Genomic DNA, 1,153,433 nt, shown 5'->3' with positions numbered 1-1,153,433 from the left:
ACATAGAAAAGAATGTGGGCCGTGTCAATGTTACAAAGGTTTGCTACTTGCTGGGCAGCTTGAATTTTGCTTACATATGAAGCAATATTGCTGCACTACAAAGCAAGCCATTTCATCTTGGGTTGTCAACTGCAAAGTCCTAAGCAGTTCACAAAATGTATTGGGTATATCCTCTAATACTACTACAAGTGCAAAAGGAATTACAAAAACAAGATGTAATGCCATTAAAAAAAAATCACACAAAATTCAGATAATTTATTAAGGCTTCTTCATAAGTTGCTTTTGCAGTAAAATTCAAACAGTGAACAAATCAAAGACTATGACTATGTGGATGCATATTTGAAATAGAACAATTGACATGCAACAATGGGAGTATCAATGGGGAAAAATATCAAATTTACAGTTAATATTACAGTTCAAGAAAACTGGTAGTTGCTATTCTACAATGGCATGTTACCCCAGTATTGATTGCAAAATAATTGTGTCATCTTCTAAAAATTATTGGAAATATAACAACTGTTGTATCATTTTTCCATATTTGGTAGCAATGTATGAAAGATAAGCAATGTTGGAAAATGATTTATAATAGAATGAAACAGATTTTAAAGGTGGATTTTTCTTTTCAGTCTGCTATTTTCTTATTAAATATTACTAAATCTCATATTCTTGCAAAATATACAAAACTAGCTTTGTGTATGGTAACAGTTACTAGGATGCTTTATGCTTCTCACTGGAAATTACAAATTCCTTCCATAGAAGAAAGGCAAATTAAGTTATGGCAGTATGCATCAATGTCAAAACTAACTTCATACCTGAAAAATAAATCTGATAGAGACTCAATCTCTTTCCTGTCATTTAATGATCACCCAGATATGGTAGACCTGTCAATTGTTTCCTAGCCTGTATATTGCTGCAACCTCATTCCTGCACTGCAAATATCCTTGGTCTTATAAAAGAATAATGGGGGAGAGGGGGGAACAGGGATATTTCAAAGTAAAACAACAATTGGTTCTCAACTCCAAAATGTTGGGAGGAAAGGTAACATATTGGGGTTGTTCAGGTTGTTTCATTTTGGCATAATCCCAGCTTGGATAACCATGCTCCCAACCATACTCAGGATTTGAGACAGTTTAGAATCTGCACACAGAAATGGATGGTGAAGACAACCATGAAGTTTTCAGTGTTTTTGAAGGACCTTTTTAGCATTCCTGTTTTGAAATTATAAACAGTTGCACACGTAATGTTAAACAATCAGGAAAGCAACGTGCTCACTATTTATGTTTTCTCTACTCACAAGTTGTAAGAGGCTTTTTCAGCTCAAGTTGCCATGATGATCATACAGCACACTGATTTATTGACATTCATACTTCCCTTTTCTCAGCCACTAGATCATCTAACCTCTTAGCTTGCAAGTAGTTTTATTCTGCTGCAGGAAAAAAAAAAGAGTTTGTCCAGCAAACCTTTTTGGAGAAGTTTTTAGCTTTTTCCAACACATTTAACAAGGGAGAGGAGGGATGATGCTTGCATATATTTATTCAATAATGAAGACATGTTAATACACCTAAGATACAGTAAGTCTTTGAAGTTAATGGCAAAAATGGAGAGAAGCTATTCAGACTATTCTCCCACATTCTTCAGTTTAATGGAAATTGCTTTCAATTTTTATTTTTCTATAAAAAAAATTAAAAAAAAAATGTGAGAGCTAGCACTCCCTCCATAGCTTCAGTTAAATTCTCAGTAAGACATGATGGAATTCTATCCATGAGGCTTTTCAGAAGATATGGGCAGCCAGGGATGATACAAAGTGGTAAAAGATGTGTAATAAAGAAGAGGAAGAACACTCACTGCTACATCACAATAACAAAGTAAGCTATTAGTCATTCAAAAGAAAGAGAATGGAGCTAAAAGAACAGAAGCAAGAGAAGAAAACTCTTAGAATCTAGAAGGTAGAGTTCCATTCAAAAGAACAATTTTCAAAAGAGAAATGTGGCCATTTTGGAGGGAACCCAGTTTTGGAAGCCAGTTACAGAGCTGTAGCTGCATCAATTTTTTTTTTGAATTATACATTTGATTTTAATTTCATTTACACAGGGATAGGCATATGTTAGGAAATAGTTGTACTTCATGCTTCAGTACTGTATCTGTTTCTTTGAGATTGAATACAAATGGATGTAAACCTTTGTACCTTTCACTGAAAGATAATTCTAGATTTTTCAGAGGACCATTTCAGTAAGGAAGAGGCCTGTTTGTGTATTTTTTTTCTTTATTCCTTTAGATATCCAGGGCAGTTGTTATCACAACAGGGCTTGGGTTAATGGAGCATGTTATGCATTCAGATAAATACATGCTCACTTTAGTGTCTGTAGTTCAGAAATTCAGGAGTTTTAAAAAGAAGAAAATCTAAAAAGAAGATAATGATTTTATAAACTTATTAAGTGCTAGAAAGCTGCTTGTTTGCATTTTTGTCCTTTAATAACATTTTGCTTTTACGTTTGTCTTCTCCATTCACTATTCAGCTTCTTAAAATCCTATTTCAGTTAAAAGCTTCATGCTGGAAAAATTCATGCTAGTATTTTTTTTCCAAATGTCATTTTCCTCTTTGCTTAAGTACACAAAAAAGCAGAAAAGCTCTCAGGAATTCTATATCTTTCCAACTCTGAAATAATAGTGATTTAAAAGCATGGACTGAGGGGTGGAGAGAGGAAAAGATGATCTTCAGCAGACAAGTTTTATTCTTTCTTAGTGTATTATGGATCAGGTTCCTTTAAAGAAATAATCAAGTGCTCTTAAGAGAATTCCCCTTACATCATGAACACAGAAGTTATGAAAAGTTGTGAAGTTACAAAAGTCCATTATAATCTGGAGGCCATAATAGAAGAGTTCAGTGAAATCAAACTCCAAAATGAATGGGCCATGTCTTCGTAATTCAAATGCAGATCAAACCATGTCCTGTTTTGCAAAGTTACAAATTGTACAAGAAACAGTAAAAGCTGACTGAAAGGATTTGGCTTTTTAAAATCTATTTGTTTATTTAATCAATTTGTATAGCTGCCCATCTTAACAAATGACTCTGGGTGCTGAATGATATCAAATTAAAAATAAAAACAAGTACAAGTACAAAAATTAAAATATACATCAGCCAAAGAAATATCAGTCCTTAATTGCTAACACAGCTAGAGAAGGGTCCCTTCACATACTGAGGCCACAGGCCTGGGCACCAGACCAGATCTTTAGGACCTTATGAAAGACCAGCAGGGTTGGGACCATCTTAATTTCCAGTGGGAGAATGTTCCATAGGGCAGACCCTAAGGCAGCAAAGGCATGCTTTTTGTGCCCTGCCAACTGGTATTGGCTGACAGAACCTGAAGCATGCCCATCTTGCCAGACCAGATCAGACAGGTAGAACAACCAGAGACAATCTTCAAGTAACCTGGTCTCAAGTCATAAGTATGAAGTATTGGTATTGTATGCACCTTTGCCCAGCCACACTAAATACCAGTCTTAGGATACTTAATTCGTAAAATTTATATTATTGAATGCCCCAGAAAAGTATGCAAGAATTAGGTGTGGTGGATTTCGGGGATGCCACTGGTTCTCAGGAAGGAGGGAGCACATTCGAAGGAGGCACAGTATCGAAGGAGATAAGAGGAAGCAGAGTACAGGAGTCAATGGTGGGAAAACAAAGAGGTTCAGGATAGCCCTGCCCTAGAGTCTTCCAGGTTATTTCCTCTTAGGTTAGGTAGAGTAGCTTTAGTCTGGCAAGATTCTGTCTATACGGTGTGAACAAGTAAAGAACTGGAGTTTGAATGGACTGATTCTTCGTTGTTCTTGGGCTGGGCCTGACATTAGGGATCTCTTCCCCCAGGCAGTTCTATTACCTCTGAGTGACTGCAATTCACAAATCCAGGATGACAGGTTGGTAAATGAGTGGCCATGTGTTTAGACCTCCCCAGCTTCCACGGAAAGAGGCTGGGAGAGTATCACTTCCCTCACTACTTTCTTATTTAATATTTTTTTCCTGTCTGGGTGCCTTTTTAAAAATTGTGTTATTGTCAACATGGGTAGTGAAGAGTACCCCAGCTATTTTTGCCCCCTTCTCATTGATCATGAGATGGTTTATGGGAATGGGAGAACCAAAATATTCAGAGACAGAGTATCTAGAACAGGGTTTCTCAACCAGAGTTCTGTGGAAAACTAGGGTTCCATGAGAGGTCACTAGGGGTTCCCTATGAGATCATGATTTATTTAAAAAAAATATTTCAAATTTGGGCAACTTCCTATTAAAGAGGTAAGTTTTATTCTTTATTTTTAGTTTAAGAACACTGTAAATGCATGTATACAGGGCTACACATAAAACAAATATAATAATTTTGTAACTTTTGGCCTATACTTGAGCCTGAATGTGCAGGGGTTCCCCAAGGCCTGCAAAATATTTCAAGGGTTCCTCCAGGGTCAAAAGGTTGAGAAAGGCTGGTTTAGAAAGACATCATTTTCACAGGGCCTGTGTGGAATTTTTGCTTGCTCTTGGATATCAAAGGATACTTAATCTTTAGGTAAGGTATTTGCATGACAAAGAGAATTACCTGACTTGGAGAATGAATTTGACCTCAAATAAGACTGGGTCTTTTAGTGCTAAATCTACCTTAACCTTGGCTTCACTGTCACCATTTAGCTGGAGTTCACCCTAATACTTCCTTTGCATACCAGGAACCAATAAAGGAAGTCATGTGAACAGTTAGACTGTATGTGACAATTGCCTTAATCTAAATAAAACAACAACAAAACAACAAATAAATGGGTATGATCAAAAACAAAGATGGCAAGGACCTAACAGAAGAAGAAGAGATCAAGAAAAGGTGGCAAGAATATACAGAAGACCTGTATAGGAAGGATAACAATATCGGGGATAGCTTTGACGGTGTGGTCAGTGAGCTAGAGCCAGACATCCTGAAGAGTGAGGTTGAGTGGGCCTTAAGAAGCATTGCTAATAACAAGGCAGCAGGAGATGACCGCATCCCAGCTGAACTGTTCAAAATCTTGCAAGATGCTGCTGTCAAGGTAATGCATGCTATATGCCAGCAAATTTGGAAAACACAAGAATGGCCATCAGATTGGAAAAAATCAACTTATATCCCCATACCAAAAAAGGGAAACACTAAAGAATGTTCAAACTATCGAACAGTGGCACTCATTTCACATGCCAGTAAGGTAATGCTCAAGATCCTGCAAGGTAGACTTCAGCAATTCATGGAGCGCGAATTGCCAGATGTACAAGCTGGGTTTAGAAAAGGCAGAGGAACTAGAGACCAAATTGCCAATATCTGCTGGATAATGGAAAAAGCCAGGGAGTTTCAGAAAAACATCTATTTCTGTTTTCTTGACTATTCTAAAGCCTTTGACTGTGTGGACCATAACAAATTGTGGCAAGTTCTTAGCGGTATGGGGATACCAAGTCATCTTGTATGCCTCCTGAAGTATCTGTATAACGACCAAGTAGCAACAGTAAGAACAGACCATGGAACAATGGACTGGTTTAATATTGGGAAAGGAGTACGGCAGGGCTGTATACTCTCACCCTACCTATTCAACTTGTATGCAGAACACATCATGCGACAAGCTGGGCTTGAGGAATCCAAGGCTGGAGTTAAAATCTCTGGAAGAAACATTAACAATCTCAGATATGCAGATGATACCACTTTGATGGCTGAAAGTGAAGAGGAACTGAGGAGCCTTATGATGAAGGTGAAAGAAGAAAGTGCAAAAGCTGGCTTGCAGCTAACCCTCAAAAAAACCAAGATTATGGCAACCAGCTTGATTGATAACTGGCAAATAGAGGGAGAAAATGTAGAAGCAGTGAAAGACTTTGTATTCCTAGGTGCAAAGATTACTGCAGATGCTGACTGCAGTCAGGAAATCAGAAGACACTTAATCCTTGGGAGAAGAGCAATGACAAATCTCGATAAAATAGTTAAGAGCAGAGACATCACACTGACAACAAAGGCCCGCATAGTTAAAGCAATGGTGTTCCCCGTAGTAACATATGGCTGCGAGAGCTGGAACATAAGGAAGGCTGAGAGAAGGAAGATAGATGCTTTTGAACTGTGGTGTTGGAGGAAAATTCTGAGAGTGCCTTGGACTGCAAGAAGATCAAACCGGTCCATCCTCCAGGAAATAGAGCCAGACTGCTCACTTGAGGGAATGATATTAAAGGCAAAACTGAAATACTTTGGCCACATAATGAGAAGACAGGACACCCTGGAGAAGGTGCTGATGCTAGGGAGAGTGGAAGGCAAAAGAAAGAGGGGCCGACCAAGGGCAAGATGGATGGATGATATTCTAGAGGTGACGGACTCGTCCCTGGGGGAGCTGGGGGTGTTGACGACCGACAGGAAGCTCTGGCGTGGGCTGGTCCATGAAGTCACGAAGAGTCGGAAGTGACTAAATGAATAAACGACAGCAAAACAATAAATAAAACTTACAGACTCAGAATCTTGATTCAGGTTCTTGATTTATTTAGAAAAGAGTGCAAACATGTAAAAAGCTGAGAATGAGAAAAGCACGCCCAAACTCAAACTAAATAGCGTCTTTGCAAACATCACTCCACCCCCTCCCTCACAAGCAGCCCTCTCCACATTCCCAGGTGCTCCTAATGAGCACCGCTGATCAATGGGCTAAACGACCTTGACATTTAAGAGATAGCCAAAACACATTCCTCCCTGGCACCATCCAGCCTGTTTATTGTACAAGGTTCCCAGCAGCACCCTCCCAGCCAGTACACATGTCAGCACCATGGCAAGTGAACCGTTACAATGTAATCCCATCTGAATGGTGAACATGACATACCGCCCCCCCAAAACAAATTTTAAGCAGCGGGCTTGGAAGGATAAGCATCATGAAAATCCCTAAGCAAATTGGGAGCAAGAACATCGCATGCAGCAACCCATTCCAGATGAGGAAAATGCTTCCACCGGACGAAGTATTGAAGAGACCCCTGCAGCCGCCGGGAGTCGAGGACTTCTTTAACCTCGAAATGCTGTTGCCCATCAATCATGATCGGCGGTGGGGCCGGTGCGCGAGGATGCCAACAGGAAGAATCCTGAGCAGGTTTCAGCAAGCTGCAGTAAAAAACAGGGTGTAAAAGCTTCAAATTATGAGGCAAATCCAAATGAACAGTCACAGGATTAATTACAGCAGTGACAGGAAAGGGTCCAATAAACTTAGGAGCCAACTTTTTCGAAGGCTGAGGTGACTTCAGAAACTTCGTGGAGAGGTAGACTAGATCTCCAACTTGAAAAGCCGGCTGCTGACGCCGGTGGCAGTCAGTGTGTTTTTTATAGGCAGTTTGAGCGTCACGAAGAGCGGTTCGAATAACCGGCCATGAAGCAGAAAGCCTAGAGCCCCAATCGGAGGCGTCGACGGCGGGCGTGGGTGGTTGAGGAAATTCCGGGATGGGAACAAAATCTCGACCAGACACAATCCGAAATGGGGTCTGCCCAGTGCTTTGGTGAACCTCATTATTGTAAGCCACCTCAGCGAATGGAAGCAAGTCAACCCAGTCATCCTGATGATAATTTATGTAAGATCGAAGGAACTGCTCCAAAGTGGCATTGATGACCTCAGTGGATCCGTCAGTCTGGGGATGCCAAGCAGTAGACAGCGCTTGCTCCGTGCCAATGAGCATTAAAAAAGCCCGCCAAAATTTAGAGGTAAATTTTGTGCCCCTATCGGTCACCAAACGAGAGGGGCATCCGTGGGGTCTGTACATGTGTACCAGGAAAAGCTTTGCCAGCTGCTGTGCCGAAGGTATGGAAGTACAAGGCACAAAGTGAGCTTGCTTAGAGAAGTAGTCCTTGACCACCCAAATGACAGTTTTCTTCTGACTCGGAGGAAGGTCAACAATGAAATCCATGGAAATCACGTCCCATGGGTGTGCAGGGTCAGCCACTGGTTGTAGGAGCCCTTGTGGCTTACCCACCGCCCGCTTAGACATAGCACAAACAGGACAAGAAGCCACATATGCTTTGACATCCTTACACAGGGTGGGCCACCAGAATTGCTGACGAACCAAGTGGAGGGACTTCAGGAACCCAAAATGCCCCGCCTGCTTACTGTCATGGGAATGTGCCAGTATAGCAGAACGTTGAGAGTCTGGGACATATAGATGGCCCTTGACCCAAGCAAGACCATGCTCAAGGGACACTTGTTCAGGATTAGCCAGAAGCCAGGGATCGGACTTCAGCGCAGCCACAAAAGCAGCGCGGAGCGCCGATGGCAGCGGTGGCTGTTTGTGAACTGGCAGGGAGGGAGGCGATTGGCAGCTCCGAGCGCGGCTATGTGTAACAGCCACCAATACTAATTGGGGTCTGGACAAGACAGTGCCGACCACGTCAGGCACCGGACCCTCGTCCTGTGGCAATCTAGACAGGGCATCAGCCAAAACATTCTTTTTTCCAGGGATGAATTTAAGATGGAAATTGAAGCGACTGAAAAACTGAGCCCAGCGAATTTGCTTTGGACTGAGGCGCCTAGGAGTACGGAGCGCCTCGAGGTTGCGGTGATCCGTCCAAACCTCAAAAGGGGAAGAAGCCCCCTCCAATAAATGCCTCCAAGCCTCTAAGGCTGCTTTGACAGCAAAAGCCTCCTTCTCCCAAATGTGCCAGCATCTCTCCGATTCAGAGAACTTGCGAGAGAGATAGGCACAAGGCTTGAGAATCCCAGAGGGATCCTTTTGCAACAAAATAGCTCCAACAGAAAAATCCGAAGCATCCACCTGCACTACGAACGGAAGGTCCGGGTCAGGGTGAGCAAGGACCGGCTCTTCAGTAAAAAGAGCCTTGAGCCGATCAAAGGCAGTCTGACAATCAGGAGTCCAGTTAAGCACAGCCCCCGGGTTTTTTACTTTACAGGTATCCCCTGAGCCTTTAGTTTTTAACAAATCAGTGAGGGGGAGGGCAAGCTCCACAAACCCCTGGACAAAGGAGCGGTAAAAATTGGTGAAACCGAGGAAACTTTGAAGTTGCCGCCTGGTCCTGGGGCGTTCCCAATTACGCACTGCCTGAACCTTAACAGGATCCATCTCAATGCCTTTATCAGAGATCCAATAGCCAAGATAATCCAAGGAAGATTTGTGGAACTCACACTTAGAAAGCTTCGCATACAGTTTAGCATGCCGAAGCTTTGTGAGAACCTGCTTAAGAAGCTGCTCATGTTGCTCCAATGAGTCAGTATAAATGAGAACGTCATCCAAATAAGCCAAGAGCCCCTTAAATAAATGTTCATGTAAAACCTCATTAATCAGTTGCATGAAAACACCCGGAGCCCCTGCCAGACCAAACGGGAGAACCTTATATTGGAAAGAACCCAAAGGGCAATTAAAAGCTGTTTTCCATTCATCCCCCTCCCTAATGCGAATACGATAGTAGGCTTCGTGAAGATCCAATTTAGAAAATACTCTGCCTGTGGACAGATGAGCAAGCATGTCCTTGACGAGGGGCAGAGGGTATTTGATGGAAAGGGACGTGGAATTCAATCCGCGGTAATCCGTACAAAGTCTTAGGGTGCCATCCTTCTTTTCACGAAACAGTACGGGAGCCCCCACTGGCGAATTAGCCGGTTCAATGAAGCCCCGAGCCAAGTTTTTGTCAATGAAGTCTCGTAAAGCAGAAAGTTCCTTCTTAGTCATGGGATAAATCTTTGGTTTGGGTAAAGGGACGTCTGGGAGTAGTTCAATGGAACAATCAGTTTTCCGATGGGGGGGTAACTGGTCAGCCTCCTCCTCCCCAAACACATCTGCAAATTCAGAATATACAGCCGGAAGACCCTCCAAGATGGGTGAGGGCGTCACAGTGGGCACTAGCTCAGCCCGTCCAGTGGTTGGAGGCCCCGCACGACTCAGGAAAGGCACTTGATAGAAGCCATCCTAGAAAGTAATGGAGCGGGAGCGCCAGTTGATATAGGGATTATGAGCAGCAAACCAGGGAATACCCAAAACCACCAAAGGGTTACCAACCAAGGAAACGACGAACTGAATGAGTTCATAATGGGATCCCATTCGCAAAGCCACTTCACCCGTAAAATGGGTAGCCGGCCCTCCCCCCGCAGTGGAGCCATCCAGCTGCTGGAAAACCAGCGGCTTGGGGAGGGGAAAGCATGGTAAATCCAATTCCCTGACCACGTCAGGATGGATCAAGCACCTGGAACAACCAGAGTCCAGCAAAGCCCAGACTTCAATGGATTTGGATTGAAAGCCCAGGTCGATTTTGACAGCGAGGATGGGGCAATCAGCACTCACCATGTTAGAGACGCGCCCGGATTCTACCACCTGCCCTGCGGCGCCGCTTAAGACAGGTGGAAATCGTTTCCTGCCGGTTGTTCAAAATCTTCCAATATGTCACCCGGAGTGTAGATGTCCTCATCCTCTGCGGTCACCAGCGCTCCTGTCAGCCACCTTGGGGGGTTAGCTAGTTTCCTTGGTGGCTTTTGTGGTGCCTTGCTGGAGCATTCCGGAGGCGTGCTCTTAGTACAGTCGATGGCACGGTGACCAGGCTTCCCACAAATGATACACTGCCCCTGAGCAAAATGGCGGCGCCGCTCCGCATCCCATCGTGCTGATGGCAGTGGCCCTGGAGCACGGGCAGCTGCGGTGGGTCGGTCTTCCTTGGTGGCCATCATGAACGTGCGTTGGGCATGTTTGGCTTTTCCCGCAAGGCAAATCCAGTCATGTAAAAAGGTGGGATCATCACGTCCAAGTGCCCAGTGCAAGACTTCACGATTGAGGCCATCCTTAAAACAATCAATTAGGGTGGCCTCCGACCATTCGGGTACTTTACCCACCAAAACTTTAAACTCAAGAGCATAATCCGCAACAGTCTGCTGCCCTTGCACAAGTAATTTCAATGCATCCTTAGCCCTTTCTTTGGCCAAGGGGTCTTCAAAGTAGCGTTTAAGCGCAGACAAAAAAGTATCGAATGTGGCTAGCACTGGCTCCCCAATCTCCGAGAGCTGCACATACCAGTCTGCAGCTCTGTCCTTCAGCTTCGTCACCACAGCAGCTATTTTCTCCTCCTCCGACAGGAAAAGGTGCCCATGGCGTCTCATGAAACTGGTGGCATTAGTAAGAAAAAAGGACAGGTTAGCAGGGTCGCCGTCGAACTTGACTGGAAAGTCCCGGGGGGGACCCCCAGCCTGAGTAACTCCAAGGGACGGCCGGCTCAGTGTCACCCCTATAGGAGTGGATCCTCAGGGCCCTGAGTTCTGTGGTGGAGCGCGGCCATCACCTCCTGGTGATGGGGAAGGCGGGAGGCTAGGTTGCCTAATCGGCGTGGGACCACGGACGATTCTCACGCCGTCCCCCAAGGCAGTAGACATGTAATGAAGAACGTGTTCCATTGACTCTATCTTGGACTCCAGGACCCTGATCCTGTCCAGGGTAGCGGAATCCTCAAGCGCCATCCCCTCCGCCCGCGGGCTTCGTGTCACCTCGGGTTGCTCGGATGGAGTGTCTGGCCAGCAGAGCTTCCATGTGGTATGGGACGTGCCGGCTTGGGGGTCCATCAAGGCATCCCACAGGAATTTCTCCTGCCCCATTATGTTGTCATCTGGAGGCGGGGGAATTCGCATCTTAGATCCAGCAGTCGAAGAAGAATCGCCCGACGGAGGTGTAGTTTGGGCAGGAATGGGGCTTGGGTCCCGGCTCGGGAACGTTGACTCTGGGAGTTGTTCGATCTCCTCCTCAAACTCCACAGGATCCTTTCCACCTTCTGCCATCACTAAATCCTCTTTCACAAGAAAATTTTCGGGTAAAGAGTAGTGAAGTGGGTGGATACTATGATTCTCAGCTTTATGTGATGATTGCCTTAATCTAAATAAAACTTACAGACTCAGAATCTTGATTCAGGTTCTTGATTTATTTAGAAAAGAGTGCAAACATGTAAAAAGCTGAGAATGAGAAAAGCACGCCCAAACTCAAACTAAATAGCGTCTTTGCAAACATCACTCCACCCCCTCCCTCACAAGCAGCCCTCCCCACATTCCCAGGTGCTCCTAACGAGCACCGCTGATCAAAGGGCTAAACGACCTTGACATTTAAGAGATAGCCGAAACACATTCCTCCCTGGCACCATCCAGCCTGTTTATTGTACAAGGTTCCCAGCAGCACCCTCCCAGCCAGTACACGTGTCAGCACCATGGCAAGCGAACCGTTACGATGTAATCCCATCTGAACGGTGAACATGACACTGTAATGTATTCACAATCAAAATTTCAGCCATCCATGCCCTCCATTTGTTTCCCCTAGTGCTTACCAGTTAGAATAGGACTGTAGTTCCCAGCATCCATGGGATATTATTTTCTTTAATGCCCCATTGCTGTCCTCAGCTGTTGTATATCCCTTCCCCAACAGTAAAATAGCATACTGTGGCCAATGGAGCATGCTTAGTCCTCATATAGGATTTTTGGAAAAACTAATACTTAAAAAAACTATGACTCATCACTAAGGACAGATCAAGATATGTAGCTATCCATAGAGTTGCTAGAAGTTGAACCCACGCTGCGGGTTAAACCGCTGAGCTGCCAAGCTTGCCGATCGGAAGGTCGGCGGTTCGAATCCGCTTGACGGGGTGAGCTCCCATTGCTAGTCCCAGCTCCTGCCAACCTAGCAGTTCGAAAACAGGCAAATGTGAGTAGATTAATAGGTACCACTTGGGCGGGCAGGTAACGGCGTTCCGTTTAGTCCACATGACCACGGAAGTGTCTACAGACAAATGCCAGCTCTTCGGCTTTGAAATGGAGATGAGCACCGCCCCCTAGAGTTGGACACGACTGGACTTCATGTCAAGGAAAACCTTTACCTTTACCTTAATTATTCAGTACAAAATATCTTATATTCAGTATTTTACTTTGTTACCAGTAACTCAAAACTAAAAAAGCAAACTAAATATGTCTTCTAATGCAGCCAGCTAATTAAAACTGATCCCATCAATGAAGCATCTCTAGTCAATCAATGTAGTAATTAAAGTTTGTTCTCAGTTGTGTTCCAGTTTTTTTTAAAAAATAGCATATACACAAATGTTTATGAAAAGCAAACAATAATAAATGTATCACACATGTCATTAAATGGAACTTCAGAAAATAAAGAAAAAAAATCCAAACTGTTTATATAACTGTTGCTTGATTACTAAGTATTTTGAACGAAAGAGAAATTAGAAGAAACAGCTCTGTGGTTCTGATTCAGTAACCATGAAAAAAAGAAAACAAAGTCTTAATGAAAGAGAGGATTAAAAGTTGGATATGCAGTTCAAGCTGTACTTCACTCATTATGGAGAAAAGCCCACTATGCTCCATAGATGAACATGTTTAGGATTACACTAAAGAACAGATTTGACATTTTTCAGAGCTGACCCTGTGTAGCCATTTGAAAATGCCAAGCATGAGTGGACCTTCCTTAATCTTTACTTTACTTCCCACCCTTTACTTCCCACCCTCATGCATCTTATTAACAAAATCATCTCTATGAAACCAAAACTGCATTATAAATTTCAGTTCTGCTTTGATGTTAACTCCAGCAGCTTTGGGGTTTACCTGGGCTGGTTATTGAATATGCCTTTTCCATAAATTATTCTACTGCACTTCTGGGAATTTGATTAATGAATTGGGTTGCTAAATGGTTCAAAGAAGGATCTAAAAACACCTTGCACACTCACAGCAATATGGGACTGTCTCTGAGACTGATTTTACTTTGCATCATTTCCTAGACTGATTTCTGTGACCAAAGGAAACAAATGGATTAGCAGTTTTATTTCAGGATATTCCAATCAAAATCTGGAGATATATCTGTCAGAGCAGGGAGTTTTTTTCCTGCAAAAGGGACAGTAAAACAGAAGAGCTATATAGCAATCTGAGCATCTCTCTTCAACCCCAAATCTATGTACATCCATTGGCAATATGACCTATGATCCACTTACAGCTGAGCATACAGAAGCCTTTCTGCATCTGACTTAAAGGCAGTGGAACCTTATTCAGAAGTCCACCTTAGAAGTGCCACCACCCTGTCCCCAGAAAAGATGCATATATAATCACACTAACGAGGAAAGTGGACGCTGTTCCATTTGCAAAAATGAGAGAACATGTTAGAATAACTTCTGTGTTTTGGGTCTGATAGGAGCAGTGTGTGCTGTTTCCTAGGCAACATGAGAAACTGTTTTCTTTTTATCTGAGAAGGATAATTGTTTCAGAAAGTCAGAAAAAAAACTTCACTTGATTTGCCTTTTTGGCTTTTTTTTTTTTTTTGGAGTAAGAGTTACTCAGTAACTGGCATGACAAGACTGGCGAATAGCTATATCAATATCTTTGGAACCTCTTATGTGTATAAGCTTTTAAACACATGAAATAAATTGCAAAGATGGCAATCTTTTAAACTTTATCTTTGAACCTTTTTATCCTGTGCTCCAAAGGCTCCTGCTTCAGTGATTAACTTCAGGGACCAGGAATAGGAGATGTGAACACCTGTATTAAATATTTTGTTTTCAGAGAGACAATGCACTCATCATAGAACAATTCTGTAAACTTATTAAATTTATGTGCAAATGTTTAGAGGTGTGCATTGTAAGCAAGTGAAAACCTAATGGTTCTAAATGCCCACTCATACATTACAAAGACTAGGGAGTGAAGTGAAAGTAATCAGTCAGATAAAAAGATGTTTGCTTTCCTTATTCTTATGGAATGTGAGATGATCACTCAGCACTTATGTATTATAGCAAAAACCTTGACCCTAAGAACTTTTCTGGAGCCTATGGGTGTGTTTCATTTGCTAGAAGACAGTCTTCACCTTGCATTTAGCCTTTCCCTTTTTTTCCCCATGAGATCCTAAGAGATAAACAATATCTCAATAAGCAACATCTGTAGAAAAAAGCTATTCAGCTCTTCTCTCACAGAGAGTTTGAGTGGGTTCTGCTGCCACAATTTGTAACACTACATTTTGGAAAATCAGGGTAGGAGGAGGAAAAGTAAGACAAGAAAAAATAGGAAATGGAAATATGCAAAGTTATCAGGCAAGCTGTTCTGTCTTCCCTAATTTTAGGATTGCTCATTCTGATTGTGTGGTGTGTAACTTTGGTTAGATGTGCTAGACGTCTCTCTCTCGGCAAGAGAAGGGCAATCTAGGTGGACTCTTTAGACTGACTTAGAATATTTTATTTATTTATTTATAGCCACCCATCTGGATTCAATCATGGAGATTGTCAAAAAAATAAAACAATTAAAACAATACAAAATAAATATATATGGTTGCTGAGTAAACAATTGCCATAGATATTTGGAGGAGGGTATTTTCCCTCTCATAAAATTGGAAAAAAAATGCCAGAAAATTTATCTGTATGAAGTAGATAGGACATACTTTTCTATGTGAACGAGGGATTGTGTTTGTATATCCCCCCTTTTCTTTCTTGTCCTGCCCTTGTGTACACAATAAGAAAGAATAGATGTGTGAAAGAGATGAGCATTTTTTCTGATCCAGGATGGAACTGACACACATATTCTAGCTTTGCTATGACTCACTATGTATGTTTTCTTGCTTTGTACATTTAAAACACATCGATAGGCTGTGCAAAATGAAAGAAAGACCACCAAAGATCAATACGCCTCTCTTGAAATCATTTTTTGAAAGCATGTACTAGCGTTCAGGAATCCACTATAAGTCTTGTGGGAATTACAGAATATACAACTGTAATATTGGATATAACCTCTGTAGAAAGGCAAACTATGCTGTCAAAATTCATTTAGGATAATAAAAAGCTGAAAAAATGCTATGTGATAGCTTGGAAAATGGGGAATTCCAGAATGCCAACTATCCAATTGTATTATTGTGCATCTTCTTTTGAACTGTGATTATATTTGCTTGCTGACAACAATGATGTATTTTCAGTGTCAGGTGAACACTTATATAGAAGGTTTGCTATATCATTATTAAAGTGGATAAAGAAAAACAAATGACTTTTTTTAAAACAGTACACCTTTTGCCCATTGATTTATTATTAGCAGGTTGAGATATATAAATACTGATCCAAATTAATATCAGACACATCATTACTTGCATCTTTGTGATTTGACAAGCTGCCTTAAACCTTAATCAGCAGTAGGGGAAAAAAAAAACAGAATAAATTGGAAAGCAGAAAAAACATAGCTATATTGTTTGAAAAAAATAGTTGACAAGAAAAGTATGCAAAAAGTATTTAAGCAAAATTAATAAACATTTTTAAAGGTAGGGGAAAATCCTAAAAAAAAAAAAACTTGCAATTTTTCCATTTGACAACTTCCAGCTGGTCTAAAACAGTGTTTTCCATCCTGATGTTCTGCAGATGCATTGGACTATATAACTCCCAGCAAGCACACATGATGGATTTTTTTTTTCTTTTTCAACATGGTAATGCTGATGGAATTATCAGAGATTTTGCCTAATGCTGTGCGAGAACATGAAGTTAGCTATGAAAACTGTGCTAAAATGAAAGGAAACTTTGAATTACATATGATTAGATTAAATTTAAAAATCATTCTTTATAAAAGATTCCAAAAACCTTGTTGAAATTTGATAGAAATCATTTTTAAAGTGATGACACAAAGTTGAACTATAATAATGCTAAAGATATTTGTAGTCTTTTTGTAATGGAGTGCATTAAGGTATATGGGAGTGTGGTATCTATAATGATCAGTGAAATGTTAGAATTGCATTAACCTTCAAGTTCTTCAATTTACTGATTGAATTATATAAAATACAAAATAACGCAGGGAAATTATAAGTCTGTTTTATATTTATTGCCAGCTTCTAGACTGACATTTGTGAAAATATGCACAGAACCCACAAAAAAGAGTGGTTAATTAAGATCTAGGAGACAATCAAATTAGTAAAATTAGCAGTATTTAAAAGGTTGCCATTTAAATGACACTTTATGAATAAGATGTGGTTATGCAGTACAAAGGTCAGGAATACTAAGATTATATTTTCTTAAAATATAATAGAACAAGTAATCTGTGAAAATAAAGGGAGACAAATTAAAATACCACTCACCATTTCAAAAATTTATTTTATTTTTTCTTTAAAATATTAAAAGTAGGAAAAGAAAAAGCAAATAAGTAGGATATACCAAATCTAAGATCCCATCCTGTAATTTCCAGCAGTGCATGCATTTATTATCCTTTAAAGCACGAAAAAATAAAAACAAACCAACATTCTTTGTTAAATTTTTATTAAACTTTCCACAAGTTTCTCAAAGTGGCATGCTTAGGATTCCTTCCCTCAACCTTATCCCACAACAATGGGGTGAAGTGGACTGAAATAGTAATGTAATATAATACAATAAAATAATATACATTAAGCATAAACATACTGACTGGCCAATCTCACCCAACTTTCATGAATGAGCAGAGACCTGAACCTGAGTTGCTCAGCCCTAGTCCAGCACACCATCCACTATACCACGATTTTGTTACAGTTTGTTCAGTAATCTCTGGTGAAGTTGTACTTGACACTCATGGCTAAAAAAATGGAAATCTAGATTACATTGCACAGACAAATCTGTAGTTAATCAGATATTTATATTTATATAAATATCTGTATATATTTATGTATGTATGTATGTATGTATGTATGTTATAGTTTGCCAACTCTGATCTATACCCAGTAAAGCTAGGAGTAAACAAATTATTCATAGTGACTTTATTTGTCCTTGTTTATCTTACCGTACCAAGACATTTCTTATAATATATATTATTTTATCTATCCCATGCCATAAATTAGAGTCTGTTATTGTAAACAAAAGCCAAAAGGCAATTTTTAACATGCTCCATTTATTTTTTTAAAAAAATTATCTGTATAGATACATAAAAGTTTTCATATACATTCATTCACAAAAAGCCAGAAAATATTATCAATAATTTTATCAATTCCAAAATTGAAGCAGCCAACACCTGCCTAAAAAAACAAAATGAACATGTGGTTTGCATATTTATAGCAACAGCTTGATTTGTGCCTCAAGCTTTAATTATCCTCAAATATATAGCAAATATATCCTCACAGAATGTTGTATTTTCTATTTGGCAGATTGCTAATACTGCCAACCATTACAGTCTCTAAATTCTTCTCAGACTGAAGAATGTGAAGCTATTCTCCATTATTCTACTGTGAAAAAAATTATTGGGATAGTAGAAATATGCATTTTGACTTTGATCATCTAACTTTGGTATATAAAGCCCATTTCATATTCTGACTGGGAAGGTTACTCCACATAGTACTCCATGAGTAGCCATAGTCTGAATTATTTATTTTTCTCTATTTTTCTTCCAGACCCACCAACCTCTCTGTAACAAATACATGCATCAGAGAAAGATATATAAGGTCTCTCTGTAGGCTGGATTGGTGAGTTTAAATTGGGAAAATACTAATTAAATTATCCTTGAAGCCTTCCTAAATCAACCTAGTTGGATGTCCTCCCTCCAGCAGTATTTGACTATAATGTAACCATAGTCTCCATTGGTTACTTTTTTTAATCCACTTTTTTTTCTACTCCTTCTCCAACTTATTCAGGACATAAACATTAATGATGAGATTACCTGCTCAAATTGTAGAAAGCCACACATGCTCTGACTGGATAGCTGCAATTCTTATGGATACACCCATGTATGTATAAAGCATAAATTGGTATCATCTAGGTTGTTATGAGTGATTATGAAAGAGTAACCTAAGACTGATGATAGCTGGATGTTAAGCTCCAGTGAAGGGTGAGAATGGAAGAAGCAGACATTAGCTTTAGGGAAAATTGTGCAATGTTCTGAATGAATGTTATCTGGGGTGAAATATCCTTCTGGGTGACATGAATTGATAAATGAGATCAAGACAAGAGATAACAGGAGTGGTAACTGGACAATCTGGATCCTGAAGAACAAATGGGAATGTAACTGATGAAGATCTGCTTAGAAAAACCTGTTTCCTTCAGGTACATGGTTTAAACCTAAGTCTGTTCATACATACACATGGCAATAAAATGAATATAAATCTTATTTATTTTGCTTTCATTAAGTATAAAAATGAATAAAAACTAGCAGTCCACAAAATTATCAAAAAAGAAAGAAAAAGAAAAAGAAACTAGCATAAAGGGCACATATTTATGTATACACCTACACATATAACCACTTGACATAAGCTTTTCAGTGAGTGATAGCCATATTTAATTATAACCATCCATAGGTAATTTAGGTCAATAAGTGGTTTATTTTTAAGTTGCTAACATTAACACTCCTTTCCCACCTCCAAGTCTTCCTATGGTGCCTCATCAGGGTGGCTTCTGGGGGCGATGAGTGAAGAACACTGTGAATATAGAATCAGAGAAGAGGAAGAAAAGAACACGAACTGCTTCTACTGAAAAGGGCCTTCAGACGGTTTATCCAAAAGCATCATGAAATACTGTAGAACAGAAGGGAGCTTGATATTACTACTCCACAGTAATATAGGGATCTGTAATGGCGAACAGTTTTTTTTTTTTTTAAATTGCATACATTCTAAATCTTTGGAAAGTCATCTCTCTTTGAAAAGAGGATACTAATGCTCTTCAAAAGAGGGAAATCAGGTACATTAAGATCAAGGGAATGTGAGAGATGAATACAGATTCTTTCATTAGAGGAATATTCGTGCCATAGAAGAGTGCATGCTTGTAGACAGCCCCCTTCCTAGCAAGGAACTGAGCAATTATGAACAGTGTATCAAGAGCTTTGAGAGTGCCCTTTGCCATCAGCTTAATCAAAATGTTTTCATTTGCAATGCTGCTCTTCAGTGAAGATGGATCTTTTTATTTTTATTTTTTTATGTCAGATTCTCCAGAGGGAAATCACATCAGGTGCTGTTGCTGGAAGTCTTTGTCCCTTCTCTTGCCGTGCTTCTCACTTGCTTTGGAAAGGCCCATCATTTAAAATATAAAATATATTTACAAATTAATTATTTTGTTTTCCATTAAAATTTTGTTAACAGAATTTCTGTCCTGAGTGATAGATACACAGCATATGGAGTGGGGGGAATAAAATACTAGTTCTGTCATGAGTACTGATGGCGAGCAGGAGGGGGCCTCTATCCAGGGGGGAAAACGCATGCGTATTCCCCCCTGGATAGAGGCCCCCTCCTGCTCGCCATCAGTACTCATGACAAGTTCTTTTCAAATGAAATACTAATATTCAGCTTGTAATGATTTTCCCCCTTTTATATATCTTATTTTTGTCTTTTGTCCCTTCTTTTCTCAAAGCCGGTGCCATTTTCTCTATAGATGAGGACTCTTGTGTACTAAACATGTATTTCTTCAGCAGAGGAAAATGATCTATAAACATTTCAAAAGAAGAAGGCAGGAATGTGTTGTTAATGGCTACATTGTCATGTAAATAAGAGAAATGAGATATATTGAAATAATGAACCATTTCAGAAAATGATCAAGCATGGTTTGATTTAAAATTCAGATGACAAGATTTTGGTTCACAGTGCAGAAATGTCAGAAGGTTGTCAAATCTAGTTCTAGGGGATAATTGTGATACAATTTTGATATAATGAATTTTGATACAATTTCAGTATATTGAATTCAATATATTGAATACAATTTCAATATTTTACCTCACTATTGGGCCATCTTGGTTCCTTCACTCAAAGGCCCAGATTCTATCTAATTCTTTTGATCAAATGTTGGAGAATTTTTATCATGAATAAAATTGCTTTGGAGCAACTATCCATCCAACTTTGCTACCCACAGATTTAGGAGAGAATTTCAAAAGGATATTTGTGCTCAGCTAGAATGCAAATCTTCAGCAAAGGATCATTACCTTGTCATGTTGGTGGAGCTTGAGCACCTCAATGATGCCATGAGCTAAACCGTGAAGGGCCACCCAAGATGGGAAGGTCATGACAGAGAGGTCAGACTAAATGCGATCCCTGGGGAAGGTAATGGCAACCCACCCCAGTATTCTTGCTATGAAAACTAAATGGATCAGTACAACCAGACAAATGTCAGTATACCATCGGAAGATGAGACCCCCAGGTCGGAAGATGGTCAAAATGCTACTGGGGAGGAACACAGGATGAGTTCAACTAGCACCAGACGTGATGACGCAGCTAGCTCAAAGCCAAAAGGATGGCTAGCGGCCGACGGTGCTGGTGGTGAACGGCGAATCCGATGTTCTAAGGATCAACACACCATTGGAACCTGGAATGTAAGATCTATGAGCCAGGGCAAATTGGATGTGGATATTGGTGAGATGCAAAGATTAAAGATAGACATTTTGGGCGTCAGTGAACTGAAATGGACTGGAATGGGCCAAATGACCACCAGATCTACTACTGTGGACAAGAGGACCACATCAAATGACCACCAGATCTACTACTGTGGACAAGAGGACCACAGAAGAAATGGAGTAGCCTTCATAATTAATAGTAAAGTGGCTAAAGCAGTGCTTGGATACAATCCAAAAAACGATAGAATGATCTCAATTCGAATTCAGGGCAAGCTATCTAACATCACAGTGATCCAAATATGCGCCCCAACCACAGATGCTGAAGAAGCTGAGGTAGAGCAGTTCTATGAGGACCTGCAGCACCTACTGGACAACACACCTAAAAGAGATGTTATTTTCATCACGGGAGACTGGAATTCTAAGGTGGGCAGTCAAATGATACCTGGAATTACAGGTAAGCATGGCCTGGGAGAACAAAATGAAGCAGAACATAGGCTGATAGAATTTTGCCAAGACAACTCACTCTGCATAACAAACACTCTCTTCCAACAACCTAAGAGACGGCTTTATACATGGACTTCACCAGATGGACAACACTAAAATCAGATTGACTACATCCTTTGCAGCCAAAGGTGGCGGACATCTATACAGTCTGTAAAAACAAAACCTGGAGCTGGCTGTAGTTCAGATCACGAACGTCTTCTTGCACAATTTAGGATCAGACTAAAGAGATTAGGGAAGACTCACAGATCAGCTAGATATGAGTTCACTAATATTCCTAAGGAATATGCAGTGGAGGTGAAGAATCGATTTAAGGGACTGGACTTAGTAGATAGGGACCCGGAAGAACTATGGACAAAAGTTCGCAACATTGTTCAGGAGGCGGCAACAAAATACATCCCAAAGTGTCATGAGTAAGGATGGCGAGCAGGGGGCTCCCATCCAGACTGTCAAGCGCATGCGTAGCACTGAGTAATTGTTCAGCCATTCAAAGAGACACAGATTGGGACCGCCTTAACCCTTGGGGGTTATATGTCTGGGTTTTTCCCACGCTTCTTCAGTTTGTTAGGATTCCTGTTAAGTACTAGTAATAAATATTAGAGACCAGTTCCTTGTCTCAGTGTGTTTCCTGGTTGTTAGGACACAAAGAAAGAGAAAACCAAGAAGGCAAAATGGCTGTCTGCTGAGACACTAGAAGTAGCCCAAGAAAGAAGGAAAGCAAAAGGCAACAGTGATAGGGGGAGATATGCCCAATTAAATGCAAAATTCCAGAGGTTAGCCAGAAAAGATAAGGAATTTTTTTAAACAAGCAATGTGCGGAAGTGGAAGAAGACAATAGAATAGGAAGGACAAGAGACCTCTTCCAGAAAATTAGAAACATTGGAGGTAAATTCCAGGCCAAAATGGGTATGATCAAAAACAAAGATGGCAAGGACCTAACAGAAGAAGAAGAGATCAAGAAAAGGTGGCAAGAATATACAGAAGACCTGTATAGGAAGGATAACAATATTGGGGATAGCTTTGACGGTGTGGTCAGTGAGCTAGAGCCAGACATCCTAAAGAGTGAGGTTGAATGGGCCTTAAGAAGCATTGCTCATAATAATGATTGCTGTATGCCAGCAAATTTGGAAAACACAAGAATGGCCATCAGACTGCAAAAAATAAACTTATATCCCCATACCAAAAAAGGGAAACACTACAGAATGTTCAAACTATCGAACAGTGGCACTCATTTCACATGCCAGTAAGGTCATGCTCAAGATCCTGCAAGGTAGACTTCAGCAATTCATGGAGCGAGAATTGCCAGATGTACAAGCTGGGTTTAGAAAAGGCAGAGGAACTCGGGACCAAATTGCCAATATCCGCTGGATAATGGAAAAAGCCAGGGAGTTTCAGAAAAACATCTATTTCTGTTTTCTTGACTATTCTAAAGCCTTTGACTGCATGGACCATAACAAATTGTGGCAAGTTCTTAGTGGTATGGGGATACCAAGTCATCTTGTATGCCTCCTGAAGTATCTGTATAACGACCAAGTAGCAACAGTAAGAAGAGACCATGGAACAATGGACTGGTTTAAGATTGGGAAAGGAGTATGGCAGGGCTGTATACTCTCACCCTACCTATTCAACTTGTACACAGAACACATCATGCGACATGTTGGGCTTGAGGAATCCAAGGCTGGAATTAAAATCGCTGGAAGAAACATTAACAATCTCAGATATGCAGATGATACCACTTTGATGGCTGAAAGCGAAGAGGAACTGAGGAGTCTTATGACGAAGATGAAAGAAGAAAGTGCAAAAGCTGGCTTGCAGCTAACCCTCAAAAAAACCAAGATTATGGCAACCAGCTTGATTGATAACTGGCAAATAGAGGGAGAAAATGTAGAAGCAGTGAAAGACTTTGTATTCCTAGGTGCAAAGATTACTGCAGATGCTGACTGTAGTCAGGAAATCAGAAGACGCTTAATCCTTGGGAGAAGAGCAATGACAAATCTCGATAAAATAGTTAAGAGCAGAGACATCACACTGACAACAAAGGTCTGCATAGTTAAAGCAATGGTGTTCCCCGTAGTAACATATGGCTGCAAGAGCTGGACCATAAGGAAGGCTGAGAGAAGGAAAATAGATGCTTTTGAACTGTGGTGTTGGAGGAAAATTCTGAGAGTGCCTTGGACTGCAAGAAGATCAAACCAGTCCATCCTCCAGGAAATAAAGCCAGACTGCTCACTTGAGGGAATGATATTAAAGGCAAAACTGAAATACTTTGGCCACATAATGAGAAGAGAGGACACCCTGGAGAAGATGCTGATGCTAGGGAGAGCAGAGGGCAAAAGGAAGAGGGGCTGACCAAGGGCAAGGTGGATGGATGATATTCTAGAGGTGTCGGACTCGTCCCTGGGGGTGCTGGGGATGTTGACGACTGACAGGAAGCTCTGGCGTGGGCTGGTCCATGAAGTCATGAAGAGTCAGAAGCAACTAAATGAATAAACAACAGCAAGAATGCAAATACTATGTTCTGGCCTGATCATCATCACTGACAAATAGTAGCTTAACCTAAACAGCCTCCAAGCTCAACCCCATATGAAACAAGTACAGTGATGGTAGGGCTGTAATAGTTCTGCTGTTCCTTTGAGATTCATACGTTAAAGAGAATGCAAAGATTTACTAAGCTTTGCTGGACGGATTAAATGGCCAGCTCACAGTACTAGAATAAAACTCTTACAGGCAAAACACAAGAAATCCATAGGTATAAGGTCATTATTTTCACATTTGCATTAAGGCTTAGAGAGCCTTAAATAAATCTGAACAAACAAAATTATCTCCCACATGATTTTCTACACCGTTTGTGGGCAATGACTTTCCCCCTCAAAAGACCCCTCTTCTTTTTAAACTTGATTAATAGAATCTTGAAATACTTTGGCATACACAAGGCAAAATGGAATGACCTTTAAAATAAAATTATACAGTAGGCTAGATAAAGAAAAAAAAGAGTTTTGATTGTGGCAGAGGATTTTTGAAGCTTCCCACTCAAGCTATCACCACTGGAACCATGTAGGAAACAGCTGTATTCGAACAAATACTAGCAACAGTGTTTTGTTTTTTTATTATTATTATTATAGCAGTGTTTCTCAACCTTGACAGCTTTAAGATGTGTGGACTTCAACTCCCAGAATTCCCCAGCCAGAATGCTGGAAGTTGAAATCCACACATCTTAAAGTTGCCAAGGTTGAGAAACACTGTATTATAGCATAGCTTAATTAAATCTGGGTTTTTAAATTACCTTGGAGATACTATTTAAATCATCAAGTACAGCATAAATTCTAAAAAAGAAAATAAATACTTGCTGAAAATACTTACCTTCAACATTAATCTTAGTTTGCACTGCATATCTCATTTCCAAGCCACTATTTCTACTTCCAGCCCTGAAAGAGAGAGTTGTTCCTACATGTGTTTTTGAAAGAAGGGAGTTTAATGATCTGGCATAATTTAATATTATTCACTGAGTTTAATAAAACCAGGAATAAGCCAGAGTATTGGAGATGTAACATTGGAATTGGAACAAATTTACATTGAACATTTTTGGCAAAATGAGTTAATTGAAATAGGGATGATAAGTAACCAGTATATTGTGATAGCTTCTAAATTAGCCTTTTTATAAACATTCAGGTAAACAAATGTAAAATTGCTGTATAAAGAATAATATTTCAGTTAGTGACAAATTATAACTTTTTTTTTTATGGAAGATGGAGAATAAGCTTTCACATCAGCCTGATATCAACAGTGTTGGCTAATAACCCTAATAGAAAAACTGTTACAGAAGAGAGGGAGAAGAGCTTGGTATATACATGAGCTTGGACTCATGAGCAGGAATTCAAAGATATCTGATTTATTAAAGAATAGTATCCAGGATCACAAAGAAGGCTGAGAATGATAAAAGTGCGCCAAATGCAAACTAAAAACCCTCAGTGCAAATGAGATCCCTCCCCCTGTAGAATCTTCCCAAGTTCACAATCCCAGGTGCTCCTAACGGCTTCTGATGGTCTGTGGGAAAAGTCCTTGAACAGAGAACATAACCAAAACATTCCATTGTAATGAACACAGATACAAGGTTTCACAGCAGCTTCCTCCCAAACAGAAACGTGTGTCAGCGCCATGGCATGTGAAACATTACGGTGTACACTGCACATTGAAACAGTGAACATGACATACTGTCCCCCAAAAGAAAGAAAACACTAAGCAGCAGGCTTCAAAGGGTAAGCCAAGTGGAAACGGCAAACTAAATCAGGAGCATTAACGTGGCGAGCAGACACCCATTCAGGATGAGGAAAGTGTTTCCACCAAACCAGATACTGGTCTGGTGCCTCGAAGCTTGCAAGAATCAACGACCTCCTTGACCTCAAAGTGCTGTTGGCTGTCAATCATGATTGGAGCAGGAGGAGGAGGTTGGGGGTGCCAGCTGGAAGAGTGGTGGACAGGCTTGAGCAAGCTGCAATGGAAAACAGGGTGCAAGCATTTTAAATTATGAGGCAGGTCCAATTAACAGTAACTGGATTGATAAGACCAACAATAGAGAAAGGAGCAATGAACTTCAGAGCAAGCTTTTTAGAGGGTTGTGGTCACTTGATAAATTTGGTAGATAGATACACCCAATCCCCAATCTTGAAGTCATGTTGCAAGGAACGATGCTTATCGGCTTGAAACCTGTAAGCAGCCTGGGCATCAACCAAAGCCTATTGAATTACCGGCCAGGAATCAGCCAGCTTAACAGCCCAGTCAGAAGCAGAACATGTTTGGGAAGGTGGATGTGGCAGTTCAGGGATGGGAACAAAGTCGTGACCAGAAACCACACAAAAAGGGGTTTGCCCGGTACTCTGATGGACAGCATTGTTGTAAGCTACTTCAGCAAAAGGCAGTAACTCCACCCAATCGTCCTGATGGTAGTTAATGTATGCTCTAAAACATTGTTCAAGGGTGGAGTTTAAAATCTCAGTAGATCCGTCAGTCTCAGGATGGGATGAGGTGGACAGCGCTTGTTTGGTGCCAATCAATTTTAAAAATGATTTCCAAAACTGGAAAGTAAACTGTGTCCCACGGTCACTGACCAAACGGGAGGGGCTACCATGGAGATGGTAGATGTGGATGAGAAATAGGCGCACCAATTGCGGGGCTGATGGGATGGATGCACATGGAATGAAATGTGCCTGTTTGGAAAAAAAAATCTTTTACAACCCAAATGACAGTTTTCTTCTGACTGGGAGGAAGATCCACAATAAAATCCATAGAAATCTCATCCCAGGGATGGGATGGGCTGGCCACAGGCTGCAGAAGCCCCTGTGGTTTCCCCCACTTACGTTTTGACATAGCACAAACAAGACAGGAAGCCACATAGTCTTTTACATCGCATCTCAAGGTAGGCCACCAGAATTGACGACAAACCAAGTGTAATGTTTTAACAAAACCAAAATGCCCAGCAAGTTTATCATCATGGGAATGCTGTAAAATATCAGGTTTTAAAGTTTCAGGTACATAAAGGCGGTGTTGCACCCATGCCAGACCGTTTTCAAAAGAAACAGTGTCTTTATTAGCTAGCAACCAAGTGTCAGATTTCAGCGCCTGGAGAAAGTCTTCTGTAACTGGCAAGGAACTTGCACTTTCCGCTTCCCAGACGGGGCTGGGGGCGGGGTTGCCTGTGCACGGGTCTGGCTTTGAGTGACAGCAACTAAGCCCAGTTGTGGTTCAGGGAGAACAGTCCCAACCACATCCTCCACGTGGTCAAGGTCCTGAGGTAAACGTGACAAAGCATTGTCCAGAAAGTTTTTCTTTCCCGGAATAAATTTTAACTGGAAGTTAAAGCGACTGAAAAATTGAGCCCAGCGAATTTGTTTAGGACTGAGATGCTGGGGTGTGTGGAGGGCTTCCAAATTCCTGTGATCGGTCCAAACCTCGAAAGGGCATTTAGCGCCTTCCAGGAGGTGACGCCAGGCTTCCAAAGTGGCGTTTACAGCAAAAGCCTCCTTTTCTCAAACATGCCACCAGCATTCGGTTTCAGAAAAATTTCTGGACAGATAAGCACAGGGTTTTAAGTGATTTTCAGAATCTCTCTGTAACAATATAGCCCCAACTGAGGAGTCAGAAGCATCAGCTTGGACCACAAAGGGGCGTTCAGGATCGGGGTGCTGTAGAAAAGGCTCAGCAGTGAAGAGGGTTTTCAACTACTCAAATGCTGCCTGGCATTCAGGCGTCCAATTCAGCACTGCCCCAGGGTTTTTTACTTTGCATGTCTCCCCAAGCCCTTGGTATGGAGTAAATCAGTGAGGGGCAAAGCAATCTCAGTGAACCCCTGGATAAATTGGCGATAGTAATTACTAAACCCGAGGAAACTTTGCAATTGCCTCCAGGTGCGGGGACATTCCCAACTTAAAATCACCTGAATTTTTGCAGGGTCCATTTCAATGTCCTTGTCAGACACCCTATAGCCCAGATAGTCAAGTTGGGTTTTGTGAAACTCACATTTGGAAAGTTTGGCATAGAGTTTGGCATCTCTAAGCTTGCTTAACACCTGTTTGAGGAGGCTTTCGTGTTCCTCCTCAGTTTCAATGTAAAGGAGAACATCATCTAAATAAACCAGGACCCCTTTAAACAAATGATCATGTAATACTTCATTAATCAATTGCATGAAGACTCCGGGCACCCCTGCCAACCCAAAAGGGAGGACTTTGTACTGAAATGAACCCAGTGGGCAATTAAAAGTGGTTTTCCACTCATCTCCAGCTCATATGAGGATGTGGAAATAGGCTTCACAAAGATCGAGCTTGGAGAAAATCTTGCCCTTAGACAAGTGAGCTAACATGTCCTTCATGAGTGGAAGACAGTGCTTGTTGCAAATTGAGATGGAATTTAACCCCTAACAGTCCATACAGAGTCGAAGCGTGCCATCTTTCTTTTCCCGGAATAGCATAGGGGCCCCAACTGGGGAATTTGCAGGTTCAATAAACCCCCTTGACAGATTTTTGTCAATAAAGTCCCATAATGCCTCAAGCTCCTTCTGAGTCATTGGATAAATTTTTGGCTTGGGCAATTGAGCATTGGGAATCAACTCTATTGCACAGTCAGTTTTCTGATGTGGGGGGTAGCTGATCTGCTTCCATTTCTCCAAAAACATCTGCAAAATCTTGGTATCGATTGGGCAAGCCTTCTAAGTGTGCCAAGCTAGGACATGGTGTGGTGATTGCAGCCCTTCCAACCCCCGCACGTGAAGCTCTCTCTGCTGTAGGAGCTTGGTAAAACCCATCTTTAAAAGTCACAGTTCTGTGTTCCCAGTTTATATATGGGCTTCGATAGGTCAACCAGGGAATCCCCAGAATTACCAAGAGATTGCCAACAGGTGCTACTACAAATTTTAAAGTTTCACGGTGGCTGCCCATTTGCATTGCGACAGTTCCAGTGAAATGGGTTGCCACCCCACCCCCCCGCCGTTGAACCATCCAACTGTTTGAAGATCAAAGGCTGCTGGAGGCGGAAGCTTGGCAGGTCCAAAGCAGCAACCAGATCAGGGTGAATTAGACACCTGGAACACCCAGAGTCAACTAAAGCCCAGACCTCTGTAGACTTTGTGCGGGAGCCAATTTCACTTTTACTGCTAAAGTGGGACAGTCAGCACTCACCATAGCATCCTCACACCCATCCTCCTCCACCTGCCCGCATGCACTCTTCATGGCAGGTGGCTGTTTCCCGCCGGCTCCTTAGAGTCATCTTCATCCTCTCCTGGGAAGTAGAATACTTCCTCGGCATCAGCTGCACCCTTGGCTGCTGTCATCCGCTGCAAGCGGGGGGGGGCAATTTGGCTGGCAGTTTGCCCGCTCGATCTCCAGCCTTGGCTTTTGGGCAATCAGCTGCTCAATGCCCTTCCTTTCCTCATTAGAGACACTGACCCCTCGCATAGCACTGATCTCTCTCCTCTTCCCAGGCTCTATAGCCTGGCCGGGCAGCAGTTGCATCACTTCGGAGTCCCCTCATGGTGGCTGGTGGTTTTTCAGGTCTTCTGGTTTGCATGAAGGTAGGCTGGGCATGCTCAGCCTTGCTGGCCAGATAGATCCATTCATACAATGACTCTGGGTCGTCTCTACACAACGCCCACCGTAGGACGTCCCGGTTGAGTCCCTCTTTAAACCATTCTATTAAGGTTGACTGAGACCAGTCGGGGATTTTCCCAGCTAAAGCCTTAAACTCCAGGGTGTAATCAGCTACAGACAGTTGGCCCTGGGCAAGATCCTTCAGCACCTTCTTAGCTCTTGCCTTGGCCAGAGGATCCTCAAAATGCAGCTTTAACACCCACATGAAGTCCTTGAAATTCTCAAGTTCAGGGGAGTCAGCCTCACTTAATTGAATATACCAGTCAGCCGCTCGACCCTTCAACTTGGTGGCAATGGCAGTTATCTTAGCCTCTTTGGAAGGGAAGTATGCTCCAAACTGCCTCATGTAACTTTCAGCATTGGTTAGAAAGAAAGATAACTTGGTTGGATCCCCATCAAACTTGACAGAAAAGTCTCTCACCCCTACTCCTGTTGGAGTGGAATCGGCAGCTGCTTGAGTGGTTGGGCCCCAGGTTACAGTAGTTCTCCCTCCTCGGGGTGGGGACACTGGTGGTCGAGCTCTGCAGGGTGGAGATTCATCCCGGAGCCGTCTCCAGCCCTGCTCCACCAGCCAGCCGGGTGGGAGAGGGGGAATGGTTGCATGGAGCTGGGATCTCCTTCGCGCCTCCCCTGCCCCCCCCCCCCAATGATAGAGACAGGTTTCTTAATATGTACTCCATCGATTCTATTTTGGCCTCCACCACTCTTAGCTTTTCAGGAGTTTGAGATTCCTCCCTCCCTAGCGTGTTAGATTCCTCCCTCCCTAGCTGTCTCTCTGTTGATACCGTGGTAGATTCTACGTCTGGGGTCAGCGGGAACCGATACTCCAGGACGCCTGGGACGTCCCTGGCTGGGGTTGTCCCATTTCATCCCAGGTGATCAACTCTGCAGGTGATTTGCTGGGTGCCAGTTGCCCTGGTTCTCCCCCATCATCAGATTCCTCCACCTCAGGGCTGGAACTCGAATTCTGCCAGAAATCTGAAGGTTCTAGGGTGAGGCTCAGTTCTCTGCTCTTGACCATTGACTCAGGCATCAAGCTAGCTGGCTCCTCAAGTCCCCCGGTCATGAGCTTGGACTTGGCCATCGTTAACTATTTTCCCTCACACAAAACTAATCTTGGTAGGAGATAACGGTACAACTTTGGTGATTCTCAGCTTTATGTAATGAATGCCTACTCTAAAACACTATCAGACTCATGAGCAGGAATTCAAAGTTATCTGATTTATTAAAGAATAGTATGCAGGATCACAAAGAAAGCTGGGAATGATAAAAGCACACCAAATGCAAACTAAAAACCCTCGGTGCAAATGAGATCCCTTCCCCCATAGAATCTTCCCAAGTTCACAATCCCAGGTGCTCCTAACGGCTTCTGATGCTCTGCGGGAAAAGTCTTTGAACAGAAAACATAACCCAAACACATTCCATTGTAATGAACACAGATACAGAGCTTGGTACAATGTTTCACAGCATCTCCCTCCCAAACAGAAACGCACGTCAGTGCCATGGCATGTGAAATGTTATGATGTACAGTGCACATTGAAACAGTGAACATGACAACAGGGATGTTGTATCTGACAACCAATGTTCAATGTTGAGAGTAAGAGGAAATATCAAGTTTTATTCTGCATCTCACAGAATCATAGAAGGTACATTAGGGATTCATTTAGCTGAAATCCCTATTCATCCACTACAGCATCTCTGAAAGATGACCATCCAACCTCTGTTTGAAGACTTCCAACAATATGCATATCTTTTAACTGTTTCTCATAGTGACTGGTTTCTAGACCTTTCATCTTCTTGGTAGGTCTCCTTTAAATTCACTCCAATTTGTCATTCTCCTTTTTGGCCTATGGTAACTAGGAGTAGACATAGTATTCCAAGTGGGGACTGACTAGAGGAGAGCAGAGCAGAGCAATTACTTCTTGTGATCTGGACTCTATGCTTCCAGTATTTCCTGTTTTTAGGAGCTGCATTCATTCTCCTTAACAGTGAAAGAAAAAAATGAGAAGTTTTATGCAACGCTATTTGGTTTGAAGCTCAAATCTAAATGTAAACTGTAATATGCATATTGGGAAGAGGCAAAAACAAATTTATGATTGGAAAATAAGACTAATAAAAAAAGAAATAGGTTGATTGGTCCATCTCTATTTCTTCTTTTTAACAAGAGCAATAGTTACTCTTTTTAGACCTGTGGAGTTTTCAGCAAAATCTTAATTCAGTGCCAGTGTGGGTAATTTAGATTTTTTTTTTAACCTAATCAGGGTAAAAGAGTATCTCTACTTTGATCTGTCTCCTATTTAAACTTTTCTACTGAGATTCTTAAAGATTTAGGTTGAAGGCTGAGTTGAATGGAACATTATGAAAATACATTTGTTTGAAAAACTGTTTCCATTTAGCACTAAATGTTCCCATTTAGTGTTTTAAATTTCTAAAAAAATATTAAATGCAATGGCTCAGATATATCCTCAGATCAGAGACTTCTTTGAAATTGGAATGATTTGTGAGATCACACTTAACTTCTGTCCAATCATAGCCTCAAGATGCATCAAGTGATTCTTGCATATACCTAGACATTTTCCATGCTCACAGTAGCAACAATAATGCAATTCACCTTGTTGTAACCTTCTGAATATAATTAATATTTCTGGTAACCCTAAAGCCCTGTCACTGAAAACCGGTGGTGTGATTTCCCACCATTTTGAAATAGGAGACACAGAAATCTAAAATACATTTAATGTAATTTAAAACATTTTTAAAAATGCAGCACTCCTGTACATAACATGTTCTCAATCCCTTTCCATCATCACTCTACCTACTGCAGCCCTTAGCCCTTCTTAGTTGTTAATTGGCAGCAAAAGGCTGCCCAGATAGATGAAATAATCTATCAAATAATCTCTTTGAAACAATCAAAGAGAGAATTTAGTGACCTGTATGCTTTTCAGAAAGCTGTCAGACATTATTTCTTTTAGGAGGGCAGCACAAGGAAGTAAGATTTATTTATTGTTTTATATTGTAAACTACCCAGAGTTCCTCCACTCAGAGATGGGCAGTGACAAATTTGATAAATAAATAAATAATAAGATTTGACTTTTCGTTTCCTAATGCAAAGCAATATTTTTCAGTATTTGATGATCTTCTATGATTCTATCATTCCTCTAGTCACATTGTATTACCTACCTGATTGTCCTCTATAATTCTGTCCATAGTTTAATGAGATTTGATTAGCAAAATAAAAAGCAACATAGAATGTTATGTTTATTCAAAGGAAATGTGCAAATTTAAGTTTGTAACATGAGATGTGTTGAATTGGCTGTAAAAAAGCATAGGCATCTAGTACTGTTTGTAAGGACAAGAAAAAAAAATCTTTCCAATCAAGCAAAATGAATTTTGAGAAACAATTTCCATATTTCTGTCAGAAAGCCAGTATCTGAGCTCATGAGTAAAACTGTCGCAGAGATTATTGTTGTCTTTCACACAGATAAGAAGATAACAATTTCCTTAGAAGAACTATTTTTAAAGAGGACTACATTATAAGATAAAATGTATTACTTATGTATTTAAATTTTTTGAACCCATTACTGTGTTTAGAATATTTCTAGGCTGCAAGAAAGATAATATAGTGGCCTTGGGATTTTAGAATGAAAAAAAAAAAAAAATCATAATGCCATGTAGAACAAAATATATCTTTTCCAATGATATCAGAAGGGAATATTTTTGCTTGGAAAGAATTATAGTTTCTTAAGTATTTTGGTATTTGACCCTTGAAAATATTTTCATTCATGAATCAATGTCAAAATCTTTAAAAGTAGTTAACAATATTGTACTAAAATAATATATATGGATTATAAAACAACATCAAAGCTGCCTGGGGAAAGGCAATGAAATCTGCTTATATTTGCATTTTTAATATGACATGATTTCACTTGGGTGACAGTAAGCCATAATGAACCAACAAATATGTCATAAAAAATTAAAACAGGTTTTAAATCTTTTAACTCCAAAAGTATTATATTGTAAGTTTTGGAATGATGTCAATGAGCCTTGTAGCAAAAAATAAAATAAAAAAATGAATAGAATAAACATCTTTCTTCTCCTGTTGAATTACAAAGAAGTTGGAGACAGCTTCATTGCCAAGATCTTTATTGGGATTCTGTCTGCTTTTTAAAATCTCTAACATTTTAGCTAATAAATATTCCAAACAGTTGTTTTCTTTAGAAGATCTGAAAGGTTTTACAACCCTGTTATAAAGTTTTACCTTCCTTATGAAATAATCATTTATTTTAACTAGTCAGATTTACTATCTTAAATGAAAAGTGTTGTACCCTCTGAACTTTTCAAATATTCAACAGTTCTCTAGATGCCCTTCCAACATGTATGGGCCCAGGGCAATTGCTTCCAGTGCTTCCCACAAAATTATGCTTTGTTAAGACTGTTCATTGAATTGAGGATGGACATTTCAGTATGGAAATGAAAAGTATGGCTATCCTTAATACCACCCATGGAACAGAATGCTACATTTCCATTTCTGCTAGGGTGATCACATTTGGTGATCTGGAAGACCACTAGATGGCCTTAACTTGTTGTGCTTTTCCTTCCATTTTATTTTGTTTTTTTAAAATCTCAATTAAAATCTGACCTGAAAGGATAAAAACATCTTTATGGGTTGCTATTCAGCTCAGTATCTGCTGTCTTCTGTTAACTGTTTATTCCTTAACATTTGGTATGTTTTCTGCAACTCTAAAGAACACTTAGAGAGACAGTTCGGTATACTGGTTAAGGCTCCAGGTTAGAAACTGGGAGACCATGAGTTCTAGTCCCACCTTAAGCACGAACCCAGCTGTGTGACCTTGGGCAAGTCACTCTCTAGGAAAAAGGCAATAGCAAACCACTTCTGAAATCTTGCCAAGAAAACTGCAGGGACTCATCCAGGTAGTCGCTATGAGTCAACAGTGACTCAAGGGCATACACATGCACACAAAATAACACTTTAAAATGATATCCTGCAAGTTACTCTATGTAAAAGAACACAGATTACTTGGGTTTCATTATAGTTCACACACATTATTAATGACATTTGCATAGCAAACACAGCATCCAGCTGAGAAGAATGACAGAGGTTTTTGCACTTGAAAATGAATAGTATAAACTTACTAACAAATACTCTTGTTTTCCCCATGCTTAGTTATGATGTGGTGCAGGATACAGATTGCACCTTCTCAAGGCTGTCACAGTTAGGAAAGTGGCTATTTTGTCAGTTGTTATTTTCTGTAGCAGATGCAGATTGAATCTGTGCAGAATGCATGCCAGTTTTATTATTTCAATCCAACATTTACACCCCATGTGGTATTCAGTGTAGTTCAATCCGTGCTTAATAAATCACAGTGAATAACTCAGATTGAAATAATATCAGTGTTTTGTTTTTTTATTCGTTCAGTCGCTTCCGACTCTTTGTGACTTCATGGACCAGCCCACGCCAGAGCTTCCTGTCAGTCGTCAACACCCCCAGCTCCCCCAGGGATGAGCCCGTCACCTCTAGAATATCATCCATCCACCTTGCCCTTGGTCAGCCCTTCTTCCTTTTGCCCTCCGCTATCCCTAGCATCAGCATCTTCTCCAGGGTGTCCTGTCTTCTCATTATGTGGCCAAAGTATTTCAGTTCTGCCTTTAATATCATTCCCTCAAGTGAGCAGTCTGGCTTTATTTCCTGGAGGATGGACTGGTTTGATCTTCTTGCAGTCCAAGGCACTCTCAGAATTTTCCTCCAACACCACAGTTCAAAAGCATCTATTTTCCTTCTCTCAGCCTTCCTTATGGTCCAGCTCTCAATATCAGTGTTTAGTGGGCTAAAAATAAATAAATAACTGCCTAACCTTAAGAAGATGAAGTTGCAGTTAAGAGCATGTGTCATTATTGCAAGGTTGAAAATTCTTGGCAGAGAATTTTGATTAGCAAGTAATTAAATCATTAAAAAAACCCTAGGAAATGTAAGGAAGGTTAAAGACAACATTTAGGTTTTAAGAATAGCACTTTATAGCTAATACACAAATACACTTAACTCTTCCTCAAACCACCCATTTTCCATTCTTAATTGCATTTATTATTACAAAGTTTTGTAATATACATGATTTCTAGATGAAGGATTTTCTCTATGGAGGCAACAAAGGCTAAGCAATTTATCTTTGTAGAATCCTTGCTTTCATGTAAATATAAAGGAGGGTTGGACAAACCTTTGCTCAAAATAGTGCATTTTTATATTTATTTATTTGTTGCTTTGTTTTTTTCAGTGCCAGTCCAGTAACTGGACTGACCTTACTGAGTAGGACTTTCTAAGGGTATGAGATGACTGCTGTAACATTTTAGCTATGTGAACACTTAAAACAGTAAAATATCCCTTAAAAATCAAGAAACACACCATAAATTTGCCACCGAATTTTGACACTGTGGTCAGAGTGAATGTCAAGGGTTATAAAAAAGGAACTTGGGAGCCACAGGTGTCCTATGGATTATGTGTTGCCAAACACTGAAGTAAATTATTAAAATACATTACAGAACAGTGGAGTTTTAAGGAGACCAAACAGATACAGTAGATACAGTAGTTATATATCTCTATATCAGATATGCTAGATAAGTGTTTACATTTATAAAACCCTCATCTTCCATTCATTATTTCACAATGTCTTATGTGTGCTTGCTAAACTTAAGAAATTAAAAATAAACCTCATTATGTGTGTGCTTGATCCATGTTAAATACAGTATATGTGATTAGAATGTAGTAGGATTTTAACTCAAAGATAATTAAAAGTCATTGACAATTGTGTCTCTGTTTTTAGCATAAAAGGATTTGGAGCTAAGAACAGTCCTGAGCTATTCCTGGTAGACAAAAGAAACAGAAGTGTTGGAAGTACAATATATAATGTTAATTTAAGAACATGGTAATTTTTTTCTGTACTAACCAGAATTCAGAGAAAAAAGAACTAGGATCCAATGGCTTCTAAAAATTCGAACTATTTTTACTTGTCTCTAGATCCATCCCTGACATATTATGTAATACTATGGAAGTACTATGGCAAATGTTGCTTCCACAACAGTAAGGGATCCATGAACCATCAGGCTTCCACCTTTATCAAGAGTTACTTAGTGAAATCAAGGAGTGCCACAAAACTACTTCTCTTAGATTATTGTAGACCTCTGGCATAGTGAGTCCATAGTTAGTGCCTGGTCAGTTTTGGAATTAAGTCCAGGGTTTGTAATGTAATGTAATGTAATGTAATGTAATGTAATGTAATGTAATGTGTATGTATGTATGTATGTATGTGTATGTATGTGTGTATATATATATATATATATATATATATATATATATGTGTGTGTGTGTGTGTGTGTGTGTGTGTGTGTATTAATAGGAAGCAAATAATTCCACTACAGGTAAGCCTAGCCAAAAAGAAGCTAGAAACTAACATGGTCACACAGACACACATGTATATTACAGACAGCACTATTACTATAAATTGTTGGTGTGCAGGAACAGGGAAAATATAAGTATCTTCTTCTGAAAATTCAGCATGATGATAAGCTTTTTAGATCCAAATTAAGGTAATTTCCTTTAATATTTTGTCAAGGCACTGTTGCACTGGAAGAAAATGTGGTAAGATTCCTACTTAGGTTTGTATATCAAAATTCAAGAATTAGATGTTGCTTAAATAAAGTACCAGAAAATACAACAAAAACTGGCTTCTGCAAAATTTCTAGATAAAACTATTGGAGATTTGTGATTTTTTTTTAAAAAAAGTTCATGGATATTAGTTATTGCCAGTTGATGTTCTTACAAATACTTCACTTGCCTTTTTTTCACATATTTCAACAACATGAATATTTAAACAATTGCTTTATCTCTCACAGTCTATTCACCCACCATGTTTCTTACTGAAAGTCCTATTTTATTTTATTCAGAGATCCCTTTGTAGTTTGACTGCCCAGGCAATAAAATTCCCTGTGTAAGATGAGTTGACTGGCAAACCCATTGCTAGTGTTTTTCTATACTGAGAAAATATTTTAGTTTATCATTTTATTTTGAATTTTTTTCCTTCTTCCATTTTTTTTTTTTAAATCAGTATATAACTTCTTACTTATCAGGCTATTTGTGTAGCTCTTTTTTTCTGTATGGTTTTAGCTGGTATTCATAAGACACCTTGAGTAGAGTCATTGGAGCAAAAGGGCAGAATATAATCATTTAAAAATAATAAATATAAATAAATACACTTTGTTTAAAGTTGTCTGCCAGATTCATCTCTAGTGGCTTCCTTCAACTTGCACTGTCCAGGGGTGTTCAGCAATCATAATTCCCTACCTTCATGGCCTTTTGGAAGGCACTAGCCTGAAAAAAAAAAAGTTCTTTGAACAAGAAAGTTTTTATACTGAATGAGGCCTGAACTATATCTATTCAATTATTTGTTTATAAAAGTTTTAAAAAGGCTCTTAAAAAGAAAACTTATCTGAATAATCAGTAGCTGAAGTGAAGTTGATGCATTAATTATGTAAATTTTGCATACTTGAACAGAATTTTGATAGACAATCTTTTCTTTTGAGAGATTTAAGATATACATTTCCAAGATTAATAAATAAACAAAGAGTTTGTTTGCATTCACTTTATTATATGGAAGTGACAGCTGTGAATGTCAGGAGAAACATAAAAGTTAGCTGAATGCAGTGAGAATGAGCTACTTAAGCAGTGTATAGAATAAAACTGGAAAATGTCTAGTTAAAAAAAAAAAATGAATGAGTGATGTACGAATTCAGGTTGAATGCCAAAGTGAATGACCAGTATGAAATTACAATGAGGTGGTCTGGTCATATAAGGAGAATTAATGAGAACCAAATTACCCAAGAGAGATAGAGGGGGGGGGGATGTGTGGATGTGTTAAGGGGAAACAGAAGACCCAGACTGTTTGGCTGGATGAAATTGATGAGGTCTTGAAAAAGAGAGAGGTGAGAAGAACAAAAAGTAACATATGAATTGGTATAAACACATGGTAGAAGCAAATGTGATTTTCAGAGATATCAAAATATGGATAGAGATACAGTGAGTGGTGTTAGTGTAAACTTGATTTTGTTTGTTCTTCTTTTCTTTTATGTCTTACCTTTAATTGCTTACTCCTTATCATTTTTTTTCTGAATTTTGCATAGCATAATTAAAACCCTGAATGGGTATTATGTAAGTATGGAGTCATTGGTCCTCTCTGAACCTGGTTGTTTTCTTGCAGAGATTTCATTGCCTGATTAGGCAACATCTTCATCTGACTAGGTGAAGATGTTGCCTAGTCAGGCAATGTAACATATGCAAGAAGCAACCAGGCTCAGAGCAACAAGACTCCATAGTTCAACCCATGTGTCAGCTGATCTAAAAAAGCTAAACAGGGTTAGCTTAGTACAGATTGGGAGACAATGTCCAACAATTTCCATATTGTTTCTGAGAAAACAACATTAATGAAACTTAACTTGAAGGAGAGTTTACTTTCTTACAGGTTGTATTCAATTGTTGGACCTCAACTGACTGAAGATTCCCACAGAAGAATTTTAGTCAGGGGGAAAAAAAGAAGGTGATTTGTGCATTGGAGACAGCATAATATTCTCCGTTTTGACAATCCTTGAAGTAGATTTGAAGGGACAGAGAATGCTATAGCTGAATGAGGAATTTATTGAAAATTGTTGTCTTTACTGTGTTAGATCAAAGAGCTTTCTGTCAGTGGAAGGACATTAATTGGATATAGCCCTATGCTGTTTGTGTAAATTGAAACCAGTTCTACTTTGCTTTCCATCAAGAAAAGATGCTGAAATACATAATTATTAGGTCCATAGCAGGAACCTTTGCTGTTCATAATTTTCATATGTATGACAAGCCTACCTTTGATGCACCGATATTGAAATATGTTTGTAATTAAAACCAAGACTAATAGGGAGTTAATTTCTCTTTTTCTACAGCTGTGTAGCCTGTGTGGTTAGTATAACTAAACAGCCAAGATCTGCCACATCAAGTGGCCAAACTTTTCTTCCTTTAATATTCAAGAAAATGAAAATATCTGTCATCAGCCAATGCTCCAACTGATTTATCTTTTAATCTTTAGTTTCTATGATACAAATCAATCAACCAATCAGTATGTGTGTGTATATATGTATGTGTGTGTATATGTATATGTATATTCCAAAACAGTACAAAATGAATTTTATTAGAACAATTAGGGTTGACGCTCCATGGGCAAAATATCTTTGACAACCGTCTGCCAACCCACAGTCCTAGAGACTTGATTTCCCAGAGAGTCTCTACTGACTAAGAATGTTTCATTGGGCAAATTAAAATCTCAGACATGATTGTCCTTTCTTTTGCAGAGTTCCAACTTCTTCTAAAAATTAAAGAGAGATGGAATGGTTTTCTATTCTGAAAAAAATTGGGAGAGTGAGCATTAATTGGGAAATGGAATGATAGTAGAGAAGAGTTTAAGTTTAAGAAGTGTGAGTACAGTGAACCAGGAATCAATGGTATATGTGTGTGTTTGAAAGAGAGAGAGTAAAGATACACTGTGTTACTCACACTTGGGGCCTGTTGGGCTGTAGGGGTCAGATCTGGGCCCAGTGGTTTGGCCCTAGTTGCACTCTTATCCACCCCTTTACTTTGCTTATTAGCCAAAGAATGCTGTGCCACAGTATGACAATGGGGAAGAAGTATGTAAAAACATCATTACAATAATTAAGCCCTGTTTCTATGTGATGGCCTCATTGCTTAAAATTATGAATCTATTGAGGAACTAAGGCTGGTGAGAGAAAGCCCTCTTAAAGTTGTTCACATTTTCAGACGTACAGTATGTTTGTTGAACAATTAGTAGATGGTATTCTCCTATATTCCCTCATGATTTGTACTGAGTCCACACATTTCCCACCTTCAGGAAGAGTCAAGACCTTCTCCTACCTGTCTGTCATAAAGATTATCAGCCACTTGTGACTCTCTTTCACATGGGAAGCAGATCCAGTGGCTCATGCACAATTACCATACTGGAAAGTGAGGGGTGGAATTAATAGATATGGAATAGGGACATGAGACAGCTAAGGCAAAAGATAACCCCACAATAACCCAAACCAACCAAACCACCAAAGTTCACTTTTAAAAAGCTTATTACAAGCAAATTAGTCCTACAAAGAAGATGCTACACACACATTTATATTCCATTAGGATTGCATTTTCAATACTGTATTTTCAAAGAGAAGATGGTAGTGAATTTAGAAGCAAATTCTCTGGCAAACAAAACAGAACAAACCTGAAGATATTTGATCTGGCTTATATGGAAATATTCTGGGAAGAAAGTCCTTCACAAATTTGATTGTGTCCACAAAAACCCTCTAAACCCTTTCTTGTCAAGAAAGGAATCACTTTTTTCCTCATCATTTTTATTCATGGTATACTGTATGTAACAGCTTTGAAACAGCAACAGCTCAATGATACAAATCATCTTTTCAAGATAGAAAAAACAAAACAAAACACTGCAATCTAAATGGAAGAGACAAGTTCACATAATATATCATATTATATTAGAGGAATTTCAAACTGAACTGGAAATGTACTTGGAAGCTGTGAATTTATTTAGGTTTATGCTCAGATTGGACCAGGCCTGAATCAGGAGTATCTGGAATGTGGTTGGAAAAGCTTACATAGTTTTTTTCCCCAGTACTAAAATATTTCATTTTCTTCTTATAGAATGTGGATGAATAGGATGGTTCTAAGACTATATGTAATGTTTTGAAGACAATCTACTGAATATTAAAAAGAAAAGAACTCTTTGAAGCTTTTCAAATTGACAGCTTTCTACATTTGTAGAACACTGGCCATTTCAAATTGTGAAGGAGCTTTTTCAAAACTATTCCTGATTAAAAAAAATGTTCAGTATTGCAGTCAAAAATGTCCTGTTTTCTTTGTAAACTGGGTCCTTCTGAGAGAAATGTCACTTGAAAATCTCATATTTAATTTGCTACCAAGATTTAAGTTTTAAGTAACCTGAATAAAGCAAAATATATTAATATATTTGCTGGGATTTACATAATAGTCACACAACATTATACAAACTTTCCACTACTCTAGTTAAACAAAACTCTTCATCAGGCAACCAGAAAGAGAAGAGAGGGAAGAAAACAATGTAAGTTAGAGTCAATCTAAAACTATTTCTGTTGTTTCAATCTGTATCTGGCATGCTAAGACAGTAGCAGAAAAGAATATATTGTCATTATGTCTACCTGGAGATGATTATTGATAGTATATAGAATCCTATATTTAGCAAGTAAATGATTGGTATATCTCTGGCTTTCAGTTTTAAGGTATATGATTTATTACACTGTTATGTTAATTATGATGTTTTTGAGAAGACAATATGCACGTAAAGGTTTTTTTTTCCCCTTCAAATTTCATTGGTATAGATACAATGAAAAAAAAGTGGCAGGTAGGAACCTCAAAATAATTTTCTGTTCCATGAACCTTGTTTTCAAAGGAATATTACCTTTGTCTAGGCAGTCAGTAAATAGTTTTAAATTTTCTAGTTCAGAATGGAGGAAATTACAGATTTCATTTTTATTTTATTTAAATGAGCCTAAGTTTTTGTTAAATACTTGATGCTTTGTTTTTAGATCACTTTGTTGTTTTTGTTTTATCTTGTAGCTTTACAAAGGAAATACACTAATCCAGGGCAGAAGTTACCAAGTTTTTGAGAACTGCATTAGTGGTTAAAGAGTAAGAAAGATACAGCCAAATTGCATGTTGATTTTTTTATTATTACTTGCCATTGTAATGCCAAACCATTGTTTAATCATCTCCACCTGCCACTCATTTTTTAAAATGGTGAATTCCCTTCCCCGCTTAAAAAAACTCCTTAAACAATAAGGAGTTAGTGATATTGTATCATACATCACTATAACTTATAGTGATATAAAATTATACAATATAAGTGGTAATTGGAGTACAATGGAGCAAATGCGAAGGATCAGAAACCCACAAGTACCATCTTACAAAAATGGAAACTCTTCTACCTCTGGTGACTAGAAATCGATACCTATATTTTTATCTATATTGATATTTGTGTGTGTGTGCGCGTGCATGTGTGTTTTAACAAAGCATAGGAAATAATAGGAAGCTGAGGAAAAAACAAAAAGTAATTTAAAAAGACTGCTGAGTTTTGAACCAGAGATCAAACCTAATGGCAAACATTTCTTCCTCAGCTGGGGTTTGCCTGCAATAAATTGAAATATGCTATCCCAAACAAACAGGAGCCTTTAGGTGACCTAATATGGAAAGGTAAACTTCAAAAGAGGAGCTGAAAAATATCCCTTGAAGTTCTCAGCAGCTGCCCCTCACCATAGAGATGTCACTTCATCTCTCAGAGCTGCTCGGTAAGCAATGGCGCTCTACAAGATCTGCATGCACAGAGAGTCCACACAGGTGCAATTCAGCCCAGCATCCCCATCACCTTCTTATTCCAAGCAGCAATGAGCCAAACTGCATGCCAGAGCTTCAGGAAAAAACCAAATTCCCTCTGAAACTGCACTGGGTCCATCAGGTACCTGGGGCAGACCAATCTAATAGACCCCACCTCCCTGTGGTGAGGGAATTGAGTCTGAAAATGGACTGGAAGCCATATAGTTGATCAAACACATATAATCATATCAGCCAGTTGGTAACCCAGTAGCTGTATTTTCAGACTAACCTGGGTTTCTGAGTCTTCAAAGAAAAGGCTCCTTCACAAGGACTCTGTAGCCCCAACTCACACATTCCTTCCTTATAAAGAAACTTGCCTGTCTGCCTCTGAATATTTTGTTATTGTTCATTCCGTCTATTTGGAGGGAAGTAAGAGAAAGATTAGTCTTCCAACCTCACCTGTTACTTCAGGTATTATGGACTCATTAAAAATATCTGGCACTTGCTAATAAAATGCAAGCAGCATCTGAGCAGTATCAACTATTCAGGGAACTACCTGAAAAAAAGTAAATGTTTGAACAGAAAGCAACTTGCTCTCTACTATTAATATGCCCTTAGAACATGTCATTTGAAGTGGTTGTATTAAGTGAGTGCTTCTGTTCCAGTAGGAACTAAGAATACCTTCATCCTCCTTGGTATTATTGTCCTGGAAAATGCTATCCAATACTTTGTGGGGAACGAGACTGATAAATCTCCCTCTAAATGAAAACTATTCATCAGTTACCAGTATGTGGTACCAATTACATATCGTACAGGGATGACCTTTTCATCTGCTCATCTTCTCAGAGCCCAGGAGGCATGTTCTGTCCCATATTTCCTTTTGATTTCTGCTTTGGAATCCAAAATGCTGAATAAATTCAAATCCTATTTAAGAGGGTTTTTGTTTTTTTCACATAATAATCAGCTCCCACAGGAGAAGGTTTTCTAACTGTGCATGAGCTCTTCCAACACATTAACCAGAACAAGTGTTTCTTAATTTTCAAGTATTGAGCTAGTTATTAGCAGTATTTTATATTATTTAAAATGGAAATTATGTAACAGGATGCTCCAGGGGAGATTGAAAATATATATCTTTTTCCATTGAGTTTGGAAATGAATATTCAATGTGAACTTTGAATTTTTCATATTTGCCAGATTTTCATGTTTTAAAAGCAAATTCTGTTCTTCATTCATAAGCTGCATCTTAGAAGTATATAAGCTGGGATTTCAGTCTTAGGCTCTATTATTTAGCTAACTTCTTTATTAACATTTTATAGTGCCTTTCTTCAAGGCAATTGTGACTCAAAGTCACTTGTACTCAGCCAGAATACAGACAGAAAAGAAAACAGCATTATAGCAATCACATATTAAACAAGTTAGCACTGATTAGAAATGAATTAAAACTGACATATGCTCTGCCTTCCAAACTGAAAAGACAAAAGGTGTGCAATAAGGTTTCAGAAAAAAAAGTGTTTTTTTCTTCTGTGCCTACATAAAGTATAATTACTGGTGGACACACCTGTGCCTGCTTTGTTTCTTTAAATTATGAATGGAATGTGTGAGTGAGTGAGGCTGGAGGGAAAAGCTGTGTGCAGAGTTTACCTGCTAAAGCTCAAGACATATCTCCACAACAAGATGTCTCTAAGCATGAGAGCAGTACATGTTGCATGCAGTCAGTCCCTGGCATCTCTTGCTAAAAGGGGCAGTTAATAAACAATATGAATGATCACTAATTTAAACTTTGCAGAGTTGCTGTTAATCACAATGGGCACAGGACTAAATTGTTGTAGTTTCAGCTAATACCAGGATATTCCTAAAATTCCTGTGGAAAGAGAGGTTTTTCTCCATGGAAATCTGGACCGACACTTTTAGGACTATAATAGCATCTCAGATCATAGCCAATAAGTCAGAAGTCAATAAATGCGAGTGCTCTCCAAAGGTGGAATCGCCAAACTGGTCACCATCACTCTGGCAGGTGTTTATTTATTGCGCTATTATTGTGCCTTCCAACAGCTGAAGGAAGAATGCATGTAGATGATCTCTCTACATTTTTTTATCCACATTAATACCACTGTGAAGAATGCTGGGCTGAGAAAGACTAGTTCAGAGAACTGCTGTGACTTCTGTGGTTAGGAAGGGACAATGAGCTGTGCCTTTTTGGTCCCAAACCAATATCTTAGCCATCACACTATGCTTGGTCCCATGTAAACAACTGTGATGTGATTGTTTCTCTTCCTGGGGAGGGGGGCACCTTTTTTAGACCAAGTGCTTTCATGGTATTTGAGTATGTTTTGTGGAACTGTGCTCCGAAACAAGACTACAGCCCATTCAAAATCTTAATCTGATAGAACTGGAATTGAAATATAATTAAAGTTTAATTTATTGAGATGGCCATTTTATTTCAAGCCCATTTTCTCTTGTACTTTCTGTGTGTGCATACTGTCTCTAAAGTTTTCTTCAGTAAAATTACCTGCATGAACTAGGGCTCTATTGAGAAAAATGTATGCAAATTGCACTTGGCCTAATAGGCAAATTTAGTGTCCTATAATCTGCAAGTCCAGATCCTGCTACCCTTCTACTCTTCTGCTGTCTCCTTTAATTTCCATTATCATTTGAATTCTCATATCCTTCACTGACTGCCTCTTCAGTTCCTCTCTTCCTCCTTTCCTATATACCTTTCATTACCCTATTCTGCATGTTCCTTTGTCCCGCTCTGTTCTGGCTCTTATTCTTGTAGGCAGAATTCATTCTTGTTCACAAGTTTTTAAGTGTTCTTGAAAGAAAATTAAAGACCTTGCTAACTTTTGCCACTAGAAATGTAACCTCAGGTCTTAATTCATCTCCCTGGTAATGATGTGTCTTCCATCTCTTCTGTAAAAGAGCATGAACATTGTCTGTAATCACGGCTTCTGATCTTTGACTTTTCTCAGTGGTTTGCTTGCTGTCTTCACCCAAATCTTGCTAAACCTGCAGAATCCCTGTGGATTTATTCTCCTGCATTTTCTTTCCAGTCTTTATATAGAGGTCCTGTTTATATAACCCCTTAAATACCTCTTTTATGTTTAGATAGACACACAGGCCATTTTACAGGCTTTCTCAATGAGGATTTGGGGATGGTAGAGGAACTCACATGCATCCTAAAATTGTCAAGTTGACACAATAGCTCAGGAAACTGCACAATTCTCCATAGCAGTAGCAGTAGTTGTTGTTGTTGATAGTTGTGGTGGTTTAATTCATCAGTAATTTGTATCTGGAATTTGATGAATTTGATGAAAAATAGATGCAATGTTATGGGAAGTTTAAAACATCTCTAATGTGCAGAATCCATTTTACATTTTGAAACTGATAATAATTTACTGAGGAAATGGCATTCAAAATGCATTCAAGCATTATGAGTCAGACACATCTATATGAAAAATCAAGTAATTAAGATCTTTGGCACTATTCCTAATTCCAGGCAGCATGTACCCTGACTCATCTTCTATCTCCATAGCCATGTTACCCTCTTAACAATGCCATTCTATTTCTGCCTCTACCTGAAGGACATCCACAATTTTTCAAAAAAGAGATGACAGCTGAACACCTAATTGTTTTAACTCAGCTTTATCTCAACATGACTATGAAGAAGAGTAATTATTATTATTAAACCGTCTTACGGTGCTTGGCATAAGACTACTCTGATAATTACAAATTGGAAATTCTGAACTTTATTCCTTCTGATTTGTGTTATCTTTGCTCTGTTTCCAATTTCTTGGTAAATAACAAAAGGCCAAGGAAGGGGCAATTGAATCGGCAGTATGCTCTGTGTAAAAATTCTCAGCACAGCTGACTAGCCCATTCTTTGTCAAATTTCTCTGCCATCTAGCAGGAGAGCATAACCTGATCTTGACCTGTACACCTCCCTTCAGCCTTGCTTCAAGTATGGTTGCCTTCCGAAAATATGCACGTTCCAATACACAGCAGATCCTGCAGATATTCCCAGTGACAACCCGGGTGCATTGAGGAAACCCAAACCCAGACATTTCTTAACAAAATGACTTCACTTGCAGGCCTTTGGAACTAAAAGGTCTGACAACCTTGTACCATGGGACTCTTCTGGGGAAAGATGGTCTAGTTATTTTAGACTATCTTGTCTTGGTTTATCTGCCAGGTTGATTTTATTTAAACATACAGCAATCCTGAAAGGGAAGGGAATGTTTATATAACTTTTTTTTTTCATTTTTAATGAGAAAAGTAGAATTTGAGATGTCATTCTGAACTGGAAAAATGTAACAGAACAAAACAGAGTAGTTCCATAAGATTAGACCTGCTTCTTTGTTCTCTTCTCAGACTGGAGCAATATTGTCCTTAGTTTGTCTTATTCTCACTTTGCTATCCCATTGTTCTGGGTAAGTAATCTCATTTTCCATCCAGCCCTTTTGACATCCTATTATTCTTATGTCCCATTCATTTTTTGTCAAGCCAGTTCTGTCTCTTCCTCCAAATTCATTTAAACTTTTTTTTTTTTCCCCTGGGACTTTTTTTGAAGACAGGGACATGTGGGACACAAAGCCACTTGCCACAGCTTGTCTTTCTAACTCTTCCCCCCAAAGGGGCTAAGCTCCCACAGAGATATGAGTCTAAGTACTTTAAGTTTACTAAGTCTACTTTTAAAAAGCCTATCCATATCTCAGCTGTCACAACTTCATCACATCTTCCATCCTGAATCATAGAGGTGGAACGGATTAATCAAACATTTGGCTCAGTGCAGAATCTGCTATGCAGGGAACCACTATAGAAGCCCTGTCCAGCCACTGCTTAAACATCTCTAGCAAAGAACAGCCTGCCATTTCTCCTGTTCTATTTTACCCTTCATTAGAAATTGTACCCTGACTTCATGATAATGTTGTCAGTTGCTGGCTTTGGGGACATTCAGATGAAGTCTTTTCAGTGGCACTTCTACATTTCCTAGCAATCAAAACTTCATTGTGCCATAACAAAGAGTACCTGCATTTCTTCACGGTTCAGTTCTTTCCATTCATCTTTGTCTGTCTTCATATAAACTACTCATAAGCTAACATTATTTTCATGCAAATATAGATTAAATCCTGCAGAAAGCAAAAGCAATCTTGATGTATTTCTACATGTGGCCATTTAAATAACTGTTTTGATGGAATTCTACCCTTAAGTACGTAGCATATAGACTTCACAAAAGCATGTAGACACAGTATGAAAAACAAATAATGCAGTGATATACAAACACGTCAACCTTGTATGCATGTGTGTATGAATGTGTGTATAAACAATATATATGAGAGCCAGTGTGGTATGTTGGTTAAGGTGCTGGACTACAAGTGGGGAAACCCAGGTTCTAGTCTTCCCTTAGGCATGAAAACTGGGTGATTTTGATGATGATAGTGCTATCCATTCAATCGTGTCTGATTCTTGGTGATTCTATGGATCAGCTCTCTCCACATTTTCTGATCTTGAAAATCTTAGGTGACTTTAGGCAGTCCTAATTTGGAAAGTTGAAAAATATCTATCTACCAACCTTCATTGGACCAGCATGGTAGATAACAGTCTCTCATTTTCAATGAAAAGATTTTTATTCTGCAGTGGAGTGATTCGGATTCATAATAATAAATTTATCTCTCTATCTCTACCTCTACCTCTATCTCACTGGTAGTCCTCATTTAGTGACCACAATTGGGACCAGTAACTCAGTCACTAAGCAAAGCAGTTGCTAAGTGAAACCACAACTGTGTTTATGATTTTACTTCAACTTTCCTTTGCTTTAAGACCTGCAAAGGTCGTAAATGTGAGGATTGGTCATAAGTTACTTTTTCATGACCATTGTAATTGAAAATGGTCACTAAACAAGGCAGTTGCTAAACAAGGACTACCTGTAATGCATGTTTGTATGAAAATGTGGAAACATTACAAAGGAAAGGAACTGAAGATAACTAGTGGCATCTTAATTATGGAATTAATTCATGTTTTCCTTGGTTCAAGCACTGAGCAAATACTGTATAACTGAAGAAATTATTTTTATCCCTATCTGGTCCTATCCTTTACCACATTCATCTTATTCTACAATTTGTGCATTAAACTGGATCTGCAGCTTATACCCACCCTTACATCTCTACTTTGGGCCAAACAGGTGATACAACAGTACTCTTGTCCCAGTGCCGGGAGGCAGTTAGAGTTTGGATAGGGCAAAAGAAGCTCAGGCTCAACCTAAATCAGTAGAATGATTGTTAATTCAGAAACAGCTTATTTGAGACAGGATTCTGCTCCCCCTGAAAAAGCAGGTCCACACTAGAGGAGTGTTGCTGGATTCTCAGCTCCTGCTCAAAGAGCTGGTAGCGGCTCTGGCCAAGAAGGCCTTTGGTCAGCTTTTGCTGGTATGCCAGCTGCAGCTTGTACTGGAATAGAGAGTGCGGGCTGTAGTCCTTTACTGTATGCCTTTGTCAGATCTCACCAATAAACTTCTGCTATTTATCCTATAATGGGCTGCCTTCAGCGAGTGCAGAACACAGCCACCTTTTTATTAATGAGTCATACAGTATAATACCTATACAATGGAAGCTGCACTGGCTATTGGTCTGATTGACATATAATTCAGGTTGCTGGTCATTACCTAGAAACTCTGTATGGCTCAGGACCTGGAAATCTTCAAGATGGTTGATTCTCTGACCTAAAATGATCAAAGAAAAGCCTAGTGTGCTCATCAAATGAAAAGATTATCTTCACAATAAGATGCCTACTTTGATTCTGCCTTATCCCCCATCATGAGAGATACCATTGCTTTGCTCAGTTTCTGAGATACTACATCTTCTAAAAGGAATTTAAGAAGCCATATTTCTTACCAGGATTCTATAAATCATCCCTTAAATACCAACATTGTAATATGGTTGTTCTGTGTGAAAAAAATTGCATGTATGTCCACACCTATCTGTGTTGGGGGAGGAGGGAGGGACTTAGTTTCTGTAACACCAGAGAAGTTATTGAGGAAAAATTGCTTTTGGATTTTCAGACTCATGAGCTTTTCAGAGGTCCCTTTTGAGATAAACTTAATTAAGCAAGTCATTCTTTTAATCTGTTCTAGTTAATCATGCAAATCATAGGTACTTCAGCTTTGGTTAAGAGAAACTAGACTTGATCCCAAGTGTAGCTGAACTCTGTAATTTTAGTGAGTAGTCCATGAATGTGCAGCTGCTGATTTCACTGCTTCTGTCCAGATTCAGTCACCCTTTTGAGGACAGTGTTGTGAATTGATTAGTTGTCACGAGCACGGTACTCTTATTCTAGTCATTGGAAGTGGGCATAGGCTGAACTTTGAAATATGTGAGCTCTACATATAATATTACATAAGACACTAGAAATATCTAGCTGACATCCTAGGCATATTTACTAGGCATAACTGTTATGGAATTGAAGGAATCTGGCTTGTAAGTAAACTTGTTTAAAATTGAACTGCATAAATAAAATATTAAATGAAGTATTTGTCAGTCAACTGCTTGTTGATAGTTTAGGATAATGATGCATGCTTCTTTGAAAAGAGTTAATGATTGGGAAATATACAGAATCATCTCTAGAACATAACGTATTTTAAACATGAGTGAGAATGTGTCAACCTCCAGATGTTTCTGAACTACAGTATAACTGCAACAACCTTTCCACTACTGTTGATGCTAATTAGGACTGGAGGAAGTTCATCAACACCTGAGGGGCCAAATGCTTCTATTTCACCCACATGCACTAGGCAGAGAGTAAATTATCTCTTAAGCAACTACAAGAACAGTTTGGGGGAAGAAAATGAGATATAAACATAGCAGGGATAGCTGACCAGTTGCAGGAATGGTGGAACTTTTGGGGAACGTGGTATTTCTCTAGGAATTTGCTTTGTGGCTGTGCATGTACTGCAAATTTAGGACAACACATTCTTTGCCTCATTATGTTCACCCCATATAGTGGTAAAGAAAACTATTTTTTGAAAAAAATTATAAGCCTATTTCTTCTCAAAAGCATTAAAAAAACCAAGTATTATTACCCTTAGAAGATCTTAGCACTTAGAAAAAGAGGGAGTTTGTAATTATATTGCAAGTTAATCTACCCTGAATTCAGTGAGACATACTGGCAAGTAAACTCAATGGAGCTATATCTGTGGAGTTGCCTAAATCTAACCAATCATTCTGTCAAAGGGGTTTTAGGCTTTACTAGGAGATATGTATGTCCCCAATCTTAGTCTAAGGCTGAGAACAAATAGAACATAAACATATTTCCAAAAACAAATTTCATATTGCAAAATAATTGATTAGAATGTATATATAATCCTTCCCTTAAACTCAGCTAGCTAGCGATGATAGAGATCAGATCAGATCAGATCAGATCAGATCAGATCAGATCAGATCAGATTGATATCACATATCTCTCTTTCTCTCCTACATTATGTCATTCCCCTCCATGTACAATGTTTTATGTAATTTCCATCCTCCCTCTTGGGTGCCATAATGTAATATAATGTATGTGTCATTCTCTCTCTGAGACTTAAGCGAAGGTGATCTGTATGTAACATTCTGATAGATTCTATTTATCTCTTCCTGCAACATTGCTGAGTGCCAGGACCTGGAGATATCCTACAGCTAGTGTGTGTTATACAGTCATCTAAGTTCAGTGTTCCATAAATTAAATTCCTGACCCTCATAGAAAAAGATCTGGTGATATGAACTGTATCTGATGATTCCAAATATGGATTAAACCAGTCACATACCACCTCCTAGTGATCAGTGTAACTGAAAACACCACGTAGTGTAGGTGTTTTATTTATTTATTTATATTTGTTAGTTTATTTACTTCTTGCTTACTTATTATGCTGTCTGACTCCAAATGACTCTGGGCAGCTCACAATGCATTAAAACAATATAGTCTTTCTTTTTGGGAGAAGGTTGTTGAGAAGATGGTTGGTTGGCAGCTGATGAGAACTCTGGAGGAAACAAAGTACCTAGACCCATTTCAGCCAGGTATCAGGCTGGGATTTAATACCGAAACAGCTTTGATTGCATTTGTTCATCAACAGTACCTGTGGCACAGTACCTGCGGCAGAGCCTGGATGGTGGTAGTGCATCTATCCATGTGTTCCTTGATTTCTTGGAGGTTTTTGATACCATTGACTATGGTATCCTTCTGAGATGGTTCTATGGATTGGGGATTGGGGACACTGTATTACAGTGGTTCTCTTCCTTTCTCTGGGGCTGGTTCCAGTCAATATTGGTTGCAGGAGAAAGATCATCCCCGAGGCCCCCCTTTGTGGGGTACTGCAGGGTTCTATTCTCTCTCCCCTCCTTCTCAACATATACATGAAACTGCTGGGTGAGATTATCTGCCAATTTGGGATTTGATGATACCCAATTATATCTTTCAACTCCAGGTCAGCCTGGTGAGGCTGTTGAGATTCTATCCCAGTGCCTGGAGGCGTAGGTTTAGATGGGGAAAAACTTGTTCATCAACAGTACCTCTGACTCAGTCCTACTAAGTCCAAGTGGCCGTGGGTGTTTGGACTGCCCAGATCTGGGGATATTCCAACTTTGACCTTGTATGGGGTGGCACTCCCCCATTCAAAGGTGGTGCACAATTTGGGGTCTTCCTGGACTTACAGATCATAGCTGTGCCCTTTTCTAGATTGGGGGCCCTTCAGACAGTCACTCATGCTCTGGTCACCTCACGGCTTGACTACTGCAATGAGCTCTACATGGGGTTGCTCTTGAAGACCACCCAGAAGCTTCAGCTGGTCCAGAATGCAGCAGTGCAAGCAGTAATGGTATACCCTTGGTACGCTCATGAAAAACTTCTGCTTCTTAAGCTACGCTGGTTGCCAGTTTGATTCCAGGTACAATTCAAGATGCTGGTAACTACCTATAAAGCCCTACATGGCTTACAGCCTGTTTACTTGAGGGACTGCTTGTCTCCCATAGTATCTGCCTGGATGTTTCAATCTAACAGGGTTGGCACACTCCAGGTTCCATTGATTAAATGTTCCCATCTATTGGGACTCCAGAAGCACACCTTCTCTATAGGTGTGCCTGCCATCTGGAATGAGGTTCCCCCTGAGATTCAAATGGCCCCCACACTACTGGTATTTTGAAGGGCCTGATGATATGGCTCTTTGCCCAAGTCTTTGGTGAGTATGATTGACAGCCCTTTTCTCCCTTTCCCTTGTTCCCATCCAGGTTTGTTTCTCTGCTATCTGGTTTCTTTGTTTTGTGTTTCTTGTACTGTTACTTGTTTTTTAATGTTTTTTAAGAATTTGTAAACATCCCACAGTCACTGGGAATTGGTTGGCATATAAATTTAGTAAATTATTATTATAACAAAAAACATACAGCAGAACCAGATTTGTGCACAAAGATAAAAAGAGCAAGATGGTGAATCTGGCAAAATCCAAAACATTCCACTAACAGCTAACATCCAACAAGAGGAACACCAACCACCCTAGCCCAAGGCCTGGTAGAACAGCCAGGTCTTTTTGGAAAGCCAAATGGATGGGAGCCATCCAGATGTCAGGAGAACCTGATTCCAAACAGAGTACATGGGAAAATTGCCTAGATGCATATGTGGAATCATTGATTCTGTGCTACCAAATTATGTTAAAAGTTGCCTAAATTTCACAGGTTAACCACTATGTTTTCCATGGGGAGTGAGTAATCCCTAGTGATTAGCTACCACAAGCAAAGCCACAGAAGCCAGGAGAAAATGTAAGTTCTCTCTGAAACTGCTGCAAGTTGGTCCTGCAGATTTCTGTCTGGGTTCCTCCCCCCCACCATTACAAATCTATGTTCTGGCATAAAGCCAATCATTTACTCTTGGATACAACATGAAGCACCAACAGAGCACATACACATGAAAGCAGAGGAATCTTTCTTAAAGGAGAAACCACAGGAGAAAGCTTATAAATACTGGTGGAGATTATTTGAAATGAGATTGAAGAGAACATAAAAAAGCATAAAATCATCATAGCTTCACATTGTTGTCTATAGTAACATTTAGTTTAACCAAGGGAAATATAGATTTGCACATGTGCATGGATGTATGTGTGTGAATGAAGAGCAATTCACACAAAGTTTATTATCCAAAATATCATTTGAATAAAAATGCAGCCTTACCAATCCAGAAAACAAATGAACAAAACTCTACCTGTGTAGAGTTTTTATCATGGCTACACAAGGCTTTTTATTCAAAGGCCAAAGGATGTTTTGGAGGATGTGCAGATGTGAATGTAGCATTGTTTCAACCCAACATGCTTTTGCACACAGGTGCTTCATTCATCTGCTTGCATATTCTGAAGCACCTTTTTGCCTGTGAATCCAAAGCACTGCACAGCCCTAATTTACACTGTATGTCTCTCTTAGAGATTTAGCTCTCTAGATAAAAGCAGCATTCCCTAAAACCAGAATACTTGCTGAACTTCAAGGGGACCATTGAACCTCACACCTCACTTTTTAATAAATGCCCAAATTTCACAAGATCAGAAATGATATCCTATGAGGTTTGGGCACTTTTATACAAGATACAATGATGTATCACTGAAATCTCACAAAATCTTGCCACATTCTCAAAAGATTTTCATGGGGAGGGAGGGGATAAGACTTCTTCACTGCAGAAGATCAGAAATCTAGACCATGGCAGCACTAGTAGGAACCATAAGCACAGTCTTATATTGACATAAATACATTTTTACTATTAACAAGTATGAGACAACCTACAATAGGATGAATCATTATCCATAAACTGTGCAGAGAACTTTTGTGCATTAACGGGTTTATTCTCTCCTCCATTCTCAGATTTATGACTTGCACAAGACTCTGAGGAAGAAAGGAGAGTCACACTCGTGTTCTTAAAACATAAGAATTGCACTAGTCAGGCTAAAACTTCCTGTACATAATTGTCTTCCTTGGTGCCAGAAAGTGGCACACTCTTAAATACCTGAATATTAAGCTAGTAGGACACTGTCAAGAGAAGCAAATAGGTGAATGAGTGCAAAAGTCACCTTGAATGATCTGCATAATGCAGCCAATTGTTTAAAAGCTTATGAACATTATTTTTCCTCCTTCTCCTTCACATTTAAAATATCAGATAAATATTCATTAGAGGTAAAATTGTTGGTTAGAAGCAGTGTTCCAGCTGTGAAACCTTGCCCTCTGATTACACTGAACCTTGAAACCCCTGTTATTGTCTCATTTCCTTTCTTGGGTGCTGAGGATTCCCATCAACTAAAAGGCTCATCTCCTGTACTACAAGGAAGCAAAAAAAAAGAAAAAAGAGTCCCCCTTTTGGGGGAGATGGGCAGTAGCAAAATTTGAATAATAAAAAAATAAAATAAATAAATAAAATGTCCAAAGATATGAGTCTGTGTGTGTTGGATGGGGAGCATAGATGTATCGGTATACATTAGGACTGTGCAGCACTTTGGATTTGATTCCAAAGAATGTTCCGTAGTGTGTGGGGGGCACAAATGTAATATTTGCCTGAAACTCCTTCAGACAGATGCCTCTTTTCCTGGAATTGCCTAGCAGAGTTCTGGAAATTGAAATTTAGCAACAGGTATCCAATCTGTGTGATAACGGACAAGGACATGAATGTTCAGGAATGTTCCAGCTGGATGGCAAACATATAATTTTATATAGTATACAGTATGTTATACAGAATTATATAGAATTAGGTCACTGGCTGCTAAAGACTAAACCCTTCCTCTCCCCAATGGATGCCCTAACTAGGGTATTCCATTTATTTCAGCTTTTGAACAACCGGCTTGTATTGTATTTGTAGGGCATGTAACACCCATGTCACATAGGGTGTTTAAACTGCATACCCAGATCTAATCACTGTTTGCCTAAATTTCACTAAGTTCACAACTAGCTGAAAATGAAAATCTATGTAAATATTTCTGCATGGAGATAAACTTTTAGAGCAATCTTGACCTCAGTAGGGAAAGGACTATGCTGTATTTACAAATACAAATCTACAAATAATTCAATAGGGAAATGACTATACTGTATTAATCCAGTACATGCTGTTCATTGTTGCTTCTTGTTAATAGTGTAACTTCCTGGAATCTCCATGTAACCAGAGACACTATGTGGATTTTAGGGATTCCAGACAAGACATTTGGGGCTTTCAGTTTCTTACAGTGCATGAGCATAAAAAAATATAAAGGTTGAACTCTTGGTCTCCTTTATAAATGGCCTGAAACTCAGAGTTTGCAGTAATTGCTTTTCTTAATTATTAATGGTTTTGCTCATCTGCAATCAAGAGCTTCATCATTCTGTTTAAATTTTGATCTGGATGAAGCTTGACTAATACCAGGTACACATCATTTGATGCTACATTTGTCCTGATACAAGGTCTGTGGGAAGTAGAAACCCTAATTTTCCCCTTAGTATTCACAGCTGAATTCTTTGTGCATGCCATGAAAATGCATAACTGAAGAAGCACTTATGAAACACTTATGAAAAACACACCATTATCATGACCCATTGAAAGTATCATCATGATACATTAACATTCACTTATAGATGATGTAGAAAGAAGTCTGTGAATTCATTTATTCATTCATTCATTCATTCATTCATTCATCAATAAAATTTCATCACCACCCATCTCACTCAAGAGCAAATCTGGACAGTTTACAATAGAGCTGGAATAAAGATTAAAATACAATAAAATCAGTATTCTTAAATAAAAACATAAATATAAAATCCAAGATAGAGATGTTAAAAAGTTGTATTTAATCAATTAGAGCTAGAATTAAAGAAAAAGAAGGAAGAACACAAATGGAACGGTATTAGAAATGATAGGCCAAAAAGTGCAATTTCATATAGATGTATTTTTATACACACATGCACAATTTTACCTGCATTTCTTCATCTTCTGCTTTTGACAAAAATGAGCTATTAGCAGATTAAAAATAGAAGAGAATAAATTGATGTGTGTTCAGTTATCTGATTGAATATTGTTTTTCATCGCAATTGTTTTACTAGCTCGTTGAAATAGATTTTTCTGTTATGCCTGTTTTGGATTGTTTGCTTTTTCCTTTTTCCTTTGTTTGTTTTATGGAATCTTTATGTATATTCATCCTTTGTTTTCATTGTAATTTAGGCAACAGAAATACAAACAAATGTATATGTTTTTAATTAGAGTAGTAGTAGTGTAGCTTTATTGATTAGTCAATTGACCATATCAAGAGTTGTTAACAGTATATTTCATGCATCAGAAGTAAACTATTACTTCCTTAAAAGAATGCCTGTCTTAAAGGGAAAGTGGATAAATAATCTACCTTTTCAAGACCTAGCTCCATCAAAGCCATTAATCCTGGCTTTCCAGCCCCTTGTTCTATTCTAATACCTTTGTTTTTGTGCTCTTCCTTCTTTTTCTTTAATTCTAGTTCTCATTCAATTTGATTAAAAAAAAAATTGCTTGAGAAATTCTTCAAAGGTAGTTATTTCATTTACTTGCTAGATTTTTATCTCATATTTGTCCAGACACTAAAAAAAAATCCTCATCTATAGTCATTGCTGTAAGACATCTAAATAACAGAATATTAAGAATTTAAGTATATAAATATTGTTGCACTGAAATTAAAAAAAAACTGTATTAAAATTGATGGAGTTTAAAAACAAATCCCTCCATAGGACTTCCTCTTGCACTTTTTCCACATAACAGTCCTGTGAAATAGGTTGGACAAAGTCAGCAATGAGTTTTTATCACCAGGAATAGACTTAAATTCAGGTGTCCCCAGTCCTAGTTCATTACTTATCACCATGTCACACTGAATTTTGGAGAAAGTTTCCTGGCTGGAGTATACTGTTCTTATTAAACTTATGTAGTTAAAATGTGGTGAAGAGCTTCTTTTATTGAACAGTCTGCCATCCAGTAGCCTGAACTCTTACTGGTTTCCCATACTACAGTAACAGTTCTACTGTCACTGCTAAGATGGCATCCTTCTCTTCAGAAAATCAGCATCTGCCTTTGTACTTGCATTAAATTCTTTTAATATCTGCCAAGTATCTAAGGGGCTTTGAAATTAAGATTCTCCATGACTAGCCATTCAGCTGTATGGTTTTTCAACCAGTGAAGGTGCTTTTGTGATCTTCTCCTACTGAACCCAGTGGTGACTGTAGCCTTCTGGGAAGGATCATCTGATTTGTGGGAAGATATTTCTATAATATGTTTTCTTTTCTTTTTTTTTATACTGGCATATGCAGAGAGATCTGTTGTAAGGGATTGCTATAGAACTGTTCTGTTTTCTTTACTGCAGTGAAATGTTTAATTATCAATCTGTCATTTTCTTATGGTTGAATAACAAATATAATCTTCAGAGGCCACATACAGTATGGAACTTGGATGGTCTTGTGTAGTGTAAGGAATGCCTAAGACTAAATAAAAGACTCAGACTCTAAATCAAGTTTAAGCTCTGGCTTTTATTTAGAATAGAATGCACACCAGTAAAAAGCTGAGAGTGAGGGAAGCGTGCCAAAAGTTGAATTAAATAGTCTCGTGCCAAACAGCGCTCCACCCCCACACTCCCCGGGTGTGCCCCACGAGTTCCACGGAGTGACAGGCCATCAAGACTTAATAGGTGAGAGGTCGTCCAGTCCCATTCACCCCGGGCATCGCCCTGTTTATCTTCCTGCGAGGTAATGGTCCATTACCGGGCAATTAGACCTCAATGTTCCTCAAAAGCCCAGATGCGCCCTTCCGAACCTCGCCCTGATCATTTCTTTGACAATGGTGTCAATGGCCGATTACCGGGCGATGAGACCTTGTTGTTTAATATATCTCCCAAACCTATTACCTTCTTTGTCCTGTTTATCGCCCGCACCTCTCCAGTCATTGACACGCATCTGCCCTTTGTCATGCGAGCCGTTACGATGTCGCAAACATCGCAACGGCGATCATGACATGTAGTCTTTTTTTTTTTTTCAGTGCCAACATTTGCTAGTGTGGCTGCTACAAATGTAACACCTCTCTTTCTTTCTCTCTCCTTTAATGTAGTAGTTTTGAGTGTTGTTGTTTTACGATTGTAAAAACTATTTTTCATGAGTATAGCATCAAATATGGGTCCCAGTGCACCACTCAATAGAAAGTGTGAACCAGAAATGATTGCCTAATTCTACCTTAGGACATGAGCCATCCTCTTCCCAAGCTTGAAATTTAGGATCCTAGACCTAGAGATGGCAGAAGTTAATCTGGATCTTTATTGCAAAGTTTTGATCCCTTCTAGAATGTAACTAACCAATTTAAGTTCCCCCAAAGGCTGAACTCCACAGCTACATTTCAAAAATGGATAGTGCTAGGATCTGTGTTTTGGGAGGTTTCAGCTGCCTAAATCCTCTGGCAAACTTCATGTACCCATAATGTACCCATTGAAGACTTAAAGACTTACACACCCCATCTCCAAAAATTCAACCAAAAATGTACCAAAAAAGGGTAAGGCATATGGAAATACAAAAAGGTTGCTAGTAGATTAATGAAGCCCTTGTTCTTATACATCTGTTCTAGGATATGGAAGATGTAGGGTGTACTGTAGAATGTGGGTATTCATGACCATTTCCTTCCCCAGCCTCCAATTTTTATGGCCTTCACTGGTATCTTGCCACAATGGCAACAGAACCATTGATTCTGTTCTTTCTGTCCACACCACAGCTGCTGGTTTTGCTATTGCCACTGTCCTTATGTCATCAGCAGAACACCTTGAAAAATGACTGCTTTTGCCACTATTTTGTACCCAGTTAGAAGCTGGGTAGAATGGGAAAGCAAATGATATCATTTGTGTGAGGACATCTTCACACAAATGCTGCAACTTATATACTTTTTAAACACAAGTACATAATGACAGCATTTACATGTGATGTTGTTGTGCATGTGCCATTATCTTGGTGTTATTTGCCACTGAGGCAAGGAAGCTGATTTCTGAGTCTGCAAGCAAGGACTGTATTTACTTCTCTGCCATCTAATAAGACTGGACAGATTCAAGACAGATTCAAGACTACTAATTTTGACAGATGAAAACTTCCTTCAAGGCTACGAATTTTGATAGATGTAAAATTCTTGAATCATGGGGGAATACTGTGAAAGAGATTCTGGTCTGTACTTGTGAGCTTCCACATGTGTGATACAGAATGCTGAACTAAATGGTCTTGTGGGCTGATTTAGAAGGATTTTTCTTAAGTTATTTACCTTCAGTAACAGTACAATAGAGTTAAGTCTCCTTCTTTCCTCCTAATTATCTGGAATTCAACAGATGCCATTTGTCTAAAGTTTTAGCTGAGAGGCCACCAGCAAACCTAAGGTCAACAGTAAAAATTTAGTGATGACCATACAAATCACACTGGGATTACAGCATTTTATATGGAAGTGGGGATTAGTTTCAAATAGACATTGGCTATGCTGATATATGTACAGTATATATGTATACACACATACACAGACACACACAAACCATTTACTCCTTAGAAGTTGGAAAAGACAGCTGTACATGCAATTAATTTTTTATTTTAAGTTGCTTCAGTTTCTGAAGCTGTTATCAAACATGACTCTGACCTGCACAGGAAATACAATTTTTAAATTTAGAAAAAACTACAGAGGAACTACAGAGGAACATTTCTCTCACAATAATTCTGTGAAAAAGTATTTGTCTCCTACTGGATTTTCATAATTGTTGTCTATCTTTTCCACTGAATGTAGTGGGCGAAAGTGGTACCTAAGGGAAGTACAACTGAACAAGTAATGAAAGATAGAGAAAATTATACAAAAAGCTCCTCCTCCTCAAGTAAGGTGGAGACAAGAAGAAAGGAGAAGAAACATTTTCTCCAAAATTGGTACCACAACCCTCAGAATTTCCAACTGTCTTGGAGCAGATGTTATACGAAGAGGTGTGGCATCCAGCTGCCAACTAGCAGCAGAGCCTTAGAATTAGCTCTTAAAGGAATGCCAGAAATGATCACCAATAATTCTAAGTGAGACACAACAACGTGTGAGATCTAGTGCAAAAATGTGAGCTTTGCTTCACTGATTAACTGATTAAACATCAAATCAAGACGAGATAGAGAAGTACTGATTTTTTTATCCCTCCTTTCTACTTTAGGCAAAAAGCAGGAGCATCACCATGGGATTAATCAAGGAATGTCACAACAACTATAACAATTATTGCCTATAAAGTGACTGTGTGCTGTTCTAATGTGGCTTTGTTATTCAAGATAACTGAAGTACCAAGTGGAAGACAAAGATAATGAGAAACAAATGAATGGGCTAAAAACAACTTGCCCTGTTTCTAATAAAGAAACATAACTTCAGACTTTAAATTGAGGGAAATAAATGATGTGAAAGGAACCTTTTATAGAAATAAACCCATATAGTTACAATTTAGGATGGCAGAGAAATTAGTTCAGCTTTTTAGATTGCATTTTTAAGCAACTTTATCCAATTCCATACTTCCTGAATTTGTAGCTAAAGGAGAAATAGAATTAATGTTCATGTAGACAAACATAATTTGTATGCACTCAAAAATGTATATATTGGGGAAAAGTACACACAAAAATATTTTATAATAAGGAAAATAATATGCAAAATGTATTTTACAGAAATTAAGTATAAAAGTTCTCCATTCATTTGGAAATGGAATGAAATGAATGCAATGAAAGACAGGATAATAAGAAACTAAGGGAAAATAAACTTATCTGTTCATTTTTTTCTTGTGTGGGGGGAACCCTTTTCCTCAAAATGCAACAATTGGGAAGCTCAGCTACAGTACCATTCATTTCAATAGAACATATAGAGAAAAACTGCTAGCTAATTAGGTAAGAAGCATCTGCACACTATCTTCCAGTGCTATAAATAAACATGTTACTTAGTTATTATCAGATATCAAGTACCTTAATTGTTATGAAGGAAATATAATTTGAGTTGTGGGAGAATGTAATTTCACTAGAACAGGCAATATCAAAATCCCCTCTCCCTTTAATTTGTCATACAGCATGTCTGTGATCAACAAAGCAGTCTGGTATAGTATAGCAGCAATTATTAGATGGGGTATGTGGCGCAGAGTGGTAGGCGGCAGTATTGCAACTGAAACTCTCCCCATGACCTGAGTTTGATCCCAGGGGAAGTTGGTTTCTCAGATAGCTGGCTCATGTCGACTCAGCCTTCCATCCTTCTGAGTTGGTAAAATGAGTACCCAGCTTGCTGGTTGGTAAAATGAGTACCCAGCTTGCTGGGGGAAAGGTAATTATGACAGGGGAAGGCAATGGCAAACCACCCCGCTCTATAATCTGCCAAGAAAATATTGTGAAAGCGGCATCCCCAAGGAGTCAGAAAATGACTCGGAGACCTTCCTTCCTTCCTTCCTTCCTTCCTTCCTTCCTTCCTTCCTTCCTTCCTTCCTTCCTTCCTTCCTTCCTTCCTTCCTTCCTTCCTTCCTTCCTTCCTTCCTTCCTTCCTTCCTTCCTTCCTTCCTTCCTTCCTTCCTTCCTTCCTTCCTTCCTTCCTTCCTTCCTTCCTTCCTTCCTTCCTTCCTTCCTTCCTTCCTTCCTTCCTTCCTTCCTTCCTTCCTTCCTTCCTTCCTTCCTTCCTTCCTTCCTTCCTTCCTTCCTTCCTTCCTTCCTTCCTTCCTTCCTTCCTTCCTTCCTTCCTTCCTTCCTTCCTTCCTTCCTTCCTTCCTTCCTTCCTTCCTTCCTTCCTTCCTTCCTTCCTTCCTTCCTGATGGCTTACAATTGAAACATAAACAATACCAAAAAACTAAAGATAAAACAACCATACAAACAATACATAACACAAACAATTAAAAGCAATTAAAAACCATACAATGGGGTATGGATATAGGCTGTAGATTGTTTGTGGCCTTTCAGGAGAAACCAAAACATAACTTGTATATATTGGATGACACCAGAGCCATCTTTTATCTCTCCACCAACTTCTGAGATTGTCTGTTTTCAAGGTTCAGAACAACTAATCTCAAAATGTTTAGGACAATAGTTTCCAACCTGAGATCTGATATAATCTGTGAGGACACAGTAGGGGTGTCTGATGTGGGCACCAATATCTGTATCTGTATCTAATATATAACTATCACCTACATGGCCGAATAAGAACACCAAAGCTTGCAAGATTTTAGCATTCTACTTGAAATTTCATGAGCATTTGGGATCTTTGCATTCAAACTCATAAGAGTTGAAATGAAAGCATAAAAATCTTGACATTATAACTTGATGGCCATTTAATTTTGATGTTTTGGACACCATCTAGGGATAACTTGTGCCATTGTGTCCAAGCTACTGCATTTTTGACCCCTAGTTTAGAAACCTTCAGTGAGAATTAAATTATTCCCATAAACAAAAAGATTGGGAACCCCTGGCAAAAGAAACCTAAGTGTGTTTCATAGCTCTAGTGGGGAAATTTAGACCATATGTTCAGCTAGTATCAATCACTTCTTCAAACCAAAATGAATCTAAACTAGAAAGGCATAAATTAGCAAGGCCTTAGTTTAAGCATTGCTTATTAAGCAAAGAACCAAATTGTATACTGTAGCATAGCCAGAACATTACAGATAAGGATCAATACCTTCTGCTCCCTATCAACTTATTACAGGGAGTATGAAACAGTCTTTGTATGGATGAGGTGATATACTCCATTGCATATAACATCAAACTGGGCTTCACCTTGAGGAAAATGACTTCCATTTGAAGTGCACGTGCAGAAACCATTTTGTTCAGTCAAATAGAAGCACTGTGGCAGCTCCATTCTGTGACTTAGGAGGGGAAGGGACTATAAGTCATGTTTTTTCTTCAAGAGGGTGCTAATCTCAAAACAAAATGCTTCTTGGTAGTGCTGTATTCCCATATTTTTGTTCAAAATAATAATTTAGGCATCTTAAGCACTGTCTGCAGCGTGACTCCTCCATCACAGTAATCCTCTGCCATTTAAAAAAGTGAATCTTCAGTAACACAGAAACCACCACAGTTTTCATGTCAATTTTTCCACATTTGGGAATTGTGTTTGTGTTTTCTTCAGATAGAGTTCCTGGCTGAATATTTTCCCTTTTTGTGGATGGTTTGCATGCCTTCTCATAGACAGAAATACTCCTTTCCCCATAACCTTGCCCCACATACACAAACTTACATAGGTAATCTTTTCAGAGTGCCAGGTATGCTGAAAAGGCTCTATTTTTTTTTCTGTGCATGTGAAACAGAGCAAGAGAGAATAGGAAAAAAAATATGAGAATTTTGTTGTTGTTGTTGTTCCATTCCTAACCCTTCCCTTCCAACTACTTTGGGTAAACAGTAATTTACTGAAAATAGAAGAAAGAGAGGAAGTTGCAGAGTTAAATACACATAAATTGTTTGATATTTACAAATGAATTAAATTATTGGCAGTTGTCATATGCAGGATTTTTTTCTCCCTCTGCAAACTGCAAATTAATAAGGAAAAAAATATTTCTAACCTTTAAAAAAAAAAAAAAAACTTAAAGGCAAGTTTACTAGAGGCAATTTGTATGTAAATCAACATTTACCTGATGCGTGTAATTTCCATGGTTAGATAAACCATAACGTAACACAGATGAAAGACATGGGAACTGTATAAAAATTCTTTGAATGATAATAGGCAGCAGCCAGTGATAAATATTCATTAAGGAAGAAGATGCCTTGTACTTTCTTTGAGCAGATACTTTTATGGTTTATAGTTGCCTTTTTCTGGTTCCTTCATATACTTTGGTATCTTTGCTGCCATGTCTTTAATTTGACTGTCCCTCATTCTACAATGCACAAGCATGACTACAATGTTCTCCACTTCCAAATTTCTCAGTGGATTTTGCGACAGAGATTTCTTAAGTAATTCAGCCTTCAATTAATCAATTGTAGGTATTAATCAACATAAGCTGGAAATAGACAGATTTGCCTACCTCTGTATTTGAGTTGTACATTATTATGTCACATTACAAAAAAGCTTTCTTCTAGTCTGTTTTCCAATTCACTTCTCTTCCACCCTCTCCCTCCCTTCCCTTCTAGCTAGTAAAATAGTAAATAGCTAGTAAAATAGTACGGAAAGAAATCTTGACATGCCTGTATAATTTTTTAATCATGAGTTTATATGCTGGTTTGTTCATACTTTCTGTATTTCATTATGAAGTGTACACATTGGTAAGATTTCTTGGGGTGGGGAGGAAAGAATAAACAAACAAGGAAATGAAAATTGTAATAATTTTTGCATGCACCAGTACTTTTTTTTTTTTTAATCATGTTAAGTAGTATGAAGGTAGAGTAGAAGGTTGAAGTGAAACTCAGCTGGAACAAAACTAAAAGAGAGCCAAGAAAATCCACAAATCTTCAGGGGCTGTCTAACCTCAGTCTTGTGTTTATCTCATCCCATTATCCATGGTATACCAATATATTCCAAATTAGCAAGCCAGAATACATGTCTAAGATTCCTTAATAATTAATTTATGATGAATCTGTGTTAAGTGATTTGGTCTTTTGTTTAAGAAGGTATGTAATGACTGTCTGGGTAAATCAGATGAACATCCATCAAACACACCATTGTTTCTAACAACCAACTAGTACTAGAGTTGAAGCAGGCACCTCTGAATTTTGACACAATAAAATGAATTTATGGCTAGCAAATTCCACTCTTCATGGAAATTCTGCTAAGCTGCATGAAACTTCCTGTGTCAAGCCTGAATGCTTTAACAGAGGCTTCTTCATCTTAAAATGGTTATTAGGTTAGATTAGGATTAGACAATCATTTCCATATCACTTTTAAAAATGTGGACATGTGGGTTCATGAAAGAAAAAAAAATCAGCTTCCTTAGTACAACGCAAAAGTCTTCATCAAGCAAGACATTTAAAAAGCAGAAAACAACAAAGAAATATGAACATTCAAAATTTAGGCCAAAAGTTTCATTCATGAGGTCTGCAGTTTAAAGTCAATTGCAAAACTGAGACTGTAGATCAAATGTATTAATCAGAGATAGGAATTTGTGATGTCAAAGAAAAATAGCCTTAATCTGTTGTATGAATAAACATGGTAGTATCAGATTACTTGAGCTAGCTCCACTTTACAGGAAATTTAGCAGTCTCCTGGTTAGGACCATATTCTCTTACTTTTCTTCCAACATGGCCAAGATGCTATATGAATGAAGAATATGTCTGCAAATCATTTTTAAGGGTTCAGGATTCTGAAACATGCATCTCATATAAACATGTGGTTATATGTAATTTCACTGCTAAATGTTCTATTATTGCAAATGTATTGCATTTTGCATCCCTTAATTTGCAAAGCTTATTTTTTGCTTAGCATTTCCCATTCTTGGCCATTTTTTTCATTTTTTTTTTTATTCTTCCTTTTTCATTGAGAATATGGCTGCATAATACCATATCAAATTTTGGTCAGAATTGGTATGTGCTGGCATTTTCTGCTGTATTTATATTTTCTACCCCTCTGTCTGCTTGTATTAAAAGTATAATAAAGTTACCTATCAAAAATAAGAAAATCAACAACGCACTCAACTCTGATTGAATATACCTTACAATAAAATAATAAGGAAAAAACTTTCCTTATTGTTTTCTGTGAACTAATAAGGATATACAACAGAAATATGCCTATTTCAGATATTGTGTGGAAAAAAATTGCATGATGGTTTTGGGGTTTCATGTTTTTCCACTTCCAGCCTCCATATGAATATAGGAAAAAATGAAAAGAATTCATATTTGCATATTTGTATTGTATAAACCCCAATACATATCTGATGAATATGGTTCATGGAATAAATTAGGAACCTATTATGCAGGGCTCCCTGTCACACAAAGTCAAAAAGCACATTCGGCTGATTGTATTAGCACTGTGCAGGGAAAGTCTCTTTTTATTTATTTTTTTCTCTTTCCCTTTTCCTCCCCTTTGAAGAAAGGACCTCCTTTCAAAATTCATTCCAAGGAGAAGAGAATTTTAGTGATTTTTGGATGAGATAGTCTTACACTTATTTAGTTATGATATGACCAAATATTTGTATGACAATATCTTTCATTTTACAATAACCTCTCCAGTAGGTCAGGAGGAAACTTCTCCCAATGGGCTTTTTCAGTAGCGAAATTACTCTCACCTCAGCAGGAGAGTCCTGCCCTTGTGAAATTGCTGAAGAATTGCTTCTTTCCCTGAAGAAACTCACAGAATGTATCCACTCAATTTCTTAGTGCAGTAATTTGGTGAAGAGTTTCAAGAAGTTGCTTGTACCCAGCTTTAGTCTAGATCCATGTAAGATTTTTCTTCCATTTCATGCAGGGTAGGATAGGAGCTACAAGCACTCCAAGATCTCACACATGCATTCAATTTGTCATGTGGAAAAAGTGTGAATGGGAAAAGCAGATTCAGTCAGGCTTTTTAAGGAAGCTGTTAAATCCCTAAAAGTCAATGAATGCCAACATTCTTTCAATGTAGCTGTTTTGTTCTGTTAAGTTCTACAAGAATACTATCTCTGTCTGTAGCTGGCAAACGTACTATAGGTTCTGATTTTATTTTATTTTACTTTTCATTTCAGTGGACAATTATATCTTCCTTGAAATGTAGGGTGAGAAGGAGGAAGCTTTCATTCTGGTGTTTTGTCAGTAAGCTATAAATCAAAGTGCCTCTTAGACAAAGGGCAAACATTAATGTTGATTCCTTCTGAACCTACTGCAAAGCAAGCTATCATTAAAATTCAGCACAGCTCTATGTTTAAAAATACATGTTATGTTCTATTAAAGACTGAATCCCATTTCCTATATTCTCTGAAATGTTGTGAATTTAGCAGCTGGATTTTCTCAGGGATACAAAAAAAAAAAGGAAAGAAAACCCTAGATTCTTAAATAGATTGAATATTTTATCATTACTGACTAATATAAAATGGAAGGAAGGGGGATTGTCTGGTAGATGATTTGCTCCCCATGAAATGACCCACCAGTTTCTGAATAATTTGGGGGCTTGCAACCCTGGGAAAAATATCCTGTTGCCGTCAAAATGATATTGCTTCCTGATAATACATACATAATCATTGTGCTATTACTTTTGGGGTAAACAATATTTTACAGAGCATAGAAAAGGAGTAAGAAATACTAGGCCAAACAGATTAAAGCATGAGATGTTTTAATGATTTAGCTACTTTTAGATAGCTAAATTAGATTTAGACAACTAAATCTCATTTGCATCAATATTGTTCACTACATTTATCCCTGCCTTTCCATTCTTGCAGACCAACGTGCATTAACCACATGCATCCACCACTTTATACACTGCCTTTTCTTTTTAAACTTTTGATCTCTTTATTTTTGAGGATCGTATTCACTCCGTACAACCATGCCTTTGGACTTTCTTCTTGACCCATTCATTTTTCCTTCTACTAGATCATTCTGTAATTCAATCTATTTCATGATGTTGTCTCATAACTAGCTATGATTGGCTAGATGACATCTTTTAAACACCCACAAAGTCCTTGACTGGCAAGATCATGTAACGTTCTTAAAAAGTTCTTACTTTAAAACATGGTGTAGTGGGTTGAGTGGCCAGGCACTATTTGACAAAGTTGTGTGGGTATCCATTTTGCCTGACCACTCAACCCACTACAGCACAACCAACAGAAACTATAAAAAGAATAATACTACCATACTTCAAAAGCATCTCAGAAACAACTAACAGACTATTACAACCACACTACTGTAGTTGTAATAGTCTGTTAATCACCATAGCACACAAATCAACTATAGCCCTCTAAAACATTCTAAGTAAACCAAAAGACCAGTAGCCCATGAAGAAAAAAAGGTGTCATCCACAACGTACAGTGTAAGGACTGTAACAGCCTCTATGTAGGACAGACAGGCAGAAGACTAGCAGAGTGCATCCATGAACACCGACTAGCTGTTAGAAGACATGATGAAAACTCCTTAATCTCACAACACATGGACAGACTCAACTACAATTTCAACTGGGAAACCACAGTTTCAGCTGGGAAACTGTGAGCATCCTAGACAAATCCAAATACAAAAATGCTACAGAATTCCTGGAAGTTTGGCATTCAGACAAATCAGCCATCAGTAGACACATAGAAATAAACCATATTTACACACTATTCAAAAGAGACAACAAAAAGCCAAGAAGGAAACAAAAATACCAGAACACATCCTCTCTAGAAGCCTACACCCAGATAAGCTAGAATTAACACCAGAAAAACAATCAGACAGAAAACAATACCCTAATTAAGGAACCACCAAGGAGAAGACCAGACCCCCCACCAACACTGGCAGGGCAAGCTACCATATATAAACAGGGAGCAAACCCCATACTCACAAGCACTTACCTAGTTGAGTAATGAAATGTCTGCAAGCAAACAACCCAGCTCAGAGAGTACCAAGGACTCCACAATTGTTATTAACAATCCAGTATGATTCCATTTCTATGAATGTGGCCAAATGTAACATTATTTGTAAAATTTGATACACTTTGATCACATCAATGATCTAGTTATAAACTGTTTTAATTTTTTCCATCCAGTGTTGATTGTTGTATTCTGGTCAGTGACTGTTATAAAAGTGTGTGTGTGTGTGTATGTATGTGTTTGTGTATACACACACACACATACATATACATATACACACACACATATGCATGCATGCATGCATTACAGTTGTCTTTTATTGAAATCAACAGACCTTGGCATGCATACATTAGCTGGATGATGTGTTTTGTTTTTTAGTCAGTCTATTTAGAAGGCAGGCAAAAGTAAACTTTCAAAATAGATACATACAGTATTTTATAACAAAATTGATAGCGTAGGCCAAGCTAGTCTTTCAAAGTTTATCAACTAAAAAACACAAAGAATAACCTTAGCACTCCTAAAGTTGATTTAGTTTTTTTCCCCCCATAGTTTTCACTGGAAATGCTCCAGCTGATTAAAATCCATAATATTTTTCACTACAAAAGTTTTGACAGCATAAATTTTATTTTGCATTCTCTTAAATCATTAAACTGTTTTATCATGCTAATGCTTAACAAAGAGGTCTATTAGGAACTAGGATGAACCTTAAAAGATTTAGAGGCTTGATTTGTCTACAAAGCTCTGATAAATTTGGTTTAATTAGTTAAATATGACTAAAATTTGTTGGGTCAGCAAATTGAGCTGAAGACCTCAGGAGAACAGGAGGTTGCTTGCTTAGCTCTTCACATTTCTCCAAACTATGAAAATTTAGAAATCATAATACTATAATTTATGTTGTATGTTTCAGATTCAGACAGATTTCATTGGAGTAGTTTAAATTTTTTGATTTAGAAAGCTTTATGTCTGTTCAGTCATTTGACTCTAATAATTTGATTTTTTTGTATGATCTATTGCAATGTTATGTGAGCCAGTGTGGTGTAGTGGTAAAAGGTACTGGACCAGAAACCAGGAGAGTGAGAGTTCTAGTTCTGTCTTAGACAAAAAGCTGAGTAACTTTGGGCCAATCATTTTTCTCTTGGAAAATCATTATTTTCCAAAGGAGCAACTTACATCAGTATTCTTCCTTGTTTTATTTACTCTGTTGCTCTGTTCACTCAAGGCATAGCCTGTCTCCAACATCCAGCATTCTTTCAATATTCATATTGGTATCCATGTAATGTAGCACATTAGTTCTTTGGGTGTGCCTGACATTGGAGACAGAGCAAATAGCATGGACCGGCTTTGCTATCCAGTTATTGCATGGAATCTTTTCACATGGGTAACATCTAACTGTATGCATTAACATAACAATGAAGATTATTTGATAGAACCAAACCTTATGCAGGTTTTTGAACAATGTTTTGGGCTAATTCTAATACCAAGGAGAGTATAATGTGTATCAGTACAGATGTAATGGTTATGACAAGGCTAAAAGGCTAAAATTTGAAAATGTGTTATATAGTTTATATCTGCATTGATCCATTATTTCCATTATTGATCTATTATTTCAACTTTTGGACATATAGTCCCAGTTTAATGATGTAATATGCATTGGATTGCATCCATTTTCTCCAGTGCAATTCTTCATAGAATTATGCTCAAGAAAATATCTTGGCTTGTTTATTTCTTCTCTACCACTATTCCTACCTCTCCCTCCCTCCCTTTCTTCTAGCAGATTGAAAATGTAAAGCACATTTAATAAGCATATAATACTTTATGAACAGCTGGTTGTCACTGCAGACAGTAAGGAAGAAACAGCTGATGTTTGGATTTATGCAGTTATGTGTTATCCATGTGAAAAGGTTCCATGGATCTTGCAGATCTGTTGCAAGTGGTCAGCATGTGGCATATATGAGATAGCATACCATAACAAACTAACATATACAAAAAACAAGTAGAACTATATGTTCTTCCCAGATATATACCAACCTTCTTCCCAATATCTTCTGACATCAAGGTCAAAGATCTCCTGAGATATGCTTATGGAAATGTGGGGGAGGCAGTTAGAAAGATGTGTCATTATTCCACCAATCCCCAAATGACTGCACCAGAAGTGGGAGCCAGCAATCTCATCAGATGAGAGGACCTTCACACTCCAGAAGATCTGGCATTTTGTGTATGTCACAGTCTGAAAGAGTGCCAAGAACGAGGCAATTGAAATTTGAATTTAAATACCTATTATTATTTATAACCTGACAAATACTGAAGTCATTACACAGCCTTTTAGCCATCAATTTCCATAAGAACTACTGAAAGTCAGGCTGCACATGCAGGTGTTTTCCTGGGAAATTAAGGGAATAAAATTAAGGGGCAGATGAAACAAAACAAAATGGCACATATTCCTGATCCTGTGGAATACTACCACCATTTTTGTCACAATGAAGTCAGACTTTACGGTTGCTGAATAATAGCCAGTCTTACATTATTATTTTCTTTTTCTATAATCTGGTTTAAGATTACATATATACAAAGTCCTGATGAGGCAGTTGCTTCCTAACAGAATTTGGGGAAAGGGTGAATTGGGGAAGGCAAGTATTCAGTATTTTTGCAACTTGGGACAATAAAACTGAAGGAGTTTGAGTTTGTGAATGGGTAATTTCAGGACCTGTGTTACATATGAACTTACACAGTTACATTTCCTAATGTAAAAACAAGACATTCTTTAAAATCCAAGGTAGATTGAGGTCTCAAATACTTCAAATAATACTAATGACCTAAGGAGACCTGTTTCTTGAATAGGAGGCAATGTGGCATTGTTTCTCTGCAGCCTACAACATAACAGGCATTTCCTACAGGGATATAAAAGAAACCAAACATGGATTTCTATGGAACAAAATAGCACAATTCCTCAAGCCATCTTTGATGCAGTCTGAACTGTAGCAATGAATGGATTCTATCAACACCTGTCTTTTTTTTTAAATCAAAAATCTATTCAGTGTTTATTTACAAAAGTGTCCAAAAATAACATATATCTAGAGAAGGTACATATAAAGAAAATCAGTATTTGAAGCATAAGAAGTATTTGTGTTAGAAGGAATTAATGTGTGTGTGTGGGGGGGTGGGGGTGCATAGAGATATTTATTAAAAAGCAAGCATCAGGAAAAATATGTTTAAAAACACTGGAGGAATTTTATGTTTCAAGCAGCTACAATAGGGAAAATTCCATATAACATTACGTATAACAGTTTAAACAAATTTGTATATTACTAATGTAAGCAGATTTTTTTATGAATATATGAAATCTAGTAAAAGTTCTTATGGATCAGAATGCAACCCCCTTAACATGGACAGTTATGTGCAGCCAATTCATAGGAATCTGTCCATTCCTATTCATTACAGAAAAATGATGCAAGCTAAATCCAGTAGTACCATTCTGCAAATGGAAGTAGTCAATTTGAGGAAGCACCATTTCTTGTCAAAAGACAAGTTTTCTTTCAGCAAATGTTCCTACAAAGAGAAGGAGCAAGCGATTATTTGCAGCTGGATTCCTTTCCCCTACTTCTAGCTTGCTACGCTATCCTAGTTTGTGCCCCAGCAGATTTTCAGGGAAATGAAGAATGCTCTAAGGAGGAATATGAGGAAAAAATTCTTTGGGTGGCAAAAGCACCCAATTTACTGGAATTCCATTCAAAGAACTCAGGATCCAATTTTGAAACCATGGGCATCTGTTGCTAGTCATAAGGATACCAAAATGAAAAGGCATTTATCATGACATCATGAGGCAAGCCCCAGCCCTCTATTCTTGCATATCAACACTGCAGGGAAGTACACAAGGGACAGAGTTTGCATCAAAATGTCATGCTGCATATTTCACCACTTTATCTGAAACTTCAATCTATTACATATGAAATATTTTTATTACATTATCCAGCCTTCCCTACATCCAGTTCCACTTGTGTGCATCGCTGCCTAGTATTCTGTTCGCTAGAGCTTACTCTCAGGTAATATTCAATTGCTTATCAGATCCCGTGGCAGGTGGTTGCCAATAAAAACCCAGGCCACAGGATGATGTAGCTTTTTTAATACTGTTTTTCTGAAAGCAGAGATTAAAAGAAACTTCCTTATCTATCAGCAGCTACACAAGGACATAGGAGGGTTGATGCTTCTCAATCTCTGATTCTTATCTACAAAAAAGCTTGCTTATCAAATCAATGTTTAAAGTGCTTCAAAACTTTTTATATGATTCAATAGCAATTAATAACAGTGACCTTGGATAAGATGCTTTTAGTGTGTCTGTTTTGGTTTCTCTCTACCTCACCTGTACATTTATTTAATAGATCTCCAGTGAAAGGTTGTCATCTCATTTTGTACCTGCACAACCGAGTCAAGTATGCCTCAGAGCCTAGTCATTTAAACCCTATAATATGTTTGAAATATTTAATCATAATTTCTGAAAACACTGTTAATGGACACTGCATTTCACAGTGCTTTAATAACTTGAGGCTTGATCTGTTACAATTAGGCAGGCAGGCAGGCAGCCAGGCTATAATTCCTCTGGTATTTTCTTCAGTATTGCTATCTCCAATTATCTTGATCAGTCACTTCTTTCTACCCTTGTTCAGATTTGTTTCAAATTCCAAATCCTTTGGACAAGTGCTCTACTTGTTCCAGTCCTGGGTATGTAGGTTTCTTTGTTTACAGTCTATTGTATTCTTCAAATGGAAATCATTGGAGTTCGGTTTTTGCTTTTGTTTTTCTAGCTGACTTGTTCTGAAGTGTTATGATGGCCACGTAACAGCTGTCAGTCCACTCAATGGGCAAAGGAGCAAGCAAACAACATATGAAGGGGATTTCAACATGTATTCACAGAAACGTGATAATCAAAGGCAGGAGTGAAGGTCTCTCTGGAACTCATTACTGTAGTCAGTGTGAGGGATTGTACAGGGCTCCCAAGAGATAGAAGAAAGGCAACAGACTTCCTGTCCTTTTTCTGCTTGGGGAATCCACTGTAGCCTAAAGATAATTCTTAGTATGTAATTCCCTTTTCTAGATAAATACTTTCATTTTCTCAAATGAGTTTTGGAATAGTGCCAGCATCAGTCTCAGAGGGAAGAGCCTTATCATCATTGCGCACTAGAAGTGCACAGATCTAAGCTGCCCTCATGCTTTCCTCTGCTCTCATACATATGCAGGCAAAGGAATGCTCCTCTTCTGGAGTTTGATTCTCAAGATCCTTACTTTCCTAGGCCATTAAAAGGGAATACCACCAGTTCACCCAGAAGTATTTAAAAACCTGACAATTCAACCGGCATGATTGATGCACTGTTATTGTAATGACTGAGATGTCTGCCAATAGATTTTCTGTTTGGGTGCTCTTAACTGTGGAGTTGAGTTGGGTGACTACCAGAGATAGGACTCTCTTTGTGGTTATGTTCCTTATGGAGAATACTCTGCCTAAATAATGTACCAGTTGGCAGAAGTGCCTAGCAGCAATATTTCCATCATTTTTAGATACCAGGTAAAGCAATTCTTTTTGCCCTATTATTTAATGCTATTATCTAGAATGTATTTACTTGATTTATTTGCTTGCCTGTAAACAGATGTTCTCTGGGCAGCTCATAAAACAAAGAAAAAGGTGCAATATTAAAAGGCAATAATTAAAACAAAACAAAGATGAAGATTTAACATTTGCTTCTAGTGGAGAAAAAGTAACAACAGTTGGCTACTCAAATTATAGACTAGAATGAAATATAACTATTAAGAATAACGTTTCAATTTGCCTTTTCTAACTATACTTAAAACAAAAAGAATGTTCATGAATATAAATGTTTTCTCTTGGCATCAACAAATATCATAAAGAAAGCAGCCAGTGAATATTACCAGGGAAGCTATTCAGTTGCTCAAATGCCATCCTCTGGAAGGCCTTCTCTGTCATGCCAACTCCATTTGGCAAGGAACATGGAACAGGTCTTTTGAAGAATTCATCTATCAGGCCCCAAACTATTATGGCTGTAAAGATTAAAACTGGTCCCATAAAGACTCAGAATCACTGCAGATGATCAAGTGTATTAGGGAAACACAGTTAAATCACTGATTTCCAGGTAACCTTGTAGCTTAGTGTTAGACAAACTGTTGCTCCTGGACTTAAAAAAAAAAAAAAGTGCCAATACAACACTGTATTTTAAACTGGAAGGTATCAGAACATGGGTTACTGTGTCCAAGCTATCTGTAGCCGAGGCTTCCATTTCAACCATAGAATTCATTTGAACTGTAGCAATAACAGTGAGCCAATCTCACCTCCAGGGGCAGCATTCAGTCAATAAGAACCTCATCCTTTTGGAAAAATGCACCCATACACGTAGATTGCAAAACTACCAAGCCATATTTTAGGACTGGTTTATGGTGAAAAGTGAATTAAAATATATATTAGTAAAATTAAATTTTAAAAACAAACCATCTAGTGGCATCTCCATCTTCTCTAGACTGAATCACCATTTGTTAGTCCTAATTCACTCCAATACTACCACCAGGTGCTGATTCAAACAGTGCATAGCCTCTCTTGCTTGCATCTAATGGAAAGAGGTAAAATTGAGTGTTGTCCATATTTTGCAAATGGCATATAAGGGGTTTTTAAATGACTATAAAGAGTAAGAGAAACTTTCCCTGAATCTCACAGTATTTCATATTTTCCAACCAGTTTCTGATATGACATTTTTGATCATGTGTCATGCCGGTGTGAAAGAATGCTTATTGGAAGGTGCTGCAGTCTCAGAATTTTAAGAAGGATCTGGCTTCTTAGCATCCTGAACCTAAGCCTTGGAAGTTCAAAACTCTGAAAATATAGTTTGGGGCCAGGAGCCACTTGCTAGAATCAGAAAAAGAGGCTGAAACAATGCACAAACCCAGAAATAATAAGTGAATATGGATTTAGGTTGCGGACCTAGTTTTCTTCTAAGAAGCAGGCCACTTGTTAAAAGAATATTTAGAAGTCAGGTTCAGTTCATGAGAAGGGATTCTTTCTCTGGATGTGCGAATCAGCTCTGATCTAATTCAAAATGTTGGTGCAGATATAATTAAGGTTGTTGAGACAATACAAATCATATTGATTCAAATCAAATTGTTTGACTTGGTCAGATTCAATTCAAAATAATTAAGAGAATTAAAAATATCTAAAACTCATCCAAAGTGGTTAAATCAAATCAACTTGGATATGTCCAATTTAAAACTAGTAGATTGTTCAATCTGAAAAGTTGATTCAAAGCAACTGAAACTTGTTTAAATGCAATCACCAGATCAAATATTCACACTCATTACCAATGTTAGCAGCTGGGCGTTAGATGCTATTTGAAATCCAAATGGTTTCATAAGTTCATAAGCTGCTAGAGGCCAATTCTGGATTCTTCTGCATGACTCCTGATCCCGAGATTGTTTCCAAAACTGTTCTTGATACCTGACCTCCATGGAAAACCCATTTTATTTTTATTTTTTATTTATTTATCTATCCAATTTGTCCCTGCCCATCTCATCCCATTGGGGGACTCTGGGCAGTTTACAATAATCAGTTAAAACAACAACAATACAATGAATAAAATATACAATATAAAATTACAGCAATAAATAATATAAATAAGAGTAAAAGTAAAAAGTCCAAGTGGCAAAAGAATCTAAAACAGTCCAAGTGTGGGAGGAGTGGTCTATAGCAGCCATCCCCATGTAGATCTATTCCCCTCTCTGCCCCAAGTGAGGTGGCAGTACCAGGTCTTCAGACTCCTCTGAAAGGCCAGGAGCGATGGAGCCAATCTCACCTCCAGGGGCAGCATGTTCCACAGGGCAGGCACCACCGCAGAGAAGGCCCACTTCCTGGACCCCATCAACTAAAGTTGTCTTAGAGGCAGGGTCCGCAGCATGCCCTCTCTGCACGATTGGGTGGGATGGACTGATGTAATGGGGAAGAGGTGGTCCCTCAGCTAACCTGGCCCTATGCCATTTCAATTTCTTGCTGATATTTACGTTGCTTACAATTGACCTCAATTATAAATTGATTGTTTGCAATTGATTACAGGTTCTGTTGCCCTGTATCTCTAACACCTGAAGCAGGACATTCTGGAAATATGCATCTTTTGTTCTAAACTAGTATAAGCTATGCTGGTCTGAGCAGAGAGCATTTATCTCAGTGATTGTCCATGTTATTGACTATGATATTCTGTGGAATGGCTGACTGGCTAGTACTTGGAGTCATTGGTTTATGATGCTTCTGGAAATGTTCTCAGGGATATTTTGCTCCCCATGCTACTTCCTATATAGGAAACTAAGATAAATATCTAAGTTTTTAATGTTATTGTCAGCCTTTTGAGGTAGATCAGTTCAAGAAACAAATATGGCTGGGATTCCACCAGGAATGTTTTTTGCTGTAGTAATGCAGAATAACATAACCTTCAAAGCTGTCCAAGTTCCTTTCTAACCCATCTTACACTAAACAAAATCAAGGTGAAGCTACCGTTCACACTTCCTTCCACTGTAGGACTGTATACTCTCTTCTCCAAGTCCCTTCTACTTCCCTTAATGTCTCTTCCATCCCCACCTCCCTTAATGGGTCTCTCATACCTGTCCAAAGTTCAGCTCTAAATTCCTTGACAATGATGATGGAATCCAGTTTTATATTTCCTTTTCATTTTATTCTGGGGAAAAAAATGTAATGGATTAGATGAGTACAGCACACTGAAACTTAAACAAAGAAACAGAAATCTGACCTGTATTAGTTATTTCCCATGAACTTTCATATTGGCAGTGATCAGAAATGCATTTGCAGCTGACAAATTTATTTTCTGTTTCTCTATATAAACCAGTCACCAAGCAAAAGGATTCTGATTCGGAGACAGGGCATTGTGACTAAAGCTGAGGATATCTTCCTATCATAGTAAAAAATTTACATATTTACAAGTATGATAAACTCTCAACAAGTAGTGGATATTTTTTTTTTTAAATAGACACTTTTAAGCAGAGATAGATGATCACCTATCAGAAATATTATACCCACACATCTCTGTGTTGTTGACAGGTTGAACTAAATGAACTTTAAAATCCCTTCTAATTCCATGGTTCCAGAATTCTATGGCTTGACAAACATTAATCTTGTAGAATTCTTATTGCTTAAATATAATTATGAACATTGTGAAGGAGGTAAATGGACTGTATTTCCTGTCCTTTTCCTTGGTATCTCTCATATACACACATTTTCCAGACTGTGATAGAAGTCAAGGTCATACCATGATATTGATTGGCAGTAAGCTCAAAAAGATGAAAGGAAGCACCTCTTTCCATCTTCTTCACACAAGCATTATTAATGATTGAATTTATTATCATACTGCATTTTTTTTTACAACAGGTGGATTTCTGTTGGGTGAAATACTCAGTTCAATACCACCACCACCCAAAATATGAAGGGCAACAAGGAGTAGTACTAGTGGAAGTGGTCATAATTCAATAGGGGAAAAATGTGTTGCAGTGAATATTTGGAAAAATGAAGAAGCCAGTGGATTTACTATTCTGTCGTCCTATTAATTTGATTGGGGAATTTTGCACATTGTACATATATATTTAGTTTGATGATGGGGGTCAGTGTATGTTGGCAATAACTGATTATATGTTTGTTATATCAAACCTTTCTTCTGGGAGTTCAAGGTGGCACATGTAGTACTCCCTCCTTCTATTATTTCCTACAATATTAATCCTATCCCTCACCTTTGAGATAGGTTAGGCAGAGAAAAAGTGATTGATCCAAAATCATTCAGTGAGCTTTCCTGGCTGAGGGTGGATTGACCCTGTGTCCATAATCAGACACTGGAATTACTACACTGCCTTTCCTTAAATTAAATAAAGATATATAGAAAAAGATGGAATTGTGGTCCTTTTTGTCTTCCTAGAGCTCTAAAATCTTTTCAGACACTTATATGCTTACTACCAGATCTCTGCTTTGGTTATTATGGCATTCAATGTTCACTGAATTGTTTTTGACACAAAATACGAATCTGTTCCAAACTCTTAATCTCTTCCTGGCCCTTTAATTCTCTTCCCATGACTTTATACCATTTTCAATGTAGATTGATTAATCAGAATATTTACTAGGCTTGATGGCCTATTCACCATCAGCAACTTGGATTAAAATCATCCAGAGTCGCTTGGTGAGATGGGCGGTGAACAAATGTGAGAAATAAATAAATAAATAAATAAAATTTAAACATAGGAATACATTGAGTGTGTCAGTGGAGAAAGGGCATGGAAACAGTGTAACTATGCATATAAAATATATATTGTATCTTGACCTGAGTTAACATGTCCATATTTAGTAACATATTTATATTAGTAATATATAATATACTCATGTATATAATATACCAAATTTTCTTAAAGCTGAAGATCCCATTTACTGTCTTTTATTTATTTATTTATTTGAAGTTGGGCCAGGCCATATCATAAACAGAAAAATGTTTTTGCTAATTGGGTTGGGTCCTGTGAATATCTACTATAATCCTTCCTCCTGAAAGTTCATTTTCCTTAAAAAAAGGGGGGGGGGGAAGTTACTTGCATATTTACTGCTGAAGATATGAAGAAATTCAGATGGCACTTAATATACAACTGCAAACTCATTCTCCAAGTATGGATTCTTATAAAATCAAAATGGTAAAATAATTAAAACAGAAGTATCAGACTACTATTTGGAAAAACCTACATTTGTACAAGTACAGTGACTATAAGAAAAACAAAATTTTCAAAGTTAGAAAACTAAATGGATCAAAACATCCCAAAGAGGATTGAGCATACTCAGTAGTCATGGTCTGCTGCCTATAAGAGGGATGGAAAATGAACACATGGTAGAGCAATGGAGTTAATCCTGGAAAGAATTTAAGTAGGTGGACCCTTGAATATGAGGACTACATACAGTATCATTTTGTATCAGCCTCCATTTCTTTCATTCAATTCTTTATGGAAAATAAGAATGTGCAGTGCTATGAGAAGTTAATATGATTAATGCTGCATTATAGTACCTAGTGGTAAGTCCCAATACAGTGGTACTTTCTTCTGATTATAGATTTGTGCTGATCACAACTTCAAATAGGCTTCTTGTATTGACCACTTTATTGTTCTATAATGGTTCTCAATCCCTTTAGGGAAAACTAGTGAAAATAACCCTCCCTCCCTTCCCTCCAAAAGGTGGGCAGTTTAAGTTGGGGGTGCTGTTTCCTGGCTGCAAAAATTTGGATGTCCACTAAATGGAAAAAGAGAATACAGAAAACTCTTTGCAGCCATCCAGAAGTCATCTGAATTTTTGCAGCCTGGTTATTTTATTCATGATCTATGTGCTTTGTGCAGTAGGAACAGAGGTAAGGGAAGAAAATGATGTTTTATTGCCAATAGCAAAGAATATATGTAGCACAGGGTTGAACTGTTGGTTACCTTTGCTCTCTGAGCTTTGTTGTTTTCTTGCAGATGTTTAATTACCTGGCTAGGTAACTTCATCAGTACAAGGTGGAGTGGGGTTTGCTGGCTGTTTATATATAGTGGCTTGCCCTGCCAGTCTTGGTGCAGATGTGGCTTCCTTCTTGATGGTTTTGAACGCTAGGCTTCCAAGAAATCTCTAGTAGTTTTGGATTTGGCTTGATCTAAAATGATAAGAGTTTCCCAGATGAAACTATGGTTGAGCCTGTCCATGTGTTGCAAAATTAAGAAGTGTCATCATGTCTTCTGATTGCTAGTTGGTGTTCATGGATGTGGTCTGCCAGGCTTCTAGCCTCTCTTACATAGTGGCTGTTTACAATGAATGTTGTAGATGACTCCTGTAATTTCTTCTTTCTCCATCTTCAGTCTACCCCAGTGTTTTTCAAACTTAGTAACTTTAATATGTGTGGACTTCAACTCCCATAATTCCCCAGCCAGCAGGGAGTTGGTGTCCACACATATTAAATTTGCCAAGTTTGAAAAAACACTGGTTTATGTAAGTGCCCTCTGCATCCAAAATTTTTGAGGACCACACTTCTAATTGTTTGATCATCTCAGGTTCCAGACTTGGTTTCCTCCCTCCCTGTCAGCAATAATGAATACCTTATACATTTCCTTGATAAAAGCCCATAGCATTGTGTGATTCAGTTTGGAGGACAAAAGCAGGGGAATAACTAGATTTTGGCCAATCTGTGTATTTGACCAAAACAAAACTGCTTGGTTTAACTATGATTAATGATATTGGCTCTAAACTAAGGGTGGGAGATGGATACAGCAAAACTGTAAGTACTTGGTGGAGTAGGTAAGAGCTGGTTAAGTAATTCTGCCCTTTCTTTTAATATTATTGTTCTAATATTGCCTGGGTCTACACACTTGGCCAGCATATTCATCCTCTAAATTTCCCAGCAACAGCTTTGCACCAAAGGGTTAAAAATCCACTATTTTTATGTAGTGGACAAGGATCTTTATTTTCAGGACTCTCATTCCAACACTCTTCATTTTAATTCAATTCCTCAGCATCAGCATTCTTGGACTGTTCCTTTCATTCAAATATTTTAGTGGAGGTGAAGCGTCTATTAAAATACAGTACAGCAAAGCAGAAATCACTGTACTTAATATTGTTTCTACACAAAGATATGGCTTATTAAAGGAAGGGCTATAATACAGTTTGTTATATATTACTTCAATTCTGAAAGGGAGAAATGAAAGTGCTTTTCATTTCAGAGATGATCTGAAATGAATTTGAAAGGCTATATAGCTTGGGAAAACCCTATGTTCACCCTTTGCTTGACTATATTCTGCTATTGAAAATATTTTGGAAAGAAAACCTTCAGAGCGGACCAGTATGGAGGGATTTGGCCGATCATTGTGAGGATATCCAGTCACAAGATTTCACTAAATAGGGCATGGAGAAACCTTATGTTGGTACTGACGATTTATTCTGAACCGTTATTTTTCTTTTTTTTATATCAGTGCTGTGAATGATACACTTTCCTTTCTTATTTGTTTGCACTCTTAGACTAGAGAGCTAAGGTGTTAATGTGTCTTGGCCTCATTATAGTAGCCTCAAGACCTCCCCCATTTTTTTCTCAACATTTTTAGGGACATATTTTACATTTTTATGCAATTAATTCAGTATTTTTATCTGCGACTGGCCAAGTCAGGACCACAAATACAACTGTGGCCTGATTTTTATTAGGAAATGTCAGGAATTAAACTTGTGTAATTCTGTGTGCAAAGCACATATCCTACTATCATTACAGTATAGTCCTTCCCAAAGAAAAGCTTTGAAGAACTGCTCTTCAAAGGCAGCTCTACATAAACTGTGCAATACTAGGTGGTCTGAATATTAGCAGGTTTTCTCCCACAAATGATTGGCAATTGCTTCTAAGAGACACTGAAGATTTATTAGCTGCCCTACAACAGCCATTACAACTATTGCTGATCCCTCCCTTCGACATTTACTGTACATCAAGGGACAGTGTCTGTAGTAGGGAACCCTATAAATACACCTAGGCTATCCCCATTATTTAGAATACTGATTGTATAGGATTCCAAATCAAGGGCAGAACCCCAGACAACTAGCATCTTGTTTCCCAAAACTATACAGCACATAATGAAAATTGCATGTTTAATGTTGTCATTTTTTTTTAAAAAAAATTATCCCAATAGTCATAGTAATAGATACAAGTACATAGATACTGAAAAGAACTGGAACAGCAACCAGTCCATGTTTTCTCTAGTTGTCTCCAAGTTGTCCAATAGCTGAGCATCTTTTATTTATTTATTTTATTTATCAAATTTCATCACTGCCCATCTCCCCCCCACAAGGAGGGACTCTGGGTGGTTTACAATAAAAGCAAAATATAACATTCAGTACAATTATAAATACCATAAATATAAATAAATAGACAATAAAATATAAATTTCTTTGCAAATATCTTTGGAATCTAATTGTGGGTCCCAGCCTCTAAAGCCAGCAGGCTGTAACAAAACAAAACACCTTCATTCCCTTCCAACAAAAATAATCTTCTGTCCTGTGATTCTTGTATTTGTATACATGTATTTGTTACATTTTTCTAATGGTTTGCAAGAAAAAAAAAACTTTCTGTAAAGGTATAGCATAAGAAAAGCAGCAATTTAGAAAATGTAAATTGAAGTCTCTTGATGTAGCATGATATGGGGAGTTTTTGGTGCTCTCTGAGCATGATATACCCGCAAGCCTCTACACAGAAGCTCTATACGGTGCTTGTAGTTATGGTGGCATGCTACTCAATCTGTATATAGAAGCCTTTCTTGGCTGCTGCATACCTGATGATATCACACTAAGCTGGCATTACAGAAGCTCTTTTGAAGCAATGGGGAGAGTGAAGATGATCAGTTTTCTCCACAACCAGATACTAGAAACTGAACCATCCATGAAAAAGACACTAAATATTGATGTGGGGAAATAGAAGGTTGTGTTGTTCTGGTTCCATGGATATTAATATTAATAATAAACCACAGGCACAGAAAAGAGGTAGGGAAAACCCTTCAATGGAAAACAGATTTGGCTTTGAAACATAGCAGAGGTTCCTGATGTAACAAGACAGCTGACAACATTGAGAATTTCAAAGAAAATAAGAACGGGCTTATGTTATTGGAGGAAATGCCATGGAGGAAAGAAAGTATATGGGGTCACCAAATGCCAGGTGAGGCATTCTGCTGACAGACTGAAAAAAAAAAGACATTTGAAATATTTCTAAAGATGTTAGGTAGATACATACATACAAATACAAATACAAATACACACACACACACACACACACACTGTATATCAAACTTTTTCACCAATACCTGGACATAGGAATGCTCTAGGAAGACATATAACATGTATTATAATCTTAACTAGAAAATATATTTCTAACTGCTATTACTGCCTGAACATCCAAGAAAATTACTGCAAACTGGATTTAAAATCCATCTCAAAGTGTGAAATATCCATTGATGCAGGGCAATATATTTAAATTCTTTTTGCAATAATTACAAACAGTAGCAAGTCTATGAATCAGAAAACAATCACGACTCAATATATTTTGTGACTATATACACACATGTTGGAGAGAGATTGGGGCAAATACTTCAGCCTAAAAGGAACGAAATTATGTAATAACACCCATTCCCAAAGTGTGAAATATCAAATAGTCTGGGGCAATACATTTTTTCTCCTTTCTGCAATAATTACACGCAGTAGCAAATCTATGAATTAGAAAACAATCAAGGCTAAATATCTCATGCAAGTGTGCAGGCATTCAGAAGGGAGAATGGGGCAGATACTTCAAGATAAAAGAAAGGAAATTATGCAATAACAAGCACAAAGTGTTAACATTGACATCCTTTGTTCTCTAATACATTCTTGTTTTCTTTTGTTTCTTTTCTCCTAGGTAAGTGGCAACAGTACTTTTATACAATACTTGATGCGCAAAAGGAATCTCCTGCTTGTCTCCATGGAGAAAGAACATTCAAGCCTTTGAAATGGTAACAATGGATTGCACTGATGTAATAATGATAGGTCACACATCTGTATATACATTTGTTTTGTTACCTGTTTGCAATTAAAAAAAAAGACCATAACAGCTCAGTTCTCTAATACAGTAAATGGGGTGGAGGGCATCTGGTAACTCAGGGAAAATAGCAGTGATTTTTTTTTTTTAAGCATATGGTGGTCTTGACAGTGGCAGAATGGAAAAAAATAATAATAGTAGTATAACTCTAAGTTTGGGAAACAATATTGGAGAGGTCCCTTTGCAGATCAGTGGCTGCCATTGCATATGGAACTTTTGGAGAAATATTAGCAGCCACGAAGGGATTTTGACTAGGCATTGTTCAGAAATGCATAAAATGCTGTCCAGAATGAATAGAAAAGAACCCAGTTATGCTAAAGATCAAACTACACGTGAAGTTTAATTAACCTTAGGAACTGCATCTGTTTTATTTCTTTAAGCATAGGTTCAGCAAGCAACTTTCTTGAGGAAAACAGTGCAAGGGGAAGGATTAAAGCTTTCTGTGCTGTGGTACAATCCCATTTTAATAAAGCTCCACTTCTCAAGCGCTATGATCCTGATGATAAAGTTTGTTCCCCAAACTTTAGTTATTTTAAAAACAAACAATGTAAACATTACTAAAGGTATAGGTATCAATTCCTAACCACATACCACCAAAATGACAAAACATGCATTGTAACATTATGATGCATCTCTATGCATATTACAACTTTTTGTCACATGCAAGTACACAAGAATTGGTATTTGCATTATGACATACGTTTCTTCATATGCCCCTTCTTACTCCTCCTGCAGATGCCTATATCTAAAGGTTACCCTAACATTAGAGTCAGTGGTTTAGTTTTCAACAGTCATCAGTGGTCAGTCACTTACATTGTGCTAAGCACAGGGGCCACTGTTAAGGAGTGATTGGTTTAGAAGCCTTAACTGGCTTCTAACGACTGGAAGTTTAGCTTGCCCTGTGCCTTTGACGCTCATGCTTGGAAACTCCATGCATATTACAACTGTTGAAACCTTGCTCATTTATGTTATGAAAACAGATACAGGCTCCCTAGGATTCTAAAACATATCAATGCAAAAACATTTCAGAAGTGCGGGTAATTTTGAACTCTTCTTTTAAACAATTTACTAAGTTATTAATCTGTGTATATTTATGTTTTGTTCTGATGCTTAACTGCTTACTCCTGTGACCCAACACATGTGGGGAACTCTTTGAAGCATAAGGTAAAACTGTTTGCCAATTGAAAAAGCTTCCTTCCTGAGGATAATTGCAGAATAATATCCTAGTGTTCGATGGCCACTTCTCTCTCTTTCTCTGTCCCCAGACCAATCTATTGCCTAGCAACAGGAACAAAGTGCTCATTAAACATTTAACTAATGCAAAGTAATGTTTTGTAGCCAGTACTGCCTTTCTCTGTTTTTCTGTCTTTCAACTCATACCAACCTAGATGTTTGGATGTATTATCCTGATTTTCAGCAGGAATAAAGTAGAGTAGCAATGACTCTCTCTCTGTGTGTGTATGTAAATATATATAAAATATATCTCATTCTTATTACCAAGAAGAGTAGAGAGAAAAGTACCACAGTTGGGTAACGCAGAGAGCTATAATCAAAGCGGTCACGGGTTTCCATCAAATTATATTGAATGTATTTAAAAAGTAGGAAGGCACAGACTTGCTTCACAAGATATTGCACTTACAGATGTTCTGCAGCTGAATGGGGAAAGAACTCTTCTAACCTGTCACCAGTGGAACAGCAAGCTGACTAGTCAACATGCAAACTAGAGAATTATGATAAACAATAGGAGGCACCCTGTTAAACAGGGATGTGGTGAACTGCAACTTCAATCATCCCTCTTCATTATCTATGCTGACTATGACTGATAGGAGTTGGAGTTCAGCAACATCTGGAGAGCTACATTTTTTCCCCAGTCCTGTGGTAAAATAGCAAGCTGGTCTGTCAACACTTTAAGAAAAAAAATGATGATTGATCAGTTGGCAATTTTCCTAACAGCAAGTCAAGTGAACATTTTAAATAAGAAATAAGGATGAGAAGAAGACAAGGCTTAAGCCAAGGAAAAGAAAATGGGAGATATGGGAAAATGGACTATTTCCATCCAAAGATACATTATAAAGTTGTTGGTTTTTTCTCTATACATGTCCACTGAGTTTCTAAAAGGTAACTGTGTATCACCATCAAATGGTAAAAAAAACTATATAGAGTCTTTGGAAACTGCTTACTTCACCAGGATTTTAGAAATAACAAGCTTTCTGCCCCTCTTAATACTCACCTGTTACAAGGGGAAAAAGTTCTGTCGCACAATGTGCTTAAATACGCATATTTTAAAAAAGACCTAATGGCTGCATGCTAATTGGGTCAATGTTACCTTTTTTTTTTTTTTGCTTTACAATGTGCAAATTTGCTCTGTTTGTTAATTTATGGTTCAGTGTGTTATGTGAACCAAGAAACAGATTAATTCAATAACCAAGTTAAGCCTTTTATGTGAGTTTAATCATAGCACTATACTACTTGCAGATACTTAGCTCTGAAGATAAAATCAAGGTCTAACAATTCAGGCTCGTCTGTTGCAAAAAGCAATATTAAATTGTGATATTGATAAGGTGAACTGCCAAAGTCATAATAAACCGAACTTTGACGAGATGTCAGTAGTACCATGGTCACCTGGGAAACAATACATACGTATATGCAATTATTATTAAAAATAATAAAAAAAAATATAATTAAGCCATATCAGTCTGTGTTTAAATGAGTAAACATAAATAGTTATGCTGATATAGTTTAGTTATTGTGGAAACTAAAATTTAAAAAAATCAAAACCATGAAAAATTACATATCTGTTATTATGGGAGTGTGTGAAGCATGAAATAGCATAAATAGAAAAAAAGCTTTTCATACCAAAAAAAAAAAAAAAAATGCATAGCCCTGAACAGCTACAATGCCAACTGCTTTGTAAACATCTGGAGGTATATGGAGATTCCATCTCCAGTTCTATGAATATAAGTATCAACTAAACAAATCATACCAAACAAAATGATTTGAACATTACAGTGCTCTGATTTTTTTTTTTTAAATAGTGGAAGCACTATATTTGACAAAGAAAACTTGACCACAGAGAAGACTGCATCATGAATACATTAGAAATATTCCAGGAATTGTGTGAACTCTTGTTCCCTAGTGGGTCATCAAAAAGCCAAGAGGTGAATATATCCTATCAAGCATGAATAAAAAACACTTTATCCCACATTTGCTGCAGTTATCTAATGCTATTTTAAACCATTTTTCTGTCCCATTTAAACTCTTTCTTGTTCAAATCATTATTTACAACTACATATTATATGGGGAAAGGCAATCATATTTCCATACTGCTTTCACTCTAAATAGTATCAGATTATGAGAAGATGGTTTCCCAGAACTGGATTACAAGTATAGCAAGAAAGAAAACACAAGATCAGTAGAAATGGGAATACAGTTCCTTTTTCCAGCCTCATATAATGAAGAAAGCACTTAGTACAATCAGGCAATGATCTTTCTTTTCCCCAGCAAAAAATAAATACTCATATGAACACACGCAGTGATTGGGTGCAGGCCTAGCTGAAATGTTGCTTTCTAACTCTACAGCACTGAAATAGAAATGCTGAAAAACATTGTGAAGATTAGGCAGGTATGCACCTCGTTCATTTTGATGGAGTTTGATGCCAGGCTGATGAAGGTAGAAGACAATGTAGGGATAGCCACTGGAGCTTCCAGTACTGGAGAGTGTGCAGCAGTATCGTGTATGGAACTGCTTTAATGGTATCATTATGTTCAATTGATAATAGAGTCATTAGTTATACAACGCATCATCAAAATTCTGCCATGGCCTTGAGAACGTTATTTGGAGTCACAGCTTGCATTATTTTATTTGTTCCAATCATTACTATTAATGTGAAAGCTGAAGGTTTGATTTGATTGAAGGATCCTTTTTTCCCAGTGGGGGGAAAAATAAGGGACTGCCATCTTCTGTTCAGTTTTTCTCTCTTCACAAAGCATAAGCCTTCTTCATAAAGCAAACTGATTCCCAGATTTGGGAAGATGCTACTACACTTTAAATTCAATTATATGAAGATGAAATATGTATGTATATGCCAAAGTTGATAATTTGGGATGGAGGGAAGAGAAAGATAATTCCTAATGCTTAGACAGCCTAAGTTAAATTCTGAATAACAACAAAACTATGCAAATGTAAGGATGTGTCATACATTTAATAATGGTAGAACTTTGCTCGTAATTGTATATTTGGGGTTCTTAACCATTATAATATTCTCCAAGAATATGAAGCAGTCTGTCTATCTAAATATTAATTACTATTATCAGTCCAAATCAATCCACTGTAGGATGAATGGCTCTTCATTGAAGGTTATGGACCATAATTTACCATGCTGATCCAGTGAAGGTTGGTAGATGTTTTCTGACTTTCCAGTCTAAGGTTCAGGTACAGTGCTTGGCACAAAAATCACACAGCTGGTTTCCATGCCTATGAGAGAACTAGAATCTGATTCTCCCTGCTTATAGTCCAGCACCTTAACTGCTATATCACACTGGCTCTCATATATGCAAATACTTAAATACACAAACACGTTCTGTATTGTGTTGGCTAGCTTTGGGAAAAAGTGGTCTGCTCTTGTCAGTGAGATGTGTTAGACAATAATGTTTATCATGGGGCACCATGAAAACATTGTTGCTTGAGGCATTTAAAACTCTGAAGAAAACAACACAGACATGTACAACAGTAACAAACTTAATTGACTTCAGACAGATCAATTGAAATAAAAGTGGCTGGTTTGGCCTAACAATTGACAGATTGAAATTGAATACTGATAACCTTGTTGGTTATCAGTATTCAAGACATAAACATGCATACTTATTTAGGACTGTAAGAAGAAGAACTGGAACTTAGCAGCTTAGCAGTAAAGTATACATAATTTGCATGCAGAAATTTCTATGTTCTGTTTCTAGCATATCTATTTAAAAGGAACAAATTAAGGGGAAAATGTCAGCCTAAGTTTCTGACTAACTGGATCCTGTCACAAGGGGAGGGGCTGCTTAAAGCCTTTTTTGTGTGAGCCTTCCAGTCAGTGTTGACTCTTGGTGACTGCCTGGAGTGGTCCCTGCAGTTTCCTTGGCAACATTGTCAGAAGTGGTTTGCCATTGCCTCCTTCCTAGGGCTAAGAGTGACTGGCCCAAGGTCACCCATCTGGCATTATGCCTAAGGCAAGACTACAACTCAGAGTCTCCCAATTTCTAACCTAATGCCTTAACCACTACACCAAACGTGTTCTCCAATGGTTCACCATGGGTATCTATAATTCTCTCCCTTGCCCTCTCAGTTGCTGAACTTAAAATATGGTCATTAGCAGGGCTGCTCAGACTCTGAAAATATTAGCAGCCATCCTGGGAATCAGAGCGCCTTTCAGGGCAAATACAACAGCAGCTGTTATCGGAATATTGCTGAAATTATCAATATGTTTTCAAGGAAGACTCTGTGATTGCTCCTAAAGACTTCAGCAATATGGTAGATGGAAGTTCAAAACTGGGTGGTGGGGAGGTGTATAATGATGGAGTATAATGATGGAGTGACTGTTCTTTCTCCTTTCATATTAGTAGTGCAGATAGCAAAATCCGGATTTCTAAAGAAAGGGGATTAAAGTTTTATTCCCGCTGGATAAAATGTGGTATATGAAAAGAGGCTGTATACTGTGAATTGTGTAGGTGCATTTAAGAGTCAGTATATATGAATGAATGATTGCAGCTTCTCATCTACTACCTGGTTCCATATGTGGCCTAGGAGGACAAAAACATTCCCTGCCTCTAGCCTAGATGGGACAAATAGCATTCGCTGGCTGTTATAAGGTAGCTTTCTTTTAGTAATTTGTATTATTTGAATTTGTAAGGCGCAATTTAACAACCCTTGCTATGCCTAATTTCATACTTCTAGTCATTGCTAAAAGTGTTCCCACAATTTGGTTATAATCAGCTTTGAGTGGATGTTAGCTTCAGAGGTAGCAATTATTAAAATACCAAGTACAGTTTACTTTCCAGTTTTTTTTTCCCCTTCCTTTACTGATTTTCTCTTTTGTGACACCTCTACAACCTAAAGTGTTAAGTGGTTTCCTCATGTTCAATACATTTTTGTGTATTTGCCATTTTTCTTAATTTATTGTAATGCCACTGCCTGATTGTCTTTGAAAGTGGAGTCTGGCTGTGTTATTTATCGGCTATGTAGATTGCATTCCTTTAATCTAGTTAGTTCTTTGTATATAAAGATATATTGCAGGTAGTCAGTGGGTAATGCAGTTATAAACTACACAGGGTAGAATCTCTATTACTTGTCATTGGTGCTAGGAATTAATGAGCAGAATTTCATCGTGACTGCTGTGACTTAGTCTGTTTTGACTCTATTTGTGTTGTTACATTCTATAAGGCCCACATTCCACATGGATATTTGGTGCCTAGCATTTTTCTGCCTGATCTTGAGCTGGTAATCTATCAAATCAAAAGTAGAGACCACACAGTCTTTGGGAATGGCAGCACATGACTAATGATATCTAATGTTAAATATATGTAGAAAAAAAATTAAATTCTTCAACAGCTTTTTGCAGATTTCCAAATGTTTGAGAGCAGGGTAATAGTCTAATCAGAACCTCTTGAGATGATGATGATCAGAATACTTATATCACAATATACCCATCATATATTAGTACTGGTGAACTTCAATCTCCCTGTGGATGGGGCTGAGTCAAGTAAAGCTCAGGAATTCATGGCCTCCATGATGACCATGTGCTTGTCCCAGGTTATCTCAGTTCCTATTTATATAGATGGTCACATGTTAGACCTGGTCTTTACTTCCAAGCAGTTGTTTTGTGATCTAGATTTGGAGGACTACCATCTGCCCTTTGTCAAAGAAAGATCACTTTGTAGTTCAGAAACAAATGACTGTTACCCGTTTCCTCTGCCAGGCTGGGCTCATTTGGATAGCCTGCCTCAGAAGCCATATGAATCTGTTTGGCTTCCAGCAGGTATTGGGGACTTCTCCAATAATATTTCAGGCAAGTCAGATGAAGACCTGGTTTGCTGCTGGCATTAGTTGGCATCTCAGGCTGTTGATGAAGCTGCTCCTGAGTGGCTTCTGTTAGACAAACCTTGGATCTCTGAGGAACTTTGGGAGATGAAGTGGCAGAAGTGATGCACAGGGGAACAGTGACAAAGACTGAATTTGACCAAGCACAGATATGTGTCCATGTCTGGGCCTACTCAATAGTGATAAATGAGCTAAGAAATTAGTATTTCTCCTCTAATTGCATTGGCTGGTTGTTGCCAGGGGCCCTTTTCCAGGTGGCTAACTCTGTTTGGAAACACCATTCCACTGATTTACCATCTGGCCACTTTGCTAGTAAAACCACTTAAATTTGCTGTAGTCTGGACTCTACTTGATCAGGGTCTTGTGTAATGACCAGGGCATTGTCTTGCCAGGTTACCTGGGTTTCTTTTTTTGGGTTTTATCTCTGATGAAGTAGATAGAGTGCTTTTTAGGATGTCCTTAACCACATGTGGGCTGGACCCTTGCCCCTTCTAGCTTCTTAAGGTAGCTGGGGGATGGTAGTTGGAGATTGAACATTTTGTTTCAGGAGAGGCTGGTAAGGTCTGCTCTTGGTCCAGGGCCTCCTTAAAAGGCCTTTTTTCTGGATTTGGAGGTATTAGATAACTACTAACCTTCCTTTTGTGGTGAAGGTTGCTGAGATGATGATATAGGACCAACTAGATGAAGTAAATTATCTGAACTCATATTAGTCAAGGATTAGGCATTGGTCACTTCAGCTGATCACCTATGTCAAGACCAGGATGGAAATAAAGTTCCTGTCTTAGTCCTTTTGGACCTTTCGCTGGCCTTCAATACCATCAATCTTCTGGATCAATTGCAGGGATTGAGGATGGAGGCACTGTTCTGCAGTGTGTCTACTCCTTCCTCAACAGTTGGTTTCCCCAGTTTGGAAATCTGCCTGCTCATAGCTGATGACTGAATAGAGATAGCTTCAGTCATTCTATCTAGATATATAGCAGAGCAGATATATTGGTCCCGGTCATTGTTTCATTTTCCATCATGGATAAGGATTACCGTTCTGCACATTCTGAAGTTGTGGCTGGCAGTAAGTTACACAATGGGCTGCTTTTTACAAAATATGCTGCTTCTTCTCTCATTCTTAGCTATTGTCCCTAGGATGCTGCTACCTTTCTTCCATTAACATAATGTAATGTAGTTCCACCAGGTTTTCCAGCTATTCCAACATACTAACTTCTATATAATGTTGGATTTTAACCCTTTCTTGTGATTGTGTACCCAGAAGAAAGCATCACTGACTAATTTCCAAGTATGTGGGTAGAAGACTTCCATATTAGGTTAGAAAATAATTTTAAAAGTAGATTAAAGACACATTTGCCAAGATTGGGGTGTAGAGAATAATTCAAAGATAAGTTTCATATATTAGTATATCTTCCAAAAAAATCATATCTGTATCAGCTTGAATATACCAGCTAATAATGTGAGTTGAACAGAAACTTCCACCATTCTTCACAAATATATCTGGGGGGACAAAAATGCTAATTTGGTTACTTGCCTGAATGGTTTTTAAATATATTATTTATGCCATTGTCCATATTTTAATTGTTTATAACTTGCTCTTAGGAATATCATGATACATTTATTAACCCCACCTTCCCCCAAAAAATAAATAAAATGCTTAAGGTGACAAAGGACATTGAAGAAAACAAACAAATGGATCATCAAACAAATCAACCCAGAGTTCCCACTAGAGGCGCAAATGACCAGGCTCAAATTATCCTACTTCAGACATACTATGTGAAGACCCAACTCTCTGGAGAAGGCTCTAATGCTGGGAAAAATAGAAGGGAAGAGAACAAGAGGACGACCAGTAGAAATGTGGATAGATTCAGTTGGCAGGGGGTGCACTGTTGGAAGACCTGAAAGACCAGCTTAGGAACAGATTGTCATGGAGAAATCTATGCGTCAACACTGACTTGATGGCATGTAATCAATCAATGAACTATTAGAGAGTTTTACTTATTTAGAACAAATATCTGAAAAATATTGTAACATTCATGACCATATATGCCATTTTCCTCTTTCTGTGGACAGGAACCAAATCAGGAAGGAATCCTGAAAGTAGGCAACTTTGCAAGCATGTTCAATCAGATCTTTATGCTAACATGTAGCAGGTGCCTGGGGTTGTTCATCCACACCTTCTGAATGTTTATCCTATATACAGAACTATGTGTTGTTCCATTCAAGGAGCAAAAAAATAAATAAAAATGACCTAGCTAGCTGCAAATTTCCATCTGAAAATCATTGGAGAATATTCACAGCCCCACTGATAAACAACAGAACCAGAAAAGCATGTTTAACATGTAAACTGTAGGTTTAAAGCTTGTCACATTATCCTGAAGATTTAATGTATCATTCAGATGCTTATGACATTCTTCCGATATGAAATTCTTAAAAATTTTGGAGCTTGCAATTTTCTATTATTGTTTTTGTTTTGCTCTATGGAAATAGAAATATCTCATTCTGATTTCTTTTTTCCAGAGTTTGTTCAGAATGCTAGGTACCATAATTTGTTATATTTCTCAGTCTATGCATGTCTGTGTGTGTATATATACATACACATACATACAGTATATCTTTAAATTGATAGGCATTAATATATATGCACATATATTATATCAAAGAACAATTACATAAATATTCCTTTCTGCATCAACATTCTTTTTTCATTGATTTAATGTCAAATGCAGGGGTGTGTGTGTGGGTATACACAAACTGATTATCCCAGCATGAAATCCTGATGTGATCATGTAATTGCCTTAACATTTCTTTGTCCATATGTGCTGTTGCCCATCAATAAATTCTTAGAGGATGGGGGAGAGGAAATAATGGAAATGGAGAGTGTAGATTGATCAGTTCCAATATGTTACTTATTTCAGAAACTTAAAAACTGTTTCAAACTCATGGACTTTAGGCAGCATGCACAAGCAGTAGTAACAATGCCAATGCAGGAATAAAATAAAACAGAGGAGGAAGCAACAACAACATTATTCACATCTGGAGCCAATAAATGTAAACGTTAAATCCAAAGGATCATGTTTTGCCTTAAGGGGGCAAGCTGTTCCAAAAGAGGAAAGCTGCCACAAAGAAAGGAAAGCTTCCACAAAGCTGCCATTTTTGGATCTTCTGTCACCTTGCCTTTTGATAGGTGTGGCCTTGAACAGGCATTCTGTTTATTTGGCCCCGGTGGGCAGACTCTGCCTGGGACAGGTGGTTTCATAGATAGCCAGACCCCAAGCTATATAGATTTTATACAGTGGTGTTAATAGGAACTCACCTCTTTGTCATTCTGATGAAAGCAGCATTGTGATATGCCACAAGCATTGCCCCTTTGAGGTGAGTGAGAAGTGTCACGATGCATGGAAAAAGGGGCAAGGGCTTGCATCCCAATACTGTAGGATTTGTCTTGTGATGCCAATGCACTGTGACGTCTCTTATAATAATCTTTTTGATACAGGCAGTATAAGTGATCATTAATGCCTTCAACTGTACTTGGAAACTTACTGGTGCCCACTGCAGGACTCAAAGCAGAGATGCCCAGTAACATGTGGGCTGCTGAATTTGCATCAGCCAATTTTGGGGGTGGTTTTCAATGGCACTCAATTTTAGATATACTCTAAGGTCGTCACAGCACAATTATTATGAAATGGAACAGGGAACTTTTTTTTTTTACTTTATAAGGTTGTGACAAAAGAAAAGGAGAAACAGGAAAAAGGGTAGACTTTTAAACCTCAGACACTATTTCAGTCAGTGCTGTAATGTTACTAAAATAACAGTTTTAAGGACGTTAACAGTATAGGACATTTTAAAAATGCAGAAGTTGATTATACAGACAAGCCACGCAGTATTGGGATGCTTATTGACTGATGGAGAAACAGCTTGAGAAACAATATGGGACTTTGCTTTTATACATAATTACAGCAGCATGACTTTTACATGCACAAAGATGGAAAGATCCACAAATCCCTACAGTCGAAGAATGGATGATTAAATTGATGGAACTGGCCCAAATGTCCAAGTTAATAGCATTGATAAGAGAAAATACTGTGTCTGGATTTGTTTCTACCTGGCAACCACTTTTAGTCTATTTGCTTGTGTTGGAAAAAAAATGAAGCTTTGATTTTGGATTTTGACGATTAAATGGTTTGATTTTATAGAAATAATGTTGCTAAGGTTAACTAATGATAAGAGATTACATTTGTAAAGGCACTTATATCTGTATTAGAGAAGGTTGGAAGTCACCTTTTTCTGCCTTCTGTATAATTTTGCACTCTTATGGTTTTTCTTTTTTCTTTAGTTCTGTACTCTGCCCTTTCTTTACTCTCCTTTTTTGTATTTTAATTATAGTTTGAAAAATAAAAAAAAACTTAAATAAAAAAAGTATTGGGATGTTAAATGAAGATGTCCTGTAGTTATCTAACATTAGTAACCCTAAATTAAACATGCAGGATTTATCACAAGACTTACTATATTATTCTAATATAATAATAATAATAATAATAATAATAATGACATTGTACATTTGTTTTTATTCACATTTTCTAATATATGTAGTTTTATATGTATGCTTTTTTTAAATATGATTTTACTTAGTATACATTTTTCTGAATGGACAATTGCTACCATTAATGGATTCCATTTTTCCATTTAGAAGTCAATTTTGGCAAATCACATTACTACATTCCCACTGAAACCATTGGTAGGTTTATTTTACACCCTTAATTTAAAGCATCTGTCAAGCATTCATGTCTAGTGGATTCACTGGTGTTAGCAGATTATAAGAAAGTTTAGGTCTAGGAATCAATTCCAGAAATCATAAAAACAATATCACATTCAAGAACTGCTGATAGAATTAACAAGATATTTGCCTCTAACTAAATCAGCAGTTCAGTCTCACTTGAATCCTGTGCTTAGACAGCAGTTGATGGATGTTACACCTGACTCTTTAGGTTCCAAGCTTACTGGGAGGCTCAGAGGGTATATTTTAAAGGTACCATAATGTCAGACAGCCAGTGTGACCTGGAGTGGGAAGGCCTAATTTCTAGTCCTTCTTTAGGCACAAAAGCAGTCACTTTCTCTCAGCTCATGCTGGGACAGTCACTTTATCTCAGCTGATGCTGGGACAGTCACTTTCTCTCAACTCATGCTGAAGAAACATTTATCCTGCAGTAGATTCACTTGGACTGATAACAACTACTGTTGTTTTTGCTTTGATTTTTTTTTAAATGCTATTTCTGCATTTTCCTACATCCACTTATGATGCATTTTTTATCCCTAAATATATCCTAGAAAATTGACTCAAATTATCATTTGTTTATTAGTCATTTTTAATAGCTTTGTCGATTGAAAACAAGGTCTTCCTACAGGAGTTCATGAAGATTAACCCTTATACTTTGGGCATTAGATTTTATGTGTAGCCCTTCCTGTTGGGCTGCTGGATAGAGAGAAAACATCTTGGGTCATAACGTATCATCAGCAAGTTATTGTTTGCCAGTGTTACTCCATGCTTGCGCTATTCTCATAAGAGATCTTTGTGCAAGTGCAGTTAATTACACTAACAGCCATGGAAATTATATTGGCTTGCCACTAACCCAGAGAGATGAATATCTCCATTTCTTAGTCACAAGAGATGTTAATCCTATTTTTATTAACTGGTGACCTGTTGACTGCTATTATAATATAGATTGCATGAATAAACCAGGTTGGGGTACTGGAGATATGATTAAGGAGCAATTACTATGTCAGCCAAGAAGGCTTTAATTAGGCCAGGCAAAGAATGTTTGGAAGATTAGAAACCATATTTTAGAGTCCAATAAGAAGACATAGCTTTGTATTAGTCTGCATTTGACTTTCATCCAGAATTAAAGTGTCTGATTCTTCTGATTTGGAGAAAAGAGTTAAAAGGGCTTGCATTTAGAATAATCTGGAATATTAAGTGGGATTCACAGTTTGCAAAGTCTTTCTGTAAGAACTCATTAAAATGTTTCTTTGTTGGCAAACAATAGTAAAGCTTATCTTATCCCTGATAAAAACAGGAAGGTCATTCGAATGAACATGGTCAATAGATACTTTTTTACATGTAATGCATAATTTGGGTTTTTATGAGCAGTAGAAGTAGGGCATGCAATACAGTGATCTGGATCATATATAACTATAAAACAATATGATTTTAGTGTGCTAGGTAAACCCATTCATTATTAGAGTTATGTAAGACTAAGTCATTATGTCTTACTCAACGTATGCTTTAAAGAATCCTGACTTAATATTATTGTGAACATGACCAATATATGCCCACACAGCTCTTTGCAGACATATACAATATACAGATGATTATGAGGAGCTGGAATAGAAGAGGCATGGAATTGAGGATCAGGATGGTGGGATCACCCTTAACTAATTAAAATGTTCCTACATCTGTGTAATGCATTGAAGAAGTTCAGATACCAGCATAAGACACAACCTATCTTCCTGATATGACTTTTGATCAAATTTAGCTTTCAGTTAAATTATATATTATGAGGAAGAGGGGGAGGACAGGAATTCTTAGTTCTGAACAGCAGAATAATAAGAGCCCCGGTTGGCACTGTTGGTTTAAAAATACTGAATATCCATTTTTGATGAATGAATGGCTTCAAGAAGCATCTAAGATGCTGACATATAAAAGTGAAGAAATGGTCATTTGGGCTGTCTGGTTAAGACGTTGGCTTAGAAACCAAGAAAGCATGAGTTCTAGTCCTGCTTTAGGCACAGCTGTCTAGAGTGACTTTGAGTTACTGACTCTGTCTCAGCCTTAGGAAAAAGGTATTGGCAAGCCACTTCTAAAAATGTTTGTGAAGAAAACTGCAGGAACATGTTCCTGTAGTCACCAAGAATTAAAACTGACTGAATGAACCATAACAACATAACATGTAAAAGCAAACAAACAAACAAACAACAACCCCCAACCCATCATTTTTCAGAATTCACTGATACTCTTTATATTCTCCCTGCGCATGCATAGTTTGTAAATATCATGGGAATGACAAAAAACGTCTGCCTAATGGACATTTTGCTTCCAGGCACTGCATTAATTGACATAGAGGTCCATAGCCTGTGTCAGATTTAACACAATACAAGCACAGATCCATTTACATAACATCCTAATTGTCATATTCTAAAACTTTATTATTCTGAACTGTGCCAATGGGAAGCATTACATGTACATTTTAGGGTACAATTTTAAGCTTAAAATTGTCAAGAGAAAAAGTGCAGATAGAAAAGGAGAGATAGATATGCATGAAATCAGTGGAACAATAAAATGAGGAAGTCATGAGGCATCACAGAGTGAATAAATCCCATTCACTACTTTTTTTCCTCAAAAACATTAAACTAGGATCCTGAGACTAATTGTACAGGGCTCATATCAGTTGGGGACAACTATTTTGTCACATTTATTTTAGAATCAGTTATTTTAAAAGCATTTTGGGATTTTGCTGTTCCTAACTTACATGTTTCTGTCCATCAGCTAGGCACAAAGGAACATATTATTCCTTTGTCTTTTATGTCCACACTATACTGAAAGTCCAGCCATTCTTCAGGTAGAGAGATTCAAATTCTAATAAGCTGGACATCTGTCCTTTATCAGTTAAAATAATAGTCTCCTCACCTGTTCACAAGGGTTCCATGAGTATGAGACTGAAAAAGTCTCCACCTTAAAAACCAGGAGGATAAACTGAACTCTAGCACAGTAAAGCAACCCAGTTGCTGAGATTTTTGTAACCTTGTCCTAACTTTTGATAAATATTGGCAAAGAATCTCTGAAAGAATCTTGCAGAGGTAGGGCAGCCAAGAGCTAAATGCCCTAAGGCTACCATATGTGGGTTGCAAAAATCCAGATGACTACTAGATAATAGCAAAGTTGAGGTTTCCTGTATCTCTTTTCTACCACCTACCAGTCACATGGATTTTCTGCAGTTCAGGTAACATAGCCCTACATTGCTACATAGGGAAAAAATTCCCAATCATAGCTGAGGAGTAAAAGACAGATCAGAGAAACTTGTCTGCTTAAGACATACAGTTCCCAAACAACACATGCATGGACCAATTCTCCTTCCGACTCCAAATAGCTGTAACTACCAGAAATAGGATTATGGATGTCATTATTTCATGTAGTTGACTATTAAATTGTACTTTAGTTTCCTGTAAGTCAATTCAGAAGCTAATTTAAGAACATACATGCATACATACATAAAACTGGGCACATTTCAAATTTTAAGAGCATGTTGTGGGCAGAGGAAAGTTGACCTAATTGCTAAAAGTCTCCTATATCATTTACAAAACCCGTATAATAGAAGTATAAACTCTGTTAGGGCTGTGTATGCTTCAAAAATTATTCAGAAGTTCTTCAGGCTTCATGTGAGCACAGCACTTCTTCTTATTAATTAAAGCAGTCGCTCTTGTTACAGTTTCTTTAAAAGCCTAGAAAAAAGGTGTAACTGTTTTAAGATTAACTTTAATGACTTAACTCCTTAAAGCAGCCTAAAACACATAATTTCAGGCTTGCACACAGTTTGGTGCATTTCTTCCTAATCATTTTTGAACTATGCACAGCTAGTTCACTTACACCCACCCCCATTTTTATTTTATTTTCTGAAAATACATTTACAAAATGCTATCTACTGTACTCATTCATTTTTTCAGATGGATAAAAGATTGTTTAAAAGTTAAATCTGGTGTGGAAGGAAGCTTGGCTGGATCAAAGGAGGCATCCAGATGTGTTGCCAGATAAACAGGAAATGGAGAAGCAAATCCCCAAGACAAATAGTCACAGGTCACAAAATGTGGAGCTGTATTCACTGAAGAATAATAGATTAATACACGTTATTCTGAATTAATGAAACAGCTTCAATCCTGAAACCTAAAAAGTATAATAGATAAATTAAACAAATGCCCTTCAGAGTCATTGTCTGCAGTGCCCTTTGGTGAATTAGGTAGAACTCTATCAGTTTCATTCCAGGTAAGAACCATGAATTCTGTGCTGACTTCTTAAGGTTTGTTAAACTGGGCAAAAGCTTTGCTAAATAGTTTATGAATCGGAGAAATTATTTACAGAATGATTTAGGCAAAGTGGTTTTCATATTTATAAACAAGGTAACAGATTTAAACCTTCTCCATCTCACACCCTCTGAAACTGTTGGACTAACTCTCGCAATCTTCACCCAACATGGCCTTTGGCCAATACATTTGGAAGGCACCTGGCTGGGAAGTCTGGACTATTTCATCAACAAAAGCTATTTTTTTTCTTATTCCACTATCAGTGGCATTAAAAGACTTAGTATTATGTGAAAGTAGTATTTTCTTACTAGTATTTATATGGTTGCTTATCTTAGGATAAGAACTCTGAAGTTTTTAAAGATACCTGATATGGTTGTGCATTGAAGAATAAAATTAGATGTTATAGTGGCATCCTAACCCCCCCTTTCCATGAATCCATTGTACTGAATTGCTGCCATGTGAGAATGGCCAATTACTTGTGTAACAAAATGGTCACAGAACCATCTAAAGACATGGAAAAACAGCTCCCATAGTAATATTATAACCAATGTAGTAGTGATGATTTCTCTGTGAACACAGGGTTATCTGTATATATTGTGCTTTACATAGAGATGGGCACAAATGGCTTTTCAATATTGTCAACCAATTTGTGGGCAAAGATACCAGGGAAGGAGAAATCAGCAGCAGCTTCTCAAGAGCTGAATCTATAGTTCCTCCTAAGTAGTGAACAGGCCTAACAGACAGTGTTCCCTTATGATCCCTTGGGATTAAACTGAAGCATGAAAGCTAGGGAAGTGCAATGAAGGCAAGAATTCACCCTCTTCCCTTCTCCACCTTGAAACTAAATCAGTGCAAGCATAATGCAATGAATAAAAGTTTTCTGAAATTCTTTTATTTTGAATTGAAGAAGTATTCTGCCTAGTAATAGCTATATACAATTCATGCATCTTCTCTTAGCCTTCTGAAGAGTAAAAAATTAGCTCAGGGCCTACAACAGAGAGAATAGTGCCAAGAAGAGAATATAAATGGGGAATAGCGTGCTTTCATATGAGGCAAACTTATTTTCATTCTGGGACAAGGAAAGGTATGTCACACCAAAAGCTTTTAAAAGAAGTGAAAGAAAAACCAAACGCTTTTCTTTAGAACTGCAAGAAGTAAAAGATAAGAAAGCTGCAATTTAAAGAGCAGGAAACTTTTGGACAACTGTGGAGGTAAAAAAAAATGCATCAATGTCAAAGGAATCTCAGCGATGTATAAGGAACTTATTCTTGGGTTCATGGCAAGAAAATTAGGGAAGAGCAAAAGAGCTCTGACTATATGACAAAATAAACAGTAGGTATGATAACTCTGGATGAAAGTGAAAAGGCCAACATAAAACAGTACAGGCAGAGCCAAAAGTACTGGTACCCTCCACTTTTCCCAAAGAATCCCAATCTGTAATGAAATCTGTTGAAACTGACACAAGTGGCATCATTATTTCATAGTCCATAGAGAAGACACATTGCTTTTGATGAATGACTTAATATATTCTTGTAAAGAATAAAACAAATGAAAATGCCATGGACATAATTACTTGTACCCCTTAGAAGAAGAAAGTCATGATTGGGTTTTAGTAATCTCTTAAACTATTTACTGGGACTATTTATGGATACTCCCCCAACTTTATCAAAAAGTGCCTGACTGCTCAACCCACTACAAACCAACTAACAGAAGCTATGAAAAGGATAACACTGCCATACACCAGAAGCTTCTCAGAAACTATCAACTGTCAGAACCAAGCTTGCCTCCAACTCAAAAGGTGAAACTAGTTCTGAGTCAGAGGAGGAATTGGAAACTTACTGGGCTGGAATCGGAGTAACAAAACTCCAGCATGACTCAGCAGAGCGGGAAGAATCTACAACACTGATTGGTGTATTCAAATCCTCCTCCAGATCTCACCCAATCAGCATGTGCCAGATATCAAGGACTTAATTATTGTAAATAGTTATATAATAAAGAATATTCTTTGAGAAACTGTCTGGTGCTTAGTCTGAACAGGACATCAACAGACTGTCACAACCACATGGCATCACCGTAGCACATAAACTGACTAAAACTCTTCAAAGCATCCTAAGTAACCCAGTAGCCCAAGAAGAAAAAACAGGAGTTGTTTACAACATACAGCGCAAGGACTGTAACAGCTACTATGTAGGATAGACAGAAGACTAGCAGAGCACATCCACAAACACCAGCTAGCAGTCAGAAGACATGATGAGAACTCCTTAATCTCACAACACATGGACAGACTCAACCATAGTTTCAACTGGGAAACTCTGAGCATCCTAGACCAAGCCAAATCCAAAAACCTCAGAGAATTCCTGGAAGTCTGGAACACATAGAGGTAAACAACATTTACATACCATTCAAAAGAGACAGTAGAAAAGCCAAAGGACCAGAACACCTCCTCGCCAGCAATCAGCACCCAGATATGCAAAAATCAACACTAGGATTAACACCACAGGAACAATGCACCCTAATCAAGGAACTATTAACTCAGTCAACCAAGCAGCAAACAACAGCCCAATCAAGGAACTCCCAAGGAGAGAACAACACCCCTACCAACACAAGCAGGGCAAGTCACAGTATATAAACAGAGAGCAAGACCCTCTCCCTGTTCACAATGAAGATGTTGCCTAGTCTGGCAATGAAATGTCTGCAAGAAAACAACCAAGGTCAGAGAGCACCAAGGACTTCACTGTTCAACCTTGAGCTACAAATATTCGCTTCGATCAGACTATTTACTTTAATAGTATCACAGGTGAGTTCAGTCTCATAATCAGTTACTCAGCCTATCCCTGCAAAACATTAGTCTGCTCACTTCACTTCGCTCTGCCAGCCAGCGTCTGATTTTTTTTCCTGAATTTTTTTTTGGGGTGGGGGGACTAAAGTAAGGGATTCCTGGAGGAAATTAATATTGTAATGTATATTATAATGCCTCCCAAATTAATCCATTGATCTAAATGGCATTGGGAAATGGCCTGTATTTCTGATGTTGAATATTCCCAAAGATACTCAGGAAAATCTATTGTCTAAAACATGAGGCAAATAAGGAACATCAAATCTTTAAAGCTTGTTCCCTGCAGTCCTCCTTGAAAGCCTTTGTTGCTATTTGCACAAAAATCACAAGGGCATTTTTTTCCAGCCTTACATTATGAGCAAGAAAATCCAGATTTTTTCCAGATGTTCTCCAAGAAACCTTGAAAACACTGAGCTGATTTTTAAATGGAGGCCTGTTATTCATCATTCATTATTTTATCTTACAACCTCAAGTTGTCATCTGTTCTAAAGATGCTCTTTATTTTGCATCCCATATTGATCTACCTTACAAACATTGGTAAGAGTGCCATCATTCAGTCTGTGAGATCAGTGCTGCAGTTTTTCATCTGTAAATATAGTCTCCTCCTTGCCAAATCCTGCCTCCACCAAAACCACATCAGTCCATTACACCATTTGTCAGAAACCTCCCATTACTGCTGTGGTTCTGTATCCATCAAAGTTTCAGCTGCACTCTGAAATTCTACTTATGAATTACCTACTGGGATAATTGGGTCTGCCCAGCTCATTAAAAATAAAATATTGATGTTGTCTTAAGATGGATCTAATTATTTGAGCCTGGGAAGAAGGGAGGTAATGGAAAGAGGCACAGCACAGGTACTGTACAAGTACATTCCTATTCTCTGGTCCACAGCAGGAAGAACTTTCAAGCTATAGGAATTCCTACAACAGTTAAAATAAGTATGGCTTTAGAGGTGAAAGCAGGTAGCTTCATTTCAAGGCAAATAACAGCATCTACCTTGACTTTGAGACTAAAAGCCTTACAAGCAGTTGCCTACATACACACATACAGAGAAAGAGAAATGTCTATCCAGCTCTCTTCAAAAGCCTCTCTGAGATAGGTTTGGTTTTAGAAATGAAAATATGTGCTTTTATATTTTTAGGCATTGTTTCTTTAATTGTTATTTCTACATACTTTCATGTAATAGACATGACTGCATATTTTGCACATATTTAAACATTGAACAAAAGTGGAGTTTGTTTATTTAAAGTAAATAATTAAAAAAAAAACCTGGAATTAAGTAAGACTTCAAGGATCCTACCTGCCAGCTTTTACACCAAGTACAGAAAAGCAGGATGCTGGTGGCTGGCCTTCAGAAGCAGTATTTTTTGTAGGGATGGATTTGTTCTTAGAAAATGTGAAATGTTTCACTGCTAAATTGTTCAGAGTCTGGTTTTAATATTCAGGAATAAACTTGACTTATTCTTTTAGTCTCTTAAAAGGATTGCTAATGGGAATTTACTAGGGGTAAAAGGGAAGCTCTTAAGTTGTCATTGCCACAACTGATGTATATTGCTCAACAAAATATCTTTTAAAAATCCCACATTTTAATTTGAAAATAACTTTGTTGCTTCCAAAAAACTGTGTTCAATCACAATCAACAGTCTTTTATTCTGGCATTAATGTGGAAATTACCATCTGAAAAAGAAATAAGTGCCAAAATAGAAGAACTTAAATGAATGGTGTAATACTGTTTGCTTTCACTCGGAAGTAAGTCTTACAGAGTTCATTGGGGCTTGATCCTTGGTAAGTGTGTATAAATGATTCATTTTGCATTACATACAGAAGCACAATTTAAAAATAGGAATGAAGATGCTGCCATGATGGTACTACTTTCACAGCCATTCTTCTAATGGCAGCAAGATGAAACACGCACAAAGATGTTTTGGTGGTCATTAACTGGCCACTGCCATCCTTCTTGCCCCAGAGATCATGATGAAATTGTATTGTTCAAAGGAAACGTTTGGGAGGGGTAAATGTACCATAGGTGCAAACCAACATTGAATAAGACAATCGTTCTTTTCCCTTCCATTTTTAAGAAAAAAAATGGTATGGTCCTTTCTGCTGTCTTTCAAACTGACAGACAGAATCAGAGTCAAAAGAGAATATTTAGGATGAGTCCAGTTTCATGCTCAGTGCAGGAATCAGAGTTAAAGCATCTGAACAGATGGCTATATAGCCTTTTCTTGAACACATTCAATGAAAGAGAACCTACTACTTCCCTTGGTAATTAGTTCCACTGCTGAACTGCTCAAAGGCTTAGGAATGATTTCCTTCCTTCCTAGAAACGTTATTCCATCTCTTACACTCTAGTTCTGCTAATCTTACAAGATTACTTTGGGTGTAAAAAAAAGCTATTTAAAAAAAAGTATTAATAGCAGCAGCCCATTTGTGTCTCCTACATTGTCCTCATACAAAATGAAGACTGTTTTCCAAAAATCATAAACCAGATAGATGCTAGTTTCATTATACTTTTACCTATTCTTAGTGCTATTATTGGATGTATGTATGTATTTTTATGGTTTCATAAAGGTTTGGTGTAATTGCACGTTCAGTTGATTTCTACACTGCCAGGAACTGAAATAGTTAAGTCATTTAGAAATGAAGTAAAAAAAAAAGAATTTTAAAAAATTAACAGTCAAGTGACAGACTTCTTGGAGTTTTCTTACTGTTTTTTTTTTTTATTTACACCACTACTTTCTACTCTGGTGAGTACTCAAGGCATTTAAGAGAATTTGAAACAGCAAAACCTGAATATAAACAAGTTTTAAAGTAATTAATTTTAGTATCGCAATATTAACTTTAAGTAACAATTTACAGACTTTCTAAATATGACAGTGAGGGCCAAACACAGCTCCCAAGGAGGGCATTCCAAAACCTAGGATTAGTAAGTATAAACTGCCTCTCCCATATGGCTCTCTGAAAGCAGGAGTATAAGGTCTTCAGGAAAGGCATCTCCTGAAGACCTTAACAACCAAGTAGCTTGTAACAGGAGAGGCAATCCTTTAGATCTTTGACTGTTCTCACTTTTTAACATTTTGGAATCATTTCTTTCAGTTTTTTTAAAAAATATTTCCCACTAGTCATACCTACCTTGCTCATTGGCATACTGGCCCTATCCATGATGCTATAAAACTGGAGCTAGTATGACTTTGCACACTAAAATGTTAATTATTCTGCTCTATAGCACTAAACCTGACACTAATTTAAGCCCAAGATATACAACAGGAAGCAGAATAGGAAAGGCTTATTAGGACATCAACAACAATAAGAACCAATTCCTATTTTGAGGGTACCTGGGCAAGATAGATCAGTGAGGAAAGTGACCTGTTTCAGGTTTCAAACACACACAGTTGCTAAATAATGGTAAGCAATTTACTCAAGGGTGAGCAGACAAGCAAAGGAACATAAATCAGTCTTTCTGAAGATAAGACTTGCCTGAGTAGTATCAATTTTCACAGGAACATGCAAAAGAGTAGTCAAGATTCAATCCAAAGTTTGGAGAACCAAGCAAGGTTCATCAGCTAGTCCAAGGATTGGAGTTTCAGGTTTCTCACACAAGAAATCAGACAGTTGTTTCAAACAAGGAAACATACCTGAGAGCTGCCTCTTAAATCAGACTGAAGCCAGCTGTTTTTAGTTAAGGCAAGCATATCTTGTTTGGCAGGGACCCTCCTTGAGTGTCTTTGCCCTACTCTCGCTCTACTCACTGAGTTTGAGGGCTTGGAGGCTGTACATCATCATCTGACTGCTTCAGCTGTTCTGATGCTGCCTGTGTTTGATCAGCCTCAGGTAATTCCTGGTTTGGTATCTCCTGAAACTGGCATTCCACTAGTTTAGCCCGAGTGATTTCTTCAGACTCAGAGTTGTCTTCAGACTCAGAATCCTAGCCCATGACATAATGGGCCACCATTTTCAATTTTCCACAATGACATGGGATGATGCTTGGTTGAATGTTGAGGCTTGTTATAAATTTAAAATGGAAGATATCTCTTAGACCTACTGATCAACAGCACACCTAACTGGACACTTACATCTAAACGTTCTCCTGAGGGTGTGAATGGTTGATGTTGGCTTATTCTGACAGCAATGCTGGGAAGCAACTTTGTTTTGATCTTAGAAACTGAAAATGCTAACAAAATAATCCGATCTGAGTATGATTAAAAGGAGAATTTGCATGCATCCCCACTTCTTCCTGGGTACAATTAAGATTGGTAATTTCTAATTTTATTTTATACAGTCAATGGTTTATGAAAGTTAGTTTGGTTTTTACACTGCTGCTTCTTAGATCTGTTAATACTAATAAGAAGGAAGGAAAGAGAGAGATTTGAAATCATCAGTTATACATCTGCTCAATCCACCAGCTGGAATTCAAACAGATGGTGTTTTAGTGGCATTGTGGCCATGCTCTTTAACAGATATTTATATTATAACTAGGGCTCTTTTCCCCATGTCATTTAAAATACAAAATGGTTCCAATAGAAGAGAATATATGTAGCTCAGGGTTGAACTGTGGAGTCCTTGGTGCTCTCTGAAATTGGTTGTTTACTTGCAGATGTTTCATCAAGGTCATTTAAGGTCATTTGAGTAAATTTAAGGTCATTTGAATAAACAAGACAATGAGTATTTGCAAATGTTAAATACATTAATTAAATAAAACATTTCTCCAGACCTGGATTTCTGCAACAAGTACCACAATTTAATGTAAAATTGATTTTATTAGAGAGGTGTTGAATCTTGATTATTTTCAGGGAACATCAATGGATTCTCTTAGTAATTTCACATCATAGTTGGAGTTTTGCATAGGAAAAGAAAATAGTTGTTAACTGCTGTTTGTTTATGTAGCGAATAATACTATTTAGCTAGATATTCATGGGTGTTCCTGAAAGTTTACTTTTCAGTGGGACAGAAATAGTGATGGGAAGACTAACCATATCATATTAATTCATTGTTTGCATTTGGAGTTTCAAATCTCAGTCTTAGAAACTTGAGAGAAAAGCTTTATTATTTTGACATTTTAAAGTATTATGAAGTGTCATACTAGTGCATACCAAGTGCATTATAGGAGTAACACAATATTATTTTCAATCATGGGCATCACAAAACATCTTTATCTGATTTGCTGTGACCATATGTGTTTTGTTTCCAATTGAAATAAAAATGATTGGGGTAAATTCTTTTAAAATACACAGATATTTACTGTAGTGGTTAAGGTACTAGACTGGAAACTGAGACACTGTGAGTTCTAATTCTCCAACAGGCATGGAAACCAGCTGGGTGAATATGTTGTGCCAGTCAGTCTTTCTCAACTCAACTGACCTCACAGGGTTGTTGTGGGGAAAATAGGAAGAGGAAGCATTATGTATGTTACCTTGACTTGTAGAAATAAAGATGGGAAATAAATCTAACTCTCATATAGACTATTGCAATGTGCTCTACATGGGGCTACCCTTGAAAAGTATCCAGAAGCTTCAGCTGGTCCAGAATGCAGCTGCATGGGCTGTTTTTGGTGCCCTTAGAAGAGTACATTTAACACTGCTGCTGTGGGAGCTGCATTGGGTACCAGTCTGTTTCTGGGTCCAATTCAAGGTGTTGGTTATCACTTTAAAGCTCTACATGGCATGGGGCAAGGTTACCTGAGGGACCGCCTCTTCCCCATTATCCCAGCCCACCCAATCATGCAGGGAGGGCATGCTGCAGACCCCATCTGTAAGAGAATTTCATTTGGCGGGGTCCAGAAAGTGGGCCTTCTCTGCAGTAGCTCCCGCCCTGTGGAACATGCTGCCCCTGGAGGTGAGACCGGCCCCATCGCTACTGGCCTTCTGGAGGAGTCTGAAGACCTGGCTCTGCCGCCTCACTTAGGACAGAGAGGGGAATAGATCTACGTGGGGATGGCTGCTATAGACCACTCCTCCCACATATAGACTGTTTTAGATTCTCCTACCACTTGGACTTTTTTTACTTTTTTTACTCTTATTTATATTTATTAGAGTAATTTTATATTTGTATATTTTTATTGTATGGTTGTTGTTTTAATCAATTATTGTAACCCCCCCTGCCAGACTCCTTGACCAAATGTCAATACAACATCTGATCTGAACTCACTTCCATTTTGAAGAAATCCAGAAACCCATGTCAGCAGACTGCGAGTTGCCAACAAGGAGGGGGAGTGAGATTGGAGTGTGAATTATATTGTTCAGGTTAGATGCTCCTTGCCAAGGTCAACGGGCAGAAACCATACAAGCCATCTGCTGGCACCAGGGAGGGGGTGCATGCCTAGGTGGGGAGTGAGTGAGGGAATGAGAGGTTTGCGATTTTAAATTGTAAAATGCGCGGGAAACGGCCATTTGCAACTTTTTTCCTTGTATCAGACACTACACTTCATTAAACAGTTAATTGAGCCCAAGTCTCTAGACTGTCTTTGAGTGAATGCTCGAGCATGCTGGTCATTACACGCCCAGAGTCTCCCACTGGGAGGACATGGGCAGGAACAAAATAAATAAATAGTATCGAAAAAGCCAAAACTATTCTTGGCTTGTCATTTCTTCCATGCACTTCATCCATACTTTAAAAAAGTTAACTATCAGCACATGAATACTTGCCCAGAAAAGAAAGAATCCCATCTAGCTGCAAGACACTTGTTATACCTACTTGTTCGATAAAGGGGTCATGCATCCATATGAGAGGCACAATTCAGAATAAAGGGGAAAAAATCAGAGTACACCAGAAAATATAATGGGCAACATATCTCCATCCACCCAAATGCAACTCTACTGAGTGAAGCAATTCACTCCTAAGTTTGATATGCAATTTTAGCAAATGACTGAGCACATAGAACACTTTCTACATACCAGAAAATAAGAAGCAACTATTTAAATTTGTTTTCTCTGTGATGGCTTTTGGACTTTACTGTCATGTTTCATAATGGAAGATAGAGAAATGCCATGGAATGGAAGTGGCGTCTTTCTGTGCACCTTGCTTCTTTCTGGTGCACTGTATCTTCAAGGTGAGGGATCACAGCTCAGGGGTAATGCATATTCTTCATGTTCCAAATGGTCGTGTTTCAGTCTCTGACATCTTGACTAAAAATAAAAAAGAACCATTGACCTGGAAAGCCACAGCACACAATAGTGGATTAGATGGGTCAATAATCTGAGGGCTTCTTGTATTTCTCAATGACCCCAAAAGGAACATGAAAGGAAAAATTCCTAGAACTTTTGCTGATTCTCATCTCAGTTTCCAAGGACTGACTCAGAAATGTTCTCTACCTCAAGATCAAGAAGTTTTCTAGCTGAGCAAGAAAATACAAGGACCAGATAACCTGACTTGAGGACTGCTCTCAAGTGCATTTCAAGGCTTGAAGAATTTGATTGAAAGTGGCAGAGCAAAACAGCATTCCAGATTAACCCCCCTCCCCACTCCCTTTTATCCAACCTACTCATAGAACATAGCAAAAGCAGTTTCATTTCTTCAGCCTCAAGCTTTCAAGCAAGATTTACTGCTCTGAGTTTCTCTGCATACGAAAGCAACCAGTTTACATCCCCTCCAGAAGGGCAGTGTTTTGAATGTGCAAGTGAGAGCACTTTTTTTTTCTGAACTCCATCTCTCTGATCTAATCAACTTTAAGCATGTAAATGTATCCATATTATGATCTAAGCTGTGTGCATTTGTACACTATTCTCATTCTACCCTTACATACTGTTTCTAGTTCAAGAGTGTTAAAAGCTGTTACCTGTCAAAGGAGCTAGCTAGTGATCCTTGGACAAATGAAATATTTGATCTTCAACCCCACCAAAAGTCCTCTGTAATGAGTGATGATAACATCCTATGTGTGATGGATCTCGGAGCTGAGGGAGGAGAGAGTGCATTCCAGGGAGATAAACATTCTCACAGTGTTGAGAGCATTGGGAGGCTGGCCAACAAAGTTAGGCTGGCCCCACCTTAGAGTCCAGGGACTATTTTTCTTTTAGAGCAGCTAGGATACCTTTAGTCCAGCAAGATTCTGTATAGGGTAGGAATAATAAAGAAACTAGAGTACGACTGCAACTCAGTGTGGTTCTTGCCCCTTTTCCTGACATGCCAGTTCAATTCTCCTTAACACTCTTTCATAAGCCTCAGGCCACATACAATATACTAATGAGCCTTCAATAGCACAAATACTGCCCAATCTATGTTAAGATCACCAGCTACTCTTTCCTTGATAGAAACCAACATTCTATCTTTAACAGCTAGTAAAGCTGTCTAAGTCTATGTTAGTTTCAATTCCCAAGTTTCTGTTTTTCAAAGCTTTTCCTTTCTAAAATCTTCTCTGATGGTGTTCAAAACTCAGTCTCTAACGCCAGCATAGAATCTGATACTAATACCAGCCCCCCTGCAGCCCCTCCTTTCCAATTACAGCTATCCTATGAGACTTAAGATTACTATCAGCTGCTTCAGTAGAAATTGTTTAGGTATCTGCATGGATTCATGGATATGCAAAGAGCCAGGAGGAAGCTATGGCAAGCTCCCATAAATCCTCTCCTACAGAAATCCAAGATGGATTTCTTTTATTTCCTTAACTTTAACTATGGCAGAAGGATAGGACTGGATCTCAAAATGACTGACTTGATATTTAAAAGAACGTAAGATTAAAAAATAATGCCAACAGTTACAAAGTACAAAAAGATAACTATGAAGCTTAGTAAGCCATTCTTGTGCACTAAATAGCCTGATCATGAGAAATATACTCACATCATGCATAACCACTTTAGAATCCATGGATGCTTATTAATATGCCTCTCATTTAAATTGAACGTAATGACAACATTATACTAGTCTACAGAGCAATTGGCCTTTCTTTTCTTAGATCATGAAAACCAATCCATCTGATTTGATATTTTATTATTTATTAGCAATGGGAGAGACAATACAGCTTCTATACATTCATTATCTTGCTTTCTATATGCATCATTCACTGTTTCTAGTGGTCTTTTAATTTTTTAACTCTGAATTATGAAGCACCACTTCCAATATCTACTGGTAGACATTAAGAGCATTAATACTGATGTTGGAAAGGACTGCACTCTGGCAGCAGGGTGATTTAAAAGAAAGAACTATCACAGACAGCACTGGTGTTGACAAATTCCAAGGTCCACTTATTGCTCCTTTTTCATTTCACTTTTTAAATAAAACAGAACTGTTATTTTAAAAAGCACAAATCAACAAAAGCTAAACTCCTGACTCAGCTTTAAACATTTCTCCCTGATGGCTTTCTGTTTGCTTTTAACCTTTTATACCTCAGCACCATGAAGGACAGAGAAACCTACAGTTTTAGGGAAATGGATTATTTGTGGGCATGATGTTATATACTCACAGAAGCTGGGTGAACTCTGCCAAGGCAGGACAAGATAGTGTCCTTTTCATTCCATCTATAGAAACTGACCACATGGAGTGGGTAAGGTAGGATTCTCCATCTCATCCCGAAGAAACAGATTCATTTAAGCCCTGAGCATTAAGAGAAACAGGACAACCTCTGTGGGGGAAAAAAAATCCACAATCTCTATAGTAAAATATTTCTGTCCTCTTGGCACTGCATATCATCATCTTCCTTCTGTCATTCCCTACTAAAGGCAGGGCTGGCCCTAGAAAACCAGAAGGTTTCAAAGAGAAAGCAATCAGTTCTGCAGCAACGGCACTTTAGGCTTAAGAGCAAATGAGTATGTACTAAAACAAATTTAAAAATTGGGTATATTTGGGTGCATTTGTACAGTCAAATCAATTTTAAAATACACCTCATCAGAAATGTGTCTATTCAGCACAAATCTCACTATTCATATTATTTTATTCATTTATATCCTACCTTTCTGTTCAAAGAGGATTACATAATAAAATAAGGCAGTGTTTCTCCACCTTGGCAACTTTAAGATGTCTGGATTTCCCCAAGGAAGAAAGCAGAGCTGATGACTGCAGTGGAATGAAGAGCCAATGAGTAGACTGGCCCTTTGTAATTCCTTTCTGGACAAGGAGAGGACTTGAGATCCCCCACAAGTGCTCCAGACAGTTCCTCCTTGTGAGGAGACTGCAAGAAAGTGGTCTCCAGCAGGTTTAGAGACAGGGGAATAGCCATCTTGCTCAAACAGCAGTTGGCGCCTTTAGAAGGACACTAAGTCCGCATACTTCCTTTTCTAATCACCTTTGGAAATTGCTTGTAAACTGCTTTTCAACTATTAGGGACCTTTGGGCTGACAAGTTTTATAGCACCAGGTGAGTTTCCTTCAATCCTAAGTGAAAGAAGTTTTAAATACAAGTTTAGGGACTTTTTTTTTTCTTTTAGAATAAACAGCAAAAGGATGATTAGAACTTTGATTTTGGAAAGTTACAAACAGACTACAGGTCCAGAAGGATTTGAAATAAGAAATTGGAATTAATATAAGAATCCTTCCTGTGGGAAAACACTTTTGTTTTGATTAAAAAACCAATGAACAAAACATAATAAGACTTTAATACACTAGAGGGCACTAGAGGAACTAAAGATTACAATTAAAGGAAAAGAACACTTAAATTTGAATTACAAATACAGAATGAAGCAAAACGTTTTAACAATGGACATGTTGAACAATATTTTTGAACAGTGGCTGTAGAAGTTAATTTTAAGAGTGTCTGCCTCTATAGATAGACTGTGTTTAAAACATGCTATGGAAGAAGAACAAGTTTTAGCTACAAGACTGAGACTGATCAGAAAGTAGATTTAAAAATGACAGGCTACAAGAATGACATAGAAAAAGATGTTACACTGAACATACAAATGAAACTGGCTGATGTCTTAATAATTATTAAAAGGGATATACAAATAACAAAGGAAGAGAGTGATCTGGATAATTTTCCTATACTGGAATTACAAAAGAGGCTTCTTAAAGCTTTGAAGAATTTTATGAGAAAGGACAAATTAAAAATGAAAAGAAATCAAGTTCTAGGACATGATTTGAAGGGACTAAAGATCAAGATTGTTAGGAGTAAAAGGAAGGAATATAAAGTTGGTTTATTTGATCAAGGTTAAAATAGATATGTTGTTATGTCTGATAACCCTTAGTGGACTTTTGCTGACATCAAGTCTGAAATGATGAGGCTTTAAGGATTTGTTTATAGATAAGAAATGGGATATGGGAAGAAGACACCATTTGTTGTATTTTAAGACAAGGTGTTAAGTTACTAAAATTATTTATACTTGTGATAAGGGAGAAGTCATTTCTTTATATATATATATATATATATATATATATATATATATATATATATATATATATATATATCCCTTTTCTTTACTATATTATTTTTTCCTTTTCTACTTTCTATTTTTTCTTCTCTGAAACTTCTATTCTTTTTATCCTTTTATTTTTTTTGTTTGTATTAGTTTTTATTGTTGCAGTTGTAAATTTTAATAACCCCCCCCCCCCAAAAAAATGTGTGGACTTTAACTCCCAGAATTCCCATCCTGGTAATTTTGGAAGCTGAAATCCACACATCTTAAATTTGCCAAGATTGAAAAACACTTAAATAAGGGAACCAAATAATCCCTCAGTCCAAAGTACAAATGTAAACACAATGGTATATTTAATAACAATTAAAGGCCTGGCAAAGAGGTCTTTAAAAGCTATTATGATAATTTATTTTCTAAAGGAACAGAAAGTGGTGCCCCAATAGATCTCATAAGACATTTTATTCCCTAGCTTAGGAGCAACGTTAAGAAAGACATTTCTTGGACATTCAGATGTTCAAAATATGGGTCTTGGGAAGCAGGACCCTTCTTAAACTGAGCTGCACAAATAGGATGACCACTAGATGGAAACAAAGTGATAAAGGATCTCTCTTAGCTAGCATCTAATGGTTACAGTACAATTAAGGATTCTTCACTGGAGACAGTTCCTAAGTCAGACAGACCCTAAATGACTTAGTGCTTTAATGGTTCATTTCAGCATGTTAAATTGACCTCAAAAGCTATTGATGACCAGTCCAGATCTTTCAACTCTGGCATCATACGATCTTAAACACATGTCTCCCCATGGACATTACCCTTTCCTTCAGTGAATGGTATACCTGTCTGCTGCATCAGATTTCTTTTTGCAGATTTTGCCACTGGATTTGGAAACAAATTCTGATGGATTTCTTCTGCAATCCTAGTGGAAGCATGCCCTAATTTCTAATGAAATCAATAGGTCTTCCTGTAACAGTGCTAAAAAAATATGGCCATATATTATTGATATAAGTATGCGTTGCAAAACTTTACTCTTGAGGACTGACACTTTTTTCAAGTATATTGAAGAAGAAAAATTGAGGACCTCTTCACTCTTTTCTTTTAGAATCCTGAAAAATAAGTATTTGTTCATTTTCAAAACTGGACTGAGATCCTGAGAAGATCTAGTCTTTAAACTCTCTAATGCAGGAACAACTATTGTCCACTGATTTGTTACATCTGAACTCAAGAAAAGACTAGAAACCTGTTGAAACTTTTTAAATTGATTTTAGCTTTTCACCTATATGTGTTGAGAAGCTAGCATATTTATATTTTTCTGCAATGTATGCCCACTTCTGATAATTCCCATGCTATTCTCTCCCTTTTAATCCCCTTTCTCTAGATAACTTCTCTCCAGTAAAGTTTTCCCCCCTTATCCATCTTGATTTCTTTTAAACCTATTCTGCTTCCCTAACAAGGCCATGCTAATTCATGCCACAAACTTATGAGTTTGCTATAAAAACAGGAAGAGGTAAGGGGGAAATTGGCTAATGGTATTTCTCTTTTTCCCCTGTTGCTACTCAGAATATCTGATTAATCTGCTTTCCTATTGCTATCTTGCAATCTTTTTTTTAGTTAAATTAACAGCAGTAACTTGGTTGGAACTTGCAAGGAAAGAGCTGCTGAAGTGATGGGGAAGGTCAGAGTGAAGGAAAGGAGAAAGAAAAAGGAGTTCCAGTAAATGTCTGTTGACACAAATGGCACATCTCTGTTGCAGCATGGTAGAGTCAACAATATGTGCACTGTGATTGGTAAGGGGAAGGCACATTAAGCAGTTATTTAAAAGAGGCAACCATTTGGTACCTTTCTATGTATCTCAGTGGAACTGTAATTTTCCTTTATTAATTGAAGAAATTGCTTTCAAGAGATCCTTTAAAATGTTCGTTAAGTTAGACAAATGTCTTTGTCCTTTTGCAAGACCCCTATGGAGGAGGAGGAGGAGGAGGAGGAGGAGGAGGAGGAGGAGGAATATTCTTTCCTTTTAGATAATAATACTTAGAGGTACTGGTTGTTGTTTTTCAGCAGTAATGGTAATAATAATTATTATTTTTATTGTGAACAATGCATCCCTTTGAGGCTGGACTCTAATTATAATCTTTATAACAGCTACATATTCTAATATTAAGGGACATGTCTGGAAGAATTTTGTTCTTCCATTGTTTGTAGGCTCATTTTATCCCTGTGATTGTCATTGGCAGGAGCAATGTGGAAGTAGGTTGTATTACTAACCTTTTTTCTATCCTGTAGGAGTAGGAATTGCAGTAACGCCAGTGGTTTTCATAGATAACTGAATCAACTAATGTGGCTTTCCAACTCCTATTGGGCAACTACTCTCATTATCTCTAAGCATCCTATTCCAATTTCCAGTCTTTCAGGCTGGCAAGCACAAATGAAATATCAAGAAACAATCCATGAATCATTTCACAGAGGCAATAATTATTTATTGCACTATATGCCATCTTTTCTGTTGAGAGCTCAAGACATCATACTTGTGAGTCTCCATTTTGTCCTCTCAACAGTTCTGGGCTTAGAGATAACAGCGAGCCCAACGTCATTTAGTTAGCTCTGTAGTCTGGAGAAGTGAACCTTGGTATCCTTAGTCCAAGTCCAATCCCTTAACACCTGTACTACATGAACAGAAAGCACAGTTAGTTGGTATAAAGGACAGCAACCAAAACCCCCAGAAGCAACAACAAAAGACAGACCAACAATTAGCAACCAAAGGAAGATAGAAGCTATGCAAACTGTACAAAGAATTGTCCAAGGACCAATAGATAGCTAAAGCTCTCTGGTCAGTTTACAGGAAAACACACTAAAAAATACAAACTTGCTAAAAAAAGGTTACATGATAAAATTTTAAAAATGCAAAATAAAAGACCATATAAGCTGGGCAACAGCACAGCAGGTCATTCAAAAACTAAGAATTAAAATACCATTCAAATTCAATTAAAAAGCCTGGGAATGTTTTTAAAAAAGGTCTTCCAATGGTGCCAAAACGCAGCTAATGTGAGTGCCAGTCAAGTCTCTTTGGGGATCAAATTCCATAAATGGGGTATCACCATAGAAAAAAGTCTCCTCCACCTCACCTTCTTTGGTGAGGGAACCTGCAGGAGGGCCTCATTAGAAGTTCTTAAGTCTCAGGTAAGTACATATCCTTCAGGTAACCTGGCCTAAGCTGTTTAAGGCTTTATCGATAAAAAACAGCATTTTGACTTGCATCTGGAAGGGGACTGGTGGCCAGTACAGATGGCAATTGAAATGGATTTAGGTAGTTTTATCCAAGAGAGCCTGGAGTTGATCAGCCTCTGCCCACTCATGTACCTTGCCTAGGAAGGGAATGTTGGCCAATGGCCTATAATTGTTTTTATCCTATGAGTCTAGATTTGGCTTTTTAAGGACAGGCCTGACCACTGTTTCTTTCAAAGATAAAGTTAATATGTTAATATGTGATATATTGTCTGTATTACTTTTAGTCCCACACTGTCAGGGCAGCCACACTCTGAATAAGACAGACACTCACTTAGAAGGTCTAAGGATTTCTGGTTTTATTAGAATGGAGTGCGTGCAAAGAGAAAGACGGGAATCCTTATGGGATGACAGGCGGACGTTGTGCTTCTCCACCCTCGGGCCAGGACCGGATGGGCACTTGAGACTGCAATGCGTCAGCTGATGGGCGATCCCGGCGATCTCCTTTGTCTCCCTGTCTTTGTCCGGACCGGGTGCGTCCCCTGGGGAAAATGGGAAGGTGTTTTCCCGATCTTCCGATGGGTGTTAAGTCCTGTCTGATGGGCACTCTCATTATGTTGGATATTCCTCTGTGGGCATGCGTGCCTGAGGGAGGTGTGAATGCATCCCCGGGGGAAATGGGAAGGCGTTCCCCTTATCTCTTTATGGGTGCCGAGTCTGGTCTGAAGGGCTTATCTATTGTGTTGGGGGTTCCCTTCTGGATATGGGTGCTTGAGTGATTTAGAGATTATGTTTATCCCTTCCTCTTACCTAATGTGCATGTTCCCCGTTGTGATGCACATATGCCTTGCAACGGGGAACATGACACACACTTTGAGGGACTTTGCAATACAGCTGTGTTTTGTGGCTTAGATTGTTGGATGAAGATGACAGGCAGGATTTTTTCCTCTAGTGTTCAAATAATAGTGGATAGTCATTCCTCATTTAGAAGAATACAACTTCTACAGATTAGGGGATTATTATTGAGAAGAATCAGGCCTGCTCCTTGAAGTAAGCAAAAGTATTTCATCCAGAGTACAGTAACAGCAGCACTGTCTGCATATTTCCCTGCAAGGCAATTCAGAGATTACTTATTCACTAAAGATTACACAAAATGGAGCCTCCTCACATCTTAAAGTATTTGTATTCATTGCAGTCATTGATTCCCACCTCAGTCCAAGCATCCTAAAAAATAGTGGTTACATTATCACTTTCCAGCATATAACTGCTATATAGATCATTATCATGTGAGTAACATATGAGAGGGGGGAGTTGGGGAAGAATTGAAAGGTTTGAGAGACTGCATCATGCATTTTTCCAGGCAAGACTGAAAACTCTGCTACCCTAGCAGAGGATGTGTTGGTAGTCCAAATGCATATCACTCCTATGCAGATAAAAACACAGAAACACAAAGATACACTAAAAGTGGAGAACCAGCACTAGCACATAAAAGAACCTCTACACAAAAGCTAATTGGTTCAGGAAGCTTTACATTTCTTTCAAAGTTTCAAAGTTACTCTTCCAAGAATGATTCATTGTGTGAACTTTTACAGACGCCAAAATAATTAGGAAAATAAAAGTAGCCCATCCATTAATCCAGAGACCTACTCAAAAGGTAGTAGGTCCAAATCTGGGGTTGCAGCAGATGAGGATGGGCAGCAGAAGCCTGAAGGTGAAATTAGGAGGCAAGATCTGAAAGTATAGATGCAGAAATGTGGTATGCCAAACAAGTAAGTCATGTCAGAGCCAAGCATGGGGCTGAAAAGAATAGCTAGATGTAAGGGTTCCAGGAATATAATCTAAAACTGAAGCTTCAGAAGTAAACTTTTTGGTGAGCTGGGATAACAACTGTTCATTTATTTAAACATGAATACGCATTTTTTTCCCAGAAAAGATGTCAAAGACAATTAAAGATTAAATGATAAAAAATTGTAAGCCACATAAACTGGCACATTAAAATTAAAATCCAAAGAACAAAGCATTAGGTGAATGCTTTGAAAATCAGATTTTTACCAGAAAATCAAATTGGTTAGCAAAAAGGTGGAAGCCAAAAAAGCAGCAGAGAATACAAGATGCAGCCAGAGTTGCTAGCAGGAAATCAAAAATCAAAAGGAATCCATAATATTAGGGACTGTAAGATTAGTAGGAAAGGGTCAAAACCTAGAAAGTGGTCCCTTAATGCAATGGAAGAACTGTACCTTAAAAGTCCTGTGCCTTTGGAGGAGATGTATATCTAGACTTTTAGTAATGAGGGTTTCAGGCAAGCACTTGCTGATCTCCATATCATCATTAGTGTTTTTAGATCTAAAGGACCCACTGTCAGGATCTGTTATCAGTTCATTTACTTTTCCCTTTAAAAGCTTGGTCTTAATTTCTTATCAGAAGAAGAAAATACAGGAAGAATGAACACTTAATTGTCCATTCTTAATCCACAATGACACCAAAATGACAAAAGAGTGGTGTGTTGTCACGATGCAAACTTTCATCATTTCCTCTTCCTTGTAATCAATTCCCCCAAAACACATCTAAGGCCACACATTCAGATATTTCACAATCGTGGATATTTTCCCCCATGGAACATGATGGCTAGGATTACTTCTCAGCTCTAGAAATGAAATTCCAAATTCTGGATGTAAACACTGATATGATTTCATCCCTAACCTCTTTGCTAGAGATAGGATTTGGAACTATGGGGAAAAGAATAATGCCAACAGCTTTGGAACTTTGAACTTATTAAAGTTAGTGTGACTTTTAAAACAGCTTGACTTCTTTCAGGCTCATGCTGAAGTCTGGGGGAAAAAATTGGTGAGGCTGCTTTAAAGAATAAGAGGAGGGTTCTCTACTTGCACGTAGTATGAAGCCTTAGTTGGTATCACATCCAACAACTCTTTCATAAATAGCAACTATCTAAAGGTAATTAGTGCTTTCTTCTAGTTCTACGTTTTATTTCCATCTGAACTCTCTTTTGATTGTTCCCCATCTTTGCAGCCATGTGTGTACCTATTTGTGTATATGTACACATCTACACACACATATATACACTTGTTCTATCTATGAATCCAATGAAGTAAAGAATAGTCCGTGAATGCTCAATCCATATTAAATGTATTAGCATTTAAGATCCCCCCAAATTTATGTTTCATACATTGTTTTGTTTTTTTAATAGGATAATTTGATTCCGTAGGAAGAAGTGTGAAATATTTAAGTGTGAGATAACTAAATAATCATGACAGTGATTATTATCAGGCAATGGAAGTTCTGGAGATTATTCTAAATATATATACCTTTCAGCTGGAGAGGTGCTATCATCTGGTTTGTGCTATTCATGGGCAGAAGCATCAATATGTCCACAAAATATGCCCAATATGCCCACACAGAGATCACAGAAACTTTACAATTACATACTCACACAAATTACCATATATCAAATTGTATATGAACAACCTTTTCTTTCCCTCTCATTATTTTTCTAAAGATTTTTTTCCCCCACTGATTTCCAGTTCTCTTGTACACATTTTAGAGTAATAGCAAGCTCTCCTCCTGGATGACAAATAACTAATTGTGACTTCTTTGCAGTAAAGGACTAGATCCTGGCATCGGCGGTGCCTGTAAACTTTGTGGCTTCTGAGTAATGATAAGAGGCAATGAATCAAGGTAATGGAGAGCTGGAGTGGCCACTTTGCATGGTTCTTGAGATGGATAAAGTCTTAATTGTGCAGCAAACAGAACCCACACAGGGTTAATAGCCATGTGTCTGTGTTTATGCACACGTAAAGGCAAATCTGTGCTAGCAATCACTGTTTACACATTTGGAAGTTAAGTATCTAGAGGCAGTTTAATTCCTTCTGCTGTTCTTACATTATAACACAAGAGAGTAGCAATGAAGCCAGTTATGAGCCTACTGGAAGTTGGCCTTTGTGCCATGCTTATTTTTCTCTCTCTCTCTCTTCTGTTAATATTTTTGAAGAGCAAAGTAAAGCTAGTTACTAAGAGAGAATTGTCTTGAGCTTTTAAGCTTCCAGGTTACCACAGAAGAAAGATTTCAAGGACATTGTTTATATGGCCATGGGCAAGATCTGGATGTAATGATTTAGCCATTAGTGGGGATCTCTAGCACTCCCTAGAGATCTTTAACTGCTGGATGTGCTGGTTGCATTGACTGGGATTGAGGTTGGAATCTGGAGGGCCAAGGTTCCCCTTCCTGTTGTATAAAACATAACCATAGATTCAATGGGCACTGCAGATTAAAATACAGAAAATAATCTTATATTCCCAAAACAAACTGTGTTTCTCATCTTAATACTATTCTGAATAGTATTATTGTTTGGTATGCTAGCAAATAAGATCCTCCTACATTTACTGCTTGACTAATTTCTAGACTGTACAATCTATATTTCTTGCTCTGGGAAGCTAAAACCAAGTATTAAGATAGGAGTTCATATAAGCATTTCATTAAAAAGAAAATAATGTAAAATGCAACAAAACAACAAAACATAAATTCTAAGGCAATAAAGAGCTATTTATACATATATTTAATATGTACATTAAACATACTTTTAATGCTGAGCTCTGGATAGAATCTATTACAAGTTGCACAGTAGAGATGCTACCACTGAAAAGACCTGCATTTCATCTTCATTATTTTCATCTCTTACAGAAATTAGTTATAAATCTTAAACAGGGAAGTAAATTGGAGAAGGTTTCCACTAAGGTGATGCCCTAGCTAGATTTACTATTGTTAGATATTTTCCATAACTTTTAGTGACAGTTGGTAAAAACATGAGAGGGTAACAGGAAGTATTTTATTTTATTTTATTATTTTGCGTTATTCAGATTTTATTAATTCTGGAATATGACCACAGTCTCTAATCTTATTTGTGATGGAATTAAGTTCTAATTTGGTTCATGAGACAATCAACTAACTTTGTCTAGAGATTCAGTGGAGGGAAAATGAAAGGCAGAAGATGCAATGTGACTAAACAAAAAGTTTAGTAAATATCTGAAAGCAAAAAAGGACAAATATAGAAAATGGAAAGAGGGCTAGGTTATCAAAAAAGAGCACAGGAATCCCTGGAATTGTAGAGACAATGTCAGGAATGTGAAATCCCATAAATCAACTATCATGCTAAGAATGAGAAAAGTAACTTATGGAGAGGAGAGGAAAGGAAAGGAAAGGAACCATATATGAGTTGATTAGTAAGGATGGTAAAAAAGTAATAAGGAAAAGGCAGAGCCATTCAACTCCTATTTTAACTCAGAATATATACCATTTTGTTGGAGAACACTAACAGAAAATGTGAAGAGTAGGATGAAGGGGCAGGATGATAATAAAATACCTCTTTACTTTGAATGAGCTTAAATTTCCAGAATCATATGAATTGCATTCTAGAGTACCAAAGGAACCTACTGATGTTCTGACCAAAGCATTATGAATTATTTTTTAAAAATCCAGGAGAACTGGTGAAGTATCAGAAGACTGAAAGGAAAATGCTTTTTTTCTTCAAAAAGGGGGAAAATGACTATCAATTAACTAGGACCAATAAGTATGATATTAAAGATTGTGTAGTAATTTTCAGAACCCAACATGGATTTCTCAAGAGGTAATCTTTGCCAGGCTAACCTTACAGCATCTCCTTAATAGAGGGTTGCAATGCTGTAAATGGAATATCTTTCGATTTCATCAAAACATTTCAAAAAGTATTTTGATTAGCAAACTAGTTAAGCATGGAGTGGATGACACTACATAAATGGCTTTAAAATCATACTCAAAGAGTGGTCTTCAATGATTCCTCATCAGATTGGACAGAGGTATTAAGAATATACCACAAGAATCAGCTCTTTAGCCTTTACTCCTCAGAATGTTCATTAATAATTTGGATGAAAAGATAGAAAGAATGCTTATAAAGGTTTGTGGATGACACAAAATTGGTGGATAGCTGAAAGAGAAAAATGCAAACATCCTCACTTTGGAAACAAAAAATCATATGCACAGGCATAGGACAGGAATGACTGTCTTGATAATGGTACTTGTGAAAACGATAATGAAATGGAAATTCATTATAAAACTGAATATAAGTTGCAGTATGATATAACTGTGAAAAAAACAAATAGAGTTTTAGGGTGCATCAACAGAAGTATAGATTCCTAATCTTGAAAATAATAATTCCGCTTTATTGTGCAATAGCCAGATTTCACCTCAAGTACTTAGTCCAGTTCTGTATATCACATTTTGAGAATAATTCAGCAAAAAAATGGAACAACTTCAGGAAGGGCAATGAGGATGACCTGGGACTAGAAAGTTCTATGAAGAGAGACTAAATAAACAGAGTATGTTTAGCACTGAGAAAAAGTAATTGAAGGAGGATGTAATAGTACTGTTCATACACTTGAAGGAATATTCCACAGAAGAAGGTCAAGACTTATTCCTTATTATTCCAGAGTCCAGAATATAGAATAAAGTATTTAACTTACAGAGAGGCATATTTTGACTGAAATATTTTGGGAAAAAGAAATCTAACAGTAAGAGCAATTTGACAGTAGAACCAGTTACTCTGAGATGTAGTTGGCCCACCTTCACTGAAGGGGTTCATGTGGAAGCTAGACAGCCATTATGTCAAGGGTGCTATAATTTGATTTTTTACACTGAACATAAAGTTGGGGTAAATGTTTCCTTCCAACTCTAATTCTTTAGCTGATCCATTTGACTGCAGAAACTGGAAACAATTACAGCCAATATAAACTTCTACAGACATTCAATACTAGATCAGATACTTAAGTTTAAGATTAGAGAATTAGATTATTCACATTTTAGAAAAGGGAAAGCATCTAGGAAAGATAAACTGTCACAATGATAATGGACAATTGCTTGCTCCAAACTTTTTGAATCAAGATGATTGCTTAGAGCTATGTTAGGCCATGCATTTTGAACTTGATCTTCCCCAGCAACTGAGAAGGACAGAGAGTACTGGGAATAAAATTGATATAATAAATAAGGTATTTCCAAATTCCACAGAACTCTGAGAAAGCCTGAGACTAAAATATTTCAGAGAATAGTTGGCCATCCTGAACCCATTCTGAGCTGTATTTGAGTCTGCTAATATTCAACAAATCCTGGAAGCTCTGAGTTAGAAATGCAGTCTAAGAAAATGGTCTCCAGGAAGAATACTTTCAGTCTTAGCTGTCAGTGGATTGGGGCAGATGTACCCAAAGAGGTTTAAAAGCAGATGATGATTATAGTACGGTAGCCAGTGATTCAGAAAGAAAGAAAAAAGTTAGCTGATCGGGCCAGGTGCCTAAAATCTTGCCATATTACCAGGCTTATTTAAACAACTTCATAGATAAAGCCCTAGCAAAACTTGCATGTGTCTGCTCCAAAATTAATAAAACATGCTATATCTTATCTTTGGATCCATGAGATCCCATTGACGTGAGAAATGTGTCTGCTGGTTCATTGTGCTGGCTCTGTTACTGGGGTTTTTTTGTCCTTTGTTCCCTGACCAAATATCACCATTTGATTGAGGGATGGACATAATTAACTGCTCTTTCAAGAAAAAAAAAAAAACAGAAAAACATGCTAAGCTACAAATATTCATGAAAGGCCTGACAAATCTTGAGGCTTCATTATAGTCTGTCAACTTCAGAAGCTAGTGCTGCATATTTTCCTCTTTCTATGCCTGAATGGGGTTCTTTGGACCAAACGTTCATGTTCCTATGTAAACTATTTCAAGCCTCAGAATGGAAAATTCCAACAATAATACTCATTTTCTATTGAATGAGAAGTGGCTGGAAGAAATGTTCCTTTACTGAAACATATCAAGGCACTTGTAGGAAGTGAATGTATTTGCATCAATTCATGTCTACAGTTATGAAGGAAACACTTCTTCTATTCATCATCATGATAATTCAGGTAGAGGGAGGAGGGATTAATGTGTGCCACCAAGTTACTGACTTGAATGATTTCAGAGCAGCAGGAGGTTGCAAGAAAAGAAATTAACAGAAGGTAGTGATTTTCAGTGAAACACAGCAGGAGTTCTCTTTGCTCCAAAGCTCTGAAGAAGGATTGATAGTAAAGAAACAAGGGAGGGTTAAGAATTAAAATGGAACAAAGGAAGCACTGGAGCATCATCTGTTGGAAGACTATGTTTCTTACTCAGCCATTATTTTCCTTTCCTTTGCCTTCTCGATCAGATGCTTTCTCTTTCACAGTGTTCACAAACTGATGACATTAGGAGGTTGAATTAACCCCAGTTCCTGTAATGAATGGGTAGCTGAGTTCAGTTTTCATAAAACCATAATGTTGGTTGGGTAGCAGTTTTTAACTTCAGAAAGAGGAAGTGCTTACATATGTTTCTGAGAGGAAGTAAGTGAATGTTCAGTGCTGTATGGAATGAGAAGAAAACACAGAAATGGGGAGGAGGAGGAGATAGGTGACCTTTTCAGATGGCAAAAGTTAAAGTCTTTGCTCCACTACTTACTTTGCATTGCCCTTTTTTAATGTCAGGAATGGCATTTGCCGTGAAAGGAAATGGGAACTCATGAGAGAAATGCCCTTGTGTTGCCATACATCCATCTTGTTGGCATATCTCTACTGTTTTTGAAGACTCTATGAAATGCATCATGGAATTGGAGGACCACACTTGGATGGGGGAAAATATATATGGGTAGGTTCATCTCACTGCCAATGGAAAGTATAATTCATCTACTGTGGGGAAAATCTAGAATGAAATCACAGGACACTCACAGTGACCACAACTAGGCTTTGTTCATAGTCCATTGCACTGACAAATCATATGAGTTAAAAATAAGAATTGCAACTAGTCTAGAACCAGAATTCTAGATCTCAGTTAATCTGATGGATCTAACAATGGTATATGAAACATCAAGCTGATAGTATCAACTAAGGGAGGGAGCAAAAGTATAGAAAGACAGACTAACCCTATTTATGAAAAGCCTGACTGATTTTGAGGCTTAATCATTGTCTGCCACTTACAGAGGTGGGTGTTGTACATCTTTCTCCTTTTCTATGCCTGAGAAGCACTTTGAGGACCAAATACTTATGTTCATATGTAGTTATATCTCACTGGCCACTACAGTATGAGAAACAAGAGTCTGATTATGTTTTCACTGAGCATTGGGCTGATCAGCAGGAATGCAGGCTAAAAAAATAAGACTAAGTACACTGTTAAACTATTGCGAAACTTTTTAATGAACTGACCCAGCCTATCCCTTCCACAGGTTTCATGTGTAAGATAGTGTGCCACTGAACACTTCTTGGTGTCCATAGTGTGGGACCAAGCTATCAAACCATAACAGTGAACTTCCCAGAAGCATTTGAGTGAATAGTGTCAGAAATATAATTCTGGACTAGATCACAACTAGACTAGATCTCTGAGTCTGATTTAGAGATATCTTGCATGATTTGAATAAATTATTGGGATCTCTTCTATAGTCTCTGAGCATACACCTTTCATGGGGTTTTGGATAACAACAGCTAATGAGTCAGACCACTAATGCATCTAGCCAAGTATTTTCAGCAGTGCCTGGCAGTGGCATTCAAGTTTTTACATGAGAGTTTTATCAGCCTTACCTTTAGATACCAGGGACTGAATTTATATGTAACATAAGAGACCTATGACTGAGCAAGTTTCATTTTCAGGAAGTTGTACAGTATGTTAGAAACTAAATTTGTTTAGTCTGAGCTGCTGATGAGCTGCTTGACTCCTTATAACTATGCAAAGTTGAAGAATCTCTGTTGTACTCTAGATTTTGTAGGCAGGTGGATTCCAGCTGCCAGTAGAAGAAACTTGTTTTTAGCTGCAAACATTTATCTTGTACAGAATTGGAAAATGGTTTTGGATCCTTTGAGATAAAGACAGGATTATAAATGGGAAATTATATTAAGATCTGAAAACATTGTCATTCTATACTTAGTGGCTGGTTGAATGATTTAGGGAATAATTATCTGATAGGAAGCTACTGTAACATACCCCAGGGCCAAACATTAACAATGTTGACAAAGAGAAACTGCTGCTAAGTACCCTTTATCAGGACACATGAACCATGGGAGCTGAAGTCCACACATCTTAAAGTTACCATTCAGAATAAAAGTACCTGGTGAAACAAAACTTGCAAAATGACACTTTTTTTCATTCTAGTTCTAGCACTGTACCCAATATTACTGTTAATGTTGTACTGGTGTGTGGGAAAAACCTTGGGAAATGGGGTGAAGAAATGCTGCCTAGGGAATGGTCAGATAAGAGACAGCATAGCCTGTAGCTGCATAGTGGGTGGAGCAAGAGGCTCAGAAGGTACCCTTCCTAGTTTTTTGGGCTGTAAAGGAGACAGCGGAAGAATTGTACTTTCAGACTTGCAATATTCTGTTAATTTAGCTTTACAATAAAGTAGAATATCTGATCTCGTTTCCTGTCTGGTCAACCAGGTAAGGCTGACAATATTTATCAAGAAAGGTAAAATTTTAATTAGATCATGAGCATGAACAAAACTTGTAAATTACATCAATGTCTTCCCAAACTTTAACTTTTGAATAGAACCAGTTGTGTTGCTGTTATTTCAAGACTGTTAGCTATATGTTTCTCTTTAAGCCCTGAGTATTTATACATGCATGTGTTTTCTATAGTTGCAGCCTGTATCGATCCATTAGTGAGTACCAAAATATTGTAATTTCTATGTGTGGATGTATGTGAACGTTTTGATTGTATGCCATCAAGTTGGTGTCAACTTTTAGCAACCACATAGATTTTTTCCATGAAGATCTGTCCCTAGCCTGAAATTTCAGGTCTTCCAATGGTGCATTCATCACCACTGTAACAGAGTCTACCTGCTTTGTTTTTGGTCATTTACTTCTTCTCTTTCCCTCTACCTTTTCCAGCATTACAGCCTTCTCCAGTGAGCTAGGTCTTCACATAATGTATCCAAAGTAGGATAATTTGAGCCTGGTCATTTTTGCCTTGAGTGATTTGTTCAAGTTGTTTGTTTTCTTGTCTGTGCACAGTATTCTAAGGAGTCTTCTCCTATACCAAAGTTCAAAAGTGTAAATGCTCTTTCTATTCTGCTTCTTTAAAGTCCTACTTTCACTTTCATAGAATGTCACAGGGAATATCATTTGTTAGCACTATTCTGAACTTTGTAGGTATAGACACATCGCAGCATCTGAATATCTTTTCCAAGGCCTCCCTGTTCTGTCAAGTCCTATGCTGTGGTCTATTTCTTGACTGCTTCTATCTTTACTGTTGATGGTTGATTCTAAAAGGCAGCAGCTGTCTACCACATCTACCACCAGATCATCCAAATACATTGTACGTGGAGTAGAGCAGGTAACAGGTTCCTTCTCCTAAGTGGCAATATTGCATATATTTTCTGTTGCCATAGTTTAGTGTTTTACTCTAGCTTCTACTAAAGAATGAAGCAGTTCCCACAAGTCTCATAAAAAAGAGACCCAGAAGCAGAACCAACTTCATCACTTTGCATTTTTTAATCATTAAGAAGGATCCAAATCAGCATCCTCTTGCTTCTTAGAACTCTACCACTGTTCCTTTTGCTGCCAGGCCAGTTTATCTGGATGTCCTAAAAAAGGAAAGACACACCAGAGCATGTATGTCCTCCAAAGCTAGAAGAATCAGGCAACAAGAACACATAGATGACTATATCAAGTACGCTTAGAGAAGTGCATGAGATGCAGATAACCATCTATTAGGATTTAGGAATGGGTTCAGTGAAAGAAAAGCTATTTCATTCATGTATGAAGCATCTCTAATAAGAAAAATGTATAAAGGAAGTCTGTCTAATGCGAAGAATTATGATATGGTATGATATTTTAATATTTCATCATATCACCTCAAAGGACAATCTTATATATAGTCTAGTGGAAGAAACAGTAGTGTTGATAAGAAAAGGACTGTTCATCTCCCTCATCCCCCACCCGCCCCCACCATTGTGGACTGTGTTAGTTCTTGAAGATTAGAAGAGCCGGACACGGGCATTCACAATTCCTATCAAACTTGAAAAATCAGGTGGACGGTTTATCTGATTTTCTTCTGCAGGGAATTCCCCGTCTTCACAAGCATAGGATTTCCCATAATTATGACTGGAGTTGCTACTGAAAGATACTGATGGGAGAAATGTTCTCATGATGTCTTTGCTTAGGTTTTAACTGAAGCACAGATAGCCAGAGATTCTGCAGACTCCTGGAGCAATGCATGTGCCATTAAATAGATAATATTTATACTATCCTTATCTACCTTATACCTTAGTAGATCTGAAAACATCATATTCCACCTATGAGAATTTCTCTGGAATTCTCTTGTCCTTTGAAATAATTTTAAAAGCAATTTCATTTTAATCAGGTTTAATGAAAACTGGTAGGAAAAAAATGCAGTTTTGCTGCCTAGCAATAATAATTACTGCTTTACCTCCATCCAGCAGTAATATCATGAGATATTTTTCAGGGATAGACAGATAATGCATAGAAACAAAGAAGTAGTCATTTAAAGAACCACAACATGGGTTCAATTTATTCAGAACTATCCCAGATGCTGGCAGTAGTTCTTGAGGGTTTTAGTCAGGAATCTTCCCTTTGTTCAGAGGTACTAGGATGGAGCCTAGTATCTTACTGATGCAAAATAGAAACTATCACTATGATATGCCACTTCCCATGAAGTGAAAACATTAAATTCCAGCATTTGGGGACTGGAATTCTACAAGTGATCTGGGCGATGATAGGAAAAGCAAGGATATATGAGCAGGTTTCATATTTTGAAATGAGAGACAAACATTCCAACAGCAGCCATATATAATGTTTAGGATGTTCTCCTTTTCAGAGGCGAAGTCCCTACAGAATGGCTACTGAAAACTTTTTTAACATTTGTGCCTTTCATATTTATTCCTTTTTGTTTGGCCATTATGTTGGCCTTGAAATTTTTATTTGAAGGTCACTCTTCTCATGTTTTTAGAAGTCAATCTACTCCTCAGTGACCTTAGTGGTAAAGTGATGGTACTCCAAGACCAACTTTGCTGATTGTTGCCATGGTAATTGTTTTGCTTTTACAGTGTCATAATGATTAGATTAACCTCAAAATACTCAGTAGTGGAAATCACACCCAGAATTAATCCTTATCCCGAAGGACTCATGAATCCTTATACTGCTTTTAAAGTCTTAATTGGTACGTATTTATTACAACCAAGTATAAATCTAAAGTCAGGGAACTATTTATATTAACCACATTTCTGTCTTAGCCAATGCATCTTAGATAAGTGTTTTACCATGCCCATATGTGGGAATTAATTTGTGAAATTCCCATAAAATTATGTTTTTTTATTTATTTATTTTTGCATCAGGTTGCCATTTTACATAGAGTATGTGTCCCATATATTCCTAGTAAGAGAGCAAGTTTGGTATAGCAGTTAGGCACCAGATCAGAAACCAGGAGCCTGTGAGTTCTAGTCCCACCTTAGGTACAAAGCCAGCTGGGTAACTTTGGGCCAGTCATTCAGCCCCAGGAAGAAGGCAGTAACAAACTACTTCTGAAAATCTTGCCAAAAAACTGCAGGACAAGTCCAGGCAGTCATCAGGAGTCAACACTGACTTGAACACACACACACACACGTTCCTATTAAATGTCTAGTTTTACCCAATCTCTTTCTTTGCCTAGAGTTTCAAAAGAATTGAAGGAAAAATAGTAATTTGCTGACGTTGTTCAGGCATGCATGTGTATCTGCACATGCACACATACAGAGAGAAAAAATATTTTATGTGAACAATGTCAGCAAATTTTATATATTTGCACAAATATTTACATTTTTATACAGTTTGTTGATTTGGGAACTACATAACAAACTTCAGAAAAGTACAAAAATCAACATTTCATTGTGCTTCACGTGATATACAGTTTTATGTTAAATATAACCTGAATTAATTTTTGTTCCATTTCTGATTTTGCCATGGAGGTACAAATTTTCCAGGTTAAGCCATTGCAGAAAAAATGCAAAACATGATTACCAAAAAGGAAGTAATAAATACCTTACTTTTGATTTATGCAGTTTCAGTCTTTTATCTGAGGAAAATTCTACTTCATTTAAACCCATAGAATAAACTGGTAGATCCCTCAGATAAAATCCAATAATCAGACCACAGAGTCAGAAATGGATGCCTCTAGATCATGGATGGGTATTCTGTGGGCATTCAGATGTTGAATTACAACTTCCTATAGCCCCGTTCAGCCTTCTCAATAGGTAGGAATGCCAATAACTGTACTTCAGCGACATCTGGATGACCAGTGTAAAAAAGACATACTGAAAAGGGAACATGAGAAATATAAACACTGCAACAAAATTGTCCATAACTTTAACACTCTTAAAGTCAAGGGGACCCAGAAAACAGTTCGTGCTCAAGACTGAATAAGCTGCTTCATTGGGCAGGCAATGGCTCTTTAGTTACTTTAATTTATGCCTTTTAGAGTGAAAACCAGCACTCGGAATATTACCAAAAACATTAAGATTTAAAATAAGGTGTCAAATGTTCATTGCAGCATGTTCTTGTTAACAGAGCTACATTTTGAATCAGTTGACAATTCTGGTTATCTTCAAACAGTGTAGCACTATATACAATAATTTTGTGTATATTGTCTCTTTGTGTTTGGGTGGGTGCTGGTGTGTACATGTTTGTTTCCTTAAGGCCTAAGCCTAAACTTGTTTTTCTGGTTTGGAAAAAGTTCAGCAAGATTTCACATCTTTGTTTCATCCTGTACCTATATTTTCAAGTGTTATTTATCCCTCCTTTCCCTTGAAAGATAGCATTTGGGGACACAAGGTCTAGCCAGAAAATAAATATCTTTGCTCTGAGCTCAGTTATTTGTGAAGCAGGATATTGTAGCCTTAGGATCACCAAATATCTTTAACAGATTGGCAGCCAGCTATTACAGCCCTCAGTTTACACAAACTGCTCTCATAAGCAGTCTGAAGGGACTCTGTCTCCATACATATTGATTAGTGAGCCACAGTATATACATTTTGATCAGTCTGTTTCTGGTGATATCCTTGGTTGACTGCTGTAAATGAAATGGCACAGTTGGAAAATCCCCCCCATCACCTTTGCTATGAAGAGTATCGGGTGCTTCAGCAAAATTCATTGCTGTTTACAGCCAAGAACAATTTATAGCCTGGTGTGCCACAATGATAGGCTAATCAGGTCAAAACAATTCCCTTCATTGGATCCTTTCCATGATCAAATTGTTCTTGTTCAGAAAAATAAATTGCATACCATAGAATTGCACTGGCATAGTCCACAACACACCATCTGCTTACTTCACTCCGTATGTTCTCCATATGAAAGCAATACTTTTCAGATGAATCTCTCAATTTGCAAAGTGGAGAATATTGCTAATCATACTATACATATGGAAAAGAAGGAAGAAGTACTGTAAGCTTAGAGTGGCATGTCTAATTGTGTGAGGGAATCATTGGCAGAGATGGGATTGAGAACCAATATCTAGTTCAAGCTTGTATTCCAAAAACCAGGAATTCTTTTGTCTGACCAGAAGTTATCACCAGGATAGCTAGATTCACATTTCTAAAGAGCACGGGGGCATAAAAAACCAAAGGGCATGGTGTTTCTGCCAATCCTGCATCTCTGAGAAGCATAATTGTATGATGTGTTTGAAGGCACATATAGACATAATTTATTTTTATGCTGCTTCAGTCATGTGATTCCAAGAGCATTCCCAAGCCCGATGAATGCTTAGGTCATTGCTTCAATATTTTTGAACTATATATTTGAAAGATGAAAAAGAGCATAACTGATATGTCATTGATTATATCTTAACTTTTCATGAGATGATGATGATGATGATGATGATGATGATGATGATGATGATGACATGATTTGAACCTGGAAGGCTTCATTTACTTTACTGTAAACTGCCCAGAGTCCCCCTTTTTGGGGAGATGGGCGGTAATAGAAATTTGAAAAACAAACAAACAAATCTGAAAGGCTTCTCATTGACCTTTGAAAGGGCTTCTCATTGCCTTTTCAAAGCCCTTCAAGCCCTTGAATTCTCCTTTTGATGAAGTTTCCCCATACATTTCTCTTTCCCTAAAGTTAGCTAGTAGCATCAACACCAACATGACGTACTGTATGAAGCGTCCTATTTTTCCTGACCTTTCAAGTTAGCTATCTACTGTCTATTTAATGGCATGGTATCACAGAAGCTATAATTTCCAATGATTTTTTAATCTTGGCACTTTCATAAGTGTTTTGAAAGAACTATCAGCCTGGAAGGATGAGCACAGCAAATTCCACAAAGAAGCAATGATGATCCCACAGTCACTGAGTCTCTTGATTTGCAACTGTGTTCTTTGTAGTATCCTGCAAAGAAGCAGAAGAAAAAGGAAGCAGGCTTTTTTCCTTGGGCATGATGAAAAGCTTTCTGATTGTCTTTGAAGATAGGGCAAAATACATGGATTTATGAAGCATGTTGGGTAGCATCTGAAATACTAGATGTGTTTCCTCTTGTGGGTAGCTTCTCTGGAGTCTAAATTTTAAACCAATATGTTAACACTAAGACAATATATTTGGGTGTCTCTGAATAGTATTTGCATTGGATGTTTGTCCTATTGCCATAGAAACTCTGACACTCTTTCTGCAAAAATGAGTGAATCAGAAAACTTTGGCAGAAGTAATAGGTAAAGTATTGATACTTTTCATGTCCCTCCTCAGTTCATCTTAGTAGCTTTTCTGTATTTGACATGAGGAGGTCTCATTACTGATAACCAAATACTGTGGCATTTTACAAGCTTGAGCCATCAATTTCTGCTCCAAAGTAACACTGAACAAGATTGTATTTCTGGAAAATGTCAAAGGAAATAGGTTGTGCCACCAATTCCACATAGAATTTTATGCACCTACCTGCACACACAAAAACATATGCCACTTGATTTTGCCCCAGTCCATTTAAAAAACTTAAACTATGTTTTATCTTGCCACAAGACAAACATTATTACTAATTCTAACTTTAGTTCACCGAATACAATTTTATTTACATGCATTAGCAGGTAAATCAATGGAAAACAATGGAAAGCTTTATTTAACCTGCATAATAGACTTACTATTAAAGTTGGTGGATATCTCCTTTTTGATTGACAGCACAAACACAGAGCAAGGGCATCTGCAGTGATACCCATTTTACATGTGCAATGCAATGGATATGGAAAAGGAACAGGGTTTTGATTGCCCTGTCATGTCTGTCATTTTGAAGCCAATGAGTATTGCTGCAAGTGCCCCTGCTTCAAAGAATGTAAGACATTTATACTGTACTCCTTTTACTTATTACATGTTGGTTCTTGAATACTTCAATTTTCCACTTGTTGAAGGAACTACTGCAACAGATCTGGGATGAGCATAACTCAAATCAAAATCAAATCAATGCAGGCATTTAAAAGTGGAGCATCCTTGGGGCATCCAAGTTGTCCATATTGCAGAACCCATTGCTTCTATGTCCATAAGGGGGGAAAAAAGCATAAGAAATACTATCCTTAATATACTTAAAATTAATAAAGCAGGATAGATTTTTGTTCTGTTTTTTTGTTTGTTTTATTTTGTTTTTGGTTTAGGCTGGCATGTATTATCAGAGACAGGATAATGGAATTTCCAAATCCATTGATTTTATGGCATTAAGAATCAGTCACTGCACATGGCTGATTGCTATCTCTAGCTGTATAAGCTGTACTGTCCCCATTTCATTTTCAGTAAGAAATTGAGGGAGGCTTTGCTTCAGAAAGATAAATGCCTAAGGGGGGGAGTGGGAATGTGCCAATCTCCCTTTGACAATGGACATTATATGCCTATGCATATTATACACATAACATGCTAATACTGTGTCACACATTACTTCTGTATTTTTCCTCATATGCTTTCAGTTCTCTAGAAACAACATTATTTTTAGTGTTTTTGTTTGTTTGTTTTCCCAAAGCAGAAGTAATTCCACTGAAATTCTGAAGGGTTTGGGAGATTCTTGCACCTACTTTAATTTTAAAGTTAGCAGCTGAGGAATATGCCTCAGTGCCCTGTTTTCTTCTCCAAAATTCTGCAACCACAATAGTTTCCCATATTCTAAGTAAATCTAATTAAATCCTTATAAATGAACATTTCCACGGAGCCTTTTTTGAGATCAGGAAGCAGGAGCAGACAGGTAGGCTGCAGAATGGTAACAGAATGTATAATAGAAGATAGAGGCAACAAGGCCAACTTCCATGCAGAAAGAAAGCTGAAATTCACCACTAAAACAGATTCTGCAGAATTTTTATCTAAGGGACTCTGAAAGTGAGACAGAGGAGGAGGAAGAAGACTGTTTAATAGGTGAAGAAAACTTTCAGGATGTGTAAATAAATTAAATATTGGCATACTTAATACAATCCTTGTCACATTGCAAGGACTGAATCATGTAACAAAATAATTATATCCAGCATTTATCTAAAATTTATGGAAACATGGCCAGAGCTTCCAGGATAGAATCGCGGAGTTGGTACAGATCCATCAAGTTTAATTCCTGTTCAGTATGAATCCAAATAATATCTCTAAATAAATGATTGTTTAGCCTCAGCTGAACATATCCAGTAAAAGAGAATTCACTACTTCTCTGGGCAATTGCTTCCACTGTCAAACTGCTCTTACTCTTAAAAGAAAAAGAAGAAAAAGAAAAAAAAAATCAGCACGAATAGGCATTTAGAGAAATCTGCATGCAAAGTAAAGCAATGCAATTGCTTGGAATGAGTTGTATATACAATATAGGTGTGTGCACACACACACACACACACACACAACCCATTATCTTGTGGAAGATAGTTCGGGCAAATTATGTTGGCACTGGGAACTTCCTGTTTTCTCCCTCTGTAGTCTTCACAGTGCTAATCGGCTTTGACCCAATGTGTCCTCAAGTCTGCCTCTGCTCCTGTGCCCCATCTTTAATGTTGACATTCATTAAATATCAAGAGCATCTGAAATGGTGGTCTCAGTGGCAATGCTTAAATAATCTGAACAATGCAGAATTATTTTTGGACAATATTTGACACTATTAATGGATTACTTTTTTTTTCCTCACACGCTTACATGATTCAGATCTGAAGATACAATTTTCTAATATCTTGAATCAAATGGGATAAACATGTATTAAGGGGATTAGATTTGACAAGCAACAAGCAAAGTAAAGCTAAAAGAACACAAAAAGCTCTGTTGGCCAGATGGAAAGAAATAGAAAAAAGGAGATGTATGAAAGTGTTAAGGAATGAAGGCTGATAGCAAATAAAGAGGAGAGAAGAAGAAATGACAAAGACAAAAAGAAGCCAAAGTGCATTGGAAGAAGAGATGTGTGTGTTTGTGTGGGTATGTATGTGTGTGTGTGTGTGTGTGTGTGTGTAATATAAATATAATACATTTAGCTATGTTATATCTGCATTTTAGAAATGGAAAAGAATTAGACATAGAAAGAAAAATGGAGATCCAGTTCCATTACCCTCAGAGCTAACCACACAGCTATGGACATTTTTTTCTAAGTCTAGGTTTGAGCATTGGTTTCCAAGTACACTATGGTATCTTTATTGGGACAAGAATGGGTGGTTTAAGGTGGCAGAAGACTGGAAGTTCACTGTGGTTTTTAACAGGACTGTAATATCAATATGAAGAAGGCTATAAATCAGAAGGAAGAAAGGATGTGTTGGCATGGGAATGTGTGTATGGATGCATATTTAAATGTGGAAAGGAAGACTCTTGGTGTTAATTGTTTTCTGGGACTAGTAACATTCCATCTTGGGTTATTTACTAAATTTCTCCTGTTAATTATTCCTTAGTTGTGATTTCTGATAGTGCAGCCAATTAAGTATTTCATTCTCCCTCAGAAGACATCACGTCTGATCTACAACTCTCCTCCAAATGTCTGCCTGTGTCCTTTGCAGAATTAATAATGAAAACAGAAAACATAGTGGACAATAACCTTCCTTGTCTTCCTACCACAAAAGAATAAGTCTGGCAAGAGAAGCTGTGATAGAAACAGCGAATACTGACGCTGGTCAAGGAAATGAAGCAGATATGGATAGTAACTTAATGAGCTGTAGCAGAAATGGATAGTAGCATCATGAGTTGTTAGGACCATTCTTCCTTACTCCACTTAATCACAGATTGCTTGCATAAATTTACCTCATCTGGTCTTAGCTACTGGTCCTTAAAGAAGCTCCAAAAGCTGGCAAGTTTGCTCATTTGCCAAGGCCTCAAGTCCAGTTGAAGGGCTATGATGCAACCAACATAAATTTCAGTTTCTATTTTCTGCCTCTTCTAGATTAATACTTGAGGATGCCATGCCTAGAAGCTTTGTTTAAAACATTTTTAATTGAGCATCCTTCATTCATTCATTCATTCATTCATTCATTCATATGGCCGCCCATTTCAAAATCATTACTCTGGAAAGCTAATAATATTTTAAAACAGTATAAAACATTAAAAGCAGAAAATGGCTGCACACCTGGCTGGTGTGTTGTAAAATAAAAATTATCAATGACAAATCAGCATAACCAATGTACAGGCTCAGTCACTCCTCCAGACCCCCAGGCCCAGTGATATACAGTATATGTACACAAAAAAGAAGAAACAGAAACAAATATAGAAATAGAATCAGATAAATAACAAGTTTACACATACGATTCAGTAATGGTTTTTCCATATACGTAAATGATTAAATATACCTGAATTTCCTTAATCCCAAAAATTGCTATTAAACTCGATGCAGCATACAAATAAAAGGAATAACAATACAGTATAGATCATATGGTAAAATTATGAAATTAGAAATTGCAATGAATTCTTTTAAAGAATAAAATTAAATTAGGAGAAAAAAATGATTACAAGAAAGAAAGACAACACATCACTAAAACTTTATTAAAAACTACTTGCTTAGAAATTATATCCTTCCCTCCCATTTTACCCTGGCTGTTGATTGCAACCAATATATCAGGAAATATTTCTGATTTCTGTTTCAATCCTTTCATCCATCTCCATTTTTCTTTTCCCTTAGAAACCATACTTTAAATGTCCAAATTTGCCTTGCTGATATATAAGCGAACCATACTTGATAGAATTTAGTTAAAATTCCATTGTGGATATATTCTCTTAATTTCTCCATTATGAGTATTTTGGTTTGGTTTTCTGGTCTGATAGTATCAGCAAAATACCTCTTTTCCAATGTTTGCCAGATATGTCCTTGCAGCTGAAGTAGGCACCATTTGAAATATCTATCATCTATCTGGCTGGCTGGCTGTCTTGGGTTATATATTCATTTTAAAAGTCACTGTTTATCCTACCAGGAGAGTTGCAAATTTTTCCACCTTTCAAGATCTTTTAACTCTTCTTGACTTAAATATCTTGTTATTAACATTGGGGCTGTCGTTTGGGTTTTTGCACTGATTTTATAACCAGATAATTTACAGTACCAAAACCTTTTGTGTTTTCTTCAAATGTCTTATTGCATTTTGTTGTTGCATAGTGGTTAAAACTATGTGCAAATTGGGTGCAGGGGCCACAGGGAGGTGGGAAAGAGGGCAGGGATACGCCCTTCCCATCTTCCCTTGCACCATGCAACCTATGGGTTTCTGGGAAGTGTAGTCTGAAATCATGTTCACGTGACCACAGCTAACCACGGTGACACTGGAGCAGCCACAACTTTGCAAATAGAACTTCGTGTAAAGATCCTTAAAATTTCAGTTCCATGTGAGTCATGGGTCCCAGATTTTGGATGCATTCTTTAAGTTAGCCCATTTTAGGTATCTTGCTTATAAAATTGTATGCACCATTTTGGCCAATTGAAGGTTACAGATAGACAGGAGAGTTTTAGTAGTATATAGATATATATTAAAGCCATGATTCATTACAGTCACCCATGGTTGATGTTCTTGAACCTTGATGCCTGATATTTGCTTATCTTTTCAAATCTTATCTGCAAATATCTCTACAACAATCACAAACAATAAGGGAGAGATCGGACATCCTTGTCTAGTACCTTTACTTATCGAAAAACTTGCAGAAAGTGTTCCATTAACTTTGCCATTTGCCACTGGATATGCTTTCTACCCAAATTTTGAATTCTTTGAACCCTGACTGAAGAGGGGACAGATAATCCATTTTCTCCAGTGTGCTCCAAAGTTGACTCCCCATCACAATCTTAATAAACTTCCCTAAAAAGGGAAGATTAGTTACCAGGAGGTAGTAGTAGTCTCTAACACCCCCACCCACCCCCAGGCGACACAAAGAAGACAAGAGGGCAAGAATCCAACCCACAGGTGGGAGAGGACAATCCTAGGCAATTTCAACAGAGGTAACACAGATTTCAGTAGAGGTCACAGACCAAAAAAGAATCCCAGATAATACGGCAACTGATCAATACTTTTAACTGAAATCTTTGGAAGCAAAATTAAATGAAATAATTTTATTTATTTATTTATTTATTGTTCAAATTTAGTCACCACCCATCTCAGAGAGTGACTCTGGGAGGTTTACAATAAAAACAATAAATAATCATTAAAATACAATAAAAACAATATTCTTAGATTAAAATATAATCCAAGACATAGATGTTAAAAGATCTTAATTTATGGGAGCAACTTCTAAAATTGTCTAAAACCTTAGCAAGCTGATGGAAATAAATATATGTATATACATATCACATATTATTAAGCTTCTTTTTTAAAGTAGCACTTTTACTAATTGCTTATCAAAATGATTATGTTTTAGGACACTGAATACTATTTGAAAATGATGGAAGTCTATACTTATTATTCTGTCACCAAAAATTATGTCCAATTTTTGCCTTCCTTTGTTTACTGAAGTTTGAGCTATCTTTCTGCTGTTGTGTCTGTTCTACTACACTTCTTCAGTAATGGGACTAATCATCAACAGGTAATTCCAGGATATCAAGCATAGGTTGCTGGGAGAAAATGAAGGATATTTGCAGACAATATTTTGTAAAATATCATGAAATAGATGTCACAGGTAAGACTGAGACATGAAATAGATATAGGTAAGACTGAGATAATGAAAAAAGAAAATGACAAAATCTTCCTTTTTGAGAAGATTTTTTGTTGAACTCTACTTTTCTTAATTTCTTCAAAACATCAAAGTATGGATAGTTTGGAAAGTGGTTGTTACTAGAAATTTCTATCCACTCTTAAAGCTGTGACTGGGCCATTCTATTTGTGAGAGCTAGGCACACACAAGCACATGTGTATACCATGTGCATACACATACATGTATTTTACCTTTGGTGTAACACTGAAATCTGCAAAACATACCATTAAAGAGAATAGTTATAGTTCTCAATAACACATATTGAATTCATGAGGTAGGAGTAAAATGATTCCAAAATTCCAAATTTCTAGAGCCTCAATTATATATACATAAAATATACATCATATATAATATACAACTCTCTCTCTCTCTCTCTCTTTGATTACACTGCAAACCAACATAATTCAGGAGTTAATGAGGGGGGAGCATAGTTCATAAATATGTTTTTGAAGTTACCTGGAGTACAGTAAAGACATGATAATGAAGAAGATGATATGGCAGACTATGTGTTATTCATAGTAGCTAAGAACAGAATTGTGCTACTCTCCAAGTAAATTTGGTTGGAAGATAAGGATGGGTCTAAAGAAACAAAACTTCATAGGTGTATCCATCAAATCTTGCAATGGGACCAATGATCCATGCAAGCTGTGAAGCATCCATAATAAGAACTAGAGAATGGAAAAGGCACAGCAGTAGGGGCTCAATAATTAATCAAATGCAGAACTTTCTGTAGAGAAGGTAGTAGCTCTGGTATAAAGAAACAAAATTAATGAGCAAGTACTATGAGGGAGGAAGGAAGTACTGAAAATGAAATTCAACAATAGTAGAATTTAATAGAGATCTGGGTACTGTTGCATACATTTTCACCTACCTCTATGGCCCTCAGACAGCAAAGAGGGTTCATCTAAGAAATCTCATGGGTTCCCCATAATTTATGTATTATTCCAAAAGTCACAGTTTCCAAAGTGTGTGTGTGTGTGTGTGTGTGTGTTTATGGAATGTATTTAGTATTACACTGGCATAGCAGACCACCTTGCCTCTGAAGATGCCAGCCACAGTTGCCAGTAAAACTGTTCTGTTGTTTAGACCATGGTCACTAAACCCTGAAGCCCAACACTGCCCAACTATTTATTGTTATATTGAAATACTACTAAAGCAATTAATACTGCTTACAGTGGTATTCATCATCTGCTACCCCCATTTCCTATTTTATCTTTGCAATAACTAGGTATGTAGGACTGAGAAAGATGCTGTGTGCCATTAGATTGTCACTAAACTGTGAAGTACATCATTCTGCATGTGCCCTGCACTTCATAGTACTTTGCCATATTCTGGGTAATGTGTAGTTCTGAATTCAACATAGTGGACATTAAATTTTCTTTTGAATTCATACATTGATGTGAGGTTTGTTTGTTGTTGGAGGGAGAGGAACACATAGCAATATAAAGAAGATTGGAAAGCAAATATTCCTCCAATATGTATTGTCATTTTAATGGCCACCAATGCGTATTTCATAAACCAGATGGGTAAACAGGCAAGCTGACAAGGACCAAATTAACTTACAAATGGATTTCAAAGAGAAAACCATTTTGACCCAATAATGAACTGACAGGAAAATAATCAAGATTGCCTAATTACCAGGCAACTTATTTTTGTATCTCTTTTTAAACCTTCCTTGGCTAATCTCTTCTCACACTTCTTTTTCAAAGTGAAAGAAGCTCTAATGGTTTTACTCAGTTATATCTCATAAAAACTGAATTCATGTTGAGGAAGGGAGATTTTTCAAGGGAAAAATCCATCTGTGAGAAAAGAGTGCCTTCCCCATACTATCCCTGTTGTGTAGTCCTGCTGTCTTCTGAGATTGCTGGGAACAAAAGGCAGCATGGTTCATGATGATGCCACTAAACTTCATCTCTTGGCTGTTTCCATTATCTAGCTTCACCCCACAAAATATCAAAACTATGAACTATGCCATTGAATTAAGTAAATATAAAAACTCCTGTCTTTTCATGAATGCCTGGTCACTGTGAAAATCCTTACATGCAAAAAGAAGTAATATGCACCCACAATGTTACAGAATAAACCAGTAAACCAAAATTGAAAATTTTGTCATGGAAATTGTTTTCATGCAATACAGAAAATATTAATGCAATTATTTTTTTTTAAGGTGACTAGTTTCTTACTGAATTGACATATATTTAAAACAGCTTTTTTATTTTTTTAAACTTACAGTTATAATTTTTATGATCAGTTACAGAATGCAGGGTGAGAAATTTCATTCTAGTGTAATTGTATGTTTAAGGCTAATTGTATCTCAAAGGCTATTGATACTGTATTTTAAAGTCTTCATTAGATTTTATTAGGCCCTTTTTCCTGTGTAGACAAAAACAATGGTAAAGAAGAATGTTAAATGTAATAGAATTCTGGTTAGAAAAGCATGCATCTTCCTGAACATTGAAAGTCTACATTCATAGCATCATTAGCTTAGAAGGGATCTTAGAAATCATATATACTAATCCCTGGCTCAGTGCAAATTTCCCATTGCAACAATAGTATCCTGACAGATGGCCATTCTATTTCTTATTTTTCCACTCAAACAGAGCTCTTTCAATCTGTTCTAATATCAGAATAATTCTTAACATTCAGAACATTTCTTACAAAAAGTTTAGTCAAAAGTCCTTTACTGCAACCTCCAGCCATTGGTTCTAGGACTACCTTCTTCTGGATGATGGCCTTTCAGATATATACTTTTTGTTTATTTATTTGTTTATTATGAATGGTTATATGCCACATCAATTCCCAGACTCCATCTGAAAGTTGTCCTTTCTCTAGGCCAAACACATTCATTTTTCCCCAACTTTTTTCTCATAGAAATTGGCTTTCTGACTTGTTACCATTGTGGTCACACTACCCTGACATGCTCCAGGTTACTAATGTTCTTAAAATATAATATTCAGGTTTGTGGTTCACCGGGAACAGGTGACAATAGAAAATAGATGTTAGTGTCACATGCAAACATCAATCTCTTAATATTTCACAACATGACAAACAATAATATAGTGAAAAAATGACCAGACTTTTCTATAGCTTTAATAAAATGTAACTTATTAAAATTTATAAGATCAAATTTGGTTTTAGTTAGATTAAGTAAGATGGTTACTGAACACAGATCTCACTAATTTTTCTGATACATTGTTTCTTTGAACACTGTATAGGTAAAGGTAAAGGTTTCCCTTGACATTAAGTCCAGTCATGTCCGACTCTAGGGGGCGGTGCTCATCTCCGTTTCAAAGCCGAAGAGCTGGCTTTTGTCCGTAGACACTTCTGTGGTCATGTGGCCAGCATGACCACAAGGAATGTCGTTACCTGCCCACTGAAGTGATACCTATTAATCTACTCACATTTGCATGTTTTCGAACTGCTAGGTTGGCAGGAGCTGGGACTAGCAACAGGAGCTCACCCCGTCATGCAGATTCAAACCGCTGACCTTCCGATCAGCAAGCTTAGCAGCTCAGCGGTTTAACCCACAGCGCCACCGCATCCCCAGATTCAAGTATTTTATAGTACACAGTATTCAAATTTTCAAGCTGAAATGCTGATAATATAATGTAGCTTTTTAATCTATATTTTCACCATCCAACTGAGATCTATTTTGATCTTAACCATTTGCACATACAGTAGTCAGTTAATTATGTACATGCATGCACATATGTATATGTTCAAATACGCATTAAAACGAAGGACAACTATTAGGTGAAATAGCATATCATTTAAACATTTTTACCAATTCAGTAAAATTTAAGAAAGGGAAATTGACACATTAATATATATCTAAATAACAAGAACCATGTTGAGACTTGTTAGATCTGCATTGTAAAAGTCATTTCCTTCAGTTATATATAACTTCATTTTTTTTTTCAAAATCATGGAACAGGCCAGACCTGATCTTAATAAGTCTATCAACATCATGCTGTAAATTCTACCATGTTCTGAAAAAAACATGAAAAAGCTCCTTAGAGTTCAAATAGGTAGGTAAATTGTTGGTTTCATAAAAGCTGCTTTTTTATAATATATGGGATGCTCTAATATATTCCCCCCTGCTCTTTTCTATTCCAGTTCTTTCTCTTCTCCTCTGCCACAGAACTGTTTGGTCCAGATTTTGCAAACCCCTCCCTATTCTTACTTCCTATATTTCAAGTGCCAAAATATTCACTTGCAGCTGCCGAATTGCTTTTTATTAGAAAATGTACATCCAAAGAAGTCATTGATTCTTAACAGTTTCTTTTCTTATGTGTCCTTCCTCTATGCCTGACAAATGCCTGCTTTTATATACTTTCTCCCTTCTATCTTCATCTGGAATCTAATCTTTGAGGAATCAATTGAACATGCATTCAATATCTTGTTGATGGAATTCCACATGAATTTCTCATTCTGTAGTCACTGAACATTGCCTAAGGGTAATTCTTCTGATTCCCAGTACAAGCTGGTATTGCTATTTCATGTAAAAGTTCTGTGTTGGGTTTTTAAGTATTTCATGCTATTTAGCTTTGTTGTGCTGCTTCTATTTCTGGCTGCCTAACTGATATTTATAAATATTGTTGGAACACAAAGGTGAGGGTCATTCAAGGTACAGAGTTAATTAACAGCTTTGATGTTTGTTACCTAACCACTGGGTAGAGCCAGGAAACTTTAGTCTTAGCCTGAGCTTCCTAGATACAAGGGGGCTGACATTTAGTGTATTCAGTGGTGTTTGCATTCTCTTAACACCTAGGCAGACATGCAGCCTAGCCAGAAGGCAATTGGCATGTGCTTTCTTTGACATCAGTCTTACTATTACAGTTTTCTTTAGCTTACTTATATGTGAATTCAGTAAAACTGTTGGGTACAAACTGTTTTATCCAGATGCTCATAGTTAATGGACAGGTTTGTATGTACAGTATGCACAACTAACATGAATAAGAAAGCTCTTCAGACATTTCCCCTTCTCTGGGATTAGCTTCAGGTTTTTGTTCTTCTAGGCATAATGGAAGCCAGAGACTCAACATCAATTCTGGCATGTGTTTTAATATTTGAAAATCCTATAACATGCACTAGCTCTCCCTGTCCTCGTATTTGCCTGAGATCTCATTGCCCCTGTTTTAATAATCAGTGAATAAATAATAATAATAATAATAATAATAATAATAATAATAATAATAATTCACTGAAATTGGCTGCTCTTCCTGTGTACAGGCCTATCAGCAGGCCTATCAGCAGGTTCTCTTAGTTTTGTAGGTCAAGAAAAAAACCTTATCAAGGGTAGCATACATTTTTTTCTCAAGGAATTTTCACACAGCAGAGTTTATCCCCCAATATTTTATAAATCTATTTGAAAATGATATTTGATCATTTCAACTTCTGCTAGCCTTCGACTCTGAAAAACAGAAGGAATATAATGAGCCAATCAGGTCTCCCTTCAGCTGACTACTAGGAGTTGTTGAGATAGATGGTAGATAGAGAGAGAGAGAGAGAGAGAGGTCTCATCAATGTTCTTCCTTCTGAGTTTCCACAGCCCTTAAAGCAACAAACTCCCATTGTCCCTACTCACTCTACTTAAAATCAAAGAAACTAAATTGCTAAGAAACTTTTCCCCAATCTTTTTTTTTTTTTTTTGCATTTGTCAGGAGAAGTCCCTGCTGTGAAAGCAAATTCCTTGAGCTTCTATTAAATGTTTTTTTCTGGCTGTGATTTTGGGAACCAGGAGCTTTTCACAATAGTCATTGGAACAGTTGTACATTGCATTATGCAGCTTGTATGTGCCAGCTGGGAGAGGGGAAGTAATGGCTCACTTGATGCAGGGGAAAATGGTAATTCAGTACAGGCTAATAATTTAAGTAGGCAAATTCAAGTCAGACAAAGTATTTAAAGGCAATATAAAGCCAACTAGAAGAATTAAAATCATGGTTACTGATAAACATTGAATTAACAGGAAAAACAAACGTGAAGGACTTTACTGGGATTGTGAACCAACTAGAAACTGCAAGAACAGTAAGACTTGTTTGCTGATAAGATTGCCTATTATTTCTATAACATGGTTAACTTGCAGCAGATATTAAGTAAGGCTTGCATGTGCCCAGGTTTGGGAGGTATGATGAAGGAAATCAGCAAAATAGCAAATTTCTGCAAGCTTCAATAACCTTAAAGGAAAAAAGGTCCTGTGTTGACCTGTGTTCAAATAATCTGCCATGGAACCAAACCACTGTGAACTCAGTCCTCCAAACAAGCTAATATTATAGGGATGGGGAAGCCTGGAACCAATCCAGAAGTGTCATGAAGACTGCTTGTAGAGAGGCCCTAAGACTATAAGTGTTTGTGTTTCCTGGATAGGGTAGAGCCAAATGTACTGAACAGCATCAGTACAGTAGACTCAGGAAACATTTTGTCCAATCACCAAGAGGGGTATTTACAGCCAGAATAGATGGCATTGATTAGTCTGAGTTAGTGATCATAGTCAGATGACAACCCAAGCCATGGGCATAAGTTATTGGCAAACTCTCCTGCTGGTGCCCTTGAACAGCAGAGCTAGAGAAACAACCACCCACTTTTTTATTATTATTATTTTATTTACCTTGTTATAGGCAGGATAATTCTGGGGCAACTGGTTAGAATATTCATGTAAACAAACCTACAACAAATCATGGGGTTGTTATTGGATTAGTTGTTGGAAGAGTTTGCTGGACAGGTCCCAGTTATTGCCTTGTACGGTATATTATCTGTATCTAGAATTGGGCTGTTTCCAGACTTTTTTTAAAGGAAACCCTAGGCTGGCAAATCATTCTTGCCCACTGTGTCCTAAATACTTCTTATGACTGGCTTCAGCAAAGCTTCCAATATCTGGAAATCCTGTTTAGATACTCTGAAATAAATTGCATAAGCATATTAAACTGATTTATGATTTACTTTCATTTTACTTTCCCTTACAGCTTAGGCTAACTCTTCCCATCTGGATCTCTGAACCCAAAGAAAGGAGATCTTTCCTACTTACTACATATAGATCCTGTCACTGAGTAAATTGAAAGAGTGTGACTCCTTAGGTCTTTATATATGTATTTTTGAATAGATCAGCTGCTCCTGCATGGGAGCCTCTTGATGGCTATATCTACTGCAGATATGGTATACACATGTAAACATCAAACAACATGTTTTCTGAATTTTATAAGCAATCATAATGTTGCCAACAAATTTAAACTAGGTTTGCCAAATTCCTAAAATCTTGTACTTTTGGTCATGGAGCAAATAAAGTATATGCATTTCCCAGTTCCACTTTTCTAAAATGTAACCTACAAAATGTATACTGTATGTGTGTGTATGTATAATCTAGAGATATCCAAACTGAATACAACTGAATATTACCTGATGTTCTTCTTTCCAATACAGCCCACCAGGGTCTTAATATGTTTTCCCTTTTGTTCAGTATTCCAGAACAGTTCTAAAATTGCATTCATGTTTACATACAAAAATACAAGCTTTATACATCTATCACTTGTTTCAGCTAGCTTGGAGAAAAAAAATAAAAGCAGTCCAGGGAAGAAGCATGCTCATAGTATAAGTCCCTTTACTGGAGAAGTTACTGGCCATTGCTTGGAAACATTTTGCTGAAGAAAACCTTCAGTGTCAATTATTCCCTCTTTACCCAAGAAGCAAATAAATATTATACTTCTTTTTTATCTTGTAAAGGAAAAAAAAAGAAAGAAAGAAATCAGATCTGGTGGGAAAGGGCACATCATCTATTAAATGACTTTGTAATTAATCTCTTTGCTAGTACAGTATAAATGAAGGTGCAGTACAAATGTGTCATTGGAAGCAGAGATAACCTCATTATAAGCAGGAAGTACATTGCCAAATTATTCTGATCAAATAGGGTACAGAAGTGAAGGCTTTAAATAAGTTAAAGTTAGCAGGAAAAAGGCTGGTTAAATAAATAAATAAATAACAAAGAACAAGCCATAATGCTAGAAAGATAGTGTATGATACCCAGGGAAATATAAGGTTACTGTAGAAAAGCTAGCAAAGAAATGAAGATATATACACACTGAAGAAACTCTGTTGCCTAGCAGTGACACACACTGTATATTTAAAAAGTAGGGGGAATATTGTTTGTTTGTTTGTTTGTTTCCTGATTCTACTGGAGTCTACTAAAAGAGTTAAATAGTATATTTAGGAAAAAGACAGAAATAATATCCCTAAAAATACTTACCAAGAAAAGGTGATAATGCTAAATATTCCAATCACAACTTGTAAATTCATAGATACAAATATTATTGCAGTGTTAAAACTGGAGAGGGTGTAACCATTCCTTCAATAGGCAGAAATATACACATCTGGAGATATACATTTCATAGTGTTTGGACAAGGAAATAAACCACTGTGGTATCATGTAGTTAACAATTCATTGAAAACAAACAAGAAAATGCTGACACTCCTTCTGTTCCTGGGAATCCCATACACCAGCAAACACCCTGCTGGAAGTGTTGAATGTCTGTGGAGTTCACTAAAGTCTTTGCTCATGGAAAAGTCCAAGCTGTATGTCTCTTTTCAGAATTTACAGGAGTAAAACAGCTTATTTTCTAATAGATATAGATGACATGAATAAACAAGCTTCACCTACCCACAACTAAAATAACATAAAAATAAAAATAAAATAAAAGTTACTCCTTAAATCAATTCTGGTATTATTCATGTAAGTGATATTTGGTCATTGGAGAGTTACAGTAACTCCTCCAGGTATCAGTGTCCTTTTTCATTTTCTGCACACGAGGCTAAGGAATGCTGATATGGGCGTTCAGGAGATGTGGGATTAACACAAGGATTCTGGAGAAATGAATGTTCAGCATCATCAAGAGAACTGGAAGCAGTGGCATATGAGTTTGGGATGGATGGGTGGATGGGAAGGAAGGAAGGAAGGAAGGAAGGAAGGAAGGAAGGAAGGAAGGAAGGAAGGAAGGAAGGAAAAAGAAAAGTAATGTAAAAGCAATTTTGTTTTCAGTTATGAAAACTTAATACATGTGTTTTGGGTCTTATTCAAACTATACACACATGGCTGTTTCTTAAAACACCTGTAAATGACAAATAGTCTTCTTTTCTGTGTATTTTAATGAGGTGGACATCAAAAGTTACTTGAATACACAGTTCAAATTACAGTAGACTTGCAGTTAACCAGAACTCAACTGGCACAAAAATCGAACCAGAAAAAAATGGCACTCTCAAGCAACCAGCAAAAAAATCTGTATCTCTCTGCTGCCATCTAGTGGGCACTAGGGTTTAATAGTAACTCTCAAGCAACCAGAAACTACATTTATCTGGCATCTACCAATCGCCATGGGTGCCAGTTAACTGAGAGTCTACTGTATTCTCATTTGAGGGGAGGAAGAAACTTTATTTTGATTCAAGTATTCATATAGATGTACAGATTGTACTACAATCTGTTGTAATGTTTAAAATGTTTAAAACTACAGTTGTAATGTTTAAAATGAATGGAACATATGATAATCATATTTAGAGATGCCAGTTTGTGAAAATAATAGCTGTGGATGGAATAAAACAAAACATTACAATACAAAATGAATGTTATTTGATTGCATGTGAAAAGGCTGATAAATAAATTACAATTCAAATTCAATCCTGTTCTCATATAATGTCCATGAATGTTTTCCAATTAAATCTCAAAGCAATAATCAAAAAGGCTCTATCCTTATTCATTTTCCTTTGGTTTAAAATTATAGATAGAGAAAATGTGCATGTGAGTATTTATGAATGTACACCCACATACACAATAACAGCTTCAGACTTAAATGAAACTGTTTATTTTTTCCATAACATTTCCTTGGGTTTTCTGCCTGAAATTTCCTTCAAAACTTGCTTTTAGGGACATATTTTCTCTACTCACATGTTATTCACATGAGCAAGATGAAAAGAATGCACATTCAGTTGCACTTCAAAAATCATCTATTTCTTCCCAGCCTATTGTCACTATCCCTACTTAAAAAGAAATCAGTCTCACTAGAAAAAGAAATTAAAAAGACTCTGAGGAGATATAGATAGAGAAGCAGACAGATAGACAGACAGACTAATCTAGACCTGGACCTAGACCTAGACCTCGACACAGACATAGACAAAAAAATGTGCCATCAAGTTGATGTCAACTCTTTGTGATCATATAGATGGGTTTACTCACAACCATCTGTCCCTAATCTGGTCCTTCATGTCTTCCAAAATGCACCCATTGCCACTGTAACTGAGTCCATTCATCTTGCTGCTAGTTGTCCTCTTTCCTTCCACCTTTCCCAGCATTACAGTCTTCTCTAGAGACCTAGGACTTTCATCTCCATGAAGTATAACAGGGAATACCATTGTTTAATCAGATTATTTTGATCTTTGTAGGTATAAACCCACCACCCGTCTGTCAGTTTGTCATACTGTGGTGGCTTGCATGTTGCTATGATGCTGGAAGCTATGTCACAAGTAATTCAACTACTAAAAGGGTTACCCATGGTGGGCAGGTTTCAGCAGAGCTTCCAGACAAAGAACAGACTAGGGAGCAAGGTCTGGCAATCTACTCCCAAAAACATGCCAATGAAAACCCTATGGTTTACAACAGGTTGGAAGGCACTCAATATGCTACTGGGGAAAAGCTGCTTTCTCAAAGTAGAGCCAACCTTTGTGACGCAGATGGAGTAAAGCCTCTGGGACCTTCATTTGCTGATGTGGCATGACTTAAAATGAGAAATAACAGCTACAAGCATCTATTAATAATTGGGACATGGAATGTATGAAGTATGAATCAAGGAAAATTGGAAGTTGTCAAGAATGAAATGGAATGCCTAAAGATCAACATCTTAGGTATTAGTGAGCTGCTGTGGACTGGCATTGGCCACTTTGAATCTGACACTCATTGGGTATACTATGCTGGGAATGAAAAATTGAAGAGGAACAGTGTGGCATTCATCATTAAGAAGAATATTTCAAGAACAATTCTCAACTGCAATGCCACCAGTGATAGACTAATATCTATACGCCTACAAGGAAGACCAGTTAATACTGCTATTATTCAAATTTATGCACCAACCAATGAATGCTGAAGATGAAGAAACTGAATTTTTTTTGAAATGCTGCAATTTGAAATTGATCAAACATGCAATCAAGATGCTTTGTTAATTATTGGTGACTGGAATGCAAAGGTTGTAAACAAAGAAGAAGGATCAGTAGTTGGAAAATATGGCCTTGGTGACAGAAACGATGCTGGAGATTGCATGATAGAATTCTGTAAGACCAACAACTTATTTATTTACAATACTTTTTTCCAACAACACAGTCAATGACTATATACATGGATCTCACCAGATGGATTACACAGAAATCAAATTGATTATGTTTGTGGAAGGAGACGATAGAGAAGCTAAATATTATCAGTTAAGACAAAGCCAAGAGCTGACTGCGGGACAGATCATCAATTGCTCATGTGCAAGTTCAAGCTGAAGCTGAAGAAAATTAAAGCAAGTCCAAGAGTGCCAAAGTATGATCTAGAAAACATTTATTTATGTGTTTGTTTGTTTGTTTATTCAATTTCTATAGCTGCCCATCTCAGCAAGTGACTCAGAGTGGCAAGTGATTCATCTCACCTGAATTTAGAGATCACCTCAAAAATAGATTCCATGCACTAAACACTGATCACCGAAGACCAGAAGAGTTGTAAGAAGAAATTAAGAACATAATATGTGAAGAAAGTGAAAGATCATTAAAAAGGCAGGAAAGAAAGAAAAGATCCAAATGGATGTCAGAGGAGACTCTGGAACTCGCTTTAAATGAGTAGCTAAAGCTAATGGAAGAAAGAATGACGTAAGAGAGCTAAATAGAAAATTTCAAAGGACAGCTCGAAAAGATAAGGAAAAACATTTATTTGTTTATTTGTTTATTTGTTTATTTGGCAAATCTGTCACCACCCATCTCCTCCCACCAGAGGGACTCTGGGTGGTTTACAATAAAATAATCAGTAAACACCAAACATACAATATGATTACAACATATAAGTACAATATATAAATAAACAATAAATATAGATAAAATGAAATCCAGGTGGAAAATGATCTAATTCAGCCCTTGTGTGTAATGAGCAGCTTAAGGCATTAGCCGTCCCAGGCATGACTATTCCCCTCCCCGGCCCAGGCCAAGCGGCAGAGCCAGGTCTTCAAATTCCTCCAGAAGGCCAGAAGCACAGGGGCCACCCTCATCTCCAGGGGTAGGATGTTCCAGAGGGTGGGAGCTACTGCAGAGAAGGCCTGCCTCCTGGACCCGCCAGATGGAATTCTCTTACCAACAGGGTGCACAACATGCCCGTTCTGCATGATCGGGTAGGACAAGTTGATATAAGGGGAAGAGGTGGTCCCTCAAGTAACCTGGCCCTATGCCATGTAGGGCTTTAAAGGTGATAACGAACACCTTGAATTGAACCCAGAAGCAGACTGGTACCCAATGCAGCTCAAGTAGTAGCAGTGTTACATGCGCCTTTTTGGGGGCACCAAAAATAGCCCACATTCTGGACCAGCTGTAGCTTCCAGATACTCTTTAAGGGTAGCCCCATGTAGAGTGCATTGTTGTTTATTCGTTCAGTCACTCTTTGGGACGTCATGGACCAGCCCATGCCAGAGCTTCCTGTCAGTCATCAACACCCCCAGATCCCCAGGGATGAGTCTGTCACCTCTAGAATATCATCTATCCATCTCGCCCTTGGTCAGCCCCTCTTCCTTTTGCCTTCCACTCTCCCTAGCATCAGCATCTTCTCCAGGGTGTCCTGTCTTCTCATTATGTGGCCAAAGTATTTTAGTTTTGCCTTTAATATCATTTCCTCAAGTGAGCAGTCTGGACTTATTTCCTGGAGTATGGACTGGTTTGATCTTCTTGCAGTCCAAGGCGCACTCAGAATTTTCCTCCAACACCACAGTTCAAAAGCATCTATCTTCCTTCTCTCAGCCTTCCTTATGGTCCAGCTCTTGCAGCCATATGTTACTACTGGGAATACCATTGCTTTAACTATGCTGACCCTTGTTGTCAGTGTGATATCTCTGCTCTTAAATATTTTATTGAGATTTGTCATTGCTCTTCTCCCAAGGATTAAGCGTCTTCTGATTTCCTGACTACAGTCAGCATCTGCAGTAATCTTTGCACCTAGAAATACAAAGTCTTTCACTGCCTCTATGTTTTCTCCCTCTATTTGCCAGTTCTCAATCAAGCTGGTTGCCATAAGCTTGGTTTTTTTGAGGTTTAGCTGCAAGCACTTTCTTTTGCACTTTCTTCTTTCACCTTCATCATAAGGCTCCTCAGTTCCTCTTTGCTTTCAGCCATCAAAGTCTGAGATTGTTAATGTTTCTTCCAGCGATTTTAACTCCAGCCTTGGATTTCTCAAGCCCAGCACGTCGCATGATGTGTTCTGCATACAAGTTGAATAGGTAGGGTGAGAGTACACAACCCTGCCATACTTCTTTCCCAATCTTAAACCAGTCCGTTGTTCCGTGGTCTGTTCTTACCATTGCTACTTGGTCATTATACAGATTCCTTAGGAGGCAGACAAGATGACTTGGTATCCGCATACCACTAAGAACTTGCCTCAATTTCTTGTTATGGTCCATACAGTCAAAGGCTTTAGAATAGTCAATAAAACAGAAATAGATCTTTTTTCTGAAACTCCCTGGCTTTTTCCATTATCCAGCAGATAATGGCCATTTGGTCCCTAGTTCCTCTGCCTTTTCTAAATCCAGCTTGTACATCTGGCAATTCTCGCTCCATGAATTGCTGAAGTCTACCTTGCAGGATCTTGAGCATTACCTTACTGGCATGTGAAATGAGTGCCACTGTTCAATAGTTTGAACATTCTTTAGTGTTTCCCTTTTTTGGTATGGGGATATAAGTTGATTTTTTCCAGTCTGATGGCCATTCTTGTGTTTTCCAAATTTCCTGGCATATGGCATGCATCACCTTGACAGCATCACCTTGCAAGATTTTAAACAGTTCAGCTGGGATACCATCGTCTCCTGCTGCCTTGTTATTAGCAATGTTTCTCAAAGCCCATTCAACTCACTCTTCAGGATGTCTGGCTCTAACTCACTGACCACACCGTCAAAGCTATCCCCGATATTGTTATCCTTCCTATACAGGTCTTCTGTGTATTCTTGCCACCTTTTCTTGATCTCTTCTTCTTTTGTTAGGTCCTTGCCATCTTTGTCTCTCAGCCTTCCTTATGGTCCAGCTCTCGCAGCCATATATTACTACTGGGAATACCATTGCTTTAACTATGCGGACCTTCATTGTCAGTGTGATGTCTCTGCTCTTGACTATTTTATTGAGATTTGTCATTGCTCTCCTCCCAAGAATTATTTCCTCACTGCAGTCAGCATCTGCAGTAATCTTTGCACCTAGAAATACAAAGTCTTTCACTGCCTCTATGTTTTCTCCCTCTATTTGCCAGTTATCAATCAAGCTGGTTGCCAGCTTTGTTTTTGGTCATACCCATTTTTGCCTGGAATTTACCTCTGATGTTTCTGATTTTCTGGAAGAGGTCTCTTGTCCTTCCTATTCTATTGTCTTCTTCCACTTCTGCACATTGCTTGTTTAAAAATAATTCCTTCCATCTTCTCTTAATACTACCTGCATCATTTAATGTATCGCCCATAGAATCTTTAAGGATAGCAACTCAGGGCTTGAATTTTCTCTTCAGCTCTTTCAGCTTGAGAAATGCTGATCATGTTCTTCCTCTTTGATTTTCTAACTCTAGGTCTTTATTTATTTCTTTATCCAATTTATCCCCACCCACCTCCTCCCTTCGGGGGACTCTGGGCAGTTCACAGTAATCAGTTAAAACAACAATTATAAAATCCACAATATAAAATTACAATAATAAATAATATAAATAAAAGTAAAACATAAAAAAGTCCAGGTAGCACAGGAATCTAAAGCAGTCCAAGTGTGGGAGGAGTGGTCTATAGCAGCCATCCTCATGTAGATCTATTCCCCTCTCCACCCCAAGCGAGGTGGCAGAAACAGGTCTTCAGACTCCTCCGAAAGGCCAGGAGCGATGGGGCCGATCTCCTTTTGCCCCATTTCTACATTTAAAAAATCCTCATGAAATTTCACAGAAGATTACATGTTTTGATTATATCACCTCTCTAAATACATTTTTTTAAAAAATACAAAAACACTTTTTTTATTTTGTATGCACTTTAATATATGCAATTTGAGAAGCATTTTTCACATTTCATGCATTTTGAAACTATTATTGGCCCAACCAAAGTGGAGTCATTTTCAGATTCTACCCAACTGCTTCAAAGGAAGCTGGGCAATTATCACAACTCTCCCTTCCCTTTTCCTTTTCTTTCTCCTCCTTTGTCAAGTGGAATAATTTTTTTAAAAAGTGTAATCCAGAATATCTTTAACAGGATCAGTGCAACCATGAATGGATAGAGGGCTTATACACATTCCATCTGTCTCTGAACAGTTTCCAAGCCACACTCCACTCCTATATGGCCATGGGGGTATAAAGTAAAAACAAAGAGGGCTACTTAGAAAAGTTGTATTTTTCTGTATAATTTCATCTCTGTGTTAGAAGCAAATAGCAATATAACTCTCCATTTATTTTACTTTCCATGTCCTCATCACATGGTTAACTGAATTAGGTTGCATTAGCCCCAAACAGTCTAAGGGTGTAACCCTCCTCTTGGCCTAGTTAAATATGATAAGTAAATGGGGCCAAGGTTGCTTTGAAACATTTCAAATCTTGAAATATGATTGTAGCTTATAAAAATACCCTTCTTAGCAACAACTGATGGCTCTTTTTCAAAATGCAAAATCTTTGTTAGAAGGACAGGCTCACTGATCATATTTTGGTATATTGCATTAGTGAAGCAAAACGTACAGTATGGAAGTGTTAAAACTCATGATGACCCAAATCCATTCCACTAGAATAAATGTGTCTACTATTCTGTGGAAGCTTGTGAATAAGCTACGTGGCCAGAGAAAAACAGGTCTCTTAAGTGGGGGCTTACAAAAATAATATTCATAAACAATTATTATAAAAACAGCTTGTTTTTGTTATTTTTTAGCCTTGTTGGGCAAAGAAGATGGGTGTAAAATGGGCAAGTTGAATAAGAATGCACAGGTCTAGAAGTGGTTCTTCTGATAAAGAACTGCTATGCAGTCTCCTATCACTTTAATAATGGATTTAATAGGTAGAATCAGCATTACACAAACCAAGATGATCTTGCAGCACAGAAGCAACCACTAAGGGATTGTTTACAAGGAATAGAGAGTTCTTGTTCTCAGTTTCTGTAGCCAGAATTTGTATATAGTTAGAAATGTTTTGCCTTGTGGGAAATTAAAAACTTGCAAGTACAGAATTGCTTATTTAAAAACAAACAAACAAACAACCCCCCCCAAAGCCTTGTTCACTCAATTAAAGGGTCAGTTTTGGGAAACTCAAACAGATTTTCTGTTCTCTATCAGAAACAAGGGACAAGAAAAAAGAGATGCATTTCTGTAGTAGGTAATTCCAATTAACTAGTGAGTGTAAAGGCACTTGTTCCACTTAAGCATGAAGTGAAAGGAAAACTGTGCTTGTTTTAAGAACAGACTCAGGAGTGCAAACTTTGGGGGGCTGAGGAAGAGCTTGGCCCATCTAGAAGCATGACTTTTCTCTTTATTGATGGCATGATTAAATAGCACGCCACCTAGGGTGGAAGGAGAGATGCTATTACAGAAAATTTTGGGTACTAAGAGTTCATTTTAGATTTGGAATGGGAGCTCATTTTATACTTGCTTCTAAGCTTTATGGGAAACAGTAGGAGGCCTTAGGACATTATTGTCTTTTCTTTTTTTCCTTTTCTTTTTTTCCTAGGAAAATACTTTACATTAAATAACTTCCTTCATTAATGTAACTCCTACTTACACCAACACTTCTTGCTTTGAGCATGCTTATGAATATAAATATCTTAATAAAGTCAAATGGTGAGATGGTACAGAGGCATCATTCTAGGCTGATATTGAATTCAAACAATCCCAAGTGTAGGCTATGGCGGTTGATATGCATTGAATTCCAGTGTGTTTTCTCAAGGAAAGCTTTATTGATCAATAGTGAAAAACATAATTTGCATGTAAAAAGGCTCAAATCCTAGTTAGTTAACTCTCCTAGTTAGTTCCAAATCCTAACTAGTTAATTCTCATAGTTAGTTCAATGTAGATTTGAAATAAACCAAATAATAACAAGAATAAATTAATCTCATTATTCTGTTTGTAGTCTGTGAAAGTAAGGGCATTTCCATGACTGAGGCAGGTCAATGTGTTGGCAACTGTGCTCCTAATCACTTTTGAGTGTTCTTTTTCCCAATAGGTAACTACACCTAGCCAGTCTTGTCTGATTGCTGTAGCAATCAGGATTTGACCCAGTTAGTACTTGGAATGGGAGACCACCTGGTCTTTCCAGGGCTGTTTGCTAAATTAAGTAGAGGAAAAAAAGAAGGTAACAGCAAACCTCTTCTACAGTGCTACAGAGACCTCTCATGGATGCAGGTACCAGGAATTGAACTCTACCCAAGTTCATTTAGGCAGGGTGGAGGAGTAGAGAGAATTTCTTCTTTAGTGAGGCTTCATGGCTAGGTAACAAACTGCATGATGTTGGCTTAAATTTAATTCAGAGTGAAGGTATTGTAAGTACATGAAGCAAAGTTTTCTGTTTGTTGTATAACAGATTCTTCTAGAACTGAAGAAGGAGAAATGAAGAGGGAATATAATAACTGTTTTTAGAACTATATGCAAGCTCATAGAAATGAGTAATGATCAAAACATTGATATGAAAAATATTTATTTAGAGATAAAATGCTTGAACTTCTGAATAAATGCACCATGTTCTTTGTATGGGTCTCATTTCACTAATGTATGTTCTGAGTTAGTAATGAGTAACTTTTGCTAGGTTATGTGACCCATGAATTAAGAACATCTGCATCTAAGGCAATCATAGACTGTACAATCTATTAAACAGGGGAATCTCTAGCAAAAGTCCACTATAATGAATGAACTAAAAAGCATAATGTAGTTTGAATAACAGAAAATTTGAACTGAAGAGTGCAGAATGTGAAAAAAATAATTAGAGGTGACAATGCAAAAGGAAATACTGAAAGTTTACATTTAAGATGCCTCTTTTTATTATTTACAGAAGTGACATGATCCAAGGATGTACTCAGGGACCAGACAGGTTCAAATTCTCCACCTGAACCACTCACCCTCATGCACTAGCTTTCATAAATATCACAAAAATCTCTTCTTTTTCTTGCCAGAACTGGCAATGGAAATTCATTTGTTCCTCTAAAGGGAATAAACCTTTAGACATTTGCTTTTATTATTCTTCAAAATACTTTTAGAATGGAATTTAAACAACTGTTCAGACATAGTTCTGCTATGTCTCTGAAGCCAACTTTAAGAGCTGAAGAAAAATAGTTACCGTACTGGCCATGAACAAAATGTTGGAAAATAGTTCCATGCTAAGATCTATGTCAGTGGCTTACTACAAGCTAAATTAACAGAATCTCCCTGATGTGGCTAATATCATTTCAAGCAGGATAACAGAGAGAAAGCCACTGCAGATGGACTTACATGATATCTGAATTGTGCACTAGAAAGTCCATTCAATTTTTGTCTTTTTCATTAGTTCACCTGGTTTTCTTAAGCAATGTATTATCTCTTAGCACCTTTCCTTGCCATTGGCAATGTGGAGATAATACCATATTTACCTAAAACAAAAATAATTTTCTCTCAAAAATAAACTAGGAAATAATAATAATAATAATAATAATAATAATAATTAAATAAAAAACCAAATATCTTGTGCAATACCCAACTTCCCCATGTTATCAACCAAAGGTTATCAGTTTTAGCTGAAACCAATGCTGCAAACGTGGGTGAGGAACATTGAGTAGAACAAATGAATCCATAGCTGTAAAGCAATTTGATCCTAGATCTCTCTAGTTCAAACCCAATATCTTAGCTACTATACAACATTGGCTTTCACCAATGATTTTTTCCAGCTTTGTTGGGGCTGCAACTCTCAGGATTCCTAGTAAGTCTTTGCCCATAGTGAGTAGATGGATACATTCTCCGAAACAAAATTCTACATGAGAGTTCTAATAATCTAGCCATATAGTGACTTGCTATGGAAGTATGGTGTGGTGTATATCCAGCTATTAAGAGTAAAATTCTTGTTTGTAGTTCCCACTTTTGATGCGGCAAATTTGTGATAAAGTTGAGAATGGGTGAGAGAAAAAAACCCACTTGCTTCAGATTTTAATAGAAACTGTTCACATTCACCCTTCCTGAACTAATACAAAAACTGGAAGACAGTTATAATTCAACTTTTACACTTCTATGAAGGCTGTGATGAAGTTACCTGATAAAAATTCATTCAAATATAAATACCTTAAGAAAATGATGTATAAAATGTATACATCAGAAAAAATTCAATCAAAGGCTTCGATTTGTGGAAGACAGTTGCAAAATTGTGTAAACTAGAGAAAACTGAAATGTGTACGTCCATGTGTATTTTCATAAGGGTGTTTTACGAGGAAATAACCTGCAGTCTAAAATAACACGCAGGTGAGACATGTGCTAAAAGAATTGAGAAAGTCATATAGAAAACAGATAGATGTGTCTATCCTCAACTGGAGCAATTTAGCCTGTAGCACTATAATCCTCTTGAATTTCTGAATAATTATGATGTAGTTCATCGACCCTTTGTTTCTTAGATTCATTTAATGTCTCCAAGAGGCAACAGGCAGCATTTTCTATTAGGAATGATAATCTATCTTTTGCATGAAAAACCATTAAAAATAACAAGGTCATAAAATATTTGGCAGCATGATGCAGGACTCTATAAAGATTGGGCTGAAATGAAATGACTTGGGCTTCAGCCCATAAGCCATTAAATGAGGAGTACTTCTGGAATAATCTAATATACTTAATTTTAAAATAAGCTTACCTCAAAGAACATGGCTCATGGATTCTAAGCACTGATGCCAGAATTCTTGAGGAATGTAAATATGTAAATATGTAAATATATATATTTATATAATTATATAATTATTTATATAATTATATAATTATATTTATATTTACATATATATTTATATATATATAGAAGAAGAGCCCAAAGAACAGGAGAAGAGAAGGAGGTAGTAACAGCAGATTGAGAAAATTGCAGATGTATCTTAAGTAGAATTATATTCTCGGATGGGTTCAGATCTCCTTAGAAACTAAGTCTGAGGTTACCATTGTCAGTAATGCACATTTCTGGAACATGTCATAATACCAAAGTCTCCTATTATCTCCTATTTTCAATGTCTGACAATTGATGGTGATGGATAATTTTAGATGCCACAGTCTCTACTTTAGAAAACGGCCTGGGTTTAGCTGCCAACTTGATGCATTTTACAGTAACTTCTTTTACCTTGTGTAAGCTGAGATCTTGATGCCAGAAAGTAATCATTAGAAGACAGATGCCTCCCTCCCTTACTTCTGCTGATTACAGAGAATTGTTCTGAGATTAGTTATCCCATCTCCAGATGTGAATTAGTAATTTAAGGAGACATAATATTTTTAACTCTTGTCTCAAGGTTAAAAAGCAGACTCTGCCTGAAATATTTTTTACATTGCAGTGGATGAGTCTATGCAATAAGAAATCATATACTGAGCATTTAAAAAGGTATATTTGTGGATAAAATAATTGTAAAATATGCAAACTAACAGACTTTCATAGTGAATTTTTAGATGGATTAAACATTAAAATTTAGCAGCTGTCTTATGGAAATTGGATAGAATGGATATTTGAGTCAAAATTTATGAAAATGACATGGAATGGAATTTGGTTCCAAGGTTTACTCATATGTAGTTTAGAAAAAGTTTTGAATTCTTCCTCAGAGATTACAATTACTAGCTGAAATAACAAGGATTTTAGTGACAGTGAAATTCCTTTAGCAATAAAAAGTCTGTCTTCTGAATAGTTATGCTTGAACTGCTAGTAATTTGCTCCCTGACTGATCCCATTCCTACCCTATCACTAAGACTCAAGGAATAATAGAAAACTAGCAATGGGTCTGCCATTGGGAATTAATTTATAGAACGTTATGATCTAGCATTTATCCCTGGAATTTAAGATTAAGTCCCAGCTTCTCCATTTGAGTGATCAGAACATGGATGGAAGGCAAATGTTCATTCAAATATTTTCATACATGTCTACCATCAGGTGATGGGGCTCAAGAAGACTTTGAGCATAGTAGCATACTTTCTATTAACTATTAAATAACATGGACCAAAAAAACCCCACTGAACTCAGAAATCTACAGTACAAGCCTTATCAGCTTTATAATATATTGCAAAGACAACTTCACAGAACATTGTGACATTCCTAGAAGTCATCACAGATATATTTGTGAGAAGGAGAACCAAAGACTGTGTGTTATTTATTTTTTTGTGATGTATAGGTAGCAGCAGCATAATTAAATCCTCAGACCAAGTAATTGAAAAGGACAGTGCAACAAGTTCATTTTTGCCCATTGTTGTTTATTCGTTTAGTCGCTTCCGACTCTTCGTGACTTCATGGACCAGCCCACGCCAGAGCTTCCTGTCGGTCGTCAACATCCCCAGCTCCCCCAGGGACGAGTCCGTCACCTCTAGAATATCATCTATCCATCTTGCCCTTGGTTGGCCCCTCTTCCTTTTGCCTTCCACTCTCCCTAGCATCAGCATCTTCTCCAGGGTGTCCTGTCTTCTCATTATGTGGCCAAAGTATTTCAGTTTTGCCTTTAATATCATTCCCTCAAGTGAGCAGTCTGGCTTTATTTCCTGGAGGATGGACTGGTTTGATCTTCTTGCAGTCCAAGGCACTCTCAGAATTTTCCTCCAACACCACAGTTCAAAAGCATCGATCTTCCTTCGCTCAGCCTTCCTTATGGTCCAGCTCTCGCAGCCATATGTTACTACAGGGAACACCATTGCTTTAACTATGCGGGCCTTTGTTGTCAGTGTGATGTCTCTGCTCTTAACTATTTTATCGAGATTGGTCATTGCTCTTCTCCCAAGGATTAAGCGTCTTCTGATTTCCTGACTGCAGTCAGCATCTGCAGTAATCTTTGCACCTAGGAATACAAAGTCTTTCACTGCTTCTACATTTTCTCCCTCTATTTGCCAGTTATCAATCAAGCTGGTTGCCATCATCTTGGTTTTTTTGAGGTTTAGCTGCAAGCCAGCTTTTGCACTTTCTTCTTTCACCATCATAAGGCTCCTCAGTTCCTCTTCACTTTCAGCCATCAAAGTGGTATCATCTGCATATCTGAGATTGTTAATGTTTCTTCCAGAGATTTTAACTCCAGCCTTGGATTCCTCAAGACCAGCTTGTTGCATGATGTGTTCTGCATACAAGTTGAATAGGTAGGGTGAGAGTATACAGCCCTGCCGTACTCCTTTCCCAATCTTAAACCAGTCCGTTGTTCCGTGGTCTGTTCTTACTGTTGCTACTTGGTCGTTATACAGATTCTTCAGGAGGCATACAAGATGACTTGGTATCCCCATACCACTAAGAACTTGCCACAATTTGTTATGGTCCACACAGTCAAAGGCTTTAGAATAGTCAATAAAACAGAAATAGATGTTTTTCTGAAACTCCCTGGCTTTTTCCATTATCCAGCGGATATTGGCAATTTGGTCTCTAGTTCCTCTGTCTTTTCTAAAGCCAGCCTGTACATCTGGCAATTCTCGCTCCATGAACTGCTGAAGTCTACCTTGCAGGATCTTGAGCATTACCTTACTGGCATGTGAAATGAGTGCCACTGTTCGATAGTTTGAACATTCTTTAGTGTTTCCCTTTTTTGGTATGGGGATATAAGTTGATTTTTTCCAATCTGATGGCCATTCTTGTGTTTTCCAAATTTGCTGGCATATAGCATGCATTACCTTGACAGCATCATCTTGCAAGATTTTGAACAGTTCAGCTGGGATGCCGTCTTCTCCTGCTGCCTTGTTATTAGCAATGCTTCTTAAGGCCCACTCAACCTCACTCTTCAGGATGTCTGGCTCTAGCTCACTGACCACACCGTCAAAGCTATCCCCGATATTGTTATCCTTCCTATACAGGTCTTCTGTATATTCTTGCCACCTTTTCTTGATCTCTTCTTCTTCTGTTAGGTCCTACTGTTTCTGCAAAGGGGTACCATTGAATCTGTGTTGTAATTGTGTTGATGGCAACAGATCATTTCTAGCCACAATGCAGGCTTAGCTGTATTTTGGATATAAGATGTTGATAAGATAGGAAGCCATCAAAAATGCATGCAAAACAGTAAAACAAGAGCTTAAATTTTTCTGCAGGTCTAAACAAAAAGATCTGCTATTTTACTTCCAGACAGGCTCTCTCAAAACCAACAAAACATTTGGTAGAGACAGCAAAGATTCTTCAATCCAAATTTATTCCCTTTAGCAGTGGGTATAAAAACTTATCAGAGAGGTCAACGTTTTCTCAAAATATATTAAACTGAAGTAGTATTTAAGTCAGCAAAGCTAATTTTTTGCCTTGATAGAAGTCAGGCAGGTCATTAGCATGAGTAGAAGATTAGAAACACAGCTGGGCAACCTTAGAAATTTGGATTGAACAGTTTCATAGAAGATTATAACGTACTGGAACCCCATAAATCAGGTAGCTCAGAAAAATTTGTACCATGTTGTGCTAGAACTTCCTTATTGCAATTCTTGTTCACAATAGTAACAGGGCATTTGCAAGAATTTGAACTTTTGAAGACACAGATACATTTATCTTTCTAAAATGTAGAAAGAGACCCCTTAAGAAATTTAAAGGATTTGACCTGACTAATACTATCTTTTGTCCATGAATATTGACGTATAACAAGACTTTTTGAGTACACAATACTTTTGTTTTATCATGATTGATGACAAGTCTGTTTTCTCTGCAGAAAACAGCAAGGGCCCTAAGATATCTTCTCAGATCTACTAAAGGTGTAGAGAAAATAACTACAGCATCTGCACAAAGTAAAACCAGAACAGATCTATTGGTTAGTGAAGGAGGGAAGAATAATATCTGGTCTGACAGAGCTTGTACTATTATATTTATAGTAATTTTAAAAAATAGAAGCTAAAACATAGCCCTGTTTTATCCCTTTTTGAATTGGATTTGGGGCAGGGGTGAATGAGGCATACCTTTGAGAGCCATAAGGAACTGTAGGGTATTGTTCTTATGAAGTTCCTTAATTAGAGCTAGTAGACACAGATCAGTGGAAGTTCAGTTTCTCCCATAACTTATTTCTGGGATTTGAGTCAAAAGAGTCATCACTTTGAAGGCAGCATATAATTTTCCCCATGGAGAGGGTGTATATTTCTCAGCTAAATTGTGAACAACTAAATGGTGATAGTGAGTCAATCTGCCTTCTCTAAAACCAGCTTGTTCTTCCACTAGGATGTTACCGCTGTCATCCAGCCTGCCAATTTAATATAGAGATATGTGGCATAAAACTTATTTGTAATGCTCACCAGACTAATTGGAATTTTATCACCTTTTAAAATAGCAGAACAGCTATGAAATTGTGCCAGTCATCTAAGATCTGAAGTGTGTGACTAATGCATGTCTGTGTATGTGCGTGTGAGAGAGAGGATAATTCAACCAATATTGGAGTCTATCAATTAATACTAGCCAGCAATAGTTTTGTTGGAATTAAATAGCTACCAGCAGCTTTACCCTTTTAAAGATAAGAAATAACTTTATTAGACTCAAAGGGAAACATAAGGGAGTGTCAGCCTTGCAAGGTAGACCAGATGGGAAACATGGCCAAATGAGCTAATTCTACTTTATTGTAATGTTACATTGACATAGTTTTGCAAGTCTGAAAGTACATTTCTCCCCCATCCCCTTTACAGCCCAAAAAACTAGGGAGGGTCCTGTCTCAGCCACTTGCCCCACCCACACTCCTGCTGTGGGCTAAGTTTGTTTGTTTGTTTGTTTGTTTACTTATTTATTTATTTGCCAAATTGAAAAGTTCGCTTTCATCTGACCATTCCCTTGGCTGCATCTCTTCACCCTGTCTCCCAAGGTCATTTCCATTACAGGGAGACACAGTGGTATCTTTCAGGAAGATATCTGATGCTGTCAAATAATTGGCATTATCACCAAATATTTAACCTGTATCTCCAAGTTTTGGGGTAGGGGGTGGCAGAGAGAAATGACATAAGATGTCCTAGAAGGTCCTTTAGGGAAAACAAGTAAAATAAAATGCCAAAATCCATACAGATAGTTTTTTTTCATAATTTAAGCAGACTTCTTACAATTTTCCTGCACAGCTTCTGTCTCTTACTTTAAAAAACAATACTTATAATTATTTTTAACTCTGAGGAACAAAACCATGACAGAAGCTAAAACAATATTCTATATACCCCATAGTTTTCCATTAGCTTTTTCATGATTATGGTACACTGTCAATCAAATTAGGGCTTTGGGCCCAAATTATTATTTGAGTTTTCAACCAAGATCTCCTAGATCCTCAATATTAATACCTACAAGTCACTGACTATTTTATTAGTGGACAATCCATTGCAAATGGAGTCTGTAATTCTGAGTAACAGAACTGAACTGATAAAGAAGGTAAAGGTGCTTGCAACCCTGTTTGATTATCTATACCTCCCATCCTTTCTTGTGAATGAGGATTAACTTAATTCAGGAGTGATTAGGGTCCTGGGCCTAATTTACTAATTTGGTGATTAGTAGAAAGTGGTCACTATCAGACAGCCACTATCTGAAAAAGGATGTTACATTAAGTGGCATATTGGATGAAATCATGAAAAACTCAATACTATAAATCCACCTGTCATGTTCCCCGTTGCAAGGCATCCATGCATCACAACGGGGAACATGCCTTTCAGGAAGGAGGAAGGGATAGCCCTAATCCTTTAAGCACTCAACCACCAAAAGCAACCAAGAGACAAAGGAGGCACACCTTTGCCAGAACCAGAAGGGCCATCAAACAATGGATAAGGAAGAAGAGACAGAAGAAACCAGCGGTGATCACCCTAATCACCCATCAGCAGACCGGTATCGCTTCCAGATCGCCCATCAGGGATCCGGATCCAACTCGTGGGACAATAGGGGGTGGAGGGAGACAAGGTCCGCCACGCGGGTATAAACAGGGTACCCCGCTGCCACGCCCGCATTCCCGGCTTTTTGGCGCATATGCACTCTGTATTCAATAAACAGAAATCCTTAGCCTGTCTAAGTGAGTCCATGCCTTATTGGGTAACGAGGCAACCGTTACACCACCACCCCACCTCATAGGTAACATCTCTGCATTGATCATCCATGACAAGGTGGATGCCATGTGTGTGTCAACACACAAAATTAAATTTAATTGACATTTGAAATAGCCCCCACTCTCCACAGTTCATTTCAGAATCTTTGGATCACCATTAAAGGAGGAAGACAGATGCTCCATGGCAATGAGGAATGCTATTAAAATGTGTAAGTAAAGAATCATTGTTTGCCCAAGTTTTATGTTAAAGTCCCATATTATGTCGACAGTCATATTTGGGAATTGCAGGGACAATTCTAGAATGTGCTCCTCTAGTGTGTTCTTATTGCCCTCAATGAAGGACTCAATAGATGTTAAATAATAGCAATTTCTAGTTCTCCATTTTTAGGCTCAAAGTTAAAGCAAATAGAGGACAAACAAGAAAGTAGAGCCAGTTGATTGAAACATGTCAGAAGTTGATAGACTTAGACTTGCAAGCACACCCACTGCAAAAAAACAAGGGGTTGCCAATTATGAAAAGGACTTAAATACTTCTAATTCCAAGGGCTTAAGTTTCCAGGTCTCTTGGAAAAAAATATTTCTTGATACCATTTATTTTAGGGGGGGGGGGTCACATATGTACATGGCTTACAAAGGAAATAAGGGCAACTTCACCCTGGGAAAGTGTTGGAGGTCCCAGCAAATCAGCATGCTTCATTAGCATGTTAATGAATTTGCTCTAGGATGCAAATTTTCTATGTGCTTCTGGAAAAGCTGTTTATTGCCCCTCCCACATTGCTCACTTCCTCCTCCTTCACCATCCTGGAAGAGAGCGTGTGGCTGCAGCTCCTTCCATCTCTCCTGGGCCTAGAATTCAGGAGGTTCCCCCCTTTCTCCATTCAGCCTTCAGCAGCAATGAGGGCTGAGGGTCAATTCAGTTTAGGGACAGAAGAAGAACAAGAATCATCATCTAAATGGATGTAACTGGACCAAATAAATCAGTAAGACTCTTTTTACGTACTTTTGAACCTGCTTTGTCGAAGTGTGTAATTCTTTATGCTTGGGTGGGCTAAGTGTGTAAGATCAATAACCTATATTCTCTAACGTGAAATAATGCTATTTAAGATAATACACTTTTTCTGTGTGCATCTTTCGCTATGTTAAGCTCTGCTCCATTCAGTGGTCCTAGAGGTCCACTAATGGCTTCAAAAAGCTCAAGAAAAACAGTTCTATTTGTGACTTATAAACATACAGTACTTTCAAACTAAAATGAATACCATGCATTTATTACTCCTGTGTGTGCTGTACAGTTTACTGTTTGTATAGAAGAAACCCTGCCTCAGGTTTTAGGATTTAATCTGATTGAGAAAGAAGCACATGATTCCAAAAGATCATGTTCAAAGCTTGAAAGTGCTTCTGATATCAAATCTCTTTGGAACTTTTATTGGTCCTGACATGAAAGTGTGCATTTGCACATACACTCTTGAAAAACATTTAGAATTTCAGGTTCTATGAATTGCAGCAGATGGACCTGGACCTCAGCAAAGCATTTGACAGAGTGCCTCATGATAATCTCCTCAATAAAATGGTAAAATAGGGTTTGTTGTTTATTCGTTCAGTCGCTTCCAACTCTTTGTGACTTCATGGACCAGCCCACGCCAGAGCTTCCTGTTGGTCGTCAACATCCCCAGCTCCCCCAGGGATGAGTCCATCACCTCTAGAATATCATCCATCCACCTTGCCCTTGGTCAGCCCCTCTTCCTTTTCCCTTCCACTCTCCCTAGCATCAGCATCTTCTCCAGGGTGTCCTGTCTTCTCATTAAGTGGCCAAAGTATTTCAGTTTTGCCTTTAATATCATTCCCTCAAGTGAGCAGTCTGGCTTTATTTCCTGGAGGATGGACTGGTTTGATCTTGCAGTCCAAGGCACTCTCAGAATTTTCCTCCAACACCACAGTTCCAAAGGATCTATCTTCCTTCTCTCAGCCTTCCTTATGGTCCAGCTCTCACAGTCATATGTTACTACTGGGAATATCATTGCTTTAACTATGCGGACCTTTGTTGTCAGTGTGATGTCTCTGCTCTTGACTATTTTATTGAGATTTGTCATTGCTCTTCTCCCAAGGATTTAACGTCTTCTGATTTCCTGACTGCAGTCAGCATCTGCGGTAATCTTTGCACCTAGAAATACAAATTCTTTCACTGCATCTACATTTTCTCCCTCTATTTGCCAGTTCTCAATCAAGCTGGTTGCCATCATCTTGGTTTTTTTGAGGTTTAGCTGCAAGCCAGCTTTTGCACTTTCTTCTTTCACCTTCATCATAAGGCTCCTCAGTTCCTCTTCACTTTCAGCCATCATCTGCATATCTGAGATTGTTAATGTTTCTTCCAGCGACTTTAACTCCAGCCTTGGATTCCTCAAACCCAGCTTGTCATATGATGTGTTCTATGTACAAGTTGAATAGGTAGGGTGAGAGTATACAGCCCTGCCATACTCCTTTCCCAATCTTAAACCAGTCCGTTGTTCCGTGGCCTGTTCTTACCGTTGCTACTTGGTCGTTATACGGATTCCTCAGGAGGTAAAATATGGACTAGATGATATTACTGTTAGAAAGACTCACAGCTGTTTTCAATGACTGCACCCAATGTGTGCTCATTAATGGCTCCACTTTAACTTCAAAGGAAGTAATGAGTGGAGTACCACATGAGTCTCTCATGGGTCCATTGTGGTGGTACATTTATCAGTGACTTGACTGAGGGGAATCTTACAAAGTTTGCAGATGACACAAAATTAGTGTCACAAAAAGTAATAGGGTTGGTTACTTTAGATGAGAATTGGAAGACTCACAGTCAAGAGAGGCTTGAGCAGTGGTATGAAATTAATAGGATGGACTTTATCAGGCCATAGTGTAAAGATCCAGATATGAGTAGAAAAGAATGTAAGGCATAAGTATAGGATGGGCAGACCTGATTTTACAGTTATACATGTGAAAGGGATCTTTCAACCAAACGTTAAACATGAACTGGCAATGTGATGCATCAGCTAAAAGGGCAAATACTGTCTTGAACAGATCATGGGAAGTAATCATTAACTGTACCCTGCCCTGGTCAGCTTCAGCAAAGGATCGTTACCTTGTCATGGTGCTGGAGCTTGAGTACCTCAATGATGCCATGAGCTAAACCATGAAGGGCCACCCAAGATGGGAATGTCATGTCAGATTAATGCGATCCCTGGGGAAGGTAATGGCAACCCACCCCAGTATTCTTGCCGTGAAAACTAAATGGATCAGTACAACCAGAGATATGTCAGTATACCATCGGAAGATGAGATCCCCAGGTCAGAAGATGGTCAAAATGCTACTGGGGAGGAACAGAGGATGTGTTCAACTAGCCCCAGACGTGATGACACAGCTAGCTCAAAGCCAAAAGGACAGCTAGCGGCCGACGGTGCTGGTGGTGAACGGCGAATCCAATGTTCTAAGGATCATCACACCATTGGAACCTGGAATGTAAGATCTATGAGCCAGGGCAAATTGGATGTGGTTATTGGTGAGATGTCAAGATTAAAGATAGACATTCTGGGCGTCAATGAACTGAAATGGACTGGAATGGGCCACTTCACATCAAATGACCACCAGATCTACTACTGTGGACAAGAGGACCACAGAAGAAATGGAGTAGCCTTCATAATTAATAGTGAAGTGGCTAAAGCAGTGCTTGGATACAATCCAAAAAATGATAGAATGATCTCAATTCGAATTCAGGGCAAGCCATCTAACACAGTGATCTAAATATACACCCCAACCACAGATGCTGAAGAAGCTGAAGTAGAGCAGTTCTATGAGGATCTGCAGCACCTACTGGACAACACGCCTAAAAGAGATGATATTTTCATCACAGGAGACTGGAATGCTAAGGTGGGCAGTCAAATGACACCTCGAATTACAGGTAAGTATGGCCTGGGAGAAAAAAATGAAGCAGGACATAGGCTGATAGAATTTTGCCAAGACAATTCACTCTGCATAACAAACACTCTCTTCCAACAACCTAAGAGACAGCTTTATACATGGACTTCACCAGACGGACAACACCGAAATCAGATTGACTACATCCTTTGCAGCCAAAGGTGGCGGACATCTGTACAGTCGGTAAAAACAAGGCCTGGAGCTGACTGTAGTTCAGATCACGAACTTCTTCTTGCACAATTTAGGATCAGACTAAAGAGATTAGGGAAGACCCAGAGAACAGCTAGATATGAGCTCACTAATATTCCTAAGGAATATGCAGTGGAGGTGAAGAATCGATTTAAGGGACTGGACTTAGTAGATAGGGACCCGGAAGAACTCTGGACAGAAGTTGGCAGCATTGTTCAGGAGGCAGCAACAAAATACATCCCAAAGAAAATGAAAACCAAGAAGGCAAAATGGCTGTCTGCTGAGACGCTAGAAGTAGCCCAAGAAAGAAGGAAAGCAAAAGGCAACAGTGATAGGGGGAGATATGCCCAATTAAATGCAAAATTCCAGAGGTTAGCCAGAAGAGATCAGGAATTTTTTTTAAACAAGCAATGCGCAGAAGTGGAAGAAGACAATAGAATAGGAAGGACAAGAGACCTCTTCCAGAAAATTAGAAACATTGGAGGTAAATTCCAGGCCAAGATGGGTATGATCCAAAACAAAGATGGCAAGGACATAACAGAAGAAGAAGAGCTCAAGAAAAGGTGGCAAGAATATACAGAAGACCTGTATAGGAATGATAACAATATCGGGGATAGCTTTGACGGTGTGGTCAGTGAGCTAGAGTCAGACATCCTGAAGAGTGAGGTTGAATGGGCCCTAAGAAGCATTGCTAATAACAAGGCAGCAGGAGACGACAGCATCCCAGCTGAACTGTTCAAAATCTTGCAAGATGATGCTGTCAAGGTAATGCATGCTATATGCCAGCAAATTTGGAAAACACAAGAATGGCCATCAGATTGGAAAAAATCAACTTATATCCCCATACCAAAAAGAATGTCCAAACTATCGAACAGTGGCACTCATTTCACATGCCAGTAAGGTAATGCTCAAGATCCTGCAAGGTAGACTTCAGCAATTCATGGAGCGAGAATTGCCAGATGTACAAGCTGGGTTTAGAAAAGGCAGAGGAACTAGGGACCAAATTGCCAATATCCGATGGATAATGGAAAAAGCCAGGGAGTTTCAGAAAAACATCTATTTCTGTTTTATTGACTATTCTAAAGCCTTTGACTGTGTGGACCATAACAAATTGTGGCAAGTTCTTCATGGTATGGGGATACCAAGTCATCTTGTATGCCTCCTGAAGACTCTGTATAACGACCAAGTAGCAACAGTAAGAACAGACCACAGAACAACGGACTGGTTTAAGATTGGGAAAGGAGTACGGCAGGGCTGTTGTAATGATTGCCTATTCCAATAAAAAGAGTCTCATCAGTAATGACAGCTGTATACTCTCACCCTACCTATTCAACTTGTATGCAGAACAGATCATGCGACATGCTGGGCTTGAGGAATCCAAGGCTGGAGTTAAAATCGCTGGAGGAAACATTAACAATCTCAGATATGCAGATGATACCACTTTGATGGCTGAAAGTGAAGAGGAACTGAGGAGCCTTATGATGAAGGTGAAAGAAGAAAGTGCGAAAGCTGGCTTGCAGCTAAACCTCAAAAAAACCAAGATGATGGCAACCAGCTTGATTGAGAACTGGCAAATAGAGGGAGAAAATGTAGAAGCAGTGAAAGACTTTGTATTTCTAGGTGCGAAGATTACTGCAGATGCTGACTGCAGTCAGGAAATCAGAAGACGCTTAATCCTTGGGAGAAGAGCAATGACAAATCTCGATAAAATAGTGAAGAGCAGAGACATCACACTGACAACAAAGGCCCGCATAGTTAAAGCAATGGTGTTCCCTGTAGTAACATATGGCTGCGAGAGCTGGACCATAAGGAAGGCTGAGAGAAGGAAGATAGATCCTTTGGAACTGTGGTGTTGGAGGAAAATTCTGAGAGTGCCTTGGACTGCAAGAAGATCAAACCAGTCCATCCTCCAGGAAATAAAGCCAGACTGCTCACTTGAGGGAATGATATTAAAGGCAAAACTGAAATACTTTGGCCCCATAATGAGAAGACAGGACACCCTGGAGAAGATGCTGATGCTAGGGAGAGTGGAGGGCAAAAGGAATCGGGGCCGACCAAGGGCAAGGTGGATGGATGATATTCTAGAGGTGACGGACTCGTCCCTGGGGGAGCTGGGGGTGTTGACGACCGACAGGAAGTTCTGGCGTGGGCTGGTCCATGAAGTCACAAAGAATCAGAAGCGACTAAATGAATAAAAAAAAAGCCCTGGTCAGACCCCGTTGGGAATACTGTGTATAGTTCTCTGCACCACAGTTCAAAAAGGACAGTAACACCTTCTGGTTAAACAGATACTTGTCCCATGGAACAGCTTCCCTCTGGAGTTCCAGATGGCCCATCCTGTTAACTTTTCATAAGATGTTAAGACCTGGCTGTTCCCCTAGGTGTTTGCGCTGGGTGGTTAGGAAAGCATTGGAGGACGAGGGGGAGGGGGGCGAGGGGGAGGGGTTGGGATGTGACATGACGTGACTCTGGGCATATGGCTGTTGTTAAATTGTTGTTTTTAACCTTGTTCATCTCCAAGAGTCACTTTTGAGAGATGGTGGCCATATAAATTGCTTAAATAAAACAATAAAATAAATACATTCTAGCAAGTTCAGAAGAGGGCTATCAAGTGAATAAAGGGTATGGAAACAAAGCCTTATGAAAAATGGTTACAGGATATAAATGGGTCCTTTAAATGGTTAAAGGATCTACATGGGGCTGCCCTTGAAGAGTATCTGGAAACTTCAGCTGGTGCAGAATGCGGCAGTGTGGGCAGTTATGTGTCTTTCTGGTAGAACACACATTACATCTCTGCTTTGCAAGCCTTACTGGTTACCAGTCTGTTTCCAGGTCCAATTCAAGGTGCTGGTGTTGACCTTTAAAGCCCTTCATGGCATGAGACCGGGTTATTTGAGACCACCTCAAATTTCATTTGCCTGTCCCACTAGACCCAGCAGCGCAGGTATGTTACCGGTTCTGTGGTCTAGGGAGCTACATTTGGCAGTCTCTAGACAGTGGGACTTTTCTGCTATGGCGCCTGCACTGTGGAAACGTCTCCTCCAGAGATGAGGTCAGCCTCATCACACCTGAGCTTTTGAAGGTCCCTCAAGACCTGATTATGCCAGCAGGTCTGGGGACCTCAGAGGATTAACATCCCTTCACATATTTTCTTTTTCTGTTTTAGTTCTGCTTTTATAGTGTTTAATGTTTTCTAATAATTTTTATATAATGGTTTTAGGTAATGATTGTTTATATATTTATTGTTTTATTGGATTGTTGTGCACTGCCCAGAGTCACTTTTTGTGAGATGGGTGGCTGTATAAATTAAATAAATAAATAAGGTATATTTAGCTTACAGAAAAGATGACTAAGGGGAAATATTATAATAGTCTTCAAATATCTAAAGCATTGTCACACAGAAGAACGAAAGGACTTTTCTTTATTGCCCCAGAGGATAGGACCAGAGCCCAGGAGTTAAAGGTAAAGGAAAGGAGGTTCAGGCTAGACACGAGGAGGAACTTCCTTATAGTGGAACAGGCTGCCACATGAAGTTCTCCATTGCTAGAGGTCTAGTGCATGGAGAGTCATCTGTAGGAAATACAGATACTATATTGATATCATTCTGACACTAAAAGATTTGCACTGGGGATTCATTTTCAAGCTGAGTTCAAAGTTTTAGTCTTAAGGGTTGAAAACAAGATGGGCAACAGATGTTTTGGTTGATAACTTCTAAGGCTTGTGAGAATTGTAGACCAGATGTCTGAAGAGTACCATGTAGCCTATCTCTCTTTTAAAGTTTTAAATAACAACCGAAGGACAGTCCCCAGACATTAGCATCTACATAAAATGCTTTTTTGTGGGCCAGCTTACTTACCTGGCTGTCAGGTACTGTATATGGACCACCCCAAAATTGTGAAATATTCTTCCTTCCAAAATTGGGCCCTATTAAAACAGCATTTTGGAAAAGAGTACTGGCACAGTTCTTTAACTCTTTCAAAATGAGAAGCTGATGCTTAATGCCATATAATATTATTTAAACATTGTGTTAACCTTTTTGTGTTTTTATTGTGACTTTATTATAGAATTCTTTTTCTTTTTCCTCATACAATGCCTTGATATTTTTATGGCATTTAACTTCCAATAAATGACTATTAAAAATAAATACAAATCCTGAGTATGGCAAATCTTGCAATATAATCCCTTGTTTTTGTCAGCTTCTTTCCTTCCTATACAAGAGAATGATTCCGGGAGAGCTGCTGAAATCCTGTGGGGATGGGGAATGAGTGAGATCACTATGCAGAGCACAGGAACCGTATAGGAAATAGTACATCAGTTAAATTAATGAAAAGAAGGGACATATAGATAAATCTAGTTTATGCAACACCAGTTACTAAGCTTCTATGTACCCATCTATCTTTAAAAACAGTCCTTGCTTCTTCCATATCCATATGCCATTTCATACTGTGGCTTTTGTTATTTGAACTACTCACCCCTGTCTTGCATTCTAAATTAGATGTACAGGGCACTTTTTTGTCTGAGGCCATTCATTGTTCTTTTTTAATTTATTTCAATGACCTAGGACACTTGTGGGTGGGACAATAATGTCACTGAATATAGGAAAAGGCAGTATTGAGGAGATTAGGATTTGAGAGGCTTAGTGAGGTTTTAAGTGTGTTAACCCTAATTAACTGTCTACACACTCTTTTTATGCTGCTTTTTGGTGGTGTGCTGCTGAAATTTGTTAGCACAATTTCTAGACTACTGAGGGCTACAATCTCCCCAACCTCTCAACTAAGATCAAAGGTCAAGATGTGAACAAATGCCTCTGTTTCTTCTTTGACAGTTCATCCTAGGCAAGCCTACTATGTCGACATGTTAGCATGAACATCTAAGTCTAGAAGATCTATGCACAGAGACCTCTTCACACATAGCCTCAGACAAGGACAAAGATCTAAACAAGGGAAGGTTTGCCTGTCTGTGTGGTGGGGGGGTGGGGTTGTTTTTTGTTTTGGTGACTTCAAGTCAGTTCTTGACTCCTGGCAACTGCCGGGACTAGTCCCTGCAGGTTTCTTGGCAAGATTTCAGAAGTGGTTTGCCATTGCCTCCTTCCAAGGGCTGAAAAAGAGGGACTGGCCCAAGGTCACCCAGCTGGCTTTGTGCCTAAGGTGGGGCTAGAACTCATGATCTCCAGGCTTCTGGCCTGAACCACTACCTCAAATTGTCTCTCGTGCCTGTGCTTAGCATAATTGATTTCTCCAGTAGTGGAATGCAACTACTCAGCCTCTTTCCATCCTACTTTCCTTTTGTACATAGATACAAAAGAGGACTAGAACCAGCTGGCTGATGACCATTGAGACAAAGTACTCAGATGTGCCTTGATAATTGATTTGATCTAGGAAGTGAACACATCTGTTCTGATGACTAATTATTTTTGTCAGTTTAGCTTAGTTTCTGATCTCTAAAGGTAAAGGTTTCCCTTGACATTAAGTCCAGTTGTGTCCAACGGCTAGGGGGCAGTGCTCATCTCCGTTTCAAAGCCGAAGAGCCAGCGTTTGTCCGTAGACACTTCTGTGGTCATGTGGCCAGCATGACTCTACCTGAACATATACTTAAGATGATGTGGTGGATTTTGGCAGTGCTGCTGGTTCTCAGGAAGGAGGGAGTGCATTCCAAGGAGGTGGAGGAGATAAGAGGAGGCACAGTCCAGGGAGCAATGGTGGGAAAATGAAGATGTCCAGGATAGTCCCCCGCTAGAGTCTCCCAGGTTATTTCCCCTTCAGTTAGGTAGAGTAGCTTTAGTCTGGCAAGATTCTGTCTGTACGGTGTGAGCAAATAAAGAACTGGAGTATGAATGCACTGACTCTTCCTTGTTCTTGGGCTGGGCCTGACAGATGAAAAGAATAGTATGTGCACATGCCCATGTAGGTGTATGCATCGACACATGCAAGGTACCCTAGAATTTATTGAGCTTTTTGATCATTTTATGTGGAAAAAAGGTGGTGTTTTGTTCTCCTGGATTTAGTGTTAATCATTTTAATCAGGTAATTTGGAATTCTAATATTAGAGGGAAAAAAAAGTTTTGTGTATGATGTATACATTTAGGGACCCCCAAATATGATAAAGCACATCACCATATGTGTCCTTTCCTTTTACTTGAAACTACAAGGAAAACAAAATGAATGGAATGTCATAATAAATAACAGAGGGAATTCTCAGCCACTTGTACGATTCATTAGGCCATAAAAACATCATTTTTAAATGTATTGGGACCAGCGCTTGACATTTCATTTTGTTGCACCAGAGGGTCACATGGCCTTGCAATGAATTTAGATCTGACTTGCCCTAAAGAAGAATCCGGCTGGCTAGCTACAGCAGCAAACCAGCAGCATTAAGAAAAGAAGGGTGTTATCAATTAATACTGGGAAAGCTTTTTTAAAGGCCAGACTCTTTTTCAACTGAATTAAGAGCTGTTACTTTTTCAGCAGGTGCTCACAAAGGATGAATTCAAGCTCATAAGTGAAAACAATGGGCTTTCCTCAGTTGGTCTGCATAAGATTTTGTAAGCAGTTGTGGTTCTGCTGCAAAGATTGGCTTCAGTGGTGCTTTTTTTCCCCTCTCCCCATATCTTCGGAATGTTCTCTTATGGACAGTGACAGCCACAATCCTGAGCAGTTTGTCTCTGGCTGAAGCCATCAGTTCAACACCAAGTATGTACATTGGCTTTCTCTCTCTCTCTCTCTCTGTCCCTCTCTTTCTTTCGAAGTTGCTCCCATGGAATTATTAGCACAGCCTTGTGCCGCCATCTAGTGGCCATGTTTCAGGCCTGCAGCTGGCCTTTAAATGACTTTCTCCTGCTCTCTCTTTTAGGTGCTATATTCCCCTATCTTGAAGCAAGTTTGTTTGCTATTAATTAGTTTTGCAGGTGATTATGAGAGGTTTTTTTCCCCTGTTCTTTACATTATTACAGCAGTTTGTGTTAAACATTCAGGGCATCTTTATCAAGCCCACAAGGGAAAGGATTGGCAAAAGAGTACATGCATCTGTACAACCTGGCGTATGGTTGCACCTGAGAAGGAGAGAAATCCCCTGCCTCTTTCAATAGAATAATAAAAGAAGCAGAAGGCAGAAGTAGGAGACAGATGCCAGTGTGTGACAAGGAGAGATGTTCAAGAACCTGAGCCAAAGCACTGAGCCTCCAAGAATAATTCAGGATTCTGGCACACATAATATAGTAAGGGACTGACATAAAGTGTTAATGAAAGTGTATATTGTTGTTGCTGCTAATTTAAGAATAGTTTAAGCTATCATTCTGAACCAATCAAGGTAACTTTGAAAACCCTCTTCTTTTTTACATGCATTGCTTGCATGGTAAGATTGTTAGTAAATATGATGTCAGTAGTAATGGTTTAGGCCCAGGCTAAAAACTGGGAGACTCTGAGTTCTAGTCCCACTTTAGGCACAAAGCCATCTGGGTGACAAAGTCCATAAAACCCCTTCCAAAATCTTGCCAAGAAAACTGCAGGGACTAGTCCAGGCAGTCATCAGGAGTCAACAATGACTCAAAGGCAAAAAATAAAATAATTTAGAGAGCCAGTTTGGTGTAGTGGTTAAGGCCTCAGGCTAGAAACCAGGAAACTGTGAGTTCTAGTTCTGCTTTAGGCACCAAGCTAGCTGGGTGACCTTGGGCCAGTCACTCTCACTCAGCCCTAGGAAGCATGCAATGGCAAACAACTTCTGAAATCTTGCCAAAAAAACTGCAGGAACTAGTTCAGGCAGTTGTCAGGAGTCAACACTGACTCAAAGGCACACACTAAAAAAAACCCTCTTTACTCCAGGGCAACTTGCTTTGATAAGAAAGTTTACATAAAATTAGCACATCCTCTTACTTCATATGTCATAAAAATAGGTGAGATCAATAGCATTAAACTGCAAAGGAAATCCATAAAACCATTTTAAAAGACTGGGGTAAGTAGAAAGATGTCAACCTGATATTGAAAAGGCGTAATATCACCACCAGTAGGAACATGCCTTCATAGGGAGGGTTCCACCCATATTCCTTAGGCAGGGTTCCACCAAAGAAAAGTTTCTGTTCTTTGTACAGACATAATTAGAGTATCAGATGTCCTCAGCTCCATGAGTGCTGTGGATAAGCCCTGTTGATGTCCTGTATATGGATACATGTGTGTGACTCTCTGCAGCAGCAAAGATTTTGTGCATATGCTTGAACATACACTGGCTTCCATGTACAAGCAAGGACCTTGATTCTGGATCCCCTGGAAATCAACAATTGTATCCACAGACTCTTTTTTTTCTGTCAGTGTTCACTCTGCTATATCATACACCCACACATCTCTCATGTATCAGTTGGGCATCCACATGCAGGATGTTTCAAATCAACTGGGCCAGAAATAGGCAACCATTGATGATGATGATGATGACGACCATGACCTTGACCATGATGATATGTTAGAAAAGGTTTCATTAATATGTGTTTGGAATATCAGAAAGGCTGTTGTGTCTCCCTATTGATGGAAGAATAATAATATGAATATAATATAAATATTAAGGATGTAATCCTTGACACACACATGTATCCAACTAAATACAAGTAAATCTCATTCCAAATGCTTAGAATTTTGTTTTGTTTTGTTTTCTTATTCTTCCCAATCAATACTGAATAAGGAATGACACAAACAATTGTAGTGAATGAGCCTGGACATGACTTCAGAACAGCATGTAGTTCTAGATAAAAATAATACTGGTTTTCTCTGTGTTGCCTTTATGGTTATATTTTATTTTTAGGTTGTGTTTACTTTGGAATCTAAAAAGCCCTTTAAATCCTTTTAACTGTCATTGCTCCTAATCTCCAGTACTTCTATCTCTGTTTACAAATTTATTGAACACAGTAGCAAGTTTATGCTAAAAACGTAAGTTACAAGGTGCACAACCTTGTAAAAAAAATTGCTAAACAAGTACATTTGACTCAAATGGAAAATGCAGTATAATTTTAAAACTAAGCATCCATACAATGTCCTAATCTATCTTGGGCACTGTTAATATAGAAAAAATGGAGGTACGTATGGGTAAAGAGGCTAGCAATGGCACAGTAAAATGTGAATCTGCATGTGTATCTCTCTAGCTATAAGTTTTAATATAGATTACCCAAAAAAAAAAAAAAAAACCCCTGCAAGAAAAATGTGGATCAATCATTTTAATGCTCCCAGCATATACTAAAACTAATTCTGCAAAACATATGTAAGCTGCAATTTATTTTCAATCTAGCTGGCAAACATGATAATCTTGAAATGTAATACTTATATAATAATAATACTACATAGATTTATCCTATGTAGATTAATCGTAAATGCAATTCGTGTAAAAACCTAATTCTTTCCTCTGCATTCTCTTCCAGCAGCAAGCACCACAGGTTAATTAGATGCTGATTGCTGGATCTTTTGTATCCATACAGAAAATATCATGTTAAATTCTTTAATATTATGTCTTACATTTTTTTCCAATTTGAGAATATAAATTCAGTGTTTCATTTTGTTTGGTTGGTTTTGGTTTTTTTGGGAAAGTGAAAAGAATATTGATCAGTGTACTCTGTGTGTGAGTGTATGTATTAAGGCTGCAATGCTGTATACTACTCTTTTCATAGTCCAACTTTTGAGGGGCTACTGGGTACAGCGAAGTGGCACCCCAGAATATGACAGAGCCAGGAAAAAAACTAAATTTGATTTAATGTACATTACAATTAATTAAAAATAAATAAATTAAACATACATAACATGAATATTCCCCCTGCATTTAATATTTTCCTCATTGTATCATTGCTAGAGAGACCCAATTTTTTGTAGTGGTTAGACCGCCAGGCTCTAAACCAGGAGACTGTGAGTTCTAGTTCTGCCTTAGTCATGAAGCCAGCTGGGTGACTTTGGGCCAGTCACTCTCTTTCAGCCTTAGGAAGGAAGCAATGGCAAACCACTTCCAAAAAATCTTGCCAAGAAAACTGCAGGCACTGGTCCAGGCAGTTGCCAAGACTCAACACTGACTAAAAGGCACATTCACAGACACACAAACCATAGTTTGAATTACAATTCTCTAGTAGCTTGGGAGGGGCTTGTTAGGATTGCATCCCAGACACATGTAACTCTGAGACATAAGGTAAAAGGTAAAGGTTTCCCTTGACATGAAGTCCAGTCGTGTCCGACTCTAGAGAGGGTGCTCATCTCCGTTTCAAAACCGAAGAGCCTGTGTTTGTCCGTAGACACTTCCACGGTCATGTGGCCAGCCTGACAACACAGAACACCATTACCTGCCCACTGAAGCTGTACCTATTAATCTACTCACATTTGCATGTTTTCGAACTGCTAGGTTGGTAGGAGCTGGGACTAGCAACAGGAGCTCACCCCGTCACGCGGATTTGAAGTGCCGACCTTCCGATCGGCAAGCTGAGCAGCTCAGTGGTTTAACCCGCAGCGCCACCGCGTCCCTCAACTCTGAGACATACCTGGGAGTAAATCTTACTGAGCTCAATGGGAATTAGATGTGCCTAATATATGCACATAGAGTTGTTGTGTGAAAATAGTAGTTGGAACTGTGCAATATTAGGAATAGAATCAGTTTTCTCTGTCAAAGGACAAATAGCAACACATAAGAAAAGGCCTCATTTATCCCGTAAGACCAGGATGAATTAAGATAATGAAGACAATGATCTAGTTCTTAAGTCTGCTATCATGTCCAGTGCAACCTTTCATGAAATATAAATAGGATTTCCAACATTCTCAGGCCATATTTGGAATGTTGAGGATCCATTATGGGCACTTTCACAAATTGGCTGCTTGAATGGTCAGGACTATCTCAAAATATGCATTTACCAGGACACAACAGGTCACATTAATCCCTTTCAGTCACTCTACTCCAGCCTATCTTGTCTTCTACCAACCCAGCTTTATTTTATTTTCTTCTCATTTCTTTTCTTGTTAGGTACTAGGCAGGTTGGCACAATTTCAAACAAAGCACTGGGCTGGAACTACCCACCGTTTTATTTTCTAAGATTGCCTCTGGCATTAATATGGGACTTGAGACATTTTGGGAAATACGGTTTTTGCTAGTGGTTTTCTCTGCAACATACTGATTTCACTTCATGTTCTTACTTTAAAACATATTTAAGAAAACAGAATCACAAAGGCAAGGAGTCTAGTGGGAATTGTCAGGAGACACAAACAGAACAGTTTTCAGTTTTGAACTCAGGAAAAAAGAATTACAAGACTGTAGCACCATATCCTTCAGAATATGCCCAAAACTTTGTGTGTGTGTGTGTGTGTCAAGCAAGGTTAAACATGAAATGAGAAACAATCCTTTGAACCAGTCCCTATCCCCTATTTTATAATCTGCAGGTGTTTTAGGATGGAAGTACATGTTCCCAACATTTGTGTCTCCTAAATTAGGTTGGCCAAGTTCTCTTGCACGTCGCTAGCAACAGAGGGTATTTTCAGGGCAATATTCAGGTAAGGGGAAGAGACCTGTGCTGTCTCCTGCACCTGCCAGTTCCCCTCTGCAAAATCCCACCCAATCTGACTTGATCAACTTAGTCTTTTTTTCCCCATGCCAATTAAACAACAACAATCAATCAGTTCAAAACAATATGGGGAATATTTGCTGGTACAAATTGACAGATGTCAGGGGATAATTAAGTACCTTCTTCAAAAAAAATCTTGGAAAACTGACTCGCCTTACAGTGAGTCAGAAACTGGTCTAGCTATCTCAGTAATTCTGGCCTGATTAGTAATTCCTTGCCAGACAGGGGTGGCTTCTCATCTAACCTGCAGATACTGTCCTGACTTAAGCAAAAAAACCACGCTGAGATAAGGAAGTGTTTATTAACTGCTATAGTAGACAGAAATCCTACCATACTGAAGGAGCATGGGAAACCCAGACAGATAAACCCCAAAACTCAAGGCATTTCTCTTCTGAGTTTCTTTGAAGGACAGTACAAAGCCTCTAGACTACGCATGCATTTTCCCCCCTGGATAGGGGCCTCCTCCTGCTCACCATCTGTACTCAGATACTGAGATTTGCACATAGACCCTTCTACATGCAAGGCATGTTTTTTATTACTAAACAAACAGAAAAAAATCTCTTGCTTTAAAGATGGATATATATTCAATATCAGGGTGGAGGGGCAAGGGAGGATATTACAAAACATACATCATTGTGCAAATTCTGTTCTTTTTTGTATTTGCGTCAAATTCTCCCAGGGTCTGAGCTAGGGTGGCTGGAACACCTTGGTGGATATGTGGTACAGAGTATGTTCTGTATTGTTGACTGGATTTGTGTCTTGTTTCCTGCTTTCTATTTAGATTTTTTTAAAATTTCTCATAGCTGTCCAGAGTCAGTTTGGAGTCAGGTGGTACCTAAACCAAATAAATGAACAAGGGAAGGAGCTTGCATCATCCTGTTCTGTCATTGGCAGATTGCTGTAGACCCCCATACCTTGCAAAGCAAATACTCTCAACCATTAACTATCATGCCAGTCTTTGCCATCTAATATACCAATGTGGCAGAACTTGCAAATCTAACTGCCCCCAAAATCTTTGAGATTCCCCTACACAAAGGATAACCTTATGCATTGAGATGGCTCATTATCATACCTGACCTCATATTTTGTTTGCGAAGAGAGTTGCTGTCATAACTGTTCTTGCACATAGCAATAGCTGCCATTTTGATGTGCACATCTGGGAATGTCTCCTACTATCTGATAGTTTGAAAGTAGGCTAAAAGTTACACAGACATTTTCCGTTGTAATTTTGCTGAGGTCAAATTGTATTTCTCCTAAACTATATAGCAAATTACCTAGAATACTGTTCTTTTCTGATTCGCATTTGGACTGAAAAGAGTTCTGTGGTATGTACTCTACTTGTTTGCTGAAAAGATACTTCCACTATATTTCTGACATGCTTTAATATTATGAAAAGAAAAATGGATCCTTTAACTTCCTGGAAATAACCACATAGTTGATCTCAGCCATAAGACATGGCATGGCTATAATCAATAGGCTGATGCCATGTGATATAATAGAGAGATTTATTATAAGGTGAAATTGCTGAGCCCAGAAGACATAGCATGCCATCACTCTTAATAGGTGGACATTCTGCTCATGCTTCAACTTTTTTCTAGGACAAATTCATCTTGACTATTTTGCAATAGGACATTACTTTGGATAGATGCAATTATGCTATGATAGATAACTATACAGAATCTATTCTTCATCTAATACTGTGATGAAATCTGTTTTCCAATTGCCCAAAAGATACTCTTGTTTTCCTACTTCAAATGCTTCAAATGACTTCTGCATTATTTTTAGGGTGCTTCTGAGATTTCTTTATTGTTGAGAGGAGTCCAAGGATGCTGGCATTACTTCTTTTTCTGGAATATATTTCCATCACTCTTCAGCTTCCTTGGCTTCCCCTACTTCTTGATCTGAAAAAGCCACATAGAAGCAATTCTTCCTGATAGCTTCCCTTTGACTTTAAGAAAAAGATAGGAAGCCAGTGAAGCTCTAGTCCACTGGACAAGTGGCACAGTCAACCAAAGACAGGATATGACCATACAGTACACCTCTTGGCCACCTTCTAACTGAGGTAAGTTTAAAAATACTGCATCCCACTCATGGAAATTTCATCATAATTTTCTTTTCTTTGGAAAAGAGAAAAAAAATAGTTTATTCTCTATTAAATGAAAATGGGCAGATAAAATGTAGGAGACATTTTTAAAAAGTATTTTATTTAGTCTATGAATTCCCTATAAACTTTGACATCAGAAATGCCTTATTGGCTGGTAATTCTGAAGTAGGGTACATTGTAATTCTAGTTGCAAGTATAGATTGTGTATCTCTGAAAACCAGTAGTAGCCCATATTGAATCATCTCTTTTTTAAACATCTAGCAGCATGAATATCATTTTCATCAGCTATGATTTGGATCTTTGGTTCCCAACATGAAATTTTAAGTATTTAAGTAGTTTTATCTAAAATAATTTATGTTACAGTCTTAAGCAAACTTGCCTGGATATAAATTCTACAGAAATCAATGGATTTCACTTCCAAATCAGTTTCTTTATGAAAAAAAAAGGGTAATAGGAAGGATAGGAACATTTTACTGAAGCCAGACATTTATGAACAAGCATAAACTACTCATGTATAGTGGGAGATTAGTTTGGTTGCATTAAAAACAGAGGGAGACTTCACTAACACCTGAATGTGATATAGATTATTCTCTGAGTTTTTAAAATATTTCCCTTTTCAGTGTCAACAACTGTTTACCTTTTCAAGCAAAGTTCCATGTCTATGACTCTGTACATTAAAAAAACAAAAAAAACACTGGTTTTCCCTGGATGAGATGGCTTATAATTACCATAACTCTAATCATTGACTTTAATGGTTGAAGATAATGCAGCTATAGGCAAACATATCTGAGAGACCAAGAAGCTAGAAAAGAGTGATAAATGCAACTGGAATCTTCATAAACCTGCCCTCAATATCATTATTGTTATATGTCTCCTGTATTTGTTTAGGGACAATTATTTGAAATTTTGCAGTGGTAGCTCAATAATATTATTAGATCAAATGTGGTCTTTTTATTAAAATAAATAATATTGGATGTTACTGATACCAATGATTCCTGACTCCAATCTGGATATGGATAATTTTCACCAAGACTTCAAGAGCAAACAAGAAATGGCAGGTTGAAAGGAATGCTAGACTTCAGGTATTTGGGTAGAGATTTAGAGCTTCTAGTTTGACACAGATATTTAAACACCTGCACCAGCCTAGTGACTCTCATATTTTGATTGTGGACTACACTATTGACTTCTTGGATAACTCAGTTTCCTTGTTGCATAGCAACTCCTTTTCTTTGCTGGATTATTCGGAATATAATCAACTTGCTCTCTATGTTACCTTTGTCATCTCTATTTATTCCATTTCTCTCCATGAGTAAAGTTCCTCAGCCTATATTTAGACTATATGTATAGCTTAAGGGCTATGGTGAATGGTGAACAGTGACTCCAAGCCAGGACACTTTGCTTTGCGAATACATCAAACAGCTGATGATGCAAAGCTGTCATTCTTATTAACAGTGACATTCCACATGACAGATAGAATTGGTTTTGACATTCCATGTTTGACATTCCACATTGGGTTTAATCAGATAAGAACAAAAAGGTTGCTGCCTTCTTAGGAACTAAACAAATGTTACATTTGTTGCATTAGAACAATAAGAGATCAACTCACCATTGTCATTAATTCCAATGTCACAGGGAAGATCTAATGAATTCCTTGAAGCCATCTGTATTGAGGGTCTAATAGAGCCCTCCTGGTGTCTGGTAATGACAGGTTTTAACAATTCATTTGCATGGAACATTCCAACTTGGAAGCCATGGTCGTGCAATGCTGGGATTCTCTAGACACATGCTGTTAGGCAGCATGGCCCAACAAAACACTCAAATGCAAACCCAACAGAGGAATGCTGAGAAACCTAATAAGGTCTTTACTCCCCAGAGCTTAAAAAATATTAACCACAGTGAGAAAAGTGTTCAGGAGAGATGGAGAGATTCCAGTGAGCATCTGTCCCAATGTCATTCCCAAGAACAGACATTTCACACATGGAAACATGTGAAGGATTGTCACCAGGGTGCTAAACTTCAATTACTTCCCTAAAAGCCCATCTCTGATATTCATTCTGCCTTGATACTATTTATGTTTCATTCCATGTTATTGGTCTCATTGTAGAGAAGTTGGTAGCATAATATCAAAGGCAGGGAAAACATCAAAACTTAGGCAAGACACGTTCTGTCTGAAGAGATAAAACTATAATATGGTCTATGCACTTCTCTCCTCTGCAATTACAGAGAGAATAAACACAAAAATATATCTATACCAAATATACACACACACACACATACACACACACACACACTAGCTTCAGAAACCCTGGTCATCTAGCCAAGGCACTAACTAGTTTTTCAAACCTTTTCTTGGAGTAACTATTCCTAATTAAACAGAAAACAAATCCTTTGCAGGCCCTACAGATACGTTCATGTGTGAAAAGTCTGCACTGGGTACTTTCCCCACTACTGTTAATATTTTTTAAAGCACTAGGGAGCAAAGGCTTTATTAGGCTTTTCAGCTTTTCTCTGTGGGGTTCTCATTTGCAAAGGTACCTGCCAAGATATTCTGCTTTGAAAGCAAAGGAAATGAGGGCAAACTGTGTTCACTGAACCAAACTTAGCCAAAGGAATAACAAGGGAGCTTACATTTGCTTAAGCAAGCCTTCTCCAACCAGATGTCCTCCAGATGTGTTGGACTTCAACTCCCAAGCTAACTGGGCAGTATGGCAATTAAAAATCCAATATAGCTGTTCAATACCAGGTTAGGGAAGGCTTTTTAAGCACTTCTCATAAAACAAAACAAAACAAAAACATTAAGGTTCAACTTTTCTTGAGCACTTGAGAAGCAGGAAAATAAGGAGACTAGGGGGAGAAAATAGATGTTGCTGCAGTATTTGTGTATGGCCCATAGTTCTATACAAGCAAAATGGCCGTTGAAATGATATAAGTCTATGGAGGTTTATGTTGTCTATTATTCTACAATTTATTCCATAAATTGTATGAGAACTGGAGGAAATAATATTTGGAGTATGGATCAGAAGCAGATCAGAAACTATCTCCAATTCTTGTACCATTTAAAATCCTTTAGGCTTTTTTTCACTAGCCCAAATATTTATGACTAATCCCGTGGGAAAGCTTATTAAGAGTCCATTCTCTGTCTGAAGTGAAGGGGCATGAACAAGACACAGGCCTCTCCTATGGTGGTTCCCATACTTGGCACTCTTTACCCCCAGAGTCCGCAAAAGTCGCTCCCTCGTTGCTTTTTATAATTTTGATTTATTTCTATTTGTGCTTCTATAGTTTTCATGTTTTGTAACCTTTTTGGGTCTTTTGAGTTGGGTGAGCTATAGAAACTGTAAAATAAATAAACAAATAAGCACATGCCTATTAATGAATCTAATTATTAATTAATCTAATTAATTTAATCCTATTAAATATAAGAGATTTCAGATGTTTTAGCCCTTATTCAATATTCAAGATGTTACACAAAACAAACGTTAAATGGGTAAGGGAGGTACTTTTTATGGCATGATAGGTATAGACCCATCTGTGGATTTTTTGTTTCTAGGTTGGAAGAGGGTCTTATCTTATTTTCATTGTTTTGTAGTGGAAAAATTCACCTAAAATACACACACACACACACAAAAAAAGGAGAAAATCATTTACCAGGGTACATTGGGTCATTGACTTTTTGGTGATAAGAGCAGAGAGCACCAGATAATGGTCCAAGTTCTTATATAGGTTGACAAACATTGAAGATGAGCATATGCATACATTTGACCTTTGACAAAAAATTGTTTCAGAAGTGCAGATAGGCTTCTGGGCATCCCTGGGTCCAGAAACAGAACATTTGTAAGGCAGGGTTTGAGAAGTGTGAATGTCAGTCCAGCTGACTACTATTCTAACAGTTTTTCCCACTTTGAATCCCACTTGAATTGGGAGAGTTGTGAATGCGCCCATTGTCGATATCCTTGAGAATGTGGCAGTTTATGGAGACATACAGACGCGGTGGCGCTGCGGGTTAAACCGCTGAGCTGTCAATAGGAAGGTCGGCGGTTCGAAACCGCGCGGCAGGGTGAGCTCCCATTGTTAATCCCAGCTCCTGCTCACCTAGCAGTTCGAAAACATGCAAATGTGAGTAGATCAATAGGTACCGCTTCAGCGGGAAGGTAACGGCGTTCCGAGTCGTCATGCCGGCCACATGACCTGGAAGTGTCTATGACAACGCCGGCTCCAAGGCTTAGAAACGGAGATGAGCACCGCCCCCTAGAGTCGGATTCGACTGGACTTTACGTCAAGGGAAACCTTTACCTTTACCTACAGTTTGTGCATCAAAGGCCATTCATTGATGTAACAAAAATTACATTTAAGAAGGATGTATATCATGAAGGAGCATGTATCCCGGGTAAGAAGGTTTAGCAATTAAGGCTTTTGTTGCTAATACATTGATTGTTAACATTAAACAGGCAAACAAGGGCAAAGATACTCAAGGACCATAAATGACCTAGGTATGAGGATGTAGCAGGCATATTGAACAGTAAAAATTCCCTCCACAGTTTCTAAACAAGTTCATTTTATTCTAAGGTTGACCAAACAGCTTGATTGGCCAATGCCCATAATAAAATATGCTGTTGTACAAAACAGCTTTACTGTATATCCCACTAAAACAGCTGGAAATCATATCATCTTTTTCAACAATTGCAGTTTGATGGTATATTTAAAAATGGCTCCAGGCATTGGAAAAAAAAAAAAAAACAACTTATGGGCCACATAGAAACCCAGCACTTGGATCTCCCACCCTGCCTCAGAAGGACATGATTAGACAAATACTGTTTCTGTGATATAAAATATATTTATGCAGATACACAATCTAAACATGAAAAGATTCCAAACAGTTGCTACCACTCCTGTTTCCCCTAGTCAAATTCTAAGCCTTGTAGCGAAAGAAACTGGTAAAAGCAGAGGAAGTTTACCTCATTATCATGAAGGCCTTGTGGAAAGGACTGTGATTTTACTGGAATGCTTTCAGCAGGCATAAATTGCAGGAATAATGTTCTGAGTACATGTTTAGTACCATTCAACTCCTTGTAGCAATTCCATTCTCAAATGTTTCATGCAAAAATGGAATGTGAGTTCTGATCATCAGATTCTAAAGAGATTTCCTGTCTACCATGATATTCAAAGATGGATGTACATTTGAAAAGACTCTAGTTTACTAGTGTTGGTGCTAGAGACATACACAGGTAGAGAGAACACACTAAAATAAGATTTTAAAAAATTGAATACTCCGCAAGAAATCAGATAAACATTAAGTCTGGTATAAGTAGAACACAGAAGGACTATCCCCTCCTAACTTCCATATGAATTTTTAACAAAATTGTTACAGTTCATTTTCAAGTCATCTTCTTAACAGAACTCCAATAGAAGACAGATACCGTATTTCAGCCAACACAGCAGAATTTGCACTAGGAAAAATAAAAGGTTAAATATGATAATCCAGATAAACTCCCTGGTTGACAAGGCCTAGAGAGTCCAGGTTTTGCTATTGTAAAAAAAAACCAAGAAGGATTTTGAAAATGAGACCATAACTTGGACCAATTAAGACTAAAAGCAGGAAACCATCCTTCATGCTACTACCTCTCTGGAAAGGATGCACTTTAACCTGGGAATATTAATGTCAGATCACACGAGTTTGATTGTGGATACTCAGTTATAGCAAAATAAAAGTATCCTTTATCGTGTCTTTTTATCTGACCATGGCTCTGAAAACAAAATCTGCTGCTAAATCCCAGTCTGAAACAAAGCTCACATACCTATTGTTTACAAGAATCTCCTTCCTAATTACTTCCATCTAAAGGTGGTTCAGTTGTTTTTGCTGATACCTGAATTATACCTCTCTGCATGATTTTGTGCTTTACTTGCCCTTTCCCCACCAGCAAATAGCCACTAATGCCTTTAGTAATGTAGTTAAAACTACACCACTATGCGCACATCATGAACACTTCCACATCTTTTTAACTCAGATATCCTCAGCTGATAGTTTGCTTTATAGGTCTGGAGACCTTGTATGCACAATTCCTCCATTTACTCAGCTCCTGGGTTTCTTGTTTATAAGTTTCTTGTCTGCTGCTCATTAGTGCCAAGGTTAAATTGAGCATAAAGTAAATAGTTTTTCTTTCCTCATGTTGATACTATATGAAACGCCATTTCTCTGTAAGAAGCCACCTCCTGACCCCTTTTAAAGATAAAGAAGTTTCTGATCATTGAGGCAGGAGCCCAGATGAAAAAAAAAGAAAGAAAAAGAACCAGTAAATGAACCATCTTTGGAGTGAAAAGCCATGTGTTTTCCTTATGCCCTTTCTAGAAAAAGAAGAGGGCCTCCTTTATAAATGAATTACCATTATTAATCTATTCTAACATATTATGAAATTACTCAAATAAAAAGTTTGTCTGATCTTCCCCTAAAATATTAGGCACTGTTAAAAAATATTATCCTGAACAGCAACAGCATAAATAATTTCAGGAGATGTAAGTTTTCAAACTCTCACTATCATATTTGACCTAAAGTTTTGTTTCCTGTAGATCTTCATGACATATTTCAATACATTTGAATGTTCCAAAATACTGAAGAATGAATTTGACCAGCCTTGAGAATTCCTGAACAATTAACTGCTTCTCCTTTGGTTTTCTTTTTATTATCACCCTTATTCTTTCCCATGGAGCTGGGGAAAATGTATTAAAGTTCAACCAAGATCACTCAAGAGGATCACAGGGGTGAGGCACATTCAAACAAGGATAAAACATTTTCCCCATTTTTTTAGGGGAAAAAATTAACTAAGCAAGACATACTAGATAATGAATTCCAAAAGTAGTAGAAGCAGGAGATAAAGAGCTGTATTCTTTGTCCAAAGCAATCTGAAATTTGGAATTTGCTGCTACAAGATATGGTATGGCAATTAGCCTAGATGATTGTAAAAGTAGAACAGACATTTTTATAAAAGAGTAACTAATACTTCCAATTAGGGAACAGAAGATCAACATAAATCTTTTATGTTACAATCAAATAAAAAAAAAAAAACACCAATAAATCATAGTTTTGTCATTTAGATTGTGGGCTCTTATTTTGCCAGTACATGTTATTTTATATATACACTTAAATGCAACGTGCATACCTAGCCATAATTTATGCTTTTCTTGTTTTTGATTATTTTCCTTAATATATCATTTGTTTACATGCAACTGGCAGTAATAAACATACTTTGTATGATGTTTCCCAAATAAAAACTGATTTTATACAGAAGCAATGCAAATATTTATTTATTTATTTATTTATTTATTTATTTTTATCCCGCCTTTATTATTTTTATAAATAATTCAAGGCGGCAAACATACTAATACTCCTTCCTCCTCCTATTTTCCCCTCAACAACAACCCAGTGAGGTGAGTTGGGCTGAGAGAGAGCGACTTGCGTGGGTCACCCAGCTGGCTTTCATGCCTAAGGCAGGACTAGAACTCACAGTCTCCTGGTTTCTAGCCCAGCACCTTAACCACTAGACCAAACTGGCATATATGGTGTTCTGTACATAGTTTAAACTTGAAACCACCATATAAGGATAATAAACATTTTCAGTTACGAACAGATAACAGCAAACTTAGCTTGCTATTGTCATTCATGCTTTGATGAAATCCAGTTACAGTGGGTACATGGAAATTCCAGACTTTATTCTGATTCACACAGGGCTCTTCTTATACGTGTAGATAAATGCCACCCTTGGCTTAGCCAGCTCTCATACCATTACTAGCAGATTGTTCTGCTGAACTTGCTTCACATACTAGGAGATGATTCAAAAACTAGAAACTCTAAGTACAGAGCACATTGAAAAATAACTGTAGCATGTATAGGTAAAGGTAAAGGTTTCCCTTGACATTAAGTCCAGTTGTGTCCAACTCTAGGGGGTGGTGCTCATCTCTGTTTCAAAGCCGAAGAGCCAGCGTTTGTTCATAGACACTTCCATGGTCATGTGGCCAGCCTGACAACACAGAACGCCATTACCTGCCTGCCAAAGTGGTACCTATTAATCTACTCACATTTGCATGTTTTCGAACTGCTAGGTTGGCAGGAGCTGGGAATAGCAACGGGAGCTCACCCCGTCACGCGGATTCGAACTGCCGACCTTCCAATCGGCAAGCTCAGCAGCTCAGTGGTTTAACCCGCAGTGCCACCGCGTTCCTGTAGCATGTATACTGAGGGTGAAATACATGTTTGGAAATAAGTTCCTAAGGTCCTCATTAGGGACAAACTAAGTAAGTTATAAAGAACCATTGCATAGTGGCAGACATTGGTCCTTTGCATCAGCTGGATGAATGGTTGAGGTAACAGCTCTGCTGCACATCTACAATGCTATAGTTGATACAGTTTGTACCTAATATGATGCTTAAAAGTAATAACATAATAAACTGACTGGTAGTTAGCATTTTCACCACAGAAAAGCAGGAAAGTTTTCTTTAAACTGGATCATAATTACTGGAGCAACAATTCCTTCAAACTTAAAATCATAGATATTGTTAGCTCAGTCTTTCCAACTGGCACCTTCCAACATGCTGGGAGGTGTAGTCTAAGTATATCTTGGTCAGGGAAGTTTTTATGGCACAAGCAGCATTCATACCACATTTTAAATTCATAAGGTGTGCTCTTTTCAGTTTGCAAGGGGTCCCTTTCAGCCTTCTCTCCATCATTCCTATTGCTTATTATTGTTTATAATATTAGCATCCATGACATTATTTGCATATTGTTAATTTAGATATTAAGGTAACATTTGAAACCATTAGCAGCCTATTTAAACATTAAATTTGATTAGATTAAACATCATATTTCCAGAACATGCAAACCAACCTCAATTAAAAAAAAATCAAATGCCAATAAATATCCTTTTGTTGTATACACTTAATTGTTTATCTTAGATCAGTTGGTTTTAATTACTTTTTAAAGATCTCTTATTCTTCTTTAGAGCTCAACTGTACATTGTATTTTTAAAAGGCTAACTTACCAAGGACACCTCAAGACTACAAAATCATTAGATTGCTGGACCAAGGACAGAAGGAATAAACTTTCATAAAAGATCAATAATATAAAGTTCATTTATTCCTACCAGGTAGTGTCTTCTTATGACATAGGAAATAATCCAGTTACGCGTATACTCATATTCATCAGGTCACTTCTTTGTATTATTATATCTTGGCATTTTGGCTGATGTTTCCCAACAAGCAAGACTTCCAACAACAATATTCTGTCCTGTTTTATAAAGTGGCACTTAACTGCAAGAGTAGACAATTTACATTCCCAGGGCTATAGGCCGACCCTGTGCTTCAACAGCCCCACCAGTGGAGCTGCCACATTTTAATGACATAAATGCCAAAAACCAGTGTGTATCTTTCTATATCCGAAAATGAGAAACACACAAAAGAATATAGAGTCAGTCCTACAATAGGCAGGACTCAGTTTTAAAAATAGAAAACACAAAACCCAGACTCCAACCAGAAAAAAATAATAGAATTTTATTCTTTTATCCCTGTCTTAAGGCTAAATCATTATTTAGTTATTATTATTATTATTATTATTATTATTATTATTAATAAATTATTAAATTTATAAGCTATCTGACTCCCAATGGCTCTGGGTGGTTTATTATTTAGCCAATAATAGCTTTTATTTGTTTGTTTGTTTGTCTTTGAGTCTGCCTAAAAATTGGAACTCATGGTAGATTGAAAAACAATGTTCTCCACAATAGCAACACTGCCTGGTTGTAAAGAGAAAGGAAGATGACCTTGATGGAAATATGCAAGAACCATTACCGAGGCAAAAGAGGCTGAGGCACTTTTTAAGTCCAGAGCAACAAGATAACATTTGGGAGTGATTCAGGCAGATGCTTTCCTGATTTCCTGGAATATAAGAACAGGGAGAATGTACACCCCAGTCAGACTTGTATGATCATGTTATTATAGCCAGTCTCAATAAAAGTAGTTTTAGCCTTCCTTTTTTAAAAAATAACTTTATTAAGAATTATAAATGATATATGAATATATCATTTATAATTATAATTATATATATAATTATAATATAATTATATAATATTATATAATTATAAATTATAAATGAAAAGAATAAAAGCCAATCATTGGTAGTCCTTCGGGTTCGAAGAAGACACACTGTTGTGCAGTTCATCTGTGGGCACAGAAGTGGCTCTGCAGTCCCAGTCTGAAAGCGCATAGTCTAGCACAATGGGGACACTGGAAGTCCATTCTTACAGTAACTGTGGGTGTTATTCTGTGATGCTGCTCATAGTTTTCTATCAGTTTTTGGTGGTGCCGGTCTTCAAAGCTGGTGGAGGCTTCATAGCACAGGGCTCGCCAGTGGATTATGTCAGCAGCGGCAGCTTCTAGTTCCCTTGGCTGGATGTCACAGTGACGTAGGGTTTCTTTCACAGCGTCTTTGCAGTGCTTGCGTGGTCAACCTTGAGGTCTCTCCCCAGGCTCCAATACACTATAGAGCAGCTGGCGAGGCATACGGTGGTCATCCATTCTGATGACGTGTCCCACCCACCACATCTGGGCATAAGGGAGCAGCCAATACAAACTGCAAAAAATATAAACAGAAAAATACAAAAGAAAAGAAACGTGAAAAAAGGAAAAGAGAAAAAGAAGTAACTTCCCCCTTCATCCCAGCAAGTAAACACAATTTTAATAGCTTATCACCATCTCTAAATACAACATAATCTCTTTTTACCACATAGCTCATCTCCTGAGTGAACAAAAACAAAATCCAAAAGCTTCATCAATTGTTATTCATCAGCAAAAATCCAATGAGGGCAATGAGATACAACTATTTTCCTCTTTTAGCCATGATGAATAAGCCACCTTGTATTCCTTCTCTGAGTTTTTAAAAATATTTTTAACTCTTTCAAAAAGAATTCCAGAGCCAGTTTCATTTGTGTTTCAAAGCAAAATCTTTCAGAACTTTGACAGATTTCTTTTGTATATCCAGTAAGTAAAATTTATCCTTTTCCTTGTCACCTCTAATAAAGTCCTTCAAAACCTTAACAGAACTCTTTTGCATATTCAGTAAGTGTGTGTGTGTGTGTGTGTGTGTGTGTGTGTGTGTGTGTGTCCAAATCAGTTTCCTGGGTCAATATTTGTACATCTCCTTTTGGGAATAAGTCATCTATCAGTTCCATTAGTGTTATATTTAAGTCCCCCCTTCAAGTAATTTCATAATCATCCATTGCAATTTGTTCTTGTTCTGTAACTTCATTACAACATGCTCTGTCCATCTTGTCAAGAAGTTTATCTGTCTTATCAAGAAGCTTGGTAGAGAAATACTCAAAAACTTGTGTTAGAGATTTCTGCTCCATTTTCTTTATCCTCTACCTCCCTCTAGTGTCCAATCTTCAAAGTCTCCTTATTGTAAAAAAGCCAAAACAGTTGCTGTTTCCTCATAAGAAAATATCTTCTAATTAATTTAATTATAATTCCAAATCCCTCTGGCTCCTTAATCCATTGTAACTTTCCAAAATCCATATTCTAAGCACCCCAAAAGTCATTTATTTGCAAAACTTTTAGAATCAAATTTACACAATCATCCTCTAAGGAGGAGGAAACTCACCTGATGAATTCAGTAAAACCTTGCCAGTCCAAAGGGTCTTAATCTCTCCAGTACACACACACACACACACACACACAAATCCAACAAGTGATTAAGAGATGAGGCTCAGTCAAGCTTAATGTCCATAAAAGGCTGCTTTGCAAGGGTGAGCTTGATGAAATCCTGACTCTCAGCCACTCCACTCATAAACCAGCCACCAGACAGCAGTTTCTGTGGTCTGCTCATGAGGAGTGGCTGTCCAGAGTCACACAGACAATCTCAACAATCTCTCCTTCTTTCAGAGAGATTTTGCCAGTATGGATCCAGTACCAGTCACAATTCTCCTCGCAACTGTTGCCCCGCTAACCAGCAGGACATCAGCTCGCCATGGCTCTCACAGGAAGTCTCCAAAAGTAGTTTTAGCCTTCCTGTGGAGCTGATTTCCTGGTCTGGTCTACCTAGCAGGGCTGATGCTGGCACTAAGAAAAAGTGAGTAGCCTAAAGGCACACTTCGAATTTAAGTAGAATTCATAACCAAATAAAATAGTAGCTTTATTGGGTACCCTAGTATAGAGCCAAAGTGACTGAAACAGGCTTGTTAAAATACAAAACTGATTTAGTACTGATTTACTGTACACAGCTGCACAGTATAGTCAGCAAAAGATATGGTCTCGTGTTTCTTAGTGCACTAACTTAAGTTTTGTTTTGTTTATCATTTCCCTGTGTCTTCTAGAGTCATCCAATCATTGTTATGTCAGAATAACAACAATGAGAACATGCTTTATATCACCAAGAAAGGCAGGGCAATGCTACGAAAATGCTGTAAATCACTAATCTAGATCTGTTTTGAATATTTATAAAGAGAGCCAAAATCTACTTCCTTTTCATTCCTGAAACAATAATTGGTTCTTCTGCTTATTGATTCTAACTCTTTGTGACCGGGGGTGTAAACAGACTGATTTTCCCACTCTCTCTTCCTCCTCTCCTTTCCTTTAAGAAACTTCTTTCAAAAGCTCCTTTGAAATCTGCACAGATGTAGCTTCTGAAATGCTTTGGTCAAAACAGAGATCATTTACATGTTAATGGCTACATCTCTATAGGGGGTTGTTAGCTGTTGCCAATTCTGCAAGCTTCAAAGAAAGAAAATCTGTTTCCAGCTCCACTTTTAAGTGGTTTTCCATAAACTCATGTTTGTCAATAATTCTAATTTGTATCAAAATACAATTTTTAACATATTTGACCCAATTCAATGCTAAGCTTTCAGATCCTTTTATGATGTACTTGTCAGCCTTAATAATTAAAGCCTAATTGTCATTTAAGCTGAAATTATTCCAAAGATTAATAAATACATTATTTTGGCTTACTTATTTTTACGAAGTATGGACTTTATCATTTTGAACTCAGCTTTTTGTCTGACACACACCTATTTATTTGCTAGTTCATCACCCAACAGAATTGATTGTCAGGTTGCATTCCTGATATCAGTATAATTATTTCTAGAGAAATAGCATCATTCTATGGAAGCATACGATGCAATGTACCCTTCAGTTTAGCATTATTGTGACTGAAAAAGGAAGACTTTGTACTTTTGAGAGCTCTCCAGCATTTGGCCTTTATAATCCTGTCCATTGTTAAATAAAATATGTTCAGTCTAACATTTCTATCTAACCGCTCTGTGAATTCAAATACTTCAGAGGGATTTCTATGCAAGCTTTAACAGAAGAGTCTAAAGGTCAGGTTATGGGTTACAGACACCTGAGGAGCAAGACGTTTGCCTACAATCTGAATCTGAAATACATTTTCTTCTTTGTGTTGAACTGTCAGATGCTATGCCAAATATATGTTGTAGCTTTCATGTTCTTTATATGCAGGAGGTCCTTTTAGTGTAATTTAGAAAACCGAGACGTGTGATATCCCAGGGTTGACTCTAAAAGGACTTAAATATAGGGTCAAGTGAAATGTGTGTTAAATTTCATTGGTAACCGTCTCCATCGTTCAACTATATATTTTGCCTGTTCCTGCCTGTAGGCCCCAAAATTTATCTTATAGCAGATGGAACAGAAAGTAGAGGCAATGATAGAAAAGTCCTAAAGTATCCATGGAAGTCCCTAGGAAGAAAGTTATTTTACTAGACCCTTGGAAATACTCCCTCCCTCTGCCCCAAAGTAAAGTTCCAAGCCAAGGGGTAAAAGGAAAGAGGATCTGGTTATCTAGTGGATCTCAATAAGAACTCAAATGTTCTATATAGAAATGATATCACGATGGGCAATTGACAACAATGGCTATTAGGGAAGAATAGCTATGGAACCATATAAATAACTGTATTGAAAACACAGTTGCAGGAAATTAAACTGACTCAGAAAAAAAGCCAGTCACATAAGATAAGGATGAAATCTGTGAAACAATAAAGTGCAATGTGGAGAAATATATTTCATTATAAAGGATCTCCAAATAAATGCTCAGTAGTCTAACACTCACTAGTAAATTGAACAATTAATTTTTGTGAGTGTCCCTTCTCCCTCCCTCCCTTTTCATTTTCAAATCTTGTGCCAGAGAGATAGATGTCTTCAGTTATCTTATCAAATTTGTGGAGGGGACAGTACTCCTTGAAAAACTTCAGCTTTAATAATACCAGTCATTCATTCATGGATGAAATAAAAGAATGATTATTTTTAATAAACTCAAAGATAAACTTCACTACAGGCTTTTCATCCCATGAGTATCTTGTCTTCAGCAGTGGGCAGAACACTGATTTGGCCTACCAGATGCAATGTTATTTTCTTCCATTAGTCCAAGATAATAGGTCCAAAGTGAATAGGCACAAAGTAAAACAATAAGCAACTAGAAAGCCTGCAGGAGCCAAATTATTTCAAAGGCATGAAAGTTAAGGAGCACAGTGAAAAAACAGAATTAAGATTAAATATAAAGAAGACAGAACTAATAACAACAGGTACAGCAACCAGCCTTAGATCTGGCAATAATGATATTGAAATGATAGATAGCTAGGATCAACGATCAACAGTAAAGGAACCAGCAGTCAAGAAACAGGTCACAGACTAGTACTTAGTAGAATAACAATAAAGGCCAGGAAAAAGATATTTACATGCTAGGATGTACCCAACACTCAGGCAGTGGTTTTCCCTGTAACACTCTATGGAAGCAAAAGTTGGACTTTGAAGAAGCAGGATAAAAAGAGTATTGACAGTTCTGAATTTTGTTATTATAGGAGACTCCTGATAATACCATGGATAACCAAGAAAACAAATAGATCTCAAACAAATCAATCCAAAGTTCTTACTCAAGGCACAAGTGATCTGACCAGGTCAAATTGTGGGCTTAACTCTCTGGAGAAGTCTATAACACTGGTAAAGGTAGAAGGTAAGGAAAAAAAGAGAATAGCCAGCAACAAAGTAGATGGTCACAGTTATATTGGCAATGGGTACACCATTGGAAGTTCTGAAGGGCCAGGTTGGAGACAGAGTGTCCTGGAAAAAAATCTATTGACTGTATGTGGTCACTAAGAATTTATACTGACTTGGTGACACATCGATCAATCAATAAATCAGACACATACACATACAACAATATTTAACTGTGTATAGAGTTAACTGACCTTTCTTGCATTAATTTTACAGTAGTTACATTCCATTTTATACCTAGAGAACTGAGACTAGAAAGAATGGTGCATACAAGTTAATGACTGACCTGTCATTTGAGACCAGTTCTAGGGCCAATCTTTTTATCTATTGAACACAATCCAAATATCAGTCCTTGGGAATGCCCATTGAGCAAAGGTGATTGAGCACTGAGCAAACAAATAGAGAAGGGCAATAATCTCAAAAAGAATCCATGTGAAAGAGATCAATAGCTAGAAAATTACTTTTGGTACACAACACAGAAGAACTGTTTAATTCGTTTCAGAAGACCCATTTTAAAATTGACTTAATCTGTTTTATTCATTAAAACAACAAAAAATATTGAAAAGCAATCCAACTCTTCCCAAAGCAGTCTCTCCTATTGAGACTCTAAGTTTATTAAACTTTCTCCAAAATCTATAAACATGAGATAGTGCTCAGCAATTACTTACTGATTTATAACATAAATTTTGACAAGATATATGTCAGATCTTATAAGACCATTGTTCACCCAGCTGGTGCTTCCTAGATATGATGCAGTTGTAACTTTTGAAATTTCTGGACAGTATAGTCTTTAAGGTGGCTGGACATTCTGGAAGTTGCTGTCCTAACACATCTGAACAGTTCAGGCTTCATGATGGTTGCATTACAGCAGTATTTCTCAACCTTGGCAATTTTAAGCTTTGTGAACTTCAACTTCCAGAATTCCCCAGCCAGCAGTTGAAGTCCACACAGCTTAAAGTTGCCAAGGTTGAGAAACACTGCATTAAAGAAAATCTGAAAAGTTTTACAAGGACATTCTGCTACTGAGAATTATATCCCATACAATTTACACCTAAGAAACTGGAGCAGTGACATCATGTAGTAGTATTGGCAAGATGAGCAACTTGCAACTCTTTGGCTTTATATGTTTTTTGGTTTAATCTAAAAAAGAAATCTTCATTTATTTTATTGACTCACTGGATGGGGAGGAAGAAAGTGAGTGGAAGACAGTGGGAAGAAAATTGATATCAGAAAATGAGAGAAAAATGAGGACCAAACCTACTTGGCTCAGATTGTTCCCACTTTTGTTTACAAATACTTCCACAGCAGGTATCTTAATCCTTACATACCTAAACTTGTGGTGACCCGCTTCCCCCAAAATAAAAAGTTTGCCAGCTTTTTGTTTCCATGAAGAAATGAAAAGCAAAACATAATTATACTTGAAGCTTTCCATACCTATTGATAAGTGAATTTGTTTCATGTTCCTTATAAGCAGCCACGTGTCTGTTCTGTCAATTTCTATACCTCTCTCCTATCTATCTATCTATCTATCTATCTACCTACCTACCTACCTACCTACCTACCTACCTACCTATCATCTATCTATCTATCTCGTATTAATGTTTTGTAACATTAAAAATCACTTTAATATGTCGCTTTAATTCCAATACATACATTTGGGTACATGATTTTTAACCCAGGGAATTCACCACAAAAGTTGAAAAACTGCAGTTCAGTGGCTAACTGGGTTGGGGGGCTGTATTTGGAAAATGTAAACTTTAAGTAAGTGAACTCAATGAAATGCCCCTCTACAGAGGGCATAGAGAATGGTCTTGAAGGACAGGAGGAAGAGCCACTACCAAGGCAGGGGTCAGATAAGCAGGACTTGGGTCCATTCCAAGAAACTAATTTGAGAAAATGTCTCAGACAGGCCCCTTCCTAATTTACATGAAGATAAAGTGAGGAAGGGGGAAGCACATTCAGACTTGCAAGATTTTGTTACTATAACCGTTACAAAAAAAGTAGCCCTAACATATATGACATTGGTTTCTTAGTCTGGTTTACCTTGAAGGGCTGACAACCTCCTTATCTAATATGAACACTACATTAGGATATTTGCTTCCCTGACATCTCCCAGGAAGTTGTCCATCTTAAAAATCTATACAAGTGAAGTGATTTATGATTGTGGGAAGTCAAGGGAATGGAGATTGAACAAGAGCCAGTGATTTCAATGTACCTTTGAATAATGAAATAGAATTAAGAAGAATTAAGGAAAAAATGCTTCAAGTAAACTGAGAAATGTGGAAGATGCTATGGTGCTCTTTGCTGTTGAAAAAAGAAACATATTAAAAGAGACCCATATATGAATTGCACAGGAAAACAAAAAGAAAAACTTACACTCCTGTTATGAGGGAGAGTGGCTGCAGCAAATCAATACAGAAATATCCTCAGTAACCTCAGAACATCTAAGCACACTTTATTCTACTGATGTAAATTCAATAAATAAGTTAAGTCAATGCATGATTCTCAATTTTAACATTCAGAATATAAATTGTTACAATGTGTCTGCCACCTTGCTCCCTGGGATTTCACAAGCTTGCCTACTCATCTGGAACATGTACTGCAGACTGGGTTTAGAAATAATAAATAATAATGAGAACAGGCCAGAACAGTAACAAATTGATATTGGAAGAAACACAGCACATCACTAAAATCAAGAACAGATACAGAGAATGTGTGACTGGGAATTTAAAGTCCTGAGAAAAGCTAGTTGGACCATGACTGAGGAAGGACTCTGTTGTTTAGGCTTTTATGTGCAGCACTAGGGCTACATATTTTAAAGTAAGAGCAACATGAAATATATTTGGATCAATTGAAATATAATCTGCATGCTTACTTAGAAGGAAGGTCCATTTTGTTCCATGAGTTTATTCTCACTGTAAGGGTCTTAACTAGATTGCATCTTCAGAGGCTTCTTTTGCATGCTTCCTGGAAAGGAAGAATAATTAAGGCATTGTGGACATTGAATTTCACCCTAAATAAAGCCATATACATATTTACTTTTTCTGTTTCTTCTGTGAGAAATTTCAAGCTTGAAATATGGTCAGAATCAATGCTCGTGTTAGTGCCATGCAGAAAAACCCTTTGTATGTTTTCTTAAGAGCTCTTATCCAATTTGCAGAAAGAAAATATTATGTCCTAAGTGTGTCAGCATCCTAAGCTTACCAGTACACTGCATGTACCTGTACCTTCAGGTGGTGGGTTACAGACAAACTCTAAACAGAGATCAGAGATCAGAGATCCAAGCTTGCATGAGTATGTTTGCCATAACATTGGGCTTTGGTTATACTTGTGGCATACTAACCCAAATATGCCAACACTGACTAGTACTGATATTACCATTATCAGGGAATGTTGTATTGTGGTACAAATAAGATTATAGCCATAAGTAAAATTTTAAAAAGAATGAGTAAACTGAGTTTTGTAAAAGTTTTGATTGATCCAAGCCACAATGGGTGGCAGAGATTAATGTCTATGGCCCATCTAGTGATAACTATGGCACATGCAAGATTGGGGCTTGGACTGTAAGAGAACAGCATGAATCAACACATAAAATTAATGAAAGAAAAATAAATACACTGAGTGTCTATGGAACTAAGAAAAAGGCAAAGCATACTATAGGTTCGGATGTAAATGGTCTGGTCTTGGAACAGAGTTAATTAACACAGGTTTGGAAGTAAGGTACAGATTTACTTATGCAAAAGAGGACTAAAATGTATGTCAGAGTATATGAATTGGTTTTACAGTAGAATCTTGGTTAACCGGAACTCAAGCAACCAGCACTCTCAAGCAACCGGCACAAAATTGAAAAAATAATACATTAAATAAAATTTTAAATAAAATCAATTTTTAGTGGAAAGATAAGTTTAAACTTGGCATGCCGTGCTGCGCCACACAAATCCAATCTGATCCCCCTCCAGCAGAAAGGCAAGCCCAAACCCAGTGCTCCTCTCTGCACTGCACTGACCTGACCCCCTCCAGCAGAAAGGCAAGTCCAAACCCACCTTTTTAAAGGTAAGCTCAAACCCACCCACTCCTGCCAGAAAGGGACCAGACCAGTGCGCCAAGCCCAAACCCATCCCTGTGCCAGAAAAGGATCTGCCAATCCCTCTCTAGCAGAAAAGTGAGTCCAAATTTGGCGCATCTATTTTTAATAGTAACCCTCAACCGGAAACTACATTAATCTGGCATCTACCAATCCCCATGGGTGCTGGTTAACTGAGATTCTACTGTATCTAGGTTATTGTAAGTGAATACAAAAATAGGAACTCATGGAATGGTGACAGCAGCATGTTATGCTCCAGTGAGTGATGGTACTGGAAGAAGCAAGGATTAATTGGGGAAACAATGTGCAACATTCTGAATGAACGTGGTCCAGGGGAAAACGTTATTCTGATGTATGACATGAATGGATGGGTGGAAATGAAATAAGAAGGGCACAGAAAAAGCAACAAGGATACTTGGAGTCTCGAGAATGAATGGAAAAGGTTCATTGTTTGAGTGTTTGTATACACTTAGAAATAAAACTTTTACAGAACAAGAAAACTTTTGAAATGTCCTATGTAACTTTGATATAGAATTAGGTCTACACTCTTTAGATCCTTGATGTGGTTTTGTTTGTGACTATTGTACAATGCTAAATTGTACAGACATAGAGGTACATTATGGATATAGTGATAAAATGGTTGAATTATCAAGAAGAAGCAAGTTTCAGGAAGAAAATGGTATTAGTCTTCAATTTTTGGCATAAAATTATTATATAATTCATACTGAATATTATCACATGATTCTGTAATATGTCAAAATGTTATGGCTCAGAATATACATCTATATAAATATAAATATCATGGTTGTAGTCCCCTAAAAAAAAAGTGATTCTAGAGCCTTGCAAGAAAACATATTAACCTTGATAGTCAGTACAATCCAGGATTTTTCATGGGTAGACTTAAAATTACTGATAATTCAAACAGGCTCCTTTACAATGGGTTAGTATTGTAATACTCTTATTATCAAGGTAAATTATGCTGCATAAAAAAACCCGACTATAGACTAAAATAAGGATTTGTGTGTGTGTGTGTCAGAAGCACCTACCAAGGTGTTTCTGTATTGAAAGGATTTGCCAGTGATGTCACCATTGCCTGGGGGATGCCTAGGGGGCTCCTTTCATGTCCCTGTTATTTTCCCACCAAAGTGGTACCTATTTATCTGCTTGCATTTGCATGCTTTCAAACTGCTAGGTTAGCAAGAGCTGGGACAAGTTGACAGGAGCTCACTCTGTCACATGCCTAGCACTCTCGGGTTTCGAACTGCCGAGCTGCTGACCTTAATGGTCCTCTGACTCTGTGTCTTAACCACTGAGCCATTGTGGCCCCACAAAATAGGAATAATAATAATAATAATAATAATAATAATAATAGTAGTAGTAGTAGTCCTGAAAGAAGGCAGTTATAACTACTTCATAAGTATCCACAAAGGGTGAGAGGGGAAAGGGGAAAATTGTTTATTTTTATTGTTATTATGTTGTGGCTTTTGTGTTGTCTTGAGTGTGTCTCTGTGTGCATGTGTGTGCATTTTAATCCTAATACATAAGCCACCTAGAGTTGCCTTTGTGATTAAGGCAGTCAGAGGTGTCTACAGATTATGGTCAAAGAAGTCACAATAGCATCCACAATGGCGTGATCAAAGCTCCATCTGTTTTTTATTTGTGCAAAGGCAGTACACAGGTTTATTATATAAATAAAATGCATGTCACATTATCATGCAAATCTTGTGACTTAGGTACATGTGTCTGCCATTAGAAAGCAAATAAAAAAGCTAAGGTTTGTGTTGTAATACCCAAGCATTTGTCTTCTCATTTTTTCCACCATTACAGTTTCTACCAGACACCTGTGAACCATTTTCATACTGTTGCAGAGAACTTAACACTAATGTGGCCATATAGTCACCAGCTTAACTCAATGGAGATTTTACTTTACCTTTGACTCTTATAGATCACTTACGTTTAATCCCTTATTGTTGGCAGTGTTGAAGTATTAAAATTTCCATGACGTATACTTTTCTTATGTAATAATAACTTTGCAGACAAGATTCTGATTGTTTCAATAAAAATGTTACATATTAGTTGCAGAGTGACAACACTTATGTTATTTATCTCTATTAGTAGCTTAAATTCAGAATGGAAGTCTAAGCAATGTCTTTAGCTTAATTTCAAAATACCTGGATTTATTTATTTATTTTTAATCAAAACCCCCTCATTTTTAGTATAGATTTAAAGTTATGGTGTGTAGGAAAATACAGTCCTGCCTCAAAATATTTAAGTTAGGGAAACATCAACAAAAAGAAATCATATAAATCCTCAAAGAAAAAATATAGATTCAATGAAATGGAGTTTAAAATTAGCCTAATCCTAGCCCTAGCCTACATTACTGCAAAACTTCTCTTTCTCCTTTTTTCCCTACCTATGTTGGAATGAAGCTACAAAGTGTCAGTGAATATTACTTTGCTTCTACAGGTAGTCATCACTTGCCAACTGCCTTGTTTAATGACTGTTTGAAGGTCACGTGATTGCCATTTGTGTGCTTCACAACTGGCTGGCTACAAGCAGAGTTAACAGAGAAGGCAGAAGTAAAATCATAAGTCACAGTCACATGATGTTTTGCTTAACAACCAAAGGGGAAGTGTAAATCCATTGCAGTCACGTAATGTTTCACTTAGTGGCAATAGCACTTAGCAATGGAGTTTCCGGTCGCAATTGTGGTTGCTGAGTGAGGACTACCTGTATGAAACTAAACAGATAGTTCTTCCATGCTACAAAGTGTCTATGTATCTACAGTGGAAAAGAGGAAGAAAAGAACTTAGCTTTGATTATTGTACCATTGAAGCAACAATGGTAGAATATCAGGAAAAAAAGAAAGGGTCAGTGTAACAACTGAGGGACTGTATCTGTGTTGAAAGAATACATATGAGCTGTGTGTCATCAGACTGATAATGATGTTAAAAAATCTTCCAGGAACCAATTTATATGTGATGATAATTGGCCAAAATCACTGGTATACATTGGGGCTGAGGCAAGGGCAAATAGATTTATAAAGCATTAAGACAACTTGCAGTGCTGTTTAATTCAGAGGATCCTTCTGAGGTTTGGGTGGATTTTCAACAGGTAGGAGTTCTGCTTGCCATATTGGATGGTGCTGTGATTTAAATGGATTCAAAATATACTGATGCTCTACAGTTCTGGAAATTTATCAAATGCAACAAAACATAAAATGTCTAACTTGAATCAGCTGAGTTATTGTTGCCACTGTGTCAAGTCTTAAGAATTCTTCAAAGCTTTTACTAACTCCATGATGGGAAAACATGCAGCATTGGGGATTTCAGTTTTCTGTACCAGGCATTCTCCAGAACACACAAGAATTGCAAATCCCAGAATTATCAGCCGGCAAGGCCATGCTTGCTATGAATTCCATATTCTAAATCATTTGAAGGATGCCAAGTTGGAGAAAGCTTCAGGAAATATCATTTAGAAAGAAACTGACATCTTCTTGCTGTGGTACAGGACCTGGCTTTATTAAATGAAATGTAACTAATGAATGTTCAGATTCCATCAAATCACAGCAGTCTAGCATTGGGCAATATTATTTTCTAACCATTTAAGCAAACTATATGAGTGTAATCGTTATTATTAAGACTTTCATGTAAGGTTGCCTAGAGCTGATTTGGAAACTCACATGGGCTTTCTTTGGATCAAACACTGTTCAATATTTTCATTAACAGCTTGGACGATGGAGTGGAGAACATGCTAATCAAATTCATGAGTAACGTATCACTCAGAACAAACACCAATACATTGGAGGATAGGTTCAGCCTAGAGTCCCCATTTGATAAATTGGAGAAGTGGGCTGAAAAGTCAGAAATCAATGCATGAAAATCCAATATACTGAGACAATTCACATAGGAGTAAATAATTAAATACACAAATAGAGAACATGATCAGCTTACAGCAGCAGATACATATGGCAAGAGACAAATATTTTTTTATACTTGCATAGTCTAGAGTTTAATATGCTCTTCTAAATAACCTACAGTACTACAGTTCCTTCTGTAGAATAAACATTAAATATTTTTTTAAAATATCACTACTTTTTTCTCTGAGCATAACATGGCTCAGTCATTATTGTTGGCATTTTTTTTAAAAAAGCCAAAGTTTCAGTTGTAAGGAAACATATTTTGCTTTTGTGCTGTACTATTTGTGAACTATGTCCAATTTTATGCCCATGGCAAGCAGTATGTCACAATTAGTTGTGTATGTATATCAGGGGTTGGCAATCTGTGCTGCAGGCCTGCATGCAGCCCCAAGTCCTTTCTTTGAGGTCTCCAGAGCTTTAATTTAATTAATTAATTAAATTATTATCGCGCCTTTATTATTTTTATAAATAACTCAAGGTGGCGAACATACCTAATACTCCTTCCTCCTCCTATTTTCCCAACAACAACCACCCTGTGAGGTGAGTTGGGCTGAGAGAGATTGACTGGCCCAAGGTCACCCAGCCAGCTTTTCATGCCTAAGGCAGGACTAGAACTCACAGCCTCCTGGTTTCTAGCCCACTAGACCAAACTGACTTTCCTTGACCACTTGCTGAAAATTGATAGCACAGTCTCTCAACATTTTGAGGCTGGAAACATAGGAAAATTATAATTCAAGTCCAAACATAGACTTTAAAAATTTAAAAATAAAGACCTCCTCACTTTTTTCCTAAAATAAGGAAAAACTAGCCCCATCCATTGTAGTCCTCAAGCTCCAAAATATTTGTGGGACCATATGTCTCTGTTACGTCTGCCTATCCCACAAGATCTGTCAGGGAGGGCTTGCTTTCTGTCTCTTCCATTAAGCAATATCATCTGATTAGAACTAGGAAACATGCCTCCTCTGTTGTAGTACCTGCCCTGTTGAATAGTCTAACCCAGGTTTTTCTCAACCAGGGTTCTGTGAGAGGTCACTAGGGGTTCCCTGGGAAATCATGATTTATTTAAAAAAATATTTCAAATTCAGGCAACTTCACATTAAAGAGGTAAATTTATTCTTTATTTTTTAGTTTAAGAACACTGTAAATGCATATATACAGGCCTACCCGTGAAAGGAATATAATAATTTTGTAACTTCTGGCCTGTATGTGCAGAGGTTCCCTGAGGCCTGAAAAATATTTCCAGGGTCAAATGGTTGAGAAAGGCTGGCCTTAACCTCTTTGAAGGTTGAAAACTTTTTTTTTTCCACTCAGTTAGGTGAGCCTCTCTTTGAGGGTCATTAGTTTGAATGAGATTGGCCCCAGACCCACTATGTTTTATTTTTATGAATGAACAAATGAATGAATGAATGCAGTGTTAAGTGTGGCCTCCAGCCACCAACTGTTTCTAATGCTTGGTCTTATAGAGCCATACCAGGGACAACTTTTGGTTGAGTAATAATCAGTTCTGGGACTGGAGCTCAACTACATAATATTACCTAAGCAGCAGTGAACATAGCACAAATGGCAGAGAGTTAGTTAGTTCTGCATAATGGCTTTGCAAGATTTTCCTCCATTCTTCACTGTAAGGGAGATGATGATAAATAAATGTGGTTTTGTGAGGCATTAATGTTCCTTTTTATTCTTTTAAACATTTTAAGGTGTCCAGTTTCTTTTTGGAAATTCAATAAATTGAAATCCAATAAATAAATAAAAAATCATGTCTTCCACTGCTGGTTTCTAATTCATTTATTTATCTATTTCTCACATTTCTTTACCACCCATCTTGCAAAGTGACTCTAATGGTTATAGGAATATGAAGAGGTAGGTTATAAATTTTTCAAAACAGCCAGTTTGATGTTATATTTTCCATCAATATAGGAAAAAGAATATTCTGTTTCCATTCCAGCTAATTTACACTACACAGAGAATTTTTGGGCTAGGTGAATTGAATCCCATATGACTAGTTTCAGTTCAGTACTTTTGTGAATGGAAACTTGATGCCAGAACTGGATTCAACAAACCCAGCAAGGAATTCTATATGAATGTACAAATGTAATATTGGAATTTCCCCTGCCCCCCCACCCCCAGTCTCTGGGCATAAACCAAACTTTGGATATAATCAAGTCAACTTTGTTCGTTCATTCATTCGTTCATTCGTTCATTCGTTCATTCGTTCAGTTTAGGTGCTGCCCGACTCCAAAGTAACTGAGTGTCTCACAATACAAGACAATATAGAAACAAAACAATTGTTATGCACACAATTCCACAATTTCATTGTTAAAGATAAACTTAACTATATTATTGAATCAAAAAGAATCTAAAATACTTAGTTTTAAATTCAGTGATTCAAGATACACTTACAGGAAAAGTTGTGCTTGTTTTTAAATGGTAATCTGCATATTTAAATTGGACAGCCCAGTGTCCTACCATTTTCAAATTCAAATTATTTAGCTGTAAATAGCTGGTCTCATGTAGTAGCATATAATTTGTAAGATCCTTTGAGGTCTCTGTGGCTAGAAAGTGTCACATAATGATATCTCATTAAATAAAATGTGCTATATTATAAATTAATTTCTATGGCACAGTTACATCATGTGGCATTATGAAAAGTAATGTGATATTTTCAACACTTTCTGGTTTTAGGTAAATAATTATTACAGTTAAAGTCATTTATTAAATTAATAGGTTTTTATTAGGCCTCATTGAGATGTCAAGCCATTTTATATTAGTGACTCTGCAGTAAAGTAATTATATGATAGCAATTCATTTGCCACCCCTATAAGTAATTATTTATTCACAGCAAATGTAAATGGATTAGGGCCTTTTAAATTGAGATACTAGGTCTTCTTGAGTAATAAGAATAATATATAATCCATACATTCCTTGTTATTATTATTGTTTTCACACAGAAAAATCAGAATCTAGTTTGATAGCTCAAATTTAGGCATCATCCAACTTTTGAAGTATTAAAGGCATCAACTGTAGAAAATAGGAAAAAAAAATATCCTTACTGAATATTACATTTTAATATTTACACATTAACAGAAATGTGTTAATTCAATTAATTTACAATGGAGATGGTATTCTGATGACATTTGATTAGTATATTATTACTATTAATAGTGTGTGTGTAGATCTTCCCAACCAACAACTATGTTCACCATTCTGGAATCTGGTTGCCATAAATGTCTGACAAAAAGCTCTTAAGTTTGAAATGTGCAGTAAAAATCCATCAACGAACATGCAAATTATATCAAGGATGGAAGGATTCTGTTTTCAATACCACTTTCAGAAGCTAATTACCAATTGCTCCTCATTACCTCTGGTAAATCTGACTGCTAAAAAAAACAGATGGTAGAACATATGCCTAACTCAACAAAGGTTCCACATTCATTCTATGTCAGATAAGTTATCCTGCTTAAAGACAGCTTTCAGTCTTCTAGAACCTTAAAACGGCTAGTAATTCCGAAGCTGAGTTTCTATCCTATCGAATATATTTTATAAAGAAGAAGCACTTTTGATTTCCTTCTATCCAGTGGGGCCACTGCCCCAAAGGAACCCCCTTGTGAAGTGAGACTGTGCTTAAAAGAAGAGAGGCACTCATTTACTCTTGGAATTCCCAAAAACACAAGAAGAACACTTTGTTTTAGCAGCTTAGATTTCCTTGTAAATAAATTACATTTATTATATTTGCTCTCTTTCCCTGCAGGCTTCCAAAGTGCTGAAAGCTCTAATTATAGCTTGTCCAAAACTTTCTTAACATTCTGTGGAATAGTTCCATTCAAAAATCATTCTGCTGCTTTTGCTCTCACCCTCTGCTTTCTTCATTTTTCATTAGAAGGACATCTGCACAAAAACACAGTATTTCTATCTTGGGAGTTCATCTGCCTCTGTTAATTATGGTTTTCCCTCCCTTAAAAAGTCATAATCCTGATTGCATTTCAATTGCAGCCAGACTATCAAAGCTCACTTGGGGGGGGGGGGGGAATCAAAAGGCACTTCATCAAATCAAAGTGGGTGTGGTCAGTAACCAGGCAGAAAATCTCCACAAAAGTTCAGGAATTAATGTTGATAGTTCAAAGCTTGATAGTTCAAAGCAAGTATCTTATGCTTAAGCAAGGCATTAATTTATTATGAAGATGATTGTGGCTTACCCCTGGCAGTGGTTTTAATCAGTTTTGTGACATAGAAACTTTGTGATGGATTGCTGCTAAGACCACTGCACTTGATATGTCCAAGAAGATTTTTTTTTTAATAGTGAAAGGATAATTGAGAGAGAACTAGTCTCACCTCTCTTGACAGGAAATCATAAAACCTGCCTTTGAAAATACGTTACAATCATCAAGAAAATCAAGACAGTCTTATTAGCCTTAAGATTTTCCAAAAAATGTTATAGGGAAGCTGTGTGTTCTGAGTGACCAAGTTTATTCCACCAAGGAGTTCTCTGGGAGGACCTAGGTAAGATAGGCACTTGCAGAGTGAGGGTGCTTTCCTGCTATGACTTGCCTCAATAGACAAGAGGCCAATGGGGTTCTGAGGTGTGTTCTCCCAATTCTTCAAATAAGAATGATCCTTAAAGTGTGACAGTGGGTCTGTAGCCTCATAAGGAAAGCTATGCCATCTATTTTTTTCACTGTGGTATTTAGGGCAATGGGAAAGGCAGAGAGAGTTCAGGCTTGCTAAATAGTTGTTTCAAGGCACACTTCTTCAGAATGAGGCACTGATCTCAACTTATAAGGATGGCTACCACATTGCGAGTCACAGATATCTACCAGTGGTATTCTTTCTCGGGATGGAGGGTATACTGGGAATATAGCTTGACACCTTTGACAATCCATGACCATAGTCATTGGAAAGCTCACCTCATGACCCTCAGTTGACTTATTGGTTCTCAAGTGGGAAATATGTTCTAGAAGAAGCAAAAAAAAAAAAAATAGGACTCTGCTTTTCTGACTAACACATTTTATTAAAAGGTATAAGCTGTCATGAGCTTTAGCTGACCATCAGATGCACAGAGTGGTTTCATGGTTCATCACAATATATGGCATTCTTCACCTATTAGAAGACAGCCCTCTTCATAAATCACTGTCTAAGCCCTCTAATTATAAACATATGCCTTCTAGCTGGGCCAAGTATGGTTTTAAAGGTAAAGAACTATAGGAAAAGAAAGTTGGAGATGTGAAGATACCATCAACAGCTGTCAGCTTGACAGCAGATGAAGCGCGCCCAAAATTACCTGCTCATAGCTTCACCAGTATAGTTACAAGGTTTGCATTTCCATTTAAACTATCAAAAGCATTACTTTTGCTCTTCCCTGGACTGCCCTTCTTCCTATTTTGTTTTCTTCTGCTTAGTTTTCTAACAAACAAGAATATAGCTAAGCTTCACATTTCCAACCTTATGTCAGATCTTTGTTGCATTGATTTCAACCAATGTTTTGAATAGAGAACAAATTCTGCTACTCTAAAATGCCAATACTCTCATAGATATTACATACTGTATACATTTGGGAGGAAAACTGAAAAAAGAAAGAACAGTTATTGATTCACAAATTAAAGTTTAAAAACATCTCAAATTCCTTTTCGTATAGAGACACTATGGAGAAAATTCTCATTACACCTCAAGACACATAATCATCTTCAATGTACCCTAGTTTTGTAAGCTGGCAAATACTTAATTTTCATCCAAAAAATATGATACTGCAGCACTTCAGTGTTACATTTTACTTTGTTCCTGTGGTCCTCGAAGCTGTTAGTACAAGATATGTTACTTGCATTAAAGTGAAAGTGATAGAAATCATTTTTTTATGAGACAAAGTTTTATTACCTGCAGTAAGAGAAATCAGGCACTGTTTCTGAGTGCTGGCCCAGCCTTGTGTGCTTTCAGAATTAATGCTTGCTTCATTTCTTCTAATGTCCCAGAAAATACATAAGACAAACTTTTCTAAAGATTGTTTGGTAAATAGTTTGCTATTGCCCTTTATGTATTTACTTAATTGATTTAAAATTTTATGTTATTTTATTTTGAGATTTTGTTCTGTTATAATTTTATTGTATTGGCTTTTCTTTATTGCTATTATTAGAATCTATTTTGTAATTTTGTAATTTTGATTAGTAATTAAAAAGCTTTTTTAAAAAATTCAACCCTACCCAAAGGAGGGGGGGGGGACCAGGGACGAAACTAAAAACCTCACCTTTACTGTACTCACATGATGTCACTGCCATGCTTTCTGTCACTCTCAAAGGCTGAACTTAAGAACAAACAAAAAACTGCTCACTAGAAAAGCATCCTATAACCTTAATCTTTTAGTCTTATCTAAAGCTCCCATCATTCTCTAACCAAAATGCCCAATAGCACAGGTTGTATGAAAAGCAGGCAACATAATCTAGAGGGACCCACTCTGAAGAAAGCTGGACTAGAAAAATATGTTATGACTCCCCCTAACCCGTCAACTCATAAGGTGGCCTTACTAAATTCTCTTTTTTCTTATCCTTCAACATCCCTCTGTCATAATGAAAGCATGCTTTACCAAGTTGTTGTTATAAAGATTACTGAGATAATGTATTTGAAGCTTAGCTACTTCATGAAAGGAGCTATATAAATACCAAGCATTATGATGATGGTTACAGTAAAGGCTGCTACTTAACTCAGCCTCCAAAGAATTCTAGATGCCTGGCAGACATCGTAAAACCAAGGCACAGTTGAAGGCTATGGGAAGATTTCCATAAAACAAGCAAGACATTAGAGCGGAGCAGAGAAGCTAAGAATGAAAATAATATGAAACAACAATGGCTTGGGAAAGGCTTTACAGAATTGGAGGGATGAAGCAGAATCTGAAGCATGGAATAATGGATCTGTGATGTCCTGGGTTGGAAAAGGTGTCACTGTAGACACACAGAAACAACAGAGCATGTATTACATTTGTATTAGCCTCATCGTACCATTATTGTATAAATACCCAGGGGGCACAGGACAATTTTACACCTCCTGCTGCTGTCAGATACCAACGCTGCTACAAGATGCAATTTTGCCAGGGTTAGGGCTGGCAGCACTTAAAATTTGTCAGATGATGACCAGTGCCATAAACTAATCTTAATTAGCATCTAATTCATCATACTAGAGTGCTCTGTAAATTGATAGATATAGTATGTCACAAACTAACCCCAAATCAGTTTTAGAAGAAATACAACCAGAATGTTCCCTAGAGGCGAAGATAACCAGGCTTAAACTCTCATACTTTGGGCACATCATCAGGAAAGACCAATTGCTTGAAAAGGACGTCACATCTGGCAAAGTCGAGGGCCAGCAGAAAAGAGGAAGACCTTCAGTGCAATGGGTTGATACAGTTACAGGATGCAAACATTGGAACAGTCAGGCATACGGCGCAAGACCGAACAGCATTTTGTTCTGTTATACATAGGGTCGCCATGAGTCATAAATGACTTGACGGCAACTAACAACAAAAACAACAACACCCATCTAATGCCCCTACTCCCCCTTTTAGATTTCTTTTAGACATTTGTGTTTTAATATTATTTTTAGAGTTTAATGTATTTTCTATGCTTTTAACTGACTGTACCCTACCCTCCTTATGCTGGTCTTTGATCGTAATAAAGATTTGATTGATTGATTGATTGATTGATTGATTGATTGATTGGAAAGGGTGTTTTACAAAGAGACAAGATAAAAACAGGAATGAAGAAAACAATGAGGGAGGGTTGCAGCAGGACTCTGCAGTCATGATCTGAATGCTTGTAGCATGTTTATATTCTTGCCTGAAACAACATATGTTTGCAGCAAATATAAGTTTATAGTGGTCCTTGACAATAGTAAAAATATAACAAATATATAACAAATAATAAAATAAAATAAAATGTCTGAGAATTGGAACACTTAGCTGATATGAGAGGAGGACGATTTATTGGTCAAAAGAAGGAAATTGCTTCTCTGTTTGATTCTGTTTCATAGGCAGGCTACCAGAACAACTGACAGAAGAAGCCTGCCTATGAAACAGAATCAAACAGAGAAGCAATCAGAAAGTAGGTGAAATATGTGTACTTCTGGAACCCAGGAACACCTGTGAGGCTCCCATAGAAGAAAGATGAAGGAGAAGAGATACTGCAGAAAAGGTGACAGGACATTGGAATCCTGTAGGACAGAGGAGATTCAACAGTGTACTACAATATAACAAAACGTTCACCCTCAAGACCCACTAACTACAAATATCCCCTAGTAACCTTTTTTAAAAAATCCCTGTTCTCATGACTTTACCTTCATCTCATCTCCAGGTCACATCTGAGACAGTTTAAAGCCATCTTCAGCTATTCCAGTTTCAATGTATAATACAACTTTGTCATGGATACTGTCTAGCATACTTCATTGACAGTGTGATTGCTGACATGGGATATGCATGGGATCTGCCAAAGCAGATCCTTTTGCCTACTTTAGGGCACACGTCTGTCCTCCAGCCACTGTGAACTACCTTTGTGGCCATTTTGTCTTGAGCTATAGGACAGACTAAACATCTGGAATCTGCAGGGCCATCTGCTTTAATAATGTCTGACTGGTGCTTTACAAAGTGCTTGTCACATCTGGATTACTCAACATGGGGCTTGAAAGCCACTTGGAAGCAATAGCTGGTCCAGAAAATGGCTGTGCAAGCAGTTACAGGTGCACATCAATAATCTGTGTCAGACTTCTGTTCTGAAAACTGTACTGATTACACTGGTCACAACAATTTAGTCACATGGATTGTAATGGTTGTTCTAAGCAGACATTTTTGTGCTGAATTCAAAAATAAAATCACACTTTTTTTTGCTATTGGGTTTAACTTTTTGTGATCCCATCTTCATTATTCTATTCTGTTAGTAACATTACAATACTATATATTAACTACAGTAGCATATTTGTAACAATTGTTGAGAAAAATCTAGTCATTATGGTTCTATAGCATAAATAAGCTCAAGACAAAGGTAGAAGGCATGACAACTAGCACCAGCACACTGCAGGTTGTGTCATGACTGCTCAATGTCTGCCTGGAGAGCAATTTCTTGTCAGTCTGGTACCACAGCTCACAGGATAAACAGTTTAAGTGTACATTCTCTGTATTCAAATTAAATATTAGATTGATTGTAATGGTGTTGTTTTTATCTAGATACAGTTATCATGCCATAAAAATGTGTAAATCATTCTGATACTTTCTGCTATATGTATGTGGTCAATTAATCATTATTTCAGAAATGAAACTTCACCACACTTGTCAAAAAATGCTATGAATTTTAATTTGATTGTAAAGTGGTTGACCAAGGTAAGAATTGACCCCCTCATATTTGCTGTATAACATGTGCTAACCTTCTAACAGGATGGTTAAAGGGTCCACATCATATGCCATTTGCCATTCCTATGGTTTGGAGGGAGCCAAAAGACCAAATATCAGATTGTTATTGTTATTTCTGCCTAATAAGGACAGTAATGATGAATTCAACTAATTCTTCTCCCAAGATGATGGACTAGTGTTTTGTTAAGAAGTTTGTTCAGTTATGGAGCTCTTGGCCATGAACAAGGTGTAAATGCAGCAGTGCTTTTTCATTGATTCCTTGAAAATTAGCTTGAAAATGGTCATTTTTATATAATGGATATGAGAATGTGAAACTACTATTGGGAAAGATCAAGTATGAAAAATATAAATGGAATATCTGTGGAGATATGAAGGTCATTGGACTTCTGCTCAGACTGCAACTTGGACACACAATTTTTTTGTTGTTGTTCTATGTGAAGGGCATTTTCCTGTGGGCTTAACATCTCTATTTTAATTTTGATGACTTTGTTTCATCTTGGGCCAGGACACTGCATGAGAACCGAAAAGCTAGGGTTTCTCACTTAATGCAGTCCTGATCCTGGGATATGAACATGCAGAGACAGCATGTTTAACAGTGTGGCAAGGATTTGGAAACCCCATTAAACCTGGCTGCAATACCTAGAGATGTGTTCTTGGGTGGTCATTCACCCTTTTTCAATCCAGTTAGATATCTAAACCAAATAACAGTTCCCAAATTCAAGATTTAATCCCTTCCCAACCATTGTTCTCAAGGGGAAACTATGGGATATTCAGTTTGAACAAAGACTTTGCCCCTATGATGAAGGAGTCTCTGAAACACTGACCGACACTCTGTTATATTGTTCCTATTACAAAGATGTCCAGTTTCAGTTAATAATACCCCATCTGCTCAGATTTCCAGACTTCCCTTTTATTTACAGTTGCTATTATATAATCAATATGATCTTATTTCTTTTAATGTGGCTAAGTTTTGTTTTATGTTTTGTAAAAAGTGTCACCTTGATCACACCAATGTTATAATTATTGGGTTTTACTGTGGTTTTTATTTGCTATCTCACACTTCCTTCTGATTTTGACCTAGTCTAGGACTGTATGATATCTTATTTTATCTCTGTGTCAGTGGGACAGTAGGAACAGGAAAAACGGTTACATTCAGAAAGAACAGCCAAGAGTGTGGCAAACTGTCCATTTGTTGACCTTGGAAAGGTTTTCTTTCCTCCTTTGCACATCAGACCTGGACTTACGAAAAACTTTGTTAAAGTTATAGATAAACCAGGAATTGGATTCATGTACTTGAAGAATATATTAGTGGTGGTTTAGTGATTAGTGATGCTAAGATCAAGACAGGTAGTTTTGTAGGTCATTAGATAAAAGATAACAAATTTGATGAACAGTTAAGTGAAGTTGAAAGAGCTTCAGAGCAATCATTCAAAAGTGTCTGCAAAACCTTTTTTGGGAAATCATAAAGCAGGCAACCATCACAAAATAGTGAGTGATCTCCTGAAGTCATACCACACTATGGGATATAACGTCATTGAAAGCTCATTTCTTGGATTCTCCCTTGCATTTTTTCCCTGACAATCTTGATGAAGCATGGTGAACAATTTCACCAGGGCATTTCAAACTTGGAAAAGCAGTTCCAAGGCAAGTGGGATTCCAGTATGCTGGCTATTGCTGGACCCCTAGGAGAGATGTTCCTGAAGTGAAATTCAGCAAAAAATCGAACACTGCTTCTTTTTAGGGATCACGATGGTGCTTTTAATTAACTTGTAAATGTAGCTATTATCAAAGTAAAGTTGTGTGTCACTCAAAAACCTTGCCTGATAGAGGAATTCTGAAAAAAAATATAAACAAATATAAAATATAGCAAGATTAACCTGCTTTTGTTTATGTGACACACAGACTTTGTTCCCCAATGTTAGCAAAGGGCTTTTGGTTGCAATTCAAGGTGCCAGTTCTTATTTATAAAGTTCAACATGGTGCAGGACCTGGTTATTTATGGGACCATTTATCTCTAATAGTTTCTGCCTGTGCTGTGCAATCAGAGTGAGCATACGAGTCCAACTGATTAAATGGTGTCATCTCATGGGATCTTGGAGCCACGACTTCTCTGTTGCTGTCCCTACCCTCTAGAACACTATTCCCTGGAGGTTTATCTGGCCTCCAGCTTTCCATCCTTTAGAAAAGCCCTAAAAATTGTTTTTCAAACAAGCCAGAGAGATTTGTAATCCTGACCAGTCGAGGATAGATGATTGGTACATAGGTGTAGCGTTCTCCTCAATGCACTATAATACCTAATGGCATTTTTATATCGTTTTTAATGCTGTTTTTATTCTGCATGCCACCTAGAGTGTTCAGATTTGACAGCCTATAAATCTAAATAAATAATACATAGTAATTACACTGGATCTTTATAAATATGGGCTTAGTGTTTTTTGAAAGAGAATAAAAAAAAACAGGACTAGTGCTGTCTTGAGAAAGTGCCTATCTTATGAAGACAGAAGGTAAATTTAAACTGGGAAAAAGAGCCAGATTCTGCCAGCTGCATATTATAGGTTCTGCCACCATTATCAATCACTTTTTCCTGCTTCATCCCATGTACTGTACCTCTTCCTTGCCTGTGAGCTGACTGCTTGACTATTTCTGAACATGAGTGTACTACTCAGAAGAGAGTAGCACTAGTAGTGCTAGCAACATGTTCAGAAATAGCTTGACTGAAGGGTCACAGTTATGGAGTGGCTCCATGCCTTCAATATGCCTGATAATTTAACAGATGGCTAAACAAGACCCACCTACACATGCCCAAACTTGCTCATCCTCACATTATGGAAAATGATTGGTGGCTCTTTTATCACCAGCAGCTGTTGCATGACAGGAGGAAAACAATGCCAGGGAACTCTACCATCACTTTCCTTAGCTTGTTCCTCATTAGCGCCAGTCATCATCTCATTACTATGGCAGAACAGGGTTTGGTAATTGGTGCAGCAAACTTTATGCTGGCATACTTTTCTGGCTCCTCAAGCATTGGTGTATAACACTTTCATGCAGCTATTTGGCTGTGCCCAGATATTAGGGCTACCATATCTGGGCCGAAAAAAATCAAAATGACTATTAGATGATAGAAAGGAGATACAGAAAATTCTAACACTTTGCTTTTGTCTAGGTCTTTACAGGGTTTTCAGGCCAGATATGGTAACCCTAATAATTTTGATAGCTGGAGACTCACTTCTACAACACACTGGAACAAACATGTGCCAGACTGACCATTGGCTCATAGAGGTGTGCTGTCTGCCAGAAGTAAGGACCAGAAATATAATCATTTTCAAGTTCATTGTGAATTATCCTTTCCTCCTAATCTACATGGAGAGAAATCATGCTGCAAAGAACAGCTACAGTATTATGGATAATTATAGGATTTTGGGAGGATGCTTAAGAAACTGAAAGTTTGGGTAACATTATTACCCCTCCTTTCAGTCCATGCAACAGCACAGGGGAAGTGGTTGAGCAGCTATGCAAATAGCGTTGACAGGAGAGATTTGATTCTGGGACCAAAGACTGAGATTTCTGGATGATGGACTCCTGGCACAAGATGAGTTGCATCTCACAAGGACTGATGAAAAATGTATTTCATTGAAACCTGGCAAGTTTGATTGGGTTGTCATTTACCTGAATCCTTTGGTGGTTGGAGACAAAAACTGATAGAAAGGAGTGGTGTAATGGTGCTTTACCATTGGCTCATATATTTCATTATTCACTAATGCTCTGAGTATAGAAAATAAACAAAATGAACTTGAATTCTTTGTCCACAAAAACAAAAACAGTTTAATAGGTATAACAGACACCAGATAAGATGACTCATATGACTGGGATATAAGGATAAAAAGATATAATTTGTTCAAAGACTCTCCCCTTTTCTAGGCTATGGCCTTTCTGTACTTGCTCCCAGATCCTAGACTCTCTTACCTGGTCCCACCAGCTTCCTGATCCTCTCCTTGTCACTGGCCAGTTTCTAAGTTTTTAGATGCTCTCTACATCATGACCAGCCTCTGGGTTCTTGGTAGCACTCTACCAAATGCCAGTCCTCTAGGGTCTCTGCAGTGGAATTCAAGAATTCCTCCTTGGCCTATGGAACATGAGAACTGCTGCCCTGATCCAGTTGCTAGCCAAATTGACCACAAGCTCACTTCTTGGTTTTTCCATCATAGTCTTTCTTGCTATGCTACTGTACTGCCTTTCAGACAGCTCCTAAGACCCAAGTTTATGCACTGAGATTGGCCTTCTTTCAGAGTACTTTGTGCTTCTTTTTCACTGCCAGTGCCTGGTCTTGTGGCAGAGAAAAAGGACCCACATCCATCCTGTTAAAGCTTAGCCAAAACTCTAAGCTATGGAGCAACCCTCCCAGGTATTGGCACTCAAAGTAAGCTCACCTAATGAAAGACAGCTGGTATTTCCTTGGGCACTGAAGACACTCACCAGTGCTGCTACCCTCATTAGGTTATTGCATAGCTCTGGCCTCTACTTGTTTGTCTACCCTTTCTCCTCACAGCATGTTCATCCTGAAGTTTCTGTCAATCTCTGGCATCTCCCAAGATGGTTCCTTCCTTCTTATGTGGCATTTTTTCCCCCTTGCCTCTTTTCTTCTACTGTAACAACCCTGGTGGCTGTGGTAGCAGATATGTTTTCAGTTGAGGAGGATGGAGTGGAACTGGAGCCAGAAACATCTGGGGATATCAGACTTGTCTGTTGGTATTCCAGCTGTACTGGAGCCACTCTGACATATCCAGCAAGTTCATAGGATCGTAGCCTGCACTCATTGACAATAACTCTGACTCAGGAGTTTAGCCACTTAGTCCAAGGCGATGGCACTTACGAAGATCCAGAACCAGAGAGTTGAACTTCACAGATCTGAGTGGCTAGGCAAAAGATATATCAGTGCTAACAGGAAAGCAGATCCTGCAGCTACTGTTTCAGGGATCTCAGCTGTGCACTGGTTGAAGGCTTAACATGGCTAATTTCTTGTGAGTTCTCAGCTTGGATGTTGCTGAGAACGACTTCTCAAAAACTCAGCTCTTGCCTGTGAAGATTCTGCATTGCTGTATTTTGGATCTTGGATTTCCTCTGGCCTTGTCTCTTGCTTCTCCTCTGGGTCCAGTGTCCAATTTACAGCGTACCACTTTAGATGCCTGCTTGCCTGTTTGACCACAAGAACAGTCTGACCGCAAAAGGACTTTTTCCAAAGGCTGTTTTATTCCAGCTAGCTGCTATAAAGCCTGAGTTTGCTTATCTCTGGCCTGTGGCAGATTTATGGCCTGCTAATATGCTTCCTGGCAGCCAGCCATGCTGGTACAGAAAATCCACTGTGGATGGCAATGCCTCCCCTTGCAACCACACTTCTGTTAATGGTATCAACCACTTTTCAGCTGCTTGGCTTTTTAGTTTCTGTACCTCTTGTCTGAGGCAGCCCAGCTCCTTCTTAAAGAGCAGATTCTCATTTCTACCAGAGCATAAGCACTAAAGAGGTACAGGTGCACCTGTTCTATCAAATAAGGAATTTTTTTCAGATCAACCCGTATATTGGGAATGTCAATAATCAGAGAGACTGCAAACCAACAGAGAAAGGCAAAACAGGAAGAACAGAATGCTGTCCCTCATCTCACAACACTAATATAACCGAAATATATATATACACACACAAGCATACTATAGAAAAGTAGAAGCTTTATTTTCACGGGAAGAAAGGTTTCCAGCAATTAGAGGACCTGTTTGGTTACTATATTATTCTAGATTGCTTTGCAGTTTTAGAACGTCAAATTTGAATATTTGCTATCTTTAGTTAGAGGTGCCAGGAATTGAACTAGGGACCTTTCACACAAAAGATGCATTCAACCTCTAAGCCAGCTTTCCGGATATTAGTTAATAATGGACAGCAATGCTGCTATCTCTGAGAGCTCTTTTTTTTTTTAAGCACATAAAATGGTTGGGTTAATTTCAGGCGTGCTCCCTGAAACAAAATAAGTGCAATGTCATCAGTATTATTGTATTGAATAATGTCTATCCTACTGAATATAATACAGCTTTTTTGTTTTCTTTTTGGAAGGAGGCATTATTTCCCTTTTTAAAAAGGCAGCAAAAGAATTCACATTGTTAAAGTTAATTGCTGGATTAAATTGCCGTTTGTCAATAGTGGTGTAATTTGTAATATAAATTACAGCAGTGTAGTTTCACGCACATTTTATCAATACATTTCAAATGATTTAATAACAATATTTCTACAAAATAAACAAGACCGCTTTTTCCTCCTTCTTTGGAGCTCATTAAAAAAAAAAAACTGAAGGCTTTCATCAGTGCCGTAGCCAACTCTGCAAAATTCCTAGTAAATAAATTATCACCAGGAGTCTCAAAATCCATTACCATAAAAAAGCCATTTTTCCCTCCCTAATCGATTGCCTGCTGTGCTGTTGCTAATGGGACTGTACACACATCTTGCATAGAGAGAATTCATTTGCAGGTTCCTCTTAGTTTCATTTTTCTACTTTTTTTTTTCATAGAGTTCCTCACTAAAATTCACAAATTAGTTGGTACATAAAATAAGCACCTTGTTGTGAACACATTGGGGGTCTGGAGGTGTTAGAAGAGAATTTCCTATTCTAATGACAGACAAAACAGAGGAAAAAGAGAGAGATGGAAGGCAAGGAAGTCCGTGGTTTCATCCTTTGTGGCCTGAAATCTGCTCAGTTACTAAAATATGTAATACAGAACCTTTGAGGACATTATCTTTCCCAGAGACATGCTTACTGGTCAAGTGGACATGAACATCTTCTTATGTCCTACCTAAGCTTTGGAGTGTCTTCCTTTCAGACTTGTTTCATACTCAGAGAATATATTTTTAACTTGAGCCTTTACATTACTTTCAATCTTGCAGTGTTTTGAGATGGGTTGATGGTGGTTTTTAATTTTGGTTCATTCTTTATCTCTTTTTAAAATTTATAATTACTACCTGTTGTTCACTACATTAGTGGCTTGCTAATGGGTTCCATCTATGTTGAACTGTACCTTCCATAATTCCCAGTTAGTGTGACAGTGTTCAGATGTGCTGTGAGAATCGTGATGTGATCTGGCACATCTGAGAACTGTCAGATTGAGGAGTACTGCTTTAGTGGAATACAAATACAAACACACACATATACAGGCATTTTATACGTATTTCAGGTATTATTATTAATCTTTCCACATTTTAAGTGGCAAGTTATATATGCACAGATTACATACTCATATAAATAAGGAAGTTTGCCATTACATTTTCCTCTCAATATAAGTTGTTTATACTATTGGTAGGTTCAGGAAATGCTAACTATATGTTTATAGGATTTTATTTGTTTAAGGGCAAGACATTCTGCCACACATACACAAATAATGTATGGCATGGATTTATTAATTTCTGCTACAATCCATTACCCAGAATGTTCATTGAATAAATGGAATCCAGGGTGCTTACTAGAATTTTAGGAATTTTAGGAATCCCTGTGCTTATCTATTATGGAGTACCCAGGTCTGAACCCAGCCTGTTCTTCCACTAATATATTCTTCTCAATCATCCAATCTTCTATTGTTCTCAAGAGATGTTTGGCATACATTGTCATACATTGGCTCCTCGGTATCTGGGAACTTAACATCTTTGGTTCTGGATGGGGTCACACTGCCCCAGACAGACCCAATGTGTAATCTGGGGGTTCTCCTGGACTCACGACTCCTGCTCAAAGAGCAGGTGGCAGTCATTGTGAGGTTTCAGCCTCATCTGACTCCAAAAATGAAACTTATCCAGAGTCAGAGAGGGAAACCGAAACTGCTCAGGAGAGGCTTGAAAAAGCAGAACCAGGAAGTGACTCAGCAGAGTGGGAGAACTGGCAACCGTGGATTGGACAAGCTCCAGTGGGGGATTTGAACTCTCCAATCAGCATGCGAGACAGGAGAGCTGAGAAGCACGCAAACCAGAAAGCAGCCCGATTGGTGGCTGGAGAGAAAAGGCGCAGCATAAAAGGAAGATGCACGAAGAGCAAGCTGCCAGAGACAACTGATCCTTCAAGCCCACAGCCTTTTGCAGAAGACTCCTTACCTGCATTGGAAGCCTCACCTGTAGCCAGATTGGAATCAACACCAACGTCTTCTACTTCCGAAAATTTGCCTTCTGCACAAGCAGCTACAGAGGATCTTCCTCCTGCCATCCTGGCTGAGCACAGTCTCACGTCCAACTTGGAACCTCACTGCTGCATTTCAGTGTGAATCAGGTGTGAACCCAGCCCTGCTCCTACCCCTCAGCTGTGCTTTGGATCTCCAGTTTGATCCAGTCCTGCTTCCAAGCTCCAGCCTTGCCAAGGATCTTCCCCTGGTCTCATTCCTTGCCCAGCCTTCCCCTGGTCTCATTCCAAGCCCACAGCCATGTCTAGAATCTTCAGTCCAGTCTAATCTGGCTCCAAGCTCTCAGCCTTGCCTAAGAACTCCAGTCCAGTCCAGCCTTGTTTCAAGCCTGCAGTCTTGTCTCGAGTCTCCAGTCCAGTCCAGTCCAGCCTTGCATACAGTTCTCAGCCTTGCCTAGAATATCCTGCCAAGACCAGCCTAGTCTCCAGAGTCAAGCCTTGTACAGTGGTTCCAGCTCAATCTTGCCTAGCTTGCACATGTCAGTCTAGCCCTATCTGTGTGCCAGTTCAGAGATCCTTGCCTCCAGCTTCTGCCTTGCCATGCACTCTAGCTTCACCAAGTCTGACAGCTTCAATCAGAGAGTTAGCTGAATTCTGCTTTGCTGTTCTGCCACAGTCTGATCCTGCAGCCGTGCCTGTTCATTAATCATTGCCTGGGTGGTCTTGATTAGAACTACCTTGCCTTATTATTCACCAGGACTCTAGTACTGTAAATAGTTGTTTTAAATAAAGAGTTTTGATAATAATTCCGCCTGGCCGCCTCATAGTCTGAACAGGACAGTTGTGGCCAGGAGGGCCTTTGAACATCTTCATGTTGTGCGCCAACCTTTCCTGGACCGGGAGGCCCTTTGCACGGTCACTCATGCCCTGATCATCTCCTATATAAACTACTGCAATGAACTCTACATGGGGCTACCCTCGAAGAGTATCCGGAAACTACAGCTGGTCCAAAATGCAGCTGCGCGGGCAATTCTTGGTGTCCCTAGATAAGCACATGTTACACCACTGCTTTGTGAGCTGCATTGGGTACCTGTCTGCTTATGGATGCAATTCAAGGTGTTGGTTATCACCTTTAAAGCCCTTCATGACTTGGGTCCAGGGTACCTGAGGGACTGTCTCATCCCCATTGCATCAACCTGTCCCACCCGATCATGCAGAAAGGGCCCGTTATGGACTCCGTCTGTAAGAGAATTCCATCTGGCTGGGTCCAGGAATCTGGCCTTCTCTGCAGTGGCACCCGCCTCTGGAACACTCTTCTTCCAGAGATAAGACAGATTCCATTTCTTGCAGCCTTCCGAAAGCAATTGAAGACTTGGTTCTGCCACCTCGCTTGGGGCAAGAAGGGAAGTAATAACACCTGGAAATGGTTAGCACCTTATGTGGCCCCTCTAGATAGATACACATGGATGATATTCCAACTGCTACCATCATCTGGATTTTATATTGTATTTATGTTTATGTCATATTTGTATTTATATTTATTAGAGTATTTTAATGTTTTTATCTTTGTTGCAAACTGACCAGAGTCCCCTCTTTTGGGGGAGATGGGCATGGCTAAATTTAATAAATAAATCCATAAATACATTTTAGCTTTTATACCAATAAGCCTTATGGGTCTGTAATTTTTGTGGTGTTTTTTGTCTCCTTTTTTTGTGTATGGGAACCCTTCCAGAAGTGGAACCCACCAGTCAATGTGTGTGCTGAAAAGTACTGGGGGTAGGAAGTCTTCATCAGGTGCCTTATTGGGTTTCAGTGACTGACTAATGCATTCAATTTCTGTCACTGACACTGGTGGCCAAGGAGGAAGATTATAAAGGTCCGGAAACCCAGTAGTCATCATTTCTGGATGATCCTACTTGGAGTTGGCAAATAAGTTAGTATAAAAATCCTCCCAAACTGTAGCTGAGATTGGGATATCAAGTAGAAGCTTATGCTCCTTCAGCATGCCAGATATGATATTCCAAAATATGAGTGAATTGGACCCTTTTGCTGACTTTTCTAGCTCAGACCAGACTGTAGCTGCGTTTTGAGCCTTCTTGGTGGCTATTAGTTTCTAATAGTTTCTATTAGTCTAAGCTTTAACATCTTGGCATGATTGTTTGGTGTGGGTTTTCTTTGATCCAAACCCATAGCTGCTTTTAGGATCTTTCTTGAGTGAGAACAATCAAGGTGAAACCAATTAGATCTTATGGGTTGTCAGTTCCTAGCTGGCAATGTTTCTATTAAAAGGTTTCTTAACATGTAACACAGATAAGCATATCTGGTAAATTTCCATTTAGTTCTTGAGTAGATGTAACAACTATTTTCACCCAGGACTGGGGCCTCTCAGAATTCATAAAGCTGGCAATTGCCTTGGTATCCACCTTAGACCATTTGAGCCTCCTAGCTTGCCTCACTTCAAGGTTAGCAAGTAGCCTCTTGTTGTGTGGTACAGTTAGTCTTAAATCAGAACTATCATAAACATAAACTGTGGTTGATTGATGGTCATTGTCCTCCCTCATATAAACTTCAATGTGTGAGAATAAGTTGATTTTGTCTGTTGAGACACATATGTAATTCAGGGCACTACTAGCATTCCCAGCATGGAAGGTAAAGGGATATATGAACCAACTGTCTTTGCCTCCTAGGATATGAAGATTGTATGTATAGGTCAAGGAGATCAGTTTAGATCCAACCATGATCCAACCATAGACTTCCTTTTAGAGTCTTTGGAGTGCAAGGGTGGGCCATTTGTTAACTAGTCCTCAGGTATGATACCAAAGTGGTCATAATATTACAAGGAAGCCCCTACCCTAGCATTAAAGTCTCCCAGTAGGATCACAATGGCTTTGAGATGTTTTATATTTATCTCTAAGACTGTCTTTTCTAATTGCATCCAGGTGTCAGAGGAGAAGCAGGGAGAGGAATATGGGGGTAGATACACATTTAGCAGCAAAACTTCAGATGATTTATATTAAAATTGCATAGCTAGAAGATAGAAAGGGTCTTTGAGGGCCAGTTCCTGCCCTTGCCAGCTCAACTCTGGACTGTACACAAACCGCCCAGAGTCCCTGTCATGTTCACTGTTTCAATGTGCACTGTACATCGTAATGTTTCACATGCCATGGTGCTGACACGCGTTTCTGTTGGGAGAGAGCTGCTGTGAAACCTTGTGCCAAGCTCTGTATCTATGTTCATTTCAATGGAATGTGTTTGGGTTATGTGCTCTGCTCAAGGACTTTTCCCACAGACCATCAGAAGCCATTAGGAGCGCCTGGGATTGTGAGCCTGGGCAGATTCTACGGGGGGGAGGGATCTCATTTGTACTGAGGGTTTTTTGGTTTGCATTTGGTGTGCTTTTTCCATTCTCAGCTTTCTTTGTGAACCTGCAGATTATTCTTTAATAAATCAGATACCTTTGTGATCCTGCTTATGAGTCTGATGGTGTTTAGAATAGGCAATCATTACAGTCCCCTTTTGGGGGAGATGGGTGGTGATAGAAATTTGAAAAATAAATAAATAAATAAATAAATAATCCCCCAGGAGGCCCGCCTTTTTATCTTGAATTTATGTGCCAGTGTAGAGCATGATCTGAAGCCTGGTAGGTGAGCATCTTCATCACCGGTGGTTAACCATGTCTCTTGGAGTGCTATGGTGTTGAACTTGGAGAGGAATTCCAACAGATCTCTATCTGGTATTCTGTTCTTACATCTGGCTATATTCCATGTCAATAGCCAAATAGAACTTCCTTGTTTATTATCAGAAGTGGTATCTGGTGATATGTTGAGGTCTGTGGTTGGATGGTGTGACTCATGCAGTCAATCTACAGGTGAGATGGGGTCCAAAATTCCTTCAGTATCTACAAAGGCACACTGGTTGTAACTTGGCCTACCTTCACTGCTCTCTTGCTGCTGTATGGAGTCAGGTAAATTCTGTAATTGTTCGCACATATAATAGTGAACATTAGCAAGTTGTTCTTTCATGTCTATATCATTGACCAGTAGGGTTGTCTTAGCCCTGGACAACAGTGTTCTTCCTGCCTCATGGGCTACCTTTGTCATAATTTCCTGTGGTTCCTGGAGCAGAAGTTTGCCTGGAGACCTGGAGGGAGTGCCAGTTATTGGATGTGTTAGGCTGCAAATATCCATCTCATGTTCCTGGTGTGGCACACCACTTAACTCTGGTTGTGGTTCTCTGGGTTTTAGGCAGTCAAGACCTTCCTCTTATTCATCAACAGCATCCAACTTTTTGTTCTTTGAAGTTCTTGAATGTTGTACTGTTTTAACAAGTGGCAAGGTGGAGGAGTTTGGATCTGCTCCAGGGGACTCTGTGTTGCTGTTTTGCATATCTAGATTCCACAAGTCAGAGGAGGGGGCTGAGATGCCAACAAGTCCTCTCTCAAACTAATTGCAGTTGCCTTGGGTAGTTGGTAATACCAAATTGATTATTGGTTTGGCTACTTTATGTGTTGCCACTAAAGTTTCTCTCAGATCATCTAGTCTTTTAATAATGTCAGCTTATTCCAAGTCAATCAGGTTGTCTTCCAGGGGTCATCTGTGCACTGTCTTGTGATAGGTCACACAGATTGTTTTCCTGTGCAGTCATCTCTCAGGGGCAGAGCTGGTAGAATGTCTTGAGGTTATCTGAAATTGAGTGGTCACATTTGTTCTTTAAAGTGACTGTACTCTCTGGGCCAGGCTGGTTTAGGAGTGGGCTGAGTTCCTCTGAACAAAACATACTGATTGGGAAAAAAATGGGGAAAAAATGCAGAAAGGGCCTCATTTTAAACAGCATGCTGAAGATTGTGGATTGCCTGAATGTAAGTAAAATTTGCTCATGGCCTCTGCTGGATGGGAGTCATTTGGCCTCCTGTAAATCAATCAGCTGCTTTTCACAGCATAGTAGCTGGCTTGAAGCTAAGATAATTGCTCTTTTTGATCCTCATCGTCCTCTATTGTTATTTGATATTTGTAGGGTGATTTGATTAGGCTGTAAGTAGTATTTGTGATTTAAATGTCTCTTTCCCTTAGTTACATGACCACCAGGCAGTTGTTTCTCACCCTTCTCCACATGAGTGGTCAGCTGTCTCTGATCCTGACTCTCCCTCTTCCTTGGTATAGGGTGAGGTTTCCCATGACTTCCCTGCTGACTGCTTTTATGGCACACTTTGGACAGGAGATCTGTGCTTTAGCAGTGTTGTCATTCCATTGATTTGTACATAAGCTTTACAAAGACCTCTGTTATAGAGTCCACTTTGGTCTTGACTGTGGGCAACAGCTCTAAGTAGAGAGAACAGTTTGCACTGTCAGCAGGCTTTGTCTAGTTAGAAAGTCAGTTATATTTTCATTCTTTGTTTAAGTTTATCAGGTTTGTATTCACACCCTTATCCTGCGAAAGCTGTGCAGCTGCTGAACAGATTGCTGCAGTGTGTTTGGAAGGGGGGCATTCTCTTCCATAGAAGATGAGAGATCTATAAGCTGTTGGCTTTTGTTCTCTGCTTGTAAATCCCACTTTAGAGTATCATATGCATTGGAGGAACTGGAGGGGATTGGATTACTTACAGGAGGTAGCTGCCTGCTTGTTAGGTAATTGTAGATTTTCAGCTGTTTTGTAGGCTTAGATGTAGCTCGTGTTGCAGAATGTGTACGGGGTCTCTTCCTTCAGTTTCCCATGGTGATTAGAGATGTCCCAGAATTTTCTGTACTCTTTCTATGCATTGAGGATTCCAGTAGGGCAGCACAGGGCTGTCACACTGAAAGCATGAGTAGAGGGATAAATGTAAAATAAAATGGGCTGGTATTTAAAACAATAGATTAATAAAAAATGATTTAAAAATAATATTTTGGAGGAGCTCTTTACAGCAGTTGCTATCTGATCACCATCTTGGCTCCTCCCTGGAACACTTTTAGAAGAGCATTCTCTCCAGGATTAAAGCAGCTCTAAAGTTTCCGGAATCGAGGAAGGCATTTATTTATTTGTTTGTTTGTTTATTTATTTTATATCACCGCCCATCTCCCCCAACAGGGAACTCATTGGCCTATCTCTACTAGAAACCTTTGGAGACTGAAGTGGATATGGCTCCTTGCTTGTAACTCACACCAAGGCACAAATAAAGAAGCAAGATTTACAGACTTTTATAAGCTGCTTTTAATGTCATGTTTAGGAGTAAAGTCCAGAATCTTGGATATTGTGATAGGTATTTGGTCTGCATGTATTTATGAGTTCATTAGGATGGAGTTGCTTTGAATAATTTCAATCCCTTCTTCCCAAGCATTTTGCATCTAGATTGAGCTGTTGTTTACTAACCAACTCATTCCTTGTCTCTTGGTTGCTTATATTACTTTTTCAGCCTTACTACAATCTGTCACATCTCCCTGAAGTCTGTGATTATCTATATTGGAGAATGGTTCCTCAGAGTAATAGGACTAATGATTATTAAGTATTACCAATGTATTGTTTTAACCTTGTTATGGATACAGTACATGTCGTTTAAAATTGGTTGTGACTGAAGCAGCTTATAAACCTGAGAGATCAATTAATTAATTAATTAATTAATAATATTCTCTATCCCTCCATTTCTTTCCCTCATTCCTTGGCCTCATATCTCTATTATGTCAAAAAATTATAAAGCCTTTGCCCAAATAAACTATATGAATTATAAATGACATTTGTTTTGAAAAGGGCCATATATACTTCCCCCAAAGTCTCAGATGCAACTTCAAGAGCATTTCCAAAATTAGTGGTTTGATTTAGCATTAATTTAAAAGTTCAGTTAAAATAAAATAAGACAGATTTGTATGTGTCCTGCCTCTAGCTACATCTTTGCCATAGGCCCATCTTTTCTTTAAGTACAGATCGAGAAGCCTGTTACTGAAAGGCCACGTAATGTCACATCCCTATAACTTTCTTTCCCTTGGTTAAGAGCAACACTGACATTTCTTTCTCTTTTGTTCTTTTTCTAGGTAAGTGTCTAGTTTGTTAATATAAAAATTGGAGAAAGAAGTGCATCAGAATACACATCTTTTCATGATAAATGTTCTTCTGATGGACACATGGCACAAATAAACATGTGGTAAGTTTTCATGCTATATTGATAATGTCAGAACATCTTGACAATCTAATCATATTTGCCTATGTAAGTACTCACCTGTCCTAGAAGGCTTGCACAAGACTTCCAAATTCTCTCAAACAACAAGATTCTACCATTTCATTGACAGAATATTTAAATAGTTTATCACCTTTGGCCATCTCAGTCACGGAACCAAAGATCTTACATGTCTTTTCAGTTAGTGGCTTGTTCCTAGAGATGTTTTAAGCAAATCTTGACAACTTTGCCATATCACGCAAAAACATGATTTAAATGCGTATAAATAGGTGCTGATCTCTTCATCCCCCTAGGAAATGACATTTGTTGAAAGCCTAAACTTGGTAGCCATGAATGTTTAGTAAGATTAATAAAAATCATTTCAGCATGGCATGCTATCTTACTGTAGCCTCTATGCATTGTATTTATAGGAATCGTTGTCTGAATTACCAAGAAACTCTATTACTTTGCTGACCATCCATACAGTGTTCTAACCTGCAAAATGATTCTGACTTAAAATTTAGCACTTCTTGGCAGTCAACAGAAGATTTTTTCCCTCAAGTGAACCATTCTCAAAAATTAATTCTCTTGACAGAGTTCTCTGTGATGCTTAGAGAATAAAGCCCTTAAAAGTGTTTTGTTGTGTTAATTAATAAGCCCTGTACTGAACTGTGCTCATAGGCTTTTCAAAATGCCTTTCTGTGGAATGTATAGCCTAGGAGACTTGATCTCATTATCAGTGTTAATTTCCTTTATTATGAACTTCCCATTCTTATTAAAGGGGCGTTGCTTTCAAAAATCAGGAACACTGCTTTTTTATGATCACTGTGTTTCTCTTATTAATTAAAACTCAAAACAAATCATTTTAAAAAGGTAATGTTTACCTGTATAATATAGCCAGTCAAATGTTGGATTGAGTCATTTTACCTTTTAGTTTCAAAAGTGGGTTTTATTGGTGGGTGGGTGGGGGGTGGGGGGTGGGTGTACTGGCTAGCTGTCTGGTTGCCAAGATGCGTTTCTCCTTCCATTAATCCAACTTGGTTAATGTTTGTACATGTCTGTCTGTGAATATGTGTGTGTGTGCACACACATATATACACACTCTCTCTCTCTGTGTATGTTTATATATATATTTATATACAGTGTATATGTATGTATGTATGTATGTATAGTCAGAAATGAAAACTATTTAATATGTGATGGTAAAAGCACCAGGTGAAAATGAACCCAATGGAAGTATTTGATCTCCAGATCCTGACTCACAGATCATAGAACCTTAGACATATTAAAATGATTAATTTAAAAGCTGTAGAAAGCTTATACATAAAGACACCTGTTTTTCCACTCTCATTCAATCACCGTCAAGAAGATACAGCTCATTTGCTTCCTGTTGTCTTTATTGGCAAACTTTCCCCAATGTTCTACATCTTCATTTGAGGGGATCTGGCCTGGATAATACAGCAGATGCTGAAGAAACTTCAGACTTAAAAATAGCATATTGGAGAAATGTCATATTATGAGCTGCCATCTATTTAATTCATTAAACTATGTGACTATTCTTTCACAATGGTCTTTGATGCAGACAGACATTTCTTTTTACCCCTTTTTTTCTTGTCCATCTAAGTGCAAATTTCCAAATATCCTTGTGGCTTCACAGACATATAGAATCATAGCATTAGAAGGGCTATATAGGTCATGAAATGCAATACCCACTTAGCGAACAAACCCAAATTAAGACAGGTCTAAATGCTAGCTGGCTTCTGTTTCAAGACACCCATTAAAGTAAAGCTCAACATCTTCCTAGCTCTTAGGTTTCATTGCTGAACTGCTCTTACTATTAGGAACTTTTTCCTATCATTCAGAATTATATTAGAATAACTTAACATCCCTGTTTCACAAGCTACAATCTGGAATGATAGAAAACAGATCATGGCCACTTTTCATGTGATGGCTATCAGATAAGTGCTAATTTATCTCTCCTTAGTATCCCCACCCCGCCACACCCCCCAGGGCTAAACTACTATAATTTACTCCATCTCTTTTATTTTATAACAGTCCAGGCCCTTGACTGTTCTCATTGCCCTCCTCTCAATTCATTCTCATTTGTTTCAATCCTTAAACAGAGCTATTTAGAACTGGACACAGTACTTGGCATGGAGTTTAACTAATGCTCAGAGATCTCTATATTGTGAAATTTCTTTCTTTGGCGAACAATGCTAATTTGGAAATACATTCTGGTATTGTGATTCTGCTTGCTTCCATTGCCATCTAATTTCTTGAATTGGGTAATAACCATAATCGCAACAGCCATTTCAGATAAGCAAATTATTACAAAGACATAAAGGAAAAGGGGGAGAAAATATTGAATGGGAGTAGCAACATTACAGAAAAAGGTAAATAACAACTTCATAGGATCAGCTTTCATATTGGGAAGAAGTGACAAGGGAACAAATATCTCAGTTTAATACATTAATCTCTATTCATGTGTTTGGTAGCAACAGTGCAAGAATGGTCATTATTACACAAGAGCAATGTGAGAGGATCCAGTAATGCACACAAATGACTGTGATACCCATTGAGAATTTTGTGAACAAGAGAAGATAAAAAGGAGCCATCTGTATGAGTCACAAAAGGCATTTTACTTGCTTATTGTGACAATTTTAATTTAGTTAATTATATATTATCTCAATGTTTTATGGCATAATAATTTTTAAAAGACACTTTGCCTCCAAACTAGCACTCTTCTAGGCAAAGCCACCTATATAACAATATTCAGATGAAAAGGAGATTTTGCATGTCCCAGATTTTTTTTTTAAAGGTGAGATATCCAAATGTTTTCCCAAGTGGACTTATTCTATTATCTATAACAAAATTCCAAGGCTGAACAAAGACTTTGTGCTGCTTAATACGAAGGACAAAATGCTGTGCCTATCAGAGACTGGTAGGTTGTCTGGCTTCTCTATATATGCAGCATTTATATAATATGGATGTCCTGAATGAAGCTACTTTCTATAAATGCTATGGGTTTAAAGTCTGGTGCATGGATCAAAATCTCTTTAATGTACTGTTGGACTCTGTAATTCTTCCATGAATAAGGGTTTTTCATATGCCCAGATTTCTATTTAAAATGGAACTGAACCCAAGGTCAAAATCAAGGCTTAATTGATGGAACTGATTTTGAGGATATCATCACAAAACTGTGGAATGCTGGATGAGAAGAAGGTTGAACTGAAAGAAATCCAGAAGAGCAGGCAGTGGGCAAGTAAAAAGATTGGTCTAAGTAGGAGACATGTGAAAAAAAGTAAATAATTTGCTGACAAAATTAGATGCCCATATTACATGAAAGCTTATATATAAATATATAACTAGAGCAAGGTATGTGTGTGTATGTGTAGGAATGAGTTGCTTTTGAATCAGGAGGCTTTTAGTTTTTTAATGTTATAACTTATCCTTTCCAAATGATCATGCTGGTAAATGTCACAGCAAACAGCTGGCCAATAGGTGATGTATTCAGTGATATTGGCATCATGGGGGAGTCAGTGTGGACAGCCAATAAATCTGCTCTGGCTTAATGATGAGTCAGAAGAAAAATGTTATTAATACTGAAAGTGCAAGCTGAATGTCAGCCCACTGTGATTAGTTACACATCATGTGGGGCAGTGAATTTCAGCTGCTAGTCAGTGCACGCTGTTACATCTTCCAATGTCCTCATTCTTCACACTTAATTTTTACTACATTTTTCCACTGATGGAGACAAATATTCTGTGTCAGAATGAGTCTTTTTATTTTTGTAGTAAATCAACACTCTTCTAAATGCAGCATATGGATTCAAGCAAATAGGGGGGTACATAGCTATCCCCTGTAAAGTGAAATTTTGTCTTTAGACCTTTTCAGAGGTAGTGTTAATATTGGGACAATGAGGAATGGTTTTCCTACAGAAGATCTAATGAATGTGAATGTGTCAGGTGGAGCCACACATTTAGCCTAAACTAATGTCTGAGCTTAGCAGCCATTTACCTGTCTTTGAACTTCTTTATACATTTAATCTAAAGGAGAAGTTCTGAATTCATTTGTGTGTGTGTTTATGTGTAGGTCTTTATATGTATACAGATCCAAATAAATAAACATTTGGAGCAACAACAGCACCTGTGGTTCTTTCTTTCACATCATAGTTCTAGTAGGAATCCAGTGGAACCAATAGATCTCTTAAAAAAAAAAAAAACTACTGTAGCTCTTTTTCCTCATCCTCTGTCTTCCAGTCTTAAAGTCTATAAAGAGCCATCAAAAGACGTTTGAATTATTTTCCCCTTCTCTATAACTATTTACATGCATAAATAGTAGAAGTCCCAGGTAGTCGTCTGATTTTCTTTCCTGGAATCATCTTTACTATGAAGAAATGGCCCTGCCTTGATATTTTGGTATAAGATGGATCAGAGAGACACTCCGACAGGCTTTTGAGAGTCAGTTTTTCTACCCCAGAACAATAAAGAACATTTATGGAACCCCTGCCATGCTTGTTTCTTAACCTTACCTACTTCAAAAGGCTGACATCAATCAGAGATTGTCAAGATTGATGTCAGCCCTATGCAGTAGGCAAGATCAAGGAACAGGCATGGCAGGGGTTCCAGTATTGTTTATTATTTTATTTTAGGTTCCTTTGTCATGCTTTCCTCTTTCTCAAGACTGAGTAATCTTAACAGTTCACTCTTAACAGTTCACTCATTCCCTCCCCATCCCCAAGGCCAGGTCTACATTCCTTCACATCTGTTCTCCTCCATCCCACTTCTCTTCTTTCATGCTTACAGTGTAAACTCAGACTACAGAGGTAGTGGCTGTGTCTGTAGAAACACAACAGCCAAATATTTACTGTAATTTTTTAGCATGACATGAAGATATTTGGAGCTTGTGGGCTGTTCCCCTCTGCTCTCATTTTTTAAAGTAGCCATGAAGGGAATAGTTTACATCTATTTTCTATCATGGTTTGTTTTATGTGTGATCAGGCTTAACTGTGTCTTGTAGCATATACACATGAAGGTCTGGGGAAAAGAATGGGTCTTCAACAGAAGTGTAAATGGTGCTACCTATATGATGCTGTATAAATGTTTGCATTACTGTAGAATAGATTCCCGATTATATGACATTGGACATTTTCTCCTCTCAGGCTTCTCTCCAGGCTTTGAAGCTTCTTCCTCCCTCCCTCCCTCCCTGTCTCTGTCTCTCTCTCTCTCTTTTTATCACTGGCTTCAACATAACAAATACCTAGCTGCATAGACTTCCCATTCTTCAAAAAGTTGGTCATGGTTACTCTACAAAGAAAGCGCTGTAACATATGAAGCCCAATGCATATATCTTTTTGAACATATTGCAGAAATATCAGTGTGCTATTATGATCTATTCATGATCCACAAAAGGATGAAAGATCAAGTAAAATGTTATATAGAATTCTCTTTCAGCTTCCTTTCCTATAAAATGAATTCTATAATCCTTCTTATGAGAAAATCAAAGTATGATTATACTTTGTTCTATTTACAGAGGACTAGTCCTTTGCTGGAAAGAATATTGGGCACAGTTCTCTATTGGGAGAAGTACAACTATAGTCTAGAAATAAAGCACCTTAATGTGGGGAAGCAGAGGTTATGAAGACATTCATCAACAGTCAATACTTCCTAGCCAAATCATAGTAATTATTTCTAAATTTTCACTTATATATAAATATTATAACATAGAAATAACTCTACCCTACATGCAATATGCTCTGAGTTTCCAATATAAAACCAGAGACTGCTTTTTAAAAGAATCAGCCTTCTGCATATAGAAAAATTTATTAATGTCTGTCAGTGACCAACAAGGGGAAAAAAAAGGTAAAGTAAGATCAAGTGTAAAATATGGCATTAGTAACAGAATAAAATACTGTAAGTGATACAACAGTGCACACTATTAGCACTATAAAATTATTGGGAAAAATGTATCTAAATCTAAAAAAGGAAGTAAATATTTAACTTATAATAAAATAATGTGACCATATAAACATTAATTGTTCTATAAAATTTAAAAACCTAGAGTATTAATCATAGATAAAAAATATTGAAATATAAATAGAAGAGTAATTACTAATGTAAGCCTAAGGCTAATTGTTTATGCACATTTACCGCTGTTATACAAAACTTGGCTAGAGTTATACTGTATACGCTAGGACTTTTTGTATGCGATAGAGGAAAGTCAGAATAAAAATGTGATGGCAGAGGAAAGATGAGCTTTCTTCAGCTATTGTTATAAAATGGGCAATGTAACAGCACATGATGGATTGATTCATTTGAATCCTCACCACAAGAGCAGGTTTGACTAGCTACAGGAACTTTATTAAACTACCCATACAGAAGTGCTGAGGGCAGGCTGCTGAATCTGGCCCTAGAAAGGAATCATAACTGTGATGCAGAAATTAAAGAATTTATATAATTAGCTGGTTTCCATCTAGGGTGCTTAAACCATGTTGAAATAGATTTGGGAATAAAACCTCTCTCGTTCTGATCATCAGTGTACAGGAGCTGTTCTCTAATGACTCTCTTAGCCTGTGAGAATTCAAGACTCAAAAGAAAGGCTGTAAAAAGAAAGATTTTTTTTAAAACTACTTGCAACCATGAAGACTGAAATTTATCAGATAGGGTAGATGGAATCAGTCTAGCTGGGAAATAGTGGCCCTTAAGCCAGTAATTAATGATTAATAGCCAAGCTCTTAACCCTGTTTTGGCCAATCTCAAGACTCAAGATCACATTGGATATGTATCTTGGGGCATAATGTACTACTCTGATAAACTTAGTTTCCACCATTTCTTGGATAGGGGCCATAGAGCAGCTGGGAACCATAGAGCAGCTGAACCAGAGATTTAGCTGAAAAGAGTTTTAAAGCTGTGGGGATACATTCTCCATTTTTATTGTGTAAAAACTTTAAATGGCAAAGCACTTATTTGAGCCTGCAAGACCACAGAGTAGGTATGTGCACTCTGTGACCCTGTGTCTTGAAAGTCAGCCTTCTGAATCTGTTAATGTGAAACTTCCTCTCTCCTGCCCAGCATCTGGAACCATAAAACTATAAAAGGAAATGGATCACTCAGTAATGCTTTGTAAAACATAAATCCGTTTTAAGCACTGGTATGTCTGATTTTATAATTTGAAATTAGGGATTAAAAAGGAAAGAAAGAAAGAAAGCACTCATTCAACGGAGAAAATGATAATCTGGATATGTCATTCAGAAATTTAAATCTTTATACTGATGATCTAATCAAATAACAGAGCAGTTTGGGGTTAATCTAAGTACAGACAAACGGATTTTCAAATAACTTGGACAAAAATATCTGAGCCTAATACTGATCTAATGGTCCAGTGCTTCTGCTCATCTTTCCTCTGTCACATCTGCAAGAGATGGCTGGAACTAAATAAATAAGCCAGCCAGGATTTGTTTAAACTTTGCTTGTTTTCCTAAACTCACTTTTTCAAGCTATGTTGCCACCAAATGATTTCTGTGGCATAATAATTAAAGGTGTTGGGGGAGACCCAGGTCTCAGGTTACCTTTAGCCATGGAGACTTCTTGGGTGACTTTGGGTGTCTCTTATCCTCACAAGAAAAAAATTGAGGAGGAGGAGGGACTAATGTGTATGTAGCTTTGAGCTCCTGAAGGAAATCTGGGATATGAATCTAAGCTATTGAGGCAATGGTCAGAGGTGATAGAAATCCATATGAAGGACTTCAAGTTGAGAAGGTTATCCTAAGCATGTACATCTGCAGAAACTGGTGTTTTTGTCAAACTGACAAAATATGTGTGGTGACACAAGGTCCACCCTTTCATACTTGTGTGTCAGGTCTTAAGACAAATACTGTACAAGAGGAGCAGAGCTTGTATAGTGACACTGGAGAAATAACATCTCATTTGTCGAATTTTTATTTCCTCTGGATGTCCATGGACATGGGTGTCCACACTAGGGCAGGTGAAGAAAGATGCAGATGTGTGGTTCAATTTGTTGTGATCTCACAATGCACATTTTGTCATTTTGACAAACTTGCTGTGGTCCCACAGATGCTTCATGAATGGTTTTAATTTTGTTTTGTGTGTCTTCCATGTTTTTGAATAAATGTTTTTACAGCTTTTTAGCTAACTGTTACAGTACTATATTTTAACTGTTCTATGGTAAACTGCTTCAAGATTTGCAGTAATGGGGGAAATATATTATTGTAACTGTGTATGTGTGCACAGGCCTACACATATTTGTGTGTGTGTAATTTCTCAGAAGTAAAAGATTACTCTGTGAAAAGTTTTGTATGAGTTCAGAACGTTACAAAATAACCCATTCAAGAGTTTCAGAGGTCCTTCTGAAGCCTACAATAGGAAGAATTTTCAGAATTCTCCTCCTACATCAGAGGCCCTGAGATCCCACCTTTTACTGTATAGCCAAAGTTTCCAGTAAAGAAAGTAGTATACGAAAAAATGTATATTTTCTGTATATACAGAAGACAACATGTGTTTCCATGATGTTATTCCAGATAGGCCTCAACCTCAGATAGTACTTAGATTGCCAAACTTAACTAAGGTATAATCAGCATAATACCCAATATAGAGAGATATTTTATAATCCTAGAAAATAATCTAATTTCTATGCCATCATAATGACTGAAGAAAATGATAAGATGACTGCTTCCTTTAGTATAGCAAAACTACATCAATATTACTAAACAATTCCCATGCTCAAGATTTATAATTTGTAATGAAAGTCAAGCAAATACACACCCTTCAGAAGTCTCTTATTAATTTTGTTTCCATTAAATATTAACTTACACTTGCAGGTCCGTATTATTCTTTGAACTCTGAACAATGAGAGATTAAGATATGATTTTGTTTATAAAGATCTCTTGTTCATATATCATCTAAAGATATTCTCCAAATAATTATTTTTAACACAAGTGTACATTATTTTTTCACTGCTTTCTGGGCCTATTCTTCTGATTATGAAAGAATGAAAAACATGCTATTTTGCACAAAAATTGCAAGTATTCTACATCACCCATGCATTAAAAGTCATGTAAAAATGTTCAAATCTTACATATTTTAATATTTTCTTGCAACATATGCATTCCTAAATGTAGGCTATAAAGTAGTGTTCATGTGCTATAATCTGCAAAAAACATCCTATCCCTTGATCATCCCAGAGAACAGGCTTTTTCTTCCTTCACCTCAGGGCCAGTTGAAATTTGCTTTCCAGCATATAGTTCCTATGCTTGTGGGCATTTGATCTGGGAGGCTGTTTGCCATGGCTTTCCTAACAGCCCTGAAGGTGTCGGAGAATAGTGCACAATAAATATAAAATGGGATAAGATTTATAGGCATTGCACCTTATTTGAAAACTGAATCAATGGTGATGTGACATATGTAATTGTGTTAAAGAACCATTGTTTAATGCATTCTGATTTTTCCTTACTAATTGTTTTAGCCAAAACATTGCATTATAATATTTGGGACCTTGCAAAGTCCCAAAAAGTCTGATCCACCCAGGATGCCTGAAATCAGGTCTATTTTCAATGGAATTCACAAAGATAATGGAGGTCTGTAAGCATTCCCATTGTGCATCCAACTTAAATCATGCTTTCTAAAGCAAATGTCCTCTACTACTCTCACTCATACCAGGTGAGAAAAGAAGGAGGGAAAGGACTTCAAAGCACAGCTGTTTAACAGCAGGAATGCAATTTCGGTGTAATGTACTAGAAACAAGTAAACAACATATTCTAACTGACTCCCTGCTTCTAGTCAGTAGGCAATGAATGAGTCAAAGTGGAAATGTTTTCATTATCTCTCCCCCCTCTATTTTTAACAAATTAAGCCATTATTTTCAAAACATAGCACAGATTGTGATGTGGTAGAACTAGGCCTGATGGCATTGATGGGAGTTGAAATAAGTATTTAAGTGTCACCTTTAACATTTTTAAGACTAAAACTGTTATCCAGATGCTGTAGGGTTCACAGATTTGTATACATGGAAATAACAATTCAGTTAAAATTGTTCAGAAGAGCTTTCTGTGTTCTTCATTACTTAAAAATGTATTGCTATAGTTAGAATCTGGAATACTTTTATTTGAAGTAAAAGCTAGGATTTATTGCAATGTGCTATGCATGGGACTGTCTTCGAAGGCCACCTAGAAGCTGCAGTACTTATAAAATCTAGCAGCCCACTTGTAGACAGCTGAGAGCTGCTACACACAGATTAATACCAGTGTTGCAGGCTCTGCACTGATTGCCAATTCAGAGTGCTCATTTTGCCTTATAAAGTCCTATATGGCCTGGCACTTATGAATCTGCAAGACTATCTGCTTCAAGTTGATTCTACCCATCTAGTACACGTCTCCCACATAAAAATAATGAGTGTTACCTCCCTCTATCCACAGGAGATCATGGAGGGGTAAGAAACTTGTGCTTTTCCAGTCCTCTGAAATAGTTTTCCACTGGAGATCCAGATGGTACCTTCACCTGTCACACTTAGGAAGGCTATACAGAAGGGGTTGGGATACATGATGATGATGATAGATTATTAGTATTTTATTATTATATATTTAATACTGATTGATGGTTATGATTTATTATGTTTTGAATTATGTTGTGGTAAATAAATTATTTAACCTGTGAGTCTTAGTGGAGTATGGCAATATAAAAACAGAGTAAATAAATAAACAAATCTTTGGTGTTTGATTTTCTGGTTTAAACATGTCCTTACTAATTGGTCCCTAGACTCTCTCGTTCTCAAGTTCAGGTTTTGCTTATTCCGAAGAAAAGCAAAAAAAGGGGGGGAAACCCATGGTATGTGCTATTCATCCTGGCATGATCATCTTGGGTCTAGAAAAATCAAGTGCTTTTGTATATTAAGGGTCAGAAGAACAATATGCTATCCCCTCCCCTACTTAGATGGGGGATTAATAAGAGAGCTTTATAGCCCCACAAACTACCTGACAAAAAGCATTTACAATAGATATGGGACAGCTTTTTCCATAGCCAGACTCAACCCATTGCCCTCCAAGTTATTTGATGGGAAATATAACATTCCAAGAACCAGGCAAATGGGCCCAGATTTATTGCTAGATTTATTTCAGATGAAGAAGGAATAAAGAAATCACTGTAACTTCTCCTCCCTACTTCCCCAAAACCTGGACCTGCTGGAAAGGATGAATAATGATGGAAGTATTGCACCAAATCTGACAGCAAAAACTCTCAGAGCTGCTATAATCAATTAAAGGCTTTACTATATACAAAGATTAATTATCTGGTATCTCTATGAATCAACCTGAAATGAAGCTTTCATCAAAAGCACATGTGAGCTATGGTGAAAGCTTCAGTGTATATAGATTGATGCACAGATTTTCCTGATGTGATCAGACAATTTCAGCTTGCTATAGCAAATGCTAGCTTGGTTTCTACAGTTTCAGCTGTTTCAACAATTCCTCTGAGATGGTGTTCTGAACCTAGATTAATTTCAGATGAAAAAAATTATATTACTGTGGATATATCTGCTGTCAGAGATACCAAGAAATGCTGCTGTTATTTTTGTTATTGCTGTTTTTACTCTTTGTGTTATTGTTTCCTATCCATTTAGTAAATATCTTACATTTTTATCAGTTACCATTTTTCTGCCTTGAATACTTTCCCTAATTAATCATCAACAATAAAAGGTGGAGGGTGCTTTACAGACTGAGATGTACAGTGATGAGAGCATATTGGCTGTACCAAGAGGATTACAAGAAAATTACCTTGAACCAAGAGGATTACAAGAAAATCAAACAAATTTTCTTTAAATACTACAGAATTTTTCTTGCACTGTTCATCTATCCTGATCATCCTCCTCTCTGGAGATTTGAAGCCTTGCTTATCTTTTTTTCTTGTCAGTTGTTTTCCTTCCATTCTTCAATATTTCTCAAACAAATCAAATACAGAATTAACCTTTCAATGTAAACCATCCCTTTTCTATGTTATCTGAATACTTAATTATTTTCCTGAGCAACAGGAAAATAGAATAAGCCATGTTGCAACCTCCCACTGAACCATATTCAAAGATCTGACAGCAAACTCTTAGCTCAGCTTTCTTACTTCTGTAAACTTCCTAATGCAGGGAGAGAATAACTCCCAGGATTCCTAACATAGGAATCCTGAATATTGCAGTCACAGCATTTCTAGAGCACCCAAAGTTGGAGAAGACTGTTTGAGTGTATATGTTGTCTTACCTGGTTCAGTCTCTTGCTTCGGCTCTTTGCTTATATATATAAGGATTTTATTAAGTTTCAAGCAAAGATAAAATCTACAGAAAACAAAAAATTACGAGAAAAAGAGGAAAAACTAAAAAAGTGTAGAAACACAAGAGAATTTTTTTTTTCAAAGTTACAAAAAGTGACTTCTGAGTTTTAACAAGAAGGATATACAAACATTTCCAGAATCAATTCCTTACTCTATATTAAACCAAAATCACATTATTTCTATAAATCATTCCAGTGGTACATTATAAAAATCACTAAATACAGTTATTCCATCCCCTTATAATAAATAATATGTATATGTATACCTGTCCCAATGAACTCCCCCCACAAGATAACATTTAATTATTTCCTTCCTACTATTCTATACATTTTTGTCTACTATAATAAAGATCAAACTAAAAAAACATATAAATTGTCTGCCATTGTACTTGATAATACAACAGTTTTAATAATCTTAATCATATTAGACCCAAAACCATCCAAATAGATATTTATTTTTTTATTATACCTTAATAATCTTAATCCAAATTGTTAAAGATAAATGAAATCAGCCAAACCCTAAAAGCAATCCAGATAAATATTCTTAACCCCTTATCCCACTTCAAAATAAACCAGAGAATTTACATATCCCCACAATGCACGCAGAGCATTTTTCTTAAAAAAAATAAAAAAAAATCAGCCCATTCCCCCCCTCAATACTCTGACTTCTCTTCAACATGCCTCCCATACATAACAACCTCTTCTTTTCCATGGCATTCCACCAGAAGATCAATTTCACTTGTGGCTTGCAACTCGCTCTCTCCCTTAAATTTCACCGACTTGACTATCCTATCTTCATCCAACAGTTCAACAGAAATACCAATCTCACTCTTAAAAGAAACATTGCTGTCACTGTTAAATTCTTCAGTTTCCTCCATGACATCCCCAAGCAGATGACACATTTTAGACCTCATATTTTCCACAATGTCCTAAATGCCTTGCATAAAAACTTGACAGGAATCAGAAATAATCTGTTTAAAATCTCAGTGAAAGATAGAGTCTGTTTAAAATCCTCCATGTCTCAAGCAGGAGATTATGGCACCCCCTAGGAGCTTAACCAGCAAAAGTTGAAGATATGAAAGAATTCCAGAATGTGTTTACACAAGCGAAAGTGAGATATGAAGACAGTTCCCCAAGGAAAGTAGAAGCAGAAAACTGAAAGTTCAAAACAGCTGATTCAACGTGTAGGAAAATGCTAACATCTTCAAATTTTGTACAAAAATAATAACAGAGACTATTATTTACTCTCAATACTCCTTAATATTTGGAGGGAAAATATTTTTTTTAAACAATAATCTCAAAAATAACGATAAGCACCAAGACAGCCTGTTTTTTCTTGCTGTAGAAAGCCTCTCTTAGGGTATGCATTCTTAAAAGAAATATAAATTGGGTGATTTAGAAATGGGGTGGCAGTCTTAGTGTCCCTTTAAGGCTACATTGTGGCTTGGAAAATGGTGACATCCCAGCTTCCCAGCTAGCCTTTACCAGTCGAATGTGAACACTGTTTGCAATCTTCTGGATGCAAGCAGCTGTCTGGAGGACAGATAGGGTAATTCCAGGTGTTTTCCCTTTTCCAGAAAAACATTCCTGGGCTTCAGGAAAAACCTGCCTAAGCCTGAAAAAACTGCTGTGTTGTCAGTTATGCCCACTGAGCCTGCAGGCACAGCTGTTCAGTCTGACATGTCCCCACCAGAAGTCCTGGCTCTTTGCTAGTATTGATTATGATTCTGAATGTGATTCTTGGCCAACTGAGTATAATTTCACTCTTCCATAGTCTTAAATTATTATAAAGATTAAACAGGCATAGGTTGAAAATTTACATTTATCATTCTTTAAACATTCTGATGTAATTGACAGAGGTTTTAGTATGATTATAGTACTTTCTGAAAAAAAAAATTCTTAAATTTGGTATATATTCTAGAATAAAGGGTCCAGTGTATTTTAATGAATACATTCATTACTGCATAAGCTTTCATAAATTAAAACCATTGAAAAGAAATGAAAACTGAAAAATCAAGTTAATGCCAGAGGACCATGCTACTTTTTTATACTAACTATCCTGTAGATTTTGCCCCCTCTCCAAAATTAGGTAAACTGTCTTTTTTTTTTTTCTTTTCTTGCCTTTGAGTCAGTGTTGATTCCTAGTAACTGCTTGGACTAGTCCCTTCAGTTTTCTTGGATAGATTTTCAGAAGTGGTTTGCCACTGCTTCCTTCATAAGACTGAGTGAGAGGGACTGAGCCAAGGTCACCCAGCTGGCTTCATGCCTAAGGCAGGACTAGAACTGTTCTGACCAACTAAACTGAACATGGAAGAGCTGCCAACGGGTTTTATTCATTAGGAATTAATGTACAACTACAATGGCTAATGTGGGTGAGCAGGATTCCAGTCAGTGTGGCTGGAGTCAAGGACTGGCATTGTTTGACACCAGACAGGGAGCTAGGCTGGGCTGACAGACTGAGTCACCCAGTGGCAGGATGATTGAAGCAGCTAGACTGGAACTGGCTTGCAGCAGCAGCAAGGCAATGGCAGGACTGGACTGGTTGGATGAAATCACCAACAGCAAGGCAGGAATATACTAGGCTGGAGGACTGAACTCACTCAACAGAGACCATCAACTCTATGGCAACAAGCAACTCTGGAGGAAGGAGCAGTGCAGCAGCAACAGCAGATGGAGTTGCTCTAATCAGCTGAGGAAAAACGGATCCAGGACTAGCGGCAGCACTGCAGCACAGCAGGAAGCAGGAGACTCAGCAGCATGATGTTCCAGGGCAAATGGTGGCTTGATGGCAAGGTAGGAAACAAGAGGTGTGGCAGACAAAGGTTCCAAGGCAAGCGGCAGCTCGGTAGTAAGGCAGGGAAGAGGAGGTGCAGCAAAGACAGGATCCTGAGGAGAAAAGTTGTTGGACAAGGTAGGGAGGTCGGCTGAGGCGGAGCCCATCTGGGAGTAGAGGACGGTTGTCACTGACAACCCGTTCTCGGTGTGGACACCTTGTAAGAGCTTGACTTTCCTGTTTGCAGCAGGGAGCCAATTGTCTTTCGAGCTCTTGAGCTCTTTGCTGCCCTCCACTGTCGAGCGCTGATTGGCTGCTGAGTCTCCTCATTGGAAACTCCACCAATCAGTGGCTCTGAAGGCTCTTTGGTTTTCGCCCTCTTACCGACTGTCATCCGGTTCTCCTCCTCCACTCCGTCTTCAGAGTCCTCAGGCTTTACAAGAACTCACGGTCTCCCCGTTTCCAGCCTGGTACCTTAACCACTACACAAAATGGGTTCTCTATGTTTCCTTAGAAAGTATTTAAATATTTTTAATTCAAGGAAAGGAGGAATCCCTCTATAGTGATAATGGGATGCACATTTTTGTTTCTTTGTTTTGTGACTAATCATCCTGATTCATACCTTTGTTTACCTGTCTCCAGTTTAGTCTGAAAGCTTTTTTTAAAAAAAGTAAAATCCTGGGACTGTTGTGAACACAATTTGCTATAGTTTTCATCTTGCATCCTAATATGAGTATTATTTAAAACTCCATGTTAGATGATGATGGTGATGGTTGTGTTGAATGCCCTAATAATTTCATGACTGGATGACTGTAATATGCTGGATATAGAGATAACCTGTAAAACAATCCAAAATCTGTTAAATGCAATTCATGTAGCAGTTGATTCTAGTCCATAAAGTCCTAAAATACATAGGATTTAAATATGCAAAAGAGTGTTGTTCTGTGCACTGAACAGCTAAGCAGGCCTTCCAGTGACTATAGCATTCATTGCTAGAATTCTCTGTCTGGTCCATTTCATCCAAATTTCTTTCTGAGTTTTAATTACTCAGGGTGTACAATCAGGGTAGTTCATAGGGGAAAAACTGTTTTACACTGTGTGCAACTGTTTGAGAAAAAAATGGGAAAATAGTGATTTACTAATGTAACAATGATAAGTAATCTAAAACTCATACCTAGGAATAAATGGAGATTGAAAACAATGCATTCTTCTTAAATTTATCCATGAAGAGTACAAGGAAGTCCTAGTTAATCTATGAAAAGTTGATGTTTGTAAAAGTGAGGAAGTCATAGTAATAAAGCAGCAAAAGAAAAGGATATGTTCCACACTGTGTGGCTATAAAACCTCTCCACGTTATTTGTGGTTTGCAAAGCTATTGCATGGAATCATTTTAATTCAAAGATTGCAAAAGTACATTTAATATCATTTATGACTACTATAACCACCATTGCATTTTACACCAATATATAACTGATATATTACTGAAATACATTTGGATTAACAATGAAATGGTGTCTCTGTAAATTTACTGTATTTCTTTTAGGGCAAGATTTATCAGCAACTCCCAAATGGTACAAATTCCAAAGAAATAGCTGCTTTAGAAGTTCTTGAACACACTACCATTTCTTGAAAAATAATTTAAATTGTGATTGTCTTGAATGGTAACCATTCTTAGTCTTACTGAACCAAAGCTATTTCATCATTATTCAGTTTCTCCTTACAGTTTGACTCAGTCTTACTGTTTTCAGTATCTTTTTTTATTATCTTTAGAGAACCTTGTGTACTTTGCTTTCTCTACCTGTTAATCATTTTTCAATTATACACTTTTTCTGATCACACTCAAATGCAACCAAGAAACAGAATGTAGGATATAGATATACAGAGTACATTTCATTCTTAATAATAATTGGTGGAGGATATGGGATAAGATTAAAATTCTGAATTCTAGATCCAATTATCAATATTTATTTAAAATGTGTGTCTTGTGAAAAATGTCAAGGAAGCATATGTGGGAAGGGAAAAGTAAGTATGGTATGGCCATATTAACAAAGAAGAAAACAAAATTCTTAAGCTTAATCTATATTTATTCATAAGTGATCTTCCTCATCCACTTTTAAATGCTATCTCTTAACTTAAACTTGGTTATTTTAAGTTTTGCTTTAACTTATTTGTCAACAATCTCAAACACACAATATATTAGGTGGCCTAAATGGCCTTAATGCTATAGATTGTGCACTTTGATTTCAGTCTGTCACAGGTTCGTTTGATACCCAAGGGTTGTTTACTCAGACTCATCAAGACGTTCCCAAATGAGACACTGCACAAAAAGACCTTTTGTTAACCCCTTTTATGGGGGGGGGGGGTTCTTTTACTTATAAAACCACTAGTTACAGTATAAAAGTGTTTTTTTTTCTTACCTAGGTGACCCACTAATACAATTATTTCCAACTAACCTATATGTCTATCACTATTAGTCCTCTAACTACACCTATTCTAACTAATACATGTAGGTCACTAAGCTATTCTATCACTATACTATTTCTATTACTATTAAACACTACTAACAATTCTACTACCACCTTTAGAACCCAGTTCTCCTTTAAGTAGACAAAGTCTCACTTACTCCTTCTCTACCTTTGCTGCAAACCTTTACTACTGCTCTCACCCGCACTTCCTTCTGTCTTCTGCTTCTCCTACACAACCACCCCCAGCTGTTCAAAACCCAGGGTTTTTAACCATCTCCCTGCCCTCCTTACACTGAGGTGTGTTAGGCTTATCGGGGAAGGAAAGTACTTAAAGGGTGCTTACAATTTTAGTACAGTCCAACCTGCCACACTTACGTTTCTATTAAATTTAGGCATTCCAGGTGACCAAACAAATGCTAAAGAGCAAGGATGATCACATCACAATGGAGCCTAAGAAAAGGGAAGCATGTGGACATAAACCATAAGCCCAGCCCTCCATAGATTTTTAGAATACTAAGCTAAATAGAGTATTTGTAACAACCTTGATTAAAGCTGTATATGTATTAATTCAGAGTGCCAAATTTCCATCTGCACTTTAGAAACTACCATGATTTCATGAGTATTTTAAGGTTATTCATTTTACTATGTGCTTTGGAATAATTTTGCAGATGGTTGAAATGGATAGGAAGTATACTGGAAAGGAAGAGCCTGGGGGAAGCTAGTTCTATAATATTAAATCCCAGCTGAGCAAGAAGTGTTCCTAATGAGTCCCATCTTGGTAACAAATTCAAACAAACAAACATGGTTCTTTGGATAGCTTTAATTTGTTACTATTACAAGTAATGTAGCCATTCACAGTAATTCTGAATAGGCTGCCATATAAGCCCAAAGAAACAAACAAACAAATAAGGGTTTTGTGCAATAGAATAAGCACTGAACCTTTATCCAGCAGAGATTCAAGGCACAGTTCAATGAATTAACCAGAGAAGCACTGGGCAACATTCTTCTAGCCTGGACCTGGAGTAAGAGAAAGAAACACAACAGATGGAGATTAAGAATCTAATTTGAATGGAAAAGTACAACTTTCTAGCTGCCCAGAGTTTGTTAAAATGAGTGGGATCTAAATGTTGTAAAACAAACAAATGGAGTCAGGGATCAATGGGGAGGGGCAATGAAGCAATTGAAGGAAACCAGACTAGATGAAATTTCACTAACATCAGCATTAGCTTTCACGATTTATGATTAGAGTTTGGTATAGCTAATTTCCCCTTATGTATATAATCCAATACTTTAACCTGCTATTTGACCTTCAGATAAAACATGTGAAAGGTGTGTCTGTTGGTAATGGGACAGTAAATTCCTAAATTGGCAGCTGCTTACCAAAACTAAGATGAAAATATGCCTATGAAATTATTCTGTGTGATCTCTCGTATCTCTGTTTTGGAGGAAATAGGGAGAAAGAGAGAGAGAAGAGAGATAACTTAATGTTTTCTTGGTTTTGATTCTAGAAATCTCAGTTTCAAAGCAACTTTGAAAACAAGCTGCTATGCTTTTCTACACATAGCAGTAAAATATTAAAGGACTGATTATCAGTTTTAGTCTCTGAACTTCAGTGAGTGTAATACGAAATTTGCTTTCAAATTAAATAGTATTTTAACAGAAAAAAACTCATTACTTAGAAAGGAATAAATTCTACTGATAATAGCTTAACTGATAAATATTCACTGCAAGATATTTCTGATTGTCTTATGGACACTTTTCCTAACAAATGAAGCAAGAGATAGAGACTGGACAATTTAATCAGGATTACTCTATGTCAGCTCTGGTAAGAAGGTAAATCATGACAATATAATTTCTGGAAAACAGAAAAAGAATGTTGTGAAATACTTTAAGCTTTGAAATGTAAAAAAGAAAAAAGGACCAATATATTATTTTTAAATGTAATTTTTTAAACTACATTTATTATATATATATATATAATTGCGATTTTTCTTCACGTGTAAAATTAGAGGGGTACATAGTGAAGTAGTAGAGCATATCTAGTTTACATAAGATTAGTGTTTTTCCACAACTCTACTCTGATTCTAAAGTGCAAACACCACTTGAAATATCATAAATTCAAATATTTGAGGCAAAAGTCCTAGAGATTTCTTGGATGCATTCATGTAGTTTCCCTGGCAATAATACTAAAGTAGCTTTTCACTGCCATCTTCTGTTTGTTTGTTTTTAACTTTTCAGTCTAACCTAGAACCAGGTTATTTCCTGGCGATCTTCCTTTTAAAAAAATTATATTGTGTTAAAATATAATAATAACAAACCCAAATGAAAAAGGGGAGTAAACCAAGAAAAAGAAAACCAAAGTTAAGAAACATACAGATGACTTTCAACTTTCTTTTCAAAAGATAACTAGACAACCCTGTGACCTGTTGGGTCATCCTTTGAGAGGAAGGTAGTACAGTCTGATGTGGCCAGAATAAACATTAAAATTTAGGCTGACCATATTTCTTTTTTACCCCAATGCTGGACAGTCCCATGATCATCTAAGAAGAGTATATACAGTATCCTAAATAGAAAAAAATATAATTGTAGTGGCAAATGAACTTCAATAATTACGGACCCCGTCTGTAAGAGAGTTCCATCTGGTGGGGTCCAGGAAGCGCACCTTCTCTGCAGTGGCTCCCACCCTTTGGAACATCCTCCCCCCAGAGATAAGGCATCTCTTGTGGCTTTTTGTAAACAACTAAAAACCTACTTTTGCCACCTTGCTTGGAGCAGGAGGGGGAATAATCACTCCTGGAGATGGTTAGTGCCCTAAATGGCTTCTTAGACATATGTGAGCAATTTTCCAACTAGCATCATCATCTGGATTTCATATTGTATTTATTTGAATATTATATTTGTATTTATATCTTTTATGGTATTTTAATGTTTTATCCTGGCTGTAAACAGCCCAGAGTCTCTCCTTTGGGGGGAGATGGGCAGTGGCAAAATCTATATTTACTTACCCAAGCAGATCAACAGAATGACCATGGGCAAGCAAAAAAGCAATGGAAGCAACTTCTGACTTCTTGCCAGCCTCCCCATTGGCTTTGCTTGTGGGAAGCTGGCAGAAAGCATTGGAACTCATGATCACATGATTGCGGGGATGCTGCAATGCCACAACCTTGCAAATAAAACTGGTGTGAACATCATGGGAATTTCAGTTCCACATGAGTAATGGGTCCCAGACTTTTTTATGCAATCTTTAAGTCACCAGATTTTAGGTACCTTGATTTAAAAACTGTTGGGGTATAATGCACCATTTGGGCTAACTTGAGGGTACAAACGAACAGATAAACACAATGAGAGTTTTAGTAGTATATAGTTCACATTATTGTCCCTTTTCCCTCTTAAGTATTTTAGAAGTCCCTTCACCTCTTCATTTAGTCCTCATTTTTTAGTCCTTGTCTTTTTAGACTTCAAATCCATAAATCATCAATTCATTTTGTCTTCTTTATTTCCTCATGATCTTCTATTGAAGTAGTAACCAAGTCTGATTATGATTAGTTTTTTGAAGTCAGACAGTACTGACTAGGTGTTAGCATGGTGTATGTTACCTTAAATGGGCTACAATCCCTTCCTGTGCTTTAGATTTCTTGCCTGCAGTAGGGACTTAGAATTACATGACCAGCTTACAATTGTCTGTCTGTTGATATGTAAAAATGAGTTGAGAGCAGGATCCGAACACAAGATCACAGCAGGTTGTTTCAGAGAAAATGTTAACAGCACCAAGCTGGCTAAAATATGGCAGCAGCTGTTTAAAAGTAGAACCTCCAGGTGAGGAACTTTAAGTAATACATCAAAGAAGTCTAAAGCATCTTACATGGAGATTCTTGTTTGTTTTTTTATAAAACGGACACTTTTTTTCCATTTGCAATTATATCTCACAATGATACTTGGCAATGGATGGTACAAATGTTATTTACTTCTGCCAGAATAAGAGGGAAAAAAAACATTTCAGATTCCACTGTTACATACAGAGGTTGCTGCTAAAATAAAGAAACACTTCACTTTTTGTTGGAGATCAGTGAGAACTACAACATGGAAGAGTCTTAACATGAAAATCAAACTAAAAGATGAAGTGCTGTTTTCAGATGGTATAGGAGAAAGTTTAATTTTTTTTAATTTTTTTTATTTTCTATCCCACCTTTATTATTTTTATGAATAACTCAAGGCAGCAAACATACCTAGTACTCCTTGCTCCTCCTATTTTCCCCACAACAACAACCCTGTGAGGTGGGTTGGGCTCAGAGAGAGTGACTGGCCCAAGATCACCCAGCCAGTTTTCATGCCTCAGGCAGGACTAGAACTCACAGATTCCTGGTTTCTAGCTTGTTGCCTTAACCACTAGACCAAACTGCCTCTATGTTCTGGTCAAAGTGATCTCTGTTCACCATCCCATTGGCATTTATGACCAGGGTCTTTATTGGTATAAATGATGATAAATTGCACTTTTTTCCATGAATTCAAGGCTGCAGTTTAAGTGCTAGAAAAGTATACTATATTCTCAGAAAACCAGTTGCTTGAAAGAATATGATGCAAATAATGAATAATCACTACTGCACATTTTCCCAGCAAAAAGCAAGAACAACAGAACTATAATTCTCTGTAAAACTCACAGTTGTAGAAAACCAGAAAGGATAAAAAAGGAGAAGGTGTACTTTCCATTTGTGTGATGTGAATTAAAACCTGTAACTAGCAACACAGTAAATGTTTCATTGGTAGTTCAAAAAGCCTCTTTGCATCTGTGAAATGTTTGCCACAGGCTATTTTCCTTTCATCTCAAAATGAAGGAAGTTAAGTTTAGCATCACATTCTGGAAAAGGTGTGTCCGTATCCTATTGGGTAAATCAGTCTTATCTAGAACTATTGATTACAGCAAGCCTACAGGCAAAAAACACAGGAAATTGTTTTGAGGCAATGTGTACAATGGAACTTTTTTCCTGTCAACATCACACATTTTTTCTACCTTACTTTCTTTGCTGGGGTTTACTGATGTAACCTTTCCAAACCAATGGATGAAGTCTCCCAGCAGTTTCTTCTAAATATTAAAAAGTATGGAAAAGAGGGTTGAGCCATGTGGTACTCCTCACTGCTCTTCCCCTATGCATGTTAACTAGTACCCTGATCATGGGCTCTTTCTGAAGAAATTATAGACCATAGATGCAGACAAATACTTGTATTCCTTATTCCAGGGCAGAATTTATTATACAAAAATAAAGGTGTATTTTAGCAATGGAATTGTGATTTTTGTGCTTGCTCTTCTTGCTATACCTATTATGCCTATTAAATTCAGAACCTTTTAGACTTATGCCTTATTTCTAGGCATCTGCTTCCTTTGCTTACATATTCCTTTGTCTTATTTCTTTTTTTCTATATTTCTTATTTGTACTCTTATAATTTTATATTGCCTATATTCTATATGTCTTCTATATTTCTTGTAACTATTTTTTCTAAGTACTCTTCTATATTTCTCTTGTACTTAATTTTTTAAACTATAGTTAGGTCTTTTTCATCTTCTGACTCTGTCCTTTCCTGCTAGCTCCAGCTAGTCTAAACCAGTTCCTTTGTTGGCAGTGAAGGCTGTCTTCTGAGAAGCCTTGCTGTTTCTTTTTATAGCTGTCACTGAGGAGCCTGTATCTGTGCTTTTCCATGGTTTGTGCTGTTGCTTACTGTGGCTGTCTCTGGCTGTGAAGCTGGCTGGATCTGGTAGTGACTTACATACAGACACACACTCACCAAGTCTTTTTCCCAGTGCACCTATCCTAACAGTATTCTCAAACCAACTCTGGTTTCTCCTTATTTGTGAAGGTGGAGCCTTTACTTCAGTAGTTGGCTAAACCAAAGGCCTGAAAATGAGGAGGCAAAGTATAGGCTTGTGTTGGCTGCTGTGAGGCTCATCTTACTCATCTACTCAGTAGGAGAACCATCACAAGGCAGAGCCTCCAACACCCAGGAAAATGAGTCTGGGAGAAGATTTAAAAGAATGTAGATGGACCAAAATAAGCCACTGGTTTGATTTGATTAGAGCATACATCTTAGTTATATTCAGAGAAACCTATCTGAGGGAATGACCTCAGACCTGAGGCAATACTGGCTTTGTGAGCATCATGAAAGAATTTTCCTTTTTTTATTCAAAATTGTATTAAATCAACAGGACTAAAATAACTCCATCAGGGGTGTACTCAGAAAATTTCTGTCTGTGTTAATATTACAGCTATAATTGCCAGTTTGGGGGATAAGTGCAGAGGGAGGATGTATGAATGCTGTAAAACTGCCACTGTGTTTCAGCAGCTCTTTCTATCTTCTCACCTACATATTTTATGTTAAAAATGCTTATCCACCAAAATGAGTATCAAGTTTTCAAACAGCAAATCTAAACAACTGTTGAGCATTTCATGCAGTTGATTATCAGTATTGTTGTTGTTAGTTAGTTGCCATCAAGTCGTTTACGACTCATGGCAATCCTACCTGTAATAGACCAAAATGCTGTTCGGTTTTGCACCATATGCCTGACTGTTCCAATATTTGCATCCACTGTTGCAGTAATTGTATCAATCCATTGCATTGAAGGTGTTCCTCTTTTCCCCTGGCCCTCGATTGACTTAATTGCAAATTACAACCCCTATTCAACAACACAGATATCTCTCTAAGAGATATAAGGCAAATTTCAGTAACTGTAATGCAAAATTTCTTTAGCTGAGCATCATCTTTTTTTTTTGTTTAGTTTAATTTAACATGGTTTGTTCAGTTCATTTTTTGGACTTATACCTAGCTGTCTCTGTGATTTGTTCAAGCCATGTCATAATGATTTTCTTAAATCTGCTATACAGTATGTTCCAGACACTTGCCAAAAACACTTGCTTTTTATTATAAACTGCTAAGAGAAGTGGATGGCATACCAAGCTAAATAAATATATTATACACACTCACACTTAATGTAACAAGCCAGATCATGAGTATAGGTAGAATATAACTGATGGAGTTTTAAAAGGTTAATAAAAGAACTCCAAGCAGCAAACAGCAATCTTGCAGAGTAGAAGCGTGAACCAAAAAAGGAACTTGCACATTGAGCTTAATTACGTTCAGAGATAAATTCAGTCTTCACACTGTAGTTGAAGAAAAAATAGAGATAGCTTGCTTTTATTCAGTAGATCTGGATACAGGTAGGTTCATAGTAGAAAGCACTTAATCATCACTGGTTCTTTGTAGACACTTTCTATGTGGAATAGAAAGTCTGGGTGCAATTGAGATGGCAGGGGGAGGGGTGCATTCCTGCAGCACCTCCTGCTTGCATGTGTGCAGGAGCGTAATGGAGATTGTTAATCCCCAAACCCAAGAAGAAGGAGGAAGTGGAAATCAGGTGACCCATGTGACATCCCACAAGGACAATAGAGTTGTGTTTGCTAGAGAGACCCCCTTATGCTTATGAGACAATGCTGAGTTGACCCCTGATAATTCCAACAGTTGTTGTTTATTCGTTTAGTCGCTTCCGACTCTTCGTGACTTCATGGACCAGCCCACGCCAGAGCTTCCTGTCGGTCGTCAACACCCCCAGCTCCCCCAGGGACGAGTCCGTCACCTCTAGAATATCATCCATCCATCTTGCCCTTGGTCGGCCCCTCTTCCTTTTGCCTTCCACTCTCCCTAGCATCAGCATCTTCTCCAGGGTGTCCTGTCTTCTCATTATGTGGCCAAAGTATTTCAGTTTTGCCTTTAATATCATTCCCTCAAGTGAGCAGTCTGGCTTTATTTCCTGGAGGATGGACTGGCTGGATCTTCTTGCAGTCCAAGGCACTCTCAGAATTTTCCTCCAACACCACAGTTCAAAAGCATCGATCTTCCTTCGCTCAGCCTTCCTTATGGTCCAGCTCTCGCAGCCATATGTTACTACAGGGAACACCATTGCTTTAACTATGCGGGCCTTTGTTGTCAGTGTGATGTCTCTGCTCTTAACTATTTTATCGAGATTGGTCATTGCTCTTCTCCCAAGGATTAAGCGTCTTCTGATTTCCTGACTGCAGTCAGCATCTGCAGTAATCTTTGCACCTAGGAATACAAAGTCTTTCACTGCTTCTACATTTTCTCCCTCTATTTGCCAGTTATCAATCAAGCTGGTTGCCATAATCTTGGTTTTTTTGAGGTTTAGCTGCAAACCAGCTTTTGCACTTTCTTCTTTCACCTTCATCATAAGGCTCCTCAGTTCCTCTTCACTTTCAGCCATCAAAGTGGTATCATCTGCATATCTGAAATTGTTAATGTTTCTTCCAGAGATTTTAACTCCAGCCTTGGATTCCTCAAGGCCAGCTTGTCGCATGATGTGTTCTGCATACAAGTTGAATAGGTAGGGTGAGAGTATACAGCCCTGCCGTACTCCTTTCCCAATCTTAAACCAGTCTGTTGTTCCGTGGTCTGTTCTTACTGTTGCTACTTGGTCGTTATACAGATTCTTCAGGAGGCATACAAGATGACTTGGTATCCCCATACCACTAAGAACTTGCCACAATTTGTTATGGTCCACACAGTCAAAGGCTTTAGAATAGTCAATAAAACAGAAATAGATGTTTTTCTGAAACTCCCTGGCTTTTTCCATTATCCAGCGGATATTGGCAATTTGGTCTCTAGTTCCTCTGCCTTTTCTAAACCCAGCTTGTACGTCTGGCAATTCTCGTTCCATGAACTGCTGAAGTCTACCTTGCAGGATCTTGAGCATTACCTTACTGGCATGTGAAATGAGTGCCACTGTTCGATAGTTTGAACATTCTTTAGTGTTTCCCTTTTTTGGTATGGGGATATAAGTTGATTTTTTCCAGTCTGATGGCCATTCTTGTGTTTTCCAAATTTGCTGGCATATAGCATGCATTACCTTGACAGCATCATCTTGCAAGATTTTGAACAGTTCAGCTGGGATGCCGTCATCTCCTGTTGCCTTGTTATTAGCAATGCTTCTTAAGGCCCATTCAACCTCACTCTTCAGGATGTCTGGCTCTAGCTCACCGACCACACTGTCAAAGCTATCCCCGATATTGTTATCCTTCCTATACAGGTTTTCTGTATATTCTTGCCACCTTTTCTTGATCTCTTCTTCTTCTGTTAGGTCCTTGCCATCTTTGTTTTTGATCATGCCCATTTTTGCCTGGAATTTACCTCCAATGTTTCTAATTTTCTGGAAGAGGTCTCTTGTCCTTCCTATTCTATTGTCTTCTTCCACTTCCGCGCATTGCTTGTTTAAAAATAATTCCTTATCTCTTCTGGCTAATCTCTGGAATTTTGCATTTAATTGGGCATATCTCCCCCTATCACTGTTGCCTTTTGCTTTCCTTCTTTCTTGGGCTACTTCTAGTGTCTCAGCAGACAGCCATTTTGCCTTCTTGGTTTTCTCTTTCTTTGGGATGTATTTTGTTGCCGCCTCCTGAACAATGCTGCCAACTTCTGTCCAGAGTTCTTCCGGGACCCTATCTACTAAGTCCAGTCCCTTAAATCTATTCTTCACCTCCACTGCATATTCCTTAGGAATATTAGTGAGCTCATATCTAGCTGATCTGTGGGTCTTCCCTAATCTCTTTAGTCTGATCCTAAATTGTGCAAGCAGAAGTTCGTGATCTGAACTACAGTCAGCTCCAGGTCTTGTTTTTACCAACTGTACAGATGTCCGCCACCCTTGGCTGCAAAGGATGTAATCAATCTGATTTCGGTGTTGTCCATCTGGTGAAGTCCATGTATAAAGCCGTCTCTTAGGTTGTTGGAAGAGAGTGTTTGTTATGCAGAGTGAATTGTCTTGGCAAAATTCTATCAGCCTGTGTCCTGCTTCGTTTTGTTCTCCCAGGCCATACTTACCTGTAATTCGAGGTGTCATTTGACTGCCCACCTTAGCATTCCAGTCTCCTGTGATGAAAATAACATCTCTTTTAGGCGTGTTGTCCAGTAGGTGCTGCAGATCCTCATAGAACTGCTCTACTTCAGCTTCTTCAGCATTTGTGGTTGGGGCGTATATTTGGATCACTGTGATGTTAGATGGCTTGCCCTGAATTCGAATTGAGATCATTCTGTCGTTTTTTGGGTTGTATCCAAGCACTGCTTTAGCCACTTTACTATTAATTATGAAGGCTACTCCATTTCTTCTGTGGTCCTCTTGTCCGCAGTAGTAGATCTGGTGGTCATTTGATGTGAAGTGGCCCAGTCCAGTCCATTTCAGTTCACTGATGCCCAGAATGTCTATCTTTAATCTTGACATCTCACCAATAACCACATCGAATTTGCCCTGGCTCATAGATCTTACATTCCAGGTTCCGATGGTGTGTTGATCCTTAGAACATCGGATTCGCCGTTCACCACCAGACCGTCGGCCGCTAGCCGTCCTTTCGGCTTTGAGCTAGCTGCGTCATCACGTCTGGGGCTAGTTGAGCTCATCCTCTGTTCCTCCCCAGTAGCATTTTGACCATCTTCCGACCTGGGGGTCTCATCTTCCGATGGTATACCGACATATCTCTGGTTGTACTGATCCATTTAGTTTTCACGGCAAGAATACTGAGGTGGGTTGCCATTACCTTCCCCAGGGATCGCATTTAGTCTGACCTCTCTGTCATGACCTTCCAGTCTTGGGTGGCCCTTCACGGTTTAGCTCATGGCATCATTGAGGTGCTCAAGCTCCAGCACCACGACAAGGTAACGATCCTTTGCTGAAGATTCCAACAGTAACAATATACTTATTCACCTTTGAATTTAATTTCTGAAATTTGTATTTTTTTCAATATGGGAAAATGTTGAACTGTTGTAGGGAATATCAGTGAGAAATCTTTCTGAATTTCCTCCCTTCTTCATTTTCCAAGATACCATAAAGCAGTGTAAAAGTCTTCTCACTTTTAAGAATTATGGACGACCCCAAAAGAACTTTTGTTTGTATGGGTTATATTTATTGATATTTACCGTACAGTATTAAAAATTAATATTGACTCATTCACTGCTGCTACTGCTACCTCTTCTCACAACTGTTTGATGGGATTTTAATATTGTAGTTTTTTTTAAGATGGGCTGGCAAATAATTTTGATTTTTCAGTCCCCTGAGATGGTCTTGGGGTGCCCCCAATGGTTCTAAGACCACACTTTAAGAAATACTGCCATAAAGCTATTCCAGGGGCTGAAAACTTTTATATATTTCTGATATTCTGCTTTTCCCTGTGGCTTTTGTCTGCTATTCTCTTTCCATTTTTCTTTTTCTATCCATCTTGCTCTTTGCTTGGGCAGGTCTGCAGGGGCCTGATATTCATAGAGAAGTACTATAAAATCATAATAACTCTGGGACTTTTGAAGGGCCTATTTTTTGGAGAAGACCTATTCCCAAGGTGCTAAGGAAAGTATGTTGTCAGCAAAGTGTGATGGAAGGATATATTTTGGAATCTATGTATGTATGTATGTATGTATGTATGTATGTATGTATGTATCTATTTATCTGTGTGTTTGTGTGTGTGTATTTTTCCTCATGTTCACTGTTTTCTTTAATCACCATAATGATATAGCTCCATACTCCTCTATTCTGCCCCCCCTCCAACACACACACATACACAAGGGACATTTCTTGTCAAAATCGTGTTTTCAGAGAAGCTGGAAACACATTCAGTGCTGTTTAGCAATGTGATATGACTTTTATCCTCACTAATGAGAGGTCACCTCTCTATGGAGTCACAGAAATAACAATCCTTTGCTATCCTAGAGTCTCTATTTCCATTTAATTCCGTAGGCCCTGAATATAAGACAGTAAGAATTGCTAGGTTAAAGCAGATTTTTTTTTTAAAAAGTATGGGTTTGATTTCAATACTGACCAGCCACATACTGCTAAGAAGCTAATTCTATCTATCTATCTATCTATCTATCTATCTATCTATCTATCTATCTATCTATCATATTTATATAGGTACCCATCTCATGTAAAAGTGACTCTGGAAAGCATACAACACTTAAAATTGATAAACTAATAGATAAAGCTTGATCATCCTTAGTGAATGGAAATCAAAGACACTTTTTATATGTATATTTTAGTATGGATGATTCATGCTTAGATGGCAGAGATCAGCCCTCTCCAACACAATAGCCCTTCAGATGTTTCCGAACAGCAACTCCCAGAATTCCCAATTAGAATGTTATTTCAATCATTTCAGACATTGCAGTCCCATCTCTTTTGGAGGACACCAAGTTGGGAGAAGGGTATCATTCATATCATAAGGACTAAAGTCCTTAATTTTTTTTGCCTAATACTTAAAACATACACACATACACATACATCCCTCATGGATATGTTTTCTGTAAATTAGCTGTGGATTGAATAATGAAGTATCTTGATCTGACTGCATTTATCCTGAATTTTCCATTGCTCTCTATACAATAACTTGGATATAATGTAATTCTGGGGGACACAATTCTGATTGTGTGCTGAGAGGGGCCTAATAATCATACAAGAGAAAAGTCTGTCCCAGAGATCAGTTGCTTCTGATCTTAATGATACCTTTTCACTTTGATCTCTTCATCATGTCATGCAGAAGAAACAACAGGCACACAAGGGCACACACAGATCTCACCATAGCCAGTTAATAGTGTCAGATGTGAATTCCTCAGCATGTGAATGGCCAGGCTCTTGAAGATATTGCAATAAGTTGAGAAAGGCTTTCAAGAACAAAAGTTGAGAGCTTGCACCATTAATTGCATCTATCTTGATGGCTTTTGTTTTACAGTCTAGTATCCTTCAGGATATGTTGGATTGCAATTCCAAGAATTTTTGGCCAACTCTGTAAATCTAATCCATCCTAAGAGCACCAGGTTGGGGAAGGTAGCTCTGATTCTGTGTATTATTAGCCAGCTCTGTTATTCAGCCAAACTCTGTACAAATGAGAAATGTTCTAATCTCCTAGCATGATAGATATGAACAAGTATCAACTGCCTGGAGGAGATTTAATAGTACAGAGCAGATGGTTATTACTCCAACCCACACACAAATCAAAGAGAAAATGAGAATATTGCTGTGTTTGCATGGCATTTTCAAAATCTTCTATTACTACACAAGCTTCACACAAGGTCATTGTTTTACCCAAGAGATGTCTTTTTCTCCCAAACCATTACAGCAGCAATGATGATGAAAGACATATGAAATGCACTTGTGTGACACCAAAAGCCTATAGTAGATCCTCAATCAACATTTAGTCATTCCTCACACAGAACTGCTTATCAAATACTGGTCCCATAAAGCTGGAAGCATTTGCTTTCTGGGGTTTCACTTTTGCAGCTTCAGTTGTGTGTGATCATGGACCATTATCCTTTTTGTCTTTCTTTTTAAAGGAGGGACTAAAAATGTGACTCCTCTGCCATCTGCTGGCCAAACAAACAATTACTGTGAGTCTTGAAAATAAGGATAAGGAAATCCACAGAACAGGAAAGTGGAAGTAAAACTGTAAATACAAAACATCCAGTGGCATTAGGGTACAATCAGTCATTTGCCTTGTAATTTCCTCTTTCAAGTTCAGAATGTCATTCTTCTGCTGGTTGCATCAAACAGGCACAGTTGGCATCATTCCAGCAATAATTAATGCTAGGAGAACTTGCCCATGACTATTTTCCCTTTAAATTTCCTTCAGCTTCAGAAGAGGTATAGCAGTGATAAAGCTTTTCTAGAACATTTCATAGAAGAAAGGTTTATGAAAAAATCTGGAATTTTCCTAATTGTGCCTGGATGTAAATGTAAAATATGGTCTCTCCTTTGTTTGGCATCTGTCATAAACCTTATTACAGTATTTGGACTGTATCACAACTATTCTGGCTCATAGTCAAGGACCGTAAACACCAGTGTGCTTATGCAATGGCCTGTAAGTTATTGCCTACATCTGTCCATTGGACATCTCTGTCAATATTCTCCATTTGCCTTCTTATCCTAGTTTCAGAAGTTAAATTGATGCAGGTACTTGCTTCCTGATACTGCTTTTTTGTACTGGTAAACAACCTCCTCCCGTGCAGTTGTTAGCAGAAAGGCATTTCAAGGACAGCAGTAGATCAATTCAGACAGCCATTTACCACATTACTATGTATGGCAGGCTACAGATCACTACTTGATGAAGTAGCCATCTGCATTTCCCTTTTACATGATGAAGAAAAAATATATTGCTGCACATCATCACCTGATCAGAAAGTTAGTGAAGCAGAAGATTGGTAGGATAATTTTCACCACTTAACAAGACAATGCAGACAACTGTTTTATCATGAGATTATATTGTATGTGCTCCATGTTAAGTTATCATATAGGATAGTCCTAAAGCAGACAGTAACTGTTTTAGGCCTCATCTGTAAAAATGCTTTGTTCATTGTTCCTTTGCATCTCTATCCTTATGACTATACTACACCAAATACACAACAGTTGGCAACTTTTCATAGATTGGTTGGTGTAGTATAATCTTTTCCAGATTCAAAAATAGATATTGCAAAAATGTAAAAATTCTTAACCCAATTTCAAAGTTCTCTCTTGACATTTCATAGAATTTCCAATGGGACAACTGAAATTTCACAGGATCTCATGAGATTACACCCCTCTGCATACTCTCTCATTCTCCATACAAAAACACACAACAAAGGTGGGATGGGGTATGGATGTCATCCCGTGGTTTACTCTGTGAATCATATTTTATGTTTCTGCTTTCTTTTTTGACACTGGGAGCTGTTATGATTAATTATCTTATTCACAGTTAACCTATATTCTTCACTTTATGGTCAGCAAGGCAAATTAGGAAAATTTGCCTTGCAAGTTCTATTCATAGAACTTGCTTTGTTTTTTCTACTATCTCAGCAAGATATATCGAATTGTTATTTAGGCCTTTAACTGTTAAAGCCTCCATCCATCAATGTACTCTTTTAAAGCCAGGAAGAGGAAGATTTTCTCAACATAGCAAAATGTTATGTTTCTTACCCCAACAAACATGGAAAATATAAATAAATACAAACCTAGTAAATTTAACAAAATACCAGATGCTGATAATCTCATGCTTAAACACCAACTCAATAACTCTCCAAAATAGGAGTATTTCTATAAGACAAAAGACCAAAAGAAGTCAGAACCATCCAGCTTTACCTTTTCTAAGTGTCTTCACAGTCTGTATAGTCCTTTCTGTAATTCCATTTGACTGCATAATACAGACTGGAAAATCCAAATCTCAAATTGTCTGAATTCCATTGAGATAAACTGGGTTCTATAATCAGTTTTGACCTTTTCATGGTTTCCATGTGTTGCAGAGACTTACAATGCAAAATCATACAGCTTTTCGGCTTACATACAATCATTCAGCGGCCATTCAAAGTTATGGCAGCACTGAAAAACTGGACTTATGACCAGTCCTCAAAGTTCTGGCTGTTGCAGCATCCCCGTGGTCACATGATCGCGATGCAGGCAATTGGGTACCTGGCTCATGATTATGACATTGCAGTGAGCCATGTCACATGATCACCATTTGTGACCTTCTCTGCCAGCTTTTCACAAGCAAAATCAATGGGGAAGCCAGCAGAGAAGGTCATGAGTTGTCCCAGTAAGTCATTCCTATCATTTTTTATTCCAAGGAGCCCACTATGGAGTATGAGACCCCAGGAATCTTGTACTCCATAGCAATCCCCATCTGCCCCCACTCCGAAGCATGTGCCTACCTGCAGCCCACCCCCTGCCCTCCTGTAGCCCCCACCAACCAACCCATGCTCCATAGCACCCACTTGCGGCAGCCCCCACCCTCCCTGCACTCCTTATCTGGGACTCCTGCCTCTTTCTGGTTAATGACCCACATGTCCTGGGGTTACAACAGCAACCAGGACTGTCAGATTTCCCTTGCTAAGCAATGTGGTCACATGACATCATGCTGTATAACTGTATAACTTAGCAACAACAAGTATACCTGGAGTATACCTGGAGAAAAGAAAAAAATCTTTGGCCATCTCTTACACAGTTCAGTATCTAGATGACCCTCATGTATTTTGGTCAAAATCTCACCTTTCAATCTTTCAGGTATTATCATTCTCTCATTTTCATGAGTACTCAAAGTAAATTTTCATGGCTATTCATGGCTATTCAACTCTTCTCTACAATCTATATTTTCTACATTTTTATATTATCTGGAACTTACTTTCTTTTCTGTCAAAATCATTTTCTTTAATGATTGTAAGGTCTTAGCATTTAATGTAGTATCTGTAAATTCTTAAGATTCTTACAGGCACAATATATAATGATTCCACACTATAAAATAGCTTCCCAAATTTTATTATCAGTCTCTACTAAATTTGTTTCCCACAAATGAACTAGTAAAATCTTGTATATCCAAAAATAATAGCTAACAATTCCTTTTCCTAAAGTAAGTACTGCATCACGAGTGACTGGGATAGCAACTTTCAGTGCATAGCAAAATGTGTATTGAAACTCATATTTGGAGAATAATTTCATATCTCTTTGTTTTTAAGTGCTTATTAATGAAAAAAAGTGTCATGGACCTGGAAGAGGTAGATTTTTACTTAAAATAGCATGTAATGTTGTTTATTTATTTATTTATTTTCTATCCTGCCTTTATTATTTTTATAAATACTTGAAGGTGACAAAAGTATTTAATACTCCTTGCTCCTCCTATTTTCCCCACAACAACAACCCTGTGAGGTAAGTTGGGCTGAGAGAGAGTGAGTGGCCCAAGGTCACCCACTGGCTTTCATGCCTACGGCAGGACTAGAACTCACAGCCTCCTGGTTTCTAGCCCATTGCCTTAACCACTAGACCAAACTGGCTCTCATGCATGTAACAAAAAGCATGTAGAACATATTGGCTGTAGGACTGCAGAAATAATTGGAGATAGGTGGTCCCTCAGATAACCAAGCTGTATGCCATGAAGGGCTTTATAGGTAACAACTAGCCCCTTGACTTGCACCTGGAAGTCAACTGGCAGCCAATGCAGCTTGCAAAGAAGTCAATGACATATGGGCATAATGAGAAGCGCCCATTACTACTTGCACTGCTTCATTTTGAACCAGCTGAAGCTTCAGAATGGTCTTCAAGGATGGTCCCATTTGCAGTACATTGTAGTAGTCCAGTTGTGACCAGGGTATGAATGACCATCTGAAGACTTCCCAGTCAAGGAAAAGGCACAACTGGGGCACAAGATGAACCTGTGTAAAGGCCCTCATGGCCACAGCTGGCACTGCTCATCAAACAGTACCTGCAAGTCCAAGAGGACCTTCAGTTTGCACACCAGTCTCAGATGGGGCAGTGCAACCCCACTGAAGACCAACAGTGAAAATGTCCCCAACCTGGAGGCAAAACAGTCACAGTCATTCAGTCTTGTAACGATTGAGCTGAAGTCTATTCCTCCCCATCCGAACAGCCTCCAGACCCTGGGTCAATACCTTAACAGCTTCATTGCACAGCCTGGGTTATGATGGGGTTGGTGCTAGATCAGTTCATAACTGTGAAAAAGATGGCCTCTGGGCTGTCTTGGCATGGTTGTCAATTATAGCTGTCCCAAAACAGAGTGTGGAATCAATCCTGAAAGACCACTGGCAACAATATGGGTGGAATTTCTTCACAAGATATGACTATAAAGAGATGGCTGCTGACACTGCTAACCAGATGATGAAAAATTTAGAGATACTGTTCAACCTCTCCTTTGTGGGAAAGCAGCTATCAGCTGGTGACAAACTGTGCATTGTGGAAAAAGCTGATAATTTTAAATACAGTGATCTTGTGCAGTGAAGCAAGTCGGGAATCATCTTTGCTGATGGTTCTTGCATCGTTTTCAGATTTAGTGGCACAGAAAGGGTTGGAGCAACTGTACACCTATATATTGATAGCTATGAAAAAGATGCAAAAAAACCATATGAGGATCCAAGGTCATGTTGGCTCCTCCTATCTCCATTGTACTGAGCCTTTCCCTGCTTCATGATAGAACTGGCTATACTGGCCCCACCCCACCATCATTACATAATGTAACACTTGAAGCCTTCTGAATAGAAACGGTTTGGGTATCTGGCTGTTCCCCATTGAAATTAGCTAGTCTTACCTATAGTGATCAATTATCTCTATCCCCTCCCCCAAATGTTAACACTGTATTCAAAAGCATCATAAAGTGATGAAAGGGTAGATATGATATTACACACAATTTGGGGTGTGCATGTTGGTGTGTATCTGTATATATTTGTGGGGGTGGGGGGTCGGTGGGCAATGTGTAGGTTTTCTTTTAAGCTTTGCCTCCAAAATTTTGATCACTGTAAATTATTCTCGGTCCCAATTAAATGAATGCCTATGATTTGCTGTACAAAGATTCCATTGGGATTCCTGCACAAAATTTATCATTAATATAAGCATTATAACATATTACAACGAAATAAAAGTGTAACTTGAGTGAGTTCATTTTCAAAACAAGAAGCTGGGTATCATCAGCATACTGATGGTATTGAACCCCTGACCAATGGATAAACTTATCTAGCAGTTTCATGTAGAAAGGGCTGGGCCCTTAGGCACCCTAGAAGTGATAGGCTGCAAGATGATCTCTTCCCTTCCGTCAATGCCTATTGGAAGTGGCCAATTGGACAGTGCCTCCCACTCTGAAACCCCACAACTGATCCAGAAGGATGCTGTGGTTGACTGTATCAATAGCCACTGGGAGATCACTGGGATGAATGCACCACCTCCAGCCTGGCTTCACCAAAGGTCATTGTCAAGTTTGACCAATGCTGTCTCCATAATATATCCCAGTATAAAACTCAACTGAAATAGGTCCAGATAATCCCTTTTCTCCAAGATCCTCTGTACCTTCCATCCACAAAGGGAAGACTGGAAACTGGATGATAACGGTCCAGAATTGAGGTCCACTGATGACTTCTTGAGAAAGGGGCATATCATTGCCTACCAGCTCCTCAAAGACAATGATACTACTGCATGGACCCATCCCTCAGTCACCTCTAAGGCCACCTTGACAACCCCAAAGGGACCAGAATCTAACAGAGAGGTGGCCAAACTAACAGATTGGAGAACCTTGTCCACTTCCTCAGGAGTCACAGAATCAAAGTCAGTCCACATAAACTGACTAGACTGTGCCCTGGACAAATCACTTGGACTTGCCCAGAGTCCAATTCCAAGCAAATCCAAGTAACTTTATCTGTCAAATACCACAGACCTGCAGATTGCCCTGTGACCCAGGCCTGCCTCCCTGCCAGCAGGGAATGGGTCACTCTAAACTGGGTCACTGGGTGGCTATCAGCAGATGCAATAAGGGCAGATAAATAACATTTTGCCACCCCTTATCACCCTTTTCTGGTAGAATTTGTGGTCTTGCTCCTTAAATTCTCTTGCTCTCTCCACTATCTATATTATGTTTGGTATCTCATTTCATATCCCCCTGCTTTCATTGTTTAATTATTTACTGTGAGACCTTAAGCAAAACCATTGTAAGGAATTAGTGCAATGATTCAATAATTTGCACATTGTCTTGCATCTCTCTTTTTGATAGAGAAAGAGTGTGCACTATATGTACCATTCTTTTCCACTCTCTAGGTCACATAGTTTTGTTCCATACTTCTTAACTTAACTTACAGCTGCTAGCATTTTAACTGTATCTTCTCCTGTAGTTTTAAATCAATGGATATTTCATCTGTACCTAGTGCTTTCCTATTTGACAGCTGTTCTGTTGCCCCTCTTCATTTTCTAGTATAGTCAGTTCCTAAATACATTATATCTCTACAAATATTTTTGTCATTCTCTAATCCCATTTGTAAAGTGTGTTGATATACTCTTTTCATTTTCTTTTTACTTCATTTGCCTCTACTAGATTTCTTCCAATATTACTCATGAATATTCCTACTTTAATTGTAAATTTTCCTATGAACTATCTAATCTTCTTAAACACACTTTTCATCTTCCTTTTCTTGTTATTTTCCACTATTTGTTGGCACTCTTGATTGATATATATTTCTCTGTCCTTTCTTGCTTGACACTGAAAGTCTGCATTTAGTCATTGTATATCCTTCTTATATCTCAAGGCTTTCATTCTTCATTTTTTCCCAGGTTATCATGATGGCTTGCTCTAAAAGCAACTTGAAAGCATTTCCCTTTGAAATTGTGGTTTTTTTTTTCCTGCTTCTGTTATCATAATATCTTTTCTCTTTTCCTATGGCTTCTCAGGTTCTGTCTGGGTAAATTAAATGTACTTAATGTGTTCCTTACAGTGATCTTATATTCTGATTCTATGTGAGGTGAAGGGTTCCCTGTGCAAGCACCGAGTCATGCCTGACCCTTTGGGGGGGACACCACTTTCATGACATTTTCTTGGCAGACTATAGCAGGGTGGTTTGCCATCGCCTTCCCCAGTTGTCTGATTCTATATATGTCCTAAATTCAAGTCTTGCTGGCAAACTATTCTCTTTAATTTTCTAAGCTTACCTAATTGTTTGATACCTTTAATTCATTATTTGTTCCACATCCTGAACCAAGAAGTGTCCTAGCCAATTAGACTGAAGTTCTCCATCTCCTTTTTAAAAAAATTGTAATTGTTTTTAGTGTTCTCCATCCAGTGATTTCCACATGTAGAATCTGCATTTATTGTTTGAAGCAGATATTGACTATAAACAAAGAATTCTATGTGCAAAATTGTATTTCCCTGTCTCCTGGATTATTGTGTGTAGGTACTAAGTTCAAATATTTCTGTAAATTCAGGTTCTTCCATTTCTTGAACCTGGGATTCCAATCACCCATTAGTAATGATACAGTAAGGGTACTTTCTTTCTATTGCCTTCATCACCTCTTGCAATTCAAAATGTCTTCTACTCTTGCATCTCTAGTTGGGACATAGACTTGTATAACATAAATGTTTCCTGGTATCTGCTATTTCATATGCTTCTGTCATTCATTGAACCATAGCACATACTTACAAATGCCTTTTATAAGTATTTATCCCTGAATAATATATTGCATAATCATATTATTATCATTATCATCATTATCATTATTATTATTTTTAAATTACCTACTGCAGGTAATTCACTTATTTAGTGTGCTTAATTTCTGCTTTGACAATTTCAAGTATTCCTAGGTTCATGCTTCTCAATATCAGTGTTACAACTGTGGTGTTGTTGTCTTCAAGTCAGTCTTGACTCCTGGTGACTGCCTGGACAAGTCCCTGCAATTTTCTTGGCAAGATTTCAGAAGTGATTGCCACTGCCTCCTTCCTAGGGCTGAGAGAGAATGACTGGCCCAAGGTCACTCAGCTGGCTTTGTGCCTGATGAAGGAATAGAACTCATGGTCTCCTGGTTTCTAGCCTGTTGCCTTAAACATTACACCAAACTGGCTGTTTGTAAAATGACAAACTTCTAAAACACTTCTGTGTGGTTTTCATCTAGCCATTCACAACTTCTTTGTCCACTAGTCAAATGTTGACATTTTTCTTTAGTAACTAGAGAAGTGCCCTCTGATCCAGGAGTTTCATCAACCAGCAATCAATTTTTTTCTCAGCATTTTAGCCACGGCTATTCAGTTGTCTTGGAAACACTAGAGAGGGGGTTTGTTATTTCCTTCTTCTGAAATTGATTTTGAACTTCCTTCTCTCAGAAGGGCCAGCTTCCCTTGGACCTGCAGAGTTCTAACTGCCACCATCTCCATTGTGGATTACCTTTTGCCTCCTTTTGACCATTCCAGTAGGGGTGATCCTAGCAGGAACATTGGCTCCTAACATTGCGCTCACAGTTACTGAAGATACTGAAACCTCCCACTCTGGCATGGTATGGTAATGCACATTTACCTGGATTTAAAACCTATCTAAGCAAACATACATAAGTTTGCACTTCACAGTTCTTCACAGAACTGCTTTGCTTTCCATGAACCTTCAGCCAGTTTCTCAATAGAGGCTTACATTAGTTTTTATATCTCCTGTGTTCATAATGAAAAAAAGCTGCATTGGCTAGAAAGTACATGTTGAGAATATTGATAAATTGAGAGCAAAAGTGGAAGAAAGCCACTTAAAAACTGAACAATAAAACGTATATTCAGTTTAGAAATGTGTTTCTTTCCTTCACATTTACAACATTTATAACTGACATGGGCAGGACAAATGTCATATTTAGCATATGGTCCTGCTTTGGCATCAACAGAAATTTTATTTTGGTGCCTGTAGAATTATTGCACAATATTTATTACAGTGAACCTGCTCTGAATCCTAAAGAAAAACAGCCTGGACTATGTTAGTATTGTTATTCCAAAGTACACTGTGCCCCTATCAGCCTCCATGCCACCTCTGCAGTTCCACATATATATATATATATATATATATATATATATATATATATACACACACACACACACACACACACACACACATATACATACATACACACACACACATACATACACACACACACATACACACATGCATACACACACACATACACACATGCATACATACCCACACACATACACAAACACATACACACACACATACACACACACACACATATACATATACATATACATATACATATATTAAAAAGATTTTTAAAAGACTAAAAACAATACAAATTTTGAAAGAGAAAAGTAAGGAAATAAAAGTAATAAGTAAGTTGGAAAAAAGTGCACAGAAAGAGAGAAGACAGGAAAGGAAAGGAAAGGAAAGGAAAGGAAAGGAAAGGAAAGGAAAGGAAAGGTTATAAAGAAGCAGCTTCTGATCTTCTTAAGAGCAGTTACAAGTACATTTATATTTTACTCTCTCTCTCTAAGGTTACAATGTAATTTCCTTCTTTCCATTGTCTACCCTTTCTAATCATCAAGCTCATAAACCACAAGTTTTTTTTTTTCCCCAGCAAAAAGTCTATAAGGGGTTTCCAGTCACTAATAAATGTAGTTATTGTCCTTTCCCTAATCAAACAGGCCAATTTTGCCATCTCTGCTAATTCTGTCATCTTGACCAGCCATTCCTCCATTGTGGGTATTTCAGAGTCTTTCCATTTTTCTGCATATAATAATCTTGCAGCACTTATATATAAAAACAATCTTCTATAACTCTTTCTAATTGTCTAACCATTAATCCTAACAAGAAGTATTGGAGAGACTAGTGATGGAGTGGATCAGCTGTCCCTGCTTCCTTCCCAGCTGATCTATCCCACCCTCTCACTTTAGAAGAATGAAAGGGAAAGATATCTCAACTCCCAGGGTTCCGTATGTAAAATAGATGGCCATATAAATTCTCTAAACAAACAAACTCATCTGTTGAAAAAAGGAAATTGGGGATAAAAATGATTGGAATATTTGCTCCTTACACATATGAAAACAATGGAAGTAGGAATGTCATAGAAAAAAGACAGGGAGGCAGAAAGCAGCTTCACATATACCCCATAGCCAAATTTTAAAATAAATGGAAGATTTATGTTGATACATCTTGATACATTGTACTGGTATACTTTGTTTTGCATGTTGTCATTTCCAGTCTTGGAAATTTTATCACAGTCATTTATTGGTTTCATTTAATTCTTGTCCGTTTTACTGGTGGACAAGCAAGCTGGACATCTAATTTGCATTAATGGAAATTCATGTCTGTTCAGTTGTTGATGAATACAAAGCCTTCTGCACTCCAGAATCTGTATTTCTTATAAAGGTCTCATTACTGATCTTCAGCTGAATTGCACTGCACATAAATACACAACCCAGCAGAGGGAGTGCAGATATCATGATTGGAATGAAAAGGAGTAGGGTTTTTGTTTTTTTGCTTTCCTTTAAAGAACTTGTTAACAGCTCAGTTTTCAGTCTGAAGAGGTAGGATCAACACATCTGGATTTTTAACTATAAGCAATAGTAAAGGTTCCTGAGAAATACAATCCATGCTGGGGAGTTTATTTCTATTGGTAAAATCAACTTTTGACAACCTTTTAAATTTCATTCATGTTGAGCATTAAAATATATGCTTCTTTTTTCCCTTCCTGAAGAATGTCAATTTTGAGAAAAAATTGTGGAATATCTGTGTCTTTAATTCTGCAAAACCATTTTGACTTTCAATCATATAACAAAAGATGGGAGGACGGTTGAAGAACAGTGCTATGAATATCGTTCTTTAGAGTGTTCAGAGTGTTTCATTTACAGAATATAGGTGGAATCCTCATAGCACCTTTCTAAAACAGACCAATGTTATTACTTTGCTTTCCTCAGAGATGGTAGGGCTAAAGGCCTGTGAAATGATGATGATGATGATGATGATGATGATGATGATATTTTGAGTATAATAGAGCCTCTCAATTGCAACACTACAGACAATGAGAAAATAAACAATTTCTTCCTCCAAATCATACTCTTAAACCTGATCCCAACCACAACTACCCAACACAGTAAGAATTCAAATCTGCCAAATACAGGTGGCATGGGTGGTCAATCTTTAGGGAGTTGGGGGGGTCATATTTAACATCTTTAGAGATACTAAGTGTCATGAGTACTGATGGTGAGCAGGAGGGACCCCTATCCAGGGGGAAAAATGCATGCATAGATTAGAGGCTTTGAACTTTCCTTCAAAGAAACTCAGAGCAGACCTGCCTTGAGTTTGGGGTTTATCTTTGTGGGTTTCCCATGGCCTTTCAGTTTGGCAGGATTTTCTGTCTACTAGAGAAGTTCAATAAACTCTAGAGACCAAGATACCATCTCAGCATGGTTCTTTGCTCTAAGATAGGACATCTGTCCTAACTGCCAGGAAACACGCTGAGACAAGGAACTGGTCTCTAATGTTTTATTGTTTGTACATAACAGGAATCCTAACAAACTGAAGAAGTGTGGGAAAAACCCAGCCATATAAACCCCAAAGGTTAAGGCGGTCCCGATCTGTGTCTCTTTGAATGGCTACCTAATTCCTCAGTGCTACGCATGTGCTTAACAGTCTGGATGGGAGCCCCCTGCTCGCCATCTTACTCATGACAACATCAATCCTGCCAAACTGAAAGACCGTGGGAAACCCACAAAGATAAACCCAAAACTCAAGGCAGGTCTGCTCTGAGTTTCTTTGAAGGAAAGTTCAAAGCCTCTAAACTACGCATGGTTTTTTTTCCGCCTGGATAGGGGCCCCCTCCTGCTTACCATCAGTACTCATGACACTAAGGTACCCTGTGAGCAGAACAATAACAGAAAGTGGGTGGGGTTAGGATTTCCTGTTTTTCCTGATTTGAGAAAGGTTTTGAAATGATTTGTTTTTTTTATTATTATTATAAACTTATATTACATTTTTCATGACTTTCCTGTCTCAAAGTGGGGAAATTGTGTTACTAGTTTTCAGCAGTAATGGTTGTAGGAAGCCACAGGAACCACAGGCAACCTAGCCTCAAGTTGTCAGTCCCTCATCTATACAAAAAAGCCTTAGAATTCCACGGGGGTGGGGTGGGGTGGGGAGATGGCTGAAATTAGTCAGCTGATGAAAAGCAATTGAGGTCTGGTTTAAAAAATAAATCCTGTCTTAGTTTTATTGAGTTAACTCTCCCATCATCCTATAATCAGTCTTTATCATGATTTTAAAAGGGTCTTTGTCTTTTCTTCTTTTATTTTATACAGTATAAGGTAAGTCAGAATTATTGTCCCCCATTTTAGGTTTGTCCAAAATTACAATGTAAGATTTCTGATACTCAACTAAATCTGTTAGTGCCATGCTACATCAGTTCTTAACAACGACTACAACTGTTTTAATACCAGTCATAATACTGGATGATAGTAAATCAATATTAATAAAAGTAACTTCCAGATAGACAGACAAGAAAACAAACCAATGGATCAATGAACAAATCAACCCAGAGTTCTCATGCAAAGCAGAAATGACCAGGCTCAAATTCTCCTACTTCAGACACATCATGCAAAGACCCAGCTCTCTGGAGAAGACTCTAATGCTGGAAAAGGTAGAAGCAAAGAGAAGAAGAGAATGACCAGCAGCAACATGGATGGACTCAGTTACAATGATAATGAGTGTACTGTTGGAAGACCTAAATTACAGATCATCATAGAGAAAATCTATGGTCACTAAGAGTCAAAATTGTCTTGTTGGCACGTAATCAAACTTCCAGATGTTTGCATCTAGGATGCATAGAGAACTTTCACTGAAATGCAGGGCCAGAATCATGGATCAGCATTATTGGGCAATGGCTAAGGTATATGTTGTGATAAGTTGTCCATCCACAACTTCTGAGGGTCATGGTCCTACTGTTTTTTCTCCTCTCCACTACTGTTCACTTCCCTTCTGAAATGAGTGAGAAGTGAATAGAAGACGTAGCTTCTTCTTATTTTGTCTTCTCTGTCTATACCATCATACAGGCTGTACCACACTGAAGACAATCAGTGTTGTATAGTGGTTACTGTAAATTGTTGGACTAGTAACAGAAGGCCTAGGTTCAAGTCTACCTTCAAACATGGAATCCTCCTGGATGACTTCAGGCTGGTCACTATCTCTCAGCTCAAGTTATAACAGGGTGGTTTTTATGGGGAAAATTGGTGGAGAGTATGCTAGGTATACTCCCTTGAGTTTCTGGACAAAAGGTAGGGTATAAATTTAACAACACAAACAGACAAACAAATAGATTGTAGAAAATGACAGAGAGAAATGTGGACCCATTTAAAGAAGGGTTCAGGGACTGAATGATTGATAAGTAATTTGATATGGAACAATGTTGTGAAAAATGAGCATTTGATTGATTTATGGAGAGAAAGAAAAATATTCTTAAAATAATTTAAAGAAGTTATTTAAATTAATAATTTAAATATAGTGCATATAGTGCATACTATTATATCTAACTGAATAGATTCTGAATTCTAAGTTTTACCATAGTGAAATGGATCCTAAGTATTAAATTCAATGGATTGACAAAACAGATTCTGAACTAACCAGTGGTCTTGATAGCTGGTCAAACCTGGGTCAAGTAATTGCAACTATCTGACTCCAGAATAAGGCACTGATTAAGAATGTATTCCTTTGTCTCAGGATCATTTATCAAAAAGATAGGCAAATCAGGGAAGAGGAGAAACATATGCTTCACTACAAATCTAATATGAAATACAGACTTTCTCAACGGCCTGCCTGGGATTTGTTGCATACAGACCCCAATGATTTGGAAAGGAGAATAAATTTAAGAAATTAATCTAATGAATGATTCATTATACACTATTTCCCCATCTTTTGGTTATAACTAAGAGTGAAATGATTAAATGAATGAGCAAATGGAGCTGAATCATTGCAATATTCTTCTTGACAAAGATACGTCTCTGGTAATCAAGTATTTTTCATCAAGGGACTCTAAAAGATTAAAATCAGTTTCCCACCATACATCAAATACATTCTAAGGAAGCTACAGGAATAGCCTGAAAACTTTTTCTTGCTCTGTTTTCCTATGAGGTCATCTTCTGTTGATTCTAGAAAAATATATATGATTAACCACAGTCCTGTTTCTGAAATATATATATGAGGGTTGAATGAAAAGTAATGCCTCCATTTCCATAGGTTTTGGGGCTATATTAATAAACAAAACAGGAAAATAATCCTTGAAACAAGTTCTTGTTACCTCTATTTACTTTTCCACTTAATCACCGCTTTTTGTTACACACTGACAATGATGGACAAACTTCTTAAAGCCATATGAAAGAACTCCACACTTTGTCTCTTCAACCAGATCCTATCATTCCTTTCCACCTCTTCATTTTGGGTCAAACAGATGTCCATGAAGGTATTCCTTCAATTTTGGGAAAGGTGGAAGTGTTATGGTGCCAATTTGGACTGAATGGAGGATGAGGCAAGACAGTGAGATCCAACTTCACAGTTGCCTCTTGGGTGGCTTGTAAAATGTGAGGTCTACCATTGTTATGTTGCAGCAAAATTTCTTTCTTTGATTCTGAACTCTGTCTAACCATTGTTTCAAAGTTTAATTGAAGTATAATACTCTGAATTGATAGTGATGCCAGGTTCAAAGTAATCTATATAAACAACACCATCTGTTTCCCCCCAAAAACTGTACCATGAGTTTTCTTGCCAAAGGCTGGGTTCATTGATGCTTTGTTTCTTGGTCATAAAGATGAGCCCCTGTTTTGTTGGCTGTCATGATGCTGTGAAGAAGTTCCTCACCTTCATTCCCATGTGACAACAATTGCTGGCAAATTTCAACTCTTGAAACTTTCATCTGTACCATCAGTATGTGAGAAACCCAACTTGTACAAAGTTGCTGATATTGAAGAACATCAGTAAAGTAACCCACATGTTCCTATGAAATAAGAGGCTTGACAGCAATTTCTGTGATCTGCCAAATGTCCTTAATCAGTTCATCAACCTTTCTTATGTAAAACTCATCAGTTGCTGTCATAAGTTGTCCTTGATCACACAAATGAGCCCTTCCCAATTCACAATTTTTACATTTTTCAGCTCAGTGATGCACAGTACTCACATCAACATAGTCATTACCATAAACAACCTCATTTGGAGTGACTCCTTTGGCAGTCAGAAATCCAGACATGGCATATTGCTTAAAGTGTATTGATGAGTACTCACTGCAGACTTCCATTTCATGAACAATAACCACACAGCCTTTTCTCACTGCAACTTCCCACCAACTGAAGTGAAAAAAATGATGCCAAAGGAAACATCAGATCTTGTAGCACATCAGTACTGCCATCTATGGAAGATTCATAATATCAGGGACATTACTTTTTATTCAGTCTTTGTATCGTAGCAGTCTGTAGCATAATTTATTCCCTATTTACTCAGAATAGATGTGCCTAAATGTAGATGAAAGATATTTGCTAACTGGATTAAAGTTCTCTTAACTGGTCCCAAAACTCTAGATTTTTTTTTTGTCTATTACCCTCTGATGTATGATAAGTGACTCCCTTACATTCAAAGCAGAGCCAAGGAAATGGTTCTTTGGCATGCTGGCACCCAGAAGATAATATTTGACATTGATATTTATGTCTGTTCTAAGTAAATGGTGTGTACATGGCAGATATAAATTAATTAATTTCTACTATAAACTCACTATTTAGATTGCTTTTAGTCTGGTAGAATGGCTTTGAAAAGAAACAAAAAGCTTTTCCCAAGGTTGTTGAAAATTCTTTTCTCCAATACAAAACTATGTTCTTTCTTTTAATAATTCTATTAAAGTTTTTAATAAACATAGTAAAAACTAATACAAACTAAACTAGAAGAAAAAAGAAAAAAAGTGCAGGAAAAAGAACAAAAAAGTATCATGCTTCCTGATCAAACATTCCCAGAACATCTGATTGGATTTGCATGCATGAATGGAGTTAACACATGTTGGGGGTCACTAGAATTGGGAGGGGGAACATTCCAGGAGTGTGAAAGCATCTTGTTTGGACTATCTCTGGTATCCAAGATCAAGCTGCCGAGCCATTGGGGATATCTGCATGGAACTGAACTGACTGGCACAAAGCAGGGGGCTGCATGCCTGACAAACGGAGGGGGGTTGAACTCATTGGGTTGTTTAACTTGAGAAAAATGCAGGAACTTTCATTCACAACTTTTTCACTGTTCTGTATACTACTCTCCATTAAAGGGATTTCTACTATAGTCATGTATGAATTGAATTTAATGGCAGGTTGAGTAATACTGTCATTACAAAAAGAAAAAGATAACAAAGACAATAATGAAGTAGCTTCCAACCTTCATCACACCAAGCATAAACTAATATACTAACTTTCACCCTCTTTTAAAGTTTAAAAAAAAAAAAGCCCTCTTCTCCCCATAACCTAACTTTTACCTATACGCAATCTGGAAATCATCTTCTTTTCAATCCTGGTTCAGCAAGAAGTCCATTAGGAGTTACCAGAAATATCAAGTAAATCGTTTATCCCTGGTCAAATAGTCCAACTTTATATTCCTTCCTTTTGCTCTGCACAGTCTTGATCTTTAAATCCTTTCTATGGCATCGCAGGATTTAATCTTTCATCATTCTTTCAAAGCTTCAAAGTCTTCAAAGCTTTCACCAGCCTACTTTGTAAATCCCATGAAGAGGCATCATCAGGGATTTCTTGTTGCAGCTGTTCCATGTCCAGATCTCTTTCTTGATTTGTCTTTTATATTCCCATTTTGGTAATCTCAAATGCTTTTTGAGTAATTTCTTCTATTAAATCAATAATGAAATCAATATACTTGCATCAGAAAAGGGTTTTAATATAAATTAAGGAATTTTATTGGTCATCGGTTTTGTTTGATCTTCTTTTATAAAAAAGCCCCAATATTTCATATATTGCATTGGTTTCTGTTCAGAGGGCCATGGAGATCAGAGTCAGCTTCTGTCATGTCACATTTCTGCTTTTGTCACTTTCAGAAGAAATAATAGCTAGGTAGGTTTAACAGTTTCTTCAAAATCAGCACTGACCTTTATGGAAATATAGGCTTAGAAAAAGGGGAAACAAGATTATGAAAAGGACACTTTAGCAAGGATTTAGAAGAGATAAAAAGGAGAAAGGATGTAAATGCCAGGATTCTCAAGAACAGTAACAAAACAGACACATTCATTTGTGGCTCTCTGGAGACACTATAATAAGGCATGACTGAATGAGGCATTCTGCATTCATACGAGTAAGATATTATATGGATGTTAGATAGTGATGGGTGAACTTCCTTTGACCCTGTTTGGGAAATGAACTTATCAAAGTAAGCTTTTTTAGCAGTATCTAATCCAATCTATCGTTATTTATTTAATTATTAAATTTGTATGCCAGCTAACTCCCAACAACTCTGGGTAGAATGTTTGTTTATTGCAATCTGTAGCTGTAAAATAGCTTGTTGGTCTTTTTTTCCCTAAAATCTAATTCTCAAATTCAGACCATGGTCAACAGTAGCACCACCACCAACAATGACATTTCTGTAGATATTCGCTTCCTCCCCCACTGTTTTCATGTATTTTGCAACCGTTCAATCTTAGATTTATGGGAAATACAAATACCCCATTTAAATTATGTTCTTAGATGCTAGAGAAATACATGTCTCTGAAGCCTTTAAGGGTAAGAAGAAGGGAAGGAGATAAAGGTTGTGAGTTTATAATTTGAGCTAAAAAAGAACTTGGAAGGAGGGAAGGTACTCAATCCAGCTGCTGGGCAAATTTGTAATCTCAGCTAGATGACTCACATCTGTTCTAAAAACAAAGTCTCCTGACATAGGTGAAGATGAAGAAATAGAGTCAGACATTCTAAACTTTGGGAGTTAACACTGCAGATTGTCTTATTCTGAATTCCCACCCCCACAGCATTTTAACAAGTACATTCAAATAAAGGCTTTCTTGACTCAGGTTCAATTCTATGGACATATCCATTTAGTTTTCTGGCAATAATACAGCCACTCTCTTGTTTCCTCTTTAACAAATGGCAAATTAAACTACTTTTAAGCAAATTTGTTTGTAAGGCTTTAAATAAACGAAGATATAAAGTGAACTGTAGCATGGTTGATCCCAGATGGCCAGCTGTTAGTACTGTGCAAGGCCTGAAAATAAGGAGTGTCCAAGAATCAGACATAATAGGATGCTATTGGGATGATGCATGTTAATGAGAGATGGCAGAAAGACACAGAGGACACCGTGCAGCTTTTGAGGAGCCATCCATCACTGGCTGCTTGTGCCTTCTACTCCCAGTGCCAAGAGCTGATGACGTCTCATCCATAAAACATTCCCAGGGTGTCACTGTCTGGAAGACACATTGGAGGGTTGTACTCTCCTTGCATGAGAAGTATATTTCAGGAGATGGAAAAGCACATCTGCCGTTTTCAAACACCTAGTGCAAGTACGCAGTACATTTCAATACTTTCAGGATTTGGAGTGTGCCATTGCACTGTTAGGTTGTCTTGACTGTTATTGGTTAGCTAGCCTGGCTAAAAGTGTTTGTGTACATGTGTTACTTTTAAAAGTTGGTTTTTCAAAAACAGATTACTTTCATAGCACATATAAAACCTGAATATGTCTCCCTTATTTCTTTTCTGGTATATATGTGATCCAGAATAGGGAGTGAAATTGAGAGGAGACCTTCCTGCTCTGTGTGCGGTCCCTTACTCTAATTACTTTTTCCTATTGATTTATAAACCAAGCTCACTATTCTGCTTTTGCTGCCATTGCTGTACTGATCAGTCGATATATTCTGGCACAGTGCATCTGTAGAGCATAGTAGGAATAGCATGGAAAGGATGATATTCTTGATTCAGAAAGAGATAAAGCTATCTTTCCAATCAGGTGCTTTTAGATATTGACTTCAGATGTTTTGCATCTAGATGTTATGACCACTATAAATGGTATCTAAGATGATGTGAGTTGTAGTGTGACACAGCTGGAAGAAATCAAGTTGGGATAGACTGGTTGACAATATATTGGTATGGGCATTGGCTCAGAGGAATCCACTTCAGTGCTTAAATATGCAGAACATTTTCTATTCCATTATTTCCAGGACACTTTTTATGAACTCTAAATATACGACTGCCCATGGGTGTATGGAGGGGAGTCAAAGGCGAATGGACAAAATATGTGACATATATGTATTACTGTTGTCTTTGTACTACTAGGCAGAGGCTCTCTCTGGTGTTTTCTGTCTTAGTTGTCAAAACTACTTAACCAGACTTAGGTGTGCACTTCTTGATTTGATGGGTAGAAGATTTGATGGAGTATAGAAGGCTTCTATACTCCCTCAGAAGTATATGTCTTCAGCTACTTATATGCATGTCAGCCATTTTTGAAACAATGAAAATCCAAGGGGAAAATACTCCCCACATCAAAGACTAAGTTCTACATCTTCTACACCTCACCAAGTTTTGGCCTGATTATCAGTGAGTTAGGAATTCAGGAAAATAAGATCTTTAGAAACTGCCTCCACTCTTTCCAGCTGTTCTCCATATCTCCACTGACTTTTCCCTAAGCATTTAACTCTGAAAAAAAATCATTTTTATTTGAGTTCAGAAAAAAAAGGAAGAAAAAGAATGGCAGAGGAAAAATGGTATCTTCACAGCTTTAATTGCTTGGTGATATATAGCTGAGAACAGAGTTGGGCTTATCATAGGTAGCACAGCTGAGTTGCTGCCTCTTGCTAACAAGAGCGATCATGTGAATAGCTGAGGATTCTCTGATGGACCAGATTGCACTTCAACCCATTCATTTACTCAACACTTTGCAAATTAATTTAAGAAATAAGCTTTACATTAGGTACAATGGAGCTAGTTTACAAGGACACAGGAGTAAATAGTATTTGTATTTGGAGAGGGATATAAATAGTGAAAATGTTATTTTGAAGGGAGTAATTTTGAAAAATATGGTTATTCTATAAAGCATAAGGAGAAAATATCCTCTTTTGCTACTGTCATGGTTATTGGTTATTATTGTGCTGATAGTCAAGTGGAATTAGAATAGAATTTAAAGTGCCTTTTCAGTCTCGATGAATGCAAATGTCCACTTCAAAGACTCAATTTAGAATAATGGAAAGGAATATTGGTGGTACTTCCTGCAGTGAGGGTCCCCAAAATTAAGTTGCCTAGAACAGAACACCTTCTAAAAGTCAAATGCATCTGTCTGAACAACAAATGAATATGCAGAGTATGAGTGGCAAAAGGGAGGCTGGGAGATGAAGGCTTGTTTCAGGGCCAAAGAATGCCTGTTGTGCCTGGGACCCCTTTCTTAGTAAGCTAGGTAAGAAAGTTAGAGTGACCTGCAGAACACGTATAAATTGCCAATAACATTCACAAAATGCCTCCAAGTGCTGAAATCCTTTGACATTCATTGTAGGGTGCCAGGAAAGAATAAAGTTCACTTAACATGATTCACCTAAATGTTATCGAAGAGATAGTATAGCCTCAATAATCAGTACAAATGTGTGCTGATAAAGACAATCTAGAGTAATCCAAACGTGTGCTATTTGATCCTTAGAATAAATCAGAATGTCATCTAAAGCAACCATGTAAGAGTCCAAAATACCATGCAGACCATCATTCATTAATCTCATAAATATCAAAGACATGTTTACCAAATAGAAGAGCATTACAGTATTATATACTCCAACTTTCCATAAAACATGTCAAAAGAAGTTTAAAATGTATGTCCCTATTTCATATGAATCAGAGTATAAACTCCCCTTAAATTCAAGTTAGTAAAAATACTTGCCTTTCATAACCATTCTAAAAGTTTACAAACTGTTGGTGGAGACGTGATCTCTTATGGTGACAGAATTCAGAACTCTGAAATCATAGACCACTCTCAGACAATCATCTTTTGACAAAACATGTTAGGGCAGAGGCTGGAAATGCAAAGTAATAAATCCCTTCTGCAAATAATCAAGAAATTCCTTAAATAAGGCATTTTTTGTGAAAATATAGGATATTGGCATTTAGCAGGAATCTGACCTCCATGAACCAAAGTTGTAACAGTGTCATGTAAGTGGTGGCAGCAATATGTTTCCCCCAAAAAATTCAATGAAGACTATATTGCATGTAACACAGGACAATGATTAAAGGTAGAGGATTAAAATCTGAAGATTTTGGCAATTCTGGGAATTAATATAATAATTCCTTGATCCCAGTGAATATATCGATTATGGAAGCCAAATCATCCCCCATGTAGGTATATGCAAACAAGTTAAATAGAATTGTAGTTTCTTCATGGTTGAAAATGGTAAGGTAAAAGGGAGCAGTACAGTATAGCAGTATGGTACAACTGGGCCAGAGTATACAACCATCCCTTTTTGTTTCCACTTATATTGGCAGGTCTATCATCTTGAATGGGCAAGTCATATCTGTAAGCAGTAGTCATGACTATGAAATTTCATTTTGCTAAATGTCAGGAAACTCCACAATACAAGCAGAAACCAATTGTATAGCTGCTCTGCTTTTCTTTAGCTGACAGGGGGCATCTACTGAGCTCTCCTAGTAAGATTTCTTAGTAACAGAGTTAAGGTGACAGCTCAAGAATTCCGATGAATGCTGTGTTTTCAGACATGAACCTTATATAAAGGCAGCTTGGGACAGTTGATCTCTTATTTTCTTTCCTCCGTGCTTTCAAAATAGATAAAAGTAAGTCTGTCTTTTGAGAAAGTGGGATGGCCTGCACCTGGACATTGTGTACATATTAGCTGCTAGCCTCTCGCACATGTCTGTCAAACTATCTCATCCCATAACTTATTAGATAGGCCCACTTTAAATTGGTCAACTAAAGCCAATTCATTCCAGTCCACTGTCAAGCTCTTGGCAGTTGCTTCTTATAGAGTGTTCAGTAATAAGGCTTACTGAAAAGAAGTCTACAGTGGAGTCCCTGATGCTCTCTGAGCTTGTAGACATATCATTACCTGACTAGGTAATATCAGTGCCATTACACCTAGTCGGATAATGAAACATCTGCAAGCAAGCTCAGAGAGCATCAAGGACTCCACAGTTCAGTCCTGAGCTATATACATAGTGTTCTCTTCTATTCTACGGTATTAACATTACATAAAATTCAGAGTCCATTTTTTGTTTCAGATCATTAAGGTAGAGTCCTTTCAGTTTCTCAATAATGGCTTTTCTGTGAAGCAATGATCTGGCTACTCTCCTCACAGGTAACTGAAGAATGTTAGGAAACTGTTGATTTCCAAACCATCTACTACATTTCTGTCAGGCTGTGAAGAGACCATCCACATATCTAGAGTAAATTGTTGTCCATCACTGGAATTGTGCAGCTCCATCTGTCAAGAGTCCAAGTGTAATTCTACTCAGGAATGATATGTGGGAAATTCAGTCAGCCCAGGAAGCAAGAGAGCAATACACACCAAATGATGAAAACTTTGAATTTTTCTGCACTTCTGTCATTTTTGTCAGTTAGAGAAGGTAGAGATAGAAATAATATAGTCAAAGTATGTGGTGCAGCAGGCAGTGGGAATTGGATCTGTTCCATCTGCATCATCCGGGTAATTGCTAGAGTCAGTTGGTTTCTCTAAGCATCCAGCTGGTTCTGGTGCAGGTGCACTTGATTTTTATGCTGAAGCGAGGTATTAGCAACCTGTTTAGCAATCAACAGTATACTAAGAGAAACAGTCACCACGTTCTGGGTGTCACACTGAAGCAGGGTTGACTCCCTTGTTCCTGGAGTAATGAGTTGTCTGAATTAATGTCAAACTTCTCTTGTAGTAACCTGATCTGGAAATTGTTAAGTCCAGCAACAAGTCTCTCAGAGCTGTAATTAGTAAGATTCTTTAAGGAAAATTAAAGTAACAGTGTAAGAATTCTGGCAAGTGCTCTACTTTCAGATGAGAAGTCTGTAGTTATTTATATTTATCTATTAAATTTGTCCCCGCCCATCTCCTCCCACTGGAGGGACTCTGGGCAGTTTCTGTATATAGGCAACTTAAGGCAGCAAGGTTTGGTTCTTTTTCTCATAGCTTTACAGTGTAGAGGGGAAGAAACGTGTCTCTTTTTGTGGAAGTAGGGCATCCTGTTTGTTTTGGAAATGTCTATGAGACCTCCTATCAATGTGAGAACCATCTTCCTTGGGAATTGGTACAATTCATTTTCCATAAGGATCAATAGAGAGAAATCGTGAGGAAAGGGGATACAGAACCATGCAGAATAACAAGAGTTGCATATTCTATCTCACCAGTATAAGCAGGGCTTTGAAATTACAGATATTCAACCGCTTCCACAGTTTCCCTAATCCCAATTTGGGGTGCATTGTAAATATTATCTCTAGATTTCTGGAATAAAAATTTGAAGAAAAATGAGGAAGGAAACAAAACTCATGTGCCTTGAATATTATGATTTTCAAGAGCCAGTATGAAATGAAGCAGCATAGAAATCTAAGTAATATATAAAGAAGGATGCATAGTCTGTCTGTCTTTCCTTCCTCTCCTCCTCCCTCTCTCTCTCTCCCAGCTTTCTATAAAAAAACCCAAAACTAAATTCATTATTCCATTAAATCCTACTCATTAAATTATCCTGCTCATATTTTCTCATGAAGAGTGCTGGCCCATGGCATTTTGATACTTCTCCCATCGCACACACTTACCCACACACTCATATACATACTTTCATGTACAGAAGCCAACCAGGGACTGTGCCAGGGACAAAATAATTGTTTGCTGCTTCAGATCTGAGGACAATGGCATTACTTATGAGACCTAGGGCAAGCGCTGCAACAAATTTACATCACTCCATATACAATAACTGACATCCCATTTAGCCTAATGTTAGGTCAACGAAGAACTGTTCCAGCCAAAGCTTCTAAATAATACTCCATGGCAGTCCATAGAAAAGATTGTATAGATCATACTTGCATAATTTTGTGCCTCCAGAGGTACTAAATGATAATAGTTCTATTAGGTTACATAAAATAATGCAATATGATTTCCCAAAGAACCTTAACAGAATAATTTCTGCTTTATCACTTACTGAATACTATTATTATAGTTAACAAGTATCTAGTATTTGCATATTTTGAAAGTACTATCTAAACTACACAAAATTAAACCAATAAAAAGTGTAAAATGATAAATATTATAGGTTCTGGTACTTCCTAAATGAACCTGCTCATAGATCACAAATACCATCCAGTACAATTTCAATAAGCTTATTATAGTTCACATAAAGAATGAAAGAAGGTTATTCTATCTGATAATTATTTGACTTTGTAGTATTACATTAAAAACAAAGTTGTGAGACAAGCTTTTCCTTTACTGTATTTCAATATACTTTTTTTCAACCGTTAATAGATGCCTGTCACTCCGCCAAGATTACCAAGATGCCTCCTCAATATTGAAAGATAAATAAAAAATGAAAATCTTCTAATTCCAACCCAGAATATCTGTTGTCCAAGCTGACCAGATATTCTGGTTCAAAACTTCTGGAGAGAAACAGATTGGGAAAGACTGGCTGATTTCCATAAATATGTACAGAGAGTAAGAGAAAGAACACACCTTATTAGATGTGTGCAGTGTTGATGAGTTAATGTTGCTGTGGGAACCATCAAGCTTAATATTTTCTGAGTTTATAGATATATATGTCTGTCCATGTGTGTGTGTGTGTGTGTATACATGCACATACACATATATACACATATATGCACATACATACATACACAGACACAAAGGCTTTCATAAAAACTGTGACAAGAGACTTGTCCTGATTTACATATGTTTAGACTACAGCAATGGCTCCAAAGAAGAGAGGAGAAAGGAAGGGCATTCATTATTCACCAAGAAGGCTTTCTTTTGCAGATATTATAGTCTTTTCCTCTTTCTTTTTTCATCTGTCATCTACTTTCATTTCAGTTCTTTAATCGTATCTGCTATTTCTGAGATGTTCTTAAACCGATGACTAAATTTCACCTGAGAATATTGCCATTTTTTCTGTGACAGAGAAGCAATGTCTATTCTCTAAAATAGCAAGTGTTAGTAAAATATGCTGGGAGAGTGAAAGAGGAGGGATAGAGTTATGCCCTAATATTAAAGCACTGGTTTAATAAGCATCTTGCTCTCTTGAAAGTAATGATAGGACAATATATTATTAAATGAAACAAATCAATATTAATGTAATGTGATGGGTGAGATTTGCTGAAGTTGTATTGTATATTCATGGGTATGCTGTTATTCTGCCTTATGTGCAATGTGGCTGAGTTAATGTTGCTGTGGGAACCATCAGGACTTAATTTTTTTCTGAGTTTATATGTGTAAAATCAACCCCAAGGTGTCTTATATAAACTTCATATGAGTCATGGACATTACTACATACATACATACATACATACATATATATATAGGAAAGGAACATTTGCTTGGCTGTAGGTATCCAATAATTTCACACTGTAATAAGCCTCTTCAGATCTGAGTGGTCCTTCTAAATGTGGAATTTATTATGAATATGATAATTGAATGATTTTGTGGTTGCCATCCTGCATAGTCAGACCAACAGTTCTATGTTGTTGACCTCAAAGTTTTAGGTGTGAAGTAATTATAAGATTAGGGTTAGGTTAGATTTGGAAAATAGCCCAGTTTCAGTCAAGCAAAGCCAATTAATCAAGTCCAGTTTGACTTGGCATTCAATTCCAAAGCAAAATTTAAACATTGAAGTTTCGTGTCTCTCACTGACTGCCATAAAAAATCCACAAATGATTCTGATTTTTATTTTTTAACAGAATGGAATTAATTCTGAAGGCATGCTAAATCCTGTTGAGTAAAATACAATCCATCAGCTTAAAAAATGCCTATGACTCTTCTGGGACAAAAACAGATGGCATTTGTAGGCACACTCCCTTCACTTTGGGGACCAACTGCCCCATTTTATAAAAATTGCCACAGCATATTTAAGGGTTTTTTACATTTCACAGGGGGAGTTCACTAATCACTCTTGTTTGTTTTGCAGTGTTCCTAAAAACTATAGTTTTTGCAACAACAAAAACCCTACTTTATTTACAATGAACATTTTGTTATACCCTTTAAATACCTCTAACTTTATTGTGCTAGAATTGGATAACATTTGAAGGCAAAGGATAATACTCAACATTGTTCCCCAAAATGTGTGAGTAGAGAGCCTCTGCTGAACCAGACTTTATGATTAAAATGACCATCTATAAGTTACACCTTTATATCATCTTTTATAGAAAAACATTAGTTAAAAGTAGTGTTATTAGAAGCATTGTAGCTTCTGTTTATGTTGCTCTGAAGCTCTGAACTGCAGATGAACCTGTATTTATGGTGATTAGGCTTCATCACATGGAAGGGATCCAAAAATACCTTTTTGAGTTACCGAATTTGTTCAAAGCTATCCCATCTGATCAGGGATACAACTAAGTTGAATAAGATGGCAAAGCTAATTCTTGATTTTGCTAGAGATGGCACATTCAGCATTAAAACTCTATCTACTGTAGCTCCTGCGTTTTCTGAACAATAATTTATAGCTGTTTGAAATATTGCTTTTTAATTTTAGTAGTTTACAAGTTCCAGCCAATCCACTATATATGAAGATGTAAGGAATTCAGCCAGCTACTTTCTGGAAGAAACATGATAATTCTCAGCTAGAGACTTCCTTCTCATTTTGTTGTGTGCCTTTCTGAATATGTGGCAGCTGCTCATTTCCATCTGATGTTATTCAGAAACACTTAACTCACCAGCTGTGCCCAATATTTATATGCTTGAAAAATGTTTCCCATTTGCAATCAGCAAATGGACTTGAGCATATATGGCCTGACAGTAAAGATGTAATCTCACATTTGAAGCATGCAATAGTAATAGGGGAACTATCACAACAGTACAGATTTAAAACTATGTTGGAAAGGGAAACTGACATCTTCTAAAACTAAAATTTCCTTTTACTTACCCAGCTGTTATAGGTAATGGCAAAATGAGTGCCATGGCTGTGCTTTATAACAAGCTCAATGTAAAGGAGAAGTTATTTTGCTATGGCTTTTTCCAATTTGGTCTTTTATTCACCCGTCAATTTCCACATCCTCTTGACAGCTTGGTATATATAGTAAGACTATTCAGTGCTACCTTTATTGTGTTTTATTATTATTCTTATTATTATAAAGCTTGGTTTCAAGGCAATTTGAGCAAGTATGCAGGGAAATTTTTATACACTTCCAAAGTTATTGAATGCCTTCCTTAGTTTAGCTTTTGCTTTCAGGAACTGTAGCAAATCAGATGAAATTATTTTTATTTTATTATTTTATTTTATTTGTACATTAGACTCCATACATCCAATAATTTAACTATTTTATATAAATTTAGATTATGCTGTAGTGTGTTTACACACACACACACAATGAATAAATTATTTCCTTTATAGGTATGATGAGTAGAATATAGTTTTAGGTTAGACAAAAATATTTGCATGCAATGCCTTAAAATCCAGACTTGCATTACACTTTATTTATTTCTGTTATCTTCTTCAGTTACCAAATAAGTTCATGATAAAGTTATCACCAGAAACAGAAGATGCTATTTCTGTCTGGATCTCCAGCAGTCAGGTGGTAGTGATCCTATCACTGTTCTAATTCCTTACTGTCTGCCTTTTTCTTCCATGCTGAACATTTGATGCCACTGATGTCCTTGAAGCAACACACATATGTGTTGTGTGTTGCAAAATAAAAGTTGCCTTATCATGGACAATGTCATCAACCTGTATCTGAAAGAGACAAGCATTTGGGCTGCTGTGTAGGTGGAAGGGGAGGCTAATCTTTGCTGAGCATCAGGAAGGCTTCTAGATCTGAAAGTTTGATTTGGATTTTGACAAGATGAGAAAGCCAAACAGAGATCAGATCTGAATTGAATTGTAAAGGTCAAATTGGATTTGATTATTTTAATGTAGACTTTTCTCTAACTGGGAACAGCGTAATAGTGAAAGATTTGCACACACTTCAGATAGGTGGAAAAATATTCAGTTTCTATTGTCAGGGCAAAGCACGCAGAACTGAACAAATTAAAATAAAACATAGCAAAGTTAGGCAGTGGTGGCCGCATACAAATAGACATAAACAGATTATAGAGAAACAAAGAACAGTACTATATTACAGTATATCTCCATATGAAATAACTGTAGATTGTTATTTTCTTTCTACTGGATTACTTAAATTGAGAAGGAAACCTCTGAATGTGTTTACACATGTGAAAATCACAGTATCTTTTAGTCAGAATGCAGCACCTGCCATATGGGCCTTTGCCCTAAAAAACAGAAATAAGAATGAATGAAATGACCCCTTTGATAAATTTGTTTCTAAAAACACAATAAAAGGGCACCAACCTATGAAGCAGGGAAGACAAAGAGACAAAATCAAAATGCAAGATGGAAGCATATTTATTTGTTTGTTCGTTTGATTTATATAGTTTTCTAAGCAAAACTCATGAAAATTCCCTTTCAGACATTAAAATGGGATTACACAGGAAGCAACAAGACCTCTGAACTTGCATTTAGCATCCATGCTTTCTTAAATTAAATATTCCTGAGGAAATCTAATAGTTTTGTCAGAAGAGTGAAACAAGAATTGCAATGTTATAATGCTTGTTTTGTCTTTTGCCTTTCTCCCACATGCTGCAGCACCACCTTTCTCTCTCCTTTTTTGCATTTAAATTATTAATAATTTAAGCATTGCCTATTTCTTTTAAATGGATTAAAAGTTCTTCCTTCTAAATTCTGCCCATGCGGACCCTGCTATCAAAAGTACAGGAGCAAGTAATAAGTTAGCAGATACGCAGTACATAAGCATAGTAATTGGAGTCCCATTATGAGACACAGCCATCTTTCTAGATTTGGATTTATTTACAGGCACTCCGATTTATAATATGAGGACAGCTCAAGATAGAAAATAATGAAAAGATACATTTCAGTGGTTTAAAGTATGTTCCTCCTGTTCGGTGTGAATACCACAGTAGCTATACTGTCTCTATTGGAAAAAATTGGTTCAGTAGGATATGGTACCTGGAGTTCTTTTCCAATTTACATTGCCCTTCAGTGTCTGTAACTGTAAATAGTCCCCTTTCTCAACAATGTTCATGGACAAGGGGTTCCATTTCATTTGTCATACATGTAGATGGTAGAGGAAAATATAATTTAGCTTCAAGATAGTCTAGTATGCAAGACTACCACTTCATAGATGGTTATGGTAGCAGGTATGTTAATAGCAATTTCACATTTTATCTTCCTTGTGGCCTAGAAATGCCTTAGGGAATAGCCTTGAGCATCTGTGTTAAGCCCTTGAACAAATCCCTTTCAACAGTTAGTAATTATCTGATTACTATTTCTTAACTCCAGCACACAGCCAATTACATGGCAAATTTCCTATAGCGACATGGGGATCATGCAGCTTTTCACAGTCTCTGATAATTCTATTCTAAAATATAAATATTGTTCATTTCTACAGGCTTCAGTCATTATTGGTCCATTCTTCTTTAAGTTTGGTCTTGCGGTTTGGTCTAGTGGTTAAGGTGCTAGGCTAGAAACCAGGAGACTGTGAGTTCTTTACCCGCCTTAGGCATGAAAGCTAGCTGGTGACCTTGGACCAGTCACTCTCTCTCTCAGCTGAACTCACAGGGTTGTTGTTGTGGGGAAAATAGGAGAAGGAAGGAATATTAGGTATGTTCACCATCTTGACAGGGACGCGGTGGCGCTGCGGGTTAAACCGCTGAGCCGTCGATCGGAAGGTCGGCGGTTCGAAACCGCGCGGTGGGGTGAGCTCCCGTTGCTCGTCCCAGCTTCTGCACACCAAGCAGTTCGAAAACATGCAAATGTGAGTAGATTAATTGGTACCGCTTCGGCGGGAAGGTAACGGCGTTCCGTGAGTCATGCTGGCCACATGACCCGGAAGTGTCTATGACAACGCCGGCTCCAAGGCTTAGAAACGGAGATGAGCACCGCCCCCTAGAGTCGGATTCGACTGGACTTTACGTCAAGGGAAACCTTTACCTTTACCTTTACCTCACCATCTTGAGTTATTTATAAAAATAATAAAGGTGAGATAGAAAATAAAATAAATAAATAAAATATGCATCTTCACATTTTATACTGCAGTTCAGCCTCTTGGCAATGTCCATACCAGTCTTCACATCATAAGGAGGTCATATAGCAGATCTAAGCACCTATTGATAATATGAACATACCAGCAATAAGTGTTATCCCCCTTTTAAAATAATATGTATATAAGCTACCATTTCTTTCTATATATGGAAACACACTGACATGGAAATTTTTTGCAAATTTATGGGCCAAACAGGTTTTATTAATGATTCACTGGGTTTATTTTGTCATTAATAAAACTTGAAACTTCATATGAGATAGTGTTCAACAAGATCAGTTTCCACATAATTGTCAGTGTAGGAAATGTATTAGCCTATCTTTGATAGGTGGCCATCTGCTTAAGAATTTACAATGAAGGAGAATGAAGCAAACAGGCCCACCATCACATAGCTCATACAATCAAACCTCCAGTTTGAACCCAAACTCTCCGAATAGAAAACAAAAGTACTGTATTTATTTCATCATCTATATAAATCTAAGTGACTCCTGAAATAATGCAGTAGTACCATCACATGTTCCTTTTTGTTGATATTACCAAGAATTATATTTGCTGCTGAATCATACTTAACTAGGTATCTACTAAAATCTTTATCATTTCCCTGTGTAATGTAGACAAACCATGTGTTACTCATTCACTTCCAGATAGCACATCTGTATTTTTCCAAATACAGTCCCATATTTAAAAAATAATACTTTGTTACTATTCTGTTGAACATTTATTCCAAATTTTCATGAATATATTTGTTCAGTTTGCCCAAAAATGGCTCCACCATCCAGTGAAATTTCAGTGAAATTCCCATGGTGAGTTTTAAGGGTTCCTGTACTTATCTACAGTATATGCTACTAAAACTCAATGTTTGTCTGTTTGTAACCTTCAATTGGGAGAAACAGCGCATCATAAGGTAACAATTTTTGAATCAGCATACCTCAAATGGGCTAACATGCATCCAAAGTCCAGGACCCATTACTCCTGTGGGATTGAAATTTGGCAAAGTTGTGGTTGCTTCAGCACCACCACACCTTCCAACTACACTTTTAAGAAACACATAGGTTATGTAGCACAAGGGAAGATGGGAGGGGTGTATCACTGCCCTCTTTCCTGCTTCCATGTGGCCCCTGTACCAAATCAACTGGCAGCAAGGCCCAACGGGTGAGCAGTGATTGGCTGCTTTGGAACCAAGGCCAAAATTTAAAATCTCTTAACAGCAATGGGTAGTGAGGGAAGGACAAGGGAGCAACTCATATGCCTGCTGGTGAGGTAGAGCTGGCTGTGGGGGGGCACCGGCAGTTGACAGGTGAGCCCTCTTCCTCCCTGGAGGAGGAGGCCCTTGGGGGCACACCAGCGGGGGTGCAGTTTTTGTCATGGTCCACAGCTCCCTTTGTTTCTCCTCACCCCAGAAAGGGGTAGTGTCATGAGTAAGGATGGCGAGCAGGGGGCTCCCATCCAGACTGTCAAGCGCATGCGTAGCACTGATGAATTGTTCAGCCATTCAAAGAGACACAGATCGGGACCGCCTTAACCCTTGGGGGTTATATGTCTGGGTTTTTCCCACGCTTCTTCAGTTTGTTAGGATTCCTGTTAAGTACTAGCAATAAATATTAGAGACCAGTTCATTGTCTCAGTGTGTTTCCTGTTGTTAGGACAGGTAGGCAGTTCCGTGGGTCAACCAAGGAAGAAAAGTGATTTCCAACACTCCCTACCAGCTTCCCACAAGCAAAGTCGATGGGGAAGCCAGCAGGAAATTGGAAGTCTTTCCTGCTCCCACTGCTTTTTTGCCTGCCCATAGTCATTATGTTTCACTCTTTAGGTAAGGAAATATCTCTGAAATGATGACCCAACTAGTCACAGATTATCCAGTATTAACTAAAAGTGACCAAGGAATTCAGGTTCCCTTGCTTTCTACTCTTCAGTTCAATGCCTTGGAAAGACAAGAGGTTTCACATGGGTATAATTTTTACTGTTTTTATTACTTGGGGCGGGGGGGCATTTTGTCTGTTCCATTTCAGCTCCCTGGTCATCCATGGCTACTTCCATGAAATGCAGGCCAAGGCCAGAACTGGATTAACTCCCAACATTGCTATTCCCTTATAGCTGAAAGATTTTGAGCAATAAGTTTAATGCTCTTTTAAAAGAGTGACCCTATTCAGAAACAGCCCAATTGATAAACATGGAACATTCTGTAACTGTAACTTGTTAATCAGACAAACTGACAGGTGACTAAAAATGCCATTCCAAGCACCTGCTTTTACACTCACCCATCCATGAGGGAAATTGGTTGGTGATTATTTTCCCACCAGAAGGTGACATGAGATGGAAGGGGAAATAAAACCCAGGGAATCTACCAAATGTATTTTTTAACTTAGCTTACTTAAAATAAGGGTAGCATCATTTGCAGTTGTTTTTGGTGTAACATAATAGAATTCAGCAATCAGGGCAGCAAATATTATGCCAGTATACTTTCTTGCTGGGTCAAGGACTAGTGAATAGCACTTTCAAGTGGCCATCTGACTCTGCCCATTGAGTGTCATTTAATTCAGAAATAAAATATTCATTTTCCTCTAGGTCTATAGGAAAGGAGTTGGTGGATGTCTCATAAAATAAATCAACATTAAAACAATGGTTCTAATCAGCTGTTGCATGCAAGCTAAACAAAAAAACCAAATACTGCAATGACACAGAAATTCATTCTCATCCATAGAAATGCATTTCTCTAAGATACTGGTTGATTTAAAATAAATAAATAAATAAATAAATAAAAGGTATAAGATGACGTGCGGTTAATCTGACACATCATTTATTTAGTTAAATGATTTATAGAGTTGCCCATCTCATAACAGTGACTCTGGGTGGCATACAAAGGTTAAAACCACCATCACATCATATAACCCATGACCTGTTTGTCAAAACAGCAACCCCAAAACCAAAAGCCACATAACCAGCAGAGGTCACCTGACTCCCTGGCCCAAACGCCCAGGGGAACAGCCTTCATGCATCAAGATTCTAGGTAGTGCAAAATGTAGTGCAGGCCAGGTATAACTCAGTGTATCAATTATACTGACCCTATGTATGATTTTGTCTCAATACTGATATTTTCATGTCACCATTGTGATTTCTCTTACATCAGCTTTCCTATCCTGAGCACCTCCATATGTGTTAGAATTGTACTTCAGAATTCGCAGCATGGTCTTATTTCGAAGTTATAGACTCCACAGATATAGAATGCATCAGGCTACAGAATGTTGCCTTATACAACTTTAATAAATGTACACATTACTAGTTAGGTTTATGCATGCTTCAGAAATTTTTCAGAAAATTAAAGCAACTTGTCATTTTCAAGCCTTCTGTACAAGCCTGAAAAAAGTTGCTTTTAATGAGTCAGCTCATTACAGTCTTTGCAATGTGAATTTCAGAGAAGCTGAAGCCAAAAACCACCACCACCACCACCATGGGATGCTTTAACAATTAGCAGAGAGGTGCTATGCTTCCAAAGCACTTGTTCTGAATTATTTTCAAGGCAGGCACAGTCCTGTTACCAGGATCTTGAAAATAATTCAGAATAATTCAGAATCACATGAGAGCCAGAACACAATCACTCCAATTTTCACTACACTGGAATTGGGTTTACAGTGTGACCCATTGTTCTGTTTCTCTTGTGTTTATACTCATTTTTATACAACTTGGCTTTTTTCTTTCTGTCTTACACTGAACCTAAACTGAGAGCTCTCCAGTCCTGTACCTCTGTTATTTTAAATGGCGTTGATACTCCAAAGTCATAAGAAGATACCTTCCTGAGGGCTGTACTAACCTTTAATTGGGGGCTCTGTATTAAACATAAGTACCAAGTAATTTGTGCAACAGTAAGGAAGCATACAGTAGTGTGACTGTATTTATCATTAATAAACAAAGATGTGAATAGGAGATTATTTAGCCATTGTTGTGTGGCCTTGTGCTAATTACATATGGATCCACAATATATGTACATTGGTAATAACAATTGAAACTTCTGCATTCTTCATTATTTTGTCCATGAATGTTAACTGCAAGGTTACCATGGAAAAAAAGTAGGAGTATCATGTACAATCAGCTTCAGTAAACTTCACAATGTACAATTGAAAAGAGTAGAAATGAATCTAATAGAGTCTGAATGGCAAGGAACTTGTTAGGATTTTCTGAGGTATCTCTTCTAAAACATTTTAAAACTGGGTTTAGCACTGGGAAGGAGTGAGAACAATGCATGACTTAAAGTTGCAGAGTTTCTATCCCGAAAAGTGGTATCTACACTAAATATTGGATATGCAAGACCTGGGTTCAAAACTTATCTTACCCATGCTCTCAGTGGTTGACATCAGGCTGAAGTTCTGATTACTTATTTGTAAAATGCAAATAAACATTGCTCTTTTACAGCTGTTGTTTTTGTTGCTACTGTTCCAGCAAATGAAAGTGAAAGACTGAACAGTACTTAGCATATAGAAAAATTCTACAAATGAAGCACTGTTTTAAAATAAATTGTTAATGAATTACACCATCCCTTCTGCTGTTGATATTAATGTAGGTTACAGTGCAACAACCTACAGGGACAGGACTTGCATAACATTTCATTGTATAGCCAGATATATTCAGTAAAAGCTCATTTTCTCCCTTGAAAACTGTTTGGACATCTGCCTTGGCTGCCTATAGACTTAAGAGGGCTTGGCCAGCAGCTATGAAAGAATTAAGTGAGCAGACATGTAAGTCATCCTCTAAATCCTGAGGCACTATCCTTTCCTTCTAACCTCAAGCCTCAAACATAAAGACACCATTGTGAAATTGCTTTGAGAGATATGATTGCAAATCATTTCCTTTGTCCTATAAATCTTGAAAGCACAGCATGCCGCCAATTACCTTTGCTTAAGGAAACCATGAATTCAAACTGGCACATGCTGATTTTCACATAAGCTTTCATTGTCCATTATTCATTCCTAGCTATAGTCATTGTATGTGCACATATACACACATATATGCTTTTACACAGATGCCTAGTATTACTTAGGAAGACTCAACAGCAACTTGATAAAGATAGTTCATACATTATACTAAGACATGGCTCATTTTAAATGTTGTTTACTATGAAACTACAGTGGGCTGTTACATACATACTGCTGTAATGGTTAAGGCCTCAGGCTAGAAACCAGGAGACTGTGAATTCTAATCCCACCTGAGGCACAAAGCTATCTGGGTGACCTTGGGCCAGTCACTCTCTCTCAGCCCTAGGAAGGAGGCAATGGCAAACCACTTCCGAAAAACTTTGCCAAGAAAACTGCAGGGACTTGTCCAGGCAGTCATCAGGAGTCCAAAAACTGACTCAAAAGCACACACAACCCTCCCCCGCCACATTGTACCAATCATAATATTTGAGTTCCTACATCCTGCTGGGCTAAGCAAAATAAACTATACTTTGACTTGGTATACTTGGGCTAGAGAGCCAGTTTGGTGTAATGGTTAAGGCATCAGTCTAGAAACAGGGAGACTGTGAGTTCTAGTCCCACCTTAGGCATAAAGCCAGCTGGGTGACCTTGGGCCAGTCACTCTCTCTCAGCCCTAGGAAGGAGGCAATGGCAAACCACTTCCAAAATCTTGCCAAGAAAACTGCAGTGACTAGTCCAAGCAATTTCCGGGAGTCAAGACTGACTTGAAGGCACCTGCCCACCTCCCAAAATACTTGGGCTACTCCATCCTGCAGCTGCCAGATACAATGGTTTCTGTCAAACATTTGAGACTTTGAAGGGTTTGGACAGGTTAAAAGGCAAAATAGTTTTCTTAACATTTGCAGACAAAGTCTGAATGGATCTCAAGTTGATGTGTGAGCCCAGATGGTAAAGATTAGTGACAAATTATGTTTGAAACAATCCTATCATCAGACTGGAAATGCAGAAGTGCATGAAAATATATTATTGGTGCTTTATCAGACCTAGCCAGGGGTGAAGTAGTGAACAGTAGTTAAAACCTGGGTTCATAGTATTTTAGATTTAACACAAGACAGAGATACTTGAAATAGATAATAATATTTACATGAATAAATATTTCTGATAACTTAACCAGCACAGAAGTTCTGCCTTTTATAAAGTTTCCATGGTTTAAACAACCATTAATGTGAATTATATTTTTCTCTGTCACAGTCATTTCATGCAGGCATTCAAAGCCATATGCAATTAAAATTGTGTGACAGAAGAATGGGAAGAAACAAGCTGGACTTGTTCCTTTACCCAATCCCTCCATCCTAACCTCATTTCCTTCTACCTGTTGGAAAACCAAAAAAGTATTTGAAATTAGTCATGGCCTTTACAACAAAATTGTGATGAGGATGGATGATTGGAATGCAGTGGTGAGAGCATAGACATCAAATCAGTCTCCAGTTTTTGATGAAGATGTTCACAAAATCCTTAATTCTTCCCTTAAAAGACCTTAGTGATTTACCACTGCATTTTCATGCCAGAACAACTTCCACCTGTTAAATATGTAGCAGATTGTGTAAAACTGCATTTTTCACCTTCATTTTTCACCTGCCTGCTTCTCATGAAGTGTCTCCTTATTTTTCAAAATGGGAGAAGTTGCCGTTTCTTCACATCATTGCAAATCTGATCATTTCGTATACCAAATGGCTCCTCTCTGTAACAGTGGAGGCAGAAACATCCACCTTCTAAGATGTTTAAGGTGATACAATAGAAAGTTTGTCTATTGGTACACATGTTCATCTTATCATTCCTAGTAGAATATCCAGTTACGTATTTCCCCAAAAAGAACAAAATAGTTCCCATTTGCATAAAATTTACATATCCTAATTTATAACATTAATAGAGATAACATTTATTCACCATATCTTTAACATGCTTAGCCTGTTGGTAGATATATTGTATTTCTATTTAACTTAGAGTAACTGTGTTTATGGGAGCTAGTTTAGTATGGTGGTTAAACGTACTACACTAGAAACTGGGAGACCATGAGTTCTAGTCCTGCCTTAGGCATGAGGCCAGCTGGGTGACTTTGGGCCAGTCATTCTTTCTTAATCCTAGGAAGAAGGCAATGACATGAAAATGGTACCTAGAAAACTGCATGGGACTGTCTCTGTAGTTGCCAGGGTTAAGACTGACTTGAAAGAAAAAAAAAACACCAATTGTATATTTGCCTCTACAGTATAGATTTATGTAGTAATGAACATTCTACAAATGGCAGTGATCCATTTTCCCCTTTTCAATGATGTGACAGTGACTAAACTAGGGGCCTTCTGAGCTTATCTGGACTGGCTATTGATCAAAACACCTCAATATGTTTTAAGATATCTTCTCAAACATATTTGAGAAGTATTGCTAGAGTTCATGAATTTCATGTTTCAGAATACTGCCTGATTTTTTTTTATGTTTATTCAGGCGTACATGCTTTTTTGCTCATATGTCCTTGCAGCTTTTCATCTTTCTGTTAACAATATTCTCTTATTATTTTAATTTTGTCATTGTTGTTATATAAACCATCTTGGGAGCCAATATTTGGTTGAACAGTGAGATATAAACTTTTAAAAACAAATTAATATCTCTATTCTAAAGGCAGTTGACTGTATAAAACTGTCTTGATATTTTCTTTATCTCAGAGAAACTGACGTTCTGAAGCAACATTATACCAAAGTAACTTTTAAAAATGGCATAAGATAGGAAATTGGATCACTTACTTTCTTTGGTATTAAGGATGTTGGATCTTACTTCTCTGAATCCCAGATTGTTTAGTGACTATTGCACTAAGCCGTAATAGTGAGAGGCATGCCCTCTCCCCACTCTCTTCCCATTTCCCAGTGGCTGTAGGGCATTTCTAATTCAATATTCCTTTTAGAGAAACCAAGGAGAATCAGTTTCCATGCCTATGAAGAGGCATTGGTGAAATGTGATGAGGAATACAGAAACTGGTCAATGCAACTTGGAAAAAATGGCATATCTGATCTTATTATGGAAGCAGGATAGGAGATGAAGAAACTTAAGTCATTATTTTTTCCCCAACCAGTATATTGGGAGTCTAAAATGTTTACGAATGTTATATAAATTCTTTCACCAACAGCAAGCATCAGTCCAACGGAGCTTTGCTGTCATAATGGCACCATGTTTGTCTTGATCCTTAATATTATTCCACCTTAATTGACATTGGAAGAGAGGCTTCTGAAACCACAGGTTAAGTAGGAATATGCCAATAATAGAACTACTGAGGCATTTTACGAATGAAGCTGTAAAAGTGTCTGTCTGTCTGTCTGTCTGTCTGTCTGTCTGTCTGTCTGTCTATCTATCTATCTATCTATCTATCTATCTATCTATCTATCTATCATCTTGTGTTTTCCCTATTGAACACAGTTTTATCTGGCTCTAACTCATCCCTTAAGATTCTTATAAAAATCTGGTTACGTAATTTCTCACATAAAACTGAGCAAGTGAACGTGCCAATTGTCCAGTACAGCCATATAGTGTCCTTAGGAGAGGTAGCTTTTTGCTATCCTTTCCATGATGTGTCTCACTGCAGTTACTTTTACAGCTCCATTATCCCCAGATCCTCCAAGGGGTCATAGTTAGTTCATGATTCTCCATTTATCCTTTGCAACAGAAAAGTAGTATCAGGAGACATCCCCAGTCTCTGAAAAATATGTCAGTGATCCTACTTGTTCTCACAATAGCATCAGGGCTTAATCAGTCTGTATCAATGATATATTTGTTCTCTTATCCAGCCTGCAAGAGACTCATGGGAGCTGGAATTGAATATTCATGCTCCATTCAACCTTTACATCTCCCAGTGGGCAACCTTTTGGTTTATGGCCAGGATGGGTGAAGCTTGTTCTTCCTTGATTACTCACCCCCTGCCCATTATATCACAGAGTTTCTAGGGACCTACAGAGGAAGGTAGAAAAAAAAAAACAGTTCTATATTGCTTTGATTATTGTAGCATTGGAGCTATGATACCATAATGGGGGGGGAAAAGTCAAACAAGAGAATGTGGGAAGGGGTGGGAAGGCATTCATATGTGCAAATATCTGAGAAAGCAAAGGAATGTCACGGGCTAGTGAGGAAGGAACAATCCCTAAAAAGAAATGGCAGACTGGTCCACATACAGTAGGAGCCAGCCATGAAGCTTGCCTTTCCTGCATGGATGGAAAGGGCAAGAAGCAAGGGGATCATCTATCAGGTATTATAGTGTCTATAATCTGAACTGAGCACCAGCTTGGCCTTGTTGCCAACCCACAGTAGTAGGGTCTAGAATATTTGAATCTGAAATGGACAGGAATAGCATAGGAGATGAGCAGTTTAGGCTGGAGTGCAGAACTGCCCTTACAAAAAAGACAAAGTATGCAAAGGAATATTTTAGGCAAATTGATTACAAGAAGTATGCCTATTAATGGAAGATGCATATACATTCCACGTGAATGGAAACAGACACAAAGAAATCATGCAAATGTCTGCCATTATGACCAAATAATTGGAGAAGGCATCAAAAGTCTGTAAATTTATATATTCATATATATTATGAATTTATATATTCATTCATGTTAACTTTGTCAAAGGAAATTTGTTTTATTATGTATAAGGTTACTATAAATACAGTTGGTCTCCTTTGAATAAAGACTGTTTGTGGGTAGTAGATTCTGTATAATTCCATTCTTGTTCAAGATTCAAAACAAATGGAAAATGTATAACAGCAGATACCCCATTCACTGCGTCTTCAGGTAAATTTAGCACATGTTATTTTCTTCCCCATAGAAACAGATTCATTCTATAATACATTACAAACAACAGTTAAGACCTCACCCTTCCCTCTCTTTTCAGTTCCCTTTCAAAGAGAAAATTAGATCAAAGTGTTTTTTTGTTTTTTTTCCCATTTTGTGTTTCAGGGTAAGACTTGCCAGGATTAATAGGCCTCAATTTTTCAGAAATATTAAAATTTGCAATCCATTGTCAGGGCAATAAATCTTTTCCCCTGGAAGATTGTTCTGCTCTGGGGATGACCAAGTGATTACTGACCACAATTATGCAATTATGCCTTTGAAATAATATTGTTTCATATAAAGGATTTTTTTTCTTACATAAAATATCAAAATGCTCTTGCAAGCCAAAAGATTAATAATACATCTACACAGGACTGTTTCAGTTAATAATTAAACTTTATTGAAGCTTAGTACTTTGTGAATTTTTATAATGCTGCTTGATGCTAATATATGCTAATAGTACAGCTGTTAACACATTTAGGATTTTTAATAAATTAATTGCTTTTCTCTTAACTAACTTTTGAAAATATGACATGCAATGGATGGTATAACATATTTAATGAATATAACAATATGTCTTAAATGGGAAGGCTGCAGGTGTAGACAGTGTAACTGGAGAAATGCTTAACAAATGTTTAACATGTTCAACATGACTTGTAAATGTTTGACGAATGAATGGGATTTATTTGCAAATAAGCTTGAGAAGATGTTTGACAGAACTCTGATTCAAAGTCAACAAGAGTTGACACTGAGCAAAATTTGGGTAATGTAAATTTAATCCCTATTAAAGCATTCCTGACACATGTCTTTCTAATCTCTGCTTGAATATATGCAATGAAAAGGAGTCTATTGTCTCCCTTGACAATTTGTCCTACTGCCAGACTGTTTTTACTGCTAAGAATATTAAAATCTAAGAATAACAGTTACTTTGATTAAACAAGGAAGGGGGGCTATGCCTTTGCTTCTAGCTAATGTGCTTTCTTGTGGGAGCTTGAAAACTTATGTTGGAAATAAGATGCTAGACTGGAGGCTTTATTTTGTTCTTGGGAATTGATTTTAAGGCAGTTACACCTAGAAAACAAATGATAACGTGCATAAAATTCCTTAGCAATGCAAATGTGTATGTGTTTATTTAGATGGGAGCCCCATTCAGGTACAGGTGTTTATGCAAAGGAGATACTTTAAATTTGCTATTTAGAATGTGATATACAAGTGAAGTGGAACAGTTGATAAAATATATATACAGTTTATTCATTACAGTGAGATTTATTAAAGAATTTGCCATGTTGTGGAAACAACATAGGGAACATTGTTTCCTATGACCAGAACAACAACAACAAAAATCCCCCATTGTTTCCTATGATCAGAACACTTCAAAAGTTTTCTGAGTTCTGCTAGAACATAGCCAACTGTAAATGTTTTCATGGAACATTTAGAGTGGGTCTAGGAAGGGACCTGATTTTTAAAAAAACGGATGGGGAGGAAGCAAAATTAGCATTACTCTGTACTTTCTGTGAGGTAACAACAACCTATAATTTTGATGAAGTGAATTGTCCATATGAAATCCCTTCTCCTTCCCAGTTCCACTCCAAAATATTTTTTTACCTCAAGGCATAATAGAAAATACAACACCTGTCACATAAAGAGAGGTGCAGTATGCCTTGAGAATGTATAATATTGTTCTAGCCCTGGTGCATGATGGGGGGTTTATATTCCTCGACAAAATATTGTATTGGGAGCTAATGAATGTCGTCCAGTAATGCTGGCAGGAGCGTAAGGATTGTAAAGAAATAACTTTAAAATAAGATTTTACAAAAGAATGCATCAGAAATCAGAAAAAAACAGTCTTCATTTAGGTAGGAAAAAGATTTGGAAAAGTAACAATGTCTGTCATTGCCTAAGTACACTAAGCATTAAAGCTCATCTCTCTGATTTCTTGGAGTCCATTAATATTGCATGTGCATACAAACAAACTATTAATAGTTAATATCAGCTAAGACATATACCCAAAGGATTTTAATAATTACATTTGCTTTTCATAACCCTCCAGGATGCTAGAAAGTATGAGCTTCCAAATGTGCACCTGATGAAAACAAAGGCATTCAGTTTATAGGATGTTAATCATACCTCTCAAGAACTTGGTAGGATATGATTAATTAGAGGTCAGAAATCACAGTAGAAAAACTTTTGCTTTTACAAAGTTTCTTTTGGTTTGATGCATTTATTTGCAATGTAAGTCCAGACCTCACCATTTAAACTTACTTTAAAAAAACTCTCAATCCAAGAATGCTTACAGTAACAATAACATTAAAATATGTATTTCAACGTGGAAACAATACAAATAATCAGTTTAAGGTGTTGTTTTAAATTCATCCATCTGCAATGGTAGCCAGGACTGTTGTTTTGTGTTAATGTGTAACACTGAAGTAAAAGTTGAACCTATAAAGTGAGTTCACATACTTTGTCAGCTGTCTATAGTCATATCTAAGGTAAAGTAAAGGTTTCCCTTGACGTAAAGTCCAGTCGTGTCCGACTCTAGGGGGCGGTGCTCATCTCCGTTTCTAAGCCTTAGAGCCGGCGTTGTCCGTAGACACTTCCGGGTCATGTGGCCAGCATGACGACACGGAACGCCGTTACCTTCCCGCCGAAGCGGTACCTATTGATCTACTCACATTTGCATGTTTTTGAACTGCTAGGTGAGCAGGAGCTGGGACTAGCAACGGGAGCTCACCCCGCCACGTGGTTTCGAACCACCGACCTTCCGATCGGCAGCTCAGCAGTTTAACCCGCAGCGCCACCGTGTCCCTAGTCATATCTAAACTGGCCTATTATATCCTCAGAATGAGTCTGCTTCTGATGTTGTCTAAAAGCTTCAGCTAGAGAACAATTTGGCTGCTAGATGCTTGTGGTGCTTGGCATTCACTCCAATATTAGAAGCATTGCACAGGGTACCTATTTGCCACAAACACAATAGAATGGTTCTACTAGGAACCTCATATGACAATGTGCTGGGGAAAAGATTCTTAAGAAATATATCACTGGACTCTTGCAATCTTCAATATTATTTGCTAAATATTTTCTCTCACATGTAAGGAAAAGTAAAATATTTTTCATGGGGTGTATGTGGCTCAGAACTTCCTTGTAACAATCATCATTTCGGGGAGGTCATCAATTACTTATATTCATCAGTCACATCTTTTGTATTGCACTTTCTGAGATCTGGATACTGGCAGAACCAGAAGAAGTCTTTCTATATCCAAGCCCATTGCATGTGTTTTTCAGAAATTTTGCAAGCTAAGGGTCATTTTTTGTGATCTTTTGTAACAACTGCATGCATTTAATCAGATAAGCATATTATTCTTATTCTTATTCTTCTATGTTTGTTGTGGTTATTTGCCAAACTGAGTATTTTGACCATTCTGCTGTAACACAAGCATGAACTTATCCAGTTCAGGCTTCTTGAATATGTTATGTGCAGTGGAAGATATTAGGCACTGTATACACCTTTCCAAATTTTGTGATGTTATTGGCAACTCAAAAATGAGTACAAAATATACATAATGTAGGAAAAGGTACATAAAAATTCATGCATTAGGATGAAGCTGTGTAAAAAAGATATAGTAGATATTTGAGGGTTTTGTAAACTATACATTAGAAACACACATACAAAATTAATTATATATGAGATTGATGAGTTTATATAAAAAGCTTGTGAATTTTCATATTGACCTTTTTAAAAAATGCAAACTAATGTGGAATTAGTATGGAATGATTTTTATATAAAATAAATAAAAAAACTAAGTTTTGTTTCCCTGTATTCACATCTCATAATGATAGAACAACAAAAGCATTTGGAGAAGTGTCAAATCCATGAAATTAATCACCATAAATTGGTCCCTAATCTGTTTAAATCCAGTTATTATACATAATCCCTCATCTATCCTTACATTTTACATCAGAGATGCACATTTCTTTCAGGCTGCACTTGGCTTTTGAATGACATGCCCAAGCTGCACTCCAAAAGACAGATGCAGTTATGTGTGGGAGATGAAGGCACAAAACAACTGCAATATCATTTAATTACATTAAATTAAGTAAATATAATCAGCTTATTTGTCATCTCTATTTAACAATTTCCTCCGTTTATCATGGTAACAATTACAATTTGACAGGTACTTTCAGAGGGCTGCTGGGTCCATATATGGACCCAGAATTGGTTTTTAATTGATGAGGTATATGGTACCACCTATGCACATTTTTGTTAACCGAGTAAGAAAAACAGTAATCTGATGTAGATTTTAATACAGGAAGCAAGAGAACAGCAAATGGAAAAAATAGGAAGGAGGGACACTAAGAAAACATAACAAATACATGCCCATAAGTCTTCCTCGTGACATTCCGCCTTGTTTTTCACAATGCTGGAACTGCCCTTCATCTTTCGACCTCCTCATGGCAGTAGCTGTTCTATCTGTCTAACCAGAATAAATAGAAATATGTATGACATGACTAGGAAGTAATCTATCTTCTGAGATGTGTTAGTAAGAAACTTCCAGAAAGAAATACTATTTAAACAGATAAATACTTTTGAAATAATCTGACTCCACTTGAGCAGAGCAAAGCAGAAGGCTACTTAAAGCCAAGCAAAATGTTTAGCTTGATGAGTAAAAGCTGGAAGACTATTAATAGAGGATGTGTTAATATTCTTTTATGCTTTATCCATGAGTTATGACTCTTGTGAGCAGGATCACATATAAACACTCATTCGCAGGATCAGCACATTTTATATCTGCTATAAGAATGATATTGTACTATTAAAAGATGCCTCATTTAATTCCCCTTTCATATATACAGTTACTTTGGATAAGCACTTCACAAACAAGGAGAAACAATCAAGATACCTCATACCCACTTCCCATAAACTTACACATGAGGCAATGAACAAGCTCAGCCCAAGAATTATTTACTGAGACGATTCTGCAAACACTTTCAAATGACAAATAAATTTCACAGACTCATGGTGGAGAATTTCTAACAAGGAGCAGCAGCAAAATTAATCAAATAAATTATTCAGAATGGATGAGTCTCTCAGCTCTAATTAAAACCCTATGAGATGTAAATAATAAATGCCCTCAAAAACCTTACAACCAAAAGCTTTTGCTGTGTCTGAACTATTTTTTTTCCTTACTGTGGGAAACAAAGAAGAATAGATAAAAGGTATTAATGGGCCTTTGAAAAATAGCAAAGTATCTGGCATTCAGATAATTTTAATATTATTTCAGCTATCATTTAGGAAAATGGTCAATTTATTTGATCAATTCAAGATGACTATGAGAATAAGGAAATGGACTGTGGGCTTTGGATGAAGTTATTGACTTGCTAATACAGAGTGTACCAAACTGGACTTTTATTTTTGCCAGAATTAACATGCATCATGAGTGGCTTATTGCCATGGTTTTATTATAGCACTTAAAATGTTTATTTGCTTGGCAAACAGCTCATAAATCCAGACCTCCCTTTGCATGTTACTTTTGACATTTGATGAGATGTAGTGCAACTCATTTGTGCTTTCTCTTCTGCTTTGTTTCAAAACAGACTTTGCTTGCTTTACATGGAATGCTGGAAATATTCAGGGCTCATTATTTTAATTATTTTAATTATTATTTCATTATTATCATTATTTTTGTTTCTACCCATCCAATCCAGTCCAGCAGGATGGGCATGACCCTGCATGGGATGTACCATCAACAGATAACTGAAGTGGCTGACCTTCGGGAATCCTACTAGTGGCTGGAAAGGGCTGGACTACAAGACAGCACTGAGGAACTGTGTCATACCAGTTCCTAGCAACACAAGAACAGGCACTAAGCACCAGATCCATAGAAGCAGGGGTCTACCACACTAGACAGGACCCAAGGTGCAGACTGTGCAGAGAGGCCTCAGAGAGAGTCCAACACATAGTGGCAGGGTGTAAGATGCAGGCACGAACAGCATACACTGAATGGCACAACCAAGTAGCTGGCATTGTGTACAGGAACATCTGCACAGCATATGGGCTAGACCCTCCCAAGTCCAGATAGGAGATTCCACATAAGGTTGTGGAGAATGGCAGGGCTAGGATCCTGTGGGACTTCCAGATCCAGACAGACAGGCAGGTACTGGCCAATCAACCATACATTGTGGTAGTAGACAAGGACCAGAAGACAGCAGTGGTAATAGATGTAGCGGTGCCAAGTGACAGCAACATCAGGAAGAAGGAGTATGAGAAGCTGGAGAAGTACCAGGGCCTGAAGGAGGAATTAGAAAGGATGTGGAAAGTGAAGGCCAAAGTGGTTCCAGTGGTGGTAGGGGCACTTGGGGCTGTGACTTCCAAGCTGGGACAGTGGCTCCAACAGATCCCAGGAACAACATCAGAGCTCTCTGTCCAGAAGAGGGCAGTGCTAGGAACAGCTAAGATACTGTGCAGAACCCTCAAACTTCCAGGCCTCTGGCAGAGGACCCGAGGTTGAGGAAGACACATACCACCCATATGGGTGAGAAGGATTTTTTTTTTCATATAAGCATTCATTGAATGCTTCAAAAATCATTTGGAATAAGTTTTTCAGAACTTGTACTGGCAATGCCCTTCTCTATTACTCATTAAAGCAGCCATATCTTTTTTGAGGCTTCAGCAGGAACCAGAAAGAAGTTGCAGCTGTTTTAAAATTTACAATAAATCTGAAGCTAGTTTAATGAATATGAAAAAAAAGGTTCAGCTGGCCATAATGAGTAGCAAAGAAGTGCTATACCAAGTCCCAAAGGACTTATTCTGAAACATTTTGTAAGCGTGCACAGTCCTAAAATCATTTGACCAAATATTAAGTTATTTAAATATAATACTATTTATTACATCTAATATTGTATGGATGTTTGCATTCCAGATTTGACATCCCTAGTGATATGGTAGCCCTACTATTAGTTAATCAAATACCTGAAGAGAATCTTGTGGTAAAGATAAAGAAATTGTCATTCTCATCTGGACTCCCAGCTTCTTCAGGGCTTGACAAATTTATACAGCAGAAGAGGGGAAAAAAGGATCTGCTCTGCCAGGCATACAGAGAAACCTATTCCATATCAATTAAACATACAACAGGTCACGTTTCTGTAATGGTATGTGGGAATGATCTTGGGAGACAGAGCTGGAGGGGAAGAGAGATGCTGCCTAGGGAATGATCAGATAAGAGAGTGGCATAGCCCCCAGCTGCATAAGTGGCAGAGAAAGAAACTCAGAAAGGAACTTCCCTAATTTATCAGGCTGTAAAAGAGACAGCAGGAGATTTGTACTTTCAGACTTGCAAGATTCTGTAATGTAGCCTTACAATAAAGTAGAATTAGCTCATCTGGTTGTGTTTCCTGTCTGGTCTACCTGGGAAGGCAGACAGTTTCTTTATATTGACCCAGACAAACAATTGTTCCATCTAACCCATTATTGTCTACTTTGTCTATCATTTGTTACCCCCAGAGGTGAGGCAGGCCCCCACTTTTCCGGCCTTCTGAAAGGGAGTGAAAACCTGGCTTTGCCTCCTCGCTTAGGGTGGGAGGGGGGGTAGCCAATCATGGGGGGTGGTTGGCACCGGGATGTGGTTCCAAAGAATTTATATTTTATATAAATTTTAAATCTTTTTCTATATTTTATATTTATAAGTTTATGATGTATTTGGTTTTATGTTTTTAATTTCTTGTTATTTTAACTGAATTGTAAACCACCCAGAGTTGCTTGCGAGATAGGCAGTGCAGAAATCTGAGAAATAAATAAATTAATAAATCATTCAGGCAACAAGTTAATGGAGGTCTTGCATTCAAATGGGAGAGTCTCTTGCAGCATCTTTTTAGCTGCTCATAATATACATGCAAAGGGTCCTATTAGCAAAGAGTAATGAGGTTGCTGTTTTCCATATAAAACAATTTGCAAGGTTCTTTCTGTGCATCTGCTTCTGTCTCTGACCCTCTCTCCTCCTCTAAGGAGCAAGGGGATTTGATGGAAAATGAATGAAGTAACAGAAGCAGTTTATAAATTTCATTTCTAATTATCTTGAAAATAAATGGACTAAACTTAAAATGGAGCCAGACTCAGAATGCTACCTCAGTTGTAAGTTCTTCTATTAGTATGGTTTGTACCAAGTGACATTCTGACTGGACATACTTGGAGAATCACACAAAAATGACCCTGCCAAAGATAATAAATGGAAGGGTCATCATTGTGGGTCAATGAAAGCATCATCTCATGCTTCTTTAGGATTGGGCACAATATGAAGAACTGAAATACAATATTATATCTATAGCATAGTTCTGTTTACCACCAACTCTTTTTCACACACACAAACACACACTAAAAACAAAAAAAATGTAATGGTTCCCCAGGCTACAACATCATTAAATGATTGATTTACATGCAAGATTTGTGACAACCTAATTGTGAGTGCATTTGTTTAAATATGGAAGACACTACTAATTTAAGAGAATGTAACTTGGGTTTATCCTGTTCTGGATAATATGATAGATCTTATGCTTTTCTCCTTGGTAAGGTCAGTTCAGGGATAGAGGAAGGTCTTTCTGAGGCTCCATATTCTGAGAAGTGCCACATTAGATCCAAAGGCCATCCATACTCCACCTCCAGGAACCAAGGCTCATGATCAGTCACCTTGAAGTTAGCTATAAATGTCACCTCAGTTCTTACTATAATTTCTACTTTCCTGGACAGTTTATGATCAAACAGGTTTATTTAACTGATTTTGCCTGGCTACTACTTGCTTATTAAATCCCTCCTGATCAGGAAACATAAGACTTGTAACAATTCCACTGTGCCAGTGAACACTCGCATCATTAAACCTTCTCTTTTGCAGGTAGAATTTCTGCCACCTCAAAGGAGGTAGTGGTTAGCCCCTTGCTTAAGAACAGAACACTGTACTTAACTTGATTTTAATAGCTATTGGCTGGTGCCACTATTCCATTAAAACAGAAAAACAGATTATGTCTGTTTTCCCTCTCTGAGCTTAGACATAGATTTGGCATGGAGACAGTGTTGGTTGCTCCAAGAAAGAGATGAAGGCATCATGATCCTATTGGTACTCTTGGACATATCACTGCTTGTATGGATCAGTGATACCATTAGCCATGTAAGAATACATGGGGAGGCCAGAATTGGATATTGCTTTTTGGAAGTTCCACTTATATCTCTCTGGCCATCAATAGAAAGTGGTATTAATAGACTTCTGATAAGCTTTTTGGAAACTGTCATACAACTGTGGGGGCATAATCCTGAGGATTGCCTTTTATCTTCCATGCCATTTAACAACTATATGAATCTGCTGGAAAGGAATATTTGCAGGTTTGCAGTTCTTATCAACATGCTAATCAGCTATAATTCTCATTTTTTGTGAGCTTGGGGTTGGAAGTCTCCAGAACCTTGATGGGTCTTCATGTATAAGAGATAGATGTAGAAGAAAAGATAAAGCTCTATTCAGAAAAGATGGAGTTGCTGGTGATTTTGGATGCTGAAGTATGTTTTTTTTTCCCATTTGTTGTTAAGATATAAATATTTGTACCACTAAAAAACATTGAATTTATTTACTTTCAGGTAAAATTTGTTAGAATACTAAACTACTGGTATGAATAGAGATTGTAACATATGATTATTTTTTAAAAAATTCCTTTATATTTGCATCTTTATTTTGAGCATGATTTTAAACCATATCTCAACATTGCTGATAACTCCCAAGAGGCATCCTGGCCCTCTCCTGTCATCTTTCTGCTTCATACAGATGGTACCAAGTCAGTTAGAAAATTGGTTATTATATTTTCTGTGTTCCCTTGAGAACATTTGGCTCTTTGTATTTCCATTCATAAGTTTTATTTCCCTTACTCTCGTCTCTTGCTGGTTTATCTGTCTAAAACCAATCTCTTACTTCTTTTTTTTCCTCTTGACAAAAGGAATCTGAATTCAATAAGAATGTCTTGCAGAATATTAGTGCTAATCCCCCTTGCCTTCCTTCTCTTGCCCTAGGGAAATGCTGCCAAGAATGCTGTGCTTATTTTTACTGGGGCAAAATCCTATCTGGCCCTCTGAAATCCCATCTCATCATATAACAGGTGCCTCCAGCTGACAAGATAAATATATTATCAATTATATGTTCCCACAAATTATGGAAGAACCTATCTCTCTTCTGCTCATTTCATTTCCTGACATGTGGACTGGGATGAAGATGACAATTCAATGCCACTTTGTTTTCTCCAAACACTGTCAAAAAAAAAGCCAAATGACAGATTTTTCACCTAAGTCATGAAATGCCATTTCTTGAAGCCACACATTAATACTTAAGCAAGTATGTTATTACAGAGCACTGGGAAGGAGTGAAATGGGTTGAAAAGTTGGGTAAACATTGCAAACTGAAAATGCATAGCTTCCCAGCTCATAATGGTGTCTTTTAAAAAAATGGAATAAAAATAAGGAAATGTAATGAGTATATATTAGTAAAAAGCACAAAGAATTAGCTAGAAAATTAGGAAACAGAGCATCCTACCAGACAGAATATCCTGGCATGCTTCAAAGACTGATGACAATAGACTGCCGGGGCAGAAGTAAGAGTGGAGAGATGCTTGCGTCTGCCTCTTGCCTGATTACATTATTGTTCGGTTTACATTTTTACCCATTGCAAGTGACAGAAATAATTTAGATTAGTACTGGGCAGAGAAATTTTCTTTGATTTTTTTTCCTATCCATTCTCATTCAATTTGATTAAAGATAATTTACTTCAATGATTATTTCAAAAGAGAATTTTGGAGATATTCTCATAGGTAAAGTGTGGTTTTCTTGCATGTATTAATGCACAGTCTTTCATTGTAATATCCCATTTCCAGAAGTCTTTTAGGGATATCCCAAGCTGATCAATTTAGAAATCAAATGTTCTGGAGAATTCTAGAATATTCCATTCCTTGTCTGGGTCATACCAAATCTCCAGATCATGCCATTGCAGGGGTGGTTTGGCAGTTTCTGGAAGTAAATCCACTGAACTGAAACTGAACTAGATGTATTTTGAAGTGTTTCACGCTAATTGTTCTAGAGCCAGATTTACTTCCAGGAAAATTTCAGACTGTTCCTGGTTTAGAGAATTCAAACAACTATGTATGTTTCCACAGAGGATTTTATGATAGGGTTGCATTAGTGTGCTCTCAAAGGATTGTTGTTTTTTTTATGTGAAATTTGCATCTGACTATAATGAACACTGCTTATTTGTTCATATATCAGCATCATTATTTATGTTCTCCATCCATACCATTCCGTCTTTGGTTCCAAGAAAAGAAGGACTAGTGAAATTGCTAGATTCAGTTTGAATGGTATTTTTTCCAAATCTACCAGTTCCTTAAAATTCAGGATCAGTATTCTTCTGCTACCAATAGCAAGCAAAGCCTATCATTCTTGGTAACACCTTCCTGGAGACTGATTGCTGGAATAGATAGATTTATCTAAACAGTCTTGATCTATTTATTTATTTATTTATTTATTCATTCATTCATTCATTCATTCTTCAAACTTCTATTACTGCCCATCTCCCCCAAGAAAGGGGGACTCTGGGTGGTTTACAATAAAACCAAGATTAAAATTGTAAAATATAAATTACAATATTTTTTTTAAGTTCTTCTAAAATGTCACTAGTATGTCTCTACTATTTCTGGGCTTGTTCCATGACATTCCTGGCCAGAGCTTTCCAAACTTTTCATGTTGGTGACACACTTTTTAAACATGCATCATTTTGCGACACAGTAATTCAGTTTTACTAGCAAAACGGAGGTTAAACTAACCCCTTATAAGAGATATGGACACATACATAAATTGTAATAGTGTGTGTGTGTGTGGTCAGCTGTATCCAAGAGCTGATCAACATCTCATTGAAGGAGGGGTTGTTTGCTGCAGCCTTGAAGGTGTTCTCTTTTTGGCTACCCTTAATATCATTTACCACTGTATCCTTCTGGACCACTTACAAAGCCTGCAGATTGGAGGTAATGTGCTCAGTGGTTCCAGTCAGTTTCTTAGGGAAGGAAAAGTTGATTCAGTGGGCCTCTTAGGTGAAGAGTTCTGTGAGTTCTGATGTTTCCTCTCAAAGGAATACCTTGCCCCTAAAAGACCACACCCATGACTGGGGGATTCTTCTCTGGATTCATGGCTACTGCTGGATGGACAGATAGAGGCCATGGCTAGAAGGTCCTCTGGTCAGCTCCTGCTGGTACACTGGTTGCAGCCTTACTTGGAGAAGGAGGTAATTCACGCTCCCATTACCACACAGCTGAACTACTACAATGCAATTTACATGCAACTGCCTTTAAAGGCCACTTGAAAACTTCAGTTAGTACAAAATGCAGCAGCACTCATCCTAACTAGCATCAAAAGCTATACATATATTATATCTGTGCTGCAGGGTCTGCATTGGTTGCTAACAGGTTTCCAGGTACAAAACCCTATTGACCTTCCAGAAGTCTATGAAGGTATTAGGGCCAGGATATTAGTGGAGCCTGATAGGTATGTTTGGTGCTGTAAATTGTTAGGAGATTCCTTGATTTTTACATTATGAACAATTTTATTAGTATTTTATTTTGGTTTATATTGGTTTATAAAATGTTTCTTCTGTTTGTTAGACACCCAGCGGTATCTAGGATGGGCGGCAATATACAGTACATATCCCTAAATGAATGAATGGATAAATTTAAATGCTGGTCTTAATCAATAAATCCCCATTTGGCTTGGCACCAAGGTGTCTTCAGTACAGTTCCTTCAACCATCCAATAAAAACAAATTGGGAAAAATTGCTGGTATCCCCCCCACTGCCATGAGATCAGAGGGAGCCAGGAGATGCTTCTATGGTATGGCCTCCATGTATGGTTTACACATGATGCTTAGGAAGCAGAATAAAATAAAGGCCTTTTTGATTAGTTAGATTAGTGTGATCTGAATTGGTCTTAAGACAATTATGAATACTTTTTTATAATTTTATTTGCTTATAATTTTATTTTATTTTATTTATCAAATTAGTTACCGTCCATCTCCCCCCACCAGAGGTACTCTGGGTGGTTTACAATAAAAGTAATCAATTAAAACAATAGCCCTAAAATATAAATACAATATATAAAAATGTAAGTACAATTAACAAATAAATATAAAATAAGAATAAAATAAGAATAAAATTCAAGTGGCAAAAAGGTCTAATTCAGTCCATGCAAGTTTTTATTATTTGTAAACTTCCAAAAAAACTGTGACTGTCATAAGGTAATTAATAAATAAATAAATAAATAGCTAGCTAGCTAGCTAGCTAGCTTAGGACTCTCAGCTTTCTTTCCACTTGGTTTCTTTGCTTTGTTTCATGAAAGTTCCTCATGAATAGAGATGCTTGAAGAATTTGATCTTTGTGAATTCTAGTACAAAGTGTCCAGATCTGAATCACTTTGAGTAATGGGTGGAAAGGCACTGAGGTCTTTTGAATTTTCCAAGTGTTTTAGAATTTCAGGACAATTGGATTTTTTTTTTTAAAAATGATTAGTCTGGTATTTTTATAGCCATATAAAACATCAGCATGCATTTTTAAATGCATCTTTTCAGAGAATATACATTTATAGCATACAACAGTATTTAGAAACACAGTTTTACATAAACACTTAAATATTTTTGTGGGGCTTGTACAGATTGATTTTTGAATATTGCAGATTTATGTAGATGTGACTGAATTCATTTGAGAAAGTGCCATGTAATGAACAAGATTTATTGAAATGTGCCATAATACTTTCCATTACCTCTAAGTTCTGTTCTCAGGATGGCATTTATAAATCGAAGCAAGTTTGCAGTAGCAAATATATGCACATTTGTCAAATCATATACAGTGTACCTTTACAGACTGGGACCCTGAAAGTAATGCAGGTCCCCAGCTTGTGCTGCAAGTAATTCATGTAAAATGTTATCTTCTGTAACAATCTGTATCCACACAAGCCATTACAGCTATGCAAGCAAATGAACATATGAATGACTTATTTGTACGTTCCTTTTATCTCCTATTCCAGATGCATTATGAAGATTGCCACTTATTTTTTATAGAGAGAGACAAGTGCTACTGTGGTCTTTTAAAAATGTACTATTTTGCTAGTTCCTCAAAGCAAGAAAACCAGATGCATCCTTATACATCTGCACCACAGATTTTTTTTTTCCTTCCTCAGTGTGAGTTTTTGCTGTTTCAAGACAGAGAGCTGCAGATACTTATGATGGAATGTTTTTGCATTAGCACAAGGGCTCTTTTAAATACTGTTTGTAGCTTTGAACAGCAAACTACTTTCTTGGTGTGAAGGTGCCTGGGGAATTGTTTCAAGAGAAAACACTTCTGAGCAGTTTGTTGTTTGGAAAATAATCTCAATAGGAACAGAGTTCCTTACGAAGGTCAAGTAAATTTATGACATCAATAAAAGCTGAATAAGTGCAAAATTGGCCATAATCTGCCCTCAGTTCTACCTGAGCTGTGCAAATCTATTGTTCTACAGTAGATGGGCTTTGAAGGTATCATTAAAGGCAGTAAATGACCTATTACTTATCTAGAGTATCAGATAGAAAAGGATGGTTAATAAGTGGGTTAAAATGACTATATCAGCAAGTACATACAGTATATGTAGTGCCTTATCTAACACATTAAGGGCATAGTTTCTGTCCTTTTTCTTTCAGGGATAACACTAATGACTGCAGAAGCAGGTACCCTAATGGTCCCCATATCCACCGTGCCTTCTTCTTCCTTATAGTGAACTCTTTCAAAAAGTAGAACCATCCAGGTCTGGTATAATTTGTTCCTCTGTCTTTCTTTTTTGCAGGGTTCATGCTTCCATTTAGCCCAAGGCAATGTATATAAGAAATATAGACTATAATGATTACAAGCTGAATATAAAAGCAATTCATCTTTTGATATAGAACATGTACACTTCTAAATGTGATGAGGATATATGTTTTGTTTAAGAAGGAAAGAAGTTGTGAGAATGGTTTGATTCAATTTAACAGTTCTCATACACTCAGTTTGCTTCTGTGGTATCAGTGCTTTTGGACAATTGGAACAGTGAATCAGAAGCTGGAATTTGTGGGAGAACAGTGTCTTGCACAACAACATATTTTGCATGAATCACTCAGGAAATCTGCCTGATATTCTTGTTGATGGCTCCACACTAAAATTTTTGATTGATTATCCTGACATCTACAACAAATCCCCTCAAGTCATTTTATTTACAAGAATAAAATGCTGTCAAGTTCAACTCTGGAAGACTACACAGAATCATAAACTGTATGAGTGGGAAGAAATCTTCCAAGTCATCTAGTCCATCTCACTTTTCAGTACAGAAGTCACTAAATTATTCTCATAAGGTGCCCTTTCACTAGTACTCCACGGATTAACTGCTCTTACCATTAGAAAATTCCTCCTAATATTCAGCATGATTCTCCATTATTTATAATTTCATAAGCATAGCGTTCCTGGGTCAAAACAAGCCCATTTTAGTCTACTATTTTTTTCCCCACAGTGACCCACTGGATGCCACTGGGGTGCTCACAAAGAGAAGATGGAGATATAAATCTCTCCTGCTGTTGTTTTCCTGCAACTGGTATTTGGAGACATGCCCATCCAAAGATAAGATTAACATTAAGAGTCCCTGAGAAATTTGTCCATCATGTATTCTATTGTCATTTAAAGCCATCTGTTAGTGGTTATCACCACCTCTTCTGGTAATGAATTCCACAGATTAATTAATATTCTCTGTGAAGAAGTGGGTTGTTGTTGTTGTTTTTTTGGCTCTATTTTAAATTTCCCTCCCCTCAACTTCATTGGATGATTTAGGGTTCCGGTATTTTGAAAAAGAGTCCTATCCACTTTTACTAGGCATCTTATATACATCAACCATGGCCATCTCTGTCACAATTTGTCCCAAGTTGAAGAGTCCCAAATGTTCTAGCCTTTTCTCATAAAGAACATTGTTGAGTACACTGATTGTATTGCCATTTTCTGTACTTTTTTCAGTAAAAGTGTATCTTTTTTTCAGATATAGTGGGCAAAACTATACACAGTGCGCCAGACATACCATAGATTTAAGGGCAACACAAGTAGGCAGTTTTATTTTCAATCCTTTTTTTAATGATCTCTAGCTTGTTGTCTTTTTCACAGATGCTACACATTGAGTTAACATCTTTACTGAGCCTAATATGACCCTAAGATTTTTTTCCTGGTTAGTTAGAGACAGTTTAGACCCTTACAGTGTATATGTGAAGTTAAAATTTTTGGCCCAATGCACATTATTTTTCACTTACATAACTTTCAACCCATGGATCATTGTCTTGCTCTTAGTTTAAACAGAGAACAGTTCTAAATCCTTTTGCATATGACAGTCTTTTAGATATTTATAGGTCATTATTAAGTCTCCCATTAGTTTTGCTTCACAAGTTATGCATGTGCATCTCCTTTAAGCATTCCCCATTCTACATAAGCTTATTTAAGCTAATTCTACATGAATGGGATGAAACCCAGCAAAATATTTATTGCAAGACTTGTTTTCTATACTGAGTTGTTGTTGTTTTAACTAGATGATCAGTGCTGAATGCCTGGGAGAGTTTCATGAGTCAACCCAAAGCACATTGGGTAGTCTGTGCAATTCTGCTGGATATTGTGGGATTCTACAAAGTTAAATTAATGTGTTCCTTTCTACTACTGCATTACTTGGCTTCTGAATTATCTCAGTCACAAATGAATTCTATAGTCCATTGGGAGCTGTCCAGACTAGTTAATGTGATATCTCCATCTCCAATGTGCTGTAATATTTCATTCACCATGCAATTATCCCTGCAAGGTACCTATCTCATACTGAAGGAAATCCTACATTTTGGAGACACTGTTGATGAGAGGTGCAAAAGCATGTGCAGATTTTCAAAGAAGAAAAACTATATGTGTCATAGATTTTTGTGGCTTATTGAATAGAATCTGAGAATAAGCGTCTTCCGTTTCATTCTCTGCAACCTTGTTTCATGGTCAAATTTTGTAGACAGAAACAGGAACAAGTAGACTGTAAGATTCAATTATTATAAGCTTCAACTAATGCTTTAAGATAAATGTCATCTTTTAATCAGTGGGGCTGACAACAAGCAAAATGAAGCAAAGACTTGAGATGCATCACTTAACACAGTTTCTAAAACAGTAAAACATTAATGATATTGAGGTTACTTCTCTTTTTGTATGCATTTCATATACAGTGCGTAGTTTATTGTGTACTAAAGTCTAGATTACAAGTCTGATCAGCTACAGAATATTTTGATGTAGATATCCATGCTGTAAAGATACAGAATTAATGATACTCAGCTGTCCTTTCTATTTATATTATATTTATATTTGCAGAATAAACTGTAATGAGCTGAATATTTGAAAATGGAGGATTAAAATATAAATCCTCAATTCAATTATTTAGTGGCTCCCCCTATAGTCTATACCAACAAATGATAGCACATATATAGTATTCTGGGGAAGAAAGGCACTATCCCAGAAAGCTTCTGCTATGGAAGTTTTTTTTATCTCTTACAATATCTACATCCTTCAATATCTTGTTGGGTAGATTTGCTGAATTATTTTCTGAAGACTTGGAAGTTAATTGGTGCCATTAACCTCTGCAAGGAGGTAAAACCTAGGTTTGGTCTTCCCCAAGTGTCTGGTAGATCCAGCTGTTTTCCAGGGGTTGCAGTGGGAGAGTTCCAGCAATTTGTAGTGAGGTTCTATTGGGAGACTACAAGGAATTCAAGGTGGTGAGGGACCTAGATTGGATAATTCCTGAGTGGCCTCTCCCTGTGGACTCTTGATTCTCTGAGAAGCTCTGAGAGATGTAAGGGCTGGAAGAACTGGTAGCAGGCCACTATGAGATGTTGGCAGAATACTTTTCAGAGAAAACTATGCTCAAAGTTAAAAAAAACCAACTGGACAGAATCCAAGAAGTGTTGAGGGTAACATTTTGTGATGTTATCTGAGAAGAGATTGAATTTGTAGAACCTGAGAAATTGGACAGAGCCCTTAGTGAGGTGACCTCTGCCACCTGTAGGCTTAATCCATGTCCCCCCTGGGTTGTTTGTTCTTCCATAAAAGGGGCAACTGTCCAGACTATTGTGAACACCTCATTGCACAAGAGGAAGATGCTGATATTCTTGAAGAGAACATTGGGTACCCTCCTTAAAAGGCTGGGCCTGGACTCAGTCGTTCTGGAGAACTATTGCACTTCACAGTGACTAACCTTCCCTTTTTATAGGGAAAATTGTTGAAAAGGTGGTAGAGCAGTACCTACAAAGAACTCTATAAGAAACAGATTATCTGCACCCTTTTCAGTCAGAGGTCAGAGGACACCCAGGCATTGGACATAAACTGAATTGGTAACTCTCGTCAGGGCTTAGACAGGGATTATCACTCTACTGGTTATGCCAGACCTCTTGCAGGTCTTTGATAGGCCATCAGTACTATTGAACATGATATCCTTCTGGACTGTCTGCATGAGTTGTACTGGTTTGGTTTATTCCTAAGTGAACAGTTCCAGTCAGTGCATGGAGGGGATGCAGGGAGAAGAGGTCAAGCCTTCAGGTACTTCAATATGGGGTGCTGCAGGCTTGACCCTCTCCCCTGTCTTATTTAATATATGAACCCACTGTTGAGGTCTCCAACAGTTTGGAGCATAGTACAATCAATATGCAATTTATTTATACCCAATTATAAATTTTTATCCCAAATCACCTGGACAAAGTGAAAGAAGCCTTAACTTGTGTCTGGAAGATTTTAAGGTCTGATGAAACATAGGTTGAGGCTTAACCCTAGCAAGATGGACTGGCTGTGGATTCAGAAGCCATCTGATTCTGGGGTAGTACAATTTTAATTCTTAACAGGGTTGTTGTAAGCAGCCAGGACTCATTTTTGTTTAAGCCAGTGATGTAAAGCACAATAAATAAAGTAAATAAACTTCAGGACCAGACCAACAGGAAACTGTAGCTAGAGGTGCCTTTATCCAGCTTTGGCTGTTACTTGGAACAGAAGATGCAGAGAACTGTCACTCACAACCTACTCACTTCATGGATGGGCTAATGTAATATGGTCTACATGGGACTGATGTTAAAGAACATCTGGAAACTACAACTAGTGCAAAATGCAATGACCCATGTACTAGTAGGAATTGTTGTTATTGCCACATAACACCAGTATCATGGAAGCTACATTGGTTGGCAGTTTATCCCTGGCTGTATTTTTCAAGATGCTGTTCCTAGCATTCAAAGTCCTATGTGGCTTCAAACTTTGTTATCTCAGGACTACTTTAAATAGAACCTGCCTACCCAAGGGGTAAGAACAGACCACGGAACAACGGACTGGTTTAAGATTGGGAAAGAAGTACAGCAGGGTTGTACCCTACATATTCAACTTGTAGGCAGAACACATCATGTGACATGCTGGGCTTGATGAATCCAAGGCTGGGGTTAAATTTGCTGGAAGAAACATTAATAATCTCAGATATGCAGATGATACCACTTTGATGGCTGAAAGCAAGGAAGAACTGAGGAGCCTTATGACAAAGGTGAAAGAAGAAAGTGCAAAAGCTGGGTTGCAGTTAAACCTCAAATATACCAAGATTATGGCAACCAGCTTGATTGATAACTGGCAAATAGAGGGAGAAAATGTAGAGGCAGTGAAAGACTTTGTATTTCTAGGTGCAAAGATTACTGCAGAGGCTGACTGCAGCCAGGAAATCAGAAGATGCTTAATCCTTGGTAGAAGAGCAATGACAAATCTTGATAAAATAATTAAGAGCAGAGACATCACACTGACAACAAAGGTCCACATAGTTAAAGCAATGGTGTTCCCTGTAGTAACATATGGCTGCGAGAGCTGGACCATAGGGAAGGCTGAGAGAAGGAAGATAGATGCTTTGGAACTGTGGTGTTGGAGGAAAATTCTGAGAGTGCCTTGGACTCCAAGAAGATCAAACCAGTCCATACTCCAGGAAATAAAGCCAGACTGCTCACTTGAGGGAATGATATTAAAGACAAAACTGAAATACTCTGGCCACATAATGAGAAGACAGGATACCCTTGAGAAGATGCTGATGCTAGGGAGAGTGGAAGGCAAAAGAAAGAAGGGCGGACCAAGGGCAAGATGGATGGATGATATTTTAGAGGTGACAGACTCGACCTTGGGGGAGCTGGGTGTGGCGACAACCAACAGGAAGTTCTGGTGTGGGCTGGTCCATGAAGTCACAAAGAGTCAGAAGCAACTGAATGAATAAACACACACCCAAGGGGTGCCTGCAGAGAGGGCATGTTGAGAATCTCCACCTTCACAAAATGTGATTGGGGGAGACTTGAATGCAAGCTGATGGTCCCTTATGGACTACAGTCCTACTGAACATAAGAACTGCCCCTTCACTCCAAATATTTGAAAAACCTATGAAAACCTGTTTTTTCTAGATACTAGGAGTCAAGGCATGAGTGACGTGAGGTACCTGAGATGATAAGATTCTGATGTTATATGTTTGATGATGATTATAGGATTAAGGATTGTTACAATTATAGTTGTAAATGTTTAATGATCATGGATATTTTTTAATGATTATTGTGCTGACATTTTATTTGGCTACTGTTCGCATAGAGATTTAAGAGGCAGAGAAGCATTTTAAACAAATGAACAAATAAAAATAAGTAAGAACAACACAAAATAAAAACATGGGTTTCTCTTGAGGTTTTTCACAGGCTATTCTTATCACAGACACCATGCTTTTTCACAGAGGGAAACTTTGGCTTTTTGTTGAGTCTCAACTAGATGTCAGCTGAGTAATAATAGCATAATAATAAGTCATAAGTCTCTCCCACAAAAATGAGGATATACAACTTTTGGGCAGATCTACAGTGCAAACCACAAATGATTGATTACACTTTCTTTCTCCCCAATAAACCTCTGAGGTCTGTAGATCTCTGGCAGGGAGAGGATCTCTACGTTTTTTCAACTGACATAAAACTACCATATATTTTAATAGAGATATTCCTTTCTCTGTTTTTCCTTTCTTACTAAATCACATGCTTCTTCTTTAGAATATGGGATATAAACTTTAACGTCTGCCTTTAGAAAATGTCATCATTTCCCCTTTAGGAGCAGTAAGATGGGAAGCATATTGCATCAAATTGTTGATTACATCCACATTTTAGTCATCTGTCAAGAAATCTTTATTTGCTTGTAACACAACCCTTAGTGCAATTGCTGCTATAGTCTGAAATGAAATTAAGAAGATTCACAGCCCTTCATCCTTCTCAATATTCCAAAGTAGATGTAAGTCCTGTTTATTTATTCATTCATTCAATTTGTATAGTTGCCCATCTCAGACCAGTGACCCTGGGTGGTGAACAATCATAAAAATAATTAAAGCACAATACAAAAAAGAAATTAAATAAAAAGGTAGCCAAGAGATATTATAATCCATCAATGTCCATATAGCCAGGAAACGGGGCCCCTCACACACTCAGGACCCCAGGCCTAGGCACATAACCAGGCCTTCAAGGCCTTCCAAAAGGCCAACAAGGTTGGGACCATCCTAACCTCAGAGGGCAGGCACTGCGGAAGAAAAGGCATGTCTCCTGGTCCCCACCAGCTGACATTCCTTGGTTCATGGGACTTGGAACATGCCCATCCTGCCGGACCGAATTGGACAGATAGAAACACCTGGGAGAAGACAGTCCCTCAGGTAACCTGGTCCCAAGCCATGAAGGCTTTAAAGGTGACAACCAGCACCCTGAATTGCACCCAGAAACACACTGGCAGCCAATGCAGCCCCCGAAGCAGTGGTGTTACATATGCTGAGTAGCTGACACCATTTACAACCCGTGGCGCTGCATTCTGTACCAGGTGAAGCTTCAGAATGTTTTTCAAGGGCAGCCCCATGTACAGCGTGTTGCGGTAGTCCAAACAGGAGGTTTATTTATTTATTTATCAAATTTATGCCCCACCCATCTCACTCAGATCCCTAAATCTTTACCGATGTTAATGCCTTTTTGTTGCAGTGGTTGTTGTGTTTTTACCATTGTAAAATAAATAAGAAAATGTTTAGATAAAGGTTTATATTTGTGTTGTATTTCACTGAACTTTAGAAATACAGTATAAGACTGTTTCCAATCAATAATATACACATTCCTATTGATGCATACCATTAGGTTGTCTACTAATATTAATAACTAATAGTAAGCTTCATTTGACTCAGTATAGCTTAAATCTGATTTGCCAAATATAGGATAGTATTATCAATTTTAGACATAAGGATATTCTGTCTCATCTGCATATTTGGAGATGTTTTGACAAAAAAGAATGGAAATTGAAATTGGATTTGAATATGTTCAAAGGTACATTTTTCCTCTCCAAACACACTTTTATAAACACACTAATACCAAAAGATATATATCCCCATCCCTATCACACACTTCCCTTAAGCAGTGTTATGCAAATAACAGAATGGGAGTACAAAGTAGTAAACCAAAGAAATTAAAGCATGATATAAGACAAACAAAATGAAATATAGATAAATCTAGTTTTTTTTCACAGACACCATTCATTACTCCACATCTTTCTAATCCTTGCAAGCAATCCTTGCTTCTACCATACCCATTTTCTCAACTCACATTTTGTGGGTCTCTTCAATGCTAACCAACCTCAACATCCTTGATTTTCTCATCCCTCTTGCATAGCCATGCTTCTTTCATATGTGGTACAATCTTATTCATTCTATAAGCAAACACCTCCACTTATTTGGTATTACTCACTTTTATATTCAGTGCACAATCATTCACCATCCACAGTCATGATCCTAATATGCTTCTGCATTTAACGTGTTTCTATGTTTTTCCTGACATAACTCTCTACTGTATAATAAGATGAGCAGAAGCATACTTTTATACACATTTTCATTTCTTTTGACAAGCATTCATTACCTACAATAAACCACAACCTATCTCATTACCTTTCTACCAGCATTTGCACATCTTAATTTTTTTCCATTTCCCTACCTATAGTAAACATCCTACCAGGCACAAATTGATCTCTTTACTCTAGGGTTGTTTGTTGTTGTTTACCATTTATGTAGTACTTGCAATTGTTCACTCTATTTTCCTAGTCAAACCCAACTACCTTAGTTTTATTATACATTACTTTTCAGATGCATGCTGTTTGTTGCATTATACAATCTATCTAATATTTGTTGCAAATCATTTTGGTCCTTAGCCAACAACATGGCATCATCCCACAAAATATACATTCATCCAAAATACATTTTAAAAAACCAGGAAACATAACACATCCTTATGTTATTTCCTTCTCAATGTTGAACCATTCTTTACGTATTCTATTTATTCTCACACATACTTTACTTCTACCACATATTTTTAATCACATTCACCAACCAGCCATGTTCATGCAAAACATTACATAATTCAGACCCTTTAAATAAATAAATAAAACATATAATGAACTTTATCAGAGTTATACATTTCTCAGTAACCTTCTGAAGAACAAAAATATGGGGCTCTTATTCTCTGCTCATTGTGAACCACAGGACATTTTCCAAATTTTGCTTATTGACACATCTGTATCCTTTCAGTCAGAATTCACATAGCTGGGATGTTCTAAACATATCTGTTATTTGAGAAATGTGAAAAATGGTGAATAATTAAATTCCATTCCACATGACATTCTGGAAGCTATAGACAGCCTGTAAAAGAATTCACCTTAATTGGATTTTTCAAGTACTTCTACTCTTTTACAGAGTATGCAGAAACTCCCCTTTGCCTTGAGTTTTATCTCCTTCTTTATTTACACTGTTCTTACTGCTGTATCTATATCCTACTGGGTCGGTGCATTGTGCCCATGCTGGCTTAAAGTACTGTTATTATCTCCTGTCTTTCTTTTTCTCCACTACTGATGAATGAGGCCTCTCAGGTGTTTCTGTAGCTTCTCCAGCTGTCAACATCACTAACTGGTTTGGAATTTAAAGTCCCAGTCTTGTAGTTGTTAGCTGGCAGGTGCCCTCCTCTGCCTCTCATGCTTTGTCATTGGCAGGTTCACGGCCAGAAAATTATGGCAGTCTTGTGAGCCATTTGAGAAGCTCTGTTATTATTTCTTCATTGGGGAAGGATTCCTGACACAGCAGTTTGACTGCAACTTGTTAACCCCTCAACATTTCTGCAGCTGTGCAGTGCTATCTTCATGGTCATATAGATGGTGAGTTTAAGATTTTTCATGCTGTATGCAAATAAAAACAAATTATAAATAAAAAGCCCAGGATTTTATATACTTCAAGAAATATAAAAAGATGGTTAAAGTGAGTTATCGTGTCCGTTTAACTAAATTTTCTGTATCTACTATGTATTCAATATTTCCTTATAACTCAGTCCCTCCAGACTCCTAGTCCTGAAATTAAAAATAAAATGAAAATGTTTGCAATGGGAATATATTTATGGCATCTTTGGGAGACAGAGAGAGACATAACACTGTAAGCAGGACAGTGAAAAGTAGCAAATACTACTCAGAATGTTTTACAGCCTGTAACATCATCTTAAAAGTGCTTTGCAAATATGAGTAAATGAAGGATCACATTCACCCTTTCAAGGATTAAGAATAGAAATAGCAAATGAAGAATGGGAATAACAAATTTGTGGCCATTATACAGTCATTATGTGGCACTTGCAGCAGCTCACTAAATATATTTCAAAGTACATTTGAAGTACAGACTTCTAATAGTATGGGAGCATCTAAGTTGCTGTACAGATAAAGCAGAACAGATGTTGACCAGATATATCTGGACATGCCATTTACAAAACTGAAAAAAATATGTCACCCCCTGAGGTTGGCACCAAGCAGGAACTGAATAAGTGTTATTGAATGTTAGGGATGGGAGACATTGTTTATTATGCTTTGGAGTTTGAACGGGGGGAGAAGACAGTCAATAATTGAAACGACTATCTGTAGTATCTTGGGAGGGATCCCTAACAGAGAGTGTTGGGTTACTACAAATCCAGAACAGAGGCTGGATTGGAGAAGCCTACTGTTTGGAGGCATTGAGAGGAAGATGTTGTCCTACTAGCTGCACTGAAGCAATCTCTTCAGTGGACTCTAGAGTGGGCTTGACTCTTTGATGCATGCTTTATGGTGTTGGAAGAGAGGAGGCTTGGTTAGAGGTAGGGGCAGGAACCTTGGCTTCTGAAGCATGCTGCCCTTCCAGTGAAGGACAATGACTCAAGATATGGTGGTGACCAGTCTGGGCAGCAGGAAGGCTGAGGAACACATATGTTATCAGCTCAAGCCCCTGCAGCTGCCTAAATCTTCTCTGCCCAAGCCTGTATCTTTGTCAACAAAATTCACTCCAGAAGATGTTTGTTAATATGTCAGCAACTGAGATTGCCTGTCTAGTTCTAAGAACTAGAACCAACCCTGTATTGGACTGGATTGAGGATTGAAAGGTATAAATATAGCTGTGCCATTGGGTGGCTCCAATAGTACAGGGCAAATAGTGGGGGAGTGATTATGTAAGAAGTGTGATTAGATAATGCACAGGCATCCTTAATGCTCCTGAGTACCTCAAAGCAGGAGAACCTTTGGTAATGCTGTTATCTGACACTGAGAATGAAATGCCTAGATCTATGTTCCTCCTTAGTTGGTAAATGATCCTGGGAGGTAACATGTGCTTGAGTCAATTCAATGGTAGCTTCCTCTCTTATGGTGGGGGTGATTCTATCTTCCTTGAAGGAAGTTGTGATGTGCCCCTCCCACAAGTGGACCAAAAAGTCCTGGACAACTTTTGCCCAGTCTCCAACCTCCCCATTCTGTGGAAGGTTGATGAGAAGGTGGTTGATCTTCAGCTTCAAAGGACCCTGGAAGAAATTTATTATCTCGATGCCTTCCAGTTGGGTTTCAGGCCATGGCATAGCAATGAGATGTCATTAGTCACACTTGTTTATGATCTGTGGCATAGCAGTGGTGGGGTGATCTCTCTGTTGCCTTTGATACCATTAATAATGGTATCCTTCTGTACTAAGAGTGGAAGGTATGGTGTTGCAGTCATTCTCCTCCTCTGTCCATGGCTGGTTCCAATTGGTGTTAATGGAGGAGGGAGGAAAGAGATCGAGTCCAAGGCTCCTGACCTGTGGAGTGCCTGAAGGCTCAGGGCTCTCACCCTTGCTGTTTATCACCTACATGAAGTTGTCAGGAGGTTACTCATTGGCATGGGCTCAGGTATCATTAGTATGCTGATAATACTCAGCTGTATATCTTGACCCCTGACTGACTCAGTGATGCTTTTAAGGTCTTTGCCAGTGCTTGGAATGGGGAGGAACAGACTTAAATTGAACTGTAGGAACAGAGTGCTGTGAGTACATGGCCATTCCAAATCCAAGAACTTTTCATCTCTAGTTCTAAACAGGGTTGCACTTTCCCAGACAGAATTGGTACTCAATGTCTGGGACTTCCTGGACTTTCAGCTCCTGAGCAAAGAGCAGGTGACAGCTACAGTCAGGAGGGCCTTTCCAGAGATTTGTCTTGTGCATTCCTGAACTGGAAACCCTTGGCACAGTCACTCATGCATTGGTTACTTCATTTATAGACTGTATACCATATATACAGATAAAGAGAGAGACAGAGTGTAAGCATAGGCCTTTAGATTTCTGGTTCCTGCTTGACTTGGATTATAGTTGCATTTATATTGTTTTGGTACCATATGTTTATTTATAATTTATATCATTAAGGCAGCTATAAACTCCCAAAGTATTTCAACCAGAAAAATGATATGGTGGAGTAAGTTATTTATAACCTTGACTTTTTATCATTTCTCTTGGTGGCATAATCATAATTCCTCCTCTAGCTGCTGCTTACCTTAAAAAGTGGGTGATTCCATTTCTAAATATCCTTCATACATTGGATGTAATTTTGTCCAAGAAAAGTTCCAAACAATTCCCTACTGTAAGCAGGTTTGAGATAACAGCCTACCGAAATCAATGGGACTGTCTTCATAGTAAAATATATGAATTGGGCTGTTCAGTCCATGATAAAGTACAACCCTGCCCATAATAGGGGAAATTAGATGAAGCTTTCCCTTATATCCCTGGCTTTGAGCATGATGTAGTGGTACATGGGAGGCTGGGCGAAGAGACGCTGCCAAGGGAATGAAGAGATGGTGCCAAGGGAATGATCAGATAAGAAGAGACAGCATAGCCCACAGATGGATAGTCGGTGGGGCAAGAGGCTTAGGAGACACCTTCCCTAGTTTTTTGGGCTGTAAAGGAGACAGGGGAGTGGAATTTACTTTCAGACTTGCAAGATTCTGTCAATGTAGCATTACAATAAAGTAGAATTAGCTCATCTGGCTGTATTTCCTATCCAGTTTACCCCACAAGGCTGACACATGATCAATAGAAATATCTGAATTCTTCAGATTTTGCAATTCAATTTGTTTTGCCTTCATTTTCTTTTTGTTCAGCCAACCCTGGTAATTATCATTTCATGTAACTTTCCCCTTACAGACTTTTCTTAATGGCACAGAAAGATTAAACATTCTTACTCTCTCTTTGATCTTTATTTTCCAAAAAAAAAAACCCTTCCCATTCTCTATTTTTTAAAATTATTTAGTCTGGTTTTTTTTTACTGTCTCTGTAAATAATACCCTCTCTTTCAACCTTATTCCTAGTTTTTCTCAGATTTTGGGGAGGACAGACTTTTAAAAGTGCATTTATGCTCTTAAAGTTACAGCACCAGTTGCTACCTGCTGCCTACAGATGATTGGGCAAGGGACTTTGTCTATTGTAAACAGCAAAACATACACAAATCGCTTAGTTTGTGTGAAGGAAATAGCAGCCAGAGAAGAATTTTCTCTCTCCTCTCTACATCTCTTTCCTCAGTTCTCTGAGAAAGACCCTAAATGTGAAGCTGAAAATAACTAGGAGCTAAGTTCACTGTGGTAATCTGTGCTGACAAGGGATCAGGTTTACCTAGTAAAATCACTGGCCAGGAACCAGTACAGCCTTCCAGCTATTACCTTTCAGTACAGCTTTGGGTGTTGTAGCAAGATCACTACGTGGACATAATTGCTGGTTGATGCTTGTCTCAGCATCGGGGACACAGCAATTTATTTGACAGTTGTTCACTTTCATTGTTCAGTGTGGCTCCCCAGTCCTTCAGTCCTACCAAGTGCTGACAGTGGTGGTGGGAAAGGATTTCCCCTCTCCTTCACCATAATGTGTTGCAATTGCCAATTTAATCTTGTGAGCTGCTTCACTGTACACCATTGTTTGTCTACAGAAGCATGCAGCTTTTTTATCCTTTTTTTTCTCTTTTAATAGCTTCTGTTGTGGTACAGAAGCTTTTGTTTGAATTCTGGAATAAGGACAGATGAGGAATGGCCTACATGACTCTTGAATAATCACTGCTTTAAAATAAGAAGTGAAGATGCCCTGGGTCATGCTCACAAAATCAGGTAAACATCTAATGGGCACTTTTAACTTGGCAGCTGTCATAATGTCAACAAAAGGTTGATATACTGTGAATTAACCATAATGTTCTTGGAATATCAAGACCTATACATGATCCCTACCATATCACAAATAGCCCTGCATACTCTTGCAAATAACTATTGGGAGAGAGATCCTGATATTTGTATCTGAGACACAACACTTGCTATATTCAAGAGGGATGGAAAACTACAATCAGGTTTCTCTGTAACACTGAGAACATAAAAATGATAATGGCTAAAATTGAGGTAAAGGTTCTTAGGAGAACACTTTGAGCTCAAAATAGAGGGAGGAAGTTAATAGTTTTGTCCTGTTTCCATCTGCTAATGTGATCTGGAGGCACCTATGAAAGCATTCCCTGCTATTGCTAGGTGCCATACTTTTGTTTAGGTGGGATTATCATTCAGTAATAGAGTACTGACTTTGCATGTAGAAGGTTCAAAATGTTCTGGCAGTGTGACAATGTGTGAAAAAGATTTCACTTGATACATTAGAGAGCCATTGCCAGTCAGAAAAAGCAATACTGGGACAGTTGGACAAACAATTTGGACCAGGTGAAGTTTTTAATTATGTAATTACCTTGCCTCAATCATGAAACTTCATGGAAAATTCAAACCATGTCATATTCAAGCATAACCCTCCACTGTCTTCCCACCATTTTTTCTAACTTCTTAAAAGAGTGAAAGGTGTGAAGATAGGAGATATCTTTTGATTGATAGTGCCAGGAATCTGCTGTTTGGAAGCATCCCTGTTAAAAGGTAGTTTCTCAAGTTCAAGAGATTCTTGACCATAAATTATTAGATAATCTCATTTTCTTTTGTGTCTTTTGCATAGCTACTCTTATCTCTTCTACAGAGAACTAAAACAAACAAAAAAGAACATCTTTGGAGATTAGCATTACAGAGCTTTTACTCTGGTTTGACCCTTTCAAAATCCTGACTACCTATATAATAGTTGGCAAACAAGGCAGACAAATTAGGGGATCATTGTGATTCACATATTCAGCCTAACCTCAAGTTTTTGTTATTTTTAAAATTAACATACATAATTATGTATGTTATGTAACTATGTAAACAGAATTGACTTAATTTAGTTTATTATTTCTCTTTATTAATGACATTCATTGCTTATTATCTTTATTAATAAAACAATAACTAGGATAAAGCATATACTGTACTTATAATTATCTTCATTATTAGAGGGTTTTTATGAAAACTTTGATTTTTGTAAATGCAGAGCACAGTGTAATTTATACTGCAACAAAAAAATTCTGTCAATAGGGGAGCAATATTTGTGCATGCATTTTCATGGGGAAATACCACTATTGTTTTACATATAGTAATCTAAGGATAGCAGGAAAGATACAGTGATCTGAGAGGATTTGGCTACTATGTCATCATGACACTAGGCTGTTGTGCAACATCATCAGTTGTGAAATCCTTTAGATACTTTTTATTGCCAGGACAGAAGCACTTTTTTTTTTTATCTTCTATGTATTCAAGCTCTGTGTGAATGTGGAATTTCTTCTAGGATTCCAAACACACCAAGCAGCTGATTATTATTATTATTATTATTATTATTATGGTTGGTTGCACAGTCAGCCAGATGTTTAGAATGGATTTGGCATTTTTGTCCACCGATCGAGTCCTTCCCAAGGACCTGGGATAGACAGATGTTGTTGTTTAATAATGTCAAAGGTGTTGTCGCAGGATGTAGGTTGTTCCAAGTAAAGCTGCCTTTTGCAATTGACTGATGGTGATTTTGTCAATGCCAGTGGTGTACAAATGGTGCTCCAGATGTTTTGGAATTGCACCCAGGGCACCTATTACTATTGGTACTACCTTTGCTTTCTTTTGCCATGGTCATTCTACTTCTATTTGTTTATTATTTATTGTGATTGATTTGGCTGTCCTGTCCCTTTCCATCTTGTGTCATATGAGTTAATAGAAGGCAAGAGGGATGGAACATCTCTGCACTCAAGGAAAAATTTGTGGCTGTTTGATATGGCATTTTCATTGACAATAATCTGGAATCAGCTGAATTGTCATGGATTTGCTTTCTTTGTACACAAAATTTCAACCAATTATACACATCAAAATCCATGCTGGATATATATGGTCAGCATCTGTCAAAGCTTGGTCCACTGATTCATGTCCAAAGACTGAAAGGAGAGGAAGATTCTCTGTTGATCTTTATACTCCCCAGGGACTTTGCAAATGTGAGTCCCTTCTAAAGGTACCATAATTGCTTTGCTGCTGCTGCTGCTGCTATTATTACTACTACTACTAATGCTATTACTCTGGGTGGCTCACAACAATCAAAGAAATTACAATAAAATCAGTGGATTTTAGTGGAAAAAATCCTGAGTATCAGTAAGAGAGTCATACTAGTGATTTGCAAAAACAAACTTAAGCTAATATAAATGTTTATTTAAGCCAATATAACTGTTTCACAGTCAGTTTGAGGGCTTATCCATATAGCCACTGTAATGTGCTTTCCACCTATTCTTGAATCAGGAGGAAAGCATATTAACATAAATTGCACTGTCCCCATAGCGTACCTTTTCCATGCATCAGCGACAAGACTGGACAATGTTATAGTCACGCAGTGTAATGTAGTTTCAAGGCAACAATTGGTAGACATCCTACTTCTCTTTCTCCTCTGCAACAGTACCACTTACCATGCCAGGCTGGCCTTTAGCTTGGGAGTGTGTGCTATGTAAACGAATAATCAAATCAAATCAAATGTGCTGTGCTACTACACTGGCTGTGATACCTTTGGAACAAAGAATGGGGCTCCACAGGCTTTTAATTCCTAGAATTCTGCCCAGAGAGTCATGCCGGTCTGTTCCCTCACTCTGCTTGGAAGGCTGTCCACTTGTTTGATTTCATATGGAAGGAGGAAAAAAGCAGCTCCATGTGTGGAGACTTCTACCACATCAGCCACCCCTCAACATGTCTCTGCTGCTAGAATGGCTGCTTATCTGCAACCTCCAGGTCCACAGTTGGGCCTCCCTGCCTGGCAACCTTCCAAAGGTTCTAATGGTCAGAAAGCTAAGCCTTCTTTGAGGAGCAGGTGGAGAGATTACCCAAGTAGAAAGGCACCTTATCTAGGGAATTTCCTCATGGGCTGGGGCTTTAGTGAAGAACTGGTATTTGTTTTGCAAGTCTCATTTAGGTGAGCGAAATTTTAATTACAAATAGGCATTAAATGGGGTGGAGCATTTGCATTTATGGTAGATGCTTCAGCTTGACTCAATTCCATTTTGCAGGAAAATGATATTCTGGGGGAAGCCCATGAATCTAGGTGTTGTGGGGTGGGGAGAGAGAAGTGATAAAACATATGTCACAAAAATCTCCATGCAAGCTCTACCCGTTATGTACTTGCATGTGATGTTGCAATGCACGTCTGAAAGGCCAGATTTTTATTTCTGATGCATTATTGTCATTCAGGCATCATTAACATTAACTGCCCAGAGTCACTCTTTGAGTGAGGTGGGCAGTGATGAAATTTTAAATATAAATAAATTAATTAAATTAAACTTAGCACTGGATAGCTAGGTCCATGACTATAAGTAGAGAAAGGCAGACTGTCAAAACTGTTCCTGTCTCTTCTTCTATTATTCTTCTCTGGAATATTTATTTCATGCTAGATGCAAGATAGAAATGAGGTTTTAAAGAGAAGACTGATTCATTTAAGAAGTGAACAGTCTTAGATCATCTAGGTTCATTTGTTCCTTTCCTTGCAAATCTAGAATTAGCATGAGACAAAAGGATTTGAATCTCCAGCATTTTCCAGGCAAGCAACCAAGTCCCACAAACTCTACCTACACCTGGGAGATAGAACTGGCAAAGAATGCTGAACAGTGGAACAATTCAGTGATGTGAGATTTTACTGTCCCTTAAACAATATGATTAGACAACTAATGAAACTGGAGTGTTAGTCGTTAGAGTATTATCCATTAAACTATAGTCACTTTTCTCCAGTCTCTTCTCCACATCCTGGAGGATTTTTAAAAAATGTATATGAATGTCTGGGGGAAGATTTATCAGTTCTTGTACAAACAGTATTGATGTTTAAGTTCTTTCAAATTACCAACAAAGTTCAGAAGAACCAGATAAATCCTCCTTCAGTCTGGATATTTCCCTATCTGATTTAGTTCAGAATATGACTAAATCCAAAACATACTGCCTCTTCAGATACCAAAGAATATGAATATAAAGTAAGTAACTGACAGTGAAATCCTTACATGTCTACACAGAAGTAGGTACCAATCTTCCCAATGGTGTTTGCTAGCAAATAAGTGGATATGGGATACAAAATGTGCAGGGCTTCAGGAAGGACTAAGTTGTTCAGGCCTGAGCCAAAGCCGAAATAAATTTCCACCCACAGTTCTCTTTAAAATTCTTAATTTTGATAGCAAACGTTCTGTAAAAAATTTCTGGATGTATGCATATTTGATATTCCACAGTGACATATTGGTTCACCATAATTTGATAGTATCTGACAGCCAGAATGCAATACTGTCAGTATTTGACAGTATCTCACACATTATGGTCAGCATTTGGCAGCATCTGACAGCTGAAGTAAAATCACCATTCCATAGTGTCATATTGTCAGATCTGGTTCTTATGCTGTTAAAAGCAGGATGATGCAAAAACATAGAGAAGGAAGACAAGTCTAAAATTCTGCATAGAATCAGATCAGCTGCTCTGATCAGTGAACAAATCTGAATCTAACTCAATGCAGTGGTCAGGGGGCTGGTTCCATGCTAAGACTGATTCATTTTGTTTCAGTGCAATTTTAAATCAGTTCATTTAACTTAGATTTGACCAAGAGAATGTATCAATCCTAGACAGGCCTGATGAAAAAGGAGGCTTCCTTGATAGGTGTGGCTGTTTTTTTCTGCACTTGTAATCTATAATTAAAGTTTGGTGCTGAGGTTGAAACTTGTTCTGCATCTCTAAAGTCATCAGTTTAAGATCTTTTATGGTTTCAATCCAGACACTTATGTTTACTGATCAATATTTGAGAGCACTTCACAGAATTTTATTTTATATGTCGTCTTCTTTTCTTTTTTTTTAGCAAAATTTAATAACTTGTAATTTAGGAAATATACTGAGTCCATATATATAATCAATTGGGAAACTTCACCTTAAATACAGAAGAGGGAAAAATATCACATATCAGCAACTTTTGACTTTTTGAATTAAGAAATTGAAAAAATCCTATTTTTCCAACTTTTGTTTCAACTGTACATTTAATGCTATGTCTCCAGTTTGAGACATAAAACAAGCAATGCGCGGAAGTGGAAGAAGACAATAGAATAGGAAGGACAAGAGACCTCTTCCAGAAAATTAGAAACATCGGAGGTAAATTCCAGGCAAACATGGGTATGATCAAAAAAAAGGTGGCAAGGACCTAACAGAAGAAGAAGAGATCAAGAAAAGGTGGCAAGAATATACAGAAGACCTGTATAGGAAGGATAACAATATCGGGGATAGCTTTGATGGTGTGGTCAGGGAGCTAGAGCCAGACATCCTGAAGAGTGAGGTTGAATGGGCCTTAAGAAGCATTGCTAATAACAAGGCAGCAGGAGACGACAGCATCCCAGCTGAACTGTTCAAAATCTTGCAAGATGATGCTGTCAAGGTAATGCATGCTATATGCCAGCAAATTTGGAAAACACAAGAATGGCCATCAGATTGGAAAAAATCAACTTATATCCCCATACCAAAAAAGGGAAACACTAAAGACTGTTCAAACTATCGAACAGTGGCACTCATTTCACAGTTCACCTGCAAGGTAGACTTCAGCAATTCATGGAATAAGAATTGCCAGATGTACAAGCTGGGTTTAGAAAAGGCAGAGGAACTCGGGACCAAATTGCCAATATCCGCTGTATAATGGAAAAAGCCAGGGAGTTTCAGAAAAACATCTATTTCTGTTTTATTGACTATTCTAAAGCCTTTGACTGTGTGGACCATAACAAATTGTGGCAAGTTCTTAGTGGTATGGGGATACCAAGTCATCTTGTTTGCCTCCTGAGGAATCTGTATAACAACCAAGTAGCAACAGTAAGAACAGACCACGGAACAACAAACTGGTTTAAGATTGGGAAAGTCGTATGGCAGGGCTGTATACTCTCACCCTACCTATTCAACTTGTACGCAGAACACATCATGAGACATGCTGGGCTTGAGGAATCCAAGGCTGGAGTTAAAATCACTGGAAGAAACATTAACAATCTCAGATATGCAGATGATACCACTTTGATGGCTGAAAGTGAAGAGGAACTGAGGAGCCTTATGATGAAGGTGAAAGAAGAAAGTGCAAAAGCTGGCTTGCAGCTAACCCTCAAAAAAACCAAGATTATGGCAACCAGCTTGATTGATAACTGGCAAATAGAGGGAAAAAATGTAGAAGCAGTGAAAGACTTTGTATTTCTAGTTGAGAAGATTACTGTGGATGCTGACTGCAGTCAGGAAATCAGGAGATGCTTAATCCTTGGTAGAAGAGCAATGACAAATCTCAATAAAATAGTTAAGAGCAGAGATATCACACTGACAACAAAGGTCCGCATAGTTAAAGCAATGGTATTCCCCGTAGTAACATATGGCTGCGAGAGCTGGACCATAAGGAAGGCTGAGAGAAGGAAGATAGATGCTTTTGAACTGTGGTGTTGGACGAAAATTCTGAGAGTGACTTGGACTGCAAGAAGATCAAACCAGTCCATACTCCAGGAAATAAAGCCAGACTGCTCACTTGAGGGAATGATATTAATGGCAAAACTGAAATACTTTGGCCACATAATGAGAAGACAGGACACCCTGGAGAAGATGCTGATGCTAGGGAGAGTGGAAGGCAAAAGGAAGAGGGGCCGACCAAGGGCAAGGTGGATGGATGATATTCTAGAGGTGACGGACTCGTCCCTGGGGGAGCTGGGGCTGTTGACGACCGACAGGAAGCTCTGGCGTGGGCTGGTCCATGAAGTCACGAAGAGTTGGTAGCGACTAAATGAATAAACAACAACTCCACTTTGAGAATTATTTTTGGATATAACTACAGTTAATCTTGTCACATAGATGTCATTGCCTTAGACTATAGTGTAGATAATATCTGCAGCCATCAAGAGAGATTGACTGGAGCCAATAGCTTTCCATCACAAAAGCTGTAATATGATTTTACTTGAATCTTTGAATTTAACATGCATGTTTTAGAAACAACATGTTGCATTATGCTGGGAGAATTTAAACTGTTTCTCTGCTACACTTATCCTATAGAAACTTTATTTTCAAAAGCTGGTATTTGTTTGGGAATGTTTATTATTTGTTACAGTGTAAATACCAGAGGACTGTAAGAAGAAAGTTTAGGGTTAAATTACTTTTCCATGCATACTCTATTCCTATTCATATCCTTTCCTTTTACCTGCTATAACTTTAATGAATGATTTATATGCCTTAGAATATATAGACATGCACACACATATAGGGTAATTACTTTGGCATTTGCACTGCCTGTTGCCAAGTGATGGTCTATTCCTTACCTGCAGAAAAAGCCCCCCCGCCAAATAATTGGTTTATTTGGAATACTTTCAAGAGGCCCCTATGACATGTTCTGATTAATTTCCATAATGCAGCTACACCTCAGTACCTGCAAACCTATTCATTCATATAGATGAATGGCATGATTTAACACTAAGTTTAGCTGAATTTAATAGATTAGCTTTTTTATAAGATGTCACTTTTTGAGGCATTGTATGACTTGCTTTCAGCTGGCATCTGGACTCTAACATTTAAAGTGACTCTTGCTTTGCTGACCACTCAAGTGTCAACTGAATATACCAAAGGACTATCTTATCACACAGAAACTTTTCTACCTGAATACTTATTTCTCTTCCCTACATTAATGTGGTGGTTTATTTTCCCAACAGTTTTGACATTTAGACAGTAGCCTAATTATCAGTATTAAACCCACTGGGAATATGTCAGAGTTCCCTGTCTGAGGTTAGAAGCAGCCTTCGTACCTTGAAGAAGGTATGCAGCTTTAGATTTATCCTTTTTCTATAGTTGGGAATCTCCAACCTTGAAAGCCTCTAAGGAGGAGTGGTACGAAGCAAGCCCAATGACCATGAGAAACATTGGTTCCTAATTGCCATCCTAGGCTCTCCACCATAATTCCAAACGACATAAAATTTAGAGTAGTTCAATTACTCTTCCTTCTACTTCTATCCTGGCCATTTATTCTTGGCGCAGCATATTGTCATATTATTTCTTTTGAATTCTGTGAGTGGAACTTCATTGTAATATTCTGTCCCAATCACCAGAATTATCTTGAATCAGAGGCTTACACATACTTAATGTTCCATAGGCTAAAAGTTCTAAAATTAATAAATTTCAGTAATAAACACATTATTCCTGAAGATGGGTAAGAATGTATGTGGGTGTGCCTCTAAGTCAGTATTGACTCCTGGCAACTGCCTGGACAAGTCCCTGCAATTTTCTTGGCAAGATTTCAGAAGTGGTTTGCAATTGCCTTCTTCCTAGGGCTGAGAGAGAATGACTGGAGAGTGACAAAGTCACCCACCTGGCTTTGTGCCTAAGGCAGGACTTCAACTCACAGTCTTCCAGTTTCTAGCCAGTGCCTTAACCACTACACCAAAGTGGCTCTCAAAACACTCTTAGTTGTCACCCAATTGGCTTTGTGACTGTATCTAGAAATCTGTAAGAAGAGATCCATGTCCTGGTATAACGGCTACCTAAGTCTAGATCTCAGGGTAAAAACCTATGGATCTACAATTCAGGGAGACTCCTAGTGATGAAGCCCTAGGTGAAAGGTGAATGGACATTAGCAAACAGATATTAGAGATTGAGTACTTATGGCCTCACTGGGATTCAGTGAGGCTCCTACACAATTACTTTTTCTTTAACATTAAGACACCAGCTTGGAATATGCATGGTCCAAGATGCTTACATTATATAGTCCTTTTCTACAACAAAATAATATTTATAATCAAATAAATGGGTGAGAGAAGCTGGGGCTATAATTTAAGTGAGTTTAGAATTGTTGTTGTTTATTCGTTCAGTCGCTTCCGACTCTTCGTGACTTCATGGACCAGCCCACGCCAGAGCTTCCTGTCGGTCGTCAACAGCCCCAGCTCCCCCAGGGACGAGTCCGTCACCTCTAGAATATAATCCATCTACCTTGCCCTTGGTCGGCCCCTCTTTCTTTTGCCTTCCACTCTCCCTAGCATCAGCATTTTCTCCAGGGTGTCCTGTCTTCCCATTATGTGGCCAAAGTATTTCAGTTTTGCCTTTAATATCATCCCCTCAAGTGAGCAGTCTGGCTTTATTTCCTGGAGGATGGACTGGTTTGATCTTCTTGCAGTCCAAGGCACTCTCAGAATTTTCCTCCAACACCACAGTTCAAAAGCATCGATCTTCCTTCTCTCAGTCTTCCTTATAGTCCAGCTCTCGCAGCCATATGTTACTACGGGGAATACCATTGCTTTAACTATGCGGACCTTTGTTGTCAGTGTGATATCTCTGCTCTTAACTATTTTATTGAGATTTGTCATTGCTCTTCTACCAAGGATTAAACGTCTTCTGATTTCCTGGCTGCAGTCAGCATCTGCAGTAATCTTTGCACCTAGAAATACAAAGTCTTTCACTGCCTCTACATTTTCTCCCTCTATTTGCCAGTTATCAATCAAGCTGGTTGCCATAATCTTGGTTTCTTTGAGGTTTAGCTGCAAGCCAGCTTTTGCACTTTCTTCTTTCACCTTCATCATAAGGCTCCTCAGTTCCTCTTCGCTTTCAGCCATCAAAGTGGTATCATCTGCATATCTGAGATTGTTAATGTTTCTTCCAGCGATTTTAACTCCAGCCTTGGATTCTTCAAGCCCAGCATGTCGCATGATGTGTTCTGCGTACAAGTTGAATAGGTAGGGTGAGAGTATACAGCCCTGCCGTACGACTTTCCCAATCTTAAACCAGTCCGTTGTTCCGTGGTCTGTTCTTACTGTTGCTACTTGGTTGTTATACAGATTCCTCAGGAGGCAGACAAGATGACTTGGTATCCCCATACCATGAAGAACTTGCCACAATTTGTTATGGTCCACACAGTCAAAGGCTTTAGAATAGTCAATAAAACAGAAATAGATGTTTTTCTGAAACTCCCTGGCTTTTTCCATTATCCAGCAAATATTGGCAATTTGGTCCCGAGTTCCTCTGCCTTTTCTAAACCCAGCTTGTACATCAGGCAATTCTCACTCCATGAATTGCTGAAGTCTACCTTGCAGGATCTTGAGCATTACCTTACTGGCATGTGAAATGAGTGCCACTGTTCGATAGTTTGAACATTCTTTAGTGTTTCCCTTTTTTGGTATGGGGATATAAGTTGATTTTTTCCAATCTGATGGCCATTCTTGTGTTTTCCAAATTTGCTGGCATATAGCATGCATTACCTTGACAGCATCATCTTGCAAGATTTTGAACAGTTCAGCTGGGATGCCGTCGTCTCCTGCTGCCTTGTTGTTAGCAATGCTTCTTAAGGCCCATTCAACCTCACTCTTCAGGATGTCTGGCTCTAGCTCACTGACCACACCGTCAAAGCTATCCCTGATATTGTTATCCTTCCTATACAGGTCTTCTGTCTATTCTTGCCACCTTTTCTTGATCTCTTCTTCTTCTGTTAGGTCCTTGCCACCTTTGTTTTTGATCATACCCATGTTTGTCTGGAATTTACCTCCGATGTTTCTAATTTTCTGGAAGAGGTCTCTTGTCCTTCCTATTCTATTGTCTTCTTCCACTTCCACTTCCGCGCATTGCTTGTTTAAAAATAATTCTTTGTCTCTTCTGGCTAACCTCTGGAATTTTGCATTTAATTGGGCATATCTCCCCCTACCGCTGTTGCCTTTTGCTTTCCTTCTTTCTTGGGCTACTTCTAGTGCCTCAGCCATTTTGCCTTCTTGGTTTCTCTTTCTTGGGATGTATTTTGTTGCCACCTCCTGAACAATGTTGCGAACTTCTGTTCAGAGTTCTTCTGGGACCCTATCTACTAAGTCCAGTCTCTGAAATCTATTCTTCACCTCCACTGCATATTCCTTAGGAATATGAGTGAGCTCATATCTATCTGATCTGTGAGTCTTCCCTAATCTCTTTAGTCTGATCCTAAATTGTGCAATAGGAAGTTCGTGATCTGAACTACAGTCAGCTCCAGGTCTTGTTGTTACCGACTGTATAGATGTCTGCCACCTTTCACTGCAAAGGATGTAGTCAATCTGATTTCAGTGTTGTCCATCTGGTGAAGTCCATGTTTAAAGCCGTGTCTTAGGTTGTTGGAAGAGAGTGTTTGTTATGCAGAGTGAGTTCTCTTGGCAACATTCTATCAGCCTATGTCCTGCTTCGTTTTGTTCTCCCAGGCCATGCTTACCTGTAATTCCAGGTGTCACTTGACTGCCCACCTTAGCATTCCAATCTCCTGTGATGAAAATAACATCTCTTTTAGGCCTGTTGTCCAGTAGGTGCTGCAGATCCTCATAGAACTGTTCTATTTCAGCTTCTTCAGCATGTGTGGTTGGGGCGTATATTTGCATCACTGTGATGTTAGATGGCTTGCCCTGAATTCAATTGAGATCATTCTATCGTTTTTTGGATTGTATCCAAGCACTGCTTTAGCCACTTTACTATTAATTATGAAGGCTATTCCATTTCTTCTGTGGTCTTCTTGTCCACAGTAGTATATCTGGTGGTCATTTGATGTGAAGTGGCCCATTCCAGTCCATTTCAGTTCACTGATGCCCAAAATGTCTATCTTGACATCTCACCAATAACCACATCGAATTTGCCCTGGCTCATAGATCTTACATTCCAGGTTCCAATGGTGTGTTGATCCTTAGAACATCAGATTCACTGTTCACCTCCAGCACTGTCAGCCGCTAGCTGTCCTTTCGGCTTTGAGCTAGCTGTGTCATCATATCTGTGGCTAGTTGAACTCATCCTCTGTTCCTCCCCAGTAGCATTTTGATCATCTTCCGACCTGGGGGTCTCATCTTCCAATTGTATACCGACATATCTCTTGTTGTACTGATCCATTTAGTTTTCATGGCAAGAATACTGGGGTGGGTTGCCATTACCTTCCCCAGGGATCACATTTAGTCTGACCTCTCTGTCATGACCTTCCCGTCTTGGGTGGCCCTTCACGGTTTAGCTCATGGTGTCACTGATGCGCTCAAGCTCCAGCACCACGACAAGGTAACAATCCTTTGCTGAAGGAGTTTAGAATACGTCTCTATATGTTTGGAATTTTTAACAAGGTTGGTTATCATTTTTGTTAGATGTTCTGGTTATTGGTTTGGCTTTAACATATAGAAGCATCTGGAGAACATGGAATGATCAGAGGGAAGCAGATTTAATTGTGTGTTTAACAATTTAAATAATACAAAATAGCTGTAAGAAGGAATCCCCAGTAAAGTTATTGCTTAAAAAGTTCCTGGCAACCCCACAATTTAAGTATTATGACAAAGTTTCCATCTGAACTTAAATGAGAGAATACACAAATAGTTGCACTATATCTTAATAATAACTCTTCCTGAAAAGAACCTACAATAATGAAAGACAATTGTGATAAAATATTCATTTTCATTACCTCTCAGTCATTCTTATGCTCTCTCACATTTATACCATCTTCCCTCTGTTCAGGAGAGAAAGAAGATTTCAAATACTTGCTTTTGTTGACATTTCTGGGCCATTAATGAATAAGGTCATTAATGAATCAAACTTTTGTGTACCTGTTTTTTATTTGAAGGAGAGAATAGTACAAATCTCTAGGGGGAAAAAAAACCCTGACCTGTATCTAATATTTCAGGTGAATTAGCAAATGATAATAATAGTAGATATTAAATGCTTTCTAGACACCAATCATACCTGACTGTAACTTAATTCTTCTCCATCTGTTTTCTTTGACACAATTATTCTGTCACTGGAGTTCAAGCTAGAACACTGTTACAGTCCTAGCTGATAATAAAGTTTATAATTTATTTCAAAATGATTCCAGTTGAATAGATTTTTTTAAAATTGTGGCTGCTTCTGTCAACTACAGTAGCAACGTCACCATTATGATCTTTAGGCTGAATGGGCCATCTTTAAGTACAAGGGAGGGCAATCTTGATGTTCCCAATAGCTCTGTCAATTGCTAGATTAGGAACTTGGGCTATACATATGTGTATGTGAAGCCTGACTGACATACACATTCATAATATTGATGAACATAACATGCATCATATTCCCATCTTCATTTTTCCCATCCATTCCTTCTCTCAAAGGAATTTTTCTTAAGATCACTGGTATTCTGCCCAAAGTGGCAGCTGGGGGCTAAAGCTTTTCCCTTCCTCTCCCAAAAATATACTGCATAAACTTGGAAGAAGAAGTAATGGTGCAGAATTAATGCATCAAATGGATGTTTCTATCTTCTTCTGTTTGATGAAGAAGCTGGTAAGAGCTGGTAAGCCTATGGTTCAATTTTCAGTTCAGACAAATATCTTTAGATGCTTTTAGACCTTAAAAAAATGCCACTTTTCTTTGTCTCAGATCCCACTGAAGCATGCAGGGGTAATGATACTGTTCTTTGCAGGATTGTTGTGAGGGATACTAAAAGAACTTTACAAATATACTTTGAACATATAAATATTTCTTACTGTTTCACTCATTATTTAATTTATTCCTTCCATTCCTGTGTTCTTTAACAGCCCATAAAGGGAATCAGTAAACTTTGGTTTAGCATAAATCAGAGCTCCTTTTATGTCCTATACTACAGATTACTTCACAAAAATGTAACTGATATATCTGCTAACCTAGAGTTTTACTTTAGCTGAAGGTTGTTAGCTCAAATTCTAATCTTAAAAAAAAAGTTTTGAACATTATATATAGAAATGTTTACCTCCAAGTGCACAGTAACACCTACTATATAGTTTGTAATAGAGTAATTCATACATATAAAAGCTGTGCCCATTTATTACAAATCCTTTTCATTGAGCATTTTATCCCAAGATTCAAGGTTATTATATGGTGCATTATAATATTCTAGTTTTTCCAGATCATTTATAAATATTTTGGATTGATATAAACAAGGACACAGGCTTCTTGTTGCTCCATGTCTTGGAAAAAGAATATCCTGATCTCATAACACTACCAAACCCTGCAAAATAACTATTCCATGTAAGTCCAATACCCAGAGATGTTCCATATGGCAGAAACATAGTTCAGCATTCCTTCCTACCATTAAAATAAATAGTGATTAAGTACACAATAAACACACAGAATCTTGCCCAGATGTGCAAGTTGAAAAATTAAGGGTTATAAATTATTCTTTTTGTTTCCCCGATCTCTGGGATGAAAGCAGTCAGTCAGAAAGGGACTAGACCTTCCAGGAATTCAGACTTGCTTTTATAAAGATAATTAAAGAACAGACTAACCATAACAGACAGAATCTTTCTTAAAGGTGTAAATGATGCATTCTGTATAGTAGGTATTGGAGTCAGCTTTTTTTCTTTTCAGATAATAGCAAATAATTACAAGAAAATGGGAAGACACAACACAGCAACTGTACTGCTGCTAGATAACATTGGACTTTTACTCTTCCACCTTTATCATAGGTGTGTCTTATCATGTCTGGAGTATTGTTGGAAATGAAAATTATACATACCTTATTTGCCCCACAAATAAAGTAGATCATATATTCACAACTCATTCAAACTCTCCAAGGAACAATCTTCTAATATAATAAGTCTCCCTAAGTTGAGCTCAGTACTGAGTGACTGCAGGGATATCTCCATATAGTTTTTTTTAAAAAACAATTCTAAAATTGTTTCTCTTTGCCTTTAGGATTTCACACTCACACACAATTCCAAATCTAGCTTATAGCACCTAGATTGTCTGGTGATTCCTATCCCATCCAAGTACTTGTAGGCCCAGCCATTCTTACCTCTTTTGAGATCAGTCAAGATTTGTTCAGTGCTGATACCTGCAGTGAAATGGCACCCCAGTCTCTCTCATTTTAAACGTATAGGTCTGAGACATGTATCATTTTGATGGCTTTTATGTTTTCTCGAAAACCCTCTCTTGTGGCTAGTCCCTGAAGCCTTGGTTATGTATTGTAAGTATCACATGTGGTACCACATCATAATGGTAGGAGAATATTATCATGAGACGTAATATGGCCCAAATATCCATACCTTATTAGTATCATATGCCAATAAGACAGGAAAACAGCTTCAGAGGTTCGTGTGAGTTGAGCATAGCAAAGGATGCATAAAAGCAGCTACTACGGGTGGATAAAATATACCTCAGGGAATATATTTTGATTATGCATAATGTATTTTTGCTCTTTCATCAGGTTGGTTATATGTGTAATCAATTAATGCCCTGAAAGTAGCTCTTTAAACAAATCCTCTGTATCTTAATGTCTGAAGCTTTGTCTGTATCTCGGTGACTGTATCTCAGTATTTTTGTAGCTTTACCAGTTTTTCCCCGGTAATCAGATGCATACTGAACACAGCAGCATTCACATACCTCTTCTATTTTTTGCCAGACATTGGCTGATGTGTTGACGTAGTTAGCTGAACTTAAATCTCCTTTGAAATTAATTTGGGTTTTATCCATAATTAAATTAAATCCCATTGATTTAAGTGGAACTATCTAAGTCTCAATCTAAGTCAGTGTTTCTAATAAATGTTATGCAACAAAAAAAGAAAAAGAAGAGAAAAACATTAAGTTTTATTTCAATTTTAGAACAGAACAATAAGCATTTAGGCTTTTGTGTGTGTGTGTGTGCCTTCGGGTCAGCGTTGACTCCTGGCAACTGCCTGGACAAATTCCTGAAGTTTTCTTGGCAAGATTTCAGTAGTTTGCCATTGCCTGCTTCCTAGGGCTGAGAGTATTATTTGCCCAAGGTCACCCAGCTAGATTTGGTCCTAAGGCAGGACTAAAACTCTCGGTCTCCCAGTTTCTACCCTGGTGTCTTAACCACTACACCAAACTGGCTCAGCAACGTGGCTTACAGGACAGTAAAGTGTCTTGTGGTTAATTATGAGGAATGATATCAAACATAATTTATCAATGGAACAAGTTGTCCAGGTGATTTTTTTTTTCTTGGAATAATTCCAAAGCCTGACTTTGGGGTTGGAAAGCTGAAGGACATTTTGGAGTCGCCTTGGACATAAGACAAAAAGCCATAGGAAGGCTTTATCCCTTGTTTTCTATAATAATGAGTCAGGAGTACCAATCTGATACCAGTGAGCAGCTACAGGGATATTGTTTCACCCTTCCTTTCCAGAAATTGACCTATCAGAACTGAGACCAACATAGCTCCATCTATCAGTTACAGAAGGAGCTGCTACTCCACTGTTGGCTTGTTTTTCATCTTTTCCAATTTTTCTTTTTAAATATCATGTATATTATGTTTCAGTATTTCTTTGTTCATTTATTTATTACGATCATTCATATACAACCTCCAGTCAAGGTTTGAGCAGGCTCACAGCCCCATAAGAACCAATAACATACAATTATCTAAAACATAATAGAATTGCAACATCATTAGAAGGCCTAGAATATAACCAGGATCCATGCCATAAGTGGCTTTATAGGCAATAACCAGTACTTTGACTTAGAAGCAAACTGGAAAACTGCAATATAACTGTTACTCTACAATAACATCTGTCACTGGTAAATAGGATGGCAAGCTAGAAGCTAAAATTAATATAGTATGTTAACAGTTTAGGGCATTTTCTTAACAGTATCAACCACAAATTTATATAATATAGTTATATGACTCACAGTTCATTTTTATTTAAAAACAGACGACATATTAGATCTCAGATCAAACCTACAATGTCCTCTTAAAGTATTTCATATGTCAGAATTAAGTGAGATTTCTGCTTCAAAGCTAGTACAAGTTAGGAATGATAGCAGTAAGCTAGGTACCCCTGGAGGATTGTGGAGATCCTCTGTGTATGGTACACAAGAACTACTCTTGTGGCAAATTAAATCAGATCACAATTATTAAGCAGCAATAGCAGCATGTTGGTGTATCTGAAAGCTCAGTAGAATATATCAGAGGGTGGGAAACAACATTCCAATATAAGGCTCTCATCCTGCCATGTTTTGTCTTACAGATTGTGAATAATATATTGACTTTGAAATCAATAGAAATGCTTATAACAGATGGAGGAAAAGATTTATTTATAGGCAGCTGGATCCAGACTATGCATTCAATTTTAACTATCATAGTGCAGTATTAACTATAAAATGTGTTCATCGGAGAGGCTTTTAAAATATATTAGGAATATTTGCTTACTTCATTGGCATAAAACTGTTCCCAAAGGGTCTGGTAAAAAAGAAATCCAATTGCTTTTTACTCTTGTTGCTCTCCTCTCTTTCTCTGCTGCATTGTATCATACAATAGCATGATCTTTTCAAGCAGACAGTGGCCTAAAGCATACACTGTAAGTTAAAAAAAACAACCTGTAGAAATTAAGCTGCACAGATCAGCAACATCCCTGCTGGAGGTCTCAGTGCTTGAGTCCCTTCTGAGCCTTCTTTCAGTTAATACAGTCATTGGCTGCCTTCTGAGCCAATAGGTTTGTTTGGCTTGGCTTTAGCATATTATTTGAACCTAACCACTGTAGTTTATTCAAGAAATCATAGCTTTAAAATGGCATAGCATGATATGGAAACCCAGACCCTGTGATGGTTTCCTCCTCTCTTCCTTCCTGAAGCCAGTTTATAACCATGTCATTGGCAGCTGTATTGTTCAGCCAATGGGAACTCCTAACTGTGGAAAGCAGATCATGAGACTTTGCCACCCTAGATATCAGTATTAGTATTATTTCTGCTGAATAAAGCAAATATCTTCGTATCATCAGATGTCAATCTTCTCCTCAGATACCTGCACTGATTCTGTCTGTGAATCAGTACACTCACAGGAATACTAGAATCCAATTTGACTGTAAAAATTATTTTATTGTAGTCCCAACCTAAATTAGATGAAGAACCGCTTCCTCCAAGCTAAAAGAGGCCAGTCATAATATATTATAAATGTTGCAAAGAACTGGTAATCAGCCTTTTCTGAGGCATATCTCTTATGGAAAAATGCAGTGTTTTCTTCTTCCAAGTCTTCCCTCTTATCATTGTGCTAACTTCAACCTTGACTTCAGAAGCACCAGGATGGCACAATCTGATTTCTCCTAAATAAAACAGATGTTTTCTTATTTGGGATGTTATCTCAGTTACAGAGAGAGAATGAGATATGAGCAAGGATTCAGTAAGGACCAAAATCTATGTCTGTGAAAACTCTGGTCTAATTTTACCACTAGATGTTGCAGGAAGAGAGATCTTGTGTGCCATCTACTGTACCTAAACAGGTATGCTGCTTCAATTTTAATGGAATCAACAAATAAGATTCAATTTGCAAACCAGTTCGTTTTAATATGTAGAACTCGGTGAGAGTGTCACGCTCCCCAATGAAATGTTCCCAGAACACCTTATTGGACTCACATCCATCTTCCAGTAACCCGTGTCAACCTGCGAGTTGCCAGCAGGGAGGGGGAGTCAGGCTGAAGTGTGAATCATTTTGTTTGGGCTAGATGCTCCTTGCCCCAAGGTCATCAAGAAAGAAACCGTTCCAGCCATCTGCCGACACCGGAAGGAGGGGCATATACCTAAGGAGGTAGTAGAGGGGAATTGAAGCCTCTGTGATTTTAAATGTAGAAATTTGTGGGAATTGGCATTTGCAACTTTTACCCTTTTAATTTTATGGCTGCAGTCACTGTCTTGCAGTGATCTTGGAGCCCAAGAAAATAAAATCTGTCACTATTTCCATTTCTTCCCCTTCTATTTGTCAGGAAGTGATGGGGCCAGATGCCATGATAATAGTTTTTTTAATGTTGAGTTTCAAGCCAGCTTTTGCACTCTCCTCTTTCACCCTCATCAAAAGGTTCTTTAGTTCCTCTTCACTTTCTGCCATTAGGGTGGTATCATCTGCATATCTCAGGTTGTTGATATTTCTCCCAGCAATATTAATTCTGGCTTGTGATTCATCCAATCCAGCATTTCTCATGATGCACTCTGCATATAAGTTAAACAAGCAGGGTGACAAAATACAGCCTTGTTGTACTCCTTTCCCAATTTTGAACCAATCAGTTGTTCCATGTCCAGTTCTAAACTGTTGCTTCCTGACCTGCATACAGGCTTCTCAGGAGACAGGTAAGGTGGTCCGGTACTCTGATCTCTTTAAGAATTTGCCACAGTTTCTTGTGGTCCACACAATCAAAGGCTTTAGCATAGTCAATGAAGCAGAAGTAGATGTTTTTTCTGGAACTCTCTTGGTTTCTCCATGATCCAGCGAATGTTGGCAATTTGATCTGTAGTTCCTCTGCCTCTTCAAAACCCAGCTCGTACTTCTGGTAGTTCTCGGTTCATATATTGCTGAAGCCTAGCTTGTAAGATTTTGAGCATAACCTTGCTAGCATGTGAAATGAGCGCAACTGTGCGGTACTTTGAACATTCTTTGGCATTGCCCTTCTTTGGAATTGGAACATAAACTGACCTTTTCCAATCCTGTGGCCACTGTTGAGTTTTCCAAATTTGTTGGCATATTGTTGGCATATTGAGTGCAGCACTTTAACAGCATCATCTTTTAGGATTTTAAATAGCTCAGCTGGAATATTGTCATCTCTGCTAGCTTTGTTGTTAGTAATGCTTCCTAAGGCCCACTTGACTTCACTCTTTAGGATGTCCAGCTCAAGGTCAGTGACCACACCATCATGGTTATCAGGGACATTAAGGTCTTTCTTGTATAGTTCATCTGTATATTCTTGCCACCTCTTCTTAATCTCTTCTGCTTCTGTTAGGTCTCTGCCTTTTTTGTCCTTTATCATGTCCATCTTTGCACAAAACATTCCCTTGATATCTCCAATTTTCTTGAAGAGATCTCTAGTTTCCCCATTCTATTGTTTTCCTTGATTTCTTTGCATTGTTCATCTAAGAAGGCCTTCTTACCTCTCCTTGCTATTCTCTGGAAATCTGCATTCAGTTGGTTATATCTTTCCCTTTCTCCCTTGCTTTTTGCTTTCCTTCTTTCCTCAGCTATTTGTAAAGCCTCATCAGACAGTCACTTTGCTTTCTTGCATTTCCTTTTCTTTGGGATGGTTTTAGTTGCTGCCTCCTGTACAATGTTACAAACCTCCGTCCATAGTTTTTCAGGCACTCTGTCTACCAGATCTAGTCCCTTAAATCTATTCATCACCTCCACTGTATATTCATAAGGGATATGATTTAGGTCATACCTGAATGGTCTAGTGGTTTTCCCTACGCTCTTCAATTTAAGCCTAAATTTTGCAATAAAAAACTCATGATCTGAGCCACAGTCAGCTCCAGATCTTGTTTTTACTGACTGTATAGAGCTTCTCCATCTTTGGCTGCAAAAATCAATCTGATTCCGGTATTGACCATATGGTGATGTCCATGTGTAGAGTTGTCTCTTGTGTTGTTGGAAAAGAGTGTTTGCTATGACCAGCATGTTCTCTTGACAAAACTCTGTTAGCCTTTCCCTGCTTCATTTTATACTCCAAGGCCAAACTTGCCCATTATTCCAGTTATTTCTTGACTTCCTACTTTAGCATTCCAATCCCCTATGATGAAAAGGACATTGTTTTTTGGTGTTAGTTCTAGAAGGTGTTGTAGGTCTTCATAGAACCAGTCAACCTCAGCTTCTTCGGCATCAGTGGTTGGGGCATAGGCTTGGATTACTGTGATGTTGAATGGTTTGCCTTGGATTCGAACTGAGATCATTCTGTCGTTTCTGAGGTTGTACCCCAGTACTGCTTTTCCCACTCTTTTATTGACTATGAGGGCTACTTCATTTCTTCTAATGGATTCTTGCCCACAGTAGTAGATATAATGGTCACCTGAATTAAATTCGCCCATTCCCATCCATTGTAGTTCACTGATTCCCAAGATGTTGATGTTCAATCTTGCCATCTCATGTTTGACCACATCCAGCTTACCTTGATTCATAGATCTTACATTCCAGGTTCCTATGCAATATTGTTCTTTACAGCATCGGACTTTCCTTTCACTTCCACTTCCAGACACATCCACAACTGAGCGTCCTTTCGGCTTTGGCCCAGCCACTTCACTCTTTCTGGAGCTACTCGTAATTGGCCTCCACTCTTCCCCAGTAGCATATTGGACACCTTCCGACCTGAGGGGCTCATCTTCCTGCGTCATATCTTTTAGCCTTTTCATACTGTCCGTGGGGTTTCTTGGCAAGGATACTGGAGTGGGTTGCCACTTCCTTCTCCAGTGGATCATGTTTTGTCAGAACTCTCCACCATGAGCTGTCTGTCTTGGGTGGCCCTGCACGGCATAGCTCATGGCTTCATTGAGTTATGCAAGCCCCTTCACCACAACAAGGCAGTGATCCAGGAGGGGGAATAACAACAGTAGTAATAATATAATCCAAGTTCTAAAGCACCATATACTGCTCCCCACACTCACTAGCACTGATAATGTTACCTAGTCAGGTAATAAAATGTCTGCAAGCAAACAACCAAGCTCAGAGAGCACCAAGAATTCCACAGTTCAACCCCGAGCGACATATATTCTCTTCTACTGGATACTCTGCCTTGTTAGCAGATGTCTTGCACCTCTGCTAAAAGGCAAAATTAGGGGAGAATAATGAGCTAAAATGCTATATAATCCAATACATGGAATTAGAAACTCTAGTTTCTGTGCTGCCTGCAGAAACATTATTGGTTGTTTGATTGTTTAGTTATTTAGTGTTCTTAGGAATTGAAATGTTTATTTTGTTATAACCCAAACTTGACTGGCAAAATTTTAGGGTATATAAACATATTCCTTATAATTGAAAATGATAAGGATTTTAAGCAAGTATTTTAAGCAAGATAAGATTGTAGTTTTTACTAAGTCACTCTCATAGTACAAACCAGTGAAAAGTGGCATCTTCAAGGCTGGTTTCTGCATATGCTATATTTTAATTATTTCAGGCATTTTTGTTCTACTGTTCACTTAAGATTCCCAGAAGGGCTTACAGAAATAAGCAGTAAGTCAGTCCCTAACCCTAAGTGTGTAATTAAAGTTCTGATAATAAAAGGAGAAGATATCTGGGGGGAAAGAAAGAGAAAGAGAAGCAAATGTGGGCATTAGTTATTAGATCTGTAGAAAGATTTATACAAAGCTCTTCTTCAAAACTCCTCAACAGAGCAATGTTCTACCTTACCCTTCACTTCTAAAAGGGAAAAAAGAAAAGCTGCTATACATGCAGAAAGCATATGCTAAAACTTCTTCCAGGTTTTAAACTATTAGAATTTCTAGACAAGGCCTTGTAGCAAACTGAAATGTCCATTGAGGAGATTTGTGTCACCTCTGTTCCTTAGTGAGGCAACTCAAGTGGTCTCCATAGTGGAAAATGCCTCCTCAAGGCAAAGTGTGGCTTTTTTGCACACAGCCACTACTTATTATATAAAATGGCATTCTTTCTTTTACAACATTGCAAAGCAAGCTCCTTGAAGATCTTTTTTCCCAGACCCCTATATAGGGCAGCTTCCCTTCTTAATTGTGATAATGTTCTTCCTAGTCAGTTGGTGGTACTGGCATCAGTGACCTTCCTTGTCACCTGGCAAGTGTGAGATACCAATACATTTTTCAACAGCTATGTAGTTCTATGGCAGTTGTCAATATGCTAGTGAAAGTACTTGTAATAACCTGTATAGCGGTTGCTAGACAGAGAAGCTGCTTCTAATCAGTTTCTTTCTTTTCACAAACAGCACCAGAATAGGGGGGCGGGGGGGAACGGTCTGTACCTGCTCCTAAAGCAAAATAGATAGACTTTGAGAGACTGCCATCATCATAAAATCGGTTGATGTTGCTACACCCACCTTCACACTCATATTCTTTTTTTCATATTCTTAGGAAAGAGGAGAAATGCAGTGGTCTGTCCAATGCTTTTATAAGCCTCAGAAAGCAGTCATAGGCACCATTCAACCAGGATTCAAAATCTCTATTGGCTCATTAAAAGTTGTGCAATTGCTTAGATCATTTGATGTCATGGCAAATGGAAGTGGGCAAGACTTTGAAGGAGTGTTTTGATTTGATGGAGCTTGTATACAACTACCACTTGAAGCAGATTCATAATTGAAGTGAAGGTCTGCTCTAAAGCAATACAGTTCAGTGGCTCCAAAGTTCTTGTACGCTCTCAAAACTCTTCACAGATTTGATAGCTTTTGCACAGTTTCTGGGGTTGTAACAGATGATATACAATGCTGCAATTTCAATTCCTTCTTTAGAGATTGAGAGTGTGATGGGCATGAGTAGCCAATCAGTTTAATGCTTCATTAAACTCTCTGCCTATCAGAGCTTTTTTGGGTAGCAAGGAAAATTACTTTCAACTTCATTCACTTTCTCAGCTCTCAATTTCTGCAAGCCTTAACTTGCACTTTCTTGTACTAATGGAATGTTCTATTTCTGTGCTGGTCTTGCCAATACAACTGAGAGCTCAAACTAGCTCTCAGCACTCCAAGTATGGCCTCAAGATTGACCTTACCACCCATTTAGGGCAAGTTTAAGTCTCTTGACAATAAGTAAATGAGTGTCAGGCCAAACTCCTTCTGGAATGAGGTGGCAAGGCTAGATATGAAACTTCTTCTGTGCTAGTCTCTTTTTCTGCAGCTTGCCTGTCTCTGTAATTCTGTATCTCATGATATCATCCTGCCATCCATATTTCAAGAATGCATAGTTGTAAAACCCTGCAAGCATCCAAACAAAGTTTGACATGGTTAGAGTCCAATAAGAGGCCTAGTATTCTTGCTATTTCTCCATTATAGTCTATGAACATTTTTCAGATCCAATCTTGGATTGAATCAATTGTTCTCAAATCACAAACTTGAACTGAATCATACTCTCTTCAAATGCCTCTATCTCTCCCTCTCCCTCTATTATATAAAAGATTTCATGAGAGGGTCAAGGGTATTCATACTATTCCCATGGTGATAGGCTTGTGATTTAAAAAAAAAAAAAAGTAATTTGAAGGCATACCAAAGCAAGCTCTCCCTTTCAGGTCATTTTTGCTGCAAAGGACTTAAACTTGTAGATGATGGGAAAAATAGGGAAAAGCGCCACAAGCACATGGTGCTGCTGTACCATCTGGGAGCCCAATGTGACACCTGTAAGTAAACAAATGTCAGCCATGATAATGCCATACAAATGGTGCCTGTCTTCTCTGGGAAAATGAGCAAGCTGAGATTTACTTCTGGCCTGACTGTGAGGCATCTAATTACTATAAATCAAGAGAGGAATCAGTCAGGCATGAGGTGGGGGCCTCTCACTGGAAGACAGCAGAGCAGGAGATGCCTAGTGAACAGCCAGTGTTTCCCAGCTCATCAGAAATGTAGCAAACAATTATTGTCAAAACAGCCTTTCCTCATTTTTCCTAGGAAAGGGAGAGAGAAAAAAATTCTGAGAGGAAAAGAAGTTCTATTTACCCTTTCTGGACTCCTCCCACAGAATCATATCCTAGTCTCAAGAAAAATAAAATGCTTTACTTTCCTCACTTTCTCTCTGTGTCCTTTTGGAATTTGGTCCCATAGAAGCTGGTAGCAGAGGTAAGTTACATGTCATAATGTATCAGTATGGAACTGGAGCACAAATGGAACTGATTAATTTGAGGTTGTACAGAAAACTCTAAAAGCAGAAAAAAAAATGGTACCAAGGTCACTTCAGTTTCCATAGTGTTGATGATTCCAAAGGTGACTATCATGGGATATGAAACTGATGAAAAAATGCATCTCAGTCTAATAATGTAATTTCATCATTCATTAGTTCATATCTCAGTTTAAGATTTTAGAAGAGATCAGCCTAAAATCAATTTCCTTCCTTCCCTTTAACCCACCTAACCCATCAGTCTTGAGAGTTGTTAGGACTATCATGCAAACTATTTGCAGGGGATAGTGCTGAAGTACTGTTGGATGACAATGAAAAGTAAATCATAAGAAAGAATGATTTGGGCCATGGCAGTGCCACCAGTAATTAGCCCCTTAACTGACACAAAGATCACTTGGATGTTAGCTACCTCACAGTGATAAAATGTATTATATTTCTATTGACATTATAGGAATTATTTCAAATCTGTACAGTTACATGTAAATTTTATACACACCTGTCTTCTGTCTTTTTCTCTTCCTCTACTTTGTAATGGTCTGTAAGTGTGTGAGTGTGTGTATCTGTGTGTGTGTGTGTGAGAGAGAGAGAGAGAAAGAGAGAGAGGAAGAGGAGCCACCACAGACTAGACAATGGTCAGATAAGAGGCAGCTTAGCCAGCAGAGGGAATGGAGATGTGGCAATCATTTCAGAAGAGATCCTCCCTAGTTTCTTGGACCATAAAGGTGAGGGGCGAGAGGTGTACTTTGAGACTTGCAAGAATCTGTTACTGTAACCTTACAGTAAAGGTAGTGGTAGTACTCATGCTTGGAGCTTCTTGTCTGGACTACCTCGAACGGCTGACACATTCACTGAGTGTAGCACCAAATCTTCTTCAAATGTGGTTGCCAAACTGTAAGTTTTTAATTTTTTAAAATTGGTAAATATGAAAAGTAATCATACTAACCATATTTCATTGAATTAAATTAACTTTTAAATCACATTTTGTTTTAGTCCTGGTCTCATCCACATTTTAGAGTGCAGGCTATGACATACTAAGAGAACAAGTGAGGTCTGCTGCCTGGAAAAGGTCATACGCTCTTCCTGAAGTAAGGAATAGGAATAGGAAGAAATATTCTCTTCAGGTTTCTGTGTTTAAAACAACAGATTAATGTTCTATTGATGGATAAGCAACTGCCCACTCTGTAATTCATGATCTTCAACATAAAATTAGCCTAAGAATGGGCACTGACCTAATGGCAAAAAGTGGGAGTATAGAGTAGTTAATTGTGTAAAATAAAATAAATTGAAATGAGCAAAGTATATTAATAATGTCACATTTGTTCAGTGGTATCTTGATAAATGTTATTCCCCCATTTCAGTAGCCTAAATGGAAGCAGTATAAAACAATTTCTAACAACCAAGAATGCCTTTACTTATTAATTAATCTGCAATTATCTTCTAAGTAATATTACTCATAGTGTTGTATGCAGGGGAAAAAAAACAATATTTAAATCATTTACTGCACTGTACAATGCAATAAATAAAATATAATGCAGTCTGCTCTGAATTCTCTTAAGACCCACAGTGCTAAAGAACGGGGTATTCAGAGAGGTAGTGGTCCAGACCAGGCAGAATGAATGGAAGATATTTTTAAAGTTATTCACACATTTGCTGTAAGTATTTAAAATTTGCAGTGGTTCAAAATGAGGCTAGTAGATGTTGCAAAGGATAAGCAAGAAATCTAAAAATGTAATTTTGAACATTGGCTGCCAGTAAATTTCCATGCTGTTTCCTGCAATTCAGCTAATTTAGGGTTTCTGCCTTCCCTAGTCCACTTTTCATTCCCTGTATTTGTGATCATTGTATGAAATGCAGCGTCTGTCTTTCACAGGAATATTTTCTCTTCCCTCCACTATACTCTGTATGCGTGCGTGTGTGTGTGTGTGTGTGTGTATGCAGGCAGGAACAGCATACACTGAATGGCACAACCAAGTAGCTGGCATTGTGTAAAGGAACATCTGCACGGTGTATAGGCTAGACCCTCCCAAGTTCACATGGGAGATTCCACAGAAGGTTGTGGAGAATGACAGGGCTAAGATTCTTTGGGACTTCCAGATCCAGACAGACAGGCAAGTACTGGCCAATCAACCAGACATTGTGGTAGTAGACAAGGACCAGAAGACAGTGGTGGTGATAGGTGTAGTGGTGCCAAGTGACAGCAACATCAGGAAGAAGGAGTATGAGAAGCTGGAGAAGTACCAGGGCCTGAAGGAGTAACTAGAGAGGATGTGGAAAGCGAAGACCAAAGTGGTCCCAGTGGTGGTAGGAGCACTCGGGGCTGTGACTCCTAAGTGGGGAGAGTGGCTCCAACAGATCCCAGGAACAACATCAGAGCTCTCTGTCCAGAAGAGGGCAGCACTAGGAACAGCAAAGATATTGTGTGAACCGTCAAACTCCCAGGCCTCTGGTAGAGGACCCGAGGTTGAGGAAGACACATACCACCTATATGGGTGAGAAGGATTTTTTTTTTTATATACATACTGTGTGTCTGTGTAGTGTGTGTGTAGTGTGTGTATGTATGTGTAGTGTGTGTGCATGTGTGTGTGTGTGTGTGTACACACACACACACACACTATACACACACACACACACACACACACAAACACATACATACATACATACATACACACACATAAACACACACACATACAAACTGTATATGAGAACCAATTTGGTCTAGTGGTTAAGGCAATGAGCTAGAAACCAGGAGACTGTGAGTTCTAGTCCCATTTTAGGCATGAAAGCCGGCTGGGTGACCTTGGGCCAGTCACTCTCTCTCAGCCCAACACACCTCACAGGGTTGTTGTTGTGGGGAAAATAGGAGGAGAAAGGAGTGTTAGGTATGTTAGCTGCTTTAAGGTATTTATAAAAATAATAAAGGCAGGATAGAAAATAAATAAATAAAATAAAAATAAATATATTGTGCTTTAGGTATACATGCCTCCACCCCACCTCTCATACTCAGCATGTAAGGGAAGAAATGTGAAGTGTCCATTTGAAATTCTGAATAAATAAACTTCATTTTCCTGTTTCATCAAAATAAGAGAAATAGTAATTTCATATCAAACCTCCTTCTGATGCCCTTGTTAACAAATTATGGCTTATACAAACACACTTCAGATCAAATTATAGTCATTCCAAGGTATGAATGTATCCTGGATATCTTATCACAATAGGCTATGCATTGTTCTAACAAGAACACTCAACGGGAATCTTCTGATTCCTAGCGTCCAAATTCCACATGTAATGAAAATCTGAAGATTCCTTTCATGGTTCAAAACAAAGAGATTGTGCATAGCTGTGTGAAATTTTACATGGGCAATTCTATTCTAGGAAGTTTCAGTCAAATCATTCAAGTGAAGCAGATTCACAAATCAAAATGGGGATCTGCTTTGACGGAATAATTGTATCAAGTGGCTTGGAACCGCTTCAGAGATTCAATGACTATTCCCTTGCTTTTTTGCAATATACAATATCATAACTTCAGTTTGAGATATGGAGAGCACAGGGTGTATGTGCAGTGACGTGAGCCAATCCCTAATTAAACTTTACACATTTTGGAACTCTTTGGGATGACAGGGCTAACATTATTTTGGGCATCAATCACTTTCTCAGCTCTCAACTACTTTAATATTGCTAGCTGAAAGCCTTAATTTTGCTTCCTCTGTTATATTAATTTTAGACCAGACTAAGAAATATAGATTAGAATTATTTATTTATTTATTTAACTAATCAAATGAAGGCTGATTTATGCAGGTCTAAAAGTACATCCTCCTGTTTCATCCAAATGCAAAACAAATAGCAGCAAATATGTATTAGTTTAATAAATCAGGAACATTAAGACACAATTCATTCTCCTGATTTGATAACTAACTATGGCTTGTATATTAGACATTCTCATTTTTGAATGAAAAGCTAACTCTGGTTTGAGGACAGACATATAAATCTGCAGGTCATTACAGCATATTCTTACTATAAATAACTATATTGTTGTTTATTCATTTAGTTGCTTCCGACTCTTCGTGACTTCATGGACCAGCCAACGCCAGAGCTTCCTATCGGTCATGAACACCCCCAGCTCCCCCAGGGATGAATCCATCACCTCTAGAAAATCATCTATCCATCTTGCCCTTGGTCGGCCCCTCTTGCTTTTGCCTTCCGCTCTCCCTAGCATCGGCATCTTCTCCTGGGTGTCCTGTCTTCTCATTATGTGGCCAAAGTATTTCAGTTTTGCCTTTAATATCATTCCCTCAAGTGAGCAGTCTGGCTTTATTTCCTGGAGGATGGACTGGTTGGATCTTCTTGCAGTCCAAGGCACTCTCAGAATTTTCCTCCAACACCACAGTTCAAAAGCATCGATCTTCCTTCGCTCAGCCTTCCTTATGGTCCAGCTCTCGCAGCCATATGTTACTACAGGGAACACCATTGCTTTAACTATGCGGGCCTTTGTTGTCAGTGTGATGTCTCTACTCTTAACTATTTTATTGAGATTTGTCATTGCTCTTCTCCCAAGGATTAAGCGTCTTCTGATTTCCTGACTGCAGTCAGCATCTGCAGTAATCTTTGCACCTAGGAATACAAAGTCTTTCACTGCTTCTACATTTTCTCCCTCTATTTGCCAGTTATCAATCAAGCCGGTTGCCATAATCTTGGTTTCTTTGAGGTTTAGCTGCAAGCCAGCTTTTGCACTTTCTTCTTTCACCTTCATCATAAGGCTCCTCAGTGGTTCTTCGCTTTCAGCCATCAAAGTGGTATCATCTGCATATCTGAGATTGTTAATGTTTCTTCCAGCGATTTTAACTCCAGCCTTGGATTCCTCAAGCCCAGCATGTCGCATGATATGTTCTGCGTACATGTTGAATAGGTAGGGTGAGAGTATACAGCCCTGCCGTACGACTTTCCCAATCTTAAACCAGTCCGTTGTTCCGTGGTCTGTTCCTACTGTTGCTACTTGGTCGTTATACAGATTCTTCAGGAGGCAGACAAGATGACTTGGTATCCCCATACCGCTAAGAACTTGCCACAATTTGTTATGGTCCACACAGTCAAAGGCTTTAGAATAGTCAATCAAACAGAAATAGATGTTTTTCTGAAACTCCCTGGCTTTTTCCATTATCCAGCAGATATTGGCAATTAGGTCCCGAGTTCCTCTGCCTTTTCTAAACCCAGCTTGTACATCTGGCAATTCTCGCTCCATGAATTGCTGAAGTCTACCTTGCAGGATGTTGAGCATCATCTTACTGGCATGTGAAATGAGTGCCACTGTTTGATACTTCAAACATTCTTTAGTGTTTCCCTTTTTTGGTATGGGGATATAAATTGATTTTTTCCAATCTGATGGCCATTCTTGTGTTTTCCAAATTTGCTGGCATATAGCATGCATTACCTTGACAGCATCATCTTGCAAGATTTTGAACAGTTCAGCTGGGATGCCATCGTCTCCTGCTGCCTTGTTATTAGCAATGCTTTTTAAGGCCCATTCAACCTCACTCTTCAGGATGTCTGGCTCTAGCTCACTGACCACACCGTCAAAGCTATCCCCGATATTGTTATCCTTCCTATACAGGTCTTCTGTCTATTCTAGCCACCTTTTCTTGATCTCTTCTTCTGTTAGGTCCTTGCCATCTTTGTTTTTGATCATACCCATTTTTGCCTGGAATTTACCTCCAATGTTTCTAATTTTCTGGAAGAGGCCTCTTGTCCTTCCTATTTTATTGTCTTCTTCCACTTCCGCGCATTGCTTGTTTAAAAATAATTCCTTTTCTCTTCTGGCTAACCTCTGGAATTTTGCATTTAATTGGGCATATCTCCCCCTACCGCTGTTGCCTTTTGCTTTCCTTCTTTCTTGGACTACTTCTAGTGCCTCAGCCGACAGCCATTTTGCCTTCTTGGTTTTCTCTTTCTTGGGATGTATTTTGTTGCCACCTCCTGAACAATGTTGTGAACTTCTGTCCAGAGTTCTTCCGGGACCCTATCTACTAAGTCCAGTCCCTGAAATCTATTCTTCACCTCCACTGCATATTCCTTAGGAATATGAGTGAGCTCATATCTATCTGATCTGTGGGTCTTCCCTAATCTATTTAGTCTGATCCTAAATTGTGCAATAGAAAGTTCGTGATCTGAACTACAGTCAGCTCCAGGTCTTGTTGTTACCGACTGTATAGATGTCTGCCACCTTTCACTGCAAAGGATGTAGTCAATCTGATTTCAGTGTTGTCCATCTGGTGAAGTCCATGTTTAAAGCCGTGTCTTAGGTTGTTGGAAGAGAGTGTTTGTTATGCAGAGTGAGTTCTCTTGGCAACATTCTATCAGCCTATGTCCTGCTTCGTTTTGTTCTCCCAGGCCATGCTTACCTGTAATTCCAGGTGTCACTTGACTGCCCACCTTAGCATTCCAATCTCCTGTGATGAAAATAACATCTCTTTTAGGCCTGTTGTCCAGTAGGTGCTGCAGATCCTCATAGAACTGTTCTATTTCAGCATCTTCAGCATGTGTGGTTGGAGCGTATATTTGCATCACTGTGATGTTAAATGGCTTGCCCTGAATTCGAATTGAGATCATTCTATCGTTTTTTGGATTGTATCCAAGCACTGCTTTAGCCACTTTACTATTAATTATGAAGGCTACTCCATTTCTTCTGTGGTCTTCTTGTCCACAGTAGTAGATCTGGTGGTCATTTGATGTGAAGTGGCCCATTCCAGTCCATTTCAGTTCACTGATGCCCAAAATGTCTATCTTTAATCTTGACAGCTCACCAAAACCACATCCAATTTGCCCTGGCTCATAGATCTTACATTCCAGGTTCCAATGGCGTGTTGATCCTTAGAACATCGGATTCGCCGTTCACCACCAGCACCGTCGGCCGCTAGCCGTCCTTTCGGCTTTGAGCTAGCTGCGTCATCAGGTCTGGGGCTAGTTGAGCTCATCCTCTGTTCCTCCCCAGTAGCATTTTGACCATCTTCTGACCTGGGGGTCTTATCTTCCGATGGTATACTGACATATCTCTGGTTGTACTGATCCATTTAGTTTTCACGGCAAGAATACTGGGTTGCCATTACCTTCCCCAGGGATCGCATTTAGTCTGACCTCTCTGTCATGACCTTCCCGTCTTGGGTGTCCCTTCACGGTTTAGCTCATGGTGTCACTGATGTGCTCAAGCTCCAGCACCATGACAAGGTAACGATCCTTTCCTGAAGATAAATAACTATAGTTTCTTATAATTTCAGAAAAAAGCATTGTGCATAGCTAAGTGAACAATCAGGTGGTGATATTAAATAAAATGGTCAGATCTCCATTAACAAACCTCTTGTAGGTTGAAAACGTAGAAGAAAAAATATTTGAAAAGATTGGAAGGAGTGTTTTATTGACATTTGGCCTCAATGGAATGAAATACCAATCACAAAACTCATTCTCACCAGAGAATTGTTAAGTACTAAAAATAAGTATATTGTGGTCCAGTTTAATTTTGATGGTTGTTGCTGGTTGTATGAACCAGTGTCTCTTCATAAGATGTTAAAGGGGTTTGAGTAATCAGTGGTTGCAGCTATGCACATTTATATAATCCCTGCAGAATGACAGAAAAAGGCACCAGTTTGGATAGAATTTCTGCTTATGAGTTATAAAAAGTATCCCTAAACATTCCAGTATTATTTTCACAGCTGAATAACCCTGGACCCTATTCTTCTCCTTAGCTTGACCATGAAATTGATTTCATTCAAAGCAAAAACATTAGCAAAAAGAACATCTGTAACTGTGTGTGTTACATCTAGTTTTGGCCCAATGTATATAACTGGGTATAGAAAAGAATGCTCCAAATCTATTGGCAGTTTTTTTCAGTGGACAGTCCCATCATAGAACTTCAAGTTGTTGGAAATGATCACTGTCTGTTCACATCATTCTTGTTTTATAAGCTTCTATTATGTCTTCTTTAACCACCCTTTTTTTTTCTGGAATAAAAGCACCCAACATTCTTGTACCAATATTAATATGTAAGAAAGATCCATTCTATATTCAAGATATTGTCATGAGTGAGGATGGCGAGCAGGGGGCTCCCATCCAGGCTGTCAAGCGCATGCGTAGCACTGAGAAATTGGTCAGCCATTCAAAGAGACACAGATCGGGACCGCCTTAACCTTTGGGGTTTATATGGCTGGGTTTTTCCCACGCTTCTTCAGTTTGTTAGGATTCCTGTTATGTACAAGCAATAAACATTAGAAACCAGTTCCTTGTCTCAGCGTGGTTCCTGGCTGTTAGGACAGATGTCCTATCTTAGAGCAAAGAACCATGCTGAGATGGTATCTTGGTCTCTAGAGTTTATTGAACTTTTCTAGTAGACAGAAAATCCTGCCAAACTGAAAGGCCATGGGAAACCCACAAAGATAAACCCCAAACTCAAGGCAGGTCTGCTCTGAGTTTCTTTGAAGTTCCTTGTCTCAGCGTGGTTCCTGGCTGTTAGGACAGATATATTGAAGATCGTTTTCTTTCGTATCTAATTTTCAGCAAGTAAAGGCACTGCTTGTGTTGTAATTCATTCTTCACTTTGTTTCCCTACCCTTGGAACATCCCTTGCCTTATCCCTACCTCCAATTCATGTTCTCTGTGGCCCTGGCATTGACAGGGATCTCAAATAAAAGGGATTCAGAGGTGGCACATCCATTGAGGCAAGTTTCTGAAATGTCTTTTCCCAATAGTCCAGCATTACTAAATAGGCTACAGCATAATTTTTGCCTTCGTATACTCCTCAGTTTGTAACCTGATGTAAAATGGATGAGCATTACCATGAATAATGAAATATGGTCTCTGAGATAGCAGCTTAGCTGAATTCTATCCACCCCCTTTTTTATTTTACTTTTTTTTATTTTTAAGAAGAAAACAAACATTGGTTTTGGCCCCAAAGACAAACCTACAGTATGTGATTTTTATCTTTTATCTTTTTTGTCATTTTGAAATGTTTATTTGAAATCAGTTTCCATGTTAAATTTTAGGTTATATTAAGCAAGTTATGTTTCCTGAATAATAGTTTAATAATTTCGGATCTAGATAATGTATGCCTTCATTGTTATGACCTAGTTTCACAACACCTGGATAAAGGAATCATGAAGTGATAAAAACATAAAAATGTAGGTCTCTGACATACTGTGAGCTGGGCAGGAGTGTTAAGTAGAGGATTTATTTATAGACGCACTTCTCTCCTGCTCTTCTTGGGCTTTCATAAGGTCTTAAAACAAATTCAAACCATGATGTCATAAATTACAATTGAAATGATGTAAAATACAATAATATTTTAAAATGTAATAACATACTGAGGTAAAATGTTTAAATGTAGCTTTAAATAAAGTAGCATTTTGTTAATAGGCAAAAGCATGTCAGAATAGAAATGTCTTTACCAACAATGGCCAGAGAGAAGGTATTTCAGGGAATGATTTTTTCCACCATATTGGTACAGACCTTTAGAAGACCAAATTCATCCTGACAATGCTCTGCCCACATCCAGGTCTTTTTTAGATCACATTATTCCTATGCTTCATCTTAATACTTTCATAAGATTCATAGAAGGTGAGTGTTTTCATTAAAATGCTAAATACAAGATATTAATGTGGAAAGTTTAAGATATGTACCTTAAGGGAAGTATCCCTTTTAGGGAAGGTGTAATATGAACATCTTGCAGTTCCATTCCCCTTTAAAAAAGATAATTAACAATATTTTACCTCCTAGAGCATTCCAGTTATAAATTCCTAACACATTTTGGAGCTGAATAACATTAACTATTATTTTTAAAAAGCAGATAAAACTAAGAACAAAAATGAAACAATATCATAAATATGTGGCTACCCACTCTCTTCTCCCACCCTTAATTTTGTCAAAAGAAATTCTCATTTCCAAGGACAACCATGATTGCATCTTTACAGAGAAACCAGAAAGGGGTATTCCTCTTCTTCTCAGCCCATTTGTCATTTCTGTGTCTGTGCCCATTTAGTCAATATCTACGTCTTGTTATGGAATGCTTTTACACTGGATTTGAGCTTCCTGATTCTCAGGTCATGGAGCTGCATATTTCACAGAGCTGTTTCTTCTCATTATCTACTCTAATTGGGAAGAAAATGGACTTATTGGGACAAAACCTGTCAAAGCTGTTTCTCTGATATGTGCATAAGAGGCAAATTGACAGCCTAGCCTGATTGCGGTGCCTAGGAAGGTTTACCAACTGCAGGTAATTGTCTGCACTATTTGGACCAAGTAAATGGCCACAATGCTACAAATAAGAAAGGGATGCTTTTGGCAGAGGGTATCTTTAGCAAGCATCTCCTTGTCAAATAGGCAGAGATTATCTACAAGCAATAAGATCCCTTTTAGTGCGAGCATAACTGACCTTTCCTTCCAAAAGAAAAGTTTGCCCTTGCCAAGCAGAAGCTTCTTGTTTCAGCAGCAGCTAGGCAGAAAACCATCCAGTCCAGAAATTAATTATTCTTTCTATTCATGACTTAGTAAATCATCCATTTCACATCTTTTCTTTGGATTTGTGAATTATCCACAAATTAAAGCTCTCTTCAAGGCATTCATTAAGTATTCTTCATCTGCAGCTCATTTTCATACAGGCTGCCTGAGTGTATATGATTGCAAATGAAGGTCATAACATATGGTTTAGTCCCTTTGGCTAAGCTGGTGTATACTGAAAGAAAACAGAGTTTTCAAACATCTACTTTTGGTACTTTTGAATTCAAGCTTTATACTTCTATGATTGTCCTTGGCTATATATGGCAAAGATAAGGATTTCTCTGAAGTTAGATTGATTCTTTGCATCAGTATGGAAGCAGTTTGTCACTGTCTTCTCCTGGATTTATTTTTAAGCAAAACACATGTGCACTCAGGCACACAACACAAGTATCCATTTATGAACTATGATGAGAACAAAGAAAAAAATGAAACATGTATTGCAATGTCATGTTGCAAACCCTAACCTTTCCTAATTGTTTCTCAGTGCTGAATGTAAATAGAAGGTCACAGAGTGCAATGTCACAGTGAACTTGCTCCAACCTCCCCCCACCTCGATGAGACAATACAAGTCAGTTGGACCAAAACATCACAATTAAAAGAAAGCCAAATATGACATCCAGATAGATAAAGCAGTTCCCTGATGACCATTAAGGAATAAATAAAGGAAGGAATATTAGGTATGTTCGCCGCCTTGACTTATTTATAAAAATAATAAAGGCAGGATAAAAATCAAATAAATAAATAAATAAATAAATAACAGGTGAGGAAACCTTGTAACACCCTAGAAGTAAGAAAAAACCAAAGCAAGATGTTGCCGAAAGTGATAGGACCCATGAAAAAAATGGTGCTTCTGCAATGTTCCTGACCTTGGATTCTAGGATTTATTTGGATTCTGGTCTCCCTTCTGCTCTCATTATATTTTAGGTATCATAACATTTGGGGGAAGAAGAAGGAAAGAAAGAAATATGCTGAGTAGTAAAAGGGATAAATTATTGATTTTTCAGTAAAAATACTTGGCTAAACTTAAAAACAAAACTCATTTTGTGAGCTTTGAATAGATGTTATGCATCAGACAATTGCTTTCTATGGAACACCAGCATGATGTATGATGACCCCTGTATTCTTTGAGAAAAGCAAATTATCAATAGAAATATTGATGAAATTCATTAATCCAATACTTGGATATCAGATTGGAAAGCTTGTAATTCTCTTATTTTTGAAGCCAAGTCATAGGATATGTTAGTCAAGGTGTGGGGGACAATCGGAAGGTTTCACATGCCTTCTCTGTTAATTGGTATGCAGAACAAAGTCCTCTGGTGGTCTTTAGAAGATGTCACTTTTAATAGCATGCTGTTTGTTGACATGGCAGAAATAACGTATGAAAAAAATAAAATGCCCCAGATGCTGGAGAAGGAAATAGACACCTCTGTCTTTTGCTTTCTTGCACACAAAGCACCCACTCATGTTGCTAAGTGAAAGTTGTTCTGTGCTGGAATTTGTTTTACAGTTTCTCAAAAGGCTTCTTCTAAGAAAGAGGCTTCAGTTTGTTTATCCTATTCTTAAAATGCTTAAGTAGTTATTTCAATGCCAATGCATTTTAGCCTACTTTAATGTTGGAAGTGATAGAAGTTGCCACAGCTCAAACTGTTCTCAACTGTTTTATATTTTCATATGTGCAAGAGATTCATATACAGTCTTTGGCCACAGACCATTAATAACAAAATAAATGTAAGAACATCAGACTCCATCAATTTTCACTAGAAGTTATATTCTTTTAGGTAAATATTAAAAGCAGATTGTTTTGCATCAAATTGAATGAAAACTGGTAGAAACCCATTTTTCTGCATAGCACTTGTCTAAGAGAAATGAGCTTGGGAGAATTAATTAGCTACTTGAGAGGAAAAGAGGCAGGGAAGGGATATGGGTCTCATTTCAGACTTGGGAGACAATGACTAGTCTTATATCCAAGGCAGTTACTTTAAAAGATCAGTGTCTCATATATTACTAATTGCAAATGAATGATGAACTAGTAATTATTTGTACTGGGATTATTATTTGGGCCAAATCCCTGTGTAGTTTTATTTTTGTTGCACAACAAAAATATTTTTGATTATAGCACAAATAACTAGGAAATAAAGCTTTCATAAACTGGAATAAATTGTTGGGGTTTGTAAAAAATGCAAAAAGCTTTATGCCCAATTATCTATAAAACAGGGCCTTCAGTTGCTGCAGCACACAATGGAATAAGGTAACAAAACCCATCAAAGAGTCTCAACATTCTCTTGCTCCAGTTTTCCTTGTCATCTAAGTGCTGTTCTTATATTAATCAGCCAGTTCACAGTGAAAGGCAATGTACTTAATGCAATAGCTGTATTGTGTAATTCCTGTGGGAAAAAGAGAGGGAAAGCTAGACCTTGTTGACTTTTTAATGGGTCTTGTCTAGGGAATTCACTGCTGATGAGGAAATGAGCCTCATTCACTTCAGCTCTGACTTTAACCTCCAATACCATAGTGAGTTGCATTAAGTGCACTTTATGGCTCTTTCTCTTCCTCACCAGCCATCCACTTAATGCAAAATGCCACTTCCATTGCTTTAACTTGGTGAAGCAAAGTGTAGGGCAACAAAAGCTCAGTTGGAAAGAAGTGAGTGAGGAGGACATGAACATGTTTATTTGCTTCTGTTACAGCTCCATAGTCATGAATACAGATCGAAAGCTTTCCTTCCAAAAGGTCCCTTGGCACGTGTTATATTTGCACATAAATGACCACAGGTGGTTTATTTTTGCCAAAGAGACCATGGGTTACATCTGAAAATGCAGTATAATGCTTCTTCCTGCAGTTTACAGAGAATCTGTGGCTATCACCCAGCCACAGGAGGTCAGACAATTAAATAGTATGGTTGGTTAGGTGATTGATTGATTGATTTTATAGCGCTTCACAAGCACTTGGGTTATGATTGCAAGTACAATACAAGTGATGGGATCTCACATTCTGGACAAGAGCGTGGCTATCAACAGAACCTGGAAGGATTTGCATAATAGTGTTGCATTTATGCAGTGTGATATTTGTGTTAAAACATGAAAGGGAAATAGTTTACTATTGGCAGGAAGAAGAGAAAAAAAAAATCAGATACTAGGTGGTGATGTGGACAAGTTAGCAAATGTGATTGTCTAATATATGATTCACTTTGATTATTCTGACCTCTCTGTGGTGAGGACCAATTCTAAATCAATGCTGGAATCAGACATTCTCAAACATATGGCTATTCTGGGTGCCAGTTCTAGCTCCTGTCAAGAAGTAATCTGTGTATTAAAGGCCATTTATTCTGATTTCATCACTTACTGATGATGTGAACGGTCAGTAGGCTAATTTTACATAAATCTGCCCTCTAACTGAGTTGCCACAAATCTTGTACAGTATTTCTTTACACTTTTTCATTCATCCTTATACATGTATGTGGTATATGTATGTGCATGTATAGTATGGCTGTATGCAATTTGTTAACTGTGTATATATCAGATAGTACTCCAAGGGGACAACATATTTATACATACATACATACATACATGTATGCATCTGAACAATGTGACATATGTCTCTTTTTTCCCTGGGATAGTGAGGATTAGCTAAACTCCCTTCAACCTGATTCATCAGGCCCACATCCCTTGCCTCCCATGTTTAAAGACATACATAAAAGTCATAACACTCTGCCTTTTACTATTTAGTAATACTCTGCCTTTTACTACATAATACTCCTTTTACTATTTAGTAATACAACACCGTAAGAGCAGATAAGTGAGAAAACAGGGAGACTGAAGCTTCATCAGGCTGCCATTCAAAGAATAAGTACTTATTTCATTATTTATTTATTATATTTCTAAGGTTGCCTGTCTCTATAACAACTCTGGGCAGTGTACAACACTTTTTATTTTATTTAAATATTTTATCTTAAGAAGTTCTACAGGCAGAAATAGCAATTACAAAATAACAAAACACCAGGAAAGAAATACATAAGAAACTGCAAAAAGAAAACAAAAAATAGAAGAGGGGAAACTGTGGATTTGGTGGCCTGGCCTGGCTGCTGTTTTGCTGGCATGAGCCAGGCCTGAAGTGAAGGAAAGGGAGAAAAAGCAGCTCCCTTTTGGCCTTGAAAGGCAGCTGCTTTATCACGACACTGGATGAGCTGACCTGCCTGCTAGCCAGGGCTGGCAGTGGTGAGATTTTGAGTGGTGTATTTCCTTCCAATACTTTTGGCTTTTAATATAATAGGTAGAATCTTTATTGTGGAGTCCTTGGATTCCACAGTCCAACCCTGAGCTACATATATTCTTTTCTATGAGAATTTTCCTTCTTTGCAAGTTCCTGGTCTTGTCCTCTCTCTCTCTCCCCCCCCCCCTCTCTCTTTCATGATGCATTCTATGGATGCAAACTGAACTCAAGAAGTATACAGTACGTAGTGAATAATGGACTAATTGTCCAGGTACCAGATTTCAATGGGATAAATGAATTACGATCCAATATTATATTTGTATGAAATAATGAGTAGCAATATTATTACTGGCATATTTTAGGACACACCAGTGGAAGCACTGTAGCCTTCAGAGCCATTTCCTCTTGATACCCGGAAGATCTTGAGATTGTTTGAGATTACTTCAAAAGTGCTTGCATAATTCTTTTAAGGCAAATATTTGGATGCATAAACTTCAAGAATCATAGGACTGACCTTCCTTCCTTCCGTCCTTCCTTCCATCCTTCCTTCCTTCCTGAATTATATCCTCTGTTATTTCCATGAAAATGTTCAAATAGGAAATGTGTTCCCTTGTATTATCTATTTGATTATACTCCAACCATATGAGCAAGTATATGCATATTTAAAATACAAAAAAAAACCTTATAAAAATATAGTCTCCAATGTTGCAACAGTTGTGTGTTCTTATACTAATTCTTTTATACTGCACTACTATATGGTATAGATGTATACCTTATCCTTCCTTATCCTTATTTATTTAATCAAATTTATTATAGCCACCCACTTCAGAAGACTGTAGGTGGCTTTCTCTCTCTCTCTCTCTCTCTCTCTACACACACACACACACAGAGAGAGAGAGAGACAGTGTGTGTGTTTCTGTGTGTCTGTGTGTGTTTGCAATTAAACACATGAAACAAGCATAGTGGCCTGGAGTAAAGCAACACCACCAATAAAAACATGATACAAAACATGATGGGGCTTCACAGACACACTACCCCTGGGTATGCATCATAATATTCATAGTGCTTTAAAAGGCAACCTAAAACGGTAGATCCTTGCCCCCTGTGACTTTGTAGGCTACATGTAGATGGAAGAAAAGATAGCAGACACAGAAGATAAGAATTCAGAGGCAACAGTATCAGTTGAAAGTTAACCTTTTCAAGTCCTTATTTTCTTCTTTACAAAAGCTTTAATTTCCATGCACAATTGTTTGTGCTGACCTTATTTAAACCTGGCTCTACATCATGCCTTGGACTAGAGCGGGTGGTGGACCCCTTGTGGGATGATTGGCTCATTAGCATTTATGTTATTCTTTTTCTGTGCATTTGCTTCTATTATTGTTTATATTGAATTGTTTTAAATTATATTATATGCTGCCCAGAGCCATGATTAAGTCAGAGGGCCTGTAAGTTCTATGAGGAAAGAGGAGGAGGAGGGTTTTTATTAGAGACAAGGACATATCTTTTCTCAATTACTGTTTTTCATAGGTCAGAATGAGAGTTATGCTATCCTCTTCAGCATAGATTCCAGGCATCTGAACAATACTCTCCCTTCCCTATATTTGGTATCTCCCTGCAAATATGAGCATTTCACCTCAACCAATATTCAGTCAGAGCCAGCAAAAATATAAATGTTAAGTGGATACCACAAATTAGCTTTTGAAGTATTGTATATTGAAAACAGGGAAGCTACAGGAAGATTGTGCATTTCTGAGAACATGATCCATTATTGCACTGTATATATTTATCTTCCCATTCTCAAACCTGCAGCACTTGCAAATGCACAATAAAAAGACTTGAGAAATATATGAATACAAATTGTCTAATTCAACAATTGACTGAAACATCTATGACGTTTTATCATGTCACATTCATTGTGGTTGCAGATGGCATGAACTAGTTTATATCATACATATAATAGTCCTGATTTGCTATACCTAATTAAATTTAACAGAAATCTATAAGCTCTTCCCACTCATATGGTTGACCCCCAACCGGAAGGCAAACAGCAGACATCAGAAGTTTGTGTACAGCCTATGAGAGTGTCCCCACTACCATTTCCCCCCCTCAATCCCCTCTACCACCTCAATTTCTCCATGCATTACTGCCATTATTATGCCAGAAAAAAGGCTGCACAAAAATGTTGCCTTTTTTGCATCCTCTACTCATACAACTCGATGCACAAGGAGTTATGCATGTGTCAACTGCAGATACTGAATTGTCCTAGACAGCCTTATGCTGCATTGCTAGGGTCATTGCCGCAACAGACTTCAATCTCCCATTACAGACTTTTTACTGCCCTTTTTCTGTCAATTGTTCTGCTTAAAATCATTTGAACACAGTTGTCCTTTGTAGAGAAGATTTATGCAAAGTAGGAGTTGAGCAGCAATGCCCTCTCCATGTCACCTGCTACTATCCATCATATTCTCCAAGCCCAAGGTGACATGGTTACATCCTCCCAAAGTTTGTATTACTATAATTTCTTTAGCCTGGTCTTCCTTTTTGGTTAACATCACATCAATATTTTGGAAAGCAAAACAGTAAGACCACTGAGGTCTTACCATCTTAGACAGCTGTAGTCTCCTATTATTACTATTCTCCTCCCTGAATTTTTTGTAAACTGCTCTGGGTGGGCCTTATCCAGATCCATTGCCGGCTTGGTAGTCTATAGTACACCATCTTAAAAAAATCTTCTGTTTTTTCCCTTTCCTTGTATTCTTAACCTGACACTCTCAACCTGGCTCTCATGTTCACACACCTGGATCTCAATATATGAGTACACTTACTTCTCATAAAAAGTCACTTGTCCACTCCTGCTGTCAGGTTTGAGCCTTTTGAATAATTTATATCTTCTCACCATGCATTCCATATATGAGTGTCATGCCACTAGATTTCAATAATACCCACTAAATCATATTCACCTTCCTGTATTAAGATATGCACTTCTTTCTGCTTATTCCTTCATAGCCTGTGTAATTGAATAGAGACACTGGAATCCTTGATGTATTCCTTCCTGTATTTGCATGCTCATTATGAGATACTTTCACATCCTGCATATGCCTCCTGGTTATTGTTGGAATACATTTCATCAAACTCTCTTCTCCTTCTCAGTATAATTCAGTTTAAAGTCCTCCAGTTCATGTTTGCAAGACATCTTCCAAAAACATTTTCAAGTTCTCATGGGGTTTACTCCATATCTTGCTAAGAGTCTCTCATTTGGAAATGTGAGTCATTTTTGGAGAAGCCAACCTATCAACTAGCATCTTCTGCATGGTGAATTGTTTGCTTCTACTGTTCTTTTCATTCTTTATGGACCTTATCCTTCAACAGGAATAAAAAATTACCTGTGCCCCCAGCATCTTACCTGTGCCCCCACCCAGCGTTCTGTATTGCCTAGCAGTGTCTTGCAGTTGTATTTGTCCTAACAGTCAGAAATCACGCTAAGACGAGGAGTAGGTCTCTAGTGTTTATTACTGCTACATAAAACAGAATCCTAACAAACTGAAGAAGCGTGGGAAAAACCCAGACAGATAAACCCCAAAAGCTAAGGCGGGCCTGATCTGTGTCTCTTTGAATGGCTGCTTAATTCCTCAGTACTACACATGCATTTTCCACCCTGGATAGAGGCCCCCTCCTGCTCACCATCAGTACTCATGACATCACCCTCCCCTCCAGATTCACATTCCATTTCAGACCCCTCTCTTCCAGATGTTTGATAAGAGTCCATGTCTGCTTCTAAGCTCCCATGGGAACTAGGCAAGCTCTTACCATGTGCCCCTGGACTCCGCAGTAGAAACAGAGGGCTCTCTCTCTCCTTCTCTGTCTCTCAGCCTCGGAAGTAAGCCTCCTCGCCCCGATCTGCATCGGCTCCTCTGGTCCTGAGTAGGGAGATGCTGCGGAGAGAGCTGGAAATCATGGAAGCATCCTGAGGCCCCTGCCTCTCCCTGGCTGCATCTGTCTGAGCTCTTCTAGCCTGGCATCTATGACCACAGACAAGTGATATAAATCTTCTAGGGTAGCTGGTGTTCCCTGGCGCACTAATTCATTCTTAATTTCTTCATCCAGCCCCTGTTTGAATTGGTCTTTCAAGGCACTCTCATTCCAGTCCAGATCTCCTGCTAACAACTTGAAATCAGCAATGTAGATTCCCACTCTCTTGTTGCCTTGCTTGAGCTTCCGGCTGGCAGTGACCTCTCTGATCGGGTCGTCAAAGTGTGCTCAGAACCCTGCCAAAAAATTCTGGTAGTCGTTGAGAATTGGGTCGTTGTTCTCCACCATGAGAATAGCCCATTTGGCTGCTGGTCCTTTTAGGAGACTTAGAATGAAGGTGACTCTGGTTCTGTCTGTGGGAAACTCTGCTGGTCTGCTGTCGAAAAACATTGTGCACTGTGTGAGAAAGGTTCTCAACTGTCATGTTTCTCCTCCAAACTTCTCTGGTAGACCGCCCTGGGATCTAAAGACTACTGGTGGAGCTGCTGCAGCTGCTGCTGGCACCGGTTGTGGGTTAATCAGAGCTGGTTGTTGTAACTGCTGTAGCATGGCAGCTTGTAATGTGTTGATCTGGAGATCTACCTGTTGTTGGTGTTGTTGCAGGGCTGCTGCCAATTGTTGGATGGCTTGCCGAATTTCCTGGTGTTCCGAAGACATTTCCCAAATGTCTCTCCTTTATTTTCTTTGTTCCTCCCTCTTTCGATGGGAGTAGGAGTTTGTTAGGATTGATGTCCTAACAGTCAGAAATCATGCTGAGATGAGGAGTAGGTCTCTAGTGTTTATTACTGCTACATAAAACAGAATCCTAACAAACTGAAGAAGCGTGGGAAAAACCCAGACAGATAAACCCCAAAAGCTAAGGCGGGCCTGATCTGTGTCTCTTTGAATGGCTGCTTAATTCCTCAGTACTACGCATGCATTTTCCACCCTGGATGGGGGCCCCCTCCTGCTCGCCGTCATTACTCATGACAGTATTAGTTCCCAGAAGCATCACAGAAAGAAATAATTCTCAATAGGCCTAAAGAATATCGCATTCCAACTGCTCGGGAAGGCAGGTTTTGGCCAACATTTTGCTGCTTCACTAGATCATCCCCTATCACCAACCCTATTATTTAGTCCTATTCAGGGAAAAGGGAGGAATCTTTCCCTTTGCAAAGCCTGGTATGTCCTCTTCCTCTGTCTGACTTGTGGAAACTGCATTTGTACAGGGGAACATAGCCATAATCAACAGGGAGGCCCTGGAATCTATTCTGTTGCTCTGGAGAATAGGAGTTTTTATTGACAGGCATGGACCTTTGTATCTTTGAGTGAGATGGGTGGTGACTAAATTTGAAATATAAAATAAATAAACAAATAAAAATCATATTCCTTTATTACTTTATGCACTTTATCTGGTTTTCTTCTATCTTCTTGGAGGCTTCTTGTGTTGTTGTCCTTCAAATGATTCCTCTGGCTGATGCAAGAGTTCCTCATCTTCCCTGATAAGCTATGGATGGACATGTTTGCCTCTAGCCCCTTCAGCTTTCCTTTAGGAGGGAAATCAGCCTGTGCTTATGTCCAGTGGATGAATGTTGTGAAGAAAGTATCTGTAAAGGAGTAAATTGGTTCACCGGAGAATGCTGCCTCCTTTAAGGCTTCCATTACCTTTTGTACTTTTATATAAACCTGAAGGCCTGCAAAGGTCAAGGCAGATTCTACTTTTTCTAGAATGACATTCGTTCCTTGCATCTTAGTTCCCTTCATGGTATGTTTCTTAAGACAGGTTATCAAAGAGCACAAGTCCAAGTTTTCTCCAAAACATTTCACTCAGACATGTATACTATCCATACAATACTCTGGCTCTGACAGCAAAATCAATTAATCATTCTCCTGGCATCTGTGCAAAATTTGTTTCACTGCATAGACCAAAAGGGGAAAAAAACAGGAGGGAAAGGAAAGGGAAATGAATAAAGCAAATATTTTTTTTTCACATTCTCTGATATCCTAAGAAACAACAGCAAAGGGCTGTCAGCTAGCTACTTCCCAGTCCAGTTAATAGCATAAATATAATTCTGCATAATAAAAGCCCATGACTTGCATTATATTGAGATATATTTTTATTTATATATTATATTTATATAATATATAATATATTTATATATTATAACCGCCCAGAGTCCCTCTTCTGGGGGAGATGGGCAGTGGCTAAATATGAGTAATAATAATATTATTTCAAATTACATTTACTCTGGACTTGTGGCATATTTCAAGGACTTTTTATTTGTTTGTTTGCATTAAAGTCTTGACTCCTGGTGACTGCTTGGACATGTTCATGCACTTTTCTTGGCAACATTTTCATAAGATATTTTCCATTGCCTTTTTTTTCCTGGGGCTAGGAGAAATTGACTGGCCCAAAGTCATGCACAAGGAAGGACTAGAATGAACGGTCTCTGGTTTCTAGCCTGGTGCCTTTAACCACTATACCAAACTTGCTCTCTTTTCCAGGACTACCTCATCATCACATTTAACAAAAATGAACCCATCTTTTTCTTTTATAAACTACATCCCCATGGCTTTCCTTATAAAAAACATATGTATAGCTGGGTTTTATTTAGTCTCCCAAATAAGCTTGCACAAAGATTTTTCAGCCTGCATTAGCTCCACACAGTTACTTTTGTCTAAATGAAAAATACTTTTGCCCTTCCAGGGTTGACTCAGAAGCTCCCAGTTCCAAAAGAAGGAATGCCTTCTCTATCATGTATTAAAAGTTGCTAGCTCATGGGGTGGGGAATATGACTTTGCTGCAGTGTAATAATGTACATAAACCTTATTCATTCACAGAATTCCCAGTGTAAGGGTGACTAGGTGCTATCCTTGGCACTGAAAGCTGAATAAATACAAAACAACAGCCATCCCTGAATAGCATCCTTAGCATGTGTTAAATTGCAAATTCCATAACCCCCAGGCCACAATAGTATGTTTTCTTAGAGAAGTATGATATTTGTAGTCAAGTATATCTAGAACATTCAAACGTAGAGAAGGCTCAGTAAGAGTTCATAGAATATTCAACATGGCAATGGTGTTTTATTGCTCAGTATTGTATCATGTAAAGCAAAAATGTAAAAAAAGCAAATACACAGATGCATTAGTTTGAACTGATCAAAGTTAACCTGTTTTTAACGTCTGGTTAGAGAGACATTTTGGTAAATGGGTGTGCATGTTCTTTGAATGCTTGTATTGCCTTCTGCTGCTTAGGCAATTCCTTCCATTTTATTTGTAAATGAAAAAAATATCTAGAAAGACAGCCTGCATAAGGCAGATGGCTTAAGGATTAACAAATGGATAAAAGAGACTGTTTCACTTCCTCTGTGTTAAGAGCACTGTTTATGTGTAACAGTTAACAATAAATAAATAAACAATCTTGAAAGTTATATTGTTCACTTGAATTAGCTAAATTCAAGATGGATCTGCCATTGTCAGCAATGTTGTTTATTCTGCAAGAAAACCAAGGTTCTGAGACACACTGACAGTAAAATATTAATGAAGGGAATAAAGGGTATGCAAACCGAGGGCTATCAACAACACTAACATTTGACTAACATGGAATTTGCATCAATTATATGGATTTATTTTGAGCAAAATATCTGAAGCATTCACATAGCACCTTTGATCAAAGCAATAACACTGCTTAGGAGACTCCATGTATCAGTATGTATTATGGGTCTGACTGAATGTTCCCCTGAATTCTGTAACTCCATTCGTAAAGGGCAAACTGGGGGCGGGGGGAGGGACATGCACAGGATTGTGCTGTCCATCCTCCAAACATGTGAAACTACCTCAAACTATATAATTATAAAATTTGGCTCTCATTTGCACTGACTGTGTCTTCTTAATACCTGAAGAATAAGAAATGCCTATACCTGAGCCTTTCAAATGACATCATCTTTACTTCATCATATACTTCTCTGTTTCCTTTGTTGATATATTGGTCAACCAACCAAAGACCAATCAGCTGCTCAGTTGTTCAAACATCCAGTTGAAACTGCAGCTGCATCTCAGATTTCCCTCCAGCTATCATACAGCCTGGTAGCTCTTTCTAATATTAATTTATACCACTGTGATTTTTATTTTCAACTTCTTTTATTATTTTACACTTTAAACAAACTTGGTTCTTAATTCAGCATTCATGAGAAATTGTTTTTCTTCAGATTTGCATGACCTGGTTGCCATTTACTGTATGTTCTTGGTGTCTAGGGAGTGGATGGTAAGACAATAATTCCTGACTTCAGCTTCACTCTGAGAAGGGCAGAACTGGTAAGAGCCAGGGATCATTCTGCTCTGCCATTTTTTAAAACTAAGAAACTGGGGAGGACAGATGATCCTTCTGATTTCTTTGTTTGTAGAATCAATGTGAGACACTATATTTTTAGTTTTATAATGAATCAGAGAAGAAACTGATATATCCTAGAGCACCTACTTTGCAAAAGATACTGAGTCAATCTTCATCTGAAACTGTGAAGAGCTATTGCCAATGGTGGGTTAGATGAAGCAATTATCTGACTCAGCATAAAGGAACTTTTTATCTTTCCATATGCTGCATGCAATTAGAATATTTTGCCCCATGATTTCACCAAAATCTGAATGTTCAGGAAGAAAAGTGCAGAGGACCAACAAAAATGGTGTGGGACTTGGGAACTAAATCCTATGAAGAATGGCTATTTTAGCTTAAAGAAGAAAATTCTATGCAGAGACATGATATCAGTCTTCCAATACATGAAGGGCCATCATAAGGAAGAAGATGTGGATTTATTCTCTGTAGTGCCCAATGGTAGGAAAGAACCAAAAGGTGGAAGCTTTATAAAGAGAACACTAAACTTGAGATAAGGATGAATTTCCTGACTGTGAGGGCTATTCAGCAGTGGAACAGCTTGCTTCCTGGAGGTGTAGGTACTCTATCACTGGAGATTTTCAAACAAAAGTTGGATAACCATTGTCTACAACAGTGTTTCTTATCTTTAGCAACTTTAAGGTGTGTGGACCAACTCCCAGTATTTTCTAGCCAGCTTTGCCACACACCTTAAAGTTGCTAAGGTAGAGAAACAGTGGTCTACAATGATCTGAGGATTCCTGTCCTGGGCAGGGGTTGACTAAAAGGTCTCTAAGATCTCTTCCAATACTATGATTCTTTGACCTTGCTAGAAGGGATGTCTTAATCAGTTTGTTTATGACACTTTCACCCACATATTTGTTCCACATTAATTTGTGGGTTTTTTTTTTCAAAGCTGTGTGAACATTTGCTTATAAATATATATTAACATGCATACTTTGAAAGCACACCTTCTCAGAATATTTGGGAAATCCATCACCTGACAGATAACACATTCAGAATTGCACTTTATTCATATAGGTGCAGAATGTCAGTTTGTATCAGTGTTTGCATCCTCAGGCATCCTTTTCTATCTCTCTCCTTATCATTCTCTAAACCAGCATAAATAGGTAAAAATTATACATTTATGTAAAGTAACACAGTTATTGCACAGAGAACTCAAAAGAAAGTACAGTGAGGGGAAAAAAAAGATGAATATATTCTTAGTACTTTCAGTGAATATTTGGTGCCAAATAAATGTTGATGAAGTAGGTAATGAATTATGATCCCCAACAACAATTATCTGGAAGAGATTTATTACTATTTGTTTTAAAGATTTATATCACCCCATTTCAATCAAATTATTTCCAAGATAGCTTGCAAGAAATTAAAAAGAATATAAGAATAAGACATGTAACAATTAAGGGAACTAACATTAGCAGCAAGACAACATGCACAGAGAAAATACATTTCATTAAACAGTTTAAAGATACAAAACATCTTTTGCCTTTTTTTAAAAAAAATGTTAAAGGGTTTATCAAGTATTATGTTACACAGTTGGGGTACCAATCATTACAACTATGCATATCTTCCAAATATGGAGAAGTTGGATAGAGCCTTAACCGTTCCTTGACATACTGTAAACCTTGAAATATCAGTCCTTGCTTATGGCTACATAAATAATTTTTTAAAACCTACTAATCAACTTCAGAAACTAACTGGAACAACACCAAATTATTTCTATTACATGCATTTTAAATAATTTATTTATTTATTTGTTTGTTTGTTTATTCATTTATTGGACTTGGCAACTCACAACCAAGAAAAACAAAATAAAAGCAGAACCACCTTTCCCACCAGGTGCCAGACAAATCGGCTATCATCTTTTTAAAACCAATGTTAAAAGTAAACCACCCTCCAAATGAAATATGTTCTGCATTATGTGCCTCTGTTAATAATCTTGCTGTTCTATTGCGAACTAAGGGGCTGCTTTGCATATTTTTTGTGGTGGTTCTGTGTAAAACACATTATACTAATCCAGCTTATGTCAGGTTTCTGGTTTTCTAGGAGGCATGGAACATAGCATATCAACTGAATGTTGGTCTACAAAGTTAGTTTGACCATCCCTATTCTAGATGGAGACATAGCAGAACTCTGGGGACTGCCCAGTATCTTGATTTAAAAAGCATATACAAAGAATTTGACAAAACAGATAAAATGAGTTAGCTAATAGTAGAACAATTGTCAGATTCATTTTAATTCTTTGTAAAATAACTAGGAAAAGAACAGGTATGTCAGGCCAAATATATATTTCCACTCTCATCAAGAAGCATTGTTTCATCTGTTTCTTCTCCAAGAAGGAGAAGGAGATTGTGACTTACAGTAAAGAGTGCTGCCATGGGCAATAGATGAATTGTCTTCTGCTGATACACAGAAGATATCATTTACCTTCCAGCAACAAAATCCCTTTGGGGACACTGTAATTGATTTGGCAGAAGTTATGTGTATCCTGTGGGGAAAGGCACAAATAATTTCAGGCAAGAGAAAACATTTAGGATACATTCAGACTGGAAATTCTGCTTCTGTAGAAATGCAGAGCACAGAGCAAAATTACCAATGCTTATGAGGTATCTGCTTGGCTCTCTTCTATTAAACATAATCAGACTGGTATGTGAGCATGTATCTCCTAAAGCCTAATAAACATCCAATTGTTATTGCCTGACTTGGTTTTTGTAATGATGTGATTGGCTTCAATAGTTCTAGCTTTGATCTTATGGAATGAAATCCAGATGACTGTGGGATTATAGCATGTGTGACAAACAGCTAACCTGCTGGCTGAATAAGGTCCATAGAAGAAGAGGCTTTTTCCAATTTATTTATTTTGTTTTTCTGTTTACCAATGTTTATAAACTACCCAGAAGGACTCTGAGTGAATGTACGTAAAAAGAGCCCAAGAGAAATACAATATAATAATATAAATAATTATCAATCTATAGTTCTTCTTATGCCTGCCATTTTTTTGTCTAGCTTTCTACTTGCTCAGTCCTGTCCTCTCCTAGCCCTACCATATTATTACCATGACCCAACTCTTCTACCCAAATGTTATCAAGTCATTAGATCTCTTCATATGACCTATACTTCTGAATGTGCCATCAGAGATCATATAGAATATTCATACCATTTCATGTCATCATATTAGGGATCCTAAAGTATCAGAAGGGAGAAAAAAGCATTTTCACATATATGGCAGATAAACCTCTGAAAAATGTACTATGATGTGCCACAGACAATGAATGGATGTACTGCATAAAAATGACCCTGGGAAGAAAAATTAAAATTAATAAATAGAAGTATCCATAACAATCTGGAATAGAATTTGATGCACATCCCAGCTTAGTTTTAAATTTGATTAATATGATCTAAATCTAAATTTGTTTCACTTGGAACAAATAGATTTGTCTGTAACTAAGTAGGAGAACACATATTTTATGTATATTTATTAACTGTTATTCCATTGAATTCAGAAATTTTCCTGTCCAGGATAAATTTCATAAATGCTACAAAGTCAGCATTCAACACAAGGCAGATTCTACAAAGTTTCTAAATAACTACTGCCACTACTAAGATAAAGGCCCTTGAGTTGAGCTTGACTTTTTGATTGCAGTTGACTATATAAACACAACCATTTGTTTTTTTGCAATAGTATGACATTTGTTAATCTTTGCCACTTTGTGATACACTTATGTAATTTCTTAGTCCAGCCTACAGCTCTGCTGTTGTCTGTCTGTCTTAAAGTTCTGATGATGCTGAACCATGCTTAGCTTCCAAACCCTGCCAAGGTCAGTCAGATGCTGCCACTTTCAGAGAACTCATCATCCAGAGAGTAAGGCAAAAGATAGGCATTCTCAAATCAAGTTCAATTCCTGCTAAATTTGTGAATATGTCCATGTAGTTTTCTTGCTAACAATGTAAAAGTCATTTGTTGTTACCTTATTCTTTTTTTTTTTTATCTTCCCAGTTTAAATTACAGTCATGGATTTTCTTAGTGACCTCCCAACCAAATCTAATCACAGTTTTTTGAAATCAGTCAAAGCTTTGAATCAGGAACAGATAAACCAGCATTCAAGAATACAACTGCTTCTAATTAAGTAGATTTATTGTAGAAAAACCAACTCAGCCAACATGGGAAATTCCAGTGATTGCTGCATCAAATGCAAGCCCTATTTATACTGAAATCAATGTTCATATCCCTGCCTCTTTTTCTTGCCTGTGTGGTATATCAGACTTAAAGCCAGTTTCCCCTGGGTGGAAAGGAAGATTGCCACCTGTCTCTGTTTTGATCATAGGATAGTCTGATTTCAGGCTGTTTCCCTGTGACCTTGTGAGAACAGACTCTCATACAGGTACTGTCATCGGCTGTGGTAGCCATCATGATAGAAAGATAGGAACATGGAAGTAATTGACCATAACCACATCTACAGTAGTTAAAATAGCGAAGACTACAGTAAGTATAGTAGCTAGCAAAGGACATTCAAGCTTGGGTATGCCTCACTCAACAAAAATGTATCCTGTCCTTATAGCTAATAGATCATGTCTTCTAAACTAATCGCACTGCACTGAACATTTAGAACACAGTAGGCTCTGCAAAAGTTAAACTGATTGGAATATTGAGAAAGCAATCAAAATGACACTATAATTAATAGAGCAATATGCCTTGTTGACAGATTCATATATGCAAATATATTTTGTTCCAAATCAGCCATAATGAAAATGTTTCTTTGGGCTTGGAGGGTTTATCTCCTTTCCATGTCCGTCTTTTCTGATAAGAAAATGTTTAGCACCCTACTGTCTCTTCTCCATATGTTAAATGAACTTTAAATCTTATTACTCTTTACTAATGTTCCTTTGAAATTAGGGGGAGAAATAAACTTTAAACTAAAATATTTGAAGAGTTCCATTAACCCCCCTGGCATTTAGCTACTGAACTCTAATTTAGTTTACTAACTACAGATTCTAAGTTATGAGTCAAAAAGTCCTTTAAATTTAATTCTGCTATAAACTCCTAGATGGCCTTAGCCATGTTTTTCTTTCTGAATGTGAAACTGTAACTTAGGAAATAATTATATTGACATACCTGATATATTTACTGTAAATATTAAAACCATACAAAAATACAAAGTGGTTTGAACTCCTGCAAATGCTATACAAATGTTAAGTACTGTTTATTTTTTTAGCATAGGAAGATGTAATCTACAGTAGCTCTGCATATTTGCATGTTTACACATAAGTCCTATTTTATTCAACAGAAATTTCTTAAAAGCATTTCTGCATTGCTGCAGCCTTGATCACACTCTTATCTTTCACTCTTTGAATTTCACTGTTATGATTGTAAGGATGTGATGCAAAATACACGTCATTGTGGCATATTTGTATTATTGCTACTAGGACCCTTATCGTATTCTCTTTGTTGGCAGTTCTCCCTGATTACAGAGCAAACAAAACCTTAGGTTCTGTTCAGTAATTTTATATTCTTCCTTAGCAATACCTTAAATTGCACACATTTACCCTCTCTGCTTCTTCGCGTCCCTCTGCCCACACTATGTTCTATTGAGCTATTGATCATAGGACATGAAGCAGAAAAACTGAATAGGCTGGCATCAGAGAAAAGCAAATCACTTTGATAAATTCTGTGGCTTTTTATTTGGGAAAAGGTGAAAAGAGAGATGTTCTGCACTGGATTGCTAGTAAGGAAAAAAGAAACGTAAAGATGAATAAAAAGTAAAGATAAATTATAAATTTTACAGGTAAAATCCAGATATCAGCCCAAACCAATCAGAACCATATGTGGATTTAGCAATATCACTCTAGTGTAGCTTTGCGTAAGAAATTCCACCTATTTTTAACTTTTAACCTAAGCTACCTGGACAACTGTGATAAGGTTCTAGAGAGAATATAGAAGCACACTGAAAAGAATCTTAGGTGGATTGATCAGGGATTATATACACACAACCCAAACAGATTAGATTAGATTGATATTTTTTGTGCTCCTTGTCCCTTGAAACCTTTAGCAGAAGCCTTACTTTATGTCTTCATCTTCAGAGTTGTGATTAGTTTGTCAGAGGGAAAGGCCTTTCCAGTGGAAATCCTTATATTGAACTGTGTTTCCTTAGAGACCAATATGGATATGCAACACTCTGCAGTCACATTGATGTCATTGGCTTTGTTGTTTTGAATGAGTTAATATTGGGCATTGTTTTGGTTGTGTAGCTGATTTTTAATTTTTGCCTTTATATTTATTTTGATATTTCAGTTGTGAATTTTATCTCTCCCTTTAATAAAATCTAATACTACAGGACATTTACAAGCTTTTAGAAAGAAAAACATCCCAAAAGTAAAAACATCAGTCATTCAGTCCATGTCACGAGAAGATGCTGTTCCATCTCTATGTGGCTCCTTTATATTAAGGATATAGTCTCCAAGATCCCTATAAGAATGCAAAGCATACTGAGATCCTGGATCATTTGATTGATCCTGTTTGTCAATTGGGAGAAGCTTACAAGAAGGAAGTGACCCTATTCTTTCTTATTCCTGAATTGTGTGAGAAAAATTCAGAAAGTGATCGCTCCCAACAAATGTAATGATGTGACAATGTAATAATGTAATAATCCTGCTACCTCCCATAAATATTAGGAGCAGCTTGCATAAAAAGTGTTTTATGATATATTCCACATTTGCTATAATACACTGGAGGGTTCAATTTAGCATCTAAATCTATGGCTAAGGTTCCCCTTTTCTGAGAACACTACTATCTGCATTCCATCTGCCTTTCCACACTGGTTTTTTAACAACACTATGCAATAACTTTCTGGAAAGTAGGTTTTTCCCAGTGGAATATTCTGGATGATCTTCCTCCTTCACATGTCAGGAAATAAAAAAATATATATTTTAATCTTTGACATGAGTTATGATTCCAAGGACTGGAGCCAGGCAGTGTGCAAAAGGAATCAAGGAAAAAAAAAAACCCTGGCAGAGAAATACCTTTAACTTAATCTCATATTTTAAGATACATCCTTCAAGCAGCAATATGCACCCTGAAGGGATCCAGTGAAGAACAAAAAAAACAAACTAGTTTTTCTTTCTCTCTAAAGGAGGCCCCAGTGGGAGTTTGTAGGGGAATAGTCCACTTGAGACAGCATGTCTATACAGTAAATTTGGAAGAGTGCTGCTAGCATTTCAATGGGTAATAGTAGCCATTCTTACCATATAATGAACAAATAGACTATGCTGAGATTAGGATTGAACTGCTCTCTTTCCACAATTGTGTCATTTGTATACTGTATGTCTGGTAAGTAATCAAACTATATGTGATGCTTCTTATATAGCATGCTACATCACCTATTTTCTGTAATTTATTCATGTACAGTGGGTAGCAGCTGGAAGAATCAGACACTGTTTCCCAATTCCATGTGGCTATCACCAATAGGGAAAAAAAAATCCCATCAGCACTAGCTGGAACTTTTTTCTACAGTTCATAGTCATGATGAAAGAAGGTCTCTTGAGAGACTTTAGTAGCAAAGTTAGGAATGAAGTTTCCCTGTCCACATACTGTTTTCATCCAAAACAACCATGCCTATTGAAATAAAAAGACTCAAAAGATGAACCTCCAATAAATATGAAATAGCTTGGTTCTAAGAATGCTGCTCTTCAATAACAAAGCAGAACTTCAGTCACATTTGAAGCTCATCTTACCAGGGACACTCTCAAGCTAGAAGGAAGCTTGTTTTCTATTAAAAAAAAACTCTCAAGTTTGCCAAATCTACCATACATCACCACCAGCAGTAAGATAAAAAAAAACGGGTAAAGACTTCCTTGAGTCAAGCTCAACTCCCGGTAAAGGTAACTATGAGATTTCTTGACAGCATTAAGGAAATGGTTTGACATTGCCTTCTTCCAAGATATACTATTTCCTGTCTAACAAAAAGGATAGATTCTCCTAATATTAAGACTTGCCTGCAAGCTCACTGTCTTCAGGAAAGAGCATTGTCACTCCTTACAAAAACTCCTTCCTTTTGTAGATCAAAATGGAACTGGCCAGTTCACAAAACTATCTGGGATTTCATAAGAATGTTCCCCATTGTTGCTGTATGTTACATCACATTTAGTCATCTGAGAATAACTAAGTCACAGAAATTTCAGATCTTGTTCTGTATTTTGTTGTGTATTCGTTTAGTCGCTTCCGACTCTTCGTGACTTCATGGACCAGCCTACGCCAGAGCTTCCTGTCAGTCGTCAACACCCCCAGCTCCCCCAGGGACGAGTCCGTCATCTCTAGAATATCATCCGTCCATCTTGCCCTTGGTCGGCCCCTCTTCCTTTTGCCTTCCACTCTCCCTAGCATCAGCATCTTCTCCAGGGTGTCCTGTCTTCTCATGATGTGGCCAAAGTTTTTCAGTTTTGCCTTTAATATCATTCCCTCAAGTGAGCAGTCTGGCTTTATTTCCTGGAGGATGGACTGGTTTGATCTTCTTGCAGTCCAAGGCACTCTCAGAATTTTCCTCCAACACCACAGTTCAAAAGCATCTATCTTCCTTCTCTCAGCCTTCCTTATGGTCCAGCTCTCGCAGCCATATGTTACTACGGGGAACACCATTGCTTTAACTATGCGGGCCTTTGTTGTCAGTGTGATGTCTCTCCTCTTAACTATTTTATCGAGATTTGTCATTGCTCTTCTCCCAAGGATTAAGCGTCTCCTGATTTCCTGACTGCAGTCAGCATCCACAGTAATCTTCGCAACTAGAAATACAAAGTCTTTCACTGCCTCTACATTTTCTCCCTCTATTTGCCAGTTATCAATCAAGCTGGTTGCCATAATCTTGGTTCTTTTGAGGTTTAGCTGCAAGCCAGCTTTTGCACTTTCTTCTTTCACCTTCATCATAAGGCTCCTCAGTTCCTCTTCGCTTACCAGCCATCAAAGTGGTATCATCTGCATATCTGAGATTGTTAAAGTTTCCTCCAGCGATTTTAACCCCAGCCTTGAATTCCTCAAGCCCAGCATGTCGCATGATGTGTTCTGCGTACAAGTTGAATAGGTAGGGTGAGAGTATACAGCCCTGCTGTACTCCTTTCCCAATCTTAAACCAGTCCGTTGTTCCATGGTCTGTTCTTACTGTCGCTACTTGGTCTTTATATAGATTCCTCAGGAGGCAGACAAGATGACTTGGTATCCCCATACCACTCAGAACTTGCCACAATTTGTTATGGTCCACACAGTCAAAGGCTTTAGAATAGTCAATAAAACAGAAATAGATGTTTTTCTGAAACTCCCTGGCTTTTTCCATTATCCAGCAGATATTGGCAATTTGGTCCCGAGTTCCTCTGCCTTTTCTAAACCCAGCTTGTACATCTGGCAATTCTCGCTCCATGAATTGCTGAAGTCTACCTTGCAGGATGTTGAGCATTACCTTACTGGTATGTGAAATGAGTGCCACTGTTTGATACTTCAAACATTCTTTAGTGTTTCCCTTTTTTGGTATGGGGATATAAGTTGATTTTTTCCAATCTGATGGCCATTCTTGTGTTTTCCAAATTTGCTGGCATATAGCATGCATTACCTTGACAGCATCATCTTGCAAGATTTTGAACAGTTCAGCTGGGATGCCGTCGTCTCCTGCTGCCTTGTTATTAGCACTGCTTCTTAAGGCCCACTCAACCTCACTCTTCAGGATGTCTGGCTCTAGCTCACTGACCACACCGTCAAAGCTATCCCTGATATTGTTATCCTTCCTATACAGGTCTTCTGTCTATTCTTGCCACCTTTTCTTGATCTCTTCTTCTTCTGTTAGGTCCTTGCCATCTTTGTTTTTGATCATACCCATGTTTGCCTGGAATTTACCTCCAATTTTTCTAATTTTCTGGAAGAGGTCTCTTGTCCTTCCTATTCTATTGTCTTCTTCCACTTCTGTGCATTGCTTGTTTAAAAATAATTCCTTATCTCTTCTGGCTAACCTCTGGAATTTTGCATTTAATTGGGCATATCTCCCCCTATCACTGTTGCCTTTTGCTTTCCTTCTTTCTTGGGCTACTTCTAGTGTCTCAGCAGACAGCCATTTTGCCTTCTTGGTTTTCTCTTTCTTTGGGATGTATTTTGTTGCTGCCTCCTGAACAATGCTGCCAACTTCTGTCCAGAGTTCTTCCGGGACCCTATCTACTAAGTCCAGTCCCATAAATCTATTCTTCACCTCCACTGCATATTCCTTAGGAATATTAGTGAGCTCGTATCTAGCTGATCTGTGGGTCTTCCCTAATCTATTTAGTCTGATCCTAAACTGTGCAATAAGAAGTTCATGATCGGAACTACAGTCAGCTCCAGGTCTTGTTTTTAGCGACTGTATAGATGTCCGCCACCTTTGGCTGCAAAGGATGTAGTCAATCTGATTTCGGTGTTGTCCATCTGGGGAAGTCCATGTATAAAGCCATCTCTTAGGTTGTTGGAAGAAAGTGTTTGTTATACAGAGTGAGTTGTCTTGGCAAAATTCTATCAGCCTAAGAGCATTGTCACTCCTTACAAAAACTCCTTCCTTTTGTAGATCAAAATGGAACTGGCCAGTTCACAAAACTATCTGGGATTTCATATGAATGTTCCCCATTGTTGCTGTATGTTACATCACATTTAGTCATCTGAGAACAACTAAGTCACAGAAATTTCAGATCTTGTTCTGTATACAAGCATCAATTCTGGACCATCTCTGGAGTGAGTAAGATACACTGAAAACTCCAGACTGAGTCCTTGAACTGGACTGGATGTTCTCTGTATGCCCTTAATACATAGCCATTGAAATAAGTAGTCATGAAGAACTCTGTCTATGACTAATTCTCTTTTATGGCAGCAAGATGCAAGTTTAACTATGCAGTTTTAAAATCTAGTCAATTTCCATAAATAGTTGATCAGTTCATGCTTCCCAAGTCTCCTGTTTCAAGAAGAGGCTCTGGTGACTGAAAATTGTTCAAAAAACCAGACACAAGGTGATGGTAGAACTTTCCCCACTACATTATAGAGAGGTCTCTGCCTCTCTTTACTATGTACAAACACCATTTATTTATTTAGATAGGTTTGTGAACTGGCCAGTTCCATTTTGATCTATGAATTAATTTGCTCTAATTCATTTTTGGTGGAAGAAGTTTTTAATCACTTGAAATAAAAATAGTATGTTATTCATCTGCTGGCATTTTGATTACATTTTTAGTTATATATTTTAAATTCAAGGTATTCCTTTTTGTTTGTTTGTTTGTTAGTTTAACAGTTCTTTTAACATGCTTATCATTCAAAATTTACAAAGGCAAACATTTTATTATAGGGATTTCTCTCTATTTCTGCCTCCTTTTTCCCACCATCGGAAGTGGGGGTTCTTTTTAAATAAGAAAAAAAGAAAGGCAAAGAAAGAGAATGGCTGAGTTGCTGATATTAGTGTCTTCTTAAAATTCATGTCACAGTTAGGATTTGTATAGTGATTTTCATGTTCAAAGCACTTCACAGATGTTATAATTTAATAAGCTCCAAGGCTATGAGGGAGGTGGAAAGTTATGATTTCAAATTATACTTTAAAGAAACAATTTATGAAAAGACAAAAGATTAAACATGAAATGGTTTCAGTTAATTGGCCTTTTCCTGCAGAGCTGGAGATTAAGTATAAATTAAACAATTACTGTCTGAGGTATTTGTTTATTTCATTCTTTATTTTTGAAGAGCCAAGAGGAACTTGTTGGTGAAATTGCCTGTTTGCAAACATATGATCTAAAGAGAACCTAAATAAATATACATCACCAAGGGGTTCTGAACATTCCGTATACTTGGTTAACAATCTCCCTCGGTGTTATTTTTATGGGTTGTGTGTTGAAAATAATGAAATTGTCAGCAATTTCACAATATGACCTAAAACAACCAACACTCACATAATATATATTTATGGCAGAAAAGGTCCGCTGCTCCCAAAGGAACTATTAAAGAGGCTGGACTACAGGTTTTGTCCACAGAAGCAGGTGAAATAAAGCTCTTGATAGTAACCATTAAATTCTATCTCACATGCACTTGCCTCCCCACTCCCCACATCTAATGCCAGATAGATATTTGTACAAATAGATGGAACTGAATTAATATTTAATCTTTAGGGCTCCAGTCCACTGCGGGTTGGGGGGAACACTGCTGTGTTTTTCCCATATTGTTTAGCTCCTTTTTAGGTGTCAGGTGTCAGCAGAATTACTACTGTGTAAGAAGTAATTTATTCATGCACTTACCGCCCTCTGTATGTTGGGGCAATTGTGTCTGTACTTTCCTATTCTTCTTTTACAGATTCCTCAAAATTTAGAACTTTCTTAGCTTTCTTAAGACTTTCTTGGCTTCAAATATACACAGAGCTTTTGTAAATGTAGTAGGGTTGCTGCTATAATAGTTATCCCTCAACATATGGAAATCACAACAGAAATCCCTATACATTTCACAATGGAAATGGGACATCTAGAACATCCCTGTCCTCTCCCTATAATATGAGGGACATAAACACCAGAAGGGGAATTTAAATTCTCAACAATTTTGGCAGAGACAATGGACTGTCACTGAACAAACTACAGAACTGTGAAATAACATCAACTGTAGTTGAAAATGATAGTATTTCATGTTTACATGGTTCTAGCAATAATTTTAAATTGGTTGTATTCACACACCATACTAAGTTGATTTGCTTTTGGCTTAATGTGATGCATGAATAACCATGTTGTGGCAAGAGTCGCCCTCTTTGGGGGGAGATGGGCAGTAATAGAAATTTGAATAATAAATAAATAAATAAATAAATAAGATGTGGCAAATTTCAAATCTCATTATCTGCAGAGCAATTTAGAGTATGTTTCAAAATGCTTCTTGTTAAATACATTTAAAAAAAATGATAGAAGAGGATGCTGATGGGACAAACGGCTAGTTCATTTTTTAAAAAATAAATTTGAATATATACTTAATAAATAGGATATATTTGGAAAATTCTCTTTTCTGACCCAGTACATAATCTGAGAAAAATAAGAAAAGGGACCATTTAGCCTGTACCTCAAACTCAAAAGAGGCTTCAAATTTGATAGTTATTGTTTTAAACTTAAAAATATTCAAATAATATTTTCCCTCAGGGTTTTATATATACACATTTATTTTACTTTTATTAAGGCTGGGAAAGCTAGAAGTGACCTAGGCCCCTCTGATTGGCTTGTATACTACTGCATGCAGTGGCAGCAGGAGAATCCAGATGTTGCCCAACTTCAGGTTGATTTGCAGTTTATGAAGAGTAATTTAGTGTGCCAACCTGATATTGATTTATTCTAAATTGTTTCTTCTTCTAAATCCAACTGCCTCTTCATCTTCAACTATACTGAGTTTCAATCCTTTCTGTATATATTTCTTCTGCCACAATGCCCAGTTTTACTATGTGACCAATGTCCTAATGGATGGAACCTTGGAGTTAACATTATCCTGAGAGACAATAGAATTCCTATTGTTTTTTTTTAGTTAGGAAACTTTTATTTAATTGTTCCACCCAACAGAACAGTTGGTTCTGTTCTTTTGAATTTTTTTGAAATGAAAGTTTACTTTTTATTTTGCAAATAATAATAATAATAATAATAATAAACTTCCTGAAAAGGGAAAAATAAAGTAGCTATTTGAAGGTAATTCAGGTTATATTATTAAGATACTGTGTAGAGAATAAATTGGGCACATGCTTAATAATATCAAATCATAGATTTGATCATTGCATAAAGATGAAATAATAATCCTGTAGTTTATTAATGAATGGCAATATTGAAATCATAGGCTAGGTTGGTTGCTCCCATCTTTTACTGAAATCATTTTCAGTGTTCCTTTCTACTTAATTATATTACATCTGGAAGAGTTAAGCAACCATTCTTCAAACATTTGGTTCATAGCACTATTTATTGAGCGAAAAAGGAGGGTAGGAAATTGATAATAGATATTCTAATGCACTATAAAAATATGTATAAAATTGGTCTAGAAAACTTCCAAAGATATAGGATAAGAAATTATGATAATGTCACTTTTCAGGTGCTAGCTTGATCCCCACAATGTTCTTCTTTATTAGAAATGTCTAGATATTTTCATTCACAAGGAATTAAAATTCCAAATATTTATGCCATTTTAAATTGTCCAGAAAATTTAGCTAATTCAAGGCCTGAGAACTGCATCTGGTTGTTATGAACATGCAGTGCCAATATTTCAGCAGCTAGAATATAACTGCTTTAGTCAAATTCAAAATGCTGTTTTGAATTTTAAATAACTTGGAGGACAGACTATCTAAAGGACCAGCTCCTTCCACAGGTGCATGGGTGGTCCATTAGAGATTATTTCTGTAGGGCCCTGAAATTTGGAGGAGAGGGAGGTGTGTTGCTGGCCTTATATATTGTCCTTCCTAAAGAAGGTTGCTAATGATTCAGGGGCAGGCAAAATAATTTCTCTTTATGCCGACAGTTTAGATTTTAGAAGAAAGCAACTGCCTTAGTTTGGTTTGCATGCCATCCAGTGCAAGCAAAAATGACTGGAAACAAGCGAGGGCATTTTAAATGGTGACATTTATGTTTGCAAAAGAGAGTGTAGGCTGATAAGTTGCTTTCCATGCTATAAGAGCCCTAAATATAGAGTTGGTTCTCGCTGGCATGTAGTTTTGATGAAAAAGGCAAATTCTATATAGGAGATCTTTCAAGAACTACAAATACAGTGTCTTAAAATGTTTCCACAAAATAGAATGAACCATTGTAAATACTCTGTATAGTTCTAATAATCATGTTTTAAGAAGAATATTAGTAGACCTGGAAAAAATGCAAAAAAAGCCTATAATATTTTTTATTTTATTTATTTATATTTCAAATTTAGTTACCGCCCATCTCACTCAAAGAGCGACTCTGGGCGATTACAATAAGACAAGAATAAATGCTAATTAAAATTATTAATAGGGCATGTAATGTGTACTGTAGAGAGAATGAAGGGCATTGGAAGAGGGGCTCAAAAAAATAAAGTAGCTGCAACTGCAAAACTGAAGTTCCACCCTTTCACATTCATTGGTTCATGTGAAAAGAAGAGGGGCTTCAATCACATGATCACAGCTGCCATCTTGACTTTTTTGATACACATGCGTGCACGCACACACACACACACACACTGTACTCAGAGTAGTTCTTGGGGACAAAGTCTTGGGGGAAAAAAAACAAGTTCCTTATCTCAAAATAAAGAGTTTCCTTTATTATTTCACTGAATTGTGGGAAAAGTAGGACAGATAAGAGAAAGTATTTCTTCACACAGTGCCTAATTAAGTTATGAATTTCACTAATACAAAATGCCACAAACTTGGATAACTTTTAAAAGAGAAGAGACAATGAAAGTGAAGGCTATCAGTCATGTTTGAGTGTTGTTTCTAGTATCAGAAGCCAGAATGTCTCTGAATACCAATTTCTAGAGTATACAGTCACATCCTGCTTGGATGCTTCCCATGGACCTCTGGTTGGCCACTACAGGATAACGAGCAAGAGAACAGAATTCTAGACCTGACAGGCCATTAGCCTGATTCAATACTTCTTTTCTCTGGTTTATATGTCACTTGCAGCACATGAGCAGCTCACCTAGGCCTCTACAAAAGTACATTTAAAGAGGCCACCCTGTATGAGTAGAATGTGTTCACATATCTATTTTTCAACCAGAGGTAAGATGTAAGATTCATTTTTTATACCATTTTTTTTCCCTTGAAAGGAAGGAGAAATCCAGAGTGAGACTGGAAGAAAGGAAGTGATAACCCACCGGAAAGTCAAACTATCTATTTATTTAGTTATGTGTTTTGGGTTTCATTTTGCATTAATCGCTGCCATGCACAGGAGCCCTGCAATTTATTATTGGTGATAAGTGTGGACAGCAGCTATTATTTTTGCTCCTGGTTCTCAGATGTGGTGAGGAGGAGATGCTTAGATTTATAAAACATGTATTATTCAAAGCTCCAGGCATGGACTGGCTCTGCAGGAATTGCCCCAGGTTTTTGTTTTTTTTTCCAGAATCTTTCATTCTTCTCCTTACTTAAAAAAAATGTTTTTTCTCTTAACTTTTTCTTTGTGATTTTAACCCATTCCCTATATGCAGTGATAAATTAGAAATATTTGGACATATTTGCAATCCAATGTAATAACTTCAGGACATATTTGCACTTAGTCCCACATTTAACTTTTTTAAAGTTTCCAGGATATTAAAGAACTCAGGTATGTATGTATGTATGTATATAATATATGTATGTATGTATTTACTCAATCTGTACAACCATCTACCTCATCATAGTGACTCTGGGTGGCTAACACCTAACTACCCCCCCCCTAAAAAACCATAAACTTCAAATAGCAATATACAACAATTTACTTAATGATATATCTATCATCTATATACCTCAATGGCTGTCACAAATAACATGCAAAACATAATAAAAATCACATATCACAGGCACTTCTCTCATATTATACCTTGCTCCATACCATCAGATGAATTTACCCAGGACTGAAACCCAACTGGAAGGGGGTTAATAATTCACTTTCTCCAGAGTTCTGTGAAGCTGAATACAACCACCTTTTCCACAATCTTCCCTAAACCAGAAAGTTTGGAGACAGGGCAAAAGTTGTCCAACACAGTCAGATATCAAACAGGCTTCTTGAGAAGAGGGTGAACTACCAATTCCTTAAGCATCTTCTCGTGGGATGGGCAGCTATATAAATCTGACAGAGAGACAGAGAGAGAGATAAGCAAGCAAGCAAGCAAGCATCAGTGGGATTACCTCCTCAGTGATGAATTAACTACTGCCAGGACCCAACCCCATGTCATATCCTAGGAAGCCTTAGCTAACTAGGAGCAGCATGAGTCCAAGATGAAGGTGGCCATGTTCACAGTTCCAAGAACCCTGTCCAATTCCTTGGGACCAACAGGCTCAAACTCATCCCAGATAACCAAGTCAGGGTGGGCCTCAGTTACTTCTGTGGGTCCTGCCTTAGCGCCAGAGTCTAAGCTGGACTCATAAAAGCCCTGCACAATGACCCTTTTAAAAATATCTCTTTAAAAAGGCCTACATACAAGAGCTCAGCCATCTTTGTAAGCAAACAGGGTTAAAATATGTGTGTTTAATTCAACTAATAGTAGTGAATACTTAGACTTAGAACAATTAAGCTGGCTGGTATCTTTTTGCATGGTTTTAAATCTATAAATGCACTCAGATTCCATGCCAAGGATGAATTCTGGTGCATTTCTATGGTCTTTTCACACATTCAGAGAAAAGGAATATAAAATTTCACTGGGAGTATAGGATCACGGTATGACCTATTCATTAGACCAATCCTCTGCTTAATGCAGAATCCAACAAACCAGCCCCAGCTGGTGATCTTCCTGCTCCTATCTTAAAGCCTGCAGCAAAGGAGAAACTACCATTCTTCTAAGCAGGCTACTCCTTTTTTGAGCGTTCCTGATCATCAAGCTAGTGCTCCTACTGAATCTTCTCCAGATATGGAAGTTTGCCCACTGAAGAATTCATGGCAGCAAAATATTAGCCACAAGCAAATCTGGCAGGAATTTGCCCTTTCTTCAAAGAAAAAAAAATGCCAAGGTACAGATACTTTTTAGAAGGTTCTAGGTAGCCAGGATGTATTTTCCAAGTCTGCTTATTCTTTTAACATCCTGACATTTTTATGGCAGGCGTTATGAGCAATGCTGCTGCCTTTTGAGAGCGGCTTTTCCCCTTCTTATGGGCTTTCTAGAGATACAAAATGACAAAGCAACATCATGTGTCACACAGGCATTCCAGAATGCACCAGTGCACAGAAGCAGCTTCTTTTTGAAGAATCTACTGCTGCTGTATGTGGGTGAGACTTCTTAAGATTAAGTAAAGCTAGAAAAGATTCCCTTGATATTTTTCTCCACACATTTTCAAAAAGACAGTGTAATCCTCATCCACCCCATCAGTCTGTCAAATATTTCTTTGGATTTTTAAAGAATTGTTAGGAAAAGATAACAGACACAAAAAAATAGGCAGTAAAACACACAAGGCTTTTGAAAAAAACTATATATCCATATCAGAGGGGTCTTTGATATGAAAGAATCTCTTGCAGGTGCTGGATCAAAATAGATCTCATGGCCTCCTCTAAGGCACATTATGACTGCCCTCCCCCTCACTGAAGCTAAGCTAGCATGATTTTCAGAATGAAAGGAACATGGTGTATGACTGCAGTAGATAAAATAAAACAACAATAAACTAATGCACATGGAGTAAAATGTATATGGGCACTCTGTTGCAAATGCAGAAGCAGTTGCCAGTGCTCCACATAATATATCCAGAGCACTTTGCTTGGAAATATTAAATTTGTGAAATTCTCCCATTTTTAAAAGACTAAGTAATGAAAAAGTAAAGTCTTCTTCAAGCCAAGTTCAGCTCCTGATGACTTCATGGACATGTCTCTTCATAATAGAACAGAAATAGTTTGACATTGTCTTCTTTTGGAATGTTTCTCAACTTCCTAAAAGTCTACAGACAGATTATTTCCTGGGTAATCCCATCTAAGTACTAGCCAGGTCTGCTTTTGCTTAGACAAATTTAGCAAGGTGCTGCTACCTGCTGAGATTCCAGAGCAGTTTATTCAAAAGCTACAAAACCATTAAAACTGTTACTATTGTATTAACATCCTTAGTATTGAAGATTTGTGTTGCCAAGTTAAAAACCTTGCATGCCCAAAAAGATTAATTGCCTAATTTCCAAATAGTTCAAATCAGACTTTGATCATGCTGGCTGGCCATATGTGAGTGGCAGTACAACACACTGGAGGATACTGGGTTGGGAACCTCTGATTTAAAGAAAAATATACAATGCAGAATGTTATTTCTTCCTCTGAATCATGACAAAGCCTATATGCCTTTTGTGAATTATGCAGAGACTGCTACACATTTATTTATCACTGACAACATGCTGTATAATTTTGCTTTATTTATGGACTGGACAAAGCCACTGCCTCTCAAATCAAATCAAAATATGAAGCCCCCAGGATGTGTTGCATTGGCCAGCTCTGCTGGTCGGAGATCCTGGGAGATTTCATCCAAATCCATCTAGATATGCTACACATAAGGTACTACACCTAGTTCTATCCTGTGAAGTTTTTGAACCGAATTCCCAAGATCCAGTGTAATATCCAGGATGTTGTCTTGGAAAAGTAATGTAACAAATTTTAGCACCACAAGCAATTGTAATTTAATGAGGCTTGTTTTTCACTCTGTGTTGTCACATCTAGAATGAATCTGTCTTTGCCAGGAACACATTGGATACCACATGAAGGTGAACTCAAACATCCAGATAAGCTGCCAAATTTAGAAAGGAGGTTGACACAAGCCAGAGCCCTGCATCTCCTACAAACATATGAACCAAGGTCCACAATCCTTAGCAACAATATATTATCCCAGAATAGTACTACCACCACCACTAAATAAGATGAAAGACTGGGGCAGCAGCAAAGCCAAAGGCCAAAGTATAAGCTGCCTTTACCTTTGCCAGCTGGACCAAGGAGGATCCAGCTATAGGGGCCTTGAAAAATAGCAATGGAGATAGAGTGTGTTAATTTGTACTCCTTTTGATTTTTCCAGTGATGCAGTTTGGCTAACCTGACCTATGGCTTTCTGTGTGGAATATATTTGAATCTTACTCTGTGGATCTTGGTATTGTGCTTTTGAGTTTTGATTTATGGAGTGATTGAACATTATCCCTGTGCTGTCAGATGTTCACTTGAACTACCATTTCTGGATTGCAAAGCTCCAGGTGATCATTATATGGCAGCAAAGAGATACCAAAAACTACTTTCTGTCATCTATTGGCAGAAGAGATGAGTTTTGCAGCCCAGAAGTGGTACCCCTATCTAGAATTTTATAATCCAGGGGAGAAGTGAGATGATTCTCTATGATACATATCCTCACCTTATTTCTATTAGTTATCCAACGATTTGTATCAATTGTATTAAAACATTGTAGAATAGTTGGTATTTTTGATGGAGCTTTTGTTGTTTATCAAACTCGGGTGAAAAGGTTGTTTTGTTAGTACTTTCTTAAGTTTCCATATCATTTGCTTTCTTTTAACCCTCTTACATTTCTTTGCAACCATTTGAATCCTTCCTTTGGATTTTCTTTGGAAAAGAAAGATTTGATCATGCATGCAGTTGAATTAGTAATATGTTGTCTTTGAATAATGCTCAGAAATTTCGGGTTGTGCAAATATTGTTATTCAAGGGCAGATAGTCTTTTCTCACCCAATGTATAATTTTGAGAAGATCCTCTGAGGAAAACATATCAAATTGATATATGTGTATGTAGAAGGTGTTTGAACTACCATGTTATTGCACTAGTTACTCACTTCTGCATTCAATCCCATTCACCATCCATGCATTCTTGACCCTGTCCTTGTTTTACATAATATGCACTTTTCAAAATAACCATTCCCACTGAATTCAGCCTACATTTAGGTTTCTCCTGAAAAGTCCATTCTCACTTTTATATAACAATGTGGACACAAACATGTTTATATGCAGCCATTTTAGCATTTTTCAATAAACATTAATTACTTGAAACAGCCCATGTATCACCCACTACTTTTATAACAGTATTGGATTGCCTTAAAACTTCTTCATCCATTTTCCCACCTTTAGTGAACATTCTACCAAGGTACATAAATTCATCTTCTTGCTCTAGTTTTACATCATTTATGTATAAGCTGCAATTACTCAGTCCCTTTTCCCTACCAATCACAACTGCTTTGGTCTTTGATACATTAATTTTCAGATCCATATACTTCATTGTATGATGCAATAAATCTAACATTTACTACAAATCATTTGAGCTGTCACCTAACAACTTAGCATCATCTGTGTGTAAAAGTATAGATTCATCGACATCTCTCATCAACCCATCTCTAATCGCCCACAAACATTTCATATACAGTTCTCCAAAGAAGTATTAAACAACTAAGAGGATATCTCAGATCCATGTCTTGTTCCCTACTTATTCTTGAACCATTTATTAAATATTCCATTTATTTTAGGGGTGCTTTACTTCCATCATATACCACTGTTATCACATTCAGTAATCAATGTTCAGTTTTATATTCATGCACAATTTCCCATAACTCCAATCAATATACTTTATGATGCATTTTCTGTAGAACAACAAACATACAGCAAACGTCTTTTCTCACATTCATGCATTTCTCCATGACCTCCTGAACAGTCTATCTTACGAGCCCAGCACTGCCTGCATAATGCTACACTGTACTTACCAAAATTTCTCATTCTTATCTTTCTATCCTTTTGGTCAGAATTATGTCAAACCCCTTCTCAAACATGTTGAACAAGCTAATCTTTCTGTAACTGTTGTATTCACTCTTGCTATTATTTTCCTTAGTATATTTCCTTAACAAATATATTTTTTCTCAGTGCAAGGAAAAAATAAGAGCATTCTTCCATTTGTTAGTCAGAGATGTTAAAAACTTGTTAAGCAAGTTACACAGCCACCACATCCATATTTTAACATTTCTCTCATTAACTCCATCTGCATTTACCAGCATTTTGTTCTGCTATACATAGGGTCTCCATGAGTCATAAACGACTCGACGGCAACTAGCAGCAGCAGCAGCAACAACAACATTTACCATTGTTCAACATTCTCACAGCATGTATGAGTTCCTTTTCATTCATTTTATCTTGCATTCTTACATTTATATTATTCATAGCAGGAAAGCCCACAGGGACTATGCTGCTGAAAATGCACAGAGGAATGCATCTGCCATCCTTAAATTCCTTAAGACAAGAAGTGGCCACTCTATACCTGTAGCACTCAAATTATTTGAAGCCAATGGCACCACTTCTTTTTGGTGCCCAGCTGGGCCCCTTCTTCAATTTTGCACCATTAGAACTTGTACAATCCAAATTTCTAAGATCAGCCCTTCAAGTCCCAAAATGTGTCTCTAATGCCACCCTGCAACTAGAGACAAACCTCATGAAAGTGGAGGCTACAGTGTGGGTGACCATACTCAGCTATTGGCTCAGACTATCCTTTTTTCCCCTTGGCCTTGCCCCACTAAGTATGAATGATGATTTTCAATCCACATGGAAACAGGCAGTGGCAGCTAAAATCTCATCCTTGGCCTACTCTCCAGGTCTTCCACTCAGCACAGGATATGATCAGGCCAAAGCACTCATTAAACAGTGTGTAGCAGACACAGAGCACCAACTGGATCTAGCCAGGACTCCATCCTTTATTGTCAGTGAATCTAACAGGTATTATGCCTCCCCTATGGCATACTGAACTAAACTCAAAGTCCCTAAACACCAGAGGACCTTTACTCTGGCATGATGTCATGATCTCCCCTCAGCTTGTTGTCCCTGAGATGGACTTGTTGACCCATCATATGAACAGCCAAGCAGCACACCAAGATCAGAGAGTGAATACAGTTTTGAAGGCTGAAACAAGAAGATTCCTTACCTGGAGAGACAATACTCCTGTGACTCTAGACACACAGAAACAACAGAGCATGTATTACAGAGATATTCATACTAACTTCATATCTCCATTACTGCATAAATACCCAGGGCCCACAGGACAATTCTATACCTCTCTGCTGCTTTCAGATATCAACTCTGTTATACCATACAATGTTGCCAGGTTCTGCACAGCAGTGCTTAAAATTCATTGGATGATGACCTGAGCCATAAACTAGACTTAATGAGCATCTAGTTTGCCATACTAGAGTGATCTGTAATTTGATATATGTAGTCTTCCACATACTAACCTTTATGCTCCCCTCACCCATCTAATACTCCTACCCCTTTTTTAGATTCTTTTAGACTCTTGTATGTATATATGTGTGTGTGTGTATGTATGTATGTATATGTGTGTATGTGTGTGTTTGTGTGTGTTTGTGTGTGTGTGTGTGTGTATACACACACACACACTTTCTGTTTTAGTACATACAGTATATTTTTATACCTTCTAGCTTTTCATAATTTTTTATGCATTTTCTATGTTTTTTAATTGGCTGTATCCTACCCACCTTATGCTGTTCTATGACCGTAATAAAGATTTGATTTGATATTATTCATCTCAGTTCAACTCTTTAGCATGTTACTGTGTTTCCCATAGGTAAAGGTAAAGGTTTCCCTTGACATAAAGTCCAGTCGTGTCCGACTCTAGGGGGCGGTGCTCATCTCCGTTTCTAAGCCTTGGAGCCGGCGTTGTCCGTAAGGACCCGTCCATGGTCATGTGGCCAGCATGACGACACGGAACACCGTTACCTTCCCGCCGAAGCGGTACCTATTGATCTACTCACATTTGCATGTTTTCGAACTGCTAGGTGAGCAGGAGCTGGGACTAGCAACGGGAGCTCACCCCGCTGCGCGGTTTCGAACCGCCGACCTTCCAATCGGCAGCTCAGCGGTTTAACCCGCAGCGCCACCGTGTCCCATACTAATTAGTAAAATATTTCTTCTAATATTCCCTCACCTCAATTTTATCCCAAATAATTTCAAAACTTATTTTTAATTCCACTATTTGTCTATCCATCTTCAGCCACTTTTAAAACAATGTATTTCCATCAAAATTACTCTGAATTTGCTTTCCCTTTTTTATCTTAACATCTCCTTGCTGCCTTTTCTCTCTAAGCGCATTATAAAATAGGTTTCCCACATCCTCATTTTGCAGCAATTATTCTTACATGCACTCTTCTTCATTTATATCTTCTTTCACTTCATCATTCTACCAAACATCTTCATATTTTCCATTAGTGAAAGTCCACACCCTTCTGTTATATAATTCTTTTCATTCTGTTCCAAGCATCTTTTACATCCTTTCCTTAATTCCACTTTCATTCAGAAGGCTCACAAATAAAGCTCAGCTAAATTAATTACTTTACTGCAGTCTTGAATGAAGCTGTATACACACAGTTTGCAGCATTCAAAGCATACACCTACCTACCTACCTATGCTTATGCCTTTTATTCCTGCTTTTCTGAACCAACAAATATTTTGCTGCTTTCTTCAAAGCCATGTGAGATAAACATCAAGGTTGTGTTAATATAATGGTTCTCTCAAGTTGCTTGTTTATTTCTATTCACCCATTTCATTCCTTGTACCACTTATCTGCCTGTTTACCTGTTCCCTTTCCCTTCTCAGTGTAGATGTGTCAAGTGCTTTCCCCTCCTGCTGGTCATAGGTCTAGAAGGCATCATACCACACCTTCCATTTTCATATCCTAATCAAATAAAAAGGATGGGATACTCCTCCACTCCATCAAGATCTCTTTATGATTCTGTCCTCCTGATGAGGACAATTGGGGGGGGGGTTATTTCTGTTTGTTTGGCTGAAGCTAGTGAGATCTTTCAATTCTCAAAATTCTCTTCCCCTCCTCCCTCCAGACACCAGACACATTTTGGTTGGGGATTTCCCAGATTCCAGAGCTCTCCCATTCATAGTCAGACTTTACAACAGGCAAAACAATAGGTCTTTTCACTCCAGATACTAAATCCCGTATTTATTCGCTTGCTTACAGCAGAAGATTGACAGATACAACATAGTTAGGTAAGTTGCTTTATTATAGAGAAAAAAGAAGTCATATATGAGACCACCACAGAACACAGAAATCAAGTTATTTCTGTACCTGCATTTATATCTATCTACTATATGTGATCCTTTGAGCCATTATTTTCCTGGTTTCAGAGTTGGAGTTATCTAATCAATGTATGACTGGCCTGAGAAATGTTGGTTCCTGTTTTTGCAGCTTTAGTCCTTGCATTTATTAAGATGGAACAGTCCTTCCCTCTCTCTCTCTCTCTCTCTCTCTGTCTCTGTCTCTTTCTCTTTCTCTCTCAGCATTTAATTAGTAGTGCAAATTTAAATAACACTAAATCCTAGCACCCCACCTCAGCACCAGAACAGTTGGTAGTTGTTGAAGCCAGGTTGCATCTCCACATCTGTGTCTTGCACTTGTGAAGGTATGTGCAAAGGAGACGTGTGTGAATGTCTTCTCCTACTTCCCATGAAGTGACCTTTCCTCAACCGGGAGGCCCTACAGGCAGTCACTTACACCCTGGTCATCTCACAAATTGGAGTAATGCAATGTGCTCTACGTGGGGCTGCCTTTGAAGACCATCTGGAAGCTACAGCTGGTTCAAAATGCAGGAGCACGAGCAGTAATGGACACTTCTCTTTGTGCTCATGTGTCACCACTGCTATGCAAGCTACATCAGCTGCCCATTGGACTCTGAGTACAATTCAAAGTGCTGGTTGTTACCTTTAAAGCCCTTTATAGCATAGGAGGGACCCTACCTAAGGGACTGTTTTTCTCCCATTGTTTCTGTCCACCCAGTATATTCAGGCAGAGTGGGTTCACTCCAGGTCCTTTCTACTAAACGTCATCTTACAGGACCTTAGAAGTATGCATTCTCTGTTGCACACCCACTCACTGGAATAGTATTCCCCGCCCCCAAATATGGACAGTGCCCTCTCTCCTATGGTTCTGAAAAGCTTTAAAACCTGGTTTTGGTCCTAGAGGTTAATGTGTTGTGGAAGTGACTCCTGTTCTTGGTTTTAATTGTTGTTTTAATCCAGGTTGTCTTGTTTCATTTTGTATATATTTTTAATTGTTTTAATTACTATATTTTGTAAGCTGCCCGGAGTCCACTGGAGTAGGTGACTACATTCAACCTCAAATTCATTCCACTTTCCACCAAGTTTCATAGGGGGCAAAAAGGGCATTCTAAGACCAGAAAGCAATAATGAAAAACTGAAACTAACATTCTTAGCTGGATTCCCATTATATTTGTTAGGAAAGGAGACAGGTATTCAGTTTTAAAAGAGCTACAGGGCTGCCACTATTCTACCATTACCTGCCAGGTCTTGGACAAGTTGTAGTAGTTTCTGTACCACTTGTTTGTCTAGCTGGTTAATCATCTGGATTAATCATCTGGATTAATCCATTTTAGTTCTGATATTGGAGGAAGGCACTAGCAACTTGATTAACTGTTAGTGGGATTGTAATAATTTACCTATTGGTGCATGCTCTCCTCTCATACTGATGGGAATAAAAATAAGCTAAACTGAATGTTAGGGTTCCCGCAGGCAAAGATGGAAATCTTAACTCTCTAAACACTGAGTCCTTATTCAGGAACTGAGTTACTCAGTGAAAGGCTCACAGACACAACTTGGCTTCTGTAGATTAGAATGAAGCTTTATATAAAAAAAGATCTGTCTACTGCAGTTCACAGCAAAGTATACAGAGAGAGAGAGAATCTTGCCAGAGTTGAGCTTGAGTCTGTTCTTTCCTATCCAGGGTCTCATAGTTTTCAGACACTGGGACAAAACTTCAGCAGCACTACTTTGTTGGCCCAAGATCAAGATGTACAACTGGGTATTATCAGCATACTTAATAATACCTGACACTGAACAATGAATGTCCTCACCCAGTGGTCTCATGCAGATGTTAAACAGAAAGGGTAAGTATGTCAAACCTTGAGGCATCCTCATAAGTTAGGGACTTCAGGTTGAATCTCTCCCTACCACACCAACTGGAATTGCCAACAGAAAAAGAGGAGAATAACTATAGCATAATGCTGCCCACTCCCAATCCTTGTAGGTGGTCCAGAAGAATACCATGATCAATGGTATCAAAAGCCACTGAGAGATGAAGGAGAACCAGGACCAGTAGTATCATGCCTGCCCTGGATCCAACAAAGGTCACTGACAGGTGCAATCAGTGCTGTCTCACTACTATAACTTTGTCTCAAACCTGACAGAAAAGGGTCCAGATAATCTGTTTCCTCCAAGGCTCTCTGAAGACACCGCTCTTACCATTTCTTAACAATATTCCCTAAAAGGGGAAGATTGGAGACTAGACATAAATTGTACATTATTGGTGGGCCTGATGATATCTTCTTGAAGAGCAGGTAGACCACATAACAATTATCACAAGATGGAACTACTGTTTCCTGTTTTACCAACTTTATTCCTGATACTAATCATTTTTCAAACAGGGCTTTTACTTTCCAACAGTCATTCTACTTTGGCTTTAGTTTTTATTATTATTATTATTATTATTATTATTATTTACTTCCATGTCTATTTTTCCCAACTTCCATTCTTAATACTGCCAAATAATAATCTGGCCTATATTCAGAATGTCTGCTCACCCTTGTATTCCTCACTAATTCTCTCAATCTTTCATCATAAACAATCAAATCAATCATGCTTCTGAGAGGGCAGCTGGGTGATGGAAATAATTTGGACTCTCACATGTTTTTCTTCTCTTGCACGTAGGCTTTCTTTAAAAGGGCATGCATGAGGGGAGAGTGGTTTTAAGAAGGCTGACTAGACAAAGTAACTGATCATAATGGCAGAAGTTATAGCTGAAATTTGTAGTAAAGTATAATGAAGACTGAAAAGTGCAGAAAATGTTGTCAAGGAGGGCTCCAGGAAGTCTAGAAGAAACCTGAAAACCCAGGAGGAGCAAGGGTTGGAAGTTCCTTTCTTGCATGGTCCTGGAAGGATCAGAGAGCTGAACCACAGCTGGGCATTAGGACAGCAGCTGGCCCAGTAAGACATATGACAACTGACTATTGAGACAGGACCTAGGCCAAGGAGAAGGAAGTCAGCAGATTAGGGACAAGACAGCAAAAGTATTCAACTGGTTATTTTGGCCAGTGCTGAAGGGAGTCAGTAAAATAATGCCCCAAATTCAAATAACTGTCGTCCTTTCAATAACAGGGAAGCTGTGCCAAGTAAAGAAGGTCAGAGACCAGTTGCTTTCTACTTGCTCAGTCTGAAGCAGAGTCAGTTCCTCCAATAAACTCCAAGCAAGGGGAGGAAGTCCAGAAGTCATTTGTGGAGAAGTTGCAGCAGCTACCAAGTCAGCCCAGCCAACTAGTGCCATCATAACTAGTGATAATGGAGGGTAATGGCAAGGGACAGATGAAGAACTTTCAACTGTCTGACTGAGATTCTGGCAGTATACACCGGTAGAGGCATTAACCTAGAAAGTTGTGCAAAGAGAGAAGTTGTAACGATTGCCTAAACCCAAATACTCAGTCTCACAAGCTCGGGCTTAAAGATAACTGATTTATTAAAGGAATAGTATGCAAATACAGAGAAAGCTGAGAATGAGCAAAAGCGCGCCAAATACAAACTTAAAAGCCTTGCTTGTAAGCAGGTCCCGCCCCATCGCCCGTCAGGACGCTCCCCTTCCCAGGTGCTGAAAGCCGTTAGACGCGCCTGGGAAAGTAACCTTGAACAGGAGCGCAAACCCAAACATGCATTCCAAGCCCTCAAAACAATGGAGGGCGAAAGAATGGAAAAACCCCGGGTGAAGGAACACGGAACAGAGAATGACATGTGAAACGTTACAATGTTAACCAGACATTAGAATGAGAACATGACATATTGCCCCCCCAAAAGAAACTAGGGAGCCGGTTTGTTAGGATAGGCAGAGTGAAATTGGGCTACGAGACGAGGAGAATGCACGTCTGGAGCAGCAACCCATTCAGGATGAGGGAAATGTTTCCAGCGGACGAGGTATTGTAAAGCGGAGCGCTGGCGTCTGGAGTCGAGGATAGATGCCACCTCGAAGTGTTGCTGGTTGTCAATCATGAGGGGAGGTGGAGGAATGGGTTGTGGATGCCAACGGTCTGACGACAGGCAGGGTTTGAGTAAGCTACAATGGAAAACAGGATGTAAACGTTTAAGGTTGTGAGGCAAATCAAGTTTAAACGTAACAGGGTTCAGCTGAGCAACAATTGGAAAAGGACCGACAAATTTAGGACCAAGTTTTTTAGAGGGTTGTGGGGACTTGATAAACTTAGTTGATAAGTAGACTTTATCCCCGACCGCAAAGGATGGTTCTGGGGAACGCTTTGCATCGGCATGGCGTTTATAGGTAGCTTGGGCATGGCGGAGAGCGAGTAGAATATTAGACCATGAGTCTTTGAGAGAGTCTGCCCAGTCAGCGAGGGTGGCTGGTAGCGGTTGAGGATGAGGAAGTTCAGGAATCGGAACAAATTCACGTCCAAAAACTGTTTTAAAGGGAACTTGACCAGTGGTTTGATGAATGGCATTGTTGTAAGCGACCTCAGCAAATGGGAGTAAATCGACCCAGTTGTCTTGTTGGTAGTTAACAAAAGCCCTGAGGTATTGTTCCAATGTAGAATTAACCGCCTCTGTAGATCCGTCCGTTTCCGGATGCCAGGCGGTAGAAAGCGACTGTTTCGTACCCAAAAGTTTCAAAAATGCCCGCCAAAATTGTGACGTAAATTGTGTGCCCCTGTCAGTCACCAAACGGGCGGGGATACCGTGGAGGCGGTACACGTGGATGAGGAAGAGGCGTGCCAGCTGTTGTGCGGTGGGGATAGAAGCGCATGGGATAAAGTGGGCTTGTTTGGAGAAAAAGTCTTTAACGACCCAAATGACAGTTTTGCGTTGACTAGGGGGTAGATCAACGATAAAGTCCATGGAGATATCCTGCCAAGGGACAGATGGAGTGGCAACGGGTTGAAGGAGACCTTGGGGCTTGCCTGGTTTGCGCTTTATCACCGCACATACAGGGCACGCAGTGACATATTGCTTCAAGTCTTTGAGTAAAGTTGGCCACCAGAATTGGCGGCGAACGAGGTGCAAAGTTTTTACGTAGCCAAAATGTCCAGCTAGCTTGTCATCGTGGCAGCGCTGGAGGATGGTTTTTCGCATTGCTTCGGGTACATAGAGACGATCGTTGCGCCAGGCAAGATCATCGGTGAAAGTTAAAATGTGTTTATTGGTTTGCAACCAAGTATCTGTTTTAAGGTGGGAGAGCAACTGTTGTTGCAAATCGGAGGGAATTGACAAGGGCGGCGGGCGGCTGGAAGGCAGAGCGGCTGGAGGCGGAGTTGATTGCGCTCGGGTCTGGCTGCGAGTCACTGCTGCCAAACTTGTTTGTCGGTCCAGACGGTGCCTTGGACCGTTGGCCCTGGGCCAGCATCTTGGGGTCTGCGCGAGAGTGCATCAGCTAAAAAGTTTTTCTTGCCTGGTATAAATTTAAGAGTGAAGTCAAAGCGGCTGAAAAACTCAGCCCAGCGCAGCTGTTTGGGACTGAGTTTCCGACTGGTGCTTAAAGCTTCCAGGTTTTTATGGTCAGTCCAGACTTCAAAAGGGTTTGAAGTGCCTTCCAATAGGTGTCGCCATGTCTCTAAAGCTGTTTTTACAGCAAAAGCCTCTTTTTCCCAAACATGCCATCTTCTCTCTGTTTCCGTGAATTTGCGAGAGAGGTAGGCACAGGGTTTTAAAGCGCCAGATTGGTCAGATTGTAAGAGAATTGCTCCTATGGAAAAATCAGAAGCATCGACTTGTACAACGAAGGGTTTAGAGGGGTTTGGATGCTGTAAAATTGGTTCTGTGGTAAAGATTTGTTTGAGCGCTTCGAACGCTTGCTGACAGGCTGGAGTCCATTTAAGGAGCGCGCCTGGGTTCTTTGAACGTCGCGTATCCCCCTGTCCTTTAGTTTTTAACAGTTCAGTAAGGGGGAGGGCGATTTCTGCAAAATTTTGGGCGAATGCCCGATAGAAATTAGAGAATCCAAGGAAACTCTGTAATTGTCTCCTGGTACGGGGAGGTTCCCATGCCACGATGGCTTCTACTTTTGCAGGGTCCATTTCGATGCCCTGAGCTGAAATCCGGTACCCCAGGTAATCAATTTGCGACTGGTGAAAAGCACATTTTGACAGTTTTGCGTACAACTCTGCTTTTTTCAATTTAGCCAGTACCTGACGCACCAAGTGGATATGTTCTGACATGGTTTCAGTATAAATCAATACATCATCCAAATATACCAGTACCCCCTTAAATAGGTGGTCATGCAAGACCTCATTGATCAGTTGCATAAAAACCCCAGGTGCCCCGGATAAACCGAATGGTAAGACTTTATATTGGAAAGCTCCAAGAGGACAGTTGAACGCTGTTTTCCACTCATCCCCTTCCCTTATGCGAATGCGAAAGTAGGCTTCTCTCAAATCCAGTTTTGAAAAAATTTTGCCTCTGGCCAGATGTGATAACATATCTTTGATCAGGGGCAAAGGATATTTATTTAATATTGAGACCGCATTGAGCCCGCGGAAATCGGTACAAAGCCTTAATGACCCATCCTTTTTTGGCCTGAATAGGACAGGAGCTCCTACCGGGGAATTTGCCGGCTCAATGAAACCCCTAGCCAAATTTTTGTCAATGAACTCCCTTAGCGTGGTAAGCTCTTTGGGAGACATGGGGTATATTTTTGGGTGAGGCAATTTTACATTTGGTAAAAACTCAATGGCACAGTCCGTTTTTCGGTGGGGTGGCAAGCGATCCGCTTCCTTTTCCCCAAATACTTCAGCAAAATCTTGGTATTGATTGGGTAGTCCCTCAAGAGGTTGAAGCGTTTGCACAGTGGTATACGCTACCCCTCCACCCTCCATGTCCTCCAGTAGGTCCTTTTCGGGTACTTTGTAAAATCCATCTGCAAACGTCACAGTTCTATGCAGCCAGTTGATAAAAGGGTTTTGTTGCACAAACCAAGGCATCCCCAAGATTACCAGAGGACCCCCCACTGGAGCTACCACAAATGGCAGCTTTTCCTGATGGGAGCCCATCTGCAAGGCGACCAGTCCCGTGGAAAGATTGACTGCTTTCCCTCCCGCCATAGTTCCATCCAATTGGGTGAAAATCATGGGTCTTGGCAAAGGGAACGTGGGCAGTTCCAGAGCCGCTACGACATCAGGGTGCATTAGGGAACGGGAGCAACCCGAGTCTAGCATGGCCCACACTTCCACCGTTTTGGTTTTTGAGCTCAGTTTAACTTTAACAGTCAGTGTGGGGAAGTTTCCACTCACCGAATCATGGTTACGCCCGGTTTCTTCCACCTGCCCTAGGGCGCCCTTCAGGGCAGGTGGTAGGCTTTTCCCGCCGGCTGCTCGAATTGCAACTCTTCCTCCTCTTCTCCGAAGGGAAGGTCTGGGGGGTCCAGTTCCGCGAGGGCTGCCTTCAGTTTTCGCGGTGGAGCAGGAGCAGGCGTCTTTACCGTGGGTTTCGTCTGTCGTTCCTCTGGACGGCGTCTTGGGCACGACGTGGCTCGATGTCCTTCTTTCCCACATCTGAGGCACTGACCCTTGGAGAACCGTTGCTCCCTCTCTTCTTCCCAGGTTTTTGGTTTGGGGCGGCTGGCAAGTCCAGATGTGCGCGCTCCTCTAGCGAGACGTGTTTGTCTAAGCTCTTTGGTATGGGCATAGGTTCGTAGGGCATTTTCTGCGCTTCCTGCCAACTGAATCCACCCATATAGCGTTTTAGGATCATCTCTGCCCAGAGCCCATCGAAGGATTTCGGGTTCAAGCCCCTGCTTGAACAATTCGATGATTGTTGGCTCAGACCAGTCTTCCACTTTTCCTGCCAAAGCTTTAAACTCCAACGCATATTTGGCAACTGAGAGGGACCCTTGGTAGAGTTTCCGCAGGTCATTTTTGGCCGTTTCTTGAGCTAGGGGGTCTTCGAAATGCTCTTTAAGTGCCCACAAAAAGTCATCGAAGTCCTCTAACTCAGTTGCCTCAGCTTGGCATAGTTGCACATACCAATCCGCTGCCTTTCCTCTCAGCTTGTTGGCAATGAAATTGACCTTGCCATGTTCAGACCGAAAGTTTCGACCCCAATCTTCTATATAGTGCTTGGCATTAGTAATAAAGAAGGAGAGCGTTGTGGGATCCCCATCGAACTTCACTCCAAATGGTGGGAAGGTTCTTGCCGGCTCAGCTGGCTGTGGCGGTGCCGCGAATGTCAGCGTGCGCCGAGCCCCCATGGGTGGTCGATCCCTAGGAGGTCTTGCCTCTCGCTCCCCCCCTTGACGGGCTGATCGAGTTTTGCTTCTCCCCCGGGTCGACATGGTACTATGCCTGGGGTACTGTGACGGCTCTTCCTCCCAATCCTCCGGGGTGGGCTCTGCCTCTGTGGGTAGATCCTCTTTGGGTAGATCCTTGAGGATCGTCACTATTAAATCCATTTTATCTTCTAATGCCCTCATACGGGCCGGAGTGACCGGCTCCTCCGAGGGTTGGTTGGTTACCACCACCCTCGGTGACAAGGGGACTTCGTGCTCCCAGGTCAATTGTGGAGACCCCCTCCCCTGTGCTCTTTCCATAACAGTTCTATGTTCACTCCTGAGACTCTCCTGCATGGATATCAGCAGCTCGTCCAATTGGATATCTCGCAACTCCCGACGTGCTGCTCTTTGCGCTCTCGTAGTTAGCACTGGCCGGCTTTTGGCCGCCTCCCGCTCTTCTTCGCTTCCCTCACTTGCGCGAAGTTGAGGTTCTGTCATCGCTAGCGTTCCCTCTTATCCAATGATTGGATGGGGCTAGCGGAAACTGGATAAAATGATTCTCAGCTTTATGTAACGATTGCCTAAACCCAAATACTCAGTCTCACAAGCTCGGGCTTAAAGATAACTGATTTATTAAAGGAATAGTATGCAAATACAGAGAAAGCTGAGAATGAGCAAAAGCGCGCCAAATACAAACTTAAAAGCCTTGCTTGTAAGCAGGTCCCGCCCCATCGCCCGTCAGGACGCTCCCCCTCCCAGGTGCTGAAAGCCATTAGACGCGCCTGGGAAAGTAACCTTGAACAGGAGCGCAAACCCAAACATGCATTCCAAGCCCTCAAAACAATGGAGGGCGAAAGAATGGAAAAACCCCGGGTGAAGGAACACGGAACAGAGAATGACATGTGAAACGTTACAATGTTAACCAGACATTAGAATGAGAACATGACAGAAGTCCAGCTTCCCACATAGGTCCAAGCCAATGGTGGAAAACAGGATACAGCAAGGGACAGGAATGGGAGTTGGGGGGATTAAAGCCTCTAGTTACTAAAGTGTAGTGGCAATGAATCCTAATACCTGGAACAGAAAAAAACCAAACTTAGCTTGTTACAAAAAACAGGAAAGGTCATGAAAATCAAATCCCTGCCAGCTTTGTCACCTAAGAAATAGCTGTTTCCATCCTCTGGGAAAGCATTCAAGGCTGCAGCAACTAGCCAGAGAGGTACCCAGGTGCTACACTGGCATGTTGCCGAGAAGCATTGAGAGAAAGCCAGATAAATATAGCTATAGAGAAATAGGTGGTAGTGATACACTTAACTATACAGTAAATGACTTGTTCATGATTTGCACTAATAAAAGCAACTTCATCAGAAAGAACTTTCTGTGTGATCTTAGACTTAAATCATCCAAACAAAAATACTTGGGGAACTCCCAACATATACTTTTCCCCCCATACTAATGCATGAATTTTTTCTAAGCAGATACTCGCCAGTCACCCTTCTCATCAATTCTTGGGTCTACAAATAACAAAATCACTTTGTCTGTACTCTCCCTTCTTCTTCTCACTCATCTATTCATGTCACCTGGATTGGTGACAATTCATTCAGACTGTTGCACAATTTTCTCCTAAACTTATTTCTGGTTTTCATAATTAAACTTAAACCTTCATTTCCCAGCATATATTCATCAACTCTCTGCTTTTTTATCTTCCATCCATCCATCCATCCTTTTACCAGTTACTAATCTTACATTTAAAATTACATAGATATTAACCTCTGCCATCCATCATGACTTTGTTCAATCAAGGCTTTCATTTAATGCTTTTTAGTAAGATAGAGAAGGCATAGGCCAGATCAGCAACCTTAATCATACCTGTGCTACATGCATCATTCCCTGTTAATTATAAGAACAGTGTCAATCAGTTTTGGCACATCCTTACAAGTGCAAACTAAACCAGGTTTAAGCTCCAACATGCTCACATTTTCTATGCAAGCTAAGATCTCTAATCTAGAGAGTAGAGATTATTTTATAAACCAGCATTGTGTGCCTACATCTCTCCATCTAGAAGGTACATGTAGTATTCTGACACACACTTGGAATCAGGTTGGCCTATGTCAGTATCATCCCAAATTGCACAAAAGGAACAGTTACTTGCAAATAACTCCATTTAAAAAAACTTTCAGATAGTTAAGCTTTGATACCTGAAGTAAAATAGAGAGCCAAAGTGATAAAGTGGTGAAGGTGTTGCTCAAGGACAGGGAATACATTCAATCCACCCTTAGTTATAGAAGATCACTGGAAGACTTTAGACCAGTCACATTTTCTCAGCCTATCAAACTTGTTGTTGTGATGGGGGGAAAAAAATGAGAAAAGAATGCTATGCAGGCTGCCTTGACTCTTGAGAAGAGGCAGGACATAAATCTAACAAAATAATAAAATGAGGAGCAAAAGTTATTTGCAAGATATTCCTTCTTAATGTCAAAGTGTTCATTTCTAAAATTATATATAGTCCCATAGTCCCATTGAGGGCTTATCTGCTACCCAGTTATACACATGAAAATTGCAGTAATTCTGCATCATTATCATTACTATCCACTTCTACTTCATCTGCTTGAAATAAACCAGTGAGTGAATGGTTTATGAATAGCGTATCCTAGATCTCAAAGTGGTATTGAAACTGTACTATTTCATGCTGCAAATTGTGGCTTACAGGGCTGATTCTTCTCATTAACATTGTGTGTGTGTGTGTGTGTGTGAAAGAGAGAGAGAGAGAGAGAGATTAGAGAAAACTAGATATTGGGAGAACAGTTCTAGCTGGTTTTAGCACTTTCTTTCCTATATGGAGGGACACATACACAGACATACAGCTGTATATCACTGCAAATTGGTAAAATTACAAACAGATGTACTGTCACAGAGAGGGCTCTATACTCTGATTGCAACCATTTGGAAAGGTGAGCCTCTGCTGTATCCTTTTTGTAGAGTAGAATAATATGTGGATATATCTGTGGCTTCTATATCCTGGAAATGTACATAGTTGTCTCATTCATGATTAAAGTATACAGTTTAATACAGCACTCAGTCTTTCCTGGTCAAATGTAATCTTAAATTCAAGATGGAGATGAGAATGTATAATTAGTTTTGTAGACAGCAATGTCATTGCTTTATAATCTCATATTTTGCTTCCCAGGGCAGGTAATAGGAATAATTTACCAATCTGATGCTCTATGAATATGTTGGATTACAACTTCAATTGTCTCAGTCAGCATGAGATAGCAAGTTATACTGTCTAGGGATGGTGGCAGTAAGTTTCAAGTTCAGGAAGACTAGTCTGGATCTTCTTAGTGCCAATATTCTTTTTGTCAGAGATCCAAGAAGAACCATACTGGATGGTGTTTGCAATGCAAAGCATACTGATCAACCTCATTTAATAGTCTATCATTAAATCAGTCAGAAAACACCTACAGCTTAATGAGAAATTAAGTCATTAGTCAGCAGGTAAATGGATATGTCCAAGTGCCTTCACTGTCATTCAGTCATGCCATGAGTGTCGTGCCATGCCATGCCATGCCTTATTTGAGAACTCATGGGGAGAGATGCTTTTTGCACTGCTATAAGAATCATTACATGCATAACTGAAATAAAAAGAAAATTGTGCATGCCTTTAAAGCAGTAGTGCAGTTAACCCTATTTTTCATTTAATAGATTATTTTCAATAAATTTCCCCTTCTCAGCCACTTGCTGTTAAATGGCACAGAATAATTTCTATTGCCTGTTGTATGATCAAATCTAGAAATCAAAGTCATCTCACATGTCCAACTGCTGCAGAATCAAAGTATTATAGAAAAACTGAGGAACACAGTTAAATTGGAATTAACTGCTAGCCATTAGGATAGTGGCAGTCAATTTGAATGGTTTTAAAAGAGGACTGGGCAGGTTCACAAAGATTCAGACTATCAATAGCTACTAATATTGATGGTAGCATATAATGTCCTGAATTATATACTAGTTATTGAAAAGTGCCAGTGGAAGGTAGTGCTCACCCTCTAGGTCAACTTTGTGAGCTTCCCAAGAACATCTAGTAAGCTACTGAGTGACACACAAGTCTTAAGTAAATGGCTCTATTCCTGATCCAGCAGGACTCTTCTTAAGTTCCAATAAGTCAGTAACATTCTACACAGTAGGAAATAATATTTGTTAAGGAGCATGTGCAGTTGGAAAGAGTGGGGAAAGAAAAGAGTGGACTGAGACATCTTCCACCTTCAGTATTAAGAATAAAAGGTGATATTAATCTTTTACCACATTTATTGTCCATCTTTATTGAGGAATGGGTTTCACAGAGTTATAACTATTACAAAAGCTGTGACAGAAATTTACGTGAGCTGTGTTCATTCACTCTACTTTTTCTTCTATAATAAGCAGTTTGCTGGCTGAATGCTCTGCCCTTTATCTATAGGAGGAAAAAAAAAACCTTCTTTAACACTGAATTCTTCCCAGCAAAATTTATTTTTGTTCTCATACAACAGGGATATTTGGTGTACAGCACACATTTTCAAGCAGAACTCATGTATAGGCTTTGTAGAAATAGCAAATAGTCTAGTAACAGGACTGTTGTTTAACTATATTGTGTTCAGATGAAAGTTTAGCCCACCTACTAATTCCCTTTCCAATTTCTTTGCTCACAATAATTGAGCTGTAGGTTTCTGAAGATCAACAACATTTTCTCCTTCTGGAATTACAAATTTGTCTGATTTTCAAATTTTAAAACCAAAAGTGTTCAAGATTTACATGTGGATGAAGGTAGATAGAATAATAAATGTTCAAATCACCTACAACAGAAGCAAAGGTTAGTTACAAAAAAGCAGTTTGGCTGCTAATAATTATATGGACAAATATGTTTTTAGTCTTAATATGTCTTTAGCATAATTCTTAGTTCCAGTAATTTCTTTGATCTTGTCCGTCTATTTTATTCATTGTCTTCTTCTCTTCTTTTTCCCTTAACCTTGCCAATCTCTTTTCTTTCTACTCCAGCATCCATTTTGATTAGATGCCCAAAATACAGTATGTGAAGTTCTGCCTGCTGATCATTCTCAAGGGATCAACCTCAAGGGATCATTCAGTCTTAGTTTGGTTTTGGACTGATTGTCTTTTCTTGCAGTCAATGCCATTTTTAGCAACCATAATTTGAAGGCATCTACTTCACTCTTTCTTAGTGTCCAGCTTTCATAAGCCTATATTACCACTGGAAAGATAATTGTTTTAACTATTCTAATATTTGTTTTTTATTAAAAAGTCATTTTCCTTCATGTCTTGTTATTGCTTTCCATCCTAGGAATTTTAGTTCTCCAGCATACTGTCCATCTTTATCTATTTTTGAACCCAAGAACACAAAACTATCCTCTTCTTCACAATCAGCTGTAAGTTCATTGAGCATACAGGTTTTCATTACCTTCATCTTTTAATATCTAACATTAATTAGGATTTTCTATTTTCCATTTTGATTTTCATAATAAACTGTTGAACCTTTTTTTACTTTTAGCTAACAAGACAGAGCCATCTATGTAGTCCAAAATGCTAGTGTTTCAAGCTCCAGATGTGTTTCCAACTGCAATCTCTTCCTATACTGCCTTCTCATAACTCATTCATTCTATAGATCAAGCAAACAGGTAGACAATATTCATCCTTGTTTCACTCCCTTACCTATTCTGAATCAGTCTGAGGGGCTTGTTTTTTTTTGTTTTTTTTCCCCCAAAATTCAATTCTTATACTAATTCCTATTCATATAAGCATTTTTCAGAAGAATGTTCAGGTATTTTGGCACATCAGTTATCCTTAGTTCCACATTCTGGCAATGATCTACACAGTCAAAAATGTTGTTGTACTAAATTAAGCAAATGTATGCCTTTTCAAAATTGTCTTGTTTTCTCCATCTTGTTCTCTCCATTTCTACATAATCTGATTTTGTGTCCCCTCTGCTTTTTCTGAAACCAGGAAGGAATTTGTCTGAAGAATTCAGCTCAAGAGTTAAAAAGGAGTATTTTTTTCCTTGAAGTCAAGAGTTTATACTAGGTGAGGGATTGGCAAACATTTTTGCCAATCCCTCGCCTACTATGAACTCTGCCCTCCATGGGCATGGCTGGCAGGTCTACAGGCCAAGGAGCATGGCAGCTATTGGACAGCACTGACCTGCTAGCAAGGAAGCCTCTGATAGAATGCTACTGCCCAGGACACTCTGCCTCCACCCCTCAGCCCTTCCGCTCATCCATCCATGCATTCTTAGCACACAGGCCACATAAAAACAGGGAGCGGGCCAGATTTGGCTCACAGGCCATAGTTTGCCAACCCCCATTCTAGAGTATTTGTTATCCCATTCAATTCTGTGTCCTCTGCAAATCTGATAAGCATTCCCTCCATCATTTAATCTAAATAATTATTGAACATATTAAAGAGTAAAGGAGCCAGTGCTGATTCGTGTGACACCCCACTTGATACCTGTTTTGCTAATTAGCATGTCCTGAGGGTATTTTGTCAAATAATGCATAAAAGTTTGGCCACACTATTAGTCAATTCCTCTGGTACACCAGGATACTTATAACATTATTTGCATGGCTGTAAAAAAGGCATTTGGGAACAAGTTAGGTCATGCTACCTTTGAACTGTGATGCATCGGACTGATTATTATATAGACTGATTTTTCCTTTTTAATCTTCATATATTAGCACTGTAAGCCCCTCAGAGTTTCTGGAAGTGGAGCTACATAGGAAGGAAGGAAGGAAGGAAGGAAGGAAGGAAGGAAGGAAGGAAGGAAGGAAGGAAGGAAGGAAGGAAGGAAGGAAGGAAGGAGGGAGGGAGGGAGGGAGGGAGGGAGGGAGGGAGGGAGGGAGTTACATTACGTTACATTATGTAATGTTATATTACAAAGTCACCCATTAAATACCTGAAAGAATATCACACAGAAAAAGATCAAGGGTGCATGACATGGAATAATGAATTTAAATTACAGGAAGACAGATTACAATTGAATGTTAGGGGGGAAAAAAGTCCTAATAATAAGAACACCTTAATAGCAAACCAATTGGGTGTGGGGGCAGGTCCACTTCATTAGATGTGTTCAAGCAGAAGCTAGGCAGCCATCTGTCAAGAATGCTTTAATTCTGGATTCCTATCTATCCTCAATGGGAGTTAGACTCTGGCCTAAATAGCCCCAACTCTTGTGATTATGCTTTATATATGTATGGTTCTAATCTTCTTTATAAGGTTTAAAGTTTAACTAATTGAGGAATCATTTCAGTAATTTATGCATTCCCCTACATCTCCCCTTTTCAATATAGCTATATACACTGATCTTTCCCAATCTCTAGGGGACAGAGTCTTATTCTGTTGACAAAGAGTGTTGGCACTTTAACTGCCTCTTGCCCTGCAACTTTAAACAGTTCAGTGAGCATTTCTTCTGTGCTTTCCTATTTGACAGCTGGTCTATTGCCTGTCATATCACTTTCTATTAGAGCTGATTCTTGAAAGTATTCTCTTTCTACAGATGTTTCAGTTATTCTGTAAGACCATTTGCAAAGGGTTTCAGTGTTTTCAATGTTCCTTTACCTTATTTTTGCTTAACAGATCTCTTCTATGACTCTTCTTGTGTATTCTTACTTCAGCTGTAAATTTTACCTTGATTTCTCTGAACTTCTTGAGAATATTTCTCATTTAACTATTCTTATCATATTCATCTATTTGTTGCTATTTTTGATTGAGATAGTTTTCCATGCCCTTTCTTGCTTGACACTCAAAGTCCGTGTTCAGTTCTTATACATCCTTCTTATTGCCCAAGGTTTTTATCCTCCATCTTTCCCTGGCTATCATAACAGCCAGTGCAGAAAGCCACTTGGATCCTTTCCTGCTTGAAAGGATTTCCTTATTCTGCTTTGTTTTTTCTAATATCTCTTATCTCTTCCAGTAACTCTTCAGGGTAATTCTGAGGTCCTAATTTATTTCTCACACTGATCTTGTATTTTGATTCGTATTCTCAGGGTACATGTTGCTGGCACACTTACTTTTAACTAATTTTAATCCATATATTTGACATCATTATTTCTATCTGGATGATTTTAAGTTTTCCTAGGTTAACACTTCTTACATGCCATGTCCTGATCCTTGTAAAGTGAGGATTTCCTTTATTATTACTTGCACCAATAGTGACCAGACTTCCTTGTGGCTTGGTCTAGCCATGTCTGACCTTCAGATCTATCCATGAAAGTTCTGTGCTCTTTCTTAATAATTAGAAGAATGCTTTCTGACCAGGAAGTCTTATCACCCAGTACCAAAACTCATCTAAATTTTTAGCCTGTCCATACAGGGGATGGTGTTTGTTTGCTTTGCTGTGGTTTTTTTGAGCAACAATATGGAAGTGGTTTGCCATCGCCTTCTTCTGTGTTCAGTTTTGGAGTCCTTTTTCCTATATGGCTTGGCTTCTTTTATGATGGCAGTATCTCTCACCTTCTGGGGTTTATTCTTAGTTTTCCCATATCCTTTCAACATTACCAGCAAGGATAACCATACCTGGCACTCACGGTCCCTCCTGCATGACTTTCAATCCCACTGAAGCTATAAGGCATTCCAACACATTAGCAGAAGAATGGGGAAGAAGAGACATTAAACTGGGGGGGGGGGAACACAATTGGATTCTATAATATTGCATCTGAGGTGTTCCCTATCCCTAGGACAGAAGCAGGCCTTCTAGATATCTTAGATAGTACCCTCCAGTTATTTTTTGACTACAAGTTGATGATCACATGTCACTCAGGCTGTGAGAGTGATGAAAGCTGAAGTTTAAAACATGGGAGACATCATGTTGCCCTAGAGGAAAATGATGGCACACAGTACCAAGCTGTCTCCTTTTGGCTGAGATCCCTAAACTCCTTATAAAATTTTACATAACGTAAAGGAAGCAAAGTATGATACTGCTTTCCTGTCCATTGATACAGAATATACTAGAAAATAGAAGGATTGTTACACACACCCATCAAATTGGTCAGATAAAACATCAATTTACATACAGATTTTGTTCTTCTATTTCTTAACTAAAAGGCCAGTGGCTTTAGGAGATACGTTAGCATTTTTCAGATCAAAAATAGCAACTACCTCAATATTGAGAAAGCATCACTGTATATTCACTGTGCATCCAGTGTTGCTTCGAGCACCCAAGAAGATCATGCAATGCTTTCCAGCTTTTCTAGTTAAAGAAATCCACTGAAGATATTGTTCCTTAAATAAAATCTGAAGCTGTCACTGTTCAACAGATCTCAGAAGGGTCACTCTAAAAAGCCTGCTATAAGTCTTATATTTTGCTCACCTTTGAAATATAATTCTGATTTATAGAAATGTATACTCTCTTATTTTTTTTCCTATGTTCTTCCATTGTTTCATCAGGGTCTTCAATTAACTGCTCTTCAACTTATTTCTATATTGACTTTTTATTATATACAATTGCCTCACAGCATTTCACAACATTAAATCTAGACCCCTTTCATCAAGGGAAAAGTCACATTTCAGTGATCAAATGCATTTCAGTACTCAGTGGATATCAGATTCCATCCCTGGCATTCCCAGACAGAATTGGGAAAGAGTCATTGAAGGCTACATGGAACAGTGTCCTGGCTCAGTTGAGGCAGTTGTTGTTGTTGTTGTTTTTTAATATATTCCACCATCTCCCAAACATGCTAACTACTTAATTCCATTCTTCAAGGGAGCTATTTTCTGTTTATATTCTTCCTTCTCTTTTTAAAAAGAGAGAATGGGACACTATCAGATCAGATTTGGAGAGGATTTATAGGCTTCTTCTTCAAAACTTTTCCTCTTAAAAAAAAAAAAAAAGAAAGGAAGGCATGACTAGGCAAAGAAAACAAAATGAACTTGGTCCATTTGACCTTGCTCAAAAGACCTCCCCTTGAAGATATCCCAAGACTTGCTTGAATAATGAGACCTGTCATGAGGGAGACTGATAAAGACTGAGTATTTGACACTACAACAATAACATTTCATCATTGCCAAAGGTGTTCCTGATAATGTACCCAGGGATCATGCATGACTTATTCACATAATGGCACTAGCCCTCATTCAGAATAGTTTCTGTGAATGCTGGAATACAGGCCAGTGAAGCATTTCTGATTCATCAGTGAAGACATTATAGATGGGTTACAACAGAGCACCAGCTACCTCTCGCCTCTGTGTGCAGCCATGAAGTTGGCAAACCAAAGAAAGGACTCAAAGAGTTTTAAAAGATCAGCCAAGAAAATTGTCACTGAATTGTTTCATAAGTAGAATATGTTCACTAAAATAGCCACACAAAACTGATTATATATAACTGACTATTGATAATAGTCAGTTCCCACTATGACCAAATTTCAGGGGACAAAAAATTTTTACATGATAAGCATGACATTCCAGGAAATTTGAATTCCTGATCATCTTATAATAAACATTAAGAGGAAGAAAATCAGCCAGATGAATATTCATTGGCAATTAATATTCAGGTTTGCTCCATTCTTTTCTCCATTATCATCCATCACAGGAGATGTTGATTTTTCAAGGCTGGGTATACCATTTAGATATAAGAAGCTCTTCAGAACCACACAGCATAGAAAAATGCAGGTCCCTTCTACTCATCACTTCCGGAGCTTAAGGGCAAAACCCTCAAACATCTTTCCTATAGCTATTAGAGTCCTCAATAGTACGCTCAGAGGCCCCAAATCAGATTGAAGATCCATGACACAGTGATGATCCTTTTTTCCCCTTGGGAGTTCTGCTGATTTCCAGTGCAGAGATCCCAGATATTTTTGTGCCATTAATTTGTTGCTTTGTTCTTTCCTCACTTTGTGCTTTCCTGTATCCTGATATATAGTACATGCACACATACAAATCCATGTTATCTATGGGGTATGCACATGTGCATGTATGTGAGTATGTATGCCACACACATAGCAGTATGTACAGTATGTGTCTATTTATGGATGCTTAAATGTTACACTGATTAAGTTAAGGCTGCAATTCAATGGACCATTTAATCCTGCAATCTGTCCTCTTACCTTTCCAGTGATGAAATCTGTAAATTGAAATTGTTATGCTTGTGTTCAAACCATAAGTGAATGTGGTTGAAAATTTTTTGAACTGAGGAACTGAGGGCTTCATTAATCCTCTGAAGAAGCTGATTTATATAAGAGACTTTCTTGATCAGGTATTCAATCAAGTGAACCCAACAGCCCTCCACCCCCAGTTATTTAGCAGTGTGTATGGATGACTTTCATACATAGTCAGACTATTGAAACTTTATATTAATATGTTTTAATACATAATGTGGCCTGAATGATTTCTAAAATTCAAGGATTAATCACACTCATCAAAGCCTGGGCAAAGAGACAGGTCTTAGGGTCCTTTGAAACATCAGTAGGGATTGTTCAAATCTCAGGGGGAATCTCATTCCATAGGGCAGGCACCACTACAGAGAAGGTGCACATCTATGATACTGATAGATAGCATTGTTTAATGCTGCCTGAAGTGTGCCAACCCTGCCTGATCAGATTGGCAGGACAGATTATTATGGGCAGCAGGTGGTCCCTCAATTAACCAAGCCCTTTGCCATCTAAGGCTTGATAGATAATGACCAGCATCTTGAATCACACCCAGAAGCAAACTAGCAACCAATGCAGCTTGTGAAGCAGATGTGTTACATGGGCATACTGCTCATGCTGCTGCATTCTGACACAATTGAAACTTCTGTGTGGTCTTCAAGGACAGCCCCAGGTAGAGCTCATTGCAGTAGTCAGGCCATAGGTGACCAAAGCAAGAGTGATTGTCTGATCTAGGAAAGGGTGCAACTGGCACAATAAATGAAACTGTGTAAATGAAGCTGTGCAAAGGTCTTCCTGGCCACAGCTCTCACCTATTCCTTAAGTAGGAGCTGTAAGTCAAGGAAGACCCCCACTTTGTATATCACCCTTGAATGGGGAAGTGCCACTCCATCCAAGATCAAAACTGGAATATCCCCTGATCTAGGTGGCCCAGACACCTACAGCCACGTGGTCTTGGTATGATTGAGTCAGAGACTTAAAAACCTTCAAAGGTTCCAAGCAGTTTACAATAATACAATTAAAACATTATTAAACAGATTTATCAAGAAAATTAAAACATCATTAAACAGATATATCAAGAAAATACCCTATTTCCAAGTAGCCATATATCAGCACAGTGAATGTTTCAGTCCAGTCACAAAAAAATTTAAAAAAACAAAAAACAATTGCCAAATGCTCATTCAAACAATACTGTCTTAATAGCCTTTCAAAAAAATCAATATGGAGGGGCAGAGTATTCATGGAGGCCATTACAGAGAAATATTGCTTTTATTATAACATGTAAAGTTATGCAGCATAAACCCTTCTTTATAAGATTGAAAAATCCTATGCTTGTATAGACAGTAGTCTGACCGTATGACCATTTATCAGGAACAAATAGCTCAAAATTACTGCATGTTCAAGTTTTTCCACATTTAACAACACATAAGAAATAATTGAGTAAAAGACATTCTTGCTGCTTCAAAATATTTTCAACTCTGTAATATATGATTTCAGTTGAAAATATTCAAATAAAAAAAAATCCATAATGTTTGATTAGAGGCAGTTCGGTCTAGTGGTTATACATCAGGCTAGAAAGTGGGAGACTGTGAGTTCTAGTCCTGCCTTAGGCATGAAAAGTTGGCTGGGTGACTTTGGGCAAGTCATTCTTTCTCAGCCTTAGGAAGGAGACAATGGCAGGCCATTTCTGAACTCTTGCCAAGAAAACTGCAGGGACTTGCCCAGGCAGTCACCAAGAATCAGACACGATTGAATGGATTAAAAAAAAAATGATTATATACTTTTTCTTCAGTGAAAATTAAAGACACAACTCTTACCTCTGCTTTCTTTAAGCAGAATGGGAACTAAATGTTCATGAAACATTGTTGCTGCAACCATATATCCAAAACTACTACCAATAATTATAAGATAAACATCTCTTTGTAAAGTGCCTATCCAGAAGTGAGACAGATTGTCAAGGATGGTCATGATTTTGGAAAAAGGGAAACAAATTACAATCTGAAATTTGAAAATTGTAGTAATCAATAGCCACAGCAGATAACAGGACCTAACTGAACTTGGCTGGTGTAAAAACTAAGTATGATCAGAACTGGTTAATACTTGAACAAGATACCAACAGGAAATATTGGGGCTGAAGGTATATTGGGAAGTAAAAGAAAAGTAAAGGAAGAAAGCAGCAATTGCAAAACATTTTGCCAAAAAAAAAAGCGGGGGGGCAGAGATGTTTAGTCATTAAGATTAAAGCATGGCTATTTACTATTGTAATAATCAGTACAATTTAATTCTAGGAAGAAGTTCACAACATTTCCACTTTTTAAAACCAAACAGTTGGGGATATATTTGCTAACTATATGTCAAACAGGTAAACAAAATTATTCAGTGGGCTGACGAGAAGGGCCTGCCTTCTTCTCATTGTTCTTGCTAGACAAGCAGAATGTAAATGGGCTAAAAGCTGTATCTTTCTCTTTAAGTAAATATGTGTATATGTCATGATTTATATTGTATAAATTGAATTTTCATTCACAAAAACCATAAGGAAATAAGTAATAGCTTGAGTCAAACTCGTGGTGACTTTGTGGACATGTCCATGCAAGTGAAGAAGTGGCTTTCCATTGCCTTATTTTAGGATGTTTTTCAACCTCTACAATAAATAAAACTCACTTTAAAAAAAGGAAAGAGTTTAGCCATTGAGTAATTTACAACTGTGTTACTAACTTTTCAACCTCAATATTGCATTAGCACTTTTAATACTGACAATAGAAGGCTAAATGAATCAATAGTCTGATTTGATCCAAGGCAGCTTTCTATGTTATCTCCTAATCCAGGGTCCTTCCTATTCTTTTCCCAGAGAAATGAAAGGTGACTACACTGCCTGGGGGTATCCTTAAACTGTTCTTTATGAACTGTTATCTATACTGGGATGTAGCTCTGCATCCTTTTAACCATGTGTCAACCTCTGTCTCAGATTGGTGAAGAACTGAGACTGTTTAAGCAATTCTAAGTCTACAGGTGATGAGTCATACATTTTCATCAAATATGCATGATGTTTTGTGTTTTGAACAGCTATCTAGAAAAGAAACAGCAGGAAAAAGCAGTTGACACATCTGAGGGTGAGAGCAGTATTTCTAAATCTGTTAGAATTGGGGAACAAGGGGGGCAAGGAAGACTTCTGATATAACCTGATATAATGTTTGGAATATAGTTTCCTATATTTCACACAAGTCCTAGATATGTATCTAGGTCTGTTAACATTTTAGTGACTCCACTATGATGAGATTAACAAAAATTGGCATTCAGAAATCTAGAAAATGCAATTTTTTAGCAGAAAGATTACCTGATGGGGAAAGCATTTTTTTCTGCTTACTTTGTGATGATAGCCTATCTTCAGAGAAAGCAGGGGGTGCAGGGGAGAGCCATAAAAATGAAGCACTGGCAACCCTAGGGAAAAGGGGAGGCAGATTAATGCTCTGAATGAGCTTAGAAGTTGTATGCACAAGATTTATAGACAGGCCGGTAAAAAATGTTGGGTGTTTCCATGCTACCATTGCTCATGTTCCCCTCCTATCCGTAAAGATGCATACAAGAGGCATAGACTTTCTTCTTAGTTGCAAAACAGTAGTGCAAAACACTGACACACAAGAGGTTTCAGCCTTTATGACTTTCAATGTCTTCAGCCTCAAACTGATATTTCAAAGAGTTTAAGAACTAAAGAGAACACATGATATCCATTTCAAGTTAAGACTTCAGATTTAATGAAGGATGCAGCAAAATGAGATATGATCCAGATCTCAAATTACATTTGTTTAGCCCATCAGAACTTAATAAATCACAGTAAACATTTAATAAATATTTATCTTCTTTTAATCGCCATTTAGTGCTTTCTCTTTGATCTTCCCATTCCCTTAATGGCTCACTCACATATTTATTAAATGTGATTTCAATTTCTTAAATAATCAATATATCTTTTTCATTTTTGTAATTCCAGCTCTACTGAACTTTTCCAAGATTTAATTAAGATTAAGTTTTAATCTTTAATTCCAATATAGAAATTGCTGCTTATTCACTATTAAGTCATTATTTTGTAACTTCATTTGGTATTAAATCTTGGTTGGCAACATAGAGAAGTTCAATAGCATTCGCAGAACAGATGTTAATGAACTTCAAGGGAATCACTGGGATGGAGGAGGAACTGGACTATAGTTACATCCACTCTGTGATGAAATTGTGCAATTAAAAATATAAAGAAGACATTAACAAAGGAATTGAAGGACTACTATCAAAATTGTCAACCATGCAATGATCCTGTATAACTATCCAGGTCAGCCAATTCCAGCACCAATCCCAATATATAGCAATAATAATACTGTGAAGTATCTCAGGTAAGTATCAGTGGGGCAAAGAAATGGAATACTACATGTTTGGGGCATGTATTTAATTAGAAAACAGTATGAATCTCTTGTTCATTTGCAAGATAAGCAAGATTATGTTTGCAATTGGAACTCCATCAGTACCTTAAAAGAGAGAATGGAGTGAGTATTCCTAAGTGTAATAAGCAGATTAAACTATGACTTGGTGTTCTGCCTGTGAGTATACATCCTGCTAAACCTAAATGAAGACAGTGAAGTTTAATCCTTCCACATTATTTATTTGATTAGGAAAAAGTAACTCCTGGCTGAATTGTTCTGATGTTTTAAATACCAAAACAAGTGCAGTAAAAACTGCTGGTGGCCCCCATCTGGTCCTCATGGCACAACCAATAGAAAACAGGGACTCAGAAAAGATGTCTGGTAATCTGTTGCCTAATGACTCCTAAACATAAATGTTGCAAAACAAACCAGAAATATTTAAGAAATTGAACCAGAAACTGATAAATAGTATTAAATCTTTTATATGTGGGCAGTCCAGGTAGACTACAGACCTAAAGATTGAGAAATTAATAATATTCTTGAGTCAGAGTTTGCCAGACCAGGAGGACTGATTCTGACAGAAGAGAAAGAAAAATATGAAGGTTTTTTTTTTCTTTTTTAGTTTAGTTTGTGAAGCCTGACCTTTTGTGGCAGAGGGAATAGCTAAAAGAAACCATACAGTTCATCCTTAAATGCTAATGATGTGCAAGTCTCTCAGAGACAATACACTTTCCCAATCTGCATCTCTCCTTATAGCAGCCAACAGGCATCTTTGGAGATAGCATTTTAAACTGATCACAAAAAAACATTGCAATCTTGCTGACAGTGTGATTCCCAGAAGGTATGTAAAAGGACTTCTTCTCTACCTCGGTACTGTCAGATTTATCACTGGTCTTATGAAATGGCTGCATTTCAAAGCATTGATTGTTTCTACTGTAATCAACAGTCTCTTCTTTGTCTTCTTGATTTAGGATGCTTTTTAGGCCTCTCCCCCAAAATGACATTGCCCTCAGTCATTTTTCTTTAAGCAGAAATTGGGCTTAGTTCTGAGTAGACAACTATATCATTGCACTACTAGTCATTTCCTTCAAATGTCTGCCCATACATTCATTTTGAAATTGAACTTTAAATATCTCTTTATAACTATACTCACAAAGCTACCTGATATTTATATGGTATCACACTGCTTTGTAAATACAAATACTAAACAATATACCATTACCAGGACTGATACCTAGATTACATCAAAGAAGACTTCTTAACTGAGAATCAATAGTGAAACTACTAGAATCCATGACTAGTTGACTAGCCATCAGATATGTTGGAACACAGCTTTCATCACTGATCAATTCATTACAATCATTCAAGTGAACACAGTATGAAGCCAACACTGATATAGTATTGGGACCAGCCATCTCATTAAGAAGAGTGAGCAATCAACTTAGTCACCAGTGATATGTTGAAAGTCAGAGCTGGATACTTTTATTTAGCCTGTCCCCAAGTAGTTGGGGACATGGTTCTATTTATTGGAGTTGAAATAAAATTCAGTTGCTAGTGTGCTTGGCTTCTGTATGCAGAATTCAGAGGTGGAAGGGCAAGTGGTATCTTGTCCTTTGCTTCAGGCAGTAATGTGCCTTCAGTTAGCCTGGATAGTATGCTTCTAAACTTGAACACTTAAAAATTTGGCACAGAAACTCTATTTATTTTTTTTTAGATTAGTTGCTCTTGAAACAGATACTTAAAGCACTGGAAGAATACTTTTACCTTATGAGGCAGCCTTATGAAAGCCACAGCCAGAATTATTCATAAAAACTCCAGCTTGATAAGCATTTCCTCCTACTCAGAAATTCTACAAACAGATAATATTCCTAATACCCATAGCTCTATGTTAATAAATTGGTTTACCAATTAATTAATAGCTTAATGAAGATCCTTTGGTCCATGTGACATTTTGTGTATGTCAGATAAGATAGCTTTCTTATATAGATTGGACATATAAAATGAGTGATAGTTATTTTTTTCTGTACATTTAGATGTTATTATTTCTCTGTACATTCAGGATGTCACGTAGAATGGGAATTCTTGGAGATGTAATCCATCACCAGGAGGACCCCGGGTAAAAGAAGGCTTGTCTAACTATACATGAGTTGTATTTATTACAATAGCTTCAAAACCTCATTTGATTACTTTGTGTCAAATATATATAAATAAATGATCACATTTAAATGAGATCTATATCTTCCCAGTGAGCTGGCAATAAATAAGTAGGTAGATACACATTTTTTTCTTCATAAAATGTAAAAGACCATAGTCTAAAATGTAGAGAGCATGGTATGCTATGCTGTTGGCTGGCAAACCACGACAGCTGTGCAAGATGCTTATTTACATTGAACCTTCCTTGAACTTCCATAGTGGATAAGGTTGTAGCAAAAACTTTCCTCACAAGACAACACGAGCTGTAGCCTGAGCTGTGCCAGGAGGCTATCAGGGGGGTTACATGAGGTATGCATTGCTATTTAGACCAATCAGCCTTCTGCTATGTGAATTACTGTTTTAGTGCACTTGCTTAGCTGGGGGAATAATAAAAGAGAGCTTACGGCTTGAATCGGGGCTCTCATCCCGAGGAAGTTGTGTCTGTGCATTCTTCCTACATTCTTCATGAGAGACCACAAGCTCTCATCCTGAGAAAACTTGCAGCCTGTGTATCCTTCATGAGAGACCACCACACTAAAACTGTATTCTTCTTCTCTGTCAATTAGCATGTGTTCTATCTATTAGCATGTGTTGGCTTCAAACCATCATTTCAGAATTGCAGAACTTCTCTTATGTTTTACCTTAATAAGAATGCCATTTGTGATTGTCTTTTGTGCAAGTTATTAGTATAGTCTGCATGCAAACAGTTCCCAGAAGAAGTCACCAAATGTTGTCCTTCACTTTTTAAATACAAAACACCCATAATGTTGTTGCTTTATAACTGGACAATTCAGTCTCATACCTCTTATCAAAAATTCTGTATGAGAATCTGTGAGTCTGTCTGCCTGTGCTTCCTTGGCTTCCAAAGTTATAAGATACCACCTAAGGAGTAAAGAACCAAAGACAAACCATCTGTCTAAATGATAAAGGTCATTTCAAATAATTAGCATACAAGTTGTTAATCAGAACTAAAAAAAGACCCTTCCAAAAGACTAGACAGGTGTCGGCATTTATCACCACTCTACTTCTGCAGATCTAACCCTTCATTTTGTGTTTCTTACATCTGTATAGATTCTGTGGATATGAAGACAGGCACGTAAAGACAGACTTTCAGGCACAGGGAAGCAAAGAAACGCTTGCTGTCCAGAAAACGTCAAACACAACGTTAGTTAGTTAGTTAGATTGAGTCAAATAAAGTAGAGAAGCAAAAAGTGTCATGTACTTAAAAAACAATGGAGATACAGAAATGCATCTTATGTACTGATCAATCAAGCATCTCATGCAAATGCAAATCTTGGGAAGAGTTGTTCAAGTGGTGGGGCACAGGCTTTGTATGCAAAAGATCTTAGGTTCAGCCTCTGGAGTCCCAAGGTTAGGGTGAGAAATATACCTCTCTGAAATTCTAGAAGGCTACTGCCAAATGATGAACCAATGGTTTTAATAGCTATAAAGCAGCTTCCTTTATTCCTATGATTTATACCTGTTCTTGCACAAGCCCATTACAGCTAATGTAAACCATAAAGGATTATACTGGGAAGAAGAGGCCCTTAAGATATGTTTTGAATGTTGAATTTCTGCAGCTTGATTTACAGCCCACATTAAGCTTGTTCCACTCATAACACTGCATTGCATGGGGGGGGGGGGAATCAAACCTGTTATTTGCAAGAATATATCATGATCCAGGACTGAAGTTCTACTATTACTGTGGTATTTTAGGAATCCCCTATAAAATTCTGGTCTCTAGACATTACTGAGGAAGTCACTAAACATTATTTATTTATTTATTTATTTATTCATTCATTCATTCATTCATTCATTTTTTGTTCAAATTTCTATCACCGCCCATTTCCCCACGAACTGGGCGACGTCCTCCTATATTCACTCTCTCTCTCTTCTGTGTAAGGGACAATATATCTCTTGACTGTTTATGGGAATAACCAATGAGTAGTTCAATTCCCTCAAATCCTGCTTGAGGACTTTTCATAGACATCCAGCTTTTCTGGGAACAGAATACTGATCAAAATAAGCTTTTAGTTTGAACTTACAAAGGCTTCTTATATTCTGATGTTCTTATGTTAATGAAATTTAACTGACATTTTCCACTTGATCCCTCCCTGACTTGGACGATCATTCCATTTAACTCAATTGCTTTACTCATTCAACTCAGTCTTCTGTTATGCTCAAGTTCTGTTTTCATGTAACTTGTGCCCTAAGCATAATATTGAAAGCCAGTTTGGCGTAGTGATTAAGGCATCAGGAGGCTGTGAGTTCTAGTCCTGCCTTATGCATGAGGCCAGCTGGGTGACCTTGGGCCTATCACTGTCTCTCAGCCCTAGGAAGAAGACAATGGCAAACCACTTCCAAAATTCTTGCCAGGAAAATTGCAGGGATTAGTCCAGGCAGTTGCCAGGAGTCAACACTGAATCAAACCCCCACCACCACCCAGGTGAATAATACTAAGATGGGTCTAGTTCCGAGGTTTTAAAGAGCATTATTGTTCTAGCCTGATTGTTTGGTTTGACTAACAGGTTCAGTCAATGTCAAACTAAAATGAGGGGCTGAGGGATGCTTGTTGAAGGGAAATGGTTTATTATAAGAATGAAGCCCAAAAGCTTTATGGGAAAGTTATGCATACAGCTGGAAATCAGGGTTGTACACTTAACCTTGGAGAGGGTGGAGCAATAAGTGGAGGTGGTGGGAGGAGGAGACAAGAAAGTTAAATTTGCTTATTTTAATTTAGTTTAAAAACACAGACAATTAAATATATTTAATTGATCTGCAAAGATGATTCAGGATTTGTGTTTGTGTGTGTGTGAGAGAGAGAGAGAGAATGAGAGAGAAGGGTTAAGAAGATTCATTCCAAAAACAGGATTACATATTTTTTTCTTGTACCAAAAAGTGCTTTTTATGTCAAGCAAACAATTTTAGATTAAGCTTTTATTAATCTGGGGACAGCACACTTTTCTTTCTTTCCTTTATCTTTACTCCCATAACTATATTTTCCCCCATTTTTTAATTTGTTTTTCAAGTTTTCTCTTTCAAAGCTTAACTCAAGCCCTACAATATAGATTCTCTCATGCAAAATCCACACAATACAACATAGGCTCAACATTAGCCTCAACAATATGAAGAAGCAGTAATGAATGAACTCTCATTGCTTCTTTACACATTGCTACTACCACCAGCTGGTTACGGTCCATCCAAAAACCATTGGAACCAATCACTTTGTGAGGAAGAGAAGCAGCAGCTGAAAGCATTTGTGTTGCTCACCTTTCATAGAAGTTATAAGAAACACATTGCTTCCAAACATCAGCTGTCCTTGGCACACACCTGGATCCCAGCATCATTTCATACCCCGCAAGAGTCCTAGTCCATAGCAACACCCCTTGTCAACAGCCATGCTATTTGTGATCCCCATGCTGAGATCTACCCTGACCTACTCTATGGGATCATCTATGCTCCTACTATAACCCTTGGAGTCATTCCACTGAAAAAAAGCAAACAGCAGAAAAGAAAGTGTATGAAAATTAAAAATCACAAGGTACTATAGTCCAGAAGTACAGCATTTGTATTAAAAGTTGTAAATGTACAAATACAATATTTTTTTTACATTTTGTACATTGTTAAGTATTAACAATCCTGATAATAGTCTTCATATTAATATTGGAAGGTTGGCAAACTTTCAATATTAATATGGAAAATATTTTTTAAAAATAAATGGAATCTTTAAAAATATGCATGTTAAAATCCAACCAATTGTGATAAGAAATATGGGGCTGTAATGCTATCAGCTGTTCTCTCTTTAAGTAGATTTAGCATTACTGTTCAGATGCAGAAATATTCTCAATTTTTATCATTTCTCATTCAATTTGATGAAAGAGAATTTGTTTCAGAACTTGATTTCAAAAGAAAAGAATTTCAGAGGGATTCTCATAACAGAGTGAGGTATTTTTTCACTTATTTATCTAGGAGGTAGATAAGAGATGGGTATCTTTTATTCTGCAATCTCCTCCCCAGTAGACTGCAACCTTCCTTCAATTAAATGCCAAGGAAAGGCACCATGAGAAAATCCTCCCATGGGCTTTTTCAATATCAGCTCCTAGCACCGCTATGGGGGAGATATGCCCTTGAAAAGTCTGCAATTTTTTTTTTCTTCTCCTAAAGAAATTTGAAGCAATTTTCCACCCAATTTCTCTGCCTATAACTTTAATGGTTATTGATGGTGAGGGGATATTTGAAACTCACTAAAAAAAATACCCTCAACATGGATAACTTGTTTTAGATCATGTGTGAGCAACTTTCCTAGTACAGTGGCCACAATGCACTCCCCTGACCAGCTGGAGCATGACAGATAATGTAATTGGAAGGATTGTCACATCACAGGATGTACTCACTGTGGGGTCCTTTTTTGGGTGCAGGGTTTTTAAGAGTGGGATTACAAGCAAGAATTCATATTTTTACCCTTTAAAGCCCCCAGTACTTCTCCCCCACAACCAATCCAAAATTTTACCATCAACATTCAGCATAATGGGACAAATTTCAGCAGTGTGATATCAGGCCACTCTGCAGGAAGTTGGGGCAATTTTAAGGTAGGAAATGGGAATGGTTTGTTTCTGGAAATCTCTCACTCCCATTTTCACCTTTATTTTTGAAGAAAATGTCAAAGGTCATGCCACTGAAATTGGCTTTTTTGTTACTAAAGTTATGAACTTGGAATACTGGGAATTGCATATGACCCACAGGCTGTGATTGCTTACATGTTGTAGACTTTATGGAGTGGAGAGGCAGAATTTGATGTATAGTTGGCACTTCCAACAGCATCTGCCTACTTATCATCACATCTACTATAGCACTGATATACAGAGGAGATGAGGCTTGAAATATATGATGGCAGAAAATCATTACATGAAACCAGGTTATTTGAAAACTGGTGGTATGAAAGAAAAGAGCTGTTGAGATGGGCAAATATAACAAGCAAGGGAATACCCAACCATTTGGAGAAATGAGTAAAGTTGCTCTGAGAAATTTACTAATGTTACAGAACTGCCCGTTGTAGTTTTCCTTTATTATTTAATCCCAGATCTTCTCTACTTGTAACACCCAGTATATATTAATGAAGAAGCTGCAATGTAAATTTTCATCTTCAGAAGGGGCATGTTACCAAGTAATTTCCATCTACTAAGGAGTTTAATCTGATGGGACCCACGAAGACAGTCTTTCTGTTGTGGCAGCTACCCTTTAAACATCATTCCCCCGTCCACCCACCGAAGTTAGATTGGCCCCAACCCTATTGGCCTTTTGGAAGTCCCTCTGGAGCCTGCGAGATGTCTGTATTGTTCGTTAAGTTGTAGGTTGGCAATCTCCCATATTTTATGTTTTGGATTAATTTTTTTAAAACTATTTTATCCTGTTTTTAATGGTTTTGTTATTGTTGTTATATAACACTTGGTTGGGAGTAGCTTTCTTCTACAACCCACTTAGGTAAATGGATATGTCTCTATCTGCTTGTGAACACTCTAGAGATTTCTGGATAACATCCTTGGGAAACAAAATGGGATTAAATGGGTCTTGGCCTGATTCTTGGCACATATATACTAATATGCTATATTAAAATCCCAATCACAGGAAACACAAGAAATATGCAAAACCGAATGCTTATGAGCAATTAATTATCATGTCCCTTGGCACATTATAAAAAAGGCAAGCAATGTTTTGCCAAGATAAAATGGCAGAGGTTGGAAAACTGTCAAACACAGGATTCAAAGATAACAGTGGAGAAACTAATTTCTAAATGAAGCATCAAGGAGTCATAAAGAGAGGGCTAACTTTGCTTCTCTTCTGTAGCCTCTCCCTTTTTGAAAGACTCACAAAACTCTTCTTTCATTGTTAAAATATCATCATTAATACAATATCAGCCATAACTAAAAGAAAGAGGCTCATCCTGATCCTAAACTTGGAGCTGTGCTTTTGAAACAGGATATGAAAACAGCAACGTAGCAAAATAGAAACCTGTATTCTTTTGACAATAAATATATATATGAATAAAAGGGTTGTAGGTCTGTGTTTTCTTAGAATCCAAAGCAGTCCTTTAACTGCTTCACATAAAATTGCTATTGATGGAAGTGGTCATTTAATGTTGGCCTATTTGTCTTTGGTAATGAATAAATGTTTAACTAATGTAAAATAACTTTGGCAATCAAATGTGTTATGTGTGGGGTTCTTTTTTATAATTAACAGGAAGGGGCAGCCTGAATATTAAGTTAAACTGCTAGAAGATTATAAGTATATTTATTAGGGTTAAACATGTGTACAATGCTTTTATATTCTTCACAGAGCTGTTAAATTACAGTAAATATATCTTTATCAATTGCCAATCAATTAATATCCAATGCTTTCCATTCTGTGCAACACAGCACCTCCTTTAACTTTACTTATTATTCTAGCAAAAGTTTGTAAAGCCTATATTTTCCCCACCTTGCAAAATTGGGAGTATAGAAAAGCTTTTCCCAAACTATTACTCTGCAGATGGGATCAACATATCTTGAAGATACTGGGTTGATAAACACTATTAAAATTTTGCCACAGTTCACTAAAACTGCACAACTATGGATGTATATAGTTCGTCACAGGTTTTTGTGGGTTCACAGAATTTGATACAGGACACAGTACATCAAACACCATTTGTGACATTTTTTTCCTGATCTATTAACACTGCAAAGCGAGGTGAGGCTTTAGTTTCAGTTTTCAGTATTTCCTTACAAGATTTACTTACCACTAGATGAGCTTAAAATCTTTTATCTATTCCAGCAGCATCAAAATGTTGGTTGTGACCACATGAACAATCCCCTAGTTCTTTATACATATGGCTGTGATTTCCATCTTGACTTCTTAAAATTTCCCTACAGGTGCCTCTCTTCCAATTTCCCTCCTCCCTCTGTTGTCTTAGTTGATAAGAACAGCTATACAGTAAAGCAAGGATGGCTTGAATCTTAACTCTTCAATTTAAATTGAATCATTATGCCTTATCTTTAAAAACTTGAAAAATCCTGTTGCCTTCAAATCTCAAATCATAAATTTGAATCAAAGCTTACCACTTTGAAACATCAAAGTCTTAAATTTGAATGAGATCTTGGCCAATTAGCACACTCCCACTCTCCAATATTATGTTGTAGTAGTACTAGTAATAATATTTATTGCCAACACTGCTTCACCCACCAATTATCCCGGCTTTAGTCTTCATATTTCATCTGGGATATTCACCTGGCTGGAGATTTTGGGAGCTGAAGTCCAATGTAAATGGAGGGTATCAAGGTGTGCCAAAGGCTATAAGAAACCTTATGATTACTGGTTTCTGTTTGAATTGTAAAATATTGTGTTCAGTTATGTTTATGATACTGCAAAGAAAAAAGATGCAATATATCTGATGACCATTTAAGATGCTGAAATGGTTGATTTTCTATAACATATACAGGAAAGTCTCCTCTTTTTGGACTTGTTTCAAGCAGCCACTAGGTGACAGTGTTCCAGCAAATTGCTAGCTTAAAAAAAAAATACAGGGGTTTCTGCCTGTTTTGGTATATTACATATAGACAGAACCAGCTGTTTTTTTTTATCAGTAACTGAAGGTCAGTAATAACTCATAGTCAGTAACAGAGTCACACTGTACAACACCATCATTCAATTTATACATTATAAAGAATTTCTTAAATCTGACATTGGCAGTCATCTGTCATATGGATGCTACTTTTTTCCCCAGAATAAGCAGAACCGAAATAAAACATATTATTGACCTAGGAGGGTATTCACTAAACACTTTGTAGAAATATAGATTTCTTCAGTCATTTAATTATGATCCCTGCATTCAAGTTCTAGCACTACAGTAAGCCTTTTTATTAGTATAAATGTGATACGTGTATGCTCATGTAGGTTGTACATATAAACAATAAGCATGAAAAGACAGTACAGTATAATAGAGAAACATTATCTGTATATACTGTATAGTTAAGCAGAAGTACAAACAAAAATCACACAAATGAAGAAACGCACAACCCAAAATACATGGGAGATTTTTTATGGGAAACTTTAAAACTTTGCTTAATTAATTAATTAATTAATTTTATATCACTTCCCATCTCACATATGTGATTCTGGGTAGCTTACAATCAAAATATATAAAAACTAAATAAAACACATCCAGTATAAAAAAATAAAACACACAGCAGATGGAATAATAAAACAACTTTTAACACAGCCAGTGGCCCAGGCTTAGGTGCAAAACCAAGTTTTCAAGGCCTTGTGGAAGGCCATCAGGGTCTGGGCAAATCTGACCTCTGGAGGGATGATATTCCAGAGGGTGGGTGCCGTTACAGAAAAGCAATCCTGGGCTCCACCAGCTGACACTCCTTAGCCAACATGACCTGCAACATACCCCTCCTGCTGGATTGGGTAGGATGGGAAAAACAACTGGGAAGAGACAGTCCCATAGGCAAAACAGTCCCAAGCCATGAAAGCCTTTAAACATGACTACCAGCATCTTGAATTGCACCTGGAAGCAAACTGGTGGCCAATGCACCTCCAACAGGAGCTACAAGTCCAGTAAGACTCCAGATTGTGCACTTGCTGTGCTTCAGGCAATACCACCCTATCCAGGACCAAAGAATTTTGTTTTTAAAAATCACGTTTGACAAAACTTGACATATGCACAAAAAAGGGAAACAGAATCTTGATGCACAAAATAAATAAATAACTGATATATATGCATTTGCTCCTGTTGAATACATAATGTAACTTTTAACATCTAGATATGTCCAAGGTTTTCCACTTTCGTCACACAGAGATCCAATATCTTTTGATGAGCAGAGAAGGAAACAGATACTTCAATCTGCCCCTGACCCATAGTAACAATATTTTAAGACAACCCTTTTATATTGCTCTTTAGCCTTAGCAATAAAGGCTTGTGAAACTACAGTGAATAAAAGTGTATGCCAAAGGTAATTTGGAGAGAAATAAACAGAGCGAAATGCAAGCTGTGGAGGGAAATTCTCTCTTAATAAACAACAACTTGACTCAGGGAAAGAAAATGAACAGCAGAAATTCTACCTTTAAGCAGAAAACAGCCTATTGAGGTCAGTTTTCAAAGGAAGTTTTATTTTCATCCTTTTTGGGCAGCTTATTTTTCCTATCAAATATTTGGAATTGCTATACAGAATGTAATCAGTCAGCACTGTTTTCCTAAGCAGGAATGTCTAGTATCTGACTTCATTATAATTAGTTTAGTGACCTAGTCCATAACCACTGTGCATCTTACCTGTTTGTTTTCACATGCTGACTGGTGCCCTCCAAATGTACTGGCTATAGGAGTTGTAATCTTATAATTTAGGAGAACAGAGTTGGGGGAAAGACAGACATGTGATTGCTACAAACTACTGTGAGTCTCTTCCTACTTCTTTGTGATGCTTCAATTTCTGTTCTCACTTGATTTCATATTGTGTGAAAATCCTATCCCTGGATCAAGCAAACACTATTTCCCAAAGCAGAATGTAGTGGAGGGATAACAGGGTACCTGGGCATTTGTTGGTTGTATTCAGTGACAAAATAAACAGTCCATTTCAAATTCAAAAATTGAACATTGGTATATGTGTGTTTAATAAATCTCTGAATTCAAATGAATGAACTTTGGAGAGTTTACAAAAGAAATTAGTCCTACCTCTCTTCAGGATTTGGAATTTCCACTGTTACTCTTCCTTCATCCTGTGATTTGAGTTCATCAATCAACCACTTACAAGGCTTGAAGAAAGAACATAAAAAAACCACCTAATGACAATGTGAGTGAGTCGTCAGTTTCTGCAACTCAAATGTCCATTTCCTCAGGAAACTTGACATTTGGGTTGGAGATAACAAATTCACTCTGCACTCAAAATTTCAACTATGCAAATTTTGGTCAATGCAACTTTACTTACATGCTGTCTTTAACACCAGTTGAGCTTTTTTGTAAGATACTGATATTGACATCATTGTTCAGAAAAGACATTATGTAAAACATAAAGTGTGGCAATGCAAGGTCATCTGTTTTGCTCCTGACCTGTTACAGTGATAACAGTAGGCAAGACACTAAAGCATTAAGACTGGCATGCAGAATAATTCATGTGGGAAAATTGTCCCTGGATGATATCACTTTATTTTGCAAGTGATGGGTCACATGCTTTCTCTGCAAAAAGAATTCTAGACCCTATGTCCAAAAAAAAGAAAAAACAACTTACCAGGAAAAAAATAGATTCACATATGTAGACATAATAATGTCTGCAGCTGAAGAAGTACATTTCAGGAATAGTTTTACCATGGATATTCAGTATATATAGATTAGTCTCACAGCATAAGAACAGCTCTACTGGATCAAGCTAAGACCCATCTTAGACCAACATTTTTATTCTGACAGTGGCCAACCAGATGCTCTGGGATGCTCACAAGCAGGATTGTCCAACCATTATCTCCTGCATGTGATATTTTACAGATAACACTTAGTCTTCAAGACCAATTGCTCTTGACAGTCTTGTCCTCCATGAATTTATAGATCCGTTTTTACAGCTATCCAAATGATGTAGCCATCGTCATGTTTTCTCATGGTGTGTAGAAGTACTTCCTTTGTCTGTTTTAAATTTTCTAGTCACCTAGTTCCCTAGGTGGCCTCTGCATCTAGCATTTTGAGAAAAACTTCTCCTTTTTCACTTTCTCCATGCCATTCATAATTTTATATATCTTGATCAATTGCATTTTTTTCAAAACTAAAGAAACCCAGATATTCTCTCTCTCTCTCTCTCTCTCTCTCTCTCTCTCTCTCTCTCTCTCTCTCTTTTTTCATAAGGAAGGTATCCAGTCTTTTCTGCTGTTTTTCCAGACCTGTATGTTTTTCAAGCGAAATGACAAGAACTTTATAAATATTGCAGATGTAGATGAACCATAGACTTATGGAAGGGGCATTACAATGTTGACAGTTATATTTTCCCTTTCCTAATGATCTCTTACATGGAATTTTGCTTTTCACAGCTGTCAAGCACTGATGTTTTTGTATAGCTATCTATTAGGACCCCAATATCTCTTTCCTTATCGGTCACAGACAGGTCAGACCCAAGCAATGTGTATGTAAAGTTAGGTGGGCTTGCATCAATGCACTTCCCATTATACTTACTTAAACTGATTTGCAATTGCCATTTGGCTGGCCATTCAGGCAGTTCAAAGACATTCTGGCCACCTCACTGCTTATCCCTAAGTCAAGATTGTTTTGAACAAGTGAGAAAGCTCTGGTCCAAGAGCATAGTGTTTAAGGAACACTACTTTTTAATTCTCTCTACTGAGAAAATTGCTGGTTCATTCTTATCTTTTGCTTTTGTTGTTTAATTAGCTAGCAAACTATAAAAAGACAGGTCATCTTATCCCATGGCCACTAAGTTTACTAAAAACTTTAAATGAGAAACATTGCCAATGGCTTTTTGAGAATTCGCATGTACCTTTGTTGCTCCCATCCACATGCCTGTTGACACTCTAAAAAAACACAAACATTGGTGAGCCAGGATTTACTTTTGAAGAATCTATGCTGATTGTTCCTGCAGCAAATGTTCTTGTTTTGTGTGTGTAGGATTGCGATGGTGGTGGTGGTTATATTTCTATCAAGGAATAGACTTTAAGCTGACTGGCCTCTACATTCCCAGATATCCCCTGGGTCACTTTATAAAAGTAGGTGACTTTTGGCTACCTTCCCCTCCTCTGGCATTGAGGATGATTTAAATGGCAATTTATGTATTTTTTCTAGACCAGCAATTCCTCATTTGGATTCTTTAAGAATTCTCAGTTTCTCAGGCAAATACCTGAGTATCCTCTGAATCCCTCCTAGGGGAACATCTCCCTTATTCTCTAAATGATTTCCTCCTTCTCCAAGGTACTTAATCTCTGACAGCAAAGGACTGCCTCCTAAGAGTGGATAAAACTGCCATGTCCTGAAAGGTCTTGTCCACATAGTTCTCTGTCTGTCTCTCTAGTTCAGTTATTTTGGGTTCAAGAAAATGGATTTGCTCTTTGAAAACCAGGAACTCATTTCAATGAATAAAAACCCATGACTTGTACCCAGCAGGCAGGCAGATAGGCAAACATTTGACATTGTATGCAATAAACTGAAAAGCCCCTCCACTCTTATGCTGGCTTTCTACCTTCATACCAATTATTGTTGATAACTTATTTTCTTCTTCAGGAACCATTTAGCCTAAAATGTATGTTGTACTTTTACACTGCTTTCAGTCCTGGCCTCCTCACCCAGATTATACTTAATCTGTGGTAATGGACAAAATCCTTTATAAAACTCACATATTCTTGTTTTGTACAGGAGTCTGCTAACCCTATATTTTTGCTGAGCTCGTAACTACTTGTCCTCTTTCTAAAGAATGTGGGCTGGGACTAAGCTGTTGGCTGAAGAAGCAGCCGCCTAAATAATCACCAGCTATATGCTTCTCTCGCTCAGGCTGTGGGCTTAGCAAGCAAACAAGCAGATACCCCACATCCAGAAGAAAAACACAATTAGCGTTAAATACGCCTAATCAGCTCCACAAACTCACCAGCTCCTTTGCAAAATTCCCATGTTCTGGTTTGCTGTCCTGTTCAATTGCTGTAATGACTAGCTTCCAACTTTTTTCCTTCATCTCCAAGTGTACTGGTTATCAGCCAATATGTTTTCCCAGGCATTCCAGTTGAGTGGAGTTTCCTTTTAGTCATTTAATTGTCCTGTTTGGTTCACAATTTGATATATTGGATTGTTTTAATGATATAGGGTTAGTTTTGTTGTATGCCACCCAGAGTCACATTGCTTGAATTGGGCAGCCTTACAAATGTTCGAAATAAATAAATGAAAAAAGTGCATGTTGTAAATATTGTGCTATACTGAGAATACCATTTTAAATAACAATTCTGATACCTAAAAAGCACTGCTTGTCTCCAGTCTGAATGGATTCATTCAAATCAGGACTAACTGCTCTGATTTCTGCTCCTGCCAACCATTTCAAGTTTTCAATTAGCAGGCATGTAAAATAGCTTAAAAGAACAAATTTTTAAGTGTATTCCTGCTCTGAAGTGCCTTTTTTTATACTGCCTTTTGTTTAACCTCTTCTCTCTCATTCATGCATTATATTTAGTAATATGGACTATTGCATCAGAGTCCATTAGCTCCAGGTCAACCTCCTTTTATCTGGAGGGCCAAGACAGTGGTCTTCAGATTCCTCATTCACACAGAACTGCTGCTATGACTGAAGAAATCCTGTGATGGATTTTCTTTTTTTTTAAAAAAAGCATAAAAAGAATGTAGATCATGTCTTCTGGAATAATTTTCAACCCTTTTACCAGCTGTGGACAACATAGAAGGCATCCATATTTTCATCTGCATAATTAATATGTTGTATCTTTGTATGTTTCTGCTTTATCATATGTGTGTGGTTGTACATATGGACTGGCAAGCATAGGGCAGATTTTATATGTTCTACTCTGGATCATGAGATCAGGAGGAGAAGGCAGGTAAGCTTAGGATGAGGCAATAAATATTACCTTCATCCAGCTTTAAACTACCTCTCCCATTTGAGGATTTTTTTTTTTTTCTGGAATATATTTCTCTTCAGTTCCTAGATAGTTTTTGAACTGTACATTTTCTTTTCCAGCTTTACCCAACAAATCAGCCTTGGTCCCATTCCATTTTATTTTCAGAGAGATAACCTGGTGACTGACTTATGGAGACTGGTGGATGGGCAGAGTACTGAGCTCCTTTATATAATTTATTTCCAGCTTTCCAGTGGGTTGGAAAGTGTAAAGGAGAGAGGTATTACAGAGCAGAAAACATTTTATTTTTTAAAAAAGAGACTAGTGGCATTGTAAGAAAATACTAATAATGAAGCATGTGTCACAGAGAACCTTTTATGATTAAAAAAAAAACCTCAGGCAGAAAACAGAAAATATAGATCATGATTTCTCTTGTTTGTTTCCTTGTTATGAACAGGAAGGAAATAAAGTAAGCATAGAAAAAGAAAATTGGGATTTGCTCTTGCTCATGTTTTCTCAAAATCCTCTATTTTGACCATTCAGTCAGTCATCTTAGAATCAACCACAGTGTGCAAGTTTTTCCCCATAAAATATTTTATCTCCAATCATCAGCATGGACAAAGAAATAGGCATTAACATGAAATGGAGTTGGCTCTCATTTTCTTCAGTCCCTATCATATCTTCTCATAAACCTGCCATGTGTTTGTACAGAGGTATGGAGAGATGGATGACTTTCAGAATACGTGAAGATAGATATCTTCATTGGAGAGATTACAATTATGAAGTTAATGAAGCTGTAAGAGCAAAACCAATCAGGAGGAGAATGCTCTACAGTTTTAGTAGATTTTTTTTTTTAATCAAGCTTGTAAGGATAGCCTGCCATTCATATGTTATGGCAATTGTCTTCAATTTTCCTTGGTAAAGTTGTGGATATCTCCAAAATGGGGCAAAGGAAAGCAAATTGTGAAATATGTGATGACATCATCATGTAAATGCTGTGACTTACATACTTGTGTCAGATAGTGGCATACAATTTCATAATCACAGCATTTATGTGATGATATCATTGTACACATGTCACTTCGGAGTCATTGGAGTTTAATATGGATCATTGCTCTACACAGTATCATCTGTAACCATAACAGGATAGAACACCTGCTTTGTAATAAATCTTTGATGCTATTCTTTTCTATGATCGCTTTTCTCCTTTAAGACTGCCATGGTTCACATAGCTACTACGTTTGTTTATATTAATTTATTTTTTTACCCTACTTTTATTCTGATTTGTGCTCAGAGGGGCTAACAATGCAGAGGTATAAATAAATCAATACAGTATTAAACAGTATTGATAAAATAGTTAACGATAAAATTATGAAACACAATAGCTCCTTCTACCCTTTCTTTAGAAGCTGCTGGGGTACTGACCACGATAAGACATGCAGGCTTCTCTAGGAAAATCATTCCATTATGTTGGTACCATAGCAGCAAATGTTTTGTTCCTAATGTCCATTCATGTATCCTTGGATGATACATGAAGCATATTAGAGGGCACTTACAAGGAAAATATGTTCTTTACAGTTCCCATGATTCTATTAGGATGAAGAGTTAGGTAAGGCAATGGAATTGCATATCACTTCTCATGACAGATCGGTAAGCTTATTCTTCTTCCTTCCTTTTTAAAAGAATTTTTTTTAAATGCTGATGGTATTGCTAGACAACTCACTTACATTTGGAGTAGGTGGTCATGACCTACCTTCCTGAACAGATCCAGGTTTATGTATTATAGTTAGGGGAAAAAATTCTCTTGATTAAAAGTTCAGCATTCTTGATTAGAAGATAAGAAGGTAATCTCGATAGGTTTTATTTGAGTGTACAAATGGTGTAGAAGACAGGTCTCAGATGGAACAATCCTATACAAGTTGTCTAAAAATTATGAGTCAGTGTGAAATTACTTCCACTATGATCAATAAGACTTATTTCCAGATTGTGTATAGACTATTGACAGCTTTCAGCTGATCTGAGCAATGAAATTGTCAGTTCTGCTTTTTACTGGATAAACTTTGAAGTCTCTGAAAACTGTGACTGTTATACAAAGGAAAGAGTTTAATGAAAAGGATGAATTGTATCCATATTGAATTTATTCATATATGCTGATATTTGCTCTCCTATCTTCACTAACAATGGTATCTTTGCAGGATTATTCAGTCCAAAGAAAATGAAATATATTCAGTGTTCAACTGCTAACTGCATAAGAATGTACTTATGCAAATGCAGGCTTTGCATTTTCTTGTCCAGATGTCATTGCCAATTAAGAAGAGTCTAAAATAGTGCAATTCAGTCATAACTATTGAAAAATCAATAATCATATCCATTGCCAGAATATTTCTATGTAATTTTAACCTAGAGTAAACTGTCAGAAGAGGCACCTGGATCTAGAAATGCCCATATGTACATTCTTTATATGGTGTTTGAAATCCTACAGAAAACAAGCATCCTAGCTGTATAGAAGGTCCTCAGTCTGCCAAATCTGTAAAGAAAGGGGACTCACACATTACAGCTCCCCACACATACAGATACTGTGTGAAAGGCTGTATGATTAGATGCAGATAGCTTGCCCACCTCGACTTCTGCTATCTGAGGTGTTCATTGAGTAATAACAGGTGAAAGAGCTTTTTTTACATTTATAGTGTAATAAGTTAGTGAAACTTTTTCTGATGTTTGAAATTGGTGACATTCTCAAGAGGTTCTTGTGCAATACAGCTTAGTCCTCATTACAGGATGGAAGCTGGGTATCTTTTTTTCTCTGACTAGTTACCATTTCTTCTCCATAGCATTTTGTTCCCTCTTGTGAATGTAAATATTAGCTTTATGGAGTTAATATTCCTCACCTCCACATCATTCCCTGTTTGTAAACAAAAATTGTTATTAAACTGAGCAAAATGGATCCCAGAAACAGTGACCTGGTATGTGTGCATTGGATGGGGGGGGGGGGGAGATAGGATGAGATTCATTCTTCATGAACAAATCATAATTTTCCAGTATTGGAAGAAAATATATTGTTTGAAACTGATAGACAAAGGGAATGTTGGATTAAATATTTGTATCCATTTTACCCAAGTATCATAAGCTGCTTCAGTACAAAAATATTTCCAATCAAACATTTTAGACAATGATGGAATAAAATGACAACAGCATTAAATGAAATCAATTGAACAATATCACTAATGTTCAGTCATTTAAAAAATATTCTTAAGACTTTTTAAAATCTAAAACTAAAAAAGTAGCACTGAACACAAAATAATTAGCATGCATAAGACAGTTAAAGTATTTTTTTTTAAAAAAGCTAAAAACCAGAGTATCTATACTTAAATAACCAAAGGTTTACTGAAATAATGTTGCTGATTGCTATATATATGGGAATTGCCTTGGAATTCCATGCATATAAGTTAAGTGCTAACTTTCCTCTAACTAAGTAACCATAGAGTTGTATCCACAGTTATGCTGAAATCTGCCTGTGCAAATAAACAGCATCTATTTCACATTAATTGGAAGGGGCAAATTACTCCAACATTTCAGAGAAGTTTGAAGAAAAAAAAGATATAATAAATCTCGATCATTGTTCTCCAAGAAGCCCATAATGGTTTACAAGGAAACAATGAAAAGCAATCTTAAATAAAACCATCACAACACCCCCAGCAATCTTAAAATAAATAAATTGAAACACCATAACCGCTATACTCCACTGGCTTTTAACACTATATGGAAACAATGAGAATTGTTTCCATATAGTGTTAAAAGCCAGTGGAGTATAGCGGTTATGGTGATGAGTAGGACTGGGGAGGCCCAGATACAAATCCACTTACTCTTCCGTGGAAGCTCATTGGGTGACTTTGGATCAATTATTTTCTCTCAGAGTTGGACTGAGATAAAATTTGAAGTGGGACTGCTATGTGGGCTTCCTTGAGGTCATAGAGAAAAGGCAGTATATAAATCTTACAAATCAATGATAAACCAGAACATTCAGTAACTAACAGATGTCAACACTGTTATTCTTCCTCCTTGTTCTAGGAAAGTTGTTGTTGCAGCCCACACTGTTCTGTACCCTTTTCCACTAAAAAGCTTTGCAGAATTCACAAAACTGCTCCTAGAAGCAAGTGCGCAAATGAAACCTTACAAGAAGAGTTTGTGAACAAATTTAGTTGCATTTGAATCTGTCTTTCCCAATATTTTCACTTCAGTACAGATTCTTTGACAAGCCTAAAATATAAAATAAGAGATGTGATTCAAAGTATTGGGAACAATGAGGGGAAAGAGACTCAAAGTGAGCAAACACACAAACCACAAGCAATAATTACTGTTTGGTTTCAGGAAAGAGAACCCAATACGTCTTCAGAATCTTGTTTGTTTGTTTGTTTGTTTGTTTATTTAAAACATTGTATATTCCACCTTTATGGGTACACCTATCAAGACTATTTCCAAGACCAAATCAAACATTCACAATACATTCCAAATAAAATAAACTACATCCAACCGTAGATTCAGGTAAAGAAAATAGCACAAGTAATACAATACAATACAATACAATGGGGAGGGAGAGGCAATCAGCTAAGATATATATCCTCCATCTTATGAGATATATAGCAGTAGTGGGCAGACTATAGACTTGTGAAATCTATTACATTTTTGTTCAATTTACAGAAGCCTTGGCATCCACCAACTAAAGCCTAGTGTAAAAGAATCACACTGAAAATAAATGAATTCTGACCCTGGAAATTTGTTTCTGTGTTCTATAATAGAATGCAACTCACAATCATTCCCCCAAAACTAATTCATGATTATTCCAAGTTTTCTTTATTACAGTAAATGGTAGTAGGAACTGAAGAGGAAGATAAAGTTTTCTGCTACAGTTATTGTTAAACAATTCAAAAGCAAAAACTTTTGCTGATTTGTTTCAAGTAAAACAGAAGTCCTGGTCATTGGAACAAGTAACCCAGAATTCCTAGTCATTCCTGGTCAATCTAGGATATATGGTCATGAGTTTTGTCATGATAGTTATCATCAAATTATACTGCATTTAAGGCTCCCCTCAAATCTTATTTCTTAATATAAATTTGTTTAATAAATAAATATTTGTTTAGTAAATAAGCTTTTTAGTGGAAAAGGGTACAGAACAGTGTGGGCTGCAACAACAAGAAATAAGACAAAAGCACTCCAGCTGCTGCAATGAGAGCTGAAGCAGGCATTTACTCCATCCACAGCTCTACAATAATTCGAGCTTTCAACTATTGGCAGAAAAGACTTTCAATGGACCATGATAGATTACCAAAAAACCTGTCTTGTTGAACAGTCTGGCATGTCCCACCCTATCTCATGGCTATATCAGTTTCTTAAAATGGCTGGCCCAGAAGAGAAAGACCTTTCAACTAGAAAAAATATCTAACTCTGGGCCTGATACATGTCCAAAGAACAGCCCTAACCACAGCAAGACTTTAGCTGCTGGACTCTGTGGTAAAACATGGGGCGATTTCATCAAGTACCTTATCCAGAGAGATATGTGGGGTGCCACAAATAGAGGACATCACTCATATCTTCTTGACTGCCCATTATATGCTTCAGCCAGGTCATAGCATTTAAAATTGCTAATTGACAGGACAGCCATTGGAACCCTATCAATAAGATATCCTACTTCCTCCAGGGTACAAACACATGGACAGTAAGAAAGACTGCTAAGTTTATAGCTAAAGCCATTCAACTGAGAGCTTTCTATCTAGATTAGATTGGGGTCAACTGCCAAAGGGATGATCTTACATGATTATTTCACTGAATATTTTTATATCCTAATACGTTGTATTATTTTATCCTATTTTATCTGATATGTCATTAGACTAATCAATAAACAACAAAGTAAACTAAAACTAAACAACTAAACTCTATTCTGAGGATTTCTTTCTTCTCTGGAATGTGGGAGGAAACAATAATAATTAAAATGGAGAGGAGGAGGAGGAGGTTTATCCATTTCTACAGAACCAAAAGCTATAGTTAGAGAACCATGCTGAAATCTTTCTTTAGGGTAAGTTCCTCCAATATTTTAAGCTTTGGCCAAATACATCTATTCTTCCATATTCCTGAGTTTCTGTGCAACTAGACAGAGTGGCTGGGGGTTAACAGCTCCTCTGTATCCAGGAAGTTGTCATCTCTAGTTCTGGATGGGGTTGCACTGCCCCAGACAGACCCCATGCAGAATCTGGGGGTCCTCCTGGACTCACAACTCCCACTCGAAGAGCAGGTGGCAGTCGTGGCCAGAAGGGCCTTTGCACAACTTTGTGTTGTGCATCAGTTATGCCGTTTCCTGGATTGAGAAGCCCTCCAAGCAGTTACTCATGCCCTGGTCATCTCCCATATAGACTACTGCAATGCATTCTACATGGGGCTACCCTTGAAGAGTATCTGGAAGCTTCAGCGGGTCCAGAATGTGGCTGCATGGGCAATTATTGGTGCCCCAAGACCGGCACATGTGATACCATTGCTACGTGAGCTACACTGGGTACCAGTTTGCTTCCGGGTCCAATTCAAGGTATTGGTTATGACCTTTAAAGCCCTACATGGCATGGGTCTAGGTTACCTGAGGGACCGTCTCATCCCCATGACATCAACCCATCCCACCTGATCATGCAGAGAGGGCATGTTGCAGACCCCATCTGTAAGAGAATTTCATTTGCTCCTGCCCTCTGAACACTCTGCCCCCAGAGATGAGACAAGCCCCTTCGCTCCTGACCTTCTGGAAGAACCTGAAGACTTGGCCCTGCCATCTTGCCTGGGGTGGGAAGGGGAGTAGTTATTCTTGGAGGTGGCCAGCGCCCTAGAGCTCTCCTCACTGAATTAGATCTTTTATGGCCACCTGGATTTTATATTTATATTTATTTTATATTTATTTTATATTTGGTAATTCCTATTTATATTTTTGTATACTTATTGTTTTAATGTTGGTTTTATTGTAAACTGCCCGGAGTCCCTCTTCTCAGGGGAGATGGGTGGTAGCAAAATTTGAAGAATAAATGAACGAACTACATATTTTTTTCTTTACATATGGTATAGTACTCCACCCTTTCTGTTTATTGTGTTCCTTTCAAATAAGTTGTAGCCTTCTAGTACTTTCAATCATGAGTATCATCATATTTGTCTTCCGAGTTAAGAACTTTAGTTCTGCCCATTTATTTATCTTCCTCTGTTCACTGGTTTGGAAACATTTGAGGTTTGGAATGGCACCATCCACAGGCTTCTCTGTTTCAGTTTCCTGTGAAAATCTGTATCCCCACCCTGACACTGCTTTTCCCTTTGCATTCTGTTTTTACAGCCCCCGTCTTTGGCTGCATATTTGATTCTGAACCTTTATCACCCTCTTCATTCTGTTCTAGTTTAATACCCTCCTGATGACACTGGTAAGGTACCTGCCAAACATCCTTCCTAGTCTTCTCAAGGTGCAACCTGTCCTTTACCAAGTTGTTTAGAGCCTCATCCCTTGACTCTCTCCTGAAACTCTCATCCAGAACTTCTCTGTTGGCTTGCTCTGGTTGTAGGATCCCAAAAGCTGCCTTCTTAAGTAAAGAAAATAAAAAGAAAGAAGGAAGGATCCAATCCCTTGACTTCCCCACCAGACTCTTCTTTGCTCTCCCTGTATGCTCTGTCAGTGTGCTTGTTCTCTGGAAAATGGGTTCCTTATATATCCTTTCAGGTACATTAGGTTAGCAAGTGCAATGCTCCAATCGGGCATGATGGGCAATCAGCAGCATGCCAGAAACCATCAGCAGTCAGTCAGCGGTTTTTAGAAAATAGCAGCAGCAGCAGCAGTTTATCTTCCTTCTTGGTTCTTCCTCTTCCTTCTTCCTCTTCCACTTCTCTTGCAAAATTGATTTAACATATTTTGTTTTTATCCTGGCTAAGCCCATTCCTCAGAACTTTTTCTAGCCTGTGGTGATCTGTTTGGACATTTGCTCAAAAGCAATTTGTGATGAAACCAACTGTGTGTGATTTTTAAATAAGGTCCATTTTTAACACTTCAAAAACTCTCTGTGCATGATAGGTGGAACTGATAGCACAAAACAGGATGAAAACAATTGTAAGAGGCCAAAATCAGTAGTGAGAGAAGAAACTGTAAAAATAGTGAAAATTCACAGAAGAACACGCTTTTCTTTTTCTCCATTTGCATCTTTAAAAAAAGAAAGTATCAGAAAACAAAAAATGTTTGTGTACATTCTCTAATTTTTTTCTTGAAAGATCAGTTTATCATATTCATTACATCTCTCTCTCTCTCTCTCTCTAACTTTTTCAAAACCTGAAACTGATCATTTTGGGGGACCTCTCCAGTGTTACATATTTATTTATTAGACTTCATACCTATGGTATTTTGACAATTCACTTTCTACTGATACCATTTTAAAATGTCAAGAGTAATTTTCTTGGCTCATGAAACACCATATAGAATGCTGTGGAACTACTATAAAGGGTATAGGGAAGTGCATAGTATTACAGATGTGTTACCATTTTCATTCAGAAATAAACATTTTACTCTGGTCAATGAATATGCACCCAGTTTTATTTCAGCAAAGCATTGCAACTTCTTCATCCGTTACTAATAGACAATATCAAAAGAGTCTTTGGGGAACTATTGGCACTTGTTAGAAAGAGTTTTGAATAGGCTGGGAAACAGAATTTTGCCCGTATTTGAAAACTAGTTTTTCTGAAGATTTGTAGGAAAAACAACAAAAAGAATATTTAAACACGAAGCTTGAAATTGTTCGTTGTGTATCAGATAGAAAAATGCAGGTCAGGGACAATCAATCAGTAATTATCTGCATCTAAAACACCCTTCTCTAACCTGATGTCCTTTAGATATGTTGGACTTTACTTTTCCAATTAATATGGCCAAAGGCTCTGAAGTCTTTTATGAAAGGACTTAATTTTAGAATAAACAATTACTTCAATTCTTTTGAAAATTTTGTAAGATTTCTTGCGGATCTACTGAAATGGCTTGTTGAAAATGTATCAATATATCTCACCATGCAGTTTGGGTACTACCCTCAGCAAGAGATGGTATAATATCCAAAATATTACTGTGCAGTCTTCAAGATCAATAATATCATTCTGCTTACCTGTTAGATCTTCTTTATACTGACTGGCATTTAAATGTCAAGATTAAGCCATTATTGGATGATCTGGCAGGAGCAGTCAAAGTCTCATTGGAATATTATTTCATGTTGTAAGTTTTCAGGGAATTCAAAACAGGGTGGGCTTAGAGAAATATAAACAAAACTCACTGCTTCTGAACAGAGGCCTAAACTTACAAGTGAAATATTATATGTGCTATGTTTCCTCAATAGATCTTTCACAGTATTCAAAAGGACAGAAATAGTTGAAAACTCAGGAATGTTGTCAATGGAGTATGTCATCACTCTAAAATTCCATGAATGGGGCAAGACAGTTGTAAAATGCTGTTCTGGACTAGGTGTGAAGATGCTGAATGGGACAGTCCCTGATTTAACAGGAATTCACTTGTTTTTCAAATTTTGTTTTATTTGTAGCTTGCTAACACAGGCCCTATCAACCTATTTTCAGATTTTTGCAACACAGCATGGAATCTTTGTGTATATGTGAAATAAAAACTATGTTTTTCAGAATCCTTCTCTAGCTAGAATTGCATATTAAAGGACATATGCTACATCATGTGATAGGATTACTGCCATTAGAATAATCAGAGACACTTATTTTATGCAATAATAAATGGGAATCATAGGAACAAGAGGTTTTAAAAAATAGTTCTGCAGTAATATTTTGCTTTAAGCAAGACTTGAAATATGAGAAGGGCCCAAATCATTTGAAGGAGGAGTGAACTCTTCAATGATGTGTGAGGGTAAAGAGCTTTATATTCTGTCAGTGAGAGTTAGCTGATGATAAAAAGAATGATGGTGAAAAGCCTTGAGCAGTTAAGGGCAAGAAACTTAGATATGAATGATAAACAATATCCAATGATCAGGCTTGCCTTGCCAGTGCAATGGGTAGAATAGATAATCAGAGCAGTGAAGATGAGCACTGGCAGAATCAACAAACAGGTCAGGAATTTGGCAGTACAGTATAAATGGAGAAAAAAGGTACAGAAGCAAAAGTGTTGGGGCACTGCAGGCACTGCAATAGAATAAAATAGGCAGGAAAAAAACTATAGGGGAAATGCAGAGAAGGCAAGAGAAATTAGAACTATGGAAGAAATTTCCTATAAGATTTTCTTTCGTTTGGGTATAACCCTAACTCAACTAGCACCAGATTCTGAAAAATAGCTTTATGTATGTATGATGTGGGTGTTAGTGTGCAAAACCTTGCCCTTAAGTGATCCTAATGTTGTTGCTTTTTTTTTTGTTTTGAGTCTCCTGTTTTGCGGTCCTCACTCCAGCTCTACATTTCTGTAATTTGGAACAGGGGAGTTGAAGACTATTTTGTGACCAAATCAGCAAGGTAGTTTTAGTCATCTGCCTTCTCTTGAGAGGAGACAAATTTTCTTGCCATTTGTATTTCCATCGGGCATTTAGTAGTTACTACAACCAGCAGAAATGCTTTCATTGCCTTATTTCATCCAGGGAAGACTTCTATTATTTTCCATATAAAACATATTGATGCCATTTTCCATGAAGTGAATCCTAAATATATTTAACTAGGCATTAAATTTAGATTTAACAGGGTAGTAACTGCTTCCTAAGTAAATATTCTAAGATAAAGATATATTTAGCCAGATTTAGCAGTTACGTGGCAGATGCAACTTGCATTGTGTGATTGTTAATCTCCAATAAATATGTTTTCTTTACTGCACTGGTATTTAATTAACATATAATAACTCTTATTAACTACAAATGAACAACTCATATGATTGCATGGAATTAAGCATGCACTACTGCCTACTAGAGTTGGAAGCTTTAGATTACACTCAATGTATCACAAGCTTTGAGTTATTTCACAATGATGTCCTTGTCAAAGTCATTTTGGACAAGGGAGGAAAAAGCTTCATTATTCAAAAGTGCAATGTAGTCTTAATATTAATAGCAAGTTAATATAAGCTTATACCCATAAATGCCAATTTCTAATACTAGAACATTGACATTTTCCAGATGTTTTGGATTTCAGTTCCCATAATTCCCAGCTAGCATGGCCTGGAAAGCACAAGATGAAGGAAGACTGATCTGGAATAACAATATCAAATTTAAATGTATTTTATAAAAATAAATCCCCCTGAGTGTAAGAGATGAGAAGGAAGTGGGCTAGATAGTAGGCCTTCTTTGTAGTGGCCCCTACACTCAGCTGGCTTGATATTCTGGAAGGCACTGAAAACCTTTCTTTTTAAATGGACATTTGACACTTAGTTGGTGAACATTTTTAGTCATTTTTGTTATATTTTTATTATGTTTTTTAGGTTGAGGTATTGATACTATGGGATGCTTGGTTGCTATGTTTATACACAACTATACACTACTCAGAATCTTTTGACTGGATAATATAAAAATTGTTATACATAAATAAAGATATGGTTATTAAAAAGTGGATATTGGATTGTATATTGAAGAAATCAATGTAAAAAGTCAATTAAAAAAACCTGGTACAATTGATAGTGCCAGGAATGGTTAGTGGACAATTTGGGGCATATATCTACATGTAAAACAATAATGTCAGGATAATTTTATTGTATTCCATACCATAAAAAAAGACTATAAAATGATGCCTGTGAGAAATTACCACTAAAATATTCTAGTTTAGAATTTGGTGGACATTTTCACTTCAGAATCCAGATCCAAAAATAAGAAGTCTTCCCTTCCTCCCCCCACTCACTCCTCTCTTAACTGAAAACGTAAATAAAACGTCATAGGGTGATGTAATTTTAAAACTACATGTAAAGATTCCTTCAAGAGGAGTTTGACTCTTTGTGATTCCATGGGTTTATGTAATTCATGTAATTTTCTTCCCAGCAAGAAATATCTTCTTGATGTTTTTTTTCGAAAACTTGAAAAAAACAAGTTCACAGTCTCATCTACAACCCTGGAATTTCCTGGCAATCTCCCATCCAAATATTAATCCTGTTTAGCTGGGGGTGGCTAGGTGTTGCCACCTGCCCTGGGCAACTATTTAACCAGCTGTATTAAAAATTATAAATAAGCCTACATATTGGTTCTTGTATTATCCCAAAACTTGATACTTATAAAACATGAAAACACTAGTTCTAGTAAAAAAATGCAGCAATTTAATAAAGGATATCTTCATGCAGGAATAGGATATAGTCTACCCAGCTAATGCGTATGCTTGCATGTGGCAGTGCTCCTCTGGGCCTCAGTAGTCTGAGTGTGCTTATTGATCTGGATGTGAATGTGCATCATCATCCAGCTCTAGCAACCACTGTGTGAGACCAAAGCTAAATCAATACTACTGCTTGGCCTGTTTCGTATCTCCTATAATCTGGAGTTAGCATGAAAACAGCCTTGCATATGAAGATCTTATTTTAAAATACACAGTCTTATTCTATAGCACACAGACACAATTTCCTTTGTTTCCCATTTATAATTTGCCAGTATTCACATGATATCCTTATTCTTCAAAGATCTCATCCTTGAACATTGCTGAATGATAGCAACCAAGCATCACAATACTAAAAAAAAATAAAAATGGTGTGCTGAATATTAATGCAGGTTTGCCCCACTGCAAAATTAGAAGTAAAATTCAGAGCCTGGTGAATATCTTCAGAATTTGGCAGCAGGAGTGAAGCAACAACAGTTCATATAGGCATTTTCCTACAAAACAATACTTTTCCAATTGATCCTTTTGTCCTTCTCATGCTCTCCTCCAAGCTGCAGTCAGATAGATAGTCAGCTGCATCTTCAACTTTATCACTAAGCATGCATTTCTCATACATATGAGGAATATAAAAAGCAGATGGCAGCACTGGTTAAGCTATCATCCAAGGTATCTCCCACTTGCTTGCTTGCCTGCTTATTTATCTATCTATCAAATTTATATGGGTGCCCATCTCATGAATGTGACTCTCTATGAAGCTCTTTTCTAATGCCGTGAGCCCAATGGTACATGAGCTGCTCTCTTAATGCTCTGTGGGTCAAGTTGGTGAAGCTGCTCAAATGAACTGGAACCCCAGCTGCCAGTGCTGGCATTTGGGGAGGACAGATGCAGCATTCACACTCCAGGCAACTCAATACCATCATTGTCTCTGCTCCAATTAGACCCTCACACACCAAGGGCCCAGAAGAGAGATGGGGGAGGAATTGCTGGTCTGAAGTTCTGGTAGGGAATGTTTTATCTGGAGAAGAAAAATAAAGGATAAAAGAGCAGTATCTGAGTCTGAAATGCCAATTTTCCAGAAGAATGTTCCATTTTGCATCAAAGCAAAAATGACTGTCCTACCAACTATGGGCGGGGAAGAAATATCTCCACATTTTCCTTTCTTACTCTTTCACTTCTGCATCATCCATTTCATTTTGTAGATCATATTGTGTTCATTAAAATATCCCAATAGGGAAAACTGTATATATATTTGTGATTGCATTTCAGAAATATTTTTTTATCAACCAGCCAATTTATTTCAGGCAACAGGCACATTCCCACTGGAAAAAACCTGGGGGGCCACATTGTCCATGGAGAGTGGAGCAGGAACCAAAACGAACTGGGAGCACAACATTCTTCCACACTCCTCCTCTTTTATCTTCTAATACTCTCCTTAGGCTCACTGTTTTTTAGACAGCAGACAGCCAAGGAAAGGATCAATCACCTCTGTCAGTGGCCTGTGCTGACTGTAACAGGCTTTTGAAATGAGGGTGATGGCCATATGAAATTAGGCTGAGGAATGCATGTAATCCCAGGCCAGAGATTTTCTGCTTCTGTTATAAAGCAACCTCTTCTTGACTAAGAAATATCAGAGCACAGTTGGTGGAGTCTGCAGAAAAAGGGGCAAGAGACAGCAAACCCTGTTTTGCATTCAATACAAGGTAAAAAAAAATCAGTTGGTGAAAAATGGAAGTTTAATGAGTGCAATGTTTAGATTTTGCATTCAGATATTACTTAGGGATGTTTTCAGAAGCTAATGAAAAAAAAACTCTTATGAAAATAGTTGGGCCTTATAGGTAATGGATAATATGAACTCTGATTTGTGCATGAAAATAAACTACTTTTGTGGATTAACAAAGTGGAGCCAAAAACTCATATGCCAAAAGCCTTGTTCATAAGCATGGAAGTAAATTGGAAACATGAGTTATACCTCTAAATCTATAGCTCTGACCTCACTATGTTCCAAGTCCTTTTGGCCGACAGTTGATCCCCAAATCTTTGTAAGCTCCCATGTGAGAGATTTAAACTGCAGATTTAGTGTCACACATACAGGACTCCACATACACACGGTCTGGGAGTTACACATGTCTGGGATCAGGCCAGCATGCCTGTGTCCTCTCCTTTCCCAGAATGAACATCTAGACCACACTTATACGAATATAACACACACACCCATCCCATCCTGTAGCAGCTCTTTCCCTCACTGTAAGCACTTGTCTCGAATCTGTTCATCAATGCAGAAGCAGCCAGCTTGGCAAGCCAGCCACTGGAAACCACACTTAACCTCCTGATGCTTGCCAAGCTGTAGCTACTCCTACCTCAGCCAATGCCTCACAGAAGTTCAGTTTGCTGAGCAAGGGAACAGCTCTAGGCTTGTAGAATTAAAAAAAAAAAAGGAAATCTAATAGCAGGAGAGATACTAACACTGGATGAAATTTGACTCAGTTTGCTTCTTTATTCTCACCTGCCCAATTTCCCCTTACTCTCTTTGTATACTCTCCTTTTCCCCTCCTGCTATTCCCAGTTCCCCCAGCCTTTGTTCTTCTCCCTTCCTTTCAGTCCCCGGCCCTTCCTCCTGCCACCCATCCCGTTTCCCTCCTTTTTCTAACGGCCCACCGCCCTATTTCTAGAAGGGGGCATGCCTCCAGTGAAGCCGTTGTCGCGACAACCCAAGAGAGCATCGGGGGCTTGGCCGGGACGCGCTGACCAGGCGGCGGCTCAAGGGGAGAAGGGGTGCGCGAGGGGCTTCCTGGGGTGGGGTGGGGTGGAGAGGGGGAAGGTCCGAGAGGGCGGCGGGGCGAGCGCGTGGAAACGAGTTTCCACCGAGTCAGGCGACGAGGAGACCCCCTTCCCCCCTCCACCGCCAAGCCGCTCGCCCGTTCCCTCCTCCCTTCGCTCCGCCTGGGAAAGTGGGTTAGGGAGAGAGCCGAGCGCAGAGACTGCTCCGCCGCTCGCTCTTGCGAAAGCATCCGCACGCCGGAGGAGCAGGAGGAGGGGGAGGCAGGCAGGCGAAGTCGCAGCTTCTTGCCTTAGGGGGCTCGCTTGCCCTTTCGGAGCTCTTTTGGACGCCTTGATTTGTTTGTTTTCGTCTCTCTCCCTCGCTCCCCTCCCGTCGTGGTCTGGCTTCTCTGCCCCTACCTTCCTCTGTTGTTATTGTGTGTGTGTGTGTGTGTGTCTGTGTGTAACCGCTTCCTCGCCCGCTTTCTTCGTCTCGATCTCTGTCCGGCTTGCATTTGGGGGACTTAAACAAGCAAAAAGAGCGCGCGCGAGGAACAACAAGACGTTCTCTCTTTCCCACCCCGAGGCAGCGAAAGAGAGAGGGTGGGGGGAGGAGAAGCGTAAAAGAGGAGCCAAGAGGCAGCGAGCGAGGACCGGGTCGGGAAGCGAGACCCCAAGAAGCCGCGAGGACCGATCAGCTGGGGAGGCAGAGTTGTGCGGTTTTCGATCGCTGGCCGGATATTACCTCCCTCGCCTGCTGCCCCCTCCCTCTTCCCTTTTCTGGGTTTAAATCCACCATCCTCCGAGCGCCGAGAGCGCGTGAGAGAGAGACGGAAAAGTCCATCCTTCGCAACTCCAGCCATGGTGGGAAGGGCTCAGCCCGATCGGAGACAATTCCCGTTGGTCCTACTGAGACTGCTTTGCCTTCTCCCTACAGGGCTGCCGGTCCGCAGCGTGGATTATAACCGAGGCACTGACAACATCACGGTGAGGCAGGGAGACACAGCTATCCTCAGGTAGGGGGCGATCGGCCAACTTTTCTTACCATCTTCTTGTCTCCCGCTTGATAGTCCTGACCGGGGCTGCGGGTGGAGGGAAAGACGCGTGTGTGCTGCTCTACGTGTGGATGTGACTAAGCTGTTTGTGTGCGACTGATTCTGATTCATCATGCCAAGTATAATTTCCCCACCCCGTTTGATGGGGCATTGTACCCGATTTAACCCCCCCATCCCTAGAATTGCCAGGAGATTGAAACGATTTGCTTTATCTGTTGTATATTAACCATGTGGCTGCTTTTTATGAAAAAGAAATAAGAAATTTCTGCTAATATATGATGTTTATCGTGGGGTAGATAGGATTTCCAGCCAGTCTACAGAATCTGTTCTTCTACAGCTCCTAAACAATTACATAAAATATATCTAAATGGACTTTGGATGGAGCTGTTTTTATTGGATCATTTCTGTTGCTGATTTTCCTTATTCCTCTAGTACTGGTTTGTTGTCCATACAAATGAAAAAGAAAATAAGTAGCCAGAAGGGAAATATGCAAGTTGCCCTTCCTTCCTGCCAACATTTAAATGGCAGAAGCAGGCCCTGAGCAACCCACATAATTTATTTATTTGAGTTATATCCTGCTTTTTATTTTGTACAGCTCAAGTCAGTGTACATAATGCAAAAGGGCAGAGAAAAGAGTCATTATGGAAGTAACCTGTTTTCTTCCCAGTCCATTATCACACTCTTCTAAAATTTAAGCACTACTTAAGTGAATTATTTGCCAGTTGTTCTGGCTCTTGTACAAATGGATAAAAACCCATTTAACAACATAATTCATTTATGATGTTAAAAAAAAAAATCTTTGGACAGCTGAAGTACAATGTTGTAATTTCAAATGTGCATGGTTTCTTGTCAGGTGCTTCTCTGAGTTGCCTGTGTGGCTTGCTCTGTTGGTTTCCTTGTTAAGCCTAGGAGAGCTAAGTTTAGTGCCTGCATGTGTGACTTGGCTGATTGGTGATGGGAAGCTGCATCTCAGTGTTTCTGCTGCCTATTCAAACTGAGGTTATATAAATCCTAGTCACTTTAATTCTTGAATTAAAACTCCCTCCCATTCATATAAATAAACAAATCCCTACACTACAATCAGCTCTACTGTATTTAAACTTCCATGTTATAGAAACCATGCATGCACCAGTGTGTGCATTCTGCATATTGTAGCAATAAAATTATTGGATGTGATTTAGAAGAGAGTAATTTATGCGAAGAACAGATATTGCACAGCTGTCAAATATCCAGGGAATAGTTCTTCAGCAAACATAGTGACAACACGAAGTTTTTACTCCATTCCTGTTCAATTAGGCTTGATAGCTAGCAGACACTGCCTTTTAAACCTCAGTACCCTTTCATCCACCTCTCTGTTTTGTGGCTGGGGGTGCATTTTTTCTTTCATGGTTGGTACAGGAAAATAGAGCATATTCCTGGTATTTTGAGCACATGATATTAGTGTGAGGGGTTTTAGAATGCAAAGCTGTATTAAATCTCATGAGCTGAGAGTGTTCTGATGTTGGAATATACTTTCAGCAGCACCCATTCCCCAGCATTTCAGCCTTGTTAACTTGCATGTAAGGTTTATCCACATGGAGTAATAGGATTTAGCAAGTAATTCATCTGACTTGCATTCTGTGATGGAAAGCCTCTGCTGAGCCAGAAACACCAAACATGAGCATTATCTCTGACTGTAGAGATCCCTCTCTTTCTCACTTTCTCTCCATGGTCCTGCCCTGTCGAGATTCATTAGTTTAACCCTTTTGGGTAAGGTTTTCCTGTTTTTCTAGCCTTTCATTTTAAAATGCATAGCACAGTAATTCTCCTGGTTTGATCTCCCCCTTTCCTATGTAGCACAGAAGGGAGTATGTTCAGCTTCACTGTGTACATATGGCACTAGCGAAATCGTTAAGCTCACTTACCCAGCTAGGGGTCATTGGATTTCTATTTCCCACTTAACCTTGCAGCTCTGAAGTTTATCTACAGATACAAGGTGCTCAGAATGCATTTGCTGCAAAGATGTATGCAGCTTACAGGGCAGCGATGAACAAGTAGGCATAGATTTCCTCCCTTTTTATAGTTTCTCAAATATATATAGGCAGTTAGGTTTTAGTAAGCCTTTAACTCTGTCAGCATCTGGGATTGGGGGTAGTGAGAAGGAGGGAGAGAAAGGGAGATGTAGTATATATTGGCATCCAGCAGAGAGAGACACACTATGGAAATTTAAAAAAAAAAGCAAGCACAATTCCTTCCTTTCATCAACTTATGTCAGGCAACAGTATGTCAACCTCCATGCATAATGATTTAACTAAGAAAGCCAACCAAAGACCTACCTATAGAAGTCAAAGTTTCACTGTTACAATTACAAAAAGGCTTACATACTTTATAAATTTTCCACAGGCAATATATTCAAATTTTATCTATCTTGGTTTGGAATTTTATGCATGTTGCACATAAATGTGCTTACTTAAAGCAATTACTTTAAGGGTGTGTTTAGTGAGTGCTATAGCCCACAAATGCTGACAAGTTCTGGCTGCACAAATTTTATGCTTTTCTGCACAGGTGATGAGGACTGGCATAGCCTATTCCTTTCTAGCCCTATCCAGATGTTCATTTGGGAATAAATGATCTAGCATCATACTTTCTGACCATAGTACAATGTGTTTGCATTCAAGGATCTTATTAGAATAAAATCATGGGTGATTTGTTCTCTGGAAAGTGATGGAGAATAATTATGAATATGAACTTGGGTTAACCAACCAAACCTTGATTAAGTGGAGGTAGTGAGTGGAATTTAATTGTTTATTTTATTTAATAATATGTGGCTGCTTTTGAAGGTTGAAATCTTATCAAGATGGCTTACTGTATGACAATTAAAAATCAGTAAGGTAATATAGTCATTCAACATGACACTCCTCTTTTTTTGCAAACACTTTTTTTAGATGTGAAAGTATGGACAGATTCCCCATAGAAGTATCCTTAGCTAAAATTCTGCCTTTAAGTAAGTTCCAGGTGGAGGGGGAAACTGAGAAGAAATTTTGGAAAACAATTTGTGGCCTTCCATCACATCTTGTCCCCTATTAGTCCTAAGTGAATTCCAGACTATTTTAAAAATCATATCTAAATCGTCCTGTTCTACAATCAAAATCCAGCTTTATATCTCTGAGGTTCTCCTTTTCATTTGAACCTGTACTCCTGTGATTCAGTAGCATCAGAGAATAACTATTGACTTTTTAATAAAAGGTCTGCATAGTCCAGCAACATTCATAGTCTTGAATATATACACTTCTATCTTGCTCCTCTTGAGTGTGTCTGCAAATAGATTGGATGCCTCTAAATCAGTGGAGGGCAACTATTGCTTTTTGAAGAACACACTTAAGGTATTTAGAGGGGGACAAGGACTGCAGCGAATGGAGGCCTAATGCAAAGTGAGGTGGTGAATATCACATGTATATCCTGGTTTGGGTTGTAATGTCAGTGCATATTAATTGCATTAAACCAAACTTATTATAGAGATTATTAAGCATTTTTCATGTTTTCCTATCTGAAAATAGGGAACATGTCCAGAGCAGGACATGTGGAGGTCATGTAACAGGAAGTTGACTGGGCTACATGAAATCTTGCAGTTCTAGGCTGCTTAGGACTGTCCTATTGTTTTACATTATATCTGAAAGTAAGGAACTGTAGTTTTGAACAAGCCGAAATTAATTGTCCATTTTTTCATAATAAAGAAAAGAGTTTAATACAGTGGTAATCTTTGTTAGTTAAAGAAAGAAGAAAAAAGTCTGATTGATTCATGACTATGGAAGTGCACTAAAGGGAAGCTCATGAACCGAAGACTTGTGCACTTCATTCATATAAGAGGAAATCGTGATTTCCTCTTATATGAATATAAGTATCAGGATACTTTACCATTTCTCAGTATTCAATTAGCATGAGATATAAAATCTGAATATTTTGCAGAATTACACTCTGCTAGCAAATATAGATGTTGTAAATAATCATGGGTTGGTGTTGTTGGGTTTTTTTCCCCAATTTACACAGTGGATTTTAAAATTCATTCCAGGCCTATATGTAGGTGTTTTTTTTTGTGTGTGTGTAAATATATATATAAATTAAGCATGAATATATGTCTTCCTTTTATTCACATCTAAGTGTGGATATTTAGATGTACAACTCAAATTATTTCCAAACACCTAAGTTCAAATATTGTATTAATATATTGCTTTTATTAAATAAGTTTTCCCACCAAGTAAAAACAAATTTTGAGTTAAAGATAAGAGAAATGGATAAAAGTAATAGAAAAGTGAAAAAGAAAAATAGAAAAAAGAAGTACAAAAGAAGGAAAAAGAAAAAAAAAAAGAATAATAAAGAAGTGGCTTCCGGTTTTCTTAACAGCAATTATAGGTACATTTCGCCCTCTCTCTCTAAGGTTACATCAAAGTTTCCTTCTTTCCGTAATCAGTCCTTTATGATCATCAAATCCATAAATCATCAGTTCATTTTTTTTCTTTTTTCAGCAAAAAGTCCATAAGGGGTTTCCAGCTGCTAATAAATGTAGTTGTTTATATTTCTCTAAGCAAACAAGTCAATGTTGCCATCTCTGCTATACCATTCATCTTCACCAACCTTTCCTCCATTGTGGGTATTTCAGAATTTTTCTACTTTTATGAATACAGTTGTCTTACAGCAGTGATCACATATAAAATCAATCTTCCATGGTTTTTTTCTAGTTGTCTGTCCATTATTCCCAACAAAAAAAGTTCTGGATTCAGTTGAATCTTAGTCTTTAAAATTATTTGTATCAGTATATGTATTTGAACCCAATATTTTCTGTCTTTTTTACAAGTCCACCAAACATGTTAAAATGACCCTTCGTGTTATCTACATTTCCAACATAAATTTGAAATACCTTAATACATTCTAGGTAATTTTTCTGGTGTTATATACCAACAGTACGTCATTTTATAAAAATTCTCTTTTGCATTATAATGTGAATTTCAGTCTTTCAACCACACGTTTTCCCACTGTTCCAACAATATGTTATGAATCTCATTAATTTTTAATAAATGAACTGGAGTTTATGTTTCACTTCAGAGTTTTGTGTATCAGGTTCATGAAGGCTCTTTCTCCAAATTGTTGTTATATTGAATTTTATGAATATGCAGTCTCATTATGTGACCTTATGCAAATAGAATTGAAGTAAATGAAATAAAACTTAACTGTTGTTTTTGTTTCTTGTGATGAATGGTGAAATATGAGCCCAATCCACATGGTTTATTAAAAATGCTTAACTTTAGGCTTCCCTCTCAAAAGGGATTCCAGAGTTTGAAGTTAGGGATTAGTAAAACTATGGTCTTTGTAAATATCTAATGAGGATATTCAATGGTATCATTTTTGCATTGTCTTTCCACATGGAGTGGTGTACCTCATGAAACATTGTACAGTTATATAATTTTGTATTGATGTAAGATATCTGGTTATAATGAGATTTATTTATTCTCATTATTATTTATTTTCTATCCTGCCTTTATTATTTTTATAAATAACTCAGGCAGTGAACATACCTAATATTCCTTCCTTCCACAACAACCCTGTGAGGTGAGTTGGGCTGAGAGAGAGTGACTGGTCCAAGGTCACCCAACTGGCTTTCATGCCTCAGAACTCTCAGTTTCCTGGTAGATATGATATACTGGGGCTTATATTTTTTAAAACACATATGAATTTTAGCCATGAATTGGAAGTGTGGAATTGTATTTTTTTCCTATGTATACCACTCTCCAGAATGTAATGCCTATATCAATTTATGTGCAAAACATTTACTTTGCACTGCATTTATATAGCTAAATTTTAATATCCATCTTCCTGTTAACATACCAGAAATGGTCTATGGAAGATATTGCTTTAAAGAAAACAAAATACAAACTATTATATTTAGAAACTGTAAAACATAAATTTAGCCAAGAAAGACTACAATTAGAGATTTAACCAATATATTTTATGGAAAATATTATTTATTTTTAGCCTAGATCAATCCACTGCAGGATGGATTGATCTCTGTATTGAATATACTTCTCTGGGCCAGTGTAGATTGGTAAGTAGTTTTTGTTTTTCAACATCTTAGCCAAGGGCCGAGAAAGAGAAACTGGCCCAACTGGCTCCTATGCCTAGGGAAGGACCAGAACGGAGCATCGTACTCCTAGTCTAGTACCTTGACCACTATACCACCCTCACTCACATTCACAACATTATTGATCATTATTATAGCAACAAACCAAAGCCTTTGCTTTGCTCAATAACACACTGGAGTATGTTGTAACTGGCTCAGCTCTATTCCAGAGCTCACTGGGCAGTAGTCTTTCAGTATATAAGGGTAGAACTATCAGATCTGTGGCAGCAACAGTTGAAAGATATACCACTGAAGGGAAAGATATATAAGGGTTTACTTGGAGACAGAAAGATTTCTATCCCATGTCTAGTAGATCTTGACATTTATGCAAGACTAAGCTTTTTGCCACTTCATCTTTGCTAGAACAAAAGCTATGGCTTTGTTTTATCCCTTTTCTCACTTATTACTCCTTGGCCTTGTCTTACTTGGCATCTTTTTGATTTCCTGCTGGTGTTCAGTATAATCTGACCCATTGTAGTTTTCTGCCTTTAAGTGTGTCCAAAAAGAGATAGATTTCCTTTCTTTTAGTCTTTACTCATGTCTACCATATCAACTATAGTTTCCATTTCGTAACTGAAGGCAAGTTGTGCTAAATCCCAATTCCTCTTACAATTAGCACAAGACAAGGGATGGAAAAAATACTTATCTAGCAGCAGATAGTGGGTTGCAATTAACTACTTTCGATTACTCCAAGAAAGTATTTAGTTATTAGAGAATAGAGTACCGTGTAATGATAATAATAGGGAGCAAGTTAATATACAACACTTCTGGAATTCAAGTAGTTATTTCTATCTTGAGGCAAGTGCTAAATTTGTTTGAATTTAAGGTTATGGGGAAGGGACTCATCAGAGTCTATTTTTGAATTCTGAATCCTTCACCTAGTACTGTATGGCACAGAGAGACTTAGTAACAAAATAAGATTGTCATCTGTCTGTCAACAAAAGAATGACTAGTGGTTATAGTCAACTTGTAAAGGAATAGTTTCAATTTCCTTTTGTAACTGCCACCTGTGGCAGTGGAAATCATCAGCCTGCCATTGCTATTTGCCAAGACAATAGTGGAGAGAGGAAATGGACTGATGAGCTGATGGACTCTTCTTTACTCCTTCACTGTTAAAGAACTTTCCAGTTTAGGTAGTACTGGATTATCAAGTATTTAGTATTTTCCAAATGACTTATTTTTTACAATATTTATACCCTGCCAAATGAATAGACTCTAGGTGGGTCACTAAATTCTATAAACAACAAGTAATTATTTAAAAACATATTAAAATTGTAATAATAATATAAGTATTAGTCATTAATTATAAGAATTGACCAATTTCATTAGGATGTATCATATTGATGAGGATCAAGTCCATATGCAACATTTTTGATTGGTAGCTTTTTGTTTCAATTATAAGGTTAACATTTTGTCATAACTTTTATTGGTATTTTTTTTAAAACAGTTAAAAGATAAACATAGAAAAATATAGAAAATGAAATTAAGAAAAATAGAAAAGATAAAGTACAGTAGATAAGAAAAGAAAAAGAAAAATATTTAAAGAAGTGACTTCCAATCTTCCTTACAACAGTTACAAATATACTTATTGTCACTCTTCCCCCATCAAGGTAACTTCTTCCTATATTCAACCCTTTTCAATCAGCAAATCCAAAAATCATCAAGTCATTCTTATCCATTTTCAGCAGAAAGTCCATAAATGTTTCCAGTCTTTTAAGAAAGTACTCATTATTTTATCCCTGATCAAAGAGGTCAATTTTGCCACTTGTGCTAATTCTGTCATCTTCACAGTCCAATCCTCCATGCTTTTATAGTTCAAACTCTTAGTAAGCTTCTTGCCTTCAATTCATTTTAAACCTTTATGATTACTTATTTCTTTACTTTTCTCTTTAATTATATCCTGGGTCAAAATGGCACTCATCAGGTGGTCTAATTGCTCTGCTGTTGGGAAGATCTCTATATTGTCAAAGTATTTATATCCAAACATGCTTTAGAAAATGGAGTTTGGGTCATGTCCAGAGTCCTTAATGCAGTCTCTGCATGAGGCTAAGAGCTTTATATTTCTTCCTCAGTTCCTGGCATTCTATCTGCAGTTCACCCATAGGTTCTCTGTGGATCCTATGGGTTTCCTCATGAAAAGCAGCCTTCTGGATTGCACGTAGTGATCTTTTGGGTTCTCCTTTACCTGAAGAAGTTCCACAGGTCTGGGCTCACTGTTGCATCACCAGTCTATACCTCAGCATCATCTCCAATCATTGGAGGTGTGTCAGTTCATCATTTCCCCCACCCAGAAGTCCATAAGGTTAACATTTTGGAGGCAGGGAAAGAATAGAGAGAAGAACTGGCTGTATATAAGAATGACTAGCCAAATTCTAATTAAAACAAAAATTGAGAAAAGATAAAATTTAGCAATTTCAACCTAAAGACATTCATTTTAGAAAGTTGAAATGATCCCTTCAAAGAAGGGCTGGGTGTGTGCCTTTCAGTCAGTTTTTGACTCCTGGCAACTGCCTGGACTAGTCCCTGCAGTCTTCTTGGCAATATTTTTGGAAGTGGTTTGCCATTGCCTCCTTCCTAAGGCTGAGACAGAGTGACTGGCCCAAGATCACCCAGCTGGCTTCATGCCTAAGGCAGGACTAGAACTCATGGTCTCCTTCTAGCCTGGTGCCTTTGACCACTACACCAAACTGGCGTACCAAGATTTCTTGGTAATAAACGCAAATGCAATGTTTGTTGGCCTTCATATATTCCTGATGTCTCTGCTCTTAACTATTTTATTGAGATTTGTCATTGCTCTTCTCCCAAGGATTAAGTGTCTTCTGATTTCCTGACTGCAGTCAGCATCCGCAGTAATCTTCACACCTAGAAATTCAAAGTCTTTCACTGCTTCTACATTTTCTCCCTCTGTTTGCCAGTTATCAATCAAGCTGGTTGCCATGATCTTGGTTTTTTTGAGGTTTAGCTGCAAGCCAGCTTTTGCACTTTCTTCTTTCACCTTCATCATAAGGCTCCTCAGTTCCTCTTTGCTTTCAGCCATCAAAGTGGTATCATCTGCATATCTGAGATTGTTAATGTTTCCTCCAGCGATTTTAACTCCAGCCTTGGATTCCTCAAGCCCAGCATGTCACATGATGTGTTCTGCATACAAGTTGAATAGGTAGGGTGAGAGTATACAGCCCTGCCGTACGACTTTCCCAATCTTAAACCAGTGGTCTGTTCTTACTGTTGCTACTTGGTGGTTATACAGATTCTTCAGGAGGCAGACAGGATGACTTGGTATCCCCATACCACTTCATTATGCAGGAAAAGCATATGGACAATTGTACCTGCATGCATACATTACTTAACGCTGTTGAACAGCATTTAAAAATGACAGTTCAGAGAATATGGACATTTAAGAGAAAAGGGTTTCCATTGTTTTATTACCAACAGAGTTGCAACTAATGAACCAGATTAGCTGTAACAGATATCTTTCTATTCAATTTGGAAGATTTCTGGGTATGTTAATCTACTCATTAGCCTCTTATATATCTACCTATTTTTTCCAATGTATTCCTTTGGGGAACTATTTTCCTCTTGATGGGTTTCAGATGAACAACAGGCAAGAAAGTCATATCTCAAGTCTCCCTCAGGAAAAGTCTTCTCATTTTAATAAATTTGTGAGAGGAAACAAAATGTGTGTTTTGAAATAGGAATGTTGTTTTACACAGTTTCTAAGTCAGCAACAATTGAAGGATATCCCATAGGATATCCCATTGAAGAGAGACCCATACCTCTGTTAATTGGCAGAACCAATCCAATGCATGAACATCTAATGCCATCATAGCTTACTTACCTATTCCTTTTGATACAGCGGAAACAGTATGTGTGAAGCCACCATACAGATATAGTGTTTGGAAGTGAACGATAAAATATATACTCATATAGAAGAATGTACAAAGAAGTATGTAATGTAAGGAATAATAAAAGAAAACAATTCTCTAAAGCATGTTATATTTTTATTGGTACCATATGTACTCCAAACACAACACCAAAACTTTAGATATACACCTAGCAGACAGATATATGCACCTAGTGCCCAGGCAGGAGAGAATCTTGTAAAATATATTTTATAACCCCAGACTTGCAAACAGAAACTGTCTGGAGTTTGGAATATATGCACATAATAATGTATACGTGAGCTCAGAAGTGTATTTTCAGGGACTTAAGGTATGCGGGTTAACAAATCAAAGATGACACTTACCTATGAAAACAACAACAAAATTAGTGATTGATATACATGTAGTGTTATCATACCTAATTTATAACTTACATTAAAGACAGTAGTGGAGGAGAAACTGTATTGGTTGTATTTTATTGGTTCAGAGCTGTTCCCCTGAGTTTGAACATGCCCTTCAATTTGCTGCAAAATGCCATGTTTCCTATCTAGTGATTAAAGCACCAGACTAGAAACCAGGAGACAGTGAGTTCTAGTCCTGCCTTAGGCCAGCTGGGTTAGACTTGGCCAGTCACTCTCTCTTAGCCCTAGAAGAAGTCAATGGCAAACCACTTCTAAAATCTTACCAAGAAAACTACAGAGACTAGTTGGGGCAGTCAACAGGAGTCAGCACTGACTCAAAGGAACCATAAGGAAGAAAGAATGAACCATACAAAGTATATCTTCGATGCTCCACAGATAGGTCCAAGGACAGAAACATCCATTTAGTTTAACATTGTACTGCAGTTCTCATTCAACCAGATCTAGGAATGATTGGCACATGGGCATACTAATTTTACACTGGTAATAATAGTAACAATAATATTCTGTATTATTCCTTTAGCTTGTGTTTTATATCATGCTTGGAGTGGGAGAGCCACTCTTGGGGCTGGTTGGTTCCCTAGTCCTGCCGAGGCTGGTCTTGTCCGCCTTTGGGTCGAATTAGATCTGCCATTACTTGGATCTCATTACATTTTATGTTTATATTTATTGATATTGATATTTATTGATGAATGATATTTTTTATGATTTTATTGAATTTTAAACTGTTTTATTGTGAACCACCCAGAGTCCCCCGAATGGTGGAGATGGGTGGTGATAAAAAATATGATAAATAAAATATCTGGTCCTCCTCCTCTTTTACTTTTAAACAGTTTGTTAATTGTTTTGTTCTGTACTGGTTTTTGACAGAAATAAACTTTGACTTGACTTGGACATACTAATTTTAATTGAATACCCAATATGTGAAGATGATATACCATCCTATGCATCTACCCATATATTATTCTATCAGTCATTTCTAATGGGTTTGGGGTTCAACTTTCACTATTATTCTGATGGATATATGTTAGAAAATCTTTGAAAATTTTATCTCCCTCCCCACCTTGAGCTTCAGATGTCAGAATATGTCTTTTTGATAAACCTTTCCCAGAAGTTTTTACAGAACTTCCTACATTCAGGTTCAGGTGATAGTAGCCTTACACTTGGTGACTATGGTAGCCTGAACACCTGGGAGTTGGAATGGTTTTGATTAGGTTGAACTATAACGGTTGACTTCAGAAGGTAGATAAATTCTATTTTTTACATGACCTGCTTTGGGTGGTATTTTTCCCCTGTCAATCTTATGCATAAGAACAGAGCAAAGAAGATAGCTCTATAGAACCTGATGTCCATTCCTACTCTGCTTAACTAGCAAAACAAAATCCATGTTGAAATCCACTGGCAGGAAGTATCTATGGCTTTGAATAGTAAGTGCAAATCTCCCTCTCCCTTATTAAGCTGACAGGCAGTTAGCCAATTATTCAGTCACAGTTTCAGCTGCATTTATGAAGAAAAAGGAAGCAGTGCAAACAGCCTGTGTCTTTGGGGTTTCAGTTGAGTCCTTGTAGTATTTTTACCTTCTGTGTTTGAAGCTTAAGGGAAGAAACAAATAGAAACTGTAGAGGAATGAGTGGACTGGTAAGAAAGTAAGAAAACCAAGTACCCTAAAGGATAGTATCTTGTAGAATATAGAAGTGGTAACTTATTTTAGAATATCTTAAACCCAAGGACTTTTCTGCATGTGTGCATATGCATGACCTTAACATCTTCTGCACTGAAAGAACTAAAAGGCTTTTAGTACAGTATGTGAAAATAAATTAACATGTCAAGGTTTATAAGCCTGCACAGTCGTGTATGATGCCCACAACAGGAAGTTGAGAATACAAAGTAATAGCAGAAGCAGCTAATAAACTATTTGTAATTTTGTGTCAATGTACTATTTATTCCAACTATAATACCATATTTTCTGTTTTTAAACCTGGCAGTCCACATCATTATATGAAAGTCAGCACAGTTTGGTGAGTACAGTCTCCACAGTAAAATGGGAAAGAACAATTGCTTATTGTGTTCCACACTTTTGGGGGTTAAGTGAGATATGGATTAGGCAGCCATTGGGACACAAGGAAATTTATTTACTTGAAAGCAAGGAGATTTTCTTAGTCCTATACTTCACATACATTATCTGCCTTGTAGGTTTGGATAATATTGTTATAGAGATTATGGTTAAAGCAAGTTCATGATTTTTTTACAGACTTGCATTTTCTCCTTTATTGAAAGAAAAAATGAAGTCCACATTCATAGAATCATAGAGTTGGAGAAGACCTTGGAGGTCTTTAATCCAACCCCCTGCCAATGCAGGAATCCTCATACTATCCCAGAGACTGTAAATGGCTGTTTAATCTTTTCTAGAAAACTTCCACTGATGGAGCACCCACATTTTAGGAGACAGGCTATTCTATTGCTTGATGGCTCTCATAGTCATTATTTCAAGTCTGGATCTCTCTCTGTTAAGCTTCCACCTTACCTTTTGATGTTGTGGAGAATAAATACACACCTTCTTCTCTGTAACATCCTTCCATGTATTGGAAGACTAATATCATGTCTCCGCTTAGCCTTCTCTTCTTTAGGCTAAGCACAAGTTCCTTTAACTACCCTACATAGAATTTAGCTTCCTAGCCCCTTACTACCTTTGTCACTATTCTCTGCTCTCTTTCTAATTTCTCAGTGTCCTTTGAGTATTATGCCAGAACTGGACATAGTATTCCAGATGTGGTCTGACCAGCCCAGCATGTAGCAATCCTATCACTTCCCTTGATCTTGACACTGTTCTTCTATTGATGCAACTAAAATCTGAATTGATTGTTTTGGCACATTGCTGGTTCATGCTTAAACTGTGATCTACTGAAGCCCTCAGATTCCTCTTACAAGTACTATGCTAAGCCAGGTACCAAATGCCTTGTACCTGTGCACCTGGTTTTTCCTGCCTAAGTGCAAACCTTACATTTCTCCCTATTAAGCAATGTTTTGTTGAACAGGGCCTATTACTACTAGGGCCCAATGTTCAAAGATATCATGGTCTTTTTAAATATTGATCCTGTCTTCTGGGGTGTTAGCAATCCTCCCCCCAGCTTTGTATCTTCCACAAATTTTACAAGCATCCCTTCAATTCCATCATCTAAGTCATTTAGGACGGTGTTGAAGAGTACTGGACCCAGGACAGAATCCTGTGGTACCACACTGCATATCCCTTTAATGATGAAAGAAAAGATTTTCTTGTATTTCAGCCAACAGATTCTGCTAACCTTACCAGTTTATATGAATTAATCTGCTATAATTATACAATAATGTATTTAATTTAAAATGTAATAGGGATCTCTGATGAGATAATCTATGATTCATTTATTTTTATTTAACTTGGACACAAAACTATTTGCAAAAGAGTTTATTTCTGTAGATAGTACCAGTATTAGCCCCAAACCTCAGAACCACTGTTCCTTTCCCAAGAATTAAAAACAAAAAAATCAAAGAGCAATCTTATGTGTGCTTGCAATCCTTCTGTTATATACAGTAGCTCATGTGAGTATTTGTTTTGGTTCAGCAATTTTGTGCACTATCTGGATACCAGAGAATATCATCAGAACCTATTATCAGCTTTAGTGAATGACGGAACAAGAAGAGGTAGGAGGTAGCACAATCCTTAACATATAAATCTATTTGTCCTCATCAACCTGTTAGATAAGTAAAGGCAAAGAGTTAGTGACAGAGAAACTTGAGAGAAGAGATTTTCATTGTGTTTTTCTACATCCATACTCAAAGTGTCAATGTGCTGCAAAGTGACAAATGCAACCTGTTCAGCCTCTTGTAATGTAGAAAGACTAAACCCAGATACCCTGCTCTGATTCCTTCTATATTACAAAGGCTGAACAAGTTGTGCTTGCCACTTTGTAGCATATTGACATTGACAGTTACCAGTATCAAGTACAAAATGTGTCCACACAGAGGCTTGGATGACAAGCAAGTAGAGAAATCGGGTTAACAATAGCTTTGGGAAAATTGTCTACCCAACACTGTTCTGTGATTATATGAAAGTTAAAGATAAATTCTACAATAGCTTTGTTGTAAGTAAATCTGTTTATCCCAAAGTCAGTTCTCAATATTTTTGCTATATTGTTTTATTAAAGAAAGTTATTTTCCTTAATACAGAACAGGGGTTCAAACACTTTTTTTTAAAAACCAACCCTTTAATATCCCATACTGTAAACTTCACCATACAAATTGTATTTATTTTAATTTGTTTGCTGCCTGAATCCCAACAACTCTTTATGGGAAAAAAATGAAGGGATAAGACAGACAGACACACACAGGTAGTCCTCGCTTACCAAACACTTATTCAGTTTGAAGTTACAATGGCACTGAAAAAGGAAACTTATGACTGGTCCTTGAAGTTGTGTCCATCGCAGTATCCCCACAGTCACATCATTGCGATTTGGGCCCTTGACAACTGGCGTGCATTTACCCAAAGACGGTGGGAAAGCTGGCAGGAAGTCACAAGTTGTGGTCACATAATGTTGTATATAATGACCTGTGGTGATTCAGTTAACTACAGCAGCAGGAACTGAAACTGATGTTGCACATCAGGCGTGATCACATGACTTTTCACTTTATGACTGTGTTGCTTAGCAACTGAGTTGCCGGTCCCAATTGTGGTTGATAAGTGAGGACTATCTCATAGATAGATTGAGCTTATGGAGAAAAGGTAGGATAGAACCTGATCTAAGCCAACTAGATTCTAAATGCCTTGAGCTACCAGCCAAAGAAACAGATTTAACTCTTAGTTTGGCTTGCTTTAGCTCTGTCCCCAAAGTGAAATGTTTAGCTCCTGTAGGGTATGTTAAACCAAAAACACTTATTCCATTCTCACATCACAGCCTATCCACCTTTGTTGGGAACACCATTTGGAATAATATTTCTTCTGCAGGCAGTTCCAGAATTGTGCGATGATGATTCAGCTTGTCAAACTTGATTATTCTTTAAATATTTAAAAACCTGGTTTACAGGAATGATCTATTGAGCTAGGGTTATGACAATAGGACTAGCTCACCTTTCAAACACTCCAGCTCAGGGGCAGGGAGGAAATGGGTTTCAGTCTGGAACAAATGAAAGGGGCAAAATCTGCTCTGCTCTCTAAACATTCAAATCTGAATAAACAGAGAGTAAATGTAGCTCTCAAGTTTTTTTTTCTTTTTATGTTTGTTCATGCTGCCCTACTGATGTTGATATTAAAGTCCATCATCCATACATGTCTCAGTTGTAATGACAGATATTTTACTTCAATAAATAAGAGTTTACTATATATCACATATATGCTGTAACGGTATGCTATGGAATAGTGCTGTTCAAAGTTACTGTTGTATTATTTGTCCACTGCTTGTTATTAGAACGAGACAAATTCCCCTCCAAAACATGTTCCATGAATATTTGTTCCAATACAAAAATGAAGTCGCTTCATTTGCAGCTGTGTTTCTTTTGTATGGCTTGGCTTGTTAAGGTTTTCTTTTTTGCATTGAATAATTGAGCAACTGAGTTTAACTTAGACTAATGTTCATGGAAATCACATTTCAAACTATCAATAGATGAGTAAACAATCTGACTGTGTCTCTGCAGCTGGCTGGTACCATACACAAATGCATACACACAAATGTAAATACTTTCTGTCAAAAACTGTCAGTGTCACAAGTATGTTTTTTATGGCATATGTATTTTTCTCAGTATTGCAATGGATAATAGTTTTGTTGCTGCAGTGTCCCTCAACTAAAGAAATTAAATGCAGACGTTGGTCTGATCACAACTTGGACTACATATGCAATTATTTTATGTGACTGTGACAAAAGAAAATTACCTTCCAGAAACTTCACCCAGCTAGTGTTCTGGTAGCCTGATTTTAATAGGAACAATGCCTCAAGCAATGTCTATGAGCCCCCAGAAACAGAAAGGTTAATAATTTGAAAACCCTTATTTGTTTCTGCTCTCTGATGGAGTCACAGCTCTGGGGACTCCCTTATCACCCTCTTCTTGATTATGTTTCTGAACTCTCTTCCAGCTGGTTCTAAGCAATCAGTGCATTTCCACTGGCATCAGTAGATTTCATAAGAGTCCTGATAAAAATTTATTACACTTGGTCAATCACAAAATAGAAGACTATGTTATACTATACAAGGTTGAACTTTTTTCTCTTTTTAAAAGAGAAAATATTACCTACTCCTATTTTTGTACATTTTTAATTGCTTGGTAGAATAGCTTTTACTCTGAGATTGTTGTATATATTTATATTTTAATAAAAATAAATATTAAGCCACTTTGAAAGACCATCAAATAGGTGACCCTAACTATTAGAGATGTAAATAATTGTTATTGTTTATTTTTATTAATGATTCTTATATTGGCTACTTTGGCTAATTGTTGGTCTGATTTCAGTAATAGTTACATCTACTTTACACAGTACGTAAATTCTCTTTATTTCTAGTTTTTTTTTTCTTTGTGGTTATGTTATTAAATACTAGTTAAAATGAACTCAGCTGGAATGTTAAACACAATCTACTGAATGATTGTTCAGCACAAAATTATTCATACATCTGTAATGTATGGAATATCTCAGCAGTAGATATCTAGATATACTTTCTGTGTCAATTTCAGGATTGCATTGGGTTGATAGATAGAAAAAGCAGGGATGCTATGTTTGGGTTTTTTTTTTTGCTATTTCTAGCTACAATTCTATTAGGCTCCATTGTTCATCTTAAGGGGAAATATGTCAATGAAGATTCTCAGTCATCCAGGTGGAATTGTCTGTAGCAATCCAGTCATGGCAACTGGATTTCTTTCTTTTTGGTAGAAACATTTTGCTGCTACAAGCAACAAAACGTTTCTACCAAAATCAAAGAAAGCCAGTTGCCATGACTCAACCTACAGACATCTTAAGGGGAATTGAGTCCTCTGTGGCATGCTGCTATTTATTCAGTTTCTGTCCCCCTCCCCCCTGGTTTGTATCCATTAATCTTGCAACTTCTTTCCAAAGATAACAAAGAACAACCAGGTATTTCCCCCATATCAGGTTACTATGACTCTAGAAGTCAATTCCATTTCCTGTGTCTGTTAAGTACATTGAGAATAATATGGTGGCTATCCCCATTGCCCATCATTGCATCTCATTTCAAAGGAACATGTTATATTGTATTTAAAAACTAATCTTTGAGATGGGTGGTGATGAAATTTGAAAGATAAATAAGTAAATAAATAATATTTAAAATTGAATCAGCTTCATACCTGTCATCAACAGAGAAGCACTGTCCCTCCATTTTAACATTTCTGTGGTTCAATATTATATTTATTTTGTTTGAGACCGAAGAGCACTCTTTCTTACCTGGTGCCTTCCAGATATGTTGGACAGGTCCCAGAATTCTCATTTGGCATGGTTAATAGGGAATTTTGTAATTTTTAATTACAAAAATTGTAATACAGCACATTGGTACTAGATATAAAAATGAGTATATAATCTGAATTATGTAGTATATTATTGTGTGGTGTTTATTTAAAATAAAAAGGAGTTCAGTAAGTTGCCAACTCATGATTAGCTTTTAGAAGAAATTGGAAAATCACTTTTTCATGCAGATTTATGATGGCTGGTCACCCCTTCCCCTATTGTGTATTCACAGTCTAAAGAAAGGTTATTACTGCCTAAAGAGAAATGCACAACCTAAAAAATGTACTGCAAGCAAAGAGTGGTTCAAGCAAACTGTGCTTGCTCTTTGTAAAAAGGAAAGAAAAAATATAGATGGCAGAAGCCTCTTTTTAGGTATTTTCACAGGATCTGATATAATATCATGGAGTCCATGTGAGATTTCCCAACTCCACTGTTAAATCTTTTTTAATGGGGAAAGGAAATCCACATGGATCAAGCATATGTACAATCAGATGAACATCTAGTTCTTGCTTGAGGCCATCTGCCTAGTTAAGGGAAGAATCTTATAACATGGGATTTAGAATTCTGTCCTGTAGGAAGCTAATTTGCTAGCAGCTTTAGGATTTTAGGAAGACAAGTGAGACCATTGATCTATTTAGCTCAGTACCATCCATTTAGACTGACAATAGCTGGCCACTTTTTTTCAGTAAAGAACATCTTCATTGGAGATGCCAGGAATAGAATCTGGCCCTTTTGTATGCAAATATTTGCTCTGCCATCATTTTGTCACTGTCATTTTTCCTCATCTTTTTAGGCATTGTAAAAAAAATGCATTATGCTTTGGTGTGTTATATTATAAACTGATGCCCTCCAGATTTTATGTACATCAACTCTCACAGAGCCAGCATAGTAGTTTTTAAAAAGTAAAAAAAAACCTAAAAAAGAAATATACATACTTTTTAAAGAGGTACTTAACAAAACATGGCATGAACAAAACATCCCTGCTGAGTATTAAAGCCACTGCCTCTTTTGGAAAGCTTGCACAGCTACTTCAAGGCCTGTCTCTGGTCTCTGTGCATATATGTGTATGCACAGAAAACACTTCTGTGTGGGACTGCTAGTGAAGTGAAGCCCTTGCATACATGTAGATAGCCTTCCAAGTAGCTGGATGAACCTTCCGAAATACACGACTGCTTTAACACTTTGAGAGAGGTGTTGTCTCATGCCAGTATGCTTTATGAAGCAATTTTCTGAATGCTTTCTACAGATATACTGTTTATTTAAATTAGGTCTGTGAAAGACTTTGCTTGATTAGCCATTTTTTCAGTGAACCAATCTTTACATTTACGAGACTAATACATGAATTGGATAGCTATTTTTTTCTGAAAGATATAAAATGTGTACAAAAATGATATTTTGTTTAGAGATATAAATTAGATTTGGACAAATCATAAGTCAGCCTAATTTTAGGCTGCTTCACCAAGAGTTCTTTTCTTTGGATAAAGTGGGATTTTCTCTGTTAAATCTGGAACTTTTAGAAATGCCAGAAGCACATTAAAGTCAACAAGAAGTAAACATATATGCTAAAAGTAAAAGTTAAGAGATGAAACCTTGCTTTTTATCTTTATATAAAATGCACTGGCTAGGAAGAAAGGCAAGGGGAGAAAGTGAATTCTGTGAGGTTGACCTATTAGTCATAAGGAATGATTTAGCAAACCTTTTCTAGTTTCTGTGATTTAGAAAGGGTGCCATATTCATTTGAGCAGAAATGTTTGAACATTGGAGTCAATGGAACAGAGGTTTTGCTGCTTTTGCCTTTCTTAATTTCTTATTCCCCCATATCCTTCTATTCATATATATTCCAGTATATATTCCAGTTTACCGATGCTTTTCTTAAAACTCTTTTTTGCCTATTCCAATCTATTGGGTCAGGCTCTGCTCCCTTTTTGAGAAGATGTTTCTTTTGCTACCTCCACCTCTACTGTTGTCAAAGTGTAGGAGAATTTGGATGTGTATACCATTCATTGCCCACACAATCACTTGAGTAGGAAAAGGGGTGAAGCGAAGCATTCTATTTTTAATCAAAAATCATTTGAAAGACCTACTGTTCCAGAAAATTTTATCAAATTTAAGAAGTAAAAAAAAAAGAGTATAGCTTTATCTCAATTTCCAATGATAGCAAGAGGCATGAAAGTTTGGAATTTATTAATCTTGCCTAGGGTTGGCTACTTTGAGACAAACTGGTGGTTTTATAAATAATAAAATCTGGTTAGAACCACAGCTTCTGATTGGTACATGCCCTATAACTAGAGAATGCATACTAACCCAATGCAATTTTAATGTGCATTGGGTTAGTAATTTTCTGTTCTGTTCTCCAGGATGAAAGAGGCAATGACATTTTTTGCTGAAGTAACATTTTATTTTTAGTGGTGGTGCAGTGGAAGGTCTTATCAGAGTACTAAAGGAATTTATTTCCTGTGATCGTGTTGAATGTCTGGTGCATGTTGCCTGCTTTACCATGCTTAAGGTATATTAGCAAAAGACAGACAGAAGTGTGGGCTGGGTTTTCAATGAAGTCCTGTTTGCCCTACAGTACCTTACCGACTGACCTTTCAAAATGTCATTTTTCATCTCTCACTTCAGCCACACTAAGTGAATAATTTGCTGATGTCTGGATACAATCCTACAAGATAGTATACCTCCCACCCCACCCAGTCCCCCCCCCCCTGCTTTGGGTAATTTTTATCTATAGATATTAGAAAAAACAGAGAAGTTATCCTTTCTATGGGTTCTCCTCCAAAAGTTTGGCATAACAACATCAGGTATCTCTCCAAATGGCTTCAGCAAACCTTTGTTGGGGGTGGATGATTCAGCCACTTTACTTTGCTTGTGGTGATTGCCAGGACATAGGTATGCTTTTGACAAAAGGAACTTGATAAGTCTAAGAAGTTTCAGGACTGCGGCAGCAAATCAGTCACATTAAGTCAATCCCTGAGGTATTTTGGTTCAAGGTTGTGTGGAGCTGTAATGAAAGCATCCTTTAAAAAGAAATAAGCTGAAAGAAATTGCTTACCAGCTTAATTAATATAATGACACCAAAGCAACACCTTCTGTAATCACCACTGGAACTGAAATAACTGCAAGAACATAAAATATAGTTATTTTGGATCACTGTATAGTTAAGTCATAACCTATGCCACCCTTGGTCTGTGCATTATAATGGTGGGAGCCGGGGGAGTCATCTCATTAGGAGTTAAGACATCAGTTTATAATTCCAGAAATTGGGCTTTAGCCTGTGCTACACAATAGTAAGATTCACCAGCATTTGCAGAAAAGGGTAGAGACAGTTCCATTCTCCATCAAAAAAGAATATTAAAATAAAGAAATGGATCTGTGCAGTGCCAGAAGCTTTTTCTGCGGGGCGGGGGGGGAAGTTTCTGTCATGCTGTCCTTAATATAAAGGAGCCAAGGCAAAACCTGCCTAGAACCTCAGTTATGTAAATGCTATTGGGATAAATGAGAGCTGTGCAAGAAAAAACAAATGAGTTCCCCATTCCCATTCATACTCATTTATCCTCTGATGGATAATACAATAGCAAATTTGATTCTAAAGATACCACATAAACTTAAATTGCTGCTGGTTTTGGCTTGCCTTATGACAACAGTAAAATCCAGTTTAAAAAACCACTGTCTTTGTATACTTTTCCAGACACTGTCTAAATGTCTATGATGTGTAATAATATGGCATTAATATATCCTTGCCATCTTTGAATTGTAGGCTATACAGAAACTCATTGTTTATAGTTCCCTGCTTTGATATGGCATTTCCTTCTGTATTTTCCCTTTCCATAGGCTGATCTGCTATTCCAGCATTAGGCAAAATAACACATACAAGGATTTCTCTTAGCTGCTCTTCCACTTGTGGCTATTGGTGTTGAATAATCTGTAGGACAGATGGTTTGAGAAAAACAAGTCTGATGATAAACATACGTGACTTGTACCTAGCATGTTTCACCCATGGTGTCCACAACATTCCACAAAAGTCACAACCGCACCCAGCTGCATAAAGTGAGGTCTTTATTTATAAGATCTTAACATGAGAATGTTTTCAGCAATTGCACTTGGATGGTGTATGGGCCTTACTTTGGGATTCAGCAGATGCCACATTGCCTCTAATATCTTTATTTATATTCCTAATGTCACATCAATTAGCAGGACCCAACCTCCCAAATTAGTAGAATGTGCCAGGTTGTAAGCTGGAACATTTGCTGGAACTATGTGCCTGAATTAAATAAAACTACGTTCTCTAGCCCTAGACCTTTGGATGCTAGAGTCAGCATTTTAACTCCTGTAATTCTTAACCAGTGATGTCAGTGGCAGTTATGGGAATTGATGCTTACATTTCAACTATTTAAGAATATATTAGAAGCTAGATATGCAAATAAAAGGAAAATGATTATAAGCTTGAAATGTAGCATCAAGATTACATCAAGAGGCATATCAGTAGGTGTGGGCTAATCAGTTATATGAGGAGGCTCTTGAAAGTATGCAACAAGGGTGGGTAACGTTTGTTTACCTGGCAAAATGTCTAGTCTTCTCAACTGTAATCTATTGATGGTTGTAAGATAGTTAAGGCTAAAGCTGACAGTGGGTGGAACCATCCATTCGCTTTCTTTCTGGCATTTTCCCTTTTCTACTCTATATCCCTCCTATTACTCCTAAGTAGGCTTCAGTGAAATAAAAATGGCTGTACCCAGATTTCTGAACCAAAGACTTACATAGGAGTTAGGCTGAGGCCCAGGTTCAGCTGTAAGGCCAAGGATTACTTATGCCTACTACAAATATATAGGTTTACAAAGTCTCTTTAGTGCCTGCTGAAAACTTTGGTTGAACATCAGAATATGGTATTAAAGCTTGGAGTCATTTGTCAAATACATAGTATCATTTGGCATAGCTAATGAAAGTAATTCAAATTGGTATCCATGTGTATCCAGATGAGACTTGTCTGGATGTCACTTCTCTGATTTCTGTTTTCCTGTCAGCGTCTTACTCTGGCAAGTCAATTCCCTTCTGGCTCATTCTAGAGTTTTTTTAAGCACAGAAAGAAACTTCATCTTGGCAAAGAGAGATAATCAAGCTGAATTCTACTCAGCTCTGAAGTGCATGGTCTGAGAGCCAAAGTCAATTTCTTGTCACATGTGACCTTATACTGATTTGTCTCTTTCCTTTCTGAAATGGGGTGGCCTATTGCATATTGGACAGCCCAGCCAAGATGCAAAGCATTTTTACGTAGCTGAGATTCACTGAGGAGACAGAGGGATAGTAAAGAAACTGCTGCTTAATCATAAATCTTCAAGCATTGCCTTTTTTACCCTGTGTTTTATTTTAGTTTGCTAACATCCTCTTTCTATAGGATGGTGGAAAATGAAACCTGTTGCTGTCACAGTTGTTCTAACGTGACATGCTTGAACCAACTGATGCTGCTTAGGCATAATGGATATAAGGAGTCCAGACTGACATAATATATTTTTATAAAAATTATAGATATGATATGGCTTGAGGAGTAATATATGAATATAGGGCATATATTAAAGGGAAATCATAGCAGGACTTTATAAATTAAAGGTTGGTAAACTTATTCTCAAGGAAGCACTGGAGCATAAACTCAATGAATTAAGCTTGGAAACTGGGAGCACTGTTAACATTTCCAGATCAATTTTGGATTGAGCCCAGGTATCCTGGTTTTTTTTTGATAACCTAAGGTCCAGCATTTGGTAATTATTCCCAGTTATAAAATTAAGAATACCGTTATCTGCCCACTAGCTCAAGGTGCAGTCCCTAAATTCCTCTAGGGGTTGCCACTGCATTCTAATCTTCAGTCTGACAAAATAGAACGTTATTAAATATATGGGGAGCAGTCATATTAACTTAATTATAATAATTGCATTGAAATCGATATTAAATCCATTTTCATTTTTGATCTGGCTTACTATTTGGAGAGACACCTAGCATAAAACTCAAAGGCCAAGTGTAGGTCTTGACTTGGGGAAAAAAATGGTTCAGGTGTGAATTGGCCATATTCAGACTGTCTGCTTCTGGGTAAAAATTAGCACAGGAGAAGAAAGAAAACATGGATTATGTGTTTGCTCCACATTCCATCCCCCATAATTCTTCAAACGTTGGAAGGATAATTTCTGAAAAGGGGAGCTTTCTTTGTTTGATAAGTTATCTCTCTCCCAGTCATAGAGAACAAGTATACTCACTGTGTCCTTCCTGCACATGGCTGGTCCTTCAGTGGGTTACCTAGTTCTTGGCTAATTAGTAACCATCAGGAAATCCCAAGGCTGTAGACTAGATTGTCAAACCAAATTCCTGGAAGAAGTCAAACCAAATTCAGTGGCAAGCTATTCCATACTGTTGCCAAGAAAAGAACATAAATGTGTCCAATAAGTCATCAGGAACTGAGATTGATATGAGGGAACTTTTACTTTTAATTAATGGTGCTCCTGATAGCAGTCCTTCTGCACAGGTGACACAGTCACTGTGTGAGGACAATGTGAGGTTTCACCTTGTGAGTATAATGGGAAAAAGGAACTCACTGTTATTTCTGGCAGGGTGCTCTTCATCCAGCTTGTATTACTGGCATATCCACAGAGCGGTATGTTGTTGTTGTTGTTGTTATTATTATTATTATTGGACAAAGAATGTTTGAGTGTAAAGAGAAACGAGTCTGACATCTGTCTCAGTTCTGTCTCAGTCCAAGGACTTAGCAAGAAAAAGAGAATGGAAAACCAGGCTCTCTATTTGACTGAGTGTGCCTACAGAGTGCAAGTATGCAAGCACCCAATATATTACCTGTATAGATTTACTGTTTCCAGCATATTAGTTCCTCTGTGTGAACCCAAGGAGGAATTCCCTGCTTCATTCCAAACATATGAGGTCCAGCTCTGAGTTTGACAGGAAGGGGCCTCCAGAGGAATATGCAGGGGATTTGCACATGCTTTATAGGCAAAAACAGAAATGAAAAGAAACCATATGTGCAATTGAAATGGTTTGTTCTTTTCTATTTTTTCCCAGAAATTCATTCTTCATTGCCTTATACCTCCCTTTCCACTCTGCTTCCAATTTCCCCGTCTTCTCTGATCCCCCTTGTGAAAGTCAGTTCTCACAAGGTCAGAAACAGGACTAGTCCATTATCAAAACAAGAGGCAGGTGGAAACTGTTCCTTCTGTTCAAAAGAGCGCTTGAGGGGGGAAAACGGTGGGCAAGATCTCACTATACTTGCATCCAGTGCATAGTGATTGTGGACATTCTATAGCAACAGCTTCATTAAGTGTTCTGCAATGAACCTACTTATCATAGCTCTTATGTCCTTGAGTACCTACTTACAGTCTAGTTTGTCAAGAAAAGCATGACACCATCTTTTGACTGTTTTGTGTGCATCATATCTGCTCACTTGCTGTGGCATTTTCTTTCCAATTCTTAAATGAGCTTCAAAAGATGCTTTAAGAATCAGTCTTAAATGAAACAAAATTCTAACATTGGGTTTCCTTCATGTAATTTACCACTCTTATTTTATTAACCCTTTTTAATTAATCTCCTTCCTCAGCGACTACAAACGTTAGAATAAAGTTCTGAATACAGCCATGTTAACTGCAATATTCTTATTGGTTCTATATCAAAGGACACAATTTCTCTGACATACTATTTTCTGTAACTCTGCAATAGTAACATATTATGTACACATATTTACAACCCAATCCTTTGAACTGAGTTCAGTTGAATTTACTATTCAGCAAGTGAGTTCAGAATTGTGCCCAATGGCACTTTTCCACTGTATCACACATAACGCTTTAGTGACACAAACACTGTCAGCATTGTACTTATATTAGACAAGTTATCAGTATATTCAATTTCGCTGCAGTTGGGAGTGTGGCCCTGGCCTTATATAATGGGCACATTTTTGAGGTGCAGTCTGTTGGAGAAGGCAACATGGTACCCTGCAGATATTTTTCCTTTGTGCCTTCAGGCTTCATTCACCCAATTGTATTTAAAGAAAAAAATAAAATAAATGGTATGGGTGACTGGTCATACCATTTACAACTGACTAGTATACTGTTAAACTGCCCCAGCATAACTGTATTTCCAGGAATGGTTTTGGACATTGTAGGCATTGTTAGAAGGTAAATATCTTGGATGCCTACAATCTTGAAGTCTACTGTTTTGCACACAGGGAAAAACGAATCTGTGATTGTAATCATAATCATTAATAATTGTTCACTGCATAAACTCCTCTAAACCAGGGTTTCTCAACCAGGGTTCTGTGGAACCCTAGCATTCCATGAGAGGTCACTAGGAGTTCCCTGGGAGATCATCATGTATTGAAAAAATTATTTCAAATTTGGGCAACTTCACATAAAAGAGGCAAGTTTCATTCTTTATTTTTAGTTTAAGAACACTGTTAATGCCTAAATACAGGCCTACACATGAAACAAATAAAATAATTTTGTAACCTCTGGCCTGTATTTGAGCCTGAATGTGCAGGGGTTCCCCGAGACCTGAAAAATATTTTTAAAAATATAAGGGTTCCTCCAGGATCAAAAGGCTGCTCTAAACTCTCACACTTGTACAACACATTCTTGTCAGAGGTTGGGTAAATCAGGATATCTCTGATTTATGAGAGAATAATAACTATTTTTAAGTGTGTTTGAGTTTGTCAATATAAGCATGATACCTTATATTGTACCAGTGCGAATCTGAATGTATATTTGGGCTCACTGCAGGACCACCATTATTTAAGTTGTCAGTCTGAGACATTATTGCATCATTTTCTGTCTTTAATGTCATTTGAGACTGTAGAGGAGAAATATGCAGACATTAATGCTGAGATGCACACCTAGCTTTGTTCTATATGGAAAACCATGAACAACATGCACATGTGGATATAGTGCATTCCCCCTTCATATGTTTTTAATAAAAATAATGAATTTATTTGTAAATCTCATTTATCTATCTGCTTCCTCATCATCAGAACAACATTTGAGTTGGCTTGATAAGAGTGGTAACTCTGGAGCTAAGTAGACCAAGGCGTACCAACTCTCATAACAATTTGCCTGTACTTTAAAGTCTTCTAATACACTTCTCCAAATGTCTCCTGCATGAGAAATAAACCATGTGTTGACCTGAAGGAGGACTAAATAAAGCTGTGGTACTCCAGGAATGTGCCATCATCTGACACAGATATATTTTAGATTCCAGGCAAATCCTTTTTCTCTCACCTAGCTGTTTGTAAATGTTTTTCTCTGAACTTTTTAACCAGCTGGTTTTATTGTTGCTTTCTTTTATTGAATTGTATTTAACTTTTTGATTACTTGTTCACTAGCTTTTTTAAAACAACAGCAGCAGCAGCAACATGAGAGATAATAACATTTTCAATTTGCTCAGTTGGCTTTCTGTTTTGAAGAAAGGTTGCCTTATGAGAAAAGTTAGGTATGCATCCCACAGTTCAAGGTTAATATCTGGAGTATAGGAAACAATTTTCATACACTCCCTTCTGAAAGCAGATATCCTATATCCACTTGATATATACCAAAAATGGGGATGATAGGACCTCAGTTATTAGTGAATGAAAAATACTTGTATTTTTTGGCAGAGTTATCCAGGAAGCACTTGGGACTCACTCAAAACTTCTGTGTGTATGTGTATACAAACAGTATCTTATATATACTCACTTTTTACTAGCCTCTCTCTGAAAACATCAATCTTAGCAGAGCCATAAAATTCATTTTAGAGAAAATAACTGTAACTCAGAATGAAATGAAAAAGCTAAGAATTTACCATAAAGAAAATAAATACACCTCAAAAATGCAAGTGCCTGCAATGGTTCAGCTACATAGGTTAAATTCATTCCTAAAAGAGACAAATGTTCTTGCATGGAACTGGATGTTCGTTTTCATGATAACCTTGATTTACTCCTGTGGGATTGAAAGATATATTGAAAGAAATGAGAGGTCTGTGGTAGAAATAATCCCTGCCTGGTTGAACTCTGTACTGTAATTACCATTTCAACACATTTGATATGTGATACTTCTATATGCCTAGTTCAGGGTAGATGTTATTTTGCTGTATTTTAGTCATGGTAAGTGCTACTATAGTGGTCCTACTATTGTGGCTATGCCATTACTATGTCTTCTTTGCATCAATACATATTTCCATGGTTCAGAGTACAGTAGTGCAAGGTGCTTGCTATCCAAAATTTCCAAAGTAGTACTTCTAGTGAAACATACATATATTTCAAATTGATCTGCCTGTGTGATTTATTTATGTTTGTATGGATTTATCAAGGGGCTGCATGTGTGTTATTTCAGTTATGGCTGCCAACAATAGTAGTTCAATGTAGTTATCTTGTCCTATGCCCTTCCAGGATGCCATATAGTATGTTGCCCATTTGTACATATGCTTTTGTGCTTGGATTTCTACTTGCTCTGAGGTTCTATGTGTGCTGTTATTTTTCTAATTTACAGTGTTTATGAGTGCCTTATTCCTGAGCCTTTCAGGGGATTTATAGATTATGTCTTCTGCTACAGTCTGTGTGTCTGCTACAGTCTGCTACAGTCTTGGTTTAATATAGTAGAATTTAAAATATGCTGCTAGAGAGCATGAAATATCAATTAACATATTGCAGACAATTAACTGGGCAGAAGTGGTGGTGGTGATGGTACACCTATTGGAGTATATTGACATGATTTTATTGAACCAATTTCTTAACAGCATACATTACAGATATTAGTGAACCAAACTTCACATATTATCTCATTTCGACTAAGCTGAGTTGTGATTATAAGAAATGACTCAATGTTGCTATAGAAAGAAGCAATTGGCTCAGATAGCTCACATAGTACATTCTTGATGATGTCACTAGCATCCTATTCATGATGTTTTTTAAAAAATCTCCATTAAACCACATGCAAAGCAATGTGATACCCATTGCATCATTTGCATGAACTAAAGATTTGGCAAGTGAATTGAAGCCACCTCTCACTCCATCAGATTCCCTGTGAGCTTGGTCATTACCCAAGGATCATCATGATTGGTCCTGCAATCATTTCTATACTTGCAAATGGCAGAGAAGAAAGAATTTCCTCACATCTGGTTTTTCCTATTGCAATACAAAAGATATCGGCAAAGGTCTTCTGTTGCAATCTTCCTATTTATGTTATTAGATAATAACAGTAGGTGTATAGTAATTTTATAGACTTAAAATTTATTTTAAAAATGTATTAAATTTAAATCAACATCCTGCCTTTCTATTCCTAACCCTTATCCCTGTTGCTTTCCATTCCATCCTCATGTTGAACATGTAAAATAATTCTGCAGTATTGAGATGCAAAATGTGTTTTAGTCTTCTGATTTTTTTTAAAATTCAAAAACGTAGATATTTAGATGTGTTGAAATTCCACTATACTGTTTTGAGATATAAATATCTTCAGTATGAAAACAGGGGAATGAGATATCTACAGCTAGCCCAGGAAGTTCTTGTCGACACTAGGCACTGTGAATTTTACTTAACTAAAAAAAAAAAAAAGGAAAAAAAACCCTGAAAAATGGAACATGAAGATTAGCGATGGAAAAGCAGTCACTGCACTGTCATTGCAAGTACTCCCAGGCTCTTAACTACTTAATGCTGAAGTCAGACATTGGCTAGGTCCATATATCAAAACCCAAACCATGTCATTGGCTTTCACAATGTGGAATCCGGTCAAAGCTCCATTGAGGTATTGGCCATAGCTCAGTTATATTGATAGAACTTGCTATAGATATAGTTGGTCCCATGTTCAGTCTCCAGGTGAGGCAGGAAGGCTGCAGTGAGAAGCCTTGGACGGCCATTGCTCATCTCTGTAGACAGTACTACTAGATGCAATAGACCCATGATCTGGTTTGTATGAGATAACACACCAAATGACTATACCTACAAACCAGAGAAGTACAAGCTTCAGCAAAGCCAAAACGTTGCTTGGGAAGGAGAGGAATAAGAAATGGACCACATGAAATTTGTATATTCAGTGGTTGCTGAATGTTAATCACCAAATAATAATTGAGGAAGAATGGAATATGGAATAGAATATTCTGGAAATGTACATGGTTGCCTTCTGCCTGGAAATCTGAACAAAAGGATTTCACAATGTAAAATTTTCTTGCCATTCCCACTTGTGTGGGGATCTAATCCTGACAATCTAGGATTGGTAAGGGGAGGAGGGCAGGGTATTAATTGCATTATATTATTTAATTCTATGTATATTGTTTTTCCCACTGACTTATAGACTATAATCTGTAGACTGGGCCAATATATTTAAACTTAAAATAAAGTGCTATAAATCCATAAGAAAAACTATTTTAAAATAATTAGATGGAATGGTAGATGAAAGGCATAAATGTTGGAGAGAATCAAGAAAAGTATTAAAGAGCAGGAATTATCTTACAGTTTGGAACTACAGTTTTCAATTCATATTAAGTATTCTAAAATGTTTTAATGTTTGTTAAATATCCTGGCAAGCTGGTTCAGTGCCTTTTTACAAACTTTGCCTTGATATAGCAACAATGCATTTTGGACTACATTTTGTAGAAGAGGGAAGGAACTCTCAGATTTCTTGCTTATTCTTTGGTTTATTTATTTATTTATCATGTTTTTATCACTGCCCATCTCCCTCATACGGGGGACTCTGGGCGGTTCACAATAAGTTTAAAATTCAATAAAATCATAAATAATATCATCAATCCATAAATATCAATATCAATAAATAAATATAAAATGTAACGAGATCCAAGTAATGGCAGATCTAATACCACCCAAAGGGGAACAAGACCGGCCTTGGCAGGACTAGGGAGTCAACCAACCCCAAGATTGGCTCTTCCTCTCCCCACTCCAGGCATGGTGACAAAGCCAGGTCTTCAATCGTTTCCTGAAGTCTGAAATAGAGGAGGCTAGCCTCACTTCTGGGGGAAGGGTGTTCCAAAGGGCAGGAGTTGCTGCAGAGAAGGCCCATCTCCTGGACCACGCCAGATGGAGTTCTCGTGCAGACGGGGTCTGCAGCATGCCCTCTCTGCATGACAGGGTGGGACAGGTTTCCTTCAGATGTATTCAGCATGCACTGCATTATACTTGAAATGGAAGAACAATTAGACATCTCCCCCTCCCCCCACTCAAAATACAGCTTGGGTCAGATGTGAGACCTGTTCACAGAATCACCTATCAGGAAAATGTTATGGATAGTCAAAGTTATTTTGAATGAAGGATGACAGAAGAAGATGGCAGAGACTATTGACTAAACAGTATGCTATAATGGGCTACAATCTAGGCATTTAAGGGAAAATGTCTTGTAATAGCACTTTGGACAGCTAATTCCAATTTGCATGTGGATGCATTTTCAGGTTTCTGTCAATCTGTACAATCTCAACACTTACCAAAGGTTTTTTTTTTCCTTCCATTAGAACATGGAGAGACAATTCAAAAGCATATTTGTAAGTCTTTACTTAGGTATCTAATTCCACCTTCCCTTGTAATCAGACTTTATTTTAGCTGATCCCAAAGCCAGCCTCCTCTGCTTTGACTAAGGTAAAATTGCCCTTGAGCCAAGCTCTACTCTTTGTGACTTCATGGACATGCTTTTTTCAATTTTCTTGGCAACCATATAGAAATAGGTTTGTGTGTGTGTGTGTACGTTCAAGTCAGTGTTGACTCCTGTCAACTGCCTGGACAAGTCCCTGCAAAATTGGCAAGAATTTTGGAAGTGGTTTGCCATTGCCTTCTTCCTAGGGCTGAGGGAGAGTGACTGGCTGAAAGTCAACCAGCTGGCTTCATGCTTAAGGAGGGACGAGAGCTCACTTCTCCTGGTTTCCAGCCTCGTGCCTTAACCACTTGATCAAATTGGCTCTTAATTGCCTTCTTTGGAATGTTTTTATTTTCCTTTTAATATTATGACATTGGTTTAAAAGAATTAAATGTTAAGTACAAACTCTACCAAAGGGAGTTTGGAATAATTTGTTATACCAAGAGACTACTGTTAATATTTCACAATAGAAAGAAATAAGTTTTCATGCTGAATATTAAATGAAGTTAAGCTCGTAGGACTTTGTGTTTGTATCCTGCTCCATCTTCTCTTCTGTCAAGTGTTGGCTTTGGTTCTCCCTTCCAAGAAGCTTATTTTATTTTTGGTGAGAGATTAAACTTATTGCATCTCACCTATGTTCAACTTTATTCATATCTTTATATGTCTTTTGCTTCATTTCTATGCTCCAGAGAGTTAATTCTCCTCTTAAGTACAATAGCAATATGCTACACTGATCTTATTTCTATTCCCACACACATAAAGAAACTTTTAAAAAAAAAGGTTCCAGTATCTGGGGTAGAAAAGACAGCATTAACTTTTTTCTTTCTTTCTCTTCTGAAGGTAGTTGGCCATGGAGGCACACAGCCTGTCCTCACTAGCTTCCTAAGCCTTTTCTATTTCATTGTGCTCTGAGACCAGGGAGATCTACATGTAAAGGGATTTCATGGATTGGTCATTGTAGACCAGGTCTGGACAGGTTATCCTAAACATTTATTTCTTAACCTCCTTCAGAGTGCTTAAAAGATATGGTAGCTGTTGCCATTAATCTGTGTGTCAATGCTTAATTTAGAATTTGCAGGAAAGAAACCAAAGAATGACAGTGCTAAGTGACTTGGACCTTACACCAGGATGGTAAATACATCCTGATGACAGCATCAGAAGGATATGACCCCAAGCAGCTGGGTGAGCCCAAACTGCAGAGAAGGCTTCTGGAACATGACTCACAAAGGAGTTGCTCTCATTGGGCCAGTTTTATAGCCCTGAAACCTCTCTTTCCCCCTCCACCCCCAAAGTTGCTCAGTTTAGGCATCAGCAAAGGAAGATTAGATATTAATGAGGATTAAGTGTCTAGCAGGAACTGGGCCCCTGCTACAACAAAAGACGGAAGTAATTATCTGATTGGGGTTATAGTGGAAGTTTGTTATAGGAAGAGCTAGCTTATCTAAGCAGCCTCTCTTCCAGGTGTTAATTGAAAGATGCAAGTCAGTCACAGTGAATGAAAAATACTTGTTGAAAACATTCAAATAGAAAGGCCTGATCTTTTAACAGATACCATTCTTCATGGTCTAGTCCTCAAGAAATAATGCAAAACCTAATTGTGGGATCAGATTGTTCATGTTTCAACTTTCTTTTTCTTCCTTTCTTTATTTCTGTATTCTCAGCACTCCAAAATATTTTACAGGACCCTTAATTAGACATCCTCACACAATTTATTGCCATTTTAAAGGGTAAGTGGTTAATGGCTTGCAATTTAAAACGTGAGGTAATTAATTATTAACTCAAATGGCTTGACTACATCTCTAACCTACCAGCAGCATCACACTGTATGTGTATGTTAATTATAGTCACTAGAGGATAGGGAAAAGGGAAGCAACTTGGAGACTGTTCCCCCAGTTAGAGCTTGATGTGCATCCCCTTGATGCATTTCAGTAATTATTCTAAGGTCCTGATGTTCCATCAGAGAACCAAATGTTTTAAAAATAAAATAAAAATTAAGTTTTGAAACCACAGTTGACAGTTCCCTAAGCCCAGTTTATGTGATACATTTGCACATAGAATACAGTATAATTCTGAAACTACAGGATACCAATTCATCTGACTCTTGAATATGCCAGCAGCCAGTCACATAGGATGCTTACCCTGAAAACAGCAAGAAAATCGAGCAGCAACACATGATGGTGGTGGTGGTGGTGGTGGTGGTGGTGGTGGTGGTGGTGGTGGTGATGATGATATGCCTGAATCAATCCGCTTGGGAATGAAAGCCACATCACTGAAATTTATGGACTGTAATCTACCATGCTGATCTAGTGTGGGAGGGTAGATAGCTGTGTTTGGAGTTCCCAGTCTAGGGTTGAAAGAAAGTGACTGGCTGAAAGTCACCCACTGCCTTCCATTGTCATGTTCACCATTTCAATGTGCACTGTACATCGTAACGTTTCACATGCCATGGTGCTGACGTGTGTTTCTGTTGGGAGGAAGCTGCTGTGAAACCTTGTGCCAAGCTCTGTATCTATGTTCATTTCAATGGAACGTATTTGGGTTATGTGCTCTGCTCAAGGACTTTTCCCGCGGACCATCAGAAGCCATTAAAAGCACCTGGGATCGTGAGCCTGGGAAGATTCTACGGGGGGAGGGATCTCATTTATACCGAGGGTTTTTTAGTTTGCATTTGGCACGTTTTTTCCATTCTCAGCTGTCTTTGTGAACCTGCATACTATTCTTTAATAAATCAGATATCTTTGTGATCCTGCTTATGAGTCTGATGGTGTTTAGAATAGGCAATCATTACATCCATGCCTAAAGGAGGACCAGAACCTGAGGCTTCTGCTCCTAGTCCAGAATGTTAACCACTACACCATATTGATCCATAAATAGATATGATTAAAGCTTCAGTTTTCCTACTGATAGATTTATTTCCATGCCTTACAGCAACCTGAAGAGGGAGGGAGGATTTAATTGCAAAATTATTTTTGATTTGATGATTATGCAGATTAATTTTCCTGAACTGTCCAAATGAGAAGCAACATAATATTTGAAATATATATCCTTTTCCATGTCCAACTGCACCATGTTAGCTGGGGTGCTACATATTTGGAGACTACCACATTGGGGTATCTTGCCAAACTATGTCAACTACATTTCCAGTATTTTCTCACATCTCTGCCTGCTATCATTAATGCTCATGGCAGGACTTCAGTCCTAATTCATAAAAACATAATATATCTAAACTTCCCAGCACTCTATCACTTCAATAATTTTGAAAAAGAGAAAAAAAAAAACACTGCTGTACTTCTAATGATTATAATTAATGTGTAGTAGATTGCTATAACCATTTCTGTCATTGCGTACAGGAATTCTTGTAGTCTTAAATTCATTTTTGCTTAAGTTGGACACTTCCAGTGTATATAAGTATATTCCCTAATTCAGACTAGCAGAAATTGATAATTTTAATACCTCAATGAACTTTTATTTAAATATGATTACTAGTTTTTGAAAAAAAAAGTGATATACCCCCATCCCTTTATAAGTCTTGCTGCATGAAGACAGCAAACCATTTTAACACTAAAGCTGTTTTCCCCTTTAATCACCCTTCCTTCCTGTTAATAACAGCACACCCTCTAATTTAGAAACTAGCTACAGAATTCAGCCCCTTCCAATGTGCTGGTATTATTAGAGAAAAAATAGCATCAAGATTTGCTTCACGTAGCTTTTAATAACTGAAGGATTAGATTCCAAATCACTGGACAGTCATAGGATTCCAAAATGTCAGTCATAGAAGACTTGCCTCTTCTCAAAATGGTGGCATTGTGGGTATGGTCAGTCACAAAGCACTCATTCATCAAAAGATAATGAAGTGGAGGAGATGGTTGATGATGATCAAGCAAGTTATATCTTGCTTTCCTGTTTATATAAGCAAGTCAAGGCACTTTACAACAATAAAACAAAATACAAAATATAAAACACAACAATAAAATCAATACAATTAAAAATGAATTAAAATCAATAAGAAAGAAGCCTGCCACAGAGATGACATAACCTCCTAGCCTTCATTTGTCTGATTTAGCTACTGCAGGACTATAGAAGTAGAACTGATAGGACTGCTGATCTGGTGAGAAGACTTCACGCTAGGTACAGTGGTTAGATTCTCTCACCATTCTGTATTCCAAACAGTTGAAATTTACTCCCCGATCCCCCAAAGAAGATAAATAGATGTATCTAACTGGTAAGCCTTACATTCAAGAAGATCTCCACATAACAATACACAAGAACTCTTCCCTTTTTATATGCCAGTTCCAAAGCTTAACTGTTGGGTCTCTTCTTCCTCCTGCCTTTTTGAATCGACAGCCATGAGACAAATCATTTCTCAGCCTTGAAAGTCTGTGCCAACTGTCTCTTGCTGGCCAGATAGCTTTCTCTAGTGTGAGAATCAGATTTTCACTTCACCGGGATCCACTGTTACTGAAGTCTCTGTGGGACTCAGAAGTGCTTATTAGTTCCTGATTTTCTATGCTTTTTGTGGGGGGTTGGGGGTGACACTTTGGGAGATGGATTTTTCAGGATGATTCAAGATTAAATTAAGTAGGAATTAAAATGTGTCAGGATAAACAACGGGAGTGTCAGCCTTCTGTTGTAGCAATCTTGATAGGAAACAGCTAATCCAGAGAACAACTCTGTCAGAGATCTGATTAGTAATTTTTATTAGAAAGAGATTAAGATTATTTTGTGAACTCTGCACTGGTTATCAGTATCATCACCAAGTGCTAGGTTTACCCAATATGCCTTATATACTTTGAGTCTAGGTTACCTATGGGACAATCTCCTATGAGTGGAAACTGTCCATCTGATTTCCTCCACTTGAGAAAGTGGATCACTTTTACTTGGGAAATTAGGAGTATGGGAATTGGGGTTTTTCAATGGCAACCCCATTGCTTTGTACATATTACACCACAAAATCCAGATGACCACCATACTCTTGATAGTTTAAAGAGCTGTAAAGATCTGGCTCCCACTAGGAGTATTTGGGAAGTTCAGAATATTTGGCACATGAAATGGGGCTCGTTTTAATTCTTTACTCTATGTATTAACTATTGTTGCTAGTTTGAAATGTAATTTTAATTCCAATTTAATGTGTTTAATTTCTGGATTTTAACCTTAATTTCTTAATCAACCGCAACCCTGACTTTTTTGACCACTTTTGCTGACACCCCTGTTTCTGTCTTTTCTGGCAACACTCATTACTTCTATTTTGTCTGTAGCATTTTGCAGCTTATCTTTTTGCTATTGGCTTGAGATCTCTTGGCTGCCCTCCTGCATGTAGGCAATCATTTATTGTTCTTTGTTTGCAATTCGCTTTCCTTCCTGCAAATGGTAATTATGAACTAGTGCTATGTGCTCCATACCAGTGTGATAGATGTATGGGCACCTGGCAGAAGACCTGGGAGAAGCCACCAAGTGAATCTCCCTTTGTGTGCACATGTGGCTGCGTACAAATCATTTTAGTCCTCAGTGCCTCAGTTGCTATGTTCCATTATGTGAAAGTAAAAAAAAACCCAAAACATTGTAAAGCCCCTGGGCTGCTAGAAAGTATTATTTTTTTTTTCAAAATGTTTTCTTTTCTTCTATTACTTTTTAATCATACTGTTTCCCCTCCTTTCAGTCCCACCCCATTGGGGATTAGAAAGCTTTGTTGCTTCTGAGAAGAGAGCATAGTGAAGTTTTCTTTCTTTTTTCTCTTTTTAATCCAAAGAGGAGCTTGAAGAAAAGAATGGTTGGAGTTCTGGCTGACTGTAATCTTTATGGAAATATTTGGGTGCCTATCTTTTTCCTGTTTCTTTTGCGTCAATCTTTGTGGCAGGAGAAAAACTTGTGTTACATCATGCTGGTTGGGGCAGGGGAGAGGGAAGAGGGAATAACAGTGAGGATTAGAAGGTTAAAATAGGACCTGGCCGAGGGTGGGGGGTGTCATGTTTAAAAAGAAGTTTAAAGGAAAGGGAAAAGAAAAGTGAGAAAATGAAGTGCAATGTTCATGTCACTACACTGGAAATGCCAGCACAGGGTGCTGAAATGCAATAAAAAAGAACTGCTTTTCCGGAGGTAAACTGGTGGCTTCTTAAAGGATAACCTATAAAGCTAACTCACCAATATTCTTGATATGTTAATAAAATAACATTTTCTTTCAGTTGCCTGTCGAAGGATATCTTCTCTTCCCTAAACTCATTTTCATATAAGGCCTTATGCATTTGAATGTGCTAATCTGTATGGAAGGCACAGTAAATTGGCAATAAAATATAGAAGATACACTATCAAATAAATCAGAGTAATGAGAGTATCATAATGAATGTGAAGAAGGGTGGCAAAAGTTGTTACTAAGTAGATGTTAGGGAAAGGAATTGAAATCAGAAGTGGCTGTTCATGTGACATACTGTAAGTAGTTCAAAACATAGAGCATAGAGAAGTAGGTGTTCATTTGCAGACGTGCAAAAGCCATGTGACTGATTTCAGGAAAGATCTACACATAGGTTGAAATTGCTTCCCAGAATCTATGCAGGTATTTTATTTCTGCATTGTGTGTGTGTGTTTAACACCATTTATCTATGAAGAAAACTTTGTGGCAACTGCTCCTCTACTAAGCTTTTGGAAAATATTTTTAATCAGAACCCCTTGAAATTATGGATTTATGATCATTTATGGCTTCCTAAACTTTATATTCCCTCTAATAATAAAGATCATAACAGTGTCTTATGGACTTTTCATAAATTTAGTCTCTACCGAGATAGCCAGATTTTATTTTTATTTTATTTGCATGTAATCATAAAGCTGCCTTTGCTCTGCTTTAAGACATGAATTATCAGACTATCAACCCCTTCCAGCAAGCCAAATATTTTTCCCCAGGCCTGTGAATCTGAACAGTTTCTGGGTGTACCAGTCTCAGGACAGAGTAAAGATAACTTAAATGTATATGTAGGTGGGAAACCTTTTGATGCATTTTATTAGGGCCGCAAAAGGCATTTATGTTATTATGTGGACGTTCAGATAATGACTAAGCTTCCTTAGCTATATTTTCATCTTAAATTATTAAATCAAGACAAATAATTCATAGCCCTTGAGGTCTTTGCTTTATAACAATAGAATTAGTGGATAAATAGCTAGGGTGAGAACATAGCTAGGGTAGAAGACAAAACAAGAAAGCAGTTTTGCAAGATAGAAAACTCAGTGAAGAAAGCATGGGTATCTACTCGGGTGGGCAACAGAATGATGATGACATAATGCAAATTTGCAATGTAGTATTTGCATCAATTATTGGGATGTGAACATGTCTTGGTTTCATTTGCATGACGACAGCATTGCCTGCACATTGCAATTTTCATGTCACTGCAATTTGCTGAGGATCCTGCTGGAAGGAAAGGATGCTATAAGAACAATACCTCAGAAAGTTGTTTATTCCTTGAACAAGAAAACAAAGCTCAAAGATAGTTTTTCTTCTACAACAGAATGTCCAGTATCTTTACAGATCTTTCAGACTTGTACTCTCTTATTTGAGAGTTCTTGTGATAATCTGGCTGAGGGGGTTCAAGCCCATGCAGAACCGCAGTGGGGACAGTGTATCACCTTGGTATATGCCGCACTTGATGGCCACTTGTGCAAGCTGCCTTGAGTTGACCTCCAGTGTTGTCTTCCACAGTCCCACTGAGTTCTTGAGGAAGGTCCTGAGTGTCCTGTTGACTTTCTATAGTGCCAGGCATTCACAGATCCATGTATATGGCATTGAGTCATAGGCTTTCCTGTAGTCAATCCAGGCTGTGCTCAGATTGGTCTGTCTAGACCTTGACTCTTGAGTGACTGCTCTATCTACGAGCAACTGGTGTTTGGAGCCTCTGGTGTTGTTCCCAATGCCCTTCTGATCTGTGCTCATGTACTGGCCTGTATGGTCCTGCAGCTTGATGGCTATGATGCCTGATAGAAAGTTCTGTGTTGTGGGGAGGTAGGTTATTGGCCAGTAGTCAGATGGTGTTGTTCCCTTGTTGGGATCTTTCATGATTAGCACTATCCTACCTTGTGTTAGCCAGTCTGGGTGGAAGCCTGCTAACAGCAGTTGGTTCATCTGTGCTGCTAGGTGTTCATGCACTGCTGTCGGTTTCTTCAACCAGTAGGTGTGGATCATGTCCAGGCCAGGTGCTGTCCAGCTCTTCATGGTCTTGACCTGCTGTTCGATATCTGCTACTGTGATGGTGATTGGTTCCTGCTCTGGAAGATTTCTGTGGTCTGTTCTCAGGTCCTGCAGCCACTTTGCACTGGTGTTATGTGTCTTCTCTTTTTCCCATATGTTCTTCCAGTACTGTTCAGTTTCTGCTGTTGGTGGCTATGCTGTTACTGTGTTGTTGGACCGCAGTTGGGAGTACACCTTGGATGGTTCTTTGACAAACAGAGCATTTATCTTCTTGGCCTCTGCTTTTCTAGTGTATCTCCTTAGCCTGGTAGCCAGTGCTGTGAGCCTTTGTTTAGCAGTCTCTAGGACTTCAGATGGAGTCAGGTCCTTGTATTTTTTCAGTAGCCGAGTCTTATCTTTAATCTCCACACCCTTCTGTAGTTCTACCAGCTGACTAACTTCTCTCTGAGTTGCCTTGATCTTAGCCTCCAACCTCATTTTCCAGGGGGGTTATGTATTCCTGTTCTTCTTGATCATGTAGCCAAGCATATCCAGGATTACAGCAGCTGTAGCGTATACTAGTTCATTGGTTTGAGTTATAGTGGTAGTAGGGATTGTCGCAAGGGCTCTGTTGGCATCTTCTAGCATACTATCTGATGGTAGTTCTCCACTGAACCTTGGTAATTGGTCTTGAGAGTTGACTGTAGCTAATTTATCCATGATCTTTTGCCTCATATCAGCTGCTGTGTTCTGTAATGGAGGGGGTGGCAGTGATGTTCCAGCTTCGGGTGTTGGCTGCACCTCCAGTTGTTCGTCCGGGTCCTCTTGAGTCTGGGATGTAATGTGTAGTTGGTCTATCTCAAGTTGTGAGAGCAGCTTCCCCTTCACTATGTTGAAGCGTTGGGTAACTAGCTGTTTCTCAGTTAGTGTGGATCCAGGTCTTCAGTCCGTCCATAGTTCCCTCATGCATTTCATATATCCCCTCTGATTAGGTCTGCTGTTGTAGTAGCATTCCATCAATTCCAGGTTCTCTTGTCTCGTCCATCTATGGTTTGTTCCAGTAGCCCACTTATCGTCAGATTGTACTGGTTCCCCAACACCTGACATGGACCTTGTTAATCTGGGCAATGTCCGAGCTGGCATGACTCTCTTAGTTTGTGTCACTCTCATATTTGAGGTAGGCAGGTGAAGCGTTAGGGGGTCTTGGCCCAAGGGCCCCTACTGGTAAGGTATGAACAGCCGGGATTTGAACTCCAGTCTCTAGAAAGGCAGCATTCTAACCACTACACTATCCAGCCACTTCCTATACATTTTATATATAGGAATTTTATATATAGATATTTATATATCCTATATAGTCTCAATATATTTTATTGAGAATTTTTACGTGAATAAAAGAAAAATAAGAAATATATACAAGAAGGAAAGAAGAAAAAAGAAAAAGTGCAAGAAGCAATATAGTTAAAAGAAAAGAAAGACAAAATAATTAAAGAAGTGACTTCCGACCTTCATTACAGCAGTTACAATCAAAATTATTATCCCTCCTCCCTCTTAAATATAACTATAATCCCTTCATCCCCTGATCCAATACTTTTTCAATTGTCCAGTCTACGAATCATCATTCTAGCTCTTTCCATTTTCAGCAAAAAGTCCGGAAAAGGTTCAGTATTCTGTGAAAGTATTTATTTTACCTTCCATTATGGGTACTTCAATATATCTCCATTTTATGAACATATAATAATCTTGCTGGCCGATGAAACAGTGTCCTCTTCTATGAATATATCATAAACAAACATATTCTTCTGAAGTGGTCCAACAATCATCTCCTCCTTCTATAACTTTTACCTTAGTAATAACCATTTTTCTTTATTTCAAATTTGTAATCCATAAAAGGGGAGTAAAAAATGAAAGAGTGGCTTCCCCCCCCCATGTCCATAGCACTTTAATGCCTTTCAGCACTCCATACTTCTGTAATCACATGATCGTCTCAGAATTTCAAGTTTCCCTTCTTTTTCCTACTTATCTCTTTGTTTAACACACTCAGACAATCAGTTTCCTTAACAAATTTAAACATTCTTCTTTCCCATGGAGATATATATTATCTGTTTATTTAACTCCAAAAATACTTTAAATGAGGCAGTATTACCAATTTAACTGTCCCTTTAGTCCATTTTTTAACTTTCTTATTCCAAAATTCCAGTAAGCTTTTTGCACTTAATTCTTAATAAATCTTTATAACTGGTTCCTTCCTTTTTACTTTAATGTTTCCCAGATCGAAGGTCCACTCACCCAAGTGGCTCTAGGGGCTCTGCTGCTCTGTATTTCAAATACTTCAAATTTGCTCCATTTAAGCATGTTTTAGAAAATAGATTGAGCCGACTCAGGGTTTCAGATGAGGCTGTGAGCATGGTGTCTTCTTCTGCGGCTCCCAGGACTCTACTTGCAGGTTACTACTACTTACTTCCTCACAAGGAGCTGTTCCCCGACTCATGTGGGTGATCTCATGGTTCCTCCCTGTCTGGAGAAGCGCCACTAGATTGGGAATATCACTGTCAGTCTTTGCCTCTACGTCATCCCCATTGTTTCATGGAGATGTGCTAGTCTGCCATGTTTCCACCTGGTATTTAGTCTATTTGAAGTGATATTTATGAAAAATATGGCAGTTGGTTCCAGCTCAAGAGAAACAGGCAATGAAAAAAATTAAACATATTTTTTTGTATTGATATTAATGAAATATTACAGTAGAGTAAAAAGAATATTTTACTCTATTTGATATTCTAGAGGTGATGGACTCGTCCCTGGGGGAGCTGGGGGTGTTGACGGCTGACAGGAAGCTCTGGCGTGGGCTGGTCCATGAAGTCATGAAGAGTCGGAAGCGACTAAATGAATAAACAACAACAAAAAAGAATATACTTATTTAAATTTATTGACAAAGTCACAGAGTAGTTACAGAAAGCAAAATAAATTTTTTAAAAAAGATTCTAAATATCATTTCTAAAGGAAGGCTTACAGTGACAAAACATCTTTATTGTCTTTCAAAATATCTTAGCGGCGTAGACTGAACTGTTTTCTCTTTGCATTTCTTCATACATACACAGAGTGCTTTATCCACTTCTCAGTGAATCTGCATCCTTCATTTGATATTAGGGTCAGCATCCATAATTTTTTGCTTCGCAATTTCTACAGCTTGAAAGATATCTTCAAATTCCTTGAGACCGAACTTTTTCACTTGCACATTACTGCTCTGACAGAATCTTCCTTTTCTCCATGTTGCACACACAAAGATTAGCAGCGTTTAAAACCCCAACAGCAACTATGCATGTGCTAGCATAACATTAACTGAATTTTGGTTTGCATTAAATGTGACCTGGTATCAATTTACAATTTCCACTAAATTGAATATTGCAGTATTCGAATTCTCACTAATCGCAACCTAACTGTATATGATTTCCATGTCTGATTTCTACTGAAGTAAAGCCCAGATGAAAATTTCTTTTGAAGCATGAATGCTGCATTTTAAAAAGGACCATTATTACTAAATGTAAAAATCTTAGCTTTGAAGCTCATATTTGTATGGTGAAAATCATCCTTGCATGTAACTGGCAATAAAATGAAGATAACAGTGGTTACCACATCATGTTGTGATTCTACTTGCTGTTTTAGCATACTTTACTCTGGACTATAGGACAAATTTGTTGGTTCTGGGCAGTAATGAACACATTCTTCTCTCCTTGATATGACAGATTTCACTGTGTGTGTTTGTGATTATCATTCAAAATACAAGTAAATGAAATCCTTTCCTCACAATTACATAGCAAAACTAAGTGGAGATTGCTAGAGCTTTGGTTTAAATTTTTTTGCCCTTTGTTTTCAGAAATCAAAACCATTTTTTCTGCCCTTATATCTATCAGAATATTCTAAGACCACAAGGGGAAGAATAATTTTAAAATCATCAAAGTGATTTTTAGGAAGATACACCTGCTCAGGAATTTCAACCTGGTCCTAAAGTCCTTGATAAATAGTCATACTACAGCTAGTTCAAATTTAAACTTATCCTAACCATTTTCTCTTATAATATGAAGAACACTGTGAGTAGTTCAACCCTGAACCTATTCCCTGTGCTTCATATTATTTGTTGGTATCTCTTCTTTTAGGGAAGGGACGCGGTGGCGCTGCGGGTTAAACCGCTGAGCTGCCGATCGGAAGGTTGGCGGTTCGAAACCGCGCGGCGGGGTGAGCTCCCGTTGCTCGTCCCAGCTCCTGCTCACCTAGCAGTTCGAAAACATGCAAATGTGAGTAGATCAATAGGTACCGCTTCGGCGGGAAGGTAACGGCGTTCCGAGTCATCATGCTGGCCACATGACCCGGAAGTGTCTATGGACAACGCCGGCTCTAAGGCTTAGAAACGGAGATGAGCACCGCCCCCTAGAGTCGGACACGACTGGACTTTACGTCAAGGGAAACCTTTACCTTTACCTTCTTTTAGGGAGTACAGAAAGGTATTTATTTTGGTACATTTCTGTACATACAAACTCTTATTCTCAGTTAGATGAATGTTTCTTAGATCATATTTTAAAAAATCTTTTATAAGAAATAGTAAGTGCGCACATTATCCCTAGGCTCTTATATAAAAAGTGAAACTAGATGGGTATGAGTTATAAAATTTACTCTCATACCTGATTAGAGAGACTGGAGTGAAGGTTTCTTGCACAAAAATGCGTCCAAATGGGTTTTGTTATCAAATCACAAATAGGTAAAGATAGATTTTTCTGTCAAGAACAGAAAACTTAGATTGTGGTATAAAAGAGAAAAAGAAATCAGCCATCACTGCCATGGTGGAACAGACCTTGTTTATGAGAAACATGATAGATTAAAACAAATAATAAAATTAAAAACAACAAAGTAGTAACTCAAAGGGATTGATATCCACATTCATATATACCAATATGGCCTAATTCTGGATTGACTTGAGTGATTTGAAAAGTTGCTGTTAGGCCGCACAAGCATACTTGCAACTGCAAACACTATGAAACTTTTAACACAGGAAAAAACAAGGTTTGAAACTAAGGAATTTTAATGTTCATATTTATGTTGCAAGTTTCAGTATTCTGCAAAGAAATGTAAGAAGAAATTTTGCTATTGTGACATAGGATAAAAGCTGTGAATAGAGAACACAAGAAATTTAAAGAAAAAAAAGCCAGTCAATGTATTGCAGACCTTGTATAAATGCTGGTCTGAAACGGATAGATTCCTCTTAGCCATGCTTACAGAAAATCCCATGATGATGATGATGATTTTAACTTGCATGCCACCTAATGAGATTTTGTGTCATGATTTTTAATGCTACTCTAAATATAGGTAAGTTTGGAACTAGCCCATAAATCTCCAGCACCTTCAGCTCTAAATTTAAGGTCAGTGGCACATGAAAGAATCAGAATCACTTATACAACTTCATATGCATCTGTTATACATGGTTAACCCAGTAGCCAAGAAGTATAACCAGCACTGGATACAAATGCAGAAGCTTGAGTTTGTGTGATAGGCTTTCACATTGTCTTGAAGCCAAAAGCCAAAAGCAATTTAATGGAATAGGAAAGCTTGCAACTGATTAGAAGTAGCATACAAGAACAGGGTTTAAAAGCACATACGCATATGCACATTTTACAATATGTTAGGCTACCTTTTCCAGAATTTTCTCTACCATCAGTCTGTGCAGAATGAAAATACTCAAGTTACTGCCTAAGAAGGCTCTTTGGCTCTACTTTAGAAATCCAAATGTTCCTGCAGCCCTAATCGACATGCTTCTGAACCTACAGACCTTAGCTATACTCTGCTTCCTTCAGTTTCCAGAGACAGCCCCACGTCTCTATAGTCTCATTATCCATATTTTGGTCTGAACAGACTAGAGTCTATTTAGTACTCTTCTGTTTTCTGAAAAATATGAACTATGAAATATTTGAAAATATGAGCACCTGAGTTAGAAAGCAGTTCCGGACACTGGAGGAACAACAAATATACAGTAGTCATGTGCCCTTATGTAAATGAACATATTCATCCCTGGTGCAGTGTCCTTTGCTGCTTCACCTAGCAATTTTCTAGTGAGACTAACCAAAACAATGTGTATGTCTGACCCTGTAATTTAAATGTATTTAAATTACAGCAGCCTTCACATTAATTTTAGAAGGAAACATTTGCTTTGGAAGGGTATTATTTTTCAGTGCCTGTCATTTTTAAACAAATGGTCAACAGAAAATGAAGAATTGCAGGCCAATATTTTTGAGTCTAAGGTAGACTACTGGAGGCTTTGATCAAAGGGTGATGGGTTAGTATTTAGAACAAAATTATCACAGGGTACTACAGGTAAGAGTAAAGGCAGAACTGTGAAACAATAGTATGTGCATAAAAAAGCTTATGAATTCGGAAAAGGAAGTGAACACAGAAGTATACTCTTGTGAATAGATTACATTAGTTCAGTGGATGAGGGGTAAGGAAGAGAGTTAACATGCCATATAGTACTCTTCTAATTACTCAACTATTGTAATTGGTGGTTTACTGCACAGGACATTGCTATCGGTCTTCCTCATCAGGACTAGACAGGCGGTGACAGTCGTTGGCCATAGGTACTGTAACCATTGCTTGCTCTCGTGTCTACCCCTGAATATCCTACTTTCCACTGTAAAGGATAGATCATCATTAATTGAACAATTTATTGATTGTAAGTACTGCCTCTACCTGTGTATAATAATGTGTTTGTTGTTTATTCATTTAGTCGCTTCCAATTTTTCATTACTTCATGGACCAGCCCACGCCAGAGCTTCCTGTCGGTTGTCAACACCCCCAGCTCCCCCAGGGACGAGTCCGTCACCTCTAGAATATCATCCATCCACCTTGCCCTTGGTCGGCCCCTCTTCCTTTTGCCTTCCACTCTCCCTAGCATCAGCATCTTCTCCAGGGTGTCCTGTCTTCTCATTATGTGGCCAAAGTATTTCAGTTTTGCCTTTAATATCATTCCCTCAAGTGAGCAGTCTGGCGTTATTTCCTGGAGTATGGACTGGTTTGATCTTCTGGCAGTCCAAGGCACTCTCAGAATTTTCCTCCAGCACCACAGTTTGAAAGCATCTATCTTCCTTCTCTCAGCCTTCTGTATGTTCCAGCTATCGCAGCCATATGTTACTATGGGGAACATCATTGCTTTAACTATGTGGACCTTTGTTGTCAGTGTGATGTCTCTGTTCTTAACTATTTTATCAAGATTTGTCATTGCTCTTCTCCCAAGGATTAAGTGTCTTCTGATTTCCTGACTGCAGTCAGCATCTGCAGTAATCTTCACACCTAGAAATACAAAGTCTTTCACTGCTTCTACATTTTCTCCCTCTATTTGCCAGTTATCAATCAAGCTGGTTGCCATAATCTTGGTTTCTTTGAGGTTTAGCTGCAAGCCAGCTTTTGCACTTTCTTCTTTCACCTTCACCATAAGGCTCCTCAGTTCCTCTTCGCTTTCAGCCATCAAAGTGGTATCATCTGCATATCTGAGATTGTTAATGTTTCCTCCAGAGATTTTAACTCCAGCCTTGGATTCCTCAAGCCCAGCATGTCGCATGATGTGTTCTGCGTACAAGTTGAATAGGTAGGGTGAGAGTATACAGCCTTGCCATATTCCTTTCCCAATCTTAAACCAGTCTGTTGTTCCATGGTCTGTTCTTACTGTTGCTACTTGGTCGTTATACAGATTCTTCAGGAGGCAGACAAGATGACTTGGTATCTCCATACCACTAAGAACTCACCACAATTTATTATGGTCCACACAGTCAAAGACTTTAGAATAGTCAATAAAACAGAAATAGATGTTTTTCTGAAACTTCCAGGCTTTTTCCATTATCGAACGGATATTGGCAATTTGGTCCCTAGTTTCTCTGCCTTTTCTAAACCCAGCTTGTAGTATAATAATGTACCATCTGGAAATTCATCTTCCACAAATAGCTGGCCAAAAATTATGTTCCTTCATAAAATCAGGACAACCTTAAATGTTGAAATTCTGCACATCCACCATATTATATCAAACTAGAAATAAGTATGTATTTGGCTGACATTCCTTCTACCTACAGTTGTTTTGGTGAAAGAGCTTTAATATCAGAAAAAAAATTGTTGCATACATGGTCTGTGCATTCATTTATTTGTGCGGTGATGGACAAGCAGATTCCTAATCCAGAGCCTTGGATATAGTATGTTTTCCTTTTCTTGCTTTTTTATTTAATCGCAAGTTTTTAAAAAAATATCAATTTAAAGTAAAGTACACAAAAAATGCCAAAAAAAAAACCCCATCTAATAATACCAAACAAAAAAGCAAAGAAGAAATGTTATATAATCCAAGTATATCACTTATATATCAAATAAGTGTATATACAAGTTTTAGACAAATTGTATAAAAATTTCTAATTTAAAAGGAAAAAATAAGACCATCTCCTGAATCCAATCCTTAATTGGATAATCTGGAATAATACTACTTTTCCAATTTCTCAAAATAATTCTCTTGGTGATTCCCCATGCCCAATAGAGTCAAAGTTCCTAAAACCTGTCAATTTTTTAAAAAATGCAGTTAATCTCTGGTTATACACTCTGTTAATTAAGATGCAGCTGTTTTAAAGAGTTGCAGAATGCCACATCTACACTACATTGCACTACAATGAGGTTCCCCCTGAGAATGGCCCCCACCCTACTAGTGTTTTGAAGGGCCCTGAAAATCTGCCTCTTCTCCCAGGCCTTTGGTGAGGATGATTGGAGCCCTCTTTTTTTCTTTTTCATTGTCTCCAACCAGTTTTTTTTTTTTTTCATTTCTGTCAACTTTATTGGGGTTTTTTTTTTTGGTCATCTCCATGTTTTTAAATATTTTTAACATTTTGGAAACTACCTAGAGTTGCTGGGAGTTGACCAACATGTTGTTGTTGTTGTTGTATTATAGAATTACATGCTGAAAGAAACTTTTGAAACTGAATCCAGAGCACTGCACAGCTATCTTAATTACATGAGCTCTCTCGAGTTTCTCAAGCATATTCCAATACACCAGACATTGGTGCTAATATACTTTGAAAATCAGGGAGAAATCAAGATATAGGGCTGTACCGGTTAGTGTACTAATCCATATTTATTCAGTGCAAAAGCTGTTGCATCATTACTAATGGGCTAGAAATCCAGGGTTCCTGTTCTAAAGCAAATCTTGGCAACCTCTTAAGCTGTACTTAAAAGTCTTGTTTTGTAAGTGTTGACTGTTAGGGAAGACTTCCTGGTAGTAAAACCAGTTCAGCAATGGAACCAAATATCCTGGGAGGCTTCCCTTCATTGAATGGACAGCCATGTGTTATGGATGCTTTAATTTGAATTCCTGCATTGAGGGGGTGGTGTGGGGGTGATGGATTCAATAGCCTAAATAGCACCTTCTACTCTGCTTCTATAATATATCAGTGTCCACTTTTCGGAGTCTTGTTGAATTTGTTGTTGTTTTTAAGAGAACTAGCAAAAAAGGAAATATTTTTCTTGACTCCTACATCCAACTCTTCTCTGCTGGAACTTTGATAATTTTTGGAGTGACTACTGGAGAGTGCTTATTTGTGGCTCTCTTCCCTGTACCATCTGTTCACATAGTAGATTATAGTGGTTGCCAGTTAAAACTCAGATCTCCTAAGATGAAGGCTGGCATAGTAGCTCTAATGTATTCGGTGGATTTATGATTGTGGTTAGAACTCACAGCCTTGTTGTTCCAGATTCCCACCAAATCTTTAGTCTGCCTCATTTTTAGGCTCCACTCCATCCATCTATAGGCTCATGTTCCATGCAACAGTTCATCTGTCTGTCATCTTCCTATGGATTCACTACATTGCTAAATTTCCTTTTTTAAGCTCACTGTCACTCTTCCTTCACCTTCAGATCACACACTGTGCTTGGAGAACAGCCATCCAAGGAACCTTATTTGTCTAAATACACCAGAAGTGACCCTTTGCCTCTTTGCTTTTGTTGTCAGGTGTATGTATGCAGAGAGAATAAAAGCTGAAAATTAAAATCTTCCTCTTCTCTGAATTCTGCTGGAGCAAGAAAATTGTCCTCATGCATTATTTCTGTGCATTTTTCCCCATGAAACAGGTTTTTGCTTTGGCAAGAAGCTAGTGCTTTTTCTTAGTTTAAAAGGGTGAAGTAAAAGTTCAGGGACACTTTCCCCACTACCAGATACAGGCAAATCAGTGTTATATGAAACGCACTTACAGTGGATAATTGGTGTTGGAAGGAGTTTCTGCCAGGCCAAGAAACAAAGTGCATATTCCTGTTCCCATGAATATACTCATGAGAGATGGCTACCTCTGATTACTCTGTTTAGAACTACCTGTGGTATTGTGTGAATTGCTGTAACCATCCTTGTCTAGTTATGCTATTTGAGGATGTTGGGAGTTGTAATTAGTACACTTTTTCCTTCAATTTTTCATTTAATTTGATTTGCTTTTCACAAACTTTCAAAGAATTTTGGAGTTAGAGTATGTTGTTATTGTGCTTACTTAGCAATGTGTTGGCCAAGGTGCCTTTGAAGGACCTGGCTTTCATTGTATCGCTATTTCTCTAGTGATCTGCAGCCTCCCTGGCTTTCCAACTTAATTAAATTTCAAGGGAGGGAAATTGCATCATGAGGTCCTCAAGGTGTTGTTTTTTTTTGGTAGTGGTGCTGCCAGCATTGCTAGTACATGACGTTATACTTGAGAAACATTGGAAAAATAATCTATCCCCTATTTGGGGAAAACATGTACCAAATTTCTTTGCTCGCACATTTGGTGGAGAAGCTATAGTGATCAAATGAATGAATAAATAAATAAATGTCCAAAAGCTAGTTGTGCTTGTCCCTAATTGCATCCCAGCATGTATGGGGGAGAAGAGTTGGGACAAACTACCTTAAAGGCATTGCCTGAACACAGTGAGATATGTATTTCTGTTGCGTAAGATGGCTAGTGGATATTTTTTTTAGGAAAACTAATAGTTCAAAGAGAACATAAATATCTCTTGTATAAAACTAAGGGAACCACAGTTTGTCATTGACTGAAGCAGGGTAACAAATGGTGAGGGAAATAATTAGGATCCTGGAAGATCTTTGCAGGCAGTTTGCCTTTCTCCAGCGAGCAGATGAGAGATAGTAGATTAGCTGCCTACCAGAAGTTTGCAGAATTTTGTCTCCACCAATGGTCTTCTTGTGCATTTATATTTCAAGTAAATGGCACATACATGTTTGGCATTTTCACTTTTTGCTCCTCTATGGAAAGCAAACACACACACACCCTCCCCGCACCCCGGAACATCTCACCTTCTCCCTGGGAAGAGGGGAGTGTACAACAATAGATTCATTGTCTTGTGATGACTGTATGTACAATTTTTAATGATCTATACTTGACAAGGATCTAAAAATGTGACTCACACTCTCCTTTATAGTAATTCACTTAATAGGGCTTTTACAATGGGAGCACCAACCCTATTCATTCCACTGGGTTAACAGGGAGCTCTGTCAACCCCTCCCGCTCCTTCTCACATATCAGTGTTTATCACTTTATCAAGGAACAGAGAAGGTTCTTAGAAAGAAATGAATCCCCACCCTTGTTCGCCTCTTCTCTCCTAGCTTCATTTTATCCATTTCAATTGTGGCCAAAGGCTATGTGCCTTTTGACCTGTTTCTTTTGCAGGACCTGCACCTTTGGTTGTCCTATAATCTCACCAACCCTGCTGAGTGCTCAGCCGGTGATGCCTCAATAATTCACTTCTTATATTCCATCCCACTTTGATGTACAGCTTTGAAATGAGAAAGAGGAAAGAACAGAACCTCCTGATCACAGTGACTGTGCAAGGCCTTGCTGGATTAGGAAGGCACAATTGGTTGCATAATAGGGTTAAGAGGATTGCTTTACCTTATCAAACATACAACCCAAATGAAATTCCTTGTCTGCATAAGGGGGACAGGTGGTGCTGATGTATAAGAAAAAGAAGGGGATGAAAATCCTCATTCATCAGACACCTTTTGTTCCTTAGCCTTGTCTTCTAACCATAGGCACAAAACAGTGATTGACTGTGGAAATAATCCTGCTGACCTGGGCTTTCCTATCTTCTTCTTGTGCTTGAAATATATAAATTTTAAATCCAATTGTGTGTCCTATTGAAAGCTATCAGTTTGACTGTGACAGGAGAAAATGAAATTGGAGTACTGCTGGAAAATAGGGTCCCTAACAACTAAGCAGGGAGCGATCTGAGAAATTGGCTGGCAGGGAAATGGGAGCAACAAGGAAGGGACATTTTATCATGTTTGGTGGATGTGTAAAAAAGCTAGAAAATTTTGGATTCAAATACACACACTGATTCGGAGGATTTTAAAGGTTAATATACAATTGAAACCAGAGCTTTTTCTTTTGGGATCGATGGACAAACAGTTGGAAAAAAGTCATGGAACTTTGTTTTTATACATGATACCTGCAGACGCGGTGGCACTGCGGGTTAAACTGCTGAGCTGCCGATCGGAAGGTCGGCGGTTCGAAACCGCGTGGCAGGGTGAGCTCCCGTTGCTAGTCCCAGCTCCTGCTCACCTAGCAGTTCGAAAACATGCAAATGTGAGTAGATCAATAGGTACCGCTTCGGTGGGAAGGTAACGGCGTTCCGTGTCATCATGCTGGCCACATGACCCGGAAGTGTCTACGGACAACGCCGGCTCTAAGGCTTAGAAACAGAGATGAGCACCGTCCCCTAGAGTCGGACACGACTGGACTTTACGTCAAGGGAAACCTTTACCTTTACCTTTACCTACCTGCAGCAAGATTATTGTATACACAATGATGGAAAGATTTGGCACTACCCACAACGGAGAAATGGTTGGTAAAGATGATGGAACTTGATGAGATGGCTAAATTGACTTCTTTGATTAGAGAAAAGACAACATCTATATTTATTGCTGACTGAAAACCCCTTACAGACTTTTTGCATGAAGCATAAAAAAATGAACTTATGATTTATGGTTTTGATGATTAGACAGAATAGATTATAAAAAGAAGAGAGTTGTGTTGTAACCATAGAGTAAGAAGTAAATTTATAATTGTACTTATAACTGCTGTAAAGAAGATTGGAAGCTACTACTTTGTATCTTTTTTTCCTTTCCTTTTCTATTTTTCTTTTTTTACTTTTTTGCACTTTTAGCATGCTCTTTGATTTCTTCTTCTTTTTCCCACACTTTATATTAGTTTGTATCTTCTTTTTAAAAAAAATCTTTAATAAAATATACAAGAGAAGGAAGGAAGGCTGGCTGGCAGGCCGGCCGGCAGGCAGGCAGGAAACTTTTCTGGTAGATCTCCTCCAGAGCACTTGGAAAAGACATGAGTTGAGTGAACACTTGTGAAAATAGAGGGAGACCTTCACAACCCCCCACCAACACAAGGCAAGCCACTATGTATAAACAGAGAGCAAGGCCCTCTCCCTCTTCGCACTGAAGATGTTGCCTAGTCTGGCAATGAAACATCTGCAAGAAAACAACAAGGCTCAGAGAGCACCAAGGACTCCACAGATGTGGTCTGTTATCTCTGATCAAAGACGGATAGATTGGTATATTACTTCATATCGTCATACATGTAGTATTTCTAAATGTAATTTGCTTCATGCTCAGAAGCGTAGGTACCAATATTGTTACAATAAGCTCTTTTCTGCCATGTGCCCCATAATACAGTGCAACTGGTTCTGGGCTCATCTATCAACCCAAAAACCAAGGGCTGCCCCTTGTTTCTGAAGAACATGTTAACAGCAACTGGAGAGACCACTGGAGAAATTGGAGGCCCCATATATTGATCAGAATTTGTTACACCCTAATAGAGAGAACTTACTGAGAGAACAACCAAATTCCATGCATCCACAGGAAAAGTACCTGTTATTCCTATGTTATTTTCCTCTTCCTCTTCCTCCTCTTTTTCTTTTGTATCATGCTTATTATACTGTGAAACTGCAGGGGTGGACTTTTATGTTTCATAATTCATAAAGCCAACAAAACATTTAGTTTATAAGTAACGCAACAGTGTGGCACTGGACTACCATACATTATGGCTAGTGGAAGCTTTCATCTCCCCTTAAGACAGTTCTTCCAGTAGAAGCCTGGAAACCAATGTTCAGATCCCACCCACCCATGGTGCCCCCCTTTTCTAAATACAATCTGAAATGCACAGTGCAAAATACATAATCACACCAGGAATTTTATCTGCCCAGTTTCTGTTAAGCAGCATTGCCTACCAAATTGCAATTGCCTTTTAATAACCTTACCACCTTTCCCCCCACACCCGATTTCCTTCTATTCTTATTAGATTGAAGGCAGTGATTCATGTCACCCCTCCCTCCCTCTCTCTCCCATCAGTGGCCTCTGCAATAATTTAATCATGGTTGCAGACTTTAGTGAGATGGGTAGATAGAGCAAACTCAGTGTGTAGTTAAATGGCTTGTGTTCAGGCAAAGGAGCTGAACTTGTAGCACATGTACATAGCCACTGCCTGCAGGCAATAGATTAATGAGGTCCTTTTTGAGAAAGGCAAATGCATTTAGACACTTTTTATTTTTGATTCAGGGAAGCCTGTTTTTGTAGCATGCTTTGAGTTAAGTGGGTTTTGAAGGTAGCTAAAGGAGGGAGCACTGGATAGAATGGGCTATTAAAAGCTGATAAGCTAATGAGCCAACAGTGGCATGTAATCAATGTGTGAAAAATGGGTAATTCTCTCTAATACTCTACTAATGTTCTCATAATGATCTGTCAGGGAAGTCCTGGTAATTATTGTCAGGGCAAATTGGCACAGGTATGTGTGGGATAACATAAACTTGGCAGGAGGTAGAGGTGACCACCTCTTGCAGTCATTCCATTCTTCATTTGCCTGCGTTGGATCTGGTCTATTTCCTCAGTTTTCATTCTTTTAAGTCATTTGATTTTGTTCTTGTGCACCTGGAAATTGCTAATTATTCCTCTTTCTATTACTTCTTTCTCATTTTGTCACAGAATTGGTTTGGGTTTATTTCTGAAATAGAAGTTGTGGAGGGGGAATACGCTCATTCCATATTTGGATATGGAAATGGAAAACTTCCTAAACAAAAGGTGGTGAATTGTTATTTGATTGATTGATTGATTGATTGATTGACTGATTGATATCACACTTTATAGCACTCTCTCCTCCAGTTTTTCCCAACAGCAATAATCATTTGAGGTCGGTTGGACTTAGATAAAGTGACCACTCAAAGTCACCCTGTGACCTTCCATTGCTGATGGCAGACTTGAACATATAAGGAAGCCACAGAAATCAAGAACATTGAGCAAGTGAATAGGAAGAGCAACAGGAATTTGGAAGGGGTGGACAAAGGGAAGTCTCTTTTGTTGTTGTTATTTATTGTTTACCAGACAAACATAGAAATGAAAGGAATGACTTGCTTTCCTCCTTAAGGCCAAAAAAAACCCTATTAATGAGCTGACTGCATAATGCAAAACTACCACCGCCCAGTTTATTAGGGAAGATGAGAAAGAATGTGTTTGGATTACATTGCAAACTTGGTCTTGAGGACTTTAAACTGAATCCTGTAGGGAGAAAAAAGAAAACAAAGAAAACAGTGTGATGCCAAGTATGGAGATGGGACTAGGTGGCATCTATAGGGGATAGAGGCACATAGACATCTTAATGGAGGAGGCATATATGATTTGATAAGCTTACTGAAACTTGGTTAATGAAAACCATAACTGTAATGTAAGGATTGGAGAGTATAACTTACTCAAAAGGAGATATTTGGCATTATTTGTGAAGGAAGGGCACATATGCATAGAGATCCAGGAATCTGAGCACAGGGTTCCAGTCAAGACCTTGTGGATAGGGATTCATGGAAGGGAAACCAACCAAAGATTTTTGTGGGGTGCATTATAGACTGCTGGCCAAGCAGAAGAACTGGATGATACCCTCATGGATAATACAGAATGTTCAGAGAAGAGAGACATAGTATTAATGGAACACTTTACCCAGATATTTTTTGGAAAACCAACTCAGCCAGGACTGGAAGGTCCAAAGTGTTCTTGCTGACTGTTGTATTTTCCAGAAGGCTGAAGAGGAGACAAGAAGATTGAATGTTCCAAATTTAATCCTAACCAATAGGGAAAAGGTGGCTGAATGAGTAAAATAGTAAAATAGTAGAAGGAAGTCACCATGTCATCTTAGGGTTCAGGATTCTACAGAAAGAGAAATTGAAGCACGGCTGTATATCCTCAGTAGATTTCAGGAGAGACAATTTCAATAAATTTTGAAAAGTACCAGACAGAATCTCATAGACAGAAATCCTCAGGTCAACGGGAATGTATGATGGTTAGGAACATCTGAAAATAAGGTATTGGATGTACACTTACTTGTCATTCCAAACTGGAAAAAAATATAAGCTTAAGAAATCATTGTGAGTAAATAGATAGCTTCTGACTGAACTGAAAATTCAAGAGGACATATATAGAAAATGAAGGTTGGCTGTAATATCAAGGAGGTGTACCAGTAATTAGCTAATATCTGTAGAAAGAAAGGTAAAAGATTAAAACACAAAATGAATTTAGGCTTATAAGGGAAATAAAAGCAACCAAAATGACTTTTTTCTTTGTTTCAGTAATAAAAGAAAGGGAAGGCCCTATATTAGAAGACAATAGTACAAAAAGAATGGGGGGGAAAGGGCTGATGTCCTCAACTTCTACTTTGCTTCAGCCTTTTCCCAAAAGGGGAATCATTTTAATTTAATTTAATTTTAATTCAATTTATAAGCTGCCCAACAATTATGACTCTATGTGATGTACAATATACAAATTGTAGAATGAAATAATGGACACAAATGAACATAAGCAGAGTCACTAATTCAAGCAGATAGTGGCAATCACTAATAAAAGCAGATAAATATGGAGATGATTAGGGAGCATTTGGGTATTATGTATTTATTTTATTTATTTTAAAATTTTATTAAATTTGTTATGACTGCCCACTCCAGTAGACTCTGGTAGCTTACAAAATCCAATGCACAATTAAAACAGTTAAAACCATAAAACAAAACAAAACAAAACAATGCAGACTAAAGACAACCACAACAATAAAAACATGACAGGGGTCCCACCAAAACATTAATTCCAGGCCTGGCAGCAGAGCTAGGTTTTAAGAGCTTTACAGAACCCCTGGAGAGTGGGCGCCATCTGCATTTCTCAATGGATGTTGTCCCAGAGGGCAGGGCCTGTGACAAAGAAGGCATGCTTCCTTGGTCCCACATGTAATAGAAGAAACCTACTCTGCCTGAATGTACCAGGCAGGCAGAAACAATTGAAGATGGGCAGTCCTTCAGATACCAGACTCAGGGTCAATACTTTGACAGTTTCACCTGCAAAGCCCAGAAAAGTAGAGCTGGATATAATCAGCATACTGGTGATACCAAACTCCAAACAGACATGAAACAGTAGTTTCATGTAAAACAGGAGAGGGGAGAGCATCAAGCTCTAAGGAACCCCACAAGTGAGGGGCCACAGCGCAATCTCTCCCCTCCCACCAACACTGACTGGAACCAGCCACTGAGGAATGAGGCAAACCACTGCAACACAGTGCCTCCCAATGCATTGCTTTCCAGGATACCTATACCACCAAACCAAACTGATATCCTTTTTTGAGAGAATGACCAGTTTAGTTGACATGGGATGTGATAGACAGAATGTAGCTTGATTTTATTAAAGCATTTGCCAGAGTCTTCCATGAGATTCAATAGAAAAGATGATAAAATGTGAACTTGATGAGGCTACCGTTATATGGATGCAAAGGTGGTTGAACAATCATATCCAACAATTGTATATCAAGGGCTCTGCATCAGGCTGGAGGAAAAAATGTTGACTGGTATACTCAGGGCTCCATTATAAGCCCTATGTTGGTAAACATATTTACTAATGATTTGAATTAGTAAATTGCAGTTTTGTTGTCATATTTGGAGATGTTAAGATGTAGCAAAAATTCTATAAGGTGCTATCAAGATTTGGTATGATTGTCCTGTTTCAGACTGATCAGGGTTGTAAACAGCTTGATTTTCAGTTTACTGAAAGGACACAGGAATGCAGATTAGCGGTTGGTAAAAGTTGTTCCAATTTCCACCAGCCTAGATGCTTGTATGGCTCAGTTACAGACTTTTGTACCTTTGCTTCTCTTCAAAGCTTTTGACTCTGCTGGCATCAGGCCCCTCATCACTTGACTCCTCCTGCACTTACTTTTGTTGATTGCTTGCTGAGTGAGCCTCAGGTGGTTGATTGCTTACCTATTCCTGAGGCTGACAACTAGTTGGATCAGGCCTCTTAGCCTCTGACTCCTCTTAGTCAGTAGAAACCATAAGACAGCCTCCTATGGCTGTAGGTGGTAACAAAGATGAAACTGCTGGGCCAAGCATGTGCCATGGTCCTGATCTGCATCCTCCCAGGAGCATTCCTCTGGATGTAACCCTTCCAATCAATTGGGTATTAGAGTTGTCCCCAGTGCTAACAGGAGTCTAGGACAGTATTTCTCAACCTTGGCAACTTGAAGAAGTTTGGACTTCAACTCCCAGAGCTCCCCAGCCAGCCATGAAGTCCACACATCTTCAAGTTGCCAAGGTTGAGAAACACTGGTCTAGGATATAGTCCTACTTCATATGTAAGTTCCCATTATACCAAGACTGAAGATGTGATAGTGAGGGCTTGCGGGAGTGCTGAAACCAGCAAGGATCAATGGAATATGGTATAGCTCTTAAAGGTCAGCATGAGCTTAACATGGAAGGGCCCAGAATTGATGGAAAGCCCATCAAGAGGAAAGCCCAATAAACTGATGGTGCAATTTCTTGGATGGCCTTTGGGTGGTCAGATGACACACTGAAACCTTCACCAAGTCACCCACTGATGAGGAAATACCTGGTAGCTGTTGATTGGCAGGTGTGGCTCAATTACAGGCATTTGCATGTTCTTTTTCTAAGTTCACAACATGTCCTCAGACAGGATTGGGCCCCTTTCACTTAATTAATCCCAAACCTGCTCCTAATATTGCTTGTTCAGTCAGCCTCAGATGGTTGATAGCTTATTGACTTCTGAGGCTGACAACCTGCTGGATCAGAGCCCTCAACCTCTTATTCCTCTGAATCAGAGAAGGCTATAACAATTACCTTGATGAGCTGGAATATTCAGCACAGTCCTATATTTGGGCTGGATAAAAGCATTAGTATAGGACTGGAGCCATATTAGGCAGCATACACAAAAAACAATCTAGGCATCTTGATGGATCATGAACTGAATAAGACCCCAGAGCATGGTGCAGCTGCAAAAAAAGCAAATCTTAGAGCATATCAGTGGAAGTGGTGGCAGACACTTCTTTGCTGGAGGTGTTTAAATAAAGGTTGGATGGGGATGCTGTAATAGTGGATTCCTGCACTGGGTAGTGTGTTGAACTACTAGATTTATCTCCCATGATCTTTTCAACCCTTATATTCTATTATCCTTTTTGAGAAAGACTAACTCTAGCCTTTTATTTCTAGAAAGTTAAATAAGACTGTTGTGTTATGTCAGTTTTGCTTCCTTGAATACCCTTAGACACCTGGCTATACAGAAAGTTGTAGAACAGTGTTAACTACCTTGAGTTGTGTTCTAGCATGGACAAATATTTCATCAGATTTAACCTATTTAAGTTAAAAGTAAAACTGAAGGAAACATCTGCTAGAGATCACTCTGAGCACTCTAGAGTTGTGATAGATAGTTGTTAAAATGCAGGCATATGCACACTGGAGGTTCTTTTCAGGTGTAGGGAAAAGCTATGACACAGTGGGAGCTTCTGTAGGGCATGTCTACAAAAGATGAATTTAGGAGAGGAGCCAAGCTATTGATGGAGCTCAACCACAAGGACTCTTTTCTCTGCTGCTTCCTGAGTGATTTTAGTGTACAATAACTCCTGTAGCTTGTTGCCATTTTGAGCACATAAATCTACAGTACCTTCTGCATTAAGACAAGATTTCTGGTGCATAATTTTTAAATTGCCACATGCAACAAGGGACTTTGCCTCTATTTCCATAAATTATATATGTGCCTATGCTCATCTTGAAATTCTCTCCAAAATTAATTGGTGTGCTGCAAGATCCCTGCAATTTTTTTTAATCTTATTGTATTGGGCTGCTTTTATTGGTTTGATTTAATTTTCTAGCACAGCTTTTGGGGAGTGTGGAGTGCAGAGAGAAAAAAGTAATATGCAGCACTGTTGCCAGTGCTGTGCCTTGGAAAGCTATTCCTTTCCCTGCCTGCATTAAATCAAAAGCAGTGGGGTTGGGTTGCATTTTTAACTCCTTGACAGAATTCCTTGAAGCCTAAAAACTGCTGCTTTGTTGGGGAGTCAGTATAGAGATGATAAATCTGGGAATAAATCATTCTTGAATGCCCAGCTGTGCCACAGAAGACTCTGTTTTTCACACAGGTTTATATAGTGTCCCAGCATTGATATATTCATTTGGAAAAACCCCAAGATGAAAACACAGATGTAGAGTTAGTTTGTTTAAAGGCCAAATATTAATAACAACTGATATTTATGTAGCATTCTCATGTAAGAGGATGCCAAACCACTTTATTCACTTTTGAAATACAGCCACTTTTGGTTAAGTATATGGCTGCCTTTCTGTCCCAGATAGGCAGTAATTTGGACATTAAATGATTAACAATTGTGGTGGGGAACTTAGGCAAAGCAAATTGCCAAGCTGTATATTAAATTACAGAGCTAAGATCACATTCCCATGGTATATTTTATTTTATCCAATATGCTCTGCAGTCTGTTTCTGGATGTATTCACACATTACACTGAACCACACGTTGTTTAGTTATTAATTAGTTTTTGTTCCTTCAAGTCAGTTTTTGATTCCTGGTGACTGCCTTGACTAGTCCCTGCAGTTTTCTTAGAAAGATTATTCAGAGGTGGTTTGCCATTGCCTCCTTCCTAGGGCTGAGAGAGAGTGACTGGCCCAGCTGGCTTCATCCCTAAGACAGGACTAGAACTTATGGTCTCCTGGTTTCCTAGCCTGATGCCTTTACCACTACACCAGACTGGCTTTCTTGTAGTTATGTTTTGATGAATAAACATGAACTGGGTTTATACAGCATGTTTGGTTAAAACCAAACCACATTATAGCTTAGCAAGATACATACACTCCAATTTTTACCTAAAATGAGTTTGTTCCCTTGTCATACATTACTGTATGCTGATGGAAACATTATATGATTCTCTTCTGTGAAATTCAAATAGTAGTCAGGATCATAGGGTCCCTCACTAAACAATCCCAAACAATTTCCAGAAGCACAATGATTTTCAGTAGTCAAATTATGGTTTGAAGCACACTTCAAAGCCATAATACATAGTTTGTAATCATTGAGAGAGAGCGGGGGGGGGATGTGAATTTCAACTGAGGTTAGGAAATGAACACATTGCAAGTGTTACACCTTTCTGCTATAGAAAATATTAATTAAAATAATAAAGTAAACTAGAACTCCTTTAGTAGATAATTAAATTAACAATAAAATGTCAAAAGAGAATAAATATTTTTTTAAATATTTTTTTAAAAAATAGGAAAGAGATAGCTTTACACTATTGAGAAGGAAGATCTAGAATTAAAGTGCCATCACTGAGGGCCAAAGTTTTTTTTTTTTTTTTAATACTGTTCTGACCTCTGTATGAAGAATACAAATAGGCTTAACCATTTTCGCCCTACAGTGTTGATATGACATGCCTGAAGTTTGCAATGAAAAAAAAAAAATCAATAAAATGGACTAAATTGTTTTGTAGTAACAAATATTGAAGGTATGGGCTTCTAAACTAGATAGAGGGAGATAGTCCTCTATCCACAGACTGAAGCCCTGAGCTTCATTAGGGAAGCCACACTGGCATTTTTTTTTTAAAGAAAGAAATTAAACTGCTGTACTCAAGACTAAAGGTATGGGGGAAGATGTATAGTTTGGCCCTAAGAACTTTGTGTCCTGCACATTGAGAAACTGCACAACTGTGAAAATAGACCAAAGCCTCCATAGCAAGACCTCATTGGGTAGATAGGACTATTTGGGAGCAGTTAGTCCTTAAAATATTCCAATCCTAAACTATTTCAGGGTCTTTTGCTTCAGCTCTGAAATCCACCAGGAACTGGTGCAAATTAAATAGCAACAGAGTCACATGCTCCAGATAATTAATTCTTGGCAACAACATTCTGCACCAGCTGCAGCTTCTGAATACTTTTCAAAGGCAACCACACATAGTGTGTACTATAGTCATTTCATTTGGCTGTAGCCGAGGCATGTATAACGAGACCCAGATCTGCTTTCTCCCATAAAGAGTGGGACTGCAGTCCAAGGTTTGCAAATGACTACAGTCATCACCTACACATTAAAGAAAAAGATGTGGATTACTTGCAGCTAGTTGAGTGCAGGAAGATCTTTGTTTTCTTAGGCTGACTGTGTTTAAGATTTATTACTCAGCAGAAATGGCACTGACCAGCTGAAGTCACCAAATGTTAGCTTTTCAGAAATAGCAGGCTAAGTACTAACTGCCTTCCCTATGCCCCCACATCTGTTTTATATACCAGTTCTTCACATGTAATATCTAAAGAAATAATAGGAACACATATTATCAACTGACCAATACATTTTGGTTTTTAAAAAAGCAGAACAAGGCGATTTGGGGCAATGTGAGGCTCCATAAGCATATGAAGTAAACTAAGGATGTGTCTGAATAAATATTAATATATTTTGAAAGAAAAAAATAGATGTAGCAGTGTGGGTCTGAACAGCAGCTGCTGTTATCCCCCCTGCCAAATAGCTATTAAAAATCTACCCTTAGAAAGCAAGACTAGAATTCCAGTTTTAGAAGGACAATTATAAATCTGGATTTAAAGATGTAGTAAGCATCCAATCCCAAGATCTGTATTAAAATGTATATATAGAGGGATTGTGACAAAATGTTTTCAGAACAAACAGCTCTTAGAACATACAACAGAAATTTGTGATGGGCAATGAGAAGCAAAGGTGTTAGAAGACTAGACTGCCAGCCAGATTCTGAAGTTGGCAACTCATATCCGAGCTATTTTTCTTGATGTCATAGTTTAGCTTGAGACACATTGTTGTTGTTGTTTATTCATTCAGTCGCTTCCGACTCTTCGTGACTTCATGGACCAGCCCACGCCAGAGCTTCCTGTTGGTCGTCAACACCCCCAGCTCCCCCAGGGACGAGTCCGTCACCTCTAGAATATCATCCATCCACCTTGCCCTTGGTCGGCCCCTCTTCCTTTTGCCCTCCACTCTTCCTAGCATCAGCATCTTCTCCAGGGTGTCCTGTCTTCTCATTGTGTGGCCAAAGTATTTCAGTTTTGCCTTTAATATCATTCCCTCAAGTGAGCAGTCTGGCTTTATTTCCTGGAGGATGGACTGGTTTGATCTTCTGGCAGTCCAAGGCACTCTCAGAATTTTCCTCCAACACCACAGTTCAAAAGCATCGATCTTCCTTCTCTCAGCCTTCCTTATGGTCCAGCTCTCACAGCCATATGTTACTACAGGGAACACCATTGCTTTAACTATGCGGGCCTTCGTTGTCAGTGTGATGTCTCTGCTCTTAACTATTTTATCGAGATTTGTCATTGCTCTTCTTCCAAGGATTAAGCGTCTTCTGATTTCCTGACTGCAGTCAGCATCTGCAGTAATCTTTGCACCTAGGAATACAAAGTCTTTCACTGCTTCTACATTTTCTCCTTCTATTTGCCAGTTATCAATCAAGCTGGTTGCCATAATCTTGGTTTTTTTGAGGTTTAGTTGCAAGCCAGCTTTTGCACTTTCTTCTGTCACCTTCATCATAAGGCTTCTCAGTTCCTCTTCGCTTTCAGCCATCAGAGTGGTATCATCTGCATATCTGAGATTGTTAATGTTTCTTCCAGCGATTTTAATTCCAGCCTTGGATTCCTCAAGCCCAGCATGTCGCATGATGTGTTCTGCATACAAGTTGAATAGGTAGGGTGAGAGTATACAGCCCTGCCGTACTCCTTTCCCAATCTTAAACCAGTCCGTTGTTCCGTGGTCTGTTCTTACTGTTGCTACTTGGTCGTTATACAGATTCTTCAGGAGCCATACAAGATGACTTGGTATCCCCATACTGCTAAGAACTTGCCACAATTTGTTATGGTCCACACAGTCAAAGGCTTTAGAATAGTCAATAAAACAGAAATAGATGTTTTTCTGAAACTCCCTGGCTTTTTCCATTATCCAGTGGATATTGGCAATGTGGTCCCTAGTTCCTCTGCCTTTTCTAAACCCAGCTTGTACATCTGGCAATTCTCGCTCTATGAATTGCTGAAGTCTACCTTGCAGGACCTTGAGCATTACCTTGCTGGCATGTGAAATGAGTGCCACTGTTTGATAGTTTGAACATTCTTTAGTGTTTCCCTTTTTTGGTATGGGGATGTAAGTTGATTTTTTCCAATCTGATGGCCATTCCTGTGTTTTCCAAATTTGCTGGCATATAGCATGCATTACCTTGACAGCATCATCTCGCAAGATTTTGAACAGTTCAGCTGGGATGCCGTCGTCTCCTGCTGCCTTGTTATTAGCAATGCTTCTTAAGGCCCATTCAACCTCACTCTTCAGGATGTCTGGCTCTAGCTCACTGACCACACCGTCAAAGCTATCCCTGATATTGTTATCCTCCCTATACAGATCTTCCATATATTCTTGCCACCTTTTCTTGATCTCTTCTTCTTCTGTTAGGTCCTTGCCATCTTTGTTTTTGATCATACCCATTTTTGCCTGGAATTTACCTCCAATGTTATTTTCTGGAAGAGGTCTCTTGTCCTTCCTATTCTATTGTCTTCTTCCACTTCTGCGCATTGCTTGTTTAAAAATAATTCCTTATCTCTTCTGGCTAACCTCTGGAATTTTGCATTTAATTGGGCATATCTCCCCCTATCACTGTTGCCTTTTGCTTCCCTTCTTTCTTGGGCTACTTCTAGTGTCTCAGCAGACAGCCACTTTGCCTTCTTGGTTTTCTCTTTCTTTGGGATGTATTTTGTTGCCGCCTCCTGAACAATGTTGCGAACTTCTGTCCAGAGTTCTTCCGGGATCCTATCTACTAAGTCCAGTCCCTTAAATCGATTCTTTACCTCCACTGCATATTCCTGAGGGATATTAGTGAGCTCATATCTAGCTGATCTGTGGGTCTTCCCTAATCTCTTTAGTCTGATCCTAAATTGTGCAAGAAGAAGTTCGTGATCAGAACTACAGTCAGCTCCAGGTCTTGTTTTTACCGACTGTATAGATGACTGCCACCTTTGGCTGCAAAGGATGTAGTCAATCTGATTTTGGTGTTGTCCATCTGGTGAAGTCCATGTATAAAGCCGTCTCTTAGGTTGTTGGAAGAGAGTGTTTGTTAGGCAGAGTGAGTTGTCTTGGCAAAATTCTATCAGCCTATGTCCTGCTTCATTTTGTTCTCCCAGGCCATGCTTACCTGTAATTCCAGGTGTCATTTGACTGCACACCTTAGCATTCCAGTCTCCTGTGATGAAAATAACATCTCTTTTAGGCGTGTTGTCCAGTAGGTGCTGCAGATCCTCATAGAACTGCTCTACTTCAGCTTCTTCAGCATCTGTGGTTGGGGCGTATATTTGGATCACTGTGATGTTAGATGGCTTGCCCTGAATTCGAATTGAGATCATTCTATCATTTTTTGGATTGTATCCAAGCACTGCTTTAGCCACTTGACTATTAATTATGAAGGCTACTCCATTTCTCCTGTGGTCCTCTTGTCCACAGTAGTAGATCTGGTGGTCATTTGATGTGAAGTGGCCCATTCCAGTCCATTTCAGTTCGCTGATGCCCAAAATGTCTATCTTTAATCTTGACATCTCACCAATAACCACATCCAATTTGCCCTGGCTCATAGATCTTACATTCCAGGTTCCAATGGCATGTTGATCCTTAGAACACCGGATTCGCCGTTCACCACCAGCACCGTCGGCCGCTAACCGTCCTTTCAGCTTTGAGCTAGCTGCGTCATCACGTCTGGGGCTAGTTGAACTCATCCTCTGTTCCTACCCAGTAGCATTTTGACCATCTTCCGACCTGGGGGTCTCATCTTCCGATGGTATACCGACATATCTCTGGTTGTACTGATCCATTTAGTTTTCATGGCAAGAATACTGGGGTGGGTTGCCATTACCTCCCCCAGGGATTGCATTTAGTCTGACCTCTCTGTCATGACCTTCCCGTCTTGGGTGGCCCTTCACGGTTTAGCTCATGGCATCATTGAGGTGCTCAAGCTCCAGCACCACGACAAGGTAACGATCCTTTGCTGAAGTGAGACACATTACAGTTCCTCTAAGACCCAATACCATCTAAAGGAAAAGGTTCCAACTTCCACAGGGATCCTAGATTTTAGAAATAGGCTAATCCAGTGTTTCTGAGCTGTGACAACTTTAAGATGGCTGGCTGGGGAATTCTGGGAGTTGAAGTTGCATCTTCAACTCCCACATCTTAAAGTTGCAAAGGCTGAGAAACACTGGGCTAATCTGTATAGTTATAATCTGTGCACTTATTTTCTGAGCACTGTTGTAAGTGCTCAGCTAGAATGTTACCCTTCTGAATTCTGAATAAGTAGGAGAGCAAGATATATTCCTGAGATCATATTCCTGAACAGAGGTAATGCAATAGTGTAATGATTTATTATTTGAATAATAAAAGTCAGAAAATCTAGGTAGCCCCCATGTCCATATTTCAGGCAGCTTATATTTGAGCAGTATTTGTTGTTTTAACTGTTGTAGGTATGTGAAATTTATTATTACATTTTACTAAAAAAAACTGTTAGGCTTGCTTTGTGGTATTGCTTTTAGTACATTTCTGGGGCACTTGGTCCCTACTACAACCCATCTACACATAACAAATATACACAATTTGCATTCACCACACTCCATATTGACAGACAGAGACATGATCATGGACAAAAGGGGAAAACATTAATCTCCTCTCTCATCAGTTCTATTCAAAATCTCTATTTTCCCAATGCAAATAAGAGGGCAAGAACAATCTTTACCTAGAATCACTGCTTGGGGCCCTAAGGAGAATTTAAATCACCTAAAGGAGAATTTAATCTTGCTTCCCTTCATACAAATTGGCTCTATTTCACTGCTTCCTACTGCTATTAGCTATGTTGGGGTAAAGCTTTTTCTCTCTGACCAACTAGATGCTGGGGAAAATTGGGTGGGGCTCCTGGGGCTCAGTGGCTATAGAAAGAGCCATTGAGAGCTGCACGTGGGTCACAAATTATAGTTTAACCAATCAATGGCTCTTTCTATAACCACTGAGCCCCAGAGGTCCAATCCAATTTTCCTCTATTATTTATTAATAGTTGTGGTTTCTACATGTTTTTCTAGATAGAATTTAGGCTGCAGAAACATAACTGGTATCAGCCACCTTGCACAGCTGCTTTCTTCATTCTCTTCACTGTAATCATAAATTTTAAATCACTATATGGTGCCTACCCACTGTCCTTTTAATCTTCCCCTCCTTGCATCAGCCAGGAGTTCCTCCAAACAGCCAATAGGGGAATCCTAAACACTGGAGGCCTCTGGCACCTAGTCTAGTTCTTATTCTTCACCTCACAATGTTTTGTTTTTTGTTTTTTGTTTTCCTTTGTGGCAAGATAAGAAAAAATAAGCTGGGTGGCCACTGCTATGGGAGCAGAAAAGTGGCTTCTTCAGTTGGCAGAAATTGGAAGAACCCAAGGCTTTAGGAGGGAGAGAAAATCCCATAAGCAGGAGTGAGCTCAGGTTGGGATTTTCTCTTAATGGAAAAGTGCTCTGCTCCACAACTCCATGGCAAGTACTATGAGACGGCTGCTGAAGTTTCTTCTGGAGCAGGAGTTGAGCTTCTTGACTATAGAGTTAATTACCCTACCCTTCCAAGATGCCTGGAGCTCCACAATATCATAAGAATATACAAAAGTGGTATTGATAATAGACTGATAAGTCTCTTCAATTGGACTGGGGCCAAGAAGATAGATTTATGTGTACGTGTGATACTTCTTTACTTTTCTCAAATTTCAGAAGGCAGCACCTAGTTGACTATAGCTGATCCTGAAGAGAAAAAAAAAGGCTAAGCATGATGAGACCTGGTTAAATACTTGGCAGGAGAGTAATCACGGTTATATAGACTAGACCAGGAAGAAAAACAAATGGAGGGGCAGGAGGCAGGGAAAAACCAATTTTATTGTCAAGAAAGCCATATGAATGTGCCTATACAGACACCAGGAGCTGTTTCATTCAAGAGATTATCATTTTTAATTAGGCATCACTTCATGATATAACTTGATCCTGAACAAAAATATTTATTGATGCAGATTCATCTTTTTATCTGTTGCAGACTGTTAATGAAAACCTGGTCTTTTCCCCATTGAAGTATTCTCTAAATGAAAGAATGGAAGGTGCTTCTCTTTTAATTTAGAGCTGCCTCCTTATTACCCTTCTGTAGAGGGAAGGTACCAATGAAATGATTATTAACAACTGTAATTATTTTCTCTGCTGACTCAGCGCAGCTCAAGAGAACAACCATCCTTCCTTCAGGCAGCAGTGCACTTTTTATTTGACATTGTGCAGCTTGCTTTGGTTTTGTTTTTTGTTTTTTGTTTTAAACTACAGACTGTTGGTATCACAGATGAAGTACCAATTTTTAAAATACTGCATGTGGGATAAAATCATCTTAAAATAGTCTTGCAATAACCAAATTCCTTGCTTAGTTGCTCTTTCTTCAGTGCATAATGCCGGGTAACAAAAATGCAAAGCCATACAGCTGTCCTCAGTTCAGTACATCTTTTCCCTGAACAATGTAAAAGTTGTTGGACTTTTGCCAGTGATCCACCAATCATTTTTTTTTTTTAATCAGGGAGATATTTTGGTCTTGAAAATGAAAATGCAACTTCAATTTTACTCTTCTAATGGCTTCCTTGGTGGGTTCTGAACCCTTTAGGCGTTACTTTACTCAGCTACGCTCACTTCCAAAGACAAATCTCTTTACAACTGGATTGAATGCTGAGACAGAGTTGAAATGGACCTCTTGAAAGTACCTGTCCTGAAAATAAACTTGCTGATTAGAAACCAAATCCCAAACCAGGCCACTTTGAACTGATTCAGGACTTGTCTACAATGAAAAAGATGTTCCCTAACCCAACAAAACCTCTCTTTACAAGAAACTTCAGGAGTGGTTCAGAGTGTGTTTGCAAAAAAATGATTCAATTTGCATCACCTCTCCATCATATACAGTAAATTAAGTGTGGGAAAACAGGGAAGGAGAAGATGGAATGTAAATGTATTAAAACCCTTTGTCTTGTGCACAATAATTTTATTGTGGTTCTCTTTTTATTTCTATTTTTTTGGTTTTGAAAGGGATGTAGAAGGAATTTATTAAAGTAGATTCTGCATTTTTCACTGTGTTTTGCAACTGTGTTTTCCAGTGCAGCAGTATCTGCTTTCATGAATGACTTGAGAACCAGGATTAACTGGAAAATGTCAATATTCAGTGCTGCCTATTCAGTAACTGGCTGCTGATGCTAGCTTTCAGCTAGGTATGTGGAGTTCCACCAAGTCCATACAGCTTTTTCTCCTTGGCTGACTAATAAGGCTGACAGCAGAGCACCGTTCTGTTAAATATGACATCTGTCAGCAGCTTGTAACCGGGAAGCTATTTGAGAGAAGCAGCCAAAGAAGCATAATTAGGGAAAAGAAAATAATTGGTTTATGATCAGTGAAGGATGTGGTGGTGGAAAACAATAATTCATGTAACTGACAATGTTGCTCTGGACATTAACAAAGAAATATACTCTAAATTTACAGGATACCAAATGAAGGCTCATGCAGTGCTAAACAACAGTTCTAAGTAACTAGTCATTTCTACCCATGCTCACTTAAAAATTTGAGGATCTCTGACTGGTGAGCATGAATTTATTAACAGGATTTTAAAGGAATAAATTGAAATGTGTACCATTTACAAACTTTATGTCCGCAATATTTATCCATTTCACAGGTCTTTTACTGACTATATGAAACAGCCCCTTTAGGTACTCAACTGTTAACATTTTGCTTCTTAAAAACTGGCACATTTTCAATTCTTTTCTGTACCAGTGAGGCAATATCAAATCCACAGCAGTACTTTTTATCTCACCACTCCCCAGAACTGTTTAGGTTCATTAATGTAGCGTTGCAATTGATTTTTTTTAGCGAGACATTTGGAAAAAGATAAAGTTCTCTTAAAAAACAGATATTTGCTGCTATGTTCTGTGAATCTGTTCCACAAATTAAAAGCAAGCGTGTTCTTTCTCCCTCACTTACATGCTAATATAAAAAGGACCATCATTCAACACATTGCGCTATCAGAGACTGGAATCCTTAAAAAAAAATCTAGGGGGCAAACTATCCAGTTTGCCATTAATTGCTTGTTCCATGTTTTCTCTTCAATGCTAACAGTAAAATAAGTTTAAAAATGCTACAGAATGCTGAGATGGATTTATATCTTTATCCAAATAAAAATGGGTGGTGGTGGTGATGATGAAGAAGATGATACAATTTTATGGCATAGCAAACAGCCTACTATAGTTTGCTTTTAACCTTGTTTCACTAAAAGGCATGATGGATTTGTAAAAAGGGTATGAGTAAACTGGATTCCGTTCTTTCATCATCTGCTCATTTTCCTTTACTGCTGGGGTAAAGATAATTGATAGTACTGCTTATATGTAAAGAGAGGGGGAAGGAGTAGAGGAATTGACCTGTCCTATAATGAGGCAAAGAAAAAATATCTCAAAGCAAACAGTACAAAGATGATATTTCTCAAGGACACCAGTTCACTCTGGAAAAAAAGCTGTGTGGGATGGTTTTGCTTCCATTCTATTTATTATTGTCCTTGAGAGTTCTACAAGAACAAGCTGTTTGCCAAAAGCACGTGTGAGGCTGAGTAACAGCTTTGAGAAGGATACTGCCAGATTCTGCTGCATTTGCTTCTCTCTGAAAATACCAAACACACAATTTAGAGCATTTGTTTTAGGGAATTCCTGTGTTATTTTTCATTTCTTTAACCTTTGTGTCTTCCCCAGAAGGGGCGTTTCTGTGCTTTACACCACAGATCCATTTAGCTTTTCCAGCTGAAGACTTTACAATATATGGGTTATGCAGTTTTGATTTGGGGATGAAATGCAATTGTATGTTTCCACGAATGGAAACCTAATAGAAGTAATTTCTAACTAATAGAGTCGGAGAGGCATTATGCTCTTCCTGTCTGGAGCTCTCCTCACCCTTCAAAAGCTACTCTGGAGTATGCCCTAAGATCATGTTGGATTTACTCTTTGTATATTTTCTCCTATATTAATTGAATATGCACTGTTCTTGATCTTCAAGTTGTATCATGCGTCTTCAAGGAAGAAATACGAATGTTTCAATAGGTAGTTCATAATAAACTAGAAATATCATTAGACTTGTAATAAAGTCGTAAGTATTGCAATAGGTATAGCCTGTGCCTGAAATCAGGCACAGTACAATAAACTAATGCCTAGATTGTTTTGTCCTTTAAAGTGGCATGTTCAGTTTATGGGCTACTCTAGGCTGTGAGAGTTTTCATGGAATCCTTAAACATCACCAAACTGCTGGCTTTCTTTCAACAGGCAAATGAGATGAGAGCTTCCTTATACTCCCTCTCACATCTTTATAATGCTATTCTGAGAAATTATACCAATGGAGTGCAAACGGGCCTCACTTTTGAACCAGCTGCATCTATACTACTTTGTGAATGGAAGTACAAACAGTGGAGGAAACAGAAGGAAATCTTCTCCTTCAATGAGTAGGCATGGCAAAGTTTCATGAACCATAATAGAAAAATGCATGTATAACTGAATTCTTATAGTAAAGTTGAGTCCAAGCTCTATCTTCCCATCACAAAAATAGGCCTATGTCTACTCTGAAGTAATTTACTTAACCACCATTGAATTTAATGGAATTCATTCCCAGTTAAATGTGTATAATGCTGCAGTCTAAATGTCAGATACCATTTTTTCCCAAAAATTAGTTTTCTATATGTGTTTTAGAGAGATTTAGTCCTACCATTTCTTACAGCATGAAGTGGCATCATTCAAACAAACCATAATAAACTGTCATCAGCACCATCCTTGTACAGGCTAGGAATGATCACTTTTTTTTTATGATGATGATATTTGTTCCTCGAGCCAGCATTCTTTCTGATGCAAAAATCAAATAAATGTAATTTGATTTATAATTTCCTCATTCTGAGTAAAAGATTAATAAATGACTATTTATTTTGTTTAGTGATGCTGTGGTCTTAGAATCATTTTCTTTCTAATTGGGAGGGATATTTGAATTGTGATTTGTGTAATTCAGCTTCTTGCCTGTGATCACAGCAGAAGAACTACATAACTAACAGACAAAGCAAATATTTGTAGCTCAGGGTTGAACTGTGGAGTCCTTGGTGCTCTCTGAGCCTTGTTTTCTTGCAGATGTTTCATTCCCAGACTAGGCAACATCTTCAGTGCAAAGAGAGAGGCCCACAAGGCCCACTCCCTCTTTGCGCTGAAGATGTTGCCTAGTCTTGTAATGAAACGTCTGCAAGAAAACAAGGGTCAGAGAGCACTAAGGACTGCCCATAACTAACAGATTTAGGAATGTGGGCAGGGATAGGGTTAGAGGTGATTGCTTTGTAGATTGTCATAACAAAGAATCATAGATTTTTTGGTAGAGGGCATTTAGGTCATTGATTCTAACTCATGCTTAATTACAAAATATTAAAAGAAGCATGTGTGTTAATTGCCCACCCATCCTTTGTGCACATTCAAGGAAGGGGAAGCCATTGCCTTGGTGCCAAACTGTCACATTCATTCATTCATTCATTCATTCATTCATTCATTACATTTATATCCCACCTTTTAAAGTGGCTTAAAATAATTAAAAGGTTGCTTCCAGGTAATAGCAAAGACAAAAATTATTATCCAGAATCAGATAAAATAGTTTTTATATATCTTGACAGTAAGAATGTGATCCAGTTTATGGGAACATTGCCATACAGTACTTTTTTTCTCTCCTGTAACAATTTCTCTTTAAGTCAGCTATTTTTCTTTGGGTCTTTTCTGAGAACAACAGAGAAAAAAATTGTCTGTGTGGAATACATTAAAACAACTGTGATTAAGTGTGAGAATGATGGAGAAAAGGCTGTCATGTTTTATAAAATCGAATCCCTCAATACCCCTCAGTGACATCTCTTTTGCCCACACTTACAGAAAATATGCCACACAGCTTCTTTTAAGCTGAAGCTACACAAATATAGGTGCTTGTAACCAGCAATAGAAAGTTAGTTTCTTTAAGTTATTATTTTTCTAGTCTGCTGGTGAATAAATATCAAACTCTCTCACTCTTTGGACTATAGTAGTAGAATACAAAAGGAACATTCACTGTCTTCCCTCAGAGTATTTTTTTTTTTAATTACATAAGTACTTGGATTAGTAATAGTGTTTTGGGTATCGGCATTGGTACTGTGCTTAGACCTCAAGCAAACCACTGTTCTCCCTTTTTCCTCGTTAGATGCCTGTTTGCATATGTTTAATTCCTAGATTAAATAGAATTTCTTCATTCTATTGCCATCTGGAATTTTTTTCCCTGAAGAAAATACTTCCAGGTGCATATAATCCATTTTGATTTTCAAGGAGATTACACATTTTGGAGGATAGTTGTGGGTAGGGAAGGAGAGGTCAGAATCCTCACAACTAGAAGGCTACTCTATCTATCTATCTATCTATCTATCTATCTATCTATCTATCTATCTATCTATCTATCAAGCAAATTTATATGGCTGCCCATCTCATGAAAAAGTTAACTCTGGGTGGCATACAATAAAACAGTTAACATATTAAAAAAAAATTATTATTCAGAAAAAAATAAAAATTGCAATTAAAGGCTAAGAGAGGGCAGCAAATGACAACAACAATGGAGTCACCTCAGTACCTCACCGATTCCCTGGAGCCTCAGGCCTGATGGCATAACCAGGTTTTGAGGGACTTCCAGAAAATCAACAGGGATGGAGCAAGCCTCAGTTCAGGAGAGAGGATGTTCAATAAGACGGGGGCCACAGCAGAGAAGGAAGCCGCAGGCTGTAGGTCAGTGCATGGCAGCACTGGGCTGGGGGGGGGGGACTTTGTCTATGGCCTCCACTAACACCTCAGACTATTGGCAGCCCTGACCCCTGGCTCTCCTGATGGATTCTGGAGCTGCCCAGTGAGGGGCTCTTCCCAGGGTCTTGGGGAATAGCATCTTTGCCTTTTTAGTCCTTTGGGATTGTGATCTTTCCCCCATTTGTACAGGGTTGGCAATGAGTGGGGCCTGGATGGTTATTTTCTCTGCAGAGCCTCCCCCACTCCAAGGCCACTGAGTGCTTAGGCATTTATGGCTGGGAGGTTGGGTCACTGTGAGGCAGCATGGATTGTTTGGGCATTGGATTGGGCACTTGTGGGTGAGTGTGAGTTTCAGTATGTGTCTTTGCCTTGGAGGAGGGAGCAAAGGGTGGCAGAAGCTGAGAGAGTTGGCAGGAACATCATGACAGCAACAGGCAGAGGAGACTATGGTGGGAATCTGGGGATAGCCCATAAGGGGACATCAGGTTCACAGTTTAAAAGCAGTCCTGTTTTCTGGCCTTTGGCTTCTACCCTTGATGCCTGGTCATCAGATCCTTGGTGGCTCTGGGCTCTGGCTGTGACTGTTGAACACCAGGTCAGTCTGTAACAAGGCTGTTCTCACTGATGATATTATCATGGATGAGAGTGCCAATCTGGCATGCTTAACCGAGACCTAATTGGACTTGGAGGGGGTATATCTTTTTCGGAATTATGCCCATCTGGGTTTTGGATCATGAGACTCTGCAGAAGGGGTTGTCTGTTGTCATCCTTGACTCTTTGAAGGCTTTCAGAGGCTCTGCTGTATAGATAACAGTGTGGGGTGCTCTGATTGAAGTTGGGCTCTAGAGAACAGTTGGGATTTCTGCTGGTTTATCACCCTTCCTGCAATCCAGCAGCTTCCCCACCTGAGCTGCTGGATTCCTCGTTGGGCAGAGTCCTGGAGGCTTCTGGTGCTTCAGGGATTGTTATCTGATAACTTTCTGTCCTGGACAATTTAGGAGATTATGGCCCCCATGGCATCCATGGACCTGTTTGAAGTCATCAAGGCCTGATGCATACCTATGGCTAAAAATTTTTGTCTCAGGGCAGTTGCAGCATGATCTGGTAGTGAAGGATATTGACATCCGTCCATTGCCATGGACAGATCACTCTTTGATTGCCTTCAGGCTTACTGGTGTCACCTTCCCTCACAGGGAGACAGGAACTATTTCATTGGCCTGAGAGATGCAGTGGGATCACAGAGGCCTTGAGGTTTTCCATGAGGATCGGGTGGGCAGTTTATCTGAAGCCTTAATCACTGCTTGGAGTGTGTGGGTGGCTGGTGCTCTGGACTGCATCACTCCTATACAGCCTCTCACTGTGCACCAATCTTGGGGTATATCTCAGTTTACTAGGAGCTCCGTGAAATGAAGTGGCAAAAGAAATGCCTAGAGTACCATTGGAGAAAGACTCAGAGCAAGTCTAACTAAACAGGGTTATGAGCCCATATTAGTGGCAGCAAGAGTGGAAAAACACCAGTATTTCTCTGCCTTTATTGCATTTGCCAGTAGCTGTTCAGCAACATTTTTATGGTGACCCAGTCCCTTCTGGGTGGGAATAGGTCACAGGAACATCTGCAGGGCTGCTGTGAGGAATATTCTGGCTATTGGGTGAATGTTTTTTCTTTATAATCCTATTTATCTTGTACTTTCTACCTGTTTGGTTTTATTGTGAGCTGTCCAGAGTCATTCTGGAGTCAGGCAGTACCTAAATTGAATAAACTATAATAAACTAATTAACTGGGTGCCATAGGAAGAGGGAGAAAGCAGTATCACAGCAAAAATTATAACATCATTAATGAAAAATAATTATGGTATTGACACAGTGTACCAGTGGCTCCAGAAAGCTATGGCCAAATAGTTATTTGTGTGTGAACATGTGTTGTCTTGTAAACCTCAACAGCAAAATATTCCTGGAGAGGAAATGTGGTACAGTGCATTTCTTTCCCTAAGTTTGGCTTCACTAGGAGGCAAAGTCAGTACAAACTGGATTCTCATGTTAGTGAAGTTGGAACAAGGTCAGAGTAGGCACTGGGATCTCCCTGTGTCATGTGGATAATTCTAGGATTGCAAAGTTTACAACCTTAACTATAATAAGGTCATACTATGATATAAAAGACCTGTGTAAAGTCATTTCTTGGAAATACACTTTGTAACTGCCCTCCCCCAAATAATAATAAAGGTGGGTATCAAACTATTTAAAAAAAAAAATCAGTCTATGTACTCTAAAATTTGGTGTATGAAAATGCTTCTGCCTATTCATGGATTTTCTAGTACCATGTTTAACATTAAAAACAGAAATAACGTGGTTATATTTTGAAATGGTTTGAGGCTGTGACATAGGGAGTTAACATTTTTCCTTACACTACTTCCTTATTTTAAATACCTTCCCAGTGGTACTCTTGGTGTTCACTGATCAATAATTGTTACAAGTTTAGAGTTTTCTTAACAATAAATTTGGGATGCCTACTTTAAAGCATATCATAATGTACCACACCATTTCAGAGAGAGGCATTTATTGCTACTTGGATCCAGCCAGGGATCTCCTGCTAGATGCTATAAGGTGTTGCAGTCTGAATATATCCAGAAATAGGAACAGGTTAGGGACAGAAAGAAAAGCAAGGGTTGAAACAGCCAGTGGCACATCAGACTCTTGCAAACTTATAGGCCAACAAATAAATTTTTGTTCATTAAAATTGTCACATCTGGAAGGCTGGGAAGATGATACTTCAGGAAAGTGGTGTCATAGTCCCAAATTTATATTCCACATTAAAAGAAGAAGAAGAATCAAGATCATTGTGGCTCTCCCATATCAAATTTAATGTGATTTTTAATTGAGTCCTGAATATTTAAGTATTGATATTCCCTGCTTAGTACTATGCAATATTTATTTACTTGTTTATTTAAATTTACTGATATAATCTACTAGCGATAAGGAAAGGGAAATATAGAAATCCAAGTTACAATTACAGACGCGCACGCACGCGCGCACACACACACACACACAGACACAGTATGTGTATAGTCAGAGCTGACTTTCCAGCTCATGAAAAAAGCCCTAAGGGATATTTAATGATAAGCTGACAAGTGGCTATGCTCATGCGTTTAGAATTCATCTGTAAGATGGATCACCATGTTTCCAGCTCTGTTAAGGAAGGTATTGATCTGGATAGATCCAAACCAAGGTTAATCCATCAGGTTCCCAGATAACAGTGTCAGGTAGACAAGTCCTAGATTCTTCAAATGCTAATTGAAAGCAGCAGATAGTTAGTGATTTGTCAGTGGCACCTCTGCAAAATTAGTGCTCTGAATACCTAGTTTATTACAAACTTTTGTATACATTCCATATCACAAGGATACTAGGTGATTTTAAACAGTAAAATAACATCACAATATAAAGACAAAGTAACTTCTACTCCACAATAAAATCACCATGAAAAGTAAAAGAATACCCCATCCAAAAGGCAGCCTCTGAACACTACTAGTAATCAAATGTCTGACAAAACAGGACAGTTCTTAAAATTTTTTGAAAAGATGGCAAGGTGAGAGTCAGGATTTCACCATGCCAGGCACACTGCAGTGTAAGTCTGTTTCTGTCCCCTCAGCCTCTTAACTTCTGTTAAGGTTAGGCTGGTCCTAGTCAGATGGTTTGAAAGTCCAGTAGGATGAGAAGGCATAAGGCCATTATTTCTAATTCATCTTATCATGGTGAGTGAGGTTCTCCAGCTTGCATTGCATCTCTTGCTAACCAGCCAATAAACAATGACAGTTGAAGAGAACTTAAGAAATTCATTACTCAGTTAGTAACAGCAGAAAATACCTGATATTCTGAAGAAATATTAGAATCAGTAAGCAATGAAAATTTGACTGCAACTTGTTTTCTTTGATTCAAATACCTGCACCCAGTTTGGAGATACCCTTATTATTAGAACACTGTGCCAATTATGCAAGGGAGATTCTTTCTCCACACTATAAAATATTAAATTGCCATAAAAAAATATTTGTGGTTCCATTTTCCCCCATGCAACCTCCATGAGAGTCAAATTCAATTCAGTTTAATTCAGTTCAATTAAAGAGCATAAAATCTCCTTCCTTTCACTTCAGTAGGTTGTCTCAGTTTAAAGTGTTGTTAGTTACATTATACATACCTTTTGTATTTAAAGGAAAATGGATCCTAAGTCTTTCAAAAGACTGATCTGTATTTCCAAAGCATTTCTCATTGCTGTGCTAATCAAATAAGTTTTGATCTGATTCAGCAATCATTTATGGCATCAAATTTATTTATTTATTTGCTGTTTACTATATTTTTATACTGTCATACTTCACAAGGGCTTATTTTAAAGTGCAAAAGAATTCTAACTTGTTTCTCAGAATAAAAGAGAAGTGTCTCTGCATGACTGCAAATCGGATTCAGCAACCCAGGTGTGCAATGAAAGCATATAATGGTTGTACTATTCATTGTTTTGATTTAAGAATCAGCGATATAGGTATAGGATCAGCCCATGTTATTAGCATTCCTGATTATTTATACAGTGTGTGTGTGTGTGTGTGTGTATACATACATACGCACACACACACACAGTATATATATATAAATTCTGCTACAGCAGTTCCCTATCTCTATTGCCTATATAAGGCAATAACGGAATTCACTTATGGAATTTATTATCACATATCATGGTGATTACTAACTTGAATGGATTTAAAAGGAGATTAGATAAATTCATGAAAAAAAATTTTTTTCAAGTCTCAATTTTACCTCTGGATTGGGGATAATATGCCTCCATATATCAGTTGTAGGGGAATAGTCATAGAAGAATTGTTTTGTATTGTATCGTATCATATCGTATTATTTCTTTAGACAATTTTATGGCCATCCAACTCACAAAAGGGGTATGGGAAGCCACCATGACAGAGAAATAAAGCTCCTGAGTCCAATCATATGGCACTGCATCACAGAGGGGACCTGAACCATGCCCACTCTGTTGGGGTGGACAGACATAACCATAAATAGGTAGTCCTGCAGATAACAGGGTCCTGTACCATGAAGGGCTTTATAGATGATAACCAGTACCTTATTGTATCTGGAAGCATATAAGAAGCCTGTTGTAATAGTATGTGAGAAAGACCTTGGGAGATGGGGGCAAATGCTGAACAGTCAGATAAGAGAGGGCATAGCCTGCAGTTGAATAGTGGGAAGAGCAAGAGGCTCAGAAGGCACCTCCCTAGCTTCTTGGGCCATAAAGGAGACGGCGGGAGATTTGTACTTTCAGACTTGCAACATTCTGTTAATGTCGCATTACAGTAAAGTAGAATTAGCTGATCCGTTCTGGTCTTCCAGGGAAGGATGACCGCTGTGCAGCTTGTGAAGTAGTGGTATTAAATGGGTATACCATGGTATGCTTATAACTATCTGCACTGCTGCATTCTGGATCAGTTATACTTCCAGGCAGTTCTCAAAGGCAGGCCTATGTAGAGTATTTTTCAGTAGTCCCTATGGGAGGTGTGAGTGACCCATAAGCAAGGCCTTCCAATCTTCAGACAGGAGCTGTGAGTCCAAGAGGATTCCCAAACTGTGCACCAGTTCTGCCTGGGGGAATAAAACCTCATCTAAAACTAAAGATGGAAAATCCCCATATTTGAGGTTCATTAAAACCTACAGCCTCTTGTTCTTGCTTGGGTTGAGCTGACACCTCTTGTTCCCCATCTGACCCCCATAGCCTCCACATACTGGGAAGGAACCCTGATTATATCACTAGGTTGGCCCAGTGATGATGATCTTAAGTCTACTGATGATACTTAAACTTTATGTATGTATGCACGTATGTATGTATGTGTGTATGTATTTATTTAACAGATTTATAAGGCTGCCCAACTCATACACAGTGACTCCAGGTGATTTACAGAATTAAAAACCATGAAAACACAATAAATACCCTCTCAGCGGCAGCAAACACATTCATACCAACCACTTGATTGGCTCCAAAGCAGCTTGGGGTCTCCAGGCCTGTTGACAGAACCACGTCTTCAGGGCCTTCTGGAACAGGAACAAGGAGAGGACCAATCTTATATCTGGGGGAATGATGTTCCAAAGGGAGGGAGCCACTACAGAGAAGGCCCTTTTCCTTGGTCCCACTAGATGTACCTCCCTAACTGAAGGGACCCGTGACATGCCCTGCCTCCCTGCTCTGGTGGGCCGGGTAGATGTGACTGGGGAAAGGCGGTCCTGCAAATACCCTGGCCCCAACCCATGTAGGGCTTTAAAGGTGATAACCAGCACCTTGAATTAGACCCAGAAGCAAATCGGCAACCAATGCAGCTCCTGCAAAAGAGGTGACACATGGGCAAGTCTAGGCTTGTGCAAAACTATGTGGGCCGCTGCACTTTGAACCAACTGAAGCTTCCAGATACTTTTCAAGGGCAGCCCCATGTAGAGCACATTACAATAGTCCAAATGGGAGGTGACTAGTGTGTGGGTGACCATGAGAAGAGACTGTTGGTCCAGGAATGGGCGTAGCTGGCACACAACACATAGTTGCTCAAAGGTTCTTCTTATAACTGAAGATCTGCTGCTTAGTCCTTCTTAACTACATGAAATTAATGCCCATGTCCATGTAGTTCTGCCTGTGCCCACAATGAAGAGTCAGTTATAAGGGAGAGAGGGAGGGAGGAAATTTTCTTTTTTTTTCCTGGAATGATTATCAATTTCCCAGCCCTGGAATTTTCTAGAGTCTCCCATAACCAGGCCCAACTGTGCTAAGCCCAAACAAAGGCAATTAGTTGTTGCTCCCATCTTTTGGGACTATTTGTGAAAACAAAATGCAAAATACTGACTTTAAAAAAGAGATATAATGATAACAAGTGAGAGAGATCTAGAACAGGGCAAGATAAATTAATAGCCATCAATCATTCATGCAGTGACAAAATGTATACAATGATAAACATTTTATATATTGGAACAGATCAACTGTATCTGCTATGACACAATAACTAAGTATAAAGAAAGTGCTGGACAATAAAATTCTGCTGACCCCACTGAATTCCTTGACTCTATCACAATGTGTAAAGCTGAAAAGGTGGAGAGAAGGACAATAAATAGGTTGCAGATCCTTGGTAATGAGAGTCCTTGCTAAAGTCAGCATGCTAAAAGCATCCCTTGATAACCTTCGGAGGAGAAAAGGTCCTTAATAAGGATCTAATTGAGTGTAAAATTGTAAATGGTATAGATAATGCCAAAGCATTTTACTACTCATGGGCCAGTTTAGAGGAGAGAACAGGATGACAGAGAGGAAGGAAATGAGTTCTTAGCTGTCAAAACTTGTTTACACTCAGAATGAAGACATGTAAAACAACTAGTTGGAAGAAAAAGAACTCAACAAAGCAAGAAAAGGTACATCAAGACTAGTGTTCTTGACAGTGAGGTTTCTAAAGGTTTAAATAAATACTCTGATAGTAGTACCAATGTGATAGCTGGACAGGTTGAGTTCCCTTGTAATATAATCAAGAACTATCTTAACCACTTCAGAAACAATAATCAGTTGTCACGATTCTACATCAAGAATTATTACATTATTTTAAATGTAATTTTCTTCTCTTATGTTAATCACTGAAGTATAGGACTACTAGCTAGATAGGGTTAGCTGAGATGATTATATTAAATGTGTTTAATGATTGCTTCTAGTATATGTAAATATTCCAGTACAAATTAAACATGTGGCAAAAATTAGGAACTGGGGAGATATTATAAAGCTGATCATACTCTATAAGCAAAATGGGTAATCTACCAGCTGAAGATTACACTTTGTTTTTTATATATTGTGTTACAGGTCATTCATTCCTGATTCTTACTGCTTACACTGTATATGTACAGTGACAAATACCATGAAATATGACAACACTGTTAATAAAGGTGCATGAAACCTGATATAAAGATTGAAAATAAACTCTTTGTATTTGCCACTTCAAATATGCTAAATATAATATGGCAAATAAGGTGATTCATTCTAGGGTTGGGTATATGAGAGCCAGTTTGATGAAGTGGTTAAGGCACCAGGTTGGAAACTGGGAGACCATGAGTTCTAGTCCCACCCTCAGCATGAAGCCAGCAGGTGATCCTGGCCAGTCACTCTTTCAGCCCTACAAAGCAGACAATGGCAAACCACTTCCAAAATCTTGCCAAGAAAACCACAGGAACTAGTCCGGGCAGCTGCCAGGAGCCAACACTGACTCAAAGGGACCCCAGAAAGAAAAAAAATGAAAGAATAAGTTTTCCTAATCGTAGCACTTAAAAGAATCAGAATAGAACTTCCTTCTGCCTGATGAATGAAACAGTATTGTCCTGGTGGTTTTTTGCATGGTTCTTTAATGGAAATCATAACTCAATTTTAAAACAAATGCTTTACATCCCATGGTCAAACTCCGGCATTTTTTAAGAATAATTTTAAAAAATTATTTCTGAAACTGCTGCCAGTCAATATAGACAATATCGAGCTAACAAGGTACAGCTTATTTATTTGATTATTTATTATTTAAAATATTTTTAATACAATCTTCAGACTATGATATGACACAACACTAGCCTCAACTTCATTCTGCTATACAATTAATTTCTGCCAGCTTTCCCCTCCATAAACTTCTTCAAAATGTATTAGACTACAACTCCCAAGATTCGCAGAGATCGTGCTGACTGGATATTCTGGTACGTGTTTAACTCTCCTGAGAATGGCAGGAGTGTGGAGGCTAAAACATGACTTATGCATTAAGCCATTTTGTTGTTGTTCAGTCGTTAAGTCATGTTTGACCCCTCATGACCCCATGGACCATAGCACGCCAGGCCTTCCTGTCCTCCACTGTCTCCCGGAGTTTACTCAAATTCATGTTCATTGCATCGGTGATGCTATCTGACCATCTCATCCTCTGCCATCCCCTTCTCCTTTTGCCTTCAGTCCTTCCTAGCATCAGGGTCTTCCAGTGAGTCCTCTCTTTGCATTAGGTGGCCAAAGGAAGCAATTTGATCTCTAGTTCTCCTGCCTCTTCGAAACCCAACTTGTACTTCTGGTAGTTCTTGGTTCATATATTGCTGAAGCCTAGCTTGTAGAATTTTGAGCATAACCTTGCTAGCATGTGAAATGAACACAATTGTGCAGTAGTTTGAACATTCTTTGGCATTGCCCTTCTTTGGAATTGGAACACAAACAGGCCTTTTCCAATCCTCTGGCCACTGTTGAGTTTTCCAAATTTGTTGGCATATTGAGTGCAGCACTTTAACAGCATCATCTTTTAGGATTTTAAATAGCTCAGCTGGAATACTGTCATCTCTGCTAGCTTTGTTGTTAGTAATGCTTCCTAAGGCCCACTTGACTTCACTCTTTAGGATGTCCAGCTCAAGGTCAGTGACCACACCATCGTGGTTATCAGGGACATTAAGGTCTTTCTTGTATAGTTTGTCTGTATATTCTTGCCACCTCTTCTTAATCTCTTCTGCTTCTGTTAGGTCTCTGCCTTTTTTGTCCTTTATCATGTCCCTCTTTGCACAAAACGTTCCCTTGATATCTCCATTTTTTCTTGAAGAGATCTCTAGTCTTCCCCATTCTATTGTTTTCCTCAATTTCTTTGCATTGTTAATCTAAGAAGGCCTTCTTATCTCTTCTTGCTATTCTCTGGAAATCTGCATTCAGTTGGTTATAGCCTTCCCTTTCTCCCTTGCTTTCCACTTTCCTTCTTTCCTCAGCTATTTGTAAAGCCTCATCAGACAGCCACTTTGCTTTCTTGCATTTCTTTTTCTTTGGGATGGTTTTAGTTGCTGCCTCCTGTACAGTGTTATGAACCTCCATCCATAGTTCTTCAGGCACTCTGTCTACCAGATCTAGTCCCTTAAATCTATTCATCACCTCCACTGTATATTCATAAGGGATATGATTTAGGTCATACCTGAATGGTCTAGTGGTTTTCCCTACGTTCTTCAATTTAAGCTTAAATTTTGCAGTAAGAAGCTCATGATCTGAGCCACAGTCAGCTCCTGGTCTTGTTTTTACTGACTGTATAGAGCTTCTCCATCTTTGGCTGCAAAGTACATAATCAATCTGATTTCGGTATTGACCATCTGGTGATGTCCATGTGTAGAGTTGTTTCTTGTGTTGTTGGAAAAGTGTTTGCTATGACCAGCGTGTTCTCTTGACAAAACTCTGTTAGCCTTTACCCTGCTTCATTTTGTACTCCAAGGTCAAGCTTGCCTGTTTCTGGTTATTTCTTGACTTCCTACTTTAGCATTCCAATCCCCTATGATGAAAAGGACATCTTTTTTTGGTGTTAGTTCTAGAAAGTGTTGTAGGTCTTCATAGAACCGGTCAACTTCAGCTTCTTCAGCATCAGTGGTTGGGGCATAGACTTGGATTACTGTGATCTTGAATGGTTTGCCTTGGGTTCGAACTGAGATCATTCTGTCGTTTCTGAGGTTGTACCCCAGTACTGCTTTTCCCACTCTTTTATTGACTGTGAGGGCTACTCCATTTCTTCTAAGGGATTCTTGCCCACAGTAGTAGATATAATGGTCACCTGAATTAAATTTGCCCATTCCCATCCATTGTAGTTCGCTGATTCCCAAGATGTCGATGTTCAATCTTGCCATTGCATATTTGACCACATCCAGCTTACCTTGATTCATAGATCTTACATTTCAGGTTCCTATACAATATTGTTCTTTAAAACATCAAACTTTCCTTTTATTTCCACTTCCAGACACATCCACAACTGAGTGGCCTTTTGGCTTTGGCCCAGCTGCTTCACTCTTTCTGGAGCTACTCGTAATTGCCCTCCATTCTTCCCCAGTAGCATATTGGACACCTTCCTACCTGAGGGGCTCATCTTCAGGCATCATATCTTTTAGCCTTTTAATACTGTCCGTGGGGTTTTCTTGGCAAGGATACTGGAGCGGGTTGCCATTTCCTTCTCCAGTGGACCACGTTTTGTCAGAACTTTCCGCCATGAGCTGTCTGTCTTGGGTGGCCCTGCATGGCATAGCATATGGCTTCATTGAGTTACGCAAGCCCCTTTGCCACAACAAGGCAGTGATCCAGGAAGGGAATTTACAATGGGATTTACTTCTGTGTAAACCTATTACATTAGAATATGGTTTGAAAATATCAAATTCCTTATGTAGTCAGAAATGTGTTTAGTGAGCCAGTTATGAGTTGTTGTTTTTCTTTTTCTTTTTTTGATGTCCAGTATGCAGAAAAGGAAAAATATTATTCATACCTTCTGTCCCCATTCGTTTGCCTTTGAGGCAGCACTGCACGTTGCAAATAAATATTTTTAACAGAATATGAAGTGGCTGCTTCTGTTAAAGAAAAGCAGAGGGGTTTGATTTGAATGGAGAAATAAAGTGTATTGAGTGCTCAATTTACCTTCTGTTCATCACTTTTCTGCAACAAGTCTCCTCACCCTAGTCCCCTCACCCCATGGATTGGAATACATCTAGAATTCTTTTGGGATAAAGAAACTTGTGTAAAAGGAGGGCATTTTCTGGGCTGTTGAATTGTAATAGCCAAAGTGGATGCCAGGATTCTGGTATACGTTGATACGTAATATAGCTTTTGATCTCAGTTTAAACTGAGGAAACACATTAATGCTATGTACTCTACTTACATAATGTTTTCCTAATCAGTGTAGTTATTTTAGTTGTTACTCTACTTCCATCCTGCTATGCTATATAAAACCTACATTGAGAATAATAAAATTAAAATAATTAGATTTGTTGTTTATTCGTTTAGTCGCTTCCGACTCTTCGTGACTTCATGGACCAGCCCACGCCAGAGCTTCCTGTCGGTCGTCAACACCCCCAGCTCCCCCAGGGACGAGTCCGTCACCTCTAGAATATCATCCATCCATCTTGCCCTTGGTCGGCCCCTCTTCCTTTTGCCTTCCACTCTCCCTAGCATCAGCATCTTCTCCAGGGTGTCCTGTCTTCTCATTATGTGGCCAAAGTATTTCAGTTTTGCCTTTAATATCATTCCCTCAAGTGAGCAGTCTGGCTTTATTTCCTGGAGGATGGACTGGTTGGATCTTCTTGCAGTCCAAGGCACTCTCAGAATTTTCCTCCAACACCACAGTTCAAAAGCATCGATCTTCCTTCGCTCAGCCTTCCTTATGGTCCAGCTCTCGCAGCCATATGTTACTACAGGGAACACCATTGCTTTAACTATGCGGGCCTTTGTTGTCAGTGTGATGTCTCTGCTCTTAACTATTTTATCGAGATTTGTCATTGCTCTTCTTCCAAGGATTAAGCGTCTTCTGATTTCCTGACTGCAGTCAGCATCTGCAGTAATCTTTGCACCTAGGAATACAAAGTCTTTCACTGCTTCTACATTTTCTCCCTCTATTTGCCAATTATCAATCAAGCTGGTTGCCATAATCTTGGTTTTTTTGAGGTTTAGCTGCAAACCAGCTTTTGCACTTTCTTCTTTCACCTTCATCATAAGGCTCCTCAGTTCCTCTTCACTTTCAGCCATCAAAGTGGTATCATCTGCATATCTGAGATTGTTAATGTTTCTTCCAGAGATTTTAACTCCAGCCTTGGATTCCTCAAGGCCAGCTTGTCGCATGATGTGTTCTGCGTACAAGTTGAATAGGTAGGGTGAGAGGATACAGCCCTGCCGTACTCCTTTCCCAATCTTAAACCAGTCTGTTGTTCCGTGGTCTGTTCTTACTGTTGCTACTTGGTCGTTATACAGATTCTTCAGGAGGCATACAAGATGACTTGGTATCCCCATACCACTAAGAACTTGCCACAATTTGTTATGGTCCACACAGTCAAAGGCTTTAGAATAGTCAATAAAACAGAAATAGATGTTTTTCTGAAACTCCCTGGCTTTTTCCATTATCCAGCGGATATTGGCAATTTGGTCTCTAGTTCCTCTGCCTTTTCTAAACCCAGCTTGTACATCTGGCAATTCTCGCTCCATGAACTGCTGAAGTCTACCTTGCAGGATCTTGAGCATTACCTTACTGGCATGTGAAATGAGTGCCACTGTTCGATAGTTTGAACATTCTTTAGTGTTTCCCTTTTTTGGTATGGGGATATAAGTTGATTTTTTCCAGTCTGATGGCCATTCTTGTGTTTTCCAAATTTGCTGGCATATAGCATGCATTACCTTGACAGCATCATCTTGCAAGATTTTGAACAGTTCAGCTGGGATGCCGTCGTCTCCTGTTGCCTTGTTATTAGCAATGCTTCTTAAGGCCCACTCAACCTCACTCTTCAGGATGTCTGGCTCTAGCTCACCGACCACACCGTCAAAGCTATCCCCGATATTGTTATCTTTCCTATACAGGTTTTCTGTATATTCTTGCCACCTTTTCTTGATCTCTTCTTCTTCTGTTAGGTCCTTGCCATCTTTGTTTTTGATCATACCCATTTTGGCCTGGAATTTACCTCCAATGTTTCTAATTTTCTGGAAGAGGTCTCTTGTCCTTCCTATTCTATTGTCTTCTTCCACTTCCGCGCATTGCTTGTTTAAAAATAATTCCTTATCTCTTCTGGCTAACCTCTGGAATTTTGCATTTAATTGGGCATATCTCCCCCTATCACTGTTGCCTTTTGCTTTCCTTCTTTCTTGGGCTACTTCTAGTGTCTCAGCAGACAGCCATTTTGCCTTCTTGGTTTTCTCTTTCTTTGGGATGTATTTTGTTGCCGCCTCCTGAACAATGCTGCCAACTTCTGTCCAGAGTTCTTCCGGGACCCTATCTACTAAGTCCAGTCCCTTAAATCTATTCTTCACCTCCACTGCATATTCTTTAGGAATATTAGTGAGCTCATATCTAGCTGATCTGTGGGTCTTCCCTAATCTCTTTAGTCTGATCCTAAATTGTGCAAGAAGAAGTTCGTGATCTGAACTACAGTCAGCTCCAGGCCTTGTTTTTACCGACTGTACAGATGTCCACCACCTTTGGCTGCAAAGGATGTAATCAATCTGATTTCGGTGTTGTCCATCTGGTGAAGTCCATGTATAAAGCCGTCTCTTAGGTTGTTGGAAGAGAGTGTTTGTTATGCAGAGTGAATTGTCTTGGCAAAATTCTATCAGCCTGTGTCCTGCTTCATTTTGTTCTCCCAGGCCATACTTACCTGTAATTCGAGGTGTCATTTGACTGCCCACCTTAGCATTCCAGTCTCCTGTGATGATAATAACATCTCTTTTAGGCGTGTTGTCCAGTAGGTGCTGCAGATCCTCATAGAACTGCTCTACTTCAGCTTCTTCAGCATCTGTGGTTGGGGCGTATATTTGGATCACTGTGATGTTAGATGGCTTGCCCTGAATTCGAATTGAGATCATTCTGTCGTTTTTTGGGTTGTATCCAAGCACTGCTTTAGCCACTTTACTATTAATTATGAAGGCTACTCCATTTCTTCTGTGGTCCTCTTGTCCACAGTAGTAGATCTGGTGGTCATTTGATGTGAAGTGGCCCATTCCAGTCCATTTCAGTTCGCTGATGCCCAAAATGTCTATCTTTAATCTTGACATCTCACCAATAACCACATCCAATTTGCCCTGGCTCATAGATCTTACATTCCAGGTTCCGATGGTGTGTTGATCCTTAGAACTACCATAATTAGATGGTACCTCATATTTAAGCATGGTTTATAAGACCATTTCAAGAGTTCGTTTCCGTATTCTCCTTTCATCTGAAGATATTTTCAAATCCTGGACATATGTCTGGATACATCAATAAAAATAATAGAAGGTTAAAAATGATATAAGAAGAAAAGTAGAAATCCCTAAGCCCACTTTAATATTTAGATCATGCCAATTTTATTTTATTTTTCTCATGACCCTAGAGTTTTAATGTTCCAGATCAGTGGTTCTCAGTGTGTAATGGTATGTGGGAAAGACTTTGGGAGATTGGGCAAAGAGGCACTGCCAAAGAAATGGTCAGATAAGAGACATCATAGCCTGCAGCTGGATACTGTGCAGGGCAAGAGGCTCAAAAGAGACCCTCCCTAGTTTCTTGGACTATAAAGGAGACAGGGAGGAGAATTGTACTTTCAGACTTGCAAAATTCTATCAAAAGTAGCTTCACAATAAAGTAGAGTTAGCTTATTTGGTCATGATTCCTATCTGGTTAACCCTACAAGGCCAACATCATTCTTGAATTGTTTTGTTAGCAACTACATTTTTTTTTCTTTATAATGTAAAGATACTTATATTGTACAGTTTACTAATAAAGTACACTAATAAACAGTGCAGATGGTATCTTTTTTCCAGCTAACAGACATGATGAAGGAGGGTCTGAGAGTTAATGAGTCTCAGAAGGGGGCCATGAGCAAAAGAAGGTTGAGACCTCCTGTTCTAGATTCCCAAGCACTGTTCCCAAGTATAGCATGAAACAAAATCCTCTGGTCACACCTTTATATTATACCAGCCAGCATGAAGAATGGAGAGAACTGCAGTTTAATAGCTAAAAGTTAGTGGTAATTTAACCAGAGAAAGGTAAGCGTTAGGATAAAGAATTACACATGGTTTTCAGGATTTCAGCTCCAGCAGTTTTTTTAAAAGGAAGAAAGGAAAGAATGATAAAAAAAAGTGTGTCTCTTGGCAGAATTAAGATCTTATATATTAAATGAGGCCCTGGTGTATGCCCCAGGTTCCACCTTCATTGCTTAAAACCTGGTTCCTCTTGAGCCCTTTGTGATCAGTCATCTGGAATTTCTGTTGGATAAAAGGAACTGGGTGAACACAGTGTACAGCAGTTAGTAGGATAGTTGCTCAGAGAGTCAGGCGTGATCAGTTAAACTGATGCTTGGACCAGTAAAGCCTGTCCTGTCCTGTCCTGTCCTGTCCTGTCCTGTCCTGTCCTGTCCTGTCCTGTCCTGTCCTGTCCTCTCCAATCACAAACTATTCCAAACAACATTCATCCCAATTTTATTTAGTCATTCAGTCATTTAGTCATTCAGTCACTCATCAAATATCTACACCCAACTCCAGAACAACTCTGGGTGTCTTCACAATTAAAAAGGGAGCAAATAAAAAAGAACATTCATCCCATCCCCCTGTTTAAAGGGACTGACCACACAGTAGCCCAAGGCCTGGGGAAAGAGCCAGGTTTTTAACGCTCATTTGGGGTGGGGTGTACATATCTCCAGCAATTTTAAGAAGATATTTGATAACGCTGAGGATATACACACAAACTAGGGTCATACATCACACTAAGCTAAATTTGTTTGTTTCACCATGAATAAGTCACAATGGCTGGGTTTATACATTGTGTTACGCCATACATAAAAACCACAGTGTGTCTTTGTGTGATAATAAATCCAGTCACAAACAAATATATTTCACGATAACAACATAAGATAGCAGCTAAAGAGATGGTCTGGCTTTGTAGGACACCTGTTCAATGAAACAGTTTGATCGTATTGCATTTTCTATTTTAGTTGGAATAAACCCCATTTAACCTAATGGACTTCCTTCTTAATAAAGATACATAAAAATAGCTTCATGGTACTTCTATACATTTTGCATTACATAATTATTTCAGTTGCTAGTGCTTTTATATCTTGCTCAGTTTCCATGTGCTCTGACATGGCCAACCTTTTCCCATCTGAACATGCTGCTCCAAACATCTGATTTAGCATTTTTATGGCTGTAACTCTCAGGAGATTTCTTTACACTTTTGAGCAGTCAGCAGCTTATTTTATTGATTTATCTGAGTAGTACAGAAGCTTTTTTAAAATTTATTTTCCTTACATGCAACACCGTGAGTTACAAGACAATTAACTGTAAATAAATTAATGGATGAAGGCACTCTTGGTTAATGAAAGTTCTTTTGGGTTTCCTCCATTTGATTTGTAACATTTTGGCAACTAGGAAGAACACTATCCATTCAGGGCCAAGCTATATTTTAAAACCAATCTTATCAAACTCTTTGTATATTCTCACTAAACCCTGAAAGGTGCAGTAGGAAAAGGAACATAGTATAAGCTTCACTCACTAGACAGACTCTTTACTTAACCTGCACTTATGTCTTCTGCTCCAGGAATCTGAGGTTGATTTTGCTCTAATTTTGGTAGGGTGCCCTAACTTTCCATTTATACTTTAAGTCAAAATTCAGGATGATTATAGGCACCTCTGCTTATGAGTCTTAATAAAAACCAACCACTTGCTTCTGCACAAGAACAGCAGAAAAAGAATTAAATGCAAAGAGAACTAACTTTGCTTTTCAAGGTATGGATCCAGAGGATTTTAAATCTTCAGAATTCCACAAATTTGTCCACAAGCTCTACAGTCACAAGAAAATGCCACTTTCAAGCATAACTTCAGTTTTAGACTTTTCTACAGAGGAATGAATAAAATAATTGCATAATTATTCTTAGATTATATTATAAAGATGCAGCACAATACTTGTTGCATCATGATTGCATTCAGAACAAGCTAAAGCACAGTGTTGTCAACAAATCTGAGTTTTTTGTTCTGTTGAGTCATTAAAGCAATACATTTTTAAGGTTTATATCTTCCAGTTCAGTACTTAGTTTTGTTCTAGAGAATATAGAAACACGTCATCTACTAATCTCATGTACTTCATACCTAAAGTATAGAACAATGTATAAACCAAGCCACTATGGCTTACTTAACTATAATGGTTAACATGTGCTTGATATCCTAACTAAAGTACAGATATTGTGCATCATACTCATATTCCAAAGTTTAAAACTGTCAAAATTCAAAAATTTGCTTATTTTTGCAAATAAATTCTGTTGAAGAACTTCATATTGGTCTCCACTTGTCTGTGACTGTGATCATTAAAACTTCAGATCATAAAAATATTTTGGGGACCCATAAGCTATTACTTAGACCTTACAATAGTATATACAAATATACATAATATAAACTAACTACAAGTTTACTTTCAAAATATTAGTGCTCTGTTACTTTGAATATACTTTATTTGTATGCAAGCCCAAATGCAAGTAAAGAGCCATTTCTCTTGTTAATAGAGCTTTTAGTCCCCAGTCTATTGTAATAATCATCATTTATCTATTGAAAAATTAGGACAATTTAGTTGGAAAGGTAAGTTTTATGTATATATGTAGTAATTAATTTGTATTATTGTAATGCAGTATTTATAGATTTTCCTTTCCATAACTTATTTATTTCCTATATATTGTTGGTGCTGCATGCATATACTGAAAAATATCATACACACAAAGATTTTAGCAGTCTCCTCTCCACCCTGTTTTTGGAGAGTTAATACATGTGAGCAGGAAAGACACTTCAAAACTGTAAAAGAATTACAGAATGGAATTAGAGTGTCAGATGTGTTAATGTATAAATTTGGACACTTCAGTATTAACTCCAGGAACATCCACATTGCATGCACATAAAAAAGGATGGGATTTTGATCACCAAGTCAACGCCAGTGACCACATTTCTAGATGCCCCTGGTTAATTCAGTGTTGTTGTTTTAAAAAAAAAAAACATCTTATGGAGAGAAGGGAGATCTACTGGTGGACAAGGTCATTGTTGTTATTAAAGGTTAGTAGAAATAAAGTATTAGAAGAAAATAATAAGGATTACCAAACAATGTATTCAGTTTCTTATAATTTTTCTGATGTAATTCAATATTTTGGTTTTGACTCTGAAAGTTGTAAGTAGTTGAAATCTACATACCCAGGAGTTTCCAAAGATTTCATGCTATCCTTGTGGTCATTCCAATTCTGCTGAAACACATGCTTGATCTAAATTTGTAGTAATGCTATTTTGTAAACATTGTTAGTCATATGACAGATACATATGAGCAACAATAGATTCTCATGCCACTGATTTCTGCATTTTAAAATATTCAGTGGAATACCAGGGTTAGACACTGGTATATGACCTATATTTCTCAAACAAACATGCCTGCATACTACTGAACCTAGATATTTTGGTTTGTTTCTCTTTTCCTGACTGCATGAATGGAACCAAAAATGTATTTTCATGTGCATTTGAACCACTGCAAATTTAACAACTTTGTGGAATTTTAGTTTATATTTTGTTTTATATAAGGTGTTTCTACTTATAACTGGTCATTGGATGTGGCATAAATGATATAAAGAAAATACAATTTATAATGAGCGAGTTCCATACTTGGTTGTTATACTTGTACATTCTTGGAGCCCATCACTGAATTGAATTTATTACAAATATTCATTTTTTTAAAATGTTTTCCCCCAAAGATTACGATATAAAAGTCAGACAAGTGTACACAAGCTTTGTTAGATGTACCAGCAAAAAAAAAAGAAAAAAAAGACAAAAACAAAAACAAAAACAAAAACAAAAGTATAATATGAAAAGGAGCATAATCTATGCTGGGGGCATACAGTTCTGAAAGCTTGTATGATTTAATTTACAGTAGCGTATTTGGAATCCATAGCAATGAACTGTTCCATGTTTGACAGAAGTGCTATTGTCTCTAGCTCTGCAGTGCTAGCTTCATGGAGAACTGAGCCATAGCTAAGCACACTGGCCATATGGAGCACTGGAGATATTATTATTTGGAGTGTACTTATTCAGACCTACTCCATTTAATTGGATCTAGTATCAGATCGTTTCAGCACAGCTTATGTAGGAGATGTCTGAAAAAGCAGAGAATATCTGCCTCCCCTGCACACATCAATTTTCTTTTCATATTTATTGACAGAGGAAAAGAGAGAGAAGAAATGAGTGTGGGTAATAAAATTAAGCATGTTCTGTAGATCTTGGCACAAATGAGGGAACAGGTTTGGGAACATTATAACACGTACATTATTTTTATAGAAATTATTTGTTTGCTCATAGAGCAGTCCAGAAACAGTATATTTCTTTTGCTTTTAGAGAATAACAACAGGGAGAACCAATGTGTGCAGCCAATATCATAGTGATAAATTCCAACAGTGAAGAACAAAACAGAAAGTATTAGCTTAGCGAACAGAATACTTTGCTTAGACTGCAGAGATGGGAAGTGAGTTCAGGCCCCAATGGAGGTTCTGTTTTTATTAGAAATACTTCATATCTTTAATGCACTGTGTCAAGATAGCTATGCTTTTAGTACTTAATTATCTGTATCATCCCCAAATAAACTGTAGTTAATGAAAATAGTTAAATAGCTCCCTTTATTCAAGGCAAAGTAATAATATAGTGCTCTCAAGAGCTGAAATGTCCTACATTTCTAATAAGAGATGTTTCAGAAGATGAATCATTGTAAATTCTAGGGTGTAATGACCTGACCACATCTGGCCCACCTTTCCTGGATTAATGTGAGAATCTGATGTAGGATTTTAAATGTCATACTTCCAAATTTTGTGATACAGTTATTTGAACAAAAGCTGAATCAAAATGCATTTTTAAATCTTGTCTAATTAATGAAACATAGTTACTTAGAGTCTTCTCCAGATATACCCATTCTGTTGGAGGGCTCTGATCTATACATGCAAAAGGAATATATAAGTGAATCATTTTATCCTGTACAAATGCAGTTCCCTTTTTTCCCCCACCCACAAATACCATTTCTTCAGGAAAATGGATATTTTAGTGGGTTCCTGCCAAAGATATATTTGTCTATGGCTTTGTTTTATAAAATTATAAAAGTGAGCCTCTGATTCAGTAAATTATTCACTTTCTATCCTCCTCCAAGAATCTGGTCTTTATATGTTATTTAATGGTGCAATATAACTGGCTTCATTTCTAATATGAAGGCCAAGATTAATGTGAAATTGTACATTAATCAGTGAGCATGTTTTCTTGAACATTCAAGTACTACACAGAAAATTTCATTATTTAGCAAAGTGGTTATGAGTGTAATAATACCTGAGAAATGAGACTGGGCAAATAATTAACATCAGAATTAGGCCTTCTTTGCATCATTTTAGAGTTCAAATTTTGTCCGGCAATTTTCAGTGTTTCTCTTGCAATGACAGAACGATGTGGGAATCGTCCTGTGACTAATTTAACACCTGTAATTTTTCTTAGACAAGAAGCAGATATTGCATAGTCTAATAGATGAAGTTGTATGGCCTAATTGGTGAACATGGTGAATTCAAATTCTGTTGGCAATCCTTGCTCTTTGTTGAATTTTCTGCTAATTTGTTTCCATCCGTGAGGTGATAAATTAATTTCTACCAATTTTCTACAGATAGATGAGGTAACAAAGCTCTATAACAGATTTCATGCTATCCCTAAACTATTGTAGTTCAAGGGGTTCTAGAAAATTATACAAGACTCATAGAGTCCAGAACTGATTAAAATGGCCCTGTGCTTATTTATCTTGTATGTATCATTAAAATTGCTGTCTATTAATTTTATTACTGTAGTGAAAAGACCTTGAGTTCTGACACTTGTTAATGACTAGCATTCATTCTGTTCTCTATAAAGGTAACTTAAACAGCCATACTGCAATTTAAAAAGTCCAGTGGCAATGAAATGCAAAAAGTACAGCCTGTGCAAATGTGATTACTTCCTAAATGCATTAAAATATGCACACTGACCATAAACAACAGGAGGAATAATTTGTGATAACACAATCATTCTAGCATTACTAAGTTAATTAATACTTGCAGTGGGACAGGAAACCATTGTTCTTTTTCATGCCCAAACTAGTAGAATCAAATGTGGCAATTGGTTCCAATTCAACTATTTCACACTGAACCCTCCTTTTTAATGTTCTGGTGAGGAGAATAGCAACTTTTGAGTGTACACCAGAGTTTCCAGGGAAACTGAAATGCAGAGAGAATGAAATGTTCTCATGCTGATTGCTGAATGTCACCATGTCTGATGTCAGATTTATGTCCATTTATTCTTGTGTGTCAAGTTTGACTTTTTGTACTATGCAGAGAGCAGAAGGTCATTTCCAGCAACAAGAACATACCTCATATGTGAAGATGAACAGGTCTAAGATCTCTGATGTTGTGACTGATGTTGCTGCCTCATGTATTAGTATTACCAGGGTAGATATAGGGATGGATTAGTTTTTGGGTTTATTCCCTATGTATGTTTGTGTGTCTGTTATGTGGCTATTGTAGAATGGAGACAATCTGTAAATAAGAACATCCTTATTAGCTTAAGGAAGATTTAATTATGATTGACTAGGATGTGCAAATATTACTTTATTGATGTCATGTTGAATAATTTCAGTTGACAACATAAGTCTGTATAGTGCCCTGTAACTTCTTGTTTTGTTTTGGCAGATCTTCACCTGCGATTATTTAGTATGACATCAGAACCCAGACTCCTGACTTCCAGTCAGAATAAGGCCATTGTACATTACCTTGTTTGCACAAATCCCAAATTCTGGTGTAGTGTGATGTCTCTGCCTCCTAGTAGTGGTGGGCTGCTTTGTTCTAAAGTTGGAAAATATTTAATCACATTCAACAATAACAGTGCATCCAATTGATATTGGTGCTATTCATCTGGATTCCCTGATTTTTTTCCCCTCTAAAACAAGAAATATCAAGGCCCAATTGTGCCTGGAATGTTCAGTTACTCCCAAATTCTATATGTGATTGCTTTTTCAATGAGGATTTTGTCATTTCCTTTTCTTGGGCACTCTATATACTATTGGCTATGAATCAATATTTGCATAAAATTGTTCTTTTTGAATCTTGTAACTGATAATGACAGAAGGAAAGAGAGGAAAAGAATGGTCAGCAGCAAGTTGGATGGACTCAGTTACAGCAGTGATAGGTACACTTTTTGAAGACCCGAGGAATCATATTGGTGAGAAATCATCATGGCAAAAATCTATCTATGTGGTCACTAAGAATCAGCAGTGACTTGATGGCAGATAATTAATCAATTGATAATCAGTAGAGTCAGAAAAGAGTCTGAAAAGAGTCTGACAGCAGGAACTTTGTTTGACAGAAAGAGAAAACCAGGAGACAAGAAGGAAAGATGGCTTATAAAAAACTATAGTCATTGTGGATTTTATAACTGTAACTCTTTTTTTATACTATCATTTCATATACTGAACCTGTAGGCACTTAAGGACCTCTCTATGAATAGTATACTTTATTAATTGGGTACCATACTTGATTTCACAAAACAGCAGGTGAAATGCAGTCCTTGCCATTATTGTGAACCTGTCTTTCTTGACCGAAAGAAAGGCCAAAAGCCATTCTCATTTGTTAAATGGAGTTTCTGCTGTGTCTTCATTTCTCCAGATAGATCAATCCACTCTGTCCTGACCAATTTGCTCTGCTGTCGGATTGCTGCCGCCCATGTCCTTGTTGATGCTTTGCTGGATTAAAAATTAAACTGTGTTAGATGAGAGCAGCCGAGATTCTTGCTTCGTTTATTGACAGTGTCTATTGACATCCCTCTTGTCCTGCTGCCTCTCTCTCTGAGCCAAGGACAGAATGTAAAACTAGGTTGGTTCAACAGGAATCCTGGCTTGTGTTGTCCTGCAGTGATGCAGAAGCTTTAGGAGGCTTGGTTTTCTCTTTCATAACTCATGCAGGTCATACATGTACATGCTTAACATTAGTGAACTCATGTTATTCCAAGCCCCGTGTGATTTTGTATTTGCAGTAACTGTCGATTTGTGCCTCAGCCCCATGAAAATATGTATTTTATTTGCCCATGAACAATTTGACACTGAACTAGATAAAAGAATATAAGCCTTTTCCCTTGCAAATAGAAAAAGACTGAATGCAAAGAGAACAGGTGTAGCTTAATCTGTTGCATAGTCATGGTGAATGCATAATTACCAAATGCATCTCCTAGATAAATTCCATACATCCAGATACATTGGAAAAAACAGTGATGGGATTTTTGGTCAGCATTTGAGAAAAAGCTGCTATTCTATGCATTTTGTTATTGAAACAAAACAAAACAAAACTATCATGATCAGTGTTACAGCAAGCTCAAAATATAACCAGTATTCTTACATTCATATAATTCTGAAGCCTTTTTAAAAAGAGATGTTAATCTCACATGTTTTTGGCAGATGTGAAAGTATTACAATTTCTGAAAGTACAATTATCTGCTAGACAGTTTATTTTATTTTTATTTTATTATTCAAATTTAATTACCGTCCATCTCCCCCAAAAGAGGGACTCTGGGCGGTTTACAGTAAAATCAATCTCCAATCATAAATGTTAAAATCTCATAAAACTAGACCCATTACAATTATTATAAAATGCAATAAATAAATATAAAATCCAAGAGGGTGGTGGGAGGGCCTCTAGGGTACGAGCCACCCCAAGAATGGTTACCCACTTTCCCGCCCCAGGTGAGATGGTAGAACCAAATCTTCAGGGCCTTCCAGAAGGTCAGGAGTGAAGGGGCCTGCCTCACCTCTGGGAGCAAGGTGTTCCAGACAGTTTCTGTCTGTCTGCCCAATATATTACATAAATATGTGAATATTATATCATAAAAGGGCTTGGGTATGTTAAGCCTTTAGAAAATCATGCCAGTTCATTACCAAAGGAAAAATGCAGAATTAACTCTTCTGCATAATGACATTTCATATCAGTCATCAGAAAACAAACAAACAAACAAACTGCAGAATGCAAAAACTGAAAATGGGTTCAAACACCTAAATTAAAAAATTGCAGCATGGTTGCCCAGTAGTGGAATAGCAAGGAGAGTAGTTAAATAGTGGGATAATAGCTAAAATTGTAATAATAACATATATCTTGGATTGCTAGAGAGTTTAGCACTATAACTTATGGATTCAAAGCCATGCTCATTATTGTGAAAAGTTATTGTCCATGTCTTCCACTTGTAATGTGGTTGTTATAAAGCTGAACCAATCAGTGAACTTCAAGTTTTAGGTGAATCCAGTCAATAGGCTGAAGTATGAAAATATGCTTATAGTCTCTAAGATTTATAAATCTATAGAAATAGAAAGATGAAGGTCATACACTGCCAATAATACAAGGGGTCATTGCTGTGCCCTTTTAGTGTAAATGAGATGTGGATATTACCTATAGCAATAGAGGCTTGAGTTCTGTCTCATAGTTTTCAATTCTGTAGCACTTTGTGCATATAAAAATGTCCCTTATCTCTTGACAAAGGAGTAGGATTGAAATTTGATGATTTCAAAAGTTCTTCCTGTCAGTGAATGTGTATGGGTAGGAATGAAAAGTAGAACAGCTTGGAGTATATCATGGTGCTTTACAAGATTTTTCACCAGACCTTAAGTTGTTCTTGGCTGGGTTCATCCAAAAGAAAGAAAAGCAGAAACTTTCAGATGCACTGATGCTTTTCTTTCTTATCAGAAGGGTTAAAATAAATGTTGTGCTCTTTCCACCATTTCTCACTCCACCCTCCAATTCTTTTGCTGATAAAAGGCACACACAAACATCTAGCAGATTTGCAATACATAACCCTGTAGAGAATAGATAGTCATGGCACATTACCTTGTAATAGGGAGGAGGGGAAAGAAACTCTGTGGGAAGAACACAAGAATAGGAATTAATAGGACTATTGCTAATTTGTAGTTCAAATTTAGCAACGTAATTATTTATAACTTTTATTACAGTAATTTTTATACTGCCTACTCATCATACTCTTAGGTGGCTTACAGTATTAAAACTTTAAAACAACATTTATAAATTAATATAAAACAAACTAAGGAAAGTCAAAGAAAACTCTTTTGTTGAGTGGCTTTTTTAGATAGTAATACTTGGGTCTAATAACCCTATAATGGGGACGTTCTCCTCCAGTTGCAACCAAAATGCTGAGATGGAGATTAGCAGTACAGGGAAACTAATGTAGTCACTTTGCATCATTAACAGAAGGGAGAGGACATGTTGCCTTGCAAAGCAGCTTTGCGAAGATGCTTTGCTCAAGCTTTTGTTGAAGCAAAACACCACCTTGAAGGTCTGCATAACTAGTATTGATTTTAGTATTTTTTTTAATCTGCTTGGTGTAAGCATTGAGGAGAGTAAGGCAGGAACCAGCAGTTTCCAGGATAGAGATGGCTGTTATGTAAACAATCAACAGCTGCTCAGCTTCAAAGCCACCAAGCACTCTGCTATGTATTTGTTCATTCAGAAGGATGTGAGCAAAAACCCCTGAGACTATAAATTTCTGTCACATCTTTGCACAAGTGGTGGGCATTCAACTACTATGTATATATGTATGGCTTCATCCTTGACTGTAATAAATATTATAATATAGCCAAGCCATGTCAGAGTTTTCAGCCAAGTCCAGTCAAGGAATCAAGCTAAGCCATGAAGCATCAGGTGATCTCTTGATTTATTGCCAAGCCTAGATTGGGAAGACTGACACCTTGAAAGATGGTTTATGAATGTTTAACATGAAAAATGAAATAAAATAAAAGAGAAGACCCTTCAGCAACCCTGCCAGATGTACCAAGATGTTTTAGGAGCCAAGCATGCTGCACATTTCCTCATATTCTTATTTCTGTTGCTATGTTCTGTTTCCCCCCTCTCCTACTTCCTCTTCTTCCCTCAGTGCCCCTTCTACTGATGCTATTGCCGCCTTCTCCGGCTGCTCCTCTGTTATGCTACCTCCTCTCCAGCTCCACCATTCCTGCTATCTTTGCCTTGGAGTCTGTGAATATTTTTACTAGGCAGCCTTTTGAAACTGCAGCCGTGTGTCATATTAAAGTACTGTATTTGTAGCTAGGATTCTCAGAAGAAATGTTTTCAGTTCTTTAAATAAATTCTGAGGCACTCAACCAAAATATTAACAAGGCATAAAGACTTAGTCTTTCATCAACATTTTTTTCAATTATGAATTAGCTGCATGTCCTGGAAAGATGAACAAGCCCAGCCAGGTAGGCACATTTTCCATTCCTATATGTTTTTTTTAATGTTTTCAAATAATTTCAAAAACAATTTGGAGCCAACTGCTCCTGTTCCTGTTTGAATAAATTTATTGTACATCAGTTTACAATACTATTACAGGTTCTTCAACCAACAAACACAATCTCACTGCATTCTGAAAAGCTAACCAACAACAGGGCAAAAAAGAGCAATCATGCATGCATGTTTGCTTGTATACACACATACATACAGTTGAGTCAGCAAAAGTTAATCAGAAGTTAAGCAGCAAGGACAAAAGAACAAAAGATCACCAACAGTCCCAAAGCATGGAGTCTTCAAACCTGGCATTTTAAACTGCACTTTGGAATCTCAACATCTGCAGCACAGGCAATAGTGTGAAGATGCAAACATCCACTTCTTATGTCTGAGCTGGAATCTGCTGCTGTCCAAACTATCACCTCAATTTTTGTTAATATAGTATACTCTGAAGTGTATGGTCCCAAAGTCAGCATGCCATGCCTGACAAGGCAAGTAATGCTATAAGTGACCTTGTCGGTGTGAAGGATGGGTCATGGGAATGCAATCAAGGGTGGATAAGGCAGCTGAAGAAAGATGAAATTAGCTAATTCTCACTTCAACTCATATGACACAATGATTAGAGAGACATGTAATTTATCTTGTGGGTGTGCATCACTCAGGTGCTATACTGAAGAGAGAAACACATGAGTGGTGATCCCTGGATTTCTATCTGGAGTGATTTGAACATCAAGTGATACAAACCAATGACTTATCCTAGTATAAGTTATTCAGATGAATCCGTGACTGGTTTTGAGTGTAATTCATGCCTATTGGTGTTAGGGGATAGCACTTACCATTTGCCAGTGGCCATAGCAAGGAAAGGTTCATCTTAGGAAAGATGAGTTGCTCTAGCTTATCACCCAAGGGCTTCAGCTAGTTCATAACTTTAATGTGAATTCGGTCTTCCAAGGATCTGCCAAACTCAGAGTGCGTCATCTAGAGTTCCAACAAAAGAATCAAAAGAAAAACCTGGTTCAATGTGGCTTTCTATACACTTAAGAGTTCATTATGAAGAATAATGACTCAAAGGCAAAGACTATCTGAGTCATGAGTCTTAATTCTGAATGCTTAAAGAGATATTTGGCCATGTCATGCATGGCCATTTGTTGCTCAGGCAGTTACTTGAACAGCAGGGAAAGTTGTGTTAGATGGGGACATCTTAGAAATCAAATAATCTAGCATTAACCTCACTTCCAATGGAAATAGTGGGCAATCTTGACTATAAAAATGCTGGTGGCAACCTTTGTGCCTGTTACTATCTTAGAGCTGGGCCTATAGGTTGCGAGCCACCCTGCATTATCTGGTTTGGTATACTGTCCATGGCTATGAAACTATATCTGAGGTTTGGCTTCCCAGAATGCTAGATTTCAGACATGCATGCCATTGCCCTACTAACCTCTTTGGTTAAGTCCAATAGCTTTCCATGAAGTACGATCCACCATACTCTGGTGATGTAATTTTAAGATGCATGCACTCACTCTTAAATTTCTCCAAACCAAATTTCTAAGGTGAAATGTATACATCTGTTAGGGTTTGCTGCTCACAGCAGACCAAACACTTCTTGCTGTATTGGTAATCCAGGGAAAACACTGTCTGCCTGCAGATAATGGTATACAAAGACATTGAGTAGTCAGGGGCAACTAGTTGAAATATTTGCTAGAATCCAGCATCTTCCACCATGATAGTTTGCATCATATCTGATGACTCAGATCAGATCTGATGACCCTTGCAATTTGTTCATCAACAACTGCTTTATATGAGAGCAGATCTCTTCCTGTTGATGACACAGTTTTCATATTGCTGTTAGCGGTGACTAGGTGACAATGATGCTTAATGTAATGGTATGTGGGAAAGACCATGGGAGACTGGGCAAAGGGATGCTGCCAAGGGGATGGTCAGATAAGAGACAGCATAGCCCGCAACTGGATAGTAGGTAGGGCAAGAGGCTCAGAAGAGACCCTCCCTACTTTCTCAAGCTATAAAGGAGATGTGGGGAGGGAGAATTGTACTTTCAGATTTGCAAGATTCTGTCAATGTAGCTTTACAGCAAAATAGAATTAGCTCATCTGGCTATGATTCCTATCTGTTTTACCCCACGAGGCCAACACTTAAATAGGTACTTGAGTATCACAAACATCAATAAGCACTTTTTGTCTTTGTCCTTATTGATCCTTGACTTATAGATGTACAGACAGCATATTATTGGTCTTCAAGCTGATACCTGAAGTACCCACATACTGTGTTGATCTTGGACCCACAGTGTGCCAGTTTTTGTAATGGTGGTTGATATACCTTTTTTCTGGTTTATCCTCTGCTATACATGAATTCAAGAGAGGCAGCTGTTCCCCTTTGGGACCACTGCCTTAGTTTACTAACAGAGGGATGGCACTGATTAAGGAAAAGTGAACACTGTTACCTCCACCCCTTGTAAAGGCAACATTCTTGCCCCCTACCAATGGGCCTGGCTATAGCGAAACCTTTGGTAGGGAAAGACAGAGATGACCTTGATGAAGGAAATGCAAGATCCCTTAAGAGAAAGTAAACAACAATTCAGTCCTGGGGGCTGAGAAACTCAGGAAAGTGTGAGAAAAAAAACTCAAATAATTATGTCTTTGTTCTGTTTGGTATAAAAGGACAAAGGGATACTCTGGCATGCTTTCAAGGTTCTGTTATTATCCTCTACAACAGTAAAGTAGCATTCCTTAAATTTTCACTCTGTTTCATGATCTGGACTAGCTTGAAGGACTGATGCTCCACACTATGAATTTTCTCCAGTGTTTTATGAACAACAAAAATAAGTGTGCATAAGTTATTGGGAAGCCATTGGTTTAATATTCTTAAATAATCTCCCTTGAAAAATATCAGCACCCAGAAAAACACATAAACCCATTATTAACCAGAACTCCCTAACCCATTTGCATAATACCATGATGTTATTTTCTCCCTCCAAAATGCAGTACCCCAATAGGCCAAAAATTGTTCACTCCTTCCATAAAACATTTTCAGTGATCTAGCTACAGTTGTGATATTGTATACAGTTTTGTCTTACTGTTTAAAAGGATATTGGGAAAATTCCAAAAAAATGGAAACTAAAATTATCAGAGATGGAGCAATTAATACATAAAGAAAAAAACACAACAATATATATTTTACCTACAATTATAACTAAAGAACTATACAGTTGGTAGAGCAGATACATGGCGCATATATATATATATATTTATATACATACATACATACATATATACATACATACACATACATACACACATACATACACACACACACATACATACACACACATACACACATACATACACATACATACATACACACACACACATACATGCATATACATACATACATACACATATATATATACATATACATATACACATTCATTCATTCATTCATTCATTCATATTCTTTTACATTCTGCACTAAACATCTCCACTACAGGATGGATAAGATGTATGGTCGTTTTTTTCTTTCTTAGTTGTGCATAAAAAAATTATTCTACTGTATTGTTCTCCAGGTCATGGACATTCTAGCTTTTGCTATTCCTTCTTTCTATATTTTTTAATGAAAACCTGACCCACCCAACTTCTGAAAAATTGTAGCCTGGCTAATCTCTATGTATTTATATATATATATATATATATATTTTTCTAACATGTGAAAGGTAAAGTAATAAAGGAAAGACAGAAGCAGAAATAACAAAAGAAACATGTCTAAAATGTAGGTGGTAAATATAGATATATAGATATGGATAAACAGGCAGAGATACATAGGCTTTAGATAAAGATTTCTGTGATGTTAGTTCTGAAATGGATATTCTTTAATTTGGCAATGTCTACCATGATATTGTGATACCGAAGATATTTGATCCGTTTATAACACAGCAGCTAGAGTTGCAAAACTATCCTGAAGTATGCAAAACTTACGTTAGATAAATCTGACAAGATCTTCTGATTTGTTTTGTATTTTTAACACACAGATCCAAAGATGCACAGAAGGTTTTAAATATGATCAAAACTATAAAGAGGTGTGAATAATTACTATCTATGTTGTTTTCCCAAAATAAATTTATGCAATTCTGTTACCATCACCTACCGTCTAAAAGGTGAAGTGACAGTGGTGCAACTCAAAGTGTAATTCAAAATTAACCCCCTTGAGCCTGATGCAAAAAAATATACAACATTGGGAGATCCAGTGACCAATTTTCTGCCTCACATACAAATCAACTCTAAGCATCAAGTGAGATTTCTTTTTTTTTTCATCATTTGTAAGCGCAATTTAATAAATAAAGTTTGTACTCTAAATTCCTTTCTAGAGCAGGGGTCAGCAAATATTTTCTGTAAAGGGCCAAATCCCATCCCTCCTCTGCAGCTATGACTGGCAAGTGTGCAGGCCAAGGAGCATAACAGTCACTGGATGATTCCAGCCCACCAGCAAGGAGGCCACTGATAGGCTTCCATCCAGGATGCCCTGCCCCCATCCCTTGGTCCTGCCCCTTGCTCCAGGAACTTGGCTGAGGCTTGGGTCTGGTGCCCGCCCCTTTGTCCATTCTTAGCTTGCAGGCCATACAAAACCAGTGGTATATACAGTGAGAACAGATTACATGAAGATTAAAGAATAACTGCCTGCACATTTTCAAAGAAGAAAAGGAGGAGGAAGGGAAGGGGAAAGAGGAGGAGAGGACCGCACCATAAAACTGCAGATCTCCATTATTGTGTTATGTATAGGAGGAATCAAGGTTATTTCTGCTGTTTGTGAAATAACTGCTAAACAGCTGCCTGGGTGTCAGGGGCACCTCTGAAACATTAAAACAATTTTGGGTACTGAGACCCAGATGGAGATACCACACTAAGAAAGAAGAGAGAAATGCCATCAGGTGCTTTATACAGAACAAACTGATATTGTCTCTGAGTTCTATTTCACACATTTATGCCTCACATTGTACTGAAAGCATTTTTTGAAGCATTTGCTTCTCTCTGAATTATTTAGGGAGATCCACCAGCATTTTGATCTTTTGTCTTTCCTACTGCAGTTGTATCCTCTGGGTTGATAACACATGGCCAGAGTTCTCCGTCTCTGTCTTTCCCTGTCACCAGAGAATTTCAAATGTTACCCTTGGGTTTGACACTGAGGAGAATGGGCAGACTTTAAAAATTCTCCACCTCCGCTCACTAGTGCAGCCGATAAGAGAGAATTTATCAGTCTGCAGTCTCCTTGGCTTAGTTCATTTTGATATGTGAGGTAAATTTTTTCCATCCTTCATGAGTGTTGGTTCAGTGCTTCCCTAGAGCACTGTGCCACACAACTTTATTTGACTTATAATCTTGGAAGCTGTATTTCAAATGCTCAAACAGTGCTTAATTCGATAGAGTTAGTAAGTGAATAGCTTCTCGTCATTTAACCGAAAGCAAAAATGAACCAAAGAGTATGATTATGAGATAAAAATGTGGGGTCATCAATGCTATTCCAAAACAAACAAACAAACAAAAAACTTGGACAATATCGCTTGTTTATTTAAAGCATATTTAGATGTACAAAGCAGTATATATGAGAGTAAAGTCAGTCAATAAATGCCTATTCTGCTTTGATTCACTGGCCAAGTACAAATTCAGCTGTAAACAATTATAAATAAAAAATACCATTATTGTTTCCCTAAACTGCTGGCACAGTAAGGTCATGTCAGTGGGAGGGATGTTCACAGTGATTGGGTCCATTGCCAAGAAAGCCTGTATCAAATACTTGCTAATCAAATCGATCCTAATGGTGGCCACTCAAGAAAGAGCCTTCAGTTATGACAGACATTCTAAAACATCCATTCTAACCTGGACGTTCTCCAGATCTACAAACCTCAACTACCATAATTTCCCAAGCCAGCATGGATGCTGATAGGACTCTAGAAGTTGGTCTATGCATCTGGGGAGACACCAAGGTTGAGGATGGTTGCCAGTAACCAAACTTGATAGTTCTTCCACAGCTGGCTGACTTTCCAGAGTCAATTTAAAGCACAGGTTTGATAATTATTTACTTAGCACCAGTGAATCTGAAAAGATTATCTCTCTCTATTTGTGCCTGTACTTATATTAAAATCCTCATTCAGTAACTTATTCTGGGTTACTTTATCATCTTAGCATATCAGGCAGTGCTGGCATTCCACTTGCAGGATGCTGTCCCCAGGGAGGTTAAGGCAGAGAGAAGAATGAAGTTGGGAGGTATGAATACCTATCTTCCTCTAATCATATGGAACCCTGTCAAGGAAATAACATGAGAAGAGGACAAATAGCATCTGTCTGAAAGTTGTAAATACAAACTTTTGGGGGGGAATTGTGCACTACCAGCCAATCAAATACACAGGATCATGGCTGTTTTAAGATCTAGGCAAGAACCATAGAATCCCATCTGTGTTACTTGGGAGATACTTAGTTCCTGCAAGAAACAGCAATAACAACATCATATAAACCAGGAGTTTATAAAACATAACATCCTTACCATGTTGCACAGTACTAAGCTATGATATAAATACCTGTCTTAAATAGGTCTTTCTAAATAAACTAGTTGTACTAGTCTGATGACCATTAAATCAATGAAAAGCCTGACCATCTTAAAAGAAATCAAACTTTTGGTTCTACTGTTGCCTTAAAAACTCAGGCACCCCAAGTGGTGTGGAGCTGAAGATCTATTCCCTGAATTTGGGAGAGAAAACAATTTTACCTTTCCAAAGGTGGCCCCTTCACCCACCCAAAAATAGGAATCATAAATTAATTCAGGCAAAGCAAAAGGCATTTATTAAAGGGTCAAGTCTTTTTATAGGGTACAGAAATAAATGATAAATACACTTGGTATACATGATACTTCAGAAAGCAACTAATCACACAATAAAAGACATTGATTACATGTGAGAATTGAACAATCAAAAACATTAGTTACAGATAACATGCCATAAGTGGCAAATTTATGGGTTATGTCAGTCCCTCTCCTAGCGGGGTTTGTATCCATCTTAAAACTTGCAAGTGTTTTCAGAATACACTCTCTATTGTTTAGTTGCTGAAAAGGCTTGGTTTTGCACATAAAAAAAAGAAATGGTTTTGGGTAAAAGGAAAATGTGTTTTCCTGAACTTCAAAAGAAATCATGGATGCCATGCTAAAATGCTAATACCACCTTAATTAATTAATTAATAGTTTGAGAGCCAAATGGACTCGTTACCTGGAATTTTAGGCTTCATTATTAGCTTTTTGATAAAGGTTATATTAGCATTTTAGCATGGCACTAGCATAACACTAGGGACGCGGTGGCGCTGCGGGTTAAACCGCTGAGCTGTCGATCGGAAGGTCGGCGGTTCGAAACCGCGCGGCGGGGTGAGCTCCCGTTGTTAATCCCAGCTCCTGCTCACCTAGCAGTTCGAAAACAAGCAAATGTGAGTAGATCAATAGGTACCGCTTCGGCGGGGAGGTAACAGCGTTCCGAGTCGTCATGCTGGCCACATGACCCGGAAGTGTCTATGACAACGCCGGCTCCAAGGCTTAGAAACGGAGATGAGCACCGCCCCCTAGAGTCGGACACGACTGGACTTTACGTCAAGGGAAACCTTTACCTTTACCTTTAGCATAACACTAGCACTGTTGGCACCTGCAAGAAGGCAAAAAGCTCTTCCTTTTATGATCTGGGCTTCAAAATCTACAGCCCCCAAACTGACTCCAGTGAAGCTCTCACACTGCTTGGTAGAAGTCATGCTACCATATTCATGTCAGACTGCGTTCAAGCATAGTTTCATATATAACTATAGTTCATCAGACTATTACTCAGATCTAGAGGAAGTTATGACAATCAAATAACTACTTTCCAGAAAGGGATGCAATTTCAATAATAGATGAAACTGTTAAAGGCACTTCTATCATACACATACATTGCACAGCTAACATACCATGGAACAAGGAGCATTCCAGCCTGACTATCCATTTCCATAAGTGTGTGTATGATAGAGAGAGAGAGAATCTCTCAGAATACACACAAGTATTCAGCTGTCATGCGCATTAGACCACTCTTCCTCTGTCCTGCTGGTTTGCTCAAAAAACACTGGGAATTCAGGTGTCTAAATAATAGTCTTATATTAACTATACAAAGCTCAGTAATATACACCAAGACTAACTGCTTCATTTTCCTCTACAGTATTCCCGCTGCATTAATGACTAGCTTGAGGGAGGAGAAAAGGAATGAAAGATAGCTGAACAGGGTCCAGTCGACATAGCTAATGAATTGCCTTATTAGAGACACTTTCCTAGGGCCTAAGTAGAGCCTTTCTGTCTGAGTCTGCAAGAAGTGAGTCATTTTGCTGGGCTGTCAGACATCACTGTACACTTGAGAAGTGAGTATAATATCCATAAGATGCCGATTTCTTCTTTGCATTTCTTTCAACAGAAAATTAGGCCCCAATAGAATTTAGGACACAACATATAAGGAAAAGAAGTAATATGAATCATGTCTGTCAAGAATGGGCTTGCCACTTAGCCATATCTATAAATATTGGGGATTTGTGATTAGAACTTAAATTGTTTGAAAGAACTCTTTCACAAATACAAGGTATTGGTGCATTTTATCACTGGTAAACCTGGGTCCTCCATGAGACAGATTGAAAGGTCTACCTCTGGCAGCAAATCAGGAGAGGTGGTAGATCCTTAAACCATCCATTTTTCTTCCAACTACCATTACATGTTACTGCTGATCTTTTTGCTCCATTTAATCTTTGCCTTATAGCATCCTCATGTTATAGCATCCTTATATCACTTATAAGAAATTGATCTCATTCGTATATTTCAGCATATATGTCCTGAACCTCCATATCATCCTGCCTGGGACATGAATACTCTACAGCAGGGATCTCAAACTCAATTCATCATGACAACTAGTCATTATCCCAAGGGCTGCAAGATGGAGGTCATGAAGAATATCATTGTATACACTATATATAAATATACTTAAAAAAAAATCTTTACAACAGAAGAGCTATTCACTTTGACAACTTAGCAATATTTTTTTATTAAAAAGAACAGTATTAATTAAAAATCCATGTTTTTTTTCAAGATTATATCTTGGATTATATAATCTAGGGAACTCAACCCATAAAGAAGTCTCCTTAATACTTCTTTCCCCTTTTCCTTTTCCTTGATGAACAGAGAGATTGTTCCTTCTTTGGTCTTTTTCTTGTTTGCTTTCCCTTCTCTAATCATTCCTTGCCTGGCAGAATTCTTCCTCCCTCCCTCCCTCCCTTCCTCCCTTCCTGGGAATTCTAGGAATTGAAGCCCACACATCTTAAAGTTGCCAAGGTCAAGAAACACTGTTCTAGAGGTTTAGATAGCCACCTCTCAAGGTAATTTAAGAGGTATGAGTTAGATTATCCAACCCATCCAACTCCCCAATTCTATGATTGTGTTATTTGTTCTGGGCGTGTGTGTGCATGCTGGGAAAACCATGATACACACATATACAAGTATGTATGTATGTATGTATGTAAAATGAGAGATGGGAGGGGGTAAAGGCTCTTTTTAGCCCCAAAATAATACACAGACAAAATTGCTTTCAGGAAGGAGAAAGAAAAGAAAGATTCAGAGGCACAATAGCACTGAAAGCTCTCTGGTTCATATTTCTCTGCTTTGTATTTCAGATCAGCTCTTCCAATTACTCAGGCAGACTTTTTTTTTTTTTTTTTTTGGTAGGGGGGTATTTGACATACGTATATTGATCTTCTCTTTCTCTGACAGGATTGTCACTCTTGCAGGAGGTCAGAAATCCTGTGAAACTATTTCATAGATGCTGCTATCTAGAGACTAACCTCTGTGAAATAGTTTCATACGACTATGGGAAATTGATAGTCTTGTCAGAAGAAGCATGCAGTAAATAGTAAAAAAATGAAGGCTAAATAAATATAAAAATTAAAGCTTGAACTTCCAATCCCATCCCACCACACATTCAGGAGAATATTTTGTCCTTTGCCTCAAATAGCAAACTACAGTATCTGTAAAGTACGAGACTATGCCTGGTTCAAGATCACCCAGGAATTTTCATCTCTGAGTGAAGATTTTAATCACTGTGGTTTTCCCATCACAAATGTACAAGGCATGTGATTTTTTTAAAAAAGGTTATTTTCCTCTTGTAATTTCTCTATTTGCCCAAAAAGGTTGTTCTAAACTGATCTCAAATTTTGCATCAAGCAATTACAATTGCTGTACTACACCAAAGAAAAGAGCAGCGGTTAAAATTGCTGATAATGTATGAAGCTGCACAAAACCTCCATGCTGATTACTTGCCTGCTTGATACGTAAAGAGAAAGTGATTGTTCACTGGGCTAGGAGGACATAAGTCCTACGTGGAAGTTGCAACAAGTTGAGGGTTTTACCATTACCTGTCAAGTACAGTGCTAGATATCTGAAGAGATAAAAGGAGACTGGGACCAAAGAGATGAACCAATCTTGGAGTTATATACCTCCCTATGACCCTCTTTAATTAGGCCCTTTCTATGCCCATTAATCCACTTTGATTTTGCATTATCCAAATGTCTCCACTTTGGCACTATTTTTGGATGTATGCATATTCTGAAAAGGAAAAGAGTTATTGAATTATGATGAAGTGACCTTAGAAAAATGCAGAAAGTGAGTTAAGATATGCATACCTGAATGAGCTGGTGTAGTAGGCTGCTTTACAATAATCAGAAGTTTGCCAGTAACATTCATGCCTGTGTCAAGGACTTTCATTTTTCCAAAAAGGTGTGGGGATAACACAACGGTGGAATTCCAACCTGCAGTGAGATGCATGTGTAGAACTGCTGTGTTCTGGGTTTGATGCCTGAAATCCTTGTGCTGTCTATGAAGGTCAATGATTGCATCCACAATTTTGAGCAGGTTAGGCATTGATACATCCCTTTCAATATTCTGTAAACACCTATGATTTGTGGACTGATCAGGAGCCATCTCCAAATTATTTATATCCTTATAAATGACTATAAGGGTTTAAAACTTCAGACATATCAGTTGTGTTAAACACTGTAGCTGAAAAGGATTCAGGTTCAAGCATTGGAACCTCTGTTTAAAAAATCACATGCTACAACTAAGAAAGACTTTTGCTTGAGGCCTTGGAAAGCTGATATTTGCCAGGGAAGATGGCACTAGACTATATGGTCCAGTGCTCTGATTCAGTTTAAGCACTGTTCATTATGCAATAGGCTTAATAAAACTGTCACTGCTTTTTATTGTATTGATTTATGACTGAGAATCCACAGAGGATTTTTACTGAAGAACTGTTTAAGTCAGTGGAGGGACTGAAAGACCATTCTGACAAATAATAATAATAATTTGGATAGTGTATTTTCACAAAATCGTATGTTGTAATTATAAAATTGCATTTAAGGATCAAGTTGATCAAATGAGAGATTACTATCAATTCATGCTGCAGTTTCCAATTTCTTCTCCCACTTGTCCTTGCACATATTACCACATGAGAGCAAATAACTGGTCAAATAATAATTTAAGGTGTTACAGCGACCTTTACCACAGCAGTGCTGACTGGGAGTTCTAAATAGTATGGTCCCAACATACTTGGAAAGCACTAGGTTGGGGAAGGCTGTTCTACAATTTCACACTCCAAATGGTAATTGAAAATGTTATGTATATAGTGAAATGTATGAACTGACCATTAATTTCCATATTATGATGAAATAAAACTGACCTAGACTATGAGAATTATAGCCATCATATATTTCAGATAGATTCACATGTTCACACATTCTCTTAAGCTGTAATATGGTTTATTTTGGTTGGTTTAGTATATTATGTTAACTGAGACATTGTGATTAAGACTTCTATTGCATCTCCTGCACAGCCTTGGGTAGAGATAAATAACTGGATTTATCAGCATATTAATAATAACTAATTATTGATGACTTCCTCCAGTGGCTTCATGTAGATGATAAAAAGAATGGGGGAGTGGGCTGAACCCTGAGCATGCCACATTGACATGCCCATGGTCTTGATCTCTTCTCCCCATTAATATTTATTGGGAGATTGGAACTACCTCTTCAGGAAGGAGTGTTTGTTGTTGTTCAGTCGTTAGGTCATGTCCGACCCTTCGTGACCCCATGGACCATAGCATGCCAGGCCTTTCTGTCCTCCACTGTCTCCCGGAGTTTACTCAAATTTATGTTCATTGCATTGGTGATGCTATCTAACCATCTCATCCTCTGCCATCCCCTTCTCCTTTTGCCTTCAGTCCTTCCTAGCATCAGGGTCTTCCAGTGAGTCCTCTCTTCGCATTAGGTGGCCAAAGGAAGGAAGGAGTGAAACCACTGCATAATAACACTCCCAATCCCCAAAACTTGCAGATGGTCCAAAACAGTATCATTATTGATGGTATTGCATACTGCTGAGAGGTGGAATTGGACCAGGAGAGGAGCATCATCCCTATCCAGGTCCCATCACAAGTCATCCATCAGTACAATGAATACAATTTCCATCCCATGCCCAAGTCTGAACCCCAATAGGAAGGGATACAGATTATTTATTTCATCCAGCACCCTCTGTAGTTGCTGCCCGTTCACCTTCTCTACAACCGTCTGTAAACAGTAAAGTGGGTGACTATTTGATAATTATTTAGGATGGTTGGTTGGAGTGAGAGTTTCTTAAGGAGGAAGTATGCTATTACTGCTCCTACAAGGGGGATGGCATGATTGCTCCTCCTTCAAGGATGCATTCAACATCTTCCCTACACAATAACTAGGCTGTTATTCCATCTCTGGCCAGAAGGCCCCAGATCCTAGTTACAGGTGACTGAGTACACCCTCCACACAGCACTCTATCCAGTCACCTACCAAACAATACATATGATCATCATCAACATCTCATGGAATATTATTGTCATCCCTCTTCCCCAGGCTTGGAATTAAGATTGGTGTATCACATGTAACCTGTTTGGGCAGTGCTGGATAGAACAACACTTATGTAGTCATCCTTAGTTATACATGGCATCCAAGGCTGGGCTGGAGATGCTGTTGCCTGGGCACTTGGAAGGTTGACACAAACAAGCTTAACCTGAATCCTAGCAAGACAGTAATGCTATTAAAAAACTGGCTCATTTCTGATGTCAAATTTAGCTCTTAATGGTGTTGTACTCTCCCAGATGGAGCAGATGGGTGACTTGGGATTCTTTCTGGACTCAGTGCTGCTGCTCAAGCAGCAGGTGGAAACTGTGGCCAGGAGGCTCTGGCTGTTGTGCCAAACATGGCCTATATGGATTGGGAAGCCTTTACAATACACAAGACATGCCTTCACCATCACACAACATGGGGCTGCTTTTGAAGACAATTGGAGTCCAAATGCAGTGGTCTAACTGCTAACAACCCAGAGTTCTCACTTGAGGCACAAATAACCAGGCTAAAATTATATTTTGGACACATTATGTGAAGATCTACCTCTCTTAAGATTGACCTCTATTAAGAAGTGTATAATGATGACAGGAAAGAGAAGGGGACAACCAATAACAAGGTACTGTAGATGGAATCAGTTGGATGACCTGAAGGACCAGGTTAGGGACAGATTATCCTAGAGAAAATCTATGTGGTTGCTACAAGCTGACACTGACTTGATGACACATAATTAATCAACTGCTACCATAGATGAGGAGGTTTAGCAGCATAAAACACCAGTGCTTTAGTTACTGCCCTGGCTGTCAATAGCTTTCTAGTCCAAATTAAAATGCTGACTTTAACCTACTGTATAAAGCTGTACATGGTTTGGTCCCTGTGCACTTCAGGAACATCTGTACTGATCAGACATAGCCTATCTATACATTCCATCACAAGAGTTGATACTGAACATCTTATATGAGAGGAAGGGGGTGCTACTTTTTGATAACCTCACCCTGTTTGGACTAAAGGCCATCTGTTAGCTTCTAGGGTTAATAGCATGGATGGGCTTGCTTTGTCATCACTGTCAATCATCATCACTGTTATTAGTAGTATTGAATATGAAATTTTATTATAAACATATGATCACTTTACATTCTTCAAGCTGATAGCAAATAATAGTATAGATACAGAAAAGTGAAATATTGAAGAAATGAAAAAAAAGTAAGACATGAAAGAAAAGTCTTAAAGGAAGAACTTTCTATAACTCACTTTTCCCTTCCCTTCCATTGTCCCTAGTTACTATCACTACTTAAATATTTATTCTTTCTTGAAATATTGGAATAATAATAAGTGAGTTTATTGGATGGTTTTGTTTGAGTGGTTTTTGTTGGGGAAGGGATTTATTTATTGGTTTGATAGTTACTGTAAACTACTGTATGTGGAATCTCGGGCAGTTTATTCAACTGTGTATCTAAATAAATAAACTTCCACTTTAAAAATGAAAAGAGAATTCATGAGTTCATAGTTTAAGGGCAAATCCAGGGCACATGCAAATTCAGGTGAGAGGGAGTTTTTGTTCTTCCCCTGGCTTGCCCTGCTTGTGTTGGTGGAGGTGTTGTTCTCTCCATGGTATATAAACAGAGAGCAAGGCCCTCTCCCTGTTCGCACTAAAGATGTTGCCTAGTCTGGCAATGAAATGTCTGCAAGAAAACAACAAGGCTCAGAGAGCACCAGGGACTCCATACCCAGATTACTTAGAGGAAGAGATTAGGGGAACTGGTATTCTGATATTAAGCTAATTCCATTTGGTTGCTACATGAATTTAAAAACATGCTTGCTACTTCTAATTCCATATCTTTCTGGTCCTCAAACTTGAAACATCCATCTTATATTTCCACTGATCTTTAAACAATTTCATTCCTTTCTTTAAAATATAGGAGGATAACACATTTCTAGCAGATAGCTGCTTCATATATCCTGTGTCACTGTTCTCCTTAAAGCAGCTGCTTGGATAAGCTACCTGGCCTTTTCCTTGTGTTTTTCCTTTAAAAAAAAACAACAACACCTCTTTATCCTGTTTCTGAGTGACCCTCATGTGTTAATTGCTTCATAATTAAATTAGTTATGCACTCTCTGGGCCTTTGGTCTAAGCACCTTGGGTAATTAGCATGTTAAGCCTAACATTTATTTCCTTTACTCTGTTCCCAAATCCATTTTAAGCTTTCCCTGATTTTGCCTATGGTGTATTTGTTGATCTTTTCAAGATGATGGGGAAGTCATTACTCAGCTCTTTGAGCTATTATTAGGAGCAGACTAAAATCCTTGTAAGGTCCATGTGGCTTTTTGTATTTGTTAATCTTGAGATCAATAGGCTGAATTGTCTCCAGGTGAACTATTCCTTTACTTCTTCTCTCATGGATATTCCAATATGCCTACCAAAAGGTACATTTACTTGCTTATATTTTTAAGCAAAACATGTTTGCACAGTTAACCCCAGAATTGTTTCTCTTCAGGAACTCTGATAAAATGTTGTACAGTTTTTCTAAGCTACTTTACTAAGTAGAGTCTACTTTGAGTTGGACTCAACTCCTAGTGATTTCAAGGATGTAGTCGTGGGCTTTGGGGAGGTGTGTGTGTGTGTGTTTGGCAACAATGGAGAACTTCCAGAAATTTTTTTAACTTTTCAATCAATCCTATATCCCTGGTAGTCTTTCATGCCAGTACCAACTCATCACAATCCTGCTTAACCTCTGACAGCTGCCCAGGTGCTGCCACACACTGAGAAGCTTTTTTGGTTGGGTAATGGATTTATTCTCTGAGTTTGGACACAGCCCTTAGGAACAAGATTTGCTCAATATTGACAATATTCTGTGAACCCATGCACTGCGCTCTGAATCCACAGCTTATGCATATTTTGAAACACATCTCAAGTAGCCTCTTCATGGATTAAATACAGCCCACAAACAGTGACCTGGTTCACCAATGTTTAATTGTGACTGGGGACTGAATCACAATTGACTAGTTTACATGTCATGCTAAGTCAAAAACCACGAAACTACAGTTGCTGGGTTTCCACAATTATATTAAGCTAAAGCCAATTAAAGCCTTAGCATGATATGGAAAACCATCCAGTATGTCCAGGTGTTTCAGTACATATAAGGTCATTTCATTAGATATCTGAGGACACATTTCTTTGTTAGGGAAATATGTTGAACAATGAAAGATAGCATAAAATCATACCAAAAAGAAGACTTTTGCTGTGTATCCAGCTCTGAAACTGATTTGGTCTTAGCCATTTCAACTTAAGCACCAGGAGTGACTCTTCCATTTATCTAGTTGGAAAGATTTGTCTGGCTGTACTCCCTAGGGTACACAACAGATTTCTTGACTAGGTACCTGCCTTTCTAAACCCCTTTGTCATTCTGTCGAGTGAGAGCAGCAAAATGTAGAGGAGAATGTAGGGTGTAGTTATTCTTTAACAGAGCATCTCATTACAGGTGCATTAAAGTTTAGTCTTGCACAAGCAGAACTTAATATTAAATCAGCATTTGGGGAAAGAAAATCTGGCTGAAACAAAACCTTGAATAAGTTATTGGCCAGTAACCCATGACAATCAGAAGGCTTCATCTACTGCTTTTGAAAGAAGTCCACCCACTGAACAGTATTTCAATATTCAGTATTCAACAGTATTCAATATAGCTGATAGTTGTACCAACATAGTAAGATGCTGATTCTGAAAAGAGTAGAAAGATTAACCCCTTATATTGTGAAAGTCAGAATGCAAGTAAATTTGTCTAGATATAAATAGAAGAAAGGAGAGGACTCAGCAGCCAACCTCATGTCAGCCATATCACTAGATAAAGGGAAATCCATGTGACAACTTGATTTCCTCTCTTATATTATTGTTGTTGTTGTTGTTGTTGTAATGGCAATATATCTGAATGGTACCAAATTGGGGAACTGTATATAGAATTCAAGCAAAAGAGACTAGACTGGTATATAGAATTCTCATCAAAGACTAGACCAGGAAACATACCTGGAGTTCTTAGTATAATCTCTAAAACTACAACTATTATTTAACCAGATACTTATATGCAGAGTAAACTGAGATGCATATTCTAATTCCAGAAAACAGCATTTTAATTTATGATAGGGAAGGTATCATGAGCAAAATTCTAAACAGGCCCATCTTCTATAAATAAATGCACAAGACTAGCATTTTCATCTCATGAATCAGTCTCTAGATTGATTATCCTCCCTAGCTCACTTTTCAATATATTGCTTTCTTTTAAGTATATTGCTACCTACAGCTGCACATCTATGATGGCTCCATCAAAAGTTTTATAATGGAAGCAGGTTTTTTTTTCAAACAATCATTTTTCCAAATAAAAAATTATGAAAGATATCCCATCCTGATAAAAATCTTCCCATTTTCAAAAAGAGAAAGGCATGTTTTGATAAATGAAACCAAGCTTTTTAATACAGGGATGTTTTTGTATTGTTTTGTATTCCTGCTGGGAATAAAACATTGTTGGTTATCAGTTTTTGTTAACTATACTTTTAAAAAGATGAAATATTGAGAGTACACATATATTTGAAAGTCACAAAAGAAAAATATTTATTGCATTTTTTAAAAATGTACTTTCAAAACTCAGTATGATTTTCATTTGACATTCTAGTTTAATTTTTAGAAGATCATACATTTGGGTATACCTTATCTGTGACAAGAGAGAAACTACATTGTAGGAGCTGAAATGTATGTTTCTTTGTGTGTGTACATCCATGGGAAAGGGTTATTTCCTAAAAACTATATTAAACTCATTCCAATCAGATGGATGGAATGTATTGAAATGTTTCCCACTGAAATCAATTAGACTTAAAAAATTCACTTTGACTAGTTGATGTCATTTCTCCTCACTCAGAGAAGCAGAGCAGATCCAAGAGGGTTTTTTGATAATTTAGAAGATTGATCACTCATCTCAGTATACCACAGTTCAATAGCGAAGAGTGAACTACCTTCATCTTGATGGGATTGGGTGAATACTTATCTTTTTCCATAGTTCTGAGGAAAACCTTAACTTTTAATGTTGAAGTATGTTCTTTATTACTCTGCCCTCTTGGAGTTCCAATTTTAAACCCTGAGATGATAGACTTCAGACACCAATCATATTCCAAAAATATTGGAAGAAAAATACATTTATTTATTTGCATATGAGGACAACAATATTTTGTAAAGGCCCAAGTAAGGGAAATGAAGGAAATATGAATGATGATCCATAGCAGTTTCTTAAAATTTCGTAGTCATAATAAAAAGGCTAGAACAGGTGTTTTCCTTGAAGAAAGTCCCTGGTTCAATCCCTGGTATCTCCAGGTAAGGCAGGAAAATCTCTTGCCAAAAATTCTGGTGTGGATGTTGCTAAATGGGCTCAGTATAAGGCTGTTTCTTATGGTACATGTTATTGATTTAATTATTTTCAGAAACATCTCCAGTTTTCAAAAAGTGTCCATGTTCATTCAGCATTCTATTTTTAATTTTAAGTTTTGCACACAGGTTATTAAAAAAAACTGCAATCTTGCTCGTAGTTTTGGCAGCATATTTCATTTTATGCAATTGAGTCAGACATGCATAAGTTTGTTCTTTCTGGCACCAAAGCTTGCTGCAGTGTTAACCTCTAGCTGTAAGACACTAAACCCTTTGCATTCAGATTAAGGGGAATGTGCAGTCTGCACCTGGGAAAAACTTCCTTCCATTTGCATTTTAGCCTAAATCCCTTTATAAAACCTTATCCTATCTAATGTGAAGATAAGAACTCTGTCCCTGTTCTAATTACATTCACAAGGACTACAGTAAAATTCCATATCATTAAAAATATTCTATGCATGATTTGTAATGCAACCAAAGATTATGAAATGGATTAATATTTTGAACTAATTACAATTTCAGTGACACCATTACATTCCAATATGATGAAGCACTGCTACCATATGTGGTGCAATATATATAGCCCTCTGTAGCCTTTAAACACTATTGCTTCAGGACTGTTGAGCTAAAATAGTTGTATGACGGTGTTTTTGGCTCTGTTCTGCAGCTTGTTCAAAACCAATATTTCTCTGGTTTTAGTTCATCGCAGCTCCTCAGTGACTGCTCCTGCTGCTTCCATTTCTACATATGCTCAACTGGGTGATCAGCTCTATTGTAATCAGTGAAGTCTCTTCCAGTTAAAAAGGCCTAGCCTATTTGAGAAGCCAATACTGTAGCATGGAGATACAAAGTGAAAAGGAGGCTCTGCTAAGATACAATGATGTTGTTTCCTAGGGACACTGCATACCTACTATGGCAATATAATTTCCAGCGAAATAGAAGTGACCTCTTACTTTATATCTCCAATGAATCCAAGTTCCCATCTTCCAAAATGCAGTCAGTCATACACCAGAATCACAAGAAGCATGCAGCTCAAGGACATATTCTATATGTCAATATTCTTTGGAAGGATTATTGCCCTGTCCCTATAATTATATGTGAATCTTTGTTTTTGTCATAAGGATGGAACCGTATGCAATTTTATTGGTTTCAGTTATTATATTTATACTCCACCTTTCTCCTTATTTAAGTACTCCAGGTGTCTTACAACAGTTAAAATGGAATACATTGATAAAACATCAGTTAACAATTACAAACTTGGCTAAAAATATCAATTGTGACTATTTTCCTAAATATTAGGAGAGCAAGGACCAAAGGCATAGCTTTGAGAAGAATATGCCATAGTCTGGAAACCACACAGGTTTGCAAATCGTGTTGCAAAGAACGACGTTTATCGGCTTAAAACTTGTAAGCAGCCTGGGCATCAGCCAAAGCCTGTTGAATCACCAGCCAGGAGGCAGAACAGGATTGGGGAGGGGGTTGTGGCAGCTCAGGGATGGGAACAAAGTCGTGACCAGAAACCACACGAAAAGGGGTTTGCCCGGTGCTCTGATGGACAGCATTGTTGTAAGCCACCTCAGCAAAGGGCAACAAGTCCACCCAATTGTCCTGATGGTAATTTATGTATGCTCTAAGGAATTGTTCAAGGGCAGAGTTCAAAACCTCAGTAGATCCGTCAGTCTCAGGATGTGACAATGTGGACAGCGCCTGTTTGGTGCCAATCAATTTTAAAAATGATTTCCAAAACTGGGAAGTGAACTGTGTCCCGCGGTTGGTGACCAAATGGGAGGGGCTACCATGAAGACAGTAGATGTGGATGAGAAATAGGTGGGGCAATTGTGGGGCCGATGGGATGGATGCACATGGAATGAAATGGGCTTGTTTGGAGAAAAAATATTTTACAACCCAAATGACAGTTTTCTTCTGACTAGGGGGTAAGTCCACAATAAAATCCATAGAAATCTCATCCCAGGGACGGGATGAGCTGGCCACTGGCTGTAGAAGCCCCTGTGGTTTACCTCCTTTACGCTTTGACATGGCACAAACAGGACAGGAAGCAACATAGTCTTTTACGTCACGCCTTAAGGTTGGCCACCAAAATTGACGGCGAACCAGATGCAAGGTTTTGACAAAACCAAAGTGTCCAGCAAGTTTGTCATCATGGGAACACTGCAAAACATCAGCCCTCAAAGTTTCAGGCACATAAAGGTGGTGCTTCACCCATGCCAGACCATTTTCAGAAGAAACATTGTCTCTATCAGCTAGCAACCAAGTGTCAGATTTCAGTGCCTGGAGAAAGTCCTTCTGTAACTGACAAGGAACTTGCAATTTCCGCTTCCCAGACTGGGCTGTGGGCCGGGTTGCCTGCGCATGGGTCTGGCTCCGAGTGACAGCAACCAAGCCCAGTTGTGGTTCAGTGAGAACAGTCCCAACTATATCTGCCACGTGGTCAGAGTCCTGAGGTAAACGTGACAAAGCATCGGCCAGAAAGTTTTTCTTTCCTGGAATAAATTTTAACTGGAAGTTAAAGTGACTGAAAAATTGAGCCCAGCGAATTTGTTTATGACTGAGACACCAGTGGGTGCGGAGGGCTTCCAAATTCCTGTGATCAGTCCAAACCTCAAAAGGGCATTTAGCGCCTTCCAGGAGGTGATGCCAGGCTTCCAAAGCAGCTTTTACAGCAAAAGCCTCCTTTTCCCAAACATGCCACTGGCACTCAGTTTCAGAAAATTTTCTGGACAAATAAGCGCAGGGTTTCAAGTGATTTTCAGAATCTCTCTGTAACAATATAGCCCCTACTGAGGAGTCAGAAGCATCAACTTGGACCACAAAGGGGCATTCAGGATCGGGGTGCTGCAAAATAGGCTCAGCAGTGAAGAGAGTTTTTAACTTCTCGAATGCTGCCTGGCATTCAGGTGTCCAATTCAGCACTGCCCCAGGGTGTTTTACCTTGCATGTCTCCCCCAAACCCTTGGTACGGAGCAAGTCAGTAAGGAGCAAAGCAATCTCAGCAAACCCCTGGATAAACTGCCAATAATAATTACTGAACCCTAGGAAACTTTGCAATTGCCTCCAGGTGCGGGGACGTTCCCAACTTAAAATCGCCTGCATTTTTTCAGGGTCCATTTCAATGCCCTTGTCGGATACCCTATAGCCTAGATAGTCAAGTTGGGTTTTGTGAACTCACATTTGGAAAGCTTGGCATAAAGCTTGGCATCTCTAAGCTTACTTAATACCTGTTTGAGAAGGCATTCGTGTTCCTCCTCAGATTCAGTGTAAATGAGCACATCGTCCAAATAAACCAGGACCCCTTTAAACAAATGATCATGTAATACTTCATTTATCAATTGCATGAAGACTCTGGGTGCCCCTGCTAACCCAAAAGGGAAGACTTTGTACTGAAATGAACCCAGTGGACAATTAAAAGCGGTTTTCCACTCATCTCCAGCTCGTATGCAGATGCAAAAATAGGCTTCACGAAGGTCGATCTTGGAAAAAATCTTCCCCTTTGACAAATGAGCTAACATGTCCTTCAAGAGTGGGAGAGGGTATCTGTTGCAGATTGAGGTGGAATTTAACCCCCGATAGTCCGTACAGAGTCTAAGCATGCCATCTTTCTTTTCCTGGAATAGCACAGGGGCCCCAACTGGGGAATTTGCAGGTTCAATAAACCCCCTTGACAGTTTTTTGTCGATAAAGTTCCGTAATGCCCCAAGCTCCTTCTGAGTCATTGGATAAATTTTTGGCTTGGGCAATTGAGCATTAGGAATCAACTCTATGGCACAATCAGTTTTCCGATGGCGGGGTAGCTGATCTGCTTCCATTTCTCCAAAAACATCTGCAAAATCTTGGTATCAATCGGGCAAGCCTTCTAAGCATGCCAAACTAGGGCGCGGTGTGGCAATTGCAGCCCTTCCAACCCCCGCGCTTGAAGCCCTCTCCTCAGTAGGGCCTTGGTAAAACCCATCCTTAAAAGTCAGAGTTCTGTGTTCCCAATTTATATGTGGGCTTCGATAGGTCAACCAGGGAATCCCCAGAATTACCAAGGGGTTGCCAACAGGTGCTACTATAAATTTTAAAGTCTCACGGTGGCTGCCCATTTGCATTGCGACAGTTCCAGTGAAATGGGTCGCCGCCCCCCCCCCCACCATTGAACCATCCAACTGTGTGAAGATCAAAGGCTGCTGGAGGGGAAATCTAGGCAGGTCCAAAGCAGCAAGCAGATCAGGGTGAATCAGACACCTGGAACACGCAGAGTCAACTAAAGCCCAGACCTCCGTAGTCTTTGTGCGGGAGCCCAATTTCACTTTCACTGCTAGAGTGGGACAGTCAGCACTCACCATAGCATCCTCGCGCCCATCCTCCTCCACCTGCCCGCAGGCACTCTTCATGGCAGGTGGCTGGCGTTTCCCGCCGGCTCTTTAGAGTCATCTTCAGCCTCTCCCGAGAAGTAGAGTACTTCTTCAGTATCGGCTGCCCCCTTAGCTGCTGTCATCCGCTGCGAGTGGGGCAGTGATTTGGCCGGCAGCTTGCCCGCTCAGTCTCCAGCCTTGGCTTTTGGGCAATCAACTGCTTGATGCCCTTCCTTTCCGCATCGGAGACACTGACCCCTCACATAGCGCCCATCTCTCTCCTCTTCCCAGGCTGTATAGCCTGGCCGGGTAGCAGTTGCGGCACTTCGGGGTCCCCTCATGGTGGCTGGTTGTTTTTCAGGTCGTTTGGTTTGCATGTAGGTATGCTGGGCGTGCTCAGCCTTGCCTGCCAGACAGATCCATTCATACAATGTCTCTGGGTCGTCTCTACACAACGCCCACCGCAGGACGTCCCTGTTGAGTCCCTCTTTAGACCATTCTATTAAGGTTGACTGAGACCAGTCAGGGATTCCCAGCTAAAGCCTTAAACTCCAGGGCGTAATCAGCTACAGACAGTTGGCCCTGGGTAAGATCCTTCAGTGCCCTTTTAGCCCTTGTCTTGGCTAGAGGATCCTCAAAATGCAGCTTTAACACCCACATGAATTCCTCAAAATCCTCAAGCTCAGGGGAGTCAGCCTCACTTAATTGAACATACCAGTCAGCCGCTCGTCCCTTCAGCTTGGTGGCAATGGCAGTTATTTTAGCCTCTTCAGAAGGGAAGTATGGTCCAAACTGCCTCATATAACTTTTAGCATTAGTGAGAAAGAAAGACAACTTAGTTGGATCCCCATCAAACTTGACAGAAAAGTCTTTCACCCCCACTCCTGTTGGAGCTGAATTAGTGGCTGCTTGAGTGGTTGGGCCCCAGGTTACAGTGGTTCTTCCTCCTCGGGGTGGGGACACTGATGGGGTGGGGTGGAGATTCATCCTGGCGCCGTCTCCGGCCCTGCTCCGCAAGCGGTCCAGTGAGGGGATGGAGGATGATTGCATGGAGCTGGAATCTCCTTTGCGCCTCAGCTGCCCCCCCCCCCATGACAGAGACAGGTTTTTTAGCAGGTACTCCATCGATTCTAATTTGCCCTCTACCACTCTTAGCCTTTCAGGGGTTTGAGATTCCTCCCTCCCTCATGTGTTAGGCTGTCTCCCTGCTGATATCGTGGTAGATTCTATGTTTGGGGTTGTGGGAACCGATACTTCCAGGATGCCTGGGATGTCCCTGGCTGGGGTTCTCCCATTTCGTCCCAGTTGATCAACTCTGCAGGCGATTCGCTGGGTGCCGGTTGCTCTGGTGCTCTCCCATCATCGGATTCCTCTACCTCAGGGCTGGAACTCGAATCCTGCCGGAAACCTGAAGGTTCTGGGGTGAGGCTCAGTTCTCCGCTCCTGACTGTTGACTCGGGCATCAAGCTAGTCGGCTCCTCAAGTCTCTTGGTTGTGAGCTTGGATTTGGCCATCATTAACTGTTTTCCCCCACAAGAAACTAATCTTGGTAGGAGCTAACGTACAACTTTGGTGATTCTCAGCTTTATGTAAGGATTGCCTATTCTAAAACACCATCAGACTCATAAGCAGGATCACAAAGATATCTGATTTATTAAAGAATAGTATGCAGAATCACAAAGAAAGCTGAGAATGGAAAAAGCATGCCAAATGCAAACTAAAAACCCTTGGTGCAAATGAAATCCCTCCCCACATAGAATCTTCCCAGGCTCACAATCCCAGGTGCTCCTAACGGCTTCTAATGGTCCGCGGGAAAAGTCCTTGAGCAGAGCACATAACCCAAACACATTCCATTGAAATGAACATAGATACAGAGCTTGGCACAAGGTTTCACAGCAGCTCCCTCCCAACAGAAACGTGCGTCAGCACCATGGCATGTGAAACGTTACGATGTACAGTGCACATTGAAACAGTGAACATGACAAGAAGGCTCTGTCCCACATATCAGTTCAACTGAGCTTCTGGCAGCAGACACATCTTTAAAAGGGATTCTAGAATCTTAGGCCATAAGACACAGTGTATTTTGTGGTAAATGTGAATTATTTTTTGTGTTTGAAACATGATAAACATTTCTTGATGTAAAAATAGGGGAGCCAGAGGTCACTCCTCCATACTTGAAGGCTGCCTGAATCCTTTATTTGAGAGAGGAGGATTGTCACTAAGCTTTTTCAGCACAGTTTTCTCTTAATGCATAAAATGCAACAATCTTCCAATACAAGCTATTATTGTCATTGCTAAATTTTCCTCATGTGCTTTCCTTCCAGTCATCTCTTAAGGTTGTTTTCCATTCTATTTCTGTTCATACTGACTTCCCACTTTGGCATGAGGGACATTTTCTCATGTCTCAGTGCTTGTATATCATGTGTTACTAGATTTGATTTTGATTATTTGGTTTACTTCATGACCTCTGTGTTTTCCATGAGTTCCTTGAAGTCCTGAATATACCAAACCAGGTATACACAAAGTGTGAAATAATTCCACTTCCTCCACATGCTTTGCATCCTTAGATCAAGGAAGCAGTGTTAAAAGAACACTGTGCTTATGGACAACTGTAGATGTGCTTTATCACTATGCAAGTGCAGCCAAGTTCCTGATGTGATGACACACATGTTTATTTCTCGCTCAGTGCCCCATCTGGCAGACTTTGAGGCTGTTCTTGAGCAAGCTAATTTACAGTTCCCATTAGCCATGCTTCAACTAAAACCAATTTATTTGTTTGAATAAATGCCTGGGATTTGAAAGTGCCTCCGATGATGAATTAGTATCTAGTCATCTTGGGAAATAAAAATAGTTAACCTTTGGATAGCCCTTTTTATTTATTTATATTTGGTTAGCTCATGGTAACATATAGTATAGACATTTTTAAGATTAAAAAATAGATAAGATATAATAGTCTGGCTCTGCTTTTATTCCCTTTTAAATGCTTGGAATTAGTCCCTTTTGCAGTTCCTTTCTGAACATCCCTTTAATCCTTAAAACAGTAAATGAAGGACTTACAGATTAGTTGGTTACTTTCATTTATGTCCACTGAAATTAGCATCCCATTGTATTTCCACACTAAACTGTGTTGTTCTCACCAAAAATATTGTAAATGCATTTTAAATACCTGTTTTTGAATATATATTTTACTAAGTAGTAGATCACAGTCTGAAGTAAAAATACCAATTGGACTTTATAGAATTCTAAATGCAGTTAATGAATCTTCAAAAGGCTATTAAAAAGAGTAGAAAACTTTTTATAAAGTTAGGGACATTTGAACTTTTTTTTTCCTTGTAAGACCTCAGGAAAGGTGTAGAGGGTAGGACTCATCTGGTTTATTTTAAGCAGACTTCAGTTAAAGATAAATATCACCAGTCAAATATTGTGAACACAGTATATACAGAACACTTTTCCATTTTTCTGCATAATTAATTAGCTAAAAGATGCCCTATGAAATCACCAACCACAGTATTGAAAGAGTCAGCATATAACATAGAATTATAGAAATCCTAGAGTTGTAAAATCCTTTAGAGGTCATATAATGCAATTCCCTTCTCAGTGAAGAATTTGTGAGAGCAACTCTGGCAGATTTCCTTAGCTGGTGGCCACCACTTCATGTACCTGTGGTACTCCCTCAATACTTCTCTCCATGCTGAAGTAGAGCCCTTAACTAGCACTTGGGGTGTGGTAATTCAGCTAACTGTTCAGTCCATCTAACAGTAGTTTCATCTACCTCAATTTCTCCATTTTATTACAAAGATTATTATGGGAATCTCTATCAAAGGTTTTGTTGTGGCCTAGGTAAACTACGTGGATAGCATTGCCTTGATATAAGCTACTACCTCCGCCAAAGAAGGAAGTAAGGTTAGTCTGGCATGATTTGTTTGTAACTCATGCTGGCTCTTAATTGTAGTAAGCCTATCCAAGTGTTCTTTGTTAATCTGTTAAGACCTTGTCTAGCATTGACACCAGACTGACAGATTTGCAGTTTCTCAGGTCCCTCTCCCCCTTTTTAAAGATGGGGACACTTGTTTTCCTCCAGTGTTCTGGGACCACAGCAAGTCCTCCAGGCATTTTCAAAAATTATTGTGAGTTCTGTAATATCCTCCATCAGTTCCTTCAGAACTACAGAATGTAATCCATCTGACACTGGAGACATGAATTAATATCAATTAGCTAAGCTTTCTATTACCCTCTGATTGTCTACCTTATGCTGCAGCATAAGACAATGACTAGCTAAAGCTCCATTTACCTTCTCAGAGAAGACAGGTGAAAATAGGAGTTAAGAAAGTCTGCCTTCTCAACATCAGCCATTACCAATTTCCTCCTTGCAATGGATCTACACCATCTTTGACTTTTCTTTTGATTCTAATGTGCACACAGAAACCTAATAGTGGAGAATATATCTAGCTCAGGGTTCAACTGTTGGGTTCTTGGTGTTTGCCTGCAGACATTTCATTACCAGGCTAGATAATATCAGTGCATGGGAGAGTAGAATTTGCTGGTTGGTTATATATGGTAGCACAAACTTGGTTGGGGTGTGGTTTCTTGATTAGGGACTTGTTTCTTCCCTGATTATTTACCCTGGAGCTATTTCCTGCTAATCTGAGTTTTGGTTGCTTGGGATGATGTGCTCTGGGCTTTCTTTCCTTGGTTTTTTGTTGTATCTTTTAAAGGTCTGTAGATGAAATTGTACATTCATTGTAATAAAAAGGTCCAAGGTGGATTGGACTGGATTCACTGGGACTTACTCCTAAGAAAGTAAGGGTGACAGCCTTCAGCTCACAGGATCTAAATATATACTTTAGATATTTTATCAGCCAATGGAATTCACATCTAATGCTATACTGGGTTGTTACACTAAAGTAGCAGAAATCTTTGGAGACAGAATGCCATTATACATATTACAACTGAGGCTGCAAGTTCATTATTTTTTGTGCAAATGTCTCAGGTGGACAAGGCACTGTGCAGAAATAAAATGAAACATTTTGCCTAAAGACTTACACTTCACTGGGCTCATACTGAAAACAATAGTGTGACAACCTATCACCGGTTGGTGCACTCTATATTTCCAAAATGAGTTTGACTGTACCATGGTGTCTTTCTGTTCTAAATATGGGATAAGCCCAAAAAGCAAGAATACATTATATTTAAATGTTGGGGTGTATTTTGTTATCACAAGTTCTTATAAGCTACTTTCATTAAGTAAATCTAAACTGCTTACAAAGCAATGGTCATATCATCCAATAACTGACAATGTGAATAATGCAAATGAATATAACAAAAATATGTGATAGCAACAAAAATCCTAATTATAATACTCCTAAAACAATAGTAAACAACCGCAACACAAGTCCTAGGTACATACTCCATTGCCTACTTAGTCCCTGAAAGCATGCTTAAACAGACAGGTCTTGAAAAGCTTTCTATATGTTAACAATGAGAATATTATTTTTATTTCTGAGCATAGGATTATGTGCTCAGACCTTTAAACTAGATTCTCTACAATTACAACTTCACCTGATTATTTTTACCCGTGATACGAGTGATTCAGTCTGGGAACTTCCACAAGCCAAGAGGCATGCAGCTCTGAGTTGGTGTGGTTTCCAAACGAGCATGGAATCTGAAGCTTTTTAATGCACTTTTTTTCAATGCAATCACATTTTTTTCAATAATCTGTCTTACCATATACATACAGTATTTCTTTATATTTTCTTAACTTTAATAGTCCTCCCACCCCTCCCTGTTCTTCTATATAGTATTAACAGCTTTTTAAAACATTTTATTTATTTTATTTATAATTTATAATAATAATGATAAAATATGATAAATAAATAAATAAATAATAAGATTAAACATCTATTTTATTATTTATTATTTAAAAGTATTTATCTTTTATTTATGATGGTTCTTTCCCTATTATTTTCTGTTTTTCCAAGTCCATTCTGATATAGCTTACCTAAACCTGATTTGGGTTCCTTGTAACTGCAGGCTAACCTCCTTTTCGACTTTGCAATTTTTTTGAACATTGGTAACCGGAAAGGAATCTGAAATTGGCCTTGAGTTCAGGCTTTCTGGATACTTTAAGACCAGAAAAGTTTATCCTGCTTTGGTTTTCATAAAGGGTAGAGAGATTTGCATTAAATATGGGATTTCTTTCATTGGCAATGGCTTTCAGCATCTTTCCTGTGTTGTAGCTTTTGCCACTCACCGTTTGCTGCAGGGGATAGAAAAAGTAGGGAACACACAGAAAATGTCACAGCTGAAAGGTTTTCTGTAATCCTGCAACATATGTTAAACATTAAAGCTCCTTCAGCAAGTGTGATATGCTCACTGTCATCATGGGACCAGCAGTTAAAGCGCCCCAGCGCTGCCAGGGAAACGTTATCCTGGCCCTAATTGAGAGTGACTTAACTAATGTTTCATTTCCTAATTAGTCCTTGTCAGCTGCTGGAAGGCCATGAATGTTGCTGGTGGCTTGGGGCCCATCCTTGCTGCAGCTGATGTTCCAATAGTCAGCAGCTTTGGGAAGATCTGCAAAGTAGGTCTGAAGTTTGGGGGACACACTATACTGTAAAAGAGAGGGCTGTAGTTCCTCCATGGACAGTTCAACTCTAAGGAGGATTGGTGACAGGGTTGGTACCCTCTGTGTTCCTTTGATCAAGCAATGCCATTTTGGGGGACCCAGGAAGCACACCTTCTCTGTCATCTCTTTGGAATAAGGTTTCCTCTAAGAACACCCTAACCCTGATGGTGTTCCAGAAGGCCTTAAAGGCCTGGCTGTTCTCCCAGGCAATGGCTAGAGTGATTGGAGCCTCTTATGGGTGTTTGACATGTTTGTGTTGTTGGCTGAATTTGCCATATTGTCTCTCTGTTTGTCTGTCTGTCTCTCTCTCTCTCTCTCTCTCTCACACACACATAAATTTTATGAAAAAAAATATTATATATATTAAATATCTATATTTAAATTGTGTATTTTTGTTTTATTTTTATGCTGTGAGATGCCCAAAGTCAATTGGATTTGGGTGCTGTAATGGTTGCCTAATCCCAAATACTCAGTCTCACAAGCTCGGGCTTAAAGATAACTGAGTTATTAAAGGAATAGTATGCAAAATACAGAGAAAGCTGAGAATGAGCAAAAGCGCGCCAAATACAAACTTAAAAGCTTTGCCTGCAAGCTAGTCCCGCCCCAATCACCCGTCAGTGCGCACCCCCTCCCAGGTGCTAGGAACCGTTACATACGCCTGGGAAAGTAACCTTGAACAGGATCGCAAACCCAAACACACATTCCAAAGCCCTAAAACAACGGAGGGCGGAGGAATGGAAAAACCCTGAACGAGCGAATGAACACGGGAAAGAACTTGACATGTGAAACATTACAATGTTAACATTGAAATGGGAAACATGACATATCGCCCCCCCCAAAAAACAATGCTATGGAGAGGGCTTGTCAGGGTAGGCAGAGTGAAAGCGTGCCAGTAGACGAGGTGAGCGAACATCAGGGGCAGCCACCCATTCAGGATAAGGGAAATGTTTCCAACGAACGAGGTACTGCAAAGTGGAACGCTGGCGGCGAGAGTCCAGGACTTCTGCTACCTCGAAGTGTTGTTGGTTATCAATCATGAGAGGAGGTGGTGGAACCGGTTGGGGATGCCAGCGGTCCGACGGCAGGTAGGGCTTGAGCAAACTGCAATGGAAAACAGGATGTAAACGTTTGAGGTTGTGGGGCAAATCGAGTTTGAAAGTAACAGGGTTAATTTGTGCCACAATAGGAAAAGGACCCACAAACTTAGGGCCAAGTTTCTTGGAAGGCTGTGGTGACTTGATAAACTTGGTTGATAAATAGACTTTATCCCCTACAGCAAAAGCAGGTTCAGGTGAGCGCTTTGCATCAGCATGGCGTTTGTAAGTGGTTTGGGAATGGAGCAGAGCTTGCTGAATGTTGAGCCATGAGTCTTTGAGAGAGTCAGCCCAGTCAGTGAGTGAGGCTGGTAGGGGTTGTGGGTGCGGGAGTTCAGGAATAGGAACGAAGTCCCGCCCGAAGACAGTCTTAAAGGGAACTTGGCCAGTGCTCTGATGTACGGCACTGTTATAAGCGACTTCTGCAAAAGGGAGTAAGTCGACCCAGTTGTCCTGTTGGTAATTGACAAAAGCTCGGAGATATTGTTCTAGAGTAGAGTTAACCGCCTCCGTAGAGCCGTCCGTCTCCGGATGCCACGCGGTGGAGAGGGCTTGCTTGGTGCCTAAAAGTTTTAAAAATGCCCGCCAAAATTGTGAGGTAAATTGTGTGCCTCTGTCACTCACCAAACGGGCGGGGATACCGTGAAGGCGGTACACGTGTACGAGGAAGAGGCGTGCCAGCTGTTGCGCGGTGGGGATAGAAGCGCATGGAATGAAATGGGCTTGTTTAGAAAAAAAATCTTTGACCACCCAAATGACGGTCTTTCGTTGACTGGGGGGTAGATCAACGATAAAGTCCATGGAGATGTCCTGCCAGGGGATGGATGGGGTGGCGACGGGTTGAAGGAGACCCTGAGGTTTGCCCGTTTTGCGTTTTGTAGCTGCACAAACAGGGCATGTTGTGACATAGGCTTTCAGGTCTTTAAGCAACGTTGGCCACCAGAATTGCCGCCGAACGAGGTGGAGTGTTTTTAAATACCCGAAATGTCCAGCCAGCTTGTAATCGTGGCAGCGCTGGAGGATTGTCTTTCGTAAAGCGTCAGGCACATAGAGATGATCGTTGCGCCAGGCAAAACCGTCGGTGAAAGTTACAATGTTTTGATTTGTTTGTAACCAAGTGTCATTTTTAAGGTGGAGGAGCAACTGTTGTTGCAAATCCGATGGAATTGGCAAGCGCAGCGAGCGGCTGGGAGGCGGGGCGGCTGGAGTTTGCGTTTGATGCACTCGCATCTGACTGCGCGTCACTGCTGCTAAACTCAATTGCTTTTCGGTCCAGACTGTACCTTGGACCGTTGGCCCTGGGCCAGCATCCTGGGGTCGGCGGGAGAGCGCATCAGCTAAAAAGTTTTTCTTGCCTGGTATGAATTTAAGGGTGAAGTCAAAACGGCTGAAAAACTCAGCCCAGCGAAGCTGTTTGGGGCTGAGTTTACGACTGGTGCTTAGTACCTCCAGGTTCTTATGGTCAGTCCAGACCTCAAAAGGGTTTGAAGTCCCTTCCAACAAGTGTCGCCAAGTCTCTAAAGCAGTTTTTACAGCAAAAGCCTCTTTTTCCCAAACATGCCATCGCCTCTCTGTTTCGGTGAATTTGCGTGAGAGGTAAGCACAGGGTTTTAAGGCGCCAGAGTGGTCTGATTGCAGCAATATTGCTCCGATTGAGAAATCAGAAGCATCCACTTGTACAACGAATGGTTTGGCAGGGTCTGGATGCTGTAAAATTGGTTCGGTAGTGAAGATGTGTTTGAGCGCTTCGAACGCCTGTTGACAGGTCGGAGTCCATTTAAGGAGCGCTCCTGGGTTTTTTGAATGCCGCGTATCCCCCTGCGCTTTAGTTTTCAACAGTTCAGTAAGGGGGAGGGCGATTTCAGCAAAATTTTGGGCAAATGCCCGATAGAAATTGGCGAATCCAAGGAAACTTTGTAATTGTCTCCTGGTACGGGGAGGCTCCCATGCCACAATAGCTTCCACTTTAGCAGGGTCCATTTCAATGCCCTTAGCGGAAATCCTATATCCTAGATAATCGATTTGTGATTGATGGAAGGCACATTTAGACAGTTTAGCATACAACTCTGCTTTTTTCAATTTAGCCAGCACCTGACGCACCAAGTGAATATGTTCTGACATGGTTTCAGTATAAATCAATACATCATCCAAATACACCAGTACTCCCTTAAATAGGTGGTCATATAAGTTGCATAAAAACCCCAGGCGCCCCCGACAAACCAAAGGGTAAGACTTTGTATTGAAAAGCCCCGAGAGGACAGTTAAACGCCGTTTTCCACTCGTCCCCTTCCCTTATGCGAATACGAAAATAGGCTTCTCTCAAATCCAGTTTTGAGAAGATTTTGCCTCTGGCCAGATGTGATAACATATCTTTGATCAGGGGCAAAGGATATTTATTTAATATTGAGACCGCATTGAGCCCGCGAAAATCTGTACAAAGCCTCAATGAGCCATCCTTTTTTGGTCTAAAGAGGACAGGAGCCCCTACCGGGGAGTTAGCAGGCTCAATGAAACCCCTAGCCAGGTTTTTGTCAATGAACTCCCTTAGCGTTGCCAGCTCTTTGGGAGACATGGGGTAGATTTTTGGGTGAGGTAACTTTACATTAGGTAAGAACTCAATGGCACAGTCTGTTTTTCGGTGAGGTGGCAAGCAATCTGCTTCCTTTTCCCCAAACACATCAGCTAGATCCTGATATTGACTGGGCAAGCCCTCTAGTGGTGAAAGAGTTCGTACTGTAGTGCTAGCCACCCGACCTCCCTCCATGTCCTCTAACAAGTCCTTTTCAGGTGCTTTATAAAATCCATCAGCAAACGTGACTGTTCTATGTAACCAGTTGATAAAAGGGTTTTGTTGCACAAACCAAGGCATTCCCAAAATCACCAAAGGGCCCCCCACTGGAGCTACGACAAATGGCAATTTTTCCCAATGGGTGCCCATTTGTAAAGCCACCAGTCCAGTAGAGTGTGTGACTGCCTCCCCCCCTGCCATGGTCCCATCCAATTGCGTGAAGATCATGGGCCGTGGCATAGGGAACGTGGGCAGCTCTAGGGCAGCTACGACATCAGGATGCATCAGCGAACGAGAACAACCCGAGTCCATCATGGCCCAGACTTCGACAGTCTTAGTTCTAGAGCCCAATTTCACTTTGACAGTCATGGTAGGAAAGTTCCCACTCACCGAATCGTGGTCGCGCCCGGTTTCCTCCACCTGTCCCAGGGCGCCCTTCAGGACAGGTGGAAGGCGTTTCCCGCCGGCTGGTCGAGTTGTAATTCCTCTTCCTCTTCCCCAAATGGTAGGTCTAGTGGGTCTAGCTCAACGATGGCTGCTTTCATTTTCCTTGGCAGGGCAGGCGATTTCGCTGAAGGTTTTGCTTGTCGTTCCTCTGGGCGGCGTCTAGGGCACGAAGTGGCGCGATGCCCTTCTTTTCCGCATCTCAGGCATTGACCTTTGGAAAACCGTCGTTCCTTTTCCTCTTCCCAGGTTTTTGGTTTGGGGCAGCTTGAAAACCCAGTTGTACGCGCTCCTCTTGCGATTCGGGATTGTCTCAGTTCTTTTGTATGGGCATAGGTTTGCAGGGCGTTTTCCGCACTGCCCGCCAATTGAATCCATCCGTATAGTGTTTTCGGATCGTCCCTTCCCAGCGCCCAACGGAGGATTTCTGGTTCTAGCCCTTGCTTGAACATTTCGATTAGAGTTGGCTCGGACCAATCTTCCACCTTCCCTGATAAGGCTTTAAATTCAAGTGCGTAGTTGGCAACGGAGAGGGACCCTTGGTAGAGTTTTCTCAGGGCGTTTTTTGCTGTCTCTTGAGCTAAAGGGTCTTCGAAATGTTGTTTGAGTGACCACAGGAAGTCATCGAAGTACTCTAACTCTGTTGCTTCGGTTTGGCACAGCTGCACATACCAATCAGCTGCCCTCCCTCTCAGTTTGTTGGCAATAAAATTGATTTTGCCATGTTCTGAACGAAAACTTCGGCCCCAATCTTCCATATAATGCTTAGCATTAGTAATAAAGAAAGAGAGTGTAGTGGGGTCCCCATCAAACTTCACCCCAAATGGTGGGAAGTTTCTTACCGGTTCGGCTGGCTGTGGCGGCTCCATGAACGTCAACGTACGTCGAGCCCCCAGGGGTGGCCGATCTCTGGGCAGTCTTTCTTCTCTTCCCCCCCACTGGCGGGACGCTCAAGTTCTGCTCCTTCCCCTGGGTGGCAGGGTGCTGTGTCTTGGGTAAGCCAGCTGTGACTGATATTCTTCCCAATCTTCCTGAGCTGGCCCTGGACCCTTGGGGAGATCCTTTAGGATTGTTACTATCAGATCCATTTTGTCCTCGATTGCTTTTATACGAGCAGGAGTGATCGCCTCTCCCACAGGTCGGTTGGTTACCACCATCCTCGGTGACAAAGGGATTTTGGGCTCCCACGATGGTTGTGGGGACCCCCCTCCCGGTGCCCTCTCCACTACGGATTGGTGTTCACTCCTGAGGCTCTCCTGCATGGATTGTAGTAAGTCATCTAATTGAACTTCCCGCAATTCCCGACGTGCTGCTCTTTGCGCTCTCGAAGTTAGAGCGGGTCGGATCCTTGTCGCATCCTGCTCTTCCTCGCTCCCTTCACTCACGCGAAGCTGTAGGTCGGCCATCGCTAGCGCTCCCGTTATCCAACGTTTGGATGGGGCTAGCGGGTGATGATTGAAATGATTCTCAGCTTTTTGTAATGGTTGCCTAATCCCAAATACTCAGTCTCACAAGCTCGGGCTTAAAGATAACTGATTTATTAAAGGAATAGTATGCAAAATACAGAGAAAGCTGAGAATGAGCAAAAGCGCGCCAAATACAAACTTAAAAGCTTTGCCTGCAAGCTAGTCCCGCCCCAATCACCCGTCAGTGTGCACCCCCTCCCAGGTGCTAGGAACCGTTACATACGCCTGGGAAAGTAACCTTGAACAGGATCGCAAACCCAAACACACATTCCAAAGCCCTAAAACAACGGAGGGCGGAGGAATGGAAAAACCCTGAACGAGCGAATGAACACGGGAAAGAACTTGACATGTGAAACGTTACAATGTTAACAGAACATTGAAATGGGAAACATGACAGGTGCTGCCTAAGTTGAATAAAATAAATAAATAATAAGCAAGTTAAACTAAACATACAAGTAGTTGCACATACATTACAATTCTGTTGGCATGTATATGATTAGGGAAGAGTATCAGATTTTTCCATTTGTTACTCTATTGCTCAATCTAGCTAGAAAGAAAGAAAAAAAGAAAATGGTGATAAGATCCATTCCAAGTTACCGCTAGGAATGCTTAAATAAAATTTGGTTACAATTAATTGAGTTCATATTCAGAGATGGATGAAATAACTTGAAATCCAGTTGTAGAATTCAGGAAACTGAAGTTTGCACATCAGTGGCTTACCTTTCCCCACTGTAAACTCTTCATGCCTTTCTTCAAATAAAGCTCAGTGTTATATGGGAATGCTATAATTGCAGAAAGCAGCAACTGGGGAAGAACTAAGAGGAATTATTTGGATCAGGGCCAAAGAAACAGGGAAACAAAATTACCTTCCCTCCCAGAACTGCTATGAGCAACAGAAGGGAAAACATACAGGCACAATATGAACAGCATCTGGACGTAATGGGGGAAAACATAATCTACAAATGATTATCCAAGCAAGGACAGGATTTGATACACACTTTACAACTGCAGTAAAAATAAAATAAGAACAACAACAAAACCATCACACCAATCTTTTGTTCCTGAACTTTTTACTTACTTGGGAATCCCAAGTATATGGCATATAAAATTGTCCCAACTTTATGTCTTTTAGAGGAATAAAACTGTCAAAAGTCTGTTTCCAAGCATGTTTTATGTCCAATCTGCAATTGCAAATCTTCTAAACTAGTTCCGATATCATTTTATCTGCTGTATTTGCCATTCTATGGGACTAATATAACTGCAAACTCTCTATATGTTTCCAACTTACAGAAATTGATAAAGTAAATCACTGCTACCCTTTGTTCATAGTTATTACCATGACTTCTATTATATGGCATATGTGTTAACATCACTAATGATCTTCATGCATTTTGGTACCCAGGCTTTTTAGTTCATCTCAGATCATCTCTCATCATGCTACCCCTATTCAGTGTTGCACTGCAATCACCCCCTATAAATGGTGCTGAAGTGCCCACATTCTTTATGTACTCCCTGTTCAAATGAGGAACATGACCTTGCACAGATGGGCTGAATATCTTAGATCCTTCTTGTGACCAAGCACAGCTAGTATTTGTTTTTATGTTCAGGTAGAATCCATTATTGGGGAGCTATCACTGCTGCCATCACTGTCATCCTCACCATTTCACATTTGTATCTCAATGGATTTCTGAATACAGCTACCTCCACATACCCGGATGGCAAGATTAATTACAGAAATGCCTCTACCTCTGGGGTGAATTCCTGTTTAATTAATACCTATGCAGTAGGACAAGAATATACATTTATCGATCTTAATTGCACAGCTAGCTACCCATGTCAGGTAGGTGCTAGAAATGCCACCCTGGCTGCTACCTAAATAGCAGGAATATTTTTTTCAAGTTCTCTATGCATTACACTGTGCTGCTATGCATGCCCTGAAACTGAAAAATAGAAAATGCTCATTCCAAGGATGTATCTTTTTTTTCACATAATGCATCCTTTTCTCCCCTCCCCACACACCAGAAGGTTTGCTGTTTAAACTCAAGTTTCTCATACAATATCTGATAACATTTGTGCCCACAGCAAGATGCAAAAATAAATCAGCTACCTAATTTTAGCAGGCTTCAAGGTGTACAGTCATCTCTAATGGTAGTAATATGCTCAAGTCCCCTGATGGTAGCTTACTTTGAAAGGATGTTTCCTACATCCCATTCTGGCACCCTCACCTTCAAGGGATGTGCTGATGAAAGCAATAATGAAGGTACATCCTGACTTGACTTAATGTAGCAGAGAGGGTGAAGGGAAAGAAAGCTAATAGGCTGTACACAGAGGCATAATGCAGGACCTGATAAGCAAAGTCATTTTGCCTGGGGATCCCCCAAATGGGAAAGGAACATCCAAAAATATAGACACATTAGCCTCTGGGTATATAACTGGCTGATGCTTTTACTCCCAGTGAAAAGGAATTATCCAAAGTGTGTCTTGGTGGGTGGGGGAAACTTTCTTACAAAGAGTGATTCCTTGACATCAGAGAAGGAAGGGCTTTTTATCAAATATATGCCAGAGATGAAAGTCAAAGAAGATGCAGCAAAGGAAAGCAAAGGGTAATGTGGTTTTCCTTTATAACAGTCCCCTATTTACAGCTACTACTAGAACCATTTTTGGCAGGCTGAACAGGGAAAAAAAATCTTTATCTTGGCCTGGTCTTACCCGTGTTTGAAAAAAAATCAATGGTGCCAGTTTGTTTTTGTTCTGGGTTAGCTTGTCATGATAATGTTTCTGTAGCTTGTCATTCTGATAATCCTCACTGAATTAAACTAAAGTATTCTCACCCAGAGGGTTCTGCTAAGCAAACATCAATCTGATTCAGAAGGATGTGCCTTATATAGGAACACAGACACTGGGAGTGACACAGTTCAAAGTGTTCCTCGATTCATATACATGCAAATGCACATACATGTACATGTATGTACACATAGTGACAAGAGGAGTAGTCTCTTATGTAATATGTGAAATGTAAACCTTTAGGAATAGAAAGGCTGAAATAGGATTGGCTGCCTAATAGCTGTTATATATTTCAATTTATTATACTAATTTTTGCTACTGTATTCACCAAAATCACTTTCAAGGTGAGAAATTGGATAGCATTCCAAAACATCTCCAATCTACATGGGTTAGACATAGGATTCTAACTTCTTATCTCTCTCATTATTAATTGTAAATCCAGCTAACACACCAAAATCCTTTAATTTTCCCATTAACATTTCTATTCCTTCCAAAGAATTTTCCAGAATTATCACCAAATCATTGGGAACACCCCTAATATATGCATTTCCCTTTTAATCCTCACACCAGCAATTATTTTGTCTTGTCTTATATCTCTATTCAGAACTTTCAGAGCTAACATGAATAACAATGGTGACAAGGGGCATCCTTGTCTTGTCCCTTCTGTATCTCACAAGGTTTTGTTAATTCTCCATTTACAGTTATCTGTACCTTTTGTAAGGTATAAATCGATTTTACCCATTTAATAAAATTCTCACCAAAGTCCATATATTCCACAATTTAAACAAGAAAGCCCAGTTCAAATTGTCAAAAGCCTTTTCTGCATCTAGAAAGATCAATGCAGCTTGTTTTTCATTACCTTGTACTAGGTATTCCAAAAGTTCAATACATTTCTAAAATTATCTCTCAACTGTCTTTTGTGTAAAAACCAACATTTATCTTCATGAATAAAGTCCTGTAAAACCATTTTCGTCCTCTCAGATAAAATCATCATAAATAACTTATAATCATTATTCAGTAGTTATATCGGGTGGTAATTTTTTGGTGAAGTCAAATCTTGACTTTCTTTAGGTATTAATGCTATATTAGCCTCTATCCAACTGTCTGGTATCTTTCCAGTCTGTAAAATAGAATTCATCATCTTTTGCAACAGCTGTAATATTTCATATTCAAAATGTTTATAATAAGAGGCTGGTAAACCATCTGGTCCAGGTGCTTTCCCTATTTTTGCCTTTTTTATTGCTTCACAAACTTCCCTTATTGTTATAGAGCCATTAATTATATGTTTCTGTTTTTTAATGATCTTCAATAAGTTTTGTTTCTTGAAATATTCATCAACCTTTGCCAGGGAAACTTGTTCTCCTTCATATAATTTAGAATAATATTGATGAAATATTTTTTGCATCTTTGAATTATCTGTTATTGTGGTGTTTCCATCTCGTAATTTTAATATCATTTTTTTCTCTTTTACTTTCCTCAATTTTTATGCCAACAATTTCACTGGCTTATTTGCAAATTCAGAATTATTTTGTTTTGCATTGTTGATTTTTACTTCCATTTCTCTTACTGTTAAATGGTCAATTGCCATTGTAAAAGTTAATTTGTTGTGAAATAGTTTTCATTTCTGGGGATTTCTTTAATTCTTCTTTCATTTTATCTCATCTAAAATCACTTTCATGTTGTATAAAATGTCCCTTCATAAAAGCTTTACTTGCATTCCAAACCATCCTTATGTCTGTACTTTTATTGAGATTATTGTCAAAAAATTATTTCAACTTCTTTTTGTAATCTTCCATTACTGTTTCTTTCTGCAACAATGTTCCATTTAACCTCCATCTAAAGGAACTGATTTTCCTTTAAATGCTAAAGTCACTGGGTTGTGGTCTGAAAAGGTCTTTGGCAATATTTCCCCTTTATGAACACTAGTAACCAAATTCTTAGATATCCAAAACATATCAATTCTTGAAAAAGATCTATGTGTTTCAGAAAAATAAGTATATTCTTTGAATTTTATGGTTGCTGCCAGGGGGGTGGGGGGGTGTAGTGGGTTTTGTATTTGGGGGTTTATGTTTGTCAGCAGCCCAGAATCACTGTGAGTGAATTGGGCAACCATATAAATCTCTTTAATAAATACATAAAATAAATAAATATTCTTTTGCATCACCATTTTTGTATTTCTATGCATCTTTTTTTGTTGTTGTTTATTCGTTCAGTCACTTCTGACTCTTCATGATTTCATGGACCAGCCCACACCAGAGCTTCCTGTCGGTCGTCAACACTCCCAGCTCCCACAGGGACGAGTCCGTCACCCCTAGAATATCATCCATCCGCCTTGCCCTTGGTCAGCCCCTTGTCATGAGTAAGGATGGTGAGCAGGGGGCTCCTTTCCAGACTGTTAAGCGCATGCGTAGCACTGAGGAATTGGTGAGCCATTCCAAGAGGCACAGATTGGGACCGCCTTAACCTGCGGGGTTTATATGGCTGGGTTTTTCCCACGCTTGTTCAGTTTGTTAGGATTACTGTTATGTATTAGCAATAAAACATTAGAGAACAGTTCCCTGTCTCAGAGTGTTTCCTGGGAGTCAGGACACCCCTCTTCCTTTTGCCTTCCACTCTCCCTAGCATCAGCATCTTCTCCAGGGTGTCCTGTCTTCTCATTATGTGGCCAAAGTACTTCAATTTTGCCTTTAATATCATCCCCTCAAGTGAGCAGTCTGGCTTTATTTCCTGGAGGATGGACTGGTTGGATCTTCTTGCAGTCCAAGGCACTCTCAGAATTTTCCTCCAACACCACAGTTCAAAAGCATTGATCTTCCTTCTCTCAGCCTTCCTTATGGTCCAGCTCTCGCAGCCCTATCTTACTACGGGGAACACCATTGCTTTAACTACATGGACCTTTGTTGTCAGTGTGATGTCTCTGCTCTTAACTATTTTATCAAGAGTTATCATTGCTCTCCTCCCAAGAATTAAATGTCTTCTGATTTCCATGCATCTACAGGCTCTAAATTGTCCATCATATCAAAAAAGGTAATTATTGGTAATTTATCTTGTGACTTTTTAATACCTTTCTCAGAAATTCTATCTTTTTGTGGACTAATTACTCCATTCCAATCTCTTATTAAACACCAATTTTCATATGGTAAGTCCATTAGTTTATCCATAAGTTCTTTGTAAAATGTTACTTTATCCTCATTTGGAGCATAAATTCCCATTATCAGAGTCTTGGTCCCTTGCAAAGTAGCTTCAACCCCCACGTATCTATCATAATCATCAGTCAATATTAGTTCAGGTTATAATCGGGAGTTTATATACAAAACAACTCCTTTTGTCTTTTTGCATCCGGCTGAAATAAATTCTTTACCCAAATTTTTGCAAATCAAATACTTTATATCCTTTTTTCTAACATGTGTTTCTTGTAAACAAACTAATCTTATATCAAATTTTTAAAGTAGTGAAATTATTTTCTTCTTTTTTGAGGAGCATTTGCTCCATTTATATTCCATGTTAGGCATTTAAAATCCCTATTTGTGCCAAAAATTTAGAAAAGTCAATACCTGTAGTGCCTGATGTAATGGTCTGTTCCTTCGTTTCTTGTTGTGGCTGCAGCTTAGGATAAACAGAAGAATTCTCCTTTAATTTTTTCTAGGAATTATCTTCCTTTTTGGACTGAATTCAGCCTAAACCTTTGTTCTTTAAAAGTGAAGATCATTCCTTCCAATTTGTCCCATTGTAATGGTATCTTTTTCTGGTTGAGCTTGTCAGTCACACAAAACAAAACAAAACAAAACTTTTTTTGTTTACACAATAGTCTGATCAGGATCTCTTTAAGTACAATCACACCTGCATTGTTAATCTTCAGTTTGGTAGTAAAATGCTGCTGCAAAACGTGGTCTCTAGGTTCTTCCTGAATAAGCAGACAAGAATATCCCTTGGTACATTTCTTAATTTTGCAAATTGTGTGTTGATTCTATAAACTTTGTCAATTTCTGTCTCCATATCATCTTGATCCCATTCCAAAAAGTTTGTTAAAGCTTGAACAAGCAAAATTCTTTTTTCTCAATTCCAATAATGCCAGATTGTCTAAGTCCTTTTCCATCTCTCTGTTTATTATTTCTGTTTTACTTTCCAAAATTTCCACTTTGTCATTAATTTGTTTAACTTCTCCTGTAAGTTGTCCTATAGATTCTTCAGTGTTTTTTGTAACTACTTCTTTCATCTCCTCTTTCATCTTTACAAACCTTTCTTCCATTCTCACTTCAAAAGCAACCAGCTCACTTTTAATAGGTTTGACAGATTCAGATACCTGCTTCCCCATCCTTTCAAACATCCTTTGTAATATTTCTGGAGTAATCCCCTTTTCTGTCCTTTGCCCCAATGACACATTCCTTCCCTCACTGAGCCTTGCAGCTTTTCTAGTAGTCACCATTCTTTTGTTTATAATGCAGAAGTAGAAGTAAATCAATTGTGCAGATGAAAGTAAAAAGAAAACTTCTCTTTTTTTTTCTCTTTTGCCTTTTCTATACTCTTAAAGCTTTAGTCCAATCTATCTATCTGTAGTTTTAATGACACAGTCAATCTCCTGTTACACTTATCTCCTTGTTTTGTAAATTCCACCAATTGTCTTTTCCTTTTGATGTCAAACAATGATGTCAAACAATCAACACTCCCATGAAGGTCTGGGATATTCATTTAATTCCAAATAGCACCAAAAGCACTTTTGCCATAATTTTAATCTTCAAATTTGTACAGTCCCTTTTATCCATTTATAATTTTCTTAGTCAAAATCTTGTTAAGCTCTTTGCTGTTGTTTTAAATTCTTTTTTAAAAGAATTATTATCCTCTTTGCTTTATTTTCTCCAATTTGGAAGGAAGGCTGACTCACCAGAGGTTTTCTTTGTCCTGCTGTTTTCAAAGACCTCTTTTCAACTGTAAATTGATTGTATCCAAAAGGGATTAAGAAAGTGAGGGTTTGGTCAAACTGGTGTCCTTTAAAAGGCTGCACTTCCATGTGCCAGCATGCTCTTTCTCCCCCTGCCTCTCTACTTATGAGAAAACCACAGGACTTCCATCCCCCCATCTCTTCACAAGAAGCAGCAGTCTGGGGCACAGGTGGGTGATCTCTTGTTCTCTCCTTTATCTGGAAAAACTTCACCAGCCAGAAATCACTGCTGGCCGCCATTCACTGCCACAGCACCCTCTCCAATCCTTCAGAGATGTCTAGTCTGCCATAGACCCTCACCCAGAAGCCACTGTTAATTTATAAATAAATACCATTTCTGTTTATCCTGGTTTCTCATTATGTCAACATGGAAAATACCTCTCAAGACACTGGGATCCATGAAGCCATGCTATGTTATTCCTAAATAAATAATAGTAGAGTTCTAGTAAGTATCAGTAATTTGCTAAATATTAATAAGCATCCTTCTTTAATTTTGTGCCTTCCTGAAGTGTTGGGACTATAACTCCCACATTCCTAAAATATTCGGCTAGTGAATTTTATTAAAGACTTGTTCATAAACAATAATTGGATGTTCTATAAAATGATTAATTCAAATGAATTTAGTATTAAATAGGAATACCTGGTGTCAGTGCCAGTTGTTAATAGATTCTCCTCTGCTCCAGCTATAACAGATAGAGGACTGTGTTTTACTAGGTGATCAGGATGGCTTATCTCTAATTTTAATTAGTATAACTTTTTATACTCTGTATTGACTTGTAAGTTTTGTTAGTTGCCTTAGAGCTTACTGAAGCAGAAATATGATCACACAAATAATCTCCACCAGATGTGCCTTTAGTGTAGAATGCATGAGTTCTGTTACCTTGAGGACTGCCCCAGTGACATGTCATTCTAGGAGCAGAAGCCAGGACAATTGCAAGGCATAAAGCATCCATTTCCCTTCTTTCATCTTCCCAAAACACACAAACACACACAAGTTCAAATTTTGAACCATGGGCGAGACTTTTTGCACCTGTGTAGCAGAATAAATGTATATGATACACTTAAAAAATTGAGCTTCTCTTGAGAAGGCCTTTCTAGTTTATTACATGTAATTCTGCTGATGTTTCTAAAAAATTGAGAAGGGCTTTCTTGATAAGACTTTCAGTGGTTGTGATGCTACTCTGGTTACTGGGCTTATGTTCTCATACCTTGATAGCTTTAGAAACATCATGTAGGAAAGACTATTCATTTGTCTTTTTCCCAGTGAAAGTGGACATTGACTACAAGTGCTGTAGCCCATCAAGATAGTGGGCAGTTTTAATATCCTCCTAAGCCATAGTGGACTTTGTTGTTGATTTACCTTGTTTTGTGAATCTAACAATGTGGTTTATTCATTCATTCAATTTTATTTATGATCAAAGATCAATAAATGATGGTTGAGCAAACCATTGGTTAAGTGCAATGTATGAACCTAGAATCAGGGTATACATACATACATAAAGTACCCACATACAGGGTATACCAAAAGTCAGGTCCCATAGACAAAGTCATATCTCATAGACACTTTTGTATATAAATTATATTAAATGTTTGAATTGGTTGCCATTATCTTCTAAACATTTCCTTGTTCGTTTGATGTATGACCTTTGAACGTTCCTAAGTGCAGGAATATTTTCTGTGGAAAAAAAATTAATAAAACCTATTGAGAGGAACGGAGGGAGGGGATGTGTATATATGCATGCACAGATGCACGCACACACATTCACAAAGTTAACTTTTTTTCATATTTGAAGTTGCTTTAAAAAAAAAAAGTAATGTGAGGCATATTTCCAAATCAAGAGATCAAAGTTCTTGCATATTGGAAAATAAATGTACTACACTAGACTACTTGCTGTCTGTGTACAAAAGAATTCTTCCAACTTGCCCAGTAGAACTCCAGCACAGATACAGGTCTCTTCCAAGGGCTTTTAGCAAAAATACCTATTCTCTTAAGTTACTATCACCTTTAATTTTATATAAATTCAACATAGCACTTTATATCACTTGCTACTGATTTTACAGCAATTGTATATCCCCTGGCTATACTCCCACAATTGCAGGACTGTGGGACAATGACCTAGAATTTTTCCTAAAAATGCAACAGCTAAAACAGTTTGGTAGAAGCAAATTTTGAGTAATTCATGTGAATGCTACTGCTAAAAGATATACACTGCTGCTGTACCATGTGTAGGATAAGAATATTCTTTGAATGCAAGCATATCAAAAATAGGAAAGAGCTAGTAAATCAACATACTTAATTTGAATCACTAAATGGTACATAATAGTCTATATATATAGGGCCAAACTTATCTAGTCATGGAATATTTGGGGGATTTAAATATATTGTTGGAATGCATGCTAATGCAGAGAAAGGGTTTTTTTATATAAAAAAAAATAACAGTTGAAATGTTGAATCAGTAAAAATAAAAAATGACAATTTGAAGCAGGCAGCCTCATATGAGCCACTTTAGTTCTATATGTAAAAGTGCTGTGTGTTGACTACCAATTTCTTCACACAAAATCTCTTTAATGTGTAAGCCTTTCCAATTCAATTGATCACAAATCCCTGATTATTACAAATATTAACATGGTGGCTATGTAATGCATAATTAGACAGGAAGCTAATATAGGACTGGTTGTCCCACCACAGAGAAATCAAAATGACTTGGAGTTTGCAGCTTGCTGTAGGCTGAAGAATACTTTTATGATAACAAAAAACACAAACCCTCTCACCCACCTAAAATACTCAATTGCCAGGCAACTAAGACTTTTTTTTTCACTAAACTGCTAATCAGCTTTTGGAAAACAATATTTCACAAAACACACCTTGGGAAACCCTGGTCTAGAAATCTATCAAAATCAATCTCTCCCAGCCTAGTGCTTATTAGATAGATTGGAGTACAACTCTCAGTAGGCCCCAGGTAGCATGCATTAGGTGAGTTAGAATTTTGTTTCTCATCCTGAATTAAATGACAACTCAATTCACTTCTGGAGTTAGGCAGAATGGTTTCCAAGTCAGAGGGAATGATCCCCAGGCAGGTCTGAGCTGAAAAATTCTTGATTGAATAATGAATAGTTTACCTTTCTTTGGAGTGGTTTGTATTTCCCATCAGATATTTCAAGAAGAAAAGAAGCTAATGTCCTGTATAGCCCATTAGAAAATTGCTGCTGCTTGTAACTTTCTACAATAAAACATTCATCCTCTTGATTCCTGCCCAGGTGTTTTCTTCTCCCGTTGTGTCAATGAAGTTGCTTGACCTCTTTGGCCTCTTGTAAAAGTTCTGAACAAAAATGCAGCATAATAAATCCCCATCTCATCATGGTTGCCTGTCAACTTGAAGCCCTACAGTGAGGTGAAGTGGAAAGGAGGGGGTTGTGTCTTCTTACCTAACCATGCTGGATCTCCAATGCCCCTTTAGCATACCACACACTAGTGTTCTGCTTTTAATTAGTTACGTGGTGTGATAATTAAGTAGTGTTTCTCTACAATTTTCCTCTTGCTGCTGAACTGAGAGGTGGGAATTGTTCATGAAGGGAAGATGTAAGTTATTTTAACATTCTAAGTAATTGTGACCCTGGAGAAAAAGAGTAAGTAAAATTCAAACTCTCTAAAGAAAGAGAAGGGAGTGTGTGTGTGTGTGTGTTAGGCACTTCCTCCCCCAGCATGTAACCGTATTTCAGATTTACTCCTTCTTGCAAATTCTCAAAGGGCAATAGATGTCTCCCTTGAAATGAAAGTTGTATACATTTTGAAATCCTGGAAAGCCAAGGGTGAGGTCAAATTTTGCTTAGATTGACAGCTGACTAGAATATTAGAAAGAAGGCGGCATCATATGAATAGCCATTCATTGTACAAAAGAACATAACATTACAATTCAAAAAGTAATGATAATGAATTAAAGAGAGCCACAGAAAAGGAAAGAGATGCTGATAGAGGTACCATTGAACAGAAGGACTGGATGCAGATAAAGCTTCTAGTATTAGAAGCTTGGACTGCCAGAAGTTCAGGATGAAGGTATATTGGTTGAGATGTCTTTTGAAAATGTAAAAAACAAAACAATAAGGCAATGATGTCCTGGCAGAAATGCCATGGCAATGTGAACTGCTATTTAGGATCCAGTGCAATTAACACAAAAAACAAGATGGTAAGATCAGCTAGAATTTGACAGAGCTACATATTTATTAAGACCCATTATTTCTGTAACTATCAAGAGCCTTCTGAGTCTTGCTGCTTCTCATACTTGCTCACTTGTCTGTCCTTTTCCTGTATCCCAAAGGAGCTAATGATGAAGAAAAGAGGGGAAAGTAGTACTTGGTATTGACTTTGATTGATTACGTGCCATCAAGTCATTGTTGACTTTTAGCAGCCATATAGATAGTGTCCATGATGATCTGTCCCTAAGCTGGTCATTTAGGTCTTCCTACAGTACAGTTATCACCGCTGTAACTGAATCCATTCACCTTGAAGGCCTTCATGGCTACTTTACCAAGTGCTAGTCTGTAGCATATTTCTTGAGTGCTTGTTCCCTTACTGTTGATCGTTGATCCTAAAAGGCAGAAGCTGTCCACCCCTTTGATATCTTCATCGTCAATTCTAAGGCTGGTTGTTGCATCTGTTGTCATTAGCTTGATGTTCTTTATATTTAATTTTAGTCCATTTTTCACTGTGCTCCTTGACTTTTGTTACTAGACCTTGCAGATTCTTTGCATTTTTGGCTATTAGAGTAGTATCATCACCATAGCACAGGTTATTGATGTTTCTTCCTCCAGTTTTAAAACCACATTCATCTTCCTCCAATCCAGTTTCCCTTAAAATATATTTAGCATATAGGTTGAATAAATAAAGGGAGAGTCAGGCTCCTTGCACTCCTTTGCCAAACTGGAGCCAGTCTGTTTCACCATGTACTGTGGCTTCCTGACCTGTATGTAGGTTTCTTATGAGAACAATAAGATGTCCTGGGATTCCCATTTTTCTAAGCTCATTCCACAGCTTGATGTGGTCAACACAGTTGAAGGCCTTTCTATAATCAATGAAGCACATGGTGAGTTCTTTTCAGTATTCTTTGGCTTTCTCAGTTATCCAGCATGCATCAGCAACAATGTGGTCCTTGGTCTTTTATAAAGCCAGCTTTTTTTTTTTTGTGAGGATCCCCTTATTCAATAAGTGCCATGGAAATTGAGGATATAGCACATATATTATTCGATTGTAATTTGTACAAGAAGTGAGAGATCTGCAACTTGGCCCATATATTAAATGAATGACCCACTGGGAATCACATATTAGAACAACATATTTTATGTGTGGCCAAGACCCAAAAATAACATATTATACAGCTATTTAAGCAAATCAATACGCTTGAGATCAACATAAGTGGGGTTGATTGGGGTAAACTGGAGGGGTGACACAGAAATATGATGTGTATTTTCACTTATAAGTACTACTGTATTTTTACTTACTCCTTACTTGTTTTTTTATATTAATTTTACATAGATTCTGATATGGCCTAAGGGCTAATCAATAAACTTTGATTGATTTATTGATTGAACAAATGCCATGGTGGGAAGTATAGTAGTCCTTTGCAAGAGTGATATAATTTTATTTTGCTGTTTTAAAGGTTTTGTTGTGATCTGCCTAGGATTATTATGTATAAGTGACCATATAAATCTATAAATAAATAATAAATAAGCAGACCCTGAAAACAGTGCTGGCTGATATATGATTTACAGAGAGAGACTAAGGATCCACCTACAACTTCAGTAAATACCATGGCAGAAGTTAAAAAGGCAAGCTACTGTATATATTGCACTATAAAGATATACAAATGAATAAATCTAAAACAGCTGAGACCATAGCACTTCAAAACATCATAAGAACTTCAAAACATTGTAAGAATTCATACTGAAATGTTTTCCCTATTTTAACTGCATGTAAAATATTTTTGCAAAATGTCAACAGATAAATACCTACCCAGTAGGTAGTCAGGCGAAGCAGTGATAATAATGAAGTACCAAATCATAGTGTTTCTACAATCTGCAGATCATTCCATATGAGAGACAGATGGTGATTCTGTGAGCCTTGCCTATCCTGCACACATATGGATCTGAACAGTGTTAGTACTGTGGAAGAGATACAGTAAATGCAAGTTTTTGTTAGGTTATAAAATTAAATGCAATTTGGTAATGAACTCTGCAACCACCACTTTCCTTAAATCTGTTCAAAATCATCTCCCTTTGGTAACTCCCCAATTATTGATACATTAGGCCAATAGGAGTCTTAACATGCTGTGGGCAAATAGTTGCTTTTAGAGATACTATATGGACACAGATGGTAGTCCTGGGAGAGTTTTTTTCAGAAAACACCCTACAATTCAGAAATAAATTGAAATAATTAAATGCACATTTCAAACATTTGTGGTGATATTAGAGGTGCACTAGCTGGGGACATAAATGTTTGTATACTTGTATGCAGATGATTCTGTGTTCTTTGTTGGGAACCCAAAACAATTTACAGTGAATGTTGACTAGATTGTAAGATGCAACAGGAGGTAACAGATCTGAAAATTAATTTATCAAAGGCCAAAGTTGTTGTTTTTGACAGGGAAGAAAGAGTAACCAATTGAAAGTGATAAAAAAATATGATTGAGTTCATGCACCTTAATAAAATGTACCTGAATGAACTTGGCATCTTTGTACCCTTCCAACAGGGAATGTCATCTACAGGGCCCATGAGTTGGGTCTTTGCTCAGTTGCTCAGTTCCCCATCTCTGAAACATCATTTCCTCAGAGATTAGATTGGCAATCACACTCCTCAGTTTTTGAAAAGCCATAAAAACCTTGCATTGGGATTTGATATATGCCTGTGTCTTTGGGATTTGATATATTGTCTGCTTCTGCTTTCTGGGGAACATTTAGGTATCAATTGTGCTATCAGTGCTAGGGGTATTTGGTATTATATATTTGTATGTATTTATTTTTACCTGATTGTTGTACTGGATCTGTATACTTCTCAAAGTCTATTATTATTGCAGTGGTCTATAGAACTCAAGAAATAAATAAAATAATAAAATAAAATAAAATAAAATAAAATTTTACTGAAGATGGGAAAGTGGAAGAAGAAAAATTAAGACATGAAAATACTGGAAGATAGCTAATAGGTACATGAAGTCTGTTGTATGGAATGCATTTCTGTCAAATGAAGAGAAAATGGCTGGATGTAAGAGTATGTTTCTATCTACTTTGTTATATATAAGTGAGAATTGAGTATATCAGGAGAAACCTAAAAGTTGAATTCAGAAGGAATGGAGTATTTAAGAAGTGTAAGTGGTAGAACAAGAGGGATAGGATCAAATATAATGGGTGATGAATGAATATGGACTGGACACAAAAGTGAATGACTAATATGAGCATAAATATATAAATGAAGAGCAGATGGGTCAAGAGGAAGGGGAAATTAATAAAATGTAGAAAGTCATGTTTGGACAGATTTAATTCCTTTTGTTTATTACTTCATATACTTTTCCTGCACTTTGTACAAAGTTTCTTATACTGAGAAGGGACTAGTGTGATTGGCATGAATATAAGTATTATATCTGTATCCCATGATTCCTCCAAGAAGCTCAGGAAGTATACATTATTCTTCCTTCTCCATCTTAATTTTATCCTTTGATTTTATTCCTATATGTTTGACTGCAAGTAGCCACCAAACAAAGTTCAATCAATAAAAGTTCTATGAGGAATAAATATTTGAAACTTGATTCTCCCACTTTCAGACTGACCTGGGATAGACAAACTGATATCCTCTCAATGATTTCAAGTTACTTTTACTGCCTAGGCTTATGAGATTTGTGTTACATAAACACATTTTAATGTGTCACATTTTAACATCAAACTTCATTCATTGGAGAAAATGGTCAAAATCCAGACTGGGAAGAAAAGTCTCTTAATTGAACTCTGAATGCCAAGATTTTCAAAGCATGATAATCACTGGGTAATTGCATGTGAAAGCATCAAGGTAATTGGAAGCAAGGTAATTATGAGTAGTTTGGTTCACAAAATGCCATGGCCCAGACTGTAGTTGCAACTGTATTTATGTCTATTCTATCTGCTGTTGTCTGTGTAGAAATGTGCCTATATATGTGGGCACCTCTATCTCAGTTTTGAGGGTGGTGATATAGCACTGCATTCAAAACTGCTTTTACCTTTCTTTTCTCAATTTCATGCAAAAGAATGACTTTCAACTCTGTTTTTTTTCCAAGGAGGACATTAAACAAAATCCCCATGGATGCAAAATTGGGCTTTGCAGTTATCTTAGTTAGGAAGTGGCTGGAGAATGTTTGCGTTCTGACTTTCACTCTCAGGTGGATTGTTACCCCCTGTGTTAATTCTGTAAATTCCTAATGAAGATATTTACAAAATAACATTTCCTTTGGGCCTTTTCGAGTGCCAGGACACAGTGGAGGGGCACCTAGGGAGACTCCCAGAATGCTGGAAGTATGAGTAACACAAACAGCAGCAACTTTTCTTCATTCTTCTACTTTGGAACCAAAAATAAACAGATGTACAGACAGATGGATATTCAGTATTTCTCAACCTTAGCAACTTTAAGATATGTGGACTTCAACTCCCAGAATTCTGGGAGTTGAAGTCAACATATTTTAGAGTTGACAAGGTTGAGAAACACTGCTGTGGATGGATGGATGGATGGATGGATGGATGGATGCATGGATGCATGGATGCATGGATGGATGCATGGTGCATGGATGCATGGATGCATGGATAATAGATATGTTGGCCCAGCCCAACATTGGGTTGTTTCACACAGCAAGATGAGCCAATGACTCATGCAGAGTCGAGGAAAGTGGATGACAACACTTTATTTCTGCGCAAAAGCAAAGAGGTACGCTCTGGACCAAAGTCCAAATCAAGTGCACTTGCTGAAATTCAGCAACCTCTTTTCTACCATAAGACCACATATACATGTCATACTTTCCTGCTTTTATACCATGTATTCCTGATTTATTGAAGGTATGCACAGTTTAGGCTAATATCCCATAGCATGAGATTAATTAGCTAAGTTCTTAGCTAATTAGTTAAGTTCTCTGCCTCTGGGTGTGTTTTTTAATATGCTAATAATAAACTTTCCTTTACCTCCAGCCTTTGCCTGGACATTTTTAACCACAGCTAAGCTAAATGTCACATAACAGGCCCACTTGCAAAGTTCCTTAGCAAGGTTACAAAGCCACAACCTGCCAGCTAGTCTGACATTTCTTGTGTATGAGGCCATTGGTGGCCAACCTCTTCCGCTCTTACTAGCAAGTGCTGAGCATAGACAGTGACTATAATAGAATAGCTCTGGCTGAAACTAATTCATAGCTTACAAAAGCCCTCATGGTTTGCTAATATGCATTAGGCCAGGCCCTCAGATCAAACACAAGCAAATTTGAAAACACCCAGAGAATGTCATAGAAAACCAGAAACTTCGTTCATTAGGAAAGAAACTTTTAGGAAATGGGAGGGCAAATTTTTAGCACAGAATTAGCATGTATTTCACTTTAAATCCAGAAATACATTTAATAGATTATTTTTAAAGTTCTTAGGCTGGCACCACAATTAGGCAGAATGAGGCAATTGCTTCAGAAGCTGAATGTGTCACAAAAGGTCAGCAAATGATTAATGAATTAATCTATTGTATTTTTACTGTTAAATAAGGAAGCAGGCCTATGTGGAATATTCTGCCTTAGGTGTTAAAATAATTTACCCAGACTTAAGAACTTTGTAACTTGGATTGTAGCAAGCATCATTTGATATCCACATTCAGATAGCAAAATAATATTGGCCTTTTTGTTGTTTATTTGTTTAGTCGCTTCCGACTCTTCGTGACTTCATGGACCAGCCCACACCAGAGCTTCCTGTCGGTCGTCAACACCCCCAGCTCCCCCAGGGATGAGTTCATCACCTCGAGAATATCATCTATCCATCTTGCCCTTGGTCGGCCCCTCTTCCTTTTGCCTTCCACTCTCCCTAGCATCAGCATCTTCTCCAGGGTGTCCTGTCTTCTCATTATGTGGCCAAAGTATTTCAGTTTTGCCTTTAATATCATTCCCTCAAGTGAGCAGTCTGGCTTTATTTCCTGGAGGATGGACTGGTTGGATCTTCTTGCAGTCCAAGGCACTCTCAGAATTCTCCTCCAACACCACAGTTCCAAAGGATCTATCTTCCTTCTCTCAGCCTTCCTTATGGTCCAGCTCTCACAGCCATATGTTACTATGGGGAACACCATTGCTTTAACTAGGCGGACCTTTGTTGTCGGTGTGATGTGTCTGCTCTTAACTATTTTATCAAGATTTGTCATTGCTCTTCTCCCAAGGATTAAGCGTCTTCTGATTTCCTGACTGCGGTCAGCATCTACAGTACTCTTCGCACCTAGAAATACAAAGTCTTTCACTGCTTCTACATTTTCTCCCTCTATTGCCAGTTATCCATCAAGCTGGTTGCCATAATCTTGCTTTTTTTGAGGTTTAGCTGCAAGCCAGCTTTTGCACTTTCTTCTTTCACCTTCATCATAAGGCTGCTCAGTTCCTCTTCACTTTCAGCCATCAAAGTGGTATCATCTGCATATCTGAGATTGCTAATGTTCCTTCCAGTGATTTTAACTCCAGCCTTGGATTCCTCAAGCCCAGCATGTCGCATGATGTGTTCTGCATACAAGTTGAATAGGTAGGGTGAGAGTATACAGCCCTGCCCTACTCCTTTCCCAATCTTAAACCAGCCAGTTGTTCCGTGGTCTGTTCTTACTGTTGCTACTTGGTCGTTATACAGATTCTTCAGGAGGCATACAAGATGACTTGGTATCCCCATACCACTAAGAACTTGCCACAATTTGTTATGGTCCACACAGTCAAAGGCTTTAGAATAGTCAATAAAACAGAAATTGATGTTTTTCTGAAACTCCCTGGCTTTTTCCATTATCCAGCAGATATTGGCAATTTGGTCCCTAGTTCCTCTGCCTTTTCTAAACCCAGCTTGTACATCTGGCAATTCTCGCTCCATGAATTGCTGAAGTCTACCTTGCAGGATCTTGAGCATTACCTTACTGGCATGTGAAATGAGTGCCACTGTTCGATAGTTCGAACATTCTTTAGTGTTTCCCTTTTTTGGTATGGGGATGTAAGCTGATTTTTTCCAGTCTGATGGCCATTCTTGTGTTTTCCAAATTTGCTGGCATATAGCATGCATTACCTTGACAGCATCACCTTGCAAGATTTTAAACAGTTCAGCTGGGATACCATCGACTCCTGCTGCCTTGTTATTAGCAATGCTTCTTAAGGCCCATTCAACCTCACTCTTCAGGATGTCTGGCTCTAGCTCACTGACCACACCGTCAAAGCTATCTCCGATATTGTTATCCTTCCTATACAGGTCTTCCATATATTCTTCCCACCTTTTCTTGATCTCTTCTTCTTCTGTTAGGTCCTTGCCATCTTTGTTTTTGATCATGCCCATTTTTGCCTGGAATTTACCTCCAATGTTTCTAATTTTCTGGAAGAGGTCTGTTGTCCTTCCTATTCTATTGTCTTCTTCCACTTCCACGCATTGCTTGTTTAAAAATAATTCCTTATCTCTTCTGGCTAACCTCTGGAATTTTGCATTTAATTGGGCATATCTCCCCCTATCACTGTTGCCTTTTGCTTCCCTTCTTTCTTGGGCTACTTCTAGTGTCTCAGCCGACAGCCATTTTGCCTTCTTGGTTTTCTCTTTCTTTGGGATGTATTCTGTTGCCGCCTCCTGAACAATGTTGCGAACTTCTGTCCATAGTTCTTCCGGGACCCTATCTACTAAGTCCAGTCCCTGAAATCTATTCTTCACTTCCACTGCATATTCCTTAGGAATATTAGTGAGCTCATATCTAACTGATCTGTGGGTCTTCCCTAATCTCTTTAGTCTGATCCTAAATTGTGCAAGAAGAAGTTCATGATCAGAACTACAGTCAGCTCCAGGTCTTGTTTTTACCGACTGTATAGATGTCCACCACCTTTGGCTGCCACGGATGTAGTCAATCTGATTTCAGTGTTGTCCATCTGGGGAAGTCCATGTATAAAGCTGTCTCTTAGGTTGTTGGAAGAGAGTGTTTGTTATGCAGAGTGAGTTGTCTTGGCAAAATTCTATCAGCCTATGTCCTGCTTCATTTTGTTCTCCCAAGCCATGCTTACCTGTAATTCCAGGTGTCATTTGACTGCCCACCTTAGCATTCCAGTCTCCCGTGATGAAAATAACATCTCTTTTAGGTTTATTGTCCAGTAGGTGCTGCAGATCCTCATAGAACTGCTCTACTTCAGCTTCTTCAGCATCTGTGGTTGGGGCGTATATTTGGATCACTGTGATGTTAGATGGCTTGCCCTGAATTCGAATTGAGATCATTCTATTGTTCTTTGGATTGTATCCAAGCACTGCTTTAGCCACTTTACTATTAATTATGAAGGCTACTCCATTTCTTCTGTGGTCCTCTTGTCCACAGTAGTAGATCTGGTGGTCATTTGATGTGAAGTGGCCCATTCCAGTCCATTTCTGTTCACTGACACCCAAAATGTCTATCTTTAATCTTGACATCTCACTAATAACCACATCCAATTTGCCTTGGCTCATAGATCTTACATTCCAGGTTCCAGTGGTGTGTTGATCCTTAGAACATCGGATTCGCCGTTCACCACCAGCACTGCCATCCTTTTGGCTTTGAGCTAGCTGCGTCATCACGTCTGGGGCTATTTGAACTCATCCTCTGTTCCTACCCAGTAGCATTTTGACCATCTTCCGACCTGGGGGTCTCATCTTCCGATGGTATACCGACATATCTCTGGTTGTACTGATCCATTTAGATTTCACGGCAAGAATACTGGGGTTGGTTGCCATTACCTTCCCCAGGGATCACATTTAGTCTGACCTCTCTGTCATGACCTTCCCGTCTTGGGTGGCCCTTCACAGTTTAGCTCATGGCATCATTGAGGTGCTCAAGATCCAGCACCACGACAAGGTAACGATCCTTTGCTGAAGAATATTGGCCTAGATCAGCCAAATCAAACCTGGCAATCACTGGGCTACCAGATGTTGCAGCCAGATTGCCCTTCAGTGCCTGGCTTTGTGTTGGTCTGAATTCATCTCCAGACCAACAGTCAAAATGTATGATGGCAGGTGTATAATCACCTTTTAATTTATGGTTGTATGCTATAGGTCTTTGACTATATGAACACTTGATGCTTGGTCCCCAACATTGAATTTATGGTCATGTATAACTTCAAGAGCAAATCCACTGAAGACAACCTGGCTACCATATGATAAAACATATGGGACTTAGATGATATAATATGAGAAAACATAAGAGAAAATGTGTGAGGAAAGATCACCAGAGGATTGCAGTTCCAAAGTTCTCAGATAAGTAACTCAGTAGAGCCTCATGATAGGAGGAACAAATATATCTCCATGAAGCTTTAGTGGAGCTCAGGTCATTCCTCCCTCCCCTCTGTCCCCACCCTCCACTGCTTCCTGTCAGTTTCACAGTAGACAGATGAATTGGAGGAAATAAATAACTTTTTCTCCTCCAGAATTATTAAATATTCTTCTGGCTTGTCTTCTTTCTCATGGACTTTACCTCCCATAATCTTCCAATCATACTGTGATTCACTATGACTGAAAGATCATGGGAGGGCACTGATCTTTCAGTGACGTTAACCAGCATCAGTGCAGTGAAAACTGCATCAACATCAACATCAACATGCAGTGGAATAAAGATGAAACTTTAGGAAAAAAGCTATTTAATCAGTACGTTTCAAATAGTAATACTTTCTGCTGCACAACTCTTCATAGAGTTAGTGCAGGGAAAAGGTTGAGGTACTCCTGGTTGAAATCCTGTTCATTCATTGTGGTCTATAAATAGAGCATACGAGTATAAGTAGAACCAAATTAATTAAGAGGATTCATCACCAAATGTTGATAGATACTTTGGGGCTTGAAAGGATAAATACGATTTATTTAGGAATTTACATGCTGTAATGCAAAGCTGGCATCTTGAAACTTTCTATTTTCATGATAGGAAAAAGAAAGAAATGGAATCAGGTTTCTAATCATGGACTTTGCTTTCTATTTTTACTCATAATATCCATAGGATGAACAATAGCACAAAAGATGCAAACATAAAGATGCAAACATATTTTTGGAGTTACTTCTCCAACAATCAGAAGATGCATAAGAGAAATGGATATTATAATTGGATGAGTAGAAGTGCCACATGGTATTGATTTTCCCACACACTGTTAGACTGAGGATTTTGGAGCTACCTACTTTGGCTATGTTGGACTGTGCTCTACATTTTTAAATCCCAAATTTGATTTTTTTTTTTAATGAAAGTGAAGTTCCCAAGTAGCCATAGTACTGTCATAATGCAATAATCAGAAAAATACAGATGAAAGGATGAAGTAAAATGTCTCAGTTATTCCTAAGTTAAACTTGTGTCATTTATATTACTGTCATTCGTGTAAAGAAATGTTCTGTTAACTTGCCTAACATTAAAAAAAAAAACTATGCTGGCTTGGTGTAATATTTTAATTTTAAGCACCCTTAGGCCATAAAGTTTCTAGTTGTATGATGAAGACTGTCAGAGTTTCTAACTAGCTGAAAAATTAATTGAGATTCCGATTAACCTGGCCAAGTTTAATTCTTTCTTTCTATGTCACTTCTGTTACGATACTTTCAAATGATCAGTTGATGGTTGCTTCAAAAGAGGCACCTCTTGAAAAATACTTTGAGTATAAATTTTATCTGATATGGAATCTGAAGTTCTCCTGCCTAATTTTGTTGAGTTTGATACACTTCAAATAAGGCCACAGAATAAAAATGAAACTCACTCAAAGCCTGTTGATTTACAGTTTATCCCCGGCCTCAAAATGTTTGCAATTATGTCTTTTCTTTTTTGTTCCTAATAATGCATCATCATTATACATAAGATAAACCCACTCTTAAGCAGTAGCACCTCATACTGTAAAACTTAATTCTGGGAAAGCTGCTGTTTCATCACTATGGATTGTGAAAGAAAGCTGAGTTCAATTTTAGTGCCAATTTGTACATGTGCTCAACTGCTCAAGCTAGCCCAAGTTCTTTTCTCTATGTAGAAATAGTTTTGTGAAATTATTGGAGTGCAGGTGGGAGAGGATTTTGCTAAATACTTTATAAAGTGCCAAGGAACCTTTATCAAGCATTTAATCCTAAAACTGGCTTTGAAGCAGGGAGGCATACAATTCTCTAATTAATTTTTTTTTACCTTCTTTTGCTAATCGCTGATAAAAAGCTTAATTCTATTAACAACTTGACAAATTGCACTGCTCAACAGAAGCATTTAGAAATTAATTACACTTTTATTGCATTAGATTGGATAAACAGGGGAGTGCCGAGTGAGCAGAGTGAATCAGGAAATGGTGCAGTGCAACCAGTTTTGGATTGTGACAATAAATAAATAAATAAATAAATAAAGCAAGCAAGCAAGCAAGCAAGCAAGCAAGCAAGCAAGCAAGCAAGCATATTCCATGTAGCAACTTGCACAGCGAAGAGAATTGCTAGCCCAGCTGGTCCATGCATTTTTGAGGGATGGGAAGGTGATTGGTTGGTTGGGTTCTATATATTGTTTGGAAATGCTTTTATAGCAAAGTTTTATTTTTTAAAAGTGAATTGAAAAGCTACAGTGAATACTCATCTAAGCCCAAAGTTGCATGCCAACAACTCCCAAAGCTGCTTGTTTTTGTATGTGTGAGTAGGTGAAACAACGAAAAATTAGATGTCAACTACATACAACACTTTTGAACTTGGTATCCTGTTCCTTAGAGCAAAATACACTTCAACGGCACAGCTATTGAGCTCATGAGTAAATTGTGTGTTTCCTCAGCAAAAATTCACAAGAATGGTAGATTACAACCAATTTTTCATGTTATAAATGTGTTCTGTCAGCAAAAGTATCATTTGCACGATCAGGTTAGAGAGTCTGATCAGTGAGGCTGTTAGTCTTTATTTTTCCTGTGCTTTTTAAAATTATTATTATTCTGTATCTGAATTGTAATGACTTTTATGGTCTATGTGAAAATTGCTCATTTTTATTTAGAGATCTATTTCCTAAAAAAGTGTATTTTATGTCTGGTGATTTTTTTTTTTTTATAGAATGGACTTCCTTTTATATTGTACAATACAGCTGGAGAGGTCCTCCACAACCTGGCAATTGTCCACATATGTGAGACTTCAGGTTCTCTCTCCATGGGCAAGCTTTACATACAAGCTGCTTCACTTGCACTTACAAATCTTCCCAATCCATGTGCCTAGGAAATGAGCTGAACAAGCCACAATTATTCATGTGATGCATTCATACACATAGATGTTTTCCTGTATTTTGTATTCTGGAATAGATTTCCAAGCACAAAATATAATGGATAATCAACCAGCTGTTGACATTCTTGTTATTAATACCCTAGTTTGCCAAGGGTTACTGTCTCAGTTACCATAGCAAATATATAAGGTTTATACTCTCTTTACTGTGATCTGTTGGCAGAAGAATTAAACATTCCAGAGAAATTAGTGTAAAGGCAACAGAGTAGCATTTCTTTTAAACCTGAATGATGATTTAATTTTTAGTTGCATTATTTTAATTTTGAAAATATTTGGTCTTATACTTCTATTTCATGTCTTGGAGTGCCTATCTCTAAGGATATGAATAGAATGGAAAAATCACTGGATTAAAAAAATACTTTTGTTTCAAGCAAGTATGGGATGATGGGGAAGATCATGGCAATATACAATGTACAGCTGGACAAAAGATTTATATGAACTGAAGAGAAACCAGCGTATAGGTTTCTACCCTATTACCTCAAACCACATCAACTAAAATGTTAAATGTAAAAAATGTTTGGCAAATATTTTCTCCACTTTTTGCTATCATTACCCTGAAATGTTTATAGCATGTAATCAACCATAGGAAACGCAAAATAAATACAGTATATCAGCCAAATATGAAGAAAAGAAAGCATCAAGGTCATAGGAATGAGGCAATTACAATAGAAGAGAAAACTGATACCAACTTATTGATCTTGCTTCTCCAGCAACAGCCAGACCAATGCCTACCATCATACCTTCTTTCAATATAGTGATCCTTCACCCACCCCCATAAAACTCTAATCTCATCCCTGTTCTCTCCCCTTACTTTTAAGCTCTGAGTCATCATCTCCAGCAAGACACTTGCTCCTTTCACTATCAACCCCCAACAAAACTGGACTATCTGCCGGCCATTGACCATCAACATTATTTATTTTATTTATTTGCTGATTTTTATTATCTTCCATCTCCCTCACAAAGGAGGGACTCTGGGCGGTTTACAGAAACAAAATTTAAAATTCGATATCAATATAAATTCAGTAATAAATAGACAATAAAAATATAAAATATAATAAAATCCAGATGGCTAAAAGTTGTGTTTCAGCCTGTGAGTATAAATGTTATTCTTATAGGTGGCATAATTCTATTCTTCAAAGCCATAATGCAAATAGAATTCTATCTTTATAGAGAAATAGAATGCTAACTAGTCTAGAATCTGGGATTCTTAGCAAATGAACAACAGGTATAACCAGTAAATGAAGGGTATTGAACAGATTCTGAAGTTTAAAATAAATTATTATTTTTCCCTATAATGTAGTTTGTTTACTTTTCTGTTTATATTGAGCACTTTAAGTTGCATTATGTAATTCATCTATCACAAATACATTACAGATCGATTATCATGTAATGTATTATTCTGTTTTATTCTTGAATTTATCCAATACTTTTATCATCAACAAATGCCAGAAATCTCCTGAACTAATTCTCCTCTTTTAGGGCCCTACTCTCACTAGGACGACACCAAATGAACTAACACATTCCATTTCCTTTCATTTCACTTTCATTTCTATACTTTTACTCCAAGAATAAAAGGATTTCCTTCCCCAAAGCATTCTTTGTCACTCACCCAAAAAGTAACGTGTCCCTTACTTGCTTGCACACTTTACAGGTAAATCCTTAAAATGAACCTGGCAAGTATGGGTGGCAATGACTGATCACCAGCCTTTTTCTTCTTCATTGAACCTTATATAATTCTGGTACACAGTCACAGTTTGAATAGCAACAGTAATAGTGACAGTAGAAGTAGCACCAGGATTCACTCATCCTTCCTAGTGGCCAAAAAGCACTTGCAAGATCTTCTTCCTCTGTGAAACAGTGCTGTCCTCAACAATAGTGGCAATGTCTGCACCAACAAACTCTACCTCTCTCTCTCTTGGTACCAGTTCAGCAAGTGCCATGCAGAACATTTCAATTCACTTTTAGCCCGTGAGCCAAGATACTCAAAAACTGAGCAATTTCTAAGCATCTCTCCTCCATCATCCTCCCTTCCCTTCTTTACATCTACAGTGACATTCAGAGTCAGTTGATTGGAGTTACCTTTAAGCCCTGTAAATAATTAATTAAATATGATGCTTTTTTATGTGGTTTAGCATTCCTGAACGTCTTGGCCTGCTGATATCGGGGAATTCTGAAATTTCCAGCAGCATGCAAATGGCTGACTAGAGTGGACCATTCAGAAGCAGTGATCTTTATATTATTTTTTGTGCTTACTATAGTCTTTCCATGTTCAACATATATAAGAAATGGGATGTTAACTGATGCTGGAAACTTTCAAACCTTGAAATATAGGAAGATAATGTTTCATCCACTGAACAGTGGATAAAACAAGAAAGAGTTATTTTTAATCTCCAGAGAAATCAAAACAAAGGAAGAGTATTTAAATGACTGAATCTGTCAATTTGGGTTTCTTGTTTTTTGAAATTTAAACTAAATTTGTCTTCATTCTGTATAAATTTGAGATTTTTTTTTTAAATGCATGAAAAGGTACATACATTTTTGTGAACATTTCTTCAAATTTATTTTCAGGAATGTAATCAATTTTGTGGGCCTATTTTCCAATACACACATTTTTTACAGGACCACTTACATTGCAAAATTTAGAGAAATATAAGTTTTGAAGGTTAATTTGGTTTTAGTTTATATATTGCTTTAAAGTCTGAAAATAGTAAATTGTGGGTGAAACAAATTTCTTTCCTGTATTTACTTGGGCTATCACAACATGGCAACAAAGAGATAAATAAAGCTCTATTTTCTTCCATCTAGTGATCATAGGATATTTGCAGCCCAGATGTAGTTGCCCTAATCTCTAGTAGCATAGGATCATGTGATGAAGTCAGATCAAATCATACATACCAGAATGCTGTGTCAAAAATCATCCCTTCTGTAGAATTCCCTGTGCAAGAAAAGGAATGTTCCAGCTGATCTGATTGATTATGGATATGGATATGGATGTATTTCAGAGTATTTCAGTGGTTTTAGACATTAAAAGTGACTTCTTAGCTACCACCCTGTCCACATAGCCTTCTTCCACACTTGCTGGATTTACTAAATAAATGGAGTTTGGATCAGTCATAGAATGAGCTGCTAAACCAAGAATGGGGTGGGGAAAAACAGACCTCTCACTCATAAATCAAGGTAAGTCCCCCTTTCCAAAACAATTGATGGAAAAAGCTGAACTGAAGGCTTTGACCCAGCTTTATTTTTTGGCTGGTTTCTAGGCAGATGGTTGGATTAGATTCTCTTTTGAGCCTATGATTCTATAATGAGGAAAGGGATTCAAGAGAAAATGTGCCACACAGGTGAAAATGAATGGGTAGTTATTATAGAAACTACTACTGGAATCATTTTAGAAGTCATTATAACACAAAAAAGAGTAAATGTGCCCTTTTAAATGTGGTTGAAAAAGACCACAAAGAATGGCCAGAAGAATACTGTGTAACTCTGACCCCCAATTCTAAACATATTGTGTAGAAATAAATCCCATTGATTTCTTACAGAGGCTTATCTCATTTTTGTGATTCTTAGAGTAATTTGCTTACAGCCTCAGTTTCTGCTGTCACTGGATTATTCATTACCACTATTTGTGGCGGGGGGAGCAGGAAGTCCATGTTTATTTCTTGTGTTCACAGAGAAAAGAATCACAGGACCATAACACTTCAGAGGGTCTTATAGAATATATGGATACAATACTGCATGAACCCCAAATCTCCAGTCATAGTTTTTCCAGCACTTAATGGGAGATTTGATAAGACCTCTAAACTGTAATCTTAAACCCATTATGACTCCTAATATCCAGTTCATTGGATATTAATAACAATACAATCATCTTCCCATTTGACAGGAGTCTGAGATTGTAAAATCAGATGAGGTCTTTTTGACAATTCCAGCAGCTCCTCCAAAAAGAAAAGAAAAAATGATCACAATATAGATCTTAGTTTAAGTATGTTATAGGGAACAACCTATTAACTTGATGAAGAGGTTATTTCTGTCAGTTCAAAGGCCACATCATGGTTTGTGCAGCATGATGAGGGCTGCACTCTAAAGATAGGTAAGTCCAGGTACCAATGTTGGGATGGAAATCAAGTTTATGAAATGGATGTTCTAATCATATGCAAGGTTTAAAGCAAGTATTTTGTCCCTTAACAAAGTGACAGGACATGCAAAGTGACAGGAGTCATTCTGCCCATTTGATTCCAGGTCTCATTAGGCATATTTCTGCTTACACTTTGCCTTTCCCCATTTGTTCTCTTTCTCTGAATGATCTTCCTTGATTGACTTCTGCCAGCCTCAAATAGCCTAAAATAGGACACAGATGGCTCTCCAGTCTCTGCTTGAAGATCCTCTTTGAAATCCTCAAGTAATGTTGGTAATTAATTCCAATATCAAAAGTGACTTTAGATGTTTCTTCCAATGCTCAAATGACCCTGAAAATCCTACCTTCCTATAAATTACATTAATTAAATCTGGTGTAGTCTTCAGAATAATATGGTCTTTGCCTATTCAGTGTAAAATATATGCAGTTCTTTCAACCCTTTCTCATTCATCTAGTTTTCCAAACAACTGATCTACTCATTACTGTTTCTGAACATCTTCATTTTGATCACCTATTCAGGTAAGGGATTGTCCCCAAATCAACTGCAGGGAATGAAAGGGTCAAATTTCTTTTTGTGATCTAATCAATTATGTTCTTCCAAGAGACAAAGGAAAATTTTGTTTCATATGTTAGTTAGTTAGTTAGTTAGTTAGTTATTTATTTATTTATTTATTTATTTATTTATTTATTTAAAAGTTAGTCACCACCCATCTCACTTAAAGAACAACTCTGGGCAGTTAATTTAGCTTTCCACATCATTGCTACACCAGGTCATTACTTCAAAATGTTTGCATTGCAAGCTTAATGAAGTCAGTCATACAATATGAGAAGCTTGGCTATTCCTAACCTGGTTAGTTTAAGTATAGTTTACTGTTTTGTGTTAACCCAGTTTATTTAGCTGCACATTCAACTCAGGGTGATGTAAAATTAAAGCAACAACTATTACTATAAAAACAAGATATAAAATATAAGAAGACATTAAACAAATTATGCTGGAGGTAATTCAAAAACCAAAAACCAAATGGATTCACAAGACCTTCTGATTGAGTCCCTGAAGGAAAACCAGGTATTCGGAACCTTTCAAGAGGCAAGCAGGATTGAAGCCATCCAGATGCAGGACTATTATTCCATAGGACAGGTGCAATGACAATAAATGCACATTTCTTGGGTCCTCCCAGATTGATATTGCTTAAGTGATGAGACCTGTGGTATGCCACCCATGTCAGATCGTATTGACTCTATTGGTTGGAGTCACACATCATGCTTGTCTTTCTTAAAATGGGCTTAAGTAGTCTGTGTTTTTGCATGTTTTGTGAAACATTCATCACACTAAGCTATAACAGGGTTTATTCATTTAGGCATTACATGTTATATGAACGCAGCAACTGTGTTTTGTTACCAAAATGTAGGGTTTAGCTTGTGTGAATCCAGCCAGGATATTGTGTAAACCCAGAAAAAGGGTTAATTCAGTATCTAGGTTAAGCAAATTGGCTGTTAAAAATGGAAAACTAAAAGCAAAACAAAATAGATAAAAGCTTGCAGAATCTAAAGAAAAAAGGAATTAAGGGTCTGTTTAGCTTGCCTCAGGAGTTTTAGTAGAACGAATCAGTAGCCATAAGAGATGCCCCAGCAATGCCACTGCAGGAGTCTGCAGAACCTCTGTCTTTTCTTTTCTCTACTCATTAGGATCCTTTGCTACCCTTTGATGTCACTTTCTTTCCTTGTCCTTGATCCTTCAGTGCTTACCAATAACCAGCAATCAAGAAATCTGTGCATTAAATGATCAAATTGTTTTGCATTTTCTTGGTATTTTAAAATTCATTACTGAATATGATCCAGATTGTCTGGATAATATTCCTGCCAGAAATTATACATTCAGAGTATATGACCATGTGACTTAAGTTCCCAGAGACAGACCTTTACAGAACGTTACAGGACTAGGAGAAGAAAAGGGCAGCCACACTTTTCAGCCCGAACGTACTTTATGTATGCATGTCTTTATATGGAATCATGAAAATCCTATCTCATAATCCCTCTGCTTATTACCAGTAGTATTTGTACCCCTGCTTATAGCAAAGCACATCACATTTATAGTTATGCACTGAATGGTTTCAGGGCACACTTAAATATCTAACAGTTTCCAGAAGGGTTTCAATGTTACTCAGTTGGAGTACAAAAAACAAATAGTTTTGTCATTTTCCATAGCTGTTTTGTGACCTATAGCTTAATATAAACCAAGGATGCACAGCTTTTTCCAGGTGGCAGTCTTTATCTGGCTATTGAATGACATGCTAAGGTAGCTGATATGGCTCTCCATCTGAACAAGGTTCTGCTCCCTTGCATTAGTGTTTCTACTCTATGCAGAATTTTTTGAAGGGGGGCAGTGAATGGGAGAGAATCTACATTTGGCCAAAGCACTTCCTTTTGCTACCACGTTTAAGTACTTCTCGCAGCAGGACAGTAATTTTACCTATTTGGCAGGTAACTTAGTTGGCCTTCATGCAAGTCTTGGTGTTAGTAGGAAGTAAGAAGAGCAGAGGCTTTTACTCTACTGTTACTACTGCAGATGTCTGTAAGAGATGCAAACAAAGAATCTTGTGCTATATTAAACATTAATATAATTATCTCTGTTGTTCCTAATTTTAGTATTAGTGCTGCCAAGTAGAGGACAATATTAATAAATTTATTATTTTGATATTTTTAGACATTGCCTTTATGGCCAAAATGTAAAAAGTACTGAATGTGCACTAAAAGTTAGCTATCAATGATATATTGTAACAAAATAGCTGGCTTTGTGTAATACTCTTTACTAGGACTTGGATAGCTTATGATTGTAGAAGCTCAGGAATTTAGCATGTTGTTTGGATCAGGTCATTAAGCCATAACAGTTAATTTGTGGGCAAGTCATGTTATGTGAATATATAAATTGTGTTTTATTAAATTTATTTATTTATTTATTCCATTCCTAGCCCACTGTAATGATTTAGGAAGTTATGTTTCTCATGGAATAAGAAACCTTGATCTGTTAATCCACAGGAAATTTTTCCATTTACTTTATTCACAATCTCATATCTTCATTCCTCGAAAGGAAATGGACTCATTTCAAATGCCCACCACCAATGAACACAATCTCTCTCTCTCCCTCTCTCTCTCTCTCTCACACACACACACACACACAGATGTACATATACACACATGCACACAAACATACTGATTTCATTATCCCAAAAGTCTTTGGTTGACTATATGGAGTTCTGTAATGATAATATAGCTTTAAAATAACTTTACATCTCATATTTGTTTTATTATTACTAGAGCATGTTACAGCAAATTTGTCCTTTCTAACTTTTATTATGTCTAACTTCTTAAAATATACCATAATTCTCTTATTTTGGCAGAATAAATTAAGTAGTGAAATTGATTAACAAATTTTACAGAGCTATCATAACAGAATGAACGTTACATTTGCATCTCCTTGGAATATCTACTTTTAAAAAGATATATACACCTCTGTGTATATATGTACATTTATGTATTTTCTTAATTACACTTTGCTGTTTCTAATTGTAATGAATTTGTTGTCTTATCTCAGCTCTCAGGCTTTAGAAATAGGTAAAACAAACTTTTGCAGCACACCTGTATCCAACATTTATGCTTATGCAGACATCAAACATATTCAAACACTAGATGGATTTCTTTTCTCCTTCCAACTTTGGCATTTAAGCTTCTAGGCTTGATGGAGCGTGGCACTGTCTGATGGCAAATATAAAAATAACAAGCAAAAAATTTCCATCCTTATAGTGCAAGGCTCAGCAAAAACAGCTCCAGTCTTTTGCCTCTCATGTGAGTTATTGAAAGAGGGTATTTATAGTTTTATATTGTATTCATGCTGAACTACACTATTCAGTTATATTCATTCAATTTTCTTTTCAAAAATACAACATGTTACAAAAATGCATACATATGCACAGATTAAAGTAATGCAGTGCAAAATATTGGCATCTAGAAATGTATGTTTCACTAATGATTGTGATGGAAAAATATGTTCAAGCAATGTGATTACAGCTGATCTAGGTTTAATAGTTATAAATCTTTTTTTCATTTTTAATCATTAGCTGTCCATAGCCTCTTGCTTTTCTATATAAGCTTGAATTTGAAGCAGAAATCTTCTATAATTTCTTTTTATATCTAGCAATTCTGTTTTGAAGCCTAAAAATAGACAATGGATTAAATTCTTAATCTATAAATCCTGAATTGCAAGGGATATAGAAACTTTTATCATTTTAGATAATAGTTCGCCTCAAATAAAGATAGAAGTTACATGGGGAACCCTAACGCTAATCTATGCATACCCAAAGCTTAAAGGAAAAAACACTCAGGACTTAGCTTGTTCCTGTTTATAAAATGGTGGGGTCCAGGAAACGGGCCTTCTCTTCAGTGGCTCCCGCCCTTTGGAACATCTTGCCCCCGGAGGTGAGGCAGGCCCCTTCACCCCTGACCTTCCGGAAGGCCCTGAAAACTTGGTTCTGCCGTCTTGCTTGGGGTGGGAAAGTGGGTAACCATTTTGGGGGGTGGCTCGCACCCTAGAGTCCCTCCCACCAGCTTGGAATTTTCTAGCCTCTTGGATTTTATATTTATTTATTGCATCTTATAATTGTAATGTGTTTGATTTTTATGAGATTTTAACGTTTATGGCTGTAGTTTGATTTTATTGTAAACTGCCCAGAGTCCCTCTTTTGAGGGAGATGGGTGGTAATTAAATTAAATTAAATTTGAAAAATAAATAAATAAATAAATAAAAATAGTCTTTGCTGAGGTAGCTCCATCATTATTAATATCTCTTGTGGAGTCCTTGGTGCTCTCTGAACCTTGTTGTTTTCTTGCAGACGTTTCATTGCCAGACTAGGCAACATCTTCAGTGAGAAGAGGGAGTGGGCCTTGCTCTCAGTGGCTTGCCCTGCTTGTGTTGGTGGGGGTGTTGTTCTCTCCTGGGAGTTCTTTGATTGGGTTGTTGTTTGCTGCTTGGTTGATTGACTGAGTTAATAGTTTCTTGATTAGGGTGTATTGTGCTGTTTGATGGTTCACCTGGTGTTACTCCTAGTGTTGATTTTTGCATATCTGGGTGTTGATTACTGGCAAGGGAATGTACTTTTGGCTTTTCTATTGTCTCTTTTGAATAGTATGTAAATGTTGTTTACATCTATGTGTCTGTTGATGGCTGCTTTGTCTGAGTGCCAGGTTTCCAGGAATTCTCTGGCGTTTTTGGATTTGGCTTGGTTTGGGATGCTCACAGTTTCCCAGTTGAAACTATGGTTGAGCCTGTCCATGTGTGGTGAGATTAAGATTTTTCATCATGTCTTCTGACTGCTAGTTGGTGTTCGTAGATGCGCTGTTGACCTCACCAGATGATAAAGTGCAATGGAACATGCTTCTCATTATCATATTATTAAACTGTATTTTAATACAAATATGAAAGCAGCCAGGGACGCGGTGGCGCTGCGGGTTAAACCGCTGAGCTGTCGATCGGAAGGTCGGCGGTTCGAAACCGCGCGGCGGGGTGAGCTCCCGTTGCTCGTCCCAGCTTCTGCACACCAAGCAGTTCGAAAACATGCAAATGTGAGTAGATTAATTGGTACCGCTTCGGCGGGAAGGTAACGGCGTTCCGTGAGTCATGCTGGCCACATGACCCGGAAGTGTCCTATGGACAACGCCGGCTCCAAGGCTTTGAAACGGAGATGAGCACCGCCCCCTAGAGTCGGACATGACTGGACTTTACGTCAAGGGAAACCTTTACCTTTACCTTTTTTTATGAAAGCAGCCATTCCTAAACATCATTCACTTATTATACCTACAACAGGGACTTTTATGGGGTAATGCACTCTTCCTAAAATACTTTTAATTTCTAAAAAATGTAATTTTATTAATTCCCTGAGTAATTTTGATTGCAGGTGCTACTTAAGGCTGTTAACAATCCATAATTTTGCAATGATTGAATTTCCTTTCCTACTTCCTTTCCTTTTTTTCCTTTCCTTTGTACAAAATTTGACTACAGCATTACATTGTAAAATCCACAGTTTGCTGCTTCTGTTTGTATGTATTCAAGGACCTTAACTCTCTGTCACGAAGTGGCTTTATGTCCATCTATCAGTAAAATGTCTACATTGCGGCAGTAACTGCAGCATATATAGCTACTGTTTTGTTGAACATTTAATGATGCAAATTATTACAGCTGTAGATATGCTGGAAGTGCTGCAATAAACGTTCAGCTGTAATATACGCTCATACAATAAAGGACAAAAAGTGTAAGGTGCCAAAATATACCAGTAACATACTTGCTTCCATTCCCTGTTAGCCAAACATCACTACATTTATTAGGCATGTACTGTACATGCTCTCCCATTTTAGTTCAGCTGCAGTTTCTTTTGGCTTTGAAGTATTAGCAGTTTATCAACTCAACTTACTGAATTCTCTGTGGTGTACATCCCACTCCAAAAAGAAGAAAAGTCTCAAGAAGTCTCTTTCTTCCAGGGAAGAAAAATTTCCAATTAAAGACTGATGGGAAGAAAAAGCGATTATCTTTTTTTTATGAAGAAATGCCAAGGGGGATCCCTTGCCATGTCACTTGGAGAATACTGTCTCTTTAAATTTCATGAACTCTGAAGGCTTGTGTAGTGGGGTGAATGTTTTCAATGTCCGAACCCTTTACTACATGGATAACTAACTTCATTCCATTAACTAATTGGTTTTCAAGTCTGCCGAGATGTGCTAGAAATTTCAGTTACAGCCTTGACTGCTGAGAATGAGAATCCTGCAAAGGCCCTTGTAACAGATGGTACACATGCATGCTGTATATTCAAATCTACTAAGCCTGTTCACTATCGTCACGTTTTCCTTGGAGAGTGATAGTAATTCAGAGACAAGAGCTTTCATATTAGTCAATGTACATACTGAGACTGTGATGTAATCTTGTGTTGAATTACACAGAATCCCCTGTTGTACTACAACACAATTATCATTGAACGTACAAATGTTCACTGGGGTAACCTTAGTCACTTTCACAAGTGATGATAATTTTTTTTTTTTGCTTCCCTTGATCCTAGGAATCCTAGTTCATGAGAAAGGATGGGAAAAAGACCTTGTTGTATTTATCTGATGATTGGTTCTAGAATGGTGGCTTTGAAATTTGAGTGCTGTATTTCCCTGTTCACTGCAAATATAGACAGTCTTCAAGGTGTCACGTTTAAATGACAGTTTCCAACATTACCATGGGAATGTGTGTGTGTGTGTGTGTCTGAATACATACGTAAGTATGTGCATATGTATAGTAATGCTTATAATCATGATTATGAATAATTTATACAAGGCCATCTATGTAGAAGGTACTGTGTGAATAAAATTGGGGATAGATTGTTACCCCCAAAGTTTTACCATGTGAAATATGTAGGAAGATGTAACAGATAAAAGGAGCTGGAGAGGACACTCAGTTAAAAAATGGGCTTTGCTCCTGAGATAACAGATACCTCAGCCCTCCCAGTAGGAATAATTCCATTATTAAATTAGGTTTCTATGTGGAATTTTGCCTTGGTTGGGTTTTCAGAGATAGGTATTGGTTGGCTTATGATTGCTTTGCCCAGGTTGGACCATTTGTGTGTGAGTGAGTATGCTTTGGTTGGATTGTGTTTTACCTTATTGAAATTATATTGGAAGTTATGGCATAGTATGGCATTTCTTAACCTGGTACTATCTATATCTCTTTGAATTAAGGGATTAGTGGAGTTAAAGAGCTCTGAAAGACACAAAGACACATATCTGACTCAATTATTTCATTACTGTTCTATTGCATTTAATAATAATAATTGTTTGATAATGTGCCATCAAGTTGGTGACAACTCTTAGTCACCACATATACAGATTTTCTCTATTACAGACTGTCACTAACCTGGTCTTTCAGGGGTGGACTCATTGCTACTGTAACTGAATCCACCCACCTTGCTGCTGGTTGTTCTCTCTTTCTCTTTCCTTCCACCTTTCCCAACTTTACAGCCTTCTCTAGAGAGTTGGATCTTTGCATAGTATGTCCAAAGTAGGATAATTTGAGCCTGGTCATTTGTGTCTCTAATGAGAACTCTGGGAATAACAACAACAACAACAACAACAACAACAACTTTGTAATTTGAATAAATATTCCATCACCCAAAATATAATTATGAGAATTATGTATAGTCATCAGCTCTGCAGTTAATTTCCTTTACATACTGCATGTTTGCAATAGTATATTCTTACCCATCTGCATGGTCTGCATTTGAGTAATTGTACCTTCTCCTTTGCTTATGCAAAAATCCTTTGCAGCACAATATATAGTACTTAAGCACAGGGTTTGTTAATCCTGTTTACTGTCAGCAGGAAGGGCAAGGTGGCACTTAACAAGAGCTGATATGTGGAGATATAAGACTTTTTTCAGAGTTGTACATTGAACAGTTCATAACGTTTGGGTTGTCTGTTTTGCACGTTAAGCACATAATAAAATTTGGGTTTGGGTAAAATGTTTAATAAACATTACCCTGTTTAAACTGCCTACAGCTAAGACCAGCTCCTTTAGAAGAATAAGAATAAGATGGGATTTTTAAGTTTGAATGGTGTTTTTTAGACAAATATACAAACTATATTTTTTTCTGGCTAAAAGGGAGAAGTTGATAGATAATGATGGCTATGCTGACTGAATTTCCACAACTGCCTCAAACAATGACAGGTTTGTAGATGAAGTGAGAGCCCAGCTGCAGAGCTCTATAGAGACTGTTTCCTCTCCATGCCCAAATTTATTATGACAGATAATATGAGTTGTTCCCTGTAGAGACAAAGGCCACTATACCTTTCAGGCAGTGAGTGAACCCCTTGTCTACAGCTCACACAAGTGCTTAGGAAACAGAATGGGAAACAAAGCAGAAAATAGTTGAAGAATAAAATTATGCTAGGAAATACTTTGAAACCATAAGTCTAAATAGAGTTCCAGTGGGGTGATCACCTGGAGTGTCCGTGCATGTCTAGGAGGAGAGAGAAAATTTGTTCTACCACCCTCCTGTCTTAGAGTTGGTCATAAAAAAAGCAGTGGACAATAAAGTGAAATATTAAACTTGTTCAAAAGTTTCCTTACCCTGAACAAAGAAGCTTATTTGACTGTCCTAAAATTATCTAGGCTATGCTAGGGTATACCACAATTTCTTAATTAAATCAGTACAAAATCCACATCAGCACTCAGATGTTTTTCTTTCCTTCCACAACTCAAGCCATTATTTTCAAAAATTATAGTGCTTTTACATGATATTAGATGCTCCTGCCAAAAGTTTTCTGCTTCTGTTTTTATGTTTTAATTTCAGTGTTCTGTTGAAATTCAGAGGATGATTTTAATTATTAAAATATTGACCCTATTGTAAGCCGACCTGAACTCCTTGGAAATGGCATATAGAATAAATATTTAATTTTTATTAAACACCTCTTCCTTACCTTTTGATTGCTACCCATTTGCTTGTCCCAGGCTTCTGGGACTAATCTCACAACCACCTACAAAGAAAATTAAGTGAAAGCTATGAACAGATAAAGAGGGCAGATGACAGGTATTGACAGTAAAGAGGATGATCAGTCATAGGGAGCAGGGCTCAGCAATGGGCCCTGGTAGTGGAGACTGTCAGGTGCCAGTGATGCTGGCTCTTGATTGGCATGTATGCCTTCTCCAACAGAGAATGAGGAGGACTAACAAGGTAGTACTAACCTCCCTAATTAGACTTATGCTGTTTCTTGCTCATCCTTTTCTATATTTCTTCTATGGGACCATTCTCAAATCCATTGCCCTTCCAAAGAATATCAGGTGTTTCTCTGTTCTGTCTGGAGTGTTGGATCTTAGTCTCCTTCTACCAAAAGAAGGCCAAAAGACCAGTATACCTCCTCACCAGCAATCAACACCCAGATATGCAAAAATCAGCACTAGGATTAACACCAGATGAACCATCAAACAGCACAATACACCCTAATCAAGGAACTACTAACTCAGTCAATCAACCAAGCAGCAAATAACAGCCCAATCAAAGAACTCCCAAGGAGAGAACAACACCCCCACCAACACAAGCAGGGCAAGCCACTGAGAGCAAGGCCCACTCCCTCTTCGCACTGAAGATGTTGCCTAGTCTGGCAATGAAATGTCTGCAAGAAAACAACAAAGTTCAGAGAGCACCAAGGACTCCACCCATTTTTCTGTATCACAGGAAAGCCCAATACCATCCATTGCATTGTATTTTCAGAGATTTGTGATGATCAACTATGTATGAGAAGTTTGTTCTTTTCAAAAATATAACCACAAGTATTTTTCATCCCATCTTACTACCATATTTGAATTATTGTATGTTTTAAGAGTTATGATTGCTGGGGCAAGAAAATGCTGGTTTATATGACATTTTTACTGGCTCGCTTGAAGGAGAAAATTTAAAATTTGGCTAAAGAATGAATAACAAAGCATATTCATTCCTTCAAAATACATAAGGATAAAAAAAGGACAAGCTTATGTCACCATTCAGATGCTTACACACCAACTATTATATCAGGTAATACAGATCCCTATATAATGTTTATTGGCATTAATATACCAACAACATCCTCCAACAACTGACATTCTAGAGATCCCATGAGCTTAGTTTTCTTCATGGAAACTCCTTTTCAGATAAAAGGGTAAATTCTCAGATTCCTTCTGAAAATCTGCTTTGAAGCTCTGAAGGAATTTCTAGAAAAATATGGGGAGAGTAGAATATAGGGACAGAAATGATAAGATGGTCTCTGTCTAGTAAGCAAGATTTTATTGGATTATCACCAGTACTTCAATTTAAAAAGGGTTATTCTGAATCCAAGATTTAGAATCTTCATCAGGCCTAAATGTGAAAAATGATTCATTCATTTATTGGGGCCTACCCATTACATTAACCTGTTTTCATTCTTGGACCCAGATATTTCTCTAATGTTCTGTTTATGTAAAGTTTCACATATATAATTATGTAATTGCTGCTTATGGGAAATTTTCAATTGTGTATCCTCATTAAGGCAACTTTTTGATAGATTTTGCTTGGGGAAAGGCAAGGCTGCCTAGGCTTTGTTTGATCCAAGTGTGCATACCATTGCAAAGTCTGATGAGAGTAGGATAATAAAGTTGGCTCCCAGAGGAATATGTGGCAAGATTTTTTTTCTCCCTAGTGTAACTACAACAGTTCTTAAACCAACAGAGATGGCATAAGATTTTAGATTATTTTAGCATCTAAACTAAAGGATGCCCAGCCATTCACTTCTTAGAGTGTCCACTGAACTTTCTCTTACTCTTTCCATACCTACTTCATAGCAACAATCAAGCAGTGCATTAAAAACATCTATACTCTTGTTTTTATCTTGTTGTTAAGAAGTGATATTTATCAGGGTTTTTTATTGTTGATGCCACCACCACCAAAAAAAAAAAAAAAGGATGGCAGCTCTTATAGGAACAGATGGCACTGTACGTTTGGCACAGGGTTGTGTTGTTGTTTTTCAGCAAATCAGGAACTGTGCAAACTGGCATTCACTACATTCAGTTATGTCAACACATGCCAGTGCTTTGAAATCCTATTTCCTTTTTAGGAATTGGCTCATGATAAAGGTAGAAAGATGGAGTGCTGATTATTGCATCCATGCAGAATGATGATGTCAAGGAGGTTAAACAACCCTTAGTTCACATCTCTTCAACCTATTCCCACTCCCCCCACCCCAGAATTCCACATTTTTTTCAAAGCTATCTTAGAAAATAAATACATGCATACATACATACATACATAATATGTTAAGCTTCCTTGATGTTTAAAGCATATAATTTTCCTTTTAAAATTCTCCCAAACCTAAAAAATAAAAATGGTCAAGAATCTTCTCTGGCAATGTCACCAAATGCACCCTTGTGTGGTTTTCATAAGGCACATATTTTAAATCTAAAAACTAAGTGCAGTCCTCAACAGGGAATAAATGCCTGCCCCAGCATAAATAAAATAAAATAAAATAAACATATAAATTCCTTTCGTTATACTTCACTTCCTTTCAATTTAATCCTGAAGACAGAAATTATCTAATTATTTTAAGCCATTTTGCTGAGTGGAGTAATCATGTTTTCAATAACAACGATAACAACAGTAACCAAGGATGTAAGCTACCAGAGTTCAACAATGGCTTCTCCAGGATCAATACTTGACAACCGTATTTTATTTATCCAACAGCCACACAACCCAAGCTTGTTTGAGTCCTGGATACAGCAGGCAGAGGTGGAAAGATGGAGACAAAGATAGAAAATCAAAGGAGCATTGATAATACGTAGGAAAAGTGAACTCTTATTGGCTATGCCTAGATGAACCTATCTTTCTTGCCTAGTAGCTGCTGAGTCCTGTATATGCTGCTGTCAAACAGGAATAGTCCTTAATTTCAGCACACAGAGGCACCCCCTCCCTGTTAACTCATTACTGATAATTACCATTTTCCAGACCTGTTTTGACTGTTACAAAATGCTGCTTTTTTCAAAATAAGCTGATTAAAATAGGCTCATTAGCATAAGCTCCTTGCAGTTCAGCCCTTTTCCTAATTAAAAGCACTCATCTGTGGAGGCCTCGATTCTCCCTGTCCTCCAGGCTGGTTTTTGTGGGGTGAGCAATTCACCTTTTACTTTGGTTATATTACTCTTTCTTGTAGTTCTCTGTCTCACTCCTGAGATCTGATGCCTGCATTCTTTATCTACTCTATCAGCAGCAATAACAGTGACGAAAGAAATACTCAGAATTGCACCAGGTCTTATTTGTATATCCACTTCTTCCTCTGGGCTCAAATATCGGAAGCTTGTAGGGACTTTTAACTTTACTTAAAATGTTTTAGCAAACACTAAAAGTCCAAAAACACTATGGACTATTGGGTCCTTTGCTTGGGGTGGGGCTGGGCTGACAGATCCAAAATAGGAAGAATTGGTTTATCCAAAACTGTACTAGATGTTTGTTTCTTACTTGTTTTAAAATGTATATGGCATTTTATTTTGTGATTGAAACACATTTCGCTGCCAATTTAATAAGCATCTCTTCCATTTCTTCCTCTAGATATGGAATAGCACAGGACCAAGGACAGAGCCCTAGGGATGCACTGGATGTACTGTATCAAGTTTCTGCATTTTTCTCAGTAAAAAGAAAAAAAGTTTGTCTTATCAAAGAAGCTTGGCCCCAAATAACTGTTTAAAATGGAATGAATAAAATACATTTTCCCATTCCACTCTGTTCCTATTTCCTTGCTTCCTCTTTTCCTTTCACACTACACTGTTTTCTAATTTTTGTATTTTTTTCAGCTTCCTCTCCACAAATAATTCTGTAGTTAATTCTTTTTTTTTTAATTGTAAATACTATAGGTATTACAGAACTGTGTATTTATTCCTGTTTTTTTAGCCTTGTAAACAAAATCCTTAACTCCACCCTCAGGGGCCATTTCATTTTGGTCTTCCTGGTACTGCATGTATGTCTCTCAGTGTTAGTATATTATTCAGTACCATCAAAAAGACAGAAAATGGGAGGACATAGGTGAAGCTTAGTCAATTTTGCTGGCAAACCATTAATGGGAGCTTTGGAAAAGTTGCAGAAGTTACCTGAGTTAGCAGCTGATGTGATCAAAAGACCGTGTACCTTAAAACTTCTGGCACTGATTTCCAGAAAACAGGCATGCTTCATACCCCTATAAGGATCTACCATTCTTTTAAGTTTCACTCTGTTTGGCAAAAAAAGTTATTCTAATAAACCATATTTTAAAGGAATGAAATCTGATTTATATGAATTTATACCATCATGCTTAATACCATCATAATGACCTGTCCTTCCTGAACATTTCATTTAATTCTGAGAAAAACAAAAAATGTATTGGATTTTTTCTCATTTTAGACAATAGGAAGATGGAGGTCTGTTTTTCACAATTAATGCTGAATTGGTAATGTATCAGGACTACCCACCCTGACCCTACACCAGTGTTTCTCAACCTTGGTAGTGTAATGATTGCCTATTCTAAACACCATCAGACTCATAAGCAGGATCACAAAGATATCTGATTTATTAAAGAATAGTATGCAGGTTCACAAAGAAAGCTGAGAATGGAAAAAGCATGCCAAATGCAAACTAAAAAACCCTCGGTACAAACGAGATCCCTCCCCCCATAGAATCTTCCCAGGCTCACAATCCCAGGTGCTCCTAATGTCTTCTGATGGTCCGCAGGAAAAGTCCTTGAGCAGAGCACATAACCCAAACACATTCCATAGAAACGAACATAGATACAGAGCTTGGCACAAGGTTTCACAGCAGCTCCCTCCCAACAGAAACACGCATCAGCAGCATGGCATGTGAAACGTTAAGATGTACAGTGCACATTGAAACAGTGAACATGACATACTGCCCCCCAAAAGAAAGAAAGCATTAAGCAGAAGGTTTCAATGGGTAAGCCAAATGGAAACGGTTAACTAAATCAGGAGCATTAACGTGGCGAGCAAGCACCCATTCAGGATGAGGAAAGTCCAGCGGATCAGGTACTGGAGGGTGCCCCGAAGCTTGCAAGAATCAACGACCTCCTTGACTTCAAAGTGCTGTTACCCGTCAATCATGATCAGAGCAGGAGGAGGAGGTTGGGGATGCCAGCGGGAAGAGTGGTGAACAGGCTTGAGCAGGCTGCAATGGAAAACAGGGTGCAAGCGTTTCAAATTGTGAGGCAGGTCCAACTTAACAGTAAGTGGATTGATAAGACCAACAATAGGGAAAGGGCCAATGAACATGGGAGCAAGCTTTTTCGAGGGCTGTGGGGACTTGATGAATTTGGTAGAAAGATAAACCTGATCCCCAATTTTGAAATCGTGTTGCAAAGAACAACGTTTATCAGCTTGACTTGTAAGCAGCCTGGGCATCAGCCAAAGCCTGTTGAATCACCGGCCAGGAAACAGCCAGGTTAACAGCCCAGTCAGAGACAGAACAGGACTGGGGAGGGGGTTGTGGCAGCTCAGGGATGGGAACAAAGTCGTGACCAGAAACCACACGAAAAGGGGTTTGCCTGGTGTTCTGATGGACAGCATTGTTGTAAGCCACCTCAGCAAAGGGCAACAAGTCCACCCAATTGTCCTGATGGTAATTTATGTTGTAAGCCACCTCAGCAAAGGGCAACAAGTCCACCCAATTGTCCTGATGGTAATTTATGTATGCTCTAAGGAATTGTTCAAGGGTAGAGTTCAAAACCTCCGTAGATCCGTCAGTTTCAGGATGTGATGATGTGGACAATGCCTGTTTGGTGCCAATCAATTTTAAAAATGATTTCCAGAACTGGGAAGTGAACTGTGTCCCGCGGTCAGTGACCAAATGGGAGGGGCTACCATGGAGATGGTAGATGTGGATGAGAAATAGGCGGGCCAATTGCGGGGCCGATGGGATGGATGCACATGGAATGAAATGGGCTTGTTTGTAGAAAAAATACTTTACAACCCAAATGACAGTTTTCTTCTGACTGGGGGGTAAGTCCACAATAAAGTCCATAGAAATCTTGTCCCAGGGACAGGATGGGCTGGCCACTGGCTGCAGAAGCCCCTGTGGTTTACCCCCTTTTCACTTTGACATGGTACAAACAGGACAGGAAGCAACATAGTCCTTTACATCACGCCTTAAGGTTGGCCACCAAAATTGACGGCGAACCAAATGCAAGCTTTTGACAAAACCAAAGTGTCCAGCAAGTTTATCATCATGGAATGCTGCAAAACATCAGCCCTTAAAGTTTCAGGCACATAAAGGCGGTGTTCCACCCAAGCTAGAACATCTTCAAAAGAAACATTGTCTCTATTAGCTAGCAACCAAGTGTCAGATTTCAGTGCCTGGAGAAAGTCCTTCTGTAACTGACAAGGAACTTGCATTTTTCACCTCCCAGAAGGGGCTGGGGGTGGGGTTGCCTGTGCACGGGTCTGGCTCCGGGTGACAGCAACCAAGCCCAGTTGTGATTCAGTAAGAACAGTCCCCACTATATCTGCCACGTGGTCAGAGTCCTGAGGTAAATGTGACAAAGCATCAGCCAGAAAGTTTTTCTTTCCTGGAATAAATTTTAACTGGAAGTTAAAATGACTGAAAAATTGAGCCCAGCGAATTTGTTTAGGACTGAGACGCCAGGGGGTGCAGAGGGCTTCCAAATTCCTGTGATCAGTCCAAACCTCAAAGGGGCATTTAGCGCCTTCCAGGAGGTGATGCCAGGCTTCCAAAGCGGCTTTTACAGCAAAAGCCTCTTTTTCCCAAACATGCCACTGGCATTCAGTTTCAGAAAATTTTCTAGACAAATAAGTGCAGGGTTTTAAGTGATTGTCAGAATCCCTCTGTAACAATATAGCCCCAGTTGAGGAGCTAGAAGCATCAACTTGGACCACAATGGAGCATTCAGGATTGGGGTGCTGTAAAATAGGCTCAGTAGTGAAGAGGGTTTTTAACTTCTCAAATGCTGCCTGGCATTCAGGTGTCCAATTCAGCACTGCCCCAGGGTTTTTCACCTTGCGTGTCTCTCCCAAACCCTTGGTACATAGCAAGTCAGTAAGGGGCAAATCAATCTCAGCAAATCCCTGGATAAACTGCCAATAATAATTACTGAACCCTAAGAAACTTTGTAGTTGCCTCCAGGTGCGGGGACATTCCCAACTTAAAATTGCCTGAATTTTTTCAGGGTCCATCTCAATGCCTTTGTCAGATACCCTATAGCCTAGATAGTCAAGTTGGGTTTTGTGAAATTCACATTTGGAAAGCTTGGCATAAAGCTTGGCATTTCTAAGCTTACTTAACACCTGTTTGAGAAGGCATTCATGTTCCTCCTCAGATTCAGTGTAAATGAGCACATCATCCAAATAAACCAGGACCCCTTTAAACAAATGATAATGTAATACTTCGTTAATCAATTGCATGAAGACTCTGGGCACCCCTGCTAACCCAAAAGGGAGGACTTTGTACTGAAATGAACCCAATGGGCAATTAAAAGCAGTTTTCTATTCGTCTCCCTCTCGTATGCGGATGCGAAAATAGGCTTCACGAAGGTCGAGCTTGGAGAAAATCTTGCCCTTTGACAAATGGGCTAACATGTCTTTCATTAGTGGTAGAGGATATTTGTTGCAGATCAAGATGGGAACCAACTCTATGGCACAATCAGTTTTCTGATGAGGGGGTAGCTGATCTGCTTCCATTTCTCCAAAAACATCTGCAAAATCTTGGTATCGATCGGGCAAGCCCTCTAAACATGCCAAACTAGGGCGCGGTGTGGAATTGCAGCCCTTCCAACCCCCGCTCTTGAAGCCCTCTCCGCGGTAGAGGCTTGGTAAGACCCATCCTTTAAAGTCAGAGTTCTGTGTTGCCAATTTATATGGGGGCTTCAATAAGTCAACCAGGGAATTCCCAGAATTACTAAGGGGTTGCCAATGGGTGCTACTATAAATTTTAAAGTCTCACGGTGGCTGCCCATTTGCATTGCGACAGTTCCAGTGAAATGGGTCGCCACCGCCCCCCCCTCCCCACTGTTGAACCATCCAACTGTGTGAAGATCAAAGGCTGCTGGAGGGGAAAGCTAGGCAGGTCCAAAGCAGCAACCAGATCAGGGTGAATCAGACACCTGGAACATCCAGAGTCAACTAAAGCCCAAACCTCTGTAGTCTTTGTGTGGGAGCCCAATTTCACTTTCACTGCTAGAGTTGGACAGTCAGCACTCACCATAGCATCTTCACGCCCATCCTCCTCCACCTGCCCACAGGCACTTTTCATGGCAGGTGGCTGGCATTTCCCACCGGCTCCTTAGAGTCGTCTTCAGCCTCTCCCAAGAAGTAGGGTACTTCTTCAGCATCGGCCGCCCCCTTGGCTGCCATCATCCGCCACGATGAGGGTGGCGATTTGGCTGGCAGTTTGCCCGTTCAGTCTCCAGCCTTGGCTTTTGGGCAATCAACTGCTCAGTGCCCTTCCTTTCTGCATTGGAGACACTGACCCCTCGCATAGCGCCGATCTCTCTCCTCTTCCCAGGCTCTATAGCCTGGCCGGGTAGCAGTTGCAGCACTTCGGGGTCCCCTCACGGTGGCTGGTTGCTTTTCAGGTCGTTTGGTTTGCATGTAGGTATGCTGGGCATGCTCAGCCTTGTCGGCCAGACAGATCCATTCGTACAATGTCTCTGGGTCGTCTCTACACAACGCCCACCGCAGGATGTCCCTGTTGAGTCCCTCTTTAGACCATTCTATTAAGGTTGACTGAGACCAGTTGGGGATTCCCAGCTAAAGCCTTAAACTCCAGGGTGTAATCAGCTACAGACAGTTGGCCCTGGGTAAGATCCTTCAGTGCCTTTTTAGCCCTTGTCTTGGCTAGAGGATCCTCAAAATGCAGCTTTAACACCCACATGAATTCCTCGAAATCCTCAAGCTCAGGGGAGTCAGCCTCACTTAATTGAACATACCAGTCAGCTGCTCGTCCCTTCAGCTTGGTGGCAATGGCAGTTATTTTAGCATCTTCAGAAGGGAAGCAGGGTCCAAACTGCCTCATATAACTTTTGGCATTAGTGAGGAACAAAGACAACTTAGTTGGATTCCCGTCAAACTTGACAGAAAAGTCTTTCACCCCTGCTCCTGTTGGAGTTGAATTAGCAGCTGCTTCAGTGGTTGGGCCCCAGGTTACAGTAGTTCTCCTGTCTCGGGGTGAGGACACTGATGGACAAGCTCTGCGGGGTGGAGATTCATCCCGGCTCCATCTCCGGCCCCGCTCCGCCAGTGGTTCAGGTGAGGGGATGGAGGATGATTTCATGGAGCTGGACTCTCCTTCACGCCTCGGCTGCCCCTCCCCCCCATGACAGAGACAGGGCTTTTAGCATGTACTGCATCGATTCTAATTTGGCCTCTACCACTCTTAGCCTTTCAGGGCTTTGAGATTCCTCCCTCCTCAGGCTGTCTCCCTTCTAATACCATGACGTTTGGGGTCAGCGGGACCCAATACTTCCAGGATGCCTGGGATGTCTCTGGCTGGGGTTCTCCCATTTCATCCCAGGTGATCAACTCTGCAGGCGATTCTCTGGGTGCCGGTTGCTCTGGTACTCTCCCATTTTCAGATTCCTCTCCCTCAGGGCTGGAACTTGAATCCATCTGTAAACCTGAAGGTTCTGGGGTGAGGCTCAGTTCTCTGCTCCTGACCATTGACTCAGGCATCAAGCCAGTCGGCTCCTCAAGTCTCTCAGTCGTGGATTTGGATTTGGCCATCGTTAACTGTTTTCCCTCACAAGAAACTAATCTTGGTAGGAGCTAACGTACAACTTTGGTGATTCTCAGCTTTATGTAATGATTGCCTATTCTAGAACACCATCAGAGTCATGAGCAGGATCACAAAGATATCTGATTTATTAAAGAATAGTATGCAGGATCACAAAGAAAGCTGAGAATGGAAAAAGTGCGCCAAATGCAAACTAAAAAACCCTCGGTACAAACGAGATCCCTCCCCCCGTAGAATCTTCCCTGGCTCACAATCCCAGGTGCTCCTAACGGCTTCTGATGGTCCGCGGGAAAAGTCCTTGAGCAGAGCACATAACCCAAACACATTCCATTGAAATGAACATAGATACAGAGCTTGGTACAAGGTTTCACAGCAGCTCCCTCCCAAACAGAAACGCGTGTCAGCACCATGGCATGTGAAATGTTATGATGTACAGTGCACATTGAAACAGTGAACATGACAGGTAGTTTGAAGTCCACATAACTTCAATATGCCAAGGTTGAGAAACACTTAGAGCCCCACACTAACAAGAGGCAGAGATGACAATCTTAGGAGCCATGGATTTGGCCACAAAATATATTAGGCAATTCTTGCCCAGCTCTAAAACGTAGTGCTTTATTCAGCAAACAGTGATTAATATAAACCATAGTTTATTACCCTATAACCTATTGACTCATCCTTCTGTAATATATAAAGACATAATGTAGGCTTTATCTGAAAACTATAGCTTTTGTATGGAATCTTTAAAAGTCTCAACATGCAATTGCAGCAGAACTTAGTAACACAAAATCACTCTGTAAGACTTCATAAGAACAGCACTGTTGGACCAGGCTAGTACCCATCTTAGTCCAACATTTTGTTCCTCGTATCGGTCCAATATGACAGTGACACTTACAAGCAGGCCATACAGACATGCTCCTCTATTGCTGCTGTTCCCTGCAACAGCTGTTCTGACGCATGCTGCCCTTACCTGTAGGTAACAGTCTCAAGATAAAAAAGTCCTATCTTTCATGAATTTAAACAATCACCTTCAATAAAGGTGTTTATGGAATTATTTAAGCTACGTGAATGCAAAGGCAGCAGAGTTGCCTTTTAATGAAAAGCACAATTAAAAAAAAAAAGATGCCAAATTAAAAGAAAAATTAAGTGAGTTTCACTAACTTTTAATGTAACTGTTGATGCTCCACACAAATCCTTGTGATGTTATTGTTGTTCTCAGTCCATGGCTGTTCTCACAGCCCATTTAAAAAAAAGGAGGCACAGATACTCTCTGTCTCTCTCTGGAGAAGTGACTGGGAATAATTAAAGAGAAAAAGGCTGCTTTTCCAGTAACATTGTAGTCAGTTCCTGATAATTACTTCCATGATGCATGCATATTAATAGACACCTGCTCTTACTTATTTACCTGGAAAAAACTCATGGCTCTTGGAAAAAATAGAACTGAATGAGGTGTGGAAAACTTTTAGCTCATGAAGGAATCTTGCTCTGCCAACAGTACCATTTTCTGGCACTTTACATGTTCCGATTGTTTATAGTTCCTGTCTAATGTTTTCTACCAACTATAGTTCAGTTAAGGCATTCATTTACAACTCAGTCTGTTATGAGGGTAACTACTGGATGACTTCTTCCAACTGTAATCCAATATGTCATTGCAGAGAAATATTATTCTTATTTCATTATCTCATTTTTCCATACTTAAGTGACAAGGATTAAGTGGACCTGATTGTAGCTTTGCCTGGGACTGGTCAGAAAGAAGCAATCTTCAGAAGTTCACCGGTGTTTTCTTGTTCAGGATACATCTTGTGATTGATTTTTCTCCTTGGAGGTCTTCTGAGCAGAAGCACCATGTGACTTGCCTTTAGAAGCACTGGAACCAGTTCAAGTTCAGTGCTTGTGCAGCTGCATCTGATATTCACAATAGATAATTTGTGTTATGTAGGCAAGCCCTTGTTTGCTAAGTAATGCCATTCATTATTCAAAGAGAAATGCTGTTTCTTGACAACTCTAACTAAAGTAAACAGAAGTTCTTGACATGTACTGTTGTTATGTGGGAACCAATGTTTTGTTGTTGTTGTTGTTGTTGTTAATATGTACCAAATGTCCAGTGGTTAAATGAGTACATATAGCACTTTATCCTTTTATAGTATATGACCATGTGAATATAAGAAGTAGAAAGAGTAGCACCACCCAGATTCATTACAGATATTTTTTTTTTACATATGTGTGTTTGTGTTTTCCTTAAACGGCATCTATCGGGTGGGGCTGTACTTTGCCCAGTGCCTTCCATCAGTAGTATCTGTCTTCTGCATAGAATGGGCTATACTCCAAGTGGAGCCAGGCTATAGCCAATGATAATAAAACAGGACATTACTCTCTCCCTCATTTCCCATTTTCAATTACCTATTCAAAGAGTATTCTGGATGCCAGGTGTTGAATCCAAAACCAGGTAGAATAAGTTCTGTCTTTGGTGCTTTTGCAGTACAAACTGATGTAACTTGGCTGCTTTGTTGACATTTAACTCCACTTTGTACATACTGCACTGAGTTTACCGATTGCCCTTAGCTATAATGTGGTTCGATTGGGTTTGGCCTGGCATGCCCTATAAAATCAGGCATTGCAGTTTGTAAACCTCAGATTATGGCTTAGCTGTTTTGCCAACCTATCCAATTTTAGTTTATTCAGTAAGCCATGATTAAACAAACATTAGACAACCAATATACTGGTTCTTTTAAATGAGATTCATTTAAGAGTTATTTAAACTTTCCTGTACTCATTTCAACATCATCCCTGTACTAAGGGCTGCAAGGGAATGGGGAGGTAAGGGAATGTCTTCAAGCTGATTGCAAATCGCAGGAATCATTAGTTGACTAGGCCATTTTATCAGGTAAGACAAGCAAAAGAAACTGAGTCAGGATTTGGACAAAGTATATGCTGCTTCAAGTCACAGTTCTGTACACTTAGCCCTGCAGGAGCTGACACAGCTAAGGAGAATGAGCCGAAGTCCGTTTTGCTTCATGCAACAGCAGCAAAACTGCCAGCTATGATCCATCTGCAGAATCTTTATTACTGAAGCCAATGTAAGAAGCAAAAAAAGAACCAGCTGGATTTTTCTGATCCCAATAGTTGTTTGTAATGCTGGTTGGTTTGAATCACTAATTCCTTCTCCGCTGTTACTGCAGTAAGTCCCACAGGTTGTTGAAGGGTTTAATGCAATTTGAAACCAAACTGTGGAGGGAGATAAGCAGTATTTTCAGCAATACGAATACTAAGGACTAACTCTAGTGTAACTATTTTGCTCCAGAGGGAAAAGTACATGGAGGAATCAGTGTTAAAGATGCTGTGTGGAGAAATGGAGAGTAGAGTGCACAGGAAAGCTTATGTGGAAATGCTTAATGGTGGATTAGTCATTTCATATGAAAAATCCCAGGCTCATTCTGACATGACAACCCCCCCCACCCCCCACCCCCCAAAAGCTGGAAAGCCGATTGGAATCAGAGAGTCCAGGGGTGCAAAACTGTTTTTGGTCAGAGAGATACCTGACCTTTGATAACATTGTAAGAGCCACACTCCAAAAACAGGAGGTGAGCAAAACAAAAACTTACCTTTGATTTGTACTTAACTGATGTTACTTATAATGAATATAATTACTCCCCATGGATATACTGAATAATTTCTTTCTTCTAAAACATTAAATGTTGTAACGTGGTAGTAAGTTCTGGGCAGTACACACAAGGCTTTGGGGATCTTCTGGGGCTTCAGATTATGTACCTCTGAATTAGATAATGGTGAACTAATTGAACCAGAAGCCTGACCCAGTCTTTGCCATATTGCTGAGAATGGGTCATGGATCTTAATTTTATCAAAGAACATTCTGACAAAATCCATAAGGAGTTTTTCTTCCTCCGTCTAGAAACACCGTCTAAATGTATTCCTTAGTGCTGCTGGTGGTGTTGCACTGGAATCACTCTCAGAATGATTTGGCGTAGCCTCATCACATTGCAGTGTCCTTTTCTTCTTTCCTATACAGATACTTGGTGAACATTATTCCCTTCTTTATCCTCTTTTCCAGACATTTTTCTTTGATCATCTCTGCTGTGCAAAGTCAGATTGTAGAATGATTTATGTGCCTCAGGCAAAAACCTGCTCCTCCTTTTCCTGACTTTATTGTAAATCAGGAGTATTACACATTTCAGTAGTGTTGCACCAATATAAAAAGGCAGGTGGTACCAGGCTCAGAATATGTGTTCAAATGCAATATTGATAGCAGATAGAATCTAAACAGTTAAGAACAATATGTTCAGCTCTTGTCTTTTTTCCGCCTTCCACTGCTTGCTTGTGTGGTCCCCCTCCCCACCCCCAATAGCTCTCAGGCAAGTCTTGTGTGGTTAAGATGCTTTCAAGATTTAATATTAATGCATTAAAGTTCTGTTGCTGAACAACCACTATGGATTGGCTCAGTGTTTACAGAGGAGCTTTCATTCAATCTTGGCCACCTATTTTCTGTCTCCTAATGGCCCTTGCATTTGTGGGAATTGGAATTCTGTGATCTATAGCCCTGCTAACTATTCTTTCTTTGAATCTGGGCACTTTAATAAGAATGATTTATTCCATCACTAATACATGGAAGTTATTGGAAAGCAAGAAAAATGGAAGGCCGCACAAAACATCAGAGAGGAAAATTGATGCGTGTGTGCGTGTATATATAGAGAAGAAATTTAACAGATACTGGCAAATGAAATGAAACATATTGTGCCTGAAAAACCATTTTTAACTTTCAAAAATAAAATAAATTTACTTCTTTCACAGTATCATATTAACTCCCAGACCCTGGTTGGACTCATTCCACAGTGCCTGCTGGAATTATTCATTTGGAATGATTGTTGCTGTAATTAGTAATAATAGAATCACATTCTAATCTTAACTGCAGTGAATGCTTAGCAGGTTCACTTCAAATTTCTACCACTTAGATAGAAGTCTTTATTTCTTAAAACCCAATCCTAAACTTCTTCCCAATTAAATTAAACTTATTTCTAGTATGCCTAGTAATAAGGTTTATCTGCAGCCAAATAGTATTGATGTTTATTTCACTCTTGATGAATAGGATTTACCTCAAGTTACTTCAAGGATTTGGTCTTGTTTTTCCAAACACTGGTAGAAGCATAGACAAGAATAAGCGTTTGGATCAATCTGGTATTATTGCTAAATCTGAGCTGTAAGAAGAGGGCATTCACAAATATCTTTATCAATATTACATTCCAGAAGCATGCAATTTGACAGCCGGTTGCGTTGGCAGTAGGAAGTAAGTACTTCAGGGTCTGTCAGCATTCAGGATGCAGCTAGGCTGCATAGCACTGTAACTCCTTGTGTCTTCCTTAAATAGATAGGACTGTGTGAAACCTTAATTGGGACTTTATAGTTCGATTCTTTTTTTATTTTTTTCTTTTGTGCCTCCAGTTTTTGATTCCTGGAGAATGCCTGGACTAGTCCCTGCAGTTTTCTTGGCAAGGTTTTTCAGAAACGTTTTGCCATTGCCTCCTTCCTAAGGCTGAGAGAGAATGGCTGCCCCAAAGTCACCCAGCTGGTTTCATGCCTAGGGTCAGGCTAGAATGCATGGTTTCCTGATTTCTAGCCTGATGCCTTAACAACTAGCTACAAAAGTGGTGATTAAATTCCAACTCTGTAGTTACCATTTGCTGTTTTGGAGTTGGCTGCCTGCAGGCCCACAACCAGGGTCTGTGTCACCCAGGGCAAACATGGATTCCACGCCCATTTTGGTGCCACCCTAGCACTCATTTTGGCACCCCCTCCCAGCATGGCACCCAGGACACATGCCCTACTTGCCCCCTGCCCCCCAGTTGTGACTCTGTCTGCCTGTTTCCACTGCTGTGCATTTTTCCCAGTATCAAACCTTTCCTCACAACTCAGTTTCAAGTGCAAAAAATGATTTGGATAAGTATGGTAATAAGTGTCATTTGAAACACTTGTTAAAGCCAAGTAGTGGCTCCTTGTGATCCTGCATAATGTATAAATGCTTTAGAGACCCTGCTTTCTTTTAAGCCCTTTTCCCCTTTTCCCATAGCTTCAGAAGAAATAAGTGTCCTAATATCAGACCCGGTTGATAATAAAATATCTCATTTCAAAGCCCATTAGTGTTCATGGTTAAAGAAAGGAAAACAAGATGGAGTAGCTTCACAAAACATAGGGGATTGTACTTATGCTCTGCCTGACCAAAGAGTAGCAACCTTCCATTCCTGCCCCCCTCTATCTCCCTTTCTCTCCAAGCCAAAACTTATACTCCAGTAATCCAGAACCCAACAAAAAAGAAGATACGCAAAGGAAGTATCTCTCCAAACAATATCATTTTGTTTCATTAGATAGCACCTAATCTCTCTCCCCTAATCTTCCCCATTTTTTTTTGCCTCCTTTCCATTTTACTCAGCTGAAGGCAATTCATCTCATTTTAATTAATTTTTACTTGCAGTGTTATCACCCTATGTATAAAGGCAAAAAGAAAAAAAAAGAAAAGAAACTCTTAGATTTTTTTTAATTACAAAACTAACAGCATTAATTACCAGAACAGTAAATGCACCAATGTATGAGAGCCAAGTGGTGTTTGTAGGCACTGAGGCAGAAAGCTACTATGACAGGCTGCAAAACTTGTTGCTTTTACTATGAAGGAGTGTTTATTTTGCCAAGAGAGCTGAGGATTCTAAAACTGAACAGTGGAAGATTACACAGCTCCAGAGACATCTGAAAGCAGAGTTGCAACTACAGTATGTAGGGTTACCAGTCATCCAGGAAAAGGAGAATATGTCCTCCATTTTGTCGTCATGTCCTCCATCTGACAGGAATAGGCTTAAAATCAAATATTCTCCAGCTTTTTGAGTATCTTGGGGGACTTTTTTGGACTGTTTTCTCATTCAGTTTTTCATTCAAACTTTTGTGCATTGTGACTTAGTAAACTGTTTGCTTCTTTTTCTCTCTCATCTGTCGACAGACTTGACAGCCTACATTTACATTATTTCATTTATTTCCTGATTCCAGCAGTCGGCTTCAATCCAGACACTTCAAATCTATGATCATTGGAGTCTGTCAATCACATGACTCATCATATGTTTCTATGGTAAAATTTGAAAAATATATTGTCATTGATTCTGTGTTATTGCTAGTATAAGTTCTTGAAAATAAAGATTTGTTGGAAAAATATGTGATTGAAAAACCAGTCTTTCTGATGCTGGAAAAAGTAATTTCATATACATGTAGGCCTAAGTACATTTTTTTTTCCTGCTTTTCACTGTAATTTTTGTTGTGGATGCCAAGAAAATTAAACAGTGTTTCTTCCTTTTCCCCCCATTAGTCCTCCTTTCCAATTGTCTGTGTCTTCGTTTTGATATCTGGTAACCCTACACCTATGTAAGATGGGCATTTTATTGTGTGTTCAGGACAGAGAGTCCAGTAGGTCAAATAATTCAGGTCAGTTTTCCTTAAGATGCACCATAGAAATAGGTCTCTCATCCTTTAGGGTTTGAGTGACAAAAAAGCTCAGAGATAAAATAAAAGGGTTTTTTTTTTTTCTAAAAGCCAATGTCAGATACTTGCTAAGTCTTACTCCTCAGTTTGGATTTTTTGTAAGAGTTTGGCTATTATTGGAGATAGATTATTAGACATTACCTAGATGTAAGAAGTGACTTTTTTTTTCATTCTCCACATTTCTACATTAGTAAGTTAGGTAGGTGAGAACCTGCAATTAAATCTATATATTCAAAAAGTTATGTTGGATTCAGTGCAGCCAAGATGAATCTGAACAATGCTTACAGCAGGAGGGATGAAAGGACAATGATCTATCATTTTCATTTACTAATAAATATCTCAAGGAAGAATAACATTTCAGTAGCAATGTTTTGCTCCATACTGAACAATTCCGTTTCTACAGTGCATACCCCGAGAATAATTTGTGCTCTAAGGGCAGTCTGTAATTATTACTTTCATTTATCTAATTCATCATCTAATTTTTTCCAAGATCTTGTTGAGATACAGCTTGTCCAAGTGCAGTAAACAATGGTGTGCCTTTATTTATTTATTTATATTTCGAATTTCATCACTGCCCACTCAAAGAGCAACTCTTGTGTGTCTTGTTGCTATGATTTTTGACATTGCTGTGATTTTTGCTTGTCTCCCTATTGTATATTGTAATTCTCTTTTTATTGTTGTACATTACGCAGAGTTGGTCATAGAAATCCTTGAAATAACACATGTTCTACTCTGCATAGTATAGCAACTCACATGATATCAAAGCTATCTGGACATTTTGGTACCACTGATGAATGAGCTAGTGTGGTGTATTGGGGCAATATAGCTTCATGTTCCTACTTCTTCAGAGAGATTACTGAGGGACTTTGGATCACTCACTCTTGCACATCCAGTTAACCTCACAAGGGTTATTCTTGAGATAATGAAATCACAAAAGATGCCTACATACGCTATCTTGAGCTCTCAGAACAAAAAAAAGTAAAGTTTTCTTCATGTGAGCTTGATAGATTTTATGTCATGAAACTAAGAAAAGAGAGGATGTAATATGTCTGAATGAAAGTGACCTGATATTGTGAAATGGCATTGATGAATACATGTATGAAAGTGAAGATGTAAGTTTACTTATGAATGAAGGGCTACAATATAAAGCAGGAAGGTATGAATTGGTGCCATGTAGGTTATGGATGGAAACGAAAGAATCCATAGATTAGTGATAGTTGTATATTAGGCTTCAATGAAAATATAAGATTTGGAAATTAGTTTTGAGGAAAATTGTGCAACATTCTGAGTACAGAAAAAGCGATGGGACCATTAAAAGCCCAAGAATGGATGAGAAGGATGATTGTTTAGTGAGATATGGTGAGGCAAAGGAATGAATATAAATCTAAAAGTATCAATGATTTGATTATATATGGTAAAAGAATGAGAAAAACAATGAAGGAGAGAAAGACAATGATAGTTTTTTGGGCAAATTGTTTTTGATTGCATATAGAGTGAATCTTGAAACTAAAATGACAGGGAGGTTGTAGAAGCAAGGATGGTTTGCAAAGGGAAAAGGTATGGAAAGGTGTAACAAATAGTATTGATGTAAATTAGCTTTGGATATGTTTATTTTTATTTTTCACATCTTGTTCCTTTAGTTTCTTTGCCTTACTATTAATAATTATTTTCTGTTTGACACAATGTTCCATAATCCAAAAAGGGACAGCATGATGTATATATGCTGCTAATTGTTGTAGCAGCTTGCAATTATGGATGGAGATATTAGAAAAATATCTGATTGAAAAAAAAACTGCTAATATAATATCACCACACCTTCTAGTGTGTTTCTGTGCAGTTCAGAGAGCAGAGAGTAAAAGAAGAGCTTCTGATTATGTTATCTTCATTCTTTTTAGGTTACATTTTGCTCCTCTGGCTTATTGGGATTATTCTCTTGCTAGCAAATATTTACTGTAGCTTTTGTAACTTGTTCCCCCCCTTAAAAAAAAACCCACAAAAACAAAACCCTCTACCAATTTCCTAACTGCTGCATTCAAATATTTGCTGCAAGTGGCACTCTGAAGCATAGGCCATGTGTTAAGGTAGTGTCCAGTTTCAGGTGGCTTCAGGAAAACTTGTATTCTGTGTTTCTTTTCAGCAGTTTTGTGAATCACGAAGAATATTTTTTCTAACTATAATTTCTTATGCAATGTATTGTTTGAAATATTTTATGATGTCAGTTTATCCTTATTAATTGTTATGAACTGATCATGGTCTGAATTAATATGGTGAGTGGTCTATTCAGATGGAGTATTCAAGTGTTGGTGAATGGTTGGTTGCATTGCATATAGTCCTGAGATACTTGCTTTAACTGGCTCATTTTTTAAATGAAAATTGCTATTTAGTCTGCTTATACGGCTGATTTAAAGGGTACAAGCAATCAAGAAATCACAGTTACATTTTTTTTTTTAATTTGCCTCCTGCTTTTAGCTAGCTATGGTTTCTCATGTCATTTGTTATGGCAGTCAACATTCATTGTGATTAGTTTCAGAAGCAATGATTTCAGAAAATGGCTTGTCTAGGTAGCTACAGTTAATGTACAAATGCCTAATATCTGTGTCTACTATAGTCTCATTCATGTATTGTGTTAAACCTTAGTTTAGACTCTATCTCCTAAGTGTGTTAACATGTACTGAATTCTGAAGTCCTGAGGCTTTAAATTTTCATAAGAAAAATATTAACAAAAATGAGTAAATCTGTGCCACTGAAACATGAAAATGTGCTATTTTCATGACAAGGGAATGTATAGCTTCACATTTATCTTTTAAAACAATGTCTTGTTGCAGACACATAAAAAAGAAAATGGAAATGATTTGCACATTTTGCCTATTTCCTTTCACCCTAAATTTTATGCATCCTTTTGCATTTTTGTAGGAAGCAAACAATGGTATTTCTTCTTAGAGGATAAGCATGGTAAATTTACAAAAATTTGAAAGGCTTTGATACAACTGAATAAGAAAGGAGGGCCCCAAATTAATTACATTTCCCCCATTTCCTCTCTCCCTCTCTCTCTCTCTGTATGTGTGTATATGTGCATGTGCATGTGTATGTGTGTGTGTGTGTGTGTGTATATATATATATATAGAGAGAGAGAGAGAGAATCTTTTATCTATATATGTGTGCATGTGTGTAATTTGTATCAAGGGCAGCACAAAATGTTTGATGGTGGGTAACAGTTTCAGAATCAAAATGCTTTTGAATGAATGCAATATGGCCATCAATAGTTGTCTTGCATTCATCATGCTTCTAGGAGAAAAAAGGATATGAAAATTATGTTAATTAAATACACCTAAAAGATGGAAATTAGCAGTGGTCCTTTGGCTCAGTGCATATTTCTAATGGGGCCCAGAGTGCTCAACTGGTTGCTTACCCCAGGTACTCATTTATATCCCTGACACCTTTTAAATTTTGTTCCACATCTCTCTCTTTATTTGTTTTTTTTCCAGAGAAGTACATATGCAAATGAAAAGGGGGAAAATGGAACAAAATTTAATTAAAATGTGTCTGTTTCTTTCCCTTTGAGTGCTTTAGGGTGGAATAGCAAATTGTTAAAAAAAAACACACACACAACACAAAAAAACAATACCAGAGAGCACTCAGAATAAGGTTAAAGAGCTGAAAACTGATTACACCCCATTGAAAATGAAAGCAGGAGAGGGGTTGGATGACAGGCTGCAAAATGAGGTGGGCAAGGATTCCAGAAGGCTCAAACTGGGGATATGGTGTTTTTCACTGCAAATTATTACAGCTCCACACATGCCAGGAGGTGTGTAAAGCATAATCAGCAGCTTTTCCTCAGGAAAGGGAGGGGAAGAAGGTTCAAGGAATGAGGGTGTCGTTCCAGGTGCAATTCATATGGAAGATAAGGCTAAATTAAAGCTTTGCAACTGGGCTGTCCTGTACTCTTCTTCCTTTCACCAATCCCCTTAGTTCCCCTCTGTAAGAAATCTGTGATTACCAGCAAAAGGCAGTCTATTAGACTGCTGCAGGATTATGTGCTAGGGAACAAATAAGATGATATACGAGATGAAAGGAGGTTCTCCCATTATAAGCAAAGTGTACAGATGCCGATGGCAGCAGATTTTTGAAAGAGTAATTTTTAATGCCATGCTTATTCTGAATGCAACACCGCAGAAATAAATCTTTGCATCAGCAACTATTGTGTCATTAGATGATGTTGCATAATGATATTCTGTTCACCTCTTCTAGGTGAACAGTTTCTGTTCAACCACTAAACAGGTATGTGAATAAAAGGGATGGAAGAACCTTCTCTTGGATTGGCTTATCAATAAGCTTAATTCATCTCCAGCCTAATGAGCCAAGGTCATTTGTCCTCTAATCAGATATAACTCTGGTTATATTCCAATTTGAAAATGAGAACATCCCATCCATTCCAGTCTTTCCACCTTCCAACTTTACCTAATAGCATTTTTATTCTTTCCAATATGCCCCTTAATAGCTTTTAATCTCCAAATTTTTTTATTCCTCCCTTAAAGATTTAACTAACTAGTGACAGTGAGAAGAACTGATGCCAGGAGATCTGTTTCTTGACTCCTTCCACTCTGTTGCCTTGGTGTACAGCATGTTTCATTTCAGATTAAAAACTTGGTGGTTATAGGACATACAATCCATTTCAGGTCCCAGGGCTACTGCTGTTAAAGCAGAACCTGATCTGGATTTGGCATAGACTGCAGAAAACAGTAATGCAGCATAAATATTGGAAATGGTGATAAGATGGTATGTCAGATCACTGAACTGAATATGATTTTAGTCATAATTTCTATATGTTTTCTTAATGTTAGGTTTTTGATAAAGATTAATTTGAGAAGTGTTGGCTTTCCTCCCAGTATACTTAGTCATCTTGCTATCACCATCAGAGAGTGAATCTGAATATAATATTCCTTGGCTTAACCTGACAGTAGCCCGGTGGTGAGTTGGAACTCAAAATAAATTGTACCATAATTTGCTGTGTTGTGACATTGTTTAAAAGTTTTTAGGTTTTAATTCTGCATCAGTTCTAAATTGGGAATTGCACTGGGTTTGCTTCAGGGTAAGGAGCAAAAACAGACTCAAAATTATTTTATATACACATATCTAAATATACACTGAATATACCTCAAAATGCTGATGACACTCAGTTATACATGACCACCTCAGACTAAGCTGAAGATGGTGTGGATATCAGTATCTGGAGTCTGTTATGGTCTGAATCAGGAAAAATAAACCCAGTTATCCTAGCAAGCTGGAACTGTTTTATGTCTGTAAACATCAGGGGTATCTGTTAACATGATCTCCAGGAATTGCTCTTGATAGGGTTGTACCGGCCTGACGCAGCTGGTCTGAGACCTGATCCTCCTATAGTCATGTTTTCTGCTTGATCAACAAGTGAAGGCTGTGCTTGGGCTATGCCCAGCTTTGGCTGGAGTACCAGTTATGGCTCTACCTGGACTGTGAGGCCTTGGTAACAATACCTGTACCCAACACTTTGTGAGATTACTGTTGCAATGTGTACAATATTGGGCTGACTTGAAGATGACTTGGAAGCCCCAGCTGGTGCGAAATGCAGGGAAGCATGTCATTGTAGAATTATACACATCTTGTTCCATTGGCTACCACCAGGCTTCTGGCTCCAATTCAAAGTGCCGATTATATAACCAGGTGCCAAGCTCTATATGGCATGGCACCAGTTTATTCCAGGGACAACTTTGCCAGGTATAAGTATACCCATCTAGTCTGAACATTGAGGAAGGCCTAATAAGAGTTCCACCCTCATTTGAAGTCAAGGGTCTGGATTAGGAAACCAGCCTACTCAGTATTAGCTCACATACTATGGAATATGCTCAGAACTGAGTTGTGATGGGTTCCTGTACTTGTTTCATTCAGGAAGACTATTAAAACCATTCTGTTTCAACAGGTCTTTGGATTCCAGGATGATTAATTATAAATCTATTATTTATTATCTGTAGATTTGGTTTTTAATAATGGTTTTAAAATTCCATTTTTCATTTCTTTTTGTATATCATCCAGAGTATCCCAAATTGGGGCAACCTGTATATGTCTAAATAAACTCTGGGTTGATCACAGGAAGGAGAAGGACAGGGTAATGTAAGCAATAGATTATGTAAGGATGGAGAACCCAGGGGCAATGGTTAATTGCACCTGGGTGCTCTAACCTTACACATAAAAGGGAAGGAAGGATAGAGGAGAGACTACATGCAATGAAGGGGCAAGGGATAAGAAGAGAGCAGATGGCAGCAACCCCATTCACAACTGAGAGACTGAGAAGCCACCATCACGCAAGCTGTCAATGCAGAGGAAGAGGTGGGACAAAGAAAAGGTGGGAAGACAAAGGAGGGAGGCAGGAGGAAGTGGAACCAGTTGTGGCTTTGACAGTCTGAGGTAAAGACCTAATAAAGAACTTCGCATATCCATCGTGGCTTGTGCTGTGAGTTTCTGAAATTAGGCCTTAAAATAAAAACCTCACAGAAAGCCACAACTGGAGGCCTTACCAGAGAGAATGGAATGCCCCAACGCTGACCCACATGAGGCAACGACATGGGGAGATACCGCGGATACCCAGAAGGCTGATCACCTCAAATGGGGGGAGAACGGACGAGTCCAAACTACAGAACCGCAGAGGCCTACCCAGAGCAAACCCCGAGACAATTAGAAGCTCCACACACCCCACTGAGTGAAATGTGGTTCCCAAGCAACCTGCATACCCCAGAAACTACATCGCGGGTGAGCATAGAGGAAGGAAGAGCAGAAAACCCTGGCCCCAAAATGAGAGGCTTACCAGTGGGATCGGAGAGCAGAGTGATGAGGTTGGAACAAGATATGGCGGCCCTATGCGGGGCAGTAGAATGCCTGCTCCAGACGTTTGAGGCCAGAACATGGAATCCAGTAGCAATGGGAGAGGGAGTGGCATGAGGAGTGATCACAGGCAAGATGTGGGGGCCTGTGGCTAGAGAGAGGGTGGCAATGAACCCCTGGGACCCATGGACCTCAAGCCCTGGATGGCAGAGTACATGAGAGTTGAGGGCCCCAAACCTCGCACAAGAGCAAAGGGAACACAGGAGAGGGCAGAGCTAACCGAAGGTGGGAGATTTGAATTAAGGAACGGAGCTGAAGCGAATAGCACGGCAGCAATAGGAAAAGGGGTGCGACCCAGCCAGGCATCTAGAGTAGAGACGCTTAGAAAAGGAGGATTACCCACCTGGGGGGAGATGGCCTGAGGCCCTGAAGAAGCAGTGAACCCTACCCCAAGGCAGGCACATGAAGTATACGAAGAGAGAGGGCCGGCTGCAGTCAGAACACCAGACATTCAAAATGGAACAGCAACAGCTGTCCCTGAGCTACAAGGGAGATGGGCGCCCTCTACAGGAGAAAATGGAATAAGCCCAGACACAGCAAGGAGGCCCACAGACTGGGGAGGAGTCACCCCAGGCACTTGGCAATTAGAACCACCAATCATGGGGGGGCTGAGCAGCCCAAGAATGAGGGAGGAGTTTTTTGGGGACAGAGGCCTCAATATCAAATTCACTGGAGACCCCAAGCAACTTGCATGTTTTCTAACACATGTCAGAGGGTTTATGAGTGAATTTGAAGGAACATTTCACTCAGAGGATGCCAAAGTGCGCTATGTATCAGGGTGCCTCAGGGCAGAGGCAGCTGAATGGCTGGAGGGACTACATGAGGCAGCAGCTCCTGAACTCCAAAACCTTCAGAATTTCATGAAGGCCCTAAAAGAATGTTTTGAGGACCCACTAGCTACAATGAGAGTCAGAGCCAGCATGCAAACCATAAGACAAGGGAACAAATCAGTTTCTGACTATGCTATACAGTTTAAAACTCTAGCAGGAAGGCTAACTGACTGGCCAGAGTCCCTAAAGATTGAGTATTTCAAGGGAGGCTTATGCCCCGAGGTCCTAGAGTGGTCCCTAGAGCAAGGAAACCCCAAATCGCTGAGAGACTGGATATGCCTAGCAGAAGAGGTAGAGGAAATGCAAGTCCAAGTGCAATGCCAACAATGATCATATGTCACGGGACGGCACTACAACACTACAAAAGACCCCGGTGGATGATGGGTGGCGGACTGGCCATGGGCTGAAGAAAAAGAATGAAGAGCATGTAGAGGCTTGTGCTTTCAATGTGGGAAGGAGGGACACCGAGCAGCCAACTGCCCAGGCCCCATGAAGCAGGGGCAGCCCAAGATCAATGCAAGCAACCTGAAGGTCCCAGATAAGAAACTCAAGACACCGGCAGTAGCAGCTGCTGAGAGGGGATGGTGTAAGTCATATCAGAACTCCGAAGCCTCTACCAAAGATGAACTCCCCATTGGGAAATGACGTGAGCATGCTCTAAACAGTGTCAAAGGGCAGGCGTGGAAAGATGGGCGCAAGGACCCCATGATAAGTGGGAAGTACCCAGTAGTACTGGTGCATGCATGATTGAAAACACTAAGAGGTGGGGACCCCATCGCAATAGCCAGACTACTAGACTCAGGGCGCACGTGCAACTTACTACACCCTACAATGGTAGCCAGACTAAAGCTACAGGTGGATAAGTTAAACAACCCCATCACCTTCACCCAGCTGGATGGGGGGGATATGAAAGGGGGCCCTGTCAAATATTGTACCGAGCCAATACTTATGCAGGTGGGGAAGCATAAAGAAGTGCTGAGATTCCTTATAACCCCAGTTGCCCACCACCCCATGATTCTAGGGCTCGCCTGGCTCTGAGAACGCAATCCAAGAATAGAGTGGAGGTCAGGATAAATCTATTTTGCCAATGGGTGCCACAACCAACTATCCATAGGGCCACTGAACACACAATCTGAGCTCATGGGAGCACTTGAGGAATCGGTTAAGAAGGAAACTGCAAATGAGGGACCCTGCATTCCCAGACAATACAGACGCTTGAAGGATGTCTTTGGCGAAACTGAGTCAGACCAGCTACCACCCCACCGAAAATCAGATTGTGCCATAGAACTTATCTTGGGGGCAGAACTACCCAAGGCAAAACTATACCCCATGACCACCAAAGAGCTTGAAGCCCTTCATGAGTTGATGGATAAAAACTTACGACGGGGCTTCATTCACCCTGCTACTTCATCTATGGCTGCACCCGTACTATTCAGGACTAAAAAGGGCGGGCCCTTATGGCTCTGCACAGACTATCGAGGCTTAAATGTAGTCTGCCCTGATGAGGGATATGTTGACCCACCTTTGAAAGGGCAAGATTTTCACCAAACTTGACCTACGGGAGGGATATTACCGGGTGCATATAAGAGAGGGTGATAAGTGGAAGACTGCCTTCAACTGCCAGCTAGGATCATTTGAATATCTCGTGATGTCGTTCAGACTACAGGGGTGCCAGGTGTCTTCATGCATCTCATAAACGAGATTCTACATGACTTTTTATACTGGGGCATCCTCGTTTATTTGGACAACATCCTCATCTATTCTGAAACAATGGAGGACCATGTGGCATTTGTCAATGAAGTCTTAACGCGACTGCTAAATAACCACTTATATGTGAAGTTATCGAAGTGCGAATTTCATAAGAAGCAGTTGGATTACTTGGGATACAGAATCTCCAGCAATGGAGTTGGGATGGACCCAGCTAAAGTCAGAGACGTTATCGCCTGGGAACCTCCTCAAACCAGGAGACAACTACAGAGCTTCTTCGGATTTGCAAACTTTTACCAACAATTCATCCTATGGTTTGCACAGGTGGCTTTACCACTCACCAACCTCCTGAAAACAAAGGAGCGAGGGAACTCAAAGGCAGCAAAGAGGCCTAGAGCTCCAATCCAATGGACTTCTGACTGTCAGAATGCATTTGACCAACTGAAAGTATTGTTCACATCAGAACCAATTCTACACCATCCTGACCCCACATGACCCCTAGTAGTCCAGGCGGATGCTTCAGATGTAGCAATTGGGGCCATTCTGCTACAGAAGGATGATGTTGGTGAATTGAGGCTGTGCGCTTACCTCTCATGAAAATTCTCAGACACCGAACAACACTGGCACATGTGGGAGAAGGAAGCATTCACAGTCCGGTGGGCACTGGTGACATGGCGGCACCTGTTCAAGGTTTGGATGGACCACAAGAACCTAGAAGCTCTAAAATCTCCGTGGAAATTGAACCCCAAGCAGATATGATGGGCACAATTTTTCCGATGCTTTAACTTCACACTGAAATACTTACCGGGAGGCAGGAACTTCTTGGCATATGCCCTCTCTTGCTTACCCCAACACAACAGCTTACAGAAGGAGGTAGTTGACTCCATCATGCCAAATACCCAATTTGGGCTGGCAGCTACTGCACAGAGCCAAACAGCAGCAGCAAAGGTAGACAAAGACTTGAGAGCCAAGATCCAACTCGACTCTCAACAAGATATCTGGCTGACTTCCAATAAAACTTTCCTCGTGGAAAGGATGGGACTGTGGTGGAAGGGTGAGAAATTGTACATCCCAGAGACCCTATGAAGGAACATCCTGGAGTGTTGCCATGATGCCAAAGTGGCGGGACATTTCAGATTTGTGAAAACCCTTCATTTAGTTAGACGACAATTTTGGTGGCCAACCTTGAGGAAAGATGTGGAGGAATACACAGAAGCTTGCCCCATCTGTGCCATAGCTAAACATATCGGACGCAAGCCTAGAGGCCTTTTACAAAACATGGTGAGTCTAAGCTGCCCATGGAAACAAATCACCATGGATTTCATTGTTGAACTAGCTGAGAGCAAACAGAAGACAGTCATATGGGTGGTCACCGACCTTTTTTCAAAACAGTCTCACTTCGTCTCATGTGCCACACTTCCCACAGCCAGTCAACTGGCCAGGATGTTCATTCACCACATCTATCGCCTTCACAGTACTCCCGAACATATCATAAGCGATAGAGCAACTCAATTTACTTCCAGATTCTGGAAGCAATTTCTCAAGTTAATTGGTGTCAACCAAGGCCTAAGCTCTGCCCACCACCTAGAAACTGATGGGGCAAGTGAACGGAGGAATCACATCCTTGAACAATACTTGCGCTGCTACGTCAGCCACAAGAAAGACAATTGGGTCAATTTACTCCCGTTCGCCAAGGTAGCATATAATAATGCAGTACACGTGAGCACAGGATTTACGCCATTTCAGGTCACCACCCTTCAGCAAAGGATCATTACCTTGTCGTGGTGCTGGAGCTTGAGCACCTCAATGATGCCATGAGCTAAACCGTGAAGGGCCACCCAAGACGGGAAGGTCATGACAGAGAGGTCAGACTAAATGCGATCCCTGGGGAAGGTAATGGCAACCCACCCCAGTATTCTTGCCATGAAAACTAAATAGATCAGTACAACCAGAGATATGTCGGTATACCATCGGAAGATGAGACCCCCAGGTCGGAAGATGGTCAAAATGCTACTGGGGAAGAACAGAGGATGAGTTCAACTAGCCCCAGACGTGATGACGCAGCTAGCTCAAAGCCGAAAGGACGGCTAGCAGCCGACGGTGCTGGTGGTGAACGGCGAATCCGATGTTCTAAGGATCAACACACCATTGGAACCTGGAATGTAAGATCTTTGAGCCAGGGCAAATTGGATGTGGTTATTGGTGAGATGTCAAGATTAAAGATAGACATTTTGGGTGTCAGTGAACTGAAATGGACTGGAATGGGCCACTTCACATCAAATGACCACCGGATCTACTACTGGGGACAGGAGGACCACAGAAGAAATGGAGTAGCCTTCATAATTAATAGTAAAGTGGCTAAAACAGTGCTTGGATACAATCCAAAAAACGACAGAATGATCTCAATTCGAATTCAGGGCAAGCCATCTAACCTCACAGTGATCCAAATATACGCCCCAACCACAAATGCTGAAGAAGCTGAAGTAGAGCAGTTCTATGAGGATCTGCAGCACCTACTGGACAACACACCTCAAAGAGATTTTATTTTCATCACAGGAGACTGGAATGCTAAGGTGGGCAGTCAAATGACACCTGGAATTACAGGTAAGTATGGCCTGGGAGAACAAAACGAAGCAGGACATAGGCTGATAGAATTTTGCCAAGACAACTCACTCTGCATAACAAACACTCTCTTCCAACAACCTAAGAGACGGCTTTATACATGGACTTCACCAGATGGACAACACCGAAATCAGATTGACTACATCCTTTGCAGCCAAAGGTGGCAGACATCTGTACAGTTGGTAAAAACAAGACCTGGAGCTGACTGTAGTTCAGATCATGAACTTCTTCTTGCACAATTTAGGATCAGACTAAAGAAATTAGGGAAGACCCACAGATCAGCTAGATATGAGCTCACTAATATTCCTAAGGAATATGCAGTGGAGGTGAAGAATAGATTTAAGGGACTGGACTTAGTAGATAGGGTCCCGGAAGAACTATGGACAGAAGTTCGCAGCATTGTTCAGGAGGCGGCAACAAAATACATCCCAAACAAAGAGAAAACCAAGAAGGCAAAATGGCTGTCTGCTGAGACGCTAGAAATAGCCCAAGAAAGAAGGAAAGCAAAAGGCAACAGTGATAGGGGGAGATATGCCCAATTAAATGCAAAATTCCAGAGGTTAGCCAGAAGAGATAAGGAATTATTTTTAAACAAGCAATGCGCGGAAGTGGAAGAAGACAATAGAATAGGAAGGACAAGAGAACTCTTCCAGAAAATTAGAAACATCGGAGGTAAATTCCAGGCCAAAATGGGAATGATCAAAAACAAAGATGGCAAGGACGTAACAGAGGAAGAAGAGATCAAGAAAAGGTGGCAAGAATATACAGAAGACCTGTATAGGAAGGATAACAATATCGGGGATAGCTTTGACAGTGTGGACAGTGAGCTAGAGCCAGACATCCTGAAGAGTGAGGTTGAGTGGGCCTTAAGAAGCATTGCTAATAACAAGGCAGCAGGAGATGATGGCATCCCAGCTGAACTGTTCAAAATCTTACAAGATGATGCTGTCACGGTAATGCATGCTATATGCCAGCAAATTTGGAAAACACAAGAATGGCCATCAGATTGGAAAAAATCAATTTATATCCCCATACCAAAAAAGGGAGACACTAAAGAATGTTCAAACTATCGAACAGTGGCACTCATTTCACATGCCAGTAAGGTAATGCTCAAGATCCTGCAAGGTAGACTTCAGCAGTTCATGGAGCGAGAATTGCCAGATGTACAAGCTGGCTTTAGAAAAGGCAGAGGAACTAGAGACCAAATTGCCAATATCCGCTGGATAATGGAAAAAGCCAGGGAGTTTCAGAAAAACATCTATTTCTGTTTGATTGACTATTCTAAAGCCTTTGACTGTGTGGATCATAACAAATTGTGGCAAGTTCTTAGTGGTATGGGGATACCAAGTCATCTTGTATGCCTCCTGAAGAATCTGTATAACGCCCAAATAGCAACAGTAAGAAGAGACCACGGAACAACGGACTGGTTTAAGATTGGGAAAGGAGTACGGCAGGGCTGTATACTCTCACCCTACCTATTCAACTTGTATGCAGAACACATCATGTGACATGCTGGGCTTGAGGAATCCAAGGCTGGAGTCAAAATCTCTGGAAGAAACATTAACAATCTCAGATATGCAGATGATACCACTTTGATGGCTGAAAGTGAAGAGGAACTGAGCAGCCTTATGATGAAGGTGAAAGAAGAAAGTGCAAAAGCTGGCTTGCAGCTAAACCTCAAAAAAACCAAGATTATGGCAACCAGCTTGATTGAGAACTGGCAAATAGAGGGAGAAAATGTAGAAGCAGTGAAAGACTTTGTGTTTCTAGGTGCAAAGATTACTGCAGATGCTGACTGTAGTCAGGAAATTAGAAGACGTTTAATCCTTGGGAGAAGAGCAATGACAAATCTCGATAAAATAGTTAAGAGCAGAGACATCACACTGACAACAAAGGCCCGCATAGTTAAAGCAATGGTGTTCCCTGTAGTAACATATGGCTGCGAGAGCTGGACCATAAGGAAGGCTGAGCGAAGGAAGATCGATGCTTTTGAACTGTGGTGTTGGAGGAAAATTCTGAGAGTGCCTTGGACTGCAAGAAGATCCAACCAGTCCATCCTCCAGGAAATAAAGCCAGACTGCTCACTTGAGGGAATGATAATAAAGGCAAAACTGAAATACTTTGGCCACATAATGAGAAGACAGGACACCCTGGAGAAGATGCTGATGCTAGGGAGAGTGGAAGGCAAAAGGAAGAGGGGCCGACCAAGGGCAAGATGGACGGATGATATTCTAGAGGTGATGGACTCGTCCCTGAGGGAGCTGGGGGTGTCGACGACCGACAGGAAGCTCTGGCATGGGCTGGTCCATGAAGTCACGAAGAGTCAGAAGCGACTAAACGAATAAACAACAACAACAAGGTCACCACCAGACAAGACTTCATGCCCATCCCAGAACTCCCACAACTCCACACAGAAATACTCTCCTTGGATGATTGGATTGCACAACTCAGGGACAGCTGGCCTACAATTGTCAAGGCGCTTGATGACACCAAGGCCGATTACATAAAATATGCTGATAGAAAGAGGTCCACCTAGTGGCCCCTAAAAGTGGGAGACATGGTTTATCTTTCTACTAAATACTTGAAATTGAATCAGCCATCGAAGAAACTCAGCCCAAAGTATGTTGGCCTGTTTCCAATCACATGACTTATCAACAATGTCACAGTGCAACTCCAACTTCCAAAAACATTGCACAATATTCACCCCCTCTTCTATTGCTGTCTTCTTAAACCAGTACGAATGTCGATGCGATGGCACCCTAAACCACCCCCACCCACCCCCACACTGATTGATGGTGAACAGCACTTCGAGATACAAGAAATTCTAGACTCCAGACTACGTCAGGGGGGCTTACAATACTTAGTATGCTGGAAACACCTACCAGACACAGAAAATGATTGGGTGGCAAACCAACATGTCTGAGTGCCCTGCCTAGTCAGGGCATTTCATAAGCAATATCCCACTAAACCTACATAGCTTAAACAGCTTTGTCATATGTACCTCCTAATTAGCTCTTTTTTTTTTTGCCAGGTGCCTCTGTATCCAGGGGATGAAATGGGGGGGAGGCCATATTTCTGCAGGGAGGTGGCATGTAAGGATGGAGAACTCAGGGGCAATGGTTAATTGCACCTGGGTGCTCTAACCTTACACATAAAAGGGAAGGAAGGATAGAGGAGAGACTACATGCAATGAAGGGGCAAGGGATAAGAAGAGAGCAGATGGCAGCAACCCCGTTCACAACTGAGAGACTGAGAGGCCACCATCACGCAAGCTGTCAACGCAGAGGAAGAGGTGGGACAAAGAAAAGGCAGGAAGACAAAGGAGGGAGGTGGGAGGAAGTAGACCCAGTTGTGGCTTTGACAGTCTGAGGTAAAGACCTAATAAAAAACTTCGCATATCCATTGTGGCTTGTGCTGTGAGTTTCTGAAATTAGGCCTTAAAATAAAAACCTCACAGATTACTTTTAAGGCATAATGCAGAGGACAAAGGCTGACTCCAACAAATGGGTCCTTTCCCTGTGAAATAGGAAGCAACAATATGAAGAGTAAAGCAAATACTTGGCCTGAACTCCAGAATGATTTCAATTTGCTTTGTGTTTGTTTTTTCAATTCTACCTAAAGTGATGATTCTAAGAGCATTGCTAGCATAGTGGAATCCTAACTTACACTGTTTCTGATTAATATCGAGGAAGTAGTCGGCAGGCTGGCTAATGCCGCATTATTGTTCAGTTTGCTTTGTATGACCTACCTACATTCTAAAAAGCATGTACTGGAAACTCCCATATATGTTTGTATAACATGTAATATGCAAGTTGAAGACAATAAAACAGTGCACCAAAGATGCTTCGCTGCTACCTGGTGAGAAAGCTGGTTATGGTTTCAGTGACAGAAACCAGGCACATCTTCTTTTCTACTTCTTTCTCTTATCAGGCAGAAGTTCCAAACAAAACACAGTTCGCTACCAGTCCTAATTATGGTTGTCTCATTCACACTAAATTTCCACAGATTTTTCTTACAGTTCCTATACCTATAATAGGAAAATTCTTCACTGTGATCTCATCTAATCTCTCTCTCTTTCTTTTGTTCTTTCCTCTGTTTTTCAGGAGCTGTCTGCAAACTCTTAAAAGCTTTCTGCTTCTGTTTTCTGTCTGTTTATCTATCAACCTATGTTCTTACTCACATCTGATTTCTGTGTCTTTCTTTTTTGGAGTGGTAGAATCTTATTTCCTTTCTAGTGCCTTTTCTGCTCTTCCTTACTCTAACACAAGATTCTGAGCCAGGTAGAGGATCATCATCATCATCATCATCATCATCATCCATCATTAATATTATTATTATTTAATCTATTTGTATTAATATATCTGAGGAAAATATATTTCTGATTTAGTTCGTTGTTGTTGTTTATTCGTTTAGTCGCTTCCGACTCTTCGTGACTTCATGGACCAGCCCACGCCAGAGCTTCCTGTCGGTCGTCAACATCCCCAGCTCCCCCAGGGACGAGTCCGTCACCTCTAGAATATCATCCATCCATCTTGCCCTTGGTCGGCCCCTCTTCCTTTTGCCTTCCACTCTCCCTAGCATCAGCATCTTCTCCAGGGTGTCCTGTCTTCTCATTATGTGGCCAAAGTATTTCAGTTTTGCCTTTAATATCATTCCCTCAAGTGAGCAGTCTGGCTTTATTTCCTGGAGGATGGACTGGTTTGATCTTCTTGCAGTCCAAGGCACTCTCAGAATTTTCCTCCAACACCACAGTTCAAAAGCATCGATCTTCCTTCTCTCAGCCTTCCTTATGGTCCAGCTCTCGCAGCCATATGTTACTACAGGGAACACCATTGCTTTAACTATGCGGGCCTTTGTTGTCAGTGTGATGTCTCTGCTCTTAACTATTTTATCGAGATTTGTCATTGCTCTTCTCCCAAGGATTAAGCGTCTTCTGATTTCCTGACTGCAGTCAGCATCTGCAGTAATCTTTGCACCTAGGAATACAAAGTCTTTCACTGCTTCTACATTTTCTCCCTCTATTTGCCAGTTATCAATCAAGCTGGTTGCCATAATCTTGGTTTTTTTGAGGTTTAGCTGCAAACCAGCTTTTGCACTTTCTTCTTTCACCTTCATCATAAGGCTCCTCAGTTCCTCTTCACTTTCAGCCATCAAAGTGGTATCATCTGCATATCTGAGATTGTTAATGTTTCTTCCAGAGATTTTAACTCCAGCCTTGGATTCCTCAAGACCAGCTTGTCGCATGATGTGTTCTGCATACAAGTTGAATAGGTAGGGTGAGAGTATACAGCCCTGCCGTACTCCTTTCCCAATCTTAAACCAGTCCGTTGTTCCGTGGTCTGTTCTTACTGTTGCTACTTGGTCGTTATACAGATTCTTCAGGAGGCATACAAGATGACTTGGTATCCCCATACCACTAAGAACTTGCCACAATTTGTTATGGTCCACACAGTCAAAGGCTTTAGAATAGTCAATAAAACAGAAATAGATGTTTTTCTGAAACTCCCTGGCTTTTTCCATTATCCAGCGGATATTGGCAATTTGGTCTCTAGTTCCTCTGCCTTTTCTAAACCCAGCCTGTACATCTGGCAATTCTCGCTCCATGAACTGCTGAAGTCTACCTTGCAGGATCTTGAGCATTACCTTACTGGCATGTGAAATGAGTGCCACTGTTCGATAGTTTGAACATTCTTTAGTGTTTCCCTTTTTTGGTATGGGGATATAAGTTGATTTTTTCCAATCTGATGGCCATTCTTGTGTTTTCCAAATTTGCTGGCATATAGCATGCATTACCTTGACAGCATCATCTTGCAAGATTTTGAACAGTTCAGCTGGGATGCCGTCTTCTCCTGCTGCCTTGTTATTAGCAATGCTTCTTAAGGCCCACTCAACCTCACTCTTCAGGATGTCTGGCTCTAGCTCACTGACCACACCGTCAAAGCTATCCCCGATATTGTTATCCTTCCTATACAGGTCTTCTGTATATTCTTGCCACCTTTTCTTGATCTCTTCTTCTTCTGTTAGGTCCTTGCCATCTTTGTTTTTGATCATACCCATTTTTGCCTGGAATTTACCTCCAATGTTTCTAATTTTCTGGAAGAGGTCTCTTGTCCTTCCTATTCTATTGTCTTCTTCCACTTCCACGCATTGCTTGTTTAAAAATAATTCCTTATCTCTTCTGGCTAACCTCTGGAATTTTGCATTTAATTGGGCATATCTCCCCCTATCGCTGTTGCCTTTTGCTTTCCTTCTTTCTTGGGCTACTTCTAGTGTCTCAGCAGACAGCCATTTTGCCTTCTTGGTTTTCTCTTTCTTTGGGATGTATTTTGTTGCCGCCTCCTGAACAATGCTGCCAACTTCTGTCCAGAGTTCTTCCGGGACCCTATCTACTAAGTCCAGTCCCTTAAATCTATTATTCACCTCCACTGCATATTCCTGAGGAATATTCGTGAGCTCATATCTAGCTGATCTGTGGGTCTTCCCTAATCTCTTTAGTCTGATCCTAAATTGTGCAAGAAGAAGTTCATGGTCTGAACTACAGTCAGCTCCAGGCCTAGTTTTTACCGACTGTACAGATGTCCGCCACCTTTGGCTGCAAAGGATGTAATCAATCTGATTTCGGTGTTGTCCATCTGGTGAAGTCCATGTGTAAAGCCGTCTCTTAGGTTGTTGGAAGAGAGTGTTTGTTATGCAGAGTGAATTGTCTTGGCAAAATTCTATCAGCCTATGTCCTGCTTCGTTTTGTTCTCCCAGGCCATACTTACCTGTAATTCGAGGTGTCATTTGACTGCCCACCTTAGCATTCCAGTCTCCTGTGATGAAAATAACATCTCTTTTAGGCGTGTTGTCCAGTAGGTGCTGCAGATCCTCATAGAACTGCTCTACTTCAGCTTCTTCAGCATTTGTGGTTGGGGCGTATATTTGGATCACTGTGATGTTAGATGGCTTGCCCTGAATTCGAATTGAGATCATTCTGTCGTTTTTGGGGTTGTATCCAAGCACTGCTTTAGCCACTTTACTATTAATTATGAAGGCTACTCCATTTCTTCTGTGGTCCTCTTGTCCACAGTAGTAGATCTGGTGGTCATTTGATGTGAAGTGGCCCATTCCAGTCCATTTCAGTTCACTGACGCCCAGAATGTCTATCTTTAATCTTGACATCTCACCAATAACTACATCCAATTTGCCCTGGCTCATAGATCTTACATTCCAGGTTCCAATGGTGTGTTGATCCTTAGAACATCGGATTCGCCGTTCACCACCAGCACCGTCGGCCGCTAACCGTCCTTTCGGCTTTGAGCTAGCTGCGTCATCACGACTGGGGCTAGTTGAGCTCATCCTCTGTTCCTCCCCAGTAGCATTTTGACCATCTTCCGACCTGGGGGTCTCATCTTCCGATGGTATACCGACATATCTCTGGTTGTACTGATCCATTTAGTTTTCACGGCAAGAATACTGGGGTGGGTTGCCATTACCTTCCCCAGGGATCGCATTTAGTCTGACCTCTCTGTCATGACCTTCCCGTCTTGGGTGGCCCTTCACGGTTTAGCTCATGGCATCATTGAGGTGCTCAAGCTCCAGCACCACGACAAGGTAACGATCCTTTGCGGAGCTGATTTAGTTCAAATAAGTTCAAAATGGTGAATACCTTAAAATGTCTATTTCCTTTTTAATAGTGATTTTAGATTTGTTCATAATTGTGTGTGTGTGTGTGTGCTAAATTTTGTGAGCCAGTGACCAAACAATTAAAAAAGGATATTGTCTGACTTAGCCCTAACTTGTAGGTCTTGCTGTATTTTTGCCACCTGTGATAGCTACCAGGGATATTTTGCATTTTTGAAATTTTCTTTTTTATCAGACGAACTACCCAATTCATTTCTTCCCAGAGATACCATATTGGAAATAGCCTCTGGCAGGATCACTGTTCTTCAACAGATGATGTCAAGAAAAATCCAGCCTCTGGGAATGTGTTCCCTTCCTTTATTTTATTCTGTTTAGTTATGATCCCAATCAGTTATTTCACAGCATCAGTCTAGTAACTCATATTTTCCTTCCACATCCTTGTTGCATGTCTATGAAGTATATTATTTTGTTTTCCATTTAATCCCTTTCCAGGGATTTCCTGAGCTTCTTCAGGAGCAGAGGTTGTAAGGTTGATGATGTATGGGTTCATGAGGGAGTTTCCAGGAACATGATCTGTTCTGGAAGTCAGGCTTGCATTGGAAGCAGCCTTTGCTCCCAACTCAGCAGATCAAGCAAAGAGGATCCATTGTGGAGGCTTATTCCCAAGCATTCTCTACTTGTCAGCCTTGTGAAGTAGACCAGACAAGAAGCACACCTAGAAGTACTAGCTCTAACTTTATTGTAAGGTTAGATTAACAGAATCTTAAGTGCATCTCTCCCCTGCTCGCCTTTATAGCCCAAGAAGCTAGGAAGGGTCCCTTCTCAGACGTTTGCCACAGTCCCATACCTTCTGTGGACTCAGCTGCCTCTTGTCTGACCATTGTCTACTCTGTGGCTTTCCACCTGTCTCCCAAGGTCATTCCCACACACCATTATACTATCCTTGTTTTTCTGAACATGGGCTGAGAACAAGAATTACTACCTGGAAGTTTGAGAGAAAGGATATTAACGAAAGCAAGTGAATGAGCTCAGGAGAATCCTACTATTTTGAGGGCTTATTTCTACACATTCCTCTGATTGGAAACTACTCTCCCCAAACTCTTCCTTTATACTTTTCCTTTTTTGCTGGTATAGAGAAATGCAAAGATAACTTAATGTGCCGTGTATATGGAAGGAGGAAAAAAACTCTTGTTTTTAAATTGGTGGCTAAAACATGTTTCATCTAATTTACTTTATTCATCCATATTTATTCATTATTTCCTGGTAGTACGGTTTTTAAATATGTATAGCTCCATCTTGCATTATTTGGAGCATTTTCCATCCGTTTCATAGAGTATCTGTACATGTAGAAGTGTGAACAAACATTACAGTATCACTGTCAGTCTAGGCTATAGAAGCTGCTTCCTAATTTGTAGCCCAGTGCTTCTATTTTTTCTACATTTTTTTTTTCTGGATGGATCCCATACAGACCTACTCATATCACTGATTTAATGAAACTGTGAAAACCTGTAGAGGTATGCTTCTGTATTGAAGGAATTATAATGTGCAGCACCACTAGAGGGCACTCAGAACACCATATACTCATATACATTCTCTTGGAAAGAAAAACATTGTAAATTACTATAAAGATAGGATATGGAAGACAGAGGAAGCCATTTCTGCTGCCCCAAATGCAAAAGCCTGGCAATTTGCACCTGAAACTTGTTAATCTTTTTTTTTTTCTTCATCCCAGTTTTGGAGACTGTCAGACTGGCATATTATGCAAATTGGAATTAAGCAATTAAGCCGATAATGTTTCCTTTGAAGAACTTGACAAAGCAGAGGGAATATGGAATATTTCACACACAAGACTTTGAATGCATATTAACTTAAAAGCAAGTACAAGTCAGGGAAAGAAAACAGGAGCCATCATTGTATGTAATAGATGTCCAGACAAGCCTCATTTTCCTGCTCATTTTTATCCACATTATATGTAAAAGGGCATTCCAGATCCTTCAAAAATGATGCTTGGCAGTGTGCAGTATTACGTTTTTGAATCATTAAAGCAGCTGCATCTTTTTCTGGGCTCACACACTATTTCATAAGCTACTTCCAACTTTGTCTACATGCATGTGCATGCTTAGCTATTTTCTTTTGCTTTTTCTGGAGTATCTGCATTCAGCTTGGATTAATGCAGAAGGAATCCCAAATGGGAAACCATATCAGTTCTGGCTACTTTATTTCATGGTTGATAATTCATGATCTATAAATCCAACAGGCGATCTCGGGTCCCTAACTCATGGTGCAACACATGTTTTTTTTATGAATTCCATGTATGATTCCTCAAATTTCTGGATAAAACGGGAAAATAAATTCCCCAGACCTGGTAACTGTTGCCTCTCTGTATACAGAATGGATCATTTCATTAGCTAAGTAGCCCTGCTTTTATTTCAAAGTAACCCTATGTCTTGCAAGATCATCCAATAAAATTTCAGACACTTCATGAAATTCGGTATTAATTTTTCTGAGAATTAATGCATGCTGGTATAATGCCTTTGCAAAATCACTCAAATCTCATGAGATTTGGCAATCTCATGGGAGGGGAGTCATTTAAACAAAATTGAGAGCCTGCTGATATCTAGGGGTGCTACAGGATTCCTGGCACCTGCAAGCCCTGCATTTGCATCTCTACCCCAAGGCAGTATACAAAGTTCTGACCCACATGAACGAATAATTTGAACTGATATAAGACAGCTTTCTTATAATGGCTCTTAACTGACAACTTATTTTAAAGGGACCATTTTGTATGGTTTTACTGAGCAAAATCAACCTCTGGGAGTCTGCACACAGGTCCATTCATCTCAGAGTCCAGGGCTAAAGACACTTGCTTTTGTACATTCATCTTCCAAGTAAGAACAAGAACAAAAGCTCTATCAGAGCCCTCTACCCTATCCTTCACTCCCCAGAGCAAGGTACCTGGAACAAAAGATCCTGTTACTTTTCATTCACAAATACAATATTAAAGAGTCTGCATTTTATGTCTCACTAGGAGTGGCTGAAATGACTAATAAGGAGAAGGCTTTGTCAAAACATCAATTGCAGTAGAACTTGGCAGCTGAAAAGATTAAATTTCCCATGTTTACATTATGCAAGAGTAAGATGGCCAGATTGAAGATCCTGCCACTGATGGATATATTAGACCTAGGCTATATCCATGGGTTGTTAGTTGCTTATCAGAAAGGTAAAGAAAATGGAGGAATTTTCCTGACGGGGAGTTAACATGAACCATGACTATTATTTATAATTGGTTGAATTTATATCCCAATGAAGTCCACATGACAACACATATTTCATGACAGCATTGTGCAAATGATGCATTTAAGTACATTGCATCAGTTGTATCCTGAGATATTATGCATGTACTAGGTACATTGCCCTGTCCCATGGATACCCATGGTTGGGCTCAAAAGAGATTGGACCAAAGTTACTCAGTAAGTTTCATGGTGGAAGGTGGACTCCTTAACTGCAAGAGCGCAATGGTTTTAATGTTTCATGGGAAAGTCGTCTCTGCAGAAAGAGCAGATGAGATGGCAAAACTGTTTCTGAGTCATATCTACCTAACTTAATATGGCTAGGGGACAGTGGCTTGTCATATGAGTTTAAAAAAAAAACTTCCTTGGTAGGTATGCAAAACTGAGTTCCAAAAATTGTAGTTTATCCTATAGTTTATTTTCTCTCATATGTTAATTAGTGTCTATGTATAGGGAAGTTTAACTTCCAAAGAGAAAAGCATAAAGTATTGCTGTCCATGAAGGAAAATCCATATCTGATAGGCAGAAAGATTCTATTAATTCAATGACTGCGGGAGTCACTGTACTATGGGTTAAGATGACAGTGACTTCTCACAGTTTCAACAAACTGTTTCAACTCAAAAAGCAGCATAAGTGTGCCAGTAAAAGTGTTACTTGTCAAGGACAGGGTTATCTGAAAAAGCAAGAAATGCTACCATCAGACCAGGAGTGAGAAGCAGAGATGGTACACGTCCACTAAGAATGACCCAGTTGTATGCTCATCCAACACTTAAACAGCTTAGTTATGAATCTAACAACCATTATTTACAATATGTAAAGTTTGGTTAGGTTGAACATTGATTAGGCATTTTGTTTGTTTTGTGACTTAATGTGCTTTGTTGGTTATGTGGTTTGGTTAGTTTGTCATTCATTGTCTTGTGTAAACCCAGAAAAAGTAGTTCAGTAGCCAAGGTAGCTATGGTACAAAAACACAGCAAATATGGAAAGACAACAGAGAAATAGAACGGAAGGCATCAAGATGCAGCCTATTTTCAGTTGTCAAATTGAAAGCCAGTGGCAAGAGCAGTTATTTTCATATTTCTTCGCCACCAGGAAAGATAATTTTCCTCTTCATCTTATTAAATTAAAAGCCACAAGGAAACCAACATTGCAAACTGTATTAGCAGCATCGGCAATCACTGATCTTTTGCTTTTTCTCTGCTCTGTTCTGCTCTTTCATTATTTTCCTGCTCATTTGCAGTAGTGAAGTCTAGAAATCAGAGCTTCTCCTTTCACACAATGTTAGGCAAATGGGGAAATATAGATTTAATATTTGCTGTGCTAGCATTTCTTCCTTGAACTGTTTCTTGGTTCACACTATTTCCTCCAAAATACCAAACCATACTTTGGTTTGATTTGGTAGCTGTTCCATATTGATTCATTACTGACATGACTTGACAAACGCTATTTTTGACTGGAGGCTCTTTCTTAAAAAAATAATAATAATCTGCTAACTGAGCAATAGTTTGAATCCCCAGTGCCATCTCTTAGTTGCTGTCTTCCCTATTTCCTGAGAGACATTTTGGACATTCCGACAGCACATTTAATGAACTTGTATTTTCAGAAAAGGCTATATATGTGACTTGAATGGCACCTGCCAACTAGGTGGAGACCTTTTTTAAAAAAAAGAGAGAAACACAGAATTCAGCAAGAATTTGCCTTTTCCATCCCACTGAAGATATTTGAGGCCTTATTCTTCCCTTGTTGCTGTATGTCATGTAAATTTGCAGGTGTACAAGTGTAAAAGTAGGAATAAAGATACATTTCTCAAAGGTGTAGCATGCACAGATTTATGTATTTTTCTTTTAATGAAGAAATCACCATGCCCACAGTAATAAAAGAGCAATTCAAATACTGTATGTGCATGTATGTATATGTATATACACTATGTATATATATGTACATGTATACACACACACACACACACTCTCTCAAAAGGGAAAACACTGCATGATTTACAGTCAGGCTTGTACATAGTAAAAGATTCCATTCAGATCGAATTTGGCAATTTGGAAAATAATCCAGTTCTAAATGGGGCCTAAACCAAAGGTCCCATTAATTAGTATTGGAAATATATATAACTGTATTACTTTCCTTTTTTACAGAATGAGATGAAATCTGCAGACACAAGTAATCCTTCTAAATGAATTGAATTAAATTAAAAAGTTTGAAAGATTTGAGAATTTCAGTAGCACCTTTAAAAAAATAAATAAGGAATCTATGGGATTGGTTGGAAGCAGGATTTTGATTATGTAAGTGCTTTCCAAAAAATAAACTTTTTCTCTGCGTACATGAGCTTCAGAATTGGGTCATTTTCCCCTCAAGATTCTGGACTAATTTACAGCTACTTGGTTAGCTGGTTGGGCAGTCAAGTACTCATTGGTATCAGCAGCTCCATGGGAACACTTCTCTTTTAAGTTGATCAATAGAGAAAGCACAAAAAGAATTAGTCTCTGACCCTTTGCAATCATCTGGGACATTTTTCTTGTTTCTGGCAGACTTCATATGTCTGGGCTCTGCTGCCTTTTTCTGACACACAATGGATTCACACTAATGTCAGCAATACAAAAAATGGCTACATAGATGTGGAAAGCCAGCTTGTCTGGACTTTTCTGTATTACCTTCAGTTCACTGAAAACTTTTAGAAATTCTCCTTTCTTTTCTGATATGCTCACTGTTCCTTGGGAGCATCTCCTCTGTGTATATATGTATATTTAAATTAACATCAGTGAGATTAGATTAACATATTGGGAAGAAAATAGCTCACATTTCAGTTCCTCACGGAGTTTGTGTCATGTTCATCGTTTCAATGTTCTGTATACATCGTAACGTTTCGCATGTGACTTTTCTAACCCGTGTTTGCGGGTTGGAAATTTCCAGCCGTGCCAGGCTGTAATCTTCTTACTGCAACTGTGGAATGTATGTTTGGGTTAGTGACTCTGTTCAAGGTTACTTTCTCAGGCCGATGTGGGTAACGGTTGCTAACACCTGGGAGGGGGTGGTTGCTAGGAGGGTGGAAGGGCGGGACTGGTTTGAAAGCAAGGGGTTTTAGTTTGTATTTCGCGCGCTTTTGCTCATCCTCAGCTTTCTCTGTATTTGCACACTATTCTTATAATAAATCAGTTATCTTGAAGCTCTGGCTTGTGAGACTGAGTATTTTGGAGTAGGCAACCATTACAGTTTGTTATTGTTTCTGCTGGATTGTTGGGTTTCTCCCTTCCTCCAGTTCTTTCTTAAGATATTATTTTATTTTATGAGAGTTACATTTTATATCTCATGGAAAGCATTTTCTCTTTTTTGTATGCCTGCCAGAACTTCCCCATGTTAATATGCACATGCCACTAGGGACTGTAAAAATTTGAAGAGTAAATATGAGAAGAGCTAAACATTATTTAAGGTGGTTCACAGAATACCATAATGAGAAGAAGTTGCATAGGGGAAAAAATGGGCAAAATCTGGATACACTTGTAGATTCATTAGGGCTTCTGTGATGAAATATTTCATTTAAACAACAACAAATAAATGAAGTTAATAAATCAAGCTTATAGGGCAGAGAGACACGATCCTTTTGGATGGCTTCATATGTGCAAAATCATGATATGATTTGTGAGATTTACTTTAGCATGATATATGATGATAGTTGGAGAGGACTATATTGAAAGGGTGGGAAAACTATTCCAGTGAAGTACTCCGCAACTCACTTTGTTTCCATGTTCTGTCCATGTTCAGTTGTTATTAAGGCGCAGATTTGCCTGGGGTGACTGCAGACAATTTGTAGCACACTGGAGACAATTTGGGTGACTCTTATTCATTATATGCATACCTGATCTCAGCCAAATGGGATTTCTACCTTCCTAAAATTTGAGTAACAGTTCTAGGATACCTTCAGTATCAAGAAGCAGTGATATTCTTCCTTACATTTGGGCAAAAAGTGGGATAAGAGGTACTTACCTGCATTTTTTTTTTTTAGTTATCATCACATTTGATGAAAGACATATTGTTGTAAACATTATTCCAAAGAGAAGTACCTTTCAGAAATGCTTATGGGCAGAGAATGCTGTTCTTGCATTGATTTAATAGTGAAGAGGTTAAGATGTGTATGTAGATTGTCTGGTCTTTCTTTGCACATTCATTTCTCCAACACTCTGAACACTCCTTACCTTCCTGCACTTCCCTTAAAATCCAAAGGAAGAACCACTCTTCCTACTGAGCTTTTCAGTTTCAGTAAGAGTTTTGGAGAACTTTTCCTTCTATTGAAGAAAGTCAGAGGAATTGTTCTCCCAATTTCTCTGCCCACAGATTTGGTGGAGAATGTTTAAGTGCATTTGTGCCCAGCAATTGTCATAAGTGGTGTTGACTAGTGATGGGCAGAATCCACTCATCCTGATTTAGAGTTTGGTCAGTAATTATGAATATCACTGCAATAATCAACAAGTTTACTTTTAATAAAATACTTGCACACTTTCAACCATTGAGAAATTTGAACTATTTGTAATATAAGAGGCCTTATGTTTGTTTTTCTTTAAAAAAATATTTTTTTCACAAGTTCACCTAAGTTAAGCAAATATCCCTTTAATTTTTATTTAGACCTTTAAAACTGTTGAGTAGGATAGCAGCAAGAATGTTCTCCAGTCTTAGAGAAAATGAAAGTTGAAAGTGCAGTAACATGTGCAACTATATTATCATGTAGGCAAATCTCTATTCTGAGCTGGGAAATTATGAATGTTAGTAACATTACCACTGAAAGCTTGGTTGTGAAATTCCTGAATTCAGCTATTACTGTGGTAATGAGAAAAATCCTCAGCAAAGCAGTTTCCCTGAAGTTGCTAATAATGTTCAAAATTTTGCCCTTTGATTAAAAATAAGGCTTCCACTTTGATTATGTCAGATATACATATACATATAATAACTTATATAAGCACTTAGGTGGTTTACAACATTCAAAATAAACATTAAAATCAGTAAAATTAAAATGAAGTAAAAATCATGAAAGAGATATATCTATTGTTTTTATAAATACTAGAAATGTTGGAGTTATATGTACACTTCCCTAAGGAGACCTAAACATATGTCACCACAGGATGAGATATCATAAATACGCTGATGATACTCAATTACAGTATATATCTCCAAGCCGGATGACTTAAGTGATGCTGTGACCACCCTCTCTCGGTGCCTGGAGGCTGTAGGAGTCTGGATGGGGAACAACAGACTTCAGCTGAACCGTAGTAAGATGGAATGACTGTGGGTTGGGGGGTCCTTGGTATCCAGGGACTTACTGTCTTTGGTTCTGGATGGCGTTGCACTGCCCCAGACAGATCCAGTACAGAACCTGGAGGTTCTCCTGGACTCACGACTCCTGCTTGAAGAGTAGGTGGCAGCCACGGCCAGGGGAGATTTTGCACAACTTTGTGTTGTGCGCTAGCTATGCTCCTTCCTTGATCGGGAGGCCCTCTGATCAGTCACTCATGCCCTAGTCATCTCCCGCATAGACTACTGCAATGCACTCTACATGGGGCTAACCTTGAAGAGTATCCAGAAGGTTGCAGCTGGTTCAGAATGTTGCTGCATGAACAGTTTTAGGAGCCCAAAAGTGGGCACATATAACACTTTGCTGCGCGAGCTGCATCGGGTGTCAGTTTGCTTCCAGGTCCAATTCAAGGTATTGGTTATCACCTTTAAAGCCCTACAAGGCATGGGGCCAGGTTACCTGAGGGACCGCCTCACCCCCATTGCATCGACCCATCCCACCCAGTCAGGCAGAGAGGGCATGTTACAGACCCCGTCCATGAGAGATTGTCAGTTGGCAGGGTCCAGGAAGAGGGCCTTCTCCGCCATGGCCCCCGCCCTCTGGAATAAGTTACACCCAGAGTTGAGGCAGGCCCCCACTCTCCTGGCCTTCCGAAAGGGGATTAAGACCTGGTTGTGTCACCTCGCTTATTGGGGCCATGATGAGACCATTATTCACCATCGTGGACTTTATAGTTTACTTTTTAAAATTCTTATATTTATGTATATTTACATTTTATGCTGTATTTGTTTTAATGATATTTTAATCATTTATTTTAATTCGCTTGTAAGCTGCCCAGAGTCATTGCAATATGAGATGGACGGCAAAGAAATATGATAAATAAATAAATAAGCACGTGTAGCATTGTTTTCTTGCTTTGCTTTATTGTCCTACCCACTGTGGCCTTCATCGACCTAAAAAAAAGGGAGGTATGGCCCCTAAGCCTCAAACAGTTTCCCACCACCCATGTAGTGCATAGATAAAGTATGTATTTTGCTACACATGATGACAACAAAGTTAAATGGCTTTAAAAGGAGATGAAACAAATTTGTGAATGTTGAAGCTATCAATAGTTATTGGTCAAGATCAGAAGCTATAGACTAGCAAATACGAACAAGAAGGTAGTTTTGCTCTCATGTCATAACTGATGATGAGGGAAAAGAAAGGGGGAATCCTGTGCTGGTTAAAATGGCTTTATTAGAGCCCAATGCATTTCAGGAGTATATTCCCTTCTCAAGGGCACTCTAAAAACAAAAACAATACGAAAGAAGGCACTAATGATTATGCACAAGTTACAATGCATACGTTATAATATATATTTATAAAAATGGACATTTATATGTTCTTAGCTTCTACTTTTTATTTATTTTAGAGGCTATCCATACAAAAAGTTTTTAAAATGTTCATATTCTTTGCAAATATTTATTTTTGTACTTATAGCAATATTCTTGTCTATGGCACTTTAACCTAAACCCAAAGATATATGGATGTTGTTTCTCATAAATACATTTGATTGTTTGCATTTAAAAGATGTAACGTTCTGTTATGGACACCAGTGAATTAAGGTATGGATAAAGAGAATTGTCCATTATTATAAATATTGTGACATGTCTATTGTAAGCTTTTGCATAATCATTAGTGCCTACTTTAGCATTGTTTCTCTTTTTAGAGTGCCCTTGAGAAAGAAATATTCTTCCAGCATGTGTCGGGTTCTAATAAAACCAATTTTACTTGCACTTGTGATTCCTCCCTCCTCCTTTTTCTACTCTATTTCCTGGCCTCCTCCTTCAAGTTTTATGAGAAGCATACCCTTTTAGTGTGATACGGTAGGGCTCTTCTTCACGTTGTTACGTTCTTATGTACAAGTGAAAATTCTAGTTTTATTCCAGATTTATCAGTTTTGGAAGATTGCTGACCACACTGCAAGGACTGTTATCTAGCCCATCTCACAGAGGTAGGCAGAGGAAAGTTATTTTATTTATTTATTTATTTTTCAAATTTTATCACCATCCGTCTCCCTGTGATGACTGAAATACTCAACTCCCATTAAATTCAACTCATAAACATTTACTTAGAATTCTCTTTAATGGTGCGAAGCATTCAGTACAAAGGAAAAAGTTGTGAATGAAAATCCTGTGCTTTTACCCCATTAAACAACTTCAGTGATTTCAAATCCCCCCCCCCTTTCCCTCTTTTCAAGCATGCACCCTTCCCTCTCGTGCCAGTTAGCATAAGACTCTGCAGCTGCATCCAACGGCTCTGCACACCTGACCTTGGTCCTGCGAGATAGTCCAAATGATATGATTTCACACTCCAATGATGTTCCCCCTCCTGTGCCTTTGACTCACAAGAGTGGTACACGTGTCAGCTGGAACATGCACACAAATCTAGTCGAATGTTCTATGAATGTTTGATTTGGGAGCATGACACTCCCCCGAAAAGATGGACCCTGGGCAGTTTACGATAAAACTAACATTAAAACCATGAACATACAAAAATACAAGTTATGGTATTAATATTTGTAAAATGCTTACAGGATGGTTATTAACTTGAGATCTATCATGGTTCTCTAAAGGAAAAGGAAGAAGGGAAGGGAAGGGAAGGGAAGGGAAGGGAAGGGAAGGGAAGGGAAGGGAAGGGAGAAATATGCTAAGTAGGAAATGCAAGTCAATGGTATTACTCAGGATCCAGGAAGCAAACGGTTGCATTTGGGGGAAGGGAGAATTTTATCTGCAATTCTGCAACAGCTAAATCAGCTAATGAAATTATACCTCATAAGGAAGAATTGCTTTGTTTTATTAAAATTACTCTGTTTTATTACTTTGTTTTATTAAAGTCAGGAGATCTTCTGTTTATGAGTAATTATGCCTACCTAGAAAAGTGATGGAAGACCAAGTGACATAGAATTTACTGGTCCAGAAGTGCTGTTGTTGTTGTTGTTATCATCCTGATCCTAATACTTTTTACAGCTTTATGCTATGGGACCAGGAAGAAGGAAATTAACTAATTATACCTGTATGTTGATAGGAATATATTATTTCATAATTTTGTAATCTGTGCTTTTCCATTTTTTTCATGATTATACATAATGAACAATAGGATGCAGTAGAAGATAAGTAATATCTAGAGGAAACTGTTGATGGGGGTCTTCATATTCTAACAAGATAGAGGAAGTTTTTTTTTTTTTCTAGGTGGATAAAAAAATCTTTTATCTTTTTTCCCCTTGTAAAAGGGAATGCCTTTATTTGGAGTCTGCCTACTTTCTTAGCTCTATTCCTTTCTGTGTCTAATTTCCAAAAAATCATCTGTGGTATTGCAGTTGAATGGCCATTGTATCCAGATTTGTTCTCTTAATGTAATTTGACATTTTTCATTGCTGTCTGATTTTGCAGAGCCTCCTGTTTTCTTTCCTTTGGTTGTATCAGCTCTTTCTATGTCACCTAGCTTTCTAGTCTGAAGTAGGCCAATTTCTAACTTCTGAGATTTAAAACAGTTTTTTCTAGTTTTTTGTTTTCATTACATGCCTTAAAGTCATTGTTGACTCTTAGTAATTACATAGAGAGATTTTCTCTTTTTTAATATAATTTTATTTTTTTAAAAAGAAGATAAAAACTAATACAAAGTAATGAGAAATGAGAAAGAAAAAATAAATCAAAGAAATCAAAGAGAAAGCTAAAAGTACCAGAAAGAAAGAAAAAGAAAAATAGAAATGAAAGAAAAAAGATACAAAGAAGTGGCTTCCAATCTTCTTTCCAGCAGTTATAAGTACAATTATAAATTTACCTATTTAGGAAGGGCAAGAGATAAGAGATTAAATTTTGCAGCAGCATTTTAATACAAGATTGAAGATTGATAATACAGATGCAATTGTTCTTAAAGCAATTCCTATTAAAATCTTGCATAAGAGACCAGAGTATTCTTTTTGGACTGATAGATTAAGAAAGAAAAAGATTCCATTTTTTTCTTTCATAGATTTTCTCCTTGATGATATGTCGCTAACTTGGTCTTTCAGGTCTTCCAACAGTGCGCCCATCACCACTGTAACTGAGTCCATCCACCTTGCTGCTGGTCGTCCTCTTCTATTTCTTTCCACCTTTCCCAGCATTAGAGCCTTCTCCAGAACTGTGCATTCTATTTGGGTGTCCTTTGTCTCTTGCTCTCTACCCACTTTAGTTTCTGTAGCATATGGTGACTTTTATTTAAAAGATCCAGACAGATTTATGCATATGTTGCCAAGTGCATGTAGGTAAAGACACATAGTGACAACAGTAGTTTAATAATAATATTCTGTCAAATAAGAGTCATAAATACTATTTCAAACTTTTCTTTGGCAGTTTTTTTAATGCATACTTAAAAGATGGCATATGACTCTAACAAGCATGCTATAAAAAACAACCATATACTTTTTACAGAATACGTATCAGCTGCAATTCCTTTCTTATACTGAATATTGATTGAAGGAATTGTGGGGAAAAAATTCCTGTGTTTTCAGTGGCACTCTTTCTGCATAGACAAGTAACCAGAAAATTGCATGCTTTGAATATTGTGGTTTCCTTGATAACAAGATCAGTTGGTTTCCTTGCAGGCTTTTTCTATGACTCCCCTTGATTAAAGTGACCCAGATCCCTAGATGGAAATTAACACAACTGGCTCATTTCATCCACTTAGGATCTCAGACTCTGAATGACCAGTGGCTTCTTCCCTGTCTGCTTCAGTAACAGAAAATAGGACTTAAAGTAATGCAGCTATAGAAATGGAACAAAATAGTTTAATTCGTAGCAGTTTAATGGAATTTGCTAACTTTGGATAATAGGCTGCCCAGCTATCTGTCTATGAGTTTATTTACTTCATAATACCTTTGGATCATATCTTTCACCTTGAATTTTTCTTTTGTTCTCATCATTTCATCTAGTGAATGCAAAGTAGATATAATGAGTGCAAACTGGATAAAGCTAATACAGCTAATTCCCACTGACATCTAAAGGACTTAAATACTTAACTGGGTGCACACGTTCCACCAGGAATTATACATATTTACCTTTCTCTGTACTGTGATTCAGAAGGCTATAAGTAAGCAGAATCCTCATAGTCATATGTGGAAAAGCAAAAATCAGCATGTCTGTTTTCAAATGTTTATAGAAGAGGATTCAAGATCTATGAATTTCCATAGGTTATTATGACAGCACTGTTTTTGGATTACTGTACAATAATTGTTGATGGGCACAGAGTTAAGATTTCATTGGGATGTTACAAGCAATATGAATAGGCTTTGGGGTATCTATGAATATTTGGCATCCTCAGTTCTTTTGGAAATAGACTCACGAATGCACGGTAGCTAACACATGTTCATGTCAATACATTCATGTCAATTAGGTCTTGGTCTCTGTCTCTGTCTATCTGTCTGTCTGTCTCTCTCACACACACATCTATATAGGTATATATACATATTGATAGTGATGCATATTCATACATATCTTTGTCCATAGACAAATTGGACATTCTATATAATGCAGAATTAAAAACAAAAAAATTATGAAGGGATCACTAGGCTCCAGAACAGGATAGGCTGAACACCAATCACATGAGCCAAAGGACAAAATAGGCGTAGAAAGTTTTAGCATCCTGCAATGATCTAACAGACATTTCCCCAGAATTGTTAGAGAGGCAGTAGATATTTATAATAATCCAAATAATTGTAACAGGGAGAAAGGTTATCAGCTGTCATCTACTTGATAGTCAGCAACTGATTGTGGGCATTCCACTCCATTGAACACAGACATTATATAAGGACATGACATCTGTTCCAAGCTCTGTTTCAGGTTTTTTCTAAAGAAGGTAGCATAATGGCTTGAGAAACGTTAGCACATATTCATTGTCTCCCAAGGCATTATCTGGAAGACATTTCAGATGATGCATATAATCCATATGATGCATTCTTATGCTATTAAATCAGATTTTTTTAAAAAAAAAACATGATTTAATTGTATTTATTTTCAGAATCTGTTAATTCTTAAACTTCCTTTGTAAGTCACAGAAATTCTGCAACCCAACTGAAACATCTTTTAGCAGAAGGAACAAAATGAGAATATATTTATTTGTATGTTCTAGAGGAGAACAGTCACAGTGAAAAAGGTATCCAATTAAGGAAAATAGGTAAAAGCTTAAAATAGCATGTAGAACTTCAATTGATCTTTAATTTAATTGAGAGCCAGTTTGGTATAATGATTAAAGCATCAGATTAGAAACTGGGAGACCGTGAGTTCTGCCTTAGGCACAAAGGCAGTTGGGTGACTTTTGGCCAGCCTCTCTCTCTCTCTCTCTCTCTCTCAGAATATATAAGAATTTATTATCTGATCTTCACCCTGGAACCTATTTATATGAACTCTGGCAGATGTACTTCCTTCAGAAAAGTCAAGTTTGCTGGATTAATTTCATCAAATTATACCAAAGGGAAAAATTACATCCTTTGTAATAACAGTATTTAAAACCATCCTACATAGATAACCCTCAACCTAGTTGTCCATTATTTAATACATATCCTCTGCTCTTATCCTTTATCATTTTATCTGTTAAGAACACAAAGATTTGGATTTCCAAAATGAGATTCACAATCAGTCTCTGAGCTGGAGTATGGATCTCAGATGAAGAAGGCTATTTTCTAAACAATCTAAACTACATAAATGGACACCTTTAATTTTGATATTGATGATACTGGTTTTAAATTTGTCTTGCTTTCATTGCCTTGTTTTAATTAGTTTTAGATAGAAAAATGGAGTATACAAAAATAAATAATTTACAGAGATGTTGCACCATTGAATGTTAACACTCTTCAAAACATGAAATTCTGATTGTCAAAATGCATACACAAAGGAAATTTGATGATAATTACTGATTTAAGAATATGGGAAACTGATTTATAACTTTTTTTTCTTCCTAAAAAAAAAGACACTGGCTATTTCAGGTTAACAAGCTGTGTAGCAAAGTATATTTATTATATTTGCAGTTATGGCTGTTCTTACAAAATATCTGAGAAAAAAGACATTGCTGCTGGGGGTTAGGTCTGAAGCAAACTGAGAACAGAACAAGGAAGCAAGTACACTGGCAGAAAAGTAAATAGGAGAACAATAGAAGCTTAAACTGTGAAGGACAAATGAAAACTGAAGAGTTAGCCCAGGATAAGCAGGTAGGCTGGCTAGCTAGCTAACTAGCTTGCTTATTTATTTGCTTATTTATTTATTTAAACATTTGTATGCTGTCTTCTCCCATTTTGTGGCTCTAGGGAGCTTACAAGCATGGTATACAGTAACACCTAAGTGATAAATCATTAAAACCTAATTAAGAATTTCTAAGCACTAAAAGGTCAAGATAAAAAAAAGCTGCTCCTCAAATCAAATGATGATTAAGGAAAAACAACTCAGCTCTAATTTCAAGCTGTTTCAATGTCTATGCCATGCCATATAAAAAGCAGAATTATCTGCTATTAAGTTTATCAGTAGTGGAAAATGTAAGACGGTGGAGACTGTAGAGCAAGGGGGAAACCATACTGTAGCTGGGAAAACCCTCTCTCTTGGCTCCTGCACTGTTGACATAAAAACACTAGAGAAGGCAAAAAATCAGAGCTGGCATCAGTGGCATAAGTAGGTCACCACATTTTGGTATGTATGTTGATAAATGATTTTTTCATACCTTTTTAAAAAAGTGATGCATAGGCAGAACACCTGGCGCATCATGGACTAACTATAGTAGACTTGGCCACTGTAAGTCAGAATCTTGAAACTTTGTACTACAGGGGGAAAAAATGAAAAGGTACAGTATATGCTAGCTGTACTTTTGTTTCCTCTAGAAAAAGAGGACATTACATTTTAATTTAATTTAATTTTTAATTTTCATTTATTTATTTTTAATGTGTATACTGTCACAATCAAAAGAATCTCACTGGAACACAACACAGTTCTAAAAATAAAATCAAACTTTCACAATAAAAGTATTAAAGCATATATGGTATAGAATGTCTGCATTATCACAAGGTCCATTCAGTGTGTGTGAAAAGGGAGTGCAAGGATGATGATGTTAATGAAGAGGCAATATTAATGAGATAATCTTAAAACACTCATGTTATAGCAGCTGCCCAAGCTCACTCCAAGACAAAGACCTCATGGGTTGCATTGCCACAATTAAAATGGGACCTGTCACAAGACACAACATGTGTGTGTTTATTTTCTACTTTTCTGGACCCTCAGCTTATGCAGTTGTTGCTTGAGCTACCAACAGAAATATAATTAGGTTAACATGACCTCCAAAAGTACAGCTTTTTAAGGGCAAGATTGTAACACAAAGCAATTCAAGTAAAGGTTGGCATGGCAGTCAATTGCTGAATTGCACACAAAGTATTTCCATTTTGGAACTCTGCATATTTTGCTTAATTATTTTCCTGATTCAGGAGGGAGTGCCCTTCAAGCATCATGAGTATCATACCTGCATGATTTTAACTGTATTTTTATTGCATGGGTTATCTCATTGATATGAAATACTGAAACACACATATGGATTCATAGATATGTCTACACTTACATGCATATTATGTGCTTAGGTAACATAGTTACCTACAATACATATCCCTCTTAGAAACCTTGGAAGATCTTTTGCAGTTTTGGAGATTTCAGTATGTTTTTAATGCCTTTATAGAGAGTCCATAGTTTGGAATAGAGCACATGTTATAAACACAAAAAATTCCAATCCTTGGCATATTAATTTTAAAATGAAGTCATGGCCAATACTTGGAGGGTCATTGCCAGAATTATCCTCACCAAAATTGCATAAAACTGATTTGATTTCTTATGTTGCTACATGAGTACCAAATGACAGTATTTGGATAGTTCTCTAAATTTGGGTTAATACCACAGCTAGAGCAAGCTGTCTGTTATACCTTCCTCTGTCTTCTTAAGAATGAATAATATTTACCACTTGCATTAGGGTTTGGTCAATTGTGGCCTTCTAAATGTTCCCTGGCCAGTCCATTATCCTTGGCTGAATTTGTGGAAATTGTAAGTCAGTGGTATTTGGCAGGCTTTATGTAGTATACAATGGTATACCTAATTCTCTAACTGATGAAAAAAGAGGATTATTTGGGAAAGCTGGATGGATATATAAATGTTTTTCCCCCTTTACCATTTAATTTTCCCTGTCTCTTTCATAATGCCATTTATGCATACATCTTTCTTCTCCGACACACAGATGAATTCACCTGTCTAGTACATGATGACTCTTCATAGCAGGGTCAATGTTGCATAATGGGTAGCTGTTGTATTTGGATGAGAAGATCCAACTTTGATTCCCAGCTCCACCCACTCTGAGCATTTTGAAATAATTTCTTCTCCCAGCCTAAAATATTTATTGTTAAAGAAAACTTGTGTAAGCACATTTGGAAATGTATATCATATTATAAATGTGATAAACTGAGATTGACAATTTGTGTTCTTTCCAACACCTTCCATCATCAGCATAGGCTATGCTGGTTGGGCTTGTTGTGGGCTGTGGTTTAGCAAATTCTCTGGACTACAAAAGTTCTCTACTCCTATATAATATTGATTTTTCTGATGGATGGACTGAAGTTTAGATCCCATTTCAACTACTGTTATTATTATGCAGCCTTGGAGAAATCAATAGCTTCCCACTAAAAAAAAAAGAATGGGCAATGGCTGTTAACAGCTTGCAGAAGTGAGCAGTATCTTTCAAGAGAAAAACAAAAGTGGGAAATCAATCCTTCATAGTCAAGGTTTGCCAAAACCCAATCCTAACCCAGCCTTTTGAACTTGCATACTGTCCAACTCCCAGAATTCTAAATAATGGTCCAAGGAATTCTGGAAGTTGAAATCCACAAAACTGGAGAGCACCCAGGTTGGTGAAGGTTGCTCTGATCAAAGCCATTCTGGGTGTCTGCTGGTAAAATGGAAAAGGTAATCAAGGTAATCATTATTCTGTTGGTCTACTCCTCACTTTTAATCCCACTGAGTTCCAGAGCTGATTTATTTTTCATACTGTTTGGAGAGAATATTTGGAAAATGAGGGACTCTGAACTACTGCTAGAACTCTTCAATGCAAGACCTCACAAATAGCGAAGAGAAAGGTTGTTGCTGTTGCTCCTTCATTAAGTACACGTTCAGGACACCATAGGATGGCCTTTGCATGTAGATTGTGAAACTTCAAAGATGCTTTATATGAGCAGTAATCCTTTATTATGATGTTCTGCCAGCATTCTGTATCTCATATAAGGCCCCTGCTCCCCTGTTTCTAGAAAAAAAAACAGCACCCAGACTATCAAAACTTCTAAAGCAGGACTGGACAATCTTGACCCAAATTAAGGTGGTGGTTGGTCAACTTTCAAAAGCTAGAGTGATCTGCTAACAGTGGTCAGTCCCTTTTTGGCAAACTACTGTGAGTGTAAAAGAAGGGGGAGAAATAATAACAGAACAAGAGAAAGTGGGGGAAAAGTTGTCTTGGAAACAAAGAACTGGTTGCCTCACTACATTTGTCTTTAACTCCATCATTGCCATGCAGACTCCAAAAGATTATCCCTGAAGTAATTAGGCTTTTGTAAAAAAAAAAATCAAGCTAAATTAAATTAAAATTTCATACTCCTGTTGGTAAGGATTCAACTGATATCTTCTCCAGCTGGGAAACACCATTGACAAACCTTCTGTGGAATGAGCTCCAATATACATAACAGTTAATTTAACAGTTAATAGAATGTAGTAGTCTACAACCATGTCAGCGATCTAACACATTGACCTGATTATAGAGAACCATCAATATACATTCTGTAATCAACATATTATTACTTCAAACATATACCAACCTCTGGATATTTTGGCACACACCAAAATATCATTACACTGTTCCCTTTTGGAGTAAACATAGTTATGCATAGTGCAGAAAAAGAATAAGAAATAGTAAGTGAAAGAAATTAAAGAAAATGAAATATAGCTAAATCTACTTTGCACTAACACTATTCACTATGCATTTCCCTATTGCAAATCACCCTTGTTTCCCCTACTGCCATACAGTTCATATATTGTGTTTTGCTCTTTTAACTTCTCACCTCTCTCTTTCTGAGGATATCATTAACTCCATCCATTGATGACTTTCTCAGTCATGTCCCTGTAGACCCACTCACTCTTCTTTATTTATTTTGCAATTTGATCCTGATTTATCCTCTCTATATGACCAAACTACATCAATATACTTCTTTCATACTGGACATTCATTGGAGAATTGATGTACACTGATTTATCACCCATTCATCTATGATCCTATCTTTGTTTTGGCATGCACACTTCTAATTCCCATTGCATACAATTTACTAATAGGTTTCCTCTGGTGGAGACACAAATCTCACTTCCACAGAGTAAAGAGGGCAGACACATGCTGTTATGATCAACCCATTTTTGCTTCTTTTGGCAAACATTCTTCACAACATAATTCATATTACCCATCCTTTTCTGTCAGCATTGGCACATCTTAAAATACAGTTTCTCATCTTAAATAAATGTTCTATACAGGTACACAAATTCACCATCCCATCATGCTAAAATTATAGCTTAACAGTGAGACTAAGAAACAGAATAAAAGATTCCCTCTAAACTTGGTGAACTCAAATGCTACCATCAGAATCTGCCCCATTCTAGAAAAGTACCAACATATAATGGAGGTCCTTTATAATTGCATTGTATTGTATGAAGAGCTCACTAATGATTTGGAACTACTTCATAAATCAATTCAAAGGAAAGTTCATACCTTTACTGATTATGCCACCAAACACCAACCATGGTTCAACCAGGAATGCAAACAATATAAAAGGGATGTTATGGAAGCTTACAAATTGTACAGACAATCCCCCTTGCTGGAACGGTTTCAACTTTTAGGCAACCTTAAAAAACAATATAAGGCCCTCTTGAAGAGCACAAATAATAAAGCCATGAGAGACTGCTGGCAATTCTTAATTTATTCAGTTAAGGCAAAGAATTCTTCACTTTTCTGGCAACTTACAGCTGGGGCCTTGGGAAGTCTCCTAGAAAATCTGCTAACCAAGTCAAATATGGGAGGGGCACTTCAGAGCTTTGGACTCAGACACTAGCCAAGCAAACATCACTGAACCCTCAAGGTTTGCCACACTACAGACTTGGTCACTGGTCTTTTCCTCTGAAGCTGACAAGCAGTTTAAACTAGACAACAGTTTACTAGACAAACTCAACCTGTTAACACAAAGTCCTTGGGACATTTTATTTTTATTTATTTATTTATCACATTTCTTCACTGCCCATCTCGGCAAGCTCTGTCCCTTCTCTTTCTCTCCTTCTGTTATATAACCCTAAATTATTATAATAATAAACAATTAAGTAGTTATTAAGTAAGCATCATCAATTATAATCAAAGTATTCTGGGTAGAATTTTATCATTTTAGTGTATACCTCTGCATTTGATCATCACATTTTTAATTATCTAAATGTTTTAATGTGTTAATATTTTAATACTTTACTAGACTGTCATTCAGCAATAAAGCTTTGTACTTATCTCATTGTTAAACATTTCTTGCAATTCCTACTTCCTTACATATTTTGAATAGAGAACTTTTCCTCCTCTTTCTCCTCTTTTTTGTGTAAATTGCTCACCTACCTCTATCCCACCCCCTTTCCCCTGTAATATTATTGCTGAATTGTACCTGCATCTGATTGTTGACCATAATAAAAGATCTGACTGATTTACTTGCAACAGTTTATTACCATTTATCTATAAGCTGCAATGAACACTCTATTTTCCCTGCCAAACAGAACTGTGTTGGTTTTTGATACATTAACTTTCAGATCTGTACTCCCCATTACACTCTCTATTAATATTTGTTGCAAATCCCTATTTACACACTCTCTATTAATATTTGTTGCAAATTCTTTGGGTTCTCAGCCAATATCATGGCCTCATCCATACAAAATACACACATATATATTCACATCCCCAATTAGCGTACCTCTAATCTCACTGTAAACATTCCATATACATTTATCCAGAAAGACATTGAACAATGAAGAGAAAAATCACTCTTTCCTATCCTTCTGCCTGCTCAGTGTTGAATGATTTGCTAAGAACTTAATCTATTCTCTCACATACTTTTCTTCCATCATATAACACTATTAATTCTTTCAGCAACCAACCTTAATCTCCATATTCATGGACAACTTTCTATAATTCAAGCCTATTTACTTTATCATACACTTCAAATGACCAATCAGTCTTCACACATATTAAACCAGTTGCACAGCCACTCCAGAAGTAAACCATGTACATATTTTAACATTTATCCAGTTATAGCAGCTACCCCCAAAGCCTCCATGTTTTAGCATTCTCGAGGCATTTATGGCTTGCTTTTTATCATTTTTTCTTAGATACTATTTTATAGCATCTATCAATTCTACCCTTCACTATAACCCTCATATTTCCCATTTAAATCTGTAAACTACTCTTCCTAACACTTGCTCACATATAATTTCATTACTATTATTCTGAACTTCTGTTCTGTGCTGCCATTTGCACACACAGAGAGAGAGAATCAGTTTCTGATACAAACTCAAGATATTTATTGCAGTTGTAAATGCTTTACTGTAATCACATAAACCCATTGCAAACTGCAAATGTCTTAGAGAATCAAAACACAAAAGCTTGCTTTTCAGATAGTCCAAAGCAGTGTTTCTCAACCTCAGCAACTTTAAGATGTCTGGACTTTCCATTCATTCTCCTTGTTTAGTGCTGTTCAGTCACTTCAAAAACATTTTTAAAAAAATTCCATCAAAATCACTTGGCATTTTATTTGTCTCTTTTAACCAAAATCTGTGCTATTTATGACTACATTCTTTTTCTCTTTATACACATCATAAACTGTCTTACTTTCACCTTCATTTTTGCAACAATAAATGCATCTTTTCTTATCCACAGCTGTTTCATCATTCCATCAAAGTTCATAGTTCCCATTAGTGTAACTTCTCACACTTCCATTGTAGTATAACCTAATTCTTTAGCTCTTTGCTTACATCCACTTTTCATTCAATCTTTTGGAAGATAAATCTATCTTGTAATATCTTTTCATACAGAACCTATAGGTTTTCTTCATTCAATCAATCATTCTGCTTTCACCTAATTCTTTAGTGCTTTCACATCCACTTTCCATTCATTTTGTTGGGATATTAGTGTATCTTATAATTCTTTTTCTATCAGCAATAATTTTACTTTCATTCTTATTTCACTTCTTTCCCATTCTTTCATGTCCGTTTTTCCCCATGACCCACTTTTACACTTATGAATAACAGTCCATCCATATCCAGAACTTCTTATTCCCCTTGTAACTTTCACTAAACAATCAAATCGGTCATGCTTTCAGAGTCCCCCGACGGGAGGAGATGGGCAGGGATAAATCAGATAAATAAATAAATAAATAAATAAATGGTTAAATAAATAAAAATAAATAAAGTATATTTATTCCTTTGTCCTGTGCTGCACCTGCCCTTTGGTTCAGCTTTCCTTCTGGAGATTCATTTAGCCCCCCACCCATCCAAGACCACTTTAAAAACCTGGCTGTTCCCCCAAGTTTTACATTATGATGGATGGATGGGCTCCTTGAAGCTAGAAGGCGATATGGAAGAGTGGTTTTGGCTTTATGGATGTTTGGATTTTATTATGGAATTGCTTTTTTTTTAACCTTATCTAGCCTCCCAGAGTTATTTGGAGTTGGTTGACCTAGAAATATGAAAATACCTTTGCTTAAATGTCTTATTTGAAATGAACAGACTTTTTTCTAAGGGATGCTCATCAACATTCACTATTGTCATTCATTCTTGGTCTCTGAATGGCCAGTCATTTTTTTGCTAATCTCTTTTTGATTTCCACATATACAGTACGTTTGTGTCACCTAACAGAAACAGGATCCTGACAGCACACCCAATCTTTAGAACAAAATATGTGTTAAAATATCTTTGACTTGTGATCAGATGAATTCATGTATTTGCAAGGGTCATGAAACAGCAATTTTCTTTGTAGAAATCTTGTGATTGGTTGTCCCTTTATTCATAGATGGAGTAAAGTTCAAGCATGTATAACATATGCCTATAATTTTGGTATATAATATGATGCCTATAATAGTCATACAAAACATTCATGAATCATGAGCAACTAAGTTGACTCACTTGAAAAAAAATAATCCAGAAGAGTTACACACCCCTCAGCCTGTAGGCATTATTTCTCAGTATGATTTCTGTGGATGCTTTATGTTGCACCGGCTGGAAAATTTATTAGTTTTGCTAATATAAATGCAACACGTTTTCTTCTTCTTCTTCATTCTTTATAACAGCTTGTTCTTTGAGACAACTTGTGTTCCATTTAGTGATTGAGATGCAACCAAGTAATTATTGGATTATGTACTTTCAATATTGAATTAAATGGACCAATATTGTAAGCTGTCCATGACACCAGCTGATATCTGGAACTTTAATAGAGACTAGCCTAGCCAACCTGCCTATCTCTACCTCTGCTTCATTTTAAAACAGTTAAGCAAGATTAGTCAAGCAAGACCATTGATGTATGACATAACTGCTTCAGGTAACAAATACTGGGGGAAGGGGATGGACCAAACTAGCAAGATTTAAGAGGACAGGATTGGGTGTGTCACATAGCCTGTCTTTAGCTGCAATGGAGAAAGCTATTTTATCACCAGTACTGAAATAAAGTCAGCTTCCTGTCTAATCAGCTTCTCTCTATAGAACTGGAAGCAGGATGCACCTTTTCTCCTAAAACTATAAGTCAGGTTATGTGATATTGCCTCATTCAATTTTATTTATACAACACTAGGATAGGTTGGTCTAGGACAGGCATCCCCAAACTCTTCAGCTCATCGACCTCTCTATAAAGTTTTAGATTATTCATTGACCCCAAACATTTATTTTATGAAAATGATTTAATAAATTCTACTACTACTACTGCTACTATTAATAATAACAACAATAATAATAATATCTGATATAACAGTTATTGAAAAGAAGGAAGTCTGGTTCATTGATGTTGCTATACCGGGTGATGCTAGGATTGAAGAAAAACAATTGGAAAAAATTTACAGAATACCAGGACTTGCAGATTGAAGTTGAACACCTATGGAAAAAGAAATCCATTGTTATACCAGTTGTGATTGGATTCCTTGGAGCAATACCTTGATATCTGGAAATATTGAATTATCAGACCTGAACACCCTAATTTTACAAAAAAACCCACCCTGCTTGGAACTGCTTATATAGATACTATCTTAATAATTCTTAGGTCCTTGGTTAGGAGTTGAATTATTAAGTTTCCACCAGTCTTAGACTATGAATCTAACTGTAGATGACCCACACATAATAATAATATTGACTCCTTCAATAGTCCCATCAACACTTGGAGTTCAATATTAACCACTTTGGAGAACCCTGGACTAGGAGCATGTGATTGGCTTGAAATGAAGTGAGCTTCGATGGTGAAGTATGGACTTAAATCTGGATCTCCCTTGTCCTACTGTGATACTCTAATCATGATACCAATCCTAGATCACATTCCTGGTGTTTCTTGTTTTGGCAATAAGCATGGCATCAAGGCTCATCAATGGTAACTTTTAGTATTTGTGGCCTATACAAATGCTCATAAGAAAGAGAGGAAGTATTAATATTCTCTTTGTTTCCTTTCAAATGTTTGTTAAAAAAGCAACCATCTTAAGAAGTTTGAGAGCAGCAAGTCATTTGCAGAGGTCATACTGCAGGGAACAATGAAACAGGATTGCTTCCAGAGAAGCTCTGTTATGAACTAGTAAAAAAGCTGGGTAGATTGCTCATTCTGTAGAGGCATCAAAGCACAGAGATTTTACACACAATGTAAAGAAATTAAAAACTGGTTTAATAAAATCCCAAGGCCTATGACGGCCAAAGGATGATGAAGGGGAGAGGAGCATAGCAAACTCTCTGATACTTCTTTCAAGTGTCTTATTATGAAAGAGCACACTGTTGTATCTGAAGGGCAAAATCTTTTTTCTTCTTTTATATCACCAATTTAAACTCAATCTATCATCCATATTGTGATGCCCAGTTATTTCATTCAAACCAATTATAAGAGGCAAAGTAGACCTTAGCACTATCAAGGCTTGAAGTACTTCTACTTTTTACAGACTCATGGAGGATTGTTATGTGCTTAGGGGGAATATGAAAGCTTGGATCTGGTGGGGGATCCATGTTAGAATTCAAGACTTTGTGATATTTATTAACTATATTGATCTATAGGCTTAATATAACTGACTTTAATGTCATCCTGTATGAGTGTGGGCATGTTTTGTGGTTCATAGCACTTATCCTGATCTGTTGCAGGGTCTACTTTTTTTGCATTGTGCTCACTGCAGTTCACATAGTGAAGCTATCAATGCATGATGCAGTGAAGGGTTCTGTTCATCATCCAGCTTGTCACAAATCTGATGCTGATTTGGGCTGACAGGGCATAATTGGTCCAAGGTCACCCAGTTAGCTTCTGCGTCCAAGGAAGGACTTGTCTAGTGCCTTAACCAATAAGCCATATGCACACACTTTGTACCATCCCCATTACTACTACTATCATTCCTTCCCCATGTTAAAATAAATATGTGCAATTTTTTCCTGAAGCCATTGTTTACATGAACTCCATAAATAGTTCTGCTTTAGCTAGAAATATGTGTCGTGCATATTGGTTGTTTTAGAAAACAACACCAGAAAGCTTCAGTCCAGGAAGGAAATAATCCATGAGATTCTTTTAGATCCAGGCCTTTGTAACTAGTGTATCTTCCACTAGCATTTGATCTCTCTCTTTTTCTCTGTGCCTTTCTATATGTACCTGCCTATCTATCTACTTTATTAACCTATCCATCTATCAACAATCTATCTATCCATCCATGTTTCATCCATCCATCCAATGAACTTCTAATTCATCTAATATCTGGAATTTCTAAACAGATAGTTACTTAAAACATTAAAAATGTACAATAAAACCCATAAACTACATTATTAAGGAGCCCAGGAAGAATAAAAATATATAAAAGCTACCATCCCAGTATATAGACACTTAAAATATTTTTGTTAAGAAACTGAGTATAAAAATACCTGGAAGAAGAGAAATGTCTTAGCTAGGCACAAAAAAGACATCAATATGGACATTAGTCATGCCTCCATAGGAAGGACCTGTCACAAGCAGTTTTTTTTTTCCAAAAAGTTTAAGGAGCAAATGGTTCATTGAAGCTCTGGCAAACTACAGTATATCAGGAAAACTACAGTATATTTTTTAGAAGGCTGCATAATGACTTATGGTAACATCAAGTACAGCTTTTTTTTTCTGCTTGAAAGCCTAATTGTTGTATTTGAAGATCTTTCAAACTACATCCTTCTATCCATTTTCTAAGTCATGACAGATTCTTAAAATCAGTAGATGGGTTCAACTTACAAAATCCACACGTATCTAGATGAGACTGCAGACATATTTCCTTGAGACATTTTGCCCTTGGGATTCTATTGTTAATATTAATTTATGCCGATATGCACTGTAGAACAGTATGCCTTTTTTTTCTTTCCCTCCTCCACATGCATATGTTATCTCAGTTCAAAAGACAATAGAAAGACCTTCTACACTAACATATACAGCAATGTAAAATACGGTAATGTGTTTCTACGTTGCTTTTTTAAAGAATAAGATATGGCTCCTTTATAGAGTAGCTTGCTGCAGAGGACCATGTCATGGGTACTGTGCCCAATTCTGCTCTCTCAATAATTTTCAAGGTGAACGATAGTATTTTAAGAGTGCAGCAGTTCTTTCCAATCAGTCCCTTTTTATAGTGCTCTTTTTCAATCCTTGTTTTCTTCCCTGCTACTAATGTCAGTTAAATTTTTGTCTGAGATTAGTTGAAATATCAGGAAAGAAGCAATCACGTACAGGAGCATGTTCCTATCATAGATTTGGCTATATGATTTACAGCATCTAAAATATGCAGAAAAGTCCTTCTCCCTCCATACCTTTTGATCCAGTTTTATACTTAAATGCAAATGTTGTCATGCAACTGGACCTGATGTGTACAATAATTCTGTTGCCAGTTGACAAATTGATTCAGATAAACACTTATCAAGTAGCTCCATGCACAGTGTACTAAGGTAGACTTGCTAAGTTATTGACACCAACAAATTAAAAAAAAACCCACAAACTAAAATGACATGATTGCAAAAGTGCATTATCTATCCAGAATATATCTTTGTTAGTATGTGATAGTTGTTTTTATCTTCAAGCTGTATATGTTCCTCTTATTTTAAGTGTAGCCTGTTTTATAGGCTGCCATCAAACCTGGGCCCCTTATCTTGTCACTGTGGACTCATTGGAGAGCAATATTACTGCTTTCCTTTAAATCTCTTCAGCTAGAATGTGGGGTGGTTTGAAAGTGTATTATTAGACTCTCCAAATTGGTTCTACAAATGTGCCCCAATATCAGGAATGATTTTCCCCCTCCTTTAACTTGAATACCAAGAAGAGCTAGAAAAAGTAAAATGGAATGGACAATCAGGATTCCTAGTTTTTGTTTCCTTTTATATTGATGATTAGTGAACCAGGAAAATAAAATGAGAGAGGCAAAGGGAAGGTAACATACTTTCCTGGACACTATTGTTGTTGTTTAACCATCACTTGCCAGAGAAGGGAAGGGAAGGATATTTGGAGGAACAGGGCTGTTGATATGGATCTCTGGAGACTGGCAGGGCAGATATAAGGTTCTTCTTTGGCTTAGAATTTTATATGAACCAGAGAAAACCAGGGGCTTTAACAGCTCACCTCTAATTTGAAGTGGATTTTTTTTCCTTTATGAGACTACAAAGTCCTTGTTTGGTATTGGAGAACTTTTTAAGCAATTCTGCTCACAGTGGGCAGTTCCACTCTATAAATTTAACACCAAGCTTTAGGCACAGGGCTCAGGACTCAGATAAAAAGACAGAAATAGATGCTAATTGGGAGGCACACATCATGTTTTTTGTCTATCTTAGTTGGAAATTCTAGGATCCAAGGTTTGCTGTCATGAAAATAGGTGCTCTCAAAAAATTGTTGCAACATCTACCAGGTATTCAGTGGCAAAAATATGCCTATGTTACAAACCAAACTAGTTGATTGCCAGTATGACTTCATGGCCCTTCCCCTCCATCCTCAATACTGAGAGTTGAAGCTCTTCATAGAACTATGTTTCATAGGGTGTTGATAGATAAGGGAATAACTATCCAATCAAATCAGATGCGACTTATGTATCAAAACTCTTTACCTATCTCAGGTGTATCAGTGGTGCTGCAAGCCCTGATGAACCATCTTTCATGTTCCTCTTTTATTCAATTAAATTACTACCCAGTTGTTCTTTACTAAAGTTTTCTGCTTCCCAGTCCTCTCAGCAGCAAAATTTGTTCCACCTCATTTGATTATGCATGCATTGTTTGAGTTCCCCAACTCCTTGTCTAACAGTGATGTCTCCTTATTTCATCAGGTTCTCTGGTTCTTTTTGAAATCTGTCGTTTATTGAATCCAATTCTAAATAGATAAGTAAAATTAAAATCAAACAAAGTACAACAGAATTAAAAAATATTTCCATGTGATAAAAGATCTTCAAGCTCCAAAAGCTAGTCAGAAAAGCCACGCTTTCATTACTCTCTGGAATATGACTAGTGTTGGGAACATCAGGATTTCAGCAGGAAATCTATTCCAGAGGGCAGATCTCCAAAGGAAAAAGTCTGCTTCATAATATATGTAGAAGTACCACTGCTGAAATTACTCTCACTCATCAGCACATGGGCTACCAAAATCTCTATCAATTGTAGTTCTCCAGGAGTCACCCCAGGTAGACTCAAGGTAATGAGATTATGAATTATTGTTTCTAAGGCATCACACTTCCAAAACAACCAACATTGATATAGCAACCACAGCTGGGTAAAGACATCCCCCCCCCCCCCGCTGCCACCAACTCTCCTGCTGATCTTAGCCAGGCCCAAAAATACATTAGCAATGTGAAGTCACAAACTGCTCCTTTGAGAGGAATGCAACTCCCATCAGAACCAGTGGAGAGGCTGATCAATCACCAAGTGGTTTCAAATGAACAGCAGTATATCTTGTTGGGATTTAATTTCAACTTGTTTTGTCCATCTAATTTGTTATGCTTTCCAAATATTGGATAAAGACACTACGTAAAAGGTGTTAATCTTACCAGGGTAGGCCCAAAATCCAGATCATGGGTGGCTGAACTCATGTTGCAAAAATCCCATCTAATTCCCCAGAATCTACCTAGTTGAAAGAATCACAGATCATCTCATAGGTCATTGCCTTGGTTAGCTTATTTGTCCCAAGTAAATGCAAGCAATTGTGAAGAAAAAAATTGAAGGAAGAGCAATCCATCTTTCTCAGTCAAGTGCAGGTTACCTGGGGGGGAGGGGGTTGGATAACATTCTGCTCATGCAGTAAAGACAGAGAAACGCTGGTGCATTATTGCCCTTATCAACACAGTGTTGGCCTGAATATGAGGGCACACTTGTTTTCAATTGTGTTTGTCCTATCTTCTACACTTCTACTTCTGCGGCTTCATTTCCTGGAAGCCATCAGTAAACAAGCTGAACCCCCCAGAATCTGACATGCATTTGTTTGACCAGATATAAACTAAGATAAGCCCATGGAGCCTATAAATTCCCAGGATATCCTAGATCCCAACCTGAACACTAACAGCCATGGGAAATCCAATCAGCCTGGGAACATTTGCCAGTCCCATAGTGAAATCTAGAAACTCAGGAAGAGATGGTGCTAGGCCACAGGGTAGATGGTATACCAGAAGAATATTTAGTTTCTCCTTACTGTCCAGCTTCAAGACACTTGCATCCAGTCATCTGTGGAGCAGTGCCCCTGGTAAAAGCCAAGTACCCACATAGGATCATTGTCAGTACTTCCTCCTGTTCTTGGAGCTGTAGCTGTTGAAATACTCAAAACCCCAATGGGAACACCCCCTCTCCATTCTTGGGCGACTAGGTCAAGGTGATACATACCAGGTCTGCTACTCCTCCCAAGTCATGAAAGAACATGGTCTCATTACATGCAGACCTGTAATTCACTAGCAGAAGCCAGGTGTCGAGAAATACAGCATTCAACTCTTAGAGAAGAAAATTGTGTGAAAAGAGGGATCAACACTAAATTGTCAATCTTCTTTCTGCTGGAATAGCCAGCCCAGTGTGTACCATCATATCTTCCTCTGCCAGTGTCTGTTTGAGCTGCTTTCCATATCAACCTTCTGTGGCCCATATTTTCTCCTAATAACTAAGCTTGGAAACAAGGATTGAAATCCCCTCCCTGCCATAAACTTCTAAAAGTTTGTATGGCTATTCAGCCAAACTGCTTTGCCCACCAACCCTATCCCCACACTATTCTCAAACTGTTAATTGTTAATTCCCCTCTTTGGAAATAGGTTGAAGTTAAATCTTGCTTGACTGTATGATGCACTATAGGTGTTGTCTCTCAGATCAGCACTGGAATTATGACAGAGTCATTGTCAGAGCTTACTGAATTCTAGTAAATGCACTGAGCATATTTTAGCTTTCTTCACAGAGCTACAGTTCCCAGAGGAGAAGAAAGTACTTTAAATTAATGATATGGTGAACAAATCTACAGTCTCAAAGCGTACTGACCTGTGACCTCAATGCTGCATAGGAATTCCATCCTAACTTTTAACAAGCTTTCAGTAAAAGCAGAGGAATGTCCATAGGACAAGCATCCGCAGTCTGATCCTCCAGATGTTGTAGACTTTAATGTCAATACTCCTGCCATGCACACTGAGATTACTGGGAATTACAGTTCAGCAATATCTGGAAGGGTTCCCATCCCTACATTAGGCAAAAGACAATCCTATTTTCTCTGCTTTTCACCCACAGATAGGCAAAGTGATCCATGAACAGACTGCAGGTTCACAGACTTGATGAAAGTGGAGTTTGGATGAGGATATGAGAGGCAAATATATATCAGTCTGCTATAATGAAACATATATTTATTTATGTCTTTTTCTCCAACTCTTTCTGATTAAGACTCAGGATTAGAAAAATGTAAATGTTAAAAATGTTGACCACTTTACTGGCTATATTAATAGGACAGTAATTTTCTATAGGTTTAAAATACAGTATAGAAAAATTCATAGCTATATAACATTTTGCAACACCCAGAAGCTTTCTGTGCATCTTTTCTGAATTTGAAAAGTATTTATCAACAGCTCCTCTTCAAACTGGAGTAAGTATCAAATGATATAATTCAGAATCTCAACATTTTTATTAACTATATAAATGAAGAAGCAAAGGGGCTACTTTTCAAATCTACAAATGACTAAAATCTAGGTTGGATTGTTAATTGTTTATAAAATTGAATCAATATTCAGAATATTCTTGATATGTTAGAGAAAGTGGGTTGAAAATAATAAAATGATATGTAATAAAAATAAATGAAAAATTCTTCACTTAGGAACAAGAAAAAATATCTATAGGATGGGGAATATCATGTATGAAAAGAGTCTTGGAATTGTGGCTGACCAGAAATTAAATATGAATCAACAGTGTAATCTCTTCTAAAAAGACACATACAATTTTAGGCTGATCAACAGAAGTGTGGCTTCCAGAGCATGGGAAGTAATAATTATACTGCATTCTGTATTAATCAGATCCCATCTGATGTACCTTGTCCAGTAGCAAACTTTAAGAAAAAGTCAGAGAAACTGAAACAGGTGTAAAGAAGGACAAGAATATCACCAGGGCATGAAAATATAGGTCCAACGAAGAAAGATTGAAGGATGTGGGCAAATTTACCTTAAAAAGAAAGGGGAGCATGAAAGCACTTTTAAAATATTTGTAGGAATGCCACACAAAACTAGATCAAGACATATTATCAATTACTCCTGAGCTTTTTGGGTACAGTTGTGTATAGATCTTTGATGTAAAAAAAAGATAAATACTAGCAGATTTTATTTGATACTACATTTTGCCCTGTGGTGATGACTGATGACAAAATGTGTTTCCACTGAAATCTGTGGTAAAATTACTTTAGTTTTCCACACTGCCTATTATAGTAAAAAAAAATCCCTTCTCACCCCTATGGGTGGTATGTATCTTCCTCAATCTCAGCTCCCAGAGGCCTGGGAGTTTGAGGGTTCTGCACAGTATCTTAGTTGTTCCTAGCACTGCATTCTTCTGGACAGAGAGCTCTGATGTTGTTCCTGGGATCTGTTGGAGCCACTCTCCCAGCTTAGGAGTCACAGTCCCAAGGGCTCTTACCACCACTCGAACCACTTTGGCCTTCACTTTCCACATCCTCTCTAGTTCCTCCTTCAGGCCCTGGTAGTTCTCCCACTTCTAATACTCCTTCTTCCTGATGTTGCTGTCACTTGGTACTGCTACACCTATCACCACCACTGTCTTCTGGTCCTTGTCTACTACCATGATGTCTGGTTGATTGGCCAGTACCTGCCTGTCTGTCTGGATCTGGAAGTCCCATAGGATCTTAGCCCTGTCATTCTCCACAGCCTTCTGTGGAATCTTTCATCTGGACTTGGGAGGATCTAGCCCATATGCTGTGCAGATGTTCCTGTACACAATGCCAGCTACTTGGTTGTGCCGTTCAGTGTATGCTGTTCCTGCCTGCATCTTACACTCTGCCACTATGTGTTGGACTGTCTCTGAGGACTCTCTGCACAGTCTGCACTTTGGGTCCTGTCTAGTGTGGTAGACGCCTAGTTCTACAGGGCTGGTGCTTAATGCCTGTTCTTGTGCCTCAGTGCCGTCTTTTAGTCCAGCCCTTTCCAGCCACTGGTAGGATTTCTCCTCCATGTGTATGTGTCTACATGGACAAGACACACAAACCAATGTATGTCTGTGTATCTGTCTGTGTGTACTCATGTATGCATTTGAGCTGAGAGTATATGTACATGTCTGTAGTCATGTGTGTGTGTTTGTGTGTATTTCTGTGACAGTGAACTAGATTAAATGGAGAAAGTAATAGTTCCAAAGTCATTCAGTAATCACATAAAGGGGTGGGGATTTAAACCTGAGTGACCCTCCCAGCTCCATTGCAGAAGTATACAGCATTTGCAGGAAATTGTTGACTGCCTCCAGACTTCAATACTTTGAAACCAGGTGTGTTTGAAAGAGAGTGCTGTGGGGTGAGGGCATTGTCAGATCTGTCTCACACAATCAGTTACGGTTATCACCTTTTTTGAGAAGAGAAAAAAGGCTATTGTGCTCACATTCTTTCCTTTAGTTTTGTTGTGTTCATAACCATCCCCCCCCCCCTCCTATTCTCCTCTCTTCCTGGCCAGTGCAGTGAGGCATATCTGACATGTAAAGTTGCTATTAGAACCAATTTACTGCCACAGGTAAAGATTACATTGTACCTACTTCAAAATATCTATCTGGAAAGGGTTCTTTGTAGATGTCGAATGCAAGGAAACTTCCTTTTTCCTTCTTTTATAAAGTTAGAAGGAGAAACAAAGGAAGTTATTTATCAGCACTCATGGGAATATCAGTTCTGAGAAAAATAAGAGGAGGAACCATTTGACTTATTAGATACCCTTGTATGCAGCCGGGGGGTGGGGGTGGGGAGAGGAAACTAATTTTTTGTTTGCCTTTTTCAATTTCTACATTCTTTTAGTCACGGCATTGGACAGACAGGACTACAGCATGCCCCATCCTAGCTGGGTCCCATTATTTTAAAATCACACTAATTTTCAAAGGTTTTTTTTTTAACTTAATGTTTTAATTATAATATTGCTGCAACAGCACATAAAAGCGCAGGGGGTATTCTCCTACTATTACAAATTTCAGGATAACATTATTGCACAGAAGCATCTATTCCAATGATACTGTATGCAGTTCTTCAGTTATGTTTTATATGTGGCTCAAAGGAGACAATCTCATGGAACTCTTTGAGTTTATTTATATTAACTTCAGTCAGTACAGATGCGCATAGCCTGTGGTACATACAGAATGCATTTTTTTTTAAGTGGAATTATTTGTGGGTAATTGTTAAATACAAATGGTTGCTCTGAGAACTTAACACAAATCAGATTTTAATCTGGTAATGTTCCCAGATCCATATTTTGAAGCAGGGAAATAACCTGAATAGACACCCTATCCCCTTGCAGGCATCCCTGTTGAATTACAATTGCCTTTTCAACTAGAAAAACTGACCCTAAAAATAATCACGGCACAACACAAAACAGATAGTTCAGCCTCAAGAATCTCCTGTGAGCTTACCTCTGCAGCACCAATACATTATTATGAGATATGGTCCTAAGATATAAAGCTGTGCTCACAATGCCTCTGAAAAGGTTAAATTGACCCAGAAAGGAGGAAAGCAGAACAGAGGACCTAAAGAGAGAGAGAGAGAGAATGAGAGAGAGAGAGAGAGGGAGGGAGGGAGGGAGGGAGGGAGGGAGGGAGAGAGACAAAAAATGAATCTAACCAAACTCTGGTGGTGTTGCTGATGCTAAAAAATGATGAGATGAATATATAGATTTCTCCATACACAACATTCGGTTATATCTTGAAATGAATATAGTCCTTTTTCCAATTTTAAGTATTTATTTGAGCATGTATGGCATCTAGGTAAGAAAAAATGCAGTAGCATCCTTGCACCTGTACTGAAAGAGGATTAATATTTTACAACCTCAGCATTTGAAATCAAACTGTGATTTGAGCAGAGGGGAGGTTTCACATCACTTCACTACCAAAATGCTAGTTTGCAGGGATATTGGCATGGCTTTATCATGTCAGAACAGAAGGTTTGTGAGTGTAAGCCCTTGGCTCTGAAGATGCAGTATTGTGCCAAAAGTAGGTGTCAAGTTGTAGTTTTTGGTCTGACTCATTATGGAGACAATTGCTACTAGAAACATAAGCAGCAGATGTGGCTTTCTCCAGTTTTGTGTTGTGATTTCCATTTCCAGATTTTTAGAAACGCTGGTTGGATGGCTTGCAGGCCTGTGCACTGTGGTGATCTTCATGGGAACATGTTAGGATTCTAGTTTTTTCCAGATGCTTTCTATCAGCCAGCATCTTATGTCAATAGAACAGAAAGCAGCAGTAACCTCCTTTATTAATCCCATGGGGACATTGTCCCTCTATCTCTGTCCTCTCAATGAAAACACAGGCTTACAATGGTAGTATGCTATATTTAACTGAGCATCTGATTTATCCAGGATTAGTCCATCTCCTTAATTGCACTTTGCTACTTTCCTTTTCTTTATTCTTCAGTTGCTCTACTGGGCAGGGGGTCTGGAGGGCAAATGTATTCATTATGTTCCCAGCAAATAAGATATGAATCACACTGCAGGGGATAAAATTAAATTTACAGTTTCCCCTTCTACATGTCATAAACTATTGATTTAAACAAGAGAGAAAGCCACAGTAAGAAGGAACATCACTGCAGTCTTTTGTTGTTTTCTCTGGTTTCTGGAAGGGCTCTCGGTCAGTAACAGGTGGAACACAGAGGGTGGGCAGTTGCTGAAGCTACAGCTTCTCCTGCCCCCTGAAGAACAAATTGGGAAAGTACAAATTAGGAAAAAGAGAAATGGGTGGGACAATCACACTTACTATTTATCTACCATGTTGCATGACATCTCTTTGTAATTCTTTGTATAAACAACATATGTGCTGATTTCAAAGATCAACTATTCCTAGTGAAATTTGCATTTTCTATATACCATATTACTGAACATCTGTAGTTCCTTAGGGCTCAAAAATAATTCTTAAAATGGAATTTAGTTGTCAAGTATGCTACTGATTTTTTTCTGTGAGCTTAGTGAAGTTCCCCATCACTCAAGATGAATGTTAAGGGAACATCTGAGCCACCATTTGTTTACAGCAGGGATACGCAAAATTTCTATACAGTAGGATTTAAGAATCATTTAAAATATATTAGAAAGCTTAAAATCCTAAACCTTTAATCCTCATAAAGTTGTACAGTGAATTTTACTTGGGCCAGGTTTCAACTCAGCTTTACTTTAAACAGCTCTTGGTGCATTAAGGTTTTTATCTGCTCAAATCTTCCATAAGAAAATTCTTGAGATGCTGGACCCCTGGAGATGGGCTCAGGGTTGGAGATTATGGCAAGTGTATTAATTGTGTGTTTATTTGTGACAATGGGTTGGGTGCAAGAAATACATGGAGAGTGGGCTGACCTCATTCACTCTGTATTATGAACTTTGGTTCCCCAAAGTAAAAAGTTGTCCACCATATTGGCTGGGTTTGGACACAGTGGATTAAGCTTAAATAGGGTTGGGCAGTTCATGAATTTAGCATTGTGTAGGAAACCAATAATTGTTTTTGCATATTATGTGAGCCAGGCCATCACATCAAGCAAAGTGTATTGGTTTGGTCAGTGCGTGTTATGTGAATGCAGCAGTTAGGATCTCTTAGCTTGGATTAGGTTTTCAGATATGTGTGAATCTAGTCAGTCAGTTTAAAATCAAAGAAAATAACCTTTATTGGTTCTTTTCATATCAATCAGCAGAGAAGTGAACTGACTAATCCTGACTCTACTGTAGAGAGCTCAGATGAACTGGCTTTTCCATTGTTGCCCTATTTTTTAAAATGTAATTTTCGGTAGAACAAAGTTTGCACAAAATAATTCCTGCAGCACATAGTGACTTTCCCTAGTTTGTAGGGTGTCCATCACAGTGCAGAAATCGCCACCTATTTCTGAAGCAGAAAAACAACAGGCCAGCATCTGTCAGAAGGACCTCTTCTCTTTCTGCATTTAATTGGTAGCCTAAAACCTGATATTATGAGGCTGCCTTCTCCATAAAAACTGGCAGCAAACACAGGAAAAAATGCAAACTGGCTACAATCAGCTGAAAGAAGAGAGGATGTTAAAATGAAACATTAAGATCCATTTATCCACTGATAAAAATACTGGCATTAAGAATAATTAACAAAGTACATTGCAGTTCTTGAAATGTTAATGTTAACTGCAATTTTTTTAAAAAAAATAAGAAGTGCATCCCACTGGAACAAATGAAATAAAATTAATTATAGCTACTCCTTATCTTAGCTAAACATTACATCTGGTTCCTAACTCTTAGATGCTTCCATGGGTTAAGGTGCATAATAACATACTTAAAATTTAGCCTCTTTCCTAGTTTCAGATGGTTTGAAAGATGAACCTACTTATGAAATGTCTATATCCTTGGTTTTATATGCCTTTCACATATGTCATAGTTGACATCATGAGGAACAAGTATTTCTGTTGGTAAACATGTAAGTATTTTTGTGAGTGTGTGTTTGTGTATATTATACTGCAGATGTGTGCATATGTTGCATTTCCAGCATTCATCATCATTATCACTACAAATCAATCCACTGCAGGATGGAGGCCTTTTCAGCTCCTTCCAACTGCTTCCACACTGTCATTGTTCATTGCCACCAGTTTGACCTTTGAGTTGAGTTACATCATATGTCCAGGTTACTTGGTGTGTGTTTTTGGTCCTTTAAAGTCATTTGGCATGCAGTTAAGGATTACTGTGGCCCACTATTGATATGTTCATTTTTATTTCCTTTATGGTCCTGACCAAACAAGACCTGTCCATTGGACAATACAGCCAGCCCACATCCATGGCTACCTGCTTCCTTATGTCACATGCTTCTGACTATAGCTAGAGAGAGAGAGAGAGAGAGAGAGAGAGAGAGAAAGATTAAATATACAGTATATACACACACACAAACACACACGCATACACATATTATTATTACACTGTGTTATGTGAAGCATTTGCCATTCCATACTCTTCATGTAACTTTAAACTTCTGTACTGCTTTTGCATTTAAAATTCAAGTTTCACAACCATTTGTCAGCAAAACTAATATACAGTGATTAAACAATTTCCTCTTTAAGCAGGTTGGTATCTTGCTTTTAAACACAGCATCATTTGTGTGTGTTTGTGTAAAAAAGTCCCCTCTCCGCCAATAAATCAAGGCAGAGGAGGCATATTTCACACACAAATCTAATTTGTGTAAAAATCTAATTTATTTGTGAAGAGGGGACTTTTTAGAGGGATGCACATATCCTTTTGTATTAAAATATACAGAAAGAAAAAAGAAAAATACAAAAACATGAAAAGAAAAACAAGAGGGATGAACATTAAAAAAGTACAAAAGCAAATTATCATACTTGTAACAGCTCTATTTTTAAATGTAGCGTTAAACCTTGAGTACACAGAATATTACTGAACAAGCTTTCTGTTTTGTTGACAGAGAGCCAGTTCAAAAACATAGAGTAATAACACAAGGCTGCAGTCTTTCCATGAGCACAGATTCACCTTTTGTGCTTTTATGTGTAATAAATACATAGCTCTTCATATACTGGTACATTCCAGTATTTGGTATATAATTTAAAATCACATTCATATCTTCAAAAACGTATTTACAGACATTGTTAAAGATTCACAAACATATTAAAGCAAGACAGGACCATAGAAGGGTAAGCTCCTATCATAGTTTACATTTCCAGCAGAAATAGGTTGACAACCAACCCTTTTAAAACATTCTCTGGGGTATCTCATAAACATGATTATTATTCTTGTTATGGACTTTTAAGATAAGAAGCATACTTAATATTCTTTTAGACTCTTAGTGTTTTTACAAATAACTGTTATCCCTTTTAAATATATTATTTGTCTATGAAAAAAAGCTCTGTAGGTTAAGCATGATTCAAAGTATTCAGGAGTTTTAGAAGCTGGTAATGACCAAAACATGAAGTAAAAGATATTTTCACTGGGTAAACCAACCATCCTGTATTGTAGACAATAAAAAATCATTTTGCAATACTGACATGATTTAAATATATAAATTACTTGACCTAAAGTTCTAATATACTACCCATGTGAGTTTAAGAAGGAAATATATGACAGTAATAAAACTGAAAATCAGGAAAATTAAACCCATCTTCCTATCTTCATGCAGTTGAGATAAAGACATTCAAAGACAGTTTCTTATAAGTTACTGCTCTGCTAACAGTACTTTCAATTAAACTGCCTTGAATCTTTTGAAGTAAAATAAATAAGCATCATTCTAAAAACATATATCAATGTTGAAGAAAAATTAATCATTACATTTATTTTTTGCTGTATACTCATGGGATTTTTTAACCATCTGTTTATATTAATATAAATATTAATAAGATAAACAATTTGAAATATTTACATTTTCAAATTAGATTTTCCTCGGAATGATTATTCTATGTTACTTAAAGGAATTCAAACACCGAGTAAAACTCTACTTCATACAAATATCCAGAGACATTTTAGAACCAAAAGGGAGTATGAGATGGATTCCAGTTAGTTGAATAACCTGGTGATTGACAAAATTTTGTATTATGCAAACACAGGTTGGTAATGAACATTCATAATGTCACAGAAACATAGCATATTTATTATTTATTTTATTTTATTTTATATTTTATTTTATTTATTTTCTATCCCGCCTTTATTATTTTTATAAATAACTCAAGGTGGCGAACATACCTAATACTCCTTCCTCCTCCTCTTTTCCCCACAACAACAGCCCTGTGAGATGAGTTAGGCTGAGATGAGGTGACTGGCCCGAGGTCACCCAGCCGGCTTTCATGCCTAAGGCGGGACTAGAACTCACAGTCATATAATCAGCATATAATGCTTCGTGTTTTATTCTAGCCATTTTTAAGCCCATTATGTCTTCAGAATGAAAAGGGAAGCCAATCATTCCAATATCAAATTAAGTATTAGAGGAGATGAAGGATATTCTTGACAAGTTCGATGCAACATTTTTATAGATAAAGAAATAATTCCATTTATAACAGCCTTGACTGAAGGATTAGAATATTGCATTTTGATCCAAATAACTACAAAAGGAGAAACTCATATTAAACAAAAGCCAACTTCATAACTCTTGGTGTGCCATACCCAAAGCCTTTTCAGCATCCAACAAAGCCAATACCACCAATTCCAATTTTTTTGAACATATATCTGAATTACCACCAGTAATTTAGTATTATCTGAGTGTTGCCTCCTTTTCATTAAGTGAGATTGTGCAGGATAGACTGTTAAAGGTAGTATGGTCAGCAATCTATATGCCAGAGTTGCTGTCCACATTTTAGCATCAACATTTAATTAACTGGATAATAACCTGCAGAATTAGTAGAAAGTCTACCAGTCTTCAAAATCACAGTTATGTAGTCTTTATTAATAAAAATTGGGAAAAACATTATTCACAAAAGCATCATCATAACCCACCAATAATATATAATCAAAATATTAATATATGTGTTATCATTCGGTAGGATAACGATCTTTTTCTTTATTTTTTCAATTTAACTGTGTCTATTATTTCCTAAAGAAATAAAGGTGCAGCAAAATTGTGTAATATTTCGAAGACCCTATAATATTTAAAATTTCTTCTTTGTAATTTTTGATTCCAAATTATAAAATCAAATATAAAAAAATGCTGATTTATTAAATCAAAGGCATTGTACATTTTGACTTCAGCATCCTTGTTAGTAGAAATCTTATTACCTTCTTGTTGATTTAGCTGAGAGGCCATTAATTTGCCATAAAAAATAATCTTCAAAATCTTGCTCCTATTTTTTAAAAAAACAAAAACCTGGGAATGTCTATATCCTTCAAATTCAGTTTTGGTCAATTTCTCTTTTTTTTCAATCTTATGTTTTGTTCTCTTCTCACATATGTTTGTCCTGTTCTCACATCAGTTCTGTACAAAAAGCTCTGCGCGTTTATGTATACAAACTTCACCCATACATGATAGGTAGTGGCTGATTAGGAAAAGGATTACAGTGGACATCTTGATAAAGGTGTTAGGACTGTGTGCAGCTGCCTGTAAAACAGGCAAAGTGTATGCTTGGAATAATTAGGAAGGAAACTGAAAATAGAAATGTCAGTATAATAATGCCCTTATACAATATATTTGGACTATACAACGCACTATACATGGGGCTGCCCTTGAAGAGCATTCAGAAGCTTCAGCTGGTACAAAATGCGGCTGCCTGGGTTGTAATTAGTGTCGGCTACTCGGCACATGTAACACCACTGCTTCGGGAACTGCATTGGTTGCCGGTGTATTTCCAGGTGCAATTCAAGGTGCTGGTTGTCACCTTTAAAGCCCTTCATGGCTTTGGGGCTGGGTTACTTTAGGGACCATCTTTTCCCAGTTGTTTCTACCCGTCCAATCCGGTCTGGCAGGATGGGCATGCTCCGGGTCCCATCAGCCAAGGAATGTCGGCTGGCAGGGACCAGGAGATGTGCCTTTTCTGCTGTGGCACCTGCCCTCTGGAACATCCTCCCTCCTGAGATTAGTGTGGCCCCAACCCTTTTGGCTTTTTGGAAGGCCTTGAAGACCTGGCTTTGTGCCCAGGCCTGGGGCCCCAATGTGTGAAGGGCCCCGTTTCATGGTTGTGCTGACACCAATGGTTTATAAGATCTCTTGGCTGTATTTATATTTATTTTTTGTATTGTTTTAATTGTTTTTATTATTGTTAGCCACCCAGAGTCACTGGTCTGAGATGGGCAGCTAAATAAATAAATATTGTGAGACTATACTTGATATGGAAGCCACTTTGGTGTAGTGGTTAAGGCATCAGGCTAGAAACTAGGAGACCATGAGTTCTAGTCCTGCCTTAGGCCCAAAGCCAGCTGGGTGACCTTGGGCCAGTCACTTTCTCTCAGCCCTAGGAAGGAAGCAGTGCCAAACCACTTCTGAAAAAGCTTGCCGAGGAGGGACTAGTCCAGGCAGCTGCCAGGAGTCACGTAAAGGATGTTATGGAGCTGGAAAAGTAAAAAAAAAAAAAGACAAATTAATCTAGTGAAAAGGAACTTAACATATCTTTGGATGCTTGGTTTCATGGTCAAACTATTCTTTAGAAAGGGTTTTGTTTTGTTTTGTTCTGTTGTTTTGTTTTGTTTTTTAAACATTCAATTGGAATCTGTCTTCCTGCAATTTAAACCCATTGTTCTATTATTTGGCACTCTGCAATGAGTGCAATCCTTTCAAGTACTTGAAGAGTACTGTCATATTTCCCATCAGACTAAAAGCTAAACATGCCTAGTTCCTTCAATCTCTCTTTACAAGATTTAAGCTTCTAGTTCCCTGATCATTCTCACTGCTATTCTAGGAACCTGTTCCAGTTTCTCAAAATGTCATGTCAAGAACTGGATACGATATTTAAGACAGCTCTTTTTCTCCACTAATTTCTATACGGAGAGGTCAATGTACTGCTAAAGCAGTCCAAGAATCCTTCTGCCTTTGTCACACTTCCTTGAGCCATCTAGACAGAATACCTTTATAAGTTAACAATTAGGTACATGTTCAAATAAAGTAAAATATAGCAATAATTTTTGTTCACAAAATTCTGCATTGTTTGCAATATTTCCTTGGGAAGATTTGCATGGTAGATGACAGACAGCAAGCAAAGAAATCAGCCTCAGATACTTTGGGATTTTGACCAACAGTATATCCACCATTGTCCTGTATTACAATCTGACAGCTGTCATTGAGCTGGGCTGTAAAGTTTTGAATCAGTCTATTCGTCTTGTCATATTACCACCTTTTCAGTCCTTAGGTGTACATTTTCTAGTCCCTTCAAACTTAATTTATTTATTCCCACACATGCCAGGCAAAGCAGGCCAATGGAGCTTAGCTAGGATGTTTTCACCATTTTGTCTATAGCTATCCTTCTGATATTTAAAATGCAACAGATATATAAGCAAAGCTTCATGCTCAGATAAACCATTCTAATCTTTGCTAATGACATGATTTATGAGATTACTTAAACATTATTCCCAGACTGTGTAAACTGTGAGGAGTTCCACAGCAAGAAGTTCCTGTATGGTGATACTTAGTACACACATATCCCTCCACCATGTATAGCACATTGCAAAGCAACATGGATGTTAGCAAGGTACCAAGATTATGGAACCAGTTTAATCTGACAATGCAATACTACTACTACTACTACTAACAACAAAAACAACTTTTAATGTACTTGAGTTCATTGTGTGAATAATGACTCAGGCATGCAGGGCGCATTACAGTTGAATATAAAAAAAATAATAATAAGGTGACTTGAGTTTTCAATTGCACATCTGGGCATGCTTTGGAGAGGCAATTTACTGACACCATAAATGACAGCTTTTTAGAGCAGCTTTTTTGGTGCCTATGGGGGAGGAAGTATCTCTTGATTTACAGCAGTATTGTACTTACTTTTCCTGCAGTGAAGTGTCCCTTAGGGTAGAGGAGAGATGGAATTCAGGATGCAATGAATAAATGGAAGTTTGGGCCTGTTAGAAAGCTTTTGCAGCTAACAAGGATGGATGAGGACTGATACCTAAATGGCACAGTATTTGTGTTTTGCACATTTTACAAACTTGGAACTGCTTTAATTGTTTGAAGTTAAAAGAAATGCACACAACCATGGAAGGCAATAAAGCTCGCAAAATCACAGATACTTGTATTAAAAGCTTTACTTCTATGATGATTCAGTCTTTTTTTTAAAAAAATGCAAATATCAAAATGGGATGAAAAAGACATACAGATTAAAACATTCAAGAGGGACATGGATTAAAAATAGATCAATGTGTCCTTCCTTATATAAATATTAACATAGCACTTTATTAGAAGGGGCACTGAAATCTGAATTTGTTATCAATTCATCACAGTCCTTCCCATTTTATCACTTGCTCCTGATGGAACTAAATGGTCTACTTTTGTGAATGTCTTAGAGTGTGCAGAATGTGAGTTTCCACTAATTTATAGAGATAATAACATCACTGTAAGTTACAGGATTGTCATAAGGATTATTTAGACTGTGAATGTTAAGCACTTGGATGCTCCTTAAGATCCATGGGGACCTTGTGAGGCTCAAAGACATTGATGTAAATCAATATAATTTACATATTTATAGGAAGTTTTAATGGTAACTGTCTTTAGCTCATTTGAAAGAAGATTATCTGTGAAATCACATTCCCTCAGGAAGTCAAGAAGTAAAAGTCACTGTAAATGTTTTATTTACATTTATTTATCCCAACTTTGCGTCTACAGTAAAGTAGCTGCCTAGTTAAATTTATTCTGACTGTGTTGATTTTTGCTTGAAAAAGAACAGGAAGTTTGGAGGGGGTGTAGAGGATAACTTAATTGGCAGGCTTAGTATAGTACACTTTAAAGTAACCTGCATTTTAGATGAAAATAAACATGAACATACATAAGGTCATTCTAATCTTGAATATGCTACCATCATCATCATCATTATCATTCCTCCTCCTCCTCCTCCTCCTCCTCCTCCTCCTCCTCCTCCTTCTTCTTCTTCTTCTTCTTCTTCTTCTTCTTCTTCTTCTTCTTCTTCTTCTTGTCTCAGTAACTGCTGAGAGTTCTCAGAATATCATCAAACAAGCAGATAAAGGTGACCGAAAGACATAGTTAATTGGATTTTAAGAAGGCTTTTGACAAAGTCTTAACCTCTTGAACAAACATCACACTAATGGGATAGTAAGACTGGTCCTCTTACTCACTAAATAACACAGTGCAAAAGAGGAATAAATGAACAGTTCCTGTAAAGGAAGGTACTAAAATGTGGATCTGTCATGACCTACATTGGGCCTGATACTTTTATTTTATTTATTTTATTTATTTTCTATCCTGCCTTTATTATTTTTATAAATAATTCAAGGCAGCAAACATACCTTCCTCATCCTCTTTTCCCCACAACAACAACCCTGTGAGGCGAGTTGGGCTGATTGAGAGTGACTGGCCCATGCCTCAGGCTGGACTAGAACTTACAGTCTCCTGGTTTCTAGCTCAGCACCTTAACCACTAGACCAAACAAACTTGTTTTCAATTTGTTCATGATGTAGGGATGAGTAATATAGTGGCTACTTGTACTTATAGCAGTACTTTCCTAGAGGTGTTAAAGAAAGAGAAAAGGGTTCCAAAAGGAACTAGGGGATGAGCACTGAAATGACAAATGGGGTTCAGTATAAGTAAGTGATGCACTTTGAGGGCCCAAAGTATCCTTACTTCTGATACATGATGGAAAGTCTAAGCTGGCAGTGATTGACCTGGAAAGAGTCATTTGGGTTATGCTTTATACTAGACAGCTAAGTTAAATACCATGTAAAATATTTGCACTGTTAGAAGAAAATCTTTCCAGGTTCGTTCCAAGCTGGGAATAAAAAATGCTCAGGCAATTGCTTGAACCAATTTTCTGAGAGCACAACACATGGAATCTGCTGTCAGAAGGCAGCCACAATTAAAAATTTCCTGGAAGCCCTTTATATAGAAAAGCTTTGCTATTGTAATGCAAAAGCATTTCCGTCCTCTAGGAATTTCTGAGAAAGCGTATTTAGCCGGTATCTTGGCAGGGGGCGCTCTCTAGGAATTCTAAGAAAGCGCAATGTACCAGAGTTCAGAGAGGAGGCACTCTGTGGTCAGGCCCCTTGCGTTTTCCTTTGTTTAGGGCAATTAGGCAGCCTACTGAGCTAAATGGCTGCTAGTTGGAATGTTAACTTTCTGGGGAAGGAATCTTTTTGTTATTTGATTATGGAAATCTTTTGGCTGAGTTCAGCCAGGGAAGGAATGTTTATCTGAATAGGTTCTGCTAATTTCTTTGGCAAAGATCTTTTGTTAAAAGATCTCCGGATAAGTACAGCCTGAAAGGAATATTTATTTGAATAGCCAGGTGCTTCTTGCTACATTTTAATCTCTTGTATCTCTTTTGTACCGAGCCCAGAGCCCATTCTGTTTGTAACTTTTAACCTTTTACCTTGGTAGAGAAGGAAGAACTGTATGGTGGGAAAAACAGTATTTGGGGAAGACAGAATGGAGGGAGAGAGAGAGATCTTGATTTCTTGTTACAACAGTAAAGGTGGGTGAAAGGCAAAAGCTATGTTGGGCAAGCAATCAAATAAAACTGCCAATATCATTATTTATTTATTTATTTTAATTTTTATCCCGCCTTTACTATTTTTAGAAATAACTCAAGGTGGCAAACATGCCTAATACTCCTTCCTCCTCCTCTTTTCCCCACAACAGCAACCCTGTGAGGCGAGTTGGGCTGAGCAAGAGTGACTGGCCCAAGGTCACCCAGCCAGCTTTCATGCCTAAGGCAAGACTACAACTCTCAGTCTCCTGGTGTCTAGCCTGGTGCCTTAACCACTAGACCAAAGTGGTGCTAAACTAAGCCTTGACCTCTGAATTGGAGCCTTGACCAAACTAGACCAAAATGTCTTCATATACAGCAATTCTGCAGCCACACTTGGAATCCTGTGTTTGGCTTGGGCCAGTGCTTTCCAGAGAATATATTGTACATTCTGGGCAATATCAGTGAAAGGCCAGCCAAAATGACCATGAATTTGGAGTAATTCTTTTGTGGGAAATATTATAAAATATTTCATTCAATTTTTAAAAAAAGGAAGGAATGGGAGAAGATAATAGACTATATATAAGTATGTTTGGCATAAAGGATGTAGATGGAGAGAGCATCTTTATCTCTCATAATAGTAGAATTGAGCTGAGCACAAATGCCTTTTGAAACACTTCACCAAATCTGTGGCAGGTAAATTGAGTGAGTAATTTATCCAATGGAAAAAGAAATTGTGCAGCAAATTTTCAAGGGCAGGATACCATTTTAGCCCCATGGGAGGATTTTATTCATTTATCATTATGTTGATAGGATTTAATTGAAGCACGGAAAGCCAAAGACTCCACAGTTCTCTACACTACCTATTGTACACATCCTTTTAGTTGCATCATGACTAAATCAGTGCTATGAGCATTTTTCTGAAATTCTCTTTTCTGAAATATTTTTTCCTTAAAATTTATCCTAAAATACCTTATTTATTCATATCAAAAACAAGTTCTCTTTCAGCAAGTGAATAAGAACTGCTTGTCTAGTAAAACTACGTGGTTGGAAATTCATGGAACTTTAGTTAAAATGAATTTTCTACTGCTGAATACAGTGATGGCAGCCAACTTGAGTGACATTTAAGAACAACTAATGGAGTATAAAGCTTTCAGGGATTGTAAGTTATCATAATTACAGTTTATCTAGAATAACAGGCAGTAGTCTTTGAATGATAGTTATGTGTTATATCTCATTTCCATTGGAATCTGTTGGCCATTGTGACCAAAAACACTGAAGTAAATAGATCAAATTTTACTTTCATTAAACAATTCCCCCTTTTTTTCTTAATAGAACACTGAACTAACTTGGTCCTGACTTTTAACTCTTCTTACATTAGATTATTCCACTTTGCTAATGTTTAAATTACTTATTTATTCTAGAAGAAGCCATGAATGAATGAATGAATGAATGAATGAATGAATGAATGAATGAATGAATGAATATGCACACACACAAACATAAACCACACACAGGTATGGAGAAAGAAGGAGGGAGAGGGAGAGGGAGAGGGAAAGAGAAAACACAAGAATAGTGATTGTATTAGCTGAAGCACCAAGGAAATGATCGATTTTGCTGGCTTTAAGCAGTGGATGAAGAGGATTACATTTTCTCATTTTAATGATTGTAACTACTTAGTTCAATGGAGCTTTCTAGATAACTGCTAGGTCTGTGCAAAGCTTTAGTGGGGTACTTAATTTTGTTGAAAGTTAGTGTGAAGCACTCTTATGAAGCTATTTCACAAGGGAATTCCCATCCCTATACCTTTAAAAGCTAAGTGAAGTGGCTGCATGGCTTTGATTTGTATTACTATGACCCCTTGTCCAGCACTTCAATGGTTTGAAGAAGCTTCTGTGCAATTTAAATGAGGCCAGACTGCTGGACAAGGTCTCAAAGCAACACTAAACCCAGCATTGAGAATAATCATGTCAGCTTGATGGGACAAAGCACTTCTTTGGTAAAGCACAGTCATCTCACACAGGTCCATATACTACTGTTGTTCTTGTATATACATTTTTTAGATCAGCTGCAAAACTTCAAACATTATCATTACACAAATCTCTGGTTATCTGGGATCAGTGATGGATAGCTAAACACCTCTCAGAAGTTCACAAGCAAAGCATTACACAACAGTTACCTCCTTTGCAAAGTACAGTATCTATTTTCTTTTGGGGATTATCTTTTGCCATTTTGGATTGATATTCTTGCTATGAGAAATTCTGCACAGGGATAACCTAGCACTGATGACTTTAAGATTGGATTATTTCAACATGCTGTGGATTGGCCTGGGAGCTGCAACTAATACAGTATGTCCCAGCTAGGTTGTTGGAGGGAGGGAGGGAGGGAGGGAGGGAGGGAGGGAGGGAGGGAGGGAGGGAGGGATAGATAGATAGATAGATAGATAGATAGATAGATAGATAGATAGATAGATATCCAGTGTGTATGTGTGTGTGTGTGTATAATTTACAAAGATTTTAAAAACTACAGAAACATAAAAGAAGAAGTAGAAAAAGAAATAAATTGTAAAAGGATAAAAGAAAAAGTGAAGGATAACAAAAAGGAAAGAAAAAGAAAGATATCAAAGAAGTGATTTCCGATCTTCTTTGCAGTAGTTACAAACATAGCAGTTACCATCTCCACCCTCCCATATTGCAAATCATGGTTCCCTTCTTCCCATAGACAAACCTTTTGAATCAATTTATCTCAAAATCACCCACTCATTTTTATCCATTTTTAACAAAAAGTCCATAAAGGGTTTCCAGTCTTTTATAAAAGTAGTTGTAGTTCCCTCCTTAATCAAAGAAGTCAATGTAGCCATTTCTGCAAACTCAGCCATCTTCACAATCTATTCCTCCATTATTGGTGTTTCTGTAGTCTTCTGTCTTGTGCATATAATAGTCTCACTGCAGTTACCATATATAAAACCAATCGTCCATGAGTCTTTTCTAGTTGACTGCCCATAGGTCCTAATAAGAAAAATCCCAGTTTCATCTGAAAGTTAATTGTTAGAACTCTCTGCATCACCATATATATGTATTTGTATCCAGTACCTTTTTGCTTTTTGCCCATTTTCCTGTTGGAAGGAATTCTTACCAGGGTTCGTCCCGAGCCGGGAATGAAGAAACATGGGCAGTTGCTGGAACAGAGGTTGAAGGTTTACTTCCCAAGAGCATGCACGGAGTATGCTGGTTGGAAGGTGGCCACACCTGTATTTCCCCCACAAGCCCTTTATATAGAAGAGCTTGGCTGTTTCTATGCAAAGGTGTTCCTGCCCGCTAGGAGCTTGAGAAAAGTGCAGTTTACCCAATTTCATAGAGGAGGCGCTCTGTGGTCAGGCCCCCTGCTGTTGGTGTTTCCTGTCCTGGTCGTCTGGGTTCCCTGTGGGGCTGTGGCTTTGTCCCCTAGCTTGGAATGTTCACCTTGGAAGGAATCTTTTATGATTGGATTATGGAGATCTGTTTGGCTGGGGAAGAACATTTACCTGAATGGGCTCTGCTAAAGTCTGTGAATGAGCGGCCTGTTGTGTTCCAAGGTTTCTGACTGAACTGGAAGTGAATTTAAACAGTTGGGCTTCCTTTTACATATTAATCACTGGCATCTCCTTTTTGCATCAAACTCATTCTATTTTGTAACCTTTTACCTTTTACCTGGCTCAAGAAGAAGGCAATATTGCAGGGAGAAGGTGTTCTGGGGGAAGACAACATGGAGGGCAGGGAGCAATCGTAATTTCTTCCAACATTACCATACACTCTTTAACTTGTTCTTCCTCCATTTCAAAACTCAGCAAACATGTCATTCCAGCAATCACATGTTCATCATTTGTACATAATTTATTTTCAAATTCCATTTTATCGTATTTTATTCCTGGTACTTTTTTATCTATATTAACCCTTTCTCTTAGTTGTGCATATGAGAACCATTGAAAACTACATTTTAAAATTCCCATTTTCCTGTACTAACAAATCTTTATATGTTAACCATTTGTCTTTGCCTCCTGTTTCTTTTCTGTACAATGCTTCTTGAGCTGAGGCCAAGATAGCTATTTTTGGGCATTCCTAATATAATGATTTTTAAAATCTACATTTACTTTAACTTTATCATACCATAAGTAACCATGCCACCCAAACTTCAGACCATGACCTGCTAAATCTGAGAGTTTCTTATTTCTTAGCCATTCCTTCATCCAAACCAAACAGCAAACAGCAAAATAAAATTAAAAATCAGGTACCATAGTCCCAGTCTTCATCTTTCCTTTGCATCATGGAGAAACTTATATTTAACCCTTGGTTTTTCCCCCCTGCCATGTAAACATTCCACCTGTTTTGAAGGAGCTGCAGTGGCTGTCAATTTGTTACCAAGTCAAATTCTGATATATAAAACCCTACATGGCTTAGGACTTGGATTCCCAAAGGACCACCTGTCACTTTATGTACCTGCTCATCCACTAAGATCACTAAGGATGCCCTATTGATGGTGCTGTATTTGTCAGCATTTTACTGTGGTTACCCAAGAAAGGGTACTGTCAATGTAGATGCCTTAGTTGTAGAATTCCCATCCCATTCTGATGTAGTTAGTGCCATGCCTTTTAAACTTTTGGTTACTCTTTAAGACATATCTGTTCAACATGTTGTTTTATTAAACTTACTGTGTAGTACTTTCTGATCTGGTTCATTTTTGTCCTATATCTTAGTTGATGCTTTTAAGCACTTTTTTTTCAAAAGCCTGAAATGAAATTGAGTAAAGTTATTTGTTGGATTGAAGTAGTATAGAAATCCTATACATGCATGCATGCATGCATTTGTACATATATAAATGCCTAAATGTTTCAACAACATAAGCTGGTGTCATAGTTATTGACATATAGTGGTTTGACTTTCAGATAATGTGCTTATCAATAACTATGACACTGGCTTATGTTAGTTGTTTCATTAGTTCTTTATTTTAGCCTTCCCATGTTTTCCCATTTTTCTTCTTGCTTAGGGGGCTCTTAATGTCATCTTTGTTGCTCAGCAGTTTCTGACTTACTGCTCCTTTCTTTGTGAAGCAAGCACAGCATTTTAATGGCCCTTCTTGTATGCATACGTTTTGGGACAGCTGGCTGCCATTTCGGTTCTGGCTACAGCTTGCTGTTTTGGTTTGTTTGTTTGTTTTTTAGGCAAGGAAGAATTGATTAAGGAAGGGGTTTTCCTTTTGAGCAGTCTGGTATGATTTGGCAGCAAGGTGGCAGCTCTGACAAATTCCACATTACCGTCTTCCTCATAACTGAGCTGAAATTGAGTTTCATCTTTCTGAAATATAGCTGACCCATTTTCAGTAATTGTTTTTACAATTCCAGCATCTGTAGGAATTCTTTCCAAATCAATTCATAGCTATATAAAAAAGGCCACAAAGGCCATAAATTGGTTGGCAACTTTTCATCCAAGTGATATCTGAACTGGTTTCCTAGGCTTATGCTGGTTCATGTCAGTTCTTACATATTGTACTTATACTTCAGGCTGACTAGACGATCAAAATTAAAATCATGCAAAGTTGGTGAAGCACTTACACTTTTCTACTGGTGCTTATCTGTTTTATTCTGCCATTGTGTAATTCCCCAAATCAATTCTCAGACTCAACAGAAAACCTTACTGAAGCATAACTCATTAAGCTGTAGTCTTATTTGAAATAAGGACCTTACATGCATGAAGCCATCAAGCTTTGATATTGCCTCGCCAGGACATTTTTAAGGCTATTTATATCACAATAAACTCTTTATTAGATTCATCAATCAAGAAAAGGCCAAGTTTGACCCTGGAAATAAGTTTGCCTTAGCCTCAACAGTGAGACAAGCATGGGAAACCATGGGACACATTATCTTCCATTTCATTTGAAATATCCTAATTGAAATTACAGTTAAGAACGTATGTCTGCTAGAACAAATGAAAGAGGTATTTCTAATGCATGGACTGAAAATGCAAACAATTTAAGTCAAAGAAGATAGTTCTGTTCCTCTAGAAAACCAGCATGAAGTGTTTGCTCAAATTACATAAGGAGACTGTAGGATTAAAAATATGGCTATTGATTAACCTGTTTAGATTAGTAGATATCACAACACCACAGTATTATTGTATAGATTATGTAAGGTAATGTGAGGTACTATCTTTTGGATCTTGAAAAAACAGAGAAATCTGATTCTTTAAGATGCATCTATATATAGACTTATTCTGGTGCCTTTCCAAATGGAAATGGTAATACCTTAATTTTGAATCAGAAAACCTGTCTTGCCCATTGTTGGGCTCAGCCAGGTCTGAAGACTTTATAGACTAAGGAATTATGGAAAATGAAATACACACACTTAGATGCACTAAGATGATACAGGCTGCAATAAGATATAATCATATAATTTCCATAATTAAAGAGAACCAAATAGATAAGAGTAATCTATTACAAGCAGTAACTGACTGATCAAGGTTAGGGGGAGTTTCTCATTGTTTTGGGAAGTGTGTATATGTTATGATATAGAAATAGATATGGCATTTGTTGTTGATAAATAGGGTATATGATGACTTGGTGTACTTTGCTGAAAACCATCTGTTTTTACATCATTTAGCAATTTTGTCTAATGCAAGTTTGTAGATGAATGTACTTAGTTTCTATATCTTGACTAACCAGTGGTATTGAGTTGTCATGGCCTATCAGTTCTTATCAAGGCCAAAAAATGTTTTTATCTATACTTTAGGCAACAGCATCAATTTTGTATGCTTCCTTTTCAGTTTTATTTCAGGTTTCACACCTTAAGTTCCTCTTACCTGGGAATAAACTAGTAACTATATCTGTTCAGTTAGAGACAGCAAGTTGGCCTAGATCACCAAAGCATCAGAGACTAAGGAATAATGCTACATCTTTCACTCAGTTACAGATATTTGATAACTAATTGGTTAGGAAATCAATTTATTTTAATTACATCAGTTAAATAAAGCAGAGAGATAAAAGGACTTTTAAGTCCTGTGGTGCTGAACCATTGTCAAAGGGAAAGTGAGTGAATGAGAAACCATTATCCTACTGCTTTTATGCCAACACTGGCTTTTAAATTGCTGAGAAAGCATCTTATGCATTTGGTTGATTTTTTTTAAATCTCCCCAAGGATGAAATTCAAATAAATTACTTCTCAAGGTAATAAACATCTGAAAGAAGATTTGAGAAGGTGAGAGGACTACAGCTTCTTGGTTTATCTGTTGTTAAGAAGTCTTATTCTGTATTCATTCTTTTCTTTTTCTCTCTCTTTTGACTTTTCCTCCTGATCTTTCTTTCTAATTTACATTATAATCCTGTTATTTCAGGAAAGCATCCCAAAAGCTATAGAAAATAGTGAACAACCTTCCTGTTGCTATACATGAAAGTCTATAGACAGAGAAGGCATTTCACCCCAACCAATCTTCTCTGCTATATCTGTAAACCTGCCTTAAACTCCTTCATAAATTGGAGCAGAAAGTTTCCAGTAGGCTGCTCTATCAGCTGTTTCCAACCTAATGCCTTCAACTTCCCTTATCTCCTTCTAGCATAGCCAAAGACTGAATGATTATGGGAGCTGAAGTCCAACATATCTAAAGGGCATCAAGTTAGGGAAGTCTGTGTGATACAATAAGGGTGTAACCAAAAAAAAAAGTTTTGTATTTTTAAGGTAAGAGTGGGACCTGCAATCAGGAATAGAATCTATCCATGTCAACTGTCAAAAAATCAGTTGATCCTCTCTGTCTTGCTTTTCCTTGTCCGCAACGTCTGTTATCAATCAGTGTCTATCTTTCATGACAACAAGGAAAAAGATAAGGGAGAAAAGACATGTCTTCCATCAAATAAATCCTGCCATTTCTTCTTCTTCCCCACACTACCACCTCTGCTTATTTATTTATAACTGCATCATCCTTTGGAAAAGCTCATTATGGGTGCAAGGATGAAGGTGAGTTCAGATCAAAGCTGCCTTGAGGTCTCATTCGCAGCATTCTTTCTTTCTTGCTTCAAGTTCTTTTCAAACAATTCCACAGCTGATAGTGACATATCCTTGACATCCTGAAAACTCGAACATTTGAAGGAGGGAAAAAAAAGTTTATTTGTTTCTCTCTTTTGGGGGAGCTGAGCGGTGATCAAATTTGATAGATAAATAAATAAATAAATAAATAAAATAGCAATTATATTACTTAAAAACATTTTTCATTTGTTTTAGTAGCTTACATCCTAAGAAATATTAATGAATAAATACTAATAGGAAAGCACTAAATCTCTCTTATATCAATCTGTACATTTATGATTTATGCATAGACACATATGTATGGAAAGAGATTTTTTTTAAAAAATGTATTTTTTTAAAAAAGGGAGTAGACACAAATTGAAAACATGTTATATGTTGTTCATACTGTATGAATGTATCCAAATAATTTTGCCAAGTCAGTGGGCATAGCCTCTAAGATATCAGACATATAGTCAATTATATAGTATACAGTATGCAATGGTTCTACTGCAGCCTTTACTGACCTCCTTAATTCCAGATGTGCTGAACTTTAAAACTCCCATAATCCCTATTCAGCTGGCAGTCCATTACATGTGTATAGAAATCTCTGGGGAAGGCCATATTCACTGTGCTTTCATGTGAATGCATATAACTGCTGTTTGTTTGTAACTGGACTAAAGTAAGTCATACATGTTGCATTCTATTCAAAACAGCCAAGAACAGGTTCTACCAAATACAATATCCTAAAAACTTAGTGTAACTTTGAAGAAGAAGCCTAAGATAAGAACAAGGGATAAAAACAGTATGAAGAGTCACTTGGCAGAAGGAGAAAGAAGGAAGTAGGTTGAGCAAAACTAGCAGAAACTATATTGGAAAACAAAAATACGTTGTTGGAGTATCTGGGGGATTATGGCCTAGCAAGTTAGAGAAATAAGGAGCACAAGAAAATGTAGGTGTGTGGAACAAATTTCACATGTCTTAATTAACTTTGTTTTTATTTTTGCTATGGATACTAATAATAGCAGTTTTTTTTTCTGAAAAGTTCCCCGTAACATCCAATACCTAATTTGGCCAACTGACCTATGTCACTTTCTTTCCCCTAGTAGTTTAATAAAAGCCCACCCAGGAGAAAATGGGTGACAGACAGACAGACAGACAGACAGACAGACAGATGATAGATTGATGATAGATGATAGATAGATGATAGATAGATATTGTAATACTTTCCAAGTGGAATAGATATGTGTTCATTCTGCTTGAGATTTGGATCATCCCTGAATCCATGACATGACCACTCAGAATTTCAATGGTTATGTACCACTATGTCCTTGCTCACAGAAAATAGTCTTTTTGAAAGTCTGTCCACCAACATACAATGTAGCAATGAAATATCCTATGAAGGGACAATTGGCTAACAGGCAGATCAACTGGTTACAATCTTCCTCTCTATGGTGAGATGCATGATATTTATATTTATATTATATTAATCATTCATAAAGTGGAAACTACACTTGTATCTTGATAATTCTAGCTTCAAAATCAAATAGTTCTCCTATCATCAGGTCTAAATCCAGGATTGTCCCAAAACCTTGCATTAAACCTGTGACTGAGCAAGATGACTTACAAAACAACTAACTCTATGATTCTAAGAGATTGTGCTGCCTGGGAGAGTAGTAACACTTCTCATCTCACACTAAGTATAGTAACTAAGACTGCTCAAATTGTTTTTTTTGTATCTAAATCAGCGAATCCCACAAATAATGTTCTCCAGGCCTGACAATAAGTTTGTTTTAGATATCAATTGTGTGAGATATCTCCTCATCCTGCCTCATGTTTTTCCCTTTTCTTTTTTTTAAAAAAACATTCTATTATTCTTAGGTTTATATCTTTCAGACTATTCTTCCTTCATAGCAACTTTGTTTTTATTAACTTGGTCTCCTCAAATTTTTGCTTTTCAAATCTAAACATACTTAATGATCTTAAACTTTTCTTTTTTACAGGCATCCCCTTGATGTTCCTTCCTGTTTCCTATTTTCCTTCCTCCATTCATCCCTTTGTTGGCTTGCTTTGTTTTCCCAAACCATTTCCAGTTCTGGAAACATGGCATCCTAAATTGTATAGAGGTTTGTGGATATTTTTGTGGCAATAATTACTCTTCCAATGACTAGCAGCAGAACAGCTGAAAAGTGAATCTGCCACCTTTTCTCTCTCAGAGCATCAATTGCTGTTGGTATTTCAGAATTCAGTTTTAGATATGGTAATGAGCGTGTTTGTGTTTCTCCCTCAGAAACTGTCTTGACAGAAAAATACAGGAGAAAGGAAAGGAGGGGGTTAAGCTCCTCAAAGAATTGTTGCTGCTAGACTTTTTCTTGTGTTTTGTTATTTTTATGCCACCAGTACAGTGTTAAGGCAAGTGATTGTGCTTTCAGGGCCGTGTCATCTGCAGAATTTCTTCCACATTTACTACTATCAGGAGTCCTGCAGCAATCAAAAGATGAAGTGGCCCTCTTTTTACCTAAGAAATAGACCTGTTGATGTGAAAGGACCACTTTATGGCATCTCTTATGAATTCATATTTGATTTTCCACCTTGTTTGTTGATGTCTTCCTTCATTGATCATTTTTATGTTTGTAGAATAGTATCCAACTGTGGGAGAGGCAAGACAGAGAGCTTCACAACTGTCTTTATATTTTCCCTCTTGTCTTTTTTCCTGTCTCTGACACTTTCTCATAAATTCATGTCTCTGCCCTGTCCTATTTCTTCCTTTATTTCTAATTTCTTTCAGAGTTTTTCCTTGCATTATAAATTTTTGCCTTTAGCTAATTCTTAGTAGCAGCACCTTGGTGTCTCTTGCCTCCCACTCATTCCCGCATTTTATTGCTATTTTTCTGCATATCCCTGGTTATCATCTTGCATTTTATTTGGATTTAAGGTCTCCAGATGCTGTTAGTCCCTGACACAGCACAGAATGTAACAAATTATTAGGCATGCAGGAGTTTCAACCAAACTTCATCCTATCCTTGCTAATTTCTTCAATAAAGGTACCACATAGAGCCTTCATTTCTAAATATTTAGAAATTCAGAACAGTCACCAATTTTTAAAAGTAAAAGCCCCTTTTCACTATTTTTTAATATGAGAGAATACATTACTTCCCAGTCCAGCTGATACATCTAAATGTGCATATCTAAATCACATCTCATGAAACACCGGTTATTTCTCATTAGGGTGGATTAAAAAACAAATAAATCTTCTTGGAATTTCCATATCTAGCCTACATATGTCAGTCATCACTGTGACTGATCATTCATTGGTTAAATCCACTGAAAAACAAGAATAAATCTTTCTGACAAAATAAAATGGGCAGAATAGTGACTATATATTTTGTCCCAAATAAGCTTTTCTCTTTTAAAATTTCAGTACAGTGGCTCACCAAAGAATGACAGAACATGGAGGAATTGCATTTTTGTTACAATTTTTTTCTCTCTCTCTTTTTAAAGCTCTGCTAAAATTCTACAGTACTCCTATACATCTTGCCAACTTACATGCAAGAATAAGGAGGGTCAGTGCTTAGTATTTTCTTGGCCTCTGCAGTATTTGGCTCTATTGAATGGTCATTTACTTTACTTAAGCTTCTGAGGGAGAAACACACACACTCATTTCCATAGCTAAAGACAAACTCTGAAATGCCAACATAATTACACTGTTTAGGAGCCCTTTGAGAGAGTTTAATTTTGTAAAATAGCTTCCTCTAAGCAAGATGTCTCAAAACTGAGCCCCTTGACACCTAGAATCTTTTTCCATTTCTGCAGAATTCAGACAAGAATCTTAAACAAATGCAGAATCGGAGTTGTCCAACTTATTAGAGCTGCTATTTAGATTTGGGATTTCTTTGCAGAGAAACAGAATCCTATTCTACAGTCATTCAAAATCAAAGCCCATCTTCTGGCTGGGAAGGTGAAGCTGTTCTAGGAATGTGTCCTAAACAGTGAAAGGAATCTATGCTTTATTTTCAGAAAGACTGTATTCCTGTCTACAGTATGAGGAACTACTTAACTGAAGCTTCTTTGCAGATCTTTAGCAAGGATATAAGTAATAGTAGTAGTATTTTAGTATGCACTTATATTTAAGTGCAGTACAAACAGACAACAATAAAATTTAAAAAACAACACTATGGAATAGTAGTATAAACAAGTATGTGTGTGTTTGTGTGTATGCAGATATTGTTTCATTCTCCAGGAAATATAACTTATCACATCAAGAAAAATATTTGTATAGGTCTTGCTGACAGAAATAAATTACTGTAAAATGACTAAAGACAGGCCAAAACTTGGAGTAAGTCACATTGAACTTTTGTGTTAGTGTCAAAAATCCCTGAGCACTGTAGGTTGAAAAGAAATGTCTTTTCAATACAAACACCTTGCCAACAGGGGTCAGTAGGATGAGACAGAGAGAAAAACATTTCCCCACAGCAGTAAAAAAAAAGAGTCCCACCCTTCAGAAAAACTGAAACAGAATCATCTATATCACCTCCAGAGCAGTTGTAGATCAACCACAGCAAATCCTTTCTTATCATATCACTCAAGAAAATTTCTCCATATTTCCCAATGTTAAAAGACAATAACTTTTTAGGAAAGAAGGATCTTTTCTTCTCAGAGCATAACTTTTAGAAATTTCTAAAAAGTACAGTATTTGGCTGTCTTTTTTCAAAATTATAGGAGGCTGCTGGGATGGGTTGACATAATAGTTTGGAAACTATTGGTCCCTGCTATTCCAACTTGATTCTTAACAATGAAGATGGTGTGATGATTGTTGTTATTGCATCTTTTTGCCCATAGGGGCTTCAAGGCAGATAACAAGACATGACTGAAAAAAATTGTACATTAATGTTTCCTATGTATTCCAAACAGGAAAATGTGTGAGCATACAGGTAGTCTTCACTTAAAGACTGCCCTGTTTAGTAACCGTTCAAAGTTACAATGGCACTGAAAAAGTAACTTTACATCCAGTCCTCACACTTATGAGCACTGCAGTGTCCCTGCGGTCATGTGATTGAGACTTGGGTGCTTCACAACCAACAGGCGTTTATGACCTTGCAGCATCCCACGGTCACATGATCACCATTTGCACACTTCACAGCCAGCTTCTGACAAATCAGAGTCAATGGAGAAGCTGGCAGTAAAATTGCAAGTAGCTGTCATGTGATGTCTCGCTTAACAATGGAGTTGCCAGTCCCAGTTGTGGTTGTTAAGCAAGGACTACATGTACATTCAACTAGTGATGTGAACTTTATATATTTTGTAGGTATAATCTAAATTATTTTGGTTTTAATTCCTCAGAAGTCTCTCAGTGTACCTTCTGGATCATAGGGTTTCTGCCAGTTCCTTTCCCTCTTTCAGAAGATGAGGGTTGTGATTTGTATTGGTTTTTTAAAATGCAGCATTTTACTCTTCCAAAGTAACCCCGGTAGGAACAAGCTTTATAGTGTTTTTATTATAGTTTCCTGGATCTCCACAGGATACAATAAAAAGAGGCTAAAAGGTGAATTCTACATTCTTGTTATTCTTTCCTTCTAACAACAGTATGCTACATTTGATCAGTTGGAATAAGAAAGCTGAATAGAATAAAAACATCTCTGTATCATTTGCTCTGATGTTGCATCTCACCTTTCCCTCCACTCTTGCCCCCAATCTGTATTGTATCTAACAAAAGAATTTGCTTTCCAGGATCATACTTTACAATACATTAGAGAATTTGCAAGGCTTGTTTATGCTTCCTGCTGGGAGTCAGCATTGTTTTGCATTGAACAAGCAGTGTTTGATCCTGTTTTCTCTTTTTACCATTTTGCTACTGGCACTGAAGGTGGCAAGAGGCTAGGATGGGTGGCAAGGGAAGTTGTTAGTTGAATCCTGCAAATGTTTGTGAAATAGCAAGATTACAGCCTGCTCATCAGCACTCATGGTTGTGTGATCCTCAAGGGAAGACAAGCTTTGTTTGGAGGCTTTAGCAGGTTTAGCATTCCTCTCAGACAGCCATCTCTTCACACTATTCCAAAATACATTTTACATTCCATTTTTTCTTTTGTTCCTTTTGCTAAGATAGAGTCTGCCTTCCTCTTTTAAGAAACATTATTAATGTTCCTTTTCAGGTATAGTATTTTATCTGATGTGGGTTGAAATTGCCCGTATGAGACTCATGATCAATTGCACCTAGAATTTTACCTAGATTTGACCATATGAGAAAACTGCACAATGTTATTTTCTCTAAGCTGAAGTGGACTTCACAACTTTTTCATGTACTTAATTTTGAAATTGTACAAATAATGATATTTTGAAAGAAAGCGGGTTTTAGCAAGAAAGATGCTAGTTTTTTTTTTTAATTACAAAAGAAGATAAAAATATATTTAAATTTTCCTGACCAAATTTATTAAAACCAGTTTTAAAAATATCGGAGTCACCACTCTTTTCTTTCTTATCCACATACCTTGCCATACTTTCTCATCCATTTTCATTCATTTGTTAGGCAGCTTCTTCTTCACCTCACTTAGCTGTTTCTTAGGCATCAGAGAAGATGGTAAGGGAAAGAGGTAAGAGGAGGGGGAAATTTATTCCTTGTCAACAAAAATGATTATGATGTAAATGTATGCAAAATTATATGCCAGATTATGAAGCTGATCATGCTGGGAAAGTTGTGTTTTATTCATTCCTTATCCATTAATTTTTCAAGATCTGATCAGATAGGACAGGATCTCCCATGACAACTAAGGGCAGCAGGCTAGCTCTGGGGATGTGGAGCCACAGTTCTCTCTCCCAATATTGCAATGTGGAGAAAAAGAAAGAAAGAAAGACAGACAGACAGACAGACAGACACAGACAGACAGACAGACTTTTGTAAATACCATTTTCTGCCTTTTCCAAATACATTGTCTGAAACAGCTTTTACATTTTGGAAAATAGGTGGGCTAGCCTTGATTTTTCATGTGAGGAAAAACACACGTACAGCCAGCCCAACCTACAGAGTTATATATGCCTCCTTCATGTGTTTGCATGGTACATGCATCTGACTGTCTGTGTGTCTGTCTATCTGAAGAGGGCCTGAGAGTTATGCTTATCACAAAGTTTGCTAGTGGTCCACATCAATAGAGGTAGGTTACCCCATTAAAAAATAGGTTTATTTGTTATCTGAGTGTAAATATGCACAATTTTGACCAGAAGTAGGCAATTATTTTTAGCTAAGCTGCCAGTTAAAAGCTTGATATCTATAATGGACAGTGTTCAGCAGCAATTATCATAATGTTCATTATTAATAAACATTTATAGCATTTTAGTATCTAATGGTTGCTGTATATTGGCTGTCTTGACTTCAGCTAAATTGCCACTTAATATTCTGTTCATACTGAATTAATGCTTGTTACTCTCTGTTTCAGAACCTTTACATAAATCATTATTAGTTTAGATCATAAGGCCAAGTGTTACATACAAAGTTTATGTTTTTGACCTTTCATGTCAGGCAACTGGTTTTTCTGCTATTTGGTTAATGAAAGTCCATTTTACTTACTGTACAGTCTATCCAAAATTTACTATGTACATTATCATGCATGAGTCCAAAAACTAAACAAAAAAAAATCCTTAAAAACATACCCCCTTTTCGTCCTCTTCATTCACAATTGTAAGAAGATGATTTATTTCATTGAAAAAAATCATATTGCATGGAAATAGACAATATTCAGATATCTAAAGTTGCTATTTGAAAATAGGTTAAAGGGTGAGGAGAAGGGGTAATGAAGCAATAGAAAAGGGTAGGACCTCCATTCTCTCTCTCTCTCTCTTTTTCTGGCAGCTCTTTTTTTCTGACCTCACATAAAACTACCTTGAGTACCACAAGTTGCTTATTCCTGATATTATTCCTAGTATCCTTCCATCATTCATTAGAATAGACACTTACAGTATATTTCATCCCCAAAAGGGGGAAAATGAACTAGCAAAGGGGGGATGGAAAATAAACTTTATATGCTAAATTATGCATATTAACATAGTTCACTATAGATGGAAAGACTGACCATGGAACTTGATCTGTGTGCCTGCTTATTCTTCAGTACAAGAGTTCTACCACTTAACTTGACAACATTTTGAGCTTTAACCTGGACTGAATGATTGCACAGTTCTTCAGATTGAGAATATATTCAAATAGATGGGCATACTTCAACAACTGTTAAAACAGAGGATTATCTTCTCTCAAGTAGGACGAACAGCCACCTTATATTCTTTTAAAACATACTGTCCATAAAGAACCACATTGGACAACAAAAGGAAGGAAATGCAAGCTTATTTGCCAAAAAAGACAACAGATTAAAGTTTGAGTATGGTTTAGCAAAGTAGAAATCTGTGATCTCAGCAGACAGATCACACCTACAGTCAGTCTAAGGAACACTGTAAATGTCTGACTTTTCCCCCCAAGAAACCATTTGCTGCCAAAGAGTTTTCTTATCTTTAGGTTCCAATCTTTATTCTTTCACTCTCAAAATTCACTTGTGTGAACAGAGATGACAAAAGGTGGGGGAGCAACAGCCTTGGGGATTACAGGTTTTTATTTAGTTATACAGGATGAGAAAGAGAGAGCAAGTGATATGTTGCTTCTTATTCTGAAACTCTTTACCAGGTATGGAGAGCAAAAAATAAAAAGTAGTAGGCATGGATATTAATGTCTCTTACTTTAATCTGCCTTTGGGAGTGGGGAGGACATAAAAGTGACCAAACTTCCCCTCTTCCAAATGATAAAGTCTCAGTTATAGAAATGGAAGCAAGAAGCATGTGAAGCAAGTGAAAATGCTAAAACGATTAGAAGATTTGTTTTATTTTCTCCAGCCTTTGAACAGCTCTCAAAGAACCCTAGTAAGACCAAGCGTTCTTAAGAGTTGACCTACTTATTTTATCCATCATATAGGAAGCAAAACTGTTGCAGGATCTGTGCTCTAAGGCTCTGATATGGTGTAGTTCTGGAATGCAGATCCACAAGGGTTCATTCCTAAGCATTGCAGAAACATCCACTGAGCCCTGCAGCATAGAGAACTATTCATCAAGCAAAGGGCAGGATTGGAATCTCACAAAAGGTATTTGCCAACACCAGCTATCATAATGGTCGCTGTCAATTTTTAAAAGGGTATTATGTAAACCAGACTTCCTCAACCTGATGCCTTCAGAAATGTTGGGACTGCAAGGTGCATTGTACTATCTAGGAATCTGGGGACAATTCTGTCAGAAGGTCATCACAGTGGGGAAGGATGAGATAAACTCATGTAGGATAAGGCAACTGAGGATTATTCGTCTAAATAGTTCTTTATTGCCTCTACCTTCAGAAATAATACTCTGACAAAACAAAAAGGGTGCTAATGAAACCATGACCTGTTTACAGGCTTTCTGGCTAGATGGTAACTGGGAAAAAAATATAATGGAGTAGATAGACTTTGGTCTGATCATGCACAACTCTTCATATGTTCTTATTTTCTGTTTTCTAGGAGCAATGAATGTTTACAGACCAAGAGTGTCCAAACTCCTTAAGTCTAAAGCCACCACTACTACCAATCATTGCTATTATTCCTACTAAAGAAACAGTAGAAAGCTAAATTCAAATGTATATTAGTCTCCATTTCATAACTGAAGCCCACAGATGAGCCTTTTATTATAGCAGGAAGGGCTGTTAGCTGTGGAAAACTAGTAACGGTAGCGAAATATAGGTTGAAAATTTGTCAGGAACACAAACAGCAGTAGTCAGAATCAATTATGGGAAATTATGGGAAATAGTGACAGTACTATGGGTAACCAGAGAGACTGGCTAGGGATCATGCAACCTGGAATTTTTCTATAGCAGTAAAGAAATATAGAGTGATTTCCAACTTTGTATGACTTGATTTTGTCTGTAAGAAACTGTATCTTTGAGTTGTGAGCTCATGTTTGTGTCATCAATAACAGAATCTAGCCATCATCTTCTGTCATGCTCTTTTTCTACTACCTTCATTTTTCAAAGCATCAGGGTCTTCTCAGATTTGCTCTTGCCTTCACAATATGTGTCCAAATGACTAAGCTTTAGCTTCATTATTAGTGCTTCCATTCCTGGGCAGGGGAAGGAGGGAGTAATCAGTTAAAAACAACCACAATAACCAGGCATGGTGCTTTCAAGTTACGTAATCTAATAACATTAATGTGGTTCCAGCTGGCTCAGAGAAATGTTCTCTGTATCCAAGACGGTTAGCAAAAATGAAAGATTCATAGAAATAAGACAGAGAGTTAGTACGGTCCCTCTTTTCTTCAGTTTAGGAATTCATTGCAAATGATATGCACATCACTTCCAGATTCTGGTGGTAATAATTTTAATATTTGTTCAAACCAGACTAAGCTCAAATATCACTCCAATCAAGGTCAGCGTTATTCACAGACCATTAGGGACATCACATGTTTTGTCACTTTTGCATGGAGTTCTTCCGTACAAGTGCAATGCAATGCTAAGACCTTTGCCTTTCATATTTTGTAGTGTGGATTGTTAGTCTTCTAGGAAGGATGCAGATTATTTCTGTTCCCTGCCTATACACAGCTGATGCCAAACAAAAGTTAGAAAGTTAAAGGAGTTGCCACAATGGCACTGTATTAATGGATAGGGCAGAAAACTGTAATTATCATTATTTCATGTTCTTTTATTTTTTAGTGTCTGCTTCACAACAAATAATTAAAATGTATATTGAAGAAGGGAAAACAACATTGAAATATACTTTACTTTGCTAGTAGAGAGAATTCCAAATGTCTGTATTTCCTCTAGCAGCTAATTTGGGCTGGAGTATCCATCAGGATTTTGTTGGTTTTATTGTAAGGAGGATAGTGCCAATTTTCTAATTAACGAACAGTGGAAAACTGCAACATGTACCAAAATACATCATTTTACTTATCTGTACTTAGGAGCACTCTAAATTGAATTGTGTGATTTGTACATAGAATGTTTTTCCATATAGACAGTAGCCAAAATGTATTTAACAGTTTGGAATCAAAATAAATCAAGTTCTTATTAAGTTCACCACTGTCAGCCAAAGAATTGTCCCTCTCATGCTGTCTCATGTAAACAATTATATATTCCTTCCAAATCCGATGAAGCCATGTTAATCCAGATTCCTTACTGGTTGGCTTTATCCATGAGAAACAGCTGGATCTCCCAAATTTGTAAGAGCTCCGTTATACTTTCATATATAAGGATTAAGTGAGTTATGGTGCTTGCACAGGCTCTCTGTTCATTTTTCTGCCTTTTAATATCCTCTTTATACTGACAATAACATGGCATATGAAAGTGGTAAATTGTACTGTATTTTTGTATAACCATCCTGTTTTTGTGTTACATGGTAGTATAAGAAGATTAAGAAAGCAGTAAGAATTTGTACACTCTGAACAGATTTGTACACTCTGAACAGATCAAGAAAGGCATGGGATACTGAACTGAGGTTGGCTAAGGGACAAGCAGTATCTACTTTTCAGAAGCTAAAAGCCATCTGATATAACAAGTTGGGGGTAAATAAGCAATAGCACTCCATTTTAATGCCAAAAGGTCTGGCACAAAACAGTGCTAGAAAGGCAGTGTGTAATATAACAGGGAATGCCTAACAAACTGAAAATACAGCTCATACCCTTAATCTCTCATTCCTCAAACTGGCATAGTATTTGGCATGTTTTGTGTTTGTTCTGTATTCTTTATTGGAGTACATTACAAGAGAAAACTTTAACAGCATTTCATTTTATATCTACAGTTTGGCAGTTTCAGAGACACATTTGCAGCCTGAATAGGAAACAAAGTTTTAAAATAAGGATCAAATTGTCTTCCCAAATAAGAAGAAGCTGGAAGAAAAGTTATCCACAGATTAGGAAGACAGATTTTTCAAACACTATATTACATAAAACTTACTAATGTTGAGTTTAATTCAGTATGAGAAATAAATATAAATCAGCAAATCTAAGCTTAAATAACTGTGCCACTTAATTAACAATGCAACCATAGGGCCCTTATGATAGCAGACTGAAAGGACAATTCAGTTGGATTCCAATAGAGCCTTGGTTTTTGCCTAACATGAAAAGTAATTTCCTTTTCGAGCATGATTCTCAAATTCTCTTCAGCAAGATTTTTAAAGAAAAAAATGAGTATGTTACAAGATTCTGGCAACTGAAGTATTGCTCAATAAGTAACCAGTACATCACCAACATATAATTGGGGTGGGAGGGCAAAGTCTTCCTCATTTCTTTCTTTCTGTGAAACCACAGACTGGTAGGCCTCTTCAGTGATAACAAAGGAGCTTGCCAGTGACTGCTTATAAAACCATCTTCTTAATTCTTATTAGTTTGGGAACTGACCATTACGAACAGGTTCAGCTGTGATTCCTAGGTCGATATTGCTCATCTGGCACATACTACAACTTTAATCCTAGTTCTATGGCTAGATGAGAATAGTTGGAATTTACTGATTGTGGACTATTAAAAGAGGGGAAATATAGGGATGGTTCGAAAGTACTCAGGAAAATTTAAATGTCCTCTAGAGATGTGCCATTATAATACATGCATTGTCAGTGTCATGGGACCATAGGAAAAGTTTCATGCTTGTTTTACATTCCAAATGCAAGGACTTCTTAGACACCAGCATTTAATTTTGTTATTTCATACAGGTGTTTTATAGAAGACAAAAGCTCCAAGGTGGCCTGGTTAAATCGTTCTGGCATCATTTTTGCTGGTCAGGACAAGTGGTCTCTGGACCCCCGAGTAGAGCTCCAACAGCTTTCCCTTCTGGAATACAGCCTCCGGATCCAGAAAGTGGATATCTATGATGAAGGGTCATATACATGCTCAGTGCAAACACTGCACCATCCCAAGACTTCTCAAGTTTATTTGATTGTTCAAGGTAAGAACTCATGTTTGGAAATGGGAGCAGAATTTTGGAAAACTACTAGCTGTTGTTATGAAGAATTCCATCTTATTTGTCATCTTTTCTTTTAAGTGAATTTTGATCATTTATAGCTATTGGTAACATATTTAACTTACAAACTTATTTTTAACCTATGGGTTCTTCCTCATAACATGATATGCTTTCCTCCAGTCTGCAAGCTGGTACTTTGCACTGCCGTTATTCCTGAGATCTATTTTGCCTCAGCAATAAGGCCAGTGCTAACATTGTCTTCACACTTTTAATGGAGGAAAGTTTAAAGAAAATGACTGGTAGATTTCCCTGGTACCACTTGCCAGTGAGAAAACAACTACCACTCTTTGTCCTGAAGGGAAGAGACAAACTTAGACAGACAGCTAGGCCATCTTCAAAACCTGACATGACCCAGCTGATGCACAGTGTGAGTATATAGTTCTGCCCAGTATTATTTCCACAGGAAGAACCCACTCCATCTCTTGTATTGATCAAGGGCTGCAACGTTAAAAGTGCCCACCCATTCCCTACAGCAGGGTTTCTCAACCAGGGTTCCGTGGAACCCTATAGTTCTGCGAGAGGTCACTAGGGGTTCCCTGGGAGATCACGATTTATTTAAAAAATTATTTCAAATTCGGGCAACTTCACATTAAAGAGGTAAGCTTAGTTCTTTATTTTTAGTTTAAGAACACTGTTAATGCATATATACAGGCCTACGCATGAAACAAATATAATAATTTTGCAACTTCTGACCTATATTTGAGCCTGAATGCAGGGGTTATTCAAGGCCTGAAAAATATTTCAAGGGTTCCTCCAGGGTCAAAAAGTTGAGAAAGGCTGCCCTACAAGATATTTATATTGCCTGCTTTACCAGGCAGAATGCTCGATCACCTTAATGAATCTGATGTGCCTAATCCTGCAGGGAGACAGGACTCTGCCTGGTAAAATAACCAACACACCCACCTCACCACTATTGCTTCTGTTAAAACTGGCCACCCATCTCCACAGATCAGATTATTATTTATTTTTAGCATCTTGGGAAGTTGGCTGACAAATGTATAATACAGGTAGTCTTCACTTAACAACTGTAATTGATCCTGGAATTTCCATCACTAAGCAATGTGGTTGTAAAGCCAGATGGCATTGCTTAGCAATGGAAATCCTGGCAACTCCCCTTGCCATTGTTAAGTGAATTTTACAGGTTGTTAGCCTGAGCACCCAGCCCAATCCAAGCCATTCCGGTCTTGGTCCCTCCCAGCCCCAAACACTGCCTTCAACTCCCCCCACCCGCCTATCTCCTCCCATCTCTGGCCTTTTGGAAGCCCTACACCCTGCCTTGTGGGGTGGCAAGCAGACCTGGAACCATGCAGTTCTGCGGTGCAGCCAGCTCCAGCCTTCCTAGCCCAGCTGCACAAAGATCCAGCCTAGCTCATCCCAGCTGACCCGCACAGTTCTGGATCTCCTTCTGCCCCACAAGGCAGGGTGCAGGGCTTCCAAAAGGGCAGAGATGGGGGAGGTAGGCGGGTGGGGGGAGTTGAAGCACCCCTGCAGTCGTAAGTGCGGGCGGACAGCCAAGCACCCGAATTTTGATCATGTGACTGCGGGGGCACTGCAACAGTCGTAATTTTGGGCACAGGTCATAACTCCATTTTTTCAGCACCATCGTAATTTTGAACAGTCGCTGAATGAATGGTTGTTAAGTGAAGACTACCTGTAAAGTGCTATTTGTTTTCCTTTTCCCTGCTAAGGAAATCCAATTTTGGGAAAGAATGTCTAGTTTTCATTCCCCCTCTCTCCTTCAGCTCTCTTATGTAGCTGTACATTAGCAAACCAGGATAGTACTCATCTTCTTCCAGTGTATATCTGCACTGTCTATGAGAACATTCTGAAGATTATATATGGGCAGAAGATTTTGGAGAGAAGGAGGGATTTCACATGTGATAGGCAGAGCAACTGAAAATCACAGGCCCAGCTTTGCACAAGTATCTTCCCAGAATAAGCCTTTATGAGAAATTGGGTCATTACAGAATTGAGTAATTCAAAGAGATTATGAATACTGACAGTGATGTTGCCTGCATCATCGGCAGCAAGTTTCTGCTTAATATTTGTTGCAAGGAAAACAAATGAGGAGAGTTAATGCGGTCATATTTCCCAAAGGTTCTCCCACAAACATTTAGTTGGCAATACATTTGTGACAATGATGCAAATATTTCTCTTTCTTTCACACTGTAATGCTATACTGATTAGTCTAATGTGACTGGCACAAATGATAGTAACTTCAGGATAATAATGGAAGTGAAGCGATTTGATTATACTTGCATAAGCCCATGACTTCATTAATTAATTAATGTATTTTGGTTTTAAACTTTCAAGTGCATTCTTGACCTTTACATGAAGGCATATAGATTATACTAAACCAAATAATGGCTTGTTTCTTGATTAACACATTTTGATAAGTAGAACCATTGTCTTTTGTAAATGATGGTTTATGGCTTAAGGCTTGTAGCTTTTTCAACAAACTGTGGCTTGGTGTAACATGTCATTCAGATCTGAGTATATTAAATTATCATATCTCTTTGGTTTTGTCTGACAGAATATATCAATCTAAGCATAGTTATATTAAATAATGATTTGCAGCTTAGCAATATATGTGAATAATGCCACTTGGGTTTGTTCAGCAAACCATATTCAGATAAATCAAGATTTATCATATGATGTAAATTTAGCTAAAAGTTTAATCTGCCTATGGAAGGAACCAAGTTTGTGTGCTGAAAACCCTGGGTTCAGTTCCTGATATTTCCAGTTAGAAGTTTTAAGCAACATTAAAAAATTCTACTTGAGTCCCCAAAGAGCCACTTCTGAATAGGTGCCAGAATAGGTGGCCCTTGGGCTACCTAAACGGTTAATCTGTCCTGGTCTAAAATAGCTTTGGATCCTCTAAACCAGGGTTCCTAAACCTTGGCAACTCTAAGCTGTGCGGACTTCAACTCCCAGAATTCCCCAGCCAGCAAAGCTGAAGTCCGCACAGCTTAGAGTTGCCAAGGTTGAGGAACCCTGCTCTAAACCATATGAGGAACTGAAAATAGATTCTGCAATTCTGTGGATATTTACTAAGTTCTGCTGTAGAGAATGGAATTTACTTCTGAGTAAACACAGAATTGGTTTGTTAATCTGCTGGCCTTTATCTGAAGCAATAAAGATAAATTATGATTTTGTGAAGGAATCCCTGTCCTTAATTTACACCTTCTAAAATAACCAATGGTAAGCTAGCATTAATCTGAAGGAAAGTAATTCAAAATGGACAAGATCTCTTATGCCTGCTAAGATGTGAATGATTGATTGCTGATTTCACACTATATATTCATCATGTGAAATGCTGATAGAGTAGGTGGAGATTTATCACAAGGACTAGAGATGTTAAGGCAGTCACATGATTAGATCTCTTCAAATGACATCCATATCATTTGTAAATTAATTAAAAGGCTGAACATTTATTAACTATTTAGGATTCAGGTTTACGCCTCATATTATTCATTTTCATCTTATAATGCTTTTTATTTTTTTTAATTAAAAATATTCCCAGTTCAATTTCTGAAAATTTTCATTTTTCAGTGACTTTAACAAGACAATTGGTGAGAGTTTCAGATGACATTGCCCCAAAACACTTCTCAAGAGTTTGATAAATGGATGTCAAGTGTACAGCTGGACACTTGAACAAATATACGTGTACTTAGCTTTTGTGGGCAGAGAAATAGGGTATCTACTATACTTTTTCTAAATGTATCCAAGGAAATAATTTGTATTAATTTCTCCAGGGTAGGTATCTCTTCAGTAGCACTGCAACTGAAAAAGCCCCATGGAAAGTATCTTCTCTTGGGATTTAACTGAAGCATGGGAAGCCAGGGAGTCTGGCCATCACTGGAGAGATGATTATAAAATGAAAAATATTATACACATAGCTTTCTGAAATGTGTCCAAAATCATTTCTTCTGCACTAATTTCTAAAGCAAATTAATTTCATCAAATATAAAGCAAGAAGGGCTTTTGGACGTCTCTGGGGATGTACAAGCATATGAGTAGAACATTTGCTACTGTTCTTAGTTCGTAAGGACTTAGATAAATACCATCACCTTGGTCTCAATCCAGAAATGAATCAGAAGCTAATGAAGGTCACAAGAAACTGACATTATATGGTCATAATGTTCAATTCCAGTCACTACCTTGCTGCCAAATTTTGCACAAACTGACATGTATGGAGTGTCTTCAAGGATAGTCTCACTTACTGTGATCTAGATGAGGCGTTACCAGGGAATGGATTGCACTGAGTAAACTGTAGCTGTATAGCAATCTAAACTGGCAAAAGGTACTTTTTTTCCCCATGGAGGGCCCACACTATCCTATGTACATGATCCCAGTATACTGAGATTTCACAGCCAAAGGTTGGCAGCAAAATGGCTGAATTTTGGTAGCCTAATTTATCAGGAATTTATTTATCTATTTACTTACTTACTTATTTACTTAAAAGGTTACATTGGGAGTAGGAGGCACAGTTTCTGGGAACTAAATTGTTCTTGTTCCCATTAGTAAAACCTCCCCATTCTTCCAAATCTATGCTTTCAAAATGCGGACATTTTTTTCCTACTTAATTTTGGTAGATGATTTCAGAGTGATCTTCAGGATTTGGGATTCTGGGTAGAAATGGGAGTAGTTTGCCTCCTGGAAATGTCCTACTCCCAGTCCCTTAAATGCCCTCCCCAAAACAAAGAAGCCCAAACTTCAGTAATAGTTCTTCCGGGATACCAGGAAGGTCTCACATGGCTGTAGCTTGTTAGAACAAGATTACTCCCAATTCAGGGAAATTGCCCGCTTCTCCTCTGTAGCTTTAGCTCCTTCTAAACAGCTTGAATGCCAGTCACCTGCACAGATGGGCAATTTAATTATAGCATCTCTATCTCATTTAAATTGTGTTTCCATTTCTTGGTCCTCGTCCAGTCCATTATCCATTTTACAATTTGTTTCATCTTATATTAAAATGTTTGTTTTCAAATGGTTTTTATCTCATTTATGAAAGAATTTCAATTTTTGAGACATTCTCAGAAAAAAAATAACCAGATGAATTTTTCACCCATCCTTATTGGACAAATCATGCTGAGGATGAACTTGCCTACTGGGAAAAAGGGTAGAGAGAACAGCTCTAGTTTAGTAATTGAAACATGTTGAATACACAGGATGAAATGTTAAATGTCTTTGCTGGGATGGACACATTTATTCATTTTGATTCCATTTCCATTTTCTTTTTTAAAAAGTTCAGGTTCTTTCCATCCATTTACAGTAACTGAAATTTGTGGAAGTTGTTATTCTTTTTAAAGGAAAATAAAATTTCACTCATATGAGATATAAATATTCCAAAGGAATAATGAAATATGTGCTGTTATTAAGGATTGGACAAAATTTATATAGATGTGATGCAAATCCGTAGCTAACGCTATGCAAATCCACAGTTAAGCATCTAGACATGCAAATCCATAGTTAAGCATATAGACATCAATTTAGAAGATGAGCTGTAGAGCTTTTAAATCTTGTCCTGGACATCTTTGCTACAATTCGCACTATTAAGAGAGTATTATCCTTGATTTATAATTTGCAGCAGCACTTCCTCACAGCCACACTAACATGTGATAGCTGTCATTAACATGGAATAAACAAATGAAGTTTAGCTGTTAGTCAAACTGAAAATCTGTGCAACTTCCTGCATTCTTATTGACTTCATTGAATCTCCATTCGTCTGCTTTTCCAGAGTTATTCACAATGCTATTAAAAGGAAATAGTAATTGGCACTACAAGATACACTAAGAGTGAAGTGCCATTAAAAAGGAGACAAATTTAAAACAAGATTTTTTTTTCAGCAGGCTTTCAGTTATACCTCAGCTGCAGCAGCTCTGGCCTATAGAAGCTTTTCACGATCAAAGTACCCTTTGAACACATATGAATAATGCTTTTTGTGCAGGCCTTACTAATTGCAGAGATAAAATTACCATCTGCAGAGAAGATGATACTTTTTTTTCCCTCCCATGCTAACCAGCCATTTAATTATGAAGACCTCATGCCCTAGACTTCCTGCATATCCAGCAGGATACTTCATGACTATAAAAAAGAAAGTCACAGAAGAAGCTGTGTTGTTCCATGAGAAATATTCCAAAACCATTCATGGCAGTGCCACTTTTAGGGCCAGCCACATGTCAGGAAAAAAATAATATAAATATCAGCAATTTGCATATTTTATCTGATTCTTAGAGTAGCATTCTAGCCACAAAATCTCAGATTTGTTATCCATGTGAATACATCAGTGGGAATAATCAGGGTTGTTATTCATGGAGGAATACAATGGGTAATAGTGTTAAAAAATTAAAAAGTCCAATAATTTGGATAATTACAATTCTCCCAGCAGTCTCTTATATATTAGTGGACTAGTAATGTGCTACATTAATGGTTCCCACCAATAAACTAACAGTAATTATGCTTTCTTAAATAAACATTATGCAATTGAAACTGAGTCACTTTTCTTCAGATTTAATGAGGAATCATTGTTTAATTGGTCTTTAAATTAATTTTTCATTGATCTTTCATTCTCTTGTACTTACACTTATCATCTAATATTAGTTTATAAGGAATATACTGTATATTTATTTTATATTCCCTGTATTCATCCATCCATAAACCCTTGTGTTCCTATAGGAAATGTTGTTTACAAAATACCCAAGGTTAACAAACATTGATTTCTAAGTCCATATCAGTGAGCCTCATACACATGGGCAGAAATTCCCAAAATGTTGCATAGAAATTGTTTTTATTCCTGTGTATTGTGTATCCAATTTTAGTTTTTTCATTACTAGAATGAAAACATATGCTTCATTTCACAGATGTCAAAAATGTAGAAATGAATAGACTTGTGAACTAAATATTTTAGCAAATTGACTGAGGTGTTCTACTATTTAAAATGCTTGTAGCTTCATCAAAATAAAATACGAATCACATAGCCTGGTAAGATTGAACTGTTTTAAGCATACTGGCTCACCTTTAACTTTCTTCCCAACCCTTTTTTTCTCACATGTATTCATTAATATTCCCGTACGGTGCAGTGGTTTCTGTGGCTGCTCTGTAACCATTCCATTTAGCTGAGAATATTTTTGTCATTCTAAGGGTGAAAATAAGATTTGCAACAAAATGCAATCTCATTTTGTATTTGCAATACCTTTTATAAATGCAGTCTTTTCAGGGAGACAGCTATGCCATCCACCAACCAGACCATTCTACCATCATCCATTTCCTTTTTCAAATGGATATTCATCATCCAAATGGGTGGGCAACTTTTGGTGGCTAGAATTCATATTAACATTGGCAGGAGGAATTATGAAGGAAACTGTGTGTTGCCTTAGACTGGGTGATGATGATTCAAGGCCAGTATTTTTTGTTTTTCCTGGTGGAATTTCGGAGGCAGGGATAGTGTTTTTCATTTTTGTTTTAAACTGTATTACAATTATTTGAGGACTTACTACTGTTTCAGAAACTACATTCATTTGTTTTCTGCTTTAAATGTTTGGAAGATGTATAGCTGATTTTGGAAACTGTGATTAAAGGGGGGCTTCAGAGCAAAAAAAAATCAAAGCTACATTTCTTGTTATTTCAGTAAACCTCAGATGCATCTTCTTCCTCAGTGTTTTTATTATTATTATTATTATTATTATTATTATTATTTTCATTTCTTATTAGTATGTTTGAAAGCCAGTTTGGGGTATTGTTATGGCATCAGGCTAGAAACCGGGAGACCAGGAGTTCTAGCCCTGCCTTAGGCACAAAGCCAGCTGGGTGACTTTGGGCCAGTCACTCTCTCTCAGCCCTAGGAAGGAGGCAATGACAAACCACTTCTGAAAAACCTTCCTAAAAAACTGCAGGGACTTGTCCAGGCACTCTCTGAGAACTGGACGCCATTGAACAGATTAAAAAAAATATATATAGTATGCTTATATCTCAATTTTTGTCTGGCCCTTTAGAGGAGATCGCTTCTCTAATTTTATCCTAACAATAATAAAACTGCAAAGAAGAATGGTCAGGCAAATAGATACTGGCCTAAATATATGAAGACTTGAACCTGTTTCTCTAAAGTCCCAGTCCAATAGCTTGACCACTACACCTTCCTGTATTTTGGCTCTATTTCATTCAACTCAACTACAGCATGAGAGGCCTTTCTGTCTCTCTTACATTCTGCAGCTAACATAACAGTAGTTCCTCATATATACTGGCAGTTCCAGATTGTCTTTCATAAACAGTTCACAAAATCTTAGGGCACAACACACTTGTTAGACCTTATGGAGTGATATAATTCTTTTTTCAACTTGGGGAGAAAGAGACAAAGGGGGAAAGATTTTTACATAGGAGGTTCAGGAAGATTTTCACTCAGTCCCTTCAAATTCTGTGATTCTGTGAGATAATGGTGGGATTGTCTTTCAAATACTTTTTTTTGAACAAATAAGTTCGTTCACCTCTAGTATGAAACATCTTTCCCGGTATCCCCAAATTCATTCTGAGCTAGTTTGACTCAGTCTGCAGAAGACACAGACAGAGAAAACAAAACACAAGAGATTAGACAGCTGGTGTTTTTTTCTGTGCTCTGCTTTATGCTCTACAACTTCTATATTTCTTTCCACTATAATTCTTGTGATACTATTGTAACTTGTTCCATACAGAAAGATAGATAAAAAAATAAAAACAGAAAAACTAGTTTTGGTAGTAAAATATCGTGTCTTCTTTCCTTCTTACTTATCTTCAGTTCTTGAGTACCTTTAGGCTGCTTTATGTGTACAGAAGCAGCTACACATTAATGCATACTTATTTCTATCCTTTCTGAAAAGTTTACTGTGCTGCTAGCTATCATTAACCATTTTCAAAAGCATAAATTGTTTAGTAACAAAGGTATATTTTAAAAAATAAAATCAAGCTGGATACAAATAAAAAAAGAAATATATAAGAATTTGGACCCAAGGCACTGAATGTCAGGAAAGGATGTTTGCAAAGGAATGTCCTATATTAGAACAAGAAAATGTCACAAGTCCTACAACTCTATAACTTTCAACACCATTGCCATAGGAGAACAATCTTGCAGGCAGAAAGGAAGGACTGACTGATTGACTGACTTAAAACATTTGAATGATTTCAGGTGTGGGACTTCACTATCACTTTCACAATCACCACCATTATATATCCATGTATACACACATCTCCTTCCTCCCTTTTCCAGCCTGGCAAAGTGCAGTCCAAAAAAAAAGAAAGAATGGACTTGAAAGGGAATTCAGTAGTGTATCAATGAGTCAAAAATAAATAGACTCAAAACTCTGGAACATATCCCTTTTGCTAGAAAGGCTGGAAATTCTAGAAATTACATTTCCAACTTATTTTATCTGAATGTAACCAGGTTAGAGAAACTGTGGAAACCTTGGTGCTTGGTTGCTTGCAGATGTTTCATTACTAAACTAGGTAACATAATCACTGCTATTGCGTGTGGGGTTTGCTCCCTGTTCATATACAGTAGTTTTCCCTGCCAGTGTTAATTCCTGATTATGTAGAGGATGCATTCTGGTCTTTTTGTTTCCTTCTTAGCTTTTTAATTGTCCAAAAATGCTAGGAATTCCTGGAAGCTTGACATTTAAATCAGCTATCAGTAGACACACAGAAATAAACCATATTTACACACCATTCAAAAGAGACAATAAAAAAATCTAAGAAGGAAACAAAAAGACTAGAACACATCCTCTCCAGCAGCCACCACCTAGATAAGCAGGGATTAATACCAGACAAACAATCAAGCAAGCAGAAAACCATACCCTGATCAAGGAACTAACAAGGAGAAAACCACTCCCCCACCAACACTGGCAGGGCAAGCTATTGTATATAAACAGGGAGCAAATCCCACACTAACTTGCACTGATAATATTACCTAGTTGGGTAATGAAATGTCTGCAAGCAAACAACCAAGCTCAGAGAGTGCCAAGGACTCCACAATTCAACCCTGAGCTACATGTATGTTCTTCTATTGGGGATTATAGAAAGCTGCTAAAGTTCCAAATGATATTGAAAGCCAGGCTATTATTTTTAAAACATACAAATTATGAAGTCCCAGGACTGAATCATTCTATTGCTGATTGATTTTTGAACAGTTTATAATTGATGAGTAAATGACACAACAGGTTATATCCCCAACTGATTCCAACTATGAAATATCTCTTGAGATTCTCACCTCCTTACTTCAAACTCATGCAGTCTTCTCACTTGAACAGATGTATTTACACTTCTGTAAGTGACAGAAAGTAATATTTGTAGGTTTCTAGTGTCAAAGCCATCATCTCTAATCAAAGCTTGTACAGCGTTGCTTTAATACAGCCTTCCTCAAACTGGTGCTCTCTGAATGTGTTAAATTCTTATATTTTTAACTAAGAATTGTGATATATGTAGTCCAACACAGCTGGAAGGCACCTGGTTAAGGAAAGTTGTTATAATCTTTCACTTGTTTTCCAAGCCAATGTCCAATATGACTGCTATGAAATGTCACAATATGATTTCCACTTATTTTCAACTGTTCATTCACACATTAAATTCAGGAGCAAGGTGCTTTACTTCTGCACTAATGGTCACCAAACCAATTAGGAAGGAATTATAAAGTTCTGCCTAGCTCTGTTTTGTCAACCTTTCAGAAGTTGATGCTTAAGCATATAAGGACTGATTTGGAACATATGAAACACTGAGCTGGTTCACACATTCAGTATATGCAATGGTTTGTAGCTGCAGTCCATTATAAATGAGCCATCACAGATCAAATTGCCCTGTGTCATCTCTAAACATAGTATCTTCTAGTTGAGTCAGGTTACATGTTCAAAAAACAATAATCACAGCAGTCATAAAGTCATCTGTATAAATGTAGGCTCATGTATGATTTATCAAACCACTGATGCAGAAGAAGAGAAGTTTTATGAGTTTTATGATGAAGTTCTATATGAAATTGACAGAACACACAAGCAAGATGTTCTGCTTGTGATTGGAGACTGGAATGCCAAAATTGGAAATATTAAAGGGGAAAATGTAGTACAACTGTATGGCTTAGGAAACTGAAATGAAGCAGGAGACCGACATCAATTTCTTCTATCCCAATTATTTCTTCATAGCTAACACTGTCTTCAAACAACCAAAATGATGTCTGAGTACATGGATATTACCAGATGGAGTACATGGAAACCAAATTGACTATATTGTTGATAAAAGGAGGAGGAGGAGGAACAAAATTATAGCACCAAAGACATAGCCAGGTACAGACTGTGAAACAGGCCATGAACTGCTCATGTGCAAGTTCCAAGTTAAGCTGAAGAAGGAGAAGAAAGCCAACCAATTTCCACAATATAAGCTTGAACATATACTCACAATTTTCAAGGAGAACATCAGGAATCACTTTGATGTCCTGAAACTCAATGATAGAGAACCAGAGGAATTATGGAATGAAATTAAATAAGTCATTAAGGATGAATATGAAAAGACAGAAAAAAGCAAACTAGATATCAGAACAAACCATGGAAATCACCAAGACAAGTACAAGTACTTTCTTGGCCAATGCCAAGAAAGACCAAAATCTCAGGAAGGAACTTAACAAAGAGTTCCAGAAAGCTGTTAGAGGAGACATGAAGTCATATAATAACATCTGTAAAGACACAGAAGATGGAAACAGACATGGAAAAACAAGGAAAGTCTTTCAAAAGATCTCTGAACTCAGAAGGAGGTTTCAACCATGAATTAGTATGCTAAAGGACACCAATAGACAGATAGTAACTGATTCAATGGAGATCAAACAAAGATGGAAAGAGTACTGTAACATTGAAATACTGTACAGTAGACATGTCAACATCCAAGATATCTTGCAAAATATTCCTTACTTACAGGAGCCTCTAGTACTAGAAGATAAAGTTAGATCAGCACTCCACTTATTACCAAGTCGGAAGACTACAGGAACTGATGGAATACCCACAGAAATATGGCAACAGAAGAAGAATAAGTTAAGATTCTAACCAAAGTATGCCAGCAAATCTGGAGAATGACACAATGACCAACAGATTGAGAGAGATCATTCTACATTCCAGGAGAGACAGAGGGAAAGGGAGAGAGAGAGAGATTGATTTAACAGAGTATGAAAACTATTGTATAATGTATTTAATTTCACATGCTAGCAAAATGATGCTTAGGATCATCCAACACAGATTAGAGCCCTACATGGAAAAAGAGATGCTAGATGTTCAAATTGACTTTAGAAAAGACCAAGGAACACAATACACTATTTCTGATGCACACTGGATAATAGAGAAAGCCAAAGAATACTAAAAAGAAGTCAGTATGTGCTTTATTGATTATAGAAAGACCTTCAATTGTGTCAATCATGTCAAGCTGTGGAATGTGTTTAGAAAAAAATGGGAATCCCAGAACATCTCATTGTCCTTATGAGAAACCTATATACGGGTCAGGAAGCCACAGTATAGTCAGAACATGGTGCAACAGACTGACTCCAGGAGTGGCAGAGGAGTGTGACAAGTCTGTATACTCTTCTCTTATTATTAAACCTGTATGTTGATTATATATTAAGGGAAGCAGGATTGGAAAAAGATGAGAGTGGTTTTAAAATTGGAGGATGGAACTTGCCCTATGCTGATGATACTACTCTGATACTTGTCCCAAATGCAAACAATTAATAAATGCAGGTTCAAATAATAAAAGTCAAGGAGCACAGTGAAAAAATGGTACTAAAATTAAATACAAAGAAGACCAAACTAATGACAACAGCTGGAACAATCAGCCTTAGAACTGACAATTAAGATATTGAAGTGGTGGATAACTTCTGTCTTTTAGGATCAACTATCAATAGCAAAGGAACAATCAGTTAAGAAATATGCCACAAGCTAGCACTTGGTAGAGCATCCATGAAGGCCTTGGAAAAAAATTTCAGATACCTTGATATATCAACAAAGATCAGAATCATGCAAGCAATGTTATTCCTTGTGGCACTGCATGGAAGCAAAAGTTGGACTTCGAAGAAGCAGGATACAAAGAACATTGACACTTTTGAACTTTGGTGTTGGAAAAGTCTTCTGAGAATGAACAGCCAAGAAAACAAACCAATGGATCATCAAACAAATTAACCTCATTTGGGGCACAAATGACCAGGCTCAAATTATCCACTTTGGATACATTATGCAAAGACCTAGCTCTCTGGAGAAGTCTCTAATGCCTAAAGGTAGAAGGAAAGAGAAGAAGAGTATGACCAGCAGCAAGATGAATAGACTGTTACAGTGGCAATGAGTGCACCATTAGAAGGCCTGAAGGACAGGTTAGGGACAGATTATCATGGAGAAAGTCTATCTATGAGGTTACTAAAAGTCAACACCAGCTACTTCAATTGAGATAATCAATCACTTGACATAATCAATCAATCATGGATGATTTCACAAATGGACAGGAATCTTTATTTAAACTTCCCTCTGAAATGGCCTATAACTTTTTTTTTTTCAAACATACCTTGGATACTGGAAAATTAAGCTTTATCACAATCAGGTAATAATAGTTCTGTGTGTCCATATATTATAAATAAGATGGTTAAAACATAAGGACACAATAACTCTCAGTGCTTTGGTTCAGCAATCTGGGGCAGCTATGAACACAAAAGCTGAGTCTGACTCTGCTAGAGATGAGTGTTTATGCCTGTGAGTTATTTGTAATAATGGGCAGTTAAATCCCATGAAGGGCAGTGAAATAATGACATCAGGAAAACACAAACAGGAAGAAAAAGCATGTAATCTACATTGCCTGTTACTGGAGCTATTTGTCCTGGCCAGTTAAAGGGGAAGGGAATATGGAATATTCTGAGAATTTTATCTGGCACAACTTGCATTGATTATGCTGCAACCTACACATAGTGCCTCTTAGCCTTCCCAGTAACCTTTCCAATTTTGGTATTTCTGTTCCTACTGTTCTTTTTCTTAAAGGTAATCGTGCTCATTTCTGTCAATGCTATCAGCAAATCCAGTATCATAGATCAATGATTATTACTACCTTCACACAATATCCATGATTATGTGGTTGAGCCCATAATTTTACTCTCCAATTACAAACTGAAAGGTCACAAAAACTATTCTGTCTTGATCAAGAACACGTAATCAGCTATAAAGACATTTCTAGTAATGTGAAACAGAAACAGATACTAAAGTTCTAAATTGGCAGGGAGGAAAGTAAACTATGGAAAGATACCTAGACACTATATAAACACTGTGAATGTCTAGGATAGAAATAAATCAACATATGTCCAGATGCTTTGGACATTGGCTTTCACAATCCCTTGGTGTTTGGTAATATTGCCAGGGGCTGACAAGAGTTTAAAGTTAATTTCTGCACTTTATTTCATTAAAAATGTGAAAACTCATATTGCACAAAATCTGTATTTTTGCTGCCACATTTTGCCCTTGAGGATGCAAAATGGCAGACAGCCACATGTATCCCTTAGGCTCAACAACCCCAGGAATATATGGTTTGATGCAGTTATTTCTTTGATTCCTACTTCCAGGATTTCCCAGTCAGCATTGTTCATAGATGATGGTCTGTTTTGGAATAACAAAAAGGCAACATAGCTCTTCATCATCTTTAGCTTTCTCTTATGAACAGGTGCCTACCTTTAAAAACAATCATCTCAGGATATTGAGGGAGAGAAAACAAGGAAACAGATATAAATCAGATCTTAGTCAGCTACTCAATGAGATGTGAAATAGGTTCCAGGACAGATTGTACTGTACAACCAACTTGTTAGCTATGAAAATATATAGAGTGATATCGTGCTTGTGTAACTGAGCCATGATGCCTTTCCATCTTGTGAAAATGTAGTTTTTTGCGTATTTAATAGAAGTTAAATGTTTCAGAGCTATCTTAACGAAAATTTTATCCTTCTAATACAGAGTTCCCTTATTGCCTATGAACAGACACATTCTTTGTTTCAGTCCTTGACAGTTGAAAACTAGCTGTTTCTCACTATCATTTTTCCCTGTCTTTCCAGAACTTTTATTACAGCATCCACTTCTTGCTGTACAATAAGAAATCCCCCTTTCACTTCTCTTGACTTTTTTCACAATCACTATTCGTCCTATTTACATTCAGTTAGTTTGTTCTCTTCTGCAACACACAGCCATCTTTCATCTTCCCTGGGAACAATGTGGCGAAATCATAATCCTCGTCATATAAAGCATTTTCTCCAGGTGAAATAGGACCAAAGTGGTATACAAGGATCACTGAAACAGTTCCTCTGTAGCATTATTTCTATGGAACATTCTGGCCCATCTTTCCAAGTGAATGGGCACTGGACTTCTCAGCTAGGAACATAGAATCAGAGGGTTGGAAGGGACCTTGGAGGTCTTCTAGTCTAACCTCCTGCTCAGAGCAGGAATTCTCAGACTATCTCAGACAAATAGCTGTCCAACCTTTGTTTGAAAATCTCCAGTGAAGTTCCTATAGTCTAAACTTTATATTTATGTTGATGCAAACCAAAAGGACATTGGCTCTTTTGGCAATTGGAGCACACTGCTGCTTTAATCTATGGTCTACCAGGACATCCAGATCCTTTTTACAAATGTTACTAAGCAAGGTACCACCTTTCTTGTATCTGTACATCTGATATTTCTGACTAAGTGCAGAACACTATATTCCTTGCCACTGAACTGAGTTTTGTTCAACAGGGCTCAATGTTCATATCTATGAAGATACTTTTGAATCTTGAGCCTGTCTTCTGAGGTGTTAGCAATCTCTCCACCCAGCTCTGTTTCATATGTAAATATGTTAAATATCATTTCTATACCTTATGTCATTTATAAAAATGTTGAAGAGCACTGGACTCAAGACAGAACTCTGAGGTATCCCACTGCATACTTATTTTCATGTAGGCATTATATCTATTAATGACTATGTGTTAAATAAGTCAATTCAACCATTTGGTTGTGAATCCACCTGGCAGTGGGACTATCCATCCCTCATTGCTCCATTTTATCAAGAAGGAAGCTATGGTCAACTTTATCAAGTACCTAACTAAAGTCTAGGTACATGATGACCTAGAACAGTCCCTTGGTCTATTAATTAGTCACTTTGTCAAAATAAGCAATAAAAGTTTGTTTTGATATGACCTCTTTTTAACAAATGGATACTAACCTCTCTTAATTACCTTGTTCCTTTCTGAGTGTTTGCAAACACACTGTTTGACTGTGTTTCCCAGATTTCCCTGATGCTGATGTCAAGCTAATTCATCTGTAGTTTTCGGGTCACTTTTCTCCCCTTTTTAAGGATTCAAACATTGTTAGCTCTGGCACTTTCCCTATACACCAGGAGTTCTCAAAGAATCCCAGAGTGATTCTGAGATCACATACACCAATTCCCTTAGCTCCTTGGATGTAAACAATACAGCCCTAGTAGCTTGAACTCATTCAAAGCACCTAGGTGTTCTCTCACCACTTTCTTCCTTATTTTTGACATGCATTTCATTTCATCCCTCCATTATGTAGCTTCTGATAGGTTGGACCACTTTTTGCAAAAAGGCAGATGTAAAATAAGAATTAAATAGTCCACTCTCCTTCTTATTGTTAATACCATCTTACCATCTTCTCCAATCGGTGGATTGACCATTTCTTTGACTTTCCTCTTGATCCGTACATACCCAAAGACTCTTTTTGTTATTTCTGACATTCATTGTAAGCCTTAGATCATTCTGAGCCTTAGCCTTACAGTTTAAGTCATTTCTTGATATTCTACTTTTGTTATATGCCTGTCTTTCCATTTTCTAAAACTTGTCCTCTTTGTTTCTCAGTTTATCAGAGCAATTTATACAACCACACTGGGCTCATCAGCTATATTTCCCTTTTTTTCTCTCTCTTGGGTAATGTTTATATTTGGGCCCCAATTATCTCATTTTTCATAATTTCCCAGACTCCCTGAACTGTTTTTTTTACTTCAGGATTTCCTACTTCTTCTGTTAGTATAATGAAGTCAGTTCTCTTGAAATACAGCACACTTTCTCCAGTTATAGTTCACTGTTTTCCTCTTTCAAACTCCTTGCTGACATTCATGTGCAGGTCACCTCCCTTGCAAACTACCTAATGCATCTGGGACTAGGTAGGGGCAGCTGAGGCTTGGTAGTGCATAGTCTTACTTAGGGGAAGGAGATATATTAGTGGATATCCTCACACATTTTCAATGGAGATAGAGTTCAGGATCATGTGCAAAAATGAAACACACAGCATACAGAGAGTCTCTGTTAACCAAACAGCTTTATTAATTACAATTACTTAAGTATTACATTGTTAGCCCCACTAGGTAGACTAGACCAGAAGATCAACTCCACAGAAAGGCTAAAACTACTTTTGCTGATATTGGCTATAATAACAGAATCTTGCAAGTCTGATTGGGCTGTACCTCCTCCCTCTTCTAATACACCAGTGAATCAGGACAGTATCTGCCCAAGTCACTTTTGAATGTTATCTCTGGACATATATACTTTCAGCCCATTTTGCCTAAGTAATGATTCTTGCCTGTTTCCATCAAGGTCATCTTCCTTACTCACTACATATATGCACATGCACCCATTCACACTCACTTATCCACTGGTCAGATAATGTACAAGTGTTGGGGAAGACAGGAATACACCATAGGTGACAGTTGTGTGCATGACTTAGGGGTTCTCTGACAGCTTGTCCTATTATCCTTTGTTAGTAGCATACATTATTTCTTTTCCTGTTATAGTCTGTTATGTGACTGGCTTCATGGCAGTTCTTATACTGAGTAACTGCCATTCTGGACCTTGTCTGATGCTGATGGATTGCTTTCCTGTGACTTGCTGCATGACAATTCTTATCTCTGGTGGCTGGTATCCAGACTTGATGTGATGGACTACAGTAATGCAACTGGTTCTCAGGAAGGAGGGACCACATTCCAAGGAGGGGAGTGAGATAAGAGACAACACATCTGGGAGCTGGAACATGGGAAGACAAAGAGAGTTTGCTTCCTTGTTGTTCTTGGGCTAGGCCTGACACTTGGTCTAATTGCTTCCTTTCTTTTCACCCTCCCCTACACATCTTCATTTTTTCCTGGGTTCAAATCCCATTTACATATTACTCCCAACATTTCCAACATTATGTTTCTTGTAACAGAACCATGGTTTCAGGAGCCAAATTATACACTGAGCAACCCAACTAAAAGGTACTGGCAAAGCAGTTATTGATTGGGATCCCTCTTTTCCTTCCCTTCAAAGTGTTGGAGCATCTATCTAACACAGATCTTCCAGGGCTAGAACTTTATGCACAAGCTGCTAAAGGAAGGTGTCCCTATCCCATACTTCCAGTTGGGCCTTTGAGATAGGCCAGGAGAGGAAACTGACACCAACTAGAATTCTATTAAGTCCTTGTTATATCAAAGAAAATTAAATTAGGGTAATATTTATTATTATTATTATCATTATTATTAGAATAATAAATGTATTAAATTTGTATGCCACCTGATTCCCAACAATTCCAGGTAGAAACATCATCATCATCTTGAGTTTTTTCTAATCTCCTCCTCTTTCTCATGACTCATCTTATGTTTTCTTAAACACTCTAGCATTTCTTCATCAAGGTTATCTCTATATTCCCGTATATTCCCCCAACACATAGAGTTTTCTCTTCAATCCAGAAACATTTATTTCTCCACTCCAGTGGGAAGTGGTACCTGTGAAAATGGTGCTCTCCTTTAGGACATGTGTGTAAATGCTGCATCTTGTAAATCTTTCTCCCTCTTTGCTATGACAAGAAACCTCCAAAATTCTAGTTTTGTCACCTCAGGTGTTTCATCCAACTGAAAAATAATCTCTTATTACTGCTCCTCAATTTATTGCTTTGAGATTAGTTTTAAACATTGTTTGTGCTATATTCCCATAAATAATAAACTGCTTATTATTAATAAATTGTTTGATTATTAATTTTAGGGTTTTTTTTTTAAAAAAATTATGGAACGCATAATCCTGTTTAATTATCTATAGTGTAAAGTTCCCAACAGAACTGTGGCAGGCTCAAATCATAACACTCTTCTGATCACTTAATGGTGATCAGGAGAGCTTCAGATGTCAATGACAGCATATACAGTGGTTCTTCTTTAGTGCATTATATGAAATGTAAGAATGGAATCAAATTGTGTATCTTTAATGGCACTGACATCAGTAATATTAAACTTTCCAATAAAGATGGGTCTTTTCAATACTTATAAAGTCCACATAAAATGTACCCACAATTTACAATACTACATACACTTGTCCTAAAAGAGCTGAATATTGATATCATGTAATGTATAACACCATAATATAATTCAATGGCCTCAGGTATCTGTTCCTTAGGAACATTAAGGAGAAGTTGATTTGTGCACTTCTTGTAGCAGATTCACAAAAACAGCTCTAGGATCTCCTGATTGATTAAGATCCCTTCCCAGCCATATATAAGAAGAGACATCTTCACAAGTAAATGCCTCATCAAGACAGAGAGGTAAAGATAACTAGTGATAAGAAATGTGGAGGCTCAAATCCCATTTTGCTATAAGGGAATTTACTGATTCTGTTTCCCATGTTTGAAATGAGAACAACAGTACTGACCTTTCTGTCTTAAAGCGAGATTAGCCCATTTGTTCTCAAAATTTCTAGAATGAATGGGCTAATCTCACTGTAAGACACTCCAAATTATTGAGATGAATTGCACAGAACTACTCTGTGGAATCATAAGAGGTGTGCTTATTCAGACCCTAAATTAGGTGCAACTTGAAATGTAGGTTTTCTTTAGGCTACTGCAAATAAGAGGCCTCACCCTAATCTCTAATGGCTGAATCAGCAAGCAAAGTACATAGACCAAATTCCACAATGCCTTTTGATATTTTAAAGCATGAAGATCATTGGTCCCCTAGATCTTACTTCTTATGTTCTACTAGAAAATCATATTTTGTCTGCTACTTCTTTTCCCAACTAACATGCTTATAAGCAGGATGTATAAATATAATAATGGTCACATTTGTTTCTCCTAATTTCTGCTGTAGTGGTCCCCTCATTTATTCATAACTCTTACCCAGCTGTCCTATAGAAGATCAAGAAATAGATATTTATGAAATTCATCAAGTTAATATTGATGGAGAAGAGCAAAATGGCAGATTTTCTGCCATTCAGCTTTTTCAATGAAGTGTTACAAATAAAGTAGCATTCCCTCTTTTCCTCAAAAGAATTGGCAGGCACACTATTAAACAAATACAAAAATTGCAATATAAGCAAGCAAAGCTTTACTTATAATGAATTCTTTTGGGACTATTATTTTCAAGGGAGATGGGAAGGATGAGGAAATGAATAAGAATAGCAGCTTTAAATAAAACACAATTTACATATTAAATATGGAAACAAAGTGCTTTTTGCTGGAAAAAAGTTGCAATTTTCCTATTTTATGTCTATAAACAAAAGGAAAGGAGAAGAACTGAAACCACTTTTGGCTCTCAGTTCCATTGATCTTGACTCTTGATTTGGGAATATATTCTATTTTGGTAGCAATGGGAAATGGAGTTCCATCTGCAGATCAATAAAAAAAATATTGATGTCCTTCTAGACTTTCCACAGCTATTACTACATTGAACATAAGATTTTACTGATCAACCTGTGGAATTGTTTTGAGTTTTCTCATTTGAACAGGAAAAGTGGATAGATGATAGATAGATAGATAGATAGATAGATAGATAGATAGATAGATAGATAGATAGATAGATAGATAGATATTGAACTGCATGTTTATTGTTCAGATAACAGCCTGAAAGCTTATTTAGGACTATAACTTAGTGTATGAGTTGTGACCTGAGAGGCTGTTAAAGTTCAAAGCTTACCTTAGTTTCACCTAAAAAATATTTGGAGGATTCCTCATGTTGGCCAGCAAGTCTGGGGCCAGGAATGGTCAAGTCAAAGGAAGGAATGGGCCTAGAAGTCCTGTCAGTTTCTCTGCCATTCCTCCTCCATGTGAGGATGACTGGAGTTGTTCTTCTTTTCTTGTTTTCACTTATGGGGGAAGGTTGTACTAGTCCACACATTCTAGGCACAACAGGGCTTGGTGTAATGATTGCCTATTCAAAATCACTTAGACAATAATGTGGTAATTATTAGAAGTCAGTGTATATTTCTTACATTCTGCCCTAGAATCTTCTGGGAATTAAGGTCAAATTGACTGCTATGCAGCTTGCTAGAGCTTCCTTTTTCCCTTTTTGAAGGTAGGGACAACATTTTCTCTTCAAGAATTATCTGATATTTCACCAGTTCTCCAGGATTTCTGAAACATAATATATAAGATCTGGCCAAACTGTCAGTTCCTTCAATACCCTAAGATGCAATTCATTGAGTCTTATAGATTCAAATTCATTTAGAATAGAGTGACATTCCCAGACCCTTTCTTTCAATCTTTCCTCTATGGGTTGCTCTTCACAATTTCCAATACCATTTTTGAAAAAATCTGAGACAAAATAGTAGCTTGGCTTTTTCTTGGTTAAGATCATATCTTCCATAGTATCAACATAAATTCTGTTTCTATTGCATTGACTAAGAGAAAAAGGAAAGGAAAAAATGAAAATAAGAAATGGAGCTTAATTTAGTTTTAAGTGAAGAAGAGACAATGACTCTTCTCAAGGTGGAACTCATATTTTGAATGTGTTTGTTGTTTATTTGTTCAATCGCTTCTGACTTTTCATGACTTCATGGACCAGCCCACGCCAGAGCTTCCTGTTGGTTGTCGCCACCCCCAGCTCCCCAAGGATGAGAATATCATCCATCCACCTTGCCCTTGGTCAGCCCCTCTTCCTTTTGCCTTCCACTTTCCCCAGCATCAGCATCTTCTCCAGGGTGTCCTGTCTTCTCATGATGTGGCCAAAGTATTTCAGTTTTGCCTTTAATATCATTCCCTCAAGCGATCAGTCTGGCTTGATTTCCTGGAGTATGGACTGGTTTGATCTTCTTGCAGTCCAAGGCACTCTCAGAATTTTCCTCCAACACCACAGTTCAAAAGCATCTACCTTCCTTCTCTCAGCCTTCCTTATGGTCCAGCTCTTGCAGCTATATGTTACTACTGGGAATACCATTGCTTTAACTATGCAGACCATTGTTGTCAGTGTGAGGTCTCTGCTCTTAACTATTTTATCGAGATTTGTCATTGCTCTTCTCCCAAAGATTAAGCGTCTTCTGATTTCCTGACTGCAGTCAGCATCTGCAGTAATCTTTGCACCTAGAAACACAAAGTCTGTCACTGCGTCTACATTTCCTCCCTCTATTTCCCAGTTATCAATCAAGCTGGTTGCCATAATCTTGGTTTTTTTGAGGTTTAGCTGCAAGCCAGCTTTTGCACTTTCTTCTTTCACCTTCATCATAAGGCTCCTCAGTTCCTCTTCGCTTTCAGCCATCGAAGTGGTATCATCTGCATATCTGAGATTGTTAATGTTTCTTCCAGTGATTTGAACTCCAGCCTTGGATTCCTCAAGCCCAGCATGTCGCATGATGTGTTCTGCATACAAGTTAAATAGGTAGGGTGAGAGTATACAGCCTTGCCGTACTCCTTTCCCAATCTTAAACCAGTCCGTTGTTCCATGGTCTGTTCCTACTGTTGCTACTTGGTTGTTATACAGATTCCTCAGGAGGCAGACAAGATGACTTGGTATCCCCATACCACTAAGAACTTGCCACAATTTGTTATGGTCCACACAGTCAAAGGCTTTAGAATAGTCAATAAAACAGAAATAGATGTTTTTTTCTGAAACTCCCTGTCTTTTTCCATTATCCAGCAGATATTGGCAATTTGGTCCCTAGTTCCTCTGCCTTTTCTAAACCCAGCTTGTACATCTGGCAATTCTCGCTCCATGAATTGCTGGAGTCTACCTTGCAGGATCTTGAGCATTACCTTACTGGCATGTGAAATGAGTGCCACTGTTCAATAGTTTGAAATTCTTTAGTGTTTCCCCTTTTTTTTGATATGGGATTATAAATTGATTTTTTTCCAATCTGATGGCCATTCTTGCAGTTTCCAAATTTGCTGGCATATGGCATGCATCACCGTGATGGCATCATCTTGCAAGATTTTGAACAGTTCAGCTGGGATACCATCATCTCCTGCTGCCTTGTTATTAGCAATGCTTCTTAAGGCCCAATCAACTTAACTCTTCAGGATATCTGGCTCTAACTCACTGACCACGCCATCAGATCTATCCCCAATATTGTTATCCTTCCTATACAGATCTCCCATATATCCTTGCCACCTTTTCTTGATCTCTTCTTCTTCTGTTAGGTCCTTGCCATCTTTGTTTTTGATCATACCCATTTTTGCCTTAAATTTACCTCCAATGTTTCTACTTTTCTGGAAGAGGTCTCTTGTCCTTCCTATTTTATTGTCTTCTTCCACTTCCACACATTGCTTGTTTAAAAATAATTCCTTCTCTCTTCTGGCTAACCTCTGGAATTTTGGGCATATCGCCCCCTATCACTGTTGCCTTTTGCTTCCCTTCTTTCTTGGGCTACTTCTAGTGTCTCAGCAGACAGCCATTTTGCCTTCTTGGTTTTCTTTTTATTTTGGATTTATTTTGTTGCCGCCTCCTGAACAATGTTGCAAACTTCTGTCCATAGTTCTTCCGGGACCCTATCTACTAAGTCCAGTCCCTTAAATTTATTCTTCATCTCCACTGCATATTCCTTCGGAATATGAGTGAGCTCATATCTAGCTGATCTGTGGGTCTTCCCTAACCTCTTTAGTCTGATCCTAAATTGTGCAATAAGAAGTTCGTGATCTGAGCTACAGTCAGCTCCAGGTCTTGTTTTTACCAACTGTATAGATGTCCGCCACCTTTGACTGTAAAGATGTAGTCAGTCTGATTTTGGTGTTGTCCATCTGGTGAAGTCCATGTATAAAGCCGTCTCTTAGGTTGTTGGAAGAGAGTGTTTGTTATGCAGAGTGAGTTCTCTTGGCAAAATTCTATCAGCCTCTGTCCTGCTTCGTTTTGTTCTCCCAGGCCATGCTTACCTGTAATTCCAGGTGTCATTTGACTGCCCACCTTAGCATTCCAGGCTCCCGTGATGAAAATAACATCTCTTTTAGGTTTATTGTCCAGTAGGTGCTGCAGATCCTCATAGAACTGCTCTACTTCAGCTTCTTCAGCATCTGTGGTTGGGGCGTATATTTGGATCACTGTGATGTTAGATGGCTTGCCCTGAATTCGAATTGAGATCATTTTATCGTTTTTTGGATTGTATCCAAGCACTGCTTTAGCCACTTTACTATTAATTATGAAGGCTACTCCATTTCTTCTGTGGTCCTCTTGTCCACAGTAGTAGATCTGGTGGTCGTCTGATGTGAAGTGGCCCATTCCAGTCCATTCCAGTTCACTGACGCCCAAAATGTCTATCTTTAATCTTGACATCTCACCAATAACCACATCCAATTTGCCCTGGCTCATAGATCTTACATTCCAGGTTCCAATGGTGTGTTGATCCTTAGTACATCAGATTCACCATTCATCACTAGCACCGTCGGCCGCTAGCCGTCCTTTCGGCTTTGAGCTAGCTGCGTCATCACGTCTGGGGCTAGTTGAACTCATCCTCTGTTCCTCCCCAATAGCATTTTGACCATCTTCCGACCTGGTAGTCTCATCTTCGAATGGTATACTGACATATATCTGGTTGTACTGATCCATTTAGTTTTCACGGCAAGAATACTGGGGTGAGTTGCCGTTACCTTCTCCAGGGCTTGTTTTTAGTCTGACCTCTCTGTCATGACCTTCCCATCTTGGGTGGCCCTTCATGGTTTAGCTCAGGGTGTAATTGAGGTGCTCAAGCTCCAGCACCACGACAAGGTAATCATCCTTTGCTGAAGATTTTGAATGTAGAAGATTCTATTTCACTTTCACAACGTATCTAGAAAAAAAAATGGAGGTAGCAGGAATTGTGGGATGGGAATGTAAAAGGAGAGCTACTAATATTCAGATTATATTGTACTGGGCTACACAGACAAGTAGTCTGATTTGATAAACAGTAGTATTTTGAGATTAATTGGTAACTGTTTTTTTTTTTTTTTTGGTAGTTTCTGAGATTCCCAGTCTCATGTATGCTGTAGTTCATTTGGTAACAGAATGACTTCAGGAGTACATTAGTGTAATAGATTAGTCTGCTAGTCATGGACATTTAACTCTGTCTAAGCCCCTCCTTTTTCACTACAGAATACAACACTTATGGACAAACATCTCCTGTCTGTTGTTATTCCTCCTGTCTCTTTCTGCATCTCTAAACACAGGGCCTTTGAGCTATGCCCTTTCCATATAAACTGTGTTTTCTTATTTAATGACATAAACTAATGTATGTTAACAGATGTCTGAGAGAAAATTAGCTGCAGTGTCCAGATCATTTAGAGTTGAGTCACTGTTCAGAAACACTTTCATAACAGGCTGTGGAGCATTTGGAAGTGTGTGTGCATTTTTTCCTTACAAAGGTGAAACTGCACTGACCCAGTTTGAGTCTGCTGCCTTCTGTGAATTCCTGTTCCAAACAATCCTGCTCTTGACTTTAATACATCCTGATTTCTCTACCAGATGGAGACAGCTCCAACAGTTGCTGGTGAACCTCAGCAACAGCCATGTCTTAGCAAAATAAGACAACCTTGCAGGTGCACATTTCCCCTTTTATGGGGGATCTCAGGCATAAAGTTTGTGGTATGTTGGCAGGGGTTGTCTTATTTTCTAAGTGCAGCCATGGTAGTTATGAATTTGATTACAGCAGTGGTATTGAGCGGGAGAGTATCTTTTCCATTCAAAAACAACCCCCTCTTTCCAGTTTCGGATATTCCTACAACAGTAAAGACATGGTTTCAAAGGAGCTTCTGGTAAGTTGCAAAACTATTTCCCTTTCTTTTCCAGAGTAACTTTTCCGATATTTTAAAACATTTTAAAATATTCTAATATTTTCTAATTATTGCATAGTATTTTTGTTCTTTTTTTTGTACATTGTAGTTTTTATGTTTATGTTGTTGAAATAAGTTTTGAACATGGAACAGCTGAGTACAAATGTATAGTTTGAGCCAAAGAAACATATTCCAAAGATCAGGAGCAAAGAAAAAAAAAACTTTTCCCAGGGATGATTTTCCTTTATTCTTTTTTTGAACGTAAACTTTTTTTTTTTACAAAAGTACTTTTTTCAGTGAAATCTAGAACTGGAGGCAAGATATACCTACATGCATATTTAATGAACAATGGCATTTTTTGATTATGGAAAGTGTATATTTTAAATATTAAATATTTAAATATTAAATATTTTTGTCTGTGCTGAGATGCAAATGGATGTTCCAGATCATGGCCATGTGTGTTAAAAGTACTATGAGAAGGAATGCTTTGCACTTCTGTTTTACAACTTTTTTCCAGTTGCAGCTTTAAAGCTACCTCCCATTTTAAAATTCCAAGCCAACATTCCTAATAATTCAGCCCCTTCAGTATAGCTCTTCAAATAGCTCTGGCTTAATACAAAGTCAGCCAGAATTATCCACCCCAGTGCCTCTGTCATCACCCTGAACTCCATGTTGTTTTTCAACCTTCATTTTGTACCCTCTAGCTTAAACTGAAATGAGCTGTAAATATGGATTTCTGCTAGACTGTTATCAAATCACCTTCTAAGTGACATCAAAATTATCCCATAATCCTTTAAAGAGGTGCATATTAATTGAGTTCATTTAAAATTAGGAATGTTACTAATGCTTTCTCCTGTGTGCTAAGTCAGAGGAAACAAGAAGGATCTCGAGAAATGCAACAAAGTAAACTATTGAGATTAGTCAATGAAACAATTATAATCGCAGGGTGGGTATCATTACTGAGTAGTTATAAATAGACTTGAGTACCATGAATGGCTTTTGGTCTTGAGTTCATACTAAGACTAGTTTGTCTGGAGTAGTCCAGAATTTTATTGCCACCATGACCTTTCCTCAACATATCTAACCCAATAAGTTGTACGGTACTTCTTGAATTAAACTTCTGTCCTATGGTATAGGAAACTATCATATTTACTTATTTATTTACTAACTCACTTGCCATATCTACATATCAGATGGGTAATCTGCATACTCCCAGCAAGCTAGCCCCAATGTTGTCTCCATATCCACGGTCAAATCTCAGTCTATTTTAGACTGCATTTAGCCTCTGAAAGAAAGAATAAAAAAATGATACTCCATTTTCTTGACAGATACAAGATGTCCCTGAGGTATTTGACTGAACATTTGGCTGACAAACCTGCTCCTGGAATAAGCTAAAGCCTAAGAATATAATTACTGCTAAAAAAAAAAAAAAAGTCTTCAGCCAAGACAAAAGTTGCTATACTGGGGAACTGAGGACACTGAAAAAATCACAATTATTAGCAAAAACAGTTCTGTCTGTTGTTCCCAACCCCTGCCTCTAACTCCAATTTAATGTGCTGGTCTTCACCTTTAGAGTACTAAATGGTGTGCTATTGTACAGCTTTATGATTGGTTACAAAGAACCTGTTTTCTGGTCTATAGATAAAATATGGAATAAGTACAGGTTTTTCTGTGGAAGCTTGAAATTTGTAGAACTCTTTATTCCAAGAACTAAAAGTGGCCACATTTTTAATATCTTTATTAAAAAAAAGTTTTTTAAATTATTTTGACCTCATAATTAATAATTAGGTTATTGTTCCCTTACATTTGCCACTTTTAACTGGATTTATGTTATATGTTTTAATAAAACTCTGAATATTGTTTTTTATAAATCAGCCAATCAGTGAAACATATTCAGAGAAATAGATAGCATATCTGGTTAGAGAAAAAAGAAATCACACATGATCCTTGTACCAAGAAATGTATGTTATCAGATTATTTGTAATTTCTTGCAATGGAGCCCTATAGATATAGCAATTTCATCATGAGGATAGAAAACTGTTGAAACAAGAGGGATTTTTTTTTTAATTTGATGATTTGTGCATAGAATGCACTAAAATTACTGGGAGATCTGTGTCAACAAACTAATTGCACTAGAATATATTTGTTTACCACCTTTACCAAGTGATTGCTTTTAACTGTTGAAAGTGGTCTTCCTTGCTATTTATGAATCCCTAAACCTTCATTTCTGATTAAATATCCAATTTTCTACCAACTGTACCTCTCTTACTTTACTTTCACTTACACTTCCTTTTGTAAAGTGCTTAATCTTGCAATCATATTAATGGCAAAGCTTTCAGCCTTATAAATCTAAATTGTATCTCATCTTCATTCATCAGATTTGGACTCTGCTTCATGGATTGTTAACTTGTAAGAAGGGCTTGTGTATCCCAATGTTGCTATGAGTTATAATGTTGGGAGTATGCATTCACAGTGACATGGAAATTCACTGAAGATGGGTCAGACTAAATATAATCAACTGGAGAAGGAAATGGTAACTTGCTCCAGTATTCTGCCAAGAAAATCAAATAAACATTCACAACCATGACAATGTCAACATGAAACTAGAGGGTCAGCTCCTCAGGTCAGAAGGTATCCAACAAGTTACTGGGGAAGAGTAAGGAGGAGTAGCTCTGGGGCTTATAATATGGTTGGATTAAAGATGAAAGAACATCTAACTTCTGGTGTGGCCAGAGGCAAAAGAAAAGTTCAGTGCTATAAAGATATGTATGCCAGTGGCATATACAATTGATTAATTGATTGATTGATTGATTTGATTTGATTTGGATTTATTTGATTTATAATCTACCACAATCGTAAGACTCATGGTGGTTTACAAAAATCAGAAGTCTAGTAGCATCTTTTCTGACCAACAAAATTTATTAAAAGGCATAAGATTTTGTGACCTGCAGCTCACTGCATCAGATGCACTGAGTAGCCAAACTGATTTAGGATTGAAATTGGAATGAGGTGGAGAGGAGAAGGGAGGAGAAGATAGGTTGGTGGTTTACAGTAATGAAAGACAAAAAATAAAACATTCACATAAAAAAAAAAATAACCATAAATCCTCTAGGTATCATACATCACTATAAGCCCTCCAGAACTGCTGATTTAAAACTGTTGAAATCAACCTTAGTTCAAGTCAGAAGTTATTCCAAAATATAGGTGCTGCCTCAGAAAAGCAGCATTCATGAACCTCCGTAGTATGTTCTATGTGGAAATGGGAAATCAGCAGTTTCTCCTAGGTCAAATGAGTTAGCCAGGTTGGTTCTGGTTTCTGGTTGGTGAAAATAGTCCTAAAGATACTTCAATGCTGAGCAACATAAAGCTTTTTAGGTAATGAGCAGCTCCTTGAATTGCACTATAAATATGTTGTGTGGCAAGTGTCAGCTAATAAATGGGTTGCTGCATTCTATATTAACCTGGTAATCTTCAAGGTAACCCCATGTAGAGTGCTTTGCAGTAGTCCAATTGCATGGTGAGAAGGCATAAGTTACTGCTGCAAGTAGGGTTGCAACAGGTGCACCAACTAAAGCTGATTGAAGGGCCCATAATTAATGGCTTCTATCTGCCCATAAAGCCATGAGTCCAGGAGGCTCCCAGATCATGGACTTGCTATCTCAAGGGCAGTGTTTTCATCCTTAAAGACAACACTGGAGCTGTCAGAGCATTTTTATGAACATACATGCATCCATCCATCTTGCTAAGATACAATATCAGCTTGATTCATCCCATCCAGACCCTAACAGCCTTCAAACACTGGAACAAGACATTGACAGCATTTCTGCCCATCCAGGGAAGGTAATATAAAGTTGGATGTCATCAAAGTACTACAAAACAGCAAATGAATTCCCCAGTGGCTTCATGTAGATATTAATACATGGGGGAGAGAAAACCAAACCCTGAAAAACCCCATTGAACAGTAACTAACTGGCTAATCTCTCTGTCCCAATAACCACCATTTAAAATAATCCACTAAGGAGCAGAACCTCTGTAAAACAGTGACTGTCTCCAATCCCCACCTTCAAAAATGGTCCAGAAGAATACCATGGTTACTTGTATTGAAAGCTGCTGAGGGGATTAAAAGAACTAGGAAGGGCACACTACCTCCATCTTGGTCCCCCAAAAGGTCATCAGCAAGAATGACCAACACTGTCTCTGCCCAATGACCAGGCTTAAACTCTAATTGAAAAGGGTCCAGATAATCCACATCTACTAGGATGCTCCACAGTTGTGCTATGAGCATGGTCACAAAAGCCTTCCCTAAAAAAATGGGAAGCTAGAGACAGGTTAATGACTGTCAAGGATGGCTAGGTCCAAGAAGGGCTTCTTAATGAGGGGGTTGCTCACTGCCTCCTTAATACCTTACTTCAAGGACTGCTTCCAGCTCAACATAATCCTTCTCACAAAGGATCCAGTAGGGATAGGGATCCAAAGCACTGGTGGCTGAGGTCATAGTAGAGAGCATCTTATCTATTTTCTGGCCTGGCTGTTAAGAAGTTATTGAAAACCAAATTATTTTGGAGGTCATATTCTTTTTATTGCACTGTTTTTATTCTTTTTATTTACCTTTATTTTTCTTGTTATTTATATTGGTGTTTTACCATGAATGTTTTATTTATCATTGTATTGTATACCTTGTAAGCCACTGAGAGTCACTTAATTGTGGCAGGGTGTAACTTCAATAAATAAGTAATAAATAGATGCTGCAGAAATGGCTCACAGGTGAGATATCTGCCTGATACCTTGACCCAAGAGGGAATTGGCTACCCTAAACAAAGCCATTGGTCTGCAGCCTACAGTATGAGAGAAGCAGTGACACTTCATTTTTCTTATTGCCACAGTAAAAGCTTGAACCTGATCTCTTATTCATGCTTGGCTAGTTTCCAGTCTTGTCTTTCTTCACCAGCACTCTAGGTGTTGTTTCTGTCTCTTCATCTTCAGGTACCCTCCAGGATAAGCATGCAGGGACCACTCAGGAACAGTCTAGTCAAGGGCCTGGGCTGAGAGTAAGGAAGATGATCTTGATGGAAATACACAGACTGTTGTCAAGGCAATGAGGGCTAAAGCATTTTTTAAATCCATAATATGCAGGTAATGTTCAGAAGTAGCTTAGACAAAACCTCCCTAATTCACTGAATGATAAGAAGGAAGAAGAGGAAAAGCAAAATCAAACTTGCAAGATTCTGTTGTTATAGCTAATCTCAATAAAACTTGTAAATATCCTGTGGCCTGGTCTAGCAGGGCCGACTTATTGCCAGTAGGCAATGAAGCATTCAACTGAAAAGCCCTTAAGGGTGTTGGAAAACTTTCCAAGTGCCACCAAAATCTATCTGGATCCATAAGAATCCTGGTGCAAACCATTGCAATTGGCCCATATGTCCCACCGAATTCTCAAATGGCAGTAAATCCCATGACTTTTTCAAATTTAATATTTATTTATTTATTTAATTGATTAATTTTTAACCCACCGTTATTATTTTTATAAATAACTCAAGGCGGTGAACATACCTAGTACTCCTTCCTCCTCCTATTTTCCCCACAACAGCAAGCCTGTGAGGTGAGTTGGGCTGAGAGAGAGTGACTGGCCCAAGGTCACCCAGCTGGCTTTTGTCCCTAAGACAGGACTAGAACTCACAGACTCCTGGTTTCTAGCCCAGCACTTTAACCACTAGACCAAACTGACTTGAACATGACAAAGAGTCCTCCACATGGAGATCATTACACAATTGCTCCAAAGTGAAGCAAAGTCTAATGTGTAACCATGTACATGGATCAGGCCCAATTACTTGGGAGAAGCTTATGAGCACCATGAAGGATAGCCATGAACTCCCTAGCACTTTCAACTTGGCCTCAGATGATCAAATTTAGAGTAATCCAAGACCAGAAGTCAGGGGAACTCAGAACCAGCCTAGAGACTAAGTGAAGCAATTTGGCAAGGGATTCCTTCAGGCAGAAAAGAGGTTGGATATTATCATGTCCCTCTGATCTAACCTAACCTATGGGCATTCACATTCAGCTATGTTAGGAGCAGGATCTGTGGTCAGGAGTACAATCTATGGTCAGAGGTTCTTTAAAGATCAACTTTGAGCCCTATCTCCATCCCTGACAGTGAGGCTGATAAAGGATCTAAAAAGGGAAAGCAGATCAAAGAGAGGATGAGAAAATAATCTTTGCCAATCCAGATCTTGGTAATACATGCTAGGCAGGTAAGCCAGATTTCTGACCAACAAGATTCAGGTATGAGTAAACTGAACCAGAAATGGAGACCAGCACAAATTTGCCAGTCACCCTTCCCTGTTAATGCCAAACTTGGTGCCTTCTGGCATAAGTTCCTCAACTCACCACAACTGGAATACTCCCACCAACTCCATCTGCAGTATCCAAATCCCCAGCTATTTTCACATGCATACATAGCTTGCAATATCACAATCATACAAACCCCCCACCCCAACAACGCAAACCAGGTTGTGGTAGACTTTCAAACATATGTACGCTCTTCCAATACCTGGAAGAAATAGAGTGTTAAAGACAGTTTCACACTAGTAGCAGTAACCATGGATCCTTTCCCCCTATCTGTCTCTTTGCTCCCCCTGTAGACAACTACTAGCTACCTCACCTCCCACCTGGACTAGTCACCCGATTTGATCTTAAAACTGATTCCAGCAAGACATTTACTATCTACTGGCACTACTGAAGCAAGAAAAAAACTACACCCCCGTTTTCTCTCTATCTTCCACAAGCTCATGTTTTTCATTAATTGTCCATGGATAGATACTGTACCTTGATCCCAGATTCTTTAAAAAGATTTTCATATTTTAAATTAGAAAAACGCATATATTTGTATAATTTTGCATATATTTAATGGCTTGTTTCAAATCCAGAAATTGAATTTATCAATTGTAGAATTTGTACTGATGCAGAAATCTAACTCATTTGATCATGGTCTATAGGATATTTGGATTTGTGCCTGAAGCAGTGAATTGGAAAAGGACCAGGGATTATTGTAGATAGCATCCTCCACAGGAACTCAAAGTTTAATGATGTGGCAAACAGGGCTAATATAAACACTGTGTGTATATAAAAAGGATATCAAGCAGAATTTATATTGCTGCAGTACATAGCAGTGTGAGCCCAGCGCTCAAAATTGTGTTCAGCCCCAGTAGTTATGCAGTTTAAAGGAGGACAAAAGCATATCCGAAAGAATACATGGCCAGATCAAAAAATTCTCAGGATGTAAAATTCAAGGGCAAGTTTCAAGCCACTCTATCACTATGCACATATACAGTACACAAAAAATGTACTAAAGAGCAGTGAATTGCAGATAAAGGGATCCCAGGAGATAGTGTGAGAAAGGTAGCACATTTCTCAGCAACAGTTACAGAACTAGAATAAAACACATCATTTCAAAAGCCTTCAAGCAGTGCTAAAAGATTAGTCAGTGTGAGCCAAACATAGCTCTCTGTAGCTAAGACCTATATAACTTACACAATCCATGCATGTGAAAAAATGAGGGCCAAAGCTTATTGCAATGCATATGCCGGGGGGAGGAAGGGGGGATGCCAGTAGATATAAGCAAGTGAGTTTTTCCATCAAAGGCAAAATTTATTTTGTTATTACCCACTCAGAGCTGGCATGTTTCTGAGCAACCTGGAAACAAAATTATTCCTTTTCAGTTGAGAAGAACTAAAATCGGTAGTTGATCACAAAAACTAAAACTAAAAAAAAGCTAACTCACTCTCACTTATTTGTCATTTGGAGGAGAAAGGAATTAGTTCACTATTCCCCATGCTACTCCAGATATCTAATACTTAAAGTCCCAACACAGTACAATACAATCCATCAGGAGTAACTAAGAATTTAACACCTGTCCCAGTTCACAGCGAAGCAGCAGGAATATCAGTCTTCTCTAGTGAAGGCCAACTTAAATAATTACTGTAGCTTCCGTACAATTTCTTTATCTCCTTGAAGTTCTCCTATAGTTCTCATCTTCCCTAGTCAATTTCTTACTACTGATGCATTTAAATAATGTTTTACTGCTTACCTTAATATATAAGTAATTCTCAAGATGCTCCTCACAATCTTTTTTTAATAAACATTGCATTTTTGTGCATGTGTGTCTTTTGGTTCTTCCACTTTCATGAAGGAAGGTTGTAAGTCATAAGACTAGAGCAACACACTTCATATTATTAACTTTCCCATGAAAGTAGAATTCAAGCTGTGTACTTTGTGGATTGTAGAGAAGGGGTGGGTCTCAGAATTACCTTGAAGCACTGAAAGCTTAGAATAAAGTGCCAAGGGACTCAGTTTCTCCGCCCCTCTGGAGTGTGTGTTGATATGCTGGGATCCCCTGTTCTGGGAACTGGAGGGCACAGAGTGGGGGATGTAGGGCCCTTAGAAGGAGTACTTGGAAGCTTACCTACAGTATAGGGCTGTGCGAAGGAATTTGCTGAGCATCTATCAGACAAAATCACTTTAAATCGTTTCCAGTTGGATGCCAGCTTTGATACAGGTCCAGTGGTGATACCCAGGCTACAGTCTTGCTCAGTTATCTGGGAATGGTTTGAATCTGTTCAGTCTGAGAAAGTGGACAGGGTTCTTATGATTGTAAGCTCAGCCACCTGCTCCTTAGATCCATGTCCCTCCTGGCTAGTTAAGGCTGCCCAGGGGGTGTTGTGTGGTTGAGTTCAAGTGGTGGTTAATTCATCTTTGAGAGAGGGGGTTGTTCTGCCATCCCATAAGGAGGCATTAGTTCATCCTCTCTTCAGGAAGCCACTGCTGGATCCCACCATACTGGACAATATTCATCCAGTGTCTAACCTCCCTTTTTGGGGGGAAGGTTGTGGAGAAGGTGGTTGCACAGCAGCTTCAGCGGGCCCTGGATGAAGTGGATTATCTGGACCCCTTCCAGTCAGGATTCAGGCCTGGGCATGGGATGGAGACAGCATTGGTTGTGCTTCTGGATGATCTCTGGCAGGATCAGGATAGGGATAGTTCATCTTTCCTTGATCTCTCAGCAGCCTTCAATACCATTGACCATGGTATCCTTCTGGATTGGCTCCATGGGTTGGGAGTGGCCAGCTATGGTCATTCTCTTCCTTCCTACAAGACCGGTACCAGTGGATGTTGACTGGGATTGAGAGGTCCCACCCTCACCCCTACTATGTGGGGTTCCGCAGGGTTTGGTACTCTCTCCACTCCTACATGAAGCTGCTGGGTGAGAGCATTCGTTGCCATGGGGTATTATCAGTATGCAGATGATGCTTAATTATATCTCTCCACCTCTGGATGGGGAATAACAGGCTTCAGCTGAACCCTGGAAAGACCGAGTGGCACTGGTTTTGGGCCTTCTGGATCTGGGACTTTACCATCTTTGGTACTGGATGGGGTTGCACTAACCCATACACATCCAGTGCACAATCTGGGGATCCTTCTCAAGGACCTGGTGGCAGTCATGGCTAGGAAGGCTTTTGCACATCTTCGTGTTGTGCACCAGTTGCGCACTTTCCTGGACCATGAGGCTCTTTTCACAGTTACTCATGCCCTGGGCATCACCAGAGTGGATTACTGTAGCGCACTCTACATGGGGCTGCCTTTGAAAATCCAGAAGCTTCAGCTGGTGCAGAGGTCAGTTGTGCAGACAGTTTTGTGTGCCCTAGGATGATGCACATTACACCTCTGCTCTGCAAGCTGCATTGGCTTCCAATCTGCTTCTGGGTGCAATTCAAGGTGCTGTTTTTGACTTTTAAAGCACTACGTGGCATGGGACCAGGTTATTTGAGGGACTGCCTCTTCCCAATTACATCTGCCCATCCCATTAGGTCCAGCAGGAGGGGTTTGCTACAAATCCCATCTGCTAAGGAATTCCATCTGGCACGACCCAGAAGACATGCCTTTTCTGCAGTGGCTCCCACTCTCTGGAAAATCATTCCCCCTCAGCTGAGGTTGGCCCCATCCCTGTTAGACTTCTGGAAAGCCCATAAAACATGGTTTTTCCAGCCACCTTGGGGATCTCATGGGGAGCCTACGAGGTGGTTGATTGATGTTAGGTGATTGTTATTCTCCCACGATCTTGGCTTTTTCATGTTTTTAGTTTGATTTATGTTCAGTGTTTTAAGATTGCTTGTGATGTGTTTGTATGCTGCCCAGAGTCATGTCATGTGAGATGGGAAGCCATATAAATTTGCTAAATAAATAAATATTTTTTTAAAACAATCAGTGCTATGAGTTTCAATATACTTTCTCCAAAAATCATCCTTACCACAACAGCATGGAAGAAACTGGAATATCATTATTCCTCCATATCTGGAATCAATATAAATATATTATTTATTTATGAAATCCAAATATTTAACTTTATAAACTCCCCATGGTGTTCACCACTTATATGTGTTATTATTTCAGCTGTTAAAAATTATTTTCCATCTTACTGATAATGTAAAATCTTAAGATTCAGACTACTGTTTTGGGAATGTAGTTGTCAATCTGGAACCTACAGAGCTGGTATTTTAAAAATAGTTTCCAATTTATAGTACTCTATATAAAAGTCAGCTAGAAATTTCTAGAGGCTATTTTGACCAACCAAACAGGCTGGAATAGATCAAGAAGCTCCCTACTGAACCATTTTTCAGGAGCAGAGAATTTAATTGGAAAGTGAATTGGGGAGATCAGAACGGCAGTGGCTGTGGGCAAAAAAGACAAGCATAGTAGTAATAAATGTCCTTTATCAGGGGAAAGAAAATAAACTACTCCGACTGAAGACAAACTGGGAGGCATGACACTAAAATGCAGCACCTTTCATTTGAACTAGTCATTTCACCTGGTTTTCATTTAACTGTCCTACTCAAAGCTTTAGGGTTAGCCAAGTTATGCCAGATATCTGGAACTGCTTGAGAACCAGGAAATTAGTTAACTGTTCAGAAACAGAAGTTCGTAAGAGTTCTATCTGCAGGATTTTGGACTGAGTCAAGATGGTTAAACTGAGAAAATTGTCACAGAAAAATACAAATTGGAACTGGGTGCATTGTAACATTTCCTAGAGAATAAAAATTCATTGAACTTTGTCAGTCATGCTTCCTGCAGAAGAATGCAAACATTTCAGGCAGTGCTATTCTACCAGGACAAGGACTTGAGAACTTGGAGAAGAATCAAGTTGAGGACTACCATTCTAATCCTTCTTTCCCTAGAGCCATTTTTATGCCTTTCTTAGAATTGAATCTAATATAATATACCAACATTTTTTCTTAAATTGTGTCTTCTGGAATGGATGTTTAAATCACAAAGTAGTCTTCTAAAAACAGAATCCAAAAATTCATTTAATGTCCTTCACTCCCTCCCTCTGACCTTGCACAATATACAGTGCTGTTATCTACAGTGACCAATGAGTCATAATCCCTTGAGCAGTTTTACATCCTTCCAAGCAACAGCCTCATCCAATTAAAAGTCAACCTGTACATATTTTCTTTTCTAGATAGGGGGGACTTTTCCAGATAGGAGTCACATTCAACGGTTTTTGGATGTTTGGTGGCTGCAATGCCTGGACCAATATTTCTTGGGGATTTTTCTTCCTGCGTGTTCTCAAGGATTTCTTTGTATAAGTAATGTTAAGCTTACTTGATGATCTACACTACTGATGATCTACACTACTTTTGAGTATTTTTATTTTATTTATTTATTTATCAGATTTTTATCACCACCCATCTCCCCCACATGGGGGACCCTGGGTGGTTCACAGTAAAAACAATTTAAAATTCAATAAAATTATAAATAATACTAATATTCCAATAAATATAAAATACAATATAAATTACAATAAAATCCAAATAGGGCAGATCAATTCAGCCCATAAGGGATAAGGCTGGTCCCTGCAGGGCTAGGGAACGGACCAGCCCCAGGAATGGCTCTTCCTCTCCTCACTCCAAGCATGATGACAGAACCAGGTTTTCAGCTGTTTTCTGAAGTCCAGAAGAGAGGGGACCAACCATATTTCCGGGGGAAGGATGTTCCAAAGGGTGCGAGCTACTGCAGAGAAGGCTCGCCTCCTGGACCCACCAGATGGAATTCTCTTGCAGACAGGGTCTGTAGCATGCCCTCTCTGCATGACTGGGTGGGACAGGTTGATGTGACAGGGGTGAGACGGTCCCTTAGGTAACCTGGACCCATGCCATGTAGGGCTGTAAAGGTGATAACCAACACCTTGAATTGGACCTGGAAGCAAACTGGCACCCAATGCAGCTTGCGGAGCAGCACAGTTATATGTGCTGATCTTGAAGCACCTAAAATCATCCGTGCAGCAGCATTTTGGACCAGCTGTAGCTTCCGGATACTCTTCAAGGGTAGTCCCATGTAGAGCTCATTACAGTAGTCTATATGGGAGATGACCAGGGCATGAGTGACCATTCGAAGGGCCTCTCGCTCCACGAACGGCCATAACTGGTGCACAACACGAAGTTGCGCAAAGGCCCTTCTGGCCACGACTGCCACCTGCTCTTCGAGCAGGAGTTGTGAGTCCACAAGGACCCCCAAGTTATTCACCATGTCTGTCTGGGGGAGTGCAACCCCATCCAGAACTAAAGATGTCATTTTCCTTATTAAATGGCAGAAAAAGATAGCACCAGTTTTCAGCAACTACATTTTCTATTTCAGGGTAAGCAGCTTAACACAAAATACATGAAAGAATAAGAAACAATAAACCAAAGAAATTATTAATATTAATAAATTAATTATTAAATATGTATACTACCCAACTCCCAGTGACTCTGCCATGAATAAGAATAATAAAAGGAAACATAACTAAAACTTATTTACACCATCATTCACTATATCTCTCCATATCTTTCTTTCGAGCCATCCTTGCTTCCACCTCATCCATATAGGGCTTCATAGCTTTCATGCACACCTCTCTGTTTTTCAAGCTTTCACCTGAACCCCATTCCTATAACCATTATTTCTTAATACTTTTGTTTTCAAGCTTGATCTTCATTCGTTCTATATGACCAAAGTGTGTGTCTTTTGTATTGTCACTCACTCTTCTATTCAGTTCATATTCATGATCCTAGTACTTGTTTTACCACCCATACTTCCAACTGTGTTCAGCCTTTTATTGCTCCAGACACAGCCAGCTCTCATTTCCATATAAAAAAAGTGGGTAGCCACACACTCTTATACACAGTCATATTAACTGTTTCAATGCATACTCATTCCTTATAACCAATCACATATTACCCATTATATCTCTACCAGCATTTGCACACCCATCCATTTTCCTATTTTTAGTAAGCATACTATCAGGATATGGGACGCGGTGGCGCTGCGGGTTAAACCGCTGAGCTGTCGATCGGAAGGTCGGTGGTTCGAAACCGCGCGGCGGGGTGAGCTCCCGTGGCTAGTCCCAGCTCCTGCACACCAAGCAGTTCGAAAACATGCAAATGTGAGTAGATTAATTGGTACCGCTTCGGCGGGAAGGTAACGGCGTTCCGTGTCGTCATGCTGGCCACATGACCCGGAAGTGTCCCTAGGGACAACGCCGGCTCTAAGGCTTAGAAACGGAGATGAGCACCGCCCCCTAGAGTCGGACACGACTGGACTTTACGTCAAGGGAAACCTTTACCTTTACCTTTACTATCAGGATACACAAAAATCATCTTACTGTAATTGTTCTCCATATATACGGGTAGTCCTTGACTAATGACCATCCATTCAGTGACTGTTCGAAGTTGCAACAGCACTGAACAAATGGTGGCTACAACCAGTTGTCAGAGTTCCAACCATCCTAGCACCCCCGCAGTCACGTGATTGAGACCTGCGTGCTTGGCAACTGGCTTGCACTTACGACCAGTTGCAGTGTTCCATGATCACATGATCACCATTTGCAACCTTCCCTGCCAGCTTCCCCAGACTTTCCAGGGAAGCTAGAAGGGAAGGTCACAAGTCGTTGAGGTGTCCTGTTCAGACAATGCAACCAGGCAGATTAATATCAAAAATACTCTTTATTAATTCACTATTTACAATAAATAAGTCCTTGATATATGAAGAATTGGATTCAACAAGCCCAGCTGGGCCACAACAAGGCAGCGGAACAGGACTTCTAACTGGAACTGAGATGCTGGAGGAGACTGGAACGTGAAGTGCTGCTACAGCTGAAAACACAGGACTTGAACTGGGAGCCGGTAACTGGAGTCTCGAAGCAAGGCTACGAACTGGAAACAAGGCTGGACTAGACTGGAAACTCTGGACTAGGTTGGAGGCTAGGAGCAGGACTGGAACTCAGAGCAAGGCTAGATTCAGCAGGATACCCAGGACTAGGCTGGGTCCTCTGGACTGAAGACTTGGAGCAAGGCTGGGAACTCTGATCAAGACTGGACTCAGCTGGAAGCCCTGGACTGGGCTGGATTCTCTGGACTAGAGACTTGGAACAAGTCTAGAAACTCAGAGCAAGGATAGACTTGGCAGGGAGCCCTGGACTAGGCTGGATTCTTGGACTGAGACTTGGAGCAAGGCTGGAAACTCAGAACAAGACTGAACTCAGCTGGAAGCCCCAGACTGGGCTGGATTCTCTGGACTGTAGGCTTGAAACAAGACTGGAAACTCAGAACAAGGCTAGACTTGGCTGGAAGCCCTGGACTGGGCTGGATTTTCTGAAGACTTGGAGCATGACTGGAAACTCAGAGCAAGACTAGACTCAGTTGGAAACCCTGGACTAGACTGGAACCTGGATCCAGAACAAGATAGATGTGAAGCACCTGAACCAGCTGAGCACACGAAGCACAGTTGAACAGAACCAAAGACTCATGGTGGTGCTGGAGTTTCAAGGCATGAAGAAGCTGCTTGGAAGATTGCAGAGTTTCAAGGTTGGAAGCTAGACTGAGATTGCTGGGCTTGGCAAGCAATGGATCCTTGATGGCAGCAGAAGCAGGATTCAAGTGCTCTCCAGAGCGGAGCAAAGGTGCTGATTCCTCTTCGGCAACACGCACTGTCTCCAGTGCAGGTAAGGACTCTTCCATAGAAGCTGGAGGCTTGGAGGATCAGTTGTCTCCAGCAGCTCACTCTTTGCGTGTCTGCCTTTTATCCTGATCCTTGGTTTGCTTGGACCCTTTGCATCCAATCGGGCTGCCTTCTCTTTCTCTCGCTTTTATGCTCATTGTTGGCTCATGCTGATTGGTGGATTAGAATCCTCCCCTGAATCCTGGCCAATCAGTGCCCTGGACTCTTCCCACGCCGCTGACTCTTCCTGGGGTTTCGTTTTTCCGGTTTCAGCCCAGTAAGTTTCTGTTTCCTCCTCTGACTCAGAAAGGGTTTTGCTTTCCGAGTCAGAGGCAGGCTTGACTCTGCCATGGGGTAAGTCTCCCCCATCCATGCACCCTCCTCCAGCCCCTCTGCGCTTGTGCTGTGCTGGCCACTCATGCATCCCCGCACACAATCCCCGAGCCTCTCACCTCCCTTCACCCTCTCGCACACCTGCACATCCTCCCTGACCCTTGCCATGCCTCCCTCGTGCACTCCCTTGCACCTTCATGCACCCTCCCCAACCCTCGCAGCACCTCCCTCTCACATTCATGCAATGCTGCACCCCACGCACCCTCATGCATTCTCCCCAAGCCTCCCTTGCAACCTCATGCAGCCCCTCATGCCCTCCCCACCCAGAAGCAGCCACTTACCTGTCTGCTGGCCTGCTTGCGAGCCACCTGGGACTTGTAACTTCCTGCTGGCTTCCCCACTGACTTGGTTGTGGGAAGCCAGCAGGAAGCTGCCTTGCCTAGAGATCATGGGATTCAGCTAACAATGGCAACCAGGACCACAGGGATTTCTGTCACTAAGTGATGCAGTCATGCTTTATGCTTAGGAATGGCAGTTCTGGTCCCAATTGCCATCATAAGTTGAGGACTATCTGTATATGACTTGCAATTGTTTATTCCATTTACTTGTTTGTTTGTTTGTTAAAAGTATTATCCAACTACCCCACTCAAAATGACTACGGGTGGTTTACAGGGAAGTTTAAAAATTAAAATAAACAAGTCATCAAAATCAGTACATTCAGAATACATGCAGCCACCTAATCATCCAGACAACCCATAATCAAATCCCAAATGTTCATTAAAACAAGACAATCCAAAGATCTCATATAGGAATAGTTTCTTATTTCATCCATTTTGAGTGGACTGATTTTTCATGTTGACTGTCCAGAAAGGTTCTTCTGTAGAGCAATAGTGGAAGATGAAACCAATGACTTTTGAGATCTGAAAACTAATCCCTATGGACGACACGGTGGGGAATGCCTTTCACACCCTATGTTCTAATTTTGTTTATTCACGGATGCTTGGAGGAGTTTTCTTTTCCCAAACCAAGCCTGTTACTAGTACATCTCTAATCTTTAGATATTTCTTCCAGGCTATTCCTTGGCTTGGAAGCTGGGATAGCAATTGCTGTAAGATTATTTTGCATGTAAAGTGTGAAATTCAGAGAATGGTTAAGTGTACTTAAGCTCCATTGAAATCAACAACAGCTATGTGCTTCATTGTGTATTTGATTCTGATAGAGCTTGAGCACAACTTTTTTTTTCTGAATTATGTCCAAAACTCTTCCCTTATTGATTATGTGGACAGGAACAATTGAACTGGACTAGGACTGATTTTTTTTTTTTAATCATTCAGAGAAAGACAGAGCTTCCAGCATTAATAGACAATGATGTTCTGCGGTGAATTATGAACTATTTTACATTTAATTTGTCATGGTGTTACAGATTAAATTTTTATGTATATTTTCTGCAATATATACTCTAAATTAATGGATATGGTCAGTTGTGATTGGAGAATGATAAAAGTCCACATCATTGGAACAACCAGTGAAGTTTAGCATACTAGATTGAAGTGGATGCCATTTTATCACCCCATTAACTTTTTTAAATAATAAAAAATCATTTAATGCTAAACCTTGTAGTCGTATTAAAAGATTTTTCACCTTTCTACTTGTTACAATTTTAGAAATATAATTTCAATAATATAACTCAAAAGTCTTGCTCTGTTTAGAGGATTAAAACATAGTGCTAAGGACATCTGCATTTTTCTGTCTAAATAAACCACTGTACAGTAAATGACAGTTTCTTGAGGCCATCCTCCATTCACCAAGTTAGAGAAAGGCCATCCTTATACAATCCTTTTCTCTAGATTAAGTATGTATATTTGTGTGTGTGTTTGTATGTGTGTGTATGTGTACCATATGTGTGTGCATAGGTGTGTGTGTGTGTCTATATAATCTTCTAAAATTAAAGATAGATTCATATTTTGGATGAATAATGAACTAAAGCAAAATAGATTAAGAATCTAGTAGTTGCTTCTTTTGTATACATTCAGGGAAATTTAGCCTCACAAATAATATTGTAATATATAGTTTTGTAAAATCCCTGCATTGTCTTTGTTTTGTTTTTGAAACTAACATTTTTTATGAAATGGATATTATCTCATAAAAATGTCAGAATGATCATGCCAAAACCTCATTTTACTGACAATAGAAATAAGTCTCTGTGTTGAAAAGAAAATATTGATTTGCTTATATGGATCTCTTCATTGCTTTTATACTAGATGCAGATGTTTCAAGCATCTGTCAGCATTGCCACCTGTCTCTTCTCTTGGTATATGCACAACAAATAGTTGCAATAGTAATATTTTCAATGATTTGACAGGAGGGCACTTTGGATTATAGATACTAGCACTAAATTGGTCAGTTGCCTGAGGTTGTCAGAGATCCCTGGGACCAAACCTTCAAAAAGTTGTAGAAGTCTGTGCTATTTACACAGCTTTCTGAACCAAATGTCATCAATTTGATGAGCTTCTGGGAGTTTGCAAACTCTATGGCAGGCTTTTTTCTAGAGAGAAACATCTCTGAAGGCATCTATTCCCTGTACACTCATATAGAAAGCTTGCAGGCATAGTTGAAAAGGGAGAGTCTCCATCCTCAGTTTTGTACATTCAGGTGGAATGAACTCACTCATGCAGAATGATGCTCTGCTTCTGTCTTGACTCACCTCTCATTTTTTGTTATCTTGTGGCATCATGATGTTTACAAGAAGCCAGGCATTTGCTTTGTTACTTTTCATAGTGAAAGAAGGAATATATGAAGTATGGAGCATAAGGCAGCTGTAGCCCAGAGCACAGCCTGCCTGTGAGGAGATGGTGTAGCATATACTAGAGATGAATGCTGAGAGCAAAAAAAAAAGGATTTGAAAAGTGAACTTTTTCTGAGAATAGACCGGTCACTCAAAACAAATTGCTAGCTTGCCTTCAGGTAAGAAAGCATACCTGCCAATCCCACTGTAGCCAATTTACTGCTGTTACTTTAATAAGTTCAATACTGTGGACTCAACATCTCTTGGCAGCCTGAAATCCACAGGTTTTTCAACTTCTGGCATAGAACGCTGGAGACGGCTGAGACTCATTACTGAAGTTGGAGAAGAGTCTGAAAGGAATGTCACTTGTCAGGTGCTGTCCATTCTCTTTGGGTTTTTATGCCCAGCACTAAATGGCTTGTTGCATTTCCTGTGCCTTTGACATACATGGAGAATTCAATGGGATACAATGTCATGTGATTTAAAGAAGCATCCCTTCCATTTCTTAAATCCATGTGCAAACCAAGAAGGGTAAAACCAAGTGCAAAAGAAAGAGGCAAACTCTCTTCAGGCTTTTATATCTTTGATGGTAGGAACTGTGTTGAAGCTACACCACTAGAGATATCAGAATGGGATTAATATGACAGAATTTCCTTCATAAAGGAAGATAAACACAACATAAAATAATATCACAGAAGGGGAAAATAAGGCCTTTTAGATTAATATTTGGAGCATTGGTGTTGTTGTTTTTTCCAATAAAGACATCCAGTGCTATATTTTACTCCATTTCCAATCAGATGAGGAACAAGGTACAGACTTGCTCCCATACTGAAAACTAGACAATAGTGCCATTTGCAAAACGCATTGTGAAGTAAGTAGAATATTAGGAACCAAACAACTAACTTTTAAATCTGAGTAAAATAGCAGAATGCTTAAATGAGAAGCTTTATTGAAGTGCTTTAAGAGTATACAACTTGAACAAGATATATACTTTTAAGAACTGTATTTTTAAGAACTGGAGCAACATAAATAAATTAGATGAAACTGGTGATCTCTGTGGAGGCTTATTGTCCCAAACTTCAGGATGGTAGAATAGCAAAAACAGAAATTATTGCTGTTGAATCTGCAAAAATCTGGGCAACTAATGGATGATAGCAAAGAGTTAGAGTTTGTTGCTATCTAGTGCTGGTCTGGTACCTCATCGGAAATTGACTTTAACATGAAAATTATAGCATTTATAGCATTCCCTGACCTTAGTATTTTATCTTAGCAACAACAGGATAATGATTCTTATTACAAAAGAATAATATTGGATATTTCTTTGTAACTGCTTTGAAGAGTAATGAAGTAAAAAAAATGATTTCTGTAAGCATAGTCAGAATGCAGATTGAGTTACTCAATTAATGCTATACATTAATAGCTCAAAATTAATAAATCCAAAAGATACAGTGATAACTGAGGATCTCTTAAATACATTTCCTAAAATCTTGGATCAGCAGTCTTTGGATCACAACTTTCATGTGCCTCACCATTTTTTTTCTTTTGTAAACCACAGAAGGCCTCAAATTTATATCCTACAGTAAGTTTAGGCTGTAATTCAACAGTAATCTGTTGAATACTGGGACAAATTTTTGTTTAAAAGCAATGAAATAAAATAAGACCTAGGCCTTCAACACTCCTATTGTACTTTTTTAAAAAATAAAAGAATATTCAGACTATGCCCTCTCCCCATAGAACTTACTATGTCAACCCAAGCCTTAGCAACTGGGAAGAAAAAAGTGTATGGTCCACAGATGTCAGGCCCAGCCCAAGAACTTCAGAGAATCAGCTCAGTCAAACTTCAGTTCTTTATTTGCTCACACCATATAGACAAAATCTTGCCAGGCTAAGGCTACCCTACCTAACCTAAGGGGAAATAACCTGGGAGAGCTCTAGGGCGGGGCTATTCTGAATCCTTGGTTTTCCCACCATCGCTTCCTGGACTGTGCCTCTGCTTATCTCCTCCATCTTCTTGGAATGTGCTTCCTCCTTCCTGAGAACCAGCAGAACTGCCAAAATCTGCCACAACAGCTACATAAAGATTTCCGTCTTAAAAAAATAAATGTTACACATTCCATGAAAACTTAAAATGAACACTAGAGAGTAGAAAGACTTTGAATTTTAGGTATCTCTTTGCTGCCATCCAGTAGTTGTCTAGGTTTTTACAGCCCAGATATGCTAGGTATAAACTCTAAATCTACCCCATAACTAATTATGTGATGCAAACAGACTTCTTCAAAAGGTTTTCAAGTCAGGATCTATTAAGCATATTGTCTTTATACTTATGAGTACTAAATTAGCCAAATTAATTTGGGGTTATATTGAAACCACAATTAAGCACTTTAAACTTCCATTAACATAAAACATAATATAAACAAATACATGGAAAGAAATTTATTTTAATGGGGAAAACCAGTACATTCACTTTAAAAATGCTTAAATGGAGTTCAATAAAGTTCCTAGAGCATACTATGAGGAAATTGTCAAATGGAGGTGAATAATTCTTTCCCCTTAAAAGCATACCCCAAAGTATTTGGGAGGGGGGAACCAGATGATTTGTTTTGAATTATCTAATTGAAGGGGTAGTGAAAGATGCAACACTTCTATTACTTTATTGTTTATTCTATAAAGATGCATGGTTACATTTTATAACCCCTTTATTACCTAAATTTCCAGGTTGCACAGATTTATTTTATGTACCATTGTCATTAGCTGAGCAGTATGATTCAGTTTCTTGGAATGTGGCCAATTATTGTTTGATTGTCTGTAAAATTCATCATCAATTGCACTGATCATTTAGACATGGCTGTTTATTTTATTATTACTTTATTTTTACCAAAATTTGTTTTATAATATTTTAGCTTTTTTAAAAAAAATCTGGTATGTTTTAATCTGTATCCATTTCTAAATTAAATACTAGTCACTGACTAGATTAATGGACTGACTGTTATCTGACTGATAATTCACAACTAAAGTTACTATTTTAGTCACACTTCCCTGGGAGTAAATTCCTTTAAACTACATGATACTTTCTCTAAGTAGAATTATATAGGATTATGCTGTAAAATACTTCCAGGAAGATTGATACATATGCATCTAAAATGACTGAAAAACCTGTTTACAAAATATACAACTTCCTGCAACTAAGCAAGGAAACTTTCAAAAGACACATACTAGAAATCTATAGATATTTTATTGTAATAAAATTCATCAGACAAGTTTTCACAGTATTAAAAAGAGGATAAGTAAACGTCAAGGTTCAAATCAAAAGTAGATATTTACATTGTTACAATTACAGTATATGCTAAGACTGCATTCATACAATCAATATTTTTCACCCTTACTAGTTGCTGCATAACAGATATTTACATTTTGTTCTTTGATACAGTGAAATGGCACTGGTTAGCTAAAAACGTGTTGTTTCAAGCTCAGAACAGAACAACCCTATTCAGAATGTTTCATTGGAAGAAAATTTGAAACATCCCGAGACTTCTGTTTCAACCTTAATATATATATATTTTGTTCTGAGATCAGAAATTCGAAGTAGCTTGTTTTGAACTACTATCACCAGAATATTTGGGATAATGCTGCATGAGACTGCTACATTTGATTTGGGGTTGAAATTGAAATTGCAAGTTTTATTCCATCTTCAAAACAAACTCTCAGAATACACAAAAGAGCAGTTCAAGATGTTTTACGCATCCTACTTGACTCCACTATCAATTCATGGGATCCAGAATAAGAATTCCAATGTTAAGGTAAAATATCTACTTTTTCTGAGGATCCAACACTACAGCTTATGCTATACAGCAGACTGCCTTTCCACTCCCTGAAGAATTGTAGAAGATTGGCACCTTAGTTATGTGATAGGATTGGAAGTCTCCATTTTAGATTTTAGTTCAGTCACAAGCTCAGTAAGGACCAAATGAAATGGCATGCTGAAGCATTTACAATGTAATGTATCATGGGCTGCCTTTGTTTAAGTGACTAGGTAACAAAATGAACTGACACTAGCATATCTGAGGAGCTGTTGTTAGGAAGAAGGCTATTCTCCTTGATAGAATCAAGTTGGGATGGGGAGAAAGCTCACACTCGCTGACAGTTGAAAGTAGGAATTAGACACTGTTGCATGGGTCTGCTTGAAGGAGGCAGCAGCTGGTGTGGCATAATACTTTAGGCTAAAATATGACTTGCTAATTTCCTGGTTCAGTATATTACTGAGGGTAGCTAGTCTGGTTTGGAGCGGTATAGTGAATTATGTTAGTATCAATGAATTTTAGCTATGTTTCTTTTTCTTTTTCTTATCTCATGCTTTTAATTTCTCCAGCTATTTCCTACTTGAGTTATGCATTCTACATAATGTTGCTTACCATGGTAGTGAACACTATGATGATCTGTATATATCTATGTATGCTATTAGTAAGTCATGCATTGAAGGTTATTTTGTTTATTGAGCATGTGTTTTGTATGTCCCCTATTTCAGCCTGAAACTATAACTTTTGTACAACTAAATGCTCCCCATTTTAAATAATGGTCTGTTCTTTGTCTTAATTTGTGTCACCTGGACTCTATCTTAACCCAATTAAGTCCCAAGGAGGTGATACATGTCACGTGCACACATATTTTCAGCAGCAACTCAAGGAACAGGTAAGTAACCTAAGCAAATCAAGTAACCCCAAGATAGGAAATGAGGAATGCATTAAGTAAAACCAACATAGTGTATATATCATTTCTCCTTATCCATTATCCTCTTCATAATGTGTCTTTTTTTTCCTCCTGTGTACTGTCTTTTATTTATTTTGCTTTCGTAAACCCAATAAATCTTTCTTAAACCCAATAAAAGACCTTGGAAGAAAGAAAGGATAAGCACTGTTGCTGCGGCTGATTACTTGTAATTACAAGCTGCAGGTTTGGGAGAGAGGTACAGAACATTGACAAATCACAAGAGGGGAATTAGCAACTGTAAAAATAAGTAACCCTCTCCAAACAAGGATACACTAATATGCCAAGATTACCACATTAAACTTTAGCAGAACCACACTGTTAAGAGATCCAAGCCATGACATGCAGTAATTATCCTAACAGGAAAAATATGGTGTACAAATCGTCAAACACTTCCAATTATCCAGCTACCCATTGTGCTCCACTATAAGGTGGGTAATTTGATTTGGACTTAGTACAGTAGGTGAATTCATGTTTTATGGCTTAATGTTATACATGAAGCAAGTCACTGTGATTTGCACAATGATACAGCAGTCTTCCAACTCAATCAGTTTTATCAGTAACTAATTATTCCTCTTTCATCTCAGTTCTTTGACTTTTGAAGATGCCATTTTAGAACAGTCAAAATTATTTGCCTCTCTATGCCAGATCTGTAGAAGTCAGTTGCCTGAGATGGAGAGGGACTATTGAAAAATTAAATATTACAGACAGAATCAGCCTTTGAGTGTATGTGATGAAAGGTTGAGGAGTTTGGAAATAGCCTGTTTTTTTGACAACAGAGAAAGTCAAAGTTCTATTTCCAGCTCTGAAAATGTTGAATTAGATAAAAAATATATACGAGAATGCTGCTAAGAGTGTGGCTTACTCTTATTAACAATCTAAGATTGTACAGCATGCTAAGCAAAAATCAAACAAACTACATTATGGCTAGTTACAAAATGTGAACTCAACTATTCTGTGTGCATAGGCATCCAGTACAAGCCCTAATATCATCAAATGCATCATTACGTAACACAAATGTCAAAAATTATGCAATATGCATCATTATACAACTTACATAATTCATGTAATTTTGTGATGACATCATGACACATTTGTCATCACTTGCCCCCTCTTGTCCTCATCCCACATATACCCATGTCTGTGTAGAAGAGTAATGTAATTATTATCTAGGAAGGTTTATATATTCCTTTAGCCAACATCCTTCAAATGGCCTTACCCAAACCAATGATCTCTAGCCTCAGACTTCCATTTGTTATATCAAATCTGACCCACAGTTATTGTAGATATATTAATACATTTTTAAAGTTTAGGCATTGAATGTATAGATTCCTATATACAATTATATAGATGTCCCATAATATAATCAGGTGTTTTTAAAACTTGTTCCAAATTAAAGTAAAATAACACATAAATAACATCTAGATAGTCAGATATATATATATATATATATATATATGCGCATGCATGCATGCATGCATGCATGCCTCTGGTGTATATATTGTTAAGGTGGATATGACTGGTGATAGAAATCCTGCATTCCACCCTGTCACTTAAAAGCCTTCTGTATTATAAGGGAAAGTCAAAGCTTAAACCATTCAGAAATAATGTAACAAAAACTCTTCCACTGTAGTTCTGTCATTGCTTTTTAATCCATGGGAGTGCTGACATCCTGGTGTTGGGCTGAATTAAATTTTCCAGGCAGGAGTTCATAGAAAGCAATATTTTGAATAACAAAGTGTTTTCCCTTTGATTATCATTTTTGTAATTCAGTTTAGAAAGAATACATGGTGATAAGCATTCAGCAGAGTGGATTTGCATTCTGAGAAGCCAGGATGTTAACTCTTAGCAGGATAAACTATCTCAAAGCAACTTGACTCATATGATAGTACTGTCATGTTCAATAATTGTGTGTGTGTGCATGTATGTGTGTGAACATGTGTGTGAATGCCACAATATCAAATAAAATCAGTTTATATCTGTAGAATTGTTTTGGTGTCTAAGAAAAGAAAAGTTAGGAGGCTGGAGTAAGGGAAAACTTTCTTGAATTACTCATAATATATTTCTTTTAAAAATACATGTATTAGATCTTTGTATGCTGCCCAGAATCACTGCTGTGAGATGGGCTACCATACAAAGAATTTAAATTAAAAAATAAATAAATCTATTAAAGTTATATGTGTAAAGATATTACAATTCCTGTACCTATAACCTTAGCAGCATTTCTTGAAAATTTCAATCTTCTGGTTCCTTTGTCCCACGTTTGACAGAAACAGCTGTTTCAGAATTAAAGTAGAATGATGGAATACCTAGATATACATTGCATTCTATAAACTCAACCTTCCCACACCCCAGAGACAGTATAAATCAGAACCTGAGGCAGAGCATGACTTCTTTAATCTAGTTATCCAAATGACCACCATCGCTTAGACTTTAATCTTCTGAATACTGCCCAGAATGAATTAGTTAACTAGTGTGGTGTTATTTAAACAAGATGGTGTAGGTATAAAGAGCAGTAGGTAACTCATCAATGAGGATCTGAAATCCTGAAACCTGGATTTACCTTAAAAAACACCAGGGCAGCTTTCCCCCTCCTGGGCTCCATCCAAAAGTGTGGACATCAGCTCCCAGAATTCTTAACTATGGCCATACTGGCTGAGGAATTCTGAAGCTGACCCATATATCCAAAGGCTGTCCAGGTTGGTGAAGGCTACCATAAGGCAAGGATAAGACCTTTATGACATAAATGAACCAAAATTAAAATGAGGGATAAAACCAACAATGAAAACCAGAAGAGTAAATTAGCCAGCATTATCTTTAAAAGATTTATGCAAGCTATCTTTTTGATGGAGGTGGCTGGGAAATACATCTGTATTTTAACCCATAATTTGTTCCTCTGACTAATGTTAATTGTAAAATACTTCCTTTTATGTTTTATGTTTATAGTACTGAAATCCTAAATAGATCTCTGATCGGAGGTCTGACCAGAACCAAATGACACCCTGCCTTACAGCTAAATCTGCTCAGTATGTGTGTTTATCTAAGACAAAAGAATCATATATTTAAAAGGCTAGGATAATTATCATTAGAATCTTATCTTTGTTTGTTAAAAAATTGTCAAAATTTGCAAACATCTTTACAAACTAGACATAAAGAGCTTGCGGATTTTTTTTTTTTTAATACTAAGTGTGGGAAAAGCAAAATTGAGAAAAGCTGTCTGGTCTTAAAAGTCCCTGCATGTTAAACCATGCTGGTAGTGCAGAAATAAGGTTACCATATTTTTTTAAAAAATCTCTTTTCAACAATTATATGGCAGATAGAATGGAGAGCTTTCTATGCTTGGGTTAGATGTGCCTAAACCATGGAGTGCAGAAATCCAAATTACAGCATCTGAGATATATAGCTTTCCAGCCTCTGATTGGACACATTCAGTGAAGGGGAGCTCACCATCTTGATTGGTAACTGGTTCCACTATCAAACCACTCTTACTGTTAAGAATTATTTTCCTAGCATTCAACCATAATCTATCTGTCTTGTAATTTAAGTCCGTTATTTCACGTCCTGCACTCTGGAATGATACAGAACAGAATCTTGACCTTCAGTAGGCTTTGCATATTTAACTTGACAGCAGAGATGGATGAACATTTCACTTCATAAGTATTAAGCAAACATAATAGAAATACTTTAATCTAAAAGGTTTGAATGGAGAAGCAGAACTGGGTGATGTGTCCATTTCTGAGACCAGCAATTCTGTCTTTCATACATACAAACAAACTTCTTACTCTCATTTTCTCTCTCAATGTATTTACTTCATTTTACTTCTTGAGCAATTGCTTTCAGGAAATGTTCTGCTTCCTTGGTTCATCCCTACATAGGAAAATGTATGCATGTTATCTTGCATGTTACCTTGCTTGAAAGCTGTTGTGAGCAGTTTTTCCATTGCATATATGAATGAGATAATAGTCATGCATAAAACATGACTAATGCAAGGTAAGAAAGTCAATTTTGTGTAGTGGTTGAAGGGACTGGCCTAGAAATCAGGACACTGTGAATTCTAGTCCTGCCTTAGTCATGAAGTTGGTGGGGTGACTCCCCTTCAGCCCTAGGAAGAAATCAGTGACAAACTACTTCTAAAAAATGTTGCCCAAGAAAACTGCAGGAACTTCTCCATGTAGTTGCCAAGAGTAAAGACTGATTCAAAGGCACAAGTATAATGCAAGATGAACAGAAGAAAAATTCATTACTCTGTACATGTACTATTTTTATTACTTATATAGAAATTATCTATTTGGTATGGAGTGTTCAGAACAGAAAAAAAGATAAATTAACATCTGTGCTAATTCTATAAAGTGAGAAGTGTATACACTTTATAGAAGCTGAGTAAAATTCTAGTGTCAGGTATCTGCTTCAGTTCCATATAGTGTTAACAGTATGTTTGATGTGTATGTGTACACAGTATGTGTATACACATACACAAACATATACTACCATCCATAATGGCTGAAAACTTTAATTGCCAAAACTATAACTAACAACATCTGTTTAGTTTCTTCATACATTAGATTGTGAAGTAGTGTTGGATGATGGTACAAACAAGTGATGACCACTGTGTATATTCTGAATTGACTCTTGGTTGCAAAAATAGCAGGACAGAAAGGGTGTATTACACAACCAAAATTGCTACAGGAATCAGAAAGTGATGGATTCCATCATATACTTTTGGTCATGGTCTTTATTGTCAGTTATCCAACATTCATCCATAGAAATCTTTTCTAGCTTAAACAGCTAAGTCAAATTATAAAGTATAATTCGGGGAAAAGAAGAAGCAGAAAATAATTAAAATGTAGAGGAAAAGGAACAACAACTTTACACACATACAGAGAAACATACAGAGTATATATTGGACACTTCAAAGGATGCATAAAGAGGCTGAGTGATGTTGAATTGTATTCCTAAAATTTGTAGCCTATCAAAGCCGAAATAAATTTTCATTTTTAATAAAAAACAAAAAGCTTCTAGAAAGATGGATTTACTCCAATGAAAAAAGTGCATACATACTGATTTTTTTTTTTTTACCATTGCCATGGTCAATACGACTCTGTGAGATCAACATTTAACTGTTGTTTAAGACTTGAGTACTGTCATACATTTAATTATGTATTCATAGAAATCAGCAGTGCTATGCTATCCAAAAGATAATATAGGCTGGTTATAGTAATATTGTCTCTCCCTAGCCAGCACACTTTGTTAAAAGAGAATGCATGCAACCCTATTCTACCCTGAACCATCATTGTCTCCACCTTAACTCTTTTTATCTGTACAGGCAATTATAGCTTGTTTGCTTACCATTTCCTTATGTATGAATCATGTGGAATTACATAGTTGATTTCTTGATTTAATTTTCATAATTTAATTAGGATGTATTTTTATGCCAGGAGACACGGAATTATGCATATCCGTGTTATAGATGGCTGGCTGGGGAATTCTGGGAGCTGAAGTCCACACATCTTAAAGTTGCCAAGGTTGAGAAACACTGTTATGGTGTCCTTGGTGCTCTCTGAGCCTTGTTGTTTTCTTGCAGACATTTCATTGCCAGACTAGGCAACATCTTCAGTGCAAAGAGGGAGCGGGCCTTGCTCTCAGTTTATATACCATGGCTTGTCCTGCTTGTGTTGGTAGGGGTGTTGTTCTCTCCTGGGGAGTTCTTTGATTGGGCTGTTGTTTGCTGTTTGGTTGATTGACTGAGTTAATAGTTCCTTGATTAAGGTGTATTGTGCTGTTTGATCGTTCATCTGGTGTTAATCCTAGTGTTGATTTTTCCATATGTGGGTATTGATTGCTGGCAAGGGAGTGTACTGGCCTTTTGGCTTTTCTATTGTCTCTTTTGAATGGTATGTAAATGTTGTTTACCTCTACGTGTCTGTTGATGGCTGCTTTGTCTGAGTGCCAGGCTTCCAGGAATTCTCTGGCGTTTTTGGAATTGGCTTGGTTTGGGATGCTCACAGTTTCCCAGTTGAAACTATGGTTGAGTCTGTCCATGTGTGGTGAGATTAAGGAGTTCTCATATTGTCTTCTGACTGCTAGTTGGTGTTCATGGATGTGCTCTGCTAGTCTTCTGCCTCTCTGTCCTACATAGTGGCTGTTACAGTCTTTGCACTGTATGTTGTAAATAACTCCTGTTTTTATTTCTTGGGCTATTGGGTCTTTTGGGTTACTCAATATGTTTTGAAGAGTTTTAGTTGGTTTATGTGCTACGGTGATGCCATGCAGTTGTAACAGTCTGTTGGTGGTTTCTGAGAAGTTCTGATGTATGGCAGTGTTATCCTTTTCATAGCTTCTATTGGTTGGGTTGTAGTGGGTTGGGTGGTGAGGCACTTTTTGATAAAGTTAAGCGGGTATCCATTTTGCTGGGAAATGCTGTACAGATGATCTGTTTCCTTTTTCTGGTGTTTAGGGTTGCTGCAGTGTGTAAGTGTTCGTCTGAATAATGTTCTTACACAGCTTCTCTTGTGGGACGTTGATTGTTACTTTGGTAATGGAGCACTTGGTTGGTGTGGGTAGCTTTCCTGTAGACTTGTGTTTCTAACTTGCCATCATTTCCTCTACTGATGAGGATGTCCAGGAATGGTAGTGTGTTGTTGTTTTCTTCCTCCCTTGTGAATTTTATTCCATTAAATATGTTGTTGATGGTTTCGTGAGCTTCTTCCAGTTGTTTCTTTTGTATTATGATGGAAGTGTCATCTATGTACTGGATCCATACTTTGGGTTGAATGTGTGGGAGTGCTATCCTTTCCAGACGCTGCATTACAATCTCTGCTATAAGTCCTGAAATCGATGATCCCATGGGTGTTCCTTTGAACTGTTGGTATATTTCTCCATCAAACTGAAAGTCGGTTGTAAGGAAGAGGTTGATGAGGTACATTATCCTGTGTATTTCTATTTTGGTGTATTTGGCTAGGTCAGGTGTGTTGTGCCGAACTGCAGCCATGGATTCTTCCACTAGTACAACCACATGGCATCACCGTAGCACATAAACCAAGTAAAACTCTTCAAAACATATTAAGTAACCTAAAAGACCCAATAGTCCAAGAAGAAAAAACAGGGCCCACTCCCTCTTCGCACTGAAGATGTTGCCTAGTCTGGCAATGAAACGTCTGCAAAAAAAACAAGGCTCAGATAGCACCAAGGACTCCACTGTTCAACCCTGAGCTGCAAATATTCGCTTCAACTGGTAAACACTGTTATAGATAAAAGCTATGCAGACAGTGCGCTGGGCAGGCAAAAAAGAACTATTCTATGTACAGTAAGAACCTTACATTTGACCTTACACATAAAACCTCAGGTAATCATTAAACAGTCCATAGCTATGAATCAGTCACAACAAAGTGAACCAGAGTTTGCACTTATTGAAGCCACACACACAGCTTTCTATCACATTTGCTTTTCCTCAGCCCTTCACTTCCTTCTCATTTCTCTCTAACTTGTCAGATATAATTAGCAGTTGTTGAATGAATTGATCAGCTAATTTCCTTCTCACCCTTGGATGCATTTAATCCATTAGCTGATGATTTGTAGAGACTTAAGCTTTTTTCCTCCTGGAAACGTTTCCTTGCCTGCACTACATCAATAATTATATTTACTAAATCACCATCATTTTGTGATTGCCCATCTCTCCATATTCATGGAATTTTTAACTAGCATTTTTTTTCTTGCATTTCAGTTGTTTAAAAGTAATCTTCAGTGACACCTCTCCTTTCATTTACTAATGGCCATTCCTGCTACCTAGTGATTTTCTTGTTCTTGATAAAAGTTCAACAGATAACATGAACCTCTTCTTATATTTTATGCAATTATTTATTTCTTGTCTGAAATTAATTTGAAATCCTTTTTTTTAATTAATAACAATTTCAGTGCTCTTATAAATTACCGTTGCTCCCTACTCATGCCATAAGGGGTTTTTTATTGTAATAATTGTAGAATAATCTCTACATTATAATGGCAGACCAAAACTCTTCTCTTTAGTATCTGGAAAAACAGTTTTTATTTTCCAGCAGTCACATCTTTAGATCCACACGTCCTTTTTTTTTTTTTTTTTGCCTTTTCCCAATGTTGGAACTCTGGCATCAGGGAGATAAGTATTCACATTTCTGGGGGCTCTGAGATCAGATCACCTCTAATGATGGATTTGTTTCCCAAGCCTCAGGAAAATGATGATAAAATCCTATGTGTCTAGATTCTCATGCTAAATTACAAAAGGCAATGTGCCTTGCGATACAAGTATTGTTTCACATTGGGAACCTATTCTAAGTAAACAGCTTGCCCCTTAAAACTTTAATCCCAACATTTTCATAGCCTTTTTTAAATTGCACCAGATGTGTTGTATCTCCAGGAGTCATCCTAGGTGGGGGAGACATTCCATGTACATTATTTGTACCATCACAACTCTAGATCTGCCCATTCCCATGTCAATGGCTCAGTCTGAAAACCGATTCAGTTTCTTTCAATCTACTTAGCAGTTTATGGGATACTGGAGCAAAGCTAGAGTTTAACTTTCCTAGTCATCTCTATAAAATAAAATGTCCCATTTTCCTTGCTTATATAAGAAGTGTACAACAAACTCCATCTCCTGCCTCTGAGTTCAATACTGTCTCTCTCTTTAAACACATACACACAAATATATAGAGCTTTGCATTGCAAACTACAACAAAAGTTAGTGCTGTTGTGAAAAGCATCTCTCGACTGTAGGAATAATATAATAATAATAATAATAGTAATAATAATAATAATAATGCTATTGATCAACATCATACTTATAGAACCTAAAGCAGAAACAAAATAAATGGTGCCTTTATAGCAGGATGGCTTCTTTTTTGGCTTTTTATTCTTCCAAATGTATGACAATTCAGAGGCAGGATACTGTTTGAGTCCTAATTTTTACTTCTTCTGTTGGTTACCTGGAGAATAAATTATTTGACATGTTATGTTCCCAGATTGTTCTCAGCAATTTGAAGCCAACAGAAGTAGAAGATGAACAAATCTTCTAAGTAATATGTAAAGTATTGAAGGGGAGGGGACAGAATAAAAACTATGCCATATGGAAGTGCCTGGAAGATCAGAATTACGTCCAACATGACAGAACCACATAAACTTGGGGAAAGCTATGCTACAGTTTAACTAAGCTACCTATAAAATCTTCCAAACAGGATGAGCATCCCCCATGTTTTTGAACCTGTTTTTCTAGAAACAGGAGACCACAGATCCCTAAGGGGCCTTTATGATCAACTACTGTTTCTCAAATAATGCTGTCCCATACTTGAGAGCAGAGTAAATAAGCTAGGGTTTACAATACAGTTCATTTTCAAGCCCCACTGATACAGTATGTAAGCTCATTTTTCTTCACAATAAATAAATTAATAAGTTAAATATTAAAATTAAATTAATTAAAAGTTGCACTTTGAAGTCCTTCATTTATTTATTCAGTACTTTCACAATCAGAAGAGTCTTGGTATACATTGTAGTCCAACACAAAACATCTATGGTACAAATAATAAAATGTCCACAATGCAATAATAAACTAAAATAAATAAAAATAGTTAATAGTCATGTTGTAAGTGGACAATGTCAGAAAACAAGATTCACAGATGTTAACATTTACATGATGGCATCATCCCATTAAATTAAATTAAAAGTCCTCTGGAAGAGCTCCATCTTAACCTATACCTGATGACCAGCAATGCTTGAGCAAATCTCATCTATAAGGGAAGACTGCTCCATAGCATCTCCTCCTGTACTTAGCCCTTCTGACTTCACAGAAATGAAGTACTGTCAGCAATTTTTCCTTGGACACATTTATCAGATGGGTTGATTCTGGTTGGGGAAAGCAGTCATGCAGGTCACTTAGCTATAGAATCAGCATCAGTATATGACACCAGAGAAATTGTCTAGAATGTATAAAGGCACTTCACATTTATGTTGGAAATGTGAACAGCAAGAAGGGTCATTTTATCATGCTTGGTGGACATGTAAAAACCCTATAAAATTGCAGATTCAAATACATACACTGATTCATAGAAATATAAAGATTAATATACAATTGAGACCAGAAGTCTTTCCCTTGGGACTGATGGACAAACAGTTGGAAAAAAGTCATGGAACTTTTTTTGTATATGATAACCACAGCAAGATTATTGTATGCACAAAGATAGGAAGATTTGGCAATACCTATGACAGAGGAATGGTTGGTGAAGATGATAGAACTTGCTGAGATTGCCAAATTGACTTGTTTGATCAGAGAAAAGGCAATATTTACATTTATTGCTGACTGGAAAACCCTTACGGACTTTTTGCATAAAACAAAAAAACTGAACTTATGATTTATGGTTTTGATGATTAGATAGGATAGATTATAGAGAGTCATGATGTAACTTTAGAGAAAGAGGTAAATTTATAATTCCAATAGAAGAGAATATATATAGCTCAGGGTTGAACTGTGGAGTTCCTGGTACTCTCTGAGCTTGGTTATTTGCTTGCAGATATTTCATTACCTAACTAGGTAACATGATCTGTGCTAGTAGGTATTTATAATTGTAGTTATAACTGCTGTAAAGAAGATTGGAAGCCACTTCTCTGTATCTTTTTTCTTTCTTTTCTATTTTTTTTTATTTTTTTCTTTCTTTCTTGCACTTTTAGCTCTCTCTTTGATTTCTGTCTTTTTTATTTTTTCTTCCTGATTCTATATTAGTTTGTATTAGTTTTTACCTTTGTTTTTAAAACTTTTATTAAAATTATACACAAAGGCATATAGAATCTGTGTCACACAGCCTTTTTGGCAAAATCTCTTACAAGAATAATTTCAAAGCTACAATAGAAAAATTGGTGGTGAAAGGTGAAAGGTCCCCTGTGCAAGCACCAAGTCATGTCTGACCCTTTTTGGGGACACCACTTTCACGATGTTTTCTTGGCAGACTATAGCGGGGTGGTTTACCATTGCCTTACCCAGTCGTCACCTTCCCCAGCAAGCTGGGTACTCATTTTACCGACCTCGGAGGATGGAAAGCTGAGTCGACCTGAGCCGGCTACTCAAGAATCAGCTTCTTCTGGGATCGGACTCGGGTCATGCGGAGAGTTTCTGTTGCAGTACAGCCGCCTACCACTCTGCACCACACGAGACTCAATAGAAAAATTAGATGAGTTTAATCAAGATATCTAGCTTAATCTTTCACAAATCCCACTGTCAGTTAAAATCTAAGTGTCAGAACTTTAATGCTATTTATTTATTTATTTATTTATTTATTTGTTTATTTATTACATTCATATAGCCACCCAACTCAAACAACATGACTCTGGGCAGTGTACAAGAAAAATCACCCACAAAAATGCAACACAAGAAAAACAACACAAAGAATTAAAACCAACCAACAACTAATTTCACCCTACCTGGCCCAAAATGTCCCAAATGGATTGACAGTGCCTTAAAGACTTCTTGTACACTGTCATTAGTACAACAAAATTGGAAGTTGAATGGACTTCTCTACCACATGAGACTTGGAATTACAAAAACATCCAATCTGACTTTATATCAACTTTATGAACACATGAATCTTTTGCAAGTAAACGTATAGAAGTGTGCGCTGCTGCTGCTGCTGCTGCTACTTTGGCAGCCTAGCCACTGTGGTCCCTATCCCTTGTTTTATTTGCCTTTTGTTCCTCTTCATCCAAGGAGATACAAGTTTTATATGCTACAGAATATAGCTATCTAACTAATGATATTGTACATATATTATACCTAACTAATGATACTTAACTAATGACCTCTTATATGCAGCTGGAATTATTTTGATCGTTATATGACAAGATGTGTCCATTCTGCATTCCAATCAACAGTGCCAATCTGCATCAATTTCAGATGGGTCCAAGAAATGGTATGCTTGGTGTGTTACCTCACATCTGGATGTGCCAGTAAATTTCAGCACTCCAGACACTTAGCACTTATTCAGGCATAGGCTTGATTCACCTGAAGTTGTTCAGATAAGATTCAGTTAAATTAGAAGTTTTATTGCAGACAAAATGATACTTTAAACATAATAGTGGATTTGCCTACTGCAGTACAAAGATATCAGATCCTTAATTTAGATTTTTGCTCTACAGTTTAAACTCTAGATTTTTCCTCCCATCTTTTCAAGTTAATGGGTACCTGGCTGGTCTTTTCACTCAGGTCCTCCTAATTTCTGTTCTTGCTTCTGTTTTAATAAAGTTTGCTCCATTTAAGAGCCAATCAAAAATGCAAGATGTTCTTTTCTGAAATTATTAAATCAAGAGAAAATTATAGTAATTAGACACTAAATCTATGGTTCATATCCTTTTTATGTTCCTGAATCAAGTAGGAATGACATTTACGCTGAAAAAAAAAAATCTGGTGATTTGAATTTGCAGGTTACTGAGAACTCTTCAGATTCATTGTTCATTCATGCAGACTAAATTCTGAGCATTCCATCTTGTTTTCCCATTCATGGATGTTACCCTTTTTACCCAAATACTAGGCTAGCCACTAAGAAGGCATAAAATGTCCTGAAATATTCTTGAGATGTGACACAGAGAAAGGTGTAAAACAGCCCAAATGCAGAAACATCTAATTATAGTTCAGGTCTTTTGAGGTCAATCAGCCAAGATAATTCTGATTTAAGGAACCTATATTCTTACTGTCATTTATCCAAAGGTGTGCAGTATTTACTGAAATTTCATTTTCATAGGGAAGGTGGTCTTTGGTGTTTTTCAATATTAAATCAATATTATTTTTATTTATTAATTTTATTTTAAAAGATATCTGTAGGAGCTCAGATACCTGTTACCCTAATATGATGCACAGTTCTAATTCAGCTTTTCATATCCCTCCAGTTAAAAAAAACCTGACCTTCTTCCAGGGTAGAGATAGAGAATCTGAAGAAATAATCGCTTCAGCTAGGAATGGATGAATCAATCTATTTTCATTTGTTTTCATTTATAGACTTTTTTCGAACCAAGTTCACTATAATCTGAATGCCGAAGTATGAAAATTCACATGTTTTGCCATATGCAGTTTTCCTTAACTAATCCTAAACTATATCCTAAACTAACTCTTCAGGGTTCTTCCACCTTTGTAAAAATATCTCTGCAGGCCACCTGTCTATTTCCAGACATTATTGAAATAAATGGCTATTAATATATATAATACAATTTATAAGCAAATTACTTAAAACAGTATTCTTTATTATGGCTAAGTTTTAATAACCTTGCCTTTCTTCTCCTTATACCACCATGGGAAGCATATTTGTTGGGGTTGCAAAAGAAGGTATTCTTGATAGTTGCTCTCAGACTTTGAAATTCTCTGTTCAATAAAATCAAGCTATGTTTATCTTGCTTGCCTTTCACCAGCAAGGCTTTAAATTCATTTGAATTATGTACATCTCTAAATTTTACAAGTCAGTTTTTGATTCTGAAGTTATTGACAAAAATGTGTATAGGTGGGGCATTTGTAAATAAAAGTGCTTATATTGAGGGAAATTGCCTAGAAGCCTGTATGTATGTATTTGTGTATTTATTATTTCATATTTCCACCTATGAAAGACCCAGAAGTAGTAAAATTTATAAAAATAAAAACATTTTTTAGAAAGATAAAACAACTGAAGACAGTAGTAAACACAGTAATAAAGCAGATATTTACATATCCAATTCAGCAGTGAAACCATATTCTAGAACCAAATCATGCCACAGCACTAATATTTAAACAGCCCTGCTGGTGAAAGGTAAACAAGATAAAAATAGCCCTACTTCCTTGAATAAAGAACTGCTGGAGCTAACCTGTAAGGAATTAAAGTGCTCCATCTCAGACAGACAAGGTAGCATAAGAGGAAGAAACTATGTTCAAATCACAGCAGGGAAGTGTACTGAGAAGTCACATTTGGAATGGCAGGCAGATGAGCTAAGGCAACATTGTCAGTTTATGCTCTCAAAAAATCAGAGCATTGTCTGTCTTGTTCTGGCAAGGGGCCAACCAGGGAGGCACATAAGACCTTAGACCTGCCTCATGAGAAGATGAGGAAATCCAAGTTATCCTCTTGTCAGATGATCATCTGGCCTGGTTAACTCTTACGGAGACACGTCATGCAATCACCATGGGCTGTCACCATTCCTTTGACAAGTTCAGATTTTAACTCAGAACAATCCACACTGACATTCTTATACAGAACCCTACTTAGATAAAAATGGTATGGAAAAAACTGACTTTACTTTCGTCCAAAACTTTTGAGGAAAAAGGGCCATTGCAGTAATAGAAGCTATGAGTGCACTATTATGCATTCAGACTGTTGGTGGATATTATTCTCTTCCCAGGAAAAGCTAAGCAACCTATCCTATTTCAAAATTTAAATTTTGTTTGCCATTGGCCAAATAAACATTATTATTACTATTACTACCTGTCTTATTTCAAAAATTCTTAAATGTGGTCTGGATGGGACTGCTTATTTTTGCAGAGAGTTTTGTTTAGCCATTAATTTTCTTCACTGACTGTAGAATCATGGATATATATTTATGCAGATGATAACGGAAAGTAAAAAGTGCAAAGAGAGCATTTGCTTGCAGTGCTCATTAGCATATAATGCTACATTTAAATAAGTCAGTGGAAGACGTGTAGAGTTTTTATGAGAGTGTGGAACCTAGAGCACCTAATGATCACAAGTCTGCAAGAATATGAATATGACACCAAGCTACTATATATATTAACAGAGCACTACTTGTGAAGATAATACTGTCCTGAAAATGGAAGATCTCTTTTATTCAAAATGATGCCAGGTTTATACTGGTATAAACCAGTTTTAAAATATCTCCCTCTTTGTATGATAGATCAGGGAGTTCAGAAACTTTGAGTCCCACAGATGTAAATCTGCCCCCAGTTAGTCCATTCATCACCCATCCCAACTTCTTTTGCTTCTAACCCTTGACAGAGCCTTAGGGTGGAAAAAGAAGAGTGTCCGAGGGTTCTGCAGGGGGTAGAAAGTAAGACCAGTGCTCAGGGTTATTTCTCCATGGCCCCTGAGACACCCTCAGCATGAACAGCTGTAACAATTTCAATTCTATTGTGGGAGACCTCATAAAATCTGTAGAAATGCTGTTTCTATAGTAATTAATCTGAATAAAAATCTCCTTATGATATATTTTATAGCAGAAAAACAATGTTAGTTGTTTTCCTGCTATTTTGATAATGCTCTTTTCTAAAAGCAGGGTCACATTTTGCCACTTAACCTAGCTCATTTGATGATGTTCTGTTTATTCTCAGTTCAGTATATTTATTATCAAACCTATTCCCAGCCTAATAAGTTTATACATTAAGTTTTATATCCTTCTGTCCTGAATTCATTCTCCATCTTCTAGTTTTTGCTTTTTCCTTTACCTCTTTTTGTTTTATTTCATTCTGTCCCTCTAATAGTCTCCCCAAGTGATAGCTAGCTATCTCAAATCCAAGACAAGCTGTCTCTGCTGACAAACACAGTTGCCAGTCATGCTGTTCACCAGAGGGAAAAAGACAGCCTGTACAGTGCATACCTACTGGCTCCATTCTTTTGGGGGGGGGGGCTGGATATGAATCTGCCTGCCTCAAACTTTCTTAGAACATTTGATTTACACTGTGACTTTAGGGGATGAGAACATAAAGTACGATGAGATACTCTATTACATTGGATACCATTAAACTAAAGTATGTATATGTATTTCCATGACCATTCATAAAGTTAAAACATCCTCAGTATGTCATACAGTCTATTTCTCTGTACATTATTTCCTTTCTCTCCAGCAGTACCTGTTAATTTGGTTTTCTTTCTTTCTGTTCTTGCAAGAAAGATTTGTCTTTTCTTATTAAATTCTGGTGCTCATTTTCTGTTTTATTCCTTGAATCTTCTTAGCAACAAATAATTGGTATGCACTGATGGAAAAAACCCACTGCCATTATTTTATTTATGGCCTTTTTGTTGTTAATCATTTACAAATTTGTATACCACTCAGTCCAATCAGACTCTTGTGGGTTTGTAGTACAGTTCGTAGACTATTTGGAGCCATGCTTTTATTAATCTTATAACTCACTAATGACTTTAAAAAATGAATTATGAATCTTAGCTTGCCAGGAGCAAAGAACATACATAATATAGTTCACTAACCCAGGATTTGGTTTAATGTGCAAAATGGCCCTTGAGATAATACAGAATTTGCTACTGAAAATCAAAGGTTGTTTCCTTAAACTTGATACAATAATTGAAAATATGTCACTATTACTGTATCTTACTGATAATCTGTTTAATTAAACTGTGTTTATTTTGTTTCTCTTTCTTTTTAGTTGCTTTTCATTTAAATGTATACTTTTTGTACTATTACCTTTTCATTTTTGTAGTTCTTTGTGAATTAAACAAAATAAAAAGAACTGCACATTTCACCCTACTTAAAGTTTTTAAAGAATTTTAGCAGGATGTGATAATACTAATTCATCTCATATTAAATGCCATAACTCACAGTTTGATTTAATTTTTGATAAACCTTGTTAAGCATTATTATACAGTACCTGTAGGTATTAAATCAAGCTTTGATTATCTCAAAGACTCTAATTTGGTATGCTGTCCAAGAAAAAAAAGTTAAAAATCTACAGCTAGCAGATTATCTGTACAGGGAGTCATTGTTAGTACAGTTGCCTTTTGTACTTTTGCAAAGCTTTAGCCACATGATTGATGCACTGGTTTTGGTCCATTTGGCTCAGCAATCTATGCAATTTTCTTATCTTCCTAATCAAATTTCTACCTTCTAACAGATGGCATTTCCCTTTTTAAACCGTCTCCTGAAATCTTCAGGTACAATGACACATAAGTCATTGGGAGCTACCCATGTGCATCTGAAGGTTTGATTTCTGCCTTGTGCCTTGAGGCAGATGATAATATTAAAATTTGCAGATATAATGGCCAGGGTTTTTCATATTCAAGTTCATAGCAAAGCTTCCTATTAACTGCATTGAAAGATGAACTGAGTCCTATAAAAAGGAACAGCACTGACTGGTCTTTGTGACTTTCTATTTTGCTTTTCCTATGTAAAACAGGAATATTTATATCTCAAGATATTGTGAGATGGATGGGCATTGTGACAGCAGGTAGATATGGATCCATGCAACAGACAGACTTCCAGTTTTTCTCTCATATTCCATATACAGTAGAAATATTTCTACATTTCCATACACAATAGAAAAAAATTCACTACTGTTGTCTCAAAATTTGATTTCAGCGGTAGGATATTATTCTTAGGAAACCAAATCAAGCATAGTTCAAGTTTTGCTCATATCACCCAATCAGCCGTCAGAGTAACTTGAAAATAGGACACAATTCAGATAAAATTAATGAATGAATATGAATAAATATATTTCTTAGCTCTCAGAGTTTTCCAAGGTATACTTTTCAGGATTGTGAAATTATATGCTATTGAAATCTAATTGCTTAAATGTCTGAATTCTACTCTCCTTGTTCATTTACTCCTCTTTTTGAGAATCTGTGTGTGTGTGTGCGTGTACACACATACACATATGTATCTATACCCTTTTAATGTAAAAAAGAGAACAATTAACAAGTACTCTAATAAATGGTAATTTAAAAAAGATAAACCAGAAAATAACTGAAGTCTAGAGAAAAATAAAAGAGTAAAAAAAGATAAAGTTAATACATATTATAACAACATCAAGTCTTAAACCACAAATTAAACCCTGACTACCCAGAATCATACTGATCAGATTTTCTATGACTTTGTTGGAAAGTCAGTTTGTATGCAGAAAGTTTAAGGATGTCTTCCATCCAGGATTTTAAATCTATTAAAGTATTTTCACTGGAGTAAAACAATCCTAGCTGCTGTCCACACATAATAAACTAAAGTCACTTTAATAGGTTCCAATCTTTGGGGTATATTTCAATATCACATTCACATCTTTGACCCTTATTTCTTTTTTGAGCACCCTATCTGCAGCCCCATCAATATTGAACCAAAGCAATGTCATTATGGTGCAAGTCCAAAACATATGAGTAAGAGCCCCTGTCTTCATATTGTACTTACACCATATAGAAGTTGAAACCCAGCCTTTACTATGCATCCTCTGAAGTGCCCAGTATACTGGAAAAAAAAATATTTTGTTGAATTAATCTCATTTTAAGATGATACAGTATTAATTTAATGTTCTTTATCCACTGATTAGGTAAATTAAGATTTTCCACATTATCTGAAATTTTCTCACATCTATCTTACTGCAACTTTTCAATTGTGAATTAAAATAACTGTAAATTTAGAAATTTCAAAACCTTTTTTCTGGTGATATTAGTGCTTAAGAAACTTCAGATTCAACTAAAACATCAAGTGTAAATTGTATAGTCAAGAGGTGTTTTAAATACATATAGTTTCATTCTTAACAAATTGTTCTTGCAAAACATGAAATGTTTTGAAAAATTGATTATCAATAATCAATTTAAAATATTAATATCTGTTTTGGCTATGAACTCCAGAAAAATGATTTGCTAGAATTATTAGGGGATTGTATCATAATGTCAACTTCTAATGGGAGTTTGAATAACATTTAACTCTACTCAACATATTAGAATGAGAATATAATAAGGTATTTTAGGTTAAAAATAAATATGTTCTAAAACAATTTTCTCCTAAAAGGGATCTTGGAGGAAAGTTAAATTTTATATATGTTTAGGCCATCTAATATGAGTTTTTATCAAAAGCAAAATGTTCTTGCAAGCAACTGGGTGGCATGTTTTTTCAAGTTTTTCATTATTCACCAAATATTCTTCTAGATTAAAGAAATATATATATTCTGTACACCCTTCCCACCCAAATAGATAAAAGTAAGAATCTAAAAAAAGTTAATGAAGCAGAAGGATTAACAATAGGCTGTTATTTATGTTCTCCTTGTTCCACATCTTACTCCATCTTACATTCCATTTTCAAGGTCCATTACTGTGTTATCAATTAGTAATGCTAATTGCTATGTTTATATTTCAAAAACTAAGATTATTTGTTTCCTATTCTACTGAATTTGCCCTTTAGTGAAAATAACTTTTTTTTTAAAAAATGTGCTGGTTACAGTCCTTAGTTCTAATTTGTTCCTTCTTAAGTAGACCTAAGAGATCAATTGTAACAATGGATCATATGTATTGTTTGAGTAAGAAGTTCCAAATATATTAATGTAGAACAGTTTCATAATCATGACTTAATATTACGCTGTGTGTTGCTACATCTTCATGATATGAGCAACCAAAATGCCCATGCAAATGGAGCAAGTTACATAATATGAATTTTATTATAAGCCCAGTGAGATGAGAAGGTGTGCATATGCCAAAATTAACTGAACTTGATTTGGTAACAGTTGTCATTTTACTTATTTTGTTTCAGGGAGCACTTATGAAATTTGCACATAAATACACATTTTTAAAGTCAGTCTCACAAAATTACAGTTCCTGCTTTGCAGGCACTAGTTTTGATGCTACAGAGCTACTTCTTGTAAAGAAGTTGCATGTATTTGAATTCTGTGTTGACTTTTGCTCTTTCTATCTGTTTTCAATGGTTTTGTGGGTCATTTCTGTTTACTAAAATATTCAAAACTTTGACATTTTATTTGTTATCTGGTGTTAAATCTTATCAGGGTGTAATTAGATGAAACAAGAATGAAGGATATGATAAGCACTCATTATGTTCCTAGACTGAAAAAAAGAATATTCTGAAACAGTTTTGCCCACAGTTATGATAATTATTGGTGCACATAACAATATCATTTGGAAACATTGTAGCTTGCAGATGAGGAATATACAGGGACCAAATCATTAAAAGATTTTATGAAGGGTTATTCCCTCCTTTAATGCCACATCTAATAAATGACTGCCTCTCCAATGTTCAGCTGCAGGAAATTGTGTAGAAAGCAGTTCATCTCTGACCAATTGTGTGTGTGTGTGTCTTTGTAGGTTTCCAAAATCAGAAATCCTTATCTTTGTTTTGTTTTTCTCATGCTGACAGTTCATTTGAACTTTGTGGCACTAAGCCATTTTGCTTCCTAAAGCAAAGGACACAGAAATACCCTCCATAGTCACTCTACCTAAGCACACATTTATGAGGTACAGGCCATGTTCTGTGATACACATACTTCTGTCCTACAACAGAGAGAAATGGCTATGGGAGATTCCAAAGGAATGCCAGAGGAGTGCTGCTATCCCCTATATACTGTATGAAACCTAAATAGGTACCTTAGTCCTTATCCCTGAGCACCAACTTTTACTTAGCTTTTTAAATGCATATTGTGTTTAAATCTGTCTTCTACTTTTGTTCTTTTTCACCAGAGAAATTCATCTGGTGTCTACAAGAAAACTTTTGATTACTTAAATGCTGGTGGAATTTATTGCTCCCATGTGTAAGAACATTTAACCTCCAGTAAGCCAAGCAGTTTTGAGATGTGTGTGTACGTTTCTTTCCTAGTCACCAAAAACTAAGAGATAACATGTTACATGGATTCACCCCTAGCTTTTCTACTACTTTCTACATGGATTCTCATGTCATATTGTAAGTCCCACATCCTCTGGCATGCATGTATGTTGACTGGTAGTATATTTTAGGCCCCCTGTTATACTACAAATCTTAAATCAACTCACTAGATTAAAATACACAAACACACACCAATATCATCATAATAAAACACAGTAAAATATATCCAATAAAATTATAGCAGACTATTGGTTTTAGTTTTAGGAATCTCAGTGAAACCTTTTTTAATTTAGTTAAAACAGATATCACCCTGGCAATTTTCTCACATTCTGTTAAGTCATAAAATTGGTTGGTTGGTTGGTTTATTTTGGTTTACTGCTTTTAGCCTTCCTTTAGCATAGTAGATGAGCACCTAGTTATGGGTTTGGGTTCAAAACCCTGATTAAAAAATGTGTGGCTGAGTTCTTTATATGAGCTCAGCCATTTGATGAATAAGCATCCTGCATAACCTTAATGTGAAATTCACATTTATTAACTTAGCTATCGTTGATAAGTTGAACACATTGGACAACTTTTCTTTCATGCATTATTCTCAGGTAAGAAATTGGTCTGCATTCTCAAACTGGAAGAGCTATAAAATATTCCTGTTTTTGTTTTGTTTTTTTAATGCCACAGTGGTAAAGAGAATTGATTTGCTTCTTTAGACTTCACAGGTTTTAACCCACATCAGAAGTATTTAATATGTGATGTTAGGGTCATATCCCCAGAAGCCTTGGGTATAGCCCTCAGATGCTTCTGGAGAGAGACTTCTGGAATACCAAATGCAGCCTTTGGATTAACGGAATAGCACAGCCCTGTTCTGCTCAATTCTTCCACAATCTATTTCTGTCTCAGAATCCTGGGAGAGAATTCCAGGTTAGGGCAGACTTTTCTAAAATGATTGACTATCTTTACTCACATCAGCACTTTAAACAAAAATCCTGAATCTACAATATACTTGGCCTTTTAAAAACTGTTTACTTTTTTGAGTTAGTATCACAGGGATTAATCATTTGGATTTATTAGAATCAATCTTCCTTAGTGTAATTCAAATATACAGTAACAATAATACCATGTTCTATTCACAGCATGCTTTCATAAGTACATTAATCTGAAAGCTGTAGCTGGTATGAAATTTCTAGGTCAAAAGCATCCAAAGACTTTTTTTCCTGGAAGTCTTGCTTGGCTTTCAACAAGTGAAAAACATTGTTGGATTCTGATATCTTATATCAGCAATTAGATTGACTTTAGCATATAATCTGCTTAAATTCAATTCTAACTTGATGAATCATATTTGCTATGATGAAAAGGATGTTCAGAAAAGACTTAGGGTTTGTAGCTCAATTCTGTCTTCATAGTAAGCAGGTCCATTTCTGTCCTCTATGTGTGTATATGGTACCAAAATTATTTTGCTGTGGTATGTGATACAGTTCAGTACTCTTTTTTCTCTTCTCATCGAGAAACTAAATGATGTCAGTTTAAAAGTGTTCTTTGAAGAATGGACTATTTGATTATTAATAAATTAGGGAGAGGGGGAAAGAACCAATGAAATATTTAAAGTGATAAGCCTAAACTCTGTGTATTATAAATATTTCAAAGGTTCAAAGTTATAAAGACTGAAAAGATAGGCTTTTGCACCAGTCCTGTAGACAAAAAGATGCAGTACAGTATATTTTCAAGTAATTTGAAAGCCCAATACCTTTATTATAAATACATTCTTTAAACAAACCTTTATCATATACTATTGTGAAATAATTGGCATTCAGCAGACAGACCATATGTGGCTGAATTGCAGCTCTCATCAACACTAGGGATAATGGATTTTGAATTCAGTGACATCTGGAAAGCCACATTTCAACAGTCCTGCTTAAGCTAGTGATACTGAGGTTATCCCTAACCCTAACCCATCTGTAGCCTTTGTTACTTGTTAGACCAAATGCCAATCCAAATAGTGACAGATTTCTTACTTCATGTTTAACTATAATGAATGTAAACCATTCTAATGATAAAATGGAAGAGGAGCGAGGTAGCCACCAACCTTGGCATACAGGTTTCAAAGGGCAACATATTGGCTTTTAAAATCCCAAACATGACAGTCTCTCTCCTTGTTCTGTGCCCACTGATGTGTTTGGCTACACAATCATCAGAAAACAAGGCATGAGACAGTGGGTCACATCTCTGCTCCCATGAAATCAGGAATTAAATACTGTTTGACTCATGCTGTTGCTTTTAGCGAACATAGCTGGGCTGGGATATAAGACCTAGCAGTGTTGCTGGATTATAGACATATGCAGGACTCTGGACAGCTCCAAGTAGAAGCCAGGCTACAGTCTCACCCACAGGCAAGGCGTCGATGTAACTTCAGTAGGGATGATGCCTACTTCACTAATGTTTTAAAAAGCTGCAGCTCAGTTGCTTTATACATCTGAAATATGTATTGCATTTGCAACATATGGAGCATATTCATATTCCCCAGTTATCTCAGATTCCATCAATAGTCTTTCCATTTAATTGCAACAGTAAGAAAAGTGAAACATAAAGCTTTGTCCATGATTTGGCAAAAGCTAAAAGCAGTTTGGCTCTTCATCTTCAGTATTGTGTTATTAGCCAAAAAAAGAGGCAGATATATACTGTATCTAGTTCCATCCTCTTGGGCTAACTGCCATACTATTGATAGCAATGCTACCTACTCATTCATTTCATTAGAGTAAAAACACAGTGTCCCACATTGGAAGCAGCTGCAGGAAATGAAAAGTGAGGTGTAGTTGACATTAATGATTATGCAACATTTCCAAAGAAGAATCTGATCAGATATGATGGAAAAATTATTAGGTCTTGGCATCTTCAGATGCTAATCCATGGCTATCAGGCATATGATCCACCTCCAGTGGTTCCAATCAGTGCCCTTTGCTGGACATAATGTCACTTGGGCCAATGGTATACATCTGAATTTACTGTATATGTAGTGGTGCCTGCCCTGTGGAACATTCTACCCCCCGAGGTGAGGCAGGCCCCTTCGTTCCCAACTTCCCAGAGGGGCTTGAAGACCTGGTTTTGCCACCTCGCCTGGGATGGGAAGGGCAATAGCTCTTCCTGGGGGTGGCTGATGAAGTAGAGTTCTCCCGAGGGAATGGAAATCTCCCACTTGGATTTTATATTTATATTTTTATTATTTTAATATTGGTGATTTTATGATGTTAGGTTTTAAGGTGAATTTTATTGTAAACCGCCCAGAGTCCCCCTTTTAGGGGGAGATGGGCAGTGATAGAAATGTGAATAATTAATTAATTAATATTATCAATAACATCTGTCTGAATCAGTCTTATTGCTTCTTTCTTGAGGAAATGGATTAAGTTTGCTCTACTATTAGCATGTGCAATTCCTTTCCATCATGGCATAGAGAGAAGGCAGTTACTTAGACCATTAAATCTTCTTGTTCTGTACAGGTTTGCTGTGCCTCTTTAGGAACAGAACTGCAATCTAGGGGTCCCCCTGGATCCATCTGGATATCCCCATAACTTCAGTAGCATGGAAGAGATAAATCTTGTGATAATTCTTTCCCTACTTGGAGAAGAAAGACCATTTCTTTATGGTTTATAAAGTGGTAATCTCAAATCTGGATTATTTCAACTCCTGTTAATGGGGCAGAACTTGAAGGCAGTCTATAAACTGCAACTGATTTAGAATGCGGCAGCATGCATGGTGAATGGTCTCACCAGAGAGTTCCACGTTTCCCTGTATTGTCAACAGGTTTACACATTATAAGTTGCTTTTTGAGCTTAGTTCAAGGATCTCACTTTGTTTTTGTTGTGAATACTAAGTCAGTATTCATAATACTGCAGCCTTCCTGCCAGTCTAAATGTCAGAGTCCATCTGAGTAACAATCAACATTCAGAGGGAGAGATGCTTTTTCTAACACATAGGCAAGGCAGATTTTTCCACACCCTTCCTCATTGCTGTATTTAAGCAATCTGAATCCTTTGAAGACAAAAGCAGAACTTCAGGGACATTGAGAAATAAATTGCAATGTCTGAGCTGGGGGGTACCATCACTCCACAGCTCTGATAAATGACCCCAGAAGCTGGAGGAGGTCCAGGAACAAAGAAATAGAGCCATTTGCTTTGGAATTTAGGTTATATCTAAGGAATAGCAAACCACTCCAGCTAGGTGTTGGGTTAAAATTTAATTTATTTAGTCTGTATGGGTGTTAGAAGTCTTATTTTTATTCCTCTTTCTCTGGGCATCTAGGGCATTCTGCATAATTTCAGATGGAATTCAAGAAGTTCAAAATTTCTCTTTAATTTCTTGGGAGCTGAAATATAATTGAAAGCTGTCCCTTTTTCCAAGATTACTCATTTTAAAGAACCTGCACTTCCAGCCTTTCACTATACGGCCCAACTATGCTGTTACAATAGTACAAACTGTTCCCTGCTTAAACCCAGGTTATTTACAGCTTCTACTATACAGGTAGTCCTCAACGATCACAATTGGGACCGGAATTTTGGTTGCTAAGTGAAGTGGTCATTAAGTGAATCTGACCCGATTTTACACAGTAGTCATTAAGCAAACCACATGGTCATTAAGTGAAACATGCAGTTCCCCATTGATTTTGCTTGCCGGAAGCTGGCTGGGAAGGTTGAAAATGGTGATCACATGATCACAGGATGCTGAGACAGGTGTAAATGAGAACCTGTTGCCAAGCACCCAAATCATAATCACATGACCATGGGGATGCTATGATGGTTGTAAGTGCAAGGACTGGTCATAAGTTAGTTTTTTTCAGCACCGCCATAAGTCTGAACCATCACTAAATGAATGGTCGTTAAGCGAGGACTACCTGTACAGCATACAGCACATTGTTAGGTCATCAATGGGGCATCTTTTATGGGCTTTGTCACAAATAGCATTTGACATCAACATCTATTCTTCTTTCTCCATGGTGTCCATATTATAGAGTAAATTGCCAATAATCTTAAAGCCAACTCCCAACTTATTACAGTTCAAGGTTTAAACAAATTTATTTAACTAGGTCTTTTAATGCTACTGATTTAGTTTCTTTTTCATACTTATATTTAATATTGCTCTATTAAATCTTGTAGGTTTCCCAGAACTGTTAGCAGTCTGTATGTCATATAAATCTTTTAGACAGAAAGACAGATAGATGAAGTACCAGATTATGCTTCTTTCCCCTTCTGCCTCTATTGCTTTCCCATATTGTATTACAGTATGTCTTTTTAACTGCAAAATGCCAACTATTCTGAATATTTTGCTAGAAGGTGGTTTATAAAATTTTCTTTAAATATATATATTTTAAAAAGTCTACCATATTGCCACAATTCTTTAAATCATGATGTAGTTAAGAAAATTTGGCATTGCTATACTATTGTTCCTATCTTGGCCATCTCCTAAGGTTTCTTTGATTGTTATGGTTGATTGCACAGTCAGCCAGATGTTTAGACTGGATTGGGCAGTTTTGTCCACCTATCGAGTCCTTCCCAAGGACCTGGGATAGACAGATGTTGTTGCTTGATAATATTAAAAGTATTGTTGCAGAATGTAAGCTGTTCCAAGTAAAGGTAAAGGTAAAGGTTTCCCTTGACGTAAAGTCCAGTCGAATCCGACTCTAGGGGGTGGTGCTCATCTCCGTTTCTAAGCCTTGGAGCCGGTGTTGTCATAGATACTTCCGGGTCATGTGGCCAGCATGACGACTCGGAACGCCGTTACCTTCCCGCCGAAGCGGTACCTATTGATCTACTCACATTTGCATGTTTTCGAACTGCTAGGTGAGCAAGTAAAGCTGCCTTTATATTGACAAAATCACTAATTGACTGGTGATGATTTTGTTAATGCTGATGGTGGTCAAGTGTCCTCCAGATGTTTTGGAATTGCACCCAAGGTGCCTATTACTATTGGTACTATCTTTGTTTTCTTTTGCCACAGTCATTCTACTTCTATTTGCAGGTCTTTGTATTTTGTGATTTTTTTTTCCAGTTATTTCTCTTCTGCTGTCTCCAGGTCCACCATCCAGACTTTTTTTTTTTTTTTTGTCTTTCTTATCAACAGTTGTTAACTCTGGGGTTTTATGTGGCTATTATTATTATTATTATTATTATTATTATTATTATTATTATTATTATATTTTAATCCTGACTTTAAACACAGACACACACACACACTTGGTCAACCAGTGAGGAATAACTTTCTGGTTTAATGGTAGAAATTTCTCCCTTATTTTTATGCTTATTTCATTCCTACTGAGACTTTCTTGTCTAGGAAAAAAAAGTCTACCTTTTGGTAAGTAACTGAATTGATCTGGAATAATTGCCATTCATGGATTCCTGTGAATTGATTTTCAGCAAAAAAAAATAAAAATAAAACAAAAATCAGGCAGCTGTTACTACTAATGGGGAAGTTTATGTCAGATACTGTACCTTCAAAATGATGGATAGGTATTAGCATGCATTGCCCCAAAGATCTTGGATATTTGCTTAGACAGTTACCCACTTGGATAAAAGTGGCAAAGTGTTTCTTCATATGGGTGTGATTAGCCCTAGGTATGTTGAGTAGGAGGAAATTGGCCATATAATCCTATTTACCAGTTCAGGCCCCTCTATAAATCCCCTTTCCTCTTTTATTTCACTTTAACTCAACAATTACTAATGAGTCCAATTTGCTGCCAATTAGTTGCCCTAGGAAAAGATCACTAATTGTAGCAAATAAATGTCAGCTCCAAAAAGCCCAAGGTGTCTGTGCATGTGATGGGCAGCAAAGCCTTTTCTCCCTTCTTTTCATTTTCACTAAGGGATAATTTAGTTTTTTTTGTATTTGATGAAAAACTTTGTTAATTAGGAGCCAGGGATGAGGAAATTACAATCCTTAAGGCTTAATTGGGGAGCGTCTATGGAGGCTTTTATGTCCATAACCTTTTTTTTCCCAGATGGAAGCTTAATAATGTCCTTATCTTCCCAAAGTTGAACATTATGAAGTATTAGCTTACTCACTTCCCTCATTCATACAGTGACATCCTGAGAATCTCAAAGGATTGGCAAATAACCAAAACCCCAATGTGTGTTTGAGGAGGGTAGGGCATCAGATCTTTGGTGAGGAGGAACGTTTGGGACAAAGGGGTGTTTTCTTTTGTTTGAGCTTAAAGGAGTCTTCATGGTAAGTCACAATGACACTAAGATTGAAATTAATTAATTGAAAATTATTGTCCCCGAGTAGTTCCAAAGGTTCTTCTTAGTGGGTTTTAATATTCAGTAGCTCATTCAGACAATCATGCAGTCACTAGATGCAGCAGTGATCCACTGATCAGCATGCAGCTGTAAAGAAGTCCCAAAGAATTCTGTTCTTTGTGGCTGTACTGAAAACATAAATTTAAGAAATATTAAAAGGAACTAAATTTATGACTCTAGCTCTCTTTCACCTCTATCCCTCCCTGCTTTCCTTTTTTTTTCCTTTGCAATTGTCAAGGTGCATGTTTAGATAAAGTCATAAAAGCAGAAGAGAAATGGAAGAACAGTGGCTTTGCATGGGTGATAAGACAAAAGGACCAGAAGGATGAAATACATGTGGAAGAGGAAAGAGACCATTGGAGGCACCAACATTTGGGTCCAAGTGACCTAATAAAGGATAGTTGGGAATACTTCAAAAGATATTTCGCATATATTAAATCAGGAAATGATATTACAGTCCTTGTTCAGAAAGGATATGTGGCCTTTATGTGTTTAAAGATGGTTTTCTTCACAGCTTTGTGAACCTGGTGTTTAAGATACACCCTAATGTTTTGTGAAAACAAATAACTTGCTTTCATATTGTGTGCATTCCTGATTGCACTAGGGTATTCCATGCCTTTTTCTTTCTTTCTTTATTCTTTACATCAGTGTGTATTGTTCATGTCAGAAATACCAGAGCTTGGAATATCACCTGGGCTAGGTATATATATGGAAAGTTGACAGTTTATACAGATCCCTGTTTTGAAAAGCTAGGTAGCAGCTTTTATTCCACATATGTACTCAGTTACTTAGTCACAAACAGTTGGTGATCTACTTTTTGCCTGTCTCCCATAAGCAAAATGACTGAGCTTCTGGCATGGAGAAATGAATGGATGGTATTGGGAAAGAGAGAGAGAGAGAGAGAGAGCACGCTGTAAATTCATTTCACCTTATGTGAATGCATTGTTTTATTCAGTTTTTCTTACACTGGATTTTCTCAAATTATTATAATTCTGTATTGAGGGATTTTTTTTTCTAGCTGATGGTACAGTGTTCTTAGGTTGTGTTGACACTGATAGAAACCCCGAGATCGCACTGAAACACAAACCATGCAGTTGTGTGCATTAGAGATGATTATTTCTGGCATATGCAAGATAGTATTTTGTAAAGTCATAGTGCTGAAAAGGATCAAGACTTTCTAGCCCAAACATCCCTGTCCTGCAAAACATTTGGTATAAAATGAAATGGTGTAAAATTGAAGTGGTTCAATAAAATAAAGTAGACCTTCCATTCACTTGGGGGCAGTTCAGCCCCCAATGAATTCCTTAGAATGTGAAGCCAGACAAGAGAGAACAGTGCAAAGCCAGAGACCAGGTGGACAAAGTTGACAATTCCCTACCAGATCCTGAGGGCTAGTCAAGACATGACTGCTGTGCTAAGGGGGAAGAGTTGATGGATCACTGCTTGATCATGGTTGTTCATAAGTTGGAATAATGAAGGAAGTTTCTAGGTCGTTGTCCTTCATGATGGTTTTGCTCTTAGAGCAGGGATTCATCAGCTTGAGGGCCGCACCAGACTCTATGTGGTATTTTATTAATCTTTAACTTACATTTTTGTTCTTTTTTATTCATGTGTGTGAGAAAGAGGGGGGTGGTAATAGAAAATTTCTCCTCCACCCTTAAAAATAGATGCATTTTTTTCCTTCATCAGCAGAGGGTGAAATGATTTTTTTTCCCAGTGTTTCAGCACCCTCTACTGCTAGAGGGTAAATACTGCACCAGTTTTTCTTTGTTTTAAGAGATGGAAAAGCACTGGAAAAGGGTAGACTTCAGGGTAGGTGTGTTTTAGAAACTTTGGGGTATTCTTAAGAGGCTAAATGGTCATCTTCAGCCATTTCACTCCTTGACTCGCAAACTCCCTCTCCCTTCCACAATGTTCAGTCCCACCAGTTCTGGGGGACTCTAAGGAACTGTAAAAAAAGAAAATAATTGGGTTACATGTGGAACCCATGCCTTTGAGTGTTCACTACCTACTGAAGGGATTCTGGTGATCTATTGTAAGTATGACTAAATAAGGATCACATCCAGCTTCAGAGCCCAGACTCTTTCATCTTTATTCAGAAGTAATGGTTCATTGGTTCAGATGAACTGAATTCCAAATGACAAAGAAGATTCATTTCAGAGATACTGCATACATTTACATTTCTCTGAGTTTCGAGGGACTGTGCTTATTCTCTGGTTTTCATAATCAGCCTTTCTCCATCCTTCCCTTCCTTTCCCTTCCTTCTGATGTCTTATTATTTGTTTTATTTCCATCCCATATCTAAATTAGAAATCTCAGAATTTGGGAGTTATGTACATATATTTATGTAATCATATTAAGATGTAATACAGTTTGCTAGTTGTAATATACAGAAAATGAAGCTAGTTCTGAACTTTAAAAAATCTTGTAGAATGTTTATTTAATGAAAAAAACTAGTACCTTAACCAAAAGAACAAATGCTGTCTTATTAAAAAAAAAAAAAAAAAGAGGGAGGAGCAAAGTTATTCAAGGCAAAATTAATATAACATATAGTAGATAAAAAAGAACAGTCAGCATAATAACATGCTGTGGTGATGGGTGCTTCAGACAACCCAAAGAAGGGAGACATTACTGAGAAAGAGGATAAAATATAAAGCAGAATTGCAGCATATTTTAATTTACTGATTATATTTATCAGAAATAATAATTATGCAATAATACTATTAATAATAGTATTAATAATAAACAGCAATAGAACATTTTCAGCATTGTGAGAAATGTACGCTTTCCAAAATACAGCATGACAAGGCCTTTGGTCTCTTCTGTTTATAGTTCTTGATCTTAAACTAGTTTCAGAGTGGGCCGTGGAGATGCACTCATATAGATTCATACATTAAAATAACCCATGACTTGAATTGATGATTTGTAAATCATGGATCTTGCTTTAAACATCTATAATTCAGTTCTCTGAATTCACTTTTAGAGGACTACATTCATTAAGTAGAACATAGTTACCTTGTTAATAAAACAAGGAGACTGCAGCATTAATCTTTAGAATAAGAATATATTGTTAGTTTCTATTTTAAGTGTTGGAGGTTACAATACACAAACTAAAACATGACTACACACTGTGACAGATATTTCACAGCAAATTCAGCTTCCTGAAGATAGCAAGAGGGAGGTGGTTAAATCTCTTCAAGCATAGATACTGTCACATTCATGTTTGCAGATACTTTCATTTCATTCCTGGAAAGAAAATTACTAGACATTAAAATGTGCAGACCCATGTATTAAGTTCATATACCTCACTCAGCTGTAACATGATTTGGTGTTGACTTAAAATCCTGTTTTGCAAATTATGGATTATGACTTACGGCATGTATGAACCCAGTCCATGTGTTGAAGTAAACTTAAAGCCAGCCCTATTTTTAGGTAGAATAGCATAGCTGCTTCAAATAATTATTTTGAGCTGACATATAAAAAAACAGCAAATTAAGTAAAACTTCTAAGCAGATCTGCAAGAGACCCAGATGTAGGACAACATGCTGTGATTTATTCAACTCTAAGGTATAATATGGTCTAACTAATTTTAATTTAATTGCCATAAAAACAAACAAACAATTATGATTCATTCAATAAGGTATGAATTAATTATGTTTTTATGTGATTTATAAATTTGATTCCTGTTTATTAATGATAGTAGGATTCAGAATTGTACCTTTAACACATTTGTATATCACTTTTGATCACCTTAAGGCAACTCTGACCAAACATTTTGGTTCCTGTAGTTCCACCAAAGATCTCCAACATCTCTTCAGATGTCACTGTGAATGAAGGAAGTAATGTGACCTTGGTGTGCATGGCGAATGGACGTCCTGAACCTGTCATCACCTGGAGGCACCTCACCCCAACAGGTAGGAAGCCATGGTTTGTACCTTTATGCTTCAAATGGCTCTTATTCTCCTACATGTCATTTATGGATAGTTAGAACATGAAGCTTTTTTTTAAAAAAAAGTTGGTTGGATCAACCATGTTGTGAAGGCATTTCTATATCTGACTAAGTATTCTCTGTGTCTGGACTTGTATGTTAGCAGCTGTTTTTGCCTAATAGCCTGTATCTTTTTTTCATTACAAAAACATTATAGCAATAAAGAAACCAACATTAGTGGCAGACAAAGGGGAAAGGCCTTGTCTTCTAATAATGTGCTTGAAATAAGCTTTTGAAAGCCACAACAATGGCTTTTAGCATTGTGCCAGTAGTTACTTCATGTTACCTGCAACATTAGTCTCTTTAGATGATTTCTGCTGTATTTTTACTAAGATGAGAAGTTGGTGTCTTGTTTTTCATTTGCCTTTTTTCTGTGTTTTGTATAAAAGAGAAAATATTAGTAGAAATTGAGTGCAAGTTCAGCCAGGTCAAGGACAGTTTAGTTGCTCTTTTGATACGTTAATGCTTGATTGCCTTCAAAAGGGCATTGTCATTAGCTGACCCACAGGATGATCACTTAAGAAAAGGAGCAAATTTAGATTGTTTATTTTTAGTGTATATCTGAAACAGACCAACCCTTCTAAGACATATAGGACTGTGTTGTATATCGATTTTTGGTCTGAAAAGTTTTTAACCAAAGATACTTTTTTTTCATAATGGTGAAACAATAGGAACAAAAATAGTAAGGATTTTTGCTACAGAATTTTGACCTTTGGATTTTTATGCTATAAAGTACTGTAAACATTACTGTATCATCCTCAGAAAAACTATCATGCAACTTGAAATGTGCCTTATAGACTCCAATAATTGAATAAGGAGAAAATGTTGGCATTTCTTAAATGCAAAACTGTAATTTCTGTGGAAGGGGGTGCCCCTCAATGTATAATTATATTGTTACAATTTACTCACTAGAGGGACAAAGTGATATTATGTATGTTATGTGATGTTTCTTAAGTGGCTGCCTGCACAGCCACATACTGGGAATTGCATTTGTTAGCAACAGAAACATTTGTCAGTATTCATAAACGTGAGGCCCCCTCTTCTTCCTGTTAGCTAACAAGTTCTTTAAAACATTTTTATTAATATGGTTGCTTAAAAGTGATGCTAAAATCCACTTGTAACACTTACAAGAGTCATTTACATAGTGAGATGGGCAATGTATAAATTCGATAAAATAAACAAACACTAAGAGTTTGTAGAATTGCATACTCAGGATAATTTCACATATTGTGCTAGTTTTATAGTCAAATCTAACTCCTGGATGAAGAAGGACAACCAGTATCTAATTACTATATTTGTATAATATTTTTGAACATTCGTGCTTCACATATTTCAAAATTATTTATTTATTTATCAAATTTGTCACCTTCCATCTCCTCCCACCAGGGGGACTTTATATATTCTTATGTGTATTCTTAAAAACCATATTATGTGGAATGGCCCAAAGATGCATAACCATAGTTTACAAGGGCTGGGGGAGATACTTAAAACAGGAATGGGCAATCCACAGGCTTCGTAGGGTCCCTATCCTTCAACTCTCTTTCTGTAGCTTCCCAAGCAATTGCAAATTGTTCCCCTAGAATTTGTGTATATATCATCCATACTTTGGGGATTTGACTTTCATCTATGGGTTTTGTTTTTTGTTTTTGAAATGGACATTTTGCCTCTAATTCTCCACAGATACCCAATTTGAATAAGAGGCAAAGGGGATGCCTTAAAATTCTGGGATTTTTACGAAGTATAATATTTTGATCCTGCTTATGTTGGCGATATCATCACATGATCATCCATCAGCCATGTGGCCCTGAGAGGCCAAAAAATATTGTAAAAAAAATAAAAGCATGGGTCCTGGCTTTTTTTTTTAACTGTTTTGGGAAAGAGAAACAATCCAGTGGAAATATGCCCTGAGATCTCTACCTGCCTATCTCACTCTCTCCCATGATGATAATTATCTTGCAATAAGATACTCAAAGCACTCTGTAACAACAGTCAGTTCATATGCACACTCATTATGAAAAATGCACACAACAGAAACTTCCATTTCACTTCATGGTAGATGTAAAAAACTTACTAAATGCTTTACTTATCTTCACTTACGAAGAAAGGACAAAAGGAAACAGACAGATGGCTATATTGTAAGAGTCCAAAAGCTCCTTTCACTTCTGTATCTGCATTAATGAAACCATATTCATGTTCCTTCTAAACAGTATTAAAGTAATGGCATCTAATTTTAATTAGTCTTCATTTATTACACTGTGTCTAACTTCAGTCAGGTTAACTGTGTCCCACAAAACTGCCTGAGTTTAAGATTATATATGGCATTATCACCTCTGGCTCATTTCAGTTTTGCCATAAAGTGGCAATATAGATTCTTACAGTGATCAATACAGTAAATACTGTATTTTAAATATTGCATCTAATTAAGGACATGCTATTCCCTAATTATACAGCTTCTCAGGAAACTTATCACCATACATAAGAGTGATCAACAGATCCTACCACTACTGTTTCTCTCTAGAAAAAGTAATATTAGGATAACACAACACCATTATGTAAGCAAGACTGCAATTTTAGACATATGTACTTCTTTTGAGTAGAGACACATATTATTGCTTTGTTGGTAACCTTTATACCAGTGGTAGATAATGTAAGATTATCTAGATTTTCCTTAAGCCATGATTGTTGGCTATGCTAATTGAATTGAAGCCCAAAACATTTAGAGTTGTTTGTTTTATGCTATATTTTTTCAGTACTTGTGCTGATTTGTAAAATAATTCTTTTCTAGTATTCAATGATGAATTTTCACTCAGTGAAAATTTGTTTTTGATTCCATTTGTTTTAAATTTTTGGCACACATTTGATTCCATTTGTTTTAAATTTTTAAAACAAATGGAATCAAATGTGTGCCAATTCAACTTCTGATGGTGTCTGATTTAGGTTCCAGACACTTCAGTGTTTATGATCGAGCTCTTTTTTCTGGTCAATAGTGACCCTGGACAAAACCAAGACCACTGAAACATGTCCACATTGATATTTTGTTTACATTATAGATGAATTATGGATTTATTCAGATTAATGAGGAAAATAGAATCAAGCCCAGACCATAAATTTCAACTGAGATATTATTGTTTTAAAAGAAGATATTTGATTATATAAATCCCAAGCATAAGTGTTAGACAAACTAGACAGAAATTTCCAGAGCATGACTTGTGAAATTATGTTAAAAAAAAAATCAGAGGGGTAGGAAAGAGGGGTGATAGGAATGGAAGATATGAAGATTACTTTCATACTGGTCAACTTAAATTAGGTCAACCTAAATTAGAGTGAAATTATCAAATGGTCAGTCAAACTTCCAGCTAAAACCTAGAGCTAAAGCCAGTATGGTTTCAGGGAGAATTTATTTGCTTTGATAAGATTTGCCTTAGCTTTCTCCAACCCTGCACTTGGGGTCAAGGAAACAGGGGAGTAATAGCTGCCCTAAAACGTAAAGTCTGAAACATCTTTGAAAGTCAGTATTTGAAATCATCCACTGAATTTCAAGTTCTGTGTTGTCACTGTACTGCTTCTCCTATTATATCTGTACTAGTACATTCATGAGTGCAAGAACTGCCACAGTAGTGGGGAAAGAAATCCAGAAATGTGTTTTGTGGCTTCAGCTCCTCCCCCAGTTAAAAAAGCTACATAATAAGTAAGGAATAGAAATTCTGCCAAAAAGAAATTGGTACAAAGAAGAAACTAGGCCAAAATAAGAACATTGAACAGAGCCAGTAAGACAGAATGTTTCCTCTATGGAATTTGGAAGGGCCTATAGCCTAGCTATTTCCTTCTGTTGTTGTCAGTATAGATGCAAATGTGCCAGCCAGCCAGGGAGATGTGCTAGGATGTGTGCTCTACTCTACTCTCCCGTCACTTGCAAAATATAGTCTTTCTGGGAAGTCATATCTTTTCAAGCATTTGTTCTTCTTTCATAGTAGAATTTCACTCACTCATTTTCTAGATTTTTTTCCCTGATATTTTAAGATATTTTCCTTGATATTTTATTGGAAGCATAAGAGTGTATCAAAGTAGATGTTGTAAGTATATTGCTTTCCTTCCATCAATGTGATCTTCCTATATGTATGACCTACAATAAAATAAGTTGCAAAGCTAGTGAGACAAAGAGGTACTTGATATGTAGATACACATATACGTTATATAGGTACACAGGCACAAAGATACACTATATGCTATTTCACTCTTTAATCAACATATTGATAAGAATACAATATAAAACAGAATATAGTTTTATTCCTGTCCCTGTAAATCATTACTACAGTTATGAAATTAATAACTAGTCTTCTATCAGAGAAATTTGAATAGGCAATGCAGGTCTCAGAGGACCAATAAATCCTATGAGAACTACTTTGGTGCTCACCAGGTTCCCTGTCCCACACTTTTTGTTTGCTTGTTTGGTTTGTTGGTTTGTTTTTTTTAAAAAAGATATTTTTTTTGGCATGCTACAAAACAAAGCATCAGCCTCTAGTATCTTATGTATCTGCAGGACTACCTTTGGACCCATAAAAGTCACATTGGATGCCAAATATTATCCTGGAGTGCAAATTAACATTCTAGTAAATGGGTGTTTTGTTATCATTCATACCTATTGGTTCAGTCAAAGTCAGTCTGTACTGGGATCTATATCTCCAATGAGAAGATTAGTTGAGAGATTTATGGGACGTGGTTAGCAACTCTTATACAGAGAGTGATTCCAGGTCACAATACTTAGCCCCTTTTGTGTACTTCTCGATTGTAGCATAAACTGCCTAGAACTATCCAGTCAGTCATGCTGCTTTTTCAATGGGGTAAGCAAAGAGACATGTGTCCTAATTAGGCGGAACTGCTAGGGATGTCTATTCAGATTAGTGTAATTAGTATCAGACTAATCACACTAAGGTAAGAGTAGGCACAAGTAGTTCACTCAGAGCAACAGAATTGTTCAGTGTTGTTCACCAATTGTCATCCATTTATACCTTTCCACCACATTGTGTTCCTGCAACTTGGGTGATAGTCATTTCTCACTTGGGTGGGAGGGGAGATCAAAAAGCTATTCCTGCTTTTGGAGTGTTACACCGCAAAGCCAGAGCATGCAAGCCATCACTGAAATCTTAGTAGAATTGCAGTAACTCATCTAACATGAAGCAAATCCTCTTGCCTGATTCCAGCTTATTGTGGTCACTCAGTAGTGGATTCCAAATATCTTAGCTTATACTGTAGATAAATCCAGCTTATAAACCCTTAGGAGGCCATGGTTCTCCTCTCTTGTTCCCAATTCTCATTCATGCATCACACGGAATGCCATAAGCAGCAAGACACATCTTTTTATAATATACCTTTAATTTACTTTTGTCTAGAGTTACACATATAGATAAATAATCACCTTTTTTTTTAACCCCGAAGCCCCTCTCTAATTGTTCTTACATTTTTGTTGTTGTTTATTCGTTTAGTCGCTTCCGACTCTTCGTGACTTCATGGACCAGCCCACGCCAGAGCTTCCTGTCGGTCGTCAACACCCCCAGCTCCCCCAGGGACGAGTCCGTCACCTCTAGAATATCATCCATCCATCTTGCCCTTGGTCGGCCCTTCTTCCTTTTGCCTTCCACTCTCCCTAGCATCAGCATCTTCTCCAGGGTGTCCTGTCTTCTCATTATGTGGCCAAAGTATTTCAGTTTTGCCTTTAATATCATTCCCTCAAGTGAGCAGTCTGGCTTTATTTCCTGGAGGATGGACTGGTTGGATCTTCTTGCAGTCCAAGGCACTCTCAGAATTTTCCTCCAACACCACAGTTCAAAAGCATCGATCTTCCTTCTCTCAGCCTTCCTTATGGTCCAGCTCTCACAGCCATATGTTACTACGGGGAACACCATTGCTTTAACTATGCGGGCCTTTGTTGTCAGTGTGATGTCTCTGCTCTTAACTATTTTATCGAGATTTGTCATTGCTCTTCTCCCAAGGATTAAGCGTCTCCTGATTTCCTGACTGCAGTCAGCATCTGCAGTAATCTTTGCACCTAGGAATACAAAGTCTTTCACTGCTTCTACATTTTCTCCCTCTATTTGCCAGTTATCAATCAAGCTGGTTGCCATAATCTTGGTTTTTTTGAGGTTTAGCTGCAAGCCAGCTTTTGCACTTTCTTCTTTCACCTTCATCATAAGGCTCCTCAGTTCCTCTTCACTTTCAGCCATCAAAGTGGTATCATCTGCATATCTGAGATTGTTAATATTTCTTCCAGCGATTTTAACTCCAGCCTTGGATTCCTCAAGCCCAGCTTGTCGCATGATGTGTTCTGCATACAAGTTGAATAGGTAGGGTGAGAGTATACAGCCCTGCCGTACTCCTTTCCCAATCTTAAACCAGTCTGTTGTTCCGTGGTCTGTTCTTACTGTTGCTACTTGGTCGTTATACAGATTCTTCAGGAGGCATACAAGATGACTTGGTATCCCCATACCACTAAGAACTTGCCACAATTTGTTATGGTCCACATAGTCAAAGGCTTTAGAATAGTCAATAAAACAGAAATAGATGTTTTTCTGAAACTCCCTGGCTTTTTCCATTATCCAGCGGATATTGGCAATTTGGTCTCTAGTTCCTCTGCCTTTTCTAAACCCAGCTTGTACATCTGGCAATTCTCGCTCCATGAACTGCTGAAGTCTACCTTGCAGGATCTTGAGCATTACCTTACTGGCATGTGAAATGAGTGCCACTGTTCGATAGTTTGAACATTCTTTAGTGTTTCCCTTTTTTGGTATGGGGATATAAGTTGATTTTTTCCAGTCTGATGGCCATTCTTGTCTTTTCCAAATTTGCTGGCATATAGCATGCATTACCTTGACAGCATCATCTTGCAAGAGTTCTTACATTAGAATGATTAAAATAGCAAAGACTATCCCAGATGAAAATGTAAGAAATGGTGATGGCCAGTCAGCTCCTCACTTTTGAAGGAGAGAGTTGAATGAAAGATGTTGAAAGTGAGTACGTTGTTTGAAAATATTGAAGTCCAAGAGACAAAATATGTGTCAGGATTCTACTCTCTTTGCTGGCAGATTTTCAGCATCTTTTATTTCCTCTAGGCTGCTTTCCATAGATTTCTCCTTTATGGATTCTGATTGGTTCTAGTCTTTCTCTGCTCTGCATGCTCTTTAAGGATTAAATATCTGAACTTTCAGTCCATTACGATTGTTTTGAAATAACCCTGTTTAATATTGATCAGTAATATTTTGCCTGAGAAACAGCTTTTGCCATCCTTTTTGACTATTACCTGTTTACATTCTCTGCATTATCTTGTCCCTTCTTTTCACCATATCAATATATCTGGCACAGGCTGTGAAAGTTCAGAAAGAATAGATTTGACCGGCCCAGAAAACCTAATGTGGTTACTTTTGAGAAAAAAAAAAAGCAGAGTATGGTATATGATATCAGGAGAAGGAAGGAAGGAAGGAAGGAAGGAAGGAAGGAAGGAAGGAAGGAAGGAAGGAAGGAAGGAAGGAAGGAAGTAAGTGCTGTATCAATAAGAATGTCTTATTTTTTTGCATTCAACTTTCATGAACTCAGTCTTATTTTTAGAATTACGGATCTCTTCTTAATACATGACAATTGGTAAATTCCCAGGGTTATATGTAAGCATTGATATTAAATGACGTTTTTATTCTACTATTCATCTGAAATGTAGATAGAAGAAAGTAAAAGCACATTTCTACCCAAAAGCAACCTTTTGCTTTCCTCTCTTGTCTTCTCTTCCATGATACATGGAAGAAAAAAAAAAGATATTTCTAGCTTTTCAGGCACTAACTACTTCCCAAATTCCTATCCTACTTTCAGCAAGCTTGTTTTTTTTCCCAGTGGTTAAATTATCACTGTCAGCTATGACACAAGAGCTTGAGGAAAGGGGTTTTGAGATGAGGTATGAGGAAATAAATCCTTTAATAATTCAGAAGGCAAATATCAGTGCAAATCACCTTTAATTCTTAGAGGTATTCTGGAATGAAAAAAGAAGTGTAATTTCTTAGAAACGACATCAGTCCCTAATTCATTCTCCACAACTGTTTCTGCCACTGATATATAGTTAACAGATGGGTTTGGGATGAGCAGTCAGAGAGATAAACAACCTTAACTTTTTGTGATTGTCTTTATACTCTGGACTAGTAGATGCAAAGCTACAGTGATTATCTTTTGTAGCATAGACACATCACTAAGCAAAGCTAACCATGCCATTTCTGTTTACTGAGCCCAGAGAGCAGCCACTAATTTAAAAAATCAGCACTATATAAAGCGAATAAGTTTTGACAAGGTACAGGGGACATGGGTCCCAGGCATATATGTTATTAGCAAATAATGTGTCCACTAAAACATTAGTGGAAAAAATTTTCAACACTCTTTCAACAGTGGGTGAGTGAGAAAGCTTTTAGGTCAATAGTAAAGAAGTGATTCTATGTTTTTCTCTTTAAATTCTCAGTGTGTGAATAATATTTTCCCACCAATATATGCCCTTCTGGCCCTGGCTGCTTTCAGCCCTATTAGGACTCAGTTGATTCTGAGTCCAAACAGACAGATGACTGGCTTCCTGAATGTTCTACCAGATATTTAAGCACAGAGTTCATTTTTCTTCATTTGCTGGCAGAATTAAACAGATGATCAAGCTCCACCAGAATGAGGACATTCACACTGACACAGTTCACCCAAATGTTAAACTAAAATGTGTTTGCTTTTGGCTTTAGCATATTGTATGAATCCAGGTACTGTAGAATGTTAACTCTGATGTATTATTTAGTGCAAAGGGATGCAATTTCCTTTGGCTTGAGAACCACACTCTGGTTCATATGACATGCCAAGAGCTGCACTACAAAAGTGAGTAGGATCACTTTTTATTTTGATTTATTTGGTTTTAACAATGTTATTTTATTTATTTACATTATTTATTAGTTTATCTTTTTTCAGGCTTTGGGGGAATAGCAAAATTGCCAGAAGGAAAAAACTCTCTCCTGCCCCTCCATAACTTGCATTCAGTGGCTTTCCTTTTCTATCTCTTTCTAACTTTGTACTTTTATAGTTTCTCTTTTTTCTTTAGGTCTAGGATTAGAAGTGGAGTAGTAGAGAGCCAGTTCGGTCTAGTGGTTAAGGTGCTGGGCTAGAAACTAGGAGACTGAGAGTTCTAGTCCCACGTTAGGCGTGAAAGCCGGCTGGGTGACCTTGGGCCAGTCACTCTCTCTCAGCCTAACTCACCTCACAGGGTTGCTGTTGTGGGGAAAATAGGAGGAGAAATTAGGTGTGTTCGCCACCTTAAGTTATTTATAAAAATAATAAAGGCAGGATAGAAAATAAATAAATAAAATAAAATGAATAAACTATGCTTTGAAAAATAATACAGTTTTTTTAAAAAAAAAAATTACGACAGTGCTGAAAAAATGGACTTATGACTGGTGCCCAAACATACAGCTATTGCAGCACCCCCTGGGCTAGTCTAATGTAAGAACCCAGCAATGATGACAGCTGGGTCATCCGTTGGAATGTATTGATCATGCTCCATTTTTATATATTTTCAGAATGCTGGAAATGAAAAGGGGCCAATATACTGTGCATAAGAAAATATGAGAGTAGAGCTGGATGCTCATTCTTGCATATTTCTGTGGAACTGAGTGGAGGGAATTTGATGCACCAAACCAAAAGTTTGAATGTAGAGACAACACTTGTGTATGTTCAGACAATGTGGAGAGGCCATCAAAGTGGCTGATCTGATAGGATGCAGCACCTCAGAAACTGCTTCAGAGCCTTCACAAAATGTTCTTCAAACATTTTGCAGGTGCCTAAGTGACAATTGAGTAAAAGGATGTTTAACGAATTCCTGAGCATTTGTGTGTGTGTGTGTAAGTTGGGTGAATTACCTCATTCTAAAAGGTCAGATGTGTTGCATAGGTTAGTAATATAACATTACTAATTACTGTTACTGCTGTTTAGACCCAGTTACTATATGAAGCAAAATAATTACTGGAGTTATACCCTTTTATGTGTATGGTTAACTATTCAGTTTACACTGACTATAAATAACTTTTATTGGATTTTTGGTTTTAATAGCCTGGGCAGCATTACTTTCAAACTGGAAATTTCTGCACATGCCTTTGTATAGATCTTTACAGAATCCCACATCAGCATTGTCCTTCCCTTCGGCCAATGGTGCAGGAATATAGACACAGGTTACTTTTTTTCTAGATGAATACAGTGTAATGCTTTTGGATATTACTACTGGAGATGGAACTATTCATCAGGGAACAGTATTTCCATTGCAATGGTTTGAATCAACCCGAGGATTAGAAGTGGAGTAGTAGAGAGCCAGTTTGGTCTAGTGGTTAAGGCAATGGGCTAGAAACCAGGAGACTGAGAGTTCTAGTCCCACCTTAGGCGTGAAAGCTGGCTGGGTGACCTTGGGCCAGTCACTCTATCTCAGCCCAAGTCACCTCACAGGGTTGTTGTTGTGGGGAAAATAGGAGGAGGAACAGGGCCGCAACTGGGGGGGCAAGTGGGGCATGTGCCCTGGGTGCCACAGTGAGGGAGGCACCAAAATGATAAAATAGTATTTGTATACTGAATGTCCCCCCCCCCAGGGGGGTTGCGGAATCCATGCTTGCCCCAGGTGACACAGACCCTAGTTGCCACACTGAGGAGGAAGGAGTATTACGTATGTTCACCACCTTGAGTTATTTATAAAAATAATAAAGGCAGGATAGAAAATAAATAAATAAAATAAAATAAAATAAAAATGTTACTTACATCACGCTGAATTATAAATGTCAGAGATTATACAACTCTACCTTAAAGGAGATTTTAAAGCCCCCAACTTTTTTTTCAGCTTAGATCATGCTCTGAGATAATAGAATTCCTTCCTTGTCTTTTGAAGGCCCTACGTAGCCCCATTACCTATTGGGTTCCAACTCCAATCAGGTTGATGACAGGTATTCTAGAACACCAGACATAGGTAGGAAAGGCATGGGAAAATTAAATTGCTGACTTTGTACATTTCCCCCCCACCCCGCCCAGGAGAATATCATTATTTATTTATATTTTTGTTGTGAAGAATTTGAAAACCTGCTTAATCCTAATGTCGATGTATATGGGTTAGAAGAATGTATGGACAATAAGGAACATGTACATCATTCTTCTTCAACATGCAATCTTTTGACTGTACTGGGAGTACACCTGTCAGAATTCCCAGCCAATATGGCACCAAGTTGAAGAAGATTGATATAGATAATTTAGGGGAAGGTGGAATAAAACTTAATAGAGATGAATGTCACTCCAAATTGGCATTAATGCAAATCTCAAGATAAAACTACATTTTAGTGCACAGTATTTGAAAGAAGTCAGCTATGAAATCTTTACGCTTTGTTTCTTTAGTATGCTGGATAAAGTAAAGTACAGCAAGGGACCAACATGTTCTAGAATAATGTCAAAATTATTCTTTTCTTCAGCATTTTTAAATATCCATTTTTAGTTACACAGAGGAGCAACAAACTATGCTATAATATGGCAAAATCATCTCATGTATTCTCTTGCAGTTCAGGCTACATTTCATTTTTGACCAGCCATGATTCACCTGTAAAAACAAAAGGAAGCTCGGTTCATTTTTGGTGAGAAAAGAAATTGCACCGTAAATCTAATTCAAAATTGCAGGGCCTGACCATGCAAAATGTTGTATGATATTTTGACTATGCAATTCACTGAGACAAAATTATCAAACAGTTTCATCTTAAGGTGGGAGAGTATTCATCCTCTTTATCAATTTGACAACTGTGTACAAATGATATATCAGAATTCTCCACAAGACAGAGAAATCAAATGTATGATTTATCCAGATTTCTGTAGGAGGAGAAATTCTCAAATGATTTTTCAAGGCAACATTCATTTTTAGCAGTGACACTTGCGCTGCTAATAAAACAGCTCATTGGGTGGAGTTTACTCTTCATGGTCTTGTCCTGGGATTGAATTGAAGCAGGGAAACACAAGAGGTGTAGGGAATATTGTATGATGAAAGAGATTATGGTATAGTAATATAATAATTATTAGAAATGAAATATATTATTATATAACAAAAAATAGAGATTATTATATAAGGAAGGATTGGACATTCTTGACTGAATAAGTCATCACTGAATGAGTGCAATACCACCACACTTTACCCATGAATATTTCCCTAAAAATAAAATCTAAAGTTTCTAAAGCAAATCCTCTTTTATCAAATTGATTAAAGGACTGGGAGAATAAAATTCTGGAAATGGAGGATTTAGTTACGATTCATTCATTTAGTTATAATGATAGTCAAGACGATGCTAAATGAAGCAATTACACAAGTATTAAGAGGGTAGAAAACAGACACTGCAAGCTAACAGTTCAACAAATACAAGTAAATAGAACGCTAATAATCCTTTTCAGGTTTTGCCTAAACTCATGATGCCTCAGATTGGCCATAAATATGTCTGTAGATTTTGGATAATTGCTTTAACAATAATTTTTTGTATACATAGGATAAGAAATCCTGAGCAAGCTTCTTCTCTTATGGCCAGGTTTGATAAAGTGCATACCTTTTAAAAATATTCTGCTATATAAAGAAGAAGGGGAGAAATTAAGAAATGAAAACACATTCTCTGAATTTAACAGCTCCAGTATGAGTACACTTCAGTAGCTTCGCATAAAATGAAATGGCAAAATTGTATTGTCCTTACTTATACTTAACACCTATCTTCTTTTATTGAACTTAGCACAGCAGCAGGGAGGGAGAAGCTGAACTTGAGTTGTAGTACAATGGAAAAGTTTAGGATAGCAGTTCTCAGTTATTTTTTCATTTAAATTTAATCCTTCTGTTTCTGATTAGTTCTTCTTTATCAAAGGAACTGATTTTTCTTTCTCCTTCCCAGACTACAAGGAAAGCCTTCATGAACACTTTCCAAAAGTAACCCACAGAGTTTCATAGGCAGCCCTAAAATCTAAAACCCTATCTTTCTTCTCCAGTTTCTCCCCATTACCACCAAAATCAGTACCCTGAATCATGAATGATTTGGCATTGCCTTACTAGGTTCGGTGTTGCTTAAAAAAACAAGCTGGCATGAGGTTTTTTTTTCAAAGTGCATGCTGGATTCAGAAATAATTGAGCTGGACTCTGAAGTCTCTGAGGTGCAGACAGAGAGGGAGAAAGACAGAAAGATTAATTTCCTTCTATTGGAGAACTAAAGCAGTGCTCTGATTTATGACTTGCAGGCTTTCCAATCCCTCTCTTAACCGTGGTCTTAAATATGCCCTCATTTCAGGATGCTACAGTCTGTTATATGAAACTAATGAGAAATAGAACTTTATTTGTCACATAGGGCAGCTTGTAGGAGCCAAGAGAGATGAACTACTCTTTCATTTCTGTTCCTGAGACCTTGATCAGAAAAATACTTCTATACTGATTTAATGTGATGCTCTTTCTAAGAACAATCTTTCAGAGTCCTAAGTGCACAGGGGTCACCCTGATATTTTAGGGGATATGGCTTTTTAAATAGTTCTCAAGACACATTACTGTGGACCCTGAATATACCAATCAGCAATTCCAGGGCGAATCCCCTAAAGCAGGTAACATAAACACATGACATACAGAGTTAAATTTGTGTTCCGAGGTATAGAGATCAGATACAGCTGTTTGCTTGAGCCACCCAGAGTTATTGAGGGCTGGGTGGCATACCAGTTTAATGTATTATTATTATTATCATTATTATTATTATTATTCCTATGTTTCTGTGATTTGAAATGAACATAGGAATAGATAAGAACTTACTTGGATTTCTTTTGTCTTCTGTCCCATTTTTTCATGCCTTTGTTTTCTGGATTTGTTATCAAAGCCATCATTAATTACCAGGAATTTGTGGTTGAGAGAAGATGTTAAAGGTCATCTATGTATTTGGGACATAGTCATTAACTACTTTCCCAGACAGAGGGAAAACATCCTAGTCCAGCATAATCCTTTGCTTTCAGCTAGAGCCTGTTCCTTAAATCTATCAAAGCAGATTTATTTATTTATTTGTTTGTTTATCCAATTTGTCCCCGCCCATCTCCTCCCATCCGGGCACTCTATGCGGGTTTCCCTGCACACTGCCAATATGTAGGTGGGATATAGGGAGAAGTTTTTCTATGGCTGCACTTATATTAACAGACTTCATCACTAATTAAATTTGCTTTGCAACCTATCTAATGGTTCTTCATTATTTGTTAATGGTAACTTTTCAGAGTTAAGACTAACAGAGTTAGGACTGGCCTGCTATCTTGGCTTTTCAAATAAAAGGTTTAAAAAGAGATGCATATTTTTGTTTGATTTTTCATATAGCAGTCCAGCATCAAGTCAAAATGCCTACACCATCTGGATTTATTTAGCTTATAAATAAGGCAGGTAATGAGGAGAGGGACATGGAGGCAAATCTATAAAATCATTGATGTCTTGGAAAATCTGAGAAGAGAAAGGTTTTTCTCCAGCTCTCACATTAGAATTCAAGTGAAAATGCTGCAGGGAGATTCAGAAGTAATATTTTTCAATAACGTATAGGGAAATTTCACTGTAATCACATATAATGATGAACATCAATTTAGAAGGTTTAAAAGAAGATGAGACAAAATAATGGAGGAGAAAGCCTGTCAATGGCTGTACACTAGTTGAAGATTCTAATTTTGATGGCTATACACTGCCTCGAGAATCAGAGGTAGAAAGCCTTATATAAAGCAGAAGAAGGCTGTTGCCCTCATATGCTGACCATATATGGTTGACCACTGTGTGTATGACAGAAAGGTAGACTACATAGATCTTAGGACTGATCCACTGCAGCTTTCTTCTGAGAAATACAAAAGCCATGCTTGATCTCTGTCCTTTTTCAGATAAACAGAGGACTGGATCCCAAGCATCTTTTGCACTATATCAGAACTGGCCACTTTGAAGATTTCTAAGGTTGGAATTTCCTAATGTTTTCTGAGTCAGCCACAGGGATCAGCACAGAGGCAGAATATAATGACAGATTTCACCCTCTAAACTCCCAAGATGTCAGCAAAACTCTCTACTTTTTATTTAATGGTGCAATATTGTTTTAATGTTTAATATATTACTGTTGTAGATTATTATAACTACCTAGTGACTTGTGGAAATGTTTTACAGAAATAAGAACTTCCATCTATATTCTAAAGTCAAGACAAATTTGTCATCTCTGTAAATGCTAGGCTAAAGCTACAAAGGCAGTGAAAAGAGGTTCACCCACAGTGTTCTTAGGAAACTGCTGTTAATGCAGGCAATTGAGACCTTGGAAAAGCTAATCAATTGATCATGAATGATTTTAATTATTCTGCTATTGATCAGATTCATGGGAGAGTGCTTGGGAAAGGCAAACAGATCCTGGAGCAAGATTTCTGGGTTGTTATTTTTTTTTCCAATATTTCTTTTTCTGGGCATTTAACAGATCAATTCCTTGTCCTGAGGTTCTTCCTGGACATGAGCCAAGGAGAGGTAAGATAGAAGTTTAGATAATAAAGAAGGGTATGCAGGCAGATGTATTAAATGATAAGGAAATTTTATTGAAGAACTTACAGTATATATGCATGTATGCAATACTTTGCAGTATGGTCCCTGTGTTTCATCCTATTACAGACTAGATAGGTCTTTGCTCTGGTCCAGCAGTGTCTTCTTATGCACTTAAAAGTATTATTTTTCACAGGTTAAGAATGCCAATCAAAATACGTTTCATTATACAATAGCTTCAATTTCAATGTGATTAAGTATGTACCAGCTGTATATTATACAAATTAGTGCTAATTATCTCCATAGTCCTTTATTCCCTCAAAATCCAGACATCCAGGAGCTAATTTATAGTAGTCATCTATGTATTTCTAGTAGTTATGATCATTAAGGAAATTGTCAAAATAAAATTGCACTATGGATATAGATAATTGCATCAAAGTCTGAAATTCTTCATGCAATAGTAACTACAATAGAAAACCAGTATTTTTTAAAATAAGTTTCAATTCTGTATTTATGTAAATTACTTAATTTTCCAAGATGTGCAGTGCCCAATATAACAGTCACAGAGAAATGGAAACCTTGACCTTGACCTTCATGTATCTTAACATTTCTTAATGTATAAAAAAGTCTTATACGGTATGTACAATAGAACCCAAATAAATCTACTCCAGTCTTTTTCTAATATAATAGTGAGTCAGATAGGCATATCAGAGATGAAAAAAAACTAGGAAAGCTAAACAGCTTGAAAAAGGCATCTAGTTCAATAGGGCAAATGTAATTAAGGGAAGGGGAGGGAGATTAGAAAGCATCAAAGGAGGTTTAATTATCACTTAAAAGAGGTTTTTCCCAATATAAATTAACTTGTTTAGGAAGTGAATAAAAATGACACAATTTCCTTCAGTTTTAAGATATGATTAGGGGAATTAAGTCAAATGTTTGCTGTATCAGTTTCTACACTTCATCCCAAGAAGTGACAGGAAACAAACACAGACCCACTGGGAAATTCTTGTTTTGTCTAGCTGACAACTTTCTTCTTCAGAAGTTATAGAATGGTAAAAGAGGATTAGGGAAGATTTAGTATCCAGAAGGGAAATGGTTGGGGAAAACTGACCATGTCATCCTGCAGTTCTTGAAATAGAAGTTATAGTTAAATTTCATAGCAAGATAAGCTAATAGAAAAAGTTGCTCAAGTTTTGCACACTTTTAGACTTCCTAAAAAGAGAGATACTAAAAGCACAATCATAAACAATTTCAATGAAGAAAAAATAGAAGATAGCAGAAAACACTAACGTGGCTTCTTAAAAAGCTAAAATTAAAAATTTACATAATGGATATAGAAAGAACAGGCTAACAAAGAAAAATACATACACGTAGCCTGAATTTGTAGAGATGGTGTCAGGGAACTCATAATTTAGAATGAACAGAAGTTAGCAAAAGATGCCAAGAGCTTTTGCAGATATGTAATTTTTAAAAATAATTTATTAATAGCATATACATTGGTTTACTCAATGGGTCCTTGGTCTTTGCCATGGTTGTCAGCTCTGCTTTCACAGAGCCGTCTTCAGTTCACCATACCTCCCCCGGAAGGCCAGCCTGCTAGAAAGAATTATCAATGAATAATATCAGAGTTTAGACATTAGGAAGACCTTGGTGTATTTTTTTTTTTTTTAAAGGAATGAATAAAGTTTTAAAAAAATCTTCCTGAGAGTATCTATAGAGGAAGTAAATTGTGATTCAAAACTATTAGAGAAATTCAGATACAAGTATGTTAACAGCTACCACATTCTGCTGATGACAGGAATGCATCATGGTCAGGTAATCAATTTCCTTGGAGATATCTCAGATCAATGAATAGAGTTTGTTTTAAAGGAAAGAGCTTTGTACCAGAGATTTTGTAGTCTGAGCTAATGAGAGGCTGCCTATCAAACTTAAGTAGCATCAAGTTGCTGAGAACAAGAGCTCTTGGGCATTAAATGGTTCCTACCAAATACCAAAGTCATTATCATGATTGGCTGTTATGGCCCTCTAAACAGCAAAAGTGATTAAGTTGGTCGTTATGAAACCCTGAAGATGCATAATTATGAAAAATATAGCTTGAGTGAAAGCATATTTTCATCTTTAGATTGCTTTCTATCTCAGAGAGGAAGATATGCTTGGATGTTTCAAAGGCATAATTGCGTTATTCAGACACTCAAGGATCAGAAAACCCTACAGCAATGGTGATTTACTGACATGAAGTAAATACATATATTTGATGTGCATTCACCACCATGGGTCTTATTCTGACATGAATATTGTCATTAATTCAAGTCTAACAGCAGAATCAGAACACACATACACATAAGCACACACACTTCTTTAAAATAATAGCACTTATCCCTTCTTTTAGGAATTGCACATAAATCCCCTTTGTTTTTCCCAGAAGCAACAACTTCTATTTTAATTTCTAAGATGTGTATTTGTTCCTATAAACCAGTGCTAGACACACTGCAGATCAAATTGAAGGTTCTGGCATCATCACAAACTTCTAAATTTAGACCATGTCATATTTCGAAGCTATCCCTCCACTTGGATTCTCTAATTGTTCTTTCTGAATTCACACTACAAATTGCCATTTCATTGCCTCCCACTTTCAAGACTCCACTAAATGTAATAGAATTCTCTGTGTGCACATTAATTGAACACAGTTTTCCAAAACCATTAGGAAACTGAGGAGAAACATATGCCTTTAGAGTTAGGATTGATCTATAACATCTAGGATACTGATATCTTTTACACTGTGCCTCTGAGGAATTTAATTGGGTCTTTTTCGTTATATACTTTTTTAGTTTGGCTCTCAACTTCTCTATCCTGATCTGGCTGCAGTGAAATATAAGTGTTCCTTTTCCTATTTGTCTCTTGCATGTGGTGCTATTGCCTTTTTTAAAACCTCATCATTATGAAGGGTTTTTGTTTTTTCCTTTTTTTTTCTAGAATGGATAATAACCACAATAAGCTGAGCTGCAAATAATGGTCTGAGATGGTGAAAGGAGCTAATGAGGAACTGGCTAGCTATGTGAATCAAAGACAGGAAAATTAAGTGGCAGCAAGATATTTTTTTAAAAGAATACACACACACACACACATGATAGATTAGATTAGGATGGATGGATGGATGGATGGATGGATAGATGATAGAGATAGTAGATAGGAATGAAGGAATGAATTACATAGGCAGGGAGCAACAACCCTGCATCACTTAAAAAACATAGTACAGAGACACAAAAATTAAGAAAAAATAGAGAGGCAAAACAAAGGAAAATAATTCAGGGACAGAATAAGGAAAAAGAGATACAAGAAATATGGATTGTGATGATATAGTAGGAAAGATAGGATTAATCCCAGAATAGTCAGAGATGGATCACCCAAAAGAAGGAATCCAATGAAGAACTCTATATTTTCTTTGAAACTATGACCTATATTTAGGTTAATCTGTGAGTCTGCAGTGGCTTAGGAACTTTTTCAAATCCAGGCATTATTTTCTGATTTCACATCTAGACACTTTTTTCTTTATTCCTCCCACCCCCAAAATAAAATTTTAGGAGATCAGGAAATGTGCTTTATTTCAAGCTAGACACAAATCAGTTCCATTTAAAATCTTTTATTAGAAAGTTCTGATTCAGCTGGGTCCCAACAGAATTTAAAACCTGTTAAGTTACATATTATAGGAACTCTGGGAATCCAGAAGTCCAGTTTTTTATCTCTGTGACAGAAAAAATAGGTATGCTGATATCCCAGACTGATATCTGCTCTCCAACCTGCAGAAATAATGTCCAAGAGTTGATTTTTTAAAAGTTTTTGAAAACATTGAAAGAAAAAAAAATGCTTCTAAGGTTTTAACTGTTAATTTTAACTATTCAAGCAACATTTATTTATATACTTTATTTGCAGTTTGCCTGCCTGACAAGTACAAAAGATTATTATTACATTTATTTATTTATTTATTTATTTATCAATCATATTTCTTCCCCGCCCATCTCGTATTACAACAACTCATATTACATTACTACTACTTTGTTATTTTTGAATATTTGTTCAAAAAAGTGATGCTGCTGCTCTTGCATAGATAACTTTATAGAAAAATAAATAAATACTACTGCATTTGCAACTGCCAGAATCTACAAACTATTAAAATCTACAAACCATTAAAACTTGAATTTGAATTTGAAGAAACTCATTAAAAACCAGCATGCAAATTTGAAGAAACTCATTAAACCAGCATGCAAGAACATATTCTTAGAAAGACACAAGAACATGCACAATGTTCACAATAGACACAAAAAGCAAACAAAACCAGTACTTAAGTTAAAAAGTCTGAGAAAGTAAACCTATCTAACCTTTTAATCATTTTATTTCTTTCCTGTAACTTTTCCATGCTCCCATTATTTCTACAGGCACAGCTGCCACTTTTCTGACAGTTGCCTAATCTGCAGCCCTTCTTCCTGTCTCCCAAGGTCATCCCCACATACCATTACAGCATTGAATTAGCAAATACCGAACCTCAACTGGGAACATATGCATTGGCTGATTCAAATTTTTTGCCGCTCTGCACATGTCCGCAAATGACCATAAGGGTTCTACAAGTTTTGATTTTGGGATTACAAATACATTTTAGTGAGTAGGAAAATTCACTAATATGGAAACTGTGAAAAATTAGGATTGACTGTATATGGAATAGCCTTCTGAGTTATATAAGTAAATGCAAAACCAGGATGCTCAAGGAGAAAGTAGAAACAAGATGAAATACTCTGAGGCCACCACCTTTCATTAAGCTCTTCAGAAGAGCATAAAGGAAGAGGCTTTGAAATATTGAGTTCTTGACAGCTCTTGGCCCTCTGCTGCTTCAGAATCCATCATCATCTGTACTGTGTATGTTGTATTGTTTGCAATTTTGATTTTATTGTTCTAAACAAAATGTTTAACTTATACTGAAACCTTACCATTTCATTATACTGGCATATGGTCTAAAGAAGAAAAAAAGACTGAAGGGGAATAGATATTTCAGTTCATCTTAATATGGAGTTTTACATTCTTTTTAACCAGATATTTTAATATCCTTCTTGTTCTTTTGTTGTTGTTGTTCTGTTTTGATTTTTGGTAATTACCTTTGTTTTCCTGGGTCTTGCTTGGAACAGTGCTTCACTGTGTTAGAAAAGTAGATCAGTGCTGACATTACTTGCTCTAAGAAAGTTTTTATCAGCAGAAACAGTCAGTATTGCCCTGGGCACTCATCAATAACCAATTATGAGATCATCTGGATGATTTTTCAGCTTTGTATTTTTACCCATTTTTACCTTGAAAAGGAGAGAGAAGAAATGAAATGATTGCATTTATTGCTACAGTTTGTTCCTTCCTAACTGAAGTAGAAAAAAGCTGAGCCAGATCTGGAACTACTTTAAAACAGAATGAATATATACTCTCTGCAAGAAGAATATGCCATTTGAAGTCTCTGTGATAACAGCCGAACCTGGAAAAGTCAAAAGAAGTATTTCAGCCTGATAACCTAGTTTTCAAGAAAATACTTTCTATTTTATACATTTCAAATATTTGCATCTCTTTTTCATTTGAGAATTACATATCTTTCCACAATGTGTTATTTTAAGTGTTATGCAAATAATTCTCTGACAATAACAAATGTGGGATTATTTTACTTCCTCTTGTTTAGCCAGTGAAGTTCATGTATTCACAAATTTGTACTTACTTCACTGATTACCACATTTCCCATTTCTATGTTTGTACCTGTATAATATTATAGCAGTTGTTAAAAATATATACCTCCCCACTAAGAAAGATCCAAGGAATTAAAATGAAAGATCTTAAAAAAGAAATTAAGTTTGCTCAAAACTTCAGAAACTGCTCTGTACTATTTGTCCAATTTTAATGATACTCAGTCCATTCATACGCTTTCCATATCCTTCTGTGTTTTCTTAATAAGACCTTATGGGCAGGAAGAAGATTGGGAATGATTATATAAATTCCAAAGAAATGAATGCTTGTAGTCATTGTGAGCTTGCTCATGGCTGGCATGCTGATACAAGGATTTGGTTTTCAATGAGATAAATCTTTCCAAAAACAAGACAGCAGAAACAATATTGACTAAATACAAAATTCAGTGCATGACTTTCATGCTCTTGAGCAAATGACCAATAAAAATTCACAGCATGTAGATGGCACCAAGTCAGTATTTGTTTTATGTTAACAGCTACCAATCAGTGTTATAAAACAAATGACATGCAGTGTATCCAATGATGGGGTAAGAAACGTTTATCAATCATGATGATTCCATAAAGCCAAAGGATCAACAAGGCTAGTTACATCAGTGAAAGTTGATTTTATTTATTTATTTATTTAATTTCTATAGCTGCCCATCTCAACAAGTGACTCTGGGTGGTTTACAATCATAAAAATGATAAAGCAATTAGAATAATTAAAACAATTAAAAGTACAACATAAATATATATGGTTGCCAAGTAAACAATGCATGGATGTTAATATAGCCAAGAAATGGGGCCATCAACACACTCAAGGCGCCAGGCCCAGGCACATAACCAGGTCTTCACGGCCTTATGAAAGGCCAACAGGGTCGGGAACATCCTGATCTCTGAAGGGTGAATATTCCAGAGGGCAGGGGCTATGGCAGAGAAGGCGCGCCTTCTAGTCCCTACCAACCGACATTTGGCTAATGGGACCCATAGCATACCCAACCTACCAGACCAAATTGGACGGGTAGAAACAACTGGGAGAAGTTTGTTGAAAATGATTGAAAATACTTTAAAAATTGCATACTATAGCCTCCATTTGCAACACATATGTACTTGGGGAACAAAATCCCTACATAAGCAAAATTATATTTAGAGAAGAAAATATTCAAATTCTAATGAATTTATTCATGTAGATTTTACAGTAGAGTTTTAAACAAGCATGATGCAGTAAACATGATGGTAGTTATTGTTTTAAGTGAAAATATTAACACCACTATTGAGCAAACATTAGCCTTGATTATCTCCCCAAAATCAAATTAGGAAGGGAAGAATAGAACGGACTGTTTTGTAAAATGCACGGGTAACCTGATTTTATAATTTGTAAAACAAATATAAATACAGATAAGTAGAGCACCATAAAAAGAAAGTGAACACCCATCTGTACAGCCTTTCTGTAATTTAAGCAACTGTGGGAAAGTGAGATAGACAGTCTGAGTAAACAAAGAAAGAAAGAGTTGGAAATCAGAGTGCAGTCTTCAGCCAGGCACGTATCTTGGCTCAAGCAGTGTTGGGGGGAAAATGAAATTCAGTTAATAGAGGAAAGCATAGTAATATATTAATAAATGTTCAGTAAAAATGGCAATATTGGGAATATGAAGGAAAAATTATAAATGAAACATCAAGGGTCATATGTGCTATCACATTTTCCAAATGTATAGCTAAGATTGGCATCAGGTTTGGTGCAGTATTCAGCATTCGCACTCCACTTTGGTGGGCCCTTTCACAGTGCTATACCTTCCATTATTAATAGCAGACAAGGTAAGCAGAAAAAAGAAAAAGGCATTCTAGTTGGAAAACATTGATGTAGCATTTCTTAATGCATTGAGCAACTTAAAATGGCAGAAACCAGCCTCAAGCACCCACCAGAAATTTCTTGCTTATTTCTGTATTGTGAAAAACTTGGCCACATCACACATGATTGCCCTGCTAAAAGTGCCTTCTTCAGAAGTACCCCAAAAGTGTTGCACTAGTGGGAGGCAGGGCATTTTGCAAACAGATTTCCTAAATGCTGCAAATTTTGCATGTCAAGAAATGTGGTGGCCTCATCTCCCAAGGGCTCAGAGACTGGGACAACCAAAAATTAAGTGGAGCCCAGACAAACAGAACTAGGCATTGCCCCTTAGTCATTCCTGTTACCTTAAAGACTGAAACAAGCAGTAATATGCAATTTGGTCAATTCATTTTAGGATTCTTCATTGACTCCTTCAATTTCCTACTAGGGTTGAGTCTCTCTTTTTTAATATACAGTATATAATTTTTGATTAAAGTTTTTTTAAAGGAAGATAAAAACTAATACAAACTAATACAAAGTAAGAAAAAGAAAAGAAAAAGAAAGGGGTGAGTCTATTGATGGTCAGTTGTTATGCTCACAACCATAACAGAGCACAAGAATTTCTACATCCAAACACTGGTAATCATCAGGAATTCCTGCAATTTTATTTAGTGTCCCCAAAGTCCTGGGAAAGAGCTAGCTATAGACTCACAAGCTGTATATTCATTGAGAGCAGGATGGCATCACTTTTAATTCTGGATGGAGCAGATGCCAAGAATTATGTTTCATCATACTATATCTCTTGCCATGCAAGCCACAGAAAAAAACTTGTAGACTATTATATCCTCTTCCCTACCAACAGGGGCTTTAGGATATACCGTAGTTTCCTTGGACTTTATAACTACCACATGTCAAAGGCCCAAATATCATTCTGGTGGTAGTTGATTGTTCCCTTTTGTGACTCCCCTTCCACATCAAGATAGTTTATCTGTTCATCCAACATGTTTGGAACTATATTTTGCCCAATCTTCTGATTTCTGACAAGACCCGCAATTCATAACACATGTTTAAAGATCTACATCAACTATTGGATTTCTAAGACTATTTCTATGAGGACCTGGACCAGATTATCTAAACAACCCCCACCAGTGACAAACTCATCATTCTGGGTAACTTCAAAGCTAGGGTGGAGACAGACAGAGACAACTAGGACATAGTTCTTGGGAGACATGGGGTGGGAAAACTAAACAGTAATGGCCTTCTGCTTCTGAGCAAGCGTGCCAAGCACAACTTGTGAATCACTAACACAATGTTCAGGCTTGCAAACAAGTACAAAATAACCTGGATGCATTCCAGGTCCAAACATTGGCACCTACTTGACTATGTCATAGTACATCAGTGTGACCTTAAAGACATCACCATCACCTGAGCCATGCGAGGTACTGAGTGCTGGACAGATCACAGGCTGGACCGGTCAGTTGTCAACCTGCACATAGCCCCTTTACATCATAAGCAACCAACATCGGCAGACTGCAAGACCCAGGCCAAGTCCAACACTTCCAAGATGTATTTAATGAAAAACTCTCCAACAATTTACTGCTTGTAAGAACACATTCTAAAAAGTGGACACAGTTTAAAGATGTCATCACACAGACTGCAACAGCTGTACTCAGACTGAAAACCTGGGTGCATCCAGACTGGTTTGATGAAAACCACTTCAGCAGCCCTCCAGGCCAAGAACAAAGCTCATACAGACTGGCAGAATAATCCATCATCTGTCTCAAAGAAAGACAGCATTAAGCACCTGCAGTTCAAAGTACAGGCAGAACTGTGAGTAATGTAGGGCGAGTGGTGGCAGAGAAAGACTAAGCAGGTGGAATGCTATGCAAACATGCATGCCACCAGGGAGTTCTTCAGTCCCATAAAGTCAGTTAATGGTCATTCTAAATCAGGATGCTCCCCCTTCCTGTCATCTGATGTGTCGAGCCTGATCAAAGATCAGGAAGAAAAACCACGGGGCTGAACACTTTTCCAACCTACTCAATAGGCCATGCACAATTAATCCTGATGTCTTACAGAAGATTCCTCGGCTGCCAGTCTTGGATGCCCTAGACTTGCCTCCCTTGACTGATGAGATCAAGAAAGTGATCTCACAGATGAACTCAAATAAAGCAACAGGGTAAGATGGCATTCCTGCTGAGATCTACAAATTACTAGACAAATACCTTACAGGCATTCCAAGACATCTTAGAAGACATTTGGTCCACAGAGGAGATGTGTGATGACTTCCAAGATGCCCTCATTGTGGCTCTCTATAAAAATAAGGGAAGCAAATCAGATTGCAGAAACTACAGGGATATTTCATTGCTGTCCATCACAGGCAAGATATTTGCCTGCATTCTCCTGAACAGAATTGTCACTGTCTCAGAAAGGAACCTCCCAGATGTGCAGTGTGGCTTTTGGCCAGAACAGAGTACAGCAGACAAGATATTTGCAGTGAGGCAAGTACAGGAGAAGCTCATCAAGCAGAACAAGCTTCTTCATTCATATAGAAAGGCATTTGACACTGTAAAGGGAGGCTGTCTGGATCATCCTGAGATGTATGGATGCCTGAGGAAATTCATGAAGTTGATTCAGCTGCTCCACAATGGAATGACAGGACAGCTCCTTTACATCATACATTGCCATTTCCATTGGGGTAAAGCAGGGTTGTCCTGTTCAATCTATTCTTCACTTGCATGTTGTCACGTGCTGTCCAGGGTCTAAAGGAAGGAGTGTACATCAGGTACTGTTTGGATAGCTCTCTCTTTGATCTTTGCCACTTGAACACATGGACAAAGTACCTCTGTACTGTCATTCAAGAAACTCTCTTTGCTGATGACTGTGCACTCCTGGCACACAAAGACAGTGATCTACAGTTGACGCTGAACAAATTCTCAGACGTTGCTATGCTCTTTGGCCTGACCATCAGCCTGAACAAGACTGAAGTACTTTACCAGCCTGTGCCAAATACCAACCCTGTAGAACCAAAAATCACTGTTGATGACACCCAGCTGACAAATGTAAACAGCTTCAAATACTTCGGAAACATCATCTTGAGTGATGGGTCTTTGGACAAAGAAATTGACTCCAGGATCAGCAAGGCTAGCTAGGCTTTGGGGCAGCTGTATACTAGAGTGCTCAACCAACACAATGTCTGTATCTCCACAAAGTTGAAAGTCTACAGAGCTGTAGTTATCTCTTTGCTCCTATATGGATATGAGTCCTGGACTCTGTACTGACGACACATCAAACAACTGGAGAAATTTCACATGCACTCTCTCTGCTCCATCCTTGGCATCTGTTGCCAAGACCACATCTCTAACCTGGAGGTCTTGGATCACATGGAGTCCACCAGCACTGAGCTCCAGATGTGGTGGGTGGGACACGTCATCAGAATGGATAACCACCGTATGCCTCATCAGTTGCTCTATAGTGTACTGAAGTCTGGGAAGAGACTCCGAGGTCATCCACACAAGTGCTACAAAGGAAAAAGAGAGAGTGGTATAAAGGCTGTAAATGGTAAGGCAGGAACAAGTAGCTCTTGCCCATAGATGGCTGTTATGTAAATATATCACAATTGTCCAGTATCAAGGCACCAAGAGCCATGATACGTATCTCTCCAATTGTAATTTGGAAAGCTCGGAGGAAAAAGCTTCAAGTTTCAACCACTGAGAATTAAGCCATATATAGAACAGTTGATTGCCCACAGCAGGGTAAAGATGCCAGGGGCTTCATTCTTATCTATGGTAAAGATCCTAATCTAGCCAAGCTAGGTCTGTGAGTCTTCTGCCAAGTCAAGCTGAAAAATTGATCCATGGCTGAAGTGTCAGGAAATGGTGTAAAACCTGACACAGGTAGCTATAACTGGTATTTTAGGTCAATAAGTAGTAGGTCCATGAGAGGGCTACAGAGACCAGCAATTGCTAATGCTGGACTTGTGTTGAACCTTCAAATTCACTTTGAGTTTTTTTCCCCCAGCAGTTCAATACAAAAATGTATACAAGGGGGAAAAAAGCCAAAGGGGCTCTTTCCACCCCAACCCAAGACCTGATAAACCAACCAGCTCTTTAAGGTCTTACAGAACACCAAGAGGGTGGGAGCCACATAGATTGTAAGTAGAATACTTCTTCAGTGAAACATATATATATATATATAGAGAGAGAGAGAGATTGTTTTCTAAATGTTACAGTGTTCTACTACAAGTACATTAATTTGTCTGTGAAGAGGTATGGCCCCTCACCCACTTTCAAGATTATTTGAAGACCTAGCTAAAGCTGATGTATATAGGTCACTTCACCTGGTAAGTGGGGTTCAATATATGATGTGCATTCAAATGCAACCTTTTCAAGAAATGAGAAATGGTCTACTTACACGATCAGAATAATGTGTAAAGTGAGAATGGAATGAAAGATATAGTCCAAAGTTTATAAGACAGAGGTGCAAATACAGAATCATAAAGTTGGAAGATGCCATACAGATTATCCAGTTCAACAGCCTGCTCAGTACAGGATACCCTAGAGCATCTCTGACAAATCATGATCCAGCTTCTGTTTGAAGACCTCTAACAAAGAAGAACTCATCACCTTCCTGGCTGACAGTTTTACAGTAAGAAACCTCTCTTCATATCTAGTCCAAACCTTAACTCACTGATTCTGGCCCTGCCCTCTTGTGCAACAGAAACTAAGTCCACTCCCTTGTCTGTGCAACAGCCCTTAGAATATTTGAAGACTGCTATCATATCTCTCTTCAGACTTCTTTTCTGTAGGCTAAACATTCTGTTCTGCATAGGAGTTGGTTTTTAGAACCTTCACCATCTTGGTAGTTGACCTTGCCCCAGTTTGCTCATGTTCCTTTTGAACTGTGGTGCCCAAATGGGGCTTGATCAAGTGACACTGATAATATAGTACATCAAGCCCCAATTTTGGACGATTGCTGGGCAAATTTCGAATGATCATAGAATGACTGATGGGAAGACTGTGCTTTCAAACTTCTCTGCCTCTGGAGACATAGCCAATAATAAAGCACCAATTAATCAAATTACACCCCCTCCCTTTGGCTCTTCCCAAATCCATTTATTTTCTAAATAATACATGGGCACCATTTGCTAGTGAATAAAGCTTTGCTTTGAGCATACCATTTTTAACAGAAAAGTATTTTTTAAAAAAGATTAAAAAGTCAGGTGCAAATACATTTTCATATTTAAATTTGTTCTCTAGAATCCCAGGCTCTTCATTAGATAGCGTAGTGAGCACAAATCTGAATAGCATAAAGTCAGGAGTGTATGATTAGATGGGGAATATAGCTAATGTTTATTGCGTTTTTTAACACCTAGCTTTGCTCTTTTCATCTCAGAGGACTTTCTAAAAAGGAAGATTATTCTTAGAACCTGAAATCAGGGTGGCCTTTGTCAAGACATATGAGTAATGACTCCTGGGTTCTCTTCTGCTGTCTAACTTTCACACATCAGATTCATCTGTAAAAATGGAAAGTGTATCCCACAGTATTCTGAAACAACACATAATGTTAATAATTCTTAACTTTAATTTGCTGATTGGTACTTGGCCATTTACCCACTTCCACCATTTGTAAGTGAAGCAACAGCCTTCCAATTACCCATTTTTAATCCCATCCTTTGGTAGCTTTGTATGGCTTAAAAATGACAAAATTAGTAGCAGGAGCAAAGACAGCAACAGTTCCATGCTTTGCTTTTGTCCTTAGAATATTCTCCTTTTAAACTCTGAACATTTTAGGTTTTGCCTTAATTTTTGTTTGTTAAGTTTCTTTAAAGAACAAAAAAATGTCACGTGGGATAAGAGGTCTTCTTGCTGGGTTGGATATCTAGCAGGAAAGTGCCACAGTCTTCTGCTTTTTCTAATCTACACTAAAACATAATGGAGTTTATGTAGAAGTAGTGGTGAGATGTCATCAATATGCTGATGATATCCAGTTGTATATCTCCACCCCAAGCTACTGTAGGGGAACACATTAAAACTGAATACTAGAAGGGCCCACCATAGGGCTCACTGGCTTGACACCATCAGAAGGGACACTGGAATGACTCTGATGGAACTAAAGGAAGCTGTAGGAGTTAGAAAGTCATGGAGAGCATCGATCCACAAAATGACCGAGAGTCGGACATGACTGAGCGGACAGACAAGAAACCACCTGCCTTTCTGTTGGCTCCAATGTTGACTTTAGATTTTACTCACAGCTTGAACAACAGGTAGAACCCCTGGTCAAGGGAGCCTTTGCCCAGCTTTAACCAGTTTATACCAGTTACAGCCCATTCTGGAACAGGAGGCCATGCGGACAGTAACTCGCACCCTCACCATTTAAGACTGGATTGCTTGATACACTTTACAGTATCCAGAAACTGCATGATGGAAAATCCAATGGCCTGTTAGCAAGTAAGAGATGCTTTAGCCCAATAAGGATGTTTTTGCGGGTGTTTCACTGATTTCAGTAGGATTTTGAGTAAAACAATGCTTTTTTTTAACTGGAGGAGGAGGAGGAGGAGGAGGAGGATTTAAATTTATTTAGCCACCTACTTCCATAGACTCTAGCTCCCAGGTAACTTTAAGACTATTTCATTCCAGTTAAATCTGCCCATTCTATGTGCTCAATGTGGGAAAAGATGCTTTAGGTTCCTCCTCCCACCCAAGAGATGGGAGAGGTCCTAGAGGTCATTATAGCCATCCCTATGTAATCGTCTCCCCCTCTAGGTTGCCCTTACTGTGTTGTCATTTAGGAAATCTGCAAAAAAAGTGTATTATGGTACAGGACCATTGGAATTTTGTATATGGTAGACACTGCTTAAATCACCCTTATGTGGGGAGCACTGGAGATATCATTTTTATCTTTTGGGGTTTTTAAACTTAGTTTATGGTATTTGGTTGTATGGAATTGTTTTAGATTATTTTTATAGTTATTGCTTGTTTATATTGTATGTTTTATGCTATCTATCACCTTAAATATTTGAGGATATAGGACAGAATATAATTGGTATAATTAATTAACAAACAAACAAACAATATATTTGAAAAACAGACTGAGAAAACATAAACCAGGGCCAACATGTAGCCTCCATGCTTCCTTTTTTGGACTTCGGAACAATCCATGATTGTTAAAAACTGACAACCCAGTTTTTTTTCCAGTTGGATAGCAATGGATCACAACTGTAGTGTAAGCCCTAAAATGATGTAGAGGAGAATGGAGACAGCCTTGAAGAAAGTATGCAGCAGCCGACACAAAAACAGCAGCTTACCCTGAACAGGATGAGGGTGTGAGAAACAAACTCAAAGTTGGCCTACCTTGATTCTCTTAGGTATAACAGGGAGGGGAAGGAAAACTCTGTCAGACTTTCAAAATTATTATACTATGTGACAATAAAGTACAATTATAGTAGGTCCTTACAGTCTGTTTCCTGACCTGGTCTTTTTCAAAGGGCTAACAAATGCTCATATCACAAACAAAACTTTCTAAACCCAGTCCCGCTCACATAGGTGATGTTGCCCCAGACTTTTAGTCCCCACTCCCCACCCCACATATATTAAGCACAATCCTTAGTCAGCAAATGAACTTATTGTGATCTAGGCCCAGTTCTCTTGCCTGTGAAAAATGCAAATCACATGTGGTTTTACTATTATTCACAGATACAAACACTTGGGGCTTTTAAATAAATCCTACCTAAGAATCCATGCATAGCCAAAATGGTCTTTGAATCCATAATTGGTCTGGAGGACTGAGATCAGCAAAAAGCATTACAATAGTTATGTAAAATATTCAAGACAGAAATATCTCATAAATTTTGGTATAATCATATTATGAAAATGGAAAGTACATATATAGTATTTTATTGGAATTGGCTCACCATATATCATTAGCAGTCCCTCAGTTTTAGGGATATTGTGATTTGTAAAAAGAACTCAATTTCATAGTTTGTGAAAAGAGTTGCTTTCCCAAATGAAGAAGGTAGGGAGAGAGAAAGAAATACTGAACCTTTTCATGAATCATGATTGGGTGAATCACAATATGAGAATGAGGAAAGCACTAAATCCAACTGTTACATCAAAAACAGCTGGAGAAACAATATACCAGAAGCAATTACATTCAGTATGCTGTATGCAGTTTGTATACTTTCTCCATGTGGTAACTGTCACCAGTAACTGTTGACACTAACTATTGGCACATCCATTTTTTCCCCATAGCATTTCAAATTCAGAGCAACTGGTAAGACATACATTATTTTTAATGATGAATAATGATGATTTTTTAAAAAATTAAAGTAGCAGTATTTTCTTTTCTCACTTAAAAGAATTTCTTGTCCTGCTGCACATCTCAGAAAGTGTCAATCCCTGATTTGGTAAATGGATGATGAATGGCAAGTATAAGACAAGAAATTACAGCAACCAGAGATGAAAAGAGAAGCTGAAATCTTAACTAACTCGTTCATTCCCCAAAAGGATAGAAAGGAAAGTCTACTTGTTTGCTTGCTCGTTGGTTTATTATTTCAATTTCTATAGCCATGCATCTCAGATGCGTGACTCTGGGTGGCTTGCAACAATTAAAAGCAATACAAAAAAAGAAAATACTATTAAAACATACAAAAAGCATATGAAACCATGTAACATAATCTGTAGCTGAGGTATAAAAAACAGTCAACACAACCACTGTACAGGCTCTACTGCACACCCAGGTTCCAAAGCCAATGCAAAGCCACGTCTTTAAGGCCTTATGAGCGGCCAGTAGGGTGCGAGCCGATCTGATCTCTGGCAAGATAATGTTCCAAATATTGAAGAAAGCAGTCTGTGATTTTTATTAATTTGAGACTAAATTAGGTAGCTGTTTTCATAATTTATTTCCAATTACTATTACATTCCAGATCTTGCTCAATGAAGACAAATGCACAGCTGTGTATATGTGTAAAGACAAACATACAAATGTATATGTGTGTGTTGTAAATTTGTCCTGGATCTTTCACCATGCTATTTTATTTCTGGGTTTTCTGGTATTTTAGCCACTACATTTTGCCATTCCATTAAAAAAAAGAATGTATTTTAAAAAGAAAAAGAAACTTCCACTCTACTATTGATCTGGAAAACGAATTACTGCACAACTTCAAAGCTCGGTAGGCAGAGAAGGCACTGCAACACACAACTAAACACAGACAAGTATAGTGAAAGTCTAGAGTTAGTGAAAGTAATGAAAGGATGCAAGAGTCATATATTCAATACCACAGTCTGCCTGATGGTTTACTATATCTTGGGCAAGTAACTCATTTTTTTTCTTGGCATTTTATTCCTCATCCATAATATTGTTAATAATTTACTGATTTTTGTACTTTGTACAGTACTGAGGCTCATAAAGATTAAGCTCACTGAATCTATAAATTACAAAGCAGTAGTCATCTGTGTGTCTTGATTCAATATTCATGTCATTATTGATTTCCTAACTTCTTTTGGATGTCAAAGCCAATCCTTTGAACTCAGAAGCAACAGGAAACTAGCTGCACACAATCTCAAGTACTGATATAATGTGTTCTTGATGGCACATTCCCATCAAGGGGGATTCTAGCATATTTCATGTCAGCAGGAGTCTCCAGCCTATATTCTATGGTTGGGAGGTGGCAATGGAATTAATTATTCAGGTCTGAATATTAATGAGTTTCTGCAAGTAAAAAATCATCTATCCATCAACTATCAAATTTGAATAGAGTAATAAACTCAGAAAAATCATAAAGACGTCTCGCCTTCATGATAGAAAATGGCCAAATGACTACAGCCATTCCCTCAAGGCTATAATACATGCTAACCAACATTAATCTACTTTTAACCACCTGCAGCATCAAGCAGCAATCCAAGCATATTTTAATACTGGTATTTGTAGAATCTCATAGTTCAGGTTAGTAACACAATTTTCAATATTACCTAGCTCATCTTTTGCCTAATTAACTAATAATAACATTAAACAGAAAAGGCCTTTGGAAGTCTCAAAAGGGTTTTATATAAATTTGGTAAAGCAGGATAGTGGTTTCTATTTTGAACAAAGGGTATGATATTTAAGCATTTGTTTATTCAAATTTTTAATTTATAGTTAACCTCGTCTTTTCATGTCTACCATTGCAGTCAAAAATAGGAGTGGCAGCACCTGAACTTCTCATTCCATAAACTGTATCACCAAAATTTGGCAGTAAAATGCCAAGTTAAACAGTATAATTTCATTTTGTTTTTGTGTTAATGATAAGAAGCAAATGAGGTATTAATCAACCAGTACGACTGACTTGTTTTGTTTACTTCCAAAGCTTCCAAGCATTTAAAAAAAAATGGGCCAAACATTTTAGTTCTGTCTCCTCCAGTGTTAATCTCCTCACCATCATAGGGCAACCTTCAGTGGTCTTTTTTGAAAAAGAGTCCATGTATGAAAAAGATTAATCCATTTACATTACAAGGGCACATTTTTATCTCCAGGAGTCTTTTGACATTTATTTTCACAAGAGTGTGTAAGTCTCAGTCTTTCTTTGCTGAGGGCAGGGAAGGACTTTGCTTAGGGTATGTTTCCTTTTGTTGAGTTTTTACTAAGAGTTTGGTAGATCTGTTCCTGTCTATAAATCTTCAAAGCATTGGGAGCAGAGAAGATAATAGTAACAGCATCCTTTTTTAATATTACTCTTTATATATGTAAAAAGCACTAAAAATAGCCATTGCATGTGTGTATGTGTGTGTTTTCTAAAGTAATCATATTTTTCAATGTGATACAGTGTAATGGTATGTGGGAATGACCTTGGGAGACAGGAGGAAGACCCGCAGCCTAGGCAATGGTCTGATAAGAGGCAGCTGAGTCTACAGGTGGGGGGCAGCTGAGTCTACAGGTGGGGGAAAAGCATGGGAAGCATTTCAGAAGAGACCCCCTCTCATTTTCCAGAGACTAAAAAGAGGATGGAAGAAATACTTTCAGTCTTTCAAGATTCTGTTAATGTAACCTTACAATAAAGTAGGATTAGTTCATCTGGGTGTGCTTCTTGTCTGGACTACCTCACAAGGCTAACATCAATCAATGCAGCACATTCAAGTGAAACAGTTCACTGTTCATTTAGGAGAATGCATAAGAATTGCAGGAATGTGCCAAGCATATAACTGATTCAGATCTTGTCACTTTCAAGCAGCAGGTAAGCTGGTGGTAGGGTACTAATCAACTAATTATGGTCACAAAGCAATGTTTGTTAACTTGTGGGTAGCACTTATTAGTGAGAAAATAAGTGTGTGCCATGGAGAAAAACTGCTCAGGAAGAGACAGCTTGTTAGACACTCAAAAAGTTGGACAATATTTGATTTTAAGGCTATGACTACAGGAAAGAGGACAGGAGGAGAAAAAGACATGTCCTCCTTTTGCTGTACATCTGGTAACCCTGCCCAGAACCTATGAACAGTCAAGGAGTATGTACACATTTTTTGTCTACGTGTAAAGTAAATAGACCTTCCCTGATATGGTATATTCTAAAAAGATAGGGATCTCAACACCCAGAATTTTCAGACAGCATAACTAGTACAAAGGGATTAGGAGAACTTTACTCCAAAATAAGTTCCGTATGGTCAGACAGGAATGAAGGCAGTTATAGCAATAGCCTCGCTATCTTTTGGGAAGCTGACCACACATTTATATTCCCATAGCTCAAACTTCTCTGATGTTTTCAAATTTTTGCCTGTATTTTCCATGACATCCAGTGTTGGCAAGTTTGGCATTAAGTTCTTTTGACAAACTGAAGGTCCTAAATATCCCATAATCCCTCTCTACCCTCCTTGGAAAGTGTTCCCAAGTATTGTCCCTACATAACACTAAAGGATGGGTTATACTAAGTCATAATGGGGTTGGGTTGGTTTTGGCTTAACTTGTGCAAATTCATGTGACTGTGGTTTAGTCAATAAACCATGGTTACACACAGTATGACTTAGCATGAAGTGTGAAAAGAGCAGACTTGCTTGCTTTTGGTACTTCAGACATGCCTTGAAAGTTTTTGTTCAAGCTGCTATCTTTATTCATTCTGCAGTAGAGCTCATCTGAAAAGCCAAGTTGTTTTGCTCTGCAGGAGGGTGCTTTGGTGGATTTATTTAGAGGAAATTGCCAGGTCTGATTGAGGTGGGCTTAGAAGGGGAGAGAAATTTAATGATGATGGATTGGGAAGGGGAAGGGGGAGATGTTTTAATGGCTCTAAAGATAAATACAGATTTAAAGAAAAAAAAAGTTTTTGCATGTGAAGATCCTAATTAACATCTTTTTATCAGGAGTCCATCCATTTTCATTTTATTGTCTTGTAAAAAAAGTTCTATAAAAACTTTTATTTCCAGCTGAAGTGATTTTAAACTCATAATGTAATTTATGAATGTCATCTTTTGTACACAGGGATGACAATATTGTACATATTTATTGTGTTTCACAAACTGGCTGCACCAACCAATCAGATGTTTGTTTTGTTTTGTTGCTGTTGTTGTTTAGTTGAAATAATGACCAGGGGTAGAAACTCACATATTTCAGATTATGAAGACATATCAGTGATGTCATTTAGGTAGTAGATACTGTTGTGTCTTTTCTACTGATCAAACAAAAGACATTAGGGTGAGGGACAGCTTTCTGTAAAGCTGATTGCTTTACTGAAACTTCTAGAACAACTAATTTCAGTGAGTCTGTATTTAACAGTAGATAAGAAGCTGTTAGAGAACCAGTTTGGTATAGTGGTTAAGGCACTAGTCTAGAAACTGGGAGACTGAATTTTAGTCCCACCTTAGGCATGAAGCCAGCTGGTGTCCTTGGGCCAATCCCTCTCTCTCAGTCCTAGGAAGAAGACAATGGCAAGCCACTTCTGAAAATCTTGCCAAGAAAACTGCATGGACTTGTCCAGGTAGTCACCAGGAGTCAATACTGACCTGGAAGACACCCCTCTCCCCACACCACCAAAAGAAAAGCTGTTAGTAAACTGTATTTACTAACTCTAGTGAGTCTGTATTTATAACAAATACTGATGAGCCAAGGAAATGGACAAGGTCACAGGCATACTTAGCCAATGAATAACAATAACACAAATGATATAGTTACACTTTATTAAAACATCACCTTTCTTAATATGATTTTGCAACCAGGAGGGAAAACAATAAAACTAGTAATAAATTGTATTATCAATAATAGTTAATAGTAAGAACTATTAGTTGTAACTAAAAGTCATATACAAGCATATATAGCTAATTTGTGGATCCATGGATGAATGGACACAGAATAGGGTTTTTTTATTGCTAGACTAGAAACAAAAAGAACCTAAAATGCTGCAGAGCAGTCCTGACTATGATAATCCTGAGCCTATTCATCAGATGCAAAATATGCTGCTATATGGTAGGTATCAATCTGCACTTCCCGTACAATTCCTATATATGAAATTCACAAATGTGTTTCATATATAAATAATAATATCATATTTTAAACCTCTGGATTGATCTCCACTGCTGGTTTGGAATTTGAAACTATACTGATTGACAGATATGTGGTAATATTTTGCCACCTTAAGAACATTTACAATTAATAATGGACTTTAAGATAGCTCTATATATGAATACACTAAATATCTGCTTTTCATATGGAGGAGTTCCTAAGAAATCAGATCCACAATTAAATCATGGCTGTTAATTAAATGTATCAAGTCATATTATTCAAATAATGTTGAACAACTTAGATCTGAGTATCGTTTTGCCATCCACTTTTTCACAAGCATTTATATATGAGATGGTGTTTTTATTGAATGCATGTTTTGCATTCACTTTTTATAACCAAATTGTTTTGGTTCTTGCAGGAATCTGGTTGGTTATTACAGTACAGTATAGTAATCTGTGTATTTGAACATAATAAATAAGATGCATATAAAAATAAACAATTTTACCTCATCATGCAACATTTTAAAATAATAGTTTTATTATAAATAAAACGCTTGCTATTGCCTGCTTCCTAGTGCTGAGAAAGAATGACTGGCCCAAGATCACCCAGCTGGCCTAGTGCCTAAGTCCTAGGCACTAGGAACCATGGTCTTCCAGTTTCGAGCCTGGTGTCTTAACCACTACATCAAACTGGCTCTCTATTTTAAGCACAGGAGTGCTTCAGAATGCACAAAAGTGGGGAAAAAAACTTCTGGCTGAGAGTCATGGTGAGCTAGATGTCCTTTTTTTTTGTCCCTTTTTTGTAATTGGACGGTGTTACGATGGAGTCGGCAGCTGGATGCAGGATCTGGGTTGCCAGTATCTCCCTGGAGTAAGGGGAGATCTTTAGATAGCCCACATGACTCCGCACAGCTGCTCCTCATGAGTAAACCACAGGAATTGTAGTTTTGCTTATGGGTTGAGTGGCTAGGAGTTGAGGGAGGAACCATCTTCACAGTCATCAATGCAGCCTTTCCAAAGGACATTAGGCTCAACTGAGCCTTACTTCTTAATCACTTTGGATTTGCATTTTTTTCTGTTGCTTTAGAAGGATTAAGACCTTTTGGAACAGTAAGTTATACTGCATGTGCTAGGCAAGTCACCTTCTCTTCAGAGAATTTTTAAATGCAATTTAAAAATTAATAGCTTTTGAAAAATATTAGTTTTGGATTAAACAGCAAAAGAGTGCTTTGAATATAGATTTTAGAAAGTTTAACAATGGATTAAGGACTCAGATGGACTTGGAATTACAATTTTAAACTTTTGGAAGAATTCCTCCTGTGGGAAATTATCATTGTTTGCCTTTTCTTCAGTCAAAACAAGATAATGGGACAATAAAAGTTGGACACTAGGGAGCTAGAGGATAACAAAAGAATGGAGGGAACTATTCTAACAGTGTGTTTTTTCATGGAAAATTATGAAATATTTATGAAAATTTATGACAAATGTTCTTTGAAATTATCAGAAATGATAGATAATAGACTGTTCAGGATGCAATGGAAAAAAGAGCAAGATACTCTGGATAAGTTTGAAATTCATTTGAATGTGGATATAAATTTGGAAAGTAATGAGAAGGATTCAGAAAAGGATGTACTGGACTTTCAAATGAAACAGGATGGGGGCTTCCGGTAGGAATGGCAGACTGAACGGCTGCATCCGCTGGTTCAGCAGGCGAAACTGACAGCGCAGTGGATTTTCCAGGCTCAGGCAGGTCTTCCTGAAGCCCAAAAACATTCTCTGGATCAAGGAGAATTCCAGGAATCACCCCACCTGTCCTCTGAAAGGCTGATTGTGTCCTGTTCAGACTAAAGGCAACCAGGCAAATTAAATATCAAAAATACCCTTTATTAAATAACTATTTACAATAAATAAGTCCTTTGAATCAGGAAAGAACTGGATTCAATTAAGACCAACTGGGCAGCGGCAAGGCAACTGGCAAGACTGCAGGAGGAAATGGTGACAAGGCAGTAGAACAGGACTCTCCGATGGAGACTGGAAGGCTGGAAGACTGGTGTACAAGATACTGTTGAAGCTGAAGACACCAGATCTCGAACTGGAACACTACTTGAATGAAGCTGACTGAAACACCGGATGGGGTGGAATGGAGCCCCCTGGACTCTTCTGAAGACTAAGGGCCAGGCTGGACTGGACACTGGAGACTCGAAGCAATGCTGAGAACTCGGAAAAAGGCTAGACTCGGCTGGAAGCTCTGGACTTGACTGGATACTCTCGACTAGGAACTCGGAGCAAGGCTAGACTCAGCTGGAAGCCCTGGACTCAGCTGGATTCTCTGGACTAGGAACTCGGAGCAAGGCTGGAGACTCGAGGCAAGACTGGATTCAACTGGAAGCACTGGACTAGGCAACGAACTGGGCTCACAAGCAGATAGGTGTGAAACTCTGGAACAAGGCTGAGTACCAAAACACGGCTGGGCTGAACCGAAGATTCACTGCCGGACTGGAGATTGAAGGCACACTGAAGCTGCACGGGAGACCTAAAGCTAACTGGCAATCTAGAAACGCTGCAAGGCTGCACCAAAGACTTGGGGTGAAACTGCAGACTGTAGGCATGACAAGGCTGGACTGGAGACACTGGACATGGCTGGGATCTCGAAACAAGGCATGAAGCGCACTTGGAATGTGCACCAGATGACCGCGGGGGACCAAGACTGGATGCAAGGCTGAGGTTGCTAGGCTCAGCAATAGGATGATCCTCGATGGCAGCAGAAACAGGATTCAAGTCCTCTTCAGTGGAGAGCAGTGGTACTGATTCCTCTTCGGTAACAGATGCTGTCTCTGAAGCTGGTAGGGACTCTTCTGCCAATGCTGCAGACTTGTAGGATCAGTTGTCTCCAGCAGCTTGCTCTTCATGAGCCTGTCTTTTATGTCGATACTTCATGAGCCTGGTCCCTTCTGCAGCCGATCAGGCTGCCTTCTCCTTTGCATGCTTTTCTGCCCATCATTGGCGCACACTGATTGGAGGATTCAAATCCTCCCCTGAATCTTGGCCAATCAGCGCCTTGGACTCTTTCTGCGCTGCTGACTCATCCTCAAGTTTCGCTTTCCCAGTTTCAGCCAGGTAAGTTTCTATTTCCTCCTCTGACTCAGAAAGAGTTTCAATTTCTGAGTCAGAGGCAGGCTTGATTCTCCCAGATTGTAGCCAGAAGATTGCAAACTGAGCTTCTCATTCACCTGGTAAGATCAGCTGGGAGGTGCGGGATTCCACCATTTTCTGAGCTGCACTGTAGCCTTAAAGGAACACTAAGTCCAGCCACCCCACTTCTTAACCACCAATTTGCAGGTTTTTTAAAGCATTTGTACCCCAAGAGAGGCTTTCTACAGTGAGGAGAAACTGGTTCTCTTGGTGCCTAAAGTTATTTTTGGGATGACTTTTTAATAAAAGAAAAAAAAAATTAAGTTTTGGAATTTGTTTTCCTTCTAAAGGAAATGAAGATTGAGACTAAACAATTGTTTTCCTGTTAGTACTTTTGTGTTGAATTTGAAGATATCAACTTTTTTCCACAAGTTGAATTGGCTAATGTTTCCTGTTCACTTTCCCTTGAGAACTGTCTGCTATCTCACTCCCACTTTACATAAACAAGCTGCTGACTTTTGCTTTTTGCTGATTAAGCTTCTTGGGGAATTTACTGCATGAGACATGGAGGATTTTACACAGAACTTTTCTGAACTTCACCAGGATTTCAAGCAGATTTCTTCTGATTTTTATTGACCTTTTATGCAAGACATACAGGACATTGTAAGATCTAAATGTTTCTTCAGGTTGGCTCTGTGGTGGATGAAATTGAAGAATTTAAGAGTGACAGAAATGACTTTTTCAAGACTGAGAGTGGAATTATTAGCAAGATGCTGGAGGAGAATTACACAAAGGACTTCGAGAAAACCAGGGGAGAGAGTGACCTGCAAGCAATTGATCTCCTGGTAGAATGTCAGGAAAAGAATCTGGAATCTCTGAGGGCTGAGGGGTAGTTAGACTGGCTGATTTTTCTAAAAGGGAAGTTCTGAGCATACTGTGGAGATATTTAGCTCCTTTGGTTTATTAGGGTTGAAATTTTTTTATCTGGTTTGCTTTAAGGATTTAACTGATGTTATTTGCCTTTAAAGATTTGGATTTAATGTCTTGAATTGGTTTTTAATGGGTTTATTAAGATTAAAGTTATTAAAATTATTGTATTAGGATTAAAGAATGTTGGTCAGCTTATTATCATTAAAATTGTTGTAGTATTAAGTATAATAGTAAACAACTTAAGCTATTTAATTTTATTTTATTATAGTAGTCAGAAACGTATAGAATAGTGGTAGGAATGGTTTAATTATATATGTTTTATTTTTTGGATGGGAGAAAAAGGGTTAAGGTATATTTGAAATTTTCTCTTTTTATTTTAATATAAAGGGGGGTAGTAACTGTACCTAGTGATTTTTATGAAGTGTTAAAGTGGATTGATTTATAGAAATAATGGTGTGTGTTTTTTGTTGTTGTTTTATTTAAAGTAAGAGATTGATAGTTGAAATTGCTTTATATCCTTGCTGTTTAAAGTTGGAAGCCTTTTTGTAAAATTGAAAAATATTCTTTTTGTGTTTTTGCCATTTTTGTAGGTTTTTTCTTTTTTGTACTTTGTTGTTTTCTCATAGTTTTTACTTTTCTTCTTAACCTTAATAAAATTTATTACAAAAAAAAAAATGAAACAGGATGATGCTTCAATGCCTAAAGGAGATATACTGTACAACTATCAAACCAGAAAAGAGATATGAATTTTGGGGGGAAGTTTTGAAGGATTTTTTGAGAACTGACTAAAAAAAAGGATGAATTTCTCTTACTGGATCAAGAGAGACTTGCTAAAGTTCTGAAAGATTTTTGGGGGAAGGCTAAAAAAAGATGACAAGAAATCAAGCTGCAGAATTTTATTTGCAGGGGTTAAGAATTAAGATCTTTAAAAATATAGGGAAGAAGGTCAGCTTATTTGATCAAGGTTAAGATAGGTAATTAGTTATATCTGACAACCCTTACTGGACTTTTGCTGATAAGGAATGAATGATGAGGATTTGGGATTTTGTTTTTAGCTAAGAGATGAGATATGGGGTGAAGAGAGTATATGTTGTAACTTAAGAGTTGGTGATTAAAATTTACTTAAAGTGTGTACTTGTTGGGATGAAGGGGGAAGTTACTTTGTTTTTCTTCTCTTTCCTTTCCTTTCCTTTCCTTTCCTTCTCTTTTCTTTTCTTTTATCTTTTTCACACTTTTTTCTTCTTTCTTTTCTTTTTATATTTTTGTAGTAATTTGTATAGTTTTTATTTTTTTAACTGTAATCTCTATTAAAATTATTTTTAAAAAAAATGTGCAGGAGTGAGTTCAAAGCAAATATTTTCAAAATAAAGCAGCCATAGCTTTTCAGGCTCTAGCATCTGCTCTGGAATCTGCTCCCAGTTGTCTCTGTGGCTTAATCAGATGGCTCTTCCTTCCATCTCTTTCTTCTCCATCCTGCCCACTTGCTCAACCACTTGTCTCCTTCACTGCTTCAGGCCTCTCAAAGTTCATTGCACAAAGTCATAGAGCTGTTGCATAACTCAAAGCACTGACCCATGATGATATTTGGAAAGAGGTCAAATATTCTGTTGTCCTTGGTTTTCTTATGCTGAACATTCACAAGGGAAAAAATGCCATTTCATACACAGTCATAGTGATTATTAATTTTGCAACATATTAACTGCTAGGGAAAATTTTTGTGCTACATTAAGATATGGAAATGTATATCCTCTATTAAACGGCATGACCCTTGTTTAGTTTTCACTACAAAGTAAGTTAAAGGAAAGTGAGCCAGTTTGGTGTATTGGTTAAGGCACCAGGCTAGAAACCAGGAGACTGTGAGTTCTAGTCCCACCTTAGGCATGAAGCCAGCTGTGTGACCTTGGGCCAGTCACTCACTCTCAGCCCTAGGAAGGAGGCAATGGCAAACCACTTCCAAAATCTTGCCAAGAAAATTGCAGGGACTTGTCCAGGCAGTCTCCAGGAGTGAACACAAAGGCAGGCAGGCAGGCAGGCAGGCAGGCAGGCAGGAGATATCTCTTGCAGTTGGTGCAGTTCATTTAGCTGTGCATTTAATCCAATTATTCAAAAATAATGACAGGAAAGACCTGATTTCTTCCCCACCCCCACCAGGATACATATCATTGGGATATTGGAACGTTCTACTGGAAGGGCAGTAATTAATGATAGAGCTCAGGCTTTGCCTACAAAAAAATTCTGCATCCAGCTCCCAGGATCATTACTTTGGGCTGGAAACATTCTCATTAGAGTGTTCAAGAGCTGTGCAACTCAGTGTAGATGATGTTAAATGGACTGACAACTTGACTTGGTATTAGAGAGCTGTGTATTAATAAGGGCTGGGAAAACATTTAAAAGCAAAAAAAGTTGACCTGCGACTCTCCAGATCTTGAAGTACAACTCCTAGGGCCCACATTATAGTTTAATGCCCACTAGTTGATTGGTCAACTGATGAAATTAAAGAGCCAGGAAGCCTTCATTATAGCAGAATAGAAAACAACTTTTCCATCTCATTCTAAAAGCTGCTTTTTCTGCAGTAAGAACTTGCAAAATATTCTGTTCACTGATGCATGAATAAAGGTCTTAATATCTTAATGCTATCTATTTATTTATGACATATATTTATGTACTGCCTCATCTATAGCTTCCTTAAAACACTATCTAGGGATCACTGAGAAAAGAAGCAGGTCTCTATCTCTCTGTAATTTATCACTGGACACTTCTACATTGCCATTAGACAGGATAGAAATTCACATTAGCACTCCAGAACATGTTGTAAGAAGAGTGATTGTGTAAACCACAACAAAAAACTGCGTTGGCAAAGCTTTTATTTTATTTATTTATTTTCCTACTATGCAGGTTGTTTAATTAGAAATATATTTCTGCTGTTGTATTTCTGCTTTTCAGGCTTCATTAAAAGATTCAGGGATAGTTTAAAAAAAAGATAAGATTTTCTAACAAAATCCTTTTCAGTGTAAGGTCTCTTCAATTTAGTGGGCTTGGTTTCATATAATCACAAACAATATATAATTAGCATGCAGTGAAACCACAGCCAATTGATGCATGAACCCAGATTAAAGCTAGCAGACCCTTCAAAATTGGCTTGAAGGACACTAGAAAAACTGCTCATAAATCTTGAAGGATTATGTTGTTCATATTTTGGCAAACAGCAACTAAAAAAAATAGTGAACTATTGCTGAACCTATTTCTACCTGCTACCCAGAATGATCCAGCCTCTTTGCAACTGCTTGTTTCACAGCAATATGTAATCTTCTAACCATATAATGGATTTTCTATCCTGCCATTATTACAGATTCAGCATCCTATAATGTTTCCATAAACCATATGCCCATGCACTCCGTCTGTATGCTACAGAGATATATCTGTTTATACAGAGATACAGAGACATACAAGGGTTATAGATGAGCCTTTTGAGATTTCAAAGAAAGCCTAATAAATTCAACCAAATCTTCAGCCAATGTAGATTGGTGCTATTCACTCTGCCTTTAGGCCAATCTTGCATCTGGCTACTTCTGTTTCCCTACAGTGCTCGATGTTATACTTAGCAGACAGACTTCCTTAGCCGTGGTAATTGCTAGAGAAATTTTAGAAGTCAGAATCTAATTACCGTTGATTTTGAATTGACATTGCTTTTACACCAAAATGCCCATATACTTGGTCATGCTTAATTACTACAGTGATAAATGCTAAAATTCATATATATCTGAAATCTTGCCATCTGTCAGAAACAGGGGCTCTTCCAACAATTTTGCAGTTTATTACTGGCATTCCAGAAACTCTACATGTCCCAAATCTTCTAAAGCATTTTCTGATCATAGCAAGTATATGATCGTAAGCATTAAAAGAAGTTCTGGGAATCTGGCTTAACTTTTATTTAAATTAAACTTTATTTCAGTGGATGTTGATTAATATACATGGATTCAAATTAGAGATATGCAAAGCTGTAAAATATAGGGGAAAGTTTTGATTCTGACCCTAGGCTAGGATAATACTTTGCTTAAATCTCTCTTGAAATTTCTCAAAAGAAGCTTCTTTTTTGTTTTTGTTTACTTTATTCTCCGAGTAGTTGAGAATTTATTTCAATTTTCTCCTGCTAGTGTTTTTGAGGACATTCTATTAAATACCTCATAAGATATTGCTGATATTTTTTTATTTTGAAAATTAATTGGCAGTAATGGGAGATGTTTGGAAAAGATATTCAAATGCCATATGTCTGTATATACAAAGATCAGAATCATGCAAGCCATGGTATTCCCTGTGACACTATTTGGAAGCAAAAGTTGGACTTTAAAGAAGCAGAATAGGAGGAGTATTGACTCCTTTGAACTTTGGTATTGGAGAAGACTCCTGAGAATACCATGGACCACCAAGAAAACAAACTGATGGATTATTGAACAAATTGTCAAGGCACTCAAGGCAGACATAAAGCACAAATGACCAGGCCCAAATTATCCTACTTCAGACACATTATACGAAGAAAGAAATAGAGAAAGCTCTAATGCTGGAGAGGTAGAAGGAAAGAGAAGAAGAGGATGACCAGCAGTAAGGTGGACGGACTCAGTTACAGTAATGATGAGTGAACCAATGGGAGACTTGAAAGAACAGGTTAGGGATACATCATTATGGAGAAAATCTATCTATGTGGTCACTAGGAATAAAAAATAACTTAATGGCACATAATCAATCAATCAATGGGAAATGTGGGCCACCCCTGCCATTTCCAAAGAGAAGTGTTAATGGAGTCACCTTTTTCAAAAGCCTCTAGAGCACAGAACTAGCACTGTAAGCATGTGTGTGATCTAAGTATTGCAAGCTCTTGTGCAACCTTATGAGTTGTATTTTCAGAGAACTGCAGTACTTCAGTTATGAAGCAGAAAAGCTAGTTCAGAGGGCTTGAATATGCCCACCTGTTAGAACCTCCTTTTAAAAGCTTTATTTCTTCCTGGGCTTCCATGGTAGCTGTTAAAATATTCATTTTTCCTGGGATCACACAATTACCATGCATCTTTCTTAAGGAAATGCCAATAGGTATGGTATGTCTGCCCATCTTTCCATATTGAGAAAGAGAACCTATAAATTAGTAGAATCCTAATAAAGCTCCATTTGTGTACTGGGGACCCCTGCAAGTTACCCATTTGGATAGAGACTACAATAACATTGAGGTGAACATGAGAAGTCTTCTGCAGACATCCTTAACAAAGAGAGATCTGAGACACCAAGGACCAAAGCTAGCACATACAAGGGCACAAGGTTTCAAAGTAGATACCTAGTCCCATGCTTTCTACACATTCCTATACTCTATTGGACATCACCCTTAATCTTACAGCTAAAGGGACTGGGCTTGTCAGAAATTTTACATATTAAAATCATTTTAACATTAGCTATAACAATGTTTTTTTAAATTAATACAAATGGGCAAAATCTCTAAATTTCTTGGGAACTCAGAACTGATTTTTTTATTTATACTTCTAAGCACACTTTGAAAAAATTTCCCAAGGATTTTCTGAAGCAAATTTAAATTGGCTTGCCTATATCAAGTTTCTAGCTTAAGCCTACTTTTGTACTTCTTACATTTGGCTTATATAGTGTTAATTCCTAGTAGATAAAAGTTTACAAGTTTGGCTAAAATAGCTACAATTTAATCCTTTTGAATGTCATTTACTTCCAAGATAAATTGCAATATAACTTGAAAACCTCTGTCTATGTCAACTTTTTTCCTTAAAATATATCTGTAGAAAAGTAACAAATACAGAATCTATATTGCCAACAGTTCATCCAGGCAGGGAATATGTCTTTCAATAATTAATAAACAGTAACCATGATATTGTTACAGATGGATTTAGTTTGGGTTGTATTTTTCAGTGAAGACTGGACATTCCTAACTAACCTAATGACCTTTCTCTCTTGAAGATAATATAAATGCAAGAGCTGTCTTTCACCACATGGTAGATCAAAGGAACAATATTGAAATAAAAACAGTCTTTACACTTAATTAAGTTTAATTAATACAGTTCAAAATATACTTGAGAAGAAGTCAAATATTTCTTTGTTTCTGATAATCCTTCTCTTCTCTTTTTTCTCATTTTCCCACTTCTTTCCTTTGTTTTCATTATTCTTGAGCTTCTTCCTTTTGCATCTTCTGACATGAAGAAATTTAGTAGTTGTAGATATTCTATCATAGAAATGAAATTACTGTGATGAGTGTTGCCCTGCATTATTACTTTCACCTCTTTAAATAGCAAAATAGTGCTATTCACTGTTGTAAAAAGAAAGGAACAAAAGGAGGAGACAGCAAAAAACTCAGTAATTATCTGTTCTTTCCTTTCCACTGTGTGACAAGCAGCAGGGGCAATTCACAGAAAAGCCACTCAAGGAGAATTTACTTGCTAATTCTCCAGCTGTCATGAGTAAGAAGCAACAGCAGTGGCTTAAACACCAAGAAAGACTCAGAAGCTACATCACCTTTCCTGTGCTGGGCAAACTGCAAAGGCAGTTATGTGTTATCTCAAAAATATTGCCACAGATCAAGAAATAGGGATGCCAAAAATACTAGCAGACAATGTGGTGGTGGTGGTGGTGGTGGTGGTTAGCTGGGGCCAGTGGCTGCTTTTTGTGATTGCTCCCAGCTTGGGGCCTTTGGGTGGTGAAATTTTTGGTCTGCTTTATCATACTTCGAGCATGACCAGAATTAGGACATTTTTCTTAAACCCTACCTACTCCATCCATTATGCTTACAAAATGTAAAACTGCTAAGTTTAATATGACCTATTTATAGAAAATAGTTCATTCCTAAAGGGAGAGATGAGGCCCACACCAAACCCTTCAGCAGTTGCATGTGCCCCCAAGGCTGAAAGTTATTCACCCCTGCCCAGTAACTTGATGATACAAGTTTTGAGGGAGGGCTTTATAAGATGACTTAATATAGAATAAAGAAAAATGTTACGGTATCAATGTTCAGTTTGCTTAAGCAAATGCTAAACCTAAATCAGTAGAAACAGTTCTAAAGTCAACAAACCCACTGAGAAAAATGTGTCCAGCCTTTTTCTTTATATTTATATTTATATTTGTATATATAAAATCCATCCCTGGAATGCTGCTTAGGTCATTGTTTTACAGCTTTACTACCTAAGGCAAAATTACACCAGGCACATATTTAGCACTATAATCTGCATCAGTACAACAGATTTACTGAAAGGTTTATGTTCCAATTGTACATCTTCAGTCAAAGATATTACAGGATTTGCAACTGGAGAGTATGTCCAGGGAGGATAGGGCCATCCACTTCCTTCATTTCTATTCTTCCCCAGCTTTACTCATCTCATTTATTCTCTTACTTAGTATTTTTAAATATTAAGGCATTTCTCCATATTTCATTTCTCAATGATTTTTAGATTTTAAATTTTAAATTACTGATTAAATTCCAGTCATAATAAATCTGTTGCTACAAAAATAGAAAGATAAAGGATCTTATAGCATCATATAACTGAGCCTAGATATAGTTACTCAGAAGTAAATCTCAGTCATATTTACTACTGAGCAACAGTACATAGAATTACAGCCTTGAATATTGATTTTTGTAAGCATAAATTGTTACAATAGGGTTTATAAGCATTTGTTCAGACCACTACCAAATTCCTCCTTTACTTATGTTGTTGGCTAGAGAGGGGAGGACAGTCTGGAAAATAACTACTGGTGGTAGATCTACAAGAGCTAGTTTGGTGCAGTGGTTAAGGCATCAGGCTAGAAACTGGGAGATGTGAGTTCTAGTCTTGCCTTAGGCACAAAACCAGCTGGGTGACCCTCTCTCAGCCCTAGGAAGGAGGCAATGGCAAACCACTTCCAAAATCTTGCAAAGAAAATTTCGGGAACTTGTCCAGGCAATTGCCAGGAGTTAAAAACTGACTCAAAAGCACAGAATAATAATAATACTAGTAGTAGATCTTCTACAAAAGGCTTTCAGTCTATCCATGGACAAGAACAAAATGTTCTGTATTCACTGTGATTGATTTCTGTCTTGTAGACATTAATACAGGCAAAAACTGGCAAAATGACTTTCATTCTTTTTATAAAGGACATTGCTTCCATGGTCAGGCATGTCAGTAAATAGTTGCTAATGTGTGGCATGATATTTTAAATGCCACACTAATGTTCTTACTCTTGCAAACACAGCCTTTCTGCCCCAAGACATTATTATTACTTTTCTAAACTAGAACAACCAATTCTTACTTTTTTCTGTACAGACATGACAATTAGCTTTTAACAAATGGATGTGGGAGTTAATTTTAATCATAATTTATCACTTCATACTCCACCGTCATAATTGCATGCAAAAAGTATTTTCACAAGACCCACCAATTCTCACTGGAAGTTAGGAAATATGAAGTGAAAATTGTGACAGTTTACAAAATAACAGAGGAGGGAACAATGTTGGTTAAATCTGGGTATATACCCCGCCCAGCCCGATATATATAGCTTAACTAACCATGTTATACAAGTGATTGAAAGTAGATGATATCTAAAAGTTAGAAGTTTTCTGATACATTTGTTGCTGTGTTACAAAAATAACTTCTTAACCCAATTTGTGCCCAGACACATTCTCTGTCCAACTAACTTTTTAATAACTTTTAATTTATCCTTTTTAAATAAATACATGGGAACATGCTGCAAAGCAAAATATTATATTTACAAAGACCCCATCAGGATGATCAACAGCATCTGGTAAATGGGTATTTTGTGACTGGCCATGTCCACTATGGTTGCTCTTTTGAGAACAGGTAAGTCAGTCATGGTAGCATTTTATAAATTCACTTGCCATATTATTTCAAAGTTCCAAATGTGTCCCTGGCTCAGAAAGGTTACCTACACATTTCTTAACCTAAAGCCTTTCCACCAGATCAGAATAAGCGATCTTATGTTCCCGAGATAGTTAGGACTATAATTCTTACAGTTCCTGACCAATGGACGTGCTGTTTGGGATGTGGTAGTTGTAATCCACAATATGGAAAACAGACCAGCCAGTTTTGTAAATGCATTAACCCTGGAGGGAATGGTGATAAAAACCGGAAAGTTTCTGGTTCAGGAAAGTTATTTCTAGGGAATGAAGCTGAAAATGTTTTTGACTATTCAACAGGATAGAACCAGGCCATAAGTGTACAATCAAATGTGCCACAGAAGAAAAGCATATGCAGATATATTTGGAGAGGCAGTGTTTCCATGCTAATGTTAGATATTAGAGACAAGATTATGGACTTTCTGTTTTAAAGAAGACCCTAAATGTAATAAGCATACCTGGTAGAATATTGATACCCAGCTGGATATGGTAATTAAGGGACTCTAAAGCTAAGGAACTAGGAAAGGTATTATGGAGCCTGTGTTATTCAGCATGTCAAATAGGGCATAGTGGAAACAAACTCCCCAAAGAAATTAAGCTATAACATCCTTCACCAAAATGATTAGGATAATAAGAAATGGATAATACAAGCAGAAGGACACAGGGCAAAAACGTTGTAGTATTTGGTGACTTCAGGTATTTTCATAAAGCATTGGTATGTTAACAAGATAAAATTTCTAGAGAGATGAAATTATGCCCAACAACAATTGATTTTGGCATTAATCAGAGGAGCAACTATTCTGAATTTAATCCTAGATGATGCCCTCAATATAGTACAAGATGAAAGCATGGTTAAACTGTCTGGAAAGAGAAATTTTTACAAAATGAATGGGGTCATGAAGGAAGAAGAATAAGAAGTAAAAGAAAGAGAAAGAAGAGGAGATTGAAGTTGAAAACCAAAGTTACAAAGCAAAAAATCTTGAAAATGCTTGGAGGTTACTCAAAATCACAATATCATATTCTCAGTTAGAATTAGTGCAACCATGGCAACTGTAGGTTAAGGTGAGCTCTTCTTGTGGATTAAAGAGTTACTGGTTAAAGAGCAGAAAGAAAGGAGTAGAAAGACATGGACAGTTCTGACAGTACCAAGGTGTAAACAGCAGCAACACCCCCCCCCCAAAGATTCATAATAGAGCCAGTGATTTTTAACTTGTTGCTGAATTAACAAGAGTCAGAGATCAGCAGAAATGTGTTCAGGTTTCTAATTATTTTTGGTGGTTAGTAAAAAAGGAAAGATAATAACATTATATAATTAATTAATTTCTTTGCTATCACCTGGATTGCTTTAAACAGGAATTATACCAATTCATGGAGGGTAAGAGAGGCATGTGGAAGTCATGTAATACCCTGTACTTGGATGTATGACATAATGTAACACCTGTATCTCTCTTCTCTGAAAGCTTAAGGAAAGGTGGACTGTATGTACCATTCTGACAGTGCTGGAAGAATGTTACTACCTCTCCCCTCAGTTGGCAGTTAAACAGGTTAGCTGCTGCAGAAGCCCAGTCTCATTGGAACACAGTGATGCAAATGCTGTGGGGGGGGGGTCCCTTATATATCTTAAATAATAAACTTTATGATATTTGCTCTAATATGTCTTTACTAGCGCAGGATCAGCTTTAGGCTAAGGCTGAGTAGGCACTGGCCTAAGGTGCCAAAGATTAGGAAGTGCCAACACCACCTCTCTTTCTGAATCATTCTAAAACTGTAAATCTTCACAATGGTCTGAGGTGGTGTCATCAGTCAGTGTGGCCGAGTGGTGCCATATGACCTTGAGCCAGAACTGCACTAGCCAAATCAGTGAGTGTCTCATTGATGTAAAATTGCTTGAATTTTATTTAAATGAAGAAGAAGCTTGATCAGAAATCATGCTAAGTTTTGTGAACAGTTGAAGTTAGAACAAGATTTGTAAGTAGATCTGAGATTTGCAAGAAAGCTTATATCTGCTATGAAGATTTCCATGTTTGTTGTTGTTCAGCCATGGTTATTAGAAATTGAGGTAGAAACCACCTTGCCTTTGTCTAACTGCATGAATTTTATAAATCCTACTTTCCTTGACAATTGGCAGCATATTGGTTCTGGACAATGCCAACTAATCACCTGCATACTTACTGGGATATGGTGCAGAATCTTTAGAAGTGAGACAAATAAAAAGCAATTTACTTGACTTTTCACTGAGCAGCAACAGCTGGAAGAGGGGAAGCAGCATATGTGAAAGTGTGAAAGAGAGAAAAGATTAATCATGTTAGTGAAACCTTTTTTCCAATATCTTTCATCTTTCCATTCTGGCTTCTCAATCTATTTTCTCAACTAGTTTTCATGGTTTTGTTGCCTAATTGCGGGCAATCAGGCAGAAGTAGACACTCATTCTTTGATTCTACAAATCTAGCATATGAATTTTAACTTCTAGGAAAAATAGTTTATATTACATTATACCTGATCTTGGTATATATCCTATGCTTTCCTCTGTGTGTGTGTGTCATGTATATATAACAAATGATGTAGTAGGAGGGAAATTCAGTGCTTGGTTAAAAGTATTATATTTGTATATTGTCCCAAATGTTGAGATGGGAACATAGTTTTTTATCTTCCTTCTTGTCTTTGCAATGGCTCTGGCTCCATCCATGCTTATTGATCCTTAAAATAACCATGGCTTACTCAGTTTTCCAGGAAGGAACATTCATACAACATATTGAACTATATACTAACCATGCTGGCTGAGTTTACACATTCTAGGCTAACATATAGTTGGCTACAGTAGTTTGTGGTTCAATGTGTCATGTGAATACAGCCTAAGTTGGTTTGCCTAAAAAGACCAGATTTGAGTCTAACTTTCTAAGACTGGGTCCCCCTCCCCCCATATTCTTTCTCCAAGAAATGGGAGCAATGGAGGAACTTAAGAAACAGGAGAGCACAAGGACCACCACATGTCAACATTGAGAGATAGGGCTATTATATAGTAAAAAGGCTGCCAAATCTGTCACTAGCTAACAGCAAAGAGTAGAATCCTCTAACTCTTTGCTGTGATATAGTAACTGTGCATTCTTTGCACCCCATATATTGTAGTTCTAATAATATCCTCATGCTATCTATACAGTTGACTGGGATAAAAAATATTCCAGATAAAGCCTTTATAAACTATGCTTGCTAGTTTATGAATGGGTGACAGGAAGAGGGTTGAAACAACATTGCTCTTTCTCTGCTCTCAGAGGCATTTTCTTTTTGTCTTCACAAGGCAGGTTAAAAGTACCTGGTGCCTGTCACACAGCTTTATTACAACTGTTCTGTTTCAAATATCCTAACAACAAAGGCAAGTTACCAAAGGACAAGAGTTTTGTATTCACAGTGCAGCAAGGAATATAGGGACAAGCAGAAAAGAAACACACAAGCTTACAGAAAAATATACATCTCAGTGTTAGCAAATACATACATTTGACAAACAGAAGTTCTAAGGTTCAAATGTGGGCATCTCAGTTTCAACATGGAAAGACCATTGCTTTCATGCTTGGAGAGCTACTGCTACTCATTCAGAAAACACTGAGCAAATTGACACAGTTGCCTGGTTCCTCCACAGTATAGCTAGGCAGCTATTTTCATCTAACAGTTTTCCTTTTCCATAATTTCTCCAGATTCTTCTCTCAGTCACAGCCTCTGTAGACAGACATAGGTAGGTTGGTTGGTAGGGTGAATAAAAGATAAGCAAAGCAATGGTTTGCCATAACAGCCGAGGCTGGATTCAACTTTCTGATCCACATAAAATGTGTGGATCAAGATCTTTGACTTTCTTCATCTAAGGACCTAATTCTACTCTGTTCTTAGTAACATGCAAGTGTATTAGCCAAGAAGTCTGTTTTAAAATATCTGCTCTAAGATTGTGATGGAATGATTAACAGATCTTGGGAGCAAAGAAGAGGCAGCAAGAGCGTTCAGAGAGAAAACAGGGTATTATAGAAAAGATTATTGAGTCCAGGGGAGGGGGAAAGCAATAACTCTGCCTTAATTACATTAGGTATAAGTTGAATTTTTAGAAAATGAACTGTCCATTTTAGTAATTAATACCTGAGCAATATACCATTGTAAACTATTATAAACCAGTTTTCTCTAAATATATTATTCCGTGTGACTATAAATGTTTTTCTTCCATTTAAATCCCCATTGTTGTATATGAATTTTTGCCTCCATTTTATATATTGTTTTGCCTCCATTTTATATACAGTCTTTGACTTGTCCAGCTTTTGAGTCACATTTCACCAACAATTTATACATGAGGCCTAGCAAATCCTGTGAAATTTGTGTTGTAAGATTTTTAAATTCAATCAAATCTCTAAGTGTTTCCCCATGTTTCTGCAATACATTTAAAGCTATATTGCTTATTTGTAGATATTGAAACTGGTCAGGTAGTCCTGGGCATTCTGAAGAGAATGTCTCAATCCAACCTGTGATCCAAGTTAGACAGCTAGCTTGATAATACAGTTTAGAGTTTGGGTGCCAGACCACTGAGTTCTCTTGAAACCTGTAGTACCTTAAATTTAACCCTGAGCTTTTATTAGAATATATAAAATGTGTTACTTATTGTAACGGTTGCCTAATCCCAAATACTCAGTCTCACAAGCTCGGGCTTAAAGATAACTGATTTATTAAAGGAATAGTATGCAAATACAGAGAAAGCTGAGAATGAGCAAAAGCGCGCCAAATACAAACTTAAAAGCCTTGCCTGTAAGCAAGTTCCGCCCCGTCCCTCGTCAGGGCACTCCCCCTCCCAGGTGCTAGGAGCCGTTAGACGCGCCTGGGAAAGTAACCTTGAGCAGGAGCGCAAACCCAAACATACATTCCAAGCCCTCAAAACAACGGAGGGCGAGGGAATGGAAAAATCCGGGTGAAGGAACACGGAACAGAAGATGACATGTGAAACGTTACAATGTTAACAGCACATTGGAATGGGTAACATGACATACTGCCCCCCCAAATGAAGGTTATGGAGCAGGTTTGTCAGGATAGGCAGAGTGAAATTGGGCTACCAAACGACGGGAAAGCACGTCTGGAGCAGCAACCCATTCAGGATGAGGGAAATGTTTCCAGCGGACGAGGTATTGCAAAGCGGAGCGCTGGCGTCGGGAGTCCAGGATGGATGTCACCTCGAAGTGTTGCTGGTTGTCAATCATGAGTGGAGGTGGCGGAATGGGTTGGGGATGCCAGCGGTCCGACGGCAGGTAGGGCTTGAGTAAACTACAATGGAAAACAGGATGTAAACGTTTAAGGTTGTGAGGTAAATCAAGTTTAAACGTAACAGGGTTAATTTGGGCGATAATTGGAAAGGGTCCCACGAACTTAGGGCCAAGTTTCTTGGAGGGCTGTGGGGATTTGAGAAACTTAGTTGATAAGTAGACTTTATCTCCGACAGTAAAAGATGGCTCTGGGGAACGCTTTGCATCGGCATGGCGTTTATAAGTAGCCTGGGCATGGAGGAGAGCTTGTTGAATATTAAGCCATGAGTGCTTGAGAGAGTCAGCCCAGTCGGTAAGGGAAGCTGGCAGCGGTTGTGGATGGGGAAGTTCAGGAATAGGAACAAAATCTCGCCCAAAAACTGTTTTAAAAGGAACTTGACCAGTGCTTTGATGAACAGCATTGTTGTAGGCGACCTCTGCAAATGGGAGTAGGTCGACCCAATTGTCCTGTTGGTAGTTAACAAAAGCCCTGAGATATTGTTCCAGTGTAGAGTTAACCGCCTCTGTAGATCCGTCCGTTTCCGGATGCCACGCGGTGGAAAGTGACTGTTTGGTGCCCAGAAGTTTCAAAAATGCCTGCCAGAATTGTGACGTAAATTGTGTGCCTCTGTCACTCACCAAACGGGCGGGGATACCGTGGAGGCGGTACACGTGGATGAGGAAGAGGCAGGCCAGCTGTTGTGCGGTGGGGATAGAAGCGCATGGGATGAAGTGAGCTTGCTTGGAGAAAAAGTCTTTGACCACCCAAATGACAGTTTTGCGTTGACTAGGGGGTAGATCAACGATAAAGTCCATGGAAATGTCCTGCCAGGGGACGGATGGGGTGGCGACGGGTTGAAGGAGACCTTGAGGTTTGCCTGTTTTGCGCTTTGTTGCTGCACACACAGGGCAAGCCGTAACATATGCCTTTAGGTCTTTGAGTAAGGTTGGCCACCAGAATTGTCTGCGAACAAGGTGAAGAGTTTTTAAATAGCCAAAATGTCCAGCCAGCTTGTCATCGTGGCAGCGCTGGAGTATGGTTTTTCGCATAGCATCGGGTACATAAAGGCGATCGTTGTGCCAGGCGAGATCGTCAGTGAAAGTTAGATTGTCTCTATTGGTTTGTAACCAAGTATCTGTTTTAAGGTGGAAAAGCAACTGTTATTGCAAATCAGATGGAATTGACAAGCGCGGCAAGTGGCTGGACGGCAGAGCGGCTGGGGGTTGCGTTGATTGCGCTCGGGTCTGGCTGCGAGTCACCGCTGCCAAACTTAATGGTTTATCGGTCCAGACGGTGCCTTGGACCGTTGGCCCTGGGCCAGCATCTTGGGGTCTGCGGGAGAGTGCATCAGCCAAAAAGTTTTTCTTGCCTGGTATGAATTTAAGGGTGAAGTCGAAGCGGCTGAAAACTCAGCCCAGCGCAGCTGTTTGGGACTGAGTTTTCGACTGGTGCTTAGAGCTTCCAGGTTTTTATGATCAGTCCAGACTTCAAAAGGGTTGGAAGTGCCCTCCAATAGGTGTCGCCACGTTTCCAAAGCCGTTTTTACAGCAAAAGCCTCTTTTTCCCAAACGTGCCATCTCCTCTCAGTTTCAGTGAATTTGCGAGAGAGGTAAGCACAGGGTTTTAAGGCGCCAGAGTGGTCAGATTGTAACAAGATTGCTCCTATGGAGAAATCAGAAGCATCTACTTGTACCACGAAGGGTTTAGAGGGGTCTGGATGCTGTAAAATTGGCTCTGTGGTAAAGATTTGTTTGAGCGCTTCGAACGCCTGCTGACAGGCTGGAGTCCATTTAAGGAGCGTGCCTGGGTTCTTTGAACGTCGCGTATCCCCCTGTCCTTTGGTTTTTAACAGTTCAGTAAGGGGGAGGGCAATTTCAGCAAAATTTTGGGCGAATGCCCGATAAAAGTTAGCGAACCCAAGGAAACTTTGTAATTGTCTCCTGGTACGGGGAGGCTCCCATGCCACAATAGCTTCTACTTTTGCAGGGTCCATTTCAATGCCCTTAGCTGAAATTCGATAGCCTAGGTAATCAATTTGTGACTGATGAAAGGTACATTTTGACAGTTTAGCGTACAACTCTGCTTTTTTCAATTTAGCCAGTACCTGACGCACCAAGTGGATATGTTCTGACATGGTTTCAGTATAAATCAACACATCATCCAAATATACCAGTACCCCCTTAAATAGGTGGTCATGCAAGACCTCATTGATTAGTTGCATAAAAACCCCAGGTGCTCCGGATAAACCAAATGGTAAGACTTTGTATTGGAAAGCCCCCAGAGGACAGTTAAATGCTGTTTTCCAGTCATCCCCTTCCCTTATGCGAATACGAAAATAAGCTTCTCTCAAATCCAGTTTTGAGAAGATTTTGCCTCTGGCCAGATGTGATAACATATCCTTGATCAGGGGCAAAGGATATTTATTTAATATTGAGACCGCACTGAGCCCGCGGAAATCGGTACAAAGCCATAATGACCCATCCTTTTTTGGCCTGAATAGGACAGGGGCTCCTACCGGGGAATTAGCAGGCTCAATGAAACCCCTAGCCAGGTTTTTGTCAATGAACTCCCTTAGCGTGGTGAGCTCTTTGGGAGACATGGGGTATATTTTTGGGTGAGGCAATTTTACGTTTGGTAAGAATTCAATGGCACAGTCCGTTTTTCGGTGGGGTGGCAAGCGATCTGCTTCCTTTTCCCCAAATACCTCAGCAAAATCCTGATACTGATTGGGTAATCCCTCAAGAGGTTGAAGCGTTTGCACAGTAGTATACGCTACCCCTCCACCCTCCATGTCTTCCAGTAGGTCCTTTTCGGGTACTTTGTAAAATCCATCCGCAAAAGTCACAGTTCTATGTAGCCAGTTGATAAAAGGTTTTTGTTGCACAAACCAGGGCATCCCCAAGATAACCAGAGGACCCCCCACTGGAGCTACAACAAATGGCAGATTTTCCTGATGGGAGCCCATCTGCAAGGCTACCAGTCCCGTGGAATGATTGACTGCTTTCCCTCCCGCCATAGTTCCATCCAATTGGGTGAAGATCATAGGTCTTGGCAAAGGAAACGTGGGCAGTTCCAGAGCCGCTACGACATCAGGGTGCATAAGGGAACGGGAGCAGCCCGAGTCTAGCATGGCCCAAACTTCCACAGTTTTGGTTTTTGAGCCCAGTTTAACTTTAACAGTCAGTGTGGGGAAATTTCCACTCACCGAATTGTGGTTACGCCCGGTTTCTTCCACCTGCCCTAGGGCGCCCTTCAGGGCAGGTGGTAGGCTTTTCCCGCCGGCTGCTCGAATTGCAACTCTTCTTCCTCTTCTCCGAAGGGTAGTTCTGGGGGGTCCAGTTCTGCGACGGCCGCTTTCAGTTTCCGCGGTAGAGTAGGCGCAGGCGACTTTATTGCAGGTTTCGTCTGTCATTCCTCTGGACGACGTCTGGGGCATGATGTGGCTCGATGCCCTTCTTTCCCACATCTCAGGCACTGACCTTTGGAGAATCGTCATTCCCTTTCTTCTTCCCAGGTTTTCGGTTTGGGGCGGCTGGCAAGCCCAGATGTGCGCGCTCCTCTAGCAAGACGAGATTGTCTAAGCTCTTTGGTATGGGCATAGGTTTGCAGGGCATTTTCTGCGCTGCCCGCCAATTGAATCCACCCGTACAGCGTTTTAGGATCATCTCTTCCTAGTGCCCAGCGAAGAATTTCTGGTTCTAGCCCCTGCTTAAACATTTCAATTAAAGTTGGCTCAGACCAGTCTTCTACTTTCCCTGACAAAGCTTTAAATTCCAGCGCATAATTGGCAACTGAGAGGGACCCTTGGTAGAGTTTCCTCAGGGCGTTTTTAGCTGTTTCTTGGGCTAGAGGGTCTTCGAAATGCTGTTTAAGTGCCCACAAAAAGTCATCGAAGTCCTCTAACTCAGTCGCCTCAGCCTGGCACAGTTGTACATACCAATCAGCTGCCCTTCCTCTCAGTTTGTTGGCAATGAAATTGATTTTGCCATGTTCTGACCGAAAGTTCCGGCCCCAATCTTCCATATAATGCTTGGCATTAGTGATAAAGAAGGAGAGCGTAGTGGGATCCCCATCGAACTTCACCCCAAATGGTGGGAAGTTTCTTGCCGGCTCAGCTGGCTGTGGCAGTTCCGCGAATGTCAGCGTACGCCGAGCCCCCATGGGTGGCCGATCCCTAGGAGGTCTTGCCTCTCGCCCCCCCGCCTGACAGGCTGATCGAGTCTTGCTTCTCCCCCTGGATGACAGGGTGCTATGCCTGGGGTACTGTGACGGCTCTTCCTCCCAATCCTCCGGGGTGGGCTCTGCATCTCTGGGGAGATCCTTCAGGATTGTCACTATTAGATCCATTTTGTCCTCCAACGCCCTCATACGAGCAGGAGTGACCGGTTCTTCCAGGGGTTGGTTGGTTACCACCACCCTCGGTGACAGGGGAATTTCGGGCTCCCAGGATAGTTGTGGAGACCCCCTCCCCGGTGCTCTTTCCATTACAATTTTATGTTCACTCCTGAGGCTTTCCTGCATGGATATCAGCAATTCATCTAATTGGGCATCCCGCAGCTCCCGACGTGCTGCTCTTTGCGCTCTCGAGGTTAGAGCTGGCCGGATCCTTGCCGCCTCCCGCTCTTCCTCACTCCCATCACTTGCGCGAAGCTGATGTTCGGTCATCGCTAGCGTTCCCTCTTATCCAGAGATTGGATGGGGCTAGCGGAAAATGGTTGAAATGATTTCTCAGCTTTATGTAACGGTTGCCTAATCCCAAATACTCAGTCTCACAAGCTCGGGCTTAAAGATAACTGATTTATTAAAGGAATAGTATGCAAATACAGAGAAAGCTGAGAATGAGCAAAAGCGCGCCAAATACAAACTTAAAAGCCTTGCCTGTAAGCAAGTTCCGCCCCGTCCCTCGTCAGGGCGCTCCCCCTCCCAGGTGCTAGGAGCCGTTAGACGCGCCTGGGAAAGTAACCTTGAGCAGGAGCGCAAACCCAAACATACATTCCAAGCCCTCAAAACAACGGAGGGCGAGGGAATGGAAAAATCCGGGTGAAGGAACATGGAACAGAAGATGACATGTGAAACGTTACAATGTTAACAGCACATTGGAATGGGTAACATGACACTTATCTCTGCCACTTATCTAATACTTTGTTTCCACATTTAATTGGAATCATTTGGAACAGAAAATTAAGCCTTGGTACAATGTTCCAATTCTTCCTAACCAAAAGAGTTTTAACTTTCTCCATCTTATAAAAAATGCCTTTATCTTACCAGATCTATGAATAATTATTTTTAAATCAGTCTTTATTGTTTTTTGTCACGTAAATTCCTAGGTATTTAATCTTTTTAGCAATGAAATTAAGACACAATCCCTCATTTGCTTTAGAGAACTTATCCATTTGAGCTCTCAATCAGTTTCTATTTGGAATGTGATATGATCCATCCACATTTTAGCTCTGCACTTTGATGAACAATCAGCAGTTACAAATTCCAAGAGAACTTTGCTTGATTCATTATGTTTTTCTCCTTTCTTTTGTTATCATCTGTGTCTAGTACATCAACATTTGGGACAACTGTTCAGATATTTTCTTAATTAAAAAACATATAAATCAACTTAGAGATAAACTTCTATTTTTATGTTAATATTTCCTATCCATTTTCACCACTCAGTCTGTCTGTCTTTGTTCTGTGAGAACAAAGATGTGCTTTCCTAACATATTTATTATCTGATATCTGGATGCTAGATATATCAGGAATTTCAAACTAAAATATTTTTATCAACATAAAACAATGCAGCTCCATTTTGTTGTGTTATCCCTTTCAGTGGCTAAGTAGCTCCTAGCATCAAGGTGTCATTCATTAGCTATGCAGTTGCAATATTAGAACAGGAGCACACAGCACAACTTTGAATAGTCAGCAACTACCCAGCCTACTCCCTAGAGATCTTTTCTGTGAGGAAATCTTAATTGTTGATTCACATGTTGAGAGCCACAGAGCTAGCAAATAAGTTTGCTTTTGCTAAATCAGTGGCATATGAAGAGCTTATTAAAAAAATACCATTAGTGATAATTATATAATTATCATTACATTGGTTATCTACTTGGTCCTATGTTGATTTCAGTCTGAACATGGGTATTTGCCTTCATGTTCAAGAGGAAAATGAAACAGCTGCAGTACTGGAGTAAAAGCACACTGTATAGCCTTCTGAAAATTCTGGATTTACAAGTTTCAGCAAAAGCTCCCACTGAGCTTTCACCTTTGCAAATGCTTAAGACTTGACCAGGAGTATGCATCATATTTGAAGCAATCTTGAATTCAGATGCAAAGCAGCATAATTTGGAGACATCTGTCAGGATCCTAAGTAAAGCAGGAGAAACCCAATTTACTTTTTATCTGTACCTGTCCAGTCCAAGTACTTAAGTTTCTCTGGAGCCCTGATGTCCCATAACAACAAACCTAGAAAAGCTACTGTCTCAAATAGCTAATGGATCAGGTAGAAACGGTAATGATGATGATGATGATGGAGTTAAATAGCTGGCAAGTTCTCTTCAAATCAGAAGCTAGCAATCAGACAAATGAGGTGATTTCACTCTTAGCATCTAGAAAGATTTTTGTGGAGAATAAGTCTCTACAGATTTTCTGGAGAAATCATTTAATTTATTTCTGATTTTGTTAATAGAAATTGGTTCATTTTGGGGTCAGTCCAGGAATAAAGAACATACTTTTATAAAAAAAAATTCTTACATACAACCTAGACAGTGAAGTGGATTTTATGACTGCATTTGGAAATGAAATTGGAACTCAAGATTGGCTTTACAGACATTATGTCTTTGTAATGTAATACATTATTTTAAGCACAAAACTTTCAGGCCAAAAGGGAAGCCAAGACAATTTAGCACAAACACATGGAAGTCTGAAATCCACTACAAATTAATGAATGGGATGGGGGTGGGGGGGTGGAAAGGTATGTGTATATACCAATATTTTTTTTAAAGAAACAGTTATTCAATACTCTAAATATATTGTTTCTGTTTACCTTACTCAAGAAAGGAGCAAATATTAAGGCCACAAGATGATAACTTGTTAGGCTGGACCACACTTTAAGCTGTCTACCATTTCAGTCATGCACTGATTAAATTTTTGTTAACCATCTTGCTAGATCTGGTCCTAAAGAAAAGGAAAGGTGGTGGCTATACTATCTGATATTGTCTTTTTAAAGGGCTTTAGATAATACAGATCAGGAAAATAATCTGCTTGAAAGCCTGGATAAAATCCATTGCCAACTTGTCTTTATTTTTTATGTAAATTGGCACTGTCTTCCTTTTCTTTTAAATTCATTATAATTGAATAGATTCTTGCCACATAAAAATTAACTAGCCAGAAAACATGGTCAAATCTGCTGTTTTTCTCAGATAACTTTTTTGTATCTATCATAATGAAAACTGCTTTATGAAAATGTAGTCCCTTAGCTATTTTAAATAAGAAACAAACTCTACAAATCGAATCCAGTTCCTTATCACAACTGGAGTATATCATTAGGAAGCCTCTCATTCAGACAAGGAGAGGTATAGAGAAGGAGGAGGTTGAGGAGAATTCCTGCCCTGGTTTCATCTAATGACTGCTGGCCAATTCCTTTGAAGGCACGCATTCATACACAGATTTCATTGGCTTTATATTGGATGTCACTCAGGATTTACAGAGTTGTTTTTCTCGTAAGAAAAAATATGAACGAAATTATTATCTCAAGGGAAGAAAATAAGTACTTAAGTATCCAATCAACAAACAATAAAAAGAAATGTGAAATGGTTTCCAAGGAGCTACTAGGTAACAAGAAAGATAAATAATGGCAGATACAGATAATGGGAGCCAGCAGCTCTGCAGCGATTTGAAATGGACTAAAGATACCATATTGCCCAATATCAGAAAATGGGTATTCTTGGAACACCCACATTCTTCAATTAAAGATCACTCTGAGAGCCTCATTCTCCCCCTACATTAAAAGAGGTTGTGTGCTATGTTCATTTATTCTGCAGTAATTGTATCTTCTACTATCTAAAAGCCAATGAGACTTTTTTTTTGCTTTAAAGTTATGTTGGGAAAACAACATTGCCTTTCAATATGTTATTAACAGTTTAAAATATAAACAGTGTGTGAAATGGCACAGTATGGTGTCCTTAGTTTTGGTGCACAGAGTGCAGCTTCTGTAATCCTTCTGGTGCTAAGGGAAAAGATCTGGAAATAACACAACCTGGAATGGATGATGGTTTTCCTCATGAAGCACATTATTTTGCATCAGATTGATCTCATCTCTTTCTCTTCCAGTTGCACAGAGTATAGCAGGAGTAGCTGTTGCCATTTCAACCACAGATCTGCATTCCCAGCCCTAAAGACTGGGTTACAACTAGAAGTATTTAAGGTAGCATGAGCATTTTTGCTCTCCTTGAATGGAGTTAAGCCTTTATGAATATACCAAGTGAAACTTGGCAAAGCATCCACCCCTGTCATCCTGTGGTCCACCAAAACATTTCTTATGATGTTTGATTTCAAGTCAGGAGGTTTGGGTGCTTCTTTTTAGCATCAAAGAATTCATATACTTCAACAGGAAAATAAAAATGTATTGGGAGACGCTTGAACAGCATTGTGGTGCTTCCACAGGTCCAGATGACTGTTCCTGCTCAGTACTAAGGCAGAATCAACTGGCAGAGGTTGGGTCCTGTGAGGGACTAAGGTGACTTTGGGTCTTGGGTAGTGTGATATAGGTTAGTGGATGAATAGGTGAATTTAATGGTGTGAGTACCTTGGCCTGAGAGATAGGAGCTGAGGATGGGAGGGAATTGGAAGGAGGAGTGAGGGCAGGCAGAAACATCAAGCTGTGATGAGCAGGGATAAATATGGCTGGAATCTGAAGACAAGCTATACATGGGTATGCCACGGATACTGCTTGAGAGCAATCCTGACATCCTGCCCACAGCATTCTCCCTGCTAGATTGGTGGATCTTCAGTGGCCTTGGGCTCTGGCTGCTGCTTTTGAATGCCAGGTCAGTTGGTAATAAATCTGTCTTTATTCACAATTGTGGATGAGGGTGCTGACCTGGCATGCATTAACAGAGACTTGGTTGGGCCTGGAGGGAGGACTATGAACTGTGCTCACCCATGTTTTGAGTTCTACATCAGCTGAGATCCCAGGGGAGGGGTGGGGTGGAGTAGCTATTGTCACCTGCAAGTTGTTGAGGTCTCTTACAAGTACTGTTCTGCAGATAATCAGATGTGAGATCTTCTGGTTGAAGCTGAGCTCTAGGGAACAGTCAGGATTGTTGCTGGTGTACTGTCCTCCCTGCTGTATTGTATGGCAATATTTGAACCAAGGCATAACCTACAGAATGCATCCAAAATCCAGGGTCCATGATTCCCATGGAATAGAAATTGAGCAATTTTTATAAAACATTTTATGACATAAAAATTATCATAAAACATTTTATAACGTAATGCAAAATGTCATAAAACGTTTCCTGTGGTCAACTCCTGATGTTTGACTGTGCTATACAGTTCAATATGAATGACATTGGCTATTTTCAAGGCAGATACATCTCTTAATATCTCCCTGAATTTTTAAGAACTTTTCCAGTGAAGGCAATGCATTAGAAGCTCTGCCATTGTTGAAGGCATTGAGAAATCTGGCAAGGAAATATCTCTGAAACAATGACCCAATGGGTCACAGGTTGTCTAGTTACCTATAAGCGTACATGGCATAGGGCCTGGTTATTTGAGGGACCATCTATTTCCAATCATTTCTGCCCTCCCAATGAAAATGAGCAGAGTAGTGCACTCCAGAACCCCTCAATCAAACAGTGTCTTCTATTGGAACCTAGATAGCGCACCTCCTCTGTTGTGGCACCTCCCCTCTGGAACAGTATTCCCCCAGAACTACCCCAGTACTTTGGGGGAGTACCAAATGCTCTTGATGCATCTATTTACAGGAATGCTACAGTCAAAATATATCCCTCTCCCCCGACGCAGAGACTTTGGTTGCAGGTTCGTGCGTATTGGTTTTGATTATGTTGGGACTCCTTTTTGAGTAAACATGAATAGGACCGTGCTCTTAACTTTTTGTCTAAATAAGTGTATGTGTGTGAGAGAGAATGAGAGAGAGAGAGAAGGAGGAGGAGGAGGAGAAAGAGGACTCTCTCAGTAAAGATTCTCATTGCTCCATAATCCTTTTCCAGTTAGTGCTGCACTGGCATATTTGAGAAACACCTTTCTCAGCCAACATTGTGGAGGCTTTTCTCTCTACCCCCTGCCCTATCCAGCCAGCAAACTCCTGTGTGCAATCAAGGCCTGACAGAACTGCAAGCAGTTGGGGCCTCACAAGGGAACCACATTAGCTAACATGTGAAACCAAAAGGAAACAGCAGGCTGGAGCATTTCATACTTTGATATAAAAAATTAATGATCTAATAATTTATTCATCAAATTATTTGCCTTTTTCCTTTTCCTCTCATTTCCCCCTTTCCTCCCAAGATCATACTGCCTATTCCTTTTCCCTTGTCCTTAATAACGGTATTATGCAGTTTTCTCTTAAAATGCCTTCTGGCCCTTCTGACTACTAAATGGAGCCCTAAAATCTTTAACTCCTTGTAGACATATTTCTAATCTCTGCTGATTCCAATTGCCTCACTTTCCTTTCACTGTGCAGGCCATATGCAGATATATTCTTATATGGAATTAGGAATATTTTAAAGATATAAATTCAGTGAATTTCACTGAATGGTCACTTATTCAACTATAGCAGCTGTGCTTCTGCTCTTTGGTGAACCAAAATGAATGCTTAGATATCAGAATGTGTGGGCATCTTTAAAAAATTCACAATGACATACAGAAATTAAAAGTATACATCCACTTGTAGCTATGCATATCAATAACTTAATATGGCTGCTAGAGTTCTAAAAGATAGAAAACAGATGGTGATCCAGCCACTATTTTAATAACTTAAGTGAAGGAAAAGCACCATTTGTCTCTGTGGATTTCTGCTGAATACCATATAGGGTAAAAATTCTGTTTCACATATAAATGCCCAGACCAAAATATATCTTATTCAACATTAATCTTGAGGTAATACATTGGTTGTACTTTTCCTTCCTTTGTGAAAGAAAGTGTTTCTGAAGTATATTTTTCCATGTTATGTTGCCCAACTGGTCCTGTCCACTTTGGATAGTGCGCTTCATCTTTTGCAGTCTAGCCCCTGCAGTGGTTGAGTCTGTCCATGTGTTGTGCAGCTAAGGAGTTTTTATCATGTCTTCTGTCTGCTACCTGGTGTTCATGGATGTGCTCTGCTAGTCTTCTTCCTGTCTGTAACCTACACAGTGGCTGTTACAGTCCTTACACTGTATATTGTAGATGACTTCTGGTTGTTGTTTTTTCCTTCAGCTACTGGGTCTTTTGGTTACTTAAGATTAAGTACAGATTTAAGTACAGACTGACAGACTTCTTGGATAGATTCAGCCATAGTTTCAATTGGGAAATTGCGAGCATCCTAGACCAAGCTAAATCCAAAAACACTAGGGAAGCTAGGGAATTTCTGGAAGCCTGGCATTCAGACAAATCAGCCATCAATAGACACATAGAGATAACACTATTCAAAAGAGACAATAACAAAGATAAGAAGAAAACAAAAAGACCAGAACACATCTTTGCCAACAGCCAGTTAAGCAAGGATGAACACCACACAAACAATCAGCAGAAAATAATACCCTAATCAAGGATAAAACCACGCCCCCACCAGCACTGGCAGGGCAAGTCACTGTATATAAACAGGGAGCAAATCCCAAACTCACTGGCAATGAAGATGTTACCTAATTGGGTAATGAAATGTCTGCAAGCAAACAACCCAGCTCAGAGAGCACCAAGGACTCCACAGTTGAGCTACGTATATTCTCTTCTATTGGAAAAAATTACACGGCAAGACACAATCTAATTCTGTGACTAGAAATACATGGAAGATACCTCTGGAATCTCCTCTTTCCCAGAAACAGTACCCTTGTGTCTATATACAGGCCTGGTTACCACTGTACAAAGTGTTCCAGTTTAGCAACAAACAGTTTATGCAATTACTCTTTCTGGATAAGGTTTTGGATGAAGATGCCCTTCCTTCCTTCCTTCCTTCCTTCCTTCCTTCCTTCCTTCCTTCCTTCCTACTGGATCAAATGCCTTTTCCTGTCACATGCAAACATACTTACTTTTTAGAGTAGTTCTAGTTCTCATTATTCTAGTTCTAGAGTACTTCTATTTTTTTTTTAAAAAAAGGTTAATGAATGCAGATAAATTCTTACTCTGAAAATTTGTCAAGGAAGCAATTTTTTTTTTCATATTAGCATATTTGCCAAGTTAATGTAGTGTACTTAATAAGATAAATAAAGCTTGTCATGGTATTTCAGAATTTTTTTAACAGGAGAATTCAAGACCATTTTCAAAGGCACATTTTTTATTTGCCTAGCTATGCTGAAACATTAACTCTTGAACACCCATTGGGAATTTAGCCATCATCATGATGGAAAATTAATGTGAAAGGAAGGAACTGCAAAACAGAAGTCAAATATGTTTTGAAGAGGGGTGATGGCATTTATCTAGAATAAAGTAGATAAATGGAAACTTTGTGAAATGAGCTGAAGTGGAAAGAGCTGTACTTTTTCCTCTATATATTTTTTGAAATATATTTAAATGCCATTTTTTATCTGAAAACTGTCAGAAATTCATTTCTAATGTGCATATGCTAGAGAGTTGTTAATTTCTGGTTTGTGCATTCTCTCAAAAGATGCAGATCAGGTCATCTCCTATTGGAATTTGTAAAAAAAAAGAGTGTGGTTGAAAAGACTGAATAATGCTTGGTGATAAAAAATAATCTATCTCTAAGAGAAATAATAGATTGGAGCAATGATTCTGTGACATTTATGTACCTGATGTGAAATAAAGGTTTCTATGCCACTTGGAAGAATGAAACAGAGGCTTCTTTTGTATGTGCACAGACACTCTCATGGGGGGTGATTGATTTGAATTTATACTCAACCTTTATTCACACCCATGGGGGAATGTGTGTGAATAAAGGTTGAGTATAAATTCAAATCTATCAGTCAATTAGTTAACTAAAGTATTCTATAGGTTCTGCCAAAGAAGAAAACAACTTGAGTTTCTCCTTTATTAGACTGCAATGTTTAGTGCATAAAAGAGACTGAATAATTTGCCTACAAAATGCTTAAACATGTTTCCTATTATCACCAGATGCATTGAGCTGCTGCAATCAACAACAGGGAATCTATAGATTGCCTTTATTTCTGGTGTCAATAGGTATAGGGCAGCAGATGGCAAATTAAAGATCAAATACATATCATCATCAGCCTTATCCAGTATGGTTTCTCAGTAGAATTCCTGGTTTCCATGTCTTCCAGAAACTGAGAAAAAGCAGGCTAATATAGCAAAAAAACTATCAGTTTGAGAGGTTGATGTGAGCTTGTGATGGGTGCTGAAGAATTTCAGTATCACATAGGTGCTGAATATAGTTCCCAAAACCCTCTTCTTTAAGAGATTGGCTCAATTTTTATGTTCCTGTAAAAGTCCAAGAGTAAGGAACATTTGAAAAATCTTCATGTAGAACATTGCAGCCTCAGGGAGGCAATGATAAACCTGCTTCTTTGCTGACAGCTATGAGTAAGCTTTGGGTAATCATTAGTGCAGAGTTCTTATGTCCCTAATGTTTTTTTTTTCCACTTTGGCTTTTGCAGGATGATTGGTTTCTCAGCTGTGTTAATATAATAAACTAAAGGCACCCACATCTATAGATAAATGATAGGAAGGCAGTGAGAAAGTTAGGAAGGTGCAAAGCAGCTCACTCATTCACAAGGTTTCCGAAGTACTCGGCCAGCTCATTATTGTACATATTGGTGTGGACAGGATTAGATAGGCAGTTGGCATAGATGGGCAGGTGAAATCAATATTCAGGAGAAAGGTGAAGGATTTCATGAGTAGTTACCTATTACTATAGAAAGATGGGGGACAGATCAATGCAAGAAATAGAGAAACAGATCAATACTGGAGGAGGAGAAGGCGGAGGAGGAGGAGGCAGCAAGTACAATTGAAAGATGGAGAGAAAGATACTGTAAAGGGTTGGAGGAAGAGATAAAGTCAAACAAACTCAGAATGAAGGAAGAGGCAGATCAGCAGAAAAAGACAGAGTGAAGGCACTAACAGGCTAGTGAGACAGACTATAGGTGGTGAGTGTAGGAATGACAGAATATATTGCTTCTGTTGGTAGATTGATTTTGTTCTGAGATATATTGCAGGTCAAATGCAGCCCTCACACTCTATTGCCTTTCATCTAGTTGCTTGTCAGTTCCCTACTGGGTCCCTCAATTTTTATTTCATTCAAGAGCCCCTTGAATTTTGGTACAGTAAGCTACCAGCCCAGGAGAAGTGAATGGAAAAGCAATAGATTAATTAGCTTTCATCCTTTTTATTCTGTTTTCTTGATGAGTCTTTACTAGATGAAGATTTAAAAAGCTTTTCTATCTACAGTTTACTCATTGTGGAATTAGCTCTTTAGGTGATGCAGGCTTGAAAAGATTGTATCCTCTCAGTTGGAGAAATTTTCAATTGGATCTAAATTGTTCACATTCTAGTCCATCCATTTTAAGCTGTAAAGCCTTAAATCAAAATTGTTTGGTATACTTATAATAGATGCAGAAAATATTGGTTCCCTGATCCTGCTTCCCAAACAAGGTGACAGTAAGTTGCTAAGAATGATTCACAATAATCCATATTTCTGTGAAGCTGAAAGTTACAGGACTGAGGAAGTATGCCTTCTCTGTCATGGCACTGCCCTTTGGAACAGCATCCCCCCAGAGATATGGACAGCACGGTCTCTCCTGGGGTTCTGAAAAACCCTCAAGACCTAGCTTTGGTCTCAAGCCTAGGGTTAATGTGTTGTGGGGCCCCTGTTGTGATTCTTTACAACATGTGATTCTTTTATTATGATGATTGTTTTAGTCTGGTCTGTGTTGTTGTTGTTTACTTTTTATTGATTTCATGAGCCACTATGAAGCTACCAAAGTGAGCCACTGTAAATAATAATAATAATAATAATAATAATAATAATAATAATAATAATAATAATAATACATGTATGGGCTACTTGAGACATAATGTAAAACTATGAGTAAGCTGGGATGACATTTATCCTATCTCCTTATAATGGATTCCTGCACTGAGCTGGTGATTGGGCTCAGTGGCCTAATTTGCCTCTTCCAACTCTATGATTTGATGGACACTTCTGCTTTTAAAAATAATACACAGAGAGAGAGAGTTTGGTCTAGTGGTTAAGGTAATGGGCTAGAAATCAGCAGACTGAGAGTTCTAGTCCCACCTTAGGCATGAAAGCCGGCTGGGTGACCTTGGGCCAGTCACCTCATCTCAGCCTAACTCACCTCACAGGGTTGTTGTTGTGGGGAAAATAGGAGGAGGAAGGAGTATTAGGTATGTTCACCACCTTGAGTTATAAAAATTTATAAAAATAATAAAGGCGGGATAGAAAATAAAATAAATAAATAATCACTCAGAGGAGGAACTTTGAAGCATCCAACCAGCCATAGAAACTAGAAGATATGCAAAAAAAGGACAATGAAGATTAACAGAGTACTGGAAACTAAGTCCTATGAGTAAATATTGAATGAATTAGCAATAACTAGCCTTGAGAAAAAAAAATGACAGTCTTCAAGTTCACAAAACATCTCTATCATTAAGTCATATATGGCAGGACCAGGTATTTGCAGGACCCTCTGTCCCTATTCAAATCTGCTTGTGCCACAAATTCAATCAGAGTAGGCATTTTTCAGGACCCTTCTTTGAAATAGTGCCATCTCATAGGACACATAAGGTGTCCCTTTTCTGTTGCAGTGCCTGCTTTTTAGAACAATCTCCCTCTGACATTCATTTGACCCTGACTTTGCTGGCCTTAAGAAAGGCTTTAAAACTCTTCTTTCTCAGCGTTGGGGCTGGGATAATGGGAGTCCCCATCTAAAGGGAGATAATAATTGTGAGTTCCTGATTGCCTATTGAGGGTTTGTCATTATTTTGAGGGAATTGTTGATCTATTTGTTTATTTTTGTTTTTTTGTAAGCTGCACAGATTCACAGTATATGAGTTGGGCAGCCGTATAAATTGTATAAACAAGCAAACAAGCAGAGCAGGACATAAGATTAAGTTACAGGAAATCAGATTCCTGTTGAATGTTAGCAAAACATTCCTAACAGTAAAAACAGTTAATAGGAAAATCATTTTCCCAGAGGATTGATGGGTTACCTTCACTGTGTACCAGCAGAAACTAGACACATCTGGCAGGAGTGCTTCAAGTTGGATTCCTGCACTGAGCTGGTGATTTTGGAAATCATAGAGTTGGTAGAGGCTAATTTGCTTCTTCCAACTCTATGATTTGATGGCCACTTCTGCTTTTAAAAATAATACACACACACACCAAAAACAATTGTGGCATTAATGAACAAGCCAGGATTACAATTTGATTCTGTCCTCTTTGAGTTAGCCATATTAAACTAAATCACAGTTCTTCAAATTCAGGGAGGGGGGGAGGAGTTGTTTTTAAAGCAGAGGTAAAAGCTTCCAAATTCCTCCTCTAGAGAACATAAATCTGAGTGTCAGTAGACTCTTTCACATTTCAAGAAAACGTGATTTCTGTTACATTTCAGTTGGCTTTCTCTCTTCATCTGCTGAGATATATGGCCACAGCTAAAAAAGCTGAAATGCATGTCATCCAGAGAAATGTGAAATTCATGGTAATGCTTACTTACAGTACCTGGACATATCAATTATTTATTCTCCATCTCATAAACTCTTGTACTGCTTCAAAATGAACAGTTAATTTAATTTATCACTCTTGCTTGTATAGTTACAGAGAAAATAATACATGGAGTTAGCTCAAGAGCTTTCTTTTGTAGTTTCAAAAAGGAGATATATCAAACTGAATTATTTTTTAATAGTAATTTTATTAAAAATTACAGTTAAAAAGATAAAAATTAATGCAAACTAAAGAAAAAATAGAAAGTGCAAAAAATAAAAAAAATAGGAAGACAAATAGAAAAGAAAGGAAAAAATAAGAATATAGTAAAGAAAAAGAAATGTATAAAGAAATTACTTCCCCCTTCATCGCAACAAGTTTTAGTAACTTATCACCTTCTCTTAAAATACAACAGATTATCTCTTCTTCCCATATCCCATTTATCCATAAACAAATCCTTAAAACCTCATTGTTCAGTCCTGTTCAGCAAAAGTCCATTAAGGGTTACCAGAAATAACAACAGATAAAAGCAGAGCCATATTCAGTTTGCCATTTCTTCCCTGGAAGTCCTATCAAACTGTGAATTATGCTTGCAGCTGGGCAGTCACACATCCATTAAAGCCACAAACCCAATAGAGTGATCCCAGTTTCATAGAACTGGACTCAGTTATGGTAACTGATCTTTGACCCCTTTGCAATCCCAACTTAGGATATAAAGTCCCAATGCCTTAAATTAAAGGCATTGCTGAAGGAATTTTTTCCTCTCCCTTGATCCTGCAACTCCTGAACAAATCTCTACAAAGTCAGAAAATCTTCTGAACTGTGGGCAGAAGTCTGATGGGTTGGAAGTGGGGGCAGAATTACTTGCTTCATAGGATGTATGACTTGGATCATAAGTTCTTAACGTAAGGAAGTTCGTGGGAATGAAGTTTCCTACTCTCCCCTTAGCAACTTCCCATATCACACTCCTTATTGTCCAGAGCCCTTCCTCCAACCTCAAGAAAGTATGTCCAAATTATTAGAGAAGGAACATTTTATTTAAATCTTTGAAATGGATTTAATTAGGTTTATAACATTTAAGCTACTTTAAGGGTATGACCTTATTTTAGGATCTGAAATGTTGATTTCAGCACAAACTAAGCAACAGTTATGGTCTAGAACTTATCCATGGGATTTAGACACAGAAGAGGTCATTTAATGCTATGGCAGAATAGTAGCATACAAATCAAAATAATAACAACTGCAACAACATCTGGGTTAATAAAAATGTTGAATAATACTGGCCCAGAGCTGATCTCTACAGAACCCCACTGGTTATTGCATACCTCAGTCATCTCAGCACAAGTTTAATGTATTAACAGTACATTCAGGAAGACCTCATCTTTGTCAGAAAAGTTCCTCACAGCGAAGATGTAGTTGTCAGCCTTCGATGCAATGAGAACTCCCGCATTAGCATGAGATTTTTCTACTGTTCTATTATTATTGTCCATTATTGCCTTATAGCATCCAGTTAAATAACTGAAACAAAACAGATCTTTCATTATCTTGAGCTGATTGTTCTGATGCCTCCTGGGGTGCTTGATACAAAGAGCATTTGCAAGCTGAAATGTTTGCTTTCTACCTGAAGACTCCACCTCCACCTTTCTACCCCCCATCCCTGACCCACCTCCTTTTCATCACTAATCAGCTTTTACAAGGGAAAGGAGGTTAGGAAAGTATTTCATTGCCAAATTGGGTGACAGCTAAACAAGAAAATGTTACTGGAAGCCCCAGCGCAATAGAGACAGGATTTTCTTTCCCTGGTGGCAAAGAAAAAATGCTTTGATGGGTGTCAGTCAGTCTATTTTCATGTGAGGAACCCTCTTTCTGCATTATATAGTTCTGGTTTTCCAAAACTTGTATGATGCTATTGTTATTTTGAAGTCTCCTTTTGGCTTTTCTTTTTTATTTCTTTTCTTTTTTTCTACCTTCTTTCTTGTTCTTTGCTTATTCATCTGTGATTGCTACAGTGTCCAAACACCCTGTATCATATGCTCACTATGGATTTGAAGGCCATAGCAAATGTCCCAAGCAATAAGCCAGAGATCTAAAGGATGTGGATAGGTCCAGGAAAGTACCATTACCAAAGCTAAATTCTAAGCACAGACATGTAAAAAAAATGAATGTTTTTATGTAGCATCTCAGTCAATTAGCCTTGTGAAGATGCAGAGGCAGCCAAGTAGTGGGACATGCTCCAACATAAGGTCAGCTGATTAAGTTCTTTGTGAGATGGTTGAAATAATCCAACTTTCACTATAAGTTCCTTGCTGGAGCAACACACCCTCACATCCCATTGATGGTAAGTCTGCCAACTGTATTTGTTCTAGTGGCTGATGAAATCTACTAGAGCTGAAAAGAATTATTTTATTTAAAATTTTCACTTCTTTTTTATTTTTTTTATTTTTTTATTTTTTTAAAATTGTATTTAAAAGTTTTACTTCTTCACATACTAAGCTTCCCTCCATTCCCTTTGTTGTAAAATTCTTTGCCAGTACTAAAATGCATTGGAGGACATTTTAGGAACTTTTTTTTATTATCCAGTAAAATTACTAGGATCCCAATCTAACAAAGAAAATAATTGATAATAAACCTTTTTTTTTTTTTCAAATATCAGGTAAATACTCCTGAAAAAGCATGTTTGGGAATGCAACCATGGTATTTTTCCACCTTGTTTCTGGAATCATAAACACTCAACTTACTGTGTCTATAGTTTTATTGACTCTGTGCTCATGGATATTAAGATAAATGTACCTCTAGAGGAGGATCAAAATTAAAGCATTTTTAATGATTTAATTGTCATTTGGGAATATTTCCCCATTTCACTTAATATACATAAATGCTGATCAAAAATTATATTAGCCTTTCAACTAAATGTCCTCCCAATGCAGCTTTCAAAATTTCCAGACAACATTGCAATCCTAATACATCTGGAAGTCACCAGATGGGGAAGCCGAATTGTATCATTACATTCCCCTCTCCCAGCAAGTTGAAAAGGATATATTTGCTGAGTTGCCACTTATGTGTCTACAATCCTATGATACACACAACAGGATCCTTCTAGAAGCTTTAGAATTTTAAAGTTTGTGTGATTTATTTATTTATTTATTTGACTAGTATAATGTGGTTCAGGGCAAAGAGGTCATATTTTCAGTTTCTCTCCCACATCCAGACATGTACATTATGCTTTAATATCTCTTTATGCTTGAGTTTGAGGGTGAGCACCTCTCTATGGCAGATTCTCCAACCACAACCCCTCTTGGAATACTAATGGCTCCTTAATTGGAAGGTGGTGGTCTTCATTTCTGAAAGTAGGCATCAAGGACCATGTGCTGAGCTTCAGAAGACCCAAACAAGTCTGATTCACTTTGGCTCCACATCACCTCTTTATCTTTGCAACACATAAGTCTTTGTTTTTAAAAGAGATTTTCTGTCCCTCATCAGCACTGCTGCCCTTAGCTGCTACCACCAGTGTAAAATATGGCTGGTAACAGGTCTATTAAGACAGGCAGTAGCAATCCAGTAAGAGATGGGTGCATGATAGCAATACCTAAAGCTATCTGAAAATACCCATATCCATAATTTATAACAACTCTATAGATGCCCATTGGCAAGGAATTATTCATGCTAAGAGCACTCATTTATTTTTGCTTTCCATGGCTTTCCAAATTTCCATGGCTGAGCATGGGAGTTCAATGAAATAAAATAGTCCTAGTTATGCAGCTTGCAGGCAGCATTACAGGAAGCATTACAGGAGTGTGATTTTTGTCTAATATTTTGCTATATATATATATATGGAGACTTCTGTATGTTTGGAGAACAAAGCCTATTGCAGCTTTTGTTCACAAGGAATGCATACCTGAACCTTGGAAAAACATGTTTTCATGCCAAAACCACAACAGTAATTCTAAACTCCTCAATAGCAACCACAAGTGATTCTTTAAGGACATGTTGTTCTTCCTTTTTTTTTGCTGGTATTACCTCTGAGGCAATTTGGGGCAATAGTTGAAAGTGTCTGTACACAGGCATCTGCAGGGATATAGGGGCAAGTCACATGCATATGGTGATGTCACAGTGCAAACCTCACAATTCATATACATCCAAATTTGGGACACATGCACAGAAAAGTTTGCACTGTGACCTGGATGCTTGTCCTCCTTTTTTCATCATCACATCTGGTAGCAGTTACTAGTGTGTGTGTGTGTGTGACCTTCAATGCGATGGACTGATAAAATTACAGCAACAATGGATGCAAACATTGGAACCATCAGGCATATGGCAGAAGAAGAGTGTTCTGCGCAGTATCTTAGCTGTTCCTAGCACTGCACACTTCTGGACACAGAGCTCTGATGTTGTTCCTGGGAACTGTTGGAGCCACTCTCCCAGCTTCGGAATCACAGCCCCAAGGGCTCCTACCACCACTGGGAGCATTTTGGTCTTCACTTTCCACATCCTCTCTAGTTCCTCCATCAGGCCCTGGTACTTCTCCCACTTCTAATACTCCTTCTTCCTGATGTTGCTGAAACTTGGCACTGCTACATCTATCACCACCGCTGTCTTCTGGTCCTTGTCTACTACCACGATGTCTGGTTGATTGGCCAGTACCTGCCTGTCTGTCTGGATCTGGAAGTCCCACAGGATCTTAGCCCTGTTATTCTACACAACCTTCTGTGGAATCTCCCATCTGGACTTGGGAGGGTCTAGCCCATATGCTGTGCAGATGTTCCTGTACACAAGAGCAGCTACTTCGATGTGCCGTTCAGTGTATGCTGTTGCTGCCTGCATCTTACACCCTGCCACTATGTGTTGGACTGTCTCTGAGGCCTCTTTGCACAGTCTGCACCTTGGGTCCTGCCTAGTGTGGTAGACCCCTGTTTCTATGGATCTGGTGCTTAGTGCCTGTTCTTGTGCTGCTGTGATCAATGCCTCAGTGCTGTCTTGTAGTCCAGCCCTTTCCAGCCGTTGGTATGATTTCCCAAGGTCAACCACCTCAGCTATCTGTTGATGGTACATCCCATGCAGGGTCTTGTCTTGCCATGGCACTTCCTCTGCTTGATCTTCCTCCCATGGCTGCTGCTGTCTCAGGTATTCTCTCAGCAGCCCATTTTTGGGTGCCATCTTACTGATGTACTCCTGGATGCTCTGGGTTTCTTTCAGGACAGTGGCTTTGACACCCACCAGTCCCAGACCACCCTCTTTTTGGATGATGTACAGTCTCTAGGTATTGGACTTGGGGTGACAACTTTCGTACATTGTGCAGAGCTTCCAGGTCTTCACATCAGCAGCCTCCATATCCAACTTTGGCCAGCTCGCTATACCAGCAGGATATCTGATGACTGGCAAGGCATACATGTTGATGGCATGGATCTTGTTCTTCCCATTGAGCTGGCTCTTCACAACCTGTCTTATCCTTTGGTGGTACTTGGATGTTGCTGTCTTCCTTGCCTCCTTATCATGGTTCCCATGTGACTATGGGATACCAAGGTACTTGAACTGGACTCTATGTCTGCTATGTGGCCTGCTGGTAGTTCCATCCCATCAGTCTTAACTACCTTTCCTCTCTTTACTACCATCCGGCCACACTTCTCCAGTCCGAATGACATCCCAATGTCCTCACTGTAGATCCGTGTCAAGTGGATCAGTGAGTCGATGTCTCATTCAGTCTTACATTACAGCTTGATGTCATCCACGTAGAGGAGGTGACTGATGGTAGTTCCAGTCTTGAACTTGCATCCATATCAGTCCTTGTGATTATCTGGCTGAGGGGGTTCAAGCCTATGCAGAACAGCAGCAGGGACAGTGCATTACCATGGTATATGCCACACATGATGGCCACTTGTGCGAGCTGTCTGGAGTTGACTTCCAGTGTTATCTTTTACAGTCCCATTGAGTTCTGGAGGAAGGTTCTTAGTGTCCTGTTGACTTTGTATCATGCCAGGCATTCACAGATCCATGTGTGTGGTGTTGAGTCATAGGCTTTCCTGTAATCAATCCAGGCTGTGCTCAGATTGGTCTGTCTGGACCTTGAGTCTTGGGCGACTGCTCTATCTATGAGCAACTGATGTTTTGAGCCTCTCATGTTGTTCTCAATTGTCAGACCCAGCCCAAGAATGACAAAGAATCAATCCAGTCAACCTTCAGTTCTTTATTTGCTTACACTGTATAGACAGAATCTTGCCAGACTAAAACTATTCTACCTAACCTAAGGGGAAATAACCTGGAAAGGCTCTAGGGTGGGGCTTGTCTGAACCTCTTAGTCTTCCTACATTCCAACCCTGGACTGTGTTTTCTCTTATCTTGCCCGCCTCCTTGGAATGTGCTCTCTCCTTCCTGAGAATCAGCAACATTACTGAAATCCACCACACCAATAACCTTCTGATCTGTGCTCATGTATGGGGCCCGTATGGTGCTGCAGCTTGGTGTCTGTGATGCTTGATAGGACTTCCCATGTTGTGGGGAGGTAGGTTATTGGCCAGTAGTTGGATGGTGCTGTTCCCTTGTTGGGGTCTTTCATGATCAGCACTGTCCTTCCTTGTATTAGCCAGTCTGGGTAGGAGCGTGCTGCTAGCAGTTGGTTCATCTGTGCTGCTAAGCATTCATGCACTGCTGTTAGTAGGTGTGGATCATGTCTGGACCAGGTGCTGTCTAGCTCTTTATGTTCTTGACCCGCTGTTGGATGTCTGCTACTGTGATGATGACTGGTTCCTGTTCTGGGAGATTGCTGTGGTCTGCTCTCAGGTCCTGCAGCCACTTTGCACTGGTGTTATCTCTCTTCTCTTTCTCTTATATGTTCTTCCAGTACTGTTAATTTTCTTCTGTTGGTGGCTCTGCTGTTACTTTGTTGATGCACTACAGTTGGAAGTACACCTTGAATGGTTCTTTGGAGATCAGGGCATTTATCTTCTTATACTCTGCTTCTCTAGTATATCTCCTTAGCCTGGTAGCCAGTGCTGTGAGCCTTTGTTTAGCAGTCTCTAGGGCTTTAGATGGAATCAGGCCCTTGCATTTTTTTCAGTAGCTGAGTCTTATCCTTAACCTCCACACCCTTCTGTAGTTCCATCAGCTGGCTAATTTGTCTCTGAGTTACCTTGATGTTAGCTTCCAACCTCATTTTCCAGGGGTGGGGTATGTACTGCTGTTCTTCTTGATTGTGTAGCCAAGCATCTCCAGGATTACAGCGGCTGTAGCATATACCAGTTCATTGGTCTGAGTTATGGTGGTAGTAGGGATTGTCATGTGGGTTCTATTGGAATCTTCTAGCATACTATCTGATGGTAGTTCTCCACTGAGCCTTGGTAATCAGTCTCAAGGGTTGACTGTAGCTAGTTTATTCATGATCTTTTGCCTCATACCAGCTGCTGTGCTCTGTAATGGAGGAGGTGAGAGCGACATTCCAGCTTCAGGTGTTGGCTGCACCTCCAATTGTTCTTCCAGGTCTTCTTGAGTCTGGGATATAATATGTAATTGTCCTATCTCAAGTTGTGAGAGCAGCTTCCCCTTCACTATCTTGAAGTGTTGGGTAACTAGCTGTTTCTCAGTTAGTGTGGATGCTGGTCTTCTGTTCATCCATAGTTCCCTCATATGTTTTATATATCCCCTCTCATTAGGGCTACTGTTGTAGTAGCATTCCATCAATTCCAGGTTCTCTTGTCTCATCCATGTATGGTTTGTTCCAGTAGCCCACTAATTGTCAGATTGTACTGGTTCCCCAGCATCTGGTATGGACCTTGTTAATTTGGGCGACGTCTGAGCCAGCATGACTCTCTTAGTTTGTGTTATTGTCATATTTGAGGTAGGCAGATGAAGCATTAGGGGGTCTTTGCCCAAGGAATCCCTACTGGTAAGGTAGCTACCAGTCAGAATTTGACCGAGTCTTCTGCATCAAAGGCAGTGCTCTAACCACTACACTATCCAGCCGTCTCATTATCCACACACACACACACACACACCCCAAGGCTATTTCCTATGGTAATCTTAAAACACATTCATAAACTTCTTTCTCAATTTACTCTAACAGCAAAATGTAAGAAAAAACACCTGGGAATTTTCTAGCTGTACTGTTGGTAATTAATGAATGGACTTAAAAGATGTTCCATATACAATAGCGTACCACTGGTCTGAGTGAAGAGCAGAACATTCAATAAAATTCATGAGCACTTTGGGATAAGCTTCCATTAGGGGATTGAAAGAATTCTGTTATTGGCAAAACATTGGCTTGATTATTGGACTACCACCTCTAAATTTAAAAATTGGGATATGTACTATGTTCTTATGATCCTTTTTAAAATTACTAGTGAGGACATTTGTATATAGATCTAAGGGTCATTTAATTCTCTGGAGAGATTTTGATCATGCCTATGTGTTTATTCTATTACCTCATTTTTGTCTTCTGGCTACCTGCCAGTTTTTGCAGTGATTTACAAAGTTCTTGTTTTGGGATGGGTTTTTTATTTGTTTGATTGGCATCACCCATATTATGTCTAGAGATAATAGTTAACTAGTTGCCTCTCCATATCTTTATTTATCTCTCAGCTATTTTCTTAATTACCCAATAGTTTAAGCATGTGAGTAGAGTGTAGTAAATAGTGTGTAAAGCACTAAAGTTGCCTTCCTCTGCGGTTGTGAAATGAAGGTTATATAATATGCATAACTAATATGCAACCTGGATGCAGTAAATTGGCACATCTATTATGTATAACCTTTTTCGGGTGCTCTATATCTATCCATTCCATTATGTCCTTGATTTTGATCATGACTGGCCATCCAAAATGAGCTATAAAATTAAAAAGTAAGAGGCACACTGTGAGAGCTATGTATATGAACAATACCGAAATACTTAGGAAAGAGCCCCTTTTTTTCCAAAGGTAAATAATTGGAAGTCTTTCCTGTTTAGTTAGCCAGTTGTGGACAATGAAGCTGCCTTCTCTATGAATACTCCTATGTTTATCTGCAGTTGAAGTAGAGAAATAGGAATCCAGGCAGTTCAGCTCAAGTTTTTTTTTTCTGTTGATGAATCAAAAGATTCAAAAATAGCATTACATTGTAAAAGAATCCCTGTATGGGGATATTGAATGGATGTCCAGTTAAGCAAATGAAATTACTAAGCACTAAAGCTTTAGTAGTGAGTGTGTTTATGGACATGGGTGTGTATGCTTACTGCGGTACTGTCCTGGGCTTTAGACCAAATAAAGCCTGAAATTATTTGACATTATAGAAATGGGATTAAAAGATGAAAATTTACCTGAGAATAAGCCTAGGGAATACAACAGCTGTTCTTCCCCATGCAAATTTTTAGCTGGTCAATTTCAATCCATTCTGAAAGGTTTTGACCATCATAGTCGTTTTTTGCTTTATAATTTAGCTTTTATGGTGAGCAACAAACAGATTTAAATGTGTCCATTAGATAATACAAGAATTAATACTCCAATGTGAACAACACCTAGGGAAACATTCCCCACCACCACCACCATCTTCTTTTGATCTTAAGAAATGGTATTTCAACAACACTTTCCTATCAGACACAAGAAGGAAGCCTGGTTTTTCTCAATGACAAAAGCCTATATTAATGTATAATTATCTTGGTGTTCAGGAATAATAATTTCAAAATATGGGAGTAGACTGATACATATAAAAATTCTGATATATTTATATAGGAAGCACTTTTTACATGGGTCTTCAGAATGTTAATTCTTTCTGGTTATGATTTCTTTTTTTCTTTCTTCCTGCTTAATCTTAATCTTAATCTTTATTACATCTTTACAGCCAGAAAATACAATATACATCAACTATGTATATCAGATATATACAGAAACAGATAACCTAAAATTTATAGATATAAATAAAAAGTAAGCATAAAATAAAATAACATAATCAAAGTCAGAACCAGTATCGGTATCATCCTAATAAAAATAATAGTGGCAATCACTAAGATTAATACTATTTTTCAGTCACATGTGACTGCTTTCATTGTGTTGCCTCAATTTATTTGACTCAAAAGTAATAACAAAAACTTGAAGAACTTTTGAGATTTGTGACAGCAAGAGGCAAATGGGATAATATAAATGATATAAACTGCTTTTCCTTTAAATATTTAAATATGATTGGTGGGTACTGTGCATAAGGAATGTTGGGTAGAACTCATTGCATAGGGGAAAAAATGCCATAAAATAGTCCTGCCAAAAGCCCAGAGCTCTGCGATCTAGGCCTCCATGTCTTCCTGTATTTCAAAGGAATGCTTCACTAATCCAAACATGTCATTTTATTTTTTTTTTAAGTGCTTGACTACATTAGTATAAGTGTGGTGTACACAGATCCTATTGTCAGCTCAGGCTTTGGGACCACCATGTCAAATTTCTCTCTCCATTTCTGGGAACCAGTCATTCCATACATGAATGTTTTGTTCATCTTGAAAGATCAAGTCTTCACAAGTGCAGGTATAAGGTGTACTGTTCTTTCCAGTTCTGCTGGGGTGAGCCAAAATGCCAGTGGGAACATGCTGCATATTAGCTGAAGATGGACATGGCGGAGATTTTTTTTCAAATGTAAAATAACAGATATAAGGTAAATGTTAGCCCAGCATCAGTCTGTGCTGTTGGTTTTGTGAGTGCACATCTTCACCTGCAAGCTATGAACTGATGCTGCAGTGACCCAGAAAGGAAAATCCAACCAACCGTTTATCACTGAAAACTGAACCCAGTGAGATTCCTGCACAGAATTTGTAGCGATGGGATAAGCTGATGTCTAGAATGTGGTTTTATGATTGCAGATGGAGGTTCTTGTATGTGAATGCCATCTCATATAAACAATTCTGTGTGCATATGATATCTGGATGTATTTGTTCAGGTACTGGGTGTGGGGAGAGAGAAAGAAGAATATTTGCTTATGTGCACAAGCCTTCTCCCCCAAAGTGTGAACTGGCATAAAATGTGTATTGCCTGCATACTGTCTGGATCTCTCAACCTCTTTAACAGCTGTAGCCTGATTACAGAGTACAGAATATGATTTTAATTTAAATTAAATTTAAATTAATTTAATTTAAATGATATGATTTTACCTGAAGTATTCTCAGGCTGAGCTATTTTAGAATGCTTTCCATTGAAATGTTTAACTACTAAGCACACCTTCTGATTAGAATTCAGCATTATAGGTGGAGTTGCATTGATACAATGAGACTTTTCCACACTTTTGCTAATTAAGTTTTTGTGCCCCATCCCCATCCCCACCCTCTACCCCCCACCCCACCCCACCCCCACGCCACTACAGGAGCTATAGTGGCCATTTAGAAATTCCATCACCAAAGAAAAATATAAAGGTCACAAGTTTGCACTGAATATGAAATGCTGGTTTATATGTAATATATACTACTGGTTTATATTTGATGTAAATATAGAGCTCATTTAAAAAAAAATAAGTTGAAATATATAAATGGTGGTACCAACATGTGAGTGCAGGATCTGCAACTAGCATCAGAGCCTTTTCAGAAAGAAACTGAGAGAAGGACAAAAAGCCAAGATTCTCCATCTATATCTTACTTAAGTAGTTATTACGCTCCCTGATTGCCTTATTTCCTCTCCCCTCTAACCGACCCCTCACCCCCAAACCCTGAATAATTATAGCATATAACATTTTGGTCACATTCAGAACTGCCTTATCAGCTACCCAGGCTTTTGTGATGGTGGTGGTGATGGGATATAAATTTGAATTACAACATAAGCAAATGCAATAACAATACCTAGCAGCGTCTTATAAATACAACTGAAAACCCCAAAACAATATAACATACGACATCAAATCTCCAAAGCCTCTGGAAAAGCTTTGACTTCCATTTTTTCCCGAAGACAAACCAACCTCCAATAGGAGGCCATTCCAAAAGGCTGACCCCATTGCTAAACAACTTTTACAGACTTCAGCCCTCCTCATGTCCCCAAAATAGGGGACAACCAGCTGTTTTCCCTGGCAAGATTGAAGTAATGGAGATTACTTTAGTGGGGGGAACTGGTCCTGCAGGTAACTCAGTGCTAAACCATAAAGTGCCTTATAAGTTAAAACCGTCACTTTAAATTACACCCAGAAGCTGATAGGAAGATAGTGCAAGGCCCACAGGGCAGGAGTAATATGTGCCCACTGGTAAACACCCCTGAATACCTGGGGTGCATTTTGCACCAACTGAACCTCCTGAGGAGTGTTAAAATGCAGTCCCATGTAGGCTGCATTACAGTAGTCTAACCGGGTGGAGATGAGGGCTTAGGCCAATGTAGTCAGGTCATTGCAATTGATCACATTTGTGCTTATGTGTGGCATGTACAGTACCTATAGAGTAAGTGTCCAACACCAACTTTCACAACCTCCCACTAATCATTCACAATGCATATACTGTATGAAAACTGTATGAACATATGCTGATGTGCTCTATTGCAATGAGTTTTGATATTATATTGGGTATGATTTTACTTTAGGTCTTCATGCTCATGTTAAAATACTTTCTTAACCTGAATCTTTCCAGACGTTTTGAATTACAGTTAATAATTTCCAGTTACAATGGTTATGAGTGATAGGAATTTTAGTCCATCCACAGAATGCCACCTTGGGGAGGACTGCTTTACAATTTAAAGGATGAATCCCTAGAACTGGGATGAGGTACCTATTATCCTGAAGATAGATTCTGTATTTGGGAAAACATGTCAGCAGTGCATTTAGGTCAAGGTTAATGGGAATCAGTACTAAGCTCATTCATATACTGGGCTCTTGCATATAACAGAAACATGTACATGCCTCTCTTTGCACACTTGGTTTTTTTTCCTGTGGACAGAGGCCTTGAGGCTGCAACTGTTTGATCATTCCTCATCCCTGCTCTAGAGAGTCAGCTTTTAAAAAGGCTTTAAATCCTTTTGATTTCAGACAGTATGTAGGAGGTAAACTATATTTCAGATTGCACTCATCCCACAGAAATAAACTTCATTTATCACCAGAGCATGAAAAAAGTCCACATATACCAGTAAAGATGAGATATGTATGCACTTTTTTCCCTACATTTCTTGTGTTTGGCCATTTGCTAGAATCACAGAACAGAGACAGATGTTGTTGCCAAGATTAAATGAAAAGATTGCCTAAACTCAAAATCAAAAGTGCTGCTCTTTGCAATGGAGTCATAGGTTGATGATGGATATATGAAGCAACAAGAATCCAGTGACTTTGCCGAGGGCTGCTTATGTTCCATCCAGGCTGAGGTTTACTCATTCTGTTGGCTACTTGTACAGAGTTAAGTAGTTATTGATGAGTTTCTGAAAAGTAATGAGTTAGAGCTGCAGTCAAAATATGCTGTTGATACCCAATTATAATTCTCAACCCTGGGCCAAGATGCTGCCTGGTGTCTAAAGACTGTGAGGGTCTGCATGGGGAAGAACAGATTCAGGCTCAGTCCTAGCAAAACAGTGAATATGGGTTCAGAGGCCCATAATAATCCATGTTTGATTCTGGATGGGGTTCCTGTTCTCCATGTTAGACTAGTGTGTAATCTGGTGGTCCTTCTGGAGTCATAGTCAATCAGCAGGTAGTAGCTATGGGCATGAGGCCATTTGCACAGCTCCTTCTAGTATGATCATGACCAGATCAAGGCCCCTTTTTTATAGTCACCCACTCTGTCCTAACAACCAGGAAACACACTGAGACAATGAACTGGTCTCTAATATTTATTGCTAGTACTTAACAGGAATCCTAACAAACTGAAGAAGCGTGGGAAAAACCCAGACATATAACCCCCAAGGGTTAAGGCGGTCCCGATCTGTGTCTCTTTGAATGGCTGAACAATTCATCAGTGCTACGCATGCACTTGACAGTCTGGATGGGAGCCCCCTGCTCACCATCCTTACTCATGACACACTCCTTGGTCACCTCTCAGTTGGACTATTGTAATGCATTCTACAGAATGTGGTGACCCCTGTAGTTAAAGATATGTCAAGTGACACCATGATGCAAGAGCTGCACTGATGTCAGTTGGCTTCTGGATGCAATTAAAAGTGCTGATTGTCCTCTTTAAAACTCTGCAGGGCTTAGGACATTAGTATCTTCAGAACCACATTCTCCCAGTGTTACTTGCTCATTCAATAAGATGCGGAATGGAGGACTCCTGGTACATAGAGTGTGTCAACAGGGCTGTCCCCCTTTTTTGGGAACACCATTCTTCCTGAGTGGGAACAATGTGACTAGACTGTCCTACAAGAGAAGTTTTTTTTTTTTTTTAACTATTTTATTGCTTGTAGTTTTTGTTTGGGTGGGGTTGTTTTATTGTTTTATAACTGTATTTATCTTTTATTTTGTTTTATACTTTACATAAGCCTCAAGATCTCTGGATTGTGCCAGGGTAAAAATGTGGTCAGTAAATAAACAAACAATGGTATAGATTGTTGGCTCATTGCTGTGACATGATATGTGAAACCTGTTGCTACTTTGCATTGTTTATTGTTGTAATCTTTTTTATTGTAACTGGGAATATAAACAGTTGGTTATATTGGTTCACAATTGAAGTAACCTATAAGCTTGAATAAAATATCTGAAACAATTATTTGGCCATTTAAAGATTAGAGATATATAATAGATACTACTCTAGATACTAGACTTCATCTGTACATGCATCATCCTGTATCCATTCATACAAATCAACAAAGTAGGAAATGTCAAACATATTTAGCCAAAGTGACAGAAGTTTCAAGAGATTACCTATGTTTCTTGTGCAACATAGAAATCGATCTTGCGGGCCATGTTAGCATTGCAGTATAAGAAGGAATGGATTTTAATCTAATAGGCATTAGTCCAGGATAGAATAACAGGCAAGCATAAGTGTTATACCAAAATGGCAGTGTTTTTAATGACCATATTATTTTCTGCTGTTTCAGTCATGCCAAAAAGGCACAGAACTGGGAAAAGATATCAAAAAGGGAAATTATAATTTTCCAAGGCTTACTTAAGAAAAAAATGAAGTAAACAGAAGTTTTTGAATTATGTGCCATCAAATCTGTGACACCTCTTAGTGACCACATAGATAGTTTTTATCCATGATCTGTCCTTATCCTGGTCTCTCAAGTCTTCCAACAGTGCCCTCACTGCTGCTGCAACTGTGTCTGTCCACCTTGGTGGTGGTGGTTCTCTTTTCTGTTTCCTCCCACCTTAGAAAAGCAATAGGGACTTCTCCAGAGAGCTAGGTCTTTGCCTAACATGTCCGAAGCTGGACAGTTTGAGCCTGGCCATTTATGCCTCAAGTGAGAACTCTTCTCCCTATTTCATGATACTAGAGTTTGGATTTTTTAAGAAACATATCCTAGTTTAAGATTTCCCCTAAATATAGCTTTTATATTGGTTTGATACTATAGGCAGAGAAAGATACAAAGGCAATAGGTTGGAGGTAGAGAGCACATGTTTTGTATGCAAAAGTTTCTATACTCAGTTCCTGCTTTCTCCAAAAACTGAAAGTGGTTTCAATGTGTAATTAAAACCACCAAGGACATCACTGGTGATTTGTTGATAGGAAATGGCATTGACAGCACCATTTGTTCTTAATCACCATGGCATGCTCCACCACAGGATTGGGTTGGGTGCTGGTGACCACAATAGCTTATTCTTCATTTTCTGACACTCTCCCCAGTCCACTTTTCCTGTGTAAAAGTAGAGATGTTCTGGCCATGGTTTTCAAAAGGGCAGATTTTTCAGTAAACTGAAACAACTTATCTCTGAGTATCAGATATTAGACATGTGAGCCTGATCCAGAGAGATGGTCATTGTATTCTTGTTTGCTATACCTTCATAGACAGAAGATGATATAAGAAAATAGCCTTTACTTGTAGCCCTTACTTGTGCAGCAAAGGAGTTTCTTTGCTGATGAATTCTACATCTATAGAATGCTTTTCATTACTTAGGATTAAATTACGTTGCTATTCCATTCACGTCCATCTATCCTGTTAATGTAAATGTTTATGAAAGAAATGGGGTGGAGTAGGAAGTCCAAGCTCTTCAACTTGAAGCATTCTGTCAGTATATAAAATATGCTGATGTATTTGAGAGTTATTTCTGACACTGAAACCATAAATCCAAGATAAATAATTTATCTTCTGTGAACACATTTCAGTGTTGTTGTTTTTTACAGATCCATTTGTTTCTGGAATGTAGTCAGGAGGGGTGGCACTCCCTGACAAGTCTCTGAAATGGTGTTTTTTCTAGCAGTAGTGTTGTCAGCATGATGCCAACTGGAGTAAGGATCTCTCTGTGTGTCTCTCTTCCCCCACATGCCATCCCTTGATACATGGTGCATTAGACCATAGGCAACTAAAACAAAGTATGTCTGATGTTTCTTCACCATTAATACACACAAAAAAGCAGATAAAAAAGTGAGCCCTCAATGCTTAATGAGAACTGTGTTAATAATAATGTGCTACTCAAACTATTCTTTAAAATGTACTATTTGAATTAGCCACTGGAAAGAAGAAATATAGTACATAGGAGTGAGTGGAAAGAAGAATTTCATTTTTTAAAATATTTTGTCAAAGAAAAGGGTTGGTAGAGAAATCTCCTTGAAAAACTGACATGCTGTTGTAGATAATTAATAATGGCTCCTTGAATACAGTAAGTGCCATGTAGGGAAGGAAAGAAGTCTAATCCTACAGTATATAGGATTGTAGAGCTGATTTTATGACTTTAATATGGGATCATTTTTACTGCTACTGCCTCTATATTTAGAAAGAAAGAAAGAAAGAAAGAAAGAAAGAAAGAAAGAAAGAAAGAAAGAAAGAAAGAAAGGGAGGGAGGGAATACAAGCAAGGACACAGGGATAAGTGACAAACATATCAAAGGTTTCATTCTAAAAAATTAGAAGAAACCTTGAGGAAGTTCCTGGCTGCTTAATTGAATTAAAATTTAATATATGAGTAATACAAATGCCTTAGTACAGAATACATACTGGCATGCAGAGATTTACTATCCTGTTTAATTTAAATGAAGGGAGAATTCACATAACTTTCTTCAGTTTAATCAGTGGAGGAAACACATAAATATTTAAGTTTTGCCCCCTCACTAATCCTTTGAGCATCATTCTAGTTCACAGCATTGTTGCAGTCTCCCAGGCCTCCAGCTCCAGAAGGGTTCCAGCCTCCAGCTCTGCTTCTTTTCACAGAACCAGTTAAATACAAAGCAGAACAGCCCAGAGAGAGCCAGTGTATTCGAGCCCCTCTGTAACAATCCTAGGCCACTACCTCCATAAAACAAGAATACCAGTCCAAATGATTTGCTAGTGAACATTCTCCCTGTCGAGAATATCTAATTTTCACAGGGAGGGCAGTAAGATGAAAGATGATCCACTCCCAGAACACTTCTGTATAAAATACAGATGGGCCTCCCAATATTGTTTGACAGCTTGTAATTTGGTTATTTTGATAGAGAGAAAGCAGACAACAGTAGCTTCCCAGCCCTGAAAAATTTATGTCTTATCATCATAGCTTTTTATGGACCACTATCAGATTTCCTATGCCTTCTTCTTACTTCCTTTTTCTAGTCTCCTACAGAGTAGAAGCTGGGGTTGAAATGACGTGGTGATGGTGGGCTGCCAAGAGGCTCAAGACCAATTGCATCAAAGAGGGTTCTTTCTATCTGCTTCTCTCTGGACTGCTTGCAGTTTCAGTGTATTCATTCACTAATCTGCTCTAATGGGTAAAGGCTAAAGTATAAATCCTACTTTGTCAAATTGTCACATAGTAGAGCAAGGCCAGCCAGTAAGTGAGAAGAAGTGACCCAGTGACCTCTGAGTTCATAGGAAGATGTAGAAGTGGGAATTGTTAACTAACTCCAGACTGCAGGGGGCCAAAGGCTAGTAATTAAAATGCGTAGACAGCACGGCTCCAATCCTGGGCTTTACAATTCCAGACATTATTCTGCTGCACACAGGATTTCTATAATTACTCTCCCATCTGCTGTACATGTTAAGAGTTAGACTGCCTGCATTTTGGAAAAATAAACTACTTTTGACATCCACATAGAAACCCATCTGTTTTATGTCTCAAATTTGCAAAACTGTGAGAAGAAGCACTGTTGCAAGGAAACCAGAAACTGTAATGGAATCAATAAACTATACATACATAAATATAATCCATCCAGTACCAAAACACTGAGTTGTGCAGTTGTTAAAAATATGTATATGCCCCAAACTGTGAAGCAAAAATCTTTGGACATGAGCAACTATTAAATAAGGTTAGCAGCCTTCATACTTCATATCTGCACTAAGTTAGGGGGTTGGGAGGTACTAAAATGCCTCTTCTCCCCATTTTTCATCCAGCCAGTTGACAAATATATGAACAAAAAAAGTCATCTTCTAAGTGAAAATATGTATAGAATATAAGCAAGGTATACTCTAACAATATTACTAGCAACAGCGATTTATAGATGCAACAAGCACTATACTAACATATTGGACATTTCCACACCATTATTTTTACTCCCTTATCCTCAGTAGCTAAAAGGATGTGGTCATCTTCACTTTTGCTGACCACAAGGAATGAAAATCATTCCCCATACTGTGGTGCTGCAGTTCTTGCAGCAACAAAATGTCTGTCATGTCCATTCAACACCAGAGAAAATGATAAAGAAAACAACAACAATCTAGTATTTTGCATGGAGGTTCATTCCCTGTTGAGGAGCAAAAAGGCCTGTTGCAACTCATGTCAGTTTGACCCCTGGTCTTTTTATCTGGGCCACTGAAGAAGAGTGGCAAAGCCTAAATTTTCCTTTATAGGATCAGAAGCTCAGGCTCCAGGAGAAAGGGTGAGGTAGTTCTCCTGAGGTTTCAGTGATACCACAGTTGAGCCATAAATAAATGAGCTCACCTCACAACACTGATGATGATGGCAAGGCAACATAGAAGTCTATGTTCAAACTGGGACTAAATGATCAGGTAGAAGTGCTCTTTGTGGGTATGTGTGTTACATTTATGTGTAAGTTTATAAGAGACACCCATATCACAAAGAATACAGCAATTTGGCCTGCAAAGAAGGAAGGAATTACTTTTTAAAAGCTATCCCAAACTTTAAAGGCTAGCCTTATATTTATAATATGCACAAAATCTAAAATGTACACTCCCCCCCTTTTTTTTTTCAACAAAATGGAATTGTTCCCCTCCATGATTGGCTACTCCGCCGACTTTGCACAAATGCACACAGACATAAATTAAGGCTGTGTGAAGTCTGGAAGGGACATGTCCATTCAAGTCTGGATCAAAATGCTCCTTCAAGATTGATGTGTGAAGTGAGACTCAATGCCTACCAGAGATTCAGTATAGATTAACTTAATCCATGCTGCTGCGCAACAGGACTTTGGTGGACTTTTGTGAAAAAGTATGTATGGGCAGAACATAACCGAAGCAAAGAGGCTGGCAGAAAAACATCTTCAAAATTTCACTTGGAGGCACCAAGTAAAGCAAGAAAAAACAAGGTGCTGCCTGTAAATCAATTAGATGTAGAAGACCTAGGGAATGGCCTTGAAGGACACAAGGAAGAGCTGCTACCAAGGCAACTATCAGTCAAGTGGGGGCCGTTCCAAGAAACTAATTTGAGTAAATATTTCAGACAGGCCCTTCTTTAGTTTACACAAAAATAAGGCAAGGAGGTGGGGACATACATTCAGACTTTGATGATTCTGTTACTATAGTAGTTATAACAAAAGTAGTTCCAACATCTATGGCATTCTTTTCTTAGTCTGGTGAGACATCATTCCACTAACTGGAATCCAGCCACTTTATACAGAATAAGTAAGAGAGACACTAAACAAACATGACAAACTGCCAAACACCCTTTCCAGGTGCCTGGGGGCTGTGGGGGCCTGGATGGAGAACAACAGGCTTCGTCTGAGCCCTGGTAAGACAGAGTGGCTATGGATTAATGGCTCCTCGGTATCTGGGAAATTGTCATCTTTAGCTCTGGATGGGGTTGCACTGCCCCAGACAGACCCAGTGTCAGGCTCTGCCTGAGACCCAATAAAAACACAGACGCTAGAGTAGACTTTAGGTTCTTTTTATTTGGGAATAGAATGCATGCCCTTAGAAAAGCTGAGAGTGAGTGAAGTGTGCCGGAACGGGATTTAAATAGCCCACGCTGGTCAGCGCTCCACCCCTTCTTACTTCGGGTGCGCCCCGAGCCCCATTGGTTCCGTTGCCGGTAGGTGAGGGGTCGTGGAGCCCCTTCTGTGCTCCGGGCGTTTCCTTGTTTGCTTCCCTGGCCGGTGATGGTTCATTGCCGGGCGATCAGGTTCGTAATCTCTTTGACAGCTCGGGCGCGCCTCGTGGTCTGGTCTTGTCGATTACCTTCTTTGCAACATTGTATCTCTCTCTTCCGTGCCTCCGGCTAGAGTTGATACTTTGTTGCCAGCACCTGTTGCTCTCTTTTGTTAGTTAGTTGCCTTTTCCCTTAATCCGCCCGGTACCCATTTCCCTGCATTGTCATGTGAGCCGTTGCGATGTCACAAGCATCGCAACGGTGATCATGACACACTGCTCCCCTTTGAGAAGGTTAAGCCGCGGGTTTGGAGGGGTAGGTGGTATGGAAGGTGCGGATCAGGTCGGGGGCCTGGATGTCACGGGCAGCGACCCACTCAGGGTGTGAAAAGTGTTTCCACTTTACGAGGTATTGGAGGGAGCCCCGCCGCTTATGGGAGTCAAGTACCTCCTTCACTTCGAAGTGTTGCTGCCCGTCTATCATCACTGGTGGAGGGGGGGGCGTGCGTGGGTGCCACCGGGAAGGATCACTTGCCAGCTTGAGTAAGCTGCAGTGAAATGCTGGGTGCAGTCTCTTTAAATTATGGGGTAGGTCCAAGCACACCGTGACTGGGTTCATGATTTGTGTCACCTGGAATGGTCCAATAAACTTGGGGGCCAGCTTCTTCGACGGTTGCAGCGATTTTATGAATCTGGTGGATAGATAGACCATGTCCCCCACCTGAAATGTTGGTTGCTGGCGCCGGTGTTTGTCCGCTTGTAATTTGTACGCCGTTTGTGCCTCTTTAAGTGCGTCCTTGATGACCGGCCAGGAATCTGCGAGTTTCTCACCCCAATCACAGGCGGCCACTGTTGGAGACGGAGGCTGAGGTAGTTCAGGGATGGGGACGAACTCCCGACCCGACACTACCCCAAAGGGGTTTTTTCCAGTGCTTTGGTGTATCGCATTGTTGTATGCGACCTCTGCAAACGGGAGGAGGTCCACCCAGTCTTCTTGGTGATAGTTTATGTAGGAGCGGAGGAATTGCTCCAGTGTGGCATTAAGGATCTCTGTGGATCCATCCGTCTGGGGATGCCAGGAGGTTGACAGGGCTTGCTGGGTACCTATCAGTTTCAAAAAAGCCCGCCAAAACCTCGAGGTAAATTGTGTGCCCCTATCGGTCACCAAGCGGGAGGGGCAGCTGTGTAGGCGGTACACATGGACTAGGAACAGTTTCGCCAGCTGTTGGGCTGACGAGATTGAGGCGCAGGGGATAAAATGCGCTTGTTTTGAAACGTAGTCTTTTACCACCCAAATGACCATTTTCTTTTGGCTGGGCGGTAAGTCAACTATGAAGTCCATTGAGATTTCATCCCAAGGGCAGGAGGGTTCAGCCACGGGTTGCAGCAGCCCCTGGGGTTTGCCAGCTGGTCGCTTGGCCATAGCGCACACTGGGCAGGATGCCACATACCTCTTGACGTCCTTCGTCAGCGAGTGCCACCAAAACTGTCTCTGAGTCAGGTGTAGGGTTTTCAAGAACCCGAAGTGACCAGCCTGTTTGCTGTCATGCGATCTGTTGAGGATCGCCTGCCGTTGTGAGTTGGGTACATATAACCTTCCCTCCGCCCATGCGAGGTCCTGGTCCATCGTGACCTTGTTGGGGTTGGCGAGGAGCCAGGGGTCAGATTTTAATGGCGTTATAAAATTTGCCCATAGCCCACCTGCCATTTGAGGTTGCCTGCGTCTAGGGGCGGGTTGCGTCGTAGTTGTTTGCGAGGGGGGGCAGGCTGTCCCCAAGCATGACCCCGGTGACCGCTGCCATACCCAGCTGGGAATCGGAAAGCACCGTGCCTACGTTGTCGGAGATAGGCTCCGCATCCTGAGGCAGTCGGGAGAGTGCGTCTGCCAGGAAGTTCTTTTTGCCTGGTATGAACTTCAGCTGGAAGTTGAACCGGCTGAAGAACTGAGCCCAGTGTATTTGCTTGGGACTGAGGCGCCGGGGCGTACGGAGCACCTCAAGGTTGCGGTGGTCTGTCCAGACCTCAAACGGGCAAGTCGTCCCTTCCAAAAGGTGACGCCAAGCCTCCAGTGCTGCTTTAACCGAAAATGCTTCCTTTTCCCACACGTGCCAGTGCCTCTCTGTCTCTGAGAATTTCCTCGAGAGCTGGTGCATGGCTTCAGGATTCCAGTGGAATCCTTTTGCAGCAGGATGGTGCCTATTGAGAAGTCAGAGGCATCCACCTGCACCACAAAAGGCTGTTCGGGGTCCAGGTGAGCTAGAATTGGCTCCGCTGTGAACAGCGCTTTTAGCCTGTCAAACGCGGTTTGACAGGCAGGAGTCCAATTAAGTACGCCCCCCGAGTTTTTTACCTTGCGCGTCTCCCCGACGCCTTTGGTCTTGAGCAAATCGGTTAAGGGTAGGGCGATTTCCGCGAACCCCTTCGCGAAGGACCTATAGAAATTCATGAACACAAGGAAGCTTTGAAGCTGGCGCTTGGTGCGTGGGCATTCCCAGCTCAAAACTGCCTGAACCTTCGCGGGGTCCATCTCTACGCCTTTGTCAGAGATTCTGTACCCTAGGTAGTCCAAGCACGACTTGTGGAATTCACACTTGGACAGCTTAGCATAGAGTTTGGCTTTCCGGAGCTTAGTGAGGACTTGCCTCACTAACCTCTCATGTTCCCTCTGTGTCCTCGTGTAGATGAGGACATCATCCAGGTAAACCAGTACGCCCTTGAATAGGTGTTCATGCAGTACCTCATTGATGAGTTGCATGAAGACCCCCGGGGCCCCCACAAGACCGAATGGCAGTACCTTGTATTGGAAGGAGCCCAAGGGGCAGTTGAATGCCATTTTCCACTCGTCCCCTCCCCTGATGTGGATTCTGTAATACGCCTCGCGGAGGTCGAGTTTGGAAAACACTCTTCCCTTTGACGGGTGTGCTAGCATGTCCTTTACGAGGGGTAGGGGGTATTTGTTGGATAGGGAAGCGGAATTTAATCTGCGGTAATCAGTGCATAGTCTCAGGGTGCCGTCCTTCTTTTCCCGAAATAGGACGGGTGCTCCAACCGGTGAGTTTGCTGGTTCTACAAAGCTCCTAGAGAAGTTTTTGTCCAAGAATTCCCACAGCGCCACTAATTCTCTCTGGGTCATGGGGTAGATCTTGGGCTTGGGTAATGGGACATCTGGGAGCAGTTCAATTGTGCAGTCCGTCTTGAGGTGGGGGGGTAATTGGTCCACCTTCTCTTCTCCGAAGACATCTGCAAAGTCTGCATATTGCTCCGGCAGTCCTTCGGGGGGGGGGGGGGTTGTGGGTATGGTCGACGACTTCTGCCTTCCCCACCGTCGGAGCAGATGGTTTGTCCAGTGTTGGTGCCTGGTAGACCCCGTCTTTGAACTTGATGGAGCGTGTCCTCCAGTCTATGTGTGGGTTGTGGCGTGCTAGCCAGGGGATCCCCAGCACTACTATGTGTTTCCCTATCTGGATTACCACAAAGTTTATGGATTCCTTGTGGGTACCCATTGTCAGGGTGACCTTTCCGGTCCTCTGGGTGGTCGGTCCCCCCCCCCCGCTGTAGAGCCGTCTAGTTGTTGGAACGCCAGCAGTTTAGGGAGGGGGGAACAGGGCAGTTTTAGTGCAGCGACAATGTCCGGGTGGATCAGATTTCTGGAGCACCCAGAATCCACCAGAGCTTCGACTGCAATGGCTCTAGGGCCATAAGAGAGTTTAATTGTCCCTGCCAGGATGGAGCAATCGTCACTCACCTTGGGGTTATTGCACCCCTTCTTCACCACCTGCCCAGCGGCGCTGCTTAGAGCAGGTGGGGAGCATTTCCCACCGGCTGTTCTTGGGCGTCGATTGCGTCCCCTGCGAGGTAGGCATCCGCGTCCTCGTCCGGGGTTGCTAACGCTCCTGTCAGGCGTCTGGGGGGGTTGGATGGCTTGTGCGGCGTCTTCGATGTGGGTCTGGGCGGGCGATCCGTTGTCCTGTTTTTGGAACAGTCTGCTGCTCAGTGGCCCATCTTCCCACACCTGGTACACTGCCCACGGGCAAGCCTCCATTGTTGGTCCGCGTGCCAGGTCGGGTCCGACTGTGGGACTGGTCCTCTGGTGCTGGGAGGGATTTTGTCATCTGCGGTTGCAAGCAGGAACATGCACTGAGCATGCTCCGCTTTTCCGGCTAGGCAAATCCACCCATGAAGGGAGGCTGGGTCGTCCCTGTAGAGTGCCCATTGTAGCACCTCCCGGTTGAGGCCACACTTGAACATGTTGATCAGGGTGGCCTCAGACCATTGCATGATTTTGCCTGCGAGGACCTTGAACTCCAGGGCATAGTCGGCACCATTTTTCTTCCCTGGCTCAGCGCTTGAAGTGTGCACTTGGCCCTTTCCTTCACCAGGGGGTCCTCAAAGTAATGCTTCAGCTCAGCTAGGAAGTCGTGGAAATTGGCCAAGGCTGGGGTTCCGGACTCAGACATCTGCACGTACCAGTCCGCAGCCCTGTCTTGGAGCTTGGTGGCCACTGCCGAGATTTTAGCGGCTTCTGTGCTGAAGCAATGGCCGTATTGGGCCATGTAGTCCCTCGCATTTGTTAGAAAGAAGGATAGTTTCATAGGGTTCCCGTCAAATTGTACAGGGAAGTCTTTGGTGAACCTCCCAATTTGCGGGACCCCTACCTGTGGGTGGTGAGGGATGGCTCCCACTGGCCTGGGGCCACGAAGCCCTGCGACAGAGTCTCGTGCTTGGCCCCTCCCGCTCGGGGTTGTTGGTGGGGTGGGTATGGTGCCTCGATCCCCTCTTGCCCCCTGTGCCGCCTCAGTCTTGGGGCACTCGCCTACGATCGTTGCCAGGGACTGGAGCATATGTTCCAGGTCTTGTACCTTGGCTTCCAGGGCCGTGTCCTTGTCTGGTGTGCCCCGGTCTGCTGATGTCGGGGACAGGAGCAGGTGTTCAAGGTATTGTACCCTGGCTTCCAGGGCCGTGACCCTGTCTGGCGTGCCCTGGTCATCCAACGTCAGTGCTGCCAGATGCTGTCCAGTCTGTAGTCTTGCGCCTTCCTGCTCGGGCATTTGGGGGTAGCGGAGCCTCCAGGTGGAGTACGGTGTTCCCGTCCAGGGTCCTGCTCCGCCGGCCCAAGTGAGGAGTTGCTGGTCCCCGACTTCATCTTCCGTCGGGGTTCTCCCGTCTGGGTTGGAGCTCCAGATCTGGAACTGGGGTGCAGTGTGGGCAGGGAGGGTGTCCGTGTCTCCTTTCGGGTGCGCCGCCTCCAGCAGCTGTCGGGTTGCCTCTGCCTCTTGCAGGCCGTCCTTCATGCCTCTGGTGCGAAGTGCTGGCTCCATCGCTGTCCCCGGTTCCGTTTTTTCGCCAGTTGGTCTCTCCCTCGGAAAAATTTTCGTCCGGTGGAGCTTGGCGACTTTGGTTTGGTGACTCTCAGCTTTATGTCAGGCTCTGCCTGAGACCCAATAAAAACACAGACGCTAGAGTAGACTTTAGGTTCTGGTTTTATTTGGGAATAGAATGCATGCCCTTAGAAAAGCTGAGAGTGAGTGGAGTGCACCGGAACGGGATTTAAATAGCCCGCGCTGGTCAGCGCTCCACCCCTTCTTACTTCGGGTGCGCCCCGAGCCCCGTTGGTTCCGTTGCCGGTAGGTGAGGGGTCGTGGAGCCCCTCCTGTGCTCCGGGCGTTTCCTTGATTGCTTCCCTGGCCGGTGATGGTTCATTGCCGGGCGATCAGGTTCGTAATCTCTTTGACAGCTCGGGCACGCCTCGTGGTCTGGTCTTGTCAATTACCTTCTTTGCAACATTGTATCTCTCTCTTCCGTGCCTCCGGCTAGAGTTGATACTTTGTTGCCAGCACCTGTTGCTCTCTTTTGTTAGCTAGTTGCCTTTTCCTTTAATCTGCCCGGTACCCATTTCCCTGCATTGTCATGCGAGCCGTTGCGATGTCACAAGCATCGCAACGGTGATCATGACACCCAGTGTGGAACTTGTGGGTCCTCTTGGACTCATGCCACCTGCTCTTTGAGCAGGTGGCAGTCATGGCCAGGAGGACCTTTGCTCAACTTCGGGTTGTGCTCCAGTTAAGCCTTTTCCTGGATCGAGAGGCCCTTCGAACAGTCACTCATGCCCTGGTCATCTCCCATATAGACTACTGTAATGCACTCTACACAGGGCTACCTTTGAAGAACATCCAGAAGCTACAACTGGTCCAGAATGCAGCCACACAGGCAATCTTAGGTGCCCCAAGGTTAGCACATGTAACACCTTTGCTGCCAGAGCTGCATTGGGTCCCAGTTTGCTTCCAGGTCCAGTTTCAAGGTGTTGATTATTACCTTTAAAGCCCTACATGGCATGGGGCCAGGTTACCTAAGAGACCATCTCATCCCCAATCTGTCCCACCTGGTCATACAGAGAGGGCATGTTATAGACCCCATTCATAAAAGAATTCCATCTGGCAGGTCTCGGAAGTATGCTTTCTCTGCAGTAGCTCCCACCCTCTGGAACATTCCTCCCCTGGAGGAGAGACAAGCCCCCTCGCTCCTGGACTTCCGTAAAAAACTAACGACCTGGTTTTGCCAGCGTGCCTGGAACAGGAAGGGGAATAGTCATTCCTGGGGATGGCTAGCACCCTAGAATGGCCCTTTTACTCACAGACTGATAGAGAACCTTTAGCCATCTGGATTTGATCATATTTTATATTTTTATTGTTTATTTATATTCATATTTATTGTATTTATAATTGCATTGAATTTTAAACTTTGCTTTTATTGTAAACCTCCCAGAGTCCCTCCTGGTGATGGATGGTGATAAAATTTGATAAAATTTGATAGATAGATAGATAGATAGATAGATAGATAGATAGATAGATAGATAGATAGATAGATAGATGATAGAGTAAACAGTTTGTGAAATAGCTGCAAAACCTTCAGAAATATTCATGAAAAGTGAACTGGCATTTTGAGATGTTCATGGAATCTCATAGTATGCAATCAAATAGCTTCCTGTCCAGCATTAACTAGATCTAGATATACAGATGATATATAGATATAGATACATATACAAAGAGGGAGAAAGAGGAGAGAAGATACGCTTTTGACCATGGAATACTTGAACACATGTTCTAAAAAAGAGGTGATATTTTTTTTATGTCAATCACCTGAACATTTTGGGAAGTGGTGAATATGACACAAAATCAAACTAACTACATTACTCATACAAAAATATAGGGACCAAGCCAAATGTATTATAATGAGTTGAATAATAATCACATAAAATGATTATGAAATCCCCTACAAAATTCATAAGAACGTAGTGGGCTACCTCTGCATCAGCTCAAATGTTAAAAGGATACAATTGTAGTACCTCTAAGAAACATGTTTTAAAAATGGGTTAAGGAAAACCATATGACTATACATTTTGAACGTACACCAAATAACATAGAATGTGAGATAATTATGGGGACATGTCTAAGGCTTCTGTATTTTGTTTTCAAGGTTGGATCTAGTTACTCTGACATTTTATTTAAAATGCAAAAAAAATAATTTAAGACTAACATTTGCAATAACCACTAAAAAGGTGAGGATGAATACTAAATAGTATTTGATTATAGCTATACGAATCACTTGCACTTTTATACTGTATATAGAAATGTCCAAGATCAAACCATCTGAAAACTTAAAACTACAAGTTTACCAAAGTATCATGAAGGAGTAGAATTTTTTAGATCTTATTTGCATTTACATGTAAACTGGGAAATCAAAAAGCATTCCAGAAAAAGACATGCAGCCTGTTTTATAAATTCCCTTTCTTAATTTGTTTCCTTCCTGATCCTACCCAAGCTCCTTAACATACAGTATATTCATCTCATCCTTTTTAATTTAGGTTCTTCATTTCCTTTTCTAACGTTTCTCTTCTTTTCTCTTTTGTTATATTTTCCCTTCTCTTCTTCCCATGTCCCTCGATTCACAGCATGAGCAAGGCTGCATTTACTAAATTGCCCAAGAAAATACTCTGTAGAGGAAAAAGATAAAATCTATTGGCAAATTTACCATTTATAATGTATATAATGCCTCTTGCTCCACCTCTCCTGAAAACTGCAGACTGCTGAGATTTATGGTATAAAAATCCCACCAGGATATTGGCATAACCTTTAAGCCAGAAAGTTGTTTTTAATCAAAACCAGCATCCTATTTAGATTTTGGACTCAGAAGCACAAGGCCAGCAGTTTTAAGAGCAAGTCAAGAAATAAGAAAATAAGTGATAAGGGAAGGATGTTTTAGTCAGTTTTGTACTTTAGATACAACTGTGTATAATCATCTCAACTATGCTCAACTTGGCCAAGAATTTTTTTTTTAAAAAACTTAGTTAACAGAAACAATCTTGAACTTTTGGATCAATTGCAAAGAACACCTCAGGTATTCTGACTTCTGCCACTTCATGGCAGCATTTATTCCCCACTAACAGGAAATATCTTGTGTAGTCATTATTCTGTCTTCCATACAGGAAATAATAACGCAGCTCAAAGAAATTTATGAGCACATTTTTTTGCCCCCTTTTAGCAGTAAACAGTCAAACTTGTTATACGACATCAGTTTGCAAAAATTCCAAGGGAAACGCTGTGACTCCAAGCCTCTTGAAATCAATGAATGTGAGTTGCACCAACAATTATCCATGTGGCCCAGTGTTCCAGCTGCTGCTAAGCAAGTTAGGAGAAATACAAGTGAGACTGAGGAATGAATATAAGAAATAAGATTTATTGTATGTTTGTTGATTTAGAGAAAGTATATGGCAACTTGAATAGGCTTGAATTATGGAACTGAATATTTGTTGCTGAAGGATATAAGCATGGTATATGATTTTGGTCAAGTCCTGCTGGTGGTGGTAGTGGGCTATTCCTGGAAAGGATGAGCAAATATTCCATACAAAGAGTAAACATCCCGCAGGGTCACCCAAGGAATGAATGTCATCCCAACAGTCCAATTAAAGCACGCAGGTACCTATATTGGCAAGCAGAGATGTAGGAAGATGCTGGAAGCATATGATCACTTTAGTGACAATAGCAAAGGCATGATTTCATACTGTGCAGGACAAGAACCACTTCTATATTTTACCAAGAAAACCACGTGAATAGACAATATAAAGAGGATGACTATTCAGTGCCAGATGATGGGACTCTCAGTTCATATGGCACTCAACCTGCTACTGTGGAAGAGCTGAGTCTTTCGGAGTACTAATGATATTTATGACATGACTAGATTAAAGACTTTGGGATGTCTAGTTGCTGGACTTGGGATGTTGCCATTCAGGAGAAGAAAATCTGAAACTGCAAAGATAGAATTACAGTGGGAACATGTAGTAGAAGAAGCATGTACATGGGAAAGCCCAACACAATGAAGATTAAATTATTTGACTACACATTGACATCTTAGGTGTCAGTGAATTGCAGTGAGCTGGAATTGGACACTTTCAGACAGAAATATAGCAAGGACAGTACTTTGGTACAATGCAATCAAGGACTTAATAATATCAATTAGACTTCACTGACATCAATATGATGATTATACAGTTTATGTTCCAGCCACTGATGCAGTCAAAGAGAAGATTCATGAATTTTACGGTGAAGTTCAGTCTCAAATCATCAAAACGTGCAAGCAAAATGGCTGCTTGTGGTTGGAGACTGAAATGCCAAAGTTGGAAATATTAAGGAGGAAAACATTGTTAGAGTGTATGGCCTAGGAAACTGAAATGAAGCAGGAGAACAACTTATCAATTTCTGTCAATCAAATAATTTCTTCATTGCTAACACAGTCTTCAAACAATGCCTATATATATGGACATTACTAAATGGAGTACACAGAAATCCAATTGACTACATTATTGCTACAAGGGGGTATAAGAGCACAGTTACAACAGCAAAGGCATGACCAGGGGCTGACTATGAAAGAGACCATGAATTAATGGGCAAGTTCCAAGTCAAGCAAAAGTGGAAGAAGGAAGCCAACCAATTTCCACAATATGATCAAGGAGAACATCAGGAATTACTTTGAAGTCCTGAATCTCATCGATAGGGAACTAGAGGAACTGTAAAATGAAATCAAGTTATTAGGCATGAATGTGAGAAGAGACTTCCAAAGAATGAGAAACAGAAGAAAGCAAACTGGACCTCAGAACAAACAGTGGAAATTGCCAAAAGGAGAAGAGAATCCATAGCCAAGCAAGACAAAAATATCAGAAAGAAATTTAACAAATAATTTCAGAGAGCTGGTACAATAGACAAGAACATCCAAGGTACCTTCAAAGATATTCCCTACTTACAAGAAGCTCTAGTACTAGAGGTTAGATCAGCACCAAGTTACAGGAAGTGATAGAATATATACAGAAATATGTCAGGAGAATTTGTAATGTTTCTAACCAACTATACCAGCAAATCTAGAGAAGGAGGTCAGTCTGCATACCAATGCCAGAGAAAGAAGACTTAAAAGACGATGCAAACTCTTGTATAATATCCTTATTTTCACATACTAGCAAAATACTTGGGATAATCTAATTCAGCTTAGAGCCCAACATGGAAGGGAGATGCCAGATGTTCAAGCTGCCTTTAGAAAAGGCTGAGGAACAAGGCACATTATTCCTGATGTAGGATAATTGAAAAAGCCAAAGAATACCAAAAGAAGTCAATGTGTGCTTCATTGATTATAGAAAGGCCTTGACTATGTCAACCATGTCAAAGTATAGAAAGTACTTAAGAATATTTGAATCACAGAATGTCTCATTGTCCTCATGCAAAACCTAAACACAGGTCAGGAAACTACAGTCTGGATAGAATAGACTGTCTCCAGGTCAGTATACATTCCCTTTATTTATTCAATCTATATGACAAATACTTATTGAATTTGAATAAAATTCAGCTGGATTTGAAGAAAAATAGTCTGGTTTGGAAGAACTAGAAGAAAAAACATCAATAACCTTCACTATGCTAATGACACTACTGTGATAACTGAAAATGCTAATTATTTGCAAGCTTCAGTAATAAAAGTCAAGGAGGACTGTGAAAAAATGGGACTAAAATTAAATTCAAAGAACCAGACTAATGACAACAGGTATAGCAAACAGCATTGGAGTTGCCAATGAAGATTTTGAAACAGTAGATAACTTCTGCCTTTTAGGATCAACTATGAACAGGAAAAGAACCAGCAATCAAGAAATATGCTCCAGTCTAGCACTTGGGACGCAGTGGCGCTGCGGGTTAAACCGCTGAGCTGTCGATCGGAAGGTCGGCGGTTCGAAACCGCGCGGCGGGGTGAGCTCCCGTTGCTCGTCCCAGCTTCTGCACACCAAGCAGTTCGAAAACATGCAAATGTGAGTAGATTAATTGGTACCGCTTCGGCGGGAAGGTAACGGCGTTCCGAGTCGTCATGCTGGCCACATGACCCGGAAGTGTCTATGACAACGCCGGCTCCAAGGCTTTGAAACGGAGATGAGCACCGCCCCCTAGAGTCGGACACGACTGGACTTTACGTCAAGGGAAACCTTTACCTTTACCTAGCACTTGGTAGAGTAGCAATGAAGGCCTTGGAATAGATATTCAAATGCTGCAATGTGTTTATGCCTCCAAAGATCATAACCACAGAGACTGATTTTACAGAGAAAATAAGGATTAAATCACAAAACAAATATAAAAATAAATGGGTTGAGAGGAAGTTGAGAAGAAGGAGCAAATGAGAAATTTGTGGTTGGATGGAGTGTTGATTTTAAAAAGAGGGGAGAGAAATTTAAAGACCAAAAGTTAATGTATGAACACAGTGGAAAGAAAAATATTTTCAAGAATAGAAAAGCATGGAGAGATGTAATGAATACTGTTAGAGAAAACTAGATTTAGATTTAGATTTAGCTATATATTCTTTTCTTTTATTTCATGCCTTTAATTTCTTTGCTTACTATTTCTTTTGTGCCTTTTGCATAATATTGCTTATGCAAAAAGGGAATAGTATGTGTGTATGTTTGTGTGTTCCTTTATTAGTCTGAGACTGTAAGTAAGTAAAGAAGCAGTATACTCCTTCACATGCATAACCTAATGTACAACATTATTGCTCCCATGTATACTTGTTGTATACTAGTATACTTGTTTTATGCTATGAATGCTACTATGGATTTGTGTACGGTACAAATATAATGCATACTTTTTTGTTTGTTTTAAAGGTGTCATCCCATACATTGCATCCGCTTGAATGTTTACATGCCCACATAATAATTTTATCTAAGTAGGTGGGTCTGGCAAAATTACATAGGACTGTATAATTGTCTAATATAATAAATATGAACTCTGTATATTTAGTTACAGTGTACTTGTTTTATGCTATGAATGCTACTATGGATTTTTGTATGGTACAAATATAATTGATATCTCTACCAAAGACACTGGACACATATCTTTTTAAAACTGTAATGAGACTGAAGGCATACCATTCTCCTTCTGACCCTCTAAAGTCCTTACTTGCTAACAGCATATGAAGAAGAAACTGGATAACATGATGAGCGAGCAAATAAACACACTTCATGGGGACTTTTAAGTTATTTTTCAATGCCTGGGTTGTAACATAAGAGGTGTAAATATCTAATTTGCAAACATGGCACACTTTTTTCCCATCTACAACTATGTATACAATCACAGCCACTCCTTTCCTTCTTCTGTGAGGCTGTACACCTGGATTTTTTCATTATTTTTATCCTTGATGTTGATCTGTTCTTACAATCACTCACTCCTACATGGCTCTCATTTGTGTTTAGCTCATCCAACAGGCAACTGCAAAGGAGGTTATGGAAAGCAATCAAAGGTCACACAGCTCCTAATGGACCATCCTTAGAAACTCACATTGAGATGAGGACATGTTTAAATGTATTTTGAAAAAGCCTTCCATCTCATCCCACCCCTCCTGCATGTTTGCTGTTTGTCTTTGAGAAACAGGCATGGGGAGGGAGGCCCGCAGACTTTAAACTAAGTGACTTGTCAAATGCATGGCTGTGGCTGAGATCTAGAAGGTAGTAAATTTTGCAGCTTTGTCTTCCACCGACAGCCTGTCATGTGCTTGAAACATAAATAGTGGTAGAGACAAATCGCTGTTGATTTCCTATTAAGCTTTGGCCCACTGGCCTCCTGCTCTACTTGCAGCATTTCTACCCACCCTCCTGGCATTTGACAGACTGAAGTACCTCCTTTCCCACAGGCTGGAGCATTAAGAGAATTATTGCGTTCTTTCCTCTGGCCTCTTTCCTTATTCACATAGTGGAAGAGTCTCCTGTTTTAGAGGCTTCAGTTTCATACTCTGGAGATCTTCTCAGGAAAGGATGCATCCATCTTTTTCTTTCCAGTCTTCTGCATAAGCCTCCCTCCATTCAGTTTCAGTTATCTAAATGATGTCTCTCCCCAGTTCCACAAGCTTGGCATTTTTGATTTCAGCACTGAAAAAAATGCTATTTGTTCCCCTTGTAGATGAAACATTGATTTTATTCTTAGCTTCTAAGATTAGAATATAATATTATGTTACATTTAGAATATAATAAAATAATGGCTTTTTTCTAGTTATTGTAATTATAGTATTCTAGATTCTCCTATCCTTCCTCTTCAGCAATGAGTTATTTCAGCCATGTTGTTTTCATCTTCTTTTTCCAGTGGAAAAATACAGTCTTGCAATGGTTCAGTCACAGGGACTTTGCAAAAAAAGACACAAATGAGACCCTCTCCTACAGATTTTGTAACAAATCCTGGAACTCTCACGGATGCATGCTGACAAAGCCCCTAAGAAATCCCAGCTCCTATAATTAAGAGAAGAACAGTAGCTAAGGCTAAAGTACTTAAGCAGTTCTTTAGGGATGCTGATATTTTGTATATTCAACAACACTGATAAGTAGTGCATGGCAGAATAAGGTGCTTATCTGCTCACAAGAGGCACATGGGTCTCTCTAGCAAAACATCTTTTCTGTGGATCTTTAGAATCACTTACTTGATTTATTTTCTCAGTTTTATCTCTCCCTGGATGTTTTTGGGGCCACTGTTTCATTTTATCTCTTTTTCTCTCTTTCTCCCATTTATTTCTCTTAATCAGCCTTCAAGCTTGCTCTGTGTCACCTTTCAGCTTATAATTTTTTGCTCTCAGCTTTCTACTTTCCTCTCTAATATTTTCTTTTCCAAGCATTTCTCCTGTCTTTTTTCACATCCTTCATTCTTCTCTTTCATCTTAGTTCTGTCATTTTTTAAAACAAAAACATGCATTCTTAGCTAGGATGAGAATTGAATGCTGTAATGCAACAGCATCCACATTTCCTTTACTTCTCTGATTCTTTGCAAAAGGTACAAGTTACATGGTGAAAGCAGGAAGGTGTTAGTTCCCAACTATGTCCTTTTGGGGACTCGGTTCAGAACCAGATTAGACCAAGGAAACAATGGAGTCAACTAAGTTAGGCTACTCTGATCTTTCTCTGGGGCCATTCTTATTAGCATGGGTAGAGAAAGGTCAAATACATATAATGCTTCTGCTCCAATGTTAGACTGCTCAGGCTGAAACATATCACATTTTAGCAGGTCAAGCAAGTGTCAAAGATTTGTCTACTGATGCAGCTTGGATTTTATTGAAACTAGCTTGGATATTGCAGAAGGATTTCCTTTTTGCAGTTGTACTTACTTCGGTGTATCCAAATTCCTCTGTATGCTAAAATATGGTGTGTGGTCACAAGATAAAGGACCTTGTTAGCAGCAGCTCATTGTTTATGAATACCCCAGCCTGAGACACTCATTTGATGCTACTTTAATACTGTAGCTTTTTGGTGTCAGATGAGCACTTATTCTGAAACGTTCTTGTCTACTTTATATTCTCTCTTAGTACGATTATTTTATTTCTGTAGTATACACATTGTTAAGGTGTCTTCTAGAGATGTGCAAAACACTAAAAACACTCCTGCTTTACTGTTTGCTTTGGCAGGACAGTTTTCCAATTTACCCAAGTTTTTAATAGATTTTTAATTTTTTAAAAAAGCCCCATTCAAGAATCTGCAAGGGGAAAGGGATTGTACTCACCTATTTTGTCATGTGTAAAAGGAACTGAGGGTTCTTATTATTTCTCTTTACATTAAAAATAGTTTGCAACTTATAACAGGCTAGGCTTCTTAGTAGACAAGCCTTTGTGTCCAGTGCCTCTTGATTATTTGGGAAGAGGAAGCTTTTATTGTTGCTGCAGCATGCATATTTCTCCAACATGAGCTGCTGCTTCTTCCTCCTGGATTGTCCACAGGATCATAACGTCGGTGGGCATACTAATAATATTAGTACTGTATAGGCATTCAAGATGTGCTGAGCTGTCTTCATGAAGAGCTCCTCACCACTCAAAGCATGACATTCTAAATAAATATAGAATAAAGACCCTTTGGCCACATGATTTAAGAAACATAAGAAATGCAAAATAACCCACCTCCAGCCCCCAACAAATGTTTGGATTTATTTTAGCAAAACAGAAATGTTAGCCAGACTTCATTCATGGCTGTCATTAATGCCATTCTGCGTAAGACACTTTGCACCACAGAAGCAACACTATTAGCAATGTTTCTAGTAACTCATTGGAAGCCAACTACTGGAAATGCTTAACAAGGCCCTAGAAGTACTATGAAATAAGCTATGGGGCAGTATCACTTTATGTTTTAAAAGCGAGGAGTTGCATTGCTTTGCGAAGCACATATGTAGGGATGTTCTTCCTGAAGTATTAGCCCTAATTCCTCCCAACCTGAGTTCCCGTAGGGAAAAAATGCACAGATTCATTCCTAATGGAATCCATAATGGAATTATTTTTCATTTGGAGCATTCTCTCCTTTAAAAAGGGTTCCTAATTTTTGTCTCTGTTCCTAATTTTTTGTTGTTATACTGTGTTACAGAATTGTATTTTTGTTTGGTTTTATACACTTAATAATTTTGTACATTACCCAGAAAACAGCAGTTATTAGGCAATTCATAAATAATAGTAAAATAAAATACTGTGGCTCTTTTTTTTCTTATGAATCTATTATGTGAAGTTAATTGATCTATGAACAAAAGTCTGGATTTGAAATGACTTTGGTTTGAATTGGTTCACTGCATTTGAAGTGAATTTATTTAGCTAAAATCTGCAAAGAACAATTCTAATTGTCAGGAAACCTATGCATTAGTTTACATCATCTGTCACTAGATCCTCAACCCGTTTTCTCTACCTTCTTCTTCCTATTACCTTTTCTAGGGCAGGTGAATATGACTTAGCAAGAGTGAATATTTTGTTTCCCAAGTCACTGGAGAATAGGGGGCTGGGTGGTTGTTCTGCTTTAATTGCCTTTCAAATACTTGCAAAACAAGCAATATAACCTTGTCCTCCAAGCAATTCTTAAGCTCCATTATATGTTTGAACTGAATGTAGTCAGTACCAAACAAAATTATTTCCTTTTCCTGTCTGCAAAAGAAAACCACTCCTCAACTTCCCAGCCTTTTCTTCCAAAAAGTAATTATGGAACTTTTGACCCAAACTGAAAGTCTCTGTGCCTCTGAGTACATACAAAAGCTTTGGCTTTGGTGAGAGCATTTGGAACTTTCATTGAATTATGTATTAGATTCTTCATTACTAAGGATTTCCCATGAATCAGAGGAAAGTCTAACTGTACCTCCTATTGTACTATTCTTTGGATTAAATTTAAAACTTAAGTACTAATGATAACATGTTTACTACTGTGGAATTAAATAGTAAGTGCACATAGAGTTGATCTATTCTGCAAATATTCTGGAAGATATATTTTAGCAGTCAAAAGTGGCATGGAGATTTGTTTACTTACTTACATTACTTACATCACCTAGTTCTTTCTTTTTTTGTAAACGCGATTAGATACAGTTGCTCTCTGATTTTCATTACTTTATGAAATAGAAATTGAAGTTCATTCTTTTCCTGAACAAGCTGAACAAGAAACTGTCATTTCAACTGAAATAGTATTCAGTCTGAGAGAGATTTTAGATTTAACAACCCCCATGGGCAGTTTCAACTTTGAATCCTTACATAAACAAAGTTTTATGTGACAAAAAGTTTGTAGCATTTCTCTCACACACACAATCTCTCTGTGTGTGTACATTAAGCCTCTTGTGTACTACCATGCCAGATCTCACTTAACCATTTTTAAAGCCTTTCTCAGATACTTGCATGTAATGTTTTCATTACCAGTTATTTAGAGCTGTGACTGAATAAACTGGTTATACAGTTAATATGTCTTTAACACAGTACCAAAATATTTAAAGCAACCTTCCTTAATTCGGCTATCTCTGGATATGTTGGGGCTATAACTTTCAAACTTCTCACCCAACCTCAACTTATCTGAAGGGTGTTAGGCTGGAAAGAAAGAGACAAGTAGTCATTCATCCACTTTTTTTCATTTATAGGCTCAAGATGGCTTAACTGTTGTGACAGGATAATATGTATGTGTCTTGGTTACATCATTTTTCTATGTGTTTTCATGTCTGTATTTAGACAGCAAGACCAAAAGCTTTGTTGTTGTCTGGTAACCAAAGGTGCGTCAAAAAAGAGGCAAAATGAATGAGCGGGGCAAGCAAATGGGATTACTAAGAGGTATTTGAGCAAGCAGACAATGGAGAATAATGTGTCAAATAAGTGTAGGCACTTGGGGAAATGTCCCAAACTTTGGATGGGAGATCCAGCTTCCCTGTCCTCTTGCTGGACTATATCTTTAAGCAGACACAGGCCAAAATGAGTCTATAAAGGCTGACTTGCCCTATGATTAAGCCCTGTGTTAAACATTACAGGAATCAACTGGAAGACACCAAATCATCCAAGGTATTAATTGGTCAGTTTGAATTTCCTTCTTGGAAACTACTCCTACATTCTTTAGCCTTTGGTGAAATAGGCTTTCTATTTAAGCAACTAGTGAAAAAAATTAACCATGCTGTGATGTTACAGAGTATCACAAAAGAAATCCTTAAATGTTAAAATTCTTGATAAGTTTATAAGGTTATATTAGCAAATTTGAAGCACTGTTTTATTTTAAATAGCTACTATTTCTGATGCCTTTAGTGATACTGAACTGGAAAGGAGCTGATTTAGTATTTTTTCACAGTCTATGGCAGTGTTTCTCAACCTTGGCAACTTTAAGACAGGTGGACTTCAACTCCCAGAATTCCCCAGCCAGCATGGGGAATTCTCCACCTGGCTGAGGAATTCTGGGAGTTGAAGTCCACCCATCTTAAAGTTGCCAAGGTTGAGAAACACTGATCTATGGAGTGTCAACCTATTCATGTACCAGATTGCAAGATGTAAACACCATGTGTGGTAATGAGTCGTCTTCTTGTATGCCATGGTGGAATGTCAAGTGACTAGGCAAAGACTGACTTTAAGGGAGGTTCTTCTTTCAATCTTGATTGGATGGAATTCTATAGAATAGTTACAACATTTTCAAAGTTTACTCCCTGCCTATCTCCTATCTCTGATAAACTACCTTTCAAATTTATTTTATTTTTTCTCTGCTCTGCTTCTGCCTTCTCTCCAAGAGTGCAACCATCTCTGGGCTAAAAAAAAACACACCTGGACAATCACCAGAGGGTCATAAAGGCATCTCTTTGCTGCCATCTTGTGGTTATCTGGATTTATGCTAGTTCCACTTTCCTGACATCAAGCGGGATTAGACTTGGAGGTATTAAGCACAGACATAAGTGAATGACTGTGAAGAGGTGGGTTTGACTCAGTGAGCCATTACAGAAAAGCTATCTGAGCTGAAGGAAATTAGAAAATATGAGAAGCAACTGAACTCTGCCTTGATTGCAGTAGGTATAACTTAAAATAGAGAGAGGCTTTGCCAGGCTTTCAAAATTCTTCACAATTTCCTCACCATATTGACTTTCCAAGATGCCTGTGATTCGTTTCCTCACCATGCCTGCCTCAAAGGGCTGACCAGGACTGACTTCATTGACCTCCAAGGAATCAGCATGGTGATGAGGCAAACTGGTCTGAGAAGTAAGGAAATGAACCAGAAAAAGCAAACAACTAAGCTCTGGGCAAGCATCAGAAGCTTTTCTTCTTTCTCTTGGGGTTTACCAGTGCAAATTTAAAACATTTATTCCCAAAACAGCTGACGCTGCTATAACCTGCTAGTCAAAAAGCAAAAAATCCCATGGGTTACTGGAAGAGAGGGAGAAAACAGAAAAGATTATTTATGTGTCAGAGATAAAAGTGTGTGTGTGTTTGGGTGTGTAGGAAAAGTCTGCATAGTTTTGTTAAGTTTGCCTATAACGTTGATGTTTATTGTTCTAAGGTTTTTTAGTTAGTTTATATACTTTTTGAATAACATTATCACTATCCTCCTTTGTTAAGATTACTGTTCTTTTATTTTAATGGCTACCCTAGGCTTGAATGCCGCTTAGTTTTTCATATACGTTTACAATAACTACATTTATTTAATGTAAAGAAAGAAAATAGCCCTGATTGCAATTACTGAAGAGTAAAGATACTACAAGTTAACAACAGTTAAGTAAAAAATAGTATGAAGAGAAGGGAAAGACTACTAGCAACTCTTCCTATGACATATTGTGGAATGTGTTATTATGAAATGTGTCATTGTTAGAGCATCAATCATACCATTGTGGCCACCATATTGATTTTTTTTTACCATACCCTGTGGATTCCTGTACACTTTTGTATTGCTGCCAAGAAACATATGTGCATGTGCTCTGATAGTCACCAAGAGATGAGTTCAGCTCAAGAGAAACTGTATTTTTATATCCCACAGTGACATAGAACTTCAGAATGTATAGGGAAGAATGTATCCTAAACTTAATGCTTATTTGATGCCCACATTTTTTTTCTTTTTAAAGTATAAAACAACAACATATGTAAATATATTTAACATGCTGTGTTGGTGGGCCTCTATCCAACAAGGACATTCTTCTGCATTTGTTTCTGCAAAATGATCCAGGCTGTCCACCACCATTATAATAGCACCTTGAATCTGTGAAATCCAAATTTGCCAAACTACCAGGAAGAATGAACATTTTACTAAGCTTCCACAGGAAATTTTACCTTGAACAAATGGCTAAAGTAAATGAGTAAGACCCATCTTGTGTCTAGTCAAATTTAAGGCATTAGATTTTAGTGTTCTTATTAAAAGAAATGATTCAAAATCTGAAAAAGGGGAGTCAAATGAAAAGACAATGCTGATATAGCCTTAACTCTCAAGTACCCTGTTCCAGCAATCTGTGTTAGTTGCCCTCTTTTTCATTTCATGTGCCCAATTTTTCTTGTGTTTCCTAACTTCTCAGTCTTTCTTGTTTTCAATTTTACATCTCCCTATTCCCTTTCAGGATGTTCTACTCATTTACCATATATTATTCTCTCCTGATCTTTCCTTCCTTCCTTCCTCCCTTCCTTCCTCCCTCCCTCCCTCCCTCCCTCCCTCCCTTCCTTCCTCCCTTCCTTCCTTCCTTCCTTCCTTCCTTTTGTAATTGAAAATGAAAGTCTTCAACTAAGGAACAGATAAAAATTCCAAGCTGTCACAGTGTGATGGGGTTCTTTTTGAACTGGACGTGTATTTTGTTCTGTAATGGTGGCAACTGACACAGAAAACTAGCATGGAGGCTTTTATGTTGTTGTTGTTTACTATTTACAGTGAGGCTGTTTACAGCAAATATTTACAACACAGTCCCAGAGTTCACCCAGTCCCAGATTTCCTCCTAAGTCTCCCTCCCAGAGACTCTCTCTCCCTCTAGCTCTCCTGCTAGCTGCTTTGTCTACCTCCTCCTTTCACTCCAACTCCCTCCCTCATTTCTGGGCTTAACAAGAAAGGAACAGGCTAGAATTTTACTGTTGTGTGCTCAACATAACTTGACCTTCTCCTGCTCAGCTGAATACCTACTGCTTCTCCATTGGGGAAGAACCTCTCTCAGGATCTTCTGCCCAGTCCTTCCCCAGAGACCAGGGCCTCACCCCCAACAGCTGATCTTCTTCTTCCCATCTTGAGTCTTCAGTGATGCTCTTGTTCCTCTGGGTCTTCACTTCCCTTCCTCCAGGGAAGCACCACTGGACCTTTTCCCTTCCCAACAATGAGCCACAACTATTCTGCACACTTAACTTCTCTCTCCAACTTTTCTGCCACCCACTTCGTTCACTCCATTTTGTAGAGACTTTCTGTCTCCTCTCCAGCATACCAGCAGTATGTTCCCCAGTGACTGAGGAGGTTGGTATCCCCTCAGGGCTCTTGTCCCCAACCCATATATACCAGCCTGGACCAATGGGACTGCTGTCTTGACATCTCACCACACCAGCCCTGACTAGCAACCAGGTCAGCTCATCAGCACAGCTGCCCTTCAAGGGCAGAACTGAGCTTCTTTTCCCCCTTTTACTCACTCCAATGTCTGGCTCACACCAGTAGAACAGCCATGCAAGGACACTAAAACCCATATGACACAGAAGCACCTAGGAATTGGGGTGGGGGGATGAAAAAGATAGAGGAACAAAGCCTCCAAAGTTGTGAATGAAAAAAATTCCCTGGCTGAAAGTAAAACAATTTACTTTAGCTATTTCTAGTTTTAAGTAGTGTCATGGAAAATGCAAGGTGATGGCCCAAGGAGAAGTGAAATGAGCAAACCATTGACTATATAGAAAAAGTGCATGAAGAGCAAAATAAAATAAATGTACCCTTCCAAACTGACCAGAAATTAACAAAGAAAACTTCAAATGGCATCTTTTGATTGGTAATATTTTCTTCCCTTTACATCTAGTTTTAAATACAGAATGTCTAGTATGGCTGTATAGCACCTTCTGGTCTTTGCTCAACACACATAAAAAATGGATTTGAAGAAAACCAACATAACACAAGATAATGTGCAGGCATACTCTGTTTATAAACATACACTTGAATAATTCTGAATTTCATCTTAGTGTAAATATGGGATAAAAACATCAGACAATGGGAAAAGCTGCAGAGATAGAGATAGACATTTGTCCACAAGAATGGGGAAGAAAATGAGTGAAAAAAAAACCACTCGTATAATGTGTTTGCAATTATATGCAGAATATTTTGTGAAAGCATCTATATGAAAGAAAATTGTTATTTGCTTTTAAACTTCTGCTTTTCATCATTAAAAACATCCACACTAGGGCATGTTGAAAGAAAACATTGTTATCTATATACAGTATAGTACTATATACAGTACTTCTGAATGAAGGATAGAGCAGAATATTTTGAAAATACTTTGCATGAGAGGGGGAGAGAGATTTAAAAAAACTTACTTTTAATCTTTTTAATAGGCACTGTGTTTGTTTATGAGAGAAAGGTCAAGGTCAGTGGATGTCTGAGATAAACAGAAACAGTATGATGTTTGTGCATGAGAGTAAGGGAAGAACTGAAATGAACATTAAGAGTCTCTTGTGAAATGGGAGGTGCAGAAATGTGAGAAATAAGTAAAATAAATAAATAAACATTAAATGGATGCTTCCATCTGCAGCTCTTCTCTTGATATCCCTTGATTGCTTTTCTGGCAAAATTTCCTTCCTTTAATTTATACTTACGATATTCCTTTGATGACACACAAAGGTATGAATGACCTTGAAAAATCAGAACCCCCAAAGACAGACATAGTTATGAAAAGTCACAGATGAATATCATCTCTGGAATCACGCTATACATACTCTGTGTGCATACATACATAATTAGTCACAACCACATTTCACACAGATTCACATGTTTCCAGTCACATCAACATAATCTGTAATGTCAAGGTTGCAGAACATTTGCATGGAAAGGTCTTGGCCAGTTATTCCATCCTGTGGGGTGATTATAATGCTTTTAAAAATATATTAAAATGTCTGCCAAACTTTATAGAAAGATCTATAGATGACCTATAGAGTAATTCATTATACAAAATGGCAGGGCACTGTGAATATACATAGAGCAGTAAGTTAGAATATATAAGGCAATACCACACAATGTGTGATGCTATGAATAATATAAACCTGCCATTGTATCTTGACAACTTACACCTTTAGACTGTGTTTGACAGTGATTTTGGATTTGTGATTGTCAGCACAAAATATTAAGCTATGTATATTGTCAGAAGTTGCAGAAAGAATTCCCAAAGTGTCCAGAAGCACATGTAAGAAAGTGATCTGTGTTTCATGCAATAGCAAATATTTTTAGTTTCAGAGATGTTAATGGACAATTTTAATGGGACAATTCTTAAAGTCCTTGACCAAACATTGTAATCCACATCCAAAAGCGCAAGCATACGATTTTGGGAAAAGCCAGAAGTTTTTATTTAGATAATATATACCGTTATTAACAGAACGGATATTGATAGAAAATCTATGGACAGTTCGGTATCCAAAGCATGCAAATTGAGACATACAAAATCAGTAAAACCATTCTCTAAAATTAAGTATTCCTCCACTTCTTAGAGTGGAGTTGTATTGTTTGAAAAGATACTCATCTGGCATGCTTTATACTGCTATCCATTTTAAAAGGTGCAGATAAAAAAATAAAACAACAGCCATAAGATGTGAAAACTAATTTAAAATATGAAATTTTTGTCCTTGTATCTGTGAAGTGGAACTTTTTATTTTTATTTTTTCCCCAGATTCTAAGAGATGTTGGGTTATACGCTAACATCACCAAACATAGCAGGATCAAAATATTTGGCCCACCTTTGATGCTAAGCTTTCTTAAAGTGCTGGTTTGTCAAATTTCAGTGTCATCATCACAGGACTCCATGGAAGATGAAATCTTATGATAAACAGGAAAATATATTTCCTACATTATGTTGGAAGTAAGATGAAGAACCTGCCAGTGACCACTGTACCTGTAGAGTAATTTAGTAAAGGACACATGGCAGGTTGCCTGAATTGATTATTAGTCAAAAGCTTTTTAGAATCAATCTGGTGCCTGATGAAATTAGTGCGAAGGGAGGTGTGATATGGCTATAGTATGGCATAAGGGAGGCTGTGATAACTAACAACCAAGGATTCTCTGAAGGGCATATTATTCCCTAAGGCAAAGAACACTAGGAAAGTGGTATATAACCAAGATTTATATGATGTCACTGAGAAAAGGTCAGTTTAGTAAAGGTCAACTGTATTTGCCTTAGAAAAGTGGCATAGAAGGCCTAAGCACTTGGAATATATTAAGCTAATCTACAAAGATCATTTAAAACATACCCAGTGGGGAACTATCTCAAGGTATCACAGCTGAAAATGTCAATAAACAGGTTATAATCCCCATTTAATTATAACACTTAAAATCCAAAGGATTTCTCCCAAAATCATCCTCTCCACCTTCCTCTATTTTCCTTTACTGTAATAAAGTGGATACCAACTAACCAGTCTCCTGTTGTTCATTTTTTATTGTTCAAGTCTGACAATTTAATGCCCCCCAGGAGATTTTGTTCTTCTTACTATTCATTTTATTCTGACTCAAAGCTAGCCTCAGACCACTCTTAGACATTTAAATTGGAACTAGCAAGACTAACATTGTCAGCTTTCTGAACTGAACTGGCAAATAGCATTGCATTTCTGGAAGAGATGCAACCTGAAACGCTCAGTTGTATTGAGATGGTGATGATAATTATTATTATTATTTTGTACCACAATAGTGATTTTTAAAATAAACGTGGATTGTGCTTTGGAACTCATGGATGAAGGAAATATGGGTAAGGATACCCTTATACAATGCTAGATTATGGGTCAATCTAGCCTAGTGCTGTCAACAATGACTTGCAATGGCTTCCCAGGATTTCAGATATTTTTTTAGTCTTATTTTAAGAATGCAGGGATTGAACCTGAAAACTTGTAAGAATGGAGCATTAAATTTAATGGAAATTTCTTATTTAACAGATATGTTTGGGATTACATTGTGAATATCTGTGGCATTCAGTTCAACATATGGACCAATGAATGGTTTTGTCTGTATTTTGCTTATCACTGAATTTGTAAGGATGCCTGAAGCTCAAATAACTGAAGGCAGTAATATAGGAAAAGTTAAAACCACACTACAGGTAGTCTTCATTTAATGCTTCATGACAGTAATTGGGATCGGGAACTCCATCGCTAAGCAACATGGTCATAAAGTGCAACTTCACATGACCGTGCTGTCATGTTCACTGTTTCAATGTGCACTGTACATCGTAACGTTTCACATGCCATGGTGCTGACACGCGTTTCTGTTGGGAGAGAGCTGCTCTGAAACCTTGTGCCAAGCTCTGTATCTATGTTCATTTCAATGGAATGTGTTTGGGTTATGTGCTCTGCTCAAGGACTTTTCCCGCGGACTATCAGAAGCCGTTAGGAGCACCTGGGATTGTGAGCCAGGGAAGATTCTACGGGGGAGGGATCTCGTTTGTACTGAGGGTTTTTTAGTTTGCATTTGGCACACTTTTTCCATTCTCAGCTTTCTTTGTGAACCTGCATACTATTCTTTAATAAATCAGATATCTTTGTGATCCTGCTTATGAGTCTGATGGTGTTTAGAATAGGCAATCATTACACATGCCAACTTATGACAGCAGTTCTAGCAGTTCTAGTTGTGGTCATTAAGTGAATCCTATGTGGTTGTTAAGTGCAACATCTTATGTGATCACCATTTGCAACCTCCTGCCGGTTTCCCCATTGACTTTGCTTGTCGGAAGCTGGCAGTGAATGTCGCAAATGGAGATCACATGACCGTGGGAGAGTGTGACCATTGCAGTTGTGAGCTGGTTGCCAAGGACCCAAATATCATGTGACTGAATGGACACTGCAATGGCCACAACTTTGAGGACTGGCCATAGGTTTCTTTGTTCAGTGCCATCGTAATTTCAGCAAACTTTGAATGAATGGTCATTAATTGAGAACTCCCTGTATAACAGCAGAAGAGAAAGGAGATAGAAATATATAACAGTTGACCAGGGAATACAAAAATTAAAACAGTCCTCGCATACTAGTGGGTTCACAAAACTCCACAGCCCAGGACCTGCTGGAATAGGATAGCAATGTCAGGGCAACATAGACCTCAAGGACAATGCTGTTACAGAGAACAGGAGTGGCAACAGAGAAAGCATGCTTCCAGGGTCCCATAAGATGACATTTCTTCAGTGCTGTAAAAGTAGATGAAGTAAAAATTTCAAAGACATTCTTGTTTCCTCTATTTCTATGGTGCACATACTGTATCTTCCAGTGATTATAGCCTAAGATTGTCTAAAGATGAAGAAATATGTCAAACATGCGGTCTGTATTGATCAATAAAGGGGTTTTTTTGTAACTTTAAGTTCTTCCACTTAAATTAACTTGCACATTTAATGCTTCTCAAATACCTGGATATTTTCTTTCATAAAAGGAAAATAAGGCATAAGCTAGGGCCTAAAAAACTGCACCACTTACTGGATGTGTTCCTTTCTAATTTAGAACAGAATAATTAAATGGAAGCAATGTTATGTCAAATATATAATTTACAGAGGCATGGGGTTGAGGGGGCTGGAATGACTGTCCATTGACCAGTAGGGAAGTGGTTTTCATGGAGTAAACAAGAAATCCTCTACTATCTTATGTTTCATATTAAGCTAGATATCCCTCTGAATTTGTTTCACAAGCTTATTCCAAACTTCAGTGATTATTTTTGTCCCACACTCCTGAGCTCATTAGGTAATTTAAATGCACATTAAATTACCAAGAACTCATCGTAATATTCAGAGAAGTATAAAATCCCATGGAGAAATAAGTTCATATCTGCTTAGTATTCTGAGAGAAATCGTTTAGATTGTTTCCTATCAGAATTCACAATTATCAAATTTCTCAAGCGTCTGTAAAGTTGGTGCCCCATACGATAGAATGTAATATACATACTTTGAAACCAAACATCATTAATAAATGTATTTATGATCAGAGACTAATGTTCCAAAAAACAAATGAGCTTAATAAAAGAAACATGAATGATGATGATGATGATTCTAAACCCATTACATCAATAGGAACTGTGGCAACTCTTTCTGAAATTTCAGCTGAAGAGTCTTCTAGGAGAAGTATTGTATTCTTCTTATCTGAACTACATGGAAGGTTAACTAGGAGAGGCATTAATAAGTCAAGGTATTGGGTTGGTAGGATCTTGGAAATTAATTCAGTTGCTTCTATGGAAATGGAGAGACATTATCTTTAAGGCAATGTTGTATCTCCCTTTTAGTAGTATGAAAGGTAGAGCATTTTGTCTAGCCAGAGAAGAGGCTCTTCTGTTCAGGATGGACAGTTTATTTGTAAGACAATTAGCATGAGTGAAGTGTCTTCTGAGCAAGCCACTTTTATAATAAGGAAAGAAAATACTCCAAGTTTTCTTAAGGTAGAGGTCAAGAATCTATTGTTTTAGTTCTAAACTGGTTCTCTCAAAGCCCAATGAAATTGAATAATGGGCAGAGAGACCATGACATTTGAAGTTTTCATCCATCACTAACTTCTAGGAGTATATAGAATTGCCCTCAAGGATTAAGGAGGCCAGAGATCATTCCATAAAGGCCAATTTTAGCCAAAGGTTTAGGTTGCAGAGTCTCAAGCAAGCCTTTGTAGAAACTAATGCAGATTCCATTGCAACAGAAGATGGGGGGGCAGCATATGGAGAAATACAAAAAATGAACTCTAATGAACTTAGGTTGGACAACTTCTAGAGAGCCTAAATCTTTATAACATTAGTTCTGCAAATCAGAGAGCAAATGGTTCAACACTAAATTACAGGGCGTAGTTACAACTGTTGGAGTTGGTGAATTGTAAAATTGCGTTGGCAGTGTTTTGGGCCAAGATAGTAAGATTTTTAATTTGTTTCTACCATGAGAAGGAAAACGCCTAAGTGACTCCCAAGGATTAAAATCTTTAGTTTTCTCTATAATGATATCATTTATCATCCAGTTGTGATGACATTAGTGAACAGCATTACTTTTGTTTTTGTTTGTTTTTGTTTGTTTTTGCTAGAATAAATCAAAGGCCTGAAGGCCTTACACCACTTTAAGCCAGTTGTGTAGTAGAAATGATCAGTACATCTTTGGTGAACAAAAGGATGGAAACATATTTATTTACCAGCATTAGAGGGAGGAACTAATTTTTAGATGAAGCCTGAAGTTCAGAGTTAATATAGAAATTGAGAACAAGGGGTGCTAAAATATAGGCTTGTTTAACACTTTTTGTATGGAAATTGGAACAGTAAGAGCTCCAATGATAGCACATTTAACTTTCATGAAAATATTTTATATAACCTCATAATTAGATGAAATAATATCTCTAGTAGATAATTTTGGAATAATAACCGTATGGATTATTGCTGAAGTGATATCTTTGTGGCCTGATTATCTTGTTTTCTTTTAAGTCACTATTTTATAAGAAGTTGTAAAATCAATGTATAATTAATAGTACCAATACTCCTGATGCTGTAGTAAGTTAGTTTTCCCTTAGGATGCCTCTATTGAGGGGCACATTTAAGCTAAAGAAATCAAATTTGGTTACCAATTGAGCCAACTACCATCCTCCAATATTTGTACCAATGTTCCTTGAATGATGAAGCCTAGGAAGAAACAGAATATTTGGCATATAGCATTCATAAGTAATGTGTGATTGCAGAGTTTTATCCTTGAGGCTCAGTCTGGCATTAAAATCTCCAGCAAGAATTCAATCAGAATTGTGTACAGTATCAGCAAATCTGATCAATAATCCTCATCCTTATTTTAACTATCACTAATTATATTCAATAAGCTATATGAAGAGAGGTAAACAGTAATTATTAGGAAACAACTACAGGTAGTCCTTGCCTTACAGGTAGTCAGCAGCCACAACTGGGACTAGCAACTCCATTGCTAATGACATAGTCGCTAAACAAAGCATCACATGACTGCAATGGACTTATGTCACTTCCCATTTGGTTCCCATGTGAGTCCCCATAGGTCATTATGTGAGATGTCGTGTACTGTGACTTGCAATTTTACTGCCAGTTTCTCCATTGACTCTGCTTGTTGGATGCTAGTTGTGAAGCGTACAAGTGGTGATCACGTGACCATGGGACACTGCAATGGTTGTAAATGTGAGGCCTGGTTGTAAAGTTACTTTTTCAGCACTATTGTAACTTTGAATGGTCACTTAACTGGGCAGTCATTAAGTGAGATCTACCTTTATTACCAACTTTCAGATTTATGACAATGCCAATTAATTACACATCTTATTTTTGGCTGAGAATAAGAAACTGTGCCACTTTGGGTTTGACTTCCCTTTTGATTCTACATGGCTTTAGATGTAAAACACACCTACCTAGTTGTAATGTGTTGAACAATGTCAAAATTATCAGTGAAAGAAAGGTTTTATCTCTCTGATCACCAGCTCAAAGAGTGTAAAGTGTTTCCAAATTGCCCATTGATGAGGAGGCAGTACAGAAACAAAAATGGCCCATTAGTTCATGCAGATCTAGACTGCAGCTTCAGGCTCTTAAACCTCTTTCTTATTCACAAAGTATGATTTGGGAGCATTTAGGTTTTTCTCATTGCCAAATGATCTTTTCCTTCCAGATTTGGTGCAAAGACTTACTCAGGCTCAGTGGTTGGATTCCCCATAGACCATCATTACGCTTGGACACAGGTTGCCTGCAGTTCTTCCTCTGATAGATGGAGAAAAGAAAAAGTTGGGACAAATTAATATAGTCCCAGGAAACTAAACATCATGTTTCATCATAGCATTTTAATAAATATTTTTCTCCAAAGCAACTATTGAGAACTTCATTTGAATTTACATGTCCCAACAAAAATCTGTCACTTGAAAAAAAAGAGAACATTACTCTCTTAAGTAAAATATTTGCCCTCTCTTCAAATGTCTTGTACTATTTGCAGTTTTACCTGATGGTGGTGGTGGTATAATACCTTAAACATTATAGGTGTGTAAAAAGGTAATATGCATATTAGCAGTTTCATGCTTATTTTCTAAATGCTGATAAGGAAGTGTTAAATTTTTCTGAGATGTTTGGATTCACTTAGAATTAGAAACACAAAGAAAGAAGAAATATTTTTGTCCCTTGAAGATGTAATAGTGTTTGCAGAAATCTAAATTTGGGTTTATGAAACATTCTGTCTTTCTTGATTGTAACGTAAGGTAAAATCCAAATGCAATAACAGCTGAGAACAACTTCTGAAACAGCTGCATGAGCCTGGAAAAAATCATGGCTGCTTTCACAATCTACAAAAAGGTGCTTTGTACACATGCCACATGTTCTAAAGCACCTCCAGAAATCCAATAAAATTTCATCATCTGTTGGCAGAATAAAAGAACTATAAAGTATTTTTCCAGTTTATGCAAAAGGAACTTTTGTTAATTTTGATGTAGCTTAATTGTTACTTTGTTGTCAGTGTGATGTCTCTGGTCTTAACTATTTTATTGAGATTTGTCATTGCTCTTCTCCCAAGGATTAAATGTCTTCTGATTTCCTGACTGCCGTCAGCATCTGCAGTAATCTTTGCACCTAGAAATACAAAGTCTTTCACTGCTTCTACATTTTCTCCCTCTATTTGCCAGTTACCAATCAAGATGGTTGCCATCATCTTGGTTTTTTTGAGGTTTAGCTGCAAGCCAGCTTTTGCACTTTCTTCTTTCACCTTCATCATAAGGATCCTCAGTTCCTCTTTGCTTTCAGCCATCAAAGTCTGAGATTGTTAATGTTTCTTCCAGCGATTTTAACTCCAGCCTTGGATTCCTCAAACCCAGCATGTTGCATGATGTGTTCTGCATACAAGTTGAATATGTGGGGTGAGAGTATACAACCCTGCCGTACTCCATTCCCAATCTTAAACCAGTCCGTTGTTCCGTGGTCTGTTCTTACTGTTGCTACTTAGTCGTTATACAGATTCCTCAGGAGGCAGACAAGATGAGTTGGTATCCCCATATCACTAAGAACTTGCCACAATTTGTTATGGTCCACACAGTCAAAGGCTTTAGAATAGTCAATAAAACAGAAATAGATGTTTTTTCTGAAACTCCCTGGTTTTTTCCATTATCCAGCGGATATTGGCCATTTGGTCCCTAGTTCCTCTGCCTTTTCTAAACCCAGCTTGTACATCTGGCAATTCTCGCTCCATGAATTGCTGAAGTCTACCTTGCAGGATCTTGAGCATTACCTTACTGGCATGTGAAATGAGTGCCACTGTTCGATAGTTTGAACATTCTTTAGTGTTCCCCTTTTTTGGTATGGGGAGATAAATTGATTTTTTCCAATCTGATGGCCATTCTTGTGTTATCCAAATTTGCTGGCATATAGCATGCATTACCTTGACAGCATCATCTTGCAAGATTTTGAACAGTTCAGCTGGGATGCTGTCGTCTCCTGCTGCCTTGTTATTAGCAATGCTTCTTAAGGCCCATTCAACCTCTCTCTTCAGGATGTCCGGCTCTAGCTCACTGACCACACCGTCAAAGCTATCCCCAATATTGTTATCCTTCCTATACAGGTCTACATTGTCTAATGAACTGTAATTCACATGTTTCTCAATTAAAGTAATTTATGTGATCCATTTCCTCAAAGATGACCAACTTCAGCTCAGTATTTTAGCCTGAGGTTGAAAAATTACCCTCATCCCCTTCATTGTGTAATTTCTGATTTGTACTCATTTGTTCTTTTGAATAGAAATGACTTCATCCATTTGTTCAATGGAAAATATTGTAAGGTATTGCAGATAAGCATATAGGAGGATAAGCATGTATATGTTCCACTAATGCTGTTGGTGACATTATTATTTATTTATTTATTTATTAATCAAATTTATCACCGCCCATCTCCCAAAAGGGACTCTGGGTGGTTTACAATAAAACATAGATAAAAATATAAAACTATAAAACCCTATAATACAAATACAATAAATATAATAAAAACCTCGATGGTTAAAAGTTCTTTATGATTTGCAGGCAGAACTGGGTCCTTCTAAGAAACTAACCGTCCCCAAGAATGGCTACTCTCCCTCCCGCCCCAGGCATAATTACAGAACCAGGTCTTTAGCTGTTTCCTAAAGTCCAGGAGGGAGGGAGCCAATCTCACTTCTGGGGGAAGGATATTCCAAAGGGCAGGTGCTATTGCAGAGAAGGCCTGCCTCCTGGACCCCACCAGATGGAATTCTCTTGCAGATGGGGTCCGTAGCATGCTCTCTCTACACAACCGGGTGGAACGGGCTGATGTGATGGGGAGGAGACGGTCCCTTAGGAAACCTGGACCCATGCGATGTAGGGCTTTAAAGGTGATAACCAACACCTTGAATTGGACCTGGAAGCATACTGGCAACCAATGCAGCTCACGGAGCAAAGGAGTGATATGTGCTGATCTTGGGAAACCCAAGATCACCCGCGCAGCTGCATTTTGCACCAGCTGTAGCTTCCAGATACTCTTCAAGGGTAGCCCCATGTAGAGAGCATTGCAGTAGTCTATATGGGAGATAACCAGATAACCAGACATAATAACCATTATGTCCTGCAATAATAATGTTGCTACATTAGATATGAAGGAAGGGCCAAGCTGGCATTGGGATATGCTGCATAATTTGGTTCCTCTGTCTGTAAGACAGAGTCGTCTGTTGTTGCTTGTTAGTACTTAAAGTTAGGTGGGAATTCCTAAGTATGTAGAAGGGCCAAAGGCCTGGGAAAGGAAATCTCAATGCACAGAATGGGATATGAAAACTGATAATAAGTTTGAGTGATTTTATCTGAGAACTTATTTTTTCTCAAATTATAATACCTACCAGTTAAGTTCAACAGATCAACAAGGCTACAGGAATAAACTATTACAAGACAGAGCAGGTAGAAAAAACAATTGGACATAATTTGTTTTCTGCATATTGGATTGGCTTTCACTGATCACATTTTGTAGCTCTTCGTCTTATACACTGAAGGCTATTAAGTTCAGTGCTTTTTTTTTTCTTCTCATAGGCAGGGAATTTGAAGGTGAAGAAGAGTTCCTGGAGATCCTGGGAATAACACGAGAGCAGTCAGGCAAATATGAGTGCAAAGCTGCAAATGAGGTTTCCACGGCTGATGTCAAGCAAGTCCGGGTCACTGTGAATTGTGAGTACTTTTATTTTTACCAGATCAGGTAAAAAAAAAGTGTGTTGTAGTAATGGCAATGAATGAAAATGTCTATGACAGAGGAAACACCACCTGCACAGTCCAGTTGAGAATATTACTGAACCAAATATGAGAAATCTCTAAGAAAAAGCATTTGGCCAATGGAACAAAAAGAATTCTGGAAAAAAGACCCTAAGGCTAATTTGAGAGAAAGCAATTCACATTTCCTCCCCTACTCAGTGGACACCATATGACTAGGACACAGAGTGAGGAAGGACCAAAAAACATGAGGGGTGCTAACAGTCATACCTTCCATGCTAACTCTTAGTTAGGCAGAGCTGTTAAAGTTATTCAACTCCCAAATCATTTTAAACTGGAAGCATCATGGGCAAATCTACCCCAGAAATATGTATATTGACAATGATGTTTGACATAGGAGTATTTTAAAATTTGGGAAAGGAGATAGTGTTGTCACAGGCTCTCTGCTTATAAATATCTATCAGAAATGGACTATTTTGTAAACATTAGATTAGAAAAAATATAAATGGGGATTCATAGTGAAACCTCTTTAGCTATCCAATACAGACAACTCCATTTCTCCTTGCCTGAACATGGCTTAGATAAATCTGTTCAACAATTACTTTACAATCCCTAATTTAGAAACATGTTAGTGAATTAACTGTGCATTTAAAATTTTTCAGCCTTATTTTTGTCTGTTTAAATTTGTAATAAATTGTATTTTCATAAAAAGAAATATATTATTTTTGACCTTGGATAATTATTTAAATATAAATGCTATGGGTTTAAGACCTTAGAGAGACATATGTCCTTAGGCACTTTTATCTGGTAAAAAGTTAAAGTAACAGTCACTACAGGGGACTTTCTCTCAATCTCTCTCTCTCTCTCTCTTTTTTTTTTTTTTTTTTACAAAACATTTGGTTACATTCTGTCATATCTGAGAGAAAAACATCCACATAGATTTGCTTTACCCAGGCAATATAGGGCTTTTTCAGAAGGTCATGTTAAAATGTTAACCATCAGTACTCAGGCCAGCAGAGTTCTGAAGCAATAGTAAGGCTGAAGAATACTATCCATACATACCAACTGCATACCAGGTTAAGGAAAGAGATTGGTAGATTGTCCTGTTTTTGTTCCCCTTCTCACCAAGTATCACATAGAAGCTGAAAAAAAATCCACCAACTACTCTCTCTAACAAGGGCTGGGACAAGATTAGGCAAATGTAGGAAGGTTCTTAGAATGCAGGTTTAGCCACTTGTTACGTTGCTGGGCTAACAGGTTGCTGGCACTGAAGTGCTCAGTGTTGTGACCTCTCGGGATGTCTCTAAATACAGGACTAGTGCTATTTGAAAGAGCATTAAATCCATGTGCCCAGCTGACAGGTAATAGGCTCAGAGGATTGTTGCCTGAAGTAGGGGCCTAAGGAGAATTGATCCTGCTTCACTCTTCACCCCTTCTCCGCACTTGTAATCTTTTGGCTGGACTATCATTGAATACAGGTTTAGTGCTTTTTCAAATGATCACTAAACCTGTTAATAAGGAATCTGTGCAAGACCTGACAGGTGCTATGGAAAGCTCTGGTCAGGGATTAAATTGGATAAATTATTCTGTAGAAACCAGCCATGTCCTCAAAGTATAGCCCCTGCTGCAGCCCAAGCCAAAATGGCCATGGAGGGTAGTTCCCAGTGACCAAAGGAAATGAGACCTGCCTATAGTGACTTAAACTTAAGTTTAAACAAAGAGGAGCCAGGCAGATTCCAATCCCTGACCATGTCAGCAAACACGTCATTGGTGGAGTATGCCAGATTGCCTCAGCTATACTCTGAGGACATGGCAGAAGAGAGGGGGTAGTGGGTCATGTTCATGACATATTGGAGGGACACGACACTGAGCCTGTATGCTTAGCAGAAGAACAGAGGTTGTTGTTTATTCATTTAGTCACTTCCGACTCTTCGTGACTTCATGGACCAGCCCACGCCAGACCTTTCTGTTGGTCATCAACACCCCCAGCTCCCCCAGGGACGAGTCCGTCACCTCTAGAATATCATCCATCCATCTTGCCCTTGGTCAGCCCCTCTTCCTTTTGCCTTCCACTCTCCCCAGCATCAGCATCTTCTCCAGGGTGTCCTGTCTTCTCATTATGTGGCCAAAGTATTTCAGTTTTGCCTTTAATATCATTCCCTCAAGTGAGCAGTCTGGCTTTATTTCCTGGAGTATGGACTGGTTTGATCTTCTTGCAGTCCAAAACACTCTCAGAATTTTCCTCCAACACCACAGTTCAAAAGCATCAATCTTCCTTCTCTCAGCCTTCCTTATGGTCCAGCTCTCGCAGCCATATGTTACTACGGGGAACACCATTGCTTTAACTATGCGGGCCTTTGTTGTCAGTGTGATGTCTCTGCTCTTAACTATTTTATCGAGATTTGTCATTGCTCTTCTCCCAAGGATTAAGCATCTTCTGATTTCCTGACTGCAGTCAGCATCTGCAGTATTCTTCACACCTAGAAATACAAAGTCTTTCACTGCTTCTACATTTCCTCCCTCTATTTCCCAGTTATCAATCAAGCTGGTTGCCATAATCTTGGTTTTTTTGAGGTTTAGCTGCAAACCAGCTTTTGCACTTTCTTCTTTCACCTTCATCATAAGGCTCCTCAGTTCCTCTTCACTTTCAGCCATCAAAGTGGTATCATCTGCATATCTGAGATTGTTAATGTTTCCTCCAGCGATTTTAACTCCAGCCTTGGATTCCTCAAGCCCAGCATGTCGCACGATGTGTTCTGCGTACACGTTGAATAGGTAGGGTGAGAGTATACAGCCCTGCCGTACTCCTTTTCCAATCTTAAACCAGTCCGTTGTTCCGTGGTCTGTTCTTACTGTTGCTACTTGGTCGTTATACAGATTCTTCAGGAGGCAGACAAGATGACTTGGTATCCCCATACCACTAAGAACTTGCCACAATTTGTTATGGTCCACACAGTCAAAGGCTTTAGAATAGTCAATAAAACAGAAATAGATGTTTTTCTGAAACTCCCTGGCTTTTTCCATTATCCAGCGGATATTGGCCATTTGGTCCCTAGTTCCTCTGCCTTTTCTAAACCCAGCTTGTACATCTGGCAATTCTCGCTCCATGAATTGCTGAAGTCTACCTTGCAGGATCTTGAGCATTACCTTACTGGCATGTGAAATGAGTGCCACTGTTCGATAGTTTGAACATTCTTTAGTGTTCCCCTTTTTTGGTATGGGGATATAAGTTGATTTTTTTCAGTCTGATGGCCATTCTTGTGTTTTCCAAATTTGCTGGCATATAGCATGCATTACCCTGACAGCATCATCTTGCAAGATTTTGAACAGTTCAGCTGGGATGCCGTCGTCTCCTGCTGCCTTGTTATTAGCAATGCTTCTTCAGGCCCATTCAACCTCACTCTTCAGGATGTCTGGCTCTAGCTCACTGACCACACCGTCAAAGCTATCCCCGATATTGTTATCCTTCCTATACAGGTCTTCTGTATATTCTTGCCACCTTTTCTTGATCTCTTCTTCCTCTGTTAGGTCCTTGCCATCTTGGTTTTTGATCTTACCCATTTTTGCCTGGAATTTACCTCCAATGTTTCTAATTTTCTGGAAGAGGTCTCTTGTCCTTCCTATTCTATTGTCTTCTTCCACTTCCGCGCATTGCTTGTTTAAAAATAATTCCTTATCTCTTCTGGCTAACCTCTGGAATTTTGCATTTAATTGGGCATATCTCCCCCTATCACTGTTGCCTTTTGCTTTCCTTCTTTCTTGGGCTACTTCTAGTGTCTCAGCAGACAGCCATTTTGCCTTCTTGGTTTTCTCTTTCTTTGGGATGTATTTTGTTGCCGCCTCCTGAACAATGTTGCGAACTTCTGTCCAGAGTTCTTCCGGGACCCTATCTACTAAGTCCAGTCCCTTAAATCGATTCTTCACCTCCACTGCATATTCCTTCAGAATATGAGTGAGCTCATATCTAGCTGATCTGTGAGTCTTCCCTAATCTCTTTAGTCTGATCCTAAATTGTGCAATAAGAAGTTCGTGATCTGAACTACAGTCAGCTCCAGGTCTTGTTTTTACCGACTGTATAGATGTCCACCACCTTTGGCTGCAAAGGATGTAGTCAATCTGATTTTGGTGTTGTCCATCTGGTGAAGTCCATGTATAAAGCCATCTCTTAGGTTGTTGGAAGAGAGTGTTTGTTACGCAGAGTGAATTGTCTTGGCAAAACTCTATCAGCCTATGTCCTGCTTCGTTTTGTTCTCCCAGGCCATGCTTACCTGTAATTCCAGGTGTCATTTGACCGCCCACCTTAGCATTCCAGTCTCCTGTGATGAAAATAACATCTCTTTTAGGTGTATTGTCCAGTAGGTGCTGCAGATCCTCATAGAACTGATCTACTTCAGCTTCTTCAGCATCTGTGGTTGGGGCATATATTTGGATCACTGTGATGTTAGATGGCTTGCCCTGAATTTGAATTGAGATCATTCTATCATTTTTTGGATTGTATCCAAGCACTGTTTTAGCCACCTTACTATTAATTATGAAGGCTAGTCCATTTCTTCTGTGGTCCTCTTGTCCACAGTAGTAGATCTGGTGGTCATTTGATGTGAAGTGGCCCATTCCAGTCCATTTCAGTTCACTGACGCCCAAAATGTCTATCTTTAATCTTGACATCTCACCAATAACCACATCCAATTTGCCCTGGCTCATAGATCTTACATTCCAGGTTCCAATGGTGTGTTGATCCTTAGAACATCGGATTCGCCGTTCACCACCAGCACCATCAGCTGCTAGCCATCCTTTCAGTTTGAGCTAGCTGCGTCATCACGTCTGTGGCTAGTTGAACTCATCCTCTGTTCCTCCCCAGTAGCATTTTGACCATCTTCCGACCTGGGGGTTGTTGAGGTTTTCCTACTAACAGATTAAGCTACTTTTATACCTAATCATTTGGCCAGGTGAAGGGGTTGCATTTGATTGTCTCCTCGCACGTGCTTCATGCAAAATAGCCTGGGGGGAGGACCTGCCCGGACTTGTTTTCTCACTTCTTCTTTCTCTCTCTGCTGGAAATGTAGCTCAGCAAGGCTTGCTCCAAAAAGGGAGCTAGGTCCTTTAAATGTTTTGCTTTTGTTTTTGTTTTCTGTAAATAAATTATTTTTATAGAAATGCTTGGTGTGTGACTTTTTTGACCTCTCCTGGGCTAAAGGCTTTCCCAGCATTCTGCAACAGGTTATGTGCCCAGTAAACAACGCACTAAAACCCAGAGAGAAAAGAGAGATCAACTCCACACCTCGTGCACAATTTAAAGGCAGGTAGCAAAGACCTGTGAAGATTTTCTTTGGAGCCACCTGGAGATTTTCCAGCAACTGCTGGTCTGCAGGACTTAGAAGCTAGCTGAGGTGACTTGCAAAAGAAGGAAGAAGCCATGGCTGCCTCCCAGCCCTCAGCGATGCCTCTGGAGCGCCTATCAGAGACCAACTATTTGAATTGGGCCCTGAAGATGGAAATGTATCTTCGCAGAGAGAATCTTTGGCTGCAAATTGGTGAGCAAAACCCCCAAAATCCCAGTGCTGAATGGCTGAGACAGGATGAGCGGGCTAGAGCCACCATTATCTTGGGAGTTGAGGACAATCAGCTAGTCCACGTGCGAGGCATGCAGTCTGCAAAGCAACTTTGGGACGCTTTGAGAGACTTATATGTAAAGGCAACAGCAGGGAGTAAAGTTACTCTGACGAAAAAGCTGTACAGAGCCTACCTTGCAGAAGGAGATAGCCTTCCTGAGCACCTGCATTATATTCAGCAGCTGTTTGTTGAGTTGCAGGAGAGAGGAATAGAATTTACACCTCTCACAAAATCCTATATCCTCCTGTCCTCACTAAATGCAACATGGGACACGCTGATTTGTACCCTGGAGGCTATGCCTGAAGCAGACCTCACCCCATCGTATGTTACACAGCGCTTACTCGCTGAATGGGAGAAGAGAGAGGAAAGATCCCCCCCCATCTCTTCTGGAAAGCTGCAAGACCAGAAAATGAGGGAAAAGAAGGGAAAGGAACCTGAGGCCACAGCGCTAGCAAGCCAGCGATGCTTCACTTGTGGTTCAGCTGGACATTTGCAAAGAGACTGTGCCATGAGACCCAAGAGTAGAAAGACAGAGCAGAAGAACACAAGGGCAACACAGAAGAAGGCTCTTCAGACAACCCAAATTGCACAGGTTGCTGAGAAGGGTAATTCTGATGTATGGGTGTTAGATTCTGGGGCCAGTTGTCATTTATGTAATTGTAAAAGCTCTTTTGTGTCACTGTCTAAAACTGAAAGACAAAGTGTATCTTTGGCTGATGGGTCTGTGACCAAAATTATGGGACAAGGTGACTTGTATTTATACTGCTTAGAAGAAACTGTAAAAGGTGTGTTGTATGTGCCAAATTTACAATCAAACCTTTTATCTGTGGCACAATTGGCTGCAACAGGGTATATCATAACATTTAAGAAAAATGGTTGTGAGATACGTAAAAATGGGAAATTGTGTGCTACTGGTATGTTAAAAGACTCCTTGTACATTGTGCAAAATGCAAGGAAGCCAAGCTGCAAGGCTGCAGTTGGCAACACACCCTATCATGACCAATGTGTACACCTGATGCACAGGAGACTTGGTCATGCTAATATCAAGTATATAGCACAAATGCCACAGCTGTGTGCTGACCTAAAGATAAAACCCTGTGATAAATACTTAGATTGTGTAGTTTGCAAAGATTGCAAAACACTAAAAGCTCCTGTGAGTAAGCACAGTGACAGAGTTACAACTAGACCTTTGGAAATTGTACACTCTGATATTATTGGTCCTTTTGCTCCAAGTCTTGGACAAGCAAGGTATGCAATGACCATCATTGATGATTTCTCAAGATACACATTTATCTACATCTTAAAACATAAAGATGAGGCATTTGAGAAATTTAAAAGTTTTGTGACATGGGCAAATGGAAAATTCCCTAGGCCTGTATCTGCACTCCAATGTGATAGAGGAGGAGAATACCTTTCTCACAAATTCAGAAGGTTCCTAGTGGAAAAAGGGATAGAACAAATTCTTTCTAACCCGTACACCCCTCAGCAAAATGGTGTTGCTGAAAGAAAGGGCAGAACCTTGCAAAATGCGATGGAATGCATGTTAAAAGATTCACGATTATGTTTTAAGTTCTGGGGAGAAGCTTTATCGACTGCTTGTTATGTTCAGAACAGGTTGTATAACTCTATGATTCAGGACACTCCATTCCATTTGTTTTATGGTGTGAAACCAAAGGTAAGCCATCTTAGAGTGTTTGGTAGCACTGCATGGGTTCACATTCCAAAACAGCAGAGAAGGAAAGGAGGCCCCACAACAAAGAAAGCCATCTTTGTTGGCTATGAACAAAGCCAGAGGAGCTACAGGTTCATAATGGGAGAGAAATTAATAATTAGCAAAAGTGCTTCTTTTGCTGAACAAAACTGGGGGAGATTAAATTCTAGCTCTCCAGTTGAACTGACCACCACAAGAGAACAGCAAGGACTTGCTGATGGTGATCTTTTGCCTGATGAGGACATTAAACCAGAAAAGCAAACTGAAGATCTGTCTGATGAGACAGATGCTTCTCAGGAAAGTGATAGGAGTCAAAATTTAAGCCCTGTATTACCTCGCAGATCTCAGAGGAGTAATAAAGGCGTTCCTCCATCACGTTTTCAGGCTGAAACAGTAAAGGCTTTTCACATATTCACAGAACCTGAGTCTTTAGAACAAGTGAATGCTTTACCACCTGAGATTGCACAAAATTGGCATTCTGCCATGCAACAGGAATTAGCATCCTTGAAAGAAAATAAAACATGGAAACTGGTAAATCTACCTCCCAATGAACGCTGTCTGGGTTGTAGGTGGGTTTTCAAACTGAAAAGGGATGCTGATGGCAAAATCCAAAAATATAAAGCAAGGTTGGTTGCAAAAGGGTTCACTCAAAGGAAAGATTTAGACTTTGACAAGACTTTTGCACCAGTTACTAAAGGTGAATCAATTAGATTACTGTTAAAAGTTGCTGCACTCAAGGGAATGTCAGTTAACCACTATGACATTCAAACTGCATTTCTCTATGGTGATTTAGACCACAGATTATACATGCAGCAACCCCCTGGCTATGAAAAAGGGGAGAATCTAGTCTGTGAACTGCAGAAGTCAATCTATGGGTTAAAACAAGCTGCTAGATCCTGGAACCAAAAAGTAGATGAAAAACTGCAGAATTTTGGTTTTGAAAAAGGAAAAGCAGATCCCTGTGTATATATGAAGAAGGACAAACAAGGCTGTATGTATCTGTACATTTATGTTGATGATTTGCTGCTATTCACATCAACAGAAAAACAAAGGCTTGATTTTGAAGCCTGCATGAAAAGCCATTTCATATTAAAAAAGCCTTGGAGTTGTGACCAATTACCTAGGTTTGGAAAAACACAGGAAGAAGAATGGTAGCTTTCTGTTAAACCAAAGGGGAGATAATGGTAATGTGAATGGAAAGACATATAAAGTCAGAGAAGATTGGTTTGCATCTTAATCTGTAGTGTAAAAAGGGGAGTGTTGAGGTTTTCCTACTAACAGATTAAGCTACTTTTATACCTAATCATTTGGCCAGGTGAAGGGGTTGCATTTGATTGTCTCCTCGCACGTGCTTCATGCAAAATAGCCTGGGGGGAGGACCTGCCCGGACTTGTTTTCTCACTTCTTCTTTCTCTCTCTGCTGGAAATGTAGCTCAGCAAGGCTTGCTCCAAAAAGGGAGCTAGGTCCTTTAAATGTTTTGCTTTTGTTTTTGTTTTCTGTAAATAAATTATTTTTATAGAAATGCTTGGTGTGTGACTTTTTTGACCTCTCCTGGGCTAAAGGCTTTCCCAGCATTCTGCAACAGGGGTCTCATCTTCCGATGGTATACCGACACATCTCTGGTTGTACTGATCCATTTAGTTTTCACAGCAAGAATACTGGGGTGGGTTGCCATTACCTTCCCCCGGGATCGCATTTAGTCTGACCTCTCTGTCATGACCCTCCCGTCTTGGGTGGCCCTTCACGGTTTAGCTCATGGCATCATTGAGGTGCTCAAGCTCCAGCACCACGACAAGGTAACCATCAAACCCTTGATAACCCATGAAATTGCTTAGTGTTCAATATATTATTCCAGCTTCTTTTCCAAGTATTTCCTTTTTTCCAAAATAGATTTGTATTTTAAATTTAAATTAAATTGTTGTTGTTTATTCGTTTAGTCGCTTCCGACTCTTCGTGACTTCATGGACCAGCCCACGCCAGAGCTTCCTGTCGGTCGTCAACACCCCCAGCTCCCCCAGGGACGAGTCCGTCACCTCTAGAATATCATCCATCCATCTTGCCCTTGGTCGGCCCCTCTTCCTTTTGCCTTCCACTCTCCCTAGCATCAGCATCTTCTCCAGGGTGTCCTGTCTTCTCATTATGTGGCCAAAGTATTTCAGTTTGGCCTTTAATATCATTCCCTCAAGTGAGCAGTCTGGCTTGATTTCCTGGAGGATGGACTGGTTGGATCTTCTTGCAGTCCAAGGCACTCTCAGAATTTTCCTCCAACACCACAGTTCAAAAGCATCGATCTTCCTTCGCTCAGCCTTCCTTATGGTCCAGCTCTCGCAGCCATATGTTACTACGGGGAACACCATTGCTTTAACTATGCGGGCCTTTGTTGTCAGTGTGATGTCTCTGCTCTTAACTATTTTATCGAGATTTGTCATTGCTCTTCTTCCAAGGATTAAGCGTCTTCTGATTTCCTGACTGCAGTCAGCATCTGCAGTAATCTTTGCACCTAGGAATACAAAGTCTTTCACTGCTTCTACATTTTCTCCCTCTATTTGCCAGTTATCAATCAAGCTGGTTGCCATAATCTTGGTTTTTTTGAGGTTTAGCTGCAAACCAGCTTTTGCACTTTCTTCTTTCACCTTCATCATAAGGCTCCTCAGTTCCTCTTCACTTTCAGCCATCAAAGTGGTATCATCTGCATATCTGAGATTGTTAATGTTTCTTCCAGAGATTTTAACTCCAGCCTTGGATTCCTCAAGGCCAGCTTGTCGCATGATGTGTTCTGCATACAAGTTGAATAGGTAGGGTGAGAGTATACAGCCCTGCCGTACTCCTTTCCCAATCTTAAACCAGTCTGTTGTTCCGTGGTCTGTTCTTACTGTTGCTACTTGGTCGTTATACAGATTCTTCAGGAGGCATACAAGATGACTTGGTATCCCCATACCACTAAGAACTTGCCACAATTTGTTATGGTCCACACAGTCAAAGGCTTTAGAATAGTCAATAAAACAGAAATAGATGTTTTTCTGAAACTCCCTGGCTTTTTCCATTATCCAGCGGATATTGGCAATTTGGTCTCTAGTTCCTCTGCCTTTTCTAAACCCAGCTTGTACATCTGGCAATTCTCGCTCCATGAACTGCTGAAGTCTACCTTGCAGGATCTTGAGCATTACCTTACTGGCATGTGAAATGAGTGCCACTGTTCGATAGTTTGAACATTCTTTAGTGTTTCCCTTTTTTGGTATGGGGATATAAGTTGATTTTTTCCAGTCTGATGGCCATTCTTGTGTTTTCCAAATTTGCTGGCATATAGCATGCATTACCTTGACAGCATCATCTTGCAAGATTTTGAACAGTTCAGCTGGGATGCCGTCGTCTCCTGTTGCCTTGTTATTAGCAATGCTTCTTAAGGCCCACTCAACCTCACTCTTCAGGATGTCTGGCTCTAGCTCACCGACCACACTGTCAAAGCTATCCCCGATATTGTTATCCTTCCTATACAGGTTTTCTGTATATTCTTGCCACCTTTTCTTGATCTCTTCTTCTTCTGTTAGGTCCTTGCCATCTTTGTTTTTGATCATACCCATTTTTGCCTGGAATTTACCTCCAATGTTTCTAATTTTCTGGAAGAGGTCTCTTGTCCTTCCTATTCTATTGTCTTCTTCCACTTCCACGCATTGCTTGTTTAAAAATAATTCCTTATCTCTTCTGGCTAACCTCTGGAATTTTGCATTTAATTGGGCATATCTCCCCCTATCACTGTTGCCTTTTGCTTTCCTTCTTTCTTGGGCTACTTCTAGTGTCTCAGCAGACAGCCATTTTGCCTTCTTGGTTTTCTCTTTCTTTGGGATGTATTTTGTTGCCGCCTCCTGAACAATGCTGCCAACTTCTGTCCAGAGTTCTTCCGGGACCCTATCTACTAAGTCCAGTCCCTTAAATCGATTCTTCACCTCCACTGCATATTCCTTAGGAATATTAGTGAGCTCATATCTAGCTGATCTGTGGGTCTTCCCTAATCTCTTTAGTCTGATCCTAAATTGTGCAAGAAGAAGTTCATGATCTGAACTACAGTCAGCTCCAGGCCTTGTTTTTACCGACTGTACAGATGTCCGCCACCTTTGGCTGCAAAGGATGTAATCAATCTGATTTCGGTGTTGTCCATCTGGTGAAGTCCATGTATAAAGCCGTCTCTTAGGTTGTTGGAAGAGAGTGTTTGTTATGCAGAGTGAATTGTCTTGGCAAAATTCTATCAGCCTGTGTCCTGCTTCGTTTTGTTCTCCCAGGCCATACTTACCTGTAATTCGAGGTGTCATTTGACTGCCCACCTTAGCATTCCAGTCTCCTGTGATGAAAATAACATCTCTTTTAGGCGTGTTGTCCAGTAGGTGCTGCAGATCCTCATAGAACTGCTCTACTTCAGCTTCTTCAGCATTTGTGGTTGGGGCGTATATTTGGATCACTGTGATGTTAGATGGCTTGCCCTGAATTCGAATTGAGATCATTCTGTCATTTTTTGGGTTGTATCCAAGCACTGCTTTAGCCACTTTACTATTAATTATGAAGGCTACTCCATTTCTTCTGTGGTCCTCTTGTCCGCAGTAGTAGATCTGGTGGTCATTTGATGTGAAGTGGCCCATTCCAGTCCATTTCAGTTCACTGACGCCCAGAATGTCTATCTTTAATCTTGACATCTCACCAATAACCACATCCAATTTGCCCTGGCTCATAGATCTTACATTCCAGGTTCCGATGGTGTGTTGATCCTTAGAACATCGGATTCGCCGTTCACCACCAGCACCGTCGGCCACTAGCCGTCCTTTCGGCTTTGAGCTAGCTGCGTCATCACGTCTGGGGCTAGTTGAGCTCATCCTCTGTTCCTCCCCAGTAGCATTTTGACCATCTTCCGACCTGGGGGTCTCATCTTCCGATGGTATACCGACATATCTCTGGTTGTACTGATCCATTTAGTTTTCACGGCAAGAATACTGAGGTGGGTTGCCATTACCTTCCCCAGGGATCGCATTTAGTCTGACCTCTCTGTCATGACCTTCCCGTCTTGGGTGGCCCTTCACGGTTTAGCTCATGGCATCACTGAGGTGCTCAAGCTCCAGCACCACGACAAGGTAACGATCCTTTGCTGAAGTAAATTAAATTACAACTTTAAAAAGAGACGTAATGTAGCAAATTCACTAGTTTAGCAAGATCACTTCTACTAGTAAAAGTATGACCACCAGCTGAGGGCACTTTTTACACAGCCATCGTTTACATTCATCCTAGCTCAGAATAATTTTCACCCTACTTTCAATTTCCCAACACTGTTGCCCCATGTTTATCATCCAACCTGCACGCCCTCCAGCAGACCAAGGAAATAGTGCAGACATCAACATCTAACAAATACCTCACCCCATCTTTGCCCTGTCATTCTCATGTTTGTTTTCACAGTAAGGAGAAAAAAATGAGCTGGTCACCGTATGGAGAGAGAAAAGTCCACCCCTCTGATTACCCAAAAAGATTGGTGCAATGGTGCAATTGGCTGAGAGGGAGGAAAACTGAGGAGCTGGCATGTGGGCTGAGATGGGAGTTCACACCAGTGGAAACCATCAACTCTGAACCTCAACCATACATGCTGCAGAAGGTGCTTTGTTTTGTTTTGTAGCTGAGCTGACACTTGAAAGTGTTGTGAGAACACAGAAGTATGATGCTGATGGAGGACTGGCCAAATGCCAAGTGCGGAGGGTGAAAGCATAAAAAGAAATCTACTATATAGTTCTTGGATGAGCTATGGGGCAATACAACAACCTAAAGCTTTTTTTTTTTAACTAACTACCAAGACAGTCTAGATGTAAAAGCGACACAGCTGAGTCATAGTCAACTATAATGTGCATATGTATGTATACAGCTGTCTGATTGGAATATATTATTCTTTTCATAAGGCTACAGCAGATGTAAATTGTTAAGCATTTTATGTTATATCCAGAGATCTGCCTGCACTGGGGGATAAGGCTGATAGAAGATGACCTTCCCATTCAGTGCTTTCTTCAAAAGCTCCCTGTAAAAAGTCTCCTACAGGATCAGGGGCCCTGCTGAATGGGGAAGAGGCAGCAGGTGGTGATCACAGATAATTAGGCAGAATAGCATCTGGTGGAAGTTATTTTCATACAAGCTGCTTCTCTCTTAGATTCAGTTAGGTTAAATCTCTTAATTTTACTCATTGTATATTAGAAAAGTGTAGTATCAGTAGCTCAATAAACTACATCTGATCCTTAACTACATCATACATATTTTTTGCTGAAGTCACAGAATCAGAGACTTCAAAAAGATTATTTAAGCCACCAAATTCAACCCTCTGCTTAGTGAATTACAAATTAAAGCATTCCAAGCAAAAATCTATCCACCAGCCTGTGCTTGAAGACATCTGGTAAAGGACAGCTCACTGTCATCTTAAGTAATTGATTCCATTGTCAAATTGCCTTTACTGTTAGAAAGTTTTTCATAACATTCAGCTGAAATTTGCATTTATGCCATTATCATATGTCGGGTATTCTGTGATGGCAAAAGATACAAGGCCTTCTTCTGTCTGAAGCCTTTCAGGTCCTTGAAGAACATTATCATAAACCGAATCAGGGTGTGTTTTTTTCCAAGTTACCATGATATCTTTTTGTAAGACTTAATTCCCAGTTCCCTGATCATTCTCACTGACATTCTCTGGATTTGTTCCAGTCTGAATCTTTCTGAAAGTTTGGTGCCTAAAACTAGATGAAGAATTCAAGATATGGTCTGGCCAATATAGTCCTGCTAGGCTTAGTAGAATTCACATTTTTTTTGGAAAACTGAGCCAAGCCAATGTCTTTATAGAAACTAAGCAGAATGAGAGAAAATAAAATTTGAGTAGGAATTATGATGTTGTTTATTCCAGACTGCTCCAGTCTGGTGCCTTCTTGATGCAGTGATCTTCAAATACCATAACCCACAGCATAGAAAATGCTTACTGATGGGGATTATGGAAATTATTGTCAACATAGAGCACATTTAGAGTGCATCAAACTAGATTGTAGCAGATTGCTGAGGCCCTCTGGTAATTCCAAAGCTCCTTTTCCAAAAGCCCTCTGTGTCTTCTGGTCCTAACTCCTGCTTTGGAGTAGCAGCTTGGTAGTTCTTGTTGCCACCAGTTATCTTCCAGGTAGCACTTTCAACTGACAACCCCCAGTCTTGGTGTATAAGGGAGATAGGGTTCATTTTGGGTAATTAAAAGATCAAAATACAAATGTAGAAATAATATCTATAATGCCACTTTCTGACTGTATAGAATATAAACATGGTGAACAGAAGATTCAACCCTTTCTTCCCCCTCCATGCCTTTGAGAGATCAAACCAATTACATAGGAAATAAGCAAACACTTAATTTTAAAAAGATAAACATTTTAAAGCCTCCTTTTAACTTTAAATATCAAAATGAAAACATTGAATGTGGAAAAAATAAATTTCATACAGATCCCAACGGGGTGCTACTCTGCTACAGATGGAGGTCTTTCTGCCAGAATCTCTGACAAAATACTGGAGAGGTTTGGATTTATAAGTACACATCACAAGAGATTCTAAAGAAAAACTTACAGCTTTTAAAAACAGCCTTAAGGATTAATGAAGGCTAAAATTACGCCCAATTCCCAAACTGGGCAGAGAAATAAAGAACATGTGGCTTAGCACAATACCAAAAATGGAAATAAAAAACCTAGCACAAATTCCTGGACAGACATTTTACCTATTTCCACAGAAACAGAAGTTTTCTGAAGAAAAGTTTTTCTTCAAGTTGGACTTTTCCTGCTTCCTAGTTGAATTCATCTTGCCGTCCAGACGCTGCAGGTTTCCAGTGCCAGAGGATACAAAGCAGCCCCAGAGCATCACCGAGCCATCACCATGCTTAACTGTAGGCAGAGTGTTCTTTTCAGCATATGCTTCATTCTTCTTCCTCCAGACATACCGCTGATCCATCAGGCCAAAAAGTTCCAGTTTTGTTTCATCACTCTACAGAACAGAATCCCAAAACTTCTGTGGCTTATTTATATGATTTTGAGCATATTGGAGCTGACTTTTCTTGTGCTTTTGGGTCAGTAGTGGTATACGTCTTGAAGCTCTAGCATAGAAACCTTCTGTGTTTAGTATGCTGAAAAGAACACTCTGCCTACAGTTAAGCATGGTGGTGGCTCGGTGATGCTTTTGGGCTGCTTTGCATCCTCTGGCACTGGAAACCCGCAGCATGTGGATGACAAGATGGATTCATTGAAGTATCAGGAAATCCTAGGAGAAAATGTCATGCCGTCTGTAAGGAAGCTGAAGCTTGGGTGTCATTGGACCTTCCAGCAGGACAATGATCCCAAGCATACCTCAAATTCCACTAAGGCTTGGATGCAGAAGAAGTCCTGGAAGATTCTACAGTGGCCATCACAGTTACCTGACTTGAACCCCATAGAAAATCTCTGGTGGGATTTCAAGAAGGCGGTTGCAACACACAAACCCAAGAATATTACTGAACTGGAGGCCATTGCTCATGAGGAATGGGCTACTATTCCTCAGGAACACTGCCAGAAGCTGGTGTCTGGCTATGGATCTCATTTTCAGCTGGTCCTAAGAGCAAAAGGGTGCTCTACTAAGCACTGAAGATGCTTGCCATAAGGGGCTGAATAATTTTGAGACTGGAGAAATCATTATAAGTTGCATTTTCAGTTACCTTTGGGGACACCACTTGAAGCATTCATTGTGTTGAGCTATTTCAATTGCTTTTGTTTGATTTGTTCATTGCAAACAGCTGAAAGTCTGTACATTTTGACAATCAACCAGATTTGCAATGGGGGTTGAATAATTTCGATTACAACTGTATATATGTGATTATGTATGTAATATAGATATTTTCTGCCTGAGAAATTGCACTTTTTTCCCAGTGCTATCATTTTAAACACACTTATTAAAAAATAAAACCAACAAAGGTGCAAGGATTGTAATCAGAAACAGTATTAAATGCTCATAAACATGTTGATTGAAACTATCAGCCAGGGTATAATGGGAGAGACTTTGAAATCAAGTAGTTTTCTAATAATGTTTTTATTGTTTTCTATTTTTTCTTTTTTTCTTTTTCCTTTATTTTTGATATGAGTATGTGCATTTCTTCTTAGAATAATAATAAATAGTGGTGATATTAATATTTTGTTCAGTTTTGTAAAGATATTTATTTTTCTTAAAGATGATATAATGTACTCAGTTCAATACAATCAATTAATACATTAATTAATGCAATATAGCAATTTAATTTTTATTACAGTTGTAACCTCTCTGTTTATTTACTGTTATCCTTTTGGATGCTTTTTTTACTCTTCTCCTTTTTGTAGTTATTATTTAAAATGTTTCAATAAATAAAGAGACAAGGGAAAGGAAAGAAACAGTATATTCTCAGGATTATTTTATTATCATTGGGAGTCTGGACCACATAACAAACTCCTAATCATAGCAGTCATAAAAAGAAGTCTACTCTCGTACAACCATACCTTGATTTTACTTGCACTGGATTTCAAATAGAAATTATTTATATTCCCACACACACACACAAAAGAATAAAGCCAACTGAAGGCAGAAACATCTGTGTAAACTTGAGTGGAATTGCAGTATATAATTTTGTAGCCCTCTTCCAATAACTCCTTCTATACCTGGATTAAGTTTATTATGTCAGTTGATTTTTCTTAACAAAAATACTAATTTTGTTTCATTAAAGGAGAAAAGACAAGGTACAAAAAGATGCTCAGTAATGTGATGTGAATGTTGAAATTGCTGTCTTCTGAGAGACCTCATGTGTATGTGTATGTCTACACAGTTTTCTTCCTTGCTCCTAATTACTCTTGTTTATGAACATTTTGGAGGTGTGGGGGTTCTTTTCCTTTTCTATTTACAGTAGTAAATAGCTTCCATCAGGCTATAGATTGTTATTTAAGAGCCCATCCTATATGGAGACATAGTTAGCCTTCCATTATAAGAGAGATGAAAGCAGCAAGGATCTTGTTTTAGGTTCACAATGACAGGGTTCCATAATATAGTCATAATAAAGAAGGAAGGATAACGCAACTCATAATTTTCTAACTTGATAGATATGACCTTGTTAGTCAGAAATCATGCCTTAAAACGATACATGAAAAGGAGTAAGAGGGATAAAGATGCATACCTGTCCATGATCTTTGTGTGTTGTACATAAAGGTAGCTCCTGTATATATTTACTGAAATCAAACAGAAATTTCAGTATAACCATGATTCCTACCTTAATGAGCATCATAATTATGAAAATACTTATCATGTTCAAGTAAGTACAACTACAAATGTATTCATTCAACACAGGAAGGCTGGGGTTGTTGGGGATGAGAGCAACACAAGCAAGAGCATTCAGATTATGGCTAAAATCCAGGAATCACTCAATTTCAAGGGGTATATTGGAGGTTGTTGTTTATTCATTTAGTCGCTTCCGACTCTTCGTGACTTCATGGACCAGCCCATGCCAGAGCTTCCTGTCGGTCGTCAACACCCCCAGCTCCCCCAGGGTCAAATCCATCACCTCTAGAATATCATCCATCCATCTTGCCCTTGGTCGGCCCCTCTTCCTTTTGCCTTCCACTCTCCCTAGCATCGGCATCTTCTCCAGGGTGTCCTGTCTTCTCATTATGTGGCCAAAGTATTTCAGTTTTGCCTTGAATATCATTCCCTCAAGTGAGCAGTCTGGCTTTATTTCCTGGAGTATGGACTGGTTTGATCTTCTTGCAGTCCAAGGCACTCTCAGAATTTTCCTCCAACACCACAGTTCAAAAGCATCGATCTTCCTTCGTTCAGCCTTCCTTATGGTCCAGCTCTCGCAGCCATATGTTACTACGGGGAACACCATTGCTTTAACTATGCGGGCCTTTGTTGTCAGTGTGATGTCTCTGCTCTTAACTATTTTATCGAGATTTGTCATTGCTCTTCTCCCAAGGATTAAGCGTCTTCTGATTTCCTGACTGCAGTCAGCATCTGCAGTAATCTTTGCACCTAGGAATACAAAGTCCTTCACTGCTTCTACATTTCCTCCCTCTATTTGCCAGTTATCAATCAAGCTGGTTACCATAATCTTGGTTTCTTTGAGGTTTAGCTGCAAGCCAGCTTTTGCACTTTCTTCTTTCACCTTCATCATAAGGATCCTCAGTTCCTCTTCACTTTCAGCCATCAAAGTGGTATCATCTGCATATCTGAGATTGTTAATGTTTCCTCCAGAGATTTTAACTCCAGCCTTGGATTCCTCAAGCCCAGCATGTCGCACGATGTATTCTGCATACAAGTTGAATAGGTAGGGTGAGAGTATACAGCCCTGCCATACTCCTTTCCCAATCTTAAACCAGTCCGTTGTTCCGTGGTCTGTTCTAACTGTTGCTACTTGGGTGTTATACCGATTCCTCAGGAGGCATACAAGATGACTTGGTATCCCCATACCGCTAAGAACTTGCCACAGTTTGTTATGGTCCACACAGTCAAAGGCTTTAGAATAGTCAATAAAACAGAAATAGATGTTTTTCTGAAACTCCCTGGCTTTTTCCATTATCCAGCAGATATTGGCCATTTGGTCCCTAGTTCCTCTGCCTTTTCTAAACCCAGCTTGTACATCTGGCAATTCTCGCTCCATGAATTGCTGAAGTCTACCTTGCAGGATCTTGAGCATTACCTTACTGGCATGTGAAATGAGTGCCACTGTTCGATAGTTTGAACATTCTTTAGTGTTCCCCTTTTTTGGTATGGGGATATAAGTTGATGTTTTCCAATCTGATGGCCATTCTTGTGTTTTCCAAATTTGCTGGCACATAGCATGCATTACCCTGACAGCATCATCTTGCAAGATTTTGAACAGTTCAGCTGGGATGCCGTCGTCTCCTGCTGCCTTGTTATTAGCAATGCTTCTTCAGGCCCATTCAACCTCACTCTTCAGGATGTCTGGCTCTAGCTCACTGACCACACCGTCAAAGCTATCCCTGATATTGTTATCCTTCCTATACAGGTCTTCTGTATATTCTTGCCACCTTTTCTTGATCTCTTCTTCCTCTGTTAGGTCCTTGCCATCTTGGTTTTTGATCATGCACATTTTTGCCTGGAATTTACCTCCAATGTTTCTAATTTTCTGGAAGAGGTCTCTTGTCCTTCCTATTCTATTGTCTTCTTCCACTTCCACGCATTGCTTGTTTAAAAATAATTCCTTATCTCTTCTGGCTAACCTCTGGAATTTTGCATTTATTTGGGCATATCTCCCCCTATCACTGTTGCCTTTTGCTTTCCTTCTTTCTTGGGCTACTTGTAGTGTCTCAGCAGACAGCCATTTTGCCTTCTTGGTTTTCTCTTTCTTTGGGATGTATTTTGTTGCCGCCTCGTGAACAATGTTGTGAACTTCTGTCCAGAGTTCTTCCGGGACCCTATCTACTAAGTCCAGTCCCTTAAATCTATTCTTCATCTCCACTGCATATTCATTCAGAATATTAGTGAGCTCATATCTAGCTGATCTGTGGGTCTTCCCTAATCTCTTTAGTCTGATCCTAAATTGTGCAATAAGAAGTTCGTGATCTGAACTACAGTCAGCTCCAGGTCTTGTTTTTACTGACTGTATAGATGTCCCCCACCTTTGGCTGCAAAGGATGTACTCAATCTGATTTTGGTGTTGTCCATCAGGTGAAGTCCATGTATAAAGCCGTCTCTTAGGTTGTTGGAAGAGAGTGTTTGTTATGCAGAGTGAGTTGTCTTGGCAAAATTCTATCAGCCTATGTCCTGCTTCATTTTGTTCTCACAGGCCATGCTTACCTGTAATTTCATGTGTCATTTGACTGCCCACCTTAGCATTCCAGTCTCCTGTGATGAAAATAACATCTCTTTTAGGTGTATTGTCCAGTAGGTGCTGCAGATCCTAATAGAACTGATCTACATCAGCATCTTCAGCATCTGTGGTTGGGGCGTATATTTGGATCACTATGATGCTAAATGGTTTGCCCTGAATTTGAATTGGGATCATTCTATCATTTTTTGGATTGTATCCAAGCACTGCTTTAACCACTTTACTATTAATTATGAAGGCTACTCCATTTCTTCTGTGGTCCTCTTGTCCACAGTAGTAGATCTGGTGGTCATTTGATGTGAAGTGGCCCATTCCAGTCCATTTCAGTTCACTGACGCCCAAAATGTCTATCTTTAATCTTGACATCTCACCAATAACCACATCCAATTTGCCCTGGCTCATAGATCTTACATTCCAGGTTCCAATGGTGTGTTGATCCTTAGAACATCGGATTCGCCGTTCACCACCAGCACCGTCGGCCGCTAGCCGTCCTTTTGGCTTTGAGCTAGCTGCGTCATCATATCTGGGGCTAGTTGAACTCATCCTCTGTTCCTCCCCAGTAGCATTTTGACCATCTTCCGACCTGGGGTTCTCATCTTCCGATGGTATACCGACGTATCTCTGGTTGTACTGATCCATTTAGTTTTCACAGCAAGAATACTGGGGTGGGTTGCCATTACCTTCCCCCGGGATCGCATTTAGTCTGACCTCTCTATCACGACCTTCCTGTCTTGGGTGGCCCTTCATGATTTAGCTCATGGCATCATTGAGGTGCTCAAGCTCCAGCACCATGACAAGGTAACAATCCTTTGCTGAAGATATTGAAGGTAGAAGGATATAAGTAAGAAAGTCTTCAGCAGTCCTATCTCATTTCTGAGTACCCCCCAACCTACCCTCTTTTGCTTTTATAGTGCTTTTTTTCACTTTTTATACACCTTGTTTAACTGTCTACTAATGTGATTTCAATAAATTCTATAGAGCATGGTTGCTTATTTTCAGGTTTTAGGAAAGATAATGAGGCCCAAAATATCCCAATTGGAAGTGTTGTCTTTATTATTTAGCTGAAGTTTATGCAACACTGGAAAAGGATACATTTGCATTAAAAATAGACTCAAATACACACATTTAAACTTACACTAAAGGCTTTTGTTTGTTTGAGCTGTCATTGCACATTTTATTTAACAGTGGCTAGAAATAAAAATGTGCAACTCTAAACATAACACTTCAGATTGCAAATCTAGCACTTAGTGATTTTGTATGAGGAAGATGAAGCAAAGTCTTAGATCCTAATAACCTGTGGAAAAAATTTGGAAATTAATTCTTATTCCCAAGTAGCCATCTTTGATTTAATTGAAAATACTTTCCCACTGCTTAAGATTACTCTAGCCAATTCTATCCAAGTCCATCCTATTATTCACCAGTGCAGGCCATGGTGTAATTTCAGAAATGTTGAAAGTATAATTTCAAAATTAAAATGGGAATGAATGTCTATGAAAATGAAGGGCTTAAGTTAACAATTTGCACTGGGCTCCAAATATGTGCCATTACAGAAGATATAGTTTGCTTTATCAATTGTGCATAATCCTTTGACTCTTACATTTTGATTTTGATGCCTTCATCCTTGTGATGTTGCTTAATACTTGTTGCTTCTTTTCATTTAAAAAATATAGTAGCAAAATTATGATATCTAATTATGTATTCAGCCGTTAGAGTAGCTGGTCCTACAAGTTTGCAGTGAGAAAAGCCATACTGTAGCTCAGGGAATAAGCATACACATTTTACACACATGGGATCACAGGTTCCATCCATACATCTACAGTTAAAAGGATCCAAATGCACATTGTTTAAGAACTGGAACTTATAAAGGACAGTACTAGGATAAGATGATATAAGACTGTTTCCTTTATCACAAAGAAAGCCAACAATACAATATAAAATGACTAACCACTAAATCTATGTGCTCGCACAATAAAAGCAGCATTTCACTGAAGACAAATCACCATGGGATTTGCTTTTTCTGACACATACTCACCTTTTTCATCTTAGCATTCTTTTCTATTACCTCAACCCACTGTATTTTCAATGAAATGCAGTACATCCCACAAGATTTTGTGGATTTCATTCACAAGTCAGCGTGTATAGGCTTGCAGTATGGGTACCATTTATTCATTCCCAAACTAAGATTGAGAGTTAAGGTGCTGGACTTGGAACTCATAAGAGAAGATATCTTTTACTTCATGTTCTTCCTACACACTAAATATTGGCCACTTTTAGACCGAGCCATTACAGTGGCCTCTCAGGAAAAGGAACCTGGTGATTTTGTCCGCTTTTGATTGTGTTGTCCTTGAATTCTGTAAATAGAGCAGTATCTGATCAGGAATAAAGCTGAAGCAACTGGTGGTTAGCCTTCCAGAAGGCCTGTTTTTAAGAGTCAGGAGTATGGCTAATATGAAGAATGCAGCTGAAAGTAAGGGGCTTGGCTCCTTGGCAGGAATCAGGAACACAAGCATGGCAGTTTAGCTTTGCTCATGTCGTGATGTATCTCCTAAGTTAGGTCCAGTGGAGCAGAAAAGATTTCTTTCAGTAAAGATAGTGAAGAGACTACTAGATGTAAGAAATATTCATACTCATTTCAAACATAAAACCTTCCTCTTATATTTTCCACAACAGCCTTAAGGGATAAGTTGCACTGAGAGATAATAACTGATCCAAAGTCACCCAGTGAGTTTCTGTGGCTCAGGGAGATTGACCCTGCATCTTCCAAGTCCTGGTTTAACACAAATGTTCCTATATAACCCAGTATAGGAATGCTTATGGAAGAAGAAGGACCTTTTCATTGTATGCCTCAGGACAGAACATGAAATAAGAGTTTTGGAGCAAATTGGTACAACCATGAAAATCTTTCCTGGCACAACATTTGGTGGATTGTCTCTTGTCTAAATTTGCTGGCCCTCTCAGTGATGAGCAGGACATATATCCTGTAATTGCTGCTTTCCTCTCTTCACCTTCACTACCTTTTGCCCATAGTAACGGCTTTCATTACCTTGGGTCTTTCCGATGCCTACGAAAGCATAGCTAAGCCTGAAATTATTCAAATGTGAATGGCTGAACTCCTTGCACTGTGGCTCCAAGTAGGCACACGTTGATGGCAGTGACATGAGCCAGTCTTTCTCTCCTGCAGACCCGCCAACTATCACGGAGTCCAAGAGCAATGTATCTGCTACAGGGCGGCCAGTTTCCCTTAAGTGTGCAGCCTCTGCTGTGCCTACGCCTGATTTTGAATGGTACAGAGATGACACTAGGTAATTATACTATTTCTCTTCTTCTTTCTGTTGTCTCTGATGTCTAGCTGAAAAAAACGTTGTTCTCTTTATACTCAATGCTCACTTTCCAAAAGTTCCATCACTCATCTTTTTTTCTTTCAACACTCCATCCGCTAGCTGTATGTCCACATGTTAGCAACGGACACAGGTATGGTACAGTATCTGTATATCCGTTGTGCTTTGAATTCAAGCTCCACGCATATTGAACAGGGAGTGCTAGGCTTCTAAATAAATGCTTGCAGTAGAGTTTCTGCAAGATTTAGAGGAGAAAGGAACTATTTGGATTGTGTCTAAGAGAGAGTGCACATGAAAACTCATCCTACAATAAAATGGTTAATCTTTGAAATGCCACAAGACTTTGTTGTGTTTGCTGCAAAAAACTGGGGGAGGGGTTGAAAGAGAAGAGGGATAAAACAAGGTAAAAGGCAAATCTTACCAAATTATTTATGAACTAATGCAAAAGACAATTTAAAAAGCAAAAGTAAACTTATAGATAAAAAACTGTAACTTGCATAGCTTTCTCCCTTCCATTCTCATATAATCTCCTGTCTGTATCAAAGTATCTTTCTCATTCCATATCAGTCCTCAGTCTGCATTCCAATTTTGAAATTCTCATGCTTACCATATACAAAGGATGCAAAGTGTTACTGTATTTACCATTCACTTTTCTTGATTCTCAGGATAAATAGTGCCAATGGTCTGGAGATCAGGAGCATAGGGAGCCAGTCCTTCCTGACAGTGACCAATGTCACTGAAGAACATTATGGCAACTATACCTGTGTCGCTACCAACAAACTGGGAATCACAAATGCTAGCCTATTTCTTTACAGTAAGTATGGAAGTGGAAAGAAAATGTCTGAGTGAGTTTCACTGTTGTAGTGAAAAGGATGCTCTATAGATAGGACAGTCTTGGGTCTTACAATTAATTAAGTAAAAGAAGTTCCAAGAGTAAATATCCTTCCCTTCTGCACCCCCATATCCAGAGAAAACTGAATACTTCCAAGTAGTATTGCCTAGGCTTTCACTATAAATTAACTTATCTTAACCTCCAAGACAATAAATTCAGATCCATAAGGAAATATTATTAAGAGGCATTATTCAGAATTATATCCTAGCCGTAAACTAAAATTAGTGTGATTGAAAGCCATCAGATAGATAGATAGATAGATAGATAGATAGATAGATAGATAGATAGATATTGTAGATAGACTGACTATTGATATTAGAAAGTACTACTGCAGTAAAAGCATTGTTTGAATTCCTGATGAAATATAATTTGACAACGTGGAGAAAGAAAGGCGAAATAATGACAGGAAAGAAAGCAGAAAAGAGGAATAGTAAGAAGTTGAAGTCATAGATCAAAACCTAATAAATGAGTAACAGTGTTGCTTGGGTTTAAAGGTTGTTTTCATGGACTATGAGAAAAGTTGAAAGGAATATAGTCTAAATGTAAAGAAAGAGAAAGCCAATCCCAACCACATGTTTCCATAAAACATACAAAATGTTTGACATGGTCCTGAGATGAACTTTCCATCACTCCCAAATACAAATCATTAATACAAATTTCTGTTTACATTACTGAACAAATGAAGGCAATAATGTAGTCTTAAATGTAAGCGTTAATTCATGTTTGAAAAGACTGCCCAAAAGAAGTGAAAATAAAGCAAATGCTGCTTTTTGATACAGGTTTACATGTCTCAACTTAACTTTTTTGTTAAGAAAATAATCAAGCTGAGAAACAGGTGCAAGTATATTTACTTAAGCACATATGCATGAATGCATTTTCTGAGTTCTAATTTATTTTTTCTTATCTTAATCTTTGATAAAAATAGAATGCAAAAAATCAACTTATTTCCTAACTCAGCAAGGTTTTTTTTAATAGTCTTTTCTTGGAAACATAATCAAGAAAGACAACTGTACCATCAGGCAACTAAGGGATAGTTAGCAGCTGGAGGACAGAGATATTAGGAGGAACAATTACCCTTTAATCTAACTTGCTAACCCTTAAGTGCAAGCAACACATTGTCCAAAATGATTTAATTTTGAGTTCAGACAATGTTTCATTGTTGAATGGGGTTCAACATGTTTTTGACCATAATGAGCTAGACCAACTTATCATCTCTTCAGGTCAGACTAAAATATATTATTTCACTCTGCGATTTCTCTTGGAGATTCTGTATGGATTATAGTTCCTTTTCTTTTTCTTTCAGCAGTTTTCAAGGTCTTTATTTATTTGGTTATCACAAACCATTTGAATGAGTCATCACCTATTACCTCCGATTTCAGAAATTACAGCTTTTGAAAAATATAAACCAATACATACCTAAGAAAGGATGAGTGCTGTTGATATTTTTATAAATAGCTATGTAAATTGAACTGTGAGGCACAGCCAGTCTCATGAGGCCCATTGATAAATTTGCCTCACAAAGCAGATTTGGAAGCAGGGTGGATAGGAGCAGAGGCCTTGATCACTTATGCTCCGTCACATCCACAACTGCCGTAATTGTTACTCTCCGGCTGCAGTTGTGACTCTCCAAGCTAAAGAAATAAACCAAAAGCAACTGCTGTTCAGATATTCCCTGGAAGTTGCTGCAGTTTCATCTGACTTTTCTTGTCCCAAATGCATCACAGAAAGAAGTAGATGAAAGGAAAATGAACAATAGAATAAACAGACATTGAAAAACATTGGGAAATTATTTTTATTGTGTACCATGTACATGATCAGGGATGCGGTGGCGCTGCGGGTTAAACCGCTGAGCTGTCGATCGGAAGGTCGGCGGTTCGAAACCGCGCGGCGGGGTGACCTCCCGTTGCTCATCCCAGCTCCTGCTCACCTAGCAGTTCGAAAACATGCAAATGTGAGTAGATCAATAGGTACCGCTTTGGCGGGAAGGTAACGGCGTTCCGTGAGTCATGCTGGCCACATGACCCGGAAGTGTCCTATGGACAACGCCGGCTCTAAAGGCTTAGAAACGGAGATGAGCACCGCCCCCTAGAGTCGGACACGACTGGACTTTACGTCAAGGGAAACCTTTACCTTTACCTACCATGTACATGTTTGTTTGTTTGTTTGTTTATTTATTTATATTTCGAATTTTCATCACTGCCCATCTCCCCCAAGAAGGGGACTTTGGGCAGTGGAAGCAATGCCCAAGCAATAAAGGGGAAAACCACACCAAAAGTGTGGACCTACAGATATAAACAATAAAGCTGCAACATCTTTGTCAGAAGTCACTCTTTGAGTGAGATGGGCAGTGACTAAATTTGAAAAATAAATAAATAAACAAACAAACAAACAAATAAAATCTTTAGCCTGGATGCTCAACAGCTACCAAGGCTATTCCTACGCTTACATCTTTTTTCATTCCCTTTACAAGTTTTCCCTTTATTTATTTATTTATTTAATTAATTGATTAATTTAATTAATTCATTTATTTATATGGCCACCCAACTCACACATGGCAACTCTGGGCAGCTTACAGAATTAAAATCCGCAATACAAAAACCCATCAACCCCCCACCACCTGCAGCAGCTACAAACACAATCAAATCAGCCACTTGATCGGCTCCGTATCAACTTGGGGTCCCCAGGCCCACTGACATAACCATGTCTTCAGGGTCTTCTGAAAAAGTATCATGGTGGGAGCCAAACTTATGTTCAGGGGATTGATATTCCAAATGGAGGGAGCCACCACAGAGAATGCCCGTGGTCCCATTAGATGTACTTCCCTCATAGAAGGGACCCGCAACATAACCCTGCCTCCCTGTTCTGGTGGGCCAAGTGGGGGAAATGCAGTCCTTCAAATAACCAGGCCACAAACCATGTAGGGCTTTATAGGTGATAACCAGCACCTTGGACTGGACCCAGAAGCAAATCAGCAGCAAATGCAGTTCCTGCAAAAGAGGTGACACTTGTGCAAATCTAGACTTGTGCAAAACTATGCAGGCCACTGCATTTTGAACCAGCTGAAGCTCCTGGATTTTGAACCAGCTGAAGCTTCAAAGACAGTCCCATGTAGAACGCATTACAATAGTCCAATGGGAGGTGACTAGGGCATGGGTGACTGAGAAGGGCACATTGGTCCAGGAACAGGCAAACTGGCACACAACTTGCAGTTGTGCAAAGGCCCTCCTGGCCACAACTGCCACCTGCTCCTCGAGCAGGAATCATGAATGCAGGATAACCCCCAGATTATGCACAGGGTCTGTCTGGGGCAGTGCAACCCCATCTATGACCAAAGATGGTAATTCTCCAAGAACCAAGGAGCCCCAAACCCAAAGCTACTCTGTCTTCCCAGGGTTCAGTTTCAGCCTGTTACTCTCCATCCAGACCTCAACAGCCTCCAGGCATCAAGAAAGGGCAGTTACAGCATCGCTTAAGTCACCATGGGTGGAAATGTACAACTGAGTATCATCAGCATACTGATGATATCTCACCCCATGGTGATGGATGATCTCACTCAGTGGCTTCACGTAGATGTTAAACAGGAGTGGAGAAAGCATGAACCCTGTGGAACCCTGCAAATCAGAGACTGCGGGGTGGACCTCTTGCTCCCAATCAACATCAACTGAAAATGGCCTCTGAGGAAGGAAGTGAACCAGGACAACACAGTACCCCCCACTCCCAACCCTCGGAGCCATTCCAGAAGTATATTATGGTTGATGGTATCAAAGGCCATGGAGAGGTCAAGTAGAGCAAGGATGGATGCGCTACCTCCATCCCGCTCCCATCAGGGATCATCAGAAAGTGTGACCAATGCTATTTCATTGCTCACTAATGAAAAATACTAATGGAAGACAAGCAGAGCTAAAAATAAAAGAGGAAAACAGAATGATGAGAATCAGTTTGCATGAATTTGTTTTTGTAGAAAGGAGAGAAAAAATAGAGGCCTACTGGAGTTTCTGTTTTGCAGAAGAAATTTCCTTTTCCCAGGATATATTTCTTTCTTTAAAAACCCTAGTCATTCTTTGCAGCAGGAAACTTGCAGTGGAGAAAGAAGAGGAAATTCTATTTAAGGAGAAAAGTATATTTTCTTTCTATCTTGCTGCTCTTCCATTGCACCCTTCTTTTGCAAGGGTAGATGCTAAAGGACATGGGGAACTTTTCCTATGTCTTCTGAAAAATCAACCTGATTAATTCAGTGGGCCTTATTCTCAGATTAGTATGCTTGGGTTAGCACTGTAAATAAATGAAAGCAAAAAGCTATATATTGTTTAACAATTCACTTTTTGTGCAGCCTTCTGAAAATAAGAATATTGATTAGTGGAGATTTGTGGATCACCTACTCTCTTCCTCAGTAAGATACTTCACCTTTTATATCAAAAGAAATCTGTAGTACTTTTTCAGAACAGATCCTGTTCTAAAAGTCTTATGCCTTTTAATAAGATTTGCTAGTTTGAAAAGGTGCTTCCATATTCCTTCTGATTTTTTGGGCTACTGTAGACTAACATGGCTCACTTCCTACAATGCCATCTCTTACATGTCATTCTGCTTTGATAAAGTGCCAGGATGGGGCCAAACACTTACTTCATTAATAGCAGCTGCTGCATATGAGTAGAAGCTGCTGTTATCAAGCCAAACAACACATTCAGCAGTTTTGCCTCCATAATGAGAAGCAAAGAAAGATTTCTTTCCCACCTCTGCTTCAAAGAGTTGTTTTAAATGGAGTACTTTTTGAAAATCTGCCCAGCCCTGTTGATTAGTTTTATATATAGTGCTTTGTGGGTTCTGATTGCTCCATTTTACACTGAATAGTACTGAGAAGGCTTCTAGCAGACAGACTCCACCACCGCAGTAGGCCCCTGAATATAATCTTCAAATAGTAGTAGTAACAGATTGGAAGAGGCATCTGGCCAGAATTCCATTAGTAACATACATACCAGCAAGAACAAAACTGTCTTAGTTTATTGTCTTGCCTGTTCCCTGTTTAGAAATTACTATTATACTCTTCCTGTCAGTGCTGTAAAGTCATGGTTGTTGTAAAAGTGGCTTGGGCTAATTTTTTCTTGGGAAAAATATTCTGAAGAATAAATTCTCTGGTTTGGCTATAGAGTAGCTTGGGCTTCTGAGAAGGTGCTATGAAGGCCAGTCAAAATCAGAACTTGAGTTATTGTCTCACTATTATCAAAGTTAGTAGAGGCTGAACAGGTCAGATGTTATGTTGATGGAAAGGCAGCAAGAATCAAAGTTCCTAGAATTTTACCCTGGTATAATGTTTCAAACATGTTTCACATCTCTGCAGCTTCCTACTGGGATATTATGAAATATATACAGTACAGGTATAGGCTGTGGGAATTCAGAATATCTCATTGTCCTCATGTGAAACCTATATACAGGTCAAGCCACAGTAGGGACAGAAAATAGCAAATCAAATTAGCTCCAGGTTAGCAAAGAAGTGAGACTAGGCTGTATATTCTCCCTTATTTATTCAACCTACAGGCTGAATAATTAAGGGAAGCTGGATTGGAAGAAGATGAACATGGTTTTAAAATTGGGATAAGAAATATCAGCGACCTATGCTACATTGATACTGCTAGTCTGATGGCTGAAAATACAAATAATCTGCAAGCTTTACTAATGAAAGTCAAGGATTTCTGTGAAAAAAATGGGACTACAGTTAAGTATAAAGAAGACCAAACTAACAACAACAGGTACAGCAATCTTCCTTAGAACTTACAATTAAGGTATTGAAGTAGTGGACAGCTTTTGCCTTTAGGATTGATCAGCAGCAGGAACCAGCAATGGAGTAACAATTAAGACCTTGGAAAATATATTCAGATGCTGTGATATGTCTATACATCTACAAAGATCAGAACAGTGCAGGCAATGGTTTTCCCTGTGACACACCATGGAAGTGGAAATTGAGCATGGAAGAAGCAGAATAGAAAGAATATTGACACTTTTGAACTTGAATACTAGAAAACAAACAAATGGATCTTCAATTCAGAGTTCTCAGTGAAGACACAAATGACCAGGGTCAAAATATCAGATTTGTATTTATTTTGTAAATACTTGGTTTTCTGGAAAAGTGTATAATGCTCGGAAAGGTGGAAGGAAAAATCTTTTTCAGTAGTTTCTATGAGAAGTGGAATGGAGGGAAAGTAGGAAACTTTTTATCCTAGGGAGTACTCTACATTTGAATAAATCTCCTACATTGCCCAGGGAGAATAGAGAAAGTTAGTATTCATGTGTTTGAAGACCCTCTAATTGAAAGCTGGATAGTCTGTAACTGGGTATTATTAAGCATCAGAAAGAAGCAAAAAAGAAGCATAAGCCCATTTCTAAACCCGCACCAAAAATACGTACAAGAACAAACTAGAGAAATAGATCGAGTCCTCTTTTTTTAATAGTTTCTTTTTCTAAAATTATCACATCAGAAGTATCTTCTCTAAATACAGGTCCAAAGATAACACTGCAGAGAGAGCTTTCTGTCTCCTTGAGAGACATTGACCACAAAGAGGTGCTATAATAATATATCATCCTAATTGTTCGATAATTTCTAAAAGATTGATTTATCAATTTTGCTTTTATTTAGTGACATTACTGGATTGCAAGTCTAAAAGTGCAGATGAAAAGCAGAACATTCTTATTTAATTCCAAAACAATTTAAACCATTGAGAATGAAAGGTTAAATGAAGGCAATGGCAAGAAATGGCAAGGGTAAATCCTAGCAAAAATACAGAATATTTCAGATCTCTGTCTTCATTTAAACTTTCATTCTCAATTCAAACCATCTGAAGAGCAAATAGAAATCAGCATGGTATTGGGGTCAGTCCTAGAATGAGTCCTATTTCCCATATGTTTTCAACATAATGTCTGCAAGAAGACTATATTTTATTCTATTGTGAGAGAAGGAACAGGACAAGTGGATATAATTCTGTCCCTCTGCGTACACTCATTCATTCAACATCACTTTAATACATGTACAGTCTCAAGGCCTTAGTATGACTTTTTAAAACTTGCTCTACGATGGGAAAAATATAGTGTTATTTTACAAAGAAATAGAGAAATTAAAAAGAGAGAGCCCAAGAAACTGGCCATCTGAAATGTGCAAACTGAGCAGACTTACAACTATCTCAGCATTTTGGAAAAATGAAAATGTGGCTTTCCTGTACATACACACATGTGCTAAAAGGAGCACAATTTATCACCCTCCAGCTTCATAGGAGCTTAGACTTCAGAATAAATCCCAGTGCATACTTTGCAGCCAGAAGGGACAAATGCATTACACAAAGCAGCTGTTACCAATTGGGGAACCATTTACTAAGTGAAACTCATACAGGAGGCTGAATTATTGTTTCAGAAGGGATGGAGGGATACGCTGCACTTCAGATCTAATTCAAAATCAGCTGCTGTACAATCCCATGAAAAGCTGTGGCTATTTTAAAAAATGGCAGGTGTTGCTATGTTTGTACTGTCACATGTTCCAAAGCATCTTTTCAGAACTAAATCTAGTATTAAGTCACAAAGAGAACATACGAACATATGTACCCATTCCATACATATCTGTCAACATTATTCCCTTTTCTGGTAAGCAACATTATGCAAAGCTCAGGAGAAGCATAAGAAGTTTTAAGCAAAAGAAATTGAAAACAGGAAGTAAGAGAAATGAAAAGGCAAGTAAATCTAGTTTACACTAAGTACATTCACTGTCCCTTTCCATACCTTTTGGTCTATTGTGAGAAATCTGCTCACCTAAAACAGAAACCAAAGCAACTGGAGATAGATGCAGCAAAGTAACCTATACAGGTCTTTGCAAATCATCCATACTTCCATCACATCCATTTACCACTTCATACATTTTTTTGTTGTTTATTCATTCAGTCGCTTCCGACTCTTTGTGACTTCATGGACCAGCCCACACCAGAGCTTCCTGTCAGTCATCAACACCCTCAGCTCCCCCAGGGACGAGTCCGTCACCTCTAGACTTCATATATTGCCTTTGGTTTTTAAGCTTCTCAGCTCCTGTTTTGAGGAACTCGTCAATGTCATCCATCCATGATTTTTTTGGTCTTCTTCCTCTCAAGCCATCACTCTTCCTTCTTGTATTTGCTTTCTGATTTGATACTCTGTATGACCAACCACCTCAACATACTTGTTTTTTATATACTTGTTTTGTACCATCCACTCAGTTTTGCATTTAGCCCTCACATTCATTCAGCACCCATTCATTCTTTTCTTAAAAAAATGATTTTATTAAATATTATAATTTCAATAGTAAAAACTAATAGAAAGAAAGCAAGCAAGAAAGAAAGAAATGTATAAAGAAGTGACTTCCAAACTTCATCACAAGTATAAACAATGTTTGTAACTTTTCACCTCTTCTTAATTTACAACCAATTATCTCTTCATCTTATATCCTATCTCTTATCTATAAACCATGATATTCTAGATGTAACGGACTCATCCCTGGGGGAGCTGGGGGTGTTGACGACTGACAGGAAGCTCTGGCGTGGGCTGGTCCATGAAGTCACGAAGAGTCGGAAGCGACTAAACGAATAAACAACAATCTATAAACCAATCCATAAAGCATCATTTCAATCCTGGTGTCAGCAAAAGTCCATTAGGGATTGCCAGAAATAACAACATATCTATTTTAACTTTGATCAAATAAACCAACTTTATATTCCTTCCTTTTACTTCTAACAATCTTGATCTTTAGTCCATTCAAGCAATGTCTTAGAACTTTTGTTCTTTTCATTTCTTTTTTACCCCTTCTCACAAAATTAATCCAAGCTATAACAAACCTCTTTTGTAAATCCAATATAAAAGAATTATCCAGGTCACTCTCTTGGCTTATTATTTGTAATGCCTTTTGATTTTTAAAGCATCAACGAATTTCTTTTGTATGCCCAATGAAACATCTTTTTCCATGCTATTCTTGTAGCCTGTCATTTGTAGATCCACTTTTGGTGCCAACTCAGTCTCTGTCTGGTCATATAAAATTTGTTCCTCTTCTGTCATTTCTTCCAAAACATCTATTGGACACAGTCTACCCATAGAAGCAAACATCGCTATTGACATTGTTGATATTAACTTCTGATTCCATTTTTCAAAAATATCCTTCAATATTTCCAATGTTATAATATTCTGCTTCATTTTATAGCTTTTAATCAGGTTCATGTATTCTTCTCCTTTAATTAAAACCTTTAGTTTTGTCTAGTGTCCAATTTTTAAAATTGTTTATTCCTTTTATTTCATAGAAAAAATTCAAAACAAGTCAACTTCCCCATGGGAAGGATTCTTTATAATTAATTCCAAAATTTTATTTCAAATTTATCTGGACCCTTAATCCATTTATAACTTTCTAAAATCAAAGTCTGAATTAGCTTTTTGCTATTTATTTCAATTTTTTTAAGTTCTTAAGCTTGTAGTTAAATTTTTCTTTCATTAAGGACTGAAGTCAGAGTCACCCAGTGTTTTCAGACTTGTTGATTCAAAGGTTTCTAAAAGCTGAAAAGTAGTTAATGAGGAATTTCCAAATGTGATTAGAAAAGCAAGTATGTGAACTTAGTGTCCTTTTAAAGATGCCAACTATGGTTTGAGCAAGATGGCTATTCCTTGTCTTCCAGTGCTCAAAACCTCTAGAGACTGCTGTCTTGCAGTATCCTTGCAAGGAGCAACTGTCTGGAGCGCTTGTGGGTGATCTCCCATCCTTTCTATGTCTAGAGAGGTTTGAAGAGCCAGTCTACTCACCAGCTCTTCATTCTTCAGTCCAGTCATCAACTCCGCTTTTCACAGAGCCATCTTCTGTCCACCATTTCTTCCTTCGGAAGTCAGCACCCATTTATTCTTGACCTTACTGCACACATTTCTAAGTTCTCTCTTTTCAATTTATTTTTTCTAGAAATACCCAATCCTCACTTTCATATAACAAATTAGGCAAAAGCATGCTCTTAAAACAGGTATTTTAAATTCTTTAATAACCAAAATTGACCTGTGGCTTCTCTTATTTTCATATCATGCTTGCCTTAAGCATTTTACTCACAGGTATAGTGTCACACAGAGTCACAAAATAAGTTAGAATCATTAGGGCAGTGCTAGAGTGTAATAAGAAAGGTGTCCCACAGCAGGCAGCAGAAATGAAATGCAGTTTTTCGCAAAGCAATGCAGTAATGAGGCCAGAATGCTTTAGAATAACCACTTGTGAAGAAGTGACTTGCCAACCGTGTGAGAAAAAGGTAAATAGACTTATGATATTTAAACACACTAAATAACAAGAAAATCCTATCACTGCAGCTGACTGTTTTCCCTTAACAATAAGCCCCCATGGCTCCATAAACACTGACTTTCAGTCTAGCTGTGTATTTTCCAGGCAAAAAGGCAATAGCTTCTTGGACCTGCTGAGATGTAAAACACTCATATCAAGGCAGTTAGCATAGGGAGATCTGTCATTATTCACAGGTATGTACTTGACCTTGTGTTTCCTGATTGGTTTATGGACTTTCCAGCAAGTCCAATTGTATTAATACAGAGTGCTCTACCTAAGGACTATTGAATTGCCATTGGGGGCTGAGCAAGATTAGAAGTAAATAATAACTGGCTGGCTCCTTAAAAGTCCTGAGGGAAGCTCTGGCATGTTTTTATCTTTACAAGCTATTCCTCTTCCTGGAGTTTACAAATTCCAGCTACAACTACATCCTACATATATTTGTACAAGTGCACAGTATGACTGGTAGGGGATAGAGGGGAACTTACTTAGTTTACAAAATTTTACCTTAAAATGAGTCAAGCTCAGATCTGTCCAAGTGCCTCTTTACCCTTGCTACTCCTCCACCCTATCCTTTCTCTTAATCAACACTTACCTCACAGAGGAACATAAAAACGACCTTGATGGACCAGACCACAATTAAGTTTAGTACAGCATCACATTTTCTGCAGGGGCAAAATATGCGTAATGGAAACCCCTATGAGGAAACAAGGATTGTAGCTCTCTTCCTTGCTGATCCCAGTGATTGGCAATCAAAGGTTTGCTGATTGTCATCCTGGACAATACATCTAATCACTAGGACAAGTATTTACCTATATATAAGCTATTGATAGTTTTATCAGTAGTTAAAGCTCGCAGCAGCAGTGCTTAAGCAGGAGCAAAATCTTTCTAGAGGGCTCTTTGTTATAAATACCCCTCTCTAGCACTCAGAACTATGTCACGACAATGGTCCAAGTGTCAGGGAATTGGATAATCATAGGTCTCCAGGCCACTGAAATTGTAGTATACACCCACATGCCTTGGAGAACTGTGTTTCACAGGCTTTCTCACACTGATGATACTACATTTGCAGTCCATCAGGGAAGGAGGCTGATGGAATTGTGCAAAAGCCACCATAAATATCTGGAGGAGACTTTGTTGCCACTAAACTTACATTGTGACAAGGAAAGTCAAAGTACTGGTCCCAATTTTGTTCTTTGTTCTGGTCCCAATAATGTTGAGTGAAGTAAGATAGTGCCTACATGCACATATAACTGATCTCCTTCAGGCTACCTTGTCTTTGCACTGAATTCTAGATGAAGCTTTTACCCTTTCCTAACATTTAGTTTCCTGGTTTTTAAGTACAAACCCTGAGCTCTACGTGATTCAGAATTATGAAGAAGAAAATCAAGCTGGCCTAATTGTGCATGAATTTGCTGTCTTCCCAAGAGTCATTCATGTAACTAACTCTCTAGTGGTGCTTTTATAAAATTCTTTCTTCATACAAAGAAACAAAGGCTGCTCCCAGACAGATGTTTCTTAGCTTCACAAGATACTATACAAAAGTTCCACCCTTTTGTCCTTCATAGAAAGTACATATTAAGAAGAAAGATGAAGAAATATTGGTAAAACTTGGGAGAATTACAGACGGATGGCTAAGTCATTCATAACATTCATGAGACAGAGCAATTAGTCAATAAAAGCCTCTTCTAGGAACTCTCAAAATGGTAACTTGGTCAAATAAACAGAAGCTGATTAGATAGTGTTGCAATATTGGTAATGAAGTTCAAAATGTTGTTGATTACAGCATTTTGAAAGAATCTGTTACATGAAAGACTTCTGGTGATAGAGAGACAAAAATGTAAAGGTGAAACAAACGGAAAAGTGTTCTCATAATTTCTTCAACCCTGACTGTATGTACAGAGTAGTAAGTATAAAGGATTTCTTTGCTCTTTCTGTTCAGCAATGTCACAATATACGTTAACACAAAACAGACAAAATCTACAATTACAAAATTAGGATGTTTATATAATGACTTAATGAGACTTAATCATGCAATCTTAATTCTCTTTACTTACTGTACATTGTATGTCCAGTTTTCTGTTGTCTTCAAATGATCCCCGTTCCAGTGTTTGGTGTTGCACATTTAGATCCTGAGGGTAGAGAAAGTATTCGTTTGAGTCAAAGCGATTTTGGGTTGGAAACTTTTCAGGTTTATAACTGCTGCTTGTTGCATGTGGAAAGTGTATATTGCTTATTGTTTTGCTTTGTTGTTTTCCCATCTCTTAGAGAAAATATTACCCATACTCCCCAATCTTTTTCCAGGTCAGTATATGTTTTATGTCACATAGCTTTTGAGCTGGGTCATTCTCCATCAATTAAACAAGTAAAATGTACTAAGGAAGATAAGACAGTTAAATACAGCTTAAAATTTCAGAATACAACAATTCATCCTGACTACATATCCAATTGTTTCCATCCTTATCTATTAACTGTGTTGCTAACAAACTAAGTCAGTTCTCAAGCCATGAGTAATTCAACTGTAAATCATCTTAAGCAATTCAGAATATTCACAATTCTTCATTAGCTTCTCTCTACCAGACAGTTAGAGCAGTATATAGCTATACTGTACAGCAGCTCATAGACAAGTATCAGCTCAGAGCACACATATGGGTGATAGACAGGATTGAGAATATTAACCTTGCATTATTAACCTATATTAAGGTTTATCATTATGGAAATAATGATGCCACAGAGAAGGTTACTAAACTAACTTTCTACCTAACACATAAAGGTGGTTTCTACCCAAAACCCTTTGTATGCCCCATTTTATTTCACAACTTGCTTCCCCCCCCCCCAAAAAAAGGTAGGAGGGAGGGACAATTCCTAGCTTTGAAAGTGCTGCTTCTTAAGAAACAGGATTTTAGCAAGCTATTTCTTCAACATAGTCTTTTTTTTAACTGAACACTGGGCTTCTGACAGTGATATCCAGGGCCAACAGTCGTTTTTCTCAGTTCTATGTAATTTATCATTTTCTCACTCTCCTATCATGAGCTAGTGGCTACTAGTGAGGACTGGATACCATGCAAGAAATGGGCCTTTGATGTAATCAAGTAGTCTTATAAGAATTTTACAAGTGACCCTTGGCACATTGCCCAGAAATAAGCTGTACTGAACACAATAGAATTTTAAACAAATATGCATGGTATTGCATCAGGAATGTTTTGGGCTTTTGTTTTATTTTCAGATTAAGCTCTTGTTGTATGTGTTCACTCTGGATCAAACACTGGGTCCATTTTTTTCAGTATTTGTTTCACAATTGCCCCACTGACTTCAAGGGCAACTCTTTCAAATGGCTGGAATGTTGATGCAGCTATTGGCTAAAACTGAGTAAGAAAAAAAGCAAAACTAAAAATACAAGTAAAAGGAACACAAAGCCAAAAGTAAGAGGCCATTAAATTAAATCTTCTATAGTTATATGCAACTAACATTGAGAAAAGTAATAACATAAGCCATTGGGACACCACCATTGGAAAAGTAAATCAATTAAATGTTGTTATCATGTGAAGCAAAAATGTAAATATACTCAGAAGCATTTTTTAAAAATTAAAAATTTATTTGGGCTTAGGTTTGGGTTCTCTACATTTACACTTGGCTTTATGGATGAAAAAAGTTTATACTTAAATTCATAGGTTCTATTACGTCTTTTATACAGCACCTACGCACCAATAAAGGAATATGGTTTTTATTGTTATTTGGATATTTGTTTATATCTATTTTCTGTATAAGTACATCCAAATGAGTTCAAGATTACAATATAAAAATATAATTAACAATGCAGTGAAACTATTCAGAGACTATCAAAAAGGCAATAAAATAGTGGATCCAATATATAAGATCCTCCTGTTAAATATAACGTTTAATGATACCTTGTTGAAATAATGCTCTCAGAACACATTGAAGAGGAAAATGGAGAGAGGAAGCAAACCAGTTTAGATTGTTTAGATTGGAACAGCATTCCTAAATTTAAGTGCCACCATTGAGGAAAGCTGAACCTCTAAAATTGACCTCAAAGTTCAGACCATTAATCCAAATTAGTTGAACTCTGGTGATTTTAAGAAGTAGAGAACACTAGAGCTTTATTAGTGGCATTTCAAGAAAACTTAGTTGTACTTAAGGTCTCTTTTAATGGAACTTGAGTATGACTAATTACATTGCAATCCTAAACATATTAATAAAAAAATAAAATTTATTGGGGTGTATGGAACCTTCTTCTGAATAAATATGTTCAGGAATGTACTATATCCTGTGCACAGTTCTAGTGTAAGCTGTATTGAATTGACTGGGACTTATTTTTATCCACAGGACAAGAACAGAACAGATTTTTTTTGCTGAGCATTCAGACTAGCTTTAAAGGAGAAAAATATGTTTTATTTATATTAAATTATACAAAGATTTTTGTCCTAGCCTTCTAGTGCATATGAATCAGTCAGAGTATATATTTTATCCCTTATGTTTAACAGTTTAAACCTTTTGCTGGGTGAGGTGTTTTGTTTTGTTTTTTGCTATTCTCTATTATATTTTTAATATGTCAGTATATATTCCATATTTGAATTAATGTTCAAATTCCCTTGATTTTAAATCGCATTAGCAACATCCCGATATGACTCCAGTGTATCCAGAATTACTATTATGATCGTCATTCAACAAATGTATAATTTTAATACATAGGTCTTATTTTTCTGCTAAATATTCTCAGCAGTTGCTTTGCCATGGGCAGTTAGCACAGGTATTGGTGCTTTACTGTTTGCTCTACCTCTGCAATTTACCCTTGATAGAACCTCAGGAAAAAATATGATTAAATCCCTTAGATATGTAGGCATGCTTCTTTTCTGAGACATATATAAGCTCCTCTGAAAGCCTGATCATATAAATGCTGCTCTAAATATGTTTTAAATACTTTTTAAATTTATAAATATAAATACTGTATATAGGTTTTCTTTGTTTTGTTTGAAATGAATTAACAGACTCTGATCATCTAGGCAAAGACAGAACCTTGATATTAAATGTACAACTAGTATATTTGTTAGGGATTTCAGCAATTAGCAGTAGCCATTCTCTGTTAGTATATTCCTATGACTGTTTTGAGCTGATAATTATTATTTTAGAAGTCATCAATGCCTGTGGTGACCACAAGTGCTGTTGAATATAGCAGCAACAATATATTCTCTGGCTCTCAGCCTTACCTATGGAAAGCTGGTTAACAATCTAACAAGGTGCCTGGGATTTTTGAAACTCTTCCATCCTTTTTTTATAAAAGACATCTAAGCGCAATGGTGTTTCTCTTAAGGAATTTCAATAATTCCCACTTCAGTTTTAAAAATGGAATCCTGAAGAAATATATTTATTGGATCTCTAAGACTGCCTAATCATTATGCTTGTTAAAGTGGTGTACAAAGTGGGTTAAAAACACAAAAGAAGAACAAAAATAATAAATTACCCAGGATATACATACATACATACATACATACATACATACAGTCATAATGTATCAGTGAGTTCACAAATCAGCCCAGCCCAGTGCCTACTGTAAGAGCCAGCTCCTTCAGACCTTTAAGGACAGCAGAGTCAGGACCACATAGACCTTAGGGGGAATGCTGTATCAGAGAGCAGGAGCATCATAAGAGAAAGCAAGTGTCTAAACTTCTTCATTTGGGGACCCTGAGTATGCTGTCCCTGTCTGATTTTATTGGATGGGCAAAGACAATTGGAGAAAGCCTGTCTTACAAATAATCAGGCCTGAAGCCATGAAGGGCTTTATAGATAACCATCAATACCTTAAATTGCACCTGGACGCCAATTGCTAACCAGTACAACTCTTAAAGTACAATGTTTACATGGGCATACTGAAGTGCACCCATAACTACTCACACCAGATTCTGGAGTGACATGAACAAAGCTCTCTGTTGTTGAAATCCATCATAATAAACACGACACTGTACAGTAGTGGCTTTAGCAAGCATTACATACCTCAGCTGTAACAGTGAGTTAAATACCATTTTGCTTATTAGATGTTCAATGAATAAAATCTTATGGCGTGCCTCGATGTTCCAATGTCCACATGGGAGTTTACCCACTCTGTAGACAAATGCAAAGCCTTCCAAGTACTTAATTGCTAGTGCTTTGCATCTTCTTCAATTTCAAGTTAAATATCTTTCAGCTTCTTATATCTACCAATATATTTCTCCTTACATTTTCTCTAAAGGCAGAGGCAGGAGAGCTATAGCACTAAACTGAAAAAAAGGCAATCATCCACCGTTTTTATGTTCTTGAATGAGACATATAAATGAAATGAGTGCATCTAAATAAATGAGATGGTGGTGGGGAGCATAACAGCAACCATTTTGTGAAGCAATCACTGATTGGAGAATGGCCCTGCACTGATGATAGATTGTAGCTAGTTACTTTTTAGATATAGTTGTTGTAGCCTATACTAATACTTTCATTCTGAAGATAGGATGGACTAAAGTTGACAATTTGAATCCAATAGAGCAAAATAAGACTTTGTCAGAGAAGTACAACTGATTTTCTTTATCATGATTTTGCATTCTCAAAGAGAATTCCTAGCGCTCAGGATGATCTTTGTAAGACTTTCTTTAGTGTTCTAACATGTTCTGTTTATGTTCATTCAAATGGACACCACCTAGTGGCTTTGCATCTTCAAAAAATGTCAGCAATAGCCATGGTGATTAGGGAATTCAAAGGGCTGATGTGTACAAACCTGGAGAACACAGAAATTGCAGAAATCTGATCAGAACCATTTAGTGTATTGTCTACACTAACTGGCCATTTGGCCATCCTTTCAACACTTTGCTAATTAAAATCCTTTACTACAAATATAGTTTTTGAACCTGGATTTCAATGACAGCAACAAGTTTGCTTGCGATAATGACTCTCCTCCTCTGCTTCAGATTTATTCTCTACAGTTGTGACAAATGGGGGTATCTGCATTGTTTAACACCAAGCAGAAAGCACCAATTGGTCAGCAATGTAAATAGCAAGTTAATGGCAAAACCTTTAAAAGTAAAGTCACCAGTGGCAAAAAGGAATAATGCTGTCATTTCTGTTTGGAGAAAAACAGAAGCAGGAGCAGGAAAGTTCCACAGAAAGGAAAAATGAGAATGTGTCAGAAAGTATCTATTTTAGCCATCAAATTTCAGCAGTGGATCAGCGGGCCACAAAAAAAGGCTGGAGCTGCATGAAGCTTCTCGAACCAATTGCCACTTTATTTCAGGAACGGCATCCTTCCCATGTCAAGAAAATAAAATAAATATATGTTGGTGAAAAGCAACAAAGAATTTTGTAGCACTAGGGAACCAATGAATTGTGTAAATTTTGGGGATCCCAGTTCACCTCACGCAGTACATAAAATGTGAACCTGGATATATATCCATAAATGTCTCTGACTGAACTTTCTGGATTCACTATCATCTGACCTAGCTACCTCAGGAGAACAGTTCATGCATCACATGAATTCAGGGTGTCCCTAATCAGCAACCTAAGTAATTAATGAATTGGCTGGTATCCAGAGACTGAAAGTCTATTTATGAGTCAATTGCTTTTGCTTTCTACTTTTCTACTTTTGACTTTCTCTTTGCATCACAGATCCAGTTCTGAATATTTTAATTTGAAATTTAAAGAGAGAGAAATAGGAGAATAAGGGGGGGGGGGACAGTTTTTCATTCTAATTCTTGATTTTAAAAAAAATCTCTCCAGGACAGTAGCAGCCAAAAGCAACTAACTTTCCTTGACACAATTTCCACACATCACAGACCGTCAAGGAATTTGCCTAACAAATTGGCTCCCCATTTCGTTATTCCCCCTGGCCATTCACCAACTCATGATATTAATGCCATTTGGAGAAGTACAGTACTGGTTTTATCTTTAGAACTCAGCCACTGGCTAAGCCTGTTGGTGAAATATTTGCCATTCAGCACCGGTTTTGCCAATGATAAATCACGTTGCACATGGCTGGGTTTGCATGATTAATACCATTGCCTGAGTGTGCTTCCTAACAACAAAAACAGCAAGAAAGAAAGTCCATTCTAAGCAAATTGGCCTTTTACAAAAGCAGAGGATGGGATCCGAGGGTATGGGAATGAAAAGTAGGAAAAACATTCAACTGTTATCCATCCTCCTCTATTTCTAGAAATATAAAAGTTATTTCCACAATTCTGAAGCTAAACCATAAGGACAGCTGCAAGATCAGGGCTGCAAAAATCTGGCTTACCACTATATGGCAGCCAACAATTAGAGATTTTTATATATATATATATATATATATATATATATATATATATATATATATATATATATATCCCTTTGCTGCTAGTGGTTATCTGAATTTTTAAAATTCAGTTCTGGTAGCCCTAATCATAAGGAGCAGGAGTGAATATCTATTGCATAAGGAATACAAGGTTTATGCCTAGAGCTATTGTTCAGCTATTGTTCCTCCTTTGCACTATGTGATCAAGGGTTCATCCTACGTATGCCTACATGGTAAGAATTTCTTTGTCCCTACCATTGGTAGCTAATGATGGATGGTGGTAACAGCATTCAAGGTAAGTTGTACTGTACATTATTAAGGACAAATGTGACACTATAATGTATAGTGCTACCTGTAGACTTATAGGTTGGTAAGTAGAGGATATCCTGTGATTTTATAGTGGCTGAAGCACACCCAATATGGGTTCTCTTTATCTAGTTTTAGGACCTTTGTGGAGAACAGATTGTGTTTTATGTCATATTTATGCAGAAGTTTAGTGGTCAAGGCAACAGGCTAGAAACCAGGAGATTGAGAGTTCTAGTTCTGCCTTAGGCATGAAAGCCAGCTGGGTGACCTTGGGCCAGTCACTCTCTCTCACCCTAGTTCACCTCACAGGGTTGTTGAGGGGAAAATAGGAGGAGGAAGGAATATTAGGTATGTTTGCCGCCTTGAGTTATTTATAAAAAATAATAATAAAGGCAGGATAGAAAACAAATAAATAAAAATTCAAAAGTGTTCACAAAGTTTTAAGCATCCTTGTATGATAGGATATTATGTAGCTGAGAATAACTGTGCCTATTCAATTACAATAACAGCAATAGCAACAAGTGCTATAAACTTAATTAGAATCTCTAGTCATTGACATTGGTTCAAAAATTACATTATATGTCATAAGAAATGTAAGAATGAAGATTATTGTGACTATTTATGAAACTATAGCAGTAAGTGAAGCTACAGTTGAAGCTGAATACCAGTGGTAAACGTGATTGCAGCTGGAATAATGAGAAAGGACTTCAATATGACTTTGCTTTTATAGGGTAACAGTTCAGCAAAACCAGCCAAGAATTTTGTGGCATCTTACGGGCAAACACATTTATTGTGACATAAGCTGTTGTAGTCTCTTGAGATTACTTACTCTGAAGTGGTACAGTCCATTGGTTTGCCCCTGGAAGAAGTTAAAATAGTTCCAACATTACTTAAAAATGTCCTTCTTATCAGGAAAAAGCTACAATGTAAGTTGTATTTGTAGAAGAAACATTTCATCGTTCTTATAGTTCTAATGGGTTCTTAATATAAGAGAAAAGCTGTGCCTAGAACAAAATTCTTCAGAAGAAAATTAAAGAATGCCACCAACAACCAGCTGGGCAAAAAAAACACTGTGTGACAGGGAGGTACAGGAGCAACCTCAAAAAGACTGCGGGGGGAGAGAGAGAGATTCTCTGCTCCCCCCCTCCCCAAATCATCAAGTAACTAATTTGCAGAAACATATTGTACTTTTTGAAAGACATAGTAAATACCAATGCTACTTTCCCCAACCTGGTGCCTTCTAGATGTGCTGGATCTGCTATTCCCAGAATTCCAAGCCAGCATGCTGGCTTGGAATTTAAGGAGTTACAGTAGTGTTTCTCAACCTTAGCAACTTTAAGATCTCTGGACTTCAACTCCCAGAATTCCCCAGCCAGCATGGGGAATGGCTGGATGGGGAATTCTAGGAGTTGAAGTCCAGACATCTTAAAGTTGCCAAGGTTAAGAAACACTGGTGTCAGTACATTAAAAGATGACAGGTTAGAAAAACTAAGAGTAACATAGTTTATCATAGAATCAGAGAGTTGGAAAGGGCCATTTAGGCCATTGATTCTAACCCCTTACTCTGAGCAGTATACTGAGAAGTATACTATACAGGCAGATAGTATACTTCTATATATAATTATCAAGATAATTATACTATGAAACTGAGAGCTACTCTGTGAAAATTACTGCCCCTGTGAAATATCTGTGTGCAACAAAGTGTGCATTCTGAAATCTGGTTAAAATATAATAGACCAAGGTGTTTTTAAAAAAAAAATCCAGAACAACGCAATTGTGCTATGGCATCAAAATGATGTGTTTGAACCCTTCCCTTCTTTTCTCTTGTTAGGAAAATATATAATTTTCTAAGCCCTAGTCGGATATTTATGTACCAGGATACTCCTGTATCTTCCAGATTCACTTTAGATTATTGCACATTCAGCACTAGATCTAAAGCGAGGTTTAAGTGTGTTTTGCCCCTGTAATTTAAAAAAAAAAGAAATCCAGTGATTCCCTGTTGAACATGCTTCTAATTTCTTTCAGATCTTTGCACTAAACATCTGAAGGGTTTGGAGTCTCACTTGAAAACCCTCAAATGGTTGTGCCTGTTTTTTTCAAATATTTCTTTCAGTGAAACAGTAGATGTTAGAATATGAAAAATATTATATTTGTATGGATTGACTTGCAGGGATCTAAGAGGACACTTTTGGGTCCTTCAGAGATGCCTTTCCCCAGCACTCCTTCAAATATACATTTGATGGATGGATGAACATGATACAACTTCTTGGCTGTTACTCCTAATCTTTGATACACTTTTTACCAGCAGAATCCTTACCCTGTTTCATCATGAAATTATTATTGTTGTTGTTGTTATTATTATTTTCTAGCCACCCACTGCCATAGACTGTGGGTGCAGCAGTAAAAATGATCATGTTCTATCCCAATTTTGACCATCACAGCAGAGGTTAATTGGTGGAATTTAAGTTTTTTATTTAATATTTATCTCTTGTTTCTCTACCAGGCAAGTACAGATGGGGTCTCCTTTTATTTTATCCTCAGGATAACAATTTTTGGAGATAGTTTGGAATGAATAATAGTGGCTGATCCAAAGTCACCTAGCAGTCGCTATATCTGAATGATCCTAAGACTTAGTGAAACGCACCACACTGCCCATGGGAAGTGATTACTTTCCGAAATGCATAATGCTGTCTAGTATTTAATACTTTGGGGAGCCATTGGAACAATCATTGCAAACATTTACACTGAGGTGTTTTCCTTTTTCGCCCCAATCTGTGTATCAAAATGTGTTTTTTTTAAAAAAAATCACATGACTATCGCTAGATCTTTAAATTCATGTATTTGGTGCAGTAGAAGGGTGAGGCTATTTTGCAGCACCTTTCAGCATCTGTAATGTGGCATGATATTGTTACGGCTCTTACCTGAAGACTGTAATTTCTTGTTGCTACAGAAGCTACCCCAATTTAAGAGTGCTGGCAGGGTTTTGTGAAAATTACTGCTCATGGAACAAAAATTATTGTTCCATTACCCAGTGAATGCAGTGCAAATGGCATGATATAAACCTGCCACCCCAAGCAACAGAATTAGGTTCCCTTCCATCATATAGCAAAGAGAGAGGGGCAAAAATCCTGAAGTACCAGCTGCAAATCCCTCAAGCCTTGGAACTGATCACAGAGCCTTGGAAGAAAGAAATTAAAATCTTTCAAAGTGTGACCTTGGAAATGGATTTAACAGTATTCCTCCTTTTAAGCCTCCCTGAAAATAAAGATTTCATCTTCAGAAACTCTGACAAAAAAAAGTTAACAGACTAGAAAAATACTTTTTGTTGAGGTGCTCTAGGTTCTCTAGATGAGAGAGTAGGGAACTAAATACATCCCTTCATTTTTGTATTTATTCAGGTTGGGCACTTTAATTTTCCTCCAATTATCTCGGTTCCCAGAACATACCAAGATTTACAGTTGCCATGTGCAACGTGAGAGTCTATATTCAGATCACCCAGGTATTTTCTCCCCACACCAGCAGCTGCAGGGAGGAGGGTGATAAATTTTCTCCTGCTAATTGGGGAGACACACATTCATATCAGTTCCATCCTCCTTCCTTTTTCTGGGTCATTGCAGGTAAATAACAATCACAAATCAGTTTGCAAGGGAAAAGAGTACCTGCCACAAGGAAAGGGAAGGGAAGGGAAGGGAAGGGAAGGGAAGGATTCTGGGAAATGGGTAAAAGGAAAATCTAAAAAATTTGTTTGAGAAAAATGTGGCTTAACTCCTCCCTCCGAGATTTCAAACTGGGACATACAAATATTCACAGACATATTAAATGTATAACTCACCTTTGCTGTAGGCGCTCAAGGAGGCATATATGATACTCTATTCTCTAATGTTTCACACAAGTTTAGGGGACTAAGAAAGAGAGTCTAGTTCAAACTCACCCAGGATCTCAGGTCCTAGTCCAACGCCTTAAATATCACACTACATTGGCTGTCCTAATTGTAATTTCCTTCATACTGAGGTATTTAAAGCTGCTGTCCAAACTATTGCTAAAGAATCTCTCTAGTCTTTCCTAGCCTGGCACCTTCCAGACATACTACAATACCCCAAACCAGACATAGCAAAATAATCTACATTGTTTTAACCACAGTTCAAAATATATTTTAGTGTCTGCAGAGAAAGAATTATATATTTATATAATTGTAATTATACTGTGTATATAATTATACTCTTCTGCCCATGAAATAGGATACAACCCTCTGAAATATTTAACAAATACGATGCAGAAGAAGCCAAATGCTGGAGTGTACCAGTATATAAGCAAAAATGCAGTAAGATGTCACCAAAAGGAAAATAAGCATTTTTACTATAATCAGCCCAGAGCAGCCTTTCTCAACCTTTTGACCCTGAAGGAACCCTTGAAATATTTTTCAGGCTTCAGGGAACCCCTGCACATTCAGGCTCAAATATAAGCCACAAGGTACAAAATTGTTATATTCATTTCATGTGTAGACCTGTATATATGCATTAACAGTGTTCTTAAACTAAAAATAAAGGATGAAGCTTACTTCTTTAATGTGAAGTTGCCTGAATATGAAATATTTTTTTAAATAAATCGTGATCTCCCAGGGAACCCCTAGTGACCTCTCGCAGAACCATAGGGTTCCATGGAACTCTGGTTGAGAAACCTTGGCCCAGAAATTGCTATTATTGATTTATTTTATTAGGTATTCTTTTCTGAAGAATGCTCAGCAAATGCTGGTGGTTTAGAATCAATTCAAGCTTTATCCAAAAGGCTGAGAATTGTCCAGTTATATCTGTAATTGTATGTAGTTCCAAGCAAGGCTGTGTTTCGTAAGCTGAATGTTGTGAGGTTGAATAATTCTGTTTCTTTCTAGGCTGTTTTGACAGTTTTACTGTTATAGCTTCTCATGCTCCAAATGCTACAGGGATAATATTTGCCAGTTTATTCCATGATATCTGTATTTCCAGTTCCTTTTTAAATATCTACTATCATTTGATATTGCTACATCTATAAATAAGATTTGCTGTCCTTCAACCAGGGCTGCAACTGGGAGGGGTGGGGGGAGCAACCAGGGCATGTGCCCCAGGCACTGCGCTGGGGGGGGCACCAAAATGAGCACCAGGGGGGTGCCAAAATGGGCATGGAATCCATGTTTGCCCTGGGTGACACAGACCCTAGTTGCAGCCCTGCCTTCAACTATTGAGATGTCTAGCATGTTGTGTTCTAAAAACTGGTCTGTCTGAATTCAGATGTCCCCTAGAATGTTTCCATGGTTATTCTGGAACACTTTTTCAACATGATCATACCAATACTTTTGGACACCCAATTATAAATTCCAATGTATCATTTTTGCCATGCAATCATGTCTTGTCTTATAAACTCTCTGGGCAATTTTGCTCCACCCACTTGTTAGATGGTCAAGTCTCATCTTTTTCTGTGAATCATCTACATTTGCAGTTGTTTTCAGATTTTTTTAAAATTTTGTTTTTATGACATTTATTACTTATGCTTGTTCTTGTGCGGAAAATATTAAACCTTCTTGGTGGATACATTCTTAAGCCATTGTGAAGTTTTGTTACTGCTCACCTTGCTTTCAATTTCTTTCTGGCATTGACCATGCCAAGGTTTCTTTCTAATTTATCATTCACTGTTGCAACTGTTCAATTTGGATTCTGTCTTTGATTCTGGCACTTTCAAAATGTTTTTCTTGCAGACATTTGTTAGCATTTTATATATTTCCATGCTTTATGTAATCTTTTTTAAGCCTCTGATTTCATCCTCTTCTGTCTGCTTCAAGTGAAACCAACCATTATATCTTTAGAATTTCAGGAATTAATTATTATACTTTTAGTTAGGAAATACTAATAAACCAGTGTCTTGAAGACTTACAGTAACTCTGGGATATGAAGTACCTGAAAGGATTCATACAGAAGGGATAGGACATTACACTGTTATCCTTCTCTTATCCATCATTCACTACAACAAAAATTTGCAGATTACATTTGCAGATTTCCAGGAAAAAAATCTGGAAAAAGCTTCAGCAAAACATGCTTTACAGTGTCTCTTCTCCTTTATTTCAGAATTAATTTTAGAGTTGGACACAAATGGCCTCCTGAAATTCTTTGTGAGCAGAGTTATTGGTGGATAACATCTATGAATTTCCTGAAGAGGAAGAGAATTTTTCCAAGTTTCTGAAGTGTAAAACCTGCCCTTAACCTAGGCAAAAGCCCAGTGAGATTTTTGTTGTTGTTTATTCGTTTAGTCGCTTCCGACTCTTCGTGACTTCATGGACCAGCCCACGCCAGAGCTTCCTGTCGGTTGTCAACACCCCCAGCTCCCCCAGGGACGGGTCCGTCACCTCTAGAATATCATCCATCCACCTTGCCCTTGGTCGGCCCCTCTTCCTTTTGCCCTCCACTCTCCCTAGCATCAGCATCTTCTCCAGGGTGTTCTGTCTTCTCATTATGTGGCCAAAGTATTTCTGTTTTGCCTTTAATATCATTCCCTCAAGTAAGCAGTCTGGCTTAATTTCCTGGAGAATGGACTGGTTTGATCTTCTTGCAGTCCAAGGCACTCTCATAATTTTCCTCCAACACCACAGTTCAAAAGCATCGATCTTCCTTCTCTCAGCCTTCCTTATGGTCCAGCTCTCGCAGCCCTATCTTACTACGGGGAACACCATTGCTTTAACTATGCAGACCTTTGTTGTCAGTGTGAGGTCTCTGCTCTTAACTATTTTATCGAGATTTGTCATTGCTCTTCTCCCAAGGATTATGCGTCTTCTGATTTCCTGACTGCAGTCAGCATCCGCAGTAATCTTCGCACCTAGAAATACAAAGTCCTTCACTGCTTCTACATTTTCTCCCTCTATTTGCCAGTTATCAATCAAGCTGGTTGCCATAATCTTGGTTTTTTTGAGGTTTAGCTGCAAGCCAGCTTTTGCACTTTCTTCTTTCACCTTCATCATAAGGATCCTCAGTTCCTCCTCGCTTTCAGCCATCAAAGTGGTATCATCTGCATATCTGAGATTGTTAATGTTTCCTCCAGCGATTTTAACTCCAGCCTTGGATTCCTCAAGCCCAGCATGTCGCATGATGTGTTCTGTGTACAAGTTGAATAGATAGGGTGAGAGGATACAGCCCTGCCGTACTCCTTTCCCAATCTTAAACCAGTCCGTTGTTCCGTGGTCTGTTCTTACTGTTGCTACTTGGTCGTAATACAGATTCTTCAGGAGGCAGACAAGATGACTTGGTATCCCCATACCACTAAGAACTTGCCACAATTTGTTATGGTCCACACAGTCAAAGGCTTTAGAATAGTCAATAAAACAGAAATAGATGTTTTTCTGAAACTCCCTGGCTTTTTCCATTATCCAGCGGATATTGGCCATTTGGTCCCTAGTTCCTCTGCCTTTTCTAAACCCAGCTTGTACATCTGGCAATTCTCGCTCCATGAATTGCTGAAGTCTACCTTGCAGGATCTTGAGCATTACCTTACTGGCATGTGAAATGAGTGCCACTGTTCGATAGTTTGAACATTCTTTAGTGTTTCCCTTTTTTGCTATGGGGATATAAGTTGATTTTTTCCAATCTGCTGGCCATTCTTGTGTTTTCCAAATTTGCTGGCATATAGCGTGCATTACCTTGACAGCATCATCTTGCAAGATTTTGAACAGTTCAGCTGGGATGCTGTCGTCTCCTGCTGCCTTGTTATTAGCAATGCTTCTTAAGGCCCATTCAACCTCACTCTTCAGGATGTCTGGCTCTAGCTCACTGACCACACCGTCAAAGCTATCCCCGATATCGTTATCCTTCCTATACAGGTCTTCCATATATTCTTGCCACCTTTTCTTGATCTCTTCTTCTTCTGTTAGGTCCTTGCCAGCTTTGTTTTTGATCATACCCATTATTGCCTGGAATTTACCTCCAATGTTTCTAATTTTCTGGAAGAGGTCCCTTGTCCTTTCTATTATATTGTCTTCTTCCACTTCCGTGCATTGCTTGTTTAAAAATAATTCCTTATCTCTTCTGGCTAACCTCTGGAATTTTGCATTTAATTGGGCATATCTCCCCCTATCACTGTTGCCTTTTGCTTTCCTTCTTTCTTGGGCTACTTCTAGTGTCTCAGCAGACAGCCATTTTGCCTTCTTGGTTTTCCCTTTCTTTGGGATGTATTTTGTTGCCACCTCCTGAACAATGTTGCAAACTTCTGTCCATAGTTCTTCTGGGACCCTATCTACTAAGTCCAGTCCCTTAAATCGATTCTTCACCTCCACTGCATATTCCTTCAGAATATTAGTGAGCTCATATCTAGCTGATCTGTGGGTCTTTCCTAATCTCTTTAGTCTGATCCTAAATTGTGCAATAAGAAGTTCGTGATCGGAACTACAGTCAGCTCCAGGTCTTGTTTTTACCGACTGTATAGATGTCTGCCACCATTGGCTGCAAAGGATGTAGTCAATCTGATTTTGGTGTTGTCGATCTGGTAAAGTCCATGTATAAAGCTGTCTCTTAGGTTGTTGGACCAGTGAGATTTACTGGGATTTAATTGAATGTTGAAAAACAGGCTGTCCAGGCTGCAGAGCACCAGACAGATTATTATTTTCATGATGAAAGGCAGGAAACTCATACTTCGAAAGTCAGAATATTAACACACAACTCATAAAAAAATAAAGAACATTCTATGCTTGAGAATTAATTTTTCTTTTCAGATAATTTTGAAAGAATATTTTCTTCCATCAAATTGAATGAAAATTACTACCAAAAATGCAGGAAAAATTATCTGTACTTATTTAGAGAAATTGGAATAATTTTCCATGATTCCTTCCTGGGGGTTTTATTTAAATTGAGCAAGAGCCATTTGGAAGTATCTGTATTTTCCTACCACCTTCCTACTTCTTTGCCAACCTTCCCACTGGCTTGCCTATTCCCAATCTTCCCAGCATCTTCAACTGTAAGTTTTACAGCAGCTGTAAAAAATGCCTGTTTTATTCAATTTAATGCAGATTTACAAAATATGAGGTGTATTTTAGAAAAAAATTAAGAACTGGTTTGGGAAAACCACACCAAACTGACCAGATAATATCTCTGTCCCTGTCTGAATATGTGTCTGATAAAGCTACTACCAAAATGAGAATCTCCAGATATTACATCTCATCTAGCCTACAATCACATCAGTTCCAGGCTGCAGGCCTTGTATATGATCCCTTCCCAAAAGCCTTTCCATCTCTTCATCATCAGTAGCTGAGTCATGTCTCTCACCATGTGGAAAGGTGAATGTGCCAAAAGCGAACGGCTTTTGTGTATGCTGCAGCTGATTTTATCATACGCTGCCAAAGTGCCTGTATGGTAAGAATAAGTGAAAATCTTTGCTTTTATTTTACAAACCTTATCAAAATGTGCATATTTCTTCATAAATAGGACAAAATAGGTTTTAAAATACTAAATGTGGAAGAAAGCAAGATGTGCAATATAAACAAAGTACATTTAAGTATGGGATATTTGATCTGAACACAAGGCTCTGGTGAGCAAATACTTCATTTTTTAAAAGTTAAGACTCAGTTTCAATCAGACCTGATGGAATGTACACACTGATGATTGTAGCTTCATGAACTTATCTAGGCTTTTGATGCTCTGTCCCTGTCTGAATTCATCCACCCAGGCAAAGGATTTTGCAAATTGTATTTCACACTGATTTTTTGTTGACAGATTCTATAACAGACAGATACAACAGCAGGCAGATACAACATAGTCTTCCTCATGCTGGGAGAAGCTGTTCTTATTGAATTTGGCTAGTGTGAATAAATGAAAATTTTGTCAGTTCATTGTATTTTTGTTCTTCTTTGTTTTAGGAACATAGCCAAGTTTGTGAAATTTGTTCATCAGCAGGATAGAAAGAAACTGATTTTAAAAAATAAAATGTGGGAAAACAGAAGGAACAGTTTCATCCTTCCCACTATCTGCTTCGTAGCATCAAAAGCCTAGATAAATTCATGAAGCTACAATCATCAGTGCATACATTCCATCAGGTCTGATTGAAACCTGAGTCTCAACTTTTAAAAAATGAAGTATTTGCTCACCAGAACCTTGTGTTCAGATCAAATATCCAATACTTAAATGTACTTTGTTTATATTGTACATTTACTTTTTTATTTATGATATTTCTTTATTAAATCATTGCAAGTGCTGATGATCCTAAGGCATGTAGATCAAATAAGCTGAAATTATGAATAGATCAGTGCTGTTATTGAGAGTCTTTATATGTACTGATATGCCACCTTGTGGCAAAAGAATATGCATTTTACCAAATACAAAGTATTCCTGTAGTATCTATACCACTAGATGGCAGAAATAAGATACTTACAGAGCAAGAACTCCAAAAGTGATTAGAGTAGATTTAATTTAGCATAGATTACAATTCATTTTTTAAAAAGGAACAAAGCTTTCCAAATATCATGTGAATGTATCCCATTCAAACTGCATATAGGATAGAAACATTATGTTTAAATGACTAGTGAAGTAAATTTAAGGGGGATTTATTTCCTTAAAAATACTCCCCATTTCCTTCTGGATAACACTGAACTCAATACTGTATCCACAGATAAACCCTTCCTTGCCTTAGCTTGTCTATTGAAGTTAGAAAAAAAGTTAATTTCCCAGTAAGAAATATTAGTATATCATGGCTGTTCTATTTAGATTATGACTGACAGAAGCCCTCCAGGGATTCAGTTAAAGTAGGAGGAATCTTCTATATGCTGTTACAACTCTGCAATTCTAGGTTTCCCTAAAATTCTGTAAGTGAAAAAACAAACAGAAAAACTCCTTTTTCACGATGATGAATCCAGATAGTCAGTTCTACATTCCAAAAGAGATAATGTACCCTTTATATAACTTTCCAAAAGAGATAATGTACCCTTTATATAACTTTGGTTGTCTTAACCACTGATAGTAGATACGAAGTTCATCTCCTGAGTAGATAAAGCAATGGTCTGTCTTCCGTATTAGACCAGTATGCATTCATTTCAGTTCCCATACATCTGTTAACATTTGTTTTCCTAATAATATCTACCAAGCAATCACACAATATTCTGGTCCCATTTTCACAATACAGTTAACTGAATCAATGGGAGAGAGTTTAATATGAGCTGAGAACATGAAAAAGGGGTCAAATGATCCAGCCAGCTAATCTTCAAGGAAGATACATTTAAACAAACCCAAGCATTCACATGGATAAGCTAATTCCACTCAGTTAGTCATATTGTAGGAACATGTAAGCAGTCACTTGCCCTGTTTTGCCCTAGAAAAAGAGCTGAAGAGAAAAAATGGCTGAAAATGCAGGCCTTTACATTACAAGGTTCATTGCCAAGGGCTGGCAACATGAAACACCCCTCTCAAATCCAAACTGGTAGAAGTGGCCAAACAGGCTAGCCAACTGGAAGGGGTCTAGCAAGGCCATTGAAGCCCTTCCAAAAATCTGGTGGTCCAAGGACTAACGGAATACTAAAACTGAGTTATCTAGTGGATCAGGATTCTGTATCAAAATGGCACTTTTGAACCTAGTTAGTGTGATTGTGTGCTGCCAGAGTCACTAGTAAGTGGAATTGCTCAGAGCTTTTGCTAAAGAACCCATCTTGGAAGTTGCATGGGAAGGAGGCTAAAAGTTGGGCACCATCAGTGCATATTTTGGGCAATTTCCCAGAGTGGAAGATCCTAAGACAGAAAGTCTTCGGCCCTTTTGCTCTGCTGGCAGCCTCTCAACAGGCACTTTCATGCCCCTGACCCCTCTCAACAACTTATCAACAGGCCATCAGCCAGGCGTCTGTGAGCTGGTGAAAAGTGGATCCAGTAGTGCAATTTCTGAAGCAACATAGACACTCACTTTTGTCTTAGAAACAGCTGTTCAAAAAGCATATTAGGGAGTTGTCTTTTATTTGATTCTTTGTTGAAGCAAGCTGTTCTTCAAAGCTTCACACACAGTCTTCATCTAAATAGTACCTAAAGCATCAGTAGTAGTCCATATTGGAGAAGGAAGGAAATACTGGAGGAGATATAGTAACTCCTCTTATTCTCTATTTTAAACACACACACACACACATACACACCCATCCTTTCAGCATTTTAATATTGCAATTGAGTTAGGAATTCCACATTCACATTTAAATGAATGAATCAATTTATGTTATATTTGGGCAACCAACTCTCCTATGTAACTATTGGACCATCATAGCTGATTTTTTTGTTCATTGATTACATTACATTTATTTATCTGAGCATCAGACCACATGTTTTATAGATCTAAAATTTAAGGTCTGTTTCCTAGTCTATTTGAAAATCTGCATACCTTTGCTATTCACTAAAGCTTTCTGGAAAATAAACTTTTGATTTCAGCTTTCAGCCCTTCCTACTAGGCTGTTCTTTATACTCTCATTAGAAACATCCCCATCGAATGAAATTGCAAATGCATCATTGAAAAGAATCAAGAATACAGTTCAATCTGTAATAGCAATTGAGTTGCTGCAAGCTTGAAATACAGTATGACAGAACAGATGTGGAAGGAAATAGAAAGGAGTTGCCAATGTTACATAGGAAAGTTGAGTGTGCTTTTAGTTCAGAATGGGTTGCACAAATTAATGTGAAGGTTTCTCAATGAGCATTAGCATTAGAAGAAAAGATGTATGAATCGAAGAAAGAATGATAGAATTAGTTTGGCATAAGCTAGTCTTTTCACAATTCTTGAATGAGCATAACCAGGATCAATTCAACAATTGCAATGTTGTTTAATGGGTTTTATTTTTCTCTGTACATTTATACCCATTGCAACAGGAGTTATCTTGCAGCAGAGGGCACCAAAGACTACAACATAGATGTATGCACACAGTGGTGTAAATCAAAGGTTGTAATGAAATGATAAAGAAATATTTTATAATCTTACCACCTCAGGAATTTCAGAATCCATCATATCTAAACAAAATAGTTAAAATTAATGATATTAAGAGAAAAATATTAAACATTCTCAAAATTTATTACAATAATAAGCTAATTTTCTGAAATAAGTAGTTTCTTTTAATAACTTTTCCTCTGCTTTTGTTTTGGTTATGTATTAATAAATTGTGAAAATACAATTTTCTAGCAAACATTCAACTTGGGTCAGCCTGCACTTCCCAACTCCGTAGTAGGATGCATTGCCAGACCCTTTCTCTGATGCATTTCTGAGGTAAATAAGCTGCCATCACTGTGTGATTCAGAGTCATAAACTTCTCCTTCGATAAATGAATCCAAGCTTTCCAGAGCTTTTCTTTTCTCTCCTTAAAAAGCAAGCAACCATGCACACCAAGCAGTCTGGCCCATAGGTTAACCACACCTTGGGGTAGGCAAAAAGACCAAATAAACTCCAATCCTGAATTCAGTACATTTATTTTTTTAAAAATCCAAGTTGGAAGAGACAGAAATTGTCAATTGTCATTTAACATGACATAACAGAACACAGAGAACTCAGAATTAGGCAAATTTAGTTAGCTGCTTAAACTTATCAGAAAAGCTATGGTTTGAGGGGATTTGCAAGACAATTCCCTAGGACTCCACAGCCAAGTTTGCCAGCCTCTTAAGATAAAATAGGTTCACCTAAAAATGTTGTTAGCTTAGGAATCGCATTAATTTAATGAATGGATTGTTTATAAAAAAGTAAGTGGATAAATATATAAAGTTTTAATCCATGCCTGATCTCTTCAACCTAAAACTCATGGATCCAGTATACTGTGGGTTTAATACACCACAGTTATATCCCAGTCTTACCAGCATATGAGTGTGTATGTGTACATGTGCATATCTGCTACTAAGAGATTATTGTTTTAGAATACATCTGCATGAATTATAGCACCAAACTTGAAATTGGAGCAGTATTCAAAACAAAGATTAGATTAGTGTTCTCACACACACACCCCACAAAAACTGGCCTTCCTCAGATTACAGTGCTTTGCATCCCCCTCCAAAAAAAAACATTGTGGATTTGTGCACACAATCTCTATTTTGCAGCCCTGTAGGCCTACAAAGTTTTGATCTGATATTTGTTATGGTATCGCTCATAATCTCATATACTGGCTATAATTTAACGGTGTCAAAATCATGACTGACTATGATAATCCATGGTCTGAATTTCAATCATTATGCTAAACTGGCAACAGAAAGTTGACTTTTATAGCACATTTCACAAAGTTATTAGCTGTGATTTCATGCTCAAATAAATTTATGAAGAGTTTTAGATTTTCTTAGCTCTGACTTTAAACCCCTAGATCCATGTTCTCCTAAAATTCTAGCCTGATGCCTTAACCACTACACCAAACTGGCTCAAATTTCTCCTAGTTCCTTGTTGTTGTTTTTAATTCACCTTCAAGAATTATGAGTCATGAATGCTAAACAAAATTTTAACAATGGAGGCTGCATTAGTGGGAACACTTGAAATGGTGACTTATACAAAGCCGCAAAAAATATGTTGATTATTTGAACAGCTCTTATTATTATAATGAAGTCTCCTTTAAAGTGAGCTTGACTCTTGGTAGGTTGCCCCATCATAAATATTAGCTACTAACAGGTTCTGAGATATAGGAATGGGTGTTGTCTTCTACTTTTCTCCAGCTCACCATTTATGCAACCATATTTTCATGCTCCAAGCTGAAAGTAATGTTTTTTGACTTCTGCTAGTTCAACTGCTGCCATCTGGTTTGTCAATTGTGTTTTAATTTGTTCTAGATAAATCCTTTGATTGGCTACTGCACAGAGGCAAGAGTGCCCTATGACCCCATTTTTTTCTCAAGAAAGTCTGCTGCAGATTCTGCTACAATCTTTATCAGGAGCATAATAATTATAACACTTGTTTAACATGCAGAACACCAGAGTTCAAAACGTTGCAGTAACAGTTTATATTAGTAGTATTTTTCTATCTATTTTAATGTAATTCCCCCCTCCCCTAAGTTATCTACTTTTCCACCGTGCTTTAAAAAAAGGCCCACTGGCATACTCTAATTGTTTTTCCAGTCACCTGAGGTTCAATAGTTTTACCTCCAGCTGAGCTGTTTGGAAGCTAGGGATGAAATGTTTTATGTGGAGTGACTGGAAAAATGATACAATAGTATACTAGTGATTTTTTTAAAGTGAAAAAGTAGATAGCTCAAGGGAAAAAATAATTTGTCTGTGTGTGTGTTTTAATGTTTCAGTTAAGACTTGAACCAGAAACATTCTGCATATCAAGCAAATGTTATAACCACTATGCCACTGAGAAATACCTATAACAGAAACTGCAGCAGACCTCTTAAAGAAACTCTGGGAAAATGCAAGAAAGAATTTTTAAAAATTTTTTAAAGCTTGCTGTTGTTCCTATATACTGTCTATTTTATTGCTTTAAATTTTTTATATATGATTTTAATTTCAATTATATTTAATAAAAGTATGTATGCTCACTAAGACTTGCTCACTTGTTCAGGTGCTTTCCTAAAATAGAAAGTTGTGAGGGCATAGCATCAGGAAATTGTCAAGTGGAGTGTTATGTTAGCCTATAGTCCAGACTGAATCCTTTGCAAGCTGCATAGGTTTCTCAGAGGATTTTTCTTAAGCTTTCTAACTTAAGATGGCAGAAGCACAGGGCAGGTACAGGTCAAGGATGCAGTGTGGATATGCTCATAGACAGATCCATGTAGGTTTGTTGACAAGAGGACAGAAGTGACTTGCTATTGTCTTCTTGGGACATTTTTTGGATGTCCTAATCAACCTAAAGCACTGATATTTCCTGGTGGTCTTCCATACAAGCACTAATCACTTCTGACCATTTTCAGTTTTTTGAAAACAGCAAGGATTGACTAGTTGTTGCCACCTAGCTGGGCCCTTTGGTTTATGCTACTGTCTTGCAACACCTCATTATGATACAATTAATGTTTTTTAAAGGATTCCCAAATATTTCTCAGACTGTTCTAAGTATTTGACATAGAAAAAGAAATCTAAAACTTATGCTTGAGTTATTAAAGTTGAGTTACATGTAATGATGTTTCATTTATTTTCTAGATAAAATAAAGATGTATTTACAAAAGTTTGTGTTTACAAGACAAATTTGCAGAGATGTTGTAAAACTAGGGTTTTGATCCATATGAGCACATAGCAGCCAAAACAGCACTTTCCCCATCAAATTGTCAGCAGTCACACTGCTTAACTGTTCAGTCAGTCCTCCGTTCCCCCACCCAAATAATTGATTTTATACTAGCAGCCATTTCCTTAGCATGGGATACAAACACAGAGAGAGAAACCTATTTCCACCTCACTTTCTCAGCAAGCATAGGGTTTTTGAGAATAATTCTGATTCAGGTTGAACAGTAGATTTCACATCACTTATATAATGCAAAATATAGACTTCATCACAGAATTACATTAAGTGCTATACAGAGTTACTGTGCCAGAGAACACTTTAAATAAAATTTAAGACATATTTCTAAGCAGGAGAGCAGTAACAGGTGTCTAAATGAAAGGATGTGCATCTTGTTAGCATTTAATAGTCCTGTTGTGATTCTGTATTATTTGTTGCTGCAGCAGCGGATGCCTTTCTTTCCCCACCCCTGTGAAAATCAAAGCTTTTCTGGCACTCCTGTTGCTCCACCCCATGGGCCTCACACTACAGGACCATAAATGTTATAGTGAAAATCATTCCCTTTTCCGATTACCAAATAAATAATTACGCAGCCTCCTCTGGGATTGAAGCCATTTGCTGATTGGTTCCATGTTTTATTGATTAGAGTGCTGTGATGAATTGGTCCCTGAGGAGCATATGTCTGGCTGCAAGCAGATGGTTGAGAATGTGCAGAATTATAATGATCCTTTGCATTCAAGGGCCACCACCTGGTGAAAAATGGTACAGGTTGGGCCATGCTGCTTCAACAGGGAGAGCAGACAGAAAGGAAATTCATAGAAAGCTCTTGCTCACATCATGTAAAGGAATTTAGAGTTGACCTTGGGGAAGGTATGAGAGAGCCATCAAGGGGGGAAAGAAGTAAGCTATTAAGGAGAGACTTGGAAAAGGGACTACACAGTCCAGAGATGGAAGGAAGTATGAGAAAGAAACTCAAAATTACTCCATCTTATTTTGTTTGATACAAGATGGGACTGAGAGAAGTTTGGACAGGGTTTCAAGATTCTGTTAATATATCCTAGGATAATAAAGTAACATTCCTGGAATCCCTGTGGTGTTTGTTTCTTGACCTGATCTACCTTGAAGAACTGACACATTAAGACTGTCTAGACAGGAATGAGCCATTAAGGGGAAATAGATTATTTTTCCAACTGTATATGGTCTGAATCTCATTTGAGTTTCTGAATTTCATTAAGAGAAAGAAGTATTGTGGATTGGGCACAGAGACAATCAACACCAATTGCATCTCTTTCAGTACGCCATAATATAAGATGCAGGATTCCCACTAATCTGTTAACAGGTAGCTTACTTGGTTGTTAGTTGTGCTTTCCAAGAATTAAATTAAAGCATCTTGCAGATTAGAACTGCATTCTAGCTGATATTTTTTATCCTTCCTCTTCAACACAAGTATAAGACATGCTCAGGAACCCTTCTATTTGATTGTATTTATATTTGGTGAAACTTGGAAAAAACTGTTGTGAAGAATTCCTTCAAAAGTTGCCACCAATTTCTAATTTTTAATGTGATGGAAAGGGAAAATTGCACAAGTATATTTAAGTAATTTAATTCTGTTTTAATTAAATATGATGATCCAGTACATTACATCCCCACCCAGTGCAGAATACTATCCAAAGACCATGTGCAGCCATCACCCTGAAAACCAATTCACTGTATATCTCTGTTGTCCAGCTGATTGGGCTGTAGGCTATTCTACGGTTGATTGAGTTGATTGTAGACTCTTCTAATATGGGATACAATGCAGTCACTATCATTAGATAAATACAGCAAGTGAATCCTCAAATATAAGTTTGGGCTACAAATGAAGTCTGTATCTGAAGACTAATGCAGTAACTGACCTTGTTTAGACTGAATGCTCAGAGTAGAAAATTTAGTTCAATTATATCAATTAGTAAGAAAAAAGCATACAGTATAATCCCATGCAGGTTTATCTAGAACTAATTTTCACTGACTTCTCTAGTACTTTCACTAGAGCACCTCATCTTAGGTTTACTAAAATATTAGATAAACTGTAATCAATGTTTCATGGAAATGGTTCCTTGTTCCCAAATGTTCTCTGTAACTACACCTTCCTTGGCTTTTCAGCCAACCTTTGATCTGTCCTGGTATCAATGAGCATATATCATGTTAGGTTTTGATATTATTTTAAGAAGCTTTTTTTTTAAATTGGAGTACTATGCTATCAAATTCAATGAGATCAATGTCAACCGACATTGATCTCATTGAAAAATTATGTAAGCATGGCTTAAGTTAATCAAAAGCGATTGGTGTTTCTTGGAAGAAATCCTTGTTTCAGGTAAATTGACAAAGTTTAGATGGGTTTACTATTGCAAAGAAATCATGGATTTTTTTGCATTGATGAAGAAGCAATGGAAGACCCAATATTACATAAGCAAGATAACATGTTTTCTGCTTCTTGATGAGTGCTCCATTTACTTTCCAGGAAACATTTGCAAATTGCATGCTCAGCTTTTCTTATCTATTAAAGTGGTGGTAGTATGAAAGCTGTTCCTTTGTTCACATTGGCTCAGCATCCTCTGGCTAAATAGGTGTCTTTCTTCATTCTCCCAGAGCAAGCAATACTCTTCTAATTTTCAAATATGGTCTTCACACAGCGGAATGAAGTGGTGAAATCATGCATAATAGAATGGATAGTACTACCAGACTGAAAGTGCAAATGTTACATTGTTTTCCATGCATGCTTCCTTATGTAACAAAAGGAAAGATCATTGACTCCACAAAATTGACCTCAAACAAGAATAGAATGTTAGGTGGGGCTACTTCTTTCTATGTACGAACCTTCTTTGACAATGGAAAGCCTTTACAAATGTCATCCTCCTAACTGTAATCTGAAATTATGAAGTCATTTGTGCCTCTGGATTTCTGTCACTTCATTCTCTTATATCACAACTTATCACACTGGTAGAAAAGCAAGGCTAAATAAAACTTAGTTTTCAGCTGAAAGGGTAACTTCAGGATTTATTCTCCTACCTCAGAATAGGCTTGGTAGCAACTGTTCCCCTGCCAAGAGTCAAGGAGAATTAACGTATCAGGTACAGTTGTAATTATTTCCATATCAAGTAGCTCCAGTCTTTTATGTAAGGTCAGGCTATGCATATCATTTGAAAGGGTTGCTTCAGAACATATGGGAACATGTAGGGAGTACCTCTTCTAAACTGTTAAAGCAGTGTTGTATTCTTCCAGGCTTGCATAGCTGCTGCTCCTAGCTGCCTCCATGTGTACGCAGCACAACCACTTCATTTGCCACCCCCACCCCTACAGATAAGCAAAATGTCTGATTATGCATAAACATGCAGAGACAGCCTGGAGCAACTTCTGAAGCAGCCGCACAAATCTGGAAAAGGATATGGCTGCTTTAATTATTTTTAAAAAGGCACTTCATATGTACTCCTGCATGTTCCAAAGCACCTCTTTTGAATGATTTGCACAGCCCTAAGATGGGGTCTCTCAATTGTGCTTTCAGTAGAAATATATTGTTATTTTAAATCCGTTATGGCCACCCACTCCAGCAGATTCTGGGTGGCTTATAAAATTTGTCCAAAACAAACAATAAGAACAATTTTAAAAAACTAAACCCAGATGGCCCGGACTAGAACAGCCATAACAATAACAATAAACCACAACAGTGGCTCCACAAACACATTAACCCCAGGCCTGGGACCAGAGCCAGGTGTTAAGGGCTTTCTGGAATCCAGGAGAGATGGCACCATCCATATCTTGGGGAGGGATGCTATTCCAAAGGGTAGGGACTGTGGCAGGGAAGGCACACTTCCTTATTCCCACAAGATAACAGCATTTAATAGTGATGACCTGGAGTACACCCACTCTTTCCCCATGTTCTAAAATAGTGACAGATGGAACATGTGTTTGTGACTGTTCTTCTTTTTTATTAAAACTAATAAAATCTTAATTTAAGAAAATGGTATGTAGGCTAAAAGGTGATAATACCGGGTTTTTCACTCATCCATGTTTTATATTATAGTCAGGCCCAAAGTAAACCAACATGACAGGAGCAAGAATTATCTAACTTTAAGAACTTCCACTGCCAATTTTCCTAACTGTAGGCATCTAAAACATAGGACTCCTCCACTGATATGGTCTTCTTCAATCTATCTTCCAAGAGCATTGGGGTCCAATCCCTGCAATCTTCAAGCAGCATGACCTTATCTTTGTGGGTTTATGGCAGTTGATTTCCAGTACATACTGTATAAGAGGGCATCAACAGATTGAGGAAAATGGAGGAATGAGAATGTTATTCCCTTATATACCCCATTTCATATATATTACTCTATATGTAATTTTTTGTTCTTTTTTTTTGTCTTCTCTTTCTCATCCCATAGGACCTGGTACAGGAATTGCAGGCAATGGATCAATGTGTCTGGCCGTACCACTGTGGCTGTTGGCAGCGTCTGTGTTCTGCCTACTCAGCAAATGTTAATAACAGCTGAAATAAAAACCCAGCAACATCAAGAACAACACACAAAGCAAAACAAAAATGTCATACAGGAGACAGAGCAACAAAGAGTGGGGGGAGGGAAAGGACAACTTCTTTCACAACTTTTGTGTGTGCCACAACAAAGGGGAGAAATTTCAATGAAAGAAGAATCAGCCACATTTATTCTAACAACTGTCAAGTCACTGACCATCTGGGAGTATGGGAGACAGATTATTACACTAAGGAGGCTGGATTCTTCTAAGGATGCTGAGATGCTGTAAAAAGAAACAATGAAATTTCACTTTATTATCTCCATTCCCTCATATCATTTTCTCCTCCCTCTTTCCTTTCCCTCCCTCCCTCCTTCAAGGAAAGAAATGGCCTTTGCTTTGATGTTGATAGCCATAATCTTTTAATTGGCTTGGTAATTTCTTAAAGTGATATTTAGCTTTTTCAGATACCTGTAAAGAATGATGCAGAGTTCTCTAGCATACTGGTGTCCCATGAAGAAACTCCGCACAGCCCTTACCTCACTGCCTCTCCCTTAGGCTGTCCCATATATTTCTGGGTGTCTTAGCCCATGATGCTTTGAGGATGATAAAACTTAAAAATTCTACTCATCTGCCCTTTTGTTCTTGCCAGTCTCCCTGTCTCCCTCTCTTTCTGTCATGTATGTATGCGTGCATGTTTCTGTGTATGTGTGCATCTCTCTCTTTCTCTCTCTCTTTCTCTCTCTCAAAAGCATGCAAAGAAAACAGTCCCTGTGTACATAAACTCATCCCTGTAGATAATGGCTTGCATTGCACATGAGGATGACTGTTTCGCTTGGATGTCAATTCTGCGAGATACACAATGGTTTTTCCAAAAGATTTTGCTTTGACTTCTTCCTGCAATCCCAGTTTTAGAATCTAAAATTTAGAGCACATCCTTATTCTCCTGTTAAATTTGGAGAGCAATCAAGTGTAACCTGTTTGTTACCCTCATTGCTCTTCAATTTTTCTCTGTCTACCTAGCCTTAGATAGGGCCAAAGATTCTGAGCCTCAAGGAGTCTGCAGATTCCATTACCCTTGAGCATGTTCACTCTTGACTGAATGAGGATCACATAGTAACAATTGTAGTTTTAATAGTTCATTTGTCCAAATCCCCATTCCATTCACTGCAGAGAGAGGGAGTTGAAAAATCAGCAAAAGTGGCTCAGTCTAGGCTATGCAGGGTATAACTGGATCCAGACTTAGAGAATTGAAGATAAATGTTTAATGGGCTCCAGATGTTCCAGGAAGCTAGAGAAACCTGGACAGGGTAGACAGCACATGTTAGCATACATGTTGCATAGTGGTAGAATGGCATATATAAGGCTCTGAGGTTTTGTCATGGGACGAAGAGGATGGTAGGTTACCATTATTGGTTGGAGAAGAGCAATAAAGTATATCACTTATAGCAGCGGTAGGCCATATACAATCCTCATCCCACACCATCAGCTATGCTGGTTATGTCTAATTGTACTTCAAGAACATATGAATGGCCATATTTTGTCTAGCCCCAACGTAAACCATTTGTAGTATGGCTGTGTGTTGTGTATGCCTGATACTGATCCTGCAATTATTTACTATCTTTTACTTGCATTAGTGGCCATCTTTCCTATGCTTGGACAGGGTCATGTCAGGCAGTCCCCCTCACTGTGGGTGGTTTGTGAGAACACTTGTCACAGAAAGCAGCTAGCATAAAAGGGGAATAAAAAGACAAATCTTTGAGTGAGAAGAATAGCTAATCTTTTGCCATAAGGATTTTTATCTTGCAGCTGTTCTAATGAATTAACCTGTGGCTACAATTATTCTAACTAAGGATGTATGAATCTCTAAAGTTCCTGCCTTCTTAAAATCCATATTTGTAAATTTATATTCTGGGCCAGCAGTCTTTTTTCTACAGATTAAAAAAAAATCATAGAAAATTTTGAATGCATACTTGCAACATGTCATAATATATAGAGGCCTTATATGGATTTCCCCAAATTTATGTAACTATTAACGTAAATTTTCGAAAACCTTTTTTAAAATGTGAATCACTGTGTTTCTTTCCTTGACAGTTAAATTCCCTAATGCAGAGTTTTAAACTACAGAGTTTTCTGAAGTAATCTCTTAAAAAACCCTACTGCTGTCTATATGTACTTTAAGTAATGTGCTTTTTTTGAGAATTTTTGTAGGAAGGCAAAAGCTAGCAGAATTTTGAGCCTAGTTTTAATCCTACTATAAAGTGTGATGGGAATGGAAAATTCAAATTCACTTTTGGAATTGGTGTTGTAATGTTTTTCTCTCCCTAACACTGACCCCTGTGCCTGGTCAATTTTCACAAGGAAGTTATTTTCTTCCTTTAATAAGGTAGTGGGAAAACCTGTCCCAACCTCAGGATGGTGAATTATACCCTACACGACATGCATAACCATCATACAGCAACAATACAAGCTTGCTTATAACTATGCTAAAGTAAATGTAATTTTGCAACAATAAAAAAATTAACGTGCCAACATTTTGATTTTACATCCTTTAAAAATCCAGAAAGATAAGATTTTAAAAGCCATCTCCTAAATCATGATAAGAAGATTAGTTGAAAAGGAAAACCACTGCTAGCTGAAATTAAGAATCTAGTGATATGCTATTTACCTATTTTATAGGAACAGCCTTTTTATACTGTGGTTTGCTTTGGGGGTTCCTATCTTTCTCAAGCCAAGTCAGTAAGGGTGGGGAATCTGCCCATTCCTGATATAAATTAGATACTTGTGTTTCAAAATTGGCTTACCCTGGTTTGCATCAGTAATTACCTCACACTGGCTTGTTACTGAAAATTGGGCACATATGGATCTAAACAGATCATTTACCTCTCTGCTTTACAGAAAGGGACAAACTGAATTAAAGTAACATACTCTTGTCCCAAATTGTTCTTTTTTTTCTTAAGAAAGCAGAGAGGCAACTATTTAAACCCTAACCCTTACCTAGTTCAGTGAGGAAGTTAATTATATGCCAAATATTTGAAGGTAAATAAGCATCCATCATGATATATTATCAAATCCAGAGTTAATGTATCACACTTAATGCTGACTACCCATTTGATTAGCTTCACAAGTGCAATTCATTACACTTGTTCATTAAAATGATCTAGATTTTATTTGGGCAACTGTTGGTTTCTTTCTAAGGGCTCATTCACATGTAGTGAGAAGACACCCCACTGTTTCTCATGGACAGGTTTTCACAACATAGTCTCCATCTCATTCCAAGACTGCTGCTGGGGCAGTTTGAAGCCAGTCTAAGCGGGTCTGGCATGAAAGATTCTAAGATTTTTGCTGGCATTACAGCACAAGGTCTTCTTTGCAGATATTCTAGGGTACACAGTGGAGGGCTAATCAGAGGTGGGTGGATCAGTTGGTCTGGCAAGTCTGCTGGGGGACTACCCAATCCATCTGGTTGCTGGGCTCTGTACCTCCATGGCCTTCCACCTGGAGATAGGACACCTCACTTGTGCAGCCTATTTCTTTTGGAAGCAGGTTCAGAGTTGGGAATATCAACCTCATGTAAGACTGAATGCAGATCTACCATGAGGCCAATATTCCCATTAATAAGCAGAAGGCAGAACTTTGCCCAGCAACTTTTTTTCCATGTTGGTGCATGTTGGAGAAAAGCAACTGCAACGTTTGTCTTCCAGGATATCAGAAGACTTCTGTGGCAAAGCTTGAAAGTGCAGTTTTTCATTGTAGCCATTGCTTTTTAATTGTAGACACAGGAATATTGGACTATTTTCCTTCATTTTCAGTCCTAGTAAGAAGAGAAGCACTCCACTTCCAATGTGAGCCACCTTTTGCAAGTAAAGTAAAATACCTCTGAAACAACGAAAATGACAGCCCAAACTCTGAACCCACGCCATCATACATTAAGGGCAGAAGTTGGATTTTCCTGCCACTGTGTAAGGTTGGATAGAAAGGGATCCAGGAACCCAGCTGCTGCCCTGAAACTACCCCACATTACATTCTGTGAGAGCAGCACCCTATTAACCTCATTGCTCAGTTGCAATCAAAGAGACGCTGTGGGGGAAGCCCTTTTTATATCAATATACATTCCTCCCATCCATGATATGGGAGAAAAGCACATTACAATGTGGATGAACCCATAGAAGATATAACAGCAGGAACTGTGAATGACTAGAAAATCCATATTTAAATTCCTGTGTGGGTGTGTATTTATTTATTTATTTGTATTTATCAAATTTGTCACTGTCCATCTCCTCCCACCAGAGGGACTGCACACTAGATCCTTCTTTTACTACAGGGTTCCTCAACCTTGGCAACTCTAAGCTGTGCGAACTTTAACTTCCAGAATTCCCCAGCCAGCAAAGCTGGCTGGGGAATTCTGGGAGTTGAAGTCTACACAGCTTAGAGTTGCCAAGGTTGAGGAACCCTGTTTTACTATAATGAACACCTGCCCTCAATAAGGATCTCCTTGTTCCATGCCACTATTGCAAGGCAGCTGTCCCTTGATGAACAGCACAGCAGCATCTCTTCCTTCTGCTTTAGCAATTTGTTTTTGCGGAGTTCTGCCATTTGGGGCCTACTCTGGCAGTCAGTTAAGCATCCAGACACTTCCTAGTGCCATCCTTTCAAAGCTTATAATTTACCATTGGACATTTAATATTCTATAAAGGCAGGAAGCAGAAAAGTGAATGGTGAAAGGTTTGGGCAAGAGAGAGATAAAAAGAAAGAGAAAAAGAGGGAGCACAACTTACAAACAGAAAAAAAAGCATTCCTTCCCAGAAGATTGCATAGTTTGATGATACATAAATGTACAAAAGGATCCTTCCCATGCCTGCTCCTGCAGAACATGTAAAGAGTCTTCAAACAGCAAATAAGGTGCTTCCTTGGGGCTTACAAGGATCTTGGTTTCTTGTTCAGTAATGCTGTTAATGTCCAAGAACTGTTCAAATATTTTGAATACCTTTGAAAAGCTTTTCTCAAATGGATGTCCTCCAGATCTTCAGGGAGTACATTTCCTAACATTCCTACTGTTCATTGGCTAGGCTGTCTAGAATTCTGCTAATTGTCCCAGTACGTCTAAGAGACCTATAGGGACCTATATGCTGGGTTTCAGGGAAGCATCAAAGTTTGTACAGCACTTTGTTTTCTGAACATTACCTGATCCATCAATTGTTAAGCTAGTTCAGCAGTACCACTAATGCTTTAGCCAACATTCTCAAAACATTGTAGAATGTACTGTACCTGTAGAAAGGTGATTGAGTAGAAAGGACTCTCAGTTTGGGTTAAGGGTAACCATGCCAGCAAGCATTCACTTTTCTGTGGTTTGCAAACTCTTAGAGTTTTTTCATTTGTGCCTTCTGGAAAATGCTATGATACTAGAATAAGTATTTTCAGTAACATAATTAATGGTAGCAAATAGAAATCTAGACCTAAAGGAGTTCTGACTGATTGATTATGAAAGGGTACACATTTCAGTTCATTCTCTTTTATAAGAACATATAAACATTTGCATTTCTTTTTTCCATCAACAGGATGAAAAGAATTTCAAGTCTGAAAATAAATTGAAGGTGGGGTAAAGAAATACTTCTTCCCAACAGCTTCTTTGTGAAATTAAATATGCATATAGACTCCACAGAGAGAAATTTGGAGACGTAATTTTCAATGGAAAAGTGGCAGACAGAGAAAACAATTGCTAAGCACCTTCTGTGTCTCTGCTACAAGCAGCTTCTTTTCCATACAATAAGAAACTATCAGAAGTGTTATACACATGTCTATTAAATGTATTTCCACTTCGAGCTTACTTCAGAAATTTGCCAATATGTTCTGCTTCCAGAATTTTTTTTATTTTTTTGGACATGAATCCCCATAATTTTGATAAAGTGTGCAGAAGGTTCTAGAAACAAGACAAAATTGGAAAAATTATTAGGCAGAATAGAATAGAATAGAATAGAATAGAATAGAATAGAATAGAATAGAATAGAATAGAATAGAATAGAATAGAATAGCTTTTATTGTCATTCCACTATACACCAAGGTGCACATTAAAATGAAATTTCGTTGCAGTTGGCTCACAAAAAATAATTACTATAATATATAATACATATTCTTTACCATTCCACTTCCGTTATCATTATCCCTAATAAATATCACAGTTCTACATGAAAAACTCATCCTACCTTTTTCTGATATATAATTTTTAATAGCTTCTTCACACCTTTCAGTGGATGCTTTTCAGCAGCAAGGTGACTGCATTTATATTGGGTTTAAAAAAAGGGGTATATATGGGAAAAAGGCAGTTGAAGTTAAGGTTAAAAGCCCATATCTCTGTTTCCCTTTTGTGACTTCTCCTTCTTCCGCATGGGTTTCTTCGAAGAGGAGCTTCCACTGGGAAAGGAGAAAAGAGGGTTTTGAACTTTTAAGACTGGGGAATTAATCAGTTTTCCATCCTACCATTCCAGTTAAGCTGTTCTAGTAGATGCCAGCTCTTTCACACACAGCCCCATTTTATAAAATAAAATTCTTATTGGAACTTCTATATCCATTTTTATTTTATATTTTTGGCTGTGATGATAATAATGGAGGGAACCTTCACAATAAGAGCTGAGGGAAAGAGAGGCTGTGTGTGTGTGTCTGTGGGTGTGGGTGCATGTGTGTGTGTGTGTGTGTGTGAGAGAGAGAGAGAGAGAGAGAGAATAAGTAAGTGTATTTGTGCATTTACCACCGAGGCTTGGCCTCTGTTAACTCTGTTGGTTACATGTTCTGTTCCTTTGTTACTGGTAAACAATTTGTGCCCATTTTTGAAGTTAAAAGATTGCCACAAGATCACTTTGCTCCTTCAAATGCCATAGACGTGGCCTTCTAGGAAGCCTTTATGTAATAAGGCCACAATTAATATTCATATTTTTCAGGGTATGGGACTTTGTAATTGTACTGTGAAATATATTTCTAAGAGGCCATTTTATTAGTTTTAAACTGAAGGTAAAATTCAGTTGTTGGATTTTTTCCAACTCAAAACAAAGTGTGTACATAGGCTTTCAGCTCTGTTTCCTAGGGCTTATGGCTATGAACCTATACTCTTACTAGGATGTAAATCCCATTTAATTCAATGTATCATATTTAAAAGCATAGATTGTATGTCCATAACTGGCACTGTATTTACTTGAAGGAGAAGTAGTTTCCTCCACCACCACCACCATCCAAATAATTTGTAATGACACAGCCATCTTAAATTGGCAGAGAAACTGAGACATATAAGTTTTCTTTCTAATTTCCTTGGAGGTGGGACATCATCTTTAATTCAGAACTGTCTTCCTTTGAGGTAAATAGAGTAGTTGCTTATAAGTCAGAGCTCCAGTAATAATCATTAGGACAATTACATGTTCTGCAGACAAGTGCAGGACCTTCACAGGAATCCCAGTCTCTGCTCTTAATAAACTCAATAATACAATACTAACCTATCCTGGCAGATAAACTGGTAGATTAAGGAAAGTACTGGGGTTCCCAGAGGAGAAGGAACCATTTATGAACAAAAGTTTTCTGCTAGGAAACAAAACAGAAAGGAAAGTTAGAATAAACAGAAATAAGTTGTGATAAACTTGTTGTTTCAAGATTGAGTAGTCATAATAAGAGGCAAAGCTAGACTGCAAGGATCACTGAATCATTTATGGTTCAATGAAAGCTGGATGGTATATCACAACCACCAGGGTATCTGCAGAAATGTCTAGATGTATTGATTGTAGACTGTTGTGACTTGTGCCCTTATATGATCAGGGGCTGACATTGGCTTCTACAATAAATTATGCTCCTGTGTTGAGTAGTGACACCTCCCATCATTTGGCAAGTACTTGTAGAATGTGAGCATACAATGCCAGCCATACATTTAACACATCTGGAAAGGAGCTAAGGTCCTCTCACTATATCTTCTCTGTTATTTGCCTTGTTCTTTGTCAGTGCCATATATGTCCCTTAGCTTTGCTGTGGTAGGTCCATTTGGAAATGTTGGTCTGAATGCACTGGTTTATTATTATTATTATTATTATTATTATTATTTAGGTTTCCTGATAAACACTGTGCTATTGGCTGCATTTTCTTTTTTCTTTTTCTTTTTTTAGGAAAAAGAAGACTAAACACTTATGCTTTTTAAAGTATACTTGTAAGATAACAAAACAGCAACAACAGGGTTTTCCTTAAACAGAATAAGATGGACTGAAGCAAGAAATAGGGCAAAAACTTCAGAATGGAGCAGAGAAACATGAATCATATTCCTAGATATTTTGTTGCTGACTCATGATGAGACTTTAGTCAATTCTTCTATTTTATGGCCAAGCTTCTCTCTGTGTAATGGGGATGTACACTGAGGCACTTTACAGAAAAAATGCATGCAAGTTACAGTTTTGTAAAGTTTTTAGCAATCTATTAATAAGACATCCATGGATGGTATTTTATTTGAAAGAATAATAATTATTCAGTTTTGGGCTATTCTTTAGAGAGTCAGATGCGGTCTTTGTGCTTCCTGAAAGATTCTGTACACTCTCAGTTCTTATTGGCTCTTGACTTCTTTTGCTTATTGTTGATGTCAAGAGGGATTGGGGGGAGTCAAAAAGAGTGAGTAAATGTATGATGACACATTTGTGTGAAGATGTTCATACTGTGTTTGCACACTTTCTCTTTATGCTGCCCCTGTCTCTCTTTTCCCTGCACTGCTCTAAAAAGCTACAGCTTCTCACCATGTCTGGATCGTGATTCAGAAGGGGATACCAGTTCCTTGAGACTGTAGGTGTAATTGTGTTTGATTGATGGAAGTGTAACATTTAGTGTCATATAAGCAAAAATAGAAAAAAATGTATTTCTTCTACAAGTTTGTAAATATACGAAAGTGACATGAAATGTCCACTGATGTCTGCACAGAAGAAGGAACACTTAGATACAAAGATGACACATTGCTTGCTAGCAGATGGTTAACATTTCCCCCTTCATCCCAAAAAAATAAAGAATACAGCCTTTGTGGCTTAAAGCATGAGAAGAAGCATCTCTTTCTTCTCAGAGTATGCAGAGGGTAGGAAGACAGCCATCTTGAAATACATGAACTACAACCATAATCAGAGTATATAAGTTTGTATGTGTCTTACAGTGGCAAAACTGCCTGTAAAATTCTAAGGCGGTAGATCTGAGAGTCATTGGCATTCTGGCAGATCAGTTATTTTCCAGCAGCAAACTCTGGGTTCTCAGATCTTAAATCAGAAAACTTTCCCCAACAAGATGAGGGCATATTTGTTCCAATTAAACAGTGAAGGATGCAACCCTGATTGTGGAAAAGCCAATGGGAATTTGGTCAATGGATCAGTGGAGTTAAGATTTTCTGCCTAATTACCCAAGCAAATGCAGTTATACTGACCATGCTTCCCATCACTTCAAAAGTCTATATATAAAATCTGAGGTCACATCTATTTTTACCTCCCAAAGGGTGAATGGACATTTAATAAAAAGGGCAGAGATAGACTTAGCTATCCTTACTTTTGGCCACTCCAAAAAAAGTTTCCATACATTGCATACTATAACTCCTTTAAACCTTTTTGGGAAAGACCCCAGGTGAATGGAAAGGAAGCTTCTCCTTCTATAGGTAAAATAATCTACTGCGTACATTTTAATCCCAATGAGGGACAATTTAGGTTATTGTTACATTTGAGTTTATAACAAAGAACAGCCAAATGTCCTGTGGACTGAAAATGCTGGAGTATTCACTACAGCATACAATAGAGAGATATTTTCAGTCTCTCTTTAGAGAGAGACATTTATTCATGAATCAGAAATAGACAAAATATGTAAAAGGGTACTGCACAGATTTTTTCCCAAAATATTCAGAAAAAAATCCAGTTTGAAAAGCATATCAGAAAATAAAATATCACTTCAGCTATTTTCATTAACCTGTGAAAGACTGTCTTACACACACACACACACACACATATATATATATATATAAATTTAAGTTGGTCAAAGAGGTAAGAGGAAAAGAGGTTCAAGTTGTTTACAGAATGTAGTCTCTTCGTGGGTATTTTTCATTCCTTCTTGCAAATGAGAACATTACATACTACAGAGAGGCTACCTTTTTCTGTTCTCTTAAGCCAAATCTACTAAGACATAAAGTAATCCTTTGTCCTGAAATGCTTAGTTATTGCTGTGGATGTTGATCTTAACAAATAAAACAGAATATCAAAAAAATAATCTTCCTCTCTTTCTCCAGTTTTGAGAAATATTATCCAGTGGTGGAACAGAAGATCTCACATTACAGTCAGAATAACTTAAGCCAGCCAAAAGCAAGGTTTTCCATCTATCAACTAAACCAGTTTATAATGACAACATTGAATATATTTTCTTAGTGTCATCAGCTAGTTGGTGTAATATGCTTCAACTATCATAAAGGGATTCTTCACGAATGAGCTTAAAAAAAAAGTGTTTCTCTCCATTTGTGAATTTGTGTGGCATGTCAGCTATTACTACCATGCAGTTTTGAATTCAAATTATAGCTCCTAGAAATGCAGCTATACAAATCTCTATGGAATTTTCAGCATCATACTATTGCAATTTGTATATTGACCTCACAATCCATGCCAGGAACTAGATGTGCTCTCCCAAATTCTGGAGAAAGGGATGGAATTTTTTAAAAAAATGTAATTTAGTAAAATATACGCTGAAGTTCAATTTGAAAACATCAAGTAGTTGCAAAAAAATGCAAAGGACTGTTTTGTTCAATATCCCTACTTAAAGTTACTTAGATGAGAATTAGTCAGTTTATATATAGAAGTATATGTTTATTTAATTCCTAGTATATCAATGGATTCTATTGATTGGAGCCAATCTAAGAAATTTACACTTAGTTCCTACTGAAATTGAAATTCATGGGGTTTATGGCTATGGAAAAAGATGAATATTCAGATAAATTAAATAATAAATGAAGAACCAGTCTCATTATTTCAGTGGGTGTAATGGCAACTAATTAAGCCAAGATTCAATCCTACATATAATATAACAATACTCAAGGAAGATAAAGATATATTTACCTTGCACTGAAAGGCCATCTAAAATAAAAAATATTTCCCTCATGTGGGTTTCTACCCATCTGAGATATACTCTCAAAAATAAGGTGCATGTAAACAGCACCGTGTAGAATTTTACATGCTTTCAAAACTTTTGACCACACCCCCAAACATATTCCCTTTCTCCGTCTTTCCCTAGGATACATGCAACCTAACATGCTTTAAAACAATTTTGTATAATAAAAACCATAAGGTTTGTGGTTTGTGATGAGGTTCTGCTGACAAGAAAAATGGTTATGTGGATGAAGATAGGAAAAGAATAGTGATGATGTCTATGGCAACTCTCAACCTTTCTATTTCTCCAACTGCAGCCATTTCTTTTTCCACCTGGCCTTTGGGAAGATGGTCCAGGCTCTTCTTGTTGTGCTGCTGGGTGGTTAGAATTCTCCTCATTAACAGTGTTATATACATATAAATAAATATATATCTATATATCTATATCTTTATATATAATTTTCCCCAGCACCGTGGACAAGATCTGAATTTCTCTTTAATAAAACAAGAACACAGTCATTCTATTTTTTTTTCCTGTTAATTTTTCAAAAACTAGCTCTGTGAAAGAAAAGTTTAAAAGCGCAAGTGTGTGTGTGTGTGTGTGTGTAAAAAAGATAAACCTTTTTTTCTTTTCATTTTCTTTTCACAGTGTATTTAACTTCCATATTTTTGTGTATTTACATCTATGAATGCTCTGCTCTTCTGTGATCTTAAAAGGAAAAAAAAAAACAAACGAAAAACCCACAAAAAACAAAAATGAAATAAACATGGAAAGGAGGAACTGAGTCTTCATTTCTTGTCTTGTCTACATCCTTGGATGGCATCACAAAATGTAATGACTGAGGCTATTGAGAAGGAGGAAGGAGGGAGAGTATTATCTTCCATGATTTCTTTAAGCTCCGTCTCTGAATCCTCTCCTGTTTGATAGAAGAAATATCACTACCTTGTTACCCTCTGATTATTGTGAAGTTACAAAAGAGAATAGGGTTTGCAGATCTTTGAGAGCATGCCTTGGTTTAATACAAGTTTGAGTGAACACTCAGCCACTTCATGAAGTACCTTGGCCTTCTCACTTGCAAAAGTGAAACAACAGCATTGCTTTCGTTGAGCTGCTCCAACTGCCTCAACTGCTACTTAAAATAATTTGAAGACAGTTCTGAGCACATTGAGAAATCTCTCCTGTTTTTTCCAAGTGATGTAACAGGAGTGATGTGTCAAGATGTTTTTATGACTTCTTCACCTCAGGAAAGACCAGTTGCCATACTGACATAAAACAGAATCACAATGTTGGGATTAAAAGTGAGTCAGCCACATGAGGCCAGTCTCCTCACAAACCAAGCTATACTACATAGGCCACAGTATGGCACAAGGAGTGAGAAAGACCTCTGCCTAAATGCATTTTCTACAAAACTATTTGGCCCAAATCACTTTAGCCATTATGCTCTGTACAGTAGCAGCAAAAAGCAGACATCTAGCTCATCCAGCGTTCAGGTATAAAGAGCTATGTGTCATTCATCTTCCTTGTTTGCTAATTTTATTTTCTTAATTGATGACACCATCTGAATTCAAACTACCATGTGCAGGGAAGGGAAAAAAAGCTATTATTCCTCCTCCTCCACCACCCCTTTGTTGTTGTTTTCTAAATCATAATTGGATAGAAGTTTCAAGAAAAAAGTTTGTTAAGTATTTAAATCCTATTTAAATATTACACTAATCAGATTCCTCAGGTCTCACTGCAGTAGAAAGTTTAGAACTCTACAACTCTAAGCACAAAAACTCTTTAAAAATCCTTTTGGAAAACAAGACAAGTAGGAATCCTTGACTTAGTGAGATATTATTTTTGTGGAACCACTAAAGATGAACTTCTACAATCCAGATGACCACTAGATGGCAGCAAAGAGTTCGTATTTTCTATATTTCTTTGCTGCCATTTTGTGGCTGTCTAAATCAGTGTTTCTGGACCTTGGAAACTTTAAGATACTGGGGAATTCTGGGAGTTGAAATCCACATATCTGAAAGTTGCCAAGGTCCAGAAACACTGGTCTAGATTTTTGCACCCTGGATATACAAGCACTAATGCAACAAAGGCTTAAGGTACTGAGTGCAGGAAAATAATCATTGGTTCTTCTGTCATCTTTTTAGCTGTCATAGATTAGATAATGAGCCAGAAATATTAAACTGGCATATTCCAATTTAAATGAGACTCAGCCAACCATGTGGGAGCCATTTTACCATACTACCATTGCTTACAGGGTTATTGAATATGGCACAGAGCTCTTTCTTGTTAAATAAGAATTTCTGAATGTTTTGCTTCCTAAGTCTGTAATACCCTAGAATTCCTCCATTCCTCTGATTTTGATTCTGCTTCAGAGTTCCTCTTCCTCCTTATACCTCTCTATAGAATGTGGAGTCTACCAGATATAATTGGGATTGTAACTCTTATCATTCTAAGCAGCATTTCCTAATACAGGAAATGATGTAGTACAAATATTTCTGAAGAGTTATAAGCTTGTTACCCTTGCCATACAGTACTACCTTTCAGTGTAATGCAGATGCAAAGAAGGCTAACAACATCTGAAGGGGCATCAAGAAGGGGCATTATTATAGAGGGTTTGGACTTATTCTCACTTGCTCCAGAGGGTAAGGCTGAAACTTCAAGAATGGAGATTCAGATTAGATATTAGGAAGAACTTCTTACCAGTAAGAGTTGTCAGTCGATGGAATAGGTTACTACATGGAGTCATTTCTTCCCCTTCACTGGAGGTTTTCAAACAAGGGCTGGATAGTCATCTACCGGGAATGGCATAATGAATCCTACAGTGTGCAGGGGGCTCGCTATACTGGTTGTCACATGCTTCTGGGCCAAAAGTTCAGAACACCTCCTCGCCAGCAATCAGCACCCAGATATGCAAAGATTAACACTAGGATTAACACCAGATTACCAATCAAACAGCACAATACACCCTAATCAAGGAACTATTAACTCAGGCAATCAACCAAGCAGCAAACAACAGCCCAATCAAAGAACTCCCAAGGAGAGAACAGCACCCCCATCAACACAAGCAGGGCAAGCCACTATATATAAATAGAGAGCAAGGCCCTCTCCCTGTTCGCACTGAAGATGTTGCCTAGTCTGGCAATGAAACGTCTGCAAGAAAACAACAAGGCTCAGAGAGCACCAAGGACTCCACATTTTGAGACCCAGCTTGGTCTAGTGGTTAAGGTTCTGGGCTAGAAACCAGGATTCTGTGAGTTCTAGTCCCGCCTTAGGCATGAAAGCCAGCTGGGTGACCCTGGGCCAGTCACTCTCTCTCAGCCCAACTTGGTGCAATGTAGACTAGCCTCCTCATGGTGCACCCTGGGCAATGTGACTTGTCATGGCTAAATAGTCTACACATCTGGCTGCTGGACCTCACAAGGATTTCCCAGCAAGAAAAAGCAGCATGAACACTGAACTGCTATGCCATATGATTAAAAAAAAAAACCCTCCACATTTTGATACGTTTTTGCAATAAAACCTATTTTGGGGCAAAACTCTGGTTTCTGTTGCTTGTACACTAGAGTTTTGCTGCCTAGAGTAAGGGGTCTGTATTTTCCTAATGCTATACTTGCTTCTGCTTTGGTTGATCTAAATGCCAGTTCGAATGGGTAAATTGCAGCTGGTTCTCTGACAGAACAGAACCAAAGTCACTATATGCATTCAGGGGAACTATATGCATGCAGGCAGAGAAATGAGGTGTTTGCCAAGGGCACCAATTTTAAGTAGATTTTAAGTAGATGCCAAATTCCAAGAAAAAAAATCAAATTAAAGAATGCATTTTTTGTTATGGGTGGGCTCTTATTTCATGGTTTGCCTAGGGCCCCAGTTACAGGAAGTAGTGCAGAGTCATCACCACTCTGTGCCAGTGATGGCTTTGTACTATTTCTTAGAAAATCCACTTGCAGTATAAAGGCTATATACAATCAATTTGAAAGGATAGTACCACAAGGCATTGATTAGATCAGGTAATCCAGTGACCTCAATAGTACCTTCAGTAGCTTAGTAATGGCACAAGAGCTTCCTCTTGTTTGAGGCTTGATGGGAAAGGTCTAAGCCTGGTATGGTCTAGAAGATCTAGATGTACTGTAGAATGCTTTTTGTGGCAGACCACAGCCTGTGATCCAAGGCAGACAGAAAAACAGAGACATAACTTTCATGTCCAGTGCATATGGAAGCAGACAAATTATCCTGACAAAAATAGATAATCAAAACCATGATTATCTATGAATGGGGGTGGGAGTAGAGTGTCATCTTACATTTTTCAAAACAAGAGTGAGAGGTACAAGTGGTTACAGGTATGATTGTTGTAAAGTGTGGCTTATTTTGAAGATTAGCTCTAATATGAGAGGGGGCCTGCCTGGTGAATGCTAATCCTTTTCATAATGCCTAAATAGGACTTTGCTTTCTTTTAGTTTGTTCCCTTCCCCTCACAAAATCTCTGTTCAGTCTTGTTTCCCACTTTCTTTTCCTTCCCTTCTCATTGCATCTGCCCATTCTTCTTTCATCTCTATCTTTTTTTCTGTGTTGCTGCAGCTAAAGCAAGAGTTTGTGGGTTAATGTGTGTGGGGATAGTTGTGTGTGAAAGAGTGGTTGGTATATATAAGATAAGGCATCCATTACTTTTATGAACCTTATGTAAACTTATTTCACAGGCAATTCATGTTAATAACTACTGTAAGTATATATGTACTTATAGGCATAAAAATAAGAAATATATCACATGCACTTATTTATGGACAGAAGGGAATCTCTGGAGCTGACAGTGCAAGAATGGAGAGAAGCACATTACACAGGGATTTTATCTGTGTTTATAATTAACTTCTGTCTCTCTTTTGGGAGGTGGTAACATTGCAGGATATGAAACCTATCCAATTAACACCTGAATTTTGACAAAATCATTGCCTAAACTGTAACAGGCATCACTATCTTGTGTTGCCTGAACAAAGCAACCAAGCACTACTTTGGTCTAGAGCAAGAGTGGGCTAGCTTCTTATAATCAAAAGCCATACTTCCTTTAATTTTCTTCATCATATTTAGTCTGGGGTTTTGTTGTTATTATTACCTTTCATTTCCGTTTGTTGTATTTTCATGGAACTGGGATGAAATAGCCTATTAAGCCTTGTGGAAGCCTAATCCCTTCTGTCCCCCATTGTTACAAAAAATGGAAAAATTGCATACCAATGAAAATCAGCAATTTTGCCATTTAATTTCAGTGATCAAATCTATAGTCTTTTCACTGTATAGTACTTACACTTAATTATTCTGTGAGAATACACATTTTATTTTATTTTATTTATTTATTATTTTATTTTATTTTATTTATTATTTTATTATTGTATTTATCAGATATAGCTGCTCATCTCACAAACATGACTCTGGGCAGTGTACAAGAAACAGTCAGTTAAAACAAATAAAACAACAGTTAAAAACGGTTAGACCTAAGTACAAATAAAAATAAAATTAAAAAATGGAAAGCATATGGAAAGCATCATGAGCCAGCTTTAGAACCCTCTGAAGAAGTAGGCCTTTTTTTCCACTGATAATTTGGAAGCCCAATGATAATTCAAGCGGTGGGCAATTTACTCATTCCTAATTGCTCTATGGCCCAGTTTGATGTCGTGGTTGAGGCATCAGGCTAGAAACCAAGAGACAGAGAGTTCTAGTCCCACCTTAAACACAAAGCCAGCTGGGTGACCTTGGGCCAGTCACTCTCTCTCAGACCTAGGAGGGAGGCAATGGCAAACCACTTCTGAAAAACCTTGCCAAGAAAACTGTGGGGACTTGTCCAGGCAGTCTCTGAGAATAGAACATGATTGAACGAATTAAAAAACAAAAATTGCTCTATGGGGGCATTTGCTCCAAGAGGGCACTTGAAGCCATAGTTCATGATCACACTCCTACGTACCTTTCTGCCTGCATTATAAATCTTCCTCTGCTTTTACAAGTCTGCTCTCTAGCCAAAATACTATAAGAGAGGTTTGAATGCTTGATGAGCTGAGCTGCATAGCAACAGGCTGAAAATGTGCTGACTCATTCCTTGACATACACTGTTGATCGGCACTGGAGAAGTGTGTGGGTGGCAATGAATACCTGGTGAGTAAGATGAATTTTATGAATATGCTGCAAATCTAGAGCAAACATGTCCATAAACATTCCCCTTCCAAAGTGGGTATGGGTAGTGGAAGCCTGATTAATACTGTCACTCAGGTATACATTTCAAGTAATACATGGCTTTTTATTACTTTCACTGTAGATTTAATATTAGAGAAAATAATCTTAGTGGCATGTGTGGTAAGAAAAGGACATATTTGAAGGCAACCAGTAGCATAAAGGGAGAGAGGATCATGCTCTCTCCACGCACCTTCATGGTCATCTTTCTTTCCCTGGATATAAATGCATCTGAAATAACATATCAGTACTAAACTTTACAGTACACAAAACAGTCCCAGCCTTGATTCTTACTTGCTTCTGAGAGTCCGGCACAGGTAGGTTCACCCAAGTTCACCTTCTACATAAGACGGGGGCTATCTCTCTTATCTACACTTATATGCAACATTACAGACAGAAGAAACAGGCAATAAATGAAGTGAAGTAAACAGGAGTGTGCAAATTAGCTTAATTTGTTCAGAATGTTCAAATAAATTCAGAAATTTGGCAAATTCTGTTTGGCCATCTGAATCAACTTGTATGTATTCAGGCATAGAAAACATCCATGCAGTTTAACCTGATTGAGATCAGGTTAAACCACATGGATTTCCAGCATTCTGAATTGATCTAAATCAGTCAAAATTGAGAGGCAATGTCAAATATTTGCAAAAGCTGAATAAGAAGCTGCATCATAACAAATCAGATAATTGGTCTTCTAACCCTGCATTGTCCAATTGGCAAATAGTTTCCAGAGTCTGAGAAAGAATGAATCGGACACTTATTAAAAGCAAAAGTTATAATGCTAGAGTTAGAAAGAGCCACACAGGCAACTGATTATATCATTCTATCCATTGCAGCAATCCAAATTAAAGCATCCATAAAAGATGCCTGTCCTCCTGTATATGAATACATCCAAGGAACATTAACATTAAATCTAACATTAAATCTAAATCTAACATTAAATCAGAATCTGCCTTCAGGTAACTTTAGAACATGCCTTGTATCCTGCAATGATAGGTCTTGATCTCCAGGTACTTAAAAATGGCACCATGTCCCCACTCTGGGATTGCAGCAGGTAGGGGCATGATGCGATGATATCATTGCAAGTGACCAGCAACAGCAAGAGTTTCATGTTTTGAAGCAAGTAGAGGTATTACACTTTTTTTGTATGTAAAGTCTATAAAAAGGCTCACAATAATCTCTCTATTTTACTTTTACAATCAACCAGAAATTGTACATCCGCAATGTGGTGGTTTCTCTCTGTCAGTAGCATATTCTTCACAGTTCAGAGATGCAAAAAAAGAAGGTTGGGATCTTCATGTAACCTGCGGACTGTAGGTTGCTCATCCCCCCTATAGGTTTTTTTCCACAGTGTTGCATTCTAAAGAATATCTGCAGATTTTTTTTTCAGGATTATTGGACACCCTAATGGATGTTCAGAAAGGTTTACTATCAGATTTTTTTTTATTGTGGAGATGTAATAAATTTGAAAGAACACATATAATTTGAAAGTGGCTTTGGTTGTCCCATTTTGGTTATATATATATAAAATTGAAAAGAGAATTAAGGTTTAAAGATGTTAATGTAAAGTTAAATTATGTACATTTGTAAATCTATGAAGAACTTGAGGTATATCAGGCTTAGACTGTAGTAAAGCCAGTAGTAATGTGCAGCTACAAAAAAATATACAACCCCAAATGTAAAATCTTGGATTGAAAAAATGTGTTCCTTTTCACCCTTTGAACTGGACTTCTATAGATATAATATAAAAAGAGAAATCAGTATGACTCATGTGGTAAAGGTTCAGTCTATTGTTCAAAAAGTGAGCTGCTTTATAATGTGATTGTATTTACTATACATGTTATGATGTATTTTGCTTTATTTTAGTGTTTGAGTTACTTCTTTCTATATTTTTTCTTTTTTTCTTCTTTTTGTCTGTACTTTAGCAAATCAAAATAAATTAATAAAAATCCAGTTTACCTATATGTTCCCCTTTTTTATTCCATTTAGCCATAGTGATGGAGCACCTAGTAAAGTACCGTGGGGCGGGGGGCAACAGTAGCTCTTCAACCTGGCCAATCAAACATCTGAAATAAACTTTCAGGTAGGTAGCTAACTGGTAAGTAGGTCACATGTTATGGGGGAGTTAATTGAGTAGGAGAAATCAGTCTAGCCCAGATAAATCCCAAACAACCAAGTCTGATTAAGACTAACCATTGTAGGGTTAATTGGCTGGGTCAGTTGTTCACAGATCAATTTTCTCTACCCATGATCCTGTCCAGGCATTAAAATTCAATACCAATTGGATTCTCATTTCAAGCCGCTCCCAGAGCTCATTTCTGAAAAGTCTTAGATCGCAGTTCAAAATATATTATGGAACTTCTCCCCTTTACAAGTCAGTAGTGCTCCAATTGTCACTTTCACAAAAGATTCACTTTCTCACAGAAGATCTTCTACCAGGTTTATATCAGTTCTCTTTACATACCATCAGTGAATTAGAATGATAGTGCTTTAAAACAACAATACAGGCACTGCTTACTAGACTCATACAGTATGTCTCAGAAGACATAGTTGCTTTTTTTAATGGGTCCAGAGGGACACAACTTCAAAAGATGCATAGCATGAAGTGACAGGCCAGAAAGCCTTATTAATGGCCTCTCTACCAACAAAACCCAGAAGCCAAAGACAGCAAATGAACCAGATTGCTACTGCTTAAAGACAGGATATGGACAGATGAATCACGGAGCTTCTAACCTTAGCAGCCAAGACTTCATTTTTACATACATACAAACGTATGCACTAATATGCTTACTAGTGCCATATAGTAACCCTTTCCATGTTTTTATTTGCATCCTGACATATTTCTTATTCTATCTCATTTCTTTTCTGCCAGAATATACAAAACACTTATTTTAAGAGAGAGGGCTATGGTGTCTGTCCAAGGATAGAATCAACATTTGACATCACTGGGCAACAGGGAGGATATCAACACACTGGCAAGGGCTTTGCTGACATATGTTTGGAGCAGTCTTTTTCCTTCCCTCACCAATAGTCATACCATGTCAGAGCTTCAAAGCCCCCTCTAGAAAATATCAATGTGATATAGAACTCTCTATCTCTTTGTTGCCATCTATTGATTGTAGCCCAGATGTCTCCTGGCCCTCCTTCCACCTCCACCCCAGCGAAGAGTTCCACCTGGAAGCTTGACTAACAGCCACTTTAATTCTTACAGTACCTCTGACCTAGGATCAAGCTAAAGCATTGTGGGGCATTAAAGTGCTGTTTTCCAGTCATTTCATCTTGCTCCCTTCAAAGGAAAGGTTATTTTGTGGAACACCTTGTCAAACTAGTGCTGACCTTGCCTCTCTGTTAATATGCTTTCTTAATTTACAGGCTTGAATGTGCAAGGCATAGGCAGGGAACCACAGCTCCCAAGGCAGAACAGAAACATGAACACACACAAACACACATTTTTTCAAATTCCTATCTAATTACCAGAAATCGGTGGATCATTTCTCAGAGGTTAGCACTCAAAAGCAGTCACATAAGCCCTAAGCTAGCCTTGGTGTAGTTAAAAAGAATAAAAACAAGAAAATTTCTCCCTACTAAACTGTTAATTGGGGGCGGGATGCTTCCCAGAAAACTCTTACCAACTGTCTCCTCAGTGTAGGATCTGAAATCAAAGCCTCTGGTTGAATATCAGTGAAAGGGAACTGACTGCTTCTCTGTGTAATTGATTTCACTGTTAAACTGCTCTTACTGTCAGGATGTTTTTTACAACATTCAGACAGAATTTGCTGCCTTCCTGTAACTTAAATCCATTAAATCCATTATTCTGGGATGAAAGGGAACAGGTCTTGACTTTCTTCTATGTGAAATACTTTCAGGTATTTGAAGAGTGCTATAAGAGCGCTATCGTTAATCTTTTCTCATGGCTAAACATACCTAGCATCTCCAGTCTCCCTTCACAGAGTTTAATTTCAAGTTTTCTGATTCTGTTTAATGTCTTTCTCTGAATCTTTCTTAGTGTGGTGCCCAGGACTGGACACAGTGCTCAGTGAAATCCACCCAAAGCAAAATAGAGTGAAATAATTAGCTCACATAATCTGGTATTAGCTATCCCACTCTGATTTGTGTCATCTGGAAATTTGCTAAGCATTCTCTCTTCTTGTGTCCAAATCAGAGTACCTAGCTTTGAACCCTGTGGCAACCCAGTTAATACTTCTTTCCAATATAATGAGGAACGAGAGTACTCTTGAGTACAATTTTCAAGCCAGCTATAGTATGTATCTAAAATGTTAGGCCATCCAGCCCACATTTATCTAGCTTGCTGATCATATAAAATGGCATACTTTGCCAAATGTTGCCAAACAATGTACATTTGGTCCATAACATTTCTACAATCTAGTAAGGAAGTTAAGGTAAAGGTAAAGGTTTCCCTTGACGTAAAGTCCAGTCATGTCCGACTCTAGGGGGCGGTGCTCATCTCCGTTTCTAAGCCTTGGAGCCGGCGTTGTCATAGACACTTCCGGGTCATGTGGCCAGCATGACGACACGGAACGCCGTTACCTTCCCGCCGAAGCGGTACCTATTGATCTACTCACATTTGCATGTTTTCGAACTGCTAGGTGAGCAGGAGCTGGGACGAGCAACGGGAGCTCACCCCGCCGCGCGGTTTCGAACCGCCGACCTTCCGATCGGCAGCTCAGCGGTTTAACCCGCAGCGCCACCGCGTCCCTAGTAAGGAAGTTACCAAATCTAAAAAGAGAAGGAGATAAGATTAATCTAGCAAAATTGTTTTTGACAAATCATTGTTGACTTCTGGTAATTATCATATAGTTTTTAAGTTGTTTATCTGTTTATGAGCTGCACTAGAATCTTCCCAGGAGTCAGTGTCAGACTGACTGCTCTGTCAGTTGCTGAATTTTCCTTTTTCTTCTTTTTGAAGATACAGATATACTTTCCTACAGGCATCTGCACTTCCTAGTTCTCCCAGATTTCTAAAATATAATACATAAGAATTCAGCCAGATCATCAGCTAGTTTCTTCAGCACCCTGGAATGACAATCATCTGGGTCTTCTGCATATTTAAACTAATTCTATACGTCTTTCAAGTTTTAATCCTGCCCCTGCAACCTGCCCTTCACATTTCCTAGTAGAACTCAGAATTTTCTGTTGGAGAAAGATTGAATCAAAACAGGAGAATGGGTACCTCTGGTCTTTCTTTTTTTCCTGCTAAATTTTGCCTTCTTCTGTGAGTAGCTGGCATATTCTTTTCCTTTTATTTTAACCATATCTAAAGTATCTCTTTTTGTTATTATTAACACCCTTCACTAACCTCAGTTTATTCTCAGCTTTCACTTTTGTGACAACAGCTCTACAGTTCCAGGCTGCCTGTACTCTTCCTTTGTGACTTGGCCCTCCTTACATCTTCTGTATGTGTCATTTTTTCCAAATCTTCATTAAGTGTGTGTGTGTGTGTGTGTGTGTGTAGCTACATTTTCTTCTTTAGTTAATCTCCTTTATAGACTGTGGAAGAAGCATTACTCTAGGTATGCCCTTTCTCTCACTCAAGTCCTATGTAAATGATATCGGTTATTATGCCAGCAACTGAGGCAGGAAAGGCAAGCAAAAAGCAAGCTATTTCCAAACAAATGGAGTTGGGCCCAGGACATATACCCCACATCACCATTGTTCAGTTGCAGTTACACACCTGCTGTACTACTGGGCAGTACTGGGACACAGTATTAAAAATCTGTGATTTTGAATAATAAATGACTGCTTTTGAATACTTTTCAGAGGACCTTTAGAAATGAAAATAACTTTTGAAAGTGGATGCCAGAGGAGATAAAAGAAATAACATCTTGAACAGCACAGAAAAAAAATTACCAAGGCCTGACATTTATTCCATTACAGTGGAAAGAAAGAGACCTGATACTCGGTTTTACCAATCAAGTTCACAACAACCACAAACATCCACTTCTCCTTATAGTAGAGATCATACAGGTGTAATTGTAACTTTTACACATGAGATGTAACATAGCCTGAAATACCATAAGAAAAAAACAAATGCACCAAGTCCATAAATGATGTTGATCTCTGGAGTATTTTGACTGAAGAAGCTATTTCCTTCTGAATACAAAAGGAGTGTCAGCTCAAAATTAAAGCAGGTATTCCAGTACCAAATTAGGTATTTAACTCAACAAGGTGGTAAAAAATAGAATAAGTAACTCATTTTGCTGGACTTTATTTTCTCAAATGCAACCACTGTATTTTTCTTACCCTACCTGTTTGAAATAGTAAATAGTAAAAACATATGTCCACATTTTGTATAATTATCAATTGTCTATATTGAGGTGTTCAACTGTTTTCAGTCTGTACACAGCCTTTAAGAAATGTGTTGGGAGGGGCATTTCCAAATACAGTCAGAACTAGGATAAAAAGATGGGCAGGGCAGGACGGGACAAAATTACATTTGTTTTCGTTTAGTTGAAATGTAATTAAATGTGAATTAATAAAATACAATTAATATAGTTACTCTCAGTGTAATCAATAGTTTTTCTCTTCTATCATATTAAGAAACTCAATTTAGCAGTGACTTTTGGAGAGGCTCTGAAAGGCACTATCCATGGCTGGGGTTGGGGGGCGGGGAGAGAATCCAATATAGTTCCGGACATCCCTAGTCCACACAATTGGATATCTTATATAATGTACATGTGACTGCTTAGAACATTGATCTTAGAACATAGGTATAATTGTCTTTCAAAATGTTTCACAAAATTTATGAGCAGAAAGTTTTGGTGGATATTTACCTCTAATTTCTCCAGAATTAGAGACTTTCTCCCCAGTTTCTCAAGGTCAGACTGCTACAGTAGTAACACTACTACTACTGAAAAAAAATAATAAATGTAGAAATCCCCTCACATTATTTTCATTTGGAATTGGATTGAAGTGTACAAAGCAAGGTGCAATATAAGGTAGGACATTCATGCATAATTTTGGTAACTCATTACTAAATAAGTGGCAGAATATCACCTTCTACTGGGTCTACCATGTCTGGGCTGCAAAAATCTGAATAACCACTAAACAGTGGCAAAGAAATGCAAAGAACTGTAACTCTTTGTTACTATCCAGAGGTCTTCCAGAAGTTTACACCCCAAATGTGGTAGCCTTACCCTCTACCCATAAGAATTTCACCAAAGTTCTCTTTTATTTCTAAAGAAATGTTGAAAGTAAATTTTTATTCATAAACTTGTATAAGGACTGACAGAAAGATGGAACTGATTTCTTTGAATAGTGATAGTTGTCCTAGGCAAGTTTAATTGTCAATTCTGTAGTAAAAAGTACTGAATGGAAAATATGGGCAACTGAACTTATATCTTTATGAATAAATATATGGGGGAATGGGAGATTATAGCATGACTGGCTTTGCAGGCCTCATCCCATGTCTTAATGCACATTTTGTATGGTTCTGTGCAGAGATTTGAGGTGAAAATTCATGTGATTTGAGGCATAATAATAAGAGGAGGAGGAGGAGGGGGAGGATCAGCCAAATTGTGACTTGAATCTGCTTTCTGACTACATCACTGCCTTCATAGAATTCTGAAATTGCCCATGGGTTGGAAATTAAATGGTATTTCAGTTTTCATCTTACAAGATAGTCCATGAGGAAGAAAGACAGTTACTTCATTACTTAAAAGATCCATATTGTCTAACTTCTTCCTCAAGTTGCTTTTGTAATTTTAGGCAAAGCTGAATGGAAATAAAATAGTAGGAAAGAAGAAATCCTTCTGCTTTAATAATTATAGAGTATTTGTGGTGAGGCATGTAAGGCATTTCCAATGGATAATGTGAGTTTCACCATCAAAGAACATTTTAATGTAGAACTTAAGTTTACTTAATTTACAGTTTATGGACTACCTGCAGCATCTCCTCCCACAAATTCATTTTTGTGGTTCCCAATGCTGCCCAAAATATTAATTAAGAGTTAACCAATTAATATTTGAAAGGAAACCTGGCTTACTCATTTTCATACCCACAGCCATTTTTATTTTTAAGCAAACTGCAAAATATGAAACATGGTATCATTTATTAGATCAAATATTAGGGAGAAGACGGCTTTCAGGGTAGCCAGTCTGAGTTAGTAAGAGATGAACACCAAAAACAGACATGTTCCTGTGTAAAAAATGGCCTCCAAATTCTCTGAATGCTTTGAATAACAGTTTAGTGTTATTAACCCACTGGATGGCATTACATTCTCCAAATTACTTTCGGAAGTACGTGTTAGATTGATATCCCACTTCCTTTTAGGAGCTTCAGGAGCATTCCCTTCACCATTTTCCCCCTTCTTTTCTGCGTGGTATGTGGTGCTGAGACAGAGTGACTGGTCCAAAGTCACAAGGTGAGTTTCCATAGCTGATGGTAGACTTGAATCTGGGTGTCCTCAATCCTAATCCAGCACATTAAACTTCATACCACATCAGCCTGTGTAGTACCTGTTCCAGACTAATTTCAACCATGTGAAAGGTGAAAGGTCCCCTGTGCAAGCACCGAGTCATGTCTGACCCTTTGGGGGGATGCCACTTTTGCAACATTTTCTTGGCAGACTATATTGGGGTGGTTTGCCATTGCCTTCCCCAGCCATCACCTTCCCCAGCAAGTTGGGTGCTCATTTTACTGACCACGGAAGGATGGAAGGCTGAGTCAACTTGAGCCAAGAATTCAACCACAATGCTTTCAAAATACTGGTATTGAGTAACATGAGGATTTCATTATGTGTTGTTTAACATCTGCGTGAAGCCACCAGAGAGATTATGCAAGGATTTCATATTCAGGATGTCATCTGAGTTAAGGGAAACCATATAGGTGCTAGATCAGTATCTGCAAGAGTATAATTTGGGTGAAGGTAAGACTGAAATTCTAGCAAGTCATTTGAATAGTAGAGCCTGGATCTGGCAGCTGAGTAAACAATCTGTTCAGGATGAGGTTGCTGAGCAAGTCTGCTGTGGAGGAATATTCCTTTATCCTACTTTGACACTGGAGAAACAGGCAAACTTAATCACATAGTGTTCTTGATGTAGATGTAGATCAATCTACAACAATTCTTAAACAGAAATGGACCAGCTATTGTGACTTATGCTTTAGCAATATCCAATTTGAATTGCTATAATGTGCTTTGTATGAGTCTGCCCTTGAAGAGAATCTAGAACTATAACCACAAGAAAATGCTGCCAGAAAACTGATAGGAACAACTTTCAATATAATAGTGATCTTGAATTAGTTGCATGCTCATTTCCAAGATGAATTCAATATGGTGGTATTAACCTGCAAAGCAAAGCTGTAAATAGTTTTGGACCTAGTACATGCATCCTATTTATCTGGGGGGTTTTGGCTGTGTGCCTTCAAATCAGTTTTTGACTCCTGGTGGCTTCCTGGACTAGTCCCTGCAGTTTTCTTGGCAAGATTTCAGAAGTGGTCTGCCATTGGCTCCTTACTACGGCAGAGGGAGAGTGACTGGCCCAAGGTCGCCTAGCTGGCTTCATGCCTAAGGCAGGACTAGAACTCACAGCCTCCCAGTTTCTAGCCTGATACTTTTACCACTACATCAAACTGGCTCTCATGCCTTAGAGTCAGTGTTGACTCTTGGTGGCTGCCTGGACTAGTCCCTGAAGTTTTCTTGGCAAAACCTTTTGGAAGTGATTTGCCATTGCCTCCTTCCCAGGGCTGAGAGAGTGACTGTCTCAAGGTCACCCAGCTGGCTTTGTGGCTAAGGTGGGAGCAGAACTCATGGTCTCCAGTCTCTAGGCTGATGCCTTAACCACTACACAAAACTGGCTCTCATTTATGTGTTAGACCAGGGTTATCTATAACTAGGAATTTTCAAACTAGAATCCAAGACAGATCCATCATAAATGAGTGAATGTCACTGATCAAAGTTCATCAGTTATATTAGGTACTGTAGCTGTAATATAAAGTCCCAATATTTCTAAGGCATATATATCTGCTACAGTATTCCTATTGTGATTTCCCATGCTGTGTTAAATATCTGCTTTCTTTAAGTTTAATTACAGATTCAAAGGTTGTAAAATGCTTGCAGTGAAAGATGTGAAACAAAAATGTACAATTATATTCCTTCAGAAAAGCTTTCAAGTCAGCAATGGTTACAAGACTAAGCTATCTTGTCCAAGTCCAACTTCTAGATTAAGATTTTGTCATTGAATTCTATATCCCTTATCCCTGCTAAACTAGATTACTTTCAGAATGGTCATTAAAATATTTCCAAATTTGAAGGAAGCTTTATTGCAGTTTGGCTACTGGTGAAAAATACTAACCTATTAGTATTTAATCTTTATGTCCATATAATTCTTGATTTTTTTCATTCTTTATTCTCAAAATCAGGAACTGAAGTTCAATTACAGCATAATATTATATATCTATTGAGAATTTGAGTTCAGTCAGACATACCTAAATGGAGGGTATAGGACAGCCTTTCTCCACCTTTTGACCCTGGAGGAACCCTTGAAATATTTTTCAGGCCTCGGGGAACCCTTGCACATTCAGGCTCAAATATAGACCAGAAGTAACAACATTCTTGTATTCGTTTCATGTGTAGGCCTGTATGTATGCATTAACAGTGTTCTTAAACTGAAAATAAAGAATGAAACTTACCTTTTTAATGTGAAGTTGCCAGAATTTGAAATGAAATAAATTGTGATCCCCCAAGGAACCCCTAGTGACCTCTTGCAGAACCCTAGGGTTCCGTGGAACCCTGGTTGAGAAACCCTGGTATAGGATATCAGTCTTTCTGTGTGTGTGTATACACACACACAAACACTCACACACACACTCAGAGAAGTATTAGCTTTCTTTTCTACAGAGAACAGTAACACTCTCTGAATTTTACTTACATTCAAAAGTATGTGGGAGCACACACACTTCATATTTTAGCAAGATTGGGAATGCAACAGGTAAGGCTGGCTTCCAGAGAGCTTTAGAGTAGGAAACAACACTCATTTGTGTCTCTTACACATGCTAATTCAGTTGGCTGAATGTGTAGTGCTTGAAGAAGGTCCTGGTGATAACCTTGATCAGGATTTGATCATGGAGAAACATGATAGCAGTTTTCAAAACTATCTGGAAGTCTGTCATGCAGAAGACAGACCAGAGCTATTAAGAGTTGTTCCAGAAGACAAGGTGAGAAATAATCAGCTACAAGCAGATAGATTCTAATGGACACCAGGAAATGTTCAACAGTGAAACAGAATGCCTTGAGAAGTGGTGGACTTTCCTTTGCTGGGGATACTAAAAAAAACAGCAACTGATGGTCCTTTTGTCAGGGTTGTGTAGTAGTAGATTACTGAACTGGGCAGAACTTTGGACTTTAAGATCCTTTCTAACTCTTATCTTCTATGATTGCATAATTCAATTTTTAATTTAACAAAGGTTCTTTCCTCTTGTCCCCTATCTGTATTTAGAAGAGAAAGGAATATTTTTATTTTTAATAATTTTCAAATAATTTCAAAAATAAAATTATTTTACATGACATCTATGATTTGCACTAACAAGTTTCCATGATATGGCTATTTTGGAGCTTCCATTTTAGATTTTATATATTTCCAAATTCAGGTGCCACGAATATGTGTAGACAGTTTTCAGTAGTCATAATAAGAGGGCCAGAATAAGACGACTAAAGGGCCACATATAGCCCTAACTACACTAGTGTTCCATTAAAAAAAAATGCTGTCAACAGTGCTTCAAATATTTCCTTACAAGGGACAAACGTTTGTTACCTGCCAGCCAATTTTTCTCTAGATACAACCTCCTTTTTGGTGTTCCAGCTGTGGAGCTGATCAGTTTATCTCCTATCCTATCATGTGCAGTGTTGTATAATACAATTACTTTGGATCAGAGAGGCTATTGTTTCCAGCATTACTGAGAATGAACCCTATTAAAAGGCTGGGAGACTATCTGGTCACGTTAATCAGGCCAGTAAAAGGGCACTACCTGCAAGATTTATGGTCATTTTAAGAACACTTTTACAGAAGGAACCTTAAAAATGGTTTCCCAGCAATACAATTAAATTGTTTGCTCTCCAGCTAATAAAGAGAATAGCAGACACCAGATAGCAAAACACGCCTGAGGCTGTTAGGTTTCATCAGATAAGGAAAGCTGGTCATGCTGCATGTTCAATAGTGAATTCTGACAAAAGTGATAGTCCTCATGTAGATAGCTGCCACTTGCAAGTAAGGTGTCGCCTTACAGATTTAAGGTCCCCAAATGAAAATATCTTATACCTAGGGTACATACTGTATAAAGAGAATTTTTTGAGAACTTACTAGCAAACCAGTTCATTTTCCTTTTTCTGAACTTTTCCTCAAAGCTTGATTTTGATTAATGCTGGTGACATTATATTTACAGTGAGGATATATGGCAAAGCATTACTAGAAGATATTCTACAATTGTGGTAAATGTTTTTATTTGCTGGAAATGTTTTAACAGCTAGACTATTTTAAACTATAGAGGCCAATGTGTTTGAAGCTGTGTTGATGTCTCAGTTCCTGATCAAAGCTTTCCTTTCTTCATTCTTGTAATGCAGCATCCTTCCAGTGGAGGGCAATGTACACCTTGAGGAACTTGAGGCAGAAGTTGCATATGTAAAGTTAGCTTCAATATGAGCTTAACTCCTGGTGATTTGCACAATACATCCAAGCAATTTTCAGAGCATCAGTGCAGAATGTCTGTTAGTGCTTTTTTTCCAGGACAGCTTTTTAAACTTTCCAAACAGCTTAGCTGTTTTTCTTCTCCCTTTTCTCCTCCTCCTCCTCCTCCAAATATATCAGGTAAATATAACTCACTTCTCTCTTTAACACATACTCATGCATAAATGTGCACCTCCTTTGATTATTGAAACTAAAATTTGCATAAAAGCATCAACCAAATGTTGCTTGATTGTAGGAAGTTGGAGTCATAGGTGGAAACCTTCTATATTGATACTTACAAGATGTCCTTACGTGAATCAGTGACCCTGTTTTCAGAGCATCTTTAACCCAATCAGCATTAAATCAAACTAACTGTACTACCATTTAGCGGTCATTTGGATATTTTGTAATAGCCATGTAGCATAATAAAAAGAAATCAGCATGAGTGACATTTGAAGATTATGGCTTGTACAGTATGTTCTTTAGATCTTGCTATAAGCTACTTGAACTGGTTCTAATTAGTTTCTTTTCAAGACTTGATTCAAAGAGATAGAAGTATTCACACAATCAGTTAATGGGTGAACAGAAGTCATTGATTCCCAGAGGAAGGGCTTGGATTGCCAGCCTTGAATTGTAAATGCAAAAAAGATTTCTTTCAACATAGCAGCACCAATAGCTGCCTTTATACCCAGCCATCATAATTAGGTCAAATGGAATTAGGAGATGGGGCTCCTTAAAGTGTTTTTATCTGTGTGAATATAATCAATACTTTCTGGAACTTGGTTTCCTAATCCCCTCTTCAGAACAGGAGAAAGGGAACTGTGGCTCCTCCTGATACTATGCTACAATTCCTATCTCCCCTGACCCCTGGCCACAGTGAGTGGAGCTGATGGGATTTGGAATCAAACAATATCTAGATGACTACCACAGTTTGATTCTCTAGACAGTTTGAAGAATGTATCCAATACACTGTAATTTACACTAAACCCCTGACAATCTGTAATGCAGAAGTTCACAGTAGATCAGAGGGCACTAAGTGGACTCTCCGTGGGCATTAAGGAGTCATCTTGATGCCAGAGCTAACAATTCAAAATAAGTTCATTGTAAAACATAGGCCATATGAAGTATCCTTGAGCTAACCAGCAGAAATGAAAATCTTTCAGGAATATAAATAATTATCACAAGTATTCTTCTATAGGAATATCTTGCCATGTCCCATAAATCCTGTATCTTTTAAGAGTCTTTCTTCCAATCCTTATCTGAAACTAGGGGGCAAAAATTAGACTGCACATAATCATGAAGTTGCAGTGTGATTTTAAATATACCTAACTAAAGTAAATGTAAAGTCTCTTTCAAGTCAAGCTTGACTCTTCAAAACTTCATAGACATGTCTTGGAAACAATATAGTAGTGGTTTGCCAGTCTTCTTTCACACAGTGGAAAGAAAGCTCTACCTCTATAGCGACACACACTGAAACATGTTATCCATCTTTTCAAATAAGGTTTGATGAACAAATCAAATTAACCCCGAGGAGCACTAAAGAAGGAAGATTGGTAACTTTTGCACAAACTCCTTTTTGATTAAGTAAAAGCTTCCTCTTGTCATGACACATTTTACACAAATAGTTCAGTATCTCAAAACACAAATATGTTCTGCCTGCACTAATGTATAATACTTATCCTACTAGAAACAGAAATCTGTATATATCTGATGGAGAGCTCTGCTGTAGCCTTTTCTATGTACACACTTCTACAAAAACAAACCTGTACCTCTGTTTATAAAAATGCTACAGGATAATTGGCTCCAGCTGTTGTTGGTCATTAAAAACTGCTGTAAAGCATTTTATCCATAAAACATACTAGAATGCATTGGAAAAAAACATGCTACAGAAATGCATCACAGTGACATCATTATCATTATTCTCCTTTATTATCATTTGTCAATTTGAAAAAGGAGCCGGGAGTCACAAGTTACGCTAATTGGCACATTTGCTTTATTTTATTAAACAAACTGGGCTTGTATTCTCATTCTGTGTTTTTCCTTTTTCTCTTTTTTGCTTTGTTTGTTGTGTCTCCTATAGTTCATTCCATCATCACATTGAAACGGGGAGAAAATAAAAGTGTTTTGTTCTTTTTTTTTTTCCTCTCTCTTAATTCACTCAATAGGTTTGGACTCCTCAGAGGAACATAACATTGCACACACACTTGGAACAGAGAAAAGGGGGGGGCAGGAGAGAGAGAAAGAGAGCACTCGTGGTGGGCAGACAAACACACACGCGCAGATCAAACAATTCTGATACAGTGCAAGAATTTTCCCAAAATGATTGAATCATCATTACCAAAAAACTCGCCATAACAACACCAAGAAACAAAATGTTTAAGCCACACTGTTTGACTGGGATTTTTCCTGCTTTTTTTTTCTTTAAATGTTTGCCACACAGAGAGAAAAGGGGTGGACGGGGCAGAAAGGGACAAGGAGGACAGACAGATTCACAGGGGAAAGTGGGAGGAGTAAGATTCGAACCAGGGAGGGAGGGAAGATACAGGAAAAAGGAGGGGGGAAGGGCCAGAGGAAGCCATTTCTTAATGTTCAGGCATTTTCTTGGTCCGCCTTGCTCTCGTCTTCTTTCATGTCTTCCTGCAGGGCACTTTCAGAAGGTTTGGTTTCTTCTACAGCATCTAAGAAGTACAAATATATAACCGTCAGGAAATGTATGAGTTGAATTTGGTAGTTTTGTCATTGAAAAAAGTGGAATGGCAGGGGTGCAAAAGAAACTCTGTCCAGGGGCTGCACATAGTCTACCAGCATCACTTTTGTGATCACAGCATCCCTAAAGTGGGTCTTTAGGCAGACTGTGGGTCTTTTTTTGCACGTTGGGTGAGTGAAGAGAGGGTTTGATGGACAAAATGGGTACATTTAAGCTTGGTCATGGTTAAGGTACCATTTCACAGCTTAGAAAGCTTAAAATCATTCTCAAAACGATCTCTACAGTACTTACTTTCAGAATGCAGTCCTTGACATCCCATGTAAAATGATACAACTCTGAAACTAATGGAATCTGTTGACCACCATTATTCTGTGGAATGCTGGAACCCTCAAATTTTCATCACTGGCATTTAAGTGCCATTTTACCTTGTTTGATTGGCTCTTTTTTCTGTACAAAGAGCCACATTTCTGTAGCAATTATTGCTTGCAGAGAAATTACCTTACATTTCTTTCTACCAGTTATCAATATGATGGAAGAGAACAAGTGTTTAGAAAAGGTGCAACTCCCAGATAGGATTGTACAGAATTCTACTCAGATCCCTGTACAGATGCTTCCAGTCAGTGTTGATAATGCTGGGCTAGATGGACCAATCGAGTATCTCAGATAAATTGAATTCTGATATTTTCTTTCATGTTTATGTATTTTGTAGAAGACAATGAAACCAGGATCATTTTTATATTAAATTAATTATACTGAGTAATATTAAAGTTTAAGGGAATGAGAGGCTAGCCTTTTCAGTTAACCAGAAAAATTAAGCAATTGGCATTTCAATTTTCTAGAGAAAATACTGTATAGGAAAAATAAGGGGAAAAATAACCTGGAAAATATATTCTGACTTAGAATAATCTAGTCTGAAGAGCTTGATAAAATGAAATTAAATTGGGAACAAATCTTTGAACTAAGGGACTATTTTGCATTTATTCCACTTAACTGTTCAGCTAAAATATCTTAAATTCTTTAGGAAGTCCATTTGGAGCACTTACTCAGTTTTGGAAGTTTTACTACAGTTTTACTAAATTTAGACTCCCTAAATGTTACTTCGGAAATAACAGAAAATGACACTGGCCTATAAAAACTATTGCAAATTATGACCCACCATAGACATCCCCCAAATATCTGTTCTGTCATTGCTGAATATAGAATTTTGGATCAATTTAGAACTGTGTCTGACCCTTCTGTGAATGCATTACAAGGAATTTTCTTGTTGTATTTTGTTTTTTACTAGTTTCCCCTCTAAATATCTCAGCAAACTACATTTATTTTTAATAATCATTTCTGCCTATTTGTTTCTAGTTGTAGAGACGTCTATACTTATAGCATTATCAAAACTGTATTAAGCACAGTATAAGTAAAGTTCCACACAGCTTTCATGCTTTCAAGTACATGAAATCTAAGGGTGACTTCCAAATGTTCATCATGTAATTCTCTGTATGGAGAGGAGCTTAGGTAGGTATAGACTAGCACAGCTTCTTGAGAATGTCTACTTCTTGAGCACTATATGGTTCTTTTGAAAGGCAAGGATATGGTAGACAAGCATTTATCAGTAAGTGAATCAGAGATAGAATATAGATTTGGGTGTTTGAAAACCAAGACGGGCAATTTTATTTCAAGAAAGGGCAGCAATCTCAACTGACTTCAACTGCATTACATGTTAATGGCTTGTAGGCTCTGCTCCAAGTGCTTCTACCACCTTACACTGCTGAAATTAGGTTGAATGGATTTCCGGGTAAAAGACAGTCTCTTGGGATCAGCCCAGCTCTTCCTGACTTGCTTGGATTAATTAAATTGGAGTAGACAACAACACACTGCCTTTGTTATATTTCCTTTCTTTCTTTTTGAAGGCTGGTGGCTTTTGGCTTTGGCTTTACAGTTGTGGCGTCTTTAGAATGATTAAACATAATGGCACTACATAAAAATAAATAAATATAATACAAAATCAATAGAAATAAATAAAAAAATCATTTGTAGCTCTGTGGATTATGTATAATAGGAAGGTTTGTCTTGGAAGATTTGTTCATAACAGTTTTCACATTTACAGCTGACATCATTCATTCAGAAGCGACTATGGCAATTCCTTTAACATTCAGCATCAACTAATTGATTGGTATGTGTCTCCCTTGACCTTTGTTCAGACTATCAAGAAAGCAGGCCATTGTCTCAAACTCACTTTCCTGTATCTGCACTTAGAATCCGCACTTATTTTCTAAAGAAAATCTGTTGATCAGCAGTTTACCAGGCAAGCATCCTTTAAAGATGGGTTGCATTTGGCTATTAGTAGTTAAAAAAGTGTTTTGCATTAGATAGATAGGCCTGTTAGTCCCATTGGAAAAAGAAAGCAGGCCTATTATTTATTCATTTAAATGTGTATTTCTCCCTCAGACAGAATACAGTACATGTTCTTGCAATGACTAATATATGTGAAACATTAATATCCGTATAACAACACTTTTTAAGTAGAACAATCATAATTTAATAATGTATTAAACCTTAATAAAATGTATTAAAATGTATTGAACTTGTATATGCCATTGCAATTTAGCCAAATCATTTCTTAGAGGGATGTTTTAAAAAAATTCCATAGCAAAACCTGCTTTGCACATTCTTATGGTTCTTCCTCTAAGAAAGAGGTGATTTTGGAGTGCCTGAATATTCTCTCAGCAATGTTTTTGTGCTTATTTTTTTAATGGGAGGAGGCAGAAGATGCTACCCTGGAGGTGTTTTCTGTTACCCATCCTTCCATTAATCTGAAGTCCTCCTGGCTTATTGCACTTTCCAATCAGAAAAATAACTCCTCCAGTAGGAGGAATTTCCCCATAATGTCTTATGGAAAAACACACTGTTTTCTTACTTGTTCGATATAATTAGGATTCCAGAATATCTTTGCACGTCCTGCATAATGGGAAACATGGCCTTTAAGCTGTACAACAAGAGTAATCATGGAATTGATAAAAGAAGAAAATGTGGTGTGAATGCATGGGAATAATGTTAGATTAATACTAATACAGATAATCTGGTGGAAAATGTGCAAACTGTTTTGTTGAAGTGAGAGAACATTTCAACATGTCATGATGGAAGTAGAACAAGTGTAATGGATGACAAACAGACCTGAAACTGTAGTAGATTTGTACAACTGACAAAACTGTTGGAAGAGAATTTTTCTGTTCACACAAAAGACCTGTGTAGACATCACTGGAAAACTAATTTTATTTATTTATGGCTTGTACCATTTTATTTGGAGCAACACTATTATTCGTCTTTGGAAGTCAGCATTGCAGAGGATGTTGGGGACATTTTCCCATTGGGAGAAACTGCTAACTCACCCTACCTTCTAAATTAAAGGGAACAATTATTCCCTCTCCTTTCTCCCAACTATTGGGAAAAGTTCCCACTTGTAAAAATGCTGACATGTTGTTCTTTCACCATCATAGCTTATAAGAGGTTTGTAATGCAACAGAGGAATGGTGGCTCTCCATTTGTGATGAACGCCATGCACTGTTTTTTGATTGCTGGATATTTGCTTTTGCATACCAGATTTGAAAAACAAAACAAAACCCACAATCAAATCTGTTTGATTTTTCATGATGATGCAGAAGGCAGTTATTGGCCACCAGGTGTTAACTTTTTTCTTTCCAAGTCTAAAGTTAAAACAAAAACCAGGGGGACAGTTTACACTAAGAAAAATATTTCTTATTATTCCATATCTTACAAAGAGCGCAACCAGAATTCAGTTATAGATTGCACACAGATGCGTTATCACTTTCCATTACAAAATTCCAAATAGCACAACAAAGTGAAAATACTTTAAAGGAGGTGCTTCAGAGGGTGAAGAAGTATGCAAGAAGCACTTTTTAAAAAAAATATTAAAACAGCAATGTCTTTTTTCCAAGGGCATGCAGATGTTTCAGAGGTCGTTCCTGCTATTTCTACATGTACATGATTTTCATTTCCAAAATACTGGCATAACCAGACCACACAGCTTTTAAAAGCAAGCCCTGGCCAGTCAGAAAACCCAGCTGACTTTTTCCATGAAAAGATGAGGAAACTTACATGGGTTAGCAATCTTTCCAACTTCATAGGCATGCCTCAAGTGTTAAGTCAGGCATATAAGCACATGTATGAATATTAGGGCTGTGCAAAGCATTTAAAGAGAGGTTTCACAAAGCATATTAGCATGAGTTAAGTATCTCTCCTTAAAGTGTTATGTCTGTAAATGCATGGACAACCAGGGACAGACAGCCTTTAAAGAATCTGTGCAAACATTCCATAGATGCTTTAATGTTAGGAGGAAAGAGGCTTTGCTTACACCAACATGCTTTGTCAAGCAGCTTGTCTTAATGCTTTGCATACTCCCTTAATGCACATACTCGCATACACACTGACAAACCTCTCAACCCCCGCTTTCCTGGTGAACGAATCTTCTGTCCCATACAGCTGACCTTTCTCACAATCACTGCATCCCTGCTCCATCAAGAGTGGAAAGTGTCATTCTTTCCCAATGTCTCAAACTAGTTATCCATTGTGACTACATTAGCAGTGAGAATGAAATAAACCTGGGTAGGGTCACAGGAAATAAGGAGGCTCCAACATTCCTGTTGAAGATTACTGCTTCCCCATTACATGCAATACTTTAGGAATAATCTGTTCTCCAGTACCCAGTTAATGACTATTGCCCAGCTGTTGACCAATTGTCCTCAGACCTTTACAGGCTGATGTAAGAACATTGAGGAGGATGTTGACTAGATGATCTCTAAACAATCTTCTGACTCCACCTGACAGAAAAGCAATATATACACAAATACAAGCTTAACAAAAGCAATTAGCTCAATAATATTGCTTGAAAATTGCAAAATAAATGCAAAGGTGTTGGAGTGCTTGTTTCTCAGATGCATAACACTTTATGACTGATCTTAATTGTAAGCATCAACATCGTTTTTTAGGGAAGATGCACACACCCCCAACTTAAAAATTGTTCTGTAGTAAACTTATTTTCTTCAATCTAATGAAAACACAAATGAGGACAGGGACCTTTTTTGTACTATCCTGATAGATGCTTGATGCTTTCTAACCCATTTACACCTTCTCCAAAACCCATCCAAGCAACCACGTCCCTGCTTCCTTAATGTGAACAGTTGAGTGGTTTGTCTGGGATTCTTTCCCTTTTCACTTTCCTCTTACAAAACCTGTGGAATGGAACTCCATACACGTACATGTGTAGTAAACAGAGAGGAGAGAGATGGCAATGCAGGACATGTGCTTTTGTATGTAAAGGGTCGTGAAGGGAAAGCACAATGAGAGCTACTTTGCCAGCCATTTTTGCCTGTGTCTAGACACCAGCTGCCTGGTTGCCATGGAAATCCTCCAACTTTGGCTGATGAGCAGAAGCAGTAATGCCTCTCCAGAGACATCACTCAAAGGGGGTGGGGGGTGGAAGAAGAAAGAGAGAGAGAGAAAGATGCTGTTTATGAATATAGTGCCTCACCCCTGTTATAACAACATTCAGTTTCTGGGAACATGGGAATGGTAGCCTCACCCATTTGCTTCCAAAGCCACTTGCACTACAGACAGAAGCCTGACAGTTGAACAAAATATTGGAGAAATGCTTCACTGCTCATTTCTGAATCTTTCCTGCCCCCTCCCATCTCTGAGTGCTCATTCACCAGTACCATCAAGCTTCTTCCATCAGCAGACACCTTAATTGTACTGAAAGAAACACCCACGGGAGATGGAAATGGCAGACTGTCAGGTGCATTTAGTGCTATTCGGAGGGAAGTCTCTCCCTGATGAATGCCAGTCTCTCCCTCTCCATTTGCTCACCAGTTCTGGAGAAAAATAACACCTCCCTCCCCACTCAGTAACTGTGGTGCTGTCATCTTGAAAGCAAATTTCATCAACACTCTTGTTTTAGTTCACTCAGCAGGTAGGTGAAAGCATGCAAATGCAATGGGATGGAGTGAGATGCGCAGCAGCATAAGAAGAGCAGTATTTCAGGTTAGATGCCAAAACACAATTTGTTATTCTCATAAATTAAGAATCAGGATATAAAAACCCTATAAGAATGTAAGAAGAGACTTGCTGGATTAAGCCAGTGGTCTGTCTAGCCCAGCATTCTGTGTCACAGTAGCCAACCAGTGCCAACATTGTAGAAGTTCACAAACATGGGCAGGAGAATGGTAGACTACTTTTACTATTGTCTGACAGCAGTCAGTATTTATGATATGCTGCATCTGGTTGAGAGGTAAGAAACAGCCACTGAAAACTTGATCCTGCATGACTTTGTCCAGTCCTCTCAAAGCAATACCAGATTATACCAAATTCCACATTTTAATTGTACTCTGTAGGAGGGACCATCCAGCCCATCCTTCTCCTCAGCCTAACCACATACCGGTATATTTCAAACCCACTAACACACTGAGACAGAGGCTTGTACACCCTAAAGATCCAACACCGAAACGTAAGAGGAGCAACATAGTATATGCAATCCAGTGCAGTGAGAGTGTTCTGAGCTCTACATTGGGGAAACCAAACAGCCTTTACACAAGAGGATGGCCCAACACAGGAGGAACACCACCACAGGACCAGAATCAGCAGTTTACCTTCATCTAAAAGAAAAAGGACACTCATCTGAGGACAACAATGTTCACATTTTGGACAGAGAAGAAAGGTGGTTTGAGAAAGGGGTTAAAGAATCCATTCATGCTAAAGTGGAAAATCCTTCCCTCAATAGAGGTGGAGGCCTCAGACACAACTTGTCCCCCATTTTTCATGCTACTCTTTCATCAGTCCCCAGGAAGATTAAGACCACCAGGAAGGCCACTTTTAACAATCCACTTGGGGATGAACAGATGTCTTAGGAGTAAGACATTCCAAAGACAATCCACACCTCCATGGCACAATTAACAGCCATTCAGGTGTAGGGACAATGCAGCCACCCTGGAAGACATATATGGGGTCCCCTCACCAACCTTTGCCCAGACTGAAGAAGCTGCTTGGACAAGCAGCGAAATGTTTCTACCAAAAAAGAAGGAAATCCAGTTGCCATGATTCAACCTACAGACAATCCCACCTGGATGACTGAGAATCTTCATTGACATATTCAGATTGAAACTGCTTTGTGAGCACTGGGGGGTGGAGATTCTGTGGGGGGTGGAAGTGAAGGACTGCTAGGAACAGCCATAGCTATACCCACAAATACTGCATTATTGCTGGCCCAGCATTTGCTGCCTGAGAGAGCCACAACATTTCGCCTAGTGGTAGGGCTGGCCCCATAATTGAGTCATTGATCAGTAGATGTAATTGTGGATGATGTCTCTAACATATTTATGTATCAGCATGGAAGAAAATGCAATTAAACTTGCACTCCAAGTACATATGTAGAAATAACTCCTCCCCAGAAGACAAACACATTTAATATCCATTTAAATATTCACTGAAACAGGTAACCAGAAAGAATAAATTCAAAATTGTAGTGTCACAGTCTGAAAAACAAATTACTTTTTGCCCATTATTGTAAATTACACTATTTTGGAAATGTATGATTTCATTCAAAACAAAACTCACAAATGGTCAGAATCATTTAAGGTTATGGTCAGACTGGGTTTTGAAATGCTGTATCTGACAGATATACCAAAGCATATATATGCTAGGTATATTAAAACATTTCCGTCATGTTCAAAGTTTCACTTTTAAAATTATTCAGAACAAAACTCTGGAACAAGGAGGAGGGGGAGGAGGAGGAGGAGGATTTGACAATAGCAGGAAGATTATTTTCTGGAAGTCCCAACACATTTTAATCACATCGCTTCTGCAGGAGAACAAATGTCAAAAGAGCAAGTTTTATTCTTCAAGCATGCAGATTCTAGTCAGAACAAGGTCATTCTTCAGAATTTGAAAGAATCACCTGAATAATGCCCTTTTGGGAGAGATATGTGGTATACCACCTAGAAGGAAAAATCACAAAGGAGATTAAAATTATGCCAAAATGGCTTCTGATTCAAAATAGCTTTTCCATCAGGCATGCCTTGATGCATAGAGATGTGATGGGTTATACACTCCTAATCATGCATTCTTCTAATAGAAGCACCTGCGGGATATTCCTACCAAGTCTGGTTCTGATTTTATCAAAACCACAGCTGTGAACTGTTTTTCACAGCATGACTATATAGGCCTAGATATGTTTCCAGCTGTGGGATGACATCTGGCAGCTGGCAAAATAATGCAGCTTGTATGAGTGCTTGAAAAGCTATTTCTACCACATGTGGTTGCTTCATAGAGATTTTTATTTTCTAGCCTTTTGGAGTGATTATTTTGAAATTCTTGATTGGTTTGAAAACTATAAGGACTTGAGATAACTTGGAGGCACTGAGATTCTTATTAATCAGATGCAGCACTGTTCTCTTTCCACACATTTGAATAAAACTTTAATTTGCCAATATGAATAATACTAGATACAGAATGAATAGGCATCCAAAGTTAGGTGTGGGGGAATTTTTCCTGCCCAGCTCTTCAATGAATGGGCCTTCTTCAGTGATGGTCCTCAGTTAACAAAAACCCTTTCTAGACAGCTCAGCCTATTTCCATTTTTCTTAAAGCACTAGACCTCACAGCCTTTTCAAGCCTTTGTACTATTGCCAGTTAATATCTTAAAGTGATCTTTACCTCCATTAAAGCTTTGAGATCTCTTGATAATAATTTATTGTTATCCCACTACTGGTTTCTAATGAATTTCTGGTGCTGTTTTCAGTGTTGATTTTATCAAAGTGGATTTTATAGAAATATTATATTTTATCTATATGTAAGCTATATAAGACAACTACATATAAGGCAACTAATGCTATATAAGGCAACTACATATAAAGCAACTAATGCATAATAAAAGAATAAATAATAAAATTTAACACTGTCTTATCAATAGTTTACTTAACGTATTTGTCAGATAACTTTTCTGGAATTTCTGTGACAGTGGAAAAAGCTGTTGGGGCTTCCAAATAATGCTTCCAATTGTAGTCTTTCATAATTCTATGTAGTCATCTGTGTGTTTGTGGACACACTTTTTATTAGAATTTAGAATCCTAACTGCAAGATATCTATCTATCTATCTATCTATCTATCTATCTATCTATCTATCTATCTATCTATCTATCTATCTATCTATCATATTTGTCACCACCTATCTCCTCCTGCCAGAGGGACAAAATAATAAATAAAACAATAAATATACAATACAATTACAATATATAAAAATACAGTAGCTACAGTAGCTACTGCAGAGAAGGCCTGCCTCCTGGACCCTGCCAGACGGAATTCTCTTACCAACAGGGCCCGCAACATGCCCTCTCTACATGATTGGGTAGGACAGGTTGATATAAGGAGAAGATGTGGTCCCTCAGGTAACCTGGCCTTATGCCATGTAGGGCTTTAAAGGTGGTAATGAACACCTTGAATTGGACCCAGAAGCAGACTGGTACCCAATGCAGCTTGAGTAGTAGCAGTGTTAGATGCGCCATTCTAGGGGCACCAAAAATAGCCCACGTGGCTGCATTGTGGACCAGCTGTAGCTTCCAGATACTCTTCAAGGGTAGCCCCATGTAGAGCGCACTGCAATAATCTATATGGGAGATAACATGGGCATGACTGGCTGTTCGAAGGGCTTCCTGATCCAGGAAAGGACATATCTGTTGCACAACATGAAGTTGTGCAAAGGGTCTCCTGGCCACGGCTGCCACCTGCTCTTCGAGCAGGAGCTGTGAGTGCAGGAGGACCTCCAGATTATGCACCAGTTCTGACTGGGGCAATGCAACCCCATCCAGAACCAAAGATGACAATGTCCCAGATACAGAAGAGCCATTAACCCATAGCCACTCCGTCTTACCAGGGTTCAGCTGAAGCCTGTTGTTCCCCATCCAGACCCCTACAGACCCCAGGCACCGAGAGAGGGCAGTCACAGCATCACTGTTTCTATATTGCTATAGAAACTGGAAGAGATAGGTTTCATCACAAGTCCAAAATAATATTGTTCCGTAACAAGGAAAAATGACATGCTGGGATAGATGATAAAATGATTTTTTTCCCTTTTTTTTCCTAATATTTTTACCAGACTGAGTAAGGGTCCTTTAATGATATTAAGGTATCATTTTGTCACTGTCTGTAATAAAGGGAGCAAAGGGAATGATGGCAACTAAAAATTTCAGTGTAATTGTTATAACAACCTCCTGATGCTCAAACCTAAGGCTAAAATCAATGGATTATTTCTGAGCTTCCCATCTGCCTTGCTGACAAATGACCTACTTGGAAACAAATTCAGCTGTGTTAAGAGCACAGAATAAAATATATCAATGATCAGAACAATATTTATACCCAAGCCATATGGGTGTAAACTACATAAACCTAATGGGACTGATTTCAAAGTAAACTGTTTTTAGCCTGCAATCCTATGTATGCCTAACTGCCAGCTCCATTCAACACAGGTATGCATAATTTTGCTCTATAAAATAAAATTATGAAATAAACAAACTAAAAAGAGCAATAAAAAGAAGGGAAAGGTATATATTGTAGCAGCAAAACAGCAATAAATATTTTTAAAACCATTGTTTCTTACAGTTTTTATAATGTAGGTTTTTGCGTGATGCCTGAAAGCCTTAGATGTTGAGACCGGAGTGAGATCCTTGAGAAGAGTATTACATAAGTAGCATCATTCTTGAAAAGGGCCTGCTCCTAGTGGTGGCTCAACTCAATAAACAGAACTGCATGTTACCCTGAATCACACATATAGTGCAGAACAGGTATGCACATACAGAAGATCTCCAGGTATTGAGACTTTAAAAGCTAAGAACTAGTACTTTAAATTGAAAATAAATAAATAGGTAACCAATGCAAGTGGATCAAAAGTTGGAGAAATGTGTCATATTGGATCAGTCCCTGCCAGCAAATTGGCAGTGGCATTTGGCACCAATTGATATGTGAGGTGAAGGGTCCCCTGTGCAAGCACTGAGTCATGTCTGACCCTTTGAGGAGATGCCACTTTCGCAACATTTTCTTGGCAGACTATAGCGAGGTGGTTTGCCATTGCCTTCCCCAGTTGTCACCAATTGATATGCCCAGTTGTTATTTCAATCATAAGATGTGATATGATGAAATAGGGTTAGATAAGAAATTTTACCACTCTATTTATAGACACTGTGACATACCTCTCACTAGCTTGAACAGTTCTATGGGTAAACACTGGTCTAATGAATTGGATATAGGAAACTATGATTATCATCATGGATATGTCCTAAGGTAGATTCTTGCCTATGCTTTATCACAACTTTTCTTCCATTGTTATTTTATTATTCCTCTTTCTTACAGCTCCCATCCCAATTGCTTAGGGATCTGACCTCCACTGAGTAAAAGAAAGTTCTTAGGAGACATGTCTTAATTATGCAAATCATCCTTGTATTCCAAGAATGAGTATTATATCATTGGAACTGCCAGTTATATCAGCATAATATGATATATGAAGGGAGATTAAAAAATGATCAGTTTTTCAGACAACAACATTCCTATAGATTCTCTACACATGACCCCCTTCTTCATCTATGTAGAATTGACCCCAAAATTAATGTAAATGTGTAAAACATATGAATATAATACAAGATGTAAATATTATGTATTTGACTTATATAATCTCAATAGAACTGTAGAATTATTGTAACCAAATTAGTGAATTGAAAAGAAATTATTTAGTTAAGGTATACAATTGTATTATTTAGAGAGTTGGAATTCCATTTCCTTTCTTTTAAACCTCTTCTTCTCTTTCTTCTTTCTCCTTTCCTTTTTTCTTTCTCTTGTTTTTGCATTTTATGTTTATTGTTGATTTGTCATTTTATGTTTGTATTATTTGTGTAAATAATAAAGACTATTTAAAATAAAAGATTCTCTACACATGCAGAATTATCCAAAATATCAAGAGGAATGTGTTATGGTTTCTAATATGCTATACAGGGGTAAGCTTTTCTAACTGATAGAGAACTCTGGTAAGACAGGCATTCTGATACCAGTATACATATGACTGTTTCCCCTTCAGACTTTAACTAAACTAAGGCTACAAAGCAGAACTATTTGGAAATTCATGTTAAGAGACAAGATTGAGGGAGGTGAAGTGGGGACTTCTAAAGAACACCACAGAAGCTATTGTTCTGAATTACAAATGCCACATAAACTGATTTTACAATATTACTTGGGGTTGGGGATATATGAAATGCAGTGTTGTGTAGTGATCCAGATTCAAGTCATAGAGGTCACTTTACGCATAGAGGTCAATGGGTAAATTTGAGGCAGCCATTTTCTCTTGGCCCAATCCATGTCACAGCAATATGATGAGAAAAAAATTACATACACCTTGTTGAGTTCTCAATAAAGGCAGGACACTGAGTATGCTGTAAAAATAAATAACATTTGTGTTCGCTTTGATTCCCTTACATTAAAAACATAAGGTTGAGAAAAACAAATGGAATAGATTTTATTTTTTGGGAACTCAATCCTTCTACATGCAGAACAATATTTTGCAATATTGTAAATGCTTACATTTAATAGATATAGAATGCATTTTCTTCTCATAATATGTACTATTTGCCCACCTAATCCTCTAAAGCCTGTACCTAACTTATTGACAGAATACCCGATTTTTGTTTTTGTAACAGATATGTACCCTAAAAGCCAAGAATGATGGGAACAATGACCCAGAATCCCAGAATAAATAAGTCTGTTTGTGTTTGTGAGAGTCTGGAAAATAAAGTAGTCTGTAATATCTAATGGGGCAATTGCATGGCTGAGGATTTTACCAATCACATACTGCAGGTATTCCTAATTTTTGTTGCTCTGAGATCTATCACTAAGGCCCAATTCAGAGCTTTCTTAGGGATACTACATATGACTACAAAGCATTAAGAATTCTCATTACAGGCAAGTTTTGGAGTTTTTTACATACATTCTCTTTAATGCCAGTGAAACCAAAGACCCAGCTGAGAATAGAGAGGGGCACTGAAATGGACATTCTAAGTCTCTCAGAGTCATAAAAAGGCTTTAAGATGTCTTGGAAAGTGTTTAGGCTGGCATGCATAAAGGAGAACCTTTTATTGAATGGTGACCTCACATTAAGGAACACTTGTCCGCCTGATATTCAGTAGGTTCCATCATTAGAAATAATTATTTCTGTTTTTTCATAATTTTATAACTATTCCTGGGCACTTATTATTCTTATGGGACTGTATTATGGGATGACTTGCTACGAACTGGATATTGTTTTAATGTTATCACTATTGTCATTAATCTCCTTTAAAATGGATCTAAGTCTATCATAATAAAGAAAACAAACACTTTTAGAATCTGAGTGACATTTCTTAGAAATCTATATCCTAGTTCGTGCAGACAAAAGAGAATTTCCATCCCTGTTCATGTTAGAATTGTTCGCCAACCACAAAGCAGTTTTCACCGCACAGTCTTCCACAATGTTTCAATTGTCTACTGAATGGGTGGGGCTTCAGTCACAATGTTGCAGCCACCAACCTGACTTTTTTGATAACAACTTGCAGGCATCTCTAACTGAATCCACACATTAAAAAAAGAAAAGAAAAAGTGCTATTGCTATCCTCTCATTATAAAAGCCTAGTCTTTTCATCTTAGGACCACATTAAAAGTTCTGTGTTTGTTTTTTTAAAATTCCTGATAACTCCTAATTCTGTCATTTTTCATCAGTTTTGGCTCTAACACTATCATTCTCCCACATAACAACACAGTCATTTTGGCAAACCACAATGCAATGGGTGTCTCTACTTAAGAAACTCAGTTTTCCAAAAGGTGAGCTTGGTAAAACATCATGTCACCTAAAATGTCAATCAAAAGCAATTTGACAAGAAATGACAGAGAAATATCTTCTGATTTTAAAAACAATATGAGGTGACAGTTCTCCCTAGTTAGTTCCTATCATAAAAAATGAGCAGGACAACCCAATTCAGTGATCCACATAACTCTATTCTTGTGAGAGGTAATAGCTTAATGAAAGGAGGAGCATAGGTCAATGACAGAACACACAGATGTTCCTAGATTCAATCTTCAACACCTCCAAGGAAAGTTTTCATTAAGTCAAATAACAACAACTACAAAATAATGAATGAAATATAGCACAAATTAATCTTTCAAGGTTATATAATTGTTGACAAACCACATAAAATTAATGAACAATTAACTATAGTGTCATGCGCTGCCTACCTCTGAATAATTCTCAGACACTGGTTCTGTGGAACAGGCTCTGATTTATTCACAGCGTAGATGCAGTTTGGAAAAAAAGCTGAGAGTGACAGGAGCGCGCCGGTGCGGGGTTTAAATACCCTGCGCCGGTCAGCGCCCCCTCACTCGCGGTTACGTCACCCCCCTTTGTCCATCAAGTTGTCCTGCCGGTAGGTGAGGGGTTGCGAGGCCCCGCTGGCGTTCCGGGATCGCCCATCATCGGTTTCTCTATTCCTCCGGTGATTGCTGTCAGCTGGGCGATCTCCGTTGCGTTAGCGCTAACAGCTTGGGTGTGCCTCGCGATCCGTTTAGCCATTGTTTCTTGACCTTCAGTCTTTGTGAGTTGATGGCTACTTATCTTGAGCCCCTTCCCCTGTTTCCTTTCTATTGTCATGTGTGCCATTGCGCTGATGTCTTCAGCTCAACGGCACTCATGACATATAGAAAAACATACAGCGTAAAATTTAAAGAAAAAGAAAACAAGAAAATGCCTAGAAATTTATATCATAAATGAAAATACTCAAAAAGATGGTTCTAAAGTCTAGTTCCTACCCCATTTATCAAGATCGTCTGTCTGCTACTGAAAATCAATTATACTTTTTAAAAAATGCCTAATTATGACCCTTTATACATAAGGAAAAAGAAAATTATTCATTTTATAAGCATTGATTGTTCTAAATTCATGTTGAAATCTTGTGAATTTAAGAACAAAATCTGAAAATAATAGAATAATCCCAGACATATGAGTTAATGTTTCAGTTCCTGAACTGAAGCATAACAATCATTATTTACATTTTCTAAGGCATCCAATATACCCAAAACAGTATTTTTCAATTGTATTAAGCCATACTTTAAGTTCAAAAAAGATTAGATTCATAGTATATATGTCATGTTCACTGTTTCAATGTGCACTGTACATCGTAACGTTTCACATGCCATAGCGCTGATGCGCGTTTCTGTTTGGGAGGGAGCTGCTGTGAAACCTTGTGCCAAGCTCTGTATCTATGTTCATTTCAATGGAATGTGTTTGGGTTATGTGCTCTGCTCAAGGACTTTTCCTGCGGACCATCAGAAGCTGTTAGGAGCACCTGGGATTGTGAGCCTGGGAAGATTTTACGGGGGGAGGGATCTCATTTGCACCGAGGGTTTTTAGTTTGCATTTGGTGCGCTTTTATCATTCTCAGCTTTCTTTGTGATCCTGCATACTATTCTTTAATAAATCAGATACCTTTATGAACCTGTTCATGAGTCTGATGGTGTTTTAGGATAGGCAATCATTACATAAAGCTGAGAATCAAAATAAAAGTTATACCGTTAGCTCCTACCAAGAAAAATTCTTGTGAGGAAAATAGTTAACAATGGCCGAGCCAACGGGTAAGAGCGAAGAACTGAACCTCACCCCGTAACCCTCGGGTTTCAGGCAGGATCCAAGTTCCAGCCCTGCGGTGGAGGAGTCTGACGATGGGAGAGAACCAGAGCCACCATCACTCAACAAATCACCCGCAGTTTTGATTGCCTGGGAGGCAGTGAGAGACTTGCATCGGTTCCCGCTGACCCCAGATGTAGAGTTTACCACGGTGTCAACGGGGAGACAGCCTAACACGCGGGGGGGGGGGAGGAATCTCAAACCCCTGAAAGGCTAAGAGTGGTAGAGGCAAAATTAGAATCGATGGAGTACATGCTAAGAACCTTGTATCTAGCATGGGGGGGGGGGGCAGCTGAGGCGCGAAGGAGATTCCAGCTCCACGCAATCATCCCCCATCCCCCCACCCGGACCGCCGGCGGAGCGGGGACGATAGCCCCGGGATGAATCCCAACCCCACAGAGTTCAACCACCAGTGCCCCCACCCCATGGAGGGAGAAATACGGTAACCGGGGCCACAACCACTCAAGCGGCAGATGATTCAGCTCCAACAGGAGTAGGGGTGAAAGACTTTTCCATCAAGTTTGATGGGGATCCAACCAGATTATCTTTCTTCCTCACTAACGCTAAAAGTTACATGAAGCAGTTTGGACCATGCTTCCCTTCTGAAGAGGCTAAAATAACCGCCATTGCCACCAAGTTGAAGGGACGAGCAGCTGACTGGTATGTGCAATTAAGTGAGGCTGACTCCCCTGAGCTTCAGCACTTTGAAGACTTCTTGGGGGCGTTAAAGCTGCATTTTGAGGATCCTCTAGCCAGGGCAAGAGCTAAAAAGGCGTTGAAGGATCTTACCCAGGGGCAACTGTCTGTAGCTGATTACGCCCTGGAATTTAGGGCTTTAGCTGGGAAAATTCCTGACTGGTCACAGTCAACCTTAATAGAACAGTTTAAAGAGGGGCTCAACCGGGATATCCTGCGGTGGGCATTGGGTAGAGACAACCCAGAAACATTGCACGAATGGGTCTGGCTGGCTGGCAAGGCTGAGCATGCCCAGCAGATCTTCATGCAAGCCACACGACCTGAAAAACAACCAGCCACCATGAGGGGACCCCGAAGTACTGTGACTGCTGCCCGGCCAGGCTATAGAGCCTGGGAAGAGGAGAGAGATCGGCGCTATGCGAGGGGTCAGTGCCTCCAATGCAGAAAGGAAGGGCATCGAGCAACTGATTGCCCAAAAGCCAAGACTACAGCGCAAGTGGGCAAGCTGCTGGCCAAATCGCCACCCCACTCGCGGAGGATGACAGCAGCCAAGGGGGCAGCCAATGCTGAGGAAGTATTCTACTTTTCGGGAGAGGCTGAAGGAGCCGGCGGGAAACACCAACCACCTGCCATGAAGGGCGCCTGCGGGCAGGTGGAGGGGGATGGGCGCGAGGATGCTATGGTGAGTGCTGACACTTCAGCAGTAAAAGTGAAATTGGGTTCCCGCACAAAGACTACAATAGTCTGGGCTTTGGCTGACTCTGGGTGCTCCAGGTGTGATTCACCCTGATCTGGTGGCTGCTTTGGACCTGCCTAGCTATCTCCTCCAGCAGCCTCTAATCTTTACACAGTTAGATGGTTCAACGGTGGGGGGGGGGGCAGCAACCCATTTCACTGGAACTGTCGCGATGCAAATGGGCAGCCACCGTGAGACTTTAAAATTTGTAGTGGCAGCTGTTGGCAATCCCCTGGTAATTCTGGGGATTCCCTGGTTGACCTATCGAAGCCCATATATAAACTGGGAACACAGAACTCTGACTTTTAAGGATGGGTTTTACCAAGCCCCTACAGCGGAGAGAGCTTCCTGTGTGGGGGGTTGGAAGGGCTGCAATTGCCATGCTGCACCTTAGTTTGGCACATTTAGAAGGCTTGCCCGATCGATACCAAGCCTTTGCAGATGTCTTTGGGGAAATGGAAGCAGATCAGCTACCCGCCCCCCCATTGGAAAACTGACTGTGCAATAGAGTTGGTTCCCAACGCTCAATTGCCCAAGCCGAAAATTTATCCAATGACTCAGAAAGAGCTTGAGGCATTGCGGGACTTTATTGACAAAAAATCTGTCAAGGGGGTTTATTGAACCTGCAAATTCCCCAGTTGGGGCCCCTGTGCTTTTCCAGGAAAAGAAGGATGGCACGCTTAGACTTTGTACGGACTATCAGGGGTTAAATTCTGTCTCGGTCTGCAACAAATATCCTCTGCCTCTAATGAAAGGCATGTTAGCCCATTTGTCCAAGGGCAAGATTTTTTCCAAGCTCGACCTTCGTGAAGCCTATTTTCGCATCCGCATACGAGAGGGAGACGAATAGAAAACTGCTTTCAATTGCCCATTGGGTTCATTTCAGTACAAAGTCCTCCCTTTTGGGTTAGCAGGGGCGCCCGGGGTCTTCATGCAATTGATTAATGAAGTGTTACATGATCATTTGTTTAAAGGGGTCCTGGTTTATTTAGACTATGTTCTCATTTACACTGAAACCAAGGAGGAACACGAACGCCTCCTCAAACAGATGTTAAGCAAGCTTAGAGATGCCAAACTGTATGCCAAGCTTTCCAAATGTGAATTTCACAAAACCCAACTTGACTATCTAGGCTATAGGGTATCTGACAAAGGCATTGAGATGGACCCTGAAAAAATTCAGGCGATTTTAAGTTGGGAACACCCCCACACCCGGAGGCAATTACAAAGTTTTTTAGGGTTCAGTAATTACTATCAGCAGTTTATCCAGGGATTTGCTGAGATTGCTTTGCCCCTTACTGACTTACTACGTACCAAGGGTCTGGGAGAGACACGCAAGGTGAAAAATCCTGGGGCAGTGCTGAATGCCAAGCAGCATTCCAAAAGTTAAAAACCCTTTTCACTGCTAAGCCAATTTTACAGCACCCCGATCCTGACTGCCCCTTTGTTGTCCAGGTGGATGCTTCTGACTTCTCAATTGGGGCTATATTGTTACAGAAAGCTTCAGAAAATCACTTAAAGCCCTGCGCTTATCTGTCCAGAAAGTTTTCTGAAACGGAACGCGGGTGGCATGTTTGGGAAAAAGAGCCTTTTGCTGTAAAAGCTGCTTTCGAAGCATGGCGTCACCTCCTAGAAGGTGCTAAATGCCCTTTCGAGGTTTGGACTGATCACAGGAATTTGGAAGCCCTCCGCACCCCCTGGCGTCTCAGTCCTAAACAAATTCGCTAGGCTCAATTTTTCAGTCGCTTTGATTTCCAGTTAAAATTTATTCCAGGAAAGAAAAACTTTCTAGCCGATGCTTTGTCACGTTTGCCTCAGGACTCTGACCACGTGACAGATATAGTTGGGACTGTTCTCACTGAACCACAACTGGGCTTGGTTGCCGTCACCCGGAGCCAGACCCATGCGCAGGCAACCCCGCCCCCAGCCCCGTCTGGGAGATGGAAAATGCAAGTTCCTTGTAAGTTACAAAAAGACTTTCTCCAGGCACTAAAATCTGACACTTGGTTGCTAGCTAATAGAGACAATGTTTCTTTTGAAAACGGTCTGGCATGGGCGGAGCACCACCTTTATGTGCCTGAAACTTTGAGGGCTGATGTTCTGCAGCATTCCCATGATGACAAACTTGCTGGACACTTTGGTTTTGTCAAAACCTTGCATCTGGTTCGCCGTCAATTTTGGTGGCCGACCTTAAGGCGTGACGTGAAAGACTACGTTGCTTCCTGTCCTGTTTGTGCCATGTCAAAGCGAAAAGGAGGGAAACCACAGGGGCTTCTGCAGCGAGTGGCCAGCCCATCCCTGGAAGGAGATTTCTATGGATTTTATTGTGGACCTGCCTCCCAGTCAGAAGAAAACTGTCATTTGGGTTGTAAAGGATTTTTTTTCCAAACAAGCCCATTTCATTCCATGTGCATCCATCCCACCGGCCCCTCAATTGGCTTGCCTCTTTCTAATCCACATCTACCGTCTTCACGGTAGCCCCAGCGACCGCGGGACAGAGTTTACTTCCCAGGTTTGGAAATCATTTTTAAAATTGATTGGCACCAAACAGGCGTTGTCCACATCGTCGCATCCTGAGACTGACGGATCTACGGAGGTTTTGAACTCTACCCTTGAACAATTCCTTAGAGCATACATAAATTACCATCAGGACAATTGGGTTGACTTGTTGCCCTTTGCTGAGGTGGCTTACAACAACGCTGTCCATCAGAGCACTGGGCAGACCCCTTTTCGTGTGGTTTCTGGGCACGACTTTGTTCCCATCCCTGAGCTGCCACAAACACCTCCCCAATCTTGTTCTGCCTCTGACTGGGCTGTTCAGCTGGCTGACTCCTGGCCAGTGATTCAGCAAGCTTTGGCTGATGCCCAGGCTGCTTACAAGTTCCAAGCCGATAAACGCCATTCTGTGCAACATGATTTCAAAATTGGGGATCAGGTTTATCTTTCTACCAAATTCATAAAGTCCCCACAGCCCTCGAAAAAGCTTGCTCCCAAGTTCATTGGTCCTTTCCCTATTGTTGGTCTTATCAATCCGGTTACTGTTAAGTTGGACTTGCCTCACAATTTGAAACGCTTGCACCCTGTTTTCTATTGCAGCCTACTCAAGCTTGTTCACCAATCTTCCCACTGGCATCCCCAACCTCCTCCTCCTGCTCCGATCATGATTGATGGGCAACAACACTTTGAAGTCAAGGAGGTTGTTGATTCTCGCAAGCTTCGAGGCACCCTCCAGTACCTGATCTGCTGGAAACACTTTCCTCATCCTGAATGGGTGCCTGCTTGCCACGTTAATGCTCCTGCTTTAGTTAACCATTTCCACTTAGCTAACCCTTTGAAGCCTTCAGCTTAGACTTTTCTTTCTTTTGGGGGGGCAGTATGTCATGTTTACTGTTTCAATGTGCACTGTACATCATAACGTTTCACATACCATGGCGCCGACGCGCGTTTCTGTTTGGGAGGGAGCTGCTGTGAAACCTTGGACCAAGTTCTCTATCTATGTTCATTACAATGGAATGTGTTTGGGTTATGTCAAGGACGTTTCCCGCGGACCATCAGAAGCCGTTAGGAGCACCTGGGATTGTGAGCCTGGGCAGATTCTACGGGGGGAGGGATCTCATTTGCAGCGAGGGTTTTTAGTTTGCATTTGGCGCGCTTTCTCCATTCTCAGCTTTCTTTGTGATTCTGCATACTATTCTTTAATAAATCAGATACCTTTATGAACCTGTTCATGAGTCTGATGGTGTTTTAGGATAGGCAATCATTACAATGTAAAACAACGTTATTGATTGGTTTAACCTGCATGCAACTCGTTAAACTATATTGAGTAGTGGATGGGGCCAGTAGAAGCCCAAATTGAATTGTTTTTTATTTTCATTTCATTAAAATAATTAATATGATTATTTATACATATTTCATAATTTTCCTTTTTGTCCCACTGAAAATTACAGTTCAGTAGCAACTTTTAGAAATCTCTTGGGGCCACTCTCAAGCTTTTTGCAATTACATGCAGCCCTGAGGTTTCAAGCTATGTACCTCTGGAGTAAATAATAACAATTCCATCTATTTTATTCAAGTTCATATATAGACAAGTCACTGCTTTAACAGCCTCAGCAAACTTTGCCAATAGTTTTAATAAAAATATAATTTCAGAGGCAACAATGGCATAAGGATTAAAGAGTATAAATACTGTGGAGTCCGTGGAGTATAAATCACCTTGGAGTCCTTGGAATATAAAGGTCCTTGGAGTATAAATAACATATGCTTAAATTGAATAAACTGACAGGAAGTACACTGAGATTAAATAACTCAGTTTTAAGTTCTACAACAGTTTTTAAAATGGTTAAAACATAGCAAACCTGTAGAAGAAAACTGGTAGTGAAAGGTCCCCTGTGCAAGCACCGAGTCATGTCTGACCCTTTGGGGGGACGCCGCTTTCACGACGTTTTCTTGGCAGACTATAGCAGGGTGGTTTTCCATTGCCTTCTACAGCTAAGAAAATTACAGCTCAAGAGCATCTGAGGTTGGTGACGGATGCCAGAAATAACAACAAAAGGCATTCAAAAGAAAAGAAAAGCATCAGTATCAATGAAGATGGCAAAATGCTAGCAGGTAACGAAGACAAGGAAGAGCCTGCTTAACTTCTGCTTTTTTTCCACCAGGGATTTGTGAAGAGCACAATGAAAGGGGAGGAATGAAGTTTCTGGCTGATTGAAATATGATCAAAACATATCTATTTACTCTGAATGAGTTTCCATGTCCAGGCCCACATGCAATGTATCTTGTAGCACTGAAGAAACTTGCTGTTGGTCTGACAGGTCCATCAACTTGCTGGGTCCTGCGTTCAACATTTGTATTAATGATCAGAATTAATAAGTAGTGAATGAGGAAAAACTTGAAGGTCTTGAAAGAATTAAGGGAAAAATTAAACTTGGTCTGATCAAATATAATCTAACTAGCCAATCTACACACCAAGCTGTCTTTGTTCTGCCTTCTCTCTCTTGGGAACAGCAGAGCATCTCTTCCTGGCTGCCTCAAAGCCAGGTAATCCTTGGGATCTGGAACTGGAGTTCTAGAAAATAGATTAGAATCTGGGAACTAGTAGAAACTAAATGCAAATTAGAATTTTGATTTGTCTGATCTGTTTTATGGAAAATGATTTCAGTTATGGAGCCTTTGCTATCCTATGTCCTTTTTCACTCTCACTTTGTTCTGTATATGCCTGTGTATGTATATTCCTAGATAGAAGAGCAGCCACTTAGTTAAATCTTCTTACAATCATTTATTACTTTCTTTTACTTGTCATTATCCCTTTGGTTTTCAATTCCCATTAGTAATTTTGATTTATGTAATGAAGACTTGCATTTCTTACTGAAATAATTTCTCTCATTCTGGAGGATTTTAACTTTAGCACACATTCCCCCATTCAGTTGGGCTGAAAAAAAAGAAAGGGAAGCCGATGGAGATTTGTCACTTCCCTCCTGCTCAGTAAACCAGTGCAAAGAGAGAATTTATCTGGAATAAAGTGGACTGTGACAGCTTTTCATAAATAGGATAGCCCTGGGGGTTGTGGGAGAGTGAGGAGCGTTGTGGGTGGAGTATCTAAACACAGCCTTGAGGAGACCAGAAGACAGTTTACCACACAGCCTTGTGCCTGTGTACTCAATCACAGAAGAAGTAGAGTGAATCCTATAAAATTGTTCATTGTAAAAAAAAAACTTAGCATAGTAAATTTATGGTAAACTGAACATAAGTCAGCCGTATGATGTTGCTAACCCACCCCCATCCCCCCAAAAAACGATTAATGAAATTGTACACTGAACCAACCAAGGTATGTTCTTGAAAACACAGGAAGTACCATTCCACTTCACTCTGCTCTGGTCAGATCTTATCTAGCACATTATCTAGCACAAACTTTAAGAATTAGAACAGATTCATAGAAAAACAAGGTTTTTGAAGGTACTGGAAATTAGGCATTATAAAAAGATTAGAAGGACATGGGAATGTTCTGCTTGAAAAGGAAAAAGGAAAGGACTTTCAAATGCATGAAGGATGTCACATGAAGACACAGTTATAGGAAAACAAATTTCCCTTTACTGGTATCTCTGGTGGAAGCTATTGCCAAAACGTTAATCAGATTTAGCAATAAATAAATAAATAATTGGGGATTATCTGATTTGTTGATTTGGGAGATGCAGTCTTCATTCTACCTCATGACTTAGTGCTGCTGAGCAAACATTCCATTAAAAAAGTAATCAAGCACGTTGGGTTATTTTCCATCCTGACATCATTAGCAGGCAAATCATGTAATATTCATGCACTATCAGATATTATAAATATACCTGTTTATATGGTAGTCAATGTTTATCACATTTGATCTGTGGGTTTTATTTCCTATATTACAATAAATCTATATTCACACATTTTATCAAAGATAATATCTTTTATCCAACTGTATCAAGTAAGAGGCATACAGTACCCACAAGTAACTTTAGTCTCTAAAAGTAAAGACAAGGGTTTATATAGATTTATTAGTATGGCTAAGATGGAATACTTTAATTAATATAACAGGCACAAGGCCCCGGTTCCCACGACATGCATAATCTAGTCAGCCAATCCAAACTTGATAGCAGTGATTCTGGCATCTTATAATCACGCTGGGAAGGGAAGGGAAGGGAAGGGTAGGGTAGGGTAGGGTAGGGTAGGGAAGGGAAGGGAAGGGAAGATCACTATTTTAGGAATACTGAATCTCTACCCATTTTCTCCAGAAAGTGCTCAGCATGAGCCCTTGCACCAGAAGAGAACTCACATGGTGTCATTACATTATTAGCTCCTTCCCACTGGTCAAGGAGAGAACAGTAGGTATGTTTAGTCCCAGCAGTTAATCTATGTTTGGGAGATCTGTTCTGTGCTGCTATATTTTTATTTTTATTTATTTTTTATTTATTTAAATTGATTGGCCACCTACCTCCAGTGGACTCTGGGCAGCACACAAAACTAAAAAAGACATAAAAACACCTAAAAATATTAAATCAAAAGGCAATCCAGACTAAAATGCCCTAATTGTAAAATCCACAAAACAAAACAGGGGCCATTAAACAAATAACAAACATCAACCCCAGGCCTGGGACCAAGCCAGGCTTTCAAAGCTTTCTGGAACACTAGCAGAGAGGGTGAAGTCCTTATCTCTGGAGGGATGCTGTTCCAGAGGGTAGGGGCCACAACAGAGAAGGCATGTGTCCTAGGTCACACATAATGGCAACATTTAATGGAGGGGACCTGAAGCACACCAACTGCTGGAATGTACTGGGCAGGCAGAAACTACTGAAGACCAGTGGTCTCTCAAGAGTATCCAGGCCAGGTTTCTCAACCTTGGCAGCTTTAAGATGTGTGGACTTCAACTCCCAGAATTCACCACACTGATCCAGGCCCTATGCCATACAGGGCTTTTATAGATAATAACCAGCACCTTGAATTGCACTCAGAAGCCAAGTGGCAACCAATGCAATTCGCATAGCAGTGGTGAGACGTGGGCACACCAAGAGGTGTCTGTTACTGCTCACACTGCTGCATTCTGAACCAGTTGTAGCTTCTGGGTGGTTTTCAAGGGCAGCCCCATGTAAAGCACATTGCAATAATCTAAGTGTGATGTGACCATGGCATGAGTGACTGTCTGAAGTGCTTCTCAATCAAGGAAAGGGCACAACAGGTGCACAAGATGAACCTTTAAAAGGGCCCTCCTGGCCACAGCTGCCACCTGCTCTTTGAGCAGTAGCTGCAAATCCAGAAGAACTCCCAAGCTGCACACCAGTCTTGACTGGGGAAGTACAGCCCCATCCAAGTCCAAAGATGGTAACATCTCCAACCCAGTGGCTCCAAACAACCACGGCTACTCAGTCCCGTTAGGACTGAGCCCAGTCTGTCCTGCCCCATCCAGATCTGAACAGCCTCCAGACACTGGGTCATTATATTGACAGCTTCACCTGTGCCACTCAGGGTGGAGATGTAGTACTCCCCCCAGGTATCATCAGCATACTGAAGATACCGCATCCTGAACTGGTGGATGATCTCACCAAGTAGTTTCATGTAAATGTTGAACAGGAGAGGGGAAAGCATTCAGCCCTTAGGCACCCTGCCATCTCTTCTCCCTCCCCCTGTCAACACTGACTGGAACTAACCATTGAGCAAGGAGGTGAACCACTGGAGCACAGTGCCTCCCACTCCTAACCCCCACAGCTGGTCAAGAAAGACATTGTTTTCGACAGTATTGAAAGGTGCTGAAAGATCAAGGAGCACTAGGATGGATGCACCACCCCCATCCCAGCTCCACCAAAGGTCATCAGCAACTTCAACCAATGCTGTCTCTGTACTGTACCCTGGCCTGAAGCTAGACTGAAATGAGTCCAGATAATCCATTTCTTCCAAGATCCTCTGTAGTTGTTATCTAACCACCTTTTCCACAACCTTTGCCAGAAAGGGAAGATTGGAAACTGGCCAATAATTCTACAACAGGGAAGGGTCCAGCAATGACCTCTTGAGGAGGAGGCATACCACTGCCACCTTCAAGGCCTGTGGGACCACCCCCTCTCTCAAAGAGGCTGAAACCACTGCATGAACCCATCCTGTGGTCATCTCCCCGGCTGCTTTAATAATCCAGGAGAGGCTAGGATCTAACAAAGAAGTATCTGGACTAACAGACAAAAGGATCTTGTCTACTTCCTTGGGCATAACAGTACAAACTGTTAATAATATCACAAGACTGTTCCTTGGGCAACTGATTAGGAATTGCCTAGTTGGAGTCCAACTCCAAGCAGATCTGAGCGACTTTGCCAGATAACATGAATATTCCTCACAATGGCCCTGGAGATATGCTGTGGCCCAAGCCCCCCCAATAGGGAGTGGGTCACCCTAAAGGCAATAAAGGTGGAGAAATAGCAATGTTTTGCCACCTTATCACCAACCATGATGTAGGCACAAATATGGGCTGTTACTTGTGTTCAGTCGGATTCGCTCTTTGACGTTCTAGGCATTGCTTTTGACATTTCATCTCTCAGAGGTCTTCAGAAAACCAAGGAGCACCCCCAGATTGGTGCACAAGGAGCAATCTGGTCCAGGGTGTCCATCAATGCCTATTCCAGCCTGCAACCAAGGCCTTGGCCAAAGTGCCTGACAGATCTTTTGGGAAAAAACCCAAGTTCCCTCTGGAACCCAACAGGGTCCATCTGTCGCCTGAGACAGGCCAGCCAAATAGGTCCTCTCTCCCTGCAGAGGTTGGTGGTCCCAGGGTGTTGGAAGGCAACCAAAGAGTGATCTGTCCATGGCAATCGACTGATGGTTATGTCCTCCAATACCACATTGCACTGCAACTGCCCCAAGATGAAAACCAGAACTAGTGTGCAACCTCTGGAATGCGTCAGGCCTTCTATCATTTGGGACAGGCTAATGGTCACCATGGAGGCCATGAACTCTTGAGCTGCCCTGGACTCAACATCACCAAGGATCATTAGCACCAGGGGCTCCACCACCAATCCAACAACGGAATCCAGCAGAGGATTGCTGGGTTGTATACCAGCAATAATCTCAACTGTTCCCGAAGGCCTAACCTAAGCCAGAGAGTCTCACATCTAGTTATCTGTGAAGCAAAGTCTCTAAGAGCCCTCAGTGATTCCAGATGACAATAGCCACCCTAACCCCCTTCCCCTCATCCAATTGGGTCATAGATGCGGACAGATTTATTACACACCAACCTGACATTAAAAAGCAGCAGCCAGAGCCCAGGACCACCAAGGATATGTCTACCTAGTCCCAAGGGTGAATGCTGAGGGCCAGACATCGGGATCACTTTCAAACAGTGTTCCTCGTGTCTCCAAGTGTGGCCCACCCACAGATTCCCGCTCATTTTGGCAATGAGTTCTGCCTTGGAAAGGCTTTCTATATAAAAGCATATCTTTTCATGTTCATAAAAAAAGAAAAGCAGTTGCTTCATTTCCAAATTATTTGCCTTTTGCTGTAAATGTGGGTTAAAATGAAAGCACTAATATGTTTTCTTTCACCAGTTAATCTTGTGTGGGAGTATCTTAACAGAAAATGCCATCCTTTAAGAGAGAAATATGTTGTTCATCTGACAACAGATGCCATCTCACAGTGATCCTGATATTAAATTTCTACAATTCCTTAAACAGTTTTAGGAGCAAGCAAACTAGCAGTTCGTGGTAATTCAAAGTGTTCTGTTGAGCCTGTTAGCTCACCTATGTAGCAGTAATGGCATATATTCTCATCAAAAGTAGATGAAAAACACTGATTAAGTTCAGATTATGCACTGTGCTATGGTATATCTAGTCATGATCTGTTGGAAAATCACAATTGGCTAGATTTGCACAACAAGCTAAAATCTAGTAAGACACAATACATTCAACAGAGCTTAATCCTTAAGACAGGAGTGGGCAACTTATTAGTAGTGCCAGCCATACTCCACACTGTGAGAGTCCAGAAGGCTTCAATAGATGAGGCAATTATGCAGCTTTCATATATTGGGGGTATCTTTTTTACACACTCTATGCCTATTTTAAGGTTCGTATCATTCATACCACGAGTTTTCAGCCAATAGGATTATGGGATTTTAAGAGTCATATAGGCCTGGTCCAAAGGCTGCCTATCTAATGTAGTTTTTAAACTTCTTGCTGATTTCATGCATTTTGAAATGTAATTGCTACATGATTTTAACTTGGTGGTAGATTGAGGTCATTCTTTATTTTTTTAACTGCCACATCAAGGGCCTCATAGAAGGTTACAGTCTCAACAATAAGCATTCACTGTATAAATAATTTTAAGTAACAATAAATAATAAACTACCAGTTAAAGTTTCCTTTGTCAGTAAGTGGTATAATAATACACAGAAGAACTGCTCTTTTGGTTGCTATAGCAAATGGTTGGAGAAAATTATATATACCAAACTCTTCCCACAACTGAATATAACACTTTCCAGATGTGCCAGGATTTATGGTTCTACCCAATTAATTGGGAATTCTCAGACTGGCAGTTCCATTATATCTGTGGGGTACCAGGTTGGGGGAGCCTGGCAGAGAAACATTTTTTTAGATCAAAAGCTCAAGTCAAACTCATATAGAGACTTCTGTTTTTGATCTGAAAAAATAATTCCATGCCAGGCTTCCCCAACCTGGTGTAGATATAATATATATGCAAATAACAGCAGGTTTTATGTACTCTCCCCCACAAATTTAGTAGTTTCTCCCATATCCATATTTCATCAAAATGGAAGTTTTCTTCCATCAGCACAAACCAAATAAACACCATCCTTTCCAGTAGATATTACTAGCCAAAAGAGTACATGTAGTGGTCACTGCTTCAAACAGAAGTGTTAAAGAACAAGTTTCTATGAGTCTGCTTAGAAGTTAATCCTATTAAATTCAATACAGCCTACTTTCTGTAAAGGGAAACAAGATTGCAGCTTTAATCACATTGCATGAGTCCTTTCCAATATATTTGCTGTTCTATTAATTCCCTTAAAAAAAGATACACACTGTAAGTAAACATAGTGAAAAGTACATAACTTAGCTTCAAATCACATACCCCAGAAAGCCCACCTCTGCTGTGAATTATTGCAGTAAGTACTATGGAAACACAGATGCAGATGCAGCTCAACGCTATTTCTCACCATGATAATTTTCTGCACCAAGTAATGTACAAAATAAAAAGGAAAAAAAAAAAAACAGGAAGAAAAGGTATAGGGATTTCAGACTGAAAGAACTTACATTATTTCTTGTTGCTTTTAATATGACAAAATGGAAGTGATATCCAGCTATACATTGTTATCACCAAAAGCAACCATCTGTGTTTCTTCTTTCCTCTCCGGCTTGAGACTTAACTAAGGTGAAACGTGTGGAATGACATCATTGCACTGCAAGTTGTCCAACCCCAGCAATCACCAGCCAACGAAGAAACACAAAGGTAGGGCATCATTTATTTTCCATTACTGAAATGTGGCCATACAGACAAGATGATGATTTGGCTACAACCTTTAGAGCCAACAATGATATGCAGTCTATAAAATATTGTATAGCAGGTTTGGGGGAGGTTCTATAAACTGTATGCAGCAGGAGAAACATCAATATGTTACGTTTTTAAACTTTAGAATTTCAAGTGAAGAATGCAATATATATAGTCTACAAGTTCTCTTTAAAAAAGTGGAAATAACGTGAACATTTCCAGAACAATTTTCCAGAATGTTCTAATGGCCTATACAATTGGTAACTGCTTTAGTACATTTGCTGGATTTATATTTAATAAACATGGTGAAAAAGAAGCCAAGATACCACATCAATTATATATATTTTCTTGCAATGGCTGAAAGCTTTAGTTCTCAATCTTTTATTATGAAAAGAAATGGCATAAAATATAGTGGAATCCTCAGCATGTTTCCTCATAAATAAGACAGAAATTACAGGTAAATATGTATCTGGTATTTACCAATTTTATTGCCTTGCATATTATATTTAAACTTCTTTTTTAAATTATCTATGTTAAAATATATGCATCTAAATTATGATATGATAGTTCAAATATAAATAATTGCTTTATGCTCTTCTAGCAGGTCCAAAGAATAATGTGTAGACACAGAGACAGTTGTCCAGAGTATTTAAGTAGTATATTGCAAGTGTGAAATGGTGCTGAATTTGTTGGGGGGGGGGAATATTATCCTGCATATTTTTTTTCTTACATTTCTATCCTGCCTTTCTACTAAACAAGGTGCTCAAAATGGCTAACAATAATATGTAAAAGTTATCATTTAAACAGCGATAATGATAAATTTTAAAAAATCAAAAGCATATGTTTATGGAACAAGTCTAAATACAAGCCTGCCTGAATAAAAATGTTTTGTCTGCTTATTAAAGGACAACAGACAAGGAACTAGCCTACATTCCATAGGCAAGCAGTCACACAATGGCTAGGCAACTTAAGTTCTGGTTTCCCATGTTCCTTCTAAATGGAAGGTCTTCTGGTTTCTCTAATCATGGCAAAACAGAGAAAGATGGGCTCTCATATCTCTTCAGGAACTTAAAATCTGACCAATATCAGGCTAATCTCAGGACACTGAGGATTGTATAGCTCATAATAGTACTATGGTCAGAAAAGCTATTTTAACAAAACCCTGATGAACATCAGGCTGCAACATTCCAGATGAGCAGGAACTTCCATTACTCTCAAAATTAGCTCCACAAGAGCACAGAACAAAATTTGAAATAGGATGCAACTTGTGACCAGCAGTAGTAGGCACAATACAGTAGCCTTAGACCAGCCTTTCTCAACCTCCTGGAGGAACCCTTGAAATATTTTTCAAGCCTTGGAGAACCTCTACACATTCAGGCTCAAATATAGGCCAGAAGTTACAAAATTATTATACTCACTTCATGTGTAGGCCTGTATGTATGCATTAACAGTTTCATTAATAATTAATAAAAGTTTCATTAATAATGAAACGTACCTCTTTAATGTGAAGTTGCCAGAATTTGAAATGAAATAAATTGTGATCTCCCAGGGAACTCCTAGTGACCTCTCATAGAACCCTAGGGTTCCACGGAACCCTGACTGAGAAACCCTGCCTCAGACTAACTTCTTTGCTGTACAAACACTATCTTCACCCCTTGAAAACCATCTTTCTTGGTTACCATCAAAATTTGGCATGTAGGTTTAGAAGTGAATCCAGGGAAAACTATTGATTTTTAGCCTTGTTGCTATCGTTGTTCCAATTAACATTGTCATTTTAAGTTGTCTTTAAAAAAAAAAACCTTCAGTAATTGCACCAACACCTCTGTGGCTCTGCAGGAAAACAGATAGTTTTGTGCTGGTAGTGGTGTTAGATCAGCTTCCACTAAAGTCCAGTGATTTAAATGTCTAAATTTCTTTTTCCCAGTGGAATCCAATATACTATATATACACTGTATATTCATAACAACTTGAATTCATACCAACTTGATTGCATGCCACACACACCATGAAAAATAGCAGAAGGAAGGAAGGAAGGAAGGAAGGAAGGAAGGAAGGAAGGAAGGAAGGAAGGAAGGAAGGAAGGAAGGAAGGAAGGAAGGAAGGAAGGAAGATTTCCTGATGGGAACCTATCTGTGGAGTCCTCATTGTCTTTTTAGAGATAGTAATAAAAAGAGAGAATTAAAAAAACTAAGAAAGAAACAAAAATACCATAACATCCTCTCCAGCAGCCAACACCCAGATAAGCAGGGATTAACACCAGGCAAACGATCAAGCAGAAAACAATACCTAATCAAGAAACTGCCAACAGAAAAACCACACCCCCACCAACACTGGCAGGGCAACTACTGTATATAAACAGGGAGCAAACCCCACACTCACTAGCACTGATGATGTTACCTAGTTGGGTAATGAAACATCTGCAAGCAAACAGCCAAGCTCAGAGAGCACAAAGGACTCCACAGTTCAACCCTGAGCTACATATATTCTCTTCTATGGGAACCTGTCTCTCTGAGATCAAAAGAAAATCAGAAAGAAAACTTGCAAATGTGTCTATAGTTTACAATCCCCTAAAAAAAAAAAGAGGTAAAAGTAGTTTTGGAAGAAATGAAATAGAGAGAGCACAATATTGTCAGGAAACAACTGCGGAGTTCAGTGTTTTCTGTACAAGTGAACCAGATGTCAAATACTTAAATAAATTGCTATTGTAATTGAGTTCTTAGATTATACCCTACCTATGAATTTTAGTTTTCAGTGGGAGTGTAATCCAATGAAACAAGACTGACGTAAGATTCCATAATTTGCTTTTTGATTGACTTGTGGATAATGTGGATTATCTCAATCCCTTCCAATCTGGCTTTAAGTTGTGGGATGGAAATGGCATTGGCATTGGTCTCTGTGGTAGATGACTTTCACTGATGATCAGTGTCTGCACCCATTCTGGTCCTATTGTACCTCTCAGCAGTGTTGATACTAATAACCATGATAGTAACCAGGGCATGAATGGCTGTGAGAAAGGCCTTGTGATCCCGGAGTGGGCACAATGGTGCACAAAATGAATCTGTGCAAAGTCCCCTAACTGCATTTGCTACCTGCTCAAGCAGGAGCCATGAGTCCAGGAGGACCCCCAAGTTGCACACCAGCTCTGTTGATGACATCTCACCAGACATAGGAGGGCCAACAATTCAGTTATTCCATCTTGCCAACATCATCAGGGTTGAGTCAAAGCCAATTCTTCCCCATCCAAACCCTTACAACCTCCAGGCAATGGACCAACACCAGGACAGCATCACTTTGCCAACTCAGGGTGGAAATCTGGATATACTGATGATATAGCACCCTGTGCTGCTGGATTACATATCCCAGCATTCTTGTTGGATATTAAAGAGGAGAGGCAAGAGACCCGACCCCTAAGGCACCCCACATTGCAGAGACCTAGAGTTCAACCTGTCCCCATGCCAACTCTTACTGGAACTGGTTACAGAGAAATAAGAATGACCATAAAATAGTACTCCCCTCTACCAACCTGTAGAGACAGTCCAGAAGGATACTATGTTTGATGATATCGAAAACTGCCAAGAAATTCTGGACAACAGGACAGATGCACCACCCCATTCCAACCCCTTCACAGGTCATCCACAAGAATGACTAGGCTGTAGCCCAGCCTGAAACCTGACTGAAAAGGGTCCAGATAGTCCGCTTTATCCAGGGCCCTCTGAAGCTGAGCGCCTACCATCCCCTCAACAACCTTTCTTAAAAAGGAAAAGTTACAGACTGTACTAAACTTATCTAACAGTCAGGATAGCCTCTTGGGAATGAGTACACCACTGCCTCCTTCAAGGCAGGTGACCACCTTATTCCACAATGAAGTATTAACCACTGCTTGGACCCAACCATGTGTCACCTCCCAGGAGATCTTAATCAACCAGGAGTGACACAGGTCCAAAACACAGGTGGCAGAACTCACAGCCCCAACAACCCTATCCAGTTCCTCAGAAGTAACCAGCTCAAACTCTTTCCAGATAACTGAGCTGAGTCATGCCCTGGTCACTTCCAAAGGTCCAAACCAGCTGGTGTCCAACTCCATGAAAAGCCAACTAACTTCATCCAACAGATGCTAACATTCCTCACAGCAGCCCTGCAAGGGCTCCTCCAGTTCCTCTTTGCCCAGAAGTGACCTGATCACCCTAAAGAGGGCTGCAAGCTAACTATCTATGGATGCAATAAGAACAGAGGAATAAGCTCACTTCACCATTCTTATTACCACAAAATAAGTCCTAAAAAAGGCTCTCATCTGTGCTCGGTCAGCCTCGCACGTTGTCTTTTGCCAGTGACATCCTAGGTATCTCTTGTGTCATTTTATCTTCTGCAACTCCTTGGTAAACCAGTTAACTCTATGGGAACCATGAACACAGAGAGTCTGCACAGGTGCTAACTAGTCCAAGGCCCTTGTTGCATCTCATTCCAAGCCACAATCAAAGCCTTAACCAAACTGTGCTCCACGGCTTCCAGAAAAGCTCCAAGTTCTTTCTGAAACCTGACTGGCCATTTCATTCACCTGACTGAATAGGCCCTATCTCCCTGTGGTGCAGGGTGGGCATGGAGAGCTCCAGAGGGTGCTATCTGTCCATGGCAAGAGATTGGTGTTAACATCCCACAGATCCAGATAACTACACCACTGTTCCAAGACAAAGACCAGTCTAGTTTGTAACCTCCGGTCTGGGTTTGGCCCTCATTAAGTTGAATCAGGTTCACGGTTGTCATGGTGGCCATGGCATAATATCCTTCTGAATTGTGCACAAAGGTTTGGAGTGGAAGGTGCTGTTTTATTATGGTTTTATTATGGTTTCAAAGGAGTTGGTTATCTCCCCCATGTTATTTAACATCTTTATAAAACATCTTCATGAAACCATTGGGAATGGACATCAGTCCGTTGGGGGTGAAGTATAATACAGAGGTAGATGATACCCAGTTTACATCTCTACACTTATCTTGTCTAAAGATACTAGATATGTGCTCCCCTGGCTGTCTAGGGGCTATTAGGGAATAGATGAGGATGAAAGAAGCTCAGATCAAGCCCAATGAGATAGAGTTGCTGTTTGTCCAGAAATAATTTGACTCATTAACAGCTTCAATGTTACCAGTAGATAGGGTTACACTCCCCCTAAATGAGAAGATTTAACTGGGACTTGAACTGGGATTCTTCTGGATTCATGCCTTCTGTTTCTTCAGCAGGAGAATCTCTGGCAAGGAAATTATTGCCTAGTTTCATCTGGGGCAATTGTAAAAATTTTTGGAGCAGAGAGAACAACCCATGCTTTCATTACTTACAGACTGGATCACTGCAAGATGTTCTACTTGGGGTTGCCTTTGAAGACAACTTGGAAACTTCAGCTAGTACTGAATGCAGCAGCATAGTTGCTAACAAGTGAGAGCCATTTTGGCAGTTACAACAGTGTTTAGATACTGTTTGCTGCCTATATGTTTCTGGTCCAACTCAAACAGCTGTTTTTAACTGACTAGGAACCAGACCACCTTCAGACCACCATCTGCTCCAAGAAGAATCTGCCTATCTTGTGTGGACAAATCAGGTAGGATGCTCCAATTTTGTCCCTCAAGAAGTTAAAGGGATGGGACTGTTGAAAAAAGTATTTTCTCTGGGTGCCTCAGTCTTATGAATCAGGTTTGGATGATCCCCCTCATTTCTAGCCTTTAGGAAAAGCAACAAAGACCATAGTCTTCATTTGAAAACCTTTCAAATTTAATGCTCCTTTACTTTCAGTTATTTTAATTAATAATATTATAATTTAAATTTATTCAATGATTCATTTTTGTTTGTTTTTATACTATTGTAAGCCACCTAGAGTCTATTGATTAGGCAGGGTAGAAATGATTTAATAAATAAAATAAATAAACCAGGATTAAGCCTCAATTTGTTAGTCCTTATCTAGTCAATACTGCTAGTTCATTATCAGTATCAACAGTGATTTATAAGTTGAAAAATGTCCTTAAATTTCAGTGGGATGGAGTGTTAGAATTGTGAGCTATTGGCATACTAGTAGTACCAAATCCCAAATCTTACAATTTATTTATTTATTTAATTAATTTTTCACTGCCCATCTCCCCCCACCAGAGGGACTTAAGTAGCAAGAAGACAAGATAGAAATCTGATGGATACCATTGGTTATGGTCAGCAACCATGTAAGTTTCTCATGATGTTAACAGGCACCAAAACAGGTCTTTATTTTTTTTTAAAAAATGACCAATTCTCATGTAAAATCAGAATCCCGCAACATTTAGCTATGAGACTTCCTGCAATCAAAAACAGCTTCTGATATATGCAGATTTAAGATTATCCGCTTACAATCTCAATTCTCCTCTGAATCTCCTGTTACTGTAACATGGATTTAACAGGAAATCAGCAAGGATGGTGCTAATCATGAGAATCGAAGGATGAGAAAATCTGTGGTTGCTGAAGTTGCCATTGGGTTATGAATTTTAAAATACATGACAGAAGGGTATTAATGGTTGTTACTTTGTTTACAGGTATTAATTATAATTAATAGATATTAAAATATTAATGTTGAGATTAATTTAACAATAGGTATCACAGTTGTTCTAAGAGTATTCCTCATGGTGTAGTCCTATTACTCATCTTAGAGAAGTAAGAAAGCCTTAGTAAGAGACTGGGTAATTACAAAGCGATTACAAAGGAGAAGCATTTTTCATGTACCTGGAGGGACTCACTGTTTTATTGTTGCATGTTGCACAGAGTGCCCTAGCATTAAAAAGAAAAGTTCTGGGACTGAACTAGGATATTAATTAAACTCTATGTACAACCTCACAGACAATGTGGCAGGGCAGCAATTCATCCCATGTTCTTGCTCTTACTCTGACTTCCTTCCCTTTGTTTTGTCATTTGCCCAGACACAAAGGCACAGCTATTAATGTAAGCCTCTAATGATTGCGTATACACCCATTCTGCTAAATCTAGTAATTGCTACCCCCCAAAGCCCAGAGAGGGAATATTGAGCTCTTGTGCTGAGTCATTGAAGCCCAGGTGTGAAAACATCATAGTAATTACTTCTGAGTCATGCTAACAGGCACATTTAATTAGTTCTGATCCAGGGAGAGGGAGGAGCGTCAAGAAGTTTATCAATAGAGAAATAAAGTACTGCATTTTAAAATATGTTGATTTTTTTATTTACTAACATCGTTGTCAAATTTTGTTTTGTTTTGTAGAGTTTCTCTGAGACCAGCAGGTACTCAGCAGGTGAAACTTTTTTTTTCACTACCTATTCCAGGTCTATCCATGGGTTTGATTCCTAGTACCTAAAAAAATGTAAATACTGCTCAGAGTCCCTCCTTGGGAGGAGATGGGCGGTAGTACAAGTTTGAGATATAAAATAAAAATAAATAAAATAGAACTTCAAGTAGAAAAATGTCTCTGATGTGGCAGAACTTGTTTACTCCTGTGTAAAACGTAAGTAAGTTTCCTTTGATCAGGTCTTTTTGTATACTTGTACTATTTCTTTATACTTAAAAAAAAAACTTATTCCTTTTTCCTTCTGAGCATGCCAGTGTCTTCCTTTAGAATACTGTACATGTAAATTCTGAAGCATCCATTTCTTTGTTTATTTATTGGTTTATTTATCAACTTGTATGCTGTTTCAGTCACAAAGTCACAAGTGATTCTAGGTGGTTTATACAACAGAACTGAAATAGCAAGTAAAAAATTATTAAAAATAACAAAAGAGAATCCAGAAAAAGATTACATGGCATGCATCAGGGAAGATAATTAGCACATAACTAGGTTGTTGTTGTTAGTTGCTTTCGAGTCATTTACTCATGGAGACCCTATGTATAACAGAACGAAATGCTGTTTCGTCTTGCGCCATATGCCTGACTGTTCCAATGTTTGCATCCATTGTTGCTGTAACTGTATCAATCCATCGCATTGAAGGTCTTCCTCTTTTCCGCTGGCCCTCGACTTTACCAAACATGATGTCCTTTTCTTCCAGCATCATAGCAACACGCAACATAACTAGGTATTCCCCTCCAATTTCCATCAGAGAACAGATCACTCTATCCTATCCCAGGGCCTACTGAAAGAGCCAGTTTTCACAAAAAAGCCCAACAGGATTGGGGCCTCTGAGGGCATACAGAGAATGAAATATCTAATGGAGCATAAGTAGTTCTGTACTACCTCTATCTCTCATACCATTCATGTACGTGATTTTGTTAACTCACTAAATACTGATGAAATAAATATTTATTTTAACAAAATTAAAGGATGTACATTTTCTACATACTGAGAGGGTCCTTTTTCTGTTTTGCCATCTTCCTGTGGTCTTTTTATGCAGATTCAGTTTTGACAGTGTACTTGGGATAGGGTCTTTTCAAAGAATACAAAGATACTACTTGACCTATGGAAGAACTACTAGGTTGACCAAGGGGGTCTAGGGATTGGCAAAATAATCAAGACAGTCTTTGACCATGCAACTGAAGCACTGCCTCTTTTCTCATTGCACAAGTGACACATTAAAAAGGGAGTGTCATGTTCACCGTTCCAATGTTGCCGGTACATCGTAACGTTTCGCATGTCATTTGGCTGATGCGTGTTTCGTCTGGGAGGGAAGGAGGATTCCATCTCGTGGGATTGTTATATGTTAGCAGCTGGACTGGAATGTGTTTGGGTTATCTCGTGTGTTCAAGGTTCCTTTCCCAGGACATCAGCAGAAATGGTTACCAGCACCTGGGGGGGGGGGGTTGCAACGGCAGGGCAAGGGGAGGGATTACGTTTGAGCCGAGGGTTTTTAGTTTGTATTTGGTGCGCTTTTGCTCATTCTCAGCTTTCTCTGTATTTGCATACTATTCTTTAATAAATCAGATATCATTAAGTTCCTGCTTGTGAGTCTGAGTCTATTAGAGTAGGCAATCATTACAGGGAGAGGGTTTCAATCATACAATCACAGTCACCATCTTTTTTACACACAACCCTGGGCTTACTCTACTCTGTGGTTGTTGCTTACTTGCTTGCTTTCTCATTCCTATCTTTACAATTTTTTCCATAAATACTTTCTAATTGCTAGCTAGACCTACTCTGCCTGGTTGAAGATACATACTGAACAGGTAATATTCTGTTCCTTTTTTTGCCATGTAATAAGTGCAACATTTTGCATAACCGTGATTTTTTTAAAATGGGTTTGAGCCTAAAACCTTAAAGGACATCCTAACAGCTTATAGTTCCATCTGCAAATATCAGACTATCAGACATTGGTATTAAGGATTGCTTGCTATCATCATATCCATGAAAAAATAGGCAGTCAGATCCATACTGCCCCTTTTTTATATCTGCTTCCATAGGTTTATGTCTGCACTTTTCAAAATTGCTTGAACCAGTGTAACTGCAAATTACAGATTTTGTGCATAGACTGGATCAAAAGTAAATTTAAAATCCAAGGATTATCAACCTTCTTAGAGAGAAAGAAGATTTAAATTCCAAATGAAAAATAATTCCAGTAAAAGGTTAACTATAAAGATGTTCTCTATGCAAAGTACCTATTCTTGACTTACCCCTGCCCATATATGACTTGAAGTTGTGCCCAGCCAGAATGTCTCATTCATATGCTAGCATATGATCCAAGCAACTGACTTGCATTTTGGAACTGTCTTAAAGATGAAATGTGTGATATGATAGTCTGTCTGGACTGTGGAATACAGACCAATGCTGAATTTTGATAATTGTATCCACATCTTCCAACATGGGGGTGGTTGGAATAAGAAAAATAATAGTAAGAGTAGCATGGAATATCTTTTAAACTTAAAATCACCTTATTGCAGCTCAGATCAGACCATTTTAGAAGGCTTCACTATTACTCTTTTTTTTTTAGATTTTATTCATCTGAGTTAAAGATCTCTTCACAAAACTGTTTACATTCTGAAGGCAGATCCATACAAATTTCCAGACTAAGACATATGAGTTAAACATACTATAATTATCTCAAAGGCATTGCAGTGGTTGGGGGTTGGGAAGGGCATCAAAATCAGCAAGCCTTGCTGAGTTTGTATTTATGTCAATGTCACAAGCACAGTCATAACACTCTGCCATCTTACTGATTTTGACACCCCCACCCATGGCCACATTCGAAGATTCCTGCATATTTAAAAATGTTCTTTAATAATATAAAAAGGTGAAGGTCAAAGGGATCATAAAGCTGCACTATCACACCCTATTGCAATGCTTATCAATTAATTTTTAAGACTCTTGAGAAGCTTGAGGCAAGAAGTTTATTTAAGGCCCCTCCCCACCATTTTATTTTCACTAGATGCTATGTTATTGGAGGATGGGGGGATACTAAACTTCATAATCTTGAAACCCCTGTACAGTTATATCAGAATTAGCAGAATGACACAGTCACAGCCAAATGGCCACATTAAAGTATTATTCACCAGTTCTTGATCCAAAAGGAAAGTTTACAAGCATAAAATTTGATGCCCCAGTTGTCACAGTAACAAAGCTGGTGATTAATGCTGCCCTTATGGTTTTAATGGAGGACAAGGATTGTTTAATTGCCCCAGTTTCATTTCCTCTCCACCAAGTGTAGCCTGTTTACTACCATTATCTGTAGCATTGCAAGAAGTAGAAATAGGTAAGTGTAGTCAGTTGTTTGGAATGGCATGTTTAACTATCTGTCAAACTGCCCAGGCACATAGGTACCCACCATCCCGTCCCATGATTTGTCAATTGCGCTATTTCTGAACAGAGGTCTAACATTCTTCAGAAAAAGTACTAAACCCATGCCCCAAAACAGCTTGGCAGACAGGTCAAAGGGACAGAAAAGAGGCACAAGATGCCTCGCAAGATGAGTCAGGAGGTAGAAAGTCACAATGAGCAAACTCCATCCTCCACTAGTGCTGCAATGGAATAACAGTGAATCCAGGTCTATCCTTCTGGCTCGCAGCACTGGGAAGTAGCACATGGATAGCCATGGAGCTAGAATGGAATAGGCAAAACAGCATCACCTTCCTCTGCTCAAGTAATAGAAACAGTAAAAAGTACTGCCAATCCTCTTGTTGGTATAAGCAACATTAATATACACACCCCAAAAATAAATGGTGACAGAACCAGTAACACAAAGCTAGCCAAACCCAGCCCTGTTTCCCAGTTTATAGCAACTTCATGTGCAGCACAGAACTATCATTTTCTCAAGACAGCTCTATGCCTGTAGGGTTTTGTTTTGTTTTTTACACAAAAGAGTGTTCAAATCATGTTTAAAGTACAGGTCTGATGCTCTTTCAAAAGAGTGCTAAATCCATGTTTATAAGGAACCCAAGTGAGACCTAACAAGCATTCCAGGAAGCACCAGTAAAGCGTTACATGGGTAGATGCCTCTGCAGAAGATAGGCGTATGTTCTCTCTGGTAGTACATACCAAAATGGTCCTGGAGAACAGTTCTTAGCAACTGGAAGAGAGGGGGCATGCCTGCAGCTTCCTAATATAGCAAATAGGAGTTGGCAGATCCCACCTCTGTCAACATCAGCGACCACATCATTGATGAAGCATGCTAAATTGTTGTCAGGCCTGGCGGTCTTTGGGAATGGGGGTTATTCTTAAATGGCTCTATTATGATTGACATTCTTACTCCCTCTGCGGGATTGGTATATTTAATTTTTTTTTGATAATATTCTTAATAATTAGTTTATCTTTTATGATTGCTTTTACTTATTTGCTGTTTTTATTTATTTGTTGTATGCTGCCCAAAGTCACCTGGTGAGAGATGGGTGGCCATATAAATGTGAGCAATAAATATGTAAATAAATTGGTCCATTGCAAGAATTATGGTAGGAGAAGAGGGAAAACAATACTTTAAAACCAGAACAGCTACAAAAAATTACATTGTCTCATATGATGGTGGGGGATAAGCCAAAGGCAAAATTTATAAGGATGTAGCATTAAAAAAAAAATAATGGCTATCCAGGCAGGTTTATGCCATGGTTAGAGAAATGAGGATGAGCCCTATGTCTAATTTTAAACTGTAAATTAAAAGACAAAGTTATACAATCGATTTAATTTACAAAATAGAGGGCCTCTGCAAATGGTTATCTTTTTTCATTTAAGAAACTAATATAAACAAAGCTTAACCAGTTTACTATTATGCCTAATGCAAACAGAAGTTGTTTCATGCTGAACCTACATTCTGTCATCTACTTCTACTTTCCTTTTAATTTACTGTCTGAGGAAGTTTTATAGAACTCTAGAACTGAAAAACCTCCATAGTGCTCTGCAACATTTTAGTGGGAGTCAGTAAATGTGTTGACCAAATTTTGTTTTTTGGGGGTTAAAAACGTATACCTTCTTGGATAGCAAATTCAAATATGATATTGTCAAATGACATTCTCTCTCTCTCCCTCCCTCCCTCTTTCTGTAGGATGATGACTACAGTAAACCATAAATTATTTTAATTAGGAATTCACATCCCTGCTGTATAACTTCTGGGCAATAAAGGTCCACCCACTGGCCATAGCAAAAAGACAACTAGAGAAGCCTGAGAGGTCAGAAAGGACAAATGAAAAGCAGTATCAATACTGTTCATTGTGCTGGAGCAGCTTGATTGCCTCTCAAGGTTTCCTGTTGCTGGCCAGTGAGATGCCAAACAAGATGTTCCAGACATAGCTGTTACTAGTAAGCAAAGCAAAGAATTTGACCTACGTAAAGAACTAATGGGCTTGCTGTGGCAGGAGTTTTCATAAACTAAAGGCCATTAGAACTGAATTCGTCAGAAGTAAATGGAAATACAGCTGATTGCAGAATTATAATTTCTCAGAATTCCTAGGCTACTTTAAAAAAAAACTTTTCACAGCAAAAGTGTGGAGTGAAATGCAATGAAAGGGCTAGTTGTTATTTTTGTTGCTAAGTTATTGGAATTATTGATTTCACAGTTGGAGTAGAAGTGGGTAATTATTTGCATTGTTCAATTATGGGAGTAGCTGACTTTCAAAACAGAAAGTCTAATTGGCTATCAGCCCCTGCCAGCACCTACAATTTGTGTTTCTAAGATGTATATAATAGCACTACTACTCCACAGCATGGACTTAGTGATTTATTCCTTTGTTACATAGCTTTCTTATTTTCATGAGATTTTAAAAAGAGAGGAAAATGATAACAATGGGCTGGCTAGTGAGGGATTGGATGGATCCATTTCAGCCCATATTCATTTTCTTAAGCTGTCAAATCAGAGTGATATGGATGTTACATATGTCGTGCTCCCATGTACAATGTCATGAGTAAGGATGGCGAGCAGGGGGCTCCCATCCAGACTGTCAAGCGCATGCGCAGCACTGATGAATTGTTCAGCCATTCAAAGAGACACAGATCGGGACCGCCTTAACCCTTGGGGGTTATATGTCTGGGTTTTCCCACGCTTCTTCAGTTTGTTAGGATTCCTGTTAAGTACTAGCAATAAATATTAGAGACCAGTTCCTTGTCTCAGTGTGTTTCCTGGTTGTTAGGACATCAATCCTAACAAACTGAAGAAGCGTGGGAAAACCCAGACATATAACCCCCAAGGGTTAAGGCGGTCCCGATCTGTGTCTCTTTGAATGGCTGAACAATTCATCAGTGCTACGCATGCGCTTGACAGTCTGGATGGGAGCCCCCTGCTCGCCATCCTTACTCATGACATACAAGGTTTTACATGTATAAGGTTTTCTGTGACCATCATCACCCCTTAGAGAGGAGGGAAAATTATTTTACTTATATTGACCATCAAGGGGTAGCACATGACAGTTTTTGTTCTGTTTTGGGCTCATCAGATGCACATAGCCACAGAACTAACCCCACAAAAAAAAATCTACAGCTAGGTACATCCAAAATAATGAAATAATTCTGGATCTCGGCTATATTTGAACTGGTTTGTTTGACTATGAATAAAAAGGTTTGTTTTGCCTTGAATAAAAGGATCAAATTTCAACATTTCAAAAACTGAATTATAGTTTAGATCAATGTTGCTATCAGTGATCAATAGTTTAGTTCAGTGTTGCTGGCTGGGGTATCCTGGGAGTTGAAGTCCACACATCTTAAAATGGCTAATGTTGAGAAACACTGGTTTAGATGGCGGTTCCTCCTCCTAGGGTAATTGCTAAGGCATTTGCTCCACTTGGCCCTCCCTAAATAAACTCCATGGAGAGATTATGTCTCCATGTGGTATTTAACCATTGTTCATGGGAATCATACGGCGTGACTATTTTTAAAAAAATTGTATGAAGTCCAAGAAGTTCTCATTTATTCTCATAGTAACATTGTTTTGCCTGTTTTGCCATTTTAATCATTAAAACTACAAAACATTTCCTCACATTTTGTAAAAAGGCAAGAAAACAGACTGATAATTACAGCAAGTCCCACTCTGCTTTGTTGGCCACACTCCAGAGTCCATAGATTAGGAAGCTATACGAAATAGGCTTACACATATGTATGGACATACATAGAGCACAAACCAGCTTCTAGGCCTGATACAACACAGATTCCCTTAAATCAAAGGATTTGAGTATCAGCACAAGGTACCTTTGCTCTTTTTAAAGTTACTTAATTTCAGTGACTCTGGCCAATCTTTAGGATCTGCTGAAAAGAGTTCTCCAATTCTTTAGCTCTTAAGGATTTTGATCAAGAGATAAGTGTGTTTGAAAATGGACCTTCACTGGTTAGCAATTTATATGAAGACTCCCAGGATGAAATTAGAAAATAATCTCTATTTAGCAGCCTAGCTCTTAGCCAGCAATGTGGAAGCAAGGAATTATTCACTGTTTTTTGTTTGGTTTAATTCATCTTTGTGCTCAGCCTGTTTGGTCACTTACAGCAGGCGTGATCTGGCTTTTAAGTAGCTATGAAGAAGTCCCTTGATGATAATTGTACAAATAGGGATCAAGCCATTTTAATAAGATGAATTAAATGAATTCCTTTTAACAATTAACACATCTGTAAGCACACTTACTAAGGAATCTCATTGATCTCATAGAATAAAATTACTGTTGAGTAAATATGATTAGAATCCCACTGGTAACCTGCTACAACTAGTACTATACTCTTAGCAATATTTATTCATTCAGACTGTCATTGTAAGGCTGAATATAAAATATTATTTATCACCATTTAAATGCTATTCAAATAAAGTATTTAATTAAAATAAATTAAAACAAAATAATATAAATAAAGATAAAACAGTAATGAAACTTCATATCCAGTGTCTAAAATACAGCATTCTTCCATTGTTTAAATATCCATAAAATGTTGACAAAATAAAGACAACTTAACCCTTATGCTTAAAAAGTAATATAATGGTAATTAAGCAACAACTCCATAAGAAACACCACCATTTTATCCCTTGGATGGGGTCAACTGATGGAAGTAAACATGCATGGGTGTCAACAAGAGGGCAAATCTGAAGGTGGTGGGCACGGCATCACAAACCAAGCATGGCCCATTTTGTATATGCGTGTGACACATCTAAAAGGGACACATCTAAAAGGGGCAGTTTTATCTCATGAAAACCAAAAAGTTTGCTCCATTGACTGACATGAGGCAGGAAAGAGTTTTCATTTATCTCATTTGCTGGTAGAGACAATAATTATACTGTTTCTCCTTAACAAGAAGTACAAATGGCTTATAAGGGGAAAATCATAGTGCAGGGGTGGACTTAGTGCTAATGAAGCTTATATATTAAGCATTCTAAACGTACATTCATTTATTTCTAATTAGCATACTTTTATTCCAGGAAACAAGGCATAGTGTGTCATCCACCAATTTATCTCCTGCAAAGGAGACTGGGTTGAGAAATAGTGATTGGTCCAAATGTAACAGTACTGTTTCAAGAGACAGATACTACTAGTTAAACATTCACAACAGTAAAACTAGTATGTATTTCTTAATAGGGACAACTAGAGAACAAGAAAAGTAAACATTAACATTCACACCCAACAAACTGAATAAAAATTAACATACAAAAGGAATGCATAAAAGGATTTAATTATAGATTCATGTGCAATCCAGAGCTGTGAAAAAGAAAATTATGCATAAACAGATTGCACATTATATTTAATCCTTGCAGTGCTGCCACAAGGGAGGCAGTGTTTGCTCACTTAAAAGTAATCTGCGCATAGATCTCTGGATTAAATCAAGTGAAATTGAAGAGAGTACTAAATTTGTTCAGTGTGATAGCAGTGCAATGATGTTTTTTTCAAACTCAGATATAAGGGTCACATTATCTAAATTTTGGGTATAGATTTTTTGCATACATTTTTACCTGGAAACCATTCTACATGTGCAAACAATACTCAAAACTTTTTTTTATTTTTTCCCCAATAAGCATTTTAGAAAGAACCTCTGGAAATTGGTTTCTCTATGGAACTGACAAGGGAATAGGATGTGATTCATAGACTCCTGGGATTGCAGAATAAAATATATGTGCATAGGTTTCTGTTATTACTGAAAGGGTGAGAAGATGAGCTTCCCACTCAAGAGAAATACTTTAAGTTTTTCTGAAGATAAGTACATGTCCTCTTATCTTCAAAAATATCAAACTCTTTAAAAAACAAAACAAAAATCCCAAAAGTCATTGCAAACTCACCACCACCACCACCATCCCCACCAAGAGCTGTCTTTCTTTGAGAATAGCCTGTTGGAACTAAGTCCCTGTAGGGAGTTAGGGGTAAGCTAAAAGTGGGCATGGTGACATCCTTCTAACATTTTCTTTCTTGGGTCCACTTTTTTTCTTTCTCTCTGGTGTCTCCTTCTTTCTCTTTCTATATGCCTCTTTCTCTTTGCTAGAAAAGGTAAAGTATGGATTGCTTGTAGAGAATTTCTGAAAGTAGTCGGAGCTCCAAATGAAATCAAGCCAAAGGCTACACACTGCCCAACCCTAACAGAATGTAACATGTTATTTTCCTTGCAATAGATCCTGTGCAAGATAATATTCCTGTTCTGTTATTCTAAAATGTTCTCAAGGAAGTATCCGAAAAGGTTTTGTTTTGAGAACATGTATCACAATTCCAGTCTTCCTTCTAGTCCCTCTTAGTGATTTATGATATTCCATTCTACAGTAAGACCCACCTTTTTCTTATATTAACTTTTTTCCCAATAAAAACTGAATATTCATATTCTGTGGCCAGTGTCTGAAAAAACATTAAGATTGCTTACTGTAAAAATACAGGGAATCCTTGAGAAAATTATCACTAAAAAGGGGGATACTGACAATAAGAGAGGGCGGAGAAACCAACCTAAATAATTTTGCTGGCATCTGATAGAATTGATACGTCCTTCATTCTATCCTTTTTCATAAAATATAATGTTCCTCAAACAAAGGCCAAATAAAAGGAGGGAGCTCATATGTTGTCAGTGTCGCTGATGAGATCATATTCTTGGATTAGAAAACTGAGGTAACTGTAGAAACACTGCAAAAAAAAAAAAAAAAAAGGGCTGAGCTGCATTTACTTTTTGTAATACTAATAGCCCAGTCTTAGTAGCCAGCCAATGATACTGGCTGGTAGCATTGAATTCATTTATTTATTGGCAGCTTTCCACTACCAATTACATTGCCAGCTTTTGCTCACTGACATGAGGCAATATTGTCTACCTTTTTAAAGCAAGAGTCAGAACCTTCTGAAGAACAGAAAATTTCCACAAAAGCTCATGTTCCATTTTTTTCCACTCCAAACTTTTGTACTTTTTATTTCTTTGTCCCTTTTAGATCAATGTATGATAAATTTTATAAAGTGCTCTCAAGTCATTCAGCTGAAGGAAAAGAACCCACATTATAGAAAATGAATAAACAGAAGGAATTGGATTGTGAAGGGAGTGAGACAAACTTAGAAATTTCTTTCTTCCTAAAGATGTCATCAGCATTCAAAAACAAGTTCTCCTATGTGCTCATCTTTGAATATTTACATGCATTTTCAAGGTTAACAAGATGCCATTCCTAGCTTGCTATTCTTGCCTTCTGGCCTATCTCTTCCTTCCTTGATCCTACACCAACTTTTTAATGTACCAGAAATATCTGGGACATGAAAGGGAAGCAACATCCTTTTGTACCAAATTAGAGACCTCAAGTAAAAGCACAGTATATCTGGCAGGAAAGCAACATGATTTCAATTTGCACTGATTTCAACAAGTAAAATTACAATTAAGTGTCATTTCCATTTAGCAGAAAGTCCTAGTTTTGTTTTTGGTAGAAGTAATTTGGAGATCATGGGGACTGTGTATTCACTCACATGGAGTGTGCATATACCAATGTGATACATACACTTTTTGGTGTGAGTCCAACAGCATTTATGTATCCCTACCTCTTTCAATCCTATCTCACATCCATAAACATATTGATGACCATTAGCTGCTAAGCTACCATCAAATTTTATCCTTTTGCAAGGGAAGAGATACTGCCCATAAGGCAAAGAACTAACAAAGAGCCAGGAGTGCAGAAAAAGGAGTGCCATGAGTTCTACAAAATTCAGAGGCATGGAAGAAAGAGCCTGACCATCTGTGTAGCGATGGGACAACTATACTGTGTTGGAGAGCATAGCAAGGAGAGCTTCAGTGACTCTCTCAATAAAGCTAATCTTCAAGAACCAGTATAAAAGATTTTAAAGACCACCTCTCTTCCATTCTTTCTGTTTGGCCTCCAGATTTAGCAAAAAGAGCATGTTCTGGGTCCCTTTTTTCAAACAGTACCATCTTGTTGGGCCCAGAAGTCATATCTTCTCTGTGGCAGCACTTGCCCTATGGAATAGCATCCATCTTGAAATCTGAATGACCCCATTAGCCTTTTGCAAGGCACTGAAGACCTGCCTGTTTCCCCAGGCATTTGTGCTAGGTGGTTAGGTGAGCTCTGATATTGGCTATTCTAACTGGGTTTTTTTAAAACCTTAGACATCATGGGTTATATACAGATGTGTATCTCTTCTTCTCTGTATAAAATAAAATAAAATTACTGAATGGTTTTTTGTTGTTTATTTGTTTAGTCACTTCCGACTCTTCGTGACTTCATGGACCAGCCCACGCCAGAGCTTCCTGTCGGTCATCAACACCCCCAGCTCCCCCAGGGACGAGTCCGTCACCTCTAGAATATCATCCATCCACCTTGCCCTTGGTCGGCCCCTCTTCCTTTTGGCCTCCACTCTCCCTAGCATCAGCATCTTCTCCAGGGTGTATTGAATGGTTAGGAGGAGATATATATATAAATAAAGTGATTGGACTTGAAAGGCTGAAAATATCAAAAATAGTATGTAAGAAAAAAAAGGAAAGGAAAGGAAATTAGTATTCATCCATATGAAGCTTGAAGATGCTGTTGAATGAAGAAATTCTGACAGCTTTCAAACTCCCCCAGGAAGTTTGCTCCATCCCTGGTTTAAAATCTGGTGCAGAGTTTGACCTCTAATCTGTAATTTGGGAGTTCAGAACATTAGATGCTGCCACTTACTGAAAATTAAGGAAATGATTTTTTTTTTAAATAAAGCAATTTTTTGCTGCTTGTTGGGAAAAGATGCCTTAGGAGGTGAAGAAAGAAGAGGGACAATAGTTCATGTATCCATAGAGGTTATGACAGGTGGCCAGGATGGAAAGATATGTATATATTTGTTTTCACTATAATTATACCTCATTGTTACCTGAAATCCCTTTTTGAATGGTTTCATGTGTGATACATTTTTTATGGCAACCAAATGATTAATTCTTCTAATTCGTTCTCCTCATTTCTTTCTTGTAGGACCCAATCTCACTTGATTCTCTTTTAGTTGGTTCATTTATCCAATATTTAGTCTCCCTTCCATACACAATATTTGTATTATATTCCATTCTTTTATTCTGTTTCAAGACAGTTTTCTCAACTGTATAATTTTTACAGCAGACAATTTATGTGCTTTTTAGTTTGAGTCTTTTTATAGTAGACAGAAATATATAGAATAGTAGTAGGAAGAGAATAATTAAATAAGTGTTATCTTTTGGGGGGAAAGTTGTTTGGGGGATATGAATTTTTTTCTTTTAATATAAGGGGGAGTAACTATACTTAGTAATTTTGATAATGTGCTAAAGTGGAATGATTTATAGAAATAATGTGGTTTTGGTTTAATCTAGAGTAAGAGATTATGGAAATTCTTGTATATCCTTGCTGTTAAGTCGGAAGTCACATCTTTCTGTAATTTTGAAAAAAAAAATTCTCTTGTGTTTTCACACTTTTTTAGTTTTTTATTTTGTAGTTTTTTGTTTTTTGTAGCTTTTATCCTTGTCTCAAAATTTAACAAAATTATTTTTAAAAATTGTATAATTTTTACATAGTTCTTTTTCTTCATTTGTTATTCCTCATGAAAGTTCATTAGCTTCTATTTTACTGTACAAAAATGTAAATAATACAGATTTACATATCTGTCTTCTTCCTGCCTTCTTCCTTCTTGGCAACATCCCCTCCCATTTTGATCCCACTGATCCATCTGTGTATGTTTCTATATTAAGCAGTACCACCAAAGAAACAGAAGATATGGTATAAAGCTTAATAAATCGTTCCTGTAATGACTGGAGTTTTGAGAAATTTGTGGAAACATATGTGTGTTATTCCCTCCATACTAATATAGTTTGCCTACAAATTTCATTCTACTCTGTGTTGGTTCTGTTGTTGGACCCAGGCAAGGAGGCCCAAGGTCAATCCCACCCCCAGACATGGAAACTCACTAGGTGACTTTTGGACAGTCACTCTGAGCCCAACCTACCTCATTGGCATGGGCAGCTGAAGGTTTCATCATGATGACATCATGGTGAAAGTGTAAAAGAAGTGGAGTTTGCATTGTAATGTCATCTTATATGTTTCATCACTTGCCACCCATTCCCTCCCCCCCCCTTTTCACACGTTGTTGTTTAGGAGGTAAAATGAAAGATGGCTGTTCATGTAAGCTACCTTGACTTCGGACAAAAGATGGGATATAATTTTAACAAATAATTAAATAATAACACATTATAGGCACCCTCAGTACTTATATTTTACTATATTTATGTTTAAACATATGCCCTGCCCAAATGACATAAATATGGTTGGGAATCAAAGATTTGGCTATGAAGCTGGCCAGGTCCTTCCAATGACCTAATTTTTATCTGACTTTTTATTCACATGAAGCCTACAAAATTACATTATCAGCGAATACAGAGCCAATTTTTGTTCCTGTCTCTATTTTATAATTCAATTAAACATTCAGACTATATTGGTTTAGAGCTTATTAAACTAGACAAATATCATTTTATTCAGCTTCATTCTGAACTACAAAAAATCTTTTAAAAATTTCAATCAGGTTAATCACTTTTCCACTAATCTTTTACCATGTGTTCGAATTGTATAAGTCCTATCACTTTTTATGTGGGCTTTCCACAGTTTGTTACCAGTAACCAGAAGATAAAGACATTTGTTCACTATTAAGTGAAAACATACATACAAACATACATACAAACAAATCCATCACTGTTTGTTTTTATTCTTTCCATGGTCTTAAATTTAATTTTGTCCCATTTCTACCTATTTCTGGATGCTTTAAAAGGGTTAAAGTTTGCTTAACTTTGCACATGTGATTTGCACATGTATTTCTTCTAACACAGTTTGGCCTAATATATGCCAACAAGTGTCCCTATAAAAATGAATTTATATGTCACTTCTATTAAATTGCACATTTTGTGAGCACCTCCCTATGAATTTATACACTTTGAATGTTTTAACAAAATTGTGCTGCAAATTTCATAGATTGCAAATATCAGACCATAACTGCATTTCAAATTAATGGTTCATGAAGTAGACATTCATTAGGTTCACATTAAAATAGGAATTGAATGATTTATACCCCATCCCTAATTCAATTACAAAATTCATAGTCTAGTGTTAATTGGCTGAATCAGCTGTGAAGATTGGTGTATGATCTCCACAATGATAGATAAAGGGCCAAAGGGTTGGAATGGGGCAGAAAGTAAAACTAGCCAAGGCCTCAAGCACAAAAGGTGCTTCAGATACAGATATTTGCGGGTGTATCTGTGCGTGTGTTTTAATCTTATAATTGTTCAAGTTATATCTCACTTATAGATTCTTTACAGGGGGAAAGGGGTATGCTTTTCAAAAAAAATTACTATTCACTATTAAGTGAAAACATACATCAAAACAAAATGGTTGTGTCCAGGGTCTGAAAACTTCAAGCAGCCAAGATTCTCTGAATTTCAGATGGCTTGGATATATGCATAGTTCAAACATTTACAAAACGGTTACCCACTTTCTAGCTATTCTTTAAATTAAATTCGTGCTTCCAAGTGATACAGACCAATTACATAGCTGTTGGATTTCAATGTGTTGTCATAGTTTTGTTGTTTTTATTTATTTAGGCTGTCACTTTTCTGTGGAATATTTCAATAATCTTCAAAAAAAAATCTTCCCTTAAGAAGTTCAATATCGACTTTAGAAGGATATCAGCTACCGTTGTAAAGCATATTAGTTGCCATATGAATAAAATTACTGTGATCTTCACAGATAATGCATATGTACACCATGGGCACTTTCACCATGCTATCTAAACTGGCATACAGCATACTAGAGCTATACGATGCCACTATAATCATACCTAAGACTAAAACCGTCAAGTTGCCAAGTCAAAACTACAGGAGGGAACAATAAAATCACAAACTAAGCAGGGTTGTGGGAGGGCTATCATAGTTCGGCAGCAACTTGTAGCAATGTCTCTTAATGGGCTATATTCCAGAGTCCATTTATTCTGTCACAGTGTCACTGAACTAAATGATATGTTATTGAAGAAAACAGTGTTTGCAAGTTTACTGATTCCAAATTCCTTAAGCATCTTTCCTGCCTTCATTTCATTCCAGTTTCTGCTCATAGTAAATTGCTCTTGGCAACTACAACTGCAAACCTTTATTATTCATTCAACCACTATGTCCTTGTATAGTCAGCCAGAGGAGACACTGATTTCTCATGAGATTTATGGCTAATTTGGCAGAAGCTGATTCAAAATCATCTGTGGCCCACCTCCACTGAAGTCATTTGGAATTAATCAAAAATGACTCAGTTTGGCTACCCATCCCACCTTATACTTCAGACTTTCACTGTTTATCAACCTTTAGATGAGTGCCCCCCTAAATTCAGTAGTGAGATGTATTTACACAGATCAAGCGTATGAGTCATGGAGACAGTGCATGTACTATACAGCTACCTTGGTGTTATACTTCCCTACTAAGAGAGAGAGAGAGACAGAGAGAAAGCGAGAACTCTACAGTTATCTATGGAGACTTGAAATAATAGTAAAGGTAAAGGTAAAGGTTTCCCTTGACGTAAAGTCCAGTCGTGTCCGACTCTAGGGGGCGGTGCTCATCTCCGTTTCAAAGCCTTGGAGCCGGCGTTGTCATAGACACTTCCGGGTCATGTGGCCAGCATGACTCACGGAACGCCGTTACCTTCCCGCCGAAGCGGTACCTATTAATCTACTCACATTTGCATGTTTTCGAACTGCTAGGTGAGCAGGAGCTGGGACGAGCAACGGGAGCTCACCCCGCCGCGCGGTTTCGAACTGCCGACCTTCCGATCGGCAGCTCAGCGGAATTTTATTTCTATCCCCAGATTACCAGCTGGTTTCAAATCATATTGTTCAGATAACTTTACTCATTAGTATTTCACTACAGATCTTCATTTGACCTTGATGTTACCATTCTGTCCATATGAAGGATTTTATCATTTGAAATCACATTGATCTCTTGGATAGAAGTTACCTATTTCTGCAGTATTCTTCATTCTCAGGAGCAGCTTTTCTCCATATGATGTCTTCAGCTTTTGATTTAAACTCTGATGTTCCCCTCTATTGAACTTACTCACCAAAGAATTAGGAGGTACCATGCTGAGGACAGTTACTGTTTGGAGGCCAAAAGTATAACCTGGCACCAAATCAAATGTTATCTTTGGGAAGTTAGATTTTGTACTAAAATCAGCTATCAGCCAACACATTACTTAAAAAAGAAGAAATTCTCCTTCAATGTTAGAAATTATTTCCTGCAACATTTGAAAAAAAAATGTTTATTTTCTTATGAATGAAACTTCCATACGAAGTTTCCAAGGTAATCCTTGTGGACCACATTTTACACAAGGATTCCCAATTGTATATTCTTACCATGAAGCTTTCTTGTTCTCAGGGAAAAAGTATCTCCAGCTTCCACTCTGGATATATGATTCCCTGTTTTACTTCTGCATTAATCTCCTAACCATCACTTATGGGTTAATTCCTCATTTCTTCACTACCCATCTGCATTATAAAACAGCTTACCCACATGCTACTGCAGCCTACCTGTTTTCTCTTCGGTTTGGCTACTCACTGCCGTATCTGTTTGGGGTTGCGCTGTTGCCTTGACAGTAGCATCTTCTGCAACACTAGGGGTAACGGCAGTGGTGGCAGTGGCAGGCACATCGGCTTGTTTGGGTTCCTCCTTGACTTGGGCCTCATCAGCCTTCAAGGATGGTGAATTATCAGTGGAAGCTTTAGTGGCATTTTCTGTTTCAGTGGCAGCAGGAGCAGGCTTTTCCTCCAATGGAGCAGCAGGAGTGGTGGCCTTTGGGACAGGTTGCTCTGAGCCACTGTCAGCAGTGCCATCTGCCTGCTTCTCATCTGCTGGAGTGCTTTCCCCTTTGCTTTCATCTCCAGGTAGGGCATTCTCAGCTGGAGCAACTTCTGTAATAGCAGTTTTGCCATCTGCCAGACCATTGGCAAGGACCTCTTCCTTCTTCTCACCACCTTCAACATCAGTAGCTTGGGCATCTCCCTTCTTCTCTCCCTTGAGCTTTTTCCTTGTTATGTGTCCACGGAAGCTAGCCTGAATTTTGATGGCTGCCTTATGAGCTTTATCTTCTGGTTTGATGCCATCTTGTTCAATCTTTTGGTCAGTGTCATCATTTTTTTCAACCTTTCAGGGGAAATAAAAGAAAGAGAAAATAGTTAATTCAAAATGTCTCCATCAAGCAGTAGAAAAAATAGTTATGACATTTGTATAACATGTTGCGAAGGATGCATTAGCATGACAGCATAAAAGGATGAGTTAGCTTTCTTTTTTCTTGCTTGTTACTTGATGCAACATACAAAGTTCATAAATGCACAAATGTTAAACTGCTAATGCTCAAATAATTAAAGTCCAAATGTCTCTTCCACCCCATATTTTATAAGCAAACAATATTCATACATAGTACCATTTAATCTGGGTTGCTATTATGGAATATAAATTAGTAACAGCCCCACAACAACCAATGTACACCTTAAATATTATTTCTATTTCAGCATTCTTTAAAAACTGTTGTGCAGACAGCACAATTTCTGTAGGTGTGCCATACAACATTTATAGTAACTTTTTTACCTTATTAAGCAGCTACAGACTTGTGGTTCTTTTTTTTTTTTCCTCCATGCCTAGCACAAACTAATAGGAATCATGGTGCAGCAACTTACTAGTTTATCTGTGCAGTCACATGCTTGAGACAGTCTTGTGCATCATATCTTATGCAATTATATCTCATTAGTTTCTTTTGCATATTAGCTAAACATATAAGCAGTGCTGGAACAACTTTGATCAATCTGAACAGCAATGGTAGGCTCTTTTCAACATTATTTCAAGATACAAAGCAACGTTTTCATAAATCTAAAACCTATTTGAGTATACAAGAACCCAACATCGGTTTGAACATTTTAAAAAAGTTTAAGATTCCCTCGAGTCAAGCTTGACTCCTGGTGATTTTATGGCTATGTCTGTGTAGTTTTGTTGGCAACAGTGTGGAAGTGGCTTGTCACTGCCTTCTTTTGGTAGTGCTAGGAATCCTCATTCAAAAAACATTAAGCAGCTATTTCGTATTTTTTACTTTAAAGATTTTCTTAGGGAAAAAATATGGAATAAGTTTCAGGGACAGAAGAGGCCTATTAAGAGAAGACAATATAGTCCTGAACATTATTTGAAAAGTTTGGATAAGGTAGGTCATTTGAGTAATCCAATCCTTTTTATTAATTACAGAATTTTAAAAATATATTTCTGTAAGACAGAGGGAGGGAGGGATTCCTTAATTCTCCAATTCCTTTAACAGCAGTTGCAACTAAACAGAAACACACTATCTAAATTACATTTTCAAATAAATGAATGAATGAATGAATGAATGAATGAATGAATGAATGAAAAGTATATCTTTAGCAGAAAACTTAATTATTCAAAATAAACAGCAATTGCCCACATAGTTGTACTTACACAACTGACGGTACAGTATATGTAACTGACAAGAAGAATGCTATTAGTCCCTGTGATCCTAGAGAGAAAACCAGGTAATTCTTAACCATCAGGCCAAGGTTGCACACTTTAGAGCTGCTTTTCTGCACATGGCTATTGTCCAAAAATATTAGAGCAAATAGGAAATGAATAAACTTCAGCAAAGTTTATTGCAAATAGGAAATGAATAAACTTCAGACTGAAAGATATAACCTTAATAAAAGTGATAACAGCCCATCATTATAATTAATCTGTCAAGCAGAATCTTTTTTTTTCTAGCTTTCTGCTGATTTAGTCCCATAGGGTGATGACTCCCACCCCCACATTAAAAATCTAACCACTCCATGAAGTTAATCAAGTTCAAGCATGTGGTACCTGTTAACCTGGTCATTTTTTTGTGCTCTGTGAGCAAGGATCACGTAACCATGACAAGCACTATTAGGTCTGAATGAGATTCATCTTATGGGATGGTGTAAACGAAGGATCATATCTATTGGAGTACAGAGCCTGAAGCTCTAGAAAGAATCTTTTAACCAAAGATTGTTTAAGTGGATTTGAATGTATTGGTTTGAGAAATTAGATCTAAGCCAATCAATTTTGGGCTTTTCTCTCCATTATAGACTTGCAAGAATAAAAGTTGGCACACAGTTTGAATGCATGGAAAGATTTGATGGCAATAGTCACAAAAATACAATATACTATTAAAAGGCACTTTGAAGTATGCAGGAGCAAAGATCATTTGCATTTATTTATGATTCATTTAACTGCTTCATTCTAAAGATCTGTAAGTGGTTTATATAAGGAACCTGCAGTTTCTCATAATTAAATGAGCAACTAAAACCCTGAAATTTATCATTGTTTTTAGCACCGTTCATCTAATAATGGACAAATACCAAACTTGTTGGCACTTTGTTGTTGTTGTTTATTCGTTTAGTCGCTTCTGACTCTTCGTGACTTCATGGACCAGCCCACGCCAGAGCTTCCTGTCAGTCGTCAACACCCCCAGCTCCCCCGGGGACGAGTCCGTCACCTCTAGAATATCATCCATCCATCTTGCCCTTGGTCGGCCCCTCTTCCTTTTGCCTTCCACTCTCCCTAGCATCAGCATCTTCTCCAGGGTGTCCTGTCTTCTCATTATGTGGCCAAAGTATTTCAGTTTTGCCTTTAATATCATTCCCTCAAGTGAGCAGTCTGGCTTTATTTCCTGGAGGATGGACTGGTTGGATCTTCTTGCAGTCCAAGGCACTCAGAATTTTCCTCCAACACCACAGTTCAAAAGCATCGATCTTCCTTCGCTCAGCCTTCCTTATGGTCCAGCTCTCGCAGCCATATGTTACTACAGGGAACACCATTGCTTTAACTATGCGGACCTTTGTTGTCAGTCTGATGTCTCTGCTCTTAACTATTTTATCGAGATTTGTCATTGCTCTTCTCCCAAGGATTAAGCGTCTTCTGATTTCCTGACTGCAGTCAGCATCTGCAGTAATCTTTGCACCTAGGAATACAAAGTCTTTCACTGCTTCTACATTTTCTCCCTCTATTTGCCAGTTATCAATCAAGCTGGTTGCCATAATCTTGGTTTTTTTGAGGTTTAGCTGCAAGCCAGCTTTTGCACTTTCTTCTTTCACCTTCATCATAAGGCTCCTCAGTTCCTCTTCGCTTTCAGCCATCAAAGTGGTATCATCTGCATATCTGAGATTGTTAATGTTTCTTCCAGAGATTTTAACTCCAGCCTTGGATTCCTCAAGGCCAGCTTGTCGCATGATGTGTTCTGCATACAAGTTGAATAGATCCATTTAGTTTTCACAGCAAGAATACTGAGGTGGGTTGCCATTACCTTCCCCAGGGATCGCATTTAGTCTGACCTCTCTGTCATGACCTTCCCGTCTTGGGTGGCCCTTCACGGTTTAGCTCATGGCATCATTGAGGTGCTCAAGCTCCAGCACCACGACAAGGTAACGATCCTTTGCTGAAGTGTTGGCACTTACGGGAACTTATAAAACTTTTAAGTTATAAAAGTATAATAGAAAAATATACATTATTGTTACTTAAATTTATTTAATACTGTGTTATTGTTGTTCTCACATAACTCTATTGTAATACTGTATATTATTCTGATGTAGAGAAATAGGGTTTATTTAATAGAACATAGAGATGCTACTATGATTTAATCTAACTCCATCATCTTAAAAATGTTGCATTAGTTTCAATTAGTCCGGGTGAAAACTACAATCTGACCTAGGCATGGTAAGAGGAGTATTAATGAAAAGAATATGTGGGAATAAACATGTGATTTGGTTACTGGCATGAATATCCAGATGCAAGAAATCCAATTAAGAAGCACAGAATTAAAGAATTAGTGATAAATATTTTGGCCACAGATTATGCTTTAATTAGTTTCTGATTTATAATTTATTATGACTTATTCTTTTCTGTCAATTATACTGCAAGTGCTTATTTATTATAAGTACAGTACTTTAAAAGTACAGATCATTTTATATCATATTCTCACTGCAGTTTTTTATAACTTCTCACCAGTGTTCCTATTAGTCCAATAAAATTGATTTTCCTTCTTGATGAAATCTTAATTCAGTGGTCAGAATCATCAACTCACTGAAGCAACCCAGAATAAAGAGATAAAATAACTCAGCTTTCAGCATCCTTCACAATTAACTTTGTATAATTCAGTAATTATTCATCCTTAGAGGACTTTTTTTTAACAGCATTGTTGGCTGAATGTTGCATTTAAAGCATTTCTTTCCCTATTATTCAGACCAAATGGCTAGCGTTCCTGAAGTTGGGAAGGCAATCTACCACTTGCCATCATTATCTTGTTCACCTTCACATACCAGTTATCCTCTCATTTTCAAATGAAGTTTGTAGATGAATTATTACTACTACATTTTTATCCCACCTTTTTTATATATAACCCAAGGTGGCAAACATACCTAATTTACTACTCACTTGAGTAGGCAGCAGTCACTGCATTCATAGCCTGAGATCCAAGGACTGCATTTGCTGTAGAAAGCCTTGGAAGCACTTTTCTGAGCCCCTACAAAATTGCTAATTAAATGCAAACTTAATTGTTTTAATAATTTTTATTATTATATACAATAACATGTATTTGGTCCTAGTCCCATGCAGTTATGGAAAGTCCTTAGCCTAAGAAAGATTATCACCACTCAAGTTTAAATTTGTCATTCCATGAAGCCCCAGATCCATTTTTTTCCAAATGGCCAGAAGTTCTAAGCTGTTGGGGTTTAGTGGTTTGTTCTTAACAGTGTCTTCCCACCCTAGAATTTCGCTGCAAGTATTTATTTCACTTACATACAAATTAACAAAGAAATGTACTGTAGTTAAGATGGTTTAATTGCATATTTTCCTTTACAGAGTAGTCTGACCATAATTATCCAATCATTAATGACATCTTTTGCTCAAAAACTATGTAGGCTTCTGGTTCATTTCCAGACATAATTCAAACTGCCAGTTCTGACCTGAAAAGTTCTAAGTTGCTTAGCACCAAGTTATTTGGGTGAACTCTTGTTCTCGCAAGAATCTGCCTGCATTTTAGATTAGCTGGTGATTCTTTCTCCAGTTCTCACCTCCTTCTTAGATGAAGTGGTGATGACAGGAGACAGAACCTCTTTGGTGGTAGCACTATGTCCTTCTAATTTCCTTTCCAAAGAGATGCACTTGGCATGATCTTTCTTTTTCAGCAATAGTTTTAAGGTTGTTGTTGTTTTTTTATTTGTCCAGGCTTCTAAAATATCAAATGAGATTTCATTCTGGCATTTTATCTTCTATTGTTATGTCAAACTTTTATTTTGATGTTATTGCTTCTTCATAGGGCATTCCAAGATCAAAGATGAAGAATACAGTTGCTATATTGTATTCCTCCTCCTCATCTGTTATTACCCTCAAACTTATTTCTTTAATAACCAAAAATTAACAGAGTATTTCTCTTAAGTATGGATGACACTGACAATTTATAATGATAGCATGATTTCTTATTTGTTAAATTTTGTATTCTGCTTTTCCTCTAGAAGCCCAAGGCAGCATATCCTCCAATTTATCCACCATTTTTTCTCACAAAAGCAACTCTGTGAGATAAATTAAGCTGAGAAATTGCAGTCATCTTCAAGCATTAATTTCATTTAAAGCATTTTTTGAACAGGACTTAAATGTGAGTTAAGCTCTGTCCTGACTCCTACACATACATGACATCTTTTGGATGTCTTTTGTTCAGGTATACATGTCACTGTTATCATAATTAGCAAAAAGATGCTAGAAAAATACCTTGAACTCCTACTGTGAAGGAGTCATAATTCAATACATGTTTTTCATGAATATGGAGTCTACTACTACAACTACTACTACTACTATTATAGGTATAATGGCAAAGGAAGACAAGTGCACAGTAGGATTTGAATTCTATCCTAGTATTTCTAATGTATCAAACTATCAAAAGCCTTCTCTAGTATCATGAATGGAGTATGATAATGATATTTTAGCAACTCATATGCTATTTAAGGACTGGTATAATATTGGCCTTCTGTAGATAAATCTTCCACAGCAGCTGGACCCTGTATTACTTAAAACGTTTAACACATTTTCAAGTGCAACCCTATGCATAATATATTATAGCAGGGTTTCTCAACCAGGGTTCCATGGAACCTTAGAGTTCCATGAGAGGTCACTAGGGGTTCCGCGAGAGGTCACTAGGGGTTCCCTGGGAGATCATGAGTTATTTAAAAACTTATTTCAAATTTGGGCAACTTCACATTAAAGAGGTAAGTTTCATTCTTTATGATTAGCTTAAGAACACTGTTAATGCATATATACAGGCCTATACATGAAACGAAGGTAATAATTTTGTAACTTCTGGCCTATATTCGAGCCTGAATGTGCAGAGGTTCCTCCAGGGTCAAAAGGTTGAGAAAGGCTGCATTATAGTAATTTAATCTGAAAATTATTTGACTAGATCACTTTGGCTAGGCCAGGAAGATCAACAATTGCCAATCTTATCAAAGCTGATTATAGGTTGTCTGAGCCGCTGAAGTCAGTTGTGTGCCAGGAAGCTTTAATGTACAGAACCTCCTTCACAAGACTGAAGTTTATTTTTTATAGCCCTTTACTAAATCCAATTTAGTAATTCCAGTAAGAGAGCCAGTTTAGTATAGTGGTTAAGGCAACAGGCTAGAAACCAGGAGACTGTAAGTTTTAGTCCTGCCTTAGGCACAAAACCAACTGGATGACCTTGGGCCAGTCACTGTCTCTCTGCCCTAGGAAGGAGGCAATGGCAAACCACTTCTGAAATCTTGCCAAGAAAACTGCAGGGACTTGTCCAGGCAGTCACCAGGAGTCAACACTGACTCAAAGGCACGAAAAACAAAAACACTAAATCCAATTAATTGCTTTAGTTACTTATATCTAGATAATATCTATTTAACCATAGGATTTTACCCTTTATTTCCTCCACAAACTCTGTAACTCTCTCACTTTCCCCCACAACCTCAACCCTATAAGGTGAGCTTGGATAAGAGTAAGAAACTTGGCTAAATCACCCCATGAGCTTCCATGACTGAGAATGGACAAAGGATGCAATCTTCATACTGAAGACCCTGTACTTCAAATGCTAAGAAAACCTTGCCTTACCCAGCAGCTCCACACAGATCATACACAATATGGAAAATGATGAAATCGTGTGGCTCAACTGCCATGAGGTATAACAAAATAAATCCTGCTTTTAGAAACTGGCCATGGTCCTTTCTGATCCCTCCCTTTTTGAGAAAGTGAGATGAGCCATTGCTCCCTTCATCATGATTCCATTCTAGCTTCAATCTAGTAAAATGAAATTATTGTTGTAAGTGATTTCCTTTCCTAGAAAGTCAAACTAGAGGAATTAAGCCGGTGAGTTAAGATTACAGACAAAGACTGCAAAAAGTAGTTTAGTGACCCATGACTTTTCACTCAAAAGGCAATCACTAAAAATGACATCTTTGCTACCTGGTACTTCATAATTTCTGCCACTAATCTCAGTATGTACTAGCAATTAAGGAAAAATTGATTCAGCCCGGCTGTGAAAAAAGAGGACCAATTCGGTACTCTGAAATGTGAAACAAAATGTGTAATATAGGTGAGGGGTGAGAAATGTAACTCTCCAGATAGTTCTGAAATATACTTCCCAGCATGCCTTATTAGATGTGACTGTTGGATGTTGGCATTTTGCAACATCTGAAAGGTTCTTCATCCCTGGATTGATGATCTATATATACTACATACTCTCTATAGCAGAAAATTGTCCCACACTTACTTACTTACTTACTTACTTACTTACTTACTTACTTACCTACCTACCTACCTACCTACCTACCTACCTACCTACCTACCTACCTATCTATCTATCTATCAAATTTTTATCTCCACCCATCTCCCCCAAAAGGGGGACTCTGGGCAGTTTACAATAAAATGAACAATTAAAACCATAAAACATATAAAATACAGTACAAACAGCCAAATATAAATATAAATAAAATAAGTATAAAATCCAAGTAGCAATAAAAGCTGGTTCAGTAGGGAGGGCTGTACGGCACCACCCCCAGGAAGAACTATTGCCCTTCCCATCCCAGGCGAGGCAGCAGAGACAGGTCTTCAAATTCTTCTGGAAGGCCAGGAACGAAGGGGCCTGCCTCACCTCCAGGGGCAGAATGTTCCACAGGGTGGGCACCACTGCAGGGAAGGCCCAACTCCTGGACCCTGCCAAGTGGAATTCCCTTACTGACGGGGTCCGTAGCATGCCGTCTCTGCATGACTGGGCGGGATGGGTCAATGTCATGGGGATGAGACGGTCCCTCAGGTAGCCTGGCCCCATGCCATGTAGGGCTTTAAAGACATAACCAACACCTTGAATTGGACCCAGAAGCAAACTGGCACCCAGTGCAGCTTGTGCAGCAGTGGTGTCACATGTGCCAATCTTGGGGCACCAATAACTGCCTGCGCAGCCGCATTCTGGAACAGCTGAAGCTTCCAGATACCCTTCAAGGGTAACCCCATGTAGGCCGTGTCGCAACAGTCTATATGGGAGATGACCAGGGCATGAGTGACTGTTCAGAGGGCATCTCGATCCAGGAAAGGGCATAACTGGTGCACAACATGAAGTTGCACAAAGGTCCTTCTGGCCATAACTGCCAACTGCTCTTTGAGCAGGAGTCGTGAGTCCAGAAGAACCCCAAATTCTGCACTGGGTCTGAGTGGGGCAGTGCAACCCCATCCAGAACTAAAGATGACAACTTCCCAGATGCAAAGCAGCTATCAACGCACAGCACTCCATCTTACCAGGGTTCAGCTGAAGCCTGTTGTTCCCCATCCAGACCCCCACAGCCCCCAGGCACTGAGAAAGGGCAGTCATCTCATCACTTACCTCACCCGGGATGGACATATATAATTGAGTATCAACAGCATATTGTTGATACCTCATCCCGTGGTGACAGATGATCTCACCCAGCGGTTTCATGTATATGTTAAATAGGAGAGGGGAGAGAACCGAGTCCTGTGGCACCCCACACATGAGGGGTCGAGGGTCAGATCTCTCATCTTCTATCACCACCAATTGGGACCGGTCCTGGAGGAAGGAGGTGAACCAGTGCAAAACCACGCCACCCACCCCCAACTCTCTGAGCCGCCCAAAAAGGATACCATGGTCAATGGTATCAAAAGCTGCTGAGAGGTCAAGAAGAGCCAGGATAGATGCACCCCCTCCATCCTGCTCCTGCCAGAGGTCATCCGTAAGTGCAACCAATGCAGTCTCTGTCCCATATCCTGGCCTGAAACCTGACTGGAAGGGGTCTAGATAATCCATTTCATCCAAAATCCTCTGGAGTTGCAACGCCACCACTTTCTCAACCACCTTCCCCAAAAAAGGGGAGGTGGGAGACACAGGATGAAAATTGTCCAGAACAGTAGGGTCCAGTGATGGTTTCTTGAGGAGGGGGTGTACCAGCACCTCCTTGAAGGCAGCCAGGAACACCCGTTCTCTCAAGGATGTATTAACCATTGCCTGGACCCAACCACATGTCACCTCCCAGGCTGCCTTCACCAGCCAGGAAGGCCACGGGTCTAGATGACACATGGTGGCATTTACAGTCCAGAGGATCCTGTCCATTTCCTTAGGTCCAACAGGATCAAACTGCTCCCAGATAACAGGGTAAGTACATTCTCTCGGCATCCCCTCAAACTGTGCCTCACACTCAGAGTCCAACTTGGAAGGGATCTGAGTGATTTTATACTGCAGATGCTCATAAAACTCTTCCACACGGCCCTGTAGGTGGGTTACTGAGCCCACCTTACCCAAAAGGGATCGAGTAATCTTAAACAAGGCCATCGGGCAGCATTCTGCAGATGCAATAAGAGCAGAGAAATATTGACATTTCGCCACTCTTATCATGACAAGGTAGGCCTTAATAGCGCCTCTAGCTTGGGTTCAGTCAGATTCGGTCTTTGTCTTCCTCTAGCGACACCCTAGACATCTCTTAACCCTCTTCAAAACCCTCAACTTCTCCGTAAACCACAGGGAATGTTGGGCTGAATGGGGCAAGAGAAGTTGCACAGGCACGATCCTGTCCAAGGCCCCGGCTGCTTCCCTATTCTAGGCTGCAGCCAGGACCTCTGCTGGACCGTGCAGTAGCTCCTCGGGTATAACCCCCAGCTCTCTCTGAAACTCCATCGGGTCCTTTAGTCACTGGGTGTGGACCTACCAAATGGATCCTGCCTCCCTGCAGAATGGGGCAGCATAAGAGAATCTCAGGGCCACCAGGGTGTGGTCTGAACATGACAATGGGGACAGCTGTTAACTCTCCCCTCAGGTCACATTGCCACTGCTCCAACAAGAAAACCAAGTCCGGAGTGAGGCCACTGTCATGAATCAGGTCCCAAATAATCTGGGGCAGGCCCATGGCTGCCATGGTAGCCATGAACTCCTGAACTGCCTCCAAGGCATGCCCCAGGGATGGCAGGTTGAAGTCCCCCAGAACTATAAGCCTGGGAAATATCACAAACCACACTGCAAATATCACATGCTTCTTTACAGAAAAATCATTCATTTGGGAACCTTTAAAAATAATACCATGTTTCACAGCCCTTTGAGATTGTGGCACATTTAAGGAACTTAAGTGCAAAAAAAAAAAGCTAAAAATAGCAAGATCTGCAGTTTCATCTACTGAGTGTTGGCAGCCCTAGGTGAGAAGGTTGCTGTTGATCTAACTTCTTTCAGGCAAATCCTCATTACATATGTTCTCTAAAGTACTTTATGCCCCATATTAGGAAGAAGCAGCAGTTTCTGTTATCTTCCCTATTTTTTAGTACACTCCCAGACATCTCTGCCAGTATGACTTATTCTACTTGCCCACATGCTGTTAACTCCATTCTCAGTTCATTCTAGCTAAGATATTCTATATGAATTTGTTTCCTTGCTCTTGCTCATGAAGTATATTCAGGATTAATTACTTAATTATCCAAGATTTCCCAGTTCAGGAAAGAACTCAGAGACTCTACTGGCATTATATCCTCTACATCATAATTTACTATGTGCATTTGTGTGGCACTATATACAGAAGTGAACAGCAATTATGAGTCTACTGCCAATGTTTTCATTGTCTTAAAAAGAGCATATAAGTCACTGGAGCACAGCATTGCTTCTGCCAGCTGTTAATTCAGGGTCAGTTAGGAAGGCAGCAATGTGTTTCCATATCAGGTATTACTGAAGGAAGAGAAAGATTATTGTCAGCAGCATCTCCTGAATTAGGAATAAAATACAGTTGTATATGTCAACTGTACATGTCAGGGCCCAAATTGAAAACATTTGTTCATACCCCTGTTGAAAAAGAATATCTCGTTTCCACTCTTGGGAAGACAAAGAAGGTATTAGAAAGGAATAATTACAAATAAATAAATTACTTGCATGTGTTCTTTTTTTAATCTACCTTCTCTTTATCTCTTAACTGAGCTTTGATAAGGCTGCCTTCAACAATAAGGGAAAAAGGAAACATGGCCCTGTTTGTCAGGATACTGAAAAACAGTCAAACTTCATATAAAGTTGTTTCATATGTAATCATGGGGGGAAAAAGGTGAAGACTAAATTGTCTTATATTGATTTCTACATTGAAACTTAGCAGAATTCATCATTACTGAAAAGAAACAACCTCCAGTGTATTAACTATATTACTATTCATACATATATATGTAATCAAATAGACACACTAACCTGGAATGAGAAAACAGACAATTGCTGAAACTATATTGTTTGCGATAACTAACTGCAAATGAAAGACTGAGAAATCCAAGAGAGAAGTATTCTGCCAATTGTATGAGAACAGGACACATGAGGCAGGAAAAAACATCATACCTTCCGAGGTGTAGAAGTAATTTAGCACTGAGAACACTTTTGCTTAACCTAGCTAAATAGTGTGAGGCACGAGGGTAGAAAATGACAGCAGTTTCCACCTCCACCATATCACAGTGTGCTAACAGATTTCTACATGCCAGGATGGTGTTGTTACTACTTGAAAGATGGAAAAGAACCACCAATTTTACTGAACCTAAGTTATGGTAACTAACTGCATGTGAAAACAATCTGAAGCCTAATCTGGAGAGTGGGGCTTCCATGTTCTTGATATTTAGAGCACACACATACATCTTTAAGGCAGAGTAAGCAAACCCTTATCTTCCAGATGCTTTCAACTTCAATTCCCATTCATTTCAGCCAGCCTAGACAATGGAAGGAATTGTCAAAGGGTTCCAAGTGCCTACAATTGCTTTAAATGTATTGAAAAATATCTCATCTGAACTTTCAACTAATATAAAGATTATAAACCCTCGTTTTTCAGTTCAGGTACAATATGATTGATATGCTATATGATTCTTATGAGATACGTTATTTGAGTTTGTTTATGCAGTTTCTCCCACCTATACAATGATTCAGAGGTTCGGTATGTGTGCAAGAGCTGCTTCTCAGATTGATAAAACACGTAGACACCACTTTCAAAACAATCAGCAGATGCACACTGCCCCACTTCATAGACAAGAGACAAAATTCCTCTGTGTTACATTGAAACAGTACAAGATAAAGGATCTTGTTGCCTTAATTTGCCTATCCATAGATTCCACATTTGAAAATAGAGTATTCACTGGACTTCTTGTGTTTTTACTTTAACTTCCTTCTTAATAAATCTTACTAATTATTGCTCAGAGAGGCTTGTTCTTTGCATTAACCATTTCCAGTCCACGTTGCTATAAGAATGTGATATCATCTGTTGGGTAAGGTTTAAATAACGAGACAATTTTGCCACATCTGAGCCATTAATGCACCGGTTTTTCAATGCGATAGTATTTTGAGAAGAAAATAATTCCAGGATAATTTATTTATTTGATTTGAATTTTATAGTCTGCTTTTCATTAAACATTAAACACATGTAAAAATGGTAAGATAAAATGCCAAATGGATCAAACCAATTACAGAACACAAAAACATGATGAAAATAAAAGAGCTTCTGTAACAGTAAATCAGTTCTAAACAGTAGAACAGTTGTATACACAGTTTTAGAACAGTAAATCAGTTCCAAAACTGTATATAAGAAAATAGGTCTTAACTATAAAGCCAAGACAGCACAAGTTCTGTGCAGTTTTAGAGCTTCCCCAAGAGTTTTCATTTTTGTGCATATACAACAGGTGAGACTATTTTAAGATGGGGGAGAGCAGAATGATTATTTGAACCAAACCTAAACTTAACCCTTCTGCATTATATCACATGCTGACTTTTGTTTGTTGGTTATGCATATAATTTCAAAAAATCATTCACACTGAAATGAGATTTCATTATTATTATTCTTAAAGTCAGAATTACACTATTGGTTGATTTAGTGTACAAGTATGTAAACAATTAGGGTTCTCTTTTCCGCCTCTTCTGTATCATCTAAATCAGTGTTTTTCAAAGTTGGCAACTTTAAGATGTTTCTTTAGAAACTTTAAGAATTCTGAGAGTTGAAGTCCACACATCTTAAAAAGGTGCCAAGTTTGAAAAACATCTAAATCTACCATGTCAAGTGGATAATGAAGAATTCCACCCTCATGATTTGCTATTGTCTATTCAACTCCAAATATTGTTTTCAAATGTTGGGTGGTGGAATAAAGTTGGCAATGTTGAGTTCAGATAACATGGAAAAGGTGGAAATAAAAGGAGTGGACAGCACAGACACTTCTCTCTTGCTAACTAGTTACTATTTCATACAAAGCTGCCCATTGTTTCTTGCTGGTTGAAGAATGGAATTTGATTCAGTTATGTCAGCCTCAATTAAACTATGAGAAGACAGTAATTTAATGGACCTTATGTTGATTAAATTTGTAGTAACACCAGGATTGCCATTGTTCATTGAAGTATGTAAAAAAATCCAAAAGGCTGAAATAACTCTTGGGATTAGATTTTAACTAATTGGTTTGACTGCTATGAAGGAACGATATTGCTCCATCTGATTGTTTCAGATACTGAACAGGCTTTGGATGCCCCATGGCCCCCATGTGTAAGCCTGAGCAATTCAAACAATATGGCAGCAGATTCACAGCAAGACACAGAGATAACTATCCTAATAATGAAGGATACTGATGTCCCAGTTGTATGGAATATCTATACCTACTGTATATCTGTATCTATAGTTTAAAATCAAGTACTCAGAAACAAAAGGAAGCCAAAGAAAAACCAAAGAATACAGAGCTTGCAGCTAGCAGGTATAAGAAAATGATGCTGAGGCACTAGTCCTTATCAGCATGCTTTAACCTTGAACCTCAGTATACATAGTAGTAAGCTAGTGTTGCTGATAGTGCTGATGTGTATTCACTCAACCTAATGAATAGAAGATGCTGAGTTCAGCAAAGAATCTTCCCCACTCCTGTTTTATTTGTACTTTTAAAAATTTATGTCACTGGAAATAAGACAATTAACTTCCAAGCTGGTATTATACAGGTTTGTTAAAATCAGACAAACATATTAAGCAATTAAAGAAAAGAAAGTCAGATGAGTAGGCTGAGGGGAAAATGGCTAAGACAGTGGAGCTGGTTCTCTGCTCATTTCCTCAGAAGTACCAGGCAATAAGAGGTTTTCTAATGTGGAAGAGGATAAGAATGAGGAAAGATAAATAATGATAGAGAGCAGAAAATTACTCTGAGACCCACAGCAGAAAGGGAAAGAAAATGGGCAAAAGGAAGAGAAAAATTGGGCAGTGAAACTTACTGTATGAAGAAGAGGGAAAGCTGTGATGCTGAAAAGGAAGCTTAATAGGAAACTATGCAAATGTGCCAAAACCAGAGAAACAAAATGGTTGCTGCTTTTGCTAGCATGATAGACTATGTGCCTTTACAATGATTCCTAGACACCAGCTACATTGGTCCCAGGAATTGTTATGGTCCCAGAGACCTCTTCATCAACATTTCCTTTGGCTAGCCAGGTCTTCCCTCCATGAACAGCTGGCGGTAGCATGCCTCTGTGGAATTAGCCTTGTCAGAGAGAATATTGATTTGGATGTTGATGTGTTAATACATGGCTGCTTCAGGCAATGCTTCCTTCTCCAGCCCAGATAATACCAGCCTGTTACTAAACAATCAGGAAGGGTCTATGGCCCAAAGGGCGATAGAAGGTTGAAGGGCTATAAAACTTGCTCAACAAAAGCAGCCTCTTGCAGGTGCCATGGCATGCCCTTCCTGATGGTCCCTGCACCCACCACAGCTGTTGAAGAAGAGAACCCTTCTATGTAAGTATCTAGAATTATTCAATAAACTTTTGTTCATTGTTTTCATTCTGGCCTATCTTGTCCATCTCTTCTTTGGTACTGGACATAAAGCTGCATCAGTCTGCAAAATGGCCTAAAAACATTTATGCTCCTGCTAGGAGCCCAACTTACTTCACAGGATTGGTGTGAGGATACAACTGGAGAGGGAAACTATATGTACACCAAGCTGAACTACTACAGGGAAAGTGTAATATAAAAGAAAGGAAGAAAAAAAGAAGGGAAGCTGAAACAGCAGACAAGAATGATCATGACTACATTCACATATATACTACAATAGGGCACTCAAGGATGCTATGGCACCCACTCTACACTAAATCAGCTTGTAGAGCCCTCTTAATTAAAGAAAAATCAATAAAAATTTAAGTTTTTTAAAAAGCCAACATCCTGTAAATTCACTAAATCTTATGAGCTTAACTGTCTCAGATGAGAGTTCACAGGGTTTCAACTCTCTCATGAGGTTTAAGCTACTGTTAAAAATTAAATTGGGGAACAGAGGGCAAGCCATAGTGCATGTTCATATAAGAAAGGAAACAGTCCAGGATCCTGTGAGTAATGTGAGTGAAATCTGTTCTCCCTTCCAATCTTTTTCTTTTACCAAAGTTCCAGGCCTATTTTACCTCACCAAAACTGTCCTAGAATGCCTCATCTGGGATTAAGTAGCTGAGTTGAAATCCCAGTTGACAGGGACAGGATTAAGCCTGTTTCCGATTCCTATTTGCCTGTAACTGCTTAAAGAACAAGAAAACAATGGCAGGAATAAATCTCAGTATATATATATAATGGAATGAATCCTCAAGATGTCGCTAGACATCACTTGAATGCAATTAATGTGTACATTTTTCTTTCCTCATCAGGATTTTGGCAAAATCTGCTATTCTGTAATTACTTTGCCTTGTAAATAATACTGACAAAGATGCCAATAGAGGCTTTCCTTTAAATGTCTTACTGAAGCTGTTATTTGCATTTTTCAGGCCATTTCAGGGGGGGTGGGCAGGAACTAAGTACCATCCATTGGCACAAGGCTGCTCAGGTTCCCAAATACTGAAATTTACAAAAGCTGTGTAAAGCATTCAAAAGGGACATTTTGCATAGTGTAGTGGCATGAGCAAAGTGCCTATCCTTGATGTGCTAATGTGGCTGTGTCCTCCAGAAGTCTCTACTGTTTCAAAGGCTTTCTCCAGTTAAATCCTTATGCAGAACCACTTTGCTTCACTGGCAGCCCCAGCAGGAGTGTTCTCTGTGCACACACGGGCTCATTTTCACTCAACTGTTGTCACATCTAGTTTGACACTTAGGGTAAAGCAATGCACACTGGAGGAAGAAAAGGTAAGTCTAATAACATAGGTGCATTAATAGGACTTGAAGTGGTATCAACTAACCTGAAAACAGATTGTTATTATGTTTTGGTGGAAATAACATATGGCTTGGCAGTGATAGTGAAGTAAGTTTTTGTCATGTTCACTGTTTCAATGTATAGTATACATCGTAACATTTCACATGCCATGGCGCTGACACGCGTTTCTGTTTGGGAGGGAGCTGCTGTGAAGCCTTGTACCAAGCTCTGTATCTGTGTTCATTACAATGGAATGTGTTTGGGTTATGTTCTCTGGTCAAGGCCTTTTCCCGCAGACCATCAGAAACCGTTAGGAGCACCTGGGATTGTGAACTTGGGAAGATTCTATGGGGGGAGGGATCTCGTTTACACCAAGGGTTTTTAGTTTGCATTTGGCACGCTTTTATCATTCTCAGCTTTCTCTGTGATCCTGCATACTATTCTTTTATAAATCAGATACCTTTGAATTCCTGCTCATGAGTCTGATAGTGTTTTAGAATAGGCAACCATTAGTTTTATTAGACATGATTAAGAGAAAAGTCTGAAAATATAGTGGCAATAAAAATAAAAGGAGTTGTTTCATTTAGAACATAGAATATGGTACTTCATTTTTTTTTAGTTTGGAAAATACCCACTAAAGGGATATATCGTAAACATGAACACATTCTACACATTAAAAGAAATAATATATGTATTTTTAAATCTTCCTTAACGTTAGAAATTGGGACTAGTCAATTTGCTCCAAACATTAAATGCCAAGGCTATTCATGCTAACCCATTCACGTGTTAGAGAGAGTTCCTTTAAAGAGTCCACACTCAAATGTTTGAATGATGGTGTTTAGGACTAGCATGTACTCACTCTTTACTACTTAAAACACACATGACTACCCTACAGTGAAGAAAAAACTTTTTAAAAACTTAATTTATAAGATTTATCCTTCAAAACTGCCCACTTGAGATATCTAAGGTAGGAAGAACATTTTCAGTATCTGATGGGATGCATAGATGAGTTGCTGAGAGTCGGGTGGCATATATGTACATTTAATAAATTATTATTAAAACATTTTATTTTAGTGTAAACCGCCCAGAGTCCCCCATTGGGGGAGATGGGCGGTGACATAAATTTAATAAATAAACAAATAAACAAACATACATCTTGATTTCTCCTCTAACAGTTGCCTGCTATAGGGCTGAAATGGAAATAGCTTTCAGGCTAGCACAGCTAGAGAGATGCCAATTTTCATCACAGGGCTTGCAAAGAAAGTTACTAGAGTAGTAGTTAATATGACACAAGGGAAACAGATTACTCAGAGGAGATAATTTACCACAAACAAACCCAGTCTGCTTGGGGCTGAAGCCAATTCCCACAAGCTTAACTGGCTGTATCAATTAACACAATTTGGACTTTGCTTGTTCCATATCCCAAACATAACCCTTATGTCTCTTGATTAAGGACCTGAGATGAGAACAGTGAGAACATGAAAACTAGAAAGAATGAAGAGATGGCTTTAAGAGACGAGTAAATAAATTCATGGAGGACACATAAATAAACACCTATCCTCCATGCCAGCCTTAGAGCAGAAAGATTTGGACTTTGGGGACTGGTTTCCAAAACGACATTTAGACAGGACAAACAACTGAACAAAAAAATGTTACATTTCCTGTTAATAAAACAACATTACATTAAATGCAGTAAATAAAATTAGTCCCCATAACTTTCCTCTTCTGTCACATTAAAAATTTAAACTTTCTGGAAACTTTTAGAAGGGCTCTGGGAATGGCACCAAAGCCTTGGAGTGGGGAATGGGACACTGTATGTAGCTCTAGATTTGTGCACCTCTGCTCTGTAGAATCTCCATGTTGAGAGAAAGTTGGCCAATTGCTAGAGAGGTGGAGCAGTGAGGTGCATTTTTGCCTCTGTTTCATGCTTTTAGAGTACCCAGAAGCATATGACTAAGCACTGTTGGAATTAGGATGCTTCCCACTAAAGTGTGGGAGGGGCTATACTCTTTCCAGTACAGGAATCCAAATTATAGAACCCAAAATGGATTCTATTTAATCTCCACTCTCTGGACAATTGGCTCCACTGATGAAGCACTTTTATTGTTAGAAAGTCTTCCTAACATTCAACTGGAATGTGCTTATGTGTAAATTAAGTCCATTATTTTAGATTTAATTGTCCTGCTCTCTGGAAAAACAGAACACATCTTGCCTTTCTTCTGTTTGGCAGCATTTTCAGGTATTTGCAGACTGCTATAATATTTTCTCCCAAGTCTTCTCAAGGTTAAACATACCAAGCTCCATCAAACTCTCTTTATAAGGTTTAATTTCTATCCCTCTGATCATCTTCATTGCTCTTCTGTGAATCCTTCCTAAAGTGTGATGTGTAGAACAAGTTCTTGAGATTAGGTCCAACTAAAGCAGTCTTCATGTGTAGACTATTGCAATAAGCACTACACAGGGCTGCTCTTGAAGACCATTCATAAACTACAGCTGCAAGCAGTTATAGGTGCACTTCAGTACTCACTGGTTACCAGTAAGCTTCCAGGTGCAATTCAAGGTGCTGGTTATCACCTATAAAACCCTTGATGGCATACAGCCTGGCTATCTGGGGACCACCTCTATCCTATCATTTCTGCCTGCCCCATAAAATTTGAAAGACCAGGCATGTCTCATATCCCTTCTCTTAAGCAATGTCATTTGATTGGACCTAGAAGTATGCCTTCTCTGTTACAATGCCTTTGTAATGACTTCCCTGTTCTGCCTCTACAAATCTTTAAATGATCTTTAAGCACCTGATTTTTTTCCCCAAGCTCAGGGAGATATTGGCATTTTACCCATTCAGAGTGTAATCTGGCTTGGTTGTTGTATGTTGTTCTTCCTGTTATATTTAGCTCTATGTGATGTTATTTGGTCTAGTTTTTAAGTACTGGATTACATTTAATTGTATGCCACTCAAATTCCAAAGTAGGGTAGCCTTTGTAAATCTATTAAGTAGGAATTACTACTTCCTGTGACTTGAAAACTATTTTTTCAGTTGATACAGCCTTAAACTGTGCTTACCTTTCTTGCAGCTACATTACATTGCTGACTAGGCTAATATTCTAAGATCTTTTTCACAAGTATATTACCAAGTCAGGTATCTCCATATTTTATTTATTATAATAATAAAATAAATCTCCATGTCCTATACTTAAACATTTGACTTTTTATTTCCCAAACAAAACAAATGTCTTTAAACTTGTTTCCATTCTGTTAGTTTTAGCCCACTTCTCTAGCCTGTCTTCTAGGGTATTAGTAATCGCACCCAATTTTGTGTCATTTGTTAATATAATGAGCATTTCCTCCACTAGAGTGACCTTTGTTGATTTTATCCAGGTGGGCTTTTGTTATGTTCTGTCCTAGTGAACTGCTGAAGGCTTTTGTGTTTTCTAATCACAAACTAGCCTTCCCCAATCTTTTCTTTTATGGAAATGTTTAGACCTCTATACATTCTAGGTAGAATAGCCTTTACTGGCTAGGGATTCTGTTGAAGCCAATACCCTCACATTAATCATATCTTGCACTAGAATTTATAACCTTTTTGTTCTGATTATACCTTCTCCTTTCCATCTCTCATCAGAAATATGATTTTGATCAATGAAGCCACATTTGCTTTACAGAAATGAATAAACAGTCACTGTAGCAGAAGGAGCTAATGAAACACAGGATGCTTATAATGAGGATAATTAGGCACGTTGCTAACTTAGTCAGAATAAACATGTGTGTAGAGAGCAGACTACAAAAAGGGAGCAAAAAGCAATGAAAATCAGATCAGAATGAAATTACCATATGAATAGAATCAGAATTTTAGTAGTAACAACAGGAAATTCTTTAAAGCTGAATGAATCCATAACAACTTTAACATTCTCATAAACATTAACCCAAATAGGCATTAAAACATAATTTTGAATATAACTGAAAAAATAGGATGGCACTATCCCTGTCCAAAATTTGTTTTCATTATAGAGAAACACAGCTTTCTCTTTCATTATAGAGAAACACATTATCTTCCAATAATGGGATAGCTTCTTTGGCATCTGAGGATTGAAATACATACAATATTATATGATTGGCCTGCAAATGTCTTTGCTTTTATTTTACTCAAAAGTATGTGAGATCCATATGGATTGGAGCCACAGTGGACAGAAGACAGAGAAGGTAAAAAGATTGGAGGCCTTTTTTTCTTTAAGACTCATTTGGGAAGGTGAACAGCATGTAAGTATCATACAGGTATCACTCTATTCAGATCAACAGAATTAGATTTCCAAGGAAAAGGAATTTGCCAGAAACACAGGAAACAAGAGAAGGGCCCCAAAGAGGAACATGGCACTCCACTGGCAAAAGTGAGTTCTTAGAGATGTGTAACTAGAAAGGGTAGATAAGCTGGAGGAGGTTCATCACCAATTGATGATGACTGGAATTTGAAATGATTGAAATTTGCTGATTTGAAATTTTGGTGTGGAAAGCCACCAAACCACCTAAGGTAGTTCTAGCAACCTAATCTCTCCAGTATAAGATTCTCAAATCCAGAGGGGTCAACAAAAGCTCTACCAAGGAATACAAAAAAGTGGTGGTAGTAGAGACAAAAGCTCATCAAACAGTGTTACTCTTTCTTACTTATCCATTCATCTACTAATGGTCAAGGATCAAGAAAAGAAAGCAAGATCTTGGAAGTGAACAACTGGCTATAAGATGGTATTATCAAGAAAAAATTGGATTCCTAGACCATGACCTACTTACTGATATAAAGGACTCCTAGGCAAGAATGGTCTGCACCTCAGAAGGGCAGGAAAAAATGGTATTTGGAAAAAGACTTAAGAATCTTATCAGGAGGATTTTAAATTAAATCATAAGGAGGAAGGAGACAAAGTCACGGACTGCTAGGTATTAGGAACATAGTTGCATATGGTAATGGAGGAGGGATGAGTCAGGAAACAGTATTCAGAAACTCTCAACACAGGGCAGTAAAGGAGACCAATAAACAATGTACAGAGTAAGAATAACAAACTGGAGGACCTAAGGGAAAGCAAATATAATCTTGTTTGTATCATGTAAACCTGCTTGGTTTGGAATGTGATTGAAACATAGAACTGATCAGATACTATTTGTTCAAAGGAATGCGACACAGTAAAAGGGGTAACTGGTTTGTAAAGAAACAATATGCCTTTGAAGAAATTTATGTTCCTGAATATGAGAGTTCTGTTCATATTAGTGCTCATGAGCAGTAGTATTTTGCTCATACTACTATTATAGTATGTTCATTGAAAAACATTTGATAATTTAGGAATATTAATAGCCATCATAATAGTCATAGAGGAATATTTGGCTCTCTTTGGTTGAAACAGTTATCAGAAATAAGATAATTTCTTAAACTTGTATGCGGCCTGACCTTCAATACATATTCATATTTACTATAGTCCTTCCTTAGCCTATTACTTAGCCTCCAACATCGTATTTCCTAGCTTCCTTTAAATATCTAATTGGCCACTGTGGGGACAGGAATGAAGACTAGGCACTAGACCAAACACTGCCACAGATTTAATCTGTAGATGTGTAATGAGGTTGCTCATGCACAGATGACTTCAGGCATGCTCCATTTTCTGTTTCTTTTGCCTCAAATAACACAGCAAGACTATATAAGGCACCTAAGCAGGGCACTGGGAATCAAAAACTTGCCTAGCTGCCATATTTGTGCATAATTAGGTCCCCTTCAGCCTTAGGGGACTTATGAAATCATGAAGGAGAAATGCTGAAAAGGTCATGGAGGTATCCCTGATCAACTGCTATTCATGTTCATTTAAAATATTTATTTCTAGGCATGAACAGAATGGATGAGCTGCAGGCTATTGCTTCTTCTGTCCTTTTCTTTAAGGAATGTAGACATGGCTCAGCCCTGTAATAGCTGCAACAGCAGTACAGTCCATGAGAGCCCCTGTCTGTGCAATGAACAGTATCCTGACACAGCCACCAACTACCATTTCATCAGAACTACAAATATAAATTGCTATTTTTCTGTCAACTTTAAAATTTTATGAAGTTGTAAATGCTTTTTTTCCTACATTCTTAAATGTGTGCTTGTGTGTTCCCCTATCAGTGGCCTCATTTTGTCCCTCCTAAGCTTGATAATGAAACAGAGAAAAAGATAGGTACAGCTCTATTTCCCTCAAAACAAGCATCCTTTTTTGTGCTTATGATTATCATTAAGTTGTATTTATCTGCTTGCTTTTTCAAACTGCGGGTCCAAAGGTTGGCTTTTCCCATTGTGAGGACCAAACAATGTCCTGGCAATCCTGATCTCTCTTGGCTGCCTGTAATGATGCTGTGGCTTCAGCTATATCTATGCTCCTTCAACCCAGCCACTACTGCTCCCATAAATCCCTATGAAGAGAAAGTATTGATTCAATCATGGGTCATGCCTAGACATTACAAGGAGGGCTTAAAAGCCTTCACTGAATCTGGATGGTCTGACATGATTAGTTCAGCTACCACTAATTAGATAATAAGGGAAAAACAAGATGATATTAGAAAAGGAACTTAAAAATAAAGCAATCAGACTCTGAATCCTGATTCAGAGCAGTAGTGCAATTATGGTTATTTTATCTAGAAAAAAAAACTGCTCTGACAATGGTATTTTTAAAAAGCAAATACATGTTTTTGGAAACGCAAGGCTGCATAGGATTAGTGGAAAAAAGGATGACTAAGGAAATGCTAAGTAGTTTTTATAGAAAAACATGATCAGTGTGACAAGAGTAAATAAAGTGGAATAATCTTTAAAAAGATCCCAGATCATTCTTATTACATGTAAGACAAACAAAAGGAATGTCTTCTTCACACAACCTATAATTAACTGCAAAACTCATTTTCATAGGACATTTTTGTTTTTAACAGATAAAGTAGCTTTATGGGGAATAGGTCAAGTGATGGCCATAGTATTCAACTTACACTACCATCTTCTAAGACTGCAACTCTCTATCAGATGTTGAGGATTAACAGCAGGTGACGGATGATGCCATTACATTATGCTCAGATCTGAGAGAGGACACTAGGCTAAATCAAGGAATTCAATAGTAGTATAAATCTCAATTCACATCCAGCTTCACCTCCCAGAGACTACAATGTGCACCTGTTTGGAACATGCTTTCTGATCTCTGCAGTACTTCCAGGAGATGACATGAGATACCTCTAAATCTGTAGGCAGAAATGTACACAACTGCATCCTGTGCATAGGTTTAGTGCCAAGAATACAAATGAGTTGTTTAAAAAAGCAGTACCAAAGGAAGGAAAAAGCCAGAATAAAAACAAACTAATGCTGAGAAGGATTAGAAAGAATTGTAGAGGAGACTGGTAATGTAAAACATGAATCACATGCATTTTAAAAAGAGGAAGCAGACCAAATGAGCATCCAAGACCAAATGAAGAGGAGGACACAGTACTACTAATTTTCTTAAAAAGAATAGCACCTTTATTGCACCAAGGACAATTAAATCAATATTTTCCATAATGTTATTTTTCAACATAAGCAAATCAGTATGTTTCCCAAATGGAAATTTGCATTATTGTGAATTTGGATGAATTGTTTGTATAATAGCAAGAGGTAGACAACATCTAAGAAAAAAGGCCTAACAACATAAAAATTGCCCTGTAAACCTGGTGCAGGAAATAGAGAAAAAGTGTACCAAGAACTCTTTATCATCCATATATCAATTTCCACAAGACAAAATAGATGCTGCCTAATAATCCAAACCCTTGCCCCCCGTCCATCCTACACACATCCATCTTCACACACATATGCACAGATCAATGGGATACTAAAACTGGTATGTGACTTGGCATATAAGTCCATATAATTGCAAATACAAGTCAGGGCAGAGCTGATTCTCACTTTTCATGCACAATATTCCTCAAACCACAAAGACTACTACTATTCAACTTTGAATATATCTGATTGTCTTTATCTAAGACAGCAAAAGATTCATGGAATAAATCAATCATATAAAAATATTAAAGACAGGATAATGCCATAGTTGTTGTTTATTCATTCAGTCGCTTCCGACTCTTCGTGACTTCATGGACCAGCCCACGCCAGAGCTTCCTGTCAGTCGTCAACACCCCCAGCTCCCCCAGGGATGAGTCCTAGAATATCATCCATCCATCTTGCCCTTGGTCAGCCCCTCTTCCTTTTGCCTTCCACTCTCCCTAGCATCAGCATCTTCTCCAGGGTGTCCTGTCTTCTCATTATGTGGCCAAAGTATTTCAGTTTTGCCTTTAATATCATTCTCTCAAGTGAGCAGTCTGGCTTTATTTCCTGGAGTATGAACTGGTTTTGATCTTCTTGCAGTCCAAGGCACTCTCAGAATTTTCCTCCAACTCCACAGTTCCAAAGCATCTATCTTCCTTCCTTATGGTCCAGCTCTCGCAGCCATATGTTACTAAATGCCATAGTGCATTTATTAATCTTTTATGCTGGGGGACTCTTGTTGTCTTTGCTGCTGCTGCAGTAAATTAGCCCAGCTTAACTATAAAGAACAATTATATTCTATCAAAAACAAATAAACTTTGCTAAACAAGTTTTACTCATTCTCTTATCTGAATGACTCAGACATGTATAAAATGGAAGGCCTGGCTCTTTTTTACACACACTCTTTTCCCCATTTTTTTAGTGTATTCCCCACCAGACGTCCGTGTGTGCACACACACCCTCACTAGCTTTTGCTTGTTTCTTTTTCACTGCATCAAGCAAGGATGCCTCTTGATTGACTTGAGTTACATCTAGTAATTAATGTTTTTGTACATGACTGAATAACAACATTTGGTGCGCTTTTTTCTTTCATAAAAGACTCTCAGTGAAAACTAATGTGACCCAGCATCTGAGAACTGTGAATAGTTATGCAAATGTTAAGTAAATTAATAACTCTGAATTCCATGTGAAGCATCCAAGTTTTATTTAAGGATCATAAAAGAAAGAATTACATGAACGGAAAAATAAACTCAGTGGAAATCCAACAGGTGAATGTAGCACTGGAATAAGTATATTGCTATCTTCACATGCTTGCTATAGCATTCACCAGCATAAAAATAGTGTACAAATGGGGAGCTCATTAGTACTCAATCAATATCTAGTACTATAAGGTTCAAAAGAGGTGATTCAGTAACAACAAGCATGTGCTGAATATCATCACATAATTCATAGCTGCATTTCTAACTTGCAATGAGTTCTGAAGGTCAGTTATGCACTTTGGACCCTTCACACATACCAGTAATTGGAAGGGATGTGTTTCTGGGCTGAGAATTACCTGTGGATGACACAAGCATGTGAACCTTTCCCATTTGCCTGGTACTAAAGCGGGAGGGAGGATCTACCTGAATTGGCCCTAGTTTGCATCATTCATGTGAAGATCATCACCCCCTGAGATTATACTTCAGGAAAGATCCCACACACTTCAGTAATGTTCAAAATATAGGAAGGAAAGTACTCTGGTAAACTAGAAATTAATTCATTTCTTCATATTATAATTTCACTATTTTAGGGATTTCTGGAAATTTTTTCCTTTAGTCCAAAATTAATTAGAGAAATAATTTTCTGAGGAAAAGGTAAAAAAAGCTTGAAAAAAGCCAAAGGAATCTTATTTTCCATTTGCAATGTGAGATAGATAGAGATAGAGATAGATAGATATAGACAGATAACATTTTTTTTCAATTAACTGTTCTTTGAACTTAGAGAACTCTGAGCTTTTTTTGTGTAGGCAAAAAAAAAAAGGTCCGTTGGGTGTCTTATAACCAGTTTGATGTTTTGACTTTCATATGCACCCATCTTTCTTATGGCTCCCCTGTACTGACCTGCATGGCTTTAGTTTTTTTCTCCATAACTTTGATTTGTCTGAGACCATTCAAAGGTGCCTGCTGTTTGGGGAGCCTTTTTAGCCTTTATTTTTGTTTTCTTCAGTCCCTCTTCATCCACATGAGTGTGGACAGCTGCATAGAAACATTTTCCTTATACTCCTTAAGGTGTATGGCTAGCTGGTGTGGAAGGCCCTTAATCACATAAACAAGGCTAACAGCTCAGGCCTGTCATTATTTTGCACTAAAGGCCATGGTGAACACACATCTTACTCTTCAAAGAACAGGGGTGCACAACATGTTCTCTTTTCATTGTTTAAACAAGCAAAATAGTTTAAATAGTTCAGAAAAACACTAAAAAAATTACAGAAATATCATAAAAAGTTTTTTTTAAAAAAACCACCTGCTAAGAACATTTAAAATATTTTGAGAAACTCTACAAACGCTTTTCAATATAAGGAGTTGTACACTCATATTATATAGTATTTACAGTAGTATTGTGTTATATAGTATTATAGTACTATACAGCAGTTAAGATATGTAAGAGCTACTTTTTGTGAGCTACCCAGCAGACTAAATAGTCCCTTTTAACACTAGTGCCATACATCCCATCAAGATTGTCCCTCCTGTTAGGTGTGAAGCAGTTGCCCCAGGCATCAGTTTGTTCATTACCTGTTATTAATATATATTAATATTTATTAATAAATAATTTTTTGTTCTGCCAGAGGTTGGGAAAAATAGTCTTGAGATTTTTTCATTGTAAACCAAAATAGTTGGCTTTGGTTGTTATTATTTACTTTGACTTGAGGACCTATAGCTTTTACTACACACTTAGGAAGTAAAAATGCTGCTCAGATGAACTGGATGTTATGATGCTTCCTCATATGATGTCAAACCCAACACAGTGGCAGTCCTTGGTCTCTGTCCCACCCATAACTCTAAAGTTACATGACATACAGTATGTAACTTCATAAGTTCCAAAGGACTGTGTACTTCTTCATTCTAAAATGCTGATCAAGTGACCCTACAATATTTATTCACTGTCACTGCTCATATGTATGAAAATGTTATTTATTCTGGGTTCCTGAAAACAGCCACCTGCATGAATGAGGCAGAAGGCAGCTGGTGGGAATGCAATATCCTTCTTTGAAAAACTGGACATCCTGTTGATTTTTTAATCCATTCAAAATAGGATCCTCCAAACTCTGAACTGATACAAACTACTCCTCAGGAAGAGGAAAAACATGCAAGTGACAAACTCCTAATTTATGTGGGTTTGTTTGTGTTTTTTAAGGCATGCGTTAAGCCTTGCATGCCTCCAAGTCATTGGCCAAAATGTATTTGGGATTTGATTTTAACAGCAGGAAGAGATTACCCAGGCTTGCAGTGTGAGATGTTTTGAATCTGCAGCTTATATTTATGCAAGCAATTATTTCTATAAGCATAGAATTTCATGAAAAGAAGATGCAAAGCCTTGCAGCCATCCACCATCTTCAACATGCAGGCAGAGCATCCATATGAGAGACAAAACCTGTTTGTCAGTTTATGAACAGCACACGGCTGTTTCCCACAGCAAGGGATGTTTTATACACTAATCACAGCAAAACAAGATGATATGTACTCTCATTCTACAGAACTGTTTTGAAAAAAAAATGCAGTATATCTGCAGCCAAGGTAAGGTATACTGAACTCATAATCTGTGAATGCTGCCTTTGGGAAAATCACATCATCTCATCCTTGCACTGAAGGACAGCTGTAGGTTATGCAATCTTTTCTATATGGATCTGACGCATACTTTCATTAAAAATAAATTATTTGGGGAATTTTCCCAGCATCCAACAATAACATACATATGTATCTCCACTTGAAGAATTGCTTTCTTTTGCACACACAAATACTTGTTGAATTTAGAATAGAAGATTGCATGTATGACCATACACACATACACACCCCTACAAATGGTTTCAAATATTTTATCAGAAACTCTAACCCTCTTGTGAGTTCTATTATAGAATGGATATTGATAGAAAAGTTGTACTCACAAGAAATAATGACATATTCTACTAATCATCTTTGTTGCTTTTTACATTATGGAAGAACTACATTCAATTAAGCCTCCTGGGATGTTCATACATGCAATGAGAGATGGGTTACAGTAAGTGATTTATGAAAAATCAATGTCTGTAATAACGAAGGAGTTCAGAAAATTTCAAGGGGAGAGAGAGACAGAAAGGGAGGATCAAGAGTTGATATTTCCATTTGATTTATTAGAAGTTTTTAAAGACAACAGGCAGAAAAGGAACATACGATCTGCCAAATCCTAAACTATGAAAAACTCACATGCTGTAACTAAAAAGTTCTGAAAAGTCACATAGCATTCCTACCTTAGTTTGATTACAACCTATAGTGAATGCAAATTGACTCAGTTCTGTATATACTGTATATAACATATTTATATTTCACTATAATAATCAAGTGTTTGCTTCCTCCTCCCAACCCTCTCTACCACCAAGAAGGAAAATTGTTTCACCTCCTCCCTTCATTCCCTCCTCTCTGCTTCAGCATTTAATGGTATCAAAACGATACACACACACACACACACACATACACACACCCCAGTTTGCAATCTCTGCAGTGTGAGGTTGAATTAAGTTGTTTTAAAATGAGACTTGCAATAGCCTAAAACAATAAAACCTCCTCTCAGGGTGTACTCTGTTTTTTCTTTCCATCTTCCTGTCTTTCTGCCTTTCTGCATTTCTAGTGTTAATAGGCAGTGCACTATCTGGCCTTAATTACAGCAACAGTCCCCTAACACTTGTTTCCTCTCCAGTTGCATTAAATGGCAGATGACAGATAGAGAGAGAGGGGTAGAAGATAGATCTAGATAGATAGAAGATAGAGTCCTGCTTATCCTTGCAGCTCATGTGGAAAAGGAAAGAAATGCAGGCTTTCTCCTTCCACCTTCTCCTTCTACCCTCCCCTTCTTTCAATTTCATGGGTGTGGCAGGGTTCAAACCTCTATTTTCTCTCAAGCATTAGTGTGCTGAAATCAGGAATATATTAAGTAAGATAAGAATCATTTCAACTACAAGTGGGAAACGCTGATTCCCATTTAATCACCCATTCAGTCCACTATTGAGCATTCACCTACTTATCTCCTCTATACATACATGGAGAAGCATATGTCGTCAATGCCCATCTTCCCAATACAGAGTGTGGTATCAGCTTCAGGACTGCATGATTACAATTGTTCCAACTCTACACTCCTATTTGGCATCTGCAGTACCTATCAACATTTTAAGAATGTGTTTTGAAAGCCATAAGGGGTATGTTAAAAATCAGGCTAGCGCCACTGTAAGGTCAGCAGGCTACAGTGTGCAGTTTCACTACACCCTACAGACACTGGTTGGGACATATGAATTGTATGATAAAACCCAATAATGTTGTAGAATTAATTTTATTCATATTGTAAATCTATCTTTCTAGGATGCAATGTATCTGTCAAACACAAGATGACTATGGACAAATGCAAACAGGCACCTATATGATTAACATACAATTTCTGTTATTTGCCTTTTGCATACAATCATTCAGGAAGGGATTCCCTAGGTAGTAGGGAGACCTCCCTATGATTTAGAAACACCCACTTCCTTTCATAGTAATTTGATAGCATCACTGTTATTTAGCTTTCCTTTTCTGAATGGCTGTAGAGAAAAAGGAGAAAAGGGTCAAACATGGGGGAAGGGGTCTGTCCTTTTTCAGCTGGGGATGTTATGGACTGGTTTAAAACTTTTTATGTAGCCATTTTTTTTGGAAGTGTAATTGGCTTATGTGTGTGTAAAATGCAGTATGACTCAAAGTGTAGGACTGGGGATACATGTGTAGGTGGGTGTGTCAAAGTAGAAGTTGCACTTCTATATGCAATTATAAGTCTGAGTACCAGAATATACATGCCTGGGTGTGTCTCTTTGTGTCTGCAAAAAGTACGTTGACTTGTATATTGATTAGCATATCTAGATCTGTAGAATTTCTGATGGTATGCTTGTATCTATGAAAATATGTCACATAAAGATTGTATGAAGAGGTTTGCCTTTTGAATTTGCTTGTGATTGTGTTTTTGTGATTTAACAACCTCTTTGCTACAGATTTACATACCCATCTAAAAATCAGGAAAAAATAGGAAACAAAAATCAAGAAGAGTATAAGCTTTTAAGACAAGAGATGGATAAGGTTTTTCCCATATCTTTTGCAGCTCAGCTTTGAGAAACTGATGGACCTGGCTTTTACAGCCTGCCATTTCCAAAACCTTCAAAGGATCCTACATTATTTGAACAGTTGCTAAGCTTCACCATTCACTGCTGTTAGTTTGGCTTTCTGTCTGCCTTCTACCTCCTCCTCCCATTTTTCATCTCATGATCTTCTGGCTAATCCATGTCCTATGTCCATATTATTTCAGATTTTTACTAAATGTAATCTCAAACATGTATGGAGAATAATAATCCTATTGCAAGGGGGAGTTCCTCTCACCAGCCCCACCCTGGTGGTTTACCAGACTACCTTTCCAACAATATGCTGCTTCAGAAATATATTTTACATCTTTGGATCAAATATAACTAAAGTAATTATTTCAACCAAGATCTTTACAGGATTATCTTATTTTATTTCATCATTAGAATACTGCATTAGGCAATACCAGTTTCTGAAAGAGTAGATTATATTGAATTTCTCTTTTAAAAACATATACTAAAGCCTTTTTACAGATATTAAAAGGCCAAAAATACTTTACGATTTCAATAAATCCATGTGGAATGAGATAAATCCATATTATTCTTCCTAAAGCAGGATTTTGAGTAAATTGATCATTCTCAGGAGAAAGAGTTTGGCATGGTAAGTGTACTGGCAGAAGAACAGAAGGATCTGAGGGTATTTTTTCCCCATTTTTATTCTGGCTCACCCTTGTTTAATGGCCAGATGCAAGATGCCTTCCCAACCTCTTCGCAACCCACCTCTCCTGACATTAAAACAAATTACATGGGACCAATAACAGAGAAATTGGGTTTCCACCAAGTTAATTCTATTCCATCTTTCCCATCCCATCAGAGCTAAGACCTAACAGAGGCGTGGTCCTCTGTCTCTTTACCAGATTGTGCACAGTTCTCCAAGTGCTTTGGGTATGAAAATATTTGAAGAAGAGGGAACCCCAATTTCCCCATCCTAAACATAATCTCTCCAAGCAGCTAATTTATTTTCAACTTAGGAACATACTATCATCTTTAACAGAAAAAGAAAATAAAAGATAATAAATGGTAACTCTCTTGTCATTTACGTTATCTTACAATGAAAGACAGGGAAACACCCATCATTCAAAATTTCTATATGCCCTTTAATATCTACCTGAGCAAACACTCACATATAAAATCTTTGTTATATCTTTCTGTCAAGATTTATTTCATATCTTCAGGAGAATGGACCGAATTGGAATTACTATCCTCCCACCTTCAGCAAAAGCCAAAATCAACTCTCTCCTTCTTCCAATCCACATCCACACCCTCCAGATCCAGGATAGATCATTCTATGAAATGCCATCTTCCTCCCACACTTCCCCCTCTCCCCAGGTGTTGGTTTCAGGGGGAGGGGGTTTCCCCTTGTTTCTCCCCAATTCTGATCATTCCACAGCCTTCCCACCATCCACCTTCTGACTCCACAGGCAAAACATACACGCGTGCACACACACCCCACTGCATTCATGGAAGGGGTGTGTGATCTGAGTCTTCGGTGCAAAGATGCTTAAAGAATTGCAAAGCAAAGAGCCTCTTAGAAGCAGTTGCCTCTCCCTCCGTGTGTGTATGTGTACATACACACACAGACACATTCTACACATACAGAAACATTTAGTCAACAGCCTAGGAATTCCCCAGCAGATATATAAAAAAATCTTCAGCTGTACCTGTTTTGTTCTTCTCATACAGCACAGCATGATTGTATTGTCCCCTTCTTCCTTGTGGTTCCTTCCTTCTCTCTCCTTTTTCCTCCTCTCTCTTTCACTCTCTCTTATCTCTCCCCCACCCTCTCCACTCCCTCCCCTCTCTCTCTCTCTCTCCCCCTCCCTCCTTACACACACACACACGCACACTCAAACACACACACACACCGAAACACGCACGCACGCAGACACACACTAAGGCAGTTAGCAGTAACTGTAAGGTCCACAGCTACTGCTCAGCACACATGCTGTTGCCTGCGCCTGTTCGCTCGCTCGCTCGCTCGCTCTCTCTCTCTTTCCCTTTCCCAGAATTGTTCGCTGGCAGCTCTGAGTGACTAGTCCCTCTCCCCACCCCCACCTCCCACCCCCACTATCAAGGCAACAATCCCCTTCCAGTCCTTTGCCAGCCTCATGAATATTTAAACATATCCAATCTGGACCCAATTACCCAGCGACTTTCCCCCTGTATAGAGAGATTGCTAGGAAAAAGGCGAGAAGGAGGGGGGTCCATTGCAGATTGTTCGGAGGGGTGTGGCAAGGTATGGTGGTCGGAAGGCGGCTGCGTTTCTTGGTGTTTCTTTAAAAAAACAATAAATAACTGTTAACACGTCAATATGTGGAAAAAGAACAACAGGGAAACTAGGCACCAGCGGAGGTTTTTGTATGTGTCTATGTATGTTTGTCTCAAAGAAGTACTTGCATTACAACATGTTATAATTTACATGGGCAGAATGTAGTTGACAAAACCACAACTGTCCCAACTGCCCCCAAGCATACGTGTTTCTCATTTGCTACTTCTGCAGGTACACAAGTAGCAAATGAGGTACTTCTGCAGCTTTTCTAAGCTCATCCATTATGCAGCACTAAGAAAAAAAAATATCCATGTGATGTCATTCTTTAAGTGTACAAATCTATAGGCACACTCTAAGAAGTCCATTCAATAGGACTTAAAAAGAGTAAACTTGCATGCAACTTGCACTATGAAGTTGTAGATAATCCTATATACACTGAGAGCAATCCCCACTTAACAGTGACAATTAAAGATGCACAGAATCAGACAAATATGGAGAAGACTTTATAGTCCAGCCACATATTCAATGCAAGAAATCCAGAACTACAGTATTCCAAGCAGATCTGCTTAACATCTCTCATTTCTATGTAAAGTCCTCCAGCTCAACATCTATCCAAGCAACTGGTTCCAGTTTTGCACTGCTGTTACCATTGCTGTTATCAAATTCTCTGAATTTACCTTAAAGAAAACAAGTCTTTATTCCCTAGAATAGAGAACAAGTCTGTTTTTTGCTGTGTGGCTGTAAAGATGTATGGATTAGCCCATGTCTCACTTGTATCTCTAATGAATGTATTTAGTCAGTAGCCATCCATCATATATCTGCTTCATTCTGTAAATTAAAAGTAATGGAAAAAGCATTTGTTTTTGTATTTAACTTTTCCTAATTTAAGCATATTGTATATATTTGGTATACAATGCAAGACTTCCTAATATGAAATTAATATTATTAGCTTTTCCTTAATATATACACTTTTTAATACAATTAAAAATATAATACAAGAATTATTTTAAAATGATCTCCATAAGTTATATGTCCATTCATGTATATGAATATTATTTTGATCACTTTATTTTGCTTGAAAAAAAAACAGATTATTCCAGCATTGCTACATGGCAGCCCTTCAGCTTTTTGAAGAGTAATATCATATCCACTAGAGTTTTCTATTATCAACCTTTCCTCACAAGATGTGATTTTCTTGGTCAAGATTTCATTACCCTATTTTTAACCCTTGAAAATAAAGATAATGAAGTGGTAGATATTGGCCTTTTAGAATCAACTATCAATAGTAAAGGAACTAGCAGTCAAAAAATATGCTTCAGAATAACATTCATCGAGTAGCAATGAAGGCCTTGGAAAAGATACCTAGATGTCATGAAATGTCTATATTTACAATGGTCAGAATTTTGCAGAGAATAGTTTTCCCTGTGACATGCTATGGAAGCCAAATTTGGACCTTGAAAAACAGGCTAGAAATATTGATGCTTTTGGACTTTACCAAGGGTATGGTCAAAAAAGTCAAAATAGTAGCTGCAACTGTGTGATCAAAGCTCTCCCAAATTATACATGACACACTTAAAAAACAGGTGGAGCTTTGATCACACTGTTGTGGCTATCATCTTTTTTTTTTTTTAACCATACCCTACAGATACCCCTGAACTTTGGTGTTGGAGAAGACCCCTGAGAATACCATGAATAGCTAAGAAAACAAACAAGTGGATCATGGAACAAATCATTCCAGAGTTCTCACTCAAGGTGCAAATGACCAGGGTCAATTTATCATATTTTAGATACATTATGAAAAGACCCAGCTCTATGGAGAAGTCTATAATGCTGGGAAAGGTAGAAAAAAAGAAAAGAAGAGGATGGCCAGCAGCAAACTGGATTGACTCAAATATAGCAGCAGTGAGTGAATTGTTGGAAGACCTGAAGGGCAGGTAAGGACAAATCAGCATGCCTATCTATGTGGGTATTAAGAACTGACACTGACCTGATGGTACATAATCTATTTTTAACCCATTCAATTATATGTCTAAAACTGAAAGTGATATTATAGATTACTATTTTGCAATTGCATCACACTGATGGCTCAGTTCAACCAGTGACTGTCTATGATCCTGAAATCCTTTTCATATGTACTGTTGTCAAGTCAGGTATTCCCATCCCCATCTTGTACCTGCAGTATAACTTATTTTCAAAATGTTATTTACTAGCTATCAGAATTATTTTTGTAAAAGCAAATGTATTTGTTGAACGTTTTATATAAGAAATAAGGATATTGCTACCAAAATAAATGTTTCACATGCCTGTGTCTTCTCTTTACTTTTACAGACATAATTAGAGCATTCAGTTTCATGGGCCTTCTGAGAAACTGATGCAGGATGACTAATTCTGGAAATGTGAAAATTCATGTAAGCCAGGAAATCTGTGGATCAGAGCCATTTTGAAGTTATTGAAATGAAAGTTTGAATAAAATCAATTGCTTCCCCCTTCCCCCATATAGTTCTTCAACTTCCCTTGCCAGTAATACATCAACCAATAGAAAAGTGATTGAGATTAAATCAATCTTCCTTAGTCTAATAATTCTAGAGTTGTACCTCTACTCCCATTATCCTGGCTGGGGATTATGGGAGTTAAAGTTCAACACTGCAGGGCACATGGTGAGGAAAGCTGGATAAAATAGTTAAAGCTATTGCAAGTTTGTGGTGCAGTTAAAGCCTAGCAATGTGTAGATGTGTAGCCTACTGAGTTCAATCAAATTTAAAAATTAATTATAAAACATGTTTATCTCTATTCTATTCATCTATTCACCTATCCCAGATACGTAATTTATTTTGATAATGGCCAGCCATCATAGTGTCATATAGCGCCTTCTGAAATTGTGCTTGATCAGTGGTGGGAAACCTGTAGCTGTAGAGCTTCATGAGGTCTTGAAACCCTCAGAAACTCTTACATCTCTGATGGCCTCATTTCCTGACGTAGTGAAGTGAGAAACCTATGAAAATGTAACAGAAGCTATCAAAAAATCATAGGAAAAAGGGGGGGGGAAGCAGAAATAGCATCCCTTGCAAAACAACAACAACCACCAGCTTTGCCAACGGATAATAAGGCCACATCCACTTCATCCTCAGCCATTCCACCCTCCATCAAAAAAAAAAAAAGTTAAGTCAGATCTTGGCCACCTAAAAAACTGACCACTGCTGCATTTCATGGAAGGATATGAACTATTTTCCAATATTTTCTCCAATTGGTAATAATTGGAATGACATATAAGCCCAGCAAAAATGAATAAATAAATAAAATTAAAAACTAAATAAATAAATTATTTTATATTTTGGCAAACTCTGCTCCCTAAATCTTGATATTAAATAAGCATACATCTCTTCTATTCCATAATAGTTTTGTTCCACAGCATTATATAACAAAGAAGAAATGTCCCAGTGTTTCTGATATCTGAACAGTTCACTGTTTTAACTGTTTACTCTTCTGACTAAATTGTTGGTTTCCCTCTTCAAAATAATCTCATGGCATTCCAGTCAAGGAAAACTCTTACTGTGGTAATTAAGTTGGCCCTTACTTATACTCTTTTTTAGTATCAGGTCAACATTTTTTACCAGACATTTTAAACTTATTTTGTGCTGGGAGAGATGTGCTGCCTTTTATTGTTTTAATAGATGCATGTATTGTTTCACACACTGTGTCCTTTATTAGAAGTTTTGTTCAATGTTGTATGCATCTTCGACTTTATAAGAGCTGAATCAAATGGCCTTTCAAATTTACCGAAGTCACAAACATTGGGCAAATAAGTTCTCTGGATTTATCCAAGAAAGGCGAAATTCTGCAATAATTTCTCAAAGGCAGGATTCCCCCGTAGCAGTGACAGTACCACTGTTTCAAATAAAATCCAAAGGGATAAATTTCCATAAGATTGGTTCCTGTTGTGTGTAATAGAAGCATGAAATAATGTAAAAGTCAGAACTTTTGCAGTCCTCCTAGTCAACTTGTAACTCAATATACGTAAGAAAATGATACTCCATTCATGAGAATTGTTGAGAATTTTTATTTGGCAACATTCATATGTAAATACAAATTTAAATACAAATATTTATAATTAAAAATATTTTTCATAAACTTGAATAAGAACTGGTAGGAGAAAAGAAGAATTTTTCTGCCCAATGCACTTGTTATAAAATGGAGAGTATGCAATCATCATCATCATCATCATCATCATCATCATAATTTATTGGTTAGTCATTAGGACATATCAGAATATAAAATATAAAATACAGGACAGTAGTAAGACCATAGTAGCTATATTTCACAGATTGTCAAATCCATCCAGAAAAGCTCCCAGCAAGGAGTGAAAATATTTGTCCAACTCTATAAATCTGAACCAGCACTTTACTTTTTATGCAGAAAAGATCCAGAAAGAAAAGGTGCTCCTATGGCTTGAGATTCAAATGCTTCCTATAATTGTTATAGTATAGATGAAAGTTCTGAAATACTCTTCACATAAGGCATGCTACAGCAGTCTGAAAGAGATTAAAGTAAGTCATGAATCACAGTGGCCAGATCTGACATTTTCAGGAATAGTCACCATCTTAGCTCTGTAAACACTTATGACATTGCCAAATAATCACCACCCAGGTTCTGGCCTGAATCCAGGAATATACCCAAATTGTGACCCCAACTAACGTAGATCCTTTTTCTCTGATGTGTTAACTAACTAGGAGCATTAATTGTTCTCATCCAGTTTATTGTGACCATCAAACTCTTATTTAGAAGTAAAATACTTTCTTTTGACTGAGAGAAAGAAGAGGCAGTTCCGTATCAGCATCCTTGTGGCACTGTAATTCTGAACTCCAGATAATCTGCCTAAAGTTAAATGCATGTCAGATATATATTAAATAACTTAGGGATCATGGTAGAACTATTGCTGGGTGTTTTATATTTTATATTAATCTGCGTATATATTCTTATATCTGTATATGCCAGAATGAGAAGCTTTTATACAGAAGTGTCATGTGCTTGCCCCAGATTTATGTATTACTGTTTCACTAATCTGTAAAAAGCTACTTCTGCATTTACACTGGGGGTGATAAGTGTAAGCTATCACTCAGGCACATATTAGAGAGAATAATTACCTCACATTAATACTCAGATAGAGAGCCAGTTTGGTGTAGTGGTTAAAGCACCAGACTAGAAACTGGTAGACTGTGAGTTCTAGTTCCACCTTAGGCACAAAGCCAGCTGGGTGACCTTGGGCCAGTCACTCTCTCTCAGTCCTAGGAAGGAAGCAACGGCAAACCACTTCTGGAAAACCTTGCTAAGAAAACTGCAGGGACTTGTCCAGGCAGTCTCTGAGAATTGGACACAACTAAATGGATTGAAAATATATATATATTCAGATACACAAGTACTGAGGAGTGACTAGCTGAAATAAGCTTCCAAATGTAAAGATTTATTTTGCACATATGCACACAGGAAAGGAGAAATGATATTTCATATTAAAACAATTGCTAATAATTGTCCTCCCTTTAAAAATAGAAAAAGTTGGAAACTGAGGAAGTTGATCAGACAAATGTAGGTAGTGGTGAGAACAGTGAATCACAGTAGCAAAATTAAGGGGTGGGTGGGTGGATTGAAGAGTAGAAACAGAACAAAGGCACTTATCTATTTCAGAGAAAATAGAAAAGCATAATCACTTATCCAGACTTGAATTATTGATTATGTGCCATCAAGTTGGCATCATCTCTTAGCGACCACTCAGATGGATTTTCTCCATTACAATCTATTCCTAACCTGGTCTTTCAGGTCTTCCAATGGTGCACCCATCCCCACTGTCACTGAGTCCATCCACCTTGCTGCTGGTCATTCTCTTCTCTTTCCTTCCACCTTTCCCAGCATTAGAGCCTTCTTTAAAGAGCTAGGTCTTCACGTAATCTGTCCAAAGTAGGATAATTTGACACTGGTCACTAGTGTCTCGAATGACAACTCTGGGCTGATTTGTTCAGTGTTCCTTTTATTTGTTTTCTTGGCTGTTCATGGTATTTTCAGGAATCTTCTCCCACACCAAAGTTCAAAAGTATCAATACTCTTCCTATCCTGCTTCTTCAAAGTCCAATTTTCACTTCCAAAGTGTATCAGAGGAATACCCTTGTTTGCATTATTCTGATATTGTTAGGTATAGACATATCAAGGAATCTGAATATCTTTTCCAAGGTCTCCATGGCTGCTCTACCATGTGTTAGTCTGTGGTGTATTTCTTGGCTGCTTGTTCCTTTACTGTTGATGGTTGATCCTAAAAGGCAAAAGCTATCTACCACTTCAATATCTTCATGACCATTCTAAGGCTGGCTGTTGTGCCTGTTATCATTAGTTTGGTCTTCTTTATATTTAATTTTAGTCCCATATTTCCACTATGCTACTTGACTTTTATTAGCAGAACTTTCAGATCCTTTGCATTTTCGGCTCTTAAAATAGTGTCATCAGCATAGCACAGGTTATTGATATTTCTTCCTCCAATTTTGAAGCCAGAGTCATTGTCTTCCCATCCAGCTACCCTTAATATACAGTATATTCAGCATATAGGTTGAATAAATAAGGGGAGAGTTTACAGCCTCTTCGCACACTTTTGCCAACCAGAGCCAGTACATTTTGCCATGTTCTGTCAGTGCTGCAGCTTCCTGACATGTATATACTGTAGGTTTCTCATGGGGACAAGGAAATGTTCTGGGATTCCCATTTTCTAAGCACATTCCACCGCCTGATGTGACTGACATGATCAAAGGCATTTCTATAATCAATGAAGCACATATTGATTTCTTTTTGGTATTCTTTGGCTTTCTCAATTATCCAGCATACATCAGAAATAATATATCATGTTCCTTGTCCTTCTCTAAAGCCAGCCTGAACATCTAGCATCTTTTTTTTCCATGTACAGCTTTACTTCTACAAATCTGCATTGGATGATCCTAAGAATTATTTTGCTAGCATGTGAAATTAAGAATATTGATTCTGTTAAGTCTCCATTTTTTGGTATTGGAATGTAGATTGATCTCTTCCAATCCATTAGCCACTGTGTTATTCTTCAGATTTTCTGGCATAGCTTAGTTAGAACCTTTACTGATTTTTCTTCTGTTGCTTGCCATCTTTCTCAGGGTATTCCATCAGTTCCTGTAGCCTTTTGACTTGGTAATGACCAGAGTGCTGATTTTACTTCTTCTTCTAGTATTAGAGCTTCTTGTAAGAAGGAAATATCTTTTAAGCTATCTTGGACATTGATATCTCTATTGTACAGTATTTCAGTATACTCTTATCTTTGTTTGATCTCCTTTGAATCAGTTACTTTCTGTCTACTGGTGTCCTTTAGCATACCAATTCTGAGTTCAGAGATCTTTTGAAATACTTTCCTTGTTTTCCATGTCTGTTTCCATCTTAGTTGTCTTTAAAGATGTTGATGAAATAATGCTTCTTGTCTCTTCCAGCAGCTTTCTGAAATTCTTTGTTCTTTTCTGAGATTTCTGTCTTTCTTGGCTTTGGCTTTGGCTTCTCTTCTCTTCTGACAGTTTCCATGGTTTATTCTGACATCCCATTTGATTTCTTCTGTTTCTTCATTTTTAGCAATCTCTTTTCACATTCATCCTTAACAATTTCTTTAAGGTCATTCCACAGTTCCTCTGGTTCTCTATCAATGAGGTTCAGGACTTCAAAGCAATTCCTGATGTTCTTATTGAAAATGGTGGGTATATGCTTTAGCTTAACTTGGAACTTGGAATTTGTGCATAGCAGTTTGTGATCTGTTCCACAGTCAGCACCTGGCCATGTCTTTGATGCTACAATTAAGCTACTCCACCTCATTTAGCAATCTGGTGGTGTCCGTGTATAGAGGCATCATTTTGGTTATTTGAAGATAGTATTAGCTATGAAGGAATCATTGGAGTGGCAGCAATTGATAAGTTATTCTCCCACTTCATTTTGGTTCCCTAAGCATGCAATCCTCCAATCCACTTACTAATCCAATAGCATAACGTATGGAGGAAAAAAGGTATCAGATATGACAGCTTCCAAGTAAGCCAGATTGACAGTCATAACTGAGATTTGGTTGTATCTGGAAGGTCCCTAGTGTGGTTCTCAGGAGGGGAATTTATAAGATCTTTAGTAGTCAAGCTGGGGAGAGGAGCAGAAACCTTTGCTTAACACTTCAGAGGGCTGTTCCACATAAAATTGTCCAATCACACACTAGAGATTTGCACCTATATCTATCTCTCAAGCAAAGCATCTATGCCTTCTTGTGTCATTTTGCTCACCCTCAGGATACTTGTCTGCCCTCTCTCCTGCTCTGTGCTTTACTTACTTATTTTTTTAAAAAATAGCAATTTTATTGTTTGTTTTAATGATTGTGCTAGCCACCTACATTATTCAACTGACAACTGCATTGAGCTGATTTTGATTAGAGCGGGATGAACAGTTTCTTTCTGCAGAGAGCATCATTTCTACAGAATTAATATTGGGGATTCAATGGGCTTTTGGCCAAAGATGGCTGGGGCTAAAGTGTGGTAGGTGAGGATAGTGTTCACAATGGGTAGAGGCACTCCCTCTTTCTGATATCTGTCAGGATATAAGTTATTTAGGGAATTTGCAGAGGAAAAAAGGAAACAGGATTAAAAATAGTCAATGCAAGATAACTGCTTATAGTATTATAAGCCATAGAAAACTAGCCAATTCCTAGCTTTTCTTTTCTGATTTTTTAAAAATTACTTTTCATAATTGTAAAATTATGAAAATTAATTAGTTATTTTTCTTAATTTCAAACTTAAAGGGGGCCAGGAGTAAAACAAATGTTTTACAGTGATATGTGTGCTTAATCACAAACTCAAATTCTGCACAGATCTAGTTCTAATTACAAGATGAACTGATTAAGCAATACGAATCATCAGTAGAGCTCAGACTGCTAAGATGCTCATTGGATAATTAAGTATAATATATGTATGGCTCCATTAATTGTGCTTTTCAGGAGTTCATTATGACACAGAAAGATAAAAACAATAAGTCTATTGGAAGAAATTCTCAACCTTTAAAAAATATTTATAAATTCTCAGCATTTTATGTGAAAAACTTGGGTATTTCTATCAAATTGTTGTGTGCCCAGAATTTAACAAGTGTTATCATTTACATATGAATGTTGCCAAATCCAGACATTGCTAGGAACATTCAGAGGAACAATGCTGCATATTAACAGTCACCTTTTAGCATTCACTGCAAAGCTCTGGAATGTTTCAACATTCAGAGATAGGATTATTAACATTTACATATGAACATCATCTGTTTCCAAAGGTTGAGTGTTCACCATAAGACACAGAAATCTCAGTTGTCATTGTTCTGTTCTGTCTTGCTCCTTCTCACAGAATCATGGCTCAAAACCTTAATATTTTAATTGTGCCATACCTAACTGATGGAGATTACATCTGAGAAACCAAGGCAATATTAATGTATCAATCAATCAATCAATCAATCATATCTTTATTGTGGTCATTGACCAATCCAAAAGAACAAAGCAAACAAAATATTGGCAAAAAAGAAAACTGGAAGATCCAGAAAAAAGCTCAGGGCCTGAATTAGGATAACTCATCACTAACGCAATCCCTGAAAGATTATTTGGCAGACTTGACAAGCAAAACAAAATTTAGCCGCACTAAGACTAACAGCTGAATCTGCATGTGCTAATAAAAAGGAAGTATGAAACATATCAAATCTACTAAGGCAATGATATGGGGACATAAGTATCTCAATAAAAGGAACAATGCAATAGAACATGAGTCAGGGTCTTAACCCTGTCTGAAGCTACAAGGACAGATCTACTCTCCCATAGGGATAGTACAAAATTTATTCTTCAGAGCTAAAGACCCTGCACTGCCCAAAGCTTGTATATATCTGGCTGATTTAAAAAGGTTTAAGAATCTTGCGGGATAAATGGTACCTAGTAAAGTGTGTGTTTTCCACTAATACAACTAATCTTGCTGTTGCTTTAGCATGTTCAGTTCTGAAAAAAGAGAAATAGGAAGCTGCTTTTAAATTGAATCTAGCTATTGATTCATCAAGCTCAATATCGCCTCCTTGGACTGACTTCAATTGTTCCAGTTTTCAGTTAAAAATCTTTCTCAACGGTAGTTCATTATGCCAGAGATTGAAACTGGGATCTTTGGAACACAAGGTATATTTCTGTGTAGTCTTTACATTCACTGTGTAGTGAGCATAGAGCAACTAAACTCACAATATATCAAGAAATGGTAACAAGTATGCAGTTTTGATAATTCTGTTAACAAAGTCAGTTCTAAAGGTTTTTCTCTTTAGCACATTTCATCTGAAGCAATCAAGACTTTGGTTTCTTTAGGAATATATAATATAAAACAGGGAATTTTAACAGAGAGGCCAGCAAAGTAGTATGACCACTTGCCAAGAAGTGATATGCTGACATTTTCCCCCTAAGCTATACTATTAAATTTTGGAACATAAGACCAGATCTTCTGGATAAAACCAAGGCATTTTATGTAAAGCCAATGACAGTATTATTACTCATAATAATTAAATACTTCTAGAATGCTTGCAAGCAGGAGATGGAGATCTCCTACTTAAGCTGCCGGGCAGTTACTATTTTGGAGGCATGCTGACACCAATTTCAAAGTATTATTAAGTTTACAAGAGTAATAACCTTAATAGCAGTATTTTTTATGATGTGTGTTTATGTGAAAGAGAGAGAGAAGTCATCCAGTAGTTAATTAATTTTTTCTGGTTTCTGTGGTGGGGTTATTTTATGGCAGATTAGGGAAGGATGTTGGAAATCTGATGTGGAACTGGGATAGGAATGTTTGAAAAATGGTTTGAGGATTTTCAGTTTGAGTACAGAGTCAGCTGGAGGAAGATTAGGCAAGTGTATGGAGAAAGGAAAGATCTTGAACATGAATAGAAAGAAAGTTGGACCCAGAGAGAAATATCTGGTGATGGACCCAGTTGCAGTCATCTCAAGCTTATCCTAAAAATGAGCAAGAAGCAGCAAGAGGGATGAGGATGTACATAGTTTGGAGCTGCAGCACTTGGCTGGGAAAAGGCATAGTGGCTCCCTTGTCCTGTGGGATGTCAGAAAAGGAGAATTGGACAGAGAATAAGGCTGGAGATCAATACAAGAGAAAGGCTGGTAAAATCCCACTAGTTAGCAGAAGAACATGTGCTGAATTTGATCTTGGAGTAAAATGATGCTGTGATCAAGCCAAAAAACATGGAGAATAGAGGCATGAACCATGGGTCCCTGTAGTGACTGACAGGGTCCAAAGGTGATCCAAACTCAACTCTGAAAGTGAAGGGAAATGTGATGGAAGAGAGAGATTTTAATCTGTACTATCTAGCTTAATGAGTAAGAGACAGGGAATGCAGTGGATGGCCCTCCCTCTGGAGTTAGAGATCAAGGAAGTAGGCTTTCCTATCCTCAATACTGACCTTGTGAAAGAGGATCTTGAAGAATGTGGTGTCCTCAGTTGGTGGCAGAAATTCAGTTTCTGTTCATTTGTGGGAGGGAAATAGGGGGTTGAAGATCACTGTTAGCATCAATTGTTTAATTGGAATTGCTGTGTTATGGTTGGTGACCAGTGCAAGTTCCCCTTAGATGAGCAGGTAAGGGGAATATGGCAGGGAGGTAGATTTCTATGGTCCTGGACATACAAGATGAATGGGCAGTCCTAGCATGTAATACTAAACTTGGAGGACAGTCCTAACATGTAATACTAAATTTGGAGGACAGTGATGAGGATGTAGCTTTGTCAGGACCCAGGTTTTGGGTCTATTAGCAGCTGTGATGCCAGGGTTGGGAAGGAAGGGTATGGTGATTGTGTGTGACAGATTGGCTTTGGCTGGTTGCCTGCTCTGTTGGTATCTGTGAATACCTTTAATGAGTCTTGAATTATAGGGTTAGGCCTCAACTTCTGGTGGTGCACCAACCCATTAGAATTAAGCTTATACTACTAGGGGGATTTTAGTTTCTATGTCCTGGGGCTGGAGTCCAGTGCAACCCAGGAATCTGTGACCTGCATGGCAACCATTGGCAGGTCATCTTGTCTCTTACCCATGTTAGTAGTGACATGTTAGACCTAGTGTTTTCATTGGAGAAAATATGGAGGAGATTGCCATCTATCCTTTGCTGTGGTCAGCTCAAGCTGCACATTACTGGTGTCTTGGGCCTTTGCAGGGATGGCAGAGCAATTGAGATGGTCAGCTCCAGGTGCCAAATGGATTTACATAGATTCCTGGCCATACTTTGGGATTTGCCAAGCAAACTGGTCAAACATGTACTTGGTCACCGGCTAGAATGAAGAGGTGGCCATGGTATTGATTGTAACTTCACCCAAGCAGCCTCTCAATAGTCACAGCTCCTGGCTTGCTCTTTGGATTATCGAGAAGCATTGGGAAATGGAGTGAAAAAAAAATGCCTAGAGAGATAGTAGTAAAAAACAAGGTTTGAATATGACTGATCACAGGTATAAGCCCACATTTAGGATTACACTGTGGTGAAGTTGGTTCAGTTTTCCACCTGTATATTCTACAGCTTTGGTTGCTGTGATGCATTTGCTAAATTCTTTAAGGATAAAATCACTCATTCTGTCAGAGTCAGATGACACTTGGACAGAATCTAGTGTGATGACCAGGCAATTATATTTATTTATTTTATTTATTAATCAAATTTATATGGCCGCCCATCTCACTGAAGGTGACTCTTATACAGATTCATTTAGCTTGTGGAAACTGAAGAAGTGTATAAGGCTCTCTGTAATATTGTTGGAGGTATCGGCAAATCATTATGCCTTATTAGCATGTGGATGAGTTCATTTTAGGATGCAAATTCTCCATGTGCTTCTGCAGGAAGCAGTTTGTTGCCCCTCCCACATTCCTCACTTCCTCTTCCTTCTTCTTCACCATCTGGGAAGGAAGGAACCATGCGGATGTGTGTTCATTCCATCTCTGGGCCATGTGCTTGGGTGTAGAGTCTGTGGCTGGTTTTGCCCCTTTCTCCACACAGCCTTCAGCAGCAATGAGGGCTGAGGGTAAATTAAGTTTAGGGATAGAAGAAGAATCATATTTTTGTTCTAAATGGATATGTTGTTTATTCGTTTAGTCGCTTCCAACTCTTCATGACTTCATGGACCAGCCCACGCCAGAGCTTCCTGTCGGTCGTCAACACCCCCAGCTCCCCCGGGGACGAGTCCGTCACCTCTAGAATATCATCCATCCACTTTGCCCTTGGTCGGCCCCTCTTCCTTTTGCCTTCCATTCTCCCTAGCATCAGCATCTTCTCCAGGGTGTCCCGTCTTCTCATTATGTGGCCAGAGTATTTCAGTTTTGCCTTTAATATCATTCCCGCACGTGAGCAGTCTGGCTTTATTTCCTGGAGGATGGACTGGTTTGATCTCCTTGCAGTCCAAGGCACTCTCAGAATTTTCCTCCAACACCACAGTTCAAAAGCATCTATCTTCCTTCTCTCAGCCTTCCTTATGGTCCAGCTCTCGCAGCCCTATCTTACTACGGGGAACACCATTGCTTTAACTATGCGGGCCTTTGTTGTAAGTGTGAGGTCTCTGCTCTTAACTATTTTATTGAGATTGGTCATTGCTCTTCGTCCAAGGATTATGCATCTTCTGATTTCCTGACTGCAGTCAGCATCTGCAGTAATCTTCGCACCTAGAAATACGAAGTCTTTCACTGCTTCTACATTTTCTCCCTCTATTTGCCAGTTATCAATCAAGCTGGTTGCCATAATCTTGGTTTTTTTGAGGTTTAGCTGCAAGCCAGCTTTTGCACTTTCTTCTTTCACCGCCATCATAAGGCTCCTCAGTTCCACTTCGCTTTCAGCCATCAAAGTGGTATCATCTGCATATCTGACATTGTTAATGTTTCTTCCAGCGATTTTAACTCCAGCCTTGGATTCCTCAAGCCCAGCATGTCGCATGATGTGTTCTGCATACAAGTTGAATAGGTAGGGTGAGAGTATACAGCCAGAAGACGACGGCATCCCAGCTGAACTGTTCAAAATCTTGCAAGATGATGCCGTCAAGGTAATGCATGCTATATGCCAGCAAATTTGGAAAACACAAGAATGGCCATCAGATTGGAAAAAATCAACTTATATCCCCATACCAGAAAAGGGAAACATTAAAGAATGTTCAAACTATCAAACAGTGGCACTCATTTCACATGCCAGTAAGGTAGTGCTCAAGATCCTGCAAGGTAGACTTCAGCAATTCATGGAGCGAGAATTGCCAGATGTACAGCCTGGGTTTAGAAAAGGCAGAGGAACTAGGGACCAAATTGCCAATATCCGCTGGATAATGGAAAAAGCTAGGGAGTTTCAGAAAAACATCTATTTCTGTTTTATTGACTATTCTAAAGCCTTTGACTGTGTGGACCATAACAAATTGTGGCACGTTCTTAGTGGTATGGGGATACCAAGTCATCTTGTCTGCCTCCTGAAGAATCTGTATAACGACCAAGTAGCAACAGTAAGAACAGACCACGGAACAACAGACTGGTTTAATATTGGGAAAGGAGTATGGCAGGGCTGTATACTCTCACCCTACCTATTCAACTTGTATGCAGAACACATCATGCGACATGCTGGGCTTGAGGAATCCAAGGCTGGAGTTAAAATCGCTGGAGGAAACCTTAACAATCTCAGATATGCAGATGATACCACTTTGATGGCTGAAAGTGAAGAGGAACTGAGGAGCCTTATGATGGTGGTGAAAGAAGAAAGTGCAAAAGCTGGCTTGCAGCTAATCCTCAAAAAAACCAAGATTATGGCCACCAGCTTGATTGATAACTGGCAAATAGAGGGAGAAAATGTAGAAGCAGTGAAAGACTTTGTATTTCTAGGTGTGAAGATTACTGCGCATGCTGACTGCAGTCAGGAAATCAGAAGACGCTTAATCCTTGGGAGAAGAGCAATGACAAATCTCGATAAAATAGTTAAGAGCAGAGACATCACACTGACAACAAAGGCCCGCATAGTTAAAGCAATGGTGTTCCCTGTAGTAACATATGGCTGCGAGTGCTGGACCATAAGGAAGGCTGAGAGAAGGAAGATCGATGCTTTTGAACTGTGGTGTTGGAGGAAAATTCTGAGAGTGCCTTGGACTGCAAGAAGATCAAACCAGTCCATCCTCCAGGAAATAAAGCCAGACTGCTCACTTGAGGGAATGATATTAAAGGCAAAACTGAAATACTTTGGCCACATAATGAGAGGACAGGACAGCCTGGAGAAGATGTTGATGCTAGGGAGAGTGGAAGGCAAAAGAAAGAGGGGCCGACCAAGGGCAAGATGGATGGATGATATTCTAGAGGTGATGGATTTGACCCTGGGGGAGCTGGGGGTGTTGACGACCGACAGGAAGCTCTGGCGTGGGCTGGTCCATGAAGTCACGAAGAGTTGGAAGCGACTAAACAAATAAACAACAAATCTCCCCCTATCACTGTTGCCTTTTGCTTTCCTTCTTTCTTGGGCTACTTCTAGTGTCTCAGCAGACAGCCATTTTGCCTTCTCGGTTTTCTCTTTCTTTGGGATGTATTTTGTTGCCGCCTCCTGAATAATGTTGCGAACTTCTGTCCATAGTTCTTCCGGGACCCTATCTACTAAGTCCAGTCCCTTAAATCGATTCTTCACCTCCACTGCATATTCCTTAGGGATATTAGTGAGCTCATATCTAGCTGATCTGTGGGTCTTCCCTAATCTCTTTAGTCTGATCCTAAATTGTGCAAGAAGAAGTTCGTGATCTGAACTACAGTCAGTTCCAGGTCTTGTTTTTACTGACTGTATAGCTGTCTGCCACCTTTGGCTGCAAAGGATGTAGTCAATCTGATGTCAGTGTTGTCCATCTGGGGAAGTCCATGTATAAAGCCATCTCTTAGGTTGTTGGAAGAGAGTGTTTGTTATGCAGAGTGAATTGTCTTGGCAAAATTCTATCAGCCTATGTCCTGCTTCGTTTTGTTCTCCCAGGCCATGCTTACCTGTAATTCCAGGTGTCATTTGACTGCCCACCTTAGCATTCCAGTCTCCTGTGATGAAAATAACATCTCTTTTAGGCCTGTTGTCCAGTAGGTGCTGCAGATCCTCATAGAACTGCTCTACTTCATATATTTGGATCACTGTGATGTTAGATGGCTTGCCCTGAATTCAAATTGAGATCATTCTGTCGTTTTTTGGATTGTATCCAAGCACTGCTTTAGCCACTTTACTATTAATTATGAAGGCTACTCCATTTCTTCTGTGGTCCTCTTGTCCACAGTAGTCGATCTGGTGGTCATTTGATGTGAAGTGGCCCATTCCAGTCCATTTCAGTTCACTGACGCCCAAAATGTCTATCTTTAATCTTGACATCTCACCAATAACCACATCCAATTTGCCCTGGCTCATAGATCTTACATTCCAGGTTCCAATGGTGTGTTGATCCTTAGAACATCGGATTCGCCGTTCACCACCAGCACCGTCGGCCGCTAGCCGTCCTTTCGGCTTTGAGCTAGCTGTGTCATCACGTCTGGGGCTAGTTGAACTCATCCTCTGTTCCTCCCCAGTAGCATTTTGACCATCTTCCGACCTGGGGATCTCATCTTCCGATGGTATACCGACATATCTCTGGTTGTACTGATCCATTTAGTTTTCACGGCAAGAATACTGGGGTGGGTTGCCATTACCTTCCCCAGGGATCGCATTTAGTCTGACCTCTCTGTCATGATCTTTCCGTCTTGGGTGGCCCTTCACGGTTTAGCTCATGGCATCATTGAGGTGCTCAAGCTCCAGCACCACGACAAGGTAACGATCCTTTGCTGAAGAAATGGATGTAGCTGGACCAAATAGATCAGTAAGACTCTTTTTACTTACTTTTGAACCTACTTTGTGTAAGTGTGTAATTCTTTATGCTTGGGTGGGCTAGGTGTGTAAGATCAATAACCTATGTTTCACTAACATGCTCATTAATGCTATTTAAGATAATATTCTTTTTCTGTGCACACCTTTCACTGTTTTAAGCTCTGCTCCATTCAGTGGTCCTAGCTGTCCACTAATGGCTTCAAATATCACTGCTGCTAACTGTACAGAATACTGTACATAGTATTCCAGATGCTTTCCCAGTTTTAACAAATGCCTTTGAAATGTTGGACAATCAGAAAGGTTAAAGAACGAAAAATTGATGCCCTTGAATTGTGGGGCTGGAGAAAATTGTTGAGAATAATCTGGACCACAGTAAGAAAAAAACAGTTCAGTACTAAATGACGTAAAGCCAGACTGATTACTGAAAGCAATAACAATAAAGCTAAAGCTTAAATACTTGGAACACATGCAAAAACAAGAGTCATGGGAGAAAATCCCAATGCTTGGAAATATTGAAGGCAATAAAAAAGAGGCTAATAGAAGACAAGGTGGCTACATAGTATTACTGATGACAAGCATGAACTTATTATGACCCAGAGATGGAGCTACCAACAAACATTCTGAAGACCTGATGTCCATCAGATCATGAAGTGATTGAATTGAATTTGATTGAAACAAGAACATACAACCTGAGTGTCTGAAAGCTTTGGCTGCAACCTCTGAAGTTCTACTGTAATATAAAGAATAGAAGTATGAACCACTCAGGGAGTATTCATATCACCTTTTTAATTTAATGAGATTTTAATAAAATTAGAATCAAAGAAAATCAAAGTTAGCCTTGGCTCTTCTTACTTTTTGCAGATCCCATCATTCTACGCACAGATCAAAGGCAGCCCTCAGCCCAAAACAGAAGTTATATTCTTCTAGGTTAGGGCCTTGCTTGGTATGGGCCTACCCATGTGTTAACATCATCAACAGGGTTGCATTCCATTAACACCCGATTTAGTTGAAGAAGACAAGCTTTTTAGGAACTGCACCTAGGATCAGGAATTTTCTCTTGTGAGAGACTCAGCCTAGAAAAAGGATATAGAAAAATTAAATAAATCCTTTCCTTCCTACGGGCATTGCTTCTTCAGAAACTCCTTAGTTGTACTTTCTTATCTCTGTACAGTCTTCTATTAAGTAGCACCTTATTTCTCTGTTCCTTCTGCTCAGCCTCTCTATTCTGCCTCTCCTCATGTTTAGAAATGTCAGTGATGCCTTTTTGCACAGGTCATTCTTCTGTAATGAGAAGCAAGAGATAAAAGAAATTGCAAGGGAGCCAGCAAGAAGATTTTTTTAAAAAAGTAGTTTGGGTAATATGTGCACAACCTTATTTGAAAAGACAGATTACTGAATCATTGGAACTCTCCAACACAAGGCATGGTTCATAAAGATTATATTGAAATTATATTATCTTTCAGGAATGAGCTGGCTTGATTGGTGGTGGAATGAGTGTTTGTAACACTTATTACATAAATATATGCTGGGTACATGTGTTTTGTTCATGCATCATGTTGTTGTTTATTCGTTTAGTCGCTTCCGACTCTTCGTGACTTCATGGACCAGCCCACGCCAGAGCTTCCTGTCAGTCGTCAACACCCCCAGCTCCCCCAGGGACGAGTCCGTCACCTCTAGAATATCATCCATCCATCTTGCCCTTGGTCGGTCCCTCTTCCTTTTGCCTTCCACTCTCCCTAGCATCAGCATCTTCTCCAGGGTGTCCTGTCTTCTCATGATGTGGCCAAAGTATTTCAGTTTTGCCTTTAATATCATTCCCTCAAGTGAGCAGTCTGGCTTTATTTCCTGGAGGATGGACTGGTTGGATCTTCTGGCAGTCCAAGGCACTCTCAGAATTTTCCTCCAACACCACAGTTCAAAAGCATCGATCTTCCTTCGCTCAGCCTTCCTTATGGTCCAGCTCTCGCAGCCATATGTTACTGCAGGGAACACCATTGCTTTAACTATGCGGGCCTTTGTTGTCAGTGTGATGTCTCTGCTCTTAACTATTTTATCGAGATTTGTCATTGCTCTTCTTCCAAGGATTAAGCGTCTTCTGATTTCCTGACTGCAGTCAGCATCTGCAGTAATCTTTGCACCTAGGAATACAAAGTCTTTCACTGCTTCTATGTTTTCTCCGTCTATTTGCCAGTTATCAATCAAGCTGGTTGCCATAATCTTGGTTTTTTTGAGGTTTAGCTGCAAGCCAGCTTTTGCACTTTCTTCTTTCACCTTCATCATAAGGCTCCTCAGTTCCTCTTCACTTTCAGCCATCAAAGTGGTATCATCTGCATATCTGAGATTGTTAATGTTTCTTCCAGAGATTTTAACTCCAGCCTTGGATTCCTCAAGGCCAGCTTGTCGCATGATGTGTTCTGCATACAAGTTGAATAGGTAGGGTGAGAGTATACAGCCCTGCCGTACTCCTTTCCCAATCTTAAACCAGTCTGTTGTTCCGTGGTCTGTTCTTACTGTTGCTGCTTGGTCGTTATACAGATTCTTCAGGAGGCATACAAGATGACTTGGTATCCCCATACCACTAAGAACTTGCCACAATTTGTTATGGTCCACACAGTCAAAGGCTTTAGAATAGTCAATAAAACAGAAATAGATGTTTTTCTGAAACTCCCTGGCTTTTTCCATTATCCAGCGGATATTGGCAATTTGGTCTCTAGTTCCTCTGCCTTTTCTAAACCCAGCTTGTACGTCTGGCAATTCTCGCTCCATGAACTGCTGAAGTCTACCTTGCAGGATCTTGAGCATTACCTTACTGGCATGTGAAATGAGTGCCACTGTTCGATAGTTTGAACATTCTTTAGTGTTTCCCTTTTTTGCTATGGGGATATAAGTTGATTTTTTCCAGTCTGATGGCCATTCTTGTGTTTTCCAAATTTGCTGGCATATAGCATGCATTACCTTGACAGCATCATCTTGCAAGATTTTGAACAGTTCAGCTGGGATGCCGTCGTCTCCTGTTGCCTTGTTATTAGCAATGCTTCTTAAGGCCCACTCAACCTCACTCTTCAGGATGTCTGGCTCTAGCTCACCGACCACACTGTCAAAGCTATCCCCAATGTTGTTATCCTTCCTATACAGGTTTTCTGTATATTCTTGCCACCTTTTCTTGATCTCTTCTTCTTCTGTTAGGTCCTTGCCATCTTTGTTTTTGATCATACCCATTTTTGCCTGGAATTTACCTCCAATGTTTCTAATTTTCTGGAAGAGGTCTCTTGTCCTTCCTATTCTATTGTCTTCTTCCACTTCCGTGCATTGCTTGTTTAAAAATAATTCCTTATCTCTTCTGGCTAACCTCTGGAATTTTGCATTTAATTGGGCATATCTCCCCCTATCACTGTTGCCTTTTGCTTTCCTTCTTTCTTGGGCTACTTCTAGTGTCTCAGCAGACAGCCATTTTGCCTTCTTGGTTTTCTCTTTCTTTGGGATGTATTTTGTTGCCGCCTCCTGAACAATGCTGCCAACTTCTGTCCAGAGTTCTTCCGGGACCCTATCTGCTAAGTCCAGTCCCTTAAATCTATTCTTCACCTCCACTGCATATTCCTTAGGAATATTAGTGAGCTCATATCTAGCTGATCTGTGGGTCTTCCCTAATCTCTTTAGTCTGATCCTAAATTGTGCAAGAAGAAGTTCGTGATCTGAACTACAGTCAGCTCCAGGCCTTGTTTTTACCGACTGTACAGATGTCCGCCACCTTTGGCTGCAAAGGATGTAATCAATCTGATTTCGGTGTTGTCCATCTGGTGAAGTCCATGTATAAAGCCGTCTCTTAGGTTGTTGGAAGAGAGTGTTTGTTATGCAGAGTGAATTGTCTTGGCAAAATTCTATCAGCCTGTGTCCTGCTTCGTTTTGTTCTCCCAGGCCATACTTACCTGTAATTCGAGGTGTCATTTGACTGCCCACCTTAGCATTCCAGTCTCCTGTGATAAAAATAACATCTCTTTTAGGCGTGTTGTCCAGTAGGTGCTGCAGATCCTCATAGAACTGCTCTACTTCAGCTTCTTCAGCATTTGTGGTTGGGGCATATATTTGGATCACTGTGATGTTAGATGGCTTGCCCTGAATTCGAATTGAGATCATTCTATCATTTTTTGGGTTGTATCCAAGCACTGCTTTAGCCACTTTACTATTAATTATGAAGGCTACTCCATTTCTTCTGTGGTCCTCTTGTCCGCAGTAGTAGATCTGGTGGTCATTTGATGTGAAGTGGCCCATTCCAGTCCATTTCAGTTCACTGACGCCCAGAATGTCTATCTTTAATCTTGACATCTCACCAATAACCACATCCAATTTGCCCTGGCTCATAGATCTGACATTCCAGGTTCCAATGGTGTGTTGATCCTTAGAACATCGGATTCGCCGTTCACCACCAGCACCGTCGGCCGCTAACCGTCCTTTCGGCTTTGAGCTAGCTGCGTCATCACGTCTGGGGCTAGTTGAGCTCATCCTCTGTTCCTCCCCAGTAGCATTTTGACCATCTTCCGATCTGGGGGTCTCATCTTCCGATGGTATACCAACATATCTCTGGTTGTACTGATCCATTTAGTTTTCACGGCAAGAATACTGAGGTGGGTTGCCATTACCTTCCCCAGGGATCGCATTTAGTCTGACCTCTCTGTCATGACCTTCCCGTCTTGGGTGGCCCTTCACGGTTTAGCTCATGGCATCATTGAGGTGCTCAAGCTCCAGCACCACGACAAGGTAACGATCCTTTGCTGAAGTCATGCATCATAGTTCACAGCTTAAGCTTAATTTAAGATGCATTCCCCTGGGCTATTTTTTTAACAACTTTGTCTTGATGGAAAACAGTTTTTAGTAACTGCTGTGATTCTAGCCTACCAGCTTATTTATTTAATTATTTTATTACTCCCAAAAAATGGATTGTGCCATGATGATGATGTCCAAAGTGACAAAGTATATCTAAAATATAATGAAATACTGGTAAGCATTTCAAACAATTGAACATCAAAAACAGTAATATGACAGGCAAAGAACCAATCTGCCAAAAAATCAAAACAAATCAATAATCCATCTAAACAGGATTTAATTATTTATTTAACTTAGAATCTCCCCTCCTGCAATCTGACAGTTTTTGGAGGCGTACAACAAATAATGGAGAAAGGATGAAATTGTTTCATGTCATTGGTTTAAGAAGAAAAGTTATGGGGAAAACAATGCCTCAGAAAGAATGAAGTAGATATCTTTTGATTTTTTGATTGATTCTGATCATAAAGGATGAAGTGGAAAATTATAATGCCCACCAAATATTATGAGATTTTCATCATCAATTCCTCCCTCAGTGTCATAAGTGGATTCTGAGGAGCCTTCAGAGAAATTAAGTCCCACAGTTATAAGGCTTTTAGAAATGGTTATTAAAAGAGTTATTGAATTTTTTCTGGAATTTTAGTGGTGTATATATATATATCCCTTTATGTCCATGTCTGTTTCTTTGACAAGTCACTTTGTTTTGGTACTTTTGTGTTTTTTAACAACATTAATGCAAGAGCCAGTGTGAGGTAGCGCTTAAGATGCTGGGCTAGAAGTCTGGAGGCCGAGGTTCTAATCCTCCTTAAGGCATGAAAGCTGGCTGGGTGACTTTGTACCAGTGCCTATCTCTCACCCCTAAAGTGGGAAGTCAGAAAACTTCTATATATCAATGTGCACTGTAGCAGTGTGTAGATTATGGTCTGTAAACTTAAGTGAAAAGGCATTCAACCTGAAGTAGATTGATTCAGGCTGATAATACTCATGCACTTTCTTATTTGGGTACTAGTCACCTAAAGAACCTTGGCTGCACTCATGTGACAGGATATAGATTTTTAGAGAAATATAAACATGGAAAAATTTTAGCTAAATTTAGCACATGGTTTGTATGGGTAAGTCCAGATCAGATTCAATGCCTCAAATATCCCTATAGTTTTACACTGTCAACCTCACCTTTGAGCAATGCAGCTGCTAAATCAATAATTAAGTAAATATCTGATGAAATATCTCAGATAGGTGACTATAGGAGTAACCTCTAAATTGAATTCAATTTTCTCTCAGAAATGTTGCTAGCTTTATTGACATCAGTAGAAGTGTTTTTAGGCAAAAGTTACTTGTTAGCTTTCGGATAGATCTAGGGGCTCATATCTCAGTCCAAAAAGGTAGTAATTTCTGCTTTTCTATGTGCAATTTGGGACCACCCCATTGTCTGCCTGCAAGTGCACTACTGTAGATTAAAAGTAGGAAGCTTCATGATTACTCTCTCACACACACAATAGGCAGAAGTGGATTTTCAAGATATATTTGTAGGAACCTGGCTAAATATTCTAAAACAGTAGCCTGAACTCTGTTGGCCTATTGGCAGAATCACTTTTTCATCAAGGGTATTCTAGAGCTGAACAGCTTCTTGAAATATGGATAAATGACACCAGCAAACAAATTATTTTTACCACAGCAACCAAACTGTGTTCTGTGGTTTCATTGGGTCTTTTAATTTAGTTGAGGAATGTACTAACAACTTGAACTATTAGACTAATCCAAAATATAGGAAACTGCTTTTGCCAAATGTTACATATTGCTATATGTGGTTGTGGAGAGCCGATTTGTAGGTATATAACAAATACCTGTTTATTTCAAGAAACTGAAGTAGAATCACTCAGCCGTATATTTTTTTGAAGTGACTTTTACAGAGATGTGCTTATAAGATTTATAGTCTCTATAATGGCAAAATACACCGGCAGATCCTATCTAATGCTGCTTTTGGCAAATATAAAAATATTACAGAAGCGTAACTAAGAATCTGTCTTCTTGCTATAAAAGCTCATAAACAGTGCATAATGGGCTGAGTTTTATCCTGGATCATCTGAACCATATGATTAGTGTATATATGTTTGTATAAATTTAACCAGTTTGTTTTTATTTACACTTTAAATCATTTGTCATTTTTATCCCTATTATTGTAAGAAATAGATTCAATTGAATTAAAGTGCTATTTACACAGTTTTAGCTTTATTAAATTTCCTTAGATGTTTTATCTGAATTTACTTCAGCGTTTATTTTACAGCAAAATCTATATCATACTTTTACCAGGTCCACTTAATGTATAATAGAACGAGTAGTTTAGGAAATGTTGAAAAGCACTTCAAACTACCATCATAGCCCAGAGCATCCCAAGATTGTAAGTGTAAGGATTAAACTCAAATTTTTCTCCCCCAAGACTGCATCTGTGGCAGTCTTGGGGGGG

At 38.3% G+C, this 1,153,433-nt stretch overlaps 2 protein-coding genes across 2 annotated transcripts; one reads left to right on the top strand and one right to left on the bottom strand.

Annotated features, from left to right (window-relative positions):
• The first annotated feature begins 460,719 nt into the window (after positions 1-460,719).
• On the top strand, positions 460,720-1,011,994 carry LSAMP (limbic system associated membrane protein). The gene is made up of 7 exons (XM_063305680.1): positions 460,720-461,473; positions 739,539-739,771; positions 820,293-820,418; positions 945,317-945,451; positions 968,862-968,982; positions 969,684-969,832; positions 1,009,383-1,011,994. The coding sequence occupies exons 1-7, from the start codon at positions 461,319-461,321 to the stop codon at positions 1,009,478-1,009,480; spliced, it is 1,017 nt and encodes a 338-aa protein (XP_063161750.1). The 5' UTR covers positions 460,720-461,318; the 3' UTR covers positions 1,009,481-1,011,994.
• Positions 1,011,995-1,041,436: 29,442 nt separating this feature from the next.
• Positions 1,041,437-1,128,783, bottom strand: GAP43 (growth associated protein 43). The gene is made up of 3 exons (XM_063305679.1): positions 1,128,641-1,128,783; positions 1,095,702-1,096,314; positions 1,041,437-1,042,144 (listed from the first exon to the last, which is right to left on the bottom strand). Exons 1-3 carry the CDS (start codon positions 1,128,668-1,128,670, stop codon positions 1,042,056-1,042,058), a joined length of 732 nt encoding a protein of 243 aa, XP_063161749.1. The 5' UTR covers positions 1,128,671-1,128,783; the 3' UTR covers positions 1,041,437-1,042,055.
• Between the last annotated feature and the right edge of the window lie 24,650 nt (positions 1,128,784-1,153,433).

Source organism: Candoia aspera, chromosome 5 (assembly GCF_035149785.1).
Source record: "Candoia aspera isolate rCanAsp1 chromosome 5, rCanAsp1.hap2, whole genome shotgun sequence".
NCBI lineage: Eukaryota > Metazoa > Chordata > Lepidosauria > Squamata > Boidae > Candoia > Candoia aspera.
The sequence above is the reverse complement of the archived record's forward strand: the minus strand, read 5'-3'. Positions and strand labels throughout refer to the sequence as shown.

Coding starts and splice junctions, on each gene's coding strand:
- LSAMP (XM_063305680.1), top strand. CDS start 461,319: ATGGTGGGAAGGGCTCAGCCCGATCGGAGACAATTCCCGTTGGTCCTA. Junction 739,772..820,292: donor AGTTTATTTGATTGTTCAAG/GTAAGAACTCAT, acceptor TGGTTCCTGTAG/TTCCACCAAAGATCTCCAAC. Junction 968,983..969,683: donor TGGTACAGAGATGACACTAG/GTAATTATACTA, acceptor CTTGATTCTCAG/GATAAATAGTGCCAATGGTC.
- GAP43 (XM_063305679.1), bottom strand. CDS start 1,128,670: ATGCTGTGCTGTATGAGAAGAACAAAACAG. Junction 1,096,315..1,128,640: donor GTATGAGAAGAACAAAACAG/GTACAGCTGAAG, acceptor TTCCCCTGAAAG/GTTGAAAAAAATGATGACAC. Junction 1,042,145..1,095,701: donor CCAAACCGAAGAGAAAACAG/GTAGGCTGCAGT, acceptor TGTACTTCTTAG/ATGCTGTAGAAGAAACCAAA.